Source organism: Hypanus sabinus, chromosome 5 (assembly GCF_030144855.1).
Source record: "Hypanus sabinus isolate sHypSab1 chromosome 5, sHypSab1.hap1, whole genome shotgun sequence".
Lineage (NCBI taxonomy): Eukaryota > Metazoa > Chordata > Chondrichthyes > Myliobatiformes > Dasyatidae > Hypanus > Hypanus sabinus.
Window position 1 is genome coordinate 5,812,126 of NC_082710.1, and position 1,153,433 is coordinate 6,965,558.

The window sequence follows — 1,153,433 nt, forward strand, 5'->3', positions numbered from 1 at the left end:
CCATCTTCTCCACATCCACACTGAATATAGGACTACCAATATTCAGTGAGATCCCGCTCCACGCTCTCCACATCCACTCTGTCTATATCTCCAATATACAGTGAGATCAATCTCCATCCTCTCCACATCCACTCTGACTATAGGACTTCCAATATTTAGTGAGATCACCCTCCACCCTCTCCACATCCGCTGTCTATATCTCCAATATTCAGTATGATCCCCCACCATCCTCTCCACATCCACACTGTCTATTGGACATCCGATATTCAGTGAGATCCCACTCCATCCTCGCGACATCCACTCAGACTATAGGACTTCCAATATTCAGTAAGATCCCCCTCCACACTCTCCACATCCACTCTGTCTATATGACTTCCAATATTCAGTGAGATCCCCCTCCATCCTCTCCACCTCCAATCTGTCTATAGGACTTCCAATATTGTGAGATCCCCCTCCATCCACTCCTCATCCAATCTGTCTATAGGACTTCCAATATTCAGTGAGATCCCCCTCCACACTCTCCACATCCACTCTGTCTATATCTGCAATATTCAGCGAGATCCCTCTCCATCCTCTCCACATCCACTCTGACTATAGGACTTCCAATATTCAGTGAGATCCCTCTCCATCCTCTCCACATCCACACTGTCTATAGGACTTCCAATATTCAGCGAGATCCCTCTCCATCCTCTCCACATCCACTCTGACTATAGGACTTCCAATATTCAGTGAGATCCCCCTCCATCCATTCCACATCCACTCTGTCTATAGGACTTCCAATATTCAGTGAGATCCCCCTCCACACTCTCCACATCCACTCTGTCTATAGGACTTCCAATATTCAGAGAGATCCCCCTCCACCATTACCACATCCACTCTGTCTATAGGACTTCCAATATTCAGTGAGATCACCCTCCACCCTCTCCACATCCACTCTGTCTATATCTCCAATTTTCAGTGAGATCCCTCTCCATCCTCTCCACGTCCAATCTGTCTATACGACTTCCAATATTCAGTGAGATCCCTCTCCATCCTCTCCACCCAATCAATCTATAGGACGTCCAATATTCAGTGAGATCCCCTTGCATCCTCTCCACATTCACTCTGTCCATAGGATTTCCAATATTCACTGAGATCCCCCTCCATCCTCTCCACATCCACTCTGTCTATAGGACTTCCAATATTCAGAGATCCTCCTCCACCATTACCACATCCACTCTGTCTATAGGACTTCCAATAACCAGTGAGATGCCCATCCACCCTCTCTACATCCACTCTGTCTATAGGACTTCCAATATTCAGTGAGATCCCCCTCCACACTCTATACATCCACTCTGTCTATATCTGCAATATTCAGTGTGATCTCTCTCCATCCTCTCCACATCCACTCTGACTATAGGACTTCCAATATTCAGTGTGATCCCTCTCCATCCTCTCCACATCCACTCTGTCTATAGGACTTCAAATATTCAGTGAGATCCCCCTCCATCCTCTCCACATCCACTCTGTCTATAGGACTTCCAATATTCAGTAAGATCCCCCTCCACACTCTCCACATCCACTCTGTCTATAGGACTTACAATATTCAGTGTGATCCCTCTCCACCCTCTCCAAATCCACTCTGTCTATATCTCCAATATTCAGTGAGATCCCCCTCCAACCTCTCCACATCCACTCTGTCCATAGGACGTCCAATATTCAGTGAGATCCCCCCACACCTTCTCCATATCCACTGTCTATATCTCCAATATTAAGAATGATCTTCCTCCATCCACTCCACATCCACACTGTATATAGGAATTCTAATATTCAGTGAGATCCCCCTCCATCCTTTCCACATCCACACTGTCTATAGGACTTCCAATATTCAGTGAGATCCCTCACCATCCTCTCGACATCCACACTGTCTATAGGACTTCCAATATTCAGTGAGATCCCTCTCCATCCTCTCCACATCCAATCAGTCTATAGGACTTCCAATATTCCGTCAGATCCCCCTGCATCCTCTCCACATCCAATCAGTCTATAGGACTTCCAATATTCCGTGAGATCCCCCTCCACCCTCTCCACGTCCACTGTCTATATATCCAATATTCACCGAGATCCCTCTCCATCCTCTCCACATCCACGCTGTCTATAGGAGATCCAATATTCAGTGAGATCCCCCTCCACCTTCTCCACAACCACTCTGTCTATAGGACTTCCAATATTCAGTGAGATCCTCCTCCATCCTCTCCACATCCACTCTGTCTATAGTACTTCCAATATTCAGTGAGATCCCCCTACATCCTCTGCACGTCCACTCTGTCTATAGGACTTACAATATTCAGTGAGAAACCCCTCCACCTGCTCCACGTCCACTCTGTCTATAGGAATTCCAATTTACAGTGAGATCCCCCTCCATCCTCTCCACATTCAATCTGTCTATAGGACTTCCAATATTCAGTGAGATCCCCCTCCACACTCTCCATATCCACTCTGTCTATAGGACTTCCAATATTCAGTGAGATCCCCCTCCATCCTCTCCACATCCACACTGTCTATAGGACTTACAATATTCAATGAGATCCCCCTACATCCTCTGCACTTCCACTCTGTCTATAGGACTTCCAATATTCTGTGTGATACGCCTCCCACTTCTCCACATCCACTCTGTCTATAGAACTTCCAATATTCTGTGAGATACCCCTCCACCTTCTCCACAACCACTCTGTCTATAGGACTTCCAATATTCAGTGAGATCCTCCTCCATCCTCTCCACATCTACTTTGTCTATAGGACTTCCAATATTCAGTGAGATCCTCCTCCATCCTCTCCATATCTACTCTGTCTATAGGACTTCCAATATTCAGTGAGATCCCCCTCCACACTCTCCACATCCACTCCGTCTATAGGACTTCCAATATTCAGTAAGATCCCCCTCCACACTCTCCACATCCACTCTGTCTATAGGACTTCCAATATTCAGTGAGATCCCCCTCCATCCTCTCCACATCCACTCTGTCTATAGGACTTCCAATATTCAGTAAGATCCCGCTCCACACTCTCCACATCGACGCTGTCTATAGGACTTACAATATTCAGTGTGATCCCTCTCCACCCTCTCAACATCCACTCTGTCTATATCTCCAATATTCAGTGAGATCCCTCTCCATCCTCTCCACATCCACACTGTCTATAGGACTTCCAGTATTCAGTGAGATCCGCTGCATCCTCTCCACATCCACTCTGTCTATAGGACTTCCAATATTCAGTGAGATCCCCCTCCACACTCTCCACATCCACTCTATATCTGCACTATTCAGCGAGATCCCTCTCCTTCCTCTCCGCATCACTCTGACTATAGGACTTCCAATATTCAGTGAGATCCCTCTCCATCCTCTCAACATCCACTCTGTCTATAGGACTTCCAATATTCAGTGCGATCCCCCTCCATCCATTCCACATCCACTCTGTCTATAGGACTTCCAATATTCAGTGAGATCCCCCTCCACACTCTCCACATCCACTCTGTCTACAGGAATTCCAATATTCAGTGAGATCCCTCTCCATCCTCTCTACATCCACTCTGTCTATCTTACTTCCAATATTCAGTGAGATCCACCTCCACCCTCTATACATCCACTCTGTCTATATCTGCAATATTCAGTGTGATCGCTCTCCATCCTCTCCACATCCACTCTGACTATAGGACTTCCAATATTCAGTGAGATCCCCCTCCATCCTCTCCACATCCACTCTGTCTATAGGACTTCCAATATTCAGTAAGATCCCCCTCCACACTCTCCACATCCACTCTGTCCATAGGACTTCCAATATTCAGTAAGATCCCGCTCCACACTCTCCACATCCACGCTGTCTATAGGACTTACAATATTCAGTGTGATCCTTCTCCACCCTCTCCACATCCACTCTGTCTATATCTCCAATATTCAGTGAGATCCCTCTCCATCCTCTCCACATCCACACTGTCTATAGGACTTCCAATATTCAGTGAGATCCCCCTCCACACTCTCCACATCCACTCTATATCTGCAATATTCAGCGAGATCCCTCTCCATCCTCTCCGCATCACTCTGACTATAGGACTTCCAATATTCAGTGAGATCCCTCTCCATCCTCTCCACATCCACTCTGTCTATAGGACTTCCAATGTTCAGTGAGATCCCCCTCCATCCATTCCACATCCACTCTGTCTATAGGACTTCCAATATTCAGTGAGATCCCCCTCCACACTCTCCACATCCACTCTGTCTACAGGAATTCCAATATTCAGTGAGATCCCCCTCCATCTTCTCCACATCCACACTGAATATAGGACTACCAATATTCAGTGAGATCCCGCTCCACGCTCTCCACATCCACTCTGTCTATATCTCCAATATACAGAGAGATCAATCTCCATCCTCTCCACATCCACTCTGACTATAGGACTTCCAATATTTAGTGAGATCACCCTCCACCCTCTCCACATCCGCTGTCTATATCTCCAATATTCAGTATGATCCCCCACCATCCTCTCCACATCCACACTGTCTATTGGACATCCGATATTCAGTGAGATCCCACTCCATCCTCGCGACATCCACTCAGACTATAGGACTTCCAATATTCAGTGAGATCCCTCTGCAGCCTCTCCACATCCACTCTGTCTATAGGGTTTCCAATATTCAGTGAGATCCCCCTCCATCCTCTCCACCTCCAATCTGTCTATAGGACTTCCAATATTGTGAGATCCCCCTCCATCCACTTCTCATCCAATCTGTCTATAGGACTTCCAATATTCAGTGAGATCCCTCTCCATCCTCTCCACATCCACACTGTCTATAGGACTTCCAATATTCAGCGAGATCCCTCTCCATCCTCTCCACATCCACTCTGACTATAGGACTTCCAATATTCAGTGAGATCCCCCTCCATCCATTCCACATCCACTCTGTCTATAGGACTTCCAATATTCAGTGAGATCCCCCTCCACACTCTCCACATCCACTCTGTCTATAGGACTTCCAATATTCAGAGAGATCCCCCTCCACCATTACCACATCCACTCTGTCTATAGGACTTCCAATATTCAGTGAGATCACCCTCCACCCTCTCCACATCCACTCTGTCTATATCTCCAATTTTCAGTGAGATCCCTCTCCATCCTCTCCACGTCCAATCTGTCTATACGACTTCCAATATTCAGTGAGATCCCTCTCCATCCTCTCCACCCAATCAATCTATAGGACGTCCAATATTCAGTGAGATCCCCTTGCATCCTCTCCACATTCACTCTGTCCATAGGATTTCCAATATTCACTGAGATCCCCCTCCATCCTCTCCACATCCACTCTGTCTATAGGACTTCCAATATTCAGAGATCCTCCTCCACCATTACCACATCCACTCTGTCTATAGGACTTCCAATAACCAGTGAGATGCCCATCCATCCTCTCTACATCCACTCTGTCTATAGGACTTCCAATATTCAGTGAGATCCCCCTCCACACTCTATACATCCACTCTGTCTATATCTGCAATATTCAGTGTGATCTCTCTCCATCCTCTCCACATCCACTCTGACTATAGGACTTCCAATATTCAGTGAGATCCCTCTCCATCCTCTCCACATCCACTCTGTCTATAGGACTTCAAATATTCAGTGAGATCCCCCTCCATCCTCTCCACATCCACTCTGTCTATAGGACTTCCAATATTCAGTAAGATCCCCCTCCACACTCTCCACATCCACTCTGTCTATAGGACTTACAATATTCAGTGTGATCCCTCTCCACCCTCTCCACATCCACTCTGTCTATATCTCCAATATTCAGTGAGATCCCCCTCCAACCTCTCCACATCCACTCTGTCCATAGGACGTCCAATATTCAGTGAGATCCCCCCACACCTTCTCCATATCCACTGTCTATATCTCCAATATTAAGAATGATCTTCCTCCATCCACTCCACATCCACACTGTATATGGGAATTCTAATATTCAGTGAGATCCCCCTCCATCCTATCCACATCCACACTGTCTATAGGACTTCCAATATTCAGTGAGATCCCTCACCATCCTCTCGACATCCACACTGTCTATAGGACTTCCAATATTCAGTGAGATCCCTCTCCATCCTCTCCACATCCAATCAGTCTATAGGACTTCCAATATTCCGTCAGATCCCCCTGCATCCTCTCCACATCCAATCAGTCTATAGGACTTCCAATATTCCGTGAGATCCCCCTCCACCCTCTCCACATCCACTGTCTATATATCCAATATTCACCGAGATCCCTCTCCATCCTCTCCACATCCACGCAGTCTATAGGAGATCCAATATTCAGTGAGATCCCCCTCCATCCTCTTGCCATGCACTCAGTCTATAGGACTTCAAATACTCTGTGAGATCCCCCTCCATCCTCTCCACATCCACTCTGTCTATAGAACTTCCAATATTCTGTGAGATACCCCTCCACCTTCTCCACAACCACTCTGTCTATAGGACTTCCAATATTCAGTGAGATCCTCCTCCATCCTCTCCACATCCACTCTGTCTATAGAACTTCCAATATTCAGTGAGATCCCCCTACATCCTCTGCACGTCCACTCTATCTATAGGACTTACAATATTCAGTGAGAAACCCCTCCACCTGCTCCACGTCCACTCTGTCTATAGGAATTCCAATTTACAGTGAGATCCCCCTCCATCCTCTCCACATTCAATCTGTCTATATGACTTCCAATATTCAGTGAGATCCCCCTCCACACTCTCCATATCCACTCTGTCTATAGGACTTCCAATATTCAGTGAGATCCCCCTCCATCCTCTCCACATCCACACTGTCTATAGGACTTACAATATTCAATGAGATCCCCCTACATCCTCTGCACTTCCACTCTGTCTATAGGACTTCCAATATTCTGTGTGATACCCCTCCCACTTCTCCACATCCACTCTGTCTATAGAACTTCCAATATTCTGTGAGATACCCCTCCACCTTCTCCACAACCACTCTGTCTATAGGACTTCCAATATTCAGTGAGATCCTCCTCCATCCTCTCCACATCTACTCTGTCTATAGGACTTCCAATATTCAGTGAGATCCTCCTCCATCCTCTCCATATCTACTCTGTCTATAGGACTTCCAATATTCAGTGAGATCCCCCTCCACACTCTCCACATCCACTCCGTCTATAGGACTTCCAATATTCAGTAAGATCCCCCTCCACACTCTCCACATCCACTCTGTCTATAGGACTTCCAATATTCAGTGAGATCCCCCTCCATCCTCTCCACATCCACTCTGTCTATAGGACTTCCAATATTCAGTAAGATCCCGCTCCACACTCTCCACATCCACGCTGTCTATAGGACTTACAATATTCAGTGTGATCCCTCTCCAACCTCTCAACATCCACTCTGTCTATATCTCCAATATTCAGTGAGATCCCTCTCCATCCTCTCCACATCCACACTGTCTATAGGACTTCCAATATTCAGTGAGATCCCTCTCCATCCTCTCCACATCCAATCAGTCTATAGGACTTCCAGTATTCAGTGAGATCCGCTGCATCCTCTCCACATCCACTCTGTCTATAGGACTTCCAATATTCAGTGAGATCCCCCTCCACACTCTCCACATCCACTCTATATCTGCACTATTCAGCGAGATCCCTCTCCTTCCTCTCCGCATCACTCTGACTATAGGACTTCCAATATTCAATGAGATCCCTCTCCATCCTCTCCACATCCACTCTGTCTATAGGACTTCCAATATTCAGTGAGATCCCCCTCCATCCATTCCACATCCACTCTGTCTATAGGACTTCCAATATTCAGTGAGATCCCCCTCCACACTCTCCACATCCACTCTGTCTACAGGAATTCCAATATTCAGTGAGATCCCTCTCCATCCTCTCAACATCCACTCTGTCTATAGGACTTCCAATATTCAGTGAGATCCACCTCCACCCTCTATACATCCACTCTGTCTATATCTGCAATATTCAGTGTGATCTCTCTCCATCCTCTCCACATCCACTCTGACTATAGGACTTCCAATATTCAGTGAGATCCCCCTCCATCCTCTCCACATCCACTCTGTCTATAGGACTTCCAATATTCAGTAAGATCCCCCTCCACACTCTCCACATCCACTCTGTCTATATGACTTCCAATATTCAGTGAGATCCCCCTCCATCCTCTCCACATCCACTCTGTCTATAGGACTTCCAATATTCAGTAAGATCCCGCTCCACACTCTCCACATCCACGCTGTCTATAGGACTTACAATATTCAGTGTGATCCCTCTCCACCCTCTCCACATCCACTCTGTCTATATCTCCAATATTCAGTGAGATCCCTCTCCATCCTCTCCGCATCACTCTGACTATAGGACTTCCAATATTCAGTGAGATCCCTCTCCATCCTCTCCACATCCACTCTGTCTATAGGACTTCCAATATTCAGTGAGATCCCCCTCCATCCATTCCACATCCACTCTGTCTATAGGACTTCCAATATTCAGTGAGATCCCCCTCCACACTCTCCACATCCACTCTGTCTACAGGAATTCCAATATTCAGTGAGATCCCCCTCCATCTTCTCCACATCCACACTGAATATAGGACTACCAATATTCAGTGAGATCCCGCTCCACGCTCTCCACATCCACTCTGTCTATATCTCCAATATACAGTGAGATCAATCTCCATCCTCTCCACATCCACTCTGACTATAGGACTTCCAATATTTAGTGAGATCACCCTCCACCCTCTCCACATCCGCTGTCTATATCTCCAATATTCAGTATGATCCCCCACCATCCTCTCCACATCCACACTGTCTATTGGACATCCGATATTCAGTGAGATCCCACTCCATCCTCGCGACATCCACTCAGACTATAGGACTTCCAATATTCAGTGAGATCCCTCTGCAGCCTCTCCACATCCACTCTGTCTATAGGGTTTCCAATATTCAGTGAGATCCCCCTCCATCCTCTCCACCTCCAATCTGTCTATAGGACTTCCAATATTGAGAGATCCCCCTCCATCCACTCCTCATCCAATCTGTCTATAGGACTTCCAATATTCAGTGAGATCCCCCTCCACACTCTCCACATCCACTCTGTCTATAGGACTTCCAATATTCAGTGAGATCCCCCTCCACACTCTCCACATCCACTCTGTCTATATCTGCAATATTCAGCGAGATCCCTCTCCATCCTCTCCACATCCACTCTGACTATAGGACTTCCAATATTCAGTGAGATCCCTCTCCATCCTCTCCACATCCACACTGTCTATAGGACTTCCAATATTCAGCGAGATCCCTCTCCATCCTCTCCACATCCACTCTGACTATAGGACTTCCAATATTCAGTGAGATCCCCCTCCATCCATTCCACATCCACTCTGTCTATAGGACTTCCAATATTCAGTGAGATCCCCCTCCACACTCTCCACATCCACTCTGTCTATAGGACTTCCAATATTCAGAGAGATCCCCCTCCACCATTACCACATCCACTCTGTATATAGGACTTCCAATATTCAGTGAGATCACCCTCCACCCTCTCCACATCCACTCTGTCTATATCTCCAATTTTCAGTGAGATCCCTCTCCATCCTCTCCACGTCCAATCTGTCTATACGACTTCCAATATTCAGTGAGATCCCTCTCCATCCTCTCCACCCAATCAATCTATAGGACGTCCAATATTCAGTGAGATCCCCTTGCATCCTCTCCACATTCACTCTGTCCATAGGATTTCCAATATTCACTGAGATCCCCCTCCATCCTCTCCACATCCACTCTGTCTATAGGACTTCCAATATTCAGAGATCCTCCTCCACCATTACCACATCCACTCTGTCTATAGTACTTCCAATAACCAGTGAGATGCCCATCCATCCTCTCTACATCCACTCTGTCTATAGGACTTCCAATATTCAGTGAGATCCCCCTCCACACTCTATACATCCACTCTGTCTATATCTGCAATATTCAGTGTGATCTCTCTCCATCCTCTCCACATCCACTCTGACTATAGGACTTCCAATATTCAGTGAGATCCCTCTCCATCCTCTCCACATCCACTCTGTCTATAGGACTTCAAATATTCAGTGAGATCCCCCTCCATCCTCTCCACATCCACTCTGTCTATAGGACTTCCAATATTCAGTAAGATCCCCCTCCACACTCTCCACATCCACTCTGTCTATAGGACTTACAATATTCAGTGTGATCCCTCTCCACCCTCTCCACATCCACTCTGTCTATATCTCCAATATTCAGTGAGATCCCCCTCCAACCTCTCCACATCCACTCTGTCCATAGGACGTCCAATATTCAGTGAGATCCCCCCACACCTTCTCCATATCCACTGTCTATATCTCCAATATTAAGAATGATCTTCCTCCATCCACTCCACATCCACACTGTATATAGGAATTCTAATATTCAGTGAGATCCCCCTCCATCCTATCCACATCCACACTGTCTATAGGACTTCCAATATTCAGTGAGATCCCTCACCATCCTCTCGACATCCACACTGTCTATAGGACTTCCAATATTCAGTGAGATCCCTCTCCATCCTCTCCACATCCAATCAGTCTATAGGACTTCCAATATTCCGTCAGATCCCCCTGCATCCTCTCCACATCCAATCAGTCTATAGGACTTCCAATATTCCGTGAGATCCCCCTCCACCCTCTCCACATCCACTGTCTATATATCCAATATTCACCGAGATCCCTCTCCATCCTCTCCACATCCACGCTGTCTATAGGAGATCCAATATTCAGCGAGATCCCTCTCCATCCTCTCCACATCCACTCTGACTATAGGACTTCCAATATTCAGTGAGATCCCCCTCCATCCATTCCACATCCACTCTGTCTATAGGACTTCCAATATTCAGTGAGATCCCCCTCCACACTCTCCACATCCACTCTGTCTATAGGACTTCCAATATTCAGAGAGATCCCCCTCCACCATTACCACATCCACTCTGTCTATAGGACTTCCAATATTCAGTGAGATCACCCTCCACCCTCTCCACATCCACTCTGTCTATATCTCCAATTTTCAGTGAGATCCCTCTCCATCCTCTCCACGTCCAATCTGTCTATACGACTTCCAATATTCAGTGAGATCCCTCTCCATCCTCTCCACCCAATCAATCTATAGGACGTCCAATATTCAGTGAGATCCCCTTGCATCCTCTCCACATTCACTCTGTCCATAGGATTTCCAATATTCACTGAGATCCCCCTCCATCCTCTCCACATCCACTCTGTCTATAGGACTTCCAATATTCAGAGATCCTCCTCCACCATTACCACATCCACTCTGTCTATAGGACTTCCAATAACCAGTGAGATGCCCATCCATCCTCTCTACATCCACTCTGTCTATAGGACTTCCAATATTCAGTGAGATCCCCCTCCACACTCTATACATCCACTCTGTCTATATCTGCAATATTCAGTGTGATCTCTCTCCATCCTCTCCACATCCACTCTGACTATAGGACTTCCAATATTCAGTGAGATCCCTCTCCATCCTCTCCAAATCCACTCTGTCTATAGGACTTCAAATATTCAGTGAGATCCCCCTCCATCCTCTCCACATCCACTCTGTCTATAGGACTTCCAATATTCAGTAAGATCCCCCTCCACACTCTCCACATCCACTCTGTCTATAGGACTTACAATATTCAGTGTGATCCCTCTCCACCCTCTCCACATCCACTCTGTCTATATCTCCAATATTCAGTGAGATCCCCCTCCAACCTCTCCACATCCACTCTGTCCATAGGACGTCCAATATTCAGTGAGATCCCCCCACACCTTCTCCATATCCACTGTCTATATCTCCAATATTAAGAATGATCTTCCTCCATCCACACCACATCCACACTGTATATAGGAATTCTAATATTCAGTGAGATCCCCCTCCATCCTATCCACATCCACACTGTCTATAGGACTTCCAATATTCAGTGAGATCCCTCACCATCTCGACATCCACACTGTCTATAGGACTTCCAATATTCAGTGAGATCCCTCTCCATCCTCTCCACATCCAATCAGTCTATAGGACTTCCAATATTCCGTCAGATCCCCCTGCATCCTCTCCACATCCAATCAGTCTATAGGACTTCCAATATTCCGTGAGATCCCCCTCCACCCTCTCCACATCCACTGTCTATATATCCAATATTCACCGAGATCCCTCTCCATCCTCTCCACATCCACGCTGTCTATAGGAGATCCAATATTCAGTGAGATCCCCCTCCATCCTCTTGCCATCCACTCAGTCTATAGGACTTCAAATACTCTGTGAGATCCCCCTCCATCCTCTCCACATCTACTCTGTCTATAGAACTTCCAATATTCTGTGAGATACCCCTCCACCTTCTCCACAACCACTCTGTCTATAGGACTTCCAATATTCAGTGAGATCCTCCTCCATCCTCTCCACATCCACTCTGTCTATAGTACTTCCAATATTCAGTGAGATCCCCCTACATCCTCTGCACGTCCACTCTGTCTATAGGACTTCCAATATTCAGTGAGAAACCCCTCCACCTGCTCCACGTCCACTCTGTCTATAGGAATTCCAATTTACAGTGAGATCCCCCTCCATCCTCTCCACATTCAATCTGTCTATAGGACTTCCAATATTCAGTGAGATCCCCCTCCACACTCTCCACATCCACTCCGTCTATAGGACTTCCAATATTCAGTAAGATCCCCCTCCATCCTCTCCACATCCACTCTGTCTATAGGACTTCCAATATTCAGTAAGATCCCGCTCCACACTCTCCACATCCACGCTGTCTATAGGACTTACAATATTCAGTGTGATCCCTCTCCACCCTCTCAACATCCACTCTGTCTACATCTCCAATATTCAGTGAGATCCCTCTCCATCCTCTCCACATCCACACTGTCTATAGGACTTCCAATATTCAGTGAGATCCCTCTCCATCCTCTCCACATCCAATCAGTCTATAGGACTTCCAGTATTCAGTGAGATCCGCTGCATCCTCTCCACATCCACTCTGTCTATAGGACTTCCAATATTCAGTGAGATCCCCCTCCACACTCTCCACATCCACTCTATATCTGCACTATTCAGCGAGATCCCTCTCCTTCCTCTCCGCATCACTCTGACTATAGGACTTCCAATATTCAGTGAGATCCCTCTCCATCCTCTCCACATCCACTCTGTCTATAGGACTTCCAATATTCAGTGAGATCCCCCTCGATCCATTCCACATCCACTCTGTCTATAGGACTTCCAATATTCAGTGAGATCCCCCTCCACACTCTCCACATCCACTCTGTCTACAGGAATTCCAATATTCAGTGAGATCCCTCTCCATCCTCTCTACATCCACTCTGTCTATAGGACTTCCAATATTCAGTGAGATCCACCTCCACCCTCTATACATCCACTCTGTCTATATCTGCAATATTCAGTGTGATCTCTCTCCATCCTCTCCACATCCACTCTGACTATAGGACTTCCAATATTCAGTGAGATCCCCCTCCATCCTCTCCACATCCACTCTGTCTATAGGACTTCCAATATTCAGTAAGATCCCCCTCCACACTCTCCACATCCACTCTGTCTATATGACTTCCAATATTCAGTGAGATCCCCCTCCATCCTCTCCACATCCACTCTGTCTATAGGACTTCCAATATTCAGTAAGATCCCGCTCCACACTCTCCACATCCACGCTGTCTATAGGACTTACAATATTCAGTGTGATCCCTCTCCACCCTCTCCACATCCACTCTGTCTATATCTCCAATATTCAGTGAGATCCCTCTCCAACCTCTCCACATCCACACTGTCCATAGGACTTCCAATATTCAGTGAGATCCCCCTCCACACTCTCCACATCCACTCTATATCTGCAATATTCAGCGAGATCCCTCTCCATCCTCTCCGCATCACTCTGACTATAGGACTACCAATATTCAGTGAGATCCCTCTCCATCCTCTCCACATCCACTCTGTCTATAGGACTTCCAATATTCAGTGAGATCCCCCTCCATCCATTCCACATCCACTCTGTCTATAGGACTTCCAATATTCAGTGAGATCCCCCTCCACACTCTCCACATCCACTCTGTCTACAGGAATTCCAATATTCAGTGAGATCCCCCTCCATCTTCTCCACATCCACACTGAATATAGGACTACCAATATTCAGTGAGATCCCGCTCCACGCTCTCCACATCCACTCTGTCTATATCTCCAATATACAGTGAGATCAATCTCCATCCTCTCCACATCCACTCTGACTATAGGACTTCCAATATTTAGTGAGATCACCCTCCACCCTCTCCACATCCGCTGTCTATATCTCCAATATTCAGTATGATCCCCCACCATCCTCTCCACATCCACACTGTCTATTGGACATCCGATATTCAGTGAGATCCCACTCCATCCTCGCGACATCCACTCAGACTATAGGACTTCCAATATTCAGTGAGATCCCTCTGCAGCCTCTCCACATCCACTCTGTCTATAGGGTTTCCAATATTCAGTGAGATCCCCCTCCATCCTCTCCACCTCCAATCTGTCTATAGGACTTCCAATATTGTGAGATCCCCCTCCATCCACTCCTCATCCAATCTGTCTATAGGACTTCCAATATTCAGTGAGATCCCCCTCCACACTCTCCACATCCACTCTGTCTATAGGACTTCCAATATTCAGTGAGATCCCCCTCCACACTCTCCACATCCACTCTGTCTATATCTGCAATATTCAGCGAGATCCCTCTCCATCCTCTCCACATCCACTCTGACTATAGGACTTCCAATATTCAGTGAGATCCCTCTCCATCCTCTCCACATCCACACTGTCTATAGGACTTCCAATATTCAGCGAGATCCCTCTCCATCCTCTCCACATCCACTCTGACTATAGGACTTCCAATATTCAGTGAGATCCCCCTCCATCCATTCCACATCCACTCTGTCTATAGGACTTCCAATATTCAGTGAGATCCCCCTCCACACTCTCCACATCCACTCTGTCTATAGGACTTCCAATATTCAGAGAGATCCCCCTCCACCATTACCACATCCACTCTGTCTATAGGACTTCCAATATTCAGTGAGATCACCCTCCACCCTCTCCACATCCACTCTGTCTATATCTCCAATTTTCAGTGAGATCCCTCTCCATCCTCTCCACGTCCAATCTGTCTATACGACTTCCAATATTCAGTGAGATCCCTCTCCATCCTCTCCACCCAATCAATCTATAGGACGTCCAATATTCAGTGAGATCCCCTTGCATCCTCTCCACATTCACTCTGTCCATAGGATTTCCAATATTCACTGAGATCCCCCTCCATCCTCTCCACATCCACTCTGTCTATAGGACTTCCAATATTCAGAGATCCTCCTCCACCATTACCACATCCACTCTGTCTATAGTACTTCCAATAACCAGTGAGATGCCCATCCATCCTCTCTACATCCACTCTGTCTATAGGACTTCCAATATTCAGTGAGATCCCCCTCCACACTCTATACATCCACTCTGTCTATATCTGCAATATTCAGTGTGATCTCTCTCCATCCTCTCCACATCCACTCTGACTATAGGACTTCCAATATTCAGTGAGATCCCTCTCCATCCTCTCCACATCCACTCTGTCTATAGGACTTCAAATATTCAGTGAGATCCCCCTCCATCCTCTCCACATCCACTCTGTCTATAGGACTTCCAATATTCAGTAAGATCCCCCTCCACACTCTCCACATCCACTCTGTCTATAGGACTTACAATATTCAGTGTGATCCCTCTCCACCCTCTCCACATCCACTCTGTCTATATCTCCAATATTCAGTGAGATCCCCCTCCAACCTCTCCACATCCACTCTGTCCATAGGACGTCCAATATTCAGTGAGATCCCCCCACACCTTCTCCATATCCACTGTCTATATCTCCAATATTAAGAATGATCTTCCTCCATCCACTCCACATCCACACTGTATATAGGAATTCTAATATTCAGTGAGATCCCCCTCCATCCTATCCACATCCACACTGTCTATAGGACTTCCAATATTCAGTGAGATCCCTCACCATCCTCTCGACATCCACACTGTCTATAGGACTTCCAATATTCAGTGAGATCCCTCTCCATCCTCTCCACATCCAATCAGTCTATAGGACTTCCAATATTCCGTCACATCCCCCTGCATCCTCTCCACATCCAATCAGTCTATAGGAATTCCAATATTCCGTGAGATCCCCCTCCACCCTCTCCAAATCCACTGTCTATATATCCAATATTCACCGAGATCCCTCTCCATCCTCTCCACATCCACGCTGTCTATAGGAGATCCAATATTCAGCGAGATCCCTCTCCATCCTCTCCACATCCACTCTGACTATAGGACTTCCAATATTCAGTGAGATCCCCCTCCATCCATTCCACATCCACTCTGTCTATAGGACTTCCAATATTCAGTGAGATCCCCCTCCACACTCTCCACATCCACTCTGTCTATAGGACTTCCAATATTCAGAGAGATCCCCCTCCACCATTACCACATCCACTCTGTCTATAGGACTTCCAATATTCAGTGAGATCACCCTCCACCCTCTCCACATCCACTCTGTCTATATCTCCAATTTTCAGTGAGATCCCTCTCCATCCTCTCCACGTCCATTCTGTCTATACGACTTCCAATATTCAGTGAGATCCCTCTCCATCCTCTCCACCCAATCAATCTATAGGACGTCCAATATTCAGTGAGATCCCCTTGCATCCTCTCCACATTCACTCTGTCCATAGGATTTCCAATATTCACTGAGATCCCCCTCCATCCTCTCCACATCCACTCTGTCTATAGGACTTCCAATATTCAGAGACCCTCCTCCACCATTACCACATCCACTCTGTCTATAGGACTTCCAATAACCAGTGAGATGCCCATCCATCCTCTCTACATCCACTCTGTCTATAGGACTTCCAATATTCAGTGAGATCCCCCTCCACACTCTATACATCCACTCTGTCTATATCTGCAATATTCAGTGTGATCTCTCTCCATCCTCTCCACATCCACTCTGACTATAGGACTTCCAATATTCAGTGAGATCCCTCTCCATCCTCTCCACATCCACTCTGTCTATAGGACTTCAAATATTCAGTGAGATCCCCCTCCATCCTCTCCACATCCACTCTGTCTATAGGACTTCCAATATTCAGTAAGATCCCCCTCCACACTCTCCACATCCACTCTGTCTATAGGACTTACAATATTCAGTGTGATCCCTCTCCACCCTCTCCACATCCACTCTGTCTATATCTCCAATATTCAGTGAGATCCCCCTCCAACCGCTCCACATCCACTCTGTCCATAGGACGTCCAATATTCAGTGAGATCCCCCCACACCTTCTCCATATCCACTGTCTATATCTCCAATATTAAGAATGATCTTCCTCCATCCACTCCACATCCACACTGTATATAGGAATTCTAATATTCAGTGAGATCCCCCTCCATCCTATCCACATCCACACTGTCTATAGGACTTCCAATATTCAGTGAGATCCCTCACCATCCTCTCGACATCCACACTGTCTATAGGACTTCCAATATTCAGTGAGATCCCTCTCCATCCTCTCCACATCCAATCAGTCTATAGGACTTCCAATATTCCGTCAGATCCCCCTGCATCCTCTCCACATCCAATCAGTCTATAGGACTTCCAATATTCCGTGAGATCCCCCTCCACCCTCTCCACATCCACTGTCTATATATCCAATATTCACCGAGATCCCTCTCCATCCTCTCCACATCCACGCTGTCTATAGGAGATCCAATATTCAGTGAGATCCCCCTCCATCCTCTTGCCATCCACTCAGTCTATAGGACTTCAAATACTCTGTGAGATCCCCCTCCATCCTCTCCACATCCACTCTGTCTATAGAACTTGCAATATTCTGTGAGATACCCCTCCACCTTCTCCACAACCACTCTGTCTATAGGACTTCCAATATTCAGTGAGATCCTCCTCCATCCTCTCCACATCCACTCTGTCTATAGTACTTCCAATATTCAGTGAGATCCCCCTACATCCTCTGCACGTCCACTCTGTCTATAGGACTTCAAATATTCAGTGAGAAACCCCTCCACCTGCTCCACGTCCACTCTGTCTATAGGAATTCCAATTTACAGTGAGATCCCCCTCCATCCTCTTCACATTCAATCTGTCTATAGGACTTCCAATATTCAGTGAGATCCCCCTCCACACTCTCCATATCCACTCTGTCTATAGGACTTCCAATATTCAGTGAGATCCCCCTCCATCCTCTCCACATCCACACTGTCTATAGGACTTACAATATTCAATGAGATCCCCCTACATCCTCTGCACTTCCACTCTGTCTATAGGACTTCCAATATTCTGTGTGATACCCCTCCCACTTCTCCACATCCACTCTGTCTATAGAACTTCCAATATTCTGTGAGATACCCCTCCACCTTCTCCACAACCACTCTGTCTATAGGACTTCCAATATTCAGTGAGATCCTCCTCCATCCTCTCCACATCTACTCTGTCTATAGGACTTCCAATATTCAGTGAGATCCTCCTCCATCCTCTCCATATCTACTCTGTCTATAGGACTTCCAATATTCAGTGAGATCCCCCTCCACACTATCCACATCCACTCTGTCTATAGGACTTCCAATATTCAGTAAGATCCCCCTCCACACTCTCCACATCCACTCTGTCTATAGGACTTCCAATATTCAGTGAGATCCCCCTCCATCCTCTCCACATCCACTCTGTCTATAGGACTTCCAATATTCAGTAAGATCCCGCTCCACACTCTCCACATCCACGCTGTCTATAGGACTTACAATATTCAGTGTGATCACTCTCCACCCTCTCAACATCCACTCTGTCTATATCTCCAATATTCAGTGAGATCCCTCTCCATCCTCTCCACATCCACACTGTCTATAGGACTTCCAATATTCAGTGAGATCCCTCTCCATCCTCTCCACATCCAATCAGTCTATAGGACTTCCAGTATTCAGTGAGATCCGCTGCATCCTCTCCACATCCACTCTGTCTATAGGACTTCCAATATTCAGTGAGATCCCCCTCCACACTCTCCACATCCACTCTATATCTGCACTATTCAGCGAGATCCCTCTCCTTCCTCTCCGCATCACTCTGACTATAGGACTTCCAATATTCAGTGAGATCCCTCTCCATCCTCTCCACATCCACTCTGTCTATAGGACTTCCAATATTCAGTGAGATCCCCCTCCATCCATTCCACATCCACTCTGTCTATAGGACTTCCAATATTCAGTGAGATCCCCCTCCACACTCTCCACATCCACTCTGTCTACAGGAATTCCAATATTCAGTGAGATCCCCCTCCATCTTCTCCACATCCACACTGAATATAGGACTACCAATATTCAGTGAGATCCCGCTCCACGCTCTCCACATCCACTCTGTCTATATCTCCAATATACAGTGAGATCAATCTCCATCATCTCCACATCCACTCTGACTATAGGACTTCCAATATTTAGTGAGATCACCCTCCACCCTCTCCACATCCACTGTCTATATCTCCAATATTCAGTATGATCCCCCACCATCCTCTCCACATCCACACTGTCTATTGGACATCCGATATTCAGTGAGATCCCACTCCATCCTCGCGACATCCACTCAGACTATAGGACTTCCAATATTCAGTGAGATCCCTCTGCAGCCTTCCACATCCACTCTGTCTATAGGGTTTCCAATATTCAGTGAGATCCCCCTCCATCCTCTCCACCTCCAATCTGTCTATAGGACTTCCAATATTGTGAGATCCCCCTCCATCCACTCCTCATCCAATCTGTCTATAGGACTTCCAATATTCAGTGAGATCCCCCTCCACACTCTCCACATCCACTCTGTCTATAGGACTTCCAATATTCAGTGAGATCCCCCTCCACACTCTCCACATCCACTCAGTCTATATCTGCAATATTCAGCGAGATCCCTCTCCATCCTCTCCACATCCACTCTGACTATAGGACTTCCAATATTCAGTGAGATCCCTCTCCATCCTCTCCACATCCACTCTGTCTATAGGACTTCCAATATTCAGTGAGATCCCCCTCCATCCATTCCACATCCACTCTGTCTATAGGACTTCCAATATTCAGTGAGATCCCCCTCCACACTCTCCACATCCACTCTGTCTATAGGACTTCCAATATTCAGAGAGATCCCCCTCCACCATTACCACATCCACTCTGTCTATAGGACTTCCAATATACAGTGAGATCACCCTCCACCCTCTCTACATCCACTCTGTTTATATATCTCCAATTTTCAGTGAGATCCCTCTCCATCCTCTCCACGTCAAATCTGTCTATACGACTTCCAATATTCAGTGAGATCCCTCTCCATCCTCTCCACCCAATCAATCTATAGGACGTCCAATATTCAGTGAGATCCCCCTCCATCCTCTCCACATCCACTCTGTCTATAGGACTTCCAATATTCAGAGATCCTCCTCCACCATTCCCACATCCACTCTGTCTATAGGACTTCCAATAACCAGTGAGATGCCCATCCATCCTCTACACATCCACTCTATCTATAGGACATCCAATATTCAGTGAGATCACCCTCCACCCTCTCCACATCCACTCTGTCTATATCTACAATATTCAGTGAGATCCCTCTCCATCCTCTCTACATCCACTCTGTCTATAGGACTTCCAATATTCAGTGAGATCCCCCTCCACACTCTATACATCCACTCTGTCTATATCTGCAATATTCAGTGTGATCTCTCTCCATCCTTCCACATCCACTCTGACTATAGGACTTCCAATATTCAGTGAGATCCCTCTCCATCCTCTCCACATCCACTCTGTCTATAGGACTTCAAATATTCAGTGAGATCCCCCTCCATCCTCTCCACATCCACTCTGTCTATAGGACTTCCAATATTCAGTAAGATCCCCCTCCACACTCTCCACATCCACTCTGTCTATAGGACTTCCAATATTCAGTGAAATCCCTCTCCATCCTCTCCACATCCACTCTGTCTATAGGACTTCCAATATTCAGTGAGATCCCCCTCCAACCTCTCCACATCCACTCTGTCCATAGGACGTCCAATATTCAGTGAGATCCCCCCACACCTTCTCCATATCCACTGTCTATATCTCCAATATTAAGAATGATCTTCCTCTATCCACTCCACATCCACACTGTATATAGGAATTCTAATATTCAGTGAGATCACCCTCCATCCTATCCACATCCACACTGTCTATAGGACTTCCAATATTCAGTGAGATCCCTCACCATCCTCTCGACATCCACACTGTCTATAGGACTTCCAATATTCAGTGAGATCCCTCTCCATCCTCTCCACATCCAATCAGTCTATAGGACTTCCAATATTCCGTCAGATCCCCCTGCATCCTCTCCACATCCAATCAGTCTATAGGACTTCCAATCTTCCGTCAGATCCCCCTGCATCCTCTCCACATCCAATCAGTCTATAGGACTTCCAATATTCCGTGAGATCCCTCTCCATCCTCTCCACATCCACGCTGTCTATAGGAGATCCAATATTCAGTGAGATCCCCCTCCATCCTCTTGCCATCCACTCTGTCTATAGGACTTCCAATATTCAGTGAGATCCTCCTTCATCCTCTCCACATCCACACTGTCTATAGTACTTCCAATATTCAGTGAGATCCCCCTACATCCTCTGCACGTCCACTCTGTCTATAGGACTTCCAATATTCAGTGAGAAACCCCTCCACCTGCTCCACGTCCACTCTGTCTATAGGAATTCCAATATTCAGTGAGATCCCCCTCCATGCTCTCCACATCCACTCTGTCTATAGGACTTCCAATATTCAGTGAGATCCCCCTCCACACTCTCCACATCCATTCTGTCTATAGGACTTCCAATATTCAGTGAGATCACCATCCAACCTCTCCACATCCACTCTGTCTATATATCTCCAATATTCAGAGAGATCCCTCTCCATCCTCTCTACATCCACTCTGTCTATAGGACTTCCAATATTCAGTGAGATCCCCCTCCACCCTCTATACATCCACTCTGTCTATATCTGCAATATTCAGTGAGATCCCTCTCCATCCTCTCCACATCCACTCTGACTATAGGACTTCCAATATTCAGTGAGATCCCTCTCCATCCTCTCCACATCCACTCTGTCTATAGGACTTCCAATATTCAGTGAGATCCCCCTCCATTCTCTCCACATCCACTCTGTCTATAGGACTTCCAATATTCAGTGAGATCCCGCTCCACACTCTCCACATCCACTCTGTCTATAGGACTTCCAATATTCAGTGTGATCCCTCTCCACCCTCTCCACATCCACTCTGTCTATATCTCCAATATTCAGTGAGATCCCCCTCCACACTCTCCACATCCACTCTGTCTATAGGACTTCCAATATTCAGTGAGATCCCCCTCCATCCTCTCCACATCCACTCTGTCTATAGGACATCCAATATTCAGTGAGATTCCCCTCCATCCTCTCCACATCCACTCAGTCTATAGGACATCCAATATTCAGTGAGATCCCTCTCCATCCTCCCCACATCCACTCTGTCTATACGACTTCCAATATTCAGTGAGATCACCCTTCATCCTCTCCACATCCACACTGTCTATAGGACTTCCAATATTCGGTGACATCCCCCTCCATCCTCTCCACATCCACTCTGTCTATATCTCCAATATTCAGTGAGATCCCTCTCCATCCTCTCCACATCCAATCAGTCTATAGGACTTCCAATATTCAGTGAGATCCCCCTGCATCCTCTCCACATCCAATCTGTCTGTACAACTTCCAATATTCAGTGAGATCCCTCTCCATCCTCTCCACCCAATCAGTCTATAGGACTTCCAATATTCAGTGAGATCCCCCTGCATCCTCTCCACATCCACTCTGTCCATAGGACTTCCAATATTCACTGCGATCCCCCTCCATCCTCTCCACATCCACTCTGTCTATAGGACTTCCAAAAATCAGTGAGATGCCCCTCCATCCTCTCTACATCCACTCTATCTATAGGACATCCAAAATTCAGTGAGATCACCCTCCACCCTCTCCACATCCACTCTGTCTATATCTCCAATATTCAGTGAGATCCCTCTCCATCCTCTCTACATCCACTCTGTCTATAGGACTTCTAATATTCAGTGAGATACCACTCCACCCTCTCCACATCCACTCTGTCTATATCTGCAATATTCAGTGAGATCCCTCTCCATCCTCTCCACATCCACTCTGACTATAGGACTTCCAATATTCAGTGAGATCCCTCTCCATCCTCTCCACATCCACTCTGTCTATAGGACTTCCAATATTCAGTGAGATCCCCCTCCATCCTCTCCACACCCACTCTGTCTATAGGACTTCCAATATTCAGTGAGATCCCCCTCCACACTCTCCACATCCACTCTGTCTATAGGACTTCCAATATTCAGTGAGATCCCCCTCCACCATTACCACATCCACTCTGACTATAGGACTTCCAATTATCAGTGAGATCCCCCGCCATCCTCTTGACATCCACTCAGTCTATAGGACTTCAAATACTCTGTGAGATCCCCCTCCATCCTCTCCACATCCACTCTGTCTATAGGACTTCCAATATTCTGTGTGATACCCCTCCAACTTCTCCACATCCACTCTGTCTATAGAACTTCCAATATTCAGTGAGATCCTCCTCCATCCTCTGCACGTCCACTCTGTCTATAGGACTTCCAATATTCAGTGAGAAACACCTCCACCTGCTCCACGTCCACTCTGTCTATAGGAATTCCAATTTACAGTGAGATCCCCCTCCATCCTCTCCACATTCAATCTGTCTATAAGACTTCCAATATTCAGTGAGATCCCCCTCCACACTCTCCACATCCACTCTGTCTATAGGACTTCCAATATTCAGTGAGATCCCCCTCCATCCTCTCCACATCCACACTGTCTATAGGACTTACAATAGTCAGGGAGATCCCTCTCCATCCTCTCCACATCCACTCTGTCTATAGGACTTCTAATATTCAGTGAGATCCCCCTCCACCCTCTCCACATCCACACAGTCTATAGGACTTCCAATATTCAGTGAGATCCCCCTCCATCCTCTCCAAATCCACTGTGTCTATAGGACTTCCAATATTCAGTGAGATCCCCCTCCATCCTCTCCACATCCACGCTGTATATATCTCCAATATTGTCAGATCCCTCTTCATCCTCGCGATATCCACTCAGTCTAGAAGACTTCCAATATTCAGTGAGATCCCTCTCCATCCTCTCCACATCCACTCTATCTCTAGGACTTCCAATACTCACTGAGATCCCCCTCCATCCTCTCCAATCTGTCTGTAGGACATCCAATATTCAGTGAGATCCCCCTCCATCCTCTCCACATCCACTCTGTCTATAGGACTACCAATATTGAGAGATCCTCCTCCACCCTCTCCACATCCACTCTGTCTATAGGACTTCCAATATTCAGTGAGATCCCCCTCCATCCTTTCCACATCCACTCTGTCTATAGGACTACCAATATTGAGAGATCCTCCTCCATCCTCTCCACATCCACTCTGTCTATAGGACTTCAAATATTCAGTGAGATCACCCTCCATTCTCTCCACGTCCACTCTGTCTATAGGACTTGCAATATTCTGTGAGATACCCCTCCACCTTCTCCACATCCACTCTGTGTATAGGACTTCCAATATTCAGTGAGATCCACCTCCATCCTCTCCACATCCACTCAGTCTATAAGACTTCCAATATTCAGTGAGATCCCCCTCCATGCTCTCCACATCCACTCTGTCTATAAGACTTCCAATATTCAGTGAGATCCCCCTCCACCCTGTCCACATCCATTCTGTCTATAGGACTTCCAATATTCAGTGAGATCCCCCTCCATCCTCTCCACATCCACACGGTCTGTAGGACATCCAATATTCAGTGAGATCCCCCTCCATCCTCTCCACATCCACTCTGTCTATAGGACTTCCAATATTCAGTGAGATCCCCCTCCATCCTCTCCATATTCACTCTGTCTATAGGACTTCTAATATTCAGTGAGATCCCCCTCCACCCACTCAACATCAACTCTGTCTATAGGACTTCCAATATTCAGTGAGATACACCTCCATCCTCTCCACATCCACTCTGTCTATAGGACTTCCAATATTCAGTGAGATCCCCCTCCATGCTCTCCACCTCCAATCTGTCTGTAGGACATCCAATATTCAGTGAGATCCCCCTCCATCCTCTCCACATCCACTCTGTCTATAGGACTACCAATATTGTGAGATCCTCCTCTATCTTCTCCACGTCCACTCTGTCTATAGGACTTCCAATATTCAGTGAGATCCCCCTGCATCCTCTCCACATCCTCTCTGTCTATGGGACTTCAAATATTCAGTGAGATCACCCTCCATCCTCTCCACATCCACTCTGTCTATAGGACTTGCGATATTCTGTGAGATACCCCTCCACCATCTCCACATCCACTCTGTCTATAGGACTTCCAATATTCAGTGAGATCCACCTCCATCCTCTCCACATCCACTCTGTCGATAGGACTTCCAATATTCAGTGAGATCCCCCTCCATGCTCTCCACATCCACTCAGTCTATAGGACTTCCAATATTCAGTGTGATCCCCCTCCACCCTCTCCACATCCACTTCGACTATAGGACTTCCAATATTCAGTGAGATCCCCCTCAATCCTCTCCACATCCACACTGTCTATAGGACATCCAATGTTCAGTGAGATCCCCCTCAATCCTCTCCACATCCACACTGTCTATAGGACTTCCAATATTCAGTATGATCCCCCTCCATCCTCTCCACATCCACTCTGTCTATATCTCCAATATTGTCAGATCCCTCTCCATCCTCTCGACATCCACTCAGTCTATAGGACATCCAATATTCAGTGAGATCCCCCTCCATCCTCTCCACCTCCAATCTGTCTGTAGGACATCCAATATTCAGTGAGATCCCCCTCCACCCTCTCCACATCCACTTCGACTATAGGACTTCCAATATTCCGTGAGATTCCCCCTCCACCCTCTCCACATCCACTCTGTCTATAGGACTTTCAATATTCAGTGAGATCCCCCTGCAACCTCTCCACATCCACTCTGTCTATATCTCCAATATTGTCAGATCCCTCTCCATCGTTTTAACATCCACTCAGTCTATAGGACTTCCAATATTCAGTGAGAACCCCCTCCACCCTTTCCACATCCACTCTGTCTACAGGACATCCAATATTCAGTGAGATCACCCTGCATCCTCTCCACATCCACACTGTCTATAGGACTTCCAATATTCAGTGAGATTCCCACTCCACCCTCTCCACATCAACTCTGTCTATAGGACTTCCAATATTGCGTGAGATTCCCCCTCCACCCTCTCCACATCCACTCTGTCTATAGGACTTCCAATATTCAGTGAGATCCCCCTCCATCCTCTCCACATCCACTCTGTCTATAGGACTTCCAATATTCAGTGCGATCCCCCTCCATCCTCTCCACAGCCACTCTGTCTATAGGACTTCCAATATTCAGTGAGATCCCTCTCCATCCTCTCCACATCCACTCAGTCTATAGGACTTCCAATATTCAGTGAGATCCCCCTCCATCCTCTCCACCTCCAATCTGTCTGTAGGACATCCAATATTCAGTGAGATCCCCCTCCACCCTCTCCACTTCCACTTCGACTATAGGACTTCCAATATTCAGTGAGATCCCCCTCCACCCTCTCCACATCCACTTTGACTATAGGACTTCCAATATTCAGTGAGATCCCCCTCCATCCTCTCCACATCCAATCTGTCTATAGGACTTCCAATATTCAGTGAGATCCCCCTCCACCCTCTCCACAACCACTCTGTCTGTAGGACTTCCAATATTCAGTGAGATCCCCCTCCATCCTCTCCACATCCACACTGTCTGTAGGACATCCAATATTCAGTGAGATCCCCCTGCATCCTCTCCACATCCACTCTGTCTATAGGACTGCCAATATTCAGTGAGATCCCCCTCCATCCTCTCCACATCCACTCTGTCTATACGACTTTCAATATTCAGTGAGATCCCCCTCCAACCTCTCCACATCCACTCTGTCTATATCTCCAATATTGTCAGATCCCTCTCCATCGTTTTAACATCCACTCAGTCTATAGGACTTCCAATATTCAGTGAGAACTCCCTCCACCCTTTCCACATCCACTCTGTCTACAGGACATCCAATATTCAGTGAGATCACCCTGCATCCTCTCCACATCCACACTGTCTATAGGACTTCCAATATTCAGTGAGATTCCCCCTCCACCCTCTCCACATCAACTCTGTCTATAGGACTTCCAATATTCCGTTAGATTCCCCCTCCACCCTCTCCACATCCACTCTGTCTATAGGACTTCCAATATTCAGTGAGATCCCCCTCCATCCTCTCCACATCCACTCTGTCTATAGGACTTCCAATATTCAGTGAGATCCCCCTCCATCCTCTCCACAGCCACTCTGTCTATAGGACTTCCAATATTCAGTGAGATCCCTCTCCATCCTCTCCACATCCACTCTATGTATAGGACTTCCAATATTCAGTGAGATCCCCCTCCATCCTCTCCACCTCCAATCTGTCTGTAGGACATCCAATATTCAGTGAGATCCCCCTCCATCCTCTCCACATCCACTCTGTCTATAGGACTTCCAGTATTGTGAGATCCCCCTCCATCCTCTCCACATCCACACTGTCTATAGGACTTCCAATATTCAGTGAGATCCCCCTCCATCCTCTCCACATCCACACAGTCTATAGGACTTCCAATATTCAGTGAGTTCCCCCTCCACCCTCTCCACATCCACTCTGTCTACAGGACTTCCAATATTCAGTGAGAGCCCTCTCCATCCTCTCCACATCCACTCCGACTATAGGACTTCGAATATTCAGTGAGATCCCACTCCACCCTCTCCACATCCACTCTGTCTATAGGACTTCCAATATTCAGTGAGATCACCCTTCATCCGCTCCACATCCACTCTGTCTATATCTCCAATATTCAGTGATATCCCTCTCCATCCTCTCCACATCCACTCCGACTATAGGACTTCGAATATTCAGTGAGATCCCACTCCACCCTCTCCACATCCACTCTGTCTATAGGACTTCGAATATTCAGTGATATCCCTCTCCATCCTCTCCACATCCACTCCGACTATAGGACTTCGAATATTCAGTGAGATCCCACTCCACCCTCTCCACATCCACTCTGTCTATATCTCCAATATTCAGTGAGATCCCACTCCACCCTCTCCACATCCACTCAGTCTATAGGACTTCAAATACTCTGTGAGATCCCCCTCCATCCTCTCCACATCCACTCTGTCTATAGGACTTCCAATATTCTGTGTGATACCCCTCCAACTTCTCCACATCCACTCTGTCTATAGAACTTCCAATATTCAGTGAGATCCTCCTCCATCCTCTCCACATCCACTCTGTCTATAGGACTTCCAATATTCAGTGAGATCCCCCTACATCCTCTGCACGTCCACTCTGTCTATAGGACTTCCAATATTCTGTGAGAAACCCCTCCACCTGCTCCACGTCCACTCTGTCTATAGGAATTCCAATTTACAGTGAGATCCCCCTCCATCCTCTCCACATTCAATCTGTCTATAGGACTTCCAATATTCAGTGAGATCCCCCTCCATCCTCTCCACATCCACACTGTCTATAGGACTTACAATAGTCAGGGAGATCCCTCTCCATCCTCTCCACATCCACTCTGTCTATAGGACTTCTAATATTCAGTGAGATCCCCCTCCACCCTCTCCACATCCACACTGTCTATAGGACTTCCAATATTCAGTGAGATCCCCCTCCATCCTCTCCACATCCACTGTGTCTATAGGACTTCCAATATTCAGTGATATCCCCCTCCATCCTCTCCACATCCACGCTGTCTATATCTCCAATATTGTCAGATCCCTCTTCATCCTCGCGATATCCACTCAGTCTAGAAGACTTCCAATGTTCAGTGAGATCCCTCTCCATCCTCTCCACATCCACTCTATCTCTAGGACTTCCAATACTCACTGAGATCCCCCTCCATCCTCTCCAATCTGTCTGTAGGACATCCAATATTCAGTGAGATCCCCCTCCATCCTCTCCACATCCACTCTGTCTATAGGACTACCAATATTGAGAGATCCTCCTCCACCCTCTCCACATCCACTCTGTCTATAGGACTTCCAATATTCAGTGAGATCCCCCTCCATCCTTTCCACATCCACTCTGTCTATAGGACTACCAATATTGAGAGATCCTCCTCCATCCTCTCCACATCCACTCTGTCTATAGGACTTCAAATATTCAGTGAGATCACCCTCCATTCTCTCCACGTCCACTCTGTCTATAGGACTTGCAATATTCTGTGAGATACCCCTCCACCTTCTCCACATCCACTCTGTGTATAGGACTTCCAATATTCAGTGAGATCCACCTCCATCCTCTCCACATCCACTCAGTCTATAAGACTTCCAATATTCAGTGAGATCCCCCTCCATGCTCTCCACATCCACTCTGTCTATAAGACTTCCAATATTCAGTGAGATCCCCCTCCACCCTCTCCACATCCATTCTGTCTATAGGACTTCCAATATTCAGTGAGATCCCCCTCCATCCTCTGCACATCCACACGGTCTGTAGGACATCCAATATTCAGTGAGATCCCCCTCCATCCTCTCCACATCCACTCTGTCTATAGGACTTCAAATATTCAGTGAGATCCCCCTCCATCCTCTCCATATTCACTCTGTCTATAGGACTTCTAATATTCAGTGAGATCCCCCTCCACCCACTCAACATCAACTCTGTCTATAGGACTTCCAATATTCAGTGAGATACACCTCCATCCTCTCCACATCCACTCTGTTTATAGGACTTCCAATATTCAGTGAGATCCCCCTCCATGCTCTCCACCTCCAATCTGTCTGTAGGACATCCAATATTCAGTGAGATCCCCCTCCATCCTCTCCACATCCACTCTGTCTATAGGACTACCAATATTGTGAGATCCTCCTCTATCTTCTGCACGTCCACTCTGTCTATAGGACTTCCAATATTCAGTGAGATCCCCCTGCATCCTCTCCACATCCTCTCTGTCTATGGGACTTCAAATATTCAGTGAGATCACCCTCCATCCTCTCCACATCCACTCTGTCTATAGGACTTGCGATATTCTCTGAGATACACCTCCACCTTCTCCACATCCACTCTGTCTATAGGACTTCCAATATTCAGTGAGATCCACCTCCATCCTCTCCACATCCACTCTGTCTATAGGACTTCCAATATTCAGTGAGATCCCCCTCCATGCTCTCCACATCCACTCAGTCTATAGGACTTCCAATATTCAGTGAGATCCCCCTACACCCTCTCCACATCCATTCTGTCTATAGGACTTCCAATATTCAGTGAGATCCCCCTGCATCCTCTCCACATCCTCTCTGTCTATAGGACTTACAATATTCAGTGAGATCCCTCTCCATACCCTCTACATCCACTCTGTCTATAGGACTTCCAATATTCAGTGAGATCCCCCTCCACCCTCTCCACATCCACTTCGACTATAGGACTTCCAATATTCAGTGAGATCCCCCTCCACCCTCTCCTCATCCACTTCGACTATAGGACTTCCAATATTCAGTGAGATCCCCCTCAATCCTCTCCACATCCACACTGTCTATAGGACATCCAATGTTCAGTGAGATCCCCCTCAATCCTCTCCACATCCACACTGTCTATAGGACTTCCAATATTCAGTATGATCCCCCTCCATCCTCTCCACATCCACTCTGTCTATAACTCCAATATTGTCAGATCCCTCTCCATCCTCTCGACATCCACTCAGTCTATAGGACTTCCAATATTCAGTGAGATCCCCCTCCATCCTCTCCACCTCCAATCTGCCTGTAGGACATCCAATATTCAGTGAGATCCCCCTCCACCCTCTCCACATCCACTTCGACTATACGACTTCCAATATTCAGTGAGATCCCCATCCACCCTCTCCACATCCACTTCGACTATAGGACTTCCAATATTCAGTGAGATCCCCCTCAATCCTCTCCACATCCACACTGTCTATAGGACTTCCAATATTCAATATGATCCCCCTCCATCCTCTCCACATCCACTCTGTCTATAGGACTTCCAATATTCAGTGAGATCCCCCTCCATCCTCTCAACATCCACTCTGTCTATAGGTCTTCCAATATTCTGAGATACCTCTCCATCCTCTCGACATCCACACTGTCTATTAGACTTCAAATATACAGTGAGATCCGCCTCCATCCTCTACTCATCCACTCTGTCTATAGGACTTCCAATATTCTGTGAGATACCCCTCCACCTTCTCCACATCCACTCTGTCTATAGGACTTCCAATATTCAGTGAGATCCCCCTCCATCCTCTCCACAGCCACTCTGTCTATAGGACTTCCAATATTCAGTGAGATCCCTCTCCATCCTCTCCACATCCACTCAGTCTATAGGACTTCCAATATTCAGTGAGATCCCCCTCCATCCTCTCCACCTCCAATCTGTCTGTAGGACATCCAATATTCAGTGAGATCCCCCTCCACCCTCTCCACTTCCACTTCGACTACAGGACTTCCAATATTCAGTGAGATCCCCCTCCACCCTCTCCACATCCACTTCGACTATAGGACTTCCAATATTCAGTGAGATCCCCCTCAATCCTCTCCACATCCACACTGTCTATAGGACTTCCAATATTCAGTGAGATTCCCCCTCCACCATCTCCACATCCACTCTGTCTATAGGACTTCCAATATTCCGTGAGATTCCCCCTCCACCCTCTCCACATCCACTCTGTCTATAGGACTTCCAATATTCAGTGAGATCCCCCTCCATCCTCTCCACATCCACTCTGTCTATAGGACTTCCAATATTCAGTGAGATCTCCCTCCATCCTCTCCACATCCACTCTGTCTATATCTCCAATATTGTCAGATCCCTCTCCATCCTTTTAACATCCACTCTGTCTATAGGTCTGCCAATATTGTGAGATCCCGCTCCATCCTCTCGACATCCACACTGTCTATAGGACTTCAAATATTCAGTGAGATCCCCCTCCAGCCTCTCGACATCCACACTGTCTATAGGAATTCAAATATTCAGTGAGATCCCCCTCCATCCACTCCACATCCACTCTGTCTATAGGTCTTCCAATATTCTGTGCGATACCACTCCACCTTTTCCACATCCACTCTGTTTATAGGACTTCCAATATTCAGTGAGATCCCCCTCCATCCTCTCCACATTCACTCTGTCTATACAACTTCCTATATTCAGTGAGATGCCCCTACATCCTCTCCACGTCCACTCTGTCTATAGGACTTCCAATATTCAGTGAGATCACCCTCCACCCGCACCACGTCCACTCTGTCTATAGGAATTCCAATTTTCAGTGAGATCCCCCTCCATCCTCTCCACATCCAATCTGTCTATAGGACTTCCAATATTCAGTGAGATCCCCCTCCACACTCTCCACATCCACTCTGTCTATAGGACTTCCAATATTCAGTGAGATCCCCCTCCATGCTCTACACATCCACACTGTCTGTAGGACATCCAATATTCAGTGAGATCCCCCTGCATCCTCTCCACATCCACTCTGTCTATGGGACATCCAATATTCAGTGAAATCCCCCTCCATCCTCTCCACATCCACTCTGTCTATAGGACTTCCAATATTCAGTGAGATCCCCCTCCATCCTCTCCACATCCACTCTGTCTATAGGACTTCAAATATTCAGTGAGATCCCCCTCCATCCTCTCCACATCCACTCTGACTATAGGACTTCCAATATTGTGAGATCCCCCGCCAGCCTCTCCGCATCCACTCTGTCTATAGGACTTCCAATAGTCAGGGAGTTCCCTCTCCATCCTCTCCACATCCACTCTGTCTATAGGACTTCCAATATTGTAAGATCCCCCTCAACCCTCTCCACATCCACTCTGACTATAGGACTTCCAATATTGTGAGATCCCCCTCCATCCTCACAACATCCACACTGTCTATAGGACTTCCAATAGTCAGGGAGTTCCCTCTCCATCCTCTCCACATCCACACTGTCTATAGGACTTCTAATATTCAGTGAGATCCCCCTACACCCACTCCACATCCACTCTGTCTATAGGACTGCCAATATTCAGTGAGATCCCCCTGCATCCTCTCCACATCCAATCTGTCTATAGGACTTCCAATATTCAGTGAGATCCCCCTCCACCGTCTCCACATCCACTTCGACTATAGGACTTCCAATATTCAGTGAGATCCCCCTCAATCCTCTCCACATCCATAGTGTCTATAGGACTTCCAATATTCAGGATGACCCCCCTCCATCCTCTCCACATCCACACTGTCTATAGGACTTCCAATATTCAATGAGATCCCCCTCCATCCACTCCACATCCACTCTGTCTATATCTCCAATATTCAGTGAGATCCCCCTCCATCCTCCCCACGTCCACTCTGTCTATCGGACTTCCAATATTCAGTGAGATCCCCCTCCATCCTCTCCACATCCACTCTGTCTATATCTCCAATATTGTCAGATCCCTCTCCATCCTCTCGACATCCACTCTGACTATAGGACTTCCAATATTGTGAGATCCCCCGCCAGCCTCTCCGCATCCACTCTGTCTATAGGACTTCCAATAGTCAGGGAGTTCCCTCTCCATCCTCTCCACATCCACTCTGTCTATAGGACTTCCAATATTGTAAGATCCCCCTCAACCCTCTCCACATCCACTCTGACTATAGGACTTCCAATATTGTGAGATCCCCCTCCATCCTCACAACATCCACACTGTCTATAGGACTTCCAATAGTCAGGGAGTTCCCTCTCCATCCTCTCCACATCCACACTGTCTATAGGACTTCTAATATTCAGTGAGATCCCCCTCCACCCACTCCACATCCACTCTGTCTATAGGACTGCCAATATTCAGTGAGATCCCCCTGCATCCTCTCCACATCCAATCTGTCTATAGGACTTCCAATATTCAGTGAGATCCCCCACCACCGTCTCCACATCCACTTCGACTATAGGACTTCCAATATTCAGTGAGATCCCCCTCAATCCTCTCCACATCCATAGTGTCTATAGGACTTCCAATATTCAGGATGACCCCCCTCCATCCTCTCCACATCCACACTGTCTATAGGACTTCCAATATTCAATGAGATCCCCCTCCATCCACTCCACATCCACTCTGTCTATATCTCCAATATTCAGTGAGATCCCCCTCCATCCTCCCCACGTCCACTCTGTCTATCGGACTTCCAATATTCAGTGAGATCCCCCTCCATCCTCTCCACATCCACTCTGTCTATATCTCCAATATTGTCAGATCCCTCTCCATCCTCTCGACATCCACTCAGTCTATAGGACTTCCAATATTCTGTGAGATACCCCTCCACCTTCTCCACATCCACTCTGTCTATAGATCTTCCGATATTCAGTGAGAACCCCCTCCACCCTTTCCACATCCACTCTGTCTATAGGACATCCAATATTCAGTGAGATCCCCCTGCATCCTCTCCACATCCACACTGTCTATAGGACTTCCAATATTCAGTGAGATCCCCCTGCATCCTCTCCACATCCACTCTGTCTATAGGACTGCCAATATTCAGTGAGATCCCCCTCCATCCTCTCCACATCCACTCTGTCTGTACGACTTTCAATATTCAGTGAGATCCCCCTCCATCCTCTCCACATCCACTCTGTCTATATCTCCAATATTGTCAGATCCCTCTCCATCCTTTCAACATCCACTCAGTCTACAGGACTTCCAATATTCAGTGAGAACCCCCTCCACCCTTTCCACATCCACTTTGTCTACAGGACATCCAATATTCAGTGAGATCACCCTGCATCCTCTCCACATCCACACTGTCTATAAGACTTCCAATATTCAGTGAGATTCCCCCTCCACCCTCTCCACATCCACTCTGTCTATAGGACTACCAATGTTCCGTGAGATTCCCCCTCCACCCTCTCCACATCCACTCTGTCTATAGGACTTCCAATATTCAGTGAGATCCCCCTCCATCCTCTCCACATCCACTCTGTGTATAGGACTTCCAATATTCAGTGAGATCCCCCTCCATCCTCTCCACATCCACTCTGTCTATACCTCCAATATTGTCTGATCCCTCTTCATCCTCGCGACATCCACTCAGTCTAGAGGACTTCCAATATTCAGTGAGATCCCTCTCCATCCTCTCCACATCCACTCTATCTATAGGACTTCCAATACTCAGTGAGATCCCCCTCCATCCTCTCCACCTCCAATCTGTCTGCAGGACATCCAATATTCAGTGAGATCCCCCTCCATCCTTTCCACATCCACTCTGTCTATAGAACTACCAATATTGTGAGATCCTCCTCTATCCTCTCCACATTCACTCTGTCTATAGGACTTCAAATATTCAGTGAGATCCCGCTCCATCCTCTCCACATCCACTCTGTCTATAGGACTTCCAATATTCTGTGAGATACCCCTCCACCTTCTCCACATCCACTCTCTCTATAGGACTTCCAATATTCAGTGAGATCCACCTCCATCCTCTCCACATCCACTCTGTCTATAGGACTTCCAATATTCAGTGAGATCCACCTCCATGCTCTCCACATCCACTCTGTCTATAGGACTTCCAATATTCAGTGAGATCCCCCTCCACCCTCTCGACATCCATTCTGTCTATAGGACTTCCAATATTCACTGAGATCCCCCTCCATCCTCTCCACATCCACACGGTCTGTAGGACATCCAATATTCAGTGAGATCCCCCTCCATCCTCTCCACATCCTCTCTGTCTATAGGACATCCAATATTCAGTGAGATCCCCCTCCATCCTCTCCACATCCACTCTGTCTATAGGACTTCCAATATTCAGTGAGATCCCCCTCCATCCTCTCCACATCCACTCTGTCTATAGGACTTCCAATATTCTGTGTGATACCCCTCCAATTTCTCCACTTCCACTCTGTCTATATCTCCAATATTCAGTGAGATCCCTCTCCAGACTCTCAACATCCACTCAGTCTATAAGACTTCCAATATTCAGTGAGATCCCTCTCCATACGCTCTACATCCACTCTATCTATAGGACTTCCAATGCTCAGTGAGATCCCCCTCCATCCTCTCCACATCCACTCTGTCTATAGGACTTCCAATATTCAGTGAGATCCCCCTCCATCCTCTCCACATCTACTCTGTCTATAGGACTTCTAATATTCAGTAAGATCCCCCTCCACCCACTCAACATCCACCCTGTCTATAGGACTTCCAATATTCAGTGAGATCCCCCTCCACCCTCTCCACATCCACTTCGACTATAGGACTTCCAATATTCAGTGAGATCCCCCTCAATCCTCTCCACATCCACACTGTCGAGAGGACTTCCAATATTCAGTATGATCCCCCTCCATCCTCTCCACATCCACGCTGTCTATAGGACTTCCAATATTCAGTGAGATTCCCCCTCCACCCTCTCCACATCCACTCTGTCTATAGGACTTCCAATATTGTGAGATCCTCCTCCATCCTCTCCACATCCACTCTGTCTATAGTACTTCCAATATTCAGTGAGATCCCCCTCCACCCTTTCCACATCCACTCTGTCTATAGGACTTCTAATATTGTGAGATCCCCCTCCATCCTCTCCACATCCACACAGTCTCTTGGACTTCCAATATTCAGTGAGATCCCCCTCCATCCTCTCCACATCCACTCTGTCTATAGGACTTCCAATATTCAGTGAGATCCCCCTCCATCCTCTCCACATCCACACTGTCTATAGGACATCCAATATTCAGTGAGATACCCCTCTATCCTCTCCACATCCACTCTGTCTATAGGTCTTCCAATATTCAGTGAGATCCACCTCCACCCTCTCCCCATCCACTCTGTCTATAGGTCTTCCAATATTCAGTGAGATCCCCCTCCACCCTCTCCCCATCCACTCTGTCTATAGGTCTTCCAATATTCAGTGAGATCCCCCTCCATCCTCTACACATCCATAGTGTCCATAGGACTTCCAATATTCAGGATGACCCCCCTCCATCCTCTCCACATCCACACTGTCTATAGGACTTCCAATATTCAATGAGATCCCCCTCCATCCACTCCACATCCACTCTGTCTATATCTCCAATATTCAGTGAGATCCCCCTCCATCCTCCCCACGTCCACTCTGTCTATCGGACTTCCAATATTCAGTGAGATCCCCCTCCATCCTCTCCACATCCACTCTGTCTATATCTCCAATATTGTCAGATCCCTCTCCATCCTCTCGACATCCACTCAGTCTATAGGACTTCCAATATTCAGTGAGATACCTCTCCATCCTCTCGACATCCACACTGTCTATAGGACTTCAAATATACAGTGAGATCCCCCTCCATCCTCTCCGCATCCAGTCTGTCTATAGGACTTCCAATATTCTGTGAGATACCCCTCCACCTTCTCCACATCCACTCTGTCTATAGATCTTCCGATATTCAGTGAGAACCCCCTCCACCCTTTCCACATCCACTCTGTCTATAGGACATCCAATATTCAGTGAGATCCCCCTGCATCCTCTCCACATCCACACTGTCTATAGGACTTCCAATATTCAGTGAGATCCCCCTGCATCCTCTCCACATCCACTCTGTCTATAGGACTGCCAATATTCAGTGAGATCCCCCTCCATCCTCTCCACATCCACTCTATCTGTACGACTTTCAATATTCAGTGAGATCCCCCTCCATCCTCTCCACATCCACTCTGTCTATATCTCCAATATTGTCAGATCCCTCTCCATCCTTTCAACATCCACTCAGTCTACAGGACTTCCAATATTCAGTGAGAACCCCCTCCACCCTTTCCACATCCACTTTGTCTACAGGACATCCAATATTCAGTGAGATCACCCTGCATCCTCTCCACATCCACACTGTCTATAAGACTTCCAATATTCAGTGAGATTCCCCCTCCACCCTCTCCACATCAACTCTGTCTATAGGACTACCAATATTCCGTGAGATTCCCCCTCCACCCTCTCCACATCCACTCTGTCTATAGGACTTCCAATATTCAGTGAGATCCCCCTCCATCCTCTCCACATCCACTCTGTGTATAGGACTTCCAATATTCAGTGAGATCCCCCTCCATCCTCTCCACATCCACTCTGTCTATACCTCCAATATTGTCTGATCCCTCTTCATCCTCGCGACATCCACTCAGTCTAGAGGACTTCCAATATTCAGTGAGATCCCTCTCCATCCTCTCCACATCCACTCTATCTATAGGACTTCCAATACTCAGTGAGATCCCCCTCCATCCTCTCCACCTCCAATCTGTCTGCAGGACATCCAATATTCAGTGAGATCCCCCTCCATCCTTTCCACATCCACTCTGTCTATAGAACTACCAATATTGTGAGATCCTCCTCTATCCTCTCCACATTCACTCTGTCTATAGGACTTCAAATATTCAGTGAGATCCCGCTCCATCCTCTCCACATCCACACTGTCTATAGGACTTGCAATATTCTGTGAGATACCCCTCCACCTTCTCCACATCCACTCTCTCTATAGGACTTCCAATATTCAGTGAGATCCACCTCCATCCTCTCCACATCCACTCTGTCTATAGGACTTCCAATATTCAGTGCGATCCACCTCCATGCTCTCCACATCCACTCTGTCTATAGGACTTCCAATATTCAGTGAGATCCCCCTCCACCCTCTCGACATTCATTCTGTCTATAGGACTTCCAATATTCACTGAGATCCCCCTCCATCCTCTCCACATCCACACGGTCTGTAGGACATCCAATATTCAGTGAGATCCCCCTCCATCCTCTCCACATCCTCTCTGTCTATAGGATATCCAATATTCAGTGAGATCCCCCTCCATCCTCTCCACATCCACTCTGTCTATAGGACTTCCAATATTCAGTGAGATCCCCCTCCATCCTCTCCACATCCACTCTGTCTATAGGACTTCCAATTTTCTGTGTGATACCCCTCCAATTTCTCCACTTCCACTCTGTCTATATCTCCAATATTCAGTGAGATCCCTCTCCATCCTCTCAACATCCACTCAGTCTATAAGACTTCCAATATTCAGTGAGATCCCTCTCCATACGCTCTACATCCACTCTATCTATAGGACTTCCAATGCTCAGTGAGATCCCCCTCCATCCTCTCCACATCCACTCTGTCTATAGGACTTCCAATATTCAGTGAGATCCCCCTCCATCCTCTCCACATCTACTTTGTCTATAGGACTTCTAATATTCAGTGAGATCCCCCTCCACCCACTCAACATCCACTCTGTCTATAGGACTTCCAATATTCAGTGAGATCCCCCTCCACCCTCTCCACATGCACTTCGACTATAGGACTTCCAATATTCAGTGAGATCCCCCTCAATCCTCTCCACATCCACACTGTCTATAGTACTTCCAATATTCAGTGAGATCCCCCTCCACCCTTTCCACATCCACTCTGTCTATAGGACTTCTAATATTGTGAGATCCCCCTCCATCCTCTCCACATCCACACTGTCTCTTGGACTTCCAATATTCAGTGAGATCCCCCTCCATCCTCTCCACATCCACTCTGTCTATAGGACTTCCAATATTCAGTGAGATCCCCCTCCATCCTCTCCACATCCACACTGTCTATAGGTCTTCCAATATTCAGTGAGATCCCCCTCCACCCTCTCCCCATCCACTCTGTCTATAGGTCTTCCAATATTCAGTGAGATCCCCCTCCACCCTCTCCCCATCCACTCTGTCTATAGGTCTTCCAATATTCAGTGAGATCCCCCTCCATCCTCTACACATCCACACTGTCTATAGGACTTCCAATATTCAGTGAGATCCCCCTCCATCCTCTCCACATCCCCTCAGTCTATAGGACTTCCAATATTCAGTGAGATCCCCCTCCACACTCTCCACATCCACTCTGTCTATAGGACTTCCAATATTCAGTGAGATCCCCCTCCATCCTCTCCACATCCACTCTGTCTATAGGACTTGCAATATTCTGTGAGATACCCCTCCACCTTCTCCACATCCACTCTGTCTATAGGACTTCCAATATTCAGTGAGATCCACCTCCATCCTCTCCACATCCACTCTGTCTATAGGACTTCCAATATTCAGTGAGATCCCCCTCCATGCTCTCCACATCCACTCTGTCTATAGGACTTCCAATATTCAGTGAGATCCCCCTCCATCCTCTCCACATCCACACGGTCTGTAGGACATCCAATATTCAGTGAGATCCCCCTCCATCCTCTCCACATCCTCTCTGTCTATAGGACATCCAATATTCAGTGAGATCCCCCTCCATCCTCTCCACATCCACTCTGTCTATAGGACTTCCAATATTCAGTGAGATCCCCCTCCATCCTCTCCACATCCACTCTGTCTATAGGACTTCCAATATTCTGTGTGATACCCCTCCAATTTCTCCACTTCCACTCTGTCTATATCTCCAATATTCAGTGAGATCCCTCTCCATCCTCTCAACATCCACTCAGTCTATAAGACTTCCAATATTCAGTGAGATCCCTCTCCATACGCTCTACATCCACTCTATCTATAGGACTTCCAATGCTCAGTGAGATCCCCCTCCATCCTCTCCACATCCACTCTGTCTATAGGACTTCCAATATTCAGTGAGATACCCCTCCATCCTCTCCACATCTACTCTGTCTATAGGACTTCTAATATTCAGTAAGATCCCCCTCCACCCACTCAACATCCACCCTGTCTATAGGACTTCCAATATTCAGTGAGATCCCCCTCCACCCTCTCCACATCCACTTCGACTATAGGACTTCCAATATTCAGTGAGATCCCCCTCAATCCTCTCCACATCCACACTGTCGAGAGGACTTCCAATATTCAGTATGATCCCCCTCCATCCTCTCCACATCCACGCTGTCTATAGGACTTCCAATATTGTGAGATCCTCCTCCATCCTCTCCACATCCACACTGTCTCTTGGACTTCCAATATTCAGTGAGATCCCCCTCCATCCTCTCCACATCCACTCTGTCTATAGGACTTCCAATATTCAGTGAGATCCCCCTCCATCCTCTCCACATCCACACTGTCTATAGGACATCCAATATTCAGTGAGATACCCCTCAATCCTCTCCACATCCACTCTGTCTATAGGTCTTCCAATATTCAGTGAGATCCACCTCCACCCTCTCCCCATCCACTCTGTCTATAGGTCTTCCAATATTCAGTGAGATCCCCCTCCACCCTCTCCCCATCCACTCTGTCTATAGGTCTTCCAATATTCAGTGAGATCCCCCTCCATCCTCTACACATCCATAGTGTCCATAGGACTTCCAATATTCAGGATGACCCCCCTCCATCCTCTCCACATCCACACTGTCTATAGGACTTCCAATATTCAATGAGATCCCCCTCCATCCACTCCACATCCACTCTGTCTATATCTCCAATATTCAGTGAGATCCCCCTCCATCCTCCCCACGTCCACTCTGTCTATCGGACTTCCAATATTCAGTGAGATCCCCCTCCATCCTCTCCACATCCACTCTGTCTATATCTCCAATATTGTCAGATCCCTCTCCATCCTCTCGACATCCACTCAGTCTATAGGACTTCCAATATTCAGTGAGATACCTCTCCATCCTCTCGACATCCACACTGTCTATAGGACTTCAAATATACAGTGAGATCCCCCTCCATCCTCTCCGCATCCAGTCTGTCTATAGGACTTCCAATATTCTGTGAGATACCCCTCCACCTTCTCCACATCCACTCTGTCTATAGGACTTCCAATATTCAGTGAGATCCCCCTCCATCCTCTCCACATCCACACTGTCTATAGGACATCCAATATTCAGTGAGATACCCCTCCACCCTCTCCACATCCACTCTGTCTATAGGACTTCCAATATTGTGAGATCCTCCTCCATCCTCTCCACGTCCACTCTGTCTATAGTACTTCTAATATTCAGTGAGATCCCCCTCCACCCTTTCCACATCCACTCTGTCTATAGGACTTCTAATATTGTGAGATCCCCCTCCATCCTCTCCACATCCACACTGTCTCTTGGACTTCCAATATTCAGTGAGATCCCCCTCCATCCTCTCCACATCCACTCTGTCTATAGGACTTCCAATATTCAGTGAGATCCCCCTCCATCCTCTCCACATCCACACTGTCTATAGGACATCCAATATTCAGTGAGATACCCCTCAATCCTCTCCACATCCACTCTGTCTATAGGTCTTCCAATATTCCGTGAGATCCACCTCCACCCTCTCCCCATCCACTCTGTCTATAGGTCTTCCAATATTCAGTGAGATCCCCCTCCACCCTCTCCCCATCCACTCTGTCTATAGGTCTTCCAATATTCAGTGAGATCCCCCTCCATCCTCTACACATCCATAGTGTCCATAGGACTTCCAATATTCAGGATGACCCCCCTCAATCCTCTCCACATCCACTCTGTCTATAGGTCTTCCAATATTCAGTGAGATCCACCTCCACCCTCTCCCCATCCACTCTGTCTATAGGTCTTCCAATATTCAGTGAGATCCCCCTCCACCCTCTCCCCATCCACTCTGTCTATAGGTCTTCCAATATTCAGTGAGATCCCCCTCCATCCTCTACACATCCATAGTGTCCATAGGACTTCCAATATTCAGGATGACCCCCCTCCATCCTCTCCACATCCACACTGTCTATAGGACTTCCAATATTCAATGAGATCCCCCTCCATCCACTCCACATCCACTCTGTCTATATCTCCAATATTCAGTGAGATCCCCCTCCATCCTCCCCACGTCCACTCTGTCTATCGGACTTCCAATATTCAGTGAGATCCCCCTCCATCCTCTCCACATCCACTCTGTCTATATCTCCAATATTGTCAGATCCCTCTCCATCCTCTCGACATCCACTCAGTCTATAGGACTTCCAATATTCAGTGAGATACCTCTCCATCCTCTCGACATCCACACTGTCTATAGGACTTCAAATATACAGTGAGATCCCCCTCCATCCTCTCCGCATCCAGTCTGTCTATAGGACTTCCAATATTCTGTGAGATACCCCTCCACCTTCTCCACATCCACTCTGTCTATAGGACTTCCAATATTCAGTGAGATCCCCCTCCATCCTCTCCACATCCACACTGTCTATAGGACATCCAATATTCAGTGAGATACCCCTCCACCCTCTCCACATCCACTCTGTCTATAGGACTTCCAATATTGTGAGATCCTCCTCCATCCTCTCCACGTCCACTCTGTCTATAGTACTTCCAATATTCAGTGAGATCCCCCTCCACCCTTTCCACATCCACTCTGTCTATAGGACTTCTAATATTGTGAGATCCCCCTCCATCCTCTCCACATCCACACTGTCTCTTGGACTTCCAATATTCAGTGAGATCCCCCTCCATCCTCTCCACATCCACTCTGTCTATAGGACTTCCAATATTCAGTGAGATCCCCCTCCATCCTCTCCACATCCACACTGTCTATAGGACATCCAATATTCAGTGAGATACCCCTCAATCCTCTCCACATCCACTCTGTCTATAGGTCTTCCAATATTCAGTGAGATCCACCTCCACCCTCTCCCCATCCACTCTGTCTATAGGTCTTCCAATATTCAGTGAGATCCCCCTCCACCCTCTCCCCATCCACTCTGTCTATAGGTCTTCCAATATTCAGTGAGATCCCCCTCCATCCTCTACACATCCATAGTGTCCATAGGACTTCCAATATTCAGGATGACCCCCCTCCATCCTCTGCACATCCACACTGTCTATAGGACTTCCAATATTCAATGAGATCCCCCTCCATCCACTCCACATCCACTCTGTCTATATCTCCAATATTCAGTGAGATCCCCCTCCATCCTCCCCACGTCCACTCTGTCTATCGGACTTCCAATATTCAGTGAGATCCCCCTCCATCCTCTCCACATCCACTCTGTCTATATCTCCAATATTGTCAGATCCCTCTCCATCCTCTCGACATCCACTCAGTCTATAGGACTTCCAATATTCAGTGAGATACCTCTCCATCCTCTCGACATCCACACTGTCTATAGGACTTCAAATATACAGTGAGATCCCCCTCCATCCTCTCCGCATCCAGTCTGTCTATAGGACTTCCAATATTCTGTGAGATACCCCTCCACCTTCTCCACATCCACTCTGTCTATAGGACTTCCAATATTCAGTGAGATCCCCCTCCATCCTCTCCACATCCACACTGTCTATAGGACATCCAATATTCAGTGAGATACCCCTCAATCCTCTCCACATCCACTCTGTCTATAGGTCTTCCAATATTCAGTGAGATCCCCCTCCACCCTCTCCCCATCCACTCTGTCTATAGGACTTCCAATATTCAGTGAGATACCTCTCCATCCTCTCGACATCCACACTGTCTATAGGACTTCAAATATACAGTGAGATCCCCCTCCACCCTCTCCACATCCACTCTGTCTATAGGACTACCAATATTCTGTGAGATACCCCTCCACCTTCTCCACATCCACTCTGTCTATAGATCTTCCGATATTCAGTGAGAACCCCCTCCACCCTTTCCACATCCACTCTGTCTATAGGACTTCCAATATTCAGTGGGATCCCCCTGCATCCTCTCCACATCCACACTGTCTATAGGACTTCCAATATTCAGTGAGATCCCCCTGCATCCTCTCCACATCCACTCTGTCTATAGGACTGCCAATATTCAGTGAGATCCCCCTCCATCCTCTCCACATCCACTCTATCTGTACGACTTTCAATATTCAGTGAGATCCCCCTCCATCCTCTCCACATCCACTCTGTCTATATCTCCAATATTGTCAGATCCCTCTCCATCCTTTCAACATCCACTCAGTCTACAGGACTTCCAATATTCAGTGAGAACCCCCTCCACCATTTCCACATCCACTTTGTCTACAGGACATCCAATATTCAGTGAGATCACCCTGCATCCTCTCCACATCCACACTGTCTATAAGACTTCCAATATTCAGTGAGATTCCCCCTCCACCCTCTCCACATCCACTCTGTCTATAGGACTACCAATATTCCGTGAGATTCCCCCTCCACCCTCTCCACATCCACTCTGTCTATAGGACTTCCAATATTCAGTGAGATCCCCCTCCATCCTCTCCACATCCACTCTGTGTAGGACTTCCAATATTCAGTGAGATCCCCCTCCATCCTCTCCACATCCACTCTGTCTATACCTCCAATATTGTCTGATCCCTCTTCATCCTCGCGACATCCACTCAGTCTAGAGGACTTCCAATATTCAGTGAGATCCCTCTCCATCCTCTCCACATCCACTCTATCTATAGGACTTCCAATACTCAGTGAGATCCCCCTCCATCCTCTCCACCTCCAATCTGTCTGCAGGACATCCAATATTCAGTGAGATCCCCCTCCATCCTTTCCACATCCACTCTGTCTATAGAACTACCAATATTGTGAGATCCTCCTCTATCCTCTCCACATTCACTCTGTCTATAGGACTTCAAATATTCAGTGAGATCCCGCTCCATCCTCTCCACATCCACTCTGTCTATAGGACTTGCAATATTCTGTGAGATACCCCTCCACCTTCTCCACATCCACTCTCTCTATAGGACTTCCAATATTCAGTGAGATCCACCTCCATCCTCTCCACATCCACTCTGTCTATAGGACTTCCAATATTCAGTGAGATCCACCTCCATGCTCTCCACATCCACTCTGTCTATAGGACTTCCAATATTCAGTGAGATCCCCCTCCACCCTCTCGACATTCATTCTGTCTATAGGACTTCCAATATTCACTGAGATCCCCCTCCATCCTCTCCACATCCACACGGTCTGTAGGACATCCAATATTCAGTGAGATCCCCCTCCATCCTCTCCACATCCTCTCTGTCTATAGGATATCCAATATTCAGTGAGATCCCCCTCCATCCTCTCCACATCCACTCTGTCTATAGGACTTCCAATATTCTGTGTGATACCCCTCCAATTTCTCCACTTCCACTCTGTCTATATCTCCAATATTCAGTGAGATCCCTCTCCATCCTCTCAACATCCACTCAGTCTATAAGACTTCCAATATTCAGTGAGATCCCTCTCCATACGCTCTACATCCACTCTATCTATAGGACTTCCAATGCTCAGTGAGATCCCCCTCCATCCTCTCCACATCTACTTTGTCTATAGGACTTCTAATATTCAGTGAGATCCCCCTCCACCCACTCAACATCCACTCTGTCTATAGGACTTCCAATATTCAGTGAGATCCCCCTCCACCCTCTCCACATCCACTTCGACTATAGGACTTCCAATATTCAGTGAGATCCCCCTCAATCCTCTCCACATCCACACTGTCGAGAGGACTTCCAATATTCAGTATGATCCCCCTCCATCCTCTCCACATCCACGCTGTCTATAGGACTTCCAATATTCAGTGAGATTCCCCCTCCACCCTCTCCACATCCACTCTGTCTATAGGACTTCCAATATTGTGAGATCCTCCTCCATCCTCTCCACGTCCACTCTGTCTATAGTACTTCCAATATTCAGTGAGATCCCCCTCCACCCTTTCCACATCCACTCTGTCTATAGGACTTCTAATATTGTGAGATCCCCCACCATCCTCTCCACATCCACACTGTCTCTTGGACTTCCAATATTCAGTGAGATCCCCCTCCATCCTCTCCACATCCACTCTGTCTATAGGACTTCCAATATTCAGTGAGATCCCCCTCCATCCTCTCCACATCCACACTGTCTATAGGACATCCAATATTCAGTGAGATACCCCTCAATCCTCTCCACATCCACTCTGTCTATAGGTCTTCCAATATTCAGTGAGATCCCCCTCCACCCTCTCCCCATCCACTCTGTCTATAGGTCTTCCAATATTCAGTGAGATCCCCCTCCACCCTCTCCCCATCCACTCTGTCTATAGGTCTCCCAATATTCAGTGAGATCCCCCTCCACCCTCTCCCCATCCACTCTGTCTATAGGTCTTCCAATATTCAGTGAGATCCCCCTCCATCCTCTACACATCCACACTGTCTATAGGACTTCCAATATTCAGTGAGATCCCCCTCCATCCTCTCCACATCCCCTCAGTCTATAGGACTTCCAATATTCAGTGAGATCCCCCTCCACACTCTCCACATCCACTCTGTCTATAGGACTTCCAATATTCAGTGAGATCCCCCTCCATCCTCTCCACATCCACTCTGTCTATAGGACTTGCAATATTCTGTGAGATACCCCTCCACCTTCTCCACATCCACTCTGTCTATAGGACTTCCAATATTCAGTGAGATCCCCCTCCATGCTCTCCACATCCACTCTGTCTATAGGACTTCCAATATTCAGTGAGATCCCCCTCCATCCTCTCCACATCCACACGGTCTGTAGGACATCCAATATTCAGTGAGATCCCCCTGCATCCTTTCCACATCCTCTCTGTCTATAGGACATCCAATATTCAGTGAGATCCCCCTCCATCCTCTCCACATCCACTCTGTCTATAGGACTTCCAATATTCAGTGAGATCCCCCTCCGTCCTGTCCACATCCACTCTGTCTATAGGACTTCCAATATTCTGTGTGATACCCCTCCAACTTCTCCACATCCACTCTGTCTATATCTCCAATATTCAGTGAGATCCCTCTCCATCCTCTCGACATCCACTCAGTCTATAAGACTTCCAATATTCAGTGAGATCCCCCTGCATCCTCTCCACATCCACTCTGTCTATAGGACTTCCAATAATCAGTGAGATCCCCCTCCATCCTCTCCACATCCACTCTGTCTATAGGACTTCTAATATTCAGTGAGATCCCCCTCCACCCACTCAACATCCACTCTGTCTATAGGACTTTTAATATTCAGTGAGATCCCCCTCCACCCACTCAACATCCATTCTGTCTATAGGACTTCCAATATTCAGTGAGAACCCCCTCCATCCTCTCCACATCTGCTCTGTCTATAGGACTTCCAATGTTCAGTGAGATCCCCCTCCATCCTCTCCACATCCACTCTGTCTATAGGACTTCTAATATTCAGTGAGATCCCCCTCAATCCTCTCCACATCCACACTGTCTATAGGACTTCCAATATTCAGTATGATCCCCCTCCATCCTCTCCACATCCACACTGTCTATAGGACTTCCAATATTCAGTGAGATCCCCCTCCATCCTCTCCACATCCACTCTGTCTATAGGACTTCCAATATTCAGTGAGATCCCCCTCCATCCTCTCCACATCCACTCTGTCTATATCTCCAATATTCAGTGAGATCCTCCTCCATCCTCGCCACGTCCACTCTGTCTATAGGACTTTCAATATTCAGTGAGATCCCCCTCAATCCTCTCCACATCCACTCTGTCTATATCTCCAATATTGTCAGATCCCTCTCCATCCTCTCGACATCCACTCAGTCTATAGGACTTCCAATATTCAGTGAGATCCCTCTCCATCCTCTCCACATCCACTCTGTCTATAGGTCTTCCAATATTCTGAGATACCTCTCCATCCTCTCGACATCCACACTGTCTATTGGACTTCAAATATACAGTGAGATCCCCCTCCATCCTCTCCTCATCCACTCTGTCTATAGGACTTCCAATATTCTGTGAGATACCCCTCCACCTTCTCCACATCCACTCTGTCTATAGGACTTCCAATATTCAGTGAGATCCCCCTCCATCCTCTCCACATCCAATCTGTCTATAGGACTTCCAATATTCAGTGAGTTCCCCCTCCACCCTCTCCACATCCACTCTGTCTATACGACTTCCAATATTCAGTGAGATCCCCCTCCATCCTCTCCACATCCACACTGTCTGTAGGACATCCAATATTCAGTGAGATCCCCCTGCATCGTCTCCACATCCACTCTGTCTATAGGACTGCCAATATTCAGTGAGATCCCCCTCCATCCTCTCCACATCCACTCTGTCTATACGACTTCCAATATTCAGTGAGATCCCCCTCCATCCTCTCCACAACCACTCTGTCTGTAGGACATCCAATATTCAGTGAGATCCCCCTGCATCCTCTCCACATCCACACTGTCTATAGGACTTCCAATATTCAGTGAGATCCCTCTCCATCCTCTCCACATCCACTCTATCTATAGGACTTCCAATATTCAGTGAGATCCCCCTCCATCATCTCCACCTCCAATCTGTCTGTAGGACATCCAATATTGTGAGATCCTCCTCCATCCTCTCCACGTCCACTCTGTCTATAGGACTTCTAATATTGTGAGATCCCCCTCCATCCTCTCCACATCCACACTGTCTATAGGACTTCCAATATTCAGTGAGATCCCCCTCCATCCTCTCCACATCCACTCTGTCTATAGGACTTCCAATATTCAGTGAGATCCCCCTCCATCCTCTCCACATCCACACTGTCTATAGGACATCCAATATTCAGTGAGATACCCCTCAATCCTCTCCACATCCACTCTGTCTATAGGTCTTCCAATATTCAGTGAGATCCCCCTCCATCCTCTCCACATCCCCTCAGTCTATAGGTCTTCCAATATTCAGTGAGATACCCCTCAATCCTCTCCACATCCACTCTGTCTATAGGTCTTCCAATATTCAGTGAGATCCCCCTCCATCCTCTACACATCCACACTGTCTATAGGACTTCCAATATTCAGTGATATCCCCCTCCATCCTCTCCACATCCCCTCAGTCTATAGGACTTCCAATATTCAGTGAGATCCCCCTCCACACTCTCCACATCCACTCTGTCTATAGGACTTCCAATATTCAGTGAGATCCCCCTCCATCCTCTCCTCATCCACATTGTCTATAGGAGTTCCAATATTCAGTGGGATCCCCCTCCATCCTCTCCACATCTACACTGTCTATAGGACTTCCAATATTCAGTGAGATCCCCCTCCACACTCTCCACATCCACTCTGTCTATAGGACTTCCAATATTCAGTGAGATCCCCCTCCATCCTCTCCACATCCACATTGTCTATAGGACTTCCAATATTCAGTGAGATCCCCCTCCATCCTCTCCACATCCACATTGTCTATAGGACTTCCAATATTCAGTGAGATCCCCCTCCATCCTCTCCACATCTACACTGTCTATAGGACTTCCAATATTCAGTGAGATCTCCCTCCACCCTCTCCACATCCACTCTGTCTATATCTCCAATATTCAGTGAGATCCCCCTCCATCCTCTCCACATCCACTCTGTCTATAGGACTTCCAATATTCAGTGAGATCCCCCTCCATCCTCTCCACATCCACTCTGTCTATATCTCCAATATTCAGTGAGATCCTCCTCCATCCTCGCCACGTCCACTCTGTCTATAGGACTTTCAATATTCAGTGAGATCCCCCTCCATCCTCTCCACATCCACTCTGTCTATATCTCCAATATTGTCAGATCCCTCTCCATCCTCTCGACATCCACTCAGTCTATAGGACTTCCAATATTCAGTGAGATCCCTCTCCATCCTCTCCACATCCACTCTGTCTATAGGTCTTCCAATATTCTGAGATACCTCTCCATCCTCTCGACATCCACACTGTCTATTGGACTTCAAATATACAGTGAGATCCCCCTCCATCCTCTCCTCATCCACTCTGTCTATAGGACTTCCAATATTCTGTGAGATACCCCTCCACCTTCTCCACATCCACTCTGTCTATAGGACTTCCAATATTCAGTGAGATCCCCCTCCATCCTCTCCACATCCAATCTGTCTATAGGACTTCCAATATTCAGTGAGATCCCCCTCCACCCTCTCCACAACCACTCTGTCTGTAGGACTTCCAATATTCAGTGAGATCCCCCTCCATCCTCTCCACATCCACACTGTCTGTAGGACATCCAATATTCAGTGATATCCCCCTCCATCCTCTCCACATCCCCTCAGTCTATAGGTCTTCCAATATTCAGTGAGATACCCCTCAATCCTCTCCACATCCACTCTGTCTATAGGTCTTCCAATATTCAGTGAGATCCCCCTCCATCCTCTACACATCCACACTGTCTATAGGACTTCCAATATTCAGTGATATCCCCCTCCATCCTCTCCACATCCCCTCAGTCTATAGGACTTCCAATATTCAGTGAGATCCCCCTCCACACTCTCCACATCCACTCTGTCTATAGGACTTCCAATATTCAGTGAGATCCCCCTCCATCCTCTCCTCATCCACATTGTCTATAGGAGTTCCAATATTCAGTGGGATCCCCCTCCATCCTCTCCACATCTACACTGTCTATAGGACTTCCAATATTCAGTGAGATCCCCCTCCACACTCTCCACATCCACTCTGTCTATAGGACTTCCAATATTCAGTGAGATCCCCCTCCATCCTCTCCACATCCACATTGTCTATAGGACTTCCAATATTCAGTGAGATCCCCCTCCATCCTCTCCACATCCACATTGTCTATAGGACTTCCAATATTCAGTGAGATCCCCCTCCATCCTCTCCACATCTACACTGTCTATAGGACTTCCAATATTCAGTGAGATCTCCCTCCACCCTCTCCACATCCACTCTGTCTATATCTCCAATATTCAGTGAGATCCCCCTCCATCCTCTCCACATCCACTCTGTCTATAGGACTTCCAATATTCAGTGAGATCCCCCTCCATCCTCTCCACATCCACTCTGTCTATATCTCCAATATTCAGTGAGATCCTCCTCCATCCTCGCCACGTCCACTCTGTCTATAGGACTTTCAATATTCAGTGAGATCCCCCTCCATCCTCTCCACATCCACTCTGTCTATATCTCCAATATTGTCAGATCCCTCTCCATCCTCTCGACATCCACTCAGTCTATAGGACTTCCAATATTCAGTGAGATCCCTCTCCATCCTCTCCACATCCACTCTGTCTATAGGTCTTCCAATATTCTGAGATACCTCTCCATCCTCTCGACATCCACACTGTCTATTGGACTTCAAATATACAGTGAGATCCCCCTCCATCCTCTCCTCATCCACTCTGTCTATAGGACTTCCAATATTCTGTGAGATACCCCTCCACCTTCTCCACATCCACTCTGTCTATAGGACTTCCAATATTCAGTGAGATCCCCCTCCATCCTCTCCACATCCAATCTGTCTATAGGACTTCCAATATTCAGTGAGATCCCCCTCCACCCTCTCCACAACCACTCTGTCTGTAGGACTTCCAATATTCAGTGAGATCCCCCTCCATCCTCTCCACATCCACACTGTCTGTAGGACATCCAATATTCAGTGAGATCCCCCTGCATCGTCTCCACATCCACTCTGTCTATAGGAATGCCAATATTCAGTGAGATCCCCCTCCATCATCTCCACCTCCAATCTGTCTGTAGGACATCCAATATTGTGAGATCCTCCTCCATCCTCTCCACGTCCACTCTGTCTATAGGACTTCTAATATTGTGAGATCCCCCTCCATCCTCTCCACATCCACACTGTCTATAGGACTTCCAATATTCAGTGAGATCCCCCTCCATCCTCTCCACATCCACTCTGTCTATTGGACTTCCAATATTCAGTGAGATCCCCCTCCATCCTCTCCACATCCACACTGTCTATAGGTCTTCCAATATTCAGTGAGATCCCCCTCCACCCTCTCCACATCCACTCTGTCTATAGGTCTTCCAATATTCAGTGAGATCCCCCTCCATCCTCTACACATCCACACTGTCTATAGGACTTCCAATATTCAGTGAGATCCCCCTCCATCCTCTCCACATCCCTTCAGTCTATAGGACTTCCAATATTCAGTGAGATCCCCCTCCACACTCTCCACATCCACTCTGTCTATAGGACATCCAATATTCAGAGAGATCACCCTGCATCCTCTCCACATCCACACTGTCTATAGGACTTCCAATATTCAGTGAGATCCCTCTCCATCCTCTCCACATCCACTCTATCTATAGGACTTCCAATATTCAGTGAGATCCCCCTCCATCATCTCCACCTCCAATCTGTCTGTAGGACATCCAATATTGTGAGATCCTCCTCCATCCTCTCCATGTCCACTCTGTCTATAGGACTTCTAATATTGTGAGATCCCCCTCCATCCTCTCCACATCCACACTGTCTATAGGACTTCCAATATTCAGTGAGATCCCCCTCCACACTCTCCACATCCACTGTCTATAGGACATCCAATATTCAGAGAGATCACCCTGCATCCTCTCCACATCCACACTGTCTATAGGACTTCCAATATTCAGTGAGATCCCCCTCCATCCTCTCCACATCCACTCTGTCTATAGGACTTCCAATATTCAGTGAGATCCCCCTCCAGCCTCTCCACATCCACACTGTCTATAGGACATCCAATATTCAGTGAGATACCCCTCAATCCTCTCCACATCCACTCTGTCTATAGGACTTCCAATATTCAGTGAGATCCCCCTCCACCCTCTCCACATCCACTCTGTCTATAGGTCTTCCAATATTCAGTGAGATCCCCCTCCATCCTCTACACATCCACACTGTCTATAGGACTTCCAATATTCAGTGAGATCCCCCTCCATCCTCTCCACATCCCCTCAGTCTATAGGACTTCCAATATTCAGTGAGATCCCCCTCCACACTCTCCACATCCACTCTGTCTATAGGACTTCCAATATTCAGTGAGATCCCCCTCCATCCTCTCCACATCCACATTGTCTATAGGAGTTCCAATATTCAGTGAGATCCCCCTCCATCCTCTCCACATCTACACTGTCTATAGGTCTTCCAATATTCAGTGAGATCCCCCTCCACACTCTCCACATCCACTCTGTCTATAGGACTTCCAATATTCAGTGAGATCCCCCTCCATCCTCTCCACATCCACATTGTCTATAGGACTTCCAATATTCAGTGAGATCCCCCTCCATCCTCTCCACATCCACATTGTCTATAGGACTTCCAATATTCGGTGAGATCCCCCTCCATCCTCTCCACATCTACACTGTCTATAGGACTTCCAATATTCAGTGAGATCTCCCTCCACCCTCTCCACATCCACTCTGTCTATAGGACTTCCAATATTTAGTGAGATTCCCCTCCCTTTTTTCTTAACCACTCGAGTACATCGATCCATCAAATGCTCATCTGTTAACCCTTTCATCCCTGAAGCATTCTCATGAACCTCCTCTAGACCGGGGGTTCCCAACCTTTTTTTATGCCATGGACAAATACCATTAAGCAAGGAGTCCATGGCCCTGGTTGGGAATCCCTGCCTAGACCCTCTCCAATGCCAGAACATCTGTTCTTAGAAAAGGGGGCCAAAGCTGCTCACACTGTTCCAAGTGCTCTTTCACACCTTTATTTTTTATTATTGTATTGATCATTTGCAAAAGAAGCACAATAGTGTAGCAGTTAGCAAAATACTTCACAGTACCAGTGACCCAGGTTCAACACTGCCGCTGTCGGTAAGGAGTTTGTATGTTCTCCGTGTTGGTTTGCTCTGGATGCTCTCATTTCCTGGCAAAGACCTACGGTCAGGGTTACCGAGTTGTGAGCATTTCTGTTGGCGCCAGAAACACAGCAACACTTGCGGATGCCCCCAGTACATCCTCAGACTGTGCTGTTCAGGGACATAGGACAATGCATTTCACTGCGTGCTTCGATGTACGTGTGACAAATAAAGCTAATCTTAATCTCCTTTATCTTCAGATACTAGTAAGAACCTTTCAATGTAAATTATCTTCAACAGGAATACCTATCCTCTATGGTTTAATAACATAATCCTGGGAATATATACTGAATATTTATGCATATCAATAGGTCAATAGGTAGACCTAGTGTCAGAGAAATGTATATAATATACATCCTGAAATTCTTTTTCTTCGCAAACATCTATGAAAACGGAGGATGCTTCAATGAATGGCCGTTAAAACATTAAAACCCCAAAGTTCTCCCCTCCCACACACAAGCAGAACACCTTCCCCACCAGCAAAAAGCATCAGTGTCCTCCACCGAGCTCTCAAACCTGCAGCAAAGCATCAATAAAGACACAGACTTGCAGTACCCCAAGGACTACTCATTCACTAGGTATTCGACATACCACTGGCTCTCTCTCTCCCTCATAAGGGAAAAAGAGGTGTTCCTGTTTCACAGCGACTGGAGAGACACAACCAAAAACTCGCAGATTTACAATATTAGATGTCTGTTGTGTCGCTTTTTCCGAGCTCTGCACCTAGAGGGTCAGCAACAAAAAGGTGCAGCTCCCCAGACGCACAATCCCCGGCAGCAAACCCACTGCTCCCGATGTTCTGTGTTCTCCCACGATGCCTCAGTCGGGGCACCAGCCTAGAATCAGCACGTCCCCAGAGCCACGGAAATCTGGTACCCTGGAGGCGCGCTTGCCTTCCAGCCACGTCCTTGGGATTTCAAAACGTGGCTGGATGTGAGGCCGAGAAGAGGTCTCATTCCCACAGAGAACCGAAGTCAGTGTGTAACTCCACGTCAGGGTCTTCAAAAGAACCTTGACTTCAGGAGGGCATGGAGCGACCACTCCCCGCTGAACATTGATGGCTCCTCGGTAGAGATCGTTAAGAGCACCAAATTTCTTGGTGTTCACCCAGTGGAGAATCTCACCTGGTCCCTGAACACCAGCTCCATAGCAAAGAAAGCCCAGCAGTGTCTCTACTTTCTGTGAAGGTTGAGGAAAGTCCATCTCCCACCCCCCATCCTCATCACATTCTACAGGGGTTGTATTGTGAGCATCCTGAGCAGCTGCATCAATGCCTGGTTCAGAAATTGCACCATCTCGGATCGCAAGACCCTGCAGCGGATAGTGAGGTCAGCTGAGAAGATCATCGGGGTCTCTCTTCCTGCCATTACGGACATTTACACCACATGCTGCATCCGCAAAGCAAACAGCATTATGAAGGACCCCACGCACCCCTCATACAATCTCTTCTCCCTCCTGCCGTCTGGGAAAAGGCACCGAAGCATTCGGGCTCTCACGACCAGACTATGTAACAGTTTCTTCCCCCAAGCTATCAGACTCCTCAATACCAGAGCCTGGACTGACACCAACTTACTGCCCTCTACTGTGCCTATTGTCTTGTTTATTATTTATTGTAACGCCTGCACTGTTTTGTGCACTTTATGCAGTCCTGGGTAGGTCTGTAATCTAGTGTGGTTTTTTTTCTGTGTTATTTTTATGTAGTTCAGTGTAGTTTTTGTACTGTTTCATGTAGCACCATGGTCCTGAAATAATTTGTCTCGTTTTTACTGTGTACTGTACCAGCAGTTATGGTCAAAATGACAATAAAAAGTGACTTGACTTGACTTGACTTGACTTAAAAGGGAAAAAAAATAACAAAGATAGAGTACCTTGCTGTTATTATACTGTCTTCCATCTACAGATCTCACTTGGAGTATTGTGAGCAGTTTTTGGACCCTTATCTAAGAAACGATACTCTGACATTGGAAAGGGTTCAGAGGAGACTTAGGAGAATTATTCTGGGAATGAAAGGGTTAACACTTGAGCACCACGTGATCGTTCTGGGCCTGTACTTGCCGGAGTTTAGAAGAATGAAGGGGAGATCTCAGTGAAACCTATCAAATATTGAAAGGCCTAGACAGAATGGATGTGGAGAGGATGTTTCCTATAGTGGGGGAGTTTGCAACCTGTGGACGCAGACTCAAAATAGAGAAACGTCTATTTAGAACAGAGATGAGGAGGAATTTCCTCAACTAGAGGGTGGTGAACCTGTGCAATTCATTGCCACGGATGGCTGTGGAGGCCGTCTTTGAGTATATTTAAAGTGGATGTTGACAGGTTCTTGATTAGTCAGGGTGTCAAAGGTTACAGGGAGAAGACAGGAGAATAGGTTTGAGAAGGATAATAAATCAACCATGATGGAATGGTGGAGCAGTCTCAATAGGCCAAATGGGCTAACTCTGCTCCTATGTCTTATGGTCTTATACCAAATCTCCTCCATCTCCTAATTCACAACGTCTAGTGTGCCTTCTTCATGATTGCATCAACGTGTTGGGCCCAGGATAGTTCTTCTAAGATGTTGATGCCCAGGAACTCTCAGCCTTTCCACTAGGCCTGGTGCGCATTCTCCCTCAACTCGGTAGGCAGCAAGAAAAATACGAGAGAACTGATAGCCATTTGAAAAAGAATAGGTTAGGGGCAGATAAGTGGGTTTTTTGGACATCAATAATAAAATAACTAAGATAGCTGGGCTAGAACATAGGCACTATAATGACTCAAACATAATTTTTATTTTTCTTGTGCACAGGGAGAATGGCACCCACACACTGTTCTGGTCTGAACAGAAAACTGCTCTTTTTATACAGAATCGGCTTATCAGTTACAAATATTGGCCATTTGGTAAAATGCATCCTGTGTGTTTGAACTCCTTACTTGCAAGACCAATTGCCATTCACAATAGAGGTGTTAAAAATCAATCAAAACTTCAAGCTGACAACCAATGATATTTTAAAGTGAGTAAAGCAGTTGTCCCTTAGTTGTTGGGTGTGTTTCACATCATGTCTGTCTCCGGTACCCCTACTGTGTAAAGAGATGTTATGTTTTAGGAAGACCTTTCTGGAGAAGTCTCACTTGCAGGCGTCACTCATCTGGCTTGAGGTACACACTGTCACAGTCACTCCTGCCTATCTCATCTGTAGTTAAATATCGGTGTATCTGGTGGTCTCACTACAAAGGTCTCACTTGACTACAACTGCCCCAGGATATCCTTGCCTGAACATTATCTTTAACCCCTGACTTATCACAACTTTAAAGTTCAAAGTAAATTTATTATCTAAGTAAGTATACTATATATAACATCCAAGTTTGTCTCCTTATGGCAGCAAAGAAACATAGTAGAACCCAGTTCAGAAAAAACGCACATAACAAAGTCCATCAAACACCCAATGTGCAAAAAAAGAAAGAAATGAACAAATCATATAACCATATAACAATCACAGCACGGAAACAGGCCATCTTGGCCCTCCTAGTCCGTGCCGAACCCTTAATCTCACCTAGTCCCACCTACCCACACTCAGCCCATAACCCTCCACTCCTTTCCTGTCCATATACCTATCCAATTTTACTTTAAATGACACAACTGAACTGGCCTCTACTACTTCTACAGGAAGCTCATTCCACACAGCTATCACCCTTTGAGTAAAGAAATACCCCCTCGTGTTTCCTTTAAACTTCTGCCCCCTAACTCTCAAATCATGTCCTCTAGTTTGAATCTCCCCTACTCTCAACGGAAACAGCCTGTTCACGTCAACTCTATCTATCCCTCTCAAAATTTTAAATACCTCGATCAAATCCCCCCTCAACCTTCTACGCTCCAATGAATAGAGACCTAACTTGTTCAACCTTTCTCTGTAACTTAATTGCTGAAACCCAGGTAACATCCTAGTAAATCTGCACTCTGCACTCTCTCTAATTTATTGATATCTTTCCTATAATTCGGTGACCAGAACTGCACACAATATTCCAAATTTGGCCTTACCAATGCCTTGTACAACTTTAGCATTACATCCCAACTTCTGTACTCAATGCTTTGATTTATAAAGGCCAGCGTTCCAAAAGCCCTCTTCACCACCCTATCTACATGAGACTCCACTTTCAGGGAACTATGCACAGTTATTCCTAGATCTCTCTGTTCCTCTGCATTCCTCAATGCCCTACCATTTACTCTGTATGTTCTATTTGGATTATTCCTGCCAAAATGTAGAACCTCACACTTCTCAGCATTAAACTCCATCTGCCAACGTTCAGCCCATTCTTCTAACCGGCATAAATCTCCCTGCAAGCTTTGAAAATCCACCTCATTATCCACAATACCTCCTACCTTAGTATCATCGGCATACTTACTAATCCAATTTACCACCCCATCATCCAGATCATTTATGTATATTACAAACAACAATGGGCCCAAAACAGATCCCTGAGGCACCCCACTAGTCACCGGCCTCCATCCCGATAAACAATTATCCACCACTACTCTCTGGCATCTCCCATCTAGCCACTGTTGAATCCATTTTATTACTCCAGCATTAATACCTAACGACTGAACCTTCTTAACTAACCTTCCATGTGGAACTTTGTCAAAGGCTTTGCTGAAGTCCATATAGACTACATCCACTGCTTTACCCTCGTCAACATTCCTCGTAACTTCTTCAAAAAATTCAATAAGGTTTGTCAAACATGACCTTCCACGCACAAATCCATGCTGGCTACTTCTAATCAGATCCCGTCTATCCAGATAATTATAAATACTATCTCTAAGAATACTTTCCATTAATCTACCCACTACTGATGTCAAACTGACAGGTCTATAATTGCTAGGCTTCCTTCTAGAACCCTTTTTAAACATTGGAACCACATGAGCAATACGCCAATCCTCCGGCACAATCCCCGTTTCTAATGACATCTTAAAGATCTCTGTCAGAGCTCCTGCTATTTCTACACAAACTTCCCTCAAGGTCCTGGGGAATATCCTGTCAGGACCCAGAGATTTATCCACTTTTAAATTTCTTAAAAGCGCCAGTACCTCCACCTCTTTAATTGTCATAGATTCCATAACTGCCTTACTTGTTTCCCACACCTTAGACAATTCAATATCCTTCTCCTTAGTGAATACCGAAGAGAAGAAATCATTCAAAATCTCTCCCATCTCCTTCGGTTCCACACATAGCTGACCACTCTGATTCTCTAAGGGGCCAATTTTATCCCTCACTATCCTCTTGCTTTTAATATAACTGTAGAAACCTTTCGGATTTACTTTCACCTTATTTGCCAAACCAACCTCGTATCTTCTTTTAGCTTTTCTAATCTCTTTCTTAAGATTCCTTTTACATTCTTTATATTCCTCGAGCAATTCCTTTACTCCATGCTGCCTATATCTATTGATGACATCCCTCTTTTTCTGAACCAAATTTCTAATATCCCTTGAAAACCATGGTGCTCCCAAACCTTTAACCTTTCCTTTCACCCTAACAGGAACATAAAGATTCTGTACCCTCATAATTTCACCCTTAAATGACCTCCATTTCTCTATTACATCCTTCCCATAAAACAACTTGACCCAATCCACTCTCTCTAAATCCCTTCGCATCCCCTCAAAGTTAGCCTTTGCAATTAATAATTGCATGCAATTAATAAGAAGCCCACAGCAGTACAGTGGGCCGAACAGCCCTCTTCAAAGTCTGAAGAGGATATGAAAGCTGAAATAACTGGATATGGGTTCAGAAATTCAAATCAGATAGGATACTGTGATTACAAGCTGCAAGCCTCAACAGTGTCCAGAGAAGGTGATAGATTCAGTAGCAAGAGCATTGTGCATCTGCTCGAGATCAAACCCTGGCTGGGCCTTCCCAATGCCTGTATGGAGCTGCCTGATGCAGTGTACGAATGCACTGTAGATCAGAGGAAAGAGCCAAGAGGCAGGATACAGTGTTGACAATTAATCTATAGTGACTACTACAATTTTGGGCAAGATGACATGGACTTGGACACTATGATGTGGACTGGATGACCTCATACCTACACTGAAACAGTCTCTGTCCTACTGTGTTTTCATCTGCCAGGCTGCTCCCTAGGAGAGTTCCTCTTTCCAACAGTCATTTTATCATTTCCTGTCCGAGTCACGTTATGTTCAGATACTCCTGCACCTAGTGTCACTTCATGAACATACTACCAGTCTATAAGCTACTGTTATGTATATACAGCCACATTCAACAGTTACTTGTACATTGTGTTGTATAAGATTGTATTTATATGCATAGTGTTTTTTATGTTGCTTTGGATTTGAGATGGCAATCGTTTTGTTCTTACTCACACTTAAGAATGACAATAAACAATCTTGAATTTTGAATGAAAAGGTATACAAAATTACATGAGGTATAGAGAGGGTCATTTCAGGCAGGCTTTTTCCTCTGAAGTTGGGTAAAACTAGAACTAGAGGTCATGGGTTAAGGGTGAAAGGTGAAATATTTAAGGGGAACAGGAGGGGGAGTTTCTTTACTCAGAGGGTGGTGAACTGCTGGTGCAAGTGATGGATTCAGGGTCGATTTCAACACAAGAGAAACTCGGATAGGTACATGGATGGGAGGGGTATGAGGGGATGTGATCTGGGTGAGATCAATGGGACTACACAGAATAATAGTTTGTCACAAACTGGACGAGCCAAAGGGCCAGTTTCCATTCATTTACCCTATCTGTACTCCACATAATTTTGTATACTTCTATAAAATATGTCCTCATTATCCTACACCCAGGAAATAAATTGAGTAAAGGAGAACTTTAAAATATATATATTTTCCAGCTCCGTGGGTGTGCAGTTTTCAATTACCAGGAGTAGTACACCCATTTGGCCACATGAGGGAGCGCTAGACCATCATCGTCACTGTGTGCCATGTAGTATGTCATGGGTAATTATCATCTATGACCATGATTAGTCTTGGCAAATGTTTCTACAGAAGTTGTTTGGCGTTACCTTCTTTTGGGCAGTGTCTTTACATGACAAGTGACCCCAGCCATTATCAATACTCTTTAGAGAATGTCTATCCAGTGTAAGTGGACACCAGGACTTGCCATATCCACCACCCGCTCCCATGGCTTCACATGACCCTGCTCAGCGGGGCTAAGCAGGAGCTGCACCTTGCCCAATGGTGACCTGCGGGCTAGTGGAGGGAAAGAGCACCTTATACCTCCTTTAGTAGAGCTTATTATTTATTGTAATGCCTGCACTATTTTGTGGACTTTATGCAGTCCAGTGTAGGTCTGTAGTCTAGTGTAGCTTTCTCTGTGTTGTTTTTTCTATGTAGTTCAGTCTAGTTTTTGTACTGTGTCATGTAACACCATGATCCTGAAAAACGTTGTCTCATTTTTACTATGTACCGTACCAGCAGTTACGGTCGAAATGACAATAAAAGTGATTTGACTTGACTTGACTTGACATGTCTCCACCCCACCATCCAAAACGGTAGACCAGTGTCAAATAAAAATCCCATTCAAAATACAGAATATCGAGGGCTTTACAAACACTTCGCATATCCAAATAAGAGAAAGTGCACACAATCGTGGTGTCTTGAAGTCATTAAAGAAAGTTGTTCGCTCCTTTGACTCTGTGCCAGCTCCCATAATCTTGGTCATGCCCCAGTAAATTCTGTACTGAGCTCTTGGGAAAGTTCTCAGAATTAGCTTTAATATCACCAGCATATGTCATGACAATTGTTTTGTGACAGTAGTACATTGCAATACATAATAATAAAAAACTATAGACTACTAAAAGAGGTCTATATATAAAAATGTTAAATTAAATAGGTCTTGCAAAAAAAGGAAGTGAAAATAGTGAAGTACTGTTCATGGGTTCACCGTCCATACAGAAATCTGTTGGCAGGGGGAAGAAGCTGTTCCTGAAACACTGATTTTGTGCCTTCAGGCTCCCGTGCCTCCTCCCTGATGGCAGTACTGAGAGCAAGGCATATCCTGTGCAATGGGGATCCTTAATGATGATGCCAACTTTTTGAGGTATTGTTCCTTGTAGATGTGCTGGATGCAGGGGAGGCTATGATAGAACTGACTAAGTTTGCAACTTTCTGCAGCTTTTTCCAGTCCTATGCAGTGACCCCTCCATACCAGACAGTGATGCAACCAGTTAGAATGCTCTCCATTGTACATCTGTAGGAACTTGCATTTGCCTTTAATTATATACCAAGTCCCCTCAAACTCCTCATGAAACACGGCTGCTGTCGTGTCTGCTTTGCAACTGCAACAATATCTCAGGACCAGGATAGATCTTCAGAGAAGTTGTCACCCAGAACACTGATCTCTCAATGAGATTGGTGTGCGTTTCCCCAACCAACTTCCCATTCCTGAAGTTGTCATGTACACACAACCCTGTAAAAGTTTCAGCAACAATAGAACACACCTGGAGTCTAGTTTTGCTGTTAACAAAGCACTGTTTTATTAGTAACTACATCATATAGTAACTTAAACCAGGTAAATCAAGAGTTAACAGTGTTATGCTTATATAGGTGTAAATATATAAATCCCCAAACTTCTCCAAGCTCAGGTGGCGAGAGTTACAGTCTTACGATGGCATGTAGGAAAAGTTCAGTTCCAATGCACAGGTTAATTAACGCGAGATGTCTATAATCCAAAGGCGAGTGTTTTGAGAAGGTAATTATGTTGATATTCCACAAAATAACAATAGCAGTAGGTTTTATCTCCGAAGTTATTCCACTTCACACACAAAGTATCACCGACAGTGATCTTCAATGAATATGCTTTCAACAGAAGTGGAATTCAGCCATGGGACATCTCACAGTGGTGGCCACGGGATACTCAAACAGAATCCACGTATGGATTATCACCAACAGTAGCTCATTACAAAGGGGACCATCACCCAGGCAAGGGTTGACACACCAGTAGATTCCACAAGGTTACCCCAAACACACAACGTGATAGCCACGTATCTAGTTCCATGACATACAAAATAACTCCAATGGTGATTTGTCGCAGGGGTGCTTTTTTCAGTGAGATGCCCTACCCAGACAAAGGGTAAACACTCACGTGGTACTCACAAAGGTTTTCCCCTCACAAGGGAACCCACTCTTGTGGATTAACTATGTGACAATCACACTTTCGTATCCAAATGGAAACAAACTCACCCTCACGGACTACTTAGAGAGAGAGTCCAAACAGTGATCTCTTCGCCACTAGGCTTCTTCTGTTTCAATCCTTCCTCTCCCCTCTTCTCTTCCTGCAAACTTCTTCTCGTTGCAGCAAACTTGTGAGAGTCATTTATCAATAATCTGGATCGATTTCAACTCACCCCTTTATGGACTCCTGAAAATTTAAACCAGTGACTGACTCACTGGTGTCTTTCATTGACCAAATCCATCTCGACTCTCACTGTTTGTGTTTCTGTGTGTCTGTAACTGTCCTTGTAAAAAGTAAACAAGCTGCAGAGAAACCATAACATCAACTGTGCATCAAATAACTCCGCCTCTCTCCACCACAGTGAGCGAGCAACTCCACAGTCAGCAGCTCAAACAGTGTCCAGAAGTCAGTCTCATTCTCCCGGAGTTTTAAAGTGACAGTCCACAGAAAAAATGAACCCTAGGGGTACATAACAAAGTCTACAATCAACTCCTTGGTCTTACGGATGTTGAGTGCAAAGTTGTAGCTGTGATCTACTGTTCCTCACTCCTGTACAATAGATACCTATGTGAGTAATCAAGTTCAAGTTTATTGTCTCTCAACCGTACACACGTATACCATCAAACAAAACACACCACACCAAGGTATACAACATGGTACATATAACTCACACATGTAACACATAAAGTAATATTACCACAAGTAAATTAACAAATAGTAAGGTGAATATAGGATACACGTTAAAAAGTAAATAGTATAATGCTGCAACGATCTGTACAAGGTGAGACCTGGGTGGTGGCAGGGAGTTCAGTTGTCATACAGCCACTGTGAAGAAGCTGTTTCCCATCATTTGTGAAACACCAGTGGCATTGTAGTGTTTACTTCGAGACTTCCCAACATTTTCAATGCCATGGACCCCCACCATTAACCGAGGGGTCCGTGGGTCTCAGGCTGGGAACCCCTGGTTTACTTTTTAAGTTGTATCCAATATGAACCTAATTATTTGTTAGTTTAATTGTGGTAATATTACTTTATGTGTCATGTACCCTATGTGAGATACATGTACTGTGTCATGCATGTCGGTCCACATGAATGTTGTTAACATAACATCCATTGGGACTTACTTGTACAACACCTCAGTTACCCTTTCGAACCATCAGTTCAGCCTCTTCTCAACTGCCTATCACCTGCCCCTGGGTCGGCTCCCCCTTCACTTCCTTGCACGCTCCACACTCCTCCCCATCAGATTCCTTTCTCTCCAGCCATTTAGCTTTCCCACCCACCTGGCTTCACCTATCACCTTCCAGCCATTCGCGTTATGGGACCTTGTTTAGATTGAACAGGTAGGGATGTCAAGTTGTTTATCAAATGCATGTTTTCCCTTGTCAGAGTGGGGAGTTGGTCATCTGTAACTGATGCCTGTGACATCCACCCATAATTTGGATCAGCTGGAAAAATTAGCTGAAAAATGGCAGATGGAATTTAAAGCCACAGGCAAAAAATGCTCAGCAGGTCAGGCGGGATCAGTGGAAAAGAATAAATAATCGACGTTTCATCAGGAAGGGAAGGGGAGGTGTACAAGCTAGGTGATACTGCAAGGGAGAGGGGGATGAAGTAAGAAGCTGGGAGGCGACAGGTGGGAAAAGCAAAGGGCTGGAGAAGAAGGCATCTGATAGGAGAGGAGAGTGGGCCACAGGAGAAAGGTGCAGAGGCACCAGGGAGAGGTGCTGGCAGGTGAGGAGAAGAGGTAAGAGACCTGAGTGGGCATTAGAAGAAGAGGGAAGGGGGAGGGACAAAATAACGGTAGGAGAAAATAATGTTCATGCCATCGGTTTGAAGGCTACCCATACGGAATATGTTCCACCCTGAGGGTGGCCTCAGCGTGACAGATGATGAGGGCATGGCCCTGCAGGTCGGAATGCGAATGGGGATTGGGTCGCCGGGAAATTAACGCTTTTTGCGTGGGGGGTCGCCAATATAGAGCGGTCTGCACAGGAGGGCCAGATACAGCAGATGGCACCGAGAGATTCGCAAGTGGAGTGTCGCCTCACTCGCAGGTGAGGGAAGAAGTACAGCCTGCAGAGTTGAGCGCCAGGAGGGGGATTAGTGGGAAGAGGCAAACGCACCTATTTTGCGCAATTTGGGATGAACGTGCACACGGTTTAGAAATTCCTCTGTAAAATTCCGGTTCCCCGGGACAGAACCAGATCGAAGTACAAACAATTCTTCCGTCAGTTTACCAAGAATCCTCCAGCAGGGTGGAGCCCCGAGTCAGACACCATCCCGAGCCGGTGTTCGGCTGCTCGGAACGTCCCCGCACCGCTGCCATGGGCAAAGTGAAGACCTTCGCGATCCTCTACGACCGCCCCACCTACTCCTGCGGGGAGTGGGTCTCCGGACGGATCGTGGTGGAGCTTGCGGAGCAGATCGAGGTGAAACTTCTGAAAATCCACGCCAAGGGCCAGGCGTACGTTCGCTGGACGGAAGGACACGCTGGTTCGAATTCGCACCACACGCGGGTTTATACTCAGGAGCGTCGATTCTTCAAACACGACTACCTTCCCATTGGAACAGGTAAGAGAGCCCTCCTACTGTCGAGACTTTACTGCACAAGCAATCTGATAGAACACCTCCGTTCCACCCAACTAAACCCAGTGACCCACTCGGGAGAGCTGGGAGAATTCAGAAAAGCACACCGTTCATCTAAAAGTCACAGCTTTTAAAACCCGCGTGTAAATCAGCTCTTTGAAATTGCATTTAGTAGAGGGAGTCTGTGTACCCCAGTGAAATAAAGAGTCAACCCGTCCCCACCAGTGCCGTACCCCGGTGTTACACAGTGACAGACCCGTCCCCACCCATACTGTACCCCAGTGAAATACAGTCAACCCGTCCCCACCAGTGCCGTAACCCGGTGTTACACAGTGACAGACCCGTCCCCACAGGTGCCGTACCCCGGTGTTACACAGTGACAGACCCGTCCCCACCGGTACCGTACCCCGGTGTTACACAGTGACAGACCCGTCCCCACAGGTGCCGTACCCCGGTGTTACACAGTGACAGACCCGTCCCCACCAGTGCCGTACCCCGGTGTTACACAGTGACAGACCCGTCCCCACAGGTGCCGTACCCCGGTGTTACACAGTGACAGACCCGTCCCCACCAGTGCCGTACCCCGGTGTTACACAGTGATAGACCCGTCCCCACAGGTGCCGTACCCCGGTGTTAGAAAGTGACAGACCCATCCCCACAGGTGCCGTAACCCGGTGTTACACAGTGACAGACCCGTCCCCACCCATACTGTACCCCAGTGAAATACAGTCAACCCGTCCCCACCAGTGCCGTAACCCGGTGTTACACAGTGACAGACCCGTCCCCACAGGTGCCGTACCCCGGTGTTACACAGTGACAGACCCGTCCCCACCCATACTGTACATCAGTGAAATACAGTCAACCCGCCTCCTCAGGTACTGTACCCCAGTGACATACGGAGTCAACCATGTCCCTCCCTGTACTGTACCCCAGTGAAATACAGTATCAACCTGTCCCCACTCATACCGTACTCCAGTGTTACACCGTGACAGACCCACCCTCTCCGGTACTGTACTATGGTGTTATACAGTGCAAACCTGTCGCCAACAGTACCCACCCTAACACTAACCCAACTCCCCAATTTACCCCAGCCTAATCCTGATCATAGGACAATTTACAATAACCAATGAACCTACCAACCAGCACACCTCTGGAACGTGAGGAAACCCAGAGCACCCGGAGGAAACACACACGTGCACAAGGAGGACGTACGAAGGATGCAGGGATTCACCCATGAACTCCAGTGTACGGAACTGTGATACTACCATGCTAACCACATACAAAGCAACCAATACTTGGCAGTATTGCTATTTCAAGGCAGGTGTGTGGCCAGCAGTACTGAACGGTTTCTGTTCCTCTACGTACCTGGACCCAGTTGAAAACAGTGCAGGGTCTACTTGAAGGTCTGAGCCCTCAGAGTGTAGACCCAGAATCAGGGCTAATATCTCGGGCATAATTCATGAAAGCAGTACATTTCAATACACAATAATAAAATGGTTACAGAAATACACATAAGAAATTAAATTAGTGCAAAACGAGAGGAAAAAATTAATGAGGTAGTTTTCATGGGTTCACTGTCCATTCCGAAATCTGATGTCAGAGCAGAGGAAGCTGTTCCTGAATCGCTGAGTATGAGTCTTCAGGCTCCTGTACCTCCTCCCTGATGTAGCAATGAGAAGAGGGCATGTCCATGGTGACGGGGGTTCATAATGATGGATGCCACCTTTCTGAGGCATCACGTTTTGAAGATGTCCTCGATGTTGGGGAGTCAAGAGTCAGTGATGGAGTTGACTGAGTTTGCAACATTCTGCAGCTTTTTCCAACCCTGTGCATGGGGCCTTTGTACCAAATGTTGGTAGAGCCAGTTAGAATGCTCTCCTGTAGAAATTTGTGGGTGTCATTGGTGACGTCCTAAATCTCAGTACCAAGTACAGTGACAGAACTGAGCTCACTAGTAGTGCGTCCCAGAGTTATACAGTGACAGACCTCAGGAGCATGAAGACTCGTACGGCCAGATTTGGGAACAGCCTCTTTCCAACTGTGTTAAGACTGCTGAACGGATCCTGACCCGGATCTGGGCCGTACCTTCCAAATATCCGGACCTGACTTGCACTACCTTACTTTCCCTTTTCTATTTTCTAATTATGATTTATAATTTAAATTTTTATTATATTTACTTCAATTTGTACTTCAGAGAGCGCGAAGCGCAGAATCAAATATCTCTGTGATGATTGTACGCTCTAGTATCACTTTGCCATTCCTTTGGATTCATTAGCTGGGCGCAGTGGAGAACCTGCTCTCCATATTGTACTGCCCTGGCTTGGGTAGTAGACAGCTAGGACGCAACATCCATGGTGGACACAGACCAACAGAAGGCCATTCAGAGCTGGACATCTATACTCACAGCATTCTATAGCTGTACAGTAGAGAGCACCTTAATAACTTGCAGAACTGGTTGATACGGAAATTACACTGCGGCAGTCTATGTTGAACTCAACAAAGGACTACCTTAGGGACTCCAGCTTTGGATTTTTTCTCGGGGTCTACTCACAAAGCCTTCCCCATGAGCAAATTCTTGAAAGTACAGCAAGGTAGCAGAGATTTGAGATCAGAGTTTTTCTTCTCACAGGTGGCCTACCAACCTCCGCTGTCTGCCCGAAATGACTGCTTTTAATCCATCTTTGCACCTTCTCCTGTCAGTGGAAACGATTCAGCTAGGCCACGTAAAGGTCAGCACTTGACTTGATTGTCCATAAGACCATAAGATATAGGAGCAGAATTAGGGCATTTGGGTCTGCTATGCCTTTCATCATGGCTGATCCAATTTTCCTCTCAGCTCCAATCTCCTGCCTTTTCCCCGTATCCCTTCATGTCCTGATCAATCAAGAATCTATCGACCAATAGTCGGAGATAGAGGTGCACGCTTTTGGGGGTATTTGGTAGGTAGTGGGATCTTATTCACACTGTCCCACCCCACTATGACAACCTTAGGAACCTAACCTTATGCCGAAAGTTAAACAGAATCATACCTGTAAATGGCTGAAGGCCCTTCATATCATTTCTAAAGTGAGAGGAACAAAGTTCAAAGTAAATCTTATTATCAAAGTACATATATATCAGCACTTACAACCCTGAGATTCATTTTTTCCTGTGGGCATACTCAGCAAATCTGTAGAATAGTAACAATAACAGGATCAATGAAAGACCAACCAGAGTGCATTAGACAACAAACTGTGCAAATGCAAATATAAATAAATAACAAGAACATGAGATAACAAGATAAAGAGTCCTTAAAGGGAGATCATTGGTTGTGAGAGCATCTCAATGGATGGGAAGTGAGTGTAGTTATCCCCTTTGTTCAAGAGCCTGATGGTTATGGGGTAGCCACTGTTCTTGAACCTGGTGGTGTGAGCCTTGATCCTCTTGTATCTCCTACCTCATAGCAGCAGCAAGTAAAGAGTATCAGTACTGGGCCACTTTAGTTTCTTTGTTAGCACCTAGTTAGAGCTCAGGGAGCATTCATGTAACTTGCTTGCTTTTGAACTCTGAAGCCAGAGGCTTAATTTGCTTCAGTCTACTTAATCTTTGCCCTGCCTTTGTTATCTCTCATCTCTTTATCAGTGTACATGTTGTCAATCCAACGCCATGTTTCATTACCATGTTCTGGTAGACCTGATCCACAGTTTATGTCTGTTCCATGACATCCAACTGTTCCATAACATTGATAAATTTATTTGGGTCACAAATACTGAAATACTTTTGTTTGTATTCCCTCCATACACATTTTCATATTCTGTGTTTTAAACATAATTATGTTTGAGCACCTTCTTCGGAATCAGCTGTATTCTTGATTCAGTATTCAAGACTGTTTAATGTCATTTCCTGTACGCAAAACTGTAACTTGTTACTCCAAATATAAATATATAATAGTGTATGTAGATTTGTGTGTGTGTGTGTGTGTGTGTGTGTGTGTGTGTGTGTGTATATATATATATAGATCGTATGTCCATAAAGTGACATTAGGCCTTACATAAGGTGACTGACAGGAAATGATAAAGTAGTGGTGGAGTTGGTGGGTGAAGGTGTTGTTTAGCTTCTGCTTGGGGAAAGTAATTGTTTTTGAGTCTGGTGGTCCTGGCGTGGATGCTACGTAGCCTCCTCCCTGATGAGAGTGGGACAGTCTATGAGCAGGGGGTGTGGGATCCTTTTTGATATTACTGGCCCTTTTCAGGCACCTTTCTGTATATATGTATGTCCTTGATGGTGGGTAGCTGGTGCCAGTGAAGTGTTGCACAGCTTTCACTGCTTTTTATAGTCTTCCTCCCTGCCACAGTGTAATTTCTGTACCAATCAGTTCTGCAAGTTGTTAAGGTGCTCTCTACTGTACATCTGTAGAATGCTGTGAGTATAGATGTCCAGCTCTCTGCAGCTTCCACAGAAAGTAGAAGCGTTAGTGAGCTTCCTGATTTAACTGGTCATCATACTTTGTTTCTTGATATTACACCATTTTAATTCACAGTTAAAATGGGTTGTTTGCTTTCGCCTTTATCATTATGTTAACAATTTTTTACAGCGCTGTTCCATTACAGCAATAATCGTAAAGTATGACTCATCAGAACACTTTTAAAAAGGCTCAGACAATTGAAACTTTATTACCAATTATTTAAGTTGCACTCTACTCTACAGCTGATATTTCACGCTGGCCGGTTGTCCCCAGCACGCCCTCCGAGAGGTTGCTCATTGATGCGAACAACGCAACTCGCTGCAGGCTTCAATGTTATGTGACAAATACTAAAGCTAAAATTCATTCCATGGATGTGGTCCTTCTTGCAGTTTTAAAGCTATGTATTAAATGTACTGTGCACTGGAAATTTTTTTTTTACATATAATCATTCTTGAATTCTGTTAACACCGCCTTCATTTTAATGACCCTCATTCCTTCTTTGGAAGTAGGTCACCCTGGTAGAATAGTGATTGGCATGATGCTTTACAGCACCAGTGAACCGGGGTTCAATTCCCACCTCTGTCCATAAGGAGTGTGTACACTCTACCCGTGACCGTGTGGCTTTCTCCTGGTGCTGCAGTTTCCTCCTGCATTCCCAAGACGTACGGGTTAGTAGATTAATTGGTCACATGAGTACAATTGGGTGACGTGAGCTCATTGGGCTGGAAGGATCTGTTACTGTACTGTATTTCTATTAAATATTCAAAACTATGTCATCATTACAGTAGACCAGGGCAGGCAAACACGGAAGTTGCAATTAAACTGGTTCAACTGGTTTCTCAAAAATGATTGCCAACAAAAATAAAACTGAAAAGCTAATTTTGTTCATTGCTGGAATACTGGTGCCATACAGCAATGAAGGGACTGTTGTGTTTATGTTCTATGTACTAAAGTGTCCACCTGAGCTCATGGCATTTGCCAGCAGTTGACCCATATCCCTCTAAACCAAGTGTTCCCAACCTGGGGTCCATGCCTCCCTTGGTTAATGTAGGGGTCCATGGAGTAAAAATGTTTGGGAACCCCTACTCTAAACCTTTCCTATCCATTCAATGTCATTTAAACAAAGGAATTCTTTCTGTTTTATTTTCACGTCTAGTAGCTAGTTGCTGTCGTGTTTTAAAACCACATGGAGACCAGAGTAGGAAATGCAAAAAACTGCAACAAGCCTTATTTGATAAATACAAGAAATTCTGAAAATGTTGGAAATCTTACGTAACACACATAAAATGCTGGAGGAACTCAGCAGGTTAGGCAACATCTATGGAAATGAGTAAATAGTCAACGTGTCAGGCCAAGATCCTTTGTCAGGAATGGAAAGGAGGAAAGATACAAGAATTAAAAGGTGGGGGAGGAGAAGGAGGACAAGTTGGAAGCTGATAGGTGAAGGCAGGTGTGTGGAAAGGCAAAGGGCTGGAGAGGAAGGAATCTTAAAGGAGAGAATTTTGGATCATGAGAGAATGGGGAAAAAGGAGGGGCACCTAGGATAGGCAAAGAAAGATTTGGATAGGAGAGTATATTGGACCATGGGGAAAAAGGGAAGAAGGAGGAAAACCAAGGAGAAATTGATGTTCGTGTCATTAGGTTGGAGGCTACCCAGATGGAATATGAGGAGTTGCTTCTCCACCCAGAGAGTGGCCTCATCGCAGCAGTAGAGAAGGCCAAGACCAATGCAAAGGAGTTCAAATGAGAACCTCAACTGGAATCACAATACATAATTTTGTTTACAGATTAGATAAATAATTAATAATTACATGCCCATCAAATGTGACCACGACCATTTATCAGTATCAGATTTATTATCAGTCTTACATGTGAAATTTACTGCTTTATGGCAGCAGGAGAGAGCCAGGACATAAAATTTTGATAAACTACAAACAAGTAAACAGTGCAATTAAAGGATTAATCTGTTTGTGCTCATGGACCAATTGGGAATCTATGTATTTATTTATTTTGAGATGCAATGTGCAACAGGCCCTTCTGCCCAATGAGCTGCACCACCCAGCAGCCCACCTGTTTCACCCAAGCCTGATCACAGCTCAACGTGCAATGACCCATTTACTTACTAACCCATATTTGTTTGGAATGTGGGAGGAAACTGTGACACGCAGAGGAAACCCACATGCTTACAAGGAGAATGTACAAATGGCATTGGAATTCAATTCTGAATTCTGACGCCCCCCCCCCCCCCAGCTGTAATTGCATTGCACTAACTGCTATGCTACCATAGTGCCCATGAGACTGGTCTGAAAATGTTGGGTGTAGGTCTTCAAGCTCCTGCACCTATCCCCTGATGGTAGCAATGAGAAGATGCCATGTCCTGGGTGGTGAGTGTCATTAGTAACCGGGGTTACCTCCTTGAGGCTCTGCCACTTGATGATGTCCTAGCTGGTACGGTGGGTTGTGGCCACGAGGGAGCTGGCTGAATCAGCATTTATGGCACAGTTGTGGGTCATTAACGTGTGCATAAGTTTGATACATAAAAGACCCTGATAGATTTCACCGATATAATTGTACTGCACAGCCAAGTTCTCAAGTGTATTGTGTCTCTGATCCCTGATCATACAGTAATGACTTGTCTGATTACCACTGAATGCTGTCCTTGGCAACGGACACATTTTGCATCTATTCACAATTCATACACCCATTGTTCACCATCTCCTTGTTACCCACAGACTTGGCTTACAGCGATTAATTCTGTCTTTCATAGCTTTGATCTGAATCTTCATGAATGAATTTTATTACCATTTATTGTCAGCTGTTCACTGTCGTCATTCCAACAGTTAATGTTACAGCTCTTCAATACAATGTATGGCAATCTCTGAAGATCTATCCTGGGCCCAACATATTGATAAAATTACAAAGATGGTAGGGCAACGCCATTAACTGTGGCAGGGTTTGCAGGACGTTATGTCCAACAAAGCGAAGCCCAATAGCATGAATGGCAGCGATGCTTCACTACCAGATGAACTCAATGCCTTCTATGCCCGCTTTGAAAAGGAGAATATAACTAACAGCTGTGAAGATCCCAGCTGCACCTGGTAACCCTGTAGTCTTTGTTGAAGCCAAAGTCAGGATGTCTTCCAGGAGGGTGAATCCTTACAAGTCAGCAGGCCCCAGGAGTAGCTGGTAAGGCTCTGAAAACATGTGCCAGCCAACTGACAGGGATATTCAAGGACTCTTTCAACCTCTCACTACTACAGTCAGCAGTTCCCACTTGCTTCTAAAAAGTCACAATTATACCAGTGGCCAAGAAGAATACAGTAAGCTGTGTTTATGACTATCGTCCAGAAGTGCTCACATCTACGGTGATGAAATGCTTTGAGAAGTTGATCATGGCCAGAATGAACTCCTGCCTCAGCAACGACCTGGACCCACTGCAATTTGTCTATCGTCACAATATGTCTGTAGCAGATGTAATCTCAGTGGCTCTTCACATGGCCTTAGATCACCTGGACAACACAAACACCTATGTCAGGATGCTGTTCATCGACTATAGCTCAGCATTTAACACCATCATTCCCACAATCCTAATCGACAAGCTACAGAACCTGGGCCTCTGTAACTCGCTCTACAATTGGCTCCTTGACTTCCTAACCGGAAGACCACAATCTGTGCAGATTGGTGATAATATCTCCTCCTCACTAACAATCAACGCCTCAGGGATGTGTGCTTAGCCCACCGCTCTACTCACTCTATACCCACGACTGTATGGCTAGACATAGCTCAAACACCATCTAGAAACTTGCTGATGATACAACCATTGTTGGTAGAATCTCAGATGGAGATGAGAGGGTTTACAGGAGTGAGATATAACAGCTATGTCACGGTCTTGTCCGTGGACTCTGCATCCCAGTTCACAGTCCGGTCCATGGACTCCGCATTCCGGTTATTTCTTTTTTTTCCCCGTGTTTCGTTGGGTGCCTTGATTGAGGCACCTGATCCTCATTTTGAGCCTGCTCCAGGGTTCAGTTATTCCTTTGCTGGACCGTCATCAGAAACTCACACCAAGAAGCTTATCACCGGAAACACGTCACCAGAAGCCGGTTACCCGAAGCTTGTCACCAGGAGCCAGGCCGGCGGATTCAGGCTCCAGGTTGCCGAGAAGTCTGGACCATCATCAGAAACACACTGAGAATTGTGGTCTCTAAGTTGCCCCAGTGCCTGTGGCTGCTTAGCGAGTTCAGTCATTTTCGTGTCCAGCTGAGTTGTCGGCTGTGTGCTGCTGCTCCAAGTAAGGTACGAATCCTGTCGTTTCTGTAGCCAGCTGAGACTTGCTGGTCGCTTGCTCCCACTCCCAGCAAAGATACGTATGGACTGTTGTTGTGTGGTTTTGTCTCCTCGTTATCCAAATCCTGTCCAGCTGAGTGGGTCCGGCCATTTCCCACTGCTCTGAGTTGGGTATTCTGTCTCTTCGTTGTTCAAGTCTGTGTTCCAGTCCAGTCAAGTCCAGGTCCAGGCTCTGTGTTCCAAGTCAAGTCTGAGTCCAAATCAAGTCCAGGTTTTACTGGTTTGTTATCCAGTGTTTACATCCATGTTGACATTATGTCCTTATTCCTGGCCTTCCTAGTAATTCTCAATAAACACAGTTCAGTTTATACTATCTCAGTGCCTGTGTCTTGCACTTGGGTCCGCCCCCCCACGCCCCCTTGTAACAAGCTGGTGGATTGTGTCACAGCACACCCTGCACTCAATGTCAGTAAGATGAAAAAGCTCATTGTGGACGTCAGGAAGGGTAAGACGAGGGAACATGAACCAATCTTCATAGAGAGATCAGAAGCAGAGAAAGTACGAAGCTTCGAGTTCCTGGATGGCAATATCTCTTGAGGATCTAACCTGGTCCCAACATATCAATGCAGCTATAGAGAAGGCAAGACAGCAGCTACATTTCATTAGTAGTTTGAGGAGAATCGGTTTGTCAACTAAAACATTTGAAAACTTCTATGGATGTACCATGGAGAGCATTCTGACAGGCTGCATCACCGTTAGGTATGGTGGGGCCACTGCACAGGACCGAAAGAAACTACAGAGAGTTATAAAATTAGTCAGTTCCATCTTGGGTGCATGTCTTCGTCACATCCAAGACATCTTCAAGGCGCAGTGCCTCAGAAAGGTGGCGTCCATCATTGAGGACCCAGGGAATGCCCTCTTCTCAATGTTACCATCAGGAAGGAGGTACTGGAGCCCAAAGGCACACACTCAGCCACTCAACCACAGTTTCTTCCCCTCTTCCATCCAATTCCTAAATGGACATTGAACCCATGAACAATACCTCACTTTTTAAAATATATATTATATGTTTTTGTACTTTTTTAATCTATACAATATACATTTATATATTTACTGTAATTGACTTACTTTTTCTTTCTATATTATCATGTATTGCAATGTACTTCTGCTACCAAGTTAACAAATTGCACGACACATGCCAGTGATAATAAATCTGATTCTGATTCCCTCCCACATTTCTGTCATCTATATGCCTATCTAAGAGTCACATACTGTAAATGTCCCTAATGCCAGAATCTGAATCAGAATCAGGTCTAATATCACTGGCATATGTCATGAAATTTGTTGTTTTGAGGCAGCAGTACATTGCAAAATAAAAACCAACTTTGGGTAGCAGGGTGGAGATATGTCTCTGCCAAGGCGCTAAGGTGCTCCCTCTCTTCGCTGGCCTGCAGGTCACCCTTGGGTAAGGTAGGGGTGTGTGTGTGTGTGTGTTTATGTGTTTGTGTGTGTGTGTGTGTGTGTGTGTGTGTGTGTGAGAGAGATCCATTAGTCTCGCCAGACCCTGGATCTGGGCAAGGTTGTATGAAAGACCGGCATTTGCCCAAGCAGCGAGTCTCCCCTCTCTATACCACTGATGTTGTCCAAGGGAAGGGCAAGGACCGATACAGCTTGGCACCAGTGTCATCACAGGAGGTACCAGAGCAAAGTTGAAGGCAATGTCAGACTGTCTTAGGGACTCCAGCTCCGGATTTGTCCTCAGGGTTTACTCCCGAAGCCTTTCCCATGAGTGGGTATGACCACAAGGCAGCGGAGGTTTGAAATCAGTTTTCCCTCTCTTAGATGGACTGCCTTCCCAGGCTGATGAGCTCCATCTACCTGAAGCTCTGGCTTTAAGGCATCAGGACTCGCCTTCGTCCCTTCTCCTGTCAGTAGAAACAGTTCCACCAGGGTTAGAGGCTAAGCCACACGAGAAGGCCAGGAGTTGGACTTGGTTGTCAGAGGCTATTTGAAGTGCACACCGTGAGGAGCACTTTTAGGTAGTGGGAGCTTGTCCCCACTACCACTCCTCAGCTTGACAACCTTGGAATTGGGTAAGGTGTAGCACCTGCTTAAACCCACAATCAGGGTCACATGAAGCCACGGGAGCAGGTAGTGGATGGTCATCTGAGCAGCTGATGAATATCACAAGTCCTGGTTACGCGACCATGATGCCAGGCAGACAATCTCAGAAGAGTATTGATAATGGCTGAGGTCACCCATCTTGTAAAGATGCTGTCCAGAGGAAGGCAAAGACAGACCACTTGTGTAGAAAATTTGCCAAGGGCAACCATGGTCACAGACTGTGATAGCCTACATCATATGACATGGCACATAATGATGATTATAAATAATAAAAACTGTAAATCACAGTGTTACATCCGTAGCCCCCTCCTTTGTGAGAATCGCAAGATCACTGTTAGGTTGGGTCAAGGGGCCCGGGAAATGAGAGAAGAGATGTGCAGAATGTCTCGTTTCCCGGCGATGTAAAGCTACGGGACATGGCCATTGTCTCTTGGAGACAAATTTGTGGATTGAGCTACTATACTACGTGAACGCCCTCAGGCAAAGTGGGCTAGTTGAGGGAGAGGGTGCATACCCCCAACCTGATTGACATCTACGACCCTGCGAGTCAGGATAAAAGAGGGTCTGTAGGAACAGCCCCTCAGACGCACCAGAAGAAACATTAAGCGACCACGTAATAGCAGGAAGTCATCTGAAGGAGGCCACGTGCGTTCAGTTCCGTTGCTGGAATTGGTGGCTGGAACCACGGAAAACGGCTTTTAGCTGACAACGGGGAAACCCACTCCCCTGACTCAATGGATTGGCATCATAAAAGACCTGGGCAAGTTTAAATCGCCTCGCTCTTAAACCCAACAATGCTGCAGCTTGAACGAACTAACAGTGAATGTTACATTTCCATCGGACAATACACTATCCCCTAGACAACGATAGTGCTATTTCTTATCGGTTATTATTATACCCGCGCTTTAGATTTAGTATTGACGACGTATATTATCTGTATGTTTGCATTAATCTTATTTTTGTGCCCTTTATCAATAAATACTTTTAAAAATAGTACCATCAGACTTCAATGGACCTCTCTATCTTTGCTGGTAAGTGATCCAGTTACGGGATTTCGTAAGAACAGTAAGAAATATATACAGTAATGTGCAAAAGTCAGGCACATACATATAGCTAGGGTGCCTGAACCTTCTGCACAGTACTGTATATTATGTCTTTCCAGTTACCATGTAACACTAAATACTGCTAAGCTAATACAAAGCTAAGTACACTTACTTCTGTTTCCCAAACACCTTATTTTAATCAATATACAGTACAGTGCAAAAGTCTTAGGTGCCCTAACTACAGTATGTATGTGTGTGTGCCTTAGACCTTTGAGCAGTTCTGTTTCAAAAAAAGAAAATTAAAATTAAGTAGTGCAGAAAGAGAGGTAAAAATATTAGTGTTCATGGAACCATTGTCCATTCATACTCCTGATGAGAAGTCTTCAGGCCTTTGTACCTCCTCCTTGATAGTAGCAATGAGAAGAGGGCATGTCCTGGGTGATGGGGTCCTTAATGATGGATGCCACCTTTCGAGGTTTTGCCTTTTGAAGATGTCCTTGATGGTGGGGAGGCTAGTGCACATGATGGAGCTGGCTGAGTTTACAACCCTGTGCAGTCTTTTACTGATCCTGTGAATTGGCATTTTCAAACCATGCAATAATGCAACTAGTTAGAATGTTCTCCATGGTACAGCTACAGAAAATTGCTAGGATTATTGGTGACATACCAACTCTCCTCGAACTCCTGAAGAAATATAGTTGCTGTTGTGCTTTCTTTGTAATTGTATTAATATGCCAAGCCCAGGATAGAAGTTCAAAGATTGTTTTTGTGGCTCTTGGCCGTTGTATGTTCGTAAACCACAGAAGTTAGTTCAGGGACCTATGCTAGTTTGCATGCCACAAGGGTTAGTGCACGGACCTTTGTTCAGTGTATATCACAGGGGTTAACACAGGGATCTTTGTTCAGTGTATATCACAGAGATCTTTGTTCGGTGTACAATATATCACAAGGGTTAGCACAGGGATCTTTGTTCGATTGTATCACAGGGGTTAACACAGGGATCTTTGTTCAGTGTATATCACAGGGGTTAACACAGAGATCTTTGTTCAGTGTATATCACAGGGGTTAGCACAGGGATCTTTGTTCAGTGTATATCACAGGGGTTAACACAGAGATCTTTGTTCAGTGTATATCACAGAGGTTAACACAGGGATCTTTGTTCAGTGTATATCACAGGGGTTAGCACAGGGATCTTTGTTCAGTGTATATCACAGGGGTTAACACAGGGATCTTTGTTCAGTGTATATCACAGGGGTTAACACAGGGATCTTTGTTCAGTGTATATCACAGAGGTTAGCACAGGGATCTTTGTTCAGTGTGTATCACAGGGGTTAACTCAGTGATCTTTGTTCGGTGAATATCACAGGGGTTAACACAGGGATCTTTGTTCGGTGAATATCACAGGGGTTAGCACAGGGATCTTTGTTCAGTGTATATCACAGGGGTTAACACAGGGATCTTTGTTCAATGTATATCACAGAGGTTAACGCAGTGACCTCTACTGTTTGCTCTATACCTGTAACAAAAATATTTTTAAATCAGTTCCATGTTCTTTGCTGATTCAGCAGAATGAGGTATTCACAAACAAAGGAGGTACTGTATACATGTGTATCGTACTTCCTTTGCTTCCAAATATCTCATCCTGATGAATCAGATGTCCGTTTATAAAGCATAAACAAAAGGGATTCTGCAATGCTGGAAGTCCGTAACAACACACACACAAAATGCTGGAGGAACTCAGCAGGTCAGTTAGCAATTACAGAAATGAATAACTTGTCAAACGTTTCAGGCCTGATCCCTTCCATCAGGACTGGAAAGGAAGGGGAAGATGCCAGAATAAAAAGGTAGGGGGAGGGGAAGGACAGCTAGAAGGTGATAGGTAAATGCAGGTGGGTGGCTGGGATGAGGGAATCTGATAAGAGAGGAGAGTGGACTAGAGGAGAAAGGAATGAATGAGGAGCACCAGGGAGAGGTGACAGGCAGGTAAGAAAAGGTAAGAGGCCAGAGTGGAGGATAGAAGAAGATGGGAGAGGGAGGGAAAAGTGCTTTTATCAGGAGAAATTGACACTCATACCATCAGGTTGGAGGTACCCAGACAGAATATAGGGTGTTCCTCCTCCACCCTGAGGGTTGTCTCATTGTGGCACAAGAGGAGGCCATGGACCAGCATGTCAGAATGGGAGTGGGAATCTGAATTAAAATGCTTGGCCACCAGGAAGTTCCATTTTTGGCGAATGAAGCAGAGGCACTCAACGAACCGGTCCCCCAATTTACGACAGGTCTCAGCAACGTAGAGGAGGCCGCATCAGGAGCACCAGACACAATGGGCAACCCCAGTAGATTCAGAGGTGAAGTGTTGGAAGGACTGTTAGGGCCCAGGAATGGAGGTGAGGGAGGAGGTGAATGGCACTTGAGCCACTTGACGGGAGGGAGATTAATGATGAGGGACGAATGAACAAGGGAATCACAGGGGAGATTCCTTATAAGGCATATTATTTGTTATATAAAGCATACAGCACAGAAAGAAAGACAATTGATTGCTGTAGTAGCAACACACACAAAATGCTGGTGAAATGCGGCAGGCCAGGCAGCATCTATAGGAAGAAGCACTGTCAACGTTTCGGGCCAAGACCCTTCGTCAGGACTAACTTGAAGAAAAGATAGTAAGCTGTATTAGTAGTGCAGAAAACAAAATAATACTTACCATCAACTTAAAGAGCTGACTTGCACAATGTTAGAGCATCCAGCAATATCTCAGACTTCTCTCTCTTTCCCCCTCACTCTCTCAATGTTCCTGACCCTGTCTCCAATAGTCATGAACCAGCCAAAGAGAAGACTCCCTCCCTTACACAATGAAACTTCCCCTTTAATACCCTTCAAGACCCCTTTTTATCTCTCACAATCTTCGGCCTAGACGTACTCAACTCGAAAGAGACAGCAACTGTAAAGAGGGAAAACATTATTCACTGATACCTAATTGTGTTCAAAACAAAGACTAGATTTTGGTTACTAAGGGGGGAAAACAGGCCATTACCACATTCCAAGCTGACACCATTTTGTCTCTCATCTTCCATTTTATTTTGGCATATACCAAGGAGGCATTGCTTATAACTGTAATAATTTGAATGTGAATGTAACAGGGACGATCAGTAAGAATACAGATGACATGAAGGTTGGTGATGTTGTGGATAGTGAGAACAGAGGCCTTTGGTTACAGCATGAGATAGAAAAGTTTGTAAGTTCAGAATCAGAATCAGGTTTAATATCACCAGCATATGTTGTGAAACTTGTTGTTTTGCAGCAGCAACACAATGCAATACATATAATGAAAACTGTGATCTCCAGTTCGAAATATATATAAATGTTAAATGTTAAAAAAAAAGTAGTGAGATCATGGGTTCAATGTCAATTCAGAAATCTGATGGCAGAGGGGAAGAAGCTGTTCCTGAATCACTGAGTGTGTGACTTCAGGTTCCTGTACCTCCTCCTTGATAGCGGCAATGAGAAGATGGCATGGCCTGGGTGATACGGGTCCTTAATCATGGATGCCACCTTTTTGAGGCACCACTCCTTGAAGATGTCCTGGATGCTGGGGAGGCTAGTGCCCATGATGGAGCTGACTTTCTGCAGATTTTGCCAATCCAATACAGTGCTTCCCCACCCCCATCATACCAGACGGTGAAGCAGCCAGTTAGAATGCTCTCCACGGTACTGCTGTAGAAATTTGCCAGTATCTTCGGTGATACCAAGTCTCCTCAAACTCCTACTGCAATATAGCCTCAATTGTGCCCTCTTTGTAACTGCATCAATATATTGGGCGAGGATAGATCCTCAAAGATGGCGAGACACTTCTGACACTCTTTGCTCTTCTGATTCCTCTATGAGGACTGATGTGTGTTCCCTCATCTTACCCTTTCTGAAGTCCACAATCAATTCTTTGGTCTTACTGATGTTGAGTGCAAGGTTTTTGCTGTGACACCACTCACCCAGCTGGTATATCGCCCTCCTGTATGCCAATAGTTGTATCATCAGTAAATTATGTCAGCATATACAATCCTGAGATCCATTTTGTTGTGGGCATACTCAATAAATCTATAGAATAACCATTAACAGAATCAATGAAAAACCATCCTACTGGGGACGTTCAACTAGAGTGCAGAAGACAACTGACTGTGCAAATACAAATAGGGAAACAATAATAATAAATAAACAATAAATATCAACAACATGAGTCCTTGAAAGTGAGTCCATTGGTTGTGGAAACACTTGCTCAATGTTTGGGAGAACTTCACCTTTTATGCATTGGGCTTTCCCTTTGGAGAGTTTTCTACAACTCCACCTCGGACAGTCCCAAGAAGCCAAGGGGCTGATCAACCTTCTATTGGCCCAGGATAGAGGACTCTGGTGAGCTGCTGTTGGTGGCTTATGCCCCAATAGGGGGGATGGGCTTAAGAAGAAGAAGAATTTTCTACACCCAAAGAGGATGGTTTAAGGTGAGAGAAAAGTGTATTAGATGAGATTTTAAAAAATAATTTTTTGCACAGACGGTGGTTGGAATACAAGTCTCACTTCCTGAGGGGAGAGGGAAGTGGGGTGGTGACACCTTCTGCATTTATGAAGCATTTAAGAACATGAAATACCATGGAAGAGAAGGTGACAGGTTGAGTACTGGGAAATGGGATCAGTATGGATGAGTAATTTGTAGCTGCAGTGACAAAGTAAAGCAAAGGGCCTATTCCTGTGGCCAGTCATAGGTTTGGTCAGATGTGATGCCGTTTCTTGCTAAAACAGCTCAGCAGCAACAATGGTATTTCCCAGCCACACACACAGAATGCTGCAGGAACTCAGTAGGTCAGGAGCATCCATGGAAAAAAGCAGTCGACGTTTCTTGCCAAAACCCTCCAGCAGGACTGGAGAAAAAAAGCTGAGGAGTAGGGTGAGGGGAGAGAGAAACACCAGGTGACAGGTGAAACTTGGAGGGAGACAGATGAAGTAAAGAGCTGGGAGTTGATTGGTGAAAGAGACAGAAGGCCTTGGAAAAAAGAAAAAGGGGTAGATGATTGAAGAATCTGACCTGCTGAGATCCTCCAGCATTTTGTGCACGTTGCTCAAATTTCCAGCTTCTGTAGATTTTCTCTTATTAATGATATTTCCCATTTCTTTACATTGTGTGGGTACAATAGGCAGCATGTGGAATTGAAACTAAATTACAAACATCTCCAATTTGACCACAGTTGACAGTTGACATTAAAGGGACCCCCTCACTCACAACACCCTCGAAAGAACAGCTGTGGGTGATGAGGATGTGCAATGGTGGCCCATGTGCACAGGAGGAGACACTGAAGTGGATTGAACAGTTCATTAATTTTTAATAAGAACTGTATGGAACAAAAGGGAAATAATAAATGTTCGGCCAACAGGGCCATTAACTAAAACTTTCAAAATAAAAGCTAACACTGGTACTGCAGTTTGAAAGAAGTAACTTAATACTAAATCAATTCTGCTACTTTACAGCATCAATCTAAACTGTAGTCTTCTTTCCTGGAATGGGGATTAAGGGGAGCAGGGAGCGTTACCGTCGCTGTGCTTTAGTCAAGACCCAACAAGACTGAAACGAGAGGAAGGACGTTAAATAAAACCACAAAAAAACACTAATTGGCTGGAATGTGCATACTCACCAGCGTGATTGTCCGTGCCTTTCAGTTATCTGCCTGCAAGGGTGCTCGAGATCCGTGGCAGAGTCCACGGGTGTAGCGACGAAGATGAGATGATCGCCAACCTCTTTGTAAAGAAGGCAGGGGAAATGGATGTAGCTACAAGTCGCAAGCAAGAGTTCTTGAAAAGCTTCATCCCAAACAGTTATGCCTCAGAAGTCCTTCTGCTTGGCCGGCTGTTTCCAGGGACAGATACAAAAGCAATCAGCAGGTGTTGCTGGACGATTTTCAAATCGGTGACAAATGCACCACAGCCTGTTGTGCTTCCAGAACGATGAGATGGCAGAAAGGGAATTCGGCAGCCAGGCACATACCAGGGTGCGCTGGAGCTCAGTGCAGTGCCAAGGCTTCATGGGCAGGAACTGCAGTCAGAAGTCCTGCTGCCACGAGGCTATCGATGGTGGCACATTTGCGTAGCAGTTGGCATAACACTTTACAGAGCCAGCGACCTGGGTCCAATTCCACCATAATTTACACCATTCCAAATCCGTAAGATTTGTACATTCTCTCCGTGGCCGCGTGGGTTTCCTCCGGGTGCTCGGCTTTCCTCTCACATTCCAAAGGTGCACAGTTGTGAGCACGTGGGAAGGGTGGTGACACTTGTGAGCACATCTTGGGGCTGTGTTGGTTGTGGGTGCAAATGAGACATTTTACTGTATGTTTCAATATTTCAATGTACATGTAACAAAAAGAAGCTAATCTTTACATCTTTATTTAAGCCTGTTAAGTCTGGTCTGTATCGTCCAACGTTCCAAGAGCATCATGGGTGCCTCGTACAGAGAAGGCGCCAACAACACAAGTGGCTATGAACGTATAGACTGAAAGGTACGATGAAGGCAGGCAACGCGGGATTTTGTATTTCTAGTATACATCACTATTAATAAAGTTTAATTTTGGAAAAATAACGAGTTTTCGGCAGCTGTTTAATTTATGCCGTTCCGTACATAAAGGCGGAAGAAGACGCCCAAAGGGGAATATGTTGCCTCATTGTGGCACAGTACAAAGACGGTGTATTGTTATAAGATACCAGTTCCTCAGAACGCAAGCCGAAACTAATTAAAGCAAGCCTCCGCTGGCAGTTTACCAAAATTTCTCACGCAGGGTGGAGCCCATCAGGAGGCCGGCTCCAGCCCCGAGTCAGACACATCCCGAGTCAGACACATCCCGAGCCGGTGTTCGGCTGCTCGGAACGTCCCCGCACCGCCGCCATGGGCAAAGTGAAGACCTTCGCGATCCTCTACGACCGCCCCACCTACTCCTGCGGGGAGTGGGTCTCCGGACGGATCGTGGTGGAGCTTGCGGAGCAGATCGAGGTGAAACTTCTGAAAATCCACGCCAAGGGCCAGGCGTACGTTCACTGGACGGAAACACAATCCAGCAACAAGTCCAATCGGACTCGGCACTACACTCAGGAGCTGCGATACTTCAAGCACAAGTACCTGCTGGTTGGGACAGGTAGGTGTGCGCTCGCTTTGCACGGAGATCTTTCCAAATCGGCTCCAAAGTGTCCACAAACCCAGCAACTGGCCTCTTCTCCGTCTGACAAGAGTTAGTGTGACCGCCGGTGGCGGCGGCTGATGGGCTCTGCGCCACTGGAGCTTCCTTTAGTCAGCTCGGGAAACGATTATAGATGCGGGCCATAACGTGTAAACTTCTGACTTTACACCGTGGGTGTGATCGCGTGTCCGGGCATGTGTACATTCTCCATTCGCTCCCGGAATCAACAATGCCGACTCCTCCCTCACGCCGTGTTGTGGGTGGGACCATATCGATCGCCGCTCCGTGGCCGGAGACCTCCGGGAGGGGCAGAGGGGCATCGGGACAGACTCCTGCTTAGGTCGTTAAACTTGTTGTTTTGCGGCAGCAGTGTATTGCGATACATAGTAAAAAAATACAATAAGAAATAAATAAGTATTGCAAACTCATGCAAAGAACCAACAAACTCATTCGAAAGGCCAGTGATGTTGTGGGGGTGGAACTGGACTCTCTGACAGTGATGTCTGAAAAGAGGATGCTGTCCAAGTTGCATGCCATCCTGGACAATGACTCCCATCCACTCCATAATGTACTGGTTAGGCACAGGAGTACGTTCAGCCAGAGACTCATTCCACCCAGATGTAACACCGAGCGTCATAGGAAGTCATTCCTGCCTGTGGCCATCAAACTTTACAACTCCTCCCTTGGAGTGTCAGACACCCTGAGCCAATAGGCTGGTCCTAGAATTATTTCCACTTTGCATGATTAACTTATTATTATTTAATTATTTATGGTTTTCTATTGCTATATTTCTTCACTATTCTTGGTTGGTGTGACTGTAAGGAAACCCAGTTTCCCCTCGGGATCAATAAAGTATGTCTGTCTGTCTGTCTCTGTCAAAAGAGGAAAAATAGTGAGATAATGTTCATGGCTCCATTGTCCATTCAGAAATCTGATAATAAAGGGGAAGAAGCTGTTGCTGAAACACTGCGTGTGGGTGGTCAGGCTCCTGTACCACCTTGCTGATGGTAGCATTGAGAAGAGGCCATGTCCTGGGTGAATGGGGTGGGTAATGATGGATGCAGCCTTTTCGGGGCATTGCATTTTAAAGGTGTCCCCAGTGCTGGAAGGCCAGTAGATTGGTTTATATACGGGTACGGTGAAAAACTTGTCTAGCATACTGTTCATACAGACCAAATCATTTCAAAGTGCATAGAAGTAGTACAAGGTAAAACAATAACAGAATGTAGATTAATGTGTTACAGCTACAGAGAAAATGCAGTGCAGGAAATCAATAAGATCCATTGCCCTAACATTGAGTCATAGGGCACTACAGCTCAGAAGCAGACCGTTTGGCCTATCTAACCTATGACTAGTCCCATCGATCCAGAGCTGGAACATATACCTTCCATCCAAATACTTATCCGAACCCCTCTTAAATGTTGCATCCACCACTTCCTTAACAGAGTCGACCATAAGGTCAAGAGCCCATCAGATCATTCATTAGTCTAAAGACAGTGGGATAGAAACTGACTTTCATCTTGGTGGGACGTGCTATCACGCTGTAGTATCTTCTCCATGTCGAAAGACAGGGAACAGAATCTGGCCATGCCATCATGAGTGTTATCATCATCTTTAAGTGCCTCGTCATATGATGTTGGCGGTCCGCACCTCATGACCAAGACTGTTCTTGAAAAGTTTTCTATCGATTGGTTTGTCATTGACTTCTTCTGGGCAGTGTCTTTACAAGGTGGGTGACCCCAGCCATTATCAATACTCTTCATAGATCATTTGCCTGGCATCAGTGGTCGCATAACCAGGACTTGTGATGTGCACTGGCTGCTACAACTACCACCCACCACCTGCTGCCATGGGCTCACATGACCCTCAGGTGATGCTACACCTTGCCCAAAGGTGACTGCAGGCTAGCAGAAGGAAGGAGCACTTTACACCTCTTTTGGTAGAGATGTAACTCCATCATGACATCCATTTCTAGATAGTATGTACTCTTATTGTAATTTATATTTTTTAATGTTATTATTACGTATTGCACAGTACTGTGGTTGCAAAGCAACAAATTTCATGACATATGTCAGTGATATTAAACCTGATTCTGATTCTTAAAGACAAATGTGAACAAAGTACAGTATGCCTGAGTTCTAGAAGGCTGTAAGGCACACACTGGGCTGAAGGGCATTCGCCTGCTTCTAACTAATCTTGCAGGGGTCTGGGAACCAGAGTCCCAGGTCAGTAAAGGAAGGATCAAACCAGAAGGTCGATGTCAGGGAAATAATTGAACAGTAAAATCGAAATAACAGGTATGGTGCTTTGGATAGTTTGAAGTGTGTATATTTTAATGGTTGGAGTGTTATGGGTAAGGGTGATGAACTTGGAGCATGGATCAGTACATGGAACTACAATGTTGCGGCCATGGTGGGTCTTGGTGTGGAGTAAATGTCTGTCCTGGGAGCTGCGCCTACCTTCACCTTTTGCCTCACCCAAATAGCAGTTAATTCTTATTTTGTAAGTGACTGAAGTGAACTGTAACGGGCTGAATGAAATGAGGAAGCCAGGTAAAGGGGAGAAACAAGAAAAGGGCGCAGGAGAAGAAGATTCTGGTGAGGGCTCCGTGAAGCTAGCGGGCCCGAGAGAAGCTGAAGCTAATGCTGCTGGTGCCCTGGTCCCAACTACCATTGAAGAAGTCCTTGTGGTGGTAAATAAGCTGTACAGTTCGGTAGATGGGAGACATGCTGAGCGTAATAAGTCTATCATGAACCTAACAGCAGCTCTAACCGAAGTCAGTGTTCTGATGGAAATGAGACTGATTCTTTGGGTCTCAAAGGCAAGGGCTCTGGACACAGAGTTTTACTGATGAGTTTATTTACAAGGGGAGAAGAGTTTGGGAACAACACAAGCGGCTACAATATTCACACAAACGTGCTTAGAATAGACGAGCGTGGGAGAAGTCAGGTCAGCAGTACAATACACAGGAAAACGGTGTGGGGTCAGAGTACAGGTACACATACAAGCAAGGGAAAAGTAACTATGATACCGGCCAACCGTTGACTAAGAGCAGGCACAGTTCACTACTACAGGGACAACAATAAACTTTCCCAAACCCTATTCAATGCACGGCTTACCACGTGTCTCCAGCGCTGTATTGCAGTCTTCAGCCTGGAGTGAAGCAGGGTGGTCCCTCGAGGATGGTAAAAAGAGAGCGAGCCAAGCACATGTAGCACCCTTTATCGGTTAGGGGACTGGAGGGTCTGGCCCAGGTGATTCACCGGGGGGGGGGGGCAACGGCTTGGTGCTAGACGGGTTAATCCAATTAAGGTGACCAATGGTTAAATGTGCATTGATTAGTTGGGAGGGGTGAAATGTTGACTGGCATGTGGTGTGACCTCCGACCAGGTGAGGGCAGAGCTGCCACGTGGCAGGCACAGCTCTCTGGATACAGTTAGTAAGGGTTTAATGGAGAATACCGCCGAATCGTGTGAGAGGCGAATTGGAGAGGTGGCTTGATAGCCTAATATCCCAAAACACGCAGCTACAGGCTAAAGTAGATCACCTTGAAGCTCAGTCTCACCGTCAAAACATTCGCGTTATCGGGGTTCAGGAGAAAGCCAAAAACAATAAGCCGACAGAATTTGTAGCCACGTTGCTTCTGAAGTTGCTGAGGGAAGAACATTTCCACCAGCCGATCGAAGTGGACCGTGCCCACTGGAGCCTAGCACTGGCTAAAAATGGTAAGCCATGAGCTATTACTGCGAGGCTACACCAATACCAGGTTAAAGAGCCTGTGCTACGGTTGTCCAGGGCGTCCAGTGTTCATTTACCCAGATTTAACCTTGGCCACTATGAGGAAATGTCAGGATTTTCAGAACATTAAGGAGAAATGCAAAGCCAGGAAAATTTGGTGTGGATTCTGGTACCCGGCAAGGTTTATGTTTACAGTTAACACCACCACCAGTACATTCAGCACTGCAGCTGTAGCTGAGGAGTTGAAGATTGGCATTCTGACACTGTATCAGCCTAAAAACGGATTAACGCTGGGTTACTGAATTCGTCGTTGATCGATAGCGGCTTCACCTGGAGACTTTGTTATGTTCAGCGCATGAGGAACTGAAAAGTAAGCTCACACTAAGATGTGGGTGAGGACTGATTGCTATTGTTTATTTTTATATTTCATGGTGTATTTGTGAAGAGGCATTACTCCCATGTTCAGTGAGCAATGGATAGCTATCTGGCTATTCTGGACCATGTCTTGGCCTGTGGATGTAGCTTTGACTCTCGGTTAGGGGTATGGAAGTACTACTCCTGGTGTGTTTTTATTTTTGGGTGGGTTTTTTTGTGTTTCTCAAGTGGTTGTTATAGCACATCTGTTTGTTCAAGTTACTGTTTGTGTTACACCACAGCCATACAGCATATTTTTGTTGTTAAGCAGCAGACATGATATCTACTCTGCATATGCACAGCATTGGTTGAAATTAAACTTGTCAGCTGGAATGGACGGGGGATGAATAGTCCACTGAAGAGAGGGAAGGTGTACATGCGCTTTCGTACACTTAAGGCTGATATTTGTCTTCTCCAAGAAACGCACATTAAGAAAACAGCAGGTTTGTCCCTCCTGGGCATCTCAGGTCTACCAGTCCAATTTTAGTACAAAAACTAGAGGTTTTAAATTTAATTTTAAAAAACCATACCATTTGTCCACACACAAACTATTGCTGACCTGAGGGGCAGGTATGTAATAGTAAGTGGAATATTAAACTCCATACTATTGATACTGGTGAATGTGTACGGGCCCAACTTCGATGATCCAATTTTTTTTCAGAACCTCTTTAAGGCCATGCCTAATCTGTCTGACTCTAACATAATTGCCTCTGTGGGGATTGCCTTGTCAGCATCCTATCCTTGCCTGTGTGGGGATTGCCTTGTCAGCATCCTATCCTTGCCTCTGTGGGGTTTGTCTTGTCAGTATCCTGTCCTTGCCTCTGTGGGGTTTGCCTTGTCAATATCCTGTCCTTGCCTCTGTGGGGTTTGTCTTGTTATTATCCTGTCCTTGCCTCTGTGGGGTTTGTCTTGTTATTATCCTGTCCTTGCCTCTGTGGGGTTTGCCTTGTCAATATCCTGTCCTTGCCTCTGTGGGGTTTGTCTTGTTATTATCCTGTCCTTGCCTCTGTGGGGTTTGCCTTGTCAATATCCTGTCCTTGCCTCTGTGGGGTTTGCCTTGTCAATATCCTGTCCTTGCCTCTGTGGGGTTTGTCTTGTCAGTATCCTGTCCTTGCCTCTGTGGGGTTTGCCTTGTCAATATCCTGTCCTTGCCTCTGTGGGGTTTGCCTTGTCAATATCCTGTCCTTGCCTCTGTGGGGTTTGCCTTGTCAATATCCTGTCCTTGCCTCTGTGGGGTTTGTCTTGTCAGTATCCTGTCCTTGCCTCTGTGGGGTTTGCCTTGTCAATATCCTGTCCTTGCCTCTGTGGGGTTTGTCTTGTCAGTATCCTGTCCTTGCCTCTGTGGGGTTTGCCTTGTCAATATCCTGTCCTTGCCTCTGTGGGGTAAGTCAGGCTGTCTTTGCTGTTACTCTGAGGCTGGACTGTTCCCTTCCCTTCCCTTCCCTTTCTTTCTGTAGCCCTTGCCTGCTACCTGGGGCTGTGTTGTGGATTTGGTCATTTTCGTGACCAGCAGGGTTGACTGCTGTTTGTGCCACTCTGAGCCAAAGGTACTAATTCTGCTGTTTCTATGGCCAGCTGAGTTTTGCTGGTCCGGTTGCTGCTTCTCCGAGCCGAGACTCGAATGGACTGTAGTTGTTTGGTTGTCTCGTATCCAGCGCAGTAGGCAGGCTGTTTGCCGAGACTCGAATGGACTGTAGTTGTTTGGTCATCTCGTATCCAGCGCAGTAGGCAGGCCGTTTGCCGAGACTCGAATGGACTGTAGTTGTTTGGTTGTCTCGTATCCAGCGCAGTAGGCAGGCTGTTTGCCGCTACTTGAATGGACTGTAGTTGTTTGGTCATCTCGTATCCAGCGCAGTAGGCAGGCCGTTTGCCGAGACTCGAATGGACTGTGGTTGTTTGGTTGTCTCGTATCCAGCGCAGTAGGCAGGCTGTTTGCCGAGACTCGAATGGACTGTGGTTGTTTGGTTGTCTCGTATCCAGCGCAGTAGGCAGGCTGTTTGCCGCTACTTGAATGGACTGTCATTATTTGTCGTTCTGTGTCCAAGGCTCTGAGAAGACTCCAGTCCATGTCCCAAGTCCTAGTCGTAGCCCAGGCTCTGAGTCCTGGTCTTGTCCAGGGCTAGTGTCTGTGTCCAGCTATGCCTCTCCCCACTTCTGCTTTGCTGTCCCTCGACCAAGACCTAGTCTGAGCTTCATGTCCTCGTCCAGCCTTGAAGTCCCGTGTCCTGCCCCCACGTCCAGTCCTGTTACCTTGCCACGTCCAGTCCGAGCCCGAGTCAAGACCCAGGTTCCAGGTCCCTGTCCAGTCTCTGGCTCGGAGTCCTTGTCCAGGTTCCTAGTTCCTTGTCCAGGTCCTGCTTTCCTACTCTACTCTATGCCCATGCCCTGTCTCCTAGTCTTGTCCAGTGTCTATGTCTTGCATTTGGGTTTGTTCCCAACACCCCCCCCCCCCATATGACAACATGATTGTTCGGTCAATGTTAGACACAGATTTGTACAGTTTAAAACATTACATAGACTCCATTATTCTAAAGAAAAGTTGCCTAGTTTCTATCCTGATGTTTCACCAGTTTGTAATAGATGTAAATCTGTCAACAGCAACTTGTCACATTCATTCTGGTCATGTTGTAAGCTTTATGCATATTAGAAAAGTATTTTTCACTGTTTCTCTGAGGCTTTTGGGAAGCGGTGGGAACCAGACCTGCTCATCGCCATCCTTGGAGCAACAAGCTCCCTATCTTCAGCCAGTAAATATGAAAAAATGGCTGTATTGTTTGAAATGGTGATTGCTAAGAAGTTAATCCTGCAGATGTGGAAAATGGACTCTGTGTCTACGTACGGTCTGTGGCTGAGAGAACTGGCAAACACTTTACACTTGGAGACACTGAGACTACATAATGAGGACAGAGGGGACATCTTTGAAAGGATATGGGGCCCTGTATTGGACTTTCTTACGGGGTGAGGACTGACGTTTTTTGGTGTGGTGCACCTCTGCTGTGTTTGTTTACTTTTTGCCTTTATATTTTTATTTCTCTTTTGCTGCTCAATATTTAATTTGATTTTGCTATGGTTGTGGTTTTTGTGGTTGTACTGTATTTTTTCCATTAGCTTTCTTGTTAGTTTTTTCCAAGTCTGTTCACATAAAACAATAAAATATATTTAAATACAATGATGTGGCCATTACTGACACTTGGTTCAGAGAGAGGAAGAAACGGGTGATTAATGTATCAAGTTTTCAAAGTTTTAGAAAAGGTAAGTGGAGGAGATAAAAGAGGGGGTGGAGTTGCACTTCTAATCAGGAACAATATCACAGTTGCACTCAGAGGAGACAATGGAGGAATCAGACACCGAGTTCATTTGGGTAGAAATCAGAAATAGGAAGAGTGCAATCACATTGATGGGATTGAACAATAGACCCTCCTCCAATAGCCTCCGGGGCATTGAGGAACAGATACATAATCAGATTAAGGAAATGGGTAAAAACAGTAGGGTTGTTGTCATGGGGGATTTCAGTTTCCCTAATATAAACTGGGATTTTCTTAGTGTAAGAGGTTTAGATGGGGCTGAATTTGTTAAGTGTATCCAGGAAAGTTTCTTAAATCAATATGTTGATAATTCTGTGAGAGGAGAGGCCGTACTGGAGCTGGTGTTGAGTCATGAGCCTGGCCAGGTGACAGACCTTTCAGTGAGTGAACAGTTAGGAAACAGTGATCATAACTCCTTAATTTTCAGGATATCTATAGATAAGGATAGGTATGGTCCTGGGGGAGAGTTTAGAATTGGAGTAGTGAAAATTACAAGGGCATTAGCAGGTCTAAGAAGTGTTAATTGGGAATACATTTTCTCTGGTAAGTCCACATCAGATATGTGGAGGGTGTTTAAAGATGAATTGCACAGAGTACTGGAAAGGTATGTTCCTGTTAGAAGAAAGGACAGGGATGGAAAAATATGGAAACCTTGGATGTCCAGAGAGGTGATGAATTTAGTCAAGAAGAAAATATAAAGCTTCAGAAGATAGGATCAAACAAAGCACATGAGCATAAAGAAGCCAGAAAAGAACTAAAGAAGGGAATTAGGAAAGCCAGGAGAAGCCATAATTCCTTGGCAAGTAGGATTAAGATGAATCCCAAGTCATTCAATACATACATAAAGAGTAAAGGTTAACTAGGGAGAAGGTGGGACCATTCAAGGATAAGGGGGGGGGGGGAACATTTGCTTGGATGCAGCGAATGTGAGTGAGATTCCTATTGAGTATTTCGCTTCAATATTTACCATAGAAAAGGATATGGAGGACCAGGAGATCTGTGCTGAGTCTATTAATATCTTAGGACATTTAGAGGTCAGGGAGCAGGAAGTGTTGGACCTTCTAATGAGTATTAAGGTGGATATGTCCCCACAGCGTGATGTAATTTACTCCAGGTAATTGAAAGGGGAAGCAATGAGATTGCTGGGGCCTTGACCAGTATCTTTGTACCTTCTCTAGCCACAGGCAAAGTCCTGGAGGACTGGCAAGAGGCTAATGTTGTACCTTTATTTAAGAAGGGAACAAGGGAAATTCCTGGAAACTGTAGACCAATGAGTTGTCGGGAAATAACTAGAGAAAGTTCTTAAGGATAGGATATACGAGCATTTGCAAACCCATGCCTAATTAGGGAGAGCCAGCATGGCTGTATGCATGGCAGACCATACCTTACCAATTTGATTGAGCATTTTGACAAGGTGATGAGGGTAGGGCATTGGATGTTCTCTACATGGATTTTAGTAAGGCTTTTGATAAAGTCCCTCATGTGAGGCTAATCCAGAAGATTAAGATGGATGGGATCCATGGTGAATTATCTGTTTGGATTAAGAACTGACTTTCACATAGAAGCTGCAGAGTAATGGTTGAAGGGAGTTATTCAAACTGGAGGTCTGTAATTAGTGGAGTTCTGAGGTGATGTGTGTGTGTGTGTGTGTGTGTGTGTGTGTGTGTGTGTGTGTGTGTGTGTGTGTGGATGGGTGAGTTAGTAAATTTGCAGATTATACCAAGATTGGTGGAGTTGTGGATGGTGTAGAAGACTGACAAAAAATACAAACATGATATAGATCAGTTGCAGATATGGGCTGAGAAATGGCAGATGGAGTTTAACCCAGATAAGTGAGATGTTGCACCTCAGTAAGGCAAATGCATGGAGACTGTACACTGTAATGAATGTTTTTATTGGTCAATGCATTGAGTTCCAAAGTCAAGGGGTTATGTTGCAAATTTACCCAACTCTGGTTAGGTCATATCTGGATTATTGCACACAGTACTGGCCAGCTCTCTACAGGAAGGATGTTCAGACTTTGGAGACGTTGTGGAAGAGATTTACTAGGATGCTGGCTGGTTTAGACCATATGATATACTAGCAAAATCAGGCCATTTAGTCCATCGTGTCTGCTCTGCCATTTCATCATGGCTGATCTATTTACATCTCAGCCTTCCCCCCCACCCCTGTATCCTTTCATGCAGTGACCAAGAATCTATCAACCTCTGCCTTAAATATGCATAAATATTTGGTCTCCACAACTGCCTGTGGAAACTAATTCCACAGATTAAATACACTCTGGTTAAAGAAATTCCTCCTTCTAAAAAACCTATTCTGAGCCTGTGTCCTCTGGTCTCATACACTCCCACCATAGGAAACACCCTTTCCAAATCAAGTCTACCAAGGCCTTTCATTATTCAATAGGTTTCAATTAGGTCTCCCCTCTTTCTTCTGAATTCCAATCAATACAGGCCCAGAGCTTTGAATGCTCTTCACATGACAAGCTGTTTAATCCTGGTATTATTTTTGTGAACCTCCTTTGAACCACCTCCAGCTTCGGCACATCTTTTCTAAGCTAAGGGTCCAAAACCACTCTCAGTACACCAAATGAGGCCTCCACACTGCATTACAAAGACTCAGTATTACATTCTTGCTTTTATATTTGATTCCTCTTGAAATGAATGCTAACATCACATTTGCCTTCCTCATCACAGACTCGACCTCCAAATTAACCTTCAGGGAATCTTACACAAGGACTCCCAAAATCCTTTGCATCTCAGATTTTGTATTTTCTCTCCACTTAGAAAATAGTCAACCCCTTAATTTCTTCTACCAAAGTGCACTATATTCCACCTGCCACTTCTTTGCTCGTTCTCCTAATCTAAGTCCTTAGGCTATTTCCTCAAAACTATCTGCCCCTCCACCTATCAACATATCATCTGTAACTTAGCAACAAAGCAATCAATTCCATCATCCTAATCATTAACATATAACATAAAAAGAATTGGTCCCAACACAGACCCCTGTGGAATGCCACTAGTCACTGGCAGTCAACCAGAAAAGGCTCCCTTATTCTTAGTTATAGCCAACAGGCTGAGTATCAAATCATTAGGAATACAGAGTCAGAAAGGACAGCAAATACAGTACTCAAGGTGTTGTATCTAAATGCGGGTAGTTCAAGAAATAAGGTGGATGATCTTGTTGCAATATTAAAGGTTGCCAGGTATGATGTTGTGGCCATCACTGAATCATGACTGAAGGATGGTTGTAGTTGGGAGCTGAATGTCCAAGGTTACACATTGATAGAGGGATAGGAAGGTACGCAGAGGGCGTGGTGTGGCTCTACTGGTAAAGAATGGCATCAGATCAGTGGAAAGATGTGACATAGGATCGGAAGATGTTGAATCCTTGTGGGTTGAATTCAGAAACTGCAAGGGTAAAAGGACGTTGATGGCAGGCCTCCCAACAGTGGCTGGGAGGTGGACCACAGGTTACAAGAGGAAATAGAAAAGGCAAGTCAAAAGAGCAATGTCATGGGAGATTTTCACATGCAGGTCGATTGGGGAAAATCAGGTTGGTAATGGATCTCAAGAGAGTGAGTTTGTTGAATGCCTGAGAGATAGCTTTTTAGAGCAGTTTGTCGACGTCGACAGTGCTTCTCCCTATAGATGCTGCCTGGCCTGTTGTGTTCCACCACCATTTTGTGTATGGTGCAGGACATGTGTTTTTGCAAAAGTGAAGAAATAGTCAAATGGTAAAATAATACAAAGCTGACAAGGGAAGTCCAGCTATTGTAAAAGGAAATGAGAGGGCATACGACAAAGCAAAAATTAGTGGGAAGATAAAGGATTGGGAAGCTTTTAAAAACGTACAGAGAACAACTAAAAAATCATTAAATGGAAAAGATGAAATGTGAAAGCAAGCTAGCAGATAATATCAAAATGGATAGTAAAAGTTTTTTCAAGTATGTTAAAAATAAGAGAAATGAGAGTGAATATAGGACCACTAGAAAATGAGGCAGAAGAAATAATAATGGGTGACAAGGAGATGGCTGCTGAATTAAATGAGTATTTTGTATCAGTCTTCATTGTGGAAGACACTAGTATGCCTGATGGTGTAGTGTGTGAAGGAAGAAAAGTGAGTGCATTCTCCATTACAAGAGAAAGTGCTCAAAAAGTTGAAAGTCCTAGGGGTACATAAGTCATCCGGACCAGTTGAACTGCAGCATAGGGTTCTGAAAGAAGTAGCATTAGAGATTGTGGTGGCATTAGAAATGATCTTTCAAAATCATTGAACTTTGGCAGAAGACTGGAAAATTGCAATTGTAACCCCACTCTTTAGGAAAGGTGTAAGGCAGTAGAAAGGAAATTATAAACCAGTTAGCCTGACCTCAGTGGTTGGGAAGATGTTAGTCATTTGATAAGGATGAGGTGATGGAATACTTGGTAACACAGGACAAGATAGTACAAAGTCAGCATGGTTTCCTTCAGGGAAAATCCTGCCTGACAAACCTGTTGGAATTCTTTGAAGAGATTACAAGTAAGATAGATAAAGGGTATGCAGTGGATGTTGTATATTTGGATTTTCGGAAGGCCTTTGACAAATTGACATAGAAGAGGCTGCTTACCAAGTTAAGAGTCCATGGTATTACAGAAAAGTTACTAACATGGTTAGAGAATTGGCTGATTGGTAGGAGGCAGTGAGTGGGAATAAAAGGATCCTTTTCTGATTGGCTGCCAGTGACTAGTGGTGTTCCACAAGGGTCGGTGTTGGGACCACTTCTTTTTATACTGTATATCGATGACTTAGATGATGGAATAGATGGCCTTGTTGCCAAGTTTGCAGATGATACAAAGATTGGTGGAGGGGCAGATAGTGTTGGGGAAATAGGTAGAATGCAGAAGGATTTAGACAGCTTAGGAGAATGGGCAAGGAAGTGGCAAATGAAATACAATGTTGGAAAATGCATGGTCATGCACTTTGGTAGTAGAAATAAATGTGTGGACTATTTTCTAAACGGGGAGAAAATCCAGGAATCTGAGATGCAGATGGTCTTAGGAGTCCTTGTGCAGAACATCCTGAAGATTAGCTTGCAAGATTTAGGTGGTGATGAGGAAGGTGAATGCCATGTTAGCATTAATTTCATGATGTTTAGAACACAAGCGCAAGGATGTGATGCTGAGGCTTTATAAGGCACTGGTGAGGCCTCACCTTGAGTATTGTGAACAGTTTTGGGCCCCTCGTCGTAGAAAAGATGTGCTGGCATTGAAGATGGTCCAGAGGAGGTTCACTAGGATGATCCCAGGAATGAAAGGGTTATTATATGGAGAACATTTGATGGCTGTACTCGCTGGAATTCAGAAGGATGAAAGGCCTAGAAAGAGTAGATGTGGAAAGGATGTTTCCCGGGTGGGAGGGTCTAGTACAAGAGAGCAAAGCTTCAGGATAGAGGGGTGCCCTTTCAAAGCTAAGATGCAGAAAAATTTCTTTAGCCTAAGGGTGGTGAATCTGTGGAATTTGTTGTCACATGCAGCTGTGAAGGCCAGGTCTTTGAGTGTATTTAAGGCAGCGATTGATAGGTTTTTGATTGGACATGGCATCAAAGGTTACACGGAGAAGGTCAGGAACTGGGGTTGAGGAGGTGAAAAAAAAGGATCGTCCATGATTAAATGGCGGAGCAGACTTGCTGGATCAGATGGCCTAATTCTGCTCCTATGTCCTATAGTCTTATGGTCTTACTCTTTGCCTCCTGCCAATCAACTACTGCATTATCCATGCTAGAATCTTTCCTGTAATACCATGGGCTCATGGCTTGTTAAAAAGCCTCATGCATGGCATCTTGTCAAAGACCTTCTGAAAATCCAAGTACACAACATCAACTGATTCTCCTTTGTCTATCCTGCATGTATTTTCTTCAAAGAATTCCAACAGATTCCCTTGAGGAAACCATGCTGACTATAGCCAATTTTATCATGTGCCTCCAAATGCCCTAAAACCACATCCTTAACAGTCAACATCTTCCTGACAACCAAGGTCAGTCTAACTGGCCTATAATTACCTTTCTTTTGCCTCTCTCCTTTCCTGAATTTGCAATTTTCCAGTCTTCCAGAATCATACCAGAATCTAGTGATTCTTGAAAGATCATTACTAACGTCTCCACAATCTCTTCAGCAACCTCATTCAGAACACTGGGGTGTACACCATCTGGTCCAGCTGACCTCTCTACCTTCAGAACTTTCATTTTCCCAAGAACATTTTCCCTGGTAGTGTAATGTTGCAGACTTCATAACCCCGATGCCTAGAACCTCCGCCATACTACTAGTGTCTTCCACAGTGAAGACTGATGAAAAATACTTAATCTGTTTGTCTGCCATTTCCCCCATTACTACCCCTCTAGCATTTTTTCCAGTGGTCCAATATCTACTCTCATCTCTTTCACACTTTATGTATATAAAGAACATTTTGGTATCGAATATTATTGACTAGCTTACTTTCATCTTGGTGTACAAAGGTTATTGTAAATCTAGTCAAGAATGAGAGCTACAAAATGATCAGAAAAGTAGGCACTGTAATGATAGAGATCTAGAAGATTATAAGGCTAGCAGGAAGGAGTTTAAGAATGAAATTAAGAGAGCCAGAAGGGGCCATGAGAAGGCCTTGGCAGACAGGATTAAGAACAACACCAAGGCATTCTACAAGTATGTGAAGAGCCAGAGGATAAGACGTGAGAGAATAGGACCAATCAAGTGTGACAGTGGAAAAGTGTGTATGGAACCGGAAGAGATAGCAGAGGTTCTTAATGAATACTTTGCTTCAGTATTCACTATGGAGAATGTTCTTGGTGATCATAAGGTTGACTTGCAGTGGACTGAAAAGCTTGAGCATGTAGATAATAAGAGGCTGTGCTGGAACTTTTGGAAAGCATCAAGTTGGCTAAGTCACTGGGACCGGACAAGATGTACACCGGGCTATTGTGGAAGGCGAGGAAGGAGATTGCTGAGCCTCTGGTGATGATCTTTGTATCAGGAATGAGGATGAGAGAGGTTCTAGAGGATTAGAGGGTTGCGGATGTTGTCCCCTTATTCGAGAAGGGGAGTAGAGATGGCCCAGGAAATTATAGACCAGTGGGTCTTACCTCAGTGGTTGGTAAGCTGATGGAGAAGATCCTGAGAGGAAGGATTTTTGAACATTTGGAGAGGCATAATATGGTTAGGAATAGTCAGTATGGCTTTGTCAAGGGCAGGTCATGCCTTACGAACCTGATTGAATTTTTTGAGGATGTGACTAAACATGTTGATGAAGAGATGTAGTGTATATGGATTTCAGCAAGGCATTGGATAAGGTACCCCATGCAAGGCTTATTGAGAAAGTAAGGAGGCATGGGATCCAAGGGGACATTGCTTTGTGGATCCAGAACTGGCTTGCCCACAGAAGGCAAAGAGTGGTTGTAGATGAATCATATTCTGCATGGAGGTCGGTGACCTGTGGTGTGCCTCAGGGATCTGTTCTGGGATCCCTTCTCTTCATGATTTTTATAAATGATGAGGAAGTGGAGTGATGAGTTAGTAAATTTGCTGATGGCACAAGATTGGGGGTGTTGTGGATAATATGGAGGGGTGTCAGAGTTTACAGCAGGACATTGATAGGATGCAAAACTGGGCTGAGAAGTGGCAGAGGGAGTTCAACCCAGATAAGTGTGAGGTGGTTCAATTTGTTAGGTGAAATATGATGGCAGAATATAGTATTAATGGTAATACTCTTGTCAGTGTGGAGGATCAGAGAGATCTTGGTGTCTGAGTCCAGAGAACACTCAAAGCAGCTGCACAAGTTGACTTTTGATTAAGAAAGCATATGGTGCATTGGCCTTCATCAACCATCAAATTGAGCTTAAGAGCCGAGAGGTAATGTTGCAGCAATATAGGACCCTGGTCAGACCCCACTTGGAGTACTGTGCTCAATTCTGGTCGCCTCACCACAGGAAGGACATGGAAACCATAGAAAGAGTGCAGAGGAGATTTACAAGGATGTTGCCTGGATTGGAGGGCGTACCTTACGAGAATAGGTTGAGTGAACTTGGCCTTTTCTCCTGGGAGCGATGGAGGATGAGAGGTCACCAGATAGAGGTGTACAAGATAATAAGAGGCATTAATCATGTGGGTAGTCAGAGGCTTTTTCCCAGGGTTAAAATGGTTAGCACGAGAGGGCACAGTTTTAAGGTGTTTGAAAGTAGGTAGAGAGGAGATGTCAGGGGTAAGTGTTTTGCTCAGAGTGGGAGTGCATGGAATGGGCTGCCGGTGGTAGTGGGGGAGGCGGATACGATAGAGTCTTTTAAGAGGCTCCTGGATAGGTACATGGAGCTAAGAAAAATAGGGGGTTATGGGTAACCCTAGGTAGTTCTAAGGTAAGGACATGTTCTGCACAGCTTTGTGGGCCGAAGGGCCTGTATTATGCTGTTGGTTTTCTATCTTCTATGTTCATATTCCATCTTTACCTTAATGACCTTTTAGTTCCCTTCTGTTGCTTTTTAATACTCCAACTTCCCACTAATTCTTGCTCTGTTAGAGAACATGTGCTGGATAAATTTGGGTTGTTTTCTATGGAGTGTCAGAGGCAGAGGGAAGATCTGACAAAGGCTAATCATATTGAGACATGTAGGCAGAGTGGACAGAGTGTCTGCTTCCCAGGGTTGTAATGTCACACACCAGAGGGCACGCATTGAAAGTGAAAGGTGTAGGTTCAAAGGGGTGTGAGGAGGAAATCTTTTAATCGAGAGTGGTGGATGTTTGGAATGTTCTGCTCGATATGGTGGGAAAGGCAAACACATTCGAGGCTTTAAAGAGACGTTTGAATAGGCACATGGATGTAAGGACGATGGAGGGATCTGGCCATGGTGAGTGTAGGAGGAATTAACGTTTGGGTGTTTTTGATTTGCACACTGTGGGTCGAGAGGCATGTTCTGTGCTGTACTCTGTATCTGATGCCATTTACAGATTAGGCAAGGTGTGATTGTTGCTGCTACTGGTCTCTTCTTGCACCACGTTTTTTTTGGGTAATACGGGAAGCGGGCGGAAAATGTCTTTCAATCTGAAACTTCCCGTTTCACAACGACGGAGAACCCGGACTGATCACGGTACACGGATCCGGATACGGACAAGTCTTCCCTTTTTCGGTGGCCATTAGCCTCGAAACATTTTAACCGGACGGAGTCCATCAGGAGGCCGGCTCCAGCCCCGAGTCAGACACCATCCCGAGTCGGTGTTCGGCTGCTCTGAACGTCCCCGCACCGCCGCCATGGGCAAAGTGAAGACCTTCGCGATCCTCTACGACCGCCCCACCTACTCCTGCGGGGAGTGGGTCTCCGGACGGATCGTGGTGGAGCTTGCGGAGCAGATCGAGGTGAAACTTCTGAAAATCCACGCCAAGGGCCAGGCGTCTGTTGAATGGACAGAAAGCGACACTTCCGACAACGACCACACTTACACTCAGGAGCTGCGATACTTCAAGCACAAGCACAAGTACCTGCTGGTTGGGACAGGTAGGTGTGCGCTCGCGTTGCACGGAGATCTTTCCAAATCGGCTCCAAAGTGTCCACAAACCCAGCAACTGGCCTGTTCTCCGTCTGACAAGAGTTAGTGTGACCGCCGGTGGCGGCGGCTGATGGGCTCTGCGCCACTGGAGCTTCCTTTAGTCAGCTCGGGAAACGATTATAGATGCAGATGATCAATGTGGAAATTCTAACTTTCACTGGGCGTTCGGATCGCTTGAGTTCATGACTCTGCACGTACACTTTCTCTGTAATATAGGAGAACACTCTGCATCTAGTGATCATAATGTCATCGTTTCAAAGTAAGTATAGAAAACGACAGCGACACACAAAATGCTGGAGGAACTCAGCAGGCCAGGCAGCAGCTATGGAGAAGAAGTATAGTGGACGTTTTGGGCGGAGGACTGGAGGAAAAAATGAGTAGAAAAGGTGGGTGGGAAGAAATACTTGGTGATAGGTGAAACCGGTAAGGGGAGGGGTGAAGTAAAGTGCTAGGAAGTTGATTGATTGTTGAAAGAGATACAGGGCTGGAGAAGGAATCTGAGGGGAGAGGACAGAAGCCCACGGAAGAAAGGGAACAGGGAGGAGCACCAGAGGGAGGTGATGGGCAGGTAAGGAGATGAGGTGAGAGGGGGAAAGGGCAAGGTGCGGGGGGGGGGGGGGTGATTACCAGAAGTCGAAGTTCATGCCGTCAGGCTGGAGGCCACCCAGACAGTATCAGGTGTTGGACCTCCAACCTGCGTGTAGCCTTATCATGCCACTTTTTCTGGCAGAAGGAACAAAGGTGTTTGGTGAAGCGGTCTCCCAATCTCCATCGGGTCTCACCAATATACAGGAGGCCAAGGAGTGGTGAACAGATCTGAATGCAATCAGCTGTGAGATGATGCATTTTGGAAAGTCAGATTAGTGTAGGATTATACAACGAATGGTAGGGCACAAGGGAGTTTTACATCCTGTGCCCAACATATTGATGCAATTACAATGAAGTTTTAGCTACTCCCTTCTGGCAAACGGTACCGCAGCATTAAAGCCAGGACCAACAGGCTACGGGACAGCTTCTTTCTGCAAGCAATTAGTCTTGTAAATTGGTCTGAATAGTGCGACGGAGTCATAATGCAAAGATTCTTACTCCGTCACGTTGTGGGATGGATATAAGATTTAAATAAATTCAATTGGTAGAAACACATCTCCACCCCGCCACCCAGTTCTATATACATTTATTGTAATTTAGAGCGTTTTATTATTATGTATTGCTGCTGCAAAACGACAAATTTGACGAGCTATGCTAGAGATGTTAAACTTGATCCTGATGTTAGCTAAATACGGCTGGTTCCGGAGGGCTGGCAGCCGCACGGTGGGCTGAAGGGCGTTTCCCTGGTGTCTGCTGCCAGTTGCAGATTAGGCAAGTTATGACAATGATTTGGGTCTTGCAGCTGGTCGTTTGTGTGAAGCGGGCGGAGCCCGTCTTTCAACCTGAAACTTCCCATTTCACAACGACAGAGCACACGGACTAATCACAGTTCACCATCCTTACCCGTGTTTTCCGTGATTGTTGAGTTTATAAATCCGACAAAAAATGGGAACGAGGACCCCACCGTATAAAGCCCAAAAAGTGAGCTTTTCTCTTATGGGCCTCTTGCGCTGACGGTGTGTGTGGTTTGGATATACTAGCCCTTCCCTCAGAACGGAAGCAGGACCCGCGTAGGGACAGACAAGCCTTCCCGTTTCAGTCAGCATTTCTCACGAAATCTTTTAGCGGGGTGGAGCCCATCAGGAGGCCGGCTCCAGCCCCGAGTCAGACACATCCCGAGTCGGTGTTCGGCTGCTCGGAACGTCCCCGCACCGCCGCCATGGGCAAAGTGAAGACCTTCGCGATCCTCTACGACCGCCCCACCTACTCCTGCAGGGAGTGGGTCTCCGGACGGATCGTGGTGGAGCTTGCGGAGCAGATCGAGGTGAAACTTCTGAAAATCCACGCCAAGGGCCAGGCGTACGTTGAATGGACAGAAAGCGACACTTCCGACAACGACCACACTTACAGCCAGAAGCTGCGATACTTCAAGCACAAGCACAAGCACCTGTTGGTTGGGACAGGTAGGTGTGCGCTCGCGTTGCACGGAGATCTTTCCAAATCGGCTCCAAAGTGTCCACAAACCCAGCAACTGGCCTGTTCTCCGTCTGACAAGAGTTAGTGTGACCGCCGGTGGCGGCGGCTGATGGGCTCTGCGCCACTGGAGCTTCCTTTAGTCAGCTCGGGAAACGATTATAGATGCAGATGATCAATGTGGAAATTCTAACTTTCACTGGGCGTTCGGATCGCTTGAGTTCATGACTCTGCACGTACACTTTCTCTGTAATATAGGAGAACACTCTGCATCTAGTGATCATAATGTCATTCGTTTCAAAGTAAGTATAGAAAACGACAGCGACACACAAAATGCTGGAGGAACTCAGCAGGCCAGGCAGCAGCTATGGAGAAGAAGTATAGTGGACGTTTTGGGCGGAGGACTGGAGGAAAAAATGAGTAGAAAAGGTGGGTGGGAAGAAATACTTGGTGATAGGTGAAACCGGTAAGGGGAGGGGTAAAGTAAAGTGCTAGGAAGTTGATTGATTGTTGAAAGAGATACAGGGCTGGAGAAGGAATCTGAGGGGAGAGGACAGAAGCCCACGGAAGAAAGGGAACAGGGAGGAGCACCAGAGGGAGGTGATGGGCAGGTAAGGAGATGAGGTGAGAGGGGGAAAGGGCAAGGTGCGGGGGGGGGGGGGTGATTACCAGAAGTCGAAGTTCATGCCGTCAGGCTGGAGGCCACCCAGACAGTATCAGGTGTTGGACCTCCAACCTGCGTGTAGCCTTATCATGCCACTTTTTCTGGCAGAAGGAACAAAGGTGTTTGGTGAAGCGGTCTCCCAATCTCCATCGGGTCTCACCAATGTACAGGAGGCCACGCTGGACACAGTAGCTGACCTCAACAGACTCACAGGTGAAGTGTTGCCTCACCTGGAAGGACTGCTTGGGGCCCTGAATAGTAGTGAGGGAGGAGGTGGGGTCGGGGCAGGTGTAGCACTTGTTATGCTTGCTGGGGAAGTGTCAGGAGGGATGATTGGACAAGGGAGTCACGTGGGGAGTGATCCTGCATAAAGCAGGAAGTGGTGGGAGGGAAAGGTGTGCTTGGTGGTGGGATCCTATTGGAGGTTGTGGAAGTTAGAGAATTGTGAGGTAGATGTGGAAACTGGTAGAGTGGTAAGCGGATGGACCATGTAGGGCAGGGTGGAAGTTCAAGGCAAAGTTGGAAGTCGACATGCTCCATATGGGTGCAGGAAGCAGCATGATAATAGGTCTTGGCCATGGGTTGAGATTCTAAATAGGAGAAAGAACAGTTTTGATCGTATCAGAAAGAATCTGGCAAGTATGGATTGGGACAGGCTGTTTTCTGGCAAAGGTGTGTTTGATAAGTGGGAGGCCTACAAAAACATAATTTACCAAGAGGTCTTGTAGTTATTCCCATGCTTGTTGGCACATGTAGTTGTATAGTATCAGTACAGGTTTTAAACCTCCTTTGAGAGGGTGTATGGCTCTCACCTAGGGCCTGCTAGGGTATCCTGTCAAAGGTAGCGTGCACAGATAGTGATCAGCAATGTGCTGTAAAATTTCAGCAGATCTCAGCTGGCGTTGAACAAGTAACAGTCGGTATAAAGGAGAAGTGTAGTAACCATAAGTTAAAGTCAATTCTAGACCAGCTCCACATTAGGGGTAGTGAAGAACAATAAGCTCAGCTAAGACCTTTACTGGCTATGGTAGAGAAGTTTCATGGTTTCTTATTGGATTCAAAGTTCACAATAAATACTGGCAATAATCTGTTATTTCACTTCATAAGTACAAAGTTGAGAGCAATTGAGCAAAGATGGATCTCACAGTTGTCAGTGTTTGATTGTTCAGTATCATCCAGGTCGGAGCAATACTGTGGCTGATACCCTCTCTAGGGAGCTTGAGCCTATCTCAGAGGATGCCAAGTTTGACAGCTCTGTGACGACCTGTAGTCTGATCAGTCCCGGCACTCTCTTGACCCGGTACTGGTTACCACTGGTCTTAAAGCTGTAAGGTCAAGCAAATATGAGTTCCTGAAGTTGGTACTGTACCAGCAATGTAAGTGGTCTGATGCAAGAAAACATTCCAACCCTCCTGGGTTATTCTGATGGAGACCTGCACACTTTTCAGCAGCAAGACCCTGTGTTAAGTGTCTTCAGAAACTTGTGGGACAGGAGAAAGAAAGCTGAATACCAAGGAATTTAAAGATCTATGTAAACCTGTTTTGCCTCTGTTAGAGGAGGAGAAGCATGGGGAGTTTTATCAGCTTCTGCTACCTACCAGCTTGAGGAGTAAAGTGTTGGGGTGTGTACATGACTCTACGGGCCACCAAGGCATCGAGCATACTCTGCACTTGCTGGGAAGCAGGTGTTTTTGAGTGGGCATGCATTAGGATGGGGTGCAGTGTGCAATTGTCTGCATAGTGTGTTAACTAAAATGCCACACCCCAAGATCCATCGCCCCAGTGAAATAGTTTCTTCTCTGCCACTTGAAGTTGCTGTAGATTTGACTCTACTTGAGCAGGCAGCTGATGGGCATGAGTATGTTTTAGTAGTCAGTCGTTTTTACAAAATTGACCCAAGCATTCCCAATTGGGGATCAAAAGGCCAATACCACAGCAAAGGTGCTCTTGAGAAAATGGTCTATTAAGTAGAGTTCCTGAGAGGTTGCATGCTGACCATGGCCATTACTTTGAAAATGAGGTCATAACTGAGCTTTGCAAACTGTATGGAGTAAAGAAAAGTTGTACTACACTCCATCATCCTACTGGCAACGCTCAGTGTGAGCGTTTCAATGGGACGATGTGTGATTTGTTGCGTGTGTTACCTCCGGAGAAGTAACGCAGGTGGCTTGAGCATCCACCCGAGTTAGTGAACGCGTATAATGTGACACCTCACCCCACCACCAGATATTCCCCTTATTACCTACTGTTTGGTGTTGATCCCCACTTGCCCATGGATGCTCTGCTGGGGCGAGAACCGTCTGTGTACAGGAAATACGACGGGTTATCCACAAACCAGAAAGGACTGAGTGATGCTCATGCCAGAGCAAAAGAATAGACAATAATAGATAGACAATAGACAATAGGTGCAGAAGTAGACCATTCGGCCCCTCGAGTCTGCACCGCCATTCTGAGATCATGGCTGATCATTCACTATCAATACCCAGTCCCTGCCTTGTCCCCATACTCTGAGCAGAAGGCTGCAGAATGCATTGCCTTACAGGAGGATAAAATTCATTGTCCTAAGATTGATATAAATGTACTGGTGTACCTCTGGAACAGACCATTAGGCCGTAATAGGTCCAGGATGCTTGGAAATCAATTGTCTACAGGGTGGTAGAGGTGCCAGACAACACATACCCTGTGGAACCTTTGGAAGGAGGACCTATCAAGAGGGTGAACAGGGTAGACATGGGCCCTGTGTGAATGTTCCCACCCCAGCTCCTCAAAGAAGACTGCAAACTCCTGTAAATCAGGCTAGCCCTTCCCTGGGACATGAATCAGATTCTGAGAATGGAGTGATATTGGTAAGATGTGCCAGGATAGCGTATATGGAATCTCGACCCTAGCCTTGACAACCTATCTTCTGCAACTGAGATTATAGGGTCTGTGAGTGCTGATATGGGTTCGGGTGTTGGTAGCCATTTTTGCGGCACCCCACAGGAGTAAAAGAGTAAATGCTGGATGGCACTCTAACCCACACCTAGATGTGGCCTCCAAAAAAAAACCTGCGGCAGTGTCACAGATACTGGTTAGTCTACGTTAGTTCTATTCGGAGAAGCAGTTAGAGGTTAACGTACCTTTGCAGTGGGTGGTTAACCGAGGATGCTTGCCTGTGTTCAGGGGAGAATGTAACCAGGTGACCATTGAATATCATTACTTATTGTTGAAGTGCACTTGTACCTGTTACCCAGGTAACACTAAAATAGCTGCTTGTGCCTTCAAGAGAAAACTGAGATCATTATGCACATACAGAGCAGAAACAAGAGTTATAATGTTCTAGAAAGGACATCAAGTACTGGGAGCTGCTTTTTCCCCAAAGGAGTGCTGGATGTGTGGTGAGGAAAGATGTTCATGAGTAAGGTGTCAGTGCTGGGTAGTGTGGTTGGGTGAAGATCCTTATCTCCTTATGAGCAAGGAGAATTAATTTCGGGGACTAGCCTATACATATTAGGAAGTTAACCACAGGTATGCCAAAAATTACCACTACCCTATTGGTTTTGTATATTGTTTTATTTTCATACTGTGTACTTAACTAGTTGATACATGTGTGGACCGAAATTAAGCTGAGATTGTAACTGCAGGAACTGTGGTTTTTAAAATTCATTTTGTTGTTTTATTTTGTTGCCTTCTTTCTGTATTCAAAAATCTAAAACAGATGAAGGAATTAAGACCCAAAAAAGTATTTGTTCTGTGCGTGTATTTTCCCAGGCTACAAAGTGTATTAACCCTCTCTAGTTGGCTAGCAAGACTGTCCAATCTGCATGTGTTTGGCCCACAGCCCTCTAAACTTCTGCAATATTTAAAAATCACTTGGGTAAGTACATAAATAGCAAAGTCAGAAAATGCATAATAATCACTTAATATGATAACAGAAGAGAATGAAAGGGGAAAATAGAGACTCGAGAGGTTCTACAGATGCTGGGAACACAGACAAAACAGGGCGGAACTCTGCAGGCCACCTTTGGAGGAGAATTAATGGCCAATAATTTGGGCCAAGCCTTCATCAAGGCAAAGGTCATGACTTGAAACCTTGGCTCTTTATTTCTCCATAGATGCTGCCTGACTTGTTGACTTCCTCCCACAATCTGTGTGAAAGATAAAATTAGTTCTGCCGTTTAGTAGGAATGAGTTTATTTATTTGAGATGTACTGCCGAGTTAGCTCTTCGAGCTGTGCCACCCAGCAACCCACCAATTAACCTTAATCACAGAACAATTTACAATGACCGATTGATCTACTAATGTCTTTGGAAACCCACACGTTCGACGGTGAAAATCTACGGACTCCTTACAGATGATGTCAGGTTTGAACTCTGAACTCCTCCTTCCCAAGCCTTTACAACATTGAGCTAACCACCGTGCTTCTCTAGCACCCTTAGTTCTGCTGTTGGTAGGAATGAGTATATATGCACATGTTGAACATGTGGATGTAGTCATAGGAATTCAATGGTATATGTGGATGTGCAGAAGACAGAGCAGTCTGTAGGAGATTAATGCATGGAATTAGTGATTTATGTACCAGTGTGGATTGAGAGCTAATAGGAGTCAATTTAGCAGGCTTCTGTTTGATTTGATGGCAGAGATGGTGCTTGTGTGTTTCGGCCAAACATTTATATCCAGAAGTTCCCCAGGGGACCCAATGCAATATTCATCAATTTGCTAAATGACAGGACAGTTACTGGAATATTATTAGTCATGATGATACAAAATTCTTTCAAGAAAATATGAGCAAACTGGGTGACAGTGCTACCACGGGAAAGAAAGTGGGAGAAAACGAGAGGTTCAATTTCAACTTGATCATCATTCAGACGTACACATGTATACCATCGAACGCGATAATGTTCCTCCGGACCAAGGTGCACAACACAGAACATAACTCACACAACACAAAATAATATTACTACTAATTGACAAATAACAGGTTGCATATAGAACACATATTTTTTTAAAGTAGTATAACGCTACTGGTGCTTCATACGTGATGAGAACTGGGTGGTGGCAGAGAGTCCAGTAGTCTTACAGCCTGGGTGAAAAAGCTATTTCTCAACCTAATAGACGTGGGTTTCCTCTGGGTGCTCTGTTTTTCTCTCCCAGTACTGATTAGTAGGTTAATTGGTCATTGTAAATTGCCCCATGATTAGGCTGGGGTTAAATTGAGGTTGCTGAGTGGTGTGGTGTGGTCCCACATTGTATCTCAATTACTTGAATAGAAAACACGTAAGTGGTTACCCACTTAAGTAGAAAAACAAAAAGACAGTATTTTGTGGCATAGTGAACAATGAGGAAGTCGATCAAAGTGATCTGGAAAATGGGCTGAAAAATGGCAGGTAGAATTGAAAGCAGTCAAGTGTGATTGTCATGGAAGTGCAAACTAGGAACACCAGAGTGACTTCAAGTTTCATTTTTAAAATCTTACTATCATGACATGGAGAGTCTGCAGCAGTCTCCACAGCTACCAGAACTGATTTTGGGTTACACAGAGCTCATTTATACAGCGAGCCAAACAACTTCACATAATTTTATTTAGCATCCCACAGTCAGTACATGATAAATCATTTAAAAGGCATGTCAATTTTCTCTCAGCACGAATCTACCAGTCCTCTTTGTTCCCTGTTATCAGAACTTCTAATTTACCCCCAGATGCATTCTCCCTCCTGGTCCCAGGGGCCTAGGATCTTGTTTGTATGAATTCCCGGCAATGCACTTATCATCCAAGGTTATTCTTGACTCTCATCATAGTCTTAAGTCCATCTGCTCCAGAATGGTCAAGTATCCCATCATACACCCGTTTAACCATTTCTACCACAGTGATATGTTGCCCTTTGGAAGGACGATCCAGGTTAGGGCTTGCACAGTAAATGTTGTGCTCTGAGAGGTGTAGTAAGGTGGATCTGGGAATACAGGCCCAGAATTTCATGCAAGTGGCATCACAGGTAGATAGGGTTGTAAAGAGCTTTTGGCACATTGGTTTTCATTAACCTGTGGCTTCTGCATTGGGAATTTGAGGGGCTTGAGGACATGAGGTCCATGGAGAGGTTGAGTAGGTTATGAATTTATTCCCTGAAGTGTAGGAGAATGAGGGACGATCTTGTAGAGGCACAGTACTATGTAAAACTCTCAAGCTCACATGTATACAGCTACGGTGGCTAAGACTTTTGCACAGTACTGTATATAAAATTATGAGAGGTATAGATGGTGAATACATTGCAGGCTTTTTCCCCCCGGGTTTGGTGAGACTGAACTAGGGGTCATGGGTTAAGTGTGAAAGGTGAAATCTTTAAGGGGAATCGGAGAGGGAACCATGTTACTCAGGGTATTGTGAGTATGACACGAACTCCCAGTGGAAATTGTGGAAGTAGGTTCAATTGTAACAGTTGAGAGGTGTTTGGAAAGGTACAAAGATGAGAGGGGTATGGAAGACTATGGTGCAGGTAGGTAGGACGAAGCAGAAAACCAAGTCGGCACAAACTAGATGTGCCAAAGGGCCTGGTTCTGTGGTGTGATTATCTATGACTGTCTCCACTTACTGCTTTGGGAAAAAAAAATTGGAAAATGTTGATTTTTCAATAGTACTTGGGTGAGTTTAAACTTAAGTAATTGAAAGCTATTATTTGGGCACAACAGTACAGCAGGCAAATAGTACATTAGCCTTTATGCCAGAGGACCTGAATACAGTCCATTACTTCATAGGGAGTGCCTTGCTTGAGACCACACCTGGAGTATTAGGTGCAGTCTTCACCACACAGAAAGGCTAAATTTGCTATGGGAAGATAGCAGTGAAGACTAACCAGAGCAGATTCTGGTTAGGCAGGACAATTGTATAAAGAGATCAAATAGTCAAATGCTTCCCTCTCAAATAGTCCTCCATTTCTCTATCATCCACGTGCCTATTAAGAGTCTCTTAAATATCCCTAATGTATCTGTCTCTACCACCACCCCTGCTAGTAGGTTCTGTATACTCACCACTCTCTTTGAAAGGGGGCAGCAAAAGAACTACCTCTGACATCACACCCCCTATACTTTTCAACAATCGCCTTAAAATTAGTCGTCTTGTATTAACCATTTCCGCACTGGGCTAAAGGTGCTGGCAGTCAATTCCACCAATGCCTCTTGCAGCTCTATCAAGTCTTCTCTCATCCTCCTTTGCTCCAAAGGAAATAGTCCGAGCTCCCTCAATTTACCCTCATAAGAAATGCTCTCTAATCCAGGCAGCCTCCTGGTAAGTCTCCTCTACACCTTCTCTAAAGCTTCCACATGCTTCCAATAATGAGGTGACCAGAACTATACACAATATTCAAGGTGTGTTCTAACCAGTCTTAGACCACGAACATTTCTGAATGGGCAACAAATCCATGTACATTACCTTTTGTTCTCTCTCTTTGCAATACTTAATTTAGTGCATGTATCTGTGTTATCGTAATTTATAGTTTTTAATGTTTTGCATTGTACTGCCACAAAACAAATTTCAGGACATATGCCAATGATGTTACAAACAAGAGAAAATCTGTATTTGCTGGAAGTCAATGCAATACACACAAAATGCTGGAGGAACTCAGCGGGCCAGGCAGCCGAAGGGTCTCGGCCTGAATCGTCAATTATACTTTTTTTCCGTAGATGCTGCTGAGTTCCTCCAGCATTGTGTGAGTGCTGCAGGTGACATTAAGTGTAATTATGAGTGTGGTCTTATGGTTCTGAACAGTCCCTTGACTATTGAAGGCCAACAGACTATGTGCCTTCTTACTTTGGGCAACTATCATAGTTTACAGTGGGATCTGCACCAGCTGGAAAAAGGGGCTGATAAATGGCAGATGTTGGAAGGACTTGCACAATGAGTTTATGAATCTGGCGGGAGCGAAGGATGTCTGGAATGGTGGGGGGGGGGGAGGTGCCATGGGAGGGATGTGGGACAGCTACAGAGAGGGAGTGCCAGGGACAGGATGGGGGCGGGGGTGTTGTGGGTGCAGAAACACCCAGCACCATTCCAAATAATTGGTTTATTGATCATTACAGAACTTGTTTCTGGTGTTTCTCGCTTCCTCCCCTCTCCCTGCCCCCTTCCCACTCTGTCCACAATTAGAGACCCATATCAGAATCAGGTTTATCATCACTCATGTCACGAAATTGTTTTTTTAATTGTGGCAGTAGTACAGTGCAATTCACTGTGTATACAGTATAATACGTATGTTCTCTAGACTATTACATAGTATTACATCTGTAAATATTTCTGAACATAACTCAGAAGCAAATTACTACAGATGCTAACTGAATTTGTTTCTACAGAGTCTTCTGATGAAGTTACTGTGTTGACATCGGGCAGGCATGAGTATCCGTTCAGTCTTGTGCTTCCACACACGTGAGTTACGACAGGAAAAATCGTTAACGTGATTCATTATTAGTAAAGATGCTGCTTCATGTTGGTTTATTTTCTCCAACAGGCCACCACTGCCTTCCACCTTTAAGGGTACGTATGGCCATGTGAGCTATTGGATGACGGCCAAATTGCACAGACCTTGGAAACTGAGAACAAAAATAAAAGAACCGTTCACGGTATTTAACCGGATTGACGTTAGTGCTCCCGGACCACTACTGGTAGGTTCCAGTGTTTTTGGTGAATGTTTAATAAACCAGTTTGTTCTATTCATTCACAAAATGCTGACAACTTTTACTGGGAAACGGCGGGGGTAAGGAAGGTCAAAGCCCTCATGAATTGAATGACTTAAGTCCAATTCAATCACAGCAAGGTGGTGTGGCCGCCAGCACAACGCTTTACAGTACCAGCAATCCGAGTTCAATCCCCACTGGTGTCTGTAAGGAGTTTGTACGTTCTCCCTGTGACCACGTGGATTTGCTCTGGGTACTCCAGGCTCCTCCCACATTCCATGTACCTGCAGGTTAAGTTTAATAAGGTGTCATCATTATGTGCCGTGTTGTACGACGTGTGTGGTTGTGGTCTGTGACCATGTTTGTTCTTGGTAAATTTTCCTACAGAAGTGGTTTGCCATTGCCACCTTCTGAGCAGTGTCTTTACGGGGGGGGGGGGGGGTGCGGAATTGGGGTCACCTGCCATCAGTACCAGTACTCTTCGGAGATGGCCTGCCTGGCGTCATAACCAGGACTGGTGATATGCACCAGCAGCTGATGTACCCATTCACTAGCTGCTTCCAGGGCTGCATGTGACCCTCATCTTGGGGGGGGGGGGGGTGCGAGGGGTAAGTAGGGGCTACACCTTGCTGAAGGGTACTTGCAGGCTAACAGAGGGAAACAGTGCCTTACACCTCCTATGGTAGGGACGTACCTCCACCTCCACTACTCGTAGCGGTAAGTCATAGGCATGCTAAATTGGTGCTGGAAGCATGGCGACTATTTGCGGACTACCCAAAGCACAATCCTCAGGCTGTTTTAGTCACTGATGCAAATGGCACTTTTCACTGTACCTTCCAATGTACTTGTGACAAAGATAATTATTAATATTTATTCAAATCTTGGATTTGTACTCAGCCCAGGCAAGTAAACAAATATGACTAGAACTAGTTCATCGGAACATAGAACATAGAAATGTAGAAAACCCACAGCACAATACAGGCCCTTTGGTCCACAATGCTGTGCTGAACATGTACTTAAGAAATTACCTCTGGATTTCTAAGCTCCACGTAACTGTCCAGGAGTCTCTTAAAAGACCCTATCGTATCCGCCTCCACCACTGTCACTGGCAGCCTATTCCACACACTTATCACCATCTGTGTTTTTTTTTCAAATAAACTTGCCCCTACATCTCCTCTATATCTACTTTCAAGCACCTTAAAACTGTGCCCTCTCATGTTTGCTATTTCAGACGTGGGGAAAAAGCCTCTGATTATCCACACAATCAATGCCTCTCATCATCTGGTAGACCTCTATCAAGTCACCTCTCATTCTCCACCACTCTGAGGAGAAAAGACCAAGTTCACTCAACCTATTCTCATAAGGCATGCTCCTGAACCAGGCAACATGCTTGTAAATCTCCTCTGCACCCTTTCTATAGATTCCACATCCTCCCTGTAGTGAGGTGACCAGAACTGAGCACAGTGTTCCAAGTGGGGTCTGACCAGGGTCCTATATAGCTGTAACATCACCTCTCGGCTCTTAAACTCAATCCCACAGTTGATGAAGGCCAATACACCATATGCTGCCTTAACAACAGAGTCAACCTGCGCAGCAGCTATGAGTGTCATATTGACTTGGACCCCAAGATCCCTCTGATCCTCCACACTGCCAAGAGTCTAACCATTAATACCATATTCTGCCATTATATTTGACCTACCAAAATGAACCACTTCACACTTATCTGGGTTGAACTCCATCTCCCACTTCTCAGCCCAGTTTTGCATCTTATCAATGTCCCGCTGTAACCTCTGACAGCCCTCCACACTATCCACAACACCCCCAACCTTTGTGTCATCAGTAAATTTAGTAACCCATCCCTCCATTTCCTCATCGAGGTCATTTATAAAAATCACAAAGAGTAGGAGTCCCAGAACAGATCCCTGAGGCACACCAATGGTCATCGACCTCCATGCAGAATCTGATCCGTCTACAACCACTCTTTGCCTTCCATGGGCAAGCCAGTTCTGGATCCACAAAGCAAGGTCCCCATGGATCCCATGCCTCCTTACTTTTTCAATGAGCCTTACATGGTGTACCTTATCAAATGCCTTGCTGAAATCCATGTACACATTTACTGCTCTACCTTCATCAATGTGTTTTGTCACATCCTCAAAAAATTCAATCAGGCTCGTAAGGCACAACCTGCCTTTGACAAAGCCATGCTGACTATTCCTAATCATATTATGTCTCTCCAAATGTTCATAAATCCTGCCTCTCAAGATCTTTTCTATTAACTTACCAACCACTGAAGTAAGACTTGCTGGTCAATAATTCCCTGGGCTATCTCTACTCCCCTTCTTGAATAAGGGAACAATGTCTGCAACCCTCCAGTCCTCCAACCTCTCCCGTCCCCATTGATGATGCAAAGATCACTGCCAGAGACTCAGCAATCTCCTCCCTCACCTCCCACAGTAGCCTGAGGTACATCTCGTCTTGTCCCAGAGACTTATCCAACTTGATGCTTTCCAGAAGTTCCAGCACATCCTCTTAATGTCTACATGCTCAAGCTTTTCAATCTGCTGTAAGTTATCCCTAGAATCATGAAGATCCTTTTCCATAGTGAACACTGAAGCAAAGCATTCATTATGTACCTCTGCTATCATCTCTGGTTCCATATAGTTTTCCACTGTCACACTTGATTGGTCCTATTCTCTTGTGTCTTATCCTCATGCTCTTCACATACTTGAAAAATGCCTTGGGGATTTCTTTAATCCTGCTCACCAAAGCCTTCTCATAGCCTCTCCTGGCTCTCCTAATTTCATTCTTAAGCTCCTTCCTGCTAGCCTTATAATCTTCAGCATTTCTATCATTACCTAGTTTTTTTGAAACTTTCATAAGTTTTTTCTTCTTGACTAGATTTTCAGCAGCCTTAGTACACCACGGTTCCTGTACACTACCACCCTTTCCCTGTCTCATTGGAACATACCTGTGCAGAACCCCACACAAATATCCCCTGAACATTTGCCACATTGCTGCCATACAGTTCCCTAAGAACATCTGTTCCCAGTTTATGCTTCCAAGTTCCTGCCTGATAGCTTCATACTTCCCCTTGCTCCAATTAAATGCTTTCCTAACTTACCTGTTCCTATCCCTCTCCAGTGCTATAGTAAGGGAGATAGAATTGTGATCACTATTTCCAAAATGCTCTCCCACTGAGAGACCTGACACCTGACCAGGTTCATTTCTCAATACCAGATCAAGTACAGCCACTCCCCTTGAGGCTTATCAACTTATTGTGTCAAGAAACTTTGCTGAACACACCCAACAAACTCCACCCCATCTAAACCCCTCTCTCTAGGGAGATGCCAGTCAATATTGGGGGAAATTTAAATCTTCCACCACAACAGCCTTGTTATTATTGCATCTTTCCAGAATCTGTCTCCTTGATGTCCCTGTTACTATTTGGTGGTCTATATAAAAAAAAACAACAAAAAAAAACAAACCCAGTAGAGTTATTGACTCCTTCCTATTCCTAACTTCCACTCACAGAGACTTAGTAGACCATCCCTCCATGGCTTCCTCCTTTTCTCCAGCCGTGGCACTATCTCTGATCAGCAGTTCCACACCCCCACCTCTTTTCCCTCCCTCCCTGTCCTTTCTGAAGCATCTAAAGCCTGGCACTCTAACCATTCCTGCCCCTGAGCCAGCCAAGTCTCTGTAATGGCCACAACATCATAGCCTCAAGTACTGATCCACGGTCTAAGCTCATCCGCTTTGTTCATGATTCTTGCGTTAAAATAGACATATCTCAAACCATCGGTCTGAGCGTATCCCTTCTCTAGAGAATAGGCAGACAGAATACTGTGTGGGGAAGTGTATGTTTATGCACTTTGTGGAAGGAATAAAGGTGTGAACTATTTTACAAATGGGGAACAAATTCAGAAATCAGGTGTAAAAGGACTTGAGAGTCCTTGAGCAGGATAAAGGCTAACTTGCAGGTTGAGTCTGTGGTAAGGAAGGCAAATGCAATGTTAGCATTAATTTAGAGAGGACTAGAATATGAAAGTAAGAGTGTAATAATGAGACTTTATAAGGATTGGTCAGACCATATTTGGAGAATTGTCGGTAGTTTTGGACCCCATATGTGCTTGCACTGGAGAGGGCCCTGAGGAGCTTTTCAGAAGTGAAAGGGTTAATGTATCAGGAGTGTTTGACTCTGGGTCTGTGCTCACTGCAGTTTAGAAAAACGAGGGTGTGGGTGGGAGGAAAACCTCAATGAAACCTATTGAATATTGAAAGGCCTAGATAGAGTGCATGTGGTGAGGATGCTTGCTTTGTGGGTGAGTCTGGGACTAGAGGGCACAGCTCAGTGTAGAAAGATGTCCCTTTAGAACAGACATAGGGAGGAATTTGTTTAGCCAGAAGTTGATGAACTGTTGAATCTATTGCCACAGACGGATGTGGAGCCCGGGTCTTTGGGTATATTTAAAACAGAGGTTGATAAGTTCTTGATTAATAATGGCATTAAAGGTAATGGATAGGAGGCGGGAGAATGGAGTTGAGATGGAAAATGGGTCAGCCATAATTGAATGGAGGAGCAGACTTGATGAGCCAAATAGCCAGTTCTGCTGCTATGTCTTGTGGTCTTAAAAATATGGCTAAATTGAAACTCTACACATGTTCCTCTGCTTGTTTGCCATTCTTACGTTGGATATTATGTTGTTGTTTATGTTTCTATCTCCGCCTCCTCCCTTAGCTGAGTTCTGTACATTCATTCACTTTACTGCCTTCACAGACTGATTTAAAAAAAAATAAAAAACAGGGCTATGCAAGTGCACTAAAACTCTGTGAATATATGAATGTATTAACTTGAATGTGTCCACGTCAAGGTGAAGCTGTACCAGAGCTGTGTTCTGCCCACACTCTTGTATGGGTCAGAATGCTGGCACATAATAGAGAATGTCCTTGCCAAGCTGTCGTTAATCCACACCATGAGCGTCTGGAAGGTCCTCTATTTTCTGGTCAAGAAAGATCTCCAACAATCATCGTGAGGAAACATTGGAGGTGGATTGAGCATGTGATGAGAAGAGAGGCCTGCTTTATCATCAAGTCGTCATGTCATTGGACCTGTGAAGGGTGCAGGAAATGCAGGAGACCAAAGTCAACTTGGTGCCATACCGTAGAGGCAGAAGTGAGAACCCTGAAACACAGCTGGGCACAGTAGAGAAGATGGCCAAGGTGGACAGAAATGGAGTGGTGGGGGGGGGGAGCTCTATTGCTATCCTAAGTGCCAGTGGCATAACAGGCAGTATCTAACTTGATAAGTACAGAGGAAAGGCCATAAAACATAAAATTTGTTCCATCTTTTATTTAAAAAAAACAAACAAATCATTTGGCTAGAGACTTCCAGGTATTTTGCAGTCAAGTTCAAGTTCAGTTTATTGTCATTCCACCATATACATGTGTGTACCACCAAATGAAACAGATCACCTTCCAGATCAAGGTGCACAAGACAGTACATCTGTCTCTCCGTGTCTCCATGTAAAGTAATATTATGACAAATATATTAACAGATAATTATGTGCATACAGTATATTGTGCAACATAAAAGCAAATGGTATAACATTACTGGCATTTCATACATCATCAGAGCTACATGGTGGCAGGGTGTTCAGTTGTTTTGTAGGTTTTTGTACATAAAGCAACAGAGTCATTTAAAGTTTAAGACCGTAACAACTCCCTCCTTGTCCTCCAAACACAGAACAGAAAGTGTGTTTTTAAAAAAAAAACTGCACGTGATTATGTCATCATGCCAGACCAATCTCTGAAAGTAAACCCAATTCAGTGTCGGTAGTCATGAATGATGCACGTTTCCACCCCTTGCATTCCTCTGCTGTCTTGTGGCCTGGGGGAAGAACAACTCCCCTCAATTCAGATTGCTATTTTTATATTGAAATCTTTAACCCATTCTGGAATACACCAGAACATAAATTCTGCTGTTAAGGGTGCAAGATCCAAGATGGCGGCGCGACGCAACTTGCAGCGGCCACTCCAGAGCTGATTATCTGTTATTTGTGAAGCGGGGTGCCATGCGCAATCATAATCGGATGAAAAATGGACATGGGAGCACAGAGGAACATATGAAATTTTCCAGAAAGACCTTCTTCGTTGCTGCTGCTGCTGTGAGGTCCAGGTCTCTGCTGGGAAGAACATGCCCCCAGTCCTTGGGGTCACGTTGCCGATGGCTGTTGGCGGGGCCATCTTAATACGCTCAGCAGAGGATGGTGCTCGGAGAAGCTGTGCTGGAGGGGGTGGTCGGAGGCTCGGAGGTTCGATGGACTCGGAGTCCGCTGCGATCAGGTCGTTTTCACTGTGTGCTGAGGCTGAGTCGGGTGGCGCCATGAAAGTCTATAGCGGGAATATTCCCTTCTGCCGCCAGTGTGGGATGACGAGTCAATCGGGGACCCTGAGGACTTGTGGAAACTGTGTGGTGGTTTCTTTTGAACTTATAGTCTTTTAACATCTTTGGACTATTTTTACTGTGCCCATGGTCTGCTTTTTATCAATTATGCTATTGTTTGCGCTGTTGTAACTATATGTTGTAACTATGTGGTTTTGTGCAAGTCTTGTAGCTTTAGTTTTTGGTCTTGTTTTGTCTGGTGAGATTGGAGCTCCTTTCTGGAGAACAAACCAAGATGGTAGCGCGATATTAATACGCAGCAGCCTCCCTGGACTCTGGATTGGGGATTGCCAAACATTATGTGGATTTTTCTGGTGTAGTCTGTTTTGTCATATGCTTTTGTGATATCATTCTGGAGGAACGTTGTCTCATTTTTTAACTGCATTGCACTTGTGGTTTCTAAATGACAATGATTTGAATCTGTCCTGATGAAGGGTCTTGTCCTGAAACTTCGGTTGTTTATTCCTCTCCTTAGCTGCTGCTTGATTTTCTGAGAACAGAACAGAACTAACAGAATTACTAACTTTTCTATTAAATACACTGTTTTTGGACTACAAGCATTGCAAACCACAGCTTGTAATTTCCCTTTGGGAGTTGCGCTTTAGAACTGTCCGTACGACCTGCATTTTTGTGGAATCCTGAAGGATTTGGTGAACTGGATTCTCAATGACGTAGGTATGGCCATGGCAGCCATTGCTCGAGTGGACCTGGCTAGATTCAAGCAGAAGGGTCTGGGAACTGGAGCGAAAAATGATCCAATGTTTAGCCAATTTAAATGCCGAGCCAGATTAAAATGATTGAGGTGTTGAGAGCAAAGGATGGTGTTCAGCTCACTACTCCAGGAGCCTTTAAGCACAGCAGAGCTGACCTCACTCTGCAGCCATCGAGCCCCTGGACCAGCTTCACTCACCTCAGCACTGAACAGGCTCTGTGGCTGTGGACTCACTTTCGGGGACTCTGCGACTCATGTTCCGTGTGTTATTTGTATACTTATTATTTGCACAATTTATTCTTTTTTTCCCCTACACTGTGGGTATTTGACAGTGGTTTGGCACTTTTTCATGGATTCTGTACTGTTTCTCTGTTTTGTGGCTGCCTGCAAGAAGACAAATCTCAAGGTTGTATATGGTATACATACTAAATGTACTTCGAACATTTTGAAATGTGCTGGGTATTTTTGGCGGACTGTTGTGGCACTTTGAATGTGATCACTAAACACTGTAAAATGTGATTTTCGGTTTTAATTTTGTTTTCAGTGCACATTTTGCTTCCTGTGATGCCAATGCAGAAGATTTTGTGGACCAATGTATGATTAGTGTTCGATTTGCATGGTTGTTTTGAGCATATTGTGTATATTTATGGGTAGGATCCTAAACCACTGAGCACATCTACATGAAGCCCTGTCCTGGAAAAGTAGCATCCATCAAAGATCTCCACCACCCTCGTCATGCTCTCTACTCACTGCTGCAGTCAGGTAGAAGGTGCAAAAGCCTCCGGACTCTCACCACCAGGTTCAAGAAAAGTTACTACTCCTCAACCATCAGGCTCTTAACTAAAAAGGGATAATTTCAGTCACTTGGCCCATCATTGAAATGGTCCCACAACTGGTGATCTCACATTAATGACTATTATCTCAGGTTCTCATTATTTATTGTTTTCGTGGAATCTCAGAATTGCATATGGTATATATACTTGAACTTTGATAGTTGGTGTTTCATGTTGATTTTACAGGAGCCGCTCTCAGTAATGGATGAGAAAACTATCTGTTGCTGCTGTTGTGCCTCAGGACCAGTCATGCTAAATGCCAAAATTGATCGGAGAGGATATGTTCCAGGTAAAAATCTAGACCACTGGAAACTGTTGAATTTCCTACCCCTATGTGTGTATCGCATTCACAAAAACATAATATTCAACAACCACACGCTTTCTATTTAGTAACTTCTAAATGGTTTCTCAAAACTATTTCTGTCATACTGAATAAGGTGGTGAGAGGGTTTTCACTCCATGATGAGTCCAACATCTCATTCTGCCTGGGTAGCCTCCAACCTGATGACACGAACATTGATTTCTCCACCTCCAGTAACTTTTTCCCTCTTTTTTTTCCCCTTCCCTCTTCTAATCCCCACCCCCTGACCTCTTACCGCTTCTCCTCACCTGACCAGCACTTCCCATTGGTGCCCCTCCTCCTTCCCTTTCTCCCATCACCCACTCATCTATCCAATTCCTGCTTCATCCCTTGTTCCACCTATCACCTTCCAGCTTCTTGCTTTATCCCCTCTCTTCCCCCACCCCCCAAACCAATCTGGTCTCACCTATCACATGTCAGCTTCCAGGTAAGTCTCCTCCACACCTCTAAAGCTTACACATCCTTCATATAATGAGCCAACCGGAAATGAACACTTACTCCATAGTGGTCTAACCTATGTTTTATAACATTACTGCATAGCTCTTGGAACTCAAACCCTGAATTTGTTACATTTCAACAGGAAAGGCATTGACTCCAGCATGCAGAATAAAGGTTGGCCTGTCGCTGTTACTGCTCAGGGTGTCGGAGGTTGGACATGGCCTTCAGGGAGTATGGAATAAAGGATGGGGAAGGGATGCTGCTGTTCAATCCCAATGTCCTTAGTAAGGAGTCTCTGTCGGTCCTCCTGTGGAATGCATGGCTTTTCATTGACGGCTCCTGTTTCCTCCCACAGTCAAAGATGTACCGGTTGGTAGGTTAATTGGTCATAGTAAATTGTCCTCTTAGGCTCAGGTTAAAGCAGAGTTGCTGAGTGGTGTGGTTCAAGTTCAGAAGAGCCTATTGTGCTCTGGATCTCTAAATAAATAAATCTAGTAAATTGTTTTCTACCTCCCTCCTTTTCTGAAGTTTTTAATCTGTCTAGAGCTTTCCAGAACTTAAGGATTTTGAAGATTACAGCCAATACATTATACATGTTTTAAAAACTAATTGCCCAGTAGCGTAGTGGTTAGCGGTTTTCCTTTACAACGTCAGCGAGCACTGATTGAGGTTCAACTCCTGCTGCTGCCTTTCAGGTATTTGTCTGTTCTTCCTGTGACCATGTGGGTTTCCTCAGGTTCTTGCTGCATTCCAAGAACGTACAGTAGGGTTAGTAAACTGTGGCCGTGTTATGTTGCTGTCAGAGTCATGGTAATCTTAGCATGCTGCCCCCTATACATCCACACAGGATGGACTCGAGGCGAGCAATGTATTTCACTCTGTTTTGATGCACATGTCACAAGAAAAGTTAATTGTAGGCAGACCATGGCAGTTCATTGTTGTGAAAACCTTTCCCAATTTATTATATTTGGAGATGCAGTACAGAACAGGTTTTTCTGGCCTTTCCAGCCACACCACCCAGCAACCCCTGATTTAATCCTAATCTAATCGTGGGACAATTCACAGTGACCAATTAACTTACTAATTGGTACAGGGAGGATTACGGACTCCTTGCAGATGATGCTGGAATTGAACTCCAAACTCCGCCTGAGCTGTTATAACATTGAGCTAACAGCCATGTTACCATGGCAGTCTTCTCATCATTATTATTATTGTAATTTATTCATTGTTTTACTCACCTACTGTAAATTGAGAGGGAATACACAAGATTATGTAAACTGGGCTTTGCTCTTTTTCAGGTGAGACAATTCAAGTATTTGCTGAAATTGAGAATCATTCATCCCGCAAAGTCAATCCAACGGCAGCAATTTATAAAACAATCACCTACCATGCAAAATCCAAAAAAAAATTATCCTCCGAGCTTGTTACCAAAATCCAGGGAGAGTCAGTACTAGCTGGACAGAAAGACAGCCGGACTACAATGCTGTTGAAAATTCCAGAAGTTCCTCCGACACTGATGCACTGCACTATTATCCAGATGGACTATTCCATTCAGGTAGAAAGCATTTTGAATTATACTTTTCAGTGTGGTCAATGGGCAATATGACCATGCCACAAAGTGTGTGGTAACATTCAAGATGGAACTTATTGTTACAGATATTGCTTTGTTGGACTTAATAATTCTTCACCCACTTTATTGACTGCTGGTAACCTTCATCAGGACCCCAATCAGTACATTTTAATTCAAAATCTCTTCTAAATTGGAAAGAAAGAACATCAGATTATAACAGAGTAGAGCACAGAACAAACCCATAGGCCCACAATGTCTCTGCCCACCATGACACCAGTTTAAGCTCATCATGTCTGCCTGGACATGGTCTATATCCCTTCAGTCTCTGCCTGTTTGTGTGTCTGTCCAAAAGCCTCTTTAAAAACTGCAGTCACACCTGTTCCTGCCACTTCTTCTGGTACTGTATTACTGAAATAAGCCTGTAATGTGTAGATCAGGCCAGAATGGGAGGTGGTGTGGATAAGCTCCCACTACCTATTAAATGCTCCCAATGGTGTACATCTCAAATAGCATCTGACAACCAAGACTAGCTCCTGACCTTCACATGTGGCTTAGCTAGTAAGTCTGGTGGATCTGTTTCTGCTGACAGGAGAAGGGCAAAGGTGGGTTACTGGCTCCTTGATATCAGTCGCTTCAGGCAGATGGAGCTTGTCAGCCATGGTTGGCAGCTCATCTAGGAGAAGGAAAACTGATCTCAAACCTCCGCTGCCTTGTCCCTCCCACTCATGGAGAAGGCTTCGGGAGTAAACCCTGAGGAAAAAATCCGGAGCTGGAGTCCCTAAGGCAGTCCGACGTTGAATTTAATGCTGGCGGGCAACTCCTGCGATGCTGCTGGTACCAATCTGCCGTTCCCTTCGGTTCATTAGGTGCATAGCGAGGAGGAACCTGCTGCATGGGTGATAGCTTGCTCTCCATGTCATACTGCACTGGCTTGCGTATCACACAGGCAGCCAGGATGCACCATCCACAGTCAACCGAAATCAATGGATGCCCCCAATTAGTTTACCAAATCCACGTGTTGTTGGGATTGTGAGAACTTTAAGAATGTATAAACTCCACAAGGGCTGCACAGTTAGGACATCTTGTTCAGTTCAGAGGGTGTCCTGAGGTCTGCCAGACACTTGGTCCTGTCTCGAGAAAGGCTATGCTTACCTTGGAACACCAGCAGCAAAGGTTCACTGGACCGATCTGTGACGAGGCAAGTCTATGGTCTGAAGTGTGCTGGCCAGGCACATGTGTTTAGACAAATGAGGGGGGATCTTACTGAGTTCCTGCAGGGCCACACAGAGTGGATCTGGGCAGGATGGGGGCTTTCTTTTCATATGCAGGTTATAGACAAAGGGTCACAATCTCAAGATATAGGGTGCGATGTCTACAGCTGAGATGAGAGTGGTGAATCTGTGGAGTTCTCTGCCAAGAGGAGGTGGTGGAGGCCATGTCATTAAATTTATTTAGAAATACAGTGCAGAATGGGTGCTTCCAGTCCTTCAAGCTGCAGCACCCAGAAACCCCCAAGTTGACCCTAATCTGATTACTGGACAATTTACAATGACCAGTTAACCTATACCCAGTACATAGGTGGAAGCCGGAGGACCCAGACAAAACCGATGCATTCCACAGGGAGGACATAGAGACTCCTTACAGAGGATGTCTGAATTGAACTTTGAACTCTGACTTTGTGAGCTGCAATTGTGTGATGCTAACTGTGGCACTTGTATACTTAAGAAGATAAATTTTCAGACATAGAAGACATAAAGGCACGTAGGGAGAGAGCAGAGATATGGTATTGAGACAGGAGGTCAGCCCTGATTGGACTAAATGGCATAGCAAACTCAAATGACCAATTTCTGTTCCAGTTTCCCCATGTTTCCTTCTGTAAATGACAATTGAATGTCTTCAGTGATTGAATACACTTTGTCCTGGAATGGATCTTGCAGTGTAACGAGCACACACAAAATGTTGGAGGAACTCAGCAGGTCAGGCACCATGTATGGGGCCTTCAGGACTGGAAGAGAAGTGGAGAGGGAGCCAGACTAAGGAGATGTGGGGAGAGGGAGGAGTACACACTGCCAGGTGATAGCTGCAACCAGATGAAGGAAAGGATGGTGGTTGGGGGAGTGAAAATGAAATGAGAAACTGGGAAGACGTAGCTGGATGAGGTAAAGGGCTGGAGGAGGAGGAATCTAATAGAAGGGAGTGAGCTGTGGAAGAAGGGGAAGGGGAACCAGTAGAAGGTGATGAGGAGAGGTGAGGGGTATCCATGTGGGGAATGGGGAAGAAAAGAGAGAAGGGGTGGAGGTTGGGAAAAATTACTGGAAGTTGAAGAATCAATCTTTATGCCATCAGGTTGAAGGCTACCCAGGTGGAATGAGGTGTCACATGTCCAAACTGAGTTTGGCCTCATCAGGGTAGTAAACAAGGCAGTGGACTGGTCTGTCGCCGGTTGTTTGTGCAAATCTGAGACTAAGTTCAGATAACCTATTCCAAATGATTGCTACAACATATCTCCTCAGTTAAAGCTGCCATTGAATTAATGAGCAAGGATAGAGGCCCTTTCTAAAATTGGATTCTGTGATGGGTGGAAGAGTATTAAGCTGTTTTCCTCTGAGGGGTTGGCTGTAATCTGATAGACTTGTTTTGCCTGTATACAGACGTAAGGGAGAGCAATACTTGGCTGCATTTCCAGAGCACATTTAAAACTGTGATATACATGAGATATAATTAGGCCCCTGTTTTAATATAATACAGTGAACAATACAATATCAATATTGTAACGGGATTTTAGATTGTAAAGCTTTTTACAGGCAATTCAAATTCATTCATTTGAGTAAATACAGAGATAGTGTGGAATTGGCCCTTCCAACCCTTTGGGCCACACTGCCAGCAGTGGTTGATTTAATCCTAGCCTAATCACAGCACAGTTTAAAATGATTAACTACGTTACTACCCAGTATAACTTCGGACTGTGGGAGAAAACAGGGCTCTCTGGAGGAAACCAACTCTTTCTATGGGGAGGATGTATAAACCATTATGAAATGCTTTGAGCAACTGTCATGGAGCACACTAAAGCCTTTCTCCCAGCTACACTGGACCCTTTCCAGTTCACTTATCACTTGAATTGATCCAGTGAAGCAGTAGCCTCTGCCCTCCACTCTGTCCTGTCCCACCTGGAAAATGAGGGTCTCATGCCAGACTGCTGTTTAGACTACAGTTCAGCATTCTGTACCGACATACCCCCGAAACTGGTGGGGCAACTGTCCTCACTGAGTGCAATTTGATACTGGACTTCTTAACAGTAAAGCCAGTCAGTCTGTGCGGGCAGCAACATCTCTCATCCCATTACGCTAAGCACTCGCACGCCCCAAGCCTGCGTGCTCAGCCCGCTGCTGTTCACACTGCTGATGCACGACTGTGACACAGGATCCAGCTCAAACTGTCTTCAAGTTTGAAGACGATACAACAGTGGTTGGCCTTGGCAAAAATGCTGACAAGATGGAGTACTGAGAGGAAGACGAGCAGCTGGTGATTTGGTGTGAGAAGAACAACAACCTAAGGCTGAACTTTGAGAACATGAAGGAAATCTTTGAACTTCAGGAAGGTACAGGCAAACCATCCCCCTCTATGAATACGTGGCTGCTCCATAGAGAGAGTTAAGTGCACCAAGTTCATAGAAACATAGAAAATAGGTGCAGGAGTAGGCCCTTCGGCCCTTCAAGCCTGCACTGCCAGTCAGTATGATCATGGCTGATCATCCAACTCAAAACCTTGTAACTGCTTTCTCTCCATACCCCTGATCCCTTTAGCCACAAGGGCCATATCTAACTTCCTCTTAAGTATAGCCAATGAACCGGCCTCAACTGTTTCCTGTGGCAGAGAATTCCACAGATTCACCACTCTCTGTCTGAAATTTTTCCTCATCTCGGTCCTAAAAGGCTTCCCCTTTAACCTTAAACTGTGACCCCTCATTCTGGACTTCCCCAACATCGGAAATAATCTTCCTGAATCTAGCCTGTCCAATCCCTTTAGAATTTTATATGTTTCAATAAGATCCCCCCTCAATCTTCTAAATTCCAGTGAGTATAAGCCTAGTCGATCCAGTCTTTCTTCATATGAAAGTCCTGCCATCCCAGGAATCAATCTGGTGAACCTTCTCTGTACTCCCTCTATGGCAAGAATGTCTTTCCTCAGATTAGGGGACCAAAACGGCACACAATACTCTAGGTGCGGTCTCACCAAGGCCTTGTACAACTGCAGTAGAACCTCCCTGCTCCTGTACTCAAATCCTTTTGCTGGGAGCTCACATCATGAATGACCTCACCTGGTCTCTTAATATCACCTCCACTTCCTAAAAAGATTGAGGCAAGCAAAGCTCGCACCCTCCCACTCCACCTTGTCTTAACTGTGTTAAGAGCACCATTGAGAGTATCCTGACAAGTTGCATCCCCATCTGGTATGGGAGCAGTCGAGTGTCGGACTGGAAGTCCCTACAAAGGACTGTGAGAATGGCTGAGAGGATCATGGGGGTCTCCCTACCATCCATCAGGGACATTTATCAGGAGTGTTGTGTACGCAGGGCCCTTAGTATTATTAAAGGTCACACCCATCCATCCAGCAGTTTTCTTGCCTTTCTACCATCAGCAGGGGCAGGGACTCTAATGCATAAAAACAAGACTGGTCAGGATGAGAAACAGTTTCTTCCCCCATTAAAGTCATGAACTCCTTGCCACTCCTTGTATGCAAAGAGTCGCTGGTTAATCTGTTCCATACTGTTACAATATTTAATATCAATGCACTTTAGGTTGCTGTTTATGTGTGATTCTTCTGGAGGTTTTTATCCTTTTTGTGTGTTATGAGCTTTACACCCTGGTTTGAAGAAACATCGTCTCATTTCTATATGCATTATATTAACTTGTCTCCTTAGAGGATGCTGGAATGGAGCTCCAAACTCCAATGCCCCGAGCTGTAATGCCATTACAGCGTCTGCTATGTTACCATGGCACCCAGTAAATAGAATGACTCAACAAAATTGTTCCCTCGTTCTTCAGTAAGAGTTTTCGGACTGGATGTGAACCTTCAAATGTTTGAATCAGCGTGGCAACTAAATTGGCTGAGCAAGGACAAAGGACAATAGCACACATTTTGCAGAGAAATAGACAATATAGTTTTTAAATCATTAAAGAAGTGCTCGTTGTTTTTCAGGTGTCAGTGAAGATTCCAAGTGCAATGAATTTAACCGTCCATTTGCCAATAGTTATTGGTACAATTCCAATGCATCCTTATGCCGAACCAGCGGGTGATTTTAATATCAATTATGGGATGGATTACAGTGGGGAAAACCAAGCACTCCCTGTTGGACCTGAAGGTAAGGGCAAGGTTGTGTTCTAGGGTGACTGAGCAGAGAAATGGCCTGTTGTGTCCACCAACCATTGTTCTTGAGCCCATCATCCATACTGGGGCAGAGTCCGTCCACTCAGTTCACCAGAGTCCTTGGTCATGGGCTAATAGGACGGTGATTGGCCCTGTGGCTTCCACTTTCACCACACTACATCTCCATAAACCTTCCTCTTCCTCTCAGGAATGAGGTCCTTAAGAGCTTCTGTTGGAATTTCTGGAGATCTAGGTTTTTATGGGATAGGGTGCTAGCCCTATGTTCATCCCTCCTTTTACAGCTGGGCTTGGAACCGTCCATGTGGAGTTTTTTTTCTTGATTTTGCACCATTTTAAGTCACAATTAAAATGAGTTCTGTTTGCTTTAATCTTTAGCTTAAAGTTAACAATTTTTACAGCATTATTCCATTACAGCAATGATAATAAAGTATAATGCAGCAGAAAACTTTAAAAAGAGGCTCAGATAATCAAAACATTTTTCCATCAACCATCATTTGTTTGTGATGTGCTGTGTCATATGATGTGGGTGGTCATGGAAAGACCATGACCATGATTGTTCTTGAGAATGGTTTGCCATTGTGTGCCTGGTGTCAGTGATTGTATGACCAGGACTTGTGATATGCACCAGCTGCTCCCATGGCTTCATGTGACCCTGTTTGGGGGAGGATGGGTGGTAAGCAGATGCTGCACTTGGCCAAGGGTGACCTCCAGGACGGCAGAGGAAAGGAGTACCTTGCACCTCCTTGGGAAGAGATGTATCTCACCCCACCAGCCATCCTAGAGAACCCATTTCCACAAATTATACACTAAACCCATTCCTATTGACTTCCATCACGCTTGCAATAAGAACAACTAGCCTATCAGTCTTCACCTCTTTAAGATGAGAGAAGAAACTGCAGCACTGGGAGATCCCACCTAGTCATAAGGAAAGGAGACCATACAAACTTTAGAGAAACACACATTTCTGGGGGAACAGTCAGGTAGCAGCTATGGGGGAGTGGGGGGTGATAGAGTTGACATCTTGAGCCAAGATCCTTCATCCTGACTGGAAAGGAAGGGGGAAGATATCAGAATAGAGATGGGGTAAAGGAAGAAGGACAAGCTCTAAGGTGATAGGTGAAGCCAGATGGATGGGAAGGGTAAAGGGCTGGAGAAGGAATTTAATAGGAGAGGAAAGTGGACTGTGGGAAGTGGGGAGAAAAGATAAGCCAGCATGGGGAATAAAGGGAGGGGGAAAAGAAAAAAAAATAGCAGGAGCTGTCTGTGTTCCTGCCATCAGGTTGGAGGTTACCTAGGTGGAATATGAGGTTTTTCTCCTCCACCCTGAAAGTGGGGCTCATCGGGGGGAAAAAGGGAGCCAATGAACTGACATTCAAACTGTGAATTGGGATAGGAATTTAACTGGTTGGCCTCTGTGAAACTCCATTTGTGGAAGATGGAGTGGAGATACCTGAACCAAAACTTTGACTGTTTATTCCTCTAGATGTTACCCAACCTGCTCTGTTCCTCCAGCATATGCGGAACCTCTTGTATTTATGACATAGAAACTCCATACTGGCAGTACCAGAGAGCACGGTCCTGAGTTCACCCTTGACCTCCAGTGTTGCAATTAAACCATTGACCTCCTTGCGAGTTACTGCCAAATACAATCAAAGCTCAAAGTGCATATATGTCACCATATATCCAGGTGGGGACCTGGATAGGAGGACTGATTAGCCAGAAGTATTAAGCCCCCTCACTGCCCCACCTGATCATCATTTTTGCTGGGAAGAGAGGAAAAAACAGTATGGGGTAATTACTTTGTTCTTCTTCACACTTGCTTACAGGAAATTATATTAAACTATCTTGAAATGAACCCACATCCACCACTTCTGCTAGCAGTTGCACACTCTCATCACCCTCTGAGTGAAGTTCCCCCTCAGATTCCCCTTAAATGTTTCACCTTTCTTCCTGAACCTATGACCCCTATGTCTAATCTCACACAACCTGAAAGGGAGAAGCCTGAATGCACAGAATTTTGTATCCTTCTATAAAATCTCCACTCATTCTCCTACATACAAGGGAATAAAGTTCTAAACTATTCAATGTTTCCCTATAACTTGGCCCATTTCTTTCTTCTTTTCCATGTGCATTATTCAGTGTCAACCCCACAATAATGTCTATGTTGGAACATTAGTCTGATTAGAATCTGCCCCATTGAGGGAGTTGCATTAGGGGATCTGGTTGGGAAAAGGTGGACTTGTCATAACATAGAAGCAGCATCAGCCCATTTGGGCCTTTTGAGTTTCCTCTGTCATTCCATTGTGGTTGATTTATTATCCCTCAACCCCTTTTCCCACCTTCCCCCCCATAACCTTTGATGCCCTGACTAATCAAAGACTCATCAACCTCCACTTTAAATATACCCAATCACCTGGCCTACACAGCTACCCAAGGCAGTGAATTCCTCAGATTCACTACCTTCAGGATAAAGAAATTCCTCCTTGTGGATCTCCTTCAGTTCTGAGGGTGTGCCCTCTGGTCCTAGACTTGGCAGGCTGGTGGATGGCAAGAGTACAAAGATTTTCACTGTCACTGTCAGGAAGTTCTTGAAGTTAGTTTACATAATGTTAAAATGGATATTTCATAAACACTCACTTCCTAACATAATAATTTTTAGGTTGATATCTCTATAATTTAGTTTGACCTGATAAGCCAGATTGTGCACACTGGTTCCCATCAGAGCCATCCCATGAGTCCCACCCCCACTTTTTGTAGTTCCCTGTAATTGTAAACATCCCCTGACTCGTACCATCCACCTCTATTTGATTCTTTTATCACCTACCCACACCAAGGAAGAAGTTAGTGTTGGCTACTGACCTATCTGGGAAGTGTGAATGAACCAGAAAGCTTGGCTGAAAACACACAACTGCAGGGAGAACTACCCACAGTCTTGTCTCCTTCTGCTACCGCACACAGAGGAAGCACTTGAACATGAGAAGGAGGGCCACAGCGTGGCAGAGTGCTATGCGTGTGTCTCTCTCGTAAAGGCTTGTACTGTTTATTCCTTTTGTATAGATTTTTATCACAAATGAAGTTGGTTTTTGAAATGTAAAAGAACCGAGTTCCGCAGAGACGGCAGGTGAGGTCAGGATTAAACCTGGGTTCCGGGAAGCACAAGGCAGCAGTCCAAGCGGATACGCACCCCCTTGGGGCTTTTCACATGGCCTGCCCCAGTCTGACTTTTTCACCACCACCCCTGGCTACTTATGTTATCAGAGGAGACGTACCTTGGTTCTACAGCCAGAAGACCTTTCCTCTCAAATCCAGGGTGTCAACATCTCTGAAGGTCAATCCTGGGCCAAACTTATTGATGCATTAGGAGCCTGAGGAGACTTGGTTTGTTACCAAAGACCCTGGCAATTTTTAACAGATACACTGTGGACAGCGTTCTAACTGGTTACATCATGGTCTGGTGTGGAGGGGCCACTGCACTTAATCGGAAGAAAATGCCGGAAGTTGTAAGCTCGACCAGCTCCATCGTGGGCACTGACCTCCCCAGCACTGAGGGGACGCCTTCAAAAGATAATGCCTCAAAAAGGCAGCATCCATCATTAAAGGCCCACGTCACTCAGGACATACTTTTTCTCAGTGCTGCCATCATGAAGGAGGTGCAGGAGCATGAAGACACACACTCAGGAACAGCTTCTTCCCTTCTACCGTCAGATTTCTGAATGGACAATAAATCCATGAACACTATCTCACCATTTGTTCCTCTTTTTGCACTACTTGTTTAAGTTCATCCTCTATTTACACACATAATTGCAATTTATAGTTTCAGTATTATATATTGTATTGCTGCCACAAAACGGCAAATTCCAAAACACATACCAGCGATATTAAATCTAATTGACTGTGTACTCAATGTGCCCCTTTCTGAAAGATCACAAGATGCTGAAAGTTAAAAATGGAGAATCACATTTGCCCTCCTTGATGTCTGTGGGCTATGCAGCTGTATTTACATTAGAGGCCTTTACGCAAAGGAATCATCTCTCCATTTCACCATGGACTGGCCTCAGATTGGAGATATTCACTCAAGTAGTAATTCTCAGCCTGTGCAGGAGTTCAAGTTCAGATTACTGTCATTCATCTGTACACATGTATGCCACCAGACAAAACAATGTTCCTCCGGACCAAGATGTACCACATGGTACATATAACTCACACATAACATGCACAGTAATATTACTACCTGTAAATTAACAAATAACGTGTATTCAGCATGCAAAGGTTTAAGTGAGTGATTGTTTTTGTTTAATTTTTATCATTTAGTTACTTTATATTTTGATTTACTTACATTAACTTTAGTTTTCAATTTGATTTTTAAAGCCAATTGCAGCCTCAGACCTGTGCGTAGCTCTGCAGAACCTGTCTGAGGTAAGGCAGGTGGATTTTGGTAGGATGTCCGGGTGGGTTGCTTGGAATGTGAGTCGAACTCAAATGAGGTGATTGTATATTGGAAGATAATTATTGGTCTAATTTTCTACTTTTCAGTAGGTGCTGGGTTTATAGTGAACAACAAGAATACTGGCTTCTACTCATGAAGGGAATGAAAAGTCTTCAGAGGTATCACAGAAGGAAGATTAAATTAATCCTGCAGGGTTGGATATATGATGTCCAGTTGGCTTCTCTGTCCTTTGGCATAGTCCAATTCCTCAGGAAAGTGTCTTCTACTTAAAAGCATAATAATCTTGAAACCAAAAAAAATCATTAGTTGTACTTTATTGCATTTGTATTTTAAATATCTTTATGAATGATATTAACTTGCACTTTAGCCAGTACACTTCAACAATATTGTTTTTCAGTATGTTGGTGTAATTTTCTATTAACCTTCAGAGAATGTTATAAATGTTCTTAATTTTTCATGCGTTGATGCATTACAAATGTGTATGTTCATGTTGTCATATTATCACTGTTACGCCTGTGCTTCCCCCCCCCCCCCTCCTTTTTGAGAATCGCAAGATCGCTATTAAGTCAGGTCAGGAGACCCAGGAAATGAGAGAAAGACATGCAGAATCCACAAAGAGTTTGGAATGTGTCCTGCCCTCCGAAAGGCGGAACCATTGATAAAGGCTATTGTCTCTTGGAGACGGAATTGTGTATTGAGTGCTGTGCTATTCATCGATGCCCTCAAGGGATCAGGCAACGTGGGCTGGTTGGGGGATGGCATCCTCCCCAACCTGATTGACATCTGAGACCCCGTGAGTGGGGATAAAAGAGGGTCTGTGGGAACAGCCCCTCAGACACACCAGAAGAAACGCTCGAAATCCTGTAACAGCGTAATAGCGAAAGCTGGTGGAAAGCCACGTGTGTCCTTTTCCATTTGCCTCGGAATTGGTGGGCCTTGCCACAGGAGAACGGCTTTAGCTAACAACAAAGGGGAAATCAGCCCCCAACGACTCTCGAATGATTGACATCATAAAAGGAACGGGCAAGTTAAACATCCGTCTTTCTCTCCAACCAAAAGCTGCAGCTTGAATGAACTTGAGTGACTTTTATATTTCCATCAGACAATACATTATCCCCTAGACAACAATAGAGCTATTTCTTATTGATTATTATTATACCCGCGCTTTTAGATTTAGTATTGACGATTTATATTATCTGTATGTTTGCATTGATATTATTTTTGTGTATTTTTATCAATAAATACTGTTTAAAAATAGTACCATCAGACTTCAACGGACCTCTCTATCTTTGCTGGTAAGTGACCCAGTTACAGGGTACATTACAATTGGGGTTCTCGTCTCGGGATTTGACACCAAATTGGGAGGCCAGTGAATTGGGCTTGTAAGTCCAAACTTGGATCTGGTTACGCGGGTAGCCAGATGAGAAACCAGCAAAGATGGACGTGGATAAGTTTATAGAAAACCCGACTCTAGAAGCGGCCACCAAATCGGACTTGACAAATATGGCGAAGAGGTTAAACCTCGCAGAGGTGAGGTTGTCAATGAAAAAGCGGGAGGTACGAAGGGCAATAACTCAGTATTATATTGGGAAGAATGTGTTTGCAGCTGAGGTATTGGAAAATATCCCTGAAAGGGTACCAGCTAGTGGGACGGCTCAGTTAGAGTTGGAGAAATTAAGGTTGGAACATGCAATTAAGTGGAAGCAGCTGAGAAGGAGAGAGAAAGAGAAGGAAAGAGCCGAGAAGGAGAGGGGGGCAGCGAAACAGAGGAAACATGACTTGGAGATGGAGAAGTTAAGGCAAGGGCGAAGAGATCAAGGGTCAGACCGAGAGGAGGGGTTTAATTTTAGTTGGGAGTTGAGGTTAGTACCTCCGTTCGAGGAGACGAATGTTGATAGTTATTTCTTGCTTTTTGAAAAGGTGGCAGTGAATCAGAAGTGGCCCAGAGGTCAGTGGGTGGCTCTGTTACAAAGTGTGTTAAAAGGGAAGGCACAACGAGCATATACGGCGTTGTCCATGGAGAAGGAGAGTTATGACCAAGTAAAAGCGGCCATTCTCCGGAGTTATGAATTATTACCTGAAGTGTATAGACAACAGTTCAGAAATTTAAAGAAAGGGTGGAATCAGACATATATCGAGTTTGCCTATGAGAAGGGTGTGCTCTTGGATCGTTGGTGTACAGCAGAAATAGTGGCAGAGGATTTTTGGCATCTCGGAGTTAATTCTGATTGAGGAATTTAAAGGTTGTGTTTCGGAGGATATCCAGATGTATTTGAATGGGAAGCCGAATAAGTCCATCTCAGAATTTGCTAGGTTCGCAGATGAATATGCCCTAACCCACAAGACAAAGTTTTCCTCAAATAAAAATTCCCTAAGAGACCGTGGGAACGATAGAGAAAGCCCGCCGGCTGAGGCAGAGGTCCCGCCGGGAGCTAGTGGTAAGATTGAGGGGGAAAGGTAAGACGGCCAGAGTTTTCCGGGCTTGACCTGTTTTAATTGTGAAAAGGGGGGGGCATATTGCAACGAGGTGCTTTGCTCCGAGGAAGGAGACAAGAAAAGGGAAAGCCGCGGTCCCTATCGGATGTGCCGTGGTAATCAGTAAATCGACAAGAGAACCCCAGGTAGACAGAGTACGAGAAGGATCTGAGACTTGTATGTCAAATGGAACCGTGTCTGTGAGAGAGGGAGACCCACCAGTTCCCGTGCGGATCTGGAGAGACACGGGGGCTGAACTGTCATTGATTAGCAGTAAGGTACTGGATTTTGGTTGCAAGACGGGAATGGTAGCTGTGAAAAGAATAGGCAAAGGGACGGAAATGGTGTCCTTGCATAGGATCATTATGGATTGTGAGCTAGTCTCTGGACCAGTTGAAATGGGGGTGCGATCAGAATTCCCGAGAACTGACGTGGATGTCCTTCTGGGCAATGATTTAGCCAGTGGTAAGGTTTGGTCAGCAATGATGCTGACAAGCCGGCCGGTGAGTGTTGCGGCCCCGCCCCTAGATTCCAAGATCTATCCCGTATGCGCGATCACTCGCAACGTGTCGAGAAAGGCAGCTGAGTCAGAGAGCAGTTTAAATCAGGCCAGTATCGATTTGGCCGAGACATTTTTACTGACCCTGTACCAAGAGGGGGTGGGGGAGCAGAGAATAGGAAAGTGAAAGAGAGTAAGGGAGAGAGGGTAGACCTGCCCTTAGCGAGGAGAAAAGTTCTAGAGGTACGAAATAAAGATGAGAAACAGATAGAGCTGTTAAAAGGTCCAGAGTTGGACATGGATGATCTGTCTGGTTTGGCAGAACTGTTTGAAGAAGTTGAAAATTCTAAAGGTGTTCCCGATAATGAAACGAGGGCAGTCCTAGATGAAAAGGATGCCATTACCTTGAAGAAGTCTGCTGGGTTGGCAGATGAGGTTGTTTCAGCCCTTGGGGTTGAGTTTACTCCGGAAGGGAGTTGCCCAGAGAATAGCTGGGAGAATCAGGGGAATTTAGAATTTGGACTGGGTACGGGTATTGAAAGCCTGGAAGAGGCAAATGTCCCATTTGAGTGTGTCCAAGATGTGGATGCACGTGGTACTGAACCTAGTAATGGAGCTCAGAAAAAGTCTGAGGTATTTGATTCAGTTGAAAAGAAATGCAGTCCTTGTGGGTCAGATAGACTTGGTTCAGTGAAGAAAGGGTTAACCTTGGTAATAGTGGGAAGTGAAAGTTCCCAGTTGTTTGTGCTCGAAGGTGCGTTAAAAGTTAGTGAGGAGATAAAAGGTGGTGAGGTGAATATTATTATTATTGAAGGAAAAGGGAAATATGTAGTTCCCAAATTGAATGAAGAAAATTTAAAGGCTGGACTGATATCAAATGCAGCAATCAGGCTACAGAGACAATGGCGTGGTACCACAAAGCCTGAGAATCAATTACAGGTTGAGTTGGAAGGTAACGGGGCCCCACATGCTATTGTTATTCCAGAGTGTGGTGGGAAAAGGCAGAATTTGAAATGCTGTTTGAACAAAGAGTTTGAACTGAAAACTAATAGCCTGAAGGGTCCTGAAGAGAAAACTAGCAACTTGCGTAAAATTAAAGAATTGGGTGGAAATTCAGAAGATGGTCTAAGTTTGGGACACATTGTTGATAAAATAACTCCTATGAAAGGAGCGGACGAAAGCCTATTTCGCCAGGGTGCACAAGCTCCCCAAGTGGGAATTAACCGGAAAAGAGGCAAGGGTTAATGGGGACGCCATTTTTAAATAGCAAAAGCCAGTTTTACGGGATTTCGACAAAGCATGTGAATAATAAAGACAACCCCATGGAAGCCTGCCTGTTAAGTTTGAAAGCAACATAAAGATTAGTATTTGCATGAACTTTTGTAGTATACCCGTAAGCTAAGATCACAACTCTTTAGTTTTTGTTTGCTGAAGAAAAATAAGACCTACAAATAGGTGGTTATTAAATTGGAGTCTGATGCTACAAGACTTTAGTAAGATACAAAATGTTAAGATATTAAAGGAAGTGACAATGTAATCGGTAACCATCTAGATACTGAATTGAATGTATAACTCTATTACCCTGTTTTAAAAAAAAAACTTTTGTATGGTGTTAGATTCTAAAGTCCTGTAAGACTCTGTTTTTCTTCGTTTTTTTTCCGATGGTAAAAAACGCATTGAAGGGGGTGTTACGCCTGTGCTCCCTCCCCCCTCCTTTTTGAGAATCGCAAGATCGCTATTAAGTCAGGTCAGGAGACCCAGGAAATGAGAGAAAGACATGCAGAATCCACAAAGAGTTTGGAATGTGTCCTGGCCTCCGAAAGGTGGAACCATTGATACCGGCTATTGTCTCTTGGAGACGGAATTGTGTATTGAGTGCTGTGCTATTCATCGATGCCCTCAAGGGATCAGGCAACGTGGGCTGGTTGGGGGATGGCATCCTCCCCAACCTGATTGACATCTGAGACCCCGTGAGTGGGGATAAAAGAGGGTCTGTGGGAACAGCCCCTCAGACACACCAGAAGAAACGCTCGAAATCCTGTAACAGCGTAATAGCGAAAGCTGGTGGAAAGCCACGTGCGTCCTTTTCCATTTGCCTCGGAATTGGTGGGCCTTGCCACAGGAGAACGGCTTTAGCTAACAACAAAGGGGAAATCAGCCCCAACGACTCTCGAATGATTGACATCATAAAAGGAATGGGCAAGTTAAACCTCTGTCTTTCTCTCCAACCAAAAGCTGCAGCTTGAATGAACTTGAGTGACTTTTATATTTCCATCGGATAATACATTATCCCCTAGACAATGATAGAGCTATTTCTTATTATTATTATACCCGCGCTTTTAGATTTAGTATTGATGACGTATATTATCTGTATGTTTGCATTGATATTGTTTTTGTGTATTTTTATCAATAAATACCGTTAAAAATAGTACCATCAGACTTCAACGGACCTCTCTATCTTTGCTGTTAAGTGACCCAGTTATGGGGTACGTAACATCACACACTGATGTCTTACATTTATGTACATTCTGTACCCATGTATCTGTAATGTATATAGCAGTAATCAAACTGGTGCAGATTTTTTAACATAGGGTGCATTATACAAGTTCTTTAAACCAACATGACCATTTGAACCTCCAGATTCAGCTGAATCTGCTGGCATACTCCTCTGTCCTTATTCTGTTTGTTCAACCTCTTCAATGTACTGTTATGTGCAAAATTCTCTGGCACATTCACTGGACCAAATGGCTTAATTCTGCTTCCATGTCATATGGTCTTGTGTTTGTGTATATATAACGAGGTTGCCTAATACCTTTGGACAATACTGTACTAACTTTATGTATTGTACTGTACTGCCACAAAAAAATCATGGCATATGTGGCTGATGATAAACCTGATTCTGATCTGGGTCTCTTTTGTGGACTGGGAGTGGGTTGGGGACAGGAAGAGGGGAATCATGGTTGGGAAAAGAGGAAGGGAGATGGGAAGCACCAGAGAGACATTCTGTATTGATCAATAAATTGATTGTTTGGAATCAAATTACCTTGCCCGGTGTCTCAGCAGTGGGTGTGTCTGCACCCATGCCACCCCCTGCCCCCAACACTCCTTTGTCACCTGTCCCATGCCTCCCCCGTGGCACTCCACCCTCGCTATTCCCAACATCCTCTGCTCCTACCAAGTTTACAAGCTCACTCTCCACTCCACTTTGACAATTACAGTATTTAGGCACCCTCGCTATATATACCCGCCTAAGACTTGGGCACCCTAGCTATATATACCCGCCTAAGACTTGGGCACCCTAACTATATATACCCGCCTAAGACTTTACACTGTACTGTACATATTTGCCACACTCTCTCCCTACAGTAGTGAATTTCACATTTCTCCTCCCCCCCCCCCCACACTCCTTGGCTAAAGAAATTATATTTGAATTCCCTTTTTAAGTTTGTTATTGATTTTCTAAGTTCTCTAAAGAGGCTCTTTGCCCACAGGTGGAGACATCTCATTACAGCTTTTTATATTTTTAAAGTCCTACACTGTCACATTCTGCTCATTTCAGCAATGCTGGAACAATATAAAGAAGATCATAAATATTCATGAACATTCCACATTTTTGGGGGTGCCAGTGATCCAGATTTGGTTCCCATCACTTTCAGTAAAGAGGCTGTACGTTCTCCCTGCGACCTCGTATGCTTCCTCTGGATGCTGCAGTTCCCTTTTTCAGTCCAAAGACGTACCAGGTAGTTGGTTAATTGGGCCGTGCGGGCTTGTGGTACCAAGGTCCTGTTAATATGCTGTATCTCTAAATAAAATAAAATCAGATTGTTAAGAGAAAAAAAGATTTGTACCTACATCCTTTTTAAATATGTAAACTCCTGCATTTGTGATATCAACCTTGTAAATATTGCTTTAGTATTCCTTAGTTTAATTTCTTAATTCATTTTTACCTTCTACTTTGTCTTCCTTCTTACCATTTCTTTTCATATTCTTTCATTGTGCACTGGTGTTGTCTGCATTTTGAAGGTACACCTTTACTTAATGCTAAATAATCCATAGAGTCTTGTGAATGTTCCATTTGTTCTTTTAAACAAATCTATTTTTTATGGACTCTGAACACCTCATAAGATGTTCTCAGCATAGCATTTGTATCATTATTTGTCAGTGTGTTTAACTTCTTATCTTCTATTTCCCAGCTTCGTAAAATCAGCTTCACTCTAATCTATTAGCTTTGTTTTCTTTATTCTTAAGCCTTTGAATGTTCTATGCTCAGTATGGGGTTAAATGCTCCCCTACTTTTTCTTCCTTTCTCTGATTTTGTTTGATTAAGTATTTCTAGAACATAAGACATGGGAGCAGAATTAAGCCATTTGGCCTATCGAGTCTGCTCCGCCATTCAGTCATGGCTGACTTATTATCCTTCTCAACCCCATTTTTATGCCTTATGCCCATAACATTTCACTCTCTTATTAATCAAGAACCTCTCAACCTTCACTTTAAATATACAGTACACAATGACTTGGCTTCCACATCCATCTGTGGAAGCCAATTGAATTCCACAGATTCACCACTGGCTAAGGAGATTATAGGAACTATAGGAAACATCCTCTCTAAATCCAGTCTAGCTAGGCCTTTCAATATTCAACAGATTTCAATGAGATCACCCCCCACTTCATTCTCCTAAACTCTAGTGAGTACAGGCCCAGAGCCACCAAACGCTCATCAGTTAACCCTTTTTAGAACAAGACCATAAGACATGGATGCAGAATTAGGCCATTCAGCCAACTCTGTCTGCTTTGACATTTCATCATGGCTGATCCTGGATCCCATTGTTACATAGATTACAATAGTGACTATTCAGAAAAATGTATTTCATCTACTATAATACAGGATAAGCATCATGAAATTGTTTACAGATTCAAGATACCTCTTCTCCCTCCTCAACATCCCCTCCTCCTCCAACTCCTCCTCTTTCTCCCATAGTCCACTCTCCTGTCCTATCAGAATCCATCTTCTTCAACCCTTTACCTCTACCATCTATCAGGTACCAGCTTCTTTCTTCATCTCACTCACCTGGCATCATCAATCACCTGCCAGTTTGTACTCCTTCCCCTCCTTCCACCTTCTTATTCTGGCTTCTTCCCTCTTCCTTTCCAGTCCTGATGAAGAGTATTGGTCCAAAACGTTGACTGTTTATTCATTCTTATTGAAGAACAGATGGTGTGGAGGCCAAGTCGGTGGCTATATTTAAAGCAGAAGTTGATAGGTACTTTATTATTAAGGACTGCAAAGTTTACAATGAAAAGGCAAAAGAAGGATAATGCTGGATTGGTGGAACAGACTCATTGGGCTGAATGGCCTAATTCTGTTTCTATATCTATGTTTTATGCTGCCTGATCTACTGAGTTCCTCCAGCATTGTGTGTGTGTGTTGCTACAGGTACAAGGCTTTCTTGTGCCTCTGCAAGTCTGTCCAGATTCAGCTGGACCTGGAATACTACCAGAATATAAACAGATTAAAAAACAAAAGAATGGATGAAGAATAAAAGGAAACATGTATCTATCATTTTCAGCAATCCTGGGCCTGAAACGTTAAATCACAAACAAGAGAAAATCTGCAGTTGTTGGAAATCCGAGCAACACACACAAAATGTTAGAGGAACTCAGCAGGCCAGGCAGCATCAATGGAAAAGAGTGCAGTCACCATTTCGGGTAGAGACCCCTCAGCAGGACTACCAAATCAAATCTGCCCAATCAGCAAGTTAATTGATCACATGGCTATAATTGGGTGGTGCTGGCTCTTTGTCACCATGCTGTATCTTTGAATACAAAAGTAAAATGTTAGCAGATTGCATCAATCTTTTGCCATGGGGAGATTGGGGCAAGCTGAGTGCAACTTGTTAAGGACCTTTGAATGACTGCTGGCTTGAATTCCAGTTGAGTTCAGGTTAAGGTTAAGAGAAAAAACTACGATCGCTGGAGTAGAGTGATAGTTGGTTGTAATGTTTTCTATTAGTTATGGAGCTTTATATTATGTTGGTTATAGTTACTTAAACTTCCAAATAAGTTTTGCATCAGGTTGAGGCAACACACACAAAATGCTGGAGGGACTCAGCAGGCCAGGTGACATCTATGGAGAAGAGTAAACAGTCAACATTTTGGGCCAGGACCCTTCATCAGGACTTGGAAAAAAGAGATGGGGTCCCGGCCTGAAACATCGATTGTTTATTCATTTCCACAGATACTGCCTGGCCTGCCCAGTTCCTCCTGCATTTTGTGCGTGTTGCTCTGGTTTTCAGTGTCTGTAGATTTTCTGTTATTTGGATTGTTTTGAGCAAGGATTAACTTGCTCAGTAAGTGTTGACAAGTTTTATGCTGTTCTGATAACTTCAGGCTGAACTTTGACAGTGTATAAGGAAGCAAGGAAAAACTACCCAAGAATAACACAGATTCTACAATGTGATAACCAGCTCACAGAAAGAAGAAAATCAGATACTAATTAAAATTCATTATCAAAGTACATATATGTCAACATATGTGGGTATATGCAGCAAAATAAAGAAATACCGTAGACTATGTGTACACACAAACAAGCAATCTGCAAAAGAAGACAAATTGTGCATTAAGAATATTGATTCCATGAGTTGTAAAGAGTTCTTTAAACAGTCTGTAAGTTATGTAATTAGTTCAGAGTTGTATCCTTCAGTGTCCGCAGCTCCACCTCCACCCTCCGGTTCACCATTGCTTCATCTTCTGGAGTGGAGGGGCCACTGCACAGGATAGGAAAACTCTCCCAAAAGTCGCAAACACAAAAATAAATAAATAAATAAATTCCTTATTAGAACTTGTATACTATTTTGTGTATTATACTGTACTGATGCGGCAAATCAACAAATTAAACCTAATTCTGATCTCGACCTCCACCACTTCTAGAGGGATGTACACGGCCCTGGATATTTTGTTATCCAAGAAGATGCAGGAAGACAGAATTCTTTTTCTTTTACATCTTTCACAGCCTGGTCCTATGCAGATGATGAAATATCCTTCTGGTGCTGTCATTATTTTGTGCGGGGAATTTTAACCCAGGAAGACCCCACTGAGAGCAGAATGAGAAACTGAATAATGTTTTTGTGATGTTGAAATGTTGTGCAATGGTGGTTAAAGAGCGTGAGTGTCAGTGCGTCCTCGCCAAGCGTCAGCACCTTGCTGTGCTGGAGAGGTTTGTGAGTTCCTGAGAGAGGTGTCACCTGGAGCTTAGCTCCTGCTGGGGTCACCCATAGTTGTACGGTCAAGGGAGTGGTTCCAGATAAAGAGCAATCTAGCCAAGATCTCAGTGGTGGAGCTGACAGAAGATGATGATACATCACAATGATGGAGGGGGCTGCAGCAGTAACAAGTCCCCAGTCATGTTGCACTCCATGCCACTGGACCCTGACCCTGATCTGTCAAGGACTGTGTGTTGGTTGCCCGTGCATCATGCTAAACAAAGTCATGCACAGACGTTCTCTACTAAGTGAATAATCCCTAAGGAGAATGTCATACTCTACTCGAGTAATCACACTACCACTAGTGTCTGTGTGTATATAATCATACTCAGGTATTGTCCAGTGCACAGAAATGAAATGGAAACAAATCACGGCAATCTCCAAGGAAATGCACAGCAAGAAGAAAAGGCAGAAGAAGTTTTCCATCCACTGTGACCTCAGAATTTCATCTCATTCAGGACACACTTCTCAGTAACATATTGGACTAACAAGCTTGGAAATTTCTACAGATGTACCATGGAGAGATTTCTACCTGGCTGCATCAACGTCCAGTATGGGTGGGGGTTGGGAATACGCAACAGGATTAAAATCAAAATAAGCTGTAGAGAGTTGTAAAGCTCAGCTCCACCATGGGCACTGGCCTCCATGATATCTTCAAGGAGCAATGCCTCAGAAAACTGCATCCATCACCTTCCCCTCTGCTGTTAGATTTCCGAATGCACATTGAACCCATGAATACTACTTCACTACTTTTTAAAATTCTTATTTTTGCCCTACTTATTTAACTATTTTATATATATATATACTTGTTGTAATTCATGTTTTTTCTATTATTACATATTGCAAAATACTGCTGCCACATAACAATACACTTCACAACATAAGCAGGTGATATTAAACCTGATTCTGATACACTTTCCTATTTTGAAGATTCTGGAGGTTTTAAATACCAACCTATTTGATTATGACTATGGATAACTAGAACATACAACAGGTAAATAGGGTCATAAAGTGATTTTGGCACATTGACCTTCATAAATCAGAGCACTGAGTACAGGAGCTGGGATATTGGTGAGGCTGAATTAACAGCATTGTGTGTATCTCTGGTTACCTGCCTACAGAAAATATATCAGTAAGTATGAAAATGTACAGAGAACTTTTACAAAACTTAGAGGGCTGAGTTATAGGGAAAGGTTTAATAAGTTTGGACTCTATTCCTTGAAATAGAGGTGAATAAGGGAAGATCTTGCAGAGATAGCCAGAATTATGAGGGATATAGATAAGTTGAATCAAGCAGGGGCTTTTTTTTTCCCTCAGGTTGGGTGAGATTAGAACTAGAGTTCATAGATCAAGGGTGAAACGTTTAGGGGGAATATGGGGGTGAACTTCACTCAGAGGGTAGTGCATGTATGGAACGAACTGCCAGTGGAGGTAATAGATAAGGGATCAATTGTAATATTTAAATTTGATAGGTACATGGGTGCAAGTATATGGAACAAGGCAGAATATCAGGTTGGCATGGACTAGATGGACCGAAAGGCCTATCTCTGTGCTGTAGTACTCTGTGATTATACAGCATAGAAACAGGCCTCTTGGCCCACAATGTTGTGCTGAGCCAGTTAAATTATAATCAAATGCCCAAATAAACCAATTCCTTTTCTGTGCACCCTTTCATTCCCTGTACATTCAGGTGTCTATCTAAGAGCCTCTTGATCACCGTTGTTGTGTTTGCCTCCATCATCATCCTAGGTAGCTCATTCAATGCTCCCACACCTCTCTTTCTACAAACTTGGCCCACGCCTTTTCATTGCACTTACCCCCCCCCCACCTTAAATTCATTCCCACATTTCAACCCCTAGAAAAAAGTATACTATCTGTCTAATCTATCAATGACTCTTATAATCTATACTGAAAACCTTTCTCAGATCTCCCCTCAGTCTCTGTCGCTCCAAAGTAAACAACCCAAGTTTGTCCAGTCTCTCCTTGTAATGATGTTCCTTCTGATCCAAGCAGCAACCCAATGAACCTCTTCTGTAATGTCTTCAAACCCTCTATATGGGGGAACCAAATAATCTTCCCTTGACTATCTCAACCTACCTGCAGACAATATCAATCCTCTCTGATATAGCATTCCAAGATCAAGCTTTTTATTCAGAAATTATACTTGCTTGATGTAATGCACTGTAAGGATTCACTGCTAATGAAATGGCTTCTCTGTAATGTTCACTGCTGAAGTAATGGTTTCTCTGTAGCAGCAACGTTTGGGTCATGGCTGGAGAAAACAGGACTGGGGTATGCATGTTAGCCAATCAGGATTTTGTTGCTCCGTCTTGTGAGTCTGGAAGGAGATTTCTCGTGGGTCTAGTGCTGCGGAGAGATGACGCGAATGGAGAGTTGGTAGACCGCCAGATGGGGTGGACTTGGAGCGAGGGTCTGAAAGCAGCGACGATTGGAGGAGGTCGATGGTGAACAATTGACTTATCAGTGAGCTCCAACTTTGCACAACAGACTGTTTAATAAGATTGGACCTTTTTTTTTGCTTCTTTACTAATCATATATTCAAAGTAAGAATTATAAAACTTAATTGTTTAATCGCATATTGTGTACTGTTTGTTATCTCAGGGTACTGATTTGTAACAGGGGACACATCACGCAGCATCCACCCAAACGAGATTTCTTAAGTTTGGCCAGACCAAGGGTTATCACCCCCTATATTAAACCACGAGCTGAAGCAAGAGCTACATTAAAAAACTTTGGAGCAAGTTTGAACTAAATTTGTGAACATTGAGGTTCATTTTTCATATGTTGAAGTGTGTGTATACTTCACAAGGCGCAGCAGGATTCTGGAGAGAGCAGTGATGAATGACAGTTTTAAGGCCAGCATTGGATTTTCACCAGACCTCGGAATTGAGAACAACTCCACGTTCTCTAGGAGAAAAACAAAACCTTTAAATGAGATTACATTGCATTACCAGCCAGATCACTCATAGCTGAATGACTGAGATTAAAGATTAGCTTTATTTGTCACGTATTCATTGAAACATTCAGCAAAGTATGTTGTCTGTGTTAAATCAAATCAGTGAGGACTGTGCTGGGCAGCCCTCAAGTGTCACCACACTTCCAGTGCCAACACAGCATGTCCACAGCTCTCCAACACTCACCTGCATGTCCTTGGAATGTGGGAGGAAACCAGAGCACCCGAGGAAATCCACGCAGTCACGGAGAACGTACAAGCTCCTTACATAAAGGGGGAGGGTGGGGAATTGAACCCCAATCTAACACTGGTGATGTAACAGCATTTAATTAATTGCTACCATGTCGTGCCAACTGAGATCTGGGATTCAGCTTCTTGCCCCTCTGTCGCCAAATTTAAGAACTCTTTCGGTATTTACAAACAAGTAGTTTATTGCTTTTTTTCAAAAGCAGTTTTTCTGAAGAAAACACTGAATTCCCAGTTGAATATCCATTCAGTCTCGAGCTCCCATAAATGTAAATTAATAACAAGTAATTATATTAACGCCCATTATAGGATAAATCCATCTTATCTATTATTCATTTTCAAGCTTCTACAAATGTAAATTAATAACAAAGTAATAATATTAATACCCATTATGTAGGATAAACCTATCTTATTCATTATTCATGGTGTAAAAGATATGGCCAAATAAGTTGCTCTGCCTTGAATTTTTTAGAATTCAGCTACAACATGGTGGTAGTCCATCATGTCTGTCAATGCCAGGAAACTTGGGTGAGACCATGTTTAAAGTGGAAAAGCCATTGCACTGGGGCAGTTCCACCCTCTTGACTTCAGCAGTCCGGGTCCAATGGTATGAGTAGAACATCAGGAACTGAGGTCTTCCTTGCTTGCAATGGATAACCAGGACACCTTCTGTGCCTCTTCATGCGTTTCACTCTTGATGGACTGTTGGAGTGTGGCAGCGCTGCCTTCTTGGCAGTTGGATCTGACTGTAGATCTCATCCACACAGTCTGCTGGAGCTGGCTTTGCATGCTCGGACCCGCATGTCCTTATCTCACCGCTGGTTACAAATGCAGCAGATGCATGTTTATTGCTGCTCCTGTGTTGCTCCTTGACCTGAGTGGCAATTCAGTGTAAACAATCTAATCCTGGAGTCATGTTGCAGCTAGGTGGTGTCGATTTTATTCAATAAATGGATTGGAAATCAACAGCAAAGAGAATGAAGCTTTTGAGATTCGTGCAACCTGTCCACACAAATCCCAAGTGCCTGCCAGTGTTTGTCACATGCACATTGAGAAATCAAAACATTTGGTGAAAAACGTCATTTCAGGGATTGTGCTGGGGGCAGCCCACAGAATTGCCAAAACTCCTTCCTTCTTAACTTATGTCTTCTTGCTTTTGTGCTCTATCCATACGTCAATCAGGTCATCCCTCGGGCTGCTTCGCTCCAAGGAAAAGAAGCCCAACACAGTGTAAAGCGCTGGAGTAAGACTTCGGCCCCTCAGAGATGTGGGTCTGAAACACACCACTACCAATCCGTGGATACTTATTCCTTCTTGAGGCATTGATAGAATGGACAGCCAGCGCCTTTTTCTCAGAGCGGAAATGGCTAATATGACAATAGACAATAGACAATAGGTGCAGAAGTAGACCATTTGGCCCCTCGAGTCTGCACCGCCATTCTGAGATCATGGCTGATCATTCACTATCAATACCCAGTCCCTGCCTTGTCCCCATATCCCTTGATTCCCCTATCCATCAGATATCTATCTAGCTCCTTCTTGAAAGCATCCAGAGAATTGGCCTCCACCGTCTTCCGAGGCAGTGCATTCCACACCTCCACAACTCTCTGGGAGAAGAAGTTTTTCCTCAACTCTGTTTTAAATAACTGACCTCTTATTCTCAATCCATGCCCTCTGATACTGGACTCTCCCAACATCTGGAACATATTTCCTGCCTCAATCCTATCAAATCCTTTAATTATCTTAAATGTTTCAATCAGATCCCCTCTCAATCTCCTCAATTCCAGTGTGTACAACCCCAATCTCTCCAATCTCTCTGCGTAAGACAGCCCTGCCATCCCAGGAATCAACCTAGTGAATCTACGCTGCACTTCTTCAATTGCCAGAATGTCCTTCCTTAGACCTGGAGACCTGACAGAGCATAACTTTAAGCTGTTTGGAGGAAAGTATAGGGGAGGTGTCAGGGGTAGGTTTATTTTACACAGAGTGTGTTTGGTTTATGGAATGTACTGGCAAGGGCAGCGGTGGAGGTAGATATACAGTGTTAGGGACATTTAAGAAATTCTTTGATAGGCACTTGGATGAAAGAAAAATGGAGGGTTATGTAGGAGGAGAAGGTTAGTTTAATCTTGGAGTAGGTTAAAAGATCAGTACAACATTGTGGGCTGAGTGGTCTTACTGTACTGTCCTCTGATAGAATTTGAACAGTACAGCACAAGAACAGGCTCTTTGGCTCACAATGCTGTGCCAACCCAAATAAATCAGTAATCAACCTAGTTAACCCCATCTGCCTACACTTAGAAACCTCTGCCAGATCTCCCTCAGCCTCCATCACTCCAGAGACAACAGCCTAAGTTTGTCCAACCTCTCTTTATAGAACATGCCCTCTAATCCCAGTAAACCTCTTCTGCGCCCTCTTCAAAACATCAAAATCTTTCCTAGGGCCACCAGAACTATATGCAATAATCCAGATGCAGCCTAACTATCCGTTCTTAGTCCAGAAAATTCAGCAGGCTGACAATACAGATTCAATAATACATTTTTAGGTTGTGGTTAACAACTTAAAGCAACATCCCATTACAATTAATGCCAATTGATGGCAGAAATCTGTCAGAGGGGGCAAGCATCAGGTAACTGGGATACAATGTGTACAGTAAATGAGCAGCACAGATGGATCAGGGAGATGCTATGAAAGATGTATCCACATATTCAATATAGCAAGTTCTCCAGCTAACATGACAGATCTGGAAGGCTTTGATGATGCGGCCGAGAACATGGGGTTGCTAAGGTTATGCAGAAAATAAATCTTTTTCCGGAAAGGAAATAAGATAGAGATATAGTTCTCACAATCCACTCACAGGATGTGGTTAACCAGCTAGTGGAACATGCTCTAACTATTGATGCTATGATTGATGCTGACAGATATCAAACCCACCTGCAAACCCAACTTTTGTTCAAAGTTCAAAGTACATTTATTATTGCAGTATGTATACCATATACAACCTTGAATTAATCTTCTTGCATCATCTATGTTCCAAGCTTACACTAGCATCACTCCCCAACTCTTCCTCTGCTACATCAATGACTGCATTGGTGCTGTTTCCTGCAACCATGCTGAGCTCATCAATTTCCTCAGCTGTGCCTCCAATTGCCCTGTTCTCAAATTTACCTGATCCCTTTCCAGAACCTCTCTCCTCTTTCTCAGTCTCTCTGTCTCCATCTCTGCAAACAATTATCTGCTGATATCTTTTATAAACCCACTGACTCTCACACTATCTGGACTGTACCTCTTCCCATCCTGTCACTTGTAAAATTGCCACCCCTTTCTCCCAGTTCCTCTGACTCCACCACATCTGCCCTCAGTTTGAGGCTTTACATTCCAGAACAACTGAGATATCCTTCTTCAAGGAAAGACGCTTCCCCTCTTCTATCACCAACATTTCCCTCACCCACTTCTCTTCCATTTCACGCACATCTGCACCCAGCCCATCCCCCGCTGCCACTCCAAGGTCAAGGTTCCTCTTCTACTCACTTACCACTCCATTATCCTCCGTGTCCAGCACATAATTCTCTGTAACTTCCGCTACCTCCAACAGGATTCCACCACCAAGCACATCTTTCCCCACACAACAATCCAACTGATCTTGTCGCAGTTTAACTCAATCTGATTACTTACACAGGCTCAATCAAATGGTAAACACCATTCAGCAATATCTTGCTTTAAAATAAAAACACATAAAAGATAATGTATCTCACTATAACTACAAGCCTGATCCAGTTTTAGAGTTAGAGCCCTGAAATTTATATTACCACCGATCAATTATTGCAGATAGGACTGATGCACCATCAATGACTCTTGGAGACTGGAAGTGAACGATAGGCTTTTATTAACAGCAAAAAGGGAGCACGACATCTCAAAGACTGAGGGAGGAGCAGTGCCCCAATCGCCTTTACACAGGGGTCTGTGGGAGGAGCCACAGGAGCAGTCAGCAGAGGGGCATGTCCAGACAGGTATATGTAGTTTACCACAAGGACAGTCCACATCTAATATTACAGGATAAACAAGCAAGATCAACTTACTTAATAGATATAGCCATTCCAAACATCCATAACATACAGAAAAACAGCAGAAATCTACTGAATTAAAAGAGGAAATTGAAAGACTTTGGAACATGAGCAGGTTATACATTGTCCCCATAGTAATATCTACCACTGGTATCACCCCAGAGTCACTACACAATAGCATTAAACAATTAGGCCAATACAACAATATTTATGTAAATCTCCAGAAGGCCACAACACTACACACCAATAGAATAATCCAAAGTTCCTAGCAATTGAGAAATGAGTTCACTTGGCTATACCCTTACCTCAGGTTTTACCAGCTTGGCTGCGAAAAAAAAAAAAAAATAATAATAATAATAAAAAAAATAAACAAGAAAAAATCAGCAGATGCTGGAAATCCAGAACAACACAGACAAAATGCTGGAGAAACTCAACTGGCCAGAACAACATCTATCGAAAAGATTAAACAGTTGATGTTTCGGGCCAAGATCCTTCATCAGGACTGGTGAAGGGTCTCAGCCAGAAAAGTAAATAAATAATACTGAGAACATGAGTTGTAGAGTCCTTGAAAGTTGGGGTGAGTGAAGTTATCCACACTAGTTCAGGGGCCTGATGATTGTAGGGTAATAACTGTTCCTGAACCTGGTGGTGTGGGACCTCCTTCTGCATGGCAACAGTGAGAAGAGATGGATGGTGTGGGAGTCTTTAATGATGGATGCTGCTTCCTTGCGACAGCATTTTCATATCAGAGTAAGAGGATCTGTTCTGGGGTTACTGTTTTATCACAGTAAAACCATTCCTGGTGTGAAATACCTGTGCAAACGTGCTCATAGCAAGACATCAAACAGTATTTGAATAGATCTGTAGCTCACCGGCATGGTAGCATAACAGCTAACGTAACGCTTTACAGCACCAGCGGACAGGGTGCCATTCCCACTGCTCTCAGTAAGAAGCTTGTATGTTCTCCTTGTGACTGTGTGGGCTTCCTACGGGTGCCTCGATTTCCAGACACATTGCATTGACGTACAGGTTACGGTCAGTATGTTGTGGGCATGCAGTGTTGGCATTGGAAGTATGGCAGCACTTGCAGGCTGTCCCCAGCCCCAGCCTCTGTTGGTCACTGATGCAAACATTGCATTTCAATGTTTCAATGTGCATGTGACAAATAAATCTAATCTTTTATATGTCCCACTTCCTCTCAGAAGGAAGTTCGGGATGTCTTCATCAACTGTTCCTGATTTCTGCCCAATGACAGAATCTGAAATTTCTAGCTGTTTAGCATCAAACTTTTATCTCAGCGGGTTGGCTCTTTTTGTTTAAAAAATAATAAAGCAGTGCTATTGAGGAACAATCAGACAGCAGGCCTCAGCTGTCACAGAGAGAATCAAACTCTGAAGTTGAGAGGTTGCTCTTCAACTTGGCCTACTCCTTTAGAAGTCTTCCTGTAACATCATCTCACTCAAAGAATACTTTGAGCAGCTTTGGACTCCTTATCTAGAAAAGGAAACGCCGACTTTGCAGAGGATCCAGAAGAGGTACCTGAGAATGATCACAGGAATGAAAGGGTTAATGAATGAGAGGTGTTTGTTGGCTATGGTGGAACTTAGGAGAATGGGCAGGGGTTCTTAGTAAAACCTACTAAATAGAACGGATGTGGAGAGGATGTTCCCTATAGTGGGGGAGTCTAGGACCAGAAGGTTCAACCTCAGAAAAGAAGGATGTTCCTTTAGGACAGAGAAGAGGAGGAACTTCTTTAGCCAGAGGATAGGGAATCTGTGAAATTTGTTGTCACAGACTGCAGCAGAAGCCAAGTCATTGAGTATATTCTTCCCATAGCCAATGACGCCCTTACTAAACGAAAACCTATTAACCTCTACCTTCAACATACCAAATGACTCGGCCTCCACAGCTGTCTGTGGCAATGAATTCCACAGATTCACCACTCTCTACCTATGGTACCGTAATTCCTTGGAGACCTAAGAGATTCTACAGAAACTGGGAATCTGGAACAACACACACTAAACGCTGGAGGAACTCAGCAGGTCAGGCAGGGAAATGAACTGCTGACTATTTACCATCATGGATGCTGCCTGGCCTGCTGACTTCCTCCATGTTTTGTGTGTGCTACTCCAGTTGGACTCCTGGGCACTGGGGACGTTCCATCCATCTTCTGGTTGCAATCATAAATCAAACACATATCTTGGGGTGAGGGTCCAGCATTGTGGGAATAACTGCCACATTACCTCTGTGACTTTCTCTTTGCCAATCTCTGTGGTGCCGAAGGGGCAGAATTTCATCACAGCTCTTCTCTACTTTTGCAGGACTAGTCACTGGGAAAGCCACCAGAAGTCAATCCTCCACCTACGCATTCTCACCCTTTATCCCTAACCCAACTCTCTCTGATCTACTAGGCTACCTCAAAGATCATGCTTCAGAGAGAAAATATTGACAACATTTTCAGTCCTGCAAGTTTATAGGAACAAAACCACACATCCAAACCTTCCAGCAGAGGGCACTGGTTAGCTGAGAACGACAGGACTTCTGCAGAACAGAATCAGCTTCATTAGCACTGACAGTTGTCTTGAAATTTGTTGATTTGCGGCAGCATTACTTAAATTACAATAGGTAGATAGAAATATAGATACAAGGAGCAAAAGAGGAATAGCAAGGTCGTGTTTATGGACAGCTCAGAAATCTGATGGTAGAGGGGAATAAGCTCTTGATAAAATGTGGAGTGTACATTTTCAGCCCTCTGTTCATCATCCCCAATTATGACAATGAGAAGAAGACATGTCCTAGATGGTGAGGGTCCTTCCCTGAGGCACTGCGTTTCAAAGATGACCTCAGTGGTATGGAGTGATGCAGCTGCCTAAGTCTACAACCCTCTGAAGCCTCTTGTGATCCCATGCATTGATGCTCCATATCAGACGATATGCTCTCCATGGTAAATCTATGGAAATCTATCGTCTTTGGTCATATACCAAATCTCCTTAAGTTCCTAATGAAATACAGCGGCTAGTGTGTCTTTCTCATGACTGCGTCAGTGTGATGGGTGTGGGGCAGATCCTCGGAGATGTTGATATCCAGGAACATGAAGCTGCTGAAAGAAAGCATGTCTGCTTTCCTTGAAATGGTAAGGTTGCATGCAATATTCCAGCCTGCTATCGACATACAGCACATTACAGGCCCTTCAGCCCACAAAGTTGTGCTGACCATGTAACCTACTCTAGAGACAGCCTAGAATGCCCTACTGCATAGCCCTCCATTTTTCTAAGCTCCATGTACCTAAGAGTCTCCTAAAAAACTCTATTGTATCTGCCTCCAGTGTATTCCATGCATCCACCACTCTCTGTGTGAAAAACTTACCCCGACATCCCCCTTGTTCCCATTTCTAAGCACCTTAAAGCTATGCCCCCTTGTGTTAGCCATTTCAGCCCTGAGGAAAAAGCTATCTGACTATCCACACAATCAATGCCTTTTATCATCTTATACATCTCTATCAGGTCACCTCTCTTCCTCTGTCACTCCAAGGAGAAAAGACCAAGTTCACTCAGTTTATTCTCATAAGGCGCATTCTCCAATCCAGGCAACGTCCTTTTAAACCTCCTCTGCACTCCTTCTATAGTATCCACACCCTACCATTAATACTATATTTTGTCTTCAAATTTGACCTACCAAAATGAACCACATCACACTTATCTGGGCTGAACTCATCTGCCACTTCTCAGCCCAGTTCTGCATCCTATTGACGAACTGATGTAACCTTTGACAACTCTCCAGACCATCCACAACACCCCCAACCTTTGTGTCATCAGCAAACTTACTAACCCATTCTTCTACTACCTCACGCAGGTCATTTATAAAAATCACAAAGAGGAGGGGTCCCAGAACAGATCCCTGTGGAACACCACTGTTCACCATCCTCCATGCAGAATACAAACCATCTACAGCCACCCTTTACCTTCTGTAGGAAGCCAATTCTGGATCCAGAAACCAAAGTCTCCTTGGAACCCATGCCTCCTTACTTTCTGAAAGAACCTTGCATGGGGAACTTTATCAAGAAAATATTTGGAGCTTGAAGGAATAATATCTATTTTTGTAGCACTGTTCCATAATGATTGACAATTAATGTAATACATAAATTGACTTTTATACAAAAAGCACAACTAGTAATGGGGACGGCATGGTAGCATAACGGTTAGCATAATACTATTGCATTACATGCTGTAAGATCTTGGTACAGTTTTTCACCGCTGTCTCTACATTCTTCCCATTTCTTCCAAATGCTCAAATTTCCAAAGACGTGGTTAAGGTTACTGAGTTGTGGGCATTTTATGTTGGTGTTGAGAGCATGGTGACACTTTCGGGACGCCCAGCACAACCTTTGCTAATTTGATACCAATGAGGTATTTTACTCCATGTTTTAATGTACATGTGACAAATAAAATGAATCTTTAATCTTTATCTTTAACATGCACACAACAATTGAGTTGGGCTTAGTCATTCACTCTTTTGTGCTGAGCCAAAACAAAAACATCAGTTACCTGTGTACACCTCCAGTCCTAAACACAAGAGATTCTGCAGATCAAAGTTCAAAGAAAATTTATTATCAAAGTACATATATATCACCATATACAACACTGAGAGTAACTTCCTTGTGGGCATTCACAGTAAATACAAGAAACACAACAGAACCAATGAAAGATCACACCCAACAGGACGGATAAACAACCAATGTGCAAAAGACAAAAAAGAAAGAAAAAATAATTATTATAAATACATAAACAATAAATTTAAAGAACATGAAATGAAGAGTCTTAGGAAGTGAGTCCATTGGTTATAGGAACAGTTCAGAGATGGAACAAGTGAAGTTATCCCCTCTGATTCACACAAAATGCTGGAGGAAGTCAACAGGTCAGGCAGCATCTGATTCCCAGTAGAGGGCCTCGGCCTGAAATGGCGACCGTTTATTCCTCTCCATAGGTGCTGCCTGACCTGCTGAGTTCCTCCAGCATCTTGGGTGTTGTTCTGCAGGTCTCCTCCAGCCCCCTATAATCACTCTCGCACTCCACTCTGACCCTACCGCACCAGGTAAGGGCACCACGGGAGCGTAGCTGTTAACACAATGCTATTTATTACAGTGCAGGACATCAGAGTTTGGAGTTCAATTCCCTATCGAGTGCATGGGTTTTATTCGAGTGCTCTGGTTGTTTTCCTTCAGTCCAAAGACAAAACATTTAGTAGGTTAATTAGTCATTGTAAATTGTACAGTGATTAGACTAGGGTTAAATCAGGTGTTGCTGGGCTGGAAGGATTTATCCCACGCTATATCTCAGTAAATTACAGTGCCAGCTTTCAGACTTGCCCTAGTGACATCCAGTTCTACCCCTCCCATCTCTTCTCTCCTAACTCCTGAAACTGAGCAGGAGCAGCTTCAAGATCCTCAGTGTCAAGATCGCTGAGAACCTAACCTGGTCCCAACATATTGATGTAGTTATAAAGAAGGAAAGACTAGCGGCTATACTTTATTAGGAGTTTGAAGAGATTTGGCATGTCAACAAATACACTCAAAAACTTATATAGTTGTACCGTGGAGAGCATTCTGACAGGCTGCATCACTGTCTGGTATGGAGGGGCGACTGCACAGGACTGAAAGAAGCTGCAGAAGGTTGTAAATCTAGTCAGCTCCGTCTTAGACACTAGCCTACAAAGTACCCAGGAAATCTTCAGAAAGCAGTGTCTCAGAAAGGCAGCGTCCATTATTAAGGACCTCCAGCACCCAGGGCATGCCCTTTTCTCAGTGTTACCATCAGGTAGGAGGTACAGAAGCCTGAAGGCACACACTCAGTGATTCAGGAACAGCTTCTTTCCATCTGACATCTGATTCCTAAATGGACATTGAAGCTTTGGACACCACCACATGTTCTTTTAATATACAGTATTTCTGTTTTTGCACATTTTTAATATCTATTCATTATACATAATTGATTTACTTGTTTATTATTATCTTTTATTTTTTTCTCTCTCTCTGCAGTATTGCATTGACCTGCTGCTGCTAAGTTAACAAATTTCATGTCACATGCCAATGATAATAAACCTGATTCTGATTCTGATTAATGGTCTGGTGAATGTCAGTTTAAAATTTGAAAGTACGAATTCAGGCAGCTCAGTTTCACAGCAGTTAGTGTAATACTTTACAGCGCCAGCAATCAGCGATTGGAGTTCGATTCCTACCACTGTCTGTAGGGAGTTTGGACATTCTCCCTGTGACCACAAGGGTTTCCTCTCGATTTCTTTAATTTTCTACCACGTTCTAAAGACATACAGACTAGGATTAGTGAGTCGTGGACATGCTACGTTGACGCTGAAAGCATGACAACTGCCCCCAGCACAATCCTCACGGATTTGATTTGATGCAAATAACATTTTTCACTACTGATCTTGATGTACCTGTGACCAATTAAGCTAATCTAATAGCTAACTACAAGGTATTGAAAAGTATTACAAACACGAGAAAATCTGCAGATGCTGGAAATCCAAAGCAACACACATAAAATGCTAGAGGAGCTCAGCAGCGTCTGTAGATGAAAGGAAACGCCCAGAACCCGGTTGTTTGCTTTTCCATCGATGCTACCTGGCCTGACAAGCTCCTCCACCATTTTGTGTGTGTTGCTTTGAAAAGTATGAATAGTTTTGATAGTGTGAGTAGACCAAACATATTTCATTCAATTGGAGATAGAATCATTAATGAAAAACTAAATTCAATGACAGGTTAATTCAGAATTTTTTTATTCATTTAGTTAGCATATGGTGCAGTGTAGGCCCTCTTGCCCCCTCGAGCCAGCCACCCCACAACCCTGATTAACCCTAACCTAATCATGGGACCCCACCACCCAGGACATGCTCTGTTCTCGCTGCTGCCATCAGGAAAGAGGTATAAAAGCCTCAGGACTCACACCACCAGTTCAGGAACAGTTATTACCCCTCAACCATCATGCTCTTGAGCCAAAGGGGATAACTTCACTCAACTTCACTTGCCCCATCATTAAAATATTCCCACAACCAATGGACTCACCTTAATAAGATCATAAGACATAGGAGCAGAATTAGGCCATTTGGTCCATCGAGTCTGCTCCACCATTTCTGCTGATCCATTTTCCTTCTCTGGCCAATCTCCTCCCTTCTCCCTGTATCCCTTCATGCCCTGACCAGTCTGGAATCTATCAACCTCTGCCTTAAATACACATACAGATTTGGCCTCCACAGCTACCTGCAACAATAAATTTCTCAGATTCACCACTCTCCAGCTAACAAAATTCCTCCTCATCTCCAGTCTAAAAGAACACGCCTCTAATCAGAGGCTGTGTCCTCTGGTCTTAGACTCTCCCGCCATCCACTCTACGTCCACACTATCAAGGCCTCCCCATCTCGTGTTCTCAATATTCATTGTTTATTCAGTTAAATATCATTATTGATGCACAAGAACATTGTGTAACACAGTCTGTCAATCTGATTTTACAGAATGCAGTGGATCATGCAGCATCTGTGGGAGGAAAGGAATAATCAACATTTCGGGGTGAAACCCTGCATCAAAGTGTTCCAGATTTCAAAATCAGCAATGCCTTGTGTCTCCAATGCCAATCTGATCTTGCCCATTTTACATTATTGCCTTAAGTTAGAAAATGGAGTCGCCTCTTTCTCCCTTATTAGGCGAGAGAGAGCCTGCAGCATGTCGAATTATCCAGTGAACAACGTAGTCTTTGGGGTAACAGCAAATCTGTGTCTTTGCCATTGCTTCGCTCATGCTTGAGTGCTGGTAGCGGGTGTGCTTTATTTTTGCCGGTGGGGGGAGGGAGATTGTTGCTTGTTGCTCGCTGCAGCTTACGCGAGCGAGGAGAGGGAGCTGGGGGGTGAGTTTGGGGTTCTAACGTTTAACTGTCGTTCATTCTTGAGGCACTTCTCTGTTTTCGTGGATGGTTGTGAAGTAAAAGCATCTCAGGACGTACATTGTATATATCTCTCTGACATTAAACTGCATCTTTGAAACCTTTGAAGTTACAATTTCCCCACAGAAGTTCAGTTTAATTCAATGGGGATTCAGAGCGAACAGCCAAGAAGAGATAAAAGTTTTATTTGAAGGAAGTACAGCTTTGATAAGTAGTGCTGTTTCGGAGAGGATGGTCTGGACATGGTGTCCAAGGCACTGGGGAAGCAGAAACTGTTTCTAATTTGCATCGGAAACATGGTTTCAAATCAACTAAAATTTCAGGCAACATGCAACAAGATGGGTCATTGAATTTGAGGAGGCAACTTTAAGATTTCAATAAGAATTGGAAATTATTTATAAAAAGACAGAACACAATCCACAATCAGTGCACCCAAATGTAAGTTATAAAATAACCACACAGAGAAACATTCCAGTGGATTACAAATACGTGATAATATTTCAGGAAAATAACCACAGGAGTACATATTAGAATTATCTTCTTAAGCCCATCACCCTATCCGGGGCATAGGCCACCATCACTAGCTCACTAGAGACCTTTGTCCTGAGCCAGTCTTTCACATTATCCCCATCTTCCTATTGCATCCTTCCTCTTCCAGAGATGAGGCCTTAGGAGCTTCTGTTGGTGTTTCTGTAGCTCTGGATTTTTACAGGATGGGATTACTAAACCCATGATTAACACCCCTCCTTTTACCTGAGGCCGATTATGGAAAAGTTCTATTTACCAGACAGATAATCTAATTTCAATTATATGATTTAACAGATTGTGTTTCTCCTATGTGATCACCAGTAAGCTCTGCCATCTGTAGACCAAAATGAGAATTGGCTAGGATTGGAAAATTAGTACAATGGAAGGTGATTTCTCTGAATTAGACAAGATTGTGAGAGAGACTGGTAGGTTTGAGGCTAGAAAGACCAAAACCTTAAGACTATAACACCATATGACAGGGGAGCAGAATTTGGCCCATTGAGTCTGCTCGGCCATTCCGTTATGTGTGACTTATTATCTCTCTCAACCCCATTCTCCCATCTTCTCCCCATAATTTTAAAACTGACTGACTAATCAAAAATCTATCAAACTCCACTTTAAATATACCCAATGACTTGGCCTCCACAGCCGTCTACAGCAATGAATTCCACAGATTCACCACTCTCTAGCTAAAGAAATTCCTCCTCATCCCTATCCTAAAGGGATGTCCTTCTATTCCCAGGCTGTGCCATCTGATCCTAGACTCGCCCACTATAGGAAACATCCTCTCCACATCCACTCCATTTGGCCTTTCAATATTCAATAGGTTTCAATAGGATCACCTTCTCATTCTTCTAACTTCCAGCAAGTACAGGCACAGTGCCAACAGACACCTCTCAAGCTTTAACTCTGTCATTCCTGAAATCATTCTCATCAACCTCCACTAGACCATCTCCAATGCCAGCACATCCTTTCTTAGAAAAGGGGCCAAAAACTGCTTCCAGTACTCCAAATATAACCAATGCCTTATAAAGCCTCAGGTCCGGCAATTACAATATATTTGTGCATTTTAAGAGAAAAGATTGCAGATGAACCAGAGTTTTGCGATTAGAAAGAGGTCAAGGTTGGTATTTTTAAAAGGATCAAGGTCGATATTTTGAAAAGGGTGAAGGTGGATATTCTGAAGAGGGACAAGGTGGGTATTCTGAAAAGGGTCCAGGTGGGTATTCAGAAAAGGGTGCAGGTGGGTATTCTGAAAAGGGTGAAGGTGGGTATTCTGAAAAGAGAGGAGGTGGGTATTAACAAAAGGGTCCAGGTGGGTATTCTGAAAAGGGTCCAGGAGTGTATTCTGAAAAGAGTGAAGGTGGGTATTCTGAAAAGTGTGATGGTGGGTATTCTGAAAAGAGAGGAGGTGGGTATTAACAAAAGGGTCCAGGTGAGTATTCTGAAAAGGGTCCAGGTGAGTATTCTGAAAAGAGTGAAGGTGGGTATTCTGAAAAGTGTGACAATGGGTATTCTGAAAAGGGTGAAGGTGGGAATTCTGAAAAGGGTCCATGTGGGTATTCTGAAAAGGGTGAAGGTGGGTATTCTGAAAAGGGTCCAGATGGGTATTCAGAAAAGTAACCAGATGGGTATTCTGAAAAGGGTCCAGCTGGGTATTCTGAAAAGGGTGAAGGTGGGTATTCTGAAAAGGGTGAAGGTTGGTATTCTGAAAAGGGTGAAGGTGGGAATTCTGAAAAGGGTGAAGGTGGGTATTCTGAAAAGGGTGAAGGTGGGAATTCTGAAAAGGGTGAAGGTGGGTATTCTGAAAAGGGTCCAGGTGAGTATTCTGAAAAGGGTCCAGGTGGGTATTCTGAAAAGGGTGCAGCTGGGTATTCAGAAAAGGGTGCAGGTGGGTATTCTGAAAAGGGTGAAGGTGGGTATTCTGAAAAGAGAGGAGGTGGGTATTAACAAAAGGGTCCAGGTGAGTATTCAGAAAAGGGTGCAGGTGGGTATTCTGAAAAGAGAGGAGGTGGGTATTAACAAAAGGGTCCAGGTGGGTATTCAGAAAAGGGTGCAGGTGGGTATTCTGAAAAGGGTGAAGGTGGGTATTCAGAAAAGGGTCCAGGTGGGTATTCTGAAAAGGGTGAAGGTGGGTATTCTGAAAAGGGTCCAGGTGGGTATTCTGAAAAGAGTGAAGGTGTGTATTCTGAAAAGGGTGAAGGTGGGTATTCTGAATAGTGTGACGATGGGTATTCTGAAAAGGGTGAAGGTGGGTATTCTGAAAAGGGTAAAGGTTGGTATTCTGAAAAGGGTGGTGGGAATTCTGAAAACGGTGGAGGTGGGTATTCTGAAAATAGTGAAGGTGGGTATTCTGAAAAGAGTGAAGGTGGGTATTCTGAAAAGGGCCCAGGCAGGTATTCTGAAAAGTGACCAGCTGGGTACGCTGTAAAGGGTGAAGGTGGGTATTCTGAAAAGGGTGAAGGTGGGTATTCTGAAAAGGGTAAAGGTGGGTATTCTGAAAAGGGTGAAGGTGGGTATTCTGAAAAGGGTCCATGTGGGTTTTCTGAAAAGGGTGAAGGTGGGTATTCTGAAAAGGGTCCATGTGGGTATTCAGAAAAGGGTCCATGTGGGTATTCTGAAAAGGGTGAAGGTGGGTATTCTGAAAAGGGTGAAGGTGGGTATTCAGAAAAGGGTGCAGGTGGGTATTCTGAAAAGGGTCCAGGTGGGTATTCTGAAAAGGGTCCATGTGGGTATTCTGAAAAGGGTGAAGGTGGGTATTCTGAAAAGGGTGAAGGTGGGTATTCTGAAAAGGGTCCAGCTGGGTATTCTGAAAAGGGTGAAGGTGGGTATTCTGAAAAGGGTCCAGCTGGGTATTCTGAAAAGGGTCCAGGTGGGTATTCTGAAAAGGGTGAAGGTGGGTATTCTGAAAAGGGTCCAGATGGGTATTCTGAAAAGGGTCCATGTGGGTTTTCTGAAAAGGGTCAAGGTGGGTATTCTGAAAAGGTTGAAGGTGGGTATTCTGAAAAGGGTGAAGGTGGGTATTCTGAAAAGGGTGAAGGTGGGTATTCTGAAAAGGGTGAAGGTGGGTATTCAGAAAAGGGTCCATGTGGGTATTCTGAAAAGGGTGAAGGTGGGTATTCTGAAAAGGGTGAAGGTGGGTATTCAGAAAAGGGTGCAGGTGGGTATTCTGAAAAGGGTGCAGGTGGGTATTCAGAAAAGGGTCCATGTGGGTATTCTGAAAAGGGTGAAGGTGGGTATTCTGAAAAGGGTGAAGGTGGGTATTCAGAAAAGGGTGCAGGTGGGTATTCAGAAAAGGGTGAAGGTGGGTATTCTGAAAAGGGTGAAGGTGGGTATTCAGAAAAGGGTGCAGGTGGGTATTCTGAAAAGGGTGAAGGTGGGTATTCAGAAAAGGGTGCAGGTGGGTATTCTGAAAAGGGACCAGGTGGGTATTCTGAAAAGGGTGAAGGTGGGTATTCTGAAAAGAGTGAAGGTGGGTATTCTGAAAAGGGTGAAGGTGGGTATTCAGAAAAGGGTGCAGGTGGGTATTCTGAAAAGAGTGAAGGTGGGTATTCTGAAAAGGGTGAAGGTGGGTATTCTGAAAAGGGTCCAGGTGGGTATTCTGAAAAGGGTGAAGGTGGGAATTCTGAAAAGGGTGAAGGTGGGTATTCTGAAAAGGGTCCAGGTGGGTATTCAGAAAAGGGTGAAGGTGGGAATTCTGAAAAGGGTGAAGGTGGGAATTCTGAAAAGGGTGGAAGTGGGTATTCTGAAAAGTGTGAAAGTGGGTATTCTGAAAAGAGTGAAGGTGGGTATTCTGAAAAGAGTGAAGGTGGGTATTCTGAAAAAGGTCCAGGTGGGTATTCTGAATAGGGTGAAGGTAGGTATTCGGAAAAGGGTCCATGTGGGTATTCTGAATAGTGTGACGATGGGTATTCTGAAAAGGGTCCAGGTGGGTATTTTGAAAAGGGTCAAGTGGGTATTTTGTAAAGGTACATGATGTGTTTTTGAAAAGCTTGCAGGATGCTAAGTGTACCTGGATCAATTTTGTCATAATTTGTCTAAAATGGGCAAAATAGATTTGGGAACAAAGGTATGGAAATTAACAGGTGTGATCTATGGAGGGAAATAAAAACAATTTTTATGACTGTAAGGGGAAATAACAGTGGAAGCAGAGAGAATAAAACGGGCAGATCTAGATGATGGAAGCTGGGAGATGTTTGAGGAAGGAGAATCAAAATTGCATTCGGAATCAGAATCGGAATTGGAATCAAGTTTATTATTACTTTCATATGTCATGAAATTTGTTTATTGCAATAGCGCAGCAATACACAAAAATTAAAATAAATAGCAATAAGTAATATATATAAATGTTTAAACAAGTCGTACAAAATGAAAGCAAAAATAATAAGGTAGTGTTCATGGGTTCATGGTCTGTTCAGAAATCAGATGGTGGAGGGTAAGAAGCTGTTCCTGAAATGGTGACTGTGTGTCTTCTGAGGCTCCTCCTTGATGGTAGCAATGAGCAGAATTTGAATTTGAATTTATTTAAATTTTACATCCTTTCAACAATGTGAGGGATTAAAAATCTTTGTGTTATGACTCCATCGCAATGTACACACATGAATTTAACAGTCAAATGGCTTGTAAAAAGTTGTCCTGTAGCCTATTAGTCCTGACTTTAGTGCTGCAGTAGTACTTGCCAAACAGAAGCAGCTGCATGAGTTTATGCTTTAGGTGACTGGTATCTCTGATGATCCCCCAGGCCTTTTTTTTTACGCACCAGTGGCTATAAATGTCCTCAATGGAGGGAAGTTCACATCTACTGTCCGGACCACTCTCTGCAGTGCCCAGCAATCAAGGCTGGTGCAGTTCCTGTACCAGGTGGTGATACAGTCAGTCAGGATGCTCTCAATGATGCCCCTGCAGAAGGTCTTGAGGATATGGGGGCTCTCGTTGAACTTCTTCAGTCGCTTGAGGTGGAAGAGATGCTGTTGTGCTTTTCTTGCCACGCAGCCGGTGTGCACCGTCCAGGTGAGAACTTTGGTGATGTATATCGAGGAACTTGAACTTGAAGGGAATGTCCTGGGGCATGAGGGTCTTTAATGAGGGATGCTACCTTCTTGAGGCATTGCCTTTTGAAGATGTCTTTGGTGGTGGGAGGGTTGTGTAGCGATAAAGCTGGCTGAGTTTACAACCTTCTGCAGCCTCTGCAGTGGCCCCTCCATACCAGAAGGTGGTGTAACCAGTCAGAATGCTCTATTATTGAGGAGTGGCAGAGATGTTCAGAGGAGCGCACACAAAATGCTGGAGAAACTCATCAGATTAGGCAGCATCTATGGAAATTTTTAAACAGCCGACGTTTTGAGCTGACACTATCAGCACTGGAAAGGAAAAGGGAAGGCACCAGAATAAAATGGTGGTGGGGAAAGGAAGGAGGACAAGCTGGAAAATGAGAGGTGAAGCCAGGTGGGTAGAAAGGTACAGAGTTGGAGAGGAAGGAATCTCAGTCTGGGTGAACACATGGTCAAAGAGTCGGGGGGCAGGGGAGATCACTGAGGGGAGCAGAGAGAGAGCATCTCACTGAACAGTCAAAGAGAAGATTTAAACTTCTTCAGGATAGACATCCCTCAAAGAGAGTTTACAGTGGAGCAGCAAATCATAAGCACAAGAGGTCTGCAGAACAAGGGTTTCCAGCCTGAGGTCAACTGAACGTTGGTATTGGTCCATGGCATAAAAAAGGCTGGGAGCCCCTGGAGCAGATGAAGTTCAGACTGATATATGATGAACATCAGGAATTTTTAGAATAGTGAATGGTTAACACATGGAACAGAGAGCTGAGTTTCGGATTGGAGACAAAGTGTCTGGAATACTTAAAATGCTGTATAGTATAATGGAGGAAGATTAGAGCCAAGTAATCTGTAGAACAGCACAGAACAGGAACAGGCCTTCCACCCAGGATGTCTGTGCCATCCTTCAGCTTACACGTTCAAGATTCAAGTTTATTTATTTGTTTGTTTTTCTATAGCGATACAGTGTGGAATAGGCCCTTCTGGCCCCACGCATTGCGCCACCCATCAACACCTGATTTAATCATGAGACAATTTACAATGACCAATTAACCTAGGCGCCACAATAGTGTGGTATAATTACAGCTCAGGGCATCAGAGTTCAGAGTTCAATCCTGCATCCTCTGAATGGAGTCTGTACATCCTCCCCATAGAATGCGGGGTTTTCCCCAGGACCTCCAGTTTCTTCCCACAGTCCAAAGACATAATGGTTAGTAGGTTAACTGGTCATTGTAAATTACTAAAATCATTCTGTGTAAAGATTTTGTTTAGAGATACAACATGGAACAGACCCTTCCAGCTCTTTGAGCTGTGCTGCCCAGCAACCCCCAAATCAAGGGACAATTTACAGGAGGCAAACAGTGGGAATAAAGGGGGACTTTTAAGGAGATCAGGAAAGTGATGGGTGAGACCAGGTAGGTGGGGGGGGGGGGGGGGTGTGGAAGGAGGATGAAGTAAGAAGCTGGCAGCTGATAGGTGGAAAAGGCTAGGGGCTAGAGAAGAAGGAATCTGGTAGGATAGGAGAGTGGACCATGGGAGAAAGGGAAGGAGAAGGGGCACTGGGGGAGGCAATAGACTGGTGAGGAGAAGAGGTAAGAGTAGGGAATAGAAAAAGAGGGAAGGGGGAGGTGAAAAAATATCAGAAGTTAGAAAAATTGATGGTCGCAACCTCCTCCCCAACTTCTTACTCTGGCATCTTCCTCATTCCTTACCAGTCATAATGAAGGGTCTTGGTCCAAAACATTGATTTAAATTCTCAAGCTGCCTTGGGGAGTTTAAACTCAGCTTTCCTATATTAGAAGTCCTGACCCTCTTCTGAATAATATAATCACCATGCATAAGCATTTCCAAATCACGCTGATCAAAATTAATCCCTCCAAGTGCTATTTCAAGACAGCAGCACAAGAGATTCTGCAGATGCTGGAAATTCAGAGCAACACAAGCAAAATGCCAGAGGAACTCAGCATCAGGCAGCATTTATGAGCAGGAGTAAACAGTCGCCATTTGGACCAAGACCCTTCATCAGGATGGGAAAGAGCTCGCCCCTTTCTTTCCAATCTTGATTCTCCTTTCCCACCTTGCTCTGAAATTCCCCTCAATAGATGCTGCTGGATAGACTGAGTTCCTTCAGCATTTTGTGCGTGTTACTTAAAGTACTTTTCCGCCTTTCTATCGTGTTTAATACTTCACTTTTCGATTTTAACTAATGGTAGTTAAATGCTAGTTGTAGTTTAATATGATTAAAAGGTTAGAACAACAATCGACTGATCTTATGCAGATGAAGCCAGAATAATGAACCTAAATTTAGAATTGTACCATTTGGGAGTGATCTCTGCAATAAGTTCTTCACATGAAAAACAATAAAAAGTTAGAATAATCTGGTTCAAAATATACTGATAGTGGGTCAACTAAGAAAATGCTAAACTCAGATTACTTCATTTTCAGGAAAAGGGGAACGTTGATTATAGAATCAAGCAGATTGGTAGAGTTAAGATCAACACACACAAAATGCTGCAGGAACTATGGCAGCGTCTATGGCAGCGTCTATGGCAGCGTCTATGCAGGGGAATGAATAGTTGATGTTTTGGACCGAGACCCTTCATCGGGAATGGGGAAGATGCCAGAATAAGAAGATGAAGGGAGAGAAAGAATGGATACAACAGAAATCTCAGCGGGGGAGAAGTGAGGGAGAGTCTCACCTATTGAAGAGAACATTTAAACTTCTTCAGAGTAGGCATCCATCGATAAGACCTCAGAGTGAAGCAGCAAATCATAACCACAAGAGATTCCGCACGTGCTGGTAGAGACCGAGTAATTGATTGTGGACTTCAGGAAGGGCAAGACAAGGGCACACACACTAGACCTTGTCGAAGGATCAGCAATGGAAAGGGTGAGCAGTTTCAAGTTCATGGGTGTCAGCTTCTCTGAGGATCTATCCTGGGCCTAACAGATTGATGCAATTACAAAGCAGGCACAACAGTGGCTATATTTCATTAGGAGTTTTAGGAGAATTCGGATGTCACCAAAGGCACTTGCAAATTTCTACAGATGTACCATGGTAAAATCTATTTCTATCAGGTTGCATCATCGTCTGGGATAGAGGAGCCACTGCACAGCATCTGAAAAAGATGCAGAAAGTAGTAAATTCAGCCAACTCCATGATGAGCACTAACCTCCCAGGCACTGAGGACACCTTCAAAAGGAGATGCCTCAAGAAGGTGGTATCCATTATTAGGGATCCCCATCACCCAGAGTAAGCCCTCTTCTCATTGCTACTATCAAGGAGGAGGTACAGGAGCCTGAAGACTCACAGTCAATGTTTCAGGAACAGCTTCTTCCCCTCCATCATCAAATCTCTGAATGGACAATGAACCCGTGAATACCACTTTCAGTATTTTTCTCTCTCTTTTGCATTACTTATTTATTTTATCATTATGCATTGCAACGGACTGCTGCCACAAAACACAGTTTTACGATGAAGTCAGATGAGAATAGACAAACATGAGGAAATCTGCAGATGCTGGAAATTCAAACAACAACACACACAAAATGCTGGTGGAACACAGCAGGCCAGGCAGCATCGATACGGAGAAGCACTGTCGACGTTTTGGGCCGAGACCCTTCATCAGGACTAACCAACAAGAAAGATAGAGTGGAGAGAATAGACAGACTGATTCAAACTGACAGGAAGACCACAGCAACTCAAATAACCACGCGTGCCGACCGTGGTGTGCAGAGGAACATCTCTAAACCCTTGAACACAGCAGCAGAAAACCAGAAACCTACACAGAGTGGCCACTCTCTTAGCTGCAGGAATGAAATGGCACTGAATGTACTTGTGCATTAATCATTTATCAAAATGGTACACGGCCCCAATATGAATTATGGGAACCTGCACCCATTTCGTAACGTTCATAGCAGAAGTGAGATGGAATGAGTCAACAGGAGCTCCCGAATAAAGAACCCGCTGAGTGTAGGCAAGTTTGCAGTTGACTATACTCTAAACGACCACAAGGTGTCAGACAGTACAGAAGCGTGAAAAAGAATTATGCATCTCCAAACACAATTGCAGCAATTCCACTCCGCAGTTTTCTGATCTCCTCCACTACCCTTTCAAAAAAATCATGGCACTTATTTCAATTAGCGCAATAAAGCTCTGAAGTTGCATTCAATTTATCGCGGTGAGAAATGTTTAAAGCTCGCAGCCCTGCGGCTGCATCCTCCGTGATTCATGTGTCACTTTTTGGTCGAGCCGCGATGTGGCGCCATGCGTTCTGTGCACTCAATCTGCTGAATTCATTGCCTTTTGAAAGCGCGGCGGTGCAAAATTACACTGGGGAGGGAACCATAATGAAGCTTTTGCAATAATACTTTATTTAAAAATAAACGTGGTGCAAAGAAGCATTGATGTTTTTTTTGGTAGGTGTACCATTACCTTGGCTCTCCTTGCTCTGCTCGGAATAAGAGAGCTTTGGGGAATGACCTCAATCAGCTGTTGATCAGCTGGCAACAGCCCTGCGCTCTCAAGGCGGAAGCAGAGAGAATCGCGCACAGGCGCACTTGGGTTGTTTTTCACAAAAACCGTTTTAAGTGAGGTGGTAGGTATGATACCCCCGTCTTTTGTACAGACCAAAAGCTGGGGAGCAGCATCTCCGACTGTCCGGATCCAAATGCTCCTTTTTAACATCCCACTGGTCGCGCCTGCAGCTTTTGCAGAGCATAGCAGAGATCAGTGGTGAAGATCACATTTTTCAGATCTCCATTTTTGTACATTTTTTATACTCACACACACGTATATATCTATATATAGATATATAACCATGGTACTGGGCAAGGTGAGGAGTTTTACAATAAGCTATGACTGTCCGAACGAGAACAACATTCCTGTCTTTGCCAGCGGAGATTCCGTCTCTGGACGGGTGACTATAGAAGTTACTGGGGAAATTAGGGTGAGATCTCTTGCAATCCATGGCAGAGGGCAGGCGAAAGTACGCTGGACAGAATCGCGAAATGCTGGTTCTAATACTGCCTACACTCAGAACTACACCGAAGAAGTGGAGTATTTCAACCACAAAGACATTTTAATCGGGCACGACAGAGGTAAGCTTTGAATTTGAACACTTGCCTTAAAATAAGGTTGTGCAAGTTTGCGTGGCTTTGTGCATCTTATCTGACTGTAACTCCTAAGATGTTAGCAATCTAGGGCACGCCGCTGGTTATGTTTAAGAAAAATGCATGTTATTATCCATCCGCAAAGACATTATGGATGTAAAAGTTCGGCATGCTGCGGATCACTCTTCACTGCCAAATCTGTTTGCCAAAAAAAGTGATAGGACATTAATTACTCAGGCTAGGTAGGAAAACCATCTGAAACAAACTGTCAACATCTCACTTTCTTTTTCGCATTTTTATCCTACCGATTCGCAGAGGTTTGACCCCCCCCCCCCTTCTCCTGTGTGAATAGTCCCCAACATTATGTAATTTGTAATACATTCAAAATTTCACATTTGTAGAAACCTAGAAACCAGGTTTGAGTTTTTTTCCTGCATAGATCTGCGGAGCAAAATAGAAATATTAAAATAAAAAATGGATTTTAGAACTTCAGTAGTTTATATAATGCCTTACATCCATGCAATGGCTTCCCCGTTAAATCCCTGACTTAAGCCATCAATTTACTGTCTAATATTTCTCAGAACTGGTATTTGAAATTAAAGAACCCTAATACTGATTTCATGCGACGCTATTTTATCTAAAAGTACTATGTATGGATGCATACAGTAACACCTATTATTCCTCTATCACTTCATGTGTAATGACAGCAAATGAATTTTATTCTGTATTTATAAAACGGACATATCTTGACGCAATAATGTCGACAGTGCACGTTTTTCATTTACCTATTGTAAATCTTGTGTGGATACTGTATTATTTTTTAAAAATTGGTTAGTTGTTTTTCTAAGTTTCCACCCTTTGTTCAAAGCGGTTCAATCCTGTTTGGGACAAGTATCGGGGAGGAGGGGGCGGGTGGTTGCTGAGAGCCTGCTCTCCTCTCATTGGTCCACACTGTCAGATGGTGAGGATGACTTAATGCTTTTTTTGCAGAAAAACAATTTGCAACAGCTGCTTTGCACCTTCATTTTCTACATTGAAAACCTTTATTTTACATTAAATTATTATTTTGTACCTGCACATTGGTGCAGTTTTAATGTCGTGTCAAAATAATTTGTTCTACACTGAAATGCGACATTCGAATCCAGTGTTCCCATTACAGTATTAGTACGATTATTGTAAGATGTTTGTAGTTTGCCGTTATTTTCACTTCAAACTCTGCATTTCACTTAATATTTGAGTCGTTGGTGATTTGTGTCCTGACTGCTGCGTGGATGTGTTTTTCCAGTGACTTCTTAAAATAATTATTAAACACTTGTGAAATTCCCAAATTAGTGGTTGATATCGTAGGATATTTGCAATAATGATGATTTGTTTTAATATTTTGTTCTGTATTATCTTACCTAAGTTTCTGTCGCACAGTTAAGCTTCGTTGGAGTTGCCCCTCCCCAGCGTGCCGATTGGTTCTTCCGTTTGTTAGGCTGTTGCTAAGGCGCTGTTAACTTTTCTTTGGCTAATAGAACTGCCTATCATCTTTCTTCTTTCTGCCCTAAATCACATTGTAAAAGAAAAATCTGAATTGAAAGGAGTTTAAGACATTACAAGGGGGACAGTAGCGAAGGGGACAGAGTTACATCAAGGGGGAAACGTTGAATTTAAATTACTACATGCATTTTATTCATGGAGCAGCTATTTCCCGTTAAATGCGAACATGATTCTGATGAGTATTCCGGCTACTCCCTCCCTTCCTTTCCAGTCCTGATGAAGGGTCTCGGCCCGAAACGTCGACTGTTCATTCATTTCCATGTATGCTGCCCGACCCGCTGAGTTCCTCCAGCATTTTGTGTGTCGCTCTGGATTTCCAGCATCTGCTGAATCACTTGTGTTTGGAACAACAACCCTGACAATGAGATCACAGTAAAACAAATAGGTGTAATGCGCTTAATGTAGTATATTTGCCTTTGTTTTCACTTTGAACGGCGCATTTCACTTAGTAATTGAGTAGCTGGGGACTTGGATGATGCCGACTGGGTAGATTAGTTTTGTCCAATCTCCAAAATTAATGACAGGCACTTTTTGTGTAATTCTGTGGGTTATGTGCTATGCTTTCGAAAGGAGATCCTCCCTGCACCTTCAAAGAGGTAGAGGGGCCAGTCACTCACAACAGTTTCTTCCCGTTGCACCGTCAGTTTTCTGAATGAACAATGAACATTACAACACAGGAACAGGCCATTCGGTCCACAATGCTGTGCCGAAACAGTCAAAAACACCCAAACCCACTATCTCGGCATTTTACTTTCTTTTTTGCATTATGTTTAATTTATATATATATATATACACACACTTATTGCAGTTCGAAGGTTTTTTATGTATTGCGGTGTACCGCTGCCGCAAAAAGGGGAATTTCCCGACCTGAGCTAGCAGTGCTCAGCCTGCTTCTTTCTCATACAGACAGGCTATTTTTGTGCCGTGCCGTTTTATGCTCTTGCAGTTTGCCGCTGCGCTCCAATGAGCGGCGACGTCCCGCCCTCGAGCCGGGTGGCCGGCCTGTCAGGCCGCACGCCGGGCTCCGCAGCGCTCCAATGAGCGGCGACGTCCCGCCCTGGGGCCGGGCGGCCGGCCTGACAGGCCGCACGCCGGGCTCCGCAGCGCTCCAATGAGCGGCGACGTCCCGCCCTGGGGCCGGGCGGCCGGCCTGTCAGGAGGCACGCCGGGCCGGGCTGCGCTCCAATGAGCGGCGTCGTCCCGCCCTGGGGCCGGGCGGCCAGCCTGTCTGGTGGCACGCCGGGCCGGGCCGGGCCGGGCCCCCGCTCTGCGGCGCTGACGCGCGCCATGTGCATGCGGCTGCGTCGGGCTGCTCGCACCGGTTCAGGCCGGCTGGCTCAGGCTCTGATTGACAGCCGCGCTCCGCTCGCTGCGTGCTGAGCTGGCAGGAAAAGGCGGAGTGCCGGCCGGGCCGCCCGACAAAGGGCTTCATACAAAATGCGCCGTTGATAAATACTGACACTTTAATAATTTCCCTACTCTTTCTCTGTTCTGTTCTCAATCAGAATATCACTGGTCTGTGTCGAGAACTCCGTCCTGCGGCCGCAGCACATTGCAAAACATAATTTAAAAAACTAAATTTCAGTGAGTAAATATAATGAAATTAAATGAGCAGTGCAAGAAGAGCTAATTTATTTTTTCCTGATATGACCAGATGTTCTAATGTGATTCCGAAGATTTTAATAAAGCCATTTGAAACACATTTCTTAGTGAAAGAAGGATTTAAAATGGGGCAGGTGCACGGTTCGAAAGGGCCATCTGTAAATCGGAAACTAGCATCAGGTTGTCATAGAGTTCACCTTAAAATCTTTAAATTTGCGTGCTGGTCAGTAAACTTCGCATTCAAATTACTCGAAGTAGTTTTGAGTTAAGGTCGCGTCATTGAAGGGAAGGTCAAGTTGTTTATCTTTTTAAAAAAATTTAAATCCCCAAAGCCTCAACGGTGGATGTGCTGGGTGGAGCTACTCGGAACCTGCAGCTCCTGATAGGCCCGAAACGCCTAGTAACTTCAGTCGGCTCCCTATCTCCATGAGGGGTGGCAGAGACTGGGTCCTGTTTGGCCCCTTATAGCTACAAGAAAGCTGCCAACTCAGTTCTATTTATAGAATATCAGGTCCTGAATAACTGAAAGATCAAGGTTTATAAGAAAACTGGCCTACATTTATGAAGAGAGTTTAAGATTCACTTTGTTTGTTATATGTACGTTGGCACATTGAAATGGCTCATTTTGTGTCAGTGACCACCAACATGGTCTGAGGATCTGCTGAGGGCGCATCGCAAGTATTGCGATCTTTCTGGCGCCAACGTCGCAGGCCCACAACCTATCAACCCCCAGTGGCCAGTATGACTTTGGACTGTGGGAGGAAACCAGAGCACCCAGAGGAAACCCACATGGCCAAGATGAGAACGTACGAACTCCTTACAGACTGCAGATGGAGTTAAACTTTCAGTTAACTCTTCTACATTCTCACAATGATTGTTCATTTGCAAAGCTGAAGTAGCCGTTTCAAAAATCATTAGTTATGATGGTATTTCCAGATACAAAAGTGAATGAAATATTCTTTCTTTATTATTTTATGTAACTGCCTAACGCTATAATGTACAGTGGATTCTGGTTAAATGGGCCATCGGTTGTTTAATCAGAGCTGCCACTTATTTAGGACAACTCTTAAAGAACAAAAACTAAAATAGCTTGGATTGTCTTCTTTTATTTGGGACACCGTTCCACTTAATTGAGACCGGAGACTGTTGCTGAACATTTTCTAACTAAACTTCAGTCACGTGCACTAGTGGAGCCACTGGTCACTACAGTGGGCTATGTTATTTGAAGTAACTGTTTAACAGTCGATTCTGGTTAATTGTGCTATCAGTTAGGCAGGGTTCCCTGACTCGTATGTCTTTAGGAACGTGAGAGGAAACCGGAGCACAGGAAGAACTTGGAGACAATGGCGGGAATTGAATCCCGACCTTGCAGCTGATGTCGTGCGTTACATTACCATGCTGCCGTATGCAAGTGAATTGAAAGATATTTTGATTGGCATTTGGTTGCCACAGTGTTGCTATGAGAGCTGAAAGTGAAATATTGTCCTCCAAGGAAGAAAATCAATGGTCTCTCTTCAGAGCTGCCATATATCTAAAACAGGCCCTGCATTATTGTGGAGTAATCTTAACTGGCCTGCAAAGAGCCTCGGTTAGTTTGTTGAATAAAGCTTTTACCTGTAGTTGACCTTTTCAAAGCAAGCAAGAATGGACAGTTAACAACAGACTTCTCACTGATGCCTGTAGAACATGCTACACCCAGTAGCTACTCTGCTAGTTGCTTCCTGTACCTAATGAAGTGGATGCTTGTGGTCTTCTACTGCCGTAGCCCTTCCACTTCACGGTCTGACGTGATGAATGTATAATGCCGACTGGCAACACCACTGGTGCCAAACTGTATCAACCTCTGCTGTTGCTTTGAATTCATCAACTGCATGGAGAGTGGGGGAGAGGGCTGCTACATGGGCAACAGCTTGTCTTCCACATAATACTTGGCTTGCATATCATGTAGTCTGCTAGGACACAACTTCCACGGTCGACCCCAACCAATGGAGGGCCTCAAGATACTGTGTAACAGACCAAGCTTGTAAAATCCATTTCATTTTATCATTCACGCTAAGGTCATTTCATGGTCATACACTGATTACGTGTTCACAGTCTTCTGGTACTGCAGCACAACCACTTCAAGGTTCAATGTGCTGTTCATTCAGAGACACTGCTCTGCACAGCTCTGTTATAACTTGTGGTTATTTAACTTGCAGTCACCTTCCTGTGAACTTGAACCATTCTCAAGACTTCTCTCATTAGCCAGGCACTTTCACCCACAGAACTGCAGCTCACTGGTTGTTATTGTTTTGCCCCATTCTTTGTAAACTCGAGAGAATGTTTCTAGAGAAACTCAGCAGTTTCTGAGATACTCAAACCTCCCAGTCTGACACCAACAATCATTCCACAGTCAAAGTCACTTGGATCACATTTCTTCCCCATTCTGATGTTTGGTCTGAACAACAACTGAACTTCTTGACCATGCCTGCATGCATTTACGCAATGGGTTGCTGCCACATGATTGGCTGGTTAGATATATGCATTAACAATCAGGCACACCCAATAACGTGGCCACTAAGCATATGTTCATAACATCTATGGATCCAGCTGTTTACACCGTTTATTGCAAGTACCAGAAGTATTCATTAGGACAGGACTTGTACATTTTATTATGCTTTGGGTGGTAATGTAGCAGTTTAATTACTGGATCATCAGCCACTCATCTGGAGTAGTGTGTGTGTGAGAATGCATGACACCTGGGGGCTTTAAAGTTCAAATTTCAAAGGAAATTCATTATCAAAGCTCATATATGTCACCATATACAACCTTGAGATTCAATTTGTTGCAGACATTTACAGTAGACAAAGGAATACAATAGAATCAATGAACACACACAGTCTGACTGTGCAGAAGACAGAATGTAAATACAAAAAACATAAGAATAAATAATTGAGAAAATAAATAATATTGAGAACATGGGTTGTAGAATCCTTGAAAATGAGTCCAGAGGCTGTGTTCAGTGTTGGGGTGCATGAGCTGTGTGAAGTTATCCACGCTGGTTCAGGAGCCTGATGGTTAAAAGATACCACATGTTCTTTCAGTTCAGGAAAGTAGATAAATGTGAAATTAAATTTGGTCTTGGTGAGTTTTGCAAAGTACTGTAGTAATTTTATGCATTGCACTGTACTACAAAAAAAAACAAATTTCATTACACGTGTGAGTGACAATGAACCTGATTCTAATATTGGTCTATATTATGGACTGAGAATGGGAAAAGGTTAGGGAGAGGAAAATCATGGTTGGTAAAAGGGAGAGGGGAGGGAGTGGGAAGCACCAGAGAGACATTCTGTAATGATCAATACACTAATTGTTTGGATTCAAATGACCTTGCCTGGTGTCTCAGAGCTGAGTGTCTGCATCTGTGCCATTCGCCACCCTGGCTCTCCTTCTCTACCACCTGCCCCTCACCCCTCCCATGTAATTTACAGTGGCAATGTACTGCTGCCACAAAACAACAAATGTCACGACATATGCCAGTGATGTTAAGCCTGATTCTGCATAAAGTGACGCTAGGCACTGGAGTGGTTTGTGCATAAGGTGTGACTGACAGGAAATGATAAAGTCGTGGTAGTTGGGGTGTGTGGTGAGGCTATTTTGCTTTGGATTTTTTTCTTACTCTTTTGATAATGAAAGTAACTAGTTAAATCGGTTCCATTCATGTTGTGATTTTTATGTTTCAGACGATGATGATTCAGAAGAAGACCTCACCACTATCCCTTCAGGCAGACATGAATACCCATTCAGCTTTGAGCTTCCACAGATGTAAGATTTGAATTTGCAGTTCATGCTTCATGGAATAATGACATGTTTCCAAATAATTGTTCATTTATAGAACAAAGCACTACAGGCCCTGTGGCCCACGATCGTGTGGTGTCCCTTTAGTATTACCCTCTCACCTGCATAGCCTTCTATTTTTTTTTTGTCCATGCGCTTTTATAAGAGCCCCTATTGTATCTGCCTCTACACCACCCTGGCAAACTGTTCCACGCACTCTGTTAGTTTTTTAAAAGCCTGTTTTGTACTTGTCTTCAGTCACCTTAAAATTATACCTCGTTATATTAGCCATTTCTGCCCTGGGAAGAAGGTCTCTAGCTGGACACTCATTCTATGCCCCTTAATATCTTGTACACCTCCATCAAGTCACCTCTCATCCTCCTTTGCTCCAAAGTAGCTTGGTCAAACTTTCCTCATAAGACATGCCCTCAAGTTCAGGCAGCTCCCAGGTATATCTCCTCTGCTCCCTCACTAAAGTTTCCACCTCCCTCCTATAATATTATAAATGTACTTGTATTGGGCAATATTCTTCATTTATCACTGAAGAGCTCACAGAAGACATCATGGTAGTGTAGCAGTTAGTGAACTGCTATTAGAGCTTGGGGTGTCAGAGTTTAGAGTTCAATCCCGGTGTACTCTGTAAGGAGTTTGTTCATTCCTCCCTGTGAGTGCATGGGTTTCTGGTTGCTAGGTTAATTGGCCATTGTAAACTGTCATGTGACTAGGCTAGGGTTAAAATCGGGATTGCTGTGCAGCACAGCTTGAAGGGCCAACAGGGCCTATTCCAGGCTGTATCTCAATAAAAGTAAATAAATAAGTAACAATTTGTGACAAACCCTACTGGGGCCATTTGACTTTCTCCTTTGAGGAGACTAACTCCCAAGATTTTCTCGCCGTACAATTCTTTCATTCAAATGAATCCAGTTTTTTTTTCTCTAGTGACTATTTCCCATGATCACTGATATAAAATTATAGAAGGTGTACGCACATAATCAGGCTGTTTTTTATATATCAAAATAAGCTTTAAGGTTTATTTTCAAGAATAAACCATGCAAAATTTTTGGAGCACTGAAGTAGGCTATCTGGTCTAATCAACCTCCTCGCTCGTCCTCCTTCCCCTCCCCTCATCTTCTTATTCTGGCATCTTCCCCTTCTTTTCCAGTCCTGATGAAAGGTCTCAGCCTGAAACATCGAATGTTCATTCCTCTCCATAGATGCTGCCTGACCTTCTGGGTTCCTCCAGCATTTTGTGTGTGTTGATCTTCAGACTATCTTGTGTTTGTGCATTTTAAAAGATGTTGCTAAATGGTTGATTTTTCCCCATGAAGTTGATGACTCTGTTGCAAGCTGATAACTTTTGCTGCCACTGACTGGGGCTTTGCTCTTTCTTGATAGACCATTAGCTACCTCGTTTGAAGGCAAGTATGGCAGTGTGCGCTACTGGGTGAAGGCTGAACTACACAGACCATGGATGCTGGTAATGAAAGTGAAGAAAGAATTTACAGTCTTTGAACACATTGACATTAACACTCCATTGTTGTTGGTGAGTGACTGAGAGTTTTGCAAACCTATTGTTGTAAAATTCTGTACATTTTTCCACGTACAGGTCCCCCTATAAATCAATTTAAAGAATGCAAAGTAGACTGCAAAAATGCGAGAAATTGTGGGGAAATGCACACAAAGTGCTGGAGGAACTCAGCAGGTCCAGCAGCATCTATGGAAATGAATAAACAGTCAATGTTTCGGGTCGAGTGCTTCTCAGGACTGGAAAAGAAGGATGAAGAAGCTTGACTCAGAAGGTGGTGGGTGAGGGTCTGGAGTACAGGCTAGAAGGTGATAGGTGAAGACAGGTGAGGGGGCAGGTAGGAGACATGCAATGAGAAGTTGGGAGATTTTGGGGCTTCACTCGACTTGATCTAATCTGTTAAAAGTATTACACAATATCTTGGAAATTTTGAGCATACCATGTAAGTATGAGTGTGCCACAGTAGAAATAATCATAGCTTTTGGGTGCCATGATAGCATAGCAGTTAACACAATGTTATTACAGCTCACTGCGTTGGAGTTCAATCCTGACATCTTCCATAAGCCCTCCCTGTGCAATGTGTGGGTTTCCTCCCACAGTCTGGGTTTCCTCCCACAGTCCAGGTTTTCTCCCACCATCCAGGTTAATTGGTCATTGTAAATTGTGCTGTGACTAGGCTAAGGTTAAACTGGAATTTGCTGGACAGCATGGCTCGAAGGACCAGAAGGGCCTTTGCTATATCTCTAAAACAAAATAAAAATGTAACCTTGACCTAAACTGACTTGTACATATAATGCATTTAGTCATAGAAAAATACGGTACAGGAACAGGCCCTTCAGTCCATCTAGTCTGTGCCAAACTATTTAAAGTGCCTACTCCATCAACCTGCGCTGGGCTCTTAGCCCTCCATACCCCTAATATCCATGTACTTATCCAGACTTCTCTTAAACATTGAAATTGAGCTCACGTGCACCACTTGTGCTGACAGCTTGTTCCACACTCCATCAACCCTCCAAGTAAAGATGTTTCCCCTTAAGCTTTTCTCCTTTCACCCTTAACCCATGACCTCTGGATGTAGTCCCACTCAACCCCCAGTGGAAAAAGCCTGCTTGCATTTACCCTTTCTATACCCCTCATAATTTTGCATTCTATCAAATCTCCTCTCAACCTATTATGTTCCAAAAAATGCAGTCCTAACCTATTCAGTCTTTCCTTATAACTCTGGTCCTTCAGACCTGGGAACATCCTTGTAAAATTTCTGTACTTTTTCAACCTTGTTTACATCTTTCCTGTACATAGGTGACCAGAACTGCCATATACACTTGGAGAAGAACAGTCGTAATTGGGGCACCCTCTTACAGACTAACATTCATAATAGGATTTAACTAAAATTTCTGTTAACTGAAATGCGGATATTTGAAGGAATTTATCTTTGAAGGATTATTTCCTTGATATTATTTTGCAAGTATTCATGAAGTAGAGGCCATTTTTGTGAACAATGCTGACAGTTTCTGAAGTTGGGATTTAACCAAGATTTTTGACCTGTGATGCTTCAGTGGTACTGATTTTAACTCGACCAGAAGGTCTGTAGGACACCATCCTCCATTTACAGGACAGGCAATATGCACCCCTTGTGCATTGCTCTGTAAATGATGAACATCTCGCACTTGACCGTGCATGGCAAAGATTGTCAGCTATTTCGCTACTGATGTAGCGCCGTATGTCTTCCTGAGCGACTGTCTATTGTGAAGGGAGCAGGGGTATTTACTGTGCTTTCTGTTCTTTTTGCAGTCACCACAGGCAGGCACTAAAGAGAAAACTCTTTGTTGCTGGTTCTGTTCCTCAGGCCCAATATCCCTAAGTGCCAAAATCGAACGCAAGGGCTACACACCAGGTAAAAAAATCAGGAGCACTGAAAACTAATTTCATTCCTTGGTCTTAACAAATTAGTCACATAGCTGAGGTGGCATTTCAATTGGATTTATTCTATATGGACAAGGGAGGAGGTGTGTAAAATGGCCACCTTATTCCCAATTTTGGTCAAATTGATCTTTCTTTAACTCCCCCTTACTGGAGATCAAAAGATCTGTTTAGTTTGATTGAAGAGAGGATCAGACCATAAGATAGAACCAGAATTGGGCCATTCGGCCCATCAAGTTGGCTTGGCTGTCATCACTTAGCCTTTACCAAATTCATCAAGTAGGCCTCTAAGCATTTGTTTTCCAACCAAATTGGTTTTTGTCCATATCATACACCAGAAGGTGGCTGGTGGCGGGGAGTCATCCCTTTCAAAAAGGTCGGACAGACCATCCACAGTGCTATTAACCCAACAAAACTATTTATTTTCAAATATTTGTTTTTAATTAAAATGTTGACTTAAGATATTCCATCTCAGTTCTACTACGAAAGTAACGAAATGGGTGCAGGTTTCCATGGTTCATATTGGGGCTATGTTCTATTTTGATAGATGATGTTGATGCACAAATACACTCAGTGGCCACTTTATTCGGTACCTCTTGTACCTAATAAAGTGGTCACTGAGTCTAAATTTGTGGTTTTCTGCTGCTGTAGCCCATCCACCGAGGTTCAATGTGTTGTGCATTCAGAGATGCTTTTCTACACACCACTGTTGTAACGCATGGTTAACTCAGTTACTGTCACCTTCCTGTCAGCTTGAACTAGTCTGGCCATTCTCCTTTGACCTCCCTCATTAACAAGGTGTTTTCACTCACAGAACTGCCACTCACTGGATTTTTTTTTTCGTTTCTCGCACCATTCTCTGTAAACTCTAGAGACTGTTGTGTATGGAAATCCCAGGAGACAATGCAGTTTCTGAGATACTCAAACCACCCCATTTGTCACCAACGATCATTCCATGGTCAAAGTCACTTAGAACACATTTCTTTCCCATTTGGATGTTTGGTCTGAACAACAACTGAACCTCTTGACCATGTCTGCATGCTTCTATGCATTGAATTGCTGCTACATGAGTGGCTGATTAGATATTTGCATTAACAAGCAGAATTATCTAATAAAGTGGCTACTGGGTGTAATGATTAATTCAAAGCACTGCTTAAGTTCAGGGTGATGCATTAAAATGGCCTTTAAAATGATTGCCTGTAATAAGAGTGATGCATATTTGAGACAGGGTGCACAATATAATTTGTGTCACTTTGTCACTTTATGCAGGTGAATCAATTCACATATTTGCTGAGATTGAGAACTGTTCTTCCCGCATGGTAGTGCCAAAGGCAGCCATTTACCAAACACAGACTTTCTATGCCAAAGGGAAAGTGAAGGAAGTTAAACACCTTGTAGCCAACTTGCGAGGAGAGTCATTGTCATCCGGTAAAACAGAAAGTTGGAATGGAAAGCTCCTGAAAATTCCACCGGTTTCACCGTCGATCGTAGACTGCAGTATAATTCACGTGGAATACTCACTCACGGTAGGTATTTCCGTATTTTCAAAATGAGGACTTCGTTGGAAAAACATTTCGTTGTTAACACTGGTCCTTTTGAAAAGGTGGTTTACTGTGTTATCGTTCTCCTGCTTTAATTTTCACTCACCTCTTTCTTTTCTTTTTTTCCCCCTTTCCCAGTCTAGCTCCATTCAGTCTTTGGTTAAGTCTATTTAGCTGTAGAAACCTCTCAGACAGGTGGCGATCCTTTGGCATCCAGTTCCTCTCCTAATAGTGTGACTAGGTGTGAAACTGGCTGTCAAGGAAAGCCCAAAAAACTGTATGGGAGAAATTTTCGTGCTCTTTCATATTTTTCCTAACCCCTTTTTTTTAGGTTTCCTGCTGTAAGCTTGAAGAATGCAAAATTCCCCTTTCCCCAGGTAACGTTTGTGAATGCAGGTGTTTGTAGACACTAAAATTCTTTTTAATGTTTTGTGTATATTTCTTCCCCATTTAAAAAATTATTTTCTCCCTTCTCTAGATCAACCCACACAACATCCAGGCCGAGAGTGCGTGAAGGTGACTTGCTCCCAAGCCAATGCCGCTCTGTAACCGGCTGCCAGGAGGTGCGCGGGGTGACTTGCCCTGTTTTTCAAAACTGTTGAGACATTTTTTTTTATTATTCTTCTGGGGAGACAGTTAGCTTCCACCTATCCCTCCTGTGCTGGCCTGGTTGAGATTGGTAACTTACTGTCTTGGGAATAGTGTCATTTCATATTTTGGAAGAATTTGTCCTTTCTCTGGTAACTTGCCAGTGTAAAATTCTGCATTTTTTTCCCCTCAGTAGGTTAGTTTAACCATGGCCATTCCATGGTGTTACCATCACTTGTAACAAGTTTTTAAGAATGTAACCTCTGTTAATGTCCTTCTCCAAAAGTATGCGAGTATAAGGATAACTGTGGTTTGCTACGTGAAATTTAGTAGTAACAACATCATTTTTATCATACACATCTGTTACTGTGTATTGAAGTCAAAATGTCCTTTCTGCAGAAGTCTGCAGCAATTCAGGAATGAAAGTGTTTTGTAAAAGAAAACAGGCCTACAGTAAAACTCAAATCATTTGTGTTTCTCCTTCCTCTTCCTTAGTTGGCAATCTTAAACTGATGCTTTTTCAGCTCCCTGTGACTGATGTATGAATGAAAATTTAAATTGTTTAGTTCTGAGTGGATCGTGAAGTGAAGACACAACCCTAGAGGGTCAAAAACAATATCAAAATATCACCTACAGATGTCATGGGTTCTATATGGATAAAGATAGAGAGATAAAAATAATACCAAAATACCACTTACAGAAGTCATGGATTCTATCCATCTAGAATATATATGGTATATTTTAGAGCTAGAGATTTATCCATCCTGGCTAAAATATTAGATGTTCTCAACCAACAGAATATTTTTTCTTCAGCTTAAGCCCATCACCCCTACCGGGGCACAGGCCGCTGACAGTGTCCTTTGCCTGAACCAGTCTTTCTCACTGTGTAGCCCATCTTCTTGGTGTCTCCCTCTTCTCCCAGGGATGAGGTTTTTGAGCTTCTGCTGGCATTTCTGTAGCTCTGGGGTTTTACAGGATTGGGTTACCAGCCCCGTGCCAAACCTCCTCCTCTTACAGCCGGGCTTGGGACTGTCCATGGCAGAGTTATATACATCCTATATAAAAGATTAGACAGTCTTAGCTAACAGAATAACTTGGGTGTTCCCATTCCTATTTGTCTGAAGGACTGTGGGGAAAGAGTCAGTCAGGATTCTTGTTCACTCATCAAACTGTCAGTTGCAATGCTGAGTACAGAAGAGTGTACTGCGAATGAATTCTGTGACAATCAGCTATCTAGGGCCCTGATAGTTATTTTGAGCCAGGCTTTGAAGACTGTTGCTAAAGTCACAACAATATCAGACAAAGTGTAATGCCATTCATATAGAATGGTGATAGGGGATGAATATTTGAGGAGAAATCATTATTTGCAACTTTTATTCCATTGGAAGATTCAAAAGAAAAGAATGAAATGCACACACAGTGCAATCTTTCAGAGAGTGTGCAAAAGTGAATTGTTTTCAAATACTAACATGAGATCTGCAGATGCTGGAAATTCAAAGCAGCACGCACAAAATGCTGGAGGTACTCAGCAGGTCAGGCAACGTATATAGGGAGGAATAAACAGTCAATGTTTTGGGTCAAGACCCTTCCTTCATCAGAACCACGACGGGTCTCGACCTGAATTGTCAACAGTTCATTCATTTCCACAGATGCTGCCTGACATGCTGAGTTCCTCCAGCATTTTGTGTGTGTTGTTCTGTTTTCAAATACTGACTTTTACTTTGAGACAAAGCCCAGGTTTTTGAGTAATTTACCTCTGCATTTCTGAAGAGAAGTCTTGGCGTTTAACTTTGTCTTTTCAGTAGTGAAACTTTCTGGGGTAAATAGCAGTGCCTTTGCTCACCGCTCAGTGGGCAGGCGAGTTCTGCAGTGCGCTCTGAGCTGCGTAAATAAAGGAAGCTGGCACATTTTGACTGTAGCTGTACCGAGCTGAGTGGTTTCAGCTGGGCACTGGTGAAGGAACTCCCTTTGGGCTCGATGAACTCAAGATGGCGGCGCACACAGTCGCAGTGGCCACTCCGGCTCCAACTTGACTTGCTTCCCGAATTCGGGGGATAACAGTTGCTTCACCAAAGAAACCTGATCAAGTTTCCTGTTCTACAGATTGCTATCCAGCGGCCTTGCTGGACGTGCATGTGTATGGAAATGCATTGGGAACTGTGTGTTAGTTGCACCCCGTAATGGAAAGGCACAACCACCCTTCATTATCCAGGTGTTCGCATGAACAGTAGCCACAAGGTGTGCTGCTGGTGGAACCGTGCTCCAGAATAAGTTTCCACCTTCTGAAGAGAAGGAGTAAGGGAAGAGATTGGAATGAGGGGGGAGAATGTCTCAGCAATTAATACCTCAAATTTCTTTCTCCCTTAGGTCTACGTGGATATCCCCGGAGCAATGAACTTGACCTTGAACTTACCACTAGTTATTGGCACCATTCCCTTGCACCCTTTTGGTAGCCGGACGTCCAGCGTCAGTAGCCAATGCAGTATGAATCTGAACTGGTTGAGTCTCGCATTGCCTGAGAGACCTGAAGGTAGGAAGGAGCTTTAGAAAATCTAAATCCCACTGTGGCATCTCCCACTTGTGCGACCAAAGTGGAACATCCACCTAGTATAGCAGTGAGCGAGAGCTAGTCTTGCGTGGAGGTGTGTAGGAACACTACTGACACAATAAAGTCACTCTCAGGTTGGAGGAACACCTCATATTATGTCTAGATAGCCTCCAACCTGATGGCATCAACATCATTTTCGCCAGCTTCTGGGAACTACTCCCCCATCCCCTTCTCCTTTATTTTCATTCTAGCTCTCCTCTCACTCCTCCTCTTCCCATCACCTCCCTCTAGTACCTCCTCCTCCTTCTCTCCCTCCCATGGTCCACTCTCCTCTCCTATCAGATTCCTCCTTCTTCAGCCCTGTACCTCCTCCACCTATCACCTGCTAGCTTCTCACTTCATCCCCTTCCCCCCACTCACCTGGTCTCACCTATCACCTGCCAGCTTGTAGTCCTTCACTTCCTCCACCTTCTACCTGTTAGGTAAATTGAAGGGATTAAAGGCAGATAAGTCCCCAGGGCCAGATGGTCTGCATCCCAGAGTGCTTAAGGAAGTAGCCCAAGAAATAGTGGATGCATTAGTGATAATTTTTCAAATCTCCTTAGATTCTGGATTAGTTCCTGAGGATTGGAGGGTGGCTAATGTAACCCCACTTTTTAAAAAAGGAGGGAGAGAGAAACCGGGGAATTATAGACCGGTTAGTCTGACATCAGTGGTGGGGAAAATGCTAGAGTCGGTTATCAAAGATGTGATAACAGCACATTTGGAAAGAGGTGAAATCATCGGACAAAGTCAGCATGGATTTGTGAAAGGAAAATCATGTCTGACGAATCTTATAGAATTTCTTGAAGATGTAACTAGTAGAGTGGATAGGGGAGAGCCAGTGGATGTGGTATATTTAGATTTTCAAAAGGCTTTTGACAAGGTCCCACACGGGAGATTAGTATGCAAACTTAAAGCACACAGTATTGGGGGTATGGTATTGATGTGGATAGAGAATTGGTTGGCAGACAGGAAGCAAAGAGTGGGAGTAAACGGGACCTTTTCAGAATGGTAGGCAGTGACTAGCGGGGTACCGCAAGGCTCAGTGCTGGGACCCCAGTTGTTTACAATATATATTAATGATTTAGACGAGGGAATTAAATGCAGCATCTCCAAATTTGTGGATGACACGAAGCTGGGCAGCAGTGTTAGCTTTGATGAGGATGCTAAGAGGATGCAGGGTGACTTGGATAGGTTAAGTGAGTGGGCAAATTCATGGCAGATGCAATTTGATGTGGATAAATGTGAAGTTATCCACTTTGGTTGCAAGAACAGGAAAACAGATTATTATCTGAATGGTGGCCGATTAGGAAAAGGGGAGATGCAACGAGACCTGGGTGTCATTGTACACCAGTCATTGAAGGTGGGCATGCAGGTACAGCAGGCAGTGAAAAAGGCAAATGGTATGTTGGCATTCATAGCAAAAGGATTTGAGTACAGGAGCAGGGAGGTTCTACTGCAGTTGTACAAAACCTTGGTGAGACCGCACCTAGAATATTGTGTGCAGTTTTGGTCCCCTAATCTGAGGAAAGACATTCTTGACACAGAGGGAGTACAAAGAAGGTTCACCAGATTGATTCCTGGGATGGCAGGACTTTAATATTTATATATTTAAGAGGAAGTTAGATATGGCCCTTGTGCCTAAAGGGATCAGGGGGTATGGTGAGAAAGCAGATACAGGGTTCTGAGTTGGATGATCAGCCATGATCTTACTGAATGGTGGTGCAGGCTCGAAGGGCTGGCCTACTCCTGCACCTATTTTCTATGTTACCGAGCTGTGCCTCTAAATTAAAAAAAAAAGTGTTGCCACATTGCATGACTCTTTGCTGTGGAGTGTTTGGAGCATGCTGAGGGACTGTGGACAAGATCGATCACGTGAACAGACAGGCCCAAGGTCCTTTCGGTTCAAGTTAAGGTTAAGAGATAAAATTATAGTCGCTAGAGTACAGAGGAAAAGCCAGCACACAATAGTTAGCAAAATTTCATATTTTCCTTGTAATGACAGACACACCGTACCTTTTTAATATTTATTTTGTATTTCTCTAGTTGTAATACTTTCTGTTGGTTATGGTGCTTTTTTATTACATTGGTTATATTTACTTAATAAAATTCTAAAGCAGTCATTCCCAACCTTTTTTATTCCATGGACCAATAATATTAAGCAAGAGGTCTGTGGATCCCTAAACGGGAACCATTGGTCGAAAGGAATTTTGGATTGTGTTGCTGTAAGCGTTGATGTGTTTTACTCTGTCCTGGTAACTTCAGGCAGAACTTAGACAACATATAAGGGAGAGAATCTGCTTTAATATCACTGGCATATGATGTGAAATTTGTTGTTATGCAGCAGCAGTACATTGTGAAACACAATAATTTTAAACACTATAAATTTCAATAAGAAATTGTATATATAAAAGTTAAATTAAGTAAGTAGTGCAAAAAGGAGCAAAAAAAGCGTTCAGAAATCCGATGGCAGGGGGAACAAGCTGTTCTCAAACGTTGATGTTTCCGGATGTGTGGGTCGGTAGATTAATTGGTCACATGGGTGTGATTGGGCAGCGCTGCCTCTCAAGGCCGGAAGAACATGTGACTGTGCTGTATCGCTAAATAAAAAGATAAATAAATGCTGACCAGTGTCTGTGTTGAATTTTTAGCTCCACCCAGCTATGCAGAAATTGTATCTGAGCAGCAGCGACGGAATAACCTGGCTACAACAGCAGTCCGTGATGAATTAGAAAGAGTGTTTGAGGGACCATTGTTTGCCTACATCCAGGAATTTAGATACCAGCCTCCTCCTGTGTATTCAGAGGTAAACGTCCTTTTGCTTGATTAGGAGGAGTATGTTGTTTATAATTTTTTTTCTTCCATTTTCAGATGTACAGGAAGAATCAGAGTTGGGTTTATTATTACTGGCATAGATCATGAAAATTGTTGTTTTGCAGCGGCAGTACAAAACAATACATAAAAAATTAAAAATTAACAGTCCTCAGTGACTTTATGATACACACTTCATAATCCAGTCTTCTGAGTATATGAACATGGCCTTGCAGAATACAGCCCTCAGAAATGAGCACCACATAACACGATTCTGATGTTGAAAATGTACCGCTCCCTGAAGTCTCAGTCACTGCACACTTCTCTTGTCATCCAACACACTGCTGGGTGAGCTAGAATCCCAAAGCAGTTAAAGATTCATGCAATGAAATTATAATGCATACACTTAAATTTCATAAACTATTTGGCCATGAGTATCTTTTTTTACAGAAAAAAAAATTGTCAACCCTTCCCGCCCCCCTAACATATCCCTATAGAAAGAAAAAGAAGAAAAAAGAAAGAAAGAAAGAAAGAAAGACTGCCTGGATATCGGAAGATCCCCACATGCTCCATGGAGTTCATAATAGCTTTAATATGTATATTTATTTCTTTCCCCAGATAAACAATAATTTTATCTTTGGAGCACCTATATATTTAATCCTATTTTTTGTAAATAAGGGCACCAAATTTTCAGAAATATTTCATATTTATCTCTTAAATTATAAGTAATTTTTTCAAGTGGAATGCAGCTAAAACTTTCATTCTTCCAACGATCTATACTTAAGTATGAATCCGATTTCCAAGTAACTGCAATAGCCTTTTTGGCTACTGTCAATGCAATTTTTATTAATTCTTTCTGATATTTATTCAATTTGGATTTCGATTTTATCCCTTCAATATCACCTAGTAAAAATAATGTTGGATTATGTGGAAGTTGTATTCCAATAATTTGTTCCAGTAACTCTCTTAAATTTGTCCAAAAAGGTTGAATTTTAAAACAAGACCAAGTAGAGTGTAAAATTTCTTGATTACATCGAAAACATTGATCAGATAAATTTGAGTTTAATCTATTTATTTTTTGTGGTGTAATATATATTTGATGTAAAAAGTTATATTGTACTAATCTTAGTTGAACATTTATTGTATTTGTCATACTGTCATAATCTTGACCAACATGTTTCATCAATTGTAATATTCAAATCAGTTTCCCATTTTTGTCTTGACTTATGAATTCCTTGCCTGTTTTTGAATCAAATTATACATACCAGAAATAATTTTTTAAATTTTTCCTTTATGAATTAAAGTTTCTATTTCATTAGGTTTCGGCAATAACATTGTTTGACCCAGTTTATCTCTTAAATAGGCCCTTAATTGGAAATAACAAAAAAGAGTGTTATTTGATATTTTATATTTATTCTCTAATTGGTCAAATGACATTAATATACCTCCTTCAAAACAGTCTCCTATATATCTAATCCCTTTGTGAAACCAGTTATATAAAAGTTGATTATCCATTGTAAAAGGGTAAGTTTATTTTGAATTAAAGGTCTCTTTGCTAATAAAGATTTCTTTATCTCATCAACATTTATCTTATTCCATAAATCAATCAAATGTTTTAGTATAGGAGATTCTTTCTTTTCCTGTATCCTTTTAGATTCCCATTTATATATAAAATCTTCTGGTATATTTTCTCCTATTTTGTCTAATTCTATTCTAATCCATGCCGGTTTTTCTTCATCAAAAAAAGATGCAATAAATCTAAGTTGATTTGCTTTGTAATAATTCTTAAAATTTGGTAATTGTAACCCTCCTAGGGCAAATTTCCATGTCAATTTTTCCAACGTTCTTGACATCTTACCTTTCCAAAGGAATTTCCTCACACATTTATTTAACTCTTGAAAAAATTTCTGCAGTAATTGTATTGGTAGTGTTTGGAATAAATATTGTAATCTAGGGTATATATTCATTTTTGCAGCATTAACTCTACCTATTAATATTATTGGTAACATCATCCATTTATCAAGATCCTCCTGAATTTTTTTAAATAATGGCAAATAATTTAATTTATATAAATTCTTTATATCATTATTGAATCTTATACCTAAATACTTTATACCATTTATTGGCCATCTAAATTGAGTTATTAATCGACATTGACTATGATCTCCTTTAGTAAGGGGTAGAATTTCACTTTTATCCCAATTTATTTTGTACCCTGATATTTTCCCATATTCTTCCAATCTAGAAGGTAATTTATGCAACAAATTCAGTGGGTTAGTTCGATAAATCAGAACATCATCAGCAAATAAGTTAATCTTATATTCCTCCTGATTAACTCTGAAACCCATAATATCTGAGTCAGTTCTAATTAATTCAGCTAATGGTTCTATCGCCAACACAAATAAAGCAGGTGATAATGGACAACCTTGTCTAGTTGACCTTGTTAACTGAAATGATGTTGAAATTTGGCCATTTGTCACCACTTTAGCTTTGGGGTTGGTATTTAAGGTTTTAATCCATTTTTATAAAAGATACTCCTAATCCATATTTTTCCAATACCTTAAATAAAAAATCCCATTCCAATCTATCAAATGCTTTTTCTGCATCCAAAGCAACTGCCACACTCAGTTCTTCCCTCTTTTGTGCCAAATGAATTATGCTAAGTAACCGAGTTACATTATCTGCCGATTGTCTTTTTTTAATAAATACTGTTTGGTCCATGTGTACTAATTTTGGTAAGAATTTAGATCATCTATTAGATAAAATCTTTGCTATTATCTTATAGTCCGTGTTCAACAAAGAAATAGGTCTATATGATGTTGGCTTTAAAAGATCTCTGTCTTTTTTTGGCAATACTATTAAACTAGCTGTCGAAAAAGATTCTGGAAGTTTATGCGTTCTTTCCGCTTGGTGTATTAGCTCCATAAAAGGAGGAATAAATAAATCTTTAAACTTTTTGTAAAATTCAGGCAGAAAACCATCCTCTCCTGGGGATTTATTACTCTGAAGTGATCCTAGAGCTTCTTCGACCTCTTTTAATGTAAAAGGCATATCTAATCCCTTCTGTTCTTCCGAATTCAATTTTGGGAGAGTTATTTGTGATAAAAACCTTTCTATCACAACAATATCATTTTGTGATTCTGATTGATACAGTTCAGAATAAAAAAAATTTTTAAGTTTCATTGATTTCTAAAGGTTTATAAGTAATTTTATTTACACTTGTTCTAATTGCATTTATCATTTTGGAAGCCTGGTCTGATTTTAACTGCCAAGCAAGAATCTTGTGTGATCTTTCATCTAGTTCATAATATCTCTGTTTAGTTCTCATAATTGCTTTTTCTATTCGGTATGTCTGAAGTGTATTATATTGTCGCTTCTTATTAACAAGTTGTCTTTGTTTTTCTTCTGTCATATATCTTTGAGATTCTTTTTCTAATTTTGTAATCTCTTTTTCCAATTGATCTATTTCTACTATATATTCCTTCTTAATTTTAGAAGTATAACTTATCATCTGGCTTCTCAAATATGCCTTCATCGCTTCCCATAATATAAATTTATCATCAACTGAATGTGAGTTTGTAAAAAAAACTGAATCTGTTTTTTTCATAAAATCGCAAAAATCTTGACGTTTTAATAATATTGAATTAAATCTCCATCTGTAAATCGATTCCTCCTTATCCATCATTATCATTGTCGTTATCAAGGGGGAATGATCTGACAATATTCTTGCTTTATATTCCATATTTTTCACTCTGTCTTGAATATTCACTGATAGTAGGAAAAAATCTATCCTTGAATAAATTTTATGTCTATTTGAATAAAATGAATAATCTCTTTCTCTTGGGTTAATTCTCCATATATCAATCAAATTTAAATCTTTCATCAATGATAAAGTTAATTTTGCTACTTTTGGTTTTGTAACAACCTTTGTTGACCTATCTAAAACTGGGTCTAGACAAAAGTTAAAGTCTCCACCTATTAATATTTTATCGTGCGCGTCAGCCAAATTCAAAAAAGCCTCGTATAAATTTTACATTGTTTTCATTTGGTGCATAAACATTCATAAGAGTCCATAGTTCTGAAAAGATTTGACAATGTATAATTACATCAATTAATACATTTTGTATTTTAATTAGTAAAGTTTTGTTGACCAAAATTGCAACTCCCCTCGCTTTTGAATTAAATGAAGCTGCTATAACATTTCGGACCCAATCTCTCTTTAATTTCTGATGATCTATCTCTGTTAAATGTGTTCCTTGTATAAAAGCTATATCTATTTTCATTTTCTTAATGTATGTTAAAATTATTTTTCTTTTCACCGGTCCATTAAGCCCATTAACATTAAAACTTTAAAAATTCAGTAAATTAGTCATTATTTTTAATGGGGTTACTCCAGTCTATAATAATACATTGTGGCGACCCATTTCCTGAAGCATCCGAACCGACTCACAATTAGATAGCCTACGGGGGTTTGCGAGCACAGAGCTTTGGAGCCTCTGCGCCATGGGGGGCTGGTTGAGGGAGGCTTAAAAGTGAAGCTGAAGTTTTCGAATAAAGTTTTTTCCTTCGACTGCAGTTACCGACTCCGTGTCGTAATTTTAGCGCTGCGTGTAGCACACCGCTACAATTGGTGACCCCGACGGTCCAAACGATTTTTGGACCAGAAATGACCGACGCCGCCTCTGTTCATGCGGTTTCGTTGAAACTGCCGGGTTTCTGGACACAGCGCCCGGACCTATGGTTCCAGCAAGCCGAAGCCCAATTCCACGTTCGCCAGATCACCTCAGAAGACACCCGCTACTACTACGTGGTGAGCTCCCTCGACCAGGACACAGCGGCCCAGGTCGCGGAGTTTGTACAGTCGCCCCCGGCAGACGGCAAGTACACGGAATTCAAAGCCCTGCTCCTCAGGACTTTCGGACTCTCACGGCGTGAGCGGGCTGCCCGTTTACTGCACCTGGATGGCCTGGGCGACAGACCTCCATCGGCTTTAATGAATGAGATGTTGTCTCTGGCCGACGGACACACATGCCTCATGTTTGAGCAGGCATTCCTGGAGCAGCTGCCCAAGGACATACGCCTGCTGCTGTCCGACGTGGATTTCAGTGACCCCCGGAAGGTGGCAGCCCGGGCGGACTTGCTGTGGAACGCCAAAAAGGTGAGCGGGGCGTCCATCGCACAGATCTCCCAGCCACGCTCCCAGCAGCAAACCAGTCCAGGCCCGGCCACAGAGCCCGCCAACCCCCGGCCCAATGAACACTGGTGCTTCTACCACCAGCGGTGGGGCGCAGAAGCCCGCCGTTGTCACCCGCCCTGCGAGTTCCCGGGAAACGCCAGGGCCAGCCGCCACTGATGGCTACGGCGGCTGGCCATCGGGATAGCCTCCTGTATGTGTGGGATAGAAGGTCGGGACGCCGGTTTTTGGTCGATACTGGGGCTGAGATCAGCATTTTACCTCCGACGAGTTACGACACCCGCAGCAGGGCACCGGGTCCCCCCCTGAGGGCCGTGAACGGCAGCACAGTAAGGACCTATGGCACCCGTCAGGTGCAGCTACAGTTCGGCTCCAGCCAGTTCACGTGGGACTTCACACTTGCCGCCGTAGCCCAACTGCTTCTGGGTGCGGATTTTTTGCGGGCTCACAGCCTACTGGTCGACCTGCCCAGGAAGAGACTGGTACACGCCGAGACCTTTCAGACGTTCTCTCTGGGTGCAGCCCAGTTGCCAGCCCCTCACCTCGGCTCCATCACGCTGTCCGACAACGACTTCACCAGGGTCCTGGCGGAGTTCCCATCGGTTCTGGCACCGCAGTTCACAGCGGCCATGCCCAGGCACGGCGTACAGCACCACATCCCGACCCAGGGACCACCCCACCACGCCCGCGCTCGGCGGCTTCCCCCGGACAAGCTCCGACTGACGAAGGAGGAGTTCCAGAGGATGGAGGAATTGGGGATCATGGGCCTCCCCCCTGCACATGGTGCCCAAAGCGACGGGGGGCTGGAGACCGTGCGGCGACTACCGCAGGCTGAACGAGGCTACCACACCGGACCGCTACCCTGTGCCGCACATTCAGGACTTTGCAGCAAACCTGCACGGCGCACGGATCTTCTCCAAGGTACACCTCGTCCGAGGGTACCATCAAATCCCGATGCATCCTGACGACGTCCCCAAAACGGCTCTCATCACCCCTTTCGGCCTTTTCGAGTTCCTCCGCATGCCGTTCGGCCTGAAGAATTCCGCACAGACGTTCCAGCGGTTAATGGACGCGGTGGGACGGGACCTGGACTTCGCGTTCATCTATTTGGACGACATCCTCATAGCCAGCGGCAGTCGTCAGGAGCATCTGTCCCACCTCCGTCAACTCTGCGCCCGACTGAGTGAGTACGGTCTTACAATCAACCCCGCCAAATGCCAGTTCGGACTCGATACCATTGACTTCCTGGGCCACAGGATTACTAAAGACGGGGCAACCCCTCTGCCCGCTAAGGTAGATGCGGTCCGCCTCTTTCCCCGACCCACCACGATCAAAGGCCTTCAGGAATTCGTAGGTATGGTCAATTTCTACCGCCGCTTCCTCCCTTCAGCTGCCGGGATCATGCGCCCCCTGTTCGCCCTGATGTCGAGTCCAAGCAAGGACATTACCTGGGACGAGGAGTCCGCCGCCGCTTTCGTTCAAACGAAGGAAGCTTTGGCGAACGCCGCAATGCTAATACATCCCAGAATGGACGCCCCTACTGCCCTCACAGTGGACGCATCTAACACGGCAGTCGGTGGGGTGCTGGAGCATGGTCATCGCAGGTCGCTGGCAACCCCTGGCGTTTTTCAGCAAACACCTGCGGCCACCCGAGCTCAAGTACAGTGCTTTCGACCAGGAACTGTTGGCGCTCTACCTGGCAATCCGGCATTTCAGGTACTTCCTAGAAGGTCGGCCCTTCACCGCGTTCACGGACCACAAACCGCTTACCTTTGCGTTTACGAAAGCGTCCGACCCCTGGTCGTCCCGCCAGCAACGCCACCTGTCCTACATCTCTGAATACACGACGGATGTCCGGCACGTCTCGGGTAAGGACAATGTCGTGGCGGATGCGCTCTCTCGCCCTACCGTTCATGCCCTTTCCCAAGGGGTAGACTTTGAGGCACTGGCAGAGGCGCAGCAGGCGGATGAGGAGATTCCGAGTTACAGAACCGCAGTCTCTGGTTTGCAGCTCCAGGACCTCACCGTAGGCCCAGGTGAGAGGACCCTACTCTGTGACGTCGCCACCGGCCAGCCCCGTCCAGTCGTCCCGACAGCATGGCGGCGCCACGTTTTCGACTCCATTCATAACTTGGCGCATCCCTCCATCCGGACAACTGTCCGGATGGTTTCCAGCAGGTTCGTTTGGCACGGACTCCGCAAACAGGTCAGTGAATGGGCCAAAACGTGCATACACTGCCAGACGGCCAAGGTGCAGCGGCACACCAAAGCCCCACCACAGCAGTTCCATCTCGCCCACCGGCGTTTCGACCACATTCATGTGGATATCGTGGGCCCCCTGCCAGTGTCGCGTGGAGCGCGGCACCTCCTGACTATCGTGGACCGGTTCACAAGATGGCCAGAGGCGGTCCCGCTCACCGACACCACCTCCAAATCTTGCGCCCGAGCCCTGATCACCACCTGGATATCTCGCTTTGGTGTACCAGCCCACATTACCTCCGACAGAGGCGCCCAGTTCACCTCCAGCCTGTGGTCAGCTATGGCCAGCCTTTTGGGGACTCAGCTGCACCACACAACTGCCTATCACCCACAGTCGAACGGGCTAGTGGAGCGTTTCCACCGTCACCTGAAGTCGGCCCTCATGGCCCGCCTGCGAGGAGCCAACTGGGCGGACGAGCTTCCCTGGGTCCTACTCGGCATCCGCACAGCGCCCAAGGACGACCTGCACGCCTCGTCGGCCGAGTTGGTATACGGCGCGCCCCTGGTTGTCCCCGGGGAGTTCCTACCAGCCCCAAGGGGGCAAGAGGAAGAACCCGCAGCAGTCCTGGGCAGGCTACGCGAGAAGCTCGGTAACCTGGCCCCCATACCCACTTCACAGCACGGGCGGCACCCGACCTGCGTACCCAAAGACCTACAGGACTGTAAGTTTGTGTTTGTACGAAGGGGCGGGCATCGGCCGCCGCTGCAGCGGCCATACGAGGGGCCGTTTATGGTGCTCCGGAACAACGGGTCCACGTTCGTGCTGGACGTTGGGGGGAAAGAGGAGGTTTTCACGGTGGACCGCCTCAAACCGGCCCATGTGGACCTGGCGCAACCGGCCGAGTTTCCGGCGCCTCGGCGCAGAGGCCGACCTCCCAAGCAGGTTCTGGCCCAGACTGTGGACATTGGGGGGTGTATCGCCAGTTCTGGGGGGGGGGGGGGGGTTATGTGGCGACCCATTTCCTGACGCATCCGAACCGACTCACAATTAGATAGCCTACGGGGGTTTGCGAGCACAGAGCTTTGGAGCCTCTGCGCCATGGGGGGCAGGTTGAGAGAGGCTTAAAAGTGAGGCTGAAGATTTCGAATAAAGTTCTTTCCTTCAACTGTAGTTACCGACTCCGTGTCGTAATTTTAGCGCTGCGTGTAGCACACCGCTACAACATAATATTTCAACTCTCATAGTACCTTGGGGAATTATTTTAAAATTCTCCATGTTGCTATGTGTCTCCCCTCCGATCATCCAGGCAAAGGAAGAAAGATAAAAGAAAAATAGATTAAAGAAAAAAAAAACCCCTGCTAATGTTGTGAATGAAAAAAAAACACATTACCCCCCTCTGTTGTGTGGGTCATGGCAATCGCCATGATTACACACGTGAATCCCGTAGCGATCGATCCGAAGTTCCCCCAGCTCCCCGTAACATGAAAAAAGTATATATAAGAGAAGAAAAAATAATATCACTACTCTCGATTAATATTTCTCAAATTTTTACCTTTCTCCCCCGTATCATATAATTAAAAATATATTTAAATATTCTTCAGTCCTTAATGTCCATCAACTCACTTCAGTGTCCCCGTCTTCATCTTTAATCTGTTTCACTTTTAAATCTATACTGTGTCTAGCGAATATTTGGGAGTTCTTGTGCAAACTCTTCTGCATTCTGATGATCAGTAAAAAATCTTCTTTTTCCGCCATCCAAAAAAATTATCAGGTTTGCCGGGTAATATAAATTTATAACCCTTTTCCCATAAAACTTTTTTCGTTGGGTTAAATTCCTTCTTTCTCTTCAAAAGGTCATAACTTATATCAGGATAGAAAAGAACTACTTTCCCTTCTATCATCATTGGCTCATTTCTCTTTCTGGCACATTGGGCAGCTGCCTTCAGGATCTTTTCTTTATCTTGATATCTTAAGCATTTTATCAAGATTGGTCGTGGGTTTTGATCAGGTTGAGGCTTTGGTCTTAAGGATCCGTGGACCCTTTCAATTTCAATCAACTGGGTTCCCTCTTCCATTTCCAAATTTTCTGGGATCCATTTTTGAAAAAAAAATTTTGGATCCTCTCCCTCTGTTCCTTCTTTAAGACCAACAATTTTAATATTTCGTCTACTAAAATTTTCAAGCACATCTATTTTTTCCAACAGTCATTTTCTTTCTGATGTCCAGGCAAGAATATTATCTTCTATTTTATTCACTCTATCAATAGTGTCTCCCGTTATTTCTTCCAGCTTTTTAACTTTCTTGTCCATTTTCTCCTGTTTTTGCACCATTTTATCAAACATAGTCTTCATATTTTTAATATCTTCTTTTATTATTTTTAATGTTTTTAATTCTTTTAATTCATGCATTATTTGCGCCAAAGCTTTGCTTATGTCTCCAGAATATCTTCCACCTCCAACCTCTTCCTGTTGTTCTTCTTTTACCTCCTCATCTTCATCTGTATGTTCCAGAGAATCCAAATCCACCTCGGGCTCATTTTCACTTCCACTTCCAATCGTAGCTGGGTTTTGTAGCTCAAATTGCTCATGTTTGTGCATGCCCTTTCCTGCATGCACACTCAGTTCCTGTTGTTCCTTCTTGGAGACTGTTGATGTTGCCGCCAATTTCTGTTCTGTGCCGCCGGAGGTGAGACGCACTTGAGTCCAAGGCTTCTTCATGGTGGCCGGCCCAGCTTGTACTGTCTTCAAAGTAGTAGTTTTCTTCTTTGTCTTTTTTGGAGGCATATCTAAGGAAAATCCTGAGTAGTTTAGACGTAGTTTTTAGAAAATATTTACTTACTTTTCTTCACTTAAATGTTAATTTATTAGTTTTTTTATGGGGAGAGCTGGATTTCCACGTCTCGATCCTACGTCATCACGTGACGTCCCCCTGGGCCATGAGTATCAAGTAACTAACGAAGCAGGAATTAAAGCTTAGTATTCCAGTTAAAATGGAAACTACCTCTTACTAAGATTTTGGTGTTTTTTTTTGTGGAATTGTATCATGAGATTAGTTTGTAAGAAGTCCAGTTTTGTGTCAGAAAGTAAATTCAGTTTTGTTATAGCGGAGGAATGCTTGGTCACATTCAGAATTACTTATCACGTGTACATCGAAACATACAGTGAAATGCATCATTTACGCCATCAACCAAGACAAGCTCTGGGTGTGGTGGTGGTGCACGTTCTGGTGCCAACATAACATGCCACAATGTTCAGCAGAGCCACGCAGGCAGTAACCTCAGAATAGAGGGGTGTCCTTTTAGAATGGAGATGAGGAGGAATTTCTTTAGGCAGAGAGTGGTGAATCTGTGGAATTCTTTGCCACAGGCAGCTGTAGAGGCCAAGTCTTTATGTATATTTAAGGCTGAAGTTAACAGGTTCTTGATTGGTCAGGACTATCTTATGGTCTAAAAACAAGAAAACAACAGCAAAACAAGTTCCTTTGTGTGAGACTCTGAGACCTCTAACACTGAAAACAACGTTAAGATTTTTCAGTTACGTTGTACGCATGCAATAACAGTTTAATAGAATAATTTGGCAAAGGTCCACAGTTTCTTCATCTTTTCAACTGCACAATCTGCCCAGGTAACAAACCTATGTGCTATGTCGGTTATTAGGCTATATAGATCCACACACACAGCCCCATACAATGCAGCCCTTGCACACACATCTCCCTGCTGGAGAATGGGGACTGAGTTTCACAGCAACAAGCTGGGCAATGTAGTAAATTTGGACGAAACATCTTGATTACTATGCATTTGCTTCCTTTTGGATTTTATTTTATTTAAAAACCAGTGTTTATTGCTAAAAGGTTCAGGTTTAAAAATAGGAAAGACTTGTTGCAATTCCAAGCTTGGAAAACATCTCCCTTTTGGACTAAAGTGAAGGCTTTAAAGTATGGTTGGATTATTTGTACCAATTTAAGGAAACCTGCAATGAAACAGTTTGCTATAGTGGGTGAGTCTATGACCAGAGGGAACAGCCTCCGAATGCAGGGTTCTTGATCAGTCAGGTTAGGGAGCGAAGGCAGGAGAAAAGGGTTGAGGAGGATAATAAACCAGCCAAGGTGGAACTACAGAGCAAGTTCAATGAATTGAATGGCCTAATGCTGCTTGTATGTCTTATGAAAGTGCCCAGAGCTTGCCAAAGCACCACCTCCCTCACCCTTCTAGCAGAGCATCCTTTTATAAATGGAGGTACATATGATGTTAGGAGCAAACTGACCCAGTTAATGGACGTATGAGCAGGATTAGGCTATTCATCCTATCGGGTCTTCTTCCATTCATCATGGCTGATTTATTATCCCTTTCAACTTCTTTCTCATGCCTTTGACACCTTGACGAATCAAGAACCTATCAACCTCCACTTTAAATATCCTCCACAGTCATCTGTGAGAATGAATTCCATGGATTCACCACCCTCTGGCTAAAGAAGTTCCTCCCCATCTCTGTTCTAAATGGGCTGTGTTCTGAAGCCGTGTCCTGTGGTCCTGGACTCTCCCACAACAGGAAACACCCTCTCCACATTCACTTTCAATATTCAATATTTTTCAATGAGATCCCTCACCCCCTCCTCCTCCTAAACTCCAGCAACTACAGGCTCAGAGCCATCAAACATTCCTTGTACATTAACCCTTTCATACCTGGTACCATTTTTAAGCATTTTTCTGATATTTCTTGCTGAATTGTAAATGCCGTCTTTTGCTTCAATTGAAGGAGCAATTTACTGCAATAAGAGTATTTTTAATTAAAGATGTAAGCCTAATATGCATGCATTTGATGGCTTCCAGCTTTTAATTGAAATGCATGAAATATGGAAGTAACTTCTTGGTTGCTCCAGATCCTGTGTATTTTCTGCTTGCTGTGGGATATTTTCCATCCTCTTCCCATTTCTGTCACCAACTGCCAAGGACAGATTCAGCAGAAAATGCAGTTTAGCTAATCAAATGCAAGTTTGAGGAACTTGTGTATTTTTAAAGAGCAAAAGATAGTCATTAGGCTTGAGCTGAGGCCTCTTCACCCTTGTCATAGACAAAGCCCAGACATCTAACGGCGATGCGAGAGACTGCAGATGCTGGAAATCTGCATCAAACTAAATGTGGGAGGAACTCTAAAGTTCAAGTTCAGAGGTTAAAGTAAATTTACTGTCAATGTATGTATATGTTTCCATACTCAACCCTGAGATTTATTTTCTTGCGGGCATACACAGTAAATGCAAGAAACACGATAGAATCAATGAATGACTGCACTCAACAGGAAGGACGGACAAACAAGCAATGTGGAAAAGACAGCAAACTGCCCAAATAAAAAATGAAAAAAATAAATAAGCAGTAAATATCAAGAGCGTGAACTGAAGAGTCCTTGAAAGTGAGACCATAGGTTGCGGGAACAGTTCAGTGAAGTTACATCCTCTGGTTGAAGAGCCTCATGCTTGAGGGGGAGAGAGCACGGCCTGGGTGGTGGGGGTCCCTGATGCTTTCTTGCAACAATGCTCTGTGTAGAGTGCTCAGTGCTGGGGAGGGCTTTGCTTGTGATGGACTGGGTCGTATCCACTATTTTTTGGAGGCTTTTCCATTCTTCTTTCTGTAAGTTGAGTAGTATCATAGGGAGGCTGATGAACAGTAAACCTTTTAGGCCGAGACTTCAGGCTGCCTGACCAACCAGAGTTCCTACAGCATTTTATCTGCACTCATCTAGCTTTTAATTTGTGATTATTTTAAAAGTAAACTCCATTCAGGAATAGACACAAGTAATACAAGACAGTACCTGGCTTTCGTTACTTTCATAAATACAAGAGATTCCTACCGTGGATGAGTCTAGGGCCCACGGGCACAGCCTCAGTGTACAACGTTATTTGAATGTACCATTTGCCTCAACAATCAGCACAATCTGCAGATGTTGCCCCCAAGTGTTGCCACATTTCCAGCACCAACACACCATGCCTAACCCATAATGTCTTTGTGTGTGTGAGGAAATCGGCCACCTAGTGGAAACCCACAAACTCCTCGCAGATACGGCAGGAACTGAACCCTGGTTTATAGTGTTCTAAGTCGCTGCCCTAGCAACTGTGCCATTTGCGTGCTGAATATTTAGATAGATCAATAGAGATTTTTTTCTCAGCTGGGAAGTTCTATCTATTAATTTATTCTTCTAACTCGTTCTGTTTTGCAGATTGATCCTCATCCAGATCAGTCAAATCAAAACCGTGAAGCAAACATGTGTTGTTCCACCCGCTGAAGGACCTTGTGTGGCTGTTGGGCCTCCTCTGTCGTGGTTTGAAACATAAATGCATTGCTGCACTGTTGAGAACAGAAGACTCGAAACGGAAAGCTAGAGCTCAGTGATGTTTTGTGACCGTGAATAAACGAGAGACAGCCAGTGCGAATGAAAGCCAGAATCTATGTGGCTTGGAGAGCTGCCGTTGCTGCTGGGGAAAAATTGTAACTTTCCCACGGAGCGCACGCGAGAGGCAGCTGAAGTGGACAGCGACCACAGTCTGGCCTGACTTTTCACACCGTTTTCCTGGGGTCTCAACCTTAACTGAAATTTGCACATATTATTCAGTGCTTGTGTTGCGTTTCATATTCCATTCAGTCTTGATGATGGCTGTTTTTTCTTTCCTAATTTTCATTTGTGGTGAACTACAGGCATCAAGTTAGTGATTTTTAATTTTTATTTTTGCCTGGGGTCTGCATAGTTCGAAGATCAAGTCAGCAGTGTACAAACCTGATGGAATGCACTGATATGATTTAGCCTGGACCGTACCTGCTTTGCACGTGCTCAGTATTGTCTTCTCAGGCTAGCCTTGTAACACCAGTCCAGCTGTGGCTTCTTTACAAACATCAAATGCCTTCAAGCCAATATTTGTTGCTACTTCATTTTGCAATCTACTGTAGTAGAATAGCAACAGATCCAAATAAGTGGAAAAAGACTACAAAGAGAAACTCTGTTAAATTTCCCTTCCTAGGGAAATAATCTGTCTTTCCTTTCCTATTTGTTGCATTTCTACTATACACAGAGTATCTTTGTGTTTTTCAGACTGCCTAAAACACACAAAATCTCAGGTGAAATTGTCACTTGCCAAATTGTTGGTATTCTTTTGTGTTTTGATTAAATTGCACTGTTTCAATATGAGGGACAATTGCAAAATATGGTTGGACTTTGAATTCCTTTCCCCACTGTTGCCTCCACCATATTATTTCCCTTCTACTTTGTTTCCCTGTTCCCAACGTATCAGGTTAACTATTAGTCAACTGCTTTCCACACGCACAGAAACCGTCATTCCTGACTGGAGGACTTCATTAGGGACTGGACACTGTGTTCACCAGGATCAAATAGTTATTACTGTTTCAAAAGAAAGTCCTTTTCCTCCTAGTTAAGCCAATCATGGGAGTGAATGTCTTATTCCACAAGTGGCCTTTTTGTAAAAAAATACAATATGCTATTCTGTATGCCAAACTTGGGTACAACACCACCATGAAAGGAATTGACTGTTAATTGAGTTGTATTTTCTTTCCTGTTTTGCTAAGAGAGGGCATTGAGGTTCACAGTATTTTGCGAGTGTCCCTGATGTACAAGTTGTTTTGTGAGGTATTTGGCATTATAGGGCATTTGATGTTTCTATTTGGATTATCCTCATTTCTTTCCAAACTAGGGATCAACTGTTGCTTAAGCAGGTGGGAAACCTGATTTCCATATAATTAAAGAAAATTATGACTTAAAGGGATTGATCAATATTAATTCCACAGCCTTTGTTGCTGGCCAAAGCATGGCCATAGCTGACGGAGTCGTCTTTTCATTTCTGAACATAAGTGTGGGTATTTGATTGGGGTTTTCTGCTTCAGATATCTGCCTAATCTGAATTGCTATAATAATGATTTTTGAATATAACTATATATTTTCTTCAATATTGTTTGATCCCCAACTTAAGAGACAAAGGACTCCACAGTCCAGTATTCAATTTAGTTTCCTGATTTTTAAAATTAGGAATAAATATTTTAAAAATCCAAAATGTTCTAGAAACCAAGTGCAATATTTAACGTTTTTTGTAAGGTTTTTCCTTGAACGTGTACAGACTTTTTTTTTAGTTTGGTGCTGTAATTATCTTTGTAGATTTTGTTAAGGAAACAAGGATCCATGTTCTGAATGGTTTAATTTTTTTGTTTAGCTGTTCGTGTATAAATAAAATGTTTTCCTATTGAATTTACAGACTTGTTTTTACAATTTCCTGGTTTCAAAGTAATTCAGTCAGAGCCATTGCGCACTGCCCTTTACAGGGGAAGGCCGGGCTGAGTTTTGTGGTGTTCAAATTGATCCTGGCTAAGGTGTCTGCAATCGTTGGCACTGGGCAAAGGGATTGGGAAAACTGATCCATTATTGCTATCTGGCACCCCCTGCTGGATGACGTGTCTAACTAAAGAGTCCTATTGCCACTTGGTTCGCCAGAATCAGGATTAATATCACTGACATATGTCGTGAAATTTGTTGTCTTGCAGTACAGTGCAATACATAATAAAAACTATAAATTACAATATGAATATACAGAACTGTGCAATAGGCTTAGGCACATTTATATAACTAGGGTGCCTGAGACTTTTACGCTGTACTGTACTGTAGTAATTTTATGTGTTGCACTGTACTGGTACTGCTATTTTTTTAAAAAAAACAAATTTCATGACATATATTGGTGATGATAAGCCTGATTCTGATATGGGTCTCTATTGTGGACTGAGAGTGGGAGGGGGCAGGGAGAGAGGAATCATGGTTGGCAACAGGTGCAGGAAGCACCAGAGAGACATTTTTTAATGAGAATAAATCAATTGTTTGGAATCAAGTGACCTTGCCTGGTGCCTCAGGGCTGGGTGTGTCTGACCCCAGCACTCCTGTTTTGCCATCTGTCCCAGCCTTCAACACAGCACTCCACTCTCACCATTCCCTACATTCTTTGCTCCTGCTAGATTTACAAGCTCTCTGCTTCACGTTGAGAAATACAGAATTGTGCATAAGTCTTAGGAACCCTGGCTCATATACACTGAATTAAGTAAGTAATGCAAAAATACTGAGGAAGTATTGATGGGTTCATTGTCCATTCAGAAATCTGATGGCAGAGGGGAAGAAGCTATTGCTGAAATGTTGAGTGTGTGTCTTCAGGCTCCTGTGCCTCCTCCCAGTGGGTAAGGGCATATGTCATGGGTGATGGACGTCCTTAATGAAAAATGCCGCATCTTCTGAGACACTGCCTTCTGAAGATGTCCGTGATGCTGGGAAGGGTAGTATTCATGATGGAGCTAAGTTTGCAACTCTTGCTGTTAACGGTAGTCATGCTAAAACAACACAAGGCTGCTGACTCCCATGGAGGGAAATTTCCATAGTCACAGGAGGAAATTCAATGCAGCCAAACTCTAAATATATGAACTATTTAGGTATTAGGTAATAATGCAGTCGATTACCCATTCTCAGCTGGGTCTACACTTAATACAAATGTTACTGGCTTGTACAAATTTAAAGGCAAATCTTTTGATATTTATACCAAGTAGAGCTATGTTAGATCTGAATTTTAATATCCAACTTTTTACCTTTCCCAATCTTGATAACTGGATATGAGTTTAAGCACTACACAGCTGGATGCAATTATGCATAATGGAGGTGCCATGGCAGAGTAGTGGTTATTGTGACACTATTACTGCTCAGGAGTTTGGAGTTTAATCCCTGCAGCCTCTAAGGAGTCGGTACTTCTTCCCTGTGGCACGTGAGCCTATTCCCTGGTTGCTCCTGTTTCCTCGCACCATCCAAACAAATACCATATAGGTTAATTGGTCATTGTTGGTTGTCCCGTGTCCCGTGATTGGCCTAGCATTAAGTCGGGGTTGTTAGAGCACTGTAGCTTGAAGGGCCCTACTCTGCGCTGTACCTCAAAATAAAAAGATAAAATAATATCTCAATGTTAATTTTCACTGGGAGTGCAGTCACATCCACTTAAACTTAATTGAAAGTTAAGGCCATTGCCTTTGCAATGTGAGCCAGGTACCAGGCCTCGACAATAATTCCCTACCCTCCTGTCCCCAACAACTCCTTCAACCTTCATATTTGCATCCTTGATATCTGTGTAAGTCTTTCTGTGGAAGTTTCCTGTTTATAGCGCTATGCAAAAGTCTTGGGCACATATATATTGGGAATGGTGCCTCCACACTCACCATTCCCAACATCCTTTGCTCCCGTCAGATTTATAAACTTGCTCTCTGCTTCATGTTGAGAGATACAGAATTGTGAAATCAAATCTTAGTCACCCTGGTTAATAATATATGTGCCTAGAACTTTTGCATAGTATTGTAAATGGAGAAGGTGGAGGCAATTGGGAGGGGTGTGGGGCAGGTGGCAGAGAAGGAATGCTAGGGGTGGGAGGCCCGCGGGTGCAGGCACACCCAGCCCTGAGACACAGGCAAGGTCATTTGATTCCAGACAATTAGTTTATTGATCAGTACAGAATGTCTCTCTGGTGTTTCCCACTCCTACCCTTCCCTCCCCTTTTTCTCAACCATGATTCCCCTCTCCCTGCCCCCTTCCCACTCTCAGTCCACAATAGAGACCCATATCAGAGTCAGATTTATCATCACTCACATATGTCATGAAATTTTGTTTTTTTGTGTGGCAGCAGAACAGTGCAGTACATAACATTACTACAGTACTGGGCAAATGTCTGAAGCACCCTGGCGATATATATGTGCCCAGGAGTTTTGCACAGTGCTGTATATCTTCTGTTAATGTCTCAGCTGTATAATGATAATAAAGATAAACATAAAAGATTAGCTTCATTTGTCACACGTACATTGAAACATAGAGTGAAATGCGTTGTCTCTATCAACGACCAATGAGGATGTGCTGGGAGCAGCATTGCATATTTAATTTATATTAATTTAGTTTATATTTGAGTAATTTATATTATTTGATTAAGCTTTCTTTTTTGTTTAAGTAATGACAGGTTATATGTAAAAATACATAATCACACTACCACATGATACGTGTGTGCCTCACTTAAAGTAAACTCGAACTAGACCTGTATTCATTCTTTCTTTGAATTAGTTTAATGTTCTGAAGTTATAAAAGGTACAGGCAGTCCACAAGTGTCACCATGCTCTGACACCAGCAGAACATGCCTACGGCCTACTAATCCTAGCCTGTGTATCTTCTTAGAATGCGGCAGGGTACCCGTGCGGTCGTGGGGACAACAGAGAAACCCATGAAGGCCAGCAGCGGGAAATCCCGTTCTTATGGCTGGCAATGTAAAACGATACGCTAACTGCTACACCATGGACAAAGGTGCACTTGCATCACTGTCGCTTCATAATTAAAGAAATAGTATTCATTGAGTGGGTGGTGACTAATGGAGTGATACTATTCTAAGTTGAAGCCTACTTCATTATGAACTTGCACCTTATTGTCTAACTGCAATGCAGGTTCTCCAGCTGTCGCACTTCATAGCATTCTGTTCACATGTTCTACCTCGGTGCACTGTGTAGTGACTAGATCTGTATGTATGGTTGCAAGGCAACCTTTCTGTTCTGCATTTGACGGATCAATACACAACGCTAAGGGGGGGGCAGGGTCAACACTCAAAAAGAAATAGATCCACACGTGACATTTCCTCACACTTTAGATTAATGCAGATAAAATGTTTCTGTGCAAAACATTCAATTTCCCTTTCATAATCCCATATTCCAAATAAGCATGCTTTCACAATAACAGTCCATAACAACCTCACAGTGCTGAAGATTCAGTCTTTTGGGCGAAACTCTGTTTCTTTCAGGATAGCGCCTCTGGACCTGTGAAGTGGCATCAGGCTTGGTAGGTATCTTGTCTAAGAAAATGTTCTTGGTTTCCGGTGTCACGTTTCTGTCAGCGACATTGTCACTGAGAGGTAAGTCCATTGACTCTAATATATCTGTCTTGTTGGATGCAGTTAACTTGGGTGTGGTCTTTGATTGAGTATCTAGTACCTGGTTCACACGACATCTCCTTGTCTATATGTCTATATCTCTAATATCCACTACGTACATCAGCAATGCAGTCCTTGTACCTATCCTACCAGGTGCCCATCTGTCTTCTCAGTAATCATATGCTAGGACTTCCTGTCCAGTCTCAAAGCTCATTGCTGCTTCACTTGGCACCTGGCTGAGATGTTTACACTTCCCTCAGTACATCAGATTCCTGCTCATAAACAGTGTTGTAGGTGTTTGATTTGTTCTTCTGATATACAAAAAGGAAGTTGTCCACCCTGTGCGGCAGAAAAATGTCCTCCTTGTCCGTCACTTTAATGGATTTGAAGGTTTGGATAAACCTTCCAGCTGACATGAAATGTCTGATGCCATTTTACTTCATGAACTGTCAGAATTCTTCTGATGTGTATTGTTGTCCGTTGTCACTCAAAATTTGTTCTGGTAAGCGGTTTCTGGTGAAGACAGGCCTCAGAGTGGAGACAGTCTTTGTTGAGGTGGTTGACTTCATTGGTACAATCTCCAGCCGCTTCAAATGAGCATCCACAACAATCAGAAACATGGAGTCCATGAATGGCCCAGAAAAGTCAATATCTTATCTTTGCCATGGTAACAACGGCCACTCCCACAGGTGCAACAGTCTCTGTGGGGGTCATTTGAAACCTTTTGGCATCCCGAACAGCTTTTGGCCAAGTCTTCAATCTGTTTACCTATTCCTGGCCACCACATGTAGCTCCAGGTGAGACTCTTCATTTTGACTGTACCCAGATGTCCTTCATGCAGATTTTCTAGCACTCTGCTGTGCAGTTTAGAGGGAACCGTAACATGAGATCCACACATCACTGTTCTTTGACATACCGGCAGTTGGTCTCATCTTGCTGAGAACTCTGGAAACATAGTATATCCTTGTATGGTGATTTCATAGACATTTGACAATGTCGGGTCATTCCTTTTTTCCCTCTGTATTTTGGAATTTGATATCAGCAACTGGTCCACCAATGTAGTGTGGAACACTTCTGCTGGGTCACAGTATGAAGATTTTTCTTCCTCAGTTGCCAGTACTGGAAGAGGTGACGAGCCCTCAGTTGTGTTGTTTGGTGCCCTTGAACGCTATGTAATCAGTGTGGACTCTTAGGAATAGTGCCCAGCATTGTAACTGAGTAGCTGTCATCACTGGGATCCCCTTCCTGGGATAGAAAATAGAAATAAGGGGCTGGTGATCTATCATTTGCATAACCTTTTGTCTGTAGAGGTAGTGGTGGAACCTATTTATTCCCCATACTAGACCAAGGGCCTCTCGATCAATCTGTGCAGTTGCGTTCTGTGCTTATCGGTGATCTTGAAGCAAATGCAATTGGGTGATCACATCCATCTTTCATGATGTGTGGCAAAATGGCTCCAATTCCATGAGGGGATGCATCACATGCCAGTCTGATGGACAGCGATGGGTCATAATGGGTGAGCAGTTCATGTTCTCGTTGTTTCCTTGAATGCATTTTCACATCTTACTGACCATTCCTACTTTGCTCTTGTCTGTAACAGTATGATCAATGGATGCAGCACTGTAGCAATGTTTGGGAGAAACCGGTGGTAGTAGTTTACAGGGTTCAAGTATGACCCGAATTGTGACACATTTTCCAGTCTGGGTGCCTGTAGCACTGCTTCAGTCTTCTCTCGTGACTTACATGAGCATGCTTGTCAATGACATGTCCACAATATGAGAGTTCACTCTTGAAAAACTCACATTTCTCTCTCTTTGCACACAGACCATACTCACTCAGCCTGGTAAGACTTCACCAAGATTCTGGAGGTACTCTTCATCATTCCTGCCAGTCACAAAGGTCTCATCAAGGTAACATCGTGTTCCTGGGATATCTCGGAGCACTCAGTCCATTGCTCTTTGCCAAATCGCTGGAGCTGATGTGATGCCAAAGACGAGACAATTATACCGGAACAGTCCCTTGTACGTGTTGATTGTGAGGAATTTCCTGCTTGACTCCTCAATCTCCACTTACGGATAGGCTTGTGACAAATCAATCTTTGAAAACCTCCGCCGTCTGCCAAAGATGCAAAAATGTTTTCTACTTGTGGCAGGGGATACTAAATAGTATGTAGCACCAGGCTGATGCTCACCTTGAAATCCCCACATAAGCAAACAACTCCAGCTTCCCTTTTCTTGATCACCAGGACATTGGGCAAGACCCAATTATTCCATTCAACCTTGGAGAGAATTCCAGATGCCTCCAAGCTCTGCAGTTCTGCATCAACTTTCGGACATAATGTGTAAGGCACTGGATGTGCTTTATGGAATCTTGGTGTTGCTGTTGCGTCCAATTCAATCCTGGCCTTCATGCCTTTGAGTTTGCCAATCTCCTTCTCAAACACCTTTTCATTAGCATTAAGCAACTGGGCCAGTCTCTGGTTAGTGCCACCAATTGGGCTGCGGTTGCCCGTTGATGCCACTCTGAGAGTTTTGATTGCCAGTCTAGTTGGATTTTTCTCAACCATTCATATCTGAGAAGTGCTGGTCCTCCACTTTTCAATACATAAAGCTCTAACCATTGTGTTTGACCTCCATACATCACATTTACTTTCAGTTTGCCTTTAGGAGACACTTTTTTGCCTGTGTAGGTATTTAGCATCACTGAGGTCTTCTCTAATGGTATCTTAGAAAACAGTTTCTTGTAATCAACCTCTGGAATTCTAAACAAAGCTGACCGGGTATCCAGCTCCATTTTCAGTTTACACCAGACATGTCTATTGTGATCCAGATGATTTTTAATCTGCTTCAGTTACACTATACAGTTCTAGGCATGACCTTTGTCAGACTCTATGTTGTCTAATTCAGTTTTATATTTGGTAACTTTATGTACTTACTTAGTTTTGTGTTTGAGACTTTTCGCTCAGTTGTGCCCTCTGTCTGCCTTGCACACTCTCTCTAACTGACCTTGTCTGTGACTTTCTACAGGCTTTTTCTTTGAACCCGCCGCCATTTGCATCATGGGAGGATTTGCCACATTGATGAAAATGTTGGCTTTTTGCACCATTCAGGGATATTTTGTGCATTTCTCATTCTAATGTCTTTTTCTGTAGATCTGGTGCATCCTTTGCTGCAGTCTCTAAAGATATTGCAATGGTCAATGCCTGTTCTAAGGTTAGGTCTCTTTCAGATAGTACCCTCTTTTGAGTGCTTTGATTATGTACGTTACATACAAGCCTGTCCCTTAATACATCAGAAAGTCCATCTCTAAAGTCACAGTACTGGGAAAATTGTAAATATATTCAGAATTGCTTTCATCTTTTGACTGGATCCTTTTGCAAAATCTACATCTCCCAGCTATTACCAGTGGTTTAGGGCTCAAGTGTAAAATTGTAACAATTTCATTGAAATTGCTTGCTGGCTTTGCAGGGGTCCCTATGTTGCATAAGAGACTGTACGTTCCTGGGCCCACTAAGCTAAGAAACGTAAAGGTTTTCTTTTCCTCTTCCAGTACAGTTCAACTCTCACGATATACAACTTCCTGCCTTGATTAGTGCTATCAAATTCATCAACTTTCCCGACTGAAGCCATCGCCACGGTATTTCCACTTTAAATTCAGTATGCCTTTCACTGTTACTATGCTCTGTGCTCATGCATTTGTTAGCGCCCGTGACGGCCATCTTGTGCAGCTTAACTCTCTCTGTTTTGTCCCCCCGTGCAGTTTCTGATATTTTCTGACATTCACATTTGTACTCGTTGCCAATATATTGTGTCAATGCACAACTACATATCAATTAAATTAAAGCATGCACATGGGAAATGGCTTTAACTGGTGTATTCACATTGCAGAGACAGAGCAATGCACATGCATAGACAACAGCACATGCACAGACAACAGATCAATATGTAGTGCTAAATGGGGTGGGGGGGGGGTCATTGCTCTAACAGAAATAGATCCATACATTATACTCTCTGCCCATTTCGCTGCTGATGGTTAGGGCAGCGATGAAACTCCTCCACCTCTGGCTTCCTTCATCGTGTCAGTAGCTTCCTCTTGGGTGGAGAATCGGGAATACCATCACACTCAGGTGTAGCAGGATTCTTCACTGCAGTTTCCATTACAGTGTTGTTTGGCCAGTTAGAGTTGTTAGCCCTGAGCTGAACCTTACCCTTTAGTCTGGTCTTTTTCGGGCCTCCACCCTTTGACCTGTTTGGCAAGTGCGACAGGAGCCAAAGCGTGAAGTCCTGACCCCAAAGTAACACACGCAAAATGCTGGAGGGACTCAGCAAGTCAGGCAAGATCTATGGGAGTACATAACCAGTCAACGTTTTGGGCCAAGGACTAGAAAGAAAGGAGGAAGATGCCAGAATGAAAAGGTGGTGGGAGGGGAAGGAGGACAAAGTAGAAGGTGATAGGTGAAGTCTGGGTGGGAAAAGTAAAAGGTTGGAATGGATGAAATCTGATAGGAGAAGAGAGTGGACCACTGGACAGGGGGGAAAAGGAGGGGACCCAACAGGAGGTAAGAGGAGGTAAGAGGACAGTCAACACGCTTTCTGGGTCATTGAGGCACACAAGCCTCCAAACCATGTCAAGGTCGTGGTCCTCATCGAGGTTGCATATTTTGCCCCCACAGACACTGCTTGGCTCAACTTCTTATTTTTGAGCTGAATTGGATAGCTCAATTTTCTGAAAATTGGCAACACACCAAGCCCATGAGATCACGGAAGTCAGTTTACACAACACAGATTCTCAATGTTATCACCACTAACAGACGACAGTATGCATATGGAAATTATAGTTGTTTACAGTAGAAACTAATGACATAAAACCTGAGCACAAATGAAATAAATAAACCACTGTATGTTTTTTTTTTGTCAGCATTCCACAATATAGCCTGGCAATTAATAGTTTGAAACTGAAGGGCCAACCCCCAGTCTGTTACAAGTAAAAACCTCCCCACCATTGAGCATGTAAACAAGAAACATTGCCACAAGAAAGAAGCATCATTCATCATAGACCCCTAGGCCATGTCCTCTTCTCCTCATTGGGGAGGAGGTACAGATATCTGAGGTCCCACACCATCAGGATCAATGAAAATTACTACCCTTCGAGCTGGGTGGCAGGGTGGAGATACGCCTTTACCAAAGAAGGTGCTCCTTCCCTCCGCTGGCCTGCAGATCACCCTTGGGTGAGGTGTAGCACCTGTTTAGACCCCCGCCCCCGATCAGGGAGAGGTTGGTGGGTGATCATATGAGCAGGCGGTGCATATGACCAGGTGGCCAGAGCACTGGCTCTGTAGGTCTCTGGGGAGGTTGAAGGTCCAAATGTCTGTGAGTCCAAATACAAATGTTACTCCACTCCTAACATCAGGAAGGAGCGGGTGCTTGGGAAGCTAAAAAGTCTTAATGTGGACAAGTTACCTGGCCTACTGCGGAGGGTTCTGAAGGAGGTAGCTGAAGAGATTGTGGAGGCATTAGTAATGATCTTTCAAGGATGACTAGATTCTGGAATTGTTTCTGAGGACTGGAAAATTGCAAATGTCACTACAGTCTTTAAGAAGGGACGGAGGCAGAAGAAAACCTGACTTCAGTGGTTGGGAAGATGTTAGAGGATGTGGTTTTCGGGTACTTTGAGACTAATAGTAAAGTAGCCCAATATTAGCATGGTTTCCTCGGGGGGAAATCTTGCCTGACAAATCTGTCGGAATTCTTCGAGGATAAAATATTGAGGATATAAAATTATGATGGGTATAGATCAGGGGTGGGCAAACTTTTTGACTTGTGGGCCACAAAGGGTTCTAAAATTTGACAGGGGGGCCGGACCAGGAGCAGATGGACGGAGTGTTTTGGTAATACACCTCATGAGAAAATAAAATATCATGGGATATGTAGAAAACATGTGCATTAATTTCAATTGAAAATGAACAAATGCATTACAACAAAATATCTGTCTTTGAAGTCCCATGGTATTTAGCTATTTATTGAAATGACTTTTAAAACACTGAAAATTAAATTAATAAAATACAGCTTTTTTTTAATAGTAACATTTATTATTTTAAAGCACTGAAAATTCTGTTATCCTTCAAGATATTATCATCATCACTCTCCTCCTGACTGTCTTTATTTCAAAAACGGTAGGAGATGCAGGTCTACTTGTCCTGCTCCTTCTTATTCAATTGTCCCCTGTGCCAAAACTCAACAACGACCCGCACAATGACAGAATAGTGACAGCGCGCCAGTATGCGGAGCGCGTTATTTGATCTGGAGCGCATTTTTTATTTTGAGAACGTACGTGCACCTGCGCACTACTCATGTCCATCACTTAACAGAAATGACATGTAACATGTAAGGCTTATTGAAAAAAATATTTTCAAATGCATTTTTTACATAACACAACGAAGAAACTTATTTTTAATTTCAGTGGGAACAGTGTTGTTAGTCTCCCTTTTTAGCCAGCGCATCAAAGTCTGGATTTAGTTTTGTTGTGGCGATTCTCAGGATGGATCTGAGGTGTTGGTCAGTCAACTTGGATCTGTGGCTGGCTTTGTTGATGTTTATGACGCTGAACGCCTGTTCACACAAATAGGTCGAGCCGAACAAAGAGTAAAGCGCAAATGTGGAGTAATACGCTGCACCTCAACAAAGGTCAATGTGTAGCGGTGTGCTACAGGCAGCGCTAAAATTACGACACGGAGTCGGTAACTGCAGTCGAAGAAAAAAACTTTATTAAAAATCCTCAGCCTCACTTTTAAGCCTCCCTCAACCTGCCCCCCTTGGCGCAGAGTCTCCAAAGCTCTGTGCTCGCAAATCCCCGCAGACTATCTCCCTTAGCCGGAACGCTGGCTAATTGTGAGCCGGTTCGGATGTGCCAGGAAATGGGTCGCCACAAATGTATATAGAGTGCGTCATCTATTGGGAAAACGCCAGAATTGCGGGGAAAAAACGTTAACAAGGTTTAATAATATAATTTCATCAAGTTCTGCGGGCCGGATTAAAAAGCTTAACGGGCCGCATATGGTCCGCGGGCCGTATTTTGCCCATGCCTGGTCTAGATAGATTGAATGCAAGCAGGCTTTTTCCACTGAGGCTAGGAGAGAAAAAACCAGAGGTCATGGGTTAAGGGTGAAGGGGGAAAAGTTTAAAGGGAACATGGGGGGGGGGCTTCTTCATGCAGAGAGTGGTGGGCGTGTGGAATGAGCTGCCAGATGAAGTGGTGAATGCGGGCTCACTTTTGACATTTAAGAAAAACTTGGACAGGTATATGGATGAGAGAGATATGGCCTAGGTGCAGGTCAGTGGGACTCGGCAGGAAAATGGTTCGGGACTGCCAAGAAGGGCCAAAAAGCCTGTTTCTGTGCTGTAATGTTCTATGGTTCTATAGTTCTATATCACAAGTCCTGGTTATGCGACCACTGATGCCAGGCAGACAATTTCTGAAGAGTATTGATAATGACTGGGGTCATCATCTTGTAAAGGCTCTGCCCAGAAGAAGGTAATGGCAACCTACTTCTGTGAAAAAATCTGCCAGGAGTAATCATGGCCATGGAAGGGTGGGAGGAAGACAGGGCACCTGGAGGACACCCACATGGGCATGATGAGAATGTGTAGCTCCTTAAAGATAGCAGCAGGAATTGAACGTTCAATCACTTCCCTACATTCTTAATAACTGCGTTTATCTGCTAGCTAAAGTAATGGTATTTCAAAAATTACTTTATTAGCTATGAATGTATTTTCCAGACTTGATATAGCTGTCTAACATTATGATATACAGTGGAAAAAGTGCTTTGACCAGCAGCCAATTCAGACAACAGAAGTTTTGAGAGACCATTAGATATAGGTGCAGATTTAAGCCATTTGACCCTTCGCAACTGCTCCACCATTTCATCATAGCCAATCCAATTTTCCTCTCAACCCCAATCTCCTGTTTTCTCCCAGTATCCCTTCATGCCCTGACCAATCAAGGAACTAGATTCTTGACTATCAAGAATCAAGAGAGAAGGGGACTTCAATCAGGTCCACTGACCAAAGAGAAAAGGTTGCATTGGGTTAGTACAGTGAAAAAAAGCTTTGACCAGTAGCCAATCTGGATATCGGAAGTTTTGAGAGGAGGGGGCTTCAACCAGGTTCAAGCCTGAGGATAATAGGCAGCAACAGGTTGCAGCAGTGAAGAAGAGCTTTGGCCAATGACCAATCGACATTTGGGATTGATTAGCAAAAGCAAATTAAAGGAAGGCAGGGGCAAATGCAGTGGTGGTCGTCAGAACAGACACAGACAGAATGGTAATCTTTAGGCTTCAGAGAAAAGAGGTTTCACTCAGAGAAAGCAAAGGGAAGAAAACGCTCAAGTTTTTTTCATTCTCTTCTTTATGCCTGCTCAGCTAGGACAGGAGGGATTCCAGGCAGGGTAGCGGAGCACTTCTCTTGTGGGATGTGGGGAGGAAGGGAGACATCCAGTGTCACTGATGACTACAACTGCGAGAAAAGCATCCAGCTGCAGCTTCCAAAAACACTGTTAAGCAGTTGGAGCTGGAAATAGATGAACTCCAAATTATTTGGGAGGCTGAGGGGGTGATAGATAGGATCTATGGAGAGGTAGTTACACAAACTGGGTGACAGTCAGGAAGGAGAAGGGGGTTAAAGAGCCAGTGCAGAGTACCCCTGTGGCCATCCCCCTCAACACAGGACTATCACTTTGGATAGTCGGGGGGGGGGGGGGTGGAATGGGATGACCTAACAGAGGAAAATCATAGTGCTTGGGTCTCTGGCACTAAGTCTGCCTCTATGACTCAGAAGGGAAGGGGGATTCGATGCTTAGGAATATGGACAGGATGTTCTGTGAGCGAGAGCAAAATTCCCGAATGGTATGTTGCCTTCTGGGTGCCAGAGTCCGGGATATTTCAGATCAAGTCTTCAGCATTCTTAAGTGGGAGGGAAGCCAGAAGTCGCGATCCACATAGGTACCAATGACATGGGTTAGGACGAGTGAAGAGGTTCGGCACAGGGAGTTCTGGGATTTACATACTGATGCACCATCAATAACTCACACTGAGACGTAGGCGAGATATCGGCTTTTATTGACTGGAAGAAGGAACCAGGAGTGAGTGTCTATCATACAAGGTCTTGGAGACTGAGGCCGAGCGTCAGGCCGCAGATCTCCTTTATACAGGGGCCTGTGGGAGGAGCCACAGGAGCAGTCAGCAGGGGCGTGTCCCGACAGGCACATAGTTCACCACACATACTAAGTTAAAGGGCAGGATCTACAGGGTGTGATCTCAGGATTGAAACGCATGTCACGTGCTAGTGAGGCCAGAAATAGGAAGATTATACAGTTTAATATGTGGCTAAGGAGTTAGTGTAGGAGGGAGGGCATAATATTTTTAGATCATTGGTCCCTCTTCCAGGAAAGCTGGGACCAGTACAGAAGGGATGGTTTGCACCTGAACTTGAGGGTTCTAATGTCTTGTCTAATGAAATGTTTGTTAATGCTGCATGGTGGGGTTTAAACTAGAATTGTAGGGAGATGGGAACCAGAGTGCCAGAACAGTTAGTAGAGAGGTTGTTAATGGCAGATGTTGGTAAGACCTCTGACAAAGTTAGGAATTAAAAGGATTAAGTATACCCACAGATTTGGCCTCCACCACAATCTGTGGCCGAGCATTCCACAAATTCACTACTCTCTGGCTAATAAAAGTCCTCCTTACCTCTGTTATAAAAGGTCGCCCCTCAATTTTGAGGCTGTGCCATCTAGTTCTGGATACCTCCACAACTGGAAATATACTCTCCACATCCACCTTATCTAGTCCTTTCAAAATTCGGTAGGTTTAAATGAGATCCCCTCGTATTCTTTTAAATTCCAGTGAGGACAGGCCCAAAGCGGCCAAACGCTCTTCATATGTTAACCCCTTCAATCCTAGAATCATCATCATGAATTTCCTCTGGACTCTCTCCAATGACAACACATCCGTTCTGAAATATGGTAGTCAAAGCTGCTGACAATACTCCAAGCGCGGCCTGATTAGTGGCTTATAAAGCCTCAGCATAATGTCCTTGCTTTCATATTCTATTCCCCTTGAGATAAACGCCAACATGGCGTTTGCTTTCTTTACCACAGACTCAACCTGTAAATTGATCTTCTGGGAGTCTTGCATGAGGACACCTGTCCCTCTGCACCTCTGATGTTTGAATCTTCTGCCCATTTAGTTAACAGTCCTCACTATTGTTCCTTTTACCAAAATGCATTATCATAGATTTTCCAACACTATATTCCAGCTGCCACTTTTTTGCCCATCCTTCCAATTTGTCTAAGTCCTGCTGAATCGCATTGCTTCCTCAACGCTGCCTATTCCTCTATCTTTGTATCATCTGCAAACTTTGCCACAAAGCCATGAATTTCATTATCCAAATCACTTACAAACCATCTTAAAAGTAGCCGTCCCAATGCTGACCCCTGAAGAACACCACTACTCACTGGCAGCCAACCAGAAAAAGCCTCATTATTCCTACTTGTTGCCTCCCGCCTGTCGACCATTCCTCTATCCACGCCAGTATCTTTCTTGGAATGCCATAGGACTTTATCTTGTTAAGCAGCTTCACCTCTGGCACCTTATCAAATGCCTTCTGTAATTCCAAATAAGTGGCATCCATTGCTTCTCCTTTGCCCACCATGCTAGTTACTTCCTCAAAGAACTCTAACAGATTTATCAGGCAACTTTTCCCTTTACAGAAACCATGCCGACTTTGACTATTTTATCGTTAGTCTTCAAGTATCCTGAAATCTCATCCTTAATAATAGACTCCAACGCTTTCCCAAGCACTGAGGTTAGGCTTAGTGACTCATAATTTCCTTTCTTTTGCTTTCCTCCCTTCTTAAAGAATGGAGTGAAATTTACAATCTTCCAGACCTCTGGAAACATACCAGAATCAAATGATTCTTGAAAGAGCATGATCAGTGCATCTTTTATCTCTTCAGCAACTTCTCTCAGTACACTGGAATGTAGTCCATCTGGTCCAGGTGACTTATCTACCTGAAGACCTTTGAGTTTAACAAGCACTTTTCCTTTGTAATAGCAAAAGCACTCACTCCTGCTCCCTGACAGTCGCAGACCTCTGGCACACTGCTAGTGTCTTCCACGGTGAAGAAAGATGCAAATTACCCATTAAGTTCATCTGCCATTTCTTTGTCCCCCATTACTACCTCACCAGCATCATTTTGCAGTGGTCCAATATCAACTCTCACATCTCTTTTACTCTTCATATAACTGAAATACTTTTGGTATCCTGCTTTATATTATTGGTTAATTTGCCCAAGTATTTCATCTTTTCCCTTCTAATAAAAGGCAATCCAACAATGCCTTTTGTTGGATTTTAAAAGCTTCCCAATCATCCAACTACCCAATCAATTTTGCTCCCTTATATGCCCTTTCCTTGGCTTTTATGCAGTCCTTAACTTCCTTTGTCAGCCACTGTTACCTATTTGAGAACTTCTTCCTCAGTGGGACATGCCTATCCTGTGCCTTGTGAATTATTCCTAGAAACTTCAGCCAGCTCTGCTCTGCTGCCATCCCCACCAGTATCCTCTTCCACTCCACCTGGACAAGCTCCTCTTTCATGCCTCTCTAACTTCCTTTATTCCATTGCAATACTGATTCTGACTTATGATTTTCTCTTTTAAGTTGCAGTATGAATTCAATCATATTATGATCACTGCCTCCTAAAGGTTCCTTTCCATTAAGCTTCTTAATAAGATCTGGGTCATTACAATCTAAGAAAGTGTTCCCTGAGTGGGTTCAAGCATATACTGTTCTAAAAAGCCATCTCATAAACATTCAACAAATACCCTCTCCTGTGATCTGTCACCAACGTGATAATCTCAAACCTCTTGCAGATTGAAGTCCCCCTTTACAATTGTGCCATTACCCTTATTACATGCCTTTTCCAGCTCCCTTTGCAATCTCAACCCCACATATTGGAACTATTTGGAGGCCTATATATGATTCTCATAATGGTTCTTTACCCTTGCAGTTTCTTAACTCTACCCACAAAGATTCAACCTTCTCTGATCCTGTGGCACCTCTTTCTAAAGATATAATTATATCTTGTACCTACAGAGCCACACCACCGCCTATTCCTTCCTGCCTGTCCTTTTGATACAAAATATATCCTTTGATGTTAAGCTCCCATCTATGGCCTTCTTTCAGCCACGACTCAGTGATGCCCACAACGTCATATTGACCAGTCTGTAATTGTGCCCTGAGTTCATCCACCTTATTCTGAATGCATTTAAATACTGCACCTTCAGTCCTGCATTCGTCACCCTTTTGAATTTTGTCTCTGTGGTACCATCTAACTCTTTGTTCTGTCTGCGTTTGTACCCAGTCATTGGCTTGTTCTTCCTTACAATCATGTTACATTCATCATCTACCTGCAAACCTACTGGCTCATCCTCAGCTCTATCATACTGGTTCCCATCCCTTTGCCATTTTAGTTTCAACCATTCCCAAAAGCTCCAGTGACCCTGCCCACAAGCATATTGGTCCCCCTCAGATTCAAGTGCATGTAATCCATCCCTTTTGTACAGGTCCCACCCCAGAAGAGGTCCCAATTATCCAGAAATCTGAATTCCTGCCTTCTGCTCCAATTCTTCAGCCACGCATTTATCTGCCACTTCTTTCTATTCCTATCTTCTCTGTTGCGTGGCGCAGGCAGCAGTCCTGAGATTACTACCTTTAAGGTCCTGCTTATCAGCTTCCTTCCTAACTCACTGTATTCTTTTTTCAGGACCTCCTCCCTTTTTCTACCTATCCGGCTATATCATTAGATTCTGGAATGGTTCCAGAAGACTGGAAACTTGCAAATGTTACCCCACTCTTCAAGAAGGGAGAGAGGCAGAAGAAAGGAAACTATAGGCCTGTGAATGTGAACTTAGTGGTTGGAAAGAAGTTGGAGTCAATATTTAAGGATGAGGTCTCAAGGTACCAAGTCAAGTCAGGTCAAATCATTTTTATTGTCATTTTGACCATAACTGTTATGTACAGTACATAGTAAAAATGAGACAACGATTTTCAGGACCATGGTGTTACATGACACAGTACAAAAACTAGACTGAACTACGTAAAAAACAACACAGAGAGAAAAAAAAAATACACTAGACTACAGACCAGACAGCAGATGATAAAATAGGCCATAGTCAGCATGTCAAAAGAAAATCTTGCATTACAAATCTGATGGAAAGAACAAGCAGGATAGACAAAGGGAAATCAGTTGATGTTGTGCACTTGGATTTTCAGAAGGCCATTGACAAGGTGTCACACATGAGGCTGCTAAACAAGCTATGAGCCCATGGTACTCCAGGAAAGATTCTAACATGGATAAAGCAGTGGCTGATTGGCAGGAGGCAAAGAGTGGGAATAAAGGGAGCCTCTACTGGGTGGCTGTCAGTGACTAGTGATGTTCCACGGGGGTCTGGGACCGATTCTTTCTACATTACATGTCAAAGATTTGGATGATGGAACTGATGGTTTTGTAATAAAGTTTGCAGACAATATGAAGATAGGTGGAGGTGCAGGTAGCTTTGAGGAAGTAGAGATGCTACAGAAGGACTTAGGCAGATTAGGAGAATGGGCAATGAAATGGCAGATGGAATACAGCCGGGAAGTGTATGATCGTGCACCTATGTAAAAGAAATGAAAGGATTGAATATTTTCAAAATGAAGAGAAAATACAATAAGGAGACTTGGGGGTCCTTGTGCAAGATTCCCTGAAGGTTAATTTGCAGGTTGGGTCAGTGGTAAGGAAGGCAAATGCGATGTTAGCTTTCATTTCAAGAGGACTAGAATATAAAAGCAAGGTGGTAATGTTGAGACTTTATAAAGCACTGGTGAAGACTCGAATAGAGTATTGTGAGCAGTTTTGAGCTCCTCATCTTAGAAAGGATGTACTGACACTGGAGAGGATTCAAAGGAGGTTTTTTGAAAGTGATTCCAGGAAAGAATGGCTTGTCATATGAAAAGTGTTTGATGGCTCTGGCCTGCATTCACTGGAATTCGTAAGAATGAGGGGTGACCTCATTGAAACCGATCACATTGTGAAAGGCCTTGGTAGAGTGGATGTGGAGACGATGTTTCATATGATGGGAGAATGTAAGGTCAGAGGACACAATCTCAGCATAGAGGGGCATCCTTTTAGAATGGAGATGAGGAGGAATTTCTTTAACCAGAGAGTGGTGTATCCATTGAATTCTTTGCCACAGGCAGCTGTGGGGACCAAGTCTTTACATATGCTAAAGGAGTAGTTGATAGATTCTTGATTGGTCAGGACATGGGGGGATATGAAGCCAAGGCATTTCTACCTTTGATACATCTTTATCTCCTTTCCAAGGTTCTTTTGAAGACCCTGACCTGGAGTTACGCACTGACTTTTCTTTGTGGAAATGGGACTTGCTTTCGGGGTCTCATGACCAGCCACTTTTCGATATGCTAAGGGCACAGCCTGGAAGACTAGTGCACCTTCAGGGTGTCGAATCTTCATGGCTCTGAAAGCAGGTGGATTCAAGGCCATTGCTGCTGCCGCCTGATGCATTGTGGGAGATGGAAGATTGTAAGCAGTGAGCTGGCTGCTGGCTGCGTGCCCAGAGACACAAGTTCTTTGGGCACAGAGCTCGGAAAAAGCAACGCAACAGACTTTTAACACAATAAGTCAGTGGGTTGCTTTGCTATGTCTCCCCTCTAGCTGTGAATCAGGGGCACCACTTTTTCCCTTATGAGGGAGAGAGAGCCTGTGGTACGTCGAATACCGAGTGAATGAGTAGTCTTTGGGGTACTGCGAGTCTGGGTCTTCATGATGCTTTGCTCGGTGGAGGGTGCTGATGCATTTTGCCGGTGGAGGAGGGGTGTTCGTTGCTCGGCTGCGGTTTACGTGTGGGAGGGGAGAGCTGTGGGGGCTTTGGGGTTCTAACTTTTACCTGTCATTCATTCTCTGGGGCGTTCCTCTGTTTTCGTGGATTTTTGCGAAGAAGAAGAATTTCAGGATGTATATTGTATACATTTCTCTGACATTAAATGTACCTTTGAAACCTATTGAAGGCAGGAGATAAGTGTTGAGAGAAAAATTGGATCAGCCATGATGAAATGGTGGAGTAGACTCAATGGTCCAAATGGTCTATTTCTGCTCCTATGTCCTATAGTCTTATTTACAATCAAGAGAACACACTGCGGATAAATTCCTCCATTGATAAGTATTAGGAGCTAATGCTATTTTATAGTAGTGTAGTATTTTTGATGATGTTCTAATTTGCTCTGTAATTTTGTTTAAATACTTAATTTATAACTCAGTTTTTTAATATTTTTTAACTATTTCCATGAAACATCAGCTCATTGGGGTAGCCGCATAATTGGGCCAAAATGTGCTAGTCCTGATGTGTCCCAATTCACTGGATTCCACTGAATTTATTAGACGGATTAGAACTTAAAGCAGAACACAGACCTGCAATTCTACTTTGTTATTTTAACTGGAGACATCCGCCCCAGTGGGGGAAGAGCATTCTTACTGTAGTTCATGCGTTCAAATTGTGTCACAACAGCTGCAAATTTGTTAAAAGTATTTTAGCCAGGTTGCAACATAGAAGTGAGTTTAGTTATTGTGACGTTGCTTCGACACTGGTTTTTCATTGAATGGTCCAGAAATAACAAACAACTATTTCACATTTTGAGCTTTCCAAACTTCTGTTGTCAATATAATTTTAATGTGACATTTTCCATTGACGTTAGTTCACCAAAGTTTAGAAGCTTTTCTTGGCTGTGATTCAAAAGCATTGGGAATTTACTCGATAGACAGTTAAAATATTCCAAGTGGTGAAGGTTCAACTCACAGCCTGAGCTGGCATTAGCTGTGCCTTGGTTCGCAGAGATGTAGAGGTAACAATGGTATTTTTTAAAGAGTGGAAAATTGGCTTCGTCTTGTGCTTCTATTCCTAGCTCTGCCGTGTATGAGAAGCATATGTGAATCTAGATGGCAGGTAAGAATACAGATGATGGAAAATTGGAATCAAAACCTGGTTTGTAGGAGCAGTACTTCATATTCAGTCTGGGTAGCTTCCAATCTGACGGCATGAACATTGATGTCTCTAACTTCCAGTAAATTCTCCTTCCTCCCCCATTTCTCTTTTTCCATTCTCCATTCTGGCTCCCTCTCTCCTGCTCACCAGCCCATGATGTCCCTTTGGTTCTGCTCCTCCTTCCCTTTCTCCCCATGGTCCACTCTCCTCTCCTATCAGATTTCCCCTTCTTCAGCCCTTTACCTCTTCTACCTATCACCTGCCAGCTTCTTACTTCATCCCCTTTCTCCCCCACCCACCCACCCACCTTCCCCCTCACCTAGTCTCACCTATCCCCCACCAGCTTGTACTGATTCCCCTCTCCCACCCCCCCACCAGATGAGCTGCCAACCATGGCTGACAAACCCCTTCTGCCCATAGCAACTGATTTTAATGTGCCAGTAACCTTGCCCCTTGACCTGCCAGTAGAAACCAGGCTCTGTAGCTAAGCCACACATGAAGGCCAGGAGCTGCACCTGGTTGTCAAAGGCTATTTAAGATTCAAGTCAGTAGGAGCATTTTATAGGTAATAGGAGCTTATCCCCACTAACACCCCCGGCTATAAGATCCTGAGGCACCCAGTCTGACTGTGTTGGAATGGTGTGAGGGATATTGATGAGGTATTGCCCATCCTGACACGGTCCATGTAAACTGTGGTTGGCTTATTGCTTGTCAGTTTGTGTTTGTGTGTGGTTTTTCTTTCATTCTACTGTATTTCTTTGTTCAACTGTGAAAGCTCACAAGTAGAGTTACTTACAGGGATGCAGTGTGGAGTAGGCCCTTCCAGCACTTTCAACCACGCCGCTCTGCAATCCCCTGATTTAACCCTAGGCTAATCACAGGACAATTTCAATGACCAAACTGTATGTACATCTTTGAACTGTGGGAAGAAACTGGAGCGCCCAGTGGAAACCCAAGTGGTCTTGGGGAGAATGTACAAACTTCTTACTGGAGTTGAGAGTCAGCGGTGGGAATTGAATCTGGGCTGCCTTCACTGTAAAGTGTTGTGCTAATTCCTACACTACCATGTCACCATGAATCTCAGCCTCATATATAGTGACATATACAGTATGTACTTTGATAATAAATTACTGGACTTCTGAACTTTGAACTACTCCACTTCAGGCACATTTCCGGCAATGAATAGAAAGACTTGGGCAAAGCAGCCCTGGTAAACTGCTCGAGGTTCCTTTGGCAGCTGGATAAATAATTCTCAAATCCAAGCTAATCTGGAGAACATTTAATTAACAACTGTGAGTAATAAATTGGCCACTGAGTGTATATTACCATATACCACATGGTGATTAAATTTCTTATGGGCATTTACAGGAAAATAAAGAAATGCAATAGAATTTAAGAAGAAATACTACAGATTACGAAAGACTGGAAGTCAACCAATGTACAGAAAAAGACAAATTGTGTAAATAAAAAAATAATAATATTGAGAGCAAGTGTCCTTGAAAGTGAGCCTGCAAGTTTTCAAATCAGTTCAGAGTTGAATTAAGTGAAGTTATTCACAATGGCTCAGCACCTGATGGTTAAAGGGTAATAACTGTTCCTGAACCCGGTGGTGTGAGTCCCGAGGATCCTGTACCAGTTTCAAAAATCTGAAAATGAAAAAAGATGTGAGCATGAATCCATTGTAAAATGCTGAATGATTCATTAATTTATTACAGGGTTAACAAAATTAGCTTGCTAAGTGGGTCTTAGTTTCCCAGCTAAGTTGCCAAGGTCTAGACATTTCCTAGAATGGGATTGTTTTCTTTTAGTCTCCAACCATTGTACTTAAAGCAAATGGAAATTTGTCCATCCCAAGATCTAGGTTAAATTTTTGCCCAAGAAGTTTGCATACACCATTCAAGACCACAAAACATCGGAGCAGAATTAGCCCATCTGGCCCAACGAGTCTGCTGTGCCATTCCTTCATGGCTGATTTACTTTCACTCTCAACCCCACTCTCCTGCCTTCTCCTCAGAATCTTTGACACCCTAACTAATCCAGAATCAACTTCCACTTTAAGTATACCCAATGACTTAGCCTCCACACCTGTGTATGGCATTAAATTCCACAGTTTCACCACCTTCTGGTTAAAGAAATTCCTTCCTATGTCTATTGAAAAGAAACGTCCCTCTATTCTGAGGCTGTGCATTCTGGTCCTGGACTCACACCATAGGAAATACCTTCTCCATATCCACACTATCCAGACATTTCAATATTTGATTGGTACCCTGTTGTGTCCTCTTGGATTGTTGCTGATCTTTCTCCTTGATGCAACAGTCCTAACTTGACTACCTTAAGATCGAAAATTCTATCAACTTTTTCCTCAGAAAATTATTCCATTGGATGATACTTGATTGATTGATAGATTTTTAGAGATACAGGACAGTTATAGGCCCTCCTGGCCCAATGAAAACGTGCTGCCCAACTACACCCATGTGAGGAATTAACCTACTAACTGGTACACCTTTAGACTGTGGGAGGAAACTGAAGCAGCCGGAGAAACCTAAGCATTCCACTGGGAGACTTCTTACAGAGGTTGCCGGGATTGAACTCTGAACTCCAATGCCCTGAGCTGTAATACATCTTGCTAGTCGATATGCTACTGTGGCGTCCGAGATTACAGGGGAAGCTTTAACTCTATGTTTACTGATGAAGCCCAGGTTTAGAATTTTGTGCATTTCTGGGAGATCACTTAACATTCTTCGCAACTGAAGAAAGTACAGCCCAAATACACTAAGCCTGCCCTCGTCTGAAAAGCCAGCTATCCCAAAAATCAACACGGTGGGGTTTTGCAACACTCTTCCAATCACAAATAAATCCTCTTCTTAGACATGGAGACTGAATCTGTACACAATAACTAAGTCTTAGTTAGTTCAACACAAAAAAATTGTGCAGTTGCTGGAAATCCAGAGAAACACACAAAAGGCTGGAGGAACTCAACAGGTCAGGTAGCATTTATGGAGGGGAATAAACAGTTGACGTTTTGGACAGAGGCCCTTCCTCAGGACAGGCAAGGAAGAAGACAGAAGCCGAAAGGTGGGAGGAGGGGAAAGAGTACAAACTGGCAGGTGATAGGTGAGACCAGATGAAGGGAGAGGTGGGTGTCTGGGGGAGGGCAGATAAAGTGAGAATCTAGGAAGTAATGGGTGGAAGAAGAATCTGTTAAGAGAAGAAAGTAGAACATGGGAGAAAGGGAATGAGTGAGGAAACCAGGGGAGGTGATGGGCAGGTGAGAAGACAAGGGGTAAGAGGGGAGGCATAATAGGGGATGGTAAACGAGAGAAGGGGGAGTGGGTAGAAATTATCAAAAGTTAGAGAAATCCAGGTTCATGCCATCAAGCTCCTCCCTTTACCAAACGTGTTTTATCTTTCAGAACTATATTTGAACATCAACAAACAGTCTTTGCTGCTTTCAGTGAGATGAAAATCATAACTATTTTGGGAAGGTGCAGAAAACAAGTATCCACAAGACTGCGACCAGTGAAGGAGTTGACATATTCTCATAAAGTGTATTTGTAATGTTCAACAAAAAGATCTAAAGTTTTAAAATATATTTGTGGCTGAATTCTGTATTTCCAAAATGAACTGGGGTTTTCAGAAGGTAAAGTATAAAGTTGTTCACAATCCCAATAAAGTTGTATCAGGGGAAGCTTTCATTCTCGCTTGCTGACTCATGTCTGTGAAATGTTTTCCAACCTTTCTTACAAGCCCCCCTGCTACTGACATGCCATGTGGTGATTAGCAGACAGCAGCAACTGCTATTATGCTTACATGCCCAGTCTCAAAAGCCTGTGTGCGTGTGGCAAGGAACAGCAACATTAGTAAATAAAGTCGATGTAAAAAATTTAAATGATCACCAGATTTCGTTCCTGGATGTAATGCAAGCCTTAAAGGCAGATTTTCATTTGACTGCTCTGAGCTTGATAGCGCACAGTCAGCCACTGAGGCTGATATTTTCCAGTGCGTGCCTGAGCAGCAGCTGTTAAAACATTGACACAGGGTTTAGTTTCCCCCTTCATTTTCATTTTCTCTTCTGCCACGCTGAGTCAACACCTTATATTCCATCTGGGTAGCCTTCAACCTGATGGCATGAACATTTATTTCTCCTTCTGGTAATTTTTTTCACCTACCACTTCCCTCTTCTTCTATCCCCCATTCCGACTTATCTCCTGCCTGTTACCTCCCCTTCTTCCCTTTCTCTCATGGTCCACTCTTTGTCTTGTTCTCAAGCTCTTTGCCTTTCCCACCACAAGCTTCTTATTTCATGCCCCTCTCCCACCCAAATGGCTTCACCTATCACCTTCTAGCTTCCCCTCCCCCCACCTTCTTATTCTGGCGTCTTCCCCCTTCCTTTCCAGTCCCGATGAAGGGTCTCGGCCTGCAACGTCGTCTGTTTATTCATGTACAGAGGTGCTTCCTGACCTGCTGCGTTCCTCCAGCATTTTATGAGTGCTGCTCATTTTCCCTGAGCTCCCTTCAGTTCCTCCTCCTTTCACTTGACTCATAACCTGTTGAATCATTCTGCAAAGAGTTCAGTTTGAATCCAGCAGACCAGTAATATTTCAATTGGATGAAATTTCCCCCGTGCACTCTACATGAAAAAATTAATATGTAGAAAAGGTTTATGATGTAAATTCACATTCACACAAAGGAGACCTCTCAAGCAATTATATTTTATTATGAAGTCTAATTACCAATTGGCAGTTGATTAGTCAAATATGTGTGACAAGGTAATTTTGTTACTCAAAATATCCACATTCGTAGGTAGTATTCCTCAATGCGTTCCAGCCAGAGTTTTAACTAATTTTAACTAATTCATTAACTTTGTTCGGGGATCAACTATATTCAGCATATACACTCAGAGGTCATTTTATTAGGTACACCTGCTCGTCGATACAAATGTCTAATCAGCCAATTGTGAGGCAGCAACTCAATGCATAAAAACTTGCAGGCATGGTCAACAGGTTCTGCTATTGTTCAGACCATGTATTAGAAAAGGAAGAAATGTGATCTAAGTGATTTTGACTGTGGAACGATTGTTGGTGCCAGACGGGGTGGTTTGAGTATCTCAGAGACTGCTGATCTCCTGCGATTTTCACACACAACAGCATCCAGAATTTGTTGAGAATGAGCAAAAAAGCAAAAAAGCAAAAAAAAAACTCTAGAGAGTGACAGTTCTATGGATCATACCAGCTTGTTAGTGCAAGAGATCATTTGAGAATGGTCAGACAGGTTCAAGCTGACAGGAAGGCGACAGTAACACAAATAACCACACGTTACATCAGTGGTGTTCAGAAGAGCATCTCTGAGCGCACAACACATCATACCTTGAATTGGATGGGCTACAGCAGCAGAAGAGAATGAACAAACATTCAGAGGCTACTTTGTTAGATAAAGGAGGTGCCTAATAAATTGACCACCGTGTATAAAAAAGGAATAGAAGTGCAGATAGAGAAAAAATATGCATTAATACATAAATTCCAATATGTACTTACCATGTAAACAGCATTATAAAAAGTGTTTTAAAGTGTTTACAGTGCAGTAGAGTGACGGGGTAACAGATAGAGGGGGGTGTGGAGGGCTAACTTGAATGATTGATCATATTAACTGCTGGGGGGAGTAGCTTCTTAGTTGGTGTGACATTATTGTTTTAATAGCCCTATAGCACTTTTCAGAAGGGAGCTTTTGGAAAAGTCAGTTTGTATGGTCTGCAATGATTTTCTGCCCATTTCTTTGTCCTGAAGACATACAAGTCCTGCAGTGATGGTAGACCGCAGCCAATGACACTTCCTGCTGATCGGGCTCTTCAGTGCACTTTTCTATATTGTGAGAACATGTTTCACCAAACCAGATAGTAATGGCTGATGTGAAGATGCTCTCTACGATGGCAATGTGGAACTGCATTCATTTGAAAAACCGCTCACTATTTACCACCCTCCCAAACTACCCTGAAGAACGTGATGAACTGTCTTTCCCAATCATTACAATCCTTTCAGTGAGAGACGGCAACTAAAAAGGGCTGATGAGGGTAAATCAGGCTGATGTGTGACTCAGGGAAGGGCTTGAGGTAGTGACATTGTGCACTTGATGCATTTGGGCCTGTTTGTAAGGTTCACTGGAGGACTGGCTGTCTGAATGGTAAGCACAAGAGATTCTGTCGATGCTGGAAATCTTAAGCAACACACACAAAATGCTGGAGGAATATGTGGGGGCCATGGTAATGTAATGATGTTACTGGGCTAGCGATCCAGGATGAATTCTGCAGCTATCTGTAAGGCGTTTGTATGTTCCCCACTTGCCTCTGTTCTCTTGCACATTCATCTTTTTATCACTAATTTTTATTGTAACACCAACAAATTACATTCAATACAACCAGTTGCCAATTAAATTTTGACTGTTTAACCCAGCCACCTCCAACCCTCATCACTATCCCCACTCCATCCCTCATCCTCTTCCTCATCCCCACCCCTTTCCACCCGTCCCCCTCTCTCATCCCCCATCCCTCTCCCCTCCACCAACCAACTGAATAGTAGTGCATACACAGAAAGATCAATCCTATTTTAACAGAAGATCTTTTAAGTTAGATATCAAATTTGTCCACATGAAGATTGTGTTTGGTCGTGCATCATTTACTCTTGCTGATAATAGTTCCAGGTAAGAAATGTCCAAAAAGCTCCGAAGCCAGTGAGTACTTGAAATATCACGAGGAGGTTTCCAACGCTGGACTGCAATCAGGCCTGCCAGTCAGGCTTTGCATGTTTTTCCATAAGCGAAAGGTGGGAGTCATCATTTAGAAGATGTACAATGGGATCCATTGGTAATTGTACCCCTGTTAGTTCTGAAAGAGTACTGATAACCTTCCTCCACAAACCAAAAACCCCTGGACATTCCCATACAACATGTATAAAAGAGCCAACGGTTCTGTGGGGGCAAAATGAGCAATATGGGTCAGGAACCAGTCCCATTTGATGTCTAATTCTTGGTGTTAAATACGTTCTATGACAAAATTTCAAGTGTATATACCGATGATTTGGGTTTTTCAAAGCATTGGCAGCATTATCCCAAATTGCATCCCAGTCTAAGTCTTGTCCCAATTCAGATATGTCCCTATCCCAGGCTTTCATTCCTGATGTGGGCATCTATTTCTGGGAGTTTAATTTATCATAGATATATGACACTTTCTGTCCTGGAGCACCCTGTATCCAACTTAAAATGGGATGATCCTTTAAATCTGGCCCCCAGGGAATCCCATAGGCTTTACAAGCTGATCTTACTCTATAGTAGAAGAAAAGAGTGTTTATCAATATTATATTGAGATAGTAGTTCTTGAAAGCTAAGGATAGTATTTGCCCCATTAATATCTTGAAGAGTAATAATACCTTTATCCTCCCAAGTTCTGTTAGTGAATGGCTCCCCCCAGATAGAAGATAATTATTGTTCCATAATGGAGAAGATTTTCACGCTTTTAAATTTTAGGAATTTTTCTGCTGCTCGGAACATTTGTAGCATATGGGTTAAAATTGGACCATAATACAAATCACAGTTTTTGGTAGACAAACCTGTAAGGAGAAAGTCCTTCAAACTTACTTGCACATTCTAAAGTTCTATGGGTTAGTAGGTTTATTGGTCACATGGGTAAAATTGGGTGCTGTAGGCTTGTTGGGCCGGAAGGGTCTGTTACCATGATGTAACTCTAAATAAAGCAAACTAAAACTTTGCCGGTCAGGCAGCATCCATACAGGGAAACAAAGAGTCGATGTTTCAGGATGATACCCTTCATCAGGATGGGAAAGGAAGGGAGCAGGAGCCAGAATAAGAGGAGGTGGGAGGTGAAGGGGTACAAGCTGGCAGATGATAGGTGAGACCAGGTGATGGAGGGGGAGGAGGATGAAGTGAGAAGCTGGGAGGGGATAGGTAGAAGAGGAAAAGGGTTAAAGAAGAAGGAGTCTGATAGAATTAGATGCTGAGTGGAAGTTTAGACTCTAGCCTGTCCTCTGACTCACCCACGTCACTGTCCATAAACCCTAACTGATCATTAACTGCCATCACTGTCCCCAAAGCCATCCCTGTGAAACTCTAAAAGTTACTTAAACCAAACTTGTATTTCCGGTTTAAGATGTCGCTACTGAAGATGAGCAACAATTTACTGGTGGTTCCCAAAGAAGAAATACAACTAGATGCTTTATTAGTAACAGGTTTCCTGTAAAGAAATCATGGTGACTGTCACTGCAAACAATTAAGATGCAAACGTACGTGAGGCTGACTCAAGGGACGAAACATTCAGGTGCGAGGCAGATGCAAGAGAGGTGGAAGCATGTCCGAGGAGAAGTGGTTGCAGCGAGGTCAAGACATGGGCAAGAGAGAGTTGGGAAACATGAAGCGGAGGAGTTTTGGAGTCCGTCCACTGAAATGGAGAGCAGGGTCTGCTTGAACTAAGCACTGGGTCGATTTTGAAAGGTTGGGTACGGACTGGAACATGGCAGAAGGGTCCAGGCCAGAGCCCTGGTCTTAGAGTGAGGAAAGACCTGATGTTTGGGTGATTTAAATGTTGGGCTAGATGGATTGAAAAGTCTGGGGAATGGGCCTACAAATTACAGTGGGAGATAGAATCACATGACAAAAAGGCAATGTTACAATGGTCATGGGGACTTCAAAATGCAGGTAGATTGGGAAAATTAGGTTGGAGCTGGATTCCAGGATGGGGAGTTTCTACAGTACCTATGAGATGGCTTTTCAGAGCAGCTCATGGTTAAGCCCACTAGGAAATCAGTTATTCTGGATTAGGTGTTGTGCAATGAACCACAATCGATTAAGGACCTTAAGGTAAAAGAAACCTTAGGGGCAGGGCAAGTGATCATAATATGATTGAATTCACCCTGAAATTTGAGAAGAAGCTAAAGTCAGATATATCAGTATTACAGTGGAGTAAAGGAAATTACAGAGGCATGAGAGAGGAGCTGGCCGATATTGATTGGAAAAGAACGTGAGGTGACGGCAGAGCAGTAATAGCTGGAATTCCTGGAAGCAATTCAGAAGGCACAAGATATATGCATTCCATGGAGGAAGAAGTATTCTAAAGGAAAGATGACACAACCTGGCTAACAAGAGAAGTCAAAGCTAACATAAAAGCCAAAGTGACAACATGTAATACAGTAAAAATGAAAGGGAAGTTAGAGATTGGGAGGCTTTTAAAAACAGAAGGCAACTAAAAAAGTTATTAAGAAGGTAAAAATGGAATACAAAAGTAAGCTAGCCAATAATATTAAAGAGGACACCATAAGTGTCTTCAGATATATAAAGTGTAAAAGAGAGGGGAGAGTGGATATCGGACTGCTGGAAAATGTTGCTGGAGAGATAGTAATGGGGCGGAAAAATAGCAGACAAGCTGAATAAGTATTTTGCATCAGTCTTCACTGTGGAAGACTCTTGTAGTGTGGTGGAAGTTCTAGGTGTCGGGGGCATGAAGTGTGTGTGAAGTTCCCATAACTCGACAGAAGCTTCTTGGGAAACTGAAAGGTCTGAAGGTAGATAAGTCAGGTAGACCAGAGAGCGTACACCACAGAGTTCTAAGAGAGGAGGTTGAAAAGATCATAGAGGCATTAGTAATAATGTTTCAAGAATCACTACGTTCTGCAATGGTTCCAAAAGACTGAGAAATTGCAAATGTCACACCACTCTTCAAGAAGGGAGAGAGGCAGAAGAAAGGAAACTATGGCCCAGTTAGTCAGACCTCAGTGGTTGGAAAGATGTTGGAATTGATTATCAAGGATGAGGTCTCAGGGTATTTGGAGGCGCATGATAAAGTAGGCCATAGTCAGCATGGTTTCCTCAAGGGAAAATTTTGCCTGATGAATCAGTTGGAATTCTTTGAAGAAATAACAAGCAAGATAGACAAAGGAGAATCTTTTGATGTTGTTTACTTGAATTTTCAGAAGGCCTTTGACAAGGTGCCACACATGAGGCTGTTTAACAAGCTATGAGCTCATGGTATTAAAGGAAAGATTCTAACATGGATAAAGCAGGGACAGGAGACAAAGAGTGGGAATAAAGGGAGTCTTTTCTGACTGGCTGCCTGTAACTAGGTCTGTTTTATAATTCTTTTTACATTGTATGTCAATGATATGGATGATGGAATTGATGGCTTTATTGTAAAGTTAGCAGATGATATGAAGATAAGTGGAGGGACAGGTAGTACTGAGGAAACAGAGAGGCTACAGAAGAACTTAGATTAGGAGAATGGGCAAAGAAATGGCAGATGGAATACAGTGCCAGGAAGCGTCTGGTCATGCACTTTGGTAGGATTGTGTTGGATTTCCTGAAGGTTAATTTGCAACATGAGTCAGTGTTGAGAAAGGCAACTGTGATGTTAGCATTTACTTCAAAAGGACTAGAATATAAAAGAAAGGATGTAATGTTGTTCACTGGTGAAGCCTCACTTGGAATATTGTGAGCTGTTTTGGACCCCTTAAGAAAAGATGTGCTGGAACTGGAGAGGGTTCAAAGGAGGTTCACAAAAATGATTCCAGGATTGAATGGCTTGTCATATGAAGAGCTTTGATGGCTCCATGCCAGTATTCACTAGAATTCAGAAGAATTAAGGGTGATCTCATTGAAACTTATCAAATGGTGAAAGGCCTTGATAAAGTGGATGTGGAAAGGATGTTTCCTATAATGGGAGAGTCTAAAACAAGAGGACCCAGTATCAGAATAGAGGGGTGTCCTTTTAGAATGGAGATGAGAAGGAATTTCTTCAGTGAGAGAGTGTTGAACCTATGAAATTCTTTGCCACAGGTATCTGTGGAGAGCAAGTATATATGTATACTTAAGGCAGAGGTTGATAGATTCTTAATTGGGCAGGACATGAGTGGATATGAAGGCAGGAGATTGGGGCTGAGAGGAAAATTGGATCAGACATGATGGAATGGCAGAACAGATTCAATGGGCCAAATTGCCTAATTCTGCTCCTATATCTTATAGTCTTATGGTCCACTCTTTGCTGCTCGAAGGCTGAAGCTGTAGGCATGCTCTGAGGGAAGTGCAAGACAGATAAATTCCAAGTAAGCAGAAATTTTCACATGGAAGAAGGACAGTACCATGGCTGACAAGTGAAGTCAGAGCCAAAGTAAAAGCAAAAGAGAGGGCATACAAGGAAGCCAAAAACCAGTGGGAAGATAGAGGTTTGGGAAGCTTTTAAAAACTTGCAGAAGGAAACTAAGAAGGTCATTACAGAGGAAAAGATGGGTTATGAAAGGAAGCTGGTGACTAATATCAAATAAGATATTAAAAGCTTTTTTAAGTATGCAAAGGGTAAAAGAGAGTTGAGGGTAGATAAAGGACTAATAGAAAATGACCCTGGAGATATTGTAAAGAGAGATGCAGAGATAGCAGAGTAGCTATTTTGCTTCAGTCTTCACGGTGGAAGACATCTGCAGTATACTGGGCATTCAAGGGTGTCAGGGAAGTGAAGTATGTGCAGTGAAAATTACGACTGAGAAGGTGCTCAGGAAGCTTAATGGTCTGAAGGTGGATAAATCTCCTGGACCTGATGGAATGCACCCTTGGGTTCTGAAGGAAGTAGCTGGAGAGATTGTGGAGGCATTAAGAATGATCTTTCAAGAATCGATAGATTCTGGCATTGAACTGGATTACTGGAAAATTGCAAATGTTACTCCATTATTTAAGGGTGGGAGGAAGCAGAAAGGAAACTATAGACCTGTTAGCCTGAAATCAGTGGTTGGGAAGTTGTTGGAATCGATTGTTAGGGATGAGATTACAGAGTACCTGGAGACACATGACAAGATAGGCCAAAGCCAGCATGGTTTCCTGAAAGGAAAATCCTGCCTGACTAACCTACTGCAACTTTTTGAGGAAATTGCAAGCAGGTTTGACAAAGGAGATGCAGTAGATGTGGTGTACTTGGATTTTCAGAAGGCCTTTGACAAGGTGCCTCACAGGAGGTTGCTTAGCAACATAAGAGCCCATGGAATTACAGGGGAGTTACTAGCATGGGGAAAGCAGAGAGTGGGAATCTGTCTGGCTGCCAGTTACCAGTAGAGTTCCACAGGGGTGGGTGTTGGGACCGCTGCTTTTTACGATGTATGTCAATGATTTGGACTATGGCATTAATGGATTTGTGGCTAAATTTGATGATGATACAAAGTTAGGTGGAGGAGCAGGTAGTTGAGGAACCAGAGAGCCTGCAGAGAGACTTAGCTAGTTTAGGGGAATGGGCAAAGAAGTGGCAAATGAAATACAGTGCTGGAAAGCGTATGGTCATGCATTTTGGTGGAAGAAATAAACTGGCAGACTATTATTTAGATGGAGAGAGAATTCAAAATGCAGAGATGCAAAGGGACTTAGGAGTCCTTGTGCAGAATACCCTAAAGGTTAACCTCCAGGTTGTGTCGGCTGTGAAGAGGGCGAATGCAATGTTGGCATTCATTTCCAGAGGTATAGAATATAAGAGCAGGGATGTGATGTTGAGGCTCTATAAGGCATTTGTGAGACTACACTTGGAGTATTATGTGCAGCATGGGCTCCTTATTTTAGAAAGGATATACTGACATTGGAGAGGGTTCACAGAAGATTCATGAGAATGATTCCAGGAATGAAAGGGTTACTGTATGAGAACTATCTGGCAGCTCTTGGTCTGTATTCCCTGGAGTTTAGGAGAATGAGGGGAATCTCATAGAAACATTCCAAAAGTTAAAAGGCCATTCCATCATGACTGGTAACTTCTAAGGTAGGGACATGTTCAGCACAACTTTGTGGGCCGAAGGGCCTGTATTTTGCTGTAGGTTTTCTATGTTTCTATGTTTCTAACTATTGGAGTGGTGCCACAGCAACAACCTGGCACTCAATGTCAGTAAGACGAAAAAGCTGATTATGGACTTCAGGAAGGGTAAGACAAAGGAACACATACCAATCCTCATACAGGGATCAGAAGTGGAGACAGTGAGGAGTTTCAAGTCCTTGGGTGTCTAGATCTCTAAGGACCAACATATTGATGCAGCTATAAAGAAGGCTATATTTCATTAGGAGTTTGACAAAATTTGGTTTGTCACCTAAGGCACTTGGAAACTCTACAGATGTACCATGGAGAACATTCTGACAGGCTGTATCACTGTCTGGTATGGAGGAGCTACTGCTCAGGACTGACAGAAACTACAGAGAGTTGTAAAATTAATCAGTTCCATCTTGGGTACTAGCCTCCCTCAAGGAGTGGAGCCTCAGAAAGGCGGCATTCATTATTACGGACCACCATCACCCAGGACGTGCCCTCTTCTCATTACCGTCAGGAAGGAGGGGCAAAGCCTGAAGGCACACATTCAGCAATTCAGCAACAGCTTCTTCCCCTCTGCCATATGATTAAATGGACTTTAAACCCATGAACACTACTTCTTTTATATTATTTCTGTTTCTGCACTATTTTAATTTAACTATGTAATATATATATATATATCTTCACTGTAATTGAATTTCTTACTTATTTTTCTCCTTTATTATCATGTATTGCATTGTACTGCTGCTGGTAATTTAGCAAATTTTGCTACATATCCCAACGGTATTAAACCTGATTCTGATTCTGATGCCTCAGATTGGAGCAACAAGAAAACCATGTATCTCTCTATGAAGGGTTAAACTGAGATCAGCAATCAAAGTTGACAGTATTGCAACAGGTAGGCATGAACTAGATGTGCCAAACAGCCTGTTTCTGTGCTATAGTGCTCTATGACTCAATGAATGTACTCGGTGCCCAGTTAATTAGGTATCTCCTGCACCTAATAAAGTGGACACTGTATGCTCATGGTCATCTGCTGCTGTAGTATATTCACTTCTAGGTGCAACATGTTATGCATTCAGAGGTGCTCTTCTGTACACCACTGTTGCAACACATGGTTATTTCAATTACTGTTGCTTTCCTGACACTTTGAACCAGTGGGGGAATTCTCTTCTGACTTCTCTCAATAACAAGATATTTTTGCCCACAGGACTGCCACTCACTGGATATTGACTTTTGTTTCTCACACCATTCTCTGTAAACTCCAGAGTGTGTTGCACATGAAAATCCAAGGAGATCAGCAGATTCTGAGATACTCAAATCACCACGTCTGGTACCAACAATCATTCCACGGTCAAAGTCTTTTAGATCACTTCTCTTTCCCTTTCTGATATTTGGTCTGAACAGCAATTGACCATGTCTGCATGCTTTTATGCATTGAGTTGCTGCCACATGACTGGCTGATTAGATATTTACAATAATGAGCAGGTGTACAGGTTTACCTCATAAAGTGACCACTGAGGATAGTCCCTCTGGGCAGGGTTAACCTGAGGTCAGCAATTTGAGCCAGCTGGTATTGCAAGAGCAGGAAAGTTATGCCAGGAAAGTAATGACAACGGGGATGTTTACACTACAGTGATGCAACTGAACTGTATGAGGAGCAAACTTACAAAGCAAAACAGCAGCAGTGTGATAAAAGAAAGAAAAATAACAGTCCTTTTAAAATTAGTGTAAGAATTAATAATCAAGATATCAATATGAAAAAGAGAGGGCATTACAACATAGCAAAAATTAGCAGGAAGATAGAGAACTGGGAAGCTTTTAAAAACCTACAGAGAGCAACTAAAAGAATCATTAGGAAGGAAAAGATGAAATATGAAAGCAAGATGGCAAATAATATCAAAGTGGATAGTAAAAGCTTTTTCAAGTATGTAAAAAATAGAAGAGAAATGAGAGTGGATAAGGGACCACCAGAAAATGAGGCCAGAGAAATACTGACAGGGGACAAGGAGATGGCAGATGAACTAAATGAGTATCTTGCATCGGTCTTCACTGTAAAAGAGACCAGCAATGTGCCAGATTTTGAAGGGTGTGCAATACCTTAGGGTACATAAGTCATCTGGTTCAGATGAACTGCACTTAGAGTTCCAAAAGAGGTAGCAGTAGAGATTGTGGAGGCATTAGTAACGATCTTTCAAAAATCATTGGATTCTGGCATGGTGCCAGAGGAGTGGAAAATCGTGAATGTCATTCTATCCTTTAAGAAAGGAGGGAGACAGCAGAAAGGATATTATAGACCAGTTAGACTGACAAACATGGTTGAGAAGATGCTGGAGTTAATTGTTAAGGATGAGGTTATGAAGTACTTGGTGACACACAAGTCAAGACATGACATGGTTTCCATAAGGGAAAATCTTGCCTGACAAACCTGCTGAAATTCTTTGAGGAAATTACAAGCAGGATGGATAAAGGGGATGTAGCGGATGTTGTATACTTGGACTTTCAAAAGGCCTTTGACAAGGTGCCACACATGAGGCTACTTACCAAGTTAAAAGCCCATGGTTTTACAGGAGTTACTGGCATGGTTAGAGCCTTGGCTGATTAGTAGGAGGCAGCTGGTGGGAATAAAAGGATCCTTTTCTGGTTGGCTGCCAGTGACTAGTGGTGTTCCACAGCGGTCGATGTTGGAAGATGTTAGTAGTAGAAATACAGATGTGGACTATTTTCTAAGTGGGCAGAAAATCCAAAAATCAGCAAAGCCAAGGGACTTGGGAGACCTTGTGCAGAACATCCTAAAGGTTAACTTGCAGGTAGAGGATGTTTCCCATGGTGGGGGAGTCTAGAACAAGAGAGCACAGCCTCAGGATAGAGGGGCATATATTTAAAACAGAGATGTGGAGAAATTTCTTTAGCTATATGGTGGTGAATTTGTGGAATTTGCAGAATATGTTACCACAGGCAGCTGTGGAGGCCAGGTCATTGGGTGTATTTCAGGCAGAGCTTGATAGATTCTTGATTGGACATGGTGTCAAAGGTTACGGGGAGAAGTCCGGGGAGTGGAGCTGGGGAGAGAGTAAAAGCTTCAGCTATGAATGGCGGAGCAGACTCGATGGGACAAATGGCCTAATTCTGCTCCTATGCCTTATTAGTCTTATGGTCGTATGAATATTGATGCAGTTGCAAATCATTCTAAGATCCCTCAAAGTTGCCACACAAGTTGATGTGATGTTGTGGGTGGCAAGGTGCAGATACATCGCTACCAAAGGAGGGGCAAGGCACTCCTTCCCTCCACTAGCCTGCAGGTCACCCTTGGGTAAGATGTAGCACCTGCTTAGCCCACTGATCAGGGTCATGTGTAGCCATGGGAGCAGGTGCGGGATGGTCATATGAGCAGCTGGTGCATACCACAAGTCCTAGTTATGTAATCACTGACACCAGGCAATCTCTGAAGAGTATTGATAATGGCTGGAGTCACCTATCTTGTAGAAACACTGCCCAGAAGAAGGCAATTACAAACCACTTCTGTGACCCTGAGGGAGCTAAGCAGGGTATCTCCACACCGACACCTCCTATTGAAACCAAAATGAAAGTAAAAGAAGTCTTTTTTTAGCATAACCTTTCAGAATGCAAGGATGAAATGGGGCAAATAATCCATCAGCTCTTCTAAAATTTTACAGCAGAAGTCAGAATCAGGACTTCAATGAAATAAGGTTTAAGGAAAGTGTTTTACTGTTCTCAAATGGTAGAGTCAAATGCTTTTCAGTGTTTTGCATCGAACTGTCCATTTCAAAGCTTTCTTATGCGATGTTCAATCACCTCAGATGGATTACACTGTCCTGACTGAAAATCAGAATCAGATTCAGGTTTATTATTACTGACGAACAGTACTGTGTGAAAGTCTTTGGCACGTATACTGTATACAGCGAGGTTGCCTGAGACTTCTGCACAGTACTGTAGTAATTTTATGCATTACTCTGTACTGCTGCTGCCGCAAAAAACAAATTTCATGACTTATGTGAGTGACGACAAACCTTATTCTGATATGGGTCTCTTTTGTGGACTGAAAGTGGGAAGGGGGCAGGGAAACAGGAATCATGGTTGGGTAAAGGGGAAGGGAGCAGGAAGCTCTAAAGAGACATACTGTAATGAACCAATTGTTTGGAACCAAATGACCTTGCCTGGCGTCTCAGGGCTGGGTGTGTCTGTGCCCACACCTCTCCTATCCCTGGCACTTCTTCTCTGCCACCTGTCCCAGATTCCTGCTGCAGGGCTCCATTCTTGCCATTCCCAACATCCTTTGCTCCCACCGGATTTACAATCTCCTCTCTGCTCCACGTTGACAAACACAGTATTCTGCAAAAGTCTTAGGACCTTATCTAAAGTAGTAATGAAATTTGTTTTTCAGCAGCAATACAGTGCAATACATGATAAAATAATATAAGTTACTATAAGAAATATTTTAAAAGTGCAGAATGAGAGAAAAAGAGTGAGGTAGTGTTGATAGGTTGATACAAAGTCATTTAATTTATCTACCTGAATATTCAGGCATATTTTTTGGAATATAAATTCTTTTTTTGATTTTGGTCTCTTGTAGACTTCATGATATTTTCCAATTTGCTCATTATTCTGAGTTGTAGGTAGGATTTGAATAAGGCTGTGTAAAATGATGAGGCTTGGATTCCCTCTGGGGCTTCCACAGATTGCATATCAAAGAGTTTCTCTGGAAACAGATGCAAATCTGGCAACATCTACAACTATTTTATCAACAACAGTGCTGGAGTTGTCTATCCTGCAATTCTATGCTGTAGATTGCCTGAGACTTTTGCAGTTTACAGATTGAAAGCAGAGACCATTTTGTGTTCCTCTCCAAAACAGATTACAAAGTCTTAGCAGTTGGTAGGTCACATGAGTGTAAATAGGCAGCACGGGCTCGTTGAGGCAGTAAGGCCTGTTACTGTGCTGTATCTCTAAATAAAATGAGACCTCCATCGGTCAGGGTTGACCATGCATGTTGTGAGCTAACTGTCTATGTACGCAGGCCTGGACAGTACAATATGGAGATCAAGTTATTGCCCCTGCAGTAGAATCCCCTCTCCACGCATCTGATGAATCCAAAGGGACTGCAGAAAACGATACATTTTGGCATCAGCAGTATCACAGGAATTGCCAGTCAGCATTGAACTCACCGTTAGACTGCCTTAGGGACTCCAGCTCTCGATTTTTCCTCAGGGTTTGCACCCGAAGCCCTCCCCATGAGTGGGAGGGACAAGGCAGCGGAGGTTTGAGATCAGAGTTTTCCTTCTCCTAGATGAGCTGCCAACCATGGCTGACGGACCCCAACTGCTCAAAGCAAGTGGATTTAAGGTGCCAGTAACCTGCCTTTGTCCCTTCGTTTGTCAGTAGAAACTGTTCTGTCAGGCTTAGTAGCAAAGCCACACGTGAAGGCCAGGAGCAGGACTTGGTTGTCAGAGGCTATTTGAGACGCATCATTGGAAGCATTTAATAGGGAGTGGGACCCCCCACCCCCACACCTGACTATAACAACCTTAAGGAACCTAAATAAAATGTAACTCAGTGATGCACCATCAATAACTCTCTCTGAGACGTAAAGGTGAGATATCAGCTTTTATTGACTGGAAGAAGGAACAAGCAGTGGTTGACCACCATACCTCATCCTGGAGACTGAGAGGCCGGGCTCAGGCCTTGATCGCCTTTATACCGGGGTCTGTGGGAGGAGCCACAGGAGCAGTCAGCAGGGGGCGTGTCCAGACAGGTATATGTAGTTCACCACAGGGAGACAGTGTGGGAGGAGCCACAGGAGCAGTCAGCAGGGGGGGGGGGGGGCGTGTCCAGACAGGTATATGTAGTTCACCACAGGGAGACAGTGTGGGAGGGGCCACAGGAGCAGTCAGCAGGGGGCGTGTCCAGACAGGTATATGTAGTTCACCACAGGGAGACAGTGTGGGAGGAGCCACGGTCAGTGGGAGGGGCCACAGGAGCAGTCAGCAGGGGGCGTGTCCAGACAGGTATATGTAGTTCACCACAGGGAGACAGTGTGGGAGGAGCCACAGGAGCAGTCAGCGGGGGGGGGGGGGGGGGCGTCCAGACAGGTATATGTAGTTCACCACAGGGAGACAGTGTGGGAGGAGCCACAGGAGCAGTCAGCGGGGGGGGGGGGGGGGGGCGTCCAGACAGGTATATGTAGTTCACCACAGGGAGACAGTGTGGGAGGAGCCACAGGAGCAGTCAGCAGGGAGCGTGTCCAGACAGGTATATGTAGTTCACCACAGGGAGACAGTGTGGGAGGAGCCACAGGAGCAGTCAGCAGGGGGGGGGGGTGCGTCCAGACAGGTATATGTAGTTCACCACACTCAGCAAATCAGGCAGCGTCCATGGAGGGGAATAAACAGAGTCTGAGTGAGAAGTGAAGAAGAATTAATAAAGTTTTCTTCGGTGTTATCATGCATAACTGTGAAAAAAGTTAGAAAGAACGTGGAGCAGAAAAAGAATTAATTGTGGTTCGGAAATGCAAGTTCCTGTGGCTGTCACCTTTGAATAAATTCCAGGCTCTATGGGCCGGTATTGTAAAGCAGAGAGAAGGAAGAGAGAGAGAGGTGGGAAGGAACTTGGTGAAATGCAAAGTAGCACACACAAAATGCTGGAGGAACTCAGCAAAGTAGTGTAAGTTGGGGGGAATGAAGGAAAACATCCCATTGAATATAACACCAACTTGCATTTATATAGCCTTTCTAAAGGTGAGACATTTTCAAAAGATGATGCCTGCAGCTGGCAGCATCACTGCCTCACCTGGAAGGACTGTTTGGGACATTGAATGGAGGTGAGAACCATTATCCTTCAACTGTGAATCTGATGGATCCTCTACTGTATCTAGTGCTCCCAAAGAGGCCGTCTCTACATTGGTAAAATCCAACATAAATTAGGGGACCGCTTTGTCAAGCATCTCCAATCTATCTGCAACAAGCAGGATTTTCTGGTAACCAACTATTTTAATTCCTATCCCCATTCCAATTCCAACATGCTGGTCCGTGTCCTTCTGTTCTGCTATAATGAGGTCACTCTCAGGATGGAGAAGCAACCCTTCATGGGTAGCTGCCAACCTGATGGCATGAACATCAATTTCTCTAACATATTGTAAGTTTCCCCCCTCCCTTCCCTCTTCTTCCATTTCCCACTCTGGCTCCCCTCTTACCCCTTCTCTCCTCACCTCTCCATCATCTCCTTCAGGTGTCCCTCCTTTTTCCCTTTCTCCCATGGTCCACTCCCCTCTCTTATCAGATTCCTTCTTCTTCAGCCCTTAACCTTTCACCTCCCAGTTTATCACTTCACTTCTCTGCCCCCCCCCACCTATTTCCTTCTGGTATGGACTCCTTTCCCTCTCTCAACCTTCTTATTCTGGCTTCTTCCCTCATTCTTTCCGGTCCTGATGAAGGGTCTTGGCCTGAATATTGACAGTTTATTTATTTCCATAGATGCTGCCTGATCTGTTGAGTTCCTTCAGCATCTTGCGTGTGTTACACTGGATTTCCAGCATCTGCAGAACGTCTTGAGTTTATGTAAGGGAGGGTTTTCTGCACAGAGAGTGATGGGTGCATGGACAGATGGTGGTAGAGACAGATACAGTAGGGACATATAAGAAACTCAAGATTAGAACATTGATGTTAGAAAAATGGAGTGCTATGAGGAGGGAAGGGTTAGATTGATCTGGGAGTTAGTGGGTTGGCGCAACATTGTGGGCTAAATGACCTGTTCTGTGCTATATTGTTCCAAGTTCTACATTCTAAATAAACACGAGGCTTCAGTTATAAGTTTTAGATTGTGAAATCTAAAACTGTTCATGTTGCTCAATATTCTACCCAAAGTTCAAGTTCCAAGTTCAGAGTACATTTATTATTGAATTACATATACTATATACAATCTTGGAAGTCGTCTTCTTTCAGGCAGCCACAAAGCAAAGAAACAGAATAGAACCAACAATAAAATTCCACAGAACAAAGACCGTCAAACACACAATGTGCAAAAAAACAAACAAATAATGCAAACAATTAAAAAAGTAAACAGATAACACACAGAATGTGAACCGCTGAAACCCCAAACGTCAGTGCACAATCACAGAGCCAGTACAGGAGCTTGGGAGCTGCAGGCCACGGCCATAGAGCCCGTCCTTTTATGGGAAATTGATAGAAATAGGGGATTTCTGATGGACACTGCACAAACAAGTTCTAGATAATAATAATCCAGAGTGCATCAGAACACCACTAAGTACTGTCTCCACACACTCCATTAAATATGACTCATTGTTGGCGCAGGATTTCACAACCAGGCAAGGATTTCCCCTGCCTTCACTAACAGCTCAAATAAACCTGTTGAATAATCAACTGTGTCACAATTCTCAGAACAAGCTCATCGACTTATTCATGAGTGCTGATTCATTGGGGTGAGGTCTGTTTTAAAAAAAATTAAAAATTTCAATGACCTTAATCTTTATTTATTCATTTTACTTTTTCTTAGAGATACAGCTGCTCAGCCATGCTGCCCTGCAACCCATCGACTTAACCCAAGCCTAATCACAGGACAATTTACGATGACAAATTACCCTACCAACCAGTACGTCTTCAGACTGTGGGAGGAAACTATGCACCTGGAGAAAAGCTTGTGCAGCTTTCTCCTATCCCTTCACATAAAATATATTAGCTAGAGGAATTGCTGTAGGAAAATATCTTATGTTAGATAAAATATTTAATATTTACAATAGTGTAATGACCACAAAGGCTCAAGAGAAATGAAATGTCTATAGGGAAAAAAAATCATGTTAAGAATATTATGCTATCAGTTAGCTTGAGTGAGTCTATGGCCCTCTTGGCCTGACTGGTTATACATCCATATCATACTCCATGAACTGTGGGCATCCTTGTCTTCAGTATTAACTCAGGAATCTTCCTCATAAACGTGTTTATCTTTTTATCTGTTGCAATCTCTAAGTTGATTGTGAACCAACGTGGATATCTTCGTTCACCTCCAAACTGAGCTGATTCCACAAGCTATGGAATAACTTTCAAGGGCTCTACAACTTGGCATGGCAGGAAAGTGGGTTGCACAGTACCAGCAAGCTGGGTTCAATTCCTGCCGCTGTCTGTAAGGAATTTGCATGTTCTCTCAGTGACCAGTGGGTTCCCACTGGGTGCTCTGGTTTCCCCCCATAGTCCAAAGACATACGGGTTAATAGTTCTGTACCTTTGTAATGAGATGTTAAAGCCCAACCACATTTGCCTTCCCCAGTGAATGTGCAGCATCACCATTGGATGCCACAGTGGCGTAGTGGTTAGCATGACATTGGTACAGCTTGGTGTGTCGAAGTTTGGAGTTCAATCCCAGTGACCTTTGTAAAGAGTCTGTATGACCTCCCTGTGGAACGTAGTGGTTTCTTCTAGTTTCCTCCCACAGTCCGAAGATCTACCAGTTAGTAGATTAATTGTTCATTGTAACTTGTCCTGTGATTAGCTAGAGTTAAATCAGGGGTTGCTGCATGAAAGGTCCTACTCCGCATAAATAAATAAATAAACTCATGGTCTCTGTATTATTTATTTATTAGTTAGTTTATTTACCTATTATTTGCACAGCTTACCTACTTTTGCATGCTGGTTGTCAGTCTTTATATGTAGTTTTTCATTGATTCAATTGTATATCACTGCTTTACTGTAAATGAAATGAATCTCAAGGTAACATATGGTGACATATACTGTACGCAATTTGATAATAAATTTACTTGGAACTTTGAAAGCCAAATCTTCAGCTATTTGTCCTTAGTGAACTTGGGGAAGTTAAGGTTGAAGTTTGTTTGGCAGCATGCCTTCACAATGATTTATGGAATATTGTTTTTACTTTAGAGACAAGCATTGTAAAAGTAATTGCTATTGTTACAAATCCAGGTTCTAAGGAATTGTCACATGACAGCAGAATGCCAATAATGCAGCCTGATCTGTCTGGAAACTCTTCACTCATCTTTGTCATCCAAAGAAGTACCAACTCCAGGTGACATAGCCAAGAAGGAATGTATGAAGCATGCCATGTCACATCATGATAGGTGCGACAATGACTCCTGGACAAACCAAGTGATCTATATATTAAAAAAAACAAACTTTGATTTGGCTCTAAGATGTTTCAGAGGGATTGAGTTTACAAAATTGCTACTTGCTTTGCATTTCAAGTTCAAGGTTAAGTTTAATTGTCAGTCAACCATACATGAATACCCATAAATACAGCCGAACAAAACAGTGTTCCTCCCGGGACAAGGAACAAACACAGTATCAACAGTCATACACAGCACAGGGCACATGTAGCACATATTAGATGGCAGTAACCATACAGTCACACAAAAAATAAGTAATGTAGCCCAAATCCCTGAGTCTACGGATGTTGTAGGCCAGAGCAAGCCCGCAGCAGTCTGTAAACAAACACAACCTAACGTCTTCCACTGAGCAAACACAGGAGGGAGCACCGATGCCAAAATGGGTATCGTGCCACACTACCTCTAGGCACCAACTCCAATGCCTCTCTACTGGGCGGCTATAAACAGGCAACACCGTGGCTTGAGGCCTAGTCTGTGCTACCCTGCCATCGGTCCTGCCAATAAACCAGAGAACTGGATTTGCAGCATTCCAGATTACCAATGTCCAATGGGGTCTTGCGATCGATCATAAGAAAAATGACTGAGACAATCACTCACTGTTAGACTCGCTCTTATGGGCTCTGATCTGACAAACACTGAAAGTGATTGGATCTAATTGTTTCAGAATATATCATATATTCAGAGACTTGCATTTAAATGCTGGAAACACTTTTTGGGCAATTAAAGGAATTTCCAATTTCTTGCAGGTTCATTGATAATTTTAAAAAGTTGAGTTTATTGCCATTGACAATTGACACTGGATATCCTTCAACACTGGATCGGAGGCCTCGACGCCAGACATCCTTCATCCTACATCGCTGTCATTTGAGTGTGGAGTGTAGGCCTAGACTCCGCAGGCTCTGCGCCATCTTGTGAATTGATGCTTAGCAATTCAGAAACAGCTTCTTCCCTTTGCCATCAGTTTTCTGAAAGATTCAAGTTCAGGTTCAGTTCATTGTCACTCAACCATACACATGTATACCACCAAATGAAACAATATTCCTCTGGACCAAAATGCACAACCCAGTACATATACTGTAAATCACACAAAAAACATATAAAGTAATATTAGTACAAATTGAGTTCTACATACGATACAAATTAAAAAGTTAACAGTATAATGCTACTGGCACTTCATACGCAATGAGACCTGGGTGGTGGCTGGGAGTTCAATACTCTTACGGCCTGGGGGAAGAAGCTGTTTCCCATTTTAACAGTTAGAAACACAGAAACATAGAAAACCTACAGCCCTTTGGCCAACAATCCTGTGCTGAACATGTACTTACTTTAGAAATTACCGAGTGTTACCCATAGCCCTCTATTTTTCTAAGCTCCATGTACCTAACCAAGAGTCTCTTAAAAGATCCTATTGCATCCACCTCCACCACAGTTGCTGGAAGCCCATTCCACGCACTCACCACTCTCTGCGTAAAAAACTTATCCTTGACATCTCGTCTTTACCTTCTTCCAAGTACCAAAAAACTGTGCCCTCTCGTGCTAGCAATTTCAGCCCTGGGAAAAAAACTCTGACTATCCACATGATCAATGCCTCTCATCATCTTATACACTTCTTGTCCTAATGCTGTGGTACCTCCTGGCTGATGGTAGGGGGTCAAGGAGATTGTTGGACAGATGAGAGGGGTCATTGACAATGTTAAGGGCCCTGTGTACACAGTGCTACTGATAAATATCTCTAATAGGCGGAAGTGCTGAACTTTCCTATGGCTAAGCATTTTAATTTCAAATCCTATCCTGTCCTGACATGTCAGTCTATGGTTTCCTCTTGTGTCATAATGAAGCTACACTCAGGAGCAACACCTGGATAAGCACCAACCTGATGGCATGGAAAGTGATTTCTCCTTCGGTAAAAAAAATCCCTCCCACTCCACTTATCTCTATTTCCCATTCTAGCCTTTTACCTCTTCTCAACTGCCCACACTGGGTTCTCTCCTGCATCCCTTTCTCCTATGGCCTGGTCTCCTCTCCTATCATATTCATTCCTCTCCAACCCATAGCCTTTCCAACCCACCTGGCTTCGCCTTCTGGTTTTCCTCCTTTTGTTCTGCAGTCTTTCCCCTCGCTTTCCAGTCCTCATGAAGAGTCTCAGCCTGAAAAGTTGATTGTTTACTCCTCTCCATAGATGCTGCCTGACCCACTGAATACCCCCAGCACTTTGAGTGTGTTGCTTCAGATTTCCAGCATCTGCAGGATCTCTATGTTTATGATTTTCTGCAAAACTCTAAATGGTTCATGAGACTGAGGAGATTTCACAGGAGACAAATGTGAGGCACATACTGTGCTGGGCATGATATGGCTCAATGAGCCTGCAACACAAATTTTGGGTCCAATCTGCAGTAGATCAAACATACATTGGTTAATAATTTTCTGGAATTATTCACTTTAGCTCCCTACGCGACCATAGATTCACCAAAGTTCCATGTCCCTGGATCCCTCAAAGTCGCACACAAGTTGATATAGTTGTGAAGAAGGCAGTTGGTGTGTTGGCTTTCATTAGGCAGGGGATTGAGTTTAAGAGCCATGAGGTAACGTTGCATCTGTGTAAAACCCTGATCAGACCACATTGGAATATTGTGTACAGATCTGGTCGCCTCATTATAGGAAGCATGTGGAAGCTTTAGAGAGGGTGCTGAGGAGATTTACCAGGACGCTGCCTGGATTGGAGAGGGTGCAGAGGAGATTTACCAGGATGCTGTCTGGATTAGAGAGGGTGCTGAGGAGATTTACCAGGATGCTGCCTGGATTAGAGAGGGTGCTGAGGAGATTTACCAGGATGCTGCCTGGATTAGAGAGGGTGCTGAGGAGATTTACCAGGACGCTGCCTGGATTAGAGAGGGTGCTGAGGAGATTTACCAGGACGCTGCCTGGATTAGAGAGGGTGCTGAGGAGATTTACCAGGACGCTGCCTGGATTAGAGAGGGTGCTGAGGAGATTTACCAGGATGCTGCCTGGATTGGAGAGGGTGCAGAGGAGATTTACCAGGACGCTGCCTGGATTAGAGAGGGTGCTGAGGAGATTTACCAGGATGCTGCCTGGATTGGAGAGGGTGCTGAGGAGATTTACCAGGACGCTGCCTGGATTGGAGAGGGTGCTGAGGAGATTTACCAGGACGCTGCCTGGATTAGAGAGGGTGCAGAGGAGATTCACCAGGATGCTGCCTGGATTGGAGAGGGTGCTGAGGAGATTCACCAGGTCGCTGCGTGGATTAGAGAGGGTGCTGAGGAGATTTACCAGGTCGCTGCGTGGATTAGAGAGGGTGCTGAGGAGATTCACCAGGTCGCTGCGTGGATTAGAGAGGGTGCTGAGGAGATTTACCAGGTCGCTGCATGGATTAGAGAGGGTGCTGAGGAGATTTACCAGGACGCTGCCTGGATTGGAGAGGGTGCAGAGGAGATTTACCAGGACGCTGCCTGGATTGGAGAGGGTGCTGAGGAGGTTTACCAGGACGCTGCCTGGATTGCAGAGGGTGCTGAGGAGATTTACCAGGTCGCTGCGTGGATTAGAGAGGGTGCTGAGGGGATTTACCAGGACGCTGCCTGGATTGGAGAGGGTGCTGAGGAGATTTACCAGGATGCTGCGTGGATTAGAGAGGGTGCTGAGGAGATTTACCAGGACCCTGCCTGGATTGGAGAGGGTGCTGAGGAGATTTACCAGGACGCTGCGTGGATTAGAGAGGGTGCTGAGGAGATTTACCAGGACGCTGCCTGGATTGGAGAGGGTGCAGAGGAGATTTACCAGGATGCTGCCTGGATTAGAGAGGGTGCAGAGGAGATTTACCAGGACGTTGCCTGGATTGGAGAGGGTGCAGAGGAGATTTACCAGGACGCTGCCTGGATTGGAGAGTGTGCTGAGGAGATTTACCAGGACACTGCCTGGATTGGAGATTCTGAAGATAGGATGAGCAACCTAGGGCTTTTATCTTTGGAGCAAAGGAGGGTGAGAGGTGATTATAGAGGTATATATGGTGATAAGAGGCATAGGCAGAATGTACAGCCAGTGATCTTTTCTCAGGATGAAAATGGCTAATAGGAGGGGGCATTGTTTAAAGGTGATAGGAAGAACATGTAGGAGGAAGCCAGTACTTTACACTAAGAGTGGTGGGTTTGTGGAAAGTGCTGCTGAGGGGAGGGGAGTGGCAGAGACAGATACATTAGGGACAAGAGTCAAGATTGCTTAAAGACATTGTCCGTACTCAAATGCAAAGAAGAATGAAATAATTGTTACTCCAGATCTTAGGCAGCACAAAAAAAACTCAAAAGATAAAGAACACAATAATACGTACAATAAATGTAGATACTCATATTTATATATATTTATACTTATATACTGTAGTTAGCTTCTATACATAGATTTATTGTACATCCATAAAGTGTCACTAGGCTGTACATTGGGTGACTGACTGGAAATGATAAAGTAGTGGTGGAGTTAGTAGGTGGAGGTGTTGGTCAGCCTCACTGCTTTGGGAAAGTAATTGTTTTTGAGTCTGGTGGTCCTGGTGTGGATACTGTGTAGCCTTCTCCAGGATGGGAATGGAACAGTCGGTGAGCAGGGTGGGTGAGATCCTTCATGATGTTACTGGCCCTTTTCCGGCACCTTTCTGTAGGACTATAATCGATCTAGTCTGTGTAGAACTATAATACCCGGATCATAGATTTTTACACTCCTCCCATTCAGGTACTTATCCAAACTTGTCTTAACTGTTGCTAATCAAACCCACATCCACCACTTCCACTGGCAGCTCATTCCACACCTCTGAGTGAAAATTCCCCTTCATTTTCCCCTTAAATATTTCACCTTTCACCCTCAACTCACAGCCTCCAGCTCTAGTCTCACTATCAGTGGAAAGGCCTTTTTGAAATTATCCTATCTATATGTTTCATAATTTTGTTACATCTATCAAATCTCCCTTGAACCTCTATAGTTCTAGGGAATAAATTGCTGACCTATTCAACCTTTCTCTATAACTCAGGTCCTCAAGTCCCTGGAACTTCCGTGTATATTTTCATTGTACTCTTTCAATCTTTTTGACACCTTTCCTGTAAGGTGACCAGAACTCCAAAGTAGGACTCACCTACATCTTATACAACTTCAACACATCCTAATTCTTGCACTCAACACTTTGATTTATGAAGGCCAATGTGCCAATGCTCTCTTTTTGACCCTATCTAACAGTGATGCCACCCTCAAGGAATTATGAATCTGTATTCCTGGATCTCTCCATTTTACCACATTCCTCAGTGCCCTACCATTTACTGAGTAAGTCCAACCCTGGTTTGTCCTCCCAAAGTGTAAACATCACACTTGTCAGCATTAAATTATATACACCATTTTTCCAGCTGGTCCAGATCCCAGTGGATCAAGCGGATGAATTTAATGGAATGTGTGGATATGATGCTGGAATCATTTGATATTATCATCATCCTGGGTGAGGACATACAAAAGGGAAATATGGTCATACATAAGAAGAAGGTAACATTATGCCTTTGGGATACAGATGAACAAAATCTGTCTTGTAAAATTTCCCAAAAATGTTAAAGGGTTTTCAAGATAATAAAATACGTTGTTGCATTAATTAATGACAACATGCTTTATAATCTCATTAGTTACTGTCTGTGCCTATGACTTTTGCACAGTACTGTATATAAAACCATGAAGGGGCCAGACAAAACAGAAAGAGATAAACTGTTTTTATTGGCAGACAGGTCGAAAATGATGGTGCCTAGAATGCAGATGATAGACAAAAGAACCAAAAGTAACCTGGGGAATCTTTTATCATTTTTCGTAGCAAGTGGTCTGGATGGCAGGGTGGAGTTGCGTCTCAATCAATGGAGGTGTGAGGTGTTCCTTCCCTCCGCTAGCCTGCAGGTCACCCTTGGGCAAGGTGTAGCACCTGCTTCCCCTGCCCCCACCTGATCAGGATCACGTGAATCTATGCGAGCAGGTGGTGAATGGTCGCATGAGCAGCTGGGGCATATCACAAGTCCTGGTTATGTGACCACTGACACCAGGCTGACAAACTCTGAAGAGTATTGATAATGGCTGAGGTCACCCGTCTTGTAAAGACAGTGTCCAGAAGAAGGCAATGGCAAATCACTTTTGTGGAAAAATTTGTCAAGAACAGTCATGGTCATGGAAAGACCATGATTGCTGACGTCATATGACATGGCACATAACAACGATGAGGAAGTGCTTAGGGACTGGAAAGAGCAATGCAGTCTTCGAAAGCAAGCTGGACAAGTGTTGCAAACAATATGCAGAGGAAGGATTAACTCTGCCGTGGATGATCCAAAGACTGGCTGCGAAAGGAGGAAGGTTGGGCTTGGTCTAGCATCTCCATCCCGTACAAAGCCCGTGTTAGAGAAACACCAACAGAAGCTCCGTCGACCTCATCCCTGGGAGAGGACGGATCTTCACCTAGAAGACGTATGAAGTTGTGATATGAAACTGTAGCCACAGGGCTGATCGATCTTTGGTTCATGACAGAGGATTCTGAAGAGCTACTGTCAATGGCCTATGCTCCAGTAGAAAAGAAGGAAAAGAAAGAGAAGGTTGGAATTGGGGCTAACTTATATTTTTCCGAGCATTGTGGGTATGCTATGTTGGCACCAGAAGGGGTTGCAACACTTGCAGATATGGCCCCCAGCACATTCTCAGGTTGTTAACGCCAATGACACATTTCCCTGTAAATCTCAATGTACAAGTGATAAATCAACTTGAATTTTGAATCTCGATCCTTGAAATGCTCTTACGTAGGCAACCAAGGACTCAATGGGCAGTATTGCCTCCTCCTGTGCTTAATCATTCTGTGAATCCATGCTGGCATTTCTGTGCCTCTGTAGTGAGACGTTCAAATCGGGCCCCACTTGCCTTTCCCAGTGAATGGACATTACCACTGGGCACTATAGCGGTGTAGAGTTCAAACAACGCTATTACGGCTCAGGGCGTCAGAGTTCAGAGTCCAATCCCAGCATCCTTTGGAAGGATCTTGTATGACCTCCCAGTGGAATGTGTGGGTTCCTCCAGGTGCTCTGGTTTCCTCCCATAGTCCAAGGACGTAACGGTTAGCAGGTTAATTGGTCATTGTAAATTCTCCTGTGATTAAGCTCGGGTTAAATCAGGGGTTGACTTAACATGGAAGGGCCTGTTCCATGTTGTATCTCTAAATGAAACAAGATGAAAACTGCAAATAACTAACTCTCTATTTGATCTTGGTGTAGATGAAAAGTTCAGCTCTACATTGCGAGCCGAAGAGCATGTACTGTGCTGGAGTGTTCGATGTTCTACGTTCTATTTCACAAAAAAAAATACATCCAAGGTTTTATTTTGCTCCATTTGTATCCCAATAAATAAATAAATGTGGTTTTGTGAGTCAAAATTAATTTCTGTATTAATGTGAGGAATAATTATTAGATGTGTCTACAACAGTCATCATCATCATTACGTGCCATGCCAATGATGTGGGCAATCATGGTCTTCCATCTACCGAGCGGGGGATTGTTGCTCTTTGCATGACCGTGATTGGTCTGGACTAAATTTTTACTTATCACAGAAGTGGTTTGCTATTGCCTTCTTCTGGGCAGTATCTCCTCAAGACAGGTGACCACAGCCATTATCAGAGATTGTTTGCTTGGCATCAGTGGTCATATAACCATGACTTGTGTTATGCATGAGCTGCTCATAGGACCATCCTCCAAATGCTCCCATGGCTTTATATGACCCTGATCAGGGGCGGCAGGGGCTAAACAGCTGCTACACCTTGCCCAAGGGTGACCTGCAGACTGATGGAGGGAAGGAGCACCTTACACTTCCTTTGGTAGAGATGCATCTCCACCCCACCACCCAAACTACAATGATGAAGATCAAAAGAACAGCATGTTCTGTCCTTGGCTGAAGCACTTAAAGTAGAAAAAGTCCATTTCCTGGTTAACAACATAATTGACTTGTCCTGCTAAACAAAACACTGGCAGCATTAACACTCAGGTAAGTGGGTACAGGGTACATACAGAAAGCTTCCCAGATACCTGTTAGGTCACGGCCAGCAAGATAAAGTTTAAGCACTATTTACACCAAATAAAGAGACATTCTAGCTAAACTTGCATTTAAAGAATAACATTGAAATGTGGGGAATATTAGAGACCTTAAATACACAGGGACTGAGGCGTTGTTGAGGATCTCAATCTCTTTGATCTGCTACCATCAGGAAGGAGGTACAGGAGCACCCTGGACTGGATAACAGTTTCTTCCCTCGGGGTGTGAAACGAGTGAAAACCCTGCCACCATGAAGGTCTCATCACCAGGGAAGCAAACTGTTTACTGTTTACTATTTATGTGAATGTATACCTCAGATACATTTTGAGTTATATTTTATTAACTTATTTGTGGTCAGAAGGTTATGTGGAGAAAGCAGGAGAATGCAGTTAAGAGAGATAGTAAATCAGCCATGATGGAATGGTAGAGCAGACTCGATGGGCTGAATGGTCTAATTCAGTTCCTATATCTTATGGTCTTATGGCATGTTGGCCACAAGAATGCATGACAACACTCGCAGACTGCCCCAAAACATTCTTAGCTTGTTAATGCAAACGACACATTTCACCGTGTGTTTCGATGTACAAGTGATAAATAAATGAATCTGTCTGTCTGTCTATATGAAATTTACAGACCTGCAAAGGAATCTGAGCTGAGGACTTTGTTCACAATACGTATGAAGTAAATTAATCAGGACCTCTCCCTACCAGGTATTCTTGGGCTGTGTATCTGGTTGACAGCAGCCTGCTGCCACATTTATCTTCGTAGGCAGTTTCCCAAGATCAAAGCTGAATTCAAGATTCTAGATTCAAGTTTCAAGTTTATTTTTAATCAAAGCATACAGTGAAATGTGTTGCTTGAATAACCAACTAACGCACCTGAGGGTGTGCTGGGGCCAGCCCCATGTTCCTGTGGCAACATCGCATGCCCACAAATGCTTGGCAGAACAGCACAGAACCATAACTAGCAACAGATCAACAGCAGCAAAATTAGCCCTGTTTCACCCATGCGCCCTTTGTTGGAGTGGGGGTACTGACTGTGTGGATACTGAAAATATAGTTCCCTTATGGAGATTATCTAGAGCTAGGATGTAGAATTAAAGAAAAAGCAATACTGCATTTAATACAAACCAGAGGGGATAACTTCACTCAACATTACTCACCCACCACTGAACTGTTCCCGCAATCTACACTCTCACTTTCAAGGACTCTTTACCTCTTGTTCTCAAAATGTATTGCTTATTTATTTATTATTATTATTATTTCTTTTCTTTTTCCTTCTTTTTGTATTTTTACAGTTTGTTGTCTTTTGCATGTCGGTTGTCCATCCTGTTGGGTGCGGTTTTTCATAGATTCTATTGTATTTCATGTATTTACTGTGAATGTCTGCTAGAAAATGAATCTCAGGACTTGATATGGTGACATATATGTACTTCGATAATAACTTTAATTTGAACTTGAAAGAAGGCAATTAGCATTCTTGCTTCTATTGATCAAGGTATTAAGTATAAGAATCAGGTAGTCAGTTGTACAAAACTTCATAGTTTGGCACAGACTAGGGAAGTCATAGAGTCATAGAACACTACAGCACAGAAACAGACCCTTCAGCCCATCTAGTCAGTGCTGCACCATTAATCTGCCTAGTCCCATCGTCCCAAACCACAGCCCTCCATGCCCCTCTCATCCATATACTGTACCTATCCAATTCCTCTTAAATGTTGAAATCAAACCCGCATTCACCAATTGTACAAGCAGCGCGTTCCAAACGCTCCTTCCCCTCTGACTGAAGAAATTACCCCACCTGTTCCCCTTAAATATTTCAACTTTCACCTTGTTCCTGTGACCTCTAGTTGTAGTCTCACCCAACCTCAATGGAGAAAGCCTGCTTGCATTTACCCTATCTATACTCCTTATAATTTTTTATACCTCTATCAAATCTCCCTCCAATTATTTATGTTCTAGGGAATAAAGTCCTAATCCATTCACCCTTTCCCTCTAACTCTGATCCTCAAGTCCTGGTATATCTTTGTAAATTTTCTCTGCACTAGATGGGCTGAAGGGCCTGATCCTGTCCTATAATGCTCTATCACTGTATGCTTCTATTCTATGAATATCAGGCAGCTGAGTGTACTATTAGTAACACATATATGCGTCCTTTTGGATGTCTATAAAGTGCAGTAGTCATCCACACCAATACTTGTACAGACATTGCAAGGATATCAAAAGGAGTTGAGGGTGAGTGTGGACATCAGGAAGGGGAAGTCAGTGAATGCACGCCAGCCCTCATTGATCAGCAGTGGAAAGGGTGATCAGTTTCAAGTTCCTGAGTGACAACATTTCTGAAGTTCGATCCTGGGCTCAACATATTGAAACAGTTACAAGGAAGGCATGACATTTGTTATATTTTATTCGGCATTTGAGGAGACTTTGTATATTGCCAAAGACACACAAATTTCTACAGATGAACCATGAAGAGTGGCCTGACTGGTGGCCATGCCATCTGGTATGGAGAGGCCACTGCATGGGACCAGAAAGTTATAAAGTCAGTCAGCTCCGTCATGGGCACTAGTCCCTCCAGAGCTGAGGGCACCTCAGTAAGGCAGCATCCAACGTTAAGGGTCCACATCACTCTGGACTTGCCATCCATGACTACCACTGGGAGGAGGTACAGGAGCCTAAAGACACACCCTCAATAATTCAGGAACAGATTCTTCCCTTCCACCATCAGAATTCTGAATGCGTATTGAACCCATGAACACTACCTCACTATTTTTCCCACTCTTTTTGAATTAATTTTTAATGTATGCTTATTGTAATTTCTGGGTTTTTCATTATTATGTATTACTATGTACTGGTGCTACAAATAACAAATTTCACAATGTGTTCTGTTCTATGTTCTGTTACAAATGAGCACAGAGACGCAAGTGCACTGATTGCCATTTACTTCACAGTGAAGTGTGCTACATGGAACAATTGTGTTCTATTAAACAGGGCAAGAAAGAAAACAAATAATCAAAACTGCAAGTGTTTGCGTCAATGTGAAATTTCTGATCTTGAGCAAGAGCTGAAGACACAAATCATTGTGGAGTTCATATTAAATCGTAGAGGCTTGAGATATCAAGTCTGTTGTCACAAACAGTAATAAGAGCAGCTGATATAAAGCAGCCACAAAACACAACTGTGCGTAGGATCAGAGAAGAAACTAAACACCAAGGCAGAATTTTTGGCTCAAAATCTTCAAAGGGAAGCAATTGCCAGCAGAGTGGCAAAACGGAAATTCTGGAGAAACAATAACAAAGAAATGAATTCAAATCCCATAATTTCTGCTTCAAACTAAACAAAAATAATTGGTTTAGATAAACACAAGGGATTCTGCAGATGCTGGATATCCAGAGCAACACACAAAAGTGCTGGAGGAACTCAGCAGGTCAGGGAGCATCAATGGAAATGAATAAAAGCTTCCCAATCTGCCATCCATAACAATACCATCTCTTCCTTTCTTCTTTTTCATCTTTCTATTTATCTATTCATTTAGTAATTCCAGCCCGAGGACCCCACACCACCCAATCAGACCCATGTGATCAATGGGCGTAACTGAATCAAAGGTTGACAAGCTTGTCATGGTTTGGAGGTTTGTGTGCCTCAGTGACCTGGAGATCTCTGCAGGCTGGAGTCAGGGCTTAATGCTTTGGCTCTTGGGACACTCACCCATGCCAAACAGGTCAAGGGGTGGAGGCCAGACTAAGAGTGGTCCACTAGTCCTCCAGGTTCATGGGCTCAGCTCAGGGCCAATGACCCTTTCAGACAAACCAAAACATTTATGGAAAGAACAATGAAGAATCCTTCTACATCTGAGCGCGACGGTATTCCTGAGCCTCCACCTGGGGCTTGCATGACTGACAGGAGTGAAAACCCAGAGGAAGCTACTATCATGTTGAAGGAAGCCCTGACCATCTCCAGAGGTGGAGGACCTTCATTGCTGCCCTAAATGCCAGCAGCGGGTATTGAATCGATTACGAAGTTTGCACAAAGTTTACAATGAGATCACACTAAACCTACCTTGGTTATTTGGCTTTGAGGTAGCTATGTTGTCACCGTGAAGGTATATATGGCACACAGTGCAAATGTTATGCAGACCATGGGACACCACCGTAGCATAGCAGTTAATGCAATGCTATTACAGTTTGGGGCATTGGAATTCTGAGTTCAATTCCAACATCATCTGTAAGAAGTTCTACTTCCTTCCCCTGAGTACGTGAGTTTTCTCCAGATACTCGAGTTTCTTCTCACAGTCCAAAGATGTACTGGTTAGCTGGGGTAATTGATCATTGTCTCATGACTAGGCTAGGGTTAAATAGGTGGGTTGCTGGGTACTGAGGCTTGAAGGGCCGAAGGGCCTGCTTTGTACTATATCTCTAAATAAATAGAAAATAAATAAGTTATGCACAAATGTCATCAAGAAATCACAAGGTTGAAAAAAATTGTGAATGGGATGAGAATGGCTGAATACAAAATCAACACCTGTCTACCATAGCAACGCATACAAATGCTGGAGAAACTCAGGCAGCACCCATGAAATTGAATAAACAGTCAACGTTTTGGGCTGTTCTTCAGGACTGACAAGGAAAGGGGACGATGCCAGAATAAAAAGGTGGGGAGAGGGGAAAGAGGCTACTGGAAGGAGATTGGTGAAGCCAGATGGGTGGGAAGAGGAAAAGGCTGGAGACAAAAGAATCTAATAGGAGAGGTGAGTGCAGCATAGGAGAAGGAGAAGAGGAAGGGACCTGGGGGGGATGTGATAGGCAGGTGAGAAGTAAAATGTCAGTGTGGGGAAAGCAGAGGTAGGGGGGTGGGGTTTGTTCACCAGAAGGAGAAATCAATATTCATACCATTGGGTTGGAGGATGACCAGACAGAATATAAAGTGTCGCTCCATCACTCTGATAGTGTCCTCATCTTGGCACAAGAGGAGTCATCGGCTGAGATGTTAGACCAGAAGTGGGAATCAGAATTAAATTGTTTGCCCACCAGGAAGTCCTGCTTGTGGCAGATAGTGCAGAGGAGCTTGATGTCAAACCTGCCCAAAAGGCCAAACCATCAATGTGATCAGTTTTGCAGATTTCGAAACTGATTCTTTGCTTACAGTTGTCAATGATGTTGGTGGGTTCCCCATTATGGAAACTGTCGTTTCCACAACAGTGAAAATTATCATCAAGTGCTTGATGGTTGCTAGGTGTTTGGCAAACTGTGAGGTCAGATAAAGAGCTGTTGTTCAACAGTGATTGTGTCAAGGTTTGCAGCCTGCTTACATTTCACACATTGCAAAGTAGTATTTCACTGGCCCCGTGCCAACCAGAAAGTGTAGGCATTTCTGGGAATGCTGTTGGCCAAAGATGCTCATGCTGAAGGGAGAAAAGACACAAATAAATGAACAAGTAATAAGATGCATATACAAGTTAAGAAATAAACAGTTTACACTACTAGTTTCATACATGATGAGACCTGGGTGGTGGCAGAGTGTTCGGTAGTCTTCTAGAAATATACACACCTAGCTCATGTTAATCCAAAACTGTGTAACCTAACCAATACCACCAATGTACATTTAAGCAGAGATCTTATGACTCTGTCCTGTTAAGAATCAAGATTCAGGTTTGTTCAATGTCATCTCCTTACCCAAGTGTAAAGCAGAACAAAGTGATTGCTACTTGGAATCTGTTACAGCACAAATAAAATCAATCATCACAAAGAATACGATAAAAACACAATCAATATAAATACATAAGAAGCTTATATACATTGATTGATAAAGTGATGCTACGGACAGGGACACAGGATCTCAGGAAATCCGGCAGCATCTATGGAAAGTTGACGTTTTGGGTCAAGATCTTTCAGGATTGGAAAGGAAGAGGGAAGACACTACAACAAAAAGGTGGGGGTAGGGGAAGTGAGGATAACTAGAAGGTGGTAGGTGAAGCCAGGTGGGTGGGAAAGGTGACTGGAGAAGAAGGAATCTGATAAGAGAGGAGAGTGGACCATGGGAGAAAGGGAAGGAGGAAGGGAACCAGGAGGAGGTGAGAGGCAGGTGAGAAGTAAAAGGGCAGAGTGTGGCGTGGAATAGAAGGAGAGGGGAGGTGGAGGGAAACATTAAGGGAAACAGAAGGAGAAATTGATTGAAGGGTACTCAGGTGGAATACTCAAAGTAAAGTTTATCATCAGAGTACATACATGTCACCACATGCAACCCTGATGCTCTTTATCCATGGGCATATTTAGCAAAGCTATAGAAAAGTAACTGTAAAGAGGACCTGTAAACTGTAAACATCAGGAACTATAAACTGTAAATAAACTCTGCAAATGCAGATATAAATAAATAGCAATAAATAACGAGCATGAAATAGCAATATAACAGAATCCTTAAATTAGTGTAGCTATCACCTTTTGTTCAAGAGCCTGATGGTTGAGGGGTAGTAACTGTTCTTGAACCTGGTGGTGTGAATCCTGAGGCACCTGTACCTTCTACTTGATGGTAGCCAAGAACATGGCCTGGGTGGTGAGGATCTTTGATGATGGATGCTGCTTTTCTATGGCAACATTTCCTGTAAATGTGCTCAATGGCTGGGAAGGTTTTACCTGTGATGTACTAGGCCGAATCTACAAACTTTCGTAGGATTTTCTGATGAAAGGCATTGGTGTTCCCATACCAGGCAGTAATGCAGCCAGTCAGCACACCTTCCACCACACATCTATAGAAGTTTGCCAAGTTTTTAGGTGTTGGCTAAGCAGGTGTTACACCTAGCCCAAAGGTAACCTGCAGGATAGCAGAGGGAAGGAATGCCTTACACCTCCTTTGGAAGAGACGTTTGTCTCCTTCTCCACACAGTGGTAGTGCAGGTTAAATATCATTTCTTGTGTTCAATATTGAGGGATTGTGCAGAGCACACCAGGATGTCAGCATGCAGGATATTCAACGAAACTTTACTGATAACACTGCTGGTGCAGTATGTAAACGCCCCCCATGTGGAAGTGGCTAACTGAGTGTCATGTGAACAACACCATGAACTATCACTACGTTGTCAGCCTTGGTGTCTCTTTAAAGGAAATAATAAATTATGGGCCTGGGCACTTGTCATCACTCTCCAATTGGTTATGGATAGTCACTGCTATCAGTGTGGTCTAAAGATGAAATATATCTTACTGCAAAGTCCTTGCCCCTTTAAGCAAATAGTGATTTGCAAACTTCGTATGTAATTGGGTCTTCGCCTTTCCAATGAGTTGTCATTAGAAACATACTTTCAACTAGGGCAAAGCTAGGTCAAAATAACCCATAGATGTGATTTAGAGTGCAGAGTAAACTTTTTGTTTTCAAGTACACTCCTGCAGAAGTAGAAACTGTTGCACAGACATCCAAACACAACACTTAAGGTAAATGTAACCAGTCTGATCTGGTTTTAATCATCACACTGACTCATTAGCGCCACGCCATTGTTCAGAAGTTTCAATGTTTCGGCACAGACTTGCCTGCTTAATATGCTTTAGGAAATTCTCATTCTAATGGAAAGGTGACACAACCATTGCTAACAAGAGAAGTCAACACCAGCATGAAAGGCAAAGAGAAGGCAAACATCAGTGGGAAGTTAGAGGATTGGTAAACTTTTAAAACTCAACAGAAGTCAGTTAAAAAGTCATGAAGAAGGTAAAGATGGAATACGAAAGCAAGCTAGCCAGTAATATTAAAGAGGATACGATAAATTTCTTTAGATACATAAAGTGTAAAAGAGAGACAAGAGTGAATATCTGGACGTTAGGAAACGATGCTGGAGAGGTAGTTATGGGGGACAAGGAAATGGCTGATGACCTGAAGAAGTATTTTCCATCATTCTTCACTGCGGAAGACACTAGCAGTATAGTGGAAGCTCCAGCTGTCGGGAGCCTGAAGTGTGTGTGAAGTTGCCATAACTCGACAGAAGCTTCTTGGGAAACTGAAAGGTCTGAAGGTAGATAAGTCAGGTGGACCAGATAGTGTACATCACAGAGCTCTGAAAGAGGAGGCTAAAAAGATCGTAGAGGCATTAGAAATGATCTTTCAAGAATCACTAGAATCTAGAATGGTTCCCGAAGATTAGAAAATTGCAAATGTCACTCCACTCTTCAAGAAGGAGAGAGACAGAAGAAAGGAAACTATAGGGGAGTTGGTTTGATCTCAGTGGTTGGAAGTTGTTGGAGTGGATTATCGAGGATGAAGTCTTAGGGTATCATGAGGCACCTCACACACAGATCTGCATCCTATCAATGTCCCACTGTAACCCATGTCAACTCTCCATACCAGGGGTTCCTAACCTTTTTTATGCCAAGGACTCCTACTATTAACCAAGGGGTCTGTGGAAACCCTGCTTCACACCATCCACTGCATAACCAACCCTTCCTTTGTGTTTCTTTATCACTAGGACCCTACATTGCTAGGTAACAACAATGTGTATATTTAATGATGAAACAATCAAAGACATTTCACAAATAGGCCATAACAAAGTCACTGCCAGAAAACCTGAGGGGAGTTGTTTGAAATCAGGGTTAAAGTGTTCTCTTCTGAGTCAGGTTATGGAAGTGGGAAGAAATATATCACTGGACAGAATTACAGTGAATAAAAAAGTGTAGGATTAGCAGGCAATTGATATGAAGACTTCCAATGTTGAACAGCAGGAGACAGGAACAGGTGTTACGCCCCTCAATATCCGAATTAACAAAATAATTCTTTTCTGTCTCGACATAATCTATATCCACCTGTTCCCTGCATATCCATGTGCCCATTAAATGCCACTAATGTATCTACTTATTGTTTAGTACTTGTGAGAGTCTTAGGACCTTACCTAAGAAAAGTGCTGATATTGCAGAGAGTCCAAAGGAGGTTCACGAGAATGATTCCAGGAATGAAAGGGTTAATGTGTGAGGTGTGTTTGATAGATCTGTGCCTGTACTTGCTGGAGTTTAGAAGAATGCGGGGGGAATCTCATTGAAACATATTGAATACTGAAAGCTCTAGAGATGTGAGAGGATATTTCCTATAGTGGGGGTCCAGGACCAGCGGGCGCCCCCTCAGACTAGAAGGATGCTCATTTAGAACAGAGATGCCAAGTCAGAGGCTGATAGGTTCTTGATTAGTAAAGGCATGAAAGGTTATGGGGAGAAGACAGGAGAATGGGGTTGAGAGAGATAATAAATCAGCCATGATGGAATGGCAGTGCAGACTTAATGGGCCAAATCGCCTAATTCTGCTCTTATGGTCTGCTTCCATCACTCACCTTGGTAGCCTGCTGCAGGCACCTACCAATCTAGGTGTAAATAACGAGCCCCAAGCATTACCTTTAAACGTCCCCTTCCCATCTTAAGTGCATCCCCTCGAGTACATGACTTTTCTATCCTGGGTAAAAGATACTGACTCTCTATCCTATCCATGTCTTGCATCATTTTATAAACGTCTATCAAGTCTGCCCTCAGCATCTGATGCTCCAGAGAAAACTGTCAAAGTTTGTCCAATCTCAGCTATAGCTCGTTCCCAAGAGAACCTTGGTGAACCCCTTCTACACCTAGTGGAGTGACCAAAACTGTACACAATAAATGTAGACCAAAGTTTATTCCAAATAAATTCTTACTGAAACTGATCTTTTAATTGTTTCTTCCCTTGAACTTGCACGCAAAGTGCAGGAGGAACTATGGAGCGTCTATGGAGGAATATAAACAGTCAACATTTTGGACCGAGATTCTTCATCTGGAATGGCATTTCTAGCACCTGCAGCTCCCTGTGTCACTTGAACTAAGCGGTTTGTAGATAGAAACTCTGCTGTCATAGTATGCTAAGGTCAGTAATCTGGGGCACCACAGTAGCACGATGCTATTACATCTTGGTGTGTCAGAGTTTGGATTCAATCCCAGCATCCTCTGTAAGTAAGTTTGTACGTTCCTTCTAGTGTGTGTGTGGGTTTCCTCCAGATAAAGACCAAAGGCATACCAGCTAATAGGTTGAATTGTGATTGTAAATTGTCTTTGGTTAGGCTAGGGTTAAATCGTTGGATTGCTGGGTGGTGAGGCTCAAAGGACCGAAAGGGACTGCATCTCGAAACAAAGAATTAAAAATAAACCAGGTGAATCTGCAAATAACTGAATCCCTCATTAATCTTAGAGTAGGTTAAAAGTTAGACACTAAATTGTGGGCCAAGGGCCCTGTACTGTGCTGAAGTGTTCGATTTCCTGCGTTTCCTATTACTATTAATATTTCCTATTACTCCATTAAGGAAGAAAGACATAAAAAATATGCCTGAGGTTTTATTATGTTCCATTTGAATCGTGACAAACATGTTTGTCACTCTGGCTGTCTGAAGTCATGCAAAAGTGCATGTCAAATAGGTGAAAAAATTATTGACATCATTCCGTATTACATAAGTTGCCTTACTGGGAGTCTACATCATAAGGAACACTCAACTGATACACCTGGCGAATAAGATCATGTTACGCAAACGCTCTCTGCAAATTCCTACAGGTGATGACTTCTGCTATGTAACAAAACAGATTAGGTCATGGACAATGAGCGATGTTTTTCCTTACCCATGGGGCTAAACCATCTCAACAACTGTTTTGACCTGCAGTTCATCACTCTTGTAACATTTTGTTTTGTCTATTAAAGACTAGAAGGAAAAACTGACAGTGTGAATGTTAGCAGCGAATCCATAAGACTATCAGACCTAGGAGCAGAATTTGGCTACACAGCCCAATGAGTCTCCTCCACCATTGCATCATGTCCGATTTATTACCCCTCTCAACCCCATTCTCCTGCCTTGTTCCCATAACCATGCACACCCTGATCTGTCAAAACTCTATCAGCCTCTGCTTTAAATATACTCAATGATTTGGCTGCCGCAGTCATTTGTGGTAATGAATTCTACAGATTCACCATTCTCTGTCCAAAGAAATTCTCCCTTATCTCTGTTCTAAAAGGACATTCTCTATTCTGAGGCTGTATCTCCTGGTCCTAGACTCCCCACTACAGGAAATATCTCCCCACATCCACTCTATTAGGCTTTCCAGTATTCAACTGGTTGCGAGGAGATTCCTCCTCATTCTTCTAAACTCCAGTGAGGAAGAAGCCAGAATACACCTCCCTGCGGTCCCCTCCTCCTTTCTCACATAGTCCACTCTCTTCTCCTATTAGATTCCGTTTTTCTCAGCCACTTACTTTTTCATCTATCACCTTCCAGCTGCTCACTTCATCCACCCACCTAACTTCACCTATCAATTTCCACCTTGTCTTCCTTCCCCTCCCACCCACATTCTTATTCTGGATTCTTCCCCCTTCCTTTCCAGTTCTGACAAAGGGTCTCCGTTTGAAACATCAACTCTTTATTCCTTTCCATAGATGTTGCCTGACCTTCTGCATTCCTACAGCATTTCGTGTGTGTTACACTGAATACGTTATGGTCTGAGCTCACTGTCATCCCTTTTCTAAAATAGTTGTGTATAACTTTCTCAAAAGTTGTAATTGGATAGAACAACCTTTGCTTTACATTAGTAACTATCACCTTTAACCTAGTTCCACGTAATTACATAATATTTAGAGAGAAATAGTTCATCTTGTTTATATTATTTACTTTAGCATGCACTGTGATAGCAGAATTTCCATCTACAAACCATTTAGTTCAAGTGACACTAGACGGCTGCAGATGCTGGCAATGTCAGTCCTGATGAAAGCTCTCAGCCCAAAACATTGCTGTTTAACTCTTTATTCCTCTCCATAAATGCTGTCTAACTTGCCGAGTTCCGCCAGCATTTTATGTTTGTTAGTTCAAGTAAGCAAGAATCAAAGGATAAATTTCAGTCAGAATTTATTTTGAATAATTTGTACAAGAATATAATAAAACACATTTTTAATTTTACTTGTATAAATTCAACAAATACTCATTATTTTGAACTTGTTTGTTATATCCTAAGAATGAAATTATGTAAAATCTGTTTGTGAAATAACAGGTCCAAGAAACAATTTTACTGTCTCCTGAGATGGAGTAAACCTGGGAACCAGGGTAGTGTAGTTGTTGGCACAATGGTGGTGTGCTGGAGTTCAGTTTTTCATTCCGACATCATCTGTAAGGAGTCTGGATATCCACCCCATGGAATGTGTGGGTTTTCTCCAGATGTTCCAGTTTCCTCCCACAGTCCAAAGACATACCGGTTAGTAGGTTGATTGATTATTGTAAGTTGTGCTGTGACTAGGCTAGGGTTAAATCAGGGGTTACTGGGTTATCTATATAAATAAATAAATATTATTTTGATTTGATATAAGTGGATGCAATCACCAAATTAAAAGTGCTATTTCACTCTCTAAAATCGTGGTTATAATTATTCTGTTGATGCCCAATGCATCAAGGACATATATACTGAACAGTGCTGGAAAAAGGCCAGTATCAGCATGAGGGATCTCGCCCACCCTGCTCATAAACTGTTTACCCTGCTCAAAAACGGTTTGCCCCACTTCCAGCAGAGTGGAGACTTTGTAGCATCCCCATCAAGACCACCAGACTCAAAAGTTCTTTCAAAAGTTTGAAGTTCAAAGTTACTTTTATTATCAGAGCACTTACAGTATCTGTCACCACATACAACTCTGAGATTTGTTTTCCTGCAGGCATACTTAGCAAGTCTATGGAATAGTAATGATTACAGGATCAATGGAAGATCGAGTGCAGAAGACACTGCAAGAATAAATAAGTGCCAATAAATAACAAGAACATGAAAAAAACAAGATAAAGAGTCCTTAAAGTGAGATAATTGGTTGTGGGAATATCTCAATGAATGGACAAGTAGTTTTGTTCAAGTGCCTGATGGTTGAGAAGTAGTAATTGTTCTTGAACTTGGTAGAGCAAGTGCTGAGGTTCTTGTACCTTTTATCTGATGGCCACAGCGAGAAAAGAGCAGTAAGGCTGATCAAACCTCCATGCACTAACCCTCTCCTCCATAACCCAACCACCACTACTTTATCATTTCCTGTCAGAGTCACTTTATGTACAGACACTCCTGTACCAAGCGTCACTTTATGTACATACAAGCAGTCTATATAAGATACCTTAATCTTTTATATTTATTGCTTTTTCAAATATTGTGTTCTTTATCTTTTATGGTTTTTTATGCTGCATCAGATCCAGAGTAACAATTATTTATTTCTCGTTTACACTTTGTGTACTGGAAATGAAATGAAGCAATCTTGAATGTTGAAAAAGCCTTCACAATATGTATATTCTATATTCTCTCCTCTGCTTTATCTTCACTTTAACAACAGCTGAGCCTCGGCACATTTCAGCAGGGCTGGATGAGTGGTGTCAGGCAGTAAAATTCTTTGTGACCACTGATGTTAAGGACGTTGCATAATATTAGCAGAGGAGAGCTATCAGGTAATCGAATTCAGCCATCAGGAAATTGATTTACTACCAACACTGCCACTTAGTGGTCTGGTGAAGAATGAGAGAGCGAGATTAAAGATTTAACAATTATTTGTCACAAGTACATCAAAACCTACAGTGAAATGTGTAACATGCTATTTTGTGTCAAATCAAATCAGCAAGGATTACACTGGGGGCAGACCGTAAGCATTGCCATGCTTCCAGCGGCAATGTAGCACACCCACAGCTCACTAACCCAACCCGTACATCTTTGGAATGTGGGAGGAATCTGGAACACCCAGAGCAAATCCATACAGTTGCAGGACAAACACACAAACTTCATAGAGACATCAGCAGAAATTGAACTCTGATCCTAACATTGGTGCTGTCCGCTTCACTAGCATGTTACCCTAATGAATCAGAATCAGGTTTATGATCACATATGCTATGATATTTGTGGTTTTGTGACAGCAATACAGAGCAATATATACTAAATAACTCTAGGTTACATTAAGAAATATATTAAAAATCAATATATAGTGCAAAATACTGAGGCAGTGCTCATGGCTTCATGAACTGCTCAGCAATCTGATGGTGTGGGAGAAGAAGCTTCTCCTAAAACATTGAGTGAGGGTCTTCAGGCTCCTGTACCTCATCCTTGATGGTAGCAATGGGAAGGGAGCATGTCCTGGATACGAGTGTTACCGGTGATGGATGCCACCTTCGTGAGGAACTGTCTTTTGAAGATGTTCTCAATGCTAGTGCCCATGATGGAGCTGACTGAGCTTACAGCCCTTTGCAGGTTTTTCCGATCCTGTGCACTCATCCCTCCATACCAGACGGGGATGCAACTGTTAAGAATGCTTCCTATGGCACTTCTGTAGGAATTTCCAAGTCTTTGGTGACTCTCGCTGGAAATGATCGGAAGGACTTGGAATTTGATTATGCTGTCAAAGAAGGTGCAGCTAGCATGGCTGGTTGTGTTACCATTCATTTGTGTTGCTTTTCCAAGAATAATAAAAGGCATTTGTTTCATTTTTCTCTCTAGGTGTGACATCAGCAATAAAATTGACTATTTATAAGCCTCACTTAAGCCCTACACCATTACTGAGACACAGGCCACCGACAGCAGCTCTCCAGAGTCCCTGTCTTGGCCAACAGATGGTTGACTCCCTATGTCTTCAAGGTGAAGATCCTTCCTCTCCCTGGGATGAGTTCTTAGGGACTTCTGTTGGCATTTCTGGAGTACTTTTTTTTTCCCAGGATGGATTTGCTAGCCCTATGCCCAATCCTCCTCCTTTCACAGCGAGTCTTGGGAACATCATGTCTATATGTACCAGACGGATAATTCATTTCCAATTATATGAACTACCATATCCAGTGTTTCTTCTACATGGTCACCAGTAAGCACCACCATCTGCATAGCAAAATAAGAAAAAGATAGTACTGTAGCGGTGTGCTACACGCAGCGCTGAAATTACGACAAGGAGTCGGTAACTGCAGTCGAAGGAAAAAAACTTTATTCAAAATCCTCAGCCTCACTTTTAAGCCTCCCTCAACCTGCCCCCCGTGGCGCAGAGGCTCCAAAGCTCTGTGCTCGCAAACCCCCGTAGGCTATCTAATTGTGAGCCGGTTCGGATGTGCCAGGAAATGGGTCGCCACATAACCCCCCCCCCCCCCCCCAGAACCGGCGATACACCCCCCAATGTCCACAGTCTGGGCTGGAACCTGCTTGGGAGGTCAGCCTCTGCGCCGAGGTGCCGGAAACTCAGCCGGTTGCGCCAGGTCCACATGGGCCGGTTTGAGGCGGTCCACCATGAAAACCTCCTCTTTCCCCCCAACGTCCAGCACGAATGTGGACCCGTTATTCCGGAGCACCATAAACGGCCCCTCGTAGGGCCGCTGTAGCGGTGGCCGATGCCCGCTCCTTCATACAAACACAAACTTACAGTTCTGCAGGTCTTTGGGTACGCAGGTCGGGTTCCGCCTGTGCTGTGAAGTGGGAATGGGGGCCAGGTTACCAAGCTTCTCGCGTAGCCTGCCCAGGACTGCTGCGGGATCTTCCTCTTGCCCCTGTGGGGCTGGTAGGAACTCCCCGGGGACGACCAGGGGTGCACCGTATACCAACTCGGCCGACGAGGCATGCAGGTTGTCCTTGGGCGCTGTGCGGATGCCGAGTAGGACCCAGGGAAGCTCGTCCGCCCAGTTGGCTCCTCGCAGGCGGGCCATGAGGGCCGACTTCAGGTGACGGTGGAAACGCTCCACTAGCCCGTTCGACTGTGGGTGGTAGGCAGTTGTGTGGTGCAGCTGAGTCCCCAAAAGGCTGGCCATAGCTGACCACAGGCTGGAGGTGAACTGGGCGCCTCTGTCGGAGGTAATGTGGGCCGGTACACCAAAACGAGATATCCAGGTGGTGATCAGGGCTCGGGCGCAAGATTTGGAGGTGGTGTCGGTGAGCGGGACCGCCTCTGGCCATCTTGTGAACCGGTCCACGATAGTCAGGAGGTGCCGCGCTCCACGCGACACTGGCAGGGGGCCCATGATATCCACATGAATGTGGTCGAAACGCCGGTGGGCGGGATGGAACTGCTGTGGTGGGGCTTTGGTGTGCCGCTGCACCTTGGCCGTCTGGCAGTGCATGCACGTTTTGGCCCATTCACTGACCTGTTTGCAGAGTCTGTGCCAAACGAACCTGCTGGAAACCATCCGGACAGTCGTCCGGATGGAGGGATGTGCCAAGTTATGAATGGAGTCGAAAACACGGCGCCGCCAGGCTGTCGGGACGACAGGACGGGGCTGGCCGGTGGCGACGTCACAGAGTAGGGTCCTCTCACCCGGGCCTACGGGGAGGGCCTGGAGCTGCAAACCAGAGACTGCGGTTTTGTAACTCGGAATCTCCTCATCTGCCTACTGTGCCTCTGCCAGTACCTCAAAGTCTACCCCTTGGGAAAGGGCATGAACGGTAGGGCGAGAGAGCGCATCCGCCACGACATTGTCCTTACCCGAGACGTGCCGGACATCCGTCGTGTATTCAGAGATGTAGGACAGGTGGCGTTGCTGGCGGGATGACCAGGGGTCGGATGCTTTCGTAAACGCAAAGGTAAGCGGTTTGTGGTCCGTGAACGCGGTGAAGGGCCGACCTTCTAGGAAGTACCTGAAATGCCGGATTGCCAGGTAGAGCGCCAACAGTTCCCGGTCGAAAGCACTGTACTTGAGCTCGGGTGGCCGCAGGTGTTTGCTGAAAAACGCCAGGGGTTGCCAGCGACCTGCGATGACCATGCTCCAGCACCCCACCGACTGCCGTGTTAGATGCGTCCACTGTGAGGGCGGTAGGGGCGTCCATTCTGGGATGTATTAGCATTGCGTCGTTCGCCAAAGCTTCCTTCGTTTGAATGAAAGCGGCGGCGGACTCCTCGTCCCAGGTAATCTCCTTGCTCGGACCCGACATCAGGGCGAACAGGGGGCGCATGATCCAGGCAGCTGAAGGGAGGAAGCGGTGGTAGAAATTGACCATACCTACGGATTCCTGAAGGCCTTTGATCGTGGTGGGTCGGGGGAAGTGGCGGACTGCATCTACCTTAGCGGGCAGAGGGGTTCCCCGTCTTTAGTAATCCTGTGGCCCAGGAAGTCAATGGTATCGAGTCCGATCTGGTACTTGGCGGGGTTGATTGTAAGACCGTACTCACTCAGTCGGGCGCAGAGTTGACGGAGGTGGGACAGATGCTCCTGACGACTGCTGCTGGCTATGAGGATGTCGTCCAAATAGATGAACGCGAAGTCCAGGTCCCCTCCCACCGCGTCCATTAACCGCTGGAACGTCTGTGCGGCATTCTTCAGGCCGAACGGCATGCGGAGGAACTCGAAAAGGCCAAACGGGGTGATGAGAGCCGTTTTGGGGACGTCGTCAGGTTGCATCGGGATTTGATGGTACCCTCGGACGAGGTCTACCTTGGAGAAGATCCGTGCGCCATGCTGGTTTGCTGCAAAGTCCTGAATGTGCGGCACAGGGTAGCGGACCGGTGTGGTAGTCTCGTTCAGTCTGCGGAGGTCTCCAGCCTCCCGTCGCTATGGGCACCATGTGCAGGGGGGAGGCCCATGGGCTGTCGGACCGCCGGATGATCCCCAATTCCTCCATCCTCTGGAACCCCTCCTTCGCCAGTCGGAGCTTGTCCGGGGGAAGCCGCCGAGCACGGGCGTGGAGGGGTGGTCCCTGGGTCGGGATGTGGTGCTGTACGCCGTGTCGGGGCATGGCCGCTGTGAACTGCGGTGCCAGAACCGATGGGAACTCCGCCAGGACCCTGGTGAAGTCGTTGTCGGACAGCGTGATGGAGCCGAGGTGAGGGGCTGGCAACTGGGCTGCACCCAGGGAGAACGTCTGAAAGGTCTCGGCATGTACCAGTCTCTTCCTGGGCAGGTCGACCAGTAGGCTGTGAGACCGCAAAAAATCTGCACCCAGAAGCGGTTGGGCTACGGCGGCCAGTGTGAAGTCCCACGTGAACTGGCTGGAGCCGAACTGTAGCTGCACCTGACGGGTGCCATAGGTCCTTACTGTGCTGCCGTTCACGGCCCTCAGGGGGGGACCCGGTGCCCTGCTGCGGGTGTCGTAACTCGTCGGAGGTAAAACGCTGATCTCAGCCCCAGAATCGACCAAAAACCGGCGTCCCGACCTTCTATCCCACACATACAGGAGGCTATCCCGATGGCCAGCCGCCGTAGCCATCAGCGGCGGCTGGCCCTGGCGTTTCCCGGGAACTGGCAGGGCGGGCGACAACGGCGGGCTTCTGCGCCCCACCGCTGGTGGTAGAAGCACCAGTGTTCATTGGGCAGGGGGTTGGCGGGCTCTGCGGCCGGGCCTGGACTGGTTTGCTGCTGGGAGCGTGGCTGGGAGATCTGTGCGATGGACGCCCCGCTCACCTTTTTGGCGTTCCACAGCAAGTCCGCCCGGGCTGCCACCTTCCGGGGGGTCACTGAAATCCGCGTCGGACAGCAGCAGGCGTATGTCCTCGGGCAGCTGCTCCAGGAATGCCTGCTCAAACATGAGGCAGGGTGTGTGTCCGTCGGCCAGAGACAACATCTCATTCATTAAAGCCGAAGGAGGTCTGTCGCCCAAGCCATCCAGGTGCAGTAAACGGGCAGCCCGCTCGCGCCGTGGGAATCTGAAAGTCCTGAGGAGCAGGGCTTTGAATTCCGTGTACTTGCCGTCTGCCGGGGGCGACTGTACGAACTTCGCGACCTGGGCCGCTGTGTCCTGGTCGAGAGAGCTCACCACGTAGTAGTAGCGGGTGTCTTCTGAGGTGATCTGGCGAACGTGGAATTGGGCTTCGGCTTGCTGGAACCATAGGTCCGGGCGCTGTGTCCAGAAACTCGGCAGTTTCAACGAAACTGCATGAACAGAGGCGGTGTCGGTCATTTCTGGTCCAAAAATCGTTTGGACCGTCGGGGTCACCAATTGTAGCGGTGTGCTACACGCAGCGCTAAAATTATGACACGGAGTCGGTAACTGCAGTCGAAGGAAAAAAACTTTATTCGAAATCCTCAGCCTCACCTTTAAGCCTCCCTCAACCTGCCCCCCATGGCGCAGAGGCTCCAAAGCTCTGTGCTCGCAAACCCCCGTAAGCTATCTAACTGTGAGCCGGTTCGGATGTGCCATGAAATGTGTCGCCACAGTACTAGAAAATTAGAACAATGGAGGGAGCTCTCACTGAATTAGACATGATTGTGAGAGAGACTGATAGGTTTGAGGCTAGAAAGGCCAAAACCATAAGACTATAAGACCACCAGACAGAGGTGTAGAATTAGTCCACCTGGCCTAGTGAGTCTGCTCCACCATTCCATCATTACTAATTTATTGTCCCTATCAACTCAATTCTCCTGCCTTCTCCTTGTAATCTTTGACATCCTGACTAATCAAGAGCCTATCAATCTCAGCATTAAATATACCCAATGACTTAGCCTACACGGTTGTCTGTGGCAACAAATTCCACGGATTCACCAGCCTCTAGCTAAAGACATTCCTCCTCATCTCTGTTGAAAATGGACGTCCCTCAATTCTGAGGCTGTGCTCTCTGGTCCTGGACACACACTATAGGAAACATTCTCTCTACATCCACTCTATCTAGGCCTTTCTATAGTCTATAAGTTTCAGTGAGATTCCCCCCTTCATTCTTCTAAAGTCCCATGAGTACAGGCCCGGAGCCATCAAACACTTCTCATATGTAAACACAAGGAAATCTGCAGATGCTGGAAATTCAGGCAACTCACACAAAATGCTGGTGGAACGCAGCAAGCCAGGCATCAACTAGAGGAAGAGGTACAGTCGACGTTTCGGGCCGAGACCCTTCGTCAGGACTAACTGAAAAAAAAGATAGTAAGAGATTTGAAAGTAGTGAGGGGAGGGGGAAATGCGAAATGATAGGAGAAGACCGGAGGGGGTGGGGTGAAGCTGAGAGCTGGAAGGTTGATTGGCGAAGGTGATACAGAGCTGGAGAAGGGAAAGGATCATGAGACGGCCTCAGAGAAAGAAAGGGGGAGGGGAGCACCAGAGGGAGATGGAGAACAGGCAAAGAGTGATGGGCAGAGAGAGAAAAAAGGAGTGGGGAAATAAATATATCAGGGATGGGGTAAGAAGGGGAGGAGGGGCATTAATGGAAGTTAGAGAAGTCAATGTTCATGACATCAGGTTGGAGGCTACCCAGACAGAATATAAGGTGTTGTTCCTCCAACCTGAGTGTGGCTTCATCTTGACAGTAGAGGAGGCCATGGATAGACATATCAGAATGGGAATGGGACATGGAATTAAAATGTGTGGCCACTGGGAGATCCTGCTTTCTCTGGCGGACCGAGTGTAGGTATTCAGTGAAATGGTCTCCCAGTCTGCATCGGGTCTCACCAATATATAAAAGGCCACACCGGGAGCACCAGACGCAGTATACCACACCAGCCGACTCACAGGTGAAGTGTCGCCTCACCTGGAAGGACTGTCTGGGGCCCTGAATGGTGGTGAGGGAGGAAGTGTAAGGGCAGGTGTAGCACTTGTACTACTTACAAGGATGTGTGCCAGGAGGGCGATCGGTGGGAAGGGATGGGGGGGGGACTGGACAGGGGAGTTGCATAGGGAGCGATCCCTGTGGAAAGGGGGGGAGGGAAAGATGTGCTTGGTAGTGGGATCCCGTTGGAGGTGGCGGAAGTTGCGGAGAATTATACATTGGACCCGGAGGCTGGTGGGGACAAAGGGAACCCTATCCCGAGTGCGGTGGCGGGTGGATGGGGTGAAAGCAGGTTTGTTAACCTTTTCATTCCAGTATCATTCTTGTGGACCTCCTCTTGACCCTCTCCAATGCCAGCACATCTTTTGTTAGATAAGGGGCCCAGAGTTGCTCATAATACTCCAAATACAGTCTGACTTATGTCTTATAAAGCTAAGCATTACATGGGGCATAGCTTTGAGATTTATGACAAAAAATAAAGATATCTCTCCTGATGTGGACGTGCTGCTCCACTGCACTGTTGGCCAGAAGGAACTACAGACTAAAAATTAGTGAATTCGATGAATCAAGGACAAGGGAAGCAGACAAACCAGTTGTCTTTGTTCTCAGCCATTACCTTATCTGATGCTTCCACTCCCTCCTTTTTGTTTTGATATAAATGGACCCTTGGAATCACTTGCTATCATAATTTGACACTCAAGTTCACTTCCTTGATACACCAGGTTATCGACTAACATTGAGGTGGTATGTACTCATTTTACACTAATATTTCTTCCTTGCAACAACAATCTCCATCTAGTAACTCTGTTTTAGCTTACTGAACTATCTTTAATCCTTCCATCAGGCAATAATTGTATGGGCGTGTGTTCTGTCAGTATCGTAAGTGGATTAAGTCCCACTATGTGGCCAAAATGTTGTACCACCAAGAAAATGCTGCGGTTTTTCACACACAGTATACCCCTGCTCTACTGGTAACATATATGCTATTGTCTTACCTTCCCATGTGTCTCATGTAACAACACTGCTGAGAGGCTAGTTTCAGTTGCAGCCACCCCCAATGAAAATGGCTCATTCAAGTTTGGGGCTTTTAGAACAGGTGCAGTGGCTGATGCTTGCTTTAGACCTTTGTGTGCTCCAACTTACATTCCCACAGCACGTTCTTTTTGAGTAACTCCATTTCAGGTCTCGGGAAGTAGGCAGTTTCTTAACCACTTCTACTCTTTGCTTGTCAACTTCTCTTTTTCCCAGTGTCAAGATCATTCTTAATAACTAACTTCTTGTTTCATCACCTGTGCTTTTTTAGGGTTTACCTTTAGTCCCAATGTAAATAATAATTGCAGCAGTTCTGTCAATGCTAATAATGTTCCTGCTTGGTTTCAGTCTAAAGAAGTAGATCATCTACATATTGCACCAAGAATTCACACTTTGAAAACCATTTTAACCCTTCCCCTAAGCACTGGTGAAATATAGATGGGTATGCCAATATTCTATTACAAGAATCATCCTTTTTACTTATGATCAGTGAGGCACAAAGAATCTGTATTTACTCACAAGTAAAAGCATGTGGGCTCACTAACTAATTACCTGTGTGCACACCCACTAGAAACCCTGACCCTCCATGAACAGTCAATGAAGAGAAAAGGTACTGCGCTGGAAAGGAGCAAACAATCCTCTTCCCACCCTGTCTCTTGCAAAAATGCTATCTCCTTCTCACAATTCCTCTGTCTCCGCCGCATCTGCTCTCAGGATGAGGCTTTTCATTCCAGGACGAAGGAGATGTCTTCTTTTTTTAAACAAAGGGGCTTCCCTTCCTTCACCATCAACTCTGCTCTCAAACACATCTCTCCCATTTCCCGCACATCTGCCCTCACCCCATCCACCCGCCACCCCACTCGGGATAGGGTTCCCCTTGTCCTTACCTGCCACCCCACCAGCCTCCAGGTCCAATGTATAATTCTCCGTAACTTCCGCCACCTCCAACGGGATCCCACTACCAAGCACATTTTTCCCTCCCCCCCTCTTTCTGCTTTTCGCAGGGATCACTCCCTACATGACTCCCTTGTCCACTCGTCCCACCCATCCCTTCTCACCGATCTCCCTCCTGGCACTTATCCTTGTAAACGGAACAAGTGCTACACCTGCCCTTACACTTCCTCCCTCACCACCATTCAGGGCCCCAGATAGTCCTTCCAGGTGAGGCGACACTTCACCTGTGAGTCAGCTGGTGTGGTAAACTGCGTCCGGTGCTCCCGGTGTGGCCTTTTATATATTGGTGAGACCCGACGCAGACTGGGAGACTGTTTCACTGAACACCTACACTCAGTCCACCAAAAAAAGCAGGATCTCCCAGTGGCCACACATTTTAATTCCACGTCCCATTCCCATTCTGATATGTCTATCCATGGCCTCCTCTATTGTCAAAATGAATCCAAACTCAGGTTGGAGGAACAACACCTTATATACCGGCTGGGTAGCCTCCAACCTGATAGCATGAACATTGACTTCTCTAACTTCCGTTAATGCCTCTCCTCCCCTTCTTACCCCATCCCTGACATACTTAATTGTTTGCCTGTTCTCTATCTCCCTCTGGTGTCCCCCCCCCCTTTCTTTCTCCCGAGGCCTCCTGTCCCATGATCCTTTCCCTTCTCCAGCTCTGTATCACTTTCGCCAATCACCTTTCCAGCTCTTAGCTTCGTCCCACCCCCTCTGGTCTTCTCCTATCATTTCGCATTTCCCCCTCCCCCCTCTACTTTCAAATCTCTTACTATCTTTCCTTTCGGTTAGTCCTGACGAAGGGTCTCGGCCCGAAACGTCGACAGTGTTTCTCCCTATAGATGCTGCCTGGTCTGCTGCGTTCCACCAGCATTTTGTGTGTCTTGTTGCGCTGGAAAGGGGATTATGATGGCCAGGCGTTCCTCATGGTCCTGATCACCACTTGTCCACAGGGTCCTCCTCATCCACGATGGTTGGTCTCTGGTTGCTGGAGAGTTATCACTGCTATGTATTTGGGGCTCCTGACTCTCATAGTGTGTTGAACTGGTGGATCTCCATCCCATTGGTTCAAGGCCAGCTGACCTACCTGGGTCACCTTCTTACTGGTTCTAGTCCAGGGCTATAACCAATGTTGTTACATGATTCTTCTTCCCAGCCTTGTGTATTCGAGTCTTTCAACTCTGACTGGTCCAAACCAGTTAAACTAGGCGGCCCAGACAGAGTCTAATGAGATTACAGATTGCTTCTTTGGTAGGTCTGCGATTTTACATAATAAATAGCTGCTCATTTGAAATGGTCTCAGGATTAGCAGCTCCCTGTGTCCACATTCAGTTGTTCTGATTACATTATCCCACAGCTAGAATCAGTTGTGAATCCACAGAATGGGGGAGGGGGGATGAGAGGGGCGAAACAAAGACAACTGGTTTGTCTGCCTCCCCTGTCCTTAATTCATCAAATCCTCAGTTTGTAGACTGTCGTTGCTGCTGGCCAACAATAACAAGTTTTAATCTTCCTATGCTGGCTCTGCCTCTTGCTTTCCAGGGATGATAAAGGGTCTCAGCCAACACGTGAACTGTTTATTCATTTCCATAGATGCTGCCTGACCTGCTGAGTTCCCCCAGCATTTTGTGTTGTTGGGTTTGTCTCCCTCTGACAATTGGTCATTATAAAGTTACCACTAATGTGATATAGCCTGGTATGGGTAGAAATTGGTCAGTGTAGCCCAGTCCATCAGAGGCAAAGTGCTCCCCAATATTGAGTATATTTACAAGGAGAACTGCCACAAGAAACAGCATCCACCATCAAGGACCCCGACCATCCAGACCATATCCTCTTCTCATGACCATCCATAGGTCCAGACCACCAGGTTCAGGAACAATTATTATCCTACAACCATCAGGCTCCTGAACCAGTGTGGATAACTTCACTCACCTGAATACTGAACTGATTCTACGACCCAGAAACTCACTTTCAAGGACTCTTTACAACTCATTTTGCAGTATTTTGAAGTAAGTTTGCCTTTTTTTGCATTTTGCACGTTTGTCAGTCTTTGTCTGGGTACGTATAGATCCTTTTTTAAATTCTATTGTATATCTTTTTACTTATAAATGTCTACCCCTCGACCATCAGACTCTGGAACCAGTGAGGAAAGCTTCACTCAACTTCACTTGCCCCATCACTGAACTACTCCCACAACCTATGGACTCACTTTCAATGACTCCTCATTTCATATTCTTGATATTTAGTGCTTATTTGTTATTTTTTTCTCTCTTTTACATTTGCACATTTTTTTGCCTTTTGCACAGTGGTAGTTTGTCTGTTCTGTTGGATACAGTCTTTCATTGATTCTCTTATGTTTCTTGGATTTACTGGGTAAACCTGCAAGAAAATCAATCTCAGGGTTGTATTGGTGATGTATATTTGATAAAAATTCATTTTTAATCTTATTTGATAACGCACTTTACTTACTGCCCACTTTATCTGTTACAGGAGTGGACCCCAGTGTGGCCTTCTGCTGCTGTAGCCTGTCCACTTTAAGGTTCGATGTGTTGTGCATTCAGAGATGCTCTTCTGCACCCACTGTTGTAACGCATGGTTACTTGAGTTACTGTTGCCTTCCTGTCAGCTTGAACCAGTCTGGCCATTTTCCTCTGACCTCTCTCTTTAACGAGGCATTTTCACCCACAGAACTGCTGCTCATTGGATGCTTCTTGTTTTTCAAACCATGATCTGTAAACTCTGGAGACAGATTGTGTGAAAATCCCAGGAGATCAGCAGTCTGAGATATTCAAACCACCCCATCCCGCACCAACAATCATTCCACGGTCAAAGTCACTTAGATCACATTTCTTCCCCATTCTGATGTTTGGTTTGAACAACAACTGAACCTCTTGATCATGTTGGCATGTATTTATGGATTGACTTGTTGCCACATGATTGGCTGATTAGATATTTGTATTAATAAATAGGTGTATAGGTGTACCTAATAAAATGGCCACTCAGTGTATATGTACCTTAATTATAAATTTTACTTCGAGTTTACTTTGAAGTTTGAGCTAATATGTAGGTGATTGTTTGAATCTGGGACTAGTTGGTGGAACATGGGTTAGAGGGACAAAACAGTAGGGGGAATGAGATTGTTCTATAAACTGACATTGACTCAATGGGCAGAATGGCCTTTTTCCCCTCTTGCAAGGAAGTTATGGAAAAAAAGACCCAATCACCTCTTTGTTCTAGTTAATGTTCTGTAAACAATGAGCATGAGCATTGGATCAGAGCCAACAGCAATGATTTTTGGAAGTGGGCAACATATTCTACATATTGCAAAATCACCGCCTGCTGGTCTCGTGCCAATGACAAACTTTTACTCAGCTGTGCATCTGTATAATTAATCACAGATACAGGCTTAACTGGCTAAGTTTACACAGACCACAAATTTATAGAAACTTCAAGTTCAGTTTAACTATTGTTCTTCAGAGTTCTAATAAGGTATCTGGAAATACAAAGGATTGACCCAAGTGCAGAGCACTAGAGACAATTTAGCGGTGAGCAATCTCTTTAATGATTTGCAAAATAACAAGTTATGAGGGGCCAAGAAACAAGAGAGAACTGCCCAACAAGGCAACTGAAGGCTAGGAGCAACTGATTAAGGCTGGCTGGCTTGATCAGTGAACAAGGACTGAGCATGAGAAACAAGAGAAAATCTGCAGATGCTGGAAATCCAAGAAACACACACCGGGTGCTGGAGGACCTCAGCAAAAAAGTTCATTCACGTTTCAGGCTTAAACCCTTTGGCTGGACAGAGGGTCTCTGCCTAAAATGTTGACTGTATTTTTTTCCATAGATGCTGCCTGGCCTGCTGAGTTCCTCCAGCATTTTGTGTGTATTGTTGTGGACGAGAGCTGGGTTTAAATAGGCTGCAGGTGATGAGCTGGAAATGAGTGGTAGGTGACTCCCGTCAACTGGAAGGAGACCGGGAGGTGCCTAACATACAGTGTGCTGGCTCTTGCTTTAACTAATAAATTTTAGTTTGTTGTTTGCTCTCACATTCAGAATTATTTATCACATGTAGAGAGGTCATGTTGCAACTCTACAAATCTCTGGTGAGATCGCACTTAGAGTATTGTGTTCAATTCTGGTCACCTCATTATAGAAAGGATGTGGAAGCTATGGAGAGGGTGCAGAGGAGATTTACCAGGATGTTGCCTGGTTTGGAGAACAAGTCATATGAAGCAAGGTTAGCAGAGCTGGGACTTTTCTCTTTGGAGCATAGAAGAATGAGAGGGGACTTGATAGAGGTCTACAAGATTATGAGAGGCATAGATAGGGTGGATAGTCAGTACCTGTTTCTCAGGGCACCAATAGCAAACACCAGAGGGCATATGTACAAAATTAAGGGAGGGAAGTTTAGGGGAGACATCAAGGGTAAGTTTTTTACACAGAGGGTATGAGTGCCTGGAATGACTTGCCAGGGATGGTGATGGAGGCTAAAACATTAGGGGTATTTAAGAGCCTCTTGGACAGGCACATGGATGAAAGAAAAATGGAAGGTTATGGGGTAGTGTGGGTTTAGTACTTTTTTTAAGGATTACATGGAGGGCTGAAGGGCCTGTACTGTGCTGTAGTGTTCTATGGTTCTATATAGATGGAAACAAAGAGTGAAATGATTGGCTTATGTTAACAACCTACTGTCTCGATGGTGTTGCCCCACATTCCAACACCAACAGCACAAACCCACAATGCTCAGCAGAACAACATAGAACAACACAGAACAACACAGAACAACGCAGAATAATGCAGAACAATGCAGAACAACACAGAACAACGCAGAACAACAGAGAACAACACAGAACAACAGAGAACACAGAACAATGCAGAACAACGCAGAACAACGCAGAACAACACAGAACAACGCAGAACAAAACAGAACAACGCAGAACAACACAGAACAACCTAGAACAACCCAGAACAACGCAGAACAACACAGAACAATGCAGAACAACGCAGAACAACACAGAACAACGCAGAACAATGCAGAACAACACAGAACAACACTGAACAATGCAGAACACAGAACAACACAGAATAACCCAGAACAACGCAGAACAACACAGAACAATGCAGAATAACGCAGAACAACACAGAACAACGCAGAACAACACAGAACAATGCAGAACAACAGAGAACATGACGAAACAAGCCACTAAACAACAATGCAGAGTTTTCACACTGAATTCACCAGTGCTCAGGATTTGATTTGGAGCTGTAAGACAACAACCCCCTTTGTTAAGCAGCACCGCTCCATCCACATAAAGCAGAATTTCCTGCTGCCCAATCATTTTAATTCTATTTCCATCCCATTTCCCCTCCCCCTTCGCTCTTCTTCAATTGCCCACCTTGGCTTCTTATCTCTTCCCCTGGTATCCCTCCTCCTTCCCTTTCTCCCATGCTCCACTCTCCTCTCCTATCAGGTTCCTTTTTCTCCAACCCTTTACCTTTCCCACTTATCACCTCCCAGCTTCTCACTTCATCCCCACCCACCTGGTTTTACCTGTCGCCTTTGAGCTTGACCTTCTTCCCCGCGCATCCCCCCTACTTCATCCCCCATCTTCTCCCCTCCTTTCCCGTCCTGATGAACGGTCTCAGCCGGAAGCATCAACTGTTTATTCATTTCGATAATCACTGTTTGACCACTTTGAGATGGTGACACTCATCAGAAATAGGACTGTGTTTAACATCACCGGCATATGTTATGAAATTTGTCAACCTAGTGGCAGCAGCACAGTGCAATACATGGTAATATAGGGAAAAAAATATGCAAATCAGTTACAGTAAATATCTAAATGCATATTAAATACTTAAAATAAAAATAGTCCAAAAACAGAAATAATAAAAAGTGAGATATTGTTCATGACCATGCTACCTGTCTGAGGCACCACTCCTTGAAGAAGCCTTCGATACTATGGAGGCTTGTAGCCATGATGGAACTGAATAATTTTACAACTTTCAATCTTGTGCAGTAGCCCACCCCCTCCCCCTGTAGCAGACTCCACTTTTGCTGTGAATGGGTGATATCTATCTCTCTGTCCCTTGTCAGTGAGAGAGCCTGCGGCATGTCGGTTTGTCAGGTAAACAGTCTGCAGATCATGGTCTCTCATTGGGTGCTTTGTCATCTCTTGGTTGGTGTTGGTCTGAGCCGGGCAGGGAGGAAGGTCTAGGTTGACGTGTTGATGTTTGCTGCTGGGGAGGAGGGAGAGGGGTGCTGGGGTTCCAATGTTTCTCTCTCAATCATTCTTTTGGGGTTCTGTTTCTCATTGCTGTCTGTGAAGACAGGTATTTCAGGTTGCATACTGTATACATTTTCTGATCATTAATGGAACCGTTTGAACTAGGAGGGTTACTGGGCATGTGTGGCTCATTCCGCTGTAATAAAGTACATCACGTCTAAATATCAACGTAAACAAAAAGATCAGCTTTGCTTGTCACATGTACACCGAAACCAACACCAAAATGTATCACCTGTGTCATATCAAATCAGCTATTGAGCTTGGTAGCCTACAAGTATCGCTGCACTTCCAGTGTGAACATGGCATGTCTACGAATCAGGAACCAGAATCGTATGTGTTGTGTATTTAATACCTCAGTAATATTTGAATAATCTTGTCTATACATTAGTAGGTTAAGCATTCTTATTCATTTCAGGTTAAATGTATCAATACATCATCATGCTACCACGAGATACGTGGGTGCCTCATTTAAAGTAAACATGATATTAAACTCACATTTTGGACACCCGTATCTTCCTTTGAATTAGTTTAATATTTTGAGGTTACAAAACATAACAGAGCATCTTTGGAATGTGGGAGGGAACTGGAGCCCCCGGAGGAAACCCACATACACATGGTGACGTGATGTAGATCAGGTGGTATCTTTACAGAGAGAAAGGAGTTAAAGTTTCTGAACTATCTGTTAAGACATGTTTGTTTCTAAAAAGAGGCAGAGACAGAAACAGAGAGAGAGAGAGAGACAGAGAGAGAGAGAGAGAGAGAGAGAGACAGAGAGAGAGACAGAGAGAGAGGGACAAAGAGAGAGACAGAGACAGAGAGAGAGAGACAGAGAGAGAGACAGAGAGAGAGGGACAAAGAGAGAGACAGACAGACAGAGAGAATGAGAGACAGAGACAGAGACAGACAGAGAGAGAAAATGAACTATGTTGTACAGGAACTAATCCCCTGGTGTCTCCTTAACTCCAATTTGTTCTGTTATAAGAATGCACCTGTAGCTTAGAAACTGCACTGAGCTGTGGGTGGGGCACCAGTATGCAGAATGGGGGTGGCAGTTCCACAGATAAGGGCTGCATTTGACTTAAAATGGCAGTTCAGGCAATAGCTAATTTGTGTTAGATAAAGTACATAAACACAAATTGCTGGAAAACTTATCCATAATCAATATAATAATAAAATATAAACTCTATCCATAAACAATATCAGAGTTTCTCTAACTTCTCTAAATTCCAGTAATTTCTCTCCCCCATACGCCCTAATTTTCTGTTTCCCATTCTGGTTCTCTTTTTACCCCTCTTTTAATCAAATCCCCTTGTCACAAAGGCCAAGATATCAATGAGATTGCAAAAGTGCAGAGAAAATTTACAAGCATAGACTAGATGGGCCAAAGGGCCTGCTTCTGTCTGAAGTGCTCTATCACTCTCTGACTGTTTTATAGAGCTTTCTAACTGGTTGCATCACTGTCTGGTACGGAGGGACCACATCACAGGATCAGAAAAAGCTGCAGAAGGTTGTAAACTCTGCTAGCTCCATCATGGGTGCTCGCCTCCCCAGCTTCGAGGACATCTTCAAAAGGCAATACCTCATAAAGGCAGCATCCATCATTAAGGATCCCATCAGCCAGGACATGTCCTCTTCTCATTGCTACCATTTAGGAGGAGGTACAGGAGCCTGAAGATACACACTCAATGTTTCAGGAACAGCTCTTTCCCCTCCGCCTTCAGATTTATGAATTGACATTGAAGCCATGAATACTGCCACAGTGTTTTTCCTCTCTTTTTGCACTAATTGTTTAGTTTTTTAAAACATATACGAGAAAATTTGCAGATGCTGGAAATCCAAAGCAACACACACAAAGTGCTGAAGGAACCCAGCAGGCCAGGCAGCATCTTTGGAAAAGAGTAACCCGTTGACTCTTCAGGCTGAGAGCCTCCTTCAGGACTGAGAAGGAAGTGGGGAGATGTCAGAATTAGAAGTTGGAGGGGAAGGGAAAGAGGTTAGCTAGAAGGTGATAGGTGAAGCCAGGTTGTTGGGAAAGGGGAGCACATACACAAAATGTTGGAGGAAATCAGCAGGCCAAGCAGCATCTATGGAAAATAGTATAGTCGAAGTTTTGGGCCTAAACTCTTTGGCAGGACTGGAGAAAAAAAATGCTGAGGAGTAGATTTAAAAGGTGGGAGCAGGGGAGGGAGAACCACCAGGTGAGAGGTGAAACTCCGAGAGGGAGGAAGGAAGTACAGAGCTGGGAAGTTGATTGGTGAAAGAGACAGAAGACCATGGAAAAAAGGAAAGAGGGAAGCAGCACCAGAGGAGGTGATGGACAGGCAAGGAGATGAGGTGAGAGAGGAAAAAAGGGATTGGAAATGATTAAGGGACATCACCAGAAGTTTGAAAATCAATGTTTATGCCATCAGGTTGGAGGCTACCAAGTGGAATATAAGGTGTTGTTCCTCCAACCTAAGTGTGGTCTTATCACGACAGTGGAGAAGGCCATAGATGGACATATTGGAACGGGAATGGGAAATGGAATTAAAATGGGTGACCACTGGGAGATCCCGCTTGCTCTGGTGGACAGAGCGTAAACGCTCGGCGAAGCGGTCTCCCAATCTACGTTGGGTCTCACCGACATACAGAAGGACAGGAAGCCATACCAGGCACACCAAACGCAGTAAGTAATCCTAACAGGTTCACAGGTGAAGTGTCCCCTCACCTGGAAGGAATGTTTAGGGCTCTGCATGGTAGTGAGGGAAGAGGTGTAAGGGCAGGTGTAGCATTTGTTCTGCTTGCAAAGATAAGTGCCAGGAGGGAGATCAGTGGGGAGGGACAAATGGACAAGGGAGTCAAGCAGGGAGCTATCCCTGTGGTAAGCAGAAAGTAGGGGTGAGGGAAAGATGTGCTTGGTGGTGGGATCCTGTTGGAGGTGCAGAGGTTTTGGAGAATAATGTGCTGGACACAGAGGCTGGTGGTCTGGTAGGTGAGGACAAGAGGAACCCTATCCCTGGTAGGATGGCAGAAGGATGGGGTAAGGGTAGATGTGCATGAAATAGAAGAGATGCGGTTGAAGACAGCATTGATGGTAGAGAAAGGGAAGCCCCTTTCTTTGAAAAATTAGAACATCTCTTTCATTCTTGAATGAAAAACCTCACTCTGAGAGCAGATGTAGAGGAGACGGAGAATTGAGAGAAGGGGATGGCGTTTTTACAAGTAGTAGGGTGGGACGAGGGGTAGTCCAGGTAGCTGTGAGGTATTGTGGGTTTGAAATAAACATTGGTGGATAAGCTGACTCCAGAGATACAGACAGTGAGATCGAGAATGGGAAAGGAGATGTCAGAAATGGTCCAGGTGAATTTGAGGGCCAGGTGGAAGTTGGAGGCAAAGTGGATGAAGTCAAGGAGTTCAGCATGGGTGCAGGAAGCAGCACCAATGCAGTTGTCGATGTGACGTAGGAAAAGTCCAGGACAGTCACCAGTGTAGGCTTGGCACATAGACTGTTCTACGTAGCCAACAAACAGGCAGGCATAGTCGGGACCAGTACGAGGGCCCATGGCTACCCCTTTTGTTTAAAGGAAGTGAGAGGATCCAAAGGAGAAGTTATTGATACTGAAGACGTTCTGCTAGGCAAAGGAAAGTGGTGGTGGAGGGGAACTGGTTGGGTCTGGTGTTCAGAAAGAAACAGAGAGCTTTGAGGCCTTCCTGGTGGGGGATGGAGGTGTATAGGGACTGGACATCCATGGTAAAAATAAGATTTTGGGTGTCAGGGTCTGAACTGGGGGAAGGGGGGCGTAAATCAGAGTTGAGGTGTGCCGACATGAGTTCAGTGGGGCAGAAGCAAGCTGAAACAATGGGTCTACCTGGACAAACTGCTTTGTGGATCTTGGGTAGGAGGTAGAAATTTGAGGTGTGGGAATTATGAGGTTGATGGTGATGGATGGGAGATCCCCAGAGTCAATAAAGTTGGTGATGGTGTGGGAGACAATGGCCTGGTGGGAAAGGTCAAGGGCTGCAGAAGAAAGAATCTGATAGGAGAGGAGAGTGGCTAATAGGAAAAAGGGAAGACAGAAGAGACCCAAGGGAAGTAATAGACAGGTGAGAAGAAGTAAAAGGAACAAGTGGGGAACAAAGAAAGGGGGGAGGGAGTTTTTTCATCAGAGGAAGAGATCGATATTCGTGCCATTGGGTTGGAGTGTACCCATAGAGAATATAAAGTTTTTTACCTCCACCTTGAGGGTGGCCTCATCTCGGTACAGGAGGAGACCACAGACGGACATATCAGAACAGGATTGAGAAACTGAATTAAATTCTGAGAGATGGAAAGGGGTACTTGACAAAACAGTTCCCCTAACTTACTGTGATTTATAGATTTTACTATTGTGCTACTGCCACAAAACACACAGCAACGTATGATAGTGATATTAATCCTGATTCTGATTCTAATTTACCTTCACAGTGCAGTGCAGCAGTGGAGCGGGCCATTCTGCCCACAGTGCTTTGCCAAGCTAATTAAGTGCAGAGGTTGCTATATCTTCACGTTTGTTTTCAGTGGCAGAGGAATCAGAAGTGGCAATTTGCAAAACTTTAACTTTATTCTGTCAGTAAAGAGGCAAACTGAAGATTTTCACAGGAGTGAAAAATAACATAATCAGATTTTGTGACCGTTATTTGATCTACTTTTCCGAAATGCATCAGGCAGCCACATACTTGGAATGAGCCAAGGACTCTCCCAACCTCCTTCCTGCAGATAAGAAATTGACGTACTATTTCTACATGCTGTTAACTAGATAAGCAGGTTCTGAGCTCAACAACGTGAAGAGGTTTATGCCGCAAGTGTACGAACTGCCTCAAACCGGTTTGGAACTTTTCTTTATGGACATGCATTTAATAGATATTCCACTCAAGTACGTATGTATCTCAGGCCAGACGCTGATCCACAGACATCAATGCCATTGATGACATCACTTCCAGCTCTTGGTGGTTGTTCATCATGTCTGATGATGACAAACCAGTGTGGGAGAGTTTTTAAAGTGGAACAGCTGTTGCAGTGAGGCAGCTCCATTCTCTCAATCGCACAAGTCCGGGTCCAGAACTACAGACAAGTGTCACGACTGGGGTCTTCGTTGGTTGTAGTGGATGACTGTACTTCGCTCTCCATGGAACTTTGTAGGGCCGCTTTCCTGGCCGTTGGATCTCACTGTTGATCTCATCCACCCAGTCTGCTGGAGCTGATTTTTCAGGCTAGGCCAGGTGAGTCCCTGTCTCACCAGGGTAAGAGGCTGCTGGCTATCCTCACCTGCTTTAGCCTGCCTATTGAAGCAGTGAAGTGGGGTGAGGCCACTGTCACACTGCTTGGAGCTGCAGATGAGAGCTAAGTGTCTGGTGGGGACCAACAGTTAGTAAGCTGCCCCAGAATGGGCATCAGAAGCCTCTTTCCATGCACACCCCATACACCCCAATTTTCAAATTTTATTTTATCTGAAACACAAGAGATTCTGCAGATGCTCTAAGTCCATAGCAACACACAAAAAATGTCGGAGAAACTCAGCAAATCAGGCAGTATCAGTGCAGAGGAATAAACAGACCATGTTTCAGGCTGAGACCCTTGATAAGCACCTGGAAGGAAGGGGCAGAAGCCAGGATAAGAAGGTGAGTGGATGTCGAGGAGTACAAGTCAGCAGGTGGTAGGTGAGGGGAAGATGGATGGCTGGTGGAGAGGGGAGATGAAGTAAGAAGCTGGGAGGTGATAGGAGGAAGAGGTAAAGGGCTGAAGAAGGAGGAATCTGATAAGAGAGGAGAGAGGACCATGGGAGAAAGGGAAGGAGAACTGGCACCAAAGGATGGTGATGGGCAGATGAGGAGAAGAGAAGGGTTGAGAGAGTGATTAGAATGGGGTATGAATAAAGAAGGAAGGCGGAGGGTAGTAACTACCAGAAGTCAGAGAAATTGATACTCATGCCTTCAGGTTGGAGACTACACAGATGGAACATGAAGAGTTGTTGCTCCACCCTGAGAGTGGCCTCATCGTGGCACGAGAGAATAATCAAGTGTAAAAACTTTCCTAAATTCTTCATTGAATCTCAATCATTCTGACTTAACATTGATTAAGATGTGTAGAAGGCTGTGAGTCCAACGTCTCCACCCAAGCAAGGCTGCAGGCCTGGATGGTGTCAGCCCCAGGGTGCTCAAAGCTTGTGCCCCCAGCTACGTGGAGTACTTCACCATGTCTTCAACCTGAGCCTGAGTCTCCAGAGGGTTCCTGTGCTGTGGAAGACGTCCTGCCTCGTCCCTGTACCGAAGATGCTATGCCTCAGTGGCTCCAATGACTACAGACCAGTGCCATTGACCTCCCACGTCATGAAGTCCCTGGAGAGATTTGTTCTAGAGCAGCTCCAGCCTATGGTTAGGCCACACTTAGTTCAGTTTGCCTATCAGCCCCGACTAGGAGTTGAGGATGCCATCGTCTACCTGCTGAACCATGTCTACGCCCACCTGGACAAGCCGGCGAGCACTGTGAGGGTCATGTTTTTTGACTTCTCCGGTGCGTTCAACACCATCCGCCCTGCTCTGCTGGGTGAGAAGCTGACAGTGACGCAGGTGGATGCTTCCCTGGTGTCATGGATTATTGATTACCTGACTGGCAGACCCCAGTACATGTGCTTGCAACACTGTGTGTCAGACAGAGTGATCAGCAGCATTGAGGCTCCACAGGGGACAGTCCTGTCTCCCTTTCTCTTCACCATCTACACCTCGGACTTCAACTACTGCACAGAGTCTTGCCATCTTCAGGAGATTTCTGAAGACTCTGCCATAGTTGGATGCATCAGCAAGGGAGATGAGGCTGAGTACAGGGCTACGGTGGGAAACTTTGTCACATGGTGCGAGCAGAATCATCTGCAGCTTAATGTGAAAAAGACTAAGGAACTGGTGGTGGACCTGAGGAGGGCTAAGGCACTGGTGACCCCTGTTTCCATCCAAGGGGTCAGTGTGGACATGGTGGAGGATTACAAATACCTGGGGATGTGAATTGACAATAAACTGGACTGGTCAAATAACACTGAGGCTGTCTACAAGAAGGGTCAGAGCCATCTCTATTTCCTGAGGAGACTGAGGTCCTTTAACATCTGCCAGACATTGCTGAGGAAGTTCTACGAGTCTGTGGTGGCCAGTGCTATCATGTTTGCTGTCGTGTGCTGGGGCAGCAGGCTGAGGGTAGCAGGGTAGCAGACACCAACAGAATCAACAAACTCATTCGTAAGGCCAGTGATGTTGTGGGGGTGGAACTGGACTCTCTGACGGTGGAATCAGAAAAGAGGACGCTGTCCAAGTTGCATGCCATCTTGGACAATGTCTCCCATCCACTCCATAATATACTGGTTAGGCACAGGAGTACATTCGGCCAGAGACTCATTCCACCGAGATGTAACACTGAGCGTCATAGGAAGTCATTCCTACCTGTGCCCATCAAACTTTACAACTCCTCCCTCAGAGTGTCAGACACCCTGAGCCAATAGGCTGGTCCTGGACTTATTTCCACTTGGAATAATTTATTATTATCATTTAATTAGTTATGGTTTTATATTGCTATATTTCTACACTATTCTTGGTTGGTGTGACTGTAACGAAACCTAATTTCCCTCGGGATCAATAAAATATGTCTGTCTGTCTGTGAGAGCAGATGGACCTAGCTTGCTAGGAAACACAGTGTTGCTGGATCTCTGTTTAATTTCTAATTGTGGTGAATTACATATACCTGTCTGGACATGCCCCCCCACCCCCCACTGACAGCTCCTGTGTCTCCTCCCACAGACTCCGGTATAAAGGCGATTGGGTCTCTGCCCCGGCCTCAGTCTCCAGGATGTAGTGTGGTGGTCAATTGCTGTCTGTTCTTTCTTCCAGCCAATAAAAGCCTATATCTCGCCTCACGCCTCGGATAGTTATTGATAGTGCATCACTAATCCTTAGAGTTCTTCCGGGAGTCAGGAATGACGAGCAGTCCTAATTCCAAGATTTCATTTAAATTTTGGAGTACAAACAAATATACAAACATGAAGCAATCTAAATAAAGAGCTGAGAAACAATGCTAAGAGGTGTTAGACAGAGGGATACAGAAGCCAAGATGACACCTCTGAAAAATCTATCACTTTTGTAGACAAGAAAAATTCCTTAGTGATGAATGAATTAATAGGCTGCATAATTAAAACAATTACATCATGGGGGCAATATGCTAATACTTAGCCAATGAAAAGTGGAAAAAGTGACAAACTTAATTTAGCTGCTAGTGAGTGTGAAAACACGTTGAGAAGTACAACAGTAAGTATGGGCGAGTTGGGTTGAAAGGCTTGGTTCAATGCTGTCCATCTCCCTGGCTCTGAAGCACGATTCATGAAGACCACTCTTTGGATTCCTGCCATCAGCTCTGTCTTTGTAGCAGTTTAATAAAAAATTCCTCCACATCTTTTCTAGTAACTAAGGATTGACAATAACTAGTTTTGTGTTACTTTATCCACTCCCAAGAAAGATTAAAAGAACACAAAAGGTTCAATACCATCTACCAACTCAACAACAATAACTCAACCTGCTTTTTACAGGAAGTGACTGCTTAATTAATATCTGATCCTGGAAGGAATTAACGGCACAGAATGAGTAATTGCTTCTCGACAACAGAATGCTTGCAGCATATGCACATCCTAATCTCATTATTTACATTACTGCTTCTTTATTCACAATCTTTGCATAATATCTTGCTGAGCTGCCAAAATGGTTGACGTGCCTCTGTTGATCTGAATCATAACTCTAGTCACCTGAAGAGACCTGCAAAAACATGCCTTTTACAGTAAAGATTTAAGCATTGTACATTATGCAATTGCTTCAAGTCTGAATGAAGGACTGCATCTACTCGAAAACAACAGGCTGCAAACAACCATGATTTATTTTCTCCCCGTCACACTTAGCACTGCCAACTTATGAAGGACTCAAATGCATAATGGTTAAATTACTGGGTTAGTATCATTAGTCAGAATTAGATTCTGTTTTGATATCACTGGCATATGTTACGAGATTTGTTGTTTGGTGTCAGAGATACATTGCAATACATAATAATATAAATTACAATAGGAAATATATATATACATATATATCATCAAATATATAGTGCAAAAAGAATTGAAGAAAAATCAGTGAGGTAGTGTCCATTCAGAAATCCTCAACAAACAAGCTCTTCAACCAAAGGGGACAACTTCACTCGCCCCACCACTAGAATGTTCCCACAACCTATGTTTTCTATGTTTTTAGCTTGTTTATATATTTATTATTGTTTCTTTTAATTTATATTTGCATAGTTTGTTATCTTTTGGACACTGATTGAATGCTCAAGTTGGTGCGGTCTTTTATTGACCTGGTTATGGTAATTATTCTATTATGGATTTACTGAGTATGCCCACAAGAAAATGAATCTCAGGGATGTATATGGTAACATGTATGTACTTTGATAATAAATTTATTTTGAGCTTTGAAGCTGCTCATGAAATATTGAAAGTGTATCTTCAGGCTCCTGTACCTTCTCCTAGATGTTGGCAATGAGATGAGGGTATGTCTTTGTTAGGCGGTTGGGTTGGTGAGAGATCACAAAGTGGAGTTAAAATTCAATTTAAAAAATAAAAGAAAGCACAATGTACCAATAATGAAAACCAATACACTACAGGGTTGTTGTAAAATCTCCATATTTGGTTTACTGAGGAAACATCCTTGTTATCGTTCATGAGCCGGAGGCCAGGTGCACTGAGGGTGAAGTAAGGCAGACAAATGAAACCTCTGTCAGATAATGACTGGTTAATTCAGCAGAATGTTTACTCAATACAGAAACTGAATTTACAGATGAACTGCCCCAACCTTACTGTGACAAGAGTGTTTGACGAGGATGGCTTGGACCTGAAGGATCCGAAGCTAGGATCAATTCAAGGTATCAAACTGGATTGAGAACAAAGCAGAAAACAAATGCTAGACAGAAGCATGAGTAAGGCTTCCGACTAAGCACTGAACCTCATTTAGGTGCCCCTTAAATGCTCAAAATATGATTGCCAATTAGCGGGACAGTCCTGAATCTTTACTCCGGAGATCTGGAGTGTCTAAACCTCGGAAGCTGGCACATATGTTTGTGTGTCGTAACTCTCATGATCTCAGGTCGGAGGACATCTCCTCCTATTCCATCTGCTAGTCTCCACCCCGATGACGTGAATATCAATGAACGTCTGGTATTTTTCCCACCCTCCACTTTGCCTCTTCTTCATTTCCCAGCTCCAGCCTCTTACTTCTCCTCTCCTGCCTATAAGTTCCATAAGTCCATAAGGCATAGGAGCAGAATTAGGCCATTTTAGCCATTGAGTCTGCTCCGCCATTCAGTCATGGCTAATCCTTTTTTCCACTCTTCAGCCCCACTCCCCGGCCTTCTCCCCATAACCTTTGATGCTGTGTCCAATCAAGAACCTATCAATCTCTGCCTTAAATACACCCAACCGCTTCATCTCCACAGCTGCCTGTGGTAACAAATTCCACAATTTCATACTTTCTAGCTAAAAAGATTTCTCCCCATCTCTGTTTTAAATGGACACCCCTCTACCCCGAGGCTATGCCCTCTTGTCTTAGCCTCCTCCAGCATGGGAAACATCCTTTCCACATCTAAGCTGTGTAGGCCTTTCAACATTCAAAAGTTTTCAATGAGATTCCCCCTTATCCTTCTTAATTCTAGTAAGTATGGGCCCAGAGCAATCAAATGTCCCTTTCAAACCTGGAATCATCTTTGTGGACCTCCTCTGAACTCTCTCCAATGCCAGCACATCTTTTCTTAGAGTAGGAGCCCAAAACAGCTCGCAGTACTCAAGGTGAGGCCTCACCAGTGCCTTATATACAACACTGAGTCATGTCGTTTCGCAGAAATTCTCTGCTAACTCAGCAATAGTTGGGTTGTTAAAGGGAGGACAGAAGGATGAATAGAGGGTCTTGGTGGAGGACTTTGTCAAATGGTGCAGTCTGAATCATCTGTAGCTCAACATCAGTAAGACAAGGATGGTGATGGACTTTAGGAAGACTAAGCCTGCATTGCTCCCCATTACTATTGATGGTGAGGACGTGGACATGCACCTGGATGAGACTTGAGCGAAGCACCAACACAGAGGCTGTGTTGGTAACAAAGCCATCTATTCCATTATCTAAATCATTGATACACAGCACAAAAATAAGTAGTCCCAACACCGATCCCTGCAGAAAACCACTAGTCACTGGCAGCCAACCAGAAAAGGATCCTTTCATTCCCACTCGCTGCCTCCTACCAATTAGCCAATGCTCTAACCATGCTAGTAACTTTACTGTAATATTATCGGTTCCTAACTTGATAAGCAGTCTCATGTGTGGCATCTTGTCAAAGGCCTTCTGAAAGTCAAAATTAAAATATTCACTGCAACCCCTTTATCTATCCTACCTGTAATCGCCTCAAAGAATTCTAACAAGTTCGTCAGGCAAGACTTTCCATTAAAGAAACCATGCTGACTTTGTCTTATCTTGTCCTATGTCACTAATTACTCCAACACCTCCGCCTTAAAAATCAACTCAAACATCTTCCCAACCAGGTTAACTGTCTATAATTCCTATTCTGCTGCCTTTCTCCTTTCTTAAAGAGTGGAGTGACATTTGCAATTTTCCAGTGCCCTGGCGGCATGTCAGAGTCCAATAATTCTTGAGAGATCATTACTAATGCCTCCACAGTCTCTACCGCTACCTTTTTCAGAAACCTAAGGATCACTCCATCTTGTTCAGGTTACTTATGCACCTATAGATCTTTCAGCTTTTTGAGCACCTTCTCCCTTGTAATAGTAATTGTACTCACTTCTCTTCCCTCACACCCTTCTACAACTGGCACACTGCTAGTGTCTTGCACAGTGAGGAGCGATGCAAAATACTCATTTAATGCATCTGCCATCTGCTTGTCCCCTGTTATTATTCCTATGGCCTCATTTTCCAGTGGTACTATATCCACTCTCATCTCTCCTTTGTTTCTTATATACTTGAGAAAGCTTTTTCTATCCACCTTGATAGTGTTTGCTAGCTTGCTTTCATACTTAATATTTTCCCTCCTAATGATTATTTTAGTTGCTTTCTGTAAGTTTTTAAAAACTCCCCAATCCTCTGTCTTGTTGTTAATTTTTGCTTTGTTGTATGCCCTCTCTTTTGCTTTTACATTAGCTTTGACTTCCCTTGTCAGCCACAGTTGTACTATTTTGCCATTTGTGTATTCCTTTGTTTTTGGAATACATCTATCCTGCAACTTCCTAATTTTCCAGAAACTCAAGCCATTGCTGCTCTGCTGTCATCTTTGGCAGCATCTCCTGTCAACTTACTTTGGCCATCTTCTCTCTCATACCACTTAAAGTTCCTTTACTGCACTGAAATATTGCTATGTCAAACTTTACTTTGTCCCTATCAAATTTCAAGTTGAACTCAATCATATTGTGATCACTGACTCCTAAGGGTTCCTTTACTTTAAGCTCCCTAATCACTGCCAATTCATTACATAACACCCAATCCAGCATTGCTGATCCCCTAGCAGGCTTAATAACAAACTGCTCTTAAAAGCTGTTTCATAGGAATTCAACAAATTCACTCCCTTGGCATCTATTACCAAACTGACTTTCTCAATCTATCTACATGTTAAAAATCTCCCATGACTCTCATAACATTGCCCTGTTGAACATCTTCTCCTGTTGTAATCTGTAATACACATCCCAAATACTGTTGGGAGGCCTGTCTATAACTGCCATCAGGGTCCTTTTACCCTTGCAGTTTCTTAGCTCAACCCACAAGGACTCAACGTCTTCCGATCCTGTCACATCTTTCTACTGATTTGATGCCATTCTTTACCAACAGAACCACACCACCCCCTCTGCCTACCTTCCTATCCCTCCGATACAATGTGTAACCTTGGATATTCAGCTCCCAGCTATAACCATCCTTCAGCCACGATTCAGTGATGGTCACAACATCACATGCAACAATCTGTACTAGTACAAGATCATCCACCTTATTTCTCATATTCCATGTATTGAGAGATAACACTTTGAGTACTGCATCTGCTACCACTTTTGATTCTGTATCCCTAATACACTGATACTCACCCTGCTGGCTGCAATTTTGCCCTGTCAGCTGGCTGCCCTTCCTGACAGTCTGACTGCACGCTATCTTTGCTTTTTTACCAACCATCCTAACTGGAGTCCCTTCACCCCGGTTCCCATTCCCCTGCTAAATTAATTTAAACCCTCCCAACAGCTCTAATAAACCTAGCTGGAAGAATATTGTTCTCCTTTTGGTTCAGGTACAACCCATCCCTTTTGTCCAGGTCATACCTCCCCCAGAAGACAACCAAATGATCCAAGAACCTGAAGCCCTGCCCTTTGCACTGGTTTCTCAGCCACATATTCATCTGCCAGATCTTCCTGTTTCTACCAAGACTGGGGCATGGCACAGGGAGCACTCCATTAATCACTAGCAGCCAACCAGAAAAGGCCCCCTTTATTCCCATTTGCTGCCTTCTGACTGTCAGTCTTTTCTCTATCCATGCCGGTTCTTTCCTGTAAAGCTATAGAATTTTATCTTGTTAAACCGCATCATGTGTGGCTCTTTATCAAATGTCTTTTGAAAATCCAAGTAAATGACATCCACTGCCTCTCCTTTGTCCACCCTGCTGGTTACTTCCTCAAAGAACTCTAGTAGATTTGTCAGTCAAGATTTTCCTTCACAGAAACCATGTCTCTAAGTATCTCTAAATCTCTAAACTTTGTCTCTAAGTATCCCAAAACCTCGTCCTTAATAAAGGACTCCAAAACTTTCCCAACCACTGAGGTGAGGCTAACTGGCCTATATTTTCCTTTCTTTTGCCTTCCTCCCTTCTTAAAGAGTGAAGTGATATTTGCAATTTTCCAGTCTTCCGGGACCATACCAGAATCAAGAGATTCTTGAAAGATTATGACACATTCGTTATCTCTTCAGCAACCTCTCTCAGGACCCTGGGATGTAGTCCATCTAGTCCAGGTGACCTATCCACCTGAAGGCCTTTCAGTTTGCTTTGTATTTTTTTCCTTTATAACAGCAATGGCACTCACTCCTGCTCCCTGACACTCACGGACCTCTGGCACACTGCTAGAACCTTCCACAGTGAAGACAGATGCAAAGTACTCATTTTCATCTACCATCCTTTGTCCCCCATTACTACCTCACCACAATTATTTTACTTGTGGTCGAATATCAACCCTAATCTCCCTTTTACTTTTTATATAACTGAAAAAATCTTCTAGCTTGTCCTCCTTTCCCTCCTCCATCTTTTTTTTCTGGCATCTTCCCCTCCTTTCCAGTCCTGATGAAAAGTCTCAGCCAGAAATATTAACTGACTATAGATGCTGCCTGACCTGCTGAATTCCTCCAGCATTTTGTATATGCTTCTCTGGATTTGTTTTCTAATCTTCAAATTTTACTGAACTAAATGTTTTTTTAAAATTAAAAGTTTTAAATTAAAATCTATCTAATGCTCTGTACACAATCTAGAATCCCATATATTCTAAATTCCAGTCTGTGGCTGTGAATATTAAAAGGAAACTGCACAGACTTCAAAGAATTTAATTTGCTGCTGCACAGCAACACACAGAAAATACGACAGGCATCACGGTAGTGCAGTGGTTACCGTGACGATATTACAGCTCAGTGAGCCAGAGTTCAGAGTTCAATCCAGTTGTGGAGTCCTCTGTAAGGAGTTTGTGTGTACTCCCCATGGAGTGCATGCGTTTCCTTTGGTTGATCTGGTTTCCTCCCAGAGACGTATCAGTTTATAGGTTAATTGGGTGTTTAAATTTTCTTGTAATTGGGCTAGGGTTGAATCAGTGGTCACTGGACGCATTGCTCGAAAATCAGACAGTCTCTATGCAAAAATATTGGAGGAACTCAGCAGGTCAGGAAGCATCTATGAAATAAATGAACAGTCGACATTTCAGGCCGAGACACTTCATCAGGACCGAATAGGAAGGAAGGAGATCCCAGAATAAAGAGGTGGAGGAGGGGAAGGAGACTGGCTAGATGAAGCCAGGTAGATGGAAAAGATAAAGGGCTGGAGAGGAAGGAAACTGGTAGGAGAGGAGAGTGGACCACAGAAGAAAGGGAAGGAGGGGAGGCAACAGAGGGAGATGATAGGCAGGTGAGAAGAGATAAGTGGCCTCATTGTGGCAGAAGAGGAGGCCATGGGCCAACATGTCGGAATGGGAGTATGGATAGGAATGAATATATTCGGCCACTGGGAAATGCTGCTTTTAGTGGATGGAGCGGAGATGATGGCAAACGGTCCCCTAGTCTAGGCTAGCTCTCATCAATGTAGATAGTGGGACTGCATGCAGGAGAGCATCGAGTTTAACCTCACTCAGGAATAGGGTTCAGAAAAGTATTTTTCCTTTATCACAGCTGCCACAATAAGATGAAGAATCACTGAGACAAGAGTGTTAAAGCAACTTCTGAATCTGTAGTCAGTGAGTTTCTGAATATTTGTGTTAGTGTCAGCTGAGAAATTTTTAAAATTTCTGTACAAACATGTACACTCAGTGGCCACTTCATTAGGTATACTTGCCCATTAATGCAAATATCTAATCAGCCAATCGCATGGCAACATCTCAATGCATAAAAGCATGCTGACATGGTCAAGAGGTTCAGTTATTGTTCAGACCAGACATCAGAATGGGGAAGAAATGTTATCTACGTGATTTCGACAATGGAATGGTTGTTGGTCCCAAGTGACTGAGTGGCAGTTCTATGAGCAAAAAAGCCTTGTTAATGAGATTAAGTAAAGTAAGTAAGTAAAAAGAAATATCAGAGTACATTAGACCTTGAGATTCCTTTTTTGTGGGAATATTTAGCAAATCTAAATTACAATTATAGAACAGTAATTGTAAACAGGATCAATGGACAATAAACTGCGAATGCAAATATAAATAAATTGCAATAAATAATGAGCATTACGGCAGAGGGGAAGAAGCTTTTCCTGAATCACTGAGTTTGTGCCTTCAGGCTGCTGTACCTCCTCCCTGATGGTAACACTGAGAAAAGGGCAACAGATCCCCTGGCTGGTGGGGATCCTTAAGGATGGACACTGCCTTTCTGAGGCACCACTCCTTGAAGATGTCTTAGATACTGCGGAGGCTACAATCCATGATGGAGCTGATCCATTTTACTACTTTCTGCAACTTACTTCAGTCTTGTGCAGTAGCCCTCCACCGTAGCAACGGTGATGCAACCAGTCAGAATACTCTCCATGTGCTTTAGTTAACAAACCAAATCTCCTCAAACTCCTAATGAGATATAGCTACTGTCTTACCTTCTTCACAGCTGCATTGATATGTTGGGACCAGGTTAGATCCTCAGAGATCTTGACACCCAGGAACTTGAAGCTGTTCACTCTCTCCACTTCTGATCCCTCTATGGGGATTGGTATGTGTTCTCTCATCTCATCTTTCCTGAAGTCCACAGTCAACTCTTTGGTCTTGACAACTTTGAGTGCAAGGCTGTTGCTGCAACACCACTCAACTAAGCAAGCTGTACTTCTCAATAAATAAATAATCCTTTTATACTGAATCTGACCACCTGTTCTTGTCACTCCAGCCACCGGAAACACCCTTCTCACATGTGCCCATTAGGGACTATACTGGAACAATGTAATTATAATAGCAGAAATTAATTAAAATGAAGACAGATGAGGATGTAGTCCAATCACAAACATGAGAAAATCTGCAGATGCCAGAAATCCAAACAACACACACAAACAAGGCCAGGCAGCATCTATGGAAACGAGTGAACAGTCAACATTTCGGGCCGAGACCCTTCAACAGGACTGTTTACTCGTTTCCATAGATGCTGTCCGGCCTGCTGAGTTCCTCCAGCATTTTGAGTGTGTGTATGTGTTACAAGAGGATGTAGAACCAGACTTGATGAATTAAAACCTGTTCACAATGTAACTTCAATTGAGTTTCTAAAACCAATCATTGGGTGTGGGAATTCTGTTAGTTGTACATTCAGGGAGCTGCCCCTCATGTCTGGAACAAAAGGAGGTATATTTTTGGCACAGGGTATTTATACTCAGAATCTTTTGTCCAGGCACCAGTATTTAATATTCAAACAGCTCTGCTAGTTGGGATGTGCTGGCATTGTAAATAAGGAGCCCTGCTGTTACCTGTCTACATTCAAAATGTTAAAGTTAAGTACGTGATTATAGCTATTAAAACTTACTTATTGTTACCTTTGTCTTTAAAACAGTATAAAACATAACATCAGAAGATGATTTTAGATTATTTCCCTAAAATAAAGACATTTTGGAAAATATATCCCCCGGTTACAGCTTGTCTGGTTTGCTTCTGTTTGCATAATGTGTGTGTTTTTTCCCTTTCTCTGCTCAATTGTTTTGGGTCTTTTTAAAATTGGGTTATTTGAGGTTCTTGCTCTGTGGCTGCCTATATGCAGACAAAGCTCAAAGGGTATAATTCATAAACTCTTTGATAATAAATGTGCTTTGAATCTTTGAATCTCTGTAGCTCAAAGTAGTAAGGCACATGGTCCTTTCAGATGTTTAATGAAAACTTTGTTCGTTCTTTAAAACTCTGGGAAATACAGGGCCAGTAAGCCCAACCTTTATCCATGTGTCTGTCCCAATCACCCAGAAAGCAGTTTGGTGAAACTTTGTTGGATAAAGTCTCAGAATAAGGAGAGTAAAACTACACACTTTGCTCCAGATGTGGCCTCATCAGAGCCACACAGAACTGTAGTAATGTGGCGACCCATTTCCTAGCGTATCCGAACCGACTCACAATTAGATAGCCTACGGGGGTTTGCGAGCACAGAGCTTTGGAGCCTCTGCGCCATGGGGGGGGCCGGTTGACAGAGGCTTAAAAGTGAGGCTGAAGTTTTCAAATAAAGTTTTTTCTTCGACTGCAGTTACCGACTCCGTGTCGTAATTTTAGCGCTGCGTGTAGCACATCGCTACAATTGGTGACCCCGATGGTCCAAACGATTTTTGGACCAGAAATGACCGACGCCGCCTCTGTTCATGCGGTTTCGTTGAAACTGCCAGGTTTCTGGACACAGCACCCGGACCTATGGTTCCAGCAAGCCGAAGCCCAATTCCACGTTCGCCAGATCACCTCAGAAGACACCCGCTACTACTACGTGGTGAGCTCCCTCGACCAGGACACAGCGGCCCAGGTCGCGGAGATCGTACAGTCGCCCCCGGCAGACGGCAAGTACACGGAATTCAAAGCCCTGCTCCTCAGGACTTTCGGACTCTCACGGCGCGAGCGGGCTGCCCGTTTACTGCACCTGGATGGCTTGGGCGACAGACCTCCATCGGCTTTAATGAATGAGATGTTGTCTCTCGCCGACGCACACACACCCTGCCTCATGTTTGAGCAGGCATTCCTGGAGCAGCTGCCCGAGGACATACGCCTGCTGCTGTCCGATGCGGATTTCAGTGACCCCCGGAAGGTGGCAGCCCGGGCGGACTTGCTGTGGAACGCCAAAAAGGTGAGCGGGGCGTCCATCGCACAGATCACCCAGCCATGCTCCCAGCAGCAAACCAGTCCAGGCCCGGCCGCAGAGCCCGCTAACCCCTGGCCCAATGAACACTGGTGCTTCTACCACCAGCGGTGGGGCGCAGGAGCCCGCCGTTGTCGCCCGCCCTGCAAGTTCCCGGGAAACGCCAGGGCCAGCCGCTGCTGATGGCTACAGCGGCTGGCCATCGGGATAGCCTCCTGTATGTGTGGGATAGAAGGTCAGGACGCCGGTTTTTGGTCGATACTGGGGCTGAGATCAACGTTTTACCTCTGACGAGTTACGACACCCGCAGCAGGGCACCGGGTCCCCCCCTGAGGGCCGTGAATGGCAGCACCGTAAGGACCTATGGCACCCGCCAGGTGCAGCTACAGTTCGGCTCCAGCCAGTTCACGTGGGACTTCACACTGGCCGCCGTAGCCCAACCGCTTCTGGGTGCGGATTTTTTGCGGGCTCACAGCCTGCTGGTCGACCTGCCCAGGAAGAGACTGGTACACGCCGAGACCTTTCAGACGTTCTCCCTGGGTGCAGCCCAGTTGCCAGCCCCTCACCTCAGCTCCATCACGCTGTCCGACAACGACTTCACCAGGGTCCAAGGTGCAGCGGCACACCAAAGCCCCACCGCAGCAGTTCCATCTCGCCCACCGGCGTTTCGACCACATTCATGTGGATATCATGGGCCCCCTGCCAGTGTCGCGTGGAGCGCGGCACCTCCTGACTATCATAGACCGGTTCACAAGATGGCCAGAGGCGGTCCCGCTCACCGACACCACCTCCAAATCTTGCGCCCGAGCCCTGATCGCCACCTGGATATCTCGCTTTGGTGTACCGGCCCACATTACCTCCGACAGAGGCGCCCAGTTCACCTCCAGCCTGTGGTCAGCTATGGCCAGCCTTTTGGGGACTCAGCTGCACCACACAACTGCATACCACCCACAGTCGAACGGGCTAGTGGAGCGTTTCCACCATCACCTGAAGTCGGCCCTCATGGCCCGCCTGCGGGGAGCCAACTGGGCGGACGAGCTTCCCTGGGTCCTACTCGGCATCCGCACAGCGCCCAAGGACGACCTGCACGCCTCGTCGGCCGAGTTGGTATACGGCGCGCCCCTGGTCGTCCCCGGGGAGTTCCTACCAGCCCCAAGGGGGCAAGAGGAAGAACCCGCAGCAGTCCTGGGCAGACTACGCGAGAAGCTCGGTAACCTGGCCCCCATACCCACTTCACAGCACGGGCGGCACCCGACCTGCGTACCCAAAGACCTACAGGACTGTAAGTTTGTGTTTGTACGAAGGGGCGGGCATCGGCCGCCGCTGCAGCGGCCATACGAGGGGCCGTTTATGGTGCTCCGGAACAACGGGTCTACGTTCGTGCTGGACGTTGGGGGGAAGGAGGAGGTTTTCACAGTGGACTGCCTCAAACCGGCCCATGTGGACCTGGCGCAACCGGCCGAGTTTCCGGCGCCTCGGCGCAGAGGCCGACCTCCCAAGCAGGTTCTGGCCCAGACTGTGGACATTGGGGGGTGTATCGCCGGTTCTGGGGGGGGGTTATGTGGCGACCCATTTCCTAGCGTATCCGAACCGACTCACAATTAGATAGCCTACGGGGGTTTGCAAGCACAGAGCTTTGGAGCCTCTGCGCCATGGGGGGGCCGGTTGACAGAGGCTTAAAAGTGAGGCTGAAGTTTTCGAATAAAGTTTTTTCTTCGACTGCAGTTACCGACTCCGTGTCGTAATTTTAGCGCTGCGTGTAGCACACCGCTACAGTAAGATATTTCTGGAAACCGGTTGAAATATGACATACCAACTTCTTCCCCCTTCCACTATCCTCTTCTATCAGATTCCTCCTTTTTCAACTCTTTCCTCCTCCACCTATCACTTCCAAGCTCACTTCTTCTCCCCTCCCCAACTATCTGCTCTCTCACTTGGTCTCCTCGATCACCTGACAACTTGTGCTTCTCCTCCCCAACCTTCTTATTCTGACTTCTCACTTCCTTTCCAGTCCTGATCAGAATCAGGGTTAATATCACCGGCATATGTCATGAAATATGTAGCAGTATATTGAAAACATCATCATTACGGGCCTTTCTTGTATAATGAGGGAAATCATGGTCTTTCCATGAGCTTGATTGTTCTTGGCAAATTTTTCTACAGAAGTGGTTTGCCATTGCCTTCTTCTGGGCAGTGTCTCTACAAGACGTGTGACTCCAGCCATTATCAGTACTCTTCAGAGATTGTCTGCCTGGTGTCAACGGTTGCATAACCAGGATTTGTGATCTTCTCCAGTTGCTCATACGACCATCCACCACCTGCTCCAATGGCTTCACATGACCCTGATTAGCGGCGGGGGGACTGGGGGCTAATCAGGTGCTACACCTTGCCCAAGGATGACCTGCAGGCTAGCGGAGGGAAGTAGCACCTTACCACCTCCTTTGGCAGACCGCCTCTGATTCTGAATCTGTTCCTAAAATGTTCAGTGTGTGTCTTCAGGCATAAAATTGACTAGTGTATTTGGACTGTTTATCCACGTGTTTTTATTTTGTACGCCATGGAGCTGTGGGATTGTAGATATAAGCAGGACTTCCATGTACTTTACCCTTCCAATGCTCAGGAAAGCTGGGAAGAGCTAACCCAACAAAAGAAATCACCTGACTCGACATAGTTCAGCTACTTAAAATCTAATCCTTCTGATTCATCAGGCAGCCTCACAAGTTTTCTGAAATGGACACAGACACAGGATGTGAGATGGGGTGAGATCATTTAGTGAGTCACATCCATGTTGTGTAACATGTCACTGAAGCCAATTCCTGCATACGAGAGCAACACACACAAAGTGCTGAAGGAGCTCAGCAGGTCAAGGAGCATCCATAGGGAGGAATAAACAGTCAATTTTTCACACGGACCCTCCAAAATGCAGAACCTTGTCGTGATTTGGAGGCTCAGTGCCTCAATGACCCAGGGAGTTACGTTGGCTGGAGTCAGGGCTTTATGTTTTGGATCTCGGTAGGGTCACCCATGCCAAACAGGTTAAAGGGTAGAGGACAGACTGGGAATGGTACACTGATCATCCAGATTTTGGGGTAAAACGGCCCTGATTGGTCAATCACAACAGCGATGAAGAATCCTTCAACATCTGAGTCCAACCGGGACTTTCATGGCTGACAGCCGTGAAAACCAAGGGGAAACCCTGGACCTAATGGCCAAGGACAGACAAAGATGGACCTTTATTGCCACCCTAAATGCCAGCGGCGTAATGGGCCGTAGGTAAGTTTCATGCAGAGACCCTTTGTCAGGACAGGAAAGGAAGGGGTAGAAGCCAGAATAAGAAGGTGGTTGAGGGAAAAGAGGACCAGTTGGCAGGTAATAGGTGAAGCCAGAGGAGGAGGCGTGAAGTGAGAGGTTGGGAGGTGAGATCCAGTAAGGTGGCTCCATTAAAGGGTAACTCTCAGTATGCAGCTCTGATGGGATTCATCAAACATTCTTGTTTAGGACTACTACAGCTGAAATCCACAGTCGTAGTCAGTAATTAACATCGTTTTAAGATGTTTAAAAAATCTTTCTATCACAACGTCAATGAACCGCAGACAACAGATTTGGGTCACAAATGCAGTTCCTTTTTAAGAAAACAAAGGAGTTTGATTGAAATGCAGAGGCTTCAGATTTCCACTCCTGACTATCCTGACTATTGGAGCAATATTCAGGGATTCATCTTTGAGTCTCAGTGAATATGCTACAGTTGTCACTAACTTCATTAAAACCTGTGTGGATGAGTGTGTGCCTTTGAGAAAATACTGGACATACTCAAATCAAAAGGCATGAACGAACCAAGAGATTTGTAGCCTGCTGAGGGCTAGATCTGTGGCATTCAAGATCCAGAGCTCTACGCTCCTGGCCAAGATGTCATTGCATATGGCAGCCTTGTGAGCTCTGTACCAACTTCACAGTATACTACTAATTTCTGCAATTTCCACCGTATTTCTTGCTCAAGAAGCTGATAGTCACATCCGATATGATCGACTGCTGAACATTGGGAAGACAGCTTTTACCCACAACGTGCTGCCTTTTCTACTCTGGGAACCCCTGCTTACATGATCCATGGCAGGCTCATTTACTACGCTGTTGCTACCTCGGAAGCAGGGCCGGGCCGAGGGAGAAGGGCCGGCGTCCTGGTGAGGTTGAGATGGTGTGCTAATCGGCTGCTGTTCCCTAGCGTACTCCTGGCTAATGTTCATTCCTCAACAACAAGCTGTGTGAATTGAGAAGCAGAATCTCCTACCAGCAGAAAACAGAGGAATGTAAAGAGTTGTGCTTCATGGAGATCTAGTTGACAGAGGAGATACTGGACCACACCATCGAGCCCTCTGGGTTCTCCATGTTCTGGGCGGATAAGTCCAAAAACCTCTCTGGGAAGAGTAAAGGAGGTGGGGTATGCTTCAGGGTCAATATTTGGTGTGGCCCCAGAATGTGCATGCCCTCAAAGCCTTTTGATCCTCAGACCTGGAGTACCTGGTGCTGCTATGAAGATCTTTCTGGCTGCCTAGGGAGCTCATGCTGCTATTATCACAGCTGTGTATATTCCGCCGCAGGCTGATACTGACCTGGATCGTGAAGAACTGTATGAGACCATCAGCACCCTGGAGACTGTACACCCAGAGGCTGCTTTCATCGTCACTGGAGACTTCAATCGAGTGCTGCTGACTAAAGTCTCTCCGAAGTTTTGTCAACACATCAAGGTGAGCACATGGCGAGATGGTATACTTGACCACAGCCACTCTCCCTTCTGCACCACTTACAACGAGCTCCTCTGTCCACCATTTGGGAAGCCTGACCGTGTACTGACAGAAGCTGAAACACCAGGCAGCCACAGTTAAAACTGTCCACTGTTGATCCAACCAATCAGTCTCCATGCTACAGGACTGCTTTGATCAGAATCAGAATCATGTTTATTATCACTGGCATGTGACGTGAAATTTGTTCACTTAGCAGCCACAGTTCAATGCAATATATAATCTAGCAGAGAGAGAAAATAAATAATAATAAATAAAATAAAACATAATAATAAATAAACAAGTAAATCAATCATCCATATTGAATAGATTTTTTCAAATGTGCAAAAACAGAAATACTGCATATTAAAAAAAAGTGAGGTCGTGTCCAAAGCTTCAATGTCCATTCAGGAATCGGATGGCAGAGGGGAAGAAGCTGTTCCTGAATCACTCAGCGTGTGCCTTCAGGCTTCTGTACCTCCTCCCTGATGATAACAGTGAGAAAAGGGCATGCCCTGGGTGCTGGAGGTCCTTAATAATGGAAGCTGTCTTTCTGAGACACAGCTCCCTGAAGATGTCCTGGGTACTTTGTAAGCTGGTACCCAAGATGGAGCTGACTGGATTTACAACCTTCTGCAGCTTCTTTCGGTCCTGTGCAGTAGCCCCTCCATACCAGACAGTGATGCAGCCTGTCAGAATGCTCTCCACAGTACAACTATTTAAGTTTTTGAGTGTATTTGATGTAAACTGGAATGTCTTTCATGATGAGGATATCTCCAAGTTCACAAAAGGGGTCACGAGCTTCATCCAGAAGTGAGTCGAGGATGTTGTACCCAAAACATCCAGGATTTATCCAAATCTGAAACCCTGAATCAACAGTTCCATGTGCGCAGCATTCACCACGCGAGACAAAGCTTTTGCCACCAGTAACCACCAAGAACTCAAGAAATGCAGCTATGATCTGCGCAAAGTCATCAAGGCAGAGAAACGACAATACAGGGACAAGATCCAGACACAACTCTCCGCCAACAACATACGCAGCTAATGGCAAGGTCTGCACATCATTGCAGACTTCAAGGCTAAACACAGTGGTGCTGCCAACATCGCTGCCTCTCTCCCAGATGAGCTAAATCGCTTTTACGCTCAGTCCGATGTCGCCAACACAGAGCTCCCGAGAAGAACCGTCAATGCAACCTACGCCTTGGTCATCTCTGAGGTTGAAGTTCACAGGTGTTTCCAAAGAGGCTGCAGGACCCGGCGCCATCCCAGAACAGGTACTCTGAGCGTGTGCCGCACAACGGGCCTGTCTGTTTGCAGACATTTTTAATCTCTCCCTCTCCCAGTGTAGAGTGCCCTCCTGCTTCAAACCATTGTCCCTGTACCAAAAAAGACTAAGGTAACATGCCTGAGTGACTGGCGGCCTGTCATTCTCCCCTCAATAATAAGCAAATGTTTTGAGAGGCTGGTCAAGGATTTCATCTGCAGCATTCTACCACCCACAATGATATCCCCCCCCCCAAAATTCACCTATTGACACAACCGATCGACAGATGACACAATAGCCACAGCTCTACACATCATAGTTACCCACCTGGAGAGGAGAGATGCTTATGTGAGAATGCTGTTCCTGGACTACAGTTCAGCAATCAACACCATAATTCCCTCCAAGGTCAAAAAAAAGCTCAGAGGCCTCGGCCTTCACCCTGCCTTGTGCAGCTGGATCCTGGACTTCCTGACAGATCACTAGCAGATGGTAAGAGTGGGCTCCCTCACCTCTGCCCCTCTTACCCTCAACACGAGCCCCCAGGGGCTATGTCCTAAGCCCCCTCCTTTACTCTCTGCACGCCCATGACTGTGTTCCCACTCACATTAAATTTGCAGATGATACTACATTGATTGGCCTTACCTCAAGTAATAATGAGGCAGCCTACAGAGAAGAAGTCTTTACCCTGACACAGTGGTGTCAAGAAAACAACCTCTCCCTCAATGTCGCAAAAACAAAGGAACCGGCTGTGGGCTGCAGGAGAAATGGAGACATGCTCACCCCTATAGACATCAATGGAACTGGGGTTGAGAGGGTGAACAGCTTCAAGTTCCTCGGCATGCACATTACCAAGGACCTCACGTGGTCTGTACACACCGGCTGTATGGTGAGAAAAGCACAACAGCACCTCTTTCACCTCAGATGGTTGAAGAACTTTGGCATGAGTCTCCAAATCCTAAGTACTTTCTACAGGGGCACAATTGAGAGCATCCTGATTGGCTGCATCACTGCCTGGTATGGGAACTGTACTTCCCTCAATCGCAGGACTCTGCAGAGAGTGGTGCAGACAGCCCAGCACATCTGTAGATGTGAACTTCCCAGTAGTCAAGACATTTACATGGATAGATGCGTAAAGAGGGTCCAAAGGTCATTGGGAACCTGAGTCACCCCAACCACAATCTATTCCAGCTGCCACTATCCAGGAAACGGTACCGCAGCATAAAAGCCAGGACCAACAGGCTCCAGGACAGCTTCTTCCAACAGGCCGTCAGACTGATTAATTCACACTGACACAAGTGTTTTTCTAAGCTATATTGATGGTTCTGTTGTACTTACAGTACATACTATTTATTACAAATTGCTATAATTTGTACTTTGCACATTCAGATGGAGAAGTAATGTGAAGATTTTTACTCCCCACATATGTGAAGGATGTAAGAAATAAAGTCAATTCATTCATTCATTCATTCAGAAGTCCAGGTATGACCTATGCAAGACCACTTTAAGAATGATTAAGCAATTCTGACTGAGCCTAGAAATGGAGTTGGGTGCATGTCAGCTCTGTCAGGGTTTGCAGACCATCACTTCCTACAAAGCAAAATCTAACATCCTGAATGCTGTGATGCTTCACTCCCAAATGAACACAACGCCTTTTATGCACACCTTGAAAGGGAGAAACAACACCTGCGCAAATTCTTGCAGCATCCGGTGACCTTGTGACCTTCGCCTTGGAGATCAAAGTCAGAACATCTTTCAAGAGGGTGATTCCTCACAGGGGATGTTCTCTATGGTGTACCTGGTAGGACTTTGAGAACCCGTGCCAACCAACTGGCAGGAGTGTTCAAGGACATCTTTCATCTCTCAGTGGATCCCACCTGCTTTAAAAGGGTGACAATCATAACAATGCCCAAGAAGAGCAGGGTGATCTGCCTCAATGTCTATCACCCAGTGGCATTCACCTCCACTGGTTGGCATGTTGGCAGTAGCCAGAATCAATTCTTGCCTAAGAATGGATCTGCACCCTCTGCAATTTGTGTCGCCACAATAGCTCTACAGTGGATGCAATCTCCCTGGCTCTTCGCTCAGCCTTGGATCATCTGGGCAATACCAATACTTACATCAGGCTGCTGTATATTGATTATAGCTCAGTGTTTAGCACCATCATACCTTTAGTTCTAATCAAAAAGCTCCAAAATGACGACCTCGGTACCTTCTTCTGCAACTGGGCCCTTGACTTCCTCACCGGGAGACCACAGTCTGTGTGGATCAGAAACAACATCTTCTCCTCACTGACAATTAGTACTGGCGCACCTCAACGATGTGTATTAAGACCTCTGCACTACTCTCTCAACACTCATGACTGGGCACAGCTCAAATACTATAAATTTGCTGATGGCATGATCTTTGTTGGCAAAATTTCAAATGGTGACAAGGATGCGTACAGGAGTGAGCTAGATCAGTTGCTTGAGCGGTATCGTTGCAACAACCTTGCACTCAACATCAGTAAGACCAGAGACTTGATTGTGAACTTCAGGAAGAGTAAATCAAGGGAACACACATTAGTTTTTACTGAGGGATCAGAAAAGGATGAGCAGCTTCATGTGGGTGTCAACATCTCTGAAGATCTATCCTGGGCCCAACATATCAACATAATTACAAAGAAGGCATGATGGTATGAGTTCCTCCAGCATTTTCTGTGTTACTCTCTGTCATCGCATCTTTGACCATAATTCAGCATAAATTTTATTATCAAAGTACATATATGTCACCATATACAACCCAGAGCTTCATTTTCTTGCGAGCAAACTCAATAAATCTAGACAATATTAACCATAACATAATAAATGAAGGACTGCCCAATGATGGTGTTCAACCAAACTGCAGAAGACAACAAACTGGGCAAACACAAAATAAGAAATAGAAAAGCAATAACTGTCAAGAACATGAGAAGAAGAGTATTGGAAATTGAATCCATTGGTTGTGGGAACACTTCAACGATGGGCAAGTGAAGTTGAGTGAACTTTCCTGGTTTCATTTATCACCTTGTCTTTCTTCCTCCCCCCCCCATTTTTTAACTCTGACTTCTCATCTTTTTCTCGTTAGTCCTGATGAAGGGTCTCGGCCCGAAACATCCTGTTTGGTTCAGAAGCGAGATGATTGAGGGGGTGGTAATTGTTCGTGAAACTGGTGGTGAGAATCCTGAGGCTCCTGTACTTTCTTCCTGAGGGCAGCAGTGAGAAGGGAGCATGGGCTCTTCTTAGAACACAGGGACAGGCTGCCTGGCACACAATGTTGTGACGAACCAGCTGAAAAGCAAATCCAGAACACCTAAACACAAATCCCTCCTATCTACACCATGTCCATATCCCTCCATTTCCCTCACATCCATGTGCCTCTCCAAACATTTCTTAAAAGCTCCTAATCTATTTTCCTCTACCATCATACCAGGCAGTGCATTCCAGGCATCCACTACTCTCTGTGTAAAACCTTACCCTTCACATCCCCCTTAAATCTACTACCTCTCACATTCAATACATGCCCTCTGGTATTTGACGTTTCAGCCCTGGGAAACAGACACCCCCTGTCCACTCTATTTCTCTAATAATCTTATAAACCTCTATCAGATCTTCACTCAGCCTCTGGCAGTCCAGAGAAAACAACCCATGTTTATCCAGCCTCTGGTGATACCACATGCCCTCCAAACCAGGCAGCATCCTGGTAAACCTCTTCTGTACCCTCTCCAGAGCCTCAGCATCCTTCCTATAGTGCGGCGACCAGAACTGTACACAATACTCCAGATGTGGCCTAATCAGAGTTTTATAAAGTTGCAACATAACCTCCTGACTTTTGAACTCACTGCCTCAACTAATGAAAGCATTCATTCCATAAGCCTTCTTAACCATCTTCTTTACCTGTGTAGCCACTTTCAAGGAACCATGAACGAGGATCCATAGATCTCTCTGTTCAGCAACACTGTTAAGGACCTTGTCCGTAACTGTCTCCATGCGTCTGTTGTACCTAGATGCAAAATCTCACATTTACACTATCTGGGTTGTACTCCATCTGCCATTTCTCTACCCATACCTGAAACTGATCTATATTGTGCTGTATTCTTTGCCAGTCTTCTACACAACCTTGATATCAACTTCACCAACCTTGGTATCATCGGCAAACTTAGGTCATTCTACACTTTCATCCAGGTCATTTATATGCATCAGAAGCAGCAGAGGACCCAACACAGATCCCCGTGGATCACCACTAATTACAGACCTCCAGCTCGAATAAGTCCCTTTAACTACTACCCTCTGTCTTCTATGTGTAATCCAGTTCTGAGTCCAAACAACCCAATTGCCATAGTCCCCATGCATCATAATCTTCTGCATAGCCTCCGATGCAGTTCATTGCGCTGCATGCTCTGTGCCTAAGAAATTAAGAAGCAATAAACCATAATAACAAATTCAATTCTCCCAAACCTTGTTCTTAGGGAGTATGCTGAGGTTCCAAAAGTATGAATAGCATAATTCTAGATTAATTAAAATGAGAACCAGTCTGCAAGAAACAAGGCCTGAAGTGTAACTTCCAACTGAAGCTTTGTGAAACAAGACTTGCAAGAAGTCATAAGCATGAGAGATTCTGTTGCTGGAAATCCAGAGTAACACACATAGAGTGTAACAGGATCCATGGAGGGGAATAAACAGTCAATGTTTCAGGCCGACAGACTTCATCTGGACTGCAGAGGGAAGGGAAGGGAACCAGAATAAGAAGGTGGGAGGAGGGGAAGGAGGACAAGCTAGAAGGCGATAGGTGAGACCAGGTGAGGGGGAAAGTAGGTGGGTGCGGAGGGAGAATGAAGTAAAAAGTTGGGAGGAAAAGGGCTGAAGAGGAAGGAATCAGATAGGAGTGATCGGTGGACCATGGACAAAGGGCACTACTGGAAAGTAATGGGGAAGGTGTATTACAATAACAACATACCCTCATACTTCCTAACAATTTCACAGTTCTGTCATAATCACATAATAGGTGATCACTGAGCTTTGTCTGAATTCATAAAATCAGATTATTTCAGTGGCTTAATGTTCACAGTGCACCACTGTGTATTGTTGAGTGTGGGTGGAATATCTATGAAAAGTATATAAAATAATGGAATCAAAATTAAGGATATACATTCAGATTGTAATTGTCCAATCTAATCCCATTTGGAAAATGTCCTAGTCAAGTATGTGACTATTACTGAGGATTACAGTCTTTAGCACCAGACACAAAGCAAGAATGAAATGTTGAGACTTTATAAAGCATTGCTGAGGCCTCACTTGGAGTATTGTGAGCAGTTTTGGACCCCTTATCTTAGAAAGGATTTCTGACATTGGAGAAGGTTGGAAGGAGTTTCACTAAAATGATTCTGGGATTGGAAAGCTTGGCATTTGATGGCTCTGGGGCTGTACTAACCAGAATTCAGAAGAATATTGAAAGGCCTTGCCAGAGTGGATGTAAAGTGGAAGTTTCCTATGGTGGGAGAGTCTAAGACCAGAGGACACAGTCTCAGAATAGAGGGACATACTTTCAGAATGGAGGTGAGGAGGAATATCTTTAGCCAGTGAGAGGTGAACCAGGGGAATTTGTTGCCACTGGCAGCTGTGGAGGGCAAGTCATTGGGTATACCTAAGTCAGAGGCTGATGGATTCTCGATTAGTCAGGACATGAAGGGATACAGGGAAAAGGAAAATGGATCAACTGTGTTGAAATAGTGGAGCAGACTTGATGGGCCAAATATCTTTATTCTGCTCCTATATCTTATGGTCTAAAATACTGGAGGAAGTCAGCAGGTCAGGCAGCATCTATGGAGAAGAATGAACAGTTGTTGTTTCGGGCTGAGATCCTGCTAGAAATTGGCCAGGCTCGGAAGAGTGGATTTTTTTTGAAGCTGTTGAGTGAACAAGAGAAATGCTGCTGTGATTAAAATGTTTACAATGAGTGAGATAAATATTTGTTTAATAAAAGGTTGATATGGATAAATGAGGGACATGGGAAATTCTGACTTGATTCCATTGAAACTACACTGGGGCAGACAATAGGTGCATAGTCTTGCTATCAGCCTATGGTTAAAGATCCCTGTATCCCTGCCAAATAATGCACAGTTTATACTCATCCGTTTTGTCGCTTAACCATCAAGTTAGTGGTATATTCATGGAAACATATACAAGGTGCTGGAGGAACTCACCAGGTCAGGCAGCATCAATACTTACTTACTGCCTGTTACCCTGCTTTCATTTAGGGCCGCAATGAAGGTCCTCTGGCTCTGCCGGTGTACAGGGCTTCCTCTATTGTGTCGGTAGTCTCTGCTTGGTTTTCATTACTCTCAGTCAAACAAGTCCTAGGTGGAGACTCAGGAATACCATCACACTCAGACGTAGAAGGGTTCTTCATTGCTTTTTCTGTAACAATATTGTTTTACCAATTAGGGTTGCTAGCCCTGAGCTGAACCCCCAAATCTGGAGGACCAGTGGGCCGCTCTTAGTCTGGCCTCTACCTTTGACCTGTTTGGTATGGGTGAGCCTACCAAGAGCTAGAATAGAAGCATGCAAACATCCAAACCACAAGTTTGTGGTCCTCTTGGAGGATGCTGGATCTATGGAGGGCAGTAAACAGACGAAGTTTTGGGCCGAGGCCTTTCTTCAGGACCTGCTGTTTATTTCTCTCCATAAATGCTGTCTGACCTTCTGAGTTCCTCCAGTATTTTGTTTGTGGAAAATACTGGCCATCTGTCAAATATTGATGTAAAGCGTTGTGCAATTAAATTTCTAACCTGAAGCACTGACTAATCTGAATCAACCCCTCAGTCAATTACAATTATTTTTAACTTGGTGTTTCACTCCTTCGGGTTTTCTTATCTGTCTGATTATTTCTTTATCAATCTTAATCTTTATTTCCCTCTTATTGATTTTTTCTTTCTATTTTGACATTGACCTCACCTGGTAATTGACTGTCCAGATCTGAGTGCAGAAAAAGCCAATGAACGTCCCAAAGTTAATCAGCACGAAGACAGCAAACCAACCAGTCTTAACAGTTTAGAGCAGGTGTGGATGAGCCCTGTGGGATTTAGTTACCTGTGTGAAATTGAAGTTCAAGCCAGAGGAATGGTCCCATTTTCAAATGTTGCAACGACTATTTTAAATGTCCGTGCTCTAGGTGACAATGTCTGAGATCCAAAGGATGTTGTCCATTTCTACAAGGTGGAATAATTACCACTGTTGTGTCAGATTCCTGCTGCTTTCTGGTGGGATCCCATTGGAACTACTGAACTGATCCCAGGAGATCATTAGAAACAAATGTTTTTGCTTTATTTTTAACGGTTGTTATTAATGGGTAGAATAATTTTAATATCAACAAAAGCAGGAATAATCATTTCTAACTTTCCATATTTCCTTATAACCAAAAAAGAGGCCCATCAATTCTACAAAACTAAAAATGCGTCATCCATTATTAAGGACTCCCATTACGCAGGATGTGCCCTCTTCTCATTGCTACCATAAAGAGGAGCTACAGAGCCTGAAGACACACATTCAGTGTTTCAGGAACAGCTTCTTTCTCTCTGCCATCAGATTTCTGAATGGACAATGAACCCACAAACACTTTTTCAGCACTTTTTTTCTTTTATTTCTGCTCTCTTTTTGGACTGCTAATTTAATTTCACACACACATACATACATAATATAATATCTAGTACTCTGGAAGATTCTCAGACACAGGGTGCCTAAGGTTTTTGCACGATGCTGTACTAATTTTATGTATTGCACTGTACTGCTTCCACAAAAAATAAACACATTTCATGACATATGTAAGTGATGATAAACTTTGAACTTTGAACCTGATTCTGAAATAGGTCTTGATTGTGTACTGAGAATAGAAAGGTTGCAGGGAGAGGGGAATCATTGGGAAAAGGGGAAGGGAGAGGGGAGGGAGCAGGAAGCACCAGAGAGACATTCTGTAATGATCAATAAACCAATTGTTTGGAATCAAATGACCTTGCCTGGGTTCTCTGTGCTCCCTTGCACGCTCTTCATCCGTGCCTGGGTTGAGTGTCGAGCTAGGAACTCGATCTCGTTAAAAAACATACCTGGACAGGGATGGGCTCCACCGGGTTTCAGATGCCCAAGACATGCCATACGATGAGCAATGACCAAAAAGATCAGTGCAAAAAACTTGTCATGACAGCGCCCCAATGACTCCATCACGAGTTAAGGGTGCACACACACACACACACACACACACAAACACACACACATATATATATATATATGTCAGTGAAATTTACAGTTTTTTATTATGTATTGCACCATACTGCTGCCACAAAACAACAAATTTCATGAGAAATGTCAGTGATATTAAACTTGATTCTCTTTTCTGACATTGGCTAAGATAGCAATTCATCTGACAAAAGCAGATTCAAAGATTCAAAGCACATTTATTATCAAAGAGTGTATAAATTATACACCTTGAAATTTATCTGCTTACGGGCAACTACAAAGCAAGAAACACAAATAACCCAATTTGAAAAAAGACCAAAAACTACTGGCAGAGAAAGAGAAAGTGAAAAGAACACAATAGGATAAAGAACAAGATAATGAAAAACACAATAAATATAAATACATAAGAAAGCTTGTATACTGTACTCAGACTGAGTGTCTGTACATAAGGTGACTGACAGGGAATAATAAAGCAGTGGTGGTGCTGGTGGGTGGAGGTGTTGATCAGCCTCACTGCTTGGGGAAAGTAACTGTTTTTGAGTCTGGTGGTCCTGGTGTGGATGCTACATAGCCTACTCCCCGATGGAAGTGGGACAAGCAATTCATGAGCAGAAAATACGAACACAACGCTGGAAGAACTCAGCAGGTCAGGCAGCATCCGTGAGAAAAGAGTAGCCAATGTTTCGGGCCGAGAACCCTTATGACCAGGGTGGGTGGGATCCTTCATGATGTTCTGGCCCTTTTATGGCACCTTTCTGTATACACAGTGTGTCCTTTGTGGCAGATAGGCTGGTGCCAGTTATGTGTTGGGCAGTTTTTCCTTCCTGTCCGCTGTGGTGCAGTTTCCACCCCATACGGTGATGCAGATTTTTAGGATGCTGTCTACTGCACATCTAAATGATGTGGTTATAGATGTGCATTGTCCTCCTCAGAAAGTAGAGGGATCTGTGAGCTTTCCTGATCATGGTGAATGAGTTCTGAAACCATGAAACGCAATGTACTGACTGTTCACAGGCAGATCCAAAGGTCTGGACCAACACTACTCTGCACTTGGGTCAAGCCCCCTCTACATTTCCTGATAGTATGTATGGCAACCTGGATAGTGTTGAATCCCTCCAGAACTTTAACTTTGTGCTTGTTGTCATAGCAGGTACAGAAGGTAGAACTGGTAACAGTTCACAGGACGGCAAGCAGGAAAATCAACATTTTCCACAGTGTTTTGCCCTAAGCTTTCGCCAATGTTCAAAGTACATTTATTATCAAAGTATTTATAGAGAAGCAAATCATGCAAACAATAAAGCTAGTGACTGCATTCAGAATGAAATTGAGTCCATAGATCCAAAACCAGGAGCAGCTGAGCAGGCCCACAGTCTCAGTGCCAAGGAGAGTGGAGGAAACGTCACAGAGCAGAACCAGCCCCGACCTTCGCTTCCAGTCCTGACATCTTGCCTTTTCAGTCCATGAAGTGACATAAATGGGGAGATTAGTGGAAAGGAACTTGAACAGGAGGAGTAGCAAGGACATCAGCCAGAAAAATTCCTTGCATTGTTCACACTCCACTGACAGTTTGCTGCAGATAGTCCTCTGCCTTTTAGTGTTCAAACATTTACAAAATTAATTTTTTCCAGGTTTTTGAATTAACTTTGACTATTAGACAAACACTTATTGGAATTACACTGAAGTCACTAATTAATCATTATTTGCTTTTCCATTGGTTATCTATATGATTGGAATTTTAACTTAATAAATCTATATGTAAACATCTGCTATCAGAACGATGGGGACAAGAAAGCTGTTCATTTCTAGTATAATCTAGCCGTGATAAAGAGCTGATGTAAGTGCAGTGCAGGAAAATTGCCCTCTCTCAGAATTTCTGTTTTACTCGCAGGTTAGTGCTTCCCCTGTTCTGTAAAATTGTTTGTTTGGTAAAGATAATATTGAACTAAGAAAGCTGTCTGTGGATATTGTTCACATTAGGACACAAGTACAAATCTAATGAGTCAAATGGATGAGACCATGTGAGCAGAATTAGGCCATTTGGCCCATCGAGTCTGCTCTGCCATTCGATCAGCAAACTGAAATTCACATCAAGCATTTGCAATGCTGAAAGGCTGATTGGGCAGTGCTACTCAAAGTTCAAAGTAAATTTATTATTAAAATTTGTATATGTCAGCATATACTACCCTGAGGTTTATTTTTTGCAGGCATTCACAATAATACAAAGGAATACTAGAGAATCAATGATAAAGTACACACAAACATAGGCTGGCCAACAATCAAAGTACAAAGGAAAACAAACTGTGCAGAGGGATAGATCGATAGACAATATAGAGAACATGAGTTCGACAGTCCTTGAAAGTAACAATGTAGATCAGGTCAGTATTGAGGTGAGTGAACTTAGCCACGCTGGTTCAGGAGTCTGGTAGTTGAAGGGTTCCTGAACCTGTGGGACCTAAGACTCCTGTACCTCTCTCCCGACGGCAGCAGCGAGGAGAGAGCATGGCTTGGATTGTGGGTGTCCTTGTGATGGTGTTCATCCTTACTGACGTGTTCATTGCTGGTTAAAGCTTTCACACTGTGACTGGTTGCAACTGAGTGCAAGTGTTAGAGTCCACTGGTTTTAGTGGGGCAATTGTGAGGGAACTGTTGATGGCAGCAGTGAGAAGAGAGCATGGTCTATATTAACAAAGAGTGACACGTTAGGGGTGGCACCGTAATGGAATGGTTAACATAATTCCATTACACCAGCTATAAGATCAGGGTTCGATTCCTAGTCCTGCCTTTAAGGAGCTTGTACACTCTCTGGAACCATGTGGGTTTGCTCACGGTGCTCTGCTTTCCTCCCACATTCTACAGATGTACAGGTCAGGGTTAGTGAGTTGTGGGCATGCCCAGCACCATCCTTGCTGTTTAGATTTGACACAACAGACCCATTTTGTGTATGCTTAAGTGTACATGTGACAGATAAAAATAACCTATCTTCATCTTGATCTTTTAACTTTATCTTAGGGATGACATTATTAATACAAAGACAGTAAATCTACCTATGAATCTCCTTCATAACTTCTAGAAGTGGATAAATATTTTCGTCTGCAAATGCGCTGTCATCAAGTTCAAGTTTAATTGTCAATCAACCATGCATGAATACACGAGAACAGCAGAATGGAACGTCGTTACTCTGGGTCCAAAGTGCAAAACACAGAGCCAAAACACATATCGCTCCCATAAGAGAGCAAGTGCATATAAAATATAGTTACACAAACACAAATATAATGCATGGCCCTGAGTCGCACGCATGTTACAGCAGTCCACAGTAGAAGACAACGAAGCTTGTTTTCTGCCATGTGCACACCGGGGGCAGCACCAACTCCAGGATGGGCCCTGTGCCACACCGCTTCGGCGGAGCGCACCAACTCCAACACCTCTCTCCTGCATGGGTGTAAACAGGCAACGACACGGCTCGAGGCCTAGTCCCTGCTAGACCGAGGACATGCAGATTCCCTGCCGTCCGCTAATAAATCAGTTCATTGGACTTGCAGCATTCCACAGTACAACAGACTCTTGCAATCACAAGGAAGGTGGCTAAGACAATCAACTTGCTGTTAGACCGCACACCGAAGCCTCCATTGCCTTCTTGATGCGATGCAGGTAGCAGCATGATCTGCACCAGGTTCAGCTGCTGGACAATCTTGGATCAGCCATGGTGAAATTGCGGAGCAGACACAATGGGCCAAAATAGCTTGATTCTGCTCCTATATCTTATGGTCTAATCAAGAACCTATCAACCTATGCTTTAAATATACCCAATGACTTGGCCTCCACAGCTGTTTGTGGCAATGAATTCCACAGATTCACCACCCTCTGGCTAAAGAAATTTATCCTCACCTCTGTCCTAAAGGGATGCTCCTCTATTCCGAGGCTGCGCCCTGTGGTCCTAGACTCCCCAACTTTTGAAAGCATCCTCTTCATTTTCACTCTATCTAAACCTTTCAATGAGATCCCCCCTCCCCCAACCTATTCTTCTGAACTCCGGTGAGTACAGGCCCAGAGCCATTAAACACACCTCATATATTAACCCTTTCGTTTCTGGGATCTTTCTCATGAGCCTCCATTGCACCCTCTCCAATTCCTATACATCCTTTCTCAGATAAACACATCTTCTCCCAAGTTGCAGTTCTCTTGCAGACTGCATCAGGTTTTCCTCCAGGATTTCTCTATATTTTGCTGCATTCATTTTACCCTCTACCTTCACAAGCCTTCCAGGGCCTGATGCAGTGAAGCATCCCCACAGCACGATGCAGCCACCACCATGCTTCATGGTAGGGATGGTGTGTTTTTGATGATGTGCAGTATTTGGCTTATGCCAAACATAGCATTTAGTCTGATGGCCATAAAGTTCAATTTTGGTTTCATCAGACCATAGAACCTTCTTCCAGCTGTCTTCAGCGTCTCCCACATGCCTTCTGGCAAACTCTAGCTGAGATTTCAGGTGAATTTTTTTCAACAGTGGCTTTCTCTTTGCAACGCTTCCATAAAGCTACGACTGGTGAAGCACCCTGTAACTGTTGCCATATGCGCAGTCTCTCCCATCTCAGCTACTGGTTTGTAAATTCTCCAGAGTTGTCATAGGTCTCTTGGTAGCCTCCCTCACTAGTTCCATTCTTGCACGGTCACTCTGTTTTTGAGGACAGCCTGCTCTCAGCAAATTTACAGCTGTGGCATGCTCTCCCCATTTCTTGATGATTGACTTCACTGCTGTTGTTAAGAGGTGACCAAGGATATCACATCCTAGCTGTCTAGATACACAAGTCAGGGCAGTATGACATGGAGAGCAAACTGTTGCCCAAGCAGCAAGCTCAGTGCATCTGAATCCAAAGGAATGGCAAAAACCAATACAATTTGGTACCAGCAGGTTTGCCGAAGTTGCCACTCAGCATTGAACTCAATGAGGGGTGCCTTAGAGACTTCAGCTTCATATTTTTCCTTGGGGTTTACTCCTGAAGACTTCCACGAGTAGGTATGGCCGCAAGTTATCCGAGACCAGAGTTTTCCTTCTCTTAGATGGCCAACTAGCCCCATCTGCCCCAAGTGACTGGTTTTAAGGCACCAGTATCCTGCTTTTTCCCCTTCTTCTGTCAGTAGAAACAGTCCCACCAGGTTTAGTAGCTAAGCCACACATGAAGTCCAGGAGCTGGACTTGGTTGTCAGAGGCTATTTGAGGCTCACGGCATTGGAAGCATTTAATAGGTAGTGGGAGCTTATCCCCATTAACACTCTGGCTGTAACAACCTTAACTGTACTCCAAGGGATATTCATTGATGGAAATTTTCTTGTACCCATCTCCTGACTTGAGCTTTTGAATGACCTTTTCAGTGAGTTGCTTGGAGTGTCCTTTTGTCTTTGTGGTGTAGTTTTTGCCAGGATACTGACTCACCAAACCTTCTAGACATAGGTGTATTTTTACTACAATCAATTGCAACACCTTGACAGCATACGGTGATCTCCACTTAACTAATTATGTGACTTCTAAAACCAACTGGCTGCACCAGTGACGATTTGGTGTGTCATATTAAAGGGGATGAATACTTATGCAATTTATTATTTTGTCTTTTATATTTCTAATAAATTTAGTTCACTTTATAGAAATCTGTTTTCACTTTGACATGTCTTTTTTTGTTGATCAGAGACAAAGTAAGCCAGATTAAATCCACTGTGATTCAAAGTTGTAAAAACAATAAAACATGAAACCTCTAAGGAGTGTGAATGCTTTTTATAGGCACTGTATATCAGTTGCAGATATGGGCAGATAAATGGCAGATAGAGCTTTAATCTGCCAAATGTGAAATGTTGCACTTTGGTTGGTCGAATGTCAAGAGCGGTACACTGTTAAGACCCTTAACGATGCTGATGAGCAGAGGGATGTTGGGGTCCAAGTTCATAGCTCCCTGAAAATAGCTACACAGGTTGATAGGGTGATTAAGGCATCTGGCATGCTTGTCTTTATTAGTGAAGTTATTGAGTTGTAAAGTCTTGAAGATATGTTGAGGCTATATAAAACTCTAGTAAGGCTACAATTGGAATTTTCATTCAATTCTGGTCTCCATTATAGGACGTGGAAGTGTTGGAGGGGGTGCTTAAAAGGTTTACCAGGATGCTGCCTGGATTTGAGGGCATGTGCTCTGGGGAGAGGTTGGAAAATCTTGGGTTGTTGTTTCTGGAATAGAAGTTGAGGGGGGACCTGATAGAAATTTATAGATGATAGGAGGCACAGATAGAGCAGGCAGCCAGTATAATTTTTCTTTGGGTCATAATGTTTAATATTGGAGAGCATGTACTCAAGATGAGAGGGAATAAGTTCAAATGAGAAGGGCAGTGGAGACAAATCAGATAGCTTTTTTCTGGTAAGACAGTGGTGCATCCGATCACAGCTGCTTTTACAGGGTCAACTAAAGGTGTTATTGTCTTTTTTAAATGTATTTTTTATGATTGCAAGATCCTTATGGATATTAAAAACTTAAAGGACTGCAGGTCTACCCCATCAGTTTGTTGCTTGGTGGTGGAACATCTGAAGGAGCTGGATTTGGAATGGATCAAGTTCTTGCCTGCATCGGAGGAGTCAGTGCACAAAGGTGGTGGGAGTTTAACAGCAAGTGATCGTCTTGGTCGCTTTCCTTGTGATTGCAAGACCCTGTTGGACATTGTTAATGCGGAATGGTGCAAGTCCGATTCACTAATGTGTTGGCGGATGACGGGGGAGCTACGTGGCCTTGGTCACAGCGAGGATTAGGCCTCAGGCCGTGGTGCTGCCTGTTCAGGAGAGAGGTGTCAGAGGCAGTGTGGCGCGTTGTCTGAGCTGGAGTTGGTGCTTCCCAGAGTTTGCTCAGCAGAAGGCAAGCTGCAGACTGCCACAATGTTCATGGACTCAAGCGTCTTGGGCTATTTTTTTTGTGTTGTGTTTTGCTGATAACTTATACATGCCTTATGCTGTGTGTGACAGTTGGTACTGTGTTTTGCCCCTTGGCCCTGGAATAACACAGTTTCATTTGGCTGTATTCATGTGTGGTTGAAGGACAATTAAACTTGACCTTGAATGTGCAGGAAATGGAGGGATATAAATGCATAGGCAGAAGGGACTTGTTTGGTTGGCTTAAAATTACTATTTGGCACAATGTCATGGGCTGAAGGGCCTATTCCTGTGCTGTACTGTTCTTTATTCTATGTTAATAAATACTGGTCAAAAAGAAAGATCATACAAGTTTTCGTTTCATAATCACTGTCAGAAATTACCACAAAATTATTTTTATTATGTTACTTCTATGGGAAGATTTTTTACAGAAGTAATTTGTTAGTTTTTTTAAATCGTAGTTTATATCTAAATTCTACATATTTTCTTCATCCTTATTAGTTACTTAACTTTTACTTCTCTGTAATCAAGTTTTTGAAGTCTAAGGTTATATTAGTTGAACATTACAAAAATGTTGTACAAACATTGTAAGGTAACACTGATTCTACATATTTTAATGCAAAATTTTAGTGCAAAAGAGGGACATCCAAAAAAAGTATAAAAACATGGACAAATTTCAATTAAAAAGCATGTGAGTGTGTTAAAGGTGAGTGTCAGCTATTGGTATTCTTCGTAGTTCCACAATCTGGGAATTTGAAATGCTTCTACCATCTTGACTTCCATGATACGATTCATTGTCACCTGCACTGAGGCCGGCACCTGGATCAAGAAAAAAAACATTAACTTAGAATTGGCAGCACGGTCTTCTAGTGGTTAGCATAACACAGTCATGCACCAGTGATGTCGGTTCGATTCCTGCAGCTGTGTGTACGTTCTCTCCGTGACTGTGTGGGATTCCTCCCACATTCCAAAGCAGCATAGGTTAAAGGGTTAATTGGCCACATGGCTGTGATTCGGCTGCATGGGCTTGTTGGGTCTGAAAGATGTGTTACCTGCTGTATTTTCAAATAAATTAGAAAAAAATCTTTGGCAGGGTTCTTAGGAAAAGGTGGTACTAAGCTTATCCCCTGGGAATATCTCTAAAGTATCAATAATTTAGTATAGAATATTTCTATCATATTCAGACTTGACTGCAGGGCCAAACGTCTCAACAATCACATCATCAGGATTGCCGATGACAAACAACAATGACACAGCCTACAGAGAGGAGGTCAAAGAGCTTGAGGCCTGGTCTCAGGTAAGTAACCTCTTCCTTATGTCGAAAGAACAAAGAAGATAGTTCTCAACTTCAGGATAACTCATATCCCCTTTACATCTGTGGCACAGTAGTGGAAACTGCAAGAAGTTTTGAACTCCTGAGAGTGCACATCACACATAAACTCTCTTGGTCCCAGAACACATCTTACACAGTCAAGAATGCTCACCAACCATCTACTTTGCGAAGGCTGAGGAAAGTCCATCTCCCACCAACCCCCCCCCCCCCCCCCATCCTCATCACGTTCTACAGGGGTTGTATTGAGAGCATCCTGAGCAACTGCATCACTGACTGGTTTGGAAATTGCACCATCTCGGATCGCAAGACCCTGCAGCGGAAAGCGAGGTCAGTTGAGAAGATCATCGGGGTCTCTTTTCCTGCCATCACGGACATCTACACTACTTGCTGCATCTGCAAAGGAAACAGCATTATGAAGGACCCCACGCACCCCTCATACAATCTCTCCTCCCTCCTGCCGTCTGGGAAAAGGCTCCGAAGCATTCGGGCTCTCACGATCAGACTATGTAACAGTTTCTTCCCCCAAGCTATCAGACACCTTAATACCCGAAGACTGGACTGACACCTTGCCCTACTGTCCTGTTTATTATTTATTGTAAATGCCTGCACTGTTTTTGTGCTCTTTATGCAGTCCAGTGTAGGTCTGTAGTCTAGTGTAGCTTTCTCTGTGTTTTTTTTATTACGTAGTTCAGTCTAGTTTTTGTACTGTGTCATGTAACACCACGGTCCTGAAAAATGTTGTCTCATTTTTACTATGTGCTTTACCAACAGTTATGGTCGAATTGACAATAAAAATGACTTGACTTGACTACTTTCTGAGGAGGCTGAAGTGAGCTGGGCTTTGCAGATCCATATTCACATGAATCTGCAGATGAGCAGCGGAGAGCACCCTAACAAGCTGCATCACTGCATGGTACGGAAACTGCAATGCAGCAACAAGAAAGCTCTACAGGAGGTAGTCAACACTGTCCAGTGCACCACTGACACCAGCCTAGCAGCTATCAAGGACATATATAAAGAAAGGTGCTCAAAAAGAGCCAGTAACATCATGAAAATTCCCAACCACCCTGCTCGGCTCGCAGACTGTTTGTCCCACTCCCATTGGGGAGGCGGCTACATACCATCCACACCAGGACCACCAGACTCAAGAACAGTTACTTTCCCCAGGCAGAAAGGCTGATCAATATCACCTCCCACTAACTCAACCACGACTTTATCATTTCCTGTTAGTCATCTTATGTACAGCTTAGTGTCACTTTATGGACTTACAACCAATCTCTGTGTAGAAGCAATCTAATGTATTTTTAATTATTGTGCTCTTTATCTTTTGTGTTCTTTTGTATGCATCAGATCCACAGTAACAATTACTTCATTCTCCTTTGCACTTGTGTACAGGAAATGACGTTAAGCAATCTTGAATCTCCAAAGGATGTATGTAAATACTAGCTCTGCATTCTGTATTGTTATAGAGTCACAGAGCACGACAGCATAGAAACAGGGTCTTTGGCCCATCTAGTTCATGCCGAACTAAGAATGTATATCGTGTATTGGCCTTCAATATAGGTTGATTGAGTTCTAGAGCCAAGAGGTAAGTTGCAGCTCTATAACACTCTAGGGAGACCACACGTGGAATGTTGTGTTCAGTTCTGGTCACTTCATTACAGAACAGATGCGAAAGCTTCAGAGAAATTGCTGAGAAGATTTACCCGGATGCCCCCTGGATCAGAGGATGATTTTGATACCTCAAAAGGGCTATGTGGGCGGGCGGGGTGGGATTGATCTTGGAGTAGGTTAAAAGATCAGCACAACATTGTGGGCCAAAGAGCCTGAACAGTGCTGTAATGTTCCATGTTAAATATTGAGAGAGGTGTACAGGATCATAAGAGGCAGAGTTCAAGTAGATAGCTAGAGACTATTCCCTAGGGCGGAAATGGCTAACACGAGCGGGCATAATCTTAAGGTGATTGGAGGGAAGTATGAAGGGAAGTCGGAGGTAACTATTTTACACAGAGAGTGGTGAGCACATTGAAATCACTTCCAAGGGTTGAGGTAGAGGCAGATACATTAGATACAATTAAGAAACTTTTAGATAGGCACACCATGATAGAAAAATGGAGGGCCTGGAAAGATCAAGGGTTAGATTGATTTTAGAGTAGATTAAGGGGCAGCACAACAACATGGGTGGAAGGGCTTGTACTGTGATGTAATATTCTACGTTCAAACGTCTGCTGGGGTTTATATTTGTGTTCACAAATAATTTCACTAAACTACCTTTACTCTTGACTTCGACTTCAGCTGAAAGTAAGGAAGCTGTTAGAGAGTTTTGTATACATTTTTCCTCAACTTTTTCACAACAACAATATTTCTGAGAAGAATCAGGATTATTTCATGCCAACATGAGATATAAAACCATTCTATATTCCCATGATGTCTGTAAGGAGTCTGTGGAATGTGTTGGTTCTCTCCGGGTGCTCTGGTTCCCTCCCACAGTCCCAAATCATTCCTGTCGGTAGGATAATTGGTTGTTATAAATTGCCCCATGATTAGGCTAGGATTAAAACGGGGGTTGTTCAACAGTGCAGCTTCAAGGGCCGCAAGGCCTACTCTGCACTGTATCTCATGAATAAATAAATAAAGTCATACCTGATTTATTTTCCCTTTCAACCCCATTCTCCTGCCTTCTCCCTGTAACCTTTGATGCCCTTATTAATTAGGAAACTATCAACCTGCTCTTTAAATACACCCAATGTCTTGGTCTCCACAGTTGTCCATGGCAAAAATTCAACAGATTCTACACCCTCTGGTTAAAGAAATTCCTGCTCATCTCCGTTCTAAAGGGTCATCTTTATATTCTGAAGCTGTGCCCTCTGGTTCTAGATTCCCCCACTGCAAAGTTAATTTATTTTTAACTACACTTATTTCATTAGGTGCTAAAGTTACGGGCTATTTTGTTTTAAGGAGAAACAAGAGCATTGTAATGAAATGGAAAGGAAGTGGGAAGATGCCAGAATAAATAGGTGGGGGGAGGAGAACAGGGACTAGCTGGAAGGTGAGAGGTGAAGCCAGGTGGGTGGTAAAGGTAAAGGGCTGGACAGGAAGGAACTGACAGGAGAGGAGAGGAACCTATTACCTTTTAGCTCGTCCACCTTCCCGTTCCCCCCAATATTTTTATTCTGGCATCATTCCTCTTTCTTTCCAGTCCTGATGAAGGGTCTCAGGCTGAAACACTGACTGTTTATTTCCCTTCATAGGCGTGGCTTATGAGTTTCTCCAGCATTTTATGTGTGTTACTCTTGTCACAACAGGGACAAATCATGATAGGATTGGGCCCAGTTTGCAATATAGCAGGTGCTCTCTGTCATAGTCATAGAATCATAAACAACTACAGCACAGAAACAGGCTCTTCGGCCCATCCAGTCCATGCCAAACTCCTATTCTGCCTCGTCCAATCAATCCACATCTGGAATATAGCCCTCCATACCCCTCCCAAACATGTACTTATTCAATGCTGAAACTGAACCACTTATGTTGGCAGCTCATTGCACACTCTTAGTGAAGAAGATCCCCCTCAAACATTTCACCTTTCACCCTTAACCCATGTCCTCTGGTTCTATTCTCACCCAACCTCAGTGGAAAACACATTTGCATGCATTTACAGACATGCATTTACCCTGTCTATACTCCTCATAAATTGTATACTTCTATCAAATCTGCCCTCATTCTCCTAAGCTCCTGGGAAAAAAACAAATTTCATTCTCCTACACTCCACGGAATAAAGACTTGATGAAGTCTCGATCTGAAGTGTCAACTATTCCTTTGCCTAGCCCAATGAATTCTGCCAGCACTTTGTGTTTTTTTTAGCTATAATTCTGTTGCTAGGTCAAAGACAGCAGATAGAAATGGTTTTATTATAGTGAAATATATTCGTAGAGGTTGCGTTTGCCTTACTTAAAGTAATCCTGAATGTCGTATAACTCATGATAAACACACATCTTTTAAGTTTACTACTGCTGATGTGGAATACATTTACTTTACGGATTTGCCTCTATGTATAAATTTTCCACAGTGATTTGACTTTGAACAGTGTTCCATCATTTACATACCTCTTAATTTAGTCAGATTCAAGGCCATTTCATCACAACAGGTGAATTTTTTACAGTTTTATCTTGGTTGAGGGATTGTATTGCTTACCTTGGGACATATAGTACACATCATCCAATGTCTGATGCTTATCTTGATCTCATTCCTGATTGAACAGTGATTGCTGAATATACTAGAGTGCTTTATCAATTAACTATATTATAAATCCTATCAATACTGTAATTTACAGACCTAGATGATTACAGCATCCATCATCAAAGACCCCCGCCATGCTCTCTTCTTTCTGTTCCCATTGAGGAGGAGGTACAGGAAACTCAGAACCCACATCACCAGGTTCAGTAAAAGTTATCACCCCTGAATCATCAGGCTCCTGAACCAGTGTGGATACCGTTACTCACTCAACACTGAACTGATCACTCAACACAATCTTTGGACTCACTTTCAAGGACCCTACAACTCAAGTTCTCAGTGTTACTTATTCTTTTTTTTTGTACAATACTCTCCATAAGTCTAGGACACTCTAGATTTTTAATATGGTTTCAGATGGTATGGTCTCCATAGAGCCCTGAGCTCAACATCATCAAGGCTGTCTGGGTTACTTGGAGAGACAGAAGCAAGTGAGACAGCCGAAGTCTGCAGAAGAACTGTAGCAAGTTCTCCAAGATGCTTGGAAAAACCTACCATCCAATTTTATTATAAAACTGCATGACAGTTTACCAATGAGAGTTGATGCAGATTGAAAGCAAAGGGTCGTCACACCAAATATTGATTTTTTTTTTACTGTCTACTGCTCTTTATAGTAATTTCTTTTAATATTTAGAAACTTCTCATTTCACAAGATGCTATCAAGGTATATTTGGCAGGGTAAAAGGCCTAGAGTTCGTCTCAAAACTTTGCAATTAGCAAAGGAAAAGGGGGGATGGGGCCTACCTTCTCTTAGAGATTATTATTTTGCAGCACAGTTGAGAGCTGTGATATGTTGGTGCAACCCATCATATGACGCTCAATGGAAAAACATTGAGGAATGGGTACTTCCTATCCCCATACAAGCAATTTTGGCTGATAACAACCTGCAAAGGTACATAAATACTATTGATAACCCATGGGTGAAATTGACTCTTAAAATATGGAAAACTACTATAAAAGAATATAATCTAGAGGGAGATATTGCAATTCTTAAATGGTGTGCATATGACTCGGATTTTACACCAAATAAATTGGATGCTAGATTTAAGGACTGGACAGCTAAAGGAATAACAGTTCTTTATAGCATAATGAAAGAAGGAACGCTGTTCAGTTTTGAAATGCTTAAAGAGAAACAATTATTAGAAAAACAAGATTTTTATCGGTATTTACAGATGTGACAATATGTTAATAAGACGCTTAAAAATGTAACCAAGACAAGTACCTGCTTGATAGAGCTCTTTAGAAAAGCATATAATTCAAATAATGGTGGTAGAATTATTTCAAGCATGCATAAGGGGTTGTCAAATCTTAAAACACATTCGACTTCAGACATTAAAACAAAATGGGAGAAGGAAGGAGGGACAATTATATCTGAGGAAGAATGGATAACAATATGGAGATATCAATGGAAGTGTACCAGTTCACAGAAATGGAGGGAGTTTGGATGGAAAAACTTGATAAGATATTTTATTACACCCTCTCAGAAATCCCATTATGATAGTAACCTCCCTGTTTGCTGGAGAAATTGTGGAAATCAAAATGCAAATCATTATCATATTTTTTGGGACTGCCCTGTTATCAAAAACTATTTGAAGGGGATACACAATGCCCTACAAGACATCTTTAAATGTGAGATACCCTTAGAGAGTAAGACCATATATTCTGGGTATATACCTCAAGAATGGTTGGAAAGAGATAAATATTTAATAAATATACTGTTGGTGGCTGGTAAAAGGACTCTTACTAGGAAATGGTTATCACAGGAGAGTCCAACTTTAAATACATGGATGGAAATTACAATGGACATTTACAAAATGGAGGAGATAACAGTATCTGTTCCTCATAAGCTGGAACAATTTGATTCATACTGGGAAAAATGGTTTAACAACATAATGCCTCATAGGCCTGATTTTATTCTCACAAATCAATGAATCTGTTGTAAATAAAAAAGATCACTCCCTACTTGTACATAGTTCTTTCCTTTTGCTTGTTTTTTCTTTCCACTCTTTCCTGTAAGTGTATACCCCAGATAAATACTTTGTGGAGATTTGTGATATAAATGATTATATGATATATATGTACAATGTCTGAAATACAACTTATGGAAATGTTTGTTTGATGATGAACTTCAATAAAAAAAAAATTACAAAATAAAAAGAAATTTCTCATTTCATTATTTTTAAAAGCATCTTCATTTTACAGAATTTCTTTAACCTATGCCTAAGGCCTTCTCACAGTATTCACATAGTTTGGCTTCTTCTGCACATTGGCTTTGTCAGTCTTCATGTGTAGCTTTTCACTGATTTCATGGTACTTCTGTGTTCGACTGTGAAGGCCCACGAGAAAACAAATCTCAGAGAATCGCACAGTGATATTCTGCTTGGAGTATTGTGAGCAGTTGTGGGCTCCTTATCTTAGAAAGGATATGCTGAAACCGGAGAGGGTTCAAAGAAGGTTCACAAAAATGATTCCAGGATTGAATGTCAAACCGAGAAAATCTGCAGATACTGGTAATCCAAACAACCCACACAAAATGCTGGAGGAACTCAGCAGGCCAGGCAGCATCTAGGAAAGGAGTACAGTCGACGTTTCAGGTTTTTTAAGGGTTTCAGCTTGAAACGTCGACTGTAATCTTTTCCTAGATGCTGCCTGGCCTGCTAAGTTCCTCCAGCATTTTGTGTGTGCTTTCTAGAATTGAATGTCTTGTCATCCAAAGAGCATATGATGGCTCTGGGTCTATATTTACTAGAATGCAGAAGAATGAGGGGTTACCTCATTGAAACCTATCGAATGGTGAAAGGCCTGGATAGAGTGAATGTAGAGTGAATGGGAGAGTCTAAGATCAAAGGGGCATCCTTTTAGAATGGAGATGAGGTGGAATTTCTTTATCCAGAGGGTGGTGAGTCTGTGGAACTCATTGCCACAGGCAGCTCTGGAGGCCGAATCTTTATGTATATTTAAGGAATCGGTTGACAGATTCTTGATTGGTCAGGGCATGAAGGAATACAGGGAGAAGGCAGGGGATTGGGGCTGAAAGGAAAAATGGATCAGCCATGGTGACTTGGCGGAACAGACTTGATGGGAAAAATGGCCTAATGCTGCTCCTATAACTTATGATCTTATATATGTACTTTAATAATAACTTTACTGTGAACTCAGATATAAACACCATATTTCTGTTGTACTAACAGTGCTACTGTAATGACAGACCTCAACTCCATTTCATTTCTACTTACGTACTGTATTAAAATCTTAGGCACATAAATTTAGCTAAGGAGACGAAGACTTTTGCACAGTACTGTATGTTTAAATCTGGAGGGAGCAAAGGATGTTGGGAATGGAGCGCCGGGGGAGGGGTGTGGGTCAGGTGACAAAGAAAGAGTGCTGGGTGCGAGGGCTGGCATGGGTGCAGGCACACACAGCACTGAGCCACCAGGCAAGGTCATTTGATTCTAAACAACTGGTTTATTGATCATTACAGAATGTCTCTCTAGTGCTTCCTACTCCTTTCTCTCTCCCTTCTTTTCCCAATCATGACTCCCCTCTCCCTGCCCCCTTCCCGCTCTCAGTCCGCATAAAGACCCAGATCAGAATCAGGTTTATCATCACTCACATATGTCATGAATTTTTTTTTGTGGCAGCAGTACAGTGCAATGCATAAAATTACGGCAGTACAGTGTAAGAGTCTCAGGCACCCTAGCTATATATATGTGCCTAAGACATTTGATAAGTACTGTATTATTCAGACAAGGTCCTGCATGGTACAGAGTTGTGTCTCAACTCATGGATTCTGATGTTTAGTGGACAGGGTGAGGGGATTTTCTGTGGTAATTGTCTCAATAACATAAACATCAAAGCAAGCTTGGATGATGTTTTCCCAAATCCCAGACCATCCTATTTAGTCATTTCTAAATTGCTGTTTTTATTTATTGGATTTACAGCATGGTAACAGGTCCTTCCAATTCAATGAACCCACACTGCCCACTTATACTCATGTGACCAATTAACCCACTGACCCATACATCCTTGGGTTGTGGGAGGAAAGCAGAGCACCCTGAGGAAATCTATCATGGCGAGAATGTACAAACTTCTCAGAGACAGCAGTGGAATTGGTGCTGCAATAAAGTTATACTCATGGCTATGCTATCCTGCCACCTACATAGCCTCAAATTCTGTGCTCAGATCTCCACAATGAAGATTGAACCTATGAATTTCGGATTCCAGGGTGAAAGTACAACCAATGAAGCCAAGTCTGATACACTGATGCCTGATCATTACGTATAGCTGCTTCTTCTGGGTACAATAGTGTAGCTGTCTGCATGACGGTATTACTGCTCAGGGTGTCAGAGTTTGGACGGCCATCCCAGCATCCTCTGTAAGGAGTCTGTATATACACCCCATGGAATGTGTGGGTGCTCTCTGGGTCCTCTGGTTTCCTCCCACAGTCCAGTTAGCAGGTTAATTGATCAGTATAAACTGTACCGTACAAATTAGGCTATGGTTAAAATCAAGGGTGCTGGTGGTGTGGCTGGAAGGGTTGTAAGAACATATTCCGTGCTGTATCTGCAGATGGAATAATGATTCAAAAAAATTCCTGAGTCAGCAATTGCGGGTTCCCACATCTCATGTGTGCAGACTCATCACTTTAACCTTTGACAGGATGACCGAGTCCTTGCTGCTCTCTCCACTTCCGATGGGAAATTGACTGGCTGCTCAGGGCTTCGAGCACCCTTCCTGAATGGGCGGCATGCTGATTCAAAGTACAGAGTGAGGATGTGTTACCATAGGCTACTACGTTGCTTGCCAATCTGCGAGCAAACATCTTTGCATAATTCTGAAGTTCAGATAGACAGGACAGACAACGAGTGTGCAAGAGACATCAAATTGTGCAAATACAAAAGAATAAAGAGAAATAATAATAATAAAGAAACAAGCAATAAATATCGAGAACATGAGATGCAGAGACTTTGAAAGTGAGTGCATAAGTTGTGGGACCATTTCAGTGATGGGGCAAATGATTCATTGATTCTATTAAGGTTATTAAATTTACTGAGAATGTCCACTAGAAAACAAATCTCAGGGTTATATATGGTGAGATATGTACTTTGATCATAAATTTACTTTGAACTTCGATGAATTAAACTGCAAAGATTCTGTGCAAGATAGCGTATATTCGAAAAATGGTCAGTATTATTCAGGGTTTAGTAATGATTCAAAGTATTGAGTATAGAGGTGTTGCAAATGCAATGTTTGGATTAACGACCAGGACAGTCTGAATATGTGCTGGGTGTTGCCCGAAATGTCACCACATCTCTGACACCATCAGAAATAAGGTTTTTAACACAGAGAATGGTGGGTGGGTGGAATGCTCTGCCAGGGGTGATGGTAAAGGCGGATACACTAGGGGCATTTAAGAAACTCTTAGATAGGCAGATGGATGATAGAAAAATGGAGAGCAATGCAGGAGGGATCTTAGTGTAGATTAAAAGGTCATTACAACATTGTGGGCTGAAGGGGTGTATGGGGTGTCCAGGGAGGGGTAACACCTCTGGTGAAGGGGCTTGTTTATTCTGGACACTCAGCTCTCGCCTGTGGCTCCAAGTAGCTGTTTGCATGTGACAGCGGCCACACCCTGCTACACCGTTTGACGGGTGGGCTAAACCAGGTGAGGGCAGCTGGCAGCCTCATACCCCAGTGAGATAGGGACATGTCTGTCCTAGCATGCAAAGTCATCTCCAATAAACTATGTGGATGAGATCTACAGTGAGATCCAACAGCCAGGAAGGTGGTACTGCAATGCTTTGTGGAGAGCAAAGGACGTGACAAATCACAGATGAAATCATGGTCATCTACTGCATCCAAGGGAGACCCTAGATTGTCACTTTGTTTGTACCACTGAACATGGACTTCTGAGGATGGCAGAGCGGAACTGCCCCAGTGCAATGGCTTTTCCACTTTAAAAACTCTCCCGCACATCGTCGGGGATGACTGACAGCCACCACTACCACCAGAGAGAGGTGATGGGCAGGTGAAAAGAAGAGGGGAGCCAGAATGGGGAATAGAAAAGAGAGAAGGGTGGGGGGAGAAATTATAGGAAGTTAGAGAAATTGATATTCACATCATTAGGATGGAGGCATGATGAAATCATCACTAGTGACTGGACTTTTGATATTGAAAGCAAGGAAGTACTGATCATGCTATATATGCAGCACTTTTGTCATGACAATAGACATTCTGTCTCAGTTTTCCTCAGTACAGGTTTCTTTGCACAGACTAATAATCTGGCATGCATTTATTTATTCATTCATTCAGAGACACAGCATGGAATCGACCCTTCTGGCCCTTCAAACAGTGCCACCCCAGCAACCCCCCAATTTAACCCTAACCTAATCACGGGACATTTTACAATGACCAAATAATCTACTAACCGGTACGTCTTTGGGCTGTGAGGGGAAACTGGAGCACCCGGAGGAAACCCACGCATTCCACATGGAACACGTACAGAGACTCCTTACAGTTGACATCGGAATTGAACTCGGAATTCCGATGCCCCGAGCTGTAATAGTGTTACACTAACCGTTACGTTACTATGGCGTAAACAATGTTGACGTGTTAGCGGATAGTGTGGTCACTACTCACCAGTTTTTAAGGCGAATATCAAATCATCAAACTCTTGTGCCTCCTCATCACCCATCAGGTTGCTGGTGCCGTAGTCTCCTTTGGTGGCATAGATGTTGCCACTCACTGGGCTTTCCTTGAAGATGCTGCTTGCTTGACTGCTGGGTCTTAAAGAGGCTTGTTCCCAGTCAGACGGTATCTAAGAGAAACAATGATTTGTCAGTCAGATTCCCATACATAAAAAGTACACTCATTGACCACCCTACACCGGCTCGTTAATGCAAATATCCGATTAGCCAATCATGCGTCAGCAACTCAATGCATAAAGTCCTGTAATCATGGTCAAGAGGTTTAATTATTCAGAATCGGGAAGAAATATAATCTAAGTGACTGACGGTGGGATGATTGTTGGTACCAGACAGAGATCTCAGAAACTGCTGATATCCTCCTGGTCAATGGGAAGTTTTAGATATTGAGATAGAGTGAACATTAAGGGGATGCTTCCAATAGTGGGAGCATCCAGGACCCGAGGGTACAGCCTTAGAATAGAAAGACATCTCTTTAGAACAGATATGAGGAGGAACTTCTTTTGCCACTGGGTGGTGGATCTCTGTAATTCACTGCCACAGATTGCTGTAGAGGCCATGTCATTGAGTATGTTTAACGTAGAGGTTGATAGGTTCTTGATTAGTCAGGCATCAAAGGTTATGGGGAGAAGGCAGGAGAATGGGGTTGACAGGGATAATAAATCAGCCATGATGGAAAGGCATAGTAGACTCAATAGGCCAAATTGCCTAATTCTGCTCCGATGTCTCACGGTTTCTTTGTTGTGCTTCTGACTGCCAAACCTTCATCATTCAGCAATGATGTACAAACAGGTTCAGATTCATATTCACTTATTGATCAGGTGTACTTTGAAACTACATGAAATATGTCATCTACGTTAACAATTAACAAAATCTAGGGGTGTGGGGGACAGCCACAAGTGTCACCACATATTCCGACACCAACATGGCATGCCCACAATGTTCAGCAGGACAACACAGAACATAACAACAGCAGCAACAAAGCAACATCAGCCATGCAATTCTCTTTCCTCCCTCCCTCCCACCCACCCAGCCAGCCATACACACACGGTCAGATCTCAAACCCCAGGACAGAATGCCTTCATGCCTCCACTGGTTTTGTAGACATAAGACCTCTGACTTCTCCAGTGGTTTCTCAAACCCAGGCCTTTGGCACCGGGCATCCAACTTTCCCCAGTATATTTGCAAACCCAGGCTTTTGATGTCAGGCTTCCGATTTTCCCAGTGGATTAACGAACCCAGGCCTTTGGCATCAGGCCTCCGACTGCCCCAGTATATTTGCAAACCCTGGCCTTTGATGTCAGGCTTCCAACATTCCCGGTGGATTCACAAACCCAGACCTTCGTTGTGGGGCCTCTGAATTCCCCAGCGGATTCACAAACCCAGGCCTTCGGCATTGGATCTCTAACTTCCCCAGTGATGGATAATGTTCTTTTCTCCAAGGTAAGGCATTTGAAAAGTAGGGGCATAGATATAGGGTCAGAGGGAAAAGATTTACAGTTGAAGCCAGATGTTTACATACACCTTAGCCAAATACATTTAAACTCAGTTTTTCACAATTCCTGACATTTAATCCTAGAAAACATTCCCTGTCTTAGGTCAGTTAGGATCACTACTTTATTTTAAGATTGTGAAATGTCAGAATAATAGTAGAGAGAATGATTTATTTCAGCTTTTATTTCTTTCATCACATTCCCAGTAGGTCAGAAGTTTACATACACTTTGTTAGTATTTGGTAGCATTGCCTTTAAAATGCTTAACTTAGGTCAAACATTTTGGGTAGACTTCCAAAAGCTTCTCACATTAAGTTGCTGGAATTTTGCTCCATTCCTCCAGACAGAACTGGTGTAACTGAGTCAGGTTTGTAGGCCTCCTTGCTTGCACACGCTTTTTCAGTTCTGCCCACAAATTTTTTATCGGATTGAGGTCAGGGCTTTGTGATGGCCACTCCAATACCTTGACTTTGTTGTCCTTAAGCAATTTTGCCACAACTTTGGAGGTAAGCTTGGGGTCATTGTTCATTTGGAAGACCTATTTGCGACCGAGCTTTAACTTCCTGGCTGATGTCTTGAAAAGTTGCTTCAATATATCCACATAATTTTTCTTCCTCATGATGCCATCTATTTTGTGAAGTGCACCAGTCCCTCCTGCAGCAAAGCACCCCCACAACATGATGCTGCCACCCCCATGCTTCACGGTTGGGATGGTGTTCTTTGGCTTGCAAACCTCAACCTTTTTCCTCCAAACATAACAGTGGTCATTATGGCCATTGTCCTGACGAAGGGTCTTGGCCTGAAACATCGACAGCACTTCTCCCTATAGATGCTGCCTGGCCTGCTGGGTTCCACCAGCATTTTGTGTGTGTTATCATTATGGCCAAAGAGTTTAATTTTTGTTTAATCAGACCAGAGGACATTTCTCCAAAAAATAAGATCTTTGTCCCCATGTGCACTTGCAAACTGTAGTCTGGCTTTTTATGACAGTTTTGGAGCAGTGGCTTCTTCCTTGCTGAGCAGCCTTTCAGGTTATGTCGATATAGGACTCGTTTTACTGTGGATATAGATATTTGTCTACCTGTTTCCTCCAGCTGCTTCACAAGGTCCTTTGCTGTTGTTCTGGGATTGATTTGCACTTTTCGCACCAAAGTATGTTCATCTCTAGGAGACAGAATGCGTCTCCTTCCTGAGCAGTATGACAGCTACGTGGTCCCATGGTGTTTATACTTGCGTACTATTGTTTGTACAGATGAACGTGGTACCTTCAGGCTTTTGGAAATTGCTCCCAAGGATGAACCAGACTTGTGGAGGTCCACAAATTTTTTTTCTGAGGTCTTGGCTGATTTCTTTTGATTTTGTTTGTAAACTTCTGACCCACTGGAATTGTTATATAGTCAATTAAGAGTGGAATATTCTGTCTGTAAACAATTGTTGAAAAAATTACTCTTGTTCTGCACAAAGTAGATGTCCTCAACCTCTTGCCAAAACTATAGTTTGCTAATACGAAATCTGTGGAGTGGTTAAACAATGAGTTTTAATGACTTCTACCTAGGTGTATGTAAACCTCTGACTTCAACTGTAAATGGGACCTGAGGATCCACTCTTTCACACAGAGGGTGGTAGGTATATGAAAGGAGTTGCTAGAGGAAGTGGCTGCGGCAGGTACAATAGTACCATTTAAGAAACACTTGGCTCGGTACATGGAGCAGTTGGTTTCAGAGTAACATCAGCCAAATGCAAGAAATTTGGTCCAGCTGGGAGGACGATATGTTCATAATGGATTATTAGGCCAAAGTGTCTGTATCCCTGTTGCATTACTTTGTGACTTATGACACTATCTGATTGCTTTTCCATTTTGTTTCAAGCCTTCCAACAGCTTCAAGCAGTACTCTAGTGAAGTAAGACACAAGGATTGAAACTTTACAACATAAATAATTTAACACTTCAACTTGGTGTTGGCATTTCAGAGGAGCTGTCCTGGCCACAGCACATAGTGCCACCACAAAATAAACATGCAGTGCCTCTACTTTCGTAGAAGTCTGCATGTCATTTAAAACTTCGACAAACTTCTATAGATGTGTGGTGGAGAGTAAATTGACTGGCTGCATCATAGCCTGGTATGTAAACACCAATAGCCTTGAGTGGAAGAGCCTGCAAGAAGCAGTAATTACAGCTCAGTCCATCATGGATAAAGTCCTCCCCACCATTAAGGGCATCTACAAGGAACGCAGTCGCAGGAAGGCAGCATCCATCAGCAAGGACCCGCACCACACAGGCGCAGCTGTCTTCTTGCTCCTGCCATCAGGAAGAAGGTACAGGAGACTCAGGTTCAAACCACCAGGTTCAGAAACAGTTATTATCCCTCAACCATCCGGCTTTTGAACCACAGCGGTTAACTTCGCTCACCTTATCATTAAAATCTTCACACAACCTATGGACTCACTATCAGGGACCCTTCATCTCACGATCTCGATATTTATTGCTTATTTATTATTATTTTGCTTGTTTTTTGTTGTTTCTTTGTATTTACTGTGCATGTCTGCAAGAAAATGAATCTCAGGTAGTATATGGTGGCATGTAAGTATTTTGATAATAAATTTACTTTGAACTTTTCACCACGAGACTTAATACGACAGCTTTTAATTCAATTCAATATTTCAAGACTGTTTAATGTCATTTGCAGTACACAAGTGTAAGGAGAATGAAATAATTGCTACTCCAGATCTGATGCCGCACAAAAAACACACAAGATAAAGAACAGAACAATAACATTAAAAAACACACAATAAATATAAATGCATAAATAAGACAGGTTATCTACATTGCTCCAAAGAGACTCAAGGCTGTACATCTGGAGCAATGAACTTAAAATTAGTTTGAATACTTTTTGGAAGTCATTGGTTTTAAATGAACTATTTAAATAATTTTCTGTCATATAGCAAAGTCGAGACCCTGTGTTTTTGAAGTTCTGTGCATTTTATGCACTCACATGAACCAATTGACTATCTAACAGCTTCCAGAAACCACTCCTACCCATTTTCACAAAACACATTACTAAAAGCTGTTAATCTTTCGCCTGCAGTTGGGTCTGAAAGAAAGAAACAACTCCTTTAAGAGTAACAATACACATTGCACAGTTCTACAATCAAAAATATTTTGGCCTCACTGCTATTTAAATGGAACTAAAATTCAAACATAATTTAATATCCGTACATTAATCATTGCTAATCCTGCAATCTGCCTCTTGTTCTTTACCAACAGCATGCTTGTTTTTTTTTCCAAATAAAACTCTATCTAGATTTTCTTCGGGTATATCAAAGTTTCTTTTACACAGCCAGAATCTCAGATCCAAAAGGTTCAGGAACAGTATTAGCCTTCAACCATCAGGCTTCTGAACCAGCGTGGTTAACTTCACTCACTCAACAATGAACTGATTCCACAATCTATGGAGTCACTTTCAAGGACTCTAGAATTTATATGCTCAGTGTTAGTTTGCATGTTTATATATTTATATATCTATCTTTCTTGTATTTCACTGTTTGACTTCGTTTGCACTTTGTGTGTAGTTTTTTACTGATAAAATTGTACTTTGTGTTCTGCTGTGAATGTCTGCAAGAAATTGAATCGCAGGATAGCATGTCATGACATATATGTACTTTGATAATAAATTTACTTTGAGGGTGGTTGGTGTGTGGAACGTGCTGCCTGGGGTTGTGTGGATACATCAGGGACATTTAAGATACTCATAGGCACGTGGATGATAGAAAAACGGAGGGCGACATGAGAGGGAAGGATTAGATTGGTATAAAAGGAGATTAAAAGGTTGTCACAGCATTGTGGGCTGAAGGGTCTGTACTGTACTGTAATGCTCTATGTTTGATGTTGTTACCCTTGCATTCTCTGTTTGTATTTGTCTCATCCACAGAAAACAACTGGTTAAAGGTTGTATTGCACACTGCAGGTTCACAACTATTACGACCAAGTTTAAACTTGTAGAATTTAAAAATCTATCACACAAGTGTAAGTCTTTCTCTGCATGTTTTAAGATGACCTTATTACAAATTCTACTCACCACTTTGGATCTGATTGAAAATTAAGTTGAGCATTGTATAAAATACATTGCTCATACACTTTCACCCAACTTGCACTAAAACTGAAGACCAGTTTACTGTTCCTTTATTTTTATTTGGAGATATAGCAAGGTAACCATCCCTTTCAGCCCAACAAGCCCACACTGCCCAACTGACCGATCAGCCTACTGACCCGTATGTCTTGGATTGTGGGAGGGAACAGGAGCACCCAGAGGAACTCCATACAGTTACAGACAGAGTGTACAAACTCCTCAATTTGGTGGCAGCAATTGAACCTGGGTTGTTAGTGTTGTAACAGTGTTACACTACTAAGCTACCCTTTAGTAGCAGACACCACTAACCAAATGCTTTCTATCAAGGGCCACTGACAGGTAGAAAGACAAAAGACAGCCCAAATGCAGGCCATTTTCATAAACACAAGATGCTGGAAATACACAGTAACACAACTCAAAATGTTGGAGGAACTCAGCAGGTCAGGCAGCATCTACGGAGTAGAATAAAGGGTCGACGTTTTGGTCTGAGACCCTTCATCAGTACTAGAAAGGAAGGGGGAATTTGCCAGAACAAGAAGGTGGGAGTGGGGAAGGAGTAAACTGTGGCAGGGGATAGGTGAAACCAGGGGATGGGGAGGTAGATGGTAGGGGAGTGTGATGAAGTGGAAATCATGGGGGAGATAGGCAGACAAGGTAAAGGGCTGGTAAAGAAGAAATTTAATAGAAGAGGACATCTCAAAATGCTTTGAGCCCTTCCATGAAGCAGGATCAATGTTCAACAATATGGAGTTTTCCATAAATAATTAACTATATCAATTAGCCACTGTTTATTTTACAGGTGGTAGGGACATTTTTCTCTGGCCAAATGCACAATAACCACTTGCAGGAAAAGTTCAAATAAAAATCCAACTATGGTTAATTATTGATTTACAATTTAAATTGACTGACGTACTCTGCACACACTTAAATTGCATAACAAACAAGAACTACCTTAATTATACAATGTGTTTCTGTTTCATTCTACTAAAAGTTTGGAACACACTTCGTTATTGTGAAAGAAAGATCTTTATGTTCAGTGAAAGTGCACTATCTCAGGGAATAATGTGGGTTACCATGGTTGTATTGATACTTCATTAAAGGTACACTCAATGGCCACTTTATTAGGTACACCTGTACACCCACTCATTAATGCAAAATCTAATCAGCTAATCATGTGGCAGCAATCCAATGCATTAAAGTTTACAGACATGGTCTAGAGATTCAGTTGTTGCAACCAAACATCAGAATAGGGGACAAAATGTGATCAAAATGACTTTGACCATAGAATGACTGTTGGTGCCAAATGGGGTGATTTGAGTATCTCAGATCAGCTGATCCCTTGGAATTTTCACACACAACAGTCTCCAGAGTTCACAGAGAATTGTGCAAAAACAAAAAAAACAATCCAGTGAGTACCAGTTCTGTGGGCATAAACAGCATGTTAATGAGAGGGCTGAGGAGAACGGCCAGCCCGGTCCAAGCTGACAGGAAGGTGACAGTAACTCAGATAACCACACGTTACAACAGCGGTGTGCAGATTGTCTCTGAATGCACAACACGGCAAACCTTGAAGTGGGAGCTTCAGCAGCAGAAGACCCAGAACATACACTCAGTGGACACTATATCTGGCAGAAGATGTACCTATTAAAGTGACCACTGAATGTATGAAGTGTGGGTCATCTGTTCATTTAAGTCTTACAACAATTTACATTTCTAAACATTTCTTACTTTATAAACACATGGAATGGTGGAGGAACTCAGCAGATCAGGCAGAGTAATAAAGAGTTGCCATTTTAGGCTATGACCCCTCTCATGACTGGAAAGGAAAGAGATCAGAAATAAGAAGATGGGAGAAGGGGAATGAGTACAAGCTGGCAGATTGCTCGCTGAGGGGAAGAAGGTAAGGTCGCTAGGTGCTTTTTAGACTTGTTCTATTAATCCAGTTCTGGTATGGGGGAGACAGTCAGAGCAGTGGTGTGCTCTGTATGCAGTATGTGGGAAGTCAGGGTCAACACGGTTGTCCCTGATGACCACACCTGCAAAAGGTGCGTCCAGCTGCAGCTCCTATCAGCCCGAGTTAGGGAGTTGGAGCGGGAGCTGGATGAACTACAGATCATTCGGGAGGCAGAGGCAGAGATAGATAGGAGTTATCAGGAGGTAGTCACACCAAAAATCCAAGAAGTAGGCAGATGGGTGACGGTCCAGAGAGGCAGGGGGAGCAGGCAGAGAGAGCAGAGCACCCCTGCGGCCATTCCCATTAACAATAAGTATACCGTACTGGATACTGTTGATGGGGATGACCTACCAGGAATGAGTTGTAGTGGTCCTGCCTCTGGCACAGAGGTTGAACCCTCAACTAGAAAGGGGAGGAGGGAAGAGAAGAGAGCGATAGTTTTAGGGGATTCTATAGTCAGGGGGGCAGATAGGAGATTTTGTGGGGCAGATCAGGAGTCTCAGATGGTATGTTGCCTCCCTGGTGCCAGGGTCCGGGACATCTCAGATCGGGTGCAGGCTATTCTTGAGAACGAGGGCATGAACCCAGATGTAGTGGTCCATGTAGGGACCAACGATGTAGGTAAGGTGAGTGAGGGGGTCCTGCTTAGAGAGTTCAGGGAGTTAGGAGTGAAGCTGAAAGGCAGGACCTCCAGGGTGACAATCTCGGGATTGCTACCTGTGCCACGTGCGAGTGAGGTGAAGAATAGAATGATTATGCACATTACTACGAGGCTGAGAGCATGGTGCAGGAAGGAAGGGTTCAGGTTTTTGGATAATTGGTCTTTGTTCCAGGGACATTGGGATCTGTTTCGAAGGGACGGTCTACATCTGAACCGGAGGGGTACTAACATTCTTGCAGGAATGTTTGCTAGTGCTGCTCGGGGGGGTTTAAACTAGATGTGCAGGGGGCAGGGATCCAGATCCAGAGGGTTGGTCAGAAGGAGCATGGGGTTAAATGTGTAGAAGGTTTGGGTGATCTTGAGAAGGTCATCAAACATTCAAGGTGCAATTAGCCCGATGGAAGTTCAAGGAGCTGGGTTAGGTACAATAGACAGTGTTTTAAGCAAAGAGGAGGAATGGGCTAAGAATTCTATACTTGAATGCGCGTAGTGTCAGAAATAAGACAGATGAGCTTGAAGCTCAGATGAAAATGGGGAACTACGATATTGTTGGGATAACGGAGACATGGCTGCAAGGGGATCAGGCCTGGGAATTGAGTGTACCAGGGTATACGTGCTATCGTAGAGACAGAAATATGGGAAGAGGGTGTGGGGTGGCCCTGTTGGAGAGGAATGAGATTCAGTCCTTAGCAAGAGGTGACTTGGGAACAAGGGAAGTAGAGTCTGTGTGGATTGAGCTGAGGAACAGTAAGGGTAAAAAGACCCTAATGGGTATTGTGTACAGGCCCCCAAACAGTAGCGTGGATATTGGGTACAAGTTGATTAGGGAGTTAACACTGGCATGTGCTAAAGGTAATGCAGTCGTTATGGGAGATTTCAACATGCAGGTGAACTGGGAGAATCAGGTAGGTGCTGGACCCCAGGATAGGGAGTTTGTGGAGTGTCTAAGGGATGTATTTTTGGAACAGCTTGTGCTTGAGCCAACCAGGAACGAGGCTATTTTGGACTTGGTAATGTGTAATGAACAGGAATTGATAAGTGATCTTGAAGTAAAGGAGCTATTAGGAAGTAGTGATCATAACATGATAAGTTTTTATCTACAATTTGAGAGGGATAAGGGCAGATCAGAGGTGTCAGTGTTGCAATTAAATAAAGGAGACTACGGAGCCATGAGGGAAGAGCTGGCCAAAGTTAAATGGGCGGATGCCCTGGCAGGAAAGACAGTGGATCAGCAGTGGCAGATATTCTTGGGGATAATACAAAAGATGCAAAAGCAGTTCATTCCAATGAGAAGGAAGGATTCAAAGAGGGGGAAGGGGCCACAGTGGTTGACAAAGGAAGTCAGAGATTGTATAGCATTAAAGAAAAAGAAGTATGACAGGGCTAAAATGAGTGGGAATACAGATGATTGGGAAAGTTTTAAGGAACAGCAGATCTTAACTAAAAAAGCAATACGGAGAGAAAAAATCAGGTATGAGCTCAGTCTAGCCAGGAATATAAAAGGGGATAGCAAAAGCTTTTTTAGCTATGTGAAGAGAAAGAAGATAGTTAAGAACAATGTTGGCCCCTTGAAGAATGAATTGGGAGAAATTGTTATGGGAAACAGGGAAATGGCAACAGAATTTAATGCATACTGTAGATCTTTCTTCACCAGGGAGGACACAAGCAATCTCCCAGATGTATGGATAGGCCAGGGTCATAAGATATCAGAGAAATTGAGACAGATTGACATTAGGAAAGAAACTGTGATGAGTAGACTGGTAGGACTGAAGGCTAATAAATCCCCGGGTCCAGATGGTCTGCATCCGAGGGTTCTAAAAGAGGTGGCTCAGGAAATTGTGGATGCATTGGTAATCATTTTCCAATGTTCCTTAGATTCAGGATCAGTTCCTGAAGATTGGAGAGTGGCTAATGTTATCCCACTTTTCAAGAAGGGAGGGAAGGAGAAAACGGAGAACTATCGCCCTGTTAGCCTAACGTCAGTCGCAGGGAAGATGCTTGAGTCCATTATTAAGAACGAAATAGTGGCACAACTTGATGGCAGTAATAGGATTAGGCCGAGCCAGCATGGATTTACCAAGGGCAAATCATGCTTGACTAATCTGTTGGAGTTTTTTGAGGGTGTAACAAGGATGTTAGACGAGGGTAAGCCAGTGGATGTTGTGTACCTAGATTTTCAGAAGGCATTCGATAAGGTGCCACATAGGAGATTGGTGAGTAAAATCAGAGCTCATGGCATTGGGGGTAGGGTTTCAACATGGATAGAAAACTGGTTGGCAGATAGAAAGCAAAGGGTAGCAGTGAATGGGTGTTTCTCGGACTGGCTGGAGGTGACTAGTGGGGTACCACAGGGCTCTGTATTGGGACCACAGCTCTTTACGATTTATGTCAACGATTTAGATGAGGGCATTGAAAACTATATCAGCAAGTTTGCTGACGATACTAAACTGGGTGGCAGTGTGACATGCGAAGAGGACTTTAGGAGAATACAGGGAGACTTGGATAGGCTGGGTGAGTGGGCAGATACTTGGCAGATGTCATTCAATGTGAATAAATGTGAAGTTATCCACTTTGGAAGCAGGAACAAGAGGGCAGAGTATTGTCTGAACGGTGTAGAGTTAGGTAAGGGAGAAATGCAAAGAGACCTAGGAGTCCTAGTTCACCAGTCAATGAAGGTGGATGAGCAAGTGCAACAGGCAGTGAAGAGGGCAAATGGAATGTTGGCCTTTATTACAAGGGGAATTGAGTACAAGAGCAAGGATGTCCTTTTGCATTTGTACGGGGCCCTGGTGAGACCACACCTGGAATATTGTGTACAGCTTTGGTCTCCAGGTTTAAGGAAGAACATTCTGGCAATTGAGGAAGAGCAGCGTAGATTTACTAGGTTGATTCCTGGGATGGCAGGGCTGTCTTACACAGAGAGATTGGAGAGATTGGGCTTGTACACGCTGGAATTGAGGAGATTGAGAGGGGATCTGATTGAAACGTTTAAGATAATTAAAGGATTTGATAGGATTGAGGCAGGAAATATGTTCCAGATGTTGGGAGAGTCCAGTACCAGAGAGCATGGATTGAGAATAAGAGGTCAGTTATTTAAAACAGAGTTGAGGAAGAGCTTCTTCTCCCAGAGAGTTGTGGAGGTGTGGAATGCACTGCCTCGGAAGACGGTGGAGGCCAATTCTCTGGATGCTTTCAAGAAGGAGCTAGATAGATATCTGATGGATAGGGGAATCAAGGGATATGGGGACAAGGCAGGGACAGGGTATTGATAGTGAATGATCAGCCATGATCTCAGAATGGCGGTGCAGACTCGAGGGGCCGAATGGTCTACTTCTGCACCTAATGTCTATTGTAATAGTGAGATCAGGTGAGGGGGAAGGGGGTAGGTGATGTAAGAAGCTCAGGGGGATTGATGGAGGAGGTTCAAAGCTGAAATATCAGTATGTAGGCAGTATTCAACTCTGAGATTTGTCCTCCCACAGGTAGCCACAAAACAAAGGAAACCATGGAACCTGTTCAATGTAGACATTCAACACGCAGCACGCAAAAAAGAACAAGTCGCGCAAACAGCAAAGAAACAAGTAAAAACCAAAAAAAAACATGGAACATAAATCATCAAACCACAGTTAAAGGGCCGAAGAAGAAGAAATCTGATAGGAGAGGAGAGTGGAGAATGGAAGAAAGGGAACCAGTGGGAGAAGATGGACAGGTGAGGAGAAGAGAAGGGGTGAAGGAGGAACTAGAATGGGGATGGAAAAAGAGAGAAGGAAGGAGGGAGGAGAAATTACAGGAAGTTAGAAAAATTGATGTTCATGCTATCAGGTTGGAGACCACCCAGACAGAATATGAGATGTTGCTCCTCCAACTTGAGAGAGGTTTCATTGAAGCAGTAGATGAGGCCATGGACCAATATGTCAGAATGGGAAGTCAAATTGAAGTGGATAGCCATCGAAAGATCTGCCTTTTGTAGTGGACAGAGCTAAAAGGTCCCCCAGTCTGTGTTGGGACTCACTGACGCAGAGGAGGCTGCACTGGGAGCACTGGATACAACAGATGTCCTAGAAAACTTCCCTCACCTGTAAGGACTGTTTGGGGCCCTGAATGGCGTTGAGGGAGGAGATTGAGAGACAGGTGTAGCAATTGTCCTGCATGCTATTTATTTATATCTTCATTTGCAGTTCGTTTACAATTAGCAGTTCTTGATGGTTACAATCTACAGTTTTTGTTCCATAGATTTGTTAAGTATGCTCACAGAAAAAGAAACTCAAGGTTGTACGTGGTGACATGCATGTACTCAGATAATAAATTTTTCTTTAAACTTTGCAGGGATATGTGCCAGGAGGGAGATTTGGGAAGGCAAACACATTGTGTGTGTTGCTCCAGATTCCAGCATCTGCAATATCTCTTGCGTTCAGGCAGAATAGATGCCATCCCCACAGCTTAAGCCTTATGTACTTCCTTAGTATTTTTTCACCTCTCTTTTTGCACTCATTTATTTTCTTTATTGTAATTTTTAGTTTTTATTACAATGTATTGCAACATACTGCTGCCACAAAATAACAACTTTCATGAGATTGGAATTTAATGCCGACAAGTGCGAGGTATTGCTCTTCAGTAGGGCCAACCAGGATAGGTCTTACGCAGTGAACGGTAGGGCACTGAGGAGTGTGGCAGAACAAAGGTGTCCAGGAATACAGGTACATCATTTGTTGAAAGTGGTAAATAAGTAAATAGGGTCGTAAAGAAAGTTTTTGGCACATTAGCCTTCATAAATCAAATTACTGAGTACAGGCGATGGGATGTTATGTTGAATTTGTATAAGAGGCCTATTTTGGAGTATTGTGTGCAGTTTTGATCACCTATCAACAGGAAAGATGTAAACAAGTTTGAAAGAGTACAGATGAAATTTCTAAGGATGTTGCCAGGTCTGGAGGAACTGAGTTATAAGGTAAGATTAAATAGGCTAGGACTTCCATTGAATGTAGAAGATTGAGAGAAGATTTGATAGAGCTAAACAAAATTATGAAGGGTATAGATAGGGTAAATGTAAGCAGACTTTTTCCACTGAGGTTGGATGGAACTACAACCAAAGGTCATGAGTGAAGGATGAAAGGTGAGAAGTTTAAAGGGAACGTGAGGGGAAACTTCATTCAGAAAGTTGTGAAAGTGTGGAATGAGCTGCCAGCACAAGTAGTGAATGCAAGCTCAATTTCAATGTTTAAGCAAATCTTGGATAGGTACCTGGATGGTTGGGGTACAGAGGGCTATGGTCCCAGTGCGGGTTGATGGGAGGAGGCAGTTTGAATGGTTTTGGCATGGACTAGTTGGGCTGAAGAGCCTATTTCCGTGCTGTACTTCTCTATGACTATCCCAGTGATATTAACCCTGATTCCCAATCTGAGTTGTGAGTGAAGCTGGCTGGGTGCCACACAACTTTCTGTGTTTACCACCTTTTCGTGGAGCTTGTTGTGTTCATCTTGTTGTGGGCAGTCTTTCATCGATTCTATAGTGTGTCTCTGTATTTACTGTGAATATCCACTGGAAAACATATCTCAAAGCAGTGTATGGTGACATAAATGTACTTTGATAATAAATTTACTTTGAACTTTTTACTTTGTAACTGATGAGGCAGTCACACTTCCTGATGTGAAATCTGGTGCATAACACAATCTTCTCACCAGGTCATCCCTACATTAAATCTCTGTGAGAAAACTGGATATTTCAAACAAGCATTTCCTTAATGCATGTTAATAGTGTTTCAGAGATGTCAGGTTGCATGTGAATGAGCAAAATATGTCAGTTAATGCATTTTCCTTCATAAATACTTAGCAACCATATGCTCTGATCCCCAGTATTGTCAAGGAAACAGCAAGAGACTTTAGATTTAAATATCCTGAAAGACAAAGTACATTTATCATCAAATAATGTATATATCACCATATTCTACTTTGAGATCCATTTGCTTGCAGGCATTTACAGGAAAATAATGAATTGCAACAGAACGTATGAAAAAATATACATGAACAAGCACTCCGCCGTGGATGGCCCGAAGCCCGTCTGTGAACAGAGGGTTAGGCATGGGGCAAGCAATTCCACCCTGTAAAAACCCAGAGCAACAGAAGCTCCAAAGGATTCATCCCTGGGAGAGGAAAGGTCTTCATGAAAAGTCTGAAGGTCTGGCCCAGGATAGAGGACTCTGGCAAGCTGCTATCAGCAGCTTGTGCCCCAATATGGGTGATGGGCTTAACAAGAAGATATATAAACAAAAACTGACAACCAATGTGCAAATAAAAAAACTAAATAAGGCCATATTCCAGCTACAGGAGCAAAACCTCACTGGCCTGCAAACAGAACAAATATCTAGTCATTTCTATACAGACCGCACTCTGATTGTTTATCTGCAATACATTTCACTGTAGGTGTTACACTTTCTTTTGTATTTTTATTAGGGCAGCAGGTTAGCGTGGCGGTTAGCGTGATGCTATACAGCACTAGCAATTGGGCTTCAGTTCCTACCGCTGTCTATAAGGAGAGTGTACATTCTCCCAGAGAGTGTGCGTGTTTCCTCTGGGTGCTCTGGTTTCCTCTCATTTTCCAAATATGTACAGGTTACTGGTGGTAACTAGTGAGCATGCTGTGTTGCTATGTTGACACTGGAAACATGATGACACGTGGGCTACCCCTATCACTTCCTCAGACTGTGTTGGTCTTCGACCCAAATGAAGCACTTCACTATATGTTTTGATGTACATCTAGTTCAGGTTTAATTGTCCATAAATGATTACCCATGAACACAGCCAAATAAAACAGTGTTACTCCGAGGCCAAGGTGCAAGCACAGTGCCAACAGTCATACACAGCACATGGCACATTTCTTATCTTATCTTTTATATAATTGCTTTTATATTCTAATCCTCTCGAAATGAATGCTAAGTCATTTCAAGAGGATTCAAATCTAAAAGCAAAGACATAATGATAAGGCTTTATAAAGGACAGGTGAGGCCTCCCTTGGTGTATTCTGAGTAGCTTTGGACCCCTTATCTCAGAAGGGATTACTTACTTTAGAGAAGGTTCAAAGGAGGTTCACAAAAATGATTGCGGGATTGAAAGGCTGATCATACGAGGAGTGTTTGATGGCTCTGGGTCTGGAATTCAGAAGAATGGGAGAGGACTCCCATTGAAAACTATTGAATGGTGAAAGGCCTTGATAGAGTGGACGTGGAGATGATGTTTCCTCTGGTGGGAAAGTCTAAGACCAGAGGAAAGAGCCTTAGAATAAAGTGGTGTCCATTGAGAACAGAGATGAGGAGGAATTTCTTCAGCCAGAGGGTGGTGAATCTGTGGAATTCATTGCCAAAGGAGGCTGTGAAGGCCAAGTCATTGGGTATACTTAAGCCGAGGTTGATAAGATTCTTGATTAGTCAGTGCGTGAAGGGATACGGGGAGAAGGCAGGAGACGGGGTTGAGAGTGGTGGATCAGCCATGATGAAATGACAGAGCAGACTCGATGGGCTAAATGGCCTAATTCTGCTCCTATACCTTATGGTCCAATGCAGGGGTCAGCAACCTTTACCACTGAAAGAGCCACTTGGACCCGTTTCCCACAGAAAAGAAAACACTGGGAGCCGCAAAACCCGTTTGACATTTAAAATGAAATAACACTGCATACAACGTTTTTTTTTGCCTTTATGCTATGTATAAACAAACTATAATGTGTTGCATTTATGAAATTGATGAACTCCTGCAGAGAAAACGAAATTACATTTCTGCATGCAACAAAAACATTTTGAACTCCGAAAAAAAGACGTTGGGTTGAAAGTTACTTTTAAGTAAAATATTCAATGTCTATTTGAGTCCTTCTTGTATTTATGAAAAACGCCGAACTTAAATTTTCCGCCAGCAGCAAACCAAAAATAACGTCAGCCAGCTGTCATCCTGAAAAATGAAAGGACTATTTCACTGAACTATGAAAAAATATGAATATAAGTAAAATAATAGGCAATTAAAATATTTATCATACTTGGTTAATGGGATTTCTGCTCCTGGACCTCAGCGCACAGCGTCTGCACATCAGGGCTGTATGATGTCACCTTCATCTTTACACAGGATCGCAAGCTGTCATCTGTGAGGTTTTCAATATCACTCCATTTGTGTTTCTGAGCAAGAACGGCCTTCTGACGGGCAACATCTTCAAGGTCTGCTGTCAAGCGTCTAAACTTGGACACCCATATGTCTTTGTCGGCTAAGTCGGCCAGTTCCATCTCAAGATCAGGTTGACTCACACCTGCCAATGCAGTCGTATTCAGTAGGGAAGGATCGATGCTTAAGGGAGTGACCGGGAAGGATAATGTGTTTTTTTCCTCTCTGAACTCACAGAAGCGTTTCCCAAACGATGTTTGCATTGCGATGATTGCAGAATGTAAATACTCCGAAATTATCATGTCGTGACCTTGTTTGAACTCTCTCAAATTGGGGAAGTGAGACAAAGTGCCTTTCTGTAAATCTCTGGCAAGCACTGTCAACTTGCGCTCGAATGCCAAAACATCCTCCAACATGTGCAGGGCTGTACGTCCTTTCCCCTGAAGAGCTGTGTTCAGCGTGTTCAGGTGCGCTGTCATGTCTACCATGAAGTGTAGCTTTTCCAGCCACTCTGGCTGTTCCAGCTCAGGAAAGGTGAGCCCTTTGCTGCCCAGGAAAGTTTTCACTTCTTCCAGACACGCGACAAAGCGTTTCAGCACCTTCCGTCTGGACAGCCAGCGATAAAAACACGTTGTAGCGGTGTCAGTAAACTGCAGTCAAAGATAGCTTTATTCGAACTAAACAGCCTTGCTTTTAAGCCTCCCTCAACCCAGCCCCCATGGACGCAGATGCTGCAAAAGACGCGTACTCACAAACCCCCGTAGGCTATCTCCCTTAGCCGGAATGCCGGCTAATTGTGAGCCGTTTCGGATGTGGCAGGAAATGTACAAGATCACCGTAATTACATTTCAAAAGCTAACAAACTAACATAAAATACATTTTAATTAAATACTGACCAATTATTTCCCAAAGCCACAGGGAGCCGCAGCACAGAGGTGAAAGAGCCACAAATGGCTCGGGAGCCGCAGGTTGCCGACCCCCGGTCTAATGGAACATATAGGACAGCAGTAAACATACAGTTCCACAAAAAATATTTATAGCCCAAGTCCCTGACTTCACAAGTATTGTCAGCAAGAATAAGCCTGCAGCAATCTGCAGATAAATGCAAACCATTTAGAACATAGAAAACCTACAGCACAATTCAGGCCCTTCGGCCCACTGTGCCGAACATGTCCCTACCTTAGAACTATCTAGGCTTTACCCATAGCCCTCTGTTTTTCTAAGCTCCATGCAGCCATCCAGGAGTTTCCACATCCACTACTGTCACTGGCTGCCCTTTTCACGCACTCATCACTCTCTGCATAAAAAACTTCCCCCTGACATCTCTGTACCTACTTCCAAGCACCTTAAAACTGTGCCCTCTTGTGCTAGCCATTTCAGCCCTGGGAAAACGCCTCTGACTATCCACATGATCAATGCCTCTCATTATCTTGAACAGCTCTATCAGGTCACCTCTCATCCTCCGTCGCCCCAAGGAGAAAAGGCTGAGTTCACTCAACCTCTTCTCATAAGGCATACTCCTCAACCCAGGCAACATCTTTGTAAATCTCCTCTGCACCCTTTCTATGGTTTCCACGTCCTTCCTGTAGTGAGGCGACCAGAACTGAGCACAGTACTCCAAGTGGGGTCTGACCAGGGTCCTATATAGCTGCAACATCACCTCTCGGCTCTTAAACTTACTTTTGTTTATTCAGAGATAAGACCTTAATATATTGGGGCAGAACTATTGGCCAATTGGATCCACCATTCCATCACAGCTGATTTACTATCTCTCTCAATCTTTTTCTCTTGCCTTCTCCCCATAACCTTTGACTCCATGACCATAGACAATAAGACATAGGAGAAGAGTTAGGCCATTTGGTCTATCACGTCTGCTCTGCCATTCAGTCATAGCTGATCCTTTTCCCTCTCCTTGATTCCTTTACTAATCAAGAGCCTATCAACCTTCACTTTAAATATATCCAATGACTTGGCCTCGACAGCCATCTGTGGAAATAAATTCCACAGATTTACCACCCTCTGGCTAAAGAAATTCCTCCTCATTTCTTTTCTAAATGGATGCCCTTCTATTCTGTGGCTGTGTCCTCTGATCCTAGACTCACCCACTACAGGAAACATTCTCTCTACATGCACTCTATCTAGACACTCTGGATGGTGCTCCTGTAAAAATTGGTTACAACGTTAGGACTGTATTCTTTAGGACATAGAAGATTGAGAGGAGAGTTGATAGAGGTATACAAAATTGTGGGGGGTATAGAAAAGGTAAATGCAAGCAGGCTTTTTCCACTGATTTTGGGTGTGACTTCATCCAGAGGTCATGGGTTAAGAGTGAAAGGTGAGAAGGTTAAGGGGACCATGAGGGGAAACTTCTTCATTCAGAGGGTCATGAAAGTGTGGAATGAGCTGACAGCACAAGTGGTGTGTGAGAGTTTGATTTCAACGTTTAAGAGAAGTTTGGATTGGTACATGGATAGTAGGGATATGGAGGGCCATGGTCCTGGTGCAGGTCGATGGGAATGTACAGGTTAAATAGTTTTGGCATGGACTAGAAGGGCTAAGGGACCTGTTTCTGTGTAATACTCCTCTATAACTCTGATGATGGGGGAGTCGACATATCTCGTTTGCTTTAATCTCCTCAATAAGTTGAGATGCTTCTCTGCTTTCTTGACCAAAGTGGTTGTGTTGAGAGACCAGGTGAGATTGTTCATTATACATACTCCCAGAAACTTGGTGTTCCTGACTTTCTCCAAGGAGGAGCTGAGTATCTGTAGTGAGGAGTGATCACCTTCCTAAAATACAAAATTATGGTCACGTTGAGGATCACGATGTTGAGCTTGCACGATTCTGACAGTCACGCTACCTCCTCTCAGTACGTTGTCTCGTCTTTGTTGTTAATGAGGCCAGGCGCTGTTGTGTCATCAGCGAACTTGATGATTCTGTTTGATATCAATCAAACCGAAATCAGGAAATCCTTGGTTCCTTGAAAGCAGGAAATGACTTGAAATTATTTGAAATAATTGGATCAAACTGAAATTAGGAAATCCCTGTTTCCTTGAAAGCAGGAAATAACTTGAAATATCTAGATCGAACCGAAATCAAGAAATCCTTGGTTCCTTGAAAGCAGGAAATGACTTCTTTTTCATCAATTTTCATTTTCTTGTAGTTGTAGCTCAAACATCTATAAATTCACTGAAGACAAAACTGTTGTTGGCAGAACCTCAGATGGAGATAGGGAGAGATACAGGAGTGAGTTACAGTAGATCAGTTGGTTGAGTGTTATTGCGACAGCAACTTTGCACTCAACATCAGTAAGACCAATGAACTTATCGAGGGATCAGCAGTGGAAAAGGTGAGCAGCTTCAAGTTCCTGGTTGTCAACATCTCTGAGGATCTATCCTGGGGCTAGCATATTGATGCCTATACAAATGAGGCATACCAACAGCGATATTTCATTTCGAGTTTGAGGAGATTCAGTATGTCACCAAAGACACTGGTAAATTTCCACAGATGTACCATAGAAAAGCTGCAGAAAGTTGTAAACTCAACCTACTCCATCATGGGCACGAGTCTCCCCAGCATCGAGGGCATCTTCAAACGGCAATGCCTCAACAGAAGTGGTATATATCATTAAAGATCTTCACAATCCAGGACATGCTACTATCAGAGAGGAAACACACACTGAACAGTTTAAGAACAGCTTCTTGCCCTGCACCATCAGAATCCATGAACCAATGAACACTACCTCAGTATTTTAAACACAAGAGATTCTGCGGAAGCTGAAGTCTAGAGCAAAACACACAAAATGCTGATGGAACTTAGTGGGTCAGGCAGCATCTATGGAAAGGAATAAAGAGGTCATATTTTGTGCCGAAATGTCACACGGTATATATGTTATCTCACAATCTTGCTCACTTTTTGCAATATTCATTGTTTTATATTCCTTATTGCAGCTATAGTAATGTTTACGCCTTGCACTGTAAAGCTGCTGCAAAACAAATTTCACTACATACATCAGTGAAAATAATTCTGATTCTGATTCTGGATTTTAATAGCATCCATATTTTGTGCTAATAAGATTTCCACTTAGACAGTAAAATATGTGCAGTTAGAAAAAGCTTGAGAGTATAACTGTAACCTTGAAGCCTGTGTTCAAAATTAAAAGTTCAAAATAGATTTATTATCAAAAGCAAGAAAGTCTTACTTATTACTGAGAATTCATTTGGAGCACGGTGAGGAACTTTTCAATTTTCAAAGTATATTTACTACCAAAATATCTCCATATACAACCCTGAGATTTATTTTCTTGCAGGCGTTTACAGTAAAACAAAGAAATAAAACAGAATCAACGAAAAGTTGCACACAGACTGACAAATGACCAATGTGTGAAAGAAAGTGCCAAGGTGGTGTGATAGTCAGCACAATGCTATTACAGCTCGTGCCGTCAGAATTCAGAGTTCAATTCTCACGTCATCTGTAAGGAGTCTGTACATATTTGCCGTGGAACGCGTGGGTTTCCTGCAGGTTCTCCGCTTTCCACCCACAGTCCAAAGTCATACTGGCTGGTAGGTTAATTGGTCATTGCAATTGTCCCATTTTTTTGTCTAGGGTCATATTGCAGGTTACTGGGCGGTGTTGCCTGAAGACGAGAAGGGCCTGTTCCGCGCTGAATCTCAATAAATAAAGGAAGAAAAAGACGATCTGTGCAAACACAATAGAAAACAAAAAATGGTGAAGTATAGTTCTGGTAAACATTACCTCCTCCATCGCAGCAATGAGGTTCTGAGTGGATTTGCTGATGTCCCCTCCTATTGACGGTGCACCGCTGCCCGATGTGAGGTAACTTGACCCAGGACTGGGATGACCATTGATTTCCATACTGTAGCTGGCTTTTACTGGCCAGCAGAACTGGTTGTGTAGGATAAAATATACCACAAAAACATACAGACCCTGCAAAACACAACCCAACATATTATTAAGAGTGTAGTAAACAGGATATATATTCATATGTAAAAAAAGATGGGGCCAAGCTGCAGCTTCTGTTAAGGTTGGGCCTTAGACATGGTTGTTTTTTTTTAGATTTGTAGGGGTGGTTTTGGGGCAGAGAGGGTTGTTAAGGATCAGGTTAAGGTTTAGGGACAGGGATGTGTGGGAAGCCGGTATGTCTTGGAAAATGTGGGAGGAAACTGAAGCACCTGGAGAAATCCTTACAGTCATGGGGAGAAAGTACAAACTCCTTACAGTCAGCAACCTGGGTTGTTGCATTGTAAAGCACTGTGCGAACCACTACACTACCGTGCCACACTTTTATTGATGTGGGCAGGTTTTAATTGCCAGTACCTAATTGCTCTTGAGATGTTGGTGGTGAGATGTTAGTTGTGTAGATGTTGGTGAGATGTAACTGGTGAAATGATGGTGAGCTGATGGTGAAATGATGGTGAGCTGATGGTGAAACGATGGTGAGCTGCCATCAGGAACAGCTGTAGTCACTGTGGTAAAACAACAGCCACAGTATAATTGAAGAAGGAGTTCCAGGATTTAAACCAAGTGTTGGTAAAAGAAAAGCAAAATACATTCAGTGCCCATTTCATTAGGTACATCTGTACACCTACTCATTAATGCAAATATCTAATCAGCCAATCTTGTGGTAGCAAGACAATGCATAAAAGCATGCAGACATGGTCAAGCAGTTCAACTGTGTTCAGACAAAACATCAGAATGGGGAAGAAATGTGATCTAATGGACTTTGATTGTGGTATGATTGTTGGTGCCAGATGGGGTGGTTTGAGTATCTCAGAAACTGCTGATCTCCTGGGATTTTCATGCACAACAGTCTCCAGTGTTAACAGAGAATGGTGTGAAAAACAAAAGATAACATCCAGAGAGTGGCAGTTCTGTGGATAAAAACACCTTGTTAATGAGACAAATCAGAGGAGAATGGCCAGTCTGACTGAAACTGACAGGAAGGCGACAGTAACTTAAATACTTATGTGTTATAACAGTGGTGTGAAGAAGAGCATCTCTGAATGGACAACATGTGGAACCTTGAACTGAATGGGTACAGCAGCAGAAGACCACGAACATACACTCAGTGGCCACTGTATTACGTACCAAATAAAGTGGCCACTGAGTGTACAGTGAATGCTTATGTATTTTACAAGCTAAATATCAGGACCTGGTGGGGCAGTATCAGAGACAGGTAGAGGGCACAATGTGAGCCTACAGAAGTAGGCTGTAAAGGTTTTGATGGCTGATCGCTGTGCAGATTGTAATCTCTCTTTGGCATTATGGGGGCTGCAAAGCCATCAGGAACATCACAGAGGTTGCTGAGCAAGCCTCCAGATGCCTATGGGTCGAGAAATGTGACCCATGGACCAGCACAGTTGGGACACAAACCAGGGCCTCATCAACCCTGGCTGGGTCACTTGGGCGAGGGTGTCTGACGTTGAAAGACCCGAAACACCTGATGATGCCAGGTTACCTCACTGATGATGCGTCCCAGTTCATCCTAGGGTGTATCTCAGCAACATGAACAATATTGTTCATGTGACAATAGAACAAACTAAGATTAGATTGATTTTTCACTTTTCTCAACCCATCTGGATGTTGCTAATAATACATGAGTACTGCACTCACCTGCAGGATATTGAAGATAGCATACAGGATTAATATCCAGAAGTGTCTGTATGCCATGTGCAGGCCTCCCCAAAGCCATGTCAACGATATCAATGCAAAAAGATACAGAACCAGAGGAACTTCTGTAAATACAATGAGAGTACTTATCGGTTTCGGAACATATTCTTTGAACAGGAAACCTTTCAGGTCCTGTTAGAATACCAATAGGACCTGTTACCAATAAGAAAAACAACAAATACTGGTGGTGGACACATGTATGTGGCAGGAGAATGAAACCAAACTTAAACACAAAGGACACTGCTTTTGCTGTGGTCAAATCAACACGTACAGACAAGCTGGATGAACCAAGTTTATGAGCTTTTCTGACCATTCTCATCATTTCTGGTCAGATCTTACAAGCTTCTCTGATAACCATAATCTATCTTCAGAGAATTATAAGTGAGGAGTTCACACTTCTGGGGGCAATGGAAGAGGCAGATAAATTAGGGACAATTTAGTAACTTTTAGATTGGTATAGGGATGAAGGAAAAATGATGGGTTTTGTGAGAGAGAAGTGTTAGATTGATCTTGGCATTTGTCAAAAGGCCAGCACGTTGCTGGCTGACGGGCTGAAGGATCTGTAGTGAGCTATATTTTGTGTGGGATAAGCTTGAACAATGCATTTTCCAAGCTGGCTCCTTTTGTCAGGCTTTCAAAAGGCCTCTGTCAGATCCAAGTGCTCTCTTTACCCAGAACCTGCATTTAATTTCCATTGAACCCTAATGAATATTGAAAGACCTCAACGGGTGCAAGTTGAGTCACCTTCCACCTTCTCTTTCAGCCGAGGCTTCTTGGGGAAAGTTTACTCTCAGGCAGATCCACCACATGGTCTGGCACAGCAGAACTTGTGAGCAAGAGATCAGACACACATTCTGGGAGGGATTATGAGCTGTAGTTTAGATGCATGGCCAGAATTGATCATGTTTGAAGCTCAGACCTCAGATCTACGAACAGTGGTTCAGTCTCGTTTGAACCTTTTGCTGTTCTCAGCCAGAAGGCATGAATGTGCCTTTAGTACTTTCCACTGGTGTTGGCGTGCCTTTTCTATGCTGCAAATCTATGCTGCAAAGACTGGTCATAGCTGAGGTCAGTTACCAAGATAATTGATTCCAATAAGATACTGAGACCACTGGGGAGGCAGGGGGGTCAGTGTTAGATCAGAGACCCCGCCGGATGAACACAACAACTGTACAAAGGAGGCAGACTCATGGTTATCAAATATAGGTACAAATTCAGTTTCAGTTTATTGTCATTCAACCATACACATGTACACCACCAAACGAAGCAACATTCCTCCAGACCAAGGTGCACAACACAGCACATAGAACTCACAAATATAATTCATAAGGTAATATTGCCAGTAGTAAATTGACAAATAATAGATGCATTTACTACACATGTTAGAAAGTAAACAGTATAATGCCACTAGCACTTCATACGTGGAGAGACCGGGTGGTGGCAGGGAGTTCAGTAGTCTCATGGTCTGGCAGAAGAATCTCTTTCCTATCCTAACAGTTCTTGTCCTAATGCTACAGTACCTCCCGCCCAGAGGTAGGGAGTCAAAGAGACCGTTGGACAGATGAGAGGGATTATTGACAAGGCCCTTGCGTACACATAGATCCTGATAAATATCTCTCATAGATGGAAGAAAGACCCCTTCACAGACGTCCTTTGCACGAAGTAATTGCAATACCAACTGGGTGGAAAAACTAGACAAATAAATTTGTTATTGAAACTTGTTTAGCAGTTAAAATGAACCAAGGCCTTTCAGATACTTTGAATTAAACAGAATCAACATATAAAAGATTAAAGAATAGTTTTATTTGTCACATACATAGAGTGAAATGCATTGACAAGATGGAATGATCACTGACATTGCTTATCACCTGATACTTCTTTAAATACAGCTGCATGTCAGATGATAATGACAATATTCTTTCTGCATAAACATACTCTCCACACCAAACAGGTTGCTGGTGAGAATGAAAAAGGGTTCATGACAAATGGGCTAATAAGACTCAACATTCAAAGATACAAAGCACATTTATTATCAAAGAGTGTAATAATCATACATCTGGAAATGTGTCTGCTTACAGGCAAGAAGCCTGAGGAACCCAATTAAAAGAAAGACCAGAAACCACTGGCAAGGAAAGAGAGACAGAGAGATATATAAAACACAGACACCATGCAAACAATAGAAGCACCCCGAGCCAGACTGTGTCCCAGATCCATTTCCGGAGTAGGCACAAACCTCTGTCTCTAATGATCACACCAGTGAGACCAAAATGGACAGCAGCTGGATCAGTTTACAGCCTTGGCATTGTGGAGAAAGGAATGAATATTCGCAGGATTTTGAGCAAATCTGGGCCGGTGTTTAAACTGTCCAAGCACCGAGTGGTGGCGTGCTCTAAGACCCAGACCCAGGCGGAGCGACACACCCAGACTGCCTTGCCTGAAGCTGTTCTTGACCTCAGCAAATCAGCTCAGCGCTTGGAGCAATACAACATCACACATGGGTTTAGTGGACAAGCATCGAAACTCTTCCACATCGACTCCTCTTCAAAACACTTCCTCTATCCTTGGCAGCAATATCACCAACTTCGTCTGCAACTCCAGCTCAAACACATTGTGCCTCGCAATGCCCCGGCACGGCTCATCCCCCAAACCAGCCCCACCTGCCTCCTCTCTGTCCACGGTGATAGCTCACCACAATTTGCTTCATAAAAGATGTTATAAGTAATGCCTTAGTCAAATCTCTTGCCTTACGATGTACCAGTAAGGTTTTGCACATCTTCAGTAGTGCCATTTTAAGCTCTGCCTTCAAAATCCAGCATGGATTTTACATATTTACGTATGGGAATTCAGAGAAGAAGAGAAAACAGAATTGTTGAAATTTAAGTGAAATAACATGCAAAGAAAACTACAATTTATTTATTTATTGAGAAGCAGCCCCAGATAGGCCCTTCTGGCTCTCTGAACTGTGCCTCCCAGTAACACATTGATTCTACCCTAGCCTAACAACGGGGCAATTTATAATGACCAATTAACCTACCAGTACATCTTTAACTATACAAGGAAATTGGAGCACCTGGAGACAACCCACGCTTTCCATGGGGGAGGACATTCAGACTCTTTACAGATGACGTTGGAATTGGACTCCAAACTCCGACTCCCTGAGCAGTGCGCTAACCGCCACACTACCATGGCAACCAACTTTGTGTATCCAGAAATGGAGAAGATCGAATTTAAGAGCAAAAATAAACTCGTCATTTTTGTTCATGCTTCACGACATCTTAGCACAATCACTTTACGGTGCCAGCAATCACTGATTTGGATTTAATTCCCGCCACTGTCTGTAAAGAGTTTGTACATTTCCCCATGACCACGTGGGTTTCCTCCAGATGCTCTGGTTTCCTCCCACATTCCAAGGATGTATGTTAGGGTTAGTAAGCTGCCAGTATGCTATGTTGACGCCAAAAGTATGATGACTCCGCGGTTGTCCCACACCCCCCCCCAAGCAGATCCCCAACACAAATGATGCATTTCATTGTATATTTTGATGTTTCAATGTGCATGTGACAAATAAATCTAATCTTTACTGTTTTCTTATTTACAAAAGTTAATAAAAGTGAAACAAAGTGGATTCCAAGGGAATGATAGCCTTGGTATCTTTTGTAGGCGTATCAATTATCCATGAAAAATTGTTAACGTTTTGGAATTAAGCTGTCCTTGTCTTGTCCAGATTAAATACATTTAGCAGTAGCAGTGTGCACTGGAAGTTCATTTGCTCTGCTTCAGTCAATTTGACTCTATCTTTCTTCCTGCTTTAAGCAGAGCTGGATAATTTTTTTTCAGTTTCTCTGAGCAGTATCATTGACCCTTGAACTGACAGCGTCAAACAAGCAAAAGAACATATCACTTTATAAGCATAACAAGTTAGAAACTTCAGACAGGCCGAGATTAACTTTATTTGTCACATGAACATCAAAACATATAGTGCTTGTGTGTAGTTTTTCATTGATTCTCTGGTGCTTCTTGTATTTACTGTGAATCCGGGAAAGAAGTGAATCTCCGGATTGTATATGGTGACATACATGTACATTGATAATAAATTTACGCTCAACTCTGTTGCTTTGTGTCAATGACCAACAGTTTGAGGATGTGGTGTGGGCAGCCCACGAATGCTGAAACGCTCTTCCTGGTGTTCTAACATTTTTAAAAATTAATGTCTTTGAATTCATTAGATTCTGATTCTTACTTCATTCTTACTTCTGATTGGTTTTGGCATTCAGATACATATAATTTTATGTACCTGTAGTTGGTGGCTCAAACAATCAATTAAACTGAAAGACATCGGCTTGTCAACCGACAATGTTTTCTCTTTTAGTCATCAAGCCCGCTATCCATTTCTGTCTGGTTTGCTGCAGCATCCTCTCACAATATTCAAAAACTACAGCAAACTATCAGGTCCACAGAAAAGTGACTGGCTGCAGTCTACCATCACTGCAGGACTTGCATACGTCCAGGACAAAGAAAAAATCACTGTGGACACTCCCCACCCTGCAAACTGCCTTTTCTGAATGCTCTCTTCTGGAAAGCATTTTAGAGCTATTAAATCAAAAGCATTACACCATCTTACAAGTTTCTTCCCCCAAGGAGTTAATCTGATCAATCATTCTAGTTAGCCACCCACCCCTCTCTATTTAATACTCCAGTCACTGCATGGCACTGTAAACACTTTAAACCACTTTTAATACTGCTGGTTACATTGTAAATACACGTTGGTATTTATGAACATCTTATTCCATATCCTTACCTTCACCTCTAACTTTATTTTTATATAGCTGTTATTCTTGATAATAATTGAATATTGTTTTTGTTGCATGTCATGCCAATACTCCACAGCAAATTCTAAATACATGTAAACATGTATGACAAAGAAAGTTAATTCTTAATCCTTTTGTAATGTTTTTGAATTGCTACAGGCCACGACAAAGCATGGGTCATTACTACTGAGGCTCACCTTGGCTTCAGAATGGAAGATCTCTTGTGGGATTGCATCAGTCAACTGAAAACTCTATTTGTAGATCAGTGTCATAAATAGGCAGCCTAGGTCAACAAGTTGCTCTCAATTACCTGAGTGAGGCAATTTATAATTTGTATTATATTCAGCTCCGTACAATTAGACGTCCTCCAGAGTTCAAGGCCGAGTCCTGTCATCAGTGAGTCCAGAGTTTGATGCCTAATGTTTGGTGATCCACGTGTCCTTGGATCAATGCCGAGGATCAAGGCCCAAGGTTGAATCAGAAGGCTGCAAGCTTGGGCCTTTGGCTGAAGCCGAGTCAGCGATTCTTTGTGATTCTCCCAGAGTAGTTGATGTCCAAGTCCAAGTCCGTTGGAGGCCAGTGGCCTGTCCTGGGGTTAAGGCACTGGGTATGTGCATGAGTGGGAGGGATGAATGGGTCTTGCTTTTGCTGTTGTGCAACATGGTAGGCTCTCTATGTTGGTGCCATAATGTGCACTGCCACTTGCTGGCTGCCCCCAATCTGAATCTGAACAGCAGCCGGTCTGACTGGCCAAATCTTGTAGCTTTTGCTCCCTTACTGATTTACTTGGTATAGTAAACACGCACCACATGGTTGCTGAGGTGTGTCTAGTGTGGTAGTGTAGTGGATAGTGCTCGTCACTCTCATTTTCACCTCTGGCTAACAGTCTTGCGAAAGGAGAACTGAATGTGAAATGCTCTCTCTGCCCGTACATAGCCTCTTCAACAGCAAGCCTCATGTCGTGCCTCTTCACTGGTGACACACGGAAACTGAACTCCTTTCAGACTCAGGCTGAACTACAGAGGATGGGGAGGAGGTCTGGACCCTGCACACATAACACATAGACCCACCGGTGTGTGGACACACCCTGCTGCTTGTGATTCAGATCCCCAGCTAGGGGTAAATAACCCCAATGCCTTGTGGGCAGCTTTGTGACAGGTGAAGGCTACGGGAGTAAACCCAGACAGCAAATCTGGAGTGGAGTTCCTAAGGTGGCTGGAGATCATTGAACATCTTTCCAGCAGCTCCTACAGCTAAGCTGGTGCCAAATATACTGCTTCCTTTGGACTACACTGGTGAGGTTGAGAGGGGGATCTTGACAACTGGCCATCTCAGGATCTCCATACCTTCCACCCAGGCTTGTGATGATGATCATCATCACCCATTGTCCTTCGAGACAGTTGGATGCCAACCAACACCAACCACAAGCGCACAGATGTCAGAGGAGATGACTTGTATTGCAGTTGGTTAGAAGTTCTGGACTAATGACATTGAAAGAACATTTCCTAGTGGAGATGAAAAAGGGAATCTCTGTCTTCATTTGACACCTGTCATCTATTTTATGGTTGACATTAGGCTGCTTACAATAAACGCTTCATTGCTTGTGCTAAAACAATGCAGGAAGAGAAGATACAAATATATTTCTCAGCAAGCTCCATCATGAGCACAAGTCTCCCTAGAATCAAGAAAAGCTTCAAAAGGCGAAAGACAATGCCTCAAAGAGTGGCATCCATCATTAAGGACCTGCATCACATGCATTGCCCTCTACTCATCATTATGTATTGCATTGTACAGCTGCTGAAAAACAAGACATTCCATGACATATGCTGGTGATATCAAACTTGATTCTGATTCTTGTTAATAAAGTTAGCTTTGTTTTTAGGCTTTAACTTGACTTAAGATTCAAGATGCAATTTTATTTGTCAGGTGTACTTTGAAACATATAGTGAAATGTGTTGTTTGTGTTAACAACCGACACACCCAAGGACATGCTAGATGTGCAAGTGTTGCTTCACATTCTGGCACCGAAATAGCATGCCCTCAGTCCACAGAACAACACAAGCACGAGCGACAATATAGAAGTACACAAGACAATAATGGCAAAACAAGCCCCTTTGCCATCCCTCCCACTCAGACAGGTCTCCAACTCCAGGAAGTCTTCCACTGTTGTATGTTTAATATTCCCAATACTTGAGTAATATTATAAATATATTATTTGATTAAGCATTTTTTAGTTGTTTATATAATTAATTATGGGTTAAATGCACATGAACGGCATAATGGCCCCACTTCATACATTGTGCCTTGCTTAAAGCAAAAATGAAGTTAGACTTGCATTCCCAGCTCCGTGCTTCCTTGCAATTTGTTCAATATTTTGGAGTAATAAAACATAACAGTGGTAACAAGTCAGTTTAAAAACAAATCCAAGACAGCTTCTTAACGATTGAAATGCAGCGAGTCATTCAAGTTAAAAAAAGCACAGCGAGATAGTTGAGTTAAAAAAAAATCACAGCAAATGTTCTTCAGAAGACAAGGTCAAGTAATTAAAAGGCAGGAAATGGGTGAATTCAGGGGTTCATAAACAGTGAGTACTGGGTGATAATATTCATAAATTTAAAAAAGAGCAGAAATGGCGGGCTACATTATAAAGACAGAGATTTTTGCACAAGAGATAACTGGAATATATATATGGAACAAATTGAGCAGTTTTTTGAAGCAAATGAAATCGCCAATGAGAAACGAGGGCCAATTTTGCTGTGCATTGGGTTTAAAGACATACAGTTTGCTTCGAAGTTTGACTGTTCCAAGAAAATCAGCCAAAATGAGTTTTGTTGAGATGGTGAAAGTTATGCAGAAACATATAGAACTGAAACCATTGTTAATTGCAGAAAGCTTTAGGGTTTGTAAGTGGAATAAAAAAGAAGGGGAGCCCTTTTCTGTGTAGGTGGCTGAATTGAAGAAATTGTCTGACCATTGTCAGTTTGGTAATGGGTTTAATGATGCACTGAGAGATTGTTTAGTTAGTGGAATCTTGCTAGAAAGCATTCAAAAATAGCTCCTAACTGAAGCACAATTTACATTTTTAACAGCAGTTGAAATAGCTGTATCAATGAAAACAGCAGCCAAAGACATCATTGAGTAGCAGTCAGGAATGAAGGTGAACAAAATTGTAACATCTAAGCTGAAACTTGCCTGGCTGAACAAATTGTGTTACCATTGTGGCAGGGACTCACATACACCAGACCAACACAGATCTAACCAAAACTTGCAGAAAATGCAACAAAGTAGGACATATACAAAAGGTATGTTGGCCATACAAAAATAAATGGATAGAACAGGAAAGAGGAAAAGATAACAAGTTACAGTTTCAGAAATAGCACTAGTCTGCGTGCTGTTGATGAAAAGTCTGATAATGATGAGAGTGACACAGGACAGAGTAGCCTTGAGAACTACAGTGTGAAAACTAACAATAAACAAGCAATATGGCTTGCACCAGAAGTGAACAGCAAATTAATTAAAACAGATTTGCATACTGGCTTGGCTGTTTCAGTTACTTCATAAAATGAGTTTCAATGCCACACATTTTAATTCCACTTTCCATTCCCATTCTGACATGTCAGTCCATGGCCTCCTCTACTGTTGTGATGAAGCCACACTCAGGTTGGAGGAGTAACACCTTATATTCTGTCAGGGTGGTGTCCAACTTGATGGCACAAGCATTGATTTCTTGAACTTCTGGCAATGCCCCCAACCCCTCCCCATTCCCATCTCTCACCTTATCTCTTTACCTGCCCATCACCTTCCTCTGGAGTTCCTCCCCCTTTTCTTTCTTCCATGGCCTATTGTCCTCTCCTATCAGATATCCACTTTTCCAGCCTTGTATCTTTTCATCAATCAACTTCCCAGCTCATCCCTCTCCCCCACCCCCTGCTCCCGGTTTCACCTATCACCCTGTGTATCTTCCTCCTCTCCTCCCACCTTTTAACTCTGACTCCTCATCGTTTTTTCTCCAGTCCTGATGAAGAGTCTCAGCCTGAAATGTTGACTGTACTCTTTTCCATAGATGCTGTCAGGTCTGCTGAGTTCCTCCAGCATTTTGTGTGTGTTCCAGTGATAATAAACCTGATTTTGACTCTGTAAGTCTCTTTGGTAAATTTATTCCCCAGACATCCAGGTTATTTGCTGTCTTATGGGTGCAGAGATTCCTCTTTTGTGCGAAATATTTATTTGTAATTTACAGTATAATAATTTTTTTGTCCTGAGCTGTACCACTGTCACAAAACAACAAATTTCACAAGAAGAGAAAATCTGCAGATGCTGGCAATCCAAGCAATACACAGAAAATGGTGGAGGAACTCAGCAGGCCAGGCAGCATCTATGGAAAAGAGTAAATAGTCTCGGCCTGAAACGTCGATTCTTGTTCATAAATGTTGCCTTGTCTGATGAGTTCCTCCAGTATTTTATTTGTGCTAATTTCACAGCATATTTCAGTAACAATGATTGGACAAATTGTTTAAGTCTGCCCCTAAGAAATCTGATTCTGATTCTAAATGGCTAACCTCTTATTTTGAGATTTTGTGCCCTGGTTTGAGGCATTCCATTCAGATGTCACATCAACCCTGTAGACAGGCTGCATCACTGCCTGGTATGGGAGGGCGGGGGGGGGGGGAGGGGTTACTGCACAGGACCAAAAGAAGCTGCTGGGGGTTGTCAATTTAGTCAGCTCCATCTTGGGTACTAGACATCTTCAAGGAGCGGTGTCTCAGAAAGGAAATGTCTATTATTAAGGACCTCCAGCACCAAGGGTGTGCTTTTTTCTCTCTGTTACCATCAGGTAGGAGGTACAGAAGCCTGAAGGCACACACTCAGCGATTCTTCCCCTCTGCTATCCGATTCCTAAATGGATATTGAACCCGTGAATATTACCTCACCTTTTAAAATATAGATGATTTTGTTTTTTAATCTATTCAATGTACATATACTCTAATAGATCTATTTATTTATCTATCTATCTATCTATTTATTTATTTATTTATTTATTTATTCTTCTGCTATATTATGTGTTGCATTGTCCTGCTACTGCTAAGTTAACAAATTTCATGACATGTGCTGGTGAAAATAAACCTGATTCTGATTCTGATTCTAAAGACTTGCAAGAGATGCTGTAGATACTGGAAACCAAGAGTAACACACACAAAATGGTGAAAGAATTGATGAAGAATCTCGGCCTGAAATGTCGATAGTTTAATCCTCTCCATAGATATTGGCTGTGCCTGTAAGAATTTTATCCCTTTCTATTATTTTACCATTTATTATTTGAAAATATAAGCCATGTAACTATTCTATATGCTCCTATAACATCACACCTCACACATCTGAACTTCATAGGCCCAGTATAGCTGATCTCACCTCATGGAGTATCTTCTCCATCCAAAGAGTCAATCTGCTGAATCTTCATTGGACTCCTTCTTGAGGCCTTCCGTTGGTTGATGTTGACCTCAGATGTTGCATCCCAGCTGTCTATGTGATATACAAACCATGGAGAACCAGCTGCTGTCCATACTCTGCACGTGCTGATAAACCCAAAGGAGCAGCAGAACAGTTCGGCACCAGCAGTGTTGCAGGAGTTGCCAGTCCGCATTGAACTCAATGTAGGACTGCCTTAGGGACTCCATCCCCGGATTTTTCCCAGGGTTTACTCCCCAAGCCTTCCCCATGAGTGAGTTTAGATGCAAGGCAGTGGAGGTTTAAGATCAGAGTTTTCCTTCTCCTAGATGAGCTGTCAACCAGGGCTGATGGTCCCCATCTGCCTGAAGTGATTGTTTTAAAGAAACTAGTAACCTGCCTTTGCCTTTTCTCCTGTCAGTAGGAACGGTTCTACCAGGCTTAGCAGCTAAGTCACACATGAAGGTCAGGAGCTGGATTTGGTTGTTAGAGATGATTTGAGATGCACGGCATTGAGAGCTTTTAATAGGTAGTGGGAGGTTAACCCCCCCACACCCACCTCTCAGCTTTAACAAACTTATGAATCTAGATTCCCTCTATCCCAAGTCTATCCATATACTGTACAATTACACAGGCGGCCTGCATAATTGCAGACTTTAGTCATGCAATAATTTTCAGCAACCCATCTACTTCCCAAGTTACTCATTGCACTAATACACTAATTTATAACTATTAGTATGCAAACATCCCAGGTTCAAGGTTCGAAAGAAATTTATTATCAAGTGTGCTCAAGTATCTCAAGGTAGCATATGGCGACATATATAAGTACGTGTATATCACTATATATTATCCATTGCAACAACATTTATTAAACAGAATCTATTAAAGCCTACATATAAACAAAGATTGATGAACATTCAATGTGCAAAGGAGGATGATGATGCAAATAAAAAAATCAAAACAGATAAATAAATAATATTGAAAACATGAGTTGTAGAGTCTTTGAAAGTGAGTCTGTAGGTTGTGGAATCAGTTCGGAGTTGAGGTGAGTGAAGTTATCCACACTGGTTCAGAAGCCTGACAGTTGTATGGTAATACTCCCTGGACTCCAATATTTTCCAAGTCCTCACCTTATTTCCACTATGGTATTCTACAAATCCATAAGGAAGTCCCATGTTGAATTCAACACTGACCGGCAACTCCTGCGATACTGCTGGTGCCAAACTGTATTGGGTTCTGCCGTTCCTTTGGATTCATCAGCTGCGTGGAGAGGGGAGCTTGCTACACGGGCAACAGCTTACTCTCCTTATTGTGCTGTCCTGGCTTGCATATCATGTTGACAACTAGGACGCAACATCCATGGTTGACCTCAACCAACAGAGGGTCTTTCTAAGCATTCTATCTGCCTAGAGAAGACATTTGTTTTGGTCCCTGGATTATGCTTTGTCACTTTTTATTTCCTTTGTTATGCGTGGTGGAGTGGAGATACAGGTCCTCCTTCCCTCCGCTAGCCTGCAGATCACCCTTGGGTAAGGTGTAGCACCTGCTTAGCCCTCCGATTAGGGTCATGAGAAGTCATGGGAGTAGGTGATGGATGGTCAAATGAACAGTTGGTGAGGCAGTGTCCATTATTAAGGTCCTCCAGCACCCAGTGCCCTTTTCTCACTGTTACCATCAGGTAGGAGATACAGAAGCCTGAAGGCACACACTCAGTGATTCAGGAACAGCTTCTTCCCCTGGGCCATCCGACTCCCAAATGGACATTGAAGCTTTGGACTCTACCTCACTTTTTAAAATATACAGTATTTCTGTATTTGCACTTAAAAAAATCTATTCAATATACATAATTGTTTTACTTGTTTACTTATTGTGTTTTACTTTATTTTATTTATTATTATTATTTTCTCTCTCTGCTAGATTATGTTTTGCATTGAACTGTTGCTGCTAAGTTCATGTCACATGCCAGTGATAATAATCCTGATCCTGATTCTGATTCTGATATCACAAGTCCTGGTTACTGATGCCAGGCAGAAAATCTCTAAAGGGTATTGATAATGGCTGGGGTCACCCACTGTGTAAGGACAATGCCCAGAAGAAGGCAATGGAAAACCATTCTGTAGAAAAATTGGCCAAGAGCAATGGAGGTCCTAGAAAGACCATGATCGTCCACACACGGCACATAACAAATAGGCGGCAGAAGTGAGTGCAGTTGTTATTATTAAGGATGTGGTGCTGAGGAAGCTCATGGTATTACAGGAAAGATACTAGCAGGGATAGAAGATTGGCTTTCTTGCAGGAGGCATAGAGTAGGAATAAAGGGGCCTTTTTCTGGTTGATGTCTGGTGACAAGTGGTGTTCCATGGGTGTCAGTGTTGGAACTGCTTCTTTTCACGTTACATGTCAATGATTTGGATGATGGCTATGTGGCCTGGTTTTTGGACAACATAAAGATAGCTGGAGGGGCAGGTAGTGTGAGGATGCAAGAACTCTTCAGAAAGACTTAGACTGGGAGAATGGGCAAAGAAGTGGCAGATGGAATACAGTGTCAGGGAGTGTGTCATAATGCACCTTGGTAAAAGGAATAAAAGTGCAGTCTATGTTTTAAATGGGGAGAGAAAATTCAAAAATCAGAGGTGCGGTGCAAGGGATTTGGGAGATCTTGAGCAGGATTCTCTAGAGGTTAACTTGCAGGTTGAGTCGGTGGCAAGGGAGGCATATGCCATGTTGGCATTCATTTCAAGAGGACGAGAATATAAGAGCAAAGTCTAATGCTGATTTTTATAAGGCATTAGTCAGACTGTACTTGGAGTATTGTGAGCAGATTTGTGCTTTCATCTATGAAAAGATGTGCTGGCATTGGAGACGGTCCTGAGGAGGTTCACAAGAATGATTTCAGGAATGAAAGGGTTAATGTGTGGGGAGTGTTTGAATGTTCTGGGCCTGTACTCACTGGAGTTTGGAAGTATGAGGGGGGATCTCATTGAAATTTATCGACTATTGAAGGATCCAAATAGAGTGGATGTGGAGAGGATGTTTCTCTTAGTGGGTGAATCTAAGATCAGAAGATACAGTCTCAGAATGTAAGGATGTGCAGGAGATGAGGAATGTAAAGATGTAAGGAGATGAGGAAGAATTTCTTCAACCAGAGAATCTATGGCATTCACTGCCATGGACAGCTGTGGAGGCCAAGTTATTGAGTATATTTAAAGCAGAAGTTGATAGGTTCTTGATTAGTCACGGAGTCAAAGGCTACAGGGAGAAGACAGGTGAATGAGGTTGAGAAGGATAATAAAGCAGCCATAATGGAATGACGGAGCAGATTCGATGGGCCAAATGGCCTAACTCTGCTGATTATGTCTTATAGCTTACAAACCATACAATATTTTTTCATTCTTTACGTTTATAGTGCTTTCAGTATCCCAGAATATTTCAGAAATGGCAGATGAACTGGCCAAATGTGAAGTGTTGCACCTTGGTAGGCAAAATGTAAAGAGACAGTACACCATTAAGGATAAGACCCTTAACAGTGTGGATGACCAGAGGGATGTTGGTGTCCAGGTTCACAGTTGCATGAAAGTGACTGCACAGGTTGACAGAGTGGTTAAGAAGGCATATGGCATACTTGCTTTTATCAGTCAAGGCTTCGAGGTTCTGTTGCAGGTTTATAAGGTTAGTTTCTGGTCACCCCATTATTGGAAGGTGTTGAAGCTTTGCAGAAGGTGCAGAAGAGGTTTACCAGGATGCTGCCCGGTTTAGAGGACATGAGCTGCAGTGGGGGTTTGGACAAACTTGGGTTCTTTTCTCTGGAGTGGCAGACGCTGACTGAAGATCTGATAGAGGTTAATGAGATTATGAGAGAAATAGATAGAGAGGGAGTATCTGTTTCCCAGGGTTGAAATGTCTAATACCAGAGGTCATGCACTGAAGGTGAGAGGGGGTAAGTTGAGAGGAGATGTGAGGGGCAAGTTTTTTTACACAAAGAGTGGAGGCTGCTTGTGTGGTGGTAGAGGCAGATACATGAGGAACATTTAGAGAGGGGCATGAATGTGAGGAACATGGATGAAAATGGTCATTCTGTGGGCAGAGGGGATTAGTTTAGTTGGCCATTTGGTTACTAATTTAATTGGTTCATCACAACACTGTAGATCAAGGGGCCTGTTCCTGCGCTGTACTGGTCTATGTTCTGTTCTGCACACTCACATGGCCCTTTGGAATGGCTCACTGCTACAATAATTGAGGGGCTTCCACCCCAAACCTGCTCCCTTCCTCTCCAGTAGAAGATCCCTAAACTGTGGTCCCGAGCTTCAGTGCATCCCTCAACACGTACCCCTGCAGCCTGGAATGTGCCGTTCACAGCTTCCCTCCACCAAATATGGCTCATTTCTTTTGTAATGCATCAATGTAAATATTATTGAGGATTGACTGGTCCCCATCTGTTCTTTATATACTGCGATGAAACTTTTTGCATAATATTGACCATACTAACTTCTCGATTAGAAAATAAGTTTGTGATATTTTTGCCCTGGGAGCTATTTATTAATTGCTAGTCCAAACACTCCAGAACAAGGTATGGTTTTAGTATTTTTAAATTTATTTTATTCAGAGGTAAGGCGTGGAACAGGCCCTTCAACCTCAAGATGTACAAAAAAGCTGGATGAACTCAGCAGGTCGGGCAGCATCCGTTGAAAGAAGCAGTCAATGTTTCGGGTTGAGACCCTTTGTCAGGACTAAAGAAGGAGGGGGCAGGGGCCCTATAAAGAAGGTGGGGGGAGGGTGGAAAATCAGTCAGAGGAAAGATCAAGGGGTGGGGGAGGGGAAGCAGGGAGGGGATAGGCAGAAGAGGTGAAGAAGGAATCTAAGGGGAAAGCACTATAGGCAGTAGTAGGAGGCAGAGTCATGAGAGGTGATAGGCAGCTAGAAGGGGAGACAGAGTGAAAGTGGGATGGGGGAAGGGAGAGGGAGGGAATTACCAGAAGTTGGAGAATTCGATGTTCATACCAAGGGGCTGGAGACTACCCAGACGGTATATGAGGTATTGTTCCTCCAACCGAAGTTTGGCCTCATCATGGCAGTAGAGGAGGCCATGTATGGACATATCCGAATGGGAATGAGAGGAAGAGTTGAAGTGAGTGGCAACCGGGAGGTCCTGTCTGTTGTGGCGGATGGAGCGTAGGTGCTTGACGAAGTGGTCCCCCAATCTGTGTCAGGTCTCGCTGATGTAGAGGAGGCCGCACCGGGAGCACCGGATGCAACAGATTACCCCAACAGACTCACAAGTGAAGTGTTGCCTCACCTGGAAGGACTGCTTGGGGCCCTGAATGGTGGTAAGAGAAGAGGTGTAGGGACAGGTGTAGCACTTACACTTGCAGGGCGGCCCTTCAACCTACTGAGCCATGCTATGCAGCAACCCACCGATTTAACCCAATCCTAATTGCACGACAATTCACAGGGACCAATTAACGTACTAACCTCATCTGTGTGAACAAGGTTTGGAAAGAACCCAAGAGTACCACAAATAAGTACCTGCAGGAAGGAATCAGCTGCAAACAGAACGTTGAGGGAGGTTTTCTCTCAATAACATCTTTTGGAACGTGGGAGGAAATCGGAGCACCCAGAGGAACATCACGCTCACAAGGGAAGAACATACAAACCTTCTTCCAGAGGATGTCGGAATTGATCTCCCAACTCTGATGCCCCAGGTTGTAAGTACCTCGTGCTAACCGTTCCGCTACTGTGGCACCCTTATTTGAGGAAGGCCTATTATAGAATCAAGGATTGTTTGGCAAAAGGGTGACCTTTGACAAAGAGATGATTGGAAATCATGTTGCCCTAAGTACAAGATTCAGGAATGCTTGGTGGATGTGACTATATGATGACCTAATGCCTTCTGCACCAGTAAAAGTTATTAGGTTTCCAGTCTGTCAGAAGTGGCTTCAAAATGGAAGAAAAATTAACCTTTTCTCAGTCCTTTGACTTGAATTTGTGTTTACCTTAACTACGGGTGTGTTTATTTTCAGTTCATCCTTTAAACAATCCATGTAGTTTCATCTGTGTGAACAAGATTTGGAAAGAGCCTGAGAGTATCACAAGTAAGTACGTGCAGGAAGGAATCAGCTGTAGACAGGATGTTGAGGGTGGATTTCTTTCAATAACAGTGCATGTAGGTTGAACTATACTACTGATAATTCCAGAAGTCTCCCTTTCCTCTTATTATTCACATGTACAAATTTAAGCTAAGAAACTTTTGTCCGTACTTCCCAAGATTTGAGTTTTTCACACAAGTCTCTCTCTTGAGCTGCAACATGCATTTGAAAGTGTGCCCATGGATTACATTTCATAACTTTATCGATGTTACACTCATGGTTAAAGAAAAGTAACTCTCTATAGTGCACCTCTCTCACTCCTCTGTGTTTTGTCACTTTGATTCTGGGGTTAATTAATATCAACGTAAGAGATTCTGCAGTTGCTGGAGATCCAGAGCCACACACACAAAATACTGGAGGAACTCAGCAGGTCAGGCAGCATCCATGGAGATAAATAAATAGATTACAGATAGAATAGATAGAATTGGAGGGACAAGAGGGGGAGGTGTTGCGTTGCTTGTCAGAGAAAATATTACACGGTGCTCTAACAGGATAGATTAGAGGGCTCGTCTAGGGAGACTATTTGGGTGGAATTGAGAAATGGGAAAGGTGTAGTAATACTTATAGGGGTGTATTATAGACCACCTAATGGGGAGCGAGAATTGGTGGAGCAAATTTGCAAGGAGATAGCAGATATTTGTAGTAAGCACAGGGTTGTGATTGTGGGAGATTTTAATTTTCCACACGTAGACTGGGAAGCCCATACTGTAAAAGGGATGGATAGTTTGGAGTTTGTAAAATGTGTGCAGGATAATTTTTTGCAGCAATACATAAAGGTACCAACTAGAGAAGGGGCAGTGTTGGATCTTCTGTTAGGGAATAAAATAGGTCAGGTGATGGAGGTATGTGTTGGGAGCACGTCGGGTCCAGTGATCACAATGCCATTAGTTTCAATATAATTATGGAGAAGGATAGGACTGGACCCAGGGTTGAGATTTTTGACTGGAGAAGAGCTAACTTTGAGGAGATGCGAAAAGATTTAGGAGTGGATTGGGATCATTTGTTTTATGGGAAGGATGTAATAGAGAAATGATGGTCATTTAAAGGTGAAATTTTGAGGGTACAGAATCTTTATGTTCCTGTTAGGTTGAAAGGGAAGGTTAAAAGTTTGAGAGCCATGGTTTTCAAGGGATATTGGAATCTTGGTTACGAAAAAGAGAGATATCTACAATAAATATAGGCAGCATGGAGTAAATGAGGTGCTCGAGGAATATAAAAAATGTAAGAAGAATCTTAAGAAAGAAATTAGAAAAGCTAAAAGAAGCTACGAGGTTGCTTTGGCAAGTAAGGTGAAAATAAATCCAAAGGGTTTCTACAGTTATATTATTAGCAAAAGGATAGTGAGGGACAAAATTGGTCCCTTAGAGAATCAGAGTGGACAGCTATGTGTGGAGCCAAAAGAGATGGGGGAGATTTTGAACAATTTCTTTTCTTCAGTATTCAGTAAGGAGAAGGATATTGAATTGTGTAAGGTAAGGGAAACAAGTAGGGAAGTTATGGAAACTATGACGATTAAAGAGGAGTTAGTGCTGGTGCTTTTAAGGAATATAAAAGTGGATAAATCTCTGGGTCCTGACAGGATATTCCCTAGGATCTTGAGGGATGTTGGTGTAGAAATAGCAGGGGCTCTGACAGAAATATTTCAAATGTCATCAGAAACGGCGATGATGCCAGAGGATTGGCGTATTGCTCATGTGGTTCCATTGTTTAAAAAGGGTTCTAAGAGGAAACCTAGCAATTATAGGCCTGTCAGTTTGACGTCAGTGGTGGGTAAATTAATGGAGATGGAGGTTAATGCTGATAAATGTGAGGTGCTACATTTTGGTAGGAATAATCCAAATAGGACATACATGGTAAATGGTAGGGCATTGAAGAATGCAGTAGAACAGAGTGATCTAGGAATAATGGTGCATAGTTCCCTGAAGGTGGAATCTCATGTGGATAGGGTGGTGAAGAAAGCTTCTGGTATGTTGGCCTTTATAAATCAGAGCATTGAGTATAGGAGTTGGGATGTAATGTTAAGATTGTACAAGGCATTGGTAAGGCCGAATTTGGAGTATTGTGTACAGTTCTGGTCACTGAATTATAGGAAAGATGTCAACAAAATAGAGAGAGTACAGAGAAGATTTACTAGAATGTTACCTGGGTTTCTGCACCTAAGTTACAGGGAAAGATTGAACAAGTTGGGTCTTTATTCTTTGGAGCGTAGAAGGTATTTAAAATTATGAGGGGAATAGATAGAGTTGACGTGGATAGGCTTTTTCCATTGAGAGTAGGGGAGATTCAAACAAGAGGACATGAGTTGAAAGTTAGGGGGCAAAAGTTTAAGGGTAAGACGAGGGGGAATTTCTTTACTCAGGGAGTGGTAGCTGTGTGGAACAAGCTTCCAGTAGAAGTGGTAGAGGCAGGTTCGGTATTGTCATTTAAAGTAAAATTGGATAGGTATATGGACAGGAAAGGAATGGAGTGTTATGGGCTGAGTGCGTGTCAATGAGACTAGGTGAGAGTAAGTGTTCGGCACGGACTAGAAGGGCCGAGATGGCCTGTTTCCGTGCTGTAATTGTTATATAGATATATGCTTATAATGTTTCGGGCTGAGGCCCTTCACCAGGTCCCTTCATAATCAAGATCAAAATGTTTTTACAATAGCTAAATAATGCTATTGTGCAGAGAGAGTTCTGTGAAATTTTACCTCCACAAATAAATGAGAAGAGGAAATTGTTTCTAGAACTGCACAAGGTTATCGTGGAGAAGAAAGCAATCTGATCCATCGTGTCTCATTGATGGTGGTTGCCTGTCATGTCCAATGATGACAGGAATTCTGTGCCGGAGAGGTTTGAAAGTGCAAAAGCCACTGTACTGAGACAGCTTCATCCTCTCCACTTTGGAGGTCTGGGTTCAGTGGTATGAACAAGCGTCACAACTGGGGTCTTCCTCGGTTGCAGTGGATGACCACGAATTCTTCTGTGCTTCATCCATCATGAAGTGTTGTGAATCACCTTCTTGGCCATTGGATATCTCAACCCAATATGCTGGGGTTGATTTTGCTTGCTAGTCCCCTGTCTCTTTGATAAAGCACTCCAAACACTCTCATACTGAGGCCTTGAACCTACATCCAGTTAAATTTTTATCCACTTTCTTTAACAGATGTAATGATGCCAGCCTCAATAATTATGATTATGTCATTCATGGACGCCACAGAAGTGTAGAGATAAGCGTGATGACATTTTCCTTTATGGAATTGGAGTTCGGAGTTCAATTATGACGTAAGCTGTAAGGAGTCTGTATGTCCTCCCCGTTGAAAGTATGGGTTTTCTCCGGGTGCTCTAGTTTCCACCCGGTTAGTAGGTCATTGTAAATTGTCCCTTGATTAGGATAGGGTTAAATTGCGGTTGCTGGGCGGTGTGGATTGAAGGGCCTATTCTGCGCTGTATCTCAATATATAAATACATAAAACTTAAAACTTTCTATGTAAAGGAATTTCCCCTAAGCTCCACCTGCAGAGCAGACTCGGTGGGTCAAATGGCCTAATTCTGCTCCTATGTCTTATGGTCTGTTCAAAACTGGTATCATTTTTGTTACTAGGCCCTCAGCAAAAGAAACCTGGTTTTTTACATCAAACTCTTTATAATTTGAAACAAAAACCTGTTAAATCTGCTTTTATCTCTTCCTGCTTGAGGTAACAGCTTTATCAATTCATCACATGTTCAGTACATCGAAACATACAGTGAAATGAGTTGTTTTGTGTCAACTCAAATCAGCCCACAACTGTTGCCATGCCTCCGGTGCCAAAATGGCTTGCCCACAATTCACTAACCCTGTCCCAAATGTCTTTGGAACCTGGGAGGAAACTGGAGAACCCAAAGGAAGCACATGAGGAGAATGTAGAAACACCATAGAGACAGCGGCAAGAACTCATCCTCAAACGGCGATCGCTGGTGCTGTAAAGAGATATGCTAACTGCTACACCATGGTGCACCCCAGTTTCTCAAGTATCTCTAAGTAACTACTCTCCCACAGTCTTGAAAATCATTCAATTAAAATATGCATTAACCAGCCGGTGGTGTAGTGGCATTTGCACCAGACTTTGAGGCAAGTGGTCCCAGGTTCGAATCCGGACGGTTCACTGCACGCTTCCTATCTGTGTTTAGCATTGAGCTGGCAACTTGGCCTTACAAACAACAGACAAAAATTGCTAAAGGAACAGCAAGGTTGCTGGCTGATGTGTTGCAAGGCAAGGAAAGAAACAGCACGTGCACAAAGTATGCCATACATTCTCCGAGCAGCACCTTCCACTCCAAAGTTCAAATTATGTATACATGACCACATACTACCCTGACATTTTTGAAAACACTCACAGATGAACAAAGAAATAGTCTAGAATCAATGAAAAGCTGCATACAAAGATCAAATGAGCAAAAGGAGCCAAATTGTGGAAATACAATAAAAATATTAAATAAACAAATTCATACCTACATTAATAATACTGAGAACATGAACTGCCAAGACTCTGAAAGTGAGTCTTTAGGTTGTAGAATCAGTTTAGTGTTGAGGTGAGTGAAGTTATCCATGTTAGTTTAGGAGCCTGATAGTTGAGGGAGTAATAACTCTTACCTAACCTGGTGGCGTGGAACCAAAGGCTCCCGCATCTCCTTCCCCATGGCAACAATGAGAAGAGAACATGGCCTAGATGGTGGGTGCTCTCGATGATGAGGCTGCTTTTTTCCTGTACTGTCATATCTGTGGTGAACTCTTGGTAACCTTGAGGAATTGTTTTGAAAATGGGGAGCCTGAATAAAGTCAAGACAAATGCTTGTATCTCAAGTGAGAGAGGATTGGGAGGAAAAGAGAGTCCTTTCTTCCCCGATTTTAGGATTTCCCACCTATGCTCATTCTAGAAGCATTGTCTCCATTTTAGGAAAACCTCCAGAGATGCTGATCATTGGCAATTACACGTGAGAGAACGAGTAAGTCCCAAACTGCCAAATGACGTTTGCAAAATCAGTGAATTGGTTGTCAGTGTGGATTCTGGCTGGAGGAAGATCGAGGTCGAACTATTGAAGAGGGAACAAGACTCTTCGTTAATGATTGGCTGTATTTTAGCATTTTTGAAAGCAGCCTTTAATAATGCTGTCTGCTCCAAAAGATAAACAAAAACTGATAAAATAAAACCGCCGGTTGAACTGATCTAGTTCATAGTCCAGGTATAATTTATTCCTTTGTGGACTTTGCTCCAAATGAAAAATCTCCATGCTCTTTAGTTCTAATTTTAACAAACGAATCAAACACTGTTGACAATGAGCCCCAAAAATATGGGGAAGATATTAGTTTTAGTAAAATATATGGAAAAAGCAATGCTCAGGAATATAAATGACTATTGAAAGTGGTGGATACAACCCAATGCATCCATAGGTTGTGGGATCAGTTCAGAGTTGATGTGAGTGAAGTTATCCACAATGGTTCAGGAGCTCAATGGAAGGTAACAACTGTTCTTTAACCTGGTGGTATGGGTCCAGTGGCTCCAGTACCTCCTTCCCAATGGCAGCAGTGAGAAGAGAGCACGGCCTGGATGGTGGGCGTCCCTGATGATGATGATGCTGTTTTCTTGTAGCACGGAACTGTATCATACCTGTGGTGAACACTTCGTTACCTTGAGAAATTACTTTGAACATGGAGAGGTTGAATACGTTCCAAAGTAATTCCTCAATATTACAAAGTGTTCATCACAGTTGCATGCTATAAGAAAGCAGCATCCTGATCATTAATGACACCCACCACCCAGGACATGCTCTCATCTCTCTGCTGATATCAGGAAGAAGGGATAGGAGCTTCTGATCCAGCATCACCAGGATCAGGAACAATCACTTCCCTACAACCATCAGGCTGTTGAACCAGGATCAGAATAAGAAACAGGTTTACTATCACTAGCATACGTCGTAAAATTTGTTAACTTTGCAGCGGTAGTACAATGCAATACATGATTAAAGAGAGAAAAAGAAAATTGTGAATTACAGTAGACATATATAACTACTTAACTATTATATATGTATAAGATAGTTAAATAAGTAGTGCAAAAATAGGAAATAAACAAATAGTGAAGTAGTGTTCAGGGGTTCAATGTCAATTCAAAAATCAGATGGCAGAGGGGAAGAAGCTGTTCCTGAATCATTGCATGTGTGCTTTCAGGCTCCTGTACCTCCTTCCTCAGTTTGGACTGTGGGGGGAAACTGGAGCTCCTGAAGGAAACTCATGCAATCATGGGGAGAATGTACAAACACCTTACAGGCAGTGTGCATAACTTCACACACCACAATTCTGAATTAATTCTACAACTCACAGGCTCACTTTGAAGGACTCCTTACAACCAACTTTCTCAGAACTTTTATTTGCACAATTTCTCTTTTTTTGCACACTGGCTGTTTGTCAGTCTTTGTCTGGTGATGTACAGTAGAGCTCTTTTTTGCAAAGTTCTATTGTATTTCTTTTTTCCCTGCAAATGCCTGCAAGAAAATGAATCTCAGGTTATATGGTAACTGTGCTGTGAAGTGTGCCGCCACTTCCAAAACAGAGGACAAAATAGCAATTAAAACAGCAAAGGAAACGTCCTTGGAGACAGGAGGTCATCGATGACCTACGCTCCACTGGGAGCTAAGGAATCCAAGAAGAAGAACAAACATGCTTACCTGTGCCATTAGCTCTTCCCCTGTAAATATCATCATAGGACTTCCATTGCTGAACGATCTGATAGGTGTGGATAAAAATCACAGTGACTCCCACAAGGCATAACAAAGGTATCAGTGCTGCCGTGGCAAGAGCTGCATAAACATTGGGAATGAAGCACCTATGGGAAACAAAAAGGTATTTTATCACACATGCGTAAGGTCAGATGACAGTTTTAGCAGTCAGATACAATTCTAAAAGATGTACGGTTAGCTGGCTAACAATCTGCATTTCTCACTGCCTCATGGGGTGCAGTGCACAATAGCGCTGTGACTCCTGTAACACTATTACAGCGTCAAAGATCGGGTTCCGTACGGAGTTTTTATGCGCTCCCACAAACACGTGGGGTTTCTCCCACATTCCACAGGTGTACCGGCTGAGGGTTGGTAAACAGAGGGTAACCGTGGTGACACCTGTGGGCTGCCCTCAGCACATCCTTGGACTGTGCTAGTTACCGACGCACATTTCACATTCAATGTTATATGTATTTCACTGTACCTTTTGATGTTTTGATGTATATGTGACCAATTAAATTTAATCTCTTTAAAAATATTCATTTTGATGTAGTCAACAGAAGTCAAAGTAGAGAAAATGGAATGCAAGGGGAAATAATCTTCCGGTTGCTGCAGGTGAAACACTGATAACAGCTTTGTCATAGCACCTGGTCTTTACTTTCTGGGGTCTTTGATATACAGCTGGAGACTGAAGGACCCTCTCTTCATGTCAATCAGGTGACACATCTGATACAGTTACACTTGCAAGTACATGCACTCAGTGGCCATTTCATTCATTACCTCCTCTACCTAATAATGCTGCCACTGGGTGTATGTTTCTGATCATCTGCTGCTCTAACCCATTTACTTCAAGGTTCATTTTTTGAGTTCAGATATGTTCTTCTGCACACCACTGTTGTAATGCATGGTTATTTGAATTACTGTCGCTGTCCTGTCTGCTTGAACTAGTCTGGCCATTCTCCTCTCACCTCTCTCATTAACAGGGCGCTTTTGCTCACAGAACTGTCGCTCACAGATTTTTTTTGTTTTGTTTTTTGCACCATTCTCCGTAAACTTCAGAGATTGTTGTGTGTGAAAATCCCAGGAGATCAGCAGTTTTTGAGATGATCTTGTCAGACACTAACAATCATTCCACAGTCAAAGTCATTGCGATCTCATTTCTTCCCCATTCTGATGTTTGGTCTGAACAACAACTGAATATCTTGACCATGTCTGCATGCTTTTATGCATTGAATTACTGCCACATGATTGGCTGATTAGATATTTGCATTAACATGTTACTATTGATGGTGAGGTCCTACAAATACCTGGGGTGCACCTGGATGACGGACGAGTGGAGCACCAACACAGAGGCTGTGTACAATAAGGGCCAGAAACACCTCTAATTTCTGAGGAGACTGAGGTCAATAGACAATAGACAATAGGTGCAGAAGTAGACCATTCGGCCCCTCGAGTCTGCACCGCCATTCTGAGATCATGGCTGATCATTCACTATCAATACCCAGTCCCTGCCTTGTCCCCATATCCCTTGATTCCCCTATCCATCAGATATCTATCCAGCTCCTTCTTGAAAGCATCCAGAGAAGTGGCCTCCACCGTCTTCCAAGGCAGTGCATTCCACACCTCCACAACTCTCTGGGAGAAGAAGCTCTTCCTCAACTCTGTTTTAAATAACTGACTTCTTATTCTCAATCCATGCCCTCTGGTACTGGACTCTCCCAACATCTGGAACATATTTCCTGCCTCAATCCTATCAAATCCTTTAATTATCTTAAACGTTTCAATCAGATCCCCTCTCAATCTCCTCAATTCCAGCGTGTACAAGCCCAATCTCTCCAATCTCTCTGCATATGACAGCCCTGCCATCCCAGGAATCAACAAGGTCCTTTGGAGTACGCAGGCCTCTCCTTCATAGGTTCTACCAGTCTGTTGTCATCAGTACAATCTTCTATGGAGTGGTGTGCTGAAGCAATGGCATCAACAGGGGTGATGCCAACAGGCTCAATAAACAGATTAGAAAGGCTGGCTCTGTTATAGGAATCAATCTGGACTCTCTGAAGGCCGTGGTAGAACAAAGGACCCTACGGAAAATCCTAGCAATTCTGGACAATGTTTCTCACCCTCTGCATGGCACCTTGGCTGAACAGAGAAGCATTTTTAGTAATAGACTAAGACAACAGTGCTGCTCCAAAAAGAACAATATGAGGTCATTCTTATCCACGGCCATTAGGCTCTATAATGAGTCAACTTAAAGCTGGGGAAGTGATGATCCTCTCCTGTTAGACTGCTTGTGGTAACTTATTTTTTTATTCCTTCTTACTTCTCTTCTAATATTTGTATATTTGTATATCTGTGCACTTGTAATGTTACTGCTCACTGTAATTTCCTTTGTAGTATCTATCTATCTATCTATCTATCTATCTAACGAGCAGGTATACAGGTGTGCCAAATAACATGGCCAATGATTGTATCTCTCATATCTAGACAGTTGTTGACTTCGTTCAAGTTTATTGCCATCTGTCTGTGCATACACATGACCAAACAATATTACCATAAAATATATTTCAGATTTGCATGTAGTGCACAGCACAGATTCAAAGAATATTTATAATCAAATATGTACGTGTTGTGTCCGTGCACAACTACATATCAACTAAATAAAGGCACACATGCGAAAGATGGCTTTAACTGGCTTATTCACGTTGCAGAGAGAGGGAGAAGAGACAGAACGATGTGCATGTGCAGACAACAGACCAATATGTAGTGCTAAATGGGGTGAGGTCATTGCTCTAAAAGAAATAGATCCATACATTGCACTTCCTCCTCCTTTAAATAGGTGCAACATAAAACTGTATATGTACAAAACATTCAATTTCCCCTTCACAAACTATATTCAAATAAACATGCTTTCACAATAACAATCCTTAAGTAACTTCACAGTTCAAAAGGTTCAGTCTTTTGGGTAGCGCTATGTTCCTTTCAGAATACTGTCTATGGACCTGTAGAGTGTCTTCAGCTTTGGTAGGTGTCCTGTCTCGGTTTCCAGTGTCATGTTACTGTCAGTGACATGACCATCACTGAGAGGCAAGTCCAGTGACTGTAACATGTCTGACTTGTTGGTTGGAGTCCACTCAGGTGTGTTTTTCGGTTGAGCATTCAGTTTCTGGTCCACATGACGTCTCCATGTCTGATCTCCAACATCCACTGTGTACGTCCGTGGTCCAGTTCCTGTAGCTATCCTACCGGGTGTCCACTTATCTTCTCGGTAATCATGCTAGGACTTCCTGACCAATCTTGAAGCTCCTTCCCTCTTCACTTGGCTCCTTCCCTCTGCACTTCCCTCCAAAGATCTGGTTTCAGGAGGTTTATGTGAGATCTCAGATTCCTGTTCATGAACATCATTGCAGGTGTTTGACTTGTCATTGCTTGAACAAAGTTCTGATAGACAAAAAGGAAGTTGTCCACCTTCTGCTGTAGAGAAATGTCCTCCTTTTCCATCACTTTAGTTGACTTCTTGAAGGTCTGGATAAACCTTAAAGCAAACCCATTTGTTGCTGGGTAGTGAGGAGCTGACTTGAAACGTTTGATGCCATTTCTCTGCATGAACAGTCGGAATTCTTCTGATGTTTATTGTGGTCTGTTGTCACTTAAAGGGTGGAGTGATATTTGCAATTTTCCAGTCTTCACAAACCATTCTAGAATCCAGTGATTCTTGAAAGATCATTACTAATGCCTCCACAATCTCTTCAGTCACCTCTTTCAGAACCCTGGGGTGTACACCATCTGGTCCAGCTGACTTATCTACTACCTTCAGACCTTTCATTTTCCCAAGAACCTTCTCTCTAGTCATGGTAACTTCACACACTTCATGCCCCTGACACCTGGAACTTCCACCATGCTACTAGTGTCTTCCACAGTAAAGACTGATGCAAAATTCTTATTCAGTTCAGCTGCCATTTCCTTGTACGCCATTACTGCCTCTCCAGCATCATTGTCCAGTGGTTGATATCCACTCTCAGCTCTTTTTTATACTTTATGTATTTGAAGAAACTTTTGGTATCCTATTTAATACTATTGGCTGGCTGATTTTTGTATTCAATCTTTACCTTCATGACTTTTTTAGTTTTTAAAAGCTTCCCAATCCTGAAACATCCCTCAGAATTTTACTCTGTTAACGTGCCCTCTTTGGCTTTTCTGTCGGCTTTGAAGATCCTTGGCACTTTTACTGTACGTCTTCCTCTCAAGCATTTGAAATTCCACCAAAGTACAGTACGTCATCACTGCCAAGAGCGGCAACATTCAATGCATCTCCCACCCCGATCCTGAAGTTTATGAGTATATCCATTTGAGAATTTCCTGTCAGCATTCGTCAGAGGAAACTGAGGCACTGGCTGATAACTTTATTCTGACTGTGCATTTAATCATATGTTTAAATTGCCATTTTTGTAAACAATAATTTTGGGACTAAGTGTGCCCCTGTTTACACTTCATGCTGCCTTGGGAGAGTAGCCAGCAGAAAGAACTAAAGAGACCCTCCCACCCTCAAACAAGAGAAAATCTTGTTTTCTCCTGCTGCTTCTGGATGCTGGCAATCCAAAAACACACACAAAATTCTGGAGGACTCAGCAGGCCAGGCAGCATCGATGGAAAAGAGTACAGTCAACGTTTCAGGCCAAAACCCTTTAGCAGGACTGGAGAGAAAAGCTAGGGAGTAGATTTAAAAGGTGGGGGGAGGGGGAGAGGAGAGATAAACACAAGGTGAGAGGTGAAAAGATGAAGTAAAGAGCTGGGATGTAAATTGGTGAAAGAGACAGAAGGCCATGGAAGAAAGAAAAGGGGGAGGAGCACCAGAGGGAGGCGATGGGCAGGCAAGGAGATGAGGTGAGACAGGGAAAAGGGGATGGGGAATGGTGAAGGGGAGGTGAGGGACATTACCAGAAGTTTGAGAAATCAATGTTCATACTATCAGGTTGGAAGCTACCTGAACAGAATTTAAGGTATTATTCCTCCAACCTAAGTGTGACCTCATCATGACAATGGAGCAGGTCATGGATGGACATATCAGAATGGGAATGGGAAGTGGAATCTAAATGGGTGGCTATTGGGAGATCCTGCATTTTCTGGCAGACAAAACACATCCAGCACATAAGTCCCCGAAACTTCCTCAACCTCCAGCGAGATCCCACCACCAAACACAGCTTTCCTTCCCTCTACTCTCTGCTTTCTGTAGGGATCACTCCCTACATGACTCCCTTGTCCATTTGTCCTTCCCCACTGGTCTCCCTCCTGGCACTTATCCTTGCAAGTGGAACAAGTACTACATCTGCCCTATGCCTCTTCCCTCACTACCAATCAGGGCCCTAAACAGTCCTTCCAGGTGAGACAACATTTCACCTGTGAACCTGTTGGGGTCATTTACTGTGCTTGGTGCTCCCGGTGTGGTCTCCTGTATAATGGTCAGATCCGGCGTAGATTGGGAGACCTCTTCACCAAGCACCTGAGCTCCGTCGGCCAGAAAACATGGGATCTCCCAGTGGCCGCCCATTTTTAATTCTACTTCCCATTCCGATGTGTCCATCCATGGCCTCCTTCACTGTCATGATGAGGGCCTACTTAGGTTCGAGAAACAACACCTTATATTCCGTACGGGTAGCCTCCAACCTGTTGGCATGAACATCGATTTTCAAACTTCCTGTAATGTCTTCCATCTGAACTCCTTCATCATTCCCCATCCCCTTTCCCCTCTCTCACCTCATCTCCTTCCTGCCCATCGCCTGCCTGTGGTGCTCCTCCCCCCTTTTCTTTCTTCCATGGTCTTCTGTTTCTTTCACCAATCAACTTCCCAGCTCTTTACTTCATCCTCCCCCCTCCAGGTTTCACCTTTCACCTTGTGTTTCGCTCTCCACTCCCCCCCCCACCTTTTAAATCTACTCCCTAGCATTTTTCTCCAGTCCTGCCAAAGGGTTTCAGCTGGAAACGTCAACCGTATCCTTTTCCTTGATGCTGCCTGGCCTGCTGAGTTCCTCCAGCATTTTATGGGTGTTAACCCTCCCACCCTGAACATACTCTCTTCTTCCTTTCATTGGGCATAAGGCCCAAAAGATCCACCCTAGACATTCTCTCTTGTCCTTCCTTCCATTGAGCAGATCCAAAGGCTCGAAAAAGTACAGCCCCAAGCTCAATGACACTTCTGCCTTGCTGTTTTCAGACTTTGCTGCACAGATATCTTGTAAGTGAGATGAACTCTTGACTTCATAATCGACCTCATCATGGCCCTAGCACGTTAGTGATTATCTGCAACTATAACATTGCTTTCTGAATTCTGTTACCACTTTTTATAATATTTTAACAGCATTATTTATGAACCACTTTTTAAAAAACTGTTTGCATTGTAAAATACCTGTTGGTATTTATGTATTTATGCACACACTGCATGTTTAGTTAGTTGAGTTAGAGCTTTATTGCTGTTGCGGAGGACAATGAGATCACAGTGCCATTCCATTCAGTGCAAAACAGCTTACAGGTAACTCTGTTTGAGGAACAGCTTCTTCCCCTCACCATCAGATTTACAGAAACACTTCCTCAGTATTTTCCCCTCTCTGTTTGCATTACATTTTAATTTTTTAATACATAGTTCTTACTGTAAATTATAGTTTTTATTATTATGTATTGCAATGTACTAGGGCCACGAAACAAGTTTCACAACGTAGACCAGCGATATTAAATCTGATTCTAATATTTTATTCCACTTTAACCTTTAACTTCTTTATTATTCTTTAGAATTGCAGAACATTGTTGCTTTTTAATGCATGTAACACGCTGACCAACACACCACAGGAAATTCCTGACATGTAAATGTATATGGTGAATAAAGAACAGAACCACACAGGCGCTTCAGCCCGCTGAACCAAAGAAATTAGTATTCAAATGGCCAACTAATCTTGCCTGCCTACACAATGTCCACATCCTTGTATTTTCCTCCTGTTCTAAACATCTCTAAAAAGTCTCTAATGTTTCTGCCTCTAACATCACCCCAGACAGCACATTCCAGGCACCCACCACTCTCTCTTTAAAAAAAACTTGTCCCTCATATCTCCTTTGAAATTACCTCCTCACCTTAAATTCACGACCTCTGGTAACATTTCAACTCTGGGAAAATATATTGTCTGCCCACTTTATCCCTCTCATAAATGTATAAACCTGTATCAGATCTCTGATCAGCTTGCACCACTCCTGATAAAACAACCCAACTTTGCCTAATCTCTCATTATAGCACATGTCCAGGCGTTATATTGGTCCACCTCATCTGCACCCCTGCAAAGTCTTGACACCCTTCCCATAATGGGACGACTAGAACTGTATGCAAGACTCCAGATGCGTCGTAACTAGTTTTATAAAGCTGCAACATAACCTCCTGATTTTTGAGCTCGTTACCTTGATTAATAAAGGCAAGTATTCCATACGCCCCTTTGATCACCCTGTGAACCTGTGTAGCCTCTACGCTCTATATTCTAAATACAGTGGATTCGGTTAATTTGATGATCGGCTAACTGGAGCAGCTGCTCATTTGGGACAATTCATAAAGAACAAAAGTTCAATCTAGAAAAGCGCTGGAATTCCCTTCATTTAAGAACTGTTTAGGGAAGAAGGCACAAGAAAGGAAATTATAGGCCAGTCAGTCTAACCTCAGTGGATGGGAAAGTGTTGGAGTCTATTATTAAGGATGAGGTTTTGGCGTACTTAGAGACTAATGATAAAATAAGTCAAAGTCAGCTTGATTTCTGTAAAGGGAAATCTTGCCTGACAAATCTGTTGAGTTCTTCAAGAAAATGACAAGCAGGGAGGACAAAGGAGAGGCAGTGGATGTCATTTACTTGGATTTTCAGAAGGCATTTGAGGCTGCTTAACAAGATAAATCCCATGCCATTACAGGAAAGATACTGACATAGATAGCAGAATGGCTGACAGTGAGTGGGAATAAAGGGGCCTTTTCTGGTTGGTTGCGAGTGACTAGTGGTGTTTCTCAGGGGTCAGTACTGGGATCACTACTTTTCAAATCATTTGTCAATAATTTAGATAATGGAATTGATGGCTTTGTGGCAAAGTTTGCAGGTGGAGGGGTAGGTTGTGCTGAGGAAGCAATGTGATTGCAGAAGGACTTAGACAAATTGGAACAATGGGTAAAGAAGTGGCAGATAGAATACAGTGTTGGGAAATGTATGATACAATAATGCATTTTGGTAAAAAGAATGAAAGTGCAGACTATCAACTAAATGGGGAGAAAATTCAAACATCAGAGGTGCAGAGGGACTTAGGAGTCCTTGTGGAGGACTCCCAGAAGGTGAGTCTGTGGTAAAGAAAGCATTAATTTCAGGTGGAGAGGAATATAAAAGCAAGGAGATAATGTTGAGACTTTATAAAACCAAAGTCAGACAGTACTTGGAGTATTATCAACAGTTTTGGATCCTGTATTTCAGAAAGGATGTGTTGTCATTGGAGAGAGTCCAAGGGAGGTTCACAAGGATGATACCAGGAATGAAGGGGTTAATATATGAACTGCGCTTGGCAGCTTTGGGCCTGTACTCACTGGAGTTTAGAAGAATGTGTGGGGATCTCATTGAAACCTACCAAATGTTGAAAGGATTAGATGAGATTGATGTGGAGAGAATGTTTCCTATGATGTCCAGAACTAGAAGGCACAGCCTCAAAATTGAGGGGTAACCTTTTGGAACAGAGGTAAGGGAGAGGGAGCGGTGGGGCGGGGGAAGAGAGAGCGAGAGAGAGGGAGAGAGAGAGAGAGAGAGAGAGAGAGAGAGAGAGAGGGAGAGAGAGAGGGAGGGGAGAGGGAGAGAGAGAGAGAGAGAGAGAGAGAGAGTAACTCACAGACACCTTCCTCCAACAGCAGTGAACAACAGGCTGGTAGATGGTGCTGAACTCCAGCTAACCTTACACACTCGTCACAATAATTTCTATCTTCCTTGATGCTTTAATCAGTGAGAAATGGAGTCGACCATGAACTTGCTCACGCTCCATCTCCAGGCTTCTTGGCCTCGATGGCACACATTTCACTTGAAGCCTCACGGAACCCTCTCGGAGACAACAAAGCTCCAGGTAGCTCAATAAGGTAACTCAGCCGATCAAGTCTGCTCTTCTATTCCATCATGGCTGGTTTATTATCCCTCTTAAGCTCATCCTCTTGCCTTCTCCCTGTAACTTTTGACACCCTGACACCTTGTCCCCAGACCACTGACAACTTGAATCTTCTCTGCACTTTATTCTGTAATCTGTTCTTGTTTTCCCTTTTACTACCTCTCATGTAAGATTATGAGAGGCAGAGTGAGACAGTAGATGGGTAGCATCTTCATCCCAGTGTTGAAAGATCCAATGCCAGAGGGCATGCATTTAAAGTGAGGGGGGAAGTAACTTCAAAGGAGATGTGAGGGGCAAGTTTTTTTGCAGAGTGGTGGGTGTTTGGAATGTGCTGCTTGAGGTGGTGGATGAGGCAGAAGAGACTTTTAAGAGATGTTTAGATAGGCACATTAATGTGAGGAAAATCAAAGGATATGGGGATTAGTTTAGTTAGCCATTTGATGACTAATTCTATTGATTCAGCACGATATTGTGGACTGAGGGCCCTGTTCCTGTGCTGTACTGTGTTCAATTTGCTATAATGAATTTATCTGTTTAAACAGTAGACTAGGTTTTCATTGTTTCTAGGTACTGTGTAAACAATAAACCAATTTTCCCAAATAATTTACATTCACTTCATACTGAAATAGAAAGGGGGAAAATCCATTATTTGTCACATGCATGTTGAAAGATGCAGTGAAGGGTATCCTTTGTCAGGGAGGGCTCTACTGGGCAGCACGCAGATGTCACTATGCTTCTGACGCAACATTGCCTGCTCACAACTTACTAACCCTAACCTGTATGCCTTTGGAATGTGGGATGAAACCGGAGCGCCGCAGGAAACATGTGGTCACGGAGAGACGGTTCAAATTCCTTGCAGACAGCGTCAGGAATTGAACACCGATCTTACCACCGACACCTGTTACATTAACCGCTGCTCTGCCATGAGTGAGTTAAATAGCTTAAAAGACTGCATATTATTCAAAGAATACAAATATACATTTATTTAGAACACTAAAATAACTAAAGTAAACACTAACAATAGACAAAAATAAAGAAAAATAAGTAAATTCATCACCATAAAGAGCAGGACATGCCCATGACTATCATCATCATTTCCTTGAAGCCAAATAAAAACCAGCATAAATTATATTAACAGCAAGAATAAACATAAACCACAGGATTCCAAATACAGATGAAAATGGATACAACTGCAACAATGGTTGATGATGTAGTTTTGCAGACATTGCACAACTTCCTTTGTCGGGTAGGTTCAATCATCTGTTCTTGGGAAAGAGCTGAAAATACTTTGGCGCTTCTCCCTCTCGCCTTTCCCGCTGCATACAACTTAATGTCAGATTGCGAATGTTGCCTTGGCAGCTGGCAGTTGTTTATAAGCCTAGTGAACACTCATCTCTGCCAGGGTTAAGTTTATGGCCGTGATACAAAGACTCTGTGACTTTATCTTGCAAAACTCTTCCAACAGCTTAGTACGCACAGCAATTTAATGTTTATTTTATTTTTACAGCCGTCAGAGCATTGAATATATCATCCAAGTTTCGTACAAGATGGAACTTACGATTATTTTGTATATTCTAAAGAGCTTTCTTTTCTAAAATACAACACCTGCATTTCATGATTTATCACAATAATTTGAGAATGTGAAATGAATGAAAAAAGAGGTTAGGCTTTGAACATGACTCACTGGTAATTTATTATTAATTGTATAGTTAAGCATGTAATTCCTAATTTGGTTCCAAAAGCTGTTATAGCCTGGAGTGGTAATGGGGTCAATCTCCCACTATCTATTAAATGCTCCCATTGATATGCATCTCAAATAGACTCTGACAACCAAGTCCAGCTCCTGGCCTTCCTGTGTAGCTTTGCTACTAAGCCTGGCAGAACTGTTTCTACTGACAGGAGACGAAGTAAAGGTGGGTTACTGGACCCACTAAAGCAACCTAAAACCAGTTGCTTGAGACAGATGGGGCTTGACAGCCGTGGTTGGCAGCTCATCTAGGAGAAGGGAAACTCTGATCTCAAACCTCCGCTGCCTTGTGGCTCTACCCACTAATGGGAAGGCTTGGGGAGTACACCCCAAGTGAAAAATCTGGAGCTGGGGTCCCTAAGACAGTCCTACATTGAGTTCAATGCTGTCTGGCAACTCCAAAGATGCTGTTGGTGCCAAACTGTATCAGTCTCTGCCGTTCATCAGATGATGCATGAAGAGGGGGAGTCTGCTGCATGAGCAACAGCTTTTCTCCATATTGTACTGCCCTGGCTTGCATGTCTAGACAACTACAAGGCAACAACCATGGTTGACCCTGACTGATGGAGACCTCTGAGAGAGAAACATGTAAGATTGAGTTATATTCTCCCATTCACTAATTAATCTATAAGGATAAACCATTTATCCTTTTGCGCCTTTTACTATATAGTTTCTAGTCTTCAATTTATGAGAATAATCACAATGAGGGTGACATCATTACCAGTAGATTTATAGGAACATTGACTGGCAACTGCAACTGAGAAATTCATTTCCACAACTTCCAAATAGACAATGAAGTATGGATGAAAAAGGGCTTAAACATGGGGGTTGTTCTTCCTAGTGCAACCCTAGACTCCGAGGGAAGATCTGATAGAAGTGCTTTTTTAATTCGGAGGGATGTAGATCAGGGAGACAGCCAGAATCACGACGACAAGTTAGAATCAGCAAGATGATGCCAGTGAAGCTTGCCGATGTTCTGGAGGCTGCACGCCCAATCTGGTGCGGTCTTTCATTGACTCTGTCATGGTTATTACACTATAGATTGATTATGTCTACATGAAAATAAATCTCCAGCTTGTATATGATGACAGATATGTATTTTGATAATACATTTACTTTGAACTTTGAAATGTCAGACAGCAGAACACACTTTTCAGGTTAGAAGGGGAAGTTTAAAGGTGACTTGTGGGACATTTTTTTTTTAACAGAGAGCAGTGGGTGCCTGGAATGGACTACGGGGGTTTTAGTGGAAGCAGCTAGTCTGGTGGATTTTAAGAGACTTTTAGATAGACAAGTGAATATGAAGGGAATGGAGGGATCTGGATGATACACAGGAGGAGGTTACAATACAAATTGGATTCAAGATTAGTATGAGGACTGAATAGCATGTTCAGTACTGTATTATGTTCTATAATTTCAATGTCTCAGTTGAGATCTTAATCATGATTTTTTTTTACAAGATTTTAATCTGCTGAGGTATACAGTTTCCAGCACACAACTTCCCCAAATAACTTTAACAGCAGGCTCTAATTGACGTGGCTTGAGGATCAGAGTGTAGTTCACATTATGATGTGTTTTTTAGTTCATAGTCGTTCCTTTTTCTGTTGCTATTTTTGGGCGACTTTGAATCGGGGCAGCCCGCAGGTAATGAACACTGAGCTGAACTGAATATGGACTGTTCGATTTTGTATTTTATATTCTGTAGTTTTTTTTTCTTTGTTTCGTGGTTGTTTGTGGAGAAGACGAATGTCAGGGTTGTATACCACGTACATAACTTTGAATCCTTTGAATATACAAAATTCACCTTGGGCAAGATTTTTTTTATATCTCACTGGTCTAAAGAATGACAACTCTTACATACCCACTCTACAACCAAATTTTACTAACTCCTCTTTCCCTAAAGTGTTTAATCTTTAAGGACCAACACTCAGTCAACATCCTTTGTTCTCAGTAGGATCTGTGAGACATCTTTACACATGTGCCAGGACTGCTTTGCCCTTAGAGGTCGAGGTAATGACCAGCCTCAGCTCCCTTGTCTCAGGACCGTTGAGGGTGACCTCATATTTTACAATTTGCTGGTGACTAATTCGTAGGGTATAGGTCACTCAATCTCAAAACTCGGAGATACTGAGGAGATTTTTCTACAGTCAGGAGCTGGTAAGTGGGGTACAGGCACCATGTATATATGACAGGCTTTCCAAAATGCATCGTATCGACAGACTACATCTGTAAAATTGCTCTTAGTCGACTTATTCTGAAGTTGTGCCCCCTGGTCCTAGGCTCTCACGCTATTAAAACTTGGAACTGTACAGCCTAGTACAGGCCCTTCAGCCTATGGTGCTGTGAAAACCTTTTAGCCTACTCTCAGATCAATCTAACCCTCCCCTCCTACTTTGCCCTCCATGTTTCCACCATCCATGTGACTATCTAAAAGTTTCTTGAATGATTTCTTAATGTATCAGATAGCTATCAAGGCCAAGTCACTTAAAGTGGAGGTTGATAGGTTCATCAAGGGTTATGGGGAGAAGGCAGGAGAATGGGGGTGAGAGGGATAATAAAGCAACCATGATGGAATGGCAGAGCATACTCAATGGGCTGAATGGCCTCATTCTGCTCCTATGTCTTATAGTCTAAATGTAGTAGGCAGCGCAATTACTAAAGGTTTTTAAACACTCAGAATTAAATCATAACATATATATTCTGTACATGAGATACTTAACTCATGTTAACCTGTTCATCACCCAAATTTCCAGAGGGTGCACAAGAATCAGATTTTCATCAGATACTTTGGCCGAACAAAACCTCATTCCAAAACTCACCTGGACATGGCAAGAGACATATCCTCAACCGGTAAATGTGATGAACATAGGAGAGACAGAACATAGAACAGTACAACATAGTACAGGCCCTTTGGCCCACAATGGTGTGCACACCCATTAACTTACTTCAAGATCAATCTAACCCTTCTCTCCCTAATCATCATAATCATTATGTGTCATATGGGATAGGCAGTCATGGTCTCATTACCATGATTGTTCTTGGCAAATTTTTCTATAGAAGTGGTTTGCCATTGCCTTCTTCTGGTCAGTGTCTTTACAGGACAGGTGACTCCAGCCATTATCAATACTCTTCAAAAAGTGACTGCTTGGTGTCAATGGCCCATTATTAAGGACCCCCATCACTCAGGGCATGCTTGTTTCTCATTGTTACTCAGGGAGGAGGTACAAAAGCCTGAAGGCACACACTCAGAGATTCAGGAACAGCTTCCTACCCTCTGCCATACGATTCCTAAATGGACATTGAACCTATGAACACTTCCTCAATGATTTTTTAATATACATTATTTCCATTTTGTACTATTGTTAATCTAGTCGATATACATATACAGGCAGTCCCCGGGTTACGAACGAGTTCTGTTCCTGAGTCTGTCTTTAAGTCGGACTTGTATGTAAGTTGGAACAAGTACATCTGGTATTATTTTGCGTCAGTTAGTCAAATGTTTCTCTTAGTATATAGTATATATTTTACCTTTCTATGCATATAAAACACTTAAGAAACATTCCAATAATTAAACCACTGCGTTGTTTAGTAATAATTGCAGCTTACATCGGGGCAGAGCCTTTCACATGCTCCATTATTCTCACTTTATCCTTTATCCTTTAAAATTGTTCCCATCGTTGACCGACTGTAGCCTAACACTTTTCCAATGACTGATGACATTTCACCTCTTTCCAAGTGCTTTATTATTTTCAATTGTGATCGCTTCCCGTCAAAGGGACAGAAACACTGCGGACGGCGGGTCCCAAGCTCAGGCGGCTCCCGAGGTCCGCTGGGTCCTAAGCACCACCGCACTGAATTCACCAGGTCCTAAAGTCCACCGCACTGAGACAGGTTAAATGGGACAAGTGGGGGCTGTGCTGGGTTTGGGTATTTGATCCTCCACAATATTTCATGTGGGAATTTAAACTGAAGGTGGCAGTGTTTTTTTTACGAGGTTGAATTGCGAGCTCGACATCAACCCGGTGCGCTTGGGAGCGGTCTGTAACTGGATCGAACTTGGGAACCTCTGTTCTCGAGCCCGGTGCTGATCTGACTGCCCCACCAGCTGACTGGAAGAGAGTGGGGGGGGGGTCAGGGTGAATCTAGCTAAGAAAAATTTAAGCCAAATACAAAGTTACACACTCAACATAGTGTCAAAGGCAATGACTTAAAATGGTGGACAGCGTTCGCCTTCCTCGGTTCGCAAGTACGAGTTGTTCATAAGTCAGATGTTTGTAACTCAGGGACTACCTGTATATACTTATTGTTATTGATTTACTGGATTATTTTCTCTTTCTGTATTATCACATATTGCCTTGTACTGCTGTTGCTAAGTTAACAGATTTCATGACACATGCTGGTGATAATAAACCTGACTCTGATTTTGACCTGTGACGTGCATCAGCTGATCAAATGAGCATCCATTACCTGCTCCCCGGCTTCACATGACCCTGATTGGTGGGGGAGGGGGGCAGGGGGAAGCAGGTGCTACACCTTGCCCAAGGGTGACCTACAAGCCAGCGGAGGGAAGGAGCGTTTTACACCTTCTCAGGTAGAGATGAATCTCCAGCTTACCTACCGAGCCCTCTATTTTACCTTCAATCATGTGTCTATCGAAGAGTTTCTGAATGAACACTACGATGAACACATAAACACTACATTGATAAGAGCAAACACGAGGAAATCTGCAGATGCTGAAATTCAAACAACACACATAAAATGCTGGTGGAACACAGCCCTGACGAAGGGTCTTGGCCCGAAACGTCGACAGTGCTTCTCCTTATAGATGCTGCCTGGCCTGCTGTGTTCCACCTGCATTTTATGTGTCTTGTTTGACTACATTGATAAGCGTACTTTGAACAATGCCAGGGCGAACCAGAAATCATGGCTAACTGCAGAGATGCTGTAGGGATCTGGACGATCAGGAGTAGGACAAGTGCCATGCTCACCCTGCCATCAGAAAGACAAAGCGAGAGTACTCACAGAAAATTGACAAATACCTTTGTGACACTAGGGACACGTGGCTCATGTAGTAAGTTATCCAAATCATAACAGATTATAAATCTATCCTGCATATGAACAACAGCCACACCTTCCTCCTTTACAGGCAGAATGCCATCTCTGCATGATTTGATGCAATGAATGACGTGACATTGAGCAAAGTGCCCTGTTCCCCTGAGGAAGACCCTGTCTGGCCACAACCGAGGTGAGGAGGAACCTAGCCAGGGTAAACCCACCCAAAGCTGCAGGGCCAGACTACATACCTGGTCGGATGCTGAAGGATTGTGCGGTCTAGCTAACAGAGGTCTTAACAGACTTCTTTAATATCTCTTTGCAACAATCCGTTGTCCCTGCAGACTTCCTGGCAGCTACCATCATTCCAGTGCCCAAGACAGTGTCTTTAATTGGCCTATGTAATTACCACTCAGTGGCAGTGACCTCAACAATAATGAACTACATTAAGCAACTGTTGTTAGACTTTATAAAATCACATCTTTCAGCTACATTGGAACACTTGCCTACCACTCAAACCGATCCACTGATGATGCCATAGCCTCAGTCCTTCACTCCATCCAGTCCCACATAGAAAACGATGCCTCATATGCCTAGATGGTATTCATCAACTTCAGATCAGCATTTAACTTGATAATTCCTCAGAGGCTGGTGGGTAAACTGCCCTCAATGAGACTCAGTATCCCTCTCTGCAACTGGATCTTGGACTTCTTGATGGAAAGACCACAATCAGTCCGATTTGGCAACGACATCTCAAGCTCCATCACGCTGAACACTGGTGCACCTCAGGGCTGAATAATGCCTGCACTGCCAGATCAGCCCAATCACATCATCAAATTTGCTAAAGATGGTGGGAACATCAGCATCCAGAGAGGAGGTAGAAGAGCTTAGCAAATGGTGTGAGAACAAAAACCCAAATGTCAACAGAGATGAATGTGGACTTCAGGAAGGCACAGGTTACCAATGGCTCTGCTGTGGAGAGAGTGAAGAGCAAAGTTCCTTGTTGTGCACGTAATGAACGATCTAACCTGGACCCACAACACCTCATCACTAGTCAAGAAGGCACAAAGTATCTACACTTTCTGCTGAGGCTGAGGCGTGCAGGGCTCTCCGCACCCGTTCTAACAACTTTCTACTGGAGCATCATCGAGAGTGCCCTGATTGGTTGCATCATTGTGTGGTACAGAAGCTGCAAGGCATTGGGCCACAAGACCCTACAGAGGAGAGTAAAAACCGTTGACAGGATTACCCTGTCCTCCCACCCACTTATTTGTGACATCTAGTGGGAGCGTTGTAAACGAAGGGCCTGAAGCTTTGCTGAGAATCCCCACAACTCAGCACACAATCTCATTGACCCACTACCATCAGGAAGGAGGTACAGGAGCATCAGGACGAGGACTGCCAGATGGGGTAGCAGCTTTTTCCCTCAGACTGTGAGACTAATGAATATCCTGCTACCATCCAGGTCTCAGCACTTCAACATCGGGCTGTTAACTGCTTCCCGGTATTGCGTGCCATATGAATGTCATATTATATTTTATTTTATTAGCTTTGTTATGGTAATAAGTTGTTTATGTGCTGTGTGTGATTATGTTTTGTGGGTGGAGTCAGGAGGTACGTTGTTTCATTTGGTTGTTCATAGATGAAAAATAAAATTGAACTTGAACTTAATTCTATCTGCCACTACCATCTCCTCAGCAGGGTGTTCCATGCACCCATCACTCTGTGTACCAAACTTGTCTCTGACATCCCCTCTATACTTCCTTCCAATCACTTTAAAATTAATACCCTTCGAATTAGCTATTTCCACCCCGTGAAAAAGGCTCTGGCCCAGCACATGAGCTATGTCTCTTATCTTTTACACCACTATTTCAAATATCCTCTCCACACCCACTCTATCCAGACCTTCAGTATTTGATAGGTTTCAATGAGATGCCCTCTCCTTCTTCTAAACTCTAGTGAGTACGGGCCCAGAGCCATCAAGTACTCCTCATACACTAACCGTTATTATTAATATAAAAATAACTCAAATTAATTTTTGTACTGCTGATATTAAGTTCAAAGTATTAGGAAGTAACAAATGCTACTATTGTTTAGCAAAATGCTGTCACGTAATCAGTACTGTCAAAGACAAACTGTTCACTGAATGGGAAGCTCCATTATTGATGGTTAGTTCTAACTAATTTCAGCCAACATACACTCAGTGCCAATTTTATTTGGTACTTCCTGCACCAAATAAAATGGCCACTGAGTGAACTGAATGTTCATGGTCTTCTACTGCCCACCCACTTCAAGGTTTAACACATTATGTGTTCAGAGAGGCTCTTCTGCACAGCACTGTTGTAACATGTGGTTATTTGAGTTACTGTTGCCTTCCTGTCAGCTTGAACTGGTCTGACTTTCTCCTCTGATCTCTCTCATCGACAAGACCTTTTCACCCACAGAATTGATGATAACTGGATGTCTTTTGTTTTTCACACCATTCTCTGTAAACTCTAGAGACTGTTGTGTGTGAAAATACCAGGAGATCGGCAGTTTCTGAGACACTCAAACCACCCCGTCTAGCACAAACGATGATTTCACAGTCAGTCACTTAAATCACATTTCATCCACATTCTGATGTTTGGTCTGAACAACAAATGAACCTCTTGACCATGTCTGCATGCTTTTATGCATTGAGTTGCTGCCGCATGATTGGCTGATTAGATATCTTTATTAATTAGCAAGTGTTTAGTTGTACCTAGTAATGTGGTCACCGACTGCTTTTTGAATTAATAGTATTGTAGCAATTTTACGTTTGATTTTCCTGGTTTACTTCTTTTCCCACAGATTCCACTCTTGGGTAAACATTCACAAAATTTGGGCAGAGATTTCAACAATCTCATCTCTCATGCTAAAAACCTGTGCTTACCAGCAAACTTTTCACCTTCTCAATTTATGTGTAGCAAGGTTTAAATGTCATTAGAGTGCAGATCAAGGATAATTTTATTCACCATGTACTTTTTCATATATTAGGAATTTGTTGGGGTGTGTTGGTCAGGGCACAACATGCAACAAAAATGATTTAACAATTATAATTAATAAAGTATATATAAAATAAAGTCAGACGATAAAGTACAAATATGAAATAAAATGTACATAAATACATAGCTAGCTTCTTCAACCCGTACTGACGAAGGGTCCCAGCCCAAACCTTCAACTGTTTATTCTCCTCCAAAGATGCTGCTTGATTAATAGAGAATTCTAGGTGGAAGCTAATTCAGCACAATGAAAGTCACGCTGCACACCATTACGCAGGTAAATAGTGTCAGGGTGACTCACAATATTGTATTAATGTCTTCAAAAGAGAATGGAAATAATTCCAAACTCTGAAGTGTGCACATGTATAAAAGGTGGTTTTAAGAGTTTACAGCACAGTGCAGTGATCGAGGTGATAGGCAGAGGGAGGTTGGGGAGAAGCTAACTCCAATGGTTGATCACATTAACTACCTGGGGGAAGAAACATTTAAGATGACGTGGTTTTTGTTTTAGTAGCCCTATAGTGCTTTCTAAAAGCAAGCTTTGGGAAAAAGATAGTTTGCAGGGTGGGTAGTGACTACAAAAGGCCGGGATGTAATGTTGAGGCTTTATGAGGCACTGGTGAGGCCTGACTTAATGGTATTGTGAGCAGTCTTGTGCCCTTTACCTAAGAAGTTGGAGAGGGTTCAAAAGGAGGTTTACAAGAATGATTCTGGGAGTGAAAGGTTCGTCATATGAGGAGTGATTAATGGCTGTGGGCCTGTGCTCACTGGAATTCAGAAGAATAATGGCTGGTCTCATTGAAACCTATTGAATGTTGAAAGGCCTCGATAGAGTGGATGTGGAGAGGATGTTTCCTATGGTGAGGTAGTCTAGGACCAGAAGACACACCCACAGAATAGAAGAATGCCATTTAGAATGGAGATGAGGAGGAATTTCTTTAGCCAGAGAGGGGTGAATCTGCAGAATCTGTTGCCACGGGCAGCTATGGAGGCTAAGTCATTGAGTATATTTAAGGCAGAGGTTGATAGATCCCTGATTAGTCAGGGCATGAAGGATACAGGGAGAAGGCAGGAGCTTGGGACTGAGAGTGGAAATGGATCAGCCATGATGAAATGGTGGAAGAGACTCGATGGGCCAAATGCCTCATTCTACTCCTATTTTACATGGTCTATTGATTCTTCCTGCCCACTTCTTTGTCAAGGAATACAAAATGAATCATCAAATATTAACACCTAACTCTGACACCCATGTTTTAAAATATGTAGTACTTTGATTTATACATTATCTATGTTTTTGAAGCAGTGGTCTGTCTATGCATCTCTTATCACAAATGTTCCATCTGCTTCTCACTGAGGGTGAGCAGGAAGCTTGGAAGTTTTTGCTGATATTCATGCAAAGTAGTGGAAGAAGTGCTTTTCCATTGGTTTGCTGAGCTGTTGCTGAGTGAACTGTAATCCAATGCTGAAGGCTCGAATTGATTAAACTGCAGGAGAGCTGTGACCAAGTAAAATGCAAAGCCAAACAATAACAATCAAAAAATGTCAAACTCTAATTGAGAAAAGTTGCATCAGAAGGTAGTATGCTTTTACAAACTGCATCTTAATTTTAACAAACAGTACTGTGGAAAAGTCTTAAGCACATATATCTGGCTAGGATTCCTAAGACTTCTGTTCAGTACGGTCAACATGGAGCGGAGAGTGAATTCGTAAATCTGGTGGGAACAAAGGATGTTGGGATTGGTGAGATGGAGTGCAGCAGGACTGGTGTGGGACAGGTGGCAGAGAAGGAGTGCCAGGGTGGAGCGGGGGGGGGGGGGGAGGTTGGCATGGATGCAGACACACCCAGCCTTGAGACACTGGGCAAAGTCATTTGATTCCAAACAATCGGTTTATTGATCATTACAGAATGTCTCTCTGGTGCTTCCTGCTCCCTCCCCTCTCCCTTCCCCTTTTCCCCAACCATGATTCAACCTCTCCCTGCCCCCTCCCCACTCTCAGTCCACAATAGAGACCCATATCAGAATCAGGTTTATTATTATTCAGATACGTCATAAATTATTTTTGTGTGGCAGTATAGTGTGATACATAAAATTACTACAATTATGTGCATAAGACCTCTGCACAGTACTGGATAACAGTTTAAGCTTTGAGGTGTCAAAAGTTTAGACAAGAATGAAGCAAATAATTATTGGTTTTCTACATTTGTAACAAGAATGAGTGGAAATTTGAAAATTTGCAGTGGTATAATTCCCAAATTTCCTTAAGCAACTTTCAGAGCTAATACGTTCCCACAGTAATCATTTGTGTTAAATTTGAATAATGGTAATGATACCAGAATGCAAAGTTTAAATAACTGCACTTCACCAAAAATAGTTAGAGAGGCAGGTAGTGCTGAGGAAGCAGAGAGTCTGTAGAAGGACTTGGAGAAATTGGGAAAATGGGCAAAGAAGTGACAGATGGAATATGGTGTCAGGATGTGTATGGTAATGCATTTTGGTAGAATGAATAAAGGTGTGGACTGTTTTCCAAATGGGGGAAAAATTCAAAAATCAGTGGTGCAAGGAGACGTAGGAGCCCTTCTGCAGAATTCCCTGAGGGTTAACTTGCAGGTTGGGTGGGTGATAAGGAAGGCAAATGCAATGTTTGTATTGGAGAGGACTAGAAAATAAAAGCAAGACTGTAATGTCAGGCTTTATCACCCATTGGTCAGACCACTCAGAGTATTGTGAGCAGCTTTGGGCCTCTATCGAAGAAAAGATGTGCTGGCATTAGAGAAAGTCCAGAGGAGGTTCACAAGAATGATTCCGGGAATGAAGGGGTTAATGTATGAGGAGTGTTTGATGGCTCTGGGCATGTACTCACAGGAGTTGAGAAGTGTGATCTCATTGAAACCAATTGAATATTGAAAGGCCTAGATTGAGTAGGCGCCACATCAGAATGCAGGGACAGACAATTAGAACAAAGAAGAGAAGGAATTTCTTCAGCCAAAGGGCAATGACTCTGTAGATTTCATTCTTACAGAGGCTGTGGGGGTCACATCATCAGATAAGCTGATAGGTTCTTGATTAGTCAGGAAGTCAAAGGTTACAGGGGAAAGTAGGAGAATGGGGTTGAGAGAGATAATAAATCAGTCTAGATGGAATGGCAGAGAAGACTTGATGGGATGAATGGCCTAATTCTGCTCCCAAGTCCTATGGTCTTAGTGACAAGTCAGCTACTTTGTAAAATCAATAATCTAGCAAGTTTGTGTATTGAAAAAGTAACTCAGGAGGCCTGGGCATGAAAGAAAGCCGCTATCTCTATATTCAGACCAAGTAAATTTTCTGCAGGTGTTCAATCTCTGTGTCAGGATTTCAATTATCCATAGTATCAGAAGTATTTCCCTTGGTTTCTCTGACGTGATAGTGCGGGGGTAGCACACTTTCAGTGCAGCTACGACCATCCCCTGCTGCTGTCTGAAAGGAGTTTGGACATTCTCCACATGACTGTGTGAGTTTCTACTGGGCGCACTGGTTTCTTCCACATTCCAGAGGTCATAAGGGTTAGGATTAGTGATTTGCAGATAGACTGTGTTGGTGCTGAAAGCATGGTGACTTGTCAGTTGCCCCAGCATATCTTCCTACTGTGTTAGTTGTTCATGCAAAATCCATTGTATGTTTGACATTTTGATGTATGTGTGACAAATAAAGCTAATTTTTAATCTCTTTTAAAAAATTTGAGAAGCAAGAATACAGTTACGCTAGATCCCTGATGCTGAACGTACAGATACTCGCAATCTCCTCCTCCATCAATCATAATTTACAAATATTATTTGCTTTGTTTACATGTAAGACTCTAGTTTTGCCCTTAGCTAAGTCACATTCAAACTTATTTTGATCAGTCCTCCCGCGAGACTCTTCACCTGCAAGGTTATGAGGCCAGAGATCACGTTCAAGCTTATACTCACTCACCTATACATCGACACAACACAGCTAAATGAAACATTGTTCCAAGGTGCAAAATGCAGTACATACAGTCACATGCAGTACATCATTCACTCGGTGTACTTAAAGCAAATGTTGATAGCTCTTGATTATTTAAAGAATCAAAGGTTCTGGGGAAAATGCAGGAGAATGGGGTTGAAAGGGACAATAAATCACCCATGATGTAATGGTAGAGTATATTCAATGGGCTGAATGGCCTAATTTTGCTCCTGTATCTTATGGTCTTATATAGTTACAACCTAGTGATATCCTGGTGTAGTCTCAAGACCAGATCCTTAAGTTCAAATTTATTGTCATTCAACCATATGAATGTACTGTGTACAGCTAAATGAAACATCGTTCCTTTGGGACTAAGGTGCAAAGCACAGTACATACATCACATACAGCACGTACATACTGGGTATGTACACATACAGTCACAAAATAATATTAGCATAAGCCCCTGAAGATAGATAGGTTGACATAAAGTGTAAGGTGCATGTCTATGTAAGACAAGATAGTGTTACTGGCACCATTACAATAAAACTTGCAGTTCTATAACTACATGAAATAGATGCAATGGAGGATGAAAAGTGACCAGTTCAGGATGAGAGTGCCTGTGAGTTGGAGAGGGATGGTGGCTAGCAGGATATTCAGAGAGGAAGTACATTTGTGCTGGGTTGTAGCGAGGTGTTTGTCAACCCAATCTCATTACATAATACCAAGAAAAAGACTATAACTCTGTATCACTTCCTCAACCTAATTCATTTGTTTGTTTGTTATGTGCCGTGTCATATGACACAGACGATCCTGGTCTTTCCATGACCTTGATAGTTCTTTGCAAATTTTTCTACAGAATTGGATTGCCATTGCCTTCTTCTGGGCAGAGTCTCTACAAGACAGCTGACCCCAGCCATTATCAATACTCTTCAGTGATTGTCTGCCTGGCATCAGTGGTCGCATAACCTGGTCTTGTGATATGCCCCAGCTGCTCACGTGACCATCCACCACCTGCTCCCATGGCTTCACATGACCCTGAGTGGGGGGAAAGCAGGTGCTACACCTTGCCCAAAGATGTCCTGCAGGCTAATGAAGGACCGCTTTACCTTTTCCTTGGTAGAGATGAATCTACACTGTCATTGTCAAGATAATTAGTCACTGAATTAATTTGAATTTCCATGAGAATTTGATATAAGTCACTGTTTCATTTGGTAAGAGCTTATCATTCTTGTCTGCCAACAACAACATCTGGCTGTGGATGTAACATCCAAGTATCCAGTTTGCTAAAAAAAACACTTGGGAATACTCTGCAGTCCCAGACATCGTATTTTCCAACCAAATGCTATTGCAAGTTTTCCAATAATCATCGTAAGACATAGAACAGAATTAGGCCTTTCGGCCCATTAAGTCTGTTTCACTATTCCATTGTGGCTGATTAGTTATCTCTCTCAACCCTATGCTCCTGTCCTCTCTCTGTAAACTTTGACAACCTGACTAACTAAGAACCCTCTACTTCAAATATACCCAATGAGTTGGCCTCCACAGCTGCCTTTGGCAATGGAATCCAGAGATTCACCACTCCCTGGTTAAAAAAATTCCTCCTCATCTGAAAAGGATGTTCTTGTATTCTGAGGCTGTGCCCTCTGGTCGTAGAAGAAATGGGAGATGGAATAGATGGAATACAGTGTAGATATGTGTATGGTTATGCATTTTGTAGAAGGAATAAAGGGATACACTATTTTCTAAATGGGGAGAAAGTACAAAAATCAGAGGTGTAAAGGGACTTAGTGAGCATCTGCAGAATTCCCTAAAGGTTAACCTGCATGTTGACTGGGTGATGAAGAAGGCAAACACAATGTTAGCATTCATTTCACGAGGACTAAAATATAAATGCTTGATGTTAAAGCTTTATAAGGCATTGGTCTATCTGCACTTGGAGTACCGTAAGCAACTTTGAGCCCCTTATCTAAGAAAAGATGTACTGCTATTGGAAAGGGTCCAGAGGAGGTTCACAAGAATGATTTTTGAGAATGAAAGGTTAACATATGAGAAGCGTTTCATAGCTCTGGGCCTGACTCACTTAAGTTTAGAAGAATGAGGAACGAACCTCATTGAAATTTATCAAATATTGAAAAGTCTGGATAGAGTGGATGTGGGGTGGATGTTTTCTATAGTGGGTGAATCTACGACCAGAGGACACAGCCTGAGGATACAGGGACATCCATGTAGAACAGAGATGAAGAGGAATTGGTTTAGCCAGAGCGAGGTGAACCTGTGGAATTCACTGCCTTGGATGGCTGTGAAGGTTTAGTCATTGAGTACATTTAAAGTTGATAGGCTCTTGGTTTGTCAGAGTGTCAAAGGTTGCGAGGAGCAGGCCGAAGGATGGGATTGAGAGGGGTAATAAATTAGCCATGATGAAATGGCAGAACAGCAGACTTGATGGGCCAAGTGGCCGAATTCTGCTCCTATGTCATATGATTTTATGGTCTAACATAGTCCTCAGCAACAAAACCAATCATAATAATATTTTTCCTTTATTGATAATTTACCAAGCCTTATCAGTTGCTGAAATTTATACTTAAAAATATATACAAAGTGTTATTTTTGAATCCAAATGTAAGTACAAGTTACAACGTTGTTTAAAAGTTTGCAATTATGCTGCTGCATAGTATTAAAGATATTAACTCCTGTAGCGCCGTGACTTTCTGAGATCACGTCACCTGAGAAGACACCTTTTTATGTTATGTAAGTGTTCATAATTGCTATGCATTATAAAATTCAGAACAGCCTGGTTTATTGTGGTATTATAATAAGCAAGCCAAAAATACTCTCTTGTACTTTTTATAAAGTTACATGATACATCACAGCTTAATGACTACAAGTTTCCATTTGCAGCTGCTGAACTTTTCGCGATGGAAAAGGAACAACAATGGCTTGAATTCAAAACCACTACAGAAAAACAGTGTCTGCTCTACCCAGCCTGAACTAGTTGGACAATCTGATAAAACAGCCACTGTCACGCTAAGAGGCAAAAAAAATACAACACTGGCTTTCTTTAGACTGACTTCACTTCAGCCTCAATCTCATGTGAATGCATTTTAATAAGGTCAAGTGACATGACTAATGAATTTATTCTATGTAAAAACAATGAACCTTTCACTAAAAAGGGGTTCCAATCCTCACTCAACTTTTTAAATTGTTGCATAGTATTAAATTCGCATGAAGGTAAAAATTGTTAATATTATCCATTGTGGATATTTAAGGAATTTGTCTTAAAAAAAACTTCAGAACTCAACATGCATCTGAATAAAATGCTCAAATTATCACTTCCTGAAACAGATTTTGCATTTGATTTTGGATAAATAACATTTAAAGTGCCTCATCATATCAGCTTGTCCTTTCCTCAGCCCCTCAGCACTCTGTTCTTACACTCGGCACCCCAAACCAATACTGACAATCACTGTGCTACCGTCTTTCTGTCCGCCCGGCTGCTCCCTAGAAGCAGTCCTCTTGCCATGAGTCACTTTGTCATTTCCTGTCAGTCACCTTATGTACTGATACTCCTGCGCCTATCGTCACCTTATGCACATACAATCAGTTTACAGTGGTTAGCACAACGCTTTACAGTATCAGCGACCGGAATTTAATCCCCACTGCTGCCTATAAAGATCTTATATGTGACTGTGTGGGTTTTCCCTGGGTGCCCTGTTTTCCTCCCACAGTCTAAAGGCATACTGACTGGTCCCAGGGAACTACACCTGTGTGAAGTGCGTCCAGCTGCAGCTCCTTGAAGACCGTGTCAGGGATCTGGATGACCTTCGGCTTCTACGGAAGAGTGAGGAGATTAACGATCAGAGTTACAGGGAAGTAGTTACCCCCAAGTTGCAGGAGGCCGGTAGCTGGATGATTGTCAGAAGAAATGGGATGGTGAATAGGCAGTCAGCACAGAGCGCCCCTGTGGCCATTCCCCTCGATAATATAAGTACTGTATACCGTTTTGGATACAATGACCTCCCGGGGGGAATGCTACAGAGACCAGGTCACTGGCACTGAGCATGGGTCCGTGGTGCAGAAGGGAAAGAGTGAGAAGAGGGGAGGGGTAGAGATAGGAGACTCAGTAGTTAGAGGAATAGACAGGAGATTCTGTGAATATGAACAAGACACCCGGATGGTATGTTGCCTCCCAGATGCCAGGATCAGGGGCATCTCAGATCATGTCCACAGCATTTTGCAGTGAGAAGGAGAGCAGCCCAATGTCTTGGTACATATTAGTATCAATGAGGTAGGAAGGAAAAGCAAAGAGGTCCTGAAGAGAGAATTCAAAGAGATAGGCAGAAAGCTGACAAGATAGTAATTTCTCAATTGCTACCTGTGCCACACAGCAGCAAGGATAGAAACAGGATGATTTGGTAGCTACAGCACTTATAAAAAGTATTCATCGCTTGGAAGTGTTCATTTTATTGATTTACAACATTGAATCACAGTGGATTTTATTTGGCTTTTTTGACACAGATCAACAGAAGAGCCACTTTTGTGTCAAAGTGAAAACAAATTTCTACAAATTGGTCTAAATTTACTACAATTATTAAACACAAAATAATTGATTGCATAATTACTCACCCCCTTTCAAGTCAGTATTTAGTAGATGCACCTTTGACAGCAATTACAGCCTTGAGTCCGTGTGGATAGGTCTCTATCAGCTTTGCACATCTGGACACTGTAATTTTTCCCCATTCTTCAGTACAAAACTGATCAAGCTCTGTCAGATTGCATGGGGATCGTGAATGAACAGGCTTTTTCAAGTCCACCCACAAATTCTCAATTGGATTGAGTTGTGGACTCTAACTTGGCCACTCTAGGACATTAACTTTGTTGTATTTAAGCCATTCCTGTGCAGCTTTGGCTTTATGCTTGGGGTCATTGTCTTGCTGGAAAACAAACCCTCTCCTAATCTGAAGTTCTCTTGCAGACCACATCAGTTATCCTCCAGGATTTCCCTTTATTTTTCTACATTCATTTTACCCTCAATGTTCACAAGCCTTCCAGGGCCTGATGCAGTGAAGCATCCCCACAGCATGATGCAGCCACCACCACACTTCACAGTAGGGATGGTGTGTTTTTGATCATGAGTGGTGTCTGGCTCATGATGGCCAAAAAGCTCAATTTTGGTTTTATCAGAGTATAGAACCTTTTCCCAGCTGACTCCAGAGTTTCCATCATGTCTTCTGGTAAAATCTAGCCAAGACTTCATGTGAGATTTTTTCAAAAGTGGCTTTCTCTTTGCCACTCTCCCATAAAGCGGCGACAGGTGAAGTACCTGGGCAACAGTTTTTGTATGCCCAGACTGTCTTGCCTCAGCCACTGTCGCTTGTAACTCATCCAGAGTTGTCATAGGTCTCTTGGTGGCTTCCCTCACTAGTCCCCATCTCACACGGTCACTCAGTTTTTGAGGACAGCCTGCTCTAGGTAGATTTATAGCTGTACCATATTCTTTCCACTTCTTGATGATCGACTAAACTGTACTCCAAGGGATATTCAGTGATTTGGAAAAATTTTCTTGTATTCATGTCCTGACTTGTGCTTTTCAATAACCCTTTTGCGGAGTTGCTTGGAGTGTTCTTTTGTCTTCACGGTGTAGTTTTTGCCAGGATACTGACTCACCAACAGTTAGACCTTCAGATAAAGGTGATTTTTTACTACAATCAATTGAAACACCTTGACTCCACACTGAACTCCATTTAAATAATTAGGTGACTTCTAGAAAATGAGGCTGGAGAAATAATAATGGGGACAAGAAGATGGCAGATGAACTAAATATGTATTCTGCATTAGTCTTCCCTCTGGAAGGTACTAGCAGTGTGCCAGATGTTGAAGGATGTGAGAGAAGAGTGTGTAGTTACAATTATAAGGGAAAATGTGCTTAAAGAAGCAGAAAGACCGAAAGGTACATTGTTTTCTGTAATGATCTTACAAGAATTATTAGACTGGCATTGGTCTGGAGGACTGGAAAATTCAAAACGTCACTCCATTCTTTAAGAAAGGAGGGAGACCTTAAGACCATAAGACTATAATTCATAGGAGCAGAATTAGGCCACTCAGCCCACGAGTCTTCTCCGCCATTCCATCATGGCTGATCCCAGATCCCACTCAACCACATACACCTCCCTTCTTGCCATATCCTCTGATGCCCTGACCGATCAGGAAACTATCACCCTCCGCCTTAAAATACCCATGCACCTGGCCTCCACCGTAATCTGTGTCAAAGCATTTCACAGATTCACTACTCTTTGGCTAAAAAAATTCCTCCTTACCTCTGTTCTAAAAGGTCACCCCTCTGCTTTGAGGCTGTGCCCTCTAGTTCTGGATACCCCTAACTGAGGAAACATCCTCTCAACATCCACCCTATTTTGTCCTTAAAACATTCAGTAGGTTTAGGTGAGATTCCCCTGCATTTTTCTAGATTCCAGTGAGTACAGGCCCAAAGCTGCCAAGCACTCCTCATATGTTAACCTCTCCATTCCCAGAATCATCCTTGTGAACCTCCTCTGGACTCTCTCCAATGACAACACATCCTTTCTGAGGTATGGGGCCCAAAACTATTGACAATACTTCAAGTGTGGCCTGACTAGTGTCTTATAAAGCCTCAGCATTATCTCCTTATTTTATACTCTGTTCTCCTTGAAATAAATGCCAACATTGCATTTGCCATCATTACCACAGACTCAAACTGTTAATTAACCTTCTGGGAGTTTTGCACAAGGACACCTAAGTCCCTTGCACCTCTGTTGTTTGAACCTTCTGCTCATTTGAATAACAATCTGCACTATTGTTCCTTTTACCAAAATGCATTATCATACATTTCCCAACACCGTAATCCATCTGCTACTTTTTTGCTCAGTCTTCCATTTTGTCTAAGTCCTGCTGCAATCACATCGCTTCCTCAGCACTACCTATCCCTTCAACTATCTTCACATCATACACAAACATTGCCAGAAAGCCATCAATTCCATTAATCATGGTGGAGGATTACAAATACCTGGGGATACGAATTGACAATAAAATGGACTCGTCAAAGAACACTGAGGCTGCCTACAAGAAGGGTCAGAGCCGTCTCTATTTTCTGAGGAGTCTGAGGTCCTTTAACATCTGCCGGATGATGCTGAGGATGTCCTACGAGTCTGTGGTGGCCAGTGCTATCATGTTTGCTGTCGTGTGCTGGGGCAGCACGCTGGGGGTAGCAGACACCAACAGAATCAACAAACTCATTCTTAAGGCCAGTGATGTTGTGGGGGTGGAACTGGACTCTCTGATGGTGGTGTCTGGAAAGAGGATGTTGTCCAAGTTGCATGCCATCTTGGACAATGTCTCCCATCACTCCATAATGTACTGGTTAGGCACAGGAGTACATTCAGCCAGAGACTCATTCCACTGAGATGCAACACTGAGTGTCATAGGAAGTCATTCCTACCTGTGGCCATCAAACTTTACAGCTCCTCCTTCAGAGTGGCAGACACCCTGAGCCAATAGGCTGGTCCTGGACTAACTTCCACTTGGCATAATTAACTTATTATTATTTAATTGTTTATGGTATTTATTATTTATTATATTGCTATATTTCTACACTATTCTTGATTGGGGCGACTGTAGCAAAACCCATTTTCCCTCGGGATCAATAAAGTATGTCTGTCTGTCAAATCACTGACAAGCAATGTGAAAAGCAGTGGTCCCAATACTGACCCCTGAGGAACACCACTAGTCACTGGCAGCCAATCAGAAAAGGTCCTATTTATTCCCACTCACTGCCTCCTGCTTGTCAGCCATTCCTCTATCCATGTCAACAGCAACACACACAAAATGCTGGTAGAACACAGCAGGCCAGGCAGCATCTATAGGGAGAAGCACTGTCGACGTTTCGGGCCGAGACCCTTCATCAGGACTAACCGAAAGGAAAGATAGTAAGAGATTTGAAAGTAGTGGGGGAAGGGGGAAATGCAAAATGATAGGAGAAGACCAGAGGGGGTGGGATGAAGCTAAGAGCTGGAAAGGTGATTGGCGAAAGTGATACCGAGCTGGAGAAGGGAAAGGATCATGGGACGGGAGGCCTCAGGAGAAAGAAAGGGGGGGGGGGGAACACCAGAGGGAGATGGAGAACAGGCAAACAACTAAATACGTCAGGGATGAGTAAGAAGGGCAGGAGGGGCATTAACGGAAGTTAGAGAAGTCAATGTTCATGCCATCAGGTTGGAGGCTACCTAGCCGGTATATAAGGTGTTGTTCCTCCAACCTGAGTTTGAGTTCATTTTGACAATAGAGGAGGCCATGGATAGACATATCAGAATGGGAATGGGACGTGGAATTAAAACGTGTGACCATTGGGAGATCCTGATTTTCCTGGCGGACCGAGCATAGGTGTTCCACGAAACGGTCTCCCAGTCTGCGTCAGGTTTCTGCTCTCAAATGCATCTCTCCCATTTCCCGCACATCTGCCCTCACCCCATCAACCCGCCACCCTACTTGGGATAGGGTTCCTCTTGTCCTTACCTACCACCCCACCAGCCTCCAGGTCCAACATATAATTCTCCGTAACTTCTGCCACCTCCAACAGGATCCCACCTCCAAGCACATCTTTCCCTCCCCCCACCTTTCTGCTTTCCGCAGGGATCGCTCCCTACGCGACTCCCTTGTCCACTCGTTCCTCCCCCCCCCCAACCCTTCCCCCTATCTCCCTCTTGACACTTATCCTTGTAAGCGGAACAAGTGCTACACCACCTGCCCTTACACTTCTTCCCTCACCACCATTCAGGGCCCCAGACAGTCCTTCCAGGTGAGGCGACACTTCACCTGTGAGTCAGCTGGTGTGGTAAACTGCGTCCGGTGCTCCCGGTGCGGGCTTTTATGTATTGGTGAGACCCGACGCAGACTGGGAGACCGTTTCGCTGAACACCTACACTTGGTCCGCTAGAGAAAGCAGTATCTCCCCGTGGCCACACATTTTAATTCCACGTCCCATTCCCATTCTGATATGTCTATCCATGGCCTCCTCTACTGTCAAAATGAATCCAAACTCAGGTTGGAGGAACAACACCTTATATACCGGCTGGGTAGCCTCCAACCTGTTGGCATGAACATTGACTTCTCTAACTTCCGTTAATGCCCCTGCTCCCCTTCTTACCCCATCCCTGACATATTTAGTTGTTTGCCTGTTCTCCATCTCCCTCTGGTGCTCCCCCCACCTCCTTTCTTTCTCCTGAGGCCTCCCGTCCCATGATCCTTTCCTTTCTCCAGCTCGGTATCACTTTCACCCATCACCTTTCCAGCTCTTAGCTTCATCCCACCCCCTCCGGTCTTCTCCTATCATTTCGCATTTCCCCCTCCCCCCACTACTTTCAAATCTCTTACTATCTTTCCTTTCGGTTTGTCCTGATGAAGGGTCTCGGCCTGAAACGTCGACAGCGCTTCTCCCTATAGATGCTGCCTGGCCTGCTGTGTTCCACCAGCATTTTGTGTGTGTTGTTGTTTGAATTTCCAGCATCTGCATTTTTCCTCTTGTTTGCTCTATCCATGCCAGTTTCTTTCCGGTAACAGCATAGGATTTTATCTTGTTAATCAGTCTCATGTATAGCTCCTTCTCAAATGCCTTCAGGAAATCCTAGAAAATGACATCCACTGTCTCTCCTTTGACCACCCTGGTTGTTACTTCCTTGAAGAACCCTAACAGATTTGTCAGGCAAATTTCACTTGACAGAAACCATGCCGACTTTGACTTACTTTATTGATGGGCCAAATGGCCTAATTCTTCTGCTATGTCTTATGGTAATTGTAAATTGTCCTGTGATTTGGCTCGGGTTAAATTGGAGGTTGCTGGGCGGTATGGCTCGAAGGGCCAGAAGGACCCAGTCTGCACTTTATCTCAATAAAATAAATAAATATATGTTAATTTTATTCATATATGGCCACACTCAGTTAGTTCTGCACTGTGTTTTATAGGATTGCTTTTATACTTATTTTTATTTTTTTTTGTTATTGTCTTCCGTTTTATGCTGTATCAGATCCGGAAGATCGCCATGGACAGTAACCAAGCCTGGCTGCAAAGATGGTTGGGCATAGGGCTAGCAACCCCATCCTGTAATAACCCAGAGCTACAGAAACACCAGCAGAGGCTCCAAAGACCTCATTTCTGGGAGAGAAAGGATCTTTGCCTGGAAGATATACAAAGTCATGTGATGAAAGCGAAAGCCACAGGGCCAATGCCCCAGTAAGGATGATGGGCGCAGGAAGAAGAAGGAGCTCAGATCCAGAGTAACAATCATTTCATTCTCCATTATATTCAGGAACTGAAGAATGACAATAAACAATCTTGAATTAAGCTAATGCAATATGCAGGCATGTCCTCTCAAATTATTGAGAGTCTCAAATCATTGTTGGTAGAATCTCAGTTGGTGATGAGAGAGCTTACAGGAGTGGGATATGTCAACTAGAGGAGTGCTGCTACTGCAGTAACAACAGACGAAAGAGCTGATTGTGGACTTCAGGAAGGATAAGACGAAGGAACACATACCAATCCTCATAGAAGAATCAGAAGGGGAGAGAGTGAGCTGGGTGTCAAGATCTCTGAGGATCTAACCTGGTCCCAACATACTGACACACATAAAATGCTGGTGGAACACAGCAGGCCAGGCAGCATCTATAGGGAGAAGCGCTGTCGACGTTTCGGGCCGAAACCCTTCGTCAGGACCGCCCGAAATGTCGACAGCCCTTCTCCCTATAGATGCTGCCTGGCCTGCTGTGTTCTATCAGCATTTTGTGTGTGTTGTTGTTTGAATTTCCAGCATCTGCAGATTTCCTCGTGTTTGCCCAACATATTAATGTAGTTATAAAGAAGGCAAGACAGCAGCTATACTTTATTAGGAGTTTGAAGAGATTTGGCATGTCAACAAATACATTCAAAAACTATAATTGTACTGTGGAGAGCATTCTGACAGGCTGCATCACTGTCTGGTATGGAGGGGCTACTGCACAGGACTGAACAAAGCTGCAAAAGGTTGTAAACACACACACACACACACACACACACACACACAATCTATTGGCAAATAAATCGTCTAATGAGGAGTGGGTCCATTAATGAATTCAATGGGTGCTTCCACATCAATATTAAAGGCACTTTGCATGATTTTTTTAATGAATCCTATTTGAAAAGTCACATGGATGATTGCACATGACTTTTCTTTAAATAATCACATGCAATAATGGAGAAATCCAGATGATTTCTCAAAGAAAACAATCTAGTTTAAACTGGTGTCTAAGTATGAATCATGTCTAACAGGGAATGTAAATACTATTCTCTAGCCTTGTTGAATGAAATTATATTTTACAGTTCAGAACTTAGACATCTTGGAAAGCCATAAGCTGTCTGTCAAAGCATTGCATGAAGCTTGAGAATTATGTTTAGAATATCACTGATTTACCACATCACCGGGGCATTGAAAATACTTCACTCCAGTGCACACAGGCATTTTACGACTGAAAAATATATTGGATAATTGTATATCTCAAAAGCAAGAGTGAATCAAATAAATCTGATGATGGTTGAGGGGAGACTGTTTAAGTTCCTGGGCAACACAGCAGTGTAGCGGTTAGCATAATCACTTCACAGTACCAGTGATCATCGATCAATTCCCACTGCTACCTGTAGGGAGTTTGTATGCTCCCCCCATGACCGTGTGGGTTTCCTCCAGCTGCTCCAGTTTCCTCCCACAGTCCAAAGACATATCATTAGGGCTAGGGTTAGTAAGTTGTTGGCATGCTATATTGGTGCTGCAACTATGGTGACAATTGTAGGCTGCCCCAGCACGATCCTCGTTGATTTGATGCAGACGATCCATCGTCCCGTATTTTTCATGTTTCAATTTACCCGGGACAAATGAAAGCTAATCTAAGGCGTGACAGTGGTTATATTTCATTTGGAGTTTGCAGAGACTTGGTCTGTCACCAAAGATTTCTGCAAATTTTTACAGATGTACCATGGAGAGGACTCTAAATGGTTACATCACCATCTGGTATGGAGGGGCCTCTGCAGGAGATCATAAAAAACAACAGAAAGTTGTAAATTCAGCCAGCTCCATCCTGGGCACTAGTCCTCCCGACATTGAGGACACATTTGAAAGACAGTGCTTCAAAAATGCAGCATCCACTATTAAGGACACCCATCACCCAGAATATGCGCTCATTGCTACCATCAAGTAAAGGGTACAGGAGTCTGAAGACACACGTATATTTTAGGAACAGCTTCCTCCCCTCTGCCATCAGATTACTGAATGGACAACAAACCTGTGAGCATTCCCTTTACACCCATGATTGTGTCATCACCCACAGCTGCAATCTGCTAATTAAATTTGCTGATGACACTACATTGATTGGCCTTATCTCAAAACAATAATGAGGTGGCCTACAGGGAAGAAGTCATCGCTCTGATACAGAGGTGTCAAGAAAACAATGTCGCAAAAACGAAGGAACTGGTTGTGGATTACAGGAGGAATGGAGACCGGCTAACTCCTATTGACATCAATGGATCCGGGGTTGACAGGGTAACCAGCTTTAAATTCCTCAGCATCCACATCACTGAGGACTTCATGTGGTCTGTACACACCGGCTGTGTGGTAAAAAAGGCACAACAATACCTCTTTCACCTCAGATGGTTAAGGAAGTTCAGTATGAGCCCAAATTCTAAGAATTTTCTACAGGGGCACAATTGAGAGATCCTGACTGGTTGCATCACTGTCTGGTATGGGAACTGTACCTCCCTTAATCGCAGGACCCTGCAGAGAGTGGTGCCGACAGCTCAGTGCATCTGTAGTTGTGAACTTCCTATGATTCAGGACATTTACAAGGACAGGTGTGTAAAAAGGGCCCGTAGGACCATTGGGGACCTGAGTCACCCCAACCACAATCTATTCCAGCTGCTACCATCCGGGAATGGTACCGCAGCATAAAAGCCAGGATGTAACAGGCTCTGGGACAGCTTCTTCCACCAGGCCATCAGACTGATGAACTCACATTGATTTGAGTGTACTCTGTATTACATTGTCTGTTCTATTTATTAAAATTATTTTAAATTACTATGATTGCACATTTAGATGGAGGCATAACTTTAAGATTTTTACTCCTCATGCATGTGAAGGATGTAAGAAATAAAGTCAAATCAATTCAATTCGGTACATTTTAACCTCTTCTTGTAGTGCTTATTTAATTTAATTATATATATTCTTCTTGTAATTTGTAGATTTTTATTATGTACTGTACTGAACTGCCTTTGCAAAACAACAAATTCGATGATACATGCCAGTAATAGTAAAACTTACTGAATTTGATACTCTTATTTCTCTTCATTTAATCTCTTCTAATCTCTCTCTATCCTATGACAGAAATTGAGATTGTTGAATTCTCTTTTAACACAGCAGAGACAATTCAGCCATGCTAACTGAACATTTCAGATCCATATCTGCCCTGTGTTGTGCGTGACTCTGGGTACTGTGTTTCATACCTTGGCCCCAGAGTTATGTCCTTTCATTTGGCCGTATTCATGGGTATTCATGTATGGTTGAATTAAACTTGAACTTGCGTATCACCACATTTTGCCAAATCTCTATCTGCTTCAAAGAGGCACCGCTGAAAGTGTACATGGGAAATACGAGCAGGATATTCAAATTACTTCTACTGATTGTGAAAGAATGCAAATGTTTGCTTGGGAAGGATAACAAAATTCCTTCCACTGATTTGTTCAGAAAATTAAATAAGAGGTCTGATAGGGTTGCAAATAAGAGACAACAAATAATCTTAATGCAAAGTATTCACTAATGCATTTTGGTTTCTCATGGAATCACCATTTAATTTGGTCATTGAAAAAAGCTGAGAGTATGGAACTAAGCAAATGCACCAAAAATGATTTCAAAGCTGTATCCTCAACACAAGGTGAAAAAAATGCAGACTGTACAATTAGGGAACACCAATGCCTTTGAATGGAAAATCCCACAAAAAGCTTTGGATTCGGCCCAATACATCACAGGTAAAGCCTTCCCAACCACAGAGCCCATCCACATGAAATGCTGTCGTAGGAAAGCAGCATCCATCATTACAGCTCCTCACTAACCAGGCCATACCTTCTTCTCACAAACAAGAGAAAATCTGCAGACACTGGAAATCCAAGCAACAGACACAAAATGCTGGAGGAACTCAGCAGGCCAGGCAGCATCTATGGAAAAGAGTAAACAGTTGACGTTTCAGGCTGAGACCCTTCATCAGGACTAGAGGAAAAAAGATGAGGAGTCAGAGTTAGAAGGTGTGGGGTGGAGAGGAAGAAACGCAAGGTGATAGGTGATACCGTGAAGGGGGTGGGGTGAGGTAAAGAGTTGGAAATTTGAATGGTGAGAGAGATACAGGGCTGGAGAAGGAGGAATCTGATAGAAAAGGATAGAATCCATGGAAGAAAGAAAATGGGGAGGAGCAACTGAGGAATGTGATGGGCAGGTAAGGAGGTAAGGTGAGAGGGGAAATCAATGTTCATGCCATCAGGTTGGGGGCTACCCATATGGATTATAAGGTGTTGCTCCTCCAACCTAAGTGTGGCCTCATTGCGACAGTATAGGAGGCCTTGGACCGACATGTTGGAATGGGAATGGGCCACTGGGAGAACCCACTTTTTCTGGTGGATGGAGCATAGGGGCTCAGTGAAGTGGTCTCCCAATCTACGTCGGGTCTCACCGATATACAGGAGGCCACACCAAGAGCACCAGGAACAGTAGATGACCCCAACAGACTCACAGGTGAAGTGTCGCCTCACCTGTAAGGACTGTTTGGGGCCCTGAACGGTACTGAGGGAGGAGGTCTAGGGACAGTTGTAGCACTTGCTCTGCTTGCAAGGATAAGTGCCAGGAGGGAGATCAGTGGGGAGGGACGAGTGGATAAGGGAGTCGCATAGGGAGCGGGGTGTGGGGGAGGGAAAGATGTGTTTGGTGGTGGGATCCCGCTGGAAATGCTCACTGTTACCTTCAGCTAGAAGGTACAGAAGTCTCAGGACTTGCACCACCAGATTCAGGAACAGTTACTACCCCTTAACCATCAGACTCCTAAATAGAAGGGGATAACTTCACTTATTTGACCCATCGATGAAATGTTCCCACAACCAGTGTTTTCAGTTTCAAGACTCTTTATCGCATTATATCATTCTTGTTATTTATTGCTATTTATTTATATTTTCTTTGCACAGTTTGTTGCCTTCTGCACTCTGGCTGATTTTTACTCTCCTAGTATAGTTACTACTCTCTAGATTTGCTGAGTATGCCCACAGGAAAATGAACCTCAGGGTTACATATGGTGACATATATGTACTTAGAAAATAAAATTTACTTTGAACTTTGGGGAGGAAGTACAGGAGCATGATGATCCACAATCAATATTCTAGGAACAGCTTCTTCCTTCTGCCATCAGATTCCTCAAAGGTCCTCAATCCCAACTTCATTATTTCTCTTTTGCACCATTTATCAGTATGTCACCAAAGACTCCATCAAATTTCAACAGATGGTGGAGAGTTGTTCAGACTGGTTGTGTCACAGTCTGGTGTGGAGGCTCCACTGCACGGCACTGGAAGAGTTGTCGACTCAGCAGCTCCAACCCTCCCCTCCGTTGAGGACATCTTCAAGAGACAGTGCTTCAAGAAGGTGACATTCATCACTGAGGACCCTCACCATCTGGGACATGCCCTCTTCTCATCACTATCAACAAGGAGGAGGTACGGGAGCCTGAATATACAAACTCAGTGTCTTAGGAATAATTTCTTCTTGTCTGCATTAGATTTTTGAACTATCTGTGAACTGGTGAATACTGCCTCTCTATTCCTCTTTTGTCCTATTCATTTATTTATTGTAACACATAGTGATTATTACCTCTTGCACTGTACTGCGGCCACAAAACAACAAATTTCATGATATATGTCAATGATAATAAATCTGATTCTGATTCTGTGATTGCTGCGACATCAAATGCAGATACTCAGTTCCACAGGCCAGGTGTGAGAAGTAGCTAGGCCTGACTGAGGTAACAGTCTGCAGACAGCCCTGAAACCATGGTAACTTCCATGAAGATAACCGATTAAAGCTGTCAGGATTTCCAAAGTTAACTGGATATTAACTTTCAATCATTGTAAAATTAATCACAGCGAATCAATGCACAGGTTTCACCTATAAATAGTTTATGACTAATTCCAGTTTTCTAGTTGCTGTCTGAACTCTCGGATCGAGGAGAATATACATTGATGACATCATATATGCTACAATAAAATAGTTAGCAGACCTATGAGGAAAACATTACTTAGGCCATTCAACCCTTTGGGTCTGCTTCTCATTTCAACGTGACTGATTTATTATCCTTCTCAACCCCATTTTCCTGCCTTCTCCCCATAATCTTTGATGCCCTGTCTAATCAAGAACATACCAACCTCTGCTCAATGATTTGACTCCACAGCCCTCTGTGGCAATGAATTCAATAGTTTAACCTTCTGGCTAAAGAAGCTCCCTCTCTTCGAAAGGGATGTCCTTGTATTCTGAGGCTGTACTGTCTGGTCCTGGACACCACCCCCCCCCCTACTATTAGAAACATCCTCTCTGTGTCCATTCTATCTAGGCTTTTCAATATTTGATAGGTTTCACTGAGATCCCCCCTTACTCTGAGATAGATATTCCTTCCAATTCTGGTTTGATACCAAGCACCAGAACTGATATATGCAAAAGAAGGATGTGCGTGTATGTTTGAAGTGTTTGGATGTGAGACAGCGGGGGAGGGTGTGCAGGAAGAGGCTAAATTGATGTCGGATTGACGCAGTTTTTCATGCTAAAGTACAAACAGGAAGTGGTTAATTCTTCACCAACTCACAAAATAGCAACTTGGCCTAATTCTACAGTTGACAAAAACTGTCCACACCCTGTTCGACTGCGGGAAATCGCAATCAGGCCCGAACAATGTGTACTGAACACCAGAATGCAGCTCATGTTTCAGATTCTGTTGTATCACTGTCATTCTTTAAATGTGAAAAATAATTATAAACAGCCACCATAATATTCCTTATTTTTGTTTGATTCACGCATTCACGTGAAGGTAAATGAAAATTGGCCTTATGTGCTTCCTAATCAAAAATAGAGAACATAGAACATTACAGCACAAATACATACACAGAACTGAAGCGTGACATAACAGAAAACACTACAGCCCAGTACAAGCCCTTCAGCCCACAAAGTTGTACCAACTTCTTAACCTACTCTAAGATCAATCAATGTCCCAGTACTTTACTTCGCCCCTCCGCCTCCTGGTTTCACCAATCACCTTGCGTTTCTCTCTCCCCTCCCCCCACATTTTAACTCTAGTCCTCAGTTTTTTTCTTCAGTCCTGCCAAAGTGTCTCAGCCCGAAACACCGACGGTACTCTTTTCCATAGATGCTCCCTGGCCTGCTGAATTCCTTCAGCATTTTGTGCGTGTTGCTTGGATTTCCAGCATCTCCAGGTTTTCTCTAGTTTAAGATCAATCTAACCCTTCCCTCTCACCTCACCCTCCATTTTTCTTTCATCCATATGCTTATCTAAGAGACTCTTAACTGTTTCTAGAGTATCTGCCTCCACCATCATCGCTGGCAGTGCATTCATTGCACTTACCTCGTATCATCTTACACTCTCATCTTCCTTTGCTCTAAAAAGAGAAGCCCTAGCATGCTCAACCTTTCCTCCTAAGACATTATCTCTAATCCAGGCAGCATTCTGGCAAACCTGCTCTGTGCCCTCTTTAAACCTTCAACGTCTTCTCTGGAATGAGATGACCAGGACTGAACATAACAAGTCTCCGGAAATGACATGGGTTCGAAATCTTTCAGATGTCATTTATGGACACTTGCAATACTTACACATCACCATGTACCGAGCCATAAACTTCTTGCATGGTCCAGTTGTAGCCCCCTCGCAGTATAATTACAACCAAGGCCACGACAAAGGCAGGTAACCCCCAACTCAGGCTGAAGAACAGCAAGTACCGTCGATCCGTGTGCTCATCATTCATCACAAGCACCTGCCAGAAATTGACGGACTAAAGGTAAGAAAAAGAATAATTTGTTAGTTATGCTTTATTGTCACCTGACTGTACAACCAGCAAAACAATGTTCCTCTGGCCATTGACTCACCCACAAAATATTTATCTCACCCAGCACAGAAACCAAAATATTAATATAAATAAGTTAATAAAATATAATTCAAAATGCATCTCATGCACAGCATAAAAACATTAAACAGTAAGCAATAAACAGCTTGGTTTCCTAGTGGAGACCTCAGTGGTGGGAGGGTATTCATTAGTCTCACAGCTTGAGAGAAGAAACTGTTACCCTGTTTGGTTGTCTAGCTCTGATGCTCTTGTACCACCTTCCTCTTGGTAGTGGGTCAAAGAGATTGTGGGATAGTTGGTAGGGATCCTCAACAATGCTTTGGGCCATTTGTCTGCAATGCTCCCAGTAAATGTAAATGAGGAAGGAGATCCCAGTAATCCTCTCGGTGGTTTTTACTCTCCTCTATAGGGTTTTGTGGTCTAATGCCTTGCAGCTTCCTTACCACACAATGACACAGCCAGACAGGACACCCTCGATAAAGTTAGAATGGGGGAGGGGGACCTCGCACACCGCAACCTCCTCAGAAATTGTAGACGCTGCTGTGCTTTCCTGACTAGTGAGGAGATGTTGTTGGTCCAGGTTAGATCATCTGTTACGTGCACACCAAGGAACTTTGTGCTCTTCACTCTCTCCACAGCAGAGAGTGGATGACCTGTGCCTTCCTGAAGTCCACATCACCTCTGTTGTCTTCTCCATGTTGGGACTCAGGTTGGTGTTCTCACACCATTTGACAAACCTCTCTATCTCCTCTCTGTACGCTGACTCATCTTCGTTGCTGATGAGCCCAGCCCCTGTAGTATCATCCATGAATTGATGATGCAGTTTGAGCTGAAGCTAACAGAGCAGACATGAGTCAGCAGCGGGCTGAGCACACAGCCCGGGGGGAAGGGCACCAATGTGCAGCAAGATGGAGCTTGAGATGCTTCTGCAGCCAACTCCGACTGACTGGGTCTTTTCTTCAAGAAGTCCAAATTCCAGTTACAGAAAGGGATACTGACTCCCATCGAGATAGCATTACCACCAGCTTCTGAGGGATGATTGTGTTAAGTGTCGAGTTGAAGGCAATGTCCCGCAGTATGAGGCGTCATTTTGTAGGTGGGACAGGATGGAGCAGAGGGCTCAGGTTATGACGTCAGCAGTGGACCAGGTGAACTGGAAGGTGGGATTTTGCATGATCCATTCAGCCACAGTCATCACTTAGGCCAACTGCCATTGCTCTCTTGGGCACTGGATAATGGTGGCTGCTTTGCAGCCTGCACAGAGAGTGGACTGTTTCAAAGAGATATTAAAGGTATCCGTTAGCTGGGTCCAGGGGTGCAGTGTTAGCTGGAGCACACCCAGCACATCTTTAAGAAAAAAGCTGAAATAAACAAGCTAATTAATTAGGTGTTGCCCGGCAGATCAGAGGCGATTGCCGATTTCACTTGCTCTATGCAATGTTTACTCCACTTTCCAGGGCCCTGGAGCCTGTAGTTGTTCCGTAGTTTGGTCAATTTAAACGCCAGCTCAGACAGGCTGAAAAGACAGGGCTGTCAGGATCGAGGTGACATGCCAAATCTACACAAACTTCTAATAAAGTATAGGTGCTGCTGTGTTTTCTTTGTAATGACAGTTATGTGCTGGTCCCAGGACAGATGCTCTGACACTTTTCAGAGGGAGAAACGTCAATCCTTAATGCCAAAGAATTTAAAGTTATTGACCCTCTCCACCTCAGTTCCTCTAATGAAGACTGGCTTCTGGGCAGCACCTAATTAATTAGCTTGTTTATTTCGGCTTTTTTCTTAAAGATGTGCTGGGTGCGTTCCAGCTATGACTGCACCCCGGGCTGGGTCACACAATCTGTCGACTTCTGACAGGCTGCCTCTGGCACATCTGGGACTGGGTCAGTCGTTGACACAAATGGTACATGTCATTGTATGCTTTACTGTAGATGTGACAAATAAATCTCAATCTGAATGGGAACTGAGCTGACACTAATTGCAAACGTCATGGCCCATGTTATTGTACCAACTCTTTAACCTGCTCCAAGTTCAATATAGCACGAGTTCCCAACCTGGGGTCCACTGTCCCCTTGCTTAATGGCAGTGGTTCATGGCATAAAAAGAGTTGGGAACCCCTGATCCAATGCTTCTTATCAACATAATTCTCCATTTTCTTTTCATCCATGTGCCTATGTCTCTTCAATGACACTAACGTATTAGACTGTACCACCAACCCTGGCAGACTGTGTTGCACGCACTCACCTCTGTGACATCCCACCCGTCTCTCTGACATCCCACCCCACTCCCTGACATCCCATCAGCCTCTCTGATGTCCCACTTATACTTTCCTCCAAATACCTTAAAATAGTGCTGATTGAAATTATTGCATTATCAAGTTATCAGTGTTACTGTCTGCTTTTTGGAGAAAAGCATCAATGGTAAGTTCAGAAATAGTCCTTTTAATTAAGTTTGCTCTTCACACATCAAGAATAGGAAAGCAGCATCCATCATCAGCACCCAGCATTCGGCCAAGCTTCCTTCTCACTGCTGCAAACAGGAAGGAGGCACAGGAGCCAGGTTCAGGAACACTTACTACCCCTCAACCAACAGGCTCTTGAACAAAAGGAAATAACTTCACTCACCCTAACAATTAACTGTTCTCAAGACCCATGGAATCATTTTCAAAGGGGTCTTCATCTCATGCCTCAATTTATTTATTCATACATACACACACACACGCGTGCATGTGTGTGTGTGTGCGCGCGCGCGCGTGATTTATTTATTTATATATATATTTATCTATTTATATATGTATATATTTTTCTTTTTTATATAATTTATTTATTTATTCTTTCTTTTTCTATTTACACAGTTTGTTGTTGTATGCTCATTATTTCTCTGTCCATTCTGTTGAGTGCGGTCTTTCATTGATTCTTTTCTGTTTTGTGCATTTACTGTGAATGCCTACAAGAAAATAAATCTTTGGGTTGTATATGGTGACATGTCTGAACTTTGACATTACATTTACTTTGAACTTTGAGCTGTTTGATTTCAGGGATGTGCTCTCCCTGTGTCGTTAGTCTTACACATTTTAATAACTGAGAACCTTGCCTACTTCCTAAAGACCTCTCCGAGAGTGGGGCCAGACTACTCACTGACCTGAATGAGCATCCAGCTGAACTGACAGAGGTAGAGGTAATGTATCACCAATCCAAGCGCAGAGCAAGCCTCCTCTGTGAGCTCTCGACCGAGGTACGCAGACATCAGAAACGAGATCTGAAATCGGAAGGGATATCTTTAAATAGTATCATCACCAATAAACCCACAACACCTGCAATATGTTAAATCTCCTCCATACTTGTGGTAGGAGAAACTCTGTCAATGCTCAATCAGCCAATGTGAATATCACCTGCTTTCTGAGACTGAAACAAATAGAGTTTCTGCAACATAATCTTGTTCCAATTTCAGCGACTTGTTCCAATGTCGTGCAATTTGTCGTTTTGTTAATAGTTAATAATTGTTAACAATAGATAACCAAATCAATTGGGGTGCCATGGTAGTGCAGCAGTTAGTGTGATGCTATTTCAACTTGGGGCGTCAGAGCTCAGTCCGTGTCTTCTGTGAGGAATCTGTATGCACTCCTCCGGAATGTGTGCTTTTCCTCTGGTTTCCTCCTACAGTCCAAAGATGCAGCGGTTGGTAGGATAATTGGTCATTGTAAATTGTTCCGTCATTAGGCTAGGGTTAAACTGGGGGTTCCTGCTGGTGTGGCTCAAAGGGTTGGAAGGGTCTATTCCATGTTGTATCGCTAAATAAATAAATAAACAAACCTCAAACAAAATGAACATAGTGCAAAAAGGGTATAGGGAGGTAGTGCTTCTGTAACACAAACTCATTATGCACCTGGAAGAAATGGCAAAGTTGTAGCGGTGTGCTACACGCAGCGCTAAAATTACGACACGGAGTCGGTAACTGCAGTCGAAGGAAAAAACTTTATTTGAAAACATCAGCCTCACTTTTAAGCCTCCCTCAACCGGCCCCCCATGGCGCAGAGGCTCCAAAGCTCTGTGCTCGCAAACCCCCGTAGGCTATCTAATTGTGAGTCAGTTCGGATGCGCCAGGAAATGGGTCGCCACATAACCCCCCCCCCAGAACCGGCGATACACCCCCCAATGTCCACAGTCTGGGCCAGAACCTGCTTGGGAGGTCGGCCTCTGCGCCGAGGCGCCGGAAACTCGGCCGGTTGCGCCAGGTCCACATGGGCCGGTTTGAGGTGGTCCACCGTGAAAACCTCCTCTTTCCCCCCAACGTCCAGCACGAACGTGGACCCGTTGTTCCGAAGCACCATAAACGGCCCCTCGTATGGCCGCTGCAGCGGCGGCCGATGCCCGCCCCTTTGTACAAACACAAACTTACAGTTCTGTAGGTCTTTGGGTACGCAGGTCGGGTGCCGCCCGTGCTGTGAAGTGGGTATGGGTGCCAGGTTACCGAGCTTCTCGCGTAGTCTGCCCAGGACTGCTGCGGGTTCTTCCTCTTGCCCCCTTGGGGCTGGTAGGAACTCCCCGGGGACGACCAGGGGCGTGCCGTATACCAACTCGGCCGACGAGGCGTGCAGGTCGTCCTTGGGCGCTGTGCGGATGCCGAGTAGGACCCAGGGAAGCTCGTCCGCCCAGTTGGCTCCTCGCAGGCGGGCCATGAGGGCCAACTTCAGGTGACGGTGGAAACGCTCCACTAGCCCGTTCGACTGTGGGTGGTAGGCAGTTGTGTGGTGCAGCTGAGTCCCCAAAAGGCTGGCCATAGCTGAACACAGGCTGGAGGTGAACTGGGCGCCTCTGTCGGAGGTAATGTGGGCTGGTACACCAAAGCGAGATATCCAGGTGGTGACCAGGGCTCGGGCGCAAGATTCGGAGGTGGCTGAAGGGAGGAAGCGGCGGTAGAAATTGACCATACCTACGAATTCCTGAAGGCCTTTGATCGTGGTGGGTCGGGGGAAGTGGCGGACCGCATCTACCTTAGCGGGCAGAGGTGTTGCCCCGTCTTTAGTAATCCTGTGGCCCAGGAAGTCAATGGTATCGAGTCCGAACTGGCATTTGGCGGGGTTGATTGTAAGACCGTACTCACTCAGTCGGGCGCAGAGTTGACGGAGGTGGGACAGATGCTCCTGACGACTGCCGCTGGCTATGAGGATGTCATCCAAATAGATGAACGCGAAGTCCAGGTCCCGTCCCACCGCGTCCATTAACCGCTGGAACGGCTGTGCGGCATTCTTCAGGCCGAACGGCATGCGGAGGAACTCGAAAAGGCCGAAAGGGGTGATGAGAGCCATTTTGGGGACGTCGTCAGGATGCATCGGGATTTGATGGTACCCTCGGACGAGGTCTACCTTGGAGAAGATCCGTGCGCCATGCAGGTTTGCTGCAAAGTCCTGAATGTGCGGCACAGGGTAGCGGTCCAGTGTGGTAGCCTCGTTCAGCCTGCGGTAGTCGCCGCACGGTCTCCAGCCCCCCGTCGCTTTGGGCACCATGTGCAGGAGGGAGGCACATGGGCTGTCGGACCGCCGGATGATCCCCAATTCCTCCATCCTCTGGAACTCCTCCTTCGCCAGTCGGAGCTTGTCCGGGGGAAGCCGCCGAGCGCGGGCGTGGAGGGGTGGTCCCTGGGTCGGGATGTGGTGCTGTACGCCGTGCCTGGGCATGGCCGCTGTGAACTGCGGTGCCAGAACCAATGGGAACTCTGCCAGGACTCTGGTGAAGTCGTTGTCGGACAGCGTGATGGAGCCGAGGTGAGGGGCTGGCAACTGGGCTGCACCCAGGGAGAACGTCTGAAAGGTCTCCGCGTGGACCAGTCTCTTCCTGGGCAGGTCGACCAGTAGGCTGTGAGCCCGCAAAAAATCCGCACCCAGAAGCGGTTGGGCTACGGCGGCCAGTGTGAAGTCCCACGTGAACTTGCTGGAGCCGAACTGTAGCTGCACCTGACGGGTGCCATAGGTCCTTACTGTGCTGCCATTCACGGCCCTCGGGGGGGACCCGGTGCCCTGCTGCGGGTGTCGTAACTCGTCGGAGGTAAAACGCTGATCTCAGCCCCAGTATCGACCAAAAACCGGCGTCCCGACCTTCTATCCCACACATACAGGAGGCTATCCCGATGGCCAGCCGCCGTAGCCATCAGCGGCGGCTGGCCCTGGCGTTTCCCGGGAACTTACAGGGCGGGCGACAATGGCGGGCTTCTGCGCCCCACCGCTGGTGGTAGAAGCACCAGTGTTCATTGGGCCGGGGGTTGGCGGGCTCTGTGGCCGGGCCTGGACTGGTTTGCTGCTGGGAGCGTGGCTGGGAGATCTGTGCGATGGACACCCCGCTCACCTTTTTGGCGTTCCACAGCAAGTCCGCCCGGGCTGCCACCTTCCGGGGGTCACTGAAATCCGCGTCGGATAGCAGCAGGCGTATGTCCTCAGGCAGCTGCTCCAGGAATGCCTGCTCAAACATGAGGCATGTGTGTCCGTCGGCCAGAGACAACATCTCATTCATTAAAGCCGATGGAGGTCTGTCGCCCAAGCCATCCAGGTGCAGTAAACGGGCAGCCCGCTTGCGCCGTGAGAGTCCGAAAGTCCTGAGGAGCAGGGCTTTGAATTCCGTGTACTTGCCGTCTGCCGGGGGCGACTGTACGAACTCCGCGACCTGGGCCGCTGTGTCCTGGTCGAGGGAGCTCACCATGTAGTAGTAGCGGGTGTCTTCTGAGGTGATCTGGCGAACGTGGAATTGGGCTTCGGCTTGCTGGAACCATAGGTCCGGGCGCTGTGTCCAGAAACCCGGCAGTTTCAACGAAACCGCATGAACAGAGGCGGCGTCGGTCATTTCTGGTCCAAAAATCGTTTGGACCGTCGGGGTCACCAATTGTAGCTGTGTGCTACACGCAGCGCTAAAATTACGACACGGAGTCGGTAACTGCAGTCGAAGGAAAAAACTTTATTCGAAAACTTCAGCTTCACTTTTAAGCCTCCCTCAACCGGCCCCCCATGGCGCAGAGGCTCCAAAGCTCTGTGCTCGCAAACCCCCGTAGGCTATCTAATTGTGAGTCGGTTCGGATGCGCCAGGAAATGGGTCGCCACAAAGTGTTGATATAAGAGTGCTGGAGGACACACTCATGAAATGCTGGAGGAACTCAGCAGGTCAGACTGCATTGACGCAGAGGAATAAAGAATCGATCTTTTGGACTGAGATCTGTCATCAGTGTGGTATCCCTGACTACTGGCAAAGTCCCCCTCTAGACACCTGCCAAACCGAATCTCCAGTCTGGCATCATTTAGCCCAGACTTTCCAACTACTGGCAATATCTGGTCATAGCACCCGACAGACGTACACTGAAGTCCCTCAGCACCCAGTGAAGTAGAGTCTTGTCCCAAACCATCGACTGTTTGCTCCTCCCCACAGATGCTGCCTGACCTGCTGAGTTCCTCCAGTATTTTTTTTGTGTTGACTGGATTTCCATTTTCAATAATTTGAATTTCTTTAAAACTTTCTGTTTCAGTTCAAATTGAATATATTATATAACATCTGAAGAACAATTGAAATGATATTAAACAGCAGCATAAAGTATAACATTACTAAACGGTCTCAGTTTAAAAAATAAATGAAGTATCTTCTCCTTCAATTTTAACACACAAGCAACTTGAACTCAAATACAAATCTCACACAAGAATATTCCACTCATTACATGCGTTAATTGCTCTAGTAAAAGTCACTCTATTAATATACAACATTTGCTTATTTATTGAGACACAGCGTGGAACAGTCCCTTCCAGTCTTTGAGTTGCTCAGCCCAGCAACCCCTGATTTAACCCTAACCTAATCACAAAACAATTCACAATGACCAATTAACCTACTACCCGGTACGTCTTTAGACTGCACGAGGAAACTCACACATTCCACAGGAAGGACATACAGACTCCTTACAGAGGACTCAGAGCATTGAACTTTGAACTTCAACACCCCAACCTGTGATAGCATCGTACTAGCCGCTAAACTACCATGGCAACATCAGCGTGAAAGAACGATAAATAGAATCAATATAGCTAATGGCCATGTCTGGAAATGGGAACACAGTAAAGTCGAATAAATGTACTCTCCCATTTTCTGTGAGAATGGACTTAGTAACGACTCCCTCATAACAAGATCTTATTTGATCTTTAAAGAATGAGTACCTTTGCTCCATCTGCCAAAACCAGAATTTCCTGGTGGCCAGCCATTTAAATTCCAATCTCCATTCCTAATCCAACACATTGGTCCATCGCCTCCTCTTTTGCCACGATGAGGCCACTCTCAGGGTTGAAGAACAACACCTCACATTCCATCTGGGTAGCCTCCAACCTGATGGCATGAACGTTGATTTCTTCTTCCAGTAATTCCCCCCCCCCTTCTTCTATTCCCCACTATAGCTTCACAGCTCTTTTTCTCAACTGCTTAACACCTACCCCTGCTGCCTCTCCTCCTTCCCTTTCTCCTATGGTCCACTCTCCTCTCCTATCAGATTCTTTCTGCTCCAGCCCATTACTGTTCCCACCCACCTGTCTTCACCTATCACCTTCTAGCTTGTCTCTCTTTCTCTCCTATTCCACCCCCCAGCTTCATAATCTGGCATTATCCCCCTTCCTTTCTAGTCCTGAAACATCAGCTGTTTATTCAGTTCCATAAATGTCACCTGACTTGCTGAGCTAAGACCATAAGATATAGGAGCAGAAGTAGGCCATTTGACACATCAGGTCTGCTCCACCATTCAATCATGGGCTGATCCAGTCATCCCCACTCCCCCGCCTTCTCCCCATACACGTTGATGCCCTGGCTAATCAAGAACTTAACTATCTCTACCTTCAATACACCCAATGACTTGACCTCCACAGCTGCTCATGGCAACAAATTCCAGAGATTTACCACCCTCTGACTAAAGTAATTTCTTTGCATCTCTCTTCTAAATGGACGTCTTTCAATCCTGAAGTCGTGCCCTCTTGTCCTAGACTCCCCTGACACAGGAAATAACTTTGCCATATCTAATATGTTCAGGCCATTTAACATTTGGGATGTTTCAATAAGATCCCCCCCTCATTCTCCTGAACTCCAGGGAATACAGACCAAGAGCTGCCAGATGTTCCTCATACGGTAGGTAACCCTTTCATTCCTGGAATCATTCTCGTGAATCTTCTCTGAACCCTCTCCAACGTCAGTATATCCTTTCTAAAATAAGGAGCCCAAAACTGCACATAGTACTCCAAGTGTGGTCTCACAAGTTTCTTATAGAGCCTCAACAACACATCCCGGCTCTTATATTCTATACCTCTAGAAATGAATGCCACATTGCATTCACCGCCTTCATCACCGACTCAACCTGGAGGTTAATCTTTAGGGTATCCTGCAAGTCCCTTTGCAGCTCTGCATTTTGAATTCTCTCCGCATCTAAATAATAGTCTGCCCGTTTATTTCCTCCACCAAAGTGCATGATCATACAATTCCCAACATTGTATTTCATTTGCCACTTCTTTGCCCATTCCCCTAAACTATCTAAGTCTCTCTGCAGGCTCTCTGGTTCCTCAACATTACCTGCTCCTCCACCTATATTTGTATCATCATCAAATTTAGTCACAAATCCATTAATGCCATAGTCCAAATCATTGACATACATGGTAAAAAGCAGTGGTCCCAACACCCAAAAATACAACTGCAGATGCTGTGGATCAAAGAATACGTACACAACGTTGGAAGAACTCAGCAGGTCAGGCAGCATCCGTGAGAAAAGAGTAGCCAACGTTTCGGGCCGAGACCCTTCATCAGGTCCCATCACCGACCCCTGTGGAACTCCACTGGAAAACGGCATCCAGCCAGACAGATTCCCACTCTCTGCTTTCTGCTGATCAGCCAGTGTTCCACCCATGCTAGTAGCTTCCCTGTAATTCCACGGGCTCTTATCTTGCTAAACTAAGGGGATATGAGTTCCTCCAGTATCTTGTGTGTGTTACTCTGGATTTCCAGCATCTGCAAGATGTGTTATGTTTAAATAAATGAGGCTTCTAACTCCCACACTGACAACTCTCAGCCAGCTCTGCATTTGGTCAGGCCCCAGTTTAGTTCTGATTAATCAGAATTCATGAATCAAAATTGCTGCACTTATTGTAAAAAATGCTGTGGTGTAAACAATCTACAAAAATAACCTTTTAACTTTAGCAACCCATAAATGCTGGAGGAACTCAGTAGGTTAGGCAGCATCTATGGAGAGCAATAAACAGAGAATGTTTTGGGCTGGGACTTTTCATTGGGACTGGAAAGCAATGGGAAGATGCCAGAATAAGAAGATGGGGGAGGGGAAGGAGGACATGCTAGAAGGTGAAAGGTAAAGCCAGATATGTGGGGGCGGAGGTGTGAGAAGTTGGGAGGTGAGAAGACAAAAAAGGCAAAGGGCTGAAGAAGGTATCTGAAAGGAAAGGAGAGCGGATCATGGGAGAAAGGAACAGGGGTAATGGGGGTGGGGTGATGGCATGTGGGGAGAAGAGAGAGAGGGAAGAGGGAAGCCAGAATGGGAAATGGAAAAAGAGAGGAGGGAAGGGGGAGAAATTACCAGAAGTTACAGAAATTGATGTTCATGCCATCATCTTAGAGCAGGCATGGGCAAACTACGGCCCGGGAGCCATATGCAGCCCATTAAGCTTTTTAATCCGGCCCGCAGAACTTGATGAAATTATATTAATAAACCTTGTTAACGTTTTTTCCCCGTAATTCTGGCGTTTTCCCAATAGATGACGCACTCTATACACATTGACCTTTGTTGAGGTGCAGCGTATTACTCCACATTTGCGCTTTACTCTTTGTTCGGCTCGACCTATTTGTGTGAACAGGCGTTCAGCGTCATGAACATCAACAAAGCCAGCCACAGATCCAAGTTAACTGACCAACACCTCAGATCCATCCTGAGAATCGCCAAAACAAAACTAAATCCAGACCTTGATGCACTGGCTGAAAAGGGAGACCAACAACACTGTTCCCACTGAAATTAAAAATAAGTTTCTTCATTGTGTTATGTAAAAAATGCATTTGAAAATATTTTTTTCAATAAGCCTTACATGTTACATGTCATTTCTGTTAAGTGATGGACATGAGTAGTGCGCAGGTGCACGTACGTTCTCAAAATAAAAAATGCGCTCCAGATCAAATAACACGCTCCGCATACTGGCGCGCTGTCACTGTTCTGTCCTTGTGCTGGTCGTTGTTGAGTTTTGGCATAGGGGACAATTGAATAAGAAGGAGCAGGACAAGTAGACCTGCATCTCTTACCGTTTTTGAAATAAAGACAGTCAGGAGGAGAGTGATGATGATAATATCTTGAAGGATAACAGAATTTTCAGTGCTTTAAAATAACAACTGTTACTATTAAAAAAAAACTGTATTTTATTCATTTAATTTTCAGTGTTTTAAAAGTCATTTCAATAAATAGCTAAATACCATGGGACTTCAAAGACAGATATTTTGTTGTAATGCATTTGTTCATTTTCAATTGAAATTAAAGCACATGTTTTCTACATATCCCATGATATTTTATTTTCTCTTAAGAGGTGTATTACCAAAACACTCCGTCCATCTGCTCCTGGTCTGGCCCCCCTGTCAAATTTTAGAACCCTTTGTGGCCCTCAAGTCAAAAAGTTTGCCCACCCCTGTCTTAGAGGCTACCCAGAAGGAATGTGAGGTGTTGCTCCTCCACCCTAAAACAGGCCTCATCACAGCCATAGAGGAGGCCATAGACCAACATGTCAGAATGTGAATGGGGACTGGAGTTAAAGCGGGTCACCAGAGTTCATTTTTTATACATGTACAGTACTTTCCTCTGCAAGCCATTTGTACAAAGTAACTTTATCATACAACTGATATATCTGTGGCCATTGATACATACTCAGCCGTGACTGCAGATAGTGTTTATTATCTTGCTTTGTTGAAAATATTGCTATTGGTAAATTATGGATAAGACTAATCCCCTATTGAAACATAAATTGGGGGAAAGCAAATTACAACAGTATCAGGCAGGAGTCGGGGAATACAGATTGGAGCATCTGCCTGGGGATAAATTGACATCTGACATGTGGGAGTCTGTTAAAAGTCACCTGGTTAGAATCGAACCAGGTTCGATATTTCTGTGAGAATCAGAGAGGACAGTGGATCCAGGAACTTTAATTGACAAGATATATATATAGGTATCCGTTAGTCTTGTGAGACCATGGATTTGCACCTTGGAAAGTTTCCAGGGCGCAGGCCTGGGCAGGGTTGTATGGAAGACCGGCAGTGGTCCATGCTGCAAGTCTCCCCTCTCCACGCCACCAAAGTTGTCCAAGGGAGTAGCACGGCCAATACAGCTTGGCACCAGTGTCATCGCAGAGCAATGTGTGGTTAAATGTCTTGCTCGTGAACACAACACGCTGGCTTAGCTGAGGCTCAAACTAGCAACCTTCAGATCACTAGACCAACGCTTTAGCCACTTGGCCACACGCCAGCACGTGATTGGTTATATACATTGATTAATTGTATCTCCATGAGGTGACACTAGGCACAGGTGAGTCTCTACATAAGATGACTCTGACAGGAAATGATACAGTGAATAATGACGACGGTGATGATGAGTGAAGGAGATGTTCAAAGGGGCATTGATGTCCTTGGCAAGTAGAATCACAAAACATTTTAAACATATAAAGATTAAAGGGAGATTAGCTTAGCTGTCACATGTACATAAAAATATATAGTGAAACTTATCGTTTTGCATCAAATCAAATTAGTGAGGGTTTCGCTAAGCAGCCCATGTGTCGTCTGGCTTCCAGCACCAACATAACACGCCCACAACTCTCTAATCCTAACACATACATCTTTAGAATGTGGGAGGAAACAAGAGCACCTGGAGGAAACCCACATGGTCACAGAGTGAATGTGCAAACTCCTTATAGACAGTGATGGGGATCGAACCCTGATTTTGTACTAGCCACTGTAAAACAAATGCACTAACAGCTACACTAAAGTGCCACTTCAACATATACACAGTGTTCACTTCTTTAGGTACCTCCTTCACCTAATAATGAGGCCACTGAGTGTATGTTCATGGCCGTCTGCTGCTGTGCCCCGTCCACTTCAAGGCTCGATATGTTGTGTGTTCAGAGATGCTCTTTTGCACACCACTGTTGTAACGCATGTTTACTTGAGTTACTGTTACCTTCCTGTCAGATTGAACTAGCCTGGCCATTTTCCTCTGACTTCTCTCATTAACAAAGATTTGTTGCCCACTGAACTGCCACTCACTGGATGCTTTCTGCTTTTTGCACCATTCTCTGTAAACTCAAGAAACTGTTCTGCGTGAAACTATAGAAGGAGATCAGCAGTTTCTAAGGTACTAAAACCGCCCTCTCTGGCACCAACAATCATTGCACAGTCAAAGTCATTTAGATCACATTTCATCCCCATTCTGATGTTTAATCTGAACAACAAATGAACCTCTTGACCATGTCTGCATGCTTTTATGCATGGAGTTGCTGTCGCATGATTGGATGATTAGATATTTGCATTAATGAGCAGGTGCACCCTCACTAATAAAGTGGCCACTGAGTGTATATTAGTAAAAGGGGCAAATCCACTCAAGGACAAAAGAGGGAATTTAGAGAGAAGTGGACAAATTTCTTAATGAATACTTTGAGTATTCAGCAAGGAAGAGAACATGGATGATGGCGGGATCAAGAAGGGATATGCTGATACTCTGAGGACCTCTCATACACTAATAGATGAACTTTTGAATTCCCAAAGCCTTGCTGTGGACCTTGCATTGCACTTTCTCTGTAGCTGCAACACACACAAAATGTTGGAGGAACTCAACAGTTCAGGTAGCATCTATGGAGGGGAAAGACAAGTCCACAGCCATGGAGCTAGTTCAGTGCTGGGGCTCAACACCGGTGCGAAAAATAAACTGTGAATTGATAGAGGTATCTAAGATGATAAGAGGCATAGGTAGAGTGGCTTGCCAGAGTCTTTTTCCCAGAGTGGAAATGGATAATACAAGAGGGCATCATTTGAAGGTGACTGGAGGAAATTATAGTGAATTTTACTCAATAAACTATTGACAAAGTTGGCCAACATTCCTTCATTTGAAGCAACAGGACTTTTTGGAGTTCCCAGTCTGGTTGGTGGCACTGTGGTCACCATATTGTTCCATCTAGATGCTGGAGGTAATTTTTTTTTACATTGAGAATGGTGAGTGCGTGGGCAGTCGATGCTTTGGGTCAGGGCACTGGGTGTGAGATTTGAATAGGAGTGAAGTGTGCTGAAGCCAAGATTGTTGATATCTCATCATCATGAAAATATCCAGCTTGGGCAAAAGAACAGAGGAGGGTGTCTTAGATGATAAGGAAGGTTGAAGGGTTGAAAGTGGGAAAATCAACAAAGGCAAATGAGTAACGTGATAGTCAAAGTAAATTTATTACTAAAATATGTTTATGTCACCTCTTGAGTTTCATTTTCTTGTAGGCACTTACAGGAAAATAAAGAAAGTAAAAGAAATTGGCTAGAATGAACCCCTGCCTCAGCAAGAATCTGGACCCACCGCAATTTGACTATCACGACATTAGGTTTACGTCAGACGCAATCTCAATGGCTCCTCACGGCCTTAGATCACCTGGACAACACAAACACCTATGTCAGGATTCTGTTCATCGACTATAGCTTAACATTTAACACCATCATTCCCACAGTCCAGATCAATAAACTACAGGACCTGGGCCTCTTTACCTCCCTCTGCAATTGGATTGTTGACTTCCTAACCGGAAGACCACAATCTGTGTGGATTGGGGTTAATACCTCTTCCTAGCTGACAATCAACACAGGCACACTTCAGGATATGTGCTTAGCCCACTGCTCTACTCCTTCTATACCCGTGACTGTATGGCTAGGAATAGCTCTAATACCATCTTGTGGTGACCCACTTTCTGCGCAGGTGAACCGGCTCACAAATAGCCAGCGCGCGGGGGGAGACTTTGGTAATGCACCTCTGATGTCATTTCCGCCCGGAGAGGGCGGGCGCTAGGGATTAAATGCCAGCGCCGCGAAGTTTGAATAAACTAGTCTCCAAATGACTTACCGACCGCGTGTCGTTATTTCAGCGGTGTGTAGCACATCGCTACAATCTATAAATTTGCTGATGATACAACCATTGTTGGCAGAATGTCAGATATTGACAAGAGGGTGTACAGGAGCAAGATATACAGCTAGTTGAGTGGTACCACAGCAACAACCTTGCACCCAATGTCAGTAAGACAAAAGAACTGATTGTGGACTTCAGGAAGGGCAAGATGAGGGACCATGAACCAATCCTCACAGAGGGATAAGTGGAGTGAGTGAGTGATTTCAAGTTCATGGGTGTCAAGATCTCTGAGGATTGAACCTGCTCGCAACATACTGATGCAGCTATAAAGAAGGCAAGACAGTGGCTATACTTCATTGGGGTTTGAAGGGATTTGGTTTGTCAACTAAAATGCTCAAAAACTTCTATAGATGTACGATGGAAGGCTGCATCACTGCCTAGTATGGTGGGGGTGTTGGAGGGCTACTGCACAGGACCAAAAGAAGCTACAGAAAGTTATAAAATTAGTCAGCTCCATCTTGGGTACTAGCCTCTGTGGTATCTAAGGCATCTTCAAGGAGTGGTGTCTCAGAAGGGCAATGCCCATTATTAATTATTAAGGACCCTCATCACCTAGGACATGTCCACTTCTGATTGTTACCATCATGAAGTAGGTACAGAAGCTGAAGACACACATTCAGCAATTCAGGAACAGCTTTTCCACCTCTACCACCCAATTCCTAAATGAACACTACCTCGCATTTTTAATATTATTTCTATTTTTGCACTATTTTAATCTTTTCAAAATACATATAACACCTACAGTAATTGATTTACTTGGTTATTTGTTTATTTTCTCTTGCTATATTATCATGTATTGCATTGTACTGCTGAAAATTTCATGACACACGCCAGTGATAATAAACCTAATCCTGATTCTGAATTTATGAAAAAACAATACATAAACAAAGACTGATAACCAATGTCCAGAGATAAAGAATAATAATACCAAGAACACAAATTAGTACAAAAATGGATATGCAGGTTGTACAATCAGTTCAGAGATCAGGTGAGTGAAGTTATGTGTAATCCTGATGGTTGACGGGTAATAACTGTTCCTGAACCTGGTGGTATGGGACCTCCTGCCAAATAGTACTCACAAGAAGGGAGATTGGCCTGCATGGTGGGGATCCTTGATGATGGGTGCTGGAAGCATTGAACAGGCAGGGAAGAGACAAATATGGATGACGTGCAAGCAGATGGGATGAGCTAGATTGGCATAATGGTCGGTGCAGACACACTGTGGGCCAATGGGCTTATTCCCGCATCCTACCATTCTGTGTTCTCCAGTTAACTGTGCTTTTGCATGTTTGTTACTCTCCTCTTTTCCAGTTTTGTATAGTTCCACTTCCAACTGCTTCACTCGAGTCGGCAACACTGCTCTTCAAGAGGGGTTCCCTCAAAGGCAGCATCTATCATTAAGGAACCCCACCACTACGGACATGTCCTCTTCTTATTACTGCCAAAAGGGAGGAGTTACAGAAGCCTGAAGAACCACACTCAATATTTTAAGAACACTTCTTCCCCTCTGCCATCATATTTCTGAATGGACAATGTACCCATGAACACTATCTCAATTTGCTCACATTTTGCACTAATTTTTATTGGGTGGCAGGATAGATATATCTCTACCAAAGGAGGTGTAAGGTGTGCCTCCCCTCTGCTAGCCTACAGGCCACCCTTGGGCAAGGGGTAGCACCTGCTTAGCCCCCCCCCACCCCTCCCCCTGCGATCAGAGTCACGTTAAGCCATGGGAGTAGGTTTTGGACGGTTGTATGAACAGCAGGTGCATATCACTGACATCAGGCAGACAATCTCTGAAGAGTATTGATAATGGCTGGGCTCACCTGTCTTGTATAGTCACTGCCCAGAAGGAGGCAATGGCAAACCACTTCCTTAGAAAAATTTGCCAAGAGCAATGACGGTCATGATCACCCACATCATATGACACAGCATTTTTATATTTATTATAACTTAAAGTAATTTTTAATGTATTACACTGTACTGCTGCTACAAACCAACAAGTTTCATGTCAGCACATACAAAATACTGAAGGAACTCAGCAGATCAGGCAGCATCTATGGAAATGAATAAACTGTTGAAGTTTCAAGCAAAGGCTCTTCATCAGGACCTACTAAATTCCTCCAACATTATGTTTGTGTTGCCCTGGATTTCCAATACCTGCAGAGTCTCTTGTAATTATAAATTTCACTGTTAGAGGTCTGCACAGCTAACAGGAGTCACCTGCCACTCATTTCCAACTCATCACCTGCAGCTTATTTACACCCAGCCCTCTTCTACAATCCTTGTTCACCCATTGAACCAGCCATCCTCAACCAGCTGCTCCTAGCCTTCAACTACCTTCTTGTTTTGTCATGTTAAGCATCCACTTTCCCTTGTTTTGTGCCCTCCCCCTTGTGGTTTGTAACTTTGCACTTTATTATTAAAGTGATCACTCACTAGTAAATCGCCTCTGCTGCTCTGTTTTGGAGTCAAATCTCCCCTACATTTCCTGACATATAGCATACATCAGTCAGAACAAACCCGATTCTGATTCATCTGGGTCTCAGTCTATTAATTCACATAGAATCTTACCGGGATCTTTCTTGTTCACCATCGACGTGTCAGGATTTTGATAAATCATCCTTAGAAGATCTATTTGTCGGAAAGCACCTAATGATCTATCCTGTGTCCAACATATTGATGTAATTACAATGGCTATATTTCATTACGAGTTTGAGGAGACTTGAATGTCACCAAAGACACTCTCAAATTTCTACAGATGTACCGTGGAGAGCATTCTAACTGGTTGCATCACCGTCTGGTATGGAGGGGCCTCTGCACAGGGATGGAAAAAGCTGCAGAAAGTGTAAATTCAGTCAGCTCCATCATGTTCACTAGTCTGCCCAGCGTCGAGGACACCTTCAAAAGGCAATGCCTCTAAACTGCAACCTCCATCACTCAGGACCCCCTTCACCCAGGACATGCCCTCTTCTCATTGCTACCATTAAGGAGGAGGTACAGGAGCCTGAAGACTCACACTCAATATTTCAGGAACAGATCTTTCCCTCAACTGTCAGATTTCTGAATAGACAATGAACCCATGAACACTACTTCAGTATTTTTGCTCTCCTTTTGCATGCACCTATAGTACTTAATTTAATGTTTTATATGCATTTCTTAAAGTAATATAATTTTAAAAAAATTATTATGTATTACACTGTCCTGCTGCTGCAAAATAAACTTCATGGCATATGCCAATGATATGAAGCCTGATTCTGACACACAGTCTAGTTTCTATGTGTATGTGAGTACATGTAATAAATACTTCCTTTTCACCACATCATCTCAGTCTATGATTTCCTCAACTTTTCACCACTACCTAATTGAAAACAAATTGCATATTTGCAAAATGTTTTTCCAACTGAACACTTGGAAGGCCACACACATTATCACTGTCTAGATTGTACTAACAACACTCTCCTCTTGGGAACCTGCGAAGGTTCAAACCACCAGAATCCTGTTCAATTACAATTTTCATTTATTGAATGGTTTTAAAATGCATTTACATTACATTCTGATTTACATTTTGATTCTGATCCTTTATATCTTAAAAACATTATTGTGTAGATAAAAATCACATCAATGTGATATTAAACCATATTTTGGTTCCTAGAGGTTGTTACAGCCAGAGTTGCTGTTGGGGATAAGCTCGCACTGCCTATGAAATGCTCCGAATGGTATGCGTCTCAAATAGGTTCTGGCAATCAAGGCCAGTTCCTGGCTTTGTGTGTGGATTAGCTACATGGCCTGGCTGAACCATTTTTTAATTTTTGAACCAGGAGAAGGGGCAAAGGCGGGCACTGGTGCCTTAAAACCAGTTGCTTTGTGCAGATGGGGCTCGTCAGCCATCCAGGAGAAGGAGAACTCTGACCTCAAACCTCCGCTGCCTTGTGGCTACACTCAGACATGGGGAGGGCTTCGGGAGTAAACCCTGAGGAAAAATCCACAGCTGGAGTCCCTAAGGCAGTGCTGCGTTGAGTTCAATGCTGACTGGCAACTCCTTTTATGCTACTGGTCCCAAAGTGTATCAGTCTCTGTCATTCCTTTGGGCTCATCAGCTGCTTGGCGTCGGAGACCCTGCTGCATGGGCAACAGCTTGCTCTCCATATGTACTGCCCTGGTTTGTGTATCACGTAGACAGCCGGGACACAACATCCATGGTCAACCCCGACCGACGGAGAGCTTCCAAACAATATTTCTCACACAGTGGCACAGTGGTTAGTGTATTGTTATTCCAGTGCCAGTGACCCCGTTCAATTCTGCAGCTGTCTGTAAGGAGTTTGTATGTTCTTTCTGTGACTCCATGGCTTTCGTCCAGGTGCCCCAGATTGCTTCCACGTTCCAAAGATATACAGGTTAGGAGGTTAACTGGTCACACGGGTGCAATTGGGCAGCATGAACTCATTGGGCCCGGACAGACTGTTAGCACATTGTATTGTGGCGACTCACTTTCTGCGCAGGCGAACCGGCTCACAAATAGCCAGCGCACAGGGGGAGACTTTGGTAATGCACCTCTGACGTCATTTCCACCTGGAGAGGGTGGGCGCTAGGGATTAAATGCCAGCGCCGCGAAGTTCGAATAAACTAGTCTCGAAACGACTTACCGACTGCATGTCATTATTTCAGCGCTGTGTGTAGCACATCGCTACAGTATCACTAAATAGATCAATAGATAATAGATAAATAAACAATTAAGCTACATTGCAGGAATGTCATTATCAATAGTTAAGAGCCAGGTGGGTGGGGGAAGTCTGTCTATCACTGCCCCCTGATACCTCTCCTCCTTCCCTTTCTCCCATGGCCCACTCTCCTTTCTAATCAGATTCCCTCCAACCCTTTAACTTTTTCAACCCATCACCTCCCAGCTTCTCATTTCATCACCTTCCCTCACCCATCTGGATACACCTATCACCAGCTTCTACTTCTTCCCCTCCCCCACCTCCTTAATCTGGCACCTTCCCAGTCCTGATGAAGGGTCTTGGCCCAAAACGTTGACTATTTTGATCCCCTGCACAGATGCTGCCTGACCTGCTGAGTTCCTGCAGCATTTTGTGCACAACCTCTTATGTTCATTACTTAATTGTTCAAATATTCAGTTTAATAAAAACATTAAATGAAATAAATTAATGAACAATAACAAATATTCCCTCTCCTCTTAGTGAAATCAGTAAAGGCGGATCAATTAACAGGAAAGGAGAGAATTCTGCAATTCTTGGCGTAAGCAGAGTTAAGTCTTGGACAAAAAAGCAACTTAAACTTTGGGTTATGTCAAGGATTTGAAATGCTTTGTCATGAGGTAATTCAACAGATGTGAGCCCATAGAGAGTAAAAAATACAAGCCTTGTGAGCAGAAACACATAAAAATAATGGTGCGCGATCAGAGTTTAACAAAATTGAGACATCTTCTAAACTGGTTGATGTGAAACACTCGCATTAGAAATCATTAATCACCTTCACATCTTATCACTTTGAGATGAAGAATTGGCTTGCAATTAGTAGATGTACTGATAAACAGAAAACATGATATATCAGAACTTTTTGGAATAAGTGAATGAAAAATCTTGAACTCAAGAGATTTGGCAGATGCTGGAAATCCAGAGGAACACACACAAAACGCTGGAGGAACTCAGCAGGTCAGGCAGCGTCGATGGAATGGAATGAACAGTTGACGTTTTGGGCCAAGATACTTGTAAGGTTCAATGAGTGTCTTATAAGTAACACTTATAGATTCTTATAACAACTCCCAAATAAAGTGGATGTCAGAAGTAGGTATTTTACCCAGAGAGTGCTGGGTGGATGGAATGCCCTGCTATGGGTGGTGGTAGAGACAGATACATTAGGGACATTTAAGAAAGTCTTAGATAGGCATATGGATGTTAGGAAAATTGAGGGCTATGTTGGAGGGAAGGGTTAGATTGATCTAAGAGTAGGTTAAAAGGTTGGCACAACATCGTGGGCTGCAGGGCCTGTACTGTGCTGCGATGTTCGAGGTTCTGTCTAAGAGTTTCATAATGTCACTGATATTTGTGACTCTACCACCAGCCTAGCAGCATGATCCACACACTCACCACTCTCTGTGTAAAACTACTTACCTCTGACATCCCCCTTAAAGTCGTCTCCAATCACCTTCAAATTATTATTTTAGAGTAGGTTAAAAGGTCGGCATCATCCTGGGCTGAAGAGACTGTACAGTGATGATTAAAACAAGTTTAATCTTCAAGCTTTATTGTTATTCAACCAGACATGACTAGTAAGACAATAACATCAAACGCTCTGCTATGTTACCGGAAGGATTCACCACCTGGACAATAATCTGGTGGAACAGATGACTGGATTGTCATGGTGCCAATGTAATTTTCAATTGACTGGTGTAACTGAATAAAGATATGCAAGACTGATGCTGATTAAAGAAAAAGCTTTGCCAAATTACTACCCAGGGACTGAAGATGAAATTACACATCACTTTTAAAGTAGTGATGTTCTCCTAAGGGATTGTCAGTTGCTGGGTCCTCAGGTGGCCGATCCAGCATCCAACTGTTCTGGTGCACTTTAGGCAAAGAGTAAGTGGTGGCTGTGGTCTATGGTTGCCTTTATTGGTTGTTCTGTCTCCCCTTTCGCAGTTGCCTATTGTTCTCTGTGGCACAGCAGAGGCCGTCCTCAAGTAGTGCTGTTCCCTCTCAAACAGCTTTCCCGCAGGTGCAATGTCTTCCCAGTTTTTACAAACGTTTGTAGATGTAATGTTGTATTTCTTCAGTAGAAATACACAGTTCTGTCTATGTGACAGTAATCACAATCATACCTAACTTAACAAAATCTGTTTAATACTAGTGTGAGTTGGGAAACTGATTGTGATTATTTAGTTTATAAAAATGTAAACATAAGTTTTTTGACCCTTCAAGTCTGCTTTGCAAATCTATAATTATATGGCTAACCTTTTCAAAGTTCAAAATAAATTTTATAAACAAATAACATATACATCACCATATACTACCCTAAGATTCACTTTCTTGCAGGCATTCACAGAACAGAGAAATACAATAGAATCAATGAAAAACTACACAAATAAAGACTGACAGACAACCAAAGTGTGAAGGAAGACAAACTGTGCAAATACAAAAACAAAACAAATAATAATAATAAACAAATAAAGCTTGAAGGTGATACGGCAGTGTAGTGGTTAGCGTAATGCTATTACAGTGCCAGCAACCTGGGACAATCCCCTCCGCTGTCTGTAAGGAGTTTGTACATCCTCCCTGTGACTGTGTGGGTTTCCTCCGGGTGCTCCGGTTTCCACACGCATTCCAAAGATGTACAGGTTAGTAGGTTAATTGGTCACATGGGTGTATAGACTCTTGAAGCTGAGAGGGCCTGTTACAGTGTTGTTTCTCTAAATAAAAATAAACAAATAAAACTGAGTGCTGAGACATGGACCTCAGCAGCACTTTTCCACATGTCGGTCACAACTCACAAGTTGAGTGCCTCTGGCATTTTCTGATATTTCAGGTTTGCAGAATTTGTAGTTACCCGATGTTCAATGAAGGCAGTAGTTCTTAGGAATGTCATAATAGAATATCTGGGACATTCTGTACAGAAAGGGGAGTCCTTTCAATCAATATATATGCAGTTATTTTGAAAACTACAACAAAAATTGAACACTTGTGAATGTCATTGAGAGGCACACATTAAAATTTATGTTGTATGGAATATAAGAAAAATTTCAAATTTATAGAGTAGCAATACAGCGTGGAATAGGCCCTCCAAGCTGCAGGACCGGCAACCCACCGATTTAATGCTATCCTAATCACAGGAAGATTTACAATTGCCATTTAACCTATTAACCGGTAAGTCGTTGAAACATGAGAGGAAACAGAAGCACCCCAACAAACCCCCACTTCATACAAACTCCTTACAGAGCATGCCAGGATTCTCTGATGCCCCGAGCTGTAATAGCATCATGCTAACCGCATTGCTACCATGGCGCCACAGAGACCCAGAACAGGAGTAGGCCATCTATTGCCTTGAGCCTATTACATTGTTCAGTTCAAGCATAACTACATTCAGGGTGGCACAGAGGCATCACAGTTAATGTGGCATTTGTACTGAACCAGTAACCTGGGTTCATTCTGCCGCAATCTGTAAGGAATTTGTACATTCTCCCAGTGGCCATGCTGGTTTCCTCCTGGTGCTCTGGGTTCCCCCACATTCCAAAGACAGACCAGTTAGTAGGTTAATTGGTCATTGTTGGTCACATCAACTATCTGCAGTTCAGAGAAACCTGTTCCATTAACTGGGGTATGGCAGATCTCTGATGCATGCCACTTGACACGGTTGTATTAAGTTGGCACCACATATTTTAGTCAGGCTGGTTCTTCATCTATGGTCTCCTTTTTCTCTCCTCATTGAAGCAGGTTTGATACTACTAGCTTGAATTCCTGCCATAAGACCTAGGAGCAGAATTAAGCCATCGAGTCTGCTCCACTATTTCATCATGGCTGATCCTTTTCCCTCTCAGTCCCAGCCTCCTGCGTTCTCCCTGTAACTTTCACGCTTTGACTAATCAAGAATCTATCAACCTCTGCTTTAAATATTCCGAATGACTTAGCTTCCACAATGGTCTGTTGCAACAAATTCCGCTGATTCACTGCTCTCTGGCTAATGAAATTCCTCCGCATCTCTGTTCAAAGTGGACCTTTCCCTTTCCTGAAGCAGTGCCTCTGCTCCAAGACTCCCACACCATGGGAAACATCCTCTCTATCATTTTACTGAGGCCTTTCAACATCCGATCGGACAACATCTTCCAGATGGTCACTCATTTCATTTTTTCTACATCTCTTACTTATTCTTTTTATCTTAATTTTTATTCTTGGAACTGTTGGAGCCTGTGGTTTATAGTCCGTAGTTCGATTGAGTAGCTAGCGCTCTGCTGTCCCTGAGAAAACTCCAGAAGAGAAATGCGGGCACGAGTTGCCACAAGGAGAAGCTCAGAGACCAGACCAGGGGCCATGATCGACTGCATTCCTCGCTGGTTAATATGTTGAGGAAGATTGAAAGAGAGGTAAATGCGGAGAAGAGTGAGTAGTTCTCAGAGGGACTCATGTCGCTGCCCTCAGACAGGCTGCTGGTTTGAGTCTCTGCCCTTGGAGCAGCTGCTGGTACAAGTCACTACCGCCGGAGGGGCCACTGGGTCCCGATGCTCTTGAAGATGTTACTGAAATTCTGAGATTTATGGAATGGACTGTAGATCACATTAGCCTTTTTCAATTTTATGTTTTTTAGTGTTCTCGCCCATTCTTTCTTGTTGCGGATTGGCCAGCTGGGGTTTGGAATTTGTTAGTTTTTGTACAAAGGAGGGGTTGGGGGTGTTCGAGGTTTGTGAGTTTTTATTTCTTTATCTTTTTGCAAGGGGAAGATTGATGTCTTTCTTCAATGGTTTTCTGTATTTTATGGCTATCTGGAGAAGGCAAATCTCAGTGGTATTCTGCATACATATTTTGATAATAAAATGAATCATCATTGTCTATCATTCTTCTGAATTCCAATGAGTACAGGGCGGGCCAGAGCCATCAATCGGTCCTCATAGGGTAACTCTTTTATTCTCGGAATCATTTTCATGAACCTACTCTGAACCCTCTCCAGTTTCAGCACATCCTTTCTAAGATAAGGGGCCCAAAACTGCTCACAATACTCCAAGTGAGGCCTCACCATTGCTTTATAAAGCAGACATCCCACCTCTCCCGGAAGTTCCGGGACTCTCCTACATAGCGATAGCGGCTCCCTGACGCCTGCAAATTATATACAATATCCCGGAAATTGATTTTTTTTTGAGAGAGAGAGAGAGACAGAGAGAGCAAGCAAGTGAGAGAGAGACAGAGAGAGTGCGCGAGTGAAATTAAGCGCATGCGTGCGAGAGAGAGACCCATGGCAGAATGTTCCAAAAAAAGAAAATATAAAACATACTTTACACCAGACTACACTAAAATGTACCCCTGCCTAATAGGGGCAAAAAATAATGAGAGTGTTGCTCACTGCACTGTTTGCAACAGTGACTTTTCTATTGCCCATGGTGGGTTAAATGACTGTAAAAGACATGTTGAGATGAGGTTAACAGGTGTCATTTGTTCATTAGCATAGCTAATGTTATTTAACCTAGCTGGCTAGCTGCTAAGGAGCTACTCTATTGCAGACATTCCATCTCTCCCGGGAGTCTCCCACAAATTGATGGTGCTACCTCCCTGAAATGAGTTTTTGCAGGGTGGGATGTCTGATAAAGCCTCAATGAAATCTGGAGACCGGGCTCCACTCTCCAGTGATGCCTCCTGGTATAGCCAAGGAGGCCTGTATGCCAAATGCACTCAGTTATAATGTCCTCTTTGTTACTAAATGTCTATCTCTCAGCTCAGGACGATGGCCTAGATGGTGAAAGAATTTCAGAATTGTATATTTTTGAAAGGCAATTATTGATCTTATATAAGAGCTCAGAATGATATTTTAGCGTGAGCTTGAATAAGCTCCTTCACCACCTAACCTCTTCTTTAGTTTGACTACTGGTAGGCCTCACACATCTCAAATTCAATACACAGGAGAGATTATCCTAATGTAGTTTTTGAGTCCACTTCAGCAGACTCTATTCAGAATATCTCTTCCTTGCAATGCTAATTCTAAGATTAATCACACAACAAATACTCTAAATACAACAATGTTTCAAACATCAATAATAATATTTTTGAGAAATGAAGCAGGATCTTAATTTTGTTAATTTCTAGCAATGTTTATTCCCCTTCTCCACTCTTTTTCTATTCCCTATTCTGGTTACCCACTTACCCCTTCCCTTCTCCCCACCAGCCACCGTATTCCTCTGCTGCCTCTTCTTTTTCCATTTCTTCCATTTCTTCCATGGTCTATACTATCCTATCAGATTCCTTGTTCTTCAGCCCCTTACCTCTTCCACCTGTTACCTCCCCCCTTCATCATCCCGTCATGACTTGCAGATCTGCATCAGCTGGAAAAGAGCAGGTGGAATGTAACAAGGTTGTGTACATCGGTATGACCAATCAGGTAGGCCTTACACAATGAGAAGTGTGGGAATTTTTTGAAAATAGTGATACAGGTAGAATAGTGTCATTAAAGAAAGCTTTAGACACATTGACTTTCATAAAATCAATGTATTGAGTACAGGAGATGGAATGTCATTTTGAAGTTGTGTAAGATGTTGGCGAAGCCTACTTTGGAGTATCATGTGCAATTTTGATCACCTACCTACAGGAAAGATGTGAACAAGGTTGAAAAAGTGCAGAGAAAACTCATTAGGATGCTGCCGGATCCCGAGGTCCTGAGTTATGAGGAAAGATTGAACAAGTTAGGACTGCATTCTTTAGAACATACAGGATTGAGAGGAGATTTGATAGAGGTATACAAAATTATGAGGAATATAGATAGGGCAAATGCAAGCAGGCTTTTTCCACCTAAGGTTGGGTGGGACTAGAAGAAGTCATGGGTTAAGGGTGAAAGGTGAGAAGTTTAAGGGGAACATGAGGGGAAATTTCTTCACAGAGGGTCGTGAGAGTATGGAATGAACTGCCAGCACAAATAGACTATGACAGCAATGTTTAAGAGTTTGAATAGGCACATGGATAGTCGGGACATGGAGTCCCCATGCAGGTCATTGGGACTAGGCAGTTTAAATGGCTTTGGCATGGACTAGATGGGCTGAAGGGCCTGTTTCTGTACTGTAGTTCTTTATGACTCTATGAACATTCTTATTAGCATCTAGAGGGACGGTTCTCCCCAGTTCCAGAAATTTGATTGAAAATTTATTTCTATAATTGTTTTTCACTTTTTTATTGTGTTTCCTAGTAAAGTCTTAACTTTCACCTTTGATTTCTCTGAAACCCAAAAAGTCCACAGATGGGTATCTTATGTACTCACTGTTATAAATTATCACAAGTCCAATCATGGTGTGACGTACAATGTTTATAGAAAACATATAGACAAAAAAATCTGCTGTAACACTCCTCCACTCCAAGGTGAGAGTAGGTAATTTCAAAGGGGATGTGAGGAGTAAGGATTTTACGCAGAGTGCTGGGCGCCTGATATGCACTATCTGGGCTGGTGGTAGAGGCAGAAACATTAGATACATTTAAGAGATGTTTAGATAGGCACATGAATGTGAAGGGAATGGAAGGAAATGTAAACTCTGTAGGCAGAAGAGATTAGTTTAGTTAGTCATTTGATTTAATTGGTTTGGCACAATATTGAGGCCTAATTCTGTGATGTAGTATTCTATGAACTCACACCACCAGGTTCAGGAACAGTTACTACCCCACTACCATCAGGCTCTTAGACCAATGGGGATACCTGCCTCATCATTCAAATGTTCCCACACCTGTGGACTCACTTTCAATGGCTCTACATCTCATATTCTCAATATTTATTGCTTATTTATTATTATTATTATTATTATTATTATTTCTTTCTCTTTGTATTTGTACAGTTTGTCTTTGCACACTGGTCGATTGCCCAAGTTGGTGCGGTCTTTCATTGATTCCATTATGGTTATTATTCTATTATGGATTTATTGAGTATATCCGCAAGAAAATGAATCTTAGTACATGGTTGTATATAGTGATAGATAGATACTTTATTGATCCCAAAGGAAATTATTGTGTCACTGTAGCATTACGATTGCACAGATATAAATATTAGAGGAGATGTAATAAAGAATAAGAAATAAATTACCTCGAGCAATCTAACAGGAGGGAGCTGGCTATAGATTGTCTCATTATAGAGCCTAATGTCTGACGGTAACAATGACCCCATACAGAGCTCCTTGAGGCAGTGCACTTTGAGAATAAATTTACTTTGAGCTTTGTTCTATGTTCTAACACTGTAAGAAGCTGGGACCATGAGGGAAGCAGAACTGGAAAATTTCATTGGAAGTGTAATAAGTACAGGAAAAGAAATATGGCTAGGGGAAATAAATAGAGATCAGGCTTAAGTAAGCATTCTCTGGAATTGGCCCAATGGGGACCATTGCCTGATGTCTCAGGTTGCTATTGGTTTACTGCGGGTACTAAATTAATGAGCATGGGAAGTTCTTCCAGGTTCTTAATGATAGACGCCACTTTTTCAAGGCATTGCCTTTTGAAGGTCTGGCCTTTTCCCAGAGTATAATATTTGCGAATAAGTATATGTAAATTTTTGGATAACTAACTCAAGGCTAATGAAAATTGCAGAATTTCACAGAACACAGAACAGTACAGCACAGACCCTTTGATACTGTGCTGACCTTTTAACCTACTTTAAGATCAATCTTAGACTTCTGTCATAAAAGGCACCCCATTTTTCCCTCATCATGTGCCTAAGAGTCTCTTAAATGTCCTTAATGTATCAGCCTTTACCACCATTATTGGCTGCACATTCCATGCATCCATTCTCTATGTGTAAAAAAAAACATCTCTGACACCCCCTCTATGCTTTAGTCCAAAGATGAGAATACATTAAAGAAATAATTCAAGCCAGTTTAAAGCCTTCTGCATTGCTATGCACAGTGGAATTCTGGGAAATAGGTAGGCTCAGTTGCTGCAGGTTTTACTCCAATCATGGATTCACAGGATGGCAGGGTGCAGAAAAGTCTCTACCAAAGGAGGTGTAAGGCACTCCTTCCCTCCGCTACTCTGCAGGTCACCCTTGGGCAAGGTGTAGCACCTGCTTAGCCCCCCCCAATCAGGGTCATGTGAAGCCATGGGAGCAGGTGGTTGATGGTCGTATGAGCAGCTGGGGCATATCACAATTCCTGGTTATGTGACTGCTGATGTCAGGCACACAGTCTCTGAAGAGTATTGATAATGGCTGGGATCACCTGCCTTGTAAAGACACTGCCCAGAAGGCGGCAATGGCAAACCACTTCTGTAGAAATATTTGACAAGAAAAATAATGGTCAAGACCATTATTGCCTACATCATACAACATGGCATGCAGCCAACAAATGAACTTGTACTCACTGCTACGTTCTTTGACATGGAATGCCGAGATTATGGGTGCCAAGGCAGCATAGCAGTTAGCATGACACTATTACAGACAGGACATCAGAGTTTGGGATTCAGTTCCAGTGTCCTCCGTAAGGACCCTCTGCACATCCTCCTGTGGAATGCATGAGTTTCCTCTGGGTCCTCCAGTATCCACCCACAGTCCAAAAACGTACCGATTAGTAGGTTATTCGGTCATTGTAAATTGTTCTGTGATTGCATTGGAGTTAAATCAGAAGTTGCTGGGCTACCCAGCTCAAAGGGCTGTAAGGGCCAACTCTACACAGTATCTCTAGATAGATAGGCAGACAGATAAACAATAAATCAATAAAATTGATGCTGTTGCTGTCAGAATATAAGGTGAAGCTCCAAAGATGTAAGTCTAGAGCTCCCTATTCAACTGCATTGTGGGATTACCTCACCAGAATTACTGCCACATCTCAAACTGGCAACTCACTCTCACCTTCACAAAGGCGATTAACATTGAACAAAATGTGCTGGCCTTGCTGATGTGCCTAGATCGTGAAACATCAATAATTGAAAGAAATACTGGACCTGAACACTTGTGGTGATTAAAGATTTAGTCTGCTTGAATTTGCAACTGGCATGTCATAGCTGCCTTTGTCTAGAAATAGGGACGCAAAGCCAACAGTTGCTGCAAGTATGACAGGCATGGAGTGACAACAGTAGGGCAACAGGGGTTTTCACATCAGCCTCAATGTATAGTCGATAGCATTCTAACTGGTTGCTTCAACATCTGGTATGGAGAGGCCACTGCACAGTTTTGGAAAAAGCTGCAGAAAGCTGTAAACTCAGCCAGCTTCATCATGGGCACTGGCCTCCCCGGTATCAAGGCCACCTTCAAAAGGCAATGCCTCAAAAAGGCAGCATCCATCATTAACGACCCCCATCACCCAGGACATGATCTCTTCTCATTGCTGCCATTAAGGAGGAGGTACCGAAGCCTGAAGACACACACTCAACATTTCAGGAACAGCTTCATCCCCTCTGCCATCAGATTTCTGAATGGACAGTGAACCCATGAACACCACCTCAGTACTTTTTCTTCTCTTTTTGCACTACTCATTTTTATATATATAAAATTGTACTTCATAGTTTTTATTATGTATTGCAATGTACTGCCACAAAACAACAAATTTCACAACATATGCCAGTGATATTAAACCTGATTCCAAGTCTGAGTGTTTATGATTGTTCGATATACTGTTCAGTAATGAGATGGTAATTAATGTATTAACAACAATTCCTATTCAAATGAGGTTTTTCTCTGCAGCTCAGTAATGTCTAAGATCAGTAGGAAGTCACAACACTTAAAGCACAGTATGGTGGTATAGCAGGGCAGCATGGTAATGTGGGGGATGACACGGTAGTGTAGTGGTTAGTGCACCACTTTATAGGAGCTGCAATCACTGATCAGGGCTAAATTCCCATCACTGTCTATAAGGAGTTTGTACATTCTACGCAAGGCTGCTTGAGATTCCTCTGGGTGCTCTGGTTGCCTCCCGCATTCCAAAGACGTATGGATTAGGGTTAGTGAGTTGTGGGCAGGCTATGTTGGTTGCAGAAGCATGGCAACAGTTGTAGGCAGCCACCGGCACAATCCTCCGACTGTGCTGGACATTGATGCAAACAATGACATATTTCACCGTATAAAATTCTGGTGAAAATCCAGAGTAACTCGTACAAAATGTCGATATCACTTCCTACTCATTTCCATAGAGCAGCTGCTAAGTTCCTCCAGCATTCTACTGTAAAAGCCATGGATTCTGAGAGGGGGTCTGCGCACCCTCGCAGGTAGGCTGAGGAATGGGTTCTGCAACCACGCTTGTGCATATGCATGTTCCAGCTAAATAGTTTTTCATTGTGGTGGTATTTAACTCCCTTCCTCTCATTCCAATCCTGTTGAACAGATCTCTGCAGAACACCACTGGTCACTGACCTCCATGCAGAATACAAACCATCTACAACCGCTCCTTGCCTTCTGTGGGCAATCCAGTTCTGGATCCACAGAGGTCTCCTTGGATCCCATGTCTCATTACTTTCTGAATGAGCCTTGCATGGGGAACCTTATCAAATGCCTTACTGAAATCCATATACACTATATCCACTGCTCTATGTTCAGCAATGTGTTTTGTTACTTCCTCAAATAATTCAATTAGGTTTGTAAGGCACGATCTGCCCTTGACAAGGCCGTGCTGACTATCCCTAATCAGATTATGTCTCTCCAAATGCTGATAAATCCTGTCTCCGGATCTTCTCCAACAACTTGCATTCCACTGAAGTAAGACTCACTGGTCTATAATTTCCACAGTTATCTTTACTCCCTTTCTTGAACAAGGGAACAACATATTCAATCTTCCAATCCTCTGGTACTTCTCCCATCCATTCTGAAGATGCAAAGAACATCGCCAGAGGTTCAGCAATCTCCTCCCTCGTTTCCCTCAGTAGCCTGTGGTATATTTTGTCTGGTCCCAGCGACTTATCTAACTTAATATCTTTCAACAGCTCCAGCACATCCTCTTGCTTAATGTCTATAAACTCAAGCAAGTCATCCCTACAATTGCTAAGGTCCTTTTCACTTGTGAATACTGAAGCACAGTATTCACTAAGTATCTCTGTTACCTCCTCCGGCTCCATGTACTTGTTTCCACCTTTGCACCTGATTGGTCCTATTCTCACACAGCTCGTTCTCTTGCTCTTCACATACTTGGAGGATGCCTTTGGATTTTCCTTAATCCTACTCACCAAGACCTTCTCATGGCCCTTTCCGGGTCTTTTAATTTCATTCTTGAGCTCCTTCTTGGCACCCTTGTAATTTTCTAGAGCTCTAATAGTACCTAGCTTCTTGAACCTTTCATAGGCTTTCTTTTCCACATAACCTTTTATAAGCTTTTAAATGGATTTTCCACAGCCTTTGTACACCATGGTTCTTTTACCCTACGTTCCTTTCCCTGCCTCAATGGAACACACCTATGCAGAATACCATGCAAATGTGATTTCTGCAGTGCATTTCCCTGAGAACGTCTGCTCCCAATTTATGTTCCCAAGTTCCTCCCTAATAGCATATTTCCCCCTACCACAATTAAATGTTTTCCCAAATTTTCTGCTCCTATCCCTGTCCAGCGCTTTGGTAAAGGAGATAAAAGTTGTGATCACTACCTCCAAAAAGCTCTCCGACTGAGAGATCTGACACCTGACCAGGTTCATTTCCCAATACCAGGTCAAGTACAGCCTCTCCTCTGGTAGCTTATCTACATATTGCGTCAAGAAACCTTCCTGAACACAGCTAACAAACTCCAACCCATCTAAACACCTCACTCTAGGGAGATGCCAATCGATATTAGGAAAGATAAAAAATCTTCCATCACAACAACCTTATTGTTATTGCACCGTTCCAGAATCTGCCTCCCAATCTGCTCCTCGTTGTTTCTGTTACTATTGGGGAGTCTATAAAAATACCCAGTAAGATTTATTGCCCCTTTCCTGTTTCTGACTTCCACCCACAATGACTCTGTAGAGAAACTCTTCATGACTTCCTCCTTTTCTGCAGCCGTGATATTACCCCTGATTAGCAATACCACTTCCCCAATTCTTTTGCCGCTCTCCTTGTCCATTTGAAACATCTAAAGCCCGGCACATTCAGCATCCATTCTTGCCCCTGAGACATCCAAGTCTCTGTAAAGGCCACAACGCATTAGTTCTAGTTCTAGTGGATGCCTAGTATTTATTGCTTTGTTTTCCCCCTTGTTTTCTGCAGTTCCCATTAAAGTCAGCAAACTGTTGACCTGCTTCAGCGTCTCTCCCTCCTCACAACTGGGTCATAACTGCACATCCCGTCAGCAAATCTCGACCAGAGAAAATGGACCTAGAAGAGAGCGAGCAGCTGGCCTTAGCCCTGAGTTTCATTGGTCAGGTTGGAGATACTGTCGTTACAGTCAGTTGAAGCTGCATTGGGAGAAGTGACTATAGCAGTGTGACAGATACTCTCAGAATGACAAACACAGTCCAAATCAAAGTTCGTGGAGGAGAAATTAAAATCAGTAGAAGCTAGCTTGGGTGATGTATCTCTCGTACTGCGACAGCTTCATTCAAGTCAAGTCAAGTCACTTTTATTGTCATTTCGACCATAACTGCTGGTACAGTACATAGTAAAAATGAGACAACGTTTTTCAGGACCATGGTGTTACATGACACAGTACAAAAACTAGACTGAACTACGTAAAAAAAAACAGAGAAAGCTACACTAGACTACAGACCTACCCAGGACTGCATAAAGTGCACAAAAACAGTGCAGGCATTACAATAAATAATAAACAGGACAGTAGGGCATGGTGTCAGTCCAGGCTTTGGGCATTGAGGAGTCTGATAGCTTGGGGGAAGAAACTGTTACATAGTCTGGCTGTGAGAGCCCGAATGCTTCGGAGCCTTTTCCCAGACGGTAGGAGGGAGAAGAGATTGTATGAGGGGTGCATGGGGTCTTTCATAATGTTGTTTTCTTTGCAGATACAGCGTGTAGTGTAGTGTTCAGAGCGATAAATCCAGTCCCAGGTATCAGCCCTCAGTAACACACTGCAGACAGCCGGAATCAGATGGCAGCAATTACTGCTCTCACAGCTGTGGTTTTGCAGCTTACTACTGACAGCCCAGATCAGCTGAGAGCCACGATTGTTCTCGCAAACGCAATCCAGCAGCCTTTATTCATGTCAGTCCCACGGTCAGCATCGCCCAGATCCTCCTCTTCAGCAGCTTCGTTATCCTTGGCCGCTAATGCTCTGGCTGCCATAACGGCGTCTGGACTAGTACTGAGCACTCTTCAAACAGACTGATACTGTGGGGGCAGGAATTTTGTTACTCGCTCTGAGCTGACTTTCCCAGCCCAGCCTGGTTTGTTCAGTAATGCTGTGCGTATACATGGGGAACCTCTGAGATGGACCCCTACTCAGACTGCTCTGTGCTTTACGGGAGCCAGGTTCCCCCATAGCCCAGTCAGTCTAGCAATTTGTAGTCAAGTTCAAGAGAGTTTTTGACCTTCCAGAAGGGGGTCAGGAGGTTGCCCACTGATTCCTGGACCTGTGCCAAGATAGAGGGACAGCGAGGGACTATGCAGTAAAGTTCTATATGGTTTCAGTGGATACGATATGAAATGAGAGATCCCTCATCACTGCTTTGCAGCGGGAACTGAATGCAGGGGACCAGTATGTGATGATCAGGAGTGCCTGGATGCCTTGATTCATCTGGATATTCAAGTTGAAAACCAGGCAACTGATTGGCACAGGGGAATAATGTCTCAAGCTCCCTACTCTTCGGATCATCATCTGTCTTCACTCTCTCCCTCACACCCAGTACCCAATTCACAGAGGAGCCTATGAGGGTGGGGTGCATGCCTCTATCTCAAGAGGAATGAGACTGCCGCAGGAGAACAGGTTCTTGCCTCTATTGTGGCTATCCAGGACACTTCTGGGCTTCGTACCCCAAACACCCAGTCTAAGAAGATACCTGTCAGCAGGAAGGGGAGTTCTGATGGGTCAGTTCTCTCAGCAAGCATCTTTCCCCTAACTGAATGATGCTCCCAGCTTCCTTTTCATGGAGATCTCAGACCCATTAACTTCAGGCATTTATGGACTCACGGGAAAACTCATAGATATCTCTCTGGCTCAAAAATGGAGAGTTCCAACGCAAGAATTGAAAGAGAATATTGATATCCAGGCACTAGATGGTCAGCGTCTTGGCACTGGCAAGATCCGCCTTTCCAAAGAACCTCTCCAACTTGTACGAGAAGGCAACCACAGGGAACAGCTCTCTTTCTATCTGGTTGATTTGCCTGAACTGCACTTGGTGCTTGGCCTTCCCTGGTTATCTCAACACAACCCACGGATTGATCGGTCCCTAAAGTCACTCCAAGAATGGCGATCGGCAGGTCTGTCTACCTTCATGGATCCAGCTCCTGTCCTCTTGTGCAACTGCTGGTTGACATATTCCAGTTGAATATGCTGACCCTCTTGAGGACTTCAGTAAAAGGAAAGCCACCTCCCTGCCTCCACACTGGCCATAAGATTGAACCACTGAGCTCTCACTCAGTGCTAGTCCTCCCTGCGGCTAGCCCTTATCCCTCTCCTGCCCTTAATGGTGGCCATGGAAGAGTACACAAAGGAGACATTGGCTGTCAGGTTTATCTGCCCATCAACGTCGTCAGCAGGGTCAGATTTCTTTTGTGTGTGTAAGAAGGATGGCAAGCTCTGTCCCTATATTGATTATCAGACGCTCAACAACATCATGGTGAACAATCAATACCCTCTTGCCCTGCTTACATCTGCATTTTAACATATTCAGGGAGCAACAATGTTTTCCGAGATGGGTCTGCTCAATGTTGTTCATATCCAAGAAGGAGGACGAGTGGAAGACAACATTCAGCACCACCTCTGGCTACTGTGAGTACCTCATGATGCCATTTGGTCTGGCCCTGGGAAATGATATGCTGAGGGCCATGTTGAACCTCTTTGTTTTTCTGTATTTGGTTGACAATCTGATCTATTTCCACTCTCACCAGGAACACATCCAGCATGCCTGGAGGGATCTCAGATGGCTCCTCGAGAATAATCAGAGAAATGTGAGTTCCATGAAGACCAGGTGTCGTTTTAGGGCTATATCCTCACCCCTTCCAGTGTTCAAATGGACCCATGGAAAAATCAGGCAGTCACAGAGTGACCCAAACCATCTGTGGTGCCGTGCTTCATGGTGTTTGTTTCATCAGAAATTTCAGTTCTATTACACCCCCTATAAATGCACTCATGAAGAAAACACCTGCAGGATCTCGTTGGACAAATCTGTAATTTTTAGTCATATTCCTTCACATATGGAGTTAGGTCATTCAAAAGATGACAAATCTATGACACTAAAAGTACAACAGGGAAAAGGGTAAAGAATGTCTTATTTATTCTGTACACAAGCAAGATGCGTGCATTCTCTGCTTCCAAAATCTTCCACTGCCCTTTCCTTTCACTGTTGGATGTTGATCAGTTCTGACCTCTTTTTTTTTACATTTCCCTACATCTTTCACATCTAGCAAAGCAGTGGACTACATAAAGAAAATAAATCAAAGCGATTCAGACATAGGTCTGCAAAATGAGATAAAATTGATGGTTCTGCTCAATATCTTGATGAAGGGTCTCTGCCCAAAACATCAACCCTTTATTCCTTTCCATAGACTAGAACTAGAGGTCATGGGTTAAAGGTGAAAGGTGAACTGTTTCAGGGGAATATGAGGGGGATCTTTGGCACTCAGTATAATGGTGAGAATGTGGAATGAATTGTCATTTGAATTGGTGGATCTGGGTTCAATCTCAACTGTGAAGAGAAATTTAGACAGGTACATTTATGGGAAGGGTATGGAGGAGTAGGCATATTAATAGTTCCAACATGGACCAGATGGACTGAATGGCCTCTTTCTATACTGTAATGTCCTATATCTCTATGACTCTAGACTTTATTCATCATATGTAGAGTTCCTCCAGTTTGTTGTAAGTATAACTCCACATACTTTCCATATGCATATTGTGTTACCCCACCCACTTGGGTGTGTTACTTCACACACTGTTCATAATCTCCACAGATGCTGCCTGAGCTGCTGAGTTCTTTTTGTGTGACTGTATTTTACTGATATCTTAAACGTGCCTTGAGTTGTGTATGACTGTGGTACTGTGATTTGCCCCTTGGCCTCAGAGTACCGCTGTTTCATTCGGCTGTATTCATGGGTATTCCTGTATGGTTGAAAGACAATTACACTTTAACTATTTGAACTATTTGAAAATAATCTTATGTCCTTGACTGATGGCCTGAAGATTGAAGATTTCCAGTTACCTATTTCAGATGCACAGCATCTGCAATTTTTTGCTTTTTGAATTATTTGAAAAGGTGGTGCTATCCAAATGCAATACTGCACTAACATGTTAGCCTGCCCTGAAATGTCAGCCTCAGTTGTGTGACTGTGTCTCCAGCAAGCCCTGTACTGTTTCCTTCTGACTCAGATGTCTCTACGCAGGTTTAAATCCCCACATAGGTTTGAGCATTGTTCGCAGAGCTCACAGTACAGGCACCAGTAAATATGCCATGTGGGCAATAATCGGGTTGAATAATAAGTCATGTTTGTGTAGCTGAATATGATTTATGTTGTGTTCCACCACTGAGCATATCTACATGAAATCCTGTCGCAGGAAAGCAGCATCCATCATCAGGGACCCCCACCGCACAGAACATGCTCTATTCTCGCTGCTGCCATCAAGAAAAAAGATACAGGGGCCTCAGGACTCACCACCGGGTTCAGGAACAGTTATTTCCCCTCAACCATCAGGGGCTTGAACCAAAGGAATAAATTCACTCAACATCTCTTTCCCGATCATTGAAATGTTCCCACAGGTTCACTCACCACAGCACTGAACACAACCTATGGACTCACTTTCACAGACTCTTCATCTCATGTCCTTGATATTATTTATTTATTTATATTTTTCCTCTCTTTTTGTATTTGTAGTTTGTTTTTACACAATGGTTGAACGCCCAAGTTGGTGCAGTTTTTCACTGATTCTGTTATGGTTATTATTCCACAAATTTACTGAGTATGCCTGCAAGAAAATAAATCTCAAGGGTTGTATCTAGTGACATATATGTACTTTGATAACAAATTTATTTTTAACTTTGATTTCTCCAACTGCCAGTAATTTTTCCCCTCCTCCTTTTTTCTTCATTTACCCACTCTGGCCTCTTATCTCTTCTCCTCACTTGCCTATCACCTGCCCCGGTACTCCTCCTTCCCTTTCTCCCAAAATCCCCTCTCTTTTCCTATCAGTTTCCTTATCCTCCAAACCTTAAGTCTTTTCTACCTATCACCTCCCAGCTTCTTACTTCATTTCACATTCCCCCTCCCCAGCTGGCTTCCCCATCACTTCCTCACTTGCCCTCCTTCCTCTCTTACTGCCTTTTTCATCTGGCATCTTCCCCCTTCCTTTTCAGTCCTGATGAGGGTCTTGGCCTGAAACATTGACAATTTATTCCTCTCCAAAGACACTGCCTGACCTGCTGAGTTCCTCCAGCATTTTGTGTGTGTTGCTCTGAATCCTCCAACATCTGCAGTATATGACCTCAGACCCAAGCTTTGGTGAACACACAGTTAAGTTTTTACAAATCCAGCTGCAGAACGAGAAGGAAGTAAGACTATGAAATGACCAACAGACGCAAGTACAACATTACGTCTTCTTAAGTATTTGAAAGTTTGTCACAAGGTTTACACAATTAAAATACTAAGAAAACAATTTTGTTGTACATTTCCTCTAAGTTATGTGGCTTTGGGAATATCACTGACTTCAGAGAGTTCACAGAGAATGTCGTACATAACTTGGCAACAATTTGTAAACTTCAGGGGTGTAAATCAAATATCCCGACAATCTCGACCCCAGACTGTTTGCATTTCAAGTTTCTCACAAGACAGTCTAATTCCTGCTTCCTCTATTAGAGTTTTAAATAGCTAAGAGGATTTGTCATCAGAGGCCAATTGATAATGACATTGTATACAGATAATAACATTGTGAAGTGCTCCAGATGAATAACAGCTCACTTCCAATGAAGTGAACAATAAGTGTAAATGCCATCTTGCTCCCAGCAGTCAATGAAGACAGTGCATTGAGAATCATAGAATTGAAGAGAATCCGTTTTGAGAATCATAGAATTGAAGATGCTAGAAATCTGAAATAAAAACTACATTCAAAAATCTCTGGAAACACTCAGCAGCACAGGCAGTATCTGCAAGGAGTGAAAATTTATTCAGAAATGGAGAAGTGTCAAAACAACTTTGTTTTAAATTGCAGAGACGAAGAGAATACCACTCCAGCTACAGTGGTCCTGCTGATAAGCTTCTGGTGATTGAAAGGCGAGTGAGGAAGCTGAGACAGAAAAAGAGATGGAGAGAAGAGTGAAAGAGATAGGAATTCATGTGTGTGTGTGTGAGAGAGAGAGAGAGAGAGAGAGAGAGTGAGAGAGAAATGGGGGTGAGAAGTGAACCAGATAGAGACAGAGAGAGGCTGATAGAGAAATATAGAGAGAGAGAGAAATAGAGAAGCTGATAGATAGAGCGATAGAAAGAATAAACAAGCTGCACATGTGTTTTGCAAAAATATGCAGAGGGTCAGATGTCACCAGTGGAGAGAGAACATTTGGCTCGCCTTGCAAGAGATACAAGCAGTTCCAAAACAGAGAGAGAATTGGTGACCTGAAATTGCTACATTCAATATGGGAGACAAGAAGGCTGCAACGACTAAAGGCTGATTTATACTTCTGCGTCGCATCTACGCCGTAGGTACTGCATACCCTATGCCGTACCTACGCTGTACCCTACGCCGTAGGGTGACGAGCACCTCCCCAAAAAAGTAACTTGCGCGTCACGGCAACGCAGACCGCAACAATTGTGGTTGGTCCACTTGGTATCATCGCATTTCCTCCTACACATTTCTGGTTGCTTCTCCTCCGCCATGTCTGTAACCCGATGTGAAATAGATGAACCAAATTGTTAAATCTATCTGCTGATATCCAGGCAATCTTTCTCTTCTTTCTTTTTTTTTCTCTTTAGATAAGGGTTAAGGGGGGGAGGGTGGGGGGGGGAGGGTTAGTATTATCTTTCTTACTTTTTTACTATTACATTTATTCTTTGTAATTTCTAAAATTTAATAAATAAATAAATAAAAATCTACCTGCTGACATGCGAAAATGTTTGAAATGCATTTCCTCGTCCATGCCTGTCATGAAGAAACACAACACAGTGGCATGGAAACCCCACTGCCAAACAGCGTTTTGGCGCACACCAACGCATGCTCAGAGTCTACGCAGAAGAATAAATCAGGCCTAAGGTGTAGGCTATGGTGTAGCCCATACATACAAGTATAAATCAGACATTAGTCCGATAATGAGGTGCTGGAACACAAGCTCATATCAGGCCTCACTGACAGCTGGTGTGACTTTGAGAGTCCTAATTTTTTCATTTCCTTTATTTGTTTTAGGCTAGCCTATCAAAACGTATCATATTCCACTCACCAAGGACCAAACCCAAACCAACATCAAACCCACTAATAAGGCTAGTGTTACAGTGGCTTGTCAAACAGGCCTGTACCTCACGGCTATAACAGTTCCTGCAAATTCTGGAAATCCAGAGCAACACACACAAAATTGTGGTGGAACTCAGTAGGCCTCCATCTCACAGAGGCCAAATGACAGCTCTCGAATCCTTTTTTAACACCTCTCCTCCAACCACTGAACATTAAACCAGGCAGGCAGGCTCATCTTTACTTCAGAAGATCTCCCCTCTGCAGCCTTCATCTATATAGTTTCCAAACATTACATCGCTCACTGCTACCAGTTTTCCCAGGCCCCACAACCAGAACTCTCAGGGTAACCATGAGTACAGTACAGTATGGACCCTTCAGACCACAGTGTTGTGCCGATCTATATAAACCTTCTCCATGATCAATTTAACCCTTCCTTCTTTCACAGCCTCCATTTTAAAGAGATTAATTAGCTTTATTTGTCACAACTACATCAAAACATACAGTGAAAAATACCGTTTGTGTCAACGACTAACACAGTCCAAGGATATGATTCGGGCAGTGCACAAATTTCACCATACTTCTGCCAACAACATAACATGTCAACAACTTAGTAACCCTAAACCATACATCTTTGGAATGTGAGAGAAAACCAGAGCCCCTGGAGAAAGCCCACACAGTTCATGGGTAGAATGCACAAACTCCTTCGGACAGCAGCAAGAATTGAACCCTGATCTTCCGATTGCTGGTGCCAGAAAGCATTACCACAACGGCTATGCTACTGTGTCCCCCTTTACCTATTAACTTTATTAATTTTATCTACTGGTGATGCTGGGGTGGATTTCTAAATCTCCCATTGAACTTGAACTGGCTTGATGTTCATGGTAGAATATGGAACATGACAGGCCACTAAGCTACAGATGATAGTAGAATATAATTTTACTGTTCCAGTGTTTAGCTGTTAGACCTACACCAATCTTAAACCATTTAGTTTGGAAATATTGCTGCTGCCCTCCAGTGTTCACTTGGCAGAAGACAAGTTGTATTGTCTTCAACTGCAGACTGCTGCAACATTCATGGACTTGGGGACTTGGACTATATACGTGTGTGTGACTGTATTTTACTGATATCTTATATGTGCTTTCTAAACTTATATGTGCTAAATGTTCCTTATGTTGTGTACAACAGTTGCTATTGTATTTTGCACCAAATCGTTTGTGCGATGTCTTTTTTTTTGTTGTGTGATGGGTTTAGACATTCTCTTTGAATGGTTCCATGGTGTTTCCTTGTTTTGTGGCTGCCTGTGGGAAGAGAAATCCCAGAGGTGTATACCATAAACATAATTAAATAACAATGTACTTTGAACTTTGATGTCTTTCCACATATATAAATGTCTTTCTGTATATACATCCTTGATGTCAGAGAGCAGCTTACCCATCATCAAGAACACATAGTACATATATCTATAAAGATGCTGGAAAAGGCCAGTAACATCATGAAGGATCCCACTTATTCTGCTCATGGACTGTCTGTCCCACTCCCATCAGGGAGGAGGCTATGTAGCATCTACGCCAGGACCACCAGACTCAAAACCGGTTACTTTTCACAAGCAGTGAGGCTGATCAACACCTCTATCATTCCCTGCCAGCCGCCTTACCCATAGCTAGTGTCACTTTCTGAACATACAATCAATCTCTCTATATAAGCTAGCTTAAGTATTTATATTTACAGTGTGTGTGTCTTTTTTAATGTTGTGTTCTTTTTCTTTGGTGCTTTTTCTTGTGCTGCATCTTTGGTGGCACTTCAGATGGTAACATTGAAACAGTGAACTATTTTTGATTCCCCTCTCACACTGGAAGGACTGATTCCTCTCTCTCCCTTGCTAGTGAGAGAGGGAGAGCCTGCAGCATGTCAATCTGTCAAGTGAACAGTGGCTTTTGATGGACTGCAGATCACGGTCTCTTTGAGGGCTTACTATTGCTTGCTTGGTGGATAGTGGGCGTTGGACGGGGGAGGCTCGATGCTTTTGCTGCTGCTTGTGTGAGGGGGGAGGATGGCTTTGGGGTTCTGACATGTTTTTTTTTCCTGTCATTCATTCCTTGGTGTTTTTCTTCTGTTTCATGAAGAGTAAGAATTTCAGGTTCCATATTGTATACATTCTCTGATATTAAACAGAACCATTGAAAGTCAGGTTTATGCTATGTTATGACTATCCTGCAGTTGCCCCATGGCTCTCTTGTGGTTAAGTGTCGCACTGACAGTTAGATTGTTGAGAATGAAATCAGAAGGATTTCTCCAAGCCAGTCTGAAAAGCCCTCTGAGCTCAACCAGGGAGTCAACGGTGGGCTTTTGAGCTGTTAGATCTCACTGTTTAATTCTTAGGGTAGACTATTTAATTGTCATTTTCTTTGCATTTCAACAATTGATTATCTGCTTGTACTTTACGCAGTTCTCATATGCATGTAACAGTTTAGTATGCCTCTAGCACTAGGGTTCCCAACTTGGTCCCAAACCCTTCATTTAATGATAGGGGTCCATGGCATAATAAAGTTTTGAAAGCCCTGATCTGCTGGCTAAACAAAGGATAATTCTGAAATGCTCTGGGCACATTTTATTCTGTGTTATTTGAATAAGTGCCTTCTCATTGAGTGACTCTCATCTACAAATATGAATGGAATTTTCCTTACCACTGTATAAAAATAGCTCAACACATAGCAGTACCATCTTCTTAGCAACTTAACAACTTTGCTACCAGCTTCTGTTTCTGTTTCTATTGTTGTATCAATGCCTAAATTTGGGGCAGCACAATAGCATAATGGTTAGCACAACAGTTTACAGTTCCAGCAACCTGGGTTCAATCCCTGTAGCTGCCTGTTAGGAGCGTATACTTCTCCCTGTGACCGCACGGGCTTCCTCTGGGTTCTCTGCTTTCCTCCCCACAGTCCAAAGATGCACCAGTTGGTAGATTAATTGTCATTGTAGATTGTCCTGTATTAGGATTAAATCGAGGGTTACTGGGAGGTCTAGTTTGAGGACTGGAAAAGCCTATTCTGCCATGCATGTCTGTGAATAAATAGAATAAAACAACAGTGAAGCATCAAGTTCTGCGTCTCTTTCCTGACTTCTGAAAGAATCTTAGACTTCTTAAAGAAGACCAGAATCTGTCAAAGCTAACCTTGCCCAAAATTTGTGTTTGGCAAATTTTGGCTCAAGTCCCCAAATGCTAAAATCAAAAATGCATATTAAATACTTACTGAACTTACAGATGCTGCAGATAAAACTGGAAGTAGGAATGTTGCTAAACAAGTTGATCAAACTCCAGGGACTTTCCTAAGTTGCAATAGGTCACATAATACAAATCTTACAGTCAAAACACTATTAGAGGCACAGTGTGGTCTGTGGGAATTCTGTCAACTATGCTCCTATGGCATTGGTCAAGCTGCTCTTGAAGTATAATGAGCAGTTTAGGGCCCCTAATCTAAGACGTGCTGGCATTGGAGAGGGTCCAGATGAGTTTCATGAGGATGATTCTGGGAATGAAATAATAGTTACTATATGAGGCGTGTTTGATGGCTCTGGGCTTGTACTCGTTACAGCACAGAAGAATGAGGGTGGATCTCAATTAAACCTATCAAATATTGAAAGGTCTGGATAGAGTGGATATAGAGAGGATGCTTCCTATAGTGGGTGAGTCTGGGCCTCAGAATAGAGGAATGTCCATTTAACGAAGAGATGAGGAGGAACTTCTTTAGCCGGAGGGTGGTGAATCTGAGGAATCCGTTGCCATGGGCAGCCATAGAGGCCAAGTCACTGACTATACTCAAAGAAGAGGTTGATAGGTTCTCGATTAGTCAAGGTGGCAGAAGTTATAGGGAGAAGGCAAGAGAATGTGGTAGGGAGGGGATAATAAATCAGCCATGATGGATCGCAGATCTGACTGGCCCAATTCTGCTCTGATGGTCACGACACTGGCCTAGGCCAATGTTGGAGAGTGGGATATTTTGATGTTTAGAATGAGCAGGTTGTACTTCAGGAATGTATGTGGTGACGCTTACTGTTTGCCCTCATCGTATCATTATGTTGTGTTGGTTGCTGACGCAAATGGCTCATTTCACTGCAGGTTTTGATGTACATGTGATAAATAAATGAATCCAAATCTGAATCAGCACGCGCAGCGGAAGAATCCTTCTTGAGGAAATCCAAGAAAATTGGAGCTGCTTTTCTGCCATCCATAAACATTTCCAGAAGATTATTGGGAAGGCATTTGTCCAAAGTCCAGTTATCTACAAAGCATACTACTGCTAGTAACATCAGCTTCATTTAGGTAAATAACTCCTCCACACAATAGGCCTGCTGTAGGTGAATGGAAGGATTCAGCTGCAACGTTAACATAGTATGAGCTGTCTAGAAAAGAGTTGGGGAAGAAGAGAGATTAAATCATCTGTTTTGGAAGAATATTAAACAATGTAAATTCATTTTCTAAGGCAGGCTTGCATTTTATTTTGCCTGAGGCAAGCGCTAAATTCTTATAAATCTAAATCAATGACTTATGTTTCACTCCTAAGACAAAACACAGCAGATTTTTACATTGCATGCATGGTAATTTTTGCATATTTAAAAAACTAACAAGATGCAATGAGTTTTTGAACTGAACAGGAAGTATTGCAAAGCTGGTGTGGTGAGGTGGGCGGGCGGATAGAAGAACCATTAATAGTGGGTGTTGACTGAAGCCTTATCTGAATTGCACAGTTTCTAGCTCTAAGGGACACAGTAAAATAGATTTTCCTCTCCTCCAGACTTTATATTTTTCTGAGATGTCAGCATTGTGATGACATATGATGCTGATATAGTTTCATATATTCTGAGATAATAAATTTTATATGGAAAATATATTTTCCACGAGATGTCCAAGGTAAGGAAGCAGGCAGAAAAGATCATTGCAGACATCACCCAGCCAGCAAGCTGCTTTTCCCAAAAGCTCCCTTTAGAGAAGTGTTATAAGGCTATTAAAAGAAAAACTTCAAGCCTTTTTAGAAGTTTCTTCCCCCATGGAGTTAATCTGATCAACAATTCTAGTTAGCTCCTCCCCAACATCTATTATTCCTCTCACTGCACTGTACCGTGAACACCTGAAACAACTTTTTATAATGTTATTTATATTGTAAATATGTATATATCAGTATGCACATTTTCTCCAGCTTTATACTTCTATCTTTATTGCATTACATAATTCTTTATTCTGTTAAATTGTTGAATATTTTAAATTTTTATCACATCAATACACCACAATTCCTAATACTGTACCTGTAAATGTATATGGTGAATACAACTGACATGTTCAACCTCTCACTGCTATGGTTGGAGGTTCCCACCTGCTTCAAAAAGTCAACAATTACACCAGTGCCTAAGAAGAGCAGAGTGAGCTGCCTTACCGACTATCACCCAGTAGCACTCATATCCACTGTGAAGAAATGCTTTGAGAGGTTGGTCCTGGCTAAAAAAAACTCCTGCCTCAGCAAGGACCTGGACCCACTGCAATTTGCCTATCACCACACTAAGTCAATGGCGGTTGCAATCTCAATGGCTTTTCACACGGCCTTAGATCACCTGGACAATACATACACCTATGTCAGGATGCTTTTTGTTACAGTACCTTGGTGGTTAACACCATCATTCCCACAGTCCTAATCAATAAGTTAGAGAACTGGAAAACCACAATCTGTGCAGATTGGTGATAATATCTTCTCCTCTCTGACGACCAACACTGGCGCACCTCAGGAATGTGTGCTTAGCCCACTGTTCTACTCTCTATATACACATGACTGTGTGGCTAGGCATAGCTCAAATTCCATCTATAAATTTGCAGATGATACAACCATTGTCGATAGAATTGCAGATGATGACGAGAGGGTGTACAGGAGTGAGATTTGCCAACTAGTAGAGTGGTGTCACAGCACTCAACATCAGTAAGAAAAAAGAATTGATTGTGGACTTCAGGGAGGGTAAGACAAAGGAACACATACCGATCCTCATAGAGGGATCAGAAGTGGAGAAAGTGAGTAGTTTCAAGTTCCTGGGTGTCAAGATCTCTGAGGATTTAACCTGGTCCCAACATATTGATGTGGCTGAAGGAAGGCAAGACAGAAGTTTGAAGAGTTTTGGTTTGTCAACTAAAACACTCAGTACCATGGAGAGCATTCTAACAGACTGCATAACTGTCTAGGACGGCGGGGAGGGGGGCTACCGAACAGGACCAAAAGAAGCCTCAGAATGCCATAAAAATAGTCAGCTCATCTTGGATAGTAGCCTCTGTGGTACCCAAGACATCTTCAGGAAGCGATGCCCAGAAAGGTGACGCCGATTGTTAGGGACCCCCATCACCCAGGGCATGCCCTTTTCTCACTGTTACCATCAGGTACAAGGCACAGAAACCTGAAGACTCACGCCACGCTCAGTGATTCAGGAAGAGCTTCTTCCCCTCTGCCACCCGATTCCTACGTGGACATTCAACCCATGAACACTACCTCACTTTTTAAACTATATATTATTTCTGTTTTTGACTGTTTTTAATCCATTCTATGTACATATATACTTACAGTAATCGATTTATTTATTTTTTCTTTCTGTATTATCATGTATTGCATTGTACTTCTCCTGCTAAGTTAATAAATTCATGACACATGCCAGCGATAATAAACCTGATTCTGATTCTAGCTTTCTGTCCATCCGTGAGTGGAAACATTCCACCATGAATCAACATGCTTTTACCTGCAAAGGTCCTAAGTTCTGAACTTCTTTCACCCGTAGCGGTTAGCATAATGCTTTACAGCACCAGTGACCAGGGATCAATTCTCACCACTGTCTGTAAGGAATTTATGCAATCTTCGCATGACCACATGGGCTTCCTCTGGGTCCTTCCCACATTCCAAAGACATACAGGTTAGAGTTAGTAAGTTGTGGGCACGTTATGCTGGCGCAGGCTGTGCTTAGCACATCTTTGGACTCTGTTGGTCATTGACACAAGCAACACAGTTCACTGTATGTTTCAATGTACATGCAACAAATAAAATCAATCTTAAAAATCTCTCTGACTCCCTTTTCTAGTAGCTCAAAGTTTAAAGTGAATTTATTATCCAAGTACATACATGTCACCATATACTACCTTGAGATAAATTTTCTTGCAGACATTTAGAGAAAAATAAAGAAATCAATAGAATTTATGAAAATCTAAAAGTAACAATGACTGACAAACAACCAATGTTCAGAAGATGACAAATCGTGCAAATAATAAAAAATATAAACGTAAAACACAGGAGATTCTGCAGATGCTGGAAATCCAGAACAGCAAACACAAAATGCTGGAGGAATTCAGCAGGTCAGGCAGCATCTAAAGAATTGAATAAACTGTCAACATTTAGGGTCACATATGACACTTACTTATGACATAGAAACATAGAAAGCCTACAGCACAATACAGGCCCTTCAGCCCACAATGTTGTGCCAAACACATATTTACTTTAGAAATTACCTAGGGTTACCCATAACCCTCTATTTTTCTAAGCTCCATGTACCTATCCAGGAGTCTCCTAAAAGACCCTATCGTATCCGCCTCCACCACCATTGCCAGCAGCCCATTCCACGCACTCACCACCCTCTGCATAAAAAACTTACCCCTGACATTTCCTCTGTACCTACATCCAAGCACTTTAAAACTGTGCCATCTCCTGCTAGCCATTTCAGCCCTGGGAAAAAGCCTCTGACTATCCACACGATCAATGCCTCTCATCATCTTACACACCTCTATTAGGTCACCTCTCATCCTCCGCCACTCAATGGAGAAAAGGCTGAGTTCACTCAACCTTAACATTAACACTCCTTAAAAGTTAAAACTTTGAAAAAAGCTTTGTCCTAACAACTCTAAGTGGCTTGGCATCAATTTTTTTACTTATTTATTGAGATAGAGCTCGGAACAGGCCCTTACGGCCCTTCCAGCCAGGCCGGCAGCAACCCACTATGCAAATGTTTGTAAGTGCAAAGATACTCTCTGCCATGCTTTTAGCAAGAAGGGACATTTAGTTAAAAAGTGCAGGAGCATAAAGGGTGAGGTTAAGCCTGGGCAGGGGAAAGCTCAACAGGCTCAGGCAGCCACACACCACCTAGGAGAAGCTGACGGAGAGGCAGCATGAGCCTACAACATGTTTGGGGTGGAAACGGATGAAGGACCACCTGAACCATATTATGCCACAGTCACTGTCAAGGGAAAGAACATTAAGTTCGAGATTGATTCAGGGGCTACTGCATCGGTCATTAGTGAAGAGACCTACAGGAGGACATGGGGATCCAACCTGCCTCCCATCAGACCATCTAAGCTCCAACTCAGGACCTATACGGGGCAGCCCATACCTCATTTAGGAGTGTTATATCTGGATATTTCGCCTGGGGGCCAGAAGACTGAAGCCAGGCTGGTGATAGCTAAGGGCAGTGGGCCCAGTCTTCTGGGCCGTGATTGGCTTCGCAAAATCCAGCTCAACTGGCATGAAATTAAGTATGCACACATGACAGAAGAGCATTCTGCAGCGGTATAGTGACGTTTTCAGGGATGAGCTGGGCACACTGAAGGGTGTGACCGTGAAACTCCACGTCCACCCTGAGGCCACACCATGTTTTTTAAGCCCAGGTCGGTGCCCTATGCCGTGAAAGGCAAAGTCGAGGCGGAGCTGGACCATTTACAGGGGCTGGGCATCACTGAGCCTGTCCAGTTTTCAAGGTGGGCAGCTCCTATTGTTCCAGTTTTGAAGGCAGATAAAATGGTGAGGATATGTGGGGACTACAAGCTTACGGTGAATTGGGTCTCTAAGCTGGAGGAGTTCCCATTGCCACGGGTGGATGACCTGTTTGTGACCCTGTCAGGGGGTAAGCTGTTCACAAAGCTGGACATGAGCCATGCCTACCAACAGCTGCTGCTCGACGAGGATTCAAAGGAATACGTCACCATAAATACGCAAATATTCAAATACAATCGCCTGGTGTTTGGAGTGGCATCTAGCCCTGCCATTTTCTAAAGGACAATGGACTCTTTGCTGCAGGGGATTCCGCATGTAGCAGTGTAGCTTGATGGTATTTTGATCACGGGAGCCACGGAGGGGGAGGATCTGGCTAACTTAGAACAGGTGCTGAAGAGACTCTCAGATGCAGGGCTGCGGTTGAAACGCGGAAAATGTGTGTTCCTGGCTCCGAGTGTGACCTACCTGGGACACAAGATTACAAATGAGGGGCTTGGCCCAGTGGAGGACAAAGTGAGAGCTATCAAGGAGGCCCCAAGCGCGTCACTGAACTCAGATCATTTTTGGGCATGGTGAATTATTATGGCAAGTTTCTTCCGGACCTCTCAAAGGTTTTGGCCCCACTGTACAAGCTGCTTCACAGTGACACTAAGTGACGGTGGGTGAAGAGCAGGAGGAAGCTTTCAAGAAAGTGAAAGAACTCCTGCACTCAGCGAAGCTGCTTGTTCACTATGACCCAGACAAGGAGATCACCCTTTCATGCGACGTCTCGACCTATGGAGTCGGGGCAGTTCTCTCACACGTAATGGAAGACCATTCAGAGAAGCCTATTGGTTTTGCTTCACGTACCCTGACGGCTGCTGAGAAGGGATATTCACAGCTAGATAAAGAAAGTCTGGCCATTGTTTTTGCGGTGAAATGTTTTCATCAGTACCTCTATGAATGTGCATTCGCAATTTATATGGACCATAAGCCATTGATGAGCCTTTTTAGGGCATTCCACTGCTAGCCTCAGCCAGGATACAGCGTTGGACTCTCACCTTGTCAGCCTACCAGTATACTATTGTGTACAGAGCAGTGGAGATAATGCAAACACCGATGTGCTGAGTCGACTCCCTTTACCTGAGACGCCTGTTACTACATATGCGCCTCCAGAGTCTGTGTTTTCATTGGACAGGCTGTCCACGACACCTATAAAGGTGACCCAGATCAAGCAATGGACAGAGGTTGGAGAGAGGAGAGAGGCCTACGTCAAGATTGGACCTGCTGCGCCTGGGCATGAAGGCAAAAGCGGAGAGAAAGCAGGAAAAGCAGGAGGGACATGATCAACATGCACGAGAGAGAGAGTTAAAACCGGATGACAATGTCTATGTGAGAAACAATCAGCAATGGCTACCTGGTTTTATTCTTAAGCAGAGTGTTCCAGCCTCCTATGTTGTTAAGCTGACTGATGGGCATGTTTTCCGCAGACATCAGGATCACGTGCGCCTGCGTCATGATTCCAGCTCAGAGGTAGACAGTTCCATGGAGTTTCCAATGGTGAGACAGACTACTGGGGTAGCATGTCCACCAGTGACCTTGCTAGAGGGGCAGAGTCCCCTGAAAAGAATGGACATTCTCTCATGTCCCCAACACTAGATCCACTGAAAACATCCTCACCAGTGGTGCCTGCTGGGTCACCGAGGGTAGTGCGTAGATCACAGTGCCCTTGCAAACCTCCTGACAGACTGAATCTTTGATTGGATAGTTTTTTTTTGTTGTTAGATTGAATGTTGAATTTGCCACGTTTTTTAGGTGTTTTTGTATTGGTAACCTGTTGCTAATGATACCACTGTTTTTTTCTAGTTCTTCTATATTTCCAGTTCTTCTATATTTGGGGAATGTTGGATTTTAAAGGGGGAGACATTTTGTAATGTGAGTATTATTAAAAGTAAGTTAATACTAATCGGGGAGTTGTTGGTAATGAGATGTGAGATGCGGGATCCGGGGTTGGTGGGGTCTTTACTTCCGCTCTTTTTACTCCCAGTATGCATTGTATATAGTTCCTCCACCCAGGCCGCACGAGGTCCCTGGAAGCCTCTGTATTGTAAATATCATTTGCTGTCCCAGATAAAGATGCTCTTTTGGCCATTAAGTTGTTGAGTGGTCTTTTTGTAAAGTAGAAGTTACTACAGTTAACCCTAGCCTAACCATGGGATAATTTATAGTGACCAATTAAACTACTAACCAATACATCTTTGGAGTGTGGGAGGAAATGGGCATCCGGAGGAAACCCACACCACAGGTGCCGGAATTGAACTCTATTCTCCAATGCCCTGAGCTGTAATAGCGTTGCGTTAACTGCTACACTGAGTTATTCTTAAGAGGCAGGCTGTGTTATAAGGTTTTAGTTAAAGGAAATCAATGGGGAATCCCCTTGAATCAGATGATCACTTCAAAGCATCACATATTTTTAAAACAAACCTAGCCACATCTTTCTATGGGTTGTGCCCAAGCACTTAATACAGGAAGGAATGACAGCAAGACAGTGGGCCCATGTCAGGAGTTCACACTTCTGTTTCTGGCACAAAATATTCAGGTGATCAAAGCATCCAACTATGGAGATTGTTTAAATAAACAGTTTCAATTTTACATATTATCAAATATCAGAGTAAATTTATCATACAGTACATACAGTACTGTGCAAATGTCTTAGGCACACACAGTGCCTACAAGAAGTATTCACTCTCCTTGTAAGTTTTCACGTTTCATTGTTTTACAAAATTGAATCACAAGGGATTTAATTCGGCTTTTTTTGACTCTGATCAACAGACAAAAACTCTTTCATGTCAAAGTGAAAACACATCTCTACAAAGTGATCTAAATTAATTACAAATATAAATACAAAATAATTCGGTGCATAAGTATTCACCCCCTTCGTCAGTATTTAGTAAATGCACCTTTGGCAGCAATCACAGCCTTGAGTCTGTGTGGATAGGTCTCTATCAGCTTTGCATATCTGGACACTACAATTTTTCCTCATTCTTCTTTACAAAACTATTCAAGCTCTGTCAGATTGTATGGGGATAGTGAGTGAACAGCCTTTTTCAAGTCCAACCAAAAATTCTCAAATGGATTGAGGTCTGGCCTCTAACTTAGCCACTCCAGAACATTAACTTTGATGCAGATTGAGCAGTGGATGTAGTGAATTTCAGCAAGGCATTTGATAAGGTTTCCCATGTAAGACTCATTCAGAAAGTAAGAAGGCGTGGGATCCAAGGAGACCTTGCTTTGTGGATCTAGAATTGCTTGTCCACAGAAGGCAAAGGGTGGTTGTAGATGGTTCGTATTCTGCATGGAGGATGGTGACCAGTGGTGTTCCGCAGGGATCAGTTCTGAGACCCCTACTCTTTGTGATTTTTAAGAATGACCTGGAAGTAGAAGGGTGGGTTAGTAAGTTTGCTGATGACACAACAGTTGGGGGCGTTGTGGATAGTCTGAAGGGGTATCAGAGGTGACAACAGGACATCAATAGAATCCAGAACTGGACTGAGAAGTGGCAGATAGAGTTCAGCTCAGGTAAGTATGAAGTGGTTCATTTTGGAAGGTCAAGTTTGAAGGCAGAATGTAATATTAATGGTCAGACTCTTGGCAGTGTGGAGGATCACAGAGATCTTAGGACACTCAAAGCTGCTGCGCGGGTTGACAGTGTTGTTAAGAAGGTGTATGGTGTGTTGGCATTTATCAACCATGAAACTGAGTTCAAGAGCCATGAGGCAATGTTACAGTTATATAAGACCTTGGTTAGACCCCACGTGGTGTACTGTATACAGTTCTGGTCACCTCACTACAGGAAGGATGTAGGTACTCTAGAGAAAGTGTAGAGGAGATTTACAGGGTTGTTGCTTGGACTGGAGAGCATGCCTTATTAGAGAATAGGTTGTGTGAACTTGGCCTTTTCTCCTTGGAGCAACAGAGGATGAGAGGTGACCTGATAGAGGTGTGCAAGATGATGAGAGGCATTGATCGTGTGGATAGTCAGAGGCTTTACCAGGGCTGAAATGGCTAACATGAGGGGCACAGTTTTAATGTGCTTGGATGTAGGTACAGAGGGGATGTCAGAGGTAAATTTTTCCACACAGAGTTGGGGGGGGGGGGTGTGGAATGCTCTGCTGGCAACAGTAGTTGAAGTTGGTACAATAGGGTCTTTGAAGAGGCTCTTAGATAGGTACGTGGAGCTTAGAAAGGTAGAGGGCCATATGGTAGGGAAATTCTAGGTAATTTCTAGAGTAGGTTACATGGCTGGCACAACATTGTGGGCTGAAGGGCCTGTAATATGCTGTAGATGTCCATGTTTTTAAACCATTCCTCTGTAGCTTTAGTATTTTGCTTGGGGTCATTGTCTTGCTGGAAAACAAATCTCCCAAGTTGCAGTTCTCTTGCAGACTGCATTAGGTTTTCCTCCAGGATTTCCCTGTATTTTGCGCATTAATTTTACCCTCTCCCTTCACAAGTCTTCCAGGGCCTGCTACAGTGAAGCATCCCCAAAGTGTGATGCAGCCACCACCATGCTTAATGGCGTGGAGGTTGTGTTTTTGATGATATGTGGTGTATGGCTTACACCAAACATAGCGTTTAGTCTGATGGCCAAAAAGCTCACCTTTGGTTTCGTCAGACCATAGAACATGTTTCCAGTTGACTTCAGACTCTCCCACATGCCTTCTGACAAACTCTAGCCAAAATTTCATGTTTTTTTATTTTAACACTGGCCTTTTCTTTGCCACTCTCCCATAAAGCTGCAACAGAGAAAGGACCCGGGCAAATAGTTGTTGAAGCTTAAAACTCTTCCAGAATTGTCAAAGGTCTCTTGGTGGCCTCCCTCCTTGTCCTCTACTTACACGGTCATTCAGGATGGCCTGCTCTCGGCAGATTTACAGCTGTACCATATTCTTTCCATTTCTTGATGATTGACTAAACTGCACTCTAAGGATAGTTAGTGATTTGGAAATTTTCTTGTATCCATCTCCTGACTTGTGCTTTTCAATAACCTTTTCATGGTGTTCTTTTGTCTTCACAGTATAGTTTTTGCCAGGATACTGACTCATCAGTTGGACCTGCCAGACACAGGTGTATTTTTACTACAATCAATTGAAGCATCTTGACTGCTCACAGGTCTCCAAAAACAAATCTCCATTTAACTAATTATGTGATTTCTAAAACCAATTGACTGCACCAGTGATGATTTGGTGTGTCATTTAAAAGGGAGTGAATACTTATGCAATCAATTATATTGTGTTTTATATTTGTAATTAATTTAGATCATTTTGTAGGGACCTGTTTTCATTTTGACATGAAAGAGTCTTTTCCTGTTGAACAGAGTCAGAAAAGCCAAATTAAATCACGGTTAATCAATACTGTAAAACAATGAAACCTGAAAACTTCCAAGGGGAGAGGTGATTACTTTTTATAGACGATACCCAAGACTTTTGCACAGTACTGTAATTGTCGATGTGGAGTGGAGAGCAAGTTTGTAGATCTGGTGGGATCAAAGGATGATGGGAATGGCGAGGGGGGAGCACCACGGGGGGGGGTGTGGGACAGGTGGCAGACGAGTGGTGCAAAGGGCATGGGGTATGGTGTGGGTGCAGACACCCAGCCCTAAGGCACTAGGCAAGGTCATCAGATTCCAAGCAATTGGTTTATTGACCTTTACAGAATGTTGCTGGTGCTTCCCACCCCGGCTCCCTTCCTCTGTTCTCAAACATGATTCCCCTTATCACTTTCAGTCCACAATAGAGACCCATCACAGAATCAGGTTTATCATCACTCACATATGTTTGAAATTTGTTCCATTTTGCGACAGTAGTACAGTGCAATACATAAAATTATTACAGTACTGTCCAAAAGCCATAGGCACCCTAGCTACATATGTCTGAGACTTTGCACAGTGCTGTATATTTCAACATATACAATCCTGGGATGCACTTTCTTGTGGGCATTCACAGTAAATACACAAAACACAATATAATCAATGAAAGACTGCCCCCAACAGGCCAGACAAATAAGCAATGTGCAAAAGACAACAAATTGTGCAAATAGAGTTATCGAGCACTGCAGCGCAGAACCAGGCCATTCAGCCCATCTAGTCCATGCTAAATAATGGATATGCCTAGTCTCATCAGCATGGACCTAGACCATAAGGCTCTAGACCCCTCCCATCCATATTCCCGCAACACAAAAAGAAAGAAAACTAAAGAAATAATAATAATAATAATTAAATCAGCACTAAATATTGTGAACATGAGCTGAAGAGTCCTAGAAAGTGAGTCCATAGGTTTTAGGAACTGTTCAGTGATTGAGCAAGTGAAGTTGAGTGAAAGCAACCCCAATGGTTCAAGAGCCTGATGGTTTAATGTAAGTTATTTTTAAAAAAAGAACACTGTACATTACATCATCCTGATAAAACAAACTAAAATATTTTGTCTTTCCATATCAGTGTAAAGTTGAAGGACAGAACTCTACAACTCATGGCCTCGGTATTACTTTTTAAAATTATTTTTGTATTTGCACACTTGGTTTTCGCCGGCATGTTGATTGCCAGGTTTTGTGTGAAGTTTTTCATTTATTCTGTTGCATTTTTCTGTTCAACTTTGAATGCCTGCAAGAAAATGAATCTCAGAGACATATACATAATTTACTTTGAACTTTGACTAATGTTCAAATGCCTAAACACAAGAGACTCTGCAGTTGCTGGAAATCTAGAGCAGCACACATAAAAAACTGGAGGCACTCCGAAGGTCAGGCAACATGCATGGAGGGAAATAAACAGCCGACGTTTCAGACTGAGACCCTACATCAGCACTCAAATGCCTGCACGCCCGTGTTGTTCAAATGTCTATTGACCTGCAGGCGACAAAAGATAATGATTTTTTAAATATCAACAGCATGTGCTGTGAAATTTATTGATAAAGCACACTCCACCTTGTCTACCTTTAAAAGAATAAGCTGTCCTATCTTTGTGGGGAATGGTGAAGCCATTGGGCTGCAGTGCTGGGTCCAAAATGGTGGGGTTTAGCGACGAAGTACACAGCAGTCCCTGACGTCCTTCTGGTACTACAGTCTTGCTCTGAGGTCTTCAGTTATATTTTCTAGAGACTGTACACTCGCCAGCAGGACTGTTGGGAGTGGAAGTCTAATGGTTTCAGTTGTACCTGTAGACTGGCTTAACATCTTCGCTTCTGTTTTCTTAAAGGGGAACCACACTTGCAAGCCGAGTCTGCCATGCAGGGTCTGCCAATTTTGAGGATCACTAGATTTTTAAAACATCTTAGAATGAAATTGCTTACTGAAGTATCAATGGCTGTGTCCTTGGATTTCTGCTGTAATGGTCCTAAACAAGAAAACCTGATAATTCTCATCAGAACAGTATGCAAAAGGTCGCCACTTATCAGTGCCATCTTGAATCCGCAATTAATATGTGATCTGCGGACGCAACTTAAAACTAACCCAGAAATGGTTAAATAATGGGGGGGGGGGTAGTTAAAAAGTCATTTACATTCATAGAGGGAAACAATATATTAACATTCTCAAACAAGAGAAAATCTGCAGATGCTGGAAATTTGAGCAGCACACACAAAATACTGGAGGAATTCAGCAGGCCAGGCAGCATCTATGAAAAGAAAAGGTACAGTCGGCAATTTGGGTCAAAACCCATCTCCAGCCCTGATGAAGGATTTCGGCCTGAAACGTCGACTGTACTCTTTTCATAGATGCTACCTAACCTGCTGAGTTCCTCCAGTATTTTGTGTGTGTTGCCCAGGATTTCCAGCATCTGCAGAATCTCTTGTGATTATGGTGCTGAGAAATCCCAATTACAATTTACCAGCAATCCAGTTCAAACATGAAGTTTTAATTAGAACAGGATATACCACCAATCTGTTTTAAATGTTTAATCTCCTGTAGTTTTGGAGATGATGCCCTGATATTTAAGCATGTAGCAACATTCAACCATTCGAGTCCTTAATGAAAGTACTAGTACCTGATAAGCCAAGGACCAAAAGATCTAATGTCAATCTACGTTATACTTTGTAACCTAAAAAGCTGCCTGATTTTCAACTTGTAGTAGATCATATCATACTGTGGTGGACACTGCCCAGTCCATCACAGGCAAAGCCCTCCCCACCGCTGAGCACTGTCACAAGAAAGCAGCATCCATCAAGGACCCCCTCTATCTCGACCAGAGGTTTCCAACCTGAGGTCCATGGACCACATGCTTAATATTGGTCCATGGCATAAAAACGGATGGGAACCCCTGATCTAGACCATGCTCCTTTCTCACTACTACCATCAGGCATGAGCTACAAGAACCTTGAGCCTCACACCACAATCACCAGGCTCCTGAAGCAGTTTAAATAACTTTACTCACCTCAACACTGAACTGATTCCACAACCAATGGACTCATTTTCAAGGACTCTACAACTCATGTCCTCAGTATTATTTATTTATTATTATTTATTTGCATGATTTGTTCTCTTTTGATGTTTGTCAGTCTTTGTTATGGTTATATATAAATGCTAATCTTTATTTTCCTGTAAATGCCTGCAAGAAAATGAATCACAAAGTAGTATATGGAGGCAGATTATGTACTTTGATAACAAATTTATTTTGAACCTTGAACTTCATGCTCTGTATATCCTGCTCTGAATTCTGTCATTATATTCGTATCCCTTTGAATCTTAAAGGAGCATGCTTTCAAAGCTTCATTCTTTAAAGAAGTATGAAGAATGACAAATGGCAAATTCTTTGAAAGAATTGTTCCATCAAATATAATTACGCACAAGATTTGGATGAAAGGTTAGGGTAACCTGGCAAAGAGAATCAATTATATTTATGGGTAACTGATGAAATAGGATCCCATTATATTTAAAATGACCAAATACATTGGATATTAATAACTAAGTTCCAAAGCTTCTTTTATAACTAAGACATGCTTATACAGGACTGTGCAAAAGTCTTAGGCACACGCATATAGCTGAGTTGCTTAAGACTTTTGCACAGTCATTTGATTCTAAACAATGGGTTTACTGATCATTACAGAATGTCATTCTGGTGCTTCCTTCTCAAGTCAAGTCGAGTCAAGTCACTTTTTATTTTCATTTCGACCATAACTGCTGGTACAGTACACAGTAAAAATGAGGCAACATTTTTCGGGACTATGGTGCTACATGAAACAGTACAAAAACTACACAGAACTACATAAAAACCACTCAGAGAAACAAAAAATGCACTAGACTACAGACCTAGCCAGGACTGCATAAACTGCACAAAACAGTGCAGACATCACAATAAATAATAAACAAGACAATAGGCACAGTAGAGGGTAGTAAGTTGGTGTCAGTCCAGGCTCTGGGTATTGAGGAGTCTGATGGCTTGGGGGAAGAAACTGTTACACAGTCTGGTCGTGAGAGCCCGAATGCTTTGGAGCCTTTTCCCAGATGCCAGGAGGGAGAAGAGTTTGTATGAGGGGTGTGTGGGGTCCTTAATAATGCTGTTTGCTTTGCGGATGCAGAGTGAAGTGTAAATGTCCCTAATCTTCTCAGCTGACCTCACTATCCGCTGCAGGGTCTTACGATCCGAGATGGTGCAATTTCCGAACCAGGCAGTGATGCAGTTGCTCAGGAAGCTCTCAAAACAACTCCTGTAGAATGTGATGAGGATGGGGGGTGGGAGATGGACTTGCCTCAACCTTCTGCCTTCACAGAAAGTAGAGACGCTGCTGGTCTTTCTTTGTTATGGAGCTGGTGTTGAGGGACCAGGTGAGATTCCCCACCAGGTGAACACCAAGAAATTTGGTGTTCTTAACGATCTCTGCTGAGGAGCCATCGATGTTCAACGGGGAGTGGTCTCCTTTTCCCAACCATGAGTCCCCTCTCCCTGTCCTCTTCTCCCTCTCAGTCCATAATAGAAACCCTTATGTCATAAAATTTATAAGGAGAAGCACTGTCGACGTTTCAGGCCAAGACCCTTTGTCAGGACTGACTTCGTCTCGGCCCAAAATGTCGACGGTGCTTCTCCATATAGATGCTGCCTGGCCTGCTGTGTTCCACCAGCATTTTGTGTGTGTTGTTTGAATTTCCAGCATCTGCAGATTTCCTCACGTTTGTCATAAAATTTGTTTTGTTTTTATTTATATGTGTGTGTGTGTGTGTGTGTGTGTGTGTGTGTGTGTGTGTGTGTGTGTGTGTGTGTGTGTGTGTGTGTGCATGCTTCTGCACAGAACTGTACTTTTCTGATGAATGAATCAAAAAAGATTAATTGACTAAAATTCTCACTATTGGTAATTCCTCATGGCTCCATCAATGGAAAGGATTAGGCACTCTTTGGATATTAACATTAACATGTTAACAATAATAACCATTACTGCAGAGTGAAAAATCATTCAGATTTCATGGTGTCCATGGCTGGGCTTTAACAAAAATAGGTGGGAACAATGCAGAAGGCTTTATGACAACTTATCTAACTTCTCTCAAGATAAGAAGGTATAAGATTGTTTAATATCATTTCCTGTACACAGTGTAATGGAAAATGAAATAATTGTCATTTCAGATCTGACGCAGCGCAAAAAATACACAAAACATAAACAACTTAACAATAAAAGCCACAAGATAAATGTAAAAATATATCTCCCTCCTGGCACTTATCCCTGTGTAACCCGCTGTAAGGTTTCACTGCTAATGTTATGGCTTCTCTGTAATGTTTCACTGCTGAGGAAATGGTTTCTCTGTAGCAGCGATGTTTGGGTTATGACTAGAGATAATGGGGCATGTTCGCCAACGAGCAGGATGTTGTTCTTTCTTGTGTGTCTGGGAATTCTCACTCTTTTGCCAGGGAGAAATGAGGAGAGAAGACGCGAATGGAGAGAGTTCAAGTCCACTGGACGGAGTGGACTTGAAGCAAAGGTCTGAGGTCAGTAACGATCGGAGGAGATCGATGGTGGGTGAGCTTATCAGTGAGCTCCAACATTGCACATTGGACTGTTTTATGAGAATGGGCCCTTTTTCTTTTTTTTTGTTTTCTTTACTAACCATATAGTCAAAGTAAGAATTATACAGCTCAATAGTTTATAAAGTGATACCAGGCTGTACATAAGGTGACTGACAGGAAATAATAGTGGTGGAGTTAGTGGGTGGAGGTGTTGATCAGCCTTACTGCTTGGAGAAAGTGACTGTTTTTGAGTCCGATGGTCCTGGTGTGGATGCTCTGTAGCCTCCTTCCTGATGGGAGTGGGACAAAGAGTCCATGAGCAGGGTGGGTAGAATGGTGTTATTGGCCCTTTTCCAGTACCTTGGCATGCCAGTCTCTGATTAAGGAAGAGTGAGAGAGAATTATGACCAGGTGGCATAATATCCACGGTTATAACTCACCAGCGTCTAAACTTAGGGGGAAAGTGACTGAATGACAATTTTGTTAGCTGATTCAAGACAGCCAGTGTAACCTGCTTATCAAAGTTAATTTTTTTGAAGAAATGCCTGAAGTAAAAGAATTCTGTGAATATTATTTATATGGAATTTTCAGAAACATTTGGGAAAGGTACTCTTGAAAGATTGTTAGTTGAAGCTAAAATTCATGGAACTGAGACAAGCTGAGCAGCAAGAGGCACAGAAGAGATAATAAACAGAAGCTCAAAACTGGCAAGGAACAAGGTTATAAGATAAACACTGATCTCATTCTACAACATACAGACTCACCATCAAGGACTCCACAACTCATGTTCTCAGCATTATTTATTTATCACCTGCATTCTGTGTGTGTTGCTTTGGATTTCCAGCATCTGCAGATTTTCTCGTGTTTGTTATTTATTTACTTATCTATTTATTTATTCATCAATCATTTTTCTGTATGTACAGTTAGTCATTTGCATATTGGCTGTTTGTCAGTCTTTGTAGGTGTTTTTTTTAATTGATTCTATCTATATATTTGTTCTGCTGTGAATGCCTACAAGGAACTGAATCTCCAGGCAGTACAAGTTGAGCACCCTAACTAAAATTCCAAAATCTGAAAACCTCCAAAATCAGAAATGCCTTGTTCACTGACAGGATGTCATCAATGGAAAATTCCACAAGGCCTTGGGAAGAGTCCTTGGCGATATGCACACAACAGACAGCTCTGAGAAGTGACCTCACATACGGAATGAACAGAGGCTGATGAAAATTAGCAAAACACTGCGCAGAATGAAAAACAAAAATCTCAATATGTACAGAAAGTGTGGATTCACCAATGTTGAACTGAACGTATGCTGATCATGAAACAAGCAAAGATCTGTCACGATGAACTGAAAACTGAAGGTAGTTGTGAATATTCGGCAGGATGGTTGCAGAAATTTAAGAAAAGGCATGGCATTAAGTTTTCAAAGATTTGTGGTGATCACGGAGCAGCAGAGAAACTCATTGATGAGTTTGCCAAGATCGTTGCTGGTGAGAATCTAATAAGCGGAACTGCTGCATCATGTGATGAACAAGTGTAAGACAATGAACACTTATCGGTAGCACATAAACTCAGAGTCTGAAATGATGGTGAAGCTAGACAACCTCTGACTGTTCGCAAGGGTGGCCGAGGCAGTGAGAGCTTACCTTTCTGATGGTTCAATGTACGCATTATAGTTTCATTCACAAAATTATTAAAAATATTATATTAAACTACCTTCGGGGTGTATTTTTTAAACTGTATATGTAATGTAAATGGATTTCATGTTTAGATTTGGTTTCCATCATCAAGGTATCTCATTATAAAGATGCAAACATTCCAAAATATGAAGAAATCCAAAATCTGAAGCACTTCCGTCCCCAAGCATTACGGATAAGGGGTGCTCCACCTGTATACTACTGTATACGGTTACAAAAGCAGTCTTTAAAAATAATCTTAATTTCAACTTTGAAATAGATGGATAGAGGAAAAAATACATACAATTGTAGATCGGGGGGGGGGGGGGGTCCAGGAATGAAGGAGGTAGTCAAAATACTTGGAGATGGATCTTTGGGAAATTAATCTTGGAAATACCTCTACAGGCAAGTCATAGTACAGAAGCAGACCTTTTAGCCCAAATGATACATGCTAACCAAGATGACAATTCAACATTAGTTCCCATTTGTTCCGCACTATCTAAACCATTCCTGTATAAGTCTGTGCTGGCTCATGACAAAAGCTTTATCAATCTTCTGCATTAATTTGGACATAAGACTTAGGAGCAGAACTAGGTCACTCAGTCCATCTAGTCTGCTCCACCATTCCATCATGGCTAATTGACTGTTTCTCACAATCTTGTTCTCCTGCTTTCTCCTCATAACCTTTGACACCCTTAACTAATCAAGAACCTATCAACTTCTGCTTTAAACATACCCAATAATTTGGCCCCCACTGCCATCCATGGCAATGAATTCTATAGATTCACCACCCTCTTGCTAAAGAAATTGTTCTTCATCTCTGTTCTCAAGAGACGTCCATTTATTCTGAGGCTGTGACCTCTGGTCTTAAACTCCCCCACTAAGGGAAATATCCCTTCCACATCCACTATATCTACTGTAGGTCTTTCAATATTTGATAGGTTTCAATGAGATCTGCCTCATTCTTCTAAACTCCAGCAAGTACAGGCCACAAAGCCATCGACTACTTATGTACATTTAACTGCTTAGTATGTTTCTTAGTGGTCACAATATGTATATGCAATTGCTCAGTGTGTCTCCTAGTGGTTACAACTCTTTGCTCATTCTAGAAAGTTCTGGATGCTTTGCTGGTGTTGTATTATTTGAATAGGGGCCATGTGATTGGTTGACTCTTATCTATGACTTTGAATGGAATGTTTCTTAACTATGGAATAAAAAGAGTTGAACATGCAGCCCTGTCATCTTTTGTTTCCTCTCTCATTTCATTTACTAGACCTCTAACACTGTCCATTTCTCAATTCTTTATTCTATTATTACTTAAAACAATCGTGAAGCATTAAGTTTATTCCTCTTTCTTGACTTCCGAAAAAGCCTGGATTAAAAATACCAGAATCCAACAGATATTATACATGAAATAGCCAAACTGTATGAAAGATTAGATGGCAGTGAATATCATATTTTGCAAAACATTGTGAAATATCAACTAACATGGTGCTGAAAGCTTTTTTACCTGAGTTCCTAGGCAGGCGACCATCATGTGCAAGAGGAGTTTGGCTGCAAACATGGAAAATCTTGAACAGAGCAGATGAGACAAAATGGACAGGGAGAAACCTGTGGGCACAGACCATGGGGAACATTAGAAAGAATGTTACGCTAGCCTTTAAACATGTCACCATAATTACATCAAGTTCAAATGTATAAGACTACTGGAGCTTCATACATGATGAAACCTGAGTGAGTTCAGTAGTCCTATGGCCTGGGGGAAGAAGCTGTTTCCTAATTTAACAGCTCTTGTCCTAAGGCTCTGGTACCTCCTGCCGGAGCATTAGGAGATTGCTGGACAGATAGGAGCGAGCATTGACAATGCTGAGGGCTCTGCATATGTGGTGTTCCTGATAAATATCTCTACTTGGTGGTTAGAAACCCCGATGATCTACTCAGCAAATAACCCATACTGTAATTTAAATGTCTTAAAGTGCATTTCAGCCAAGGATATTTTGCTGTTGATTTAAGAAACTTAATGAGGTTATTCTGTAGAACACATGTGGATTTCTTATCTTGAACAAAATTTCAAAGTTCTAAGTAAATTTATCATCAAAGTACATACTTAAATGTCACCATATACTACCCGGAGCTCAGTTTCTTGCAAGTGTAGAGTTATGTTAACACTGAGGGACTCTGATGATTAGCTAATAGACCAAGCAGGAGTCACAAGTAGATCAGGCTGGAAGAGGGCCGCCAACTCGGTCACAGACCAGGCAGTGAGCTCCTGCAATTGAGAGTCATCATTGGCAACCCATGCCTGGGACGGCAAGGTCTCAGCTCAGCACCCTTCCAATGATGGGGGAGTGCAAGTGCAAGGGATAGGGGTGACACGGTCCAGGCAGAGGTAACAAGCAACGAGGACGAAAGGAGGGTGTTGGGTTGGGGTCACAGGATGCCTGGACAAAGGGGATCTTCCCAACGGCAGAAGTTTGGAGACTGCAGCCCTGGTACATTTCTTTCCTTCTGCAGTCCGTGAATGGCACTCTCCCTCAACCATCACAGCTGCACACGTGGGGGCTGAGAGAGGAACCTAACTGCAAGCTTTGTGGTCAGCAGGGTTCACTGGCACAAATAGTGTCAGGATCAAACCAGCTTTAACACAAGGCTGGTATAGGTGGTGCCACGACAGAGTCCTGCTGTCCCTTGCTGACGCACTGGAGCAGGAGAGGTGTGAAAAGAGACCAGCTGGCACAGAGTCCAACAGGGCAGTCATTTTCATCGAGGAGAGGGTCACACCAGTCATATCAAACAGGCTTAAATCCAATCTGCTGCAAGCTGCCAAGTCATGGGAGATGAGCGTCGATGTGGAGAGGAAGATGTAGTTCCTGGAGGCGGCTCAAACCAGACATCGACTGTGGTCCACCGAAGACAAGAAAATCATCCTGGTGGAGTTCACCGTACCGTGGGAGAAAGGATGCAAGGGGGCCCTGAAGTTCCAGTCCTTAGTCCAGGGACAAAGGATGGCAGACGTAGACATTTCCCAGGGAGATCGGCTGTAAAGGGTTCCTGGTGAGGCTGGCATGGAGGTTGCTGTCTGTGCTGGGCCTTGATGAAAAGAGCAAGAACCAAGCAGCTCGCAGGGTGGGAGAGGAAGCAGAAAGATATGGAGCAGGTGAGAGGAGTTGAGCTGTAAGTCAGGAGCAGATGGGCAGTGACTTGGCCACCACTGCTGACCCACCAGCTGGAGAGTGTAGTGGTTCAGGTTGAAACACTGGGCACCACCTGACAACTTCAGCTCTGGCAAAACACGATGGTCACCTCATCAGATAGCTGTAGAGAGCACCCCAGTGTATGATGCAAATGTAGGATACTAATGTGGATTTCCTATCTGAACAAAAGTTCAAAGTAAATTTATTATCAATGTACATACATATATGTCACCATGTACTAGCCTGCGATTCAGTTTCTTGCAGGAATTTACACTGGAACCACTCTGCCATGGACGGTCCCAAGTCCAGCTGTGAAAAGAGCAGAGTTGGGTATGGGGCTAGCAACTCCATCCTGTAAAAAACCGTTCTCACAAAAACAGCAACAGAAGCTCCAAAGATGTCACCCCTGGGAGGAGAAGGATTTCTGACGGGCTACACCTTGAAAGACTGAGAGACTACCAAGGACAGAGGAATTCGGTCAGCTGCTTTCAGCGGCCTGTGCCTCAGCAGGGGTGATAGGCTCAAGAAGAGGAACTCTCAGCTGGACAGAAAAATACAATATATTCAATGAAAAACTACACACAAAGAGTCAGAAACAACCAATATGCAGGGGAAACTGAAAATTAACAATACTGAGAACACGAGAACTTGATACCTGAAGGATCTAGGCAGAGACCAGTAAGCAGGGATGAAGAAGAAAAATGAACCAAAGTAACAAGAGAAATAGAGAAAAATATTGATGGGGTGCGGTTTGCTTACAGAGGAAAACGTTTGGAGAAGCTGAGAGAAGAGGGCCAGCAAGGAGTCAGTTCTGAATCTCGAATCCGGATTGAAACTTCAGGGCCGGAATAAAGCAGCAGCTCCTGGGACCGAGAGCAGATAATAAACTGAAGTTTAGCTCATTTAAGCGCCCAGCCAGATTAAAAGATTAAGATGTTGAGGATGAGGGTGAAGGATGAACTGGTGGTCAACTCATTGCTCCATGAAGTACCTCAGTGCTGAACTGACTCCGCAGCTGTGACCTGTCGCCATCGGCCTCAAGTCAGTGCTGAACCTGGCTTCGTGGCTGTGGTCTGTCGCCATCGGTCTCCTGGATCAGCTGCAGAGCTGAACTGGCTCCATGGCTGTGGATTCATATTCAGAGACTCTGCAGTTCATGTTTTGTGTGATATTTGTTCACTTTGTTATTGTTTGCACCATTTATTTATTTTCCCACAGGTTGGGTGTTCGACTGTCTTTGTTGTGTGGTTTTTTTTTTGTAGATTCTATTGTGTTTCTTTGTTTTGTAGCTTCTGCCAGAAAATGAACCTCAAGTTTGTATATGGTACACATACTTTGATAATAAATGTACTTCAAACTTTGTTGTGCTTAAAACCACTCATCATCATCTCATACGATGGGAAAAGCCTGACCCTGAAAGGTTTTGAGGTAACACTGTCTGAGATCATCTAAATTGAAATAGTCCCATTCACGATTTTTTAAAGTCAAAAAGCAATCTTTGAACAGATACTGCATATCATCATTTCTCTGTGCATCATTCTGTAGTTTACTGAATAAAGCCGAAGACATTAAGTGATGCGAAAGCATAAGAAACAGTATTAACAAAGCTGCAAGTTTGAGTCAGATGGGGAACACAGCTTTTATAGTTACAAAATATTCAGAGGTGAAACAAGAGGACAGAAAGAGTCCCTCTAGTGGGTTGTAATGTACTGTAGATGGAGAAAAAAATTAATACTAGGGAATGTCTCTAGTCATAAAGGCAGACTAGGGAAGCAGAGATTATTTAGAATGTTAAAACCACCGCTGTAGTGTAGCAGTTAGCATGACGCCACCACAACCCAGGGTGTCGGGGTTCAGAATCACACTGCACTTCCTGTTTAGTTGGAGCACCTGGAGGAAACCCACACATTCTATGAGAAAGACATCCAAACTCCGTACAGAGGACACCGAGATTCCAAGATTGAACTCCAAACGCTGTTGCCACAAGCTGTAAAAGTATCTCACTAAACACTATGCTACCATGGCGCCACTAGTTATGTAATCCATAATATCCCATTCTGGTTTATAAATAAAATAACATATTCAATAAAGAATTGATTGTTATAAACATGTTATCAAGTAACACACACAACATGCTGGAGGAACTTAGCACGTCAGGTAGCATCTATGGAAAAGAGTAAACAGTCAGCGCTTCAAGCCGAGATCAGTTATCAAGTAAGGTTATTATAAATTTAAAGCCTTCTATTCACCATTTAGAACATAAGAATGTAAGAAATAGGAGCAGGAGTCGGCCATCTGGCCCGTCGAGCCTGCTCCGCTATTCAATAAGATCATGGCTGATCTGGCCATGGACTCATCTCCAACCCTTTTTTCCAATGCCTTTTCCCCATAACCCTTAATTCCCCTAATACGCACACATCTATCCAACCTTGTCTTAAATATATTTACTGAGGTAGTTTCCACTGCTTCATTAGGCAGTGAATGCAACAGATTCACCACCTTCTGGGAAAAGCAGTTCCTCCTTATCTCTGTCTTAAATCTACTCTCCTGAATCTTGAGGCTTGAGTTCTAGTTTCAACTACCAATGGAAACAACTTTTATGCCTCTATCATAACTATCCCTTTCATAATTTTATATGTTTCTGTTAGATTTCACGTGTGTTGCTTTGGATTTCCAGCATCGGCAGACTTTCTCGTGTTTCAGCTTTCCATTCACTTATTGTTAAAAATAGCTAGTTGATTGGAGGTTTTAAGGCCTGCAGCTTACTACTATTGCCAAAACATTGCTCCAAAAAAAAAAATCAGGGCGCCACCTTAGCAGTTCACTGTGTTGGAGTTCAATTCCAACATCATCTACACGGAGTCAGCACATCCTCCCCGTGCGGTGTGTGGGTTTTCCCAAGGCACTTTGGTTTCCTCCCACACTCCAAAGATGTACCTGTTAGTAGGTAATTTGTCATTGTAAATTGTCCTGTGATTAGTTAAATCGGGGTTACTGGGTGATGTAGCTCGAAGGTCAGGAAGGGCCTATTTCATGCGGTGTCTCAATTTATAAGTAAATCAATATGCATCAGAATCCCCACTTAAGTGTAAACATGAAAAAATCTACAGTTGTTGGAAATTTCATTTTGTGTGTGCTTCCCTATTTAACTATGTAAACAGCCATCTAGAAATTTGATAACGTTAACAGCAGTATTTTGTACTACACCAATGACACACAAAAAAAATCAACTGGAAGTGTGGAAATTCATGAACAAAATTCGTGATTTTGCCTTAAGCCATTCATGTCTTTGGCAATCTCACAAGGGTAAAAATCCAGCACACACAATGGCTTTCCGGGACAACACGAGAGATTCTGCAGACGCTGGCACACACAAAATGATGGAGAAACTCAACAAGTCAGCCAGCATCTCTGCAGAACTATAAACAGTCGTTGTTCTGGGCTGAGATCCTTCAAAGGGATTTATGAAGGGTCTCAGCTCAAAACATTAACAGTTTATTCTCTGTCATTGATGCAACCTGGAATCAATTGTGTGTTTATTCAATGACGTACTGTACGTCAAGGCTGCTCCACCTTCAGGCCACTGGTGGAAGTGCAACCTCTCAGTGCCTGAGCAGCAGCAACTGGAAACCAATTCAATGAATCACTTTGAAACCAAGAGCTGATCCTGCACCACTTTAGACAGCTGGCATCCTACCCAGGAGGAAACACCAGATTAATGACCTTTACCACTACTACTGAAATATTACCGTAAGACCACAAGACATGGGAGCAGAATTAGGCCATTCAGCACATTGAGTCTCCTCCGTCATTTCATCACGGCTGATTTATTAACCCTCACAACCCCATTCTCCTGCCTTCTCCCCATAACCTTTGACACCCTCAAGAACCTACCAACCTCTGTTTTAAAGATACCCAATGATTTGGCCTCCACAAGTATAATAGCAATGAATACAGGCTGTCCCTGGGTTACGTACGAGTTCCGTTCCTGAGTCCGTCTTTAAGTTGGATTTGTATGTAAGTTGGAACAAGTACATCTGGTATTATTTAGCGTCAGTTAGTTAAACGTTTGTCTTAGTATATAGTATATAATTTACCTTTCTATGCACATAAAGCACTTAAGAAATGTATGTATTCCAATAATTAAACCACTGCATTGCTTAGTAATAATTGTAGCTTTCATTGGGGCAGGTCCTTTCATATGTTCCATTATTCTCACTTTATCTGTTGTCCTTTAAAATTGTTCTGATTGTTGACTGATTGTAGCCTAACGATTTTCCAATGACGAATGGCGTTTCACCTCTTTCCAAACGCTTTATTATTTTCACTTTATTTTCAATTGCGTTGGCTTTCCGTCAATGGAACAGAAACACTGCGGGTAGCGGGTCCCAAGGTCCACTGGGTCCTAAGGACCACTGCACTAAATTTCCTGGGTCCTAAACTCCACCGCACTGAGACAGGTTAAATGGGACAAGTAGGGGCTGTTCTGGGTTTGGGTATTTGATCCTCCTCAATATTCCGTGTGGGAATTTAAACTGGAGGTGACACTGGTTTTTTTTACGAGGTTGAGTTGCGAGCTCGATGTCAACCCGGCACAGATGATAATGGGAGTCACTGGATCGACATCAGCCCGCCACGGGAGCGGTCTGTCACTAAATCGAACTCCGGAACCTCTGTTCTCCAGCCAACCGGAACGGGTGTGGGGCAGGGTCAGGGTGAATCTTACTAAGAAAAATTTAAGTCAAATACAAAGTTAAACACTCAACACAGTGTCAACGGCAACGATTTAAAATGGTGCACGACGTCGTGATCCAACTTAAAATGGCAGACGGTGTTCTCCTTCCTCGGTTCGTAAGTACGAGTTGTCCGTAAGTCGGAAGTTCGTAATTCAGGGACTACTTGGACCACAGATTCACCACCCTCTGATCAGAGAATACCAGAATCAAGTTTATTTTCACTGACATGTGTCATAAAATTTGTTGTTTTATGGCAGCAGTACAGTGCAGCACATAAAAAATTACTATGAACTACAAATGAATAAATTAATAAAGATTGCAAAAGCAGAATAGTGAGGTACTGTTCATGGACTGTTCAGAAATCAGATGGCAGAGGGGGAATAAGCTGTTCTTGAAACGTTGAGTGTGGGTCTTCAGTCTCCCATACTGCCTCCCATTCACTCATCTACAATCCCTTTCCATTTAAATAAAATTCTCTCTCTAGATTCTTCTTATCAAAGTGCCTAACTTCGGGTCTCCTCAAATTAAACATTTGTTAAATATCCACCCACTCATTCATTCTTTTTACACGCAGATGCAAGATCCAAGATTGCTCAATCTCATTTCCTGTGCACAAGTGTAAAGGAGAACAAAATAATTGTTAGTCCGGATCTGATAAAGCACAAAAAACCCACAAAAGATAAAGAACACAATAAATATCAAACCATAAGGTAGCTTATCTACTTAGATTTATTGTATGTCCAGAAAGTGAAGTTAAGCTGTACAAAGTGACTGACAGGAAAAAATAAAGCAGTGGAGTTAGTGGGTGGAGGTGTTGATCAGCCTCACTGCTTGGGGAAAGTAACTGATTTTGAGACTTGTGGTCCTAGCATGGATGCTATGTAGCCTCCTCCCTGATGGTAGTGAAATAAACAGACTATGAGCAGGGTGGGTGGGATCCTTTATGATGATAATAGCCTTTTCCTACATCTTTCTGCAGAGACCTCATATCCTCCTTGCTCTTCATGTCACTGGCAAGATTGGATATTTTACATACCATCCCCACCAGAAATTAATATAAATCATGAATAATTGAAGACCAAGAACAGATGTTTGGAGCATCTTATGGTTGCATTCTTGAACCTAAAAAGACCCTTTTAGAGTCATAGAAAAGTACAGCAGAGAAACAGGGCCTTTGCCTCATTTGGTTCAAGCCTAACTACTATGCCTAGTCTCAAATTTTATACACAAGAAATTCTACAGATGCTGGCAATCCAGAGCAACACACACAAAATTAGGTGTACCTAATAAAGTGGTCACTGTGTTCTTTGAACAATAACCTTCCTTACAGTCCAATCATCTTATGCAATAGGATCATGCACTTCCCCGAATTATGTTTCATTTCCCACCTACCTGAAATACAAATGAATGTGGCTGAGAAGAAGATTTCATTGTAAACGGGAAGTGTCTCTGTTAGGGCAGAGGCCGAGTAGGTGGACATGTGTGAGCAGGCACACTCCACAAAGTTACTCAGGTCATCAACCACACGGCAGAACTGGTTGCTTGATAGCCAGCTGTTAAAATAATCAAAGGATTGTTAGAGGTAAACATCTCAAGTATTACGGTGAAATGAAAACACAATCAAATGACTTAGTTCCTTCCAGTGGTGAGCCGCAGCATCAGAATAGAGGGGCGTCCTTTCAGAAGGGAGATAAGGAGGACTTTCTCTATCCAGAGAGTGGCAGATTTGTGGAATTCATTGCCACAGGTGGCTGTGGAGGCCAAGTCACTGAGAATATTTAAGACAGAGATTGATAGATTTTTGATTAGTCAGGGCATAAAGGGATACAGGGAGAAGGGAGGAGATTGGGGCTGAGAGGCAAATGGATCAGCCGTGATGAAATGGCAGAGCAGACTCCAAGGGCCAAGGGACTTAATTCTGCTCCTACAGTTTATGGTGTTATGGTAATTATTCTATTATGGATTTATTGAGTATGCCGACAAGAAAATGGATTTGACATATATGCACTTTGATGATAAATTTATTTTGAAGTAGGAAGACATGTGATAGAGAGTATATTGACTGGTCACATCACGGCCTGATATGGAAACACAAATGCCTTTTAACAGGAATTCAAACAAAAGATAGTCCATCATGGATAAAGCCCTCCCCACCACTGAACACATCTACATGGAGCGCTGTCACGGGAAAGCAGTGTCCATCATCAAGGATACCCACTATACAGGTCATGTACTCCTCTCGCTGCTGCTGTCAGGAAGAAGCCTCGGGTCCCACACCACCAGGTCCGGGAACAGTTATTACCCCTCAACCATCAGGCTGTTGAACCAGAGGGGAGAACTTCACTCGCCCCATCACTGAACTGTACTTACAACCTACAGACACACTTTCAAGATCTCTTCATCTCATGATCTCGATATTTATTGTTTACTTGTTTGTTAATCATTCTTTTATATTTACACAGTGTTTTTTGAACATTGGCTGTTTGCCTTGTTGGGTGCAGTCATTCATTGATCCTCTTGTACTTGCATTCATCGTGTATGCTCACAAGAAAATGAATCTCAGCATTGTATGGCGACGTATATATATTTGAGTAATAAATTTACTTTGAACTTTGGAATAACAGAGCAGGCCCCATGAGCTGAATGGCCTATGCGTTATGGAGTTAAATTCCTTAACGGTAATGTGCAGGTGGATTTGAACCCAGCAGAAGCTGGAGACCAATCAACAAGACCATACAGATTATCCTGCATCAAGCACCATTACACTACTTCTCCTGGAGTAGGTCATATAATCATAGAGCACTACAGTACACAAACAGCCCCTTGAATCCATCTAGTCTATGTCGAATTGTTTTTCTGCCTAGTCCTATTGTCCCACAGTCAGACCACAGTCCTCTACACCCCACTCATCCGTGTACAGAACCTACCCAGACTTCCCACACCCGGACCATACCCCTCCATACCCCACTCATCAGTGTACAGAACCTATCCAGACTTCCCCCGGACCATACCCCACTCATCCGTGTACAGAACCTATCCAGACTTCCCAAACCCGGACCATACCCCTCCACACCCCGCTCATCAGTGTACAGAACCTATCCAGACTTCTCCCGGACCATACCCCACTCATCCGTGTACAGAACCTATCCGGACTTCCCACACCCAGACCATACCCCTCTACACCCCACTCATCCGTGTACAGAACCTATCCAGACTTCCCCCGGACCATACCCCACTCATCCGTGTACAGAACCTATCCGGACTTCCCCCGGACCATACCCCTCCATACCCCACTCATCCGTGTACAGAACCTATCCAGACTTCCCCCGGACCATACCCCTCCATACCCCACTCATCCGTGTACAGAACCTATCCGGACTTCCCACACCCAGACCATACCCCTCCATACCCCACTCATCAGTGTACAGAACCTATCCAGACTTCCCCCGGACCATACCCCTCCATACCCCACTCATCCGTGTACAGAACCTATCCAGACTTCCCCTGGACCATACCCCTCCACACCCCACTCATCCGTGTACAGAATCTATCCAGACTTCCCCTGGACCATACCCCTCTACACCCCACTCATCCGTGTACAGAACCTATCCAGACTTCCCCCGGACCATACCCCTCCATACCCCACTCATCCGTGTACAGAACCTATCCAGACTTCCCCCGGACCATACCCCTCCATACCCCACTCATCCGTGTACAGAACCTATCCAGACTTCCCCCGGACCATACCCCTCCATACCCCACTCATCCGTGTACAGAACCTATCCAGACTTCCCCCGGACCATACCCCTCCATACCCCACTCATCCGTGTACAGAACCTATCCAGACTTCCCCCGGACCATACCCCTCTACACCCCACTCATCCGTGTACAGAACCTATCCAGACTTCCCCCGGACCATACCCCTCTACACCCCACTCATCAGTGTACAGAACCTATCCAGACTTCTCCCGGACCATACCCCTCTACACCCCACTCATCAGTGTACAGAACCTATCCAGACTTCTCCCGGACCATACCCCTCTACACCCCACTCATCAGTGTACAGAACCTATCCAGACTTCCCCCGGACCATACCCCTCTACACCCCACTCATCAGTGTACAGAACCTATCCAGACTTCTCCCGGACCATACCCCTCTACACCCCACTCATCAGTGTACAGAACCTATCCAGACTTCCCCCGGACCATACCCCTCTACACCCCACTCATCAGTGTACAGAACCTATCCAGACTTCCCCCGGACCATACCCCTCTACACCCCACTCATCAGTGTACAGAACCTATCCAGACTTCTCCCGGACCATACCCCTCTACACCCCACTCATCAGTGTACAGAACCTATCCAGACTTCTCCCGGACCATACCCCTCTACACCCCACTCATCAGTGTACAGAACCTATCCAGACTTCCCCCGGACCATACCCCTCTACACCCCACTCATCAGTGTACAGAACCTATCCAGACTTCCCCCGGACCATACCCCTCTACACCCCACTCATCCGTGTACAGAACCTACCCAGACTTCCCACACTCGGACCATGACACTATTACAGCTCAGGTTGTTGGAGTTTGGTATTGAATCCCAGCATCCACGGTACGGATTCTGCCGTGCTTCCCATGGATTTGTGGGTTTTCTCTAGGTGTCTACGTTTCCTCCCGCAATCTAAAGATGTACCAGTTAGTAGATTAATTGGTCATGGTCAATTTTCTGATGATTAGGCTCGGTTTAAATCATGGGTTGCTGGGGGACCCAGCTTGAAGGGCTCTTCTGCTGGCAGCTCGTTCTGCACTCGCACCACCCTCTAAATGAAATAGGACCCCTCGGATTCCCCGCAAATATTTCATCTTTTATCGTAACCCTATGACGTCTAGTTCTAGTCTCACCCAGCCTGAGGGAAAAAGCCTGCACATATTCAGCCTATCTTTAGCTCTTATCATTCTGTATACCTCTCTAAGAGCTCACGGTATTACAGGAAATTTACTGACATTGTCTGATTGGTAGGAGGCAGCAAGTGGGAATAAAAGGATCCATTTCTGGTTGGCTGCCAGTGAGTAGTGGTGTTCCTCAGGGGTCGGTGTTGGGCCCACTTCTTTTCATGCTGTCTATCACTGATCTAGAAGATGGAATAAATGGCTTTGCTGTCGAGTTCCTAGATGATATGAAGATTAAAGGAGGGGCAGGTGGTGTTGAGGAAACAGGTAGGCTGCAGAAAGACTTAGAAAGATTTGGAGAATAGGCAAGAGAGTGGGAAATTAAATACAGTGTTGGAAAATGCACAGTCATGCACTTCGGCAGTAGAAATAAATGTGGAGACTATTTTCTAAACGGGGAGTGATGCAAAGGGACTTGGGAGTCCTTGTGCAGAACAACATAAAGGTTAATTTGCAGGTAGAATCAGTGGTGAGGAAGGCAAATGCAATGTTAGCATTCATTTCAAGAAGTCTAGAATACAGGAGCAGGGACGTGATGCTGAGGCTTTATGAGGCACTGGTGAGGCCTCACCTCGAGTATTGTGAACAGTTTGGGATCTTCACCTAAGAAAAGATGTGCTGGCTTTGGAGAGGGTTCAGAGGAGGTTCACAAGGATGATTCTGGGAATGAAAGGGTTATCATACCAGGAATGATTGATAGTTCTGGGTCTGTACCAGCTGGAATTTAGAAGAGTGAGGAGGGCTTCTTACTAAAACTTTTCGAATGTTGAAAGGCACAGACAGAGTAGATGTGGAAAGGATGTTTCCCATGGTGGGGGAGTCTCGGACAAAAAAGCACAGCCTCTGGATAAAGGGGCATCCATTTAAAACAGAGATGTGGAGAAATTTCTTTGGCCAGAGGATGGTGAATTTGTGGAATTTATTACCCCAGGCAGCTGTGGAGGCCAGGTCATTGGGTGTATTTAAGGCAGAGTTTGATAGGTTCTTGATTGGACACGGCATCAATGTTACGTGGAGAAGGCCGGGGAGTGGGGCTAAAAAGTGGAAAAAGAATCAGCCATTATTAATTGGTGAAGCAGACTTGAGAGGACAAATGGCCTAATTCTGCTCCTATGTCTTATGCTTTTGTGGTCCATGAAATCTCTCATTTTTCTGTGTTTCAGAAATAAAGTTGTAAATGATTCAACTATAATTCAGGTCCCCAAGTCCCAGAAATATCCTTATAAATTTTCTCTTTCCAAACTTACTAATGTCTTTCTAGTAGGGAGGTGACCAGAAATGCACATAGTACTCCAAGCAGCTAATACATCTCTCCAACATCTTATACAACTTGAACGTAACATCCCAACTCCCGAATCAATGCCGTGATATATGAAAACCAATGTGACAAAAGCTCTGATTATGACCCTTTCTACCTGTGAAGCAACTTCTAAGGAGTTTTGGATCTGTATTCCCAGATCGCCCTGGACTTCTGCATAGCTCAGAGCCTGACCGTTCACCACATTTAGTGAAATGAAATGGTACTCGACAGAAAAGTGATTTAAAAAATGCCCACCTTTCAGCAGCTTGGTTCCACAGAAGGCATTCAGCTGTATGTGGAACAACGGCACCATCTGGATTATGAATCCGATAGACTACCTCATTGCCGTCTGCAAGAGGTTGTGGATCACGATCCTTCAGGCTTACTGAAAATATCTAGGAAAAAGCAAAAGTTGGAGAGGTACCATGCAATGAAAACTGCATCCATTATATACTATTAAATGGTTACAATTTTTTCAAGAAAATAAAATTGCTTCACAATACATTTTAAAGTAAAAGAAAATCTAATTATTTACCCTTCAATATGACTAAATTAACTAATTATTCATTGAAACTAAATTAGCTGAACCTGGAATTTTATTAACTAAATGCAATTATTGAGAAACAGTCATTAAGCACTGCACTAGTTTCTCTGAAATCCTCTCCTAATTTTTTTCTCGTGACATAGAAGATGACTATTTATCCCAATGAATCTATCCCACCTTTCAGAGTATTCATAACAGCATCATCCTCAATAAACTATAGGCTCTCATATGTCCATTAACTTCTGAATTGCTAACAACCTATGGATAATTTACAAGGGCACCAACCAGTGGGCTGAATCAAAATCAGAATCAGGTTTAATATCGTGAAATTTGTTGTCTTGTGGCAGCAGTACCAAAGACACAATCGCAAATTTAGATACTTCTGCATGGAGAGCATTCTAACTGGTTGCATTAATGTCTGGTATGGAGATGTCATTGCACAGGATGGAAAAAACTGCAGAAAGTTGTAAACTCAGTCAGCTCCATCTGGGGCATGTAGTCTCCCCATTCCTCACTTTTTTTCTTTTCTGTTCGGACAATTTATTTAATTTAATTATATACACATACTTCTTATTGTAATTTATAGACTTATTATTATGTATTGCCATATACTGTTGCAGCAAAAGAATGAATTTCACACCATATTTCAATGATATGTGATTCTGATTATTTTTAGATACTGAGAATGTCTCCAATGGTGGACAAAATCTCGGACTAGCAATGAAAGCCTATTATTCCGAACTGCTTTTCATCCTTGCATTTCAGCCAAACAGACAGAAAGGAAATTTTAATGATCCACTAATAAACAAAACAGCGAAGTAAATCAGAAATATATATACACATCAACAAAAGCACATCATTTGGAAAGGTAACAGAAGGTTTGCACCGGTCAGTTAAAAGCAATGGAAATTTAATTTTATTTAGAGATACAGTGGGAACAGGCCCTTTTGGCCTAACAAGCAACTCACCTATTTAACCGCAGCCTAATCATAGGACAACTTATAATGACCAATTAGCCTACTAACCGGTACATCTTTGGACTCTGGTGGAAAACCAGAGCACCTGGAGAAAACCCATATGCTCACGGGAAGAACATCCTTACAGGTGATGTTGAAATTGAACTCTGAACTCCGACATCCAGAACTGTAATAGCATTGCATTAACCACTATGTTACTGTGCTATTCCCTCAGTAAAAGACACAGTGAATTGTGTAACAGGCTGCTGGTTCCTTCTCCCATTTTATGTGACTGCCCTCTTAACCTAAATATAAATCAATGAGTAACTGTATATAATCTATATTTTCTGAAACCATTGTGATTCATACCTTATTGTTGAGTGCAGTTCCCTTTGCACTGGTTTGGAACCACTGCTGGCTGCTGTACTCTGTGAATTGCACATACTGACAGTCCTCACGTCCTGGATCAAGTGAAGTTGCAGACGAGACTTCGAGCAACTGCTCAGGAATTTGCACAGAATCACCATTTTTCCACTCAATCTTGTGCCCATTGATTTGTTGGGGATACCAGTGATACGATTTAATAGTGAGGTACTGGCAAGTGTCAAGAACTGTCTTGCCTCTGTGGAATTGAAAGAAAAGTAAAGAAATTAAAAATAAAACTAAGGCAGCTATCTTAGAACAGTTGAATTGAGTCACTTTGATTGAATTAAGTCAAAAGCTGTGCTCTTATTTCAAACGATATATAATACATTAATCTATCAAAAATTGTAAGCATACACTCAGTGGCCACTGTGTGTATGTTTGTGGTCTCCGCTGCTGTAGCCCATCCACTTCAAGGTTTGATGAGTTTTGTATTCAGAGATGCTTTTCTGCAAACTGCTGTTGTAACGTGTGGCTATTTGAGTTACTGTTGCCTTCCTGTCAGCTTGAATCAGTCCGGCCATTTTCCTTCGACCTCTCTCATTAACGAAGTATTTTTGCCCTCAGAACTGCCACTCACTGGATGATTTCTGTTTTTTTTTTGCACTGTAAAGACTGATGAAGGGTCTCAGCCCAAAATGTTGACTATTTATTCCTATCCATAGATGCTGTCTAACTTGCTGAGCTCCTCCAGCACATTGTGTGCTTCCCTTTAGATTTCTAGCAACTGCACTGCTCTTGAGTTTAACTTCCTCATTTTAACGTTTGGTCTGAACAACAACTGAACCTCTTGACCATGCCTGCATGCTTTTACGCATTGACTGGATGCCACATGATTGGCTGATTAGATGTGCCTAATAAAGAGCCACTGGGTGTACCTGGCTCTGAGCACACTGTTCCATACACCCATTACGCTCTGTGTAAATCTTACCTCTCCAAATCCTTTTACTTCTTTCTCCTCTCACCTTAAACCTATGTCCCCTAGTTTTGGGCTCTTTAGCCTGGGGTAAAACGATGCAGCCATTCAACTTATCTGTAGTATGCACGCTATTATTTCATAAACCTCTATTAGATGACCCTTCAGTCTTTGCAGTCTCTCTTTACATCTCAAGCCCTCCAGCCTAAGTAACAGCCTCATGAATCTTTCTTGCACACTTTCTGTTTTCATGACGTTCTTCCTTCAAGACTCAAGATTCAAGATTGTTTAATGTCCAATTTCCAGTACACAAGTGTAAAGGAGAATGAATTCATTGTTACTCTGGTTCTGATGCTTCACAAAAAAAAGCACAGAAGATAAAGAACACAATAATAATAATAATAATAATAATAATAAACTAATTAAATATAAATATATAAGATAGCTTATATAGCAACACACACCAAATGCTGGAGGAACTCAGCAGGCCACGTAGCGTCTATGAGAAAAGTACAGTAGACATTTTGGGCCAAATTCCTCTGGCAAGACCTGAAACATATGTCCACAAAGTGATGCTAAGAAAGGATGTGCCGACATTGGAGAAGGTTCATGAGAATGACTCCGGGAATGGAAGGGTTATCACATGAGCAGTGATTGCAGACTCTGGGCCTGTACTTAACTAGAATTTAGAAGAATGAGGGTGATCTCAATGAAACTTACTGAATGTTGAAAGGCCTAGAAAGAGGAGGTTTCCTTTGCTGGGGAAGTCTAGGACCAGAAGGCACAGCCTCAAAGTAGAGGGATGTCCATTCAGAACAGAGATGAGGAGAAATTTCTTTAGTCAGAGGCTGTAAATCTATGGAATTCACTGCACATGCTGCTGTGAAGGCTACATCACTGGGTGCATTTAAGGAGGAGGTTAATAGGTTTTTGTTTGGTCAAGGTCTGAAACATTATGGGGAGAAGGCAGGAGAATAGGATTAAAAGGGAAATGGATCAGCCATGATAAAATGGAGGAGCAAACTAAATGGGCTGAATGGTCTAATTCTGCTCCTATGTCATATGGTCTATAAGGGGCCGAAAACTGCTGACAGTACACCAAGTGCAGTATAACCAATGTCTTATAAAACCTCAACATCACATCATGGCTCTTATGTTCTAGTCCTCTCAAAATGAATGCTAACATTGCATTTGTCTTCCATATCACTGACTCAGCCTGTAAGTTAATCTTTAGGGAATCCTGCACAAGGACTCTCAAGTCCCTTTGCACCTCTGGATTTTAAATGTCTTCCCATTTAGAATATAGTCTACACCTTTATGCCTTCTATTAAAATGCATGATCAAACAATTCCCTACTCTATATTCCATCTGACACTTCTTTGCCCATTCTCCTAATCTGTCTAAGTTCTTCTGCAGATTCCCAGTTTCAACACTACTTGCTTCTCTCCCTATCTTTTTATTGTCTGCAAACTCCACCAAAAAGCCATCAATTCTGTCATCCAAATTGCTGATGTAAAATGTGAAAAGAAGTGGTCTTAATGCCGATCCTTGAGGTACACCACTAGTCACTGGCAGCCAACCAGAATAGGCTTCCTTTAATTCACACTCTGCTTCCTGCCAGTCAATCAATCCATGCTAGCATATTTCCTGTAATACCATGGGCTCATATCTTAAGTAGCCTCATGCACAGCACTGTGTCAAAGGCTATCTGAAATTCCAAATAAACAACATCCACTGACTCTCCTTTGTCTATCTTGCCTGTTACTTCCTCAAAGAATTCCAACATTTTGTCAGGCAATATTTCCCTTTAAGGAAAGCATGCTGACATAGGCCTACTTTACCATGCGCTTCTAAGTACCGCAAATATTTTTCCAATATTTTTCCAAACACTGACACTAACCGGCCTATAAAAATTCCTTTCTTCTGTCTCCCTCCGTTTTTAATGAGTGGAATGACATTTACAATTTTCCAGTCCTCTGGAGCCATTTCAGAATCTAGTGATACTTGAAACATCATTACTAATGCCTCCACAATGTCTTCAGCTTCCCCTTTCAGAACCCTGGGGTGTAGTCCATCTGGTCCAGGTGACTTACCTACCTATGGGAGAAAACCTGCAGCTGCTGGAAATCCAAGCAACACAGACAAAATGCTGGAGCAACCCAGCAGACCAGGCAGCATCTGTGGAAAAAAGTATACTTGACATTTCAGGTCAAAATATGCTGAAGGGTTTCAGCCTGAAACATCAACTGTACTTTTCTTCCATAGATGCTGCCTGGCCTGCTGAGTTCCTCCAACACTTTGTGTGTGTTGCTAACCCTGCAGCGGATAGTGAGATCAGCTGAGAAGATCATCAGGGTCTTGTAGCGGTGTGCTACACGCAGCGCTAAAATTACGACACGGAGTCGGTAACTGCAGTCGAAGGAAAAACTTTATTCGAAATCCTCAGCCTCACTTTTAAGCCTCCCTCAACCTGCCCCCCGTGGCGCAGAGGCTCCAAAGCTCTGTGCTTGCAAACCCCCGTAGGCTATCTAATTGTGAGCCGGTTCGGATGTGCCAGGAAATGGGTCGCCACAGTCTCTCTTCCCGCCATTATGGACATTTAAACTACAAACTGCATCTGCAAAGCAAACAGCATTATGAAGGACCCCATGCACTCCTCATACAAACTCTTCTCCCTCCTGCCATCTGGGAAAAAGCTCCGAAGCATTTGGGCTCTTATGACCAGACTATGTAACAGTTCCTTCCCCCAAGCCATCAGACTCCTCAATACCCAGAGCTTGGACTGACACCAACTTACTACCCTCTACTGTGCCTATTGTCTTGTTTATTATTTATTGTAATGCCTGCATTGTTTTGCACAGTTTATGTAGTCCTGGGTAGGTCTGTAGTCTAGTGTAGTTTTTTTTTTGTCTGTGCTGTTTTTATGTAGTTCAGTGTAGTTTTTGTACTGTTTCATGTAGCACTATGGTCCTGAAAAATGTTGCCTCATTTCTACTGTGTACTGCACCAGCAGTTATGGTCGAAATAACAATAAAAAGTGACTTGACTTGACTTGATCTACCTAAGACCTTTTAGCTTTCAAAGCACCTTCTCCTTATTGATAGCAACTACATTCTCTTCTACTACCTAATTGTCTTGAATTTCTGGCATTTTGCTAGTGTCTTCTACAGTGAAGACTGACATAAAATATTTATTAAGTTCACCTGCCTTTTCTTTGTCCCCCATTACAACATCTCCAGTATCATTTTCCAGCAGTCCACTCTCTTTTATTCAGAGAAAAACTTTTTGTATCCTCTTTTATATTATTTGCTAGCTTACCTTCATATTTCATCCTTTCTCTCCTTATAGCTTATTAGTTGACCTTTGTTGGTTTTTAAATACTTTGCAATCATCTAACTTCCCATGAATTTTTGCTTTATTATATGCCCTTTCTTTTCCTTTATGCTGTCTCAAATTCCCTTGCCAATTGTGGTTACCTCCCCCTCCCTTTAGAACACTTATTCATCTTTGGGATGTATTCTTCCTGTGTTTCCAAATTTCCCCCAGAAACGCCAGCCATTGCTGTTTGCCATCATGTCTAATAATGTCCCCTTCCAATTAACTCTGGCCAAATCCTCTCTCATGCCTCTGTAATTCCTTCTATTCCAGTGTAATACTTTTACGTCTGATTAATTTTCTCTCTCTCAAACTGCAGAGTGAATTCTATTATATTATGATGAATGCCTCCCGAGGGTTCCTTTACCTCAAGCTTCCAAATCAAACCTGGTTCATTATACAACACCCAATCCAGAATTGCCTTTCCCCAAGTGGGCAAGTGTGCTTAACCACAGGTTGCTCTAAAAAGCCCTCACGTAGGCATTCTACAAACTCCCTCTCATGGGATCCAGCACCAAATTGATTTTTTTCAGTCCTCGTTTATTGTCATTTAGAAATGCATGCACACATTAAGAAATGATACAATGTTCCTCCAGAGTGATATCACAAAACAAAAGACAAACCAAGACCCACACTGACAAAACCACAAAATTACAGCATATAGTTACAACAGTGCAAAGCAATACTGTAATTTGATAAACGCAGACCATGGACACGGTTTAAAAAGTCTCAGGTCCCGATTAACTCCAATAGTCCCGATATCAGGCAGCAAATGGGAGAATTCTCCCGGCCAAAAACTTCCCAGCACTGACAATGCCTCGGAAGCACCCGATGACAGCAGACTCTGAGTCCGTCCAAAAACTCAGAGCCTCCGACCAGCCCCTCTGATACATCCTCTGCCAAGCGCCTTCAACCTCGTCCCGGCCGCTGAAACAAGCAAAGCCGAGGTCTCGGAGGCCTTCTCCTCTGGAGGTTCTGGACCGCACAGTAGCAGCAGCAGCGAAACGGGCATTTCAGAAGTTTCTCCAGATGTTCCTCCGCGCTCTCACGTCTGCCTCTATCAAATCAGGATTGTGCACGGATCTCTACTTAACACGTAACAAATATCCATTCTCCAGAGAGGCCGTGCATGCTGCGTTGTGCCGCCATCTTCTCCTCCTTTTTCACAATCCATCTACACAATGAAATTGCCCATAACTGCTGTGTTATTGCCCTTTTGACTTGCCTTTTCTATCTCCTGTTGTACTTTGTAGTTCACATCCTGGCAACTGTTCAGAGGCCTACATATATCTCCCATCAGAATCTTTTAACTCTTGCAGTTTCTTAACTCTACCCACAAGGGTTCTACAATTTTTTGATAGTATGTCACTTCTTTCCAAGGACTTGATTTAATATTTTTTTTACCAACAGAACTGTCCTACCCCTCAGCCTATCTGCCTGTCCTTTCAATACAAGGTGTATCCTTGGATGTTAAGCTCCCAACTATGATCTTCTTTCAGCCATGACTCAAATGCCTGGGATGTTGTATCTGCCAATCTCTAATTGTACTACAAATCATCTACCTTATTCTGTATACTAGGTGTATTTAAAGATAACACTTTCAGTCCTGTACTCATCACCCTTTGTGATTTTGTCCCATGTTACACTTCAACTCATTCCACTGGCTGCAATTTTGCCCTATCTGCCTATCCTCCCTCAATCTCACTACACAATGCATCAACTTGTATACCAACTGCTCCATCCTCAACCCTATAATTCTAGTTCCCATCCCCCTGCCAAATTAGATTAATCCTTGTCCAACAGCTCTAGCAAACCTGCCTGTAAGGACATTGGACCTCCTCAGGTTAGGGTGCAACCCATCCTTTTTGTATAGGTTTTGCATTCCCTAGAAGCGATCCCAATGATCCAGACATTGGAGATAGGGTCAATGCAAGCAGGCTTTTATTTCCCACTGAGACTGGGTGAGAGTAGAATTTGAAGTCAAAGCTTTAGGGTGAAAGGTGAAATATTTAAGGGGAACCTGGGGGAGAACTTCTTCACTCAGACAGTTGTGAGAGTGTGGAATGAGCTGCCAGCAGAAGTGGTGAATGAGGGTTTGAGTGGAACATTTAAGAGAAATTTGGATGACAATGGTATGGAAGACTAAGGCTCAGGCGCAGCTTGATGGGACTAGGCAGAATAATAGCTTGGCACAGAAGGGCTGAAGGACCTGATTCTGTGCTGTAGTGCTCTATGCCTCCATCCATTAAAGCAAAACTAAACAGCAAATATTTCATGTGGCAAAAATCGGTATATTGCAAAACAAAATTAGACAACAAATACTGTCAGCAAAGAAGAAAATAACTCATATTGTTACAGATTTTGAGTTTTCAGAATCAGAAATATAATTTAATTTCTAATTAGCAATTCTTACTCTCAATGTATCAGAGTAACTATCACAGCCTATAAGAACAACGTGATTGATACTTGCGGTGATCTTCTAGCAGTTCTACACTGGATTAAAAATGGCTCAAATGTTTCCATTTATTTATATCCAAAAGTTCAATGTCAAATTATATTGATATGTATTTATATCTTACCATATACAGTATTAAATTTATTATCAAAGTGCATATATGTCAGCATATACTATCTCGAGAATCATTTTCTTGCAGGCATTCACAGTAGATCAAAGAAATAAAATGGAATCAATGAAAACTACAATCAAATGAGAAAAAGATGGCCAACTGTGAAAATACAATCAAATGCGACTAATAATTATTATTAAATAAGTAATACTGAAAAGATGAGTTGTAGAGTCAGTGAATTATATTTATAGAATACTCTATACTTTAAAACACTATATACATAGGTTTAGATTCTTGTGTATCTTTATAATGTTTCCATAAGACACAGGAGTAGAATTAGGGCATCTGGCCCATTGAGTCTGCTCCGCCATTCAATCATGGCTGATTCTTTTCTCCCTCCTCCTCAACCCCAGTTCCTGGCCTTCTTCCCATAACCTTTGATGCCACGTCCAATCACTCTCTGCCTTAAAGACACCCAGTGACCAGGCCTCCACAGCTGCATGTGGTAACAAATTCCACAAATTCACCACCTTTTGGCTAAAGAAGTTTCTCCTTATCTCCACTTTGAAAAGGCTCCCCTCTATCCTGAGGCTTCCTTCCCTCTTGAACCTCTTGTCCAAGACTCCCCACCAAGGGAGATATCCTTTCCGCATCTAGGCCTTTCAACGTCTGTAAGGTTTCAATGAAATCCCCTCCCCACCATCCTTCTGAATTCCAGTGAGTACAGACCCAGAGCCATCAAATGTTCCTCGTATGATAACCCTTTCATTCCTGGAATCATCCTTGTGAACCTCCTCTGGACCCTTCTCAATGCCTCACAATACTCAAGGTGAGGCCTCACCAGTGTCTCATATAGCCTCCGTATCACATCCTTGCTTTTGTTTCTAGACCTCTTGAAATGAATGCTAACATGGCATTCGCCTTCCACACCACCGACTCAACTTGCAAGTTAACCTTTAAGATGTTCAGCACAAGGATTCCCAGGTGTCTTATTCAGCTCAGATTTTTGGATTTTCTCCCCATTTAGAAAATAGTCCACACATTCAGTTTTTACTACCAAAGTGCTTGACCATGCATTTTCCAACATTGTATTTCATTTGCCACTTTCTTGCCCATTCTCCTAATCTTTTTAAGCCCTTCTGCATCCAACCTGTTTCCTCAACACTACCTTTGTATCATCGATCTTTGTATCACCTGTGAACTTGGCAACAAAGCCATCTATTCCGTTATCTAAATCATTTATATACAGCATAAAAAGAAGTGGTCCCAATATCGACCCCTGCAGAACACCACTAGTCACCGGCAGCCAACCAGAAAAGGATCCTTTTATTCCCACTCCCTGCCTCCTACCAATCAGCCAATGCGTTAGTAACATTCCGGTAATACAATAGACTCTTAACTTGGTAAGCAGCCTTATGTGTGGCACATTGTCAAAGGCCTTCTGAAAGTCCAAATATACAACATCTACTGCATCCCCTTTATCTATCCTACTTGTAATCTCCTCTAAGAATTCCAACAGGTTCATCAGACAGGAAACAATGTTGATTTTGTACTATCTTGTCCTGTGTCACCAAGTACCCCATAAACTCATCCTTAACAATTGTCTCCAACATCTTCCCAACCACTGAGGTCAGGCTAACTGGTCTATAATTTCCTTTCTGCTGCCTTCTTCCTTTCTTAAAGAGTGGAGTGATAATTGCAATTTTCCAGTCTTCTGGCACCATGCCAAAGTCCAATGATTTTTTGAAAGATCATTTCTAATGCCACCACAATCTCTAAAGCTACATCTAGGGTGCAGTTCATCTGGTCTGGGTGACTTATGTACCTTTAGCTCTTTCAGCTTTTAGGGCATTTTCTTGAAGTAACTGCACCTTCTTCTCTTCCTTCACACACAGAACATCAGGCATACTGCTAGTTTCTTACTAAAAGCTGTCATGTATTCATTATCCGCAGCACGAAATGCAATTTCTATATTGAGATAAAAGCTGCTGCTCGATGAATTAATCCATTAAAATCTGAAAACTTTGAATAATTTTACCTCTGGCCAGGCGATCCACATTCTACACCAGTGAGAAGTGAGAAGGCAAATCTCTCAGTCACTTCAACCAGCAGACTAAGCCCTTTGGTATCCTTGCGGGTGGCATCCAGCAGTGCACAAAGACTATTGTACAATAGTCTAATGCTGGTATCATCAAGAGGTCTCTTTTCTCCTTCTTGGATCACCTAATAGGTTATGAGTAAAATAATCTATTACATTTTGTTTCAGAGTGCCTAAATAACATAGCGGTGCTGAATATAATTTTCCTCCAGGGACGTTAGCAAAATTAGAATTCTTAACACTAATACAGTCCTCAAAGTGAAGTAGATAGAATAGTTACACTATCATTAGAAGGCTTAATAAGATAATGAACAGGTAAAATAAACCTGTATCTGTCTACACTTCTTGCTGCCTTTTTAGAGCAGCCAGACTAATCAAAACCTCACCCATGCACCTACTCCGACATTCTCTCTACTCCTCCCTCCCATCTGGCCAAAGGCCCAAAAGCACATACGCCGGGACTCAATGACAACTTCTATCTGCTGCTATAAGACTACTGAATGTTTTCTCCAGTACAATAAGATGGACTTCTGACCTCAAAATCTACCTCATTATGACTTCACACCTTATTGTTTATGCACTGTACAATGCTACAGTACTGTGCAATAGTCTTGGGCACATATACAATACATAGTTAGGGTGCTTAAGAACGTTTGCACAGTACTGTATTTCCCAGCATGGAGCAGAGTGCACGTCTAAATCTGGCAGGAGCAAATGATGTTGGGAATGGGGAGTGAGAGCCATCTTGAGGCACAGGAGAAGCCATGGTCATCCACTGCAACCAAGGAAGACCCCAGCTGTGACATCAACTCTTGCCACTGGACCCAGACTTCTGAGGTTGAGGGAATGGAACTGCCCAGTGCAACAGCTTTTCCACTTGAAAACCTCTCCCGCACAGGTCGCCTGTCATTATAGGACATGACAACCAACCAATAATATACTAACTGCTGCATGTTCAGGCAAATTGTCAAGATATATCGCTGCCCAGGATTACTGTATTACAAGTACGTTTGAAAAAAAAGGCTTTGCAGTTCTCTTATAAAAATAGCAACATAATTATGGTATTGAGATTCAAATTGCTTGACTTAAAATTCTAAGATTCACCTTTTTGAATACTTCTGTTACTGCATCGAGCTGTTCTCTTGTGGTTTCCACAGTAATCTTGCTCTGCAGTTTCTGAAGAACTTCATTTATTAATTCATCACTAGGGGGTTGGTGCAACTGATCAACTAAACCCCAGAGGAACTGAGATTTAGTGTCCGTGACTATTGTAATATTTGCTACATTGAAATACTCATCCAGCTGAATTCCTGGCGTCGGATTGTAGAGCACCACTTGGAATCGTTTGGGCAATGGATTGGAAGATGTTAGTTCTGGAGTAAGGACAATATCCAATGAAATTCTTAACTGTTCTGGTTGAAAGGTTAAACTGCCATCCAATTTCACAAAATCCATTGCAGCAATTGCTGGTGATATTAATGTCTCACCCACCAGCTCAGCCTTTGTTAATTCCTATAAAACAAAAGGTTAATGAAAAATTACATTATTTATTTGTCTTTCCATTTTATAAACACAGATTGATTCTGCTATTACACATTACACCATTGTGAATTATTTACAAATGTTATTTACAAAATCTGTAAAAACTCTTCAACAGAAATGGAAACGAGCAGTGGATTCCAGTTAATCGGTCCATTGGTTAATTGGGGCAGCTGCTTATTTAGGACAACTTTTAAAGAACAAAAACTAATCGAGAAAATAGCCGGGAGTCCCTTTGTTTATTTGGGATGCTATGCCATTTAATTGGGGCAGGAAATTGTTGCCAAACAGTTTGTAACCAGTGTCAGACACATGCACTTGTGTGGCTGTTAGACACTGCATCGTGCTTAAAACAAACAGTTTAATAAATAGCATCATTTGTGTCTGCTTGTGTTCAAAAAGCAGTGATATTTGTCACCGATGGTTGGCAAGAGATTAGCAGCAAGACAATTCAAAACTGTTTTGCTCACTGCAGTTTCATTCCAGAAATAACCGGGTGTGAAAATGAAATGATTTCACTACTTTTATAAGTTAGAAACTATGAACAACTCAAAGGTATTGACAATCATCTGGAAACCAAAGTTCAAAGTAAATACATTATTAAGATATGTAGATGTCATCACTTACTTCTCTGAAATTTACAGGAAAGTAATACTGTAGCGGTGCACTACATGCAGCGCTAAAATTATGACACGGAGTCGGTAGCTGCAGTTGAAGGAAAAAACTTTATTCGAAATCCTCAGCCTCACTTTTAAGCCTCCCTCAACCTCCCCCCCGTGGCGCAGAGGCTACAAAGCTCTGTGCTCGCAAACCCCCGTAGGCTATCTAATTGTGAGCCGGTTCGGATGTGCCAGGAAATGGGTCGCCACATAACCGCCCCCCAGAACCGGCGATACACCCCCCAATGTCCACAGTCTGGGCCAGAACCTGCTTGGGAGGTCGGCCTCTGCGCCGAGGTGCTGGAAACTCGGCTGGTTGCACCAGGTCCACATGGGCCGGTTTGAGTCGGTCCACCGTGAAAACCTCCCCTTTCCCCCCAACGTCCAGCACGAACGTGGACCCGTTGTTCCGGAGCACCATAAACGGCCCCTCGTATGGCCGCTGTAGCGGTGGCCGATGCCCGCCCCTTCGTACAAACACAAACTTACAGTTCTGCAGGTCTTTGGGTACGCAGGTCGGGTTCCGCCCGTGCTGTGAAGTGGGAATGGGGGCCAGGTTACCAAGCTTCTCGCGTAGTCTGCCCAGGGCTGCTGCGGGATCTTCCTCTTGCCCCCGTGGGGCTGGTAGGAACTCCCTGGAGACGACCAGGGGCGCGCCGTATACCAACTCGGCCGACGAGGCGTGCAGGTCGTCCTTGGGCACTGTGCGGATGCCGAGTAGGACCCAGGGAAGCTCGTCCGCCCAGTTGGCTCCTCGCAGGCGGGCCATGAGGGCCGACTTCAGGTGACGGTGGAAACGCTCCACTAGCCCGTTCGACTGTGGGTGGTAGGCAGTTGTGTGGTGCAGCTGAGTCCCCAAAAGGCTGGCCATAGCTGACCACAGGCTGGAGGTGAACTAGGCACCTCTGTTGGAGGTAATGTGGGCCGGTACACCAAAGCGAGATATCCAGGTGGTGATCAGGGCTCGGGCGCAAGATTCGGAGGTGGTGTCGGTGAGCGGGACCGCCTCTGGCCATCTTGTGAACCGGTCCACGATAGTCAGGAAGTGCCGCGTTCCGCGCAACACTGGCAGGGGGTCCACGATATCCACATGAATGTGGTCGAAACGCCAGTGGGTGGGATGGAACTGCTGCGGTGGGGCTTTGGTGTGCCGCTGCACCTTGGCCGTCTGGCAGTGTATGCACGTTTTGGCCCATTCACTGACCTGTTTGCGGAGTCCGTGCCAAACGAACCTGCTGGAAACCATCCGGACAGTCGTCCGGATGGAGGGATGCGCCAAGTTATGAATGGAGTCGAAAACACGGCGCCGCCAGGCTGTCGGGACGACGGGACGGGGCTGGCCGGTGGCGACGTCACAGAGTAGGGTCCTCTCACCCGGGCCTACGGGGAGGTCCTGGAGCTGCAAACCAGAGACTGCGGTTTTGTAACTCGGAATCTCCTCATCTGCCTGCTGTGCCTCTGCCAGTGCCTCAAAGTCTACCCCTTGGGAAAGGGCATGAACGGTAGGGCGAGAGAGCGCATCCGCCACGACATTGTCCTTACCCGAGACGTGCCGGACATCCGTTGTGTATTCAGAGATGTAGGACAGGTGGCGTTGCTGGCGGGATGACCACGGATCGGATGCTTTTGTAAACGCAAAGGTAAGCGGTTTGTGGTCCATGAACGCGGTGAAGGGCCGACCTTCTAGGAAGTACCTGAAATGCCGGATTGCCAGGTAGAGCGCCAACAGTTCCCGGTCGAAAGCACTGTACTTGAGCTCGGGTGGCCACAGGTGTTTGTTGAAAAACGCCAGGGGTTGCCAGCGACCTGCGATGAGTTGCTCCAGCACCCCACCAACTGCCGTGTTAGATGCATTCACTGTGAGGGCGGTAGGGGCGTCCATTCTGAGATGTAATAGCATTGCGGTGTTCGCCAAAGCTTCCTTCGTTTGAACGAAAGCGGCGGCGGACTCCTCGTCCCAGGTAATGTCCTTGCTCGGACCCGACATCAGGGCGAACAGGGGGCGCATGATCCAGGCAGCTGAAGGGAGGAAGCGGTGGTAGAAATTGACCATACCTACGAATTCCTGAAGGCCTTTGATCGTGGTGGGTCGGGGAAAGTGGCGGACCGCATCTACCTTAGCGGGCAGAGGGGTTCCCCGTCTTTAGTAATCCTGTGGCCCAGGAAGTCAATGGTATCGAGTCCAAACTGGCATTTGGCGGGGTTGATTGTAAGACCATACTCACTCAGTCGGGCGCAGAGTTGACGGAGGTGGGACAGATGCTTCTGACGACTGCTGCTGGCTATGAGGATGTCGTCCAAATAGATGAACGCGAAGTCCAGGTCCCGTCCCACCATGTCCATTAACCGCTGGAACGTCTGTGCGGCATCCTTCAGGCCGAACGGCATGCGGAGGAACTCGAAAAGGCCGAAAGGGGTGATGAGAGCCGTTTTGGGGACGTCGTCAGGATGCATCGGGATTTGATGGTACCCTCAGACGAGGTCTACTTTGGAGAAGATCTGTGCGCCGTGCAGGTTTGCTGCAAAGTCCTGAATGTGCGGCACAGGGTAGCGGTCCGGTGTGGTAGCCTCGTTCAGCCTGCGGTAGTCGCCGCACGGTCTCCAGCCTCCCGTCGCTTTGGGCACCATGTGCAGGGGGGAGGCCCATGGGCTGTCGGACCGCCGGATGATCCCCAATTCCTCCATCCTCTGGAACTCCTCCTTCACCAGTCAGAGCTTGTCCGGGGGAAGCCACCGAGCGCGGGCGTGGAGGGGTGGTCCCTGGGTCGGGATGTGGTGCTGTATGCCATGTCGGGGCATGGCCGCTGTGAGCTGTGGTGCCAGAACCAATGGGAAATCCGCCAGGACCCTGGTGAAGTCGTTGTCGGACAGCGTGATGGAGCCGAGGTGAGGGGCTGGCAACTGGGCTGCATCCAGGGAGAACGTCTGAAAGGTCTCGGCGTGTACCAGTCTCTTCCTGGGTAGGTCGACCAGTAGGCTGTGAGCCCACAAAAATTCCGCACCCAGAAGCAGTTGGGCTACGGCGGCCAGTGTAAAGTCCCACGTGAACTGGCTGGAGCCGAACTGTAGCTGCACCTGACAGGTGCCATAGGTCCTTACTGTGCTGCCGTTCACGGCCCTCGGGGGGGGCCCCGGTGCCCTGCTGCGGGTGTCGTAACTCGTCGGAGGTAAAACACTGATCTCGGTACTAGTGTCGACCAAAAACCGGCGTCCCGACCTTCTGTCCCACACATACAGGAGGCTATCCCGATGGCCAGCCGCCGTAGCCATCAGCGGCGGCTGGCCCTGGCATTTCCCGGGAACTTGCAGGGCGGGCGACAACGGTGGGCTTCTGCACCCCACCGCTGGTGGTAGAAGCACCAGTGTTCATTGGGCCGGGGGTTGGCGGGCTCCGCGGCCGGGCCTGGACTGGTTTGCTGCTGGGAGCGTGGCTGGGAGATCTGTGCGATGGACCTTTTTGGCGTTCTACAGCAAGTCCGCCCGGGCTGCCACCTTCCGGGGGTCACTGAAATCCGCGTCGGACAGCAGCAGGCGTATGTCCTCGGGCAGCTGCTCCAGGAATGCCTGCTCAAACATGAGGCAGGGTGTGTGTCCGTCGGCTAGAGACAACATCTCATTCATTAAAGCCGAAGGAGGTCTGTTGCCCAAGCCATCCAGGTGCAGTAAACGGGCAGCCTGCTCGCGCCGTGAGAGTCCGAAAGTCCTGAGGAGCAGGGCTTTGAATTCCGTGTACTTGCCATCTGCCGGGGGCGACTGTACGAACTCCGCAACCTGGGCCGCTGTGTCCTGGTCGAGGGAGCTCACCACGTAGTAGTAGCGGGTGTCTTCTGAGGTGATCTGGCGAACGTGGAATTGGGCTTCAGCTTGCTGGAACCAAGGTTCGGTCGCTGTGTCCAGAAACCCGGCAGTTTCAACAAAACCGCATGAACAGAGGCGGCGTCGGTCATTTCTGGTCCAAAAATCGTTTGGACCGTCGGGGTCACCAATTGTAACGGTGTGCTACATGCAGCGCTAAAATTACGACACGGAGTCGGTAACTGCAGTCGAAGGAAAAAACTTTATTCAAAATCCTCAGCCTCACTTTTAAGCCTCCCTCAACCTGCCCCCCATGGCGCAGAGGCTCCAAAGCTCCGTGCTCACAAACCCCCGTAGGCTATCTAATTGTGAGCCGGTTCGGATGTGCCAGGAAATGGGTCACCACAATACAATAAAATCTATGGAAAAAAAAACACAAAGACCAACAAACAACTAATAAGCAAAATAAGACAAAATATGCAATGTAAAGTATAAAAAACAATCAAAAAATAATACTGAAAACCATGAATGTGTAGGTTGTGGAATTAGTTCAGAGTTCAGGTGAGATGTGTAAACGTAAAGAACACGCTTCACAAACTGGAAAAAGAAATTTCTTGTTGTACGCACCTGTGTTTTGTAATTGACAGTTACAACTGTACTTGAAACAGCACTCTTGTCAACCTGTAGGTGAACTAATGTGGTCTCCTGATGAACCACAGAAAGCCGAGACCCTGAAGCAAAATAGATCAACGCGTGAAGGCTATCGCTCTCTAAAACCGTAATGTTTATGAATCGAGCACTGTTATTTATCAAAGCTCCTGATCCCACTTCATAGATTTCCACAAGAAACCATGTTGCAGGTTCTGGGATCTGCAATGAAGAAATCACAACAGTAAGTATGGAGACAGTATTGTCAATTCTTTTGAAGTTGTATTAATCAAATCTCAGTTAATACTCAATTAATTCTCATCACTTTAATTTATTTATTGAGATACAGTGTGGAACAGTCCTTTCCAGCCTTTCAAGCCATGCCGCCCAGCAACCTACCTATTTAACCCTAGCCTAATTACAGGAAAATTTACAATCACCAATTAGCCTACAAACTGGTACGTCTTTAGACTGTGGGTGGAAAAAGGAGCACTCAGAGAAAATGCATGCACATCACTGGGAGGATGTTCAAAATCCTTACAGGTGACATCAAAATTGAACTCCGAACTTCGATGCTCCGAGCTGTAATAATGTGGCACTAACCACTAAGCTTAAAATGTCACGGAAAGAATTTATTTTCACTTCAGCACACTGAAGCAATGTTTAATTCATTATTTTGTTTTTTACTTTACTGTTACAAATAAAAGTTACAATTCATCATTTATGGACTGCATTTTTGAAAGATATTCAGAAATAAGGACCCACTACCTAACTAAGGTTTGAGATAATTAACAAAGCTTCTCTATAGTATTTGCTCAGTGTTCCTACTGGATAGTATTTGTTTTTTTTTCATTTTATGTGGAGATACAGGCCAGTACAGGTCCTCCGGACCAACAAGCCATACGGCCTCGCAATGCACCTATTTAACCCTAGCCCAATCACGGAACACTTCACAATGACCAGCCTACTAACTGGTAGGTCACTGGACTGTGTGAGAAAACAGCAGCACCCGGAGGAAGCCCATGCAGACCCCTCCTCCTCACGGGTGGCACTGCGATTTAACTCCAGACTCCGACTCCCTGAGCTGTAATAGCTTCGTGCTTACTGCTACGATATCATGGAACCATCATTACAGTTATTTTGTGCTTAAAAACACAACTTGATATTAATGTTCCTAAGTATTCCTTTTTTTTTGCCATATGTTTAAAAAGCTTCCCACCCTGCAGGTTGTGCAATGATTTGTGCTGGGTCAGCTAGTTTTATTTTGAGCCAACGATTAGGGACTAAAGTTGTTGTCAGTCATGTAGACTGAACTTTGTAAAGAGTGGCATGAGTGAAGATCAAAGTAAATTTTATTATCAAAGTATGTCTGTACATGTACCACCCTGACATTTTTTTTCTTGCAGGCATTCATAGCAGAACAAGAAGTACACTAGAATCAATTAAAAACTACACACAAAGACTGACAAGCAGCCAACATGCAAAAGAAGACAAACTATACATATAAATAACAACACACAGAGAACATGAGCTGAAGAATGCTTGGAAATTTGATAGTGGCCAACACTTGTAATGACCAAGGAAAAACACTGTGCATAGCAGAGTATCAGAAGCACTATACAGATCACAAGATCACAAGACAAAGGAGCAGGAGTAGGCCATTTGGCCCATCGAGTCTGCTCCGCCACTCGACCAGAAGCTAAGCTATTCTCCCGTCTAGTTCCAATTTCCGGCTACAAGATTGTGATCTTGTAGCCGGAAATAAAGAGCCAATCTGACAGTTGCCATGGACCATAGCTTACTTATCCCTACCCCAACAACATTTAAAAATGTTTCAGGAAAACAAACTTCGAATATGCATGAATATAGACTCATTAAAGGGGAGCCAATTGTCTTACAGGAGCAGAAGACCATTTTGGAGTATTGTGTGTAGTTCTGGTCACCTTCCTACAGGGAAGATATCAATAACTTTGAAAAAGTGCAGAGAACATTTACAAGGATGCTGTCAGGACTTGAGGATGGGAGTTATAGGGAAAGGCCGAATAGGTTAGGACAAAGTGGTTTGCACAGCATTGTTAGCCGAAGAGCCTGTTCCTGTGCTGTACCGTTCTACGTTCTAAGTGTACAGCAATGGAGCACAGAAGAATGAGGGGGAGGTTTGATTGAGGTGTACAGAATTATGAGGGGTATAAACACAAGCAGGCCTTTGTTACTGAGGTTGGATGTGACTAGAACTAGAGGTCATGGGTTGAGGATAAAGGTGAATCTGAGAGGGAACTTCATTCAGAGGGTGGTAAGAGTATGATATCAGTAGCAAGTAGGAGTGCTGCTGGACTGCAACATTTAAGGGACATTTGGTTAAGTACATGGATAGCAGGGGTATGGAGGGCTATGGTCCTGGTGTGGGTCAATGGAACTAAGCAAAATAACAGTTTGGCACAGACTAGATGGGCTGAAAGGCCTGTTCCTACACAGTAATGCTCCATGACTATATGGGTGCCACAGTAACGTAGCAGTTAGCACAATGCTATTACAGCTCAGGCACCAGGGTTCAGAGCTCAATTCCGATGCTGTATGTAAGAAATTTAGACTTTCTTCCTGTGATAATGTGGGTTTCCTCCAGGCATTCCAGTCCCCCCCCCCCCCCCCAGTCCACAGATGTACCAGTTAGTAGGTTAATTGGTTACTGTGTACTGTCCCATGATTATGGTGGTGCCATCCATCTGTCTCAAAGGACAATGGGTGATGATGGTCATTATCACAAGCCTGGGCGGAAGGTATGGAGCTCCTGAGATGCCCCAGTCATCAAGATGCCCCTCTCAGCCTCACCAGTGTAGTCCAAAGGAAAGCTCATGATCAATACGTTTGGCACCAGCTTGGCTGTGGGAGCTGCCAGAAGGATGTTCAATGACATCCAATCCAGATCTGCTGTCCAGGTTTACTCCTGTAGCCTTCGTCTCTCCCGAGGCTACTCACAGGGAAGTGAGACCTTTTACCCACAGCTGGAGATCTGGTTCACTTGCACCAGGAGGTGTCCACACACCGGTGGGCCTGCGTGCTACATGTGTAGGGGCCAGATCTCCTCCATGTCCTCCGTAGTTCAGCCTGAGTCTGAAAGGAGTTCAGTTTCCGTGTGTTGCCAGCGAGGAGGCACTACATGAGGCTTGCTGTTGGAGAGGCCGTGTACTGGCAGGGAGAAACTTACAGATTCAGCTCTCCCTTTCACAAGACTGCTAGCCAGCAGTGGATGCTGAAAGTGACAGCGACAAGCGCTACCCACTACACTATCACACTAGACACATCCCGTGCGTTAGTCACGTGATTGGTCTTAGGTGAAGTAGGTGGTTGCTAAGGCAGTGTGGCTCATAGGGTTAGAATGACCTGTTTCATGCTGTATCTCTAAATAAATAAAAATAAGTAACAACACAACATAAGAAAATAAGAAATAAGTGCAGGAGTAGGCCATGTGACCCATTGAGCCTGTCCCACCTTTCGATAAGATCATGGCTGATCTGTCCATAAACTCAGCTCCATCTACCTGCCTTTTCCCCATAACCCTCAATTCCCCTACTATGTAAAAACCTATTTCACTGTACCTTAAATAAACTTAGTGAAGATGCCTCAACTGCTTCCCTGGGCAGAGAATTCCACAGATTCACCACTCTCTGGGAAAAACAGGTTCTCCTCATCTCTGTCCTAAATCTTCTCCCCTGAATCTTGAGGCAATATCCCCTAGTTCTAGTCTCACCTACCAATGGAAACACGTTCCTACTTCTATCTTATCTACTCCTTTCAAAATGTTGTATGTTTTTATAAGATCCCCTCTCATTTTTCTGTATACCAGAGAGTATAGTCCCAGGCAACTCAATCGCTCCTCATAAGTTAACCCCTTCATCTCTGGAATCAACCTGGTGAACCTCCTCTGCACTGCTTCCAAAGCCAGGATATCCTTCCTCAAGTACAGAGACCAGAGCTGCACACAGTACTCCAGGTGTGGCCTTACCAGTACCCTGTATAGTTGCAGCATGACCTCCCCGCTCTTGAATTCAATCCCAACAGCAATGAAGGTCAACATTTCGTTTGCCTTCTTAATAACCTGTTGCACCTGCAAGCCAACTTTTTGCAATTCATGCACAAGCACTCCCAAGTCCCTCTGCACAACAGCATGCTGCAATCTTTCACCATTTAAATAATAATCTGCTCTTCTATTATTCCTTCCAAAGTGGGTGATCTCACATTCAGCAACATCGTAGTCCATCTGCCAGACCTTGGCCCACTCACTTAACCTATCTATATCCCTCTGCAGACTCTCCACATCCTCTGTACAATTTGCTTTTCCACTCAGCTTAGTGCCATCAGCAAATTTTGCTACACTACGCTCAGTCCCCTCTTCCAAATTATCAAAGTAAATGGTAAACAGCTGTGGGCCCTACACCGACCCCTGCGGCACCCCACTCACCACTGACTGCCAACCGGAGAAACACCCATTTATACCATCTCACTGCCTTCTATTGGTTAACCAATCCACTATCCATGCCAATACACTTCCTCTGACTCCATGCATCCGTATCTTATTTATAAGTCTCTTGTGTGGCACCTTATCGAACGCCTTCTGGAAATCCAAGTAAATGACATTCACCTGTTCCCCTCTATCCACTGCACTCATTAAGTCCTCAAAGAACTCCAGTAAGTTTGTCAAACAGGATCTGCCCTTTCTGAATCCATGCTGTGTCTGCCTAATGGAACCACTGCTTTCTAAGTGACAGCTTCAAGCATTTTCCCGACCACAGATGTTAAGCTAACTGGCCTATAGTTGCCTGTCTTTTGCCTACATTCTTTTTTAAGAAGTGGCGTGACATTTGCTGTCTTCCAATCTGCCGGGACCTGCCCAGAGTCTAAAGAGTTTTGATAAATGATTACCAACATGTCTACTATAACCTCTGCCAATTCCCACAGCACCCTGAAATAACTTCTTTCCAGTAATGGCAGTTTTGATTTTGATAATTGGTTCATAAAAAGTACCCTAATTGGTATTTTAGGTAGGAATAGTCAGAACATCCACAGTTCAGGTTCTTCATAATCTAGTCCATGAGAAAAGGTATTCTCAAATTGACATTCTAAATAGTTCTTGAAGTAGCACTGCCTTTCTGTTTGCTGACCTGGTCTGCTTTGATCTTGATGGTGATTGGGCATAGCGTCTCTCCGGAAACACAGAGGATAATTCCTGATGGAGCTGTGAGCTCACTGACCAGATCCACCCCATCTCTTTGCAATACCACGTCTGTTTCATTAAAGGTCACGCGCCAAGAAATTGTCACATTCTCAAAAGCTCTGAAAATACAAAGCAAATGTCACACGTAAAATAACTGGAGTGAAGTTACATAGCTACTTAATACTGGAACATTATTTAATTAAACAAAGCACTCTCATAATCTCTCCCCTTCCCCACCTGATGAAGGGTCTTGTCCTGAAATGTTAACTGTTTATTCATTTCTATAGATGCTGTATGACCTGCTGAGTTCCTCCAGCATTTTGTGTGTTTTGCTCAAAATATCACAAATGTGTTGAAATAGAATGGGTAGATGTTCATTCACTGGATATCAAAGTTCAAGGTAAATTTTTGTCATAATATGTACAGTAAATATCACCATATACTATCTTGAGAATCATTTTCTTGCAGGCATTTGCAGGAGAACAAAGAGATACAATATAATCAATGATAAACTACACACGGACTGACAACCATGTGCACAAGATGAACAGTGAAAATACAAACATAGTAATAAATAATTCAATAAACCTTACTGAAAACATTAGTTGTAGAGTCCTTGAAAGTCATGGAAATAGGCCCATTGAGTCTGTTCCATCTGTGAACCACCCATTTACACGAATGCAACATCAAGCATATTTTGTCTTAACGTTTCCCATGTTCTCACCAAACCCTCCAGATTCTATCTCTCATCTACACACTAGCAGAAATTGTATAGAAAGAGTTAAATGTGATTCGTCCTTGGTTCAGTACTGTGCAAAAATCTTAGGTTAACCTAGCTATATACATATATATGTTCCTATGTCTTATGCTCTTCAGATCTAAATAGCCAAAAAACATTTCTACAACAGTATTCTATAGCCTGCACAGAGGAAATTAAAGGTAACTTGATGATTTTCCCCTACTGATCTTCAGGCATGATGCACTATGTTCCAATACTCCTTGTACATTTAAAACACAAGGGGTTGTGTTCTAGATGTACCAGTAGTATCGGAGCCTAGCCACTGAACCATCTTTGGGGACGTGAACTGGATCCTCATTCACATGTCCCTTCCAACTTCCCAGGTCACATGCGTCAGCTTTTCTTCCTTTTGGTTAGAAATACAAAGAGCAGGTCTGAAACACGACTGTTTATCACTCTTCGTAGATTCAGTTCTAAAATCAGCCCTGAATTTTCTTGCTGATAAAGACTACAAAGATATCGCTGGGTTCTCTAAGGATTCCATAATGGATCAATTCATTTTCAACCAGCATCAGTGAGGAATGTCTCTACTAAAAGTAGCAGTTTTAAGTAAATTTATTATCAAACTTTGCATATGTTACCATATTCTCCTGGGATTTTCACGCATGACTGTCTCTAGAATTTAGAGAGAATGGTGCAAAAAACAGAAAAAAGCATCCAGTGAGTGGCAGTTTTATGGGTGAAAACGCCTTGTTAATGAGAGAAGAAGGTGACTGTAACTCAAATAACTATGCACTACAGCAGTAGTGTGCAGAAGAGCATCTTTGAGTGCACAACATGTCAATCCTTGAAGTGGATGGGCTGCAGTAGCAGAAGACCATGAACATACTCTCAGTGACCACTTTTATTAGGTGCAGGAATTAACTAATGAAATAGCCACTGAGGTATAATAGAAATTATAAAAATCCACATATAAACAGACCAAGACTGAAACAATGTGCAAAGACACAATAAAGACAGAGAACGAGTTGTAAAGAGTTGCTGAGATGAAGATTTTACCTGTTTTTTTGTCTTTCAACTGTTAGCCGAACTTCCCTACTTTTAGAGTCTTCATCCAAGACTGGGTTACCATTGGATACACTTGCAAATCCCACAATGCCATTCTGTACATCATTTCCTGTCGTACAAATATATTAAGGCTAAGAAAAGTAATTATGCCAAACTAAGGTAATGAGTGTTTGAAGAAAACTGGGGACTTGCCCCATGTGTAGTGGCCCTGGGTAATACACCATGGTTGTGTAGCAGTTAGCACAGTGTTATAACAGCTCAGGGTGTTGGAGGTCAGAGTTCAATCCTGACATCACTTGTAAGGAGTTTGTATGTCCTCTCTGTGGAAAGTGTCGGTTTTCTGATTTCCTCTCACAGTTAGTAGGTTAATTGGTCATTGTAAGTTGCTCCATAGTTAGGCTAGGGTTAAATTGGGGGTTGCTGGTGGTATGGCTTGAAGGGCCGGCAGGGCCTTTGTTGTGCTGTATCTCTAAATTAAAATAAATAACAAAAACATAGTGTCTCTTCCAGGTGACTAGAGGCTGGGGTTGCATATGAATTCTGCTGATGAGTGATCTCTTGGTCTGGGTGTGGGGGCTCCAATACAGAGGCTGCAGAGGGCTGTAGAATCAGCCGGCTTCATCACGGGCCACCCCACCATGAAAGACATCTGCAAAAGCTGGTGTCTCGAGAAGGGGGCATCAACCATTACCCACCCTCACCATGCCCTTTTCTCATTACTACTATCTGGATAGACCCACACTCAGCTATTTAGGAACAGTTTCTTCTCTGTCAGAAAAATGGCTGAAAGGCCCATGAATGCATGGACACTTACTCTTATTTTATTTTGCTTTCTCTCTTTCTTTCTTTATTTATGTAGTAATTTTGTGATTACTAAAATAAATGTAATAGTAATTTATAAAATAAATATGGCAATGTATAGTAATTTATAATTAGTTCATAGTAATTTATTCATATATACAGTATTATTAATGATTTTTAGGAAGTTATAGTACTTTTATGTCTTTACACTGTACTGTTGCAGCAAAACAACAGATTTCACATTATGTAAGGCAGTGATAATATAAACCTGTTTCTGATTCTGGATTTATAGATTAAAATCAGAAACACAAGAGATTCTGCAGATGCTGGAAATCTAGAGCAACACACACAAAACGCTAGAGGAACTATCACAGCCCCAAAAATTCGGGTTCAGCTCCCAACTGTCTGTAAAGTGCTTGTACATTCCTGCTGTGACACTTCCAAAGACGTACAGGTTAGATGGTCGGTCGGTTACAGGGGTGAAATTGGGTGGCGTGTGCTCACTGGACTGGAAAGGCTTGTTACTGTGCTGTACAGCTAAATAAATAAGTAAAGAGACAGATAGATAAATTGGTAGAGTGTGCAAATGAGAAACAGTGAGGTCGTAGTCATGGGTTCACGAACCATTCAGAAATCTGATGGTGGAGGGGAGTTTCCTCTTTCTACCAAGCAGTCCTGCTCCCTATGAACTTTGTTCATGTTCTCAGTTGTGTTGCAGTCAAGGGGTCCATCTTGTAATGATCACGTCAGCAGGTTGCAGGCCCACGCACCAATTAAAATAACCTCTTGAAACTACTATGTACTTGGAGCAGCTGGACAGCCAGACCGGCAGCTAGCAGAAATCAACCTGCTATTAGCCAATAATCCTTTTATGAGTGGGAGTCCTTTATGATGTGAATCAAGTGTTGAGCTGTGTTCACCTGGACATCCAAGACAGGAGACTGGCTGAAAGTGCAACTTCCAGTGGCATTGCTTAAACCCTGTGACTTCCCCACTACAAAAGGCAGGCTTTCCCGGTGGCCAGCCATTTTAATTCTACTTCCTATTCCCATTCCAACATGTCGGTCCATGGCCTCCTCCACTGCCACGATGAGTCTACCCTCCAGTTAGAGGAGCAACACCTCATATTCTGTCTGGGTAGCCTCCAGCCTGATGACATGAACATCGATTTCTCTAACTTCTGGTCATTTTTCCACCTCTGCTCTTCTCCAAACCAGCCAATCACTACCCTCTGGTGACTGTCCTCATTCTCTTTCTCCCATGGCCCACTCTCTTTTCTTACCAGATTCCTTCTTCTTCAGCCCTTTACTTCTTCCAGCTCCCAGCTTCTCACTTCAACCTCTTCCCACCAATCCCCCCACCCATCTACCTACCTACCCTCAAACAAGAGAAAATCTGTAGATGCTAGAAATCCAGTCTACACACACAAACTGTTGGAGGAACTCAGCAGGCCAGGCAGCATCATCGCCATTTCAGGCCGAGACCCTTCATTAGGACCTGAAACATTGACTATACTCTTTCTCATAGATGCTGCCTGGCCAGCTGAGTTCTTCCAGCATTTTCTGTGTGTTGCCTACCTGCCCTCTCTGTCATGAGCACTGCAGGTTTCTGCAGTGAGCTGTACAACACTGGGCTTCGAGGTTTCGCGAGCACCTGTATTTATTAATGGTTGTCTTAATGAGAGTCATGCTTCCTGTTTAATCTTGTCAAGCTGATTGTGACTGGCACAGGTTTTCAACATTCTGTGGTTATCTAAAGCAGACTCCTGACTAGTGGTTGTGTCGGGTGTTTGTGCAGAGAATGATTTGTCACACAGTGTCACTCAGTCATGCCACTGATCTGTTGGAATTCCTATTGTTTCCATCTCTACATAGGAGTCTGCCGTTCCTCTGCACCCAAGTTCAGTTGTTGCAAGTGCCCACCATGACACCTTCACCTGGCTTCACCTGTCATCTGCCAACTTGCACTCCCCCCCCCCCCCCATTTTATTCTGTCTTCTTCCTTTTTAGTCCTGATATAGGATCTTGGGCCAAAAAAATTACTGTTTATTCTCCTCCATAGTTGATGAGCTGACCTGCTGAGTTCCTCTACCATTTTGTGTGTCTTACATCACCAAAATACCCATATCGGTGGTCACATTGCACCCAATATGATGTCTATGATAACCAAACAACAGGATACATAGATTGCAAAAAAAAAAATCAAATGGCAGTTCAAAGCCAACAACATTATTTAATTACTATGAGTTACCTAAAATAACAATCTTCATAAAAGCCATGAATCCGTGCTCATCCTTTCCATCCACGATATGTGCACCTCCACCTGGATCTGTTAGATAAACAAAAAAAAACTCCTGGCCCTCTGGTTCATTATCGTCTAAAACTCTGATAGATATATTGACTTCCTTTTCCTCATCTTGTAGAGTAACATTCAATGCTTCATCTTCAAAATCTTCTCCCTCCTTGGCCCAGGAAAGACTGGGATTTTGCTGGTTGGCTTGAAAAGGCATTTCATGTAGACCATTTATAAATTTCTTTTCTCCAAAGGTTATAACATTCACATTGACAGGTCCAGTAAATCCCAGAGTCCTTCGAATACAAAGTGTTATATTATCAGTTTCCTCTGTAGTGTGCACCACAGTGGGTCCAATACTTAAAACACCCTTGCTGGCATCATTGGCAACAATGGTTATAAATGACACACTCAAGTTTTGATTCAAGTAGGGGTTTTCTTCTGTATTATTTGGCTTATAACCCAGAACTTCAATGCTGGACAAATTCAGGTAAAAAACTTCATCTCCTTCTGGGATGTTATCATTGATGATAAGCAGCTTGATCATAGCTTCAATCTGATATGAAGTAAAGACAAGTTCTCCCATTTGGATGTGCACATAATCTTCATCAGGTTTGGCACTTCCTGCTGTTGTATGGTAAATCAGTTTTGTTTGGTGGCCACGGAAACCAAAGAGTCTCTGGACAAGAAAAGTTGCTGCACCTGCATCTTCTTCTATTCTGACCTGCCCTGAATTAGGCGCAAGTTGGAAGACTCCAAATGGCTCAATTTCTGCCACAGTGAATCCTGATCTATAGAAAGCAATCAGCAAGAAATTATAACTCAGCATGTATAAATACCTGCCACTAGAATGTTAGTAGATAGGTACAACAGCAAAGTCAGCATTCAAGATTGCTTAAAGTAACTTCCTGTACACCGGTAAAAAGGAGAACCAAATAATTGTTAGTCTGGATCCGATGCAGCACAAAAAACACAACAGATAACGAACACGACAATAATAAAAAACACACAATAAATATAAATAGATTATATAAATTGATTGTATGCCCATAAAGTAATGCTGAGCTGCACATAAGGTGACTGATGGGAAATAATAAAGTAGTGGTGGGCTAGTGCGTGGAGCTGTTGATCAGCCTTGGGGACAGTAACTGTTTTTGAGTCTGGCTGTCTGACATCCCACAACATTGCCTTCAAGTCTGGTGACAGAACAGCAACCAGCACAGCCACGGAAAACCTCAACTCAGGCATCAAGAGGGCAAACTGCCTGATAACGATCCCTGGTGCACGTGGCTGGACATCGGGGAGAGTTCTGGAAAACCTGCCTGATAACGATCCCTGGTGCACGTGTCTGGACATCAGGGTTTCACTGACCACTTTCTCCCTGATATTCTAAAAAACTCTAATGTACACTTTGAGGCATGCAACACAACGCCAGCCACAATAGCTACCCTACTCTAGGTGAGCAGTCAATGCCTGTAGCAGCAGATATGAGAAGAACTCTACAGATTCAATCTCCATAAGGCAGCCAGGCCAGATAATATCCCTGGTTGAGTATTCAAGGAGCATGCACACAGGCTTACTGATGTCTTCACAGGTATCTTGAGCACTTCCTTTATCCAGACTGCTGTCCCCACCTGCTTCAAATCAGCCACCATCATCCCAGTACCAATGAGTTCTACACCTTCTGAACTAAATGACTATCGCTCAGTAGTACTGATGCCAATCGTCATGAAGTGCTTTGAAGGGCTGATAATTGCACGCATCAAAAACTCTTTTCCTACCACACTGGATGCTCATCAATATGCTTGCCGATAGAAACATTCCACAACAGATACCTTAGCATCTGTCATTCACCTGGCCTGACACACCTACAGAACAAGGATATGTGAGTTAATTTATCCGACTTAACTCACATATCCAATAGATCCGTTCCTTAAGTGTCCAAATGTGGATCCTCTAACAGTCTGGAGATTGCCTTTGGTACTGATCCATCTCTATGTGTAAAAAAGAATCTCTGGTGTTAGCTATAAACTTCCATTTAACAGTATGAACAAATGTCTCTTTGATAAAGGATGTAGTGCTTTTGTCCTATGGAGAATTATTAGATTTACTTTCCAAAGAACCAACTTTGACCCCGTTTCCACGGTTCTCTGACCTTATGACTTGTTACACAATGTTCAGTCCTCACGACTTTGACCCAGGCTGATGCTTGAAAGTGTGATCAAGTCTAAAGTTCTCAATATTTATTGTTTATTTAATTATTATTATTCTTTCTTTCTTTTTGTATTTGCACAGTTTGTTGTCTTTGGCACACTGGTTGTTTGTCCGTCCTGTTGTGTGTGGTTATTCACCAATTCTATTGTGTATGCCCACAAGAAAGTGAATCTCAGGGTTGTATATGGTGACATTTAGGTACTTTGACAATAAATTTGCTTTGAGCTTTGACCTTTGATCAAGTGGCATCACAGGTAGATAGGACAGTATAAAGAAAAGCTTTTGGCACATTGGTGTTCATAAATCAAAGTATTGAGTACAGGAGATGGGATGTTACATTGATGCTGCAAAAGACATCGCTGAGGCCTAATTTGGAGTATTGTGTGGAGATCTGGTCACCTGCCTACTGGAAAGATATCAATAAGATTGAAGGAACACAGAGAAATGTATAAGGATGTTGCCAGGACTTCACAACCTGAGTTGTAGGGAGAAGTTAATTAGGTTAGGACTTTATTGCCTAGAATGTAAAAGATTGAGGGGGGATTTAGTGGAGGCATACAAAATTATGAGGGGTATAGATAAGAGAAGCGCTTGCAGGCTTTTCCCACTGTGGTTAGGTGAGAATAAAACTAGAGGTTATGGGTTCAGGGGGAAAAGTGAAATATTTAAGGAGAACCTGACGGGGAACTTCTTCACTCAGAGGGTGGTCAGAGTGTGGACCAAGCTGCCAGCGGAAGTGGTCAATGCAGGTTTGATTTCAACACTTAAGAGAAATTTGGATGAGTGCATTGATGGGATGGGTATGGAGAGCCATGGTCCAGGTGCAGGCAGATGGGACTCATCACCATCATCATGTGCTGAGCTCTTTGACGTGGGTGATCATGGACTTGGCCATGAATGTTCTTTGCAAATGTTTCTATAGAAATGGTTTGTCACTGCCTTCTTCTGGGCAGTGTTTTTACAACACTGTTGATCCCAGCCATTATCAATACTCTTCAGAGGCTGTCTGCCTGGTGTCAGTGGTCGCATAACCAGGACTTGTGATATGGGCCGGCTGCTCATACGACCTGCTCCCATGGCTTCATGTGACCCTGATCGGGGTCTAAACAGGTGCTACACTTTGCCCAAGGGTGACGTGTAGGCTAGTAGAGGAAAGGAGCGCTTTACACCTCCTTTGGTTGAAACATACTGTATTTCCACCCTGCTACCTGAGATGGGATGAGGCAGATTAATAGCCTGGAACTGACTAAATAGGCCTGTGCCTGTGTTGTAGTGCTCTGTGATTCCATGAGCAAATAAACATCTTTTCAACATCTGTAATGTCTGCATTGAGGTGCATTTCCTCTGTCCATTTTTTTCAGTCTGATGATCTGCTTTAAATTTCATTTCATTGCTGACTAAACCACTTTAACCATTTTACCCTCTTGTAGTGGCTACACGGAAGCAAGTGCCTCAATTTTCTCTGCTGGATGCAACAAATTACACTTGTCCCAATTACTTTATAACTTCTTCATTTTCTGACCTGCATCCTCAGCTCCTGGCAGTTTTGTTTTCATCAGGTACATTCTATAAGCAAATTCTAATCTTAAAGTTCAAGATTCTCTCTCTTTCAGTTTGATGAGAAAACAATGAAATTAAATCAAAATTATTAATGTTGCTGAAGCTTATTCCCCCAGTAATAAAAGGGTGGCATGGTAATGTAGGGGTTAGCACAATCACTCCACTGTGCTAGTGATCACCAATCAGGGTTCGATTCCCACTGCAGTCTGTAAGGGGTTTGTACATTTTCCCCATGACTGTGTGGGTCTCCTCCAGGTGCTCCAGTTTACTCCCACGTTCCAAAGACATAGGGATAAAGGTTAGTACAGGCATGGGCAAACTGCGGCCGGTTAAGCTTTTTAATCCGGCCCGCAGAACTTGATGAAATTATATTAATAAACCTTGTTAACGTTTTTCCCCGCAATTCTGGCATTTTCCCAACAGATGAAGCACTCTATATACATTTGTGGCGACCCATTTCCTGGCACATCCGAACCGGCTCACAATTAGCCAGCGTTCCGGCTAAGGGAGATAGCCTGCGGGGATTTGCGAGCACAGAGCTTTGGAGCCTCTGTGCAGGGGGGGCAGGTTGAGGGAGGCTTAAAAGTGAGGCTGGGGATTTCGAATAAAGTTTTTTTCTTCGACTGCAGTTACCGACTCCGTGTCGTAATTTTAGCGCTGCATGTAGCACACCGCTACACATTGACCTTTGTTGAGGTGCAGCGTATTACTCCACATTTGCGCTTTACTCTTTGTTCGGCTCGACCTATTTGTGTGAACAGGCGTTCAGCGTCATGAACATCAACAAAGCCAGCCACAGATCCAAGTTAACTGACCAACACCTCAGATCCATCCTGAGAATCGCCACAACAAAACTAAATCCAGACTTTGATGTGCTGGCTAAAAATGGAGACCAACAACACTGTTCCCACTGAAATTAAAAATAAGTTTCTTCGTTGTGTTATGTAAAAAATGCATTTGAAAATATTTTTTTCAATAAGCCTTACATGTTACATGTCATTTCTGTTAAGTGATGGACATGAGTAGTGCGCAGGTGCACGTACGTTCTCAAAATAAAAAATGCGCTCCAGATCAAATAATGCGCTCCGCATACTGGCGCGCTGTCACTGTTCTGTCATTGTGCGGGTCGTTGTTGAGTTTTGGCACAGGGGACAATTGAATAAGAAGGAGCAGGACAAGTAGACCTGCATCTCCTACCGTTTTTGAAATAGACAGTCAGGAGGAGAGTGATGATGATAATATCTTGAAGGATAACAGAATTTTCAGTGCTTTAAAATAATAACTGTTACTATTAAAAAAAAGCTGTATTTTATTCATTTAATTTTCAGTGTTTTAAAAGTCATTTCAATAAATAGCTAAATACCATGGGACTTCAAAGACAGGTATTTTGTTGTAATGCATTTGTTCATTTTCAATTGAAATTAAAGCACATGTTTTCTACATATCCCATGATATTTTATTTTCTCTTATGAGGTGTATTACCAAAACACTCCGTCCATCTGCTCCTGGTCCGGCCCCCCTGTCAAATTTTAGAACCCTTTGTGGCCCTCAAGTCAAAAAGTTTGCCCACCCCTGGGTTAGTAGGTTCTCAGCAAGCTACACTGGCACCAGAAGTACGGCAACTCTTGTGGGTGGCCGCCTGCACAACCTCTGCTGATATGATCTGATGCAAATGTCACATTTCACTGTATGTTTCGATGGTCCTGTGACAAATAAAACTAATCTTTAAGAAGAAAATCTTTTGGTCATCAATGCCCCTCAGGACTGGAAACTTATCTTACCTATGTCCTTATACATCTCCAAACCCTTCTCAGATGGTTGCCTACTAACTAGAGATGGGAAATGTCTCTTTGAAAGGTGATGCCTTGAAGAGGAAACATCAATCATTAAGGACCCCCATTACCCAGGACACACCCTCTTCTCATTGCTACCATCAATGAGGAGGTACAGGAGCCGGACAACACTCACTCAGTGATTCAGGAACAGCTCCTCCCCTCCCCCATCAGATTTCTGAAGGGACAATGAACCCATGAATACTACCTCAGCGCTTTCCTCTCTTTTTGCTCTACTTATTTAATGTTATATCTACAGTATACAGAGTACTGTGCAAAAGTCTTAGGCACCTGAGATTTTTTATATGGTTTCAGATGGTAAAAGCTCCTCAGAGCCTTGATCTCAACATCAGTGAGATTGTCTGGGATTAACTGGAGAGACAGAAGCAAGTGAGACAGCCAAAATCTGCAGAAGAACTGTGGCAAGTTTTTCAAGATGCTTGAAACAAACTATCAGCCAATTTTCTTATAAAATGCATGACAGTGTATCTTAGAAAACTGATGCCTTTCTAAAAGCAAAGTTTGGTCACACGAAATACGAGATATGATTTAGTTTTTTATTGTCTACTGTACTTTATAGTAATTTCTTGATTCTTAGAAACTTTTCATCTAATTATTTTTGGAAATATCTTTGTTTTACAGAATTTTTTCTTGTCCCTAAGACTTACACAGAACTATCTATATATGAAAATGCATATTAATTAAAACTACAAATTAAAATAAGTAATTAATTTATAGTTTTAATTACTATGTATTGCAATGTACTGCTACATCAGAACAACAAATTTCACAACATGCTGAATTCTGATTGTGTTTCTGGCTTTGCCACTTGTTCTAATCCCAAAAATAAATTTAAGAAAATTTCTAGGACTGTCAAGATTAAATAAATAGTCTAAAGTGATTAATGATTGAAATGAGCTTCAGTTAATGTAGACAACATACTGAAGTTCTGTAATACATCTGATGGGCCTACCTTAGTTCAGCTTTACCAGTAAGATTACTGTGTACCTTCGTCAAATGAATGGCAAAGGACTCCTTGCCTGTGAAGTTGGTGGTTGGTACAGTGAGTAACAGTGGCTTTCGTTTTTCACCATGGGAAAGGACAACTGAACCTAATACAAAATTATTACAACACTGCATTAGCAAATGCAAAACAATATTGTGGAACTCACAACAAAATATAAAAATAACTGAGTAAAATATAGATTTACAACTAATACGTCATGTCACTGACTGTACATTTAATTTCAAGACTCAAACGTTCAAAGTAAATTTATTATCAAAGTACATATATGTCACCGTATACAATCATGACATTCCTTTTCTTGTGGGCATTCACAGTAAATCCAAGAAACATAAGAGAATCACTGTAAAACTGCACCCAGCGGGATGGACAACCAACCAAAGTGCAAAAGACAGCAAACTGTGCAAATACAAAATGAGAAAAAAAATCAATAAATATCGCGAACATGAGATGATGCGTCTTTGAAAGTGAGCCTATAGGTTGTGGGAACAGTTCAGTGATGGAGTGAGTGAAGATGAGTTTTGCTCAAGAGCCTGATGGCAGAGGGGTAAAAACTGTGCCCGAATCAGATGATGTGGGTGTATAAGTAATAACAAAAATGTTATCGACAAGGGTTTCTCGTAACTTAATTGTCGCTTTCTAAGACTCCAGTCACACCACATCTGGATTACAGTATTGCATACAGTTCTAGTTGCAGAAGAGGTTTACTAGGATGCTGCCTGGATTAGAGGGCACGTGCTATCAGGAGAAATTGGACAAACTGGAGTAGTGGAGGCTGACAGGAGACCTGTTAGAGGTTTATAAGATTATGAGAGGCATAGAAAGTGTAGTCAGAGAAAATCCCTTTTCCCAGGATTGAAATTTCTAACGCAAGAAGGCATGGATTTGAAGTGAGAGTGGGTAATTTCAAAGGAGGTGTGAGGGGCATGTTTTTTTTTACACAGAGTTTTGGATGTCTGTCTTGTGTTTTCTGGAGTGCTGATAGAAGCAGATACATTAGAGAATTTAAAGGGACATTTAGACTGTTAAATGAAAGTGATGAAAATGAAAGGATGTGGACATATGTAGGCAGAAGGGGTTCATTTACTTAGCTATTCGATTACTAATTTATTTGGTTCAATATGACATTGTGGGCCGAAGGGCCTTTTCCCAACTAGCATGCCACGTGCCAGTTCCTAAGCTGTATTGTTCTATGTTCTCTGTTAATGTCTGATAGAAACACTTCTAATGTGAGAGAGAAAACTTAGTAATTTTGTGCTTGGATCACAGTACTGCACTGCAAACAGAACAAGTCAGGAAGTCACAAACATGAGAAAGTTTGCAGATGCTGGAAATACAATAGAACACACACAAAATGCTGGAGGAACTCAAGTCAGGTAGCATCTATGGAGAGGAATAAACAGATGACATTTCTGGCCCAGACCCTTCTTGAAGACCTGGTTTTGCCAAATGTAAAATGCACTTACTCAGAGCCATTGTTGAGAATCAGGGATCACAAAAGCTACCTGACTGGAGACCAAGCAATGTCTGAGATATATTCAAAACAAATTTGATATGAAAATGGCTCCCTCAATTTGCAAAGGTCCTAGTAGCTACTTTAACATTAATTTGGTAGTGGCTGTCTGTTGTATCCAATGACGACAGGAAAGTGGTGCGGGCGAGCTTTTACGGTGGAAAACCAGTTGCACTGGAGCTGGTTCACTCTCTCAGTCTCAGAGCTCTGGGTCGAGTGGTACGAGAAAGTGTCACAACCAGGATCAACCTTGGTTCCAGTGGATGACCATGACATCTTCTGTGCCTCGTCATGCCCTTCGCTCTCCACAAAGGGTTGCAGACCCACCTTCCCAGCCATTGGATCTCACTGCTGATCTCATCTTCCCAGTCCGCCGGAGATAACGCCATGTGCTAGTGTAGGCACGTCCCTATCTCACTGGGGTATGAGACCTGCCTGCTATCCTCTCCTGGTTTAGCCCGCCTGTTGAAGGGGTGTACCGGGGTGTGGCCGCTGTTGCATGCAAACAGCTACGGAGCCACAGAAGAGCTGAGTTCCAGAGGGGGCCAAAGGTGAGTGAGTTGTCTAAAACTGGGCATAACAAGATGCTACCCTTCCCTGGACATCCCATTACAGGTATACACATGCCTTTATACATTATTAATATACAAGGAAGTTTAATATTTATGTATAAAGCCCAACTTGTTTCGCAAAGTGCATCTATAGATACCAAACTACCAGTGTAATCTTTCGCATGGATCTTGTTCTTAAAATAGCAATAGGTAGGTTTCCTGGAATAATGCATTTAAAGTGAAGAACAGTGTCCATTCTGCAAAAAGGTCAAAATCACAGATAGCGTACTGATCTCCTAGGTCACTGCAAGATAAATGATGGCACTGTTGAAACACAGCAATATGCCACGGACAACTTATAACTGTGTTTCTTGTATTTACTATTAATGTCCACAAGAAAATGAATCTCAGGGTTGTATATACAGTACTGTGAAAAAATCTTAGGCACATAAATATAGCTAGGGTGCCAGTGACTTTTGTACGGTACATAGTAATTTTATGCATTGTACTGTACTACTGTTGTAAAAAAAAACAAATTTCATGACATGTGAGTCATGATAAACCTGATTCTGACATGGGTCTTTATTGTGGACTGAGAGTGGAAGGGGGCAGGAAGAGGGAAATCAAGTTTGGGAAAAGGGGAAGGGAGACGAGAGAGTGGGAAGCACCAGAGAGATGTTCTGTAATGATCAATAAACCAATTATTTGGAATCAAATGACCTTGCCTGGTGTCTCAGGGCTGGGTGTGTCTGGACCTGGCACTCCTTCTCTACCACCTGTTCCTCACCCCTCCCATGGTGCTCTATCCTCACCATTCCCAACATCCTTTTCTTCTGCCAGATCTACAAACTTGCTCTTCGCTCCACGTTGACAAATACAGTACTGTGCAGAAGTCTTAGGCACCCTGCCTATATATATACACCTAAGACTTTTTTGTGCAGTACTGTATTTAGATTGATAATAAATTTACTTGAACTTTGAACTACAGAACTAAGTTTTGTAAACTGTGACCAATTGCACTTACCAAAACCCGGTTTGACGGAGCCAGGTATGAATCCAGCAGGGACCGTGCCTTCAGGATAGCCACCTCTCCATTCTACCACAATGAACCCATACACACCATCCCGTGATATCACAGCCCAACAGCTGCCAGCAGAAACATCCGAGACTCGAAGTACCAAAGATTCAAAGCCAACCTAAAATCAGTAATTGCTGTAGCATTAGGCAGTGGTACAAATATTACAATAGTCAAAATACAGTTATTAATAACCTGAATGAGTCAGTCAAAACTGGAATGAAACCCAGAAAAAAGATGGAAACACTCAGATGGTCACTCAGCATCTATGAAAAATGGGCTAAGCAGTTATTGCGACCCAAGACAGCTCGGGGAGCCAGAGTTCAGAGTTCAGTTCTGGCGTCATCTGTAAGAAAGCTTGTAAATTCTTCCCATGAGCATGTGGGTTTCCTCTGAGTGTTCCAGGATATTTTGTGCTGCATCGGATCCAGACTGAAAATTATTCCATTCTCCTTTGCACTTGTGTACAGGAAATCACATTAAAAAATTTTATATCTTGAATTTATGGTAAGAAGAAAGAGTTATACAGGGGATCTGAGGTGTAAGTTTTTTTTAAACTCGGAGTGTGGGTGACATCTGGAATTCAATGCTAGAGAAGATAAGGAGACAGATACAATTACTGTATTTCAGAGTCATTAGACTGTATTAGAGAGTCATTTAAAACAGAGATGGAAGCGGGTAAAATGAATTTGATGCGCAAACCGATCAGCATGAGTATGATGGGCCAAAGGGCTCATTTCTGTGCTGTACACCAGGTGCTGCCTGGAACTTGCAGCATATCCAATGCCCCTTTTTAATTTGCATAAAGCAAGCAATAATGATTGTGTGGCTCGGCACAGCTCAAACGCCATTTAGGAATTTGCTGATGATACAACCATTGTTGGCAGAATTTCAGATGGTGACGAGATGGCATACAGGAGTGAGGTATATCAGCTAGGTGAGTGGTGTCTCAATCGCAACTTTGCACTCACCATCAGTAAGACCAAACAACTGATTGTGGACTTAAAAAGGGGGAAGATGAGGGAAACCACACCAGTCCTCAAGGAGGAATCAGAAGTGGAAAGAGTGAGCAATTTCAAGTTCCTAGGTGTCAATATCTTTGAGGATCTGACCTGGATCCAACATACTAATTGCAGCTACAAAGAAGGCATGACAGTGGCCATATTTCATGAGGAGTTTGAGGAGATTTGGTATGTCATCAAAGGCATTTGCAAATTTCTACAGATGTGCCACGGAGAGCAGTCGAACTGGCTGCATCACTATCTGGAATGGGCAGGGTGATGGAGGGGCATGACTGCACAGGATCAAAAATAAACCACAGAGTGTTGTAAACTTAGTTAGCTCCATCATGGGCTCTAGCCTCCATAGTATCCAAGACAACTTCAAGGAGCGAAGCCTCAGAAAAATGCATCTATCATTAAGGACCCCCCATCACCCAGGTCATGCCTTGTTCTCATTGTTAACATCAGGGAAGAGGTACAGGAGCCTGAAGACACACACTCAATGATTCAAGAACAGCTTCTCCCCCTCTGCCATCTGATTTCTAAATGGATGTTGAACCCAAGAACAAACACAAGGAAATCTGCAGATGCTGGAAATTCAAACAACACACACAAAATGTTGGTGGAACACAGCAGACCAGGCAGCATCTATAGGGAGAAGCACTGTTGACGTTTTGGGCCGAGACTCTTCTTCAGGACCATGAAATAACTGTTTAATGTATACACATATATACTTACTGTAATTCACCTTTTTTTACTATTATTATGCATTGCATTGGCCTGCTGCTGCAAAGTCAACAAATTTCAAGACATATTCAGATTCAGTTTATTGTCATTTAAAAACCACAAGACATATGCTGGTGATATTAAACCTGATTCTGATTGTTTTCATTACAATTTGCTACTTATATTCAAAAGTAAAAGTTTCAAAAAGTATCATAATGGTACATATTAGAGCCCGAGCATTAGACAATGGTACAGTTACAGTATGTCTTTATTGAAAGAAAAATTACCTCTGAATTGGCTGCTTCTTCCGACACAAAAACCTTGGCCGAGTCTATCCCAATTAACAGCTTGGGAGGAATAGAAGTATTTCCCCTCAAAAGACTCACGTTTAGCAATTTCACTGAAATGTCAGAAACCTTCCTAATGAAAGTCTACAAAAAGAAGTCAAAATGCAAAAGCAGTATTAGTCAGTAATCACTTTCAACCTTCAAACAAAATTGCCACATCATGGTGATCCTAGATGAAAATCACAGTGGAGAAGCATCTCATCTTGTGATTAGAAGTCTGAATTTTCTGGTTCGAACTATTGCATCCATTGTTCATATTACAGGATGAACTTTCAGACAGAACCATCAAAGTTTCCCACCAGATTAAATGATTTTCATTCTATGATAAATAATAATTATACAAGGTATCAGCCATGATGGAATGGCAGAGTAGACTCGATGGGCTGAATGGCCTAATTCTGCTCCTATGCCTTATGGTTTTATGGTGATTCTGATTCTGAGAACTACCAGTGCTTAAACCCACTTGGATTCCAGATATTCTGTGTATTCTCTTTAGTAAAATGCTTAGTACTGATTGTTCAGTTTGCCTCCAGCTTAGGTATGACCACCAAGAATCAACATGATCAAAGGTCAACTTTATTTGCCATATACATTTACATGCATCAGGATGTTGCTCTGGGCATGACATGCAACAAAAAAAAAACGGCACTCAACAATTATAAAGGATAAAGGATTACACCAAAAAGAGAATTAGAGGTTAAAGTACAGACATGGAATAAAATGTACGTAATTAGATAAATATGGGTGCCACAGTACCGTTGTGGTTAGCATGATGCTATTACATCTCAGGCTGTCAGAGTTCAGAGTACAATTCCAAGGTCAAGTGTAAGGAGTCTGTACCCCCTCGCCATAGAATGTGTGGATTTTCTCCTGGTGCTCTGGTTTCCTCCCACAGTTCAAAGATGTACTGGTTAGTAGGTTAATTGGTCATTGTAAATTGTCCTGTGATTAGGCCAGGGTTAAACCAGAAGTTGCTGGGTATCATGCTTGAAGGGCCTATTCTATATATCTCAATCAATTGTATACCAGCATGTATTTACAATGTAAACAGCTTTATAAACAATGTTTACAGTGTAACGTAGTGACTGAGATAATAGATGGAGGGGGTGAGCGGTAATTAGAAAGTTTGGTCAGATTAACTGCCAGGGGAAGAAGCTTTTATGATGGTATGGATTTTGTTTTAATAGCCCTATAGTGTTTCCTGAAAGGAAGCTTTTGAAAAGTACAGTTTTCTGTGGGGGGGGGGGGGGGCGGGGCGGGAGTAGAGTCCATAACACCTTTCCTGCCTGCTTCTTTGCCTCGGAGAGGCTGCTGATTTGTGTCACTTCCCTCCCCTCGGAGAGGCCGCTGCTTCATGAAACTGCCCTCAGAGAGGCCACTTGTTTGAGTCACTGCCCTTTGAGGGGCTGCTGGGTATTGATGCTCTTGGAGATACTATTGAAATTCTAGGATTTCTGGAATGGACTGGAGTTCACATCGGCCTCTTTCGATTCTGGTGTTCTTGTGCTCTCGCCCATTCTTCCTTGTTGCCGATTGGCGGGCTGGGTCTCTGGGGTTTAATTTTCCTGTTGCTGTTTTCCCAGGTGAGAGATCTATTAGTTTTTGTGCAAGGGAGGGGTTTCCAGTTTGTGACTTTTTGTTTCTTTTTCTTTTCATGCGGGGGGGGGGGGGGGTGTATTAAAACTAGAGGCTATTGATGTCTTTCTTTCAACTACTTCCATGGTTTTCTGAATTTCATGGCTATCTGGAGAAGACAAATCTCAGAGTTTTTTCTGCACATGGATAATAAAATGAACCTTTGAACCTTTTACATAGCCAAGTCCTGCAGTGATGGTAGACTGCAGCCAATGAACTTCCAGCTGATCTGACAGCTTTCATGTATTGTGGGAGGATGCAACACCAAACCAGGCCGTGAAGATGCTCTGACTATTAAATCAATAGATCAAGGATGTTGTCGTTAAGCTATTGTACCTACCTGACCTGAGATTGGCACTTTAGTAACAGCAAAGCTGGCACCATCTCTGACCACCACAGTTCCCAACAATCGGTCCGGTGGAAATTCTTGCCCATGGAACAAGAGCTCGTATTCTACACTCACATCTTCAAAGGTCCCACTGTGTCTTGTGATGTTTATCTGAATGTAGCGATTCAAATCATTTCCAACAATTACAGCTTGCCGATCCGGGTAAACGGCAAACAAGCCATAGGGGTCGTCGTTCGCTGGTACCATAAATCTTGTTTGGTCCTTGTCTTCATTTATGTCTGCACCTCCTTCCACAGAAGTCAGTCTAATGATATAAATTTCATCTACTTCTGGAACATCATCAGCTAACAGCTGAACACTTATCTCTGCATTTTGTTGCAGTTCTAGGATAGTAACCGAACCATTGATTGTTAAAAAGTCTCCTGTCATATCAGCATCACTCCACAGCTGCCAGTTTACCTGAAATTCGGATACAAGATAATTAAGAACAAAATCACTGAGCTTTTCTTTAAGCAACACACACAAAATGCTGGAAGAACTCAGCAGGCCAGGCAGCAACTGTGCAACAGAGTATAGTCAACGTTTCAGGCCAAGACCCTTCAGCAGGAGCCTTTCTTTAACTTACATGCTTAAAATAAATACTGCTTTGAAGAACAAATAAAGCTCTTCAAATATTCAAAGAAATGCTCCCTCTATTTTTTTTTCATCAGGGCTATAAAGGAAGGTGGGAAGAAGTCGGAATAAGAAGGTGGGGGGAGGTGAGATGGGGAGACCAGGTTGGGCTGTGGGAGGATGAAGTAAGAAGCTGGGAGGTGATAGGTGGAAAAAGGGCTAATGAAGCAGGAATCTGAGAGGAGAGGAGAGTAGACCAAGGGAGAAAGGGAAGGAAGAGGGGATGGGGAGGTGATGAGAAGAGAAGCGTTAAGAGGGAAGACAGAATAAGGAGTGGATAGAGAGAGAAGGGGTGCGTGGTAAAATTACAAGTATTTCTGATTACAAACAAGAGAAAATCTGCAAATACTGGAAATCCAAGCCACACATACAAAATGCTGGAGGAACTCAGGAGGCCAGGCAGCATCTACAGTAAAGAGTAAACTGTCAATGTTTCAGCCTGAAACTTCAACTGGTTACACTTCTCCATAGATCCAGCCTGGCCTGCTGAGGTCCTCCAGCATTTTGTGAGTGTTGTAAGGATTTCTGGTTGTTCACCGTTAATTCTGTGGCTCAAACATATCATCCAAAGGAACATAATCTTAAAATTAATACTTCACCGGTCCTGCCAAGAAGCACATCTTCACACAAAGGATAATAAAAATCTGAAACTTCTCCTCAAAAAAATTCAATATACCATCTTAGTCAAATGTTTGCTTGGTGCTGCCCTCCAGTGGTTGCTCTGTGGAAGAACATGGTGGGCCAGGACAACTTACCATCAATTCTACAGTCATGACAGTTAGGGACTTGGGCTATATATTTCATTTTTTGGTGACTATATGTTTTTCTGAAATGGTAACCAGATGTGCTTTGCTATGTGTAGTGTGCTGTTGGTAATGTATTGTGTACCTTGACCTCGAAGGATTGCTGTTTGGCCATATTCATGTATGGTTGAGTGATAATTAAGCTTGAACTTGAAACCATTTGCCAATTATCCTGGGCAGAACACCGAATTGTGCGTGCTTATCTTCAACGTAAGTAGCTAATATCCCTGCACTATTGATCACACTAATACAAGTAAGGGGAAATAAAAGATGAGCAGTGATTCAGAATATTTGCACTTCAACCCAAACCTCTGTTAGTTTTCAGCTGTTGCTCTTTTGGACTGGTCAAAGTAAAGAAGAGAATGATTACAATTTATATTGTAGTGTAGACATTGATAGGCCACGTCGGAACAAACTGAAACATCTCACGCGTTATTAAAAATTGGTCCTCACCAGGAGGCCATTCAGAGCTGATCTACCTGAGCATGGATTTATAGAGGCTTTACATTCTCAGTTGATGCGATTGCCAGTAAAACTACGTTTCTATGACAAAATGGTGGCTACAGGAAGACTTAATTAAATAACAGACTAGGTCCCGATGACAGAGTAAAGTGATTATCCACAGGTCTATCAGTAAATCCAGTTTTCGATTACAACAAGGAGTGCACACTGTAATTAATGAACCTTCTGAATCCTGGATGTCATCACTGTTATATCCATTGTCTCTAATTCCAGGCTTTGTCTCTGTTTCCCTGCCACTACATCAGAACAATCCACATCCTTATTTACTCCTTACTAGCCCTCACTACTCTTTCCTCAACAACATGCATGCTATAATTCTCCCATTCATTGATAAAGGTCATGCACGCATGTACATAATATAATTAACAAACCTATCCCCTAGATAATATCAATTATCAATACAACCTACCTTGAAAAATAAAATAAGAGAAAACAACGTTCAACATTAGTTTTTGTATATACACTGTATTTAATTTTATTATTGGCAAAATTGAGCTCTGAACTCCATAATATAGTTTAACAATGTGCATGTTATAGCAGATTCACGGAGTATTGTTACCAACTTCATTCAGAATTATTTCACTCTTTTATTTTGCTTCAGATTAGTGCATGATCCATGGATTTTTGGTGATGTTACAGTTAACTGGATTATAGCTCCATCATCTCTGAATGAATTCACAGCAGTGAGCGGGACTGTTTACCTGCATGACAGTCACCGGCCACCGTTCCGGAGTAAGGAATGTGCAAAACTAAATGTAAAGGCAAGAGATCATCAATAAATCACATGTGTACGTTCACTTGTATCACCTGGGACATATTTCTCACTGTTGCCATCAGGTAGAAGGTATAGGGGCCTTAGGACTCACACCACCAGGTCCAAGAACACCTATTACTTCTCAACCATCAGGCTCTTTATCAAAAGAGGCAAACTAGGAGGCAAAGTGGTTAATATGGCACTAAACGGCGACTCCTTGGCTTACATCTTCAGAAGCAGCTCTATTTCCATCTTTAATATTTTTATTTTTCCTTTCAAGCTTCTTTTGAAAACCGTGACGTGGAGTTACACGCTGTCTTCGGATCTTTGCGGGAACCAGACACGTTCTTGGTGCTTCAGGACTGGCTATTGTTCGGCATGCCAAGGGCTCAGCCTGAGAGTCCAGGGCTCTGGAGACGGGCGGATTGAGGGTCGATGTCATGGCAGGGAACCCGTGTGTCTTTGGGGAAGTCAGAAAATCTACTGCCATATACCCGAAGACCCGAGATATTTGCGATCTTCAGGCACGGAGCTCAAAAAAAGCGATGTAACGGACTTTTAACATCGTAAACCAGCGAGTTGTTGTTATGTCTCCCCTCTCACTGGGAAAACCGAGACATCTCCTTCTCTCTTACTAGGGGGAGAGAGAACTTGTGGTATGTCGAATGCCGGGTCAAACACGAAGTCTTTGGGGTAACTGCAAGCTGAGTCTTTGCTGTTGCTTTGCTCACGCTGAGTGCTCGGAGGCGGTTGCCGATGCTTTTTTTGCCGGTGGGGAGGGGGATCGTTGCTCGCTGCCGTTTACATGCGGGAGGGAGGGGAGCTGGGGGAGACTTTGGAGATCTCATGTTTAACTGTTGTTCACTCTTTGGGGCACTTCTCTGTTTTCGTGGATCTTTGTGAAGAAAAAGCATCTCAGGATGTATATTTTATACATTTCTCTAACGTTAAATTGGACCTTTGAACTACATTCATTCTATTTCTTCTTGTTATTTCATGCTCTCGTTATTTACTGCTATTTATCTATATTTGCATTTGCGCCGTTTGTTGTTCATTGATCCTGTTTACAGTTATTGTTCTATAGATTTGCTGAGCATGCCCACGTGTAAAAGAATCTCACTGTTGTACATGGTGACATGCATGTACAGTGATAATATATTTTAGTTTGAACTTTTGAACTCTACTGTCATATTGCTTCCACCTCTGAATGGCCAAGTTCAAAGTCTGAAGTAGATTTATCATCAAAGTATGTGTATGTCACTATATACAAGCCTGAGACAGTAGCAATGAGAGGAGAGCATAGTCTATGTGGTGGGTCCTTGATGATGGATGCTACTTCCTTGTAGCCATGCTCCTTGTAGATGTGCTCAATGGTGGGGAGGACTTTTCCTGTGATGCAGTGGGCTGTATCTACTACTTTTTGCATTCTTGGAAATTGTTTCTTCCATATCAGGCCATGATACAACCAGTTAGGATACTTGGCATTAAATATATATAAAGATTTAATATAGAAATTTAAATTTTAATAGAAAATTTAGTATAGAAATTTCATCTACATGTAGAAGCTTGTCAAAGTATTAAATGATGTGCCGAATCTGTGCAAACTTTTAAGGAAGTAGAGGCACTGCTATGTCTTTCTTGTAATGGGACTTATGTGCTGGAACACATTTCTATGGTTTGCAAAATAGTTTCTATATCTTATGAAAAATCTCGAGCAAATGAAAAGATATTACCTTTACATCTCCCATTGTTCCTTTAATTCTTGTAATAAAGAATGAAATATTTAACAGTTCTTCTTGATTAGATGGTTCCAAGTAAGTCTTCATATATAAAGAATCCTCAATAAATTGGACTATTCCATTGGGATTTCCAAACTTCTGTACCTAAAGGAGTATAAAAAGCACAAGTTCCACAGGCAGGAACAATGCAGACAGCAACACATGACATTTAGCTAGGAAGGGCTAGGAGGGTTTGTCTCACTTTCAGTGGAGATCATATGCTGCACATTATTGCTTCAGTTTCTGTCGGTAAGGCAGATCAACACACACAAACTGCTGAAGGGACTCGGCAGGTCAGGCAGTATCTATGGAAAGGAATAAACAGTCAAGGCTTTGGGCTGAGATCCTTCATCAGGACTGGGAAGGAAGGGGGAAGAAGGTGGTAGAGGGAAGGAGGACAAGCAGGAAAGTGATAGGTGAAGCCAGGTGAGTGGGGAAGGTGGGGTGAAGTGACAGGTGGAAAAGGCAAAGGACTGAAAAAGAAGAAGTCTGAAAGGAGAGGAGAGTGGACCATCAGAGAAAGGGAAGGAGGAGAGACACCGAGGGAAGTGACAGGCAAGCGAGGAGAAAAGGTAAGAGGGGAACTAGAATAGGGAAGGGGAGGTGGAAATAACTAGCAGAAAGAGAAGTCATGCCATCAGTTTGCGGGCTACCCGGAGGGTATATGAGATGTTGCTCCTTCAACTTGAGAGGTGCCTCGTTGTTGCAGAAGAGGAAGCTGTGCTTTGCAAGACAGATACAAGTGTCTGAATGTCAGCTGAAAAGCCTAAGTCACACTGTCAATAGTGTCCCTGACTCCATTTCCCAATTTCTGAAATAACTTGAAGTAATTGTAATTGTGTTAAAATGTTCTAAATTACTTTTTGCTGCATTCTCCTACTCAAACCACCCATCTGGCAATTACAATCATCCCACGGTCAAAGTCACTTAGATCACATTTTTCCTCATTCTGCTGTCTGGTCTGAACAACAATTGAACTTCTAGAACACGCCTGCATGCTTTTATGCATTGAGTTGCTGCCATATGATCGGTTAATTAGATATTTGTATTAATGAGCAGGTGCTCCTAATAAAGTAGCCATTGTATCAAACGCCAACTCAAAGGAATAATCAAAGGATTTCACAGTTCAAAGTACAGCATCACAAATAATGGAATGTTGAAATAATAGTACTACATTGCCAAAGTCGCTTACTGTCAGCAGCACGGTCCCTGCATTTCGGTCGATTTCAGCATCACCCATGTCCAGGGTAAGTTGGATGATGAAGGTCTCCTGAAGCTCAATTTCTCCATGTGGTAGGATGTTCAGTTCAATGATTCGGTTCCCAATCTCTCCATCTCTGAAATAGAACGTTCCATTCACAGGATCACCTATGTCTGTGTTGGATGCTGGTAAGATCGTTTCTGAGTTGGGACCCAAAATGTTCCATTTTATCTAAGAAAAAAAATTATCCACTCTTTACAGGGTTGTAGAAGCGAGCAGGCAGAGAGCAGCTTTGCAGAAAATCCTTCAGATATTCCAAATTCTGACAAGCTGGCACTCGGTGGAGTTCAACAGAATGGGGGGGGGGGGCGGGGGTGGAATCATTGAATATTGAAAAGTGGATGTGGAGAAGAAGTTTGGGAATTCTAGAACCCAATGGCAGAGCCTTAAAATACAAGGGCATTCCTTTAGAATGGAGATGAGGAATTTCTGTAGTCAGAAAGTGGTGAATCTGTGGAATTCTTTGCCACAGATGGCAGTGGAGGCAAACCACTGGGTATATTTAAAGTGCAGGCTGATAGGTTGTTGATTAGTCAGGGCATCAAATGTTACAGACAGAAAGCAGGAGAATGGACTTGAGAAAGATAATAGATCAGCCAAAATGGAATGGTGAATTAGGCTCGAGAGGGCATATGACCTAATTCTGTTCCTATGCCTTATGGTCTCATAGAGACCAGCAGCTAACATTTTGATATTTTTGGAAGCATAATACTCCAAAAATGAATTTCAACAACCAAAACAACAGTAACATGAAAATATGAAATACCCGTTCATGAGCAAGGCCCTTTGCCAGATGCATGAAGAAGTGAAATTAATGTTTTGCACAGAATCTTTTGGATCATTTTGGTAGGTCGAATATGATGGCAGAATAAAGTATTACAGATAATGGCAGTGTGGAGGATCAGAGAGATCTTGGGTCCGAGTCCATAGGACACTCAAAGCTGCTGCGCAGGTTGACTCTGTGGTTAAGAAAGCATACGGTGCATCGGGCTCCTAAACTCAATCCCGTCATCAAATGTGGAATTGAATTTAGGAGCCGAGAGGTAATGTTGCAGCTATATAGGGCACTGGTCAGACCCCACTTGGAGTACTGTGCTCAGTTCTGGTCACCTCACTACAGGAAGGATGTGGAAACCATAGAAAGGGTGCAGAGGAGATTTACAAGGATGTTGCCTGGATTGGGGAGCATGCCTTATGAGAACCTTATAGGTTGAGTGAACTTGGCCCTTTTTCCTTGGAACAACGGAGGACGAGAGGTGACCTGATAGAGGTGTATAGGATGATGAGAGGCATTGATCGTTGGATAATCAGAGGCCTTTTCCCAGGGCTGGAATGGCTAGCACAAGGGGGCACAGTTTTAAGGTGCTTGGAAGTTGTTATAGAGGAGATGTCAGAGGTAAGTTTTTTTATGCAGAGAGTGGTGACTTCGTGGAATGGGCTGCCAGTGACAGTGGTGGAGGCAGATATGATAGGGTCTTTTAACAGTCTCTTGGACAGGTACATGGAGCTCAGTAAAATAGAGGGCTATGGATAACCCTAAGTAATTTCTAAGGTAAGGACATGTTTGGTACAGCTTTGTGGGCCGAAGGGCCTGTACTGTGCTGTAGGTTTTCTATGTTTCTAAGTACCCTTCACACACCAGGACATGCAAATCAACATGGACGCACGGAGTTCGGCATGGTAATGTAGCTGATACTGTGCTGAGGTTTGATTCCCAGCACTATCAATAAGGAATTTGTATGTTCTCCCTGTGACTGCTGGGTTTCTGCTGGGTGCTCCAGCTTCCTCCCACAGTCCAAAGACCTATGGTTAGGTTTAGGGTTAGTGTGTAGTGGGCATGCTATATGGGCACTGGAAGCGTGGTAACACCTGTGGGTTACCCCCATTGAAATCCTCACTGATTCAATTTGATCCAAAGAATGTATTTCACTGCATGTTTTGATGTACATGTAATAAATAAAACTAATCTAAACTTTAAATTGTAGTTCTAATTCATATTAAACACTGTTGCAAACATTCCAATAATTTAAAATATTGTGGATTAGAACTTTTCTCCTTTGGCTTTGCACCAAAACTGAATTAAGTTTTGAATTGCTGAGTTTTGATAATCTTTGATAAATCACTAACATTGTGCATCTTTCAGTAAGCAAAAGTGATCTCCCACGGAACCACTTGGTTGCATTCATTAGTACTTACTGATTGGTTTGTTTCATGAAATATTCTGAACATAGGATTCATTAAATAACATTCATAACAATATTTTATTTTTACTGGTCCAGATCTGGTTTAAACTAATGGTACAGTCATAATGACAAGCTATAAAGCATGAGAAACCAGGAGTATTGTAAAGTAGGAACATTCGATATATGTACAGTCCTGATTATAATACATGGAGCGGAATTTGGCTACTCGGCCCATTGAGCCTGCTCTGCACAACATCATCGAGAAATAATGACCTCTCCTAGTCACCTTTCAACCTGCACCCAGCTCCTGGCAGTGCACATCTCATACAACTTTCATGGTCTAAGAACAGTCAAGGAAGCTCACCACCACCTCTACTTTCTGAGGGGGCTGACAAGAGCTGGGCTATGCATATCCAATACTCATGACTCTCTGGAAAGTTGCAGTCGGGAGCATCCTAACACTCTGCATCACGGTTTGGTATGGAAACTGCACCGACTGTGGTGGGAGAGAAGGCTCTGTAACGGGTAGTTAAAACAGCCCAACACATCACCGGCACCAGCCTATCCACCATCGAGGACATACACACGAAAGAGAGCTGGGAAAAGGCCAGTACCATCATGAAGGATCCCACCTACCCTGCTCATAGACCGTTTGCCCCACTCTCATCAGGGCGGAGGCTATGTAGCGTCCACACCAGGACCACCAGACTCAAAAAACAGTTACTTTCCCCAAACAGTAAGGCTGATCAACACCTCCACACACTAACTCCATCACTACTTTATAATTTTATGTCATTCACTTTATATAATCTTTTTGTTATTTTTTAATTACTGTGTTCTTTATCTTTTGTGTATTTCATTAGCCTTTATACTTGTGTACAGGAAATGACATCAAGCAATGTTGAATTGAATTGAATTAATGGTGGGTGTGGGGAAGAAGAGAGAATGATGGGGGTGAGTTCTTTATTAAGTTGGCTGCTTTCCTAAGGCAGTGGGAAGCGTACAGGGAGACAATGCAGGGGATGCTGATGTGCCTGAAGGGCTGGGCCTGGCTCACAGGGCCAAGTGGCCTACTCCTGCCCCATGTTACTGTATATGTTTCAATCGCCTTGGCAGGAGGCAAAGAGCACATAGTATATTCCACCTGCCGCTTCTTTGCCCATTCTCCTATTCTGTCCAAGTCCTTCTCCAGACTCCCTGCTTCCTCAATACTATTTGCCCCTCCATCTACCTTTGTATCGTCTGCAAACTTGACCACAAAGCCATCAATTCCATCATCCAAATCATTAACGTGTAACATAAAAAGAAGTGGTCCCAATACCAACCCTTGTGGAACACCACTAGTCACCAGCAGCCAAACAGAATAGGCCCCTTTTATTCCCACTCTTTGCCTCCTACCAGCCAGCCAATATTCTATCCATGCTAGTATCAACCCTGTAATAACATTGGCTCTTATTTTGTTAAGTAGCCCCATGTGTGGCACCTTGTCAAACGCCCTTTGAAAATCGAAGTAAACAATATTTTTGTTAGCATTCTACAAATTCCCTCTCTTGGGAACCAATACGAACCTGATTTTCCCAATCAAATTTCCCATCCGATTCCTAAATGGACTTTGAAGCTTTGGACACTACTTCACTTTTTTAATATACAGTATTTCTGTTTTTGCACATTTTTAAAAAATCTATTCAATTTACCTAATTCATTTACTTGTTTATTATTGTTTTATTTTATTTATTATAACTTTTTTCTCTCTCTGCTAGATTATGTATTGCATTGAACTGCTGCTGCTAAGTTAACAAATTTCACATCACATGCTGTTAATAATGATCCTGATTCTGATTCTGATCTACTTGCATATTGAATTCCTCCATAGCTATTGTACATGCCTTTTCTATTTTCTATTGAAATTTATCCCACATCCTGCCTACTCCCTGTATAAAACTCCCATCTATGTCTTTTTACCCTTGCAGTTTCTTCACTCTACCCACATGGATTCTATATCTTCTGATCCTATGTCATCTCTTTATAAGGATTTGGCCATAAGACTATGATATAGGAGCAGAATTAGGCCATTTGGTCCATCTAGTCTGCTCTGCCATTCCATCATGGCTGATCCAATTTTCCACTCGGCCCAAATCTCCTGCTTTTTCCCCATATCCATTCTTTTTGTACAGGTCATACTTTCCTCAGAAGAGATCCCAATGACCCAGAAACCTGAAACTCTGCTCCCCGCTGTCAGGATCTGCAAAGCAAACGGCATTATGAAGGACCCCATGCACCCCTCATACAAACTCTTCTCCCTCCTGCCGTCTAGCAAAGGGCACCGAAGAATTCAGGCTCTCACGACCAGACTATGTAACAGTTTCTTCCCCCAAGCCATCAGACTCCTCAATACCCAGAGTCTGGACTGACACCTTACTGCCCTATTGTCTTGTTTATTATTTATTGTAATGCCTGCACTGTTTTGTGCACTTTATGCAGACCTGGGTAGGTCTGTAGTCTAGTGTAGTTTTTTTCTGTGTTGTTTTTTTATGTAGTACAGTCTAGTTTTTGTACTGTGTCATGTAACACCATGGTCCTGAAAAAACATTGTCTCATTTTTACTATGTATTGTACATAGCAGTTATGGTCGAAATGACAATAAAAGTGACTTGACTTGACTTGATTTGATAAGATTGTTGAGTCTCTCAAAAGCAGAGGTGGAGGTGTATGCCTCATGATCAACTCCTCTTGGTACACAAATGTACCAACCTACTCACCAAACCTGGAATATCTTGCAATTACAGTTACATCCATTTTCTCTGCCGCAGGAGATCTCTGCAATCATTTTGATTGCGGTATACATTCCACCTCAGTCCAATGTCAAACAGGGTCTAGATGATCTAAACAATGGGATCAACATGCATGAAACAGCACACCGTGACAACTTCACCATCATTTTGGGAGACTTTAACCAGGCCGGCTGAAAAAGTCACTAAATAATTATCATCAATAAATCAATAATAGTACCAGAGGAAACAACACGCTGGACCACTGTAATACCCCCGTTAAGAATGCCTACCGTGCTATTTCATGCCCTCACTTCGGAAAGTCTGATCACCTGGTTGTACTCCTACTGCCTGAGTATAGGCAGAGACTGAAGTCTACAGCACCAGTAGTGAAGACCAAAAAGATACAGACAAGGGAAGCACAGGAGTGCTTACAGCACTGCTTTGAATCAATGGACTGGACTGCATTCATCTTTAAATCTGTATAAGTATGCTGAAGTTGTTACCAACTTCATTAAAACCTGTGTGGATGAGTGTGTGCCAATGAAAACTTGCTGGAATTTCCCAAAGCAAAAGCCATAGATGAACCAGGAGGTTTGTTGTCCACTGAGGGCTAGATCCGTGCCAGTTAAGTTTGGTGACCCAGGTCTATACAAGAAAACCAGGTGTGACTTGCAGAGGGCTATTTCAAGAGCAAAGAAACAATTCCAAGCGAGGTTGGTGACACTGGATACACATCAACTCTGGCAGGGTTTGCAGGACATTACTTCCTACAAAGTGAAACCCAATAGCATGAATGGCAGCAATGCTTCACTACCAGATGAATTCAACGTCTCCCATGGCCACTTTGAATCAGAATCAGAATCAGGTTTATTATCACCGGCCTGTGATGTGAAATTTGTTAACTTAGCAGCAGCAGTTCAATGCAATACATAATCTAGCAGAGAAAAAATAATAATAAATAAAAATAATAATGAATAAACAAGTAAATCAATTACATACATTGAATAGATTTTTAAAAAGTGCAAAATCACAAATACGATATATTAAAAAAGAAGTGAGGTAGTGTCCAAAGATTCAATGTCCATTTAGGAATCGGATGGCAGAGGGGATGAAGCTGTTCCTGAATTGCTAAGCGTGTGCCTTCAGGCTTCTGCGTCTCCCACCTGATAGTAACAGTGAGAAAAGGGCATGCCCTCTGTGCTGGAGGTCATTAATAGTGGATGCTGCCTTTCTGAGACACCGCTCCCTAAAGATGTCCTGGATACTTTGTAGGCTAGTGCCCAAGATGGAGCTGACTAGATTTACAATCTCCTGCAGCTTTTTTCCATCCTGTGCAGAAGCCCCTCCCCCCCAGACCAGACAGTGATGCAGCCTGACAGAATGCTCTCCATGGTACAACTATAGAAGCTTTTGAGTGTATTTGTTGACTTGCCAAATCTCTTCAAACTCCTTAATAAAGTATAGCCACTGTCTTGCCTTCGTTATAACTACATCGATATGTTGGGACCAGGTTAGATCCTCAGAGATCTTGACACCCAGGAACTTGAAGCTGCTCACTCTCTTCACTTCTGATCCCTCTATGAGGTTTGGTATGTGTTCCTTCGTCTTACCCTTCCTGAAGTCCACAATCAGCTCTTTCATCTTACTGACATTACCAGGTTGTTGCTGCAGCATCACTCCACTTGTTGGCATATCTCACTCCTGCGCGCCCTCTCGTCACCAGCTGAGATTCTAACAACAATGCTTGTATCATCAACAAATTTATAGATGGTATTTGAGCTAGGCCTAGTCACACAGTCATGGGTATATAGAGAGTAGAGCAATGGGTTAAGCAAACACACCTGAGGTGCACCAGTGTTGATCATCAGCAAGGAGGAGATATTATCACCAATCAGCACAGATTTTGGTCTTCTGGTTAGGAAGTCGAGGATCCAATTGCAGAGGGAGGTACAAAGGCCCAGGTTCTGCAACTTCTCAATCAGGATTGTGGGAATGATGGTGTTATATGCTGAGCTATAGTCATGAACAGCATCCTGACATAGGTGTTTGTGTTGTCCAGGTGGGCTAAAGCCATGCGGAGAGCCATTGAGAATGCAACTGCTGTTGACCTATTGTGACGATAGGAAAATTGCAATGGGCCCAGGTCCTTTCTGAGGCAGGAGTTCAGTCTAGTCTGACCAACCTCTCAAAGCATTTCATCACTGTCGATGTGAGTGCTACCGGGCGATAGTCATTAAGGGCAGTTAGTTACATTGACTCAGGCCTAGGGGGCCGGCGTCGGGCAGCCCACATTATTCTTCTTAGGCACTGGTATAACTGTTGCCAAAAGAAGAATTTAACTACATCTGTGTAGATCCCTGCTGCACCTGGTGGCCCTGACTCTTTCTTGGAGACCGATGTTAGGCTTTCTTTAAGGAGGGTAAACCCTCATAAGGTGGCAGCCCTGATGAAGTACCTGGCAAGGCTCTGAAAAGTTGTGCGAACCAACAGGCCGGAGTATTCAAAAACAATTTCAGCCTCTCAATGCTACAGTTGGAAGTTCCTACCTGCTTCAAAAAGGCAACAATTATCAGTGCCTAAGAAGATTAACGTGAGCTGCCTTAATGACTATCACCCGGTAGCGCTCACATTGATAGTGCTGAAATGCTTTGAGAGGTTGGTCATGACTGGAATGAACTCCTGCCTCAGCAAGGACCTGGACCTACCACAACTTGCCTATCACCACAATAGGTCTGTGACAGACGCAATCTCAGTGGTCTTCACACAGCCTTAGATTACCTAGACAATATAAACACCTATGTCAGGATTCTGTTTATTGACTATAGCTCAGTGTTTAGTGCCATTATTTCCACAGTTCTAATCAATAAGCTACAGAGCCTGGGCCTCTGTACCTCCCTCTGCAATTGGATCTTTGACTTCTTAACCAGAAGACCACAGTCTGTGCAGATTGGTGATAACATATCCTCCTCGCTGACGACCAACACTGGCGCAGCACTGGGGTGTGTGCTTAGCCCACTGCTCTACTCTCTGTATACACATGACTGTGTGGCTGGGTATAGCTCAAATAATATCTATAAATTTGCTGATGATACAACCATTGTTGGAGATGGAGATGAGAGGGCATACAGGAGCGAGATATACCAGCTAGTTGAACGGTATCACAGCAACACCTTGCACTCAATGTCAGTAAAACCAAAGAACTCATTGAATACTTCAGGAAGAGTAAGATGAGTGGACACAAACCAATCCTCAAAGAGGGATCAGAAGTGGAGAGAGTGAGGAATTTCAAGCTCCCGGGTGTCAAGATCTCTAAGTACCTAACCTGGTCCCAGCATATCGATAGCTATAAAAGAAGGCAAGATAGTGGCTTTATTTTGTTAAAGAGTTTTACGAGATTCCATTTGTCACCTGAAACACTTAAAAACATCTATAATATACTATGGAAAGAGGGTAGCAAAGTGAGTTATTAGGATGTTGCCCAAGACAAAAGATCTCATTTATGAAAAACCAGATAAACCAGATCCATTTTACCACAGAAGTTTGATTTCACGACTTAAGAGAAGATCGGATAAGTACGTGGAAGGAGGGGTGTGGAGGGCTAAGGTCCAGATGCGGGTCAATGAGACAAGGCAGATTAATAGTTCAGCATGGACTAGATGGGCTGCAGAGTCTGTTCCTGTGCTGTGGAGCTCTATGACTCTGATTTTCTGTTCCTTATGTTGGAATGTAAACAACATTGCCTGAATGGTTGGTGGAGGCAACACTCAAGAAACCTCTGGACAAGCACTGAATTTCCCAGTCACAGAAGGTAATTGACAAAGTGTTGGTAAATGGGGTTGGTCTACGTAGATGCCTAATGGTCAGCAAATACACAGCAGACTGAAGGGTCTACCTGCATGATATAGCACAAAACCTTTTCCAAAGAAGATAACTTTTCTCCCCCAGTATCCGAGCCATTGCACATCCTGGAACCAAACCAATTTACTAGTTAGTTATCAAAAATAGTTATTTGGAATGGCACGATAGCATAGTGATTAGCACAACACATTATAGTACCAGTGACTCGGGTTCAATTCTCACTGCCATCTGTAAGGAGTTTGTATGTTCTTCCCGAGACCACTTGGGTTTCCTCTGAGTGCTCTAGTTTCAAAAGGTGTACTAGATCAGATCAAAGGTGTGGAAGGGCCTGTTCTGCACTGTATCTCAACGAATGAATAAACAATTATACTATACTTGCACATCTCCAGTATGTCCTCCAATCCTTTCCAGCACTAGCGTTAGTATCTGCGGTGTATCGGGATTAGGGACGACCAGTTTGGTCAGATTTCGGAACCGAATGAGTCCGCCGATGGAGTCACTTTTGCGGATGGTTACTGTGGTGGTGAGGTGGGTTCCAAGCACAGCTCCTTGTTTTGCTGCAATCAGTTGGATCTCAAACTGCTCATCAAATTCACTGCAAGGAACAAAACAGCAAGTGTCAGCCTTTCTAACACTTCAAAATTACACAGTAAATTTAAATATTATGTAAAAAAAAGTCTAACTCTGCTATTGGCAGACCCAAGCTCAGCTGTGAAAGTGGAGGATTAGGCATGGGGCCAGCAACCCCATTCCATAAAAACCCAGAGCTGCAGAAATGACAACAGAAGCTCCAGGGACCCCAACCCTGGGAGAGGAAGGCATCTTCTTCTAGAAGAGGTATGAAGTCATGAGGTGAAAGTGGAAGCCACAGGGCCAATCAACCTTCTACTGGCCCAGGACAGAGGACTCTGGCGAGCTGCTTTGGGTGGTCAATGCCCCAGTCGGGATGATGGGCTTAAGAAGAGAAGACAGAAAAAAGGAAAAGAACAACAATGCACAGTTGATCAAAAGAAATGTTAAGACTTGATGTCAGTTTGATTTACAAAATACAGAGGATGAATCACACAGGGGATTAATCTTTGTATGAGTAAATACTGTGAGAGTGCTACACACTACCTTAAATTAATTACCAATCAACACTAGACAATCTTCAGCGAAAGGAGGATGAGAGATGACTTGATAATCTAATCAACCATTCTAGTTAGTCCCCCTCCCCAACACTCCCCTCCACCTATCACCTCAAGCACTTTAAACCACCATTTATAAAGCTGATTATACATTGTAAATACATGCTGGTATTTATACACATTTTATTCCATATGCGAACTTTATTTTTGGGTGATTCTTTGTAATTGTTGAATGTTCTGTTTTTGGTGCTTGTCATAGCCCGGACAAAGCACCACAGGAACTTCCTAACAGATGTAAATATATCTGGTGGACACATAGCTTGTAACTCAAGTCAAGATTCAAATACTAAAGCTTTGATACTTTAGTGCATGTTTTTCTTTACCTTTCTAAGTCATCGATTATGGTTACGTTTATGAAGCTCTGATTCTGTCCGTGGTAGAATACAATTGTCCCATTTGGAAGAATGTAGTCAACTCCATTGGGGAAAGCTGTGATTGCACGGGATACAAAGTCTGCTGTGACAAATCCATAAGTCCCCATTTTCCTAACCAAAGGTATTCCAAGTATCCCAATGTCTTCTTCAACTGTACAAATAAATCGTGAAACAGTTAACCTTTAAGCGTCATGTGAAACTGAAGCTCTATGCAATTGTAACTGGTATCAAAATATGTATGGTTTTGCACATATAACAAGATTTAATGAACATTATATTTCATTGGAATGAAGAACAGGATAATTTGAAGATCAAACCCATAGATCCATACAAAGCGTAGTCTGCAAAGCACAGTGGTGTAGTGTTTAGTATAACACTCTACAGCACCAGCGACCTAGGTTTGATCCTGCTGCTTTCTGTATGGATTTTCTGTGTTCCCCCAGGTGCACTAGTTTCCTCACACATTCCAAAGATGTACGAGTTTGAGGTTTGTAAGTTGTGGGCCTCGTATTGCATAAAAATGTTAGGCTGCATATAAAACTTCATTTCTTAGACATTCTCTGCAAAGTTTTATGTGATGGCAACTATGAAAATAAAGGCTGTATTTTCCCAAAGTGTCTTAATAAGAGCAGGACTTGTATTGACATCAGAAATGTAAGATTTACAATGTTTTAATACGTTTGTAAATATCAGCTGACACCAATTTGAATACTAATAACAAAGTCAAATGGTGGGGTAAAGCTCTCACATCATTGAGTACATCTTCATGAAGTGCTGTCACAGTAAAGCAGCATCCCTTAGCAAGGACCCCAACCTTCTAGTCCGTGCTCTCGTCTGGCTGCTGCCATCAGGAAGAAGCTACAGGAGCCTCAGGACCCACAGCACCAGGTTCAGGAACAGTTAGTAACCCACAACCATCAGGCTCCTGAACAAAAGGGGATAACTTTACACTACTTCACTCATCCCGACACTGAACTGTTCCAGTGTTCCTATGGACTCACATTCAAGGATTCTTTATCTTGTTCTCGATACTTATTGCTTACCTATTCATTGTTATAATTATTTTTTTTCTTTTTCTATTTTCACAGTTTGTTGTCTTTTGCATATTGGTTATTTCCATCCTGTTGGGTGCGGTTTTTCATTGATTTTATTGTGTTTCTTGTATACATTGTGAATGCCCACAAGAAAATTAATCTCTGGGTTCTATATGGTGACATGCATGTACTTTGATAATAAATTTTACTTTGAACTTTGAGGTATATAACCACATATTTGATTATTCCCTGTATTCTCTATGTTTTCTCTTTGCTGGTTGATTTACAAAAATAATGTGGCAGATTTGTGGAAATGTTTTGAGGTTTGCTCTCTGATTTTATCCTCTAACCTGGCTACTTCCCAACTTGAGTTGAGGGAATATTATGTGACTTGTCCACAGCTTCCGTTCAGTGCACAAGTCCACCTATCGAGCAACTTGTTGATGGGATTGTCCTGCAGTAGTTGATGTTGTTAGTATCTAGCAGTAACTTGCAATCGTAAAAAAGACTTAAATAGTGAAGTAATACACCTTTGATCGAGGCGGGAGTGGCTGTTGGATCTGAGCATGCCGTTAAGATTAAAGACTATCTCCCATCAATAATCAATCTCTTGATTCTTACCAATAGCACAGATTTCCTGTGTTACGAATGTACCACAGCTCTGAGGGGCCGAAGGGTGTGGGGTAGCCCCCTCCTTTGTGAGAATCACAAGATCACTATTGAGTCAGTTCAGGAGACCCAAGAATTGAGAGAAAGACATGCAGAATCCACAAAGAGTTGGAATGTGTCCTGGCCTCCGAAAGGCGGACCCATTGATACCAGCTATTGTCTCTTGGAGACGGACTTGTGTATTGCATCCTGTACGATGCATCCAAGCCCCCAGGCAATGAACTGAGGGGGAGGTCGGTGGAGGGATTGCATCATCTCAACCTGATTGACATCTGAGACCCTGTGAGTCAGGATAAAAGAGGGTCTGTGGGAACAGCCCCTCAGACGCACCAGAAGAAACGCTAGCGATCCCATATTAGCAAAAGCCGGTGGGAGGGCCACGTGCGTCCGTTTCCATTTGCCCCGGAATCGGTGTGCCTTTACCACGGAAGAACGGTTTTCAGCTAACAATGGGGAAATCAACTCCCAACGACTCTCGAAGGATTGACATCATAAAAGGAATGGGCAAGTTTTAACCCGTCTTTCTCTCCAACCAAAGAGCTGCAGCTTGAATGAACTAAAGTGACTTTTATGTTTCCATCGGTCAATACATTATCCCCTAGACAACGATAGAGCTATTTCTTAATGATTATTATTATACCCGCGCTTTTAGATTTAGTATTGATGACGTATATTATCCGTGTGTTTGCATTGATATTATTTTTGTGTATTTTTATCAATACTGCTAAAAATAGTACCATCAGACTTCAACGGATCTCTCTATCTTTGCTGGTAAGTGACCCAGTTACGGGGTACTTAACAATTGGGGTTCTCGTCTTGGGATTTCACACCAAATTGGGAGGACAGTGAATCGGGCTTGTAAGTCCAAACTTGGATCTGGTTACGCGGGTAGCCAGACGGGAAACCAGCAAAGATGGACGTGGGTGAATTTATAGAAAACCCGACTCTGGAGGCGCTAGAGGCGGCCACCAAATCAGACGATAAATTTGGCGGAGGGGGGGGGGTTAGAGCTGAGAAGGAGAAAGAAAGGGCTGAGAGAGAAAGGGAGCATGCGCTCCAGCTAAAGAAGTTAGAGGTGAAATGGGAGCAGGAAAGAGCTGAGAAACAAAGAGAGCACAAAATTCAGTTAAAACAGCTGGAAGCAGCTGAAAAAGAGAAGGAAAGGACCGAGAAGGAGAGGGAGGCAGAGAAACAGAGGAAACATGACTTGGAGATGGAGAAGTTACGGCAAGAGCCACAAGTTCTGGGGTCAGACCAAGAGGAGCGGTTCAATGTTAGTCGAGAGTTGAGGTTAGTACCTCCGTTCGAGGAGACGGATGTTGATAGTTATTTCTTGCTTTTTGAAAAGGTGTCAGTGAATCAGAAGTGGCCCAGAGGTCAGTGGGTGGCTCTGTTACAAAGTGTGTTAAAAGGGAAGGCACAGCGGGCATATATGGCGTTGGCCATGGAGGAGGGAGGAGAGTTATGACAAAGTAAAGGCGGCCATTCTCCAGAGTTATGAGTTAGTACCTGAAGTGTATAGACAAAAGTTCTGAAATTTAAAGAAAGGGTGGAATCAGACATATACCGAGTTTGCCTATGAAAAGGGTGTGCTCTTGGACCGTTGGTGCACAGCAGAGATAGTGGATGAGGATTTTTGGCATCTCAGGGAGTTCATTCTGATTGAGGAATTTAAAGGTTGTGTTTCGGAGGATATCCAGATGTATTTGAATGAGAAGCCAAATAAGTCCATCTCAGAATTTGCTAGGTTCGCAGATGAATATGCCCTAACCCACAAGACAAAGTTTTCCTTGAATAAAAGTTCCCAGAGAGACCGTGGGAACGATTGAGAAAGCCCGCCAGCTGAGGCAGAGGTCCCACTGGGAGCTAGTGGTAAGATTAAGAGGGAAAGGCAAGACGGCCAGAGTTTTCTGGGCTTGACCTGTTTTAATTGTGGAAAGGGGGGGCATATTGCATCTAGGTGCTTTGCTCCGAGGAAGGAGACAGGAAAAGGGAAAGCTGCAGTCCCTATCGGATGTGCCGTGGTAATCAGTAAATCGACAAGAGAGCCCCGGGTAGACAGAGTACAAGAAGGGTCTGAGACTTGTATGTCAAACAAAACCATGTCTGTGAGGGAGGGAGACACACCAGTTCCAGTACGGATCTGGAGAGATACGGGGGCTGAGCTATCATTGATCAGCAGTAAGGTACTGGATTTTGGTCGCAGGATGGGAATGGTAGCTGTGAAAGGAATAGGCAAAGGGACAGAAATGGGGTCCTTGCATAGGATCATTATGGATTGTGAGCTGGTGTCTGGACCAGTTGAAATAGGGGTGCGATCAGAATTCCCGAGAACTGACGCGGACGTCCTTCTTGGTCACGATTTAGCCGGTGGGAAGGTTTGGTCAGCAATGATGCTGACAAGCCGGCCGGTGAGTTTTGCGGCCCCGCCCCTAGATTCTAAGATCTATCCCGTATGCGCGATCACTCGCAGCATGTTGAGAAAGGCAGCTGAGAAAGGGAGCAGGTTAAATCCGGCCAGTTTCGATTTGGCCGAGACATTTTTACCGACCCTGTACCACTAGGGTTTAGAGGGTGGTAAAACAAAGAGTAGTAAAGTGAAAGAGAGTAAGGGAGAGGAGGTAGACCTGCCCTTAGCGAGGAGAAAAGTTCTAGAGGTACGAAATAAAGATGAGAAACAGATAGAACTGTTAAAAGGTCCAGAGTTGGACATGGATGATCTGTCTGGTTTGGCAGAACTGTTTGAAGAAGTTGAAAATTCTAAAGGTGTTCCCGATAATGAAATGAGGGCAGTCCTAGATGAAAAGGGTGCCTTTACCTTGAAGAAGTCTGCTGGGTTGGCAGATGAGGTTGTTTCAGCCCGCGGGGTGGAGTTTACTCCGGAAGGGAATTGCCCAGAGAGTAGCTGGGAGGATAAGGGGAATTTAGAATTTGGACCGGGTACAGGTATTGAAAGCCTAGAAGAGGCAAATGTCCCATTTAAGTGTGTCCAAGATGTGGATGCACGTGGTACTGAACCTAGTAATGGGGCAAAAAGTCTGAGGTATTTGATTCAGTTGAAAAGGAAGGCAGTCCTTGTGGGTCAGATAGACTTGGTTCAGTGAAGAAAGGGTTAACCTTGGTAATAGTGGGAAGTGAGAGTTCCCAGGTGTTTGTGCTCGAAGGTGTGTTAAAAGTTAATGCGGAGATCAAAATTGGGGGGATGAATATTATTATTGAAGGAAAAGGGAAATATGTAGTTCCCAAATCGAATGAAGAAAATTTAAAGGCTGGATTAATATCAAAGGCAGCAACCGGACTCCAGTCACTTCAATGGCATGGTACCACAAAGCCTGCGGATCACTTACAGGTTGAGTTGGAAGATGATGGGCCCCCCGTGCTATTGTTATTCCAGAGTGTGGTGTGAAAAGGCAGAACTTGAAATGTTGCTTGGACAAAGAGTTCGAACTAACAACTAATAGCCTGAAGGGTCCTGAAGAGAAAACTAGCAGCTTGTGTAAAATTAAAGAATTGGGTGGAAATTCAGAAGATGGTCTAAGTTTGGGACACAGTGTTGATAAAATAACTCCTATGGAAGAAGCGGGCGAAAGCCTGTTTCGCCAGGGTACCCAAGCTCCCCATGTGGGAATTAACCGGAAAAGAGGCGAGGGTTAATGGTGTTACGTACTCGTGACACGAGTAATGGTACCCTTGTCACGTGACTGGGGTTGAAGCTGTACTGGATTTGAGGTAATGGTCTTGTGATGGTGGAGTGACGTCATTTTCCCGCCAGTAGAGATCATGTGACGGGTTTTTTTTTTACAGGTTATAAAAGGAAGACCCCACCCTGTGAGGAGGGGCAATTCGTGGCTGGATTTGCCAAGTTGACTTCATGCCACTGCGTGATTTAATGTGATGACGCAGTTTAGTTGAAGGATGAAGTTTTATCTAATGCCTAAAATTTAAAAGGTCATTGCCAGCAGTTTCTTTACAATACTGCTAGTTCAGAAATCATTGGAGAGTGAAGATCGGAGTTCGGGAGTTAAAGATCGAGGAGAATCGCTTTATGACGGTGAAATGGGTTCGACCTTTGTTTGATCCTTATTTGGAAGGATTTCGTTGACTATTCTCATGTTAATCCCTGGGAATACCAGGAAGGATTAAGGACAGTGTGGAAGGAAAGGTCTGTGCCTTTAAGCCGTTCCGTTTCGTAAAATTCTTCGTGGGAAAAGTTCGACATCGGGGACTGAAGAAAAACGACGCGAAAGAGAATTTAAATCATCTTAAAAAGTCTCTCCCTTAAATGAACTGTGAGCATTTTGAACTTGTGGCAATCCTACTTAAAAGAACTGTTTTTGCAACATCGCTTTAAGAACTGTTTAAGCTGCTGCACAGCAGCAGATTTCCAGTTACGTTAGTGTTTGTTTACTTTTGGGGGGATTGTTTTCAGTGTTTAATAAATGTGTTGTTTGTTGTGAATGCCGAACTCATATATTTATTGTTGCCTGAATACGTAACAATGGGGACGCCATTTTTAAATAGCAAAAGCCGGTTTTAAGGGATTTCGACAAAGCATGTGAATAATAAAGACAACCACATGGAAGCCCGCCTGCTAAGTTTGAAAGCTACCTAAAGATTAGTATTTGCATGAACTTTTGTAGTATACACTTAAGCTAAGATCACAACTCTTTAGGTTTTGTTTGCAGAAGGAAAGAAATAAAAATAGGTGGTTATTAAATTGAAGTCTGATGCTACAAGACTTTAGTAAGGTACAAGACGTTAAGATATTAAAGGAAGTGACACTGTAATCGTTAACTGTTTAGATGCTGAATTGAATGTATAACTGTATTATTCTGTAGAAAAAAACAACTTTTGTATTGTGTTAGATTCTAAAATCCCGTAAGACTCTGTACTACTTCGCTTTCACCGCTGGTGAAAACGCTTTGAAGAAAGGGGGTGTTATGAATGTACCACAGCTCTGAGGGGCCGAAGGGTGTGGGGTAGCCCCCTCCTTTGTGAGAATCGCAAGATCACTATTGAGTCAGTTCAGGAGACCCAGGAAATGAGAGAAAGACATGCAGAATCCACAAAGAGTTGGAATGTGTCCTGGCCTCCCAACGACTCTCGAAGGATTGACATCATAAAAGGAATGGGCAAGTTTGAACCCGTCTTTCTCTCCAACCAAAGAACTGCAGCTTGAATGAACTAAAGTGACTTTTATATTTCCATCGGACAATACATTATCCCCTAGACAACGATAGAGCTATTTCTTATTGATTATTATTATACCCGTGCTTTTAGATTTAGTATTGATGATGTATATTATCTGTGTGTTTGCATTGATATTATTTTTGTGTATTTTTATCAATAAATACTGTTAAAAATAGTACCATCAGACTTCAATGGATCTCTCTATCTTTGCTGGTAAGTGACCCAGTTACAGGGTACGTAACACCTGTGTGACATCGCAGTCCTCCAGTACTGTCCAACATTCCACTCAGACCTCTCTGCACAGCCACACCGATCTCAGAGATGGTCCTTTACTCATATCTCAATCCTCGTTCTGTTCCTCTGGCCAGCAATGTATCACCCAATTAACATACCATTACATGCGCTATAGAATTTCTCAGGACACTTCATCGTCACATTATCAATAGTCCATCAAGAGTCCTTACCTTCAGTACTGAGAAATTGTGGCTGAAATTCTATAACGCCTTGTGCATTGTCATTTACTTGTATCACAATCCGAATTGATGAGATGTTACCCAAAATGGGAGGCTGATCTGGTTGAAGGCCATTATCTCTCACCGTGAAGTCATGCAAGCTGTTGAGATACAGAAGGGTGATCTGTCATAATGGGATTAAGGGAAAAAACATGAATGATGTTCATTCTTGCATTGAGATCTGCTGTCCAAAATGCAGCAGATTTTGAAAAGAAACTGTACTTAATGTTTACAGGGCTTGGAGAATGGATTGTTGGAGTGGGAACTAGCTTGATATGTCTTTCAGACAGCATGCTGGTATTTAGACAGGGACATGAGTGGACATTGACATGGACAAGGTGTGGATATACTGTGGACATGGATGCCATTATGGTGCAGACACAGGCATTGATGTGCTGTGGACATAGAAACAGATACGCTGGATAGACATGGAAAGAATTCGTCTGTTTCCTTTGTGCAATCCTTTACCCCGTAGTTCCCATGTTCTGGATATTATTCCTTCACAGCATCACCCCACTAACCTCTGATCTTTAATTTTTAAAATAATCTTGTACAGCCACTCGATTTCCTACCTGTCTGACTGAAGCTCCACTTCAAGAATTTCCACAAAGAAGTCCTCATGGCCTTCGGGAATAACATCATCGAAAATATCAACTGGTATTTGTCGAACCTGTTCTCCTGGTTCAAATAACAGCTGCCCAAAGCTGGATGCAAAGTCTATGTCACCTAGTGCAGTCCCATTAGTTGTTTGATACCACAGGTGAATATAGCCAGAGGTGCCATGCGATCGGACAATAGTAACATTAACCTGGCAAGATAAACAGCATTTAAATTAAAATTCCATTTATGTGTCTGTATTCCTGCTAATGAAAAAATGTTGCTTAGTTATTATGGGTTAGGGGTGAAAGGTGAAAAGTTTAAGCAGAACATGAGGGAGAGCTTCTTCAGAGGGTGGTGAGAGTGTGGAACAAGCTGACAGTGGAAGTGCTGGACGTGGGTTCAATGTCAACAATTTGGATTTTGGATGGTTACGTGAATGGGAGGTTATGGTCCCATTGCAGTTTGATGGGACTAGCCAGATTAAGAGTTTGGCATGGACTCAATGGGCCAAAGGGCCTGTTTCTGTGCTGTAGTGTCCTATGACTTTATGACACTATTTCATCAAAAAATACTTCTGTTGTTTATTAATTCCTAAAGCATTGTAAAATTATTGGTGTTAATAATGTTGAATTCATGAATGCCGAAATACAGAAGCAGCAATTATATCTAATTGTGTATGCTAATTTTCAAGAAACTAATACACTAAATTTAGCTCAACATCTGAATTTGTTGCTGGCATGGTACTGCAATGGTTAGCATAGTGCTTTACAGCACCAATGATCGGGGTTCAATTCCCACCACTGCCTGTAAAGAGTTTGTACGTTCTCCCCGTGACCACATGGATTTCCTCCCGCACGTCAAAGACGTACATGATAGGGTTAGTGCATTGTGGGGCAGGATTAGGCCATTCATCCCATCGAGTCTGCTCTGCCATTCCATCATCAAGGCTTATTTATTATTCCTCTCAATCCCATTTTTCTGCCTTCTCCTCAATAAGAATCTAAGGAGCTAAGATGTTCCCAGAAGACAGCTTCTTCAAGCTCATCAATGAAATAGCTTAATTTCTTCCCTTTACTGGCTCTTACTTTTGCTTTACAAGGTGGACGGGGTTCTGTCGGAGTCCATGATCAACAGCAACACTCAAACTGTAGTTTTTTGCAGTGGTGGTTCCCACTGCTGAAGTTTACTGACTGACCATTTTTCAATTTCCCCAGGATGCGGCCTGGAAGACACATGCCTTCAGGATAAGGCTCTGTGGGACTGTGGATGAACCGATTCCATGAAGTGTCACAGGAGAAAGGGACCATTGTCAACAGCGGATGGGATGTCAGAGGCCTCTGTACTGAAGCGACCTCTCCCTCTCTCAATGGAGGGAGAGAGCTTGCAGCCAATTTTCAAGTCAGAGAACCCAGAATAAAAGCAACATGACAGACTGTAACCTTGCAATCAGCATGTTGTTTTGTTGTGTTGGTCTCCCCCCTCACTGTGGAAAAGGAGTGCCACCTCTCTGTCCCTTGTTAGAGAATGAGAGAGCCTGTAGTATGTCAAATTGTTGGGTGAACAATTAGATTTTGATGGACTGCAGATCATTGTCTCTCTTTAGGGGCTTAATTTTAGAAATCTGATAAGAACAGGTTTTCACTGAGATTTACATTCAGGAACACAAGAGGCAGAAAATATAATTTATCCCATTTTTGCATCAATTTTTATTAACTACTGCAAATAGTTTTAACTCAGCCAAATTTGAAAGGATTCCTGTTACCAATGCTATTTAAAAGATTTCCAGTATAACATGGATTTCCAAGTACAGCACACACCCACAGGTAATAAAGCATTCTACCTCCTTATTTCTGTTCTTAAATTATCACTTTAATTTAAGATGCTTGCGCAATTTTCTCCCTCAAAATTAATTTTTGTAAATGACTAAATTAGCCAAAAGAACATAGAACATTGCAGCATCCTCCCCCAATACTTTCCTCCAATCACTTCAACATTATGCCCTCTTGTATTAGCCATTTCCACCCTAAGGATACAGTCCCTGGCTATCCACTTGATTTGCGCCACTTATCATCTTTAAACACCAGGCTGGATAGAGTGAAAAGGCTGGGCTTCGGGTCTGGAGGTGAGGGTCAAGCCAGTTCTACTCGCTACTCAGCAACGTGTGGCTGAGGCTGTGGCCTGCTCTGGGAATCGTGTCCGCGAGCTCGGTTTTGCTCCGCTGTGTGGTGGACTGAGATTATGGCTGTGGCCTGCTCCAGGCATCATGTCCGTGAGCTCGGTTTTGCTCCGCCGTGTGATGAACTGAGGCTGTGGCTGTGGCCTTCTCTGGCTGCTCCAGGCTTCACATCACCGAGCTCCGTTTTGCTCCGCTGTGTGATGAACTGAGGCTGAGGCTGTGGCCTGCTCCGGCTGCTCTGGGCTTCATAATGGACTCACCTTCATTCTGAATGCTGTTGCTTGCTTTTACTGTTTGCACAATTTGTGCTTTTTCCCTCTCTACTCATTGGCTGTCTGCTGGGCTTTTTTAATGGGTTCTTTTGAGTTTCTTGTTTTGAGGCTGCCTATAAGGAGAAGGATCTCAAAGACGCATAATTTATACATACTGTACTTTTATAATAAATGTACTTTGAACCTCTATCATATAGATAGATAGATACTTTATTCATCCCCAAGGGGAAATTCAACATTTTTCCAGTGTCCCATACACTTATTGTAGCAAAACTAATTACATACAGTATTTAACAGTATAAATATGATATGCATCTAAAATCACCCTCCCAAAAAGCATTAATAAATAGCTTTTAAAAAGTTTTTAAATAGTTTACTAAAGTGCATTGAGTGGTAACTTAAGCTCAGTCCTAACCCCGGCACTTTAACATGTCTTGCCCCTGGTGGTTGAATTGTAGAGCTGAATGGCGTTGGGGAGTAATGATCTCTTCATCCTGTCTGAGGAGCATTGCATTGACAGCAACCTGCCGCTGAAGCTGCTTCTCTGTCTCTGGATGGTGCTGTGCAGAGGATGTTCAGGGTTTTCCATGATTGACCGTAGCCTACTCAGCGCCCTCTGCTCTGCCACCGATGTCATACTCTCCAGTTCTGTGCCCACGATAGAGCCCGCCTTCCTTACCAGCTTATTAAGACATGAAGCGTCCCTCTTCTTAATGCTGCCTCCCCAGCACCTCTCATTCTCCTTTGCTTCAAAGAGAAAAGGCCTAGCTCACTCAACCTATCCTCATAAAACATGAAATAGCTTTAAAGCTAACACTGTAGTCAAGAACCCCAAGATTGGATAGTGAACTGACCTCTTACACTCAGTGGCCACTTTATTAGGTACACCTGTACACCTTCTCATTAATGCACATCTCCAGTCAGCCAATCATGTGGCAGCACCTCAGTGCATAAAAGACGGTAGACATGGTCAGGAGGCACAAAAGGCAAATGTTCAGAATGCTCTAGCTTCCATGACCTTCTCCACGGTAAATGCAGATGAGAAGTATTCATTTACAATCTCACCCATTAGTTGTGGCTCCACACACAGGTAACCACACTAATCCTTAAGTGAACCTATTCTCTCCTAAGTGTCCTATTGCTCTTAATATACCTAGTGTTCTTTTATATATCCATTGCTATACACAGACACCTCATTTCCTATTTATTGATGCTCATAGCAGTTGGGTTTTTAATTTTTTTTTAAATCCCCTAACACCTTTGAGGATAGTGAAAAGAAACTTTCATGGTCTTCTGCAGTATGGGTGATGAACAAATTCCCAAAATTTTTTGGCATAGTTTCAAGACAAATAACGTGTGAATACACAGAAAAGGAAAGATACAGGGAACTTGCAGAATCAATATCTTATCCACCATATTGGAATCACCATCGAGACTGTTCTTAACCATACTGCCCTCACTTGAGAGTTTCCATTTTCTTAAGCCAGGCAGATAGGTAAAGTCTAGTCCTGTCATAGATGTAGCTTGAAGGTGATTTCGTGGCAGTATGCAAGGAGCTGATGTAAAAAGACGGTACTTCTTGGCATTCTCAAAATAGGGAAATTCAAATGTTGATTGAAATTACTTCAGTTTCAAACAAAATGCTTCTAACTAATAGCGACTAAATGAAATGTACAAACAATATAAAATGGCCAATCTGATAACAAAAGCTGATTGCTTAACAATGCGCTAACAAGTAATCACAGCAGCTGTGAACTTCCAAGTAAACAGTGAGATCTAGTAATTAGAAATAAAATAACAAACCAAATCAGGGAAGACATAACAACAGTACTGTGCAAAATTCTCAGGAAATGTTCCCACACCTAGGGATTCACTTTCAAGGACTCTTCACCTCTTGTTCTCAATATTTATTAAATATTTATTTACTACTATTATTTCCTTCATTGCATTTGCTCAGTTTGTGGTCTTTTGCACAATGGTTGAATGCCCAAGTTGGTGCAATATTTCATTGTCCTTTATCATTATTATTTTATGGAATCATTGAGTATGCCCACAAGACAATGAATACCAGGGTTGTATATGGTCTTGGGAGTCCTTGCAGATTGAGTCAGTGGTGAGGAAGGCAAATGCCATGTTGGCATTCATTTCAAAATGCCATGAATACAAGAGCAGGGGTGTAATGCTGAGGCCTTATAAGGCACTGATGAGGCCTCACCTTGAGTATAGTTCACAGTTTTGGGTTCCTCATCAAAGAAAAGATGTGCTGGTATTGGAGAGGGTCCAGAGGATGTTCACAAGGATGATTCCAGAAATGAAGGGTTATCATATGAGGAATGTTTGATGACTCTGGGTCTGTACTCACTGGAATTCAGAAGGATGAGGGGGGGGGATCTCATTGAAACCTTTTGAATGTTGAAAGGCCTAGACAGAGTAGATGTGGAAAGGAAGTTTCCCATGGTGGGAGAGTGTTGGACAAGAGGGTCTCAGGATAGTGGTGAATTTGTGGAATTTGTTGCTACATGCAGCTGTGGAGGCTAGGTTGTTGGGTGTATTTAAGGCAGAGACTGATAGATCCTTGATTGGACACGGCATCAAAGGTTACAGGAAGAAGGCCAGGAAATGGGGTTGAGGAGGAGATAGAAAAAAGGATTGGCAATGATTGAATGGTGGAGCAAACTTGATGGGCCAGATGGCCTAATTCTGCACCTATGACTTATGGTTTTATAGATGTACTTTGATAATAAATTTACTTTGAATATATATATTGTATAGCTAGGTTGCTTAAGACTTTTGCACAGTACTGTAATAATTTTATGTATTGCATTGTACTGTTGCCACAACAAAAATTTCATGACATATGCGAGTGATAAACCTGATTCTGATGAGGATCTCTATTGTGGACTGAGAGTGGGAAGGGGACAGGGAGAGGGAGGGAGCAGAAAGCACCAGAGACACATTCTGAATTCAGAATCAGAATTAATATCACTGATGTATGTATGTGTGTGTGTATGTGCATATGAAAACTAAAAAGGTAGTGAGGCAGTGTTGATGATTTCTAATGGCAGAAGGGAAGCACCTGTTTCTGAAATGCTGAGTGTGTGCCTTCAGGCTTTTTTATGAGAAGAAGGCATGTCCTGGGTGATGGGGATCCTTAATGATGGATGCCACCTTTTGAAGCATCACCTCTTGAGGATACCCTGGATACTATGGAGGCTTGTGTTCACGATGGAGCTGACTGTAGCTTACTTTGATCCTGTGCAGTAGCATCCCCTATACCAGATGGTGATGCAGCCAGTTTGACTGCTCTCCACTGTTAATCTTTAGAAACTTACAAGTGTCTTTGGTGACATACCAAATCTTCTGAAACTTCCAATGAAACTTAGCCATGTCATGCATTCTTTGTAACTGCATTGTTATGTTGGGCCCAGGATAGATCCTCAGATGTTGACACTCAGGGACTTAAAATTGTTCCCTCTTTCCACTTCTGATCCCCCTTATGAGGACTGGTATGTGTTCCCTTCTTACCCATTCTGAAGTTCACAATCAGTTCTTTGGTCTTTGGCACAAGGTTGTTGCCTATCCACTCACCACTCAACTAGCTGACATATCTTGATCCTGTACGCCCTCTTGACACCATCTAAAATTCTGCTAACAATAGTTGTGTCATCGGCAAATTTATAAATAGCATTTGAGCTGTGCCTAGTCATGGATGTAGAGAGAATAAAGCAGTGGACTAAGTACATATCCCTGAGGTGCACCAGTGTTGATTGTCAGCTAGGTAGAAATATCATACCATGGAGATGATACTTCCAATCCACACAGGCTGTAGTCTGCTGGTGTGGAAGTTAATGATCCAGATGCAGATGCAGGTACAGACACCCATGTTTTGGAGCTTTTGATCAAAGCTGTAGTAATGATTGTGTTAAATGACTGAACTGTTCTCAATAAACAGCAGCGTAATGTAAGTATTTGTATTGTCCAGAGGATCCAAAGCAATGAGACCACATCCACTGTAGAGCTATTGTGGTGATAGGTGAGCTGCAGTGGGTCCAGGTCCTTGCCGAGACAGGTGTTGTTTCTATCCAACACCAACCTCTCAAAGCACTTCATCACTGTAGATGTGAGTGTTACTGGATGATAGTCGTTAAGGCAGCTCACGCTGCTCTTCCTGGGCACTGGTATGATTGTTGCCCTTTTGAAGCAGATGGGAACTACCAACTGTAGCAATGAAAGATTGAAAATATCTTTGAACACACCTGCCAGTTGGTTGGCACAGTTTTACAGAGCCCTACCAAGTATTCCATCGGAGCCTGTGACCTTGCAAGGGTTCACCCCCTTTAAAGACATTCTGACCTTGGCCTCCAGGACAGAGGTCATGGGGTCACCGGGTACTACAGGATCCTCACTGATACAGTGTTATTCCCCCTTTCAAAGTGTTTGTAAAACGTGTTGAACTCATCTGGGAGTGAACCATCTCCACCATTCATGATGTTTTGCTTTGTAGGAAGTATCGGTCTGCAAACCCTGACAGAGCTGATGTGCATCCGATTCTGCCTCCAACCTTGTTCGGAGTTGTTCTTTGCTCATGAGATAGCCCTCTGTCAGTCATACCTGGTTTTCCTATGTAATCCTGGGCCACCGGACTTGAATGGAACAGATCTAGCCCTCAGTAGACTACGAACCTCCTAGTTTATTAATGGCTATTGATCTGGATATGTATGGCATGCTTTCATTGGCACATACTCATCCACATAGGTTTTAATGGAGTCACTGAAAACTGTGGCATACTCATTCAGACTCGAAGAAGAATCCCTGAATACCGTCCACCAACTCAAAGCAGTCTTGTAAGTGCTCTTGCACCTTCTTGGTCCTCACAGCTGGTGCTGCAGACTTCAGTCTCTGCCTATACTCAGGGAGTAGAAGTACAGCCAGGTAATTAGACTTTCCCAAGTGTAGGTGTGGAATAGCACGGTAGGCCTTCTTAATGGTGGTGTAACAGTGGTCCAGTGTGTCCGTTTCTCTGGTACAAGTGATTTGTCAGTAATAACTACTTAGAGACCTTTTCATGCTGGCCTGGTTAAAATTCCCAAAATGTTGGGGAAGGCATTGGGGTTGCTGCTTCATGCCAGTTTATAATGTCGCTCAGTTCATCCGGAGCTGGTTTGACACTGGCCCAAGTGGAATGTAAACCACCAACAAGGTGATGGTTCAAAACTCATGTGGCAGGTAAAATGGACGACACATGATCACAAGATGTTCCAGTTTGGGTGAGCAGCACTGGGACAGCACCACCATGTTTGTACACAAGGAGTTGATCATAAAGCATCCTCTCTTCCACTGTCTTAAAAGGAAACCACGCCAGTGACTAGAATCCATTTGAGTTCCGGTGATTTTCAGTTACAATAGATATTTTAAATTGCCTTAAAATGATGTTACTTACTGTATATTCCATAGGTGTAGCTGTGGTTCACAGCTGTAGCAATCTAAAATGGGAATATTTGATGATTTCCATCAGAATTACTTGCACAATCGCCTTCTTAACGGTGCTCCGGAAGCACAATATATCAATTGTATGGATTCAAATTATCATGTAGCTGATTAAAGATTAGTTTTAATTGTCTCATGTACTTTGAAACACAAACTATACAGTGAAATTTGTTGTTCATATCAATGTCCAATTCATTTCGAGGATGTGCTGGCAGCAGCCCCAAGTGTCCCTGCGCTTCCAGCTCCAATTGCACGCTTGCAACTTACTAACCCTACGTAACCCATACATTTTTGATGTGCTCAAGCAACAGTTGACATGGAAACACCAATGTCTGAAACAGAACATGCTACAGAAAGTTGTGGATACGGCGCTATCCACCACACCATTTAGCTCATCTAAAAAGAGTACAGTCGCAAGAAAGCAGCATCCATCATCAAGGACACCGACCAGCCAACCATGTTCTTTTCTCACTACACCACTGGGAGGACGTACAGGTTCCATACCACTAGGCTCAGGAACAGTTATTACCTCTCAAGCATCAGGCTCTTGAGCCAGCATAATAACATAACTCACTTCAACACTGAATTGATTCTACAACCTACAGGCTAATTTTGAAAGACTACAACTCATCTTCTCAATATTACTTATTTTTTATTTGAACAATTTGTCTTTTGCACATTTATTGTTAATCAATGTCTTTTATGTATAGTTGTTCATAAGTTCTATTGTATTAACTTATTTTCCTTTAAATGCCTGCAAGAAAATGAATCTCAAGGTAGCACATGGTAACATACACATATTTTGACATTAAGTTTACTTTGAAATTTGACTATTTTAGCTGGCTATTTTATAAATGGTAACAACTGAGTCCCTTGAAATATGGAATGTAAATTTTGATGCAATAGAAAACAATTTTAGGATAATGGGTTACTGAGACCATCAACTTTAACTCCATGCTGAAAGGTAAACTGTTTAAGGGGAACATGAGGAGTAACTTCACTCCAAGGGTGGTGAGAGTGTGGAACAAACTGCCAGCGCAAATAATAATAATAATAATAATAATAATAATGATAGTTGAAGGCCTCTTCCCAGAAGCAGATGGGTTTCTAGTGGCAATAGGACCAGCTGGTTAACACAAAAATAAAAGGTCAACAAATTCAAGATGATAAATGCAAAAAATGCCACGAGAAACCATTTTTAACCTACACTCTCCCGGTGTAGAGTGCCCTCCTGCTTCAAATTTTCCACCATTGTCCCTGTAACAAAAAAGACCAAGGTAACATGCCTAAAAAACTGGTGTCCTGTCGCATTCAACTCAATAGTAAGCAAATGATTTGAGAGACTGGTTAAGGGCTATATCTGCAGCATGCTACCTCTCAAACCCGACACCCTACAATTCGCCTACTGACACAACCGGTCGACTGATAATGCAATTGCCACTGCTCTACATACTGTCTTTATACATCTGGAGAAGAAAGATGCTTATGTGAGGATGCTGTTCTTGGACTACAGATCAGTATTCAACACCATGATTCCCTCCAGGCTCGACAGGGAGCTCCGAGACCTTGGCCCGAAATGCCCTTGTGCAACTGGATCCTGGACTTGCCGCCAGGTCACCAGCAGATGGTAAGAGTGGGCTCCCGCATCTCCACCTCTCAAACTCTCAACACAGGAGCCCCTCAGGGCTGCATACTAAGTACACCTCCTTTACGCTCTGTATACCCATGACTGTGTCGCCACCCACAGCTCCAATCTGCTAATTAAATTTGCTGATGACACTACATTGATTGGCCTGATCTCAAACAATAACAAGGTGGCCTACAGGGAAGAAATCATCTCCCTGACACAGTGGTATCACGAAAACAACCTCTCCCTCAATGTCACAAAAACAAAGGAGCTGGTTGTAGATTACAGGAGGAATGGAGACGGGCTAACCGCTATTGATATCAATGGATCTGGGGTTGAGAGGGTGAACAGCTTTAAGTTCTTCGGCATCCACATCTCCGAGGATCTCACGTGGTCTGTACACAACAGCTGTGTGGTGAAAAAGGCACAACAGCGCCTCTGTCACCTCAGACGGTTGTGGAAGTTTGGTATGGGTCCCCAAATCCTAAGAACTTCCTACAGGAGCACAATTGAGAGCATCCTGACTGGCTACATCACTGCCTGGTATGGGAATGGTACCTCCCTTAATCGCGGGTTTCTGCAGAGAGTGGTGCAGACAGCCCAGCGCATCTGTAGTTGTGAACTTCCCATGATTCAGGACATTTACAAAGATAAAAAGGATCACTGGGGTTTTGAGTCACCCCAACTATAATCTATTCCAACTGCTACCATCCGGGAAATGGTACCGCAGTATAAAAGCCAGGACCAACAGGATCTGGGACAGCTGCTTCCTCCAGGCCATCAGACTGATTAACTCACGCTGATTTGAGTGTTACATTGACTGATCTGTTTATTATAACTTCTTATAAATTACTCTGATTGCACATTGCACATTTAGACAGAGACTGCAACGTAAAGATTTTTACTCCTCATGTATGTGAAGGATGTAAGAAATAAAGTCAATTCAATTCAATACAGCCCATTGCAGGATTTTGTAGCAGCTTAACTCAATCTGATTACTTACACGGGCACAATCAAGTGGTATACATCGTTCGCTAATATCTTGCTTTAAAATACAAATTCGTAAAAGAAACCATACCGTTCTACAAATACAAGCCTGATCCAGTTTTAGAGTCAGAGCCCTGCGATTTATATTACCACTGATCGATATTACAGATAGGACAATCCATACTAACCATCCACATCTAATATTACAAGATAAACAAGCAAGATCAACTTACTTAATAAATATAGCCCATTCCAAACATACGTAACATACAGAAATCAATGTGATAAACACCAGAAACATGCTGAATTAAAAGAGGAAACTGAAAGACTTTGCAACATGAACAGGTTATACATTGTCCGAATAGCAATATCTATAACTGGTATCATCACAAAATCACTACACAATAGCATTAAACAATTAGGCTACACAGAAGCCACAATACTAAACACCACTGAAAGTTCCTAGCAATTGAGAAATGAATTCACTTGACTATACCCGTACCTCAGGTTTTACCAGATTGAGCTGAGAAAAATAAGTAAATAATAATAATAACAACTTTATTTAGAGAGCATTTTTCAGTCGATGTTCAAAATGCTTTACAATGGATTAAAGGTACAAATAGGAAGATACAATAAAAATAAAAGTAAGCATGAAAATAAAAGACAAAAAGATGTTAAGTAAAAGCAAGGTTATATAAATAGGTTTTGATCTGGCTTTTGAAAGTGTCAAATGAGTTTGGATCACTTATAGTTTTAGGTATTGAATTCCACAATTTAGGAGCATAGTCAGATAAGCTGATGTGTCATTTATCTTTTGAGGGAGATTGTTTAAATTTAAGAGACCAGTGGAAGAAGGCCTGATAGCTTGAACAGGATTATAAAACGAAAATGATTCTGTGACGTACTCTGATCCCAGACCATTGACAGCTTTAAAAACAGTAAGAGAACTTTAAAATCAATTCTAAAGGATTGGTGGATGCGGGATCAGTTTCAGCATTTAAGAGAAATTTGGATAGGTACATGGATTGGAGGGTATGGAGGGCTATGGTTCGGGTGCAGATCGTTAGGACTAGGCAGAGTGATAGTTCAGCACTGTCTAGATGGGCCAAATGGCCTGTTTCTGTGCTGTAGTTTTCTGTGACTCTATATTATCAAACGAAAAGATGTACTTTGCATTGTGGTACCTGTTCTGTATTCTCAGAGACTTGAAGGTCTTCATGGGAAAATGAAAATTGTCCATAAGGAAAATCGCTGGCTGCCATGGTGATATTGGCAGAGCTTGACGTATCATTAATTACAGCCTTGCCACTGACCCCTGTTAGCTGAAGTTGGTAATACTGTTTTTCTTCAGGAATATCATCATCCATTACCTAAACAACAAAATTAAATTTACAGTTAAAAGCTAAATATCTAAAAAGCTACAGGCTCTGCTAAAAAGATAAGGGAAAATCTGCAGAAGCTGGAAATCTGAGCAACACACAAAATGTTGGAGGAACTCAGCAGGCTCTGCTAAGATGGTGCTGGCAAGATGCAGTGACATTTTACAGGCAGAAAACAAAACTACCAAGCAATACACACACAACTGCTGGAGGAACTCAGCAGGTCAGGCAGCATCTATGTAAAAGAGTACACTGACGTTTCAGGCTGAAACCCCTCAGCAGGACAAACAAATCTACTAACAAATATACTAAATATAATTTTTTGGGCCAATGATCACTGCAATCCATAGCCTGTAATTTCCTGTTGGTGGGTGTGCCCGTGAACCATCCTTACATCCTGTCATTTTTGCAGTATCCTGAAGAATTCAGTGAACTAAATTCTCAAGAGTGCAAGTACAGCCACAGCAGCAATCGTTGGAGTGGACTGATGCAGCAGAGTCTAGGCCTGAGAGTGGATAATGAAATGATATTTAGCCGATTTAAGTGTAGTGCCAGATTAAAAAGATTAAGGCACTGAGGCCAAAAATGAAGGACAAACTGGTGTCCGGCTCACGATTCTGTGTGGTCTTACCCAGCCCTGAACTGATTCTGTAGATGTGGCCTGCACTCGCCTCTGCATTGGCTCCTGGACCAGCTGCGGCGCTGAACTCGCTATGTGGCTGTGGACTCACGTTTGGGGTTTGTGGACAGATTGTTTGTATTGTTTACATGATTTGTTCTTTTTCATACATTGGATGTGTGACTGTCTTTGCTGTGTGGGGTTTCTTCGTGGATTGCATTATGTTTTTGTCACTGCCTGCAAGGAGATGAACCTCAAGGTTGTTTAGTACATGGTATGCATAATCTGATAATAGATGTTCTTTCAACTTTTGAACAATGGAATGCACCAAGTGTAATTACATGCAAAACTCCTTTACAAAACTAGAGGTCAGCAGTGCATTATTGGTTAATCAGATTGCATAGAGAGAATGCAATAATTCAGTTCAGATTTGGGGAATAAGGAGGAGCTTTGGCAGCAAAAACACTGAGCTGGAAAACCAGCGGCTTCGTAAGTGCTCTATAGCTTTTAACAAAAGCTGTTTACCATTTACATTGATGATTTGGAAGAGGGGACCGAGTGTAGCGTAGCAAAATTTGCTGATGACACTAAACTGAGTGGAAAAGCAAATCGTACAGAGGATGTGGAGAGTCTGCAGAGGGATATAGAGAGGTTAAGTGAGTGGGCCAAGGTCTGGCAGATGGAATACAACGTTGGTAAATGTGAGATCATCCACTTTGAAAGGAATAATAGAAGAACAGACTATTATTTAAATGAGTGAACGATTGCAGCATGCTGTTGTGCAGAGGGACTTGGGAGTGCTTGTGAATGAATCACAAAAGGTTGGTTTGCAGGTGCAGCAGGCTATCAAGAAGGCAAATGGAATGTTGGCCTTTATTGCTAGAGGGATTGAATTCAAGAGCAGGGAGGTCATGCTGCAACTGTACAAGGTTCTGGTGAGGCCGCACCTGGTGTACTGTGTGCAGTTCTGGTCTCCGTACTTGAGGAAGGATTTACTGGCTTTGGAGACAGTGCAGAGGAGGTTCACCAATTTGATTCCAGAGATGAAGGGGTTAACCTATGAGGAGAGATTGAGTCATCTGGGACTATACTCTCTGGAGTTCAGAAGAATGAGAGGGGATCTTATAGAAAAATACAAAATTTTGAAAGGGATGGATAAGATAGAAGTAGGAAAGTTGTTTCCATTGGTAGGTGAGACTAGAACTAGGGGACATTGCCTCAAGATTCAGGGGAGAAGATTTAGGATGGAGATGAGGAGAAACTGTTTTTCCCATAGAGTGGTGAATCTGTGGAATTCTCTGTCCAGGGAAGCAGTTGAGGCTTCTTCAGTAAATATATTTAAGAAACAGTTAGATAGGTTTTTACATAGTAAAGGAATTAAGGGTTATGGGTAAAAAGCAGGTAGATGGAGCTCAGTTTATGGACAGATCAGCCATGATCTTATTGAATGGCGGGGCAGGCTCGATGGACTGGATGGCCCACTCCTGCTCCTATTTCTTATATTCTTATGTTCTTATTAAAAAAAGAGTTCCAAGGGGTTGGGGTGAAGTGAAAAGCTGGGAGGCAATAGGTGGAAAAGGTAAAGGGTTGAAGAAGAAGAAGAAATTTGTTTCAAGAAGAGATTGGAGAAAGGGAAAGAGGAGGGGTTTCAGAGGGAGGCAATAGGCAGGAAAAGAGAAGAGAGGGGTAACAGGGAAACCAGAATGGGACATGGAATGAGATGAAGGACTCTAAAACGTGTTCTCGATATTTATTGCTTATTTATTTATTATTATTACTATTCTTTTCTTTTTGTCTTTGCACAGTTTGTTGCTCTTTGCAGATTGGTTATTTGTCCATTTCTGTCGTGTGCAGTTTTTAGAAAACATAGAAACATAGAAAACCCAAGCACAGTACAGGCCCTTTGGCCCACAAAGTTGTGCTGAACATGTCCTTACCTTAGAAATTACTAGGCTTACCTATAGCCCTGTATTTTTCTAAGTTCCATGTACCTATCCAAAAGTCTCTTAAAAGACCCTATCGTATCCGCCTCCACCACCCTTGCCAGCAGCCCATTCCACAAACTCACCACTCTGAGTAAAAAAAACTTACCCTGACGTCTCCTCTGTACCTACTCCCCAGCACCTTAAACCTGTATCCTCTTGTGGCAACAATTTCAGCCCTGGGAAAAAGCCTCTGACTATCCACACGATCAATGCCTCTCATCACCTTATACATCTCTATCAGGTCACCTCTCATCCTCCGTCGTTCCAAGGAGAAAAGGCCAAGTTCACTCAACCTATTCTCATAAGGCATGCTCCCCAATCCAGGCAACATCCTTGTAAATCTCCTCTGCACCCCTTCTATGGCTTCCACATCCTTCCTGTAGTGAGGCGACCAGAACTTTTTTTCATTGATTCTGTTATATTTCTTTGTATTTACTGTGAATGCTTGTACAAAAATGAATCTCAGGATATGTACTTCGATAATAAATTTACCTTGAACTTTTAACTTTTTGAAGGGCGGGGAAGAGGAAGAAATTATCGGAAGTTAAAGAACCCATCCCACCTCCCCCACCCACCTACCTTCCCCTCACATGAATTTGCCTATCACCTTCCAGCTTGTACTCCTTCCACTCTCCCCACCTTCTTATTTTGGATTCTTCCCCCTTCTTTTTCCGCCCTGATGAACGGTCTCAGCATAAAATATCAACTGTTTATTCCTCTCCATCGTTACAGTCTGACCTGCTATGTTTCTTCAACGTTTTGTATGTGTCGCTCTGATGTCCAGCATCTGTAGAATCCTCTAATTATGTAGGTGAAACCGGGTGAGATGTAGTTTCCCCCTCACCTGTCACCTGCCAGCATGTGCTCCCTCACTTGCACACCCCCCCCCCTTCCAACTCTGGCTTCTTCGCCTTTCCTTTCCCATCCTGAAGAAGAGTCTTGGCACAAAATGTTGTTTACTTGTGTGCTGTCCTTCCTGTTATAGTTCTGCCAAATTTTGCAATTCCCTGTCCCAGCCTGATTAATATCCAAAGCCACATGCATACACATAACACAAAGCACTGAGGAGCAACACCCTGTATTCTGTCTAGGGAGGCTCTAACCTGATGGAATGACAACATGTCTTTTGTCAGTGAGGCCACTCTCAGGGTGAAGGAGAAACACCTCATTTTTCTCCTGGGTACCCTCCAACCTGATTGCATGAATGTCAATTTCTCCTTCCAGTAATTTTTTCCCCTTTTCTTCTATTCCCCATTTTGTCCTCTTATCTCTTCTCCTCACCTGCAATCCCTCTCCTTCCTCCCTTTCTCCTATGGTCCTATCAAAATCCTTCTTCTCCAACTATTTAGCTTTCCCACCCACCTGGATTTACCTATCATCCTCCAGTTTATCCTTCTTCCCCTCCCCCCCTTTTTATTCTGACATTTTCCTCCTTCCTTTCCAGTCCAGATGAAGGGTCTTGACCTGAAACATCGACTGTTCATTCCTCTCCATAGATGCTATGTCACCTGCTGAATTCCTCCACCATTTTGTGTGTTTCCAGCATCTGCAGAATCTTTTGTGAGAACAAATATTGCTACTTTTTCATCACAATGACTATGACCTAATTCATCAGAGATGAAATATTAAGCTTTCTGATCCAGCATGACCCACACAGTCTTCAATTTTGTTTTGTTTTCTGTACCTGAAGCAAAATGGTGGCTGATGACTGTCTGTCATGGAAGGAAACAGTGCCGCTCACTTCTTCAAACTCATTCAGAGATGCTGGAACTATAATCCAGTTAACGGTAACATCACCAAAAATCCCAGGACCACGCACTAATCTGAAGCAAAATTAAAGAATGATGGAATTCTGAATGAAGTTGGTAATAAACTTTATAAATCTACTTTAACATGCACATCTGTTTTTTGTCAATAATAACATTAAGTAAATTTACACTAATCATGCAATGGTGTGAGTTTCTGGGAAAAAACAGAAGGCACAGGACAGACATATTCTAAAACTAAGAAACACTTAAAGGCAAAATAATACAACCATGGCTGATAAGGGAAGTCAAAGCTGATATAAAAGAGAGGGCATACAACAAAGCAAAAATTAATGGGAAGACAGAGGATTGGAAAGCCAACCCTACAGAGAGCAACTAAAAGAGTCATTAAGAGGGAAAAGGTGAAATATGAAAGCAAGCTAGTAAACAAAGTGGATGGTAAAAGCTTTTTAAAGTATGTAAAAAACAAGAGATAGATGAGAGTGGATATAGGGCCACTAGAAAATGAGGTGGGAGAAATAATAATGGGGGACAAGGAGATGAACTAAATCTGTATTTTGCATCAGTCTTTATTATGGAAAACACTAGCTGATGTAGAAGGGTGTGAGGGAAGAAAAGTGAGTGCAGTTACTATTACAAGGGAGAAGGTTGAAACATCTAAGGGTACATAAGTCACCTAGACCAGATGAACTGCACCCTAGGGTTCTGGAAAGGGTAGAGTTAGAGATTGTAGAGGCATTCGAAATGATCTTCCAAAAATAATTGGACTCTGGCATGGTGCCAGAGGGCTGGAAAATTGGAAATGTCACTTCACTCTTTAAGAAAGGAGGAAGTCAGCAGAAAGGAAATTATAGACCAGTTGGCCTGACCTCAGTGGCTGAGAAGATATTAGAGTCGATTGTTAAGGATGAAGTGATGGAATACTTGGTGACAAGCTAGGACAAAGTCAGCATGGCTTCCTTAAGGGAAACTATTGCCTGTTGGAATCCTTAGAGGAGATTACAAGTAGGATAGATAAAGGGGATGCAGTGGATGTTGTATATTTGGACTTTTAGAAGGCCTTTGACAAGGTGCCACACTTGAGGCTGCTTACCAAGTTAAAAGCCCATGGTATTAAGGAAAGTTACTAGCATGGTTAGAGCATTGGCTGATTGGTAGGAGGCAGCAAGTGGCTGGCTGCCAGTGACTAGTGGTGTTCCACAGGGGTCGGTGTTGGGACCACTTCTTTTTATGCTGTATATAAATGATTTAGATGATGGAATAGATGGCTTTGTTGCCAAGTTTGCAGATGATATGAAGATTGGTGGAGGGGCAGGTAGTGTTGAGGAAACAGGTAGACTGCAGAAGGACTTAGACAGATTTAGAGAACGGGCAAGAAAGTGGCAGATGAAATACAAAGTTGGAAAATACGTGCACTTCGGTAGAAGAAATAAATGTGCAATCTATTTTCTAAATGGGGAGAAAATCCAAAAATATGAGATGCAAAGGGACTTGGCAGTCCTCGGGAAGAACAACCTCTAGGTTAGCTTGAAGGCAGAGTTGGTGGTGAGGAAGGCAAATGCATTCATTTCAAGAAGTCTAGAATACAAGAGCAAGGATGTGATACTGAGGCTTTATAAGGCACGGGTGAGGCCTCATTGGAATTTAGAAGGATGAAGGGGGATCTCATTGAAACCTTCCAAATGTTGAAAGGCCTAGATGTGGTAGATGTGGAAAGGATCTTTCCCATGGTGGGGGAGTCTAGGATAAGGGGGGAGCCTCAGGGTAGAGGCGTGTCCATTTAAAACAGAGAAAATTCTTTAGCCAGAGGGTGGTGAATGTGTGGAATTTATTACCACAAGCAACTGTGGAGGCCAATTTGTTGGGTGTACTTAAGGCTCTTGACTGGACACAGTATTCAAGGTTATGGGGAGAAGGCCAGGGAATGAGTCTGGAAGGGAAAAAAAATGAGACATAATCAAATAGCGGAGCAGAATGATGGGCCAAATGGCCTAATTCTGCTCCTACATTTTGAAAGTTGCATTTTCTCTTATTTTTGTTTGCAAAGCTGGTTGTATTGTGAAAGGGAAGTAACTAAGGAAATTGTTTGTTAATTGTATTATGTACATGCGTGCATGACCTTTATCAATGAATAGGAGAAATTATAGCATGCATGTTGTTGGGGAAAGAGTAGTGAGGGCTAGTAAGGAGTAAATAAGGATGTGGATTGTTCTGATGTGGTGACAGGGAAACAGAGACAAAGCCTGGAATTAGAGACAATGGATGTAACGGTGATGACGTCCAGGATTCAGGAGATTCAGTAATTATGTTCTGGCATGCACCCATTGTTGTAATCAAAAATTGGATTTACCACTAGCCCGGGCATAATCATGTTACTCTATAATCAAGCCTAGTCAGTGACTATTAAGTCTTCCTGTAGCCACCACTCTGTTATTGGAATGTAGTTTTACTGGAAATCTCATCAACTAAGAATGTAAAAGCTCTACTAAGTTTATGCTCAGAGAGATCGGCTCTGACTGGTCTCCTGGCGAGGACCAGTTTTAAATAAGTCTGTGTTACTTCGAACATCAACTCCGTGTGATTTTTCATTTTGCTTCTACAATGGCTTTTTGAATCTTGTGCCTCCAGCAATGCAGAGCTAACATCACTAAACAGTGTAAACTGAACCCCCATACAAATTGCCTTCATGTAATGAAAGAAGACACAACATGTTAATGAATACAATATCACACAGATTTAAAATACAAATTGATTCACGTATGTAAACCTTCATAAGCATTACCTTAATGTAATAAAAGGTAGAATTGACATGTTAATGAAAATAATTTCTGCTTTTAAGTTTTAACTTCTTTCATCAACGTTTGATAGCTCTGAGCCTGTACTCATTGGAGTTTAGAAGAACAAAGGAAATCTGTACATTGAAGGAACTAGACAGAATAGATTTGGAGAGATTATTTCCTTATAGTGGGAAGTCTAGGACCAGAGTGCGTTGATTCAGAATAGAGAGACATCCATTTATAACTGAGATGAGGAGGAATTGCTTTAGCCAGAGGGTGGTCAGTCTGTACAATTCATTCCCACAGACAGCCATGGAAGCCAAGTCATTGAGGTTGATAGGTTCTTAATTAGTCAGGGTCAAAGGTTATGGGGAGAAGGCAGGAGAATGGGATTGAGAAAGATACAAAAATCAGCCATGATGGAATGGTGGCCAACTGGCCGAATTCTGCACCTATGTCTCACGATCATTTAAAAACACACAATATCACACAAATTAATGCTTACATGTTAATGTTCAAAATTTGTGCAAATGGAGTTGAAATAAAGCCTACATACTTTACGAGGGTAGTCCCATTGTAATCACCGATTGGCTCTCCAATTAGAATGTGTCTGGTCGATTCAGCAATGGCAATTGTACCAGACGATGCATGATCGCCTAAAATAATGACTGTGGCACTTCCTGTGGAAGAGATATTCATTAGAACAAAAAAACAGAACAAACATAAATCCACATAAGCTTTTCTTCCTGCAGATAGATCGACTCTCTGGTGAGGTAGTGTTTAGGGCAGCAAGGTAGTGTAGTGGTTAGTACATCATTTTACTGCTCCATTAATCACCAATCGAGGTTCAACTCCCACTGCTCTCTCTGTTCTTCCCATGACCGTGAGGGTTTCCTCTGGGTGCTCCAGTTTCCTCCCACATTCCAAAGACATACAAGTTAAGGTTATAAACACAAGAGACTCTTCAAATACTGGAAATTCAGAGTAGCACACACACAAAATGCTGGAGGAACTCAGCTGGTTGGACTGCATCTATGAAGAGGAATCAACAGTCAAGGTTTTGGGCCAAGGCCTTCATCAGGACTGGAAAGGAAGGGGGAAGATGCCAGAATAAAAAGATGGGAAGGAGGACAAGCTAGAAGGTGATAGGTGAATCTAGGTGGGCTGGAAAGATGAAAGGCTGGAGAAGAAGAAATCTGATAGGGGAGGAGAGTGGACCATAGGAGAAAGGGAACAAGGAGCTATACCAGGGAGAGTTGATAGGCAAGTGAGGAGAAAATGTAGGAGAATAGAACAAGAGGGAAGGGGAAGGGAAAAGAAAAAAAGTTGTAGGAAGCAATGTTGCTACTGAAGGCATGGTGATACTTGTGGGCTGCCCAGCACTATCTTCACTGATTGATACCACTTCATCAGCTGTGACATGCTATGTTGCCGCTGGAGGCGTGGTGATATTTGCGGGCTGCCCAGCACTATCTTCACTGATTGATACAGGTTAGTAAGTCGTGACATGCTTTGTTGCCACCAGACACATGGTGATACTTGCCAGCTGCCACCAGCATATAATTGGACTGTGTTCATCACTGATGTAAACAGCATGGTTCACTATATTTTTCGATGTATATGTGACAAATAAAGTTAATTCCTCATTCTATTCTTTTACTTTTTGCAAAAAGTGTTGCATACATCAGTGAGTTGCTTGGGCTTACCATTTACAGGGGATATTTCTGCATTGTTTGATGCAGATATCAGCCGAATCACATATCGTTCATCTCCTTCCAAAAGATGATCTGGATAAATGCGTAAAACAAGTGTCTTTGTCGTCTCAGTCTAACATAACGAAAATAAAAGAGATTGCTAGTGTTCTGAGTCAAACAACATTTGAGTTCATATAATAATGCAACATCTAGGCATCTATTTTGATGAAACATGACAAATGTGTACAAAGTTTTAGATAATTACATGTTATGAACCTTGCCTTTGTCCTCAGGCAGAAAACACCAAGCAAAGACAAAGTGCATAACTAAGGCTAACCATGATCAAGGACACCCACCATCCCAGCCCATGCTCTCTTCTCACTGCTGCCACCACGAAGACTGTACAGGAGCCTCAGGACTCACACCACCAGGTTCAAGAACAGTAATTACCTCTCAACCATCATTGAACCAGAGAGGATAACTTCTCTCATCTACACTGTCCCATCACTGGACTATTCCCATAACCTATGGACTCACTTTCAAAGACTCTTCATCTCATGGTGTTGATAATTATTGAGCATTCATTCATTCATTCATTCATTCATTCATTTATTCTTTTTATATTTGCAAAGCTTGCTATGCATACAGTGGTTGGTTGTCCATCCTGTTGGAGGTGATCTTTCATTGATTCCATTGTGTTTCTTGTACTTACTGTGAATGCCCAAAAGAAAATGATCTCAGGTTTCTGAATGCTAACATATAAGTACTTTGATAATAAATTTATTTTGAACTTTGAACTTTTGAAGGCTCACAAAAAGGTGAATTGAATGAAGCATCTCTTGAATAGATATTACCCCGAAGAGGTTTGCAAATTATTTATAAACTCATTCATGCAAATAATAAATTATTTCTGCATTGCAGAGATCTTAAGAAGGGAAAAGACAATGGCTCAAAAATTGGCAACCATCATTAAAGACCCCCATCACACAGGACATGCCTTGTTCTCATTGCTTCCTTCAAGGAGACACAAGAGCCTAAAGACACATGCTCAATGTTTCAGGAACAGCTTCTTTCCCTCCGCCATCAGATTTCTGAATGGACAATGAATCCATGAACACTAACTTACTTCTTTTTTTGCTTTTTTCACTGCTTTTTCTAAACTTAATCTAATAGAATTTCTAGCTTTATTATTATGTATTTCAATATGCTGCCAGAAAACAACATATCTCATGACATATGCATTATATACATTCTGTGATACTAAATTGAACCATTGAAGCATATGCCAGGGATAGTAAACCTGGTTCTGATTCTGAAAGGAAGAACAACAAGGCGAAAAATGACTGCCAGTAGAGAAAAATATTAGAATGCAATTATTTCCCTCCGCACTATATACTTTGAACCAAGTGACAAAATATTAGGGACTTTTAAGAAGCTCTTAGATAGGCACGTAAACGCTAGAAAAATGGAGTGCTGTATAGGATGGAAAGGTTAGATTGATCTAAGAGTAGGTCCAAAGGTTGACACTTCATGACCATAAGGCATGTATTCTGCTGTAGTGTTCTATGTTCTAAACAAATTGATGAAGGTACAGCAATGGATGTTGTCTATGTGGATTATTAATAAGACATTTAACAAAGTTCCCTATCTTAGGTTCATCCAGTAGGTCATGAGTTATGGGATCCTTGGAAACTTTCTGTGTGGATTCAGAAAAGATTTACCCACAGAAGACAGAGGGCAGTTAAAGATGGAGAGTATTCTTCTGGAGGTCAGTGACCTGTGGTGTTCCATAGGGATCAGTTCTGGGACCCCTGCTCAGGGATTTTTATAAGGGACTTGGATGAGGAAGTGGAAGGGAGGGTTAGTAAGTTTGCAGATGACATGCAGATTGGTGGTTTCGTGGTTAGTGTAGAAGGTTGTAGAATACAATGGGATATAAACAGGGTGCAAAGCTGGGCTGAGAAGTGGCAGGTGGAGTTCAATCTGGAAACTATGAAGTGAAAGCTTTTTGAATTTGAAGCCAAAATGCAAGTTAATGGCAGGATTCTTAGCAACGTGGAGGAGCAGAGCAATCTTAGGAACAAGTCCATAAAGTGTCTCAAAGTAGCAAAGAAAATTGATAGGATGGTTAAGATGGTTAAGGTGGTATACAGTGTGCTCACCTTCATTAGTCAGTGGATTGAGTTCAAGAGCTGTGAAGAAACGTAATGGCTCTATAAAAACCTGTTTAGACCACACAGACAGAGTCATACAACTCCAGTCACCTCATTACAGGATAGGGAGGAGACTTAGCAAATGCTGTCAAGATTAGAGAACATGCTTTACAAGGAAAGGTTGAGTAAGCTAAGGCTTTTCTCTTTGGAGCAAAGGAGGATGACAGGCAACTTGATTCAGGTGTATACAATTATGGGAGGCAGAGATAGAGTAGACAACCAGCAACTTTTTCCTAGGGAGGCAATGTCCAATACAAGAGAACATCCATTTAAGGTGAGTGGAGGAAAGTTTAGGGGAAATATCAAAGGTACACTGTAGCATTTTTTTATACACAGAGAGTGGTGGTGTTTCGAACAAACTGCCAGCGTAATGGTGGAGGCCGGTACCACAGAGACATCAGAAGTCTCTTAGATAGGCACATGCATGTATTGAATTGAATTGACTTTATTTCTTACATCCTTCACATACATGAGGAGTAAAAAACTCTATGTGACGTCTCCGTCTAAATGTGCAATACACATCAGAGTAATTTATAATCATTTATAATAAATAGAACAGTCAATGCAACATAGAAATACACTCAAATCAGTGTGAGTGAATCAGTCTGATGGCCTGGTTGAAGAAGCTGTCCCAGAGCCTGTTGGTCCTGGCTTTTATGCTGCAGTACCATTTCCCGGATGGTAGCAGCTGGAATAGATTGTGGTTGGGGCGACTTGGGTTCCCAATGATCCTTCTGGCCCTTTTATCACACCTGTCTTTGTAAATGTACTGAATAGTGCGAAGTTCATAACTACAGATGCGCTGGGCTGTCCGCACCACTCCCACTCTCTGCAGAGTCAATAGACAATAGGTGCAGAAGTAGACCATTCGGCCCCTTGAGTCTGCACCGCCATTCTGAGATCATGGCTGATCATTCACTATCAATACCCAGTCCCTGCCTTGTCCCCATATCCCTTGTTTCCCCTATCCATCAGATATCTATCTAGCTCGTTCTTGAAAGCATCCAGAGAATTGGCTTCCACCATCTTCCGAGGCAGTGCATTCCACACCTCCACAACTCTCTGGGAGAAGAAGCTCTTCCTCAACTCTGTTTTAAATAACTGACCTCTTATTCTCAATCCATGCCCTCTGGTACTGGACTCTCCCAACATCTGGAACATATTTCCTGTCTCAATCCTATCAAATCCTTTAATTATCTTAAATGTTTCAATCAGATCCCCTCTCAATCTCCTCAATTCCAGCGTGTACAAGCCCAATCTCTCCAATCTCTCTGCATAAGACAGCCCTGCCATCCCAGGAATCAACCTAGTGAATCTACGCTGCACTTCCTCAATTGCCAGAATGTCCTTCCTTAAACCTGGAGACCAAAACTGTACACAATATTCCAGGTGTGGTCTCACCAGGGCTCTGTACAAATGCAAAAGGACATCCTTGCTCTTGTACTCAATTCCCCTTGTAACAAAGGCCAACATTCCACTTGCCCTCTTCACTGCCTGTTGCACTTGCTCATTCACCTTCATTGACTGGTGAACTAGGACTCCTAGGTCTCTTTGCATTTCCCCCTTACCTAACTCTACACCGTTCAGACAATACTCTGCCCTCTTGTTCCTGCTTCCAAAGTGGATAACTTCACATTTATTCACATTGAATGACATCTGCCAAGTATCTGCCCACTCACCCAGCCTATCTAAGTCTCCCTGTATTCTCCTAACGTCCTCTTCGCATGTCACACTGCCACCCAGTTTAGTATCGTCAGCAAACTTGCTGATATAGTTTTCAATGCCCTCATCTAAATCTTTGACATAAATCGTAAAGAGCTGTGGTCCCAATACAGAGCCCTGTGGTACCCCACTAGTCACCTCCAGCCAGTCCGAGAAACACCCATTCACTGCTACCCTTTGCTTTCTATCTGCCAGTTCCCATATCAGGCAGTGATGCAGCCAGTCAGGATGCTCTCAATTGTGCCCCTGTAGACAGTTCTTAGGATTTGGGGGCCCATACAAACTTAGCAAAAATGGAGGGAGAGAGGAAGAAACTATAGGCCAGTTAGTCTGACCTCTGTGGCTGGGAAGATGTTGGGAGTCACTTATGGTTTCAGGGTATTTGAAGGCACATGATAAAGTAGGTTGGTTTCCTCAAGGGAAAATCTTGCCCTGTCAAATCTGTTAGAATTCTTTGAAGAGATAACCAGCAGGATAGACAAAGGAAAATCCATTGATGTTGTGCACTTGGATTTTCAAAAGGCCTTTGACAAGGTGTCACACATGAGGCTGCTTAACTAGTTATGAGCCTATGGCACTGCAAGAAAGATACTAGCATTGATAAAGCAATGGCTGATTGACAGGAGGCAAAGAATTGGAATAAAGGGAGCCTTTTCCGGCTGGCTGATGGGGTCTGTGTTGGGACCGATACTTTTTTTGTTATATGTCAAAGATTTGGATGACGGAATTGATGGCGGTTTTGTTGCGAAATTTGCAGACAATACAAAGATAGGTGGGGGGCAGGTAGTTTTGAGGAAGTAGAGAGGCTACAGAGGATTTAGGAGAGATTAGGAGAAATTAGGAGAATGCGCAAAGAAATGCCAGATGGAGTACAATATCAAGAAATGTACAAACATACACTTTGGTAGAAGAAATGAAAGGGTTGACTGTTTTCTAAATGGAGTGAAAATACAAAAAAAACTGAACATTGAGGAGTGACCTAACTGAAATCTATCAAATGGTGGAAGGCCTTAATAGAGCGGATCTGGAGAGTATGTTTCCTGTGGCGGGAGAGACTATGACCAAACACTCAGCCTCAGAACAGAGGCTGTCTTTTAGAATGGATATGAGGAGGAATTTCTTTAGCCAGAGGGTGGTAAATTTGTGGAATCCGTCGCCACAGCAGCTATGTAAGTCTTCATGTATATTTAAGGCAGAGGTTGATGAATTATATGGTTATATGGTTAATTCTTGATTGGTCAGGGCATGAAGTAGGCAGGAGATTGGGGCTGAGAGGAAAAATGGATCAGCCATGATGAAATGGCAGAGCAAATTCAATGGGCCAAATGGCCTAATTCTGCTCCTATATCTTATGGTCTTATGGTCTAACAGTGCATTGAAGCAATGCAAGGTAAAATGATGACAGAATTACGCCACAGTAGCATAGCGGTTAGTGCGACACTATTATAACACAGGGTGTTGGAGTCAGAGTTCAATTCCAACATCATCCGTAAGGAGTCTGTACACTGTCCCCATGGAAAGTGTGGCGTTTCCTCTGGTTCCTTACCACAGTCCAAAAACGTACCAGTTGGTAGGTTAATTGGTAAGTTGTCCCATGATTAGGCTAGGGTTAAATCAGGGGTTGCTAGCGGCATGGCTCAAAGAGCCAGAAGGGATTATTCTATGCTTTATCTCAATAAAATAAATAAAATAAAGTGTTACAGTTAGAGAAGGTAGGCAATAAAGTCGAAGATCATAATGAGATAGAATGGTCAAGAGTCCATTCTAATCACAGTAGATATTCACATAATTATTTCAGTTTTTTCTTTTATAGGATTAGTTTTATAAGTTTTAAATTCTTGCCACTATATACTCTCATCATTTCCTTGTCAATTTGCTCCGTGTGCTCCTGTTTCCTCCCACAGTCCGAATACATACTCGTTAGTAGGTTAATTGATTACATGGGTGTAATTGGCCAGCATGGGCTTTTTACACTGGATGGCCGTTACTGTGCTTTGGCTCCAAATAAAATAAAATTAAAAATGCCCGCTGGGTCAATGGAGTTAGCACAGTAAGTAGTAAAATACTACAGTAATATGCAGATTTTACCCACTTGTTTCTATTACTATTCCTACCTGACTGAATGTCAAAGTTCCAGAAAGGGGTGTGAGATCATCGACGGCAGCATCGTCCACCTGCCAAACAATTTGAACTGAGCCGTGACCTTCCTTTCGACGGACAGTAAAGGACACCAAGCCAGCTGGATCATCCAATGTCGATGGTTCCTCAACTGCTACCTAAAAGAAAAAAGTTGTGTATCAGTAACCCTTAAGTTCTTAACACCTAAAACCTGACCAGTGTATGACCTGACAACAGACAGTCAATACAGATCTGATCTGAACTTGAATTCTTAAAACTTGTTCCCATATCTGATCTAATCATTGTCAGAAATATTACAATCTCAAATATGCTGCTGTGCTAGAGGAACTCAGCTATGGAAATGAACAACAGTTGACTGTTTGGGCCAAGACAATTCATCAGGATTGGAAAGGAAAGGGCAAGAAGAAAAATATAAGAAGATGTGGAGAGGGGATGGAGTGCAAGCTGGGAGGTGATAGGTGAGACCAGGTGAAGAGGAAGGTGGGTGAGTGGGAGCGTGCAATGCAGTTACGTCCTCCACATGAAATACGTGGGTTTCCTCCGGGTGCTCTTGTTTCCTCCCACAGTCCAAAGATCTACCGGTTGGTAGGTTAATTGGTCATTGTAAGTTGTCCTGTGATTAGGCTAGTGTTGAAATGAGGATTGCTGGGGCCATGTGGTTTGAAGGGCCAGAACAGCTATTTAAATGCTGTATCTCTAAATAAGTAAATGTACTGTACTGCTGTTACACCAACAGCACCCCCGTGAACACCACACAGGACAAAGGCTTAGGTGCAAAAGAATGCCATATTGCATAAAGTCACATGAGCATCTAAGTGTGTAAAATGATCAACATTCTTCAGTTACTAATGTATGTATTTCCTGGAACTTCTATCATCATGATATGAGGAACCGCTCTAGAAACACTATTGCAGCTCAAGGTGACTGCCTATTACATCTTCTCAAAGGCAATTTACCAGGAGCACTTAAGATGAAGGTCCCAACACATTGTTGAGGATCCCTACCACCCATCCCACAATCTCTTTGACCCACCACCATCAGGGAGGAGGTCCAGGAGCATCAGGACTAGGACTGCCAGACTAGGTAACAGGTTCTTCCCTCAGGCTGCGAGACTAATGAATATACAGCCACCACTGATGTCTTGTCACGAGGACAGCAAGCTGTTTACTGTTTACCTGTGTTGTGCATTACATACAATTTGAATGATATTTTATTAACATTTGTGGTAATATTTGGTTTTATGTACCTTGTACAATATATGTTTTGTGGGTGCACTGTGATTTGGTTTTATACCTGGAGGGGTGCATGGGGCACCCAGGGAGGGGTAACACCCCGATGAAGGGGCTGATTGTGTCCATTCCAAGGCAGCTCACTCATCATTGGACCCCACTGGACACTCAGCTCTCATCTGTGGCTCTAAATAGCTATTTGCATGTGACAGTGGCCATATCCCAGTACACTGCTTTGACAGATGGGCTAAACCAGTGGAGGGTTAACCAGTGGAGCCTCATACCCTGATGAACTATGGAAATGCCTGTCGCAGCAGGCAATGTCAGCTCCAGCAGACTGGGTGAATGAAATCCAACGGGCCATTAGGGCATGACGAGAGCATGGCAGAAGACATCATGGTGATCCACTGCAACTGAGGAAGATCCCAGTTTGTGATGCTTGTTCGACCCACTGGACCTGGACTTCTGAGGTCAAGTAGGTGGAACTGCCCCAGTGCAATGGCTTTTCCACATTGGACAAGACTGACAGCCACCATTTATGTAGAGTCAGATGCCAATAAACTTGAACTTGAAATTAAAAGGTATTAATGATGAGGCATAAATGCTGGCTGTAAGAGATATTGATATTCCATAAATTATAAGTAATTTGCATTAATGTTTCAGTCTCCATATCATTGACAAATCTTATAACTAAAATTAAACATGACTGAGAAGGAAGGAAAAGATTGCTTACGTAACGTTCCACAAACCCAAACACTCCCACAGGGGAGTCGTTGTTGGGAATGTTGACGGTAATAATGTTGTCATCTCCTATTGTGGCACCTCCCGTCACTTCCGTTAGTACAACACAGAATGTCTCCAGAAATTCGGTCAGATTATCATCCACTATGATGATTTCTAGAATTGCAGAATGCTTCAAACAAAATGTTAAAATTGTGTTAGAAAGTTTTTGGTTTGGTTATTTGCAAATACCGATGTTTGAGACCCCATGCTTCTTCATCAGTACTGTGCACCTCACTATGTTATGGAGTGATTGTTTCCAAGATCTTATTGAAACGTATAAAATTCTAAAGGGATTGGACAGGCTAAATGCAGGAAGATTGTTTCCAATGTTGGGGAAGTCCAGAACGAGGGGTCACAGTTTAAGGATAAAGGGGAAGCCTTTTAGGACTGAGATGAGGAAAAACTTCTTCACACAGAGAGTGGTGAATCTGTGGAATTCTCTGCCACAGGAAACAGTTGAAGCCGGTTTATTGGCTATATTTAAGAGGAAGTTAGATATGGCCCTTGTGGCTAAAGGGATCAGGGCGTATGGCGAGAAAGCAGGTACAGGGTTCTGAGCTGGATGATCAGCCATGATCATACTGAATGGTGGTGCAGGCTCGAAGGGCTGAATAGCCTACTCCTGCACCTATTTTCTATGTTTCTGTGTTTCTATTTTAAGATTACCATTCTCATTTGGAGATTTTGGTAAATTGAGGAGAACGAGAGGTGATTTGATAAATGTGAAAATATACTTTACTTGTAGTAACAAAATGGCTCATTAGCAGACCTGCTTTAGGCTCGATCTTCCCAACAACGTTCATGCACCATCAATCTATAGGACATGACACCCAGGGACTTGGGCTATATTATATTTTTTGTGTAATTATATGTTTTCTGCCATCTTATATGCTTTGTATCGGCCTCTTGCTGTGTATGACAGTTTGATACTCTGTTTTTGCACCTTGACCCTGGTGGAAAACTTGCTGTTTCATTTGACTGTGTTCATGGGTATTCATATATAGTTAAATAAGAATTAAACTTGAACTTGTTTAGTTCTAGAACACTGAATATAGAACATACACCCTTACAGCAAAATACAACCACTATGGTCCAAAATGCTGCACCAACCTTTTAACCTATTCTAACATCAATTGAACCATTTTACCAATCTAACTAATTTTACTTTCATCCATGTGCCTATCAAAGAGTCTCTTAAATGTCCCTAATGTATCTGTCTCACCACCACCCCAGCAGCTGGTCAGTACTCTCTGTGTAAAAACAAAGCCTACTTCTGACATCCCTCCATACCTTCCTGAAAGTTATGCCCCCTTGTATAAATTTTGTATTTATGTTTCTTTGCCAAATAAATTCCATGTCAGCAAATTTTTATTCTGATCTCTTTTTAAATAAAAAATTATGAACTGTTTACTTCTAGAACAGCTACTTCCTTTCAACCGTTCAGCTTCTGAACCATCTGACACAATCCTAATCACTGTAAATTAGTAACACCATGACCATTTTGACAACTTTACAATAAAGTTATAAAATGTTTGCCTTTTTTTGAGTAACAAGAGGAAACTGAAGCAATGCACAAAAGTTGCTGGAGAACTCAGCGGGTCAGGCAGCATCAATGGTGGGAAGAGTTACAACCCAAAACATCACTTGTCCATTTCCCTCCATAGATGCACTGAGTTCATCGGGCGTTTTGTGTATTACTTTGTTTCTTTCTGTTCTAATTGTGTTCTTTCTTGTAAAAATGTGTCTAATTTCTGTTTAATTCTGTTTTTATTGTGAATGCTGCTTGTATGATGCTATGTGTCTGTGATGCTGCCACAAGGGATTTCTTCATTGCAGCCGCGAATATATGAACTTGTCTATTTCTTTTCCTTAAGCCCCATCACCCCTGGCTGGGGCATTGGCTACCAGCAGTAGCTCACCAGAGACCTCTGTCCTTGTGTCCTTGGCCAGTCTTTCAACTTGTCTCCAGGTACAGTCTGTCTCCTTGGAGTCTCCTTCCTTTCTCAGTTATGAGGTCTTTGGAGCTTCTAGAGGCATTTCTGTAGCACTGGGGTTTTATGGGACTGGGTTGCTAGCCCCATACCCAACCCTCCTCCTTTCGCAGCTGGGCTTCGGACCATCCATGGTGAAGTATATGTACTTGCGCATCTGACGATAGATGCACAGCAGCACACTGCTATTACAGTACTAGTGATTGAGGTTCCACGGGGGTTTCCTCTGGGTGCTCTGGTTTCTTCCCACATTCCGAAGACATACAGTTGGTATTGTGGGCATGCTATATGGCAATGGATATGTGACGACACTTGCAGACTGGCCAGCATGATCCTCACCAATTTGATTTGACACAAATGACACATTTCACTGAATGTTTTGATGTACATGTGACAAATAAAGCTAATCTTTACCTTTAAACTGAACTTTGGCTTTGAATTTCGTAAAGGTGAATTTCCATTACCCGAAACAACATAAGCCTGGAGTACGTGGTACTGCAATTATCTCAATGAATATTAAATAAATACAGTGGATTCCGATTAATTGGGCCATCGGTTAATCAGAGTAGCAGTTTATTTGGGCCAACTCTTAAAGAACAAATGCCAATCAACATAGCCAGGATTCTCTTCATTTCTCTGGCATACAATGCTGCTTAATTGGGACAAGAGATGGTTTCTGAACAGTTTTTAACTAGCGTCAGCCGCGTGCACTTGTGTCGCCGATATGCCCGACACCATACTTAGAGTGAACAATTTTTAAGTAGCATCAGATACACGTGCTTCAACAAGCAGTGAGTTTTGTCACTGATGTTTGGTGAGTTATAAGCTGTCAGACAATTCAGAACTGCTTTGCTCACTGCAGGTGCCAGAAACAACCAGGAGTGAAAATAAAAGAATTTCACTGCTTCAACAAGTTGGGCTGACGAAGAATTTGAAGGTATCAACAATTATCTTGAACGCCGCAATGAAAGTGAAGAATTGGAGGATACAATTGTCAATAGCATTGTATGAAGGCAGTCCATTATCTGCACTAGGTGTCTGCACTGATTTTGTTCATTTACAGTCAATCAAAAGAGTTTGGCACTGTTTGCTGAATTCTACTGTTAGTAATGACTGGGAACCAATACACTGTTTTATAGAACTGTAGTAGCATTGATAGTGTCCTAATTTATTCTGTATTTACTCAGTTAAACAACAGTCTGTCTTTTTTAGACCTTTTTAGCTATTTCCATTAAACTTCAGCTAATTGGAGAAGCCAGATTGTACTGATCCCGATGTGTCCCAATGAACCGGAGTCTACAGTGTTTAACAAAAGTAGACATATGGGATTAGGATGAAAGAGTGAAAGGGAAATACAACACAGACCAATTGGGCCAAAGATCTTGCCACTTCCATTTCAGGCCACATGAAGTAAAGCTTACCATTCCTTCGGCAAAAGTGAGAGTCCCATTGGACGGTGTAAAATCTGACAAGCTGGCACTTCTGGGCAGAGCTTCCCAAAGCACAGTTACTTCTCCAAATCTGCCAGCACTACGGACTACTGGCAATTTCAGCAGGTTTCCTGGAGGGGCCATCTCATACGCGACAACTGCATCGGTTTCATTCTGCCAATATTTAACAGATATTGTATAGTATTATTAATCACTTTACCATAAACTGACCAAGTTAATTTATTTTAATTTTAGATAGAGATATAGTGTGAAATAGAACCTTCCGATCCTTCAAGCCACGCTGCTCAACAACCACTGATTTAACCCCAACCTGATCAGGGGACAATTTACAGCCAATTAACCTACTAACTGATATGCCTTCGGACTGTGGGAAGAAACTGGAGCACCCAGAGGAAACCCACAAGGTCACAGGGGAGATGTACAAGCTCCACATTGGAATTGAACTCTGAACTCCGATGTCCAGAGCTGTAACAGTGTCGCACTAACTGCTCCTGCGGGATCCATGAACTATTGTATGATGTTTGTACGAGCATGTTCTGCATCAATTTTCAAGCTGCAGTATTCACGACTCTATACTGTTGCCACTTAAGATTAAGCAGGTGCTGGAAATCCAAAGCAGCACACACAAAATGCTGGAGAAACTCTGCAGATCAGGCAGCATCTAAGGAAATGAATAAACAGTCAACGTTTCGAGCTGAGACCCTCCTTCAGGATAGACTTTGGAGATGTTGGAAATCTTCAGCAACATACACAAAATGCTGTAGGAACTTGTCAAGTCAGGCAGCATGTATGGAAGGAATAAACAGTCAGTGGTTTGAGATGAATAAAGGGTCCTGGCAATGGGATCTCAGCCCCAAACATCGGCTGTTTATTCCTCTCCACAGATGCTGCCTGACCTGCTGAGTTCTTCCAACATTTTGTGTGTGAATTTCATCTAAGAAACACGAGATTTAAGATTACTTAATGTACACAAGTTTAAAAGAGAACAAAATAATTTTTACTCTGGTTCTGATGCAACAAAAAATACCCCACAAAAGTTAAAGGACATAACAATAAAAAACACAATAATTCAGATTCAGATTCAGTTTATTGTCATTTAGAAACCACAAATGCAATGCAGTTAAAAAATGAGACAACGTTCCCCCAGAATGATATCACAAAAGCATATGACAAAACAGACTACGCTAAAAAATCCACATAACGTTTGGCAATCCCCAATCCAGAGTCCAGGGAGGCTGTTGCGTATTAATATCCCGCTACTGTCTAGTGTGTTCCCCGGAAAGGAGCTCCAAATCCACCAGACAAACAAGACCAAAAACTAAAGCTACAAGACCTGCACAAAACCACATAATTACAACATGTAGTTACAACAGTGCAAACAATAGCATAATTGATAAAAAAAAAACCAGACTGTGGGCACAGAAAAAATAGTCCAAGATGTTAAAGGACCATAAGTTCAAAAGAAATCACCACAGTTTCCACAAGACCCCAGGGTCCTGACAGACTCGCCATCCCACGCCGGCGGCAGAAGGGAATACCCCCACTATGGACTTCAAGGCGCCGCCCGACTCAGCCTCGCAGACGCAGCACACAATGGAAGCTCCGTCGAAACCAGCCTCGCAGACACAGCACACACCGAGAGCGACCTGAGTCCGTCGAAAGGACTCTGAGTCCGTCGAACCTCCGAGCCGATGACCATCCCCTCCGGCACAGCTTCTCCGAGCTCCGTCCTCTGCCGAGCATATTAAGACGGCCCCACCAGCGGCCATCGGTAAAGCGACCCCAAGGACTGGGGGCCTGTTCTTCCCAGCAGAGTCCCGGACCTCACAGCAGCAGCTGCAACGAAGAAAGTCTTCCTGGAGATTTCCTGATGTTCCTCCGCGCTCCCACATCCGTTTTCAATCGATTATGATTGCGCACGGCACCCCACTTCACAAATAACAGATAATCAGTTCCAGAGTGGCTGCTGCAAGCTGCGTCGCGCCGCCATCTTGGATCAATAAATATAAATATGTAAGATAGCACAGATTGTTTGTACGTCCATGAAGTGACACTAGGCACAGGAATGTCTGTACATAAGGTGAGTGACAGGAAATGGTTAATGTAGTAGTGGTTGGGGATGTGGAGTGGTGGAGGTGTTGATCAGCCTTACTGCTTGGGGAGAGTAACTGTTGAGCCTGCTGGCCCTGGGATGGATGCTATGTAGCCTCCTCCCTGATGGGAATGGAACAAACAGTCCATGAACAGGGTGGGTGGGATCCTTCATGATGTTCCTGTTTTTTTCTGGCACCTTTCTGTGTATATGTCCCTGATGGAGGATAGGGTGATGACAGTGGTGCGTTGGTCAATTTTGATCACTTATTGTAGAATAATAATCTAGCTCAATTACTAAAGCATTTGAGTACAGAAAACACGAGGAAATCTGCAGATGCTGGAAATTCAAACAACAACACACACAAAGGGTCCTGACGAAAGGTCTCGGCCCGAAACATTGACATCGCTTCTCCCTATAGATGCTGCCTAGCTGCTGAGTAGAGAAACATACTCAATAGCCTTTGGTTAGTTAGGTGCGGCATCTCAATGAGCAATCATGTATAAATTACAGAATAAATTATACCCTTGACGTGTTGAAATGAATGATTCCTCTGGGGTCATCGTTCTCTCTGATCGTTACTTCCGCAAGCTCCATTTGCAAACGCTTCACTCTGGGCTTCCCTCCAACATGCGTAGTATTGGTCAGTTTCACATCAGTAATGTTAACTAGAAAGCTTTCGTGTAATTCAGGAATGTTGTCCTTGAATAAAAAGAAAAGTAAATTTTAATAAGATACAAGTATTACATAGGTCAGCATGACACTATGGGTAAAAGGTCCATACTTTAGATATCAACACCACAAGTCATAGGAGCAGAATTGGCCATTTGGCTCAATAAGTCTGCTCTGCCATTCCATTATGGCTGATTTATTATCCCCCTCAGCTGGAGGGGAATCTATATCCAGCCAGGAGGTTTGCTGATGCTACTCAAGGGAGTTTAAACTAGTTTTGCAGAGGGCTGGTCAGTAAGGCAAAGATCAGACCAGAAGGTAGATGTCAGGAAAAGTATTGAAAGGCAAAATCGAAAAACAGGTATGATAGATCAGATAGTTTGAAGTGTGTATACTTTAATGCTAGGGTGATGAATTTAGAGCATGATCAATACATGGAACGATGATATTGTAGCCATGACTGAAATTTAGTTGAGAGAGGCAGGCAGGAATGGGTGATTATTGTACTAGGTTGTTGATGTTTTAGAAAAGATAGAGGAAGAAGTAACAGTGGAGGTGGAGTTGTGTTACTAATCAGGGACAATATCACAGCTGCACTCAGGGAGACATAATGGAGGGGTCAGACACCGAGTCCATTTGGATGGAACTCAGGAATAGGAAGGGAGCAATCACACTGCTGGGATTGAACTACAGAGCCAACCCCCACCCCCTTCCAATAGGCACCGGGACATTGAGAAACAGGTGACTGACCTTTCAGTGGGTGAGCAGATAGGGAAGAGTGACACAGCTCCTCAACTTTCAAGATAGCTATAGATAAGGACAGATATGGTCCTTGTGAAAATGTTTTAAAATGGAGTAGAGCACATTAAGAGAGCGTTAGACAGGAACTAAGAAGTGTTAACTGGGAACACGTTTTCTCTGGCAAGTCAGGTGTTTAAAGATCAATTGTAGAGTACAGGAAAGGTATATTCCTGTTAGAAGGAAGGATGGGGATAGAAAACTAAGAGAACCTTGAATGTACAGAGTGGTGATGGATTTAGTCAAGAAGGAGAAGGAAAAGTATGTAAGGATTCAGAAATTAGGATCAAACAAAGCACATGAGTATAAAGGTGCCAGAAAAGAACTAAAGAAGGGAATTAGGAAAGCCAGGATGGACCAAGAAGAGTCTTAGGCAGGTAGGATTGAGGTGAATCCCAAGGCATTCTATACATACATCAAGAGCAAGTGGATAACTAGGGAGAGGGTGAGACCACTCAAGAATAAAGGGGGGAACATTGGCTTGGATGCAGAGAATGTGAACCAGATTCTTATTGAGTATTTTGCTTCAATATTTACCAAGGAAAAGGATATGGAGGACCAGGAGATCAGTGCTGAGTCTATTAATATGTTAGGGCGATCAGAGATCAAGGAGGAGGAAGTGTTGGGCCTCCTAAGGACTATTAAGGTAGATAAGTCCCCAGGGTGTAATGAGATTTACCCTAGGTTATTGAAGGATGCAGGAGATGAGATTGCTGGGGTCTTGACCAGTACGTTTGTGTCCTCCTTAGCCACAGGTGAAGACCTGGAGGACATATTTGAACTTAGATGTCAGATATATTTTTCTTTCATCCCATGGATGATAGAATAATGGAGGGCTATGTGGAAAGGAAGGGTTAGGGTGATCTTGGAGTCAGGTTGGCATAACATTGTGGGTGAATGGCCTGTACAGTAGGCTTCTATAAAATAACTATAACAGAATCAATGGAAGACCTATGATACGTGAATCTATGATACATCTAAGAATCTCTTAAATGTCCCTAATGTATCTGCCTCTACCACTACTCTGGCAGGGTGTTGCATGCACCCACCACTTTCTGTAAAAACCTACCTCAGACATCCCCTCCCCCATACTTTCCTCCAATAACCTTAAAATTAGGCCTCTTTGTAATACCCATTTCTACCCTTGGAAAAAGTCTCTATCTGTCCACTCAATCTATGTCTCTTATAATAAGACCACCAAGATATAGGAGCAGAATTATCACCTTGTACACCTTTCATTCTCAGATATGTTACTTAATTAAATAAAGGCATGTCTTTGCTGTAATGATGCTGTTAGACCTTATTTAGAAATGAGAGCATAGAACATTACGGCGCAGTACGGATCCTTCAGCCATGATGTTGTGCCAATCTATATAAGCCTACCGTACTTCACAATCAATCCAGCCCTTCCGTACCCCTCCATTTTTCTTTTATCCATGTGCCTAACTAAAAGTCTCTTAAACATCCATCAGATAATAAGACATAGGAGCAGAATTAAGCTATTCGGCCCCTTGAGTCTGAACAGTATTGGCATTGGTACTTTGCAATACACACAAAATGCTGGAGAAACTCAGCAGGCCAGGCAGCATCTACAGAGAAGAGTACACAGTCGACATTTCATGCTGAGACCCTTCATCGGCGCTGTTCCCTCTAAGGTGTGTGTGCACACACATCTTTTGTTACTAGCGCACAAAGAAGCTTAAACTCCATACAAAAGGTTGTCACCCTCTACCTCGTTGCCATGTTAAGTATATTTCACGATTGTACACCGTCACATTTCCCTTCCAGGTTTCTGATGTGGATGGTGTTGACAACATGGAGATTGTGATAACTTGTTTGCAGATTTTAGTACTGGCTTCCTTATACTGATTTCATTGTAAGAAATAATTCAGTGCACACATGTTGCTGTCAATGGGCAAAAAATAACACAACACGAGATTTTTGCGCACACTGGCCATTAAAAATTAGAGGGAACATTGCTCATCAGGTCTGGAAAGAAAGAGGAGAAGTCAGAGTAAGAGGTGGGGGAGGGGAAGAAGCACAAGGTGGTAGGCGATAGGTGAAACAGGGAGATGGGGAAGGGGTGAAGATGAATTATGAAAGGGCTGGAGAAGGGGAAATTTGATAGGATAGCCTAGAAGGCCATGGATGAAAGGTAAGGGGAAGGAGCACCAGAGGGAGGTGATGGCCAGGTAAAGAGATAATGTGAGAGGGGGAAACAGGAATGGGGAATGGTAAATGGGGGGAGGGAGGGAGGGAGGCAATTACTGGAAGTTTGAAAAATCGATGTTCATGCCATCAGATTGGAGGCTCCAGACAGAATATAAGGTGCTGCTCCAACCTGAGTATGACCTCATTGCAGCAGTAGACGAGGTCATGGACTAACATGTCAGAATGGGAATGGGAGGTGGAATTGAAATGGGTGGCTACCAGGAGATCCCACCACTTTTTCTGGCGTACAGAGTGTAAGTGCTTGACGAAGTGGTCTTCCAGTCTACATTGGGTCTCTGTTAAGCATAAACTCAAGAGATTCTGCAGATGTTGGAAATCCAGAGTAACACACACACAAAATGCTGGAGAAACTCAGCAGGTTGGGCAGCATCTATGAAGAGGAAGAAACAGTCGATGTTTTGGTTTGAGACCCCTCTTCAGGACTGGAAAGGAAGGGGGAAGATGCCGGAGTAAGAAGGTGAGGGGAAGGGTAAGGTATAAATTAGAAAGTGAAAGATGAAGCCAGGTAGGTGAGGGAGTACGAAGCTCGAAGGTGATAGGTGTAAAGGGTAAAGGGCCTATTACCTCCCAGCTTCTTACTTCATCCTCCCCTCCCCAACCCAGCTGGCTTTACCTATCAGTTTCTAGTTAGTTCCAGGCTTGCACTCTCTTTAGCATTCAAAGTTTTTAATTTCCCATCTCAGGTTAGAATTGCTTCCTTGTTCTGCACAGTAGTGTGGCAGTTAATGTAAGGCTTCACCACACCAGCAACCGGCTTGAAATCCTACCGTGGTCTGTAAGGAAATGTAAGATCTCCCCATGATCGTGTGGGTTTCTTTCAGCTGTTCCGGTGTCCTCTCATATTCCAAATACGTACGGGCTAGGGTTAGTAATTTGCGGGTAGGTGACACTGCCGCTGGAAGGGGTAGTGCCATTGGTGGCCACCCACATTAAATTGTTAGACTTTGCTGGTTGTTGATACAGTTGAAGCATTTTGTGGTATGTATAGCACTGTGAAAGTCTTAGGCACATGTATATATAGCTAGGGTGCCTACTACTTTTGCACAGGACTGTGGTAATTTTATGTATCACACTGTATTGCTGCCACATAAAAAGAACAAATTTCATGACATATGTGAGTGATGATAAACCTGATTCTGATATGGTTCTGAGAGTGGGAAGGAGGCAGGGAGAGGGGAATCATGGTTGGGAAAAGTGGAAGGGAAAGGGGAGGCAGTGGGAAGCACCAGAGAGAAATTCTGTACTAGCCAGTAAACCAATTGTTTAGATTCAAATGACCTTGCCTGGTATCTCAGTGCTAGACATGTCTGCACCTACACTGTCCCCTCGTCCTGGCACTCCTTCTCTGCTATCTGTCTCACACCCCTCCCATGGCACTCTACTCTGACCCTTCCCAACATCCTTTGCTCCTGCCAGATTTACAAACTTGCTCTCCAATCTACATTGACAAATACAGCACTGTGCAAAAGTCCTAGGTACCCTAGCTACAGCATATATATGCGCCTAAGACTATTGCACAATACAGTATATGTGACAAATAAGTATAGCTAATCTTTATCCTACTGCCAGAAATAAGCATAAAATATAACCCAATGTGGTTAATAAATTGACGTAGAGTCACCAGAAGCATTTAGTATAACATCTCACCCACGTTTCTTATTGTAGGATTACCCACAGTAACAGTATTTAGCAGGAATAACAACTGGCAGTAAATGCTTTAGAACTAGAGGTGCGTTAGGAGCCACAGTAGCATAGCAGTTAGTATGACACTATTACAGCTTGGAGTTCGGAGTTCAATCCCAGCATCCTCTGTGGGCTTTCTCCGGGTGCTCCAGTTTCCTCCTACAGTCCAAAGACTGGTTAGTAGGTTAATTGGCCATTGTAAATGGTCCTGTGTTTAGTTTAGGGTTAATTCAGGGGATTACTGGGCTGCGCAGCATGAAGGGCCAGAGGGGCCTGTTCCGTGCTGTATTTCTAAGTAAACAATTCATGTGCTTTAAGAAACTTACAGGAAATATCGTAAGTCTAATCAAAGCCTGTGTGCTGTTTTCCTTTAAAATGACTGTGCCATGAATGCTGTTATAATCTTCATTTGCAGTTGCTTGGTTGACAAGTGGAAGGAAAAGATTTGGTTTTGTGCTGTACTGAACAATAACATCACCCACAAATCCTTCTTCACGAATTATTGTTAAAGTGACATCAGTTGACTCAACTGCAAAAAGACAAAAACAGTTTAAAGTTATCATTTTGCTTGCCTACTTATTAAGGTAAGTTTCTGAAAGAAGTATTTTGGTTTCATTTGACAGCACATTCAACAGAAATAACAAATTAGTTGTAAAACAGGCCAACAGCCACCTAGACAAAATAAGAAATCTAAATCACTCTGAGGCAGAAATATAATTTCTTTCAGTAGAATTCAAGATAATGCTTTCTGAAATCATCTAGAACAGGATTTACAACTGCCCTCTCATTATTCAGTAATGTCTAGTTTGTATGCAGGCAAATAAACTCATTTTACATTACCAGCATCTGTAAATGTGGCAGGACCAAGCAATGAAAACAGTTGTAATTAGTGTCAACAATGAAAGAATGAAGCAGGTAAACTGACAAAAAGGCCAGGCAGCATCTATGGAAAAAAGTGCAGTCGATGTCTCCAGCACTTTGTGTGTGTTGCTTGCATTTCCAGCATCTGAAGATTTTCTCTTTTTTATAAACTGACGAAAACATATGATAGCAATAAATAAGTAAATTATAAATATGCACTCAGTCGCCACTTTATTAGTTAGGTACTTGTTGTACCTAATAAAGTGGCCACTAAGTATATGTTTCAGTTTCAAGTTTAATTGTCATGTCATTCAACCATACATGAATACTCATGAATACAGCCCAACAAAAAGAGAGTTCATGGTCTCCTGCTGCTGAAACCCATCCACTGCAAGATGTGTTGTGCATTCAGAGATGCTTTTCAGCACACCACTGTTGCAACACGTGACTATTTGAGTTCCTGTCAACTTCCTGTCAGCTTGAACCAGGTAGGCCATTCTCCTCTGACCCCTCTCAAGGTCTTTTACTCCACAGAACTGTTGCTCACTGGACTATTTTTTGTTTGTCACGCCATACTTTGTAAATTCTAGAGAGTATTGTGTGTAAATATCCCAGGAGATCAGCAGTTTCTGAGATTTCCAAACCAGCCTGTCTGCCACGGTCAAAGTCACTTAGATCACATTTCTTCCCCGTTCTGATGTTTGGTCTGAACAACAATTGAACTTCTTGACCATGTCTGCATGTTTTTATGCATTGAGTTATGCTTTGCCACATGATTGGCTGCTTAGATATTTGCATTAACGAGTGGGTATACCTAATAAAGTGTATTAGTGATACTAACATATTAAAGTAATAAACATTGAACAGTAATGTTTATAACTTTAATATCTGTACCCAAGTGACCATTGAATATTATTTTTATTTTTAAAAGTGCACTTAAGTATTCACCCTGGTAATGGTAAAATAGCTGCCTGTGCCTTTAAGAGAAAATGGTGATGCTGTGAATAGAAACAAGAGTTACAACGTTCTAGAGAGATAAAGATCGTACCGGGAGCTGCTTTTTCCCAGGTATGCTGAGGAAAGATGAATAATATTTAATAATATGCAGTTAAATTCATTTATACTTGTTTGTAAATCTAGAATATCAGTAATTTGACATGTTTTTCATGAGAATGCTTTAGATTTTCGCGAATAAGGTAACAGCACTGGACAGTGTGACCATGTGAAGTTCCTTATTGGCCTAGCAGCTTAGTCTTTTAGTAGTTTAACTACAAGGCAATATATTGTAAAAGTTTATCTCTGTCTTACTTTATTGTTTCATTACTGAATGTGAGTGTAACAGAGTAAGGTGAATGTGTTAGTCTCTGTTCACGTAACATGAGCGAGGAGAACTTACTTCAGGGTCCAGACTATATGCGATTGGAAGTTAAGCACATGTATGCCAAAAATTGCCACTACCGTATTGGTTTTGTATACCTGGCTTTATTTATTTTCATATCGCATACGTAACCAGTTGATACATAATAGCGTGGACTAAAATTAAGCTGAGATTGTAACAGCAGAAACTGTTTTTTCAAATTCATTTTGTTCCTTTTATTTTGATACCCTCTTCCTGCATTAAAACATCTCAAACTGATAAAGGAATTAAAGACCTGAAAAAGTATTTGTTGTCCTGAGTGTATTTTTCCCAGGCTACAATATATACATTTATATTTCAAAATGAACATGCATTTGCTAACAAAATCCCATTAATTTTGTACCTTACCAAGATAGGACATAGAATGATACAGTACAGTACAGGCCCTTCAGCCCACATTGTTGTGCCTACCTCATAACCTATTCGAAAATCAATCTAAACCTTCCAACCAACATAACCCTTGACTTTTCTATCATCCATGTGCCTATCTAAGAATTTCTTACATTTTCCTTAAATGTATAGTTCAAAACATAAGATGTTGCCTGGCCTGCTGAGTTCCTCCAGCATTTTGTATGTGTTACTCTTAGAGTTCCTAATATACGTGCACCTACCAGCACCCTCGCAGGGCATTCCACACCCTCACCACTCTCTGTCATTCCCTCAATACTTCCCTCCAATCACCACAAATTACTCCCCCTCATATTAGCCACTTCTGCCCTGGGAAACCCTCCACAGGGAATATTTTAACCTACTTGGGACAAAGTGCTCAGAAGCACAGTTCCCCAAGGAATGTTTCAGTCATGGGTCTGAACACCTCCCCTCCTCTGTCCCCAGGGACAGACCACAGGGTTTCCCCAAGGAATGTTTCGGTCATGGGTCTGAACACCTCCCCACCTCTGTCCCCAGGGACAGACCACAGGGTTTCAAAAGGAATGTTTCGGTCATGGGTCTGAACACCTCCCCACCTCTGTCCCCAGGGACAGACCACAGGGTTCCCCCAAGGAATGTTTCGGTCATGGGTCTGAACACCTCCCCACCTCTGTCCCCAGGGACACTCCACAGGGTTCCCCCAAGGAATGTTTCGGTCATGGGTCTGAACACCTCCCCACCTCTGTCCCCAGGGACACTCCACAGGGTTCCCCCAAGGAATGTTTCGGTCATGGGTCTGAACACCTCCCCTCCTCTGTCCCCAGGGACAGACCACAGGGTTTCCCCAAGGAATGTTTCGGTCATGGGTCTGAACACCTCCCCTCCTCTGTCCCCAGGGACACTCCACAGGGTTTCCCCAAGGAATGTTTCAGTCATGGGTCTGAACACCTCCCCTCCTCTGTCCCCAGGGACACTCCACAGGGTTTCAAAAGGAATGTTTCGGTCATGGGTCTGAACACCTCCCCACCTCTGTCCCCAGGGACACTCCACAGGGTTTCCCCAAGGAATGTTTCGGTCATGGGTCTGAACACCTCCCCTCCTCTGTCCCCAGGGACAGACCACAGGGTTTCCCCAAGGAATGTTTCGGTCATGGGTCTGAACACCTCCCCACCTCTGTCCCCAGGGACAGACCACAGGGTTCCCCCAAGGAATGTTTCAGTCATGGGTCTGAACACCTCCCCTCCTCTGTCCCCAGGGACACTCCACAGGGTTTCCCCAAGGAATGTTTCGGTCATGGGTCTGAACACCTCCCCTCCTCTGTCCCCAGGGACACTCCACAGGGTTTCCCCAAGGAATGTTTCAGTCATGGGTCTGAACACCTCCCCACCTCTGTCCCCAGGGACACTCCACAGGGTTTCCCCAAGGAATGTTTCGGTCATGGGTCTGAACACCTCCCCTCCTCTGTCCCCAGGGACAGACCACAGGGTTCCCCCAAGGAATGTTTCAGTCATGGGTCTGAACACCTCCCCACCTCTGTCCCCAGGGACAGACCACAGGGTTTCCCCAAGGAATGTTTCGGTCATGGGTCTGAACACCTCCCCTCCTCTGTCCCCAGGGACACTCCACAGGGTTTCCCCAAGGAATGTTTCGGTCATGGGTCTGAACACCTCCCCTCCTCTGTCCCCAGGGACACTCCACAGGGTTTCCCCAAGGAATGTTTCGGTCATGGGTCTGAACACCTCCCCTCCTCTGTCCCCAGGGACAGACCACAGGGTTTCCCCAAGGAATGTTTCGGTCATGGGTCTGAACACCTCCCCTCCTCTGTCCCCAGGGACACTCCACAGGGTTTCCCCAAGGAATGTTTCAGTCATGGGTCTGAACACCTCCCCTCCTCTGTCCCCAGGGACACTCCACAGGGTTTCAAAAGGAATGTTTCGGTCATGGGTCTGAACACCTCCCCTCCTCTGTCCCCAGGGACACTCCACAGGGTTTCAAAAGGAATGTTTCGGTCATGGGTCTGAACACCTCCCCTCCTCTGTCCCCAGGGACACTCCACAGGGTTTCCCCAAGGAATGTTTCGGTCATGGGTCTGAACACCTCCCCTCCTCTGTCCCCAGGGACAGACCACAGGGTTTCCCCAAGGAATGTTTCGGTCATGGGTCTGAACACCTCCCCTCCTCTGTCCCCAGGGACAACTGTGAACAATCAAAGATCAGCATAATCCCGAGGTGATTGAAACTGCAAAATGATTAATCTGCAACAGGAACTACACAAAACTTACATTCAGGCTCCTGCAAAGAGATGTTGTGAGAGTTTCTGTGCCAGCTGATCACACCATAGGGTGAGTCATTAGGGAGCACTGTCAGGACGCCATTCCTTTTGCTGGAATCAATGGTCGCACCTTTAGCTTGGTCTCGCACATCCACAGTGGTGACATTTACAAGCATTATAGTCACAAACTCGGCTCCCTCTGGGATATCGTCAGCTAACACCACAAGTGAAATGGTTGCAAGAGATTGACCCTCTGAAAAAGTAAACTGTAAAATTGGACCAATAATTACAAAAAACTGGATACTAATATCAATTCATTAAGTTTGTAGAAAACAGAACACAGTATAGGCCCTTCGGCCTATGCTAATTTGAGATACAGCAAGGTAACAGGCTCGGCTGGCATATTGTGCCAACCTTTTATCTAACTCTTCCCACTCATGGTGGATATGCTCCAAAGGTACATTTATTAAAAAAAACATCGATTGAATTCTTTCATTACCTAGTAGTCAGTTTCTGAGCTAATACAGGAGACGGTCAATCAATGCCCTCCATGATCTCAATCTGAAGATTTCAATGGTCACAGATCTATAGAAACATAGAAAACCTACAGCACAATACAGGCCCTTTGGCCCACAAAGCTGTGCTGAACATGTCCTTACCTTAGAAATTACCTTGGGTTACCCATTGCCCTGTATTTTTCTAAGCTCCATCTACCTATGCAGGATCTCTTAAAACACCCTATCATATCTGCCTCCACCACCATCACTGGCAGCCCATTCCACATACTCATCACTCGCTGCATGAAAAACTTACCTCTGATATCTCCTCTGTGCCTGCTTCCAAGCTCCTTAAAACTGTGCCCTCTCTTTCTAGCTATTTCAGCTCTGGGAAAAAGCCTCTGACTATCCACACGATCAATGCCTCTAATCATCTTATACACCTCAATAAGGTCACCTCTCATCCTCTGTCGCTCCAAAGAGAAAAGGCCAAGTTCCCTCAACCTATTCTCATAAGGCATGCTCCCCAATCCAGGCAACATCCTTGTAAGTCTCCTCTGCACCCTTTCTATAGTTTCCACATCCTTCCTGTAGTGAGGTGACCAGAACTGAGCACAGAACTCCAAGTGGGGTCTGACCAGGGTCCTATATAGCTGTAACATTACCTCTCGGCTCTTGAACTCAATCCCATAATTGACGAAGGCCAATGCACCGTATGCCTTCTTAACCACAGACTCAACCTCCACAACAGCTTTGAGTGTCCTATAGACTCGGACGCCAAGTTTCCTCTGATCCTCCACACTGCCCAAGAGTTTAACCATTAATACCGTATTCTGCTATCATATTTGACCTACCAAAATGAACCACCTCACACTTATCTGGGTTGAACTCCATCTCCCACTTCTCAGCCCAGATTTGCATCCTATCAATGTCCCACTGTAACTTCTGACAGCCCTCCGCACTATCCACAACACCCCCAAACTTTGTGTCATCAGTAAATTTATGAACCCATCCCTCCACTTCATCATCCAGGTCATTTTAAAAAAATCACGAAGAGTAGGGGTCTGTTCCACCTCTCAATCAGAATCGGTGAATCCCACACTCAGTGATTAGTTTAACTAGGTGTCAGATTTGATGCCCAATAGCCTGCATTGAATCTGCTAACTACTGTCCAAGCTACCCAATGCAGATAGAAGAGTGTCACCCGTTAAACATTTCTGCCACTGTATGTCCCTAAAACAGAAGACTGGAATTATTACAGATGGAATTTCCTAACCCTCCTTCCCTACAAGGATGAACTATTGCAAATGGTTCAATTATTTTCAACAAAGGGCAAGTGTACTCAGCAGCATGGGAGCATAATGGATAGCATAACATTTTACAGCGCCAGCAACACAAGATTATTTCCTGCTGCTTCAGTAAGGAGTTTGCATGTCTTCCCTGTTAACCCAATAAATTCATGGGTTTCCTCTGGCTGCTCCAGTTTCCACATACCAAAGACACATGGATTTGTAAGTTGCGGGCATGTCATTCAGCCCCTGATGTTATAAACCTACTCCACAATCAATCTAACCCTTCCTTCCAACATATCCCTCCATTTTTATTTCATCCATTTTTATCTAAGAGTCTCTTAAAGGTTCCTACTGTATCTGCATAGGAGGTGGGGTAGAGATACAAAGGAGGTGTGTGGTGTTCCTTCCCTTTGCTAGCCTGCAGGTCAACCTTGGGCAAGGTGTAGCACCTGCTTAGGCCCCCCCCCCCAGTCCCCCGGATCAGGGTCATGTGAAACCATGAGAGCAGGTGGCGCACGGTCGTATGAAAAGCTCGTGTATGTCACAAGTCCTGATTATGCCAGGCAGACAATCCTATGCAACCACTGACACCAGGCGGAAGAATATTGATAATGCCTGGGGTCACCTGTCTTGTAATGACACAATCCAAAAGAAGACATATTTCTGTAGAAATATTTGCCAAGAGCAGTCATGGTCATGGAAAGACCATGATTGTCTACATCACACATTAAGTCTGTCTCTAAAAACAGTCCAAACAGTGGTTCAAGCACTCACCACTCTCTGTGTAAGAAACTTAACTCTGACTCTCCCTAAACTTTCCTCCACTTCCCTTTAAATGATGTCTTCTGATATTGACCATCTACTTCACCTAACCCTTTACATTTTGAAAACCTTTATCAGGGTGGCTCTCAGCCTTTTCACCTCCAAGGAAATGTAACCTTTGGTACATTACAGAAACATCCTTACTGCTCCAGAGTTTGGGAAGATATCATTCACATTTCCAGTGGCTACCCAATGTACAATTAGAGTTTTGTGAGTTCCCCGCAGCCGTTCAACCCTCAGAGTGATCTGATTGTCTTCTTCCAATTCTTCAACTTGCATGGACAAGAAGCTCTGCAGAATGGAAATACAGCTTCAGTTTTTAATAGAGTCATTTAACACCACAGCACAGAGACAAGACCTTTGGCCCATCTAGCCTGTGCCGAACGATCAATCTGCCTTGTCCTATCGACCTTGACCTATCACCCTCCATACCCCTCCCATCTATATACCTATCTAAATTTCTCTTAAATGTTGAACTTGAACCCAAATCCACCATTTTTGTGGGCAGCTCGTTCCACACTCTCACCATCCTCTGAGTAAAGAAGTTCCCCATCCTGTTCCCCTTAAACTGAACTCATGAGGTTAGTTTCACCCAACCTCGGTGGAAAAAGCCTGCTTGTATTTACCCTATCTATACCCTCATCATATTGTATACCTCTATTCAATCTCCCCCAATCTCCTATGTTCTAGGGAATAAAGTCCTGACCTATCCCCTACAACTCAGGTCCTCAAGAACTGACAACATCCTTGTAAATGTTCTCTGCACTGTTTCAATCATATTTCCATCTTTCCTGTAGGTAGGTGACCGAAACTGCACACAATACTCCAAATTAGGCCTCGGCAATGTCTTATACAACTTCAAAATAACATCACATCTCCTACACTCAGTATTTTGATTTGTGAAGGCTATTGTGCCAAAAGTTTTCTTTTCGACCCCATCTACTTGTGACCCTCTACTTAACTAACTTTTTGAGGTACCTTTGTTTAAAATGTACTATTTCGTATTTGATAAAGATTCCTTCTGTGACCTGTTAGTAGTTAAACCATTTATAAGGAGCTTTTGATGGGTCTGGGCATGTCCATTTTTAAGTTTAGAAGAATGACGAGGGATCTCATTGAAACCTATAGAATATTGAAAGGCGTAGGTAGAGTGGATGTGCAGAGGATGTTTCTGAAAGTGGGTGAGACTAAGATCAGAGGGCACAGCTTCAGAATAGAAAGATATTCCTTTAGAATAAGAATTTCTTCAGCCAGAGGGTGGTGAATCTGCAGAAATCATTGCCACAGATGGCTATGGAGGCCAAGTCATTGCTGTACATTTACAGAGAAGGTTGATAGGTTCTTGATTAGTAAGGGCTTCAAAGAGAGAGAGAAAATAAATCAGCCATGATGGAAAGGTGGAGCAGACTTGATGGGCCAAATGGTCTAATTCCATGTCTTATGCTCTTATAAGATAATCTACATTTTCTGAAGGAATACTACACAATGAACACTAATGTTGAAAATAGTACAGGCATAATTTTCAATTTATAATTTATTGATGTCAAGCTGTTCATGTTAACATTAGAAATATAGAAATCTGAACACATAGAATATTTTTACAAGTTCAAAATTCAGGTATAACTCCACCCTGGACAGACCCAAGCCCAACTGAGCACTAGATGAGCAACCCTATCCCGTAAAGACCCAGAGCTACAAAAACCCCAAAGTCCTTATCCCTGGGAGGGGAAGGTTCATCTAGAAGATGTATGAAGTCATTTGGTGAAAGCAGAGGCCAGAGGGCTAATTAACTTTCTATCAGCACAGGACAGAGGACCCTGGTAGGCTGCTGTGGACGACCTATGCCCCTGGAGTGGTGACAGGCGCAAGAAGAAGAAAACTCAGGTATATTTAAAGCAGACGAAGTTAAGTTCTTGATTAGTACGAGTGTCAAAGATTACGGGGAGAAGGCATGAGAACGGGATTGAGAGGGACAATAAATCAGGCATGATGGAGCAGACTCGATGGTCTAATTCTGCCCCTGCTGAATGCCTCATGGTCTTAAAGAGCCTTCAGTTTGTTTTCAAACCCAGATCAATATGAAAATGAAATCGTATTTACCTGCACAAAACCGATTATCCCATGGGCATTATCGTTTGACTGGATCACTAAATTGACGTGATCATTAAAACCAATTTCAGCTCCACCCCTCGCATTCACGAGTCTGACTGCAAAGAACTCGTCTTCCTCTGGTGTGTCATCATCAAGAATATTTACAGCTATCACTGTGTCTTTGTCACCAGGTTCAAAGATGAGCTCAGCAGATCTGTCAAGTTAAAGGTGGCAATGTTTAATTGTTATTCTATATATCAACAGCAGTGAGCTAACGTAGATTTTCACAAATAAAATGGCAGAGGCATTTTATGTTTCAGAAAAGCCATGGCAACTGATTTATTGAACCAGCAAAACTGAACACAAAGTGTGCTAAAAATCCTTTATGTAATTAGCTCATCATGTCAGACCCACCTCTTAACGTGAATTCCAACTCAATGTCAGTGGTTGTGAATGACACCAATGACTTATCCTACACAGGCACTTCCCCCCACCCAGAATTCACTAAAACCAGCATTGTCAGCCTGTCTGGAGCTCAGACAAGCCGCCAGGCTCGGGTCCTGTGTTCCATGGGTGGAGGAACAGCAGGCGCCTCTGGCTCGTTCTGAGGTATGATGGTCACGTTGTGACAGCAGAAACATGGTAATGGAATCCTCCAAATCTTGGTGGGCCGGTTTGAGGCGATCTACCGACACACATTCAGGTTTACTCCTCTTATCCGTGGCACTCCACACAGGCCGCAGTCCAATCACTCACCTCCTTTCTAACGGCGTGCCACACAAACTTTATTGCAAACAGTTTCTGTGGCCTTCCAGTCTGGATGTGACAGGCCAAGTATTGAATCAAAAACAGTTTACATCCAGTTTATAAATGTGGAATATCATGGGGCAAAGGTAACCACTTGAGACATCACACAGGAGAGAAACCCCAGTTTCCCTGATCTTAATGTCAGCCAGCCACAGGCCCGTGACTGCTGTTCGGTAAGCCTAGATCTCCGAGTTAGTAGCTTCGTCAGCTGCCACAGTCAACCCCATGGGTAGGTCCTCAGCGGCTGACCATAAGAACTATCAGCCACAGCGTTATTTTTCCTCTTGATATGGGCTATATCGGTCGTGAGCTCAGATATGTAGACCAGTTGGCATTGCTGCCATGCAAACCAAGGGTCTGATATTTCGGCCATCACATACACAAGGGCATTGTGGTCAATGAACGCTATGAAATGACGACCCTCTAGAGGAAAATGCAAATGGCAAACTGCCAGTTAGAGACTGAGAAGCTCACGGTCAAGCGTGCTGTACTTCCTTCAGGGGAGACGGAGCTGCCGGCTGAAGAAAGCGAGTGGCTGCTACACGCCTCCAACCAGCTGATTGTGCACAGGACCCACAGTGTCAGTAATAATGGCTATGGGGAGTGGGGGCAGAAAGAACTTATATGGTATAATCAAATGCCCTGTTCATGTCTGCTGACCAAACACTTGATTAAGGGCACCGCTTTTAAGTGCACTATACAGGGGGAGCATAAATTTAGCAGCTTGCAGAGTGAAGGGGTGATAAAAATTCACCATGCCTAAAAACTCCTGTCAACTTTTAATAGTGTAGAACCGTGGGAAATCCACAATATCGACTACTTTTGATGGGACAGATTTTGAACCTTTTGTGGAGATGCAGTGGCCGAGATAGTTAATGGGTGACAACCCAAACTGGCATTTAGGAGGGTTAGTAATCAACTCGTGTCAGCTAAAACACTCAAAAAGTGTGCAGAGATGAGATAACTGTTCAGATTTGGAAGCACTGGTGACAAGCACGTCATCCAGGTAAACAAAAAGAAAATCACAGTCTTTTAATATGGAGTTCGCTGGCCACTAAAAAGTCTGTGCTGCATTTTTCGGCTCAAACGACATGCACAGAGGCCAAACAGGGTTATCACAGCCATTTTGGGCAAGCCCTTTGAGCACACAGGCAACTGATGGTAGCCCCAACCTAAATCAACTTTGAAAAAATTAACTTACTGGCTAAACATGCTGAAAAGTCCAGGGACCATGTAGCAATGGGGGTGGGGGGGGGGGTGGGGGTGGCCTTGCTAAGGCGTAAGTAACCACCGTCAGACGTAGGGACGATGTGGAGGGGTAAAGTCCATGGCTATTCAACTGGCGTACAACGCCAAGTCTTTCCATGTTGGCAGACTCAGCCTTCTCAGCTTTTCTGAGTCCAGTCAATGGGTGCGGGCATGGACTGTTCAGCCAGTTGCAGAAATATGGTGTTCAACCGCATGCTTTGTGACTGTAGTGGAGAACGTGGGCTCAGTGAGGTTTGGGAATTCGCCCAGCAGCTGAGTAAACTCACATATGGTGGTGTTGTGGAGAACCTACTGCGGGAGCCAGGTAACAACCCAAAATCCCTGACATCCACAAGCCAGCAGTTCGTAAGATCAACTAATAGCTGTGCTCATAGGAAAGCTACGCCAAGCAGAGATCTGGCCTCTTTAGCCAGGACCAAGCTCCATGTGTAACGTTGCCCACTGAAGCAGAGAGTCACCCTTTGTGTCTTGATCCTGCTGCTGTTTTCAGCCTCCAGTGAGGTTCTGTCGCTGTTTGCCTTCTCATCAACAGATGATACTGGCAACACAGTCCACTTGAGCACCCATGCTACACAGGAAGCATTGCCCTGAAAGGGTGCCTGTAATAAATGGGAGACAAAGTTGGCAGCTGGAACCCAGGGTGTTCACAGACCTCTGACGTCCTGGTGCACTGGCACTGTTGAAGCTGCGAGGCGGTTGGCACTTCACAGCATTGGTACCAAAGCAAGTGTGGTAAAAAAAACAGAACCAGTGTGGTCTATTTCACAGCCACTGGGACATTCCTGACCGGGCTTATTGAGGTAGAGAAAGGAGGAGCAATGATGTACTGGGGCCTAGCTGAGTGTAAACTGCCAGCCATTTTAGCAAGCTCCCTATAGTTCTTCACAGGTGCATTAGCAAGGACATTTGCTGCATGAAGTGTTCATTAGAAATAAAACAAGGATGGTGATCTCCCAGGAGAGACAGCACATGGTTCATTAGCTCCCGAGGCCAGGCAAGGAGAGCTACTGCTTGGTACACTCAGACTCTGATAGCCCAAAAGTCTGTTGGCGGAGATTTCTCGAAGCCCAAATTGAGCCTCAGCTTGTACAAACCAAGCAACGGCATTTTGCTCCCAAAACTCAGTTAGTTTCAAAGTGACTGCACTGGCTGGCATGCTCAATAATTCTGGAATTGTTCCAGAGCTTTGGGGTCACCAGTGTAGGTTTTCGCAAATAAAATGGCAGAGGCACTCTATGTTTTGGAGAAGCCAAAGTGACTCATTTATTAAGCACCAAACACTAAAAATAAAGTGTGCTAAAAGCACTTTACATAACTACTTCATCATGTCAGAACAGCCTCTTAAAGTGAGCTCCTACGCAATGTAGGTCATTGCGCATTATGGACGTTTCCACCAATTACATTACCCTGCACCAACATCATGTTAATATACATTCAGTGGCCACTTTATTAACTATCTCCTGTACGTCAAACACTGAATAAAGTGGCCACTGAGTGTGTGTTCATGGTCTTCTGCTGCTGCAGCCCATCCACTTCAAGGCTCAATGTGTTGTGCATTCAGAGATGCTCTTCCGCACACCACTGTTGTAACCCGTGGTTATTTGAGTAACTGCCACCCTCCTGTCTGCCATTTTCCTCCAATTTTGTAGTGAAAAGGACTAAATCATTAATTGTTAAATATCCTTTTGAGACTTTTTATGTTCCTTTTCTAAAGAGGTTAAGCATTTGAGTTGAGGTGAGGCAGTGTTATTCTCCTGACATGTCATATGTAGAACAACCCATATAATCCTCCACTGTTACATTTTATTGTGGAGCATTTGCAAATTCTTGGTTACAAATCACTAAGGGATCAGCAGAAGACACAAGCAAGCACTTGGTTTGGTTGAAGGGTTTCACATTGTTTGGTTGAAGTCCTGTTGAAGAGTCTCAGCAAGAAAATTCAACAGTTTATTCCGCACCATAGATGCTGCCTGACCTGCTCAGTTACTCCAGCATTTTGTGTGTGTTATACCAAACACTTTTCTCTGTCTGGGGAAGAAATGTACTCTTCTCAGATGCAATACATAAAACAGCAGCTCAAAAGTTCTTACCCTGGAATGAAATCCGATTCATTAGAAACAGAAGCCAGCTCATAGATCCAGGAATCAAAGTTGCCCACTGAAGCAATGAGGGCTCTGGTTCCATTATGGGAAGGGGCAGCGACAGACACCATGTGATCTGATGGTGGGAGCTTCAGTACTAATACAAAATGGTTGCTCCTCACGTCCCACATGTAGAGATTTGACTTATCTCCACCATTCAACAGGAGATGAACTGGAAGAAAATCAACAATGAATATTTGCAAATTATTATCTGCTAATCAGAAATCAATCATAAAGTATTATTACACACTCACTGGCCACTTTATTTGCTACACCTATTCACCTGCTCATTAATACAAATATCCAATTATCTAATCATGTGACAGCAACTCAATGTATAAAGGCATGCAGACATGTTGAAGAGATTCAGTTGTTGTTCAGAAAAAACATCAGAATGGGGGAAGAAATGTGACCTAAGTGACTTTGATGTGGAATGATTGTTGGTGCCAAACGGGATGGTTTGAGTATCACAGAAACTGCTGATCTCCTGGGATTTTCATCGAGAAAAGTCTCTAACGTTTATAGAGAGTGAGGCAAGAAACCACACCAGTGAGCAGCAGCAATTTGTGGGTGAAAACGTGTTGCTCATGAGAGAGGAGAATGGCCAGACTGATTCAAACAGACAGAAAGGTGAGAGTAACTGAAATAAATACATATTATAACAGAAGAGCATCTCTGAATGCACAATGTGTAAACCTCAAAGTGGATGGACTACAGCAGAAGAAGACCACACCAAGTTCCACTCCTGTTGCTAATGAGCTGGCCACTGAGTGTATATTTGTTGAAGTAGTGAAACCGTTGCATTTTCACTCCTCTTTCCAAGCCTAAACGTTGAAACAATGATGAGCAAAACGGCTCTGAATTGTCTTACTGCTTATTTCTTGCTATCAATGATAAAAATCACTGCTTTCTGAACACAAACACATACAACTGATCCTATTTAAAAACTGTTCACTCTAAGCATGGTGTAGCGTCTAACGACAACACCAAGTGCACACAACTGATGCTAGTTAGAAACTCCGACAAGAGAGAAATCCTGCAGATGCTGGAAATCCAAGCAACACTCACAAAATTCTGGAAGAACTCAGCAGGCCAGGCTGTATCTGCAGAAAATAGTACAGTCAATATTTCAGACCAAGACCCTTGATTAGGACTGGAGAAAAAAAGATGAGGATTCAGAGTTCGAGGGTGGGGGAAGGGGGCAGGAAGAAACACAAGGTGTTAGGTAAAGCTGGGAGGGGGTAAGGGATGAAGTAAAGAGCTGGGAAGTTGATTAGTGAAAGAGTTACAGATTAGTGAAAGGGTTCCTCACCCTTCTCCAGTCCTGCTCAATTACCTCTCACCTCCTGTTTCTACCTCCTACCCAAGATCAACAAACCTGCCTGTCCAGGTAGACCCATTGTTTCTGCTTGTTCTTACCTATCACGATATGATATGAACTCATATCTGCATACCTCGACTCGGTTTTATCCCCCCTGGTTCAGCCTCTTTCTACCTACCTCCGTGACACTTCACATGCACTTGGTATTTTCTATGATTTCAAGTTCCCTGGCCCCAAACATCTTATTTTCACCATGGATGTCCAATCCCTATACACCTCCATCCCCAACCAGGAAGGCCTAAAAGTTCTCCGTTTCTTTCTGAACACCAGACCCAACCAATTCCCCTCCATCACCACTCTCCTCCATCTAGCTGAACTTGTCCTCATTCTCAATAATTTCTCCTTTGTGTCCTCCCACTTCCTTTAGACAAATGGTGTAGCATGGGTACTCACATGGCTCCCAGCTATGCCTGCCTTTTTGTCGGCTACGTGGAACAGTGTATGTTCCAGGACAACACTGGCATCACTCCCCCATTTTTCCTATACTACATCAACGACTGCGTTAGTTCGGCTTCCTGCATCCATGCAGAGCTCGGCAACATCATTAACTTTGCCCCCAACTTCCACCCTGCCCTCAAATTTACCTGGTCCATCTCCGACACCTCTCTCTACTTTCTCGATCTCTCTCTCTCTATCCTTGAAGACAAATTATTTACTGATGTCTATTATAAACCTGCTGACTCTCACAGCTACCTGGACAATACCTCTTCTCACCCTGTCACTTGTAAAAATGCCATCCTCTTCTCTCAGTTCCAGAATTAAGGTGATACTTCCCTTCCTCCACCATCAATGCTGCCCTCAACCACATCTCTTCCTCTTCACATGTCTGGCTTCACCCCATCCTCCTGCCACGCCATTAGGACAGGGTTCTTCTCGTCCTCACCTACCACCCCACCAGCCTCCACATCCACCACGTAGTTCTCCAAAACTTACGCCATCTCCAACGGGATCCCACTACTTCCTCCCCCCCCCCCCTGCTGCTTTCACCAGAGTTTGCTCCCTACATGAATCCATCATCCATTCATCCCTCCCCCTGATCTCCCTCCTGGCACTTACCCTTGCAAGTGGAACAAGTGCTACGTCTGCCCCTACACCTCCGCCCTCACTATCATTCAGGGCCCCAAAATATCCTTCCTGGTGAGGGAACACTTCACCTGTGGGTCTGTTAGGGTCATACACTGTGTTTGGTGCTCCTGGCGTGGCCTCCTGTACATCAGTGAGACCTGACGTAGATTGGGAGACTGCTTCACTGAGCACCTACACTCCATCTGCCAGAAAAAGCAGGATCTCCCAGCAGCCACCCATTTTAATTCCATTTCCCAGTCCCATTCCGATATGTCAGTCCATGGCCTCCTGTACAGTGGTGATGAAGCCACACTCACATTGGAGGAACAACACCTTATATTCCACTTGGGTAGCCTCCAACCTGATGGCATGAACATCGATTTCTCGAACTTCCATTAAGCCCCCCACCTCCCCTTCACCATTCTCCATTCCTTTTTCCCCTCTCTCACCTTATCTCCTTACTTGTCCAATACCTTCCTCTGGTGCTCCTGCCCCTTTTTCTTTCTTCCATGGCATTCTGTCCTCTCTTCCACCTTCTCCAGCCCTGTATCTCTTTCACCAATGAACTTCCCAGCTCTTTACTTCACCCCTCTCCCCCTCCACCCCCGTTTCACCTTGTGTTTCTTCCTCCCCATCCCTCACCTTCTAAATCAGATTCATCTTTTTTCTCCACTCCTGATGCAGGGTCTCGGCCTGAATTGTCAACTGTACTCTTTTCCACAGATGTTGCCTGACCTGCTGAGTTCCTCCGGCATTGTGTGTGTGTGTGTGTGTGTGTGTGTTGTTCAGTGGGAAAAGCTTGCTTACATTTACCCTGGGGCACAATCAGCAGGTCAGACATGTTTCTGTACCTATCTATATACTGACCATTTCGTTAAACAGGCCAAGTAAAAAAATACTGCTGCAAACATATAGAATGGTGTTGAACAGGTAAAACAAGGGCAATCTGCATTCTAACTTTGACTCAAGCCCAAATTCAAGTTTAATTGTCGTTCAACCATAGCCCATGAATGCAGCCAAATAAAACAGCATTACTCCGGGTCCAAGGTGCAATACACAGTACCAACAGCGCAAGGCACAAACGGAAGCGTAGCGGTCAGTGTGGCACTATTGCAGCACAGGATGTCTGAGCTCAGAGTTCAATTCCCACATCATCTGTAAGTAGTCTGCATGACCTCCCCCTGGAATGTGTGCATTTTCTCCAGGCGCTCCAGTTTCCTCCCACAGTTCAAAGACGTACCGGGTAGTAGGCTAATTGGTCATTGTAAATTGTGCCGTGATTATGCTAAGGTTAAATCAGGGGATTGTCAGGGGTGTATCTTGAAGAGCCAATTCCATGCTGTATTTCAATAACTAAATAAATAAGATAGTAGTAAACATACAGTCACACAAAAAATAAATAATGTTGCCCAAGTTGCAGAGACCATGGAGATTGTCTGATTCTGGATGATGTGTCTACTGACGTGAAATGGCAGGAAGAGTAATTATCTTTGGAATTATTTCAAATCTGTAAATTATGAAGCTTCAATCAGTCATCACTTATACAAAGTTATTGTAAATTTTAAGATCTATCTTGCTGCTTCTGCTAATTTTTCCATCAACCTTTCCACATAACACTGAGTGAACTGATGAGTTCAGTTCTGGAGTCTTACCTGTGCCAGAAGGAAGTGCAAAGAGATCAATGCTTCTCACGGTATTGACAGGAATAGTCTGGACCACTTTTAATAAGGGCTGCCCTGCCCTCCAAATGTACACGTGACAGGAAGTGAGGTTGCCTGTGAAGCACAATAAATGTAATCTTATTTAATGCCAATAAACTGTCATACCTAAAAAGACCTACAAAGAATCAGGGAGAACTGTTTGATAATAACAATGCTCCCAGAGATCAGAAATAGCCTATTTCTAACAAAATTCTAACACCATTGAGTACATTTACAAGGAGTGCTGCCACAAGGAAGCAGCATCCATCATCAAGAACCCCCATCATCCAGGCCAGGCTCTCTTCTCACTGCTACCACCTGGCAGGAAGTACAAATGCCCTAGATCACACATCACTAGGTTCAGGAACAGCTATTACCCTAAACATTCAGGCTCCTGAACTGGCATGGATAACTTCACCCACCTCAACTCTGAACCGATTCCACAACCTACTGACTCATTGTCAAGGCCTCTACAACTAAATTTCTCATTTTTTAAAATTTGCTCAATTTGTCTTCTCTTGTACGTTGGTTGCTTGTGAGCCTTTGATATGTATGCTTTGTTTTGTAAATTCTATTGCATTTCTTTATTCTACTGTAAATGTTGGCAAGAAAATGAATCTCAAGTTAGTTTGTCCGATTTAAGTGTTGGGCCAGATTGAAAGGTTTGTGTGTCGGGGCCAGTTCAGCTCATTGCTCCACAAGGTTTACTCATCTCTGCGCTGAACTGAGACTGTGGCCTGCAACTAACAGGCTCCTAAATCGGCTGAGTGATAACGGACATCATGGCAATGGACTCACTTTCATGACCACCAGTTCTGAATGTTTTTTGCTTACTTTTATTGTTTATATGATTTTCTTTCTAACATCAGGTGTTTTTTAAATGGGTTCTATTGTGTTTCTTTGTTTTGTGACTGAATGTTAAGGCTGTATATAGTACTCATACCTTTGACAGCAAATGTCCTTTCAATTTTGAATGTATACATTAAGAGAAGTTTGGACCATTACATGGATGGGAGAGGTATGAAGAGCTGAGGTCCAGGAGCAGGTCAATGGAACTAAGCAGAATAACAGTTTGGTGTGGACTGGATGGGCCAAAGGGTTTGTTTCTTTACTGTGCTCTGTGACTCTACTTTGATAATAAATTTTACTGTGACTTTAAAATCATATCTAATGGGAAAAAGTGATAGCATTGACCAAAGAATTCTGCTGAACACACATCTGAGATTTCTTCACATACTCATGCTCTGCCCTGAGTACCCCTCTAATGCAGAGAAAATTTACAAAGATGTTTGCTGGGACTTGAAGACCTGAGTATAGGCAAAGGTTGAAAAGGTTAAGACCTTATTCCTTGGAATGTAGAAGAATGAGGGGAGATTTGATAGAGATATACAAAATTATGAGAGGTGCAAGCAGGCTTTTTCCACTGAGGTTGGGTGAGACTAGAAGGGTGAAAGGTGAAGTGTTGAAGGGGAACATGAGGGAAACCTCTTCACTCAGAGGGTGGTGTGAGTGTGGAACGAGCTGCCAGTGGGAGTGATGAGCGGGGGCTCAATTTTGCACTTTGGAGAAGTTTAGGAAAACACATGGATGGAAGGGGTGTGGTCGTCTATTTTCTCAGTGCAGGACAATGGGACTAGGCAAATAATAGTACAACATATGAAATATGAAGGGCCTGTTTCTGTGTTGTAACGTTTTATGACTCTTTGTGTCTTGCACAAAATCTTGTTTCAGTTTCTTCATCTCTGCTGTGGTCCGCTAGACTGGTTGAACAATTTTCTTATCCCCACACTACAACAGATCAGTAAGTGTGGCAATTTTCTTCTTTCAAGAACATCTGTCAACCAATGGCACTTTAATAACAACATTACTGTGAACCATCTTGGTACAATTACAAGATCTCTGCTTCCGTGCTGCAACTCCTATGCGAAATGTGAATCAGTCTTCAGGAAATAAAAGCTGTTCCTGACTTGAGCAACACACACAAAAAACACACAAAATGCTGGTGGAACACAGCAGGCCAGGCAACATCTATAAGGAGAAGCACTGTCGACGTTTCGGGCTGAGACCCTTCGTCAAGACTCAATTGAGCAGTAGTTAACAACAATAGCGTTATCCGTCATTAAGGACCCCCATCACCCAGGACATGCCCTCTTCTTATTGCTACCATCAAGGAAGAGGTACAGGAGCCTGAAGACGCACACTCAAAGCTTCAGGAACAGCTTCTTCCCCTCTACCACCAGATTTTTGAAATACACAGCACATAACAGGTCCTTCAGCCCACAATGTTGTGCTGACCATGTAACCTACTCTCAAAACTGCCTAGTATTTCCCTACCACATAGCCCTTTATTTTTCTAAGCTCCAAATACCTACCTAAGAGTCTCTTAAAAGACCCCATTGTATTGGCCTCTACCACCTTTGCTGGCAGTGCATTCCACACACACATCACTCTCTGTGTGAAAAACTCACCTCTGACATCCCCCTTGTAACTACTTCCAAACACCTTAAAACTATGCACCCATGTCTTAGCCATTTCAGCACTGGGAAAAAGCCTCTGGCTACCCACATGATCAATGCCTCTCATCATGTTATACAGCTCTATCAGGTCATCTCTCATCCTCTGCTGCTCCAAGGAGAAAAGGCCAAGTTCACTCAACCTATTCTCATAAGGAATGCTCCCCAATCCAGGCAACATCCCTGTATCCATGAATGGACAATCAACCCACATACACTACTTCTTTCATTTTCTCTATTTTTGTACTATTTATTTAATTTTATTTTATGTATACATATATTTCTTATTGTAATTTATGGTTTGTTTATTATTATGTATTGCAGTGTACTGCTGGTGAAAAATTACAAACTTCATGACATTTGCCAGTGATATTAAACCTGATTCTGATTCTGCTTCTGAATACTGGATAACAAAACACTACATTGGGAGAAGAATTATTACTAGCAGGTAATTCCTTGGAAACAATGTGTGTATTGAATAGGAAGGTCAGATATGTTCGAAGATTTAAACCCTAGCCAGACAGATTTATCACAAATCCAGATCGAAGCTTGTGGAATGTGCTGATGAAGCCATGACTGGAGTCCTGTGTGCAATTCTGACATGATACTGCAGCAAGTACGTCTAGGAGAGATTGCAGTTGTTTACCCTGCAGAGAGTGCTCATGGTGGATATGCTCCAAAGGTATGCATTTCTTAAAAATATTTAAATTGATTACCCAGTAGCCTGATTCTGACTCTGAGCTAATACAGAAGACAATCCTTCCATGACCTCAGTCTGAAGTTTTCAATGATCACCAATTCATACAAACATTCAATTATTGTCCTCCCACATGTAGTTTCAATCAGAGCCCAAGACAACTGAGCAGAATTAGAGTATTCGGCCCATTGGATCTGTTCCACCATTCAATCAGACTCAGTGATTAGTAAACTTGCCTTAAGACATAAGTTGAATTTAAGTTATAGACCATAAGACATAGGAGTAGAATTAGGCCATTTGACCCATTAATTCTGCTCGGCCACAACTAATTTATTTCCCCTCTCAACCCCATTTTCCCACCTTCTCCCTATAAACATTAACACCCTGGCTTTTCAAAAACCCATCAACCTCCGCTTTAAATATACCCAATGACTTGACCTCCACGGCTGCCTGTAGCAATAAAGTCCACAAATTCACTACCTTCTAACTGTAGAAATTCCTCCTCATTTCTTTTCTAAAGGTTCATCCCTCGATTCTGAGGCTGTGCTCTCTGGTCCTAGACCTTCCTACTATAGGATACATCCTCTCCACATGCACATGCATTCTATCCAGGTCTTTCAATTGGTTTCAATGAGATTTTCCTTTATTCTTCTAAACTCTAGTGAGTACAGGCCCAGTGCCATCAAACACTCCTCATACATTAACCCTTTAATTCCTGGAATAATTCTAATTAACTTCCTCTTGACCTTCTCCAACGCCAGCACATCCTTTCTTACATATGGAGACCAAAGCTGCTCACAGTACTGCAAAGGTAGGCTAACCAATGCCTTATAAAGACTCAGTTTGACATCCTTGCTTTTATATTCTCATCTTCTTGAACTAAATAAACAGCTTATAACTTTATAAAACAAGTCCTACTTCCTGAAGACTGTTCATATTTTAATCCATAACTACGATATCCATAATTCCATAACACCAGGATAATCCCTAACACACATTCCCACAGCTTCAACAAACAGCAAAAGCACAGAACATTCTCAATGAATAATTATTCCACAAGAACTTCTGTGCTAATCAAATTCCATTTAAAAATATCCATCTGAAAATTATCATTATGAATAATAATGTTCAATTAACAAAGGGTTCCAATACAAAAGAAACAAAATTGGTAGGAAACTGATTATCTATTGAAAACAAGATGATCAAGTAGTTATGGTGGCATTACCAAAGGCAAGGTAGGTGTCACCCTCAGCTGTCACGCTACTGACGTGCGTCCCTCCATAGACAGATATGTTCTGGAGCTGGCCAAACTGATCGTCACTCCACTGAAAGAGGGCGGATGCCCGGTTGAACTGGGAAACAGCCAGGTATAGTAGATTTCCTTGTTTAAACAGAGCCAGGCCAGTAGCACTACGGGTCAGTAGGTTTTGATGAAAAATAAATGAATTCCCATTCCATCGATAGATCTGTGTGCATATTGATAGAAACAGATTATGTATTTCAGAATATAGAACAGTGAACATATTTTAGGTGCAACAGCCTGTTGAATTCATGAAGAAATTGTGGAATGAGATTGTTTTACTTCACTGGTGAGTCAACCTGAATGAAACAGAGGTATACGTTTGATTTTACTGTATTTCACTTTGTTCTCAGTCATAAAAATACAGAAGAGCACAGAAATACAGCAGTTAAGAGTAGTTTTTATTTTAATTTTAGAGATACAGTATGGAACAGGCCCTTCTGGCCCAATGAACTGCTGGATCCAGTTCATACCGAATCCATCAATAAGCTGATGGGTAAACTGTCCAGGTTGGGGTCTGAACACTTCTCTCTTTAAATGGATCCTGGACTTCTTGACAAAAAGGCCACACTCAGTCGCTGGTCTCAGAAACAGCTTCTTCTCCCAGGCCATAACATTACTGAACTTCCTGCCACCACCCAGGTCTCACCCAGGCTTGAAGCACCAGTAGAGTTCTACTCTTTACCGACTCTAGCTCCATCACACTGAGTACTGACACTCCCCAGGGTTACGTTCTCAACCCGCTGCTGACACACGGCTGCATTGCTAAATCCAGTACAAACTGAATCATCAAACTCACTGATGATACAACAGTGGTTGGCCTCATCAACACTGACGATGAGGTGGTACGCAGAGAGGAGTTAAAGCAGCTGGTAGAAAAGTGCGAGCACAAGAGCAAGAGTCTCAATGTGGACAAGACCAAAGAGACGATTGTGGACTTTGAGAAGTTGCATGCTGATCACTCCTCACTGCACAAGTGTGGAACCTTCATGGGGAGAGCTTGGAGTACCAACTTTCAGGGAGTGCACGTGACAGATGATCTCCCCTTGTCCCTCAATACCACCTCTTTGGTCACTTGCTGATGAGATTGAGATGAGTGAGGCTCCACATTTCCCCATTTTAAACCAATTTTTACAGCAGCACCATCTACTACATCACTGTCTGGGTTGGGAATTACAAGGCATCTGGCCGCAAGTCCCTACTAAGGATTGTGATGACTGTTGCACAAAGGAGGCATGACAGCACCTCCACTTAAGACGTTTGTCTAAATTCTGCACATCACCAAAAACTTTGACAAATGTCTATAGCTGCACAATGGAGAGAATCCCATCACAGCCTGGAATGGAAACACCAATGCCCAGGAATGGAAAAGGCTACAGAAAGTGGTGAACACAGCCCAGTCCATCACAAGCAAAGCCCTCCCCATCACTGAGCACACTTACAAGGAATGATGCCTCAAGAAAGTAGCATCCATCATCAAAGACCCTCACCGTTCAGGCTATGCACTCTTCTCACTACCACCATCAGGGAGAAGGTACAGAAATGTTAGGTTCCACACCACCAGGTTCAGGAACAGTTGTTACCCTTTAACCATCAGACTCCTGAATCAGCATAGTGATCATCCAGTGATCCTGGATCACTCATCTTACTCTGAACCGATTCCACAACCTACAGACTCACTTTCAAGGACTCTTTACATCTCATATTCTCAGGTCTTTTTGCACAATTTGTCTTCCTTTGCACATCAATTGTTTGTCAATCTTTGTTTATGTATAGTTTTTTTTGAAAAAATTCTTTATTTTCCTGTAAATGGTTGCAAGAAAATGGATCTCAAAGGTATATAGTAACACCTGCACACTTTGATAATAAATTTACTTTGAATGACCACTGACTTCCACGAATGCAGCACTAACTACACCATAAAACTTGTGGTCCCAGACAATAGCCAGCCTAACAGACTTCTATAAATAACCATTCCAGATGGAACACTGGGCTGCAGAGGATTGTAAACTCAGCCAGCTACATCCTGGGTGCAATCCTCCCCACTACTGAGCACATCTTTAAGAGGTGGTGCCTCAAGAAGGTGGTATCCATCATGAAGGACTGTCACCACCAGGGCATGCTCCCTTTGCATTGCTACCATCAGGGAGGAGGTGCAGGAGCAGCTTCTTCTCCTTGGCCACCACATTTCTGAATGACCCAGAACACAATCTCACAATTCCTTTTTTGCACTATTTCTCTGTCTTGCTGTCTACCTACTTACTGCAACTTCAATATTCAAGATTGCCCAATGCCATTAGCCAATACACATGTCTAAAGGAGAATCACATACTATTTCACAATTATACTAACATAAATTACAAAATTATACTAGCATAATTGTAAAATTATAACAACAATTTTAAAATTATATTAACATTATACAAAATTCTATCTGCACGGCAACAAGGGCTATATGCGCAGGATTATTTCAGTTACTGCGTGGCCGCGCACCCCTGTAGCACAGAGGGAACAGTGGTGGTGAATGTCAGTTTGATTTCAATAATTAAGGGAAGTTTGGGTAAGTACATGGATGGGAGGGCTATGGTCCAGGTGCAGGATGATGGGACTAGGCAGAGTAATGGTTTGGCATGGACAGGATGGGCTGAAGGGCCTGTTTCTGGCCTGTAGTGTTCTATGACTCCAAGACATTCTGGTACAATAGGCATAATGAAGGTGAAAATTTGATTAATTCAATACTATTTACTCATATTGAATTAACTATCTCAGAAAGATAGGAGTTCCACTTAATTATTGTTTTTTAACTTTACAAATAATATGTTGAAATTAGCATCACAATTTCAAATTAGTGTAACCTCAAAATTAACCTTTGAGTTACTGTCAAGAGCATCCTTTTGACTGCTGATGATCAAGTAATCTTCGTTTTCCTGTGTAAAGTGTTTTACATCACTGCTCTCTGGGACAATCAAAGATTGAACCTGTGGAGAAAAATTAAAAGCCAAGACAGGAATCATACATTAAAATTCTAACAAAAAAGTTTATATCTATTTGATTTAACGTTTGAAAACTTCACATCACCAGAATAAGCACATGTATATTAATAACATATATTACTAATTGTGAGGATACAAGCCAGTATTTTGGGACGAAACACAAAACAATTGGGAAAATTGTTGTGTATTTAATATTTCAGTAATGTAGTTCAATAGATCAAGTTTAATTGTCATTCAACCATATATGAATGCGGCCAAATGAAACAACATTATTCTGAAGTCGAGGTGCAAAACACAGGACCAACAATCGTACTCAGCACAAGGCACATATAGCACGTACTGTAGAAGATAGCATCTGAGTAAGCATTCATTATCTGATTAAATAATTCATTATGGGTTATTTGCAGAAATATGTGAACTGTATACATCATGATGCTACCATGTGATATGTGTGCGTCTCGCTAAAGTAAAGAACAAAGACCCGTTCTTTTTGGCTCTCACCTTTTTCTTGCAATTCGTTTTTTATGTGTTGGACTTACAAAACTAACAAAAATAAAATCTCATTTTATGACCTTAGAAATTATTAAGTCTATCATTTGTCTGTAAAGACTCAAAGGTTCAAACCAGATAGACCTGATGAGGATCTATTTCTTTGTGGCACTTTAGTGCAGTAGTTAGTGTAAAATTTTTTAGCCACCGCTGTCTGAAAGGAGTTTGTACATTCTCCCTGTGATTGAGTGGGTTTCCTCCCATATTCTAAAGATAGATGGGTTAGGGTAATGAGTTGTGGGCATGTTATGTTGGCACCAGAAGTATGGCAACACTTGTGGGCTGCCCAGCACAATCCTCACTGATCTAATCTGATTAGATTATATATTAGATATTCCAAGATGGTGGCACAATGCAGCTGGTTATGTTATTTGTGAAGTGGGGTGCTGTGCACAATCATAATCAATGAAAATGGATGTGGGAGCACGAAGGAACATAGGGAAATCTCCAGGAAGACCTTCTTCGTTGCTGCTGCTTCTGTGAGGTCCGGGTCTCTGCTGGGAAGAACATGCCCCCAGTCCTCGGGGTCGCGTTGCCGATGGCTGTTGGCGGAGCCATCTTAATACGCTCGCTAGAGGATGGTGCTCGGAGAAGCTGTGCCGGAGGGGATGGTTGGAGGCTCGGAGGTTCGACAGACTCGGAGTTCGCTGCGGTCAGGTCGCATTCGGTGTGTGCTGCGTCTGTGAGGCTGGGTTCGATGGAGCTTTCATTGTGTGCTGCGTCTGTGAGGCTGAGTCGGGCGGCGCCATGGAAGTCCATAGCGGGGGTATTCCCTTCTGCTGCCGGGGTGGGATGGTGAGTCTGTTGGGACCCTGGTGACTTGTGGAAACTGTGTGGTGATTTCTTTTGAACTTATAGTCCTTTAACATCTTTGGACTATTTTTACTGTGCCCATGGTCTGTTTTTTTTATCAATTATGCTATTGTTTGCACTGTTGTAACTATGTGGTTTTGTGCAAGTCTTGTAGCTTTAGCTTTTGGTCTTGTTTGTCTCGTGGATTTGGAGCTCCTTTCCGGGAGACGCGCTAAGACGGTAGCGCGATATTAATACACAGCAGCCTCTCCGGACTCTGGATTGGGGATTGCCAAATGTTATGTGGATTTTCTGGTGTAGTCTGTTTTGTCATGTGCTTTTGTGATATCATTCTGGGGGATCGTTGTCTCATTTTTAACTGCATTACATTTGTGGTTTCTAAATGACAATAAACTGAATCTGAATCTGATTCTGATGCATGCGATGCATTTCATTGTATGTTTTAATTGTACAGGTGACAAATAAAACTAGTCATAATCTTATTTTTTCTTTTAAGCACCTAAAACTTAAGAACAAGCATAAATGCATAAACCTAAAGCTTATTCATTTTAAATCAGCCACAAGCCAGAAAATGTATCTATATACCTTTCTTCCTAGCACTCCACTGACTGGTTTATACAGCTTGGTATTAATGCAATTGATGCTGATTCATCTTACTAGCTGTATTCTTTCTTTAAAGTATTAAACCTCTGATATATCCTCCACTTCTCTTCATGCAAGAAATATTATATTTTTCACAGATATCATCCTCACTCGATTTCAGCAAATGTGATAAGAGTTAGGAAAGTTTTTTTTTAAACAACACACAAAAAGCTGGAGGAACTCAACAGGCCAGGCAGCACCAATGGAAAAGAGTAAATGTTGGCACTTCGGGCTGAAACCTTTCATTGGGACTGGAAAGAAAATGTTCTCCTCTTCAAAAACCTTCAAAACTATTCAAAAACTCTCCTTTAACACGTTAAAATTCTGGATATAATCCAATCCATGAAGGGTAAAACCCTCCCCACCACTGAGCACATCCATAAGGAGCACTGTCACCGGAAAGCAGCATTCATTATCAGGGACCCCCCATCACCCAGGACGTGCTCTCCTCTCACTGTTGCCATCAGGTAGAAGGTACAGGAGCCTCAGGACTCACACCACCAGATTCAGGAACAGTTATTACCCCTCAACCATCAGGCTCTTGAGCCAAAGGGGATAACTTCACTCATTCCAACACTGAAATGTTCCCACAACCTATGGACTCACATTCAAGGACACTCCATCTCATGTTCTTGATATTTATTGCTTATTTATTTATCATTATTTTGCTTTTTGTGTGTTTGCACAGTTTGGTGTCTTTTGCACATAGGTTGCCCATACTTCTCCCTCTCTCCACACCTTCTTCTTCTGTTTTTTTGCCCCCTTCCCATAACAGTTAGCATGATGCTATTATAGCAGAGAGTGCAATTCCGACATCATCTAAGGAATCTGTACATCCTCCCAGTGGAGTGTTGGGGTAATCTATTGCATCCGGTGCTCCCGGTGCAGCCTCCTCTACATCAGCAAGACCCTATGCAGATTGGGGGATGCTTCATCGAGCACCTCAGCTCCGTCTGCCACAACAGACAGGATCTCCCAGTTGCCACCCACTTCAACTCTCTTTCACATTCCCATTCAGATTTGTCCATACATGGCCTCCGCTACTGCCATGATGAGGCCAAACTCTGGTTGGAGGAGCAACACCTCATGTCTGGGTAGTCTCCAGCCCCTTGGTATGAACATCGAATTCTCCAACTTCCAGTAATTCCCTCCGTCTCCCTCCACCATCCCACTTTCACTCTGCCTCCTCTTCTAGCTGCCTGTCACCTCCCTCAAGATTCTGCCTTCTTCTACTACCCACAGAGCTTTCCCTCTATATTCCTTCTTCACCTCTCCTGCCTATCCCTTCCCCCACCCCTTGATCTTTCCTCTGATTGGTTTCCCACCCTCCCTCCACCTTCTTTATATGGCCCCTGCCCCCTCCTTCTTCAGTCCTGACAAAGGGTCTCGGCTCGAAACGTTGACTGCTCGTTCAGCGGATGCTGCCTGACCTGCTGAGTTCCTCCAGCTTATTTGTACGTGTTGCCTTGTGTTCGACTGCAGACTCCTGTAACTTTCATGGATTCAGGGACTCGGACTATATTTTTTTTTATGTGACTGTATTTTACTGGTATCCTATATGTTTAACTCCTATCTTGCCTTGTGCTCAGCATGACTGTAGGTCCTGTGCTTTGCACCTTGACCCCAGAGGAACACTGTTTCTTGGCTGTATTCATGGGTATTCACGTATGGTTGAATGACAAGTAACCTTGAACTTGATTTCAACATTAATCTGATGAGGTATGAAATACATGATAAATTAATCATAGTTCCTCAGATCTTTCCCTTGTCACAGATTCTGTTCTTTCAAAAACAACTCTTGCTGCAACACATTCTAAGTGAAGAGGTTTACCCTTCAACCATCAGGCTCCAGAAACCTCACTCACCTCAACTTCGAACTGATTCCACAACCTACAGACTCACTTTCAAGGACACTACTGTACTACTCATGTTCTCAGTATTATTTATTCAAACTTTTTTTGTATTTGCACAATTTGTCATCTTCTGTTTGTCTGTCTTTGTCTGTAGTTTATTTTACTGATTCCATTTCTTTGTATCTGCTGTGGATGCCCACAAGTTAGTGAATCTCAGTATAGTACATGATGACGTACACGTACTTAAATTATACATTTACTTTGAGCTTTCAATTTAATAACTAAAAACAGGAAGCTATATATAACTCATACCAATGTTAATTCAGTTTGCAATGTAAAGCTGTAAATGCTGTTATTGGATGCTTTCACTCCTGTTATTCCACTGTGAGTTATAATTATATAAGACACATCACTTTTGACAAAGGTCGTGCATCCTGTGGGATTCTGAGCTTCGATGTTCTGTAAGAAAATTACATTATTAATTTCTGTTACTGCGCCGAAACTGAAAAAAAAATTTAAAAATTAAAAATTTAGGAACTTGTAAGAGACATCTAGGAAGGCACATGAATGTGGGGGAAATGGAAGGATATGGACATTGTGTAGGCAAAGGGGAGTAGTTCAGTTAGCCATTTGATAACTAATTCAATTGGATCAGTACAATATTGTGGGCTCAAGGGCCTGTTCCTGTGCTGTACTGTTCCATGTTCTATTTTCTAGTTCAGTTTTCAAAAAAGTCAATTATAATTCCAGACAAGCAATTCAAGGGCATTTTGGATTTTTGTTACCTGCACTGAGACAAATACACCCCGCCATTGGTACAGGGTCGATACTGCACCTAACTTCCAATCACTCCCATTTATTCGAAGAAAAATTCCAAACAGACTGTTGTTAAATGTCAGGAAGCACCACCTTGAGCCAAGTACTTCAGGGAAATTCTGTACTGTGGACAACACCAGAATATCTCCCCCTGAAAAAATAAGAACATTGTGGATATTAATTAAACGTTTTTCAAAATTCATCAGAACTATCATTTATTTATTTATTTAGAGATACAGCACTGAACAGGCCCTTCAGCCCTTTGAGCCTCACCGTCCAGCAACTCACTAATTTAACCCTCGCCTAATCACGGACAATTTACAATGATAAATTGACCTACCAACCGGTACGTGTTTGGATTGTGGGAGGAAACCAGATCACCCAGAAGAATCTCACACGGTCACAGGGAGAATGTTCAATCCCTTACAGACATCACCAGAATTGAACTCCAAACTCCGTCGCCCTGGGCTGTAATAGTGACGCGCTAACTGTTATGCTACCATGGTATTTATGATAAGTTTGGATAAGTACATGGATGGGAGGGGTATGGAGGACTATGGTCCACATATGGGTCAATGGAACAAAGCAGAATAACAGCTTGGCATGGACTAGATAGGCTGAACAGCCTGTTTCTGTACTGTAGTGCTCTATGACTTTGTATAATGTTGCATCAAAAGTTTTAATAATTTACTTGTCATTGACAAATTACATCTTACACAAAGAAACATTTTGCTTTGGATCTGTATAACTGCAGAACTGTGAAGGCCAATGAATTTAATAACTTTTACAGCTCACTCCTCAGAATAGTTCAGATTATTCCTCTACACATCCCCCTCCCTTAATTGCACTATTCTCCAGGAACTGGGCCCTGAGAGTCTCTGCAGACGTCACCACCATGACCATTGTTTCATGCTGTTTGTACCCCCACCCCCCCCCACCTCTCAGGTTAACCTCTGATATCATTGTATCGTTGGATGATGTGCAGTCCATGAAAAGGTACGAGTAAATGTCTTGGATATTTGTATTGTGATCACATCGACAACGTAGAACACTGTGAGTCAGGTTCACCGGTTCCTCGGTGAGGCTGATGGCAGGAAAGCTGCATTGCTTTGGTTGTGGTGAGGTCTGGGCCTAGGCCATGGGATTGCCTGTTGCTGTCATCCAAGGGAGGAGACGTTCAGACAGTATGGGGGAGGTCTCTGTGGGTGTACTGAAATCTACTCTGGGTTGGGGGCCGGCTCCACCCACTGATGTAGCCTTCCAGTGTTAGCTCACTGCTGTCCTCCGGTGTTTGGTCAGTGCTGCCCTCCAGTGTTTGGTCAGTGCTCCCTCCAGTGTTTGGTCAGTGCTCCCTCCAGTGTTTGGTCAGTGCTCCCTCTGGTGTTAGGTCAGTGCTCCTTCTGGTGTTAGGTCAGTGCTCCTTCTGGTGTTAGGTCAGTGCTCCTTCTGGTGTTAGGTCAGTGCTCCCTCCAGTGTTTGGTCAGTGCTGCCCTCCAGTGTTTGGTCAGTGCTCCCTCTGGTGTTTGCCCGGTGCTGCCCAATGCCATCTAATCATCTCAAAGTTTCAAAGGTTCATTTTATTATCAAAATATAAATGCAGAATACAACTCTGAAATTTGTCTTCTCCAGACAGCCATAAAGTACAGAATAACCATTGAAGTAGTTGAAAGAAAAGACATCAATCCCCACCCTAACAGATCAGGCATATGGAGAATCAGCAACAAGAACATCAAATCCTAAACCCCAGCTCACCAAGCTGCAACAAGAAAGAATGGGTGAGAACGTGAGAAAAACATAGAACTGAAAGAGGACAATATACACTACAGTCCAATCCGTAAATTTCAGTAACATCTCCAAGAGCTTTGGGTAGAGAAACTGCTTGAGCCAACAGCCTCTCTGAAGGGCCTGTTTCTGTTCCGGACTTTTCTATGGCTCCACGACTCTAATTATATTTAAACACACATAACTCTGCAGATGCTGGAAATCTTGAGAAACATACACCAAATGCTTGAAGAACACAGCAAGTCAGTCAGCATTTAAAGAGGGGAAGTACATGCGACGTTTCTGAGCTTTTCTTGAGCTGTTAGCTTTGTTAAGGATGTCACGATATACATTGCTAATTTCCTCTCAGAGCTCACAAAAGCAGAATAGTGAGATAGTGTTTGAGGGTTCGTGGACAGTTCAGAAATCTGATGGTGAAGAGGAAGTTGCTGTTCCTAAAAGAGGGCAGCAACTCAGTATAGCAGTTAGAGTAACACTATTACAGTACCAGCAATACAGGTTCAATTCCCACCACTGCCTGTAAGAGTCTGCATGTTCTCATGACCGTATACCTTTCCTTCACGTGCGTCAGCTTTCTCCCAATTTCCAAAGATTAATTAGTCACATGGGTGTTATCGGGCAGCTCAGGCTCATTGGGCCAGAAAGGCCTCTTACACTGCTGTACCTCTAAATAATAAATATTTTTTAAAAATAAGATAGTGCAAAAGACAAATAATGAAATAGTGTTCATGAGTTTATGGAATTTAAAGCTCCATCCTTCAATAACTAATTTTACACTACGAATTGAGGTCTCTAATATTGCAAGGATGTGATTGGATTATATGACACATATTTTCTGTTCAGCTCCTTGGCTCGAGCTTGTAAGACTTAGGACTGCTCTTGAGTAACTCACGCAAAATGCTGGAGGAACTCAGCAGACGAGGCAGCATCTATGGAGGGGAATAAACAGTTGACATTTTGGGCCAAGACCCTTCACCAGGACTTCATCAGAATTATGTTGAACCTTTTTGCAGCAGTTTTTCTACACATTATTTCTAAAAATGCAACTCACTTATTCCAAATGCTGTCCCAGATTGTGTCTCCCAGTCCACAGTCACTCTATTCTCTAAACCATTACTTCGAGAAATATTAAAATACAATGTTTTATTGTCTTCCTCCAAGGTCAGAGTGCGAGTCCTAAATAAAATAACAGGGATCATTAAGATGTTCCTGATGTTAGAATGTAAAACAATTCTAGTGCAAATCCATTCACAAACAAGAGAAAAACTGCAGATGCTGGAAATCAAAACAACACAAACAAAATGCTGGAAACAGTGCAAATCCATATTGTGTTTAGAATTACTCTCATGGACCAAAATGGATGCCTCACGCAAACATTAGCTGCTGGGGGAATCACAATTAGACTCAGTCACCTGGAAATACATCAACCAGAGATTCTGATTCACAAAGCAGTAGTAGTGGGGGAGTCTAGGACACAATCTCAGAATAGAAGGATGTCCCATTAGAACAAAGAACAGGAAAATTTTTTATCCATGAACCTCCACTTTAAATATACCCAATGACTTGGCCTCTACACCATCTGTGAAAATGAATTCCACAGATTCACCACCTTCTGGCTAAAGAAATTCCTCCTCATCTTTAGTCTAAATGGATATCCCTCTATTCTGAGGTTGTGCCCTCTGGTCCTAGACTCCAGCACTATAGGAAACATCTTCTCCACATCCACTCTATCTATTCGATAGGTTTTAATGAGTTTCCCTCTCATACTTCTAAATTCCAGTGAGTTCAGTCCCAGAGCTCCGCATATGTTGCCCCTTTCATTCCCGGCATCATTTCCATGAGCCTCCTCACGACCCTCTCCAACGCCAGCATATTTTTCTTACATACAGTGCCTATAAAAAGCATTCGCCCCTCGCCCCATCTTGTATTCATCTCCTGACTTGTGCTTTTCGATAACCCCTTTGCAGAATTACTTGGAGTATTCGTTTGTCTTCATGGTGTAGTTTTTGCCAGGATACTGACTCACCAGCAGTTGGACCTTCCCGATACAGGTGTATTTTTACTACAATCAGTTAAAACACCTTGACTGCACATGGTGATCTCCATTTAACTAATTATATAACTTCCAAAACTAACTGGCTGCACCAGTGATGATCAGTGTGTCATATTAAAGGGGTGAATACTCATGTAATTATTTATTTTGTGTTTTATACTGGTGATTAACTTAGATCACTTTGAGGTGAAAGATCAGTGTTAAAGAAAGCCAAATTAAATCCACTGTGATTCAATGTTGTAAAACAATAAACATGAAAACTTCCAAGGGGGGATGACTTTTTATTGGCATTGTAATGGGCAAAAACAATTCACAATAGTCCAAGTGCGGTCTGACCAATGTCTTATAAAGCCTTAGCGTTACATCCTTGCTTTTATATTGTAGTCATCCTGAAATGAATGTTAATATTGCATCTCACTTCCTTACCACCAACTCAACCTGCAAGTTTACCTTTAGGGAATTCTGCACAAGGATTCCCAAGTCTCCTTGCACCTCAGATTTTTGAGTTTTCACCCTGTTTAGAAAATAGTCTACACTTTTAATCCTGCTACCAAAGTGCATGTCAATACAATTTCCTGAACTATATTCCATTTGCTACTTCTCTGCTCTTTCTCCCAATCTGTCTACATCCTCCTGTAGACTCCTTTCTTTCTGAACACTACCTGCCCCTCCATCTATCTTTGTATCATCTGCAAACTTGGCCACAAAGCCACCAATTCCGTCACTCAAATCATTGACATATAATGCAAAAAGAAGTGGTCCCAACACCAACACCCATGGAACACCACTAGTCACCGGCAGGCAACCAGAAGAGGCTCCCTTTGTTCCCACTCTTTGCCTCTTCCCAGTCAGCCACTGCTTTATCCATGCTAGTATATTTCCTGTAATACCATGGGCTCATATCTTGTTAAGCAGGCTCATGTGCAGCACCTTGTCAAAAGCCTTCTGAAATTCCAAATAACCAACAATCACTGACTCCCCTTTGTCTATCTTGCCTGTCATTTCCTCAAAGAATTCCAACAGATTTGTCAGGCAATATTTTCCCTTGAGGAAACCATACTGACTATGGGCTACTTTATCATGTGCTGCCAAGTACCCCAAAACCACATCCTTAACAGTCGACTCCACCATCTCCCCAACCACTGAAATCAGACTAACTGGCCTGTAGTTTCCTTTCTTCTGCCTCCTTCCCTCCTTAATGAGTGGAGTGACATTGCAATTTTCCAGTCCTCCAGAACCATTCCTGAATCTCTCTCCTTTATCTATGCCTCTCATAATCTTATAAACCTTAACAGATCTCCGTTCAGCCTCCGCCACTCCAGAGAAAACAACTTTGTTTGTCCAGCCTCTTAATATAGCACATGCCCTCTATCCAGGCAACCTTTTCTGCCCCCTCTCCAAAGCCTCAACGTTCTTCCTACAATGGTGTGATCAGAACTATATACAATACTCCAGATGTGGCCTAGCTAGAGGTTTATAACTAATACACCCAAAATGCTCTGCGGGCCAGGCAGCGTCTATGGAAACAATAAACAGTCTCACATTTCGGGCTGAAACCCTTCATCTGGGTTTTGTAAGGCTGCAGTATAACTTCCTGACTTTTGAGCTCAATACAAATATCAGGAAGTTATACTGCAGCCTAATAAGAAGGGAAATGGCATACTTGTCATTATTGTTCAAGGCACGCATGCCATATACCTTCATAACCATTCTCTCAACCTCTGTAGCCAGCCACTTTCTGGGAGCTCTGAACCTGGATATCAAAATTCCCCTGCTCAGCAACACTTTTAAGGATCTTGCCCATAATAGTGTAGTGTCTCTTTGCATTTGACCTACCAAGCTGCACACTTCACACTTGGCAGCCATGTGCCATTTCACCACCCATATCTGCAACTGATATCCCATTTTATTAGTTGCCTGTATTCTATACAATCCACAACACCAGCAATCTTCGTTTCACCTGTAAACTTACTAATGTACTCATCTACACTTTCACCAAGGACATTTATAAAAAATTACACCATTGCAGAATCTAGGAAATATTCATTTTAAAATAAACACCATTACTACTAATTGATATGTTCTATAATATGCTTATTTGCTGGATGATAAATCTACTGATTACAAATAGAGGTCAAATTTTGAAAGTGTGGTCCTTTGAATTGTAAATTAATTTTACTGCGGTAATGTGCAGAATGATCCCAAAAATATCCTTAACTTCTAATGCAAGTAGTTCTGTATTAGATTTATCTGACCTGTTTTCTAACGGGAAGATGCTAAAAAGTCCAAGTGGTGCCTGATTCTGAAGGACTATGATGTGTATCTTTGTCCTGTCACCCAGTCTTGCCCCTCCTGTAGGGCCGAACAGAGTAACCAGGAATTCTTCATCCATCTCTGACTCTTCGTCCAATATAGCAGAAATATGCAGAATCTAAGGAAACAAATTAATGATAAAGTGCTCCAGTTTCCTCCCAGACTCTAAGGATATACAGGTTAGTAGGTCAAACACAGTGCAAGAAGTACTTCATGTTGTATCACTATATTCTGTGTTCTTTTCTATGGCATGATCTGCCTAGATGAACCACGCGAGCAGATTAGGCCATGCAGCCCATTGAGTCCACTTTACCATTCCCTTGTGGCTGATTTGTTATCCCTCTCAACCCCATTATCCTGCCGTCTCCCCATAACCTTTGATACATCGACTAATCAAGAAACTATGAACCTCAGCTTTAAATAAACTCACTGACTTGGCTTCCACAGCTGTCTCTGGCAATGAACTCCACAGATTCACTACCCTCTGGCTAAAGAAACTCCTCCTCATCTCTGTTCTAAATCATTGCCCCTCTATTCTGAGGCTGTACCCTTTGGTCCTATATTCACCCACAGTTGGAAATATCCTCTTCACATACACTCTATCTAGGCTTTTCAATATTTGATAGTTCTCAATGAGATACCCGTCCATTTTCTTCTAAACTCCAGCGAGTACAAGCCTCGAGCCATCAAACACGTCTCATACATTAACCTTTTCATTTCCCAGAATCATTCTCGTGGACCTCCTCTGGACCCTCTCCAATAGCAGCACATCTTTTCTCAGATAAGGGGTAAAACTGTTCACAGCGCTCCAGATGGCATTTATAACTGCATAGTTGACAATAATAAACCAAAAGACACATTGCTAACAAACCAAGGTGCCAGGCAGTGCCAAAGGCATCAGAGATAGCAACTACTGCAATCCGCTCTCTGCACATCAACTAGTTATACCTACTGTAATCATTCTGTTCTTTAGCACAGCCAGTAGTTCACTTAATGCCTTTACAATACCAGTGATCGGGGTTCAATTCTCACTGCTCTCTGTGAGGAGTTTGTACATTCTCCCCATGACCATGTAGGCTTCCTCCGGTTGCCCCAATTTGCTTCCCAATTCCAAAGACGTACAGACTAATAGGTTAGGAAGTGTAAATGGGCAGTGGGGGCTTATTGGACCGGAAGGGCTGGATCCCCTAGTGTATCTCCAAATATTAGTGGTGGGGTGGAGATAGGTCTCTACCAAAGGAGGTGTAAGGTGCTCCTTCCTTCCACCAACTGCAGCTCATCCTTGGGCAAGGTGTAGCACCTGATCAGGGTCATGTGAAACCATGGGAGCAGGTTGTACAAGCAGCCAGTACATATCCCAAGTCCTGGTTATGCGACCACTGACGCCAGGCAGACAATCTCTGAAGGGCATTGATATTAGCTGGGATTACTTCTCTTGTAAAGACAATGCCCAGAAGAAGACAAGGGCAAATCTTTTCTGTAGAAAACTTTGCCGAGAACAGTAATGGTCATGGAAATACCATGATCATCCATGTCATACGACACGGCACGAAATGATGATGATCTCCAAATATATATATAAAAAATTAATTCTATGACATAAAGATGACCTTACACTTTAACATTTGCCTATGTTGTACGTTCTCAGGAACTGTAACACTTTATTCTGAATTCAGTTATTGCTTTACCTTGTTATACCTCAAGTGTGATTGGCGTGCAAAAGAAAGACTTTTCACTGTTCCACGGTACATGTGACAATCACAAACTAATTTACCAAGCTGCACAGGGCATCTTACCATATACAAATACACAACTAGGCCACTAGATGGAGCACTGAAGTGAATTTAATTAGGAAGCCACAAACACAAGAAAATCTACAGATCCTGGAAACCCAAAGCAACGAACGCAAAATGCTGGAGGAACTCAGCAGGCCTTGGTCTCGACCTGAAACATCGACTGCACTCTCTTCTCTAGCTGCTGCCTGGCCTGCTGAGTTCCTCCACCATTTTGTGTGTGTTCTTTTAATTAAGAAGCCAACTTTTAAACTTGAAGCAAATTCACACTACATCAAAACCAAAACAACATATCCTAATACCCTTAGATAAGCACATGAATGAAAGAAAAATGGAGTGCTCTGAGCAAGAGAAGGGTTAGGTTGACCTTAGAATTATAGAACACTGCAGCACAGAAACAGGCCCTCCGGCCAATCTAGTCTGCACCAAACTATAAATCTTCCAAGACCTGCACCTGAACAGCCCTCCATAGCCCCTCCAATCCTTGTACATATACAAATTTCTCTTAAACATTGAAATCAAAGCCAAATGCAACACTTACATAGGCAGCAACTTCCATACTCTCGCCACCCTGAGAATGAAGAAGTTCCCCCTTATGTTCTCCTTAAAATTTCATCTTTCAACCTTAGCCATGACTTCTATTTCTGGTCTCAACCAACCTCTGTGGAAAAAGCCTTCTTGCATTTATCTTATCTACACCCCTCGTAATTTGTATACCTCAATCAAACCACCCCTCATTCTCCTACGCTCAACATTTCCCTAAGATTCCTATGTGAGGCAGCAGAGGGTGATGTGGAATGTTACACTGTTTGGACAGAAAACTACAGGTCAGCCTGGATTGGATGTCAGGCAGACGTAATAGAAATAGGAGAACAGAAGGTAATAATTAAAGTGATTAACAAACACATCCGACACTTTTCATATCAGAAAGTACCTTACGAAGTACTTCTTCATAATCACTATTTCTGGAAACATACAAAATATGAACACTTGTACTGTATATCTGACTGCTTCAGCCATTTAATGAGATCATGTGCTGATGCATTTTAGACTACCATTAACCTTTCACCTCCTTGCTTATCAATAATTTATCTGTTTTAACATATGTTAGCATTTTTTTGGGGTTAGCATGTATCACAAGTAACATCAGTAACTGACTTCAGCCACCAGCCTTCAGATCTGATTATGAACTGTAGATTTAATCAAGAATGCAACTCTGAACAATGGGTCCCTAGGAACCATGCACCAGAGTTAATTGGAAGACCAGACAATGCTGATTTAAATTCATTATTTGGATGTCTGCCATGTGGGTACGAAGAGGGAGGTGGGATGGTGGTGTGCAGTTCAAAGGAAGCATTGTAGGTATGGAATTGTCCTGAATCGCCCTTTGATCTTTAGCATATAAAATGTCGTGTAGTGTAGGGTCAAGCAGACCTTCTTCTTCTGAAAGGATCTCTCTATGATCCCTGCTGTCGAATAAAGAGACTACTTCAATTCTAACAGTACTTCTCTCTGTTGACTTTGTTCACGAGACAACATTCATAAAAATATTAAAATATTCAAAATCAGTTTGGAGGGTCAACGGGGAGAAAAGTTTCAATTTCAAACTATTATTTGTTTTGATTACTTATTTAGAGATATAGCGTGGATAGACTCTTCACGCACTGCCCAGCAACCCACCTACTTATCCCTAACTCAATCATGGGACAATGTACAATGACCAATTAACCTTCTAACTCTTTGGACTATTGGAGGAAACCAGAGCACTGGGAGAAACCCACACATTCCACAGGGAGGACATAGTGAAGACTCCTTACAGAGGATGCCAGGAATAAACTCTGAACTCTGATCCCCCACGCTGTAATAGCATCACGCTAACCGCTATGCTACCTAAGCACAGTACAGTAGCGGTTAGCGTAATGCTATTATGAGGCCAACGAGTCAGGTTCACGTTTGTTTCTTTAACCTGTTCAACATTATTTAGCAATACAAGCATTTATGTTGTGTGTAGACCGTTACCCAGAAGCGGAGTCAAGGGATATGGGGAGAAGGCAGGAACTGAGTGCTGATTGTGGATGATCAGCCATGATCACAGTGAATGGCAGTGTTGGCTTGAAGGGCCAAATGGCCTACTCCTGCACCTATTGTCTATTATCTATTGTTCTTTTTCAATTTCCACTCTAACCCTTCCATGATTTATCTCAAAGATACAGCTTTAATTCTATTGTTTTGGCCAAAGATACTTAAAATACTTTTAAGAGTAATTTACCTTCTTTCTTATACCATCTTCCAATACAATAAGACCTTGTGCAGGCGTTAAGTCCAGCCAAGGATCAGATCCATTCACACTTGTGACAGCGTACTGAACAGAGATGGTCCCAAATGTCCCCTCTGGTGGTTCTCGTATAACGTGTAGTTCAGCAACACTCTCTGATACACCAAGGGCTGTTGGCTCCTTAAGGAAAAAGTGCTCAGTGTTGTTAAACAACAGAATCCCATGCCCATCATCATTGGCAGAGATGGTCACAGTGGCTGCAATAACAAGAGCATTCGGTAAACAGAAATGCCAACAGGTAAGAAATCTCCCTCAAATGTTTGTCATAATCTTCAAGATAACTCAGAATATGCAGATGTTGTATCAAAGCATGTTTTATAATCCTATATCATAATGTAGTATATGATCCTATAACATGGTATGATAAAATGAACTGTAACCCTATATTTCATTAGGAGTTTGAGGAGATTTGGTACATCACCAAAGACTCCAGCAAATTTCTACAGGTTTACTGTGGAGAGCATTCTAATTGATTGCACCACCGCAGGGGGACACTACACAGGATCAGAAGAAGCTACTGAAAGTTGTAAGCCCAGCCAGCCCCATCATGGGCAGCAGCCTCCCCAGCATCGAGGACACCTTCAAAAGGAGAAGCCTCAAGAAGGTGGCATCCATCATTAAGAACCCGCATTGCCCAGGACTTGCCCTCTCCTCATTACTACCATCAGGGAGGAGGTACAGGAAGCTGAAGACACACTCTCAGCATTTCAGGAAAACCTTCTTCCCCTTATTCATCAGTTTTCTGAATGGACAATGAACCCATGTACACTACTTACTTACTGCAATGTTTTATATATATACACACATATATATACAAACGTATATACATATATCTTATTGTGAGTTGTAGTTTTTTTCTTTAATTATTACATATTGCAATGTACTGCTGCTGCAAAACAACAAATTTCATGACATATGCCAGTAATATTAAACCTGATTCTGATTCGTGCACACAATCTTTATTACTTTCCCCCAGTCTAACTGGTCAAGTTGCTTTCTTAGGCTACATCCACACAAGACCGGATAATTTTGAAAATGTTTCGAGTAAAAACGATAGGCATCTACACTATGTGTTTTTGGAAATATCTCTATCCACACTGAAACAGAGATTTCAGTGAATCTCCACCTGCGCATGTGCCGGACGCATCTACCGAAAACAAACGACATGTTTGGTGTCAAATCTCGCCATAAAAGTGCGCATTTGTGTAGTTACAGACTAGAAAAACTTAAAACGACAGACAGCTGTTGGCTGTCACGCAGGAGAACTTAAAACTAAAAAAAAACAAATACTGGTTGTACGGCGGCAACCGACAGGGAGTTCACGGACAGATTGACCCGGCTGACGATGAACATTGAAAAACTGACTAACTGTTGCATTAATAAAGCACCTTGTTAAATGTATAAAACATGTTTGTGTCAGTGTTATCTTGTATTTCCATACAATGTTACATTAGGTTGTTACACATCTATTGTCAGAGAATTGTCTATTGTCTATTGTTATTTACTTGCATAGATAAGTAAACCACCTTCATACGAGCAAGGACAGAAAACAGGGCAAAGTGAGTACAGTATACTTATTTATTCAGTAAGTTATGGGTCAAAGTATTTGATGAGTACATTTCTAACTCTTCTGGCTTCAGTCTCGTTGCCATCTGTTCTAAAATTGTTAGGTTGCATTCACAAAAACAATGCCGTCTGACAGCGTTTTCAGAAGTCTCTAGTTACACTCTCCACACTGATCTGCCTGAGCAGCGTTTTCAAAAATAACCCACCCTGGAAAGCGTTTCTGAAAAGCTCGGGTTTCGGGGGATGAAAACGCCGTTTTAGTTTGGACGGAGGGTAAAAACAAAGAAAAAAAGCTTCGGTTACGGATTTATCCGGCGTAGTGTGGATGTAGCCTTATTTGCAGCTCATGTAAACGATTCCACTTACTCATTCATCTACAAAGCTAACACACCCATTTAAAGGATAAAGCATTCTTGGACCATCCTACACAGAAAGTCTAGAGTCCCGAGTTACTTTTGAAACAGATATTTATTAAGTTACCTGTGGTCCTTGCCCCTAGTTCTAATCCTACAGAGGGATTAGTAAGAATCATCAGGAAGTCCTCATCCCCTTCTGGAGTATCGTCATCATAGATTGCAACCTCTACGCTTTGGTATCTTTCGCCATCACCAAAATAAATGATCTGCAAAATCAAACAAAATGATGTACCCACACACAAATTGGAAATCACTTATATTTTCCAATAATAATGGTATCAATGTGTGACTGATATTTACCAGCCATCGCTCAATGCCCATCACTGGTTAGCTTTAAGCCAGTTGTAGTGAGCCCACTCCTGAGACACAAGAGATTCTGCAGATGCTGGAAATCCAGAGCAACACACACAAAATTCCGGAGTAGCATCTATGGAGAGGAATAAACTATTGGTGTATCAGGTCAAGACCCTTCATCAGGACTAGAAAGGAAGAGGGAAGATGACTGAATCAAAAGGTGGAGCTTGAAGGGAAGTATGACTAGCTAGAAGGTGGAAAAAGTAAGGGGCTGGAGGAGAAGGAATCTGATAGGATGGAGAGTGGAGCATGGGAGAAATGGAAGGAGAGTCACCAGGGGAAGTGACTGGCAGGTGAGGAAAAGAGTAAGATGCCAGAGTGGGGAATAGAAGCAGAGGGAAGGGGGAGGTAATTACCAGAAGGAGTCTGGCGAATTTCCCTTCCTTTCCACTCCTGAAGTAGGGTCTCGACCTGAAACATTGGATGCTTATTCATTTCCACAGACGCTGCCAGACCTGCTGAGTTCCTCCAGCATTTTGTGTTTGTGTTGCTTTCAGTGTTAAATTACTTTGCTTAAGACCAATTGGACTGTTGCCACTCATGTGGCCCTTTGGAGTGGTGCACATCTATAATAATTGAGGAGCTCAACATGGTCAATAATTGAGGTCACTCAACATGGCCACCTCCTTGTCCACGAGCAGAAGAAACCTACAGTCATTTAAACCTCGGCACATCGTCAAGGAACAGTGTTGCATCTCAGAGTCTGGAAGGTACGTGACTTAAATCTACTGGTGGAGCCATTTTCATAAATACAAGACTGTGTGGGCAACATTTTAACACTTCTGCTGTCCTTGTCTTTCCAGGGGTTAACGTATTATCAGAATAGACTTGGCAAGGAAATCCAGTGCACTGTTTCTGTGGCCAGCAAGAGTATGTGGTTGAGGATATGAATTCAAACAAGCTAAGATTAAGCATTTGAGTTATTATTATGCCAATTTATGGCAACAGAGACTAATCCATTGGATGAAAGATTTTATAAATATAAACTAATGCAAATTAATATTGATCCAATTCCAGAACAGCATTATGGGCAGAGAAAAACAAGCTTAGTCAGTATTCAAATCAGAAAGTGTACAGTTTTGGTCACCTACCTACAGGACAGATGTAAATAAAATTAAAACAGCACAGAAAAAAAATTATAAGGATGTTACCGGGACAGGAGGGCCTGAGTTATAAGTTTAGGTTAGAACTTCATTCCCTAAAACGTTAAAGATTGAGTGCAGATTTGATAGAGGTATACAAAAGTATAAGGGGTACAGATAGGGTAAATTTAAGCCTGCTTTTTTCACTGAGGTTGGGAGAGACTACAAGAGAGATCATAGGTTAAGGGTGAAAGGTAAAATGCTTAAGGAGAACCTGAGAGGAAATTTCTTCTCCCAGAAGGTGGTGGGAATGTGGAATGAGCTGCCAGCAGAAGTGAGCTCAATTTCAATGTTTAAGAGAAGCTTGGATAGGTACATGGATGGGGAGGGTATGGAAGGCTATGGAGGGCATGTAGGTCAATGGGACTAGGCAATTTAAATGTTTCATCACTGACTAGATGGCCTGAAGGGCCTGTATTTGTACTGTAGTTTTCTATAACCCTACTACTGGCTAAAAGCTCTCATCTGGATTTCCTGAACAGAGCAACAAAATTAATATTTAAATACAAGAGATTCTGCACATGCTGGAAATCCAGAGCAATGCACACAAAATGGTGAGGGAGCTCAGAAGGTCAGCCAGCATCTATGCAGAAGACTTAAGAGTCAACATTTAGGGCCAAGACCTTTCATCAGGGAAATAGTAGGACATAGATTAATGGGAAACAATTGATCGAAATTTTCAATTTAAACCTGTAGTTCATTTGTTCATAATATGACATGTTGTGTGCCATCATTCTCCTTAGCAAATTTTTCTGCCGAAGTGGTTTGCCATTGCCTTCTTCTGGGCAGAGTCTTTACATGACGGGTGACCCCAGCCATTATCAATACTCTTTAGAGACTGTCTGCCTGGCATCAGTGGTCCCATAACCAGGACTTGTGATAAGTACTGGCTGCTCATACGACCATCCACCACCCGCTCCCATGGCTTCACGTTACTCTAATAGGGATGCTGAGCAGGTGCTACACCTTGCGCATGAGTGACCTGCAGACCAGTGGAGGGTAGGAGCATCTTACACCTCATTTGGAAGGGACCATCTTCATGCCATCACACAAAAAACTGTATTTAGCTGTATCAAATACAGAAGCTTACAATCCAGCATTTTACTTCTGAACTTACATTTGTTTTAATACAATCCTTATGTACAGACGCTCCTGCGCCAAATGTCACTTTATAGACAAACAATCTATCTTATGTACTTATATTTATTGTGCTCTTTATCTCATTGTGATTTTTAGTGCTATATCAGCCCAGAGTAACAATCACGCACATAACACATAAAGTATTATCACAAATAAATTAACAAATAATAAGATGCATAGATGATAGAAGTTAAAAAGTAAACAGTACAGTGCTACTGGTGCTTCAGACATGATGAGACCTGGGTGGTGGCAGGAGTTCAGTAGTCTCAGCCTGAAGGGCTGAAGGGCTGTTTCCAATCCTAACAGTTCTTGTGCTAATGCTATGATACTTCCTGCCTGATGGTAGGGGGTTGTTGGATTGATGGGAGGGATCATTGACAATGCTAATGGCCCTGTGTATGCAGCACTCCAGATAAATATCTCTAATGGGTAGAAGAGACCCTGATTATCCTCTCAGCCATCCTGGCACACACCTGCAAGAGTTTGACAGAGGCAAATACTCTAAATTATGGAAAATTAATAATTAATATACAACATTTTGTATGTTTATTTTAAAATTACAACTCACCATTGGTTGCACATTGAAGTCCAATCCAAGTTGTGCTTTTAAATTGTGAGGATGGCAAAGCAGTGAAACATTCCCATATGTGCCCCCCTCTCGATGAATCACCAGGATGAGAGTTTCCATGGTTTCATTCACTTTCAAACTTAAAGAAAAAGCACAGCAAAAACTTATCTGTTAAGGTAAAAATTGTTCCAACAATACAGTTCTAGAGAGACAATGCCTGAATGGCAACTAAACCTCGGCAGAGAATGCAGTTATAACTTTTCTTATTAGAAATATTATTAAGTTTTGTCTTAACATTAACACGTTCCAGCATATTTGCCTATCCAATGCTGTTTTCACATTCATCAAGGTCCCTCTCACTGGTGAATACTGAAACAAAGCATTCATCAAGGTCCTCCTCTGACTCCAGCTCCATTTCTACATTCATCCCTGATCAGTCCTACCCTCAGTCTATTCACCCTCTAGTTCTTCCCGTACAGGCAGAATGCCTTGGAGTTTTCCTTATCACCACTCACCAAAGCCCTGCCACATCCCCTTCTAGCTCTCCCTTCTAAAGCTCCTTCCTGGTTACGTTGCAATTCTCTAGATCCTGTCTGATCCTTGCTTCCTAAACCTGAAGTAAACTTCCTTCTTCGTTCTGACAATATTTTCCACTTCTCTTGCCATCCGCAGTTCCTTCACTCCACCATCCTTTCCCTGCCGATCCAGAATCCCATTCAACTGCTCTCTGAACAACTTATTATGGAGACAAGAATCTGAAATGTAAATAGGTGTGTGGAATGTATTCGGGCCTCTCCATATCGGCTTTATGAATTGATAGGATAACTCTAAATCAGGCCAATTCATAAAGATGAACAGAACCATGTATGGAATAGAACTGGCTGAATTCTTAAGTCAGTGGATGTATAGGGACTAACATATTTAGTGAAAGGTGATTAAAGTGAATGAAATTGCTACACAGCACTCCTTGTTCATATCAGGGGCTCCTAACCTTTTATATGCCATAGAGCCCAACTATTAGCCGACGGGCTCCTGGACCCCAGTATGGGAACACCTGATTCATCGGAATGAATTTTACAATTTTAACCACCCAGCTACCACCAATTTAATTCCACAAACCAAAATGGGTCCAGGGAGGACTCTTGACACAATATATTGGTTAATCAACCAGAGGAGAGGCCATACTGGATCTGGTATTAGGCAATAAACCAGGTCAGGTAACAAATCACACAGTGGGTGAACATTTCAGAGACAGTGACCACAACGCCCTGACCCTGAAGAGTTTTCTAACACTCCTGTTCCATCTATGATTGTTACAGTTTATCAGTTCATGCTTCCAGTAAAATGGCAACGCACTCGAACACAGCAGCTTCACTCGGGCCAACCAAAGGAGTTATTGCCTTTTTAGACATTTTTTTTACGATCACAAGACCATGCTGGACATTAAGAACTTAAAGTACTGCAATTTCACATCATTAGCGAGTTACTCATTGGCACAGAAACGGAAGGAGCTGGACTCAGTGTGAATTCTGAAGCAAAGTATTCATTAAGTACCTCCGCTATGTCCTTTGATTCCATGCACACGTTTCCACTGTCGAGTTGATTGGTCCTGTTCTCACACAGCTCACCCACTTGCTCTTCACATACTTGGAGAATCCCTTGGGGTTTTCCTTAATCCTGTTCGCCAAGGTCTTCTCAAGGCCCCTTCTAGCTCTACTAATTTCATTCTTAATCTCCTTCCTTACAAGCTTGTAATTTTTCAAGAGCTCTAACAGTACCTAGTTTCTTGAAACTTTCGTTAGCTTTTTTTTCTTCTTAACTAGACTTTCAACAACCTTTTTACACCATGGTTCATTTACCCTACCATCCTTTCCCTGCCTCAATGGAACATACTTATGCAGAACACCATGCAAATATTCCCTGAATATTTGCCACATTTCTGCTGTACATTTCCCTGAGAATATCTGCTCCCAATTTAAGCTCACAAGTTCCTGCCTAAGAGCATCATATTTCCCCCACCCCAATTAAATGTTTTCCCAAATTGTCTGCTCCTATCCCTCTCCAGTGCTATGATGAAGGAGATAGAGTTATGATCACTATCTCCAAAATGCTCTCCTACCAAGAGATCTGACACCTGACCAGGTTCATTTTCCAATACCAGATCAAGTACAACCTCTCCTATAGATGGCTTATCTAAATATTGCGTCAGAAAACATTCCTGAACACACCTAACAAATTCCATCACATCTAAACCCCTCACTCTAAGGAGATGCCAGTCAATATTAGGAAAGTTAAAACCACCCATCACAAAATCCCTATTATTATTGCACTGTTCCAGAATCTGACTCCCAATCTGCTCCTCAAAGTCTCTGTTACTATTGGGGGTCTATAAAAAAAAACACCTAGTAGAGTTATTGCCCCCTTCCTGTTTCTGACTTCCACTCACACTGACTCAATAGACAATCCCTCCAAGACTTCCTCCTTTTCTGCAACCATGATACTAACCCAGATTAGAAATGCCATGCCCCCACTTCTTTTGTCTCCCTCCTTGTCCTTTTTGAAACATCTAAACTCTGGCACACTCAGCAGCCATTCCTGCCCCTGAGACATCCAAGCCTCTGTAATGGTCACAGCATCGCAGTTCCATGCGTAGTTCATCCCCCTTGTATATGATACTCCTTGCATGAAAATAGACACATCTCAATCCATCTGATTGAGTGTATCTTTGCACTATCATCCGGCTATCCTTCCTCACTATCTCCCTACAAGCTGTCTCCACATGTGAACAAACCACCCTATCCTCCACCTCTTTACTTCAGTTCCCACCCCCCTGCAAATCTAGTTTAAACCCTCCCCAATAGCATTAGCTACAATATCCTGGGAAGGAGGTTTGCTAATGCTATGTTGAATGATAAATAAACTTGAATTTGAACTTGAATGTAGGGAAACTACATTGTACGGGTGACTGGAAAATTGCAAATGTTGCTCCGCTATTTAAGAAGGGTGGGAGGCAGCAGAAAGGAAACTATAGACCTGTTAGCCTGACATCAATGGTTGGGAAGTTGTTGGAATCGATTGTTAGGGATGAGATTACGAAATACCTGGAGGCACATGACAAGATAGGTGAAAGCCAGCACGGCTTCCTGAGAGGAAGATCCTGCCTGACAAACCTACCGCAATTCTTTGAGAAAATTACAAGCAGGGTAGACAAAGGAGATGCATGGTGTACTTGGATTTTCAGAAGGCCTTTGACAAGGTGCCGCACATGAGGCAGCTTCGCAAGATAAGAGCCCATGGAATTACAAGGAAGTTACCAGCCTGAGTGGAGCATTGGCTGGTCAGCAGAAAACAGAGAGTGGGAATAAAGGGATCCTATTCTGGCTGGCTGCTGGTTACCAGTGGAATTCCACAAGGTTTGGTGCTGGGACCTCTGTTTTTTATGATGTATGTCAATTAATGGACATTAATGGATTTGTGGCTAAATTTGCCGATGATACGAAGGTAGGTGTAGTGTTGATGAAACAGAGAGCCTGCAGAGAGACTTAGATAGTTTAGGGGGATGGACAAAGAAGTGGCAAATGAAAGACAATGTTAGAAATTGTATGGTCATGCACTTTAGTGGAAGAAATAAATGAGCAGACTATTATTTAGATGGGGAGAGAATTCAAAATGCAGAGATGCAAAGGGATTTGGGAGTCCTTGTGCAAGATACTCTAAAGGTTAACCTCCAGGCTGAGTCGGTTGTGGAGTAGGTGAATGCAATGTTGGCATTTATTTCTAAAGGTATAGAATGCAAGAGCAAGGATGTGATGTTGAGGCTCTATAAGGCACTTGTGAGACCACACTTGGAGTATTGTGTGCAGTTTGGGGCTCCTTATTTTAGAAAGGATATGATGACATTGGAGAGGGTTCAGAGAAGATTCATGAGAATGATTCCAGGAATGAAAGGGTTACCGTATGAAGAACATTTGGCAGCCCTTGGGCTGTATTCCCTGGAGTTCAGGAGAATGAGGGGGGGGATCTCATAGAAATATTCTGAATGTTAAAAGGTCTGAACAGATTAAATATGGCAAAGTTCTAGGACAAGAGGGCACAACTTCAGGATTGAAGGACATCCATTTAGAACTGAGATGTGGAGAAATTACTTTAGCTAAAGGGTGGTAAATCTGTGGAATTTGTTGCCACGAGCTGCTGTGGAGGCCAAGTCATTGGGTGTATTTAAGGCAGAGATAGATAGGTTCTTGATTAGCCAGGGCATCAAAGGGTATGGGGTGAAGGCAGGGGAGTGAGCATGAATGGAAGAATTGGATTAGCCCATGCTTGAATGGCGGAGCAGACTCGATGGGCTGAATGGCCTATTTCTGCTCCTATATCTGATAATCTTATGATCTAATGGAAACTTCAAGAAACCCTTTCAATGTCAAACATAAGAAAGATGTATTTACTGAGACACCTGTTCCATAATCCAACATATTACATAAATAGAAATGTCATATGAAACAAATGAATTCAACTATGAAATTCACTTAGAAGTTATAAATTAAACAAATCCATATTAAGGAATGCACCAACATTCCATAGTAAAAGTAACCTTATTATAAAAGACACTAAAGCTATCATGCACTACCAGGCTCAAGGAGAGATCCTATCCCACTGTTAATAACTATTGAATGTAATACAATAAGATTAGGATGGTGGAGTGGAAATACATCTCTACCAAAGGTGGTGGATGGTCGTATGAGCAGCTGGTGCATATCACAAGTCCTGGTTATGCGACCACTGATGCCAGGCAGACAATCTCTGAAGATTATTGATAATAGCTGGCATCACCCATCTTCTAGAAGAAGGCAATGGCAATCCACTTCTGTAGAAAGATCAATCGTAGTCGTGGAAAGACCACGACTGGCCACGTCATATAAACTGGGTTAGAACAAACGAATGAAAAGATGGACTCTTGACTGCAAGATCTACCATGGTGTGGATTTGTACCTTGATTTCTATCTGCATTGCATTTTCTCTGTAACTGTAACATTTTATTCTGCATTCTGTTGTTGTCTCCCTTTGTATTACCTCAATGCACTATTGTAAGGAAATGATCTGTACGGATAGTGTACCCAACAAACCTTTTCACTGTACCTCGGTAAATAGGACAATAGGAAATCAATTTACCTAATTTATTGAAAAGTTTGCACACTTACTTAACGTGTTGCCATTCAACAATTCCCTTCACACCATCATTTGCATTAATAGTTATCTCAGAAACCTGTCCTGCCGCATCTGGAAATTAAAACCACAGCTTTAAAACCAAAAACAAATAATTAAATGAATAACAAATAAAATGTCTGATAAGCAGACATGAAGAAGGAAGCCAGTTTGAAAGGTGCTGAAGAGAGTTGGTAGAGTAAATGAGATGAATTTGGACACAAGAGTATGATATTAAGCACATCTGAGCAAGTTTAGTGAAGATCAGGAAATAGCAAAGACGACAGTTAGAGTTGGGAAAATAAGCAGACCATTTACTGGGATGGGTCTGTGGATTGTGGAGGGGGTTCGGAGTGATGATGGATGAGATTGTCCATGCCAGTTCAGGAGCCTGATGGTTGTAGGTGATAAGAGTTGACTTGAAAGAGGTGTGCAAGATGATAAAAAGAATAGATGGAGTGGAAAACCAGAGACTTCTCCCCAGGGCAGGAATGGTTGATACAAGAGGGCATAATTTTAAGGTGATCAGAGGAAAGTATGGGGCGATGTCAGAGGCAGTTTTTTTTTCCATAGAGAGTGGTGAGTGCATGGAACACACTGTCAGGGACAGTGGTAGAGACAGATACAAGAGGCTCTCAGATAGGTACATGGATGAAAGAAAAATGGAGAGCTATGTGGGATGGAAGGTTTAGAGTGACATTAGAGTAAGTTAAAAGAGCAGCACAACATTGTGGGCCAAAGGGCCTGTACTGTGCTGTAATGTTCTATGTTCTATGCTAAATATTGACAGAGTTGTACAAGATGATAAGAGGCAGAGATCAAGTGCACAGCCAGAGACTTTATCCCAGTGCCAAAATGGCTAATACAAAGGGAAATAATCTTAAGGTAATCAGAGGAAAGTATGAGGGGATATCAGAGTTAAATATTTTACACAGAGAGTGACGGGTGAACAGAATACCTTTCCAGGGGTGGTTGTAGAGGCAGATAGATAGAAGTATTTTAGAAACTCTAAGAATAGAAAAATGGAAGCCTATGTAGAAGAGAAGGGTTAGATTGATCTTAGAGTCGGTTAAAAGGTCTGCAGAACATCGAGGGCCAAAGGACCTGTTCTGTGCTGCATTGTTATATGTAATCTGTATGAACTATCAAAGCATCAAAGCTAAACTAATAGAGCGGGTTGATGGGATATATTCCAAAGAAGGAAACATCAGGAACACAGCAGAAGAATGAGACAATGTTCAGGGTGGAATGCCAGGCTGCTGTAGAAGACCTCAGATGAAGTGACCAAATAGATATACACACAATGACAACTCCATGAGGTATACATGTACACCTGCTCATTAATGCAAATATCTAATCACCCAATCATGTAACAGTAGCTCAATACATAAAAGCATGCAGACTTGTCGTTCAGAATGGAGAAGAAGTGTGACCTACGTGACTTTGACCATGCAATGAATGTCGGTGCCTGATGGGGCGGTTTAAGTATCTGATTAACTGCTGACCTTCTGGGATTTTCATGCACAACAGTCTCTAGGGTTTAGAGAAATGGTCCAAAAAACAAAAAAAATCTAGTGAGCAGCAATTCTGTGGGGGAAAATGCTTTGCTAATAAGAGAGGTTAAAGGGGTGTGGCCAGATTGGTTCAAGCTGACAAGGTTAAGACAGTAACTCAAATAACCATGTGCTTTGGCAGGGGTGGACAGATGAGCATCTCTGAACACACAACACATCAAACAGCAACAGAAGACCACACCAGATTCCACTCCTGTACCTAATAAAGTAGTCACTGAGTATATATTAAAAATCTCAAAGAACCTAAGATTCAATGCTACGATATTAAATAAAAAATAACATAGGTATATAAAGACAGAATACACACCCAATCGAGGGGGGAGAAGGCTTTGATCTGAACGGATGAGCTTCACAGATGTTAGATTCACAAGAAAGACCTCCTGCAATTCAGGAATATCATCCTGCAAAAATATACATTTCCTTACATCAAAAGCAATCACACATCTTCTTCAAAGTCAGATCTCTCCCGAAGTAAATAGTATCTTGTGAATCACAGAACAAAAAACAAATTTAGCAGCATCAACCATGTGACTTGATGATAACTGAGGAAACTATAGGTTTGTTAACTTGATTTAAAATAAGATGATGCAGAAAGAAATAATTAAAGAAACACGACAATTCAGGTGACCCCTGCATTGTGAAGGTTGGGCACCTGGAAAACAGTCCAGACCAACTTTTTAAATAACACAAATCTATATCATCTGAAAATACATCAAGAACCTTGAGTTGCCTCTTAATATGCCATTTTAACCACCCTAGCAACTTGCACAGATACTTTGAGGGATCAATGGACATGGGCCTCAGAATCTCTTTGTTCCTAAGAAAGACAGCAGGGTAGCACAGTGGTTAGCACAACGCTTTACAATACCATTGACCCAGGTTCAATTTCCACCACTGCCTGATCCTCAGTGACTTCTGGCTGGTGGCTAACAAACAAGGAAAGCAACTAAATATTTTGTTAACCACACTTATTCTGGCAAACGATCATTGCGAGTAATAACCCTAACTTGCCTTTGGACTTGGAGGTGATTTGATGTGGCAGAACCAAGACGAGATGAGGCGGCAAGCCTGTCACCTAGAGCGTGGGAAAACATGGAAGATCGGGCACAGGCTAAAATCGAAGCCGTGGGATCCAGACCCCAGACACTACAGAGCAGGACATGCAGATGGAGATTTACAGGCCAAGTCAAAACAGCGAAGTCCAGCGTATCCAAACAGCAAAACCTGTTGTTCGGATGGAGATTTAAGCACCAGGCCGGATTGAAAAGGTCAGGATGTCAAGGCCTGAGGCAAGTTACTGTCTGATTCAGATTGCTGGTTGATGTTTGGATGGAAAGTTAAGCATGGGGCCAGATTGAAAAGGTAAACGTGCCAGAAAGATCAACTTGTCAGGGCCCGAGGAAAGGCACAGGCCAATTAAGATCATGGCTCCACGATGTTTACTCAGCTCTGCGCTGAACTACAGGACTTTCTTGCAGATTCAGTTCAGAATTACTATATGCTTTTGGTTATGGCCTGCATATTTTTTATCATTACACATTGGATGTTCTTCAGTCTTTTTTATGGGTTATTTTATTCTTTTATTTTCTTATGAACATAGTATTTTTTTTTAATTCTCTGGTCATTGGGTATTAAGACCGTATTTTTTCATATATATGGTATTTTTGGGGTTTCTTTGTTTCCCGTCTTCCTGTCCGGAGACAAATCTCAAGGTTGTATAATGTACACATACTTTGATAGTAAATGTACTTTTGAATGTAAGAAGTAGGAGCAGGAGTAGGCCATCTGGCCTGTTGAGCCACGACTTTCTGAACTTTTGTCTATAAGGAGTTAGTATGTCTTCCCCACATGGGTTTCCTCCAGGAGCTCCGGTTTCCTCCCACAGTCCAAAGACAGACAGGTTGGTAGACTATTTGGTCATTGTAAATTATCCCATGATTAGGCTCGGGTTGCTGGGCAGCACGTCCCAAAGGGTCCACTCTGCACTGTAGCTCAATAAATAAATAAATACTACTAAGAATTCTGCCACTTACTCTGTATAATGACCTTTAAATTCTTAATAACAACTAATTCAAAATAAATTTATTACCAAGTACATATACGTCATCAGAGTGGCTGGCTGCCTGGTGTGACAAGCTATGATGATGACCATATACAACCCTGAAATTCATTTTCTAGTGGACATTCACAATAAGCACAGAAAAACACAAAAAAAATCAATGAAAGATTGCATACAACAGGATGGACAAACAACCAATGTGCAAAAGACAACAACAGTGCAAATACAAAAAAGAAAAAAATAAATAAATAACCAACAAATAACAAGAACATGATATGAAGAGTCCTTGAAAGTAGGTTGAACACTGAGCTGAGTGAAGTTTAGTGAAGTTATCTCCTCTGGTTCAGGAGCCTGATGGTTGAAGGGTAATAACTGTTCCTGAACCTGATGGTGTTGGTCCTGAAGTTCCTGCACCTCCTTCCTGATGGCAGCAGTGAGAGGAGAGCAAGGCCTGGATTGTGGAGGCTCTTAATGAAGAATGCTTCTCTCCATGTAAACGTGCTCAATGGTGAGGAGGGCTTTACCCACACCCATGATGGACCAAGCCGTCAAAGACCAGTGCCAATTTACTAAATACAGAGAGGCATGAATCCAGTGGAAAGAAATACTTCGAAGACCTCCTCAACCATGACTCAATCCTCACTTGATTCCATCCCGCTGCAACATACTCTGGATGGCATCCCTAACCACTCCTAACCAATAAGATGTCAAAAGTCCCTCAGGTTCCTAAATGACTAGGTGGTGTGCAGTCCAGCAACAAGTGATTGCTTCAGTCATTTGTGATTGCAAGACCCCATTGGGCATTGTTAATGTAGAATACTGCAAGTCCCGTTCAATGGTTTATTGGTGGGACCAACGACGTGGGAGCTGCATAGTTTCAGTTGTACTGCAGGCTAAACCTCATGCCACAGTGTCACCCGCTGTAACTGCCAAGAGAGGTACCGTGTACATGGCATCCATACAGGGCTGTCAGTGCTGCCCTCCAGTGTTCACTCATCTGGGTTGTGTTTGTCTACAGTGGTCTTCTTCTTGCCAACAACATCTACAAACTCAGGGTCTTGGGCTTTATTATATTTTTTGTGTTTGTTTTTGTATGACAATATGTTTACTGCTATCTTATATGTGCTCTATGTGATTTGTGCTGTGTGTGACTGTTAGTACTGAGTTTTGTTCCTACGCCCTGAAGAAACGCTACATCATTTGGCTGTATTCATGGGTATTTGTGTGTGGCTGAATGACAATTAAACTTGAACTTGATTTGCAAATGCAGCTCTGAGTGTGTGAGACTATCAGCGGATATGCCAATTTCACACCTACAGTATTAGATATAAAAAGTACTTATTCTATGCAAACCTGTCAAGGGTTTTTCTTATGAAAAATGTTGCTGGACTATGCAGATTCAATTAAACATTAGGATTCAAGGATGCATAACTGAGCAATGCTTTGAAGTATTAGTAGGCACATCTTCTAGATACTCCGAGTGGTTTTATCACTGCCCAGTATGGAGACTCCAATGCACAGGAATTAGGATATAGACTCAGCCAGCTCCATCACAGACACAAATCTCCCCATCACTGGGGACATCTTCAAAAGATGATGCCTCAAGAAAGTGGCATCCATCACTAAGGACGAGGGGAACAGCCTCTTCTCAATATCAGTATCAGGAAGGAGGTATGGGAGACTGAAGATGTGGCCAGAAATGTCAACTGTTCATTCCTCTCCATGGATGCTGTCTGACCTACTGAGTTCTTCCTGCACTTTTGTGTATGCTATTCAACCCTTTAGGAACAACTTCTTCCCCTCTGCCATCAGATCCCTGAATGGCCCATGAAGCCATGAACATTCCCTTACACTTTCCCTTTCACACTATATAGTAATTTATTTTAACATTGTATTTTTTACATGTCTTGCGCAGTACTGTTTCCACAAATCAATAAATTTCACTACACACCAATGATGATAAACCTGATTTTGATTGTAGCCTGCTAGAACTGGGTTAATTCCTCTAGAACAGAGGTTCTCAACCTAGGGTGCACAGACCTCTCGGCTAATGGTAAGGGTCCATGGCATAAAAAAGGTTGGAAATCCCTGCTCTAGAAAGATCTCGAAATAAATCTAGTCTTCAATCATGGGTTCAGATAATCTTTTAGTTTGTTTAATCATCAGCAGAATATTTTTGAGATTATCTGAAAAGGGGTTTGGAAAATACCTCCCAGCAATTTTCTCCAAACCCTCCTGAGATCTATTTTGTTTCTGTTTCATTTCAGAGAATGCAAATTCACTGGCTGTAAATTGCATACTGAAAGCATGACAAGATATTCACTTCCTTGGCCGGGGGCCACTTTTGTGCCAAGCTCAGTTTTCTAAAAATCAACCATTGCCAGTTGTAAAGATCAAACAGTTGCAAGATAAGCTTCCAGCTATTGTTCTTTAACTTCTGGTCATAACCAAAGCCAGCCTTCAGTTCTTAAAATGCAAATAGTAAGCTTTAACCAGTTGGAAGTTGAAAACTCAGCTTTGCATACAAGCACTGTTTATAGCACAGTATTTGTCTTATTGCTGAAGAGGCGCAGTATAAGGTAATGGGTTATTTAATTGGGCTTCTTACAAAACTGTCAACTGTGGCTGAGTTGTTTAGTTCAAAGCTTGCAGACCAGATGGAGATAATTGATCTATTGCTCGATTAGCCCTGATTAGGGTCACATGAAGCCATGGGAGCAGGTGGTAGATGGTCGTATGAGCAGCTGGTGCATATCACAAGTCCTGGTTATGCGACCACTGCTGACAGGCAGGCAATCTCTGAGAGTATTGATAATGGCTGGATTCAACCTTCTTGTAAGGACACTGCCCAGAAGAAGGCAGCAGCAAACCTACACGAAAACTTGCCAATAACAATCATGTAATAGAAGACCATCATTGCCCACATCACACCACATGATGATGATGATGTACTTAGAGAAGTTTTTATTGTAGGTCCCTGGGATCTGTGTCTCCAGGAAGCTTTTAGACCGTTTGTGTTAAAAGGTATATGAAAGAATATCACATGTGTTTGAAGTCACACAAGGGGCAGAGGAACAATACAAGCACAGAGAGAAGTCCAGGCATTTTAGGAGTGGTTAAAGAACATTAAGAAACATGACAGAAACAGGGAAGTGAACTAGTCTTTAAAGATTGGGTAGTTACAGTATAATTTCCCTTTAGTGAGAGCACTCTTGGCGATTTATGTCCAATAGGTTTTAAGATCATCATTTGAGTTTAAAACTTCACGGGCAGCAAACCCAATACCATCACAAAAGAACTGGACAAGCTATTTTCTCCCCCCAACCCTCCTTTTATACACACATTCATTTACTTTGAGAGTCTAACCACAAGAGCAAAATGAAATACTAACATCCGAAAAGACACAGTGAATGGCATTCCCCATCAATATTTAATACATTTTCACATTAAAACCTGGGGAATAAAGGGTTATAAGGGATACTTTTGATACTGGAGAGAGTTCAATGCAGATTTTGGTATGAGAATAGGTTGCTTAAGTCTAGTTTTGTTTCTGAGGTGACTTAAATGTAATGTGTTTAAAATAATAACTGATTTGAAATCCTCATCCCCATTTTCTTGTCCCATTATGGCCTCAGGTTCCTTAAGGTTGTCATGGCCAGGGGAGGTAGCAGGGATAAACTCCCACTATCTATTAAATCATCCCAATGGCATGCATCTCAAATAGCCTCTGACAACCAAGTCCAGCTCCTGGCCTTCACGTGTGGCTTAGCTACTAAGCCCAGCTGAACCATTTCTACTGACAGGACAAGGGACAAAGACAGGTTACTGATGCCTTAAAACCAGTTGCATTTGACAAATGGGGCTCGTCAACTGTGGTTGGCAGCTCATCTAGAAGAAGGAAAACTCTGATCTCAAGCCCTCACGGCCTTGCAGGAATACTCACTCACGGGGAAAGCTTCGGGAGCAAACCCCGAGCAAAATATCCAGAGCAGAACTGGACTCCCTAAGGCAGTCCTATGTTAAGTTCAACACTGACTGGCAACTCCTGTGATGCTGCTGGTGCCAAACTGTATCGGTCTCCTTTGGATTCATTAGTTGTGTGCAAAGGGGGAGCCTGCTACATGGGCAACGCCTTGCTCTCCATATCACACTGCCCAGGTTTGCTATCACAAAGACGCTGGGACACAACATCCATGGTCGACCCCAAACAATGGAGCACCTCAAAGTATGGTCTCATCTCTCCCCATCACAGCAGTGTAACCCTCCAACCCAATTGTGTTCACCAAATTTTTATCAGCCCTTATCTGGGATCTTTACCAGGCCTGACACTTATATGATAGCAGACCCACTATTACAGCGTATTGATGATAGAAAGATCACCTCATCACTGAACATATTCCACAACTTATGGGCTAAATGTCAACTCAGGTTCTTAGTATTATTTATCTGCTCATTTATTATTATTATTTTTATTATTATTAATATATTTGCAGTTTGTCTTCTTTTACACATAGTTTGCTTGTCAATCTTTGTGTGCACTTTTTCATTAATTCTATTCTTTTTCTTTACTCTGAAGGCCTTCAAGAAAACAAATTTCATGTTGTAAATGGTGACATATACGTACATTGATAATAAATTACTTCGAATTTTGAAAAATGGAGGGCTATGAGGGAGGGAATTGTTAGATTATCCTTAGAGTAGGTTAAAAGGTCAGCACAACATTGTGGGCTGAAAGGCCTATACTGTGCTGCATTGCTCTACGTTCTACACTTCACTATCTTTTTTAATTCAGGCACAACTACAGCAGACAAGCAATGCCGCCTTTGCCAATAATATCCATTTCCCATCAAAGAAAAATTAAAAGTAACAAGCACATAGATACTGCAGAAGACTAGAAGATCATAAGATAAAGGAGCAGACTTGATGGCACAATTAAACTGGTGACATTGTCAACTATTACCAATATTTATCGATGCACCATAGAAAGCATCCTATCTAGATTGATACTGTTCCGCATGTGACTGCAAGAAACTGCAGTGTTGAGAGCATACCTCAGCACACCGCAATCAGAGTCAAAAGATTAAGCATAGTGCGATGAGAATCCTGAGCTGCATATATTTCAATGTAAGAACTATCGTAGGAAAGATGGATAACTGTGCTGAAGATGAGGCAGCTGGTTTGCAAACAGAGGCAATGTGCAGAGAGGAGAGGCTGTTGATGGGGCAAAATTGCAGTCAATAGGATGAGTTGCAATGTAAAAGGCAGACAAAATCGAAAGGGTGAATACAGGACTGAAGGGGTTAAAATTGAATGCACGCAGTACATGGAATAAGGTAGATGAACTTGTAGCACAGTTGTAGATTAGCAGGTATGATGCTGTATACATTGCTGAATCATGGCTGAAAGAGGATTATAGCAGGGAGCTTAATGTACAAGGATACAACTTGTATCAGATATCCCACTCTGCAAAAACTCATTTCAGGGAGATAGCACCACCACCCCCGCTCCCTGCAATCCCATATCCTCCCCCCACCACCCCCGGCTGACCTCCAAGGGTGTGTGTAAACAGGGCATTGGATTATGAAAGAAAACAACAATTTATTTGGTCACATATAGAAACTATTTACACTTACACACCCACACACCACACACACACACACACACACATATATATACTCAACAAGGAATGTATATATATATACATTCCTTGTTGAGTATTTTGTTGGCAGTCTCAATGCTAATAGCTAAATGCTAATGCAAATAGCTTTTCTATTTATTTTGGAAACTTTTCTTTGTATTGTGATGTGGCTTGCTTGGCAGATTTGAGCATTTTGCCGGAAGTCTCACCCTCACAGCAATCTGTGTCAATGAATTTGTTAATTTTGCAAGACATCAGATTCACAAGATTCTCAATTATATTATATTATCATGGAGTTGTTTTTTTTATTCTTTTACAACATTAAGCAAGTCTACAGGGAGTTTGGCCTCATCACGTAGGACATCAACAGAGTAGCTCCTTAGCAGCTAGCCAGCTTGTTTAAATAACGTTAGCTATGTTAATAAACAAATGACACCTGTTAAACTCACCCCAACATGTCTTTTACAGTCATTTAACCCACCATGGGCAATAGAAAATTCACTGTTGCAAACAGTGCAGCGAGCAACACTCTTATTATTTTTGACCCCTATTAGGCAGGGGTACACTTTAGTGTAGTCTTGGGTGAAGTATGTTTTACATTTTCTTTTTTTGGAACATGGTGCTACAGAACATTAAACTGAACTGATGGACAATGAAAGAAAGAGAGAGTTCAACTGTAAAGCCCACCCACAGAGAAAACTGATAGGTCTACTTAGCACAAAGAGAGACCAATCAGGATGCTCTCTCGCTAGGTCTGTTACTCGCTCTCTCTGTCTCTGTGTCTCTCTCCCTCTCCCTGCCCCTCTCGCTTGCTCTCAAAAAATCGATTTCTTGGATATTGCAAATAATTTGTGGGCGTCATGGAACATGTGGGAGACTCCCGGAACTTCCAGTAGAGATGGGATGCCTGTTGCATCAAAAGCACAGGTAGGAAGGCAGAGGGAGCGGTGTTGCTCTGTTGGTAAAAAATTAAATCAAATCATGAGACATAGCGCCAGAAGATGTTGAATCATTGTGGATAGAGCTAAGGAACTGCGTGTGAAAATCCCCTGATGGGAGTTGTATACAGACCTCCAAACAGTGGTAAGGATGTGGCCTACAAATTACAACAGGAGTTAGAAATCCATGCCAAAAGGATGATATTACAATAGCCATGGGGGACTTCAGCAGCAGTTAGATTGGGAAAATCAGGTTGGTTCTGGATTCCAGGAGGGGGATTTTCTAAAGAGCCTAACGAGATGGCTTTTTCAAGCAGCTCGTGGTTGAGCCCAACAGGGAATCAACTATTCTGAATTGGGTTATGCAATGAACCAGAATCAATCAGAGAGCTTAAAGTGAAAGAACCCTTAGGGAAAGTGATCATAATATGATCAAGTTCACCCAGAAATTTGAGAAGGGGAAGCTAAAGTCAGGTGCATCAGTATTACAGTGGAGCAAAGTAAATTACAGAGGCATGAGAGAGGAGTTGGCCAGAATTGATTGTAAAAGAACACTGGCAGGGATGACAGCAGAGCAACAAGGGCTGGAATTTCTGGAAGCAATTCGAAAGGCACAGGATATATACATCCTAAAGGAAAGATGACATAATTGTGGCTAACAAGTCAAAGCCAAAGAGAAGGCATACAATAGAGCAAAAATAGTGTGAAGCTAGAGGATTGGGAAGCTTTTAAAAACCAGCAGAAGGCAACAAAAAAGTCTTTAAGTAAAGATGTAATAAGAAAGTAAGCTAGCCAATAATATTAAAGAAGATACCATAAGTTACTTCAGATACATAAAGTGAACAAGAGATGTGAGAGTGGATATCAGAAGGCTGGAAAATGATGCTGGAGGTAGTAATAAGGGACAATGAAATGATGGACAGACTGAGTAAGTATCTTGCATCAGCCTTCACTGTGAAAGATACTAACAGTATGCAGGAAGTTCCAGGTGTCAGGGGTCATGAAGTGTGTGAAGTTACCGTATCTATTGAAAAGGTTCTTGGGAAATTGGAAGGTCTGAAGGCAGCTAAGTCATCTGGACCATATGGTCTACAAGCCAGGGTTCCAAACGAGGTGATTGAAGAGATTGTGGAGGCATTAGTAATGATCTTTCAAGAATCACTACATTCTGAAATGGTTCTGAAAACTGCAAAATTGTAAATTCACTCCACCCTTCAAGAAAGGGAGAGAGGCAGAAGAAAGGAAACTATAAGCCAGTTAGCCTGACCTCAGTGGTTGGGAAGATGTTGGAGTCCATTATTAAGGATAAGATTTAGGGTACTTGGAGGCACATGATAATATCGGCCGCAGTAAGCATAGTTTCCTCAAGGTAAAATCTTGCCAGGCAAATCTGTTGGAATTCTTTGAAGAAATAACAAGCAGGATAGACAAAAGAAAATTAGATGATGTTGTGTGCTTGGATTTTTCAGAAGGCCACACATGAGGCTGCTTAACAAGTTCTGAGCCCATGGCATTACAGGAAAGGTATTAGCATAGATATAGCAGTGGCTGACTGACAGAAGGCAAAGAATGGGAATAAAGGGAGCCTTTTCTGATTGGCTGCCAGTGACTAGTGGTGTTCCACAGGGGTCTGAGTTGGGACCGATTCTTTTTACATTATATGTCAATGATTTGGAATATGAAATTGATGGCTTTGCTGCAAAGCTTGCAGACAATATGAAGATAGGTGCAGGGGCAGGCAGTTTTGAAAATGTAGAGACTTAAACAGATCAGGAAAATGGGCAGAAAATGACAATGGAATACAGTGTCAGGAAATGATTGGTCATGCACTTTGGTGGTAAAAAATGAAAGGGTTAACTATTTTCCAAACGGAGAGAAAATACAAAAAGCTGAGATGCAAAGGGACTTGGGAATCCTTGTCCAGGATTTCCAAAAGGTTAATTTGCAGTTTGATTCAGTGGTAAGGAAGGTAAATTCAATGTTAGCATTCATTTCAAGAGGACTCAAATATAAAAGTAAGGATGTAATGTTGAGACTTTATAAAGCACTAGTGAGGCCTCACCTGGAGTATTGTGAGCTGATTTGGGCCCCTTATCTTAGAAAGGATGTGATAAAACTGGACGGGGTTCTAAAGAGGTTCTCGAAAATGAAAATGATTCCAGGATTGAACAGGTTGTCACATGTCGGGCAGTTGATGGCTCTGGGCCTGTATTCAGAATTCAGAAGAATGAAGAGTTACCTAACTGAAACTTATCGAATGTTGAAAGGCCTTGATAGAGTGAATGTGAAGAGAATGTTCCCTGTGGTGGAAAAGTCTAAGACCAGAGGACACAGCCTCGGATTAGAGGGACATCCTTTTAGAATAGCAATGAGGAGGAATGTCTTTAGCCAGAGAGTGGTGAATCTGTGGAATTCTTTGCCACAGGCAGCTGTGGAGGCCAAGTCTTTGTGTATATTGATCGATTCATGACTGGTCAGAGCACAAAGGGATATGAGAGAAGGCAGGAGATCAGGGCTGGGTGAAGAATTGGATCAGTCATGATGAAATGACGGAGCAGGCTCAGGGGGTCTGCTCCCATAGCTTATGGGCTTATCACAGAAACCAGTCAGCCCTCCATGGAATCTGTCAACACTTCTCACTGCCTTAGGAAAGCAGCAACACAAACAAAGATCCCATCCACCCCAGACATTCTCTATCCTCCTCTATCCTATTGGGTAGGAGATACAAAAGCTAAAAGCACACATCACCAAGCTCAAGGACTACTTCTATCCTGCTACCAAGCATTTGAACAGGCCACTTGTACAATAAAATGGACTCTTGGTTTCACAACCTACTTCGTTATAGTCTTACACTTTATCGTTTACCTCCCTTGCACTTTTCAGTAGCTTTACACTTTATTCCACAACATTAATGTGTTACCTTATTCTACCTCAATGCCCTGTTTTGAACTGTATGAACAGTATGAGGGACAAACTACGGTATGTTAGACGAAGATCAACTGAAGTTCATTTTGGTACATTGACAACAATAAACCAATACTGAATCATAGAAGTTTTCTGGAAAGAGTTTCAATTTACCTCTAAAATTGTGACATTTATAGCTGCAGTGGATTCTCCTTGCTCCATAATGACAAAACCAGATGTGAGCATAAAGTCCAAACCAGGCTCAGCCAGAGATCCATCATCAGTTTGGTTCAGACGGAGCAAAGATCCTTTGACTGTCTCAAATGTGATGTTAATGGCTCCTGAAGAACAAAAGAAAACTTCCATAAAGGAGAGACAACAGAAATGGACTCCAACAGAAAATCACTGTGGGAGCCTGTGATTTGCAGTTTTGACATAGTTGGGTGATTCAGCGGTTTGCTTTCTTTGAGAGGATTTTGGGAGGCAGTCGGCCTCGCGGCGAGGAGACATTTGACTCCATTTCACTGATTAAAGCAACGGGGAAGACTGAAACATCATGGCAAATGGGGAAGGTGAGCGGCAGCTGCCTGCGATTCGATCACTGGCGGGATCGCTCTTCTGCTGGAGAGGGGAGCCTGTGTGGCCGAGCCCTGTGCCGGAGAATGTGACTGGGGTTTTTCTGTGCTTTTAGGCATGGATATGGACTACAGACTTTTTCAGTCCTATAGCTTTCTATATTGTGCTTTCCGCCTGATCTTTCTCGTTTCTTTGTGTGGGAGAGGGGAGTTCAAGGGTTGATGATCGTGTCGCTGTTCTTTTTTTTTCTTGGTTTTGTGGCTATCTGCAGAAGTAGAATTTCCGAGTTGTATACTTTGATAATAAATGAACCGTTGAACCATTGAAATGGAATTGCAATCTCAGTCTTTAAGTAACATTCCACCATAACTACGCAAATCAACATTGATGAAATGGATGAAAGCTTGTGGGATGTCAGAGAGGAATTATTTCAGATGTGCAGTTACATGACTCTACTCTATTTCAGGCTGTTCCAGAGTTCGGAGTTAAATTCTGATGTGTTTCTGTGAGAAGTCTCAATACATCCTCCCTGTGAAATTCATGGATGCTCTGCTTTCTGCCATGGTCCAAAGATGTACTGCTTAGTCGATTAATTGGTCATTGTAAATTGTCCCATGATTGGGTTAGGGTTAAATCAGGGGTTGTCAGGGATGCTGGAGTGGCATGGCTCAAATTGCTGGAAGGCCTTACTCCTACTCTGCTCAGAGGTCAGGTCACCCATTGGAGAGCTACTGGTCCCATGTAACCCAGTACTACCAGTCGCACGGTCGGGTGGTCAGCAACTGAACTGGCTCCCCATCGTGAGCAGGAAGGCTAGACACCCTGCAGGACGGAAAACAAGACCTGTCAAAGAGCGGCAAACCCTCTCGTAGGGTCAACGGCCATCTAGCAAGCACGTGCCGTGAAGCGCAGAAAGGGCATCCCTTGCATCGAAGCTTGGTCTGGCCATTCACTGCAACAGAACTTCCCCCAGCCGTCTTGGACCCCACCATGCCACTGGATCCAGGAGGGGATGTCGAGAGTGTGGGTCTGGACCTGTGTAACCCCCTACTCACCTAAAACCCATTCACACACACGCTGTTCCTTTCTGAGGAGTAGAGTATCCTCACACACCCCAGTCCTGTAGCGATGGACAAGTGGCGAAGCTGTAGGCTTGAGCTGCTGGGAGCCGTAGTCACAAGTCTGCACGCAGGCAGCAGGGGGAGAGTGGTCGCACATGGATTACAGAGCGGAGATCCGGTGAGGCAGCACCCTCTGCGTCTGAGCAGCCCTGTTAGAGAGGCACTGCTCACCTTACAATTAGGGAAGGGCCTAGAAAAGGTGGCTCAAACAAAGCCCTCTCACACCAACCTGGCCAGTCTGCCGCGGCTGGCGGGAGGTCCGACTCCAGCGGTAAGAATCACAAGCAGAATCTGATCGTCGCTTCATGGAACATATGAACTCTGTTGGACAGTGGTAACTCTGATCACCCAGAGAGAGAGAGACGCACTACATTTGTTGCTTGTGTGCTCAAGGACTACAACATGTACATTGCGGCTCTCCAGGAGTCCCGACTCACTGGAGAGGGCGCGCTTTGTGAAGAGAAAGGAGGATACACATTCTCCTGGTCTGGCAGGCCCGAAGAAGAACGAAGAGAATCTGGTGTGTGCTTGACTATCAAGAACTGCCTCACAGCAAAGCTACCAACCCTGCCTGTTGCTGTAAATGACTGAACCCAGACACTGTGTACACCTCTGCAAGGAAAGCGCCACCTCACCATAGTCAACGTTTATGCCCCAACTCTGACTAATCCCAGCAAAGTCAAGGAGGCATTCTGCAGTGAGCTGAAAACCACCATCAGTAGGGTGGCAACTTCCGATAAGCTGCTGTTGCTATGCTCGGGTTGGCAAGGAGTTACTGTTCAGTAACAGTAATGGTCTACTGCTCCTCTCAATGTGCACAGAATTCAAACTGTGCATTAGTAACACACTGTTCAGATTGCCAGACAAGTTCAAATGCACATGGATGCATCCACAATCGAAAAGCTGGCATATCATTGACATAGTTAATGATGGAATGTCTTGAGAGGGAGAGGGAGGGGGGGAGAGAGAGAGAGGAGGAGGGAAGAGAGAGAGGAAGGGGGGGAGAGAGAGAGGAGGGGGGAGAGAGAGAGGGAGGGAGAGGAAGAGAGGGGAGGGAGAGGGAGGGGGGAGAGAGAGAGAGAGAGAGAGAGAGAGAGAGAGAGAGAGAGCGCTCTGTATCACTTAATAAATTTGTTTCTTTTTAAATCAGCACAAGACTAAGAATTCATGTACTACAAATTCCCCCTGTTCATCTGGACCATAGACCACAAGACATAGGAACAGTAGTAGGCCATTCAGCCCATCTAGTCTGCTCTGCCATTCAATCATGGCTGATTTATTATCCCTCTCAACACCATTCTCCTGCCTTGTTCCAGTAATCTTTGAAACCCTTAGAGATCAAGATCCTATCAACATCCACTTTAAATTTACTCAATGACTTGGCCTCTACAGTCATGTCTGGCAAAGAATTGCACAGATTCACCACCCTCTGGCTACAGAAATTCTTCCTCATCTGTGTACTAAATGGACGTCCATCTATTCTGAGTCCCTCTATCCCTAGACTCACCTACTATAAGAAACATCCTCTCCACATCCACTCCATCTAGCCTTTCAATATTCAAAAGGTTTCAATGAGATCCCCCCTTCTTTCTTCTAAGCTCCAGCATGTACAGGACCAGAGCCATCAAACATTCACTACGCTCCAAGGCTTTGCCATTCATCACACTTGGCACTCATACAACAGATGTAACCAAAATGAATTTATGTAACAGCACTTACGTCACCCCTTTGGTACCCAGACCGGTGATGAATTTCTATGTAATGACCTTCTTCCCTTCACTGGGAGCCCCTGCATAGATGCTGCCTGACCTGAGCTCCTCCATCATTGTCTGCCTGTGGCTCTGGATTTCCAGCACCCACAGAATCTCATGTTTATCATTTGATGCACTTAATTTGTTACGAACGATAGTACATTACCAAGGGTTCCAAAATCCCTCCTGATAAAGAGATGAATGACGCTGTTGCCTTCCTTAACAGAAATGGAGCGGGATGATTCAGAGAATGTCACTATTCCATATGGGTCATCACTGGCTTTCACTGTAAGAATGGCTTTGTATCCCAGACTATCAAGAACAGCAGCCCCCATTGAGGGAATGCCTGTCAAAGAAGAGAGAAAGAAAATCTGTTACTTTTCTTTAACACACAGATTAATTATCAGTGCAACCATTATACTTCAAATCATTACTGGGATCGATTCCCAGCGGTCGGTGAAGGTCAGAGGACAAAGTCAAAGGTCAAGGTCCAGAGCTTGGTAAATCAGGGGGTTGAAAGCCCGAAGGCTGAAGAGTGAAATTGGCGTGTCCGGAGGTACAGGCCAGTGGTCAAGCTTGTAAGTCCAGGTCAGGGACTGGAGATGAGAGGCTCAGTGTCTGCAAGTCTGAATCCAGGACCTAGGACCAGAGGCCTAAAGCTGGCCTGCCCTGGGGCTGGAAGCCTGACTGTGTCTATGAGTGGTTGGGTGGGATGCGGTGGGAAGGGGCTTGTTTTGCTGTTTGTTTTGTTTTGTTCTGTTGTTGTTGCTGTTGCTTTTGACATTCTGCTGAACATTATGCAGAATGCAGGTACTGAAATGTGCGATCACGCTTGTGGGCCGTACCCAGCACAGCCTTGGGCGTGTTGGTTGTTAACCCAGATGGCACACTTCACTGTTCATGCTGCTGCTGCTTGTGCTATTAGCACAGATAGAAATTGCCATTCAAATTTGTCGACAGTAAGCTACCCTAATTCAGCCACAAATCACTCTTCATAAAAATCCATGTCATTATTGGGTCGAATTGAGGGGAAAATTCCTCCTTTCTTGTTTATTTTCCCATAGTTCTCTTAAGAATCAGAATTGGGTTTATTATCACTGACATATATTGTGAAATTTGTTGTTTGGCAGCAGCTGTGCAATGCAAAACATATAAAAATTACTATACATTTTAATACGATTATATAAAAAATAAAGGGAGCAAAATAATTCAGTGGTGTTCATAGACTGTTGAAAACTGATTGTGGAGAGGAAGAAGCTGTTCCTGAAACATTTGTGTGTATGTCTTTAGGATCCTGTATGGCAGTAATGAGAAGGGGCCATGTCCTGGGTGGTGAGGGTCCACAATGATGGATGTCACATTCTTCAGGCATCGGCTTTTGAAAATGCCTTCATCAGATTCTCACCCAACCTCACTGAGGGAGACATTTAGAATGATTCATAAAATGAAAGAAACACTCAGCAGACTAGGGAACTTCAGGTATTCCTCTAAATCTTCTACGACCTTGAATGTAAACTTCATTTCTCATACTGTGGATGCTGTCTGACTCAGTGAGTGTTTACTGCATTTGCCAATGTTTAGTTCCACCAAATGTATTGTCCTCCTTCCCTTCATCCCATGGTCCATCCTCCTCTTCTATCAGTTTCCTTCCCATCCAGCTCTTTACCTTTGCCACCTATCACCTCCCAGCTTCTTACTTCATCCTCCTTCCCCACCACCTGGTTCCATTTATCACCTTCCAGCTGGCCCTCGTTCCCTACCCCACCACCACCACCTTATTCTGGCACCTTTCCACTTCCTTTCCAGTCCTGATGAAAGGTCTTTGTCTGGAATGTCAGCTATTTATCGATTTATAGTGGCTGTCTGACCTGCTGTGTTCCGCCAGCATTTTGTGCGTGTTGACCTGTATCTCACAAACATAATCTATGACTCGTTACCTTGAGTTCTGACATTTGACAAAATAATTCCATATTCCTCCTTTTCTTCAGGGATATCATCCTCGAGTATGTGGACCAGAAGTGATGCATTTAGAATGCCCTGTAGGGGTATGTAGATCAGAGAATGAACAGAATGAACAGAAAACAAAGAGGAAATCATAGGTCCAAATGTAGACTAACATCAAAATTTAAGATCAATAAGAAAAAAATTGCAATACAACCTTGAAAGAGGATCTGTGTTATCAGCCCTCCCCATGCAACTTAAAACATGCTTGCCTTCTCACTTCTCCCAATCCAATGAAGCTTCCTTGACCTGTAAAAGCTTCTCTCCCCACTGATGCTGCCTGATCTGATCTGCTGGTTGCTTCCTGAATTTTCTCTTTTGATTTGGATTTTCCATATCTACAGTTTTTATTTTAATTAGAGATACAGCACGGTAAAAGGCCCTTCTGGCCTGAGACTGTGCTACCCAATTACACCTATGGGACCCAATTAACCCTTGCGCCTTTGAAACCAGAGCACCTGGAGGAAACCCACACGGACATGTGGAGAATGTACAAACTCCTTACAGACAGCACCAGGAATTGAACCTTAGCTCTGAAACAGCGTTACACCAACTGCTCTGTTATCATGTCACTATGGCTAACAGGTGTGCACATTAAACAAAGGAAGTAACTAATTATGTTATGTAAATTTCACAAAGCATGCTTACTTATCATTTACCTCAGAGAGAAAAAGAGTCCCCCTAAAATCCACAAAATTCTCTTGGACATATTGCCCATTAATCTGCCAGTCAACAGTAACGTTTCCTCTTCCTGGGGAATCCCTTTCAATCCAGAGTAGCAAAGTTTCTCCTACAAATGAGGAATAAGAGTGACATTGAACATGCAACTCATTTCCCACCAGCCAGAAGCTGTAACTTTATCAGACATGCATCGTTCATTCATCTAATTAATCAAACACATCATGCACAAAGAAAGTATTGAGTGAAAGTGAAACTCCAAAAACAAGTATTTACCTTGCAGACCTTTGTTCAGCCTACAAATACCAAATGTACCAATACTGAATATTTAAGATTAAATCAAGTAAGTAAAGAACTTCTTTCCAAAGACTGTATCGGATCTGAAGTAACAATTATTTCATTCTCCTTTAAACTTGAGTATAGGAAATGACTTTAAACAATCTTGAAATTATGGACTGAAGTGTTTTCATGGAGAAGAAAGGAGGCCAGTGAATTTTGGAGAAAGACAGGAAAATCATAAATTTCACTATCACTGCAAATGGGAACATCTGCTGATTAGGAAAGGAGTAGAACATTCATCTCCTCCAGCCTGCTCTGGCATTCCATTAGATCATCTGGCCAAATCTTCAATGAGAACTCAGTCTGTCAGGAAGTGGAAGGCAAGCAGCAGGCCAGGCTGTCATGAATATACACTCAGAGGCCACTTCTTAGATATATCTCTACACCAGCTCATTAATACAGTATCTAATCAGCCAATCACGTGGCAGCAACTCAGTGCATAAAAGCATGCAGACATGGTCAAGAGGTTTAGTTGGTGTTTAGACCAAACATCAGAATGGGGAAGAAATGTGATTTAAATGACTTTTACTGTGGAACAATAGTCTTTCTGGTGTTGTTTGAGTATCTCAGAAATTCCTGATCTGCTGGGGTTCTCACATACAACAGTCTCAAGAGTTTAATGAGAATGTTGCGACAAACAAAAAAAAAGTGAGTGGCAGTTCTCTGGGCAAGAATGCCTTGTTAATGAGGAGAATGGCCAGTCTGGTTCAAGCTGACAGAAAGGAGACAGTAACTCAAATAACCACATGTCACAAAAGTGGTGTGCAGAAGACATCTCTGAACACACATATTGAACCTTCAAGTGGGTGGGCTGCAGCAGCAGAAAATTACAAACATACACAGGATGTACAAGACCACAAACAAACACAGGACATACAGGACCACGAACAGACACAGAACATAAAGGACCACGTACGGACATAGGATATACAAGACCATGAACATACACGGGAGGTACAGGACCAAGAACATACACAGGACATAGAGGACCACAAGCAGACACTGGACGTGCAGGACCATGAACATACACAAGATATATAGGACCACAAACAGACACTGGACATACAGGACCACAAACAGACACTGGACGTGCAGGACCATGAACATACACAAGATATATAGGACCACAAACAGACACTGGACATACAGGACCATGAACATACACAGGAGGTACAGGACCACGACATATACAAGACATATAGGAAGTGCCTAAACAAGTGGCCATTGAGAGCATTTGTAGCAGTCAAGAAAGTTTTTAGAGAATTGATGAGGAAGACTAGAAAAGATGTGAAAGGAGTATAGTACAAGAAGATGAAACTGAAGCAAAATTAGCAAAAAGGAACATCTCACACTTACCGAAAACTAGATTTAGTAATTCATGCCCAATGATTCATTTTGTATTTATCTATGTTTAACTATTGCTAGAATTCACACATATGCCAGATAATTCTCTTGTGATTTTTGTATTTTCTTCAAAAACGCCAACAAGAAAATTACTCTCAGGGTAGGATATGGTGACTTATACGTACTTTGATAATAAATTTAGTTTAAAGTTTGAAGCATGCAGAATAGAAAGTGATCCAAACTCTTCCAAATAAGCTTGAACTTAATGTGCTACTTACTGCAAACACAATTCAACAAAGCTATTGTGTAAAACGTGCACAAAAGAGAAAAGAAACAAGCAAGTTTCAAATATTTTGTCAATAATGACTCATGGATTGTTGTTGAACTCCAATCACTAAATATTATATTTTGCCGTGAATATTGCAGCTTTATATTGTGAAATGCTTTTGCTCAATACAGCTCCTCTCAAAGAATGAATTGCAAATGCACAACAGAACATGCAACAATACATGCAATTAACTTCACTGCAGTTTAATTTGCAGTAAAGTTAAACAATAAGACAACACAAATGTAGTTTGAAATATTCTTCCCAGTCTTCATGGTGTAAAGTATTTTTGCTGAGTTCTACAATAGAATATTGGCATGTTGTATGTACCAGCCACATTAGTGTCACAACACTGCATGCTAAAGCTATTGACAATGCATAACTATATGAAAAGCATGCAGAAAATTTTATATAGTTGCATCTACCTGAAAAGTCAAAAGTTATGTAAATGTTAAACATTGATTTTATGCAAAAAAAATAAGAAAGGGTTTGAACAATCATAAAATTGGATGACAAATTGGTTTCAATAGCAAATTACATTCTGCAAAAATAAGTCTGGATAAAACCATAAAACAAATGAAGAATCCATTATTATTAGTGAAAAAAACACACTGAATGTTGCAGCTGAAAATAATTTGTGAAAAATCCACAAAAATTGCTTTACAATTTAAGAGAAAAAACCAATCTAATATAGCTGACCAAAACATAAGAATTGACATCAAAATTAAGTTAACAGAATGTGATAATATATCTGAAATATTAAAAAGTTTTGAAAAAAGCTGAACTGAACATCATAATTCTGTTAAAAAAAATTTTAAATCTCTTGATGTTTACATTTACATAGCAAACATTGCAATAATAAAGCTTATAAATTTCCCAAAGTATTGCAATCACATAATCATGATTTTTCATTGGTAAAAATTGGGATTATAAACTGCTACAAACAACATTGCATTGTGGGTACACACAGTACTGCATTGGCTTTTAAATATAACAAAACAAATTACAGGAAAAAAGTCCTGACAAAGGGTCTCGGCCCGAAACGTTGACAGTACTTCTCCTTATAGATGCTGCCTGGCCTGCTGTATTCTACCACCATTTTGTGTGTGTTGTTACAGGAAATATTGCACACATTTCAAGTGTGTAATACAATACTGAATGTTACAGGTCACATAGAAAAATTCCAACTTTGTGCAAATTCTGACCTTGACCTCCAAGCAGCGAGTCTCTTCCTCAAAGATTACAACCTCTAATTACACACATAATTATTTTATAACTATTTATTTGATAAAGGTATGCAAAATTCTGAGGTGTAGAGATAGGGTAAAAGCAAGCGGGTTTTTTTCCACTGAGGTTGGTTGGGACTACAACTTGAGTTCATGGGTTAAGGTTGAAAGGTGAAACATTTAAGGTGAACATGATGGAAAACTACTTCATTCAGAGGCTCATGAGAGTGTAGAATGAGCTGCCAGCACAAGTGACATATATGAGCTTGATTTCAAAACTTAAGAGAGGTTTGGAAAGGTACATGGATTGCAGAGATATGCAGGGCTATGGTCAAGGTGCGGGTTGATGGGGTAGGCAATTTAAATGGTTCAGCATGGACTAGATGGGCCAAAGGGACTGTTTCTGTCCTGCACTTTTCTATTGCTCTATGTTTAAGTGTTTCCTTCAATAGAATTTCCAAGATATATTTCAACAAGAGCATTTCATCTTTGAAATAGTTTTTTAAATTATCCTGAAAGTGAAATTGTACTGAAATAATAGACTACATGTTGTGGAATAGCTATACCTTCCATAGTAATATTGACATTATATAGAACTTACACTATTCTTCCACTATGTGGTGCTTCATAATTATTACTTTCAATCTGTGCTATCTGCTGTTATTAAAGTAATGGCAAAAGCCTTCTGCATTGTCATTGAGGGATCAGCAGAGGAAAGGGTGAGCAGTTTCAAGTTCCTGGGTGTCAGCATTTCTGAAGACCTATTTTGGGCCCAACATACTGATGTAATTATGAAGAAGGCATGACAGCAGCTATATTTTATTAGGAATTGGAGAAGATGTGGTATGTCACCAAACACTTCCACAAATTTTGACAGACGTACAATTGAGAACACTCTAATCAGTTGCCTCACCGTCTGGAATGGAGGGGCCATGGTACGGGATCAGAGAAAGCTGCAGAAAGTTGTAAACTCAGCCAGCTCCATAATGCTCCAAAGACCTCATCCCTGGGAGAGGAAGGATCCTCAAAGAAGGGGATAACTTAAAAGAATGCCCAGGACAAAGGACTCTAGCAAGCTGCTGTCAGCAGCTGGTGGTTCAGTAGGGAAGATGGGCTTAAGAAGAAGACAACACATAGGCTGCAGAGCCTGGAGTGTCCTATTTTTCATGTTCTATGTTCGAATTGGGAAGTAATTATGATCAAGTTTGAAAGCAAATCCAGATTTGCTTCAGATTTGTATACTTGGGTTAACAAGCCAGACCAAGCTGTGTCAGTTCTAATTATTTTAAAGTTAGAAGAACATCAGTACTTAAGTTTGTCATTGTTGTTCCTGTTTTGTTTGGGGCCCTTATCACTGCGTCTCTCGTACCCCACTATAGCCATCCAATAATAATCTGTGCTTCTAACTATGCAAAATCATTACATATCTAGATTTCTTTTGAATTACACTTAAACCTGTAGTAATTAATATTTCTTCATCAACTATTTAAAAGCCAATACACCATGGGATTTAAACAACACTGATGATTCTTTTTGACTATCAGAGTTGTGCTTTTGTGTCATCTCTGACAGACAAATCAGAAGCATTTATGCAGACACACCGTGAAAAATATCAGCACAGCCCACATCACTAAAGGCTTTAAAAAGATGCCATCTGTAATAATTCCATCATTTTTACATAAGTATTAATTGTAGTTTGAGAAGACAGTGGGAGAGTTTGCAGAAGGTAATGCTCCCATTCACTTACACACCGAAAATACATTAACCAAATTTTTATTCTCTCTTTAAAGATAGTAGGATGAATTATAAATAAGCTTCTGGAAAAATGACAATTATAGATGGCTCCCTCAACATTCCTAAATATTATAAATCATGTTTAAGTACAATAATAATTGCCCCCATTATATTCTTAAGAAACCTTGAGCAACTACAAACACATACTGTACATATTTAAAGCAACAATACTCAAAGATGTTATTTATGAACTCAAAATATGCTTGACAAACATGATTTATAATAATATCTTTCCAGAAGAATGTATAACCATTTGGACAAGAATCCAAAAGGAAGCAGAGCATGGATTGTTTCTTCCATCCTGTCAGAAAGGGTCAGTAACATCGTAAGAATCCCACCCACTCTACTCATGGACTCTTTGTCCCACTCCCATCAGGGACGAGGCTACAGAGCATCCACACCAGGACCACCAAACTCAAAAACAGTTACTTTTCCCCAGGCAGTAAGACTGATCAACACTTCCACCCACCAACCCCCTTCCCCGACATTACTTTATAATTTTGTGTCAGAGTTGCCTTCTGCATATGGACATACAATCAATGAACATAATCTATCATATAGATAATTATATTTATTGTTTTTTTAATCATTGTGTTCCTTATCTTATAGTGTGTTTTTGTGCTGCATCAAATCCAGAGTAACACCATCTGCTATGGAGGGACCACTGCACAGGATCAAAAAAAGCTGCAGGATGCCATAAACTCAGCCAGCTCCATCATGGACACTAGCCTCCCCAGTATCAAGGACATCTTCGAAAGGAGATACCTCAAAAAGGTGGCATCCATCATTAAGGGCCCCATCACCCAGAATGTGCCCTCTTCTCATTGCTCCCATCAAGGAGGAGGTACAGGAACCTGCAGACACACACTCAATGTTTCAGGAACAGCTTCTTCCCCTTCATCATCAGATTTCTGAATGGACAATGAACCCATGTACACGACCACAAACAAAAGAAAGCCTGCAGATGCTGGAAATCCAAGCAACGCACACAAAATGCTGGAGGAACTCAGCAGGCCAGGCAGCATCTATGGAAAAGAGTAAACAGTCGATATTGCGGGTCAACATCCTTCAGCAGGACTGGAGAAAAAAAGGTGAGCAGTCAGAGCAAGAAGGTGGGGGAGAAGAGGAAGAAACACATGGTGATAGGTGAAACTGGGGGGTAGGGTGAAACTGGGGGGTATGGTAAAGCAAAGAGCTGGGAAGTTGATTAGTGAAAGAGGTACAAGGCTGGAGAAGCGGGGTCTAATAGAGGACAGAAGGCAATGGAAGAAAGAAAAAGAGGGAGGAGCACCAGAGGGAGGTGATGTGGAGGCAATGAGATAAGGTGAGAGAGGGAAAAGGGGATGGGGAATAGAGAGAGCAGGGCATTACTGGAGGTTAAAGAAATCGATAATCATGCCATCAGATTGGAGGCCACTCAGACAGAATATAAGGTGTTGTTCCTCCGATCTCAGTGTGGCTTCACCACGACAGTAGAGGAGGCCATGGATGGACATGTTGGAATGGGAAATAGGATTAAAATGTGTGGCCACTGGGAGATCCCCTTTCTTCTTCCTTCCATGGCCTTTTGTCCTCTGCTACCCAACCTCCCCTTCTCCAGCCCTGTATCTCTTTCACCAATCCACTTCCCAGCTTTTCACTTCATCCCTCCCCCCTCCCAGTTTCACCTATCACATTGTGTCTCTTCCTCTCCTCCCTCACCTTCTTTCTGCCTCATCTTCCCCCGTCCCAGTCCTGCTGAAGGGTCTTGGCTCAAAATGTCAAATGTACTCTTTACCTGTTGAGTTACTCCAGCATTTTGTATGTGTTCCATATACACTTCCTCACTTTGTTTTTGCTCTCTTTTTGCATTACTAATTTAATTTAATTTTTCATTCTTATAGTTTATAGCTTTTTAAATTAGGTATTGCAACGTACTGCTGCCAAAAAAAACAAATTTCACAACATGTGCCAGTGATATTAAACCCAATTTTGATTTGAATTAAATGAAATGTCATTAAACAATCATGAATCTTGAAAATGTTGTATAATAAAACAATACTAATATCTCCTCAATTAACAATTTCCAGCTGACCATTAGTAAGAGTTATCCTGTTGCTGGCCACTGATATTATTCAGCAGCTAGTCCAAAGAAGTTTAAAAGCAGCAACACTTTTATCTATACTTTGGTGCACAATTATTGTCACTTCATCCTGGATGTGATTATCCTTAATTTTCCCATCATTTGCAAATTACACTGCCGTTTATAAAATGGCGTAGGTGTTTCTCAAACATTATAGTTTTTATCCAGTCACTGTACCAGGAGGATAAAATAAATATAATGTCACAAAAATGAACTGTTTTACATAGTGTACACACAGAATGGTGGTTATTTATTCTATCCTCCAATATTCTTCCTTTAAAAGTAAGTTAAAATATACATCATGGTTAGGATCTGAAAGTCAGACTTAGAGATGGTATGACACTGTTGAAATTGATGACGGTTACCAGGAGTGTTATCATTAAACACAGAAACCCACCTTCCTGTCCCGTAACTGAGCGTGAGGATGCGTGAAAACTAATGACTCCTGCAACATAATCGCTGGCTAGAATGACCACAGTGACCGTATCAGAGCTGGGCAGAATTCGGCTGCCACCTTCAGTATGTGTCAAGCGGACCACAATGGTCTCATTGCCTTCTGGTTCTTCATCATCTACGATTACTAATGTGACAACTCTCTTATTTTCACCTGCAAGAGAAAAAAAGCTTTTACTTTTAAAAGTACCATCCTTAATGGTTTAAAATATAGGCCTAGATAGAGTAGATGTAGAATGAAAGGGTTAATGCATGAGGAGCGTTTCATGGCTCTGGGTCTGGGAGAATGAGGGGGATCTCATTTAAACCTATCAAATATTGAAAGGCCTAGACAGAATGGCCATGAAGAGGATGCTTCCAATAGTGAGGGAGTCTTAGGACCAGAGGACACAGTCTCCGAATAGAGGGCCATCCCTTCCAAAGAGATGAGGAGGAATTCATAAGAACATAAGAGATAGGAGCAGGAGTAGGCCAACCGGCCCCTTAAGGCTGCTCCGCCATTCATCAAGATCATGGCTGATCCAATCTTAACTCTAGTTTTCACCGAATCCCACAAGGCAACAGTGCCAACCAACAGGGCACCATGCTGCCCATTTTATTTTATTATTCATCCCGCCCAAACCCATGTGATCACCTGGGGGGGAAAAAAAAACGATTTGCCAATTGAGGAGAAAAAATCTGGAAAATGCCTCTCCGACCCATCCAGGCTATCGAAAACTGGCCCAGGAGATCACATGGCTGATCTAAACCTAGCCTCATGTCCACTTACTTGCTCGCTCACCGTATCCCCTAATGCTATTTTTATCCAGGAAAATGTCTATCTCCGTTTTGAATTTATTGAGTGTAGTTGCTTCCACAGCTCTCTGGGGCAGTAAATTCCACAGCCCCACTACCCTCTGAGTGAAGAAATTTCTCCTCATCTCAGTCCTGGAACGGCATCCCCTTATTTTAAGATTATGCCCCCTAGTCCTAGTTTCACCCATCATTGGGAACATTCTCCCCACAACCACCCAATCAAGCCCCTTCACAATCTTATATGTTTCAATAAGATCGCCTCTCATTCTTCGGAACTCCAATAAGTAGAGTCCCAATCTACTCAACCTCTCATCATACATCAACCCACCCATCCCCGGAATTAACCTAGTGAACCTTCTCTGCACTGCCTCGAGAGCCAGTATGTCCTTTCTTAAATACGGTCACCAGAACTGCACGCAGTACTCCAGGTGTGGTCTCACCAATACCTGGTACAACTGCAGTAAGACCTCCCTGTTCTTATACTCCATCCCCCTAGCAATAAAAGCCAGCATTCCATTGGCCTTCTTGACCACCTGCTGCACTTGCATACTAACTTTTTGTGTTTCCTGCACCAGGACCCCCAGATCGCTTTGCACAGAAGCACTTTCCAGTTTCTCTCCATTTAGATAATAACTTGCTCTATTATTTTTCCTGCCAAAGTGCAAGACCTCACACTTGTCAGTATTATATTTAATCTGACAAATGTCTGCCCAATCACTCAGCCTATCTATGTCCCCCTGCAGGGTTTCAATGTCCTCCGCACTCATTACACTCCCTCCCATCTTTGTGTCATCAGCAAACTTCGATACGTTGCACTTAGTCCCTTTCTCCAAATCATTAATATAGATTGTAAAGAGTTGGGGTCCCAACACCGACCCCTGCGGAACACCACTAGTCACCAACTGCCAGTCTGAGAATAAACCATTTATCCCAACTCTCTGTTTTCTGTTAGAAAGCCAATCCTCCACCCATGCCAGAATATTATCCCCAATCCCATGATTTTTTACTTTAAGTAATAATCTTTGGTGTGGCACCTTGTCAAATGCCTTTTGGAAGTCCAAATACACCACATCCACTGGTTCCCCTTTATCTACCCTATATGTTATGTCCTCAAAGAACTCCAACAAATTTGTCAAACACAACTTCCCTTTTGTAAAGCCATGCTGGCTTTGTCCTATTAAGCTATGTTTATCCAAATGCCCTGTTACTGTTCCCTTAATTATCGATTCCAACATTTTGCCAACCACAGATGTTAGGCTAACTGGCCTATAATTCCCAGCCTTCTGTCTATTGCCCCTTTTAAATAAGGAGTTACATTAGCATTTTTCCAATCTGCTGGGACCATTGCCGAGTCCAGCGAGTTTTGAAAAATTATCACTAATGCATCCACAATCCCGACCACCACTTCCCTTAAGACCCTAGGATGCAAGCCATCCGGTCCAGGGGATTTATCCACCTTCAGTCCCATTAATTTATCGTACCATTTCCTTGGTGATTTGAATCGTAGTTAGCTTCTCTCCCCCTAGAGCCCACTGTTTATCCAGTGTTGGGATATTTTGAGTGTCCTCTACTGTAAAAACTGATACAAAATATATGTTCAGCATTTCCGCCATCTCCATGTCCCCTACCATTAATTTCCCGGTCTCATCTTTTAGGGGACCAACATTTACTTTAGCCACCCTTTTTCTTTTTATGTAACTATAAAAACTCCTACTATCTGCTTTTATGTTTTTCGCCAATTTACTTTCATAATCTATCTTCCCCTTCTTAATCAATCTTTTTGTTATTTGCTGCTGATCTTTAAAAGCTTCTCAATCTTCAATCTTCCCACTAGATTTAGCTACCTTATATAACTTTCTTTTTAGTCGTATACTTTGCTTTATTTCTTTACTTAGCCACGGATAACTATTTTTTCTTTTACACCCTTTTTTCTTCAGTGGAATATATTCTTCTTGATAGTTGTAAACTATTGCCACAGACGGCTGTGAAAGCAAGTCTTTGGGTATATTTAAAGCAGAGGTTGATAGGTTCTTGATTAATAAGGGCATCAGAGGTTACAGGGAGAAGACAAGAGAATGGGGTTGAAAGGAATAATAAATCAGCCATGACGGAATGGCGGAGCAGTCTTCGTGGGCTGAATGGTCTAATGCCACTCTTATGTCTTATGGTTTAAAATCTGTCCTTTCTTTGAATTTATTATTTACAGATACAGTATGCATTGGAATTAATATTTTCTGTGTCACAAAAGCTGAATTAGAACAGCTGTTAAATAGACAGAGGTGCAACATTTATCCTACGCAAAATGTTGGAGGAACACAGCAAGTCAGGCAGCATCTATGGGGAGAAATAAACAGTCGACATTTCAGACCGAGAACCTGGAAAGGAACCGTGAAGAAGCCAGAATAAATACTGTAGGTTGTGAGGGTGGAGTATAGCTGGGAAGTGATAGGTGAGACCAAGTGAATGGGAAGTAGGCTGGTGGTGGGGGAGGAAGGATAAAGTAAGTTAGTAGGTGAAAGCTGGGAAAGGTAAAGGCCTGAAGAAGGAATGGGATAGGAGAGTGGACCATGCGAAAAGGGAATTAAGAGGGGCACTTTACCTATTAATGTGGCCACAGATTGTGACACCTGCACAAATATAATGCTTGTTTTCGGAAAGGTATTTTCATGAATACACCATCCTACCTTCGGCAAATGTTAATATTTCACCATCACCAACGAAATCTATGTTTCTCGTAGCTGTGCCACCAACCACACTCCACTGCACCGTCACCTCACCAAGACTTCCACCGCTTCTGTCTACCATAAGCTGCACTGTCACCTCTGCTTCCTCTCTTACTTCAAGGTAGCTCCCTTTCTCTGTAGCATTAATGTTCACCGAGTAAAGCAGAAAGGTGCCAAATGCATCTCCGTTCATGGTTATGGTAACCGTTGCAACATCTGGCCATTCAATTGTGGGCTGGTTTTCTGGAGTGACCACCTCGTTCAGCAGTTCCACACTTAGAAGCAAAACAGCAAACTTTTCATCGCGTTCTGGTAATGTGTCTGTTTGTATTAAAACTGAGAGATTCGCGGACTCATCTCCTTCCTGCATGATCACCCATTGTCTGGAGATTGGCTCATAGTCAGAGCCAGCTGTGGCCTGAGATCTCAACAGGGTGGACACCTTAGAACTATTCTTGCGATATGTTGCAAACTCTGCGCTGGGGGACAGAATGTCAGCTGCTGAAATTGTCCAGGAGCAATTGGCCTGGCCAGAGACGTTGCTGAATGAGAAAGCCAAGCAAGCCTGTTCTTTCAGACAAAAAGCTGCACATGCATGAAAAGCATCCACCTCCAGAGAAACATTCAGCTGAAACACAGGTTGTCCATTTGTGATTCCACGATCTGGAGATTCATAATAAAAGAGCAGGTCCTGCCCTTCTGTTATCAAAAGCTCCAAAACATCAATCGTCGAGGTGCAGTAAAAGATTCGCAGTTGCCCAAAATGTCCTCCGCTAAATGGAAAGTGAACACAAGTAGAATACCATCAGAAAACATGAACAGATACTGAATTCACTCATGCATCCAAACTTCAAACTAAATATTCAGGCACAGCACAAGTAAATGTCAAAAGTATCATTATGTTAAGGGCTGTCTGGGGTAGGCTTTATTTTTATACACAGAATAGCTACTGCCGGGTGGTGGTGGTTAAGGCAGATACGTTAGGGACATTTAAGAACCTCTTGGATAGGTAGGTAAATGAAAGAAAAATGGAGGCCTTGGGCTGTGTAGGAGGGAAGGACTAGATTGATTGTGAAGTTGGTTTATATACGCACTATAGATTGGCACAACATCATTTGCCGAAGAGTCCGTACTGTACTTTTCTATATTCTAAATAAGTTTTAACAGAGTCGTTACAGTGAAGATATCATGTCTTTATTTAACTAAGCAACAAATTTAAGGATGAGAGGTATCTTGACAGAGGTGTACACAATGATGAGATATAGATTGAGTGGACAACCAAAGAATTTTTCCCAGGGTGGAAATGGCTAAAATGGATATTGTCGAGCACCTTCACTCCATCTGCCCAAAGCAGAAGGTCCAAGTGGCCAACAATTTTAATTCCTATCCCAATCAGACATGTCAGCCCATGGCCTCCTCTTGTGTCACAAAGAGACCACCCTCAGGGTGGAGGAGCAACATCTTATATTCTTTCTGGGTAGCCTCCAACCTGATGGCATGGATATTGTTTTCTATGACTTCCAGTAATTTATTTTTTTTCTCTCGTTCCCTTCTCCCTTCACTCTTTTTCTATTCCCTGTACTGGCCTCTTACCTCTTCTCCTCACCTGCCAATCAACCCCCACCCTCAGTGTCCTTCCTTCCCTTTATCCCATGGTCCACCTACCTCTTCCATCAGATTCCCTCACCTTCAGCCCTCTACCTTCCCCACCCACCCAGTTTCACCTATCACCTTCTAGCCATCCTCCTTCTCCTCCCCCCCCCCACCTTTTTATACTGGCATCTTCCCCCTTCCTTGCCAGTCCTGACGAAGGGTCTCTGCCCAAAGCATTGACTATTTATTCATTTCCACAGAGGCTGCCTGACCTGCTGAGTTCCTTTAGCATGCTGTGTGTGTTGCTCTATATATTACCAAATGCTGCTTTGCCTTTGAATGGTGGAAACATTTAATAGCTAACATGGGCCTGTGCTCAAAAAAGCCTGAAGATTTCCATCACGGAAAGATATTTGAGAACCAAATAGTTTTTTACAACAATCTAATAATTTCACGATCCACTGTTTTGCATGGTAGGAGGCTGATTCATTTATTAAGGGATTGAGAATGAATACTTTGATAATAAATTTTATTTACTTATTTAGAGACACAGCACAGGCCCTTCCGACCCAGCAAACCCATGCCACTTAGTTACAGCGATGTGAACAATTAACCTACCAACCCATATGTCTTTGGAATGTGGGAGGAAGCTGGAACTACCAGCGGAAAACCATGCGGTCACAGGGAGAATGTACAAACTCCTTACAGACAGCGAAGGAATTGAACCCAGGTTACTGGTACTGTAATAGTGTTATGCTAACTGCTATAATAGCATTCCAGAAGAGATTTTCATTTTTTTCTCTATTTCATGCAAGTTCTGTTAGTCTCAACATGATTATATTGTGAAGCTTTTGGGGTGTCATTGTATCGTAGCAGATAGCACGTTATTGCAGCTCAGAGCATTGGAGTTCAGAATTCATTTCCAGCATCCTCTGTAAGAAAGTCTGAACATTAATACCACGAGAGCATGGGATTCCTCAGGGTGCTCCAGTTTCTTCTCAGGGCCCAAGGATGTTAATTTGCTATTATAGATTGTCCTGGGATTAGGCAAGGATTAAATAGGTGGGTTGCTAGGTGGCACAGCTCTATGGGCTGGAAGGGTCTGTTCCTCACTGTACCTCTAAAGTCAGCTCACGTTGTACCCAAAATGCCACAATCAAAAAGAACTTAATTTGTAAACTTTCATAGCAGATGGCACACCTTCTGGCCACGGTGATATTTTCTCTGGAGTTACTTTCCAGTGGCTCTTGGACTTTGTAAGCTGTGTGTGTGAAATGAACAGTACCATAAGGGTTGTCATTCGCTGGAACAATAATATTCACCATATCGTTTCTCCCAATGGAGCTCCCATAGGAAGAATGGGTAAGTTTCACCTGAATGACCTGAAAGAGAAGGATCAATTTTAAACACTTTACCAGCCACATTAAAACTGATGTCAAAGTTAGTTTTTTGAAAAGGAGTAGCCATTAGTTAAATTGAAATTTCCAGGCAAAAATTCTGCTTTAAAAGTGGGCCCCAGTAGGTTTTTACCCACCTGCACCTTCTCCAACATCAAGCAGAAGACAAAAAAGCCCGCATGCACATACCACCAAAGTTCAATGTCCACAGTAAATTTATTTTTGAAGTACATACATGTCACAACCCTGAAATTTGTTTTTGTGGATATTCACAATAGATTAAAAAAAACAATAGAATAAATGAAAAAACCACACACAAGACAGACAGTCAACCCATGTGCAAAAGACAACTGTACAAATACAAAAAAAAATCAATAAATATTGAAAACATGAGATGAAAGGGTCCTTGAAAGTGAGTCCTTAAGTTGTTGAGACAGTTCAATGTTGGGATGAGTGAAGGTTATTCCCTCTGATTCAAGAGCGTGATGGTTGAGGAGTAATAACTGTTCCAAAATCTGTGAGTCTTGAGGCTCCTGTATCTTCAGGTTTATTACTTTATCAAGGTATTGGTTTATTATTGTCACATGAATGGTGATACTGTGAGGAGCTTGTCTTACACACTGTCAATACAGTTTAAATCACTGCACAGTGCACTGAGCTGGAACAAGGTAAAACAATAACAATTCAGAATAAAGTGTGATTAGGGCTGATAATAAAAGTTATAGTCTCAAAGAAATATTAGTAATGCCTCTTGTAATTCATAAACTACTACTGGAATTAGTTTATTATTGCCACTTGTACCAAGATACAGTGAAAAGCTTGCCTTGCTTACTGCTCATGCAGATCAGTTCATTACACAGAGCACCGACATAGAACAAGATAAAACAATAACATAATGCAGAGTAAAGTGTAACGGCTACAGAAAAAGTTTAGTGCAGATAAACCATAAAGTACAAGATCATAACGAGGTAGATCACGAGACCAAGAGTTCATTTTGTCATACAAGAAGTCTAGTCAAGAGTCCAATAATGGTGGGGTAGAATCTGTCCTGTTGGAATGGTTAATGGGATGTTGAATTGAAATGGGTGGCCAAAGTGAAATCCTGTCTGTTGTGGTGAATGGCGCGTACGTGTTTAATGAAGTGATTGCCCCACCTGTGTCGGGTCTCAATGAAGTAGAGGAGGCCACACCAGGAGCACTGGATACAGTAGATGACCCCGACAGACTCACAGATGAAGGGTCCCCTCACCTTGAAGAACTGCTTGGGGCCCTAAATGACCAAACTGGTTCACACTGTCTTTGATAAGTTATCGAGAGCCTTCGCCTGATTAAAGCACTTGAATCTATGTTTCAAAATGCTGTTATTGCCATTACACTTTGGAGCAGAATTAGGCCATCTAGCCCATCGAGTCTGCTCTGCCATTTCATTATGGCTAATTTTATCCCTCTCAACTCCATTCTCCTGTCTTCTACCCATAACCTTTGACGTCCTGACTAATCAAGAACCTATCAACCTCCGCTTTAAATATATTCAGTGACTTGACCTTCACAGCCATCTGTGGATACAGTGAAAAGCTTGTCTACAGCTTACAAAATCAAAGCATTACACAGTGCACTGAGCTATAATAAGTTAAAGGGGCAGAGCTAAGAAGTCACGAGAGGGTGGCTTCTTCAAACTCATCTATGAATCAGCTTTAATTTCTTTTTAATATCTCTTTTTTCCCTTTTCAAAGTGGATGGGGTTCCATGCGAGTCCATAATCTGCAGATGCACTCAAACTGTGGTTCTTTACAGAGGTTCCTGTGCCCCAAGCTTCCCAACGGGCCGTTTTCTCAGTGTCACCAGGATGTCGCCTGGAAGACACGTACCTTTGGTGTGAGGCCCTGAAATCCTGGGGGGACGAACTGATTCCCTGCCGGAGACGTTACCGGATAAACGGAACACTGCAAACAGTGGATTGGCTGGGGTGAACTGACGTCTGGCCATTGTTGCATGCAGACAGCCACTGGTGAGAGAGAACCGAGCGTCTGGTGAGAGCCAAATGTGGGCATTTTGCTTTGATACAGTAGTGTTGGTTGGTTGGTAGCCATTACGTTGTTTTTTTATTTGGAGATACAGCACGGTAACAGGCCCTTTCAGCCCAGTGAGCCCACACCGCTCAGTTACACTCATGTGACCAATTAATCTACTAACTTGGAATGTGGGGAGGAAACACATGCAGTCAACGTACGAATTCTGAATGACAGCAGCGGGAATTGAACTTGGGTCACTGGCACTGTAATAGCATTATACTAACCACCACGCATACGCTACACTACTCTGATGCTTTTTATCTTTTTTTAATGGGGTTTCACAGTAATGTAGCGGTTAGCATGGCGCTTTAAAACTCAAGGCATCAAAGTTTGGAGTTCAGTTCTGATGCCGTCTGTAAGAAGCATATACACCTCCCAGAAGATGCACGGGATTCCTCCCACAATCCAAAGATACACAGTTTAGTCGGTTAATTGGTCATTGTAAATTGACCTGTGATTGGGCTAGGGTTAAATAGGTGTGTTGCTGGGATGCGCAGTTCGTTGTGCCGGAAAAGCCTGCTCCACACTGGATCACCAAGTAAATGCAACAAATAAATAAACATCCATTACTGATGGAGCAGGTGAGGATGGGAGAACCAGAACATCACCTGAGCAAATTCTGTGGTGATATGCTGGATGGATATGGGATGATGGACAGCCAACAACTACACTCACCTTCCTTTGAGCATAAAGTGACAAGTACCGCTGGAAGTTAGTTCCCCACTTAAATTTATTACCTATGGTGAGGATTAATATTCTAACAACAAAAAAAAGCTTCAGGTCAGCGTGCAAAACTCTGTAAGCATTTTCAAAAACACAAGAGATTCTGCAGATGCTGGAAATCCACAACAGCACACACAAAATGCTGGGGGACTTCAGCTGGTCAGGTAGCATCTATGAAAAGGAATAAACAATCAATATTTCACTCTGAGACCCTTCATCAAGACTGGAAAAAAGGGGGAAAAAACCAGAATATGGTGGGGGTATTAGAAGGAGTACAAGTTGATAGGTGATAGGTGAAGCTAGGTGAAGGGGAGGTTGTGTGGGTAACCTTTTCTCTCTTACCCCTTCCCTTCTCACATGCCCATCACCTCCCACTGGTGTCCCACCTCCTTCTCTTTCTCCCATGGTCCACTCTCCTCTCCTATCAGATTCCTTCTTCTCCAGCTCTTTACCTTCTCGTCCCATCTCCTCCCACTTTCCATTTCATCCCCTCTCCCCCACCTTTCTCATCCAACAGCCAAATAACAACCTCTTCCAGTAATAAACAAAAGATGCTGGAAATCCACAGCAACACAGACAAAACTCAGAAGGTCAGGCAGCATCTATGAAAATGAATAAAGAGTTGATGTTTCAGTCCAAGACCCTTCATCTACACTGGAAAGGGGAAGATGCCAGAATAAATGGTAGGGTGAGGGGAAGGAGGGCAATCGAGAAGGTGAGGTGATAAAAATACATTTTCAAAGTCACGGTCATAGCAAAATTTATTATCAAAATACTTATGTATCACCAAATAATACCTAGAGATTAATTTTCTTGCAGGCATTTACATGAAAATACCAAAAACAATAAAATTTACAAAAAACTATACATTAACAAAACTCTGTAGTATGACTTAGTGCCTCTTATTAAGTTGATAAAATGAATCTCAGGGCAGTATAAGCTGACGTGCAATATAAATAATTTGATAATAAATTTACTTTGACCTTTAAATTTACCTTGTGGTACCATTTTGAAAACTCCACAGGCCTTGCTAGACATTTCACAAAAAGCATTATAATCTGAATAAATTAATTCAACCCTTACCTCTTCAACTTCAGGAATGTCATCTGATAGTAATTCCAATTGTAAAGTTTGAGTAGTTTGTCCTGGAGCAAAGATGATCTCTCCTGAGGACTCCTGGAGATCGCTGGTAACCTCACGCTCATTCATTGTGGCAACCCAATAGACTGAGACAGTACCAAGTGTCCCAGCGTTTCTAACAACTTGCAGAGTTATCACTGTGGTTTTTGATTCTGGTTCTGCAACAATTAATTCTGTTCCTTCAAAAACTGTTAAGAAAAACTCTGTTAGGTCATGTCCGGAGTACTGCACACAGTCTAGATTAGAGAGTATGTGCTATAACGAGAAGCTGGACTAAGTTGGGTTGTTTTCTCTGGAGTGGCAGCGGCTAAGGGAAGAACTGATACAGAGATATAACATTATGAGAGGCATGGAAAGACAGATATTATCTTTGTCATGGGGTTGAAATGTCTAACACCAGAGGGCATGCATTTAAGGCCAGAGGGGGCAAGTTCAAAGAAGATGTGAGGGGCAAGTGTGTTTCTTTTTACACAGAGAGTGGTGGGTGTCTGGTAGAGGTAGAGAAATTAGCAGTTATCAGATCCTCCTGAGAATGCTAGGTAGTCTCCTCCCTGATGGAGTGGGCATTAATTTATGCATTAAAGCTGCAGTCTGCAACTCTCAAATTATGTACCAAGGTAAGAAAAAAAATTATTTTCACACCATAATAGTTAAGTTTTAAAATGCATCCCTGACCTAGCACTTCAAGAATATAAGCTTCCCCAGTGTAATGCTCTGTCAAGCAGACAGGATTACATTGTGGAATGAAGGCCCAATTTTAAGGAAATATGCTAAAAGTAAGAGGAATTGAACCCTCTGGCCTTGCTTGCTGAATACTCGCGTGGGACATATGAACATATTGTACACAGATCCTGTTAACTTGCTGAGAAGATCATTGGGGCTCTCTTCCACACATCAAAGTGCTACAAACGCAAGGCCCTTAGCATTGTCAATGATCCCTCCCATCCATCCAACAATTTCTTTGACCCCCTACCATCAGGCAGCAGGTACCGGTGCATTAGGACAAGAGCTGTTAGGATGGGAAACAGCTTCTTCCCCCAGGCTGTAAGACTGCTGAACTCCCTGCCACCACCCGGGTCTCATCACGTATGAAGTGCCAGTAGTGTTATTCTGTTTACTTTTTACCTTGTATCATATGTTCACCTTATTTGTTGTTAATTTATTTGTGGCATGAAGGTGGGATGGGATCAGAAGGAGTACAAGTTGATAGGTGATAGGTTTGATCTTCAAGATAGCGCCAGTGTTCATCGGTGACTCTCAACAGGCTGCAGGAAATTATACTAGTTTTCCACTTAAATATACTGCTTTTCAACTACTTTTGCTGTCATCTTCAGCATGTAAATTTCCTCTTAACAATGGACTACAAAATTACATCAATGATCTTCAGATCTCATATTCTACTGTTAAATGTGCAACAGTTAAGTGTAATGTCTTTAAGAATCGATACCACGGCTGAAAACATGGCAGGAGAGATGCTATTCAAACCAGGCTGAAGCGTAGAGGGATGAGGCCTCCTCTGCCTACTATCTTGTTAGCAAATGTGCAGCCGTTAGACAATAAGATAGATGATCTCAGGGAAAGGCTGCTGTATCAGAGGCAGATCTCAATTCTGGCACTGAAACCTGGTTAAATGCTGGTACATCAGATGTAGTGATATGACTGAAGTTGACATAACCCATACGATCTTCCAGACTGTAAGGTTTTATGATTTTCAGAATGGATCAAACCATGAACTCTGGTAAGGAAAGAGGTGGCAGCGTATGCTTTACAGTCAATTCTCATTAGTGCACCGATGTTGGGGTTATGCCAGCTTTTCATTCCCCTGACCTAGTGTAACAAATGATTAAATGTAGACCATTCTCTTCGCCTCAAGAATTCTTATCCATGATCCTGACCACAGTTTACATACCAGCAGCAGCCAATTATAAGCAAGCACTCGCAAAACTGCACAATGTTTTCTTTAAGGAACAGGCCATCCCGAGGCATTCCAAATTACAGATGGTGACTTCAGTCATGCCTGTCTAATTATCACCAACATGTAACGTGTTGCACCAGTGGTCCCAACCCACTAAACCACTACTACATTACAATAAGGAATGCCTATTATTCCTTCCCAAGACTACATTTAGGCAAATCGATTAATTGGGCTGTACTTCTACTTCCTGGATACAGACAGAGCCTAAAGAGCAAGCCTCCAGAGATCAGGACAACTAAGAGGTGGATGCAGGAGGTAGAGGAATGGTTACAGGATTGTCTTGTGTCATGGACTCGGCCATGTTGAAGAGCTCACCTGAGCACTAGGGTCATTACAGATTTTATTAAACACCTGTGGATGAGTGTGTCCCCACAATATCTTTCAGGGTTTTCCATCTTGCTGAGAGCCAGATCAGAGGCATTTAAGTCTGGAGATCAAGAATGCTACAAGATGTGCAGGTATGATCTCTGGAAAGCCACCTCTCAGGTGAAGTGGAGATTCCAGACTAGACTGGAATCAACAAGGGCTCAACAGCTGTGGCAGGGTTTGAATGCCATAACAAAGTTAAATTTTGTGACATGGGGGACAGCAGAGCTTCGCTTCCAGATGAGCTCAATGCCTTCTCTGCTTGCTTTAATCACCAGAACAGGGAGGAACCTTCGCACACCCCCATGTCTCCCGATGATCCTTGGATCTCAGTATCTGAAGATGACATGCAGACTGCCTTCAAGAGAGTGAATCCAAGGTCTAGACAGAGTACCTGGCCGAATACTGAAGACCCGTGCTGATCAACTGGCTGGTGTATTCACGGATATCTTCAACCTCTTTCTCCAGCGGTGTGTGGTACCCACCTGCTTCAAGCAGGCTTCAATCATACCAGTGCTGAAGAACGTGGTAACTCAGTGACCCTTACACCCACAGTGATGAAGTTTTCTGAGAGGCTGGTACCTCAGCTCCTGTCACAGTGGTGACCTGGATCCACTCCAATTTGCCTTCCAAAGCAACAAGTCCACAGCAGATGCCATCTCATTGGCTCTTTACACAACAATAGAACATCTGGACAGCAACGATGCATTCATCAGGATGCTCCTTATCGATTACAGCTCAGCATATAACACCATCATCCCTTCAAAACTCCAAGACCTGGTCCTCAATACCCCTTTGTGCAATTAGATCCTGGATTTCTTCACTTATAGACCCCAGTCAGTTCAAATTGACAATACAATCTCTGTAATCTCCATGAGCACAGGAGCACTACAGTGCTGTGTATTTAGCCCCCTGCTCTACTCATTTTACACCTATGAATCAGCATACAGGAGGGAGATTGAAAATTCAGCAGAGTGGTGTAATAACAACAACCTCTCACTCAACGTAAATAAGACCGAGGAACTGATAGTATACTTCAGGAGAGGGAAAGCAGAGGTCCATGAACCAGTAATCATCAGAAGATCAGAGGTGGAGAAAGTCAGTAACCTTAAATTCCTGGGTCTCACTATCTCAGACGACCGGTCCTGGACCCATCATATAAATATAATTGCAAAGAAAGCACGACGGCATCTCGACTTTCTCCGGAGTCTGTGGAGATTTGGCATGTTATCAAAATTCTTGACAAACTTCTATAGACATGTGATGGAAAGCGTGCTGACTGGTTGTATTATGGCCCGGTATGAGAACAACAATTCCTTTGAGTGGAAAATGTTACAAAATGTAGTGGATTCGACCCAATACATCACAGGTAAAACCATTCCAACCATTGAGTACATCTTCATGAAACCATGCTGTAGTAAAGCAGCATCCACCATCAGAGATCCTCACCACCCAGGCCATGCTCTTTTCTCACTACCTACATCAGGTAGAAGGTACAGGTGTCTCAGGACTTGCACCACCAGTTTTCAAAGACAGCTACCACGCCTCAACCATCAGGCTTTTGAACAAAAGGGGATAACTACACTGATTTAAGGACTCATTCATCTTGTTATTTCATGTTCATCATCTATTGAATTTTTTTTATTTATTACCTGCATTTGCACAGTTTGTTTGTAGTTTACAGTTCCTACTGTTTAGCTTACAAATCCTGTTTACACTTACTGTTCTATAGATTTGTTAAGTATGCTCACAGAAAAAGAATCTCAGGGTTTTATGTGGTGACATGTATGTACTCTGATAATAAATTTTACTTCGAACTTCGTAATATTACTTTATGTGTTATGTGTGTGAGTTATATGTACTATGTTGTGCACCTTGGTTCAGAGGAACATTGTTCGTTTGGTGGTATATATGTGTATGCTGAATGACAATAGACTGAACATGAACTTCATTCATGAATGAAACCTTGTTAACCCATAACGGATGAGAGGTGACTTGGTAGAGGTGTACAGGACAATTAAGAGGCATAAACTGAGTGGACAGCCAGAGACTTTTTCTCAAGGGCAAAAATGGGTAATGCAAAGGACTAAATGGAGATAAGCATAGGGGAGATGCCAGAAGTAGATTTTTCTAACATGGAGAGTGCTGAGTGCATGGTATGTACTGAGATGTTGGTGAAAAAGGTGAGAATACATTAGCAACATTTAAGAGACTCCTAGGTAGATTCTAGAACATAACATTATCACGCAGTTCTGGCCCTTCAGCCCATGATGTTGTGCTGATATTTTAACTTACACCAAGACCAATCTAAACCTTCCCTAATGCAGAGCCTTCCATTTTTCAACCATGCATGTACCTAGCTAGAGTTTCTTAAATGTTCTTAATATATCTGTCTCTAGCACCATCCCAGGCAGCGCGCGTTCCACGCACCCACGTTCTCCACATAAACAAAATCTCTGATATCCCCCCACTATACTTTCCTCAATCACCTTAAAATTATACCCCCTTGTATCAGTCATTTTGGCCCCAAGAAAAGTGTCTCTGGATGTCCACTCGATCTAAGCCTCTTATCATCTTGTACACCTCTATTAAGCCACCTCTCATCCTCCTTCACTCCAATGAGAAAAACCCTAACTCACTCAGCCTATCCTTTTAAGGCATGCTCTCTAATCTCGGCAGATCTAATACGCACACAGATGATATAAAAATGGAGGGTTATATAGGAGGGAAGAGTTAGATTTAATATACAGTAAGTTAAAATGGTTGGCACAACATCATGGGCCAAAGAGCCATTACAGTTCTGTGTTCTACACCTCACTGTTTTTATAAACTCAGGCTCAATTATGGCAATCAATGTCACCTTTGCCAATAATGTTCATTTCCCCTCAATGAATAATTGAAAGTAACAAGCACACAGATGCTGCAGAAGGTAGAGTTAAACTGGTTACATTGTCGAGCCTTACCAATACAGCACAGTAGCATAATGGTTAGCACAATGTTTTACAGTACCAGTGATCTGGGTTCAATTCCCACCACTGTCTGTAAGCAGTTCGTACATTCTTCACATGACCGCACGGGTACTCGCCAGGTGCACCAGTTTCCTCCCAGATGCCAAAGACCAACTGGTTGGTAGGTTAATTGGTCGTTGTAGATTTGGCTAGGATTAAATTGGGCAGTGTGGTTCAAAGGGCTGAAAGATCCTATTCCATGCTGTATGTCAATAAATTACTTAATTAATTAAATGATGCACCATAGAAAGCATTTTATCTGGGAAAAAAACAATATTACCACACAATTCTGAGTCAGGGACAGTTAAAGACTGTGAAAGAAAGACACAAAATCATGCATTTCTGGAACCATTTAAGTTCAAAACTTTTCACTGTACCAAAGGATCCATAAGGGTCATCAGAAGCCTCAATAGTAACAGTTGCCAGTGTGATGGCTCCAAGCACAGCTCCTCCTGTGGTCTCATTAATGAGTTTAACATGAAATGATTCTTCAGGTTCTGGCAACATGTCATTGAGAAGGTAAATGGGCACTGCTTTGCTGGTTTCCCCTTCCAGTAGGATGACATCAGATGAGGCTATGCTGTAATCTTCACCTGCAGAAATAATTTTATTAACAGGTATCAGTTACTTTTTGTAAAGTGTTAGCATTTATAAAGATTCAGACTTACTGTTATACTTCTACAATTGGACACCACGTATTTCATTCTGTGGTGTGTAGGCTATGGTGCGACATGCAACAAAAACAACTTTCAACAAATTTAAAGAGTAAAGAATTACATAAAAATAAGCTTGAGGTTAAAGTACGGATATGGAATAAAATGTGCACTGTGCTACTAGTGGTTAGCATACCACTTCACAGTACAGGTGACCTGGGTTCAATTCCTGCTGGTGTTTATATGTTCTCCCCATGACCACATGGATTTCCTCTCACAGTCCAAAGACATACTGGTTGGTAGGTTAATTAGTAACAGTAAATTATCCTGCGATTAGGTTTGGATTAAATCCGGAATTGCTGGGTGGCACGGCTTGAAGGGCCAGAAGGGTCTATTCCGAGCTGTATTGCAATTTAAAAAATTAATTAATTCCACCATGTAAAAGCATTATAAAAAGTGGGTTAAACTGTTCCATAACATTGGTAGATATTCTATCATGCACTATACTGTTTATTATGATTAGATTAACTTTATTTGGGATTTCCTCCCAAAGCCTTCCCCATGGGTGGGCATAGCCACGAGGCAGCAGAGGTTTTCTTCTCCTGGACAGCTGCTGACCACAGCTACCCGAATCTGGAGCTGGACACCCTAAGGCAGTCCCATGTTGAGCTCAATGCTGATTGGCAACTCTTGCAAAGCTGCTGGTGCCAAACTGTGTCAGTCTCTGCCGTTCCTCTGAAATCATCAGCTGCATGGGGAGGGGGAGCCTGCTACATGGGCAACAGCCTGCTCTCCATATTGTACTGCCCTGGCTTGTGTATCGTATAGACAGCTGAACGCAACGTACATGGTGGACCCCAGCCAACAGAGGGCCTCAGCTTATGCATGTAATGGAACATGAATGCAATCAAAGAGTCATTCACTTTGTATCGTAGATTCACAGGCTGATCTCTGCACAGAAAAGCAATTCCCTCAACAGTACTCTGCCACAATAATGCACTGATCAACCCACTAAACCTTTCAAAACTCCAGCGGTTTCATGCCCACCATTATGGTTGCAATCTTCCAATTCCAAGTTCACCTCCTCCTTTCCTTTCTTCCATGGTCCCCATTGTTCCTATCAGATTCCTTTTTCTTCATCCCCACTTCCTCTTACACTTCTTACTTCAACCCCCCCCCCCCCCCCACCATCTGCCTAGCCCCTGGCGAAGTCACACCTTTTCTGCCACCTGTCCCACGGCACACATCCTCACCATTCCCAACATCCTTTTCTCCTGCCAGATTTACAAATTGCTCTTCACTCCACATTGACAAATACAGAATGTGCAGAAGTCTTTGACATCCTAGCTCTATACACAGGTATGTGCCCAAGACTTTTGCACAGTACTATAGGCAGAGCCAGATAATAATAAAATTGAACTTGAACTTGATATCCTACCAGCTCTTGCAGTCATTGACAAAGCTTGGAATTTCACAGACACATCTGCATATATGCCTCCAGTCCTCGTCACATTGATTATCGGTCCAATGTAATTTTCTGGAACACGTACAGCAGAAGTGGAGAGCTGCAGGGTACCAAATGCATCGTCATTGGCATCGATTATTACCTGCGCTATGATGTCATTCTTTGATCCGAGGCGAGGAGAACCAGCAACTAATAAATTGAATGGAAACATCATTGTTGTGTATGTTATTACAATCCATGCAAAAATTTAGGGAACAAATATATTTAATGAGACAAAAGTCACTTCTAATCCTGTGAGTAAATGATGTATCACTAAATAAAATAGAATATCAAGTTTCACGCTGCCCCAGCAATGCCCAACAAACCCAATTAACCAAATCACAGAACAATTTACAATTTACACACATTCCATGCGGAGGGCATACAGGTTCCTGACAGATGGCACCGGAATTGAACTCCGAACTCCAGAATGCCCCAAGCGCTAACAGTAATGTCACCCTGGCGCCCACTTTTCTACTTGCCAAGAGACACAAAGCAATTTACTTTTTTGCATTTAAGTGCAGATTCCCTGGTGTATTGTTAATCAAAAATGTTCCACCTGAACTCTGACTTACAATCATATCTTGAGAGATACATATTCCCTGGATATCAATCCAGTACCCTGAAGCAGGAATTCTGATCCGGTCTCCGGGTGAACTAGGTATCATTGGCCAAAAGTGGAACTTCTTAACAGCCCTCTATATTGGTGAGACACAACATAATTTAGGGGACTGCTTTGTCAAGCACCTCCACTCCATCTGCAAAAACAGAATTTCCCAGTGGACAAACATTTTAACCCTTATCCCCATTCCCTTTCCGCCATGTTGGCCCACGACCTCATCTTTTATTATGATGAGGCCACTCTCAGGGTGGAGGAGCAACAGCTTATATTCGGTCAAGACAGCCTCCGACCTGAAGGGATGAATGTCGATTTCTCCTTCTGGTAATTTCCAACCACTTCCTTTTTCTTCTATTCCTCACTCTGGCCTCTTACCTGTTCTCCTCACCTGTGTCTCACCTCCTCCTGGTGGCACTCATCATTCCCTTTCTCCCATGGCCCATTCTCCTCTCCAATTAGATTCCTTCTTCTTCAACCTTTTGCCTTTTCCACATATCACTTCCCAGCTTCTTACTTCATCCCCACTCAGATTCAGATTCAAATTGTTTATTGTCATTTAGAAACCACAAACACAATGTAGTTAAAAAATGAGACAATGTTCCCCCAGAATGATATCACAAAAGCATATGACAAAACAAACTACACCAGAAAATCAGAAAATCCACATAAAATCCCTCGCCCACTTGGCTTCACCCACCTCCTTCTAGCTTGTTCTCCTTCCCTCCCCTCGCCTTCTTATTCTGACATCTTCCTCCTCCTTTCCAGTCCTGATACAGGGTCTCAGCCTAAAACGACGACTGTTTACTCACTTCTATACCTGCTGAGATCTTCTACCATTTCTGGATTTCCATCCAATGCAAAATGTCTTGTGCTTATCATTGCTCATGTTACGATGAGCTTTATTTGTCACTTACATATCAAAAGGCACAGTGAAACGTGTCATTTTGTGTCAACAACCAACACAGTCAGAGTACTGTGCTGGGAGCAGCCCTCAAGTGTCCCTCTGCTTCCGGCCGCAACGTGTAGAAAGCCCACAGCTCACTACCCTAACCCAAGTGTCTTGTAGAATGTGGGAGGAAACTAGAGCACCCGGAGAAGACCCACACCACAGGGAGAACGTACAAACTCCTGACAGACAGCAGCGGGAACTGAACCCCCAATTTTCCAGTCGCTGGTGCTGAAAGTGTTACGCTGACCGCCACAGTACTGTGCTACCCCCCCACATTCTTCTGGATTCTGTAATCAGGCTAGAGTTCAATAAGCCGGTTTCTGAATGGGCAGCTTGTTGGGCTGGAAGGACCCAGTACCACCTTGTAACTCCTCCTATCAGATTAATTAATTAATTAATTTAAAACGACTTGAGCGGTACAAGGTTAGACTAAAATTGAGCCACCCATTTTAGATTACTCACTTGGTCTGTCCTGCTCCCCTCTCAGCAGTGCAACGCTCTGTAACTGGACAAACACAGACTCTGGCCTCTCAGGTTCTCCATCGTCCAGAATAGGAAGAGTTATGTTAGCTTCAGTCTGATTGGCTTCAAAGATTATTGACCCCGATACAGCAAGATAATCACTTTTATCCATTGCCAGAGCAATGAAATATGGCAGACCAGTCGACCTTGTGTCATTCACGGTTGAGAAGGTAACTATGGTGATACCCATCAATCCATTAAGTCGCTGAACTGTCAATGTCACATTCTGGTCCTTCTCCTCAACTCTGATTGGTTGAGTTCTTCCCGAAAAGAGGAACACACCATAAGGATCGTCATTGGCTAAAACCATCAAGGTGGCATTTACTCGAATTCCCAGTCGTCCTTTGGTGACATCAGTAATGTGAATCATGAACTGTTCATCCAATTCCGGCACATCGTCCGAAGCCACCTGTAGCTCAATGTCAGCCAGCGTTTGTCCCATTTCGAACGTGACATTGCCACAGATATTGACCAGGTTGTTGTAAGGGTCAGAGTCCACCTCCCAGAACAAAATAACCTGAGACAGTGCACCACCAGCACGGACAACCTGAAAATTCCAATAACTTGTTCAGTCAAATACAAGGCATCTTCCAAATAATAAATTATTGTCAAAGAGTTACTTAAATTAATGGAACAATTATTTAACAAAATTAAAGTCAAAGTAAAATGAAACTTATTATCAAAGTAAAACAAAGTTTTATCTGCACTTTCTCCAATGCTATTGTCTCCTCCTATTGTGTGGTGACCACAACTTCCGCTCAGCTCCAAATGATGAATTTGAAGTTGAAGCATATCCTCCCTGCTGGTGTATTCAATGCCCAGTCTAAAACAGGCCAGATCTCCATTTGCTTTCTTAAAGGTGTCGTCTATCTGCAATACCCTCCCCATTTCAAGGATTGTTGGACTCGTATACCAAGGTTTATCCATTCTTTAATGATCCCTAGGTCCTTGCCACTTGTGATACGAAGAGGCCACTGGAAAAGCTGCAGAAAGTCGTGAACATCAGTCAGCTCCATCACAGGGCACTATCCTCCCCAGCATCAAGCACATTTTCAAAATGGGATGCCTTAAAAAGGTGGCATCCATCATTAAGGGCCCCCATCAGCCAGGAGATGCCCCCTTCTCACTGCTACCATCAGGAGCCTTAAGACACACACTCAACATTCCAGGAGCAACTTCTTCCCCTCTCCCATCAGACTTCTAAATGGACAATGCACCCATGAACAATAATACCATTTTTGTCCTTATTTAATTTTATTTTTTGTGCTACAGTACTGCGCAAAAGTCTCAGGCACATTAGTTATATATACTGTATGTGCCTACAACTTTTGCACAGTACTGTACTTATTGTAATGTATATATTTTATTATGCATTGCAATGTACTTTGGCTGCATAAGAACAAATTTCATGACATATGCCAGTAATATTAAACCTGATTCTGATTCATATACTCACAGCATTTAGAGAAAAATAAAGAAATACAATGGAATTTATGAAAATTCTATGCATACACAAAAACTGATAAACCACAATAGCAGATTATTATGGACAGAACAGTGTTTTTCTTGAACATCAAATCTCACTGATAGTGATCAGCATGAGTATCATGAATAAAAATCACAATGCACTGAAGTTAAAGAAGTAAATCACTAGCACTAATAAAAAAATGTGTCTGGAACTCTGGACAAAGGGTCAAAGTTAAAGTCCAAACAAAATTTATTATCAAATTAATTATTTGTTGCCATATACTTCCTTAAGATTCACTTTCTTGCAGGCATTTACAGGAAAATATAGAAATACAAAGCTATATATAAACAAAGACTGACAAATTACCAGTGAGCAAAAGGAGACAAAATTGTGCAAGTAAAAAAATAATCCTGAGAATATGAGTTGTCAGGTTGTAGGGACCTTTAAAGTGAGTCTATCGGTGCTAGAGTCCCAGAATTTCAGAGCTGAGATGAGTGAGTTATCCATGCCAGTTCAAGAGGCTGATAGCAGGAAGGTAATAACTGTACAATCACTTAAAGCTAGGCATTGGAATCATTATAAAATACTTCAGCACAATTTTGCATCTCTGTTACGATGTTTATCAGTACTGACCTGTAGTAAGACTATATCCTGACTCCCTTCAGGTTCTGTAGTATTTGTGTGCAAAGAGTCATTACTGAATTGGAACACTCCATACGCATCGTCAGAGGCATCAATAGTAACAATGATTTCAGAAGCTATTGCAAGGCTAGCTGCAAATCAAAATATTTGAGACATGATATTTTAATTGTAATACCCTGGTTTAAGACCATGCATTATTTTAGTAATGCCATTATGCCGTTGGCTATTGCATTTTCTGCAGATTTTCTCAAAACACAATAAGAGTTCTTTTGATTACATTATATAACTGAGCATTACATTTCTTTTTTACTGTTTAAAATAGTAATTCAGTTGATTACGTGAAGTTTGTTGAACTAATAAATAAGATTTTGTGTTCATGTTTTTTCGAGAGAGTGTGCAGGAAAAGATCGGGATAGAGCCATTTTCTAGAGAGCACAGGATTGAAGGGCGAGGAAGGTGGTGAGTGGAAACGGACACCAAACATCGGAGAAAAACATGGTGAAACCCTCACAGAACCCACTTAGAAGGACAGATACTGATGGTGGAAAATCCTCAGGCAGACAATGGTTTCAGTAAAAATGCATAGATAACTTCTAGTTAGGACATGACCGATGTTGAAGAAAGTTTGACCATTTTTCTCTTAAAAGTTGTGAGAATATTTGTTTCCAGTAACAGGATCTTCATCACAAAACTGTTTCAATGTTGTGAGTAAACGAATGAAAGCAACAATAAGCTCTAACAATTATGTGCACAATATAGACCAATATACCTGTAATAGGCCTTGTTCATTTAGTTTGTATGTCACAGATTAAAATATTGTGTCAATACAATTTTATCTAAGTTTATATCGGTGTGAGTTAAATTATTGTTTCCTGGCAAGTGGTAAATTTGCATGGGTGTGTCAGCGTTCATACAGTAATTGCCTTTGTTTTACTTGGAAGGACACATTCAAACTTTTGTATTTGTGTTTACCTGTATCATATTTACCTTAGATATGTTTATTTACTGAAAATTTCTTTTTTCATGCATTGTCAAGTTATAGTGCTGTTCAGTTGATTTTAAAGTAATAGCTAAGTCATTACGAGCCTATGGTGAGAGGGTTACATAATAATTTCATTGCAAGCTGATTTAGGAACCATAGAGCATTACAGCACAGAAACAGGCACATCAGCCCATCTGATCCATGAACTATTATTCTGCCTAATGTTGTCAACCTGCACCTGGACCACAGCTGAGTTTTCAAACATAACCAATCATATTTTACAGAAGTACCTGTTGATCTTATCAAATAACTACACTTCAAGAATACATAAGACTAATTTTTATAAAAATAATTTCTCAGTTTTAAAGATTAAATATAAGGTCAATTTGTCGCATGTACATTGAAATATACAGAATTTGTCATTTGTATCAAATCTGGGCAGGACAACAGTGTAGTGGTTAGCACACGTTTTACAGTACAGTTGACACAGGTTCATTCCTTGCTGCTACCTGTAAGGAGTTTGTACATTCTCCTAGTGATTGTCTGGATTTCCTCTGGGTCTGTCCTGTGGGGAGCATGACTTACTCGGATTGTCAAAAGTCATTTTGTCATGACTGGCAAGTTTAGAAACTGCAGCTGCTCTTCTCATTGGTTAGCTGCCTGGCGTCCAGTTTCAGATATCACGGGTATACAATAGCACATGGAAGGGGGCTTGCTCTCTCCTCTGTTTAAAGCAAGCGGTGCACGTGACCATCGGGAAGGTATGCTCTGTACACACTTTAAGCTAAGTGTTGTGGTTGAATGTATGTTTGTTGAATATTCAGCTTTGTAGTTCTGTAACCTGGGGAACATGAATGCTTGGTCAAATTTTTACTGTACAAATTAATTATTAATATACTTATTCGTAGTCAGTGTTTTCTGTCCCACTTGCCTGGCCTGACCCGTGAACCCGATTCAATGTCACACTTTGGTGCTGCGAGCAGGGTGTGGCTTTTTCAGCAAATATGCTTTTCTTTAAAAGGTTATTTACAGGGGAGGACCCTAGTCCTTCCCCCCCCCCCCATATGAGAGATGCTGAGTCCCAATGAGTCCCAAGTTGGACAGATAATAGTGAGGGCTTTGGAAACCTCACTAACAGGTTATGGAATGCCAGTAAACTGGTCGTAACAATTAATTTTAGTTAATTTTGCCTGGGTTGAAATGAGACATCACATCGTTTCTACACTTAAATCACTGGGTTTTCCCAGAAGGGAATATAGCCAACAGGATGCTTCCTGGCTGTTTGCAGTGATTGTAAATTATCAGTGTAAACCGATGACAAGAATAAGTTTGAGAACCTCAGTCAGCGCTGTATTATTCTGAGAGAATCACTATTGATGGCTCAGAGTAGGGCAACAAAGTTAGAGAGTAAGAATATAGAGTTAGGAATATATAGTGTTTTTTCTAAATATCCAGTGACTAATCAGAAGCAAGTGCATTTAAATCTCCCTGCATTACAGAATGGTGAAGTGGCAGATGCGGATTTGCGGTGGGAGAGCCTGTGACACACACCTGGGGATCATGTTTGAATTTGCACACCAATGGATCAGATTGCTGAATTTGTGTGAGGACTCCTTACTACATCGTGGAAGGGTTGCCACTAATATTGATTCCTTTGACAAGGAAAAGACTGTTGGGGGATATTATCCGCCTTCTTGGGTTTTGGCATTCTGTTTTTGGGGAGCTGGGAGGGGTAGTCTATTCCAGCCAAACTCAACCCAGAGTATGGTAACAGCCTTCAAGGACTTGATCCTCAATATCCCTGGTAGAATGAGTGCTTTAAGGGCTGGTATTTCTCTACGTACTATCTGTATAATTTCATTGCCCTGACTCTTAAGGTGATTTCCCTGCCTGACAGAATGGGTGAAGGTGGTATACTGAGTACAGGTACAAGGTGCAAGGTTTATGGCAAGTGTGAACAGGAACAGTATCCTGCGATGGCTGTGTCTCTGCCAGATGGTGGTGTGAAGGTGGGCAGTTGCTGGATGCTGAACGGAACTTAATGGATATGCATTTCCTAAGCCTACACGTGGTTCCCACAGGGTGGTGAGGCTGATTATGTAGTATTGTATGTCTGCCACCCCAATGCCCTGGATAAGCACCTTGCCCATGCTGGTCAGTAAGAGGGCAATCATAAAGGAAGGAAGGTTTTGAATGATACCCCTTCTCAGCATGGTGTGGCCAGGCTGTCCTGGGAACTGACTTCAATGGCATTAGATTACCTGCTCACAAAGGAAGGTGGCACTTGGGCTGTTATTGGTCGAGAATGTTGTACCTACATTCCTGACAGGTCGGGGAACATCACTCGGATCGGATCTGAGAGTCAGCTGTATAAGATTAAGTGGGGAACCAGCTCCTTAGCCATTACACTCCAGGGTGGAGCTGGTGAACTTTTGGGGCACAGGAGGCTGGTGGATGACTGTAGTATACAGGGTGACTACTGGGTTTACAGTACTGGGTATTGCACTCTTGTGTTTTATATGTAACTTAGGGAGTTCACAGGAGTCATACTAGTCTGAGGGTTCGGTCATCATATTTGCAACTTCCAAGTGGTGAAGTGTTCTGCAGGGGGGAGGGATGCATGGCTTACTCTGATTGTCAAACTTCACTTTGCCATGAATGGTTAGTTTAGAAATTGCAGCTGCCTTTCCCATTGGTCAGCTGCCTGGTGTCCAGTTTCAAATATTCTAAAAGGCACACGTAAGGGGCTTGCTATCTCAAGCCAAGCAGTGCACATGACCATTGGGAAGGTATGGTCTGGGCGCACTTTTATCTAAGTATATTTGTTGAAAGTTTGTTTGTTGAACATTCAGTTTTGTAGTTTCTGTAACGAGGGTAACATTTTGACTGTTTGTAAATAAATGATCAATATACTTATCCGCAGTCAGTGTATTCTGTCTCATTTGCCAGACCCGCAAACCTAATTCAGCATTACAGGTGCTCCGGTTTCCTCCCACAGGCCAAAGACGTACCAATTAGTAGGTTAATTGATCATTGTAAATTATCCTGTGATTAAGCTAGGGTTAAATTAGGGGTTGCTGGGCAGCATGGCTCGAAGGGCTGGAAATGCCTATTCCACCCTATACCTCAATCAGTAGTTCGTCAGTGATGATGGTCGTGGAGGCAGCCCAGTCCCACCATGCTGCTTATGCCAACACAGCAAACCCACAACTCACTAACTCTAACTACAACCTCGAACGTGTGAGGGAGGGGGATTACCCACGTGGCCCCAAAACCTCCAATGACAATGTGGTTTTCAGAAAGCTTCATTTCAGTTTGCTGAAAATCACTTCATTACCATCTACTTTCTAAGAAAATAAAGTATGTATCTGAAATTTCAATTAACGCCCAGTGGCCACTTTAATAGGTACACCTGCCCATTAATTCACATTTCAAATCAGCCAATCATGTGGCAGCAACTCAGTGCAGGTTCAGTTGTTGTTCAGAACAGACACAGAATAAGGAAGAAATGTGATCTAATTGACTTTGGAATGATTGTTGGTGCCTGATGGGGTGGTTTGTGTGTCAGAAACTGCTGATATTCTGGGATTTTCACACACTACAGTTTTGGAGTTTATAGAGAATGGTGTGAAAAGCAAAAAAGAACATCCAGAGAGCAGCAGGTCCATGGATAAAAATGCCTCGTTAATGAGACCATAAGATATAAGAGTAGAGTTAGGCTATTCGGCCCATCAAGTCTGCTCTGACTTCTATCATGTCTGATTTATTAACCTTCTCGATCCCATTCTACTGCCTTCACCCCATAATCTTTGACACCCTGACTAATCTAGAACCTATCAACCTCTAAATATTTCCAATGGCTTGGCCTTCACAGCTGTCTATGGCAATAAGTTCCACAGATTCACCACCCTCTGGCTAAAGAAACTCATCCCCTTTTCTATTCTAAATAGACATCTCTCTATTCTGAGTCTATGGCTTCTCATCCTAGACTCACCCAGTACAGGAAACATTCTCTCCACATCCATTCTATCCCGGTCTTTTAATATTCAACAGGTTTCAATGAGACCTCCCTTCATTCTTCTCAACTCCAGTGAGTACAGGCCCAGAACCATCAAATGCTCCTCATATATCAACCCTTTCATTCCCAGAATCATTCTTTTTAAAAAAAAATTTAATTGAATTTTCAAATAGGTTACAGAAAGAAAAAAAAATATCAACCCTCCCCCCTAACATATCCCTACAGAAAAAAAAAAGAAAAAAGAAAGAAAGAAAGAAAGAATGCCTGGATTTCGGAAGATCCCCACATGCTCCATGGAGTTCATAATAGCTTTAGTATATATATTTATTTCTTTCCCCAGATAACCAATAATTTTATCTTCAGAGCACCTATATATTTAATCCTATTTTTTGTAAATAAGGGCACCAAATTTTCAGAAATATTTCATATTTATCTCTTAAATTATAAGTAATTTTTTCAAGTGGAATGCAGCTAAAAATTTCATTCTTCCAACGATCTATACTTAAGTATGAATCCGATTTCCAAGTAACTGCAATAGCCTTTTTGGCTACTACCAATGCAATTTTTAGGAATCCTTTCTGATATTTGTTCAATTTGGATTTCGATTTCATCCCTTCAATATCGCCTAGTAAAAATAAAGTTGGATTATGTGGAAGTTGTATTCCAATAATTTGTTCCAGTAAAACTCTTAAATTTGTCCAAAAAGGTTGAATTTTAAAACAAGACCAAGTAGAGTGTAAAAAAGTACCAATTTCTTGATCACATCGAAAACATTGATCAGATAAATTTGAGTTTAATCTATTTATTTTTTATGGTGTAATATATATTACAAAAGAGGGAAGAAATGAGTGTGGCAGTTGCTTTGGATGCAGAAAAAGCATTTGATAGATTGGAATGGGATTTTTTATTCAAGGTATTGGAAAAATATGGATTAGGAGTATCTTTTATAAAATGGATTAAAACCTTAAATACTAACCCCAAAGCTAAAGTGGTGACAAATGGCCAAATTTCAACATCATTTCAGTTAACAAGGTCAACTAGACAAGGTTGTCCATTATCACCTGCTTTATTTGTGTTGGCGATAGAACCATTAGCTGAATTAATTAGAACTGACTCAGATATTATGGGTTTCAGAGTTAATCAGGAGGGATATAAGATTAACTTATTTGCTGATGATGTTCTGATTTATCTAACTAACCCATTGAATTTGTTGCATAAATTATCTTCTAGATTGGAAGAATATGGGAAAATATCAGGGTACAAAATAAATTGGGATAAAAGTGAAATTCTACCCCTTACTAAAGGAGATTATAGTCAATGTCGATTAATAACTCAATTTAGATGGCCGATAAATGGTATAAAGTATTTAGGTATAAGAGTTGATAATGATATAAAGAATATATATAAATTAAATTATTTGCCATTATTGAAAAAACCCAGAATCATTCTTGTGGACTTCTTGTGAACTTTCTCCAATGCCAGCATACCTTTTCTTAGATAAGAGGCCCAGAACTGCTCAGAGGAGCATCTATGAGTGTACAACATGTCGAACCTTGAACTAGATGGCCTGGAGTAGCAGAAGCCCATGAACATACAGAGGCGGCCACGTTATTAGGTACAGGAGGCATGAAACAAAGTGGCCACTGAGAGTATTTTAGATACCTACAAAGGATTCTCTAAGAACTATCACTCTTTGAGACAGGTGACAGGACATCAGACAATTGATGGTCAGTATTTGACAACTGAGCAACAAGTTTTAAACGGAAAATTTTTTAGATGTTGTAAAGCATAGGGGAATGTCAGAAGGGAGTTTGTTTTTACATAATGAGTGGTGGGGACCTGCAATGCCCTGCCAGGGGTGGTGGAAGAGGCAGATACAGAAGGGACGTTTAAGAAACTCTTAGGTTAGTGCCATGGTAGTGTAGTAGTCAGAACACTGCTATTACTGCTCAGGGCATCAGATTTAAGCGTTCAGCCTGTAAGGAGATTGTATGTCTTCCCCGTGGAATGCCTGGGTTTTCCCCAGCTGCTCTGACTTCCTCACAATCAAAAGACATGCCGGTTAGTAGGTTAATTAGTCACTGTAAATAGGCTCAGTTAAATCGGAGGTTGCTGGCACGGTTCAAAGCACCAGAGGGGCCTGTCTCTCTGAATAAAGATGATAAGAAAATGGAGGCTCTGTATGAGGGAAGAGTTAGACTGATGGTAGAATATGTTAAAAGATCAGCACAATATCGTGAGCTGAAAGGCCTGTATTGTGGCTCTAATATCCTATGTTTTATGAAATTTAATAGCAGAGACTTGTAAGACCAAAGTAAACTCATGACTAGATACTGTAATCAGATCCCTATTCAAAAGACAAGAGAGGACATCAGGTCCAAGCACCTCACTGGTGTCAGGAGCAAAGTGTACACTGCAAATGAAAGGAGACCAAGTGAATACATGAAAGACAGAAGGTTCTTACCGTGCACATGGAACTCTGGAAGGACAAACTCCACTTCACCATCTCCACTACTGCTGGTGCCAAATGGCTCAGCCACTTCAGAAAGAAACACAGCAAATTCACAGACACAAAAAAAAACACAGGTAAGCCAATGAGACTGAGAAAACAAATAAATTATTTTGCTGAAATATCAGGCAGAAACTTTTTTGAATGATAAAGAGTCGGCAGCAACTTTTTTCCTCCATTAGCTCGGATAGATTTACAGCTCGGGTGGGTAAATATTGGGCTGGAAAGTTGCTTGCCCCCAAAGGGATGGATGTAACACAACTCAAAGAGAACAAATGTGCCACATGCAAGCACCTGAATTTGATTTCAGATAGCAGAAATCCACTCAAACTTATATAGACTGGACAAAATGAAATGACAAACTGCCACATTACATCTAACTTCAGCGTAATGAGGTACAACAAAGACTGTAACATGGAAACAGTGCGTCGCTGGTCTGCTCTCATTGTTGCAGGAACAACCTCTCTCTCCCTCGATGGGGGGACCGAGTCTGTCTGCGATACCAGAGTGCTGGACTATGTACTGTAGTTTTTGATACACTCTGGATCAAGGTCTCTTTGGGGGGCTTTTGCTATCACTTGCATGGTGGGTGGGGTGCGGTTGATGCTTTTACTGAAGCTTGTGTGATAGGAGGAGGGTTCTGAAGTTTCCATCATTCATTCTTTGGGATTTCTTGTTTCATGTATGTCAGTGAAGAGTGAGAATTTCAGGTTTTATACTGAATACATTCTCTGATATCAAATTGAACCACTGAACTCACTAAGAGGAAATTCATGAGCCTTTATCCTAGCAAACTATCGCAGAAATCTCAAACATGTAATTTGCCTTAATCTCTCATTTGCTATTGAAAAAGAAATGTTAATTTTTTTAAGATCAAGGAAGTAGTTAAATGCTCTTTGTTACATTGCTGAAAATGTCATATTGGTCCTCACTTTTCTCTGAGTTCAATAGTACCACTTTGAAGCTGCTGGGCAGTTCTGGAACAGAATCGTCTGTGATATTTACAATGACGTATTTATACTGCTCTCCAGGTTTGAACTGTAGAGTGCCTGATGTATCCTAGAAAACAATTTAAATGTATTAGCAGGTTAGAAATGTACAACAACATCATAATCATATGAACATCGATTTCTCCTTCCAGTATTTATTTTTTCATTTTCCGCTCTCCCTTCCCTCTTCTTCTATTCCCCACTCTGGCTCCTAACCTCTTTTCCCCGACCTATCATCTCCCCTTGGTGCCCCTCCTCCTTCCCATTCTCCTATGATCCACTCTCCTCTCCTATCAGATTCCTTCTTCTCCAGCCCTTGACCTTTTCCAGCCTCCTGGCTTTACCTATCAACCTTGTCCTCTTTCCCCTACCCCCACCTTTTTATTCTGGCATCTTCTCCCTTCCTTTCCAGTCCTGAACAAGGATTTCGGAATCAAAATCAGAATCAGAATCCTATTTATTATCATTGGCATGTCTCATGAAGCTTCATGTGTCTTCAGGCTTCTGTACCTCCCACCTGATGCTGACAGTGAGAAAAGGGCATGCCCTGGGTGCTGGAGGTCATTAATAATAGATGCTGCCTTTCTGGGACACTGCTCCTTGAACAGCCTGAAATACCATCTGTTTATTCATCTCCACAGACTCTGTCTAACCCGCTGAATTCCTCCAGCATTGTGTGTGTGTGTGTGTGTGTGTGTGTGTGTGTGTGTGTGTTGCTCATTTTTCAGAATCTGCTGAATCTCTTCTGTGTTTATTTAAGTTTTGTTGCCTCCGTCAGCTTGAACCAGTCTAGCCATTCTCTTCTGTCCTCCCTCATTAATAAGGCATTTTTCACCCACAGAACTACCGCTCGCTGGATGACTTTTGTTATTCTGCATCATTCTCTGCAAACTCTAGACTGTTGATTGTGAAAATCGCAGGAGATCAGCTGTTCTGAGATACTCAAATCACCCCATCTGGCACCAGCAAACATTCCACGGTCAAGGTCACTGAGATCACATTTTTTCCTCATTCTGATGTTTGGCCTGAACAACAACTGAACCTCTTGACCATGTCAACATGCTTTTATGTATTGAGTTGCTGCCACATGATTGGCTGATCAGATATTTGCATTAATGGGCAGCCGTACAGGTGTACCTAATAAAGTGGTTACTGAGTATATTTCCAAGGCAGAATGGTAGGTGATTTGGGGGGGCTCCTGTTTGTTGGAGGGGGGGGCAATGTTTCCATATTCTTGTTGATTTGGGAGGCACTGATATACTGGCATGTTATATTTAGTTAGAAATATGTTGATCGGATTGTTAAAATGGCATATGGTACATTGGCATTCATTAGTCAGGCGAATGAGTTCAAGAGCCAGCAAGGTAGTGTTACAGTTCTATAAAAACTCTGGTTAGACTGCACGTGGAATGTTGTGTTCAGTTCTGGTCACCTTATTATGGGAAGGATATGGAAGCTTTAGAGAGGGTGCAAGGGATATTTAACTATGACACTGCCTGGTCTAGAGGGCATGTCTAATAAAGGAACAGTAAGCTGACTGAGCTAGGGGTTTTCTCTTTGGGGTGAAGAAGGAGAAGACACTTGATAGAGATAAACAAGATAAAACGAAGTATGGATCAAGTAGACGGCCAGAGACTTTTTCCCAGGGTGGAACTAGCTAAAACTAGGGGGTATAATTTTGAGGTGATTGGAGGGAAGTATAGGTGGGAGGAATGTCAGAGTTAAGTACCTTATGTAGAGAATAGTGGATGCGTGGAATTAGCCTGCCAGGGTGGTGGCTGAGTCAAGTACATTAGGGGCACTTAAGAAACTCTTAGACAAGCACATGAATGTTAGAAAATTGGAGGACTATGTAGAGAGGAAGATAGATTGATCTTAGAGTAAATTGGCATAACATTGTGAGCTGAAGGGCTTGAACTGTTCTATGGATCGCTATGTTCTATCCACCATGATCACTTGTTATGTCTTTGCACTGCACAGCAGCATTGAAACAAATTTCACTTCATATTAATCAGTGACAATAATAAAACTGATTGAGATTCAGATCATTTGTTGTATAGGAACTTTAAAAAAAATGGAATTACACATAGAAGGCAACAAATGTTATCATAAAGTGATGGTAAACTGATTTTTAAAAATGCCCAGTTTCATCTGAAAACAGTGAAACGAGATTCAGTTTTTAAGGAGAAACTTCAGACATACAAATTAGAAAATGCCCATGTCCATTCACTAACCAGCACAAATAGTTCAATACGGACAACAGCTAAGGCAATGTGAATTGGGGCGCTAATGTTTGGCCTGGCCAAGGCTCATTTCATCTTCTCTTTTACACGTTCTACCAGTCTGTTGTCGCCAGTACAATCTTCAATGCAGTGGTGTGCTAGGGTAATAGCATCAACACGGGTGAAGCCAACTGGCTCAATAAACTGATTAGTAAAGCTGGCTCTCTTATAGGAGTCAAACTGGACACACTGGAGGCTGTGGTAGAACAAAAGACCCTCCAGAAAATCCTGGCAATTCTAGACAACATTTCTCACTCTCTACATGCCACCTTGGCTGAACAGAGGAGCCCTTTTAATAACAGAGCAAGACAACTGTGCTGCTCCAAAGATCGCTATCTGAGGTCATTCTTACCCTCGGCCATTAGGCTGCATAATGAGTCAACCTATAGCCAGGGAAGTGTTGACCCAGACTGTTAAGACTGTTTGAAGTAACTCATCCTTTATTCTTTTTTACTTTTCATCTAATAATTGTATGTTAGTATATCTGTGCATTTGTAATGCTACTGTGACACTGTAATTTCCTTTGGGATCAATGAATATCTATTATCCACTTGAAAGCATGGATTTGCCTTTAAAAAAAAGAAAATGCTAATACCGGTAATACTTAGGGCAACTACTGCTGGTAATCAAATGGGACTTTTTTTTTCATTTTATTGTCTGATGAATGAATCCATTCTTGCCTGACGGTCCAAGAATCAGCTCTATGTATACAGGTTCTGATGTCAGTTGGTGATGGCTAGGCTGCTGGCACCTGTCACTCAGCCAAATATTCGTAGCAAAAAGATGCTTATAAAAGGCCAACATGGAGAAAGGCCACTTGGCTGAGATGTCACCAGGTTCAGATCTCCAGGAAACTGTAGACTAGAAATGACTTAATATTTTGACAAAGCAGACAATTAAGAAAATTAGTGAAGCTCATTACCATCACACAATCGCAACACTTGCACATTCCTTGCCATGAGCCGTTTGCCACAATGGATAGAGTTTCCTCTTCCATTGAAGATCATGTAAAATGCAAGGTAAGAGCCACACTTCGGTGACGTTGTATCCTGTTGCAATGACATTGTCGAGGTAGCATGCATACAATGTTCAGGTTCAAGTTCAGATTGGCGTGTCTGGCCCCAGGTCGGTGGCGTTAGGACCCGGCTCGACGGTCACTCTTTACAGAAGGACTGAGTTCATGCAGCTGTTCTCCTCATACACAAGAGGAAGTGTTTCCAATATTCTGAGATTCATGTGGTTATTGGACAGTACTGTGGCGACCATTTCCTAGCACATCCGAACCGGCTCACAATTAGATAGCCTACGGGGGTTTGCGAGCACAGAGCTTTGGAGCCTCTGCGCCACGGGGGGCAGGTTGAGGGAGGCTTAAAAGTGAGGCTGAGGATTTCGAATAAAGTTTTTTCCTTTGACTGCAGTTACTGACTCCGTGTCGTAATTTTAGCGCTGCGTGTAGCACACCGCTACAATTGGTGACCCCGAAGGTCCAAACGATTTTTGGACCAGAAATGACCGACGCCGCCTCTGTTCATGCAGTTTCGTTGAAACTGCCGGGTTTCTGGACACAGCAACCGAACCTATGGTTCCAGCAAGCCGAAGCCCAATTCCACGTTCGCCAGATCACCTCAGAAGACACCCGCTACTACTTCGTGGTGAGCTCCCTCGATCAGGACACAGCGGCCCAGGTCGCGGAGTTCGTACAGTCGCCCCCGGCAGACGACAAGTACACGGAATTCAAAGCCCTGCTCCTCAGGACTTTCAGACTCCCACGGCGCGAGCGGGCTGCCCGTTTACTGCACCTGGATGGCCTGGGCGACAGACCTCCATCGGCTTTAATGAATGAGATGTTGTCTCTGGCCGACGGACACACACCCTGCCTCATGTTTGAGCATGCATTCCTGGAGCAGCTGCCCGAGGACATACGCCTGCTGCTGTCCGACGCGGATTTCAGTGACCCCCGGAAGGTGGCAGCCCGGGCAGACTTGCTGTGGAACGCCAAAAAGGTGAGCGGGGCGTCCATCGCAGAGATCTCCCAGCCACGCTCCCAGCAGCAAACCAGTCCAGGCCCGGCCGCAGAGCCTGCCAACCCCCGGCCCAATGAACACTGGTGCTTCTACCACCAGTGGTGGGGCGCAGAAGCCCGCCATTGTCGCCCGCCCTGCAAGTTCCCGGGAAACGCCAGGGCCAGCCGCTGCTGATGGCTACGGCGGCTGGCCATTGGGATAGCCTCCTGTATGTGTGGGACAGAAGGTCGGGACACCGGTTTTTGGTCGACACTGGTGCCGAGATCAGCGTTTTACCTCCGACGAGTTACGACACCCGCAGCAGGGCACCAGGGCCCCCCCTGAGGACCGTGAACGGCAGCACAGTAAGGACCTATGGCACCCATCAGGTGCAGCTACAGTTCGGCTCCAGCCAGTTCACGTGGGACTTTACACTGGCCGCCGTAGCTCAACCGCTTCTGGGTGCGGATTTTTTGCGGGCTCACAGCCTACTGGTCGACCTGCCCAGGAAGAGGCTGGTACACGCCGAGACCTTTCAGACGTTCTCCCTGGGTGCAGCCCAGTTGCCAGCCCCTCACCTCGGCTCCATCACGCTGTCCGACAACGACTTCACCAGGGTCCTGGCGGATTTCCCATCGGTTCTGGCACCGCAGTTCACAGCGGCCATGCCCCGACACGGCGTACAGCACCACATCCCGACCCAGGGACCACCCCTCCACGCCAGCGCTTGGCGGCTTCCCCCGGACAAGCTCCGACTGGCGAAGGAGGTGTTCCAGAGGATGGAGGAATTGGGGATCATCCGGCAGTCCGACAGCCCATGGGCCTCCCCCCTGCACATGGTGCCCAAAGCGACGGGAGGCTGGAGACCGTGCGGCGACTACCGCAGGCTGAACTAGGCTACCACACCGGACCGCTACCCTGTGCCACACATTCAGGACTTTGCAGCAAACCTGCACAGCGCACGGATCTTCTCCAAGGTAGACCTCGTCCAAGGGTACCATCAAATCCCGATGCATCCTGACGACGTCCCCAAAACGGCTCTCATCACCCCGTTTGGCCTTTTCGAGTTCCTCCGCATGCCGTTCGGCCTGAAGAATGCCGCACAGACATTCCAGCAGTTAATGGACGCGGTGGGACGGGACCTGGACTTCGCATTCATCTATTTGGACGACATCCCCATAGCCAGCAGCAGTCATCAGGAGCATCTGTCCCACCTCCGTCAACTCTGCGCCCGACTGAGTGAGTACGGTCTTACAATCAACCCCGCCAAATGCCAGTTCGGACTCGATACCATTGACTTCCTGGGCCACAGGATTACTAAAGACGGGGCAACCCCTCTGCCCACTAAGGTAGATGCGGTCCGCCACTTCCCTCGATCCACCACGATCAAAGGCCTTCAGGAATTCGTAGGTATGGTCAATTTCTACCACCGCTTCCTCCCTTCAGCTGCCCGGATCATGCGCCCCCTGTTCGCCCTGATGTCAGGTCCGAGCAAGGACATTACCTGGGACGAGGAGTCTGCCGCCGCTTTCGTTCAAACGAAGGAAGCTTTGGCAAACGCCGCAATGCTAGTACATCCCAGAATGGACGCCCCTACCGCCCTCACAGTGGACGCATCTAACACGGCAGTCGGTGGGGTGCTGGAGCAACTCATCGCAGGTCGCTGGCAACCCCTGGCGTTTTTCAGCAAACACCTGCGGCCACCCGAGCTCAAGTACAGTGCTTTCGACCGGGAACTGTTGGTGCTCTACCTGGCAATCCGGCATTTCAGGTACTTCCTAGAAGGTCGGCCCTTCACCGCGTTCACGGACCACAAACCGCTTACCTTTGCGTTTACGAAAGCTTCCAACCCCTGGTCGTCCCGCCAGCAATGCCACCTGTCCTACATCTCTGAATACACGATGGATGTCCGGCACGTCTCGGGTAAGGACAATGTCGTGGCAGATGCGCCCTCTCGCCCTACCGTTCATGCCCTTTCCCAAGGGGTAGACTTTGAGGCACTGGCAGAGGCACAGCAGGCAGATGAGGAGATTCCGAGTTACAGAACCGCAGTCTCCGGTTTGCAGCTCCAGGACCTCCCCGTAGGCCCAGGTGAGAGGACCCTACTCTGTGACGTCGCCACCAGCCAGCCCCGTCCAGTCGTCCCGACAGCCTGGCGGCGCCGTGTTTTCAACTCCATTCATAACTTGGCGCATCCCTCCATCCGGACGACTGTCCGGATGGTTTCCAGCAGGTTCGTTTGGCACGGACTCCGCAAACAGGTCAGTGAATGGGCCAAAACGTGCATGCACTGCCAGACGGCCAAGGTGCAGCGGCACACCAAAGCCCCACCGCAGCAATTCCATCCCGCCCACCGGCGTTTCGACCACATTCATGTGGATATCGTGGGCCCCCTGCCAGTGTCGCACGGAGCGCAGCACCTCCTGACTATCGTGGACCGGTTCACAAGATGGCCAGAGGCGGTCCCGCTCACCGACACCACCTCCGAATCTTGCGCCCGAGCCCTGATCACCACCTGGATATCTCGCTTTGGTGTACCGGCCCACATTACCTCCGACAGAGGCGCCTAGTTCACCTCCAGCCTGTGGTCAGCTATGGCCAGCCTTTTGGGGACTCAGCTGCACCACACAACTGCCTACCACCCACAGTTGAACGGGCTAGTGGAGCGTTTCCACCGTCACCTGAAGTCGGCCCTCATGGCCCGCCTGCGAGGAGCCAACTGGGCGGACGAGCTTCACTGGGTCCTACTCGGCATCCGCACAGCACCCAAGGACGACCTGCACGCCTCGTCGGCCGAGTGGGTATACGGCGCGCCCCTGGTCGTCCCCGGGAGTTCCTACCAGCCCCAAGGGGGCAAGAGGAAGAACCCGCAGCAGTCCTGGACAGACTACGCGAGAAGCTTGGTAACCTGGCCCCCATACCCACTTCACAGCACGGGCGGAACCCGACCTGCGTACCCAAAGACCTGCAGAACTGTAAGTTTGTGTTTGTACGAAGGGGCGGGCATCGGCCACCTCTGCAGCGGCCATACGAGGGGCCGTTTATGGTGCTCCGGAACAACGGGTCCACGTTCGTGCTGGACGTTGGGGGGAAAGAGGAGGTTTTCACGGTGGACCGCCTCAAACCGGCCCATGTGGACCTGGCGCAACCAACCGAGTTTCCGGCACCTCGGCGCAGAGGCCGACCTCCCAAGCAGGTTCTGGCCCAGACTGTGGACATTGGGGGGTGTATCGCCGGTTCTGGGGGGGGGGGTTATGTGGCGACCCATTTCCTGGCACATCCAAACCGGCTCACAATTAGATAGCCTACGGGGGTTTGCGAGCACAGAGCTTTGGAGCCTCTGCGCCACGGGGGGCAGGTTGAGGGAGGCTTAAAAGTGAGGCTGAGTATTTCGAATAAAGTTTTTTCCTTCGACTGCAGTTACCGACTCCGTGTCATAATTTTAGTGCTGCATGTAGCACACCGCTACAGTACTTTATATTGGTTTCCTGCAGTGTTTCAGTGTTCTCTATCTTGTGGTCGATTGGAGGGTGGGTGATCTGTTAATTTTTGTGTAAAAGAGGGTGAGCTGGGGTTTGATGATCCTATCACTGTTCTTTTTTACGAGTGAGGGGTTAGTGATTGTCATTATCGCTGTTTTTTGCTGTGGGGGAGGGGGTTTTTGGGGTCTGTTACTTTTGTTTCCTTTCTTTCTCATGCGGGGGTGGGGTTGATGACTTTTCTTTCATTAGCACCCGTGTTCTCTCTATTTAGTGGCTATCTGGAGTAGACAAATATCAGAGTTGTACTGTACATGCATGCTTCAACAAAGTTAACCTTTGAAGTTCTGTTTGTCATTCAACAGTACATATGTATACCACCCAATCAGAACAACATTCCTCAGGACCAAGGTGCACAACACAGTACATATAACTCACACACAACACATAAAATAATATTACCACAAATAATAAGGTGCATTTACGACACAAGTAAAAAGTAAGCAATATAATCCTACCGCTAAGTCATGCGTAATGAGTCCTGGGTGGTGACAGGCTGTTCAGTCGTCTGACGGCCTGGGGGAAGAAACTGTTACCCTGTCCTAACAGTTTTTATCCTAATGTTATGGTGTCTCCTTCCAGATGGTAAGGGGTCAGAGAGATTGTTGGACAGGTGGGATGGATCATTTTCAATGCTCAGGAGCTTTGCAGCTACAGCACAATGTGTATGGCTCTGGGAAATTTGTTAGTAACATGATTTGTCCAGCTAAGTAAAACTAGATAAGAAGGATCCCACCTTTAGAGCACACTTGGAATATTGTGTTCAGTTCTGGTCACCTCTTTATAGAAAGACTGTGGAAGCTGCAGAGAGGGTGCAGAGGAGATTTACCAGGACTCTGCTTAGATTAGAGAGAGTGCAGAAGAGATTTACCAGGGTACTGCCTGGATCAGAGAGGGTGCAGAAGAGATTTACTAGGACTCTGCTTAGGTTAGAGAGAGTGCAGAGGAGATTTACCAGGACTCTGCTAAGATTAGAGAGAGTGCAGAGGAGATTTACCAGGACTGCTTAGGTTAGAGAGAGTGCAGAGGAGATTTACCAGGACTGCTTAGGTTAGAGAGAGTGCAGAGGAGATTTACCAGGACTGCTTAGGTTAGAGAGAGTGTAGAGGAGATTTACAAGGATCTGCTTAGATTAGGGAGGGTGCAGAGGAGATTTACCAGGACTCTGCTTAGATTAGAGACATGTCTTATGAGGATAGGTTGAGCAAGCTAGGGTTTTTCTCTTTGGAGCGAAGGAGGATGGGAGATGACTTGATAAAGGTGTAGAAGATAATAAGAGACATAGATCAAGTGAGCAGCCGGAGACGTTTTCCCAGGATGGAGGCCTAATTTTAAGGTAATTGGAGGATAGTATGGGGAGAATGTCAAAGGTAAGTTTTTTTTAAAAACAGAGTGTTGAGTGTGTGGAACACGTTATCGATGCTGGTGGTAGAGGCAGATACATTAGGGACATTTAAAGAAACTTAGATAGACATATGGATGAACAAAAAATGGAAAGCTCTGAGGGAGGAAAGAGTTAGATTGATCTTAGAGTAGGTTAAAATGTCAGCTCAATATTTTCCGCTGAAGGGCCTGTAATGTCTGTACTGTTCTATGTTTCATGTTCCAAACAAAAAATATTATTGCTTACTTGGTAATCAGATGGGCTGGCAGCTGTCAGAGGAACAGTTTGATATCCCACAACAACATTACCCAGAAGCCCCTGTGCACGGACTACGAGCAGTCTGATTGAACCGATTTCCTCCTTCACAGTAATGCTTGGCACGGAAAGTGCGGGAGGGATGATTACATCTGTATCAGGTGGTGGCCCAGTAGAAAACTGCAGCAAACCTGAAAAAGATGACAGTGCATATGATGTTTCTGAAAGCTACAGGTTGTAGATGCAGTAATCTGGAGCAAAAGGACACTACTGGAGGAATTCAGAAGGTCAGGAAGCATCAGTGAAGGGAGAGGGATGGTTGGCATTTCTGGTATAGAACTGTGAGCTTTGGGCAGATTAAGGCTTAGTTATAACATTTAAACACCAAGGACCGTTCCCATCCAGGACGTGCCCACTTTTCGTTACTATCATCGCGAAGGAGCTACAGGAGCCTGAAGACCCAAACACCCATGCTCAGCATTTAAAGAACAGCTTCTTTCCCTCTGCTATTGGATTTCAGAATGGTCCATGAACCCATCAACACTACCTCATTATTCTTCTTTAGCACTACTTATTTATTTTACAGTAATTGTTTTGTATGTTGTACTGTACCGCCAACACAAAACAAATTTCATAACATACAGTATGCCAGCAGTAATAAACCTGATTCTGACTCTAAAGTTTAAATAAAAAATTTTATTTTACTTAGATATAGCACAGAATAGGTCATTCTGGTCCTTTGAGCCGCACTGCCCCACGACCCTGACCACTCCGATTTACCCCAACCTAAATCATGGGACAATTTTCAATGACCAATTAACCTACCCAGTACGTCTTTGGACTGAGAGAGGAAACCAGGGTACCCAGCAAAAAGCTACACATTCCACAGGGAGGATTGAACTTTGAATTCTGACCCCCTGAGCTGCAATAGTGTTGTGCTAACAGCTACACAACAGTGGAAACATACACTCAGTGGCTACTTTATTAGGTTCAGGAGGTACCTAATATACAATTCATATTGCAGGTTACAGTTTATTAGTTCCAGTAATTTACATTAGATGTGTTACCATTTTCTGGGAAGGGAAAGAAATTGACTGATATTAGAGATATCCCTCTCTCCCAGGATCCATTCTCCTCTCATAAAAAATTCCTTCGTCTCCAGCTCTTTGCCATTTCCACTTATCACCTCCCAGCCTCCCCCACCCACCTGGTCTCACCTATCACCTTCCAGCTTGTGCTCCTTTCTTGCCCCCCACCTTCTTATTCTGACATCCTTCTCCCTTCCTCTCCAGTCCTGATAAAGGCCTGAAATATCAGATGTTTATTCCTCTCCATAGATGCTGCCTGACCTGCTGAGTTCCTCCTGCATTTTGTCTGTGTTGCTTTGGGTTTCCAGCATCTGCAGAATCTGTTGTTTATGATAATGGTGATTTGCTTAAGACAAGTGGTGAAAACAACTAAGACAAAGAAGAATGTGAGATGAAGAATTTGATGTTTATGTGTCCTTCCTATGGAATGCGTGGCTTTCCTCTCAGTGCTCTGGTTTCCTCTCAGAAGCTACAAAACTTGGGCATCAATACTTCCCTTTGCAACTGTATCCTCAATTCCCTAACTGGAAGACTACAATCTTTGCGGATTGGTAATAATATCTCCATTTCACTGACACGCAATGAAGGATGCTTAACCCACTGCTCTACTCTCTCTACGGTGTTAAGGTGTTCGTCTAGTGAACTGTAGGTCACTAGTTCGAACCTTGGCTGAGGCTGCGTGTGTGTCGTTGAGCAAGGCACCTAACCACACATTGCTCTGCGACGACACCGGTGCCAAGCTGTATGGGTCCTGATGCCCTTCCCTTGGACAACATCGGTTGCATGGAGAGGGGACACTTGCAGCTTGGGCAACTGCCAGTCTTCCATAAAAAAAACCTTGCCCGGGCTTGCGCCCTGGAAACTCTCAAAGGTGCAAATCCATGGTATACCAAGACTAACAGAGGCCTACATTATTACACTACTGCTACTCTCTCTACACACATGAATGTGTGGCTAAGCATAGCTCAAGTGCCATCTCTAAATTTGCTGATGATACAACCATTAATGGCAGAATCTCAAATAGCAGCAAGAGGGTGTACAAGGGAAAGGTATACCAGCTTGTTGAATGCTGTCACAGCAACAACCTTGCACTCAACATTAGTAAGACCAAAGAGCTGACTGCAGACTTCAGGAAGGATAAGACAAATGAGCACATGCCAATCCTCGGAGAGGGATCAGAGAGGAGAAGGTGAGCGATTTCACGCTCCTGGGTGTCGAGATCTCTGAGGATCTAACCAGGTCCCAACATATCAATGCAGCTATAAAGAAGGCAAAACAACGGCTATACTTCATTAGGAGTTTGAGGAGATTTGGTTTGTCAGCTAAAATGCTTGAAACATTCTACAGATGTACCATGGAAAGCGTTCTGACTGGCTCCACCACTGTTGGTATTTGGGTGGGGGAGGGGCGGTGGATTAAAGTGAGTTCCAGAAAGTTGTAAAATTAGTCAGCTCCATCATGAGTACCAGCTTCCATAGGTGGTGCCTCAGGAAGGCAGTATCAACCATTTAGGGCCCCCACCGCACAGGACATGCCCTCTTCTCATTGTTACCATCAGAATAGAGGTACAGGAGCCTGAAAGCACACAATCAGTGATTCAGTAACAGCTTCTTCCCCTCTGCCATCCGATTTCTGAATGGACATTGAACTCGTGAATACTACCTCACTACTTTATTTCTGTTTTTTCACTACTTATTTTAACTATTTAATATACTTTGTTACGAATTCCCGTAACTGGATCACTTACCAGCAAAGATAGAGAGGTCCGTTGAAGTCTGATGGTACTATTTTTAAAACTATTTATTGATAAAGGGCAAAAAAATAATATTAATGCAAACATATAGATAATATACGTCGTCAATACTAAATCTAAGCGCGGGTATAATAATAACCAAGAAGAAATAGCTCTATCATTGTATAGGGGTTAATGTATTGTCCGATGGAAAGATAACAGTCACTATCAGTTCGTTCAAGCTGCAGTGTTGTTGGGTTTAAAAGTGATGCGGTTTAAACTTGCCCCAAGTCTTTTAAGACGCCGATCCGTTGAGTCAGGGGAGCGGGCTTCCCCGTTGTTAGCTAAAAGCTGTTTTCCCATGGTTCCAGCCACCGATTCCAGCCACGGAATCGAACGCACGCGGCCTCCTTCAGATGACTTCCTGCTGTTATGTGGCCGCTTAACGTTTCTTCTGGTGCGTCTGAAGGGGCTGTTCCCCAGACCCTCTTTTATACTTCCTCACGGGGTCTCAGATGTCAATCAGGTTGGGATGATGCAATCCCTCAACCAGCCCACTCTGGTCATCCCCTGAGGGGCTTCAACGAATAGTACAGTACTCAATACACAATTCCGTCTCCAAGAGACAATGGCCATGTCCCGTAGCTTTACATCGCCGGGGAAACGAGCCAGCCTGCACGTCTCTTTTCCCCTTTCCTGGGCCCCTTTACCCAACCCAACAGTGATCTTGCGATTCTCACAAAGGAGGGGGCTACAGACGTAACAACATATATATACTTACTGTAATTCAGTTTTTTTCTATATTTATTATGTATAGCATTGTACTGCTGCCACAAAGTTAACAAGTTTCGCTACATAATCCGGTGATATTAAACCTAATTCTGATTCTGACAATCCAAAGACATAGCAGTTATTGTAAATTGTCCTGTGATAGGCTAGGGTTAAATTGGTAGGTTGCTGTGGCATGGTTTGAAGGGCCAGAAGGGCCTTTGCATGCTGTATCTCTGGTTCAAAAGCCTGTTGGTTAAGGGGTAATAATTGTTCCTGGACCAGTGCATATGAGTCCTGAGGCTCCTGTTACTTCTTCCTGATGGCAGCAGTGAGTGTGGCCTGGTTGGTGGGGGTCCTTGATGATGGATGCTGCTTTCCTGTGAGATTACTCATAACATGCATAAACTTAACCTTCAAGAAATGTTCATAGCCTAAATAGGCTGTGGCTGCAAACCCTATTGCCCAGTAACTAAGAGTACCCCAGCAGCTATCAATTGCCTCTCAAATGCCTGATTGAACGCATAGGATGAGCATAAATAGGGTGGTCATATTTTGGGCAGGAACTGCATTGAGAGTCAGTATCATAATTTAATCAAAGCTGTTCTATAGCAACTACTTTGACATGTACATTCAGTCCCACTTTATTAGGTACGTCCTTTTGCTGTTCCAGCCTGTCCACATCAAGGTTCATCATGTTGTGCATTCGGAGATGTTCTTCTGCACACCACTGTTGTAACGCGTGGTTACTTGAGTTACTGTCGACTCCCTGTCAACTTGAACCAGTCGCCATTCTCCTCTGACCTCCCTTATTAACAGGGCAGCTTCACCCACAGAACTGCAATTTACTGAACATCTTGTTTTATGCACTTCTCTCTGTAAACTCCAGAGACTGTTGTGTGTGAAAATCTCAGACATACTGGCATTAGAAAGGGTCCAGAGGAGTTCCATGAGAATTATTCCAGGAATGAAAGGTTTAATGTATAAAGAACATTTGATGGCACACTGAAGTTTAGAAGAATGAGGGGGAACCACAATGAAACCTATGGAGTATTAAAAGGATGAGATTGAGTGGATATGGAGAGGATGTCTCCTATAGTAGTTGAGTCTAGGACCAGGGGGCACCGGTTCAGAATAGAGGGATGTCCATTTAGACTGAGATGAAGAGGGATGTCTTTGGACAGAGAGAGTTGAATTTGTGGAATTCATTGCCACAGATGGCTGTGGAGGCAAAGTTTTTTGGTATATTTAATCAAAAGTTGCTAAGTTCTTCATTAACAACACACACAAAATGTAGGAGGAACTCAACATCTATGGAAAAGAGCAAACAGTTGACGTTTTGGGCCAAGACCTTACAACAGAACTGGAAAAAAGGATGAGAAATTAAAGCCAAGAAGGTAGGGGGAGGAGAGGAAGAAGTACAAGGTAGAAGATGATAAGTGAAATGGGGAGAGGGGTAGGGGTGGAATAAAGAGCTGAAAAGCTGATAGGTGAAAGAGATAAAGAGCTGGGGAAGGGAGAATCCTCACCGGATCTACTCTCAGGATGAGGTTTTTCATTCCAGAACTAATGAGACGTTGTCGCTCTTCAAAGAAAAGGACTTTCTTTCCTCCACCATCAACAAGAATACTGCCTTCACTTACATCTCTTCCATTTCATGCACGTCTGCCCTCACCCAATCATCCTGCCACCCCACCAGAGATACGGATCCTCTTGTCCTCACCTACCACCTCAGTAGCCTCCCCGTTCAGCACATAATTCTCCATAACTTGTGCCATCTCCAAAGGGATCCCACCACCAAGCAGATCTTTCCCTCCCCTCCCTCACCAGCACCCCCCCCCCACTTTCCACTTTTGGTGGGGATCGCTCCCTATGCAAATATCTTGTTCATTCGTCCCTCCCCATTGATCCCTCCTGGCACTTGTCCTTGCAAGCAGGACAAGTGCTTCACCTGCCCCTACACTACCATCCAGGGCCCTAAACACTCCTTCCAGGTGAGGGGACACTTCACCTGTGAGCCTGTTGGGGTCATCTACTGTATCCCGTGCTCCCAATGTGGCCTTCTGTATATCGGTGAGACCCGGTGTAGATTAGGATCTCCCAGTGGTCACCCATTTTAATTCTTCTTCCCATTCCTATTCCGATATATTCTCAGTCCATGGCCTCCTCTACTGTCGCAATAGGCCACACTCAGTTTGGAGGAACAACACCTAATATTCCATCTGGGCAGCCTCCAGTCTGATGGCAAGAACACTGATTACCAGAACTTCCAATAATTAACCCACCCCCTTCACCATTCCACTTCAAGGACGAGGACAAGATTTCAGGGCACTTGGAGACTAATGATAAAATAAGTCAAAGTCAGCAAGGTTTCGGTGAAAGAAAATCTTGCCTAACTAATCTGTTAAAATACTTCAAGGAATTAACAAGCATGGTGGATAAAGGAGAGGCAGTGGTTGTCATTTACTTAAGTTTTCAGAAGGCACTTGATAAGGTACCTCACATGACGCTGCTTAACAAGATAATATCCCATGGTGTTACAGGAAGTATACCGGCACGGATAGAGGAATGGCTGACAGGCAGGAGGCAGCGAGTGGCAATAAAGGGGGCCTTTTTCGGTTGGCTGCCAGTGACTAGTGGTGTTCCTCAGGTGTCAGCATTGGGATCACTACTTTTCACATTGTTTGTAAGTGATTTAGATAGTGAAATTAATGGCTTTGTGGCAAAGTTTGTGGATGATACAAAGATAGGTGGAGGGATAGGTAGTGCTGAGGAGGCAATGTGATTGCAGCAGGAATTACTGGAAGAATGGGCAAAAAAGTGGCAGATGGAATATAATGTTGGAAAATGTATAATAGTGCATTTTGGTAAAAGGAACAATAGTGCAGACTATTGCCTAAATGGGGAGAAGGTTCAACCATCAGAGGTGCTGAGGGACTTGGGCGTCCTCGTGCAAGGTTCCCAGAAGATTAATTTACAGGTTGCATGGTAAGGAAGGCAAATGCAATGTTGGCATTTATTTCAAGGGGAATAGAATACAAAAGCAAGAAAAGAATATAATGCTGAAGCTTTATAAGACACTAGTCCGGCTGCACTTGGAGTATTGTCAACAGTTTTGGGTCCATATCTCAGAAAGGATGTACTGTCATTGGAGAGAGTCCAGAGGAGGTCCACGAGGATAATTTTGGGAATGAAGAGGTTAACATATGAGACATGTTTGACCACCTTGGCCCTGTACTCAGTGGAATTTAGAAGAATGCATGGGGAAACCACTGAAATCTACGAAACGTTGAAAGGAGAGGATGTTTCCTCTGGTGGGGCTATCCAGAACGAGAGGGCACAGCCTCAAAATTGAGGGATGACCTTTTAGAACAGAGGAAAGGAGGAATTATTTTAGCCAAAGAGTGGTGAATCTGTGGAATGTTCTGCCACAGACTGTGGTGGAGGCCAAGTCCATGGGTATATTCAAGACAGAAGTTGATAGGTTCCTGATTGGTCAGGGCAACAAGGGATATGGTGAGAGGGCAGGTGAACAGGATTGAATGGGATCCAGAATCAGCCATTGTGAAATGGTGGAGCGACTCAATGGGCTGAATGGCCTAACTCTGCTTCAATCTCATGTGATCTTATGGTCTTCCTGTTTCCCTCTCTCACCTCATCTCCTTACCTGCCCATCACCTCCCTCTGGTGCTCCTCCCTCTTCCCATTCTTCCATGGTCTTCCACCCTCTCCTATCAGATTGCCTCTTCTTCAGCCCTTTATCTCTTTCACCTATCAGCTTCCCAGCTCTTTACTTCACCCCTCCCCCTCTCCAGGTTTGACCTATCACCTGTCACCTTGTACTTCCTCCCCCGACTTTCTTGCTCTAACCTCTCATCTCTTTTTCCAGTCCTGATGAAGGGCCTCAGCTCGAAACATCAACTGTTTTCTCTAATCCATAGATGGCCTGCTGAGTTCCTCCAGCATTTTTGTGTGTTGCTTGGATTTCTAGCAACTGCAGATTTTCTCTTGATTAGTGGGGGTATCAATGGTGATGGGGAGAAGGCAAGAGAATGGAGTTGGGAGGGATAATAAATCAGCCATGATGGAACAATGGAACAGACTCAATGGGCTGAATGACCTAATTCTACTTCTATGTCTTATGCTCTTATGAGATCAGCAGTTTCTGAGATACTCAAACCACCCCTTCTGCCACCAACAATCATTCCACGGTCAAAGTCATTTAGATCATTTTCCTCACCATTCTGATGTTTGAGCACCTCTTGACCATGTCTGCATGCTTTTATGCACTGAATTGCCATCATGTGATTGGCTGATTAGATATTTGTATTAATGAGGAGTACAGGTGTACCAAATAAAGTGGCCACTGAGTGTATAATGAACAGTTTAACATCATTACCATACGGATGATCACTGGCTTTTATTACGACTTGTGTGCTTGCTTTCTCCTGGTCAATACTGGCCCCACTGGTTGGAGTTGAGCCGACTTTTCCATCTCCAGATATCGCGGAAACCAGGGAAATTCTGAAGTGCTCAGCAGTCTCAGGTAAATTATCGTCTAGAACATGCACATTCAAAACCTTCAAGAGAACAGAATCACCACAATCAATAATCAATGATCAGAAATAATGTGGTTATAACTGGTCAACTACTTTTGAACATCAGCCGTTGACTACTTCTAGAAATGGTAATATTTCTTTATTTTATTTATATTTGGAGATAACCTACAGAACAGTCCCTTCCAGCCCAACAAACCACACCATATACCAACCCCCCCCGATTTAACCCTGGCCTAATCACAGGACAATTTACAATGACCTATTGGCCTAGTAACTGGTACACCTCTGGACTGTGGAAAGAAACCAGAGCACCTGGAGGAAACCCATGCATATCATAGGGAGGACGTGACATCATCTCCTTACTGATGGCGCTAAAATTGAACTCTGAACTCCAACCCCTCAGGTTAACAGCACACACTAACCACTACACTACCATGGTGCCCTTACTAGACACAAGAGGTTCTGCAGACGCTGGAAATCTTCCGCAACGCCCAAAGTTCTGGAGTAACTGAGCAGGATCAAATAGTAAAAAATCATGAACTATGTTATGATTTAAACAGTGAAATGATGAAATGAATAAAGTAATTTATATTGCATAGGATAAATCGAGCTGCTCTTGTATTCCTGATAGGAGCTGATCTACAGATCCTGTGAATTTCCATAATCGTCCATAGGTTCTGAACATGGACCATTCAAATAAAAACAATCTCATCTAGAGACTGGCAAGTCAAATCAAGTCCAGTTTAATATCATTCAACTGTATATATGTATACCACTAATCGAAACAACATTCCTCTAGAACAAGGTGCACAACACAGTATGTATAACTCACACTAATAACACAATGTAATATCACCACAAATAAATTAACAAATAATAAAATATATTCTAGAAGATCGACATTCAGCATAAGATGCATTTGTGACACAAGTTAACAAGCTGCTGCTGCTTCATATGTGATTAGACCTGGTGGTGGTAGGGAGTTCCATTGTCTCATGACAAAGGGGAAGAAGCTGTTTCTCATCCTTTCGGTCCTTATCCTAATGCTGTGTTACCTCCTGCCTGATGGCAGGAGATCAATAAGATTGTTGGAGGGATGGGAAGGACTCTGCATACACACTGCTCCCAATAAATATCTGTAATGGGTGGAAGAGAGACCCAATGATCCTCACAACGTTTTGCAGGGACTTGCGGTCAGTTACCTTACAATTCCCATACCAGACAGTTATGCAGCTGGTCAGGACACTCTCAATAGTGCTCCTGTAAAAACTGGTTAAAATGGGAAAGGGGAGGAGCCTCCCTCATCTCAGTCTCCCCAGGAAATGGGGCCGCTGCTGTGTTTTCTGAACCAAAGTGGTGTTGAGAGACTAGATGAGATTGTCCATTATGGGCACTTGCAGAAACTTGGTGCTCCTAAGTCTCTCCACGGAGGACCTGTGTGTGTGTGCAGTGAGTAATGGTCAGCCTGCACCTACCTACAGTCAACAACCACCCCTTCGATTGAATCCATGTTGAGATGCAAGTTGTTGTGCTCACGCCATTCCACCATCCGCTCTACCTCCTCTCTGTAAGCCGATTTGTCGTCGTTGATGAAGCTAACTACTGTTGTCTTCGGCAAACTTGATGATTCGGTTTTGAACTGGATCTAGCAATGCTGTCATGCATCAGCAGTGTGAACAGCAGTGGGCTGAGCTTGCAGCCCTGGAGAGTGCCAGAGCTCAGCTTAACGGTGTTAGAGATGTTTCTGCCAACTTGGACTGACTGTGGCCTTTCTGTCAAGTCGTCCAGGATTCAGTCGCAGAGAAAGTGTTGAAATCCATCAGTTTACCCGTCAGTTCGTAAGGGACAAACACTGAGCTAAAGTCAACAAACAACATCCTGGAGTTTGAGGCACATTTTCCAAGTGGGGCAGGACAGAGTGGAGTGCAAGTCTATGGCATAATCAGTGGACCGACTTGAGCAATAAGCAAATTGGAAAGGGTACAATGTAGCAGGAAGATTGGGATTTAATCTGATCCATAAACCACTGCACAAAGCACTACATTATTGTTGAGGTCAGTGCCACTGGACTGACAGATACTGTCACCCTTCTGGGCACCAGGATGATGGTGGCTGCCTTGAAGCCTGAGACAGTGGACTTCCCCAGATAGATGTCTGTTAGAAACTCAGTTAACTGTGCAGCAGGAAGCAGAGTTGCCGTTCTACCAACCTCATGTGCCACCAGACAAATGCCCTGGCATTACTGTGGTCACTGAAAAAATCACCAACAACAGACATGCATTTTAAAGTAGTAATTCAATATAATACAACATTAAAAACTAAAGCTCACACCATCTGCTGGTGGTCAGAACTGTTTACACCCCTGCATTCAACTTTATTCCGTGGTTAGATTTCTACTTACCTCAGAGTTTTGCTGGGGAGCAAAAGTGATGGTACCAGTGGAGTTGACAAAATCATTCACATCACTGCTGTCAAATTCAATCTGTGTGATATTGTAATTCACAAAGACAAAGTCCAAGGCTCCTCTTGTTCTTTCTACAACACATGAAATTGTGGATCCCTCAGCAGCCATCTGCAAGAAAATAAACAAAAGATTTGCTGGTAAACTGCACAAAGTCATGCTGGTTGCTCACTGTGGAAACAGCTGCAATTTCTATTCAAGAAGAAATAAATACAGGATAATTAGAAAAATAAGAAGTAGACATTTAGCCCTAAAGGTCAAACCTGTGACTGAAGAGTCCAAGAGTCTAGACCTGAAAGTCAAACCATGATAGGTGAATCCAAGGGCCAAGGCTGAAGTTGAAGATTACGCCAATTTAAGTGCTGAGCCAGATTAAAAAGATTAAAGCGTCAAGGCCAAGGGCGAAGTTCAAATTGGTGTTCAGCTGACTACTCTGAGGCTTTACTCACTTCGGTACTGAACTGACTCTGCAACTGAGGCCTGCAGCCATCGTCACTCGCCTCAGCATTGAACTAGTTCCATGGCAGTGGCCTGTAGCCGTTGGTGTCCTAGACCTGCTCCTTCATGGAACTGGCTCCATGACGGTGGACTCATTCTCAGTGACCCTATGGGTCACGTTCCCCTTTACACTTCTGTACAGGAAATGACGTTGAACAATCTTAAATACAGCAGGTGTTGCTGGAACTTCACCTTCAGATTCTGATTTATTTATCACATGTGTGTCAAAGCATACAGTGAAATCTGTCATTTGTGTTAAATACCATCACACCCAAGGATGTTCTGGGGGCCAGCCTGCAAACGTTGCCACACATTCAGGCATCAACATAGCTTGGTCAGGAGAACAGCACAAACATCAATAATAACGACAGACCCTTTCCCCTTTCCCCTCCCTCCCACTCAAATGGGTATGAATACAAATAATTATATCCATGGGAAAAAGATCTTCACAGAGAAACATGAGGAGAGTATGATTGGGAGTGACTACATATCTAAAAACAGACTGGGAGAAATTGTTGTTGGACATTGAAAAGCAATGTGACGGAGTATTGTAGTACTGAAGCTTATGGGAAATAAAAGGTAAATACAGTGGATTCTGGTAAATTGGACTATAGGTTAATCAGGGCAGCCACTTATTTGTCTCTTCAAGACAAAAACTAATAGAGTAAATAGCCAGAATTCCCTTCATTTATTTGGGACACTACGCCACTTAATTGGGGCAGAAGACTGATGCCAAACAGTTCCTAACTAGCATTAATTGCTTGCACTCATGTGGCTGTTAGACACAACACTACATTTTGAGTGAAGTTTTTAAATAGTGTCAGTTGCATGTGTTTGTGTTCAAAACACAATGATTTTTTTTTCACTGATAGTTGTTGAGAAATAAGCAGTAAGGCAATTCAGAACTTCAGGTTCAAGCACTCAGGCTTGGAGATGCCAGAAATGGCCAGGAGAGAAAATTAAATGATTTCACTAAAAAAGTTAGAAACTACAAGAAGTTTGAAGATATCAACAATAACCTTGAATGTTATAATGAAAAGGAAGATTTGGAGGATGAAATCATCAATTGAATTGTATTACTGCACTAGGTGTACTGTATGTACTGATTTTGTTCATTTACAATCAGAAGAACACGACATGGATAAATTTCTCTGTCGATAACTATTCAGAACTAATACAGTTTTGTGAGTACTGCAGTAGTATTAGTAGTGTTCTAGTTTGTTCTGTATTTCATTTAAATACATAATTTGTTATTTAATTAAATGGCTCTTTGTAATTTTTATACCTTCTTAACTATTTCCATGAAACTTTGGCTAATTGGGGCAGCTGCTAAATAGGGCCAAAATGTACTGCTCCCAAGGTGTCCCAATTAACCGGAATCCACAAGTTTTAAGACTGAATAGTGAGGGAAGAGTAGGAAGGGACTTGGACTGCCAAGGAAGATAAAACTGACAGGCGTAAAGGCCAAAATACTGTCTTTTCTATGCTACAGAGCTTCAAGTATTTACAGTAGTTCCAAATTTAAAGAGCCCAAGTTTCATGAATTTAGACTAGAAACTTGCCTGTGAACCTCAAATCGAGTGTTAGAATATACATTTCACCTGTGGAATGCAGGTCCCAGTGAAACCAAACAGTCCATTGGCATTGTCACTTTTCTGTATTCGCAGTGTAGCTGTGGCATTGTGCTGTGAAATCCTGGCCCCACCATACACACTTGTCAGTTTCAAGGCAAATGATTCTTCCCCTTCCTCCTCAGCATCGTCTCTTGCAGCAACGATAAACGACTTCTTTTTCTCTCCTCCTCTGTATTCCAGGTACCCGGAGATCGGGTGGAGGTCAGCCTTCGCTGGAGTAGCATGAATTTCATGGATTTCATCTCGGTTCAGCTTGCGGACATAAATTCTCACATCTTGCATTAGCCCCGTGAACCTGTTCTGCCCGTCTGTATTTGCCCCAACAGTTAGAAAACCAGGCCCTGGAGGGAGAACATAGAGCACAGAATGTAGAACGGTACAGCACAGTTAATGAGAATACAGGAGAAGCTGTGCTTGGAGCTATTGGACCATAAGGCCATCAGACATAGCAGCAGAACTGGGCCATTCAGCCCATCAATTCTGCTCCACCATTCCATTTTGCTGATATTTTATCTCTGTCAATCCCATTTTCCCACCTTCTCCCTGCAACCTTTGACACCCTGGCTAAGCAGGAACTTATTATACAGGAAACAATTACCATTGAGGTTTCCAATGACCATTGTGGCTCCTTTGGTAAAGTGAGAACTTTAAAAATTAAATGATTCCAAAAATGCGTGATTTGCGCTTTTCCCCACATTCTTTAACAACCCAAGACTGCATTGAGTGGTAATGTTGTTAGAACCTACACAATATAAGCCCACGATCCTTTAGTCTACTTCAAGATCAATCTAACCCTACCCTCCTGCAGAGTGCTCCATTTTACTTTTATCCATATGCCCATACAAGAAATTCTTAAATGTCCCTAATCTATCTGCCTCTGCCTTCAAACACCCACAAACCTCCTGTGTAAAAAAACTTACCTCTGACATCCCCCCCCCATACCCCCCATACTTTCTTCCAATCACCATAAAATTATGACCCCTTGTGTTAGCCATTTCCGCACTGGAATAAAGTCTCTGGCTGTTCACTCTAGCTATGCCTCTTATCATCTTGTACACCTCTATCAAGTCAACTCTCATCCTCTTTCACTTCAAAGAGAAAAGCCCCAGCTCACTCAGTCTATTCCCATAATACATGCTCTCCAATCCAGGCAGCTTCCTGGTAAATCTCCTCCACACCCTCTCTAAAGTTTTTACATCCTTCCTATAATGAGAGGAACAGAACTGAACACAATACTTGGTGTGGTCTAACCCTTCATTCCTGCATAGCCCCTCATTTTTCTGTCATTCATATGCCTATCAATTAAATGTGCCTAATGTATCTGCCTCTGTCATCAACCCTGGCAGTGCGTAACACACACACTTACCATTCTGTGTAAAAACAATCTGACACCCCCCCCCCCCCAAAACATTCCTCCAATCACCTTAAGATTATTCCTTCCTGAATTTGCTACTTTCTGGTTAAAAGGTGGTGGCTGTCAATTCTATCAAAGCCTCTTATCATCTTGTACATCTCTAACAAATCACCTCTCAGCTCCTTTTGCTCTTTCACTCAGCCTATCCTCATAAGACATGCTCTTTAATCCAGGCAACATCCTGGTAAATCTCTGCACCCTTTCTAAAGCGTCCACATCCTTCCTATAACGAGACAATCAGAAATGAACACAAAATGCATAATAAATTGAAATGCACAACATTATTTAGAAAATGTTATTTTTTAAAATTCTGTATTACAGATTTTGCGCAGATACGCCTTTCCGGACCTGTGAGCTGTGCCACCCAGCAACCCCCGATTTAACCCTAACCTAATCACAGGACAATTTACAATGACCAGTTCATCTACCCGGTACATCCTGGGAGTGTGGGAGGAAACCAGAGCACCCTGTTTTCCTGGAATGCGTCTGAAACACACACATTCCATGGGGAGTCTCCTTACAGAAGATGCTGGATTGAACTCCAAACTCCAACTCACCAAGCTGTAATAGCATTGTGCTAACTGCTGTGCTACTTGTGGCATTTTAAGATAAAACTGCTTTTTTTTAAACATACTATTGTAATTTTCATCCAAAATATAATTCCCTTTTATGGTATTGGTACATAAATCTAATCTATGAAACACAATGTTAAGCATGCAAGACGAATAGACAAACTATGAATTAAATGACATGCCATAACATAAACTTAGCAATGGTTCGGTAAGCTACTGTGCAAGTTGCAGGAAGGTAAGGGTTAAGATGATATACTGACAGAAACAGGGTGTAGATGTTGTATATTCACTCAAGCTGAACACAGCCCCTGAGAAACTAACTCTCTTTGTACTGCCCCTTTGTTCAAGCCTGAGACCCAAGGTCATCAAGCATATAAGATGAGATGCAAACGACGGATTAAAGATTTGTTTTATTTTTCACATGAACTCGAAATTTCCTTACTCACAGACCCTATGCATTTGGGATTGTCTACACAATCTGCATCAGCAGAGGAGCACCACAAAGCTGTGTGTGCTCAGCCCCCTGCTCTACTCACTGCGTGGCTAAGCACAGCTCCAATGTCATATTCAAACTTGCTGATGACATCACTGTCACAGGCTGAATCAAAGATGGTAATGAATCAGCATACATGAGGGAGACTGAAGGTTTGGCTAAGTGTTGTCATAACAACCACCTCACACTCAATGTCAGCAAGACCAAGGAACTGATTTAAACTTCAGGAGAAGTCAACCAGCAGTCCAGGAGACAGTAATAATCAGGGGATCAAAACTGGACAGGATTAGTAGCTTTAAATTCCTGGGTGTTACTATTTCAGAGGACCCATCCTGGATCTGGCAATGGGTAATGCCCTCCCAACCATTGAGCACATCTACATGAAACATTGCTGTAGAAAAGCAGCATCCACCATCAGAGATCCTCACCACCCAGGTCATGCTGCCTTCTCGCTGCTGCCATCAGCTAGAAGGTACAAGAGCCTCAGCACTCACACCACCAGGTTCAAAAACAGTTACCACACCATAATCATCAGGCTCTTGGCTAAAAGGGGATAACCGCACTCACTTGCGCCATCGTTGAAATGTTCCTGCAACCAATTATCTCACTTTAAGGACTCTTCATCTCTTTAGCTCATGTTCTGGTTTTTCATTGCTATTTATTTATATTTGCATTTGTACAGTTTATTGTCTTCTGCACTCTGGTTGATCTTTCATTGATCCTGTTATAGTTACTATTCTATAGATTGCTAAGTATGTCCACAGGAAAATAAATCTCAGGTCTGTATATGGTGACATATATGAACTTTGATAATAAAATTTACTTTGAACATCAAAACATACAATGAAAACACAAAGTACACTGCAGATGCTGGGGTCAAAGCAACACGTACAAACAAGCTGGTGGAACTCAGCAGGTCGGGCAGCATCCGTGGAAACGAACAGTCAACGTTTCGGGCTGAGACCCTTCGTCAATGAAATGTGTTAAATGCACCAACAACCTGCACAGTCCAACATAGTTTGCCCATACTACACCTTTGGAACATGGGAGGAAACCAGAACACTCGGAGGAAACCCACACAGTCATGGAAGAAGGTACAAACTCCTTACAGACAGCGGCAGGAGGTGAACTCAGGTCGGTGACACTGTAGATCGTAGTAATAAGAAGGGGGGATGTTCTGGATTGTGAGGGTCCTTCAAAATGGATGCCACTTTCTTGAAGCACCACCATATAAGGATACTTTCAAGGGTGGGGAGGGTTGTGCCCACGATGGAGCTGGCTGAGTTTACAACCTTTGGCTGCTTTTTCCTATCCTGTGCAGTGGCGCCTCCATACCAGACAGCAATGCAAGCAGTCAGAACACTCCACGGTAGATCTATAGAAATTCGCTAGTCTTTGGAAACATATCAAATCTCCTCAAACCCTTAATGAAATGTAACCACTGATGCGCCCTCTTTGTAATTTCATTAATAAGTTGGGTCCAAGATGGATCTTCTGAGAGGCTGACACCCAGAAACTTAATGCTGCTCATCCTTTCCAATGCTGACCCCTCGACAAGGACTGCTGTGTGTTCCTCTGACTTCTCCTTCCTCAAGCTCACAGCCGATAACTTGGTCTTACTAATGCTGAGTTCCCTTCTGATGTCTACACCAAAGTTCTTGGATGAAAAAGCAGAAGTCCAAAGTAAATTTATTATCAAAGTACGTACATGTTACTATCAACTACTGAGGTTATTTTTTTGAAAGCTTTTACAAGTAAAAAATAAAATATAATAGGATTTACGAAAAGCATGTATCAAGGTCCCTTGGTTCCTCAGATGTTCCAAAGGTCCAAATAAAGCCCATATAGGTATACAATTCTAAAAACACTTGGCCAGCTTGTACACAATGGATGCGATCAATGGGGTGATCACAATCATCTCTGAGGATCATCACCTTGTCATGATGGAGAGGCTTGTGAGTTCCTGGGACCTCGAGAGTGATGCCACCTAAATCTTAGATCCTGGTAGAAACACCCCTGGTGGCCAGGTCAAAAGAGAGATTCCAGACCAAGAGTGATCCTCAACAGTGGAGCTGGTGGAAGATGATGACACATCACAATGGCAGTGAAGGTGGGGGAAGGCTGCAGCAGTGAAGGGTCCCCAGTCATCATGCATTCCTTGCCACTGGAACCTGACCTTGATCCGTCAGTGACACTGTGGTGGCTGCCCATCCCTCATCCTACCCCCATTAAACAAAAGTCATGCACAGGCATTCTCCATTAAGGAGATATCTCCTCAGGAGAAAATCATACTCAGATCACGTGATCTCACTACTATATTATATGTGATCACCAATGAGCAAATAAAACAGCTGCATTCAAATCATGAATAGAGAAACCACAATCACTAAAGGTTACATCCAAAACATTGATTTAAAAAAAAAACTCCTGACCCTGCAGCAACGCTAGCTGAGGATTTGTTAGTATGGGTCAGACCAGACTTAGCCAGTATTGTAAGTAGTTTTAGGCCCCATGTTAAGAAAGAATATGCTGGCATTGGAGAGTCCAGAGAATGATCGCAGGAATGAACTGGTTAACATGTGAGAAGCGTTTGATGGCTCTGGGCGTGTATTTGCAAGAGATCAGAAGAATGAGGGGGGATCTCATTGAAACCTATTGAATATTGAAAGGCCTGACAGAGTGGATATGGTGAAAATGTTATGTATAATGGAGGAGTCTAGGACAAGAGGGCAAAGCTTTAGAATACAAGGATGTCACTTTAGAACAGAAATTAGGAGGAACTTCTTTAGCCATTGGGTGGTGCATCTTTGGAATTCATTGCCATGGATGGCTGCAGAGGTCAAGTCATTGGGTATACTTAACAATTAGTCAGGGTGTCAAAGTGGTTCTTGATTAGTCAAGGCACCAAAGGTTACGGGGAGAAGGCAAGAGAATGGGGTTGAGAGGGATAATAAATCAGCCTTGCTGGAATGCTGCAGCAGACTCGATGGGCCAAATGGTTTAATTCCACCCTATGTCTTATGGTCTTATGTATTCACTCTGTTAAACTGTTTGCTTTCTATAATAACTACCTCTAATTTCTCCGCAGCACCATCCCGACTCTACACAATGGTCAGCCTTTAGCACTTACCATCTATGATTGCTTCACCTTTGAGATGCTTAACGCCATCAGGAATTAGAATCCCATTCAAATAAAATTCAATTATTCCATCAGCCACCACAATTATAATGTGCATCCAGGTATTTTCATCCAGGTACCTTAATGCTGTTCCCGTGGCAACATGAGTAATATTTGAGCTCAGCACGCTATAGCAAAACGTCACTGACAAGGAGGATTCATTGGTCATCAACTTCATAGCATAATAAATGGTGGCATTATCACTTGTTTTCGATATGATAAACCCATTGGTGTTGAGATCAGGTATCACCCAAGCAGACAATGTAAAATTTGCAACTGTATTCTTCATCCATGGCTGATATTCTGGGTGAACAGTTCCATATACACCCTGCGCCCCACTAAAGTACAGAGCATCTGTACCCGTGTGTCGACGTCTGGTGTGAGGACGTAGCTTAACAGAGCTGGGAAATGTTCCAACCAGTATAAAGTCCGTCATTTCAGGCAGTCTGTATCTAAACGCATTGGACAGTATCTCCCACCCAATTCGAACCTCTCCAAATGCACCTTGCTGTCGCTGAATGGTGAAGTTAGTAATGTACGACATGTCCTCGTCTGAGAGCACGTCCTCCGCAACCTCCCTGTCCTGGCTTTCTGCATCCAGGACGAAAACTCCAAAAGGATCATCGTTAGGTGGAATCACAACATTGACACTTAAGCTCTGATTTGATAACTGACCACCAGAGCCAGGAGCTCCACCTGGGAAGTTAACATAGAAGTTAATAAATTGTTACAGACTGATTCAACTGAATAGTTTTATCAATATCTAATTTAAAAAAAGCTAGATAGCTTTCCTGTTCTAAATGGGGGGTTTGGTGTTTTTACTGGAGCAAGTGGGAGGGGGAGCTTTGGGGTTCTAATGTTTCTGTCATTCATTCTTTGGGGTTTTTTTTCTGTCTTGCGGATGTCTACAAAGGGTATGCTGTATACATTCTCTGATATTAAATTTGAAATAAGCATTAAAATATAGGAATGCTAAAAGTCTCACATAAATCCAAGAGGGTCATTAAATCCACATACAAGCTCAAATTTCATGCATTGTAAATCTGTCTGCAATGTTATCGTACAAACACAAAGCATTCATGGAGTTTGCACAATCTCCCTACAAAACCTGGATCTCCCTGGGGAGGCCCTGATTATTCTCTCGTCATCTTAAGGACCCAAAGGATTGATAGGTTAATTGGTTACTACACATTGCCCCTAGTATGTAGGTGGAATTCATGGGCTCATTGTCAGGAAATGTAGAGAAGATGTGACCCAAATGCAGAGCAGTTGAAGTGATTTAGTAGTGAGTGATCACTTTAGTAATAAACTGCAAAATAACAAGCCTTCAGGGGCCACAAGAGAGAACAGATACTAAACACAACAAGGTAACTTATATATTAACACAAGAAATTCTGCAGATTCTGGAAATCCAAAGCAACACACACACACACAAAATGCTGGAGGAACTCAGCTAGTCAGGCAGCATCTATGGAGAAGGAATAAACAGTCAACATTTCAGGCTGAATCCTCTCATCAGGACTGGAAAGGAAGGGGAAAAACGCCAGAATAAAAGGTGGGGGAGGGGAAGGAGGCTAGCTGGAAGGTGAAAGGTGGTCAGATCAATGGGAAAGGCCAAGAGCTGGAGAAGAAGGAATCTGATAGGAGAGGAGTGCACCATGGAAGAAAGGGATGAAGTAGGGGTACCATGGACAAGTGATAGACAGCAGAGAAGATGCAAGAGGACAAAGTTTGGAATAGTAGAATAGGAAAGAGAGGGGGAATTTTTTTTTAAATTGGAAAGAGATATCAACTTCTATGCCATCAGGCTAGAGGCTATCAAACAAATTGTGAGATATTGCTCCTCCACCCTGAGGGTGGTTTCATTGTGACACAAGAGGAAGCCATGGACCAACATATCAAAACAGGAATGGGAATAGGAATTAAAATTCCTATTTTAATACCACCTGGAAGTTCCGCTTTTGGTGGATGGAGCAGAGATGCTCCATAAAGCAGTCCCCAAATTTACAATGAGTACAATACGGGTACAATAGATAAAACCCATCAAATAAATCTGCAGATCAAATGTCGCCTCACCTAGAAGAACTGTTTGGGGCCCTGAATGGCGGTGAACCTGAAGGTGAAAGGACAGGGGAGTCATTTCGGCAGGTATAAGTGGGAAGGGATGAGTGGACAAGGTAAGCATGGAGCGAGTGATCCTAATGGAAGACGGAGAGAGGAGGTGAGGTAAAGATGTGTTTGATGGGACTATTATTCAACATGTCTTGCATCAAGCACATACCTGAAGCATTGATCAACCTGAGAACATAAGTTTCACTAAATTCCGGAATTCCATCGGGAAGTGCATGGAGTGTTATAGGAGAGGAGAGTTCTCCAGTAGTGAAGAGCACAATACCAGATGTTTTGGAAAACTCCTGCCCAGGCTGCAGTAAAGTATCATTGACAAATAGCTGCCATGAAACAGAGACATTTCCAAATATCCCTCGCTGTCTCAAAATCCTGTCAGTAAACAAAGGAGTTACAAATCAAAAATAATTTTTCACTTAAAGTAATTCATTTTACCTTTTGACTAATGTAGGTCTCATCAACAACTAACTTTGGAACAAACTAGATAAAAAATATCTGTGATATTTTCTTCATTTAATAAGGGATATAATACTGCCACGAAGATAGGAATACAGAGCATACATCAAGTTTCGAGAATTAACGCAGTTTGTGGATAAATTACTAATCTAATAAGACATGTTCATCTGTCTACCTAGCAATGGGGGAAGACTTTGTTATCCCAAGAATTCCACTCCTCTACAATATGCTCCTCCCTCTTTTCTATTCCCCACTCCAATCCTTCCCTCTTCTATTCCCCACTCTGGCCTCTTACCTCTTCTCCTCACCTGCCTATCAGCTCCCCTCCTATCAGTGCCGCTCCTTCTTCCTGTTCTCCCATGGTAGTCTCTCCTCTCCAGCCCTTTGCCTTTCCCACTCACCTGGCTTCACCCATCACCTTCTACCTTGACCATCTTCCCCTCACCTCACATTTTTTCATTCTGCCATCTTCCTCTTTCCTTTCCAGTCCTAATGAAGACCCAAAACTTTGACTGTTTACCAAATATCAGAGGGCTGCAATCTGCACAAGAGGTCATTGTTTGGTAACACAGCGTAAAGTTTAAAAAGACCTCTGGTGCTTTCGGTTCTGTTCAGTGGGCTGCAGGCAGCACGGGGCCAATGAAAAGAAGGAAGATGTAAGTAGAGTGGCCATTGTGTGTGTGAGCCAGTGTTAGAGTGGTAAGGCTCTGGCTTTGGCTCAAGTACAAGCAGAGGTTCTAAGTAAGTTTCTAGTAAGTTTTTTTCTGTCGCTATGGTACAGAGAACGGGTATGTTCTTTGTGTGAGACGTTGGAACTCTGGAAAACCTCCAGTCTCCCTGATCTGCAAATCCTTAGAGACCAAATTAAGGAAATTGATCTGCAGATTAATGAACTTTGGTTCATGCGGGAGACTGAGGAAGTGATAGATAGGAACTACAGGAAGGTAGTCACCCCCAAGCTGCTGGCCCAGTTGGCTGGGTGGCTGGCAGGAAAGAGAAAGGTAATAGGCAACCAGTGCAGAGTACACTTGTGGCAGTTACCCTGAAAAATAAATATACGGTTTTGGAAACCACAGCAACCAGGTCTCTACCACCGAGTCTGATGCTGCGGTTCAGAAGGGAATGAGAGTGAAGAGGACTTCAGTAGTGATAGGGGATTCCACAATTAGAGGTATAAATATGAGATTCTGTAGGTGTGAAAGAGACACTCGGATGGCATGCTATCTCCCAGTACAAGGGTCAGGGATATCTCAGATATCTCAGATCAGGTCCACAGCATTTTACAGGAGGAGGGGGAGCAGCCAGAAGTCTAGGTACATATTGGCACCAATGACATACAGTAGGTAGGAAGAGGGAGGAGGTCCTGAAGAGAAAAGTTGGAGAGTTTGGTAGAATAATGGAATCCAGTGTAGTAATCTCTGGATTACTGCCTGTGCCACGTGCTAGTGAGGGTAAGAACAGGGTCATTTGGCTGTTGATTGCAAGGGTTCAGATTTCTGGATTATTGGGATCTCTTCTGTACAAAACAGATGGATTACACCTTAACTCGAGGGGGTCCAATATCCTCATGGGCAGGTTTCCGAGAGCAGATGGGGGAAGGTTTAAACTAATTTGGCGGGGGGGGGGGGGTTGGGAACCAGAGTAATAGGACTGAGGCTGGGCAGTTGTTATACAACTAGATGAAGTGTGCAGTGAGACTGTCAGAAAGGAAATTGCAGTCAGTGGGATGAGTTGCAGTGTAACAGTAGACAAAATTGAAAACAGTGATAAAACAGGACTGAAAGGTGTTATATTTGAATGCACACAGTATACGGAATAAGGTAGATGATCATATAGTATGGTTAGAGATTGGTAGGTATGATGTTGTGTGCATCACTGAATTGTGGCTGAAAGAAGATCAATGCTGGAAGCTTAACATCCAAGGATACACACTGTATTGAAAAGATAGATAAGTGATGAGAGGGTGTGGATGTCTCTGCTGGGAAAAAAATGAGATCAGATCATTAGAAAGAGGCGACATAGGATTGGAATTTGAGAGGGAGAAGCTAAAGTCAGATGCATCAGTGTTACAGTGGAATAAAGGGTATCACAGAGGGATGTGAGTGGAGCTAGCCAAAGTTGATTGAAAGGGGACACTAGCAGGGATGACAACAGAGGAGCAATGGCTGCAGTTTCTGGAAGAAATGTGGAAGGTGCAAGACAGACATATCCCAAAGAAGTGATAGTATTCTAAAGGCAGGGTGATGGAACCGTGGCTGACAAGGGAAGTGAAATACAACATAAAAGCAAAAGAAAAGCCATATATTAGATCAAAAATTAATGGGAAGTTAGAGGTTTGGGAAGCTTTTAAGAGCCAACAGAAGGCAACTAAAAAACCAAAAGGAAGGAAAAGGTGAAATATGACAATAATATCAAAGAGGATACCAAAAAGTCTTATTTCCAGCATCTAGAGAATCTCTTATGATTATGGACATTACCACATCTGGAGCCTTCCTTTCGCATACAGGTAGTTGGGGATTGAGGTGGCCTGTACCCTCATGTGACAAAAGTATTTATTATCTAATAACTTTGGAGTTCTCAGTTTATTATTGGTCTTATACTCCAAAGACAATTTACTACTATATTATGACAACCACATGAGCCAACATCTACACTATCTTTTTTTAATAATAATTTTTATAAGGTGTACTTTTTAGCAAACTCATGTATTTTTCACAGTCACTGGCAGAAAGTGGTGTAGCAGCTAAACTAATGGTTTATCAGCTTTCTCAGTTTTCATTGGCTAAGTATCAGCACATTAAAATAAATACATCACATTGGTAATTATGTAGCCTATTAACTAATTCATCACTATCAAAGAAATTTTCTTTATTTTTTTCTATAAAAGTGAGAGATTTTTCTGAAGTGCCCTCTTTTGTCTTTTTTTTGTCGAGGGAGGGGTTGGAGTTGGGTTTTTGATGTTCTAGCTGCCATTTTCCATGTGTGGCAATCTGTTAGCTTTTTATGCAAGGGAGGGGGTTTGCGGGTTTTATTTCTACTTTTTCATATCAGGGGAGTTGATGGCTCTTCGTTCAACAATTCCCATGTTTTTTCTGTATGTCGTAGCTATTTGGAGAAGGCAATTATCAGAGTTGTATTGTACATGGATGTTTAGACAATAAAATAAACCTCTGAACCTTTTATTCTTTTGTATTACACCCCTTAACATTAATTGCTCTCCTAGTATCCTTTCTCGGGTCTCTATTTAGTTTGTTTAGTATTTGTATGTTTGTTTGGAATTAAGACTGCTTGCCACTCTTGATTCGTGGAAGAACAGTAAGGATCAGAAAATAAACAGAGATCTAACAGTTCCAGTGTGATGTTCTTGTATTCTGAGGCTGTCCCTGCTGGTCCTAGACTCCCCTGCTTTTGGAAGCGTCCTCTCCACATGTACTCTATCTAGCCATTTCAGTAATCAATAAGTTTCAATGAGATCCCTCCTCATTCTTTGAAACTCCACCAAGTAGAGGCCCAGAGCCATCTAATGCTCCTCATATGTTCACCTTTTCATTTCGGAACCATTCTCATGAACCTCCTCTGGACCCTCTCCAATGCCGGAATATCCCAAAACTGCTCATAATACCTCAAGTGTGGTCTGATCAATGCCTTATGAAGCCTTAGCATTACATCCTTAAACATCATAAAAGTAGAGACTAAAATTCCCAATTTAACCTGTGTCCCAGTACTGTCTATACACAAATCAGAGAACATCAAACTTCACAAGTTACTTAGCTCCCCAGTTCCTGAAAATCATCGTTTCCAAAGGCCCCACAAACTCCTTCCTATTCTGAATTCAGTGAAGTCTACAGATCCGCTGTGATCAGGCCTGCCCCGGTATGAGGAATGGATCAAGGTTGTTATGTACTCCAAGGAACAGAGTGCTGGGTCAAATTCTTTCCAGATTTCTGTGCTGAGGAACGTTTTCAATTGCTTACAAATTCATGCCTCCTGCCTTAGATTTTCAACATTTGCCCCCATGGCTTTCACAGGTCTACAATCAAAATCCAAAATTCGTCTGTTGATAGTGAAACCCCAAAAATCAGAGTTTGCAATCTTGTGAACCAGAACCTAACTCCATTATTATAATATAGAACATAGCCCTCCATGTGTCAATCTAAGAGTGTCTTTGTATCTGTCTCTACCACTACCCTTGGCAGTGCATTCCACACAACTACCAGTCAGTATGCAAAAACCCTGCCTCTGACATCTCCCTAAACTTTACTCCCAACACCTTAAAGTTATGCCCCTTTTTTTTTTAGTTATTTCTGAGCTGGGAAAATGTCTCTGGAAATCCACTTATCTCTGTCCTCCTGTCTCTTATACTTTGTCAACAGAAACATAACACAGCAAGGGTGCCTTACATAGAACACCAAGAAGAGACCGCAAGAAAAAGGTAGCAAACCTTGTTTGTTCATATAAGGTTGCATCACCGTCTGGTGTAGGAAAAGTTGCAGGAAGTTGTGAACTCAGCCAGTTCCCTCATGGACACTAGCCTTCCCACACGGCCCACCCCCCATGCACATCCAGGACACTTTCAAAAGGTGATGCCTTAAAAAGGCAGTATCCATCATTGAGGGCCCTTAAACCCTGGGCATGCCCTCTTCTTGTTAGTACCATCAGGGAGGATACAGAAGCCTGAAGACACACTCTCAACTTCCCAGGATCAGCTTCTGAATGGACAATGAACTCATAAAAACTACCTCATTTTTTTAATTTGCTCTCTGTTTGCACTATTTATTTATTTATTTATTATGTATATACTGTATATAACCATATAACAATTACAGAACGGAAACAGGCCATCTCAGCCCTTCTAGTCCATGCCGAACGCTTACTCTCACCTAGTCCCACTGAACTGCACTCAGCCATAACCCTCCATTCCTTTCCTGTCCATATACCTATTTTTTAAAATTGTATATTCTATACAAAAATCTGTATATTCTAATTGTGAGTTAATTTTTTATTACTATACATTACAATGTTCTACTGCCATGAAACAACAAATTTCATGACATATTGAATTGAATTGACTTTATTTCTTACATTCTTCACATACAAGTAAAAAACTCTGCATGACGTCTCCATCTAAATGTGCAATACACAATCATAGTAATTTATAATAAATAGAACAGTCAATGGAATATAGAATACGCTCAAGTCAGTGTGAGTTCATCAGCCTGGTGGAAGAAGCTGTCCCAGAGTCTGTTGGTCCTGGCTTTTATGCTGCGGTACCATTTCCCGGATGGTAGCAGCTGGAATAGACTGTGATAGGGGTGACTTGGGTCCCCAATGATCCTATGGGTGCTTTTTACATACCTGTCTTTGTCTTTGTATCATAGGAAGTTCACAACTACAGATGCGCTCGGCTGTCTGCACCACTCTCTGCAGAGCCCTGTGATCAAGGGAAGTACAGTTCCCATACCAGGCAGTGATGTAGCCAGTCAGGATGCTCTCAATTGTACCCCTGTAGAAAGTTCTTAGGATTTAGGGGCCCATACCAAACTTCCTCAACCAGCTGAGATGAAAGAGATGCTGTTGTGCCTTTTTCTCCACACAGCTGGTGTGTACAGACCACGTGAGATCCTTAGTGATGTGAATGCCGAGTAACTTAAAGCTGTTCACCCTCTCAACCCCAGATCCATTGATGTCAACAGGGGTGAGCCTGTCTCCATTCCTCCTGTAGTCCACAACCAGCTCCTTTGTTTTTGTGACATTGAGGGAGAGGTTGTTTTCTTGACACCACTGTGTCAGAGAGATGACTTCTTCCCTGTAGGCAACCTTGTTAATGTTTGAGACAAGGCCAATCAATGTAGTGTCATCTGCAAATTTATTAGTTGATTAGAGCTATGGACAGCGACACAGTCGTGGTTATACAGGGAGTAAAGGAGGGGACTCAGTCTACAGTCCTGAGAGGATCCTCTGTTGAAATTCAGAGGGGTGGAGGTGAGGGAGCCCACTCTTAGCACCTGCCAACGATCTGACAGGAAGTCCAGGATCCAGCTGCACAAGGCAGGGTGAAGGCCGAGGTCTCTGAGCTTCTTGTCCAGCCTGGAGGGAATTACGGTGTTGAATGCTGAACTGCAGTCCAAGAACAGCATTCTCACATAAGCTTCCCTCTTCTCCAGATGTGTAAGGATGGTGTGTAGAGCAGTGACTATTGCGACGTCTATCGACTGTAGGTGAATTGTAGGGGGTCCAGTTTGGGTGGTAGCAAGATGCAGATGTAATCTCTGACCAGCCTCTCAAACTATTTGCTTATTATTGAGGTGAGTGTGACAGAACGCCAATCATTCAGCCATGTTACCTTGGTCTTTATTGTTACAAAGATAATGGTGGATAATTTGAAGCAGGAGGGCACTCTACACTGGGAGAGTGAAAGACTAAAAATGTCAGTAAACACAACTGCCAGTTGTGTTGCGCCCATCCCGAGTACTTACCCTGGGATGCCATCCAGTCCCAAAGCCTTGCAACTGTCCACTCACTGTAAACATCTGCCTCAGAGATGCCTTTCCACGGAGGCTCAGAGTTAGCGACATCGAACCAAGCGTAAAAGCGATTGAGCTCATCTGAGAGAGAGGCCGTGATGTTGGTGGCACCACAACATTTGGCTTTTAAGTCTGAAATGGTATGCAGCCCTCGCCTCAAGTCACGTGTGCTACTCTTTGTGAATCTTGACTCAATCTTGTCCCTGTATTATTGTTCTGAAGCCTTGATAGCTTTGCGCAGATCGTAGCAGCTTTTCTTGAGCTCTAGTTGATCACCAGCGATGTCAGCTCGATGTCACACTGTAAGTGTTGCTCGCACGGAGCTATTGATCCAGGGTTTCTGGTTCAGGAAGACCCTGACTAACTTCTGGGGGACAACATCGTCGATGCGCTTCCAGATGAAGCGCGAGACTCCCTCAGTGAACTCGGAGACATCCTCATCGTGGAAGACATTCCAGTCGACATCATCGAAGCAGTCCTGCAGCATGGAGGCCGGTTGGTCGGATCAACAGTGGACAGTTTTAACTATGGCCACCTCTTGTTTCAGCTTCTGCTTGTACGTTGGCAGAAGCAAGATCCAAGAGTGATCTGATTTTCCAAAAGCTGGGCGAAGGAGAACTTTGTAAGCGTTGTGGAAGGGAGTGTAGCAGTGGTCAAGTGTGTTATCTCCACGAGTGCTCATTTGGATGTGCTGACAAAACTTTGGAGAGACTTCGATCAGTGGTGCTCGATTAAAGTCATCGGTGATGATGAAGCCAGCCTCTGGGTGTGCAGTCTCCAGCATGTTGGTGCTCTCATACAGTTCCTTGAGAGCCAGGACAGTATCAGCCTGCAGCGGAATATACACTGCAGTGATGATAACAGCCACGAACTCCCTAGGCAGTCAGTAGGTCTGCATAGCAGCACCAGGTACTCCAGGTCTGGGGAACAAAACGCACATTCTGGGGCTTGGACCAATCATTGTTGACCATGAAGCAACCCCTCCTCCTTTACCCTTCTCAGAGAGGTTTTTTGACCTGTCAACCCAGAACAGGGCGAACCCAGAGGGCTCGATGGCGTGATCTGATATCTCCTCCGTCAACCAGCTCTCCACGAAGCACAAAAAGTTGCATTCCTTTGTTTCCCACTGATATGAGATTCTGGCCAGTGATAATAAACCTGATTCAGATTGTGTTAAAATTCCTCATGCACTGCCAAGGCATCGCAGTGTTCAAGGATGTAGGCACCTCTCTCCACAGACTGTATATCACATTCTTGGACAGATTCCTTCCATTCTTTCATACCCACCTGTTTGACATTTGAAATTAACTTCAAAAAATAAACAAAACTTAATACTTACGTAAAATTGTTGGTTGTTCCCTCAACAACTGTCTTTTCTACAGATTCCAAAGAGAAGATTCCATTCGGATCATCATTAGCTTCAATAATGACGGTAGCCCATGCAGATTCATGAATAACCGTATCGCCTGGGGCAATTAAATGGAACTCAGAGCTCAACATTGTTTTAGAACAAAGGACATCAGCAGATAAAATCTCAATTTCCCACAATGAATATGGCATTTTGAAAAATAACATATTGTACAAAAATAGGTTTATCACAGATTTATTCCGTGCACTAGATGTTTCCTTTAAAAAAAGGTAACAATAAATTAAATATTGTAAACAGACACTTAACAATTCACAATAAAAAGGAAAAAGCAGAAATCATCATAAAACAGACAGGATGAGGACAGCAATTCTTCTGAAAATCTAATACTCATGTTGTTCCTCTCCATGCCTTGTGGTGCATTGGGCGGCAACCTTGCCTTTTCTTCAGCATGAGGCCGAGTTGCTAACTCAACACTCAACCCAGAACAGATAGAAAGCATACGTGGAGCCGGCCGGATTCGAACGCAGGACCACTTGCCTCAAAGTCTAGTGCGGATGCCATTACACCACCAGCCAACTACATCCCCATTGTACTGTTTCAGAAATGAAACTCTTGAACACTCTCCTGTATATTCATTAAGTAATGGGTCAGTTTACTAATGACTCCAAAGTGATCCATTTTAAAACGTTAATTCTCAGGGTAGTTTTTTTTAAAAAATAGTTTGACTTACTATTTGCAGTTAACTCTTACGATTAAAACAAAATATGAAACATGACAATTTTATTCACAATAAAATTGATGCAATTCAACTCATTTGCATAGTTGGCGTTCTCATTCTGTGTTTCTTACTTTAGGAAAATGATATGGATGCCCTCATGACAAAACTTCCAACAACAGCAATTACTGCTGAAGAGAAACAAATTATTATACCTGTAGAATTAAGTAACACAACGTAGAACATCTCATCTGTTTCAGGAATATCATCTTCATTAATAATCACAGAAATGGTCTTAGCTCTTTCTCCAACTTCAATTACCAGTGTCATATTCTCAGATGGAGAATTAAAGTCTCCTTCACGTTGGCTGGCTCCTCCATTTTCAATACTGTAGACAACGACAGTGACAAAGTCTGCAGATCCATTTCTAACAACCGAGAGATTGGCAACACTTCCTTCTTGGACTCTAATTACACTTGGCTCTACAATAAAGAAAAATCAGACAAGGATCAATATTACCAACGTTATAGGCCGAGATAGGGTGGATGTGAAGAGGATGTTTCCAATAGTGGGGGAGTTCAGGGGCTGAGGGAACAGAGGAACATCCATTTAGAACAGAGATGAGGAGGAATTTCTTTTGCCAGAGGGTGGTGAATCTGTGGAATTCATTGCCTAAGGCAACTGTGGAGGTAAAGCCATTGAGTACGAGTGCAGGAAATGTGAAGCTTGGCACAACACCTCATATTCCATCTGGTTAGCCTCCAACCTGAGCATCGATGAACTTCCAGCAAATTTTCCCTCCCTCCTCCCTCCCTTTTCTTTCATTCCCCACTCTAGCTCCCCTCTTATATCTTTTTTTCTGCTCACTTGCCTAACCTCTCCCTGGTGCCGTTGCTCCTTCCCTTTCTCCCATGATCCACTTTCCTCTCCTATCAGATTCTTTGTTCTCCAGCCTTTTGCCTTTTTCAACTATCGCCTCTCACTTTCTCATTTCATCACCCCTTCCCTACCCACCTATCTTCCCCCTCAAGACTCAATTGCTAGCTTGTACTCTTCCCACTCTCCCCACCTTCTTATTCTGGCTTCTTCCCCCTTCCTTTCCAGTCCTGAAGAAGGGTCTCAGCCCAAAACATCGACTGATTATTCATTTTCATGGATGCTGTCTGACCTGCCGAGTTCCTCCAGCATTTTGTGTGTGTTGCTCTGGATTTTCAGCATCTGCAGAATCTCTTGTGACTAGAAGGTTTGGTTGAAGTAAGCAGATATTTGTAGAGGCTATTTGTCAGCACACATAGGAGCAAGAGAAAAAAAGAAGTGATTTAGTTCAGAGCTGCAGAAGGAGGCAGAAATGGAACCTGAACCCTGCCATGCACCCTCATTAGTGAGAAAGTCGTAATTCAATCAGAATCAGTTTTATATCACTGACATATATACTGAAATTTGTTGTAATTGTGACAGCAGTGCAGGGCAAGACATAAAAATATACTGTAAATTGCAATAAGAAATATATTTTTAAAAATAGATTAAATAAGTAGTGCAAAGAGAGAACAAACGTACTGAGGTAGTGTTCATGGGTCTATTGTCCATTCAGATATCTGATGGCAGAGGGTAAGAAGCAATTCCTGAATCATTAAGTATATATCTTCAGACCCCTGTATCACTTCTTTGATGGTGACAGGAATCATCAAAGATTACATGCATTTACATGCAAACTATTTGAAAAGAAGGCTTGCCTCCTGGCAGTCTAATTGTACCCAAACTTAGTGTCAGAGGTGAGAACAATAACACATGCTGCAGCAAGAAAAACTGCTGGAAATCTCAGTGGGTCGTGCAGCCTGTGTGGAGGCAAAGAGATAGCTGACATTTTAGATCGAAACCCTGCATCAAGACTGGGATGACAAGGGTGGGTGAGGAAGACAGCAGGTATAAAAGTGGTGAGAGGGTTGGACAAGTCAGAGGCTGGTAGGTGATAGGTGGAAAAAGGCAAGGTGAGGAGGGATGGGCAGATGGAGAGAGGTGGGAGAATTTGAGTTACTGGAGACAGGAGGGGGAGGGGAATTTAGAGACAGAGTTTGGTGAGCAATTGGTGGAAACAACATGGCAGATGAAGCTTGGTGGGTGATATCAAAAGTGGGAGATAGGAAAGATATGGGCAGATGAAGCTAGGAGGGCACTCAAGAATGAAGAACATCGAGACAAAGGCTGGAAACCAATGGTGGAACCAAATGAAAGAAGAGGATGGTTGGCAAATGGAGACAGATGGCAAGGGAGATGGGAAGGGTTGACTAAGGGAGAAGCACCTAATTCTCTAGTTAACACCGTTCCATCTATTAGTGACAATAATTGTGTCAAAAAATTGTCAAAATGTTTGTCGAAAAACCATATATGAAGTGAACCAAACCTTCAAAATAGATGGGATCATCATTTTTATTGATAAGCAATGTTGCATTCAGTAAACTTCCAAGCCTAGCATTTCCAGTGACATTCCAAAGGATGACTGTGAACGTTTCCGTTTCCTCAGGGATCTGAGTAGAGAGGAAAAACGTAATACATTACCTTTTCGTAGGGAAATAAATTAACATTGGATATCATTGTGATACATTTTCTGCAAACCTTAATCATAATAAAGATTATTATTGAAATCATAATCAGTATTGGTTTATAATAACGTGCTGAGATAGAGAGAAAATCTTGCCTTGCCTATGGTTTATACAGATCAAATCATCACACAGTGCATTGAAGTAGAACAGAAACAGGAGGCAGAATAAAGCATAACAGCTACAGAGAAAATGCAGTGCCTAAGGTGCAAGGTCGTAACAAGAGAGACTGAGAGGTCAACAGTCCATCTTAACATACTAGGAATCATCATCATTATGCGGTGTGTCGTCTGACGTGGACGATGGTGGTTTGCCATTGCCTTCTTCTGGGCGGTGTCTTTACAAGATGGGTGACCCAGCCATTATCAATGCTCTTCAGAGATTGTCTACCTGGTATCAGTGGTTACATAACCAGGACTTGTGATATGTACCAGCTGCTCATATGACCATCCACTACCTGCTCCCATGGCTTCATGTGACCCTGATCAGGGAGCTAAGCAGGTGCTACACCTTGCCCAAGGGTGACCTGCAGGCTTGCAGAGGAAAAGAGGTCCTTACACCTCCTTTGGTAGAGACACATCTTCACCCTGCCACCCAGTACTGGGAATAGTATGGTCTTATAAGGATATAATGTGTAGCACCTCAGAGTCGTAGCAGTTAGTGCGATGCTATAACAGCTTGGGGCATTAGAGTTCAGAGTTCAATCCTGGCTCCATCTGTAAGGAGTCTCTGTACACTCTTCCCATGGAAAGTGGGGGGGGGGGGTTTCTCCTGGGTGTTCTGGCTTCTTCCCATAACCCAAATGTTAACTGGTCATTGTAAATTAGATGGAGCTGCTGGACATTGCCCGGCGGTGTGGCTCAGAGGCAAAAGAGCCTGTTCCACACTGTATCGCTGGACAAATAAATAAATGAAACTTTAGTCTTAAAACAGCAGGGTACAAACTGTGCTTGACCCCGGTGGCAAATGCTTTCTGGGTTTTTGTACCTTTTGCCTGATAAGAGACAGAAGAAGAGAGAATGTCCAGGGTGAGTGGGTTTGATTATGCTGGCTGACTTACTGAGGCAGCAAGCAGTATAGACAGAGTCCTAACTTCCCATTTTAAAACATTTAACAATTCTGTTTATTTATTTCCCATGAATAAAATGTAAATGTAAGACTTTTCACCAATTCCAATTCCTTACCACTGATTCCATGTGCCACTAAACTTTCACATATTGATCCTGATTTATCAATTCACCCAGCGAAGTGCCTGAGGTGCTTATTGACTCATTAATATCAATGGAGAAGATGTGGCCTATAGTGAATGAGTTTAGGACCAGGGGACACAGCCTGAGAATAGAGTGACATCATTTACAACAGAGATGAGGAGGAATTTCTTTAGCCAGCGGATGTAAATCTGTACAAGTCATTGTCACAGTCAGCAATAGACGCCAAGTCATTGGGTACATTTAAAGTAGAGTTTGATACATTGTGTTAGTCAGGGCATCAAATATTACAGGGAGAAGGCAGGAGAAGGGGTTTGAGAGGGATAATTAATCAGCCATGATAGAATGGTGAAGCAAACTTGATGGGCTGAATGGCCTAATTTGCTCCTATGTCTTATGGTCTCACGTGGTACAGCTGCACAATTATAAAAATAATTATTAAAGGTCTTTAAACACTCAGAATAAATCATGAAATTCACATTCTATACCTGAGATATTTAACTCATGTTAACCTGGTTTATCACCCAAATTTCCAGAGGGTGCATAAGAACCAGAGTTCCATCAGTCAGAAATTAAAAGTTAAATTAGATGGATCAAAATTCAGCTTAGCTTTTGTTCTACCTCCAACAATTTCAAGTCTTAGGATTGTATTGCAAACTGACTGAAGTTTACTCAAGATTTTCTACATTTGTCTAATTTGAACCTTTTTTTAAAATCCTGCCATTATTTCATGATGCACTGAATCTGAAAAGTCGTAACTCACAGAATCAGGAAGGGACTGGAGAGTGATAGTCTTTGAAGATTCTCCGCTTCTGAAGTTGACCACACCTTGTACAGGGTATACATCATTCGTGAATGCTGGATCCAATCTCCAGTGAACACTGATGTCACCAAATGTTCCTCGGTCACGGATTACAGTAAAATCAGCTATCGAGGTGAAGATAGATACTAAATTGAGTGATTAATAAGACAACAATACAAAGAACATTGTTGGTGAGTAATTAAACCTGAAACTCTTCATTACCCTGTTCACAAATACTGATTCTACCACGTAATTTGTTTATTTATTTAGAGATACAGCACAGCAACAGGGAATATAAAGTTGAACAAATTGGAATAATTTATAAACTTTAGATAAGAAACAAAAAAAGGCTTCTAGTTTTTTTGTTTACCCAAAGCAGATTGATGAGTTCAACATGGAGAAAGATATTTTGAAGGATTAGATCTGCTTTTGGCCTCTTTCTCAACTGCCTTTCTGACCCCACCCACTCCTTTCCCCTTCCCTTCTGAGCTATGGCTTATGGATCTGTATGGCAACATATATTTTTAAAATTTTGTTTAGCTTATTTAGAGATACAGCACAGTAACATGCCCTTCTGGAACAATGAGCCCTCACTGCCCAATCACATCCATGTGACTAATTAACCTACAAACCCATACGTCTTTGGAATGTGGGAGGAAACCAGAGCACCCGGAGGAATCCCATTTGGTTATGGGGAGAATGCACCAACACCTTGCAGAAAAGAGCGGAATCGAACCTGGGTTACTGGCACTGTAGTAGCATTTTGCTAACTGCTGCACAACTGTGTCGTCCAACATGTTTGTCAGAAAACCTGACATATTTCTGTTTCTTCTTTACCTCTCTACAATTACACCTTGCTGGTGTACTGATTAAACAAGGCCCACAATTTGGATGACAAGACACAAAAGAGTTTATAAATTGCTTGGCTGGGTTCTCTGACCTGCTTGGTAAAAGATCTATTTGGTTCCTCAGACATAGCCAGTTCTATTTCAGGATACTATCTGTGACATTAACCAGATGTGTTGTATACAAAGGGCCCAAAGCATTGCTGAGGATCCCTACCACCCATCCCACAATTTCATTGACGCACTACCACCAGGAAGGACATACAGGAAGATCAGGACTAGAACTACCAGACTGGGTAACAGCTTCTTCCCTCAGGCTGTGAGACTAATATATACCCTGACACGACTGAGGTCTTGTCAGTTGAAGCAATTGACAGAGGCATCAGAATTATTTTGTCTTTATTTTCGGAGATCAGCTAGATAGCAATCAAATTTCTTTAACTGATGATTGAGTTATTTCATCATTTTAAATGGATATGCTTGAACATGTCACCAAGAGACCAGTCAAAGCTGATCTGCCCAAGCATGAATTTGGTAGCACTTTTATTTATTTATTGGTTGAGATGCAGCACGGAATAGGACCTTCTGGCCTTTTGAGCCTCACCACCCAGCAATCCCCCAATTTAATCCTAGGCTAATCATGAGACAATTTACAATGACCAATTCACCTACCGATTATGGACATTAGCACAATGCACATCCCTATTAACTAGATAATAACCTTCACTATTCTTTCAAAATTAACATAATAAATCTATCCAATTACTGGAAAAAGAAATTCATTAGTTGATCTTGTTGGAGTAGGAATTGAAGGAGCTGTGTCTGGGTAGCCTACAGCCTGCTGGCATGAACACTGATTTCCCTAACTTCCGATAATTTCTTCACTATCCTCCTTCTTTTTCAATCTTCCTTCTGGATACCCCACTCACCCCTTCACTTCTCCCCACCTGCCCATCATCTCCCCCTGGTGCCCCTCCCTTTCTTCCATGATCCACTGCCCTTGCCTATCAGATTCCTTATTCTCCAAACTTTTACCTTTTCCACCTATCACCTCTCAACTTTTTATTTATCCCCTGCCCTCCCCAGTCCAACTGGCTTCGCCTATCATCTTTTAGTTTGTCATTTCATTCCCCCCTCATCTAGTTTCACCTACCACCTGGCAACTTGTACTCCTCCTCCCATCTTATTCTGCCTTCTGCCCCTTTCCTTTCCAGTCCTGATGAAGGGTCTCAGCCTGAAACGTTGACCATTTATTCCCCTCCGTAGATGCTGCCCGATTTGCTGAGTTCCTCCTCCATTTTGTGTGTGTTGCTCAAGGTTAACACATCTGCAGAATCTCCTGCCTTTACAGTCATTAGTTGGGTTACTTGTAAAGGTAATGCTGTGTTTACCTTTGTTTACAACGTCATCTTTGCTTTCCTTAATGCTTTGAGTCGAATCTGGAGTGTTGAACTGTAAGACTCCATGAGGATCATCATTCTTCAAAACTGTGATATTGACTCGAGTAGCAGCACCCAACTTGCTTGGTGGTATCCCATGGCTGCTGAGTCTGGCAGAATAGTGTTCATCCAGCTGAGAACAAGTTAATGAATTACATAATAACCAAGTTTGTCAAATGTGTTCTGGAAAATTTCCTTAATCAGTACATCGAGATCCCAACTGGAGAGAGTCCAATACTAGATCTCCTATTGGGGAATGAAGCGGGACAGGTGACAGAAGTTTATGTATGGGAATATGTTGCATCTAGTGATTTGCCATTAGTTTCAAAGTCATTATGGAAAAGGATAGGTCAGGTCTGCAGGTTGATTGGAGAAAGGCTAGTTTTGATGGTTTCACAAAGTATCTAGCAAGTGTGGACCGAAGCAGGTTGCTTTCTGGCAAAGGTGTACTTGGTAAGTGGTAGGTCTTCAAAAATAAAATTTTGAGAGTACAAAACTTGTATGCTCCTATCAGAAAAAAAGGCAAGGATAACAGGTTTAAGCAACTTTGATAGTCGAGAGATACTGACGCTCTGGTTAAGAGAAAGATGAAGGTTTACAGCAGGTATAGAACAAATGAGGTACCGGGGACCAGGAAATGCAAGACAACACTTTTATCAAGAGGGCTAAAAGAAGCCATGAGGTTGCTCCAGCAGACAAGGTGAAGGAAGTTCTTGGACTTCTAAAGATATATCAAAAGCAACAGGATAGCAAAAGACAAAATTGGTCCTCTAGAAGATCAGAGTGGTCATCTACGCATGGAGCTGAACAAATTGGGGAGATCTTAACTTCTTGCATCGGTATTTACGCGGGAGACAGATCCAGTGAGGAAGCGAAGCAAACCAGTAGTGAGGTCATGGACCATATACAGATTACAAAGGAGGATGTGTCTGTTGTCTTGAGGAAAATACCGGTGGATAAATCCCCAGAGCCTGACAGGCTGTGCCCTCGGATCATGTGGGAGGCTAGTGCAGAAGGTTGGGTCTAACCAATCTTATAGAGCTTTTCAAGGAAGTTACCAGGAAAGTTGATAAAAGGCAAGACAGTGGATGCTGTCTATATGGACTTTTGCAAGACCTTTGACAAGGTCCAGCATTGGAGGTTGGCCAAAAGGGTCAGTTGCTTGGCATTCAAAATGAGGTAGTAAATTGGATTAGACATTGGCTGTGTGGGAGAAGCCAGAGAGTGGTAGTAGATGGTTGTCTCTCTGGCTGGAGGCCTGTGACTGTTGGTGAGCCACAGGGATCAGTACTGGGTCTGTTGTTGTTTGTCATCTATATCAACAATCTGGTTGATAACATGGTTAACTGGATCAGCAAATCTGCAGATTGGGGACACAGTGAATAACGATGAAGACTATCAAAATTTGCAGAGGGATATGGACCAGCTGGAAAAATCACAGATGGAATTTAATGCAGACAAGTGTGAGATATTTCGCTTTGGGAGGACCAACCAGAGTAGGTCTTAGATGGTTGGGCACTGAGGAGTGCAACAGAACAGAGTGATCTGGGCATATAGATCAACAATTCCTTGAAAGTGGCGTCACAGGTAGAGGTCATGGGTTAAGAGTGAAAGTTGAAATATTAAAGGGGAATACAAGGGGGAACTTCTTCACTCAGAAGCTGGTGAGGTTGTGGAATGAATTGCCAGTGCAAGCAGTGCATGAGGGTTTGATTTAAACATTCAGTAGTAATTTGGATAGGTACATGGATGTGGAGGGCTATAGCCTGAGTGCCAGTCGATGGAATTAAGTAGGTTAATAGTTTGCACTGAGGAAATGGGTGAAGGGCCTGTTTCTGAGCTGGCGTGTTCAATGATTCTATGATTTTGACTCTAAACAAATGTTTTTCGCAGAAATTGAAAAATAAAAAGAGAAATATAAAAAATGTGAAGTTCAAGCTAAGAGAAGAATTACTTCCTTCTTCAGACTTAAAGCATGCAGAAATTACAAGTCAATACTCTACCGATCAACACCCTTAAAAGTAAAGTTATATCTGGTTGCAAACAGCATTGAAGTATAAATAAAGAATGAATATCTTACAAATTATATGTTCTTGATCTGCTGATGAATTCCATACACAGGCAGTTCCAGTTGGTTCGGTAACAGGCATACTGACACTTGGAAAAGATTTTATATTGAGATGACTACTCCTGGAATATTGTGTTCAATTCCAGTCTCCTCATTCAGGTAAACAGCAGTTTTATCTTAACAGGTTTCAAATAATGTTATGCATCTCAGTTTATTATGCATATTCTGTTCAGTTCTGGTCTTGTCCCTTGATCATAGTAAGGATGTAGAAGCATATGACAGGGTGCAGAGGAGATTTATCAAGATGCTGCCTGGATCAGAGAGCATGCCTTATGAGCAAAGGTTGAGTGAGCAAGGTACTGTTCTCACAAAGCTGTGTGAGTGCACAGCCATACAGTGACTGAAATGCTCCCACACACATAGCTTTTGTGGCCATACAGCTGGAATTGGATGCAGCTAACAAAACGTGAAAAATTCTCTATGTTGTACTATATTTCATTATCCCCTCAATTAATAAATAAAATTAAAGGTATGTGAGTTTTCAATTTTCATTCTAAATATTCATAGTGTGCATATTACAAAAAAACATTTATAGTGGCGCACAGTTTTCAGGCCATTAGAAGTTTCCTATTCAGAGAAATAATTGGTCCACACAGCTGCAAAACAAATTAGATGGAACATTGAAGCTCGGCCTTTCTCTTTGGAGGATGAGAGGTCACTTGATAGAGGTATATCAGATGATAAGAGGCACAGATCGAGTCGATAGGCAGAGTTTTTTGTCCCAGGGTGGAAATGGCTAATACAAGAGGGTATAATTTTAAGGTGATTGGAGGTAAGTAATAGGGGGAATGTCAGAGGTAGGATTTTTACACTAAGAATGGCACTGAACACATTGCAGGGGAAGGTAGTAAAGGTAAGTACATCAGCAGTATTTAACATATTAGATAGGCATATGGATGATAGTGAAATGGAGGACAATGTGGAGGGAAGAGACAGATTGATCTTGGAAGAGGTTAAAAATTCAGCAGAACATTGTCAGCCAAAGGGCCTGTACAGTACTATTCTACGTTCTATGGTCTGTTTGACAATAAGGATTGCCAAAATGCTGAAGTACCTCAGCAAGTGAGATGAGATGGATAAAATATAGGTTGTAGCCAATTTATAGCCAATACCTGACTGTTACTGAAGCACTCATATTGTGAAAAATCCACCAAAATGGATTCTACTTTCCTGGTAGCAAGGTCTGTGGTTAAACAACAAAATTTTACAGAAGAATTTAACTGTATGACAATTACATTGACCATTTTTATGTTTGCACTTAACCCCATTGTAAACCATTTTGAACTGCATTGTATGAAACGCATTATCAATATTACTTATCTTTGCCTTTCTCCATTTACTCATTGTAACACCCAAGTTTTGAGAACTTCCTTGTGTACTTTTATGAATGTACCCCAGCTCTGAGGGGCCGAAGGGTGTGGGGTAGCCCCCTCCTTTGTGAGAATCACAAGAGCATTGTTGGGTTTGGTCAGGGGACCCAGGAAATGAGAGAGAGAGACATGGCCATTGTCTCCTGGAGACAACGTTTGTGGATTGGGGACTATGCCTCTTGCAAGCCCTCGGGCAAAGTGGGCTGGTTGAGAGAGGGATTGCATCATCCCAACCTGATTGACATCTGAGACCCCATGAGGAAGTATAAAAGAGGGTCAGGGGGGAACAACCCCTTCAGACGCACCAGAAGAAACGCTAGCGATCCCGTAATAGCGGGAAGCCATTTGAAGGAAGCCACATGCGTTCGGTTCCCTTGCCTGGGGGCTGGTGGCTGGTACCACGGAAATCGACTTGGAACTAACAATGGGGAACCAACTCCCCCGACTCAACGGTTTGGCCTCATAAACGACCTGGGCAAGTTTAAAACCGTCTCTCTTAAACCCAAAGAGCTGCAGCTTGAAAGGACAGTGACTTTTATCTTTCTATCGGACAATACAATATCCCCTAGACAGACGATAGAGCTATTGTTTAATTGATGATTATTATTATACCCGCGTTTTTAGATGGAGTATTGATGACATATTTTATCTGAATGTCTGTATTAATCTTATTTTTGTGCCCCTTTATAAATAAAGACTTTTAAAAATAGTACCATCAGACTTCAACAGGCCTCTCTATCTTTGCTGGTAAGTGACCCAGTTACGGAGTTCGTAACAATACAATAAAGTTCTTATTTTATTATTTGTCATTTTTTAAATTTATCTTTTACTGTTTATTGTCTGTTAGTTTATTTGTGGTAATACTACTTTACGTTATGTGTGTGAGTTATATGAACTGTGCTGTGCACCTCGGTCCGCAGGAACATTGTTTTGTTTGGCGGTGTACATGTGTATGGTTGAGTAACAATAAACTTGAACTCGAACAAATTGGTCATCATGTTTCCTTTGGCTGCATTTGAAAAGGCTCCAGTGGTCTACAGTAATTTGAGGAGATCTTAAGTTGTAAAAGGAACTATATACAGTAAATATACATCTCCTTTCTAAAAGATAAAATAGTGCTCACTTCCAATATAGCACAGTATCTGCATAATAGGAATAACACCTAATTATTCCAGAAAATCTTCCAATGCAGTATCATCAAATTTCCAAAAGCTTCAGATTATTTGAATTTAACTATACTGTCCTAGAGCTCTTTGTATTAGCAAACTTTAAATCAATGCATTCAGCACAGTAAGGATTTCAAAGAAATATTCAGATTTAAATATATTTAATCCTTCAACAGAATAGTCTTTCATTTGATGTTTATTTCTAAAATTACCAAGAACAAATCTACACACACAATATTTTCTTTAAACGTCATAGGTAGAAGTCGCTCCAAATCTTACCTCTGGAATGCCATCCTGCCTTGCCAGCAATGTTATTGCTACCTCTCTTTCACCAGGATTGAACTCAACAACTCCCATATTCCCATAAAACTCAAAAGACTGTGTCGGTTCTACAACATAGCGCAAGAACTGCCTCAGAAGCGTGCCATGGTCTCGTACAATCTTGAGTTCAAAGGCAACACCTTCCTGTGAAGAAAGTCATTCACTTAAATCATCATCATCATTATGAGCCGTGTCATATAACGTGGGTGATCATATAGTCTTTGACTATGATTGTACTTAATTTTTTTTTAAACAGATGTGGTTTGTCATTGCCTTCTTCTGGGCAGTGTCTTTACAAGATGGGTGAGACCCCAGCCATTATCAATAATCTTCAGAGATTGTCTGCCTGGCATTAATGGTCCTATAACCAGGATCTGATATGCAGCAGCTGCTCATACGACCATCCACCACCTGCACCCATGGCTTCACATGACTCTGATTGGGGGGGGGGGTAAGAAGGTGCTACCCCTTGCCAAAGGGTGGCCTGCAGGCTAGTAGAGGGAAGGAGCACCTTACACCTCCTTTGATACAGATCTACCTCAACCCCATCACCCATCCCTTTACTCAACTGACTTATTCACATCTGAAGAAAAAATAAACAAACTCAAATGTTAAAGGAACTCAGCAGGTCAGGCAGCATCTACAGAGAGGAACAAAGGATTGAGATTTTGAGCTGAGACCTCTCAACGTATTATGTTCATATATTATGTTAAGGAGCTTGATAGACTTTGGCTCATACAGGAGATTGAGGAGATGAATCAGAATCAGGTTTATTATCACCGGCCTGTGACGTGAAATTTGTTAACTTAGCAGCAGCAGGTCAATGCAATACATAATCTAGCAGAGAAAAAATAATAATAAAAAAATAAACAAGTAATCAATTACGTACATTGAATAGATTTTAAACAAAAGTGCAAAAACAGAAATCACAGTATATTTTTTTAAAAAGTGAGGTAGTGTCCAAAGATTCAATATCCATTTAGGAATCAGATGGCAGAGGGGAAGAAGCTGTTCCTGAATTGCTGGCTGTGTGCCTTCAGGCTTCTGTACCTCCTACCTGATAGTAACAGTGAGAAAAGGGTATGCCCTGGGTGCTGGAGGTCCTTAATAATGGACGCTGACTTTCTGAGAAACTGCTCCCTGAAGATGTCCTGGGTACTTTGTAGGCTAGTGCCCAAGATGGAGCTGACTAGATTTACAACCTTCTGCAGCTTCTTTCAGTCCTGTGCCATAGCCCCTCTATGCAGCCTGTCAGAGTACTCTCTGCGGTACAACTATAGAAGTTTTGAAGTGAATTTGTTGACATGCCAAATCTCTTCAACTCCTAATGAAGTATTGCCGCTGTCTTGTCTTCTTTATAACTACATCAATATGCTGGGACCAAGTTAAATCCTCAGAGATCTTGACACCCAGGAACTTGAAGCTGCTCACTCTCTCCACTTCTGATCCCTCTATGAGGATTGGTATGTGTTCCTTCGTCCTACCCTTCCTGAAGTCCACAATCAGCTCTTTTGTCTTACTGACGTTGAGTGCCAGGTTGTTGCTGCGTGTCCACTCCACTAGTTGGCATATCTCACTCCTGTACACCCTCTGATCACCACCTGAGATTCTACCAACAATGATTGTATCATCAGCAAATTTATAGATGGTGTTTGAGCAATGCCTAGCCACACAGTCATGTGTGAATAGAGTGTAGAGCAGTGGGCTAAGCACATACTTGATGATAGATAGGAGCTACAGGGATGCAGCTAAGTTGCAGGAGGCAGGTACCTGGGTGATTGTCAGGAGAGGGAAAGTAAACAGGCAGCACGTGCAGAGCAGCACCGTGGTCGCTCCGCTCAAAAAGAAGTACACCTCTTCAGCTACTGTTGTGGGGATGACCTATCAGGAGAAGCCGCAGCAAATGGGTCTCTGGAACCGAGTCTGGCATTGTGGCTCAGAAGGGAAGAAGGAGAAGAAGACTGTCATAGTGATAGGGGAATCCAAAGTTAGAAAGCAGACAGGAGATTCTGTGGGTATGACAGATACACCCAGATAGTACGTTGCCTCCTAGGTACCAGGGTCAAGGATTTCTTTGATTGGGTCCATGGCATTCTAAAGGCGGAGGGTGTGCAGCCAGAAGTCGTGATACAGAGTTGTCACACAAGATTTCGCCTGGTAGACAGACAGACAGACATACTTTATTAATCCGAGGGAAACTGGGTTTCGTTACAGCTGCAGCAACCAAGAATAGTGAAGAAATATAGCAATATAAAACTATAAATAATTAAATAATAATAAGTTAATCATGCCCAGTGGAAATATGTCCAGGACCAGCCTATTGGCTCAGGGTGTCTGACACTCCAAGGGAGGAGTTGTAAAGTTTGATGGCCACAGGTAGGAATGACTTCCTATGACGCTCAGTGTTACATCTCGGTGGAATGAGTCTCTGGCTGAATGTACTCCTGTGCCTAACCAGTACATTATGGAGTGGATGGGAGTCATTGTCCAAGATGGCATGCAACTTGGACAGCATCCTCTTTTCAGACACCACCATCAGAGAGTCCAGATTCCCCCCCCTCCCCACAACATCACTGGCCTTATGAATGAGTTTGTTGGTTCTGTTGGTGTCTGCTACCCTCAGCCTGCTGCCCCAGCACACAACAGCAAACATGATAGCACTGGCCACCACAGACTTGTAGAACATCCTCAGCATCGTCCGGCAGATGTTAAAGGACCTCAGTCCCCTCAGGAAGTAGAGACGGCTCTGAACCTTCTTGTAGACAGTCTCAGTGTTCTTTGACCAGTCCAGTTTATTGTCCATTTGTATCCCCAGGTATTTGTAATCCTCCACCATGTCCACACTGACCCCTTGGATGGAAACAGGGATCCCCGGTGCCTTAGCCCTCCTCAGGTCCACCACCTGCTCCTTAGTCTTTTTCACATTAAGCTGCAGATGATTCTGCTCGCACCATGTGACAAAGTTTCCCACAGTAGGTCTATACTCAGCCTCATCTCCCTTGCTGATGCATCCAACTATGGCAGAGTCATCAGAAAACTTCTGAAGATGGCAAGACTCCATGCTGTAGTTGAAGTTCGAGGTGTAGATGGTGAAGAGAAAGGGAGACAGGACAATCCCCTGTGGAGCCCCAGTGCTGCTGACCACTCTGTCTGACACACAGTGTTGCAAGCACACGTACTGTGGTCTGCCAGTCAGGTAATCAATAATCCATGACACCAGGGAAGCATCCACCGACTCAGCGGGAGAGTGAGTACCGTTTTGGATTCGCTCCATAACCTTTACTTTCTTTTTAACCTTTGATCACCCTTATTCAGCTTATTTTTACCTATACAGAAAGTTCCTTTGTTAATTTTTTTTTAAACTTACTGCCAAGAGTTTGTTGTGAACTTTTGAAGATATGCAAACAGAAATGTCTCTCAGGTCTAAGGGACGAGAACCCGGATGCAATCCGAATGGTAACAGAAAGAAGCAGGCTCCGCCACAACACACTCAATTAACATGAATTGTTTAAGGAGGTTTTGGACAAAAAATTTGATCAACTACAACAATTTTTTAAAGAAGATATAAAGGCTTTTCAAGAGTACATGGTTAAGACAGATTCAGCAATTAACCAGCAACAAGCTTTTATCGCGTCTCTGCAAGAAGATGCTCGGAAGCGAGATTTGACTATTGAAAAACTGCAACAGGATTTAATTTCTACCATTAAGCTGATGGAAGCCCTTAAAGCCAAGAGTGATGATTTTGAGAATCAGTCCAGAAGACAGAACCTACGTATACTTGGTCTTCCAGACGGCATAGAAAAAGATGACCCTTCAAAATATTTTGCTCAATTTTTAAAAGAAGCGTTTCTGACAATTTTCCCGAATAACCCTCCTTTTTTGGATCGGGCACATAGAATTCGGCGTTGATCACCGAGTGCTACAGACAAACCTTCAGTTGTAATTGTCCGGTTCTATTATGTACATGACAAAGAACAACTTATATGTGCAGCTCGTCGGGCAGGAATGGTTAAATTCAAAGATTACTGCTTCCGTCTGGTCGAAGACTTTAGCCTTGACCTTTTAAAAAAAAAGGCTTCTTTTTAAACCGTTGATGGCTGAATGTTATGAGAAAAATCTGAAACCTGCGCTTCTATACCCTGCGAAGCTTCGGATCTCTCCGTCAAATGCTCCACGCCAGATTTTTTTTTCAACTTCAGAAGCGAGAAATTATCTGGAGAAGAACTTCCCTACTGCTACAGACACCAGTCTCTAATAAATGAACGATTCTGATCGTGTAAGATGGTTCTAGATTTCTTAAACCAGAATTAACCTCTGGTTATTGGTGTAGGTTCATCCTATACTTTATACTTAAGTTAAAGTGTGTTTTCGTTATATCAATTGTTTTGCCTTATACACTTTAACCATTATACTACATTCTTGTCCATTAACTTTGTTCTTTCGAAGGTATATTTTTAATTCTTTGAAGGTGAATTTTTTTTTGATTAAGATGGTGGTTTTTTGAAAAAGATTTTTGGTTTTGCTTAAGATGGCGTTATTTTTTTCTTTCTTTCGTCTTCTTCCTACAATGCATCGCTTATCATAGCTTAAATATTTTTTGTTTTATCTGGGCTAGAGCCCGATTTATAATTTTTTTTAGTGACTATATTCTTATTTTTTTACAACTAACTATACTTAGAAATATGGTTTTTATTATAGCGATTTTAATTTTTTAAAGTTGGGGTGATTCTTTTATATATATCCTTTATATATGGAGTGTTCTTCAGCTGACATGGGGGTAGAATTAGTCTTATTTTTTCCTTTTTTAAGTCATATTTTGGCTTTTTCTCTTTTTCTTGGGGGGTGGGGGGATGGTCTGTTTCCTAATTCTATCTTTTTTGCATCAGTTTGTGTTAGTTTTTTCATTTGGGCTGTTTTTGAACTTCAAATATGTCTGTGTTGTCGTCACTTCCGGGTCTTCTCTTTACTTTTGTTCCTCTTCCGGGTGCATGAGTTTACAAGTTGGTTAACCCTTTCTATACCAAAGGGTTGATTTTAGAATTATGGCTCAAACCATTAATTTTGTGTCTTGGAATACTAATGGTTTAAATCATCCAATTAAACGAAAGAAGATTTTCAAAGTATTCCAAAGACTTAATGCTCATATCATTTTTGTACAAGAAACTCATGTGAGGAAGGAGAACAAATTTTGTTTTTTTAGATTTTGGCGGGGTCAACAGTATCACGCAAATTCGAACGCTAAAGTAAAAGGAGTTTCAATTTTTATTGACTCCTCTATTCCATTTGTTCAACATGATATTTTTTTGGATCCGAATGGTAGATTTTTGTTAATTATGGGTTTACTTTGTAATAAAAAGGTTGCTTTGGTTAATGTTTACGCTCCAAATGTGGATAGTCCTGACTTTTTTAAGTCCTTATTTACCTCTTTACCCAATTTAAATGAATATAAGTTAATAATGGGTGGTGACTTTAATTGTTGTTTAAATCCTTTGATGGATAAATCTTTAACTATTCAGACTTTACCTAATAAGTCGGCCACTTGTATTAACTCTTTTTTGACTGACAATGGAGTTTTTGATGTTTGGAGATTTCGGCATCCTAAAGACAAAGAGTTTTCTTTTTTCTCACATGTTTATCACTCTTATTCGAGAATTGATTATTTTTTTGTAGACTCTTGTTTTATTCCATTGGTAATCGGTTGTAACTATGATATTATAGCTATCTCTGATCATGCTCCATTATTACTTTCTATGAAATTTACGGATACAGCTTCTAATGCCAGACAATGGCGATTTGACTCTACCTTATTGCAAGACTCAGACTTCATAAAATTTATGGAGGAGCAGATCGACTTCTTCTTTTCAACTAATTCTACAGATGATATCTCCTGCGGAACACTTTGGGACACTTTTAAAGTGTATATACGTGGACAGATTATTTCTTATTCCGTTGGTTTGAGGAAACGTACTAAGACGGAAACTCTTTTATTGGTTGATAAAATTAAAGAGATTGATAAGAAATATTCGATTGCTCCTAGTAAGCAGCTTTACAAACAAAGGGTTGAACTTCAAATGGAACATAGTTTATTACTTACATCCTCGATTGAAAATCAATTAATGAAAACTAGATCTGATTTTTATATACATAGTGATAAATCTGGTAAACTGTTAGCTAGTCAATTGAAGAATGCTTTGGTTAAACGTCAAATCACTAAGATTTGTCAGCAGAATGGGAATTTGACAGTTAATCATGATGAGATAAATAAGGCATTTCAAGACTTCTATACCTCCCTGTATCAATCTGAATTTCCTCAGGATCGTAATACCATGTCTGATTTTCTTGGGAAATTAAATTTTCCAAGATTATCATCTGATGATCTTTCAATATCGGATACTCCTATTACGGATGTAGAAATTAAAGGGGCTATTTCCTCAATGAATTCCGGGAAAGCACCGGGTCCAGATGGTTATACAGTTGAATTTTTTAAATTTTTTTTGCGCTACTCTTTCTCCTTGGTTATGTAAGGTTTTTGAGGGAACAATTAGATTAGGGAATTTGCCACAATCTTTTTATAGAGCTTCCATTTCTCTAATATTGAAGACAGATAAAGACCCTACTAACTGTGCTTCCTATAGACCAATATCTTTATTGAATGTAGACTCCAAGATTTTTTCCAAGTTACTGGCATCTAGATTGGAGAAGGTATTACCCAAAATTATTTCAGAAGATCAAACCGGTTTTATTAAAAATCGATATTCTTTTTTTAACATTAGGAGATTGTTGAATATTGTTTATACTCCCTCACATGACACTTCAGAATGCGTGATTTCATTAGATGCGGAGAAAGCATTTGATAGAGTTGAATGGCCTTACTTATTTAATGTGTTGGAGAAGTTTAATTTTAGTCCAAAATTTATATCATGGATTAAATTGATTTATCATACTCCAGTAGCCTCAGTGTTTACCAATAATCAAAGATCTCCCTTTTTTCGCCTATTTCGGGGCACTAGACAAGGATGTCCTCTTAGTCCATTACTATTTAACATTGCCTTAGAACCTTTGGCAATTGCCATCAGACAATCACAGGATATTTTGGGTATTAATCGTGGGACAGACATTCATAAGTTATCTTTGTATGCAGATGATTTATTACTATTTATTTCTAACCCGGAGAAATCCATCCCAGCAGTTTTATCATTACTGGTTCAATTTAGTGAGTTTTCTGGATATAAGTTAAATCTTAATAAAAGTGAATTGTTTCCTTTGAATAATCAGGTCCCAATTTATGGAAATCTACCTTTTAAATTAGTTAATGATTCTTTTATTTATTTAGGGATCAAAATCACAAAAAACCATAAAGATTTGTTTAGATTTAATTTTTTACCCTTAATTGATCAGATTAAAGGTTTGTTTACTAAGTGGTCACCATTATCTTTATCCCTAATAGGTAGGATTAATGCTATTAAGATGGTTATTTTACCTAAGTTTTTATATATTTTTCAAGCAATACCAATTTTTATTCCGAAATCTTTCTTTACTAATGTTGATTCAAAAATTTCTTCATATATATGACAGAATAAAAATCCCAGGTTAGGCAAAATATATTTACAGAAGACAAAAAAGGAAGGCGGGTTAGCATTACCTAATTTCAGATTTTATTATTGGGCTGTTAATATTAGATACTTGTTATGCTGGTTGAAAGAAGGGGGTGGATCTTTCGGCCCTTGTTGGGCGAGTTTAGAAATTAAATCTGTATCAGCTTATGCTTTGGGTTCTATTTTAGGGACTTCTCTCCCTTTCACTCTTTCTAAATTGCCGAAACAAATTGACAACCCGATAGTTAAACATACTTTATGTATAAGGTTTCAATTGCGGAGATTTTTTGGGTTGACTCAATTCGTTTTAAATAGTCCTATTGTATCTAATTGTTTTTTCCACCCTTCCATTATAGATCAAGCTTATTCAGCTTGGAAAACGAAGGGATTACTAAGATTTTCTGATTTATTTATGGACAATTGTTTTATGTCTTTTGAGCAATTATCCAACAAATATAACTTGCCTAGATTTCATTTTTTTAGATATTTACAGATTAGACATTTTTTAAGTTCTGTACTCCCTACGTTTCCAAATTTTGTGCCTTCAGATATTTTGGAGAGTTTATTTGAATTAGACCCTTTTCAAAAAGGGCTTATTTCAAAACTTTATAATATAATTATGAAGATATGTTCAGAACCCCTTTATAAGACCAAAAATGATTGGAAAAGAGAGCTTAACCTTATTATTTCTAGTGAGAATTGGGATAGAATTCTTCAATTAGTTAATACATCATCGATATGTGCCAAACATTCATTAATACAATTTAAGGTCGTACATAGGGCCCATATATCCAAGGATAAATTAGCTCATTTTTACTCTTATATTAGTCCTATCTGTGATAGATGTCAATCTGAAATTGCGTCTTTAACTCATATGTTTTGGTCTTATCCATTTTTGGAAAAATATTGGAAAGATATTTTTGATATTATTTCTGCGGTTTTGAATATTGTTTTACAACCTCATCCTATTACCGCAATTTTTGGTTTACCAATGTTAGACTCACTGCATTTATTTTCTTCTGCCCGTCGAATGATTGCATTTCTAACTCTGATGGCTAGAAGATCTATATTGTTGAATTGGAAGGAAATTAATCCTCCCACTGTATTTAATTGGTTCTCTCAAACTATGTTATGTTTAAATTTAGAAAAAATTAGAAGAGGTGTTTTTGAGACTTCTATTAAATTTGAAAAGTTATGGAGACCATTTATTCAACATTTTCATATGATGTAATATGACCCTGTTCCAAGTTCATTTGATTTCCCAGCTTTAAGCTTATGTATGCTGAGAGGACCGGAAGTGACGGCATTGATGAATATTTATTCTTGTGAGATATTATAAACAGTCCCCTTTTTTTTTCTCTCTCTTTTTTTGTTTCTTTTTTCTTCTATATTAGTGATTAGTTATTAGATTAGTAGATTAGCTAGTTTTGCATTATTTTTTTTATTTTTTCTTTCTTTTTTCTGTTTTTTTATATCATATATTATGAAATATATAGACTTACCATGTTCATACATATATTGTATGGCTTATGTCTTGGTAAACTCATTTATATTGTAACTATTGTTTATGTTTTTTTCATATGTAATGGAATTTGTATGTTTGTAATTCCTTTATCAATATATCATTTGTACTTTGTCCATATTACTAATAACAATAAAAAGATTTAGAAAGAAAGAAAGGGAAGCATCCACCTGCATCACTGTCAGCTTCTCACCCAGCAGAGCAGAACGGATGGTGTTGAATGCACTGGAGAAGTCAAAAAACATAACCCTCACAGTGCTCGCCAGCTTGTCCAGGTGGGCGTAGACACGTTTCAGCAGGTAGACGATGGCATCCTCAACTCCTAGTCGGGGCTGATAGGTGAACTGGAGGGGGTCTAAGTGTGGCCTAACCATAGGCCGGAGCTGCTGTAGAGCAAGTCTCTCCAAGGTCTTCATGATGGAAGCCATGCTGACTTTTGCCTATTTTAGCATGTGCCTCCAAGTACCTCGAATCCTCACTTTTGACAACCAACTCCAGCATATTCCCAGCCACTGAATTCAGGCTAACTGGCCTAATATTTCCTTCCTCTGCCTCCCTCCCTTCTTAAAGAGTGCGGTGTCATATGCACTTTTCCAGTCCTTCAGAGCCATTTCAGAATTAGTAATTTGCCTACAAGAAGAATTTTTGGCATCATTTTTCCGGACTCACCTCAAAGAGGACCATAGCCTTGTCATGGCTTAGAGCAGGCATGGGCAAACTACGGCCCGGGGGCCATATGCGGCCTGTTAAGCTTTTTAATCCGGCCCGCAGAACTTGATGAAATTATATTAATAAACCTTGTTAACGTTTTTTCCCCGCAATTCTGGTGTTTTCCCAATAGATGACGCACTCTATATATATTGACCTTTGTTGAGGTGCAGCCTATTACTCCACATTTACGCTTTACTCTTTTTTCGGCTCGACCTATTTGTGTGAACAGGCGTTCAGCGTCATGAACCAACAAAGCCAGCCACAGATCCAAGTTAACTGACCAACACCTCAGATCCATCCTGAGAATCGCCACAACAAAACTAAATCCAGACTTTGATGCGCTGGCTAAAAAGGGAGACAAACAACACTGTTCCCACTGAAATTAAAAATAAGTTTCTTCGTTGTGTTATGTAAAAAATGCATTTGAAAATATTTTTTCAATAAGCCTTACATGTTACATGTCATTTCTGTTAAGTGATGGACATGAGTAGTGCGCAGGTGCATGTACGTTTTCAAAATAAAAATTGCGCTCCGGATCAAATAACGCGCTCCGCATACTGGCGCACTGTCACTGTTCTGTCATTGTGCTGGTCGCTGTTGAGTTTTGGCACAGGGGACAATTGAATAAGAAGGAGAAGGACAAGTAGACCTGAATCTCCTACCGTTTTTGAAATAAAGACAGTCAGGAGGAGAGTGATGATGATAATATCTTGAAGGATAACAGAATTTTCAGTGCTTTAAAATAAAAATAATAACTGTTACTATTAAAAAAAGCTGTATTTTATTCATTTAATTTTCAGTGTTTTAAAAGTAATTTCAATAAATAGCTAAATACCATGGGACTTCAAAGACAGATATTTTGTGGTAATGCATTTGTTCATTTTCAATTGAAATTAAAGCACATGTTTTCTACATATCCCATGATATTTTATTTTCTCTTACGAGGTGTATTACCAAAACACTCCGTCCATCTGCTCCTGGTCCGGCCCCCTTGTCAAATTTTAGAACCCTTTGTGGCCCACAAGTCAAAAAGTTTGCCCACCCCTGGCTTAGAGGCTTGTGTGTCTCCATGACCCAGAGGGTTATGCTGGTTGGAGTCAAGGCTTTGTGCTTTGGCTCTTGGAATGGTTACTCATGCCAAATAGGTCAAAGGGTAGAACTCCTCCGCATTCAGGGGTTCAGCTCAGGGCTCACAACCCTGACTGGTAAAACAAAACTCTTACTGAAACAGCAATGAAGATTCCTGCTACATCGGATGGAGGACCTTCATTGCTGCGCTAATGCCAGCAGAGTAATGGGCAATAAAAAAAAATTCAGACTCACATGCACAAAATATGGTCCTCTTGTCTGTGAAGAAAATTCGAATATTCCACCTGGGTCATCATTTTGTAAAATAACTATTTTTCTCTTGATGAAATTTGACTTCATAACCTGATTTTCTGGGTCAGCCCTGCAAATTGAAATAAAAATGTCAACATCGATAATTACCATGATTTCACAGAACACAATCACATGCCTTCAAACAGTAGGAAAAGATTTTTTAACCATATCCAATTTTAATTTTTATAAACTAAGTTAAGGAAGAACCTCATGCAGACAGAATTGATAGAAAGCACGTTTTCAGTGCAAATCAAACCCAAAAGGTGAATGAATACACAGCAAACATATCCACATGAGATTTATTTGTTCATTTGTACAGAATCTTGATGCAGCAGCCATTAAAAAGCAAATTCAGACAGAACAAGCAATTAACAATGACTATACTAAATCATTAAAACATTTTATTTCAAACCTTAATGCTCCCTCTCTGAGTGGTAAAAGTTTGTGGGATGCTGCATTTGTGACCAGAAGACATAGGAGCAATATAAGGCTCTTTGACCAATCAACTCTGCTCCGCCATTCCATCATGGCTGATTTATTATCCCTCTCATCCCCTTCTCCCCATAACCTCTGATGCCCTTACTAATCAAGAACCTATGAATTTCCATTTTAAATAGACCCAATGACTTGGCCTCCATAGCCATCTGTGGCAATGAATTTCAGATTCACCACTCTCTAGCTAAAGAATTTCCTCCACATCTCTGTTCTAAATGGACATCCCTCTATTCTGAGGCTGTCCCCCCTGGTCCTAAACTACTCCACTGTAGGAAACATCCTCTGCACGTCCACTCAGCCTGGCCCTTTCAATATTTGATAGGTTTCAGAGAGATCCTCCTTATTCTTCTAAACTCCAGAAGGGACAGGGCTAGAGCCATCAAGTGTTCTTCATATGCAAACCCTTTCATTCACATACAATCCTTTGACATTTCCATACTGGTAAAAAAAAACCACAGTGTGTATCCCGGTTCTTATAAACATCATTCTAACTGCCCACTACAACCAATGTCAAAGACTGTGTGGTGACTGCCTGTGCATCGACTTCCCCACGTTAAATAAAGTCATGCACAAACATTCTCCATTAAGGGAATCCAACGTAACATCCCAGATTAGGGGCAGCAGCGATCAGCAAGTGGTGAAGAGGGCAGGATTGTGAGGTCTGGATGTGGATCCTGGATCAGCCTCAACAGCCACCCAAAGACCCACCAATAGACAAACCACTAAACAGGGGTTTCCAACCTAGGGTCCACCGACCCCTTGGTTAATGGTAGGGGTCTGAGGATAAGAAATATTGGGAACCCCTGCCCTGGGAGGACATCATACTTGACTCAAGTGATCGTACTATGAGCGCAGAAGAAAAATTAGTATTCATTTTAGTTTATTTCTAACATTTTATTTGTGCAATAGTCAATGCAAATTGCAAATAATCAATGTAAAGAAGGTTACTTGAAATAAAACTGTCCAAAGTATACTGAATAAGTGACAGTCTTGGTATTAATTGTTAATAAATAGTTAAACAATTAAATAAATAGGAAGTATCACAGTTATTTTAATTAGCTACCTTATATCTTAAGGTACCAGTAACTTAGCACATCCTCAATTGGAATCATGCTACATGCAAACCAAAGATGTGTGCAATAATCAAATATTTGCAGAAACTCTGATCAACAGAACTCACTCTACTTACCCAAAATATACTACAAATCTTTCTGTCTCTACCCTGCAGACACAGATTGGTAAGTAATGTGAGACATTTTAATTAGAAATTTTAGACGACAAAATGAAGGGTTTTCTTAGTTTGTAACATGGCATAGCATACATGTTACGATGATGGTACTTGCTTCCTGACAGATACATTTTGTTTATTTCCCACTATACACACACAAAATGCTGGAGGAAATCAGCAGGTCGGACAGCATCTATGGAAGTGAATAAACAGTCAACACTTTGGGCCAAGACCCTTCATCAGGACTGGAAACGAAGGGAGGAGAAGCTGGAATATAAACGTGGGGGGAGGGGAAGCAGCATCCCTGTGAGTAACCAAGATGTCAAAATCATCAGCTGAAAAGGTCACTCTCTCCTCACCCTCCCTCTTTTTAGGGCATCAACCCTTCCATCCTTCCCATCGCCTCGTTGACCTCTTACCATTAGGCATAAGTACCGCAGCGTAAGAACCAGAACCGTCAGGCTGTGCAACAGCTTCTTCCCCCAGGCTGTTGGACTTTTGAACAGCCTGCTGCCACCAAGCTCACATGTATACCCTGTCTAAATGTCCTGCTGCCCACCCCCCCCCCCCCCACCACCACACTCCAGTCCCCAACTCACAGACACACTCATCTGCACTGAGGCACTTTTCATCTTTTATTCCTGCTGTTTCATATATTTATACAACTGCATGTATTATTATAATAGTGTGAGTAACAGCCAACCTGTTCATCTTCAGGCCACGCCACTCAATGATTTGTGCTAATGTTATTTTATGACTCTATGTGCTGGACTGTAACTATGGTTGTTACGTGTGGTGTGGTGTGTGACTAGGTGTACTGTGATTGGCACAGCTGTATTTGCAGTTTGTCATCTTTTGCACATTGGTTGTTCGTCCAGTTGGATGTGGTCTTTCATTGTTCCCGTTGTGTTTCTTGGATTTACTGTGAATGCCCACAAGAAACTGAATCTCAGGGTTCTATATGATGAATATACAGTATTTACTTTGATAATAAATTTACATCAAACATTGAACTTTTGAACTTTGAAATGCAGTTTTTAAAATCACTCAGGAAGGTTTGCCTTGATTTTTCTTTCACTTTTACCCTGTAACCTACACTTTATTCTTCAGCAATAACCACAAATCCTCTTGCATTATCAGGCTATTAATCTAATCAACAGATAGATAGATCCATTATTCCAGAAATAATGAGCAAATTTGAGCCGTGTATGAAAGATTCTGTTGTCCGAATTGAGATCAAATTATTGAATTTGGACTTCTCCACTCAGCAACCATATGTTTTCCTCTTCAGTTATTAGTCACACCATAACAATTTGTGCATCATAATTCACAGCGATTTATCAACTATGACCTTGCACGTTTAGTTTACCTGCACTGAACTTTCTCTGTAGCTGGTCTACTTCATTACGTTTTAAACACAAGAGCTTCTGCAGATGTTGGAAATCCAGAGCAACACACACAAAATGCTGGAGGAACTCAGCAGTTCAGGCAGCTGAGTTAAAGTCAACATTTCAGGCCAAGACCCCTCATCAGGTCTGGAAATGAAGGGCAGAAGATGCCAGAACAAAAAGCTTGTGGGAGGGGAAGGAGAACAAGCCAGGTGCTGAGGTAAGGTAAAAGGCTGGAAATGAAGGAACCTGTTCAGAGAGGAAAGTGGACCATAGGAGAAAGGGAACAATGAGTGCCAGCAGAGAGAGATGACAGGCACGTGAGGAAAAGAGGTAAGAGGCCAGAGCTGGGAAATGAATAAGCAGGAAGGGGGAGGGGGAAATCAACATCAATACCATCAGATCGGAGGCTACCTGGAAAACATGTAAGATGTTGCTCCTCCACCCTGAGGGTGGCCTCAGTATGGCAGAAGAGGAGGCCATGGACCAACATGTCAGAACGGGAATGGTGATAGGAAATAAAATGATTGGGCGTCATGTCAGAATGGGAATGGGGGTAGGAAGTGGTTGGGCATCGGAAAATTCCAGGAAATTTTTATTATTTTACCTTGTTCCATCTCAGTACACTGTGTAATGAATTGATCAGTATAAACAGTATGCAAGCTTTTTACTGTACCTGTGACAAGAATAAATCAATCCCAAATATTTGGTGGAAGTAGTAACTGTGACTTTAAAGTGTTTTTTTTATTTGTCTCTGAGGCACTTTTGAGCATTTCAGACACAAACATAAAGACTGTCTAGGCAGCCTAATGCTGGTCATGTTGCCTCTGCAGAGAGGACAAGAGGCCCCCGCTGAAACAAGCTCTTTCAGCGCCTCCCAACACGAATGCCAGCAGCAGAAACGCATCATTCATACAGCCAAATTACTGCCAACTGCACAACCACAGACAATTCACCAATGAAGCAGCTTTGGAGGAATTTCAATTAGGATTAAACGGTATAACTTTGTTCTCCAAATTAAGATGGACGTTTTATTACAGCTCATTAAGTGAGCAAAGCAATGAAAACTTGCAATACAGAATATAGGATGACAATTTTTTGTTGCAAATTATAAAAAGTTACATTTATAATTTAATGGGACGTTAATGTCCCCCTGTACTTCAAAAATCTAATTATATCAACAAGTATGAATCACGTGTGACCTGTATTATCATGTTTGAAGCGCCAGTAATGTTATACTGTTAACTTTTTAACTGGTATTGTAAATGCACCTTGTTTTTGTTAATTTATTTGTGGTAATATTATTTTATGTGTTGTATATGAGTTTAATGTACTGCACTGTGCACCTTGGTCCAGAAGAACAGATTCGTTTGGCAGTATACATGTGTACAGTTGAATGATAAAAACTGAACTTGAACTTGGAGGCCACTGGTAAAATGCAGGCAATGTTAATTTACACATCTACATGAACATTGTTGCAAGAAAGCTCCATCCATCATCAAGGACTCCACCACCCAGGCCATACTCTCTTCTCACTGCTATCATCAGGAAGAAGGTACGGCAGCATCAGGTCCCAAACCACCAGGCTCAGGAACATCTATTACCCTTCAACCATCAGGATCTTGAATCAGAGGGGATAACTTCACTCAATTTCACTTCATTTTGAAATCTATTGGCTTACTTTCAAGGAATCCGCATCTCATGTTCTTAATATTTATTGCTTCTTCTTCTTCTTCTTCTTCTTATTATTATTATTATTTCTTTCCCTTTGTATTTACACAGTTTGTTGAATTTTGCACACAGGCTTAATGCCAAATTTGACAGAGTCTTTCATTGATTCAATTGCGGTTATTATTCTATTATGGATTTACTCAGCATACCCACAAGAAAATGAATCTCAGGGTTGTATATGGTGACACACAAGTACTTTGATAATAAATTTACTTTGAACTTTGAAATGCCAGGCTGTTATTAATTTGACATGATGCAATATTTTATAGTCGCACATTGTAGTATCCAGAAAGCTGAACAAAGATCTAACAGGTTAATCCTGTGATTGCCAGCAGAAGTGGTGGATACAATTGAATTGAATTGAAATGAACTGACTTTATTATTTACATCCTTCATATAAATGAGGAGTAAAAATCTTTGTGTTGTGTCTCCGTCTAAATGTTCAATGTGCAATTTATAGTAATTTATAATAAATATTGTTACACAAATATATAACATAGAAATACAATTGCGACAGCATGAATTAATCAGTCTGATGGCCTGGTGGAAGAAGCTGTCCCGGAGCCTGTTGGTCCAGGCTTTTATGCTACAGTACTGTTTCCCAGATGATAGCAGCTGGAACAGTTTGTGGTTGGGGTGACACGGGTCCCCAATGATCCTTCCGGCCCTTTTTACACACCTACAGATGCGCTGGGCTGTCCGCACCACTCTCTGCAGAGTCCTGTGATTAAGGGAGGTACAGTTCCTATATCAGGCAATGATGCAGCCAGTCAGGATGCTCTCAATTGTGCCCCTCTAGAAAGTTCTTAGGATTTGGGGGCCCATACCAAACCTCTTCAACTGTCTGAGGTGAAAGAGGCACTGTTGTGCCCTTTTTCACCACACAGCTGGTGTGTATATCGGTGAAGTGGATGCTGAAGAACTTAAAGCTGTTCACCCTCTCAATCCCATGTCCATTGATATCAATAGGGGATAGCCTGTCTCCATTCTTCAAGCAGTTCTTTTGTTTTTGCAACATTGAGGGACAGGTTGTTTTCTTGACACCACTGTGTCAGGGTGTGACTTCTCTGCAGGCTGCCTAGTTATTATTTGAGATTAGGCCAATCAGTATAGTATCGTCATCAAATTTAATTAGTAGATTAGAGCTGCGGGTGGCAACATAGTCATGGGCATACAGAGATTAAAGGAGGGGGCTTGGGACACAGCCCTGAGGGGCACCTGTGTTGAGGGTCAGAGGGCAGAGGTGAGGGAGCCCACTCTTACCACCTGCAGGCGATCTGACAGGAAGTCCAGGATCCAGCTACAGAAGGCAGGGTGATGGCTGAGGTCTCTGAGCTTCTTGTCCAGCCTGGAGGGAATTACGGTGTTGAATGCTGAACTGCAGTCCAAGAACAGCATTCTCACATAAGCATCCTTCCTCCAGATGTGTAAGGATGGTGTGTAGAGCTGTGGCTATTGCATCATCTGTCGATCGGTTGTGTCAGTAGGCGAACTGTAGGGAGTCTAGTGTGGGTGGTAGCAAGCTGCAGATATAGTCCTTGACCAGCCTCTCAAAGCATTTGCTTTTTGTTGAGGTGAGTGCGCCAGGATGCCAGTCATTCAGACATGCTATCTTGGTTTTTATAGGTACAGGAACAATGGTGGATATTTTGAAACAGGAGGGCACTCTAAACTGGAGAGGGAAAGATTAAAAATGTCTGTAAACAGACCTGCCACGCACACTCTGGGTATCTGCAACAGGATGCCGTCCTGTTCCACAGCCTTGCGACTGCCCACTCATTGGAAACACCTGCGTATTTCAGCCTCAGAGATGACCAAGCTGCAGGTCTCCTGTGTTGGCAACATCAAATCGAGCGTAAGAATGATTTAGCTCATCTGGGAGAAGGGCAGCGATGTTAGAAACTCCCCTGTTTTAGGCTTTGAAGTCTGCGATGGTGTGCAGACCTTACCATAAGCTGGGTGTATTTTTGGTGGAGAGTTGTGTCTGGATCCTGTCCCTGTATTATTGTTTTGCTGCCCTGATGACTTTACGTAGATCGTAGCTGCATTTCTTGAGTCCCTGTTGGTCAATGGCAACGTAAACTCTGTGTGGTGCAATAAGTGCTGCTGGCACGGAACTGTTGACCCAGGGTTTCTGGGTTGGATAGACCAAGACCGATTTCTGGGGGACAACATCCTTGATGCACTTCTGGATGAAACTCATGACCCCTTCTGTGAACTCGGAGACATCCTCATCATGGAAGACATTCCAGTTGACGTCATCAAAGCAGTCCTGTAGCATGGAGACCGATTGGGTGGACCAACAGTGTATGGTTTTAATTATAAAACCTTTTGTTTTGTTTCAGCTTCTGCCTGTACTTTGGCAGCAGCAAGATGGGGGAGTGTTCCAATTTTCCAAATGGAGGGGGCAGAAAAGTACTTTGTAAGCGTTGTGGAAGAAAGAGCATCAGTGGCCGGGTATACTATCTCCCCACGTGCTCATCTGGATGTGTTGACAAAACTATGGAGAGACTTCAGTCAGCAACACTCTATTAAAGTCAGTGGCAACAATGAAGGCAGCCTCCAGGTGTGCAGTTTCCAACGTGCTGATGATCTCATACAGTTCCTTGACAGCCAGGTCAGTATCAGCCTGCAGTGAAATATACACAACTGTAATAATAACAGCTGTGAACTCCCTAGGCAGCCTAAAAGGTCTTCATAGCAGCACCAGGTACTCCAGACCTGAGGATCAAAAGGATTTGAGGGCATGCACATTCCGGGGCGTCACACCGAGCATTACTGACCATGAAGCATACTCCACCTCCTTTACTCTTCCCACAGGGATTTTAAGACCTGTCCGCCCTGAACAGAGAGACCCTAGAGGGCTCGATGGCGTGATGTGGTATCTCATCCATCAGCCAGCTCTCCACGAAGCACAAACCATTACATTTCTTTGTTTCCCACTGCCTGTGGCAAAGAGTTCTACAGATTCACCATTTCTCTGGCTAAAGAAATTCCTCCTTATCTCCATTTTATTCTGAGGCTACATCCTCTGGCCTTAGACTCTCCCACCACAGGGAACATCCTCCCCACATCCATTCTATCAAGGCCTTTCAACATTGGATAGGTTTCAATGAGATCACCCCTTATTCCTCTGAACTCTAGTGTATACACGCCCAAAGCCATCAAAAACTCTTCATAGGACAAGCTATTGAAACCTGGATTCATTTTCGTGGAACTCCTTTGAACCCTCTCCAATTTCACCACATCCTTTCTAAGATAAGGTGCCCAAAACTGTTCCCAATACTCTAAGTCAGGCCTCACCAGTGCCTGATAAAGTCTCAAATTACATCTTCACTTTTATATTGTAGTCCTCTTGAAATGAATCCTAACATTGTATTTGCCTTCCTCACCACAGACTCCAAACTAACCTTCAGGGAATCCTGCTCAAGGACTCCCAAGTCCTCTTCCCTCAGTTTTTTGTATTTTCTCTCCATTTTGAAAATAGTCAACCCTTACATTTCATCTACCAATGTGCATGACCTTACACTTCCCAACACTGTATTTCATCTACCATTTCTTTGCCCTTTCTCCTAATCTGTCCAAGTCCTTCTGGAGCTTCACTACTTCCTCAGTACTACCTGCCCCTCCACCCACCTTCATATCTTCTGTCAACTTTACAACAAAGCCATCAATTCCATCATCCAAAAGCATTGGCATATAAAATGAAGAGAATCGGTCACAACACAGACTGCTGTGGAACAGCATTAGTCACTGGCAGCCAACCAGAAAAGGCTCCCTTTATTCCCACTCTTTGCCCCCTGCCAATCAGCCACTGCTTTATCCATGCTAGTTGTCTCATCAATTCTGGTTCATTGCACAACTCCCAGTCCAGACTCGCTGATCCTCTAGTGGGCTCAACCACGAGCTGCTCTAAAAAGCCATCTCACAGGCATTCCTGTAATCCATCACCAACCTGATTTTCCCAATCTACCTGCATATTGAAGTCCCCCATGACTATTGTAACATTGTCCTTTTGGCATGCATTTTCTATCTCCTGTTGTAATTTGTAGTCCACATCCTTACTACTGTTTGAGGGTCTGTATACAACTCCCTTCATGGTCTTTTTACCCTTGCAGTTCCTTCATTCTATCCACAATGATTTAACATTCCGCTCTTATGTCACCACTTTCTAATGATTTGATTTCATTTTTTAATTAACAGAGCAATGCTGACCCCTCTGCCTGTCCTTTTGAAACAATGTGTATCCTTGGACATTAAAATCCCAGCTATAATCCTCTTTCAGCCATGATTCAGTGACTTCTACAACATCAATCCCGCCAATCTGCAAATGTACTGCACGTTCATCTATCTTACTCTGTATACTGTGCACATTCAAACATAACACCTTCAGTCCTGTATTCACCCTTTTCCAATCTGTACACCTTTTACATTGCAACTCATCTTGTTGTATGCAATTTTGCCATATCAACAACCCCTCCTCATTACACATCCACATATCCTATAATACTTCTTGCATTGAAATATAGGCAGCTTTGGACACTAGTCGCACTATGCTTAATCTTTAGATTCCGAACTTCCCATCCCCCTGCACTTCTAATTTAAACCCCGCTGTGCGGTATTAACAAACCTTCACACTAGGATATTAGTTCCCTCTTCATTTCAGGTGTTTACCATGCTTTCTGTACAGGTCCCAACTTCCCTGGAAGATCCAATAATCTTATGCCCTGTCTTCTACATGAAATCCTGAGCCATACATTAAATTGTATAATCTTCCTAGTTCCAGCCTCACTAGCACGTGGTATGGGTGGCAATCCTGAGATCACAACCATGGTGGTCCTGTCCTTGACCTTAGCTCCTAACTCCCTGAACCCCCTATACACAACCTCATCACTCGTCCTACCCACGTCATATAGGTTTGGGTACAAAAACATCACGTGTTTTTGATGTTTCATCAAAGCTGTAATTTTCATGGCACTTGGGTTCAAAGGTCAAAATAAATTTATCATCAAGCATACGCAATTCAGATAAGTACTCACTCCTAAACTTAAGTGAAAGGTCAACCCAGAAAAATGAAGAAATTATCACTATTGAAGAAAAAGTTAACCAACAGAAGAGCATGACCCTCCATGGAAGACATTACCATGGTCTGAGCAGAGTAGATGTCAAAAAGGGAGCATCGAACGCCAGGTTCAGAGTTTTGGAGACATTTTCCTAGAAGCAAAATGATTCCTTGTGGCTATATAGGGCCAGGTGATTAATACAAATAATTGTCAAAAATACATTATAAAAGACCAACAAATTCAAGATGGTAAATGAAGAAAAACCAGAAACAATCCAATACATTACAGGATCCTATATCAGTTTAACTCAATCTGATTACTTACTCAGACACAATCAAGTGGCAAACACCATTCACCAAAATCTTGTTTTAAAATATAAACTCAAATGAAATCATACCTTACTGTAATTGCAATCCTGATCCAATTTTAGAGTCAGAACACTGTGAATATTACAACTGATTTGTTATTACAGATGGAACAATCCATAATAACTGATCTGATATAATAACACTGGATAAACGAGCGAGAACAACTTACATAGCAGATACAACCATTTCAAATACACACAACATACAGAAATCAAAAGTGAAAAACTCTGGAAATATGCTGAATTAGAAAGGAAATTGAAAGACTTTAGAACATGAACAGGGTATACATTGTTCCAGTAGTAATATCTACAACTGGTATCATCCAAAGGGTTCTACACAATAGCATTAAACAATTAGGGTACACAGCAATATCTATGAAAATCTTGAGACAGCCACAACACCAAACACCACTAGAATAGACTGAAAATTCATAGCAACTGACAAATGGGCATCCTTGGCTATGCCCGTACCTCAGGTTTTACCAAGCTGAGCTGAGAAAAAAAAATAATAATAAGCAATAAATAACAAGAACATGAGATTTAGAGTCCATAGTTTGTGAAACAGTTCAGTGAGAGAGCAAGTGAAATTGAGTGAAGTTATCCCATCTGATTCAACAGCCTGATAGTTGAGAGGTAATAAATGTTCCTGAACCTGGTGGTGTGAATCCTGAAGCTCCTGCACCTTCATCCTGATGGTAGCAATGAGAAGAGAGCATGACCTGGGTGCTGGGGGTCCCTGATGCTGGATGCTGTTTTCATGTGACAACAGTCCATTTAGACGTGCTCAATAGTGAGGAGGGCTTTACCCATGATAGACTAGGAGGTATCCACTACCTTTTGTCTGATTTTCCATTCAAAAGCATTGGTGTTTCCATACCAGGCAGTGATGCAGCCAATCAATATGCTCTCCAGCACATATCTGTAGAAGTTTGTCAAAGTGTTAGATGACACGCCTAATCTTCACAAACTTCTTGGGAAGTAGAAGACTGTTGTGCTACCTTCATAATGGCATTTACTTGCTGGACCAGAACAGGTCCTCAGAAATGTTAATGCTGAGGAATTTAAAGTTTCTGACCCTCTACACCTCTGTTCCCCCCAATAACTGCTGGCTCATAGACCTCCGGTTTTTCTCATCCTGAAGTCACTAATCAGTCTTGCTGATATGGAGAGAGGTAGTTATTGTGGCACCACTCAGCCAGATTTTCAATCTCCCTCCAATAAGTTAACTCTCCACCACCTTTGATTTAGGCTATGACTCTGGTGTCATCAGCAAACTTAAATATGACATTAGAGCTGTGCTTGGCCATACAGTTATAAATGTAAAGTGTTATGTACTCGTGACACATGACAGTGGTACCCTTGTCACGTGACTGGGGTTGAAGCTATACTGGACTTGAGGTAATGGTCTTGTGATGGTGGAGTGATGTCATTTTCCTGCCAGTAGAGATCATGTGACAGGTTTTTTTTCAGGTTATAAAAGGAAGACCCCACCCTGTGAGGAGAGGCAGTTCGTGGCTGGATTTGCCAAGTTGACTTCATGCCACTGCGTGATTTAATGTGATGACGCAGTTTAGTTGAAGGATGAAGTTTTTATCTAATGCCTAAAGTTTAAAAGGTCATTGCCAGCAAGTTCTTTATGATTCTGCTAGTTCGAGAAATCAGTGGAGAGTGAAGATCGAAGTTCGGGAGTTAAAGATCGAGGAGAATCGCTTTCTACAGTGAAACGGGTTTCGACCTTTGTTTGATCCTTATACGGAAGGATTTCGTTGACTATTCTCGTGTTAATCCCTGGGTTTACCAGAAAGGATTGAGGATAGTGAGGAAGGAAAGGTCAGTGCTTTTAAGCCGTTTCGTTTCGTAAATTCTTCGTGGGAAGTTCGACGCCGGGGATCGAAGCCATGCGACGTGAAAGAGAATTTAAATCGTCTTATAAAGTCTCTCCTTTTTAAATGGACTGTGAGCATATCGAACTTTTGGCAATACCACTTTAAAGAACTGTTTTTGCAATATCGCTTTAAGAACTGCTTGAGCTGCCACACCGCAGTTGATTTCCGGTTACGTTAGTGTTTGTTTACTTTTGGGGGGTTTGTTTTCTGTGTTTAATAAACGTGTTGTTTATTATAAAAAAAACCCTTGCCGAACTCATATATTTATCGTTGCCTGAATACGTAACAAAAGCGAGTACGGTAGGAGACTAAGCACACAGCCTTGTGGTGCTCCTGTGCTGATGGAGATTATGCGGAGATGTTGCCACCAATCAAAACTGACTGGGATCTGCAAGTGAGGAAATCGAGGATCCAACTGCACAAGGAGATATTGAAGGCAAGGTCTTGAAGCTTTAGTGATTAGTTTGCTGGAGGGGTTCACCACTGTGGTGGTAAGTCCTACTAGAAGATAGTCACTGAGGCAGGTTATCACTTTCTTCTTAGGTACCGGCATAACTGAAGCCTGCTTGAAGCAGATGGGTGGCTCAGACTCCCAAAGTGAGAAGTTAAAGGTTTCAGTGAACACACTAGCCAATTAATCACCACAGGTCTTTAGTAGTCAGCCAGGTACCCTATCTGGGCTCAATGCTTTCCAACGGTTCACCCTCCTGAAAGGAGCTCTCATATTGGCCTCAAAATCTGAAATCGGGGGCTATGGGAATTCGTGACGGTTCCTCCATGTTTTGACAGTCAAAGTGAGGATAGAAGGAATCAAGTTCATCTAAAAGCAAAGCCATGCTGTTACCTATGGTGCTTAATTTCATTTGGCAAGAGGTAATAGCATTCAAGCCCTGCCACAGCTGTTGAACATAGTTCATTGATTCTAGTTTATTCCAGAACAGTCACTTCGCCTGTGAGAAGGCTTTCTGGAGATCATGCATGGCCCTTTTGTAACTTTCTCGGTTACCAAATATGGCAGAGGCCTCCACGGTAGCATAGCTGTTAGCACAACGCTGTTACCTCTCAGGCATTTGAATTCAGAGTTCAATTCTGGCATTCTCTGGAAGAAGGTTTGTACGATCTTCCCGTGAGCACATGGGTTTCCACTGGGTGATCCCATTTCCTCCCACCGTCCAAACTTACTGCTTAGTTGATTTATTGGTCATTATAAATTGTTCTGTGATCAGGCTGGGTTTCAATTGGGGTTCCTGGGCAGTGTGGCTTGTTGGGCCAGAAGGGCCTGTTCTGCACTGTATCTCTAAATAAAATAAATATATTATGTGAATGTACCTAGCTGGAAGGAATACTGAGTAGAGATTCAAGATTCAAGAATGTCTGTTGTCTTTCTTCAGTACAGGAGAACAAAATGATTGTTAGTCCGGATCTGATGCAGCATTAAAAGAAACATAATAACCATAAAGAACAAAATTTTAAAAAACAAAAATAAACGATAAATACAAAAGCAATCCTATAAAACACAATGTATAAGTAAATGCCACATACACAGACCGCTTATGTGTATGTAAAGTGATGCAGGGTGATGTGTATGCAATAGTGGTGGAGGTCATGTAGGTTAATGGATGGAGGTGTTAATCAGCCTTACTGCTTGGAGAAAGTAACTGTTGTTGAGCCTGGTAGTCCTGGTGTGGATGCTACGTAGCCTCCTCCCTGATGGGAGTGGGACAAACAGTCCACGAGCAGGGTGGGTTGGATCCTAGTCTTTTCTGGCACCTTTGGTTTACATGTCCTTCATTAGGGGTAGACTGGTCTTGGTGATGCATTGGGCAGTTTTAACTGCCAATTGTGGAGACATCCTGTCTGTCTGTCTGTTTCAAAAACAGCCTGTAGATATAGCTTCTAATTCCCCTGTGAGATAATCAGAAACAGACATGCTGTGCTGTCTTCTACACAAAGTCAACTTAAGACCATTAGATATAGAAGCAGAATTAGGCACTCTAGACTAATTGTCTGCTCTGCCTTTCCATCATGGCTGATATATTATCAACCCATTCTCCTGCCTTCTCCCCATAACCTTAGATTCCCTAACTAATCAAGAACCTATAAACTGTCACTTTAAATATACTCAATAACTTGGTCTCCACAGCCGTCCATGGCAATGAATTCCAGGGATTCACTACCCTCTGGCTAAAGAAATTCCTGCTAATCTCTGTTTTAAATGGCTATCAGTCTTAAACTTTCTCTGCTCAAAGGGATTGCAATACCAACTGGGTAGCAAAAACTCAACAAATAAACCTATGACTGAAGTACAAAACATAAACACAAGAAAGTTTGCAGATGCTGGAAGTCCAAAGCAACACATACAAAATGCTGGAGGAATTCCTGAAGAACTTAGGACTTGAGGAATTCCACCTGAAATCCTGATGAAGGGTCTTGGTCTGCAATGTTGACTGTTTATTCATTTCCATACATGCTGCCTGATCTGCTGATTTCCTCCAGCATTTTGTATGTGTTACTAAAGCACACAGAAGTATTCAAATTGTTATATTCAAATTACTCATGTTCTTGGGCACAAGTCAGTCAATCAACTTTTCTGAACCAATCGCTGTATGAAGCAATAATCAGATTACAGATATGCGTACCTGTCTAAAGAGATAATCACAGTCTCATTTAATTCAGGCAGATCATCAGATTTTACTGTGATGTTGATTGTCACGTTGCTTTGGCCTGATGAGAATAGTACAGAACCATTGAATGGGCTGAGGTCATCAACCCCAATGCTGTCACGATTCACGCCAGTGGGCTCCAAATGCCAGAAAACCTCTGCAGAGCTGTCAGTTCCATCACGTAGCAAAGCAATATAGATCTGAAACCATGTCATATAATATAATCAGATGTAATCAGCCACAGTTGATCTATCCTGCATCTCCTGAACTGCCCCCAGAAACTCCTGTTACCCTTGCTAGTGTCACCTTTCAATCAACTTTGGCCAGCTCCTCTTTCATGTCTCTGTAATTCCCTTTACTCCGCTGTAATACATCAGACTTTAGTTTTCCCTTCTCAAAGTATCATACGATGATCACTTTTCCCCTAAAGGTTCCTTTACCTTAAGCTCCTTAATCAAATCGGATTCATTTCACAACATCCAATCCAGAACTGCCTTTCCCCAAGTGGGCTGGAGTATGTTAGTGTAGGTTAAAAGGACAGCAAATCATTGTCGACCAAAGGGTCTCCTCCATGTTCTATCATTAATTGCTCTCCTTAATGTCTCTTTTTTACCCCCTTACAAGGTGGTTGTGGTTCTAGCTGGTCCTGATCTGCAACAGCACTCAATCTGCTTTTCACCCATTCTTTGACAGTGGATGAATTCCATTCCCTGGAGCTCGCTGGCTGACCACTTTCTGACATTCTCCGAGCATGGGTTGGAAGATTTAGAATTTTTAGAGTTGTATTTCTTAGATCCATCTTGCAACATAATGGAATAAAAATCTTTATGTTGCATCTCTGTTACTAAGTGCAAGAAATAAGGAAGGGAAATGCATGAGAATATTGCCCAAACACTAAGATTGTATACATAATTTTTCTGTATGCATGTATGTACAGTCAGATATGCAATCAGGTAAAAGTGTATTGAATAACCTGATGCCCTGGTGAAAGAAGCTCCTGGCCTTAATGCTGCAGTACCATTTGAAAGACGGAAACAGTTGAAACAGTTTGTGGTTGGGGTGGCTAGAATTTGTGGTTGAGATGGTGTCTCTAAATTGTGGCCCTGCAGACAACCAATTCTAGGCCAGTGTTGCCAATGATGGCATTGCGGGAGAAGGAACATTAGGATTTTGCCGTGGTAGATGTATGTACTGAGTTCTCTGAGGTCGAGTAATTGCACTCTCTCTTTTTCTATCGATGGTGGGGAAAGTTTGCTGCTAATTATTGTCAGAGAATCTTGGAATAAAAAGTGACGTAGCAGACTGTAACATCGTAACAGTGACTGTTAGTCTCCCCTTTCTCTGTGAAGTGGGTAATGTCTCTCTGTTTCGTGTGTGTGTGTGTGTGTGAGAGAGAGAGCGAGAGCGCGAGCCCATGGCATGTCAAACTGCCGGGTAAACAATAGTTTTTGTTGAGTGCAGATCATGGTCTCTCTTTGGGGGCTTTGCTGTTGCTTGGTGGGTGGTGGGCTCTGATGCTTTTTGCTGAAATGGGTGGGGAAGAGGAGCAAGAGTGCTTCTGTCATTCATTCTTTTGGGGTTCTGTTTTATGTGTATGTCTGTAAAGACAAGTACTTCAGGTTGTATGCTGTATCAATAATAAATAGAGCCATTTGGACTTTTGGATTCATTTTGCCAAAGTGTACCTCAAAGCTTCCCACTTTAAAATCCATTTGTCAATTCTGCCTCAATCTCTTTTACAGATTCCAAACCAGGAAACAAAAAACACATATAGCTCTACATACCTGACCATCAGATGAGTTCTCTGGCTCATAGACAAAGAGAGTTTCATTGCTGCTAAATCCAACTTCTCCATTTGCCAACTCAGGAGTGATTATTAGTGAGACCATCAGCACATCAGCAAGCCGAGGGCTCACTGATGGAACGGGGGGAAGAATGTTTATGAGCTCCACCGTCTCCAGCTGGAAGAATTAACAGAAACATGTCAGAGTTACAAGGTAGAATCATATTTTGGTATCCAGTGTGACAGTAGCATAGCTCTTAGTGCAACGCTATGACAGCTGTGGGCAATGGAGTTTGGAGTTCAATTCTGATGTTCTCTGTAAGGAGTTTGTATGTCCTCCCCATGGAGTGTGTGGGTTTTCTCCGGGTGCTTCCTCTCACAGTCCAGAGACATACCATTTTGTAGGTTAATTGGTCATTATAAATTGTCCCATGTTTAGGATAGAGTTAAATTGGGGGATTGCTGGGCTGCACAACTTGAAGGGCCAGAAGGACCTGTTCTGGGCTGTACCTCAATAAAGTAAATAAACAATACTTTTATTAGTACAAAATAATTTCCATACTGCTATCAAAGATGTAGCTCATACAGTCATGGAGAACAATAGCACAGAAGCTGGCCCTTCAGTCCATCTAATCCGTGCTGGACTGTTACTCTGCCTACTCCCATCGACCTGCACCTGGACCACCCTTCCCATCCATGAACTTATCTAAAACTTCTCTTAAAAGTTGCAGTCGAACCTACATCCATCATTTCTGCTGGCAGCTCGTTCCACACTCTTACCACTCTGACTGAAGAAGCTCCCCCTCCAGGTCTCCTCAAATATTTCACCCCAAGTACCTCCAGATCTGAGACATATTATACCTTCCACTGGACCATCATGGAACATCAGACCATGTTTTCCCAGAGCATTACAGACTTAATTTCCTTGAGAGATCTTCCCCCAGCAGTCTTCATCCTCTGTACCTCACCAACACACATCTCATCTGGTCAAGATGGCACTGAGCTACAGTCCCCATCAAGGCTGCAGCTCGGACTTGGTTGTTTTTCTTAATGTTCGAAAGAATGATTTGGGGGTCAGAGAGGGGAATTAGCTGTGACTTTAAGACTAATGGACTGGGATGTGGGCGAGTTCTAGAATTTAAGATAAGAGTGGCATGCATAAAAGCAGCTGTCTCTCTGAGCCCAACCAAAGATGCACTTGGTCATCCTTTACATCTTTTTTATGATCTAAAGACATTTCTGGTTTCCAAGATGATCAAGTACAGCAGGACTATCCCATCAGCGAGTTTCTCAATAGCGATGGAGCTGGACTTGTTGTGTACCGTCACAGTGCCGAGGTGGTGCACAGTGCAAGTGATCCTCTTGGACATTTTTCCTGTGATCACCAGACTCTGTTGGACTTTGGTAATGTAGGATACTTCAAGTCCAGTTCACTGGTTCATTGGCGAGACCAACAGCGGGGGAGCTGAGGATGTGAGCAGACTAGGTCCTCAAGCCGCGGGGTTGCCTGTTGCAGTTCCCCAGGAGAGGTGACGCTGAGGTGTGTGGGAGAGAGCAGAGGTCTCTGTGGGTATTGTGGAGTCCATGCTGCGTTGGCACTGGCCCCTCTAGTGCTCACACAGCACTGCCCTCTGATGTTGGCACGGTGGAACAAGCTGAACCAGGACAACTCGGGGACTTGGACTATATTTTGTATTCTTTGGGACTGTATGTTTTTCTGAAATTATAACCGTATGTGCTACTTGTGCTTTGTGGTACTTGCAGTGTACTGTGTCCTATTGGTAATGTGTTTTGCACATTGGTCCTGGAGGAACGCTGTTTCATTTGGCAATTTTCAATGAACGATAATTAAACTTAAACCTGAAACTTACTTCCTGGTAGGGTGCTCTGTACCACCAGAATCAGATCTAGTTAATATAATGGGAATGTCAACAATATAAGCAGAGATGGATTTTTCACTCAGACACGTTTAAGGGATGCTTAGATAGCCATGTGGATGGGCACCACAGTGGCGTAGTGGTTAGCACTACACTATTACGGCCCAGAGTTCAACACCAGCAGCCTCCACAAGGAAACGCTGTATGCCCCCTCGTGGGTTTTATCCAAGTCTTCCAGCTTCCTAACATGGTCCAAAGACGTATGTGTAGGCCTCCGTTAGTCTCGATAGACCATGGATTTGCACCTCGGAAAGTTTCCAGGGAGCAATTCTGGGCAAGGTTTTTTTTTTAAATGGAAGACCGGCAGTTGCCCAAGCTGCAAGTCTCCCCTCTCCACGCCACCGATGTTGTCCAAGGGAAGGGCATTAGTCCAAAGATGTACCAGGTGGGTTAACGGGTCATTGTAAATTGTCCTATGATTAGGATAGGGTTAAATCGGGGTTCTTGGGGATTGCTGGGCGGTGCGGTTCGAAGGGCCAGAAGGGCCCGTTCTGCAATGTATCTCGAAGTAAATAACTAAGAGATGCTTATTTAGCCACATAGATGAAAGAAAAAGGGAGGAGTAGGTGACAGAGAATGGTTAGATTGCTCTTAGGATAGGTTAAAAGGATTGGCATGACATCATGGGCCCAAAGGCCTGTACTGTACCGCACTTTTCTATGTTCAACAGTACCGTGGAAAAGTCTCAGGCACCTGTATACAGCTATGGTGCCCAAGACTTTTGCACAGTACTGTCTTTGACAACATGGAGTGGAGAGGGAGTTTGTAAATCTGGTTGCAGCAAAAGATGTTGGGAAAGGCAAGGGTGGCGCACCACTGCAGGGGTGTGGGACAGGAGGCCGGCCGAACAGGATTGCCAGGGGCGGGAGGTGGCACAGGTGCAAACACACCCAATCTTTAGACGCCAGGCAGGGTCAATTGATTCCAAACAATTGGTTTATTCATCATTACAGAATGTCTCTCTGGTGCTTCCCGTTTACTTCCCTCTCCTTTCCCCTCTTCCCAACCATGGTTCCCCTCTCCCTGTCCCCCTCCCACTCCCAGTCCACAACAGAGACCCAGATCAGAATCAGGTTTATCATCACTCATGTATGTCATGAAATTTGTGAGGTTTTGTTGTGGCAACAGTACAGTGCAATGCATAACATTATGACTGTTCTGTGCAAAGCTCCTAGTACCCTAGCTACATATATATGTGCCTAAGACTTTTGCACAGTACTGTACATTGTATCACTGATAAAAATCATTTTTCAGCAATGAAAGTCAGAGGAATTATAATTAAAATGACTGATCTCATTACATTTTAAGTGGAAGAAAATATTTTTGTGATTGAAAAGCTATTCTAAATTTTCAGTAATTTATCCAAAATGTATGACAAGTTATATTGACATTTTGATGGCTAACACTGAATTGGGAGGTTATAAATTTGTAATGCGTACTGATTTACCCGCACAAGAAAGCTTGCTCCATTCTGAAGGAATGCATCATTTCTTATCGGCAGCTTGAGGCTCGCCCGCGACTGTCCCGCCATCAAGATGACACTATTTTGACTGGAAACTTTTAGAATGTCGTCCTTTGCTTTGGAAAGATCCAGAACGCCAGCAGGGAGGTACAGTACAGTGTAGTTCAGCTGTACAACCCCAACAGTTCCACTGTGCCTGGCAAAACTCAACGACAGAAACCGCCCAGCAGGACTACTTTCAATCTTCTGTTCCTCCAGAGAATAGAAGCTAATTAAGCCATAAACATCATCACTGTCTTGAATATAAAATATAATCTAAGCAAGAGAAAAATAAAAATGTTTCATTCTCATTCACAGACTACCGTAAATATTTAAAATCTAATATATTAATGCATTATTAAAAAAACATTATTGAAATAAAAACTATCCATCAAAGTACTCTTTCCATCTCTTAAGCACTGCAGAACATACAGTTTTCATATATTTTAAATTTACAATGTTCACAAGTTTCTGCAATAAGACAGAAATCAGCAATAAAGGTTTCATTCGTTATGTGCCATGTCGTATGACATGGGCGATCGTGATCTTGACCATGATAGTTCTTGGCAAATTTTTCTACAGAAGTGGTTTGCCATTGCCTCCTTCTGGGCAGTGTCCTTACAATACAGGTGACCCCAGCCATTGTCAAAGATTAACTGTCTGGCTTCAGTGGTCACATAATTAGGACTTGTGATATGCACCTGCTGCTCATGTGACCATCCACCACCTGCTCTCATGGTGTCATGTGACCCAATCAGGGGGCTAAGCAGGTGCTACACCTTGCCCAAGGGTGACCTGCAGGCTAGCAGAGGGAAGGAGCACCTTACACCTCCTTTGATTGAGATGCATCTCCACCCTGTCACGCAAAGCAATAAAGATATTTAAACTAAAAGAAAGACAGCACAATCGTCCCCCAAAATCCCCCCCTCCCCACACAATAAAACAAACAAAATGGAACAGGCACATCAGCCACCAAATCCCTCCTCCTGCATGAGAAAAAACAAAGCAGAAGAGGCACATTGACCCCCAAATACCCCTCCCTGCACAGAAAAAACACGAAAGATCAGGTGAAAAACACAAAATATAAAAAACTACAGGACTGAGAAAAAGCCTACAGTCCGAGTCCGCATCCAAATTGCAGAAAAACCTGGAGAACATTCCAGGCCCAGCAGGACACCTTTCCCTCTTCTGTAGCCAATTGATCAGGCAGCCAGCGCTCCCTCTGCACTCGCTCAGTGCTTCAATCTTCTTCATCGCTTTAATTGGTGACCAATGGAAGCTTTCCTCAGCGAAATGGAGTCTGACAGCAACTTGTGCCCCATCCTGCAGCCTTCTCGCCATGAAGTTTACGCACACTGTCTCTGTCTCCCGGAATCCTCTCGAAGACTGCAGTGCACTGAAGCACCCAAACGATCTCCAAGCTTCCGCATCCACCTCAATATTTCAATCTCCCCCGCCACTTCAGTTAGCAAACAATGGAAGGCAGGTGAGGAGAAGACGTAGGAAACTAGAGTGGGGAATAGTAGAAGAAAGGAAGGGAAGGGAAAGTTTTAGAAGGATAAAACAATATGTATGCCATCGAGTTATAAGCTACTCAGATGGAATTTAAGGTGTATCACGGCACTAAAGGAGGCCATGGGCCAACGTGGGAGGATGGGAATAGGAATCGGAATTAAAATGTTTGGTCTCCAGTAAGTTCCACTTCTGGCAGATGGAGTGGAGATGCTTGATGAAGTGACCTCACTTGTGGAAATGCATCAGGTATATACATATCTGGGTGGTGGGGTGGAGATATGTCCCTACCAAAGGAGGTGTAAGGCACTCCTTCCCTCTGCTAGCCTGATCACCCTTGAGCAAAGTGTAGCACCTGCTTACCCCCTCCCCCGATCGGAGGGGAGTCACATGAAGCCATGGGAGCAGGTGGTGGATGGTCGTACGAGCAGCCGGTGCGCATCACAAGTCCGGTTATGTGACCACTGACACCAGGCAGACAATCTCTGAAGAGTATTGATCATGGCTGGGGTCACCCGTCTTATAAACACTGCCCAGAAGAAAGCAATGGAAAATCACTTTTACAGAAAATGTTGCCAAGAACAATCACAGTCATGGAAAGAGCATGAGTGCCTCCATCATACAACACTGCATATATACATTTCATATACAAGCCATGAAATTTGCTTTTTTGTGGTAGCAGTACAGATCAAGACTTAAAACATTCTTGTAAGTTATAACAAGTAATAAAGTCAGATTATACTGAAACCGGAAGACTCGGAAGCACAAGCTCCCAGCTGAAAACAGAAACCACGTTTGTTTCTCCATAGATATCACCACTGCGAGTGTTCCCAGCAGTTTCTGCTTTATTGTTTCATCCTAAGGCTTTCAAAATTCAAAGCAAATTTGTTAACAAATTTCCTCTATCTCTCCATATACTGCCCTGAGATTAGTTTTCTTGCAGGCGTTCAAAGTAGAACAAAATTATACAATCAAATCAAAGAAAAACTACACACAAAAAATCAGTGCAAAAGAAGAAAAATGAGGGGCAGAGGGGCAGAAGAGCAGACATAGTACTGAGAATATGAGTTGTACAGTCCCTGAAAATGAGTCTGTAGATTGTGGAATTATTTCAGAGTTAAGGTGAATGAAGTTAACCACGCTGGTTGATGGTTCAGAGAGTTTTAATAAACTTACTTGCATGGGCTCATCCAGCTCTGCTCCTCCTTTTATTGTGCTGTTTAACAGCTGGAAAAGATAAGCCTCTGCTTCCTCGGGAATATCATCATTAACAATGGTGAGGGGCACAACAGCCAGCATTTGCCCTTCGACAAGTTCCAGAGTGCCTGATGATGGCTTGAGGTCTTCAGTGACTGCTGAAGAGTCACCGATACTCCGTGAAATAATCCAGTTTACTGAGACATTACCATGTGTCCCTCCATTCCTTACAATTGTAATTCCATCAAATCTGTAGCCAGAATATACAAGGGCATTATTTGATTTAATGAGCACTCGATTGTATCAGCATCTGAAATTTGTCAAAATTTCAATTTTTTCCCTTAGTCACTACTTATGAGCGTTTTAACAAAGTTCAAAGTGAATTTATTATCAAAGTACTTACCTGTTACCACATGCTACCTAGAATTGTATTTTCTTGAAGGCATTTACAAGGGAAAATACAACAGAATTTACAAAAAACTACACGTAAATAGGTAAAGACTGACACACAACCAACATGCAAAAGAAGACAAATTGTGAAAATAAAGAAAAGAGAACATGTGGTACACCTGTCATGGTGTGACTAAGTACAGCTCAAATGCCATATTTCAGTTTGCTGACAATACCATTTTTGTTGGCCGAATCAAAGGTGGTGAAAAATGACTGGATAGAAGGGAGATTGAAAATCTGGTGGAGTGGTGAACAACCACAACCCCTCATTCAACGTCAGCAAAACCAAAGAGCTGACTATTGACTACAGGAGGAAGAAGCTGAGGACCTGTGAGCCATGCTCTCTTCTCGCTACTACCATTGGGCAGGAGGTACATGAGCCTTAGGTCCTATACCACCAGGTTCAAGAACAGTCATTACCCTTCAACCCTCTTGCTCCTGAATCAGTGTGGATAACTTCACTCACGTCAACACTGAACTGACTTCCACAACCTACAGATTCACTTTCAATGATTCTTAATATTTTATGCTCCGAGCATTTTTTTTTATTTACAAAGTTTGTCTTCTATTGCACCTTGTCTTTCCATATTTTCCTGTAAATACCTGCAAGAAAATGAATCACGGCAGCAAATGTAACATACAAGTACTTTGATAGTAAATCATACTTTGAACTGCCATTTCAACCCTTCACTTTTAATATCCTTTTTAATAACTGTTTCCTAAATTCAATTATTACAGCTTTCTGCACCAAATATCATTTTTGTCCCATAGAATGAAGCTTACTGTCTTTTTACCATAAGACATAGCAGCAAAATTAGGCCATTCAGGCCATCGAGTCTGCTCCACCATTCCAGCATGGCTGATTAATTTTCCCACTCAATGCCATTCTCCTGCCTTCTACACAAGGCACACACTCAACAATTCAGGAACAGCTTCTTCCCCTCTGCCGTCAGACTTGTGAATGGACAATAAACCCATGAACACTATCTCACTACTTCTTTGCACTATTAATTTAATTTAACTTTTTAATATACTGTGTATATATTTGTGTTGTCTTTACAACAGTTATTTAGTTTATAATATTTTCGCTTAGTAATTCATTCAATAGTATTTTCTAGTTAGAATTAGGAGTGTTTAAAGTATATTCATTGCATGTAAAATATATCGGCATGCGATGACGTCACATCCGGTTTCGCCGCGTCTTGTGGGAAAACACCGGTTTGAAATTAGCGCGAGGGTGGGGGCTTTCCACGAGGCTCACCTGAGCAGAAGTTGTTTGCAGGCATGAGAAATCACAGTGAGAGCAATGCTGTAAGTTAATAGATAATCGATATATTGAACTAAGATGTTAATGCCGATCCTGTTAGAAGTAACGACGGTAGATAATGTTTATGCTTTCGTTAGTTAAAGAGTCGCGGATAGTTTGCATGGAAGTGTATATAAAGTAGTCAATGGAGCAGGTAAACTCTCCCTGTATACTGCACCTTAGTGTAATGTAGTTATAGTCACCTTTGCAAGTATTTACACTTGAAATGTGATATTAAGGAAGGAACAAATACTGTATCAATCTTGTATTGTTTTATCAACAGTTTTCACCATATGTTAATGTGAAGAGTGAACAGTAAATGGTTAATCTTACTGCGATCTGGTTTCATTGACTGTGGTTTATCTCGACGTTAAATTCGACGTTATCACTTACACGCGAAGGAGAACGTTACAATATTTCTTACTGTAATTCAGTTTTGATTAACTAATGCAATGTACTGCTGCTGTATAACAACAAATTTCATGACATATGCCAGAGATATTAAATTTGATTTTGAAACTGAAACGCTTATTAATCAGGAAAATGTCAACCTCCACCTTAAATATACAATGACTTGGCCTTTGCAGCCGTCCGTGGCAATGAATTTCCAAGATGCACCATACTCTTGCTAAGTGTGTAATGAGTAAATGGCAATCACGTAACATATGAGCTCTTCCACAAATAAAGCATTTCAATGATCTGAGTTATAAAAATGTTAATCGCGTTGCCATTAAGTTCCTCAGTCTTAAGTGAGAGGCAAACAGAAGATTCCAGTGTGCTTAGGTCTACCGTACTGCAAGTTACTGTGTGGCACAGTAATCACATGCTCCTTAATATCTTTCCCTTTCTCCACTTCAATGTACTGCTGGGGTGATGGTAGATTACGCTACAGCTAATTTGGGAATGTTTTCTTCTGCCCAGTGTTGCTGCCAGGAAGAACGCCATTCCAGAGATCTCCTTCAACAGGACTGGCTGCATTATCGACTGGTATGGAGAGGTTACTGCAGAGGGTTGAAAGCTCAGCCCCCTCCATCATGGGCAGCCTCGCCTGCCCAGCATCCACGACACCATCAAAAAGGAAGAATTCTGACTGATTCATTTGTCGTTAAGGATCCCTATCACACAGGACTAGCCCTCTCTCATTGCTACCATCAAGAAGGAGGTACAGGAGCCTGAAGACACACACTCAACTTTTCAGCATCAGATTTCTGAATGGACAGTGAACCCATGAACACCACCTCACTGTTTTTGCTTTCCTTTTGCACGACTTATCTTTTTTATACAGTGTATATTTCTTATAATTGATAGCACAGTATATGTTTTTGTACAAAACAACAAATTTCATGACATTTATCAATGATAATAAACTGATTTGGATTCTGATTCAGCTTTTTCTATCTAAATCTACCCACTGATTCTCCAGAAACAGCTAATTTTCACCTGTCAGTTCCACAAATGGTAACTCATGCATCTGTCACCTGATTCTGCCTCCCCTCCCTCAAAGTTCAAAGTATATTTATTATCAAAGTACACACACGTCATCATGTACAACCGAGTTTCATTTTCTTGCGGCTTTCTCGGTAAACACAACATAACAGAATCAATGAACGATCTCCCTTCCACATCTCCATTTCTACCTTCTAAAACCAAATGGAGGCCCACTTCATAAACAATATTTCTGCTCGCTCAAAGTACACTAATAAACTCCACCATGGACAGTTCCAAACCCGGCTGTGAAAGGGGGTGGTTTGGGCATGGGGCTAACAATCTTATCTCATAAAAACCCAGAGCTATAGAAATGCCAACAGAGGCTCCAAAGACCTCATCCCTGGGAGAGGGAGGATCTTCACCTAAAGGACCCAGCGCAGAGGGCTCTCGCGAGCTGCTGTTAGTGCCCTAAGCCCCTGTAGGGATGATGGGCTATAGAAGTAGCAGTTGCACATTACGTGCACAGTGATTGATATAATATTGATATACAGTCAGCCCTCCTTATCCGCAAATTCAACCAACCGTGACTCGCGAAAACCCGGAACTGCTCTTCCAGCACTTGTTGTTCGAGCATTTGCAGACTTTTTTTTTCTTGCCATTTATCCCTAAACAATGCAGTATAACAACCATTTTACATAGCACTTACATTGTATTAGGTATTACAAGTAATCTAGAGATGATTTAAAGTATACAGAAAGATGCGCGTGCGTTATCATGGATTGGTATCGAAAAAAATTGGGAGTTCTCTTACTAAGTAGTCGGAACAGGTACATCCGGTATTATTTAGCGTCAGTTAGTGAAACGTTTGTCTTAGTATATATTTTACATTTCTATGCATATAACGTATGTTAAGAACGTATGTTTCAGCGCCGGGCTCGGGAAGATCACGAGTTCGATCTAGTGATAGACCACTTTCAAGCACACTCTCCACCGTGCCAGGTTGATGTGGAGGATCAAAATTAAACCACTGCGTTGCTTTCATCGGGGCAGAGCCTTTCTCACTTTATCCTTTAAAATTGTTCCGATCATTGACCGACAGAGCCTAAGGCTTTTCCAATGACCGACGGCGTTTCACCTCTTTCCGATCACTTTATTATTTCCACTTTATTTTCAATCGTGTTCATGATTATTTTCATGAACAGAAACACTGTGGATTCAGATCTCTACTGCTGGGTCCTAATGTCCAATGGACTGAGACAGGTTAAAGAAGGTCTGGGGTTCCGCTGGGTCCTAAGTTCCACCGCATTGAGACAGGTTGAATAAGGGACTTGAGCATCCGCAAATTTTGGTATCCGTGGGGGGTCCCGGAACCAATCCCCCGCAGATAAGAAGGGCCGACTGTAATACCTTCAATTATATCAGAGAGAAAACGAAATGATGGTGCGAGAGTAAAATGTTGGAAGAACTCAGCAGGTCAGGCAGCATCAGTGGAGAGGAATAACCAGACGATGTTTCAGACTGCGGAAGAGTCATATTCACTGATGTTGATTCAGAAATATATAACAAGCAGAAGGGTCTCAGTGCAAAACGTCGACTGTTTATTCCTCTCCATGGATGCTGCCTGACCTGCTGAGTTCATCCAGCATTTTGTGTGGGTCACTCTGGATTTCCAGCATTTGCGGATTCTCTTGAGTAACTTATTAATGGTAAAATGTGCCATTTATAGAAAAAAGTTAGTAATTACAGTTACTGTATCTTGATTAATAATTAAACACCCTACTGTAAACAAACTGTGCACAGTAATAAGAAATGAAAAGAGATGCATCCTACCTTGTTGATGTATCTTCATCAATTACAACTTTCTGTGCTAACAGACTGCTGTTAATTGACAGAACTCCGTGGGGTTTGTCATTTGGCTCAATAGTAACTTGAACTTTACTCGGACTAAGCAACACTGCATCTCCTTTTATTGTAGCTTCAAGTAAAACAATCTGGAAGGACTCAGCAATTTCAGGGACAGAATCATTAATAATCTGAAAGTTCAGATTGATTTCATAAACATATGGAGGGAAAACAATGGTCCTGTTTGGCTGGAGATCAATAAAATCAGAGTGTAACAGTGCATTGGTAGAACCATTTCCAGCCACTATCTGGTAATTAACAGAGATCAGAACATCATCAGAACCAATTAATTTTCCATCCTGGTCCCTCCCTCGAATGACCGGTATGCTAATCACACCAACAGTCTCGGGCACTGTGTACACTGCTTGTGCTAATCGGAGTGGACAATCATTTTTGTTGATTACGAGTTGAAAACTACTTTGTGTAGAGTTAATTTCAGCTCCTCCCTCAACACTCGTCAACTGGACAGTGAAAACTTCTTCATTTTCAGGAATCTGGAAGAAAAAGAAAGCAATAGGCTTGGATATAGGACAGGTAAATTAATAGCTGAATTATCTTGTGAATATCATCATAGATCCAGTTAATAAATAGCACCCTCCAAAACCACCAGTGGCAGAAGTGTCAACAACTCTGAAGATCTATTCTGGGCCCAGCATATGACAGCGGCTATATTTCGTTCGGACTTTGAGGAGACTTAGTATGTCACCAAAGACACACATGTTTCTACAGATGTACTATGGAGAGCATTCTAACTAGTTGCCTCACCATCTGGTACAGAAATGCCATGGTACAGGATTTTAAAAAGCTGCAGAAGGTTGTAAATTCAGCCAACTTTTTTTCCCCAACAGTGGCTCTCTCTTTGCCACTCTCCTATAAAGCTGCGACTGGTGAAGCACCCGGGCAACAGTTGTTGTAGGGTCTCTCCCATCCCAGCTACCGAAGCTTTTAATTCCTCCAGAACTGTCCCAGGTTTCTCAGTAGCCTCCCTCACTACTCCCCATCCTGCAGTCACTCAGTCTTTGAAGATGGCCTTCTCTGCTCAGCAGATTTACAGCTGTGGCATATTCTTTTCATTTCTTGACGACTGACTTAACTGTACTCCCATGGGAGATTCAGTGACTGGGAAATTTTCTTATATCCATCTCCTGCCTTGTGCTTTTCAATAACCTTTTTGCAGTTGCTTGGGAGTGTTCTTTTCTCTTCATGGTGTGGTTTTTGCCAGGATACTGACTCACCAGCAGTTGGACATCCAGACACAGGTGTATTTTTACTACAATCAACTGAAACACCGTGACTGCACACAGGTGATCTCTATTTAACTAATTATGTGACTTCTAAAACCAACTGGCTGCATCAGTGATGATTTGGTGTGTTATTTTGTGTTTTATATTTGTAATTAACTTAGATCACTTTGTAGAGATCTGTTTTCACTTTGATATGGAAGAGTCTTTTTCTGTTGATCAGTATCAAAAAAAGCCAAATTAAATCCACTGTGATTCAATGTTGTAAAACAATAAAACATGAAAACTCTAAGGGGGATGAATACTTTTTATAGCCACAGTATATATAACATAAAATTACAGCACGGAAACAGGCCATCTCGGCCCTTCTAGTCCATGCCGAATGCTAACTCTCACCTCGTCCCACCGACCTGTACTCAGCCCATAACCCATAACCACATTTTTTAAAATCATATATATATTTCTGGTTGTAATTTGTATATTTTTATGTATTGTAATGTACTGCTGCTGCAAAACAACAAATTTCATGACATGTGCCAGTGATATTAAATCTCATTTTGATTCTGTGGCATTAACAATCAATACGTGCCTTCCATTTAAGAAAATCTGCAGCTGGGGAAAATGATGAAAGACTTCATCAAGACTTGAAACTGTTGTGAAGCAACAGTTTCAGGTAACAGCAGATGAATGCTGGTAAAACTCAGCTGGTGTTCCTCTGATTGCTCAGTTTTAAACAAAGGTCATTTCTAAAAATTTATTCAGAAATAAGCACCATAATATGCTCCTCTTATCTAACAAGCTCACTCTGCCCAATTGCACCCATGTGACCAACCTTGCTAACCCGTACATCTTCGGAATATGGGAGGAAACCCACGCAATCACGGAGAGGACGTACAAACTCCTTACATCCAGCGGCAGAAACTGAACCTGGGTCACTGGCGCTATAATAGCATTACACTAACCGCTACATTTTATTTATCACGTCAATCGAAACACTAAAACAGACAGTGAAATCAGTCGTGAAAACAGTCCAAGAATTTGCTAGAAGCAGCAGCAAGTGTTACCAAGCTTCCAATCCACAATTCGCTCACACTAATTCATACATTGATTGTGGGAGGAAACTGAAACACCCACAGGAAACACACATGGCCCAGGGAATTTGTACAAACCCCTGACTGACAGCATATCCTAGCTAAAATATATTAATTCTCTTTCACGGAATCATAGAGTCATAAAAATACAGCACACTTAAACAGGCCCTTCACCCTACCTAGTCCATATCAGACCATTTAAACTGGCCGTTTCCATCGACCTGCACCTGGATCATAACCTTCCATACTCTTCCCATCCAAGTATCAATCCAAACTTCTCTTAAACATTGAAATTGAACCCACATGCAGCACTGGCACTAGCAACTCCTTCCACACTCTCAACGCCCTCTGAGTGAAGGAGTTTCCCCTTGTGTTCCCCTTAAACATTTCATCTTTAACTCAAAACCTCTAGCTGTAGTCCTTCCCAACCTCAGTGGAAAAAGCCTGCTTGCATGTACCCTATCAATACCCTTCATAACTTTGTGATACCGCTATCAAATCTCCCCTCAATCTTCTACGTTTCAAGGAATAAAGTGCTAACCTATTCATCTTTCCTTATAGTTCGGGTCCTCCAATCACAGAGACATTCCTGTAAAATTTCTCTGTACTCTTTCAAACTTATTTACATCTGTCCTGTAGGTAGGTGACCAGAACTGCACACTATTCTCCAAATTAGTCCTCATTCATGTCCCCTATACAACTTCAACAGATCAGCCGTCCTCAGTATTTTGATTTATAAAGGCCAATGTACCAAAAGCTTTCTGTACAACCCAGTCTACCTGTGCCACCATCTTAAATGAATTATGGACCTGTATTCCCAGATCCCTCTATTCTACTGCACTCATCAGTCCCCTACATCTCACTGTGTAAGACATTCCCTAGTTGGTCCTAGCAAAGTGCTTGTCTACACTAAATTAAAATTCAAAAGAAGTCAATCAAATGCAGTTGAAACTGCGTAATATTGACCTGTCATTTGGTGTAAGTTACAGGAACATTCAAGAAAGGTTCTAATGTTGGTAAGTTAGTGGAAATGATTGCTCCCTTCTGCTATCACATTTCAAAATGGTCCAAAAGCCCATGAACAATACCTCAATATTTTGCTCTCTTTTGCACTACACATTTTCTTTTATGTTTTTATTGTAATTTATAGTAATGATAAACTTATACAACTTGGACCAAAGTAAGATTTTTTCTTTGGACTACACATTCCAGATATTTATTTACATTAAGATGAGATTAAATCAGATATTAATGCTGAAGATACTGCTCCCTGCTACAAGCATATTCCCATCTTTATTGCAACAGTTAGCTACAGTTTATCATGAAACTAGAAAGCTGAGCTGAAAACTGAGAAGTTTAATTGAAATGCAATGATAGGAAACCTACTGCAATGTACAAGTATGGTGTGTGATAGGACATAGATTCATTTGGCATTGAAAGGTAGAGCCTAGTTTTCTCACACCTCTATGAAAACAGACCCTAATTTATTTACAGATTTATCCTAGCTCTATTGTTAACACAAAATCATCAGTGAGAAAGCCTACAACCCCTGTAAAAGAGTGGTCAACCGCCACACAGAAATGTGAGGAGCAACATTAATAATCAATTAGAATAGAATGGATTACAACTCGGATTAGAATCAGGTTAAACCCACCAGACAGCAAACCTACACTCAATGGCCACTTTATTAGGTACCTCCTGTATCAGAGATGCTTTTTTTGCACTCCACTGTTGTAACGTGTGGATATTTGAGTTACTGTCACCTTCTCATCAGCTTGAACCAGTCTGGCCATTCGCTTCTGACCTTTCTCATTAATAAGGTGTTCTCACCAACAGAACTGCCACTCACTGGATGATTTCTGTTTTTCACACTAGAGACTGTTGTGTGTGAAGGTCCCAGAAGATGAGCAGTTTCTAAGATACCCGAACCACCCCATCTGGCACCAACAATCGTTCCACAGTTAAGCTCACTGAGATCATATTTCTTCCCCATTGTGACGTTTAGCAATGTGTTAAATATTTTTCATGAAGATAAAAAAGGAGAGTTGCTCAAGTGCACAAAGCAGTTAACTGACTTCCTGTGTCTTTTATTTTAAGAGAAGTAGTTTGAGTTAACCTAGTAGAGCCGTGGCAGTGTAGTGGTTAGTATAATGCTATGACAGCTTGGGTCGTCACAGTTCAAAGTTCAATCCTGGCATCCTCTGTGAGGAATCCCCATTCCTTTGCTGCAGTACCTACTCAGAAGGAAGGCTTCAGGATGAAACCCCAAGGTGAGGCAAAGTTAAGATGGCGCTAAACAGCGACTCCTTTGCTTGCATCTTCAGAAGCAGCTTTATTTCGATCTTTGATATTTCTTTTTTTCATTTTTTCAGGGTGTGGGGGGTTCTTTTGAAGACCCTGACCTGGAATTACACTCTTTCTTCAGTCCTTTGAGGGAATGGACCTGCCCTCAGGGCCTCACGACCGGCCGCTTTTTGTATCCCAAGGACGTGGCCTGGAAGGCAAGCGCGCCTTCAGGGTACCAGATTTTCGTGGCTCTGGGGACGTGCTGATTCTAGGCTGGTGCCCCTGACTGAAGCATCGTGGGAGAACACAGAACATCAGGAGCAGTGGGTTTGCTGCCGGGGATTGTGTGTGTGGAGAGCTGCGGCTTTTGGTTGCCGACTCTCTGGGCGCAGAGCTTGGGAAAACCGACACAACAGACTTTTAATATCATAAATCAGCGAGTTATTTGTTATGTCTCCCCTCTCACTGTGAAATGGGGACACCTCTTTGTCCCTTATTAGGGAAAGAGAGAGCCTGTGGTATGTCGAATTATCAGGTGAACACATGGTTTTTTTTTGGGGGAGGGTACTGCAAGTCTGTGTCTTTATTGATGCCTTGCTGCATGTTTGAGTGCTCGGTGGAGGGCGCTGATGCATTTTTGCTGGTGGAGTGGGGGGTCATTGTCTTGCTGCTGCTTGTACGTGGGGGAGTTGGGGGAGTTTTGGGGTTCTAACATTTTAACTGTCATTCATTCTCTGGGGCACTCCTCTATTTTTGTGGATTTTTGCAAAGAAGAAGAATTTCAGGATGTATATTGTATACATTTCTCTAACATTAAATGTATCGACTGCAACCTACTGAAATATCCAGAGCTGGGCAGCCCTACATTGAGCTTAATGCTGACTAGCAACTCTTGTGGTGCCACCAGTGCCAAACTGTATCAGTCTCTGTCTTTCCTTTGAGGGGGGGAGCCTACTTCATGGGCAACAGCTTACTCTCTATATCACACTGCCCTGGCTTGCATATCACATAGACTCCCGAACAATGGGGGGCCTTTGATAGATTCTCCAGCAAATGCCGAAAATATTTGCCAGAAAAATCAATGTTTTAATGGAAGCACACTAGTGCTTGGAAATTCAGTTGCAAAATCATCTTTCGTTTCAGCTTTATGCAAGTTGGAAATGGAATTCCCAACCACCCCCCTGCTAAACCACCCCCAAAGAGTAAACACAGAAACAACCACTTAAGACCATAAGACATAGGAGCAGAATTAGGCCATTCAGCCCATTGATTCTGCTCTGCCATTCCATTATGGCTGATTTGTATTCCTCTCAACCTCATTCTCCTACTTTCTCCCCATAACCTTTGATGCACTGGCTAAACAAGAAGTAATCGACCTCTGTTTCAAATGTACTCAATCACTTGGCCCCCACAGGTGCCTGTGTCAATGAATCCCACAGATTCACCACCATCTAGCTACAGACATTCCTCTGCACCTCTGTTCTAAATGGACATCCTTCTATTCAGTGGCTATGCTCTGTAGACTCCTCCACTACAGGAAATATCCTCTCCACATCCACTCTATCTAGGCCTTTCTATATTTGATAGGTTTCAATGAGATCCCCCACCATTCTTCTCAACTCCAGCGAGGTCCACCAAACACACCTTACACATTAACCCCTTCATTTCTGGGATCATTCTCATGAACCTCCGCTGGACCCGCTCCAATGTCAGCACACCTTTTCTTAGGTAAGGAGCCGAAAGCTGCTCCCAGTGCTCCCAGTGCAGTTCTGCATCATTTCACATCATTTGGAAAATTTGATCATGTATTTTCTGTCACGAACCGCCTTTTCAATCCAATGGAATATGTTTATAAATGCCAAATATTGGTGACTCCATTCCCCATTTAACACACATACTGGAGGTCAGCACTGGAACTTGGAACACAATTCCTTGGCAAGCCTTTCATTTAACAATCACAAAAGTCATTCACCTTGAGCACAGAGCTGCATAAGGTGGTAAACAGCCAGCTCCATCATGGGCATTAGCTTCCCCACCATCAAGGGCTTCTTCAAAAGGTGGTGCACCAGGAAGTTATCAAGGAACTCCACTACCTAGGATATGCCCTCTTCACATTGCTACCAACAGTGAGGAGGTACAAAAGCCTGACGACATTCACTCATGTGAATTGCTTACCTACATCTTTGAACCTTTATCACAGGTCCTTATCAAGTTCTTACTGAGAATTACCTCCTAGTCTCCGGTATCTTGCACCCAAACCACCTGCAGTTCACCTTACTGCTGGTTCTGATATTACCTGCCTTTGCCTCCAGTCCTGATCTCATCTAATGGGTGCCAAGGTAGCATAGCGGTTCACACTACACTATTACAGCTCGGGCCGAGAGAGTTTGGAGTTTAGTTCCGGTGTCCTTTGTAAGAAGTCTCTGTATGTCCTCCCCATGCAATACAGGTACTTCCTCCGAGTGCTCCGGTTTCCTTCCACAGTAGGAAGACGTACTGGTCGGTAGGCTAATTTATCATTCTAAATTGTCACGTGATTAGCTTAGGGTTAAATCGGGGAAGCTGGGCGATGCAGCTTGAAGTAGGGCTTACTCTGGGATGGATGTGGATGGATGGACAGACGGGTGTGCAGACGGACGGATGGACCAGTGGGCAGATGGGTGGATGGAAGGACTGACAGATAGGTGGGTGAGTGGACGGGAAGGTGTGTGGACAGATGGGTGTGTAGATGGATGGATGGGTGGGTAGATGAATAGATGGGTGGGTGAATGGATAAAGACACTGTTTCCACTCCTGTTCCTTCTAGGTAACCTGCTAGCTCAAAATCCATTTCTCAGCTATCTGAGCCAAACACATCACTATCAACCCCAATCCAATTCCCCTATTCCCCAAGGCTTCAGGATTCCAATTACACCCCATTCCGAGCAGCAATCTCAACCTATATTTCTCCGGACTCAAAATCAATTGTCTGGTAAACCTCAACTCTCCCACCTCTCGCCATCAGCATCCCATCTTATCATCACAGCCACAAAACGAACTGAAAGGTGGACCATGATCTGTCGAGGCCTGGTAGCCTGATTTCAGATGAGAACGGGCAATACCCAATCTCACGTAACTAAGGAAATTTGACGAGGAAGTAAACAGCCGAAGTTTTCACCGATACCCCATATCTACATTGTTCCAGCACACATAATCGTGCACTAGGATTTCTTATGATCTCAAGATGAGCTTTATTTGTCACATATAGATCGAAATGTACAGAGAAATGTTTGGAATGTGGGAGGAAACTGGAGCACCCAGAGGAAACCCACGCAGTCACAGGGAGAATGTACAAACTCCTTACAAACTGCAGTGGGAATTGAAACCTGATTGGAAATTGGTGGCACTGTAAAGCATCGCACTAACCGCTATGCTACCATGCCACCTTTAGAATTACTAGGCGTTGGTATAAGACCATGAGACACAGGAGTAGAATTCGGCCATCCAGCCCATCAAGTCTGTTCTGCCATTCCATCAGAGCTGATTTTTTTTCACTCTCAACATTATTCTCCTAACTTCTCCCCATAAACTTTGACACCCTGACGAATTAAGAACCTACCAACCTCCACTTCAAATATACCCAATGACTTGGCCTCCAGTCATCTACAGCAATGAATTCCACAGAATCAGCTCCCTCTCGCTTTAGAAATTCCTTCTTATCTCTGTTTTAAATGGACATCCCTCTATTCTGAGGCTGTGCACTCTGATCTTAGACTCACCCACTATAGGAAACATCCTCTCCACTTTCATTCCATTCAGACCTTTCAATATTTGATAAGTTTCAACGAGATCCTCCTTTATTCTTCTAAACTGTAGTGATTACAGACCCAGAGCCATCAAACACACCTCATACATTAAACCTTTCATTCCTGGAACTATTCTCATGAACTTCCTCTCCAATGTCATCAGATCTTTTCTTAGATAAGAAACCCAAAACTGCCCACAATATTCTAAGGAAGAGAGACTTTGTAACTATTTTACAAAATTACTGTGTAGTTTTTGGTCAAGCAAAGAACCATGATTTTCCCAACAGTAAACACTAGCCAAGATTTGTGATGGAGAAATTGCATATACAGTTTTCAGCTACAGTAGCATAGCGGTCAGCACGACTCTATTACAGCTCTGTACGTTGAGTTCGGAGTTCTATCCCCCCGTCCTCTGTAAGGAGTTTATACATTTTCAGATGGAATGCATGTGTTTCCTTTAGGTGCTCTGATTACTTCCCACTGTCTGAGGATGTACCAGTTAGTAGGTTAAATGCTCAGTGTAAATTGTCCAGAGATTAAGTTAGTTAAATCGGTAGGTTGCAGGTGACATGGCTCAAGGGGCCAGAGGGGCCGGTTCAGCACTGTATCTCTAAATATATAAATAAACTGAGCTTGTAGCCACTGAAGAAACTCTGTTAGAATTAGAGCAGCAGACTATTGCTCCGGGGGCATTGGGTTCTAACAGTTTTTCTCAGTTGCCTGGACACCTTGATCAAGTTAGCAGCACATGCGGTCAATCCTAAACGCCATATAAGCAAAACAGGAACCACCTCAGCACAACAGTCAACTATTTCCCATTGCATGTACACCTGTCCCAATTTCTCATGAAAATTTTGCAAAAACACTAGATGCAGCAGTCATCAGAAGACACAAAAATCAACTGGAAGTGTCAGGTCAGGCAAAATGCAATCAAATCCTCCCAGCTGACTGCAATCAATCCCAAAGCATTGACTCAACGTGGCTCCATTTTGCAAACAGTTAAGCAATCATTGCAAATCTGTTGATCCACCAACCTTGTCTAAGACAAGGAGGTAAGGAACGAATATTGTCAGGAAAAGGGTGGCATTCCATGTACTATGGCATAAAGGTTCAAACATTTCCATGTGCACAGCCACATCAGACGCTGATGTTCTGGTATACATCCCATTCATTCATTCTTACATCTCATTCTGTTGGTCCTTCAGTGTTCTCACACATGATTGTAATCATTATACAATGAATTCCAGTTAATTGGGACACATCGCAACCACTGCATTTTGATCTAACTAAGTTGCCCCAATTAGCCAAAGTTTCATGGAAATCATTGTGAAGGTATAAAAAACACAACCACCATTTAACTGAGTAACAAATTGTATACTTAAATGAAACACAGAACAAATGAGAACACTACTCTACTATAAAATTGGGTATTAGTTCCTAATACTTATTGACAGAGGAATTCATCCAGTGTATGCTGATGTGTTTTGATTGATTGTAAATGAACACAGTCAGTGCAAACATCTAGCGTATGTAGATAATGGGCTGCTTTCATACAATGCTATCAACGATTGCATCCTCCAAATCTTCATTTTCATTATAACATTCAAGATGATTGTTGATACCATTAAGTTCTTAGTAGTTCCTAACTTGATGAAGTAGCGAAATTGTTTCATTTTTCACTCCTGACCGTTTCCAACATGCCCAAACCTGAATGCTTGAATTGTCTTACTGCTTATTCTCACCAACTTTCAGTGACAACAATCACCGCTTTTTGAATACAGACTCGTGAAACCGAAGCTACTTCAAAACTGTTCACTCTGAACATGGTGTAGTGTCTAATTGCCACAAAAGCGCTATGTCTGACGCTAGTTAGAATGTTTAGCAACAACCTCCTGTCCCAGTTAATCAACATAGTGCCCCAAATAGTCAAAGGGAATACCAGTTATTTTCTCGATTAATTTTTAAACAAGCAGTTGTACTAATTAACCAATAGCCCAATTAACCGGAATCCACTGTATCTACAATAATAGACTAAATGTCCTGATCTTTGCTATTACACAAAGTAATCAGCAGCATCACCCTGTACGACAGACTGCACTGCTCAAGTAATGCCACAGTGAGAAGGTCAGTTATTCTCCATAGATTTTTTTAGTGATTTCTTATGCATTAATGATGTGTGCTAATCTTTTAACTGAATTATTCCCCTTTGTTTCAAGTATTTTTGTTTATATTTTTTATTTATTTCACTGCACGTATTTATTGTTGTTATTTTTATTTATTTAGAGATACAGCATGTAATAAACCATTACAAAAAATTTAAGCTGAGCCACCAGCAATCCCCTGATTTAACTCTGGCCTAATCACAGGACAATTTACAATGACCAATTAGCTTAACAAATGGTGCATCTTTGGTTTGTGGAAGGAAATTGGAGCACCCAGAGGAAACCTAAAGAGGATGCCAGGATTGAACCCCAAACTCTGATGCCCCAAGCAGAAACAGTGTCATGCTAACCACTACGCCACCGTTTCATTTTGATTGGTTGAGTGCGTTTTCCAGTGAGAATGAGGAGCTTTGCAAAACGTTTTGGAGCCTGAGTCAACTGCTTTGAGAATGTGGCTACTGTTTTGACCAGCATGGTTAATCAGCTGAGAAAAACTCTAACTTTCTCAGTCCTCTAACCACGCTGGTCACAACAGTAGCCACAGTGTGTGGGTGCCATGTTAGTGTAGCAGTCAGATGACACTATTACAGCTCTGAGTGTCGGAGTTCGGAGGTCAATTCCAATTTCATCTGTAAGGAGTCTGTAAGTCCTCCCCATGGAAAGCACGGTTTTCCTCCAGGTACTCCAGATTCCTCCCACGGTCCAAAGACGTACCAGTCAGTAGGTTAACTGATCATTGTTAATTGTCCTGTAATTAGGCTGGTGTAACCCTGGGGTTGCTGGACGGCACGGCTAAAATGGCTGGAAGGGCCTATTCCAATAAGTATCTCAATAAGTAAATAAATAAATAATGTGATACACATAGGGAATCACTTCACTCAGTGAAGAACGCTCACTCCTTGTCACTCACCTGATCATCTAGAATAGTGAGGTTATAGTCAATCACTGCTCTCCCAGGAGGAAGAATAATTGTTCCCTTTGCTGGGCTGATGTCTTCCTCAGCAGAATTTGGACCTGCTGTAACCTGCCAACAGATTCAAAATAAAACAATCATAACTAATATACTCCTTAGATTGCAAAGATATATTTCAATATGACAACATCACAACTCAGTACGGATCTGTTAACATCTAGCAGACAACTGTGGACTGAATGCAGGTGTCATATCAGATCTCACCAATATAGGCAGCCTGAATACAATGCACAAAAGTTAACATAAATCTCCGACACAAATGAAAAGAATGTTTGGAACCTTGGACAAGGAGTCAAAGTTCAAAGAAAAATTTATTTTTGAAGTATGTGTATGTTAGTATATACTATTTTTTTAAAGATTCATTTTCTTGTAAGCAGTTAAAGGAAAGTGAACAAATACAATAGAATTTACAAAAATCTACACATACACCAAGATATAAACAACAACCTGTGAAAAAAGAAAAATAATAATAAAAAATAAATAATCAGAATCAGGTTTATTATCACCGGCATCTGACATGAAATTTGTTAACTTAGCAGCAGCAGTTCAATGCAATACATAATATAGAAGTAAATAAATAATGAAATTAAAATAATAATAAGTAAATAAGTAAATTAATTACAGCATACATATTTTGAATAGTGTAAGGGGGTTTCTTATTGGTGTAAGGGAGTTTCTTCTTTTTTTGTTACTGCGTATGTTAATCAAAATGGCTTATTTGTTTTGTTAAAAGTAGGAATGCTTCTTTGTTACGATAAGTGCTTTCTCTCGTAGCTTGTTTGGGTTAAAATTACTGATAACGAAAATTGTATTCATTTGTTAACCAATTGGTATTAATGTTATTCTCTCTTCTGGGTCTGTAAGCTATTGTTGGCGGGCTGTTGGAGAGTCGGCGCGAGGGGGTTAGAGAGAGAGGACGCGATACTGTAAGCTGGGCGACAGAATGGACCCCAAGCAGGGGTCCGAGGCCAGGGTTTTCAATGAGGAGATGAAGACAGACGTGCCAGGGGTGCTTGGTTGATCACTTTGGGTGGTCCTGAGCTACGAGTGAGGAGATCTGAGGGGATAGAATGGTGGCAAGAAGACTTCATTAATTGAGCTCCAATGGTTGAGCACGAAGTGGTTTGGACTTTGATAAGTTTGGCGCCTTTTGCTTTTCCTTTTATATTGTATCTCTATTAAGTACATAGTTCCAGTAAGATCTATAAATGAACTCATTTAATCGCATATGGTGTGCTGTCTGTTATTTGGCATGTTGGGACATCACACAGCATCCACACAAGCTGATTATCAAGTTTGGCAAAGCCAAAGGCTGCTCCCCCTAGACAGAAGCGAGCTGAGTGAGCATAAGGCGTGCCAGGGGGCTACATTGTGGGGGCTCGTCTGGGATTGAAATTCTGTGGAATTCTGTGTGATCGCCCTCCTTAAATTATGCAGGCTGCAGGGACGATAAGTTGGAGTGCCTCTGCTGGTGTGCGATTGCTGGTTATCACTGCATGCGTGTTGGGTGGGGTGGCTGTTGGTAGCCCGGAGGTCATTGTTCAAGTTCAGGCTAGCACTGACAAAATGGTGGTAGGACCATGGGCTGTCCACACTGTTAGGAGAGCGAGGAATGACAGGTCGGGATGTTTAAGCTATGGCAGGCTCCGCCTGGTTGTTGGAATAATGTCCAGCCCTAAAGGGGCGGAGGCGTGGGCAGAGGGGGCCTCTCAGTTGTTGGGTGAGTGGCAGTACTTGGCTGAGGGAAAGCAACAGGGATTGGTTGGAAGTTTGAATAGGCGGGCGGGTGACGTTGTTAGAACTGTCTGGTCCAATTACCTCGAAGTGACAGCTGCCAGTTATGGGAAAGCAGGGGAAAATGCGTTTGGTTCGACTGGAAGTCAAATGCTGCAGCTGGGGGGCTTACCTCATCTGTGGCAAGAGATTGGTGGAAAGTCTTCAGGGTATCTTCTTTGGCAAGGGGGGCAGATAAATTGTTTGCAGTGCCAGGGGGATCTGTCAAGGGGATCTGCTCCTCCCTCAGTTGTTCAGCTGATCCGAGAGGTGTCAGGAAACTTAGAGGAGGCCCAGTGAGGGAACAGCTTGGGGTCTCTGGGGGAGCACGTTCCCAGCAATGTACCAAGGAACTCCCGAAAGGAACAGACCCTATTCCTGAAGGCTTAGAGGGACTACGCACTCGGGTGTCGTTACGGATGGATGGAAGCCAAGTTAAAGCCATCCTCGACACCGGGGCGCCGGATAAATTGCTGTATAGTTTGTTTTACAACCGTTATTGGAAGCATTTACCTTTGACGACATTGAGGGCCCTGGAGATGTGGGGTACCAGTGCCGGTGATTAGCCAGACGATGATTATTGGTCAGTGAAAATGGAGTTCTTAGAGGCCAATGTGAGGGTGCCTGAGGTTCGTGAATCGTTAATGCTGACGTGTCCGGACACTGTTGAGATGGGCAGCGTTTCAATTCTGGAGGGGACCAACACCCTGCTGGTGAGAAGGCACCTGGGGGCCTGCCCAGAGGAGGTGGGTGAGAGCTGTTTGGAGGCATTGTCGATGCACCCAGAGTTTCAAGCTGCTTGTGAGGACCGGTACCGAATTTAGACAAGAGCCAGTGGTAGTACGGCCTGGGAGAGGTATCTGAGGGTGAGACCCTCTTAGTGGATACTGTGAAATACCACGAGGGAGGGGAGTTGACTGCTGAAGTCACCTCGGTGAGAGAGAGGTTGCAGTGACTGGCCCCTACAGCCGTGGGAGATGTAGGCAGCGTGTGTGTGGATTATATTGCGCTGAAGAAGCACACTGTCAGTGACCAGAATACGGCCCTGAGGGCCGAAGAGTGGCCTGTCTGAGTGGTGCGAAGTGGTTTAAGGTGCTAGATCTGAGGAGTGGATGTTGCCAAATCCCGATGAGTGGGCCGACAAGGAGAAGACGGCCGTTATAGGTCCCCTAGGATTCTTCTGGTCCGAAAAGGTGCCACAGGGCATATCTGGAGCCTTTGCAAACTTCCCTCGGGGCATGTGGAAGACCATGGGGGATGTGGAGGCGTTTGGAGTTTTGGTGTATGTGGATGATCTCTTGGTATTTGGATCTGCCTCGGAAAAATCTGAAGCGAGACTGTTGCAGGAACGGCTAAGAACTAAAGAGTTAAAGCTTTCTCTGGACACATGTCCGGTCTGGCAAAGGTCGCAGCTCGTGAGGGACTGTCTCTACAGGATCAAGTTTGAAGTGACGACGGAGAGACTGAGGAAAGTGATCCAGAACCAGTCGGAAGACTTACAAATTAGGGAAGACAAAGGAAGTTGTCTGGCTAAGAGTAACGGCAAACCAAGAGCCTGGAGAGGGGAGTTTGCGGAGATGAAGCAATTGGAAGAGGGAAGCAGAAGCTGGAAGGGAACTTGCAGATGAGCATCGACAGTCCAAATGAAGTGGAAAACCTGCAAGTTGACCTGGAAGAGGTCATTAGGAAGAAAAAGGTGGAGATAAGTTCTGTGAACACTGAACTGGAGGCTGGCAAATCTTTAACTGCTGCTTTTCAGGTCAGGGTGCAAGAAGCTGGTGGAGTAACTGCGCCCCAAATGGAGATGAACATGAAGCGTGAGTCAGAACTGCTGAGACTGTGGCGAGAGTTGGAGGAGTCAGAGGAGACTCGATTGCAGGAGGCTGAAGAGGCTGCGGGAGCAGTCCAGGCCAAGTGTTTCAGTTTGGACAAAATCAAACAGCAGCTACAGACCGTAGAAATGAGGACAAATACGGATTCGAAGGATGAAGTGCTGGATGTGTGGTACACGCTGCCTTTTGCTAACTTCCCCTTGATTGTGGAAGAGACCGTTGGCCCTTCTCCCACTGAATCAGGTGTAGTGGGGAGGGCTAGCTGTGGGCAGCCAGGGTTACAGCGGGGCCCAGGTCACGGGATGGGGGGGCTTTGAGTTGCAGTGGGGGCATGAGTGAGAGGTTGAGAGAGGAGTTGGCAAGCAGATCCCCGGTTATAAGGGGGTTTCTTCTTCTTTTTTGTTACTGCGTATGTTAATCAAAATGGCTTCTTTGTTTTGTTAAAAGTAGGAATGCTTCTTTGTTACGATAAGTGCTTTCTCTCGCAGCTTGTTTGGGTTTAAAATTACTGATAACAAAAATTGTATTCATTTGTTAACCAATTGGGATTCATTTGTTAACCAACTGGGTCTGTAAGCTGTTGTTGGTGGGCTGTTGGAGAGTCGGCGTGAGGGGGTGAGAGAGAGAGAGGACGCGATGCTGTAAGCTGGGCGACGGAATGGACCCCAAGCGGGGGTCCGAGGCCAGGGTTTTCAATGAGGAGACGAAGACGAAGTGCCAGGGGTGCTTGGTTGATCACTTCAGGTGGTTCTGAGCTACAAATCGAGGAGATCTGAGGGGATCGAATGGTGGCAAGAAGACTTCGTTAATTGAGCTCAAATGGTTGTGCACAAAGTGATTGAGCTTTGATAATTTTGGCGCCTTTTACTTTTCATTTTATATTGAATCTTCTATTAAGTACATAGTTCCATTAAGTTCTATAAAGTATAATCATTTAATCTCATATGGTGTACTGTCTGTTATTTGGCGTGTTGGGACATCACACAGCATCCACACAAGCTGATTATCCAGTTTGGCGGGGCTGAAGGCTGCTCCCCCTAGACAGAAGTGAGCTGAGCTAGCCTAAGGCGTGCCAGGGGGCTACAATAGATTAAAAAATGTGCAAAAATCAGAAATACTCTATATTCAATAAATAGTGAGGTAATGTCCAAAGGTTCAACGCCCATTTAAGAATCAGATGGCAGAGGGGAAGAAGCTGTTTCTGAATCGCTGAGTGTGTGTCTTCCGGCTTCTGTACCTCCTATCTGATGGTAACAGTGAGAAAAGGGCATGCCCTGGATGTTGGACGTCCTTAATAATGGACGCTGTCTTTCTGAGACACCGCTCCCTGAAGATGTCCTGGGTACTTTGTAGTCCAGTACTTGAGATGGAGCTGACTAGATTTACAATCCTCTGCAGCTTCTTTCCATCCTGTGCAGTAGCCCCTCCATACCAGACAGTGATGCAGCTTGTCAGAATGCTCTCCACGGTACATCTATATAAGTTTTTAAGTGTATTTGTTGACATACCAAATCTCTTCAAACTCCTGATGAAGTATAGCTGCTGTCTTGCCTTCTTTATAACTGCATCGATACGTTGGGACCAGGTTAGATCCTCAGAGATCTTGACACCCAGGAACTTGAAGCTGCTCACTCTCTCCACTTCTGATCCCTCTATGGGGATTGGTGTGTGTTCCTTCGTCTTACCCTTCCTGAAGTCCACACTCAGCTGTTTCATCTTACTGACGTTGAGTGCCAGGTTGTTGCTGTGGCACCACTCCACTAGTTGGCATATCTCACTCCTGTACACCCTCTCGTCACCACCTGAGATTCTACCAACAATAGTTGTATTGTCAGCAAATTTATAGATGGTACTTGAGCTAGGCCTAGTCACACAGTCATGTGTATTTAGAGAGTAGAGCAGTGGGCTAAGTACACGTTGCTGAGGTGCGCCAATGTTGATTGTCAGTGAGGAGGATATGTTATCACCAATCCACACAGATTGTGGTCTTCTGGTTAGGAAGTTGAGGAATAAGCATTAAATATCGAGAACATAAAATGAAGAGTCCTTGAAAGTGAGTCCATAGGCTGTGCGAACATTTCAATGATGGGGCAAATGAAGTTACCTGTTTTGGTCAAGAGCCTGATGGATGATTGGTAATAGATGCTCCTGAATGTGGAGGTGTGAGTCCTGAGGCTCCTGTACCTTCCTCCTGATGACAGCAGTGAGAAGAGAGCATGACCTGGTTGTTGGGGGTCTCTGACGATGGATGCTGCTTTCCTGCGACAGTGTTTCTTGTAGATGTGTCTGTAATGGTTATTATCCTATAGACTCTTTGAATATGCCCACAAGAAAATTAATCTGTGTTGAATATGGAGATATATTTGTACTTTGATAATGTTTACTTTGCACTTTGAACATTGAAGATAAACCCGATTCTGATTCAGAAGGCCTGCTCTACTGATATGGAAACACTATTGATCAGAAGATCAGGAAAAAATTCAGTCATCCTCAGGAACAGATGCAAGAACCCAGCAAAGTGGCTGACTCTGAAATGCTAACACTTTGAATTGAATGTAAATATAGGTATTGCCAGTGATAGAGTCATACAGTAATACAGCACTAAAGCAGAGAAACAGGCCTTTTGGCCCATCTAGTCATGCTGAACCATTATTCTGCCTCCTCCCATCAACCAGCACTGGGACCATTGTCCTCCATACCCCTCCCATCCATGTCCTTATCCAAACTTTGTGAAGTGGTTTCCCCTCAGGCTCCCCTTAAACATTTCACCTTTCACCTCAATCTATGATCTCTGGTTTTAGTCTTGCCCAACCTCAGTGGTAGAAGTCTGCTTGCGTTTATCCTATCAATATCCCTCATTATCTGTATAGTTTTATCAAATATCTGCTTATTCTCCTATGCTCAAGGGAATAAAGTCATAACCTATTCAACTTCTCCCTATAACTTGGTTTGGGTCCTCAAGTCCTGGCATGATCTTCGTAAATTTTCTCTGTACTCTTTCAATCTAACTGATCTCTTTCCTGTGAAGATTTACTTGTGATTTCTGTAGAAAGATATTTGTACCATATAAGAGAATAAGTAAAAATGAATAGTTGCTCGGAATTCTAAACACAAGAGATTCAGCAGATACCAGAAATCCACAGCAACAACACAAAATGCTGGAAGAACTCAGCAGGTCAGGCGGCAGCTATGGAAATAAATTAACAGTCAAAATTTTGGGGCAATGCCCTTCATCAAGACTGGAAAGGAACTACAAAAAGGCCAGAATAAAAAAATGGGGAAGAAAAAGGAATACAAGCTCAGAAATTCTTTTTTTCACAAAAATACATTTATTACAAACTCAAGCCACTTTAGTACTATTGTACGATCTTATCACAAACAAAAAAAAACAGACAAGTCATAACTAAGACAGATGAAACTAACATATTCCCCTTCTCATCAAGGATGGCATTTATCCCCTGTGTGTTACCCATGGACACCATGTGTTCTTGTTCCACAGCCAGACATGGACATTGCCTGGTAGTCAGCCTGGGCAGAACCCTCTGCTGCCTACCTCCAGGACCCACAGATCTTATGCAGCCTTAGGAGCAGATTAACTTGGACATCAACCTCCCTCCCTGCACACTCTTCCCCCCCCCAACCCCTCTGAGATGGATAATCAAAGATTAAGAAGATGGGGCTAAAATGCAGTCAGAAGGTGAGGAGTGGCCCCCTTAAGTTAAGTGAATAGGGGCTGCAGCCTCACACATTCAATGTGCGTATGGTTCAATGGATCAATTTATTAGCAGAGAATGCATACAGTACACAACCTGGAATTCTTACTCTCCACAGATATTCATGAAATAGAAGCAAAACTCCAAAAAATAAATGACAGAAAAATATTAAAAACCCAAATCCCCCTCCCTTTCCCACACTCAAGCATCAACCCTACCCCCTCTCCCCCATTTGTTCCAGCAGGTCACCAGTCCTCCCACCACCCACCATTTGTCATCAGTCCCACCATCACCCACCATTTGTCATCAGTCCCCCACCCACCATTTGTCATCAGTCCCCCACCCACCATTTGTCATCAGTCCCACCACCACCCACCATTTGTCATCAGTCCCCCACCCACCATTTGTCATCAGTCCCCCACCCACCATTTGGCATCAGTTCCCACCACCCACCATTTGTCATCAGTCCCACCACCACCCACCATTTGTCACCAGTCCCCCACCCACCATTTGTCATCAGTCCCCCACCCACCATTTGTCATCAGTCCCACCACCCACCATTTGTCATCAGTCCCACCACCACCCACCATTTGGCATCAGTTCCCACCACCCACCATTTCTCACCAGTCCTCCCACCACCCACCATTTGTCATCAGTCCCACCACCACCCACCATTTGTCACCAGTCCCCCACCCACCATTTGTCATCAGTCCCACCACCCACCATTTGTCACCAGTCCCCCACCCACCATTTGTCACCAGTCCCACCACCACCCACCATTTGGCATCAGTCCCCACCACCACCCACCATTTGGCATCAGTTCCCACCACCCACCATTTGTCACCAGTCCCCCACCCACCATTTGTCATCAGTCCCACCACCCACCATTTGTCACCAGTCCCCCACCCACCATTTGTCATCAGTCCCACCACCCACCATTTGTCATCAGTCCCCCACCCACCATTTGTCATCAGTCCCACCACCCACCATTTGTCATCAGTCCCACCACCACCCACCATTTGGCATCAGTCCCCACCACCACCCACCATTTGGCATCAGTCCCACCACCACCCACCATTTGTCACCAGTCCCCCACCCACCATTTGTCATCAGTCCCCCACCCACCATTTGTCATCAGTCCCACCACCCACCATTTGTCACCAGTCCCCCACCCACCATTTGTCATCAGTCCCACCACCCACCATTTGTCATCAGTCCCACCACCCACCATTTGGCATCAGTCCCACCACCCACCATTTGGCATCAGTCCCACCACCACCCACCATTTGTCACCAGTCCACCCCATCAGTTCCCACCACCCACCATTTGTCATCAGTCCCCCACCCACCATTTGTCATCAGTCCCACCACCCACCACCCACCATTTGTCACTAGTCCACCCTATCAGTTCCCACCACCCACCATTTGGCATCAGTCCCCACCACCCACCATTTGTCACCAGTCCACCCCATCAGTTCCCACCACTCACCATTTGTCATCAGTCCCACCACCCACCATGCAAGCAATAGCAAAGCCCCCAGGGACCATGACCTAGAGCACACTGTTCACCCAACAGGTCAACATGCCACATTTCTTTCTTTTTCTCTTTCACTCTCACTCTCTCACTTCAACATCTCGCTGATGCCAGAATAAAAAGGTGGGGGCAGGGGAAGAAGGATAAGCTAGAAAGTGATAGATGAAGCCAGGTGGGTGGGAAAAGTGAAGGGCTGGAGAGGAAGGAACCTGATGAAGAGCACAGCAGACTATGGGTGAAAGAGAAGGAGGAGGGGACCCAGGGGTTGGTGATAAGCAGGTGAGAAGAGGTAAGAGGCCAGAGTGGTGAATAGAAGAAGAGGGAGGGGGAGAGAATTTTTTTATCCGGAAAGAGAAGTCAATGTTCATGCCATCAGGTTGGAGGCTACCCAGCTACTCCACCCTGACGGTGGTTTCATTGTAGCACAAGAGGAGGCCAGAGACCAGTATGCTAGAACAGGAATGGAAAACGACAGACATGTTGGAACGGAACTGGGAATCGACAGACATGTTGGAACAGGACTGGGAATCGACAGACATGTTGGAATGTGAGTGGGAATCGACAGACATGTTGAAATGGGATTGGGAAATGACAGACGTGTTGGAACAGGATTGGGAAATGACAGACATGTTGGAACGGGAATGGGAATCGACAAGACATGTTGGAATGTGAGTGGGAATCGACAGACATGTTGGAACGGGATTGGGAAATGACAGACATGTTGGAACGGGAATGGGTAAGGTGCCATATTCTGCCCAGGCAACTCTAGTTCTAGGGGGCTAAAATACTAAACTTTATCAATCCAGAGAGCAAAATCATAAAACTAATCAATATTTAAGATAGCTGACAATTCCAAAATGTTGAGTTCTATTTAATTAACTAATTTAGGTCACTTAATGGCGCTCGGCCAAATGCTGGGTTCTGGTATTAAGCCAAGATGAAAATTAAGTAATCTGATATCTCTTACCTCAAAGGTCACTGTTACGGTCCCATAGGTTCCTTTCTTTCTGATTAGTGTAAGCGGGACAAGTTCTTTTCTCTCCCTTACCTCACTGACAATAATTATGGAAGACTGTGGGAGAGACAGAAAATATTATTTCAGCCACATACTTCTCAGCATGAATAGCACTGACAGATTAATAACCCTGACAACATCAGTCTCTCACAGACAAATGAATCCAATTTGTAAAGTTTTGCACTGAATAGTTGACATTCTATAGGAAAGAAACCCTGCCAAGATCATCCAAACTTATTGAAAACATTCGTTTTTTTTTAATTTAACAAACTTCAATATTAAAGGGCTAATATCTCAGTAACATTTAGATTGCCCTTTAATTTCTGAGTTAATCTTTAACTCCCAGTGTTACTGATATAAAAATGCTTGTAAAATTAGTATGTTCTTTGGGAAAGGATTCACAACTGACACACAATATGAACTTGGCTTGAATTTCATCTAAGCATTAATACTTAAAGCTTACATGTAATCATAAAAGATCGGTTCCATGATTTACAGTATATTTACTTTTAACATAAAAAGTTCAATAAAGTAAAATTTACACTGTGAAAAAGAGAAACGAACAAAAGAAACAAAGAAAAAGAGGTAGACAGAGAAAGAGAGAGACAGAGAGGAAGAGACAGAAAAGGGGAGAGAGAGACAGAAAGGGGGGAGAGAGACAAGAGAGGGAGAGAGAGACAGAGAAAAAGAAAGGGGGAGAAAGAAAAGAGAAAAGAATGAGAGAGAGAGAAGTAGAGATAAAAGAGAAAGAGGGAATAAAGGAGGAAATTAGGATTAACTTTATTTGTCACATATATATCGAAACAAACAGTGAAATGCATCATTTTATGACAATGGCCAACACCTTCCAAGGATGTGTTGGGGACAGCTCACAAGTATTGCCATGCTTCCAGAGTCAACTTAGCATGCCCACAACTTACTAACTCTACCTGTACATCTTTGGAACGTGGGAGGAAATGGGGCACCCTGAGGAAGCACGTGGTCATGGGGAAAACATACAAACTACTTAAAGACAGTGATGGGAACTGAACCCAGGTTACTGAAGCTGGCACAGTAATGTGCTAACCACTATGCAAACCTGCCGCACTATCTGCATTCAAAGTGCAAATAGAATGTTAAATTGCTTCTATTTTAGTGCAGGGGGCCTGACTGTACTGGAAGTATTGATCAGATTAATAAAATTTGGATGGTGGCAAGATTGAGTAAGATGGCAGCATGTTCCATCGTAGTGGCCTCTCCGGGGCCAAATAAGGGTCTTCTTTCCTTTGTTAAATGTGTTTTTGTGATCATAAGACTATACTGGACTCCAAGAACTATAGGTATAACAGCTCTACCACATCAGTGAGCTGCTCATTGATTGGAGCAGCCTGCCGGTGGGTCGGAGAAGGAGAAGCCAGCCAAGGCAACGGAGGAGAAGATGGCTGGTGTGTCTGAGGAGCAAGATTAAGCTCAGAGGAGCTGACCAAGGAGCAGACCATGTTACTGCCTGCTATCTGAGGGTATCAGAGTTGGTTCACAAAAGCGGTGCACGATATAATCATGAGTGACTGTCTTGGTCATTTCTCTTGCGATCACAAGACCTTGTTGGACAGGTAGCAGGCCTGCTTCCCTGGCTTGGTGGTGCAACAGGTGGCGAGGCAGCAGCATAGCCTCAGTTGTAGTGAGGACTAGGCCTCCAGTAGTGGCCTTGCCTGCTGCTGCAGTTTAGATGAGGAGACACCTGAGGAGGTGTAACATAGTGTCTGTGCTCAGTTGGGGGCTGGCCTCTCCTATCAGTGCTGCCCCTAGCGTTTAATCGGTGGAATGACAGGCCGGATTGCCATGAACCACAGCATCAATTTACAGGCTAGGTCACTAAGGATTTGGACAATATATGCGTTTTCTTGCATGAATATGTAGTTTCTTTCTCACTATGTTCCATGAGCTGTTTTTGAACGCATACGTATTGTATCTTGGCCCCAGAAGAACATTTTTCTCATTTGGCAGTGTTGGCGCGTGGCCAAGTAGTTAAAGGCTTTGCACTGGCGATCTGAAGGTCCTTAGTTTCAGCCTCAGCCGAGACTGCGTGTGTATCCTTGAGCAAGGCACTTAACCACATACTGCTCCTGCACGTTTATAGCCCAGTGGCGGCAGTTGGTGTCGTATGGACAAGACACATATAGTTGAATGATAATTAAACTTGATTTGATTTTCCTGCTGAGACATGGTTGCAAGAAGGGCTGACAATTCCAAGGTATTAAAGGATCAGGTATGCTAGAGAGATGAAGGAGTGTTGCATTGTCGATAAAGAAAGTCATCACTACCGGAATAAGTGGTGGTATTTTGAGAAGTAAGGCCATATGGGTAGAGCTTAGAATTTTTAAAAAAGACAATCACTTTGCTGGGATATACTACATGCCCTCCAAGTCAACAGGAGGTTTAGGAATAAGAACCTTCTCGTGATATAGTAGCAGTGGATTCAGATTCAGATATTTATCACACATACATCAAAATAAACCAGGAAATGCACCATTTGGGTTAACATCCAACACACTGAATGGAAAGTCCTACAAAAAGTAGTGAATACAGCCCAGTTCAATTCAGGTAAAACCGTTCTAACCATTGAGCAGACCTACATGAAATGTAGCAGGAAAACAGCATCCATCATCAGGGATCCCCACTACCCAAGGACTCATTCTCTTCTTGCTGCTGCCATTAGGAAGGTGGTACAGAAGCCTGAGGACTCACACTACCAGGTTCAGGAAGAATTATTACCCCTCAGCAATTAGGCTCTTAAACCAAAGGGGGATAACTTCACACCCCATTATTGAAACATTCCTGCATCCCACAGACTCACCTTTAAGGGCTCTATGTCTCAGGTTCTCAATATTTATTATTTACTTATCTATTGTAGTTAATTCCTTTTTTGTTCTTGCACAGTTTGTGTCTTTTGTACACTGGATGAACGCCCAAGTTTTTAATTATCATGTTACTTTCCTGTAAACTAAGCCCAGTTTATTTGTTTTAATTAATTATGCACCACTAAGAGAAATCCTTCAAAGCCAAGCTAATGGTAGAAAGCCTCTCTTACACAGATTAAACTTTGAAAACTCAGGGCCATAAATTCTCTATCCATTAACCTGTCCTAATATTTACAAGCAAAAGAATGCCAACATTTACAGAGACATAAAAAGGTACATACCATGTTGAAAGAAATAATTCCAAAGGCATTATCATTTGATAGAATGGTGATCCTGGCAATACTGGGCATTCCAAGTGTAACATCAGAAAAGGTTCCCTAAAGAAAAAGAGATGGGTTCAAGTTATTTATGTATGTAGGTATTTATTTATTTATTTATTTATTGAGATGCAGAGCTGAGTAGGCACCACGGGCCCATTGAGCCATGTCGTTTAGCAACCCCTTGATTTAGCCCTAGCTTAATCACAGGACAATTTACAACAACCAATTAGCCTACTAACTTTCGATCGTGGAAGGAAACTGGAGCTCTGACGAGAGAAAATCCACACAGTCCACAGGGAGGACATACAGACTCCTTATAGGTGACATAGGAATTGTGCATAATTCCTGTTGGACTGGCTCTCTTGAGGAACATTCATGGAGACAGTTGTATTTTACACGTTTTTAATTATGTGCTAAATTATGGTGTAACAAATAAATATTACATTTCCAACGAGAGGGATTATAACTGTTTCTGGGTGAAAAATATTTCATATCCCAACTAATTTATAGCAAATTTCAGGTCTAACCAAGCTAAAAATATGGTTGCCAGAAATGTTTTGATGCATATTTTCTTACTAGTATTGTAAAAATAAAGAGAATATTTTTGTTCAAAACTTTAATATTTTTCATCAGCTAAAACATCTCCAGAAAGGAAGTTCTTTAGGCACCTAGCTACATTGGGACCCCTGTTAATATGGAGGTCTTTTGAAACACATTTATCATGATTTGACAATCTGTTTAAGACACCATGGCAATAAGAAACCAAGTATGAAGTATGCAATTCTGTTTGAAAATGAGTATCCTTTCAGTCCAGCGCCTTTATACGTTATCTTTTGACTTAAATGTTAAAAAGCTGAATTCTCTTCCTAGGCCCTGGTCAAAGGTCTCTGCAACCCATTTCACACAGCAAATTGAATGGTTCTGGGAAGATAAATACATATCTTTTCTTTTATACATCAATGTAATATAACAGTTATGATTTTTAAAAAACATCATAATACAAAAGGTATTACATTTTTAATGATTCTTTCACTTTGAAAACAAGTGAAGAAAAAGCATTTTGTATGCTGTAATACATTACCAGTTCTCACAAATTAGTAATGTTTCCCTAGTGAACAGCAGAAAATAAATTAATTACATTTGGGTAAAAAATATTTGGAATGTTATGCCTCTGAAAAACGATATGAAATCTAGGACAAGTGTAGCAAGCTGATACTTTTAATTGATAGTAATTTCTAACTGAATTCATGTTATAACTTCCTAAAAGAAATTATCAGGCTGATGAGACCATCGCGGGAATTATAACACACTTGTAAAAGTCCACATAAATTCCATTGAAACATTGTTAATGTGTGGCTGCCACACTTGGGCACAAGAACTTGGTTTTAAACAAGACAAACAAGGAATACAAACTTTCTTATAAACAACTTTTAAACATAGATGAACACCTCAAATGGTAGAAATATCCCAGGGAAAATGTTTACATGCATATTAAATGGATACAAGCCAAGTAGTTAATTTGATTGTCAAAATAAGACCCACAAAATGGTTTGATCCTTTTAAAATATTCTGAGCTCTATAAAATATTAAAGCCATTATATTGGCTTCACCGATTTTGTTTTCTGAAGCCCCATGACAAATAGAGGCTCTATAGTTTGTAATTCATAGTCATTTGATCCAAAGCCTGAACTTCATACCATCCACTCCAAACAGTTTCCATAGCAACGTACTTAGCCTCTCACTATGAACACACATCATTTAAATTTAATTATGAATGATTTCATCTATGCCTTGAAATACCTGCAGTTACAATTTAAATCAGATTTAGACCTCTAATATAAGTTGAGCTTCTTTTTATTCTCACGTACTTTCTGTGTGACTCCGTGACTCTATGACTATGACAACACTGGAAAAAGCCAATACAACCGCAATTGGCCAATTAACACTGATGATACACAAGGGCTTGTGTTTAACTCCGCCATCAACAATCCTAAGATCAGCTCTGAAAGGAGCAGGGTTGGACATGAGGCTAGCAACTCTATCCCATAAAAACCCAGGGCTACAGAAGCTCCAAAGACCTCAATCCTGGGAAAGGAAAGATCTTAACCTAGAAGATGTCAGAAGGTACAGACTTGATCAATTTCCAAGTGGCCCCAGACTGCTGTTGGCTCCCTATGCCCAAGTGGAAGGGGTGGGTTTAAGAAGAAGAAGGCATTGTTTCATGTATACTCAACTTTGAAACAGGATATCCATTCATGTCCTCATTGTACTTCCAAAACTACCATAACTAATCTCATGAAAAATAATTTTTCTGATGTGATTACTGCTGCCAACAATTTTATGATGACCGGGGTTGTCACAAGATTCAAGGAGCAACCTTATTTCCCATATATATTTACATGTACACTGGATTCTGGTTAATTGGGCAATCGGTTGATCGGGACAGCCCCTTTTATGGGACAACTCTTAAAGAACAAAAACTAATCGGAAAAAAACAGGGATTCCCTTTGTTTATTTGGCACATTATGGTGCTTAATTGGCACAAGAGAATGTTGCCAAACAGTTTCTAATTAATGGCAGTTGCGCGTGTTTGTGTTCAAAAAACAGTGATTTTTGTCACTGATACCGGGCAAGAAAAACAGCAGGAAAACAATTTAGAACAGCTTTACTCACTGCAGTTTTAAGCATTCAGGCTTGAATACGTCAGAAAAGGCCGGGAGTGAAAATGAGACAATTTCACTACTTCGGCAAGTTAGGAAGTATGACGAATTTGAAGACATCTTTAGTGTTACAATGAAAGTGAAAATTTGGAGGATGCAATTGTCCAAAGCATTATATGAAGGCAGTCCTTTATCTGCCAATATGTCTATGCTGATTATGTTCATTTACAGTCAATCAAAAGAACACAACAGATGAATTCCTCCATTGATAACTACTAGGAAACATAGAAAACCTACAGCACAATAGAGGCCCTTCGGCCCACAAAGTTGTGCCGAACATGTCTCTGTTTCAGAAAATACCAGGGTTTTGTAATGGTCCCTTTTGGCAATCCCACACCTTGTAATTTACCTCAGGAATTGGGCCTCAATCCCCTCGTTTAGTTTCCAATCATTCCCAGGTTCCACTCACACACACCTGCTTTGCATCAGAAAATGCAGGATAAAGACCCTGTGATCACAACAAGGAGTTGCCAGTTTGTTGGTTGACTCTGGTGTGAGTAACCTTGTTTCATGGTTCTTAGGACTACCAGTTCTAAGTCCAGCATTGCCCCTGGATACCAATTCCAAGTTCACTATGTCCAGAATGCCTCCCAACTCTGCCTCTGGTGTGTTCTGCAGTTAGGTTCATCCACTGCCTCGCTTTGTGTAACAGAATGAACTAGCCTTAATGAACCCAGTGGACACGGTTCCAGTACAACAGGCCCTCGCCAGTCAGGGCTACCTACTGAGCGCCCACGCTTAGGGAGGTCACGGAAAACCTTCGGACGCTGTCCACGGATGTACGGAAGGTCAGTGAGCAGGTGGACTGAGTTTCCGCTTCCCTTTCTCCGTCCCCTCCAAGAATCCCGACTACCCAAAGAACACCGCTCGGGATGTGTTGCCCCGGGATTAGCAACACAGTCCCCTTGAAAGCCATACATCCCCGAGCCCGAATCCTACGCTGGGGACCTAGGGAGGTGCCAGGCCTTCCTGTTACAATGCTCTCTGGTCTTTGAGCTACAGCCACGTACCTACACCTCTGATAAATCCAAGATTGTGTACATCATGGGACTGTTACGAGGGGACGCCTTGGCTTGGGCAACCATGATATGGGATAACAGACCAGAGGTTTGTTCCTCCTTCCCCTCCTTTGTTGCTGAATTGAAGGTCTTCGAACAAGCCATTCGTGGTAAGGATGCCGCTAAACGCTTGCTGACTCTTTGTCAGGGTTTGCGAAGCGTAGCAAGGTATTTCATCGAGTTCCGAACCTTAGCCGCAGACTCGGTGGAATAACAAGGCCCTATGGGAGGTGTTTCAATAGGGCCTCTCGGACCAGATAAAGGAACTAACATTGTTTTATAGCAGTATTGATAGTGTTCTAATTTCCATGAAACTTCACCTAATAGGGACAGCTGCATAGCTGGTCCTCTATTAACCAGCATCCACTGTATTTACAGTTGCAAACTAAAATAATTAACAACACATTTCAGCCCCAGGGAGCAACCGTTCTCCTTAAGTTCCCCATTATGTCCACAGAGACTGCATACCCACTGTGCCAGGACACCAGGGCATAAACGTAACCCCGGAAAAGAGGCAGGCAACCAGCTTGGGCAGAGCCCTCAGTCACACGGGAGAAATTGTATCCAGGTTGTTGGCACGCTAAAGCATTAAACTCACCTATACACTACCATACCACCCATTACACCTGAAACAGCAATCTTCTTGCAGCTGTAACCCACTTATTGGCCACTTTATTAAGAAAACCTGCACACCTGTTTGTTAATGCAAATATTTAATCTGCTAATCACATGTCTGCACCTCAATGTATAAAAACATGCAGACATGGTCAAGAAGTTCAGTCGTTGTTAAGACCAATCATCAAAATGGGAAAGAAACATGATCTAAGAGACTTTGACCTGGGAATAATTGTTAGTGACAGACGGGGTAATTAGAGTATCTCAGAAAATGCTAATCTAGGATTTTCACACACAACAATCACTAAAATTTACAGAGAATGCTGCAAAGAAACTTAATGTACAGGGAGTACACCTTGAGAGTGAAAACACCTTGCTAATGAGGGAGGTCAGAGGAGAATGGCCAGACTGTTTCAAGCTGATGGGATTTGACAGTAACTCAAATAACCACGCATGACAACAGTGGAGTGCAGAAGAGCATCCCTGATGCACAACACGACAAACATTGAAGTGGATGGGCTACATACACTGTGGCCACTTTATTAGGCACAGGAGGCACAGAAGCAGGTGATCATTATGTGTAAATGGCTTATCACCATGAAGAACATTTGAACAGATACTATAATCAGAACGGACTCAAAAACAAACCAATCTTACCTGAAGACTAAGGGAGAAAATGAAGGATTCATCTGCTTCCGGAAAGTCATCATCTTTGACAGCAATGTACACGGTTTTATTTGTTTCTGTGGTCAATAATCTGGCGACAGCAGATGTGGCCTCAAAATCACCAGTATCTTCCCCCTGAAGCTGTAAATACTTGCAATGAATATGTGAGAAAACACCGCAGAGTTTCAAAAATACCTACAGGCACCTTTCAGAGGTTTCTAAACAGTCATGGAAATGCTACCCTAATTAATAGATCAATAACCAAGATGAACTTCCACTCAGCCATTAATATTCCAAGTATTGTTTGAAAATGTTATTAAAAACATCGACAAGGAGCGTGTTACACATTGCCACCCAGCACACACGTCTGAATGTCCTGTCGGCAACACTCACCCTCCTCCCCAACTCACAGATACACTCTGACCCTGACCACCTCACCCCCCCCAACTCACACACTCTCTCCCTGACCACCTCACCCCCCCACTCACAGACACACTCTCTCCCTGACCACCTCACCCCCCCACTCACAGACACACTCTCACCCTGACCACCTCACCCCCCCAGCTCACACACTCTCTCCCTGACCACCTCACCCCCCCCACTCACAGATACACCCTGACCCTGACCACCTCACCCCCCCACTCACAAACTCTCACCCTGACCACCTCACCCCCCCACTCACAGACACACTCTCACCCTGACCACCTCACCCCCCCACTCACAAACTCTCACCCTGACCACCTCACCCCCCCAACTCACACACTCTCACCCTGACCACCTCACCTCCCCCCACTCACAGACACACTCTCACCCCCCACTCACACACTCTCACCCTGACCACCTCACCTCCCCCCACTCACAGACACACTCTCACCCCCCACTCACACACTCTCACCCTGACCACCTCACCTCCCCCCACTCACAGACACACTCTCACCCCCCACTCACACACTCTCACCCTGACCACCTCACCTCCCCCCACTCACAGACACACTCTCACCCCCCACTCACACACTCTCACCCTGACCACCTCACCTCCCCCCACTCACAGACACACTCTCACCCTGACCACCTCACCTCCCCCCACTCACAGACACACTCTCACCCCCCACTCACACACTCTCACCCTGACCACCTCACCCCCCCCAACTCACAGATACACTCTGACCCTGACCACCTCACCCCCCCCACTCACAGACACACTCTCACCCTGACTACCTCACCCCCCCCACTCAAAGACACACTCTCACCCTGACTACCTCACCCCCCCAACTCTCACCCTGACCACCTCACCCCCCCACTCACACACTCTCACCCTGACCACCTCACCCCCCCCACTCACAGATACACCCTGACCACCTCACCCCCCCAACTCACACACTCTCTCCCTGACCACCTCACCCCCCCACTCACAGACACACTCGCACCCTGACCACCTCACCCCCCCACTCACAGACACACTCTCACCCTGACCACCTCACCCCCCCACTCACAGACACACTCTCACCCTGACCACCTCACCCCCCCACTCACAGACACACTCTCACCCTGACCACCTCACCCCCCCACTCACAGACACACTCTCACCCTGACCTCCTCACCCCCCCACTCACAGACACACTCTCACCCTGACCACCTCACCCCCCCACTCACAGACACACTCTCACCCTGACCACCTCACCCCCCCAGCTCACACACTCTCACCCTGACCACCTCACCCCCCCAACTCACACACTCTCACCCTGACCACCTCACCCCCCCAACTCACACACTCTCACCGACCACCTCACCCCCCCAACTCACACTCTCTCCCTGACCACCTCACCTCCCCCCACTCACAGACACACTCTCACCCTGACCACCTCACCCCCCCCAACTCACACTCTCTCCCTGACCACCTCACCTCCCCCAACTCACACACTCTCACCCTGACCACCTCACCCCCCCAACTCACACTCTCTCCCTGACCACCTCACCTCCCCACTCACAGACACACTCTCACCCTGACCACCTCACCCCCCCACTCACACACTCTCACCCTGACCACCTCACCCCCCCAACTCACACACTCTCACCCTGACCACCTCACCCCCCCACTCACAGACACACTCTCACCCTGACCACCTCACCCCCCCACTCACAGACACACTCTCACCCTGACCACCTCACCCCCCCACTCACACACTCTGACCCTGACCACCTCACCCCCCCAACTCACACACTCTCACCCTGACCACCTCACCCCCCCACTCACAGACACACTCTCACCCTGACCACCTCACCCCCCCACTCACACACTCTGACCCTGACCACCTCACCCCCCCAACTCACACACTCTCACCCTGACCACCTCACCCCCCCACTCACAGACACACTCTCACCCTGACCACCTCACCCCCCCACTCACAGACACACTCTCACCCTGACCACCTCACCCCCCCCACTCACACACTCTCACCCTGACCACCTCACCCCCCCAACTCACACACTCTCACCCTGACCACCTCACCCCCCCACTCACAGACACACTCCCACCCTGACCACCTCACCCCCCCCACTCACACACTCTCACCCTGACCACCTCACCCCCCCACTCACAGACACACTCTCACCCTGATCACCTCACCCCCCCCACTCACACACTCTGACCCTGACCACCTCACCCTCCCCAACTCACACACTCTCTCCCTGACCACCTCACCCCCCCCAACTCACACACTCTCACCGACCACCTCACCCCCCCCACTCAGATACACTCTGACCCTGACCACCTCACCCCCCCCACTCACAGACACACTCTGACCCTGACCACCCCACCCCGCCCAACTCACACACTCTCACCCTGACCACCTCACCCCCCCAACTCACACACTCTCACCCTGACCACCTCACCCCCCCACTCACAGACACACTCTCACCCTGATCACCTCACCCCCCCCACTCACACACTCTGACCCTGACCACCTCACCCTCCCCAACTCACACACTCTCTCCCTGACCACCTCACCCCCCCCAACTCACACACTCTCACCGACCACCTCACCCCCCCCACTCAGATACACTCTGACCCTGACCACCTCACCCCCCCCACTCACAGACACACTCTGACCCTGACCACCCCACCCCGCCCAACTCACACACTCTCACCCTGACCACCTCACCCCCCCACTCACAGACACACTCTCACCCTGACCACCTCACCCCCCCACTCACACACTCTCACCCTGACCACCTCACCCCCAACTCACACACTCTCACCCTGACCACCTCACCCCCCCAACTCACACACTCTCACCCTGACCACCTCACCCCCCCCACTCACAGACACACTCTCACCCTGACCACCTCACCCCCCCCACTCACACACTCTGACCCTGACCACCTCACCCTCCCCAACTCACACACTCTGACCCTGACCCCCTCACCCCCCCCCACTCACACACTCTGACCCTGACCACCTCACCCCCCCCACTCAGATACACTCTGACCCTGACCACCTCACCCCCCCACTCACAGACACACTCTGACCCTGACCACCTCACCCCCCCACTCACAGACACACTCTGACCCTGACCACCTCACCCCCCAACTCACACACTCTCACCCTGACCACCTCACCCCCCCACTCACAGATACACTCTCACCCTGACCACCTCACCCCCCCCAACTCACACACTCTCACCCTGACCACCTCACCCCCCCACTCACAGATACACTCTGACCCTGACCACCTCACCCCCCCCAACTCTCACCCTGACCACCTCACCCCCCCCACTCACAGACACACTCTGACCCTGACCACCTCACCCCCCCAACTCACACACTCTCACCGACCACCTCACCCCCCCAACTCACACACTCTCACCAACCACCTCACCCCACAACTCACACACTCTCACCCTGACCACCTCACCCCCCCACTCACAGATACACTCTGACCCTGACCACCTCACCCCCCCCAACTCTCACCTTGACCACCTCACCCCCCCCACTCACAGACACACTCTGACCCTGACCACCTCACCCCCCCAACTCACACACTCTCACCGACCACCTCACCCCCCCAACTCACACACTCTCACCAACCACCTCACCCCACAACTCACACACTCTCACCCTGACCACCTCACCCCCCCACTCACAGATACACTCTGACCCTGACCACCTCACCCCCCCCAACTCTCACCCTGACCACCTCACCCCCCCCACTCACAGATACACTCTGACCCTGACCACCTCACCCCCCAACTCACACACTCTCACCGACCACCTCACCCCCCCCCACTCACACACTCTGACCCTGACCACCTCACCCCCCCACTCACACACTCTCACCGACCACCTCACCCCCCCATTCACAGATACAGTCTGACCCTGACCACCTCACCCCCCCCACTCACACACTCTCACCGACCACCTCACCCCCCCCCATTCTCAGATACACTCTGACCCTGACCACCTCACCCCCCCACTCACAGACACACTCTGACCCTGACCACTTCACCCTCCCAACTCACACACTCTCACCTTGACTACCTTCACTCTCCTCCCCAACTCACAGACACCCTCATCCTGAACTGGTCAGTTTACATCCTTTATTGCTGCTATTTTAAGTATTTATATGACTGTATGTTTTATTGTAATGGTCCCTGCCAGTAACATTATCCTGTCTTACATACACATGCACCTCACACTTTATGCCAATCTTCAGGGACTTGTGCTGGATCACGACTATGTGAATGTACATACCTGGTTTGCATGCACTGTGTGTGACTATATGCACTGTGTTTTGCTCCTTGGCCTCAAAGGAACGATGTTTCAGTTAGCTGTATATGTTTGTGTAGCTGAATGACAATAAATTTGAACTTTAAGATCTGATCACGACACTACACCAGGATATGACTGGATTGTAACTATGCAAGGCCATAAGACATGGAAGCAGTATTAGGCCATTCAGCCCATTGAGTCTATCAATATTTTATCATGGCTGATTTATTATCCCCCACAACCCCATTCTCCTATCTTCGTCCAGTAACCTTTTTCACCCAGATTGATCAAGAACCATCAACAACTGCTTTAAATATACCGAATATTTATTCAGTAAATATGTGTCTTGTGTAACTGTATATATTGTGTTTTGCTCCTTGACCTGAGGAGAATATTGTTTTGTTTGGCAGCATACGTGTGTATGGTTGAATGAGAATAAACTTAAACAAGAAGGCAAAATATAATTGTCGGATTGAAAGAGATGTAAACATACAGACAGACAGACATACTTTATTGATCCCGAGGGAAATTGAGTTTCGTTACAGCTGCACCAACCAAGAATAGTGAAGAAATATAGTAATATAAAACCATAAATAATTAAATAATAATAAGTTAATCATGCAAAGTGGAAATAAGTCCAGGACCAGCCTATTGGCTCAGGGTGTCTGACACTCCGAGGGAGAAGTTGTAAAGTTTGATGGCCACAGGCAGGAATGACTTCCTATGACGCTCAGTGTTACATCTCAGTGGAATGAGTCTCTGGCCGAATGTACTCCTGTGCCTAACCAGTTCATTATGGAGTGGAGTACATTAAAGGTGGCAAAATGTTGTAATGCTGTAATTACCCCAACATTGAAATTCTCATTTCATTATTATAGGGTTCAACAACAAAACTAGATTTCAAGAAATTTTTTGAAACGACTTTTTCTTAATCTTTAGAAAAATCAAGTAAGTAACACAAAAAGAGAGCAAAAAAAGGAAGAGTGGTAATATTCATGGCTCCATTGTCCATTCAGAAACTTGGTGGTGGTGGGGAAGAAGCTCTTACTGAAATGTTGAACGTGTCAAGATGACGCTAACTCCGACATTGTTCACAAAGTAAATGATATTCAAGCTCCATTAACATGCATTTTACAGAAAAACTTTATTTTATTTGAAAGAATGATACAGAATAAAACACTGAACTTCCTGCAATACAATATAAATTACAATAATAATACGATAATAGCAATACGATAAGAAAATATCTTTCCTCACTTCCCTCACATGAAAATAGCCACTCACAGGAGACCTTACCCACGCACAAGATTACGGCTGCACAGGTGAAAGGTCAACTGAGGAAGATCTGTACCAGCAAGGCGACTGGACCGGACGGAGTATCCCCACGATTACTGAGGGCCTGTGCATCTGAGCTGGGAGAACCCCTTCAGCACATCTTCAACATGTGCCTGGAGCAGAGAAGGGTACCCAGACAGTGGAAAACATCCTGTATTGTCCCGGTACCGAAGAAACCACAACCAAGGGAGATGAATGACTTCAGACCTGTTGCTTTGACGTCGCACGTGATGAAGACCATGGAGCAGCTGATAATACAGAATCTGAGGCCACAAACCAGGCACGCCCGGGATCCTCTTCAGTTTGCGTATCAGGAGAAGGTGGGAGTGGAGGATGCTATCATGTACTTGCTGCACAAATCCCTCTCTCACCTGGACAGGGTCAGTGGTGCTGTGAGGATTACATTCCTGGACTTCTCTAGTGCCTTTAACACCATCCAGCCCAGGATCTTAAGGCACAAACTAATGGAGATGGGAGTAGACTCACACATGGTGGCTTGGATAACGGACTACTTGACAGACAGACCTCAGTGTGTGCGTTTGGGAGACTGCAGGTCTGACATGGTGGTCAGCAGCACAGGAGCGCCACAGCGGACCGTGCTCTCTCCGGTCCTGTTCACCCTGTACACATCAGACTTCCAATATAACTCGGAGTCCTGCCATGTGCAGAAGTTTGCTGATGACACGGCCATAGTGGGGTGTGTCAGGAATGGTCAGGAGGAAGAGTCTAGGAAACTGATACAGGACTTTGTGATATGGTGCAACTCAAACTACCTGCGTCTCAATATCACCAAGACCAAGGAGATGGTGGTGGACTTTAGGAGACCTAGGCCTCATATGGAGCCAGTGATCATTAATGGAGAATGTGTGGAGCAGGTTAAGACATACAAGTATCTGGGAGTGCAGTTAGACGAGAAGCTAGACTGGACTGCCAACACAGATGCCCTGTACAGGAAAGCACAGAATCGACTCTACTTCCTCAGAAGGCTGGCGTCATTCAATGTTTGTAGTGAGATGCTAAAGATGTTCTATCGGTCAGTTGTGGACAGCGCCCTCTTCTTTGTGATGGCGTGCTGGGGAGGCAGCATTAAGAAGAGGGACGCCTCACGTCTTAATAAGCTGGTAAGGAAGGCGGGCTCTGTCGTGGGCACAGAACTGGAGAGTATGACATCGGTGGCAGAGCGGAGGGCGCTGAGTAGGCTACAGTCAATCATGGAAAACCCTGAACATCCTCTGCACAGCACCATCCAGAGACAGAGAAGCAGCTTCAGCGGCAGGTTGCTGTCAATGCAATGCTCCTCAGACAGGATGAAGAGAATATTACTCCCCAACGCCATTCAGCTCTACAATTCAACCACCAGGGGCAAGACATGTTAAAGTGCCGGTGTTAGGACTGAGCTTAAGTTACCACTCAATGCACTTTGGTAAACTATTTAAGAACTTTTTAAAAGCTATTTATTAATGCTTTTTGGGAGGGTGATTTTAGATGCATATCATATTTATACTGAGTTAAATACTGTATGTAATTAGTTTTGCTACAATAAGTGTATGGGACACTGGAAAAATGTTGAATTTCCCCTTGGGGATGAATAAAGTATCTATCTATCTATCTATCTATCTATCTATCTATCTATCTATCTATCTATCTATCTATCTCCTTCTCCACAAATAAGTATCAGATGGATTGTTGGACAGACTGACAAGCAATGAAGAAATGAAAGGAAATATAAGAACATTTTGTTAAATAACTCCCAGTGTTGTAAATCATGTAAAATAATTCTAAATGTACAGCAACTGCAATATTTAAATATAGCAGCAGTCTTCAGGAGGAATCGCAGAAACAAAGTTTTTTTCCTTACCAATAAGAGTGCTGTGACATTGGCTGGAACTCCAATCCTTTCAATAACCAAACGTACGACTGATATACTTGTTTCGTTCACCACAAAGCTTGTTTGACCTGCAAACCTGACTTCTGTATCAGCAAATGCAAGGGTGATACAGAGGCCCAAAACAAGCTCAGCCACTGAGAAGGCAGCAGGCATTCCTAGAACAACAAAATTCAGAGAATCAGCACTAGTTCCAACTGAGGATCATTTGGGTTACGTAAGATTCAAAACTGTTTCAATTTCATTTCCTGTACACAAGTGTAAAGGAGAACAAAATAATTGTTACTCCAGATCCAATGCAGCACAAAAAAAATATGATAAATAACGCAATTTAAAAAACACAATAAAATATTGGTATGTCTATAAAAGTGGCACAAGACACAGGAATGTCTGTACATAAGATGACTGACAGAAAATAATAAAGTAATAAAGGAGTTAGTGGCTGGAGGTGTTGATCTGCCTTACCGCTTGGGGAAAGTAACTGTTTTTGAGCCTAGTGGTCCAACAGCCGAGGATGACAGAACAGTTCTCAAAAAGTGATGCTAGGCACAGGACTGTCTGTACTTATGGTGACTCTGACAGGAAGTGATAAAGAAGTGGTGGTTGGGGGTGTCATGGGGTGGGTTTATAGGTTGGAGGTGCTGATCAGCCTTACTACTTGGGGAAAGTAACTGTTTTTGAGTCTGGTGGCCCTGGCGTGGATGCTACATAGCCTCCTCTCCGATGGGAGTGAGATAAACAGTCCATGGGCAGTGGGGTCCATGAACAAAGAAACTGAAAAATAAGGATATTTAGTTTGCAGATTCATAAACAATCTTTCCCAATCGTTTTTATAAAAATTTTGATCATTAAATTTCTTATTGTTTATTAGTAACAATAATAAAGCTTCTATTATTCGCTGATTAAAGCTACGAGGAAGATTGAAACATCATGACGAATATGGAGTGCAAGCACTGATGGCCTTCTGATTGCTGGTGGGATCACTCTGCCGCCGAACAGGAACCCTGTGGGGCCTATCGCTGTGCCCAAAGTCTCTCTCTTTTGATCGTGCTGGTGAATGCTATCAAGGTTTCTACATATGCATTTTGGACTAGACTTTTTTTTCAGCCTTATGGTTCTTATAATATGTGTTTTCACTACTCTTTGTGCCAAGAAAGGGAATTTAGGGGTCAATGTTGTGCAGGTGAGGGGGGTGTTTGGAGCCGATGATCTTGGTGCAGTTTTGTGTGGGGGGAGGGAAGATGGGGTGGGGGTGTTTGTGGTCATGTTGGTGTGTTTCCTGTTTCTCTCTGAACTGACTTCCATGGTTTTTCTTTGTTCAAGACTATCTGGAAAAGAAGAATCCCAGAACTGCATATTGTATACATTCTTTGATAACAAAAGAACCATTATAACAGGTAAACTCTACAAGCCAAACAATCCCAAGGTCTTGGACACATAAGCAACTGGAATTTGAAGCAACAAATAATCTGTTGGAGGGAATCAGAAGGTCCAGCAGCATCTGAAGGCACAGTTGGTGTTTCAGTTTAACCCAAGCTGATACAAAACAGAAAGCTTTCCCCTCTATTTGTGGCAACTCAGATGAGATTTCACAAAGTTCTACAAACACCAATGCCCTTGAACAGAAAAGCCCACAAAAAGTAGTGGATAAGGTCCAGTCCATCACAGGTAAAGCTCTCCCTACCACGGTGCACTGTCACAGGAAAGCAGCATCCATCATCAAGGACACCAACCATCCAGGTCATGCTCTCTTCTCACTAATGCCATCAGGAAGAAGTTACAGGAGTCTCAAGATTGACAGAACCAGGTTCAGGAACAGTTATTATCCCTCAACCACCAAGCTCTTGATCAGGGGTGAATAACTTCACTCACCCCAAAACTTAACTGATTCCACAATCTATGGACTCACTTTCAAGTCTCTTCATCACACGCTCTTGATATATATTGTTTATTTATTTATTATTATTAATTCTGACTCTGATTTTTTTTTCTATTTTGTATTTGCAGTTTGTTGTCTTTTGCACACTGGTTGTTGACCATCCTGCTGAGTGTGGTCTTTCATTGATTCTATTGTGACTCTTGTACTTACGGTGAAAATCTGCAAGAAAATGAATTTCAGGGTCAAGTGTGGTGATTATATATGTATTTTGATAATAAGTTTACTTTGAAGAGGTTTTCATTACAACAGCATATTTTGCATTAGAAGGATCTCCAAGTTCTTCCAGCATCTTGTGTGTGTTACTTTGGATTGCCAGTATATGAGGAGTCTCTTGTGTTTTTGACTTACTCCTAAGTATATTGGATTAGAATCACAGTCAGAGGCTGGAAACAGGCCATTCAGCCCAACTTGTCCTTACCATTCTGCCTTCCTGTGCATGCCCCATTTGCCTGTGTGAAGCTTATACTGCTCTGAATCTTACCAATCCATGTACTGGTCTAAATATCTTATAAACACTGTGATTGTACCCGCCTCTACCTCTTCCTCTGGCAGCTTGTTCCATGTACCCTCCACCCCGTGCAGTGAATCCACCCCTCAGGTGTTTTAATTGCGTTCCCTCTCACCAAAGTCTATGCCCCCTAGTTCTGAACTCCTCTATCCCAGGAACAAAAATACATAACCATTCATGAATTTGTAAACCTCTACAAGGTCATCCCCTCTGCATTTTACACCCTGGGGAAAAACGGTCCAGCATGTTCAGTGTTCCCATGTAACTCCAGCTTTCTAGTCCTGAGTGTCCATCCTTGTAACCGACATCCTTCCTTCCTTCAGCTAAGCAGCCAAATAATACTCCAATGCTAAATTCATTCTACATTATACTACAACGTTGACAAACTTCTATTGATGTGTGTTGGAGAGAATATTGTCTAGCAACAGCACAGCCTGGTGAGGAAACAACAAGGCCCTTGAACAGAAAATCCTACAAAAAGTAGTGTATATGACCCGCCCCTCCATTGAGCACATCTACATGAAATCCTGTTGCAGGAAAGTAGTATCCATTATCAAAGACCACCCCCCCCCCCTCGCCCCAGGAAGAGGACATGATCCCTTCTTGCTGCTGCCATCAGGAGCCTCAGGACTCCTGCACACACCACCGGGTTCAAAAACATTCACTGCCACTGGGCCATCAGGATCTTGAATCAAAGAGGATAATTTCACTCAGCTTCACTTGCCCCATCTTTGAAATGTTCCCACAACCAATGGACTCACTTTCAAGGACTCTTCATCTCATGTTCTCAATATTTATTTCTAATTTACTTGTTATTACTGACTATTCTTTTTGTATTTGCAGAGCTTGTTCTCTTCTGCACTGTGGCTGAACACTCGAGTTGGGTGGACTTTCATTGATACTGTTATGGTTATTGTTATATAGATTTATTGAGTATGCCCACAAGAAAATGAATCTCAAGTTTGTATATGGTGACATATATATACTTTGATAATAAATTTACTTTGAACTTTGAAGTATGGTATCATCATGATGCCTCAGCTCGCACACTCAGTACTCTCACTAATAAAAGACATCATGCTAATGTGGAGGGCATCCAAAGGAGATTCATGAGAATGATCCCCGAATTAATGTATAAGGAGAGTTTGATGGCTCTGGACTTAGAAGAATTCATTGAAATGTAGCGTATATTAAAGGGCTTCAATAGAATGGATGTGAAGAGGATATTTCCTATAGTGGAGGAGTCTAGGACCAGAGGGCATAGACTAAAGTGTAGAAGACATTCCTTTAGAACAGAGATGAGGAGAAATTTCTTTTCCCAGAGGATGGTAAGTCTGTGGAATTCACTGTGACAGGCAGCTGTAGAGGCCAAGTTATTTTACAATGACTTATTAGAGAATACAATATCATATATTTTATAATGATATTTTATATCATAATAATATCTTATAATAGATTCTCGATTAAAAAGGGTGTCAAAGAGAGAAAGCAGGAGAATGGAACTGAGAGGGAAAATAAATCAGCCATGATCAATGGCGAAGGGGGTCCTCACTGGACCCCCTGCAGTTTGCGTACCGTCCCAACCGCTCGACAGATGACGGCATTGCCACCACCCTCCACCTGGCCCTTACCCACATGGACAAAAAAGACACATACGTTCGGATGCTGCTCATAGACCTCAGTTCAGCATTCAACACAATCATCCCTCAGAAACTGACGGGAAAGCTGAGCCTACTGGGCCTGAACACCTCCCTCTGCAACTGGATCCTAGACTTCCTGACTGGGAGACCTCAGTCAGTCCGGATCGGGAGCAGCATCTCCAACACCATCACACCGAGCACGGGGGCCTCCCAGAGCTGTGTGCTCAGTCCATTGTTGTTCACTCTGCTGACTCACGACTGTGCTGCAACACACAGCTCAAACCACATCATCAAGTTCACCGATGACCCGACTGTGGTGGGCCTCATCAGCAAGTACAACGAGTCAGCTTACAGAGAGGAGGTGCAGTGGCTAATGGACTGGTGCAGAGCCAACAACTTTTCTCTTAATGTGAACAAATCAAAAGAGATGCTTATTGACTTTAGGAAGGCACGGAGCGACCACTCCCCGCTGAATATAGTCAGCTCCTCGGTAGAGATCGTTAAGAGCACCAAACTTCTTGGTGTTCACCTGGCGGAGAATCTCACCTTGTCCCTCAACACCAGCTCCATAACAAAGAAAGCCCAGCAGTGTCTCTACTTTCTGTGAAGGCTGAGGAGTCCATCTCCCACCCCCCATCCTCATCACATTCTACAGGGGTTGTATTGAGAGCACCCTGAGCAGCTGCATCACTGCCTGGTTCGGAAATTGCACCTTCTCGGATCGCAAGACCCTGCAGCGGATAGTGAGGTCAGCTGAGAAGATCATTGGGGTCTCTCTTCCCGCCATCACGGACATTTACACTACACGCTGCATCTGCAAAGGAAACAGCATTATGAAGGACCCCATGCACCCCTCATACAATCTCTTCTCCCTCCTGCCATCTGGGAAAAGGCACCGAAGCATTCGGGCTCTCACGACCAGACTATGTAACAGTTTCTTCCCCCAAGCTATCAGACTCCTCAATACCCACAGCCTGGACTAACACCTTGCCCTATTGTCCTGTTTATTATTTATTGTAATGCCTGCACTGTTTTTGTGCACTTTATACAGTCCTGGGTAGGTCTGTAGTCTAGTGTAGCTTTCTCTGTATGTTCTTTTTACATAGCTCAGTCTAGTTTTTGTACTGTGTCATGTAACACCATGGTCCTGAAAAACATTGTCACGTTTTTACTATGTACTGTACCAGCAGTTATGGTCGAAATGACAATAAAAATGACGAGCTGAAGTCTCGATTGGCCAAATGGTCTAACTTGCTCCTATGTCTAATGATCGAGATGCCTTTAGCACCCTAGCTGTGTGGCTACTGCAAAGAAATACACGTAATAAAGAATTGCTATCATAATTCCAGAGGACTGGCAGTGATAGATTGCAACCTGTGAGCAGATTTTTACCTTGTAATTGATTACAAGATCACTGCAGAGTAAGTGGATAGCTCACTCTGACAAATAAACTGCAGGCAAAGGGTAACGACAAGACAAGTCATTAGTTACTCATCAAATACACACTTGCAATATACCTCAATTAATTTGTAAATTATTCTGAGCATGTTTATGTCATTGCTCAAAACAATACAGAAACACAAGCAGGCAAAATCTGAAGAATTGTATCATAACTTCCAGAAAAAAAAATGGCATATGTTACTTAGGATGCATGCACGTTTAACAACGAGGGCAACTCTGGGAATTATTGGAGAAAAAGAGTTCAGGAAAAGTTCAGCTTTATTTGTCACATGTCCATCAAAACATACTGTGAAATGCGTTGTTTACATCAAATTAAATCAGCGGGAATTATGCTGGGGGAAGCCCACAAGTGTCACCATGCTTCCAGCGCCAACGTAGCTTGCCTGTAACTCACTAACCCTAACCTGTATGTCTGTAGAATGTGGGAGGAAACCAGAGAACCCGGCAGAAACCCACACAGTTACAGGGAGAACATACAAGCTCCTTACAGTCAGCGGTGGAAACTGAACCTAGGTTGCTGCAGTGCCTTAGCTTTAAGCTAACCACTACACTATGGTGCCACCCTGACTCCACACAACTCTACCGCTTCATCTAACAGCTTGTTCCACATACCCTCTACCTACAGGCTCACTTTCAAGGACTCATCTCATGTTCTTGACATTTATTGCATATTTATTTATTTACTTATTTAGTGTTTGCACAGTTTGTTGTCTTTTGCACATCGGTTGGTTGTCGGTCCTGTTGGGTGTGGTCTTTTATCACTTCTACTGTTCCTTGTATTTACAGTAAACATCCATAAGAAAACGTATCTCAGGGTTATATATGATTACTTATACATACTTTAATAACATATTTACTTTGAACTTTTTAACTCTCTGTATGAAAAAAAATATGTGCCTCGGTTCTCCTTAATTTCTCCTCTCATCTGAAATCTCCTTTGATATCACAATGCCTCTCAGACCTTTTCCAACTTCTGTCAGGTTTACCCACAGCTTCGAAAGTTCAAAAGAAAAGAAATCAAGTTTGTTCCAATCTCTCATACCCTCTAAACCTCCAGATTTAAACTTCCCTACCTTGTGAAAAAGACCATGACCATTCACTTTATCAATGCCCCTTGTGATTTTATATGCCTCTTTAAAATCACCTCTCAACCTCCATCACTCCAGCAAACAAAAACACTCTATTGACAGTCTTCTTATGACTCTCTCCAGGCCTGGTAACATCCTGTGAATCTACTGCACCCCTTCTAGCTTATGGTACATTCATTCATTACGTGACGTGTCATTATGACGTGGGTGATCATGGTCTTTTCATTACCATGATTCTTCCTGGCAAATTTTTCCACAGAAGTATTTTGCCAGTGGCTTCTTCGGGGCAGTGTCTTTACAAAATGGGTGACCCCAGCCATTATCAATACCCTTCAGAGATGATGTGCCTGGCATCAGTGCCCACATAACCAGGATTTACGAAATGCACTGGCTGCTCATACGACCATCCACTACCTGTTCCCATGACTTCACGTGACCCTGATCGGGGGACGGAGGACAGGGGGAGAGGCTAAGGAGGTGCTACACCTTGCCCAAGGGGGACCTACCAGCTAGCGGAGGGAAGGAACACCTTACACCTACTTTGGTAAAGATGCATCTCCACCCCACCACACAGGGTAGGAGCTATAAAGAGAGGTTGGAATAAACTTGAATTGTTTTCTCTGGGGCTTTGGAGAATGAGGGAAGAACTGACTGAAGTTTATAAACTTCTGAGGAGCATTAATATTGTGGACAGTGAGAATCCTTCTTCTAGGGTAAGAAATGCATTTAAGGTGATAGGGGAATGTTCAAAGCAGTTGTCAAGTTCAAGTTTATTGTCATCTGACTGTACACATAAACAACCAAATAAAACAATCTTCCTCTGGACCACGGTGCACCCACAAAATATATATATCTCACACAACACATAAAACAAACTATTATCACAAATAACTTAATAAATACAATTCAAAAATGCAGTGCAGGTAAACAGTAAGCAACTCACTGTCCTAGTGATGGGACCTTGATGATGGCAGGGTATTCTTTAGTCACACTGCCTGAGGGAAGAACCTGTTCACCATTCTAGCAGTCCTGGTCTTTATGCTCCGGTATCTCCCTCCTGACGGCAGTGGCTCAAAGAGATTGTGGGATGGTGGTAGGGATCCTCAACAATACTTCAGGCCCTTTGTCGACAATGCTCCTGGTAAATGTCACAAAAAGTGGGAAGGGAGACCCCGGTGATCTTCCAGGTGCTTTTGGCTGTCCTGCAGTCCAAAGCCTTGCAGCTTCCACACCACACAAGAATGGAGCCAGACCGGACACTCTCGATGGTGCTCCCGTAGAAAATTGTTAGAATGGTGGCAGGGAGTCCTCCATGCCTCACTCTCCTCAGAAAGTGAAGGGCAAGTGTAGGGCTCAAAATGTGTGGGGCGAGAGAGTGATGGGTGCCTGGAACAGGCCATCAAGGGGTAGTGGTAGAAGCAGATACAAGACCATAAGACACAGGAGCAGAAACTAGGCCATTTGGCCCATTGAGTCTGCTCCTTCATTTAATCATGGCAGATCCTTTTTATCTCCTCTTCAACCCCACTTCCCGGCCTTCTCCCGTAACCTTTGATGTCACATCCAATCAAGAACCAATCAATCTCTGCCTTAAATACACCCAACGAACTGACCTTCACAGCTGCATGTGGCAACAAATTCCACCCATTCTCCACCCTTCGGCCAAAGAAATTTCTCCATATCTCTGTTTTGAGTGGACACCACTCTATCCTGAGGCTGTGCCCTCTTGACCTAGACTCTCCCAACATGGGAAACACCCTTTCCACATCTATTCTGTCTAGTCTTTTCAACATTCGAAAAGTTTCAATGAGATCTCCCCCCATCCTTCTAAATTCCAGCGAGTACAGAGCCAGAGCTATCAAACATTCCTCGTATGAGAATCCTTTCATTCCTGGAATCTGCCTTGTGAACTCCTCTGGACCCTCTCCAATGCCAGAACATCTTTTCTAAGATGAGGGGCCCAAAACTGTTCATAGTACTCAAGGTGAGGCCTCACCTGTGCCTTATAAAGCCTCAGCATCACATCCTTGCTCTTGTATTCTAGATCTCTTGAAATGAATGCTAACACTGCATTTGCCTTCATCACCACCGACTCAACCTGCAAGTTAACCTTCAGGGTGTTCTGCACAAGGAGTCTCAAGTCTCCTTGCATCTCAGATTTTTCTCCCCGTTTAGAAAATAGTCCACACATTTACTTCTACTACCAAAGTGCATGACCGTGCATTTTCCAACATTATATTTCATTTGCCACTTTCTTGCCCATTCTCCTAATCTGTGCATTGGTAAGTCATCGTGCATCCTATCAATGCCACCTACCCCTCCACCAATTTTCATATCATCTGCAAACTTGGCAAAAAAGCTACTTATTTCATCAACTAAATCATTGATATACAGCATAAAAAGAAGTGGTCCCACCACCGACCCCTGCAGAACACCTCTAGTCACTGGCAGCCAACCAGACAAGGATCCTTTTATTCCCACTCGCTGCCTTCTTCCAAACAGCCAATGCTCTAACCATGCTAGTAACATTCCTGTAATACCATAGGATCTTAACTTGGTAAGCAGCCTCATGTATGGCACCTTGTCAAAGGCTTTCTGAAAGTCCAAATATACAAAACACTGTATCCCCTTTATCTATCCTATTTGTAATCTCTTCAAAGAATTCCAACAAGTTCATCAGGCAGGATTTTCCCTTAAGGAAACCATATTGACTTAGTCCTATCTTGTCCTGTGTCACCAAGTACTCCATCACCTCATCCTTAACAATTAACTCCAACATCTTCCCAACCACTGAGGTCAGGCTAACTGGTCTATAATTTCCTTTCTGCTGACTTCCTCCTTTCTTAAAGAGTGGAGTGACATTTGCAATTTTCCAGTCTTCTGGCACCATGCCAGAGTCCAACTGTTTTTGAAAGACCATTTCTAATGCTGCCACAATCTCTAACACTACCTCTTTTAGAACCCTAGGGTGCAGTTCCTCTGGTCTAGGTGACTTATGTACCTTTAGGTCTTTCAGCTTTTTGAGTACCTTCTCCCTTGTAATAGTAGCTGCACCCACTTCTCTTCCTTCACACACTACAACATCTGGCACTGTGTCTTTCACAGTGAAGACTGCTGCAAAATACTCATTTAGTTCACCTGCCATCTCCTTGTCCCCCATTATTATTTCTCCTGCCTCATTTTCTAATAGTCCTATATCCATTCTCAACTCTTTTATTTTCTACGTACTTGAAAAAGCTTTTACTATCCAGTTTAATACTACTTGCTAGCTTGCTTTCATATTTCATCTTTTTCCCTTCTAACTATTCTTTTAGTTGGTTTCTGTAGGTTTTTAAAAGCTTCCAAATCCTCTGTCTTCTCACTATTTTTGCTTTGTTGTATACTCTCTCTTTTGTTTTTACATTAGCTTTGACTTCCCTTGTCAGCCACGGTTGTACTATTTTGTCATTTGAGTTTTTCTTCACTTTTGGGATACACATGTCCTGCACCTTCCCCATTTTTCCCAGAAACACATGCCATTGCTGCTCTGCTGACATCCCTGCCAGCAGCTCCTTCCAATTTCCTTTGGCCAATTTCTCTCTCATACCACTGTAATTTCCCTTACTCCACTAAAATACTGCTATGTCAGACTTTACTTTCTCTCTATCAAATTTCAAGTTGAACTTAATCATATTGTGATCACCAGTTGCTAAGGGTTCTTTTATTTTAAGCTCCCTAATCACCTACGGTTCATTCCATAACACCCAATCCAGTATAGCTGATCCCCTAGTAAGCTCAACGACAAACTGATCTAAAAAGCATTCTCTTAGGCATTCAACTAACTCAACTCTCAAGATCCATTCCCAACCTGATTTTCCCCAATCGACCTGCACGTTAAAATCTCCCATGACTATCATAACATTGCCCTTTCGACATGCCTTTTCTATATCCTATTGTAATCTGTGATCCAACTCCCAGGCATTGTTGGGAGGCCTGTATATAACTGCCATCAACGTCCTTTTACCCTTGCAGTTTCTTATCTACGCACAAGGATTCAACATCTTCTGAAACTATGTCACATCTTTCTACTGATTTGATGCCATTCTTAACCAGTAGCGCCATGCCTCCCCCTCTATCTACCTACCTTCCTATCCCTCTGATACAATGTGTAGATATGATAGAGGCATTTAAGAGGCTTCTAGATAGAGACATGAATATGCAGGGTGTGGAGGGATATGGATCATGTGCAGTTAGAGGAATGTCAGTTTAACCTGGCAATGTGCTTGGTTTAGATATTGTGGACTGGAGGGACTGCTCCTGTGCTGGTCTATCACATTACAGCTCTATAAGATGATGCATCTGCATTTCTGGTCACCATACTATAAGAAGAGGTTGTCAGGGTGGAGGTGTAAGTCAAGCATTCCTTCTACTAGCATAAACGTTACCCTTGGGCAAGGTGCAGCCTAATTTGACATGATAAACCATGTCATACGACGCAGCACATAACGATGATGACTTTTTAATCCAGGCAGCATCCTGGCAAACATCTTTTGTATCATTTTCAAAGCTTCCACATTCTTCCTCTAATGAGTACTTAGTTCCCTACCTATAGGAAAGATATCAATAAATTTAAAGAGTACAGAGAATATTTACAAGGATGTTGCTGGGGCTCGAAGACCTGAGTTATAGGGAAAGGTTGAAAAGATTGGAACTTTATTCACATGAGCGCAGAAAAATGAGGGGAGATTTGATAGAGATATGAGGGGTATAGATAGGGTGAATACATGCAAGCTTTTCCCTCTCAAGTTGGGTGAGACTAGAACTAGAGGTCATGGGTTAAGGGAGAAGGGTGAAATGTTTAAGGTGAACCAGAGGGGAAATTTCTTCACTCAGAGAGTGGTGAGAGTGTGGAACAAGCTGCCAGTGGAAGTAGTGAATGCAGATTTGGTTTCAACATTTAGGAAAGGTTTGGACAAGTACATAGATGGGAGGGGTACGGAGGGCTACACAGAGGGAAGTAGGACCTTACACCTCCTTTAGTAGAGTCGCATCTTAACCCCGCCATCTAAGTGTCTATGACTCTCTATAATCTAAAAATTAATATGTATTCACTGTGACAGGACAGTGCATGTTTCGCTAAGCTGTAGTACATTTCTGAATCCCATATTTGAAAAGGTTTATCTGGTCCTTAAGTGTGTCTGTTACATCCACTGCTGACAGTAAAGGTATGAAATATAATTTTTTGGTGCAAAATGCACAAAAATTAAGATAGTATTAAAAAGAGCCGACACACACTCGCTACACTCTGACCTGCCACTTGTTCAGAACTAAATATAGACATCTGAAGACATTAACACAAATTACTTTGCAACTCGTCAGTATGTAATATTGATGAATCCCACAGTGTCCTGCATGAGAAGATGAGCAGCAGCCTCTCAGTTGTTGCTGAGGGAACTAGAAATACCAGCTGATTATTAATTGATGATGCTATTATGAAACAACTTCTCTGTTTCCAAAAGGGTAGCAGAAGACTTTAAAATGACCTCTCTGCGGGCGGCATGGCTAGCCTTTCACGAGATGACTATGGAGGATCATATGTTGCAGTATCAGTTTCAGTGTGGAAGTTAGCTCAGGACAGTAGTGGCACAGTGCTACAGCTGTTACCGATGCTCTCATGTAGTTACAACAATCCAGGCTCATTCCCAACCCGGATTGGAGTCTGCATATTATTTGTGCACAGTAGGGATTCCCCTGGGAGCTCCAGTTTCCATCTACCTCCTGGAGATATGGAGATTAGGAGATTAGTTGCGCACTGCAAAGTGTCCTAATGTGAGGAGGTGATGGAAGAATTGGGGGACACTTGATAGGCACGTGAGAAAGAACACCTCCACGAGTACCTTTCCCACTTATCACCTCCCCGCTTCTTACATCATCTCCCATCCCCGTCCCCCTCCCACCTGGCTTCACCTATCACCTTCTAGCTCGTCCTCCTTCTCCTCCCCCCCACCTTTTTATTCTGGCATCTTCCCCCTGCCTTTCCAGTCCGGATGAGGAGTCTTGGCCCAAAACAGCAACTGTTTATTCATCTCCACAGATCCTGCCTGACCTGCTGAGTTCCTCCAGCATTTTGTGCGTATTGCTCTTCAGGTTCTATTCGGATTGAACTATTTACCAGTGAGTGACTCAATGTTTTACTAAAGCCTGAACAACCTCAAAAATACGTGTCAACTTCAGGGTCAGGTTCCCATATTTGGATTCATAATCTTTGGTCGCTATGTGGAGACAGCAGATTATAATAAATAAAAGAAATACTGCTAGTTGCAATAGATAGACAGACCATTAGGCCATTTGGCCCATTAGGACTGCTCTGTTTCTAGACAGATAGAGGAATAGTGAGGTAATGTTCATGGGTTTATGGACCATTCAGAAATCTGATGGAAGAGGCTGCTTGTAAAATGTTGAGCGTACGTTTTCAGGCTCCTCATCTCCTCCCTGATGGTAGTAATAAGAAGGTGTGTCTCTGGTGGTGAGAGTCCCCAATAATGGATGCCACCTTCTTGAGGCACTACCTTTTGAAGAGATGTCCTCGACAGTGGAGAGGCCAGTGACCTTGAAGGAGTTGGCTGAATCTACAGCTCCTGTGCACTGAAGCATCCATTCTAGTGGTGATGCAGCCAGTCAGAATGCTCTCCATGGTATATCTATAGAAATTTGTTTGAGTCTTTGATGACATATCAGATCTGCTCATACTCCTCATGAAATTCAACTGTATACTTTACTGTATACGGACTATATGGAGTGTCCAGAAAAAGGGTAACACTCTGGTGAAGGGGCTTGTCATGTCTATTCTGGGGCTGCTCGCTCAACTTTGATCCCCACTGGACACTCAGCTCTCACCTGTGGTTCCAAGTAGTTATTTGCATGTGACAGCAGCCACACCCCGGTTCGACAGGCAGGCTAAACCAGGTGTGGGTAGCCAGTGGGTCTCCCACCCAGTGAGATAGGGACATGCCTGGCCTAGCATGCGAAGTTACCACCAGCAGACTAGGTAGATGAGATCAACAGTGAGATCCAATGGCCAGGAAGGTAGCTCTGCAACACTGCAAGGAGAGTGAAGAGCATGATGAGGTATAGAAGTCATGGCCCCCAGCTAGTGACAACCATTTGTACCACAGGTCCTGGACCTTCAAGGTAAAGGGAATGGAATTGCTCTAGTGCAAAGGCTTTTCCAATTTAAAAACTCTCCCGCACAAGTTTCCTGTCTTCATCTTACAACCAGCACCACGTGTCTAAACTGACTACTGTCAGATCAGAAATCAGATGAGTTTTAAATGTTATACTGGAACAGGTAACAACTGAAAAGATCAATATCAGATACCCTGGCATCTTGCCAAAATAATTGGCAAAACAAATTCAATCTTGCACAGGGATTCCAACCCTTTTTATGCTATGCACCAATACCATTAAGCAGGGTGGACCCCAGTTTGGGAAGCATTAGAACATTACCACCTATGGCTATTCTCAATGATCATTCGATTATGGGATGAGTCATCAACAGTAATTTCATCAGATGAGGTGAGAATGGTCACCCTCCTCATCTGGAGATCAACTGAGCAATTCTGGAACTTGGATGCCCCATTGCCATTGATAGTTGGTGTGGTATTGGAACCGGCAATGGGAGAGAGCGTGGAAAGGGATTGTGAGAACTTCTGAGGGAATCAATGCAATCTCCCTTCCACCCATCAGAGATATTTATCAGGAGCCCTGCCTACTTGGGGCTCTTAGCATTATCAGTGATCCCTCCCTTCCATCTAACAATCTCTTTACCCCTCTACCATCAGGCAGGAGGTACCGTAGCATTAGGTCAAGAACTGTTAGGATGAGAAACAGCTTCTTCCCCTAGGCTGTGAGACTACTGAATTCCCTGCTACAATCTAGGGCTCATCACATATGAAGTACCAGTAGTGTTATACTGTTTACTCTTTAACGAGTTGTAAATACACCTTATTATTTGTTAATTTATTAGTGGTAATTTTACTTTATGTGTAATGTGTGTGAGTTATATGTACTGTGTTGGACACCTTGTTTCGTTTGGCGGTATACGTATAGTTAAATAATAATAACCTGAACTTAAACTTAAAAGAACAACTGCTGAGCATACTTGGACAGATGGATGGATGCAATTTCTGAATGTCAACTCTGTAAACACCATGATATCTCCATGGTTGAAAGTGGGATTATGATCCCAACTTTCTTGATATTCTTGACGTAATTGCTCAAGAAGGTGCCATTCATCGCTAATGACCCTCACCACCTGATCCATGCACCCTTCTCATTGCTACCATCATGGAAGAGGTACAGAAGGCTCCAAATGCAAACTCAACATTTTAGAAAAAGTTTATTTTCTTCTAATAAGAATGGAACTAAGGCAGATCACTATCAATTGCACAGTGATCAGTTACATGTAGAATTCCTCAGTTAATCATGCAGTTCTTGTCCATGTCAGTAAGACCCAAAAGATACCTGGCCTTCAGTAGATAAATAGAACTCTGCCATGAATGGTCCCAAGCTCAGGTGTGAAAGGAAGACGGCTGGTCATGGGACTAGCAACTTCATCCGTTAAAAACCCAAAGCTACAGAAATGCCAACAGAGGCACAAAAGACCTCAACACTGGAGAGGAAGGATCTTCAAGGAAGGGCTACACCTGGTGACAACATAAAAGTCTGGCTCAGGATGGATCCTCTGTTGAGTGGCTGCCAGCGGCCTTTGCCCCCGTGGGCTGAAGAAGAAGGGAATAAGCGGTAAAATTCAATCCACACTTGGGAGCTGATCGATACCTTCACCAAGAAAGAACCTATGGCTACTGAGGATTTGAAATCCCCAAATTCCCACCTACCAACCTTCATTGTATCTGGGCTAATATGGACATGGTCAATTTAAGAAGACCATAAGACACAGGAGCAGAATTGGGCCTTTGGCCCATAGAATCTGCTCCACCTTTTCATCTCAACCCCATTCTCATACCCTCTCTCCATAACCTTGCAAACCCTGACTAATCAAGAACCTATTAACCTTCACCTTAACTACACTCAATGATTTGGCCTCCACAGCCCACTGTGCCAGTGAATTCACCACCCTCTGGCTGAAGAAATTCCTCGTCCCCATTCTAAATGCATATCCCTCTATTCTTATCTGCTCCTAGACTCCCCCACCATAGTAAATATCCTCTCCACTTCCACTCTACCAATGCCTTTCAACATTCAATAGGTTTCAATGAGATCCATCCTCATTCTTCTAAATTCCAGCTAATACAGACCCAAGGCCATCAATCTCTCCTCATATAATAAGCCTGTTATGTTGACATTAAATTTACTCTGAAGTTCGATCAGGATCACAAACACTCCAGATTCTGGAAATCCAGACTAACAGTCCTGATGATGGGCATCGGCCCAAAACCAGCTTTTTATTCCTCGCCATAGATGCTGCCTGACCTGCTGAGTTTCTCCAGCATTTTTGTGTTACGTATTGATCAGGATCCCCACATTAAACTTGTATAAGTCTACTACCATTAAGTTTTTACTTATTTACGTTCCATTTGGAATAATCAATATTTCTAAGTGCTAACTTATTTTTGCAATTAATCATATTAATTTAAATGATGATTTTTGAACACAAAAGCTATAACAATCAAAATTAACAACAAATGAACGAAACATTTGCTACACTGTTAAAGACCATAAGATATTGGAGCAGAATTAAACCAATCACCCCATCGAGTCTGCTCCACCATTCCATCATGGCTGATTTATTTTCCAACTCAACCCCATTTTCCTGCCTACTTCCCATAACCTTTGATGCCCTTACTAATCAAGAACCTCTCAGCTTCCGCTTTAATACTCCCAATGACTTGGCCTCCAAAGGCAGCCATAGTAATGAATTCCACAGATTCACCCCCTCTGACTAAAGAAATTCTTCCTCATCTCTGTTCCAAAGGAACACACTCTTATTCTGAGGCTCTGCCCCCCCCCCCCAGTCCTAGACTCCCCCACTATAGGAAATATTGACCTTTCAATATTTGATAGGTTTCAATGAGACACCTCTTAATTCTTCTGAACTCTAGTGAGTACAGGCCCAGAGCCATCAAACTCCCCTCATACATAACATATTCAATGATCTGCAACCGCCTATCAAGAGGCAACACTTCAATATATACGCATTTGGCTGAATACGCACATGTCCATAGATTTTATGCATCTTTCCTTCAGACATTTCTAATCAAACATCCCTTTAATTTTTTTTGTTTAAATGGTAAACAGCTTCAAAGTATAGGTAAACATTTTCAAAAAAAATAGTGGATTCATAAATTAACAGCCATACCCATGCCAAAACATTTTAAAATATACAGTACATGTTTTCATTTCATTCAGAAAGCATGCTAGCCCAAATTACATTCCAAACCCCAACTCATTCCACGTTTGTATATTCAGCAGTTATCTAAAGGACAAGAAATAAAAACAAACTAAGTACCTTTTAATTGACAAAACAGCTTGTCCATTTTTTGTTTCTCAAATATTATTTAACTACAGTATCAAATCTAAGAAATACAACATGGCACCGCAGTAGCATAACAGTTAGCTCAACACCATTGCAACTCTGGGCATCAAAGTTCGGAGTCCAATCCTGGCACTTTCTGTAAGGAGTTTGTACATTCTCCCCGTGAAATGCATGGGTTTTCTACAGGTCCTCTGGTTTCCACCCACAGTCAAAGGACATACAGGCTAGTAGGCTAATTGGTCACTGTGAATGGTCCTGTGATTAGGCTACGGTTAAATAGATGGGTTGCTGGGCAGCGCAGCTTAAAGGGCTAAAAGGGCCTCCCGGTGCCATATCTCAGTGAATAAACAAGCAAACAAGCAAAGAACAGTACAGCTCGTTGCCCATGATGTTGTGTTTGACCCTTTAAACTACTCCAAGATGATAGGCTGAAATGTTGGGGTACTTGGAGGCACATGATAAAATAGGCCAAAGTCAGCTTGGTTTTCTAAAGGGAAAGCCTGACCTGACAGGTACCCGAAAGAGGGACCACATTTCTTCTATTCTGGCCTCTCTCCACTAACTACCAGTACAGTTTAGAATTGATTTTAAGGTTCTCCTGTTTGTTTATAAAGCCTTAAATGGACTGGCCCCCTCCTATATCGCAGACCTTCTAACCCCTTATTCTACTTCCAGGTCCCTCAGGTCGGCTGACTTGGGGCTCCAGGCTGCCCTGCGATCTAAATTTAAGTTCAGGGGTGACTGTGCCTTTGCTATTGTAGCCCCCAGACTGTGGAACAACATTCCCCTCCCTATCAGATCTGCCCCCTCCATTGACTCTTTTAAGCCCAGGCTCAAAACTTACCTATATTCACTAGCGGTTGAATCTTCCTGATGCGGCTGACTTTTGGCTTGTGCCTAGGCTCGTGTGTTGTTTATTTTGTGCCGATGAGCTGAGTGCCTTGTTGTTTATATCTGTGTTTCTTGTATTTGTGATTTTAGCTACCCGTTATGGTTTGTACAGCACTCTGGTCAACATGGGTTATTTTTAAAAGTGCTTTATAAATAAATTTGACTTGACTTGACAAATCTATTAGAATTCTTTGAGGAATGACAGGCAGGATAGACAGAGAGTCAGCGGATGTTGATTATTTGGATTTTCAGAAAGCCTTTAACAAGGTTCTGTACATGAGGCTGCTAAACAAAATAAGAGCCCATGGCATTACGGAAAGATACTAGCATGGAAAGAAAATTGGCAGACCTGTTGGAGGTAATGAGTGGGAATAAAAGGGGCTTTTTCTATTTGACATCCGGTGACTAGTGTGTTCTGCAGGAAGTTGGTGTTGGGACTGCTTCTTTTTACATTACAGGTGCCCCCCCCTTTACAAAAGTAGAGTGTTCCTATGGAACCTTTCTTTAGCCGAAATGCGGTAAAGGGAAGAACCATTAATTTATATGGGAAAATTTTTCAGAAAAGCGTAATTCCTCTTTGAAATGCGAAAACAGGTTACTAATGTATGTCTTTTGGAAAAGCGAAGTGGCATAAAGTGAACATTCGTAAAGCGGGGAAGACCTGTATATGTCAATGATTTGGATAAAGGAATTGATGGCTTTGTGGCCAAGTCTGCAGGCGATACAAAGATAAGTGGAAGGGCAGGTAGTGTTGAGGAAGCAAGGGGTCTGCAGAAGGACACAGACAGATTGGGGGAAATAGGCAAAGAAGTGACAAATGAAATAGAGTGCAGGGAAGTGCATGGTCATGCACTTTGGCAGAAGGAATAAAGGCGTGGATTATGTTGGAAATGAGGAGAAAAATTGACAAATTGAAGGTGCAGAGAGACTGGAGAGTCCTCGGGCAGAATTCCCTAAAGGTTAACTTGCAGTTCTGAGTTGCTGGTGAAGAAGGCAAATCCAATGCGAGCATTCAAGAACATCATACTGAGACTTCATAGGCCTTGGGCAGATGGCACTTGAAGTATCGTGAGCAGCTTTAGGCCCCTTATCTAACAAAGGATGTGCAGACATTGGAGAGGTTCGTGAGAATCCCAGGAACAAAATGGTTAATCTTTGAGAGCCCATATAGCTCTGGACCTGTTCTCGTAGAAGAATGGGCAGAGGGGGGAGGGATCTCTTTGAAACATATCAAATATTGAAAGGTCAGAACAGAGTAGATGTGGAGAGGATGCTTCCCACAGTGGGTGAGTTTACAACCAGTGGCCATAGCCGTAGAATTAGGGATGTCCGTTTAGAACAAAGATGAGAGTGAATCTGTGGAAATTGTTGCAAGAGATGGCTGTGGAGGGTATATTAGAAGCAGAGGTTGATAGGTTCTTGATTAATTCAGGTATCAAATGTTATGGGGAGAAGGCGGGAGAATTGGGTTGAGAGGGAAAGTAAATCAGCCATAGTGGCATAGCAAAGCATTCGATGGGCCGAATGGGTTAATTCTGCTCCTAGGTCTTATGGTCTCTTAAATCAATCTAACCCTTCCCTCTACCATTGCCTGACGAAGAGTCTCGGCCCGAAACATCGACAGTGCTTCTCCTTATAGATGCTGCCTGGCCTGCTGTGTTCCACCAGCATTTTGTGTGTCTTGTTTGAATTTCCAGCATCTGCAGATTTCCTCGTGTTCCCTCTACCTTTGCCCTCCATTTTTATATCATCTATGTATCTATTAAAGAATCTCTTAAATGTCCCTAATGTATCAGCCTCTACCCCCGCCCCCGGCAGGGAGTTCCACACTCCCGCCACTCTGTAAAAATCTTACTTCTGACGGCCCCTTCCACTTTCCTTCCTACACCTTAAAGTTATGCCCCCTTGTGTTAGACGTAAGATCCTGACTTGTACAAGTTACACTGCAAAAAGATTCAATCAAGATGACATCAAAAGGCAATCACAAATATAATCCATTTCACTCCGGGTGCCTGTGACGCTGCTTCATTGCACCTGTGCACATGACAATACACTCGACTCTGATAGCCAACGTTCATATTTTGTTAGCATCACAATTTATGGTTGTATTGCGCTCGGTACGTTTGCAAATAAAAACATGCGGGCTAATTTCAAGCAATCCTTACAAAATACAATAGTTTAGCTCCGAACTCCCGATTGTAAATTAGTTCTATGTCTTGACCAAAATTCTCATTGAAACCTATTGAATATTGAATATTGAAAAGTCTAAATGTGGAGAGGTTGTTTCCCATAGCGAGTGAGTCCAGGACCAGAGGTCACAGCCTCAGAATAAAGATGCCCGTTTAGAACAGAGAAGAGGAGGAATTTCTTTAACCAGAGGGTAATGAATCTGTGAAATTCATTGCTAGAGACTATTGTGGAGGCCAAGTCATTGGGTATACCTGTACTTAAAGCGGGGGTTAACAGTTTCTTGATTAGTAAGGGTGTCAAAAATTACTTGTTACTTGCTGCCACGTGAAATGTTCTCAGCACGGCAGATCTAAAAATTAAATGACACTTTAATCAACAAAATGCAAAAGCGTCATGATTTCTGAAAATAAAATTTAAAAATTCTGACGTTTTGGGGCTTCTGATGTACAGCACTTGTAAGTCTGCACACGAGAAGCGTTCCGCCTCCCCGTTACCCAGAGAGAGCATCCCTGTCTCCCGCACAATAACTGCACTCGCAGCTTGAATGGCATCCCAGATCAAAGCCAGCAACCGCTGAACGAGCCCCACAAGGGTCGTACAGATCCCTCAGCAGGTGGAGTGACTGGTCTGAGTGGATTCGCCAACACGGGCTCATCCCGAGGGTGAGCAATCGATGGAGTCGGGGCGAATTAAATTCACACCAACAGCGATCTGCAAAGGGACTGGCCAGAAAGCAACCGGACCCCAGCTCGAGTCGCCGCGGCTGCAAACTCACTTGCAAAGGTCCGCCGCCCGCTCCCCGGCTCCGGGCAGAACCTGCCGCCGATCCCGCAAGCGTCACCTCCCGCTCGACTGCCAGCAGCCCAAAGGCGAGACGGCCGCCCGCAGACTGAAGGCGGACTGAGAGGAGCTCCCGGCTTCGCCTGAGCGCATGCGCCAGCCCTGGGGCGGCTGCCTTCCTACCCTCCCACACCCCCCAGACAAACTGAGGCTTCCACCTGTTCATCTAGCAATAATTACCCCTCAACCTTCAGGCTCTTGGACCGAAGGGGAATTATTGAGATACGGCACCCTTCCAGCCCTACTCGCTATGCTGCCCCACAACTCCCAATTTAACCCTAACCGGACAGTTTACGATGATCTACCACCCAGAGATCTTTGGACTGTGGGAGGAAACCAGTGCACATTGTGAAAACCCACGTGGTCACGGGCAAATCGTACCAACTCTTTACAGGCAGGAGTTTAAACCCCGGTCACCTAAACTAACTACTAGATTACCATGCCACCATCATCAGGGACCCCCACCACCCAGGTCATGCTCTCTTCTCACTGCTGCCATCAGTAAGGAGGTACAGGAGTCTCAGGACTCACACCTCCAGGTTCAGGAACAGCTATTACTCCTCAACCATCAGGCCCATGAACCAAAGGGGATAACTTAATTCAACTTCACTTGCCCCATCATTGAAATGTTCCCACAACCTATAGATTCACTTTCAAGGACTTTTCAATTCACGTTCTCATACTTAGCGCTTATTTATTTTCTTTCTTTTTGTATTAGCACAGCTTGTTGTCTTTTGCACACTGGTTGAATGCCCAAGTTGGTGCGGTCTTACATCGTTTTTGTTTTGGCTATTATTCTATTATGGATTTATTGAGTATGCCCACAAGAAAATAAATCTCAGGATTGTATATGGTGACAAATATGTACAGTAGTTCGATAATACATTTACTTTGAATTTTAATGGGAGGAAAGCAAAAGCCCGCCTAGTGCATTAGAACAATTACTGGAGAACTAAGTGGGCAGAACTAATTTCAGAAGTTAGAGTCAGAACCCTACAGCACACAAACAGGCTCTTCGGCCAAGCTAGACCATGGCGATCTATTATTCTGCCTACTCCAACCAACCTGCACCAGAACCACATCCCTCCCTACCTTTCCCGTCCGTGTACCTATCCAAATTTCTCTCGAATGTTGCAATCGAATCCAGATCCACCATTTCCACCGGCAGCTCATTCCACACTCTCACCACCATCTGAGTGAAAACATTCCCCCTCCAGTTTCCATGATAAATTACACCTTCTTTCCCAGGGCACCACTGCCCAGTACAAGGGGACGTGGCTTTAAGGTCAGGGGAGGGAAGTTCAAGGGGGATATTAGAGGAAGGTTTTTCACTCAGAGAGTGGTTGGTGTGTGGAATGCACTGCCTGAGTCAGTGGTGGAGGCAGACACACTAGTGAAGTTTAAGAGACTACTAGACAGGTATATGGAGGAATTTAAGGTTGAGGGTTATATGGGAGGCAAGGTTTAAGGGTCAGCACAACATTGTGGGCTGAAGGGCCTGTACTGTGCTGCACTATTCTATGTTCTATATGGTTCCACCCTTAATCTACGACCTCAACTTCTGGTCTCACCTAACCTCAGTGGAGATGGCCAGCTTGTATTTACTCTAAACCACTTTTCTTTAGTCCTATCAGCCAAATCGTTAGCTGAAATGTTCACTTTTTTATTGAATGAGAGGGAAGCAAAAAATTTGCCTGGCACAACTCACTTCTGTCAGGGAGGAGGTACAGGAACCTGAAGACCCACTCTCAACAATTCAGGAGCAGCTTCACCCCACCACCATCAGATTTCTGAACTGTTGCGAAATTCAGCCAGGGGAAGCTGAGGGAACACACATCAGCCTTCATGAAGGCATCATGACAGGGTGAGCACCTTCAAGATTTGGGCATTAACATCTCAGAGGATCTATACTGGGCCTAACAGATTGATGAAGAAGGCACACCAAAGAATTCAGGGTACGCTTATTATCAAAGGAGATATGCAGTGTGCAACTCTTAGATTCGTCTTCCAGACAGACAGCCAGGAAACAAAGAAAGCCGTGCAACCTGTTCAAAGAAAAACATTACAGCCCCACGTGCAAAAAAACAAATTGTGCAAATGACAACAAGAAAAGAACAAGCAAAAACAGAAATTAAAACCCAAAAACGAAGGAATCCATTCAGTTCAGCTCAGTCTCCATTATCTGGAAACCTCCCAATACAAGGTCAGAGGTATAGTACGTCACCAAAGGTTCCAGCAAATTTCTCCAGTGGGGAACATTCTGACAGTTTGCATCACCTTCTGGCATAGAGGCTCCAATGCATAGGGTTGGAGAAAGCTGCAGAAGGCTGCAAACTGACCCAGCTCAATCACTGGCACTAGCCTCTGCACCCATTGCGGACATCTTCTATAGGCAGCATTCATCATTAAGGACCCTCACCATCAGGGACATGCACTCTCCTCATTACTACCAACAGGAAAAGGTACAAGAGCCCGAAGACGCATCCTGAAAGTTTTAGGAACAACTACTTTCCCTCTGTCACTGAAGTCTCAAAGTACATTTATTATTCATCTTCCCACAGACAGCCACAAAACAAATAAAACCTGGAACCCATTCAAAGAAAAACATCAAACCCCCCCCCACCCCCCCCATGCACAAAAAGAAATTGCACAAACTGCAACAAGAAAATTAGCAAAACACACAGAATATAAAATGCAAAATCAAAAGAGTCCAAGCCTATCAGTTCCTTCATCAGATTCCTGAATGGGCCATAAACCCATGAACACAACCTCATTATTCCTCTTTTGCACTATTTCTTTATTTTATGAATTACAGTAATTTTTATGTATTGCACTGCACTGCACTGCTGCAGGAAAAACAACACATTGACTTGATAGAAATGTATAAGATGGCAAAAAGTGTGGATAAAGTGGACAGTCAGAGACTTCCATCAGAGTAAAAATAAATTAAATTGAATTGTCTTTATTTCTTACATCTTTCACATACATGAGGAATAAAAATCTTTATGTTACATCTCCGTCTAAAGGTGCAATGTGCAATATGTAGTAATTTGTAATAAATAGTATGTACAACAGAACAGTCAGTACAGCATGAATTAATCAATCTGATGGCCTGGTGGAAGAAGCTGTCCCGGAGCCTGTTGGTCCTGGCATTTATGCTGTGGTACCGTTTCCCATGTGGTGTCAGCTGGAACAGTCTCTGGTTGGGGTGACTCAGGTCTCCAATGATCCTTCAGGCCCTTTTTACACACCTGCCTCTGTAAACGTCCTGAATAGTGTGAAGTTCACATCTACAGATGCACTGGGCTGTCCGCACCACTCTCTGCAGAGTCCTGTGATTGAAGGAAGTACAGTTCCCATACCAGGCAGTGATGCAGCCAGTCAGGATGTTCTCAATTGTGCCCCTTTAAAAAGTTCTTAGGATTTGGGGAAGCATGCCAAACTTCTTCATCCGTCTGAGGTTTCACCACACAGCCAGTATGCACAGACCACATGAGATCCTCAGTGATGCGTATGCTGAGGAAATTAAAACTGTTCACCCTCTCAACCCCAGATCCATTGATGTCAACGGACTGTCTCCATTCCTCCTGAAGTCCACAACCAGCTTCCTTGTTTTTGCAACATTGAGGGAGAATTTGTTTTCTTAACACCAAGTCAGGGTGATGACTTCTTTTCTGCAGGCTACCTCGTTATTATTTGAGATAAGGCCAATTAATCTTGTATTTTCATCAAATTGAATTAGCAGATTGGAGCTGTGGGTGGCTGATATGAGAGGGCATAAAAGTAGGGTGACTGGGGGAAGTACAGCGGAAGATGTCAGAGGTAGGGTTTGCACACAGAGAATAGTGGGGTTGTGGAATGCCCTTCCATGGATGGTGGTGGAGGTAAATGCGTTGGGGCATTTGAGAACCTCTTAGATATGGACATGGATGATAGAAAATTGGGGGGCTGTGTAGAAGGGAAGGGTTAGCTTGATCTTGGAGTAGGGTACGAGATCTGAAGACTACAGGATGCAAGATTGTTTACTGTCATTTCCAGTACACAAATGTAAAGGAGAATGAAATAATCGTTACTCCAGATCCGATACACCATAAAAAACACAATTTAAGAACACAATAATAAAAACATGATAAATATAAATACATAAGATAGATTATACACATAGGTTGATTCTGAGTCCATAATATGACAATGGGCTGTATATAAGCTGACTGATGGGAAAGTGGAGGAGTTAGTGGGTGGAGGTGTTGATCAGCCTTACTGCTTGGGGAAAGTAACTATTTTTGAGTCTGATGATCCTGGTGTGGATGCTACGTAGCCTCCTCCCTGATGGGAGTGGGGCAAACAGTCCATGAGCAGGGTGGGCGGGATCCTTCATGATACTGCTGGCCTTTTTCCAACACCTTTCCTTTGTCCGTGATGATGGGTAGGGTGGAGCCAGTAATACGTTGGGCAGTTTTGATTACCCATTATAGAGGCTTTCTGCTATAGTGCATTTTCCATACAATGCAGTGATGCAGAATTTTAGGATGCACTTAACTTGAATAATTAGGAAAAACAAATAATATTAGTTCAAAAGCTTTTGACATTAGCATACGGTCCAAATGCTGTTAGGGAGTCCAGACTGTGACTGGGCTTTTGACATCAGTCTGCAGTCCAAAGGCTGTTTTTATTACAAAATCCTTTATCACAAATATCGGTGCTATACAATATATACAAAACAGTGGCAAACACAATTACTGCACTACAAATAGACAACAGACATTACACCAGAATGTTGCCATCTCTATCCATGATGGCATTTACACCCCGCAGAGCCCAACGGTCTCGAAACTCCTTTAAGGCCGCTGTGGACTGCGCGTGTTCTTTTTCAATATTTACCCGGGCACGAACATACCCCCTAAACACTGCCAGGCAGTCTGCCCGGGGAGATCCTCCCGCCACCCGTTTCCAAGACCCTCGGATTGCGGAATTTGCCAGCCCCAGGAGCAAGTTGACTAAGACATCCTCATCCCTCCATGCCCCCTTCCTTACTGGATGACCATATATAAATAGGGTGTGGCTGAAATGCAGCCAGAAGGTGAGAAGCAGCCCACACAAATACGCAAAAAGAGGCTGCAGCCTCACACACTCCATGTACATGTGGTACACGGTTTCCTCCAGCCCGCAGAAGTGGCATGCGGGTGGGAGATCCATGTACAAACTGAAAAATTTATTGCAGGGCACCGCTCTATGCAGTACCCTCCAGCTGAGATCCCCCAGGTGCATGGGAAGAACCCCGGCATAAAGGCTGTTAGTGGAGTCTGGGCTGTGACTGGGCTTTTGACATCAGTCTGCAGTCCAAAGGCTGTTAGTGGAGTCTGGGCTGTGACCTCAGGCTGCTCCACTGGAAGATCAGGCTTTGCTCAGCGCCTCTCTATTTGGTCTGATGGCTTTCAAGTACAGAGGGTCTGTTCAATCCCCACACCAGCTTAGTGTAGGCAGCCCAGCCGGACACCATGTGCAACGAGATTGGGCAGCGAGCCAAACCCAGAACAATTCACCTCATTATATTTCCTTTTAAAAGCACAACATCCAAGGCATTTTACAAAGACATGGTTTTAAAACATTGAGCAGCTCAAAGGGGTGCTGGAGCAGCTGCGACTATCTGTTTCTGAATCTGGTCCAGTCACTAAAGAATTAAGAGAGCCAGAAGAGAACATGAGAAGCCATTGGCAAGTCGACATGAGGGAAATCCCAAGGAGTTCTACATGGCGTACTATGCACAAGTGTATTTATAGCTAAGGTGCCTAAGGCTTTTCCACAGCACTGTGTAATGTTATGTATTGCACTGTACTATTGGCACAAAAACAAAAATTTTTGTGATCTATGTGAGCGATGATGAACCTGATTCTGATATGGGTCTCTATTCTGGACTGAGAGTGGGAAGGGGGCAGGGAGAGGGGAGTCATGATTGGGAAAAGGAGAAGGGAGAGGGGAGGGAATGGGGAAGTTTTTTGAGCAGTCAACAAAGCAAATTGATGAAGGTACAGTGGTGAATCAGGTGTTTAAGGATTTAATTTATGTGTTTGACAGGATTTCCCAATGTAGATTCAACCAGAGAGTTACGAGGCATGAGATCCACGGGGACTTGGCTGACCAGATCTGGAATTAGCTTGCCCACGGAAGGAAGGTGTACAGTCTTCTGCCTGAAAGTTGGTGACCAGTAGTGTTCTGCAGGGATCTGTTCTGGACCTCTGTTCTTTGTGATTTTTATATATGACTGGGATGAGAAAGTGAAGAGATGGGTTACTACCAAACAAGAGAAAACCTGCAAATGCTGGAAATCTTAATCAACACACACAATCTGCTGGAGGAACTCAGCAGGCCTGACGGCATCTGTGGAAAAGAGTAAACAGTCAACATTTCAGGCTGAGATTGCAGAGGACTCAAAGGCTGGAAGTGTTACAGATAGTGTATGTTGGTTACAGCAGGATATATGCAGGATGCAGAACTGGGCTGCGAAGTGGCTGATAAAGTTCAATCCAGAAAAATATGAGATGATAAAATTTGAAAGATCAAACTTGAAGGTACAAGGTCAATGGCAGGATTATTCAAGATTCAAGTACATTTATTATCAAAGAATGTATAAATTATACAACCTTGAGATTTGCTTGTTCACAGGTAGCCAAAAAGCAAGAAAACACGAAAGACCCCAATTAAAGAAAAAAAAGACAAAAAATTAAAAATAAAAGACAACGCTGGATGCGCATGAGAAAGAAAAGAACACAAATCATGCAAACAATTGTAAATGACAACATTCTGAACCAAAATTGAGTCCTTGGATCTGAACCCAGGAACAGCCTGGAGTAGGCCCAAAGCCTCACTTATCAGTTCATCATATTAGCGGGCAGGAAGCACAGCAGCCGGAGCAGACATCATAACCTCAGTGCCACAGAGGTGACCATCACGGAGAATGAGCAAAATAACTTGCGTCCCAACCAACACTCTACCTTTTCAGTCTATCTGAGATGGTGTTTAAATTGACCAAATAATGGAACAGCAAAAGCCTCCATTGCTCTGGAGAGAGGAGTGAAGATCGTGAAGAGCGAGTGAAATCGGCTCTCGCCTCTGATCTGGGCCGGCGTTTAAATTGTCTAAACAGCGAATTGTACACTGCACTAGGACCCGTGCACTGCTCAGCAAAAGGCTCCGTGCTTAGACCACACAGCCCTGCGACTCAGTCCCAGCCCAGCTTTAGTCATCCAGTCTGAAGCCGCACTCAAGCTCTTCAAATCAGCTTAGCTTCCAGACCGATCTAACCTCGCCCCAAGGTCACCAGATCTATTCTGATCGGCCCTTGACTTCTCCTTTTGGCACCCAGAGTGAACCAACCTCATTCCTGAACCAGCTGTACGGGCATCAGAACCCCATCTGCAATGATTCTGCAACACACCGTCTAGGCTCATCACCCAAACTCACCTCACCATCACTCACTCCTTCGCAGTTTGTGGTGATAATTTCACACAATATACTTCAGAAGAAGTATTCTTAGTGATGTTTTTAGTTGGATTTCTTAGCTCTTTGACTACCAGAAAGCTGTCGCACACGTTTGGTAGTGCCATCTTAACTAGAAGCCAGTAGCCAGTGGGAATTATTAGCAGTGTTGAGGAACAAAGAGGTCCTAAGGACACAGAATACTCAAAATTACTGCACAAGTTGATAGAGTTTTTAAGAAGGCGCATAGTGTGTTGCCCTTCATTAGTCAGGGGATTCATTTCAATAGCTGCTAGGGAATGTTGCAGCTCTACAAAACCCTGGTCAGACCACACTGGGAATACTGTATTCAGTTCTAGTCCTCTCATTATAGTAGTAGGCAGCTGTCAATCTCAGGGGATCATGGGTTTGTGCCTCTGCTGGACTGTGTCCTCTCCAGGGCACAAGCCTGGGTGGGAAGGTTGAAGAACCGGCTGTTTCCCATGCAGCAGGTTCCCCCTCTCTACGTCACTAATGTAGTCCCAAGGAAGGGCATGTGTCACAGGAAAGTAACAGCCATCGTAAAAGAAAATCCAGTCAATGATCTTTCAAGATCACAAGGTATAAGAGCAGATTAGGTCAGTCGGCCCATTGAGCCTTCTCTCCATTTTCATCATGGCTGATCCATTTTCCGTCTCAGAACCAATTTCCTGCCTTCTCTCCATATCCCTTCATGCCCTAGACTAATCAAGAATCTGTCAACCTCCGTCTTAAATATGCTGAATGACTTGGCCTCTGCAGCAACGAATTCACCACTCAGCCTGGCACCAGTGTCGTCGCAGAGGTTGCCAGGGTGAAGTTGTAAACAACATCAAACTGCCTTGAGGACCCCAGCTCCGGATTTCTTTCTTGGGGTTTACTCACGAAGTCTTTCCCATGGGTGGGTATGGCTGCAAGGCAGTGGAGGTTTAAAATCAGAGTTTACCTTCTCTTAGGCGGGCTGATGAGCTGCACCTGCCCAAAGCCCCCCCTCATTATAGAAAGGACAAAAGGGATAACTACACTCATTTGCCAATCCATTGAGATGTTCCCACAACCAATGATCTTACCTTAAGGACTCTTTATTTCATGTTCTCATTATTAATTGTTCTTTATTTATATTTGCATTTGTACAGTTTGTTATCTTCTGCACTCTGGTTGATCTTTCATTGATCCTGTTATAGTTACTTCGCTATAGGTTTGCTGAGTATATAACCCCAGGAAAATGAATCTATATGGTGACATATAGTATGTACTTTGATAATAAAATTTACTTCAAACTTTAAGCTTCAGAGAGGGTGTCGAGGAAATTTACCAGGATACCATCTGGATCAGAGAGCATGCTTCTTGAGAAAAGGCTGTGCAAGTTTGGGCTTTTCTATTTGAAGAGAATGAGGATGAGACAAGACTATAAGACCATAAATATCAGAGCAGAATTAGGCCATATGGTCCATTGAGTCTACTCCGCCATTTCATCATGGCTGATCCAATTTTCTCTCAGCCCTAATCTCCTGCCTTCTGTCCATATCCCTTCATGCACTGGCCAATCAAGAATCTATTAACCTCTGCCTTAACCATACATGAAGACTTGGTCTCCACAGCTTCCAGTAGCACAGAATTCCACAGATTCATCAAAAGAAATTCCTCCTCATCACCATTATAAAGGGACACCCCTCTATTCTGAGGCTGTGTTCTCTGATCTTAGACTCTTTCACCATAGAGAACATCCACTCATGTGAGTTGATTAAGGTGTGTGAGATTATGAGCGGTAGGTAGAATGGACAACCAGCACCTTTTCCCCAGGGCAGCAATTGCAATTACCAGGCAACATCCATTTAAGGTGAAAGAGGTAAGTTTAAGGGAGATAGCCAAGGATGGCTTGTTACACAATGAATGGTGGGGTCCTGGAACGTACTGCCAGGGTGCTGGTAGAGACTGATATGGTGGAGACATTTAAAAGGGTACAAGAAAAATGGAGATGTTGCGGGCAGTATAGGAGGGAAGGGTTAGATTGATCTTGGAGTTGTTTTTTATTTTCATTTAGAGATACGGAGTGGAATAGACCCTTCCAGCCCTTTGAATCTCACCACCCAGCAATGCCAACAACCCTCGATTTAATCCTAACCTAGTGACTGGACAATGGATGATGAACAATTAACCTACTAACCGGTATGTTTTTGGACTGTGGAAGGAAACCGGATCACCCGGAGAAGACACATGTGTTCCACGGGGTACGGTCTACTTACAGGTGGTGTTGGAATTGCACTCCGAACTCTGACATCCTGAGCTGTAATAGCGTCACGCTAACCGCTATAGGTCCAAAAAATCGTGGGCTGAGGAGCCTGCACTGTGCATACTGTTCTACGTTCCAATTTGCAAATGGACCCATGGATTTTTGGATATATTTTATTCTCTCCAACTGCCCCTGTCCAAGGGTCACTGGAGACCTGGTTTCTTGAAGCACAGGGGCAGTCTTCAGAAGTGAAGACTCTTCAGAACACCGTCTACCATTTGCGGGGAGGGGAGGGAACAAGAAAATACAGTTATAAATGTAATTACTATTTCTCCCTGTTAAAATTAGGATTGATAAAATGTCAGTGAATGGTTATGGAAGAACAATTATTAATTGTCCATTCAGATTCAATCAAAAGAGGCTTGAATGAATGGTTACCAAATCTGTATGGAGGTGAAAATGCACGTAAGCACATTTCTTCGACAACTATTCATCACTGACAAAATCATGGTGTGAAAATGTTGTCTAAACCAGTGAACCGTTCAAAATCCTTTTCCTTTTAAGAGTTGTCAGTTGGTGAAAAGTGGCAGCCTGTTCGAACAGACGAGAAAGAAAATCCAGAACCTTTTGACAACCCTAACAGATGTTTTGAAGATCCAAGCTGTAGAATAAGACCACTTGCTGATGAGCGCACACAATTGCCGTGTGTTCTGCGGGAAAATGTTGCCTTGAAAAGAAGTTGATTTCTTTCTTCAGCACATGAATTAAATGGCAGAACAATGAAAACTGGGCTAGGGTGGGGGTGGGGTGGGGTGGTGGTGATTGTTCTATTTACTCTGTCCAGCTTTCAAGCCTAGACGGAACACCCAGCAGACATTGCAGATGCACTCAGTGGCCACTTTATTAGGTACACCTGCTTTAATGTGAATATCTAATCAGCCAATCATGTGGCAGCAACTCAATGCATAAAAGCATGCAGACATGGTCAAGAGGTTCAGCTGTTGTTCAGGCAAAACGTCAGAATGGGGAAGATAGACTACATCCCAGAGTCCTGAAAGAGGTTGCTGAAAAGATAATGGATACATTGGTCATGATCTTTCAAGAATCATTTGATTCTGGTATGGTTCCAGAGGACTGGAAAATTGCAAACGTCACTCCACTCTTTAAAAAGGGAGGAAGGCAAAAGAGAGGAAATTATAAGCCAGTTAGCCTAACCTCAGTGTTTAGGAAAGTGCTGGAGCCCATTATTAAGGATGAGGTTTCAGTATACGCGGAGACTAATGATAAAATAAGTCAAGGTCAACATGTTTCTGTAAAGGGAAATCTTGCCTGACAAGTCTGCTAAGAATTCTTCGAGGAAGTAACAAGCAGGGTGGACAAAGTAGAGACAGTGGATGTCATTTACTTGGATTTTCAGAAGGTATTTGATAAGGTGCTACACATGAGGCTGTTTAACAAGATAAAATCCTTTTGTGTTACAGGAAATATACTGGCAAGGATAGAGAAATGGCTGACAGGCAGGAGGCAGCGAGTGGGAATAAAGGGAGCCTTTTCTGTTTGGCTGCCAGTGACTACTGGTGTTCCTCAGGGTTCAGTATTGGGACCACAACTTTTCACATTATTTGTCAATGATTTAGATGTGGAATTGATAGCTTTGTGGCAAAGTTTGCGGATGATATGAAGGCAGGTGGAGGTTGAGGTATTGTTGAGGAGGCAATGTGATTGCAGCAGGACTTAGACAAACTGGAGGATGGGCATGAGAAGTGGTAGATAGAGTACATTGTTGAGAAATGTGTGATAATGCATTTTGGTAAAAGGAACAATAGCAGAGGCTATAATTTAAATAGAGAGAAAATTCAAACATCAGAGGTGCAGAGGGACTTAGGAGTCCTCATGCAAGACTCCCAGAATGTTAATTCACAGGTTGAGTCTGTGGTAAAGAAGGCGAATGCAACATTGTCAATTATTTCCAGGGGAATAGAATATAAAAATAAGGAGATAATGCTGAAGCTTTATAAGACACTAGTCAGGCCGCACTTGGAGAAATATCAACAGTTCTGGGCCCTTTATCTCAGAAAGGATATACTGTGATTGAAGACAGTCCAGAGGAGATTCATGAGGATGATTCCAGGATTGAAGGGGTTAACATTTGAGGAGTGTTTGGCAACTTTGGGCCTGTACTCACTGGAATTTAGGAGAATGTGGGGGAATCTCATTGAAACCTACTGGATGTTGAAAGGACTTGATAAGGTGGATGTGTAGAGGACGTTTCCTATGGTGGGGTATCCAGAACTAGAGGGCACAGCCTCAGAATTGAGGGGTGACCTTTTAGAACAGAAGTAAGGAGGAATTTTTTTTAGCCAAGGAATGGTGAATCTGTGGAATGCTCTGCCACAGACAGCAGTGGAGGCCATGTCTGTGGGTATATTAAAAGCGGAAGTTGATAGATTCCTAATTGGTCAGGGCATCAAGGGATATGATGAGAGGGCAGGTGTATGGGGTTGAATAGGATCTGGGATCAGCCATGATGAAGTGGAGCAGCAGACTCGATGGGCTGAATGGCCTAATTCTGCTGCTATGTCTTATGGTCTTATGGTCAAAATGTGGTCTAAGTGACCTTGATAGTGGAATGATTGTTGGTATTAGACGGGGTAGCTTGATTATCTCTGAAACACCTGGGATTTTCATGCATTACAGTCTCAAGAGTGCACAGAGAATGGTGCTAAAAACAAAAAAAATCCAGTGAGTGGCAGTTCTGTGGGTGAAAACGCTTTGTTAATGAGTGAGGTCAGAGGAGAATAGCCAGACTGGTTCAAGCTGACAGGAAGGTGACAGTAACTCAAATAACTATGCATTACAACAATGGTGTGCAGAAGAGCATCTCCGCATGCACGACATGTCGAACCATGAAGTGCAGCAGAAGACCATGAACATAAACTCAGTAGCCACTGCACTATAAAGTGACCACTGTGTGTACATGCAGGTAAATGCACCATTTTAAATTGACACCTTGCTTCTGGTTGCATCTTATTGACATATAATTGATATATCTTGTCCTAATGAAAGGTCTCAGTCCAAAATATTGACTGTTCATTCATTTACATGCACCCTGCCTGACTTGCTGACTTCCACTGGCATTTTGTGTGTGTTACGTATCAGGGTCATTAGACAGACAGACAGACAGACAGACAGACAGACATACTTTATTGATCCCGAGGGAAATTGGGTTTCGTAACAGTCGCACCAACCAAGAATAGTATAGAAATATAGCAATATAAAACCATAAATAACTAAATAATAATAAGTTAATCATGCCAAGTGGAAATAAGTCCAGGACCAGCCTATTGGCTCAGAGTATCTGACACTCCGAGGGAGGAGTTGTAAAGTTTGATGGCCACAGGGAGGAATGACTTCCTATGACACTCAGTGTTGCATCTCAGTGGAATGAGTCTCTGGCTGAATGTACTCCTGTGTCTAACCAGTACATTATGGAGTGGATGGGAGTCATTGTCCAAGATGGCATGCAACTTGGACAGCATCCTCTTTTCAGACACCACCGTCAGAGAGTCCAGTTCCACCCCAACAACATCACTGGCCTTACGAATGAGTTTGTTGATTCTGTTGGTGTCGGCTACCCTCAGCCTGCTGCCCCAGCACACAACAGCAAACTTGATAGCACTGGCCACCACAGCCTCATAGAACATCCTCAGCATCGTCCGGCAGTTTTTAAAGGACCTCAGTCTCCTCAGGTTTAATATCACTGGCATATGCCATAAAAATTTGTTAACTTTGCGTTTGCAATATGATAATAATGTAGAGAAATAAGTGAAATTACAGGAAGTATATATATATAGTTGTTAAATTAAATAAGATTTTCAAAAAAGAAATATATACATATATAAAATTTCTTTGCTCCCTCATTTAACATCTGAACTGCTTTTACCACAAAACAACTCTCCTAATTTTTCCCCGTTATATGAGTTATGTACTGGGTCCCTCCAGTGAGAAAAATTAATGACAATCTGTCATTACCAGAAACACTTTATAGTATGTCAAATTGTTAATTGCTCATTAGCTTGTCCACTCATTGAGAAGAACTGAAATGCTAAAACGCAAATGAAAGAATTGTTGTCATGGTATTTAGGTCGTATGCAGTTGCACTAAAAGAATGAGTTCTGAAAGTTTGTTCTTTCTATGGCAGACAGCATTCCTTCAACATTCTATTAGTTACCATTCGTCAGTTCATTGGACATCTTTTATGAACGACATAGCACAGGAAAGCATATTTACTCATGCCCGTCAGAATACAGCCATTGGTAAGAGGCAGCATAACGTCATTCTAGGTAACAGAGGAACTCCTTATTTAAAGTTGTCCTTTATTTTTTCTCTTCTTAATTTAGCTGATTAACATAATCACACAATCTTTTGTGGGCCCAGTCAGAAACAATTCATGCTTTCCTCCGCAAACTTGTCTGCCGTTGTGATTCCAGTCAGTGCATATAGGCTCAAGTGTTGAGACTGACTTTATGAAGGGTTTAACATAGCCTTAATCCTACCATCTGTCATCTGTCTGCTAAATAAGCAAATTTAAAGGGCTTGGATAAAGATTCAAAAATTTCCCACATTTTGAAAGGTAAAGGAAGATTGAAAGGAAAAGGTTAATTATGGAGCATAAATATTTCCATCATAATATTTCTGAATGTGTTTTAAGAATGCTGTAGATAATTAGCATTTCAACCAGCCAATTTGATTAAATGCATTGAACTGATCTGGTCTGCAATTTGTCATTCTGCGCTTGGCATGTTTCTGTATTGACTGTGTGGAATCCCTGGAAGGCCAATTTCTCTCCTGCTTTGTGATTGTCGCTTCTTATAAATAGCTAATCAGCAAGAGTCTGGGGTAATCCTGAACAGCGAGGGCACTAAGAATAGCGGCATTTGAATCCAATCTCTATTAAGTGGCATTACAGTTTTCATTGAAGCGATCAGCAAAAGAACTTGAAAAAGTTAGAGGATACACTGCACCATGTTTTGTTGTGATTCTGTTTTCATTATTGTGCCATTGGCCTCTTAAAGTTCTGCTGCTAGTAGCATTTAATGAGTAAAATACAGTGTCCTTCCCAATCTCAGGGCGACTACTAGTTCAGCACTTTTGAAGTGAAGCCACTGTTCTCACAAATAAATTTCTAAGTCTGTAGTAAAGTTACTATGTTATTATATGTTAACGAGATTCATTCTCTTGCAGACATCTAAAGGAGAAAATAAAGAACTAGAATTTTCTGTAAAAACCTATATAAACAAAGACTGAAATTCATGTGGAATGATAGTGGTGGTTTTGTCTTAAGTGGCACTTGAATCTTAAGAACACCACTTTCTTACTATCTCTCTCTCTCTCTCTCTCTCTCTCACACACACACACACACACACACACACACTCACACACACACACACACACACACACACACACACACACACACACACACACACACACACACACACACACACACACACTCTCACTCTTTCCCTCTCCCTCTTTCCTACCTTTGAAATCTGCACAGTACTGTAGTAACTTTATGCAAGGCACTGTATTGCTGCCACACAAAATAATCATGACATGTGAGTGATGATAAACCTGTTTCTGATATGAGTCTCTATTGCGGACTGAGAGCGGGAAAGGGGTAGGAAGAGGGGAATTGTGTTTGGGGAAAGGGGAAGAGAGAGGGAGAAAGCAGGAAGCTTCAGAGAAACATTCCATTGCTTCATATGGCAGGTGATTTTCTCTTCAGCCTTCTATTTGTAGTGGGGCAGACACTAGTTAGACAGTTTATTACAGACTGGAACCACTGGAACCCAAGTACACCCCTCTACAGTCCAGAGAGCTCTTGCCAGAAGTGGTCTTCATGGAAGAGTTGCCACCAAAAAGCCATTTCTCCGAAGTTGGAACAAAGCCAAGGGACTCGTCTCTGCACAAAAACACAGAAACTGGGGTGCTGAACAATGGCAGCAAGTGCTCTGGACTGATGAGTCAAAATTTGAGATTTTTGGCTCAAACAAGAAACACATTAACTGTAGAAAAACTGGAGAGTGCTACATGGATGAGTGTCTGCAGCCAACATTGAAACATGGTAGAGGGTCACCAAAGGATTGGGCTGCATTTCTGCAAATGGAATTAGTAATATGGTCAGAATTAAAGGAATCTTCAATGCTGAGAAGTACAAGTGGATTCTCATCCACCACGCAATGTATCAGAGAGGTGTCTGATCGGTCCCAAATTCATTCTGCAGCAGAACAATGACCCCAAACACACAGCCGAAATCATGAAGAGCCATGTTCAGCGAAAAGAAGAACAAGGAATTGTGCAACAGACGGTGTGGCCTCCACAGAGACCCGATCTCAGCATCATCGAGGCTGTCTCATCTTACCTGAAAAGATAGAAGCAAGCGAGACAGCCAAAGTCTGCAGAAGAACTGTGCGAGTTCTCAAAGGTGCTTGGAACAACCTACCAATTGTTTTTCTTATAAAACTGCACGACGGTGTACCGGAGAGAACTGATGCAGTTCTAAAGATAAAGGATGGTCACACCAAAGATTGATTTGATTTAGTGTTTTTTTTTCTGTCTACTGCTCGTTATAGTATTTTTTGATATTTAGAAACTATTCATTTCATTATTTTTGAAAGCATCTTTGGTTTACAGAATTTTTTTTCCATGTGCCTAAAACTTTTGCACAGTTATATTAAACTAGATTATGATTCTGATTCTGTATCTCTAAAGAACATCAAATCAAAAACAATAAATATCTTGACAATTGTTAGTGATAATAAATCTAACTCAGAAATAAAGTGACTTGCTCAATGGGTCAACTAGCAGCTATTCATTCTGTATTTTGTAATGATTCTGATACCCAAACCGTCTGATATAATTCCTCCATAACCTCAGAACATTCCAAAGCCGTTCACAGCCAATTCAATACCTTTCGAATGCAGTCATTGTAATTATTTGGCTTGGCTGTGGACTCTCACTGGAAGGGAAGCATTATTTGTTCATTGTAATCTCTGGGAGTGTGAATTTATGTCTATACAAGACAGGCCTCCCGCCACCTAACTAGACAGATTGCTAATGCTCTTTAGGAAGTCAGATGCATATTCCACTACAAGACCACCAAGGTTGAAAATAAAACCTCCTAATAATCTTCCAGACTAACAGAGAAAATGGATCGGTAATCACAGCTAGTTATAATTAGATAGTTCATTACAGACTCTCAAGGAATTTAAGGGTGAAAAAGATTCTAGTTACATATTAGTGTGTATTATTGCATACTTAATTTTAAATCCTCTTACTTTTATAGATAATTGATGAATTAGGTAATTGATTTAGGCTTCCTATCTCATTATAACACCAAATCAGGCTCATTAATACTATGTCTGCTCACTATACAGTCATTCCCCACTAACTGTTCCTACAATACCATCAACTCCACCCCACCTCCCTGATTCTACCTCCCACCTACTGCACATTAGGGCAATTTATAGGAGCTACCTAATAAAGGTGCCATGGTGTGTACATATGTTGGTGGTCTTCTGCTGCTGTAGCCCATCCACTTCAAGGTTCGACACGTTATGTGGTCAGAGATGCTGTCCTGCACACCACTGTTGTAACACGTGGTTATCTGAGGTACTGACGCCTCCCTGTCAGCTTGAACAATTCTCCACCGACTTCTCTCATTAATAAGGGGTTTTCACCCGCAGAACAGCCACTTACTGAATATTTTATTTGTTTTTTGCATCATTCTCTACAAACTTTGGAAACAGTTGTGCATGAAAATCCGAGATCAGCAGTTTCTGAGATACTCAAACCACCCCATATGGCACCAACAATCACTCCACAGTCAGAGTCACTGAGATCACATTTCTTCCCCATTCTGATGTTTGGTTTGAACAACAACTGGAACTCCTGATCATGTCTGCATGCTTTTATGTATGAGTTGCTGCCATCTAATTGGCTGATTATATAATAACTTAAGTAACCATGCATCACAACAGTGGTGTGAAAGTGAGTACCTCTGACTATACAACACATCATACCTTGGATGGGCTACAGCAACAGAAGAGCACATTGGGTTCCACTTCTGTACCTACAAAAGTGGCCACTGAATGAAAATCATAACAAGAACAGTTATTATCCTCAACCATAAGGCTCTTGAACCAAAGCGTCCTTTGCAGAACTCCTTGTTCTTCATTTGACTTCAATCACCCCAACACTGAACTGTTCCCACAACCTACGGACTCACTTTCAAGGACTCTTCATCTCATGTTCTTGATATGTATCTCTTATTTATTTATTATTATTTCTTCTTTTGTATTTGCACAGTTTGTTGTCTTCTGCACTCTGGGGTTGAATGCCCAAGTTAACAAATTTCACAACACATGCCAGTGATAATAAACTTGATTCTGATTCTGAAGTTGGGCAGTCTTTCATTGATTCGGTTAGGGTTATTATTCTATAGAGTTATTGAATATGGCAAAAGAAAATGTTTCTCAGAATTATATATGGTGATATATATGTACTTTGATAAAAAATTTTATTTTGAACTTTGAATTTTGAAATGGATAGTGTAACTCTCTTACAGTGCTAGCAGCCTGGGTTCAATTCGACTACTATCTGAAAGGTGTTTCTACGTTCTCCCCATGACCACATGGATTTCCTCTGGGTGTCCCAGCTTCCTCCCACAGTCCAAAGATGTACTGGTTGGTAGGTTAATTGATCATTATAAATTGTTCTCTGATTAGTCTAGGATTAAGTCTATAAGACACAGGAGCAGAATAAAGCCATTTGGCTCAATGGGCAAAAAACTGGCAGATAGAATACAGTGTTGGGAAATTTATGATAATGGATTTTGGTAAAAGGAACAAAACTGCAGACTATTACCTAAATGGGGAGAAGGTTCAAACATCAGAGGTGCAAAAGGACTTAGGAGACCTTGTGCAAGACTCCCAGAAGGGTAATTTACAGGTTGAGTCTGTGGTAAAGAAGGCAAATGCAATGTTGACATTGAATATAAAAACAAGGAGGAAATGCTGAGGCTTTATAAGACTCTAGTCAGGTTGCACTTGAAGTATTGTCACTATCTCGGAAAGAATGTACTGTCAGTCAAGAGAGTCTAGAGGTTCACGAGGATAATTCCAGGAATGAAGGGGTTAACATATGAGGAGTGTTTGGCAGCATTGGGCTTCTACTCACTGGATATTAGAAGAATGCAGGAGGATCTTATTGAAATCTACTGAATGTTGAAAGGACCAAATAGGGTGGATGTGGAGAGGATGTTTCCTATAGTGGGTGTGTCCAAATCTAGAGGGCACAGCTTCAAAATTGAGGGGTTGTGGCGACTCATTTCCTGGCACATCCGAACCGGCTCACAATTAGATAGCCTACGGGGGTTTGCGAGCACAGAGCTTTGGAGCCTCTGCGCCATGGGGGGCAGGTTGAGGGAGGCTTAAAAGTGAGGCTGAGGATTTCGAATAAAGTTTTTTCCTTCGACTGCAGTTACCGACTCCGTGTCATAATTTTAGCGCTGCATGTAGCACACCGCTACAGGGTGACCTTTTAGAATAGAGGTAAGGAGGAATTTTTTTAGCCAGAGAGTGGTGAATCTGTGGAACGCTCTGCCACAGACTGTCAGTGAAAATTGATAGTTTCCCATTTGGTCAAGGTATCAAAGGATATGGTGAGAAGGCAGGTGTATGGTGTTGAGTGGGATCCAGAATCAGCCATAATGAAATGGCAGAACTCAGTGGGTTGAATGACCTAATTCTGCTCTTATGCTCTTATGGTCTTATGTGTCTGCTCCATCATTTCAACATGGCTGAATTATTTATCCCCTCAGCCTCAATTTCCTGCCTTCTCCCCATATCCCTTCATGCCCTGACTAGTCAAGATTCCATCAGATCACAAAGAAGAGTGAAATCTGTAGACTCTGGAAATTCGAACAACACACACAAAATGCTGGAGGAACTCAGCAGGCCAGGCAGCCAAAACATCAACTGTACTTTTTCCCATAGATGCTGCCTGGCCTGCTGAGTTCCTCCAGTATTTTGTGTGTTGCAAGAACCTATCAACCACTGTGTTAAATATCCCCAGTGACTTTGTCTCCACAGCCATTGTGGCAACAAATCCCACAGAGTCACCACTCTCTGGCTAAAGAAATTTCTCCTCTTCTCTTCTCTAAATGGACGTCTCTCTATTCTGAGGCTGCATTCTCTGGTCCTGGACTCCCCCACCATAGGAAAAATCCTCTCCACATTCATTCTATTGAGGCCTTTCAACATTTGGGGATTAAATCGGGGGACTGCTGGGCTGCACAGCTTGAGGGGCCAGGAGAGCATTTTCCGCACTCTATCTTAATAAATAATGTTTCAAATTATCTAGACTCAGAATTGTGCCTCTCATTTAGCAAGTTTGATGTAAATAGAAAGGAGAAAGATTTTGTGTAAATGTTCTGATACTTACAGTTTTCCACAACTTAAAAAATGCTTTTTGAAATCAATTTCTAACAGTTATTTTCTTCGAATTAAGTTTAACCTTCCCATTACTCTAAGGGCTCAATCTGCAGTTATTTTCATGAATATTGCTTCTTCTTGGTTAACAGATGAAAAGCCGACCTCAGAGATAAGAAGTGAAGCAACAAACAGTGTTCTCTTCAAGAACGAGCCAAGTCTTGTTTGCTCAGGGACTAATGAGGTACTTCAGGACCTATGTCAGTTCTCAAGTTCAGTTTCCTAGATGCCTGAAGGGCTTCATTATTGATTGCAAAGAAAGCTCACTTCTCTGAACATCATCAAAGTGAATCCCTTCAGAAATATTTCCTGTTTTGATTATATTCACAGGTTTTCCACTACCAGCTCACACTTTAAAGATCAGAATGAATGTATTATCAATGTATGTCTATGTTCGCATATTTGAGGCCTTCCGTTGGTCAGGATCAACCATGAATTTTGCGTCTCAGCTGTCTACATGATACGCAGGGCAGGACAGCAAACTGCTGCCCATGTGGCAGGTCCCTTCCCCTGACCTCTCCACGCAGCTGGTATATCCAACAGAACAGCAGAGACCGACACAGCCTGGCACCAGCAACGTCACATGAATTGCCAGTCAACACTGAACTCAGTGTAGGTGCCTTAGGGACTCCAGTTTCAGATGTTTCCTTGGGGTTTGCTCCCGAAGCCTTCCCCATGAGTGGCTATGGCCACAAGGCAGCGGAGGTTTGAGATCAGAGCTTTCCTTCCCCTAGGTGAGCTGTCAACCCCGGCTGTCAAGCCCCATCAACCCGAAGCCACTTGTTTTAAGGAGCCAGCAACTCACCTTTGCCCTTTCTCCTGTCAGTAGAAAAGAGTCTGCAGGGCTTAGTAGCTAAGCCACACGTGAAGGCCGGGAGCTGGACTTGCTTGTCAGAGGCTAGTTGATACGCTTCCCATTGAGAGCATTTATTAGTGATGCACCATCAATAACTCTCGGAGACGGGAGGCGAACGATAGGCTTTTATTAGCTGCGAGAGACCACGATTAGCAGCAAGAGACCACCACACAACATCCTGGAGACTGAGGGGGGAGCAGTGCCTCCAATCGCCTTTATACAGGGGTCTGTGCGAGGAGCCACAGGAGCAGTCAGCAGAGGGGCGTGTCCAGACAGGTATATGTAGTTCACCACAATTAGGTAGTGGCAATTTATCCCTACCACTACCACCGCACCCTCCCCACCCCCAGCTATGACAAACATAAGGAACCCTGTTACCGTATACTGTACTACCCTGAGTTTCATTTACTTCCAGACCTCATTATTTAAGGTAAATCATTATAAACTCACTAATACACCCTTCAATGCACTAAATCAGCTTATTGAGGGATTGCTATCATTCTGAGGAGCAAAAGCCTACACTAATAGTTAATAGATCCGAGAAGGTTTTAAAAGTGATGACATTTTCAGATGGTCCAGTGATTGAACAATGAGCACGGATCTAATTTTCCGGATGATTTTATGATAGGAAGCTTTACACCAGCTGCTTCAAATACTTTTTAGGAGCTGCTGAATATCAAAGATTCAGATTGGGATGTCGGAGTTCAGAGTTCAGTTCCAACGTCATCTGTGGGGAGTTTGTACGTTCTCCCCATGACCGTCTTTGGGTGCTCCATTTTCCTCTCAAAGTCCAAAGGCATGCGGGTAGGTATTTAATCGGTCATTGTAAATTAAAAGCCTCTCTATTATAGTAGCGATGGTTCAAAGGGAAATCAGAAAAGACCCCACACGGCAGGCACATGAACAGAAATCCCACTTCCCTCATTTTAACCAGCATGGGGATGAACTCGCCCTTGGCAGGGGTTGCCTTATGTGGGGATTGAGAGTCATTGTACCATCAATGGAAGAGCTGGTTAATAAGTTAATTTATCGTTGTAAGTTGACCCATGGTTCGGCTAGCATTAAATCGAGGCGGGGGGTTTACTGGGCAGTGCAAATTGAGGGGCCCAAAGTATACATTCTGCTTTTTAATCTCTAAATAAATAAAGGAAACATATAGAGAAATGCACTTGTGTTAATGGCCAACACAGCTGTGGATGCTGGGGGCAGCCTGCTGGAGTCCCCATGTGTTCCGGAGTCTACCACCGTGCTCAGCAGAACAGCAAAACAAACCACGTTCCTCCCACTCATCTACACACTCTTCTAAACCTTGGGTAGGCTAAATGTGGCCTCCAGCTTCCGGTAGTCTCATGGATTTGCAGACTTTGGGCCTTTGATCTCCGTGGTGAACTCACAGAGCTTTGCAGGATCTCCGATTACAGATTAAATAATTTACAAAATGTCTTTGCCTTTATTGCTGATTTTCTTCCAAAACATAAAGTAAATCACTGTAAATACAGTCAACTACAGCATAACTCCTCCACAAGATTTACTTGCTTCAGCGCGGAGCTGTCTGCAGCTGAGGCCAGCAACCATTGAGACTCACCTCAGCGCTGACTGGCTCCATGGCTATGCACTCACATTGAGGACTCTGTTCTGGGTGTTATCTGTTTACTTCTTTTTAATTGTTTGCATAATTTGTTCCTTTTTTTTGCACATTGGGTGTTTGATTATCTTGGTTGTGTGGGATTTTTAAATGCGTTTTGTTGTAAGTTGAAGGACCGCTTTGTCAAGCATCTCCACTCCATCCGCCAAAAGCCCAGCTTCCCTGTGGCCAAATATTTCAATTCTGCTTCCCACTCCTGGTCCGACGTGTTGATCCATGGCCTCCTCTGGTGCCAGAATGAGGCAACCCTCAGGGTGGAGGAACAACACCTCATATTCCGTCTGGGTAACCTCCAACCCGATGGCATGAATATTGATTTCTCATTTGGGTAAAAAAATATTCCCTATCCCCTCCCCTCTTTTTCTATTCTCACTCTGGCCTCCTGATTCTCCTCACCTGCCTATCATCTCCCCCAGTGCTCCTCCTCCCTCCCTTTCTCCTGTGGTCCACTCTCCTCTCCTATCAGGTTCCTTCTCCTTTCCCACCCACATGGCGTCGTCTATCACCATCTATCTGTCCTACTTCCCCTTACCCCATCTTTTTATTCTGGTATTTTCCCTCTTTCTTTCCAGTCCTGAAGAAGGGTCTCAGCCCAAAACATTGACTGTTTATTCATTTCCATAGATGCTGCCTGACCTGCTGAGTTCCTCCTGCAGTTTGTGAGTGTTGGTCTGGATTTCCAGCACCTGCAGAAACTCGGTTCGATTGTGTTTCTTTGTTTTGTGGCTGCCTGCAGGAAGACCAATCTCAAGGTTGTAGTATACATACTTTGATAATAAATATATTTTGAACTTTGCACTTAAACATTTTTAGAAACAAGTGGATAAATAACAGAACAAATAAAATGTTGCTTTGTATGAATATATCTCATGCAATTTCAGTAGTAATCTGAGGAGACTCATTGTAGCTGATATCCATACGTCCAGTCGAAGAAATATTATTATTAAAGTTGTTTATGAGGTTTGTTCCCTATGGATTGTGATTTTATTTCAGCCACGGAGAAGGAAGCAGACAATGTGCAGAATCCACTGTGAATGTCAAAACGTAACCGTGACAACATTTGTCCAGTTGCCAGAGGCCACTGAATGATTCAGCCAATCGTTTTCCTGAATCAATATTTGAGCTCGTTAAACATTCCACTTCAGAAAAAAAACAGAAAACGAAAGGTGTAAGTTCAAAATAAACTTGTTTCAGTTTCAAAATACTAAAAAATCTATTAACCAGCTTCAGAATCAGAATCAGTTTTAATATCACTGGCATATGTCTTGAAATTTGTTGTTTTGCAGCAGCAGTGCATCGTAATGCATAATGATTAAAAACTATAAATTATATAAATTAATATGTATATATATATATATATACAGTATATAAAAAAATTAAAAGGCAGTGCCAAAAGAGAGGGAAATAATTAGTGAGGTAGTGTTCATGGGTTCATTGTTCATTCAGAAATCTGATTGATGGTGGAGGGGAAGAAGTTGTTTCTGAAACATTGCATATGTATATTTTCAGGTTCCTGTAGTTTCTCCTTGATGGTAACAATGAAACGAGGACATGTCCAGGGTGATGAGGTTCTTTAATGATGGACGCTGCCTCTTTGAGGCAGCCCATTCTGGAGGTGTCCTCAATGCCGGGGAGGCTAGTGCCCATGATGAAGCTGGCCATGCTTACAACTTTCTGCAACTTTTTCCAATCCTGTTCAGTGGCTCCTCCAGACCAGACAGTGAAGCAACCAGTTAGAATGCTCTCCACGGTACATCTGTAGAAATCTTGAAAGGAGAGCATTGTTATCATGTGATATGTGATTTGTAGACTAGAATACAGCATTTGCACAGTAAATTATGAGGTATCGTGTTTTACACAGGGGCAATGATATCCTCCTACCATCAACATGTCTTGATTTATTTTTATAAACTAATTCAGTGTATAATGTGGTAAGGAGGAATGCATATAGACTGTGAGAACCCATTACTTTGTTAGTAAGAATATTCCTATGATTAGAAAGGATGACAGTATGATGGGCCTGCCAGAGTACATGCTGCATAGAAATATTGCATGTCTTAACAACTAGTACTAAGAAGAAGGGTTTTCAGTGCTGAGAATCATATTATTTTATTTATTGAAGCACAGTGTGGACAGAGAACGCCCTGTCGGCCCTTCAAACTACACCACCCCAGCAACCCCGACAAGCTCAATTTAACCACAACTTAACCATAGGACAATTTACAATGACCAACTAACCAGCATGTCTTTGGACTGTGGGAGGAAACCAGAGCACCCTGAGAAAACCCACACATTTCAGAGGGTGGACGGACAGAGGCTCCTTACAGGACCCCTGGATTGAACTCTGAACTCCAGTGCTGTAATAATGCCACACTGACTGTTATGCTACCATGACGCCCCAGAGGGCTGGATGCAGGTTGACGGATTTTCAGATGGCTGAAAGTCACCTGCACTCCAGGGCCTGTCAGTGGGGTTGGCCTCACGAACGTGGTCAAAAAATTCCATGAAGTTGCATGGCCACAAGGTGACCGAAATGCTTCCGCGCACATAGTCTTTGTTGCTGTGCCGCTAGAATAAAGACCGATGAGAAAAAATTCATGAAACGTGGAAGTTTGAATATATAAATTTGTAATATATAAGTTTCTTTATAATATATAAGTTTGCTGATGACACCACAATTGTAGGTCATATCTTGGGTAATGATGAGTCTGAGTACAGAGAGGAAATTAAGAAACTGGTGGCATGGTGCAAAGACAATAAGCTATCCCTCAACGTCAGCAAGATGAAGGAATTGGTTGTTGACTTCAGAAGGAGTAGTGGACTGCACAACTCCATCTACATCGGTGGTGCGCAGGTGGAACAGGTCAAAAGCTTTAAGTTCCTCGGGGTGAATATCACAAATGACCTGACTTGGTCTAATCAAGCAGAGTCCACTGCCAAGAAGGCCCACCAGAGCCTTTACTTCCTGAGAAAGCTGCAGAAATTTGGCCTGTCCCTTAAACCCCCCACTAATTTTTATCAGTGCTCAGTAGAAAGCATTCTTCTAGGGTGCATCACTACCTGGTATGGAAGTTGTCCTGTCCAAGACTGGAAGAAGCTGCAGAAGATCGTGAACACAGCCCAGCACATCACACAAACCAATTTTCCATCCTTGAACTCACTTTACACCGCACGCTGTTGGAGCAGTGCTGCCAGGATAATCAAAGACACGACCCACCCAGCCAATACACTTTTTGTCCCTCTTCCCTCCGGGAGAAGGTTCAGGAGCTTGAAGATTCGTTCAGCCAGATTTGGGAACAGCTTCTTTCCAACTGTGTTAAGACTGCTGAACGGATCCTGACCCGGATCTGGGCCGTACCTTCCAAATATCCGGACCCGACTTGCACTACCTTACTTTCCCTTTTCTATTTTCTAATTATGATTTATAATTTAAATTTTTATTATATTTACTTCAATTTGTACTTCAGGGAGCGCGAGACGCAGAATCAAATATCGCTGTGATGATTGTACGCTCTAGTATCAATTGTTTGGTGACAATAAAGTAAAGTTTTCCTTTGTTGTACTGTATTTCATTTTATTCAATTAAGAAGTAAATTCAAAAGTGTGATTTTTCCACTTTCATTCTATGCATATTACAAAAAAAACATTTAAAGTGCTGCACAATTTCAGACTGTGTGAACATTTCCTGCTCAGAGCAATGGTTGGTCACACCTGTAAAACAAATTAGAGGGACCATTGTCTCCAAAGCTACACCGAAGCAGCTGGGCATCACAATACCTATCCAGCTCTCCCGTGCATTACTTTGTCAGAGGCTGGCAGGATGTTCACAGACTGTGGACAACTTGAGTGATTTTATTTTGCACCAAATTTGAATTGTAGAGTGCACGTCAATTCATCTTTATGTATTTCATTCCCATGGTAATTATGTCCTGAGACAATCTCACAGCTTGATGTTATCCTTAGAATGGCAGAAACTGTCATCACACATTGTACTGTAAGGTGTGTGAAGTTACAGATCAAGACATGTGCAAGCAGTGGATGAAAGACATGTGCAAGCAGTGGATGACATTTACCCAAAGTGATATTTAGTATGTGAAAGTAAGGATGATACTTTCTGAAATGCATTGCTATATCTGCTCATCCTGGCTGTGTTTAAATAACTAGTCAGTCTTGTACAGCACTGTATGAGGCCAGTCACAGGGGGGAGGAACATCATTTCATACTCTTTCTAGGTAGCCTCCAACCTAATGACATGAACATCAATTTAACCAACTTTTAGTATTTTCTCCCTGCCCCTTCTTCATTTCCCCAATCTGAAATCTTACCTCTTCCCCTCACCTGCCTGTCTCCTCCCCCGGGTCCCCTTTTCTTTCCCTCTTTTCCTTTTTCCCATCAAATTCCTCTCCTATCAGATTCCTTCTTCTTCAGTTCTTTGCCTTTTCCACCTGTCACCTCCTAACTTCTTAGTTTACCGCTCCTCACCCAGCCCCTAGCTTAACCTTCTAGCTAGTCCTCCTTCCCCTCCCCACACCAGGGAGAGGAGAAAGAAAGAGGGAGATGGAGGGGGGGGGGAGAGAGAGAGAGAGAGAGAGAGAGAGAGAGAGAGAGAGAGAGAGAGAGAGAGAGAGAGAGAGAGAGAGAGAGAGAGAGAAAGCACGCGCAAGAGGGAGAGGGAAGGGGAGGAGGGGGTGGAGGCAGGGGGAAGGGGTGAGGGGCAGGTGGAAAGGTGGAGGGGAGAGGGTGGAGAAGGAGTGGGAGGAGAAAGAAAGGGAGAGGGGAGAGAGGGAGAGAGAGAAAGGGGGCAGAGAGAGAGAGAGAGAGAAAGAAAGAGGGTAGAGAGAGCGTGCCAATGTGAGAGAGAGGGAGGGAGAGTGAGAATGTAAGTCTGAGAGATTGAGAGAGCAAAACAAAGAGAGGACTGAGAGTATAACTGCATGAGAAACAGAGAAAGTGAGAGAGAGACAGAGAAAGAGAGCATGAGTGTGAGAGCGTGACAGAGAGAAGAAAGATGGAGGGAGAGAGTGAGTGTGTGCAAGACAGAAAGTGAGAGTGTGTGAGAGAGAAAGAAAGAGGGAGTCCAAGAGAGAGGGAGAGGGAGAAAGAGAGAGAGAGGGAGTGGGTGGGAGAGAAAGGGAGAGGGGGAGGAGGAGAGAGAGAAAGGGAGTGAGAGAGAAATGGATAGATTGATAGATGAAATTGACTGTCTGAGCACCTGGGGTTCTCTCCAGCACTGTGTGGTTGATAAATATTCTTTGTGTTCTATCACTCAGTACTTCTGTGAAATCGTTAAGATTTCATATCATATTAGTAAGGTAGTGCCTTTATAAACTTTAACACGTGACAGGGCCTCCTTTGTTTGTGAATTCCTCTTGTTGCTGAGTCTGAAAGAACAAGGAACAAGTTTTAAAATATTTTTATTACAATTTGGAAATCACTGTTAAAATATTTTTCTTAAAATATGAAAATCAGAATTAAGCTAAAAAGCTCTCCCCAAGCAGAAGACTGGCCAAGTGTTGTGAATTTGTATGCCTTCCATTCCAGCTTCTGAAGAACCAAGCGTTCTCTCGACCAGTAATTATACCTCAAACAATACCAATAAAACAGATCATTTGAATATTTATTATGTTGTGAGGCCCTTGCTGAAAGCTCCTTATTCACAAGATTGCAACAATGTCTATCTTGAAAAAAATACCTCAATAGCTGTAAAGCTCTTTGGACATGGGTGATTGTGAACTATGCCATATATTATCTTAATTTTTCCTGGTCTAATTACTGTAAGTTATTGATTGCTTAAGTAATTCTGATGATCTCAGGTATCATTATAATCATCTCATAGTAAAGACCTTTTTAAATAATTAATTTTACTATCCCTCAGTAAGTATAATTAATTAGGGACTGAGCATAAATATTTAATGTCATTATTTCAAGTTGAACAGGTGGTAAAACCTTCATTAGAAGTGCAAAATCAAAGTACATATGTTGGGGTGTATGGGGTGTCCAGGGAGGGGTAGCACCTCTGGAGGCTTGTCATGTCCATTCTACAGTAGCTCCTACATCTTTGGTTCCCACCGGACCCTCAGCTCTTACCTGTGGCTCTCAGTAGCTGTTCGCATGTGACAGTGGCCACACCCCGCTACACTGCTTTGACAGGTGGCCCAAACCAGGTGAGGGTAGCTGGAGGCCTCACAACCCAGTGAGGTAAGGACGTGCCTGTCCTAGTCAATTTCAGCAGATTGGGCGAATGAAATCTACAATGAGATCCAACAGCCAGGAAGGTGGGTTCAGCAACACTCGGTGGAGAGCAAAGGGCAAGGCAAGGCAAAGGGCAAGGCAAGGCAAAGGGTATGGCAAGGCAAAGGGTATAGCAAGGCAAAGGGTATGGCAAGGCAAAGGGTATGGCAAGGCAAAGGGTATGGCAAGGCAAAGGGTATAGCAAGGCAAAGGGTATGGCAAGGCAAAGGGTATGGCAAGGCAAAGGGTATGGCAAGGCAAAGGGTATAGCAAGGCAAAGGGTATAGCAAGGCAAAGGGCAAGGCAAGGCAAAGGGCAAGGCAAGGCAAAGGGTATGGCAAGGCAAAGGGTATGGCAAGGCAAAGGGTATAGCAAGGCAAAGGGTATAGCAAGGCAAAGGGCAAGGCAAGGCAAAGGGCAAGGCAAGGCAAAGGGTATGGCAAGGCAAAGGGTATGGCAAGGCAAAGGGTATAGCAAGGCAAAGGGTATAGCAAGGCAAAGGGTATAGCAAGGCAAAGGGCAAGGCAAGGCAAAGGGCAAGGCAAGGCAAAGGGTATAGCAAGGCAAAGGGCAAGGCAAGGCAAAGGGCAAGGCAAGGCAAAGGGCAAGGCAAGGCAAAGGGCAATGCAAGGCAAAGGGTATAGCAAGGCAAAGGGTATAGCAAGGCAAAGGGCAAGGCAAGGCAAAGGGTATAGCAAGGCAAAGGGTATGGCAAGGCAAAGGGTATGGCAAGGCAAAGGGCAAGGCAAGGCAAAGGGTATAGCAAGGCAAAGGGTATAGCAAGGCAAAGGGGCAAGGCAAGGCAAGGGGCATGGCAAGGCAAAGGGCATGGCAAGGCAAAGGGCAAGGCAAGGCAAAGGGTATAGCAAGGCAAAGGGTATGGCAAGGCAAAGAGCATAGGAAGGCAAAGGGTATGGCAAGGCAAAGGGCAAGGCAAGGCAAAGGGCAAGGCAAGGAAAAGGGCAAGGCAAGGCAAAGGGCAAGGCAAGGAAAAGGGCAAGGCAAGGCAAAGGGCAAGGCAAGGCAAAGGGCAAGGCAAGGAAAAGGGTATGGCAAGGCAAAGGGCAAGGCAAGGCAAACGGTAAGGCAAGGCAAAGGGCAAGGCAAGGAAAAGGGTATGGCAAGGCAAAGGGCAAGGCAAGGCAAAGAGCAAGGCAAGGCAAAGGGCAAGACAAGGCAAAGGGTATGGCAAGGCAAAGGGCAAGACAAGGCAAAGGGCAAGACAAGGCAAAGGGCAAGGCAAGGCAAAGGGCAAGACAAGGCAAAGGGCAAGACAAGGCAAAGGGCAAGACAAGGCAAAGGGTATGGCAAGGCAAAGGGTATGGCAAGGCAAAGGGCAAGGCAAGGCAAAAGGTATGGCAAGGCAAAGGGCAAGACAAGGCAAAGGGCAAGGCAAGGCAAAGGGCAAGACAAGGCAAAGGGTATGGCAAGGCAAAGGGCAAGGCAAGGCAAAGGGTATGGCAAGGCAAAGGGCAAGGCAAGGCAAAGGATATGGCAAGGCAAAGGGCAAGGCAAGGCAAAGGGCATGGCAAGGCAAAGGGTATGGCAAGGCAAGGCAAAGGGCATGGCAAGGCAAAGGGCAAGGCAAGGCAAAGGGCAAGGCAAGGCAAAGGGTATGGCAAGGCAAAGGGCAAGGCAAGGCAAAGGGTATGGCAAGGCAAAGGGTATGGCAAGGCAAAGGGCATGGCAAGGCAAAGGGCAAGACAAGGCAAAGGGTATGGCAAGGCAAAGGGCAAGGCAAGAGCAAAGAAGGCGTCCTAGTTATCCACTGCAAAAAAGGAAGACCCCAGTTTGTGATGTTGGTTCGTACCACTGGACCCAAACCTCTGAGACTGAGAGTGGAACTGCCTCAGTGCAACAGCTTTTCCACTTTAAAAACTCTCTCCCACAGGTTTCCTGTCATCGTTGGACACGATGAACAACCACCCACAGAGAGACATGGAACTCTCCCACAGGTTTCCTGTCATCGTTGGACACGATGGACAACCACCACAAACGTCACCACACAATACTTTGAAATGCTTTTTTGCAGTATATCAAAGAAAGACAAAATAATCAATGGAGAACTACACACAACAACTGACAAACAACCAATATGCAGAAGAAGACAATCAATGCAATTAAAAAAATTAAGCAATAAGTAAATAAATAATACTAAGGACATGAGTTGTAGAGTACTTGAAAGTGAGTCTACGGGTTATGGAATCACTTCAGTGTTGAGGTTAGTGAAGTTATCCACACTGGTTCAGGAGCCTGATGGTTGAGGGACAGCAACTCTTTCTGAACCTGATGCTGTAAACCTGAGATTCCTGTACCTTCTTCCTGATGCTGACAGTGAGAACACGACATGGCCTGGATAGTAGGGATCCTTAATGATGGATGCTGCTTTCCTTTGGCAGTGGGAATGCATCTGCCTTCCTATAATTCAGGATAATTTCTCCCATTGTTACTGTTGTTATTATTCAATGTTCAAGGTTTCAAAATACATTTATTGTCAAAGAATGTACAAAGAATGTATACATTAAACAACCTTGAGATTTGTCTCCTTACAGACAGCCACAATACAAAGAAACCCAAAATAACCCATTAAAAAAACACAACAGACTCCAAAATAAAATCACGCAAACAGTAAATGCAAGCAAATAATGTTCTAAACTGAAGTCCACAGGGAGTCCATCGCAGACACTCCGTTCAACACAGAGCCGAGTAAATGTCCTGGAGCAACAGACTGAACCGGCCTGTCCCTCGCCTCGGGCCCCGACTCCCTGAACTTCACAATCCGGCCTGGCACCTGAATTTTCTTCCAAATATCCCTTTCGGTTGCTCCAATTATCTCCCCAGTTTGCTTCCCAAAGCAAGACTTTGCCAAAATTAAGTTTCAACAAGGAAAGGCAGGGATACGGTGGAAATCAGAAATAAAACCAGAAAATACTGGAAACCCTCAGAAAATTGGGTAACATCATGGATGAAACAAGTCTGTTTTAGGCTTCATTACAACTTCAGTTTAGCTGTTTCCCTGTGTCATCGGTATCAGAGAATGACACTCCGTGGCCACCTGCTCATTAATGCAAATGTCGAATCAGCCAATCACATGACAACAGCTAGATGCATGAACATGCAGACATGTCTGCAGTTTTGGTCACCTCGCTACAGGAAAGATGGAAACAAGTTTGAAAGAGTACAGAGAACATTTACAAGGATGTTGCCAGGTCTGGAGGACCTGAGTTAAAAGCAAAGATTGAATAGGTTAGGACTGTATACTTTAGAACGTAGAAGATTGAGAGGAGATTTGATAGAGGTATACAAAATTATGAGGAGTATAGATAGGGAAAATGCAAGCAGGTTTTTTCCACTGAGGTTGGGTGACACCACAAAGAGAGGTCATCGGTTAAGGGTGAAAGGTGAAAAGTTTAAAGGGAAGGAAACTTCTTCGCTCAGAGTGTTGTGAGAGTGTGGAATGAGAGGTGCATGCGAGCTCAATTTAATGCTTAAGAGAAGTTTGGATAGGTACATGAATGGTAGGGGTATGGAGGGCTGTGGTCTGTGTGCAAGTTGATGGGAGTAGGCAGCTTCATTAATACAGCATGGACTAGATGGGCTTCAGGGCCTGTTTCTGTGCTGTGATTCTCTATGCGTCTATGGTCCAGAGGTTCAGTTGTTGTTCAGACCAAGCATCCGAAGAAATGTGATCTAAGTGACTTTGACAGTGGAATGATTGTTATGCCAGATGGGGTGGTTTGAGTATCTCAGAAATTGCTGATGTCGGGATTTTCATGCACAACAGTCTCTAGATTTGACAAAGAATTGTACAAAACAACAAAATATGTTCCAGTGAACTGCAGTTCTATGAGCGAAAAAGGCCTTGTAAATGAGAAAGGTCAATGGAGAGTGGCCAAACTGGTTCAAGCTGACAGGAAGGCAAAAGTAGCTGTGTTCTGGTGTCAGTGCTGCTCTCCAGTTTTTACTCAGTGGAAGACTAGCTGTAATGTGCTGGACTGCAGACTGCTGCAACATTCATGGACTTGGGGACTTGGACTCTATATTTTTGTGTGACTGCTATCTTATATGTGCTATATGTACCTTGTGCTGTGTATGATTGTTGGTATGGTGTTTTGCATCTTGGACAGAGTAACACTATTTTGTTTGGCTGTATTCACATATGGTTGAATGCAGCAGCAACACAGTGCAAAGACATAACAAAAAGTTAAAATAATTTACGAAATAAATTAATAGTGCAAAGAAAGGAACAACAAGGTTGTGTTTATGGGTTCGAGGACTGTTCAGAAACCTGAAGGCCAAACAGAACTGTCCCTAAGGCATTGAGTGTGTGCCTTCAGCCTTCTGTACCTCCTCCCTGATGGTAGCAATGAGAAGAAGGCATGCCCTCAGTGGTGAGAGTCCCCCATGATGGATGCCTCCTTCTTGAGGCATCGCCTATTGAAAACGTCTTCATGATGGAGCTGGCTGGAGCTATAATCCTCAGCAGCTTTTTACGATCCTGTGCAATGGCACCTCCACAGCACTCAGAATGTTCTCCACGGTACATCTGTAGAGACTTGTGAGACATCAAACCCCTTCAAACTCCTTATGAAATATGGCTGCTGTTGCCCTTCTTTGTAATTACATCAATGTAAAGGAGCTTGAAGCTGCTCACCCCTTCCACCACTGCCCCCTGACAAGGTAAATTACAGAGATAAGAGGAGTGAGAAATGGAGCCGTACTTGCAAGTAAAAGTGAACACTTAGAAACTCATCCACTTCTTGCTTTCGTTTGTAAGGTTCTGAAGGATGGCCATTAATTTAAACAGAAAAAGTTAAGTTATTTATACTAAATATGGGCGCAGAAAAAGAACCTCAGAATTGCATGTGGTGACATGTATGTAATCGGATCATAAATTTTACTCTGACCTTCAATTTTAAAGGACTTGCACTGCATAAGACAACATTTCTCAGTGCAGCCTCCTTTGCAGAGAGAGCCAGCCTGCATTGAAACATGCAGTAAACATTGAATACATGCTTAACATCAATGTGATATATTATGAGAATGATCTTAGAAATGAAAGGGTTAACATATGAGGAGTGTTTGATGGTTCTGGGCCTGTACTCATTGGTGTTTAGAAGAATGGGGAGGGGGTTCCTCGTTGAAATCTACTGAATATTCTAAGGCCTAGAATTGAAAGGTGTCCTCTTAGGACAGAGATGAGGAGAAATTTATTTAGCCAAGGGGTGGTGAATCTGTGGAAATGATTGCTACTGATAGATCTGGAGTTCAAGGTAGTGGGAAATTTAAAGCAGAGATTGATGGGTTCTTGATTAGTCAAGGTGTCAAAGGTTTTGTGAAAAGGCAGGAGAACGGAGTTGAGAGGGAAAATAAATCAGTCATGATGGAATGGCGGAACAGACTTGATGGTTCAAATGGTCTCATTCTGTTCCTGTGTCTCATGATATCTAACAATAGGCTAATGCTTTAACTGTTCTTGAAAATAGCACCGAGAGTTATCAAAATCAGAAACAGATTTGGTATCACCGGCATACAGTATGAAATTTGTTAACTTTATGGCAGCAGTAGAGTGCAATACATGATAATATATAAAACATATGAATTACAATAAGTGTATATGTATTAGTTAAATTAAATAAGTAGTGCAAAGTCATAAATAAAGAAGTCATGAGGTAGTGTTCATGGGTTCAATGTCCATTTAGAAATCAGATGCAGAGGGAAAGAGGCTGTTCCTGAATCGCGGAGTGTGTGCCTTCAGGGTTCTGTACCTCTTTCCTGATGGTAAAAATGAGAAGAGGGCATGTCCTCGGTGGAGGGTGTCCTTCATGATGGGTGCCACATTTTATGAGGCACTGCTCCTTGATGATGTCTTGGATATTACAGAGGCTAGTGCCGTAATGGAGCTGACAAATTTTACAACTCCCTGCAGCTTACTTCGATCCTGTGCAGTAGCCCTTGCCCTCCATATCAGACAGTGATGCAGCCGGTCAGAATGGTACATCTGTTGACATTTGTGAGTGTTTCCCCAAACTCTTAATGAAATATAGCTGCTGTCTTGCCTTCTTTATAGTTGTGTTGAAATGTAGGGAACTGGTTAGAGATATTAATGCCCAGGAACGTGAAGCTGCTCTCTCTCTCCACCTGGTCCCTCTATGAGGATTGGTTCGTGTTCCCTCGTCTTACCCTTCCTGAAGTCCACAATCAGCTCTTTCATCTTACTGATGTTGAGTGCAAGGTTGTTGCTGTGACACCACTCAACTAGCTGGTATATCTCGTTCCTGTACATCCCATCACCATCTGAGATTTTGCTGACAATGGTTGTATCATCAGTTGTTCTAACTCTCAATAACTTCTCCTTTGGTTTTTCCCACTTTCTCCAGATCAAGGGTGTAGCCATGGGCACTCGCATGGGCCCCAGCTATGCCTGCCTCTTTGTGGGTTATGTGGAACAGTCTATGCTCCAAATCTATACTGGCACCACTCCCCAACTTTTCCTCCGCTACATCGATGACTACATTGGTGCTGCTTCCTGCACCCATGCTGAGCTCGTCAATTTCATCAACTTTGCCTCTAACTTTCATCCAGCCCTTAAATTCACTTGGTCCATCTCGGATACTTCTCTCCGCTTTCTCACTCTCTCGGTCTCCATCTCCGGAGACAGACTATCCACTGGCATCTTCTACAAACCCACTGACTCCCGTAACTATCTTGACTATACCTCTTCCCACCCTGCCCAATGCAAAAATTCCATTCCCTATTCCCAGTTCCTCCGTCTCTGCCGCATCTGCTCCCAGGATGAGGCTTTCTGTTCCAAGACTTCTCAAATGTCCTCTTTCTTTCAGGATCGTGGTTTCCCTTCTGGCATCATCAAAGATGCCCTCACCCGCATCTCCTCCACCACCCGCACTTCAGCCCTTAACCCATTCTCCCGTCACCACAACAGGGACAGGGTTCCCCTTGTCCTCACCTACCACCCCACCAGCCTCCAGATCCAACACATTATCCTCCGCAACTTCCGCCACCTTCAACAGGACCCCACCACCCAGCACATCTTTCTCTCCCTACCCCTCTCAGCTTTTCACAGGGATCATTCCCTCCATGACTACCTGGTCCACACGTCCCTCCCCACAGAACTCCCACCTGGCACTTATCCCTGCAAGCGCTAATGCTGCACCTGTCCCCACACCTCCCCCTTACCACCATTCCAGGCCCCAGACAGTCCTTCCAGGTGAGGCAACACTTCACCTGCGAGTCTGCTGGAGTCATCTATTGTGTCCGGTGCTCTCGGTGCAGCCTCCTCTACATCGGCGAGACCCGACGCAGATTGGGGGACCGCTTCGTCAAGCACCTCCGCTCCGTCCGTCACAATAGACAGGACCTCCCGGTTGCCACCCCACTTCAACTCTGCCTCTCATTCCCATCTAGATATGTCCATACATGGCCTCCTCTACTGCCATGATGAGGCCAAACTCAGGTTGGGGGAGCAACACCTCATCTACCGTCTGGGTAGCCTCCAGCCTGGTGGTATGAACATTGAATTCTCCAATTTCCGGTAATTCCCTCCCCCTCTCCCCTATCCTAGGTCCCTCTCTGCCTCGCTCCCCCTTCAACTTTCTGCTTTACCTCTACAGTTCTTTCATGCTTATCCCCTCCCCCCTTTATCCTTCCTCTGATTGGTTTTCCACCTGGCGCCTCTAGCCCTTCCCCCTCCCCTATCTCTATTACTGGGCTTCGGCCCTCTCTTCCCCCCCATTCCTGACGAAGGGTCTCAGCCCGAAACGTCGACAGCGCTTCTCCCTATCGATGCTGCCTGGCCTGCTGTGTTCCACCAGCATTTTGTGTGTGTTGTTGCTCATATTGAGTAAAGTTATTTTGGTAAAGATGAAATAGCCCCACCTGGTGGATTGGTTGCACGTTTACAACTTTCTCTAATTGTAAACATGACGTTCTGCTGATGCTGAGAATTCAGAGCAACATGCACACAAAATGCTGAAGGAACTCAGCAGGTCAGACAGCATCGATGGAAGTGAATAAACGGTCGAGGTTTTGGCCCTAGACCTTTCATCAGAACTGGAAAGGAAGGGGGAAGATACCAGAATAATAAGATAGGAGAGGGGAAGGGGGACAAGCTGGAAGGTGTTATGTGAATGGGGGGAGGGGGAATGAAGTGAGATGCTGGGAGGTGATGGGGAAAATGTAAAGGGCTGGAGAAGAATAAGGAGAGTGGACCATGGGACAAAGTGAAGGAGAAGGAGCACCGGGATAAGGCTGTGGATAGATGAGCAGAAGAGGTAAGAGGACAGAGTGGGAAAAAGAAGAAGAGGAAATGGGGAGGGGAAAAGAACAATCTGGAAGTGTTGCTCTGCCAGCCTGAGAGTGGCTTCATCATGGCGGAAGAGAAGGCCATGGACTGACATGCTGGAACAGCAATGGGGATAGGAAAGGAACTGGTTGGCCACCAGGAAATCCCATGTTGTGCTGAGGTGCTCTGCAGGTCAGACAGCATCTACAGAGATGAATAAACAGTCGATGTTTCAGGAAGTGTAGCCGAAAGCACAAATTTATAAAGAAGCAGTGCAAAATATTTAAATTACTGTACATTTTATATTTATAATAATTTATTTCTTTGTAACAATTCTTGGCACTCTTAAAGTTCAAATAATCTCAAGTACAAAAAGTTTCAGCAAAATCTCTTACTTTTAAAACTGATCTCTCAGCCTCAGGTGAGAAAATCTGTCTGTATGCTTTGTGTGGGTAAAAGCTGTGCATCAATTCTGAGTTTCATTCAATGGAGCAGAGCTTTGAGCAGCGCCCAATCAGAGATTGGAAGCCTGGGAAGATGTCGTTCCCCTCGGCTCTCCGTTTGAGTTTGGCACGTTGAGCAGTGGGAAATCAGTATTCGGGATTGATTGACAAGAGCAAATTAAAGTAAGGTAGGGGCAAGCAGAACAGCCACCACTGGCGAGGTCAGAGTTAGAGGGGATTGAGGTTTCAGTGAGGAGAGGCTTCAGTCAGAGAAGGGAAGCAAAGCTGTAAGTAGAGTTTTCTCCCCCACAGTTTATTATTTTCCTTTCTTTATAGTTGCTCAGTTAGGAACAGTAGAGATTCCAGGCAAGATAGCAGTATGTGAGAAGGCAGGGAGACCTCCGGAGTCCTTGACAGCTACAACTGCAAGAAGTGCATTCAGCTGCAGCTTCTAACAGTCTGCATTAAGGAGTTGGAGCTGGAACTGGATGAACTCCGGATCATTCAGGAGGCTGAAAGGATGATAGATAGAGAAGCAGTTACACCCAAGGTGCAGGACACAGGAAATTAGGTGACAGTCGGGAAGGGGAAAGGGGTTAAACAGCCTGTGCAGAGTATCCCTGTGGCCATCTTCCTCAACAACTGGTATACTGTTGGGGTAGATGACCAAGCAGAGGAAAGTCATAGTGATTAGGTCTCTGGCATTCAGCCTAACTCTGTGACTTGGAAGGGAAGGGGGGAGAAGATATAAGCTCTGGTTTAAGGGTATTCGTTAGTTAGGGAACAGCAAGGAGGCTCCCAGATGACACATTGTCTCCTAGGTGTCAAGGTCTGGGATATCTTGGACTGTCCTCAGTGTTCTTAAGTGGGAAGGTGAACAGCCAGAAGTTGTGGTCCATGTGGGTACGAATGACATGGGTAGGACGAGTGATGAGGTTCTGCAAAGTGAATTCTGGGAGTTAGTTGCTAAGTTAAGGGTTGTGATGTCAGGATTGCTGCCCATTCTACATGCTAGTGAGGCCAAAACTAGGAAGATTATACAGCTAAGGAGTTGCTGTACGAGGGAAGGCTGAAGATTTTTGGATCTTTGGGCTCTCTTCCAGGGAAGGTGGGACATCAGACAAAGTCAGTAATCTAAGGGTTGACCATGGTGCAACTTCTGTGTATATTTCAATGCAAGTAGTATTGTAGGAAAGGCAGATGACCTCAGGCCATGGATCAACACATGGAATTATGATACTTTAACCACTAGTGAGACTTGATTGCAGGAGGGGCAGGACTGACAGCCCAGTATTCCAGGGTTCCGTTGTTTTGGATGTGACAGAGCGGGAGGGATTAAAGGAGAAGGAGTGGTTGCTAAGTTAAAGAGCAGAACCGCCAGGGTTGTGATCTCAAGATTAATACCCATGTTACTTGCTAGTGAGGCCAGAACTAAAAACTTACACAGTCCAATACTTGGCTAAGAAGTTGGTGCAAGTTCAAAGTAAAGTTTATTACCAGAGTACAAACATACATGTCACCGCGTATAACCCTGAGATTCATTTTCTGCGGGCATACTTAGCAAATCTATAGAACACTAACTGTAAGCTATAAACTTCAGAAATTGTTAACTGTAAATAAACTCTGCAAATGAAGATGTAAATAGATAGCAATAAATAATGAGCATGAAATAACAATATAACAGAGTCCTTAATTGAGTGCAGCTCTCCCCTTTTGTTCAAGAGCCTGATGGTTGACAGGTAGTAACAGTTCCTGAACCTGGTGGTGCGAGTCCTGAGGCTCTTGTACATTCTACCTGATGGCAGCAGTGAGAAAAGAGCACGGCCTAGGTGATGAGAATCTTTGATGTTGAATGCTGCCTTTCTATGGCAACATTTCATGTAGGTGTGCTCAATGGTTGGGTTGGTTTTATCCATGTTGTACTGCGCTGAATCCACTACCTTTTGTCGGATTTTCCACATTGACATTGCGAGAGGGAAGGAATAAGATTTTTGGATCATTGGGCTCTCTTCTAGGGATAAAACAGTGGTTGCTTGGCAGGAGGCAAAAAGTGGGAATAAAAGGATCCTTTTCTGGTTAGCTAGTGACCAGTGGTGTTCCACAGGGGTTTGTGTTGGGTCCGATTCTTTTTATGTTATATGTCAATGATATGGATGATGGAATTGATGGCTTTGTCGCAAAGTTTGCAGATGATATGAAGGCAGATGGAGGGGCAGGTAGTTTTGAGGAACTCGAGGGACTACAGAAGGACACAGACAGATTAGGAGAATGGGCACAGAAATGGCAAATGGAATATGGTGCAGGGTAGTGTATGGTAGAAGAAATGAAAAGATTGACAATTTTCTAAGTGGAGAGAAAATACAAAGAAACTGAGGCATGAAGGAACTTGGGAGTACTTGTGCAGGTTTCCCTTAAAGTTAATTTGCAGTTTCAGTCTGTGATGAGGAAGGCAATTGCAATGTTAGGATTTATTTCAAGGGAACTGGAATATAAAAGTGAGGATGTAATGTTGAGACTTTATAAAGCACTGCTGAGGCCTCACTTGGAGTATTGTGAGCTGAGCCCCTTCTTTTAGGAGATACATGCTGAAGCTGCAGACGGTTCAAAGGAGGTTTACAAAAATGATTCCAGGGTTGAATAGCTTGTTATATGAAGAGTGTTTGATGGCTCTGGCCCTGTATTCAGAAGAATGAGGGGTGACCTTATTGAAACCTATTCAATGGCTTTGAATAAATGGAAGCGGAGAGGATGTTTCATATGGTGGGAGAGTCTAAGACCAGAGGACACAGTCTCAGAATTGAGGGGCATCCTTTTAGAACAGAGATGAGGAGAAATTTCTTTAGTCAGAGAATGGTGAATCTGTGGAATTCTTTGCTGCAAGCTGCTGTGGAGGCCAAGCCTTTATGTATATGTAAGGCAGAGTTTGATAGGTTCTTGATTGGTCAGGGCATGAGGGGATATGGGGAGAAGGCTGGAGACTGAGGCCGAAAGGTAAATTGGATCAGCTGTGCTGAAATGGAGGAGCAGATCAATGGCTTAATTCTGCTCCTGTATCTTATGGTTTACTTGATTACTAGTCAAGGAAAATGTCATAGCAGTACTCAGTCAGGACAGACTGGAGAACTCGTCTAGTGAGGCATTATGGGTGGAACTGAGTAATAAGAAAGGCTTAGCAATGTTAAGAGGCTATATTACAGACCACCCAATTGTCCTAGGGATATAGAGGTGCAAATTTGTGAAGCGTTTGCCAACTGTTGCAAGAAACATGAGGTTGTTATAGTAGGTGATTTTAACTTTCCACATATTGACTGGGTCTCCCATGCTGCGAAAGGGCTAGATGGGATAGAGTCTGTCAAGTGTGTCCAGGAAAGGTTCTTTAAACAATACATAAAAATCCCAACAAGAGAGTGTGTGATACTGGATCTGAGATTAGGGAATGAGATAGGACAGGTGTCAGAAGCTTTTTTAGGGGAACACTTTGCATCTAGTGACCACAGTGCCATGGGTTTCCAAGAAGATATGCGGAAAGATAGGTCTGGTCCGCAGGTTGAGATTCTAAATTGGAGAAAGGCCTATAGGTAGATAGATACTTTATGGATCCCACAGGAAATTACAGTGTCGTAGTAGCATTATAACTCATCTCCTTCGACCTTAGACCACGGAGTTATCAATCACCCCGATGAGTTATTAACTTCAAACTTTCTGCATAATTAATCAAAAAGTTGACCTGCATACGCGTGTAACGAGAGCTGTATAACTCATCTCCTTCTACCTTAGGCCACGAATGTATACATTAAACAACCTTGAGATTTGTCTCCTTACAGGCAACCACAAAACAAAGAAACCCAAAATAACCCATTAAAAAAACACAACAGGCTCCAAAATAAAATCACGCAAACAAATGCAATCAAATAATGTTCTAAACTGAAGTCCACAGGGAGTCCATCGCAGACACTCTGTTCAACACAGAGCCGAGTAAATGTCCTGGAGCAACAGACTGAACCGGCCTATCCCTCGCCTCGGGCCCCGACTCCCTGAACTTCACAATCCGGCCTGGCACCTGAATTTTCGTCCAAATATCCCTTTCAGTTGCTCCAATTATCTCCCCAGTTTGCTTCCCAAAGCAAGACTTTGCCAAAATTAAGTTTCAACAAGGAAAGGCAGGGATACGGTGGAAATCAGAAATAAAACCAGAAAATACTGGAAACCCTCAGAAAATTGGGTAACATCATGGATGAAACAAGTCTGTTTTAGGCTTCATTACAACTTCAGTTTAGCTGTTTCCCTGTGTCATCGGTATCAGAGAATGACACTCCGTGGCCACCTGCTCATTAATGCAAATGTCGAATCAGCCAATCACATGACAACAGCTAGATGCATGAACATGCAGACATGTCTGCAGTTTTGGTCACCTCGCTACAGGAAAGATGGAAACAAGTTTGAAAGAGTACAGAGAACATTTACAAGGATGTTGCCAGGTCTGGAGGACCTGAGTTAAAAGCAAAGATTGAATAGGTTAGGACTGTATACTTTAGAACGTAGAAGATTGAGAGGAGATTTGATAGAGGTATACAAAATTATGAGGAGTATAGATAGGGAAAATGCAAGTAGGTTTTTTCCACTGAGGTTGGGTGGGACTACAACCAAAGGTCATGGGTTAAGGGTGAAAGTTGAAAAGTTTAAGGGGAATTTGAGGGGAAGCTTCTTCACTCAGAGGGTGGGACGAGCTGCCAGTGCAAGTGGTGCATGTGAGCTCGATTTCAATGTTTAAGAGAGGTTTGGTTAGATACAGGGAATATAGAGTCTGGAGAGCTATGGTCCTGATGCGGTCGATGGGAATAAGCAGTTTAGATAATTCAGCATGTTACTGTGCTGTACTTTTCTATGACTTACTTTCTTTTTATCACAGTGGCAATATACCTTACTTTTGACACTGAAATAAGTGTTGTTACTTTCGAACGGTGTCACAACAGCTTTGCACTCAACGTCGGTGAGACGAAGGAATTGGTTGTGGGCTTCAGGAAGGGAAAGTCGAGGGAACACACACCAGTCCTCATTGAGGGATCAGCAGTGGAAAGGGTGAGTAGTTTCAAGTCCAGGGTGTGAACATCTCTGAAGATCTATCCTGGGACCAAAATATTGATGCAATTACAAGCAAGACATGACAGTGGCTATACTTCAAAGTTTCATTTGCATAAGTATGTATGCAGTATACAACTCTGAGATTCTCTAGATAGCCACCAAATAAAGAAAAACCATGTCATTCAGTTCAGAGAGAAACAGCAAACACACCATCACCATCATCAACCCTAGAAAGTACCCCTCCCCCACACAAAAACGAGAAAGAACAGCAAAACCACAGAATATAAAAATCGTAAGACTGAAAATTGTCCACGGTCCGTTGTCCAAAAATCCATATGCAAAAAACCCAGTAACATTCACCAGCATTATTGAAAGAGAGAGACTTCGGCACAGCCCTCGGCCCTACAGCCTTCCTCTTTGGCAGCAGAGCAACCCCACCAGTAATCAGAAGGCCACTAGTGCTTGCCATCAGCGTTTGCCTCAACATAATCAGTGAATAATGGAATCGTTAAGCAATGAAATGGAGTCAAACATCAGCTCATGCTCCGCCTTGTAGTTTCTTTGCTCTTGGTTCACAATGCTTCCCGGAGTCTTCGAGAGAGAGAGCAGAGCGCTGGATTGCTCATTCGATCTCCAAACTAGGAATCGGCAGGCTCTAGCAGTTCCAGGAACACACTTAAGATGAAAAACAGACATACAGGAAGTAAAAAGAAGTGAAAGAAGCTTTGTGGTTCATCCAAAAGACGTTGACCGAGGAGTGTTGCATGCAGATGCCATTTTGACCGGAAGGAGGAGTTTGAAGAAACTTGGTATGACACCAAAGACTCACAAATTTCTACAGATGTACCGTGGAGAGCATTCTAACTGGTTGCATCACCGTCTGGTATGGATGGGCCACTGCACATGGTCAGATGCAGGAAGCTGTAAACCAGGACATATTCAAAAAGCAGAGCCTCAGAAAGGTGACATCCCACCATCCAGTATGTGCCCTCTTCTGATTGCCACCATCAAGAGGGAGGTACAAGAGCCTGAATACATAGTGTTTCAGCCATAGCTTCTCCCCCTTCACCATTAGATATCTGAATGGACAAAGAATCCATCAACACCACCTCGGTATTTTCTCCTCTCTCTATGCACTATTTATTTTATTTCACCAGTGGTGTAGTGTCTTACAGCCACACAAGCACGCATGACTGATGCTAGTTAGAAACAGTTTGGCAGCAGTCTCCTGTCCAACTTAAGCAGCTAGGTGTCCCAAATAAATGAAGTGAATCCTGGTTACTTTCTCACTTAGTGTTTGCTCTTTAAGAGTTGTCCCAAACAAGTGGCTGCCCTGATATACCAAATCAATGGCTCAATTAACCAAATCCACTGTATTTGTATTCAGAAGCTAACCAGTGACTGGGTAATTTTAAAATTAGAAGCTTAACACCATCCAGGACAAAGCAAGCTACTTAACCTCACACTGTACACCATTCCCTCTTCTATAGAAGCACTCTGTACTAATTGCAGTTAATAACTGGGTTTCTCTTACAGCATCTCCCAAACCCATGTGTCTACCAAGGAGCAGAAGAACAGGAAGTGCTCAAGAACCTCACCACCCACACAGTTCTTTCTAACCAGCATACCGTCCTGTAGCCACACTCCCAGGATTTCCCCTTCTCTACGGATCCTCCCTCCAGGCATTTACCCCTCTCTCCAAATTGTACTCTCTCCCTGGACCCCCTCTCCCTCAATTCCCCTATACTTGGAATTCTTCCTCTGCTGCTCTCTCTCTCCCCTCCCTGTCCATCCTCATTCTCCCTCTCACTTTAGATCTCCCCGACCACCCCATCCCTCTGCCAGTCAGCTCCCTGTCCATCCTCATTCTCCCTCTCACTTTAGATCTCCCCTCCCCTCCCTGTCCATCCTCATTCTCCCTCTCACTTTAGATCTCCCCTCCCCTCCCCTCCCTGTCCATCCTCATTCTCCCTCTCACTTTAGATCTCCCCGACCACCCCACCCCTCTGCCAGTCATTTCTCCCGCCCCGCCCCCTTCTCGCGAGATTCCGGCGCCGCTGACCTGGCAGGTTCCGGGCGGAGTGGTGGCGTCGGCTCGCTCGGGAGGGGATCCGCGGCGCCGGGCTGTCGTCGGAACGGCCATGCAGCCCGCTCCGCGCTGACCAGATGGCATCAGCGCGCCGAGCAGGTGAGCCCAGTCCAGCTGCGAGGCTCAATGGCGCACCCCGGGCGGGGGAGGTTACCAGTTAACGGGCCTGAAAGGAGAGGGATCGGGTAGAGAGAGCGGTGGGGGGTAGATGGGGTAGAGAAAGCGGTGGGGGGTAATGGGGGTAGGGGAAGCGGTGGGGAGAGATGGGGGTAGGGGGAGAGATGGGGGTAGGGGAAGCGGTGGGGGGTAGATGGGGTAGAGAAAGCGGTGGGGGGTAGATGGGGTAGAGAAAGCGGTGGGGGGTAGATGGGGTAGAGAAAGCGGTGGGGGGTAGATGGGGTAGAGAAGGTGGGGGGTAATGGGGGTAGGGGAAGCGGTGGGGGGAGAGATGGGGGTAGGGGAAGCGGTGGGGGGAGAGATGGGGGTAGGGGAAGCGGTGGGGAGAGATGGGGGTAGGGGAAGCGGTGGCGAGAGATGGGGGTAGGGGAAGCGGTGGGGAGAGATGGGGGTAGGGGAAGCGGTGGGGGGAAATGGGGGTAGGGGAAGCGGTGGGGAGAGATGGGGGTAGGGGAAGCGGTGGGGAGAGATGGGGGTAGGGGAAGCAGTGGGGAGAGATGGGGTGGGGGAGAGATGGGGGTAGGGGAAGCGGTGGGGAGAGATGGGGGTAGGGGAAGCGGTGGGGAGAGATGGGGGTAGGGGAAGCGGTGGGGGAGAGATGGGGGTAGGGGAAGTGGTGGGGAGAGATGGGGGTAGGGGAAGCGGTGGGGGAGAGATGGGGGTAGGGGAAGTGGGGGAGATGGCATGGGGAAGTGGGGGAGGAGAGATTTGCGAGGAGGAGGTGGGAGCTAGTGATGGGGGAGGGGAAAGAAATGGATGAGGGGGGAGGAGGGAAACATTGCTTGAGGCCACAGTCTAATTTCTTTTTAAGTAATTTTGCAAATGTTTTAAGTAGGTTTTTGAATGTATTTTATAACTTGTACATTTTATTGTGAGAATATAACAAGCTACAATTCTTTGAAAAAAACAGATCCTGGAATTATCAAATGCACTAAATGATCCAAGATTGTTTAACGTCATTTCCAGAACACAAATTTAAAGGGGAATGACATAATTATTACTCTGGATCTGATGCAGCACAAAAAAAACACAAGATAAAGAACACAATTTAAAAACAAACAAATATATTTACATAAGGTAGCTTATATTCATAAATTTGATTGTATGTACCCACACACATCGTGGATTCCAGTTAACTGGGACACTTTGGGACCAGTACATTTTGGCCCAATTAAGCAGCTGGGGAATTAGCTGAAGCTTTATGGAATATTTAAAATGTATAAAAGTGAAAACTACCAATTAACTCAGTAACAAATTGTGTGTAGGCCTCCGTTAGTCTCGATAGACCTTGGATTTGCACCCTGGAAAGTTTCCAGGGCGCAAGCCTGGGCAAGTTTTTTTTATGGAAGACTGGCAGTTGCCCAAGCTGCAAAGTCTCTGCTCTCCACGCCACCAATGTTGTCCAAGGGAAGGGCATTAGGGCAAATTATATACCTAAATGAAATACAGAACAAATTAGAACTACCAAAATTACTGCTACAGTACCATAAAACTAGGTATTAGTTCCTAATGGTTATTAATGAAGGAATTCACTGCACGCTGCTGTTATTTTGATAGACTATAAATGAACAAAATCATGCAGACACTTAGTGCAGTTAATGGCCTGCTTTCACACAATCCTTTTGACAATCATCTAAATCCTCATTTCCATTGTGCCATTCAACATCATTGTTGATTGATACCTTCAAATTCTTCGTAGCTCCTCACTTATTGAAGCAGTGAAATCGTTCTATTTTCACTCCCTACTGTTACTGGACTCTCCAAGCCTGAATGCATGAAACTGGGGTGAGGAAAGCGGTTCCAAATTGGCTGATTATTTCTCCGGGTGTGGTGAACACACACAACTGATGCTATTTTAAAACTGTTCACTTTAAGCACCGTGTTGTGTCTAATGCCCACACGTGCACACAACTGACTTTAGTTAGAAACTGTTTGGCAACATTCTCCTGTCCCAACTAAGAGGCTAATTTCTCAATTTGTTTTTTAATAGTTGTGCCAATAACAGCTTCCCCAATTAACTTTTGGCCCACTAACCAGAATCCACTTGAGGCAAGCACTATTAATAGATAAGAAATGAAATTTGTTGATGTGTTCTTTAGAAGGAATCAGTAGAGTTGATTATACAGCAAGATAATGACAGAACAGTTATAAACCTTAAGGCAGCTGGATGCTGTGCTAATGTGTTAGAACGGCTTGAATTATTCATTTATACCTGTTTTGTTTGGCAAAACTAGATTAATCATTGTTATACCTTTCTTACAGTTAACCATGGCAGGGAGAAGCCAAGCTCATTTTCTGCCAGCAACTATTCAGCAGTCATTGGGAGGCAACGTTTATGTGTTTGCCAACAGCACGGCTTCAGAAAATGAACTTTCAGAAGAGGACGTAGAATGCTTTGAGCTTAGGCCAAGAGGGAAGGAGAAAATTCGAAGAACTGCATCTAAAGATCGATTGGATGATATTGTGTACCTGGTTCGAGAAATACAAGAGGGTGACACCTTGAATGCACTTGCTTTGCAGTATTGCTGTACTGTAAGTGATGATTTTATTCGTAACATAGAGGATTGTTGCAGAGGAGAGGTGGATAGAATGGTAAAGAAAGCCATAGGCAGAACATAGCATTGGAAATATTTGTATATATAGAAGTAGAATATTCTGTTAAATGTAAGCAAGAATAAACACAAAAGGAGTGACAACAGAACAGTTCCACTCCCCTGTATTAATTCTAAATTAGTCAAAAGGCAGAAGTTTGACATGTAAAATATTTTCCAAAAAAATTTCCAATGCTGTTTCATAATACAGTTCCTTTATTAAACACTTAATTTCCCAAAACTAAATCAGTCCTCTAAAATTGCAAAACAAAATTGTGAATGTCAAGTACATTTTCTTAGATCAAGATGGTAAAATAAAATGACAAATCACAGCTCAATTCTAATATCGGAAATAACTTGAAAAATGTATAGCTCAGGTGGTTGGTTGGGTTGAGTTCTCTGATCTTGGCAATCTGTTTGCAAATGTTTTGTCACTGTACGGGGAGACATCATCAGTGTGCTGTTCATTTGTGATGTGTCTTCTGGCCTTTATATACTTACCAGTCAATTGATTAGTCCTCAGTTCAGAATGTAGGATCAAGGTCAACATGTCTGTTTACAGTATTGTTTGCTGAAAACAGACATATAGATCTCAATCCTATTTGTAAGCCAATGTAGGAAAAATACCAGACCACAATGCACAAAGTTCGCTGCACAATCAGTCAGTGTCAAAACCCCCTTCCCAATTCATAATGACATCCAGTTGGTTGGTGAGTATTAAAAGGACGCACCACAAATGAACAGCGCACTGATGATGTCTCCTTGTGTGGTGATGAAATATTTGCAAATGGATTGCCAAGATTGGAGAACATTTCTAATATCCTTTCAAGAATGTAAATTGAGCAATAATTAAATTTATGGTAGACGTTTCAGGGCGAGAATACTTATGCTTGATAATTTAAATCCTATTTTAAGACTGTTTTATATTCCTGTTTCCTTCCTTCCCTGATACCATTTTCACTGAATGTATTTATCTACCAAGTCTGCCTTCACTGCTGTAGCCACTTGTGGTTAATAATGTTAAAAAAATATTTTCACTGAAAGTTGTCTTCTAATTTTCCCCCTTGTATTACCACTGTCTCTGCTAGTACTATTGTAGCGGTGTGCTACACGCAGCGCTAAAATTACGACACGGAGTCGGTAACTGCAGTCGAAGGAAAAAACTTTATTCGAAATCTTCAGCCTCACTTTTAAGCCTCCCTCGTGGCGCAGAGGCTCCAAAGCTCTGTGCTCGCAAACCCCCGTAGGCTATCTGATTGTGAGTCGGTTCAGATGTGCCAGGAAATGTGTCGCCACACTATCACCAATTAAGCCTACTAGCTTGCTTGCTTGCTTAACCCTATCTCCACTACTGGGGCACTGGCCACTGGCTATAGCTTGCCAGAGTCTTCTATCCAGGGCCATTCTTTCACATTGTTTCCAGGTGTAGCCCATCTTGGTGTCAGATCCTTCCTGTCCCAGGGATGAGATCCTTGGAGCTTCTGTTGACATTTTTATAGCACTGGGTTTTTACAGGATAAGGTTGTTAGCCCTTTGCCCACCATTCTCCTTTCACAGCCAGGCTTGGGGCAGTCCTTGGCGGAGTTCAGCACCGCAAAGAAGAAGCATTAAATGTAGCCTCGGCAGTATCAGCCATATTGTACGAATGAAGAAAATCTTCAGTATTTATATCGTTTGTGGTTGATCTGCAAAAGAGTGAATAATTTTGAATACTTGTAATCCCATCAAATAGTTTATGCTCATTTGAACAAGTCCTGAATTATTTAAGTCTGCATTTGGCATTTTGGATATCATATAGCTAAATCTGTAATATATATGGATGTTAGCAATGACTGTTTATAAAAGGTGTTCAAAACAATGTATTTTCTGTCTCTAAATTCATCATTCCTACAATTTTGAATTTCAGGGGCCATATATGTAAAATTTATAATCTGATTTGTATTTCTGTTGTAACATGTTCAGAAAGCTGTAGGAACTCTGCAGGTGAGGCAGCATCTATGGAGAGGAGTAAACAGTTTTGGGCTGAGATGTTGTTGATTTTTTCCTCTCAATAGATGCTGCCTGATATGCTGAGTTCCTGTTGTATATTGTGCATTACTCTGGATTTTACTTCTCTCTTGTATTTTTGATTTTCTGTTGACTTTTCATTTACATATGATTATTGAAGATAAAATCCCTGAAGCTGCTAGTAGTCATTTGCCAAATTTGCGTGTTGTAAGTTCAAATTAAATTTAGTATGGAAATACATGTGTATATGCCACCATATACAACCCTGAGATTCATTTTCTTGTGGGCAAGCTCAATAAATCCATTAACCAGAATCAATGAAAGACCACACAATGTACAAAAAAAAACAAGAAATGCAAATATATAAAAAAGGTAAGTAGGGTGTTTTAAGAAATTTGCAAACAAAAACTGCACTGAGGTCGAAATATTGTTCTTGATCTGATAAAATTAGTGCCTTTTAATAGTTGACAGTATGTGACATTTTAATAGTCAACAGGTGATATATTGAAACTTGGGAAAGACTGCAAAGAGATTGGGGAAGTTAGTCAATTGTTAAGAATGAGGTGATGGACTACTTGGTGACCCAGGACAAGATAGTACAAAGTTAGCATGGTTTCTTTCAGGGAAAATCCTGCCTGGCGAATCTGTTGGAATTCTTTGAGGAGATTACAAGGAGGAGAGATAAAGAGGATGCAATGGATGTTGTATATTTGGACTTTCAGAGAGCCTGTGAGGTGCCACACATGCAGCTGCTTACCAAGTTAAGAGCCCATGCTATTACAAGCAAGTTACTAACATGGTTAGAGCATTGGTGATTGGTAAGAGCCAGCGAGCAGGAATAAAAGGATCCTTTTCTGTTTGGCTGCCAGTGACTAGTGGTGTTCTGCAGGGGTCGGTGTTGGGACCACTTCTGTTTATGATGTATATAAATGATTTGGATGATAGAATAGATAGGTTTGTTGCCAAGTTTGCAGATGATACGAAGATTGCTGGAGGGGCAGGTAGTGTTGAGTAAACAGGTAGGATGCAAAAGGACTTAGGAGGATGGGGAAGTAAGTGGCAAATGAAATACAATGTTGGAAAATGCACGGTCATGCACTTTGGTAGTAGAAATAAATGTGTGGACTATATTCTGAATGGGGAGAAAATTCAGGAATCTGAGTTGCAAAGGGACTTAGGAGTCCTTCTGCAGAACACCCCGAAGGTTAACTTGCAGGTTGAGTCGGTGGTGAAGATGGCAGATGCCATGTTAGCGTTAATTTCAAGATGTCTAGAATACAAGAGCAGGGGTGTGATGCTGAGGCTTTATTCTTGCTAAGTTCTTGATTGGACATGGCATCAAAGGTTATGGGGAGAAGGCTGAAATTAGGGTTGAGGAGGAGATAGAACAAATACTTGATGGGCCAGATGGCCTAATTCTGTCATGTCTAATGGTTGTGCTATTGGCGAGTAAAATATTAAATGGCATTAGACAAACAGATGATGGGAGTGGGGAATGCTAGACGAAACAAAAAGATACTGCATACTATTTCACTTGGAACAAAATCCCCAAATATTGAAATCTGATAGCAGAGCGGAAGAAGCTGTTTCTAAAATGTTGAATGTGCATCTTCAGGCTCCTGTACCACCACCTTGATGGTAGCAATGAGGAGAGGCACATCCTGGGTGATGAAGTCCTTAATGATGCATGCTACCTTTTTGGGGCATCACCCTTTGAAGGTTTCCTAGATGATGTAGAGGCTAGTGTTCATGATGGGGCTGATGGAGTTAGCAATTTTGTGGCTTTTATCTGATCCCTGAGCAGTGGCCCCTCCATTCCAGTTGGGGATTTATAAAGTCACAGTTCTGAGTGGTTGCCAGTCAATAGCTATTATATTAATGCTGTTTGACTCTATAACCTTTCCAATATCTTTCAACCCCTCAATCCTATTGAGAATTATATTAGCAACTCATTTCTTCAGAACTACATTCTGCCAGAGAAATTTGATCTCAAAACAGTATTGTATAGAAATTGCAGCAATTTCAGTCTAGCCAGTCTATGTTCTCCACTCAAAGTCTACGACTTTGCATTGAAATCAATTTGCATATACTGTGCCTATCTGCAAGTCTATTAATGTTTTACTGTAATTTCTTGCAATCCTCCTCAGTCTGAACTAGCCCTTCTAGTTTTGTATCTTCAGCAAATGTAGTACAGCGTCTGATTTTAAAAAAACGCTATGGACTCATCAGGCAAAATCTGGGTAACTCAGCAGCTCTATGGAGAGGAGTAAATAGCAACATTTCAGGCTGAGACCTTTGCACTCCCCAATTCCTCTCACTTTATTCTGGCTTCTGCCCACTTCCTTTCTAGTCCCAATGAGGAGTCTCGGCCTGAAATATTGACTGTTTAATCCTCGCCACAGATACTGCCTGACCTCCCAACTTTCTCCAGCATTTTGTGTGTGTTGCTTTGGATTTCTAACATCTGCAGAATCTCCTGTGTTTATGGAGATAATATAGTCTCTGTGGGCTTTTACTTGCCACCATGTCATTGTGAAAGGCTACTCTTTCTTATGACTACTGTGTTGCAGTTAAGTGTCCACTTCGTTTATTTCACATCCTCTGTCCTTGCTCATTTGATATTTGCATTGTACCTTATCAATGGCTATTCAGAAATCAGAATATATTAAAAGTATTACATCATTGGTATCCAATCTCCCTCTTCACAGAAACGTTCGTCAAGCGAGATTTTGTACTTTGAAGTCCACGTCAAGTACTCAGGATCAACTCTGGATAAAATTGATATACTGTAGTTCCAACAATATACATTCCTGTATAGCCATAGATTTATTATATGAATAGAAAATCTATACTATATTATACATGCATACAGTGATGGTACAATATAAGTAATGAAAGTCAGTTCATGTCTCCCATAGTGAAATCCAAAGATTCTAACCTCATGATCCAAGAAAATGATAGGTCAGTCTGCTGGGCTATTAAAACAAAAGCTTAACACCATCTTAATAATTTTTTTCTCCCAGGGCAGTTAATTTGATCTACCATTCTCATTAGCACCCCCACCACCTTCTATCTGTTACCCACATCACTACTCAGTAAGCACTTTAAAACAATTTTATTCTATAAGACCATATTATATAGGAATAGAATTAGGCCATATTGCCCCATAAGAGTTTGCACTGCCATTTTATTGTGGCTAATCCAGTTTTCCTCTCAACCCCAATTTCCTGTCTGCTCCCCATATCTCTACAAGAACCTATCAGCCTCCACTTTAAAAATACATTAAAGACTTATCCTCCACAGTGGCCTGTGGCATAGAATTCCACGGATTCATCACTCCCTGGCTAAAGAAATTCTTCCTCATCTCCATTCTAAATGGATGACCCTCTATCCTGATGCTGTGTCCATTCCCCCTGCAACTCTCAGCCTCACCATGCTGCATTAGCAAATCTTCCCACTAGTATAATAGTCCACTCCAGTTCAGGTGCAAGCCATCCCTTCTGTGCAGGACTCACTTTCCCTTGATCCAAAAATCTTATGCCCTCCTTCCTACACCAACTCTTTGGTTACGTATTAAACTGTATAATCTTCCTAGTTCTGGCTTCACTAGCACGTGGCATGTGTAACAATCCAGAGATCACAACCCTGGAGGTCCTGACCTTTAACTTGGCACCCAATTCCCTGAACTCCCTATGCTGAACACTGTCACTCATCCTATCCATGTTATTGGTACCACGACTTCCAGTTGATCACCCTTCCACTTAAGAATGCTGATGACTCAATCAGAGAAATCCGGATCCTGGCACCCAGGAGGCAACATGCCATCCAGGGATCTCTTGCGCACAGAACTTCCTGTCCCTTCCCCTAAGTAATGAGTTCACCACAGCATGCTGCTTCTCCCCTCTTCCCTTTTGAGTCACAGAGGTAGACCGGATAATTTTGAAAACGCAGGTTTCGTGTAAAAACAATAGGCGTCCACACTACGCGTTTTTAAAAATATCGCTATCCACATTGAAACGGAGATTTCAGTGAATCTCCTCCAGCACATGCGCAGGACACATCTACCGAAAACAAGCAACATGTTTGGTGTTGAATCTCGCCGTAAAAGTGCGCGTTTATGTAGTTACAGTCTAGAAAAACTTAAAACGACGGACAGCTGTTGGCTTTCAAGCAGGAGAACTTAAAAGTAAAAAAAATACTGGAATGTACAGTTCACAGACAGATTGACCCGGCTGACGACGAACATTGAAATACTGACTAACTCTGTTGCATTAATAAAGCACCTTGTTAAAAATATAAAACATGTCTGCATCAGTGTTATCTTGTATTTCCATACAAAGTTACATTAGGCTGTTACACATCTATTGTCAGAGAAGTACTTGCATAAATAGGTAAACCACCTTCATACGAGCAAGGACAGAAAACAGGGCAAAGTGAGTATACTTATTTTTTCAGTAAGTTATGGGTCAAATTATTTGGTGAGTACATTTCTAACTCGTCTGTCGTCAGTTTCGTTGCCATCTGTTCAGAAATTGTTAGGTTGCGTTCAAGAAAACAATGAAATAGCGTGCTGCCGCCTGACAGCATTTTCGGAAGTCTCCGGTTACCCCGTTCACACTGATCCGGCCAATCAGGTGTTTTCAAAAGTACACACTTTGGAGAGCGTTTCTGAAAAGCTCTGGTTTTGGGGGACGAAAACACCATTTTAGTGTGGATGAAGGGTAAAAACAAAGAGAAAAAGCTTTGGTTATGGATTTTTCCAGTGTAGTGGGGACGTAGCCTTAGTGCCAGAGGCCCAACCAATGTGACTTTCTCTTAGGTCTTCCTATAATAATACTATTTATATTGTAAATACATTGCTGGTATTTGTACATATTTGTACATTTTATTCCATATCTGTACTTTAACCTCTAACTTTATTTTTCTGTACTAAATCAAAGTAAGTCAACAATAAGGTAGAAACAAACGAGAAAATCTGAAGGCGCTACTTGGCCTGCTGAGAAAGGGAAAAATGGTTGAGATAGGAATATACTTTGAAACAATTCACTGCTCTGACATATGAATTGCAACCATAGTTTTTCCTATTGAGTGAAGGCATCAATAAAATAGCTTCTCAAAAATTAAAGATTAGCTTCCTTTGTCATATGTACAATGAAACATACAGTGAAATGCATCATTTTGCATTGAGGATGTGCAAGTGTCACAATGCTTCTGATGTCAGTAAGCATGCCACAACTTACTAATCAACTAACCCATATGTCTTTGGGAGGAGACCGGAGGAATCTCACAGGGTCACAGAGAGAATGTGTAAACACCTTGCAGACAGTGACAGGAATTGTACCCTGATTTTGCAGCTGATGCTGTAAAGCACTACACTAATCATTATGCTACTGTCTCCCCCACCCCCCCCCAAAATAACCTCCAGAGTAAACAGTTCATAGCTTTAATGTTGGAAATGCATTTTAATTGCAGTCATAATTTGACTGTCCTCTAATAGAATGAGGGCATCAACAAAATAGTTTCTCAAAAGTTAATTTCCATAGTTTTTTATTTAAGATACAACATGGGTCTGGCCCTTCAAGCTGTGCTACCCAGCAATCCCCAACAACCCCGATTTAACCACAACCAAGTCACGAGATTTGTTATGACCAATTCACCTACCTGGTATGTCTTCGGACTAGTGGGGGAAAAACCCATACTAATAGAGACACTGACAAGGATGCCAAAATTAAACTCTGAGCTCCAATTGCCCGACCCTTGATAGCGTGCTAACTGCTATGCTACCATGACTGCTTTTCTGATCATGATGTAACATTATATAATACCATTTGTATTTTTCAGGTTGCAGATATCAAGAGGGTTAATAACCTCATCAATGACCAGGATTTCTTTGCTCTCAGATCTATTAAAATTCCTGTGAAGAAGATCACTTTACTGGGGGAGAGACACAATGCCACAGCCGCAAGACTGGTTCCACGTGTAGCCTTGGAATCGAATGCACAGTGTCAGGAATTAAAAACTGGTGTAGACACTTCTACCAGTGAAAATGCTGACAACTTTCTCAGAGAAGTTGATAAAGACTTAGAAAGGATAGTAAGATCTAATGACACCACTCGGGAGCATTTAAATGAGGTGGTTTCAGCTTTATCTGCCCAGCCATTTTATCAAGCAGCGGATCGCAAAATCGCGCGACGGAAAGACCCCCATTATGGAGCTGACTGGGGCATGCGCTGGTGGAACGCAGTGATGATAATGTTGATTGTTGGAATTGTTACACCTCTGTTTTATTTACTGTACTATGAAGTTCTGGTAAAAGTTGAGACAAGCCATCATTCGACAATGGAATCAACGCATCTACCTGTTACTAACATTGTACCGCAAGAGCCAAAGCATAACAGTGAAATTGATCCTTTGCAAAGGACTAAAATCCACTCACAGGAAGCTCTGCATCACGTGAATGCAAAACTTCAGCCATCTGACACCTGACATCAATTGTATCACATTTTTCTGTCCTGTGCAAAGCCTTACCAGCTGTTATCTAATGGGGAACATTGCATTGTTATCAGTTTGAATTGTAATGTGGAGGAGCTGCAAAAATTATATCATGTCATGAATTTTCTATTCAAATAAAGTGAAACAGCATTTGTAAAATAGTTGATAGGTCACCAAAACTTGCTTCCCAGTGTTATAAAACAACATAACATAAACACTGATACTAATATATAATTAGCTATATTTAAAGGGTGAACCGGTTTAAGCTGGAGACAGGTGACCATAAGACATAGGAGTGGAATTAGGCCATTCAGCCTATCAAGTGTATTCTGCCGTTCTGTCATGGTTGATTTATGATCCCTTTTCGACCTCATTCTCCTGCCTTCTATCTGTAATCTTTGACACCCTATCAACCTCTGCTTTAAATGTCTTGGCCTCCACAGCCATCTGTGGCAAAGAATTCCACAGGTTCACTGCCCTCCAGCTAAAGAAATTACTCTTCAAATTAGTTAGAAATATACATTCCTCTGTCCTGAGACTGTGCCCTCTGGCCCTTGACTCACCCACTACAGGAAAGATGCTCTCTACATTCAGTCTTTTTAGACGAGGGGTTCCCAACCTCAAGTCCACAGACCCCCTCAGTTAATGATTAAAAAGGTTGGGAACCCCTGATCTAGGCCTTTCAGTTTTCAATATGCAGCAATATAATATTGTAAACAATTATGTTAACCAAAATCTTAATTTAAATAATGTCATGTGATCTTGATTAGCATGATGTTCTTAGCCAAGCTTTCTTTTGGGATTCAATTGTATTCGATAACTAATGAAAATACACTAGTTATTAAATACATTATTACTCTTTGAGCAAATGGTAAAGCATAATTATGATTTAAATGCAAAATCTGACATCTGCTGACAAAAATTAAGCATTTAGTTTTATTCCCACCTTCATGTTCTTTAAACTTTGGAGTAATACCTTGTAGACTTGCAGTAATCAGAATGATTATCCCACTTTATTACAGCTGCAAACAAAAACATTCTAAATGTCAGAGGACCACGTATTGTCTTACATTCAACTGTTTATATAAAAAGTGATTCTGCTGCCTGAAAATAAGTTTTAATATAAAATATATTTATTGAGTGAAATACTATAATTGAAGACGTGTGTATACTATCAGTGGCCATCTTATTAGGTACAGGAGTGGAACCCATTTTGGTTTTCTGCTGCAGCCCATCCACTTCAAGGCTCAATGTGTTGTGCATTCAGAGATGCCCTTCCGCACACCACTGTTGTAACGTGTGGTTATTTGACTTCCTGTCTCCTTACTGTCAGCTTGAACCTGTTTGGTCATTCTCCGCTGACTCATTAACAAGGTGTTTTCTTCCACAGAACTGCCACTCACTGAATGATTTTCAGTTTTTTGCACCATTCTTGTGCATGAAAGTCCCTGGAGGTCAGCAGTTTCTGAGATACTCAAAACACTCTGTCTGGCACCAACATTCATTCCACAGAGAAAATCACTTCGATTGCATTTCACGCCGTTCTAATGTTTGGTCTGAACAACAATTGAATTTCTTGGCTACATCTGCATGCTTTTATGCATTGAGTTGCTGCCACATAATGGGCTAATTATATAGCAAACAAGAAGAAATCTGCAGATGCTGGAAATTCAAACAACAACACACAAAAAATGCTGGTAGAACACAGCAGGCCAGACAGCATAGGCTGAGACCCTTCGTCAGGACTAACCGAACGGAAAGATAGTAAGAGATTTGAAAGTAGTGGGGGAAGGGGGAAATGCGAAATGATAGGAGAAGACCAGAGGGGGTGGGATGAAGCTAAGAGCTGGAAAGGTGATTGGTGAAAGTGATACAGAGCTGGAGAAGGGAAAGGATCATGGGACGGGAGGCCTCAGGAGAAAGAAGGGGGGGGGGGAAGCACCAGAGGGAGCTGGAGAACAGGCAAACAGCTAAATATGTCAGGGATGGGGGAGGAGGGGCATTTACAGAAGTTAGAGAAATCAATGTTCATGCCGTCAGGTTGGAGGCTACCCAGCCAGTATATAAGGTGTTGTTCCTCCAACTTGAGTTTGGATTCATTTTGACAATAGAGGAGGCCATGGATAGACATGTCAGAATGGGACGTGGATCTTCCCATTTTAATTCCTGATCATTTCGCATTTCCCCCCCCCCCCCCCCCCCACTACTTTCAAATCTCTTACTATCTTTCTTTTTGGTTTGGCCTGACGAAGGGTCTTGGCCGGAAACGTCAACAGCGCTTCTCCCTATAGATGCTGCCTGGCCTGCTGCGTTCCACCAGCATTTTGTGTGTGGTAATTATATATTTGCTATAAGAGCAGGTATACCTAATAAAGTGGCCACTGAGTGTATTCTGTTAATAATGAGGCTTTGAAAGTTATATTATGTAATGATTATTGATTCTTAAAGCTTTAAATTGTACAGTATTCTTTATATTAAACTTTTCAAATAAAAATTGAAGCCTCTTGATGTACCCTGATTTCGAATTGATACTCAGATTATGTTTGAGAAGGTTGTACATTAAGCACACAAAGAGGCCCCTGCCAGCAGGATCACACCCTCCAAAATAATCTCCAATTTACAAATTTAGTATGAGGGATAATTTTCAAAGAATTGGTTAAATGTGTTCTAGTATGCCACTTGGGTGGTGGTGGTATTAAGGGTTCCCTTATCTTGTTTGGCGTGAAGAATTAAGGACATGTATATGGAAAGGAACCAGAAAAGGTCAGACAATATCGTGAAGGATTCTACCCCTACCCCCATTCTTGGACTGTTTGTCCCACTTCCATCAGGAAGGAATTTATGTAGCATTCACACCAGGACCACCAGACTCAAGTTGCATCTTTCCCCAAGCAGTGAGGTTGATCAAGACCTCCACCCACTAACTCCATCACTACCTTTATTTCTTGTCAGTCACCTTATGTACAGCCTAGCATTATTTTATGGACATGTATGTATATTGGCTATCTTACGTATTTATATTCATTGGGGTTTTTTTGCTGCAGAGTAACTCTGCTAGGTCCAGAGTAACAGTTATTTTGTTCTCCTTTACACTTATGTACGGGAAATGACATTAAACAATCTTGAAACTTGAAAAGGGAGCAATCAGGAAATTTTTTTAAGTTTCTTGCACAAGTGAAGCATAACGCACATCAGCATATCTTCATTCCACAACAGGTCTCTAGTTCAGCCAAACAGGCAGGAATTAGGTATTGAAGTGACAGATAATATCAGAATTGGACAGTAGATTTACCCAAACATGGATACAGATAAGACCATTTAAAGTTAAATATCTGCATCTCAGAGATTTAATAAATTTTCCAGGAAATTTATTCCAAGTATGTTTTGGCTTAGTCTGTAATCTAGAACAAATGAAACTGTTCTCCAAGCATGTTTTATTAAACTAAATTAAGTTGATTCTTAAGGGCAAATCACCCTAGTGTAGGAGTTCCCTATCTGGGGTCCATGGCATAAACAGTTCTGGGAACCACTGTCCTAGTGTGTGTGAGACAGACTGCAGAAGTACGAATCCGGAGCAACAGTCAGCTGGAGGACCTCAGCAGGTTGAGCAGCAACCTATTGAATATTAAAAAATCTAGATAGAGTAAATGCAGAAGAATACATCCTATAGTGGAGGAATCTTGGACCAGAGGGTACAGCCTCAGAATACAAAATGTCACTTTAGAAAAGTGATGAAGAGGAAGTTCTTTAGCCAGAGAGTGGTGAATTCATTGCCACAGTTGGCTGTGGAGGCCAAATTATTGGGAATATTTATAACAGAGGTTGATTGGTTCTTGATTAGTCAAGGTGTCAAACATTATGTAGTGAAGACAGGAGAATGGGGTTGAGTGGGAAAATAAATCAGCCATGGTGGAGCAGACAATAGGTTGAGTGACATAATTCTGCTACAAAAAAGATACTCAATTCCATTCTTCCCACAAATGCTTGCTCAACCTGCTGAGTTTCTCCAGCAGATTCAAGTCAAGTCACTTTTATTGTCATTTTGCCCATAACTGCTGGTACAGTACATAGTAAAAATGAGACAACGTTTTTCAGGACCATGGTGTTACATGACACAGTACAAAAACTAGACTGAACTACACAAAAAAAAACAACACAGAAAGCTACGCTAGACTACAGACCTACACAGGACTGCGTAAAGTGCACAAAAACAGTGCAGGCATTACAATAAATAATAAACAGGACAATAGGGCAAGGTGTCAGTCCAGCCTCGGGTATTGAGGAGTCTGATAGCTTGGGGGAAGAAACTGTTATATAATCTGGTGATGAGAGCCCGAATGACTGACAAAGGAATAAAGGACCACCAGGTTTAGGAACAGTTAATACCCCTAAAACATCAGGCTCTTGAAATAGAGGGAATAATTTCATCTAACTTTGGTCAGCCCATCACTGAACTGTTCCCACAGCCTATAGACATACAGTACTTTCAGGGACTCTTCGTCTCACGTTCCTAATATTTATTGCTTATTTATTATTTATTCTTTTGTTTTGTTGTCTTTTGCACATTGGTTGTCTATTCATCCTGCTGGGTGCAGTCTTTGATTGCTTCTACCGTGTTTCTTGTATTTTCTGTGAATGCTTGCAAGAAAATGAATTTCAGGGTTGTATATGGCGATGTGTATGTGTTTTGTTAATAGCTATTTTGAGTTTTGAATTTTGGCTCCTTAGCACACAGTTTTCAAAGCCAGGCTGCAAATTCACAGTCAGCGGTCCTGACACATCATTTTGGATAATCTTTAACACGTTGCTTTACCAAGGTCACATGAAAACATCAGCTAAACCACATTTATATCCTCATTTAGCCAACTTTACGGATTAAAAGGGAAAGAACAGGAAGATTCTTAACACAAGAGATTCTGCAGATGCTGGAAAACCAAATTAACATACCCAAAATGCTGAAGGAACTCAGCAGATCAGGCAGCATCTATAGAGAGGAATAAATAATCAATGTATCAGGTTGAGGCCCTTCATCAGAAGATTTTACATTTCTCACTTGTTTGAAGCATAATGTAGCTAACTTCACATAGTATATCTTCTTTGCCACTACGGGTCTCTACTTCAGACAAGCAAGCAGTAATTATGTGTGGCAGATACTATCAGTATTAAGGTAATTAGTCAGCAGATCCCTGGCACCTCATCCATAGGCACGAACAATACGAACACTGAAAATACATTTGTTTCCTGATTTTAAAAAATTCTTTAGAGATAAAGCGTGGAATAATCGCTTCTGGCCCTGCAAGCTACTCTGCCAGCAACCCGCTGGTTTAAGCCAAGCCTAATCACGAGACAATTTAAAATGACCAATTATTCTACCAACAAGTATGTCTTTGGACTGTGGGAGGGAACTGGAGGACCCACCCATTTCATGGAGAAGACATACAAACTCCTTACAGAGGACGCTGGGACTGCTCTGAACTCTGACACCCTGAGCTATGATAGTGTCGCACTAACTGCTACACTACTGTGGTGCCAAGGTAAAGGATGTCGATCTCCACACAATATACTCACTGTTCTCTGAGGCGGCTCTATAGCGCAGAAGAGGAATAAACAGCCAAGACCCTTCGGCAGGACTGAAAAGCAAGGGGGCTAAAGCCAGAATAAGAAGGCGGAGGGAAGGGGAGGAGTACAAAGTGGCAGATGATAGATGAGTGGGAAGTTGGGTGGGTGAGAGATAAAGTAAAAGGTTGGGAGGGGATAGGTGGAAAAGGTAGATAACCCTGGCAGACTAGCAGGTGAAGTGTTGCCTCGCCTGGGAGCAATACTGAATGGTGGTGAGGGAGGAGGTGTAGGGACAAGTATAGTGCTTGTCCCGCTTGCAGGGAGGGAGAAAAGGTGAGTGGACTAAGGAGTCACATAGATAGCATTCCCTAGGGAAAGCAGGGAGTGGAAGGGGAAGGGAAAGTTATGCTCAACAGTAGATGTTGGATTGCACAGAGAATGATATGCTGGATGCAGAGATTCGGGGGCTTTGTTTTTGTAGGGTTAGGAAACTGGGCTCGGTACTCTACCCATATCAGACAGACTAGCTTGCTAATAACTCACATATCCTTTGTTCCTGAACAGTGCAAGATCTTCTGGGTCAGATCTGATAGAAGGGAAAAGACTGGTCGGGTTGAGTTTGGGGACAAGTTTTAATTTGTAGAATTTGATTGAAAAAATAGGGGAAGAGAATGTACAGTCAGGAAGAACATGGCAGTGGGATTAGTTGGAAGTGTCTTCCAAAAAGACAGCACAGAAGTAATGGCCTAAATAGCCCAATCAGTCACCTTAGGTACTGTACAGATAGGTACCTAGTGTCACTTTATGTATGCACAATCAGTTAATGTATATAAGCTAATAGAATTATCATAGAGATATAGAACACTACAGCACAGTAAAAGGCCCTTCCACCCATCGAGTTTCTGTTGTACTGTTAATCTGCATAGCCCATTGACCTCCACCTAGAACACAGCCTTCTATAACCTACTTTGATATTTCAAACTTCTCTTAAATGTTTAAATTGAACCTGCATCTACCATTTCCACTGGATGTATTTAATCCTACACAGTTATATTTACACATACAAAATGCCGGAGGAACTCAGCAGATCAGGCAGCATCTATGGAAAAGAGTGAACGTTTTGGGCCGAGACCCTTCATCAGGACAGGAGAAAAAAGGTGAGGAATCAGAGTAAGATGATGGGGCAGGTGAGGAAGAAGTACAAGGTCATAGGTGATAGGTGAAATGGGAGGGGGAGTGGCGAAGTAAGGAGCTCAATTGGTGACAGAGATAAAGGGCTGGGGAAGGGGTAATCTGATAGGAGAGAACAAAAGATCAGGGCCCAGCAATCCCTGACCGGATGGCACGATACTGTAGTGGTTAGCACAATGCTTTACCATGCAGGCGGCCCAGGTTCACTTCCTGCTGCTGCCTGTAAGGAGTTTGTACATTCTTCCCATGACCGTGTGGGATTTCCTCCTGCGGTCCAGGGACGTGCCGGTTGAAGGGTTGACTGGTCATTGTGAGTCATTGATTAGGCTGGGACTAAATCAGGGGATTGCTGGGTGGCGTGGGTACACCATGCTGTACCTCATTAAATTAAATTGAAAGGTGGACAAAGTTCGAGAAATCGATGCTCATGCCTCAGGTGTTGTTCCTCCAATCTCAGTGTAGCATCATTGCGGCAGTAGTGGTTTCTTGATCATCTGGTAAATGCCCTCCCCCACTCCCACCTTCTCTATCACCATTCCCCATTTCGATTTCCCTCTTTCACCTCATCTCCTTACAGGCCATCTCCTTCTCCTTCCCTTTCTTCCATCCTCTCCGATCAGAGTCCCCCCTTCTCTAGCCCTTTATCTCTTTCACCGATCGACTTTCCAGCTCTTTACTTCACCCCTTCCCCCTCCCAGTTTCACCTATCACCTATGACCTTGTACTGCTTCCTCCCCTCCGCCCACCTTCTTACTCTGACTTCTCATCTTCTTTCTCCAGTCCTGATGAAGGGTCTCGGCTGAGTTCTTCCACCATTTTGTGTGTCGCTTGGATTTCCAGCATCAACAGATTTTCTTTTGCTTATATCTATTGTTTTTTTTAATGTTCTATTTTTAATTACAACAATGGGTGCATGCTATAACACCATTAGTGAATCTCCTGAAACTTGGACATCACCACTGCTGCATTCAATGCCTCTACTTCTAGGCTTTGTCTGTGTTTCCCTGTCACAACAATCCACATCCCTATTTACTCCTTACTAGTCTTCGCTCGTCTTTCCCCAACAACACATCCCGAATCTGCGCAGATGTCTTAAGTAGAGGCTTCACACATGATAAAAGTTCTCCAGGGATCTAGTATTTAAATACTTTATTTGCAACACACAGACACTTAGATACTACAACAGTAGATCATTTTACATCGTGGAAACAAATTCATTTGAAATGCTCCCTCTAAATAATAATACAGAATATATTCAGATATTTCTTAACATTAATAAATGTAATATAAATATCAATAATTTATTAGGCACAATGTATCTATTATATTATATAAAATCAAAGGCAAATAAGCTATTTTCTTTAAAGAACAAAAAGTCAAAAATGTTTAGGCAAAATTGTACTGCACTTTTTTCTTCAAGTTTGATCAGGGTAATTTAAATCCCGGTCACACCACATTTTCCAAACCAGAAAATTGTTCCAATTGTTTTATGTAGAAGAGTGCATTTTACTAAAAGATAATTAAGTGGCCACTTATTTTAGGTACACCTGCTTGTTAGTGCCAATATCTAATCAGCCAGTGATGTGGCAGCAACTGAATGCATAAAGGCATGCAGACATGGTCGAGAGGTTCAGTTGTTGTTCAGAATGAGGAAGAAGTGTGATCGAAGTGATTTCCACTTTTGAATGATTGTTGGTGCCAGACAGGGTGGATTGTGCAGCCCAGAAACTTCTGTTCTCTTGGAATTTTCAAGCACAAGTCTCTAGTTTACAGAGAATGGTGTGAAAATAGAAAAAAAAACATTTATTGAGCATCGGTTATGTGGGAAAATGGACTTTATTAATGAGAGAGGCCGGAGGAGAATGGCCAGACTGGCTCAAGGTGACAGTAACTGAAATAACCGCATGTTAGAACAGTGGTGTGAAGAAAAGTATCTCTGAATGCACATGTTGAACCTTGAAGTGGATGGGATACAGCAGCCGAAAACAACAAAGGTACACACAGTTGGCACTTCGTTAGGTACAGGAAGAACCAAATGAAGTGGCCACTGAGTGTATCTTTTATTCAAAAGATGACAACTAACAGTTAGCAATTGAAAGTACACCTTCAAAAAGTAATCAATTCTAACTGAAGCTTGCAATCCAAAAATGCATATGGGCAACAGTGTTGCTCTTCCATCTTGAGAGTGGCTTCATCATAGCAGAAGAGGCGGCCATGGACTGACATGTTGGAAAAGAAATGGGGATTGGAATTAAAATGGTTGCCCACCTGGAAATTCCACTGATCTAGTAACTTAAAAAATTGACCCTTAATACATTTGTTGTTCATAACACCATGGCAGATAGAACATGAAAGGGCCCTTCAGCCCACAATATTGTGCTAAACACATTAGTAATCAAATGGCTGACTAAACTAATTTCTACTACACAATATCTATATCCTTTCTTTTCCTGCACTTTCATATCCTGGGAGTGTCTTAAATACCTCTATAGTATTTGCCTCCAGCACCACCCTGGAAGTACATTCCAGGCACCCAGCACTCTCTGTAAATTTGCTCTGCACATCTCCTTTAATTTTCCCCCTTTCACCAGAAAGGCATGCCCTCTGGTATGAAACATTCTTACCCTAGGAAACAATTTTCCTAGAAGACAATCTATCTAAATTAGGTTTTCCCAACCTGGGGTAATGGGCGCCTCAAGGCTTGATGACATAAAAGAGGTTGGGAACCCCTGATCTAAATGATAGTGGGAATGCTATGTTAGTGCCAAAATTTGTGACCACACTGACAGGCTACCCTCAGTACATACTTGGCTGTGCTGGTTGTTAGTGGAAACAACACATTTTACTGTATGCTTCAATGTACATGTGATAAATAAATCTGAATCTGAAAAATAAAATGTTTCATGAGTATTATAGCTTGGCCCATGGTGAGAATGAGAAAGGTGTGGCCTTTTCTTTGCATTTACTTTCTGTGCCTAAAACCTGCCTTGCAGGAACAATTAGGTTTTAATACAGAAAAGCACACAATAAGAGGAATCTTCTGAAGTATACTGAATATTGCATAAGAGTAAGTAAATACTGTTTCTAAATGGAGATTCACTAATAGCTTGGGGGACGTCTATAAAGAGAAGATATAAGTGCTTTGGATAATTAAGTGAATGTACAGTGAATTCCAGTTAATTGCGCCATTGGATAATTAGGGCAGCATTTATTTGAGACAACTCTTAAAGAAGAAGATCTAAGTAGAGGAAACAGCTGAGATTCCCTTCATTTATTTGGGACACTATGCTGCTTAATTGGGGCGAGAGACCGTTGTCAAAGAGTTTCTAACTAGCATCAGACGCATCTACTTGTGTGCCCATTAAGACACTACACTGTGCTTTGAGCCAACAGTTTTTAAAATAGCATCCATCTTGTGTGCTTGCATTCGAATAGCAGTGATACTTGTCACTGATATTTGGTGAGAAACAAGCAGTAAGACAATTCAGAACTGTTTTGCTCACTGTGGTTTCAAGCATTCAGGCTTGGAGATGCCAGAAACGGTCAGGAATTTTAACAAAATGACTTCACTACTTCAATGAATTAGGAGCGACAAATAATTTGAAGGTATTGACAATTATCTTGCATGCATGCAATAATGAAAGTGAAAATTTGGAGGATGCAATCATTGATAATATCGTAAGAATTGTCTATGTACGCTAGGTATCTGCACTCATTTTGTTCATTTAACATCAATCAAAAGAACACACCAATGTACACTGGATGAATTCTTTCATTGATAACTATTAGGAACAAATAGAGTTTTATAGTACTGTAGTAATATTGGTAGTGTTCTAATTTATTCTGTGTTTCATTTCATACTACTGTTCTTTTCTTGCTTGGTTTCACGGCTATCTGGAAAAGAAGAATTTTAGAGTTGTATACTTTGATAATAAATGAACCTTTGCTTTAAAAATATAATTTGTTACTCCAGTTAAATGGTAGTTTATCTTTTTAAACTATTTCCATGAACGATCAGCTAATTGTAGCATTTGCTTAATTGGGCCAAAATGTACTGGTTCTCATGTATCCCAATTAACTGGAATCCACTGTATTTAAAATTCAGAAATATGACTTGGGAAGAGAATTAAAATTGTGAATTAACACCAAGTCATTCTAGCCTACAGAAGAATTGACCGTTTTGACAGAAACACACAGCGTGTAAATGCAGGAAGCAAGCTATTGTTGGTGATGCTGAGGTCATTTGCTCTTTGGAGTACATGACTCCACTCTGATTACCACAATATGGTAATTCACCAAAAGCAGCCACACTTGCAACTGCCTGAGGTTTGGAGCCAAGTTAAGTTGCAGTTAAAAGAAAGATTAGCTTTATTTGATCACATGTAAATCAAATATTGAAACATACAGTGAAACATACCATTTGCATCAACAACCAACACAGTCTGAGGATGTGCTGGGGGCAGCTCACAAGTATCAACATGACATACCCAGAGCTTACTACCTCTAACCTGTAAGTCTTTGGAATGAGTGAGGAAAACCTCATGGTGACGGACTGAACATACAAACTTCTTTCAGACAGCAGGGGGAAATAAACTGGTGATCGCTGGTGCTGTAAAGAGTTTTGCTCTAACCACTACACTACCACACCACTCATTCCAGTTGCAGAGAGATGAGGAGAAGATTTATTTCTCAAGCCATTGTCAGTCTTTGTAGCCTTCTTCCTCAAAGGGTTTGGGTGAGACTGAGGTATAGAGGTACTTGACAGGAAAGAGGTGAAAGGTCACCAGCAGTATCCCAAATCAAGTTAAGAACAGATTTCGCCATGACATTATATAGACTTAGCACAATTTTGGGTTGAGTGGCTTACAATCTGAATATGAATACTTGGTGTTCAACTGTTTGACAGGACAATACTTTCCCCCCATGTTCCTGTTCTCAACATACACTCAGAGGCTATTTTATTAGGTACATCTGCTCAGAAACGTGATCTAATTTCACCGTGGAATGATTGTGCCAGATGGGGTGGTTTGAGAATCTCAGGAACTGATGATTTCCTAGGATTTTCACACACAACGGTCTCTACAGTTTACAGAGAGTGGTGTAAAAAAAACAAGAAAAAACATCCAATGAGTGGCAGGGTCTCTGTATTAATGAGGGGTCAGAGAAGAATGGCCAGGCTGTTTCAAACTGATAGAAATGCAACAGTAACTCAGATAACCTCTTGCTACAACAATGGTCTGAATGTACAACATGTCGAACCTTGAAGTGGTCACTAAGTATGGATTAACACTGGGTTTCCTACAAAAGCGCCAAATCTTAGAGAATTAAGAATTACCATGCTGAAAGAAGTGGACCGCTTTTTTCTTGAAAAATATTTTAAGATATTTTTTCCTAATGCAATATATAAACAATTGCATAGAAAATGTGATGTGAAGTTGGAAATGTGAATTACCCAAAGTCTGATGTGTGCAGCAATAATTTAAGAGGTAGGTTACACACACACAGGCAATGAAGGCAGTAGGCTCTGTAAACATGATTGTATTTCTTTATAATAATCCAATAGATAATCGTTTTCAACTGGTGACTAGCAGAAACACTCAGAGCTTGAGTCAAGATGAATCTGTCTTACTCAAACCTGAAGTCCATTACACCTAAATGCTAACTGTTTCTTTCTCCATGGATACCCACCAGCTCATTGCATATTTCCAGAATTTTCTGTTTTTATTCAAACTTTTTGCTTTGAGCATTATTCATGCCAAAGAAATCAGAAACAATAAAGAAACCAGATATGCATTAGCACCAAGGTAGTGTACATCCATTGAAATGGTCTTAAATTCATAATGACCAATGCCTGCTTTAAAAATAGTTCATAAAAATCCACCCAAGCCTGTTAACTTCCAACTTACACATTAGAATCTTAAGCCTGTTTCTATTTATTTATTTAGAGATACATTCTAGATGTATCACATCCAGCCCAATGAGTTGTGCTGCCCAGCAACTCTCAATTTCACCTGAGCCTCTAATCACAGGACAATTTACAGTGACCAATTAACCTAGTAACTGGTATGTCTTTGGAACCTGGAGGAAACCGGAGCACCCGGAGGAAACCCGTGCACACATGGGAAGAATGCACAAGCTTTCTTACAGATTTTAATGGAATTATTTATTTAATTTATTGATTGATGCACAGTGAGGAGTAGGCCTTTCTGGACTTTTGAGCCACGCCGCCCAGCAAACTACTGATTTAAACCTCACCTAATCACAGAGCAATTTACAACAACCAATTAAAGTACCAACTCATACATCTTTGGACAGTGTGAAGAAACCGGAGCACCCAGAGCAAACTCACGCAGTCAATGGAAGAACATACAAACTCCTTACAGACAGCAGCAGGAATTGAACCTGGGTTGGCTGTACAGTAAAACGTTGTGCTAACCACTCACTAACGTGCTGCCTTAATTGAACGCCAAAGTCCAGCGCTGAGCTAGAATAATGCTGCACTAACCCCTACGTGCCCTGAAGTATTTTTGCAACATAACTTTGGCAACATAATTATCCTCAAAAGACGTGTGTAATTATATAATAATTTATGATATTAGTGCAAAATCCAAGATCTATTACTATCCAATGAATGTCTGATGTGCCACTACCCATTTTAGCTCCTTTACGACCCTGTTATCTTCATTGTAAACAAGAATTTTTATTTGATTTCTTTACAAGTGCAAAACAAGTGACCTAAGGGAAGTTAAAATAATTGTAACAATATCATTGAATTACTTCAGAGTTTAATATACATGGAATGCCAGGCACTGCTAGTATGTAGCTTCGTCCATATTATCGTCGCTAGCTGCATAGTCATCGCCATCTTCAAAGTATGATGCAATATAATCATTTTCCTAAAAAGCAAAGGCAGTGATTTCAGATTATAAAGAATGTGTACTAATCCCATGCTGTGGACACTAGAGAGAAATACATAGTCTTACAATCAGGCCCATTACTTTACTGTTAACAAATTACATCCGAATAATTGGTTTAAATGAATGCTGGAAATATTGTACCTCTTCAAATTCCTCCTCATTGTACTCTTCATTCTCAGCATTCTCATCTTCTTCTTTCTCCTTCTCTTCAGTTTCTTCATCAGATTTACTTTCTGTGTCTTTCTTCTCTAGATCCTACAAGATCATAAAACATTGAAGAATTAGGCCATTTGGGCCCTCAAGTCTGCTCTACCATTCCATCATGGCTGATTTACTATTCCTCTCAACCCCATTCACCTGACTTCTCGTTATAACCTTTGACGCGCTGACTAATCAAGAATCTATCAACCTCTACTTTAAATATACTCAATGACTTGGCCACTACAGCTGTCTGTGGCAATGAATTCCACAAATTCACCACCCTCTGGCTAAAGAAATTCCTCTTCATCTCTGTTCTAAATAGACATCCCTCTCTTCTGAACTGTGCCCTCTGGTCTTAAATTTCCCCATTATAGGGAACACTCTCTCCACATCTACTCTATCTAGGCCTTCCAATATTCAATAGGTTTCAAGAAGATCCTCCCCCTCTCCGTTCTTCTAAATTCCCGTGACTACAGGCCCAGAGCCATCAAACCTTATACATTAACCCTTTCATTACCAGAATAATTCTAGTGAATCTCCTCTGGACCCTCTCCAATGCCCGCACATCCTTTCTTAGATAAGGGGCCGGAAACTGCTCACAATACTCTAAGGTGTGGTCTGACCAATGCCTTATGAAGTCTCAGCTACATCCCTGCTTCCAAATTCTAGTCCTCTTGAAATGAATGCTAACATTCCATTTGCTTTTATTATTATTGACTCAACCTGCAAGTTAACCTTTTCAATCAAAGAAAACTCTACCTATGTTACTATGCAAGGAATTGTTTGCCTCCTTAAATTTAATGACAGCTGGAAATTTTAAAATCCAACAAAGTGTCTAGGCACATCTCAAACCGTATCTATCAACTCGCAGTTGGAAAGGGTGAGCAGCTTCTAGTTCCTGGGTGTCAACATCTATCCTGGGCCCAACATATTGATGCAATTACTACGACAACAGCTATATATTTCACTAGAAGTTTTGGGAAACCTGGTATGTCATCAAAGACTCTAGCAAATTACTATGGTTGTACCATGGAGAGTATTCTGATTGGTTGTAAATACAAAGAATTGAAAGAAGTGTCAGACGGTTGAAAAACACAGCCAGTTCCATCATGGCACTAAACTCTCCACCATCGAGGACAGCTTCAAAAGACAAAGCTTCAAGAAGGGGCATTCATCATGAAGGGCCCTCTCCTTTTCATTACTAGTATCAACGAGGTGGTACAGGAGCCCAAAGATGTACTCAACATTTTATCAACAGCTTCTTTTCCTCTGCCATCAGATTTCTGAACAATCTGTGAACCTGTAAATACCGCTGCACTATTATGCTCTCTTTTTGCATTTTTTAATATATTCTTAATGTAATGTATTAATTCAAAGTAAATTTATTATCAAAGTTATGTCACCATATACAATCCTGAGATACTTTTTTTTTTGCGGGCAATCACTGTAAATACAAGAAACATGATAGAATCAATGAAAGGCCGCACCCAAAAGAACAACCAACCAATGTGTGAAAGATAAAGTTTTCAAATACATACAAATAAATTTTGAAAACATGAGATGGAGCATCCTTGAAAGTGCATCTATACTGTATTTGACTGCTTTTATGTATTGCACAGTACAGCAGCTGCAAAACAAGTTTCATGACAGATCTCAATAATAGTAATAAACCTGATTCTGATTCTGAAAAGTAATGTCAGCAGAACATTGAAAACTTTATACATAGAACGGTACAGTACAGGAACAGGCTGTTTGGCCAACAATGTTGTGCTGAACCAGCTTAAAAGTAAAATTTAAGAACCCCAAAAACTAATCCCTCTGATCTACACAATGTCCATATCCAGGCACCCACAAGTCAAGAGTAAAAAAACTTAATCATCACATCCCCTCTCATCTCGGGTATTAGACATTTTTACCCTGGGAAACAGATACTCCCTGTCTACTCTATCTATGCCTCCCATAATCCTATAAACCTCTAATCAGATCTCCCCTCAGCCTCTGACAGTCCAAAGAAAACAACCCAAGCTTGTTTAGCCTGTCACGATAGCGCATGCCCTCTAAACTAGGCAGCCTCCTGGTTAACCACACCCCTACCCCCCACCCCGGGCTCCTTCGAGTAGACATTGAGTAGACAGGCTACAGACAATAGTGAAGACGGCCAAGGTTCAGAGAACAAAGATAATTCATTTACTCAGTAAAGGCAGCCCTAGGTTCTATTGAGCTCAAGTGCTAAATTACATACTTCACACAGATCAGTCTGAAGCATCAATAGAGTCTTTAAACTGTTACTTATCACATCAACTATTGTTTATTGAAAACGTCCTGACTGCTAAACAAAATCTAGTGCTGATGATTTTCTCAACGAAAACAACAGATCATTCATGGAAGAGACAATAGCAAATGTGACCAGTGTTTAACGACTCGGAGGAGGCAGTAAATGCCGGAAAATACTATGAAAGGAATGTGGACGCTTTTTTTTGCAGTCGTGACCAGGAGCCGTCTGCTGATAAAAAGGGATGGAACAAATTGTGGAAAGGACGTGGGAAAAGCAAACAGTTCACAGTCTGCTGTAGAACAAATGAAGAAAAATAGTGGTCTATATTTTGCAGTGCAAGAAAGGGACAGGGTTTTAAAAACCTGAACCTTAATTTGAATAAGAATCAATATCACTGACATACGTCTTGAAATTTGTTGTTCTATGGCAGCAGTGTGTAAAATAATGTAAATAAGAAATGTTTTAAAAATATTAAATATGTTGTGCAACCCCCCTCCACAAAAATAGTAAGGTAGTGTTTATGGGTTCATAAACCATTCAGAAATCTGCTGGCAGAGGGGGAAGAAGCTGTTGCCAAAACATTGAATGTGGGTCTTCAGGCTTCTGTACCTCCTCCTATATGGTAGTAATGAGACCAGGGCATGTACTGGCTGATGGGGTCCTTAATGACAGATGCTGCCATTTTAAAGATATCCTTGATGCTCAGGTTGCTAGTGCCCGCGATGGAGCTGATTGAGGTTGCAAATTTCTGCAGATTTTTCTGATCCTGTGCAGTGTGCCCCCACCCCCCCACATACATATCAGACGGTGGTGCAATCGGCTAGAGTACTCTCCATGGTTCAGTACATCCAAGAACAACTAGACTATTTCTGAAACAACAGTACAAGGACATTTATAAACTGCGAGAGAAAAAAATGTAATTAGCTTAATAAATAGAGCTTTATCAAATTTATGGAGCACTAAATAGCCTTACTTTAAAAATTACTAAATTGCAAATGTTTAAACATTGCAATTACTTAATTAGAGTAGATTTGAATTTGTAAGGCATTTAAAACAACATTGTGGTCTCGGTTTGGATAGTTATAAAGAAGTACAACGTGGTGTGGACTGAGAGCTCCAGAGATTAGAATGATTTTGTGCAACAGGCTTTCTTCCAGGAAACAAAACACCGATCCCAGGCTCTCCCAGTGCCCGGCAGTCTACACTGTAAGGCTCTAAAGGAGGTGATGCAGACATTTTGGATGCATTATTGATTATTTTCTGAAATTTCCCTAATTCTAGAGCAGACCTTAAAGATTGGAAGGAAACAAATGTAAACAGCTTCCTAAGAAAATGAGGAGAGTAAATAGGGAATGAGGGACTAATTAGTGTGATACCTTTTGTTTGCAGATTGTTCAAACTCTGGCTACAAATGGAATAACACACTTAAATCCAGGAGGAACTCAGCAGGTCAGGCAGTACCTATGGAAATGAATAACCAGTCAACGTTTTGGGCTGAGATCCTTCATCAGGACTGTAAAGGAAGGAGATAGAAGGCAGAATAAGAGGATTGGGGGAAGGGGAAGGAAAACAAGGTAGAAGATGATAGGTGTAGCCAGGTGGGTGGGGGGAAAGTAAAAAGCTGGTTGGTAATAAGCGGAAAAGGAATCTGATATGGGAGAGTGGACCATGGGGCACCAGGGGGAAGTCTAGGCAGGCTAAAAATGGAAGATCATTATGACTGAGTAAAGCCAACATGATTTTATGGAAAGAGGAACATGCTTGAAAACTTTTAAACTGTTTATTAATTGATACAATTCAAAATAATGTGCAAACTAAGGGCTCTTGTCAACAGATAGAAATAGAAATATGGAATAAATGGGTTAGTTTGAGATGGACGGGTTATTTTAGTGGAGTGTTACAAGGATCATTTCTGGGCTTTGACTATTTGATCATTTCTCGATAGTGTTAAAGGGTGAAGGTCAGAAATTACCATATTCACATTTATATTCTCTTTGGGCAGATAATCATACCAGCACCTGGAGTACTGGTCAAGTAACAAGTCACTTTGATCCAGTGACACCGGCCAACAAGAATGAAACTACATATTACCAAACTCTGGTTCAGGCCAGGCCCTGCTATCAGCCTATCTTATCCACTGCATTTTAACTAACTTAGTTTTCCTAACAGCTTGCTAATCAAAGGCTTCCATAAATAACATAACCTCTTCTCTCAGTGCACTCTCATAGGAGTGGGACAAAGTCCGTAAGCAGGGTGGCTGAGATCCTTGATGATATTGCTGGCCTTTCTCAGGTATCTTTCTGTATAAATATATCCTTGATGGTGGGAGGCTGGTGCGGTGATGTGCTGAGATGTTTTAACCGCCTGTCATAGAGGCCTCCTCTCCAAATGCAAGGCAGTCAGATCAAACAAATCTGACCCAAGGAACCAAAACGAAAACGTTACGACAGGCCTAGTTAAGAAAATGGGTTTTAACATTTGTATTAAACAAGAAAGAAACTTTTTTTAAAGACAATTCCAGACCTTCATATCTCAGCAGTCAATGGTGCCAGAGGGGAAATTTAAAATGCACTAAATAGAAGAATGTAGCAATCAGAGCGGATAAGGTACAAATACAAAAATCTCTTAACTTTGTTACTGAATTGTCTAGGCCGGGGGTCGGCAACCCGCGGCTCCGGAGCCACATGTGGCTCTTTTACGTCTGTGCTGCGGCTCCCTGTTGCTTTGGGAAATAATTGGTTGTGGCGACCCTTTTCCTGGCACATCCGAACCGACTCACAATTAGATAGCCTACGGGGGTTTGCGAGCACAGAGCTTTGGAGCCTCTGCGCCATGGGGGGCAGGTTGAGGGAGGCTTAAAAGTGAGGCTGAAGATTTCGAATAAAGTTTTTTCCTTCGACTGCAGTTACCGACTCCGTGCCGTAATTTTAGCGCTGCGTGTAGCACACCGCTACATGGTCAGTATTTAATTAAAATGTATTTTATGTTAGTTTGTTAGTTTTTGAAATGTAAATCTAAATTTGAAGATTATGGTGATCTTGTACAATCTAAATAAGACGTTGTGGTGACCCATTTCCTGACACATCCGAACCGGCTCACAATTAGCCAGCGTTCAGGCTAAGGGAGATAGCCTACGGGGGTTTGTGAGTACGTGTCTTTTGCAGCATCCGCGCCCATGGGGGGGGGCGGGTTGAGGGAGGCTTAAAAGCAAGGCTGCTTAGTTCGAATAAAGCTATCTTTGACTGCAGTTTACTGACTGCGTGTAGCACACCGCTACAACGTGTTTTTATCGCTGGCTGTCCAGAGGGGAGGTGCTGAAACGCTTTGTCGCGTGTCTGGAAGAAGTGAAAACTTTCCTGGGCAGCAAAGGGCTCAACTTTCCTGAGCTGGAACAGCCAGAGTGGCTGGAAAAGCTACACTTCATGGTAGACATGACAGCGCACCTGAACACGCTGAACACAGCTCTTCAACGGGGTAAGGACGTACAGCCCTGCACATGTTGGAGGATGTTTTGGCATTCGAGCGCAAGTTGACGTTGCTTGCCAGAGATTTACAGAAAGGCACATTGTCTCACTTCCCCAATTTGAGAGAGTTCAAACAAGGTCACGACATGATAAATTCGGAGTATTTACATTCTGCAATCATCGCAATGAAAACATCGTTTGGGAAACGCTTCTGTGAGTTCAGAGAGGAAAAAAACACATTATCCTTCCCGGTCACTCCCCTAAGCATCGATCCATCCCTACTGAATACGACTGCATTGTCAGGTGTGAGTCAACCTGACCAAGTATGATAAATATTTTAATTGCCTATTATTTTACGTATATTCATATGTTTTCATTGTTCAGTGAAATAGTCCTTTTATTTTTCAGGTTGACAGCTGGCTGACGTTATTTTTGGTTTGCTGCTGGCGGCAAATTTAAGTTTGGCGTTTTTCATAAATACAAGAAGGACTCAAATAGACGTTGAGTATTTTACTTAAAAGTAACCTTCAACCCAACGTCTTTTTTTCGGAGTTCAAAATGTTTTTGTTGCATGCAGAAATGTAATTTCGTTTTCTCTGCAGGAGTTCATCAATTTCATAAATGCAACACATTATAGTTTGTTTATACATAGCATAAAGGCAACACAAAACGTATGCAGTGTTATTTCATTTTAAATGTCAAACGGGTTTTGCGGCTCCCAGTGTTTTCTTTTCTGTGGGAAACGGGTCCAAGTGGCTCTGTCAGTGGTAAAGGTTGCTGACCCCTGGTCTAGGCCAAGGCTTAGAATGCTTCAGATAATTGCAAAATGCCAAAATCAAGATGTTGTAGCGGTGTGCTACACGCAGCGCTAAAATTACGACACGGAGTCGGTAACCGCAGTCGAAGGAAAAACTTTATTCGAAATCCTCAGCCTCACTTTTAAGCCTCTCTCGACCTGCCCCCCATGGCACAGAGGCTCCAAAGCTCTGTGCTCGCAAACCCCCGTAGGCTATTTAATTGTGAGCCGGTTCGGATGTGCCAGGAAATGGGTCACCACATAACCCCCCCCAGAACCGGCGATACACCCCCCAATGTCCACAGTCTGGGCCAGAACCCGCTTGGGAGGTCGGCCTCTGCGCCCAGGTGCCGGAAGCTCGGCTGGTTGCGCCAGGTCCACATGGGCCGGTTTGAGGCGGTCCACCGTGAAAACCTCCTCTTTCCCCCCAACGTCCAGCACGAACGTGGACCCGTTGTTCCGGAGCACCATAAACGGTCCCTCGTATGGCCGCTGCAGCGGTGGCCGATGCCCGCCCCTTCGTACAAACACAAACTTACAGTTCCGTAGGTCTTTGGGTACGCAGGTCGGGTGCCGCCCGTGCTGTGAAGTGGGTATGGGGGCCAGGTTACTGAGCTTCTCGCGTAGTCTGCCCAGGACTGCTGCGGGATCTTCCTCTTGCCCCCGTGGGGCTGGTAGGAACTCCCCGGGGATGACCAGGGGCGCGCCGTATACCAACTCGGCCGACGAGGCGTGCAGGTCGTCCTTGGGCGCTGTGCAGATGCCGAGTAGGACCCAGGGAAGCTCGTCTGCCCAGTTGGCTCCTCGCAGGCGGGCCATGAGGGCCGACTTCAGGTGACGGTGGAAACGCTCCACTGGCCTGTTCGACTGTGGGTGGTAGGCATTGGTGTGGTGCAGCTGAGTCCCCAAAAGGCTGGCCATAGCTGACCACAGGCTGGAGGTGAACTGGGCGCCTCTGTAGGAGGTAATGTGGGCCGGTATACCAAAGCGAGATATCCAGGTGGCGATCAGGGCTCGGGCGCAAGATTCGGAGGTGGTGTCGGTGAGCGGGACCACCTCTGGCCATCTCATGAACCGGTCCACGATAGTCAGGAGGTGCCGCGCTCCGCGCGACACTGGCAGGGGGTGGGTTGGTGGGCTCTGCGGCCGGGCCTGGACTGGTTTGTTGCCGGGAGCGTGGCTGGGAGATCTGTGCGATGGACGCCCCACTCACCTTTTTGGCGTTCCACAGCAAGTCCGCCTGGGCTGCCACCTTCCGGGGGTCACTGAAATCTGCGTTGGACAGCAGCAGGCGTATGTCCTCGGGCAGCTGCTCCAGGAATGCCTGCTCAAACATGAGGCAGGGTGTGTGTCCGTCGGCCAGAGACAACATCTCATTCATTAAAGCTGATGGAGGTCTGTCCCCCAAACCATCCAGGTGCAGTAAACGGGCAGCCCGCTCACGCCGTGAGAGTCCGAAAGTCCTGAGGAGCAGGGCTTTGAATTCCGTGTACTTGCCGTCTGCCAGGGGCGACTGTACGAACTCCGCGACCTGGGCCGCTGTGTCCTGGTCGAGGGAGCTCACCACGTAGTAGTAGCGGGTGTCTTCTGAGGTGATCTGGCGAATGTGGAATTGGGCTTCAGCTTGCTGGAACCATAGGTTCGGGCGCTGTGTCCAGAAACCCGGCAGTTTCAATGAAACCGCATGAACAGAGGCGGTGTCGGTCATTTCTGGTCCAAAAATCGTTTGGACCGTCGGGGTCACCAATTGTAGCAGTGTGCTACACGCAGCGCTAAAATTACGACACGGAGTCGGTAACTGCAGTCGAAGGAAAAACTTTATTCGAAATCCTCAGCCTCACTTTTAAGCCTCTCTCGACCTGCCCCCCGTGGCGCAGAGGCTCCAAAGCTCCATGCTTACAAACCCCCGTAGGCTATCTAATTGTGAGCCGGTTCGGATGTGCCAGGAAATGGGTCGCCACAATGTAAAAATTATAAAGCAGAGCAACACTCACCTGCAGTTTTTGGATTACATCCTCATTAGATTTGTCAATCACAACTTCAGGACTCTTCGTTATGGACACTGTGGGTACATTTGTGACAGTTCCTGCAAAAAGAAAATGTAGTCCAGAAAGTAATAATTAGAAGCCTGTTCCACTAATATTTTTAAAAAGTTACCCAATAGCATGGATGCTTCACTACCAGATGAACTTAACGCCTTCTATGCCCGCTTGGAAAGGGAGAACACAACTACAGCTGTGAAGATCCCTGCTGCACCTGATGACCCTGTGATCTCTGTCTCAGAGGCTGATGTTAGGCTGTCTTGAAAGAGGGTGAACCTCGCAAGGCAGAAGGTCCCAATGAAAACCTGTGTCAACCAACTAGCAGGAGAATTCAAAGACATTTTCAACCTCTCACTGCAATGGGTGGAAGTTCCCACTTGCTTCAAAAAGCCAACAATTATACAAGTGCCAAAGAAGAATAATGTGGGCTGCCTTTATGACTATCACCCGGTAGCACTCACATTGACAGTGATGAAATGCTTTGAGGGGTTAGTCATGACTAGACTGAACTCCTGCCTCAGCAACGACCTGGATTCATTGCAGTTTGCCTATTGCCACAATAGATCAACGGCAGATGCAATCTCAATGGCTCTCCACATGGCTTTAGACCACCTGGAAACACAAACACCTACGTCAGGATGCTGTTCATCAATATAGTTCAGCATTTACTACCATCATTCCGACAATCCTGATTGAGAAATTGCAGAACCTGGGCCTCTGTACCTCCCTCTGCAACTGGATCCTTGACTTCCTAACCAGAAGACCACAATCTGTGCGGATTGGTGATAACATCTCCTCCTCGCTGACGATCAACACTGGCGCACCTCCGGGTTTGTGCTTAGCCCACTGCTCTACTCTCTATATACACGTGACTGTGTGGCTAGGCATAGCTCAAATACCATCTATAAATTTGCTGATGATACAACCATTGTTGGTAGAATCTCAGGTGGTGGTGGTACAGGAATGAGATATACCAACTAGTGGAGTGGTGCCACAGTAACAACCTGGCACTCAACTTCAGTAAGCCGAAAGAGCTGATTGTGGACTTCAGGAAGGGTAAGGCAAAGGAACACATTCCAATCCCTATACAGGGATCAGAAGTGGAGAGAGTGAGCAGTTTCAAGTTACTGGGTGTCAAGATCTGAGGATTTAACCTGGTCCCAACATATCAATGTAGTTATAAAGAAGGCAAGACAGTGGCTATACTGTATTAGGAGTTTGAAGAGATTTGGCATGTCTACAAATACACTCAAAAACTTCTATAGTTGTACTGTGGAGAGCATTCTGACAGGCTGCATCACTGTCTGGTATGGAGGGGCTACTGCACAGGATGGAAAGAAGCTGCAGAAGTTTGTAAATCTAATTAACCTCTATCTTGGGTACCAGCCTACAAAGAACCCAGGACATCTTCAAGGAGCAGCGCCTCAGAAAGGCGGTGTCCATTATTAAGGACCCCCAGCACCCAAGGCATGCCCTTCTCTCATTGTTACTATCAGGTAGGAGGGTACAGAAGCCTAAAGGCACACACTCGGTGATTCAGTAACAGCTTCTTCCCCTCTGCCATCCGATTCCTAAATGGACATTTAAACTTTGGACACTGCCTCACTTAAAAAAAATATAGTACAGTATTTCTGTTTTTGCACATTTTTAAAAATCTATTCAATATACGGAACTGATTTATGTACTTATTATTTTTTATTTTACTTTTTTTTCTCTGCTAGCTTATGTATTGCATTGAACTGCTGCTGCTAAGTTAACAAATATCATGTCACGTGCTGGTGATAACAAACCTGACTGATTAAGACGATAGGCCCAGCAATTTACTTTATTTATGTTTTATTTCATTTTAAAATCTTTTTATTAATTATTATTGAAGATAAAAAATACATTAAGTCAATATGTCATTATGTACAATAAATTAAATTAGCAGATAACTGATTAACAAAGCTAAGCAATATATCAATAATAATAAGAAAAAATAAAGTGTTAAGAATTTTTTTTTGAAAAAGGTAGAAAAACAAACCTCTACTAACTAACTAAAAAAACCCTACTAACTGGGAAAAAAAAACAAAAAGAAAACCATTGGGTTTAGAGATGCAGTGCGGAGTTGGCCCTTCGGGCCTTCGAGCTAAACCACCCCAGCAACTCCTGACAATTCCGATTTAATCAGAATTTGATCAAGGGATAAGTCACAATGGCCAATACATACAGAGCACGTCTTTGGATGAGGGAGCAAACTAGAGCACCCGGAGAAAACAACAGGGAGGATGTACAGAGACTTCCAGGGATTGAAACCCAATGCCCCAAGCTGTAACAGAGTCACAGTAACCCTAACAGTTCTAGTTTCAGTAGAATGTTAAACACTTCTGTGGAAGCTTAGCTAAACAAATCAAAATCAGCAATATGTACACACCAAACCTAATATTAGAGAACACTTACTTGCTTTTTTTGGCATTTTAATTCTTGGCTTTAGCTCCCTCGGAAGTCTTCTCCAATCTGTAAATTTACATATAAATTAACAGACGTCAGCAAAAACCACACAAGAAGTGATGGTCGAGCTCTAAAGTTTTAGTCTAAATTTGCTAAGTGGGACTGTGTCCATACATTTCTCAATGGAGGGTGGTGTCAGATACTAACACAACATAAATGATACTCTCCTATGTAAAACACTACCAAGGACTGGGAAGACGATTAGTATTTCTTTCCAAAGTGCTGAAAATGTAATGATCTGTGTTAGATCTGGACCTAGGCCACGAAGCCAATCAAACAATATTTTCTGGAGGGAGATGGAAGCTTCAGGTGTTTCCATAGCAGACAGGGGATCTTATAGAAACATTCAAAATTTTGAAAGGGATAGATAAAATAGGTAAGTTATTTCCATTGGTAGGTGAGACTAGAACTGGGGGATATTGCCTCAAGATTCAGGGGAGAAGATTTAGGACAGAGATGAGGAGAAACTGTTTTTCCCAGAGAGTGGTGAATCTGCGGAATTCTCTGCCCAGGGAAGCAGTTGAGGCTTCTTCACTAAATATATTTAAGATACAGATACACAGATTTTTACGTACTAGGGGAATTGAGGGTTATGGGGAAAAGGCAGGTAGATGGAGCTGAGTTTATGGACAGATCAGCCATGATCTTATTGAATAGCGGCGCAGGCTCAATGGGCCGGATGACCTAGTCCTGCTCCTATTTCTCATGTTCATATAGAGATGAGAAGGGACAAGGATGGAAACAGTCTGTTTTATAAACATTAAAGATAAGCTCTATTTGTCATGTGTACATTGAAACATCAGAACAGGCGGTACAATGCGTTATTTGTGTCACTGGCCAGCACAGCCCAAAGATTGTGCTGGGGCAGCCACAAGAGTTGCCATGCTTCCAGTGTCAACATGGCATCTCCAAAACGCACTGACCCAAACCTGCAGTGAATGTGGGAGGAAACCTGTGCATTCTACAGGAGGATGTTCAGACCCCTCATCGAGGACATCAGAATTGAACTCCGACACCCGGGCTGCAATGGTGTCACGTTAACTGCTATTCTATTTAATAGCCATATGAATGCTTTTGCACTTTTGTAATAAAGTAATACAGATGAATACTAACATAATCACAAGAGATTCTGCAGATTTTAGAAATCCTGAGTAACACACACAACATGCTGGAGGAACTCAATAAGTCAGACAGCATCTATAGAAGTGAATAAACAGTTGATCCTTCAGTCCAAACCCTTCATTAGGGCTGGAAAGGTAGGAGGCAGAAGCCAAGATAAGATGGTGGAAGGAGGGGAAGGATCACAAACTGTCAAGTGATAGGTGAGAACGGGTGAAAGGGAAGGAGGCTGGGTGGGGGAGGGGATGAAATAAGAAACTGGGAGGTGATAGGTGGAAAAGAAGAAGGAATCTGATAGGAGAGGAGAGTGGACCATGAGAGATAGGGAAGCAGGAGGGGCACCAGAGGGAAGTAATGGACAGGTGAGAAGGGAAGGGATGAGAGGGAAATTAGAATGGGAAATGGAAAAAGAGGAGGAGGTGGGAGAAATTACCAAAAGCTAGAGAAAACACATGATTAGTCATGTTCTATAATAGTAATGGATGGAGTTATGCCAGTATAAATAAAGTGTATCCAAAATATATTGAGTATTTTAGACATTCGTGTAAATCAACAGATCACTTTGGGGTAGGCTGAGTCTATCAATATTCATTAACAAATTAATCTGTACTTACCTGGTGTCCATTTCTTGGCGCCATTCTTTTCCTTATACTTCTGAGTATACCTTTCAATATCTATATTGAAGAAATATCTTTCAAAACTGCATTTCACAATTTTTCAAATCTGCTTCACAACAATATAGTACAGTGGAATCATTTATGGTCATAATCAGCTTTTAGTAGTGATTGTTTGAAATGATTACATCTTCATCCTGTATTACATTACTCATGCTGGAATATGAAATTAAAAATATACAAAATCAACCTTCAATGCTGTCAAAATATTATAGCAATACATCATTGAGGACCCTGTTGGATTAGATTGTTTAATTATTATTTTCTTTGCAGTTTAACAATTACCTGCTGATATTTTATGTAATTACTTTTATACAAGTAACTGCTTATTATGCTTCCTAGTGGTGACAATTTGTATAAGCAAGTTCAATGTGTCCCCTGATGGTTAAATTGCTATAGTTCTGGTATGATTCTGAAAAGCTTCTTTGTTTTGCATTATTTGAATAAGAGCTATAATAAAATCAAATATTTGATTCGTTATCTCTTAGCTACAAATTTGAATGTAATTTTCCAATTTGATGGGTGTAAAAGAGCTGCTTATGCTGGGCACCATCTTTTCAGCATTTTAGTCTGAGTTCTTTTGTCTCTCCATTCACTTAGTAGACCTCCTTCTCTACCCATTTTGATTTCCCTTTGTTCTGTTAATGCCTAATAAAACAATCATGAAGCAACAAGTTTTATGCCTCTTTCCCGAAAGAACCTTGGATTTAAACATCAGAATCCAACCACTCTCAACACCAAGGACATGCCCTCTTCTCATTACTACCATCAGGGAGGAGGCACAGGAGCCTGAAGACACACACTCAATGTTTTAGAAACAACTTCTTCCCCTCCACCATCAGATTTTAGAATGGGCCATGAACACTATCTCATTATCCCTTTTCTGCGTTATTTAATTTTTTTTGTTGTTGTCACTTATGCCTGCCCTGTAATGCTGCCACAAAACAACAACTTCACTCTACACATCAGTGATAATAAACCTGATTCTGATTCTGATTTTGGAATGTCAACTTACTTTCACTTGCCAACCATAATAGTAATGAAATGAAAACACAAAACCAGAAAAAAAAATCAGCTTTACTTGTCACATCAACATTGAAACATAGAGTGAAATGAGTCATTTACACCAAATCACCAAGGATCAGCCCAAGTATCCCCATGATTCTAGCACCAACATTGCATTTCCACAACTTACTAATGGTAAACTGAACGCCTTTGGACTGTGGGAGGAAACCAGAGCACTGAGGGGAAAGCCACGTGGTCACAGGTAGATCGTACAAACTCCTTACAGAGAGTGACAGGAGTTGAACCTCTATCTTACAGCATTACACTACTGTGATGTATGGGCCTACAAACCTGTTACTGGACTGATGCAGTTTCAATTCATATTCATTTATTTATCACAGGTATATCAAAATATAGTGAAATGCATCATTTCTTCTAACAACCAACACAAACTAACGATGTGCTGGGGGCAGCCCAAGAGTGTCACCACACTTTCCAGCACCAACACGCATGCCATATGTTCAGCAGAACATCACAGAACACAAGAACAATGATAAGAAGTGCATATTGTATTTATATATTTAGAGGTACAATGCATTACAGGTCCTTCTGGTCCGAAGAGCTGCCCTGCCCAGCTCCCCATCGATTTAACCCTAGCCCAATCACAGGTCAATTTCCAGTGAACAATTAACCTACTAACTGGAGCATCTTTGGACTGTGGGAGGAAACAGGAGCACCCGGAGAAAACCCACAGTTCACAGGGAGAACGTACAAATTCTTTGCGTTGGACTGCAAACTCCAAAATGCTGTAATAGCATCACACTAACAGCTCTAATTCTGTCAAAAAATACTTCAGTGGTGGTGGTTGTCCATCACATCAGAGTTTTTAAAGTGGAGAAGTTCCACCCTCTCCACCTCAGAAATCTGGGACCAGTGGTCCCAGACTGCAGTCTTCCTTGGTTGCAGTGGACGACCGTGACGTCTTCTGTGCCTCGTCACGCACTTCGCTCTCCACTGAGCGTTGCGGAACTGCCTTCCCGATGATTGATCTCATCCACCCGGGACACGGGACTCTCCAGCTATTGTCACCTGGTTTAGCTGGCCTGTCAAAGAGGTGTACCGGGGGGTGTGGCTGCTGTCACACACAAACTGATATTTGGAGCCACAGGTGAGAGTCGAGTGTCTGTGGGGAGCAATGGTGAGAAAGCTGCCTCAGATTGGACACAACAAGCCCCTTCACCAGGGGTGTTACCTCTCCTGGACATCATGTACTCCCCATGACAATGATAAAGGGCCTTGGTCACCCCCTGCAGTAATCTGAGATCAGATTGTCAGAAATTCTGCCAGCCTAGCATCTGGCTAACGCATTCAATGTTTGTAGTGAGATGCTGAAGATGTTCTATTGGTCAGTTGTGGAGAGCGCCCTCTTCTTTGTGGTGTCACGTCTTAATAAGCTGGTAAGGAAGGCGGGCTCTGTCATGGGCACAGAACTGGAGAGTATGACATCGGTGGCAGAGCGGAGGGCGCTGAGTAGGCTACAGTCAATCATGGAAAACCCTGAACATCCTCTGCACAGCACCATCCAGAGACGGAGAAGCAGCTTCAGTGGCAGGTTGCTGTCAATGCAATGCTCCTCAGACAGGATGAAGAGATCATTAGTCCCCAACGCCATTTGGCTCTACAATTCAACCACCAGGGGCAAGACATGTTAAAGTGCTGGGGTTAGGACTGAGCTGAAATTACCACTCAATGCACTTTAGTAAACATTTTAAGAACTTTTTAAAAGCTATTTATTAATGCTTTTTGGGAGGGTGATTTTAGATGCATATCATATTTATACTGAGTTAAATACTGTATGTAATTAGTTTTGCTACAATAAGTGTATGGGACACTGGAAAAATGTTGAATTTCCCCTTGGGGATGAATAAAGTATCTATCTATCTATCTATTAGATGGGCAAGTGAGCAGAGGCCTAGAGGACAATCTGGGTGTGAAGCCACAGTTCCTGAGTGTGGCCAAGACTGAGTCTGGATTGTGAACCATGTGTGAGACCAAATCATGGCTGGGATTTAGATCAGAGAGAATTAGGAATCCAAGTATTGCCAGGTTACACAAGAACTTGTATACCGTTCATACAGATAAAATTATTACACAATGCATTGGGATAGAACAAGGCAAAACAATGACAATGCAGGATAAATGTACTGGCACCACAGCGTAGCGGCTACCACAACACTATTACAGCTCAGAGCAACACAGTTCAGAGCTCTATCTCAGTGACTCTGTAAGGAGTTTGTATATCGTCCCCATGGAACGTGTCGATTCCTCCCACTGTCCAAAGACGTACCAGTTAGTAGGATAATTGGTGATTTAAAATTGTCCTCTGATTAGAGGCTAGGGTTAAATTGGGGGTTACGGGACGGCGCAACTTGAAGGGCCTGTTCCACACTGTACCTCTAAATAAAAATAATTAAAATAAAGTGTAAACGCTGGAGAGAGCGCGCAGTGCAGGTAAACAGTAAAGAGCAAGATCATAACAAGAGGTCCATTCGAGAGTCTGAGAACACTGGGACAGAAGCTGTCTTTGAGCCTGGTGGTGCATGCTTTCCTGATTTTTTATCTTCTGCCTACGGGAGGAGGGAGAAGAGAGGATGTCTGGGGTAGTTGGGGTATTTCATTTCGCTGGCTGCTTTACTGAGGCAGTGAGAAGTGTAGAAAGAGTCCACAGAAAATGTATTATAGACTTCCGGTAAGATGGCGATTGCTTAGCTGCTCCGAACTTTTGTTCCGTTACTGTCACTATCTTTGCACTAAATGTCTCCATTTTTTAAACCTTAGTTAGGAACTTTATTTGGTTTCTTTTACTTGCCTGTGAACACATCTACCTTACAATGTCTAACAAGAGTTCTAAATCCGGGAGAAAGGAAGTTCCGGCTCTGTCAGATGAGACCCTCGCTGCGCTGGAACAACACCATGATGATATTTTAAAGGAATTTAAAACCACTTTCAAACAGCTGGAAGCCAAACTGGATCGGATCAACGATAGAGTGGACGAACATGCTAAACACCTATCGATTCGACTTCTGAAGATTTAGAAAGTCGTGTTCGATACTTGGAGACTCTCTGTTCCAGCCTAGAAAAAAAATAATAAACTCCTTTCCAAAATGGTGGATCTTGAAAATCACAGCAGGCGTTGCAACCTCCGAATTCTTGGATTGCCAGAGGCCACCGAACAGGGATCAAACGTGGAGTTTTTCGCCGAGTTTCTCTGTGAGATATTTGGGAAAGATTTGCTTCCGAACCCGCCTGAACTCGAAAGGGCTCATAGGGTCTATGTTCCCCCCGGAATTCTGGGCTTCTGCCCGCGACCGGTCATTTTGTGTTTTCATAAATACCAGGTAAAACACCGTCTGATTATGGAGGCACGTCGCAGAGGTACTTTTACTTTCCAAAATACAACCATTCGCTTTGTGGAAGATTTTGCACCCCAGACCTTAAAGATGCGCGCTGAATTTAAAGGCGCAATGAAAGTGCTTTTCGATCTCTTCGCACTCCTGCCGATTTACGAATCACGCTTAATACTGGAAAGTATAAGTGGTTTAAGTCAGTGAAAGGAGCTGAGGCATTTGTTGCAAGTCTCCCGGCTATTCAGTCATCTTCGGAACCCGATCGGACCTCCTAAAATGGTGGATAAGTACCTCTCGCAGTAAAATTACTTTCTCTGGACTCAGACTTTACTTGTATCACTCAGACATTATCCATTGAAACTCTAAGGGCTGTTGACAATCTCTCCCTGGATTTGGTGTGTTTTTTTTAAAACAGATATCCTGTGCTTAATGTTTCCCTAAGGACGTTTAAATAGTACTTGGGTAATCTATTTTATTCTTGCATAACTTTATTTATAGAGTTCTACAATTGACTCTAACTTGTTTTGGAGGTTTGAAATTTTTATTGAAGGCCTTCCTGTTTGTTGGTTCACAGTTTAACTGCTGATTTTTTTTTATTATTTAGTATTTTTTTTCACCTTTTTTTAATCTTTGATTTTTTTTCCTCTCTGTAAATGGTTGATAAGTACTCTTCTTGAATCTATAATTTTCCCCTTCCTCCACTTTTTTTTCTCTCTCTCCCTTTCGCTTACTTTCTTCTTCCATAATTTTTCGCGGGTAGGTGAGTTTTGATTTTCTTCCGATTTTCTCTGTATTAAGTTTTATATTTCTGTAGAAGATGTTCCAATTTGTAGTTATGTTTTCTAGTGCATAAACTAGTTACTATTTGCTATAGTATTTATACGGAACTGCTGTTAATGACACAGATCTGGAAGTCATATTTGGGTTAATTTTTTTGGTAGAGCTAGCTGCTTTTTTTGGTAGCCGTCTAGTTTTGGGTTGTGTGGGTGGGGTGGGTTTTCCAGTTCCAACATCACTCACTGTATTTATTGTTTTTCTTTATGCTCAGGACATGTTTATGTTTTGATCTTACGAATCTATGTTTACATTTCTGCTCCCAGACTGCTATTGTATTGCTTGACTTTTTATATGCCTGCTGCCTTTTATGCATTAGTAATTGATAATGGCTAGTGCACTTAAATTCGTGAGCTGGAATGTAAAGGGATTGAATCACCCTGTTAAAAGGAGGAAGGTATTCTCACATATTAAACAACTCAAAGCTGACATTGCTTTCCTTCAAGAAACTCATATCTGTTGTTCTGATAACTCTCGGCTTCTGTCAAAGTGGGCGGGTCAGCATTTTCATTCATCCTTTGCTGCTAAGGCTAGGGGAGTCTCTATTCTTATTAACTCAAATATTCCTTTTGAACATAATAAAATATCTGATACAAATGGCCGTTTTATTATTGTTTCTGATAAACTATGTAACACTAAAGTTGCACTAGCAAACCTGTATGCCCCCAACTTTGATGATGTTAACTTTTTTGAACATTTTTTTTTCCTCACTACCAGACTTAAACTCATACTCTCTTATACTTGGTGGTGACTTCAACTGTTGGTTAGATCCTAATCTGGATCGATCGTCCTCTGTTACCAGATCACCTACTAAATCTGCCTTAGCTATCCAATCATTTCTCTCTAATTTTGGTATTTCTGATGTATGGCGTTTCCTTCATCCTACTGAGAGAGATTATTCTTTTTTTTCACATGTTCACCATACCTTCACTAGAATTGACTATTTCTTACTCGATAACCAACTTATTCCACTTGTATACTCTTGTGACTATCAGAGTATACTGATCTCTGACCATGCCCCAATTACTCTCTCTCTGAATTTGCCTGGTCTCCCTCAGAGGAATGGCGGTTTGATTCAACCTTATTATCGGATGATGATTTTTAAAAATTTATTAAGGATCAGATAACATTTTAACACTAATACATCACCTGAAGTGTCATCCCAGATTGTCTGGGATGCCATGAAAGCATATCTGAGGGGTCAAATAATCTCTTACACAGCAAATCTTAACAAAAGATCCTGTGCAGATCGATTAGACCTCATTAACCAGATTAAAGAATTGGATCAACTATATGCTCAAACTAAGAACCCCTGAACCATACAAGAAGCTAGTTGAACTCCAAAATAAATTTAACCTTCTGTCTACTCAACCTGTAGAACGCCAACTTCTCGGAAGCAAGAGTCGCTTTTACATTCATGGGGATAAGTCTGGTAAATTTCTAGCCGATCAGCTGAGGCGTTCCAAAGCCAAACAACATATTACAAAGATCCGGAAGGAGAACGGAGACTTTACATTGGATCATTTAGAAATTAATGACGCATTTAAAAATTTTTATTCTCGGCTTTATTCCTCTGAATCTTTGAATGACAATATCTCTGCTGATCAATTTTTAAAGAATCTGAATATTCCTTCACTTCCATCTGATTTTAAAGCCAAACTTAATGAGCCTATATCATCAGAAGAAATATCTTTTGCAATTTTTGCACTGCCCTCAGGGAAATCTCCTGGACCTGATGGGTTCCCTGTAGAATTTTATAAATCATTCTCTTCACTTCTTTCTCCTCAGTTACTTTCAGTACTATCTGACTCGTTTAATTACGGCAAATTGCCACCCTCTTTCAATGAGGCATCTATCATTCTTCTATTAAAAAAGGGCAAAGACCCAATAGAGTGTTCCTCGTATAGGCCGATTTCTTTGCTCAATGTTGATGTAAAGATCTTAGCTAAAGTTTTGGCTCATAGATTAGAAACTGTCATTCCCTCCATTATCTCTGATGACCAATCAGGTTTTATTAAAAACCGTCCCCCTTTTTTTAACATTCGGCGTTTATTTAATATCTTATACTCTCCTCCAACTGGGATTCCTGAATGTGTTATTTCCCTTGATGCGGAGAAAGCATTTGATCGTATAGAGTGGAACTACCTTTTCGCAGTCTTAGAAAAATTTGACCTTGGTCAAAGTTTCATCTCTTGGATCAAATTGCTGTACCTGTGTCCTACTGCTTCTGTTCTAACTAATTTTCAGAAATCCCAGGTATTTAATCTCAAACGTGGCACCCGTCAGGGATGCCCCTTAAGTCCCTTTCTCTTTGATTTGGCTATAGAACCTTTGGCGATAGCATTTCGGAATTGTCCTGAATTGACTGGGATTTGGAGACGGGGTGTTGAGCATAAAGTTTCTCTCTATGCTGATGACGTATTACTCTTTCTCTCAAATCCGTCTACATCCTTACCTCTAATGTTTTCACTTCTTGACCAGTTTAGCCAGATCTCTGGCTATAAACTTAATTTACATAAGAGTGAACTTTTCCCAATTAATAAAGAAGCACAAGAACTAACATTTCGTGATCTCCCTTTTAAAGTAGTCCATAACCAATTTACTTATCTTGGAATTACAGTCACAAGGAAGTTTAAAGATCTCTTTCGTGAAAACTTTGCCAATCTTTCATATACTATAAAACAGAGTCTGGTACAATGGTCACCTCTATCTATGTCTTTGGTAGGTCGTATTAATGTTGTTAAAATGTATGTTCTCCCCAAATTTTTATACTTATTTCAATCTATCCCAATTTTTATTCCTTTTTTGATTCCTTAGACTATTATTTTGTCATATCTGTGGAAGAATAAGTGCTCTAGAATTAATAAAATCCATTTCCAAAAATCTAAAAAAGAGGGTGGCATGGCTTTACCTAACTTTCGTTTATATTATTGGGCAGCTAATATACGTTGTGCTACCTTTTGGTCTTTCTTCCATGGCCAACCCGAGTGCCCTAACTGGGTGGCAATGGAGTTGAGCTCCACTAAAGTGCATCTATCTCTGCATTTCTTGGCTCTGCACTCCCTAGTAGTCTGCCCAGATTAATAGCTAATCCTCTTGTTAGATACACTTTGCGTATATGGGCTCAGTTTAGGAAATGCTATGGTTTCCAAGGTTTTCCCGTTTCCAGCCCTGTCGTACATAATCACCTTTTTTCACCCACTATGTACGATTCAGCATTCCATGTTTGGTATAGGAAGGGCATTAGACATTTTAAAGATTTTTTCATTGATAATCGCTTCGCTTCTTTTCAGCAGCTCTCTGTTAAGTTCAATCTGCCCAATGGTCATTTTTTTAGATATCTCCAAATTAGACACTTTATTGCTCCTTTAATTCCTAACTTTCCTGAAATGCCTGCGAAAAATGCTATGGACTTATTTCTTTCCATTAATCCACTAGGTAAAGGTTTAATATCAATTATTCGAGATAATTTAGCAGCCTCACAACGGGCCCCTGTGGATAAAATTAAAATGGCCTGGGAGCAGGATTTAAATACCTCCTTATTTATGAGAGCTGGGACTCGATTCTCAAATCAGTTAACTCAACCTCTCTCTGTGCTCGCCATTGCCTTTTACAGTTTAAGATTGTTCATAGAGCCCATATGTCTAAATTTAAACTATCTTGATTCTACCCTAACATTAGCCCGCTCTGTGATAAATGCAAGAGGGGCGAGGCCTCTCTCAATAATATGTATTGGTTCTGTCCTAGCTTGGAGAAATTTTGGAAAGATGTCTTCACTACGTTATCGTATATTCTGAATCAGCACCTAGAATCAAACCCCTTAATTGCTTTGTTCGGTTTCTGGGGCGAGACAGATTTACGTCTGAGTCCGACCAAATGCCGAATATTATCCTTTGCTTCTCTCCTGGCTAGACGCTTGATCCTCCTTAGATGGAGAGATGATGCCCCACCCACATGCTCAATGGCTTAACGACATTGTGGCCTGCTTGGACCTAGAAAAAATTCATTATTCAGTTCTTAATTCAGATCTAAAGTTCTATAAGGTCTGGGGACCTTTTATCGAGTACTTTCATAACCTTCCTCCTGACTAGGGTTTTTTTTTCTCTCTCTTTTCGGTCCCTTGCTTTCAGCTCCTTTTTTTTTCTGGTAGTAGGCATTATTATCCTCTGTTGCTAAGAGTATTCACAGTCTGGGAGTTTGATTGTCCTGATTTATATTCTCTATATTGTGTTGTGGTTGGTCTGGAGTTTTTTTGTGTTGTGGGGTTTGGGGAGGATACTAAGTTTACTTGTCTTCAATTTAGGTGCTTTTTTTTTTAAAATTCTCTTATTTTGTAGCATATTGTCATTGTATGCTTAATTTTGCACTGTATTAATGTTCCTCATTGTGATTTGGGTTTTTTTTTAAATTTGTAAAATGTATAGAAAAACTAATTAAAAAAAAAGGAAATGTATTACAGTAAGTTCTTGTCTTTCCACTACACTGCTGTTGCAAAACAACGAATTTCACATACACCAGAGATAATAATACTAATTGTAATTCTATAAACTCTCCTAGTTCATGTGAAAATGTATTATGATTTAAAATGTAAGCATTTTTACCCCAACTTCATTGCTTCATTCCACAGATGCACAACCTAACAAGTTGCATCACTCCTTGGCATGAAAATTTAACTATGGCCGACAGGAAGGCTCTACAACACGTCCTCAAAGCTGCCCAATGCATCACCAGCACTAGCCTACCTATCAAGGACATATATATACAGAAAGGTTCCAGAACAAGGCCAGTAACATTAAGAATCCCACCCACCCTGCTCATGGACTGTTTGCCCAGTGCTATAGGGGAGGAGGCTACGTAGCATCCACACCAGGACCACTAGACTCAACAACAGTTACTTTCCCCAGGCAGTAAGGCTGATCAACACCTCCACCCACTAACTCCACCACTACTTTATTACTTCCTGTCAGTCACCTTATGTACAGCCATACAATCAACGTATACAAACTATCTTATCTATGTATATCTATCCTATTTTTTAAATTATTGTATTTTTATCTTGTGCTGTTTGTGCTGCATGGATCCGGAGTAACAATTATTTTGTTCCCCTTTACACTTGTGAACTAGAAATGACATTGAACAATCTTGAATCCTCTTACCTTTTTTATCAATAGCAGCTTCAATGTAGTAAGGCAGCTTCTTGCAGGCTCCCCTTAACTCCTGCTTTAAGGCTAGGATATAGTTCACATCTTCCCCTGTATTCAAGGGGACAGGCTTAAATTCTGTGGGCTACAGATCGGTAATGTAGATTATCATACAGCGCAAGTGCATTAGGAAATAACAACTAAAACTAGACAAGTACATTATTGATCCAAACATCAAGAAGGATCCCACCCACTCTGCTCATGGACTGTTTGCCTATGCTATAGGGGAGGAGTCTGTGTAGCATCCACACCAGGACCACCAGACTCAAAAACAATTACTTCCCCAGGCAGTAAGGCTGATCAACATCTCCACCCACTAGCCCACCCCTCCACACCTCCAACCATCACTATTTTATCATTTCCTGTGAGAGTCACCTTGTAGGAGGCATGGAGCTGATCTTAATTTGTGTTGCCTGCTTATTCTGGATAATTTGTCACATGGGTTGGACCACTGTAGAAGCAAACGAATATAGTCCAGTTTAGTCTAATTGAAAGTAGTTGAGCTAGAGTGATTTTTTTGTTGACCACTTAATTACACTAATTGTAACATTAATTTAATTATATCACTGATTTAGTTTTGTTAAAAAAAAAGGGATCTAGTGTTTTCCCAGCCTACATGACAAACAAACTCTTCTCGTGCTTCCAGCTGGGTACAGGTATCAATTTTAATTATTGGAAGATATTCTAAGGGACTGGATATCCAAGTATTTGGATAGACACGGACTGGACTAATTAAGGATAATCAGCATGGCTTCATGTGTGCTAAGTCATATCTAACCAATCTTATCTGAGCACCTAGGGAAAACCCACATATTCCATGGGGAGGACATACAAACTCCTTTTAGAGAACACTGGGTTTGAACTCCAAACTCCAACACCCTACTTTGTTATTCTGCTTATTAAACTCCATAACCTCACAGTTCATGTTTAATGCCTAAATTAACTGCAAAGTTCAAAGGAAATTTATTATTCAATGATGTAATCTGCTCTGAGATTCATTTCCTTGCAGGCATTCACAGACGAAAAGGACTTACAATAGAATCAAAGAGAAACTACACACAAAGACTGTCTAGCCACAATGTACATAAGATGACAAACTGTGCAATACTGAGAACATGAATTGTACAGTACATAGGTTGTGGAATCACTTCAGTGTTGAGGTGAGTGAAGTTATCCACACTGGTTCAGGAGCATGATGGTTGAAAGATAATAACTGTTCCTGAACTTGATGGGTGTGGGACCTAAGGCTCTTGTAGCTCCTGTCAAGCTCTTGCCCATTATTTAAATACCTTTATTACACACACTTTGTCTCACAACTTGCTTTCCAAGAATAATGAAGTTATACACACTGTGAGAGGACCTTTTCCCCCAATCTTCCAATCTCCTTCCTATCTACATTTTACAATGTCAACAAATACTTTGGGTACAATATACTCTGTTCTTTTGTGCTTGTTATAAACACAAATTGTAAATAGTTTTAAGTTACAACTTGGCCACCCAATCAATTAACAACACAAGAGATTCTGCAGATTTTGGAAATCCAGAGTAACATACACAAAGTGCTGAAGGAACTCAGCAGGTCAGGCAATATCTATGAAGGGTCTTGGCCCAAAACGTAGACTGGCTACTCTTTTCCGTAGAGAAGCTCCTCCGGCATTTTGTGCATGTTGCTCTGGACTACCAGCATCTCAATAAGTCAATAAGTACATTTAGTGTCAGAGAAATGTATACAGTATATATCCTGAAATCCTTTTTCTTTGCATACATACATGAAAACAGAAGTGCCTCAAAGAATGATTGACAGTTAAACATTAGAGCCCCAAAGCTCCCCCAACTCCCCCCTCCATTGCATAAGCAGCAAGGCAACGAACCCTCCCCCCCCACCAGCAAAAAAAAACATCGACACCCACCACCGAGCACTCAAGCATGAATAAACACAGACTTGCAGATTTTCTTCAGTTTGTGGAGCTATGGTCAATAACTGGGAGCTGCCAAAAAGAGACCCCGCATCCCATTACCAGGCATTGAACACCAGACAATGAACTCATGAATGCTGCCTCATTATTTTTTTCTTTTTGTTGGTACTTTATATGTGGCTTACTTATTGTTATACATATTTCTTACTGTAATTTAAGCAGTCACTGCACAGGATCGAAAAAGCTGCAGAAAGTTGTAAACTCGGTCAGCTTCATTGCCACTAGCCTCCCCAGTATCTAAGACATCTTCAAAAGGCGATGCTTCAAAAAGGCAGCACCCATGATGAAAGATTCTCATCACCCAGGATGTGCCCTCTTCTCATTGCTACCATCAAGGAGGAGACATACACTCAATCTTTCAGGAACAGCTTCTTACCTCAGCCATCAGCAGAAAAGTTGGGGAGTGGTGCCAGTATAGATTTGGAGCATAGACTGTTCCACATAACCAACTTTTCCCCAACTTTTCCTCCGTTACATCGACGACTACATTGGTGCTGCTTCCTGCACCCATGCTGAGCTCGTCAATTTCATCAACTTTGCTTCTAACTTTCATCCAGCCCTTAAATTCACTTGGTCCATCTCGGACACTTCTCTCCACTTTCTTGATCTCTCGGTCTCCATCTCTGGAGACAGACTATCCACTGACATCTTCTACAAACCCACTGACTCCCATAACTATCTTGACTATACCTCTTCCCACCCTGCCCAATGCAAAAATTCCATTCCCTATTCCCAGTTCCTCCGTCTCTGCCGCATCTGCTCCCAGGATGAGGCTTTCTGTTCCAGGACTTCTCAAATGTCCTCTTTCTTTCAGGATTGTGGTTTCCCTTCTGGCATCATCAAAGATGCCCTCACCCGCATCTCCTCCACCACCCGCACTTCAGCCCTTAACCCATTCTCCCGTCACCACAACAGGGACAGGGTTCCCCTTGTCCTCACCTACCACCCCATCAGCCTCCGGATTCAACACATTATCCTCCGCTACTTCCGCCACCTTCAACAGGACCCCACCACCCAGCACATCTTTCTCTCCCGACCTCTCAGCTTTTCGCAGGGATCGTTCCCTCTGCGACTACCTGGTCCACACGTCCCTCCCCACAGAACTCCCACCCAGCACTTAACCCTGTAAATGCAAATGCTACACCTGTCCCCACACCTCCCCCCTTACCACCATTCCAGGCCCCAGACAGTCCTTCCAGGTGAGGCAACACTTCACCTGCGAGTCTGCTGGAGTCATCTATTGCATCCAGTGCTCTCGGTGCAGCCTCCTCTACATCGGCGAGACCCGACGCAGATTGGGGGACCGCTTCATCAAGCACCTCCGCTCCGTCCGCCACAATAGACAGGACCTCCCGGTTGCCACCCACTTCAACTCTGCCTCTCATTCCCATCTAGTTATGTCCACACATGGCCTCTTCTACTGCCATGATGAGGCCAAACTCAGGTTGGAGGAGCAACACCTCATCTACCATCTGGGTAGTCTCCAGCCTGGTGGTATGAACATTGAATTCTCCAATTTCTGGTAATTTCCTCCCCCTCCCCTTCCCCTTCCCCTATCCTAGGTCCTGTGACTTGGCTAGGATTAAATTAGGGATTGTTGGGTGGTGCACCTCAAGGTGACATATACACACTTTGATAATTAACTTACTTTGAATCCACTACAGTGTAGATATTTGGACTGGATTTGATTTAAAAAACCAGATGCAGAGATGTTTTAGCAAAGCAGATGAGAAGGTGTTCCCCGTTGAATTCTGGAAGTAAGGGGTAATTTCTTTTTAAATGAAATGTTGCCCAACCAAGACAAGGTGAAATTTTGTTCTCTCGTGAGCTTGAGAATCTTAGGAATTCTCTTCCTCAGAATAAGTAATATAGGCAGACTTGGAATATCTTTTAAAATAGAGGCAGATGGATTCTAGATAAACAAAGTGATGAAGATTACTGCAATCAGATTAAAATGCAGAGTTGAGATTACAATTGGATCAACTATATTGGATCACACTTCAGAATGCAAATACAATGGATTCCAGTTAATTGGGCCATTGTTAATTGGGACAGATACCTGTTTGCAAAAACTAATGAAGAAAATAGCAGGAAAATTCCCTTTGTTTCTTGGGGACACTATGCTGCTTAATAGGGGCAGAAGTCTGTTGCTGAACAGTTTCTAATTAGAGTCAGTGGTGCTCGTGCGGCCATTAGACACTACGCCATGCTTAAGAGTGAATAGTTTTTAAAATAGTGTCAATTGGTAGCACTTGTGTTCAAATGGCAGAGAGTTTAGTCACTGATGGTTGGTGAGAAATTAGCAGCAAGACAATTCAGAACAGTTTTGCTCACTGCAGTTTCAAGCATTCAGGCTTGGAGATGCCAGAAGTAACTGTTTTACATTACAGGGCAAAGAGGCATTTGGTCATTCAATTTTACCACAAAACTGATGGTCACCCTGGAATCTTTTATTTTCTGTTTGGTCATTGGATCCAGCACTTTAATGTAAGGATTATTATATGTAACAGAGTACTGTTACATATAATAAGACTACAAGATACAGGAACTGAATTAAGCCATTTATTTGGCCAATCAAGTCTGCTCCACCACTTCATCATGGCTGATTCCATTTTCCTCTCAGACCCAGTCTCCTGCTGTCATCCTGTATCCCTTCATGCCCTAAACAATCAAAAATCTATCAACCTTTGTCTTAAATATACTGTACATAAAGACTTGACCTCCACGGCTGTCTGTGGCAATGAATTCTACAGAATCACCACTAAAGAAATTCCTCCTCATCTGTTCTAAAAGGACACTCCTCTATTCTGAGACTGTGTCCTCTAGTCCCCAACTTTCCCACCACAGGAAACATCTTCTCCAAGTCCACCATTTGATTAGGTTTCAATTAGGTCACACCTCATTCTTTTAAACTCTAGTGAATACAGACCTAGAGCCATCAAGCACTCTTCATATGACAAACCATTCAATCCTGGAATACTTTTCATGAACCGCCTTTGAACCCTCTCTCTCGTCAGCACATCCTTTCTAAGATTAGGTGCCCAAAACTGCTCAAAATATTTCAAGTGAGGCCCCAACAGTGCCTTATAAAATCTCAACGTTACATCCTTGCTTTTATATTCTAGTCCTCTTAAAATGAATGTTAACATCGCATTTGCTTTCCTCACCACAGACTCAACCTGCAAATTAACCTTTGGGGGATCTTGTACAAGGACTCCCAAGTCCCTTTGCATTTCAGTTTTTTGTATTTTCTCTCCATTTAGAAAGTAGTCAACCCTTTCATTTCTTCTACCAAACTGCATGACCGTTCACTTCCTGACATTATATTCCATCTGCCACTTCTTTCCCTATTCTTCTAATCTGTCCAAGCCTCTCTACTTCCTCAAAACGACCTTCCCCTCCACCTATCTTCGTATCATCTGCAAACTTTGCAAGAAAACCATCAATTCCAGCATCCAAATCATTGATATACAATGTAAAAAGAAGCAGTCCCAACATAGACCCCTATGGAACACTATTAGTCATCAGCAGCCAACCAGAAAAATATCCCTTTATTCCCACTCTTTGCCTCTTGCCAATCAGCCACTGCTTTATCTGTGCTAGAATCTTTCCTATAATAATGTTTCTTGTTACCATGTATGTAATATATTGTGATTATTGTATGAACTAGAGCAAGCTTGGGCTTGTCTCCATGGGGTAAAGCAAGATGAGAGGTGACTTGTTAAAGGAGTATAAGATTATAAGACCATAAGACAAGGACAGAATTAGGCATTCAGCCCATTTCGTCCACTCCGCGATTTCATCATGGCTGATCCCAGATCCCACTCAACCCCATACACCTGCCCTCTCACCATATCCCTTGATGCCCTGGACAATCAGGAATCTATCAACTTCAACTTGAATATACTCAGTGATTTGGCCTCCATGGCAGTCTGTGGCAGAGCATTCCACAGATTCACTGCTCTTTGGCAAAAAAAAATCCTCCTTACTTCTTTTCTGAAAGATCACCCCTCAATGTTGAGGCCGTGCCCTCTAGTTCTGGATATCCCCACCAAAGAAACATTCTCTCCACAGCCACCTTTTCAAGTCCTTTCAACATTTGGTGGGTTTCAATCAGATCTGCCCCTTCTCCCACCGCATTCTTTGAAATTCCAGTGAGTACAGGCCCAAAACTGCCAAATGCTCCTCATATGTTAACCCTTCATTCCTGGAATCATCCTCGTAACCTTCCTCTGGGCGCTCTCCAATGTTAATATATTCTTTTTGAGATAAGGGGCCCCAAAATGCATTATCATAGATTTCTCAACACTGTATTCCAACAGCCAATTTTTGCCCATTCTTCCAATTTGTCGAAGTCCTGCTGCAATCGCATTGCTTCCTCAGCACTACATACCCCTTTGTCTAGCTTCATATCATCCTCAAACTTTGCCTCAAAGCAATCAGTTCTACTATCCAGATTGTTGACGAACAATGAAAAGTAGTGGTCCCAATACTGACCCCCAAGGAACATCACTAGTCACTGGCAGCCAAGTCATGTCACTTTTACTGTCATTTCGACCATAACTGCTGGTACAGTACATACTAAAAATGAGACAACGGTTTTCAGGACCATGGTGTTACATGACACAGTACAAAAACTAGACTGAACTATGTAAAAAAACAACACAGAAAAAAAACTACACTAGACTACAGACCTACCCAGGACCGCATAAAGTGCACAAAACAGTGCCAACCAGAAAATTATGAGAGGCATTGATAGATGGCCAAAACATTTTTCTCCCCAGGGCTTCAATGACCAATCCTTTTAAAGTTCCAAAGTTCAATGTAAACTTATTATCAAAGTACATATATGTCAACATTTTCAAGATTCATTTTCTTGCAGGCATACCCAATAAATCTATAGAATAACCATAAGAATATAACAAAGTGAGTGTTGAAACATTTTGGGGAGATAATCAGTGGGCCAGTGAAGGAGTGGAGATTTGAGGCTTTGAATCGAGAGGCTTTGACGAGAAGAGGCTGAGGACGAGCTTCACTCCAACAGAGTTAAGGCCGGGTAAGTTCCTTTCAAAGGAGAAAGTTTCAAAAGTTGAGGCAAGTATTGGGTAGGTTATGGCAGCTGAGATCGGCCCCGTGGTTTGTTCATCCTGAAGCATGTGGGAAATCAGGGATACTTCCAGTGTCCCTGACGACTATGTGTGCAGGAAGTGTGTCCAACTGCAGCTTCAGGCAGACCGCATTGAGCATCTGGAGCTGTGATTGGATTCATACTGGAGTATCCCGATGCTGAGAAAGTTGTGAATAGCACGTTCAGTGAATTGGCCACACCACAGGTAAAGGCTACACAGGCAGAAAGGGAAGGGGTGGCCACTAGACAGCGTAGCAGTAGGCAGGTAGTGCAGGAGTCCCCTGAGGTCATCTCCCTCTTAAACAGATATACTGTTTTGGATACTGTTGGGGAGATGTCTCATCAGGGGAAGGCAGGAGCAGTCGAGTTCATTGCACCATGGGTGGCTCTGCGGCACAGGAGGGAAGGAAAAGGAGTGGGAGAGCTATAGTGATAGGGGATTCGATTGTAAGGGGAATAGATAGGCATTTCTGCGGCTGCAAACGAGACTCCAGGATGGTATGTTGCCTCCCTGGTGCAAGGGTCAAGGATGTCTCTGAGTGGCTGCAGGACATTCTGGAATGGGAGGGTGAACAGCCAGTGGTCGTGGTGCACATAGGTACCAACGATATAGGTAAAAAACAGGATGATGTCCTACAAGGTGAATTTAGGGAGTTGGGAGATAAACTAAAAAGTAAGACCACAAAGGTAATAATCTCTGGATTACTACCAGTGCCACGTGCTAGTCAGAGTAGAAATAGGAGGATATTTCAGATGAATACGTAGCTTGAAAAATGGTGCAAAGGGGAGGGATTCAAATTTCTGGGGCATTGGAACCAGTTCTGGGGGATGTGGGACCGGTATTAACAGGACGGTCTGCACCTGGGCTGGACTGGAACCAATGTCCTAGGGGGAGCGTTTGCTACTGCTGTTCAGGAGGCTTTAAACTAATGTGGCAGGGGGATGGGAACAAGTGCAGAGAGACAGAGGAGTGTAAAATGAGGGTAGAAGCAAAAAGTTGTAAAGTGAAAAGTAAAAGTGGCAGGCAGGCAAATCCAGGGCAAAAAGCAAAAAGAGCCACTTTTCAACATAATTGTAGAAGGGCTAAGAGTGTTGTAAATACAAGACTGAAGGCTTTGTGTGTCAATGCGAGGAGTATTTGTAACAAGGTGGATTAATTGAATGTGCAGATAGTTATTAATGAATATGATATAGTTGGTATCACGGAGACATGGCTCCAGGGTGACCAAGGATGGGAGCTCAACATCCAGGGATATTCAATATTCAGGAAGGATAGACAGGAAAGAAAAGGAGGCGGGGTAGCATTGCTGGTTAGAGAGGAGATTAACGCAATCGAAAGGAAGGACATTAGCATGGAGGATGTGGAATCGACATGGGTAGAACTGCATAACACAAAGGGGCAGAAAACGCTGGTGGGAGTTGAGTACAGGCCACCTAACAGTAGTAGTGAGGTTGGGGATGGCATTAAACAGGAAATTAGAAATGCATGCAATAAAGGAACAGTAGTTATAATGGATAACTTCAATCTACATATAGATTGGGTGAACCAAATTGGTAAGGGTGCTGAGGAAGAGGATTTCTTGGAATGTATGCGGGATGGTTTTCTGAACAAACATGCCGAGGAACCAACTAGAGAGCAGGCCATTCTAGATTGGATATTGAGCAATGAGGAAGGGTTAGTTAGCAATCTTGTCGTGCGAGGCCCCTTGGGTAAGAGTGACCACAATATGGTGGAATTCTTCATTAAGATGGAGAGTGACATAGTTAATTCAGAAACAAAGGTTCTGAACTTGAAGGGTAACTTTGAAGGTGAGACGTGAATTAGCTAAGATAGACTGGCAAATGATACTTAAAGGGTTTACAGTGGATATGCAATGGCAAGCATTTAAAGATCGCATGGATGAACTACAACAATTGTTCATCCCAGTTTGGCAAAAGAATAAACCATGGAAGGTAGTGAACCCGTGGCTGACAAGGGAAATTAGGGTTAGTATTAAGTCCAAAGAAGAAACATATAAATTAGCAAAAAAAAAGCGGCACACCTGAGGACTGGGAGAAATTCAGAGACCAGCAGAGGAGGACAAAGGGCTTAACTAGGAAAGGGAAAAAAGATTATGAGAGAAAGTTGGCAGGGAACATAAAAACTGACCGTAAAAGCTTTTATAGATATGTGAAAAGAAAAAGATTGGTCAAGAAAAATGCAGGTCCCTTACAGTCGGAAACAGGTGAATTGATCATAGGGAACAAAGACATGGCAGACCAATTGAATAACTACTTTGGTTCTGTCTTCAATAAGGAGGACATAAATAATCTTCCGGAAATAGTAAGGGACCGAGGGTCTAGTGAGATGGAGGAACTGAGGGAAATACATGTTAGTAGGGGAGTGGTGTTAGGTAAATTGAAGGGATTAAAGGCAGATAAATCCCCAGGGCCAGATGGTCTGCATCCCATTAAGGAAGTAGCCCAAGAAATAGTGGATGCATTAGTGATAATGCTAGAGTCGGTTATCAAAGATGTGAATACAGCACAATTGGAAAGAGGTGAAATCATCGGACAAAGTCAGCATGGATTTCTGAAAGGAAAATCATATCTGACGAATCTTATAAAATTTTTTGAAGATGCAACTAGTAGAGTGGATAGGGGAGAGCCAGTGGATGTGGTATATTTAGATTTTCAAAAGGCTTTTGACAAGGTCCCACACAGGAGATTAGTGTGCAAACTTAAAGCACATGGTATTTGGGGGGTATGGTATTGATGTGGATAGAGAATTGGTTGGCACACAGGAAGCAAAGAGTAGGAGTAAACGGGACCTTTTCAGAGTGGCAGGTAGTGACTAGTGGGGTACCGCAAGGCTCAGTGTTGGGACCCCAGTTGTTTACAATATATATTAATGATTTAGACGAGGGAATTAAATGCAGCTTTTCCAAGTTTGCGGATGACACGAAGCTGGGCGGCGGCGTTAGCTGTGAGGAGGATGCTAAGAGGATGCAGGGTGACTTGGATCGGTTAGGTGAGTGGGCAAATTCATGGCAGATGCAATTTAATGTGGATAAATGTGAGGTTATCCACTTTGGTTGCAAGAACAGGAGAACAGAATCTGAACGGTGGCCGATTAGGAAAAGGGGAGATGCAACGAGACCTGGGTGTCATTGTACACCAGTCATTTAAGGTGGGCATGCAGGTACAGCAGGCGGTGAAAAAGGCAAATGGTATGTTGGCATTCATAGCAAAAGGATTTGAGTACAGGAGCAGGGAGGTTCTACTGCAGTTGTACAAGGCCTTGGTGAGATGGCACCTAGAATTTGTATGCAGTTTTGGTCCCCTAATCTGAGGAAAGACATTCTTACTATAGAGGGAGTACAGAGCAGGTTCACCAGATTGATTCCTGGGATGGCAGGACTTTCGCATGAAGAAAGACTGGATCGGCTAGGCTTATACTCACTGGAATTTAGAAGATTGAGGGGGGATCTTATTGAAACGTATAAAATTCTAAAGGGATTGGACAGGCTAAATGCAGGAAGATTGTTTCCGATGTTGGGGAAGTCCAGAATGATGGGTCACAGTTTAAGGATAAAAGGGAAGCCTTTTAGGACCGAGATGAGGAAAAACTTCTTCACACAGAGATTGGTGAATCTGTGGAATTTTCTGCCACAGGAAACAGTTCAGGCCAGTTCATTGGCTATACTTAAGAGGAAGTTAGATATGGCCATTGTGGCTAAAGGGATCGGGGGTATGGAGAGAAAGCAGGTACAGGGTTCTGAGTTGGATGATCAGCCATGATCATACTGAATGGTGGTGCAGGCTCAAAGGGCCAAATGGCCTACTCCTGCACCTATTTTCCATGTTTCTATTTTTCTATCAGAGGTGGGTGTTAAGTGCCTGGAATGCACTGCCAGGGAATGTGCTGGAGGCTTAATACATTAAATGTCACCGTGTCTTTTCATAATTATAATAATTACTTTATTGATGTTGAGTCAGAAATTCTTTTGTTACAGCAGCAAAATTTAAAAACACACTTAGCAGAATAATAACAGAATAACAATAGTGTAAAATAGTAATATAAAAATAGTATACCAACAGACAATAATGTACAAAATAAAGAAGCAGAGACTATTATACTACGACATGTGTTCTCCTGTTGCACAGAGATGAACTGTTGCACATGCTTATTGCATTTGGTAGGGAAGATTTTCTGTAACGGTGGAGCTGAATGAGTCTGTTTGAAAGGGTGCTCTACTGCTTATTCAGCAGGTCATGGAGAGGAAGTGCCTGATTGTCTACAATGGATAACAGTTTGGTTAATGATCTCCTCTCCACCACTAACTCAAAAAAGTCCAAGCTGTAGCCAAGGGCAGATGCAGCCTTTTTGATGAATTTTAGTCCTTGTGCATCACCAGCACTGATGCTGCTCCCCTAACATAAAAGACGACGAACTTGCTACAAGATCTCCAACATCTCGCTGCACACATTATATTCTTATGGAAGGCATGGGATTGACTGGGGTAATAAATTAACTATGATGAAATGGTGGAGCAGACCTGATAGGCCAAATATCCTAATACTGCTCCTACTGTAGACCTTATGCCCTGATACTTAGATAGGCATAGGGATGGAAGGCAAATGGAGGGTCATTGGCACAACGTCGTGAGCTGTAGTTTTCTTTGTGTAAATAACAAGTTTGATACTCCCTTAATTTCAGACAGAAAACAACCTATCGGAGGCATACTTTAAAGACACATTGACGTAAATTTTAATCTCAGGGTTGTATATGGTGACATATATGCATTTTGATAATAAATTTACTTTTAATATATAAAAACATCTTTTTCATGGCTTATTTTAGCTTTCCAGGCCACATATCTCACTGCTGTCAAAAATACCTGGACGCTTCTATTTAAACAATTAAGCTGACACTGCAAAACAGGAAATTAACCTTTCTTTTTTCAAACGAACTAGCGGTCAATAAGACAAGACAGGAGTTTATGAATTGACCTGTATTAAAATGAGGCGAAGTAAGTTTATTTTATGTACAAAATAAACTTCATTCATAATAAAAAAAATTCTTAAATACATGTAGTGCGGTGCCTTTGATTCTTACATTCATTGACAATGTATTCGGTACATTGGTGTAGCCGCTGAGCAGCCAGACCCGGCACGCTGAACCCGGGCGGTCGTTCCCCGGCGTTTTGCGCATGCGCCGGTAGGCAACGTACGACCACCCACTGACCCAGCGAGAGAAAAAAAGTACTGCAACTATTTATCTACTGCAACGTGAAGTTTCGCGGCGTGCTTCTTACCATCCCAACAGATTGGTACATCCTCTTAGCCCGACCTTCTAACTTATTCCAGCATCAATCTAACCTCCCCTCCCCCCCCCATTATTACTACCATTACCACCATCAGGGAGGACGGGCAGGAACCTGAAGACACTCACTTAGCCTTCTAGGAACAGCTTCTTCCTCTGAACAGATACTCAACCTCACTTTTTTCCTGCTCTTTCCAGATTACTTGTATGTGTAAAGACACTGCCCAGAGGAAGGCAATGGCAAACCACTTATGCAGAAAAAAATTGTCAAGAGCAGTCATGTAAGATCATGATCATCTACGTCATAGGACAACGCACATAACGAACGACTGCGCAAAAGTCTTAGGCACCCTAGCGACATACATGTGCTAACAACACACACAAAATGCAGGTGGAACACAGCAGGCCAGGCAGCATCTATAAGGAGAAGCACTGTCGACGTTTCGGGCTGAGACCCTAGCGACTATTGAAAGGCCTAGACAGTGTGGACGTGGAGAGGATGTCTCCTTTAGTGGGCGAGTCTCTGTCCAGAGGACACAGCCTCAATACACCGACGGCCCTTTGGAACAGCTGAGGATGAATTTCTTTAGACAGAGGGTGTTGAATCTGGAATTCGTTGCCAGAGACTACTCGAGTCATTTAAAGCGGAGGTTGATAGGATAGTGATTATTCGGGGCGTCAAAGTTACAGGGAGAGAGCAGGAGAATGGGTTGCGGGGGAAAATAAATCAGCCATGATGGAATGGCAGTGTCATCTCAGTGGGCTGAATGGGCTTATTCTGTTCCTATGTCTTATGGTTTATTCCCACACCCCATATTTTCCTCCAGTCACCTTAAAATTATGCTCCCTGGAATTCGACACGATTTGAATTATATCTTGGGAAAAAATGAAATGACATCAGTTGATAGTCAAATTTCATTTCACGATCCAAATGTAATAAATGACACTTTTCCTAATTGACACTAGAAATAAAATACAACAATTCTCAAGAATAAAAGGCAATAAAAAAAACAGTAACGCAAAACACACCCCATTCCAGTCGACGGTTCGGTCCCACTCAGCTGTTTTACTTATTAAAACAGGGCTAGCTGCGCTTAAATATTTGTCTCCCCGTGTGGCATCTGTTTATAATCCGGTTTGAGTTTTGGAACAAGAAAAAAAAGTCCTAAATATTTGAAACACAAGAGATTAAGCAAATACTGAACATCCAGAGCAACACACGCGACATGCTAAAGACACTCAGCAGGTCAGGTAACAGCTATGGAGGGGAATAAAATGAGTCCTGATTCAGGATTCAGCCCGAAATTGCGACTGTTATTCCTCTCCATAGATGCTGTCTGACCTGTTGAATTCCTCCAGCATTTTGTGTATTACTCCTAAATATTTTACCGGCCTCTCTTAGAATGGAGGTGAAGTTCGAAAAGCGGGTCACAGTGAGCCTCCACTCCTGCACTGTACGACTTGACTAGCTGGGATTCGGCCCCTTTAGAATAAACTGTTCGCACCTACCGGGAATAAAGGGAGCGGCTGGCATCCAGTATCAGGCAAGGATTCGCCTCTGGAGAAGCCGATGGCTTCGATGTTAAAGGTGAACTGTGCTCTACCCCGGCCGCGTCCTCTCTCAGACATTACCCCGGGAGCGATGCTGACACCCCTCCCCGCCGCGGCTTTTCACCGGCTCCGGTCCCAGGACTGCGGGAGCTCAGGCAACGGACTGACTGCGCCTTGCACAAGTACACCTTTCCGCTCAGGGCAGCGCCGGCACCGTTAACCCGCTCCCCGCATCCACTCCACACCCCACCCTCGGCTGAACGCGACGAGTTCAGAGCCGGGGTCCCACTACAGCTTCGGTCCAAAACTAATGATGGAGAAATAAAAATGTCCCTCTCATACACGTCCCTATTTAAGAGGGAGTCTCCCCGCCCTCCGGCTTTTCCCATTTGGCGTGGACCACGCATGCACCGTCCCAATGTGACATGCCTGACTCAGCATTTCCAAAACGGCTTTGTCATGGAAATAACGGCCAGCAATAGCAGAAGCCAGTTCTCTTCCTCATCTTCCCCTCCAGCATCGGATTTCTGAATGGAAAATGAGCCTATGGACACTACCTCAGTATTTTGCTCTCTTTTCGCATTACTTGTTTAATTTACATTTTAACATATACTTCTGGTAATTAAAGTTGTTGCTACGTACACAACATAGTTCTGCTACAGAACAACAAATTCCACGACACATACCGGTGATATTAAACCTGATTCTGGTTAAGGTGCATAACAGCGGGATACTTCTCTTCCGAGATATTCCACAAACAACACCATTAAACACGAAGTTATTCATCTCTTGAAGGTTTAGAACTGTGTTCGGCTGAGGGAGTAACCTTCTGGTCGAAAGCGGATGTTTGCATTGACAATATTCATAGTACTTTTTAAACACAAGAGCTTCTGCAGATGCTGGAAATCCAGAGCAACACCCGTAAAATGCTGGAGGAACTCAGCAGGTCGGGCAGCATCTATGCTTGGAAACTTAGGATGGAGATGAAGAGGAACTGCGTTTCCCGAAGAGTGGAGAATCTGTGGAATTCTCTGCAGTGAAGGCGGCCTCAGTAAATATATTTAAGACAAGGTTCGTCGAACTTCTGGTAATGCCCCATCCCCTTTTCCCTCCCTCACCTGTCCATCGCCTCCCTCTGATGCTCCTCCTCCCCCCTTTTCCTTCTTCCCTGGCCTTCCGTCCTCTTCTATCAGATTCCCCCTTCTCTTTCACCAATCAACCTCCCAGCTCGTTACTACATCCCTCCCCCTGCAGGTTTCACCTATCACCTTGTGCTTCTCTGTCCCCTCCCCCACCTTTTAAAATCTACTCCAGCTTTTTTCGCCCAGTCCCGCGGAAGGGTCTTGGCCCAAAACATCGATTGTAGCCATAGATGCTGCCTGACCTGCTGAGTTCCTCCAGCATTGTGTGTGTTGCTTGGATTTTCAGCATCTGTAGATTTTCTCTTGTTTGCATTAAGAAAAGGTTGGATAGATTTTTGCATAGTAGGAGAATTAAGAGTTATTAAAGGCAGGTAGGTGGAGATGAATCCATGGTCAGATCAACCATCATCTTGTTAAATGGCGGAGCAGGCTCCACCGACCAGATGGCCTACTCCTGCTCCTATTTCTTATGTTCTTATGCTCGCAACCTAGGGTCCATGGACCCTCAGTTAACGGTAGGGATCCGGGGCTAAAACTAAAAGTTGGGAACTGTTAATCGATGAAGAGTAGACATTTTGGGCTGAGAACCTTCCTCACTCAAGTTGAGTATGATGTTCTCCTGGGAGGTTGGCTGTTGGTGAGTCATCAAGGGGCTGCAGAGGCTGATCCAGGATGCACATAATCCATGAAGTCAGGGTGGATTCCCTTAATGCAGGACCTCTGTGAGTGACTTTGTTTAATGTGGGGAAGCTGATGCGCAGGCAGTCACCACATTTTCCCTGACAGATCGGGGTCAGAGTCCAGTGGCATGGAGTGCAAGACAACTGGGGACCTTTCACTGCCATTGTGATGTGTCATCATCTTCCACTAGCTCAAACACTGATATCTTACCATGACATATTACAGGCCCTTTGGCCCACGGTGTAGTGCTGACCCTTTAATCTTCTCTAAAGTCATTCTAACCTTCCCTCCCACATAACATTCCATTGTCCTTTTATCCATGTGCATCTGCCTCTACCACCACCCCTGGCAGGGCATTCAATGCACCCACCACTCCCTGTGTAAAAAATATTTAGCTCCGACATCCTCCCATATACGTCCATCCAAACACCGTCCTCGTACTCACCATTTCTGCCCTGGGGAAAAAAGGCTCTGACTGTCCACTATATCAACGTTCATAGTTCAAAGTAAATTTATTATCAAAGTACATATATGTCACCATATACTGAGATTCATTTTCCAGCAGGCATACATAGTAAATCCAAGAAACACAATAGAATCAATGAAAGACCTCACCCAACAGGAAGGATGAAAAACCAACAAGGACAAAAAAGACAACAAGCTGGAATCCAGAAAGAACAAACAAGAAACAATAATTATAATAATAAATAAACAAGCAATAAATATTGAGAACATAAGATGAAGAGTCCTTGGAAGTGAGTCCATATGTTCAGGAGCCTGAAGTTCGAAGGGAACTAACTGTTCCTGAACCCGGTGGTGTGGCAACTTTTGAGAAGGGATTGTGGCTATGCTCTCTGTCAATAAATGGTCCTCAGTCTACTGTCGATGATTAATTGAAATGCATTTGCTGAAGTAAGGTTTGCCAACTGTATGATTAAACGTGTACCTGCAACAGCTTAATGATGAAATTAAGAGCAGTTGTATTGACAATGTACTTTTGAATAGCAAATAGTTTGTTTGTTCATTATGTGTCATGTCGTATGACATGGGTGATCATGGTCTTCCCTTGACCATGATTGAGCTTGTCATATTTTTTCTATGGAAGTGGTTTACCATTGCCTTCTTCTGAGCAGTGTCTTTACAAGACGGGTGACTCCAGCCATTATCAATACTCTCAGAGATTGTCTGCTTGGCGTCAGTGGTCGCGTAACCAGGACTTGTGAAATCCACCACCTGCTCCCATGGCTTCACGTGACCCTGATTGGGGGTAAGCAGGTGCTACACCTTGCCCAGGAGTGACCTGCAGGCTAGGAGAGGGAAAGAACACCTTACACCTCCTTTGGTAGAGATGTATCTTCACTCTGCCACTCAAACAGTATTTGCTCTAAGCCCCACTGTCAGGGAGTGAGTGCCACTACATCCTAGACAGTTTACTTTCTGTTCATCCATATCACAGTGACAAATCGATTTCCATCTTCAAGGACTCTTTATCTCATGTTCTTGATATTTATTGCTTATTAACTATTATTATTTTGTTACATTTGTATTTTTTATCAGCTGAAGCTAGTAAAACCTGAGCTACAGTCATAGCCAAGCACATTCATTTCTAAATTGCTAGAAAATTTTGGACACATCTAGTGGATTTTAGTATTGTGGCTTTCTGGAGATTTACATTAATATTGCTGTGTTGACCTATTTGTTTAAAGCTATTGTGTAGTGCTTTTGGGATTATACCAGTTGTAGATATTACTATTGGGACAATGTATAACCTGTTCAAGTTCCAAAGTCTTTCAATTTCCTTTTTTAATTCAGCATATTTCAGGTGTTTTTCACACACTGATTTCTGTAAGTTGTGTGTGTTTGGAATGGCTGTATCTATTAAGTAAGTTGTTTGTGCTCATTTATCCTGTAATACTATATCTGGATGGTTATTATGGATTGTCCTATCTGTAATAATGGATTAGTCATAATATAATTTGTGGATCCTGACTCTAAAACTGGATCAGACTTGTATTTAGTTAAGTTAAAAATAAGTAGTGCAAAACAACAGAACTAAAAAAGGAGTAAGGGAGTGTTAATGAGTTCAATGTCCATTTAGATATCGGATGGCAGAGGGGAAGAAGCTGTTCCTGAATCGCTGAGTGTGTGCGTTCTGGCTTCTATATCTCCTTCCTGACAGTAAAAGTGTGAAGAGGGCATGTCCTGGGTGGTTGGTATCCTTAATGATGGATGTCACCTTCCTAAGGCACCGCTCCTCAAAGATGTCCTTGAGTTTGTATTTTAAAGCTAGATTTTGGTGAATGATATTTGTCACTTGATTATGCCTGTGTAATTTAATTAAATTGAGTTAAACTACTACAGGATCCTGTAATGAGCTGGATTGTTTCTGGTTTCCCTCAGCATTTTCTGCATTTATCATCTTGAATTTATTGGTCTTTTATTATGTATTTTTGATCATTTTTGTGATCCTGTCCTGTATGTTTCTGGGAAGAGGTTTTCAATTCTACGTCAGGTGTTCGATGCTTCCTTGTTGACATCTAGTCTGGTCAGATTGTGGGGATGTCTTCCATGGAAAGTCATACTCTTCCACTGGTTAACCTTTTCTTCTATATTGATAATTTATTCATTTTTCTGGGTTGTGCTTTCATTTAATTTTAGTGATGTTTCTGAGTTGTATCTTCTTACCTGAATTGCATACGCTCATGTGGAGTGAGGAATCCTTTTCTTGTTGATGAAAGTACATCTTTAGAAGTTTTATCTGATGGTTGTGTAAAATTTTTGTGTCTGTTATTCCTCTTCCTCCTTCTGTCCTAGGTAGTGTGAACCTAAGTGTGTTTGAATAAGTGGTGTTTTCTAAAAATTGTCATCTTAGTTTTTCTTATTATTTTATTTCTTTTGTATTTGCATAGATTGTTGTCTTTTGCACACTGGTTGTTTGTCCATCCTGTTGGGTACGGTCTTTCATTGATTTCATTGTGTTTCTTGTACTTACTGTGAATGGCTGCAAGGAAATGAATCTCAGGGTAGTATGTGGTGACATACATATACTTTGAATGTTCTAAGATGATCATAAAGGCAGGGCGCCTCAGTAACGTAGAAGTTGGCATGATACTTTTATGGCTTGGGGCCTCAGAATTAGGAGGTCAGTTCCAGTGTCCTCTGTAAGAAGTTTGTACTTTCTCCCTGAGTGCATGGGGTTCTTCCTGGTGCTCTGGTTTTCTCCCACAGTCCACAGATGTACGAGTTATATTTATATTTATATTTAGGAGTTTAATTGATCATTGTAAATTGTCCTGCAATTAGGCTTGTGTTAAATATGTGTGTTACTGGGTGGCACAGCTCATTGGACTGTATCTCAAAATCAGTGATTCCCAAAGGGAGTGGTTATGTGTTCTGAGGGGATGTTTGGGAAATAGAAGTTATCCTGGGGTGTTAAGGATTCTGGGTGGGGGGGGGGGTCCCTCAATGTCATGAAAACAAAGGAGTTGGTGTGGACTATAGGATGAATGGAGACAGGCTCACCCCTAATGACATCATTGGATCTTCGGTTGAGAGGGTAAACAGCTTAAGTTCCTCGGCATCCACATCACTAAGGATCTCACATGGTCTGTACACACCAGCTGTGTGGTGAAAAAGGCACAACAGCACCTCTTTCACCTCAGACGGTTGAGGAAGTTTGGTATGGGCCCCCAATTCTAAGAACTTTCTACAGGGGCATAATTGAGAGCATCCTGACTCTCTGCATCTCTGCCTGGTATAGGAATTGTACTTCCCTCAATTGCAGGATTCCGCAGAGAGTGGTGTGGACAGTCCAGCGCATCTATGGATGTGAACTTCCCACAATTCAGGACATTTACAGTGACAGGTGTGTAAAATGGGCCCAAAGGATCATTGGAGACCCGAGTCACCCCAACCACAAACTGTTACAGCTGCTACCATCCAGGAAATGGTACCGCAGCATAAAAGCCAGGACCAACAGACACCGGGACAGCTTCTTCCACCAGGCCTTCAATGTTGACATTGTTATATTTCTAAGTTATATTGACTGTCCTGTTGCACATAATATTTATTATAAATTACACATTGCACATTTAGATAGAGATGTAGCGTATATGAAGGATGTATGTAATAAAGTTAATTCAGTTCAATTCAATTCATACAGTAAGTGACACCCTAACTTGAGGCACGAGACGTTGACTGACTGTGTCAATTTGTTGCTGTTGCCAACATCTGACAGGCATTCCCAGTTTGTGTCAATTTTTTATTTTAATTTAGACCGTAAGAATAGAAGCAGAATTAGGTCATCTCCCCATCGAGTCTGCTCCGCCATTCAGTCATGAAGTAAAAGTTTTTTCAAGTACAGGTATGTTAACAATAAAAGTGAAATGAGAGTGGACATAGAACCACTAAAAAATGAGGCAGGAGAAATAATAATGTGGGACAAGAAGATGGCTGATGAACTAAATGAGTATTTTGCGTCAGTCTTCACTGTGGAAGACACTAGCAGTATGCCTGATGTAATGTGTGAAGGAAGAGAAGTGGGTGCAGTTACTATTACAAGAGAGAAGGTGCTCAAAATGCTAAAAGACCTAAAGGTTCATAAATCACCTGGACCAGAGGAACTGCACCCTAGGGTTCTGAAAGAGGTAGCATTAGAGAATGTGGTCGCATTTGAAATTATTTTTCAAAAACCATTGGACTCTGGCACGGTGCCAGAGGACTGGAAAATTGCAAATGTTACTTCACTCCATAAGAAAGGAGAAAGGCAGCAGAAAGGAAATTATAGACCAGTTAGCCTGACTTCAGTGGTTGGGAAGATGTTGGAGTCAGTTGTTAAGGATAAGGTGATGGAGTACTTGGTGACACAGGACAAGATAGTACAAAGTCAGCATGGTTTCCTTCAGGGAAAATCCTGCCTGACAAACCTGTTGGAATTCTTTGAGAGGTTTACAAGTAGGATAGATAAAGGGGATGCAATTGATGTTGTATATTTGGACTTTCAGAAGGCCACACATGAGGCTGCTTACCAAGTTAAGAGCCCATGGTATTACAGGGAAGGTTCTAACATGGTTAGAGCATTAGCAGATTGGTAGAAGGCAACAACTGGAAATAAAAGGATCCTTTTCTGGTTGGCTGCCAGCGACTAGTGGTGTTCTGCAGGGGTCGGTGTTGGGACCACTTCTTTTTATGCTGTATATAAATGATTTAGATGATGGAATAGATGGCTTTGTTGCCAAGTTTGCAGATGATACATAGATTGGTGGAGGGGCAGATAGTGTTGATGAAACAGGTAGTATGCAGAAAAAGCTAGACAGATTAGGAGAATGGGCAAGAAAGTGGCAAATGAAATACAATGTTGAAAAAAGCATGGTCATGCACTTTGGTAGTAGAAATAAATGTGCATACTATTTTCTAAACGGGGAGAAAATCCAGGAATCTGAGATGCAAAGGGATTTGGGAGTCCTTGTGCAGAACACCCTAAAGGTTAACTTGTAGGTTGAGTCGGTGGTGAGGAAGGTAAATGCCATGTTAGCATTAATTTCAAGATGTCTAGAATATAAGAGCAGGGATGTGATGCTGAGGATTTAAAAGACTGGTGAGGCCTCACCCTAAGTATTGTGAACAATTTTGGTCCCCTTGTCTTAGAAAATATGTGCTGGCAGCAGAGAGGGTCCAGAGGAGGTTTACAAGGATGATTCCAGGAATGAAAGGGTTACCATACGAGGTACATTTGATGGCTCTGGGTCTGTACTCGCTGGAATTCCAAAGAGTGAGGGGGATCTCATGGAAACCTTTCGAATGTTGAAAGGCCTAGACAGAGTAGATGTGGAAAGGATGTTTCCCATTGTGGGGGAGACTAGGACCAGAAGGCACAGCCTCAGGATAGAAGGGGTGCCCTTTCAAAACAGAGATGTGGAGAAATTTCTTTAGGTAAAGGGTGGTGAATTTGTTGCTACATGCTGCTATGGAGGCCAGCTCACTGGGTGTAATTAAGGCAGAGATTGATAGGATCTTGATTGGACTTGGCATCAAAGGTTAGGGGGAGAAAGCCAGGAACTAGGTTGGAGGAGGAGAAAAAAAGAATCAGCTATGATTGGACAATGAACAGACTCGATGGGCCAGATGGCCTAATTCTGCTCCTATGTCTTATGGAGAAGAGCCAAACTGCTCCTTATTGCACTTCCATCCTCTTACCTTGCTGAAAGAGGCTTCAGTGCAGTGAACCACATCCTCACAAAAACAGAAACGGCTTGGACGTTTTTACGCATGGGGACTTAAGCCTTTTGCTGTCACAACTTGAACCAGATATTTCAAATCTTGCTATAAAGCATCAAGTTCAGGGATCACATTGATATTGAAGCTGCTGTACAGCACAGAGGAACTGTGTAAGCTAGATTTAAAGACAAATAAAAAATTTAAGCATAATCATTTTTCTCATGTTAGCATATGGTAGACATGTTCTTACACTACAGGGGTGCCAGAAATTATATTGTACCTAAGATGGACATTGGCAAGTACGAAAGTGCTTTAAGGGTTCACTGGACTAAAAAAAGTTGAGAAACACTGCTGTAAATAAATAAGCAAACAAGTAAATAAATAACCAGAGAAAGATAACCAATTCAGCACAGAAGTGCAATATTTTTAAGGTACGAAGCACAGACGCTCCCAAATATCAATAATATCTGCATTTTGCCACATATGTTGTTTGATAATGAAGTAGAATTAATATACTCAAGCTTATTTAACAGATAAAGACCATAAGAGCAAAGAATAGTAGCAGAATTGGGTCATTTGACCCATCGAGTCTGCTCCACTGTTTCATCATGGTTGGTCCATTTTCCCTCTCAGCCCCAGTATCCTGCTTTCTCCCCGTATCCCTTTATGACCCGATTAATCAAGAATCTAACAATCTCTGTTTTAAATATACCCAATGACTTGGCTTCCACCGCTGCCTTTGGCAATAACTTCCACAGTTTCACCACCCTCTGGCTAAAGAAATTTCTCCTCATCTCCATTCTAAAAGGACACCACTCTCTTCTGAAGCTGTGTCCTCTGGTCCTAGATTTCCCCACCATAAGAAGCATCCTCTCCACATGCGCTCTATCAATGCCTCTCAACATTTTATAGATTTGATAGAACAGGTTATTTAACTAATAGCTGGATGCCATGAACATTGATCTCTCTAACATCCATTAATTTATCTCCCTCCCCCTTCTCTTTTTCCATTCCCCATTCTGGTTCCAATTTCACCCCTTCTCTTCTCCATGCCTTCCTGTCACCTCCCTCTGGTGCCCCTCCTCCATCCCTTTTTCCATGGTCCACTCCACTCTCCTATCAGATTTCTTCTTTTCCAGCCTTTTACCTCTTCCACCTATCACCTCCCAATTTCTCATTTCACCCCACCTACTTACCTACTCATTTGGCATCACCTATCACATGCCAGCTGGCCTTTTTATTCTGGCATCTTCCCCCTTCCTTTACAATCGTGATGAAGGGTCTCAGGCCGAAACATCGACTGTTTACTGCTCTCCATAGATGCTGAGTTCCTCTAGCATTTTGTTTGTGTTGTTCTGGATTTCCAGCATTTGCAGAATCTCTTGTGTTTAGGTTAATTAACTTAATCTTTGTTCTATTGCTTAAATACTTGCAACATCTTATTTATGTCAACCTTTTAAATTTCATTCCAGGAGTAGTAATTGAGATACAAACTACTCTGCACCCAATATGAATTGGGTGTTCCTCATGCCTAGTTGAGGACCTACAAATATGGGAGGGGTGTGAGACAGGTGGCAGAGAAGGAGTGCCAGGGGTGGGAGGTGACGCAGGTGCAGACACACCCAGCACTTAGACATCAGGCAAGGTCATTTCATTCCAAACAATTGGCTTATTGATCATTACAGAATGTCTCTCTGGTGCTTCCTGCCCCCTCCCCTCTCCCTTCCCCTTTTCCCAACAATGATTCCCCTCTCCCTGCCACCTTCCCACTCTCCGTCCACAACAGAGACCCAACAAAACAAGTCAGATTTATCGTCACTCACAGATGTCATGAAATTTGCTTTATTTGTGATAGCAATACAATGCAATACATAAAATAGTTACAGCCCTGTACAAAAGTCTTAGGCACTATATTATATATAAGCCCAATATTTTTGCACAGTACTGTACTATACACCTGCTCGTTATTACAAATATCCAATCAGCCAATTGGCACAACTCAATGCATGAACACATGTAGACATGGTCAAGAGGTTCAGCTGTTTTTCAGACCAAACACCTGGCTGGGGAAGAAATGTGATCTCAGTGACTTTGACTGTAGAATGATTGGGGGCCAGATGGGGTAGTTTGAGTATCTCAGAAACTGCTGATCTGGGATTTTCACACACAACAGCCTCTGGAGTTTACAGAGAATAGTACCAAAAACAAAACAAAACAATCCAGTGAGTAGCATTTCCGTGGGTGAAAATGCTTTGTTAATGAGAGAGGTCAGAGGAGAATGGCCAGACTGGTTCAAGCTGACAGGAAGGCGACAGTAACTCAATTAACTAACGTTATAACAGTGATATGCACAAGAGCATCTCTGAATGCAGAACACGTCGAACCTCGAAGTAGATGGGCTACAGCAGCAGAAGTCGATGAACATTCAGACCCAGTAGTCACATTATCAGCTACAGGAGGTAACGAATAACGTGGTCACTGAATTTATACAGCAATGTCTTTTTACATAATTTGACGCAACATGTGCTATTGGTGAGGGGAAATTCGTTTGTTTACGTTGATGCCCACGCCTGTATTTCAGACCTCATTTCCCCAGGACTTCCTATTCTTTCCCCGTTGCCGAAAGTGCGTGGCCCCGATAGCTCCGCAGTAACATCGGATGGAGCGAGATCCGACCCGCATAGATCACGATGTTCCGAATCATTGCAGTTGGGACGAAAGGTATTTTTACAATCCTTTTTCCATAATCATGCGCGCAGGTTTTAATTGTAGACAATCCACGATGTTGACAGTTAAACTGTTTCGAGAATTTCACACACAATGGCTTTTCCAAAATAAACTTTTGCTGGGACAATAATTATGTAAGTGAGACGTCTTTATTCTGGCGTCTTCCCCCTTCCTTTCCAGTCCTGTTGAAGGATCTCAGCCAGAAACGTCGACAATTCATTCATTTTCATGGACGTTGCCTGACCTGCTGATTTCCTCCAGAATTTTGTGTGTGTTGCTTTGGATTTCTAGCATCTGCGGAACCAATTGTAATTATTACGTACGTACCCCGAGGAGTGTTGCCTGCGATGAGAAACTCGCAACTATACACATCCTCCAAAGCTCTAATGTCATATTGACTGTATTGACGGATGTATCCGGTTGTTGTGGCCAGGGGAGGAGCTGCGGATAAGCTCCCACTCCCTATTAATGCTCCCAATGGCGCGCCTCTCAACTACCTCTGACAACCAAGTCCAGCTCCCGCCCTTCACATGTGGCTTAGCTACTAAGCCCTGCGGAACCGTTTCTACCGACCGGAGAACGGGCAAAGACGGGTGACTAGCACGTTTCAAATCAGTCGCTTCGGGCAGGTGGGGCTCGTCAGCACTGGTGGGCAGCTCATTTGGGAGAAGGGGAAGTCAGACCTCAAACCTCCGCTGCCTTACAGCTATACGCACTCACGGGGAGGCACTGAGGAAAGATCCAGAGCTGGAATTCCTCAGGCAGTCTCAACGCTGCTGGCGCCAAACTGTAACGGTCTCTGCCGTTCCTACGGGTTCATCAGCTGTATAACGAGGGGGAACTTGCTACATGAGCAACAGCTTGCTCTCCGTATCATAAGACCATAAGATATGGGAGCAGAAGCAGGCCATTCGGCCCATCGAGTCTGTCATTCAATCATGGGCTGATCCAATTCTTCCAGTCATCCTGATGCACCATCAATAACTCACACTGAGACGTAAGGCGAGATATCGGCTTTTATTGACTGGAAGAAGGAACCAGGAGTGAGTGACCATCATACTATGTCCTGGAGACTGAGGCCGAGCGTCAGGCCTCAGATCGCCTTTATACAGGGGCCTGTGGGAGGAGCCACAGGAGCATTCAGCAGGGGACGTGTCGGGACAGGCACATAGTTCACCACACATCCCCACTCCCCTACTTTCACCCCATACCCTTTGATGTCTTGGCTAATTAAGAACCTATCTATCTCTGCCTTAAGTGCATGGAATGACTTGGCCTCCACAGCCACTTGTGGCAACAAATTCCACAGATTTACCACCCTCTGACTAATTTCCCTGCATCTCTGTTCTAAATGGACTTCCTTCAATGTCCTCTTGTTCTAGACTCCCCTACCATGGGAAATAACTTTGCCATATTTAATCTGTTCAGGCCTTTTAACATTTGGAATGTTTTTATGAGATACCCCCCCCCCCCCATTCTCCTGAACTCCAGGGAATACAGCACAAGAGCTGCCAAATGTTCCTCATGTGGTAACCCTTTCATCGTACTGCCCTGACTTGCATAGACAGCTAGGATGCAACATCGATGGTCGACCCAGGATAACCGAGGGGCCTACGGGTGTATAAGCTGAATCCCTGAAGGGTCGCGGCGTGCTGGAGGAACTCTGCAGGTCAGGCAGCATCGATGGAGGGGAATAGACAGTCACGTTTCTGTTGTAAACCATTCATTAGGGTGTGGGGGTGGGGTAAATTGAGGTGGTGAGCTACTGGAAACTCAAAAACTCACTCATGGGTCCCCTACAAAATAATTACTGAAACTTCAACCATGTAGGAGAAACCACATTGTGAATGCTGAATGTATAACAGACTAGGAAAATATTTTCACAATATTCATCCATTGTCTGCTGCATCTTCAGGGACATCATCTATGACTCCTATATCCCTCATATTTCAATACTTATACTGATCAAGTAGCTAGTTATCTCAGATTCAGAAGTATGTATATTATCACTGGCATATGTCATGTAATTAACCCCATTCCCATTCCAATATGTCCCTCAATTCCTACCTCCATTCCCTTTCCGACATGTGGGTCAATGGCCTCTCCTCTGCCACTCTCAGTGTGGAGGAGCCACGCCTCATATTCCATCTAGGTTGCCTCCAAGCTGATGGCATGAATACTCCCCCCTCCCTCTCCTATTCCCCACTCTCCAAATGAGTGTCAAGGGCTCGAGCGCCTGATTGACTCAATTGCTTTTCTCCGATTGTGGTGTTGAGCAGGGTTGAAGTCGATGAAGTCCCGTGAGGAGAGGCGGGTGTTTGGCACTGTCTGCCTGCGTTTGACCGGTCTTTGTCTCCCTCTTGCTAGCTGCTATTGGAGGACTGTCTTGGTGCAAGGATTGATCAGAGAAGCTGTGGACTCATTTTGGGGGACTTTGGGGTTCATGTTGCATGTGACATTGAATCACAGTGGATTTAATTTTGCTTTTTTGACACTGATCAACAGAAAAGACTCATGTCAAAATGAAAACAAATTTCTGCAAATTGGTCTAAATTTATTAGCATTATTAAACACAAAATAATTGATTGCATAGTTACTCACCTCCTTCAAGTCAGTATTTGGTAGGTGCTGCTTTGGCGGCATTTACAGCCTTGAGTCTGTGTGGATAGGTCTCTATCAGCTTTGTACATCCAGATTGCAATTTTTCCCTTTCTTCTCCTGCCTCAGCAAGGACTGGACTGGTTGCAATTTGCCTATCGCCACAATAGGTCAAAGGCACACGCAATCTCAATGGCTCGCCACACAGCTTTAGACCACCTGGACAACACAAACACCTATGTCAGGATGCTGTTTATCAATTATAGCTCAGCATTTAATACCATCATTCCCACAGTCCTGATTGAGAAGTTGCAGAACCTGGGTCTCTGTATCTCCCTCTGCAATTGGATCCTCAACTTCCTAACTGGAAGATCACAATCTGTGCAGATTGGTGATAATAGATCCTCCTCGCTGATGATCAACACTGGCACACCTCGGGGTTTGTGTTTAGCCCACTGCTCTACTCTCTATATAAACATGACTGTGTGATTAGGCATAGCTCAAATACCATCTATAAATTTGCTGACGATACAACCATTGTTGGTAGAATCTCAGGTGGTGACGAGAGAATGTACAGGAGTGAGATATGCCAACTAGTGGAATGGTGCCGCAGCAACAACCTGGCACTCAGTGTCAGTAAGACAAAAGAGCTGATTGTGGACTTCAGGAAGGGTAAGACGAAGGAACACATACCAATCCTCGTAGAGGGATCAGAAGTGGAGAGAGTGAGCAGCTTCAAGTTCCTGGGTGTCAAAATCTCTGAGGATCTAACTTGGGCCCAACATATTGATGCTGTTATAAAGAAGGCAAGACAGTGGCTATACTTCATTAGGAGTTTGAAAAGATTTGGTATATCAACAAGTACACTCAAAAACTTATATAGATGTACTGTAGAGAGCATCCTGACAGGCTGCATCACTGTCTGGTATGGAGGGGCTACTGCACAGGACCAAAAGAAGCTGCAGAGGATTGTAAATCTAGTCAGCTCCATCTTGCGGACTAGCCTACAATGTACCCAGGACATCTTCAAGGAGCAGTGTCTCAGAAATGGAGTGTCCATTATTAAGGACCTCCAGCACCCAGGGCATGCCTTTTTCCCACTGTTACCATCAGGTAGGAGGTACAGAAGCCTGAAGGTACACACTCAGTGATTCAGGAACAGTTTCTTCCCTTCTGCCATCCGATTCCTAAATTGACATTGAACTCTTGCACACTACATCACTTAAAAAATATATATACTGTAGTATTTCTGTTCTTTTGCACGATTTTTAATCTATTCAATATATGTATACTGTATAAAGTATACTCAATAAGATTTACTTATTTATTATTACTATATTATTTTATTTTTTCTTCTGCTTCTAGATTGTGTATTGCATTGAACTGCTGCTACTAAGTTAACAAATTTCATGTCACATGCCAGTGATAATAAACCTGACTCTGATTCTGACAAACTGCTCAAGCTCTATCAGCTAGCCTGGGGACTGTGAGTGAACAGCCCTTTTCAAGTCGAGCCACAAATTCTCAACTGGATTAAGCTCTGAACTCTGACTTGGCCACTCCAGGACATTAACTTGGTTGTTTTTAATCTATTCCCGTGTAGCTTTGGCTTTATGCTTGGGGTCATTGTCTTGCTGGAAAAGAAATCTTCTCCCAAGTTGTGGTTCTCTTGCAGACTGCATCAGGCTTCTCCCCTGGATTTCCCTGTGTTTTGCTGAACCAACTAAATAAGTATTCAGTGCCCAACTAAACATATCCCTTTTGCCTACTGTAGTGGTTACTTGAAAAATAAACCAAAACCTCTGAGAGACTGAGGGACACAGCACTGTAAAATGCAAATCCAAATAACTGTACTTGAAGTTGAAAAAAGTACGATTGATCCCTTATTACGGAACCAGCTAAAAGGATCAAAATTAGCAATATTAGTGAAGTAAGCAGTCAACAAAAAAATCAAAACCCTGCTCAATTTATCTCTAACTGAAACTAACAACACAAAGAGTGAATATGTGACAATGCTCATTCATCTCTATCTCACCTCAACCCATATGACAAATTACTGTAACCCATAATAAAAATGCACAACATACGATACAATACAGACAGACAGAAAATAGAGTCTTGCCGAAGGGTTTCGGCCCACGTCAACTGTACTTTTTTCCATAGATGCTGCCTAGTCTGTGAGTTCCTCCAGCATTTTGTGTGTGTTGCTTGGATTTCCAGCAGCTGCAGATTTTCTCTTGTTTGTGACATGACTCCTGCACCTATATGAAGTCTATATCCCTCCACTTCCTGCCCATTCATCTGGCCATCTGAGGGCCTCTTTAATGCTCCAATCATATTTGCTTCCATTGCCCAATTCCCCACTGGCAGTGCTTTCAAGTCACCTCCCATTCTCTGTAATTAAAAAAAACTCGCCTCACACATCTCCTTTGAACTTACCCCCTATTCTACCTCACTTTAAGAGCATGAACTCTATTATTAGGCATTTTATTAAAGATTAAACTTATTTGACACAAGTACATTAAATCATGCAGGGAAATGCTTGAGTTATGTCAGGGATGAGATGGGGACAAGGGCCAATGTGCTTCCGGCGCCAATACAGCATGCCCACAACTTACTAACCCCAGCCCGTACATCTTTGGAATGTGGGAGGAAACTGGAGCAATTGGAGCAAACCCACGCAGTCATGGGGAGAACAAACAAACTCCTTACAGACAGAAGTGGGAATTGAACCTGTGTCACTGCTGACGTTAAGTGTTCTGCTACCACTACACTGTTCTGCTGCCTCAACTCTAGGATAAAGATGCTAGCTCACTTTCCTGAAAACTCTGCCATGGTTAATATTTTGACTCTTATAATAAACCGGAACTCTATCATGGACGGTCCCAAGCGAGCCTGCAAAAGGAGGAGGATCAGCATAGGGCTAGCAACCCCATCCCTTAAAAATCCAGCACTACAGAAATGCTAACAGAAGCTCTAAAGACCCCTGAAAGAGGAAGGAGGCACCTAGAAGATGTGCTACACCTGGAGACAACAGGAAAGGCAACCTGGGTCAGAGGAATCTCACAAGCTACTGTCAGCAGCCTATGCCGCAGTACCGTTGAAAGGCTTGCGTAAGTATCCTTCCTGATGGCACTGGTATAGCTTCATTATATAGAATAGGACCATTTTAAAATTTGAAAGTGAAATAATTACATTTCCAATTTTAAATGGACAGGTGGAGTTTCTGACCGTTAAATTTCTGTTACTTTTTTTTCAGCCTGCCAGCTCTTATTGCCCCCGACAAAGCTCCTAGCAATAGTAACAACCTCCTGTGAATTGATTCATAAATTGGCATATAGACCACTGAGAACATTTTCTGTAACAACAATACTTGGCAAAAGACATGAAGGCTGTGATAAGGATAATTCCAGAAACAAACAGGTACAGTTTTGTTTGCAATATTTCCCTGGACTATAAATTATATATGTTTACTTTTTAAACAGAAGATGTCAATAAGATTGAAAGACTACAGAGAAAATTTACAAGGATGTTGCCGGGACTTGAGCACCTGAGTTATAGGGAAAGGTTGAATAGATTATGATGGTGGTGTGCTCGAATGCAGCCTTTTATCCTGGCCAACCAAAGATGCTCTTGTCTTTTTTAAATGTCTTTTATACGTTCACAAGACATTGCTGGAAATTAAGGACTTCAGGTACTGCAGGTCTACCCATCAGTAAGTTGCTTGTTAGCGGAGGAGTTGGACTTATAACCATATAACCATTACAGCACGGAAACAGGCCACTTCCGCTCTTCTAGTCCGTGCCGAACACTTACTCTCACCTAGTCCCACTGGCCCGCACTCAGCCCATAACCCTCCATTCCTTTCCTGTCCATATATCTATCCAATTTTACTTTAAATGACAATACCGAATTTGCCTCTACCACTTCTACTGGAAGCTCGTTCCACACAGCTACCACTCTCTTGAGTAAAGAAATTCCCCCTTGTGCTACCCTTAAACTTTTGCCCCCTAATTCTCAACTCATGTCCTCTTGTTTGAATCTCCCCTACTCTCAATGGAAAAAGCCTATCCACGTCAACTCTATCTATCCCCCTCATAATTTTAAATACCTCTATCAAGTCACCCTTAAATCTTCTATGCTCCAAAGAATAAAGACCTAACTTGTTCAACCTTTCCCTGTAACTTAGGTGCTGAAACCCAGATAACATTCTAGTAAATATTCTCTGTACTCTCTCTACTTTGCTGACATCTTTCCTAAAATTCAGTGACCAGAACTGTACACAATACTCCAAATTCAGCCTTACCAATACCTTGTATAATTTTAACATTACATCCCAACTCCTATACTCAATGCTCTGATTTATAAAGGCCAGCATACCAAAAGCTTTCTTCACCACCCTATCCACATGAGATTCCACCTTCAGGGAACTATGCACCATTATTCCTAGATCACTCTGTTCTACTGCATTCTTCAATGCCCTACCATTTACCATGTATGTCCTATTTGGATTAATCCTACCAAAATGTAGCACCTCACACTTATCAGCGTTAAACTCCATCTACCATCATTCAGCTCACTCTTCTAACTGGCCTAAATCTATCTGCAAGCTTGAAAACCTACTTCATTATCCACAACACCACCTACCTTAGTATCATCTGCTTGGTGTGGGCCGTGTTGCTGCCTGCTACAGAAAGGCATTGGAGCAGTTGTAGAAAGGCGGTCTGCAGCCTGACAGTGAGTGATTGTCTTGGACATGTTTCTTGTGACTGCAAGGGCCTGTTGGGCATTGAAAATGTATAATACTGCAAGTCCAGCTCTCCGATTTATTGGTGTGTCTAGAGGTGGGAGAACTGCATGGCCTCAGTTGTGGTGCGGACTAGGCTTCATGCTGCAGTATTGCTTGTTGCAGATGCCAGGAGGTTGCGTGGTGTGGCACCAATGCTGCTCTCCAGTGTTCGCTCAGTGGAAGACAATCTGGATTACATATGTGCATGCATGCGTTTGTCCACGGACTGCTGAGGGCTTGTTCTTACCGAAAACATTTGTGCTCCATCAATCTATGAGACATGTCTCTTAGGGATTTGGGCTATGTTTTTTTTGTGTGACTGCATATTTACTGCTTTCTTGTATGTGCTATCTGTGTCTTGTGCTGTGCGTGACTGTTGGTACTGGGCTTTGCACCTTGGCCCTGGAATACCACTGTTTCATTTAGCAGTATTCATGTATGGTTGAATGATAATTAGACATGAACTTGAACTTGAATTCCTCAGAGAGTAGAAGACTGAGAGGAGATTTGATAGAGGTATACAAAATTATCAGGGGTATGGATAGGGTAAAAGCAAGCAAGCTTATTCTACTGAGGTCAGGTAAGACTACAAATAGAGGTCAGGGGAGTAGTGTATTTAATATTTCGGTAATAATTGAATAATATTGTAAATATATTGTATGATTAAGCATTCATTGTTTGTTTACATAATTCATTACGAGTTATATGCCAGAAGTATGCACATGAATGGTACACGCCATTGTGCCACCGTGCCACTTGTGAGCACCTCACTAAAGAAAAAGTTAAATAGACAAGTATTCTGGCTCCTTTGTTTTTCCTTTCATTAGTTTCTGGAGTACCAAAATATAACAATGGGTTAAGAGTGAAAGGTGAAATGTTTAACAGGAACATCAGGGGAAATTTCTTCACTCAGAGGGTGATGAAAGTGTGGAATGAGCTGCCAGAGGATGAGGTGGATGTGGGTTTGATATCACCATTTAAGAGGAATTTGCATAGGGACATGGTTGGGAAGGGTTTGAGGGGTTATGGTCCAGTTGCAGATCGATGGAACTAGGCAGATTGATAGTTTGGCATGAAGTAGACAGGCTGAAGGGTCTGTTTCTATGCTGTAATGTTCTATGACTATGACTAAGAGATTCTGCAGATGCTGGAAATCAAGAGCAACATACACAAAATGCTGGAGGATCTCAGCAGGTCAGGCAGCATCTATGGAAATGAATAAACATTTGATGTTTTATGCTGAGATCCTTCTCAGGACTGGAGAGGAAGGGGGCAAAAGCCAGAATAAGAAGTTGGGGGGGAGGGGAAAGAGTACCAGCTGGCAGGTGACAGGTGAGACCAGGTGAGCTGGAAGGTGGAAGTGATAAACTGGGAAGTGATAGGTGGAAGAGGTAAAGGACTGAGGAAGAAGGAATCTGGTAGGAGAGTGGACCATGGGAGAAAGGGAATGATGAGGGGTGATGGGCAAGAGAGAAGAGAGGAGATAAGAGGGAAGCCAGAATGTGTGGTGGAAAGAGAGAAGGGGGAGGGGTGGAGCAGTTAGGGAAGTTAGAAAAATCAATCAATTATGATTGATTTTATTGATTTCTTTGATAGCTTGTCAGTAGAAGGGAAACAAAACTCAGGAAAGTTAACCCTTGGTTCCCACCGCCTTGCCCTTTGTCTGATTTAAAGTAAAATTGGGGCTAATTTGTATTAATCTGGTTTCACAGGTTCATCATAAAAATGAAATGAAGATAATGTACCAGCAGTCAAATAATTCCCTCAGGAAAAACTGTGATCAATTACGCTGCCCAAAATGTGGAAGTCATAGAATACACATAGAACCAATTACTTGTAAGTCTTAGTACAGTCACTCGGATAGTTAGGTTACCAGTGACATTACTACCTTATCTAAGAATTGTCAAGCTTGTTTGTCTTAACTTGTGGTGCCACGGCAGCGGAGTGGTAAGTGGAATGCTGTTACAGCTCGGAGAGTCAGAGTTTGATTTCAGTCCTTGTGTCCTCTGTAAGGAGCCTCTGTTCATCCTCCCTGTAGAATGCGTAGGTTTTCTCGGGCGCCCTGGTATCCCCCCACAGTTCAAAGACGTACTGGGTAGGTTAATTGGTCATTGTAAATTGTCCCCTGAATGGGTTAGAGTTAAATCGGGAGTTATTGGGGGTTGCTGCGTGGCATGGCTTGAAGGGTCAGGAGGGCCTATTCCATTCTGTATTGATAAATAAAATCAAAAGAAAATAAAACATTATACTGGGTCATGTAAAAACAAGAGACATTTTACAATGACCAGGGGGTGCCTAAGATTGCCTAATGATGTTTTCCAGCAGCTTGCAGGAGAACCGTTAAAGCACCAAGTCAATGGCTGACTACTTGTTTGAAACAACTGTGAGGAAACTAAAACCCAAGGTCCATGATGCCTGCATTTTTTTGAAAAGTAATGGTATCTAAATGATTCAGATTTACTTATTTATCACATGTACATGTAAATAAACTCCACCATGGATGGTCATGAGTCCAGTTGTGAAAGGAGGCAAGTTGGGCATGGAGCTAGCACCCTCATCCTATAAAAACACAGAACTATAGAAACACCAACAGAAGCTCCAGAGACCTCACCTCTGGGAGAGGAGGGATCTTCACCTAGAAGATGTATTGATGGGTTACACCTGGACTTGGGAGACTGGCCCAGGACTGAGGACTCTGGTGAGCTGGTGTCAGCAGCCTATGCCCCAGTAAGGGTGAGGAGCTTATGAAGAAGAAAACATGAAATCATAGGGTGAAAAGTATTACTTGTGTTTACAACTATCACAACATGGCTGTGCTGGGGTCAGCTCACAAGTGTTGCCACACATTCTGACCCCCACCCCCCCATGCTCAGCAGAACCACAGAGAACACAACAAAGCAGACCACGACAAACAACAAAACAACAGCGTAACAAGTCCCTTTCCCCCCTTCCTCTCTTTCACCTTCCCCTTCACCCGCCAACATGGACAGTCCTCCAGCTCCAGGACAGGCCTCCAGTCTCCAGTCTACAGCCATTGGGATTCAATTTCTGGACTTCTGATCAACCTTCAGGATATGGTCTTCGGTATCAATGCTAGACTACCCAAGGAGCCAAACTTTGGGTTTGCCAACTGACCAACTCATGCAAATCAACTGATAAAGCTAAAAATATGCTGAATTGACTTTATTTCTTCCATCCTTCGCATATGAGGAGTAAAAATCTTTACAGTATGTCTCTGCCTGAATGTGCAATGTGCAAATTAGTAGTTTTTCATAAATACTATAGCAAATAGAATGGTATTTGTAATAATACAATAAGCTATACAATAGACCAGTCAATATAGCACAGAAATAAAGTTGTGTCAGCGTGAGTGAATCAGTCTGACGGCCTGGTGGAAGAAGCTGTCCTGGAGCCTGTTGATCCTGGCTTTTATGCTGCGGTACTGTTTCCCAAATGGTAGCAGCTGGAACAGTTTGTGGTTGGGGTGACTCGGTTCTCCAGTGATCCTTCGGGCCCCTTTTATGCACCTGTCTCTGTAAATGTCCTAAATTGTGGGAAGTTCATATCCACAGATGCGCTGGGCTGTCTGCACCACTCTCTGCAGAGTCCTGTGACTGAGGGAAGTACAGTTCCCATACCAGGCAGTGATGCAGCCAGTCAGGATGTTCTCATTTGTGCCCCTGTAGAAAGGATTTTGGGTCCACACCAAACTTCTTCAACCGTCTGAGGTGAAAGAGGTGCTGTTGTGCTTTTTTTCTCCACACAGCCTATATGTACAGACCACGTGAGGTCCTTGGTGATGTGCATGCCAAGGAACTTGAAGCTGTTCACCCTCTCAACCCCAGTTCCATTGATATCAATAGGGGTTAGCCTGTCACTATTCCTCCTGTAGTCCACAACCAGCTCCTTCGTTTTTGCGACATTGAAGGAGAGGTTGTTTTCTTGACTCCACTGTGTCAAGGGGATGATTTCTTCTCTGTAGGCCACCTCATTATGATTTGTCGATAAGACCAATCAATGTAGTATCATCTGCAAATTTAATTAGCAGATTGGAGCTATGGGTGGTGATACAGTCATGGGTGTACAGAGAGTAAAGGAGGGGGCTTAGGACACAGCCCTGACAGGCATCTGTGTTGAGGGTCAGAGGTGCAGAGGTGAGGGAGCCCACTCTTACCCACCTGCCAGTGATCTGACAGGAAGTCCAGGATCCAGCTGCACAATGCAGGGTGAAGGCTGAGGTCAAGGCTTTATGTATATTTTAAATAGAAGTTGATAGATTCTTGATTGGTCAGGAATAAAGAGATACAGGGAGAAGAAAGGGGATTAGGACATAGAGAGAAATGGATCAGTCATGTTGAAATGGCGAAGCAAACTTGGCGGGCCAGCTGGCCTAATTCTGCTTCTATATCTTATGACTCTATTAACATTGTGTTCATATAATGTAGTTGGGTTCCTGGCTGCCAATAGAATATTTGATGACCTACGTGATTTAATATGTATAAAATATTAGATGATTTTTTTCAGATGCTGCTCCATTTGTAAAATGCAATGCTTGCCAGCATGTCTTTTTGATGTTGACTTCAAAAAAATCTCCTGCAAACAATTACAACGAAGTTGGTTTGTGGCATATAGCTGACAAAAGTGACTGCCAGGTGAATCTGCCAGCACCCAAAGAAGTAAGACTCACACTTTTTTGTTTGTGGCTATTCATTGGTCATTAAAGAGGATTTTGTACGTGGTTGTCAGGTTGAATTTAAGTAAACTGATCCCTATTAACTGAGGTGGTGTGCTAAAGTTGGAGTGGAACATGGAAGATATAATATTAGGGCAGCACAGTAGCATAGTGGTTAGCACAATGCTTTACAGTACAGGTGATCCAGGTTCAATTCCCACCACTGCCTGGAAAGGAGTTTGTACGTTTTCCATGTGACCTTGTGGGGTTCCTCTGGGCGCTCTGGTTCCTTCTCACAGTCCATGGATATACTGGTTAGTAGGTTAACTGGGCATTGTAAATTGTCCTGTGATTAGTAAAGGGCGACCAATAAATCAACCAATAAATAAACTGGGGCATGGACTACCAATAGTAGCTCACCAGAGTCCTCTGTCCTGGCCCAGTCTTTCACATTATCTACATGAGTATCATTCCTTACCCAGGCAGGAGATGTTGGTGTTTCTTAGCACTGGACGGCAGAGTTAGCATGATGGTTAGCTAAATGATATTACTGCGCCAGTAAACCAATTTCAACTCCCACCATTGTTCATAAGGTGCTTGTATGTTTTTTCTCTGACTATGTAGGTTTCCTCTGGGTGTTCTAGTTTCCTCTCATAGTCCAAAGACATAGAGATTAGTAGATAGCTTTAGAAGGGAAGGTTATTTAGGATTGGAATGAGGAGAAATTTCTTCACTGCGTGGGTAGTAACTATTTGGAAATCTTTACACCAGAGGGCTGTGAGGCTCAGTCACTAAGTTAACTGAAAACAGGTACAGGTAGACTTCCTGATATTAAAGGAATATCAGTTTATATTAGGAGTAACTGTTTTTCAGTCTGGTGGTCCTGGTGTGGGTGCTACATAGCCTCCTTCCCGATGGGATTGGGACATGAGCAGAGTGGGTGGGATCCTTCATGATGTCACTGGATGATATGTGGATAGTAAAGGAAGATAACTCTTCAGGAGATGATTAGTCTCTATCAATGAAAGATGGAGCAGGTTCAAAAGATCAGATGGACAATTACTACCTCTTGTCCATATTTTCTAATGTATCTCACAGTATTAAAAAAGTACCTTTGGTTTCAGCTCCATCGCATTTTGGATGAGTATATTATCGGCCAAAATCAAGCAAAGAAAGTTCTCTCAGTAGCCGTCTACAATCACTATAAAAGGCTTATTAATAATATTCCATCCCATGTCACACAACATTCTGAGGGTTGTGGTCACAGCTTCTCCAGCTCGTCAAGAGGCAAGTTTTCTCTTTTTTACTTAGACATTTCCTCAGGTTTGAGGGATATTCCACCCTAGCTCTGACATGGTGGATGAGACAAATGTGTGACCCAACACTCTGACCTAGCTGGGTCGGGACGTGTTTGATTGAGTGGGCAGACAGACAGATGATTGGGGGATGAGTAAGTGGGTGGGCAGTATAGGATATGGTAGTTTCCTTTTCATGCTTGTACTGGGCTCCTCTGTGCTTCTGCTGAAGAAACTCAAAGTTCCCAGTGCCTCCTGAGATGCTGCTTCATTTTTGTCAGTCACGGACCAGGGATTCCCACAAATTTAAGCTCAAGTTCAGTTTATTACCATTTGACCATACACATGTATACCAGCAAACAAAACAATGTTCCCCTGGACCAAGGACCACAACACAGTACATATAACTCACACACAAGCACATAAAGTAATATCACTACAAATAAACTAACAAATAATAAGGTGCCCATTAGATACGGAAGAAAGTAAACAGGTTAATGCTGCAAGTGTTTCATATGTGATGAGAGCTGGGTGGTGGCAGGGAGTTCAGTAGTCTTACGACCTGGGGGAAGGAGCTGTTTCCCATCCTAACACTATGGTCCAAATACTATGGTACCTCCTGCCTGATGGTAGGGGGATCAAAGGAGATGGGAGGGATCATTGACAATGCTAAGGGTCTTGCATACACAGTACTCCTAATAGGTATCTCTAATGGGTGGAGAGAGACCCCAATGATCCTTTCAGCAGTCCTTGCACCCCGTTGTAGAGACTTGCTGTCAGATACCTTGCAATTCCTGTACCAGAAAGCAGTGCAGCTGGTCAGGGCACTCAATGGTGCTCCTGGAAAAATTGGTTAAAGTGGAGGGGGTAGGGAGGGGGCACCTCACTCGCCTGAATCTCCTTAGGAAATTGAGACGCTGCTGTGCTTTCTTCGCCAAAGAGATGGTGTTGCAGGACCAGGTGAAATTGTCCACTCTGTGTACTCCCAGAAACTTGGTGCTCCTAAGCCGGCTACGACACAGAAAATAGAACAACTCAGCAGGAGAACAGGTCTAACGTTGTCAGATTGAACTAATCCCATCTGCCTGTATCTCCTCCTTATCCCACCATTCCCCATTTGTTCATGTGCCTGTCTCAATGCCTACTAATTGCTGTTTTGACCCCGCTGTGGACATGGAGATATAAGCTGTTCATCTTTTCTTTCCCCACAGAACTAGTGAATCTCACAGAATTGATTCCAAACCCGACTTATTTATCACAACAACCAGTAATACAGAGAAATTTCCGGAAGAACTTTGGCATTGTTAATAATGCTGTTCATTTTGACAAAAGCAACATCATTCTGCTTGGACCCACAGGCTCAGGTATTAATGCGTTTCAATGTTTGTTTTTTGTTCTGGAATGAAGAAATCCTCCCTTGAAGACAAATTTATATTGCTTGCTTAAACATTAATCTGACATTTACAAAAAAGATCATTTTTGCAAAATTCATTTGCCACTTCTCTCAAAACATCCCAAAACCTTCAAATATTAAAGTGAAACCACAGCAGCCATTTAAAAATAAGTTCAAAGTGAATTTATTATCAAAGTATGTATATGTCGCTGTACACTTCTCTGAGATTCATTTTATTACAGACATTTACAGTAGAACAAAAAAAAAACAATAGAATCAGTGAAAAGCTATACACAAAGACTGACAAACAGCCAATGTGCAAATGAAGGCAAATTGTGCAAATACAAAATTTAGTAGTAGCAGTAATAATGATAATAATAATTACACTGCCTTGGACAGAAGGGGATGAGAAATAACAGACATAAAAAATTTCACAACAGTCCGATGAAACTTCCAAGGATATTTTTCATCAATGAAAACAAGATTCAGCACTCTATATGACCTTATGCAAATCAGATAAGAGGTCCACACCACTAGAGTTAATTGAAAACACAACCCAGAAAAACGAAGAAACTATCACTATTGAAGAAAATTTAACCAATGGAAGAACATGACCCTCCATGGAAGACATCCCCATGATCTGAGCAGACTAGATGTTGACAAAGAAGCATTAAATGTCTGACTTAGAGTTGGTGACCTCTTCCCAGAGAACATTTAACTGGCTGAATCACCATTTGGTATGAGGAGACTACTGCAAAGGATGAAAAAAGCTGCAGAAGGTTGTAAACTCAGCCACCTCCATCACGGGCACTAGCTTTCCCCAGCATCCAGGACACCTTCAAGGAGTGATGCCTCAAAAAGGTGGCATCCATCATTAAGAACCCCCATCACTCAGAACGTACCCTCTTCTCATTGCTACCATCAGGGATGAGGTACAGGAGCCTGAAGACAGACAGTCAGTAATTCAGGAACAGCTTCTTCCTCTCTGCCATCAGATTTCCGAATGTACATTGAGCCCTATGACTACCACCTCATTACTGTTTTGCATTAATATATATTTTTTTATATACTTCTTACTGTAATTCACATATTTTATTATTTATGTAATGGACCCCTGCCACTTAATGACAGATTTCACAACATTTACCAATAATATTAAACCTGATTCTGTTTCAGGCAGTCCATTGTCAACACTAGGTGTCTGTGCTGATTTTGTTCATTTACAATCAATCAAAAGAATGTGTAAGTGTACAATACACTGGATTCATTCCTCTGTTGATAACTATTAGGAACTAATACAGTTTTATATTACTGTAGCAGTATTGATAGTGTTCTAATCTGTTCTGTATTTCATTTAAATACATAATTTTATTCAGTTAAATGGTAGTTTGTCTTTTTTATACCATTTGGAATGGAAACAACTTCTTCTTCCCTCAGGCCATTAAGCCTCTGAACTCCCCAGTGCATTGCATTCAAAGTGTAACTAGTTAGTTTGTTCTATGCCCTACAATATTTAATTTATGCACTTAACTTTCTCTATTTATGCATAATTCATTTCTAGATTTAAATCTTACTTTGCTAAGTTATTGTGTGTTATATGTGTATTATGAATTTTACTGTGCTCTATACCTTGATCTTAAGAACCGTCTTGTTTGATGGTGTACATTTACATAGTTAAATAACAATAAACTTGACTTTTTAACTATTTCCATAAAACTTTGGCTAATTGGTGCAGTTGCTTAATTGGGCCAAAATGTACTGATCTTGATGTGTCCCACTGTATATTCTACAGCAGTATGTTTTTTTAAATCTAAACATTCTGCTGGTCTTTCACAGGGAAAACACTGATGGTCCAAACGTTGGCCAAATGCTTGGATGTGCCATTTGCAATCTGTGACTGTACGTGCCTCACACAATCCGGCTATGTTGGTGAAGACATTGAATCAGTCATTGCTAAGCTGCTACTGGATGCAAACTTCAATGTTGCAAGAGCTCAGCAAGGTATAATTAATAATTCCTTTCAATTGTTACAGTAAAACAGTCAAGTGAGAGGAACAGAAAAATTCTAACCATTATGTTGTGAGGCCTCTGTGGGTCGGGGTTGACCAGGGATGCTGTGTCCTGGCTGTCTATACAAGCCATGGCAATAAATATAAGACCATAAGACATAGGATCAGAATTAGGGCATTCAGCCCATCAAGTCTGCTGTGCCATTTTATCATGGCTAATCCTGGATTCCACTCAGCCCACACACCTGCCCTGTCACCATATTCCTTGATACCCTGACCAATCAGGAATCTATCAACTTCCACTTTGAATATACCTCCACTTGGACTTGGCCTCCACTGCAGTCTATGGCAGAGCATTCACAGATTCAGCATTCTCTGGCTAAAAAAACTTACTCCTTAGCTCTGTTCTAAAAGGTCACTCTTCAATTTTGAGGCTGTGCCCTCTAGTTCTGGATACCCCCACCGGAGGAAACATATCTAGTCCTTTCAACATTCGGTAGCTTTCAATGAGATCCCCCAACACTTTTCTAGATTCCAGTCAGTTCAGGCCCAGAGCTTCCAAACACTCCTCATACATTAATCCCATTCATTCCAGGAATCATTCTCATGAACCTTCTCTGGATTCTCTCCAATGACAAGACATAATTTCTGAGATAAGGGACCCAAAACTGTAGACAGTACTCCAAATGTGGCCTGACTAGTATCTTATAAAGCTCCAGCATTATCTCCTTGTCTTTATATTCTATTCCCCTTGAATTAAATGTCAACAAGCATTTGCCTTCTTCACCACAGACTCAACTTCTAAATTGACCTCTGGGAGTTTTGCATGAGAACTCCTAAGTCCCTTTGTACCTTAGATGTTTGAATTTTCTCCACATTTAGATAACAGTCTGCACTATTGTTCTTTTTCCCAAAATGCATTATCATAGACTTCAAAAGTTTCAAAGGTACATTTAATGCCAGAGAAATTTATACAATATAAATCCTGAAATTCTTTTTCTTTACAGCCATTCACAAAAACAGAGGAGTTCCCCAAAGAATGAATGATAGTTAAATGTTAGTACCCTTAAATCCCCGCACCTCTCCCCACCCACACGTAAGCAGCAGCAAAGCAACACTGTATTTCCCAGCACTGTATTCCATCTGCCACTTTTTTACCCATTCTTCGACTTTATCTAAGTCCTGCTGCAATCGCATTGCTTCCTCAGCACTACCTACCCCTCCACCTATCTTTGCATTATCCGCAAACTTTGCCACAAAACCATCAATTCCACTATCTAAATCATTGACAAACAATGTGAGAAGTAGTGATCCCGGTACTGACCCATGATGAACACCACTAGTCACTGGCAGCCAACCAGAAAAGGTACCCTTTATTCCCACTCGCTGTCTCCTGGTTGTCAGCCATTTCTCTATCCTTGTCAGAAACACCATATGATTTTATCTTGTTTAGCAGCCTCATGTGAGGCACCTTATCAAATGCCTTCTGAAAAATTAAGTAAATGACATTTACTGCTTCTCCTTTGTCCACCTTCCTTGTTACTTCCTCGAAGAATTCTAACGGATTTATCAGGCAAGATTTCTCTTTATAGAAACCATGCTGACTTTGACCCCAGCCATTATCAATACTCTTCAGAGATTGTCTGCCTGGTGTCAGTGGTCGCATAATCAGGACTTGTGATATGCACCAGCTGCTCATATGACCATTCACAACCTGTTCCTATGGCTTCACATGACTCTGATCGGGGTGGGGGGGCTAAGCAGGTGCTACACCTTGCCCAAGGGTGACCTGCAGGCTAGCGGAGGGAAGGAGCACCTTACACCTCCTTTGATTGAGACATATCTCCACCCTGTCACCAAAAATAAAGATAAACTTCTTTATTACTCTGATCATTCTTTTGATTTTTTCTTTTATATTTAAAAAATTCAATATAGGAAAGATAACAGTGGAAATTAAATGCCACATAGAACTTTTTTTCTCTATCTATTTATCTATATATAGGTAAATACCTGTAAAATATAATTGTCATATTATCCATAATTTGGGCAGCATGGTAGTGTAGCAGTTTGCAGAACACTTGACAGTGCCACAGTTCAGCGATCAGGGTGCAGTTCCCAGCACTGTAGGAACTTGCACGTTCTCCCCATGTCCACACGGGTTTTCTACAGGTGCTCTGCTCTCCCTCCGCCTTCCAAAGATGTACAGGTTATGGGCATGCTGTGTTTGCATCAGAAGCCGGGCAAAACTTGTAAGTTGTCCCCAGTACATCCTTGGACTGTTGTTTACTGACACAAATGACACATTTCACTGTAAGTTTTGATGTTTTTATATGACAAATACGTGACAAATCTAATGAAATATTATACAATTGCCAATTAAATTTACTTTGCTTTACTTCACTTGCTGAAGCACAACAAAACTTATTTCTACCTACAAAACAACAGCTCTAAGTACTTGCAAATGAAATGTGCAAAATTTGTCTCAAACAATGATTATACCTCTTTCAAAACAGAGCAAGCAGTTAATGCCTATTTGAGTTATATTTGAGGCACCTCCCAGTTAACATCTAGCTGATTGAAGTCATCTGCCACTCATTTCCAATTCATCACGCACAGCCTATTTAAACCAGCTCTCACCCATTGAACAATAATATACAGGATCAGAATTAGGCCATTTGGCCCATTGAGTCTGATCTGCCTTTTCATGATGGCTGATCTTATTTTCCTCTCAGTCCCATTCTCCTGCCTTCTCCTTGTACCCTTCATGAGCTGACCAATCAAAGATTTATCAGTCCCTACCTTAAATATATATATATAAAGACTTGGTCTCCACCCTACCTGTGGCAAAGAATTCCACAGATTCACTGCTCTCTGGCTAAATAAATTCTTCCTCATCTATGTTCTAAAAAGATACCCCTCTATTCTGAGGCTGTGTCATTTGGTCTTAGACTCACCCACCATAGGAAACATCCTCTCCACATCCACTCTATCAAATCCTTCTGCCTTTCGATAGGTTTCAATAAGGTTGCCCCTCATTTTTCTGAATACTAGTGAATACAGGCCCAGAGTTATCACTCTTCACATGACAAGCCATTCAATCCTGGAATCATTTTTGTGAATCTCCTTTGAAGCCTCTCCAGTTTCAGCACATCCTTTCTGTATGCATTTTCAGTAACAGACTAAGACAACTGTGCTGCTCCAAGGAGCTCTATATGAGGTAATTCCTACCCTCAGCCATCAGGCTCTATAATGAGTCAACCTATAGCCGGGGAAGTGACCTTGTATTCTTTGACTTGTAAATCTTGTACATCTTATTTTTAAGGTAACTTATTTTTATTCTTTCTTATTTCTCTTCTAACATTTATACATCTGTGCACTTGTTATGCTACTTGCCTTGCCTTGCGCCCTTATTCCTGGTGGAGTTGTCGGGGTGCCATCATGACAAGCTTTGCACCAGTCTGTTCCATCTGTCGCGGTTGTGTGCCAGAGCCTGGGTTGCCGCAAATGTTTTCCCTTTCCATTCTTTAACGTTGTCCATCCATCTTTTCCTCTCCTTCTTTTCTCCTCCACAGTTCCTTGCAGAACGGTCTTTGCAAGGCCACTGGATCTTGTTAAATGGCCGTACCATCTCAGCTTTCTTTTCTTCACCGTTGTGAGAAGGTCTTCATGAGGTCCAATGTGGAGCTGGATGGTCTTGTGGACCTGCTCATTTGTGATGTGGTCCAAGTATGAGATGCCCAGGATGTTGCAATAGCATCTCATTTCCAATGCCTGTATGTAGCTCTGTTATGAGGGTCCATGTCTCGCATGAGTACAGGAAGATGGAGAATACCAATGCACACAGGAGTCTGATCTTGAACTTCATGGTGATGTTGCTGTCCCTCCATATTGTCTTGAATTTGAATAGTGCAAACTCAAGACAATATGCTACTATGACATTGTAATTTCCTTTGGGATCAATGAAATATCTATCCATTTATAAGGGACCCAAACCTGCTCACAGTACTCACCAGTGCTTTACTAAGCCTCAACATTACATTTTTCCTTTGATATTCAAGTCCTCTTGGAATGAATGCTGACATTGCATTTGCCTTCCTCACCACAGACTCAACCTGCAAATTAACCTTCAGGGAATCCTGCACAAGGACTCCCAAAATCCTTTGCACCTCAGATTTTTGTGTTTTCTTTCCATTTAGATAATAGTCAACCCTGTCATTTCTTCTACCAACCAGTTGCTCCTAGCCTCCAGTTACCTTGTTGTGTTAATTTTTTGTTCCCTCTGGTTTTGTGACACCTCGAAGCTTGTCACTTTGCAGTTTATTATTACAGTGATCACTCACTGCTGAATTGTCTCTGTGGGTTTGAATATAGGTGAAGTCTCCTCTACATTTTCTGACAATCAGGACCAGAAAGGAAAGAAGAAGCCAGAATAAGAAGGTGGGGAGAAGGGGTAGAGTATAAGTGAGCAAGTGATAGGTGAAGCCAGGTGAAGGGGAAGGTGGGTATGTAGGGGTGGAGGGAGGTTCTCTGAAGAAGCTCAGAGCTGATCAGTGGAAGATGTAAAGAGCTGGAAAAGATTGAATATAGTAAAAGAGAAGAATGGTCCATGGAAGAAAGGGAAGGAGGAGGGGGAACCAAAGGGAGGTGATGGACAGATAAGACAATGAGAAGGGGTGAAAAGGGGTCAGAATGAGTAATGGAAAAAAGAGAGAAGTGTTGGACCATATAAATAACTCGGTAGACTGTCATGTCACCATTGATATGGGCCATGGTTCAAACTTGCCTTTTTCTTGATGTGGCACTGGGTGATACAGGAAAGATTAAATTGAAACATTCAAAATTGTAACTGGATTTGGTGATGTTGGAATGATGTTGCCTCTCACTGGATTATCTAGAAATGGGGACAAGCATCGAAAAATAATGTGTTGTCTATTCACAGTGGGACATTGGTGTTTTGAATACTTCTTTATCTATTTTAATTGATTAGGAATTGTCTTTCTTGATGAAATGGACAAGATTGGAGCAATTCCGGCAGGGCATCAGTTACGAGATGTAACGGGAGAAGGTGTGCAACAAGTAAGTGAAATTGTTTAATGTCACGTAAGTACTACTTACATCAAACGCGAGGTGAAGGCTATTAAAGCTCATTTCAAGTTGAATGTTTTTCAACATCTTTACAGCCTAGCTTTGCTTTACAGACATACAATCAACCTCGGTATGTATATAAGCTGACTTGTATTTATATTTATTGTTTTTTCTATTACTATGAGTGGTAAATCTGTGGAATTCATTGCCAGAGACGGCTGTGGAGGTCAAGTCACTGAGTATATTTAAAGTGGCAATTGATAGGTTCTTGATTAGTCAGTGCATTAAAGTTTATGAGAAGAAGGCAAGGGAATAGGGTTGGGAGGGATAATAAATTGTGGATGACTGATTCCAGGCTGGTGCCACTGACTGAGATGCCGTGGGAGAAAGAACATCAGGATTTTGTGGTGGATGGGAGGTCTCTGTACTCTAGCGATCATTCCCTCTCTCTCTTTCTCTCGATGGTGGGGAGAGTTTCTGCTGATTCTTGAGCTGGGGAATCTCAGAATAAAAAGCGACATGGCAGATTGTAACATCATTAACAACTGTTAGTTTCTCCTTTCACTGTGGAATGGGTGACATCTTTTTGTCCCTTGTTAGTAAGAGAGATCCAGAGTAACAACTATTTTGATCTCCTTTACACTTCTGTACAGGAAGTGACATTAAGCAAATCTTGATACTTGAATCAACAACATGATAGCTTAGCAGTTAGCACAATGCTTTACAGCACCAGAAATTGGGTTTCAATTGCCACTGCTGTCTCCCACATTTCAAATTTCTAATTTCATTGGGTTTAGTTTACTGATATACAGATTGAATTAAAACCATAAGACGTGGGAGCAGAATTAGGCTATTTGGCCCATCGAGTCTGTTCTGCCATCCATTATGGCGGATTTATTATCCCCCTCAACCCATTCTCATGTCTTCTCTCCCCAACCTTTGACACCCTGGCTAATCAAAAACATATCACTCTCAGCTTTAAGTATACCAATGACATGGTGTTCACAGCTGTCTGTGGCAATACATTCCACAGACTCACCACTCTCTGGCTGAAGAAATCCCTTCTTCATCTACATGGAGGCTTTGTAATTATAAATATTTTCAAAGATGTCCTCCCCACCTCTCCTTTCCAGATCCCTGCAGCTCCATTTTCCATATAGCTGAAGTGTATCCTCCCTGGCTAAAGAAATTACTCCTCCTCTCTGTTTTAAAGGAACATTCTTCTGTTCTGAGGATGTGCCCTCTGCTCCCATACTTCTCCACAATTGGAAAAGTGCTCTCCATGTTCACTCTATCTTGGGCTTTTGGTGTATACTCTGAAATGCACATAGAGCTAGATTGCAACTGTTTAAAATGGGTGATAATGGAAGGGTTCCAGGACATGGTCTAGAAACAGTGGTGAACAGACAGACAGACATACTTTATTGATCCCGAGGGAATTTGAGTTTCATTACAGTTGCACCAACCAAGAATAGAGTAGAAATATAGCAAAATAAAAACCAAAAATAATTAAATAATAATAAGTTAATTATGCTAAGTGGAAATAAGTCCAGGACCAGCCTATTGGCTCAGAGTGTCTGACACTCCGAGGGAGGAGTTGTAAAGTTTGATGGCCGCAGGCAGGAATGACTTCCTATGACGCTCAGTGTTGCATCTTGGTGGAATGAGTCTCTGGCTGAATGTACTCCTGTGCCTAACCAGTACATTATGGAGTGGATGGGAGACATTGTCCAAGATGGCATGCAACTTGGACAGCATCCTCTTTTCAGACACCACCGTCAGAGAGTCCAGTTCCACCCCCACAACATCACTGGCCTTGCGAATGAGATTGTTGATTCTGTTGGTGTCTGCTACCCTCAGCCTGTTGCCCCAGCACACAACAGCAAACATGATAGCACTGGCCACCACAGCCTCGTAGAACTTCCTCAGCATCGTCCGGCAGATGTTAAAGGACCTCAGTCTCCTCAGGAAATAGAGACGGCTCTGACCCTTCTTGTAGTTAGCCTCAGTGTTCTTTGACCGGTCCAGTTTATTGTCAATTCGTCTCCCCAGGTATTTGTAATCCTTCACCATGTCCACACTGACCCCTTGGATGGAAACAGGGGTCACTGGTGCCTTAGCCCTCCTCAGGTCTACCACCAGCTCCTTAGTCTTTTTCACATTAAGCTGCAGATGATTCTGCTCACACCATGTGACAAAGTTTCCCACTGTAGCCCTGTACTCAGCCTCATCTCCCTTGCTGATGCATCCAACTATGGCAGAGGAACACAGGAAAGCCCCCCCCCCCCGCCACTAACTACAGAACAACTACAAGGAGCACTGCCACAAGAAAGCAGCATCCATCATCAAGGAGCCCCACCATCCTGGCCAAGCTCTCTTCTTGTTGCTGCCATCAGGAAGGAGGTACAGGAGTCTCAGGTCTCACACCACCAGGTTCAGGAACATTTATTGCCCTTCAGTCAGTGGGCTCGTGAACACACATGGATAACTTCACTTACCACAACTCTGAACTGATTCCACAACCCATGGGCTCACTTTCAAAGATTCTACAACTCATGTTCTCAGTATTATTTACGTATTTATTTTATTTGCTCAGTTTGTCTTCTTTTGCACATTGACTGTTTGACAATCTTTGTAGATTTTCATTGGTTCTATTGTATTTCTTTGTTCTACTGTAAATGCCCGCAAAATAAACAAATCTCAAGGTAGTATACAGTGATATATATGGTTATGTTTTGAAAGTTCAAATCCTTAAACTAATTCAAAGGAAGACACAGGAGTCCAAAATGTGAGTCTATCTTTATATTTGTTTTAAGTGAAGCGTGCACATGTCACATGGTAGCGTGATGATGCATGCAATTCACATATTTTTATATATAACTCATAATGAATTATATAAACAATAAAGAATGTCAAATCAAACAATATATTTACAAAATTACTCAAGTATTAAATACACTACATATGTGTACTTTGATAATAAACTTACTGTGAACTTTGTGTTTTTAGGGCTTGCTGAAGCTGATAGAGGGAACAATTGTGAATGTTCCAGAACACAATTCACGGAAATACCGTCGTGACACCATTCCAGTGGACACCACCAACATTCTCTTTGTGGGTTCAGGAGCTTTTAATGGATTGGATAGAATCATCAGCAGGAGGAAACACGAAAATGTGAGTTCTGAACCAACATTGTTTTCAATGTCTATGATCATTTGATTTTCTCAGTAATCCTAGAATAACTGGGATACAGCAGTTTCAGATTCCTGGGTCAATATCTCTAAGGATCTCACCTGGACCTAGCATATTAATGCAACTACAAAGAAGGCACGACTGCAGCTATATTTCATTAGAATGCTGTCCGTTGACTGTAGTTCTTGCGGTTATCTGCATAGCAAACTCATTAAAAATTGCAGGTAATGCATGCTAATTACTGCATTTTTGTCATTCAGTACCTCGGCTTTGATGCGGCACTTGGTGAAGGCGCTGGCCTGGCTAATTCCTCTGGATTGAACGCCCATGAAGACTTCCAGGAGAGAGACAAGTTACTCCATCAGGTGGAGCCCAGGGACCTAATGGAATACAGAATGATTCCTGAATTTGTGGGAAGATTTCCTGTCATTGTCGCACTGCACAGTTTAACTGAGGACATGTTAGTTCAGATTTTGACAGAACCACGGAATGCAATAATTACTCAGTACAAGATGCTGTTTGGCATGGATAAGGTATGGAAAAGAGAGAGGCAGAGTTTTGGGCTCTTATAACTGGGATTATATTAAAAAGGAGAAAATTATCAGTTTACAGTCTAAATAGTGGTGGTGATTTAAAGAAACAGAACTTTACAATTATTACTCCAAGGTAGGCAAGGTGTAACCAAACTTCACTGCTTGCTCACGGAAAAGGGAATCTCACCACATCCTCATCAGCTGCTACTAATGTGACTCGGCTTATATTAATTTTGCTGGCACCTGACACTGTTGTCTAGGCCTCCACACCCCTCCTACTGAAACTTCTCTTAAATGTTACAATTCAACCCACATCCATCACTTCCGCTGGCAGCTTGTCCCAAACTTGCACCATCCTCTGAGTGAAGAAGTTCCACCTCAGGTTCCCCTTAAATATTTCATCTTTCACTCTTAACCTATGACCTCTAGTTCTGGTTGCATCTGATCTCAGTGGAAAAGACCTGTTTGTGCTTACTGTGCTCTCTCTATAACCCACATAATTTTGTATACCTCTATCGAATCTTCCCTCATTCTCCAACACTCCAGGGAATGAAGCCCTGAATACAAGAGATTCTCGGATGCTGCAAATCCACAGCAACACACAGAAAATGCTGGAGGAACTCAGCAGGTTGGGTGGCACATTTGAAGAGATATGAACAGTCAATGTTTCAGGCCAAGACCCTTCATCAGGAAGGGGGAAGATGCCAAAATAAAAAGATGTGGAAGGGAGGGAAGGAGGACAAGCTAGAAAAGTGGTTCCCTAAGAATAAAAAATGACTGCTAGAAGGTGATAGATGAAGCCAGGTGGGTGTGAAAGGTAAAATCCTAAGCCATTCAACATTTCCCAATAACTCAGGTCCTCAAGTCCCAGTAATATCCTGACACAAATTCATGTGACTCAGATTACATTAATTTTGTAGTCTGCTTTTTAAAAGTAGGGTCGATGTATAATTTTACTCTTGACAGATATAAACTAATAATGTATTCTGATCAAAGTTGCTGCTTTATATCTCATGTGCCAAAGTTTGTTTTAAGAGCGGTATTGATGGCAAAGCCTCTGTTAGCAGTGTAACAAAGCTGTATTTTATAAGCACTACATTTCTGTCACTAACAGTCCTATATTCAGGAGGACGAATCTCAGAGTTCTGTTCTGTATACATATTTTGTTAATTAAATGTTCTTTGAATCTAATACATGACAATAAAATACATCATTGGCCACTTTGCTATAGTTTTCACGGTAATGGAAACCATAATTGATCCGGAAGCACCAGTTTTATTTAGAGTTACAGCACAGTGACAGACCCACCTGGCCCACCGAGGTCATGCAGCCTAACTACACCCAATTAACCTACTAACCCATGCATCTCTGGAATGTGGGAGGAAACTGGAGTAGCTGGAGGTAACCCACATGTTCATGGGGAGAATGTAGAAATTCCTTATGAATAGCGGCAGGAATTGAACCCATGTATCTGGCAATGTAATAGTCTTACTCTAACTGCTACACTGAGGTGCTGCTCTCATTTAGGAACAGCACCTCTCCTCCACCATCAGATTTCTGAATGGTCCATGAACATTACCTCATTATTCCTTTTTTGCACTATTTATTTACTTATATTTTTGTAACAGTTATTTTTTTTGCCTTGCACAGCCCTGCCTCCACTAAACAACAAATTTCATGACATACATCAGTGATAATAAACCTGATTCTGATCCTAATGTAAAGATAAGTAGACTAAATATATATGATCTGTCATGGCATTGTAGCCCCATTAACACAAAAGATATACAGCAACCCGATGGATTCCATAAGACTTGGAAGCAGAATTAGGCCATTCAGCCCATTGATTCTGCTCCACCATTCCATCATGGCTGATTCATTATCCTACTCAACTCCATTCTCTTGCCTTCTCCCCGTAACCTTTGACACTTTTATTAATCAATAACCTCTGTTTTTAATTCAATATATCTTGTTGATATTGAGGCTGCTGTGAACCATGTTCAGTCAATTTAAAATATACTCTCCAAAAACACAAAAAAAATGTAAGGAAAAGAGTAAACAGTCGATGCCTTGGGCTGAGATCCTTCATTAGGACTGATGAAGGGTCTCAGCCTGAAATGTAGACTGCTTACTCTTTTCTATAGATACTGCCTGACCTCCAGCAATTTGTGTATGTTGCTCTGAATTTCCTGCAACTGCAGATTTTTTTCATGTTTGTGAAGCAATATTTATAGAAAATTAAAATATACATTAAAGTGCTACAATTATTTTCAAGATAAATGTCATGTCCAATATACAAGTGTAAAGGAGATTAAAGTAATTGTTATTCCAGATACAAAGCAACACAAAAAACACACAATAAGATAAAGAACACAATAAATATAAATACACAAAATAGCCTGATTATATGTCCATAAAGTAACCGAAGGTACAGGAGTGTCTGTACGTAAGGTGACTCTGACAGGAAGTAATAAAGTAGTGGTGGTTGGGGGTGTGGAGGGATGGGTTAGTGGGTGGAGGTGTTGCTCAGCCTTACTGCTTGGGAAAAGTAACTGTTTTTGAGTTTGGTGGTCCTGGTGTGGATGCTCTGTAGCCTCTTCCCTGATGGGAGTGGGACAAAGAGTCCATAAGCAGGGTGTGTGGGATCCTTCATACATCTTTACATCTTTAAAATTGTCTTTGAGTTTAAATGAGGATTCCTTGGCGATGTGGGATATCTCATAGATGTCATTCTGAACTTTCCAGTGTCATGTCTCCTTTTCCGAGGAAGCCTTGCACGCCATCGCAAATAAAGCAATTGAGCGTAAGACAGGAGCGCGAGGACTGAGATCAATCATGGTATGTTCAGTGTCAATAACTGTATCGTAATAGCTGAATGCTGCAGATGCAGTTTGGAAATCAAATTAAATGTATTTTAGAGCTAAAACCAAAACTAATTTCTGTTGTGTAAGATATGTCAAGCATAACAAAGGTTCAGCTTCCAAGTGAATTATCACTGAATTATAATAATTTTGAGTAATGTACACAGTGCATTACTTGATAATATTTGTGCATATGTTGTGATTGCTGCTTATTTATTATCTATAGATACAGCACAGTAAAAGGCCCTTCTGGCCCAACAAATGCTCATCACCCAATCACATCCATGTGACCAATTAACCTACAAACCCATAAATATTTGGAATGTTGGAGGTAACTAGAGTACCCAGAGAAAACCCTGAATTAGGCCACTCAGCCCATCTAATCTGCTCCATCCATCATGGCTGATTTATTATCCCTCTCAACCCCATTCTCCTGCCTTCTCAAGTACACTCAGTGACTTGATCTCCACAGTCATCCGTAGCAATGATTCATCACCCTCTGGCTAAAGAAATTCATCCTCCCCCTGCACCAGGACTTCCAAGTCCTTTTCCTGCCACTTCCAGTGTGATCCAGGAAATCTTCACGTTCTATTTCTACTCAGAGGGCAGAAGTGCACCTTCTACAGTACCACTTCACTACACCATCTGCCTCACTGTTAATGTTGTTAGTAAGATGAGAGATTTCATTGTGGTAAAATGCAGTAATACAACACTCAGTGATAAGTTTATTTAGTGTCTCCAATGCCTCATAAACTCAGCACTGAGTTTATGTTAATGGCCTTCGGCTGCTGTAGGTTCGATGTGTTGTACATCAGAGATGCTCTTCTGCACACCACTGTTGTAACTTGTGATTATTTGAGTTCCTGTCACCTTCCCATCTGCTTGAACCAGTCTAGCCATTCTCCTCTGAAATCTCTCATTAACAAGGCATTTTCACCCACAGAACTGCTGCTCACTAGATGTTTTTTGTCTTTTGCTCTCTTCTCTGCAAACTCCAGAGACTGTTGTGTGTGGAAGTCCCAAGAGGTCAGCAATTCTGAGATACTCAAACCACCCCATCAGGGACCAACAATCATTCCACGGTCAAAGTCACTTAGATCACATTTTCCCCCATTCTGATGTTTGGTCTGAACACCACCTGAACCTCTTGACCATGTCTGCATGCTTTTAAGAATTGAGTTGCTGCCACATGATTGGCTGATTAGGTATTTGCATTAATGAGCAGGTGTACAGGTGTACCTAATAAAGTGGCCACTGAGTGCAGATGTGGGAAAAGACCAAGGAAGAACAGTCCATGATCCAAAGCATATTCTGTTTTCATGTTTGTATTCTTAGATGATGTACAATCATATTGTACTTCTTTCTTACTTACTTGAGCCCTTAGCTCCTAAATGGAGCATCAGCCATCGATGACCTCCTGTTTCCATGGTCCTCTGAAGGCGATGGTTGGAGTTCATCAATGTGTCTGCCATCCACTGTACAGGGGACTGACCTGTACAGCTTCACCAGAGCCCCGCTGGCAGCCTTACACGTTTCTGCTTCTCACAAAGCGGGCATTGGGTAGGGCTTTGAGTGGCTCTTCTTTCTTCACCTGCCACAAAATGGAAAAGGAAATATTTGAATATAACACTTGGAATAGCTTGTCTGGAGATGAGATTGCAGACATTTTTGCTGTGCTGAATGCTTTGCCCAAATACTAAATTGATTGTCATGTAAAAAAAAATTTACATTGAACTTTTGAACTTTGATTGGAGGAAAGTATGAGGGGATTTCAGAGGTAAGTATTTTTCAGAGAGTGGTGGTATGTGGAACTACATTCCAGGGGTGGTGGTAGAGGTAGCTTCATTAAGAAAATCTGAGATAAGTACTTGGATGACTGAAAAGTAAAAGACTATTTGGGAGAGAAATGTTAGATTGATCTTAGAGTTGTTTAAAAGGTCAGCACAACATTGTGGACTGAAGGACCTCTACTTTACTGTACTGTTCTCTGTGTTCTATGTTCATGGATTGTAAGGTACTAAGTCAAGTTCTGTTGGTAAGAAATGTTTACACGCTACCCATTCAGAAATTGTCATCAGATCTGCAAAGAAATGTTGTAATGAATTCCAACAAAAAAATGTTCAGACCAATTTTCATTCTACAAGACTTTAACGGGAATTCACAAAATATTTTTGGGAAAAGTTACACACTGAAAACAGATGTTATAGGCTTAACTTCCAGCCTAGTATGTGCATTCAAAATTACATGTTTGAAGGAAAGTTATGTCCGATTTATTTCAGGAACAAATATTACTTGAACCCATGTTTGAGGTGCCAAATTCAAATATCATTAGAGTTCACATAGATAAGGAAGTTGTTGATGGTAAGAAGAGCCCGGAGTATACTAGGTAAGTTAGCATGTTGTAGTAATCTCATTCAAACTAAACTGTCATGATTACTCAAGTTAAGGAAGTTAAAATATTATTTGTATGATATAATAGTAAGATTGCTATTGTCACAAAAATCTTGAATATTTTTGTCCTATAGCTTTTCATATATAATGGTACATCTTCTTCTGTATATGAAGCTTGAAGGAAATTAAATTTTACTCATGGTTTTATACTAATGACATTAATCTTGTATTTCATTCCTACACAAAAACAAAACATTTGTTTCAGTATTATTTTCTTAACATTAAGTTCTAACAAAAGGCTAAAAAGTCCAAACAATAGTAACACCTGTCTCTTTCTTTCTTTTTCTCTCACATTTCATCTCTCAGAGAAAAATAGAAGACTATGTGGGACTGATCTTAGAGTTGATTACAAAGTCAACACAAGATTGCAGGCCAAAGGGCTTGTTCTGTGCTCCACTGTTCTCTCTCTCTCTCTCTCTCTCTCCCCCTCCCTACCCCCCACACCACCACCCCGTCTCTCCCTCCCGATATTTATTCAATCTGGTATGTTTTCTTAGGTTTTACTTTCTAAATTTCTGTAAACTAAGCTAAAATGTGTGATTACTTCTTATAGAGCATCACCGAATGTGGATAAAAACTGTGACGATTATGACTGGATGGAAGGAGCTGACACCAACAAATGATTAACCAGTGGAATGGTAATTAACCCAATGGTTTGGATAGGTAACTAAAACAACAAAGGCACACTCACTTATGATGAATAAACATGGGAAGTTTCCAGATTATAGATTTTTACCACCTTATTTAAACCCTTGAGGTTGGGGAATTGGTTTATTATTGTCACGTGTAGTATGATACAGTGAAATGCTTGTCTTGCAGACTGTTCATACTGATCAAGTCAATACACAGTTCACTGAGGGAGAACAAGGTAAAGCAACAACAATGCAGAATGAAGTGGAAAAACTTGAGAAAGTGCAGTGCAGTGTAGTGTCATACTCGATCAACTGGAGTCTGAAACTCACACTGGCTCCTCAATTACATAAGACCATAAGACATAGGAGCAGAATTAGGCCATTCAGTCCATCGGGCCTGCTCTGCCATTCCATCATGGCTGATTTATTATCCCACTCAGCTCTATTCTTCTGCCTTTTCCCCGTAACTTTTGACACCCTAATCCAGAACCTATCAACTTCTGCTTTAAATATACTCAACAACTTGGCCTTCACAGACCCAATGGCAATGAATTCCATTGACTCACTACCCTCTGGTGAAAGAAATTTCTTCTCATCTTCTCATTCTCATCTGTTGTAAAAGGACGTTCCTCTATTCTGAGGCAGTACCCTTTAATCCTAGACTCCCATACGACAGGAAACATCATCTCCACATCCACTCTGTCTAAGCCTTTCAATAGATTTCAATGAGATCCCTCTTCAGTCTTCTAAATTCCAGAGACATTAAACACTCCTCATACATTAATCCTTTTTTCCTGGAATCATTCTGGTGAACATCCTCTGGAATCTCTCCAATACCACCACATCTTTTCTTAGATAAGGCACCCAAAACTGCTCAGAATACTCCAAGTGCAGTCCAACCAATTCTTTATAAAGCCTCAGCATTACATCCTTGCTTTGATATTCTCGTTCTCTCAAAATGAGTGCTTACATTGCACTTGTCTTCCTTACCACCGTCTCAATCTGCAAGTTAACCTTTGGGAAATCCTGAAAAAGGACTTCCAAGTCCCTTTGTGTGGTAATCTATGTGTATACCTGTCTGGACACGCCCCTCTGCTGACTGCTCCTGTGGCTCCTCCCACAGACCGCTGTATAAAGGCATTTGGAGGCATTGCTCCTCCCTCAGTCCCCGGGATGTCGTGGTCACGTTTGCAGCTAATAAAAGCCTATCTTTTACCTCCCGTCTCCAAGAGTTATTGATGGTGCATCACTTTGTACCTCTGATTTCTGATTTTTCCCCCACTTACAAAGTAGTCTGCACCCCTATCCCTTCTACAAAAGTGCATGACCATATAATTCCCTACATTATATTCCATCTGCCATTTCTTTGCCCATTCTCCCAATCTGTCTAAATCCATCTGCGTACTCTGAGCTATCTTCACCTATCTTCATATCATCTGCAGACTTGGCTACAAATCCATCAATTCTGTTACCCAAATTGTTGATAGATCATGTGAAAAGGATGGTCTCATTACTGATCCCTGTGAAACACCACTAGTCACCAACAGCCAACCAGAATAGACACCCTTCAATTTGACTCTCTGCTTCCTGCCAGTTAGCCAATCTTCTATTCATGGTAGTAGCTTCCCTGTAATACCACGGGCTCTTATTTTGTTAAGCAGTCTCATGAGCAGCACTTTGTCAAAGGCCTTCTGGAAATCCAAGTATGCAACATCCACTGATTCTCCTTTGTCTATCCTGCTTGTTTTTTCTTCAAAGAATTCCAACAGATTTTTCAGCCAAGATATCCTCTTAAGGAAACCATGCTAACTTTGGCCAACTTTTTCATGTGCCTCCAAGTACCTTGAAACATAATCCTCAATAATGAACTCCTACATCTTGCCAATCACCGAAGTCAGGCGAGCTGACCTATGATTTCCTTTCCTCTGCCTCCCTCCAGTCATAAAGAGTGGAGTGACATTTTCAATTTCCCAGTTCTCCGGAACAATTCCAGAATCTATAGATTCTTGGAAGATCATTACTAATGCTTCCACAATCTCTTCACCTACCTCTTTCAGAACCCTGGTGCAGATGATCTGATCTAGGTGATTTATCTACCTTCAGATATTTCAACTTCCTAAGGACCTCCTTGGTAATAGCAACTACACTCATTTTTGCCCCTGATACTCTTTGAATTTCTGGCATACTGCTGGTGTCTTCTCTTTAATATTCTTGCTAGCTTCCTTTCATATTTCATCTTCTCTCTCCTTATGTTTTTTTAGTTGCCTTCTGTTGGTTTTTAAAAACTTCCCAATCCTCGAACTTCCCACTACTTTTAGTTATATTATATGTTTTTATGTTCTCTTGACTTCACTTGTCAGCCACAGTTGCCTCCTCCTCCATTTAGAATACTCTTCATTTTTGGGTTGTATCTATCTTGTCCCTTCCAAGTTGCTCCCAGAAACTCTAGACATTGCCATTCTGCCATCAAATCTGCTAGTGTACCTGTCCAATCAATTTTGGCCAACACCTGTCTAATGACTCTGAAATTCCCTTTAGTCCACTGTCTAAGTTTATTTTCTTCCCTCTCAAACTGCACTTTATGATCACTGTCTCTTTAGGGTTCTTTTACCTTAAGCTCCTAATCAAATCTGGTATATTACACAACACCCATTGCAGAATTGCCTTTCCCTTTGTTGGCTCAACCACAAGTTGCTCTAAAAAGCCATCTCATAGGCATTCTACAAATTCACAATCAAGCACCAACCTGATTTTCCCAATCCCAATCTACCTGCATATTGAAATCTTCCATCACTATCGCAAATTGCACTTTTTACATGTCTCTTTTATTTCCCATTGTGATTTGTATTCCACATCCTGGCTCCTGTTTGGGTGCCTGTACAAAACTTCCATTAGAGTCTTTTTACCCATGCAGTTTCTTAGCTCTGCCCTCAATGATTCTACACCTTCTGCTCCTATGTCATCTCTTTCCAAGGACTTTATTTATTTGTGTACAGCATAGCCCCTATCACCGAACTAAATTAAAGTGTGAACAAAGAAATGTTATTTTTATACAGAAATTGACCAATTGGATACAGATATTGACCAACTGGTGTGTTAGTGTATGTTTGAATTCTGTATTTGCATGACCATCAAGTAGATGGTTTAGAAGCCTGAAGACATACAATACTTTCATTTCAGGAACAGTTTCTTCCCCTCCACCATCAGATTTCTGAATGGACAGTGAATCCAAGAATACTACCTCACTATTTTCCTCTCTGTTTATGTATTGCAATGTAATGCTGCCACAAAACAACAAATTTTGCAACATATGCCAATGATATTAAACCTGATTCATCTCACCAATTACACTATGGTAATACAGGTATTCATAGCCAATAGAAAGGGTAGCATGGTAGCATAATGGTTGGCACTGCATCTTACAGCCCCAGTGACCCAGGTTCACTTCCTGCCACTGCCTGCAAGGAGTTTGCACGTTGTCCCCCATGACTGTGTGGGTTTCCTTTCATATGCTCCAGTTTCCTCCCACAGTCCAAAAAACGTAGTTTAATACGTTAATTTTTCATTGTAAATTTTCCCGTGATTAGGCTATGATTAAATTGAAAAATTGCTGGGTGGCATGGCTTGAAGGACTGGAAGGGCCTACTTCACTCTATATCTCAATAAAAAAAAAACTACATGTTAAAGGCCAATAATACCTCAGGATTAGTATAGTAAATGACTAATAGAAAATGTCATCATAGACTCCTTCATTTGCCAGATAGCTTCAGTCCCCTGCTGTGCAAAGGGAAGCTATATTCTTCAAAGTTCTTTCTTGTCTGGACTACACACCCTCTCTTCAGACAATCCTTGCTGGACATTACCTTAAATCTTGGTTTGCTGCAACTTCCACACAGGTAGACAATAAGGTGGAAGATCATATTGAGGTAGTTTGTGTAGTCAAGAGTCCATGTATCATATTAGGGAACCATTCAGTAGTCTTATACTGGTGGGGTAGAGACTGTCCTTGAACTGGTGGGTGGTATGTGCCTTCAAGCTTTTATATCTTCTGCCAGATGGGAAAATGGAGAAGAGAGAATGTTTGGGTTAGCTGGGATCTTTGATTATCAGGTCATACAGTCATAAAGTACTACAAGATAGAAACAGTTTCTTCGACCTCTGTAGATAGATACTTCATTGATCCTGATGGAAACTAGAGTGCCACAGCAGCATTCAAGTGCACAGATATACAAATATTAGAAGAGAAGTAAGAAAGAATAAAAAATAAGTTAACTTAAACAGAGGGGTCATCACTTTCTCGGCTATAGGTTGACTCATTTATAGAGCCTAATGGCTGAGGGTAAGAATGACCTCATAAAGCGCTCTTTGGAGCAGCGCAGTTGTCTTTATTACTCAAAGTGCTCCTCTGTTCAGCCAAGGTGGCATGCAGTGGGTGAGAAACATTGTCCAGAATTGCCAGGATTTTCCATTGGGTCCTTTGTTCTACCACAGCCTCAAGTGTGTCTAGTTTGACTCCTATAACAGAGCCAGCCTTTCTAAATCACCTATGTTGAACATGATCGTCACAGTGCTGCCCTGCTCATCCAAATGGGAGTAGGCTCTGTTCAGCAGGTGAATGACAGCATCAACGACTCCATTGTGCTCCTGGTAGGCAAACTGCAGGGGGCTAATCTGTCCAGGGGTCAGAGGTGAGCCAGAACCAGCCTCTCTAGGGTCTTCATGATGTGAAGGCCAGGGCCACAGGTCAGTAGTCATTCAAGACTTTTGGCTGACCATGCTGAATTATTCTGCTTAGTCCCATTGACCCACTCCCAGACCATAGTCCTCCATTTCCCTCCCATCCATATACTTATACAAACCTCTTAAATATTGAAATTGAACCCACGTTAACCACTTTTACTGGCAGCTCATTCCATATGCTCATCATTCTCTGAGTGAAAAAGCTGCCCCATTGGGTTGCCCTTCCCCTTAGATATTCAAACTTTCACCCTTATCCTATGAACTCCAGTTCTAGTCTCACCCAACCTCAGCGGAAAAAAAACATGTTTGCATTTACCAGCTTGCATCTATATCCGTCCTAACTTTTCATACCTTTATATTCCTTCCTGATTTACACTGAGCCAGGAAACTAACCAATCAAGTAATTGGGAAAGCAAATGGTTTGCTGTCGTCTACTGCAGTGGGATTGGCATACCACAGTAAGGAAATCAGGTTATTTTACAAGCATACTTGGTCTCTATTCCTGTAAAATATTGTACGATAATTTATTAGATTGACATCTGGGATGAAGAGCATCATTTGAGGAGAGGCTGAATGAGAAAGGCTTATATTCAATTAAGTTAAGAAAATGAGAGGTCATCTCATTGAGACTCAAGATTCTGAAAGGAGATGGAAAAATAATTTTCAAGGTGATGGGAAGGGTAAGGGGAGATGTGTTGCTTTGTTGAATTGTTAGTGTGGATTCACTGGACCAGATGGCTTTTCATAACATAATTATCCAATAATTTTGTGAATTTGACAGGCTTGATGTTGAATTTAGTAGCGAAGTGGAGGTGAGTCTCTATCAAAGGAAGTGTAAGGTGCTTCTTCCCTCCACTAGCCTACAGGATGTCATTGGGCTGGGTGCAGCATCTGCTTAGCTCCCTGATCAGGGTCACGTGAAGCCATGGGAGCAGGTGGTGGATGGTCGTATGAGCAGCTGGAGCATATCACAAGTCCTGGTTATGCGACCACTGATGCCAAGCAGACAATCTCTGGAGTATTGATAATGATTGGGGTCATCTGTCTTTTAAAGACACTGCCCAGAAGAAGGCAATGGCAAACCACTTCTGTAGAAAGGTTTGCCAAGCACAATCATGGGCATTTAAATATCACAATTGCTCTTGTCTTATGACATGCTCATAATGAAGGAACAATGTTGAGAGGTTATTTTCCTAGGCTGGAGAAGCTAAAACCAGGGACAAGGTTTTAGAATAATTGAACGGCCATTTAAAGTACAAAGTTCAATGAAAATTATATAAATCACTGTATACAGCCCTGAGATTCAGTTAGTTGTGGGCATACTCAATAAATCTTAATTACTATAACAGAATCAATGGAAGACTGCACCCAACAGGGTGGACAAACAGTGTAAAAAGACAACAAACTACAAATAGAAAAAGGAAGTAATGATAATAAATAAGCAATAAATATTAAGAACAGGAGATGAAGATTCCTTGAAACTGAGTCCATAGGTTATGGGAACAGTTTAGTGATGGGGCGAATGAAGTTGAGTGAAGTTATCCCCTCTGGTTCAGGAACCTGATGGTTGAGGAGTAGTAACTGTTCCTGAACCTGGTGGTGTAAGTCCGGAGGCTCCTGTATCATCTCCCTGATGGCAGCAGTGAGAAGCTCTCAGGATGAAACTTTCACTCCAGAACCACTGAGATGTCCTCCTTCTTCAATGAAAGAGGCTTGCCTTCTACCATCATCAACGTTGCCCTCACTCCATCCTCCCACTGCCACTTTAGGGCTGGGGTTCCTCTCATCATCAACTACCACCTCAGTAGCTTCCGAATCCAGCACATAATTCTCCGCAACTTCTGCCATCTCCAAAGAGATCCCACCTCCAAGCATATCTTTATGCAGGGATATATATCTACGCACTTACTATAATTGTTTGACTTATTTCTTTCTATATTATCATGGATTGCATTGAACTGCTGCTGCTAAATTAACAAATTTCACTTCACATGCCGGTGATAATAAACCTGATTCTGATTCAAAACTCTGGTGGAACTCAGCAGAAAGAGAAAATCTGCAGATGCTGGTACAATTATATTTCTATGCTAGAAGGACTGTCCTGTTGTACATACTATTTATTACAAATCATTGTAAATTGCACATTTAGACGGAGACGTAACGTAAAGATTTTTACTCCTGACGTATGCGAAGGATGAAAGAAATAAAGCCAATTCAATTCAATGAATCCAAGGAACACAGGCATCATCTATGGAGAAAAGTACAATCCACGTTTCGGGCCCAGACCCTCCGGCTGGACCGATTTTGCGGAAGCTGGAAATCTAACGCAACAGGAGGAACTTAGCACGTCAGGTAGCATTTTCTACGGAAGGAAAAACCAGTCAATGACTTGGTTGAGAGCATTTACCAGGACTGGAATGAAACGGGGCAGAAACCAAGAAATTATTTGAAGCCAGAACCCACCCTCCGGACGGGTTTGACTGGATGAGCGCCCACCGGCGGCCGGCCACATGATTGGCTAAGCCGGTTGTCAGTCCGAATGGTTCCCTTGGATGTACGGACCGCCCACCGGCGGCGGTGAATGGCGAACATGGCTGTCAGTCAGTCCTTCGGCTGGGGTCCGGATGGCTCTGATTGGATGTGCTGACCTCCGCCACACCGAACGGTAGAGGGTGTTGATTGGCGAAGACGGCTGTCAGTCACTCTGTCGGCCGGCGGCGGGACCATGTCTTCGGGCTCGGCCGCGGCGGTGGAGCGGGATGGTGGCCCCGTCATAGAGTGGTTCTGGCACCGCCAGGTTTCCCAGGGCTTGTACCTGATCCGGGAGCGCTTCTTCGATGCGGGGAAACGGGCCAACATCTGGCTGCTGCGCGGTTCGCAGCGGGACCTGGTGGTGGATGGCGGCCTGGGCCTAAAGGATCTGGCCGGCTACCTGCACGCCCATCGCCTCATCGGCGACAAGCCGGTGATGGCCGTCGCCACCCACGTCCACTTCGACCACTCGGGCGGCCTGCACCACTTCGAGCGGGTGGCCGTACATCGCCTTGAGGCCGGCGCCCTGATGCGGGGCGATAACTACGAGGCGGTGACCTGGCTGTCGGACGCCGACATCTCCAGGGCCCCTCGGCCGGGCTGGAAGGCGAACACGTACCGGGTGAAAGCTGTGCAGCCCGCCCGGGTCCTGGATGAGGGTAAATATTCCGTGGGGGATTAAGCCATCGTATGGCCCAGGGCTTCGTTGTTGCTCGGTGGGTGGAATCAGCTGCTGGCTAGTGAATTTATTATCAAAGTGCATATACAAACCTGAATTTCATTTTCTTGTGGGCATTCATAGCATCACAAGAAACAGAATCAATGAAAGACCGCACCCTACAGGACGAAGAACAAGTATGCAAAAGACAACAAACTGTGCAAATACAAAAAGAAGGATAATCCCAAGAAAGTCTATGAATGTTGGAAGTCCAGACTAGCACAAAATGCTGGAGGAACTGGGCAGGTCAGGCAGCATCTATGACCTGCTCAATAATAATAGAATAACCAAATAAGCAATATTGAGGATGTGACATGAGTCTTAAGAATGTGAGTCCATAGGTTGTGGGAATAGCTTGGTGATGGGATGAGTGAAGTTAGCCCCTTGGTTTCAAGAGCCTGATGGTTGGAAGGGTAATAATGATAGGAATCCAGGGCAACGCGTGCTGCGGGAAGAAACTTGTCACCGGATGCCCTCCCACAGGGCCTGAGCCACAGGCCGACTGTCTCATACTCGGTGGGTTGGGCAGCATCTGTGGGCCACGGCAAGGAAGGTCTAAATCGCAATTTTAAAACTGTGCCGTTTTGATTATAGTTTATATATTTCTGATACACTCAAGTCTGTGGAATTTTATCTTTTCAAGACCAAGTTTCAGTGTGAGAATATGCATGTTAAAGAAATAACAACACATACAAGAAACAAGAAATTTTGCAGATCCTGAAAACCAAAGCAGTGCACAGAAAATGCTGGAGGAACTCAGCAGGTCAGGCAGCATCTATGGAAATGAATTTCTGGCCGAGAGCCTTCATCAGGACTGGGGGTGGGGGGGGGGGGGAAGGGAAGGAGGATAAGTGAAGCCAGGTGTGTCGGAAAAGTAAAGGCTGGAAGAGGAAGGAACTGGATAGGAAAGGAGAGTGGACTATAGGAGAAAGGGAAGGTGGAAGGGCACGGGGGGGGGGGGGGGGGGGGGGGGGGGTGGAAAGGTGATACGCAGATGAAAAGATGTGCGAGGCCAAAGTAGAAGAAGATAGGGTTTATACTAGACTTTTATACTGGGGGTGAAATCAATATTCATGCCACACACACAAAATGCGGGTCTTGGCCCGAAACGTCAATTGTACTTCTTCCTATAGATGCTGCCTGGCCTGCTGCATTTCACCAGCATTTTGTGTGTGTTGCTTGAATTTCCAGCATCTGCAGATTTCCTCGTGTTTCAATATTCATGCCATCAGATTTAAGGCTACCCAGATGAAATATAAAATGGTACTCCTCCACCCTGAGGGTGATCTAATTGTAAAACAAGCAGAAGCCATGGACTGACAAGTCAGATGGGAATCAGAATTAAAATATTTGGTCATTGGGAAGTCTACTTTTAGTGGATGGAGTGGAGGTGCCAGATGAGAAGCTTGGCGGTCCTGATGAAGGATCTTGATTGTTCCTCTCCATAGATGCTGCCTCACCTGATCTGCTGAGTTTCTCCAGCATATTTGTGTGTTGCTCTGGATTTTCAGCTTCTGCAGAATTTCTTGTGTTTATACAGTCAACATTTTTGAACTTTTCACGTTTAGTTATTCAATTTAAATGCATACTTTGCATCTGTATTTACTCAGGAGACGGATACAGAGTTTATAACAGTAATGCAAAGCAGCATCAACTTCATGGACTCTGTACGAGGAGGTGTTTGTTACCCTGAGGCAGATCAGGGTGGATAAATCCCCAGGGCTTGACAAGGTGTTTCCTCGAACCCAATGGGTGGCAAGTGCAGAAATTGCTGGGGCCTGCGCACAGTTGTAACCCTTAGCTACAGGATAGGTACCAGAGATTTGAAGATAGTTAATGTTGTTCTGCTGTTTAAAAAAGGCTCTAAACAGAAACCAGGAACTGAGTTTGACATCAGTTGTGGAAAAGTTACTGGAAAGTATTCTAAGGGACTGGATATATAAGTATTTGGATAGACATGTACTGATTTAGGATAGTCAGCATGGCTTAGTGCATGGTAGGTCATGTCTAACCAATCTTACCCAGATTTTTTTTCAAGGAAGTTATCAAGAAAGTGGTTGAAGGCAATTTAGTGGATATTGTCTGCATGGACTTCAGCGAGACATTTGATAAGGTCCCAAATGGGAGTCTGGTCAAGAAGGTTCAGTTACTTGGCATTCAGGATGAGGTAGTAAATTGGATTAAACATTGTCTTTATGGGAGACACCAGAGAGTGGTTGTGGAGGGTTGCCTCTCTGACTGGAGGCCTGTGACTTGTGTGCTGCAGGGATCAGTGCAGGGTTCTTTGTTGTTTGTCATCTATGTCAGTGATCTGTATGATAATGTGATTAACTAGATCAGCAAATTTGCAGATGACACCAAGATTGGGGGTGTGGTGGTCAGTGAGAAGGGCTATCATGGCTTGCAGATGGATCTGCATCAGCTGGAAAAATGGTAGATGGAGTGTAATGGAGACAAGTGAGAGGTTTTGCCCTTTGGTGGGACCAACCAGGGTAGGTCTTAAAGCAGTGAACTGAGAGTGTGGTAGAACAAAGTGATCTGGGAATACACTTTGTTGAAAGTGGTGTCACAGGCAGATGGGGTCAAAACAAAAGCTTTTGGCACATTGACCTTTATTATTCTATGTATTGAGTACAGGAGATGGGATGTTATGTTGAATTTGTGTAAGACATCATTGAGGCCTAATCTGGAGTATTGTGTGCAGTTTTGGTCACCTGCCTACAGGAAAAATGCAAGCAAGGTTAAAACAGTGCAGAGAAAATTTACGAGGATGTTGCCGGTTCTTGAGGATCTGAGCTGTAAGGAGTGATTGAATAGGTTAGGACTGTATACTTTAGAACATAAAAGATTAAGAGGAGATTTGATAGAGGTATACAAAATTATGAGGGTGTAGATAGGATATATGCAAGCAGACTTTTTCCACTGAGGTTGGGTAGGACTACGACCAGAGGTCATGGCTTAATGGTGAAAGGTGAGGTTGAGGGGGAACATGAGGGGAAACTTCACTTGGAGGGTCTTGGGAGTGTGGAATGAGCTGCCAGTACAAGTGGCCCACATCAGCTTGATTTCAATGTTCAAGAGAAGTTTGGATAGGTACATGGATAGTAGAGACTAGTTGGGCTGAAGGAGCTGTTTCTGTTCTGTTCTTCTCTATGACTGTCACTCAACCATACTTGAATATAGCCAAATGGAAGTTACAGGAGAGGAGTTTTATGAATGTACTACATTAAAATATGGAAGTAATATCAGTTATAATCTTCAAAAAAAGTATGGATAAATACAGTGCAATGTCAACATAATGTGCATCTGACTTAATGTCAGCAAGACCAAGGAAATGATTATAGGCTTCAGGAGAGGGAACCCAGAGGTCCATGAACAAATGCTCATCAGAGGATCAGAAGTAGAGAGGGTCAGCAACTTTAATTTTCTAGGTGTTACTATTTCAGGACATGTGACTGCAAAGCACACCTCTGCTTCCTTAGGAGCTTGCAAAGATTCTGCATGACATCTGAAGCTTTACAACACTCGTATAGATGTGTAGTGGAGAGTGTATTGACTGGTGGCATTATGGCTTGGTATGGAAACACCAATGCTTTTGAATGGAAAATCCTAAAAAAAAGTAGTGTGTTCTGCCCAGTACACCAATGGTAAAGCCCTCCCAACCATTGAGCACTCACACCTTGAGCACAGGTTCAAAAAGTTACTACCCCTCAACAATCAAACTCTTGAATAAAAGGATAACTTCACTCGCCCATTATTAAAATGTTCCTATAACCAATGGACTTGCTTTCATGGGCTCTTTGTTTCATGTTTTTGTTATTTATTGATTATTTATTATTAGCATTTTCATAGTTTGTTGTCTTCTGCACTCTTGTTGATTTGTCATTGATCCTGTTATTTTTCTACAGATTTGTTGATTTTGCCCACAAGAAAATGAATCTCAGGGTGATAAATAGTGACATATATGCATTTTGGTAATAAAATTCACTTTGAACTTTGATATCAGAGGACAATGTTAGTACTGCAGTATAAGCTACTGGCATTATTGATACTAACATTTAACAGATTCCCTTGTTGGGAAGCAGGTCAAAATAATACTGTAGTACGGTGGATTCTGGTTAATTGGGATACTTTAGGACCAGTACATTTAGGCCCAATTAAGCACCTGCTCCAATTAACTGACGTTTTATAGAAATAGTTTAAAAACAAATTAAAAAAAGACGAACTGAGTAACAAATAACAAATGAGAAAATCTGCAGATGCTGGAAATCCAAGCAACATGCACAAAATGCTAAAGAGACTCAGCAGATAAGGCAACATCTATGGAAAAGAGTAAACAGCTGATGTTTTGTGCCAAGACCCTTCAGCAGGACTGGAGGAAAAAAAGATGAGTAGACTTATGTCAATCCACTGTCTCCTGTACTGTTGCGATGAGGCCACACTCCGGTTGGAGGAACAACTCCTTGTATTCCATTTGGGTAGCCTCCAACCTGATAGCATGAGCATTGATTTATCAAAACTTCCAGTAATGCCCCCACCTCCTCCACCATTTCCCATCCTCTCTTCCACCATATCTGCTAGCCTGCCTATTGCCTTCCCTTCTGCTGCTGCTCCCTCTCCCCCCTCTTTTCTTTCTTCCAGGGTCTTCTGTCTTCTAATAGATTCCCCCTTCTGTCCTTTATCTCTTTCATCAATGAACTTCCTAGCTCTTTACATCATCCCTCCCCCTCCCGGTTAAACCTATTACCTTGTGTTTCTCTTCCCCCCCCCCCCCCCCACCCATCTTTTAAATCCACTCATCTTTTTTCTCTCTCCAGTTCTGCTGAAGGGTCTCAGCTCAAAATGTTGACTTTTTTCCGTAGGTGCTGCCTGGTCTGCTGAGTTCCTCTAGCATTTTGTGTGCAAAACTGAGTAACAAATTATATGTTTAAATTAATTATAGAAGAATTGGAACACCACTACTACTACAGTACTATAAAACTGTATTAGTCCCTAATAGTTATCGATTGAGAAATGCAACTGTCTAATGCTCTTTTGACTAAATGAACAAATTCAGGGCAGACTCCTAGTGACAAAAATCGCTTTTTGAACTCAAACATGCACAGCTGATGCTACTTTAAAATGGTTTGCTCAAAGCATGTGTTGCGTCTAATGGCCACACATGTGCACAACTAATGCTAGTTAGAAACTATACAGTCCCTTGCCCCAGTTAGGCTAGGGTTAAATTGGGGGATTGCTGGGCAACATGGCTTGAAGGGCTGGAAGAACCTATTCTGTGCTGATCTTAATAAATAAATAAATAAAGAAAGAAAGAAAGAAAGAAAGTGGCAGGGTATCCCAAAACACAAAAGGAATTCTGGCTACTTTCTCAATTTATGTTCTTTTTGAGTTCTCCGAAATAAGTGGCTTGCCAGATTAATAGATGGCTCCATTAACCGGAATTCACTGTATATCAAGGAAAAATAACAAGGCATGTCATCTTGAAATTGCACTGTACTTTAACTAGAGGTGTGCAAATTTCTAAAAAAAAATGGGATGATTAATTGTGAAGAACTTTTTAAATTGTTGGCTTAAGCACATCGGCCAGACAAATAACCTATGATTCTATGATCAAATCAATATTGCAGTATAAAGGCATTGATCCTGACTATGACCAGGAGAGAGGTAAAATAAAGTTGGATTCATTTGCACTAGTTTGAGAATTTTCCACAGTTACCCCATGGCAAGATGAACACAACTCTATATTTTGCTTACTAGTTTCAACACTTATTTCACAAAAAATAAGCAAATAGTTATATAAAGCCAATAAAATGCTTCGTCTTTTTATGAAGATGGCTGGAATACAATCAATCCTTATATATATTAACAGTTCAGATTCTTGCGTTATATTTTTAATATAATTGGCAAGGATTACAGATTCCTGAGACATTTATGCTTTATATTAGGTGACGTTATTAATCTTGGAAATCGTCAGCTCACTGTTCTACACATGCCTGGTCATTCCAGAGGTTCCATCTGCCTTCATGACCAGGAGAATCGCACTCTCTTTAGTGGCGATGTAGTGTACAATGGAGCACTGATTGACTGGCTCCCTTACAGTAACGTGAGTGACTACATCCAAACCTGCAAACGCCTAATGACGCTGGTGGACAATGACCTTGTGGAAGAAGTGCTACCTGGCCACTTTGATTCCTTTGATGGTGAAAGACTTTACATCTTGGCCTCAAGTTATGTTTCTAGTGCAGGAGTGTGCCATAAAATGTTGTCGTTTGCTACTCGAGGCATTGCAAGTGTAGTCCTTTGGTTTAAGAATTCTCATAGATGATAAGATACACTTATATAAGATAAGATCTTAGCACCACTTAACCTTTCAGATTTAAATAAAATTGCTTTGTAAAGAAGTGGAAGTCAAATGTTACTCATTCTTAGGGAGTTAAGATTAATACTTGCTTATTGAAGGAACACAGCAGGCCAGGACCTTCGGCCCGAAACGTCGACAGTGCTTCTCCTATAGATGCTGCCCGGTCTGCTGTGTTCCACCAGCATTTTGTGTGCGTTGTTTGAATTTCCAGCATCTGCAGATTTCCTCGTGTTTGCTTATTGAAGGGTGCTGTTTTATAATGCTTCTTGTGGAAGAGTTCAGTCATGTAACAATTCTACAAGTAATTTTGTGATTATATACTTAAAAAGAATGGAAATGGAATATTAGATTCAACAAACACACACTTTGTATTTTATGAAAGACTGCCTTTGAAGTTTAATTATTTATTTATCGAGATACCGTGCAGAAAAGGCCCTTCTGGTCCTTTGAGTCACGCTGCCCAGCAATGCCCCTATTTAATCCTGGCCTAATCAAGGGACAGTTTACTATGACTAATTAACCTATCATCTTGGATGCCTTTGGACTGTGGGAGGAAACCCACATGGGGAGAATGTACAAACTCCTTACAAACAGTGGTGGGAATTGAACCCTAGTCACTGGTGCTGTAAAATGTTGGGCTAACCACTATGCTATTGTGCCACTGACCCATTAGAGATGCAATTACTTCACAGTTTTTAATCTAGCTGTGTAATTTTAAAACACTTAAAACATTTAGTTCGTCATATGACATACAATTTAAACGTTACCTGATTTTTGCTGGAAAGAGAACAGTTGGATTACTTAAATCAGTGTACCAATTTTTTCTCCCCCTCTAAACATACAGAAGGGGGTTGAAAAACCTTTCTTAGTCTTTTATTGATGATGAGAAGCAGTTAAAAATTATCTCTTCGAATCTGTATATGATGACGAAGAAGGAAAATTGTGTTCCTGCTTGAATAGTTCACATCTTTGTGAATTTCCCAATTGCTCAGCTAACAGGACTAACCTTATGATAAAGCACCCGTGTTTCAGGATGTTAATTTCTTTTCTGTAGATAAATTAAGTTCTGTCACTTAATTAAAATAACTATTCTCTGTTGAAAAATTTATCTCCAGTTGAAGTCGATGAGCAAATGAACACGAGGAAATAGCAACACTTCTCCTATCACTTGTACTGGGGTGCAGGCCACCGACAGTAGCTTGCCAGAGTCCTCTGTCCTGAGCCAATCTTCCACATTATCTCCATCTCGTGGTGTACCTTTCCTTTCCCAGAGATGAGGCTTTTGCAGCTTCCGTTGGTGTTTCTGTAGCTCTGGGTTTTTACAGTTTGGGTTGCTAGCCCCATGCTCAACACACCTCCTTTCGTAGCCAGCTTGGGCAGTCCCCGAGGAGTTAGGAAATAGTATGGTGTAAAATGAGGATCTATACAAATTCCATCAGAAAGCTTGGCAACTTTTAAAATCAATTAACTTGTATATCTACAGTTGGGTCAGACGTTAGTGCTTTTTAATGTAAAAATGTGTTCAGGGCAATTTCAGGGCAGGGTCATGGGCTGAGCAAGGATTAGGGGTGAGCTGATCATTCGGTCCAATAGTCTGAAGCAAGGGTTCCCAAACAGGGTCCATAGACCCCTTGGTTAATGGTAAGGCTCCATGGCATAAAAATTAGGAACTCCTGATCACTCTGAAGGATGCCAAGACCTTGTCTAGCTGAGAGTCAGCCTGGAAGGGTTTTCTGTGGAACATGATGAGGATATGTATAGTGGAGTTTTGTATCGATCACTGTTCTCCTGTGTGCTTCACAGTCCTTTGTCTTTGGTGATGATATTCTGGAGAGCCTCTCACTATTGTCAAGTGATAGCATAGGTACTATCCAAGAGAAAACCATTATGAAATGTCTAAATAGGATAGTTTGCATAAGAGCAAGTCTTGCAGCCGGTGTTAGAATTAATGGGAATAGTAGTTAATAGTAATATAATTGCACATTAAAATAGTGGATACAATGTTGCAATTAATTATTTTGTTACTGACAGGAATTTATTCAAAAACTTGAATGAATTTTGTTTTTATCTGTGGCAAGAGGCCTTTGCTTATGTATTTGCATATAACTGAGAGCTTAAATCGGTAAATAGGGTAAACTTGAAATAGGTAATTGAACTGGGGCATCCCCTTTAGTTAGGAACATTTAAGCAAGGTCTAGTTAACATTCTACAGTGTCAGGAAACACAACAGGGCCTCCATGCACTTCTAAGTTCAAAGTAAATTTATTATCATAGTCACTATATACAACACAGAGATTCATTTTCCTGGGGACATGCTCAATAAATTATAGAATAATAACCAAAAGGGAATCAATGAAAGACTGTCCAACTTAGTTTAATCGACAAACACCCTGGTAAGACACTTTGCAAAGTCTTACTGAAATGGTATGAACCTTCCTCATACTGTTTTACCTGCTGGACTGTGTAAGCAGTATCGGAGATCCAGGAAAGTGAAGTTTCATGCACTTATTTATCTTTGTAAAGAAGAAAGTGTTACAATGTATTGTCAACATCTTCACCTGTCTTCTAAAATACTCTTCTGGTTATAACATGAGAGAGCAACATTGTGTGAGGTGTGTTTTGAGTTTCTAGTATAGAATAAAATATGGGAAATAAATAATGATTTAATTCTTATGTTGAGCAAGAAAAATGAAACAGAATCCACAGGTGGTAGTTTATATGTTCGATCTTGATTAATTTGTTACATCTGTAGTGAATATGAATACCAATGAAAACAAGCATATTGCCAATAAAACATGTTTAGTAGTTTGTAGGGGATTCATGTTAAAAGTTAACTTTTGCATCAAGCTTTTAAAAAAACTAACTATAATCCAATTACATTTTGAAATTCTGGAATAAACAGAACACAATCATAGAAGTCACAGGTCAGTTTACTTCCAGCTCATGTGATTGTTCTAATTCAAGGTCTTTGTTACCTTATTTTGGGAATGAATCATTTCACAGTCCTTCATCACTGTACATCCTGCACATCCATTATATCAGTATTTAAAATAAGTGCATTCAAAAGATTAACAGTATTCCTGATGACGTGTTTTGATTTGACACAGGCAACAATTTAGCTGATACATTTATATTGCATGGGAGTTCCTTCAAGACAACAGGAAATAAAAAGTACCTCCATTTAAATGAGTTAGAATGAAACCTGCCAGACAGTTACACTACTTGTGTTAATCAAGGTATTATGGGACATTCAGAGGTGCCCAATTTCTAAATTTGTTTCACTTTTATAGTTTATATCACTGTATCTGCATAATAATTTTCCAAATTTCTTGTGTGATTTTACTCAATTCTCCCCCTTTGTAGTTGTATTTGACTGGCATATCAGAAAAGCTGAGAAAATATATAAAATATACATGAAACACATCTATAGTAAAATAAGTTCTGAAGATGCTCCTTTCTTTTCTGTCAACAGATGTTTAGACTTGTTTCTGTCAGGGCATGAGCCAATTCTGATTTTTTTAAAAAAAAAAGCAGCAACTATATATGCATCCCAGTGGTAAATTGTTTTAAGACCCTGTCAAATAATAATTTATTGTAACCAGCTTACATCTGAGCTTCACTTTGTATCCTCTGTGGTGCTATCATCGTCTGTGGTTTGGGATTTCGTTCTTCAGTAAGGATTGGGGGAAAAAGTGTTATTTATTTTAAATATTGAGGTTTTTGATACAAAATGCATTTGCAAGATTATAAAGAAGGCATCAGCATAAAAGACAATTGATAATGAGTTTTTAAAATTCTCCAGTGACTAAAATAATTTGAGTATTAATAATCTGTATGGATACCTCACACCCAGCCAGGTTCATGGTAGTCGGTGTCTGGCAACGGACTCCCCTGTGCTTGAGAACTGAAGGAAAACGTAAACAAAGTCACAGCAACTTGTCAGTTGAGCTATGCGTCTTTTTCACACACATTCAAGTATGTAGCTCAGCAAGGTGTAGCTGATGGTATAATTCAAGCAATCACAGGTATAATGTTCATATTGGCACGTGAATGGAAAGTTGTTAGGATTTATATTTTTGGCAGCCTTAGCAATTAAACGTGTGGTTTAAGCCAAGCAAGGCAATCCACTGCTAGGGGGAAATATAAAATATTTGTGACTTTGCTAATTGAGGTTAAATTATACTAATCAATTCACTTGGTTTAAACATTGCAGTTGTATGTCTTATTGCTGTGAAATAAATCACTAATTTTTTCTAATGTAACTTTTGTCTTAATTTCTTTATTTGATTTAAAACTGGAATGACTAGCAATGACATGTATGAGAGAATGTTTATGATCCAAAATCCATGACACTCTTGATTCAACCAGTGCATTTGTAGATAGGTACTTTATTCATCCCAAAGGAAATTACAGTGTCACAGTAGCAATACAAATGCACAGATATAAATATTAGAAGGAAAGAAGAAAAAATAAGTTACCACAAAGAGTCTAACAGGAGGAGATCATAACTGCCTGGCTATAGTTTGACTCATTATAGAGCCTAATGGCTGAGGAAACGAATGACCTCTATAGTGCTCTTCGAAACAACACAGTTGTCTTATTGTATTACTAAAAGTGCTCCACTGTTATTCCAAGATGGCATGCATAAGAGTGAGAAACATTGTCCAGAATTACCAGGATTTTCTGTAGGGTCCTTTGTTCTACCACAGTCTCCAATGTGTCCAATTTGACTCCTATAACAGAGCCAGCCTGTTCTAATCAGTATATTGAACCTGTTGCCCCAGCACAGCACCACATAGAAGATTGAACTGGTGACAGCAGACTGATAGAACATGTGAAGGAGAGGCCCGCCTAATCCAAAGGACCTCAGTCTCTTCAGAAGTACAGGTGACTTTGGTCCTTCTTGTACCTCTGTCAGTGCTCCTCTCAAGTCTGTCATCCAGGTGCACCCTTCAGGTACTTGTCACATTGGCAATGTGAATCCCTTTCCTTACTCTTTTGTCCAATGATAAAAATCCATTTCTGATTCTGGTCTCTTGCAATTATTATGGTTGCTCTTCATTGAGAGACAGCTTTCCAAGTACTGCTTCCAGTGAAGCCTATCTGATATTCTATGAAATCAAGATATAATATCTCTCTGTTCATTCTCTGACTTATATTAAACTACTTAAGATACCATTTTCTTTTCATATCCATACGGATCCAATAATTGTTCTGCAAAATTATAAACACGAGAAAGCCCGCAGATGCTAGAAATCCAAAGCAACACAAGCAAAATTATGGGGGATCTCAGCAGGTCAGTCAGTAGTTGATGTTATGGGATGAGATGCTTTTTCAGGACTGGAAAGGAAGGGGGAAAAGCACCAGAATATGAAGATGAAGGTGGGGGAGGGGAAGAGAAGAACAAAACTAGTTTGGAGGTGATAAGTGAAGCCAGGTGGATGGGTAAGTTAAAGGGCTGTAGAAGAAAGAATCTGAAAGGAGAGGAGAGTGGACCGATGGAGAAAGGTAAGGAGGAGGGGCACCAGGGGAGGTGAAAAGAGGCAAGAGTGGTGAATAGAGGGGAGGTGGAGGGATTTTTTTTACCGGAAGGAGAAATGGATATTCATGCCATCAGGTTGGAGGCTGCCCAGGTGGAACATAAGATGTTGCTCCTCCGCCCTTCATCTTCCCACTAGAAGAGGTCATGGACCGACATGTTGGAATGGGAATGGAAATTAAAATGGTTTGTATTTTCTTTACTGATTACAAAATCCCTTTCTCTAATTTTGACTCAATAATTTTCCACCAATCCCAAAACCCCTCTCCATTATGTGGATCCTTAGTATCATAAATTTTAATTTTATCCATCTTAAACTATAGCTCCTGGTTCTTCACTAACTTTTCTAAATAGTTACAATTAACAGATTTTCAGATTAAGCTATTAATTGCCTCTGTAAAGGGCTGAGCATCTATCATTCAGGCAGTGTATAAAATGTAGTATTTGTTTCTCTTGGTGATGTTCTTTAGGTTTCAGAGGAATTAATCAAAACACAACTTGTGGTGTTCTACATGGTCAAGTAGAAAAGAGTTAAAGCTCATTGCTTTGGGAATGTTAGATGTATCAGTATAAATTAACCATGCAATTTCAACAAGGATTTCTATTATTGCACGATATTCTGAAGTGTTTTATGAGTCCTACAATTTGATTTGAGCTATACAAAGTGATTTTTAGGAAACTTAGCAAAAACTGCTTCAGAATAAGTCTCTAGAGGAAGTAAAAGGATACAAGATTTAGAAAGCTTATAATGTAACTAACTATACAGAAATGGTATCAGTCTAAATTGGAGCACAGAGGGCTGTAAAAGTAAAGGGTATTAGATATGCAGAAGGACAAACCTTGTGGGGAGGGAGCAAAATGGAAGGATTTCCGAGTTATTGATGTTCAATTTTATAAAACAGCTAAGGGAGATGGGCATTTTGGGAATCAAATATTGCTCCATTCAGTCTGTTGGTGAATTAGATTTGTGTGTGTTAGGTCGCCGTCTTAAAGACTCGTGGTTTGAAACACAAACATTTATCTAGGTAGTGCATTGATCCTCTCCGTCCCCACACCATTCGCTCTTTTAAAGAGATAGAAGTGCTATATAGTATTTTTCCCATAAATGTGATTAGATTAACCTAAAAGGGGAAGACAACATACATGTGCATTGTTTGATTGGTGATGTTGTATGTATATATACAATTGCAAGAAAAACTGTGAACTCTTTGCAATTATCTGGTTTTCTGCATTAATTACTCATAAAGTGTGGCCTGACCTTCATCTAAGTCACAATAATAGACACTATCTGCCTAAACTAATAACACACAAACAGTTGTACTTCAAAGTTCAAAGTAAAATTTATTACCAGAATACATACATGTCACCAGATACAACTGAGATTCTTTTTCCTGTGGGCATACTTAGCAAATCTATAGAACAGTAACTTTTGAACAGTTACCTCTTGTCAATACTGAGTGCACCATTTAATCAATCATAGTCTAGGTTCAAAAAAGTATGTGAACCTTGGGTAATGACTTCTTAAAAAAGGCTGTTAGGAGGTCATGGTTGTCGAGGTGCCCTGCCCTATAAAAAAGACACAAGTCAGGTTACTGACAGCCTGCTCTTCTCAAGAAAGATCTGTTTATGCGCACTATGCCTCCATCTAAACAATCAGAGGACCTTCGAAGAAGAATTTTAGAGATGCATGAAGCTGGAAAAGGCTATAAAAGCATTTCTAAAGACCTGAGTGTTCATCAGTCCACAGTAAGAGAAATTGTCTCCAATGCGGTAGGTGTCCTGCAAAGATCACACGGAGAGCGCAACATGCAATGCTGAAGTAAGTGAAAAAGAACCCAAAGTTCAAAATACCTGCAGAAATCTCTAGGACTTAAGTCTCTGTTCATATGTGCCCTATAAGACAAACTGAACAAGAATGGTGTTTATGGAAGGATACCATGGAGGAAACCACTGCTGTCCAATAAAAAAGGAATGCTGCACATCTCAGGTTTGCAAAAATCCATATGGATGTTCCGCAATGCTTTTGGGACAATGTTCTGTGGATAGATGAAACTAAAGTTGGACTTTTGGCAGAAATGCACACCACTATGTTTTGGAGGAAATGGGGTATTGCACACCAACACCAAAGCCTCATTCCAACTGTGAAACGTGGTGGAAGAATCATTATGGTTTGGGACTGCTTTGCTCTCTCATGGCCTGGACAGCTTGCAATCATTGAGGGAACATAGAAAATAGGTGCAGAGTAGGCCATTTGGCCCTTCGAGCCTGCACTGCCATTCAGTATGATCATGGCTGATCATCCAACTCAGAACCCAGTACCTGCTTTCTCTCCATACCCCCTCATCCCTTTAGTCACAAGGGCCATATCTAACTTCCTCTTAAATATGGCCAATGAACCGGCCTCAATTGTTTCCTGTGGCAGAGAATTCCACAGATTCACCACTCTCTGTGTGAAGAAGTTTTTCCTCATCTCGGTCCTAAAAGGCTTCCCCTTTATCCTTAAACTGTGACCCGCATTCTGGACTTCCCCAACATCGGAAGCAATCTTCCTGCATTTAGCCTGTCCAATCCCTTTAGAATTTTATATGTTTCAATAAGATCCCCCCTCAATCTTCTAAATTCCAGTGAGTATAAGCCTAGTCGATCCAGTCTTTCTTCATATGGAAGTCCTGCCATCCCAGGAATCAATCTGGTGAACCTTCTTTGTACTCCCTCTATGGCAAGAATGTCTTTCCTCAGATTAGGGGACCAAAACTGCACACAATATTCTAGGTGCGGACTCACCAAGGCCTTGTACAACTGCAGTAGAACCTCCCTGCTCCTGTACTCAAATCCTTTTGCTATGAATGCCAACATACCATTTGCCTTTTTCACCGCCTGCTGTACCTGCATGCCCACCTTCAATGACTGGTGTACAATGACACCCAGGTCTCGTTGCATCTCCCCTTTTCCTAATCAGCCACCGTTCAGATAATAATCTGTTTTCCTGTTCTTGCAACCAAAGTGGATAACCTCACATTTATCCACATTAAATTGCATCTGCCAAGAATTTGCCCACTCACCTAACCTATCCAAGTCACCTTGCATCCTCTTAGCATCCTTCTCACAGCTAACACCGCCACCCAGCTTTGTGTCATCCGCAAACTTGGAGATGCTGCATTTAGTTCCCTCATCTAAATTATTAATATGTACTGTAAACAACTGGGGTCCCAGCACTGAGCCTTGCGGTACCCCACTAGTCACTGCCTGCCATTCTGAAAAGGTCCCGTTTACTCCCACTCTTTGCTTCCTGTCTGCCAACCAATTCTCTATCCATATCAATACCATACCCCAATACCGTGTGCTTTAAGTTTGCACACTAATCTCCTGTGTGGGACCTTGTCAAAAGCCTTTTGAAAATCTAAATATACCACATCCACTGGTTCTCCCCATCCAATCTACTAGTTACATCTCCAAAAAATTCTATAAGATTCGTCAGACATGATTTTCCTTTCACAAATCCATGCTGACTTTGTCCGATGATTTCACCTCTTTGATTATCACATCTTTGATAACCAATTCTAGCATTTTCCCCAGACTAACAGGTCTATAATTCCCTGGTTTCTCTCTCCCTCCTTTTTTAAAAAGTGGGGTTACATTAGCCACCCTCCAATCCTCGGGAACTAAATCTCCAGAATCTAAGGAGATTTGAAAAATTATCACTAATGCATCCACTATTTCTTGGGTTACTTCCTTAAGCACTCTGGGATGCAGACCATCTGGCCCTGGGGATTTATCTGCCTTTAATCCCTTCAATTTACCTAACACCACTTCCCTACTAACATGTATTTCCCTCAGTTCCTCCATCTCACTAGTGTTACGAAATCCCGTAACTGGATCACTTACCAGCAAAGATAGAGAGGTCCGTTGAAGTCTGATGGTACTATTTTTGAAAGTATTTATTGATAAAGGGCACAAAAATAAGATTAATGCAAACATACAGATAATATACGTCGTCAATACCAAATCTAAAGCGCGGGTATAATACTCTATTGTTGTCTAGGGGATAGTGTATTGTCTGATGGAAAGATAACAGTCACTGTTAGTTCGTTCATGCTGCAGCATTTTGGGTTTAAGAGAGCGGCGGTTTAAAACTTGCCCAGGTCTTTTAGGATGCCAATCCGTTGAGTCAGGGGAGTGGGTTTCCCCGTTGTTAGCTAAAAGCCGTTTTCCGTGGTTCCAGCCACCAATTCCAGCAATGGAACTGAATGCACGTGGCCTCCTTCAGATGACTTCCAGCTGTTACGTGGTCGCTTAACGTTTCTTCTGGTGCGTCCGAGGGGCTGTTCCTACAGACCCTCTTTTATCCTGACTCGCAGGGTTGTAGATGTCAATCAGGTTGGGTGTGTGCACGCTCTCCCTCAACTAGCCCACTTTGCCTGAGGGCGTTCACATAGCATAGTATCTCAATCCACAAATTGGTCTCCAAGAGACAATGGCCATGTCCCGTAGCTTTACATCGCCGTGAAAACGAGACAGTCTGCACGTCTCTTCTCCCATTTCCTGGGCCCCTTGACCCAACCCAACAGTGATCTTGCGATTCTCACAAAGGAGGGGGCTACAGACGTAATACTAGACCCTCGGTCCCTTACTATTTCCGGAAGATTATTTATGTCCTCCTTAGTGAAGACAGAACTGAAGTAGTTATTCAATTGGTCTGCCATGTCTTTGTTCCCTATGATCAATTCACCTGTTTCTGACTGTAAAGGACCTACATTTGTCTTGACCAATCTTTTTCTTTTCACGGATCTATAAAAGCTTTTACAGTCAGTTTTTATGTTCCCTGCCAGCTTTCTCTCATAATCTTTTTTCCCTTTCCTAATTAAGCCCTTTGTCCTCCTCTGCTGGTCTCTGAATTTCTCCTAGTCCTCAGGTGTGCCGCTTTTTTTTGCTCATTTATATGTTTCTTCTTTGGACTTGATACTATCCCTAATTTCCCTTGTCAGCCACGGGTGCACTACCTTCCATGGTTTATTCTTTTGCCAAACTGGGATGAACAATTGTTGTAGTTCATCCATGCGATCTTTAAATGCTTGCCATTGCATATCCACTGTAAACCCTTTAAGTATCATTTGCCAGTCTATCTTAGCTAATTCACGTCTCATACCTTCAAAGTTACCCTTCTTTAAGTTCAGAACCTTTGTTTCTGAATTAACTATGTCACTCTCCATCTTAATGAAGAATTCCACCATATTATGGTCACTCTTACCCAAGGGGCCTAGCACGACAAGATTGCTAACTAACCCTTCCTCATTGCTCAATACCCAATCTAGAATGGCCTGCTCTCTAGCTGGTTCCTCGACCTGTTGGTTCAGAAAACCATCCCGCATACATTCCAAGAAATCCTCTTCCTCAGCACCCTTACCAATTTGGTTCACCCAATCTATATGTAGATTGAAGTCACCCATTAGAACTACTGTTCCTTTATTGCACACATTTCTAATTTCCTGTTTAATGGCATCCCCAACCTCACTACTACTGTTAGGTGGCCTGTACACTCCTCCCACCAGCGTTTTCTGCCCCTTAGTGTTATGCAGCTCTACCCATTTCGATTCCACATCCTCCAGGCTAATGTCCTTCCTTTCTATTGCGTTAATCTCCTCTCTAACCAGCAATGTTACTCCACCTCCTTTTCTTTCCTGTCTATCCCTCCTGAATATTGAATATCCCTGGATGTTGAGCTCCCATCCTTGGTCACCCTGGAGCCATGTCTCTGTGATCCCAACTATATCATATTCATTAATAACTATCTGCACATTCAATTCATCCACCTTGTTACGAATGCTCCTCGCATTGACACACAAAGCCTTCAGGCTTGTTTTTACAACATTCTTAGCCCTTATACAATTATGTTGAAAAGTGGCTCTTTTTGCTTTTTGCCCTGGATTTGCCTGCCTGCCACTTTTACTTTTCACTTTTTGCTTCTACCCTCATTTTACACCCCTCTGTCTCTCTGCACTTGTTCCCATCCCCCTGCCACATTCGTTTAAAGCCTCCTGAACAGCAGTAGCAAATGCTCCCCCTAGGACATTGGTTCCAGTCCAGCCCAGGTGCAGACCGTCCTGTTAATCCCGGTCCCACATCCCCCAGAACTGGTTCCAATGCCCCAGAAATTTGAATCCCTCCCCCTTGCACCATTTTTCAAGCCACGTATTCATCTGAAATATCCTCCTATTTCTACTCTGACTAGCACATGGAGCTGGTAGTAATCCAGAGATTATTACCTTTGTGGTCCTACTTTTTAGTTTATCTCCTAACTCCCTAAATTCACCTTGTAGGACCTCATCCCGTTTTTTACCTATATCGTTGGTACCTATGTGCACCACGACCACTGGCTGTTCACCCTCCCATTCCAGAATGTCCTGCAGCTGCTCAGAGACATCCTTGACCCTTGCACCAGGGAGGCAACATATCCTCCTGGAGTCTTATTTGTGGCCGCAGAAACACCTATCTATTCCCCTTACAATCGAATCCCCTATCACTATAGCTCTCCCACTCCTTTTCCTTCCCTCCTGTGCCGCAGCGCCACCCATGGTGCAATGAACTCGGCTGCTCCTGCCTTCCCCTGATGAGACATCTCCCCCAACAGTATCCAAAACAGTATATCTGTTTAGGAGGGAGAAGACCTCAGGGGACTCCTGCACTACCTGCCTACTGCTGCGCTGTCTAGTGGCCACCCCTTCCCTTTCTGCCTGTGTAGCCTTTACCTGCAGTGTGGCCAACTCACTGAACGTGCTATTCAAGACTTTCTCAGCATCGCGGATGCTCCAGTATGAATCCAATTGCAGCTCCAGATGCTCAATGTGGTCTGCCAGAAGCTGCAGTTGGACACACTTCCTGCACACATAGTCGTCAGGGACACTGGAAGTATCCCTGATTTCCCACATGCTGCAGGATGAACAAACCACAGGGCCGATCTCAGCTGACATGACCTACCCAATACTTGCCTCAACTTTTGAAACTTTCTCCTTTGAAAGGAACTTACCTGGCCTTACCTCACTTGGAGTGAAGTTCCTCCTTAGCCTCTTCTCGTCGAAGCCTCTCGATTCAAAGCCTCAAATCTCCACTCCTTCACTGGCCCACTCACTCAATGGCCACTTTCCAATAAATTCAAGAATTGTATCAAGACATATAAATTCAGAATTGTATCAAGACATTTTACAGGAGAATGTCAGGGTAACTGTCCATCACCGGAAGCTTTTTAGAAGTTGGATGAAACAAGTAAATGATCCAAAACACCTGAGTAAATCAACAACTGAATAGTTTAAAAAGAAGAAAATTTGTATGTTGGAATGGCCAAGTTAGAGACTTCAACCCAACTGAGAAGCTATGGCATGATTTGAAGAGGGTTGTTCATGCAAGGTATCCCCGAAATGTTGATGAACTGAAACAGTTTTGTATGGAGGAATGATCTAAAATTCTCCCTTGTCATTGTGCAAGTCTGATCAGCAGCTACAGGAAACATTTGGTGAAGGTTATTACTGCTAAAGGAGGTTCTACCAGTTATTAAATACAAGGCTTCACATTTTTTTCCCAGTTGGACTGTGTGATTAAACAATGTTCAATAAAGACAAGAAAGGTACAATTGTTTGTGTTATTAGTTTTGGCAGATTGTGTTTGTGTTGTGACTTAGTTGAAGATCAGACTACATTTTATGAGTAATTAATGTAGAAAACCAGGTAATTGCAATTTTCTTGCAACTGTATGTAAAGAATCTGATTCAAAATACTAAGAAGTCAATAAATAAGCCATTCCTTTTCCTTTTCATATAAAATTTAAGACAAAGTATTTTTATTAAAAAACTAACAATCAGAATTATAACAATGTTACAATAGACAATAGGTGCAGACCCTTCGAGCCAGCACCACCATTCAATGTGATCATGGCTGATCATCCACAATCAGTACCCTGTTCCTGCCTTCTCCCCATATCCCTTGACTCCGCTATCTTTAAGAGCTCTATCTAAATCTTTCTTGAAAGCATCCAGAGACTTAGCCTCCACTGCCTTCTGAGGCAGAGCATTCCATAGATCCACAGCTCCCTGGGTGAAAAAGTTTTTTCTGAACTCCATTCTAAATGGCCTACCCATTATTCTCAAAGCATAGACGAACCCATCAAGTCTTAAAAGTTACTACGTAACTAATGAAAACATTTCCCTCTGAAACACTGCAATAATACCATTGATTAACTTGCTCAGCAGCATTTAAGAGTCAACAACATGGGATGAATCTGGAATCATATTTTGAACAGAGCAGACAAGACTGGCAGATTTACTCCACTGAAAAACTGAATCAGATGCATTTTTACAAAAAATTGGTAGTTTTGTTGTCAGTATTTTTCTAAATTCCATTTTATTATCTAAATTTACATTGCACTATTGTCATATTAAGATGTGAATGGTATACTTATATTTTCAGCCAAAATTGCTGGATTATTAATCCAGATGCCCCAGAATGTATCTATTAAAATGTATCTATTTTAATGCTAGGAGCATTATAAGAAAGGTGGATGAGCTTAAAGCGTGTATTGATACCTGGAATTATGATGTTGTAGCTATTAGTGAAACATGGTTGCAGGAAGGGTGTGATTGGCAACTAAATATTCCTGGATTTAGTTGCTTCAGGTGTGATAGAGTAGGAGGGGCCAGAGGAGGAGGTGTTGCATTGCTTGTCCGAGAAAATCTTATGGCGGTGCTTTGGAAGGATAGATTAGAGAGCTCCTCTAGGGAGACTATTTGGGTGGAATTGAGGAATGAGAAAGGTGTAGTAACACTGATAGGAGTGTATTATAGGCCACCTAATGGGGAGCGTGAGTTGGAAGAGCAAATGTGTAAGGAGATAGCAGATATTTGTAGTAAACACAAGGTGGTGATTGTGGGAGATTTTAATTTTCCACACGTAGACTGGGAAGCTCATTCTGTAAAAGGGCTGGATGGTTTAGAGTTTGTGAAATGTGTGCAGGATAGTTTTTTGCAACAATACATAGAAGTACCGACTAGAGATGGGGCAGTGTTGGATCTCCTGTTAGGGAATGCGATAGGTCAGCTGACAGATGTATGTGTTGGGGAGCACTTCGGGTCCGGTGATCACAATAGCATTAGCTTCAATATAATTATGGAGAAGGACAGGACAGGACCTAGAGTTGAGATTTTTGATTGGAGAAAGGCTAACTTTGAGGAGATGCGAAGGGATTTAGAGAGAGTGGATTGGGTCAAGTTGTTTTATGGGAAGGATGTAATAGAGAAATGGAGGTCATTTAAGGGTGAAATTATGAGGGTATAGAATCTTTATGTTCCTGTTAGGTTGAAAGGAAAGGTTAAAGGTTTGAAAGCACCATGGTTTTCAAGGGATATTAGAAATTTGGTTCGGAAAAAGAGGGATGTCTACAACAGATATAGGCAGCATGGAGTAAAGGAATTGCTCGAGGAATATAAAGAATGTAAAAGGAATCTTAAGAAAGAGATTAGAAAAGCTAAAAGAAGATACAAGGTTGGTTTGGCAAATAAGGTGAAAGTAAATCCGAAAGGTTTCTACAGTTATATTAAAAGCAAGAGGATAGTGAGGGATAAAATTGGCCCCTTAGAGAATCAGAGTAGTCAGCTATGTGTGATGGGAGGGAGATGGGAGAGATTTTGAATGATTTCTTCTCTTCGGTATTCACTAAGGAGAAGGATATTGAATTGTGTAAGGTGTGGGAAACAAGTAAGGAAGTTATGGAACCTATGACAATTAAAGAGGTGGAAGTACTGGCGCTTTTAAGAAATTTAAAAGTGGATAAATCTCTGGGTCCTGACAGGATATTCCCCAGGACCTTGAGGGAAGTTTGTGTAGAAATAGCAGGAGCTCTGACAGAGATCTTTAAGATGTCATTAGAAACGGGGATTGTGCCGGAGGATTGGCATATTGCTCATGTGGTTCCATTGTTTAAAAAGGGTTCTAGAAGTAAGCCTAGCAATTATAGACCTGTCAGTTTGACATCAGTGGTGGGTAAATTAATGGAAAGTATTCTTAGAGATAGTATTAATAATTATCTGGATAGACAGGATCTGATTAGGAGTAGCCAGCATGGATTTGTGCGTGGAAGGTCATGTTTGACAAACCTTATTGAATTTTTTGAAGAAGTTACGAGGAATGTTGACGAGGTTAAGGCAGTGGATGTAGTCTATATGGACTTCAGCAAAGCCTTTGACAAAGTTCCACATGGAAGGTTAGTTAAGAAGGTTCAGTCGTTAGGTATTAATGCTGGAGTAATAAAATGGATTCAACAGTGGCTAGATGGGAGATGCCAGAGTAGTGGTGGATAATTGTTTATCGGGATGGAGGCCGGTGACTAGCGGGGTGCCTCAGGGATCTGTTTTGGGCCCAATGTTGTTTGTAATATACATAAATGATCTGGATGATGGGGTGGTAAATTGGATTAGTAAGTATGCCGATGATACTAAGGTAGGAGGTGTTGTGGATAATGAGGTGGGTTTTCAAAGCTTGCAGGGAGATTTATGCCGGTTAGAAGAACAGGCTGAACGTTGGCAGATGGAGTTTAATGCTGAGAAGTGTGAGGTTCTACATTTTGGCAGGAATAATCCAAATAGAACATACAGGGTATGGTAGGGCATTGAGGAATGCAGAGGAACAGAGAGATCTAGGAATAACAGTGCATAGTTCCCTGAAGGTGGAGTCTCATGTAGATAGGGTGGTGAAGAAGGCTGTTGGAACGCTGGCCTTTATAAATCAAAGCATTGAGTACAGAAGTTGGGATGTAATGTTAAAATTGTACAAGGCATTGGTAAGGCCAAATTTGGAATATTGTGTGCAGTTCTGGTCACCGAATTATAGGAAAGATATCAATAAATTAGAGAGAGTGCAGAGATGATTTACTAGGATGTTACCTGGGTTTCAGCACTTAAGTTACAGAGAAAGGTTGAACAAGTTAGGTCTCTATTCATTGGAGCGTAGAAGGTTGAGGGGGGATTTGATCGAGGTATATAAAATTTTGAGAGGGATAGATAGAGTTGACGTGAATAGGCTGTTTCCATTGAGAGTAGGGGAGATTCAAACGAGAGGACATGATTTGAGAGTTAGGGGGCAGAAGTTTAAGGGAAACACGAGGGGGTATTTCTTTACTCAGAGAGTGATAGCTGTGTGGAATGAGCTTCCTGTAGAAGTAGTAGAGGCCAGTTCAGTTGTGTCATTTAAGGTAAAATTGGATAGGTATATGGACAGGAAAAGAGTGGAGGGTTATGGGCTGAGTGCGGGTAGGTGGGACTAGGTGAGATTAAGAGTTCAGCACGGATTAGGAGGGCCGAGATGGCCTGTTTCCGTGCTGTGATTGTTATGTGGTTATATGATATTTTAAGCAGTGCTCCATCATAATAAATGCTGGTCTTACAGATCTCATAAAGTAACCTTCTGTAGGGCATTCTATTATTTTTTTTTGCAAAAATATCCTCATGTCACTTTTAATATACAAACGTTTGTAGTTCCCATGACCTTCACTCCATGGCTTCTAGCTCTGAAGTTTAAAGATAAAGATTAGCTTTATTTGTCGCAAGACATCAAAACACAGTGAAATGTGTTTTTTTTGTGTGTTAAAGTCCAACACAGACCGAGGATGTGCTGGAGGTAGCCTACAAGTGTTGCCATGCTTCTGGCTCCAACATAGCATGCCGACAATAGACAATAGACAGTAGGTGCAGGAGTAGGCCATTCAGCCCTTCTAGCCAGCACCACCATTCACTGTGATCATGGCTGATCATACACAATCAGTACCATCTTCCTGCCCTCTCTCCATATCCCTTGACCCTGCTATCTATAAGAGCTCTATCTAACTCCCTCTTGAATGCATCCAGAGACTTGGCCTCCACTGCCTTCTGGGGCAGATTCTTCCACATATCCACCACTCTCTGGGTGAAAAAGTTTTTCCACATCTCAGTTCTAAATGGCCTACTCCTTATTCTTAAGCTGTGACAACTTTTTACCTGCATGTTCTTGAGATGTGGGAAGAAAACTATGCAGTCTCAGGGAGAATGTACAAACTCCTTACAGTGGCGGGAATTGAACCCTAATCATTGGCACTGTGAAGTGTTATGCTAACCCCATTCTGCCCCTTTTAATGCCTAAACAACCCTGATTTCACTAATTTATTGATGTATATGAAGTCCCTCATTCCTGGAATCATCTCATAAGTTTCTCCTGCACCTTTAAGATCTATACATCTTTTTGGAAATGGATGCTTGGAACTAGGTATAATATTCAAGCTGTGGCCACTTAAGTGTCTTATTAAGGTTCATTATGACTTTATCAGTAAAGCAACACATCCAAAATACTAGAGGAACTTAGCATGACTGTGTCATGTAACACTGTGGTCCTGAAAAACGTTGTCTCATTTTTACTATGTACTGTACCAGCAGTTATGGTCGAAATGACAATAAAAGTGACTTGATTTGACAAATCAGACAGGGGAATAAACAAACAATATTTCTGGCTGACACCATTCCTCCAGCCCAGGATTCTGTATTCTCTTAAATGCTTTCTTAAACTAACCTGTCACTTTCAGCAATTTGTCCACATAGATATCCTTTCACTTTGAGATTTGCGACCCATATATTGTCTTCCCTTATTCTCATACTTAACCATATAACAATTACAGCATGGAAACAGGCCATCTCGGCTCTTCTAGTCCATGCCGACGCTTACCTTCACTTAGTCCCACTGGCCCGCACTCAGCCCATAACCATCCATTCCTTTCCTGCCCATATACCTATCCAATTTTACTTTAAATGACAATACCAAACCTGCCTCTATCACTTGTACTGGAAGCTCGTTCCACACAGCTACCACTCTCTGAGTAAAGAAATTCCCCGTCGTGTTACACTTAAACTTACTTGTTCTGTTCTCCTTTATATTTGTGTACTGTAAGTAAACAATCTTGAATTTGAATTTCTCACATTGCATTGCATTGGTCCTATCAGCCTGATAATTTCTTAACTATTATTTTCACAGTTTGAATTATGTCTTCTTCCTGCCCATCATTCTGGCTTCTGCTCTCTTTCTTTTCAGCCCTGATGAGGAGCCTTAGCCCAAAAAGTTGCCTGTCTCTTTCCCTTCACAGATGCTGCCTGACTTGCTGATTTCCTTCAGGATTTCTGTGTTGGTCCAGAATTTTCTAATCTGTAGAATCTCTTGAGTTTCAACCACATCTATGTATCAGCAACAATATCATATCTCTTCATTTATCACCTCCCTCAGTTGCATTGAAGAAAATATAATCCAACTTTTGCAGTCTAGATCCACACACAAAATGCTCAGCATATCAGACAACATCTATGGAGGAGAATGATTAGTTGATGATTAAGGCTAAAACCTTTCATCAGGACTGCAGAGGAAGGGGTAAAGAAGCCAGAATAAGAAAGCGGGGTTGGTGGGAGGAGGGGGGAGTAAGAACCAGGGAGGTGGGAGGTGAAGCCATTTAAGGAGGAAGGTGGATAGGTGGGGGAAAGTTGGACAGATGTTTAGGTAGGTGGGCGAAGGTGGAAAGTGCTTAAGTGGGTGGGGGTGGTGGTGAGAAGCTAGATGGAAAAGGCAAAGGTCAGAAGAAGAAGGAATCAGATAGGAGAGTGCACCATAGGAGAAAGGGAAGGAGGCAGGTGAGAAGAGGTAAGAGGGGATCCAGAATAAGGGAGTGGGGAAGATAAGCGACTGGAATACTGAGAAGTCATGTCGTCAGGAAGGAGTTGCAATCCATCTCTTTGTCACCCATGCGAAAGGTAGAGTCGTTGCCCGGGAGACGGACACTTCCGGCCTCTCGCCCGCCATGGATGTTGGGTAATAACAGTCTCTCCTCGAGCCTCCGCCGACGGTAGCGCCGATCGTGGAGTCCTCTAATTGACAGCCCATCAAGCCAATAAACGAACGCCATCCCTTTCCGCCTCTCGGCGACGAACGGCATATCGACCAATGGGAGTTGAGGAAGGTCGTGGAGCCGCAGAGGGAGGCTATCGCCGCGATGAGTGTTTCCTTGAGGTAATTGTTGAGTATTATCCTCAGCGGTAGTATCATCGGGGGTATTAGGTTTGGTCATCATTAAAACTCGTGTACCTGACACACTCGAAAGGGTGTTATCTGATATGCATGAATGGTAGTTTGTTCCAGAAAGGAACATGGGATGGGAGGCGGGGGAGTGTCAAATTCGAACCCTACATTCAAACACTGGGCCATACTTAGTTACCCCGAGTAGAAATTGCTGAAAACAGATCAGGTTGCATCGGTCGGTGTTAAGCTGCAGTGAGTATGGGGGAATGGCTGGATCCTTCAAAGGGACTATCCACAAGGGTGAAGCCTGTTATCGTCGGGATAAACTTGGAGACGTTGTCAAGGAGAAAACAAAGTCCATTTTTTATTCTGTCCTGGAAGAACCTTGTGAGAAATACAGCAACTAGATTAGAGAACCCCCTCTCGTTTGGCCTGGTACGAGTTTCTTCAGAGGTGGCCTACAAGTGTGAAGGCTGTCAGATGTTTGCCAGGAGGTATTGCTGGGGGGCTTTCATGAGCATCTGCAGCTTTGTATAATGCCGCCCGTGTCAGGGGTCTAAGATTTTTGATCAGCAAAGGAATAACATTGAAAACCTTTGACAGCAATATGCAGCAAAGACATTGATACCGGAAGTTCATCTTGGGCAGCTGTAATTGCTCCATAGATACCCAATTAACTTACTTTCACAGAGAGATGCTTGCCGTGAAGCCGAGTCCTCATCCCCCCACACCTTTTATTGAACCCAAAAGCTATTATTTTATATTCTTAATAACTCTCTGAGTGATTCCTTGAGGTTGTTATAGCTGGGGGTGATAACTCCCACTATATATAAATGTGTCCAATGACGTGTCTCAAATAGCCTCTGACAACCAAGTCCAGCTCCTGATCCTTTACATGTGACAAATAAACTGTTATATCATGGAGTGTTGATGTATTTAGATACAACCCTGACCTTGTGAAAAATGTAAATATATTACTTATTTTGCTTAATTTTAATGTTTTAATTTATTCATAAGTGCTTTAATGTATTTTAATTATATTTACTCATTTAATATTTTAATAGTTGTTTCCTGAAGGTTGTCATAGCCAGGGATGGTAGTGTGCAGAATCTCCCACTATCTATTAGATGCTCCCAATGTTGTGTGTCTCAAATAGCCTCTGACAACTAAGTCCAGCTCCTCGACTTCATGTGTGGTTCAGCTATTAAGCCCAGTAGAACCATTTCTACTGACAGGAGAAGGGACAAAGGTGGGTTACTGGCACCTTAAAAGTAGTCACTTCAGGTAGATCAAACACGAGGAAATCTGCAGATGTTGGAAATTCAAACAACAACACACACAAAATGCTGGTAGAACACAGCAGGCTAGGCAGCATCTATAGGGAGAAGCGATGTCGACGTTTCGGGCTGAGACCCTTCATCAGGACTTCAGGTAGATGGGGCTCGTCAGCCGTGGTTGGCAGCTCATCTAGGAGAAGGAAAGCTCTGATTTCCAACTTCCGCTGCTTTGCAGCTGTACCCACTCATAGGGAAGGCTTCATAAGTAATCCCTGTGCAAAAAATCTGGAGCTGGTGTCCCTAAGGCAGTCATACATTGAGTTCAATGCTGACTGGCTACTCCTCCGACGCCACTGGTGTCAAACTGTAGCGGGCTGTGCCACTCCTTATCTTTTATCAGTTGCATGAAGAGGGGAACCTGCTGCATGGGCAACAGCTTGCTCTCCATATCGTACTGCCCTGGCTTGTGTATCACATAGACAGCCGCGACACAACATCCACGATCAACTCTGACCAACAGAGGGCTCAACTCTGGGTTATAGCATCGTAAACTGAAGAGTTAGCCATTTGCACAGATTGAACCTTTAGATTTTGAGTGTATCTGGGAGCTCTGGATTATATAGAGAAATCTAGCAAAGCATTAGCTAAAATATTAGTTTACTTTAATTTTTTAAATGAATTTACTCTTTTACTCAGCATCATGCAAAAAGAAATAATTCAATAATTCAATCAGATGTCTGCAAGTATTGATCAAAATGAATGTAGAAGATCCTGGGATTGTTCCACCAATTATTTTAAAATTATTTAAGCATTTTGCATTGATTAAATCCACCTCCACAACTATATGGTCACATAAATAGAAAATGTTGCATATGCTGAAGGTCAAGTGGCATCTGGGGGGAAGAGAGAATTTAGTTAGGAACCTCTCATAGCAATATTTAATCTGTGATAACTGTTTCAGAACGGAGCTGAACATGGATAAGTCAAAAAGGAAAAAACGGCGAGAACTGACAGAAGAGCAGAAACAGGAAGTTAAGGAGGCATTTGACTTATTTGATACGGATAAGGATAAAGCAATAGATTATCATGAATTGAAGGTTCATTTTCTTATTTAATTCCATCTTCATTGCTATATAAAGTAATGTTTATTCACTTTTGCTTTTATCTATGGCGGTAATCGCGAACTGATTGACAATTGTGTTGTCTGCTGGTATACATGGACAGAGGAGAAAACAAAAGTGCTGAAAATCTGAACTAAGAGATCTAAAATACTTCGACTGACAGAATATGTAGTATAACAGAACAAAAAAAAGCATTAGCTCTTAACAAACTAACTTTTTACATCAGCACAAGATTTGTATTTGTTCAGAAGATATTCAAATAAACCAAACATGGGAAAGATGAAAAAACAAAAGGGTGGCCTGCAGAAGGAAGAAATTATATTATGAAAGAGTTGTACAAAGGGGATTGGTAAATGAAGAAACATGAAGTATACATGAGTATTGTAATTTTTGTAATAGGTTTGCTAATCCTTTGTAGACTTAAGGAGTATCATGACATAACTAGCATTTATTGCCAAGTCCTGGTTGACCTTGAGCACTTGATTACTTACTGTTTTTAAACTGCTGCAGTCCAAGTGGTGAAGGTCCCTGCATAGTTGAGGTCAAAGTTCCATTTTTATCCCTGCAAGGAAGAAGAAAGATGTACATCTAATGTGTATCAGAATAGGGTTAATGATGTGAAATTTGTTTTGCACCAGCAGGACAATGCAATGACATAAAATTACTATAAATTACATAATAAATAGTGCAAAAAAGTATATGAGATGGTGGTGTACCTCTGTGCATTTTGCAAGTGGTAATGAATAGAAACTGGGCTTGTGACATGCTATAAAAGACTTGTCTAGTTGTTGCTGTTCATGGTTCCAAATCCTATGTTGGTTCATACTTAACAAAATGACATGAGTAAGTTTGAGAAAAGCTTGAAATATTTGAGAATTGAACATATAAAGGATTGTTATCACTGATTTGCATCCTTGTAATAGAATTGAAAGCATTTTGCTTTACCTCTATTTAGGAAATAAGATTATTCTTGATCTTTTGTGTTAAGTGCTGTAAAGCAAATAACCTGTTTTGCACCTGGCCTATCTTCTGAAGGTAGAATTTGTTCCCGGGTGTTGGATACTGGTTTTTAATTCCAAGATTTTAGAACAGGAACAGGCATAACATGTTTCATAATAATTTTATTAAGAGTTGATAGACCTTTTTACCTAAATTTTTATATATTTTTCAAGCGGTACCAATTTTTATTCCGAAATCTTTTTTTACTAATGTTGATTCAAAAATTTCCTCATATATATGGCAGAATAAAAATCCCAGGTTGGGTAAAATATACTTACAGAAGGCAAAGAAGGAAGGTGGGTTAGCATTGCCTAATTTTAGATTTTATTATTGGGCAGTTAATATTAGATATTTGATATGTTGGTTGAAAGATTGGGATGGATCTTTTAGTCCTCATTGGGTGAGCCTGGAAATTAAATCGGTACCAGGTTATGCATTGGGTTCTATTTTGGGGACTTTTCTCCCTTTTGCTCTTTCTATATTGCCGAAACGAATTGACAACCGGATAGTTAAACATACTTTACGTATATGGTTTCAATTTCGGAAATTTTTTGGGTTGACTCAGTTTGTTTTAAATATTCCTATTGTATCCAATTGTTTTTTCCACCCTTCAATTATAGACCAAGCTTATTCGGCTTGGAAGACTAAGGGATTACTATGATTTTCTGATTTATTTTTGGACAATTGTTTTATGTCTTCTGAGCAATTATCTAATAAATATAATTTGCCTAGATTTCATTTTTTTTAGATATTTACAGATTAGGCATTTTTTAAATACTGTACTTCCTACTTTTCCAAATTTTGTGTCTTCAGGTATTTTGGAGAGTTTGTTTGAATTAAACCCTTTTCAAAAAGGGCTTATATCAAAACTTTATAATATAATTATGAAGATACGTTCAGAGCCCCTTTATAAGACAAAAAATGATTGGGAAAGAGAGCTTAATCTTATTATTCCTATTGAGAATTGGGATAGAATTCTTCATTTAGTTAATACATCATCTATATGTGCCAAACATTCATTAATACAGTTTAAAGTCGTACATAGGGCCCATATGTCCAAGGATAAATTAGCTCATTTTTATTCTTATATAAATCCTATTTGTGATAGATGTCAATCTGAAATAGTGTCTTTAACTCATATGTTCTGGTCGTGTCCGCTTTTGAAAAAATATTGGAAAGATATTTTTGATATTATCTCTGCGGTATTGAACATTGATTTACAACCCCATCCTATTACTGCAATTTTTAGTTTACCAATGATGGACTCACTTCATTTATCTTCTTCCGCCTGTTGTATGATTGCGTTTCTTACTCTAATGGCTAGAAGATCTATTTTGCTGAATTGGAAGGAAATTAATCCTCCCAACGTATTTCATTGGTTTTCTCAAACTATGTTATGTTTAAATTTAGAAAAAATTAGAAGTGGTGTATTCGATACTTCTATTAAATTTGAAAAGATATGGAGACCATTTATTCAATATTTTCATATGATGTAATATGACCCTGTTTCAAGCCTATTTGATTTTCCAGTTTTGATTTTATATATGTTGAGAGGATCGGAGTTGACGACACTGATGATTTTGTATTCTTCTGAGATATTATAAACAGCCCTTTTTTTTTTCTTTTTCCAGTTTTTCTTTTTCTCTTTTTTGTTTTTTTCTTTATTAGTTATTGGATTATTAGTTTAGTTTTTTTTTACATATTTTTTTTCTTTTTCTTTTTTCTGTTTTTTATTATATATTATGATATACCTGGATTTGCCTTGTTTATTTATATATTGTATCATCCATGATTTGGGAATACTCATTTATACTGTAATCATTGTTTATGTATTCTTTCATGTGCAGTTGAAATGTGTATGTTTGTAATCCCATTATCTATGTATCAATTGTATTTTGTTGATATCAATAACAATAATAAAAAGATTGAAAAAGAAAGAGTTGATAGACCAAAGAGAACATGAACAGAACAGTGATGGGGGTTTACTACTTGAAAAAGAGAGAATCTAAAGATGGCATATATGGCATAAAACAGCTACTTTTATACCCAAAGATAAGAAAATTCCATCGATAACAATAATTCAATTAGAAATTACTTACTTAACACCACAGTAAAAGTTAACTAATGAGAAAATACTCATTCACTTAATGAAAGGACAAGGAAGCTTTCAGAATTATACTTTGTACAACCACTAGAGGCATATTAAACTGTTATGCATATAAAGGCATAACATTTATGCATATATACAAATCAATTATGCATGTAATTGTTAAACTGCAAAGAAAGTGACAATTAAAATTAAACAGTCAGATCTGACACAGGGTTCCTACTTCAGCTGCTACAGATTGTTTTGGATCCCTTGCTTTGTGTAACATCTTCATCAGCCCAAGATGGAATGTGTCTTGTGCTGCTTTCATTTTATTCTATGATGATACACAGATTTAAATTAGTTAAGACCTCTTTAATTAATTAATGGAGATACAGTGCAGATTAGGCCCTTCTGGCCCTTTGAAATACACTATCCAGTAACCCCAATTTAACCCTAGCCTAATCACAGGACAATTTACACTGACCAATTAACCTACTAATCGGTATGTTTCTGGTCTGTGGGAGGAAACTGAAGCACCCAGAAAAAACCCATGCATTCCATGGGGTGGACATACAGACACCTTACAGATGAATTGAACTTTGAACTCCAGTGCCTGAGCTGTAATTGTGTTGCACTAGCCACTGCACTACCATGGACAGTGTTTGGAAGCCTTTTGTCTATCAATTTTCAGTACAGTAGAACTCAATTAGGTCATTATAATTTTAATTGTGCTATCTCACCACAGCCCGCTGCTTCATTCTCTTTCGTGTTTTTCACTGATCAGGTGGGTATGCTGTGCTCTCTGATGGGGCAAATCACTTGCTACTGGCATTTTTACTCTATGCACTGGTCTCTTATTTATTATTTTATTGCAAGCTCATAGCAATAAACTTTCCCACTTGAAGAGCTGGTTCCATTAAGTGCTTGGCAAAATGTGTAGAAGTATTGCTTTTTAACTGAATGTTTTTGTAATCCATAGCAAGCTGTACTTATGAGATGAAATTATTCATCATGCTTGTTTTAATGATGTAGAAAAATTAAAATGAATGTCAGAAATCCAGTGCTTCATTTTAGAGTTGTAGTATTGTGATATTGGATGGCTTGTGAACTTTTTTGATTGTATTGTTAGGTTGCAATGAGAGCTCTGGGATTTGATGTAAAGAAAGCGGATGTCTTGAAGATTCTCAAAGATTATGATCGGGATAGCACTGGCAAAATTTCTTTCGAGGACTTCAGTGAAGTTGGTAATTCCGTTCATTCTCTATACACATAATTTGTAGAGTTCCCATTTCAGCATTAGGTAAATGTGTTTTCCCTGGTAATGAAATCCAATTTGGATCTTTTTGTATTGCATTAAATATGAAGCAAAGAAGAATACCATTTGGCTGTGCTGGTCCATTCTGTTGTTTATGCTCCATACAAACTCCATTCACTGTCTTAGTCTGATACTTCGGCAATACTTACCCATACATATTAATATTAAGCTGACTTCCCCTCCATGGGATATGTACTGACAATGGGAACCACTACTGGTTAGAATTCAAGACTGAAGTTCTGTGCCTGGAAGTTGAGCCCATTTGTGCCTTTTCTGTATTGAAGCATCTGCACACTTCCTTTTGAAGTACTGTTCTTTGGGATGTTTGACCAGACATTTTCCACCAAGATTTTCCCTAATGCAGATTTTGTTCACTTGACAAATTTTCCATGTAATATTATTCTGCAGCTTTGTGATTTAGCAACAAAAATATAATCAAAAAGCTGTAGTTTAGTAACTTTTCATAAGCATTTTATTGCAAGACACTAAGATTGTGGGTGCATTAGATTGAGGATCATTTTGTAGCTACAGTTTCTGGATTCCTTGATCTATGGACTTTATGGTGATCTTTAGGATTGGGGACCACTCAAGGCCATGAGACTTGATCAAATCCTGTTTGCAAACTTTGATTTTAACTACCAGAGACTTTCCACTTAACGTTCGTTGAATTCAGTTTTTCAGAGCGCCTTGAGGCCACACCGTCAAGTATTGTGTTGATGTCAAGGTGGCAGTTCTCACTTCATCTCTGGTGTTAAAATCCAGTCTGCATATTTGTAAGGAAAGAGTTATATATGATTTCTCTTTGGTCCATTTCCTCTTTGGGATGACATTTGTAAAATGCAACCAAAGGGTTTTTTTTTTAAACAGTTTGTAGATAGTTCTACAAAGGGAGGTTCTTTACCTCCTCTTTGGGAATGATGTCAGGTAAGTGAAGTGTCTATGGAGGAATCCATAGGAATCAGTGACCATAGTTTTGGTAAGTCTCAAGGAAATCATGGAAAAAGAAAATGTTGGAAAATGAGGAATGGAGGATTTCAGTTGTGTGAAGATCTGGGAAAAGTAGATTGCAAGGGAGGAACAATGTCTGATAAGCAGGAGAAGTCTAAACAAGGGCTTGAATGTTATGTTGTAGCTGTATGTAACTTTGGTTAGATAACAGTTAGATTGTGGTGTACAGTACTAGTCACCACACCTCAGAAAAGATGTGACAAGTGATAGAGCCCTAAAGAGATTCACTAGGATGTTTACTGGAGTCAATGGTTTTAATTGCAGGGAGAGATGGGATACATGGAGTTTGTTCTTGCTGTAGTATAGGAGGTTGAAGATGAACTTCAATTTATACAGGATGGAGGTGCATAGATAGGGTAGATGGTTGGTCTTATTCCCCAAGGTGAATGAGACTAGAGAGCAGAGGTTTAAAGTGAAAGGGGAGAGCAAGTTTTTCTACACTAGGTAGTCGCTATCTGGAGAGAGCTTCCAGAAGAAGAGTTAGAGATAGATACAAGCATAATGCTTAAAAACATGTGGACTGAAGGGCCTGATTTGTGTATTAACCAAGTAGAAATGGAGACATTTTCTGATCACAGCCCTCAGTAAATGAGCTGTTTGTGCTTGTATGCAGCAAGAACCTACACAATATTCATGTTAGGGCTGATAAATGACCATAAGACATAGAAAGTAGAATTAGGCTATTCAGCACTTCGAGTCTGCTCAGCCATTCCATCATGGCTGATCCTGGATTCCATTCAACCCCATTCACCTGCTTTCCCGCCATATCCTTTGATGCCCTGACCTATCAGGAAATGATCAACTTCTGCCTTAAATATACCCACGGACCTGGCCTCCATCACAGTTTGTGGCAGGGCACTCCACAGACTCACCACTCATTGGCTAAAAAAAAAATTCTCCTTATCTCTGTTCTAAAAAGTCACCCCTCAATTTTGAGGCTGTGCCCTCTAGTTCTGGATACCCCCACCATAGGAAACATTCCACATCCACCCTCCCTTTCAATATTCAGTAGGTTTCAATGAGATCCCCCTGCATTCTTCTAAATTCCAGTGAGTATAGGCCCAAAGCTGCCAAACGTTCCTCATATGTTAACTTCTTTATTCCTGGAATTGTCCTCGTGAACCTCCTCTGGACTCTCTCCAATGACAACACATCTTTTAGGTTTTCTATGTTTCTATCCTTTCTGACATATGGGGCCCAAAACTGTTGACGCTACTCCCAAGTGCGGCCTGATTAGTGTCTTACGAAGCCTCAGCATTATCTCCTTGCTTTTTATATTCTATTCCCCTTGAAATAAATGCCAACATTGTATTTGCCTTCTTTACCACGTTAATAGTACTACTGAAAATGGCAGGTGACCAATCCCACAAGAGAGTCTAACCATCTATTCTTCACTTACAGTGGCATTAACGTCAGCATCCTGGAGAAGCAATGGAACAGAACCCCAAATAGATCAGACATAGACACCATGGCTCCTCAAGCAGGCCAGAGGCAGGTCATACATTCAGTGACCTGAAAAACTCCCTAGAGCTCTATGCAAGTCAGGAATATGATGCACCTCTTAATACCTATGACTTCTACTATCATGAGTTCTGCACTGTTGCCCAGTGGAACTACACTTTCAGGGTCTCATTGGGGAAAAATGTTGTTAATCCTTCATTGTCACTGGATCCTGGAGCTATATGGTGACATATACTTTGATATTAAATTTACATCGTGCAAAAGGAATACCTTTACAAAAAAGTGTAGTGGTTGAAAGTGTTTCATTAAGACCTTCTCAAGAACAAAAACCTAAGTGAATCAGGGAAGCATAAAGGAAGATAGACGATAAAATTATCTTGAAAGCACAATGCCTCAATTATCCATGTTGGTTTTGTGACTCTGTATGTGGTATTAGCTCCAAAAAAACAAATCACTCATTTTAGCACACTAGATAAATCCTATTTCAAGGTACTGATTCGCAATGAAATGTTATTTCATCCTTCCTCCCCTCCCTCAGAGATGAAGGTTATGTAGTGATCTCTAAACTGGACTCAATGATACTGAATGTTGATCATGATTAAAAATAGAATGTGAAGCAGCTGTGCTGTACAGCATTGTGAACTTGCATTTGCAAAGGGCTTTAATGATGTGGGATGGAGAGAAGCAAAAACACTTTAATTTCACCTAAATCAAAATTTTAAATAGAAAGAAGAGCCTTGATACAAGATTTCCAGATCTGATCCCTGGCTAGTTCATGTGAGTTTCTAGTTAATGAAAAATCGCAGGATGATGGTGTTGGAGAAAAATATTGATGCCATTAAATATCAATGTCCTCAGCCCAAACCTCGATGTTATTTTAGGTCTTTGCACACACAGGCCTGGTGTGTTTCATTTGTTGAAGAAATGTGAAAAGACTTGAATGTTGCAGAATTGTTAGTGAATATTACCATTTCACAGGGGAAAATAGGGTTGAGAGGGATAATAAATCGGCCATGATGGAGTGGTGGAGCTGGTTCTACGGACCGACTGGCTTAATTCTGCTCCTATATCTTATGATCTTCTGAATTTCTGGAAGGAAGGTTGTTGATGAAACAAAAGCCTGCAGCTGAGTGGTCTTGGTGACACCCATAGTGATGTCAGTGAGCAGTATGGACAAGGAAAGCACAGGAGCGCCTACAGGACTGCTTTGATTCGGTGGACTCTACTGTATTCAGGGATTCATCTTCGAACCTGGATGAGTGTGCTGCTGTTGTTACCAACTTCATTGAATCCTGTGTGGATGGGTGTGTGCCCACAAAGACCTGCTGTACATTCCCAAACCAAAAAGCCATGGCTGAACCAGGAGGTATGTCGTCTGCTCAAGTCTGGCAACCCAAGCCTGTACCAGAAAACCAGATATGATTTGTGGTGGGCTATTTTAAGAGCAGAGACAATTTCAAATGAGGTTGGAGGTGACATTGGATGCACAGTAACTCTGGCAAGGTCTGCAAGACATTACTTCCTACAAAGCGAAAGCCAATAGCATGAATAGCAGCAATGCCTCACTACCAGATGAACTCAATGCTTTCTATGCACGCCTTGAAAGGGAGAACATAGCTACAACTGTGAAAATCCCTGCTGCACCTGATGACCCTGTGATCTCAGTCTCATAGGCCAATGTTAGACTGTCTTTAAAGAGAGTGAACCCTTGCAAGGCAGAAGGTCCCGATGGAGTACCTGGTTAGGCTCTGAAACCCTGTGCCAACCAACTAGTGGGAGTATTCAAGGACATATTAAACTTTTCACTGCAATGAGTGAAAGTTCCCACTTGCTTCAAAAAGGCAACAATTATACCAATGCCTAAGAAGAATAACGTGGTCTGCCTTAATGACTATTGCCCGGTAGCACATCGACAGTGTTGAAATGCTTTGAGAGGTTGGTCATGACGAGACTGAACCCCTGCCTCAGCAAGGAACTGGACCTATTGCAGTTTGCCTATTGCCACAATAGGTCAACAGCAGATGCAATCTCAATGGCTCTCCACATGGCTTTAGACCAGCTGGACACCACAAACACCTACGTCAGAATGCTGTTCATTATTTAATATGATCATTCCCACAATCCCGATTGAGAAGTTGCAGATCTTGGGCCTCTGTACCTCCCTCTGCAATTGGATCCTTGACTTCCTAACTGGAAGACCACAATCTGTGCAGATTGGTGATAACATATCCTCCTCACTGATGATCAACACTGGCGCACCTCAAGGGTTTGTGTTTAGTCCACTGCTTTACTTTATATATATATACATGACTGTGTGGCTAGGCATTGCTCAAATACCATCTATAAATTTTCTGACGATACAACCATTGTTGGTAGAATCTCAGGTGGTGACGAGAGGGCGTGCAGGAGTGAGATATGCCAGCTAGTGGAGTTGTGCTGCAGCAACAACCTGGTACTCAACGTCAGTAAAACGAAAGAGCTGATTGTGGACTTCACGAAGAGTAAGACAAAGGAACACATACCAATCCTCATAGAGGGATCAGAGGTGGAGCGAGTGAGCAGCTTCAAGTTCTGGGTGTCAAGATCTCTGAGGATCTAACCTGGTCCTAACATATTGATGCAGTCATAAAGAGGGCAAGATGGCGGCTATACTTTGTTAGGAGTTTGATGAGATTTGGTGTGTCAGCAAATGGACTCAAAAACTTCTATAGTTGTAACGTGGAGAGCATTTTGACAAGCTGCATCACTGTCTGGTATGGGGGATGGGGGCTACTGCACAGGACTGAAAGAAGCTGCAGAAGGTTGTAAATCTAGTCAGCTCCATCTTGGGCACTTGCCTACAAAGTACCCAGGACATCTTTAGGAAGCGGTGTCTCAGAATGGCAGCATTTATTATTAAGGACCTCCAACACCCAGGGCATGCCCTTTTCTCACTGTTACCATTTGGTAGGAGGTACAGAAGCCTGAAGGCACACACTTAGTGATTCAGCAACAGCTTTTCCCCCTCTGACCAACTTCCATTTTCTTTCCTGTTTTAAATATACCAATCTGTGGGTTTTGGAACTAATAGTGGTGTATTTTTAAACTTAGCAAGTTCACAGCTGAAACTTCTAAAGCTAATTTCTTCTCTAATTTGGAAACTGCATGAAAATTGGTTGCATTTAATGTACTATATTCTGCTATTTTACTGGATAGTGACCGATTGGATTTTGGACAGAGATCCAAGAGAAGAAATGCTAAAAGCATTCAAACTGTTTGATGATGACGACTCTGGTAAAATTAATCTTCGTAACTTGCGCCGAGTTGCAAGAGAGCTTGGTGAAAACATGAGTGATGAAGAGCTACGTGCGATGATTGATGAATTTGATAAAGATGGAGATGGAGAGAGTAAGTTAATTTTTAAGTCATTTTCAGTAATTTAAAATTGGCGATGGATAATGTCACCAACTGAGTAAAATGCTGTTAATCTTTTGTTCAATCTAATGTATTTTGCATAATACAAAACTTCTGTTGTTCTTTTAATCATTTGCTGTATCTTAGAACATAAAGTTCTTCTTGATTTTTGAAGGGCAGTGAAAGAAGACCTATTTAGTATGTTTGAGAATAATCAGATTCATTTTTGACCAATTTGGCACCTTCAAGTAACATTTTTGATACGTTACTAGACTGGCACATTGGCACAGGTAATAGAGTTGCTGCTGCACAGCTTCAACAACTTGGGGTTAAGAAGTGTGGGTTTGTAGATTAATTGACCACTGTAAATTACTTCAAGTGTGTAGGCAAGCAATAAATCTGAGAGGAGGAATTGATCAGAATGTGGGGAACTAGATTGCACGGAATATTAGTGGAAGAATACAATTGTTCTTGAGTTGGCATGGACCTGATAAGACTGCAACAATAGTTTCCTTTGCTGTATGCAGACACTGTAGTCCTAAATCCTTTGTTATTGTACATTTTTTTCATTGTATTTAGAATAGAATAGAGTAATTCTTTAAGAATAGGTGACACAAAATCTGGTGTAGTGTTTTGTATTCTTGAATATCTTTACCTCTGCTGTTTTCTGGAACAGCTGAGCTGAGGCTACTTGATTTTTTTCTTTTAGCAAAATAACTGAAATAACTTAGCAATATTTCCTTGTTCCAATAGTCAGTTTCAAGTATTTTATCAAAGCACTTCAGCAATCCATTATGGTATTGGGAGGAAGACATTCTGAGAAAACATTTAAAGGATATGCAATAACTTTTGGCTATTGCCATATGGCAACATTAAATCCCTGAGGTTCCCTTTTTGCATGTCAGATTGTCAAGTTAGCTTTTTGCTTAGGTATTTCGTTATCAGACCCTTATAAACTATTTTAAATGTCACTCAGATTTGTTTTTTAAAACGTGTTGCAGATACTTCCAAATTTGTAATATATGTTGTCTTTGTAGTTGAACTATTAAGTGATTTATAATGTGCTTTTATTTTTCATTTTCTTGATGTTTGACACATCTGTTCTGATTCCAGAAAGAAAATGAATATTTCTTACAATCTAATGAGATAATGTACAGTATGTATAATGTACAGATTATCTATCTTTAAGTCTCTAGTATGATAAAAAATTTGAATTGATTTACACTAAAAAAAATGTCTTCTAGCATGGTCATGACATTGGGAAATCTGTAGACTCTTTGTTAATCCAAGATGATCACTGGCTCTGCATATAAACTGAGCAGATGTGACGTCAAGAAAATTCAAATGGAACCAACTAGACATCCCTGTTTATGATCCTTTGTGTACTAATATGGTGCCTGAAGTGAATCGTGTTTAATTCCTTTATAGTTTAAAAAAAACTTTTGTTGCAAAATTGTTCATATATGCTGTTTTTTTAAAGTTAACCAGGAAGAATTCATTGCCATTATGACTGGAGACATCTAACCTTTTTGCTGGAAAAACAGTGACTGCGGATCATTGAACAACTTCATGATATAACAAACTTTAGTAGTCTCTGTCCAAGAATTACATAAGAAAGGGAAAAGAAAACATTCAATATCTATGTATAAAGCCAAATACATTTGTATTGAATCTTGCTTTTGAGTGAAAGAACTCTAAATTGTTTTGTATATTTGTTCTGAGTTTGTATTTATAAACTATTCAGATTAAATAAAATTACTTTTGTCACTTCTTGGTAATGGTATAAAAGTGTTGCACGTGAGGTATTCCTATCAATATTTTGATATATTTTACTGTAAGTAGTCTTAATAAAAAATTATAATTCCTGCACCAAAGTTTTTATTTATTTTCAAATTTTGAAGTTTAAACGTGAGGGAAGTTTAGAAAAACGGATCATTCTGTTGCAAAATATTGTCTGCCAAAACCTATCTGGAAGTGAGGCAATGCTTTTAACTTACCAACTAATACTGAATCCATCAGTGAACTGCTGATGTTTTTATTAGAAGAGGAAAATTACCAAATTAGAAGATTGTAGATTAAAGATTAGTTTTATTTGTCACATGTACAATGAAACATGAAGTGAAATGTGTTGTTTACGTTAAATCAAATCAGCAAGGATTATGCTGTGGACAGCCAGCAAGTATTGCCACACTTTTGACACGGATATAGCATACCTGTAACTTACTAACCTTAACACGTATGTCTTAGGAACGTGGGAGGAAACCAGAGCATCCAGAGGAAACTCGCATGGTCACAGGAAGAACATAGAAACTCTTTACAGACAGTGACAGGAATCGAACTCAATCGGTGATGGGAGACGCTATATAGCAGTTGTGCCACACACTTAGTGCCCATGAGGAAATGAACTCAGACCACCTTACTTCATCTTTTAGAGTTAGTCCTGATGTGCAGGGATATATAGCCAATCTTTTACTTGTCATAGAAGTGGGTTTTGGAACTGAATTCAAGACAGAAATAAAATGCTAAGATGACATAGATATTAGGATGCCAAAGATATGCTTAATTCAAATGTTGTTATGCATATAAATAATTTATATCCTAAGGAAAGCGGCATTACTTGAAAATTCAGGTTACTCATGATTTCCATGGAGTTACAAAAACTGCAGAAAAGATACACTGAAAAGATTTTGATGTTAGTAGTAAAGATGCCATTTAATGCTTAGCCCTTATTGCCTTGAAGGCAAGTTACTACCCTGAGCCATTTATTTGGCTTTTGACTTGAATTATACAAATGAATTATACCCATTCATTTGCAGTTTCAGAGTATGTTACTTTTTGATTTCATTTCAAAATGATAAAATTTGACTCTTTATATTTTTGACCCCATTTGAACTTGAATTTTAATATAGGACAGTTTCATGTAGATTACATCCATTAATTTATAGATTTTTGTGGAATTAGGCATAAAATCGACATGAATTCCAACATACATTCAGTGGCTACTTTATTAGTTACACCTGTAACACCTCGTTAATGCAGATATCTAATCAGCCAATCATGTGGCAGCAACTTAATGCATAAAAGCATGCAGACATGGTCAAGAGGTTCAATTGTTGAACTAAGGAAGAATTGTGATCCATATTACTTTGAGTATGTGAGGGATTGTTGGTGCCAGAGTATCTCAGAAATTCAAAGCACTAAGTAAATTTATTATCAAAGTACACCATATGTAATTCTAAGGTTTGTTTTCTTGCGGGCATACTCAGTAACTCCAAGAACCATGATAGAATTAATGAAAGACTACATCCAACAGGGTGTACAAACAACCAATATGCAAAAGACAAATTGCAAATCCTAAATAATGACAAATAATCCTAAATAATGATAATAAGTACATAAGCAATAAGTATCAAGAACCTGAGTTGACGAATGCTTGAAAGTGAACAGTTCAGTGATGGGGCAAGTGAAGTTGAATGAAATTATCCTCACTGGTTCAAGAGCCTGATGGTTGGGAAATCATAACTGTCCTGAACCTGGTGGTGTGAATTTCGAGGCTTCCGTCCCTTATTCCAGATGGCAGCAGAGAGAGGAGAGCATATCCTGGGTGGTGGGGGTCCCTGATGATGCATGCTGTTTTCCTGCAGCAGCGTTTTGTGTAGATGTGCTCAATGGTGAGGAGGGCTTTATCTGTGATAGAATGGGTCATATCCATTAACTTTTGTAGAAATTTCCATTCAGGGGCATTTGTGTTCCCAGATTAGGTTGTGATGCAACCAGTCAACATGCTCTCCACCAGACATCTATTGAAGTTTGTCAAACTTTTAGATGTCATCCTGTATCTTTAGAAGCTTCTAACGAAGTAGAGGTGCTGCCGTGTTTTCTTCATAATTGTACTTCTGTGCTGGGCTTAAGATTAGTCCTCTGAAATGGTAACACTGAGGAATTTATAGTTGCTGACCCTCTCCACCTCTGATTCTCCGATGAGGACTGTATCATGGAACTCTGGTTTCCTCCTCCTGAAGTCAATTATCAGCTCCCTGGTCTTGCTGACATTAAATGAGAGGTGTTTGTTCTGGCACCACTCAGCCAGATTTTCACTCTCCCTCCTGAATACTGATTCATCGCAATCTTGGATTCGAACATTAACAGTGATGTCTACAGCAAACTTAACTTAGCCATGCAGTCATAAGTTTAAAGTGAGTTGAGCAGGGGGCTAAGCATGCAGCCTTGTGATGCACCTATGCTAATGGAGATTGTGAATGAGATGTTGTTGCCTCTCCGAAATCACTCTGGTCTGCAAGTAAGGAAATTGAGGATCCAATTGCTCTAGATGGATTTAAGGCCAAGATCTTGAAGCTTATCGATTAGTTTTGAAGGGATGATAGTATTGTATACTCAGCCGTAGCTGTTAAAGAGCATCCAGATGTATGCACCCAGATATTCCAGGGTTGAATGAAGAGCCAATGAAATGGCATCTCGCAGTGGATGTAAGTACTGCTGGACTATAGTCATTGAGGTAGGTTACTATATTCTTAGGTGATGGTATGATTGAGGCCTGCTTGAAGCAGATGGGTATCTCAAACAGCCGAAGTTAAAGATATCAGTGAACACTGCAGCCAGTTGATCTGCATAGATCTTTAGTATTCAGCCAGGTACTCATCTAAGCTGTTGTTTTCTGTAGGTTCACCCTCCTGAAGGATGTTTTCACGTTGTCCTCAGGGACTGAAGTCACAGGGTCATCAGTGGTTGTAGGAGTTTGTGATGGTTCCTCCATGTTTTGATGGTAAAATGAGCATGGAAGGCATCATCACAAACATGAGAAAATCTGGAAATGCTGGAAATCCAAACAACACACGTACAAAATCCTGTAGGAATTCAGGCATGGACTGTCATGTCAGAATGGGAAAGGGAAGTGGAGTTACAGTTGGTGTCTACTGGGAGATCCCACTTCTCCTGGCAGATGCAGTGTTGGTGCTCGGTGAAGCAGTCTCCCAATTTATGTTGGTCTCATTGATACACAGGAGGCCACCCTGGGAACACTGGATACAGCAGGTTACCCCAACAGACTTGCAGCTGAACTGTCACCTCACCCGGAAGGACTGTTCGGGGCCCTGAATAGTAGTGAGGGAGGAGGTGTAGGGGCAGGTGTAGCATTTGTTTTGCATGCAAGGATAAGTGCCAGGAGGGAGGTCAGTGGGACAAATGGACAAGTGAGTTGTGTAGTGATCCCCGCAGAAAGTGGTGGGAGTGAGAGAAAGATGTGCGTGAATGTGGGATCCCGTTGGAAATGGCAAATATTATGGAGAGTTATGTGCTGGACATGGAGGCTGGTGGGGTGGTAGGTGAGAACAAGGGGCACCCTATCCCTCGTGGGGTGGCGGGAGGATGGGATGAGGGCAGATGTGTGTGAGATGGAAGCGATATGGATGAGGGCAGCATTAATAGTGGACCTCTTGTATCTTGATCACCAGATCTGGCCCTTAGCAGACTGCAGATCTCCTGGGATACTCACACAGTCTCTAGAGTTTACAGAGCATGCTGTGATGAATGAAAAGTATCCAGTGAGTGCAGTTCTGTCCTTGTTAATGAAAGAGGTCAGAGGAAAATGGCCAGACTGGTTCAAGCTGACAGGAAGGCAACAGTAACTCAAGTAACCATGCATTACAACAGTGGTGTGCTGAACAGCATCTCTGAATGCACAACACATTGAATCTTAATATGGATGGGCTACAGCAGCAGAAGCCCATGAACATACACTCAGTGGTCACTTTATTAGGTACAGGAGGTACCTCACAAAGCAGCCTCTGAGTGTACTTGACAATGTGCAAAGCAGCAAACTTGACCAAATGTTCATAAGCAAAGCAGGCCCTCTGCATCTAGCTGGTGTCAATGTTCTATTGTAGCCTAACATGGGGTTTGCAGTATTTCACGGTCAAATGCTTCAATTGTTTAACTTAATATCAGAGAATGTATACAGTATCCAGCCAGAATTCTTACTCTTCATGGACATCTATAAAAAGATGCCATAATAAAAAGGTGGGGTGAGGGGATAGAGGCTATCTAGAAGATGATAGATGAAGCCTGGTGGGTGGGAAAGGTGGAGAAATAAGAATCTGATAGGAGAGGGGAGTGGACAATGGGAGAAAGGGAAGGAGAAGGGGATCCAAGGGGAAGTAATGGGCAGGTAAGAAGAAGTGAAAGGTCAGAGTGGGGAATAGAGGAAGGGGAATGGGGACATTTGTTCACCAGAAGGAGGGATCAATATTCATGCCACCAGTTTGAAAGCTGTCCAGACAGTTTTGCTCCTCCACATCTTGGCACAATAGGAGTCCATGGATCGACATAGGAATGGGAGTGGGAGTTGGAATTAACATGCTTGGCCACCGGTGGATGGTGTGGACATGCTAGACAAAGTTGTCCCCCAATTCAAAGCAGGTCTCATTAATGTAGAGGAGGCCGCATTGGGAGCATTGGATACAATAGACAATATTAGCAGATTTGCAGGTGAAGTGTTACCTAACCTGGAAGGACTGCGTGGGGCCCTGAATGGAGGTGAGGGAGGAGGTGTTACACATAGGCTTCTTTCAGGGATAAGTGCCAGGAAGGACCAATAGACAAGGGAATCATGAAGAGCAATCCCTTTGGAAAGCAGGAGTTGGTGGAGGTGAAGATATGTTTAGTGATAAAATCCCTTTGGAGATGGTGGAAGTTGCAGAGGATAAGGTGATGGATGCAGAGGCTGAAGGGGTGGTAAGTAAGGACAAGAGGGACTCTGTCACTATTATGGCAGCGTGAAGGTTGGATTAGTGTGGATGTGTGGGAATGGGCGAGCTGCGGCTGAGGGCTGTATCAATAGCAGAGGGGGTGAAACCCCATTCCTTAAAGAAGGAAGACATCTCTGATGTCCTGAAATGGAAAGCTGCATCTTGGGAACAGAGGTGGTGGAGGTGAAGAAACTGAGAAATGGGACTAGCATTATTACAGGAGATAGTATGAGAAGAGGTAGAGTCAAGATAACCATTGGAATCAGTGGGTTTATAAAAGATGCTAGTAAACAGTTTGATTCCAGAGATGGAGACAGAGAGATCAAGAAAGGGGAGGGTCATGCCAGGGATGGACCTAGTGAATTTAAGGGAAGGGTGGAAGTAATGGGCAGTTGATAAAATTGACAAGCTGTCAGCATGAGTGCATGAAGCAGCACCTTTGCAGTTGTCAATGTAACAGAGAAAGAGTTGGGCAGTATAATTGGGGAAGGCTTTGAGCATAGACTGTTCTACATACAGATGCTTATGAAGAGGCAGACATAGCTGGGGCCCATGCATGTGCCCATGGCTACCCTTCAAGTTTGGAGAAAGTGTGAGGAGCCAAAGGAAAAATTTTTCCGGATTTGGACCAGTTCTTCCAGATGCAGGAAAGTGGTGGTGTAGGGAGATTAGTTGGTTCCTTTGTCAAGAAAGAAGCAGAGGTCCTTGAGGCCTTCATGATGGAGGATAGAAGTGTATAGGAGTGAACATCCATGGTGAAGATGAGGTGGTTAGGGCCAGGAGATTGAAAGTTATTAAGGAGATAAAGGGCATGAAAAATGTTGAGGATTTAAGTGGGAAAGGACTGAATCAATGGGGATAGAATGGAATTGAGATATGAGGACACGAGTTCAGTAGGGCCGAAGCAGGCAGAGATTATAGCCCTACCTGGAGAGTTCAATTTGTGGATCTTGAGTGGGAGGTAGAAGTGAGCAATGCGGGGTAAGGGAACTATAAGTTCGGTGGCAGTGGTTGGGATTCTTCCAGAGTGGATGAGGTCAGTGATGGTGTTCTTCCAATATTCTGTGATCTCTCTACAAATTTGCTCCTCTGAATCCCATTGACTGCTGTGGTCTATCATATAATCCCATTAATGTGGTCATACCATTCTTATTCCTCAGTTCTATCCATAACTTCTAACTAGATGAGTTCTCCAGTCTGTCCTGACTGAGCATTGTTCTGACAATTTCCTGACGAGTAATGTCAACCCTCCCTCTTTAATCCCTCACGTTCTGTCATGTCTGAAACAACAGAACCCTGGAACTCTGAGCTGCCAGTCCTGCCTTTCCTGCAATCAAGTCTGACTAATGGCTACAATGTCATAATTCCACGCACTGATCCATGCCTTAAACTCATCCACCTTTCCTATAGTACTCCTTGCATTGAAATATATACAGCTCAGAATATTTGTCCCACTACGTCTGTGTTGTTTTAGAGTGGACTTGTTATTCATGCTGGGAGTCAGGGTAAACAACAAATACAGGGCCAATAATCCTTTGCTCTTGTACTATTGACTTGCTGGCTCCTGATGTTCTCTTTGACTGCAGACTTTCCTCTGAATTCCAGCAAGAATAGTTCACCTTTAAAACAACTTTGCTGTTACTTTCTTCCTTTCAAACTGGAATATTTCACACTACTCACCATTATTTCCATTTGTGAAATAATAATTACCATGTCAGCCTCCAAATCTCTGAAGGAAGTTAGATACATCAGCACTCTAGTCTCTAATTCCAAAAATTCAGTGGCTGCCCATTTCAATCTAACTTCCCATTCCCATTCTGAAATGTTTAAGACCTCTTTTACTGTCATAATGAGGCCACACTAAGTTTGGAGGTGCAAAGAGGACCTCATATTCCATCATACTCCAGCCTCTAATCTGATAATATGCACATCAATTTCTCTAACTCCTTTGGAAGTTTGGTTGATTGCTGTGGTTGGCAAAATAATTGCAGATGTTTTGGCTTCAATTGAGAGGCCAACAGCAGTGCACAGTTGAGGGTGTTGTCTCCTCAGAATGCTGGCTTATATACTCCTCCAGGGTCCAAATCCGAATGGATATTGATTAGACTAGCTTCTGTAAGCTTTCACCCTCCCCCTTCTCTCTTTTTCCATTACCCATTCTGTGGAATCAAAAGTGGAGATTAATTAGCATATAGGAGGAGATTGAAAATCTGGCTGAGTGGCGTCAAAGCAACTGTCTGTCACTCAATGTCAGCAAGACCAAGGAGCTGATTATAGACTTCAGAAGAAACCAACGTCCCATGAACCAGTCCTCGAGAATCAGAGGTGGAGAGGGTCAGCAACTTTAAATTCCTCTGTGATATTATTTTGTAGGACTTGTCCTAGACTCAGCACATAAGTGCAATCATGAAGGATGCGCAATGGTGGCTCTACTTCCTTAGAGGTTTGCAAAGATTCGTCATGATATCTAAAACTTTAACAAACTTCTATAGATGTGTATTAGAGATCATATTGACTGGCTGCAACACTGGTCAAAATACCAATGCCCTTGAATGAAAAATCCTACAAAAAGTAGAGGACACAGCCCGGTCTATCATGAGTAAAGCCCTCCTCACCATTGAGCACATCTCTATGGATTGTTGTCGCAGCAAAGCAACATCCATCATCAACGTTCCCCACCATCCAGGTCACGCTCTCTTCTCACTGCTCCCATCAGAAAAAAGTTAAGGAGCCTCAGAACCCACACAACTAGGTTGAGGAACAGTTATTATCCCTCAACCATCAGGTTTTTGAACCAGGGGATAGCCTTACTCACCCCAAAACCTACATATGGACTCACTTTCAAAGACTCCTCATCTCATATTCTTGATATTTATTGCTTATTTGTTTATTATTATATATTTTTTCTTTGGTATTTGCAGTTTGTTATCTTTTGCACACTGTTTGTTTACTGCTGGGTGCAGTCTTTCATTGCCTCCATTATGCACCTTGGATTTACTGTGTGTGCCTGCAAGAAAATGAATTGCAGGGTTGTATGTGGTGACATATATGTACTTTGATAATAAATTTAATTCAAACTTTGAACTTTGCCTGACTTGCTGAGTTCCTCTAGCATTTAAAAACGCAATCACGAGGAAATCTGCAGATTCTGGAAATTCAAACAACACACACAAAATACTGGTGGAACGCAGCAAGCCAGGCAGCATCTATAGGAAGAAGTACAGTTGATGTTTCGGGCCGAGACCCTCCGTCAGGACTAAATGAAAGAAAAGGTAAGTATGAGATTTGAAAGTGGGAGGCGGAGATCTGAAATGATAGGAAAAGACAGGGGGAGGGATGAAGCTAAGAGCTGGAAAGGTGATTGGCAAAAGGGATACACAGCTGGAGGAATCCCTTCTCTAGCTCTGTATCACTTTCGCCAATCACCTTTCCAGCTCTTAGCTTCATCCCTCCCCCTCCTGTCTTCTCCTATCATTTCGGATTTCCCCCACCCCCTCCCACTTTCAAATCTCTTACTATCTTTTCTTTCACTTAGTCCTGATGAAGGGTCTCGGCCCGAAGCATTGACTGTGCTTCTTCCTATAGATGCTGCCTAGCCTGCTGCATTCCACCAGCATTTTGTGTGTTCCTCTAGCGTGTGTTACTCAAATGTATCACTTTTTACTTTAATTCACCACTTGATGGCACTGTTTCTCCTTATTATCCAGATGTCCTAACACTCAATACTGGTGAACAATTAAACATTTTAGTCTACATTCATTCTTTGTATTCAAGTGAGAAAAACTTGACAAAGCAACATAGACAAAATGCTGGAGGAACTCAGCAGGACAGGCAGCGTCCCACCCCTAACGGAGCACAGGCAGCCAATAGCAGCTGAACAGAGTCCTCTGTCCTGGGCCAGTCTTTCAAGTTGTTCCCAGGTGTAGCCCATCATTGAAGACCTTTCCTCTCCCAGTGATGAGGACCTTGGAGCCTCTTTTGGCATTTCTGTAGTGCTGGATTTTTATGAGATGGGGTTGCTAGACATATGCCTAACCCTCCTCTTCTTGTAGCCGGGTTTGAGATCATCCAGGCAACATCTATAGAAATGAATAAGCAGTCAAAATTTTGGACCACGATATTTCATCAGGTACGGAAAAACTTCCTTTGCTTCCCTCTTCCTTTCCAGTCCTGATGAAGACCATACGACATAGGAGCAAAATTAAGCCATTTGGCATAATGAAGTGTTTTGGTCCAAATTGTAGACTGCTTTTTCCTTTCCAAAGTTGCTTTCTGACTTGCTGAGTTCCTTCTGTGTGTATTACTGTGGACTTCTTGTGCTTAAAATTTGAAAATGTATCAATTTATTATATTAAAACCTTTCTGTTGTATTGTCTACTAGTATGTCACAACCTAGCTTACATTTATGAGCACAAATCAGAATTTATGAGCTTTATAATTTGACAATCAAAATCAGAATTAAAACCATCCAGAGACTGTTAAACATAATATTAAATCAATAATCAGTAATAAATAAACAAAATCTCTTCTGATCAAATTACCATGGTTCTGGGGAATGAAGGTTGATGAAAATTTGACGCTTGTTGATAATGGCAGTAATTCTCAACACACAATAAATTTTTTTATATTTAGCCCTCCTCTGTAAATATAACATTTACTTTGTCTGTGTGTGTGTGTGTGAAGGAGAAGGAAGCACGGTGAGAAGGAAATGTTGGAAGTTGTCATTCATATCCGATGATGACAGTGAAACCTGTGCGGGAGAGTTTTCCAAGTGGAAAAGCCATTGCATTGGGGCAGTTCCACTCTCTCGACCTCTGAAGTCAAGGTCTAATAGTACGAACAGATGCCACAACTGGGGTCTTCCTTGGTTGCAGAGGATGACCATGACTTCTTCTGTACCTCATCATGTCCTTTGTTCTCCAAGAAACGTTCCTGGTGATTGGATCTCACTGTAGAGCTCATCCTCCCAGTCTGCCGGAGCTGACATCACATGCTAGGACAGGCATGTTCCTATCTCACTGGGTTGTGAGGCCCAACTGCTCCTCTCACCTGGTTTAGCCCGCCTGTTGATGAGGTGTACCAGGGTGTGGTCGCTGTCACTTTCAAACAGCTACTTGGAGATGCAGGTGACAGCTGAGTGGCTGGTGGGGTGCAAAGATGAGTGAACTGCCCCAGAATGGACATGACAAGCCCCTTCACCAGAGGGGTAACACCACCCTGAACACCCCTTACCCCGAGGAAGAAATACTGAACTAACAAATTGCTGAAATGTACTATCAAAACCAGTAGATCTACATGGAAGCTGTTCAGCCGTAGATGTTTCACATCATGCATGTCAGTGTCTTGGTCATACATTTCAATTCTTTGGTCATATATGTCAATGCCTTTGTTCCACACTGTTCCTTTGTTAATCACATGTGGACCACAGGAGATGATAACTTACTGCCAACAGATTTTGGTACTGGACAATGGGGCTCATACTTGGTAAACAGCACTTCTGCAGCTTTATGTAAATATACAGGACCAACCAGAATAATCCTGAAGTTTGTGGCTGAAAAATAGATACCGGGGCCATTTCAATTCATTACCCCATAAAGGTATACAGACATTGCACAGAAGTTGATTAGCTTCCGTTGTCACATGTACATCAAAACATACAGTGAAATACGTTGTTGGCACCAACAACCAGCACGGTCTGAGGCAACCTGTAAGTGTCACCATCTTTCCGATGCCCGCAACTTACTAGCCTAACCTGTGGGAGGAAACCAGATCACCCGGAGGAAACTCCCGTGGCCGTAGGGAGAACATACAAGCTCTTTACAGGCAGTGGCAGAAACTGGCGATTGCTGGCACTGTGAAGTGTATCATTACGTATTATTTGTTTCGTATCTCAGTATTAACGGTTCACTTATTTTGATTTGCACAATTTACTTTCATTTTCACAGGACATGTCCTCTTCCCATTGCTACCATCAAGGAGAAGGTACAGGAGCCTGAGGACACACACTCAGTGTTTCAGGAACTGCCTGTTCCCCTCCGCCATCAGATCATCCAATTTTTGAATGGACAATCAACCCAGGAACATTACCTCACTATTCTTTAAATTTCTTTTTGAACTACTTATATAATTTATATATATATATATATATATATATACTTATTGTCATTTATAGCAACACACACACACACACACACACACACACACACACACAAAATGCTGGAGGAACTCGGCAGGTCAGGCAGCATCCATAATAAAGAATAGACAGTCGATATTTTGGGATGAGACCCTTCGTCTGACTTGATCCAAAATGTCGACTGTTTATTCATTTCCATAGATACTGCCTGACCTGCTGAGTTCCTCCAGTACTATCTGTGTGTTGCTCTGGATTTTTAGTATCTGCAGACTTTTTTGTGTTTATTGTAATTTATAGCTTTTATCATTATGATTTGCAACATACTCTTGTCGTGTAGCACCAAATTTCGTGACATGTGCCAGTGATATTAAATCCGATTCAGATTCAGATTCTGATTCTGGTTGTTTGTCAGGATTTGTTTATGCAGAGCTTTTCATAAATCTAGTGTATTTTTTGATTTTCCTGTGAATGCCTGTAAGACAGTGAATCTCAGGGTGGCATATAGTGACATATATGTATGTACTTTGATAATGAATTTACTTTGACTTGACTTTAATGTTACCTTGCCGCCCAGTGTGACTGTGCCTCTCTAATTTGAACAACCAGGATAATCTTATCCAAAAAAATCTGGCCGGAAGCACAATTGGCCAGGGATCAGAAAATGCAGACAAGGAGTGTCTCCTGTAAGACTGTAGCTAGCCATTATAGTGGAAGCTGTGGTGAGGACAGAAAGCCTAAATGATACTGTGGCACAGCAGGAACGCTTTCCCTTTGATGTTGCTAAACTACAGTTTCTGCTGCAGAAAGTGCACAAAAGGAGAGGCTGCCCTCTGAAAAACTTCTGGAGTAGTTATTATAAAAGTACATTATATCACCCGATATGACCCTGAGATTCATTTTCTTGACAGTAGATACAAAGAAACACAGCAGAATCAATAAAATAAAACTATACAGAGAAAAATGGGGAAAAGAAGACAACCTGTGCAAATACAAAAAAAGTAATAAATAATAGTGAGGACCTGAGTTGTAGAGTTCTTGAAAGTGAGTCTATAGGTTGTGGAGTCGGTTCAGAGTTGGAGTGCGTGAGATTATCTACATTGTCTGTAAGGTGATAACTGTTACAGGAGCCTCAGGTCCCACAGCACTAGGATCAGCCCTGTACCTCTTTCTCAATAGCAGCAGTCAGAAAGGACCATGGCCTGGATGGTGCTGGCCTTCGTGATGATGTTCGCCCTTAATCACGTGCTCATTGCTGGTTAGAGCTTTCACAGTGTGACTGGTTTCAACTGAGTGCAAGTGTTAGAATCCACCCAGTTTTAGTAAGGCAATTGTGAAGGAATTTCCTAGATTTTATTAAAACCACATAGTTAAAGCTCACTTGTATAAAATGATAATATACAGCATGTCTCATGCATTCCCTGCTTCAAGATGGATAGCAGGTTCGATTTCTAGTTTTGAGGGAACAGTCACAGCTTCCTTGTGGTGGTGAGCGCCTGGATATCACCTTCCAGCTTTGACTGAGAAAACACAAAGCAGTGATGATGCAGCCAGAGAGAATGCTCTCCACGGCACATCTGTGGAAATTTGCTAGAGTCTTCGATGACATACCAGATCACCTCAAACTCCCAATGAAGTATAGCCGCTGACGTGCCTTCTTCATGATTGAATCAATGTGTTGGGCCCAGGATAGATCTTTAGAGATGTTGACACCCTGAAATGTGAAGTTGTTCACCCTTTCCACTGCTGATCCAGAGAACTGCTCGATGAGCCAAGGATGAGCCAGTGTTGAAGTAAGAAGCTGAGGCACACTCAGCGGTAGAGCAAGGTAGTGCTTTTTATCTCTCAGCTTTTACTAAGGCGATTATTAGCTTTCAAACATCGGGCTCCTGAGCCTGTATGGATAACTTCACTCAGCTCAAATCTGAACTGATTCCTCAACCTACAAACTCACATTCAATGATTCTACAACTCATGCTCTTAGTGTAATTAACTATTTATCTATCTATCTATCTATCTATCTATCTATCTATCTATCTATCTATCTATCTATCTATCTATCTATCTATCTATCTCTATCTGTCTATCTATCTATCTATCTATCTATCTACCTATCTATCTATCTATTTATCTATCTCTATCTATCTATCTATCTATCTATCTATCTATCTATCTATCTATCTATCTATCTATCTATCCACCCATTTATTGATTGCTCCTTTTTGTATTTGCACTATTTGTCTTCCTAAGCACATTGATTGTCAATGTTTTGTGCAGTCTTTCATTGATTCTGTTGTATTTCTTTGTATCGACTGTGAATGCCTGCAAGAATGCCTGGGTTGTATATGGTGACATATATGTCCTTTGATAATAAATTTACTTTGAACTATACTCATCTCAACACTGAATTGGTTCCACAACCTATGGACTCACTTTCAAGGCATCGACAATTCATGATCTCAGTAAGTTAGTTAGTTTATTTATTTATCTACATACCTGTCTATCTAGCTATCTATGAATTAACTCTTTTTGGGTTTCCAACCAGGTACAGTTATCGATTATGAAGATGTCAGAGTTTGTCATCAAAACATCGGTTAGAATAGATACTTGTAACCGGCTGGAAGCCTTAGGGGAGTCTATTCGTCATATATGCTGGGAAAGCACTAAATCCTTTTTTCTCTATCTATCTATTTATTTGTTATTTACACAGATTGTCTCCTTTGGCACATCAGTTGGTCGTCAGTCCTTGTCCGTAGTTTTTTATTGATTCTTTTGTACTTCTTTGTTCTATTGTGATTGCCGTCAAGAAAATGAATCTCAGGGTTGTATATGATGTCATTATGTACTTTAATGATAAATTTACTTTGACCTTTGAACACAATGAGTGACTGCAGCCTCACATCTCCCAGGACAATGAGTCACCTATGCCTCACATCTCCAAGGACCATGACCTTGAGTGCCACTGGTGTGGAGCTTGCACGTTCTCCTCGTGTCCCCATGAGTTTCCCATGGGTGCTCCAGTCTCCACCCTCCTCCCAAATATCAGCTTCTAGATTACTTGGTCACTGCATTCTGTCTGCACTTTACTCTACCTTGGTAAAGCATTAAAGAATATTAAAGATTAGCTTTGTTTGATTCACTTTATTTGTCGCATGTACTTTGAAATATACAGAGTAATGCGTCATTTGTATCAAATCAAATCAGCTAGCAGCCAAGTTAATCAAAGATCCCGCCCACCGTAGACATTCTCTCTTCTTCCCCTGCATTCCCACTCCACTGCAGGTAGACAATATATCATGTGGAGAATGTGAAGGCCAGGTCATCAGGTATATGCAAACTAAAGGTTGGTAGGTTTTTAATTAATGTGGGCATCAAAGGTGATGGGGAGAAGGCAGGAGAATAGGATTGAGAGAGTTAGTAAATCAACCATGATGGAGTGATGGAGCTGACTTAATGGACTGAATGGTCTAATTCTATTTCTATGCTTTATGGCCTTATGGTCATAACGGGGTAGATGGTGAGGTTAACAGTCCATCTCTTTGTGCTACATTGTATTGAACTTTGAACCGTTCAACAGCCTTTTAAAAGCAGGGTAGGAGGTGTCTTTCAGAGCTTTCAGGCTTTTGTATCTTTGCCCTGTGGGAAGGAAGTGAGGGGAGAAGAGAAAATGTCCCGATGGGAACTCAGGATCATCCACACGATCCACTTTTGTGCAACTGGGAAGAAACGTCAAGCATTAAACCAGTGGTAAGATTGTTTCTTTGCTCAGCTGAAGGATTTAATCAGCCTTACTATTCAGTCATAAATGAGGCCCATGGATGGCAGTAGTGAAGCACAGATTTCTGCTTTAGAAACATGCTGTCGGGTAATTGGGGACAGTGCATGCTTGGTACATTTTATCACAGGCTCATTTTCCTAATAACTGCCTAGTTTCCTCGAGACTTCAGTTCCCATACTGAACTCTGGAAAATGCTCTCTCCCATTTGACCAGCTTCACTGAATTATCCCCAGCATGGTTTGAGTACTGCTGCTTTCTGAGCTCTTTAAGCACTGTACAATTATAGTTCCCCGAATAGGTATTTCTGTTCCTCAGAAAGTAATTTTGAATGCAACATATGAAGGCCTAGACATTCTTTTGTATTCAGCCCCGTGACTCTGTGCCAGCCGAGATCCCCCACTGGAACGCATGTCGTCTGCCTGCATTTGCCCCGTTTTCGTCTCTTCTCAGAGCTACCAACGGGTGAGAGGTGCAAGAACCCTGGCTCACACCGCCAGGTTCGGGGACAGCCATCAGGCTCCTGGACTGGCGTCTCTTGCCTCAGTGCTGAACCGACCCCCCAGCCTGTGGACTCACTTTTGGAGAGTCTGTAGCTGATGTTCTATGTGTTATTTGTTTACATTCTTTAAATTATTCCCCTCTTCACATTGAATATTTGTCGGTCTTTTGGTGTGTGGTTATTCAGGGATTCTATTGTATTTCTGTTTTCTTGTGGGTGCCTGCAAGAAAATGAATCTCAAGGTTGCATTTATTTATTGAAAGATAACAGGCCATTCAAGTCTCATCGCAAAACCAACATAGTCTAATTATGAGATCATATACAATGATCAATTAATCTCCCAACCACTACATCTTTGAACCGTGGAAGGAAACCGGAGCACCAAAAGGAAACCCACGCAGTCATGGGGAGAACTTACAAACTCCTTACAGACGTCGGTGGGAACTGAACCCAGGTCACCTACTGTAAAGCATTATGCTAACCACTACACTACTGTGCCATTCACTGATCTGGGCAATTCAGTTGAAGATGGGTACCATGCTAATGGGCCAAAGTGCATTGTCTCTGCTTGGGAATTTAGAAACTCAATCATCTATTTGTAGGACTGATGCTCTCCATCCAATTCCATGTAGAAACTCAGTACAGTTAAACTGGAAAGTTCTTTGATTGGCTACAGAATAGATAAGCTACTCTTTGGTCAAGCAGTCAATCAAAGTTCAACTAAATTTATTATCAAAGTACATACATGTCATTATATACAACTTTTGCTGGCATTCACATTGAATATAAGAGACACAATAAAATCAACGAAAGACCGCATTCGACTGGACGGACGGCCAACCAATCTGAAAAGACAACCATCATCATGACGAGTCGTGTTGTATGACCTGGATGGTCATGGTCTTCCATCCGTCTTTAATCTGACAAGTTCTACTAAGCTCTTCAAAACTTTTGCATGGCCATCTGTTGATGCAACTCATAAATATCATGAAACAACAAACTGTGCAAATTACAAAAAGGAAGAAAAAATATAATAATCAAGTAGGCAATAACTATAGAGAATAGTCCTTGAAAGTGAGTTAATTGGTTGTGGGAACAATTCAGTGATGAAGTCACTATATTTAATATTTGTGTTCCCTCAATGCAATCTTTGTGGTAGCAGAGAAATCCATACAAATCTCAGTACAGTAATGCATAGAGAGAGGTCTATTCGATGTAGTGTGGAATTTTAACATCTATTTCAGGACTCTGTTGCCTGCTTATATTGAGTGTTTAGAGACCTCCACACAACTATACATAGCTCTATTTACAAGAATTATTGTTTAATTAATCTTCTTCCAGTCCCACATATATTGCTCAAATTCTTTCAATTTTGTGATTTTCAGGCAAGTTTTAAAGATTACCTTTATTTGTCACATGTACTTTGAAACATCAACATGTACAGTGAAATGCATCGTTTATGTCAATGACCAACACAGTCTGAGGATGTGTTCGGGGCAGCCTGTGATTGCTATCATGCTTCCAGCTCAAGCATAGCATGTCCACAATTTACTAACCCTGACCTGCATACCTTGGACTGTGGGAGCAAACCGGATGCACTCAGAGAGAAACACACGGTCACAGGCAGAATGTACCCTGAACGCTATTGCTGTAAAGCATTAGGCTTTCTGCTAAGTTACCGTAGCTCCGTTATTAAAAATAAGTACTAGCCCAGTTAAGGCAGAAGTGAATCAAAGAGTCATAGAAAATTACAGCACAGAAACAGGCCCTTCAGCTCATCTATTCCAGGCTGACCTGCATTACTGCCTGGTGGACATTGTTCACTCAGAGACTTTGAATGTCTCTTTCTTAAAGGCGATCAAAAAGAATTGGACCTTGATCGCTCATCGTTGACACTATGAAACGTTGCACTGGTACCCTACAGTGTTGTCCTACTTATCTTATGCCATCTTGCCTTATGTTATGTCATCCAGATGAAGGGCCTCAGCCCAAAACGTCGACTGTTTATTCCTCTCCGTAGAAGTTCCCTGACCTGCTGAACATCTTTATGGCTGTTATTGCATTTCAGTCTCAAAAGGTTGCATTAGAAGCACCACTCAGTCTACTAATTTGCAGGCCAATATGATTAAAATATTCCATAAGATCATTAGACACAGGAGCTGAAGCCATTCAGCCCATTGAGTCTGCTCTGCCATTCTAACATGGCTGATTTATTGTCCCTCTGAACCCCATTCTCCTGTCTGAGTAATCAAGAACCTATCAACCTCCACTTTAAGTCTACCCAGTGACTTGACCTCCACAGCCGTCTGTGACTCTTGGAAAGCTTGTTGTAGGGTCTGTAGCTGAAGGTATCATCAAAGTCATATTAAAGCTAGATTCTGTGGAAAGTTTTGAATCAAGTGCTGTGGTAGCATGCGGATGCCTGGTGGGGCCCTTGATATTGGGTATTTTCATTGGATTCTGCAGTGAATTGTCAGGTCAGCAGGAAGTGTCATTGGCTGCTGTCTACCATCACTGCAGGACTTGGTTGTTTCCAGGACAAAGAATCCGGCTAGAAAGATCGTTATGGACACTACCCACCCTGCAAACTGCCTTTTCCAAAAGCTCTCTTCTGAAAAGTGTTATAGGACTAATAAAACACAAACTTCATGCCATCTTAAAAGTTTCTTCACCTGAGCAGTTGATCTGATCAACCATTCCAGTTAGAACCCCCATCCCGTCTATCTATCACCCTGCATTACACTATAAACACTTTAAACCATTTTTTATAATGCTGATTACATTGTAAATACATACTGGTGTTTATATATTTATGCATATTTTATTCCACTTCCAGACTTCTAACTCATTTTTATACAATTCTTTGTTTTTATATAATTCTTTATTCTTTATAATTGTTGAATGTTGTGTTTAGTTGCTTGTCACACAAGCACACCTTGGCATACTCCAAATACGCCTAAATGTGTATGGTAAATAGAGTTGATCTTTGATCCTCTTTGCTTGCTAATGATACTTTTCCATTAATAATAAGCAGGAAGGTAGAGTTTTAGACACTGACATGTACTAAGGGGGTTCCTGCAGTGTCTTGGATCACTTAAATTCCAAACCATTTTGGCCAGTAAAATGAAGATGGGAGCTGAAAAGTTCAAAGTAACGTTTATTATCAAAGCAGATGTACAGCACATTACTATATACCACCTTGAGGCTCATTTTCTTGCAGACATTTACAGGAAAGTAAAGAAATACAATAGAATTTACGAAAAACTATTCATAAACAAAGACCTATAAACAACCAGAGTGGAAAAAGAAAACAAGCTGTGCAAATAATAAACAAAACTTGAGAACTTGAGTCTTTGAAAGTGAGTCTTTAGATTGTAGAATTAGTTTTAAGGTGAGTGAAGTTATCCACACAGATTCAAGTGCCTCATGGTTGTAAGGCATAGGTGTCAAACTCATGAGTTTGAAATGAGTTTGACACCCCTGTGATGGCATACATTAATATGATCTTGTGTGTGCTGTCAATACAATTCAAATTAGAAGAACGCCCAGAAGATGAAGGTCTTTGCAGAAATTGCAAAAACAGCCAATTTTCAGTTTTCCCAGTTAGGCTTTGCTGAAAACCCAACATACCATAGAAAGGAAATCCTACATCTTGGGTCCAGTTAAGTGTCCACACTCTACCATAGTGATGCAGTTAATGATGAGTTTGACACATACACTATACGGAAAAGGCTCTACAACAGCAGTGATTTTCTGATGAAATCTATGAAACTGTTAGAGACCAAACAATCTGCTGACCTTGGGAAACACCAGGGACAGAAGGCTGCCCTAAACGTCTCAATTTTCAAAGGCACTGCTGCCAGAACAGGAATCTTTTCCCAGTTCATGAGAAGCATAAATCAAAAGGATGGCTAGAGACTTTCTTTTCCAGGGCTAATGCGAGAGGACCTAATTTTATAGTGATCGGAAGAAAGTATAGAGGGGATGTCAGTGGTAGGTTTTTCACACAGAGTGGTGGGTGTGTGGAATGCCTTGCCAGGGGTGGAGGTAGAGACAGATACATTTAAGAAACTCTTATATAGGGACATGGATGATGGAAAAATGGAGGTCTATGTAGAAATGAAGGATTAGAGCAGGTTAAAAGGTTGTCATAACATCCTGGGCCGAAAGGCCTGTACTGTGCTTTAGTGTTTTATGTTCGGAGATTTCATATGTTTCAAGATCATGACCTGTTGCAAGTAATGAAAAAGCAAAATATGAAATACACACACCACCCTTTAATCTGTCAAGCAGTTCAGAGGCTGTGGCAAGTTTGCCTCTTCTGCTGTGGCTCTAAATCTACAGCCTGTAATCTTTCTGTCATCTACTATTTGAAGTTGTCAGATAGTGATTTTTCTGCATGTCTCTTCCCTTTTCTTTATTTTGAGCAGCTGATCCAAACAGGCCATATAATCTATCCTCTTCTCTTATAAACTGCCGACTGGAATTCAATAAATTTTCAATTGAGCTCAAAATTGTCAACGATCTTGGAGGCTTTCAACAAGTCAGCTGACACTTTCCTGGAAAAGAGCAGGGTTTCTATCCAAGATGATGATTTTTCATCAGTCACAGCTGGAAAATGCTTGAGTTAAAAAACAGTTGAACAGATAGATCAGCTGGTTGAGTGGTGTTGCAACAATAACCTCATACTCAATGTCTGTAAGATGAGTGAATTGACTGTGGACTTCAGGAAGAGAAATTTGTGGGACCACAGATCAGTCCTCATTGAGGGATCAGCAGTGGAAAGGTTGAGCAGCTTCAAATTTCTGGTGTTCACATCTCCGAGGATCTATCCTGGGCCCAGCATATTGATGCAGTTATAAAGGAGGCATGACAGTGGTTATAGTTCATTTGGAATTTGAGGAGACTTGGCTTGTCACAAAAAAAAAGAGCAAATTTCTACAGACATCCTGTTTGGAACATTCGAACTGATTGCATCACTGTCTGGTATGGAGGAGCCACTGCACAGGATCAGAAAAAACTGCAGAGGGTTGTAAACTCAGTCAGCTCCATCACAAGCATTAGCCTCACCAGCACTGACGACATCTTTAAAAGGTGACATCCATCATTAAGGACCCCCATCACCCAGGACATGTCTTCTTCGCCTGAAGACACACACTCAACATTTTAGGAGCAGCTTCTTCCCTCTGCCATCAGATTTCTAAATGGACATTGACCCCGTAAACTTTACCTCAGTACTTTTTGCTCTTTTTTGCACTAATTAATTAATTTAATTATATCTATTTCTTACTGTAATTTATAACTTTTATTAGGTATTGCATTGTACTGCCACTGCAACCAACAGATTTCATGACGTGTGCCAACAATATTAAACCTGATTCTGATTGTGATTGTGTGGGAAAGTTGAACAAGCTGGGCCTTTCCTCTTTGGAGTGAAAGAGGACGAGAGGTGTTTTGACAGAGCTATACAAGGTGATAAGAGGTATGGATCAAGTGGACAGCCAGAGACTCTTTCTCAGGGCAGAAATGGCTAATACCAGAGGGGCAGCATTTTACAGTGACTGGAGGGAAGAATAGGGGAGATGTCAGAGGGAAGATTTTTTACAAAGAGAATGGTAGGTGTGTGGAATGCAATGCCAGAGGCATTACTACCTTGGAGTTTTTGCTACTCAGCAGCTTCCTCAACTCCTTATACTCACTGCACAGGACCTCTTGCCCTTTCTACCTATATCATTGGTGCCAATATGCACCATGACTTCTGGTTGTTCACCCTCTCTTTTAAGAATCTTCGCAGCTACTCTGAGACATCATGTCCCCTAGCATCTGGGAGGCAACATACCTTCCTGGTGATTCTTTCGTGGCTACAGAATCTCCCCCCCTAACTATCTAGCCTCCTATCACTATCACTTTGCTGGAAATTACCCTTCCCTACTGAGCCTCAGAGCCGCCCACAGTGCCGCTGATCAGATAGGTCACCTCCCCCCGCCCCCCCCAGCACTGTCCAAAGCTTCTGGCCCATCTGACGGACACACCAGTGGAGCAATAATTGCTGAAGAGTGGATCTAGATGCACGTTGTACTTGGTGGTTCAGGGGCATAGTGTTTAGCACAATGCCTTACAGCACCAGCTGTAAGATTGGGGTTCAATTACAGCCACTGTCTGTATGGCGTTTGTATGTCCTCCCTGTAACCACATGGGTCTTCTCTGAGTGCTTTGGTTTGTTCCCACCTTCCAAAAATACATATAGGTTCGGGCTGGATTAGTATGTTCCATGTTGATGCCTGAAGTGTGACAACACTTGTGGGCTGCCCCCAGCGCATCATCAGACCGTCTTGGTTGTTGACACAAATGACGCATTTCACTGTACGTTTCGATGTGCATGTGACAACTAAAGCAAATCTAATCTAATCTTAGTGCCTTGGGGTGTTGATGTATTTAACCACAATCTTGACCTAGTGAAAAATGTAAATGCATTACTTATTTAGCTTCACTTTAATATTTTAATTTATTCGTAAGTGCTTTAATGTATTTTAATTATATTTACTTCGTTATTCTTTTAATAACTGGTTTCTTAAGGTTGTTTTACACCGGGGTGGTAGTGGGGATAAGCTCCCACAATCTATTAAATGCTCCCAGTGGCCTGTCTCAAACAGCCTCTGACAACCAAGTCCAGCTCCTGGTCTTCACGTGTGGTTTAGCTACTAAATCCAGCAGAGCCAATTCTACTGACAGGAGAAGAGGAAAAGGCAGGTTACTGGCATCTTAAAGCCAGACACTTTGGGCAGATGGGGTTTGTCAGCCATGGTTTGCAGCCCACCTAGGACAAGGAAAACTCGGATCTCAAACCTCTCTTGCCTTGGGATATACCCACTCATGGGAGTAAACCCTGAGGAAACCTCTGGAGCTGGAGTCCATAAGGCAGTTCTACATTGAGTTCAACACTGACACTTGCAACACTGCTGGTGCCAAACCGTATTGATCCCTGCAGTTCCTTTGGATTCAACAGCGGCATGGAGAGGAGGTGCCTCTACCTGGGCAACAGCTTGTTCTCCATATCCTACTGTCCTGGCTAGCATATCGCATTGACAGCTGGGACACAATAACAGAGGCATCAAATCTTTTAATAATTTTAATGAATACAGTACATAAATCTGTTTAAAGATTTACAGATTTAGAAAGCTAAAGAGGCCACGAAAATACATGGAACATAGCACTGAACATTACAGCACAGTTCAGGCCCTTCGGCCCACAATGTTTTGCCAGCCTCTTAGCCTGCTCCAAGATCAAGCTGACCCTTCCCACCCACAAGGCCCTCCATTTTTCTTTCATCCATGTGTCTATCACAGAGTATCTTAAATATCCCTAATGTATTGGCCTCTCCCACCACATCCCATGTGCTCACCACTTGGTTTAAAATACCTACCTCTGATATCTCCCCCCCCATACTTTCCTCTAATCTCCTTAAAACTAGTCTAAATAGCTTTTGCCCAGTTGAATTTACATCTATAGTGAGAAAGTGCTTTGAGAGGCTGGTGTTGAAGCATATCAGCTCCAGTGTGAATGGCAACTTGGATCTACTTCAAGTTGCCTACCGAAGCAACAGGTCTACAGCTGATACTGTCTTGCTGGCTCTTCACACAACCTTGGAACTCTGGACAGCAAAGGTGCATTCATCAGGATCGTCTTTATTGAACACAGCTGGAATTTAACACAATCATCCTCTCAAAACTATCAGTAAACTCCAAGACCTGGGCCTCAACACCCCCTTATGCAATTGGATCCTAGATTTCCTCACTTGTAGACCCCAGTCAGATTGAATTGGCAAAAACCTCTCCTCCACAATCTTCATCAGCACAGGAGCACTACTTAACCCCCTGTTTGACTTACTTTACACCTATGAAAGTATGGCTAAGGACAGTTCCAACAGCATGTACAACTTTGCTGATGACACCACTGTTATAGGCTGTATCAGAGTGGGAGATGAATCAGCATACAGGAGGGAGATTGAAAACTTGGCCCTGTTGTGTAATAACAACAACTTCTCACTCAATGTCACTAAGACCAAGGAACTGATCGTGGACTTCAGGAGATGGAAAGAGAGGTCCATGAGCCAGTAATCATCAAAGGACCAGAGGTGGGGAGGATCAGCAACTTTAAATTCCTGGGTGCCACTATCTCAGAAGACCTGTCCCAAAAAATATTATTGAGAAGGAAACACAGCAATGCCTTTACTTCCTCAGGAGTCTGCAGAGGTTCAGCATGTCAGCAAAAATCTTGGCAAGCTTCTGTAGATGTGTAGTTGAAAGAGAGCTGACTGGATGCATTGTGGCTTGGTATGGGAACCTTTGAGGGGAAAATCCTGCAAAAGGTAATGGATTTGGACTAGTCCATCACAGGTAGAACCCTCCCAACCATTGAGCGCATCTACATTAAATGTTGCCATAGAAAAACAGCATCCATCATCAAAATTCTCACCGCACAGGCCATGCTCTTTTCTCGCTGCTGCCATCAGGTAGAAGGCACAAGAGCCTCAGGACTCACTCCACCAGGTTCAAGAACAGTTGCTACCCCTCAATCATCAGGACTATTGAACAAAGGGGATAGAACCATAGAACCATAGAACACTACAGCACAGTACAGGCCCTTCAGCCCTCCATGTTGTGCCGACCCATATAATCCTTAAAAAAAGTACTAAACCCACACTACCCCATAACCCTCCATTTTTCTTTCATCCATGTGCCTGTCCAAGAGGTTCTTAAATACCCCTAATGTTATAGCTTCTACCACCATCCCTGGCAAGTCATTCTAGGCACTCACAACTCTTTGTGTAAAAAACTTACTCCTGATGTCTCCCCTATACTTTGCTCCCTTAATTTTGTACATATGCCCTCTTGTGTTTGCTACTGGTGTCCTGGGAAACAGGTACTGACTATCCACCCTATCTATGCCTCTCATAATCTTGTAGACCTCTATTAAATCCCCTCTCATTCTTCTACGCTCTAAAGAGAAAAGTCCCAGCTCTGCTAACCTTGCTTCATATGACTTGTTCTCCAAACCAGGTAAATTCTGGTAAATCTCCTCTGCTCCCTCTCCATAGCTTCCACATCCTTCCTATAATGAGGTGACCAGAATTGAACACAATACTCTAAGTGCAGTCTCACCAGAGATTTGTAGAGTTGCAACATGATCTCTCTACTCTTGAACTCAATCCCCCTGTTAATGAAGCCTAGCATCCCATAGGCCTTCTTAACTACCCTATCAACCTGTGCAGAAACCTTGAAGGATATATGGATTTGAACCCCAAGGCCCATTTGTTCATCCACACCCTTAAGTAACTGACCATTAATCCTGTACTCAGTCTTCTGGTTTGTCCTTCCAAAATGCATCACCTCACACTTGTCCGGATTGAACTCCATCTGCCATTTTTCTGCCCAAATCTGCAGCCTGTCTATATCATCTTGTAACCTTTGACAACCTACAGTTCCATCCACAACTCCTCCAATCTTCGTGTCATCCGCAAACTTACTCACTCATCCTTCCGCCTCTACATCCAGGCCATTTATAAAAATCACGAATAGCAGGGGTCCCAGGACAGATCCCTGCGGCTCTCCACTAGTCACGGACCTCCAGGCGGAATACTTTCCTTCCACAACTACCCTCTGCTTTCTTCCTTTAAGCCAATTTTTTATCCAAACAGCCAAGGTTCCACTTATCCCATGCCTCATGACTTTCTGGATGAGTCTTTCATGAGGGACCTTGTCAAATACTTTGCTAAAGTCCATGTAGACCACATCCACTGCCCTACCCTTATCAATTTCTTTTGTTACCTCTTCAAAAAACTCCATCAGGCTCATGAGGCATCTCCCCTTCACAAAGCCATGTTGACTATCCATGAGTAGACTGTACTTCTCCAAACGCTTGTAGATCCTAATCTTAAGAATCCTTTCCAATAGTTTGCAGACCACTGACGTAAGACTCACCGGCCTATAGTTCCCAGGTTTCTCCCTATTACCTTTTTTAAACAAGGGAAATACATTTGCCATTCTCCAGTCCTCCGGTACTTCCCCTGCAGCCAAAGAGGATTCAAAGATCATAGCTAATGCTCCTGCGATCTCTTCTCTCAATTCCCACAACAACTTGGCATGTATCGTATCTGGCCCTGGGAATTTATAGCAACAATCAATTCAGGTCAATGTTATATTGTTATTTCATGCTCCTTATTTGTTGTGATTTATTTATACCTGCATTTGCAGGTTGCTTACAGTTAACAGTTTCTGATGCTTACAGTTTACAGTTACTGTTCTATAGATTTGCTAAGTATGCCTGCAGATTAAGAGTCTCATGATTGTATGTGGTGATGTGCATGTATTCTGATAATAAATTTTACTTTGAACTTTGAACTTTGAAATTTGAACCATACCCTCTCATATTAGCCATTTCTACCATGGGAAAATGTTGCTGACTGACCATTCAATCTATGCCTTTTATCATCTTGTACAACTCTATCAAGTCACCTTTCATCCTCCTTCATTTCAAATGGAAAAGCTTTTTATCCTTTTAGGACTTGCTCTCTAATTCAGGGAACATTCTAGTAAATCTCCTCTACACCATCTTTAAGGCTTCCACATCCTTCCTACATTGAACTGACCAGAACTGAACTCAATACTCTGACTGAGGTCAAATCAGGGTTTTATAAAGCTGCAACATTACCCTGTGGCTCTTGAGGTCAACTCTTGAAGGCCAGTGTACCATGCACCTTCTTAACCACCTTATTAACTTGTGCAGCAACTTTGAGGGATCTGTGGACATGGACCACAAGATCCCTCTGTTACAAGAATCCTGCCAGTAACCCTGTACTTTGTCTTCAAGTTCAACTTTCCAAAGAGTGTCACTTCACACTTCTCTGGAATGAACTCTATTTTTAATCAGTGTTTAGCTTTTGGAGTAATGGAGGTAGCCTTGTGACAACAATGTTACCTATCAAACTATTAAAGCAGAATAGTGCAGTGCAGAAACCTGATATAAGAACAATATGATTCAGGTTCAAGATTCAATATCATTTCCTATGCACAAGTGTAAAGCAGAACAAAATAATTGTTACTCGGGATCCAATGCAGCTCAAAATACAAAAGACAAAGAACAAAATAAAAATGAAGCACAATATTAATACATAAGATAGCTTATATACATAGATTGATTGTATGTCCATAAAGTGACAGTAAGCTATTTACAAGGTGACTGACAGGAAATAATAAAGTAGTGCTGGAGTTAGTGAGTAGAGGCATTGATCAGCCTTACTGCTTGGGGAAAGTAACTGTTTTTGAGTTTCGTAATCCTGGCGTAGACGTTACCACAAGTAACTTCTTCCCCGAAGGGAGTGGGACAAGCAGTCCATGAGCAGGGTGGAAATGTGTATCTGAAGTAGAGTGGAATAGATCACATTTCCAATAATGATATTGACTTCTAATGGGGAGTCCACAATTGAAAATGGCTTTTCTCTTTTATTCTGTAGTTTCCATATTGACATTTTAGGATCACTTAAGGATCAACTTTATTCATTAGTGTTGGATTAGATGGCTTTTTAAATATTTTATTTGCTGCTTAACAATTAATTGGATTTTATGTAATTATTTATACACATGTAACTGCTTAGTATGTTTCCTAGTGGTCAAAATATGTCTATGCAATTGTTCAGTGTGTTCCTTAGTGGTTACCATTCTTTGCAAGTTCTGGAGATTTCTTTGGTGCGTGGCACAGTAGTGTAGTGGTTAGCACAGCGCTTTACAATACCAGCAAACTGGTTTCACTTCCCATCGCTGTCTGTAAGGGGTTTGTATGTTCTTCCTGTGACCATGTGTGTTTCCTCTGGGTGGCCCGGTTTCCTCCCACAGTCCAAAGATGCACCAGCTAGTAGGTTAATTGGACATTGTAAACTGTCCCGTGATTAGGCTCGGGTTAAATCATGGATTGCTCGGTGGCATGACTTGAAGGGCCAAAAAAGCCTATTCCATGCTGTATGTCAATTAAAGAAATATTTGAATAGGGTCTATCTGATTGGCTAACTCTTATCTACAAATTTGAATGGAATACTTCTTTTCTATGGTCTAAAAAGAGTTCTACATTTGGCCCCACCATTTTTTATCAGTCTTTCCAATTCAGTGTTCTTGGTCTTTAGATTCCTACTGTTGTCCATTTTCTGTTCTATTAGTGTTTAATAAAATGATCACAAAGCAGTAGTTTTATAACTCTTTCCTGACTTCTGAAAGAACCTGATGAAGGCTCTCAGCCAGAAACATCAATGGATATGGAATAAAATGTGCATGAATACATAACTTAAGTCCAAGTCAAGCTTATTTTCATTCAACCATATGCATATATACAACAAATGAAACATTGTCCCTCTGGGGCCAAGGTGCAAGCACTGTATTGACAGGTTGACATAAAGTGTGAGGTGCATGTCTATGTAGGACAAGATAATGTTACTGGCAGGGACCATTACAATAAAACATGCAGTCATATAAATACGTGAAATAGCCGCCATGAAGGATGAAAAGTGACCAGTTCAGGATGAGAGTGTGTCCTGACACAGTGACATGATTGATATTTGCCTGATTTTCTTAATCATTATATCAAAATCTCAACAGTACTTAGTTTTTAATCTCAGACAGGACGTTATGTACCCCGTGGTCTTGCATTGATATTTAGACTAGCCACATGCTGGTTTCTTTTGTTAGAGGCAATTAACGTCTCTCACTGCAATTTTCTGCCTTGCTTCTGCTAACCTTTGGAGTCCTGGGAGGCAATTTCACTTTTCCAAATAAGCACAGATGTGTTGATTGTATTGCTGAAACTCATTGCTCTTGCAACAAAAATACAAATTATTTTCAGAATAAGATATTATTGTTGAACACTATTGGCAATTCTGAAGGAAAGATAAGTCCTATCGATACTGTTTGATTTTCTGGTGTCAATTGAAAGAGGAAAGAGGAGAAAGATAAATCGTTGTCATATTTGATTCCAGCTTGGTACAAAACACACCTGGTTCAAGGCTTTGCTGGGCCTTGGTAAATTTGGTTTATACACTATAAATGTAGGAGCCAGCAGCAGTCAAAGGAATAAGCACATACTGTACTTCCGTGGGAGTGTTGACTGAATAAATTTTCTACACAGCAAGGCAAGATTGTGAAGCTGTGAGAACCAGAAAGCTCAATGTCATTGGAAGATAGAAAGGAAAAAATATCACTCACTTCATTATGTTTGTTTTATCCAAATCTTTGCTGAGGAGTTTCTTAGAGAGGAAAAAAAAGATGGGGGAAGGAACATCTAGGGAGGCTATTTTTAAAAAAAAAATATTTTGAGATACAGTGCAGAGTAGGTCCTTTCATCCTTTCAAGTTGTCATGTCCTAGCAATCCCCTATTTAACTCTGGCTTAATCATGGGACAATTTATAATGTCTAATTAAACAACTAACTGGTACGTCTTTGGACTGTGGGAGGAAACCAGAGCACTTGGAGGAAACCCACGCATTCCAAGGGGAGAACACACAATCTCTTTACAAATGAGGTTGGAATTGAACTTTGAGCACCTAAGTGCCACTCAGGCCATCAGACTGCTTCATTCATGCTGATGCTGCTGTATTTCTATGTTACATTGACTATCCTGTTGTACGTAATATTTATTATAAATTACTATAATTGCACATTTGAACGGAGACATAACATAAAGATTTTTACTCCTCATGTATTTGAAGGATGTAAGAAATAAAGACAATTCAATTGAATTGGGACCAACCATAGACGAGTAAACATCTGTTAAAACTTCACATTAATATATGTTTTTACAGTGTTACACATGTGGCCCCCCCTCCTGTTAGAGGATCGCAAGATCACTATTAAGTCAGAGCAGGAGACCCAGGAAATGAGAGAGGGATGTTTGGAATGTCCTGGCCCTCAGCGATACAAAGCCACGGAACAGGTCATTGTCTCTTGGAGACGGAATTGTGTATTGAGTACTGTACTTCATGGAAGCCCTCAGGCAACGTGGGCTGGTTGGGGGATGGCATCATTCCACCCTGAGTGACATCTGAGACCCTGTGAGCCATCAGGATAAAAGAGGGTCTGGGGAACAGCCCTTGACACACACCAGGAGAAACGCTAGAAGTTCTGTGACGGCGTTTAATAGCGATAGCCGGGTGGAGGGCCCACGTGTGTCCTTTCCCGTTGCCCTGGGATTGAGGCCCTACCACAGAAGGCGGTTTAGCTAAAGGAGAAATCTGCCCCAACGACTCTCAAAGGATCGACATCATAAAAGAAATGGGCAAGTTTTAATCCGTCTCTCTCTCTCCAACCAAAAGCTGCAGCTTGAATGAACTAAAGTGACTTTTATATTTCCATCAGACAATACATTATCCCCTGGACAACGATAGAGCTATTTCTTATTGATTATTATTATTATACCCGCGCTTTTAGATTTAGTATTGACGACATATATTATATGTACGTTTGCATTGATATTATTTTTGTGTATTTTTATCAATAAATACTGTTAAAAATAGTACCATCAGACTTCAACGGACCTCTCTATCTTTGCTGGTAAGTGACCCAGTTACGGGGTACGTAACAACTGGGGTTCTCGTCTCAAGATTTGACACCAAATTGGGAGGCCAGTGAATCGGGCTTGCAAGTCCAAACTTGGATCTGGTTACGCGGGTAGCCAGACGGGAAACCAGCAAAGATGGACGTGGATGAATTTATAGAAAACCCGACTCTAGAGGCGCTAGAGGCGGCCACCAAATCAGACTTGATAAATCTGGCAAAAGGGCTAAACCTCACAGAGGTGAGGTTGTCCATGAAAAAGCGAGAGGTACGAAGGGCAATAACTCAGTATTATATTGGGAAGAATGTGTTTGCAGCTGAGGTATTGGAAAATATCCCTGAAAAGGTACCAGCTAGTGGGACGGCTCAGTTAGAGTTGGAGAAATTAAGGTTGGAACATGCAATTAAGTTAAAGCAGCTGGAAGCAGCTGAGAAGGAGAAAGAAAGAGCAGAGAAAGAGAGAGAGAAAGAAAGGGCCGACAAACAAAGGGAGCATGCGCTCCAGCTAAAGGAGTTAGAGGTGAAACGGGAGAATGAGCTCCAGCTAAAGGAGTTAGAGGTGAAACGGGAGCAGGACAGGGCTGAGAAACAAAAGGAGCATGAAATTCAGTTAAAACAGCTGGAAGCAGCCGAGAAAGAGAGGGAGAGAGCTGAGAAAGAAAAGGAAAGAGCTGAGAAGGAGAAGGAGGCAGAGAAACAGAGGAAACATGACTTGGAGATGGAGAAGTTAAGGCAAGAGCGAAGAGATCAAGGGTCAGACCGAGAGGAGCGGTTTAATGTTAGTCGGGAGTTGAGGTTAGTACCTCCGTTCTAGGAGACGGATGTTGATAGTTATTTCTTGCTTTTTGAGAAGGTGGCAGTGAATCAGAAGTGGCCCAGAGGTCAGTGGGTGGCTCTGTTGCAAAGTGTGTTAAAAGGGAAGGCACAACAAGCATATACGGCGTTGTCCATGGAGGAGGAAAGGAAGAGGAGAGTTATGACAAAGTAAAAGCGGCCATTCTCCGGAGTTATGAATTATTACCTGAAGCGTATAGACAAAAGTTCAGAAATCTAAAGAAAGGGTGGAATCAGACATATATCGAGTTTGCCTATGAGAAGGGTGTGCTCTTGGACCGTTGGTGTACAGCAGAAATAGTGGCAGAGGATTTTTGGCGTCTCAGGGAGTTAATTCTGATTGAAGAATTTAAAGGTTGTGTTTCGGAGGATATCCGGATGTATTTGAATGGGAAGCCGAATAAGTCCATCTCAGAATTTGCTAGGTTCGCAGATGAATATGCCCTAACCCACAAGACAAAGTTTTCCTCGAATAAAAGTTCCCAGAGAGACCGTGGGAACAATAGAGAAAGCCCACCGGCTGAGGCAGAGGTCCCGCCGGGAGCTAGTGGTAAGATTAAGAGGGAAAGGCAAGATGGCCAGAGTTTTCCAGGCTTGACCTGTTTTAGTTGTGGAAAGGGGGGGCATATTGCACCTAGGTGCTTTGCTCCAAGGAAAGAGACAGGAAAAGGGAAAGCAGCAGTCCCTATTGGATGTGCCGTGGTAATCAGTAAATCGACAAGAGAGCCCTGGGTAGACAGAGTACGAGAAGGATCTGAGACTTGTATGTCAAATGGAACCGTGTCTGTGAGGGAGGGAGACACACCAGTTCCAGTACGGATCTGGAGAGACACGGGGGCTGAACTATCATTGATTAGCAGTAAGATACTGGATTTTGGTTGCAAGACGGGAATGGTAGCTGTGAAAGGAATAGGAAAAGAGATGGAAATGGTGCCCTTACATAGGATCATTATGGATTGTGAGCTGGTATCTGGACCAGTTGAAATAGGGGTGCGATCAGAATTCCCGAGAACTGACGCGGACGTCCTTCTTGGTAATGATTTAGCCGGTGGTAAGGTTTGGTCAGCAATGATGCTGACAAGCCGGCCGGTGAGTGTTGCGGCCCCGCCCCTAGATTCCAAGATCTATCCCGCATGCGCGATCACTCGCAGCATGTCGAGAGAGGCAGCTGAGACAGAGAGCAGTTTAAATTAGGCCAGTATCAATTTGGCCGAGACGTTTTTACCGACCCTGTACCGGGGGGGGGGGGGGGGGTGGGGGAACGGAGAATAGGAAAGTGAAAGAGAGTAAGGGAGAGGAGGTAGACCTGCCCTTAGCGAGGAGAAAAGTTCTAGAGGCACGAAATAAAGATGAGAAACAGATAGAGCTGTTAAAAGGTCCAGAGTTGGACATGGATGATCTGTCTGGTTTGGCAGAACTGTTTAGAAGAAGTTGAAAATTCTAAAGGTGTTCCCGATAATGAAATGAGGGCAGTCCTAGATGAAAAGGGTGCCCTTACCTGGCAGATGAGGTTGTTTCAGCCCACGGGGTTGAGTTTACTCTGGAAGGGAGTTGCCCAGAGAGTAGCTGGGAGAATCAGGGGAATTTAGAATTTGAACCGGGTACGGGTATTGAAAGCCTGGAAGAGGCAAATGTCCCATTTGAGTGTGTCCAAGATGTGGATGCACGTGGTACTGAACCTAGTAATGGAGCTCAGAAAAAGTCTGAGGTATTTGATTCAGTTGAAAAGGAATGCAGTCCTTGTGGGTCAGATGGACTTGGTTCAGTGAAGAAAGGGTTAGCCTTGGTAATACTGGGAAGTGAGAGTTCCCAGATGTTTGTGCTCGAAGGTGTGTTAAAAGTTAGTGGGGAGATGAATATTATTATTGAAGGAGAAGGGAAATATGTAGTTCCCAAATTGAATGAAGAAAATTTAAAGGCTGGACTGATATCAAACGCAGCAATCAGACTACAGAGACAATGGCGTGGTACCACATAACCTGTGAATCAATTACAGGTTGAGTTGGAAGGTAACGGGGCCCCACATGCTATTGTTATTCCAGAGTGTGGTGTGAAAAGGCAGAATTTGAAATGCTGTTTGAAAAAAAGAGTTTAAACTGAAAACTAACTGCCTCAAGGGTCCTGAAAAGACAACTAGCAACTTGCGTAAAATTAAAGAATTCGGTGGAAATTCGGGAAATGGTCTAAGTTTGGAACACATTGTTGATTTAATAACTCCTATGGAAGGAGCGGGCAAAAGCCTATTTCGCCAGGGTGCACAAGCTCCCCACGTGGGAATTAACCGGAAAAGAGGCAAGGGTTAATGGGACGCCATTTTTAAATGGCAGAAACGGGTTTTAAGGGATTTTGACAAAGCATGTGAATGATAAAGACAACCACATGGAAGCCTGCCTGTTAAGTTTGAAAGCAACATAAAGATTAGTATTTGCATGAACTTTTGTAGTATACCCATAAGCTAAGTTCACAACTCTTTAGTTTTTGTTGGCTAAAGAAAAATAAGACCTAAAAATAGGTGGTTATTAAATTGGAGTCTGGTGCTACAAGAGTTTAGTAAAGGACAAGATGTTAAGATATTAAAGGAAGTGACAATGTAATTGGTAGCCATCTAGATACTAAATTGAATGTATAACTGTATTACCCTGTTAAAAAAAAACTTTTGTATGGTGTTAGATTCTAAAATCCTGTAAGACTCTGTATTACTTCGTTTTTTTCTGATGGTAAAAAAACGCGTTGAAGAAAGGGGGTGTTACACCTGTGCGCCCACCTCCTTTTTGAGAATCGCAAGATCGCTATTAAGTCAGGTCAGGAGACCCAGGAAATGAGAGAGAGACGTTTGGAATGTCCCGGCCCCAGCGATACAAAGCTACAGAACAGGTCATTGTCTCTTGGAGACGGAATTGTGTATTGAGTACTGTACTTCATGGAAGCCCTCAGGCAACGTGGTCTGGTTGGGGGATGGCATCATTCCACCCTGAGTGACATCTGAGACCCTGTGAGCCATCAGGATAAAAGAGGGTCTGGGGAACAGCCCTTGACACACACCAGGAGAAATGCTAGAAGTTCCGTGACGACGTTTAATAGCGATAGCCGGTGGAGGGCCCATGTGTGTCCTTTCCTGTTGCCCCGGGATTGAGGCCCTACCACGGAAGGCAGCTTAGCTAAAGGAGAAATCAGCCCCAATGGCTCTCGAAGGATCGACATCATAAAAGGAATGGGCAGGTTTTAATCCGTCTCTCTCTCCAACCAAAAGCTGCAGCTTGAATGAACTTGAGTGACTTTTATATTTCCATCGGACAATACATTATCCCCTAGACAACGATAGAGCTATTTCTTATTGGTTATTATTATACCCGCGCTTTTAGATTTAGTATTGACGACGTATATTATATGTATGTTTGCATTGATATTATTTTTGTGTATTTTTATCAATAAATACCTTTAAAAATCGTACCATCAGACTTCAACAGACCTCTCTATCTTTGCTGGTAAGTGACCCAGTTACGGGGTATGTAACAACAGATTCTGGGTTCTTTGATGTGAAGCAAAATAAATGGACACACGAGACAGCATGTAGTATTCTATATTTTGGTTTAATATTTTCAAGGTTTTTGTCGTGTTTATTTTCCAAACAATTAAACCTGTTGAAATAAGTGAGAAAAAGAAAGAAAAGTACTGACTGAAAATGGGTCCCTTCTCTTCATCTCCCTCCGGTGCCCCTCCTCCTTCCCTTTCTCCCATGTTCATTCTCCTCTCCTATCAAATTCCTTCTTCTCCAGCCCTTTACTTCTTTCACCCATCACCTCCTAGCTTCTTACTTCATTCCACCCTCCCTTCATTCCACCTACCTTCCCTTTCACCTGGCTTCACTTATCACCTGCCAGCTTGTCTTGTCCATACTGCACCAACCACTGCTGCTGGGCTATAAACGTGCAGGAGCAGTGTGAGGTTAAGCTCAAGGACACACACGCTGCCTCGGGCGAGGCTCGAACTAACGACCTTCAGATCACCAGCCCAAAGCCTTAACTACTTGGCCACGTGCTTGTACTCCTTCCCCTCCCCCCATCCTCTCCCACATTCCTTTATAGTCCTGATGAAGAGTCTTAACATGAAAAGTCGAACATTTATCCTTCTTCATAGATGCTGCCTGGCCTGCTGATTTCCTCCAGAATTAAACTGTAACTCTGGATTTCTGGCATCTGCTGAATCTCTTGTGCTTATTATTGGAAAAGGTTGTTATTTAGTTATTGGATGAGGAAGGTGGGTGAGTGGTTGGGGAAGCAGGAGTGAAGTGGGAAGCTGTGAGGTGACAGGTAAAGGGCTGAAGAAGAGGAAGGAATCTGGTAGGAGAGGAGAGTGGACTTTGGGAGAAAGGGAAGGAGGAGGGTCACCAGAGGAAGGTGATGGGCAGGTGAGGAGGAGGGAAGGAATACCACTTACCTTGACCCTCATCTGCCAATTTGTACTGCTTTCCATCCTCAACCCCCCCGTCTTCTTATTCCAGTTTTTTACTCATTTTTTTCCAATCTTGATGAAGGGTCTCAGATTGAAACATTGACTGCTTATTCATTTCCACAGATGCTGCCTGACCTGCTGAGTTCCTCCAGCATTTTGTGTGTGTTGCTTGGATTTCCAGCATCCACAGATTTTCTCTTCTTTGTGATTTCTCTGCAGTCTTTCTATCTTATTGATATCTTTCCTGTAGGTAGGTAACCAGAACAGCACACAGCAGTAAACCTTGTTTTATCAGCAGTGTTCTGAATTTCAATAATGAAGCTCAATCTTAATTCTGTTCAGTTGTTTTTGGCAACAAATGTACAATTGACCTTGAGAAGATCGTGTTAAGACTGTTTTGTAGAACTCTGTTGTTCTTCTGGAGTTTAGAAGAACAAGGAGGGATCTAATTGAAACATCAAATATTGAAAAGCCTAGATAGAGTAGATGTGCAAAGGTTTTTCCTATTGTGGGAGAGTCCAAGACAAGGGGCACAGCATCAGGTTTGAATAATGTCACTTTAGAACAGAGATGAGGAATTTCTTTAGCCAGAGGGTGGTGAATCTGTGGAATTAATTGCCACAGTCAACTGTGGAGGCCATATCATTGGGTACATTTAAAATAGAGCTTGACAGGTACTTCATTGGACAGGGCGTCAACTGTTATGGGGAGAAAGCAGGACAATAGGGTTGACAGGGATAATAAGTCAGCCATGATTGGTTGACAGAGCAGACTCGATGGGCTGATTAGCCTAATTCTACTCTTATATCTAATGGTCTTATTATAAGACTATTGAATGATTCCCTTACATGATAAGATGACTCTTGACCTCACGATCTACCTCATTATGACCTTGCATCTTATTGGCTAGTTGCACTGCCCTCTGTAACACTTTATTCTGCATTATTCATTTATTGAGATACGACGCCGTTCCAGCTCCAGTTCTCAGAGTTCTCAGAGCTCCACCCAGCAATCCATCAATTTAACACTAGCCTAAACACAGGACAATATGCATTGATCAATTAACCTACCAACTGGTAGGTCTTTGGACTGTGGGAGGAAACTGGGGCACCATGAGGAGACCCATGAAGTCCACAAGGAGGATGTACAGATGGTGTCTGAATTCAACTCTGAACACTGATGTCCCAAGCTATAAGAGCATTGTGCTAACCACTGCACCACTATGGCACCCGGTGTTATTGCTTTAACTTGTCCCACCTCAATGCACTGTTGAATTGAATTGCCTGAAAGCGGACAACATTCAGGTAACAATAAAGTTCTCATCAACCACAATATTTGACAAAGATTGTGATCACGTACAGAAGTTTTACACAACACCTGGCTCTTGTTAAGGGTATTATTTTGTAAAGTTGCTTAAAGCAGCCTTTTGACAATGGATTGAACAACCACACTTCTCCAGCTCCTGATATTGGATCTTATGCAGTAGATTATTCTTTATTGTATCCAAATTTTAATTCAACTTTCAGATATTATTTTCATTTGCACATTCATCTGAACTACACATGGGTCATACATTTTCAAAATTGGGAAATTCTTTTGAACCCTTTGAAGGTGTGGTCTTAAATTCTTAAAAGTTTTTACAGCTCTATAAAACCATGGGTAGACCACACTTAGAATATTGAGTTCATTTCTGGTTGCCTCAATATAGGAAGGATGTGTAAGTTTTGGAGAGGGGTGCAGAGGAAATTTAATTATTTAAAGAGATACAACATGGAACAGGTCTGTCTGGCTCTTCAACCTATGCTGCACAGTAATTCCCCGACTTAATCCTGCCTAATCACAGGACAATATACAGTAACCAGTTAACCAGCCAACCTATATGTCTTTGGACTGTCTGTGGGAGGAAACCAGATCCGAAACTCACGCGGTAATGGAGAGAACGTTCAAACTCCATACAGGCAGTTGGGGGAATTGAACCTGGGTCACTGGCACTGTAAAGCGTTGTGCTAACTACTGTACTGGTCCAGGATGCTGACCGGAGTAGAGAGAGAGACAGGTTGTGTAAGCTAGGGCTTTTTCTCTTTGTCGTGAAGGAGGATGTGAGGTAATTTGATAGAATTGAGCAAGATAATAAGAGGCATAGATTGAGTGACCAGCCAGAGAAGTTTTCCCAGTTATGATTAAGCACAATAATATTAGCATAAGTCCTGAGCGGCAAGGCCTGAAGATTGACAGGGCATGGGATGTTGTCCTGGAGCCACATTTCTGCAAGAACAATTACACAACAGTTCCTCAACTCATGTGGGGTCAGTTGGATTAACATTTTGGGCCAAGACTCTTCACCTGAAATTGTGGGCTGCCTTTACAGGTGTGAATACAGGGGTACAACAAGGTGACATTATCATCTTTTCAGAAGCAAATAGGGATGGGTGAGAAATGCTAGCTTTCCAGTGATGACCAAACTCAAAATATTTAACAACTAATAGAGTTATAAACATCTAGTAATCTTCCAGATGTACCATTTTTGAGACTTTAAAGAAAGTTATGTATTATTTTTCCTGTGGATATGAAGGATCCCACTTTACAGGTTTTGAAAAGAACAAACAAGTTTTCATTGATGTTCGGACTGATATACACTCAGTGACCACGTTATTAGGTACACCTGTACACCTGCTCATTAATACAAATGTGTAATCTGCCAATCAATCGGCAGCAACTCAATGCATGAAAGCATGCACACATGTTCAAACAATTCAGTTGTTGTTCAGACCAGACATCAGAATGGGGAAGAAATATGATCAAGGTGACTTTGACCATGGAATTATTGCTGGTGCAAGACAGGGTGATTTGAGTATCTCAGAAACTGCTCTTCTCCTGGGATTTTCATGCAGAACAGTCTCTGGAACTTACAGAGAATGGTGTGAGAAACAAAAGAAACATCCGGTGAGTGGCAGTTCTGTGGCTGAAATCTCCTTGTTAACGAGGGAGGTCAGAGGAGCGTGGCCAGACTCATTCAAGCTGACAGGAGGGCGATAGTAACTCAAATAACCCCACATTACACCAGCGGTGTTCAGAAGAGCATCTCTGAATGCACAGCATGTCGAGTTTTGAAGTGGATGTGCTGTAGCTGCAGAAGACCACAAACATACACTCAGTAGCCATTTTATTAGGTTCAGAAGGCGTGTAATAAAGTGGCCACAGAGTGTATAGCCATCAAAAGTCATTACTTAAATAGATTATGTGATCATGATTACTTTGCCATTAGTGGAACTTGCTGTGTGGAAATATGAGTCTGCTTTTCTGAGCTATTGCACTTCAATGGCAGTTAATTGACTTCAAAGCTTGGTGCGAAGCCCCGAGGCTTCGAAAGTTGCTACGTAAATGCAGGTTTAACCTTTTAACAAGAGAACATTTGTTGGCCACACAGTTTCACTTTGTGATGCTGCCAAAGTTAGTTACACAGCATGAAATGTTTTTGCAGTGTTGCACCACCCAATGTTCTGCTCAGTAGAAAAGGAATCAACTGTGCTGTGTAATGGTTGGTTTATTGTACACGGTCTACTTCTATTTTGAAAGGAATTGAGACTACAGCGATCATTGTGTAATATGAAGGTATATGTCTGAGTTCCTCCCATCACTGATCTGTTCCTACAACCTATGGACTCACTTTCAAAAACTCTTTAGCTCATGTTCTCAATATTTATCACTATTTATTATTATTACTATTATTTTTATTGTTTTTTTTCTCAGGTCAATCTGGTAAAATCTGAGGTATGGGCATAGCCAAGCACAATTATTTCTCAATTGCTAGGAATATTTGGACTATTCTTGGCCTGAGTAATGTGAGCAGTTTTGGGCCCTTATCTTAGAATGGATGTGCTGAAACTGGAGAGAGCTCACAAAAATTATTTCATGTTTGAATGGCTTGTCATTGGAAGAGCGTTTGATGGCTCTGGGCCTGTATTCACTGGAATTCAGAAGAATGAGGGGTGACCTCATTGAAACCTACTGAATGGTGAAAGGCCTTGATATAGTGGATGTGGAAAGGATGTTTCTTGTGGTGAGAGAGTCTCAGACCAGAGGACACAGCTTCTGAATAGAGGGGTGTCCTTCTAGAATGGAGATGAGGAGGAACTACTTTAGCCAGAGAGTGGTGAATCTGTGGAATTCGTTGCCACAGGCAGCTGTGGAGGCCACATCTTTATGTATAGGCAAAGGTTGATAGGTTCTTGATTGGTTAGGGCGTGAAGGGATATGTGCAGAGGGCAGGAGCCAGGGGTTGAGAGGAAAAACGGAACAGCCATGATGAAGTGGCAGAGTGACTCAATAGGCCAAATGGCCTAATTCTGCTCCCATGTCTTATGGTCTTATTCTAGTCATGTTTAGTATTGTGGCTTTCTGGAGATTTACATAGATATTACTGTGCAGGCCAAATTGTTTAATGCTATTGTGTAGTGACTCTGGGGTGATACCAGTTGTAGATATTACTATTGGGACAATGTATACCCTGTTCATGTTCCATAGCCTTTCAATTTCCTCTTTTATTCAGCATATTCCTGGTATTTTCATGTATTGATTTCTGTAAGTTATGTGTGTTTAGAATGGATATATCTATTAAATAAGTTGTTCTATCTTGTTTATCCTGTATTATTATATCCAGATGGTTATTATGGATTGTCCTGTCTGTATTAATGGATCAGCCATAATTTATTATTATTATTACAATTATTATATACTTTTCTTATTTCTTTTTGTATTTACATAGTTTGTTGTCTTTTGCACATTGGTAATTTGTCTGTCTTGTTGGGTGTTGTCTTTTATTGATTCTATTATGTTTCTTACTGTGATTGCTTGCAAAAAAAATACATCTCAGGGTTGTATATGGTGATATATATGTACTTTGATAATAAATTTACTTTGGACTTTGTGCTTTGATTAGTCCAGTCCATTAGATTACCATTCTGCTGACTGGGCACAGTGGATATGCCCTCTTCTCATTCTCATCAGAATTAGAATCCTGATCATGAGTCCTGATGAAGGGTCTTGGCCCAGATTGTCAACTGTTTATTCCTCTCCATGGATGCTGCCTGACCTGCTGAGTTCCTCCAGCATGTTGTGTGTGTTGCACGGTGGAGCCTGAAGACACACACTCAATGTTTCAGGAACAGTTTCTTCCACTCTGCCATCAGATCTCCGAATGGACATTGAACCCTTGAACACTACTTCACTATTTTTGCTCTTTATTTTGCATTACTTATATATATATATATTTCTTTTAGTAACACAGTGATTTTTTCTGTGTTACTCTGTACTGCAGCTGCAAAACAACAAATTTCAGGACATATGTCAGTGATAATAAACCTGACATTGATTCTAATTCTGTTGCATTATTTCCCCATCCTTATCTAGCTGCTGTTAACTGAGAGTTTACCTCAGAATTAGAATCCTGATAAAGGGTCTCGGATTGAAACACTGACTGTTTGTTCCTGTCCATAGATGCAGCCTGACTCATTGAGTTCCTCCGGTATTCTGTGTTGCAGTGAGGTGCCTGACCCATTGAGTTCCTCCGGTATTCTGTGTTGCAGTGAGGTGCCTGACCCATTGAGTTCCTCCGGTATTCTGTGTTGCAGTGAGGTGCCTGACCCATTGAGTTCCTCCGGTATTCTGTGTTGCAGTGAGGTGCCTGACCCATTGAGTTCCTCCGGTATTCTGTGTTGCAGTGAGGTGCCTGACCCATTGAGTTCCTCCGGTATTCTGTGTTGCAGTGAGATGCTGCTGATGAGTCCACGGACTGTTCAGAAATCTGACGGTCCTCAAGCATCCTTTCAACAACGAGTGTTCTGTTTCTCCCACTCGTACTCCTACCTGCCTGAGTAAGAAGCAGCACTAAGGTTTAGACGGACTCTGTACTGGTGACGAGCTCACTGTTAGAGGGCATTGGAATTGGTTTATCATTGCCATATGTACCGAGACACAGTGAAAAGCGTGTCTTGCACACTGTCCCTACAGATCACAGCATTACACAGAGCACAATACAGAATAAAGTGTAAAAGCTACTAAAACGTGCAGGTGGATGATGAAATGCAAGATAATAACGAGGTAGATTGGGAGGCCAGGAATCCATCTTGTCATACAAGAGGTCCATTCAGGAGTCTGGTTCCAGTGGGATTGAATCTGTCCTTGAGCCTACTGGTACGTGCTTTCAGGCTTTTGTATCTTCTGCATCAATAAGCACTGCCTGAAGTGGGGGGGGGGGGTCTTTGATTATGCTTTACTGAAGCAGTGAGAAGTACAGACAGAGTCCATGGAGGGGAGGCAGGTTCCTGTGATGTGCTGAGCTGTGTCCAGATCTCTCTTGCAGTCACGTGCAGAGCAGTTGCCATTCCGAGCCATTACTCATCCAGACAGAATGCTTCCTGTGGTGCATCAAAAAAAAATAGGTAAGAGTTGCTGGGGAAATACCAAATTCCTTCAGCCTCCTGAGGAAGAAGAGGCATTAGTGAACTGTCTTTGCCATAACGTCAACATGGTTGGACCAGGACACAATAATGGTGAAGTTTACACCTAAGAACGTGAAGCTCTCACACTCTTAACCTCCATACCATTGATACAGACAGGCCCCCTTTTTGAAGTTAATGTCCAGCTCTTTTGTTGACATTGAAGGAAATATAGTGTCATGACGCCATGTCACGGCACCCTATCTCCAGCCTGTACTCCTACTGGTATGTCACAGCCTGACCATCACAGCAAGTTCCTAGTACATGTATATGGTGTTTAAAGTTGATCCTTGATACTTGAGGGAAAGTTTGTTGTCATGACACCATGTCACTAAGCTCTTCTTGTAGTCTGACTCATCACTATTTGTGATGTGGCCAGCTGCAGTGGCAGTGTGCAGGAGTTTGCAGGAAAAGAGCACCAGTACAGTGACTCAATGCGAAGTTCTGAGAGAGCGAGGTTCCCTGGGTAAAGCAATTATGATGGCAGACAATGGACATGGTAAATACATTGATGTCTCATGAGCCATGAATGAAGTTAAAAAATTTCTATGGATGTACAATGTATAAAAATGCTACTTAACATTTTACATGGCAGTGTAAGGAGTTAATATTATGGTATTGCAGTGCCAGCTATCAGGGTTCAATACCTGTCGCTGTCTGTAAGGGGTTGGTGTTTCACAGTGACCACGTGGGTTTCCTCCAAGTACTCTGGTTTCCTCCCACCTTCCAATGACATACACATCTGTAGGTTGATTGGTCACATTTGTGTAATTGGCCGGTGTGGGCTTGATGGGTCAAGAGGGCCTGTTTCTGTGCTTTATGTCCGAATAAAAAATAAATCCAAGCCAACATTGTTGTGAAAAGAAATTTATAAATACACCCAACATAATATTGAATTGTAACTACTGCAGTGGTTGATAAGTCCCAGCACAGGGTTACTAGCTCTTATGAGAACAGTTTGTTATGAAGAATAAATCATACAAGTTATTTATAGTTGTGAAGATAATTATGTTGGAACAATTGTAGAACAACATGTGAAAATAGATAGGAACAAAACGTTAAGTGATACTGTGGAGTTATTTGTATCTGAAGTAGATACTTCAGAAAGGTTAAGTGCAACTCATAATGTAAAGTTTATAGATGAGAAGACCAAGAAACGGTGAGAATTTATAATTAATCAATTATATAACAAGTGTCTATGTCTCTGTATACAGTTATATGATTTCATTTTTGCAAATAAGTAACCTAAGCACTACTTTCCCTCTACCACACTCCCACTCTCACATTCCACAGGGACTCCTTGTCCCTTCCCACTGATCTCTCCCCAGCCTTAACTCTGCAAACAGGACAAATGCCACACCTGTCCCTACACCTCCTCCCTCAGCACCATTCAGAGCCCAAACAGTTCTCCAGGTAAGGCAACACTTCACCTGTGAGCCTGTTGACATTGTCTGCTGTGTCTGGCACTCCTGGGGCAGCCTCCTCTACATCAATGAGAACTAACATAGATTGGAGGACTATTTGTCAAGCACCTTCACTCCGTCCACTACAAAAGGCTGGCTACCCTGGTGGCCGCCTATTGTATTTCCTTTTCCTATTTCCTTCTTGACATGTCAGTCCATGGCCTCCTCTACTGCCACGATGAGGCCACACTCAGGATGGAGGAGCAACACCTCATATTCCACCAGGCAGCCTCTAACCTGATGGCGTGAACATTGATTTCTCCCCCTCCCACTTCTCTCTTTTCCAATCCCATTCTGGTTACCCTCCCACACCTTCTCTTCTCCTTATCTGTCTATCACCACCCTCTGGTGTCCCTCCTTCTCCTACGGTCCATTCTCCTCTCCCCCCACAGCGCAGAAATAGGCTTTTTATCCCACCTAGTCAGATATCTTCTTCCTCCAGCCCTTTACCTTTTCCACCTATCACATCTATGCCTCTCATTTCATCCACCCTCTTCCATCCACCTACCTTCCCTTTCACCTGACTTCATATATTACCTGCCAACTTTTACTCCTTCTCCACATTCTGGCTTCTGCCCCCTTCCTTCCGAGTCTGATGAAGAGTCTTGGCCCGAAACATTAACTGTGTATTCCTCTCCGTAGATGCACAGATGCTGCCTGACCAGCTGGGTTCCTGAAGATATGATCCACTCTTCCTTCAATTCCATTATTACGCCGCGCGGACTAGGTGGGATGAAGAGCCTCTTTCCGTGCTGTAGTGCTCTCTGAATCAAAGTTCAAAGTAAATTTATTATCAAAGTACGTATATGTCACCAGATGTGATTCTAAGATGCATTTTCTTGTGGGCATACTCAGTAAATCCATAATAGAATAATAACCATGACAGAATTAATGAAAAATCATTTGTCTTTTGTTCAAACAGTGTGGCCCTGCTAAAGCAGAGGTGAGGAACCCTGAGGTCCATGAGCCAGTCCTCATTGGAGGATCAGTGGTGGAGAGGGTCAGCAACTTTAAATTCCTGGGTGCCCTCATTTCAGAGGACCTGTCCTGGGCCCAACACAAAGTGTAATTACGAGGAAGACTCAACAGTGACTCTATTTCTTTAGGAGCTTGCGAGCATTCACGTCATGGCATCTAAAGCCTTGACAATCTTCTATAGATGTGTGGTGGAGAGTATATTGACTGGCTGCATCACAGCCTGGTCTGGAAACATCAATGTCTTTGAAAGGAAAATCCTACAGACAGTAATCGATACAGCTCAATCCATCACAGGTAAAGCCTCATCCACTACTGAGCACATCTACATGAAGCTCAGATGCAGGAGGGAAATATCCATCATCCAGGACCCACACCACCCAGCCCATGCTCCCTTCTCACTTCTGCCATCAGGAAAGAGGTACAGGAGCCTCAGGACTCACACCACCCAGCCCATGCTCCCTCCTCACTTCTACCATCAGGAAGGAGGTACAGGAGCCTCAGGACCCACACCACCAGGTTCAGGAAGAGTTATTACCCCTCAACCATTAGGCTTCTGAACCAGAATCAGAGTCAGGTTTATTATCACCAGCATGTGTCGTAAAACTTATTAACCTAGCTGCAGCAGTACAATACATGATAATATAGAAAGAAAAATAAGTAAATCAATTACAATAAGTATGTGTATTGAATAGATTAAAAATAGTGAAAAAACAAATAATCTACATTAAAAAAGGTGAAGTAGTGCTCATGGGTTCTATGTCCATTTAGGAATCGTATGACAGAGGGAAATAACTTTTTTCTTCTGTTTTGTATTTGCACAGTTTGTTGATTTTTGCACGTTGGTTGTTTGTTGGTCCTGTTGCCTGTGGCCTTTCATTGGTTCTACGGTAGATTTTATATTTACTGTGAAAGCTTGCAAGAAAATGAATCTCAGAATTGTATATGATGACATCAGAATTGGAATCAGAATCAGGTTTAATATCACTGACATATGTTGTGAAATTTATTGTAATGTGTCATCAGTACATTGCAATTTATAATCATAAAAAGCATAAATTACAGTAAGAGGTATATATATTTATATGTTTAATTTAAATTAAATAAGTAGTGCAAAAAGGGAAAAAAATAAGTAGTGAGGTAGTCTTCATGGGTTCAATGTCCATTCAGAAATTGGATGGCAGAGGGGAAGAAGCTGTTCCTGAAACATTGACTGTGTGCTTTCAGATTCCTGTATCTCCTCTATGATGGTAAAAATGAGAAGAGGGCAAGTCCTGGGTAATGGGGGTCCTTAATGATGGATACCACCTTTTTGAGGCATTGTTCCATGATGGTGTTCTTGATGCTGTGGAGTCTCATGCACATGATGGAACTGGTTCAGTTCACAACTTTTTGCAGATTTTTCTGATCCTATGCAATGGCCTCCCTCCCTCCCACACCAGTCAGAGCTGCAGCCTGTTAGAATGCTCTCTCATCTGTAGAAATTTGCAGGTATCTTTGATGATGCACTAAATCTTCTCAAACTCCTAATGAAATAAAGTACATATATGTTCTTTGATGAACTTTGAACTTTGTATAACTGTCTCCAGAATCTCCATTCTGGCATAGCCACACATAGTACTTGTTATAATTACCTCCAACAAACTTGTAAACTTTAGTCTCCAAATATTGTTCATGGCGTTCTCTGCTCACTTTTCAGTCCAGGTTGCTGGGTCACCGAGCCCTGGGGCCAAATTTTGGGAGCATTTATTTCATATTTCTGTGAAAGAATTTATTGAGTATTAAGACAACGGTGGGTGCAAAAATCCATAAGCTAACAGCTTGGCTGCTGTTTCTAAAATGTAAAACTTTCCACATCAAAACAAATCCAGAAAACTCCTTTATGACCTAAGAGTATTGGCAAGGAAGTAAGATGTGGGTCTCTAAATATTGTTCATGGCATTCTGTAGATGACTTGTTCTCCAGATTGCTGGTAAAGGTTCTTCTTGCAGGGGCTGAGCATTCAGATTTCAAGTTATCATGATACTTACCTATAAATATTCATGCCTTTGTCTCAAGATCCAGGGTGAAGTTTCCAAACATAATTTGCCACTCAGCTGATATTGTCATGTCAGGAGTCAAAGCAATGTCAAAATAAATTTATTTTCGAAGTATGTATTCTATATATTACCATATACTACTTTGAGATTTATTTTTTGCCAGTATTTGTAGAAAATAAAGAAATAAAATAGAATTTATGAAAAATTATGCATAAAGTCTGACAAACAACCAATGTTCACAAATGGTGCAAATAAATAATGCTGAGAACATGAGTTGCAGAGTTCTTGAGAGTGAATCTGTAGGTTGAGGAATCAGTTTAGAGTTGAGGTGAGTGAAGATATCCACACTGATTCAGGAGCCTGATAGTTGAAGGATAATAACTGTTCCTGAGCCTGGTGATGTGAGACCTGCATCTTCTGCCCAATGAGAAGAGAGAATGGCCTGGATGATGGGGGTCTTTGAGGATTCGATGCTACTTTCTTGTGGCAGAGCTCCTTTGTAAATTGCTCCTTGGTGGGGAGGCCTTTGCCCATGGTGGACAGAGCTGCATCCATCATGTTTTAGATTTTTCTGTTCCTGTATATTGGTGTTTCCATACCAGGCCTTAATTATGTTATCCGTCCTACCTCCCTCCTCACCTCTCACCTGCCAGCTTGTGCTCCTTCCTCTCTCTCACCTTCTTATTCTGGTTTCTTCCTCCTTCCTTTCCAGTGCTGATGAAGGATCTCAGCCTGAAATGGCAACCTCCATAGGTGCTGCTGGACCTGCTGAGTTCCCTCAGCTTTTTGTGTGTTGTCATTCTAAGGATGTCCCACAAATGTTGCCACACATTTTGGTGCCAACATAGCAGACTAATGACTTTCAACAAAACAACCACCAAACACCAGCAGCAAAACAGTCTCCTTTCAGCCCTCCCACCAGTACCATAATCCGACATAACGGGGGAATGGACAGATTGGTGGTTGATATCATTTGTTTCTTCTTTTAGTTCATAATGGTTCATCATTCACTTTGCTGTTAATTGTTTTCCACTCAACCCACAGAACAAAAAGGGCATGGAAGGGGATGCAATATATTGCAAAGGGTATGCAAAGAAAATGAGCTATTGGTTAGTGTGAATGTGCTACAGCTGGGAGGGACAATTCTCTAAATAAATGAAAAAAATAAAGAAAGCCGTAGTGAAATGACATCTAGTGAACGAGTGGAATTGGTCAGCACTGACCACCAAAAGCTGGTGCAAGGGCCACTCATCTGGAGTAGCAAGTGTGATTGGCTGCAGGACTCAATTCGTAACTGTCCACAGGATTCCAGGAAGAGAGTAGAGACCAGAAGCACCAAAGATTCTGCAGATGCTGGAAATCCAGAGCAACACACACAAAAGATGCTGGAGGAACTCAGCAGGTCAGGCAGCATCTATGGAAAGGAGTAAACAGTCAATGCTTTAAGCTGAGATCTTTCATCAGGACTGGAAGAGAGGAGGGTAGAAGCCTGATTAAGAAGGTGGGGAGGGGGAGAAGTACAAGCTGGCAGGTGACTGCTGAAGGTGGGTGGGTGGGGTGGGGAAGGGGAGATGAAATGAGAAGCTGGGAGATGATAGGTGGAAGAGGTAAAAGGCTAAAGAAAAGGCTTCTTCAGAAAAGGCTCTGTCCTCTCTGGACTCCTTACAGACGACATCAGAATTGAACTCTGAGCTCCAACGCCCTGAGGTATAGAAGCATTGTGCTAATCGCTACGCTGCTGTGGCGACTTGCTGAGTTCCTGTAATATTTTGTGTGAGGTTCAAATGTGAGATGGATAAATACTGGAAAGTAAGACAAGCGGAGCCAATTGTATCTGCTTGTATTTTATATAACTACTTATATACAAGTATCAGCTTACTATGATTCCTAGTGGCTGTAGTATGCACATAACAGTTTAATACACCTCTAGTGGTTCTACAAAGTGTAATTCTGGAAACTTTCTTCGGCATTAAGTGAATACATGTTTTCTCATTGATTCATTTTTACCACAGTATTGAATAAATATTTTCTAATTGGTTTATCGTTTATAGATTTGAATGGAATTTTTCTTATCTCTGCATATAAAAGTAGCTGCTTTATTCTAGGTGCGATGGTTGGTTTCTCGCTTCTTCAAGTACGAGACCCCCGCCACTGTTCTGTTCCTGTTCTCTTTGTCTATCAACTCTTAATAAAACATTCGTGAAGTAACAAGTTTTGTGCCTTGTTCTTGACTTCTAAGGAGCTCTTGATTTAAGCACCAAACTCCATCAGAGCTATAGAGAAAAGATAGAAAAGTGGGTCAGCCTGCATGGACTCAATCTGATGACTGACTATTTTTTGCATTGTAATTAATCTGTGATCTTTATGATTCTGGGTATACATACACCTTAATGAGATGATTCAATAATTATTTTTTATTGGAAGAGATAAGTCCTTTAAACAAACAAATAAAAGATGAATGTGAAGATAAGTTCAAGTTCAAGTTCAGTTTATTGTCATTCAACCGTACCCATGTATACCACCAAATGAAACAACTTTCCTTCGGACCAAAGTGCACAACAGGGTACATATAACTCACACACATAACACATGAAATAATATTCCCACAAATAAAAAGGTGCACATTTGATAAAAGTTAAAAAGTAAACAGTATAATGTTCCTTGTGTTTTATATGCGATGAGACGTGGGTTGTGGCAGTGAATTCAGTAGTCTTACTGGGGAAAGAAGCTGTTTCTCATTCTAACGGTCCTTGTCCTAATGCTATGGTACCTCCTGCCTGATGGTAGGGGGTCTAAGAGATTGTTGGACAGATTGGGAAGAGGGTGATGGAATCATGGACTATGTTAAAGACCCTGAGTATGCAGCACTCCTGATAAATATTGCTAACGGATGGAAGGGAGACCCTGACGGGCGTTTTAGCAGTCTTGCAATCCTTTTGTAAGGACATGTGGTGAGATGCTTTGTAATTCCTGTACCAGACAGCGAGGCATCTGCTCAGGACACTCCTGATGGTAAATGTGTTAAGTTATACATTTAGTAAGATAATTATATTTATTAAGATAATTTTCAGGATACACTCTGAGGAAGTCGTAGGCCACAGCCTTGGTCAGAAATAATAAATAATCTCAATTTAAGATGGCAAAATATCACTTTTAATCATTGAAGGTATTTACTTTTTTGCTGACCTGTAATAAATGTGACTGCCAGAAAGAAAACTGCCCTGATTAAAAAAAGCTTTCTTTTTTTTCCTGAAATGCAATGACATATCTTTGTTGTGCTGACTTCTGCTTGTAAAAAATGGGTTTAATTTAGCATTAGTCGAATACTTAATAAAGATTTCAAATTAATACCTTGCCAATTTGCCGATAAATGTTATACAGAAGTACACTGATTGGCCACTTTGTTAGACAGAGGAGTGGAACCCGGTGTGGTCTTCAGCTTTTGTAGCCCATCCACTTCAAGGTTTGTCATGTTGTGCATTCAGAGATGCTCTTCTGCACACCACAGTTGTAACGTGTGGTTATTTGAGTTGCTGTCGCCTTTCTGTCAGCATTCTCCTCTGACCTCTCTCATTAACATGGCCTTTTCACCCACAGAACTGCTGCTCACTGGATGATTTTTGATTTTTGCACCATTTTCTGTAAACTCTAGAGACTGTTGTGCATGAAAATGTCAGGAGATCAGCAGCTTCTGCAATACTCAAACCACCCCCCATCTATCATTAGTTATTGGCTTGGATGTAAATTTCCCCATTAGTAAAAATATCCACAGCAAAGCAAACCCAGAGAGCTGCACAATTATTTAGAGTCAATGAGTCATACAGGAGAAAGCAGGAGAATGCAGTTGAATGGGGGAATAGCTTAGCCATGATGAAATGGCAGAGCAAACTCGATGGGCTGAATGGCCTAATTCTGCTCCTATATCTTAAGGTATTATGGTCTGGTAATATGACAGTGAAATAGGCCCTTCAGTCCAGAGTTAAATGCTGACCAAGATGACCTAAAAATAGACATTAAAAGATCAGCAAAGTGAAAGAAACAAGGTCAATATGGTAAATCAAATCAAAGATATGAAAGGATGCACCAGGAACATTTCCTTTTCCACCAAAACAAAGGCAAAAATGAATATTGCATCCTTCAGAGGAAAGATGGTAGTACTGATGGTGTAGCAGAGATGTAATTGCCCCGATTCATGGGCAGGATCTGGCTCGAAGGGCTGTCTGCAGTCTCTATATGGCTGCACGCCCTTGTGGTAGTGAGGATCCCTGATCTCACTAGCTCTCCACACCTACTCAATCCTAAATTTTATCCTTGATGAAATGTTTTCTCAACCATAGAGAGATTAGCTCTTTTTGTTACATTGAACTGTTGAAAGGTACAGTGAAGTGTGTTGTTTTGTGTCAACAACCAACAAAGTTCGAGGATGTACTGCAGCCAAGTGTTGCTACACTTCCAGTACGAACACAGCATGCCGCCAATTTACTAATCCTAAACAGTTCGTTTGTTCCTCATGTGCTATGTCGTGCGGCTTGGGTGATGTTATGTTGAAGTTGTATAAGGCATCGGTGAGGCCTAATTTGCTGTATTGTGTGCAGTTCTGGTCATCTACCTACTGGAAATATGTAAACAAGGTTGAAAGAGTGCAGAGAACATTTACAAGGATGTTGCCAGGTCTGGAGGATCTGAGTTATAAGAAAAAATTGAATTGGTTAGACTTTATTCCTTGTAACATAGAAGTCTGAGAGGAGATTTGATAGAGAGATACAAAATTATGAGGGGTATAGATCAGGTAAATGCAAGCAGACTTTTTTCCACCGGGGTTGGGTGGGACTACAACCAAAAGTCATAGGTTAAGGATGAAAGGTGAGAAGTTTAAGGGGAACATGAGGGGAAACTTTTTCATTATGAGGGTCAAGAGAGTATGGAATGAGTTGCCTGCACAAGTGTTGAATATGAGCTTGATCTCATTGTAGAAGAGAAGTTTGGATAGGTACATGGATAGTAGGGGTATGAAGAGCTGTGGTCCCAGTGCAGGTTGATGGGAGTAGGCTGTCTAAATGGACTAGGTGAGCCGAAAGGCCTGTTTCTATGTTGTACTTCTCTATGACCCTAAATAGGGCAAATGAGGATTGATTCTGTTATGGTTATTATGCTATGGATTTATTGAGTATGCCCACAAGAGGATACATGTCAGGGTTGTATATGGTGAAACATATGTACTTCGATATATGTGTATTTTGAACTTTGATATTTGAACTTTTGAATGACGTGACAGAGTTCATGGTTTCATGGACCTTTCAGAAATCTGCTGGTAGAGGGGAAGAAGCTGTTCCTGAAATGTTGAGTGTGGGTCTTCAGGCTCCTGTAATGGCGAAGATCTCCATCATGTGCAGGGGATTGACATTCTGTTATGAATGTTTAAGAATTAAGTGAACAAGAAAACTTTTTCTTTTGCTCTCTAGACCGGGATTAATGATAATACTTTGAGTTCTCAAACCACTTGCTCGTGGAGTTGCTGATATAGATCTATCTTCAGTAATGGATGCTGGGAAATCAGCCGTGGTGTTCTAACTTGAAATAATTTGTAATGAGAAAAGTCCAGAATGTTTCAGCCATATTTCTACAGCTCCTGAATTTCAAAGGCTTTCATTGTCAGTGCACACTCGAGCTTGCTTTTAATGGACGAGTGTCACTCCGAGTGCTTGGATTGTGTACAATGTCAATATTAAACAGATTCAGACACTCTGGGTTCCATCCTGCTGCCAAATTCTCTCTCAATCATGTATCACGTAACCTAATGCGCTTCATTATACTTGTGCTCACGTGGGCGCCTGTGGGCTTCGTGGAGTGGTAATATCCCTGTCTGTTAGGCTGGAGCCACAGTCCCCAGGGAAGCAGTCATTTATCCGATCATCTTGTGTAAAGACCCCTGGCAATCTGACTGACTTAAAGTGAATGAATTATGCGCTGAACTGAGGAAGGAAATTGGCATCTGCTTCAATGATTTCATGCTTGGCTTTGCAGAGCTGCTTGGATATTGACAGAGTCAGATCCCTTTTTGTGTGTGCATGGGAGAGATTATGCCTTGGGGTCCTGATTTTCACAGGCGTGCATACGTCAAGCCTTCAAGTCTGAGTTCCTATGGTGAGCCATGAAGACTTCTATTCCACTCAAGTTGAATAGGAACATCTATACCCATGTCATTCGACAGATGCATCCTAACAAACTGCATCACTGCTTGGTACGGAAACTGCACAGTGCTGGGCAGAAAGGCTTTACAACGAGTAGCCTAAACTGCCCAATATATCACTGGCACCAGCCTACCCACTACCAAGGTCATATGTACAGAAAGGTGCTGGAAAATTAACATCATGAAGGATCCCACCAACCCTTTCATGGACTGTTTATCCCCTCCCATTGGGGAGGAGGCTACGTAGCATCCCCACCAGGACCACCAGACTCAAAAACCGTTACATACTTTCCCCAAGCAGTAAGGCTGATTAACACCTCCACCCAGTAACACACCCCTCCACACCCCCAACCACCACTACTTCATCATTTCCTGTCAGAGACACCTTATGTACAGACGCTCCTGTACTTAGCATTACTTTATGGAGATACCATCAATAAGCTATCTTATGTATTTATATTTATTACTTTTTTATTATTATTGCATTCTTTATCTTATTGTGCTTTTTATGCTGCATTGGATCTGGAGTAATAATTATTTCATTCTCCTTTACACTTGTGTACTGGAAATGACATTAAAAGATTTTGAATCTCCTATTCCCGCGTGATGTCCATTAGCCAATTCAGTAATATAACGGTGTAAGGAAAGAGTTAACTTTGATTCCTCCTTGGTATAGTAGTTGTGTGATCATTTGGGTCAAGTGTGATGTTCTCCCAAGGGATTGTTCCCATAATGGAGGAAGCGTGTGCGTGATTTTGTTTAACGTAGGGAGGCTGATGCACAGGCAGCCAACACACGGTCCGTAACAGACTGGGGTCAGGGCCCAGTGGTAAGGAATGCAAGATGACCGGGGACCCTTCACTGCTACAGCCTTCCCCCACCTTCACTGCCATTGGGATGTGTCATTGCTTTCTGTCAGCTCCACCACTGAGATTGCTCTTTGTCTGATCCCCTCTCTTGACATTAGTGCCATGGGTGACCTTACAAGCAGCTAAACTCCAGACGGCATCGCTCTCAGGACCTCAGGAATCCCCAGGCCTCTCCACCATGATAAAGTATTGATCCTCCTTGCTGTGTGCTGAAATGTTAATACAAAATGGATGTTTGTGGAGCAACATAGTGCTTGCCTGGGATGTGGGAATGTTTTGAGAAAGTATAAGGGAATCAGTCCACAGCCATGTTTCAAGAATTTTGTTTGAGTACCCATGGCCTGGAGACGTGCAGGAACACACGTCCTTGAGATTAGATGCTGATGAAGAATGTTTTCCTCTTTACAGACCTCTTGTCTCTGTTCTCTAAGTTATGTGTCTAGGCCAAAGGTTGTAAGAGATAAGAAGCTAGTACCAATATATATTTATTGAGATATAGCACAAAATAGGTCCTTTTGGCCTTTCGAGCCATGATATCCAGCAATCCCAACTTAATCCTAGCCTAATTACAGAATGATTTGCAATGACCAACTAACCTATTAACCGGCATGTGTTTGGACTGTGGAAGGAAATGGGAGCACCTGAAGGAAACCCATGGGGTCACGTGGAGAAAGTATAAACTTCTTACAGACAGCGGCAGGAACTGAACCCGGGTGGCCGGTACTGTAAACCACTATACTGCTGTGCCTTTATCACTTAATAGTGTTGTTAGATTTTGGAAGGGAACTTGAAGGGTAAAACAATGGACAAGTGGAAATCTTTCCTTAGGCTGAGATGTGGCCAGTGTTACCTATTGGAGATAGAAACAAAGATATTGAAAGAGAGAAGGGGGGGGGGAGAGAGAGAGAGAGAGAGAAGGGGGCGGGGAGAGAGAGAGAGAGAGAAGGGGAGGGAGAAAAAGAGAGTGCATAGTGAGAGAGGGAGGGGGGAGCGGGCAGGAGATGGCAAAAGAGAGAGAGTGAGGAGTGGGAGAGAGAACAAGCTGTTGGGCATCTGTGGTTCTCTCCGGCAGTATAGTGTATGCCACACCTTCCTGATTAGTTGGCACGTATTATTTTCATTTCTGCTACTTTATTAATAATATTCTTACTTTCCTTATTTTATTTTTATGCAACTCTAATGAAACAATTTCATATAACCTTTAATACATGCACAGTACCTTGTTTGCAAGTAATTCTCGCTGCAGAATTAGGAACAAATTTTTAAATATTTCATTACAAAGGGCACATATCTAACAGTTTTTGCTGGGATTATATTGATCATGGCACTTGGGCATATGGTAGAACGGGCGATGATGGTGACATGAAAGCTGCTATTTACACCGCTGCTTAGATTGAGCCATGTAGTTGGATCTCATTCAGGAGATCTTTTAAACAGGATGTGTGATGATGTCGCCCACACAAGATGTTGTATTGGACACACAAATATTTAAAGGATCTTGGCATTTCAAGTTTGTGCTGTTAGCTCACCTACATTGTGCTGTGGCTAAATCCTTAATTCACTTCCTTAAGTCATGGTCAGGTACCTGCTTTAGCCCAGAGGTGAAACTTTTGCCTCTGGACAAGATGATCCTGGATTTAAGATTCATAATTCGTGCTTGAGCAGGTTATTCAGCCTGGCATGAGTCCACTGCTGTGAAAGGACGTAAACTTTCAGATGAGCTGTTGAAACTTTACCCCATCTGCTTTATCAGGTAGATTTTGAAAAATTACATCGATCAGAGATTTTCTTGCTGCCATTCATATTTTCCGATTATAGATTTTCTGGTATGGAAGAATTTTATTTGTGCTGGAAGGTGGAGAATCTGTGGAATTCATTGCCACGGACAGCAGTGGAGGCCAAGTCATTTGGTACATTTAACACAGAGCTTGATAGGCATCAAAGGTTACAGGGAGAAAGCAGGAGAATGGGGGCTGAGAGGGATAATAAATCAGCCATGTTGGAATGGTGGAGCAGACTCAATTGGCTGAATGGTTTAATTCTGCTTCTATGTATGGAAGGAAAGCTTGGAAATTCGTTGACATGTACAAGTGATGGACATGAAGTAGAATTGAGACTCTTCTTGTCTTAGCAATATTTAGATACAGTTTTGTGCAAAAGCCTTAGGTACATATATATAGTTATGGGGTGCCTAAGACTTTTACTCAGCACTGTAGTAATTTTATGTATTGCACCTCACTGCTGTGCAAAAAATACAAATTTCGTGACATATGTGAATGATGATAAACCTGATTCTGATATGGACTGAATGTGGGAAGGGGGCAGGGACCAGGGAATCACGTTTGGGAAAAGAGGAAGGGAGAGGGGAGGGAATGGGAAGCACCAGAGAGATATTCTGTAATGATCATTAAACCAATTGTTTTGAATCAAATGATCTTGCCCAGTGTCTCAGGTCTACCCCCATGCCAGCCCTTGCCCATGGCACTCCGCTGCAACCTGTCCTGCATCCCTCCCATGGTGCTCCACCCTCGTCATCCTTCACTCACACCAGATTTACAAATTCACTTTCTGCTCCACATTGACAAGTAGAGTACTGTGCAAAAATCTTAGGCATCTGAGCTATTCATAGGTCCTTAAAACCTTAGCACAGTTTTGTATGACTGACACCTCTACAAATGGACCATCTTCTTCATTATCTTGTTGTCCTTTGTGAAATAGCGGTCTTTTCATTCATTGGTAGTTTGAGAAGATTTGGTATGTCTCCAAAGACGTTTGCAAATTTCTACAGATGTATGATGGAGAGCATCTTGACTGGATGCATCATATTCTGGTATGAAACCTCCAATGCACAGCACCACAAGAAGGTGCAGAGGGTTGTAAATTCAGCCAGCTTGGTCACAGGCAGAAATTTGCCTGCTATTGAGGATAGCGTCGAAAAGTGGCGTCTCAAGAAGGCAGCATTCATCATTAAAGATTCTCACTCTCTGGGACTTGCAGTCTTCATGTTATTGTCAACAGGGAAGAGGTACAGGAACCTGAAGATCCACGCTCAGTGGTTTAGAAACAGCTTCTTTCCCTCTGCCATCAGATCTCTGAACAGTCCATGAGTTAATGAATATAATCTTGATATTCCTCTTTTGCATAATTTATGTATTAGGCAAGTACACTCAGTGGCCACTTTATTAGGTACAACTGTACACCTGCTCATTAATGCAAATATCTAATCAGGCACTCATGTGGCAGCAACTCAATGCATAAAAGTTGTAGGCTTGGTCAAGAGGTTCAGTTGTTCAGACCAAACATCAGAATGGGGAGAAATGAGATCTAAGTGACTTTGACTGTGGAATAATTGTTGGATAAGGTTCAAAGTAAATTTACTGCCCTATTGTCCTGTTTATTATTTATTGTAATGCCTGCACTGTTTTGTGCACTTTATGCAGTCCTGGGTAGGTCTGTAGTCTAGTGTAGTTGTTTTATTTTCCTCTCTGTTGTTTTTTTTACGTAGTTCAGTGCAGTTTTTGCACTGTGTCATGTAACACCATGGTCCCTAAAAATGCTGTCTCATTTTTACTATGTACTGTACCAGCAGTTATGGTTGAAATGACAATAAAAGTGACTTGACTTGACTTGACTTGATTTTCTAAGTACATATATGTCACCATATACAACCCCGATTTGCAGGAACACTCATGAATCTAATAACCATAATGGAATCTATGAAAGACTGCACCAACACAGTGGACAACTAGTGTGAAAAAGACAACAAAGTGTTAATAATAATAATAATAATAATAAATAAGCAATAAACATTGAGAACCTGAGATGAAGAGTCCTTGAAAGTGAGCCCATAGTTGTGGAAATAGTGATGGGGAAAGCGAAGTGGTGCCAGATGGGGTGGTTTGAGTATGTCTGAAACTGCTGAACTCCTGGGGTTTTCATGCACAACAGTCCCTAGCATTTACAGAGAATGTTGCAAGCAAAGCAAAAGAAAAAAACATCCAGTGAGCAGCAGATCTGTGGATGAAACACCTCATTAATGAGAGAGGACAGAGGAGAATGGCCAGACTGGTTTAAGCTGACAGGAAGACGACAGTAACTCAAACAACCATGCATTACAAGAGTGGTGTGCAGAGGAGCATCACTGAATGCACAAAATGTCAAACCTTGAAGTGAATGGGCTACAGAAGCAGATGACCACAAACATACATTTAATGGCCACTTTATTAGGGACAGGAAGTGTTGAATAAAGTGACAACAGAGTGTACTGTATGTACCCATGGATCTATCCAACTATGTCCACCCATCATTCATTTATTTATATATATACACTTCCTTATTTGCTTACTCATCTGATTATCTATCTGCTTATTTATCTACTCTCATTTATTTATTTATTTGTGCATATTATGTAAGGATTAGTTTACACAACTGATGTGATGTTCAGTCTTTTGCACATTGACTTCCTGAAATTTTGGCATAAAGGTAGCGTTTAATATTTCTGAAGGTAGACCCTTCATTGGTTCCAATAACCATTGCTCTCACTGAATCCTTCCAGAATATCCTGCTTTTATTCTGGATTTGAAATGTCTGTATGGAATGTACGGCCAGGGGTGATGGTGGAGGCAGATACATTCGGGACATTTAAGAAACATGGATGACAGAACATTGAGGGCTATGTAAAACCAATATACCTTAAGACATAGGAGCAGAATTATGCCTTTGACCCATTGAGTCTGTTCTACCATTCTATCATGGCTGATTTATTATCCCTTTCAACCCCATTCTCCTGTCTTCTCACTGTAACCTTTGACACCCTGACTAATCAAGTACCTGCCAACCTCCGCTTTAAATGTACCCAATGACTTAGCTTCCACAGCCGTCTGTGCCAAAGAAAGACACAGATTCACCACCTTGGAGGTGCGTGTAGGAGGGAAGGGCTAGACTGAGTAGGTTGAAAGGTCAGCACGGCATTGTGGGCCAGAGGGCCTTTCATGTGCTGTAATGTTCTATGTTCTATGTAATTTGGATCAGAAAAAACACCTGCAAACTTTTACACAACTTTTCCAACTGATCTCAACAGCACCTTTCAAACATCTCTTCTCCCATTTTTCCAGAGATACAAAAAAATTAATTCAGATGCATGAGGCCAGTTCAGAATTGCAATGGGATTGATGTGGGAAGCAGATATCAAGAAGATCTTCCATGATCTGTAATTTCACAGCAAAACATGTATGAAATTGTTATGTGTTACACAACTGAGGTTCATCTATAATCCATTTTCTAATCTTTACGATGAACACCCTCATGATGATGTGATTGCAACGAAGATTGAAGAGGTTGCAGCCTAAGATGGGGGAGGGGGTTGGGAGGAGTTGCCAAATGAAGAAAGAGGAAGCAGACTGGTCCTAGATTTTCCAGACTTTTAAAAATGGGAGGTGGTCTTATTAAAGGCAGCCTGGTAGCACAGCGGTTAGCGCAAGTGCTTTACGGTGCCAGTAATCGGTGACCAGGGTTCAATTCCTGCCACTCCTATGAGGAGTTTGTATGTTCTCTTTGTGACCATATGGGTTTCCTCTGGGTGCTCTGGTTTCCTCCCAAATTCTAAAGACATACTTGTTAGGGTTAGTGAGTTATGGGTGTGCTATGTTGGCCCTGGAAGCGTGGTGACACTTGTGGGCTGAAAACAATATACTTCAATATACATGTGACAAGTAAAGCTAGTCTTTAAAAAATCTTTATCCCCTGGATTCCCATTATCAGCTACACAGATTGTCATACCCTCTTATTCCTGTTGACTGATGAATCGTTATGGCCAGAAGACTTTTAAGACCATAATACCATAAGAGTTAGGAGCAGAATTAGACCATTTGGCTCATCAAGTCTGCTCTGCCATTACGTCATGGCTGATCCAATCCTCTCAGCTCCAATCTCCTGCCTTCTCCTCAAAACCCTTCATGCCCTGATCGATCAAGAATCTATCAACCTCTGCCTTAAATATATGTGCATAAAAACTTGGCCTCCATAACTGCCTGTGGCAAAGAATTCTACAGATTCAGCTTTCTCTGGCTAAAGAAATTTCTCCTCATCTCCATTCTAAAAGGACACCCCTCTATTCTACTCCTCCTACCCCCCCCACCCCCATCTTAGGCTGCAACCTCTTCAATCTTCGTTGCAATCACATCATCATGTGGGTGTTCATCGTAAGGATTAGAAAATGGATTATAGATGAACCTCAGTTGTGTAACCCCCTTTCGTCTTAGACTCTCCCACCATAGAAAACATCTTCTCCACATCCTCTCTATCAAGGCCTTCCACCATTCGATAGGTTTCAATGAGATCACCCCTCAAATCTTCTGAATTCCAATCAATACAGGCCCAGAGCCATCAAACTCTCTTCAAATGACAATGTATTCAATCCTGGAATCACTTTCGTGAACCTCCTTTTGTTTCATCTTCAGACCAAAGCATAATACAAATCTTTAATAGACTTATAGACTCATAAAGCACTGCAACAGAGGAGCAGATCCCTTGGCCCATCTAGGACATGACAAATTATTATTCTACCTAGTCCCACTGACCTACACCTGGACCAGAGCCCTCCTCACCCCTCCCATCTATGTACTTATCCAAATTTCACTTAAATGTTGAAATGTTGGGGTAGCACAGTAGCATAGTGGTCAGCACAGTACTTTACAGTACTTGTGACCGGGTTCAATTCCCACTGCTGTTGTAAGCAGTTTGTACGTTCGCCCCATGACCACGTGGGTTTCCTCCGGGTGCTCCAGCTTCCTCCCATAGTCCAAAGACGTACTGGTTAGTAGGTTAATTGCCCTGTGACTAGGCTTGGATTAAATCGGGGGAATGCTGGATGGCATGGCTCAAAGGGCCTGTTTTACATTGTATCTCAATAAATAAGTAAATAAATAAATGGAACCTACATCCACCACTTCTGCTAGCAGCTCATTCAACACTCTCACCACCCTCTGAGTGGAGATGTTGCCCTTAAATATTTCACTTTTCATCTTTAACCTATGACCTCTAGTTCTTATCTCACACAACTTCAGTGGAAAAAGCCTGCTTGCATTTACCCCCTCATTATTTTGTAATGTACAAACATGTGTTGTTTTTATTGGGTTTCCAAGTCTGCATGAAATAAAAAAGGGCATCCATTAGTCAAACAGAAAACATTTGCCATGGATCCCTGCCACCCATTCCTCAAACTCAGACAACTAGAGGACATGCCGATTCAGCGACAAAAAAATTGGCTCCCTTGCAGCAATTCAAAAGAAAACAGCGCTTGGAATTTCCACAGAGGTTCTCCAGTTGCAGATCAGCAGAACTTCCATAAAAATTGAATAAATGGCTAAACCACTGAATGACTAAAATTGGCTGGCTACAACGTTTTTCCAAGATTTTTGCTGAAGCTACACTGAGAAACTGGAGAAATCCTGGATGAATGCTGCCTACTTATGTGCGATATATACTGAGTGCATCTTTGTGGTCTTCTGCTGCTGTAGCCCATCCACATCAAGGTTTGACGTGTTGTGCATTCACCACTGTTGTAACTCGTGTTTATCTGAGTTACTGTCGCCTTCCTGTCAGCTTGAACCAGACTGGCTATTCTTCTCTGACCTCTCTCATTAACAAGATATTTTCACCCACAGCACTGCTTCTCACTGGATGTTTTTTGCTTCTCGCACCATTCTCTGTAAACTCTAGATTAGAGACTGTTGTGTGTGAAAATCCCAGGAGATCAGCAGTTTCTGAGATACTCAAACCACCCCGTCTGGCACCAACAATCATTCTTTGATGAAAGTCACTTAGATCAGTGGTGATGTTGCCCTCACCTGCATCTCCTCCATTATCCATATATACTGCATCCACCCCATCTTACCACCACCAACTGAACAATGATAAAGTTCCTCTTGTCCTTACCTACCACTCCATAAGCATCCAATACATCATTCTGCACAACATCTGCCATCTTGAAAGAGATACTACCAGTAGACACATCTTTACCCCTCCTCCATTTTTCACTTCCCGCAGGAATTGCTTACTCCATGTTTTCCTTGTTCATTTGTCCATCCCCACTAATCTCCCTCCTGGCACTTATTCCTTTAAGTTGCCAAAATGCTACACCTGCCCATACACCTCCTCCCTCACCTCCGTTCAGGCCCCTAAACATTTCTTCCGGGTAAGGCAACATCTCCTGTGAATCTGCTGTGGTCTTCTGTTGTGTCTAGTGCTCCTGATGTGGCCTCATCTACATCGGTGAGACTAGTTGTAAATTGGGGTACTGGTTTGTCAAGCACCTCCGTTCCATATGCCAAAAATGAAACTTCCGGATGGCCCAACATTCCCATTCCTGTTCCGACATGTCGATCCATGGCCTTCTCTTGTGACACAATGAGGCCACCCTCAGGGTGCAGAAGCAACACCTTATATTATGTCTGGGTAGTCTCCAACCTGATGGTATGAATATTGATTCCTCCTTCCAGTAAAAAAAATTCCTTCCCTCTCTCTTTTTCTTCTATTCCCCACTCTGCTCTCTTACCTCTGCTCACCTGCTTATCACCTCCACTTGGTTCCCCTTCTCTTTCCCTTTCTCCTAAGGTCCTCTCTTCTCTCCCATCAGATTCCTTCCTCTCCAGCCCTTTACCTTTCCCACCCACTGGCTTCACCTGTCACTTTCTAGCTATCCTCCCTCCCCACCCCACCTTCCTGATATCTTTCCCCCTCCCTTTTCAGTTCTGATGAAGGGACTAGGCCTGAAACATTGACTGTTTACTGCTCTCCATAGCTGCTGCCTTCCCTGCTGCATTCCTCCAGCGTTTGTGTGTGTTGCTTTGGATTTCCAGCACCTGCAGAGTCTCATACGTTTACCCATCACTAAGGACCCTCTCCATCCAGGACACACCCTCTTCTCATGCTGCTATCAAGGAGGAGGTACAGGAGCCTGAAGATACACATTCGCCATTTCAGGAACAGCTTCTTCCCCTCCACCATCAAAATTCTGAATGGACAATGAACCACTTAATGGTGCCATCTTCAATCCAGGTGGCAACTGCTTGCATGCAACTCTGCTGGGAATTTTTGCACTACTTATTTAACTATACACTTCTTATAATGATTTATAGATTTCATTATTATGTATAGCAATGTGCTGCTGGCACAAAGATGACAAATTTCTTGCCATATGCCAGTGATATTAAACCTGATTCTGATTCCCATGTACGCTTCCTTGTCATTCCTTTTATCGCATTGTTTTATTTATTTTTACAATTTAGAGATTTTTATGTCTTTGCACTGTGCTGTTGTTGCCAAGCAGCTATTTTCACATCATGTAGGAGCATGATAATAAACCTGTTCCTGTTGATTCTATTGTCATGATGCAAAGCGAAAAGCAGAGGTACAGAAGTGTTAACTGACATGGCGGGTGTCCAGCGGGAAGTGTTGCTGGCTCACAGCCCCGGGGAACCAGACTTCATTCCGAGCTTGGTTGCTGCCATTGTGGAATTTGCATGTCCTGCTGTGACAGTGAAACTCCACCATGGACGGTCCTCTGCGGGACTGCGAAAGGAGGAGATTTGGGCATGCAGCTAGCAACCTCATCCCGTAAAAATCCAGAGCTACCGAAACAACAACAGAAGCTCCAAAGACTTCGACCCTGGGAAATGGGCTACATCTCGAAGTTCAAAGCTCAAAGTACATTTATTATTAAATATTTTATACTTCATACTACCTTGAGATTTGTCTCCTTCAAGGCAGCCATGAAACAAAGAAACCCAATAGAACCCATTAAAAATAAGACCTTCAAACACCCAGTGTGGGGTGGGGGTCAGAGAGAGAGAGAGAGAGAGGGGGGGAGAGAGAGGGAGGGAGGAAGAGGGGGAGAGAGAGAGAGAAAGAGAGAGGGAGAGGGAGAGAGGGGGGGGGGGGATGGAGGGAGAGAGAGAACAAGTTGTGCAAACAATAACACAAGCAGAACTGCAGAACTGAAGTTCACAACTCCAGGCATCTCTGCAGCTGATCCAGAAGTCCACTATTGCAGGCCACAGTGTCAGGCCAGCACAGAGATGAGAAAACCCTGAGGAGCAGTGAACTGAACTGGATTACCCTTGTCTCCCACTCTCTGACACCCTGACCATAACTTGATAACTGGGATAGCTTGAGGTACTGGCCCAGGACAGTGGACTCTGGTGAGCCTTTGCCCCAGTAGGGGTGATGGATGTAAGTCATGACTGTGAGTGTTTGGTCATTTTATGTGATATTACTATTGTGATGAGTGACTTCCCTCAGCTTCCTATGTTCCTATGTTCCAGTGAAAATAAATTCAGCCAATCCAGCCTGACTTTATCACTGCAGGCCTCCATACCAGGCAACATAAGTCCATAAGACCATAGAACATGGGAGCAGAATTAGGCCATTCAGCCATTGAGTGGTCTTCACCATTCAGTCTATTCAGACTGATCTATTATTCCTTTCAACCCCATTCTCCTACCTTCTCCCTGTAACCTTGATGCCCTGACTAATCAAAAACTCCTCAGCTTCCGCTTTCAATAAACCCGATGTCTTGGCCTCCATAGCTGTCTGTGGTAATGAATTCCACAGATTTACCACCCTCTGGCTAAAGATATTCCTCTCAGTGCCATCTTTCTACTGAGGCCCTGCCCTCTGGTACTAGACTCACACACGATAAGAAACATCCTCTCCACAGTCACTCTATCAAGGCCTTCCAATATTTGATAGGTTTCAATGAGATCCCACCTCATTCTTCTAAACTCCAGCGAGTACAAGCCTAGAGCCATCAAACTCTCCTCATACATTAACCCTTTAATTCCCAAGACCATTCTTGTGAATCTCCTCTGGACCATCCCCAATGCCAGCCCATCATTTCCTCGATAACTGCTCACAACATCCAGGTGAATCTCTTCTGCACTCTGCCTATTGATCTCACATCCTCCTGGTAGTGTGGTGACTAGAGCTACACATTCAACTCCAAATGTTGTTTGACCAAAGCAACACACAAAAGTACTAGGGGAACTCAGCAGGTCAGGCAGCATCCATGTAAGTAAATAAAACAAAGTAAACCTTTCAGATCGAGGCTTTTTTTCAGGCCTGGAGAAGAAGAGGGTGGGGAGAAGGCACAATAGAGAAGATGGCCAAGGACAGACAGAGATGGAGGACCTTCATTGCTGCCCGAAACACCAGAATCTATTCACAGGACAATTTACAATGACCTACAAAATGGTACATCTTTGGACTGTGGGAAGAAAGCAGAGCACCTGGAGGAATCCCTTGCTCTGATGGGAAGGACGGCGAAATTCAACTTTGAACTCCAACCCCCTGCGCTGTGATAGCATCATGCAAACCGCTACAAGAACATGGTTCTCTAATGTAACAGAACCTTCACGAAAGGGAGACATAATCAACTTACGAGTCCGAAACATCGGCAGTCAATTAGGTACTTTGGAAGTGCAGAGCACCTGCCTGTTATGCTGCTGGCATTTAGGGCAGCAATGAAGGCCCACCATCTCCGTCTCTATAGAAGGATTCTTCGTTGCTGTTTCCATAACGATTGTTTATTGACCAGTCAGGGTTGTTCGCTCTGTGCTGAACCCTTGCACCTCTACCCTTTGACATGTTTGGCATAGGTGACCCTACCAAGAGGCAAAGCACAAGAACCTGACTCCAGCCAACATAGTTCTCCAGGTCATTGAGGCATGAAAACCTCAAACCCATGACCAAGTTGTTGTCCTTTAGAAGTCCAGTTGTTTTTGTATTGCAGGGCACTTACACCCAGTAAATGAATCTCAGGGTTGTATGTGGTGACATATATGTACTTTTATAATAAATTTACTTTGGACTTTGGTAAGGTCCAAATACGTTAGTAAGATTATAAGCAGATGACTTGATTTAATGGTGCTGGATGAGGTATGAAGATTAACTCGGATTCTCCTGCTGTTCTTGAGAGATGATGTGTGATTTTTTTAACATCTTTCCAAGCCAGGTAAACAGGGACCGATGGCTCACCTGAAAGTAACGCCTCTTTTAATCTGTGTCCCTGATACGGCACCGATTTGTCAGCCCAAATGATGTGCCCACATCTCATGTGAGTGAGGCTGGAAACTGCAGCCCTCTGACTCAGTGGCAAGAGCATTTACGCAGAGTCAAGGCGGGCACTGCAGACTCAGCCGTCTTGTGGAAACAGGAAAGGTCAATGGTGAAAGTTCAAGTCTCAAGATACATTTATTATTAAAGTCACCAGACACTACTCGGAGATTCATTTTCTTGCAGGCATTCACAGGTCTTCCTTAAGTGCAATAGGTGCAGTCTCTCATCAATTCTATTATGGTTATTATTCTATTATGGACATTGAGTATGCCTGTAAGAAAATGAATCTCAGGATTGTACCTGGTGACATATCTGTACTTCGATAATAAATTTACTTTGAACTTGAAAAGATTTCATCTGCTGCTTCTAATAGGAAGCACAACAGTTTTGCCGTATAAGTCCATAAGACACAGGAAACGAATTAGGCCTTTTGGCCTATTAACTCCATGCCACCATTCCATCATGGCTGATTTATTTTCCCACTTAATTCCATTCTCCTGCCTTCTCCCTGTAACCTTTGATGCCCTGATTAATCAACAACTGATCAATCTCCGCTTTAAATAAACCCAAAGGCTTGCCATCCACAGCAGTCTGTGCCAATGAATTCTACAGACTCGAACTGAATGTCTTCACATAGAGCAATCCCCTCACATGTCAATTAGTGAAACTATGCTGAATTGGCTCCACAGGATGTATGACCTTCTTCAGATATCAGATAGGCGCTCCATGGGGCGGCGGGGTGGGGGGGGGGGGGGGTGGCATGATAAAACTCCGCACAGTTTCAGCAAGATATAACTGCAATTGTACCTTTGCTTTTTGTCAACATACAAACTCGTGGTAGAGCAGTGCTATTACAGCTCGGGGCATTTGAGTTTGGAGCTCAGTCCCTGTATCCTCTGTAAGGCATTTGTATGTCCTCTCCCTGGAATGCATGGGTTTCCTCCGGGTGCTCTGATATTCTCCCACAGTCCCAAGATGTACCAGTTAGTAGGTTACGTGTTTGTTCATTGCAAATTTCCCCCTTATTAGTCTAGGGTTAAATCGGGGGCTGCTGTGTGCTGCAGGTCCAAAGGCTGGAGGGCCCATTGTGCTCTGTATCTGTAAATAAATAAATAAAATCACTCCTCAAGCCACAGTATGCAGGGGCTTGTGCTAATATTATTCTGTGACTGTGCGACTCCTGTTTTTCATGATGTTCTGATGTTCCTAATATTTGATCGGAATAATTTCTGTAATTGGACAACAGTGTGAAAAATCCCAGATGGTGGAGAGGCCTGCTTCATACTTAGATTGTTAATTTGAATTCATTAACAATTTGCAATTCAGAAATTAATTTGCATTAAATTAAAGCTGCAAAAACAATCCCTGTTTGTGTGTTTAAACATCGCGTTGAGGACCATTTTGTGGTTTCTGTAACGAACAGCGAAAGGAAACAATGGTACATTGTGCTCATGGTTTCAATGATAAGGAAGACATTTTGTGTCTTTGCAGGCCTATCTAGATCGGTTATAGCACAGAAACATTAAAGAACAGAAGTTTTTAAAAACATAAACACAAGAGATTCTGCAGTTGACGTTTTGAGCCATGATCTTTCATCAGGACTGGAGGGGGAGGGGGAAGAAACCAGAATAGGAAGGTGGGGGAAGGGAAGGAGGACAAGCTGGCAGGTGACAGGTGAGACCAGTTGAGGGGTGGGGGGGGGGTTAATGTACGAAGCTGCAAGATGATAGGTGGAAGAAGTAAAGAGCAGGAGAAGAGGAATCTGATAGGAGGGGAGAGTGCACCATGGGAGATAGGGAAGGAGGAGGGGAACCAGGGGGAAGTCATGGGCAGGAGAGGGAAATAGAAGGGTAATAGGGCCACCAAAATGAGGTAAAAAAAAACAGAAAAAAGGGAAAAAAAACAGGAGTCTTGAATAATGAAGATTAGATGTGTCCTTTATAAGGATGACAGTGATGTGACTTGGAAGTGGGGAGACCAGATTATGGGGATTTGCCATTTTGTTATGGGGCGCCAGGTGGAGGCACTAAGGAGCAGGGAATGGGACAACGAGTCCTAGCCTGGTTGAGGCGAGAAAGATGGAGGATCAGTTTCTAAAGTGAGAAATGTTGGTGACCTTTAAACTAGGGGAAGAGGCACCAGTTGCCAGATTAGTAAATGCCTTGTTTGTTCAGCTTACCCCAGACAAGGGTTAATACAGCTTTTGGGTTGCCCCGGCACACACTTAGGCGGTGTTGGTTGTTCATGCTAATGAATGAACGAAAAAATGCATACATACATACATAATCACATGCACGCATACATACAGACACACGTAAACACACACATAAACACATACACATATAAACACACACATACAGACATGCACACACACACACACACAAACACACACATACATGACTTGGATAGGCTGGGTGAGTGGGCAGATACTTGGCAGATGACGTTTAATGTGAATAAGTGTGAGGTAATCCACTTTGGGAGTAAGAACAGGAAGGCAGATTATTATCTGAACGGTGTAGAGTTAGGTAAGGGAGAAATACAAAGAGATCTAGGAGTCCTTGTTCATCAGTCACTGAAGGTGAATGAGCAAGTGCAGCAGGCAGTGAAGAAGGCTAATGGAATGCTGGCCTTTATTACAAAGGGAATTGAGTACAAGAGCAAGGAAATCCCCTTGCATTTGTACAGGGCCCTGGTGAGACCACACCTGGAATATTGTGTACAGTTTTGGTCTCCAGGGTTAAGGAAGGACATCCTGGCTGTAGAGGAAGTGCAGCGTAGATTCACAAGGTTAATTCCTGGGATGTCAGGACTGTCTTACACAGAGAGGTTAGAGAGACTGGGCTTGTACACGTTGGAATTAAGGAGATTGAAAGGGGATCTGATTGCAACATATAAGTGTAACCCCCTGGGTCGCCTCAGGCTCGCTCAGCTCGTTCTTGTCTAGGGGGAGCAGCCTTCAGCCCTGCCAAACTGGGTAATCAGCTGGTGTGGATGCTGTGTGATGTCCCCGCCTCACCCAAAAACAGACAGTACACCATATGCGATTAAATGAGTACAATTTATAAAGGTTACTATAACTAAGTGATTAATAACGATAACGAAGAGAAAATTAAAGAAAAGGCGCCAAACTTATCAAAGTCCAAACCACTTCGTGCACAGCCGTTGGAGCTCAATTTCTGAAGTCTTCTGGCCACCATTCGATCCCCTCCGAACTCCTCGACTCGCAGCTCAGGACCCTCCGAACTCCTCGGACTCTCCAAACAGCTCAGGACCCTCCGAGTGGTCAACCAAGCACATCTAGCTTCATCCCCCCCCCCTCCTCGGAGAATCTCCCGGCCTTGGACCCCCCTTTGGGGTCTGATCCTCGCCCAGCTTAGAGCATTGCGTCCTCTCTCTCGACCCCCTCGCGCCGATCTGCCCAAAAGCCCGTCAACAAAAGCTTACAGACTCAGAAGAAAGAACATTAATCCCCATTTGGTTTACAAAGGAATACCATTCTCGTTATCAGTAAATTAGCATTCCTGCTAGTTAACAAAAAAGAAGAAACCCTCTTTACATAAGATTATTAAGGGATTGGACAAGATAGAGGCAGGAACTATGTTCCAGATGCTGGGGAGAGTCCAGAGGGCATGGTTTGAGAATAAGGGGTAGGTCATTTAGGACAGAGTTAAGGAAAAACTTCTTCTCCCAGAGTTGTGGGGGTCTGGAATGCACTGCCTCAGAAGGCAGTGGAGGCCAATTCTCTGGATGCTTTCAAGAAGGAGCTAGATAGGTATCTTATGGATAGGGGAATCAAGGGATATGGGGACAAGGCAGGAACCATGTATTGATAGTAGATGATCAGCCATGATCTCAAAATGGCGGTGCAGGCTCGAAGGGCCGAATGGTCTACTTCTGCACCTATTGTCTATTGTCTATACATACATACATTCATGCATATACACATGCATACACACATAAACACGTACACACGTAAGCATATAACATATACATACATACATACACACACATACACACATACATACACGTATACATTGTGAAGTTTGTTTGCAGCTGCATAGTACAAAGCATAAAGAATTTCTACATTACAATAAAAATAACGAAATAGTGGATGGCAGGAGGAAGAAGCTATTGCTGAATCGTTGAGTGTGGATGGTCCATTCAGACATCTGACAGCTGAGGGGAAGAAACTGTTCCTAAAACATTGAGTGTGGGTCCTCAGGCTCCTGTACCACCTCCCTGATGGAAAGTGGGCATGTCGTGGATGGTGAGGGTCCTTAATGCTGGATATCACCATCTTGAGGCACCACCTCACTGGTGGGGTGGGTTGTACCCGTGATGGTTCTGACTGGGTCTACACTCTCCCCCCACCCCGCAGCCTCTTGCAACCCTGAGCATTGGAGCCTTCATGCAGGGTCTATTGCAAATTTCACAACGCAAAACCCTTGAGATACAGTTGAGCAAGTATCATCTCATTTCATTGAAATGTCCTGTGGACGTCAACAATTAAGTTTCTAAGGGGGTTTGGCTGCTGTTTGCCTCAGTGCTTTGCCCAGCAGGTCTTTGCAGATCTGTAGATGTAGTGCGGTCACTTGAGTTGAGTCTGATGTTGTCCAGTCGGTGGGTCTTTGGGTGGCTGTAGAGGTCGCTCTGGGATCCACATCTAGACCTCACGATCCTGCCCGCTTCACCACGGGACATAATCCGGGATGTTAGGCTGGATTGTCACCTGCGCATGACCTGGGGAGGCTGATGCACGGGCGGCCACCACAGGGTGCTTGACAACTCAGATCTGTGCTGAAGCAGGAAACAGATATACACTGTAAATGTGGCGTTTCATTTGGCACTCCAAAGGTAAAAACACAGATTAAAAAAGAACTTTAACAAATAGGCAAAGAGTAAAACATCTTGCCGAATGTTGACTGCTGAAGGTGTCGGGGGAGGGAGGTGGTGGCAGTGAGGTGCTGTTGATATCTCTCTTCCAGCAGCCTTACACTTCACTTCTTTGCTTTATTTCCTTTAAGGATTTTAATTTTCACTTTTTACCAACAGCTAACTGGCTTTTTCTTACACCCTGTGTTATTTTCAGAAACATCTACCATACTCGGGTGCATATGGCCTTTTTGCTGTTGGTGGTGTACTGCATTGTTGCATTTCCGACGCTGTCAACATATGTACAGTGACTTGTGACAAGATAATTTCTGGGTACGACTTCACCCGTGCTCTGCAACAGGAAGGGACATGCACAAACCTGAGCTATAAGCTTTTAATTCTTAGGGCTTCTGTGAAAATTAACATCACCCCCTGCCCCTGCCCCTCACTCCTGACCATTGTCAGGAAACATCACCAAAATCATAAACAGAAGGGATTCTGCAGATGCTGGAAATCCTGAGAAACACAGAGAAAATGCTAGAAAGGCAATAAACTGTCGACATTTTGGGCTGAAAAGGAAGGGGGCAGAAACCGGAATATAAAGGTGGGGGAGGGGAAGGAGTACAAGCTGGCAGGTGATAGGTTAGACCAGGTGAGCTGAGTTAAGAAGCTGGGGAGTGATAGGTGAAAAAGGTTAGGGGCTGAAGAAGAAGAAATCTAATAGGATAGGTGAGGGTTCCTTCAGTCTTGATGAAGGTCTCGGCCTAAAACATTGACTGTTTATTCTCTTCCATGGATACCTGCTGAATTCTTACGGCATCTTGTGTGCGTGATGTGCAAGATTTCTAACATCTGTGGAATCTCTTGTTTTGTGATCAAACTGCCTTGTATTCATTTAAATTTGATGAAGACACAGGCACCTCGACTCTGGGTCACATATTGTGGCAAGTCTCTCATTATGTATCATATGTGTGACTTCATATTTTACTTAGAGACACAGACAACACGGTAACCGGCCCTTCCAGCTCAGCGAGTCTGCACCGCACCCGTGTGACCAATTAACTTACATCCTTGGAATGTGGGAGGAAGCTGGAGAACCAAAGGAAACTGTTACTATGTACTATGTACATTTTTACTGTGTACTGTACCAGCAGTTATGGTCGAAATGACGGTAAAAGTGATTTGACTTGAAACCCACACGGTCACGGCGAGAATGTACATACAAACTCAGTGGGAGCAGTGGGATTGAACACGGGTTGCTGGCGTTGTAATGGCCGTGCTGCTCTGCCACCCTGCGCCTTCACCATGCCTTTCCCGGGATGGAAAGTGCAGACTCGGAGTGCTCTGTCCTTCTGCAGAGAGCAGGATAACTCTCGGAGATGTTGATTAATTATTGATTGATTTATTTAGCAATACAACATAGTATATATGCTCGATCAACTCCTCAAGCCACACCACCCAGCAACCTCCGACAATCCCAATTTAACCCTAATCTAATCATGGGACAATTTACAATGACCGATTAGCCAACATACTAACCAGTAAATCGTTGGACTGTGGGAGAAAACTAGAGCACCTGGAGAAAACCCATGTATTCCTCAGGGAGTGCGTACAGCCTCCTTACACACGATGGTGGGATTGAATTCCGAATTCTGGAAAACCCCAAGCTGTAATAGCTTTGCGCTAACCACTACGCTACCATGGTGACCATTTGTTTAATTTAGTTTAATCTACTGGTAAAATGGCAATACCAACGGTTCAGTCGTCAATCATCAAAGGCTCTACAATGAGTAGTCAAAACTGCCCAACACATTCTCAGCAGCAGTCTGCCCACCATCAAGGACATAGATACAGAAAGGTATCGGGATCATCATGAAGGATCCAACCCACCCTGCTCATGGACTGTTTGTCCCACTCCCAGCAGGGAGGAGGTTAAGTAGCATCCACGCCAGGACCACCAGACTCAAAAACAGTTACTTTCCCCAAGCACTAAGGCTGATCAACACCTCCACCCACTAATACTCCCCTCCACACCCCCAACTATCACTGCTTTATCATTTCCTGTCAGTCATCTTATGTCCAGACTGTGCCTAGTGTCACTTTATGGACATACAATCAATCTATGTGTATCAACTCATGTACTTATATTGTTTTTTTTCATTATTGTGTTCTTTATCTTATTATGTTTTTTTGTGCTGCATGGGTTCTGGAGTAACAATTATTTCATTCTCCTTTACACTCATGTACAGGAAATGACATTAAGCAAACTTAAACAAACAAGGCAACACTTTTGGAAAGTGCTGGAAATCTAAAATGTAGGTGGCAAACAGTCGTGTGCCTAGTCCATTAGTCAATATTTGCAAGAGATTGATAGATCCCCTTCGCTCTGTCCACCACAAAAGGCAGGATCCTTCAATGGCTACCCATTTCAGTCCGACATGTTGGTCCATGCCCCGCTCTACTGTCACTTTGAGGCCAGGCTAGTGGGGAGAGGGATGTAAACTGCCGGCGGTTAGGGAAATCGATGTTCATGCCATCAGGTTGGAGATGCAACACATTGTATTCTGCCCAGGAAGCCTCCAACCTGATGGCATGAATATCAGTTTCAAAGTTCAAAGTACATCTATTATCAAAGTACACATAACTCACCGTATACAATCCCCAAATTCTTTTTCTTGTGGGCATACTCAATAAATTCAAATAATCATATTGGAGTCAATGAAATACCACATTAAGATGGTGGACAACCAATGTGCAAAAGACAACAAACTGTGCACATACAAATATAAAGAAAAAAGATAATTAAATAAGCAGTTAAATATTGAAAATACGAGATGAAGAGTCTGGAAAGTGAGTCCATAGGTTGTGTAAACATTTCAATGATGGGGCATTCACTCAATGAAGTTGAATGAAGTTCTCCCCTTTGGTTCACGAGCCTAATAATGGTTGAGGGATAATAACTGTTCCTGAACCTGGTGTGAGTCATGAAGCACCTGAGCTTTCTTCCTGATGACTGCAGTGAGAAGACAGCATGCCCTGGGAGGTGGGGGGCCCTGATGATGGATACTGCTTTCCTGTGACAACACTCTATGTAGATGTGCTCAATGGTGGGGAAGGTTTTACCTGTGATGGACTGAGTCGTATCCATCACCTTTTGTAGGAGTTTCCATTCAAGAATACTGGTGTTTCCATACAAGGCTGTGATGCAACCAGTCAATACACTCTCCACCAGACACCTATCGAAGTTTGTCAAACTTTAGATGTCATCCAAATCTTTGCAAACTGCTGAGGAAGTAGAGTTGCTGCCGTGCTTTATTTGTAATTGCACTTAGGTGCTGGGCCCAGAACCGGCCCCCTGAAATGATAACACCGAGGGGTTTAAGTCGCTGACCCTCTCCACCTCTGATCCTCTGATGAGGACCGGCTCTGGTTTCCTCATCCTGAAGTTAACAATCGCCTCCTTGGTCTTGCTGACATTGAGTAAGAGGTTGTTGTTGTGGCACCAGTCAGCCAGATTTTCAACTTCTCCAACTTCCAGTAACTAGTCTCCCTTCCCCTTTCTTTTTTGTATTTCCTTTTCTGGTTCCCTCTCACCTTCAGTCTTCTCACTTGCCCATCATCTCCCTTTGTTTCTCCTCCTCTTTCCCTTTCTCACATGGTATACTGTTCTCTCTTATTAGTTTCCTTCTTCTTCAGTTTTTTCCCTCTTTCACCTATCACCTTCCAGCTTCCCCCACCCACCCACTTTTCCCTCTCACCTGGTCTTACCTGTCACCATCTGCCAGCTTGTACTCCTTCCCCTTCTTCCAGCTTCTCAACCTAGCTTATGACCCCTTCCTTTCCAGTCCTGATGAAGGGTCTCAGTGCAAAACATCGTCTGTTTATTCCTCTCCATAGATACTACCCGAGTTCCTCCAGTATTTTGTGCGTGTTGCTCTGAGATTCCAGCATCTGTTTATGATAGGTCACCGCCACACATGGAGCCAATCAACAGCACATTTACCAGGATCGCTGCCACAAAAACAACAAGCTCTATCATCAAGGAGCCCCATCATCCAGGCCAAGCGTTCTTTGGGAAGGTGGTACAAGAGCCTTAGATCCCACACGACTAGGTTCAGGATTCCACCCCCCAACCATCCCCCACCCAAACCAACGAGGAGAATTTAGCTCACCTCAATACTGAACTGATACCACAACCTACAGACTCACTTTCAAGGACTCTACCACTCATGTTCTCAGAATTATTTATTTACTTATTTATTATTTGTACGATTTGTCTTCTTTATACATTGGTTGTTTGTCAGTCTTTGTCACTTATAGCCTCCCAGAAATTCTTGATTTTCCTGTAAGATAATGAATCTCAAGGTAATATATGACAACATACAGTATAAGTACATTGATGATAAAATTACATCAACTTTCAGGATTTAGAGATTGATTTTCATTTTCATAATCTTGGCTCTTCCCTTGAAAAATCTTTTTTGTCCACAAGAGGGCACCATGTGTTCAGATTTTACACATCCCCAAATCAATTAGGAAAATGGGAAATGTGCTGAAAAGGAACATGATGTGGAGACCGATAGGATAGCATTCTGAGGTCTTGCCTGCCTCCGAGGAGAGCTCACTTTCCATATAATAAGCTGGATGGAAGCTGAAAAGGTTCATTTACAATGCTCATTTCTTTTTCACAACGTGTAGGCTTCAGTCATGATTAGGCTTACATCCTAGTGTTGACATTTACATTTTACACTAATCTGAGAATGATTCTCTTCACAAATTAATGAGTCTGTGAATAGCACCATGTATTTATCATTTGAATTTATGTTAATACAGCAAACTATCCTGGTGATCTTGATGAGACTTGGCATCAGCTTGAACCCACAAAATATAATACTGAGGCTTTACAAGACATTGGGAAAACCACATATGGAGTACTGTGAGCAGTTCTGGGCCCTTTATCTAGGAAAGGATGTGCTAACATTAGAAAGAGTCCAGAGGAAGTTCACGAGAGTGAGTCCGGAGGAAGTTCACGAGAGTGATTCCGGGAATGAAAGGGTTAATGTATGAGGTGCGTTTGATGGCTCTGGGCCTGTACTCACTGGAGTTTAGAAGAATGAGAGGGGATTTCATTGAAATCTATTGAATTTTGAAAGGCCTTGACAGCGTGGATGTGGAGAGGATGTTTCCTGTAGTGGGGGCAGGGGTGTTTCTAGGACCAGAGGGCACAGCCTCAGAATAGAGGGACATTCCTGAAAACAGAGATGAGGAGGAACTTCTTGGTCCAGAGGATGATGAATCTATGGAATTCATTGCCATGGACAACTGTGGAGGCCAAGTCACTGGGTATATTTAAAGCAGAGGTTGATAGGTTCTTGATTAGTGAGGATATCAAAGATTATGGGGAAAAGGCAAGAAAATGGGTTTGAGAGAAATGGTAAATTAGACATAATGGAATGGTGAAGCAGACTTGATGGGCTGAAAGGCCTAATTCTACCCCTATGTCTTATGGTCTTATGGTCAAGCTGTGCAGGGATCTTTCACCACTTTAACACTCATCCCTTTTCATTGGACTTTGGAGCTTGTCATTGATACACCAATAATAAAGGTGGTTATTGATAGGTTTGGTAATGATCTCTGACATTACATCTGTGTTTTGACCCTAAAGCAGTGAGTAGAAGTAATGGATTACCATTCAGAAAATTGCATTGTGACACTGCAGCCAGGCAGTTAACAGAAGTTCATTTGGGGAGATTGACACTGTGGTAAAGTGGTTTCAAATTTTTACAGATAAAACTTTGGGAAAACTGGTAGCTAATCAGCAGTGTTGCACTGTGGTGACTGCAGGGTGATATTCTTGACAAGCTAACCTAATATATGTAATTCAAGCCACAAAATACTTGTGTTGTCATTTTCTTTGTGGAATTATCATACGGGGTTGACAAATGTAATTGGATTATCAGGGGATCCAAGTGAGGAGAGTTAAACGCAGCAGCTTCCTGTCTCTGTAGTTCAGTGTGAGCTGTCAACGGCAGGTCATTTTTCTGTGAAACAGACACTTGTGTCAGTAGCAGAGAGAATTATCCATTACAATTCTAGTTAAAATAAAACACACAGTAAAAGACATTTGCAGGATCAATTGCAAAGCAAGTAATCCGATCTTGAACTCCCGGAATTAGTAAACAGTATCCGCATTCAGAATAAACCAGAGCTTATAATCTATCGTTAAATGTTCAGGATCGTTTTAAAATATATTTTGTTGACTTAATTGATAAGCACAGTTTGGAAATGAATGAGATGTGCATTTCCTGCATTGGGAACATCAATTTATCGTCAAACAATATTTTTGTTTTGTATTTAGATCACAGTAACCGGGCTTTCCGCACTTGCACTGTCCAATTATACCCAGGTGACCAATTCACCTACTAACGTGTGTGTCTTTTTGGAATATGGGAGAAACTGGAGCATCAGAGGAAACCCGTGTGTGTGTGTGTGTGGGGGGGGGGGGGGGAGAGAGAGAGAGAGAGAGAGAGAGAGAGAGAGCGAGAGAGAGAGAGAGAGAGAGAGAGAGAGAGTACAGACTCCAGAAAGGCCCGTTACTACCATCTAAATATGAAATGAAAAGACAATTTCATCAGTTCATAATCTATCTGTCTATCTATCTACCTGTCTGACCATCTATCCATCTGTCTGACTATCTATCTATCTATCTATCCATCTGTCTGACTATCTATCTATCTATCTATCTGTCAGACTATCTAGCTGTCTATCTGTCTGTCTATCTATTTAGAACTATGGTTGGGAAAAGAGGAAGGGAGAGGGGAGGGAATGGGAAGCACCAGAGAGACATTCTGTAATTATCAATAAACTGATTGTTTGGAATTAAATGACCTTGTCTGGTGTCTCAGGGCTGCGTGTGTCTGCACCCATGACACCCTCCTGTCCTTGTCTGCCACCCCTCTCATGGCGCTCTGTCCTTCCCTTCCCAACATCCTTTGCTCCCTCCAGATTTAGAAACGTGCTCTCTGCTTCACATTGACAAATACAGTACTGCGAACTAGCAAACACGAGGAACTAGCAGATCATCAACTAGGTAGAAGATGCCCATTAGTCTGCCAGCTCATTGAGATGTCCGTGGAGCAGAGTTTCCCAACCTGGGGTCAACGGACCCCTTGTTTAATGGTATTGGTTTTTATATGGTTTTTATTGCCAATGGTATTGGCATACAAAAGGTTTGGGGAATGGTGCCATCTGGCCCATCCCAGCTGCAGGAGTACGTGCTGAGGGACACACTGAAGCCTGGTGCAGTCACCACGGGGGCTCAGTGGGAAAGTGCCTTGGTGTAGGGATCTTCTCCTACTGGAGGGGGAGGGGCCGGGACACTCCTCAACGATCGTAGCAGTGAACCAGCCAGAGGTCCACATGAGTTGCACCAGTGCCGTTGGAACGTAACAGAACAGCTCAGAAAGCGTTGACTATGAACGTAAAGAATGAAAAAGCATTGCGTGTTTTTTATTTCTTATTTTTATTATGAATAAAGTTTATTTTTGATTAAAAATAAGTGCATTAAAGGGTGGTTGGCAACCACTTTGTATTGCCTGCTTGTACAGCCAGAATCCCAATAACACAATTGGTAATCGATTTTCTGTAGCTTTACCATCGCATTCTGGTAATAAATACAGCTGTGTGTAGAGGCCTTACTGACTACTGTTATTAACATTTGCACACTGGTTGTCAGTCTTTGTATATGCATTATTTTTGCTTAAGTTCTGTTGTGTTTCATTACTTTCTTGTGAGTGTCTGCAAGAAAACAAATCTCAAGGTGGTATATGGTAATCTGTACATACTTTGATCATAAATACGGGTGTGCATGGTAGCGCAGTGGTTAGTGCAGTACCATCGGAGTTCGGAGTTCAATCCCAGCACCTTCCGTAAGGAATTTGTACATCATTCCCGTGAGTGCATGGGTTTTCTCCGGTTTCCTCTCACAGCCCAAAGGCCTACCACTTGGTAGGTTACCTGGTCATTGTAAATTGTCCAGTGATTAGATTAGGGTTAATTAGGGCAATGCAGCTTGGTTTGGAAGGGACTATTCCATGCTATATCTCTAAATGAATAAATAATTTTACTTTGACTTTATAATTTTCATTTGATTTTAGATCCAATTCAAAGATTCAATCCACTTATGTTCATTTATGCATCAACACATATGATTAAACAGGAAATACCTCACTTACAATCAACACTAGTGCACCTCAGGGGTGTGTGCTTAGCCCACTGCTCTACTCTGTCTACTCCCATAACTGCATGGAGAGGCACAACTCATATACCATCTATATACTTGCTGATGATGCAACTAATGTTGGCTGAATTTCAGATGGTGACGAGAGGGCGTACAGGAGTGAGTTAGATCAGCTGGTTGAGTGGTGTTTCAGCAATAACATTGCGCTCAATGTCAGTAAGACCAAAGAACTGATTGTGGACTTCAGAAAGGGTAAGAGGAGAGAACACAGACCAGGCCTCACAGAGGGATCAGAAGTGGAAAGAGGGAGCAATGTCAAGCTCCCAGGTGGATCTATCCTGGACTTAACATATCATTGCAGCTGCAAAGAATGCATGACAGTAGCTATATTTCATTTGGAGTTTGAGGAGGTATTTTATGTCACCAAAGTCACTTGCAGATTTCTACAGATGGAGAGCCTTCTAACTGGCTGCTTCACTGTTTGGAATGGGGTCCATTTCCACTGCTCAGAATTGAAATAAGCAGCAAAGAGTTGTGACCCTAGTCAGCTCCATTATGGGCTCTAGCCTCCGAAGTGTCCAGGAAACCTTCAAAGAGGGTTGCCTCAAAAAGGTGGCATCCATCATTAAGGACCCCCCATCACCTAGGTCTTGCCCTCTTCTTATTACTACTATCAGGAAGGAGGTACAGAAGCCTGAAGGCACACTGAATGATTCTGGAACATCTTCTTCCCCTCTGCCATCAGATTTCTGAATGGACATTGAACCCATGGACACTACCTCTGTATTGTTTTCCTTCTATTTTTTGCACTACTTATTTAATGTAACTAATATATATCAGAATCAAATTCAGATTCACGTTTATTATCAACGGCATGAGTTATGAAATTTGTTAACTTAGCAGCAGCAGTACAATGCAATACATAGTAAGATAGATAGAAAGAAAAGATAAGTAAATCAGTTACATTAAGTATATAAATGTATATCGAATAGATTAAAATAGTGCAAAAACAAATACTATATATTTTAAAAAAGTGAGGTAATGTTCATGAATTCAATGTTCATTTAGGAATCGGATGGCAGAGGGGAAGAAGCTGTTCCTGAATCGCTGAGTGTGTGTCTTCAGGCTTCTGTACCTCCTCCCTGATGGTAACAAGGAGAAAAGAGCATGTCATGAATGATGGGGGTCCTTAATACTGGATGACACCTTGAAGATGTTTTGGGTACTACAAAGGCCATTACCCGCGATGGAGTTAACTAATTTTGTGACTTTATGTAGCTTCTTTCAGTCCTGTACCGTAGCTCCCCACCACACCAGCCAGCAATGCAGCCTGTCAGAATGCTCCCCACCACACCAGCCAGCGATGCAGCCTGTCAGAATGCTCTCCATGGTACATCAACAGAACTTTTCAAGTGTTTTAGTTGACAAATCAAATCTCTTCAAACTCCTAATGAAATATATATACATACTTACTGTAACTCAGTTTTTTCTCTGTTATTATGTATTACACTGTCCTGATGGTGCAAAGACAACAAATTTCACAACATATGCTGGTGATATTAAACCTGATTCAGATTTTGACTCTGAAAGAATTGTCAACACATACAAATAAAGAGGCTGCACTAAATAGGAACTTAAATTCAAAAGCACAAGAGATTCTGCAGATGCTGGAAATCCAGAACAACACACCCAAAATGTGTGAGCAACTCAGCAGGTCAGGCAGCATCCATAGAGAGAAATGAATAGTTTCCGACAGAGTCTCTTCATCAGGACTGGAAAGGGAGGGGCAGAAGCTAGAACTAGGGCACCACAGTAGCTTACCGGCTAGTGTGGTACTCTTTCAGCTCTCCCTGAGTGCTGCAGAGCCACTTGCCTGGCTGTTACATTCCACTGTGCATCGTATATGCCCAGTCTGCTGGAACTGACTTCGCATGCTAGGACAGGCATGTCCCTATCTCATAGGGGGGTAAGGCCAAAGGTTACCCTCGCTTAGCCTGCCTGTCGAAGAGATGTACCGGGGCTGTGGCCGCCATTGAACTCATACAACTATTTGGAGCCACAGGTGAGAATTGAGTGTCCGGTGGGGACCAAAGGTGAGTGTGCTGCCCCAGAATGGACATGACAAGCCCCTTCACCAGAGGTGTTGCCACTCCTTGGACACCCCATGTGCCCCTAATTAGTATATTATTATATGTAAAAGAGCTATATAATCAGGGTTTGGACTAGGGAAAACAGAGTCACATAGCCATAGAACACTACAGTACAGTAACAGGCCTTTCAGCCCATTTAGTCTGTGCTGAACTGTAATCCATGAATTTATCCAAACCTCTCCTAAATATTGCAGTCAAAGCAAAATCCAAAATCTGCTGGCAGCTCATTCCACACTGTCACCACCCTATGAGTGGAGAAACCCCCCCTCAGGTTCCCCTTAAACATTTCACCTTTCACCCTTAACCCATGACCTCCAGTTCTAGCCTCACAGGTCATTAAGATAAAGGTGGTTCCTGAGTGAAAATTAAAAGTTAAGAATAAAAATTGAAAGTAGTATATAAAAATAAAATCTTTCATATCTTTGTCAAAAGGAAGAATTGGCTTTTAAAATCTACTGCTTTGAATAAGAAAACATTATTAATAAACCATTAACCAAATGAGTCTCCTAAGAGTCACACTACTGAACTGTTGCAGTGGAAGTTTGAAGGATTAAAATGAAGTGTTTAATATGTCAGGCTTGGCACAATTTTGTTTCAGACTTTATTTCCCAAGGAGTTAGCAATGGTAGAGACAGGGAGCCTCTGTATAGATCTGCCTGTCTTTTGGCTCTTTGCTTGAAGAAGTTACTGTGTGAAGAATGACAGGGGACTGTGAAACTGGTCCACATCGCACATTTCACATGAGAAAACTCATGAGCATTTTTCTCTTCAAGCACTTCCTCTCGCAAGCCTACTGCATTCTTTTCCCACATATATAAACCCAGAAGAAATTCTTTCTGAGGATATTTCTGGGATTGTTTTCAGATCAGCTTTTGCAAAGGAAGTCTCATCTCCACCAGCAATGAATTGGAAGTGATAAATATAGCTTTGAGGGTTACATTTAAGAGACGTTTGGGGGGGGGGGGGGCGCATAGATGGGTTATGGTTCAGGTGCAGGTCCATGGTTCTGGGCAGGTTAATAGTTTGGCATGGTCTAGATGGGCTGAATGGTGTGTTTCTGTTCTTTAGTGCTGCAGGAGACCAGGGGTGAACAGTACAGCACAAGCTGCCAGACTGGGTAACAGTATCTTCCCTCAGGCTGTGAGACTAATGAATACCTTGTCACCACTGAGGTCTTATCACTACGACAGCGAGCTGTTTACTGTTTACCTCTACTGCACACTACATACATTTTGAATTACAGAAACATAGAAAACCTACAGCACCATACAGGCCCTTTGGCCCACAAGGCTGTGCCAAGCATGTCCCTACCTTAGAAATTACTAGGGTTACCCATAGCCCTCTATTTTCTAAGCTCCATGTATCCATCCAGGAGTCTCTTACAAGACCCCATCGTTTCTGACTCCACTACCGCTTCAGGCAGCCCATTCCACACACTCACCACTCTCAGCATAAAAAACTTACTGCTGACATCTCCTCTGTACCAAGCACCTTAAAACTGTGCCCTCTCTTGCTAGCCATTTCAGCCCTGGGAAAAAGCCTCTGACTATCCACACGATCAATGCCTCTCATCATCTTATACACCTCTATCAGGTCACCTCTCATTCTCCGTTGCTCCAAGGAGAAAAGGCCAAGTTCACTCAACCTATTCTCATAAGGCATACTCCCCAATTCAGGCAGCATCCTTGTAAATCTCCTCTGCACCTTTCTATGGCTTCTACGTCCTTCCTGTAGTGAGGCGACCGGAGCTGTGCACAGTACTCCAGTTGGGCTCTGACCAGGGTCCTAAATAGCTGCAACATTACCTCTCGGCTCTTGAACTCAATCCCACAATTGATTAAGGCCAATGTACCGTACGCCTTCTTAACCACAGAGTCAACCTGCACAGCTGCTTTGAGAGTCCTATGGACTCAGACCCCAAGATCCCTCTGATCCTCCACACTGCCAAGAGTCTTACCATTAATACTATATTCTGCCATCATATTTGAGCTTCCACAATGAACCACCTCACACTTATCTGAGTTGAACTCCATCTGCCACTTCTCAGCCCAGTTTTGCACCTGATCAATGTCCCGCTGTAACCTCAGACAGCCCTTCACACTATCCACAGCACCCCCAACCTTTGTGTCATCAGCAAACTTACTAACCCATCCCTCCACTTCCTCATCCAGGTCATTTATAAAAATCACGAAGAGTAAGTGTCCCAGAATAGATCCCTGAGGCAAATCACTGGTCACCGACCTCCATGCAGAATATGACTTGTCTACAATCTTCTGCGGGCAAGCCATTTCTGGATCCATAAAACAAAGTGCCCTGGGATCCTATGACTCCTTACTTTCTCAATAAGCCTTACATGGGGGACCTTATCAAATGCCTTGCTGCGATCCATACACACTAATCTACTGCTCTTCCTTCATCAATGTGTTTAATCACATGCTCAAAAAATTCAATCGGGCTCGTAAGGCACAACCTGCCTTTGACAAAGCCATGCTGACAACTCCTAATCATATTATGCCTCTCCAAATTTTTATAAATCCTGCCTCTCAGGATCTTCTCCATCAGCTTACAAACTGAAGGAAGACTCACTGGCCTATAATTTCCTGGGCTATGTCTACTCCCTTTCTTGAATAAAAGAACAGCATGCACAACCCTCCAAACCTTCAGAACATCTCCCGTCCTGATTGATGATACAAAGGTCATCACCAGAGACTCAACAGTCTCCTCCCTTGCTTCCCACACTAGCCTGGGGTACATCCGGTCTGGTCCTGGTGACTTGTCCAACTTGATGTTTTCCAAAAGCTCCAGCAGATCCTCTTCCTTAATATCTACATGCTCAAGCATTTCAGGTTGCTGTAAGCCATCCCCACAATTGCCAAGGTCTTTTTCCCTAGTGAATACTGAAGTAAACTATTCATTAAGTACCTCTGCTACCTTCTCCGACTCCATGCACACTTTTCCACTGTCACACTTGATTGGTCCTATTCTCTCACATCTTATCCTCTTACTCTTCACATACTTGTAGAATGCCTTGGTGTTATCCTTAATCCTGTCTGCCAGGCCTTCTCATGGCCCCTTCTGGCTCTCCTAATTTCATTCTTAAACTCCCTCCTGCTAGCTTTATAATCTTCTAGATCTCTATCATTACCTAGTTTTTTGCACCTTTCGTAAGCTCTTCTTTTCTTCTTGACTAGATTTACTACAGCCTTTGTACACCACGGTTCCTGTACTCTACCGTTCTTTCTCTGTCTCATTGGAATGTACCTATGCAGAACCCCACGCAAATATCCTCTGAACATTTGCCACATTTATTCTGTATGTTTCCCTGAGAACAAATGTTTCCAATTTATGCTTCCAAGTTCCTGCCTGATAGCCTCATATATTTTCCCTTACTCCAATTAAACATTTCCCTAACTTGTCTGTTCCTATCCCTCTCTAATGCTATGGTAAAGGAGATAGAATTGTGATCACTATCTCCAAAATGTTCTCCGACTGAGAGACCTGACACCTGACCAGGTTCATTTCCCAATACCAGATCAAGTACAGTCTCTCCTCTTGCAGGCTTATCTACACATTGAGTCAAGAAAACTCCCTGAACACACCCAACAAATTCCACCCGATCTAAACCCCTCGTCCTAGGGAGATGCCAATTGATATTTGGGAAATTAAAGTCTCCCAGCACAACAACTCTATTATTATTACACCTTTCCAGAATCTGTCTCCCTATCTGCTTCTCGATGTCTTTGTTACTATTGGGTGGTCTATAAAAAAAACACCTAGTAGACTTCTTCCTGTTTCTAACTTCCACCCACAGACGATCCCTCCATGACTTCCTCCTTTTCTGCTGCTGTGACACTATCTCTGATCAACAGTGCTTCACCCACCTCTTTTGCCTCTCTCTCTGTCCTTTCTGAAACATCTAAAGTCTGGCACTTGAAGTAGCCATTCCTGACCCTGCACCATCAAAGTCTCTGTAATGGCCACAACATCATAGCTCCAAGTACTGATCTACGCTCTAAGCTCATCCACTTTGTTCATAATACTCCTCGCATTAATATAGACACATCTCAAACCGTAGGTCTGAGCACATTCCTTCTTGATCACCTGCCTATCCTCCCTTTTGTACTGTCTCCAAACTTTCTCTGTTTGTGAGTCAACATCCCTTTCCTCTGTCACTTCAATTCGGTTCCCACCCCCCAGCAACTCTAGTTTAAACTCTCCCCAATAGCCTTAGCAAACCTCCCCGCCAGGATGTTGGTCCCCTGGGATTCAAGTGCAACCCGTCCTTTTTGTACAGGTCACGCCCACCCCAAAAGAGGTCCCAATGATCTAGAAATCGGAATCTCTGTCCCCTGCTACAATCGCTTAGTCGCGCATTTATATTTTATTAACTTATTTGTGGTAATGTTGTGGCTGTGTGTGATATATGTTGTGTGGGAGCACCGTGGTCTAGAGGAATGCTGTTTCGTTTGATTGTATATATGTACAGTCAGATAACAATAAATTTGAACATGAAGTTGCCAGTGCACTGGGTCCCAGCTACCTTGTTCTGGTGTGCGCTTTGATGTCATATTGCTATTTCAAAATATAGCAATATATTCCTGGAAAAGGAAGTAAAGCATAGCAACTATGCACTCTCACAAAGCTGAAGTGAGGGACTATAATAACAAGGCTTAGTGGGCATCGGGGTAGTGGTTACTATTACAGCGTAGAGCGTCAGAGTTCAGAGTCCAATTCTTGACTCCTCTATAAGGAGTCTTTGTACGTCCAGTCCATGGAACCTTGTAGGTTAAATGGTGACAAGCACAAAGAATTCTATAGATGCTGGGAATCCAGAGGAACACATACAAAATGCAGGAGGAACTCAGCAGGCCAGGCAGCATCTATGGAAAAGAGTAAACAGTTTGATGTCTAGGGCTGGACCCTACATCAGGACCCTTTTCTTAACTTTGGGTTAAATAGTCATTGCAAATTGCCCCATGATTAGGTTAGGATTAAATCGGGTTGTTGGGGTTTGCTGGAGCAGCACAGTTCAAAGGGCCTGTTCCATGCTGAATCTCTAAATAAATAATAAATAAATCAAAAGGATAATCAAGTACTCGGTGTGCCTCACGAGTTTCACATTATACAGCAAATTCACACTCCCAGCAAGGTGCAACACTCTAAGGAAATACAGGTCAGGAAATTAGTGATATATTGTTAGAAACCCATCTGTGAGCAGGACTCCCTTCCAGTGTAGTGCTCTGTTGGGAATGCAGAAACACTACTCCTATTCCTGTGTGTCAAAGCCCTGTATTCTGCTTGACTTATCGGCAAGGCCGCAGTTCGAATATAGGGCAGAATTTCGAGGATCCTATATCTCAATAGACGTTGATTCATTGGAGAAAGTTCTGAAAAGACCAACAACGGTCCCGGGCCACAGAAATCTAATTTATAGAGAGAGATTTGCAGAATTAATCTTGTGTTTCACAGTAGAAAGGAAAAAAAAAGTACAGAGATACGAACCAGGTCTGCAAACTGCTGAAAGGCATGAATAAGTTACCTGTAAGCAGGTTAGTGAATTAAAATTTGAGAACTAAAAGTTGCAGGCAAAAACAAAATTTATTATCAGAGTTAGATAAGGTGTTACAATTTCCCTGAAGTGTGGAATGCTTCCTGAACATGCTTTGATTCCTTTGAAAACATTGGACAAATACTGCTTGAGAACCAGATCAAATAAAAGTGGAAAGGCAGATGAGGGAATTGCCTGTGAACTCAGATTTCTCCTAGCTTTTTGGGTGCATGGGAAGCCACCTAAAGAATTCAATTTTTCCAGTTTAATTAACATGGATAGTAATGTGAGATTAATGTATTGGAGAGTATTATAAGATTAGATTCAGGAGACAGGCAAAAGTTCCAGAGAACATTGGACCGAGATCTCCACAGCACACTACAGGCCCTTTGGCCCATGTTGTGCCGACCTTTCAACCTTCTCCAAGGTCAATCTAAAGCTCCCCTCCTATATAGCCCTCCATTTTTCTTTCATCCATGTGCCTCGCTAGGAGTTTCCTAAATGCCCCTAATATAGCTACCTCAACCCATCCCCCTGCCAGTGTGTTCCACATACCCACCACTGTGTTATTAATCTACTATTGACATACCCCCCCCCCCATACTTCCTAAAGTCCCTTTAATTTATGCCCCCTCTGATTCTGCCAGGGAAAAAATCTCAGGTTTTTTTGATGTATGCCTTGTATCACCTTGTACACCTCGATCAAATCAGATTCTATTCTGTTAAAGGCTCCATGTATGTTATTTCCCTCATTCTGCTGATTTAATGAATTGCAACACTTCCAGGCCAGCGATAATTATACAAAGTTTGAGGGAGAAACTGAATTGATGGGCTGATTGATATCTTTGTTGTCCGTAATTTCCAACATGTTTTGTTGAGGGACGCAGTCTTAAACTGACTGTCTTGGGTTGATGTGAGATCATGAAAGGAATTCTGACTACTTTATTATGTACCCGCTGTACCTAATACTTGGGTGGTGGGGTGGAGATGCATCTCTACCAAACGAGGTGTAAGGTGCTCCTTCTCTCTGCTAGCCTGAAGAACCCCTAGGGCAAGGTGTAGCTCCTGTTTAACTCCCACAACCCCTCTTCACATCAGGGTCACGTGAAGCCATGGGAGCAGGGGGTGGATGGTCGTGTGAGCAGCTGGTGCATATCGCAAGTCCTGGTCATGTGACTGCTGACGCCAGGCGGACAGTCTCTGAAGATTATTGACAATGGCTGGGATCACTTATCTTGTAAAGACACTGCTCAGAAGAAGGCAACGGAAAACCACTTCTGCAGAAAAATTTGCCAAGAACAATCATAGACAAAGACCATGATTGCTCACGTCAAATGACAAGGGACATAATGACAATGACGGTGTTCAGGAATGCACATAAAGCATGAAATAAGATTCATGTTGTGCTAGTACCAGGTAATGACCATCTCAAAGAAAAGGTCTGTTTTCCCTAGACTTCCAGTATTCTGCCTCAGGTCACTATGATTCATTTATGTCAGCCAAAAGTTACTCAAGTTCAAGTTTATTGTCATTCAACCGTACACAGGTAAACCACCAAACAAGACAACGTTCCTCTGGATCAAGATGCACAACACAATACATATAACTCTCACGCACAATTCATAAAGTAATATTACCACAAATATATTAATAAATAGTAAGGTGCATATACAACACAGGCTAAAAAGTAAACAGAATAACGCTACTGGTGCTTCTTATGTGGTGAGACCTGGGTAATGGCAGGGAGTTCAGCAGTTTTACGGCCTGGAGGAAGAAGCTGTTTCCCAACCTAACAGTTCCTGTCCTAATGCTCCAGTACCTCCTGCCTGATGGTTGGGGGTCAAAGAGATTATTAGACAGATGGGAGGGAACAGTGACAATGCTAAGAGCCCTGCCTGCACAGAGCTCCTGATACATATCTGCAGCCAGAGACACCAGAGGTTGCCGAAACTGGAATCAAGATGCTGCTTGATCCACTGAGTTCCTGCAGCAGTTTGCATTCTTGCTCTGACGCAGCTGCAAGAGTCAATTAAAGACTGACTATCAGATCCACATGTATATCAAACCATACAGTGAAATACTCCATTTGTGTTAACAACCAACAGAACGTACCGATCTGCTGAGGGCAGCCTGCAATTGTAGCCACATTCCAGCACCAACGTACCATGTCCACAATGCCCAGCAGAGCAACACAAACAATCACAGAACAATCCCTTTCATCCCACTCACTTCCCCCCCCACGAACACACACACACACACACACAGACACACACACACACACACACACACACACACACACAGAGACACAGACACACACACACACACACACCACACACACACACACACACACACACACACACACACACACACACACACACACGGTGTGTTCAGCCTTCACATTTCTGCAGACTCGAATACACGGACACTGAGCCTTCAACTTCCCCAGTAGACCCACAGAGACCCGCAGACCCAGTACACCGGCCATCGGGCCTTAACTTCTGCACCTGAGATCACAGGATAAGCGACTTTCCTCTCGATTTGATGACGCCTTATTCCCCAAGCCACATTAGATTTACAAATACATCACCACTGCCTGGATCATTTATTATCAAAGCATGTATCCATATACAACTCCGAAATTAGTCTTCTCCAGATAGCCACGAAACAAAGAAAGAACTGGAAAGTCTTTCGGAGAGGAACATCAAACCCAACCCTCCCCCACACAAAAAAATCCCGATTATTAACCCCGAAAGCCCTTCTCCTCCCGCACAAAACGGAACAGGAACATCGACCCCTAAAAAACAACCCTGCCCCTGCACAAAAAAGCTAACAGACGACAATGGAGCAATAAACCCCCCAATCCCCCAACCACCTTGCACAAAAAAACAGAAAAGGAACAGCTGATAAATATCACAGAGTATAAAAGCCATAAATCTGAAGAAGTCCACAGTCCATTAACACAATAGTCCAATCTATAAATGCAGAACCATGATATCACTGATATTCATCGAAGGAGATGGACGCCACAGAGAGGCCTACCCGCCTGCCACAGCGAGCTGCACAGACTCCTTCTCAGCAGCAATCAAACGGAGGGCAGTCAGTGCTGAACCCTTGCTTGCTTTCTGCGTTCACCCAGATGTCTCAATCAGTGCAGCAAAGGTACAAATGTACTGACGTTTTGCTAAAAACTGTGCAGAGTTTTATCGTGACCTCACGTGGATTGCTTTTTACAGTATTGGCCTCCTGTCTGAAGAAGATTATACTTCCTGTGGGGCCAGTGCAGCAGTTTCATTAATTCATGGTGTGAGGAAGAATCATTGCCAGGGACGGCTGTGGAGGCCAAGTCACTGGGTACACAAAGAGGAGGTTGATAGGTTCTTGATTCGTCAGGACATCAAAGGTTGCAGGGAAAAGGCAGAGGAATGCCAGTGAGAGGGAAGATAAATCAGCCACTCAATATTAGCATGCTCTGTGGACCCAGTAGTTTAATTCTGATCCTATTTTTTATGGATCATTTGACTGACATGCCATCTATCTCGCCAGATATTCACACTATCTGGTGTCCGACATGCACAAAATGCACTGCAGAAACTTACGAAATCTTCACCAAAATCCCATCAAGAAGCAAAGATCAGCAGATACATGAGAAAACCGTGAGCATCATGCTTTTCTCCAAATCACACAATATCCTGAAGTGAAAACACGCCAGTGTTTCATTACCTTTATCGAATCATAGATTCCTATGTCACAGAAACAGGCCTTTTGGCCTATTTAATCCATGCTGAATTATTACTCTGCCTAGTTGCATTGACCTCCACTCAGACCATAGCCCTCCGTATCCCCTCCCCAAACTTCCCTTAACTGTTGAAATCAAACCCACATCGACCACTTCAGCTGGCAGCTCGTTCCACACTCTCACCACCCTCTGAGTGAAGAAGTTCCCCCTCATGTTCCACTTAAACATTTCATTTCTTACCCATGACCTCTGGTTGTAGTCCCAGTCAACCTCAGTGGAAAAAGAACCTGCTTGCATTTAGCCTACCCATACTCCCCCCATAAGTTTGTATATCTCAATTAAGTCTCCCCTCTTTTGCCTACGCTCCAGGGAATAAAGTCCTAACTGATTCAACCTTTCCCTATAACTCAGTTCCTCAAGTCCGGCCAACATCCTTGTAAATTTTCACTGTATTCTTTCAATCTTATTGATAACTTTCCTGTAGTGTGGTGCTGAGGGCAAGGGCTGCGATCATGGTCATTATCATCGTTGGGCGCTGTGGTAAACTGTGTACACCTGTCTGGACACGCCCTTCTGCTGACTGTTTCTGTGGCTTCTCCCACAGACCCCTGTATAAAGGCAATTGGGGCACTGCTCCTCCCTCAGTCTGCGACATGTCATACTCCCTTTTTGCTGTTAATAAAAGCCTATCGTTCACTTCCAGTCTCTGAGAGTTATTGATGTTGCATCAGGCACAGTCTCTGGAATATTCCATCCGACAGTTCTATGCAGGTGTAGTCACATGAAGACATTGCTTACTGCCACCAACAGCCAGAATCTGAATTGGGTTCAAGGTCACCGATGTACGCTGTGAAATTTGTTGTTTTGTGGCAGTAATTCTCTGCAATACATAATACTAAAAACAATAAATTACAGTATGAAAAAAAAAGATATAAATTAAGTCATACAATTAATCATGGAGAGAGGGAGGTAAAAAAAGAATTAAATAGTGAGGTAGTGTTTGCGGTTCATTGTCCATTCAGAAATCTGTTCCTGAAATCTTCCTTCTGTAACTTCTATTTGATGGCAGTAATGAGAAACGGGCACATCCCTGGTGAAGGGGCTGTAGTGATGGATGGGGCTTTCTGACGCTTGGCCTTTTGAAGATGTCCTCGATGCTGGGGAGGCCAGTGCCCATGTTGAAGCTGGCTGAGTTAAAAATTTCTGTAGCTTTTTCTGATCCTGTGCAGTGGCCTCTCCTCACCAGACTGCGACGCAACCAGTTAGAAAGCCCTCCATGCTACATTTTGTAGAAATTTGCTCAAGTCTCCTCAAACTCCTAAAGAAATATAGCTTCTGTCTTGCCTTCTTTGTAACTGCATCAATCTGTTGGGCCATGAATAGATCTTCAGAGATGTTGACACCAGGAACTTGTAACTGCTCACCCTTTCTACTGCTCATCCCTCGATGAGAGCTGGTGTTCCTTTGCCTTCCCTTTCCTGATGCCTGCAATCAATTCCTCAATCTTACTGTTGTTGAGTGCAAGGTTGTTATTGCAATACCACTCAGCCAGCTGATCAGTCTCAGTCCTCTACGCCTCCTCATCATCGTCTGAAATTCTGGTAACAACAGTTGTGTCATTGGCCATTTTATAGATAGTGTCTGAGCTGTGCGTTGCCACACAGTCGTGGTTGTAGAGAGTGGAGCGGTGGGCTAAGCGGGCCTCCTTGAGGCATACCAGTGTTGAATCTCAGTGAGGAGGTGTAGTCACTTCCGATCTGCACTGACTGTGGTCTCCCAATACAGGGGTCAAGGATTCAGTTGCAGAGAGACTTACAGAGTCACAGGCTTTTTGATTAGTACAGAGAGTATAATTGTGTTAAACACTGAGCTATAATCAATAAACAGCAACCTTATTATCAAGATAAAATCCTTTGGCTTGGATAGAGGAATGGCTGACAGGCAGGAGGCAGAGAGTGGGAATAAAGGGGGTCTTTTCTGGTTGGCAGCCAGTGACTAGTGGTGTTCCTCAGGGGTCAGTATTGGGACCACTACTTTTCACATCATTTGTCAACAATTTAGATAGCGGAATTGATGGCTTCATGGCAAAGTTTGCGGATGATGCGAAGATAGTTGGAGGTGTAGTTAGTGCTGAGGAAGCAATGCGTTTACAGCAGGACTTAGACAAAATGGAAGAATGGGCAAAAACGTGGCAGATGGAATGTATGATAATGCATTTTGGTAAAAGGAGCAGTAGTGCAGACTATTATCTAAATGGGGAGAAAATTCTCCATTTGGATGGGAGGTGCAGAGGGACTTAGAAGTCTTGGTGCAAGATTCCCAGAAAACTTAATTTACAGGTAAAGAAGGCAAATGCAATGTTGGCATTTATTTCAAAGGGAAGAAAATATAAAAGCAAGGAGACAATGCTGAGGCTTTATAAGACACTAGTTGGGCTGCATTGAAGTTTTGTCAATAGCTGTGGGCCCTATAACTCAGAAAGTATATGTTGTTATTGGAGACAGTACAGAGGAGGTTCACGAGGACGATTTCAGGAATGAAGGGGTTAACATATGAGGAGTGTTTGGCAGCTTTGGGTCTGTACTCAATGGAATTTAGAAAAATACGTGGGGATCACATTCAAACCTTCTGAAAGCTGGAAGGACTAGATAACGTGGATGTGGAGACGATGTTTCCTATGGTGGGACCATTCAGAACCAGAGGGTTCAGCCTCAAAACTGGGGGACGTCCTTTTAGAACAGAGGTAAGAGGGAATTCTTTTTAGCCAGAGAGTAGTGAATCTGTGGAATGCTCTGTCACAGAGTGCCGTGGAGGCCAAGTCCATGGGTATGGTTAAAGTGGAAGTTGATAGTTTTCTGATTGGTCAGGGTAAGAAAGGATGTGGTGTGAAGGCAGGTGTATGGAGTTGAGTGGGATCTGAGATCAGCTATGATGGAATGGCGGAGCAGACTCGATGGGCTGAATGGCCTAATTCTGCTCCTATGTCTTATGGTCTTATGGTTTTATGGTCTTACATAGTTAATGCTGTTTTCTGGGTGATATAAGGCCGAGTGGAGAGCAGTGAGATCAAAGGATCAAAGGTGACTCGCTATGGACAACTGTCAAGACCAAACTGTAGGTTCTCAAAGCCTGCAGCATACATGTTTATCCTGACCACAAACAGTACAGGTGTTGTGCTCACGGGTTTAATTTTGATGAGGCAAGCCTTAAAAGCTAATGGGAACCAAACTATCACACACTCAGCATGATTGACAAACAGGTAGCATAGCTAGTCATTGTAATACTTGAATGACCAGTGTTCTACGACCCGGGTTCAATTCCTGCTGCTGTCTGTAAGGAGTTTGTAGGTTCTCCCCGTAAACATGTGGGTTTCCTCCAAGTGCTCCGGTTTTCTCCCACATTCCAAAGGTGTGCGGGTTAGGGTGAGGGTTAGTGATGCTATGCTGGTTCGTGAAGCACGACAACACTTATGCATTGCCCCTAGGACATCCTCAGACTGTTGGCTGTGGATGCAAAAATAGCATATTTCCCTGAATGTTTTAATGGACAAGATCATAAAACACAGGAGTAGATTTAGGCCGTTCAATATTCAAAGTTCAAAGTAAATTTATTATCAAAGTACGTGTATGTCACCATATACAACCCTGAGATTCCTTTTCTTGTGGACAATCACAGTAAATACAAGAAACACAATAGAATCAGTGGAAGACCACACTCAACAGGACCAATAACCACCGTGCAAAAAAACTCCAAAACTGTGCAAATACAAAAAAAGAGAAATATCAGAAATATAATTATTAATAATAATAATAATGATCACACCTGACTATAAATACAAGCCTGAGCCAGTTTTAGAATCAGAACATCACAAATTGTATTATGACCAATCGGTTATTACAGATAGGACAATCCATAATAACTGTCTGGATATAGTAATACAGGATAAACAAGCAAGAACAAGAATATAACCATTCCAAACACACATAGCATCCAGAGATCAAAAACTGAAAACACCAGAAATATGCTGAATTAAAAGAGGAAATTGAAAGACTTTGGAACATGAACAGGGTATACACTGTCCCCATAGTAATATCTACAACTGCTGTCGTCCCAAAGCCATTACACATGAAACAGTTAGACCTATACTGCAATGTCTATGTAAATCTTCCGAAAACCACAGTACTAAACACCACTA

General features: G+C 43.0%; 7 protein-coding genes and 3 long non-coding RNA genes across 17 annotated transcripts; 7 read left to right on the forward strand and 3 right to left on the reverse strand.

Moving 5' to 3' along the window:
- The first annotated feature begins 63,183 nt into the window (after positions 1–63,183).
- LOC132393902 (arrestin domain-containing protein 3-like) lies at positions 63,184–135,433 on the forward strand. 6 transcript variants are annotated; one of them, XM_059969322.1, is made up of 8 exons: positions 63,184–66,466; positions 84,813–85,548; positions 113,662–113,734; positions 113,817–113,970; positions 122,156–122,258; positions 124,067–124,323; positions 129,538–129,700; positions 134,260–135,433. In XM_059969322.1, exons 2-8 carry the CDS (start codon positions 85,302–85,304, stop codon positions 134,307–134,309), a joined length of 1,047 nt encoding a protein of 348 aa, XP_059825305.1. In that variant the 5' UTR covers positions 63,184–66,466; positions 84,813–85,301; the 3' UTR covers positions 134,310–135,433. The 6 variants fall into 6 exon arrangements, with proteins under 6 accessions (XP_059825305.1, XP_059825308.1, XP_059825310.1 ...); XM_059969325.1 differs by lacking the exon at positions 63,184–66,466 and adding an exon at positions 104,351–104,667 and having other exon boundaries at positions 84,086–85,212; XM_059969327.1 differs by lacking the exon at positions 63,184–66,466 and having other exon boundaries at positions 84,295–85,548; positions 134,263–135,433.
- Positions 135,434–140,598: 5,165 nt separating this feature from the next.
- Positions 140,599–171,792, reverse strand: LOC132393903 (uncharacterized). Its single transcript, XR_009512098.1, has 3 exons — positions 171,725–171,792; positions 142,218–142,385; positions 140,599–140,949 (listed from the first exon to the last, which is right to left on the reverse strand). It is a non-coding gene; the product is annotated as an uncharacterized LOC132393903 (long non-coding RNA).
- Positions 171,793–223,527: 51,735 nt separating this feature from the next.
- On the forward strand, positions 223,528–227,389 carry LOC132393641 (uncharacterized). The gene is made up of 3 exons (XR_009512016.1): positions 223,528–223,672; positions 224,876–225,003; positions 227,125–227,389. It is a non-coding gene; the product is annotated as an uncharacterized LOC132393641 (long non-coding RNA).
- Positions 227,390–318,097: 90,708 nt separating this feature from the next.
- Positions 318,098–326,801, forward strand: LOC132393905 (uncharacterized). The gene is made up of 3 exons (XR_009512099.1): positions 318,098–318,205; positions 324,406–324,518; positions 325,326–326,801. It is a non-coding gene; the product is annotated as an uncharacterized LOC132393905 (long non-coding RNA).
- Positions 321,781–861,312, reverse strand: adgrv1 (adhesion G protein-coupled receptor V1). The gene is made up of 90 exons (XM_059969328.1): positions 861,209–861,312; positions 840,156–840,340; positions 832,187–832,336; positions 827,098–827,193; positions 823,869–823,973; positions 813,988–814,101; positions 802,441–803,006; positions 797,406–797,676; positions 794,664–794,993; positions 791,281–791,457; positions 789,473–789,696; positions 774,619–774,745; positions 763,426–763,611; positions 758,435–758,615; positions 756,160–756,323; positions 753,993–754,116; positions 751,807–752,073; positions 750,847–750,973; positions 742,682–742,899; positions 740,353–741,096; positions 734,711–735,084; positions 732,552–732,722; positions 729,991–730,171; positions 721,995–722,194; positions 712,484–712,610; positions 711,507–711,581; positions 704,034–704,173; positions 701,873–702,479; positions 699,777–699,992; positions 698,063–698,278; positions 692,280–692,524; positions 688,205–688,386; positions 685,373–686,184; positions 681,838–682,047; positions 674,272–674,402; positions 673,549–673,648; positions 671,778–671,957; positions 668,338–668,504; positions 656,932–657,025; positions 655,047–655,125; positions 649,849–649,987; positions 646,709–646,850; positions 644,597–644,859; positions 640,477–640,652; positions 637,220–637,344; positions 634,356–634,537; positions 633,883–634,029; positions 629,588–629,698; positions 626,646–626,886; positions 622,163–622,285; positions 618,014–618,236; positions 613,857–614,061; positions 611,901–612,047; positions 609,156–609,411; positions 604,554–604,756; positions 599,368–599,544; positions 596,721–596,903; positions 593,259–593,438; positions 591,272–591,433; positions 585,235–585,355; positions 584,085–584,208; positions 580,670–580,808; positions 576,187–576,372; positions 564,426–564,661; positions 563,806–563,954; positions 556,398–556,599; positions 555,263–555,482; positions 546,007–546,246; positions 544,770–544,919; positions 540,277–540,744; positions 538,242–538,385; positions 536,177–536,348; positions 533,038–533,176; positions 526,417–527,249; positions 523,357–523,474; positions 521,506–521,677; positions 516,326–516,568; positions 510,810–511,217; positions 509,646–509,830; positions 500,696–500,948; positions 499,082–499,221; positions 493,966–494,126; positions 486,154–486,254; positions 426,009–426,125; positions 422,617–422,795; positions 381,687–381,844; positions 358,551–358,672; positions 356,673–356,864; positions 335,481–335,658; positions 321,781–324,040 (listed from the first exon to the last, which is right to left on the reverse strand). Exons 2-90 carry the CDS (start codon positions 840,336–840,338, stop codon positions 323,922–323,924), a joined length of 18,615 nt encoding a protein of 6,204 aa, XP_059825311.1. The 5' UTR covers positions 840,339–840,340; positions 861,209–861,312; the 3' UTR covers positions 321,781–323,921.
- A 44,854-nt stretch (positions 861,313–906,166) lies between these two features.
- lysmd3 (LysM, putative peptidoglycan-binding, domain containing 3) lies at positions 906,167–919,664 on the forward strand. The gene is made up of 3 exons (XM_059969332.1): positions 906,167–906,297; positions 908,638–908,907; positions 916,815–919,664. Exons 2-3 carry the CDS (start codon positions 908,644–908,646, stop codon positions 917,457–917,459), a joined length of 909 nt encoding a protein of 302 aa, XP_059825315.1. The 5' UTR covers positions 906,167–906,297; positions 908,638–908,643; the 3' UTR covers positions 917,460–919,664.
- A 9,830-nt stretch (positions 919,665–929,494) lies between these two features.
- Positions 929,495–968,955, reverse strand: polr3g (polymerase (RNA) III (DNA directed) polypeptide G). Of its 2 annotated transcripts, none has more exons than XM_059969334.1 (7): positions 968,559–968,955; positions 954,596–954,691; positions 944,134–944,193; positions 942,350–942,406; positions 939,863–939,954; positions 931,274–931,387; positions 929,495–931,111 (listed from the first exon to the last, which is right to left on the reverse strand). In XM_059969334.1, exons 1-7 carry the CDS (start codon positions 968,581–968,583, stop codon positions 931,028–931,030), a joined length of 528 nt encoding a protein of 175 aa, XP_059825317.1. In that variant the 5' UTR covers positions 968,584–968,955; the 3' UTR covers positions 929,495–931,027. The 2 variants fall into 2 exon arrangements, with proteins under 2 accessions (XP_059825317.1, XP_059825316.1); XM_059969333.1 differs by having other exon boundaries at positions 954,596–954,725.
- A 9,475-nt stretch (positions 968,956–978,430) lies between these two features.
- LOC132393906 (ATP-dependent Clp protease ATP-binding subunit clpX-like, mitochondrial) lies at positions 978,431–1,010,931 on the forward strand. 2 transcript variants are annotated; one of them, XM_059969331.1, is made up of 13 exons: positions 978,431–979,098; positions 979,221–979,360; positions 985,224–985,387; positions 991,278–991,429; positions 992,550–992,712; positions 993,932–994,084; positions 995,950–996,114; positions 1,001,110–1,001,198; positions 1,004,217–1,004,381; positions 1,004,660–1,004,932; positions 1,007,678–1,007,770; positions 1,010,073–1,010,179; positions 1,010,798–1,010,931. In XM_059969331.1, the coding sequence occupies exons 4-13, from the start codon at positions 991,325–991,327 to the stop codon at positions 1,010,865–1,010,867; spliced, it is 1,383 nt and encodes a 460-aa protein (XP_059825314.1). In that variant the 5' UTR covers positions 978,431–979,098; positions 979,221–979,360; positions 985,224–985,387; positions 991,278–991,324; the 3' UTR covers positions 1,010,868–1,010,931. The 2 variants fall into 2 exon arrangements, with proteins under 2 accessions (XP_059825314.1, XP_059825312.1); XM_059969329.1 differs by lacking the exons at positions 978,431–979,098; positions 979,221–979,360 and adding an exon at positions 983,757–985,077.
- A 6,759-nt stretch (positions 1,010,932–1,017,690) lies between these two features.
- mblac2 (metallo-beta-lactamase domain containing 2) lies at positions 1,017,691–1,029,483 on the forward strand. Its single transcript, XM_059969335.1, has 2 exons — positions 1,017,691–1,018,807; positions 1,024,812–1,029,483. Exons 1-2 carry the CDS (start codon positions 1,018,342–1,018,344, stop codon positions 1,025,189–1,025,191), a joined length of 846 nt encoding a protein of 281 aa, XP_059825318.1. The 5' UTR covers positions 1,017,691–1,018,341; the 3' UTR covers positions 1,025,192–1,029,483.
- Positions 1,029,484–1,044,665: 15,182 nt separating this feature from the next.
- On the forward strand, positions 1,044,666–1,059,262 carry cetn3 (centrin 3). The gene is made up of 5 exons (XM_059969336.1): positions 1,044,666–1,044,823; positions 1,047,071–1,047,206; positions 1,051,448–1,051,562; positions 1,057,298–1,057,489; positions 1,058,976–1,059,262. Exons 1-5 carry the CDS (start codon positions 1,044,807–1,044,809, stop codon positions 1,059,017–1,059,019), a joined length of 504 nt encoding a protein of 167 aa, XP_059825319.1. The 5' UTR covers positions 1,044,666–1,044,806; the 3' UTR covers positions 1,059,020–1,059,262.
- Positions 1,059,263–1,153,433: the final 94,171 nt, after the last annotated feature.

What these genes read in the sequence shown, in the direction of transcription:
- LOC132393902 (XM_059969322.1), top strand. Translation starts at nt 85,302, where the DNA reads ATGGGCAAAGTGAAGACCTTCGCGATCCTCTACGACCGCCCCACCTAC. An exon ending in GTACCTGCTGGTTGGGACAG is followed by an intron (nt 85,549 to 113,661) that starts GTAGGTGTGCGC and finishes TTGTTTCTACAG; the next exon opens with AGTCTTCTGATGAAGTTACT. An exon ending in GTGCTCCCGGACCACTACTG is followed by an intron (nt 113,971 to 122,155) that starts GTAGGTTCCAGT and finishes TTGATTTTACAG; the next exon opens with GAGCCGCTCTCAGTAATGGA.
- adgrv1 (XM_059969328.1), bottom strand. Translation starts at nt 840,338, where the DNA reads ATGCCTGCTGCCTTCTCAGTGGCTGAGCTTGTTTTGGGCCTCTGTATC. An exon ending in GATGAAGATACATCAACAAG is followed by an intron (nt 797,677 to 802,440) that starts GTAGGATGCATC and finishes TTCTGGCTACAG; the next exon opens with ATTTGATGGAATTACAATTG. An exon ending in GATATTCGCCTTAAAAACTG is followed by an intron (nt 324,041 to 335,480) that starts GTGAGTAGTGAC and finishes TTCTTGATCCAG; the next exon opens with GTGCCGGCCTCAGTGCAGGT.
- lysmd3 (XM_059969332.1), top strand. Translation starts at nt 908,644, where the DNA reads ATGGCAGGGAGAAGCCAAGCTCATTTTCTGCCAGCAACTATTCAGCAG. An exon ending in CTTTGCAGTATTGCTGTACT is followed by an intron (nt 908,908 to 916,814) that starts GTAAGTGATGAT and finishes TGTATTTTTCAG; the next exon opens with GTTGCAGATATCAAGAGGGT.
- polr3g (XM_059969333.1), bottom strand. Translation starts at nt 968,678, where the DNA reads ATGTCTGAGAGAGGACGCGGCCGGGGTAGAGCACAGTTCACCTTTAAC. An exon ending in AGCCGCTCCCTTTATTCCCG is followed by an intron (nt 954,726 to 968,558) that starts GTAGGTGCGAAC and finishes ACCGATCTGTAG; the next exon opens with CCCACAGAATTTAAGCCTGT. An exon ending in CGCCAAGAAATGGACACCAG is followed by an intron (nt 942,407 to 944,133) that starts GTAAGTACAGAT and finishes GTAAATTTACAG; the next exon opens with ATTGGAGAAGACTTCCGAGG.
- LOC132393906 (XM_059969331.1), top strand. Translation starts at nt 991,325, where the DNA reads ATGTTGACTTCAAAAAAATCTCCTGCAAACAATTACAACGAAGTTGGT. An exon ending in CGGGAGAAGGTGTGCAACAA is followed by an intron (nt 1,001,199 to 1,004,216) that starts GTAAGTGAAATT and finishes TTGTGTTTTTAG; the next exon opens with GGCTTGCTGAAGCTGATAGA. An exon ending in TGCTGTTTGGCATGGATAAG is followed by an intron (nt 1,004,933 to 1,007,677) that starts GTATGGAAAAGA and finishes TGAACTTTCCAG; the next exon opens with TGTCATGTCTCCTTTTCCGA.
- mblac2 (XM_059969335.1), top strand. Translation starts at nt 1,018,342, where the DNA reads ATGTCTTCGGGCTCGGCCGCGGCGGTGGAGCGGGATGGTGGCCCCGTC. An exon ending in CGCCCGGGTCCTGGATGAGG is followed by an intron (nt 1,018,808 to 1,024,811) that starts GTAAATATTCCG and finishes GCTTTATATTAG; the next exon opens with GTGACGTTATTAATCTTGGA.
- cetn3 (XM_059969336.1), top strand. An exon ending in TAGATTATCATGAATTGAAG is followed by an intron (nt 1,047,207 to 1,051,447) that starts GTTCATTTTCTT and finishes TTGTATTGTTAG; the next exon opens with GTTGCAATGAGAGCTCTGGG. An exon ending in TAAAGATGGAGATGGAGAGA is followed by an intron (nt 1,057,490 to 1,058,975) that starts GTAAGTTAATTT and finishes GTTTTTTTAAAG; the next exon opens with TTAACCAGGAAGAATTCATT.